At 36.7% G+C, this 1153433-nt stretch overlaps 31 protein-coding genes and 1 pseudogene across 62 annotated transcripts in view; 16 read left to right on the top strand and 16 right to left on the bottom strand.

Annotated features, from left to right (window-relative positions):
• The window catches only part of LOC126753090 (sex determination protein fruitless), a 456704-nt gene extending 137110 nt beyond the window's left edge, over window positions 1–319594 (top strand). For 4 of the 11 annotated variants that reach the window (XM_050464243.1, XM_050464235.1, XM_050464307.1 and 1 more), the window contains 6 exons: window positions 276963–277110; window positions 277186–277386; window positions 277460–278242; window positions 279425–279733; window positions 283928–284057; window positions 291420–294657. In XM_050464243.1, the coding sequence (XP_050320200.1) occupies window positions 276963–277110; window positions 277186–277386; window positions 277460–278242; window positions 279425–279733; window positions 283928–284057; window positions 291420–292720 (2872 nt within the window). In that variant the 3' untranslated portion in view covers window positions 292721–294657. Of the gene's footprint in view, window positions 1–130601; window positions 130687–165375; window positions 165512–226304; window positions 226449–230373; window positions 230585–276962; window positions 277111–277185; window positions 277387–277459; window positions 278243–279424; window positions 279734–281178; window positions 282501–283927; window positions 284058–291419; window positions 294658–303530; window positions 304130–316326 lie in introns of those variants that run through there. The other 7 variants (XM_050464250.1, XM_050464269.1, XM_050464280.1 and 4 more) reach the window with 7 other exon arrangements.
• Window positions 319595–332864: 13270 nt separating this feature from the next.
• LOC126753195 (mitochondrial protein C2orf69 homolog) lies at window positions 332865–343863 on the top strand. 4 transcript variants are annotated; one of them, XM_050464455.1, is made up of 7 exons: window positions 332865–333162; window positions 337763–338002; window positions 338423–338550; window positions 338641–338745; window positions 338819–339422; window positions 339889–340054; window positions 340127–343863. In XM_050464455.1, the coding sequence occupies exons 2-7, from the start codon at window positions 337817–337819 to the stop codon at window positions 340531–340533; spliced, it is 1596 nt and encodes a 531-aa protein (XP_050320412.1). In that variant the 5' UTR covers window positions 332865–333162; window positions 337763–337816; the 3' UTR covers window positions 340534–343863. The 4 variants fall into 4 exon arrangements, with proteins under 4 accessions (XP_050320412.1, XP_050320394.1, XP_050320404.1 ...); XM_050464437.1 differs by lacking the exon at window positions 332865–333162 and adding an exon at window positions 333903–333995; XM_050464447.1 differs by lacking the exon at window positions 332865–333162 and adding an exon at window positions 337283–337339.
• On the top strand, window positions 333929–337146 carry LOC126753286 (TWiK family of potassium channels protein 18). The gene is made up of 2 exons (XM_050464617.1): window positions 333929–333995; window positions 335247–337146. Exon 2 carries the CDS (start codon window positions 335782–335784, stop codon window positions 336937–336939), a length of 1158 nt encoding a protein of 385 aa, XP_050320574.1. The 5' UTR covers window positions 333929–333995; window positions 335247–335781; the 3' UTR covers window positions 336940–337146.
• Window positions 343864–344109: 246 nt separating the features above from the next.
• On the bottom strand, window positions 344110–345801 carry LOC126753403 (uncharacterized). The gene is made up of 2 exons (XM_050464811.1): window positions 345351–345801; window positions 344110–345296 (listed from the first exon to the last, which is right to left on the bottom strand). The coding sequence occupies exons 1-2, from the start codon at window positions 345659–345661 to the stop codon at window positions 344978–344980; spliced, it is 630 nt and encodes a 209-aa protein (XP_050320768.1). The 5' UTR covers window positions 345662–345801; the 3' UTR covers window positions 344110–344977.
• Window positions 345802–346061: 260 nt separating this feature from the next.
• LOC126753428 (vesicle transport through interaction with t-SNAREs homolog 1A) lies at window positions 346062–347164 on the top strand. The gene is made up of 2 exons (XM_050464866.1): window positions 346062–346314; window positions 346373–347164. Exons 1-2 carry the CDS (start codon window positions 346159–346161, stop codon window positions 346580–346582), a joined length of 366 nt encoding a protein of 121 aa, XP_050320823.1. The 5' UTR covers window positions 346062–346158; the 3' UTR covers window positions 346583–347164.
• LOC126753218 (WD repeat-containing protein 37) lies at window positions 346861–349780 on the bottom strand. Its single transcript, XM_050464473.1, has 5 exons — window positions 349354–349780; window positions 348689–349289; window positions 348234–348614; window positions 347927–348173; window positions 346861–347866 (listed from the first exon to the last, which is right to left on the bottom strand). The coding sequence occupies exons 1-5, from the start codon at window positions 349493–349495 to the stop codon at window positions 347741–347743; spliced, it is 1497 nt and encodes a 498-aa protein (XP_050320430.1). The 5' UTR covers window positions 349496–349780; the 3' UTR covers window positions 346861–347740.
• Window positions 349781–351068: 1288 nt separating this feature from the next.
• Window positions 351069–354347, top strand: LOC126753149 (S-phase kinase-associated protein 2). Of its 2 annotated transcripts, none has more exons than XM_050464356.1 (6): window positions 351069–351168; window positions 351978–352656; window positions 352721–353227; window positions 353294–353705; window positions 353787–353946; window positions 354005–354347. In XM_050464356.1, the coding sequence occupies exons 1-6, from the start codon at window positions 351110–351112 to the stop codon at window positions 354189–354191; spliced, it is 2004 nt and encodes a 667-aa protein (XP_050320313.1). In that variant the 5' UTR covers window positions 351069–351109; the 3' UTR covers window positions 354192–354347. The 2 variants fall into 2 exon arrangements, with proteins under 2 accessions (XP_050320313.1, XP_050320323.1); XM_050464366.1 differs by lacking the exon at window positions 351069–351168 and adding an exon at window positions 351478–351495.
• A 590-nt stretch (window positions 354348–354937) lies between these two features.
• LOC126753084 (phosphoinositide 3-kinase regulatory subunit 4) lies at window positions 354938–361514 on the bottom strand. Its single transcript, XM_050464220.1, has 15 exons — window positions 361258–361514; window positions 360997–361177; window positions 360750–360920; window positions 360401–360684; window positions 359668–360247; window positions 359398–359593; window positions 359117–359335; window positions 358563–359043; window positions 358391–358505; window positions 357114–357327; window positions 356847–357038; window positions 356305–356761; window positions 355796–356225; window positions 355555–355730; window positions 354938–355485 (listed from the first exon to the last, which is right to left on the bottom strand). The coding sequence occupies exons 1-15, from the start codon at window positions 361344–361346 to the stop codon at window positions 355251–355253; spliced, it is 4020 nt and encodes a 1339-aa protein (XP_050320177.1). The 5' UTR covers window positions 361347–361514; the 3' UTR covers window positions 354938–355250.
• A 7994-nt stretch (window positions 361515–369508) lies between these two features.
• Window positions 369509–794714, bottom strand: LOC126753054 (polyhomeotic-proximal chromatin protein). 2 transcript variants are annotated; one of them, XM_050464181.1, is made up of 9 exons: window positions 792653–794714; window positions 785981–786982; window positions 687484–687607; window positions 528309–528663; window positions 385952–389721; window positions 385785–385878; window positions 382123–382434; window positions 375346–375844; window positions 369509–372702 (listed from the first exon to the last, which is right to left on the bottom strand). In XM_050464181.1, exons 2-9 carry the CDS (start codon window positions 786931–786933, stop codon window positions 372159–372161), a joined length of 6651 nt encoding a protein of 2216 aa, XP_050320138.1. In that variant the 5' UTR covers window positions 786934–786982; window positions 792653–794714; the 3' UTR covers window positions 369509–372158. The 2 variants fall into 2 exon arrangements, with proteins under 2 accessions (XP_050320138.1, XP_050320145.1); XM_050464188.1 differs by lacking the exon at window positions 375346–375844 and having other exon boundaries at window positions 369509–372631.
• A 512-nt stretch (window positions 794715–795226) lies between these two features.
• LOC126753155 (nucleoporin Ndc1) lies at window positions 795227–797582 on the top strand. Its single transcript, XM_050464380.1, has 3 exons — window positions 795227–795860; window positions 795917–796539; window positions 796611–797582. The coding sequence occupies exons 1-3, from the start codon at window positions 795472–795474 to the stop codon at window positions 797333–797335; spliced, it is 1737 nt and encodes a 578-aa protein (XP_050320337.1). The 5' UTR covers window positions 795227–795471; the 3' UTR covers window positions 797336–797582.
• Window positions 797542–798384, bottom strand: LOC126753412 (putative OPA3-like protein CG13603). The gene is made up of 4 exons (XM_050464825.1): window positions 798249–798384; window positions 798022–798190; window positions 797813–797955; window positions 797542–797753 (listed from the first exon to the last, which is right to left on the bottom strand). Exons 1-4 carry the CDS (start codon window positions 798382–798384, stop codon window positions 797623–797625), a joined length of 579 nt encoding a protein of 192 aa, XP_050320782.1. The 3' UTR covers window positions 797542–797622.
• A 175-nt stretch (window positions 798385–798559) lies between these two features.
• LOC126753376 (putative OPA3-like protein CG13603) lies at window positions 798560–800643 on the bottom strand. Of its 2 annotated transcripts, none has more exons than XM_050464774.1 (4): window positions 800410–800637; window positions 799941–800109; window positions 799742–799884; window positions 798560–799286 (listed from the first exon to the last, which is right to left on the bottom strand). In XM_050464774.1, the coding sequence occupies exons 1-4, from the start codon at window positions 800549–800551 to the stop codon at window positions 798964–798966; spliced, it is 777 nt and encodes a 258-aa protein (XP_050320731.1). In that variant the 5' UTR covers window positions 800552–800637; the 3' UTR covers window positions 798560–798963. The 2 variants fall into 2 exon arrangements, with proteins under 2 accessions (XP_050320731.1, XP_050320739.1); XM_050464782.1 differs by having other exon boundaries at window positions 799201–799496; window positions 800410–800643.
• Window positions 800644–801410: 767 nt separating this feature from the next.
• On the top strand, window positions 801411–826720 carry LOC126753071 (probable Rho GTPase-activating protein CG5521). Of its 2 annotated transcripts, XM_050464199.1 has the most exons (8): window positions 801411–802018; window positions 810827–810937; window positions 814078–814095; window positions 819974–820145; window positions 820217–824519; window positions 824590–825587; window positions 825649–825818; window positions 825899–826720. In XM_050464199.1, the coding sequence occupies exons 1-8, from the start codon at window positions 801913–801915 to the stop codon at window positions 826141–826143; spliced, it is 6123 nt and encodes a 2040-aa protein (XP_050320156.1). In that variant the 5' UTR covers window positions 801411–801912; the 3' UTR covers window positions 826144–826720. The 2 variants fall into 2 exon arrangements, with proteins under 2 accessions (XP_050320156.1, XP_050320165.1); XM_050464208.1 differs by lacking the exon at window positions 814078–814095.
• A 13320-nt stretch (window positions 826721–840040) lies between these two features.
• On the top strand, window positions 840041–880560 carry LOC126753250 (uncharacterized). 9 transcript variants are annotated; one of them, XM_050464540.1, is made up of 7 exons: window positions 853589–853677; window positions 857883–858093; window positions 875334–875600; window positions 875659–875829; window positions 876035–876176; window positions 879365–879520; window positions 879593–880560. In XM_050464540.1, exons 2-7 carry the CDS (start codon window positions 858030–858032, stop codon window positions 880014–880016), a joined length of 1224 nt encoding a protein of 407 aa, XP_050320497.1. In that variant the 5' UTR covers window positions 853589–853677; window positions 857883–858029; the 3' UTR covers window positions 880017–880560. The 9 variants fall into 9 exon arrangements, with proteins under 9 accessions (XP_050320474.1, XP_050320497.1, XP_050320540.1 ...); XM_050464583.1 differs by having other exon boundaries at window positions 853637–853886; window positions 857940–858093; XM_050464532.1 differs by having other exon boundaries at window positions 853637–853886.
• Window positions 867525–867706, top strand: LOC126751840 (small nucleolar RNA U3; annotated as a pseudogene).
• Window positions 869161–870428, bottom strand: LOC126753354 (mitochondrial import receptor subunit TOM40 homolog 2). The gene is made up of 3 exons (XM_050464738.1): window positions 869980–870428; window positions 869359–869909; window positions 869161–869295 (listed from the first exon to the last, which is right to left on the bottom strand). Exons 1-3 carry the CDS (start codon window positions 870259–870261, stop codon window positions 869175–869177), a joined length of 954 nt encoding a protein of 317 aa, XP_050320695.1. The 5' UTR covers window positions 870262–870428; the 3' UTR covers window positions 869161–869174.
• Window positions 880434–886388, bottom strand: LOC126753241 (aldehyde dehydrogenase X, mitochondrial-like). The gene is made up of 6 exons (XM_050464504.1): window positions 886138–886388; window positions 882639–882743; window positions 882438–882538; window positions 881798–882369; window positions 881370–881719; window positions 880434–880888 (listed from the first exon to the last, which is right to left on the bottom strand). Exons 1-6 carry the CDS (start codon window positions 886171–886173, stop codon window positions 880595–880597), a joined length of 1458 nt encoding a protein of 485 aa, XP_050320461.1. The 5' UTR covers window positions 886174–886388; the 3' UTR covers window positions 880434–880594.
• Window positions 886389–891171: 4783 nt separating this feature from the next.
• LOC126753229 (aldehyde dehydrogenase X, mitochondrial) lies at window positions 891172–900239 on the bottom strand. 2 transcript variants are annotated; one of them, XM_050464492.1, is made up of 6 exons: window positions 900067–900239; window positions 893494–893598; window positions 893252–893352; window positions 892605–893176; window positions 892186–892535; window positions 891172–891644 (listed from the first exon to the last, which is right to left on the bottom strand). In XM_050464492.1, the coding sequence occupies exons 1-6, from the start codon at window positions 900100–900102 to the stop codon at window positions 891351–891353; spliced, it is 1458 nt and encodes a 485-aa protein (XP_050320449.1). In that variant the 5' UTR covers window positions 900103–900239; the 3' UTR covers window positions 891172–891350. The 2 variants fall into 2 exon arrangements, with proteins under 2 accessions (XP_050320449.1, XP_050320442.1); XM_050464485.1 differs by lacking the exon at window positions 900067–900239 and adding an exon at window positions 897036–897168.
• Window positions 900240–903574: 3335 nt separating this feature from the next.
• LOC126753389 (leucine-rich melanocyte differentiation-associated protein) lies at window positions 903575–904784 on the bottom strand. 2 transcript variants are annotated; one of them, XM_050464795.1, is made up of 6 exons: window positions 904688–904784; window positions 904551–904630; window positions 904241–904477; window positions 904020–904168; window positions 903775–903962; window positions 903575–903707 (listed from the first exon to the last, which is right to left on the bottom strand). In XM_050464795.1, the coding sequence occupies exons 2-6, from the start codon at window positions 904590–904592 to the stop codon at window positions 903622–903624; spliced, it is 702 nt and encodes a 233-aa protein (XP_050320752.1). In that variant the 5' UTR covers window positions 904593–904630; window positions 904688–904784; the 3' UTR covers window positions 903575–903621. The 2 variants fall into 2 exon arrangements, with proteins under 2 accessions (XP_050320752.1, XP_050320761.1); XM_050464804.1 differs by having other exon boundaries at window positions 904551–904627.
• Window positions 904785–939106: 34322 nt separating this feature from the next.
• LOC126753292 (uncharacterized) lies at window positions 939107–941113 on the top strand. The gene is made up of 3 exons (XM_050464631.1): window positions 939107–939203; window positions 939350–939361; window positions 940092–941113. Exons 1-3 carry the CDS (start codon window positions 939107–939109, stop codon window positions 941111–941113), a joined length of 1131 nt encoding a protein of 376 aa, XP_050320588.1.
• Window positions 941114–949112: 7999 nt separating this feature from the next.
• Window positions 949113–1153433, top strand: part of LOC126753162 (RYamide receptor) — a 361468-nt gene continuing 157147 nt past the window's right edge. For 3 of the 5 annotated variants that reach the window (XM_050464426.1, XM_050464418.1, XM_050464394.1), the window contains exons 1-4: window positions 955190–956093; window positions 1000578–1000777; window positions 1123442–1125319; window positions 1150955–1151068. In XM_050464426.1, the coding sequence (XP_050320383.1) occupies window positions 1124436–1125319; window positions 1150955–1151068 (998 nt within the window). In that variant the 5' untranslated portion in view covers window positions 955190–956093; window positions 1000578–1000777; window positions 1123442–1124435. Of the gene's footprint in view, window positions 949272–955189; window positions 956094–1000577; window positions 1000778–1059159; window positions 1059279–1123441; window positions 1125320–1150954; window positions 1151069–1153433 lie in introns of those variants that run through there. The other 2 variants (XM_050464402.1, XM_050464409.1) reach the window with 2 other exon arrangements.
• Window positions 1024723–1025811, bottom strand: LOC126753345 (phospholipase A1-like). Its single transcript, XM_050464713.1, has 2 exons — window positions 1025772–1025811; window positions 1024723–1025699 (listed from the first exon to the last, which is right to left on the bottom strand). The coding sequence occupies exons 1-2, from the start codon at window positions 1025809–1025811 to the stop codon at window positions 1024723–1024725; spliced, it is 1017 nt and encodes a 338-aa protein (XP_050320670.1).
• On the bottom strand, window positions 1031488–1032589 carry LOC126753330 (phospholipase A1-like). The gene is made up of 2 exons (XM_050464690.1): window positions 1032550–1032589; window positions 1031488–1032464 (listed from the first exon to the last, which is right to left on the bottom strand). Exons 1-2 carry the CDS (start codon window positions 1032587–1032589, stop codon window positions 1031488–1031490), a joined length of 1017 nt encoding a protein of 338 aa, XP_050320647.1.
• LOC126753335 (phospholipase A1 VesT1.02-like) lies at window positions 1035227–1036328 on the top strand. Its single transcript, XM_050464703.1, has 2 exons — window positions 1035227–1035266; window positions 1035352–1036328. The coding sequence occupies exons 1-2, from the start codon at window positions 1035227–1035229 to the stop codon at window positions 1036326–1036328; spliced, it is 1017 nt and encodes a 338-aa protein (XP_050320660.1).
• LOC126753301 (phospholipase A1 VesT1.02-like) lies at window positions 1047507–1048733 on the bottom strand. Its single transcript, XM_050464643.1, has 2 exons — window positions 1048679–1048733; window positions 1047507–1048601 (listed from the first exon to the last, which is right to left on the bottom strand). The coding sequence occupies exons 1-2, from the start codon at window positions 1048716–1048718 to the stop codon at window positions 1047595–1047597; spliced, it is 1047 nt and encodes a 348-aa protein (XP_050320600.1). The 5' UTR covers window positions 1048719–1048733; the 3' UTR covers window positions 1047507–1047594.
• Window positions 1052877–1053942, top strand: LOC126753351 (phospholipase A1 VesT1.02-like). Its single transcript, XM_050464727.1, has 2 exons — window positions 1052877–1052919; window positions 1052987–1053942. Exons 1-2 carry the CDS (start codon window positions 1052877–1052879, stop codon window positions 1053940–1053942), a joined length of 999 nt encoding a protein of 332 aa, XP_050320684.1.
• LOC126759448 (phospholipase A1-like) lies at window positions 1077218–1078402 on the bottom strand. Its single transcript, XM_050474301.1, has 3 exons — window positions 1078363–1078402; window positions 1078013–1078289; window positions 1077218–1077941 (listed from the first exon to the last, which is right to left on the bottom strand). Exons 1-3 carry the CDS (start codon window positions 1078400–1078402, stop codon window positions 1077218–1077220), a joined length of 1041 nt encoding a protein of 346 aa, XP_050330258.1.
• LOC126753420 (pancreatic triacylglycerol lipase-like) lies at window positions 1085079–1086139 on the bottom strand. The gene is made up of 2 exons (XM_050464836.1): window positions 1085883–1086139; window positions 1085079–1085807 (listed from the first exon to the last, which is right to left on the bottom strand). Exons 1-2 carry the CDS (start codon window positions 1086044–1086046, stop codon window positions 1085084–1085086), a joined length of 888 nt encoding a protein of 295 aa, XP_050320793.1. The 5' UTR covers window positions 1086047–1086139; the 3' UTR covers window positions 1085079–1085083.
• On the top strand, window positions 1087725–1088804 carry LOC126753423 (pancreatic triacylglycerol lipase-like). The gene is made up of 2 exons (XM_050464852.1): window positions 1087725–1087981; window positions 1088057–1088804. Exons 1-2 carry the CDS (start codon window positions 1087818–1087820, stop codon window positions 1088778–1088780), a joined length of 888 nt encoding a protein of 295 aa, XP_050320809.1. The 5' UTR covers window positions 1087725–1087817; the 3' UTR covers window positions 1088781–1088804.
• On the top strand, window positions 1094371–1095649 carry LOC126753307 (pancreatic triacylglycerol lipase-like). Its single transcript, XM_050464657.1, has 3 exons — window positions 1094371–1094443; window positions 1094503–1094776; window positions 1094845–1095649. The coding sequence occupies exons 1-3, from the start codon at window positions 1094401–1094403 to the stop codon at window positions 1095566–1095568; spliced, it is 1041 nt and encodes a 346-aa protein (XP_050320614.1). The 5' UTR covers window positions 1094371–1094400; the 3' UTR covers window positions 1095569–1095649.
• On the top strand, window positions 1097864–1099033 carry LOC126753313 (phospholipase A1-like). Its single transcript, XM_050464669.1, has 3 exons — window positions 1097864–1097903; window positions 1097977–1098250; window positions 1098310–1099033. Exons 1-3 carry the CDS (start codon window positions 1097864–1097866, stop codon window positions 1099031–1099033), a joined length of 1038 nt encoding a protein of 345 aa, XP_050320626.1.
• Window positions 1108092–1109274, bottom strand: LOC126753319 (pancreatic triacylglycerol lipase-like). The gene is made up of 3 exons (XM_050464677.1): window positions 1109235–1109274; window positions 1108888–1109161; window positions 1108092–1108815 (listed from the first exon to the last, which is right to left on the bottom strand). Exons 1-3 carry the CDS (start codon window positions 1109272–1109274, stop codon window positions 1108092–1108094), a joined length of 1038 nt encoding a protein of 345 aa, XP_050320634.1.

Below are 1153433 nucleotides of genomic sequence, written 5' to 3'. Positions count from 1 at the left end.
CAAAAGGGTGATACATTGATTCGGTCTTCCAACTTTTCGATACCATTTTTGTAGTACGATTTCTGCTTTGCTTCAAAATAGGCCTTAGTTTCGGCGATCACCTCTTCATTTGACGAACATTTCATCCCAGCTAGCATTCCTTTGAGAACTGAGAACAGGAAATAGTCACTGGGGGCCAGATCTGGAGAATACGGAAGCAATTCGAATACCAATTCTGGAATTTTTGCCATCGTTGTCTCTGACTTGAGCAACGGTGCATTGTCTTGGTGAAACATCACTATCTTTTACTTCAATTGCGAACGTTTTTCGGCGATATCGTTCTTCAAACGGTCCAATAACGCTTTGTAATAATCCCTGTCGATTTATCCATTTTTTTCACAGTTACAAATGTCGTTTCACTCAAAATGCTATAATCTATAAATTAATGGTCCGACAGTTGTCAAGTTTATATTCGCGCCTTTTAAAAGTTAGGGCTAACCAAAAATCTTATGGATTTAATTCTAGTAGCGCCATCTATGTGCCAGATTGGGGACTTTAGTTGAACTGTTAAGTGTTAAATGGCACAAGTGACTTCGAATCTATACTACAAATGCATGGTACTTACTGTTTATTGAACGGTAAGTTTTACCCCACTGACCTATTTTTAGGGGTTTCTTATTAGTTTTCAAAAGCAGTTATGGTGTCAAATATTCTTAAAATTTAGTATTATCAAACTAATTCCCTATATTTAACATTAAGTTCGGGACTCTCTGTCAGGTGAAACAACCATTCCTAAGTAGTTTGCTAGGTTCTGTAGATATGATCCGAAGCCGGTGAAAATCAGCGCGGTAGAAATATCCTACCGATTTTCCCCTCTTCACAAATCTTAAGAGAATGCATGCCGCTAAGAAATTTAGCGACAATGAAGCGGTTTTCGCCCAGACCGAGGCCTGTTTTAAAGCAACACACCAATTATGACGCAAAAATTTTATAGAAAAGTTCGAATATATATTTCAACCGCGTTTCGTCCTTGATTATACATATGTTTATCAATCTCTAATTCAAACTAAATTCAGCATGACTTCACATGACATGTCGCTTTTGTTTCCGGTCACATTAGAAAGGTTGCACCCGCTGATGAGAGTTTGTCTGCAAGCGAACTTAGTTGGGTAGTTAAGGGGGTATTCTGGTCTAGAAGCATGAATTTCAGGTAATTTTAAAAGTGGCGTAAAAAAAGGCAATTAATATTTTTAGTGTCCATTTTTTTATTAGTTATATGTTAATTTTAGAAGAGTACATAAAAAAATTGAAAACTAAAAAAAGTAAAAAATTTTAAAAATTATGAGCTGACGAAGTGGGGGGTCTCTAAAAATTTCCACGTGACCATACCCATGATTTCAACCCTCCTAGTTATCAGAAACCAAACAAAAAAGATTATTAATCTAGAATAATGTCGCAATGGCCGGAACTACGGAAAAGTGGGAAAAAATTTTTTTCACAAAATGGCGACTGCTGAAAAGAAAAAAATTTTTTGGATTACTTTTTCTGACTATTTCGAATTCTTTAAAAATAATGAAAATAAAAATTTGGGGATGGGGCTAGTTCCAACCATAGACAAGCCTATAAAGAAGACTCTATAAAAATTTCAAGTAAATCGGTCCAGTAGAACCTGAGAAATCGTGGGTATCGTTCTGAAAAAGTCAGTTTTGAGAAAAACGCGTTTAAAGTTTCGCGTAAAGTCTTTTGTTCGATTAGTTCCGGCCGAATCAGTTTGGGTGCCGGGTCATAAAAATGCCTATATCTCTGAAAATAATTTGAAGTTTGAAAAATCCTCTTCTATACATATTCTTAAATAGTTAAACTTTGAAAATATAAAAAAAATTTCGATTTTTTTAAATTTCTAGACCAGAATACCCCCTTAATGAAAAAAGAAACATATAATATACACATTAGAGTGATTCAAAAAAAAAAATTTTTTTTTCGTTTGGTACTCGGAAAAATAGGTTCCTAGACACCTCTAAAAAAGCCTCTCCAAAAATGAGTTTTTAAATGTAACGGGAAGGTCCTCCTACATACAGTTTTCTATTCTTTCTTATTATCAGATAGAAAAAGTTATATCTCGCTTCCAATTACTTGAAAAAATATCTTGTTCCTAAGATTTTGTAGGAAATTGAATGCTCTACAAAAAAGGTCTATTAAGATTTTTTCGTAAACCCAAACGTTCAAAAGATATTAACAGTTAAAGTTTGATTATTTTTGGGAAAATTTTTTATTTCTTATGAATTTTATAACTCAATGAAAAAAAATTATTATGAATAGATTTTTGGAGAGGCTTTTTTAGAGGTGTCTAGGAACCTATTTTTCAGAGTACCAAACGAAAAAAAAAATTCTTTTTGATCCACCCTAATATGCATTGATGTTTGACGATGAATATCTCGTAAACGCTTAACTTAATCGAAAAATCATATAAGACCATTTTTATAGAGCAGTAAATTTCCTACAAAACTGTGAGTTTCATCATTGATAATAATTTTTCCGAGTACCAATCGAAAAAAAAAATTTTTTTTCTTTGAATCACTCTAATATATGTACATATCGTCACCTAAAATGCAAAACAACGTATCATCAAAAAAGTCGAGATTGAGTGTTTTATTGCTAACGATACACTACATCATATTATAAATGGTACATTTAGCACAAAATTTTCAGCTGCCGTTGTCAGATATACATATTTAACCAATATTTAGCCATTTTAGTGGTCTCTATTATATCGTTTTTCCTTCGCCTGTGAATTTATGAAAAGTGATTTCACGTCATTTTGCATTTTAGTTGACTATACTTAGGGATTCAAAGCATTACTAAACCTTACTGGCTTTTTCGAGTTAACTCAAATTTCGCCAAAACCATATATATACATATGTACTTTCTCATAAGCATGGCTTGGAGCCAGAGCTGTGTAACTTTACAGCATTGCCAAGTGACATATCAAATTACTACTTGAAACTTGAAACAATACGGCGCAGCAACAACAATAAGTCAGTACACAAAACTGAACAACCACAACAACATAATTAACGTTTAAATCGACAGCTGGCAAGCGCCGGCTATTAATGACGCTAATAATGTCAACTCGAGTTGTTTGCTCGGCCAGCTGTCACACACACACACCCCCTTGCATCCACATACACACGCGCATACATACATATGTACATATCTCTATTGTTTTCGCAACTGCAATTCGCGCTTATCGCCCGAGCGCTGCATTGTCCCCCGGTAACGCCAGGCCGAACAGCGCGCTTACAAAACTATTCGAGCATTTAACCGTTGGTCCAGTTGTCAAATGGCGCGATCGAATTGCCTTCAGCTGGAAGCGATTCCGGCAAATAAGCGCGAAAACCCGAGCATGTTAGAGTGCGTGTGTGTGTGCTTCGGCGCATATTTTAACGCCTGCATTCCAAGCCAGTCCGCACAGTGCCATTGTCCGTCCGCGCAGGCTTTTCGTTCGCTCCAGCTCCAAATTGGCCGCCACTTATGTTGTTCCGTTTGTCAGCGCAAATTGCCACACCCTGCTGCAGCTCGTGCCCGCTATTAGAGTATGCGTTGCTTTGCTTTCTGCGTCCCCTTCGTCTCCGGCTGCTTCTTTTGCGCCTCTGTGGGCCACCATTGCCCTGCAGTCCCAAGAATGAAGCGATTACAATTACAATGGCGACCTCAAACACTATGTCACTTTGGTGTTGGCGTTGTTGTTGTTGTCATTTGTGCACTGGTTTGCTACTGCATCCAATACTTAGCGTGTCCTACCGTTGCGCCTCGAAGCTACCGTTTCAATTGGAATTAGAAGAGCACTTTTCTCAATTACATGTTTGAATAAAATTATCTAGCGTAATAGCTCTGCACACATGCTTACACACACACACACACACATACATACATATACATATGTATAGTATGTGGCAAATTCTTTTCTTTTCTCTGATTGCTGCCACTTGCCACCGCGTTGCAGGCGATAAGTTAGAATTTGCGTGGAAGTGACCTGAGAGTGGCAGGAGAGGAAGAAAATTAGTTTACTCGCCCCTTTAGTCATTTGTATTCGCAATTACCGCACATATATACATATGTATGTACAGGGTGGTTTATAGGTTTTTTTTATTTAAAGAAGTTCTCTTTAAGTTCCGTGCAATGAGTCTATAACGAACTTCGCAAACAGAGAAGATTCCGATTATTCAGTTTGTACGACAGCTATACTATATGTTATAGTGGTCCGATTTCGGCTTAGGTAAAGGAGCAGCGTCTTGGAGGGAAAGGACGTATGCAAAATATCAGAGGGATGTCGCAAAAACTAAGGGACTACTTCGCTTACATACACACAGACAGGCAAACGGACATGTCTCGTACATTTCCTTCTGGGTGTTACAAACTTCGTGGCAAATTTAATATATGCTGCTCAGAATATAAAAGTAGCAAGAGTCAATGCTTTTTCAGTTTGTCACAGCTTTATTACAGAAGCCCAGCATGTTTTGCAGAATAATTGCGGTTAAGAGACTGCCTCGAGTAGCTTTACAGTACGGAAACCTGTAAGTCAGTTTTTCAAGATCACGGAGATAATCTTATAATCACTAACGTCTTGAAACCACGGACCTTAGAGAAACACCTCAGGTCTTAGAACACTAGCAAAATAGTTTAACCTGCAAAGTTACTTTCGGGTAGTGTTGATGGTGGGCAGACCAAAAGGCTTCTACTTTAAAGCAAGAGAGAACTTAGTAACTTTACAGAAGTCATCACATGCCATCTATCTCATAGACTCCATCTTAAAAATATTGGAACAGTGGATTTGGCGGAATGCATAGCATGGGCGGTGGACGATCAGACGTGAAACATTATCTTTCGAATGCCCAGGCTTCAGCCGGTTCAGAACGGGATATTTTCCACGACTCTCTATGATTCAGCTTAAAATTCATTGACATACCAAACAAATATCTGAAAACTTCCAAAAAATGAACAGTAATGGACTTGTGGCACGTTCCAGCTCTGAGTTGACCTATGGACAGCGCAGAAATGACTTATAAAAGGTTTAGTGAACTTGTCAAGAGATTGAGTTTAATGGTATGTTCTCTTTTCTTACTGAAATCAAAGATCGTTCAAAGTCTTACTTTACCTACAAAGCGCTGATTGGTATTGTATTTCTATCGACATTTCAGGGAAAATGCCAAGTAATTCATTCTTCGAGATCTGTGTCAACCACTCTTTAAGGATGCTTTGCTTGTGGACCATATCATATCTTTACATGATCTACAAGCAGGTTTTATAGGACCGTTGAACCCGTTGAATAATTTCAATCCCCATATATTAAATATAAATATTCTCTTTCTTTCTATCTCAACGACACAGAGTTGTCGGAATAATTCCGCAAACAATCCGATAAGCTTTGGATGAGTCCACAGTTATTCGCAAATATACAAATGACACTTTGACTAGAGAACAATTGTGCCCTATATTATTATATGATTGAAAAGAAACCATTTTATGGAACACCCTGTTTATAAGCAGTAAGTCCACATAGCATTCCAATACTCACTTAAGCCTGGCGTGGCGATTTTCAAATTGCTTTGTATCTGCTACCACTGCAACGTCTTTACCGGCGTATGAGCGTATGGTAGACGCTAAAATCACTCCTGTCACTCGTCGGCATCAAGTCCTCACTATATTCCCGCCGATTTGTGTCGAGCGAGTAAATAGTGGAAATTTAGTGCATTTCAAATGCAAAATAAGGAATGCGAAAAGCGGAAAACAACGGTGCGTTGCTGCTGTTACAACGCCCGCCCAGCTCGGCTAACTGCTCCATTGCCTGCCACATGCAACACACTGTCAATCAAGTGGCGGCGGTTTACTTCCTAGCGCATAAAATTGTTGTAGTGACAGTTACAGTTGCAGTCGTGGAAAATTATAGCGATCAAGTTGGGGGAATTCATTCGTCATCAGTTGAAATGTACACCGCAATTGTTGTGCTCCTAGCATTCAGTGGGTTGTATTAGGAGAAACAGTGGCACATTTTTATTAATTGAAGAGAATTAAAATATTTACATCTGTTTTAAAGAACTTTAGTAAAGTAAAATCACAATATGTGTGTAGTCATTCAACGGCGATCTCCTCCCGGCTCTCCAAAAAGGTCTGGTGCCACCGAAACACACCACTTTTTAGTAAAGCAATATCCGGGTAAGCCTGCTTGGTCATTTCAAACGTCTCTGTCGCAGATTTGCCGAGTTTCACACAGAATTTAATCGCGTGCTTCTACTCTAACGAATGCTGCATTTTCGGCTTGCACCACTCACAGAAACACGTCGCGCAAAAATGTTTGTACTCGGAGAAAACTGACCAACCGCTCTTTCGTTAGCTAGGAACGCCCTCTACCAAATACAGTCGGTGCGCGCACGCACCGCACCGAAGAAAAGTTGCGGCGGTAGAAAATCAGTCCTATTACTTTCCGGCCAAACCTTGTATATATATTATTGCTTGGACTCCGATCCTCATGTTGACGTTTTGCAACTGGAAGGTGCAAGAGTATGAAATGTTCGATTTTTTTTACTTTCAGTAATCAAGTATTTTCAGAAAGATAGGTGCTTAAACAAGATTCCCTATTTTATATTTATTATATGGATTGTTTTAGCTACAATACTCACCTTGTCCTTATCGGTTTGGGGTAACAATGCCAGTAACAATCTTTGTGGAGGAAGTTTTTCTCACAGCTTTCAAAAAATTCAATTTAAAAACTTAAAAAACCTATTACTTGGCAAAATGTTAAACATTTGACACTAAATGCATAGAACGAAAAGACGTCTAAGTTAGAATCTGTTTTAGATGGCATTAGAAATAGTTATATTTCATTTATAAGCGTACAATCTTTCATATTATGTTCTGTCTAAGAACATGTGCAACCCACTGTGGTATATCAACGTCAACACAGTTTCCAATCATTCGACATCCAGATGTGTTGGCTTTCCGATGTGTCTAAGTCTCTGCGTGGCTGCGAACAGCAATTGCATATTCTATGCATGTAAAACCAGATGCCAGCCTGATAATCAACGTATTATCTCACCGTTTTACCCTCGATTTCCTGTTCGCAATAAGTACGCACACCTATGTCTTGGACTTCTTTTTCTTATTCTTGCTTTGTGATCTCTATGCTAAAGCTTTCGATACAGCCTCACCGCTATATTAGCCGCGGTACTAGTTTTACCTCGAAACGCAAGAGAAAAAGTCGTTGCAAATAGAGCAACACGAAATGTGCAAGTGGGCGCATTGCGGCGCGAAAAATTGCCGCTCTTAGAGCAACAATAAAAACATTAAGTGCGATGTAAGCACACAAAGGCATTCGCAGCCACAGGTGGCGCTGCCACTCCAGTAGCGGAGATTCCGTTTTAAAATTATAATTAAATTTCGCCCCAAAATCCAGTTTGCCATCTCCACACGCCAGCGTTTAGCCAGCACATCAGCTGTGCTTAGAGATACATATTTATGTGAGTATGTATGTATGTACACAGCGCTCACTTACATCGTTGCATAGATATGTACTCGTATGTGTGTACGAATTCAGTAAATTGGCAACACTTTGTACTCGGTATCAGCTGTTGTCCGGCTGAAGTGAGAAATCTAATTTTCGCATTAGCTGGAACATCAGTTAACTAAGGTGGTTTTGCCACGAAGTCATAATTTAATTCATTAAGGAATTTTAACCTCTGGAGCTTAATAGGAAATTAAATAATATAGATCCACTGGGACTACTTTAAATTTATTTCTTTTCGAAACCACTGTTTTTTTATGTACATTGGATCTACAGATTTTGCATTGAAAATCTTATGATGTAGAAGATTTCTTTGGATTAAAAAAATACTTCTTTGGACTTGACAGTTAAACAATTCTCCCCAGTTTAAATATCAACCTCAATAGATCTTATAAAAAATATGAAATGTTTTCAGCTTCATCAATATATCTTAGGCTATTCGAATAGGTCGGATAGGTAGAAAAAAATTTAATAACAAGTAAGGAAAGGCTAAGTACGGATGAACCGATTCAAACCACTTTCGACACAAATAAACATACATATATCAATATTTGGAAAGGATTCTCTCCAAATTTCAATTATATGTATGTATATCTCACACATTGACCGATATTTTTTGTAAAAAGTCGCCCATAACCACTGGGACTACATATTCAGTACGTAGGTGCTTGAACAGCTTTGGTTCGGTTTAGGCAAATTTTAGTCAGAAGGTGGCAGACCTCAGAGGTACTATTCGTGCAAAGTTTTATTCGGTTATAACAATTGGTTTTTAATTTTTATAGTGGAAAATGAAAGAATTAAATAAAATTTAAAATTGTGCTTTGGAAGTAGACGTGGTTGTAGCGCGATTTCGTGTTTTATCACACTGTAACATACAAATGTCAGTATAACATCATATACCAAAGATAGTAGATACCGGTCCAATAGGTCCTGAGATATGGGTTTTCGCAGAAATATGAGCGGTGCTACGCCCATCGTCCATTTTTCGCCCCAGCTCCTTTAAAGCCCTCTCATACCATCATGGATGTAAAATGTATTGTATCTGACGCATTTAGTTCTACTTTTGTAGGACTTAAAGTGGTGATCTAGTAGCTGATGTTCAGAGCATACTCAAGTTATGAAGGGAACTCTTATCCAGCCTGCTGAACGGCACTGAAAGTGTATCATCTGGAGATGGCGAACCCGATTTTCCATATGAATGGCGATGGAAAAGTTGTTCCTTTGCACGACTATAATGATGTTCGAATAGGAATTACCCGCCTGAAGAACAACAAATCGGCTGGATTACCGGCCGAGCTATTCAAATACGGCGGCGCAGAACTTACAAGGTGCACGTATCAGACTCTTTGCAAGATGTGGTCGGATGAAAGCATGCCCGACCATTGGAACTTAAGTGTGATCTGCCCAAACCACAAAAAAGGGACTCCACAATCTGCGCCAATTATCCTCACACAATTCTCCTTATTGGAGCTCAACAGTGCGGATTTAGGCCTGGGAAATCAACACCTGGTAAAGGAACTGCCTTTATGGCCCTATTTCTGAACTTGGTATCTCCGCAAAGCTTTTACTGCTATGTAAGTTGACGCTGAGAAACACCAAAAGCTCCGTCAGGGCCAAGAAGGACCTCTCCGAGTCGTTCGATACCAAGTGAGGTGTCTGACAATGAGACGCCCTATCGTGTGACTTCTTTAAGCCATTGGTGGAGAAAATAATACGACTGAAGAGCTATTGAGAGAATGAATAATCTTATATTAGAGTTTACAGCTTTCTACACACTTGACAAGCGAAACAAATGGGTATGGTAATGAACGAGGTCAAGACGAAATATTTCCTGTCATCAAACAGTCATCGTATTCGCGACTCGCCACTCTTGCCAATCAAAACTTTGAAGTCGTATATAATTTCGTCTATCTTGGAACCAGCATCAACACAATTTCAGGCTCGAAATCCAGCGCAGAATAACTCTTGGTAACGGGTGCTACTTCGGACTGAATAGGCAATTGAGAAGTAAAGTAATTTGTCAACGAATAAAGACTAAACTCTATAAGTCCCTCTTTATTCTTATCGTGCTATGGTGTGGAGGTTTGGACAATGACAATATCTGTTGAGTCGGCATAGATAGTATTCGAGAGAAAGGTTTTGCGGAAGATCTATGGGCTTTTGTGGATTGGCAACAGCGAATACCGTAGTCAATGAAACGATGAGCTGTAGGAGATATACGGCAACCTAACATAGTTCAGCGAATGAAGAGGCTGCGGCTGTGCTGGCCTGGTCATGTTGTCCGAATGGAAGAGAACACTCCAGCAAAAAAGGTTTTCGAATCAGTACGCGCCGGTGGTAGCAGAGGAAGAAGAAAACCTACACTCCGTTGGGGAGATCAGGTAGAGAAGGACCTGGCTGCACTTGGTATCCCGGATTTGCGCCAAATTGCGAAAAGAAAGAACGACTGGCCCACATTAAAAAAACTGAATTCCACTTGAAGGTTGTTTGTATCAACAAACGTAGCTAGAGAGAGAGCGAAGCGTTTTTCATTGGATGCTAACCGTTGGCAGGATACAGATTTAGTGGATATATTTGGTTGCTGCAATGAATGCACCTGTGAAAGGTATGACAACACGGTTAATGTTTTTATTTTTTGTTGTAAATATGCACACGCTTAGACTTATCAACAGCGCCACAATAATTTGCCTTCCACTTGAGCATTGAGGAAGCACTTAGCATTAACGAAATGTCTACTCGCTTTTGAAAGGACGCAGACATTTGCCAACTAATGTCATCGTTGCTCATTTCTCGATGCGCCAAAGTTCAGGCATGTGGAATATCTGGAGTGTAATAATCCCACAGCTTATGAAGTTAATTTTTCATCTCAATGGTTTTTCCAACAGCTACCGAAATAATCGTATTGCAGCCACAATGGCCGGACAGCTGTGCCACGGCGCACAGGCGACAGCAGGCAACAGCGGCAGCAACATCAATAACAGCAAATGGCCAAATGCGTGTTGGTAAGCGGGACTTTTTTAAAAGATGCACCTGCAGCAAGCGCAAAACGCACACAAACGAAGAGCGGTTGATGGCGAGCAACGGCGCTTTCTGCAGCTGCAGCTGCTGTGATTGCCTTTCGCAATAAATCTCAATTGAAATGGCGCCCAGCCTCGGCAACTTAACAACGGTTTTTTCTGCTTTCTTTCATTGCCGGTTACTTTTTCGTTAGCTATCAGTTTGTAGCGCATTTGCTGCTCCGGCGGCATCTGCCTACATACTTGCCATATACGAGTGGTTGCATGTGCATGGGTGTGTGTGTGTGTGTGAACAACGCCTTTGTAAGCGGCATAGTTCGTACTCGCATTTGCGATAAGTGCGCTTGTGTGGCTGTGTGTATGTGTTTGTGTGTCGGCATCACTTGCGCTACTTTTCTGCTACTTAAATGCTTTCGGCCGCGTCCGTTGCGGCCTTCTTCTGCCAGCGCGTCGGGCAGCCAAGCAGTCGGCTGGCGGACCAACTCCGGCAACGAACCATTCAATAACCGTTCAACCATTCAACTGTTTAACTATTGCCGTTCGATTCCGTTTATTTGTCGCTAGCTTTGCTTGCATCTTGTAGCAACAACAACATAATACAATAAACCAACAACAACAACAAAAAGACAACAGTAATAAGCCACTACCACATTGGCTGCGATTATTATCCGAACGCAATTTATGCTGCCTGCGCCACCATTGTGGCAAGTGGGGCTCTTGTGGCAAGTGGCAAGTGGCACAGGCTGTATGAGCGCGTGTTGCATTATTGATAAGGCCAAAGTCAGCGTGCAACAGCAACATGTATACATGCATTTATAGTAGAAGCCATGCCACATTTAACAACAACAACAATATGCAACTGCCAATGTCCATGCCACCGATGACATGATGAAATGCAGCATCACTTGCGATCTGTTGCCAACTGTCAAAACCAGTTGAACACGCGCCAAAGCGTTCACTTTACAACATTCGCCGCCGTTTGCTAAACAAACATGAACATTCACACATACACACATACCCACACATGTGCGAGCTTATGATCGCAGCAATCACGATCGCCACGAACTGCCAAGATGATTTTGGCAACAGCTTGCTGTCATAGCCGTCGATCTGCATCGACAGACAGACAGACAGCAGAATGCGCAAGCAGCGACCCGACATTAGCTGTCCCCCCCTCCCCACTTCGCACCTGGCAACGTCTTCGTCATCGGCCTCATCATGGGATTAGTCACCGTTTGTGTGTAGAATTGGCCGAAAATTATTGAAATAAAAAAGCGTCGAAGCAAAACTTGATCTACCGTTGCGCTGCGGCGGCATTCGTCCGTGAAAAATGAGCGTGAAGATTAACATACGGCCTAGAACGCATTTGAAATTTGAAATGCGCTGTGCCAGGCCGGACAGGATCGTGTACTTTCCACAACAAGATTGGCTGAAAATTTGTGATTGGCTGAGGAACTCAATTTTAGCAATGCAAATTAGAGAGGCGCAGAAAGGTCATTGACCCTTGCTGTGTCTTAAAAATTATATTATTGTGAAGCAATGTTTGAAGATCTCTTCGAAACTATTGATATTTCCAATTTCAATTCCAACTAAACTTTACTGTTTAAAAAAAGGGAAAATAATCCTCTGCAAGAAATAAGCTTAGATTTTTCAGCGTCTTTTGATTTAGCGTTTTGAACTCTACACACACCGACGTCTCAGATGGTCCATCCGTTAAGTCCGATTTTCAACGACTCATTTGAACATTTCTATAGGTAACTGGCGAATGACAAGCGTGATGTGTTGCTCCAAGTGCCTGAATCTAAGCGAGAGTGTCCGCATAGACTTCAGACTTTACATATCCCCACAGGAAAAGGTCTTACGGTGTGATTTCAAATAATCTTGGTGGCCAATCGACCGAGTCAAAGCGTGAAATCATTTGATTATATAAGTGTTCTCTCAATCTATCCATTGATTGATGCGATGTGTGGGAAGCGGCAGCGTCTTGTTGAAACCAAATGTCGGCGAGATCATGAGCTTCAATTTCAGGCATCAAATAGTCGGTTATCATAGCACGATAACGATCAACATTGACGGTTACCTTCTCACTAGCATCATTTTTCAAAAAATCACATTAAACCGTTGTTTTTTCTTGATGAAATGGCAGCTCTGGAATCTCTTCAAGATGCTCTTCGTCCCAAATTCGGCAAGTTTGTTTGTTTACATACAAATAGCCTGAACAGATCGCTGAATAAAATTTGGTTTCAATCTTTTTTTTTATGTTGGCTATATGCTTGGTGAGAAGATTCAGAGCAATATCTTAAAAACTGAGGGACTAGTTTGTATATATACAGACAAAAGGACGAATATAGTTAATCGACTCCGCACAGTACGCTGATCAGTTATATATACTTATGTATACTTTATAGAGTCTCTGACGTTTTCGTCTGTATTTTGCAAATATTATGGCAAAGTTGGCATACCTTGTCCACGCTAGAAACACCAAAGGTTATTATAGTATAATCTTTGAAGAATATTCAGTTAAATTTTCGTGGAGAAAAATGGACCAAAGGTTCTGCGGAAGATTTATGGTCTGCTGCGCAATGGTAACGGCGAATACCGCAGCTGATGGAAAGATCAGCTGTAAGAGATATACGACAATATTAGCATAGTTCGGCGAATTAAGAGACAGCGGCTACGCTGGCTAGGTCATGTCGTCCAAATGGATGAAAACACACCAGCTCTGATAGTATTCGAGGCAGTACCCTCCGAGAAAGCAAAGGAAGAGGAGTCGGGGTCTTCCGTTGGAAAGACCAGGTGGAGTAGGACCTAGCTACACGTGGAGTATCCCATTGGCGCCAAACCGCTTAAACGGAGTCTACGCTTATAAATAAGAAGAAGAAGTGGCAGATTCACAATCCGGGTCCGTGAGAGTAAAGAATATAATAACTGCTATGGCAGGGACTCATGTGTTAAAACAAATATATATGCATATTACAACAATCAGTAACAACAACAACTCAAAGTGTTTAAGTAAAATGTTTGTGCTTTTTTGTACAATAACAATAAAATTAGTGAAATCAATATGCCGCAAAGTGGTCATAATCCATAAAAACGTTAATCCGATACCACAATAGCTACAATAACAACAAACAAACTAACGTGACAGGCAATAGGCAGCGCGCTCTAAAACGAGGTATGAGATACAATCAAAAGAGAAAATAAATTAGAATATTGAAAAAGCAGCAACAGCAATGATAATGGCAAACGAGTAGAAAAATGCGAAAACAGTAATAATAACAACAACAACGAAGCGGATTGGCTTGGCTACAACAACAACTGGCACAACAAAAGTGAGTTGAGCTTATGAAAACAGGTGGAAAAACGGTCGACACAACGGCAATAACAACAATAATAATAACAGCAATAACAACAATAATAATAACAGCAACCAACAACCAACAACAACAAGATCAATAGTAGCATTGGCACTGGCCTATTGTTCAATTGTTCAATTCTGTGGCAGTTAATTGTATCCATTGCAGTTACTACCGTTTGTTGTTGCCACTGTCATTCCTGTTGCCTTATTCTCTTATTTTCCACACGGCGAGTATGCAGTGAAAAATGGAAAAAATTAAATATATTTATTACCGATAAGCGTTGGAAGGCTACCTGGCAACCGCTACAACAAAGCAATTGCAACAATAACAACAAACGCATTGTGCTGAACTCAAATAAGTACCGCAATGTCGATCGGTACAAATGGACGCGCCAAGAGGCACACATACACACTCATACTCGTATATGTATATATACGTGCTACCATATCGGCCTAAACATATGCACATCTGGACATGGATGCATGTGTGTGCATGTGCGAACTGGAGTCCATGCATAAGCAAGAGATATTAAAGAGCAGGTTTTGCTCTCAATACCCGGTAGTGATACTTAATGTTGCTGCAAAAGACTGATCTAAGCATAAGCAGCACTGGTGGAAAATGGAAGCAACAGCAATATGTTAATGGTATTCCACAAGATCCATTGCCACACCAAAGAGAGCTCATCGAGAAATACGATTCCGCTTCTCAGCCAGCTTCCATTGATTTGTGGCATATTCACTCTGGTCCGCTCTAGAGTTGATACATTTTTCCAGAATGACAGAGTTTTGTAGACCCAGCTTTCAATTTATCTAGCGGATTATCTTTATACTGAAGTTAACTCGAAGGTCCTCAGTTATATTCAGTTAAAAAACAAAACCCTTTCTTATAACTACAGGCTGGCCTAACTCCTTAGTATGGAGTTCAAGGTCGAGCGAAGCACATTTTTGCTTGCTAAATTAGTTTTAAAACTTTAGCTTTATATCTTAGGCAAGAGCATTTTGACATATTTTTGTAGAAATCGACCACCACGATTTTTTTTTTCGATTCCGCAGTATACTGAAATTGCCTTTACACTCCTTTAAAAGATACGCTTATATCTCCTCTCAGCTTCCATAAGAGACGTTACCGATCATACGTACATATGTATGTTGAATCCTACTGATTTCACTAATAAAATTTGGTAAGTCACTATCACTCTGTACAAACCAGTTCAAACTCGAAGATAACTATTCCGAAGCGAATAGATCACACCACTTGGCTTAAGTCACCGTTATGGAAACTGTTATTGGCTATTGTGGCGCTTTGTGTTGCTTGATCAGCACTTATTGGCCACTTGTTGTGCTTGTGGCGGATTCCTTTTTGCTACTTTATTGGCCACCGAATAGCCTTGGTCAACTTCTACTTCGCCTTGTTTCGTGTACCACGTTCTTGTCGTTCGCATTGTGTTTGTTAATAAAATAATTATGGTTTCTGCCGCATTGTTGTCTTAATAGTTTATTGGGTTTTTATTGTTGCAGTGACAAAAGGAGCCAATTATTCGAAATATTTGTGTATAGCGCCTTTTGAGTGTTAACTCATTGCGGGAAAATTTTAAGGAATCCCAAGAGTGTATATAAATAAATTGCTTGTAAATATTAGTCATCTTCAACTTCATAAACATTTAATCGTTCATATCACCGACATAAATGGTGTGCTCTTTAATTGAGATATGCACACTTTATCGATATGCTGTCAGCGGCAATGAAATTAGTTTTCCAAAGAAAAATTACAGATATCTTTGTTGATACAGTTAGAGCACGGATGTCAGTTGGCAGAAAAAATATGTTAGCTTAACAGTTTAACGTACCGTCGAACATACATTCATTCATTAATATGGGCTTCGGAACTTTTATACAGTTTTTATCAAAGTTTTCGCCGATGACTGCAAGGCCCGTAGATAGACTTTTAGGACCGAGCTTACAAATCTGACCCAAATCTGATGGTCCAAAATTAGAACTGTATTGAAGCGCAAAGCTACAGTGAGCGCGGATTTGGATTGAAAGAGAAAAACTCTTAGAAATAAGGACAATTCAGTTACAGTGTGATTCTGGATGGTTGGATTGGATTTCTCACTAAGGTATATTTTATATATGTATGTTTCAAGAAGTCAGCACATAATCAGCAACGACTAATTCACTTCAAAGTGGGTCAGATGTTTATAGGTTTGGTTGCGAGACAAAATATTGCTAACTGGATCAATTTTTATTGAAACATCCTTTAAGAAGTTATTAGGCGGAGGGTATATATACTTCATTCGGAACAATACCAGAACTTCACCAGGCATCTGTGAGACAACGAGCAGTTGCGCTAAGTTTTGTCGCTAAATATAATCATTTACCAAGTAAAGTCATGTGTTTTTATTCAGTAATTAGTCTTTCACCTTGACTTACAGGATTTATCCTCATTTGGCTTGAACAGTTTAAGAGATATGTACGTTAAACCTCTTAGAAGACGGAGCCATGCCCACTTAAAAAAAAAAATTTAGCCCACAGGTGTCCATAGTTACGCGTTCCTCGTTATTATAACACTTTATAAAGTTCTCCTTTAGCGGCGTTTTGTAAAGGTGGCAGTGCTCCGATTACGCCCATCTACGAACTTGTTCGTGTTCTTCCTTCTTTGCCAAAAAATACATATTCCAAGTTTCATTACTATATCACATTTCTTATTCAATTTACAACCGAAAATATTGGTAAATTTTTGAGAATCCTTTCCTGATAATAGTGTGCCAGTGTGTCAAAAATTCCTTGAATCGCATCAAAAATTCCCTTCGCCCGCATATAACTAAGAAAACTATTTTCAAACTACTATTTATTCCTATTATGCTTCCACCTCTCTTTAATGAATTCCCTCAAAAGAAATTTCACTTCTGTTCGCACATAATTTCATTTCAGCCAACGAATTTCAGCAACATTTTCGCTTTACGCTGGCAATGTAAATCGGATCTAATTTAAGTGACTTAATGTCATTTACACATAACCATACACATAGCCATAACATCAAATGCTAAAACCGAATTTAACTCCACAAAAGCGGAATAAAACCTCAAATTCATGCGCATGCGCAGCTTAGTTATTACTAATGCGACTTGTTGTTGGGGCGTTTCTACAGTTGACTGGGTTCCTTAATCCTCTATCAGTCATACCGCCAAGTACATCAATAATCACATACACACTCGCTTGCGCAGAGATTAAGCTGACCCGCCTTCAGCTCGTATGGGCACACCCAGTTGTCAACTTTTTCATTGAATGAGAAATTGGTTTTTTTGCTGTTAAGGAACTCATTTACACTGGAGGGTTACATGCTGTCCGAATACCTATTTGTATGTGTGTAGTTAAATTTGGATATTGAAATGAATTAATTCGCCAGCAATGCTTAGCGAGTTGACAGAGTAAATTTATCATCGAAATATTAATAAAAAAAAAAATATTTAATAAACAAAATTTATACATACTATATATTTGTACTTTACAAGAACTCAATTGTAGTCAACGAAAAAATTAAAAGACGACCATGAATAGCCGCGTAACTTGTCGAATGGTCGAAGGCTTTTTTCTGTTGCAGCAAGTTAAATCAAAAGGCGCCAATAAACCAGCAACGCTCGAGTAGCTCGAAGACAACACTCAGTGCACTTTATAAAAAATGAAATATTTTATTAGAATTTTTTATTGTTCCAAACATATAATATTCAAAAACATTCTAAAATTTTTTGGAAAACAAAGTTTTAAATTCGACCATTGCGATGCGATTTCCGGTGACTCTTCGGAAAAAAGATGTGCCCGCGTTGGCAGGATAACTTCAAATACGAAGGAAAAAACTCAAAATTGGATTTTTGGCAGACATTTTTACAAAACAAAATAAAAATTTCTCTGAAAATTTCGCTACTTTTTTTAAAATAGTTGTAATCGAAAAAATCCTCCAAATCCAACCCTTTAAGAATTGTATTGGACTTGTGTAAAATTTCATGAAGATCGGTTGAGTAGTTCTCGTGAAATCTTGCCAACCGACTTCAAAATTACAGTTGCGAGAAAAACGCCACACTTAGCCTAGCTAGCCTCGAGCGCACAAGTTCTCTAGGGTGTATCTCGGAAACTATTACTCGGAAATTACTTAGAACAATATTCTAGAGGTGTTGTAGAATTTAATAAGACAATAAAAAAAATCCAATTTTTTGAAACCTGTAAACTTATGTAACTCCATAAACAAAACAATTGTATGGTATTGGTTCTTTCTTTACGTCTATGGCTGTACAAGGTATATACTAATGGCATTTTGTGGGCATGGATATCTTCCGATTCCATCCATATGCAATGTCAATCTCTTCAGAGTACCAAGAGACTCGTGTACCAAGTTAATAACGATATCTCAATTTGTACTCAAGTCAACGCTTGCACGAACAGCCGGACAGACAAAAACTCGGATTTTAACTGGTCTCGACATCCTGATCAATTTGATATGCTTATATACCATATAGAGCTCTACATCTATCTTAGTTTTCGGTGTTACAAACAACCGTTAGGTGTACAAAATTATTATACTCTCTGTTGCAACATGTTGCGAGTTTATTAAAATATTTAAAGTTACCACTCCTTTTTGGTTTTAACACATAGTCACCTCCAACACATGTACGTGAGTGTGGTTGTATCAAAAAGATAACGGAAATAGTTTCGCAACATGACTTTATTCGCAAAATGCGTAAATTTTGTTGCTCCAATTATTTTTAGAAAATATGATTAGCAATTTAGCGCTTTCAGACAAAGTGTGCCAATAAATATCTATCAAACAAAGTTATTTAAAAACGAACATGAGACTAACTGCGACTTTATTAAATAGATACATTTACAAACATTAGGGTGGTTGGAAATTCAGTTTTTGTGCCCAATAAATTCTCGATTAAATCTGATGTACGATTTCTTCACGTTTACCTCAATAATAAAAAATATTTTTATAAATCTTTAATATTATTACTCGTCGCACGTCTTTCTGAAGTACATAAAGTGCATTCGGTGATTTTTATGATGAGTGAAATTATGCAAGAAAAACGTTGCATTAAATTTTATGTGCGAAAACAAAAGGACTTCGATGAATATTGTTTGTCGCGAGCCAGTGTTTTTAAATGGTACAAACTATTCAAAGAGGGTCGAGAACGCGTTGACGGCGAACCACGTTCAGCACGGCTATCAACATCAAATGATGATCAACACGTCAATAAAATAACGGAATGAGTGCTTGAAAATCGACGATTAAAACAGTCAAAGATCTTAAAGGCATCGTTGTAAAAATGGAAGGATGAGTGAAAACTATAATAACATTTATCGAAAAACAGCATCGCGTTACCGTCTGTGAAACAACACTTTCCGACTACCAGGATATCATGAATGGTATAATTACTAATCTTGAGGCTTGGATTTATGCTTACGACCCGGAAACAGAAGCTCAATCGACCGAATAGAGTGGCAAAGGTGGCCGAAGCCGAAAAAACCACGTCAAATCATGTCAAAAGCCAAGGTCATGTTGACAGTTTTCTTCGAATATCGAGATGTGGTGCACTCCAAATTCTTTTCGACCGGCCAATCTGTTCGCAAGAAATACTATTTGAATGTTATGCACCGTTTGCACGAAACTATTCGTAAAAAGGAGGCCGGAATTATGGGCCGACAACTGTTGGTTTTTGCATCACGATAATGCACCGTCGCATACTGCATTGATTCTTAGCGAGCTTTTCGTCAAATTTTCAACTTATATCGTGTCGCATTCACCGTATTAAACTAACTTAGCTTCGTGTAACTTTTGGCTATTCAGCAAACTTAAACGACCGTTCCGGAGAAACCGTTTTAAGTCAATTAAAGCCATTAAACGTGAATAGCTAAGCGCGTTGAAGGAAATTACGTAAATTGAAATTGGCTTTAACAACTGTTTCGAGGATTCGAAAACTTGTTGGCACAAGGGTATTGAAACCAAGGAGGATTACTTCAAGGGAAACGACATAGATTTTGAAAAATAAATTAAGAGATTTAAAATTATGAAGAAACTCTTACTACTTGTATAAAGTTGACGAGATTACTAAGTTATTTTAGAATACAAGATCAAGAACTTTTCGAAGATTAAAGTAGATCAATTTTAGAAGCAGAATCAATTGGAATTTAGTAAAATAATGTTGGCCCTAATGTACCCACATATACACATACTACATACCGTTGCATTTCAACATATGCGCATTTACACCGTTATACAAAAATCTATGTAATTCGAGTGCAAAAATTCACGCTCTGTCAATATGCGGATAAAATATGCATCATAACAGCAAAACTATTCAAAGAGTCTACAATGTTCATAGGAATGTAAGTGTGTATGCGCGGGTGTGCAAATATTACATTTAGTGGCACGCTGTTGCATAGCAAACGGCAACAAATCAACATTGCAATCGTTGCAACAATGTGTTGCATTCATTGCATTTCGCAATTTCTAAGCGAATCATAACAAATTGTTGTAAAAAATGCAAAATCTAATTCCAGAGAACTACAAATGTTCTTTTAAAAAAATAGACACGCGAGCTTACACATGCAAACGCACCTGTTTGTGTTGAAAATGAAAGAACGAAGTGATGATGTGCCGCACTAAGGTGACAAAATGTTAAATATTTCTCGTTGGCATTTACACATATATATTTACTTTTACTTACAGTTTATCAATAGTGTACATTAGGGTGTTTTTTTTTTTTTTGAACTACCCTAAAAAAAGTTCCCTGAAAATTTTAGCCCTTAATATTAACATTACGAACTGGACCAAGGCCTGTAAAAATTTTCCAAAGAAAATACACTACAATCGTGAGTTTTTATCTTTAAATTCCTACAGATCAGAGGTATTTTATGGCATCGCTTTAACTTTAGACGCATATTTCTCAAAATTGTTCACTCTACAAAAGTGCCCAGTGCAACAAAGTGGTAACTCACACCAGTGAGGTAGTACGGAGCTCTAAACCCGATTTTTCCAAGAATTTCGTTTTTTTTTGTTGTATATCGTAAATGACAGGAGTTATAGAAAAAATGTACACGACAAATTTGTAAAAAATTTCATTTGCTATAAAAAAGGTTCGAGGTCAAAATCGCTATCATTAATACTTCTCGAGATATTCGGCTTTTAAGAAGGGCTATTTTATAAATGGTATGTATTAAAACATCTCTGAAAATTGCATACAGTAGGAGGAAGCATCGAAAGCCGGAGTGCGGAACTTTAAACCGCTAACCTCCTCCTATGTCATACTTATCTCTCTCAAGGCACCACTAGGCTAAATATTACTTCATGAGAGAGAAGAGTACATTTAAAATTCCTCTATTGGACGAATTGACTGACGCCTAATCTGTTGTAAATGTTTCAGTCTTGTCCCAATTCGCTGACAGATTTCCCTTTAATAGAGGACTCGCACATAGTAAGTATTGTAAAACGTTCCACCGAGCGCAATGAAAGAGCAAAAATACATCAGGAAATTCGTAAAGGTAGCTTCTAAAGCACCCATGACCACTGAGTATTCGGCTCACGTAAAAATCCTGGTTCCCCTTGTGGGTCCTCCGCTATTTGATAGAAGTTTGCCATTGTTGTTGCCACATTGTGATGCCTTTGGTTCTCTCTTCTATTTTTGCTGTTGTATACGATTCTGATAGCTTGTATATTCTCAAAAATTCGTTTCTCTGGACGTTAACAGCGTCATTTCATATGTTTCGGAAAGCAAGAATCACGCGTAGACTGCGTTAATTGGTCTAGCATAAGATTTTATGACTAGCGCGTGGATTCATATTGGGGCCGCATACAGTATAACTGATTTCATAACCTTAACTATTAAAACCGTCGGCTGGAACGCACATAGTCTCTATTTCTCATCATTCTTGATAAGGCATTATTTATTTTATTTGCTTTTCATGCCGTGTTTTTCAGGCGATCCTTAAATTCAAGTCTTGGTTCAATGTTACACCAACATACTTCACCTGTAGCTGTGAAGTAATCTCATATTCTCCTATGTGAACGATATTTTTCTTTAAATTTCCCTTTAATTTATGCGCCAGATTGTATTTAGACTCAAGGACCATTTATATGGTCATTCCATTTGATCCGGAAGTCATTCAGATGTTTTGCCACTGCAACCACTTTGAAGTCATCCGTATAAGCACACCGATAGGCCCTATAAAAAATGTGTATAAGTCCATTTTTTTCTTGTTTTTATTTTCAAAAAAGTCATTACATAATAGGAGCTACTGCAGATGCCTAGTTTGAAAACGTGTTTTTCAGAAAGGTCAAAAAGTCGAAAAAGTTAAAAGATTATCGCGTTAAGTAATCTCTAATTTCGCTATTTTTCTTGTTTATGTTCATTCCCGAAGTATTTCCAGCCGAATCATTTATGGATTCTAACGATGATTTCTCTTGGACAACTTATAGCCAGTCCGTTATGGTAGCTATAACTGCTCTAAAATTAATCATATTATACAGACCGTCATAAAAGGGGATCAAACTCGTTCGTTTCAATGTCAGCGGGGTAAATATGACCCCTCTTGCAACTCATCGACTATGCAGTTTCCAGCGATTCCGCTTTGCCCAGGTATTGAAAAGAGTGCAATAATGAAGTAGCTTAATACTATATCTAGAAAGGTTAGATGCACCTTGATTATCTTGACTATTAAAGGAGGAGTGAATTTCAGCGTTACCCTGTCCTCAGCCCATCTCTTCCCTAAAATCGATACTTCTTTGCGCTCTACACAATACTTGGCCTCCATGAAAGCTTTCTTTGTGCCTTCGAAAACTTTCTACTTTAAAGGCATGAACCTTCGAATAAGTCCGGCATGCCTTTGCTGTAGGTATGCAGGACCTTTAACAGTTCACCCCTCGATATTCTGTCATTAACTTGGCAAGTCTGAACCCTCCTAAAGTAGTAAACGAAATGCATATATTTTAAAACCTTACTTTTATAACTTGCAAGTCCAAGGTTGTTTCAAGGACATATCCTTAAATATGAATTACATACTAGAAGTCTTTTCAGACTATATCAATTAGATATTTGAGTGGAAAATCGGCTAAAATTTTACTTTCTTACCGTTAAATTAATACAGGTGAATATATTACACAGCTTTAGCGAGTTTTAGAGTCTGGTCTTGCTTGCAGCATCTATGTTACGCTTCATTTACGAAACCGCTAAACGCTTGTAGCAACAGCGTAAGAAATTTAAAGTACAACAACAACAGTCTGCCAATAACAACATTAACCACGTAGTAGTAGTCAAAGCAAACTAGGTACAAATACGCAAGCCAGACAAGACGGCCGAATCCAACCGCCACTGCCAGGCGGCCAAAACGTCCGTGGCTCGGTGGGCGAACGCACTAGGCTAGCGTGCTCACAGCCACTGCATTAATAATAATAATTTTTGGGCAAATTAAATTAGCATTAAGAGTTGCACGGAAGATTACAACAACAGTAGCGACAACAGCAACAACAAATGCAATAAACACAGCGGACGGTGCATGTAAAGCGCACGCGCAACAGGCACAGTAACTATCTTGGGGCGGGAAAACGATTATGCGCCACCAAAGCTCCGAAGAGCGATGCATCAGAGGCCTGAGAAGCAGCCACCGAAATGTTTTGTGTTAGTCGCTGATTCCTTTTTTTTTTTTTGGTGGAGCGCCATTATGGGTAGATTTGTGTGTGCGCATGTAGTCCACAGTGTGAGTGCCTCGAAAGGCAGCTAGCTGTGCGAATTTCCAACGACTAACTGCACTTGGCCAGCCTTCGTGCTTTGTTGTGTTGTCCAGTTCGTGTGCCGTGTGGCACAATGAACCAGTGGCAGCTTTGAAGAGGCGGAGCGGAAGGGTTAAATGTTTTAACCGTTTTATTTTTTATCTTCGGCTCGGTTGGGCCAAAATGGTTATGTAAATTGAATTTACTCTTGGGCGAATCAATAGCCACTTGCAGTGTGGCGGATAAGTAATTGTTGGTTGTAAATACAGTTAGCTGATTTTTGTTTTTCTATCTTCCTAGAGCAAGTGCTTTTTAAAGTTTGCTAGTACATCCAAAATATCGAACACACGACTGATATTACATAAGGTTGCTTATACTATAGCTCTTCTAAGCTGAACTGCATAAAATATACTGGTCAGATGTATCCGAGTCGCACCGTTTGGGGTATAGGACAAATCCCAGCATACTTCTTCCAAAAGCTAAGATTTTATAAGTAAGATTTTTAAAAGCGGTGCATTTTACATCTTAACCGGCGTTGATACTACTACGTCCTCTTTTCATATTGGGACATTTCGCAAATTGCCAAGCAATAAGAAATACATCGAAGTAAAATTCTGCACAAGAAATTTTCGAAATATGTGACTGCTTTGATCTAAGTCAGTTCATCTTCCACCGATTATTCGGATCTCTTCCATTTTTCTTAGAAGAGTCTGGAATTAGAAAGAGCCTTTATATTATTTTCCAATAAATATGTATGTTTATTCACATATTTTATTGAACGGAACCTATAAGTAAACATTTTGTTTAAAAATGTTTTTGATATCATTGGTTTCAACAACTGCGGAATAGTTTGGTTTTCTCCAGATTAGAAAATATTTTATCAACGAAAAAAGACGAAATGATTACCTGTATTTTGTTGGTTATCTCTTTTACTTTAATAGCTTCACTCGCGATGATTCCATCAATTTCCACGTCACTGTTATAATTTCATCACACAAAGAACATCCATAGATATTTTTGGTGCATATGGCTCTTTTCATCTATGTTCTTGGAATCAGCAATCCAAAAATACCAACAACAATGTCAGCATCGAAATCCAACGCCTATTTCTGATGCAGTTCTTTTTTCTTTCCAACAAGTGAAAATAGTTTTACGGATATGCAATTGGATATTCAAATAATTTTTTTTGAGCATTTGATTTTATTCCAAAGACCAAAAGTTGAAACTCATCGTCATCCCCGTCCTGCTAAAATATATGGTACAGATGCATAGACGATAACAACAGCTAATGAGTTGACGTTACGAGTTCTTCGAGAGACAAGTTTTGTGGAATATTTATAATTCTTCAACATTGACAACGGCGCACTGTACGAAGCATTTATATTTGCGAATTAAAAGAACGTTAACTTCACAACTACAAAACAAAGTGAATTTAGTAGTATATAAAGTAACACGAACAATGCATGACTTTTAAGAATATAAATAACAGTATATCTTTTATCATCATACTCATGCCACCTACAAAAAAAGTTTCTAAGGAAAAGAAATATGTTTATTCATTAAGAAAGAACAATGGTTGTCGTACGCCGATGAAATCTTCAAGTTTTGTTTTCTCCAGATTAGATGGATCTGGTAGTGAGCGAAGCCAAGACGAAATATCTCCTGTCATCAAGCTTCGCACTCGCGACTTGATTTCCACGTCACTGTTGACAGTCATCACTTCCAAGTCATAGAAAATTTTCGTCTATCTTGGAATCAAAATAGGCATCGAAATCCAACGCCAATAACTCTTTCCAACAAGTTTTTACTACGGACTTAGGTTATGTAAAGTCCTCTCGCGATGGAACTCAGCAAATTTTAGCTAAAATTATGGTACAGATGCATAGACAATAACAACAGCTAATGAGTTGACGTTACGAGTTCTTCGAGAGACAAGTTTTGTGGAATATTTATAGTTCCTTGCGCATTGACAACGACGAATACCGCAGTCGATGGAACGATACAAGTTATACGACGGCGAAGAGACTGCGGGTACGTTCGTCAGATCTTCTCGTCCAAATGGATGAAAACACTCCAGATCTTAGAGTATTCGACGCAGTACCCGCCAGGGAAAGTAGAGGAAAATAAAGACCTACTTAGTTAAAAAGACCAGGGGGAGAAGGACATGGTTGCACTTGAAATCTTCAATTGGTGCCAAACAGCGAAAAGGAAGAACGCTGTTCTCGGCTATAACCACGTAAGTGATGTCTACTCAAATGAAGAAGAAGAAGAATGAATAAACCAACAAAACCAGATAAAAAATTACTGCATTTTTAATCATTCTAAAAAACATTTTTATTGTCCCCTTCAAAATAGGTTCCAATACAAGCATGCCAATGCTTAATCCAATTTTTCGTACACTTGTTATGAGCCTGGACTGGGATGGCTCTCAACAAATTTTGGTTTTTTCGGTTTTGGCTCATTTTGAAGTGCCATTCGCACAATTGTTGGACAGTTTCGAGGTCATATTCATAAAATGACGTGTAATCACTAGTAATAATGCATTTATTGAATGTTGGGTCCACAGTTACGTTGGCAAGCTCCTTTTTTGTGAACTCTGACAGCGTCCATTCACAGCAGTACAAGTCTAGTGCTGTAACTCATTGACAGGCTTCATACCCAAAACGTTAACCAAAATATGAGGTGTGTTGAGAAAATAACGGAAATTTCAAAATTTCACGTTTCGAGGTTATTTTCATTATGTTGATATACAAGCCCCTGAAGTACGACAAAATTTTCAGCTGTATTCAGTGTTTTTGTAGTTGTGTCGATCCATAAGAGTTGATATTATCGTCATCAACAAAAGATGACTCAAATTAGGAAAGTTTTAGCTAACTTCACGGTTTTTGACCTTCACAAATTGCTTTCTGCTACGGCCTTATTGTATATAACTAGAGGTAATAGTATCACGAGTCTGCAACACTTTCGACGATCCCAAAGCTATAATATCATTGTTGGTATCAAGACATTTTAAATGAATATATGTGAATATTTTTCAATTACGCGACATAATTAATAATTTCTCGAAATATTTGTCTCTAAAAGTTTGTTATAGTTTGATCATTAATCAGTTATAATTACCACTTATCTGAGTCCATACCTAATCTTTAACTAAAAATCTCAAACTTTGAGCACAAAGCATACAATTATTTAATATTTTTTTCTTTATTTTTAAGAAAATCATTAACCCCGCAATCAGTTATTTTGCGCAAATTCTCAATCAGCCCGGCATTATCCGCTCAACGCAATCGTTTAGGCAATTATCGTTTACGACAGTCCGAGTTCGAGCAGGATTTTTCTCATCAATCCCGTCACATGGGCAAATAAACATGGAAATGCACTTTCAAAATGCTTTTCATAAACCATAACGGCACGCATAATGCAATAGCAACAACAACAGCAGCAGCAGCAAATGCTATTGCGGTTAATCTTTCACTTCGGTGTATGTCAAAAACAGAAAAAAGAATGCTTGAATGAAAAAAGAACACAAAATTAAGAAAAAGGAAATATGCCAAGTCATTCAGCCCCAACACAGCAGGTCATATTGGCTGTATGTAATGTTGCTGTAGAGTGCAGTGCAGACATGCATAAATCGCCAAGTCAAGCTTACGCAGAGTCCAATACACGCATTAAGGGGTCTGCGTGCACATGTGTGTGTGTGATGCGCCGGCTTATGGGTTTAGAATTTTCGTCAGTTATTTGTGCCTGCAGATGCGTTGTCCGCGCAAGTGCAGCATCACAGCGCTCAACTGACGCCGCACAAAGGCCCGTCGCCGGTCGCCATATTTGGGCTGTGCAGGTTCCATGCAGCGGTTAGAAAGCTTTGGTGAGCAGTCGAAGCGGCTGCAACAACTGACAAATTGCAGTTAGCTGCGGGGCACAACAACACTACGCCGGTGTGTCTCTTTTTTAAGCTTATTGATATTTACGGTTTGCTGTGCTCGCGCTGGCTGCATTCATCTTTTGCATTTTATTATTTATTTTGCTAATTGGTGAAGCTTCTTAAGCCCAGCCGTCTATGGCCAGTCATTTCGAGTTATCAGCGATAATGGCATAAGTGCAATAACATGAGCAACAACAACAAAATAAGCATGCATACAGGAGAGTTCAACGATTCATTGCTGTCACATTGTCGACAGTAGCCGAAATCGATTGGAATGACTTGAGCATTTTTGAGTGGCACTCAGGAGTTGTAGAACAGAAAAGGCGTAAAGAATTGGTATTTTATTGCCATTAATGGCTAATGGTGCTAATAGTTGGCTGTAAGGAGTAACTCGTTTGAGTTTTTTTAATAAATATAATGTATTACATTTTTAGTCACTCTTGAGTCACAAACTTATTCCTTACCAAGGTCTAGGATTGCAAATAATGCAATAAAATAATAAATTAAATAACTGTTGTATTATTTGCTTTAACGTCTAAAATCTTAAATATTATTTTTTAATTTTTTATTTTTTTCAATTTTTAATTCCAAATACAAGTATGCAATTTCTAATTAAAAAAATTTATTTTTGATCCACAACTTTTTTAAATAAACAAGTAAGGAAGGGCTAAGTTCGGGTGTCACCGAACATTTTATACTCTCGCATGATAAAGTGATAATCGAGATTTCATTATACGTCATTTACACACTTTTCAAATACCGTATTTGTGTAAAGTTTTATTCCGCTATCATCATTGGTTCCTAATGTATGTATATATTATACAGAGAAGGCATCAGATGGAATTCAAAACAGCGTTATATTGGAAGAAGGTGTGGCTGAGAACCGATTTCACCCATATTTCGTACATGTCATCAGGATGTTAAGAAAATATTATATACCGAATTTCAGTGAAATCGGTCCAGTAGTTCCTGAGATATGGTTTTTGGTCCATAAGTGGGCGAGGCCACGCCCATTTTCAATTTTTAAAAAACGTCTGGGTGCAGCTTCCTTCTGCAATTTCTTCCGTAAAATTTAGTGTTTCTGACGTTTTTTGTTAGTTGGTTAACGCACTTTTAGTGATTTTCAACATAACCTTTGTATGGGAGGTGGGCGTGGTTATTATCCGATTTCTTCCATTTCTTAACTGTATATGGAAATGCCTAAAGGAAACGACTCTCTAGAGTTTGGTTGACATAACTATAGTAATTTTCGAGATATGTACAAAAAACTTAGTAGGGGGCGGGGCCACGCCCACTTTTCCAAAAAAATTACGTCCAAATATGCCTCTCCCTAATGCGATCCTTTGTGCCACATTTCACTTTAATATCTTTATTTATGGCGTAGTTATGACACTTTAAAGGTTTTCGGTTTTCGCCATTTTGTGGGCGTGGCAGTGTGCCGATTTTTCCCATCTTCGAACTTAACCTTCTTATGGAGCCAAGAAATACGTGTACCAAGTTTCATCATGATATCTCAATTTTTACTCAAGTTACAGCTTGCAGGGACGGACGGACGGACAGACGGACTTACAAACAACCGTTATGTGAACAAAACTATAATACTCTCCCTAGCAACTTTGTTGCGAGAGTATAAAAATCGCAATTATGGTCCTAAATTTCTGAATTCTTCTTCTTAATTATTGCCATAGACACCGCTTACGCGATTACAACCGAGTTTACAACAGCGAGCCAAACGTTGGTGATTCCAAGTGTAGCTAGGTCCTTTTCCACGTGGTCTTTCCACCAGGGTTGAGGTCTTTCTCTTCCTTTGCTTCCCCCGGCGGATACTACGTCGAATACTCTCAGGGCTGGAGCGTTTGTTGAGGCCAATGATCAATTTCATCGGCGTACGGCAGCAGCTGTACACTCTTATAGAAGATTGTACCTTCTCTATTCAAATCTGCAGCTCGAATTATTTTCTCCAGTAATAGATTGAAGAAATTGAATCGCCTTGCTTGAAACCTCGTTTGTTATCGAACGGCTCGGAGAGAACCTTTGCGGTCCTGATGGAGCTTTTGATATTGCTTAACGTCAGTTTACATAGCCGCATTAGTTTTGGGGGGATACCAAATTTAGACATAGAAGCAGCTACTTTTTGGTCTGTCAAAAGCAGCTTTGAAATCGACAAAGAGGTGATGTGTGCTCGACTCAGTCCTTGTCCCGTCATAGCACTTCTTGGATGGCGGCCTTGACTTTAACGAGGACATCAACCAGCTGAGCAGCGACACCTTCCCAATTAGGGACCACCGGACATTCCAGGTGCATGCCCTTAAATCGTAATGCTTAGTTCAATTGCAGTAGTCGTCATCAAAGAAAGGAAAGTTGCGAGCAGCTTGAGCCATATGTAAATTAATCGTTTCTGGTCACTCCAAAGGGAATGGCGCTCAGAGAACATTCCTCACTTGCGTGAACTTCTCAAATGGCTTCATCCTCCATAAGCCATATATCAGTGCGAAATTTCTATCGTATAATATAGTATAACAGAAGATTACGTACTTTACTCAACTGGTTCATATATGTATATACGCCTGTTTGTGTAAAATATCGCAGTAATCTATATCATATTACATCACATTACACATTAGTTATTAGTATCTAGTAGCATTCCCGCATAGAATCATAGTATAACGCATTGCAACATATTATATCACATCAAAATATAAGATATCACATCACATCACCACAAACAAGCGCTTGCTTTACATCACAATGCTTCATATTGCTAAAATTACACTGTTTAGCAACCAAAATTAATTGTTTGTAATACACAAATTCACAGCCATAACATAAATATAATTATCATATCTCAATCGACTACATGCAATCATATTTTATTTTACCAAACCATAAAAACCACATGACATCACATCATCAATTTAAGCATTAAAATGTATACATTATAAATTAAACTACATTTAAAATAATTTTACATTAATTTACTCAACATATAGCAAGATGCGATATCATGAAATCATTAGTTGACATTCACATCACCTTGGAACAAGAAATAAATCACATCTTACATCACCAATTTATTTGACATATGTAAGTTTAGATTTAAATAATGAACTATAATTTTCAAGTGAGCATCATGTCTTAACAACAGCAATAAGTGTCTTCTCAATAAATGGGAAAGGCGCCATCTTATTGAAACTAAATGTCGCCAAGATCAGAAGCTTCAATTTCAGGCAACAAATAGTCGGTTATAATGGTGCGATAACGGTCGCCATAGACGGTTACGTTCTCACCGGCATCACTTTTGAAGAAATATGGACTGATGATTCCACCGGCCTACAAACTACACCAAACTGTTGTTTTTTCTGGATGAAATAGCTCTTGAAAGCCTTCAGGTTGCTCTTCGCCTCCGATACGGAAATTTTGCTTACTTACATACACATTGAGCCAGAAAAGGGTCTCATCTTTGAACAAAATTTGTATCGAAAATTTCTGATCTTCTTGGAACTTTTCAAGAGTCCATAGAGCAAAGGATGTTGCTTGGGAAGGTCGAGGTTGTACACTTTTTAATTTAAGATCTCGACGTAAAATGCAGCAAATCGCTTCCTATGTCAATCCGAGTTGTTGCGAACGGCGCCGAATCGTGTCTCCACGGTCTTTTTATTTTCTTCACTCCAATAATGAATGCTAGGTCCCAAGATGGGTACTGGTCTTGCGAATAGTACGCTCGATTATCCTGACCATAAGTTGAGCGAAACGCGCGAAACACATTCTTTATGAAAAGTGAATTTTCGTAATAAAGTTGAGCGATTTGAAAACGTTGTTCAGGCGTAAGTCTTTCCGTAATGAATTGCTAGACAATACTGAACAAAAATAACATGACAGCTTGACACGCGTGATCTGTGAAAAAAAAATTTTGAAAAAAGTACTTCTACTTGGAGCATCGCTTATATAGCTTGGACTATTTTCCACAACTTTTAAGTTGATCCTCCAATAGTTACGAATACAACTATTTGACAGAATTTTTAAGCTGCTACAAGCTTCAGGAAAATTTTAAATTGTGTAAACATGAACTGAAAAACACTCTTTTTTTCAGAATCGATGTGGAAATATTATTATCCAATGGCTGGAAGATGCTTAAGTAATATTTTTTCAAATCATAAGACTAATTTTATTTTCGAAGCCACCATTTTATAATTATCAAAATTTTGAAAAGTCCCTAGATCTTTAAAAGTATTCATCTAATCATTTTTAGCAGAACAATCTTTCTCACCGACAGACGCCTTTTTCAGGGATGCTCCTAGAGATCGGCTTCAGGAGCAAGGTTAATTAAATTCAGTAAACATGAGCTGAAAACACGAACTCTTTTTTTCACTAATCGATCAAATATTATTATCCAAGTGCTGGAAGATGCGGTTAAAAATTTAAGTAATATATGTGTACGAAGTTACTACCCCTCATAAGACCTAAGGTGCTGTTTGGATTGAGCAGAGGAGGGCAGAGGACTCAAAAGTCTCAACTACGAGAGAGCAATCGAGGAAAAAGAGAAATGAAGCTCCAGTAAACCTTCCACTCATTTAGTCAACAAAAAAATTAATACTCAGGAGAACAATTGACGATTTCGTCGTACATCTAAATGGGAGTATCAGAACATTTAACGGACACAACAAAATACAGTTTTGTCTGTATTTCACTAAATATCTAGTTGGCACTTTCCCATTTTCAAGAGCTTAACTGCTGTTGTTGTCGCACGCTCATTGCCAGTACGCCTAACGCCTTGCGTTACTCCTGTTGTCACCTCTGTTGCAACGCGCTGTCCATTATTCGATAATGGATAATCATGAAACATTATTGAAAAAAGTTTACTGGTGTTACGCGTTGCTGCGGCAGCGGCAGTTGCCAAACAGCTGCAGAAACAGCAAAGTAAGGTAGGCTAAGCAAATGACCAACCATGCGACCCAGTGTTAGTCACTCAGGCGCTCAACCGCTCAACCATTCAAGTAATTAACTGTCCACCTCAGGCCGCTTTGTGCCACTTTAGAAGGCTATAAATTGATTTATTTTTACAACCGTGTAGTTTGTTCTTTGCCACACAGCAGCATGCAACAAACAACAACGACGGACAGCGAGTGGCAAGCCAAGCGGCCAACTTGCAACTATTCGAAGTGGTCTCTTCAATCAGCGTCAATTGTATGCAACAACTTGCTCTACGCTGGCAAAACTGGCAAAAATGAAAGATGCATGGAGTGGTCAATGCCTAAGCTGCGCTCGGTGCCTTATGCCACACTGCTTTCTTCATTTGCGTCCACTCCGTTACCGCGTGACGGAGTTCACGGTGAAAAGGTGGACAGTGGTCGCATGGTCGCGTGGACCGTTTATCTTATTGCTGTGACTGTTATTTGCAGTTTATAGGTTTGTCAGCTGGTGCCACTTTTATGCCACCGCAGCCGCATCCACCACGTTGCCACTCGGCCACTGCCTAATAAGCTATTAAAAGGAACATTAAGGTGCGCGCTCATATTAGAGACGACAATACCTGCTCCACCGCTGCACAAACATACAGAAACAATAAAAACACTTACGTTGCTGCAACAACAGCAAAGCAGGAGTCTGAAAAAATATGCCCAACAACAACAGCGGCTATTTTACGAGCACTGCCGATATGACCATTAGCGTTAGCCATTTGCTGCCGATATTGTTGACATTGTGACTGCTGTAAGTGCAACTAAGAAGTGCACATACAAACACAGCAGCGCATGTGCAGCACACAATTACACGCTACTTGCAACAATTTTAATCGCAACAATTTGCAATTAGAAACGTCTGATCGACATTGTTGTTAATGTTGTTAGTGTTTTTGTATTATTTTCACATTTTCATCGCATTTCTTCTTTTGTTCGTTGACAACAACACAAATTGTTACAACAACATGACATTGTTCTAAGCTGCTGTTCCGTGGTTATAATCAACGAAATTGATCCATTTTGTATGTTACTACTTGCTAACGCCACATTTTGCTTCTTGTTGCAGGTTTTTTCTTATAAGCTTTTTAGAGGACACTTTGTTTTTTTTACTTACATTTGCTCTGATTCATCTACAAAACTCACAATTACCCTATTGAGTACCTCACACATGTTCACTCTTACAACCGTGGAAAACAAATATTAAGACGCCCTCCCAAATTAATCAAAAATCTCGAGAACATTTGATAACGGATATAAGCTTTATAAATTAGAAGCTTAAAGGGCTTAGTGATACAGTTTAAAAAACTGCGAGTTGGAGTTACATAAGATGTCCAACGGCGCTAAAAACAATTGAAGCATGTTCGCGAATAACGTTGTAAGCGACAATTTTTTCAAAACCGTTTTTTTGCAGATTACTGTTATAATGGCTCTCTTTTATTAATCCAAATCAAAATTAGGCATATATATCGCATTTTAATACAAGCACTCAGTGGAATAACGTTTCGAGTGACTTATTTATTGTGTGTACAATGGCAAAAAGTGAGTGTTCTCGTGTGCTTGATAAGTGTGTTAGAGGCTCAAAAAGGAAAATAAATTTAGAAAATTGGAAAGATTTCAATAATAAAAAGCTAAGAAATAGAGGGCAATCTTATATTAATAGAAAAAAAACAAGTTATACCAGCAAAAAATGTCCCAAAGCAGGTATAGTGGAAAAACGTTTTAAGTACATAATTTTTATTTCATATACATTTTGAACTATTTTGTAATAGGTTTTTGATTGCCATTGTAATTTCCATTGTGCAAAACTTGATAATGAACAAATGAAGAACCTTTTTAATAACTTTTATAGCAAAAATTATAACGAGCAATGTTTATTTCTATCCTCACTTCTTGAATTGAGCGAGCCTAAAAGAAGAAGAGTTGAAGAGGGGAGTTCTATACGAAATACAACAGTATTTTATTTTTTGGTGCTTTCAAACGGAAAAAGAGAGAGAGTGTGCAAAAAAATGTTTTGTCACACATTTCAGGTAAATATTTTCTTGTTGTTGTTTTTCGTTGATTTTTACTTTACTTTTTATTTTAATATATGAAGATAACGCAGCGCAGAGTCCAAATTTTGGTTGAAAAAGTAAAATATGGGAAAGACATTGATGATCAGCGAGGAAAACATGAAAATCGTCCCCACAAAATCATAGAACAGGAAAACTGAGCGTTGGTGAACACATAGTAAGCTTTCCAGCCAAGAAAGTCAACATCTCGAAAAAATTGTCTTAACCCCAATTTAAATATTAAAACAATGTACGAGTTATACAAAGTTAAATATCCGGATACCCAAATTTCGTACAACACATATAAGCACATTTTTCATACAGAACACAAACTACGATTTGGTTTCCCAAGAAGTGATACTTGCAAGGTTTGTGACAAGTATTTTATTGATATGATTGCCGCTGAAAATACGGAACGATTTGAAAATATTCAAAAATTGGCGACAGCTCATCACGAGCAAGCAGATAAAGCATATGCGCAACTTCGAGATGATTCCAACGCTGGCAAAAATTCACAAAATACCGTAGTCATATGTGTCGATATGCAGCAAGTGATTTTCACACCGAATCTCACACATTCTGATGTATTTTATCAGCGACAGTATTCCAATTATAATTTTGCTGTCCATAATATCTCAGAAAATACGGTCGATATGTACACATGGCACGAAACGATTGCTAAAAGAGGAGCTGCTGAAATAGCTTCATGTATTTGGAAACACATTACATCAAAATTCAGTATTCTGGAAACTGATCAAATTAGAAAATTGATTATATGGTCCGATAGATGCGTTGGACAAAATAACAACCGGACTATGATTGTTTTGTGCCACAGCCTTCTGACCAAATACTTTTCTGAAGTGAATCAAAAATTTCTTACTTCAGGGCACAGCTTTCTGCCATGCGACCGGGATTTTGCACTTATCGAAAAAAAAGAAAAAAACAGCTCAACTTTATACACCAGCAGATGTGTGTCATATGATTCATTTTGCAAGGCCTTCGAATCCATTCCAGATTCATCAAATGGCTCTATATGAATTTAAAAACTTCGAGATGCTAGTCAAAAATTTATATAGAAATCCTTTGTGCAAAATAACTACTGCAAAGTGGATACAAATTTCTAGAGACGATCCAAACACACTTAGAATACGTAAGCAGCATAATATAGCAGAAACATGGACTTCTTATAATTTGCGCTCAAAAAAACCAGAAATTATGCGAATTATACTTTGCCAATGCTCAGGAATGATCCAATAAAAGTAAGTGATGAAAAGAAGAAGGACCTTCTGGCAATGGCGTCGTATTTACCAGAAAACTATGCACAGTTTTATAAACAGTTGCCATGAAAGATAAACCAATACATATACAGATACTCTATACTATTTACTACATATCCGTTGTGAATTACATTTTGCGGAAATATCGTTTAAATTTATTTGAAATAAAAGATTTTTCGTTTTGTTTATAACCTTCTTTGTCTGTTTGTATTACTGAAATACAATTTTTTTGGTTTTGAAACCTTTACTTTCCAAATACGTTGACGGAAAAACGTTTCAAACGCCATCCTACTATATGTTATGCATAGTGGAATAACTTGTTAACATCCATTTAATTTTGGATATAAAAATTTTTCCATTTAAAGAGTTTAATTTCGTTTTTTTTTATTAGTTTAACTATTTTATTAATTTTTTATTTCAATTTCTTCATTCTAAATAGACAGATTACTATTGAAAAAATAAAAAAAAAAATCCAAAATAGATAAAACTTTAAGCTTTAAACGTTTATTTCATTTCCTGAACATTTCTAAATCTGTCGCTTACAACGTTATTCGCGAACATGCTTCAATTCTTCCACTCCTGCAGTGATTCCGACCTACTTGCTGGATGCATTTTCAAACCAAAAAAAAACATTGTTGGGAGAGTGTAAAAGTCTCACTATAATAAATAAATTGTCCATACAACGACCTACAATCGGAGAAAAGAATCAAAAAATTTCTAAATAGCGGTGTTTAAAAATACAGACTTTAATCGATTTTTAATCGTATCAAAAAACTGATAGATTATTGTATTTAAGAATATGTTTAGATCTTCTTCTTCTTTACAAGCGTAGACACCGCTTAGGCGGTAATAGACGAATTTACAGCAACGCGCCAGTCTTTCTTCGTTGCTTCGTTTGCTGTTTGGCGGCAATTGGAGATTCCAAATGTAGGCAGGTTCTTCTCCATCTGGTCTTTCCAGCGGAGTGTTCTTTGTCAATGTCATCGTTCAATCGACTGCGGTATTTGCCTTAATCAAAAAAAAAAAAAACTTCCGCAGAACCTTTCTCTCGAAAACTCGTAACGTATCGATGTCATCGGCGTGCGCCAACAGTTGTACACTCTTGTAGACGACTCTCTATTCAGCTCTGCAGGTGGAATTATTTTCTCCAGAAATATGTATATTGAAGAAGTCGCACGATAGGGAGTCGCCAGCTCCTTTTCGTGCTGTCGAAAACAGCTTCAAAATCAACGAAGAGGTGATGTGTGTCGATTCTCTTTTGACGGGGTTTTTCTTAGGTTTGGCGCATGGTTAATATCTGGTCAGTTGTCAAGTTCCAAGCCTAAAGCCACACTGATAAAGTTCAATCAGTTTGTTGGCGGTGGGCTTCAGTATTTCATACAGTATGCTCAATAATACTTTATAAGCGATCTTTAGAAGACTTAACCCACGCAGATTGTGGGGTCTCCTTTTTGTGCATTAGGCTGTTCACACTTAAGTTCGGCATGCTTTCGTCCGACCATATTCTACAAAGAAGCCGATGCATGTTCTTTATCGGTCTCTTTGCCGCCGCATTTGAATAGCTTGGCTGGGAATCCAGCCGCCCCTGACGCTTTGTTATTCTTCAGATGGGTAATTGCTATTCGAACTTTTCCGTGGTTGGGCAATGGAACGTCCGCTCCATTGTCATCGGTTGGGGAATCGGGTTCACCATCTGATGGTGTTTTGATACACTGCCATTCAGCATGCTGGAGAGAAGTGTTCCCTCCATAAGTTTAGGTTGCTCTGTGCATCAGTCACTAGATCACTTCTGGGGTGGCTCTACAAAATCGTGTTCCGTCCTTGAAACCTTCTGTTAGTTTTACCTTTATAAAATTGCTGCATTTTGTTAATCTGCTGCAAAATCTGTTTTGAGATCATTTAACAATTTCAAAAGTCCTCAAGATTTGCCTGAGAGATATTTTTAAAGCCGAAGCATTTCTGAGCACCTTGAAAGATACATCAAATTGGTTATAATTTCAGTTCATCTGTGATAATAGAACAGTTTCTTTATTTTCTTTAAACTCTTCGCAAAACATTAGGTCTACGTATCGTTACCTCTATGGAACTGAGAGTCTGTAAATTTTTGGGAAGATCTCTGTACTGTAAACACTGAATGGAATCCATTCTAAATTCAGAACAACTACTCGGTAGTTTAACACATCAAATATAGAGCTTCTAGCGTGAAGGCAATATACATAAGTACAGACCGAACCCCGGTATACTGAGAACTATAGCTTAACACCGAAATATTTTCATCTATTTATTATTAAAGATGTTGCCTTGACCGCAGTCTTAGACGACCGCTCAGAGAAACCTCGCCGCCATGCATATAATTTTGTTAGCTCAACTTCGCTACGCAATTTTGATGAAATGTCAATTTTGCTGCTCCCAAAAATATTCGTCATTGCATACATAAATTAAATACATATTTTAGTAATGACCTTGGCGCCAATCTTTGTTTTGTAGAATTACGGTAAATATTTTGTTGTGACGAATACACTGACGTTCACTATCAACTATCGTGTCAAAACGCAGATCAACGAGGAAACTTTCGCAAAATTGAGAATTGCGTGAAAGGCAAACTACTTGAGTTTGTTCAATAATAGAATGATAGCAGCTGCCGCAGCGCCCAACCGTCCGAAAAGTCCGCAGTGGAGTGCAAAGAATTGCTGAAACGTGTGCGAAAGCAATGCACGCGCACTCGTCGCGACACGAGGATAACAAAAGGATGATGAGCCAGCAAATGGCAGGAACGCTGTCACGCTGCCTCGGTGCCATGCCCAAACACAAAGCAGAAAGTCAGTTAAGGAGCGCCAGCCAGCGTCTGCATTGAATGGCAAGCGCCAGCAATTTAATCTGGCTGCTGGCTAAATGTAATGGGCCACGCGTATACTCACACACCCACACACCGGATCGCAACTGTGAATTCGAAAGGACTTGCGCGCCCAAACTTACAAGTAGTTGTCTTGCTGCTCTACTTGTTGTAATAGTTTGAGTCATTGTTTGGCAAAAGTTTTCACACTGCAATGAATCCGCTATTTCCCTTATCTGTCGGGGCTTGTTTGTCGCCTTGGTTTGTGGCAAACGCCACCGGAAGTGTTTACAAAAGCCACCCAACTGTATGAGGGTATGAGTGACGCTGGGTTTGCGCTTTGTCAGCATTCGTTTAGCTTTTCGTTAAACGACACTTCGACGCAAATGCTATTTCTAGTCCATAGTGGGTAGAATATTGAAGAAGCAACGAGCTGTGCTGCAGCGGGGCAAGAGTGTGCGCGACAACGGTAAATCAACGCACCAATATTCGCTTTCCTTTTGCGTGTCGCCGCCATGAGTATCATTGCTTCCAGAGGTATACGCTGCTCCAGAGAACTCACCACTTTCACTTGACTCCTTTTAATATATGTTTTTGGATGCAAGTGTATACATATGTAAGTCTAGCATTACATCTGTTTGTATGTAGCCATCTTTTGTACCCCCATTGCGTTGAAGGATTATGATGCGCTGCATGCTTTCAATTTCCTTGCTTGTTGGCTTGTTCTTTTCACCATCTAGACTCCTGCATACCATACTGAAGCTGCGATTGTCCACTGCCGCTTGCTGTGTAAGTTCTTGTTTTGGTTTCTTTCGTAATTTGGTCCACATTGCGCTTCTGATAAGAATTCCAGTTTGACACTTTTACGAGGCTAAGATTAAAGATTTAAGCGAGCGCGTTTTAATTGAATTGCTTCGTGTTACTCAGTGCTCTTGGCGGAAAGTAAAACAATTCCACTGCTGGCATTTAGATAATAGATTTATTTAAAAGTTTAGTCTTGAGCAGCGCGAATACGGAAAAGTGAATTTCGGCAAAAATAGAAAAAAAAAAACAAATAAATATTTTGCTGATATAAATCTATGGTGAAGGATGCGATGCTAATGTCGCGAGACTTGGTATTAGCAATAGTTGTGATGCATTTTAAATAATGAAGATAAAAATTAAAAAAAAAAATTTAAAAAGAAATTAAAGAACACTTTACTCTGAAAATATTCGATGTTTGTACTAAGGCAGACTAGAGTTATAAAGGTTATCGGTTTGACCCTACTTTTTGTGGAACTCTCTAGTACACTTTCAAATATCTAAAGATATCGTTCATCAAATAAAAATCTAAATCCATTTAAAGGGTAATCCATTTCGAGATTCCCTACAGATAGAAACTTAATTTAATTGGGAATGTTTAATATCATTCGAAAGAACATTCTGGTATTTAATTTTTTAAAGATTATCTCTTTCAAATTTTGGTCGCGGCTACGTCTCAGATGGTCTATCCAATGAGTCTAATTTTCGATGACTAGTTCTGGCATTTCGACTGGTGATTGGCGAATGACAGGTGTGATGTTTTGCTCCAAGCCTGAATCGAAACGGAATTGTTCGCATAGACTTCAGACTTTACATATCTCCACATAAAAAAGTCTAACGGTGTGATATCGCACGGTCTTGGTGGTCAATCGACCGGCTCAAAACGTTATATTATCTGCTCACGTAAGTGTTTTCTCAATAAATTAATTGATAGATGCGATGTGTGGGACGTGGCACTGTTTTGTTGAAACCAAATATCGCCGAGATCACGAGCTTCAATTTCAGGCATCAAATAGTCAGTTATTACAGTGCGATAATGATAGCCATTGACGGTTACGTTCTCATCGATCATTCCACCGACCCACAAACCACACCAAACTTTTACTTTTTGCGGATGAAATGGCAGCAATTGATTTTTTTCAGTATGGTCTTCGTCCCAAATGTGACAATTTTGCTTGTTTACATACCCATTGAGCCAGAAAGGAGCATCGTCGATGAACGAAATTTGGCTCGAAAACGTCAGATTTTCATGGAACTTTTAAAGGTCGACCATTTTCAGTTTTTGCACAAGTTGAATTGAGAACGCTTTCAATTTAAGACGTAAAATGCGCCATGTAATTCTATACGGCAATCCGAGTTGCTTCGAACGGCTCCGAATCGACTCTCCACGGTCTTCATGCACAATCTCAGCTGCGGCTGCTATATTTTTTATTTTTCATTTTTATTTACATTCACTGCGTTCTGGACGTGATCTATTCGATCGAATATTATCCAATAATGAATGCTGGGTCTCAAAAAGGGTAATGGTGTTGCGAATAGTGCGCTCAGTAAGCCGATTATGTTGACTATAATTGAGCGAAGCGCGCGAAACACATTCTTTACAGAACATGAATTTTCGTAATAAACTTGAACGATTTGGAACCGTTGTTCAGGCGTAGGTCTTTCCATGATGAAATGCCAACCAATACTGAAGAAAAATAACATGACAGCTTGACACGATCCATGCGTAATCTGTCTTTACTTGGATCACCAAACCATCCAAACCAAATTAATATTAAATTACTGCGTTATTTGGATTTACAAATGAATTGTCAAGCTTTGAGGATGAGCAAAGTAACAAACGCTCTGGAGAAAGTACAGGTATGAGAGTAGCAAAGAAGAGTCATCAGACTTACAAATACTTATTATACTTACTTATTATATTATTTTTTTTGGTAAATTGATTTTTTAAGTTTAGAGGGTGAGTTCTGTTATCAGAACTTTCAGAGGTTTAGTTAGGTTTGGTTCAATGTGCGGTCGCTTAGATGGAGAGGATCCCACTTCGACTGCTATTTACAATATTTTACGAAGCTAGAAAAATAAATCCTGTAATTATGGTAGATCGTAAGTGTCAAAAAAGCGCCTTGAACCCAATACAAATCTGGTTGGCGTTTAATTTCAGGTCCCGCCAAAGCATCAGATGTGTAAAGGTGTGAAATGCATGTTACTTTAACCTCGATTTCGCAAAGATTTCGTGGCAGTCAAGAAAAAAGTGTTGAGATGTTTCTCCAATATCTTAGAACTTCTCCTTTCTTCTTCTTCTTTATTGGCGTAAATACTGCTTGCGCGGTTATAGCCGAATTTATAACAGCGCAGCTGTCGTTCTTCCTTTCCGCTGTTTGGCGCCAATTTGAGATTCGAAGTGTAGCCAGGACGGGTCCTCTGCTTCCCCGGCGGGTACTGCGTCGAATACTCTCAGAGCTGGAGTGTTTTAATTCAATCGGACGACATGAGCCAGCCAGCGCAGGACGGAAATGAGGGAGGGACTTACAGAGCTTGGTCTTTGTTCGTTGAGAGGAGACTGTACTTCTCCTTACTTGAGTCAGACTAATTTTACGACTGCCCAAGTACTGATATTTGCACAGCGTTCAACAACCTCCCGCAAGGCCTGGCTATGCAGAAGTAACCAGTAAGAGGAAAACGAAACATCGATCCATTCTCACTCTACATACACATAGCAAGGCCGAGATGCATCTCCTTGCCAATTGATCAGTTCTACAGTGCTTGTGTTGCCACTATGGATCGGTACCCTCCAACGAATCGTGTGTGAATTCAAGCCTACTATCGGAGTTGATACGAGAGGATGCGCTCCAGAATAGTAGATCTATCTCAGCATGTAAACGCTACACTTGTCTAAAAGCCAGAAGCAGGTATTGATGGATAGTACCTAATAGTAGACTGTACCACTAATATTCCCCGCAAATTTGAATCCACCCTCAAAGAATGTCACTACCACTAAAAGACTTCTCAGCTAAAAGAGTTCCAAAATGGCGGGAATTTGAATTTATAGATATGATCAAGAATTTAAACAACTGACAGTACATAAATAATTTTAATGGAGATTCCACCTGACTTAAAAAAGGTCTTACGCTGTAAATGAACAGCACTTAAAAATCTTTCATGTATTTGGGGTACTTCTAAATGATTGCAAGGATGTGAAAAAAATTAAAGACGTTTTACTGTTGCCACCTATATAAATGTTGGTAATGGTAATCAAATAAAATTGCGTAGAAGTTATATTACTTGTGGGCATATCATTGCAGCAAAAAGGTATATTATGGTGTTATCGCCTGATTTGAAGTAAAAAATAAAAAATTGTTGGTTTCCATCGTCTCAAAATGAGCTACTCCAGTAAATCACTGACACCTTAATATAACCACATATACTTGCTTAATTTCTTTATCAAGTCAGTAAACAAATACGCGCTTTCAAGTACTCGCATTACTATTCAGCATATTTTCATTTATGAAGGATTTATTGTTGGCATGCATGAACTGTTAGATCAGCACCTTTCGCTGTACGTATAACCTAGAAAACTAAGAAATGCACTTGAACACGTAGCGCACAGATGCAGTAAAACGAAGTAACTGAAAGGCAGATGCACAACTAAACTCCCAGCGATTGTAAAGAGGAACAAACAAATAAAGCCGCACTTGCACACATGATCTCGTACACATGGGAGCTCGTATGCACGAAGTTTAAGCCAATAAATATTCTAAGTATGAGGAGAAAAGTTGTAAATATCTAAGTAGATATAATAAAATATTTCAAGCAGCTGCTGCGGGCCAGCAAATTAGCTTAAACAAGGAAAGCTCACGAGCAAACAGCAAGCATGCCGGTGAATATTATATAAAGGGTGGGTCATATAAGTAGAGTTTTTTTATTCTATAAAGTTCTCTTGACAGTTAGTTAATACAAGCAAAATAAAAGTTTCCTTCAATAAACCTACAGTGTACAGATTGTAGGCTTAAATGGATTTAGAAGTCCTTTGGATAGACAAGTTGATGCGGCTACACTATTTCCCAGTACTGAGGCAGCTTGCCATCGAGCTCGACAATTCAACGCAGCCATCAAACCACAAAGCTTTTCCAAACAAGGTCCTGTTGACCGAGAGCTTTGTTATCTACTTTTTTGAACCTCAGAACAATTGGCGATGGTAAAAAAAATTTATATTCTAATGATACCTAAAAGCATCTCCGAGTTTTAGTCAAGCAGTGATCATTAAGATACACCACCTTAGGCACATTTTGGAGCGATGGTACTTGATACCATTTAAATGAAGAAAGGGTTTTCAATAGGGACGATACAAAAGTAAACCGATAGGAACAGCAAAACGACGCCATATTTTTTCCTGTTATTTTGATATTTACCTTCAGTAAGGTTTGCTATTTCATCATGTAAAGATATACGATCCAACAACGAGTCCAAATTATAAAAATTTACTATGGAAATTCGAAGTCAGTGGCCTCCACTTTAAAAGCGTTACGTCCAATTTATGGTCGTCATAATCGTCCTGTCAGATCAACAATTGAGCATGTAGTGAAAAAATTTCAGTCGACAGGCACAGTAAAAATGTTCCTGACGAAAAATCGAAAAATCATCTTCAGCGATGAGGCTCATTTCTGACTGAATGACTTCGTCAATAAAGGAAAATATGTGTTATTGGTCAGGCAGCAATCCACACGTACTCCATGAGTCGCCACTGCATCCCGAAAAAAATTACGGTTTGGTGCAGTTTCTGGGCCGGTGGCGTCATTGGGTGGTACTTCTTCCGTGATGATCAAGACCGGCACGTTACTGTGAATTGGAAGCGGCTACCGCTCAATGATAACGAAATATTTTTGACCCGAATTCGATGATATGGACTTGCACAATATGTGGTTCCCACAGGATGTCACCACAAGCCATACAGCGAGTGACACAATCGATTTATTGAAAACCAAGTTTGGTGAACGTTTTCTAACGAAATGGGTCAGCCATTTGGTGATTTTGCGATTTGACGCGGTTAGACTATTTCCTGTGGACGCCAAGTCTATGGTCTATGCTAACAAGCCAGTGACGATTGATGAACTTCGTACGAATATCGAACGTGAAATTGCGAAAGAAATCGAGTTCCATACATAATGGCATCGAATGTACTTTCACAGGAATAAAAAATGTCAGTGATATCCCAAACTTTTATAGCGCTCTTATTGAAAAACCCGTTATGTAATGCAGGCAGACACTTTTTGTGCCCGGTGATTAGAGATACGGACCTGAGAAATATTGTGGTTGTTCTGGCGGAAGGCATGTACCACCTAATTTTGAGGAATGCTGCCAAATTTACAGACAGCGGTCAGTAACAATTCGTTTTGGTTCCGGTTACCGGAACCAACTGTCGTTGGAACGGCCAAATCCAACGATCTTTTTTGTTGTTTAGCAGGTGAACATACCTTCTATTAAATGCCAAAATCTAAAATGAAGCAATCACGATCCCTCTATGACAACGTTATTTGCTTTGGAATACCGACCGAAACCTCTTTTATACGTGTAAATCCCTTAAGACAGATTGGGTTAATATGTCCTCCAGATTATAAATCTGTAAAGCCAAAGAAATTTTTGTTCATTAAAATTCAACGAAGATCATAAAGAACCGAAAGAAGACTTGGACGGTTGAAATAAAAAAGTGTAACCACTTTCTGCATCACCCTGTTCCTGTTGGCACTCATATCTGAACGTGAGAGTGTTACTCATATCAGCATTCGGGCATCCAGCTAATCACTCGTTAAACATCAGTAAATGTTGCCGCTCAAATTGTTGTTGTTTGTGTACATTAAACAGCAAATAAAGTTTATATTTACAAAGAAAGAGTAAAAGAAATTGGAGCTGATAAAACATGTGGAGGAAACTAGAAAATACACCGACCAACAAAAAAAAAACACACAACTAAAACATAACAGGTTACTTAAGGCATCTTAGCGAGTGGCAAGCGCTACTTTTCTGGTGACCTCACCTATCTGCTGACCGTTGCAGGCTGGCCAATCGACCGACAAACGAACGCATCACGTTCGGTAAACGTCCGCTGCAGCGGTAGCTGCCACATACCTTGAGAAGGCCGCAAGAGCGCCTGTGTTGCACGCTGCCAGTTACACGTTGCAGCAATACATTTTCGTAGCCCCGACGCGCTACAACAACATACGGTGTGGCCTTTAGCGGTCAGCAGCAACAATATCACGGCCATTGATGTTAAAACCTTTGATTACTGTTGCTTGCCACACCACGCCACGCGGTGCAAGGCAAACACACAGCAGTGGCGTGTTGCGCATGTTGCACCGGCACTTATTTTCTCCTGCCATTTTTTTTCTTTTTTTGCTAACTTCAATTTCTTCGTTTTGCCATTTTTGAGGCGCTCATTGAAAACTTGAACTCGATAGTTGATCTGCGCGATCTCCACCTGATCTAAAAGGCAATCACTGTTATAAGTTTATTTTCTATTCTGCCAATGCAAGTTACACCTCATACATTACTGTTGTTGTTGTTGTTGTTGTTGTTGTTGCCGCCTAGATTACTGTATTTCATTATTTATATGCAGCTTATTCGCATTGCTGGCATTGTTCTTGTTCTTGACGCCGTTGTTCTACCACATGTGGTGTTTGATGTACAGTTAAAGCCGCAATCGCCTGCCAAACGCTCACTCCACTCTCCACTCAACTTTCAGCTTAAGAACGCATTAATTTCGTAGATATTTTTAAATATTCTTCCCATAATCCCAGCTCATAGACGATCGCCTGTCGCTTCTCCTTAGGTTACATCAGAGTTCCTCGACCGTCGCGAGCGTCATAAGTTATTAATAAAATCAATTCCAGATATGCCACAAATACTTAGGCTCTGCATACTTGTTATCCTACTAAAATTATGTATATGTATTTGTTAGTAGATTTGACAGCATATTTGATGCGTGTCAATTTTGTTTAGCACAACGGTTGGCCGTACACGCGGAGACATGGGAATGCAATTGCTTACTCATACATAGATTTTCTAATCACATTTATGAAAAAAAAAAACAAATATTTAATGTTAAAAAATCTATACCTTTAAAATTAAAATAAGATAGAGCATTATTTTCGATTATTAAAACCATAATATACTTCACAAACAAACTGCCTGTTCGCACAGAAGGCTATGCCAATGTTGAACAGGAGCTTCTTGAGCCTGCAGTACCCAGTTTAGAAAGCGACTTGTTTTTAAATCTTGTTGGGTTTTAACACCCCAAAAGTAGCTTTGTATGACGCGAAGTAGCTCCATTATGGTGTGGGTCCACTGCAATACAGGGTCACACTATTCATTAAATTTTATTTTAAAATTGGTAAAACTTTTACCGAAACGTTTCAATTGATGAAACAAGTTTATGGCGATGATTGCGTATCTCTTAGCAGATGTTTTCAAAGTGGTCGTGAGGACATAAATGACGATCAACATGTTGGCCAATCAAAATCCGTGATCACCGGAAATGCCATCGAAACTGTGCGTGAATTCATCAAAAATCAGCCGAAATCATCATCATTGAAATTCATGGAAATAGAATTGAATATCTCCGAAACATCGATTTATCGCATTCTGACCGAACATTTGGGTCTACGAAAGGTGTGTGCACGGTTTGTTCCGCACAAATTGACTGACAATTTGCTCAAAATCCAACATTCGAAGGACGATTATTTGACCAAAAATCACAATTTTAACCATTAATCACTCTTCGTATTCACTTAATATGGCACCTTGCGACTTCTTCCTTTTCGGAAAAATGCATTTGCCCATGAAAGGAAAGCGTTGTGCAGAAGTAAAGGCCATTCAAAGGGCCTACAAGAATACGTAGTTTGCTCTTCATATCGCCTTTCCTATAACGCTGTTAATCAATTAGCAAGTTATACATATAAACAATGAAGACCGAGAAAGTGTGTAAATAAAGTCGGGTTCCGGAAAAGATCAGGTCGTTGCCAGTTGATATTAGCAGAAGTAGTCGTAGGCACCCTCTTCTTGAATATTTGAAGTGAAGTCTTATTTCCTTCGTATTCACTATAGTATCTACTAAGTCTGAGACAAAGAAATTACTGTCCCGCGGTGATAGTTTCGACCAAAAACGTTTTGGCAGCCAATTGAGAAGAAGCGGACAGAAACAGAATTTGTAATTTGTAAAATTACCAAATACTATTTATTGTCAATCGCTAATAAAGATTGATAGAGAAAGAGAAATATTCTTGATGACATTTAAGGTACGACCAACTCATCAATTAGGCCCATCAAAAGATAACTCATGGCTAGTTTCGGTAACACTTTTGACCTTCCAATAACTTGAAAAATATTTCTTTCGATAGAAGTAATATCAAATAAGATCCACCATACTTGTATAAAGCGGATGGTCTAACCTGGAGATTGCTAACTTGAGAAATTTGATATTTCTTCTGCTAAAATACATACGTTACTTATTTAGAGCCCTCTGAGTATATTTACATATGTATATGTGGACGCGTATATTTCTTCAATTGCAAATGCATTTCGAGCAATTTCCGACTAACGGTACTTTTCCTTGCAGCTTGTCCTACAGCATGCAGCCTTATCGCGTAAATAGCAAAGACACACATTTGTATTCGCATCACCTCTTTACACACACACACACACGCATACTTATAGCTCACACACGCACGCTGACTAACCTTAAATTCTCGAACGTGGCCAATAAAGGCCCAACAGAACGATTTAAATGCACTTGTGCGCCCAGAGATGGCATTAAGAAGTGAATGCGACCGTTCTTGCAACACACGCACGCACGCATACATACACGCTCGCATATATACATACACATTTTTCGCTTAACAGCTATGGCAATAACAACAAAAGCAATATTGAACACCAAATCAAGTTGGAAAATTTTATAGATCTTTTTTCTTGTTGTTGCTTTAATGTGAATACACAGTAAAGTGGATGAGTTAGTATATGTGTGTGTGTTTGTAATGCGAAGGAACTCGTTTTCGGCCTAAACATTTTATTCTAACCGTTTGATGATGATGATGGCCACGGTGATGCCGTTGTTCGAGTGTGTATTTGTTGTTGTTGCATTGCTAGGCCGCTGTTTGCGTCATTGATTGTTGGCTGTGGTCGCCGTCATCCACGAACAACAACAACAACAACAGCATGATGGACAACAAAACAGCGCAACAATCTGGACAGGCTAATAAAGCGCTGCAGCTGTTGAAGCACCTCTACCTCGCGCTCAACCGCTCCACCAACGCCAGCGAATGAGCTCAACGCAAACGCATCACAAGTGCAGGGATAAGCGAGTGGCTACAGCGGCGCTGCAGCTGCCTAGCAAAGGGGAACTATTGTTGCGCAACGCTAGCTGGACACTGGGCCTACACGCTGTGCACGCACACCTGCACACACGCTCACATACACAAGCGTTCCACAAACGGTCGATGTGGACGGCTGCCGGGAGGAGGGATTTCGTATGCGAACCGCTGTGCAGCCAGTCGATTTGGATCCGCGTCACCGTTTCATGCCTTGTTTCATGGGCATGTCGCTGATTATGTCTAAGCCCGTGTCCATGTGGCCGTGGCAGTGTGTGTGTATGTGTGCAATCGTGCGGACATTGCGCACTTGCGCACTTCGCATGTGAACCTTCGGGCTGTGAAGATACAAAATTCCTAACTGCAAAAGCTGCTCAAATGAACATGCAACAGGCGTACAAGTGGGGCTTGGGCTTGGACTTTATCTTGCATTCATTATTAAAAGATTTTTTACAGCCCTGTATGAAAGTTGAATGAATGCTGCTTAGTTAGTGCTGGCACGTTTTGAGTATTCATGGTTACGTATTCGGTTTAAAGTTGAGTAACCGTTTAGAAATGTGAAACTGTTTTTATTTATTTTTATTTTATTTTTGTGAATGCAAATTATCTAAAGATTGGTTTCTTCAGCCTTACGTGAATATATGTAGGTTGAGTTAGGTTAGGTTGCATATCGATAGCCTACAAGAGACACTGTACTCCAATGGAGCTTCCTAATTACCCTACACAGAATGAATGAATCAGGAAATAGAGAGCGATAACGAAACCTCTATGAAGTTAATTGAAATATCGAAAGGTTCTGATATTATCCTTCAACTGGCTACACGCCTTTACTTCTGTAAAAAGTACTCTATGCCGACGGATTCAAAATGGACCCGCAGGAACAGAGGAATACTCCTGGAATCTTCACAAAGGTTAAAATTGAGCCAGTGCTAAGTTGTGCCTCAAGCCCACCAAAGTCTCTAACCTAACCAAGCTTTAAATGGAATATAAATCAGATTTTCAACAGAACCTTCCACTTCTGTTACTGTTTTTTATACTTCCGAAGTTTTTGACAATTCATTTCAGTATTTCGTTGTATTACATTGGTTTTAATAAATTAAGTACGGCCGAAAAATTGATAAGAAAACTGACAAAAGATTCTTTACAGAATAAACAAAAGCATCGAAGATTGAGCCAGTGCTAAGTTATACTCTGCCTCAAAAAGAAGCCCACCAAAGTCTCTAACCTAACCAAGCTTTAAATGGAATATAAATCAGATTTTCAACAGAACCTTCCACTTCTGTTACTGTTTTTTATACTTCCGATAGTTTTTGACAATTCGATTTCAGTATTTCGTTGTATTACATTGGTTTTAATAAATTTAAGTACGGCGGCGAAAAATTGATAAGAAACATGCATAAGCTTCTTTGTAGAATATAGTGGGACAAAAGCATGGCCGAAGATTGGAATTTAAGTATACTCTGCCTAATCCACAAAAAGAGAGATCCCGTAATCTGCATCAATTACCCTGTGATAAGCCTTCTCAACAACGCTTATAAGGTTCTATCGAGCGCATTGTGTAAACGATTAAAGGCAACCGTCAGCAAACTGATTGGACTTTGGCTTCAGGCCCGGGAAAACAACAGCTGACCAGATATTCACCATGCGCCAAATCTTGGAAAATACCCGTGAAAAGAGAATCGACACACATCACCTCTTCGTGGCTTTCAAAGCTGCTTTTGACAGCACGAAAAGAAGCTGCCTTTATGTCGGCCGGCAATCCGTCGGCCCCTGCCGCTTTGTTGTTCTTCAGGCGGGCAATTGCTATTGAATTTGTAATGGAATGCTCCATCGTCATCAAAACTGCCATTCAATACGAAGTGTATTTAAGTATGCTCTGGGCATCAAAATAAATACCTTGAAATCCGAAGCTCTTCGTACTCAGAATCGGGAAAGGCCTTTTCGGAGACGTTCGATATCAAGTACGTCGACTACCAACAAAAACGTCAGCATCGAAATCCAACGCAGAATAACTCCTGCCAACAGGTGCTACTTCGGACTGAGTAGGCAATTGAAAAGTAAAGTCCTCCCTCGATGAACAAAGACCAAATTCTGATAAATCAGCATTACGAGATTTCGAAAGGTTCTGCGGAAAATGTATGGTATCGCATTCGTGAATTATCTAGAACATTTACTAGCTATTAAGGCCTAAACATCCGTTTACTCTGGCATCCAAAAAATAGAGTCCAACCGACTCTCAAATGAGGGTTTAAATTCTTTAAAGTGCTCCATACATTTATAATTATTTTCAGACCTTGCTAAAATATATTTTTCAATTAAATATAAGCAAGGGCCAGAACGGAGAAAGGTAAAAAATATATAATCTATAAAACGGTGTTGGTCTCAAGTTAACTTACTTCTTATGCTCTGTATCAATTAGATTCCCAAAAAATTATTGAAGTTTGCGAAGATTACTCAATCACACAGTTACCAATTACCTGCGGCACTAACTAATCATTCCACAGTGCACAGCACTAAGGTGAGCAAACAAACACCAGCACAATACCGAGGGAATGAGCACCAAGTTGTTCCATTAATTCACTGCGCATAAAATATGCAACAACCCTATGCAACAAGATAGCGGAAAATATGCTTCCTGCTGCTACAACTTCTTGTGGCAAGTAACCGTTTGTCGGAGCTGGGAAGTTAAGTTACAGCCTCAACCTAAGCCGCAGCAATAAGAAGTCCAAGTTAAAGATGGAGCCGCTGACGTCGCCGCCACCGCCGCCGCGACAGAGGTTACAAGCCTGTTGGACAAGCGAGCAGATGCAAAAAAGGTAAGCGTACAGCGGCGAGGTATGATCAAGACCAATAGTGGCGACCAAAAGCAACAGTAACAATATTAATAGAAACAACAACAACAACAGCAAAAGTAAAGGCAGCAACAATGCAGCATCTAGGGACGACAAGCCGACGCTGCCAAGTCAAACGGACTAAACAATCTGCCACACGAAGCGACAGCAAACAATAACAGCAACAAACTATATGCACACGTGTAAGTGTGTGTGTGTGTTGCGTGTCTTTGCTGGCAACGATAAGCAGTACCGTAGGAAGGAGGTGAAAAATGAGTAAAAACAATTACCCAGCTCCGTATGCAGACGAAGGTGAATGATGCAAGGCAGCGCGCTCGTATGTTGCCACATAAATATGTATGTGTATGTGTGTGTGTGTGTAAATATTTGTAGGCAAGCGTGTATGACAGTCCACTTGCCTCGAGCGCCCATTCAAGTCGGCTGAGTGCAGTTGCAACATAGAGAAAGATGCATGTAATGACAAGAAAAACAACAACAGCAACAAAAGCCAGAGGCAAACAGCAACAACAGTTGTGATAAAAGTCTGCGCCGCGCTGCGCCGCCACCAACCCGGCTTTGTGGCAAACCAAATATTTAGTACTACATTTGGCAAAGGGGCAACAATGAATTTGGTTAAATTTGTTGGTAGCACCAAGTAACTAACCACACTACGTGTACTATGACTAAGGGAAGCTGCGCGTCGGGCGGTGCGCGCATATGTGGGAAGCATTAACAGTTGCCGCTTGGAGCGTTGCAAAGCAAGAAAGCGCGCCAACAACAATAACAATAACAACTGCAACAGTAACAACAACAACAAAACATGAACAACAACAATAACAATGTACACACACCGCAGCGTAGGTACCCCAGCGCCTACGGCATTAAACGTAGTGCAACCGCCACGCGGCCCACGTACGTACTTAGGTTCGACAATATATTGTAATAGCGGTAGAAACACACACACACACGCGCACACTTTTCTCTATTTATGAACCTGTGGCAGGGCGCTTTTGCATGATCACAGTGAATTAGGCAGATCGTTGGCATGGCGCGCACGGGCGCACAGTGGTGGCAGTGGACCTAGCCGTGGCAATGCCTGCATGGACTTGGAGGTATGTGAGTGTATGTATGCGGCGGTGAGAGGCCACAAACAGCAGGATATCGCTGTGGCTGTGCATGTGTGTGTGTGCGACAACGCTTGGTCGAAAGTCTGACAAGGGCGCTGGCAGCGCGGCGTGCGCATAGCGTGGGCAGGTGAATGCGGCACTCAGCGCGGTGCCCGGTTAGGGCATGGGCTGGTCAGCGGTGGCAATTGCATATGCGCTCACCTAACTTTGTTGTTGATTTTCGTTGCCACTATATTAGAAATTCTTTATTTGCATTCGCTGCGCTCGCGTCGCGTCGGCCGGTTCCGCAAGTTTGCTGCATTCTTCGTGCGCGCTACATTCTACTTGCAACGCGCGCCGCTTGCCGATTGCCGCCTGCTGGCGATTATTATGCTAGGATTTATTGCTATTATAAGTTGGTGGGTTATTTTTTGTTTTGGTTTCCTTTCGACTTTTTTCTAAGCACAGCGCGCTTCTTACTACGTTCCCTCGCATTACACACTTGTATTATCCGCGCGCTTCGAAATTAAAGTGTTATTAATGTTTATTATGGACGAATGAATTTTAATGGTTTCTGAAGTTATCATTAAAATGCTATAAAAATGTGGCGAGAAAAAGCAAGCGCATTCATAGGAAAGCTCATAAGCGCGAAAATTCTTATTATTTCTGCACAGGTTCCCATTGATGGGCGGCAGTTGCCTTTCAGCGTTTGAATTTATAAAACGTATTTACACATTTGTTGTTTTTGCCGGTCCATTGGCTGTCAACGCAGTACCAGGAAATGTTTTGCATAAGTGTCGTGTGTGGCTGAATGCGTCATAAAATTAGCTGAATTCGTACTTAAAATAATTAGATCCTATTGTCTCTTCAATACCTTAACGGTTTACGGGCGCTAACTGTAGTCTTATCATTAAAAATGCTTAGAACTTTCGAAAACTCGGCAACAGTAAAACAATGTTGTAATAAGACGTTGCAGCGTTGAATTTTGAGTGGGCGTGGTCAACGTGAGTTACTCTTTTCGGGTAGTATTGATTCGATTAGCACTCAGAACTCGTTTACTCAAAGAGATAAAGATTCAATTCAAAAGTATTGCAGGAGCTTGGATCAAGGAATATTTTATCTGGTACCAAATCCGATTTATATGTACTATATGCTGCCTAAACCGGCTATCGAACCAAAACATTGGAGTGTGACTTAAACCAAATAATTTAAGCTTTGCTCTAAAGTTTCAAAATAGGAAAAAGGGCGATCTAAAGTAGATTCTGATCGTCCTTGGATAAAATTTGTTCACGTAGCTTTCAAGCATATGAATTTAGTTGCAACTTTGTTTTTTTGTGGTCCCATTTTCTGTTACCTTCTTTTGCATTTATGTAGGAGTTAGCGGACATACAGTTTTAGTGGTTTTTGACGATTTATTCGCTTAACATGTATCTTAATTTCCTACTATAAAGTGGGCGCGAAGGTGTGTAAAGCTTCCAATTACCAGGAATGTTGAATAATATTTTTTGCTGCTTGGCTAAATCCTCTGTCCATATAAGTTTCACTCATTTTTCTAGAACACAATAAACAATTAATAAATGGTTAAAGTATTTGGCAGTTTGAGATGACAGAAGAAATATTATTGTAGGTCGGCCACTTGAAAAGGGAGCTCGATAATTTACTGACGTCAATGTTTGCATTAAGCCATCATTATCTCACGTCCGTCTAACCACCGTTCAACAATTAATAGAGTTTCCAAGTTTTTTTCATTCTAGCGGCCCAATTTCTTTTATATTAAAATATGAGGAACCGTAGGAGATCCCCCGTCTCATGGAAATATCCAACTTCCTGCCGATGTCATCCTGTTACTAAATCTCCACTTCGGTAAATTTAGAGTCGTTTTTATTTATATCTAACATTCAAAGTACATCCATATGGTGTGCCGAGACCCGAAAAGTTCTTCTAAAATACATTGGTACATGTCGTTTTAGAAGGAGCTCGATGTAATTGCCATAAATTTATGCCAAACAAAAACATGTATACTGAACTTAAATCTATTTAAGGGTCAAATAAAAATATGTTATTAGTGACAAATCATCATCTAAAATATTTCAAATGTTGTCCAATTTCAAGTGAAGGATGTCAAAACCAATACCCAGATTGACCTCGGGTAGGACTGCTGCTACGTCGCTGGAGAACAGCAGCAGCAATACCGTTAAAGACCAGTAGGAGTCTCTTCATCAGGTCATTCTACGAGCAATAGGATGGAAGAAACCGGTGGGAAATGGCTCTACAGAGGACAGAAGCACTAACGAGAAAGCTAAAGGCACACCGTCAAACGTGGAACGTTTCGGTGATAATACCTTGAGTGGGCCAAGAGGGTGCTTAGCGAGAGCGAAGACGATAGGGCAGGACCGGATGCAACTTAAGCTACTTTAAAAGTTCGAACACAGGAGTTCTTCTTTTCTATGGCTTCACAAAGGACTACATAGCGTTCCTTGTGCGATCTTTGATCAGCCATCTAACCTAACCTAACCTGTCCAAGCAAATTTCGCAACTTGTGTAAGCGATAATTATTTTTACCGCAAATCTGCTTATAAGTATTTTTTGGAAGCGAATATATATTCTTCTGCAAATTATTGAATTATTTGCTCAATTATCCTAGTCTGAAACCTCATTGTGTTTGAAGACGACGAAGTCTGTTTTGATCCAAGCACTTAAATTTCTCATACAATTCACTTTATCGAATCGGTGTGCTATTTCTGCTTGAACTTACTCGGCTAATGGAACGACAATGCCATTGTCATAGATTAGAGGTTTGGTTTGGTCATATTCGCTGCTATATCCGCAAAATACTTGAAAAAAATGTTTCCTCTATGGATTGTGTTTATCAAGGTCTTGGAAACCTTCGAAACATTCAATTTTATGGTTATATGTTACAGTCTCATATTTTCGTGGCAGCCTAATTTCTTTCAGTTGGGATGGCAGCTATCCGCTGTAGTGATCCGATCTAGTGTTTGTCCGAAAATTGTAGCGATGACTTGATTAATAAACTTTGATTAATTTTTTGAAGATCGCTTCGGTGTTACAAACTTCGTGTCAAACTTAATATACCCTCTTCAGGACATAAACATTTATTAAAGAATGTTCCAAGAAATAACAAAGGCTTTTAGTGTTCTCTCATATATACATACTACCATACAATGGAATACCCCTTGAAAATTATAATTCATCTCTTTAATCTTGAAACGCGACAGGACTTCGTTAACTTTAATGGTCAATTGAGTTGGACATCTTTAGTACACACTCAGTTGCTTCGAACGGAATGGACCGTTAGTTTTCTAATCGAATGCGCTTCGATGACGATGATTAAAACAAAGCAACAGCACCGGACAACAACAGCAATTACATGCACGCGAGTACTTGTCCGCATTGAAAAGTGTGTGCAAACAGGAAAAGGTATCTCTTCAAGTCTTCAAAGCAAGTGTGTATGTGTGCGCACGTGTGTGTGTGTGCGAGTATGCAGCTGCAGTTAAGTTCCTACGACAGGTTTATTTGCCAGCGTTTAATATATTCTAAATATGGGCAACAGTGCAATAACATTTCAGCAACAACAACAACAATAACAACAACAGTAGCAATAAATATAGAGAGCATGCAGCAGGGAACGTTACAATAATTCGCATTCCTGTAAACAATTTTCCACTTGACTACATTTTCTGCAACACAAAAAACACACACAAATACACCGAAGAATAACTAAGTCTTTTGCTCTACCAAAACCAGAACCGAAAAGTGGTTATGCCCAACGTATACGTATATATTTACATATATGCACTGATTACTAATAAATTTTGTGGGCCTTGAGAATATCTGATAGAAGAGAGTTGCTTCTGTCGAAAAACTTACGAAATTTATGAGAGACTTTTCTCATGTCAGAACTATCGTGGATAGTCTTGAATCCCTTTTCAATCTCAGAAAAGCATGTATTCTAAAGTATAGTAAGATTTTGACATCTCTAAATCGCTCTGCTTACTCACGAATTCAAGTCAAGCCTTTATAAATACGAAAGCATATGGCACGTGAAGAACCAGTACAAATCGAAAAATTATATGTGATCAAATAAATTGCCATATTTTACGTATTTTCTCCCAGGTTCAAATTGAAACACCTCTCTTCTGTGGTACGAAGAGAGAAAACTCTCCATATTTCATGTTATGAATTTTAAGAAGTGTATACGAGGTCTTCATGTACCTCGTACTTCATGATTAAGTCTCTAGGCTTAGATGTATTTGTTTAAATATTCTCTTATGGTACGCAGCGAAATGGAGTGTTGTCTATATGTTTAAAGGATAAATTTTAGAAAGACTTGGTCTCGCTATCAGTTTTCCGATGTCCTCTTGCGTTCAAGCGCTGATGAACAACTAAAACTTCTGCGACTGTGGCATCCCTCTACGATCCAACTTAATCTACCCGTTCTCTCATGGACTACGTAACGGCACTCCATTTAATACCACAAAGAACTAAAAGTGGTATATTCGTGATTTATTAGCCTACCAGACTAACCTAACCGATGATAAATGAAGTACTCTCAGCAGCTACTTAACCCCAAATATGGAAATTGTGTACCCGTTCTAAAACCCAGCTGGTCACAAATTCAAAGAAATTTTGCTTCGGCACTCTGCAAAATATGTGTTATTTTCCCAAATTGTCTATATTTGAACACTAATTTTTGGGGGGTGCTATACGTAAACACATAGGATGGCCTTTAGCTAAAGGTGTAAAGTGGTTAAATGAGAAAAGTTGAAATCCGGTTGACTCTCTGTCTGTCCATCCGTTCGTCCGTGCAAGCTGTAACTTGTGTAAAAATGGAGACATCTTGATGAAACTTGGTATGTGAGTTCTTTAGTACAAAGAAGGTTCGAGTTCATAGATGGGCGTAATCGGACCACTACCACGCCCAAAAATCGCTATTAACCGAAAACACATAAAATGCCATAACTAAGCACTAAATTAAGATAAAAAACTGTAATTTGAAAAGTAAAAGTGGGCGTGACCACGCCCTCTAATATGTTTAATGTGCTTATCTCCTAAACCACTAAAGCCACAACAACCAATTTGCTAAGCTCAAATATTAGGTTGTCACATATCTCCCTTCCGCTTTTTTGTCTTTTTTTTAATAATATGACTTGTAAATCAATTTATGTATAGAAAAAAAAGGAACTGGCTGCTTAGGCCTTCGTCCTTTTGTCTTTTGAATTTCGCGGCTATGTATAAAGCGCTACAGAGCTCGTATCTAGCAATACTATAAGTCTTTGAAAAGTCTTGACATAACCTACTGAACGACGCTATGCATGATTAGTTTGGATATTGCGTTCAACAGTTATAGACGTGTAAACATGGAGTTCACTAACGCCGAAACTCGCGCTTTTTGAAAGTTTTCCTTCGTTAAAGGCAAATCCGCTAGAGAAACGTTCCGTGAAATTAATGGTGTTTTGGGCGATGGTACTCTATCACTTCGTATTGCGGAGGAATGGTTTCGACGATTCAGAGCGGGTGAAAACGACACCATGGATAAGCCAGCCGGCGGAAGACCTGTGACGACGAATACCGATCAAATCATGGAAAACTTCGAGTTAGGCCGGCATGTGGCGTCTCGTGCCATCTCCCAGTAGATGGGAGTTAGTCACCAAACCATTTTAAACCATCTGCAGAAGGAGGATACACAAAAAAGCTTGATGTTTGGGTGCCACATGATTTGCAAAAAAACCTTCTGGACCGAATCAACGCCTGCGATATGCTGCTGAAACGGAACGAACTCGACCCATTTTTGAAGCGAATGGTGACTGGCGACGAAAAATGGATCACATACGACAATATCAAGTGAAAACGGTCGTGGTCGAAGGCCGGTGAATCGTCCCAAACAGTGAACTAAGTCCGATCACTGTAAAACTTTTTATAAAGCATTGAATAAAGAGCAAAAAAGCGGAAGGGAGATTTTTAACAATTTAATATTTTATGAATTCCTATCAACAGTGTAAAAAGGGATGAAATCGGAAGATAACAGTAATAATTTCCTTGAAGTGTGTCACCTTTTGCCCGAAAATTGTCCAAATCCAAGCTAAACTATTCAATACTCGAGGTACCGAATATGTGGACCCCAGAAGCTATAATTGGCTTTCGACCCAAAATAGCCGTGCATATGTGATATATATAATTTGAATTCAAGGATAATCCTCCTCTGATAATGGTATGTCTGTGTGCCAAAAATCGGTCGAATCGAACCAATACTTCCCTGAACCCCCATATACCTAATATAAAGATTTTCGAACTTCCAGGTGACTTTATGCTGGATATAACAGCCAATAATTGAGTTATCTCAATTATATTGGGAGAGCGTGTTTTAATCATGACATTGTATCTTTGTGCCTAAAATTAATAAATTTGAGCGAAAACTTGACCTAGCCCTCTTATAACCAAGATTTTCGAACATATTCTGACCTTACTCCATATTATTGGTGATTGATGTGAGCTACCTTAATGATAATAGTTAATAGATAATATCAGGTCGATACTTACACAACTCCCATCTACTACATATAATAGCTTTCGTTTTTGTAACAAATCTAATGCCGAATTTGTCGACCAGGCTATGAGTTATATCGAGTATATGTACATATAAAATTTCTTAGATTCCGATCCTCTGGTTGACGTTTTACTCATTAAATAGTTGCCTGGCTTTAATTTTAGCAAATTGCAAGAGTATAAAATGTTCGGTTGCACCCGAACTTAGCCCTTCCTTACTTGTTTTATAATAACTTTGCTAAGAAGTTTGTAATACCCAGAAGGAAGGAAACGAGAGAAATATTTTCAAAATTTTTCAGATTACAAGTTATAATACTCTCCATTTCAAATCTGGTATTCTAGTCATTTGCAGAGACATAATAATTATTGTATCGCGAATAGTAGCATCAAGCGTTATGTTCTAGTATGGTAGACAAAAAAAAAAACTAACTTTTACCTTTGAATACCGGTGGGCGCTTGCCTCACCACTAGCATCTCAAACTCGAACTATGGTTCCTGACATGTGCGTTCATTTGCCTTTTATCAGGCTGCTTCGCAATCAGCAAGCAACAAACTGCAGGCGAAAAGTACAAAAACAAGCAACTCTGCAGCACAACAAACACATAAACTTGGACAAATATACAAAAACAAGGAGAAATATATACAAAAATGTATAGGTACTGTATCTCGATGGCACTTTTATTATATAGAAAACCGTTGTAATGCCGGTTCGCAATCGCAATCATTTTGCCACACAGCGCAACCGCCACAGCCAACTACGCCTATTTCGTCATGTGCAATAAAAGGCATTTAGCGCGCATGTGTGTGCGTTTGTGAGTGTTTGCATTCGCACACCCGCGGCATAGGGCCGCGCCAGATTGAAAGCTGCTGGACACCCTTACGTGGGCATATTATGTGCGCGGCGCGCTAAACAACTTCAAGCTGTGACTGACTTACAGCGCTCACACGCTCGCTTAAGTGCATGCGCGCATACACACAAATGCGCACATATGTTTGCAGATAAATGCATTTGTTTGTGTGAGCGCGCGCGCGCTAACTTCTGATTAACGCATATTTCATTCGCCATTTATGGGCTGTTGTCGCCGCGATTTCTTTCACCATAGGTGCCCAAGTACCTACAACTGCCTCTGCCGCGCGTACATTGGCCTAATCCTGCCGCGCAACCTCAGCGCGCGTTGAGCACTTGGGCAGCGGGTGCATTCTGGGGCGCGCGCCCAACCGCTGCTCTCCAGTCGCCGTGAAACCGCTATGACAGCTTGTGGCGCGCGATTTGCACTGGGAGCCGGAGTGGACAAACCTGATATTGATAACGGCTCATTGTAGCAGCGGCATGGAATGGCTGTGGCATTGCGGCAGCAAAGTGCTGTTACTCGTGGACTCGTCTCCGTGATGCGACTGCAGCAGCAGCAGCATCTACGATTGGCATTGCTTGCCTCTTAAGCATATTGAATGTTGGTGCTGTGCTTACTGTTGTCGTTTGTGGCGTGGTGAATGTACAAGCTGGCGACAACAATAACAACAATATGCTAACAACGTGCTATCCTGCTTCTAATGCCTTGACGCGTTACTGCTGCTGCTGCCGCTGGTTGCGAGGGACAAAACGCGTTTTCTGCTCAACTTGCCACAAATGTTGCATGCATGCATGCATACGCCTGCCAAGCCGCCTATTTATTTTACCAACCAGCCGACTCTTGTTGGTGTTATTTTTGTTGTTTAATTCCAGTTTGTGCTGCTTAAATAATCGTAGGTATTTTACGAGCGCTCGCTGTGGCGGCGTGGCGACGCAAGGATGGCCGAGGCAAGGCACCTGAGCACAGGTGGCACGTTGCCTCAGGTGCAACCAAATCGTATGTTGCACGTATGTACCGTCGAAGTTACTGTTGCTGTTATTGCTGTTGTTGGTGTTTATGCCATTTTTGTTGTTGTTGTTGCTGTTGTTGTTTCATGACGTTGCCCGCTCAGTAACGCTGTTGTTGTGCTGGTTCTTATTGTAATTTTTCGCTTCGACGTTGACGTCGTTGTTGTTGTTGCTGATGTTGCCGCTGCAATTGCATCATTGCCGCATTTCCAGTTTGTCTCCTTCTGCCAGTTTCAACTTGGCTTCGCAATTATTTTTTAGATCTTTCGCAAAATTAGCAGCTGGCCCACAATCAAAGCGGCATGCCTGCAGCGCTCCGCTACCTTTTATAAGCTAGTCGCATGCATGTCTTTGCACATAGCCGCGCGCGCCGCCATCCCTCTGGCGCAGGCACGGCCCTCGCATACGTTTCGATTACACTCTGCGTACCGCGAAAGGTTAACGTCCACGGCCATCCATCCAGCCCAGCCATCCATCCACCCAGTGCACTCACCCTAGGTGTATGTGTGTGTGTATGGGCAAGTGGCTAAGCAGTCGAGCAGCCAGGAAGGCATACCGCTATCCGCCTTACCGCACCGCGCACCGCCACTTGACCACGATGGTCCACCGTCCGGCCACCACAAATCAGGAACTTGATTCTAATTGTGAATTTTTGCAAATGTTTAATTGCCGCACTCGCAAACAATCCAATCCCATTACAGCGCTTAACTGTGGGATTCTTAGCCACTGCCAGTCGCCGACTTACATATTTAAATCCCTGCATTCTTCTTATTTTATTATCAGTTCCTTTAAGGCAGCGTCTGGCAGTATTCTTATAGCGTGTTTAATTAGGTAAAATTGCACTTTGATTGCAATTTGCGAAAAAAGCTACTCATTATGCAGACACACATATACACACATATGTATATAATAAATCCGCAAACACATGGAAATAAACGTGAAATAATTTGTTCATTCTTTGATACCCATATACATTAGACAGTGTGTCGCAAAAGTGTTGATATGAAAAGTTATTTCGTAACTAAATGTATTTAGGGGACAGAAAATCGCTATAAAACGCATATAAATTAATGTTAAGACGAAGAATGAAGCTTTATTATAAAAATATGGGGTTCAATCGAATAAATTCCAACCTAGAAGCTCAATTTTCGACCACTGTAAAACAGCCATTGAGCCCTCAAGACGACTTTACATAAACCTACAACAATTAGTCCAGCGGTGTTAAATCGCACGATCTTGGAGTTCACGGCACAAGCACGCGACGAGACTTTATGGTCTCACCAAAACTTTCCTTCAATTAATTGATTGGTTCGTTGGCTGTATGGTATGTAGCGCCGTTTTGTTGGAACCAAAGGTCGTCCACATCAACATCTTCAATTTAGTCACGAAAAAGTCATTAATCATGGTTCTATAGCGTTCTCCATTGATTGTAATTGTAATGAAAAACTAGGATGCATATTAGAATTCTAAGATAATTAAATTACAATAACATGAGTAGATAACTTAAACTAAAAAACAGAATTGAGGGTATTAATGAAGGATACCCTAGAGTGAGAAAAATCAAGAAGAACTTTCTCGGAAATCGAGTTAAACTCCCGCATAGCCCTCTTGAGGGGAGCATAGGGACAGTCAATATCATCGTTAATTACAATGTAGACAAATGAAAGGGAGAGAACGGACCTTCGATTTTTTGGAAGATATATGGATCAATAATTCCTTCTGCCCATAAAGCATACCAAAGAATGACTTTCGACGAAGTAACGGCGTCTCACCAATGTCTTGTGGACTATCATCACTTCAAATGCGATTGTTTTGTTTATTAACCTCCCAATTTGGACAAAAATAACTTCAACGCGTAAAAAAAATGAAAAATTGCGTTGCGCGAACCGAAACATTATTTGGTAATAAATATGCACGATTTGGAAACGTTGTTGTAAGTCTATTTATTAACAAATTGATTATAAATCTAGTAACAGCTGTCAAAACGACCAATTCTAAAAAAAGTATTGCCTCATTGCCTGCCACACGTCCCAAAAAATACCCTGTATATACGTTAAAAAAGAGTTATGGTACATTTTAAATAATATTATATATTTGTAATATTAGTTTCATTAATCCTTACACTACTGCTGGGTACTTGGCAGAGTTGCTCCGCTCATTTGTGAACGCAAATTGGTTTTATCCGACAAATAAAAATATCCAAAATTATTTAGCCGACTTTAAACTGTTGATAAATTGTATGAACACCTTTAATTTAATAAAATTAATTTTTTTGAACTCGAAATTTTCCAAGAAGTGGCAACACCCTTGAAAAATATATCCGACAGAATTTATATTAAACCGATTTAAAGGATCATCTCAGTGTGAAATTTTCGGAAAATCGACTTTTTTTATTGCATTATCGAATAGCATACAAATTATTACGGTCGCTACAACGTTTCTTGTAGAAATAACTCGCATAACATTCAAATATTATTTGCTCTTGACAGTTTTGCTGGTCGGAAAAAAATTTGAAGTGCACCACACCTCGATAATCTAAGAAAACTGTCAACATAACATTGATTTTAGACCTGCTTTGATTTGGTTTTTTCGGCTTCGGCTCACCTGTCCCACGATATTCGGCGGACTGATCGTATATTTTCAGGTCGCAAGCATAGATCCAAGACGCATCACCAATAATAATACGTTTCATAACAACCTGGTAGGCGGAAAGCATTGTTTCACAGACGTGATTTAGGTAACAATTGCGCTTTCACTTTCCTTATACCAAAATTAACGTTCAAAATGGTATTCACTGGTCCTTCCGATATTCCTACGATGCCAGTGAGATCTCTTACTGTTAATCGTCGATTCTCAAGCACCAATTCCTTGATTTTAATGACGTGTTCATCGTCAGTTGATGTTGATGGTCTCGACCCTCTCTGAATAATTTGTACCAAACAAAAATACTTGCCGGCGACAAACAGTTATCACCCAAGGCCTTTTGCAACATTCTGAACGTTTTGGCACCAAAAATTTGATTCCGCACGCAAAATTTAATGGAACTTCTTTGTTGAATAATTTCAGTCATCGTAAAAATCGCCGAATGCACTTTATATACTTCAGAAAGACAGGCGTATACTATGTAAACACTAAAGCTTATTTGATGTGACATTTGGTACATAAATGTTTCTTTTGGTTCTACTATTGATAAAATACAACTCCGAAGACTTTTCTAACTTACTGTAAGTATGTATACGAATTTAATTTCTAAATGCATTAATTCGAATTATGACTGAAAGCTGATAATCATTCGACATTAGTATTTAATTATACAATTCGTTCTATTTCTAAATGCAGTACTAATTTGAAGGGTATTTACTATAATGTGCTGTATGTTAGTATGCATATGTATGTACCTATGTAAATGAAGAGATCAGGCATAGTGTACATGCATATATGTAAGCACATAATTCAGAAATTGCACATACTTACCTTTAGAGCGATAATTACTTACCTGGACATTTCCTTGTTGCTTTGGTTTTTGATTAAAGACTTCAAACTGTCGTTGAAGCTAAGAAGAAAATCACTAGGTTCAATCTTTTTACTTTTGTGCTCTATAATAAATTTTACCACAGAACAATGGTTTAATGTAACAACTCAAAGAATTTTAAGATCTAAACCAGGGAGTTTTTATTCGGAGGAGGAAGCAATTTGCTTTAAGTTCAGGAATAACAACGTCAAGCTACCATGCAGCAATATATACTATGTAAGCTGTTAAAACGATAAGATATTGCCCATAAGATATTATTCGAGTGAATTTTCATGTAGAACTTCCGTATATTAACATAATTTTGGCAATTTCTCAAGATTTTTATCAAGTAAAAGCTTTATTGTTATTCCTTGTTATTCTGTAGCAATCTTGAACTCAGCAGGCTTCTAAGGGGTTAAGTGGGTTTCATATAATATCTTATTTAATTCTATTACCTGAATTTCAGGTAATTTTTAAAAAAAAAAGGCAATTAATATTTTCACTATCCAATTTTTTATGGTGTTTTTATTCATATCTTAAGAATACAGAAAAAAATTTTACAAAAAAATCTTAAAAATTAAAATAATTAGAGGGGGGAGAGACAGGTGTAAAAAAAATGGTGCATCCTGGTGACATTGATCCTGACTCTCCTGGTGGTCTGAAAAAAAAATCAAAAGAAATTCTTAATCAGTAAGGATGCTGTTATAGTAGTCCCTACCTCAGGGAACACGAAAATTTTTTTTTTTTTAAATGGCGACTGCCTGAAAATAAAAATAATTTTTTACGCTTTTTTTTGAAATTCCCGAATTTTTTTAAAATATTAAAAACAAAAATTTTGATACGATGCTTATAGGAACGATAAGGGATTATTTAAAGAAGGTTCACACAAAGTTTCAAGTAAATCGGTTTTATAGAACTTGAGATAATGCCGGTACCGTGTGGAAAAAAGTAGTTTCGAGAAAAACGCGTTTAAAAAATTAGATACGGCCGAACCGGGCTAGGTACTGCGTCACTAAAGTAACTGTAGCTCTTAAAATAATTTTAATTTTTAAAAATCCTTTGGAGGATATGTTCTTAAGGGTCTAAACCTTAAATATATGAAAAAAAAAATTGAATTTTTCAAAATTCTAGAGTAGAATACCCCTTAAATCTTTTGAATATTCTTCTACATTCTCATTTCGATCCCAGTACTGCTATTGGAAATATAGGCTTGAATAGTAGTGCGCTCGAGGGCAGCTATATAATTATCTTAAAGAGATTTGCTCTCGAAGTATGACAACTCTGGTAAAAATCAAAAATCAAGCTCAGAATTCATTCATATCTCGTCCTAACACTTTTTTCCGAAAATGATTATCCCACCTTATACAATATAAAGAGTGATCCATTTTGAGGTTCCCTAATTTTTTAAAGAAAAAATACACAAACTTCAAATTTAATTGGAAATGTTTATTATCTTTATAAAGAACAATCTTTGGCATTTATTTTTTGAAGATTAACTCTTTCAAATGTTGGCCACGGGTACGTCTCAGATGGTTCATCCGTTGAGTCCATTTCCCGATGAATCGGTCGAGCATTTCGACTGGTATCTGGTGAATGACACGAGTGATGTTTTGTTCGAAGTGGAATTGTCTTCATATATAGTTTAGACTTTACATTTCTCCAGAGGAAAAAGTCTAACGGTGTGATATCACACGATCTTGATGGCCAATCGATCGGCCAAAGTGTCCTCTCAATAAATCCATTGGTAGATGCGATGCGTGGGAAAAGGCGCCGTCTTGTTGAAACCAATTACCGCCGAGATGGCACGATAATGGTCGCCATCGACAATTACATTCTCACCGGCATCGTTTTTAAAGAAATATGAACCGATGATTCTATCGGCCCACAAATCACACCAAACCCTTTTTTGTGGATAAAATGACAAATTGAATCTCTTGAGGTTACTCTTCGTACCAAATGCGGCAATTTTGCCTGTTTACATACCCATTGAGCCAAAAATGGGCCTCATCGCTGAACAAAATTTGGCTCGAAAACATCGTATCCTCTTGGGACTTTTCAGGAGTCCATAGAGTGAAGCAATTTCGATTGGGAAGGTCGAGCGGCTTCAGTTCTTTTTAAGATTTCGACGTAAAATGTGCCAAGTCGTTTCATACGTCAGTTCGAGTTGCTTCGAACGGCGACGAATCGACTCTTCACGGCATTCGTGTACACTCTCAGCTACGTAGTTTATTCAGTCGAATATTATCCAATTATGAATGATAGGTCTCTTTCCATGATGAAGCGCCAAACAAAACTGAACAAAAATAACATGACAGTTTGACACGACTCACGCGTGATTCGTCAATAAAGGACTACTTAAAAAAATACCTCTAAAGGGATCACCCGTTACGTTTTACTAATATCAATAGAGGCCCCAGAAACTAAAATCATTAATGTTAGGGAAATACAACTTCGGTGGTGGAATTGAATACCTGTGATTACAGCATGAATAAGGTCTACTAAATAGATCTGCAGAAGGTTCATTGAAGCACTGGAAAACGGACCGCCATGAAGTTTTTAAGGCTAGTAATAGTGAACTGAGCAAGCTCACTGCAATTAAGATAAATATTCAAACACGTAAAGGCTACTGTAATTTACTGTGGCTACAGTTCAAACTCGCCATTGTTTTTTATGACAGTGGTGGATATATAAAAGGAACTGTATTATAATTTTTCTCAAGTTAAAGATATCTTAGTTCGCATACTTGTGTATTGTAAATATGTACACACAGACAAACATACGTATATTCCCATTAGCATATCTATCAAACAGTGGATATTCGTAAAAAGCATAAAAGTAATAGCGAACAACATTTAAACTAAATTGAACTCTAAAAGTCAAAAGCTTAAATGCAAAAGATTTGTAGCACTCCGACGGTGCCCTTGACAAGTCACCAAAAGCAGATAAATATGTTTGCCAATTTTATAATACTTATTCGTGATTTTATTCGAAATAATTGTTGTTGTTGCCCAACTAAAAACTTTGCGAATTTTTCGCGAATTTCTAATTAAGCGGAGATTTAATGCTTTCGCTTTGCATTTTTATGTGCGCAGATTGCCATTTTTAGGGTGAAGAGCATCCGCATATGTTTATAGCCACACAGCTGCGTGTGTATGTGTCTATAGCTACGTGTATGTACTATTATGTATGTGTTTGCAAACTCAAAAATTCGCACATTTATTCATCAGTTTATACTAGATGTTTCTATTGTTGTTGTTTTTTCGATTTCTCATCTGTAATTTATTTCTTCGATTGTTCATCGGCAGCGCGAAGTGGTGCAAGTTGGTGTCGGGTCTCACCTGCCTGCAATCACCGCTAATTTGAATAGTTTTATCAACAGATTTTGTGTGCAAATTAGCAATTATATTGACTCCACTGAGAATGGTTTGTTCAAAGATACGCCCGGCGGTGGGGGGAGACCAAAAGCTTCGAAAGAAAAACTAGTAAATCCGGAAGTATGCATTCGTTGTCAACTTTCAATGCTGACACAGACAATTCTATTTTATGTAAATTACTCGGCACCAGTCAAAAAGTAGAGTTGGCAATGAACTGGACATTATTGCAGCGCCGCACTGCTTTGCATCTCATGAATATTTGAGAATAACCTTGAGCTTGGAGTAAGATTTGACGCTTTTTTTATTGTTTTCGGTAAATTTATGTAACGAGTTTCTTTTTGGCATAACCAAATGCACACATGTACGTACCAATACATGCTTGTGTATGTATAGAAGGTTTGCAAATACTTTGAAAAATTAATATTTCGTTGATTTCGGTATATTTGTCCTGTCCACTCTCTTAGCTGTCAATTTTGGAAATGGAGAAAACCTAACTTAAACTTCTGATTTCATAATTTCACTTTCTCTAATATGCTTATTCAATCAAAGTTTATTAAGATTACATATCCTTATATTAACTATCTTTAGTACCTAATCCAACAAAAGATTTAATATTATAAGCTCTAATGACAGAAAATTAATTATTTTTCATTAAATTGAGGGTTTTCTTTAGGACTAGCTGACCCCGCAGGCGTTGTGCTGCGTGAAATTATGTGTTTTGAAATGAAAAGAAAGTTGTATTTACGTTGTGTTAAACATCATTTATTTTCGGTTTTTCTAAATTTTTTCAATGTAACATAATCAACATTTTTTGATTTTTTTCCGGTGCGTAAATGTACAGAGAGGAAGGTTTTCCAACTCGTGAACATGCCACGTACTATATAACTGTCCGTGTGAAAAACATGGCATTTCCAGATTTATGCCACACACTTCTAGCGACTATCCTTGTGTCCTGTTGATTGTCATCGCAATGCAAAGGAATGCGTAGAATTAAACATTCTGCCCCTTTTATTTGACACAATCAGTAGGGTTCCATTACAAAATTTCGGCGCATAAAGATTGCGAAACATAATAATGACAGGTCCAACTTTGTGACGCAAATAATGCTGCGGCATACCAAGCCTCTCCAAAGATTTTAGAAATTCCACTGGATAATTCACGGCTTCGTATTTTTGGCAGCTAAAATTGCGCGAGCACTAAGCAATCGTAGTTACGATAATTTGGCCAATCTTGGCATAAACATTCGTGATGAGTTCATATTGTGAATTGACAAAAGGCAGGTGGAATTGATATCAAACTGGAAGTATCAACTGGAGTTTGCCTATTTCCAATTCTTATTGAATACCATGTAAAATGTCTTCGACAATGTAATTTTCGTTCGTATCCCGTAATTTACGCGGATTTGAAGGCTGATATGTCGAAATGATCATCGCAAAAAGTTTACGAGCTTCAGTGTCATGCGAAGTAGCTATCGCATCGTCCATCGTTTGATTCCATGGATCATCATGTTGCAGCAATTGTAATTGCTGGCATGCTTCTCAAAAAGTTGCACACACCGTACCATTCGCAGTACGCAATGACTCAAATGAAATTGAATGTACATTTATCAATAGCAACAGTCGTTTTTCGGGTGGACTGTGTAAATTCGTCCTAAGGCTTTAGTTGAGAACACACCTGGATGTCAATCTTCTGGTTGGCCTTGTTTTCTGCATAACTATTTCTTCGACGATGCATTCCATGTATAATACCAAGGCATACCAGAATAGAGCAATGTTCTCGCAAACGGATTACTGACGCAAGTTGAGAAAAAAGTATAGGTAGGCGAATAGGTACGATACATGTGTTGTCGACTTCGATATTCACTCCTCTAGTTGAATGCTAAATGTTCTGCCATTGTCGTCTGGTGAGCTACGCCGATAGAGTAGATATACTACTGCGCGCAAAAAATAAGGTGACATTGTATTTATTTTGAAAATTCTTTATTTATTCTTCCAAATCAATTTCATCCCCTTCAAAATAATCCCCTCCCGATGCAATGCACTTATGCCAACGGATTTTCCAATCTTCGAAACACTGGTTGTAGTCACTTTCCGGGATGGCCCGCAGTTCCGTTATCGCTGCGGCTTGAATCTCCTCTATCGTAAACGGTGTCCCCGGAGCGGTCTTTTGAGCTTGGTGAGCAGCCAGAAGTCGCACGGCGCCAGATCCGGTGAATACGGTGGTTGCGGAACGATCTGGGTTGAGTTTTTGTCGAAATGATCACGAATTACGAGGGCAGTATGGGATGGTGCATTATCGTGGTGTAAAAACTTTCCACAATTCCGGCCTTTTTAGTCGGATACCGTTACGCAAACGACGCATAACGTTCAAATAATATTCCTTGTTGACTGTTTGACTGGTTGGAAGGAATTCATAATGGACAACACCACGATAATCGAAGAAAACAGTCAACATGACCTTGATTTTTGAGCGACTTTGGCGCGATTTTTTTGGTCTCGGCTCTCTTTTGGCACGATATTCGCTCGATTGTTCGGTTGTTTCGGAGTCGTAAGCATAGATCCAAGTCTCATCGCCAGTTATAATGCATTTCATGACTCCCTGGTAGTCGGAAAGCATCGTTTCACACACTTCAACGCGACGCCTTTTTTCCAAAAATTCAATGTTTTCGGTACCAGTCGAGATTTGACGCGCTTGAGGCCCAAAACATCCTTCAAAATGGTATTGGCTGAGCCTTTCGATATGCCAACTTCATCAGCAAGGTCTCTAATTGTTAATCGACGGTTTTTCAACACGAAATCTTTGATTTGTTGAACGTGAGCTTCGTCGGTTGAGGTTGATGGTCGCCCTGGACACTCTTCGTCTTCGACACGTTCACGGCCGGCTTGGAACTCACTACCGCTTGTAAACATTTTTTTTAGACATAGCCTCATCACCAAATGCTTTCTGCACCATCCTCAACGTATCCGCAACAGAAAATTGATTCCATAAACAAAATTTAATGCAAATTCTTTGCTCAACAAATTTCGACATCGCAAAAAACGAAAAACTCGCTTTTAGCAGCTCACAAAACGACACGTATCTCAAACACTAATGAATATTTTGACATGAAATTTGACATACATAAATGTGACTGACAGTACTATCAACCTAAAAAAAAATAATTCTCCAAATCCTTCGACGCGCGCAGTTTAAATTCAAATTTGGGCACAGTAGTACATCATTTCCAGTTTGTGTTTCCGAAAGAAGAGCACGTGGATAGTGTTTCGTGCATTTATTGTCAGACATACAAACCGAAGTGGGATTGTGGTGTCCGCAAGGTCCATGAATCATAGTGGTTTTCATCACTTCGTATAATTTTGGATATATCTCTGGGTCAGGAATTTCCGCAGAAATGATTTCATCAATTTGATCTGGTGTAACCACCATCCACCATCAAAATAAGAAACGAATATTAGCGCGACCTCTTTGTGGCTTCCTAACAAATTTTAATCTGTAATTGATTACTTTGTGTAAAAAAAATTAACAAATCAAAATATTAAAAAACAAAACAAAAAAAAAATTTTTTTTTAAATTTTATGGAAAAAAGTTACTTTTTGGAATTGTCAAATTTTCCAATTTCTACACGTTCCCCAGTCCAGAACGAACAACCTCTAAAAATTTCTTCAAGGTTGGTGCAGCCGTTCTCGAGCCTTAGCCTTACTAACAAACAAACATTCAAGAAAAGGGCTGTTTTTAGGGGTTTTCCGGCAGTTATTCGAATTTTTCTCGCCGTAAAAACCATCTTCGAACTTCAACGCACATTTAAAAAAAAAGAATTGGCCAAATTGGGCAAGATATTTTTTGCGATTCATTTTTATATTATAGATGGTTAATGGATCCGGTTTGGGTCAAATATACAATGATTTGTTCAATAACTTGTCATTTGGATGGTTGTTTTATGATGCCAATTTCATAGAAACCATCGTCTCCACCACAATAAATTGCAATAGTCGATTTTCACAAGCAAAGTCATTATCTTACATAGGAACGGGTAGTGATCACTTGATGCCAGGTACAGATTATAAGTTGGATGCATAAGAAACTGCTAAACCAGTTTTTTAGTGAGTCGAGTTCCGATGTGTGTAGTTATCCAGAGAAACACTATTTCTTTCCTATTGGGCAAAGCTAACCGAGTCTGGATGATTGTTTTCTTCAGACGATCGAAATGTTGACGGTGCCGATCCGAAATAAGAGTTTGACAGCAGGATATCATTTACTATGAGAGGAACTAGGAACCTGCTAAACCCACCAAACAAATAGAAAAACATTTCTGACCGTTAATATTGGCCGCGATGCGACGCGCTTGACGTTTTCGGTGCTGATCCACTTATTATCACAAGTACCCATTCGCTTAACAAATGCACCAATTTGTTGCAGTGATTCGCAGTTGGAATTTCGATTCATTTCATTTCCTATGGATAATTATCCCACACATCGAGCTTAGGTTTGTATCCGGCCTTCTTTAAATGGTTTCAAATCTTGAAAAACCCAAACAGTGCTTACATGACGGCCGGACTCGACCAATATTTTGTGGTGTGGGTAAAGCACACTTAAATTCTAATCGTTCAAACCATATTCTTTAAAGAAGCTTATCCTTATCAGTTCTTCGCCGCTGTATTTGCATAGCTCGGCCGGCAATCCACCAGCCCCGCCGCTTTTCTTCTGGCGGGTAATTACTATACGAACGGCTTCATTGTCTTGCAGTGGAACATGCGCACCATCGTCATCAATAGGGGAATCGGGTTCACCATCTCTTGGTGTTATGCTGTTTTTAGTAGCTTCGAAAATAGAATAACTAGAGGTCTATTATAAATTTTTTGAAATTCTTTACTACTAAATATTGTGAATGAATATTTTCTGAAAATTTTTAAACATTTCGTAAAGCAATATTCTTTCCAAAAATCACTTATTTTTTTTGGCGATCACACTCCTGTCTTCAACATGTACTTGTACTTGTACTGTGTACTGTCTTAAACCTGAACACAGTGAAGAACTACTCCTTTAATGGACAGACTTTAAGTACTAATTAATTAATTATTGGATATTTATTAATGTTGTTACATTAGTTAAATTAATTATTAGCTCTATTTTTTATGTTAAAGCAACTGTTACGACTGGCATCTATGACACTTGCTAAGGAAAATTAAAGAATTTGTAGATTTTCATAAAATATTCATGCTAACCGAAAGACTAACTAAAGAGTTAGCGATGATTTTTGCACAAACATGCGTTTATAATGTGGAAAAGTGAGGTCATCATTATGAATTCTAAGAAGCGGAGCGGCTTAAGTATGATTTTCAACTTAGAGGTATTTTATTTCCCTACAGGGTCACCAAATCCACGGCAGACAATATGGTTTCTTTCTTTCCGACCATCCATACGCAGTTCCCTCACCCAATTCCCCTCAATACCACTTACGCCCAAAAGCCCATTACGCGTGTACTCATCCAGCATCAACACTGGAGAACATACATAAATATATGTGTATGTGTATGTATGTGTTCGATGAATCGATGAATATTACGCCAACTTATGGCACATGTCTGTTTACCTACGCAAAATCTTAAGCAAATATACAAACTTACATTTTCATTTGGCCGCCTTCAATACGAAATTGCTTTCTTGAATGGTTTTTCCGCTTTTATTTTTTTGCAACAATGTTGTTGTACCTATTATAGAATTTATGGGCATGTTGTTGCTATTGTTGCCTATAGGATATATTGTAGTTTATATACCACAATGATTTGCTCATCAAAATTGGGCCAAACGAAATGTTTACACTGACACTAAAACCTAAAATCTAACGTATGGTTCGAGAGTTCTTTTGTAATAACGGCGAATCACCGTTAAGCAGATGGCGAATATTTTCCTACATATGTAAGCACATGTATCATATACAAATACACGTATGTTTATGCTTGTCATAGGGGAAATAAATTAAAAATCTAAATATGTATATATGTATTAAAAGTTGTTGAAAAGGTGTACGCAACAGAAGCACCTAAAAATAGCTCAACTGATGACCATAAAATTTGTAACCAGAGTTGTGATGAAATACATATGTTACTTTATATTTTCAAAAATCCAAATGTAAAATGCAAGTGTTTTGTAGGACTGTTGGTCTAAGATCGTTTTCACTTACGTTAAAAATGTATTACATAAAATAAAACATTGGTTACGAAAATATGTAGGCGAGGATTGGTTATAATATTTCTGAAAACCACCAACTCATATTCTTCTACAGGGTTATGGAAGGAAGTATTAATCAAATGAGTTTCGGACTCTAAGTCCATCAGATCAAATTTGACCCGGACTGATAAACATTTTCCATATTTTTATAAAAATGCGTATTACGCCTTCAAAATATTCTCCTTAGCCAATACCAGTTTAAATAACTTTTCCATAATCTGTGGGCAAGTAATAGTAAGACTTTTTAATTTAAATTTCGCGTCGAAAATATTTTTTTTCTACGTTGTTATGACTGAAAGTGACATCTGTGTCAAATGTCTCATCAAAATAATCACGTGTGCTTAATATACGCCTGTCTTTCTGAAGTACATAAAGTACATTCGGAGACTTACATATACGATGAGTGAAATTATTCAACAAAGAAGTTCCTTTTCATTTTGTATGCGGAATCAAATTTCTGGTGCCGAAACGTTCAGAATGTTAGAAATGGCCTTCGGAGACCTTTGTTTGTCGTGAGCAAATGTTTTTGATTGGTACAAATTATCAACATCAACTGATGATCAACACGTCCATAATATAAAAGAATTGGTGCTTGAGAATCAACGATTAACAGTCAGAGATCTTACTGGCATCGTTGGAATATAGGAAGGATCAGCGAAAACCATTTTGAGAGATCATTTGGGATCGATTATGGAGGTATGGTGCACTCTGAATTTCTTCCGACCGGCCACACTGTCAGCAAGGAATATTATTTAAGTGTTATGTGAAGTTTGAGTTGTTTCCACCTCATTTTCTTCCATACAGTTTCTGCAGATGGCGTCTTTGTAGAATTCCCAGCCGTACTGCGAGAATGCCAATACTGTTAAGAGCACCACTACTAGAGAGAGGCCAGCCTTACTGAGGACAAAGAGATTACTAGATCTCGTGCGATCGATTTTTGATTAAAACGTTTTTGCAACAGCGCATGTACCGATTGTGTCCCAACTCTGACCAAGCATCCACTGCCATTCTACCGCTAGAGTTCGGTTTGGCGTCTCTATGATCCAGGTAATCCGGCAGAAAGTCAAAGTAAATGAGGATTTCCGAGTGTTCAGACCCGTGCTTTTTTAGGAATCCAGTCTCTGGGGAAACCGTTTTGAATCAATTAAAGACATTAAACGTTAATCGCTACGCGCATTGAAGGCTATTCCGGAAGTTGACTTTAACAACTGTTTCCAAGACTGGAAAAAATGCCGGCACTAGTGTATTGGGGTTAATGGGATTTACGACAACATAGATTTTGAATAATAAATTAAGAGTTTTAAAATTATGAACAAAGTTTTTGCTCATAGTATTAAGCCTCGTCTGCGATGGCTTTCAGTCCACCAATTTTTTTTGTTTTTTTGCTTTAATCTTGGCTCTGGTGTGGATCGCCATTCGCTAGTATGTTGATCAGTTTCGACGTCATGTTCAGAAACCCACAGTAATTTTGCGTTTAATACATGTAGGGTTATCAGCTTTCGCCACAAATCCACTTCGGCGTCGATTTTCTAAAAGATTTAGGTTTTTTGGTACTAGTCTAGCAAAAGAGAAACATAAAGCATTTAGACTTTTCTTAAACCGATGCACTAATTCTAGTGTTATATCGAAAATAATCCTCCCTGTCTCGCAGTGACTGCGGTTTGCTCCTTAAAGAATATTAATCTTGAAGTTAGTGTTGAAAAATTGGCCAAACACTTAGTATAAATAATATTGTTGGTTCATGAGTAATAGTTTTACGAAAATTTTAACGATAGAACAAGAGGCCAATCTCTATCATATTTAAAAAAAATTGGCAAAATAGTAGAAGTGGTTTTGAAGAAGAGTTATGCAAGGTGTGTTCCAAAGTAAACAGGACTTTTTGAATCTGACGCCCCCTGGTCCCGCATTCTATATGTCGAATCTGCTATCTTTATCGATTGTCAGGTGAGAATTTCACAACATTTCATTGATTGAAAGTGAAGTTATTGCGTTTTAAGTGTCAGTATGTTTGTGTTATCGGTGCGAAAATGAGCTTCGAACAAAGAGCCAATATTAAATTTTGTTTTAAAATTGGCAAAACTTTTACCGAAACGTTTCAATTGATGAAACAAGTTTATGGCGATGATTGCCTATGCCGTAGCAGAGTGCACGAGTGGTTTCAACGTTTTCAAAGTGGACGTGAGGGCATAAATAACGATCAACTTGTGGGCCAATCAAAATCCGTGATCACCGGAAATTCCATCGAAACTGTGGGTGAATTCATCATAAAAATCAGACGAAATCATTATGGAAATTCATGGAAAAGGAATTGAACATCTCCAAAACATCGAATTTTCGCATTTTGACCGAACATTTGGGCTTACGAAAGGTGTGTGCACGGTTTGTTCCGCACAAATTGACTGACGACCCAAAATTGCTCAAAATCCAACATTCGAAGGACCGATTGTGACTGATTATTTTGACTCCTTGTATTCACCTGATATGGCACCGTGCGACTTTTTCGTTTTCGGAAAAATGCATTTGCTCATGAATGAAAAGCGTTATGCAGACGCAGAGGCCATTCAAAAGGCTTGCACCGGCATACTGGCGGCCATACCGGCCAACGAGCTAAAACACTCGTTCGACATGCTTTTGGACCGTGCAAAAAGCTGTATTGAAGCAGAAGGAGAATGAAATGAAATGAAATAATTTTGAATAAAATAAATTGATTGGAAAAACCATTTGTTCTGGTTTTTTATAAAGTACTGTTTAATTTGGAACGCCACTTGTATTTATCATTGAGTCCAATATTAGTGGAAAGGCTAAAATTTCTTGACATATTACCAATCGTAAGGTATGACATAACCCAGTAACACTGAATTGTGGGAGTATTTTTATGTAAGTTAGGCGGATACCTAAGCTTCGTCACCGCAATTGAAAGACTCAGCTGGTAGTTCATAAGCCGCTGTGAAGTTGTTCAAAGGTGGTAAAAAAAAAATTCTTCTTTCCTATTAGAGAAATGTGATCTTAAATTTAAGGAGGACTATCAAGCATTTACAAAAAAGGCGAACAAATACAGAGAATATTTTTTATTTTTTAACAACGAATTAATTAACAAAGAATTTATTACAATTTCCACGTTTGTTGCCCACTGTATAAAGAGCGCCAAAAATAATTCTTACACTCTTAACTAATCTTGTACTAATGCACTCTTTTTTATATTTTACTCTTCGCATACACACTCATAAAAATTGATGCGTACATTTGTGTACTTCTCAGAGCAATCTACTACGAAACAGAGAATGAGCAACGTACGCGCACTCGCACTCACAGCGAAGAGTGTGGGCAATAAGCGTAAAAGCAAAGCTTCACGCGCTCAGCGCGCACTTTTTGCGAAGCATTACGACAAACGACCTTGCCAATTACCGCGGCCGTCAATTCGGTTGCTCGCTTTCGTAGTGTTTGTTCGATTTGCTCGCTCCGCAACAAGTAGTTAGTATGCTGGTAGATCGCTGATGTTGAGCGCTAGAATCAGCAGCATTGAGGAGAACCTCTCACATAATAAACACGATGTTTCTTTTGTTTGTTTAGCTGAACTGAGCGTTTTTTGGAGAAAACAAAATCAATAACAAAGCATTAACACTTCTTTTATTTCTTCTTAGCTAATTTTATCCGGTAGAAATTATTATCATTTTCAAAGCTTAATTTAACTAAGATATGCATGTATATATTTCTCTATATATATAACAGTGTCTTTCTTATATTAGAACAACATCCGCTAAAAAAGTTTATATATTCTTAAGTAAGTTTAAAATTGTTAATTCTTGGAAAGTGCAGGAAAAGGATAATAGTTTCAGAGTTCTTCAAGTCATTTATGTACGTTATGCCATAAGCCCAAATTTCCAACTAACTTTAATACTGACTTGTTAGTCATTGTAGTAATTTAGGTCTTTCACATTTTTTATGGATAATTCATCTAACTACTGATTAGTTTTAAAAATAATTGAAACTTAAACATAAATCAGAAAAATTTCTCTCCACACCAGCTTCGAAGTATTTGTAAAATATTTTAGTTATCTCCCGGAGAGTACGTACTAAAAACCAAAACATATATGACAGCTTAATAATATTTCTCTTCCTCATACATTTGAGAAAATACCCTCATATTTTAAAGAAAACTATAGGTCTACATTGCAGTTCTTCAACGTTTCCAATGCAATAGTCGGTAACTTGTTGTCTTTTGACTTTAGTTCTGTCCCCAATGGCACTGCCAGGCGCTAGTTAATCGTCGCACGACGTTGTCATTATCCAAAAGGCTTTTGAATCTATCTATCAAGCAGCCAATAAAATTTTCCATTCCTTTGGTTTTCAAAGCAAATACTTTTTCTAGAAGAAGCAAACTCACTTGAAATCCATCCAATACTTCTCTAGAAAAGCGCGTCTTCAAATCTTCGCCGATTGTACCCAACAGATGAATGTACACTGAGACCCTGAAGTTTTTTCGCAATTTCTCACGTAGAAATTTTCGAGTTTTGTTTGTCGGCCAGAGATTCTTAGTTTTTCTTCGTTAACTTTAAGTTCTGCCGCCTTTTTTTCGTGTCTGAATAAGTGGGTTGAAAACATTCCTGAGCTTTTTGTCTTCGATTTCAGAACGTTACATGCAGCGTATCTATCATATTGGATGCCTTTGCAGATCGATCGATCCTTTCCCCCATTTTCCCACTCTGAATCCGCCACTCACCGACGGTAGGTCACCGTTCGAAACTCGGCAAATCATATTATCTAAGCAATTATCATCTCTGATACTGACTACTAAGATCTCATACGCGCCCAATTACTCTTTGGAAAACTAAATTGATGCCGTAAATATTTGTAACTGGGTTGACTTCAAGACTAAATTTATGGAAATGTTCCATCAAATTTTAATTCATCAATGATGGAATGCTCCAAAATCTTCTCTGAAAGGATTTAGAATTAAAAGAAGCAATTCTCTCTCACAACGGTCAATACTGATTGTTTTCCCTACCTAAAGATTACATCTTTGAAAAACCTATAACGTCGATATACATACCTTGTGACAAAAAAGGACACGGAAATTGTAAATAATTTGTTTTTTATTTCTTGCCTTCAAAATACTTCCCAGCAGATCTAATACACTTATACCAACACTTTCCATAAGCACTTTTTGGGATGTCCTTCAGCTATCTCAGCGAATTCTGTTTTATCTCTTCGATCTCTTGAAACGGGTTTCACGGGGTGGCAATATCAGTTTGGGGAACAAGTAAAAACCATACGGATTCAAATCTAGTAAATACAATGGCTAATGAATGGTGTTCATTGCGTTTTTGGCTTTAAATTCGGTCACACTCATGGCTCGATGCGATGGTGCATTATCATCGTGTAAAATCCATGGATTGTTCTTCCACATTCCGGACGTTTTCGACTGACGTTCTTACACAATCGGCTCTATACGGCCAAATAGAACTCCCTATTGACCGTCTGTCCTTCCTGAACAAATTCATTTTGGAGTGGCTTTGGCGTGGTTTTTTTTGGTTCGTCTCGTTTACTTCCCCTCCATTCCAATAATTATTGACAGGTATATGTTAACGTACTCTTTTTAAGATAAATTCAGCTTTATCGGGACTGGTCGAGCAATAACGTGTACTCAAAATACCCACCAAAATCATTCGGACGGACTCGCGAGAGATGTCGAGCTCGACTATTTTGCTTTCAACGATCTCTCAACCGTCTTTGAAGGCTTTTTATCACTTGTAAGCTTGTGTTTTTGATAAAACTGAATGACCGTAAGCCTTTTCCAACATTTAGAACGATTCCACACACGAAATTTGGTTAGAAATACAAAATTTGAGACAAATACTTTGTTCGATATTTTTATCTATTGTAAAAATAAACTGGTTGACAGATGGCGCTCATATTTGGTATAGTAATTAAGTACGGCCTTAACAACTTAGCAAAATACATTTTTTCCTATTCTTATATTTTGGAAGTAACTTAGATGTTGTGCTTAGTAGTTCGAGGCTATTCCCTGCAATTGGCTCCAGGTCTTTATTATCTCATAGGAATTATTTAATTTCATACAATTTCTCAGCTACTTGGTTTCTTTAGCTGTTTTTTGCTGATACAATCTTTTCCAACACCCTTAGGGAAATCCTCACTCAATTAAAAATGTCCTCATAAGGAAGGGATGTAAGTGTTTTCCTTTCCCCTTTTGCTGAAGTCTCTTTGTACTTTGTTCTTTATAAGCAAGCTTATCCTTCTTTTTACTTGTCATCTTATTAAGCTTTTTCCCATTGTTTATTTTCTACCCTTTCTGATCGCCATTGTATCTCTCTGCGCTTTTGTGTGTCATGCCCATATTGTTTTCTGTGCTTACATATGTTTTGGTAAAGTCTTTGTTTAGTGGTGTCCTGCAATTGAGTTTCGGCTGTGTGCCGATTTGTTCATTCTGCCTTTTGTAATTGTCGTTATTGTAACTGTCATTTGATGTGCTCAGATAACGGAGCTTACGGCGAAGACAGCGCGTAGCCAGCGATGTGATCATCTGTAATCATATGGAGCTGCGCGTTTGGTTTTTTCTAAGCAACTTTCAGAGAACTTAACTTTTAGCAGCTGTCCGGTACTTAGAAATGGGCAAACATACTATATGTTAACATGTATTATGATACATACATACATATGTACATACATACTTACATGTACGTAGTTGTGGAGCATAAAATAATTGCCGTTACGTAGCATTGAAACCCAAACTTCACTGAGCTTTGCAGGCGCTAAGGATCAGCGTTAGTATGGAGAAGCTCCAATCGGCTGCTCGTGTGTACGAGAGAGATCTATTGAGCTACCATAGCGATCGCCGAAGTGAGCGCACTCTAAATTTCTCTCCAACACAAATTTTAAAATGCATTGAGCTATTTTCTTGTATAGTTCTAAGGAGACGGTCCATGGTCTCCTCAGCAGCTAGTCTAACGCTCTTTCAGGGCCCCATCTACACTTTCTCCATACATGTACTTATGTATATATGCCTTGAAATCACTATCCATCCGCCAAACATGTGCTTCAACAACATTCTAAGTACATAGTAATGCTGCTGGAGACTACTAGACCGTACATCGAGAGAATAACAGCGGTAAAAACAACAACAACAACAACTAAAAGTAACAACAATGCTTCGTGCGTTGTGCATTCTGCAAACGATCGGCGATGAGAAACAAGAATTCGCGAGTAAAGCAACTGCATATAAGAGCAAAAACTACAACAACAAAAAAAACACCAACAACAAGCCTGCGCACACAAACATAGGCAACAACTTGCTGGCAAAACTCCAGCAGAACCAGAATATCTAAGCCTATTCTAATGTTGCTGCAGCTGCATCTCTGCAACGCTGCAACCAACTGCCGCTCGCCCGTTCACCCAACCAGTGGCAGCTGCAACAACAACAACAGCAAGAGTCAGCATCTTGCACTCATGCGCCCGCTCGCCGCCTGTGTGTGAGTGTGTGTGTGGTGGAAATTTCAATTGCACTGCGCGCTAAGCTAACAATCGCAATAACAACAACAACTGCAGCAGCAACAACAATGACAACAACACGCAGCAATGCAAAGAATACTCTAACAGCAATCATAACAGCAAAACATTGCCACTTGTGCTTGCGCCTGCCAGTTAGTAGCCAGCCGACCGTGCCCCCGCCTTGCCTGCACCAACACGCTGGGTAGTGGCAGCGGCAGCCAACACTTTGCGCGCACCATCGCTGGCGTGTTTGGTTTGTTTAGTTCGTTTTTGTTGTAGAATTTTTCTTAGGCACTTTTCGTTGGTTGCTGCTTGGCCTGTGCATTGTTGTTGTTGTTGTTTTTGTATTGTTATCGTTTGCGATTTTTTATTGTGCACGCCGCTGAAAGTATCTAATTCAAGTTAGAGACTTTCAGCACAAGCTGCGGCATTTGCAACGAACACTCGCGAAAAACAACTGCAACCGCAACGTTGTGTGGCACGCGAATTTAAAACGGAAGAATCGAAAAGAACTGCACATTTTAATATTTGTTATTACTTTTTTGTTAATTTTATTTAATTTAAAACACATTACAAACAAACAAAACTTATTGGTTGAATTTTGTTGTTTTTGTATTTATATTCTTTGTTTGTTTGCTCGTCCGTGTGTTTGTTTCGTTGGAGCGGCAAAAAGCAATGAAAACAGTTTTCCGCGTTTGTTGTTGTGCACACACAAATGTGTGATTTGATTTTTTGACAGTCCATCAGAACATTTTCTCAAACATTTTGGTGAAATGCACTGTCACTTAAAGCTTGGCAAGTGGACTTATCAAAGCAGGTGGCAAGCAAGTGTGCAGCTGGTGGCAGGCAACGATCCTTGCTAAGCGGCATGTTTGAAAAAGAAGTGTGAATAACTCAAATATTGTTACACAGAAGTAAAAAATAATTTTAAACAATTTTCCAAAAAATATATATTATATAACATATTAGTTAACTATAATAAAATAAAAACAAAATATTGTTATTATTAAAATAAAGTAATAATAATATATGTAATAACAATAAAACTAGTTAAAACGTAAAACTTTCAAACAACACAAAAAATAAGCAAAATGAATCCAAAAGATTGAAAAATCGTTAACTTTACCTACACCAAAGCTGTAATACCCTTCACAAATAAAAACAATTTAGTTTTGATCGGCCAATTTGTATGGCAGATATATGCTATAGTGCTTCGATCTCAAACAATTTTTGACAAATAGTACGTTTACTTTGTGCCATAATCCATTTCAAATGCCGTGAAGATATCTGATCAAACAAAAAAGTTTTCCTTATAAGCACAGCATACTGATCGCTCACTTTGTATGGCAGCTATATGCAATAGTGATCCAATATAGCTGGTTACGCCATATGAGCAGCTATTTGGCGAGAAAAATATTCTATAAAGTTATTGGAGAGACAAAAATGAAGTTTGATCCTGCTTGTCCTGAGAGGCCTAACAGACTTTTAAATTCCTTATGTAAGGATTGAATTTCAGAAAATATGCCACAGTGAAGGCATTAATCAGTAAATTTTCAGGTCCAATCTTTTATTTCGTTCTGGGTGTTATAAATTTTTCGGCAAAGTTAAAATAATACACCCTGTGCAGGGCATAAAAATATTTTTTTCGAATAAACAAAATTTTATTACAATAATTAAAAAGAACAATTTCCACCATCTGTGCACAACGTAAAAAAGTAAAGCAGTCAATGAACATAACGGCATAAATTTAGTTCTAGAGCTATTGGAAAATTTTAAAATCAACTCTTTAGTTAATATACATAACTAAAACGTTTTTACTTGAGAATATTTTTTTTTTATATTTCCTAACCAGGCTTTGATTATATTCATATTTGTTTCAAAAATTATAATTTTCTTGCTCTAACTAACGTTTAAACAAAGTAAGATCATTAAAATTAGAAAACCGCAAATTTTATATCAACTTTTATACGAATAATTTTTAAAAATTTTGGACAAAACTATTATAAAATCACACAACCTTAATTATTTGTGAACCAAAATTTTTGTGTATGAAAAAGTTATAATTTTTCATGAATTTCTTAATTACAATGAAAAGTAAATAATAAAGCTGCCTTGTGTCAAAAAAGCACCCGGAAATTGTAAATAAAAAATAATAATAATTATTCAACAATATTTATTTTGTCACTTTCAAATTAATCCTCACTAGTTGTAATACACTTATGCCAACGATTTTTCCCGTCCTCGAAACACTTTTTGTGATCTCTTCAATTTTTTTTTACTTTTATCTCTTCAATCGACTGAAAACGGGTTGCAATGATTGTTGACATGTTTGCGTCAAACTCAAAACCCATGTCTCATCGACAGTTGTAATGTTCTGCATGAATGTGGCATCGAAATTTGCACGATCAAACATGTCCAAAGAGATCTGTTTAAGATACTCTTTAATAAAAAATTCTTGTTTATCGAAACAAGTCGAGCAATAACGCGTTTCATACCCAAAATATCCACCAAAATTATACGAACGGAATCGCGAGGGATGTCGAGCTCTCTTGCCGTCTCTATAACACTTGTCAGACGATTTTCAAGAACTTCACTTTTTTGCCTTTTTGTCACAGTATATAGTATATACATTTTTATGTTATAATGTGCAGAGATTTTGAAATGGTGGTAAATTTAATTCTAGCATTAATGCTGCTAGACCCTATATTTAATTTCAATCTTGTGTTAATTTTGCTTAGTAATAATACTAATCATTAGAAATCGCTTGAAATAAATAAATATTAGTATGAATCACTTCAAATAAAACAATTATAATTAAAACAAAAATTAATATTAAATATTTTAGTTAAAAATTAAGATAACCGTGACATATATTAATACTAAAAATATTAATTTCAATTACTAAAAAAATATTTGAACTTCGAAAAATATTATTAAAGCATTAAAATCATGAAACTTTTTAGGAAAAACGAAACAATAAAGCCTAAACGTATGCAAATTAAGCATTTTAAAAATTATAACAAAGCAACAAAAACCATTAAAACTTTAAGACCAACTGTGCAATCCTACAAACTGCAATAAACATAAATTTGACAACACTTTTGTCAAAGCAACAAAAAAGTGCTAGAAATTAAAGAATATGACAATGAGCTCATTCAAAAGGAAATGGTGTCTGATGAAAGGAACTTGTGGTGCAATTTGACTTTGTGAAGGTTTTGAAGAGATAAAAATATACCGAAAATACCATAGAACAATAAAAAACTACAAGAAAATATAAATTACTTAAGAATTAAACAAAAAAAAATTGTTTAAAAAAAAAAACGCGAATGGGAAATTAACGAAAATCGTCGATGAAAATAATTAAAATTGAAGTCAAAAGAAAAATTAGAAAAACATCTTCCAAATATAGCGAGTTAAATAACCAAACTCATAAAATCGTTAAAATTTTCATTGAGATTTTGTTAAATAATTAAAAACATTTAAAAACTTAAAGGCCAAAGTTAAACTGCCGCTGTGAAGGACTCACCTTAGGCAGAGATATTGTCGAAATTGCTTGCATTTAAGGTAACGCATTTAAATTTTATGACTTGCACACAATATACATGTTTTTAGAAAATTTTTGTTTTCTTAAAAATTTTTTTTTTTAATTTTAATTTGTTTTTAACAAAACCACAACACTTTCTTTGATTTATGATTGAGTTTTTTTTTTTATTGAACTTGTTTTAGTATTATCATGTATAAAATGTGTTTATGTAAAAATTTTAAACGAATCCTATCAGTATTACTGCAATTCCGGCAATTACACACATATGTCATTAATCTATCGAAAACGGCAGTTGTTCTAGAAAGCTGATGTAATTGAAGCCCTGAAACAAATGTGCCATACAATATTGGTAGGTATGTACATAGTATGTATGTACAAAAGTGCGCAAATTCAGAGACAAATGAAAAAAGAACAAAAAAAATAAAGAAAACGTTTCCTACACAAGAACTGGATTTTGCTTGGTCAGTTTGTATGACAGCTATGTTGTTGTTTTTGTAACGGTTATCTAATCCCCGTTAGGATGGTACGAATTAAATAAGTTGCCATTGACGTCATCCAACGGTAGGCTCAGGAAACGTTCTGTTTCGACGTGGTCGGACCAAAGGGAAAAGGGTGTCAAATGAATAAGGTTGATAGAACATGCAAAGAGGTGGCTAGTGTCATGCGGAGACTCGTTGCACGCTGGACATATGTTTGATATGTCAAGGTTTATTCTGGATAAGTAGGCCTAACTTGCTACAGTAACCAGAACGAAGCCGCGCAAGGGTCACATTCGTTTCTCGGGACAACTAGAGCTCTTCGTCTGACTCCAAGTACGGAGAGATCTAACCCCGTTTAGATCGGCTAAGTCTGAGATCTAAAGCAGCTTTCGTATGCTATAGTCGTTTATAAAGGACATGTATACAATTTCAGATTTATGTCACAAATATAAGGGATTAGCTCTGCATAGACAAATTGATGGACGTGGCTAACTCAGCTCGTCTCACTGATCATTCCAATATACATATATAGATATGTTATACGGTCTCCGACGTTTCCGTTTGATTGTTACAAACTTCATAGAAAACTTAATATTAGTATGCCCTGTTCAGGGTGTACTTGAAAAAATATTTTTTGAATGGGATGTAAGATCTTTAACATAGCTGACTAGTTCTTCAATTCAATACACATTCCTGTCACAAAGTCAGTGCAGTTGAACAAATTGAAACCTTACGCTCACTTAATATCCAGAAAGTAACTTTAGAATCTACAAAACTATACCTTCAATAATTGCCAAGGTCTTTTTTCTAAATATAGGGTGTTTTTTGGGGGTATGGAATATATGAGAGATAGTTGCTAAATCCGATGTGTACAATAAAATGAAGAAGGACTAAAAAAATGACAATGATATGATCTACTAAATTATGAATCATCATTTAGCGCAAATATAACATAAAAAAAAATTGTTTTTAGTTACAGCTCTTGACTCTCCTCAGCTTGCTCTTCGTTCCAAATGCGACAATTTTGCTTGATTACATACCCATTGAGGCAGAAAAGGCCTCATCGCTGAAGAAAATTCGGCTCGAAAACATCGGATCTTCTTGGAACTTTCAAGAGCCCATGGAGCAAAGCGATGTCGCTTAGGAAGGTCGAGCTACTTTAGCTTTTGCACAAGCTGTATTTTGTACGCTTTTAATTTAACATTCTTTACAAAACGTGAATTTGAACGATTTTTAAACGTTGTTCAGGCGTAAGTCTTTCCTTGATGGAATGCCAAACACACGCGTCATTTGTCAAAAAAATGATATTGAAAAAAATACTTCTGCTTTGAACACCTGTTATAAGCTTCATTAGATTTGTTTTCTTTAACCCTTCTGCAAATTGAGGGTTATTACGAGTATAGCCATTTGATTCTGATTCTGGATGTAGTCAGACCAAAAGCAGTCAGTTTTATAAAGAGTTTTCTATTAAGCATCTCTGATCATTAAAGCAAACGCAAAGGAGGAACTGTTGTGTTCTTATTTCAATACCTTATCTATGTAATTGTCGTTCGGTTCTTGTTATGCAGCTTGTGAAGTCCGTCTTTCATGCCTACCAGATTCGAGTATCTTCAGAAACGGAACAACAAATTATATTCACCAGAACGAGAACAATAAGGACATATTTTTGGCATTGAAAAGCTTGCTTCCAATAATATATTCGTAACTTGCTTTTTTTAAAATTCAGCTACAACCCCAAAATAGCGGCTTGTAAAATACCAGTTCTATATTAACCGATCAGCGGAATACTAACAAATAAAATTAAATTAACAATGGAAGGTATCTGCGCTGTAAGTCTGTAAATAAGTATGACATTAGCTCATTCAGATATTTGAGGAAAAAGCACTTTGTCATTCTTTGTTCATGTGTAAATAGGTATCTATGTATGTCTGCGCGATGATGTAGGCTATTGTATTGCAAGGGGTACAAATTTCACCATCTTAGGAAGACAAGATCTTCAAAGCTTACAGAACAAGGCATTAAAATGTGCTCTCACACATTGCTTTTCAACCGTCTGTCCTGTTGTTCCCTTTTGCTAATTTATTCTGGTTTTCTATATGCACTAATGCGCGTGTGTATGTATGTGTGCAAGTGCCTGTGCAAAATATCTTGCGAATATATTATAGAGTCAAGGCAAAAAACTGGAACAAAACTGGAAAAATCGAATTACAACACCCTTTTTTGCGCTGCTCTGAGCGCTGCCGCGACAAACCCTGCGTTTTGATGGCTTCTCAGACTTCGTTGTTGGACTGCATTTTTGGAATTGGAATTTGGGATTTGAAAAATTATTCCGAAAATAAAGAAGACAACAAATAAAAAAGAATGTAGCATAGCCAAATATGACTCACACAAACACACATACACATGCAATGCGCCAAAATGATCCGTGAGTAAGTGAGCACTTTTGTTGTTGTACGTATGGATGTATACATTTTTGTAAAAGACGCGTCGATTTCACATTTGGGTTATGGTATTCTTACAGACTCGACAAAAAAGTGATCACCGCACACAGAACCACAGATAAATAAAAATACATACATACATATATACATATGTATATGTACATGTGCTTACTTATTTGGCAGACAGTCATTAGAAAGGAGCGAAGTCTGTAAACTTATGGGCACAGACCAATACACACACATGTTTGGTTGCCTCTCCTTTCGTTAGTACTTACACGTTGTTGTTCGTCTGCTTGATCGAAAGACAATAAAAGCGCTTTGAGCCTAAATGCCAGACAGCCGAACTGGGCACACATGCATACATACATACATAAATATACATATATATACATAGCAGTACTTACGCGCTGCGCCAAGGAGCATGACACCGTTGCATATGCTAACGCTGAACGCAAGATTTCAAGGGCACTCGACGCTCCTGTCTGTGCTCGTCTGCGGCACATGTGTTCGCATTTCTTTGAACGGGCATATTTTTGGTTGCTGTCGGTGTTTGCTAACCACTTTTTGGCGTTTTTGCAATTTACATTTGACAGGTCTGCACATTTACACAAACTTTAAGCTTGAATAAACTCTGGCTCCAGATAATACTCGTAGTTACGAAAATCAACGACTGTAAGAGGTAAGAGAAGAGTTTAATTATGAAACTGACTCATGATAGTCATCAAAGATAACCATTCTAGTTCAGGTAACTCATTCAAGTTCTGAAAACCAATGTGCTTTGACTTATGATCTCATATTCCATTTATTATGTAATTCAGAGGAAGTTTTGAAATTCATTGTGAAATATTTCTTCACCTTTAATAATAGAATATAGTATATATATATATATAATTGAGGCCAATCTGAAGCCCTCAAAAAAGATCTAGTTTTGAAAATTTATTCTGAGAGTAAATATTATAATTTCCTTCATTGTGGAAGGGCTATACCGATATCGATTTTATCTATTTTTGCAAATACTACATACTATTAAAATACCGGATACTAAAAAATTGTTTCTTGGATTTCATAAACGTACCTCATATACCATTACGAATCATATGGAGTAAAGTCACCCGGAAGTTCGAAAACCTTTATACTAGGTATATGGGGACTCAGGGAAGTATTGACCTGACCGAACTCAATTTTTGATACACAGACAGACTATTATAAGGACAAGCTTCTGAATGTCTGAATGAGATTAAAATATTTGAAGTTGCTGTAAACAAAACAAATAGCGCTCGTAAGTCAAAACGTTCTGAGTGTGAATAACATCAAAAATGTTAATTCTTACGGTAAGGGACTTGTGACTTGCCAGATTGCAACACTACGGTTGCCAAATTCCGAAACATAATAGGCAACCTACTTTCTTAACCTCTTGCGATCCGTATGAGGTAAATAATATTTATCTAATAGAATCGGATAAATCGTGAGTAAGCTTGTAATCATAAATAGCATTAGTGCTCCAAAGCAATAAATCTCAATAAATAAGACCGGAAGTACCACCGGAAAGAATAGTTAAGGTAAAATCTGGTATATCTATAGGCGATCCCAAAATCCATATGGCATATCTTTTTGCAATTCAAAGTGAAAGATAACTCCATTACGTACAATTTCAGTTCAGTTCAGACCTCCGTTGGTGAGTTTAGTCATATCGGCCACAGTCCCGTTTTTCTCTAGCTTGACATATAACCTCTCATATAACGGATTATACTAATTTATCCTCTAATTAGTTGCCTACAATAACAAAGTTTCCGAAATTATTATCGAATATACAAACTCGATGGCTGATCGTCCCTGGAGCTCGTGTGCTTTTGACTGTTTTAAAGCTTTCAAAATATGATTAACCGCACTAACTTGGAATAAGTTTAATGTCAAAGAAGGTTTGATAAACTTTTTCACCCGTTTATCTGTGTTCCAATTTCTTTCGTACACTAAACCATATCTAACTAATGATTTTCAAGAAAAAAAGGAATATTTTTCAAACATCACAAACGTCAATACTTACGTAATATTTTTGGATGATTTTATCTTTGGTTTTCAATTCAAATTTTCCTAAAAAAAGTCTCGCGCAAAACGCAAATGATTTGAATTAGCCGAAACTCAATCAGTAAAAGTTTTTTATCACCTAAATTTACAAAAATAATATTCCACTTGTAGTAAATTTCAAAACACTTGTCTTCGTAACAACTTCTGTACAAAACCTTTCATAATCCATATACAAAACAATAAGTATATCCGTGCAAATCTAATCTGTATACTAAAACATTTTTCACACATCAATTTACGAGCTTCCAAACAAAAAACATTTCCAGAAAAAGCTTATTGTAATAATTATTTTCTCCCCACTACTTTGGAGAAAGAAGAATTCTGATTTCAAGTTTGCAAAGAACGCGAATCCGGATTACCAACATAGTTATTTGTGTGGCTGACTTTTGCACTGGTCGACGAACGGCATTCACTCGTTTGAATTGTGAAAAGTGAGAATTTTGCTCGCTAAGCCTTCGGCGGCGAAAAGAGCGAATTGTGCTTTGAGATAAAGGCTGAGTCGCGAGGAAGTGGCGATTAGCAAAAATAAGAACTTTACAAATTTAAAGATTTCTCTCAAGAAACCGTCGTGAATTGGAAAGCGCTTAAAAAACCGTGCAAGAATGTGCAGAATTTAAAATTTCCGGTGAGCAGTGTTAATTCGAGCGATTTGAAGAAGGCAGCCGAAGGTCAGTAAAAATTTTAGTTCTCTTGTATTATTCTTACATTGCGTTGAGCTAAAGGAGTATAAAAGCACACACACGTTTTTGTTAAAAAAAAAAAAAAAAAAAAAAAAATACAAATTACAAATTTATTTTTAGACAAACAAATTAAAAAGGCAAAGAATTATGGATTAGAAAGTTAAACATCACAAATACAATAAAAATTATGTTTTGTTTCAAAAAAAATGAAAAATAAATTTCAATAATGTTACCTGGCATCATTCTATTTGAAAGTTAAAGTAAAAATAGATATTAAATTGAACCCAAATACTCTTCAAACTGCTTTGATATGTGGAATGGAGACATTGGAGACAGACCTGTAAGCTCAAAATTTATCCTTTCAGTATATTTCATGAATCAGCAATTATCGGTCTGGCATTAGTTGAGATGAGTTACAAGTGGTTAGTTTGTTAATAAAATCAAATTTTTGTATTGGTTCTGAACCCGAGTATTCCAGAAATTATTCCGTTTTTACTTTGTCCAAAGCTACTTACTTGTTTTAGAGATGTAACGTAGATCTATTAAATATACAGAGTATATCATGGGAACCTCATGACGTTAAATAAATATGGTATGTTTTTATGAAGTCAAAACCTCCTCAAAATGGATTTATAATTCTTCATTCATCGAAAAAAAAGTCTGAGTCTTTTATATCAAAATATTTCTGCTTAGAAGCTACTTTACTTACTGAGCTTGCTGCCCTGAAAAACTAAAGATTTTTTAAATTTTTAATAATGAGTGCTTTTAGAGAATTGCATTAAAATTGCATCTGGTTCCATAAAATGATGTTCCGTTTTTGTTTTATAACTTGAATTGTTATCAACTTTAATCTAACAGAAATGAAAAGTGGTGGCCTAGTGAAATTGAGAGGTTGGACTGTTGGGCTTTTGTAGAGAGATGTTCTTTCAGGACAATTGCATTTCGCAAAGTAACAGCCGCCTAGAAGAGCTCATTCGGTATTTTTCTTATAAAGAATTTTCACGTTTTTTAATTGAAAGGTAAGATAGAATGATGGATGTAAGGTGTAATGATGGACAGATTATGCGCTAAACAAGAATATTAAAGCTCCTAAGCACATTATGTGTATGTACATAAGAAATCTCAGAAGGAATAATTTATTTAGTTGAAAGCTTTTGAACTTCCTCATATTTACAGTACAATAATAGATATTATGAGAGAAATTCACTACCGGTTGCCTTGTTTTCCGTCCATTGTGCATAAAAGTGGTAGCTTTGGAAAAAAATTTTATATTCTGAGGTCGTTTGTATTAGGTTGAAAATTTAAGCTGCTAGGTTTATGGTCCACTCGGTTGAATGTCGATTGATGGAGCCATGTTTCATCTATTGTCACATATCGACGCAAAAATCCGTTGTCACTACGATTAAAGAGCTTCAAACAACACAACAATTCATTTTGCCCAATTAATATTGATCAACCCAGAACTTTGGCATCAACAAATATTCTTTAAAAAGCAATGCATACCTAACTGTAACATCTGATAAATGGAGTCTCATTTTCGCTGTTCTCAAACAACTTCACTTTGGATACGGGCATCCGCCAAAATTGGTTTGGGGACTTTTTTAATGTTTACGTTCACAAGTAATTCTGGACACAATATTTCGGAGATAACCACTGCCTTCATCGATCTCTTCGGGGTTAATATTTGCCTCGTTCAAACGTCATTCATAAGTGTACACTTTTAAGGGTTAAATTTCTATCGGATTATCGGAGCTATTAAGAAAATAATATTAATCAATCGAAATCTTGGCTTCAACAGTAATTTTTTCCTTTAAAAAGCAATGCATAGCTAACTGTAATGCTGATAAATGAGTCACAGTTTCGTTGTTCTCGTGCGGGTTACTATTGGATAAGGGACTCCGCCGGAATACTGGATAGCACTGAGTTGCCTACTGGTACCTGTGCGTTCACAAGTAATTCTGGACACATGTAAATCGCGAGATAATCAGCGTGCTTCTCGATCTCTTTAAGGTTAATCTTTCCGTAAATGTGGGGCTTCGAACTGGTTATTTAATATTAGTGTCCACGTTTTAAGATTAAAAATCTTATCGGATGCTTGTTGCAAAAGCTGTTAAGAAGAAGAGAATGGTGATATATCACAAAACTTTCTTTGTGAGTACTCCACATTTTGACATCATAACCTTTTGAGATTCAGCTGCGTTATCGGAGGGAAAAATTAAACACCTAAGCAAATTTCTAAGAGGTATCCGCCGTAAAAGATGCTTTGTAAGCTCTAATCGCAATCAGTCTAATTGCGATCCTTTCTTAGAATCCACCTTATAAACTAACTGAGAACATTACTGAGCTCGGTAAATATCTTCCTAGAATGTACATGCGCATAAAAAAATTATTGGTTTCTCGTCTATCAAAGACTTCTCTAACGGTGATTCGACGACTGGCCAATACCATTTTCTCCACTTTATTAATTTTTTTGTCTGTTGTTGAAGTGCTCGGGCGTCCGGCACGCTCTTCGTCGTTCACAAAAAATTCGAAATTCGAATATATGTACGTAACCCGCGAAAATTCAAAATTCGCGATACTTTTTGAACACACCTCTAGATAATATATTAGCAAAGAAATTCTGAAATTTTTGGAACAAATATTTTAAACTCAGCCATTGCGACGCCATTTCCGATGACCCCTCGGAGAAAAAGCTGGATAACTCTTTACAGGATCATCCAAAGTTAAAAAATACGTGTTTTAGTTAAGACCTTAACTTAGAACCTAGACGAAGAAAAAATGAAAATTGGATTCTTGGCAGACATTTTTACAAAAACATAGAAATTTCAGTGAAAATTTCTCGAAATTTTTTTTAAGTTGTATCAAGTATTTAAGAATTATATTGCAAAGACCTATGTAAAATTTCTTGAAGACCGGTTAAGTAGTTCTCGAAAAATCTTGCCAACCGACTTCAAAAATACAGTTTCAAAAAAACGCGTTTAAAGAGTGGTGCACTTAGCCTAGCTAACCTCGATCGCACAAATTCTCAAGGCTGTATCTCCGAAAGTATTACTCGGATCAACTTGAAAATTTAGTGCAATATTCTAGAGATCTTGTAGAATTTAATAAGTCAATAAAATAATTCGACTTTTTGAAACCCGTAAACCCATGTAACCCCGTAACTAATATTATACTAAAAGATATTTTGTTTTGGAAAAAAGTTATGGAAAAAGTTATTCAATAATCATAGAATTTGTTTAAACATAATTTTATTAATTTATAATTTCTATTATTATTTACCCAAAATGCTTCAGTTCAATGTTTCAACAAGTAAATATTCAAACAAAAACAGTTGTAATCGGACGGACGGAAACACAGGCATGCCAAAATGAAACCGACTCGTAATATAGGTTAAAATCCAAATAAGTATATGCCGACATTGGCATTTCGGTCACAAAAACTAGGTAAATATATCACCCAACGATGACTAACTAACTTAAAACACAACAACAACAACAGCAAGAACAGAAGCAACATATTTAACACCTACAATGCGCTGTCAATATTTGTTAAACAAGCAAATTTAATGCAATCAAATCCGAAGCGTGAAAATCTAGCCGAACACACACCCAAGTGCACAAACATATTAGCTACAACAAACATGTGCCTGGAAGTGGCAACAATTGCATATTCAATTACAAATATAAACATTTATGCAGTTGCGAGCGCTTGTGTAATTAGCTTGTTAGTTAAGGCGTAATCAATTAAAAATAAATATACGTCATTGATTGTGAATTCGAATTTGAATGTCAAACTCGCGTGCGAAACACACGATCGCAGCGCAAGCAATGCGGTCGGTGTGTGTGTGTGTTGTTGGCGCTGCAACGGCTGCGCTAGCCACCCACATGCGGCTGCTGTGCCGCGGTCGGGGCAGGGAGGCGGGGGCGGTTGTGCTGGTGGCTAAAGCGTAGTCTGTGCTGGCGGTGCGCTAATTCGTGCTTGCAGCATGGCACTCGGACTCACTTCGCTGCGTTTGCTAGCCAAATTTGGCTAATTTAGTTGTTTGCAAATTTTCGCAATTTGCAGTTATTATACGTGCACACACACACATACTCACGCCACCCGGCGCTGTTGCATCGCTGGCATGGCTGTCAACATTGTTTACACGACTAGAGTGTGCGTGACACGCACACACGCGGGCACGCACACTCATTAGCACATCAACACGTCTAATGACAGTTGCACTACGGCGACGCTGCTAATTGTGGTTGCATGCGTGTGCTTGTGTGATTATTTGCTTGTTTGTTTGTTTGTATGCGTGGGCGTTTCAAGTCGAGCAATGCAGGCTAACCAACTGATTTTCGCTATGCACATGCTCAAATATTTGTGGAGATGCATGGCTGCCCAGTCGTAGTATACTTCTAACATACAACTAGTTACAAACTGGTTTAATTTTAAAAATTATTCGTTTTGAAACTGATAAAAATATATATTGCAGCAGTTGCTGCGGATTATCTTGAAGACACCTCATCAAATACAAAAGTTTTCTATACAAGCACTTGATTCCGATCGTTCAGTTTGCATGGCAACTATATGTTACGGTGATCAGATATCGGCGATTCCGATAAATAAGCAGCTCCTTGGAGGGAAAAGACTGTGGGCAAATTTTCAGATTGATTTCTCAAAAACTGAGGGACCAATTCGCGGACGGCAAGATATATGAAAAAAGTTAATTCGACTCAGCACATTATTCTGACCATTTATACATAATATATTTTACCTTCTGTGTATTACAAACTTTGTTGCAAAATCACTAAATATACGAGAGTTATGTTCGCTTGTAAGAGAGTGAAAAGTTTTTGCAAGAGTGCTCAACGAAAGAATGCTCAACTTAGATAGGCTTCATAAAATTAAGCTTTAGGTTTCTATTCTCCTTATTTCTTAAAAAATTTTAAAGTCGCTTATCGTTTGACCTCTCGCCTAGCTCAGAAAAAGATTTTGAGTTGATACTTTCAAGTAATTTTGAGTAAACCAGTAATTTCTTGGCGGTGCTTGTTAGAAACATACGCTATTAACAAAGAAATTCTGAAATTTTTGGAAAAAAAACTTTAAACTCGACTATTGCGACGGCATTTCCGGTGACCCCCTGAAAAAATGCGCCCGCGTTGGCAGAATAACTCTTTACAGAATCACCTAAAGTGAGAAAACGTGTTTTGGTTAAAACCTTAACTTAGAAATTGGACGAAGGGAAAAAAAAACTGAAAATTGGATTTTTGGCAGACATTCGTCCAAGCCTTTAAGAATTGTATCTCAAAGACCTGCGTAAAATTTCATGATGATCGATTGAGTTGTTCTCGATTCTTTCGAACCGACTTTAAAATCGCAGTTTCGAGAAAAACGCGTTTAAAGACTACGCACTTAACCTAGCTAGCCTCGAGCGCACAAGTTCTCAAGTCTGTATCCCCGAAACTATTACTAGGATCAACTTAAAAATTTAGTACAATATTCTAGAGGTATTGTAGATAATAAGACAATAAAAAATACGATATTTTGAAACCTGTAACCCCTTGTAGTGGCCTAAAATCATTGAGAAATTTCTGCTTGCCGAATTTAGTCCAGCACATAAAGAATTGATACATCCATTATTCATCTGAGAATAAACGGCGGTTCGCTGTACGGTGATTGCTCGGTTGAAAGTTGATGAATTTAAAGTCGAGATAAAAGTTAAGTCAAACTGGTAGACCAAAGGGTTTTAAGCCAATGCATTATTATTTATTTTCGTTTTATACTAATGAAAGGAAATATTCTTTGAAGCATTTAAACTAAGCACTACATTTATTTTGGTTTCTGAACCATCGAGGGCATTAGAAAATTTTCGATGGGATTGTAGGTTCAAGTTTCCTGCGTATACTAGCTGTTTAAAACGTCTAACTCTAACTAGACACACTAGTCGAAGGCAATGCTTGACATATCATTCTTAGTTCGGATACTGAATGGAGCAGCATATAGATGTATTCACTTGTCTGAAGTTTAATCTATTCCGGCGCGCTTATCGAAGCAGTCGAGATCTTTAAACCTCATTTCTGCACCTTTGATTTGTCCGACTGCCTTTTTATCTATAAAAAGACCATTATTTTCTCCTAGTACCGTAGATTTGAATACTAACTGTTGAAATTTGTGTTTCTGTAGCTGAGCAGCTTTAGATTCCGATGCTTATAAAACTATCTTAAATACCTTATATGACACGGCTAACACCGCACGTAAGAGATATGGTGAGAAAGTAACGCGAAAAAGAGAACCTAAAATTACCGTCGTTTTACAAGATAAATGAAATCACTGAAAGGGCTGAGGACTATCCCAAAAATCGAATTTAAGAAGTGTTTCGACGAAAAACTGGCATTAGTTCACAATATCGAATGAGGACTATTTTTTAAGACCAAAACATTAATGTAGACTGTTTTAATATTTAATTTTAATTAATATTATTTTCAAAAATTAAAAACTTACGTAATTCTTTTGAACACACCACGTAAGTATGTGAATTGTGACCCTCGGATCGGTTTGGCGGGAGTAGGGTCATCGTTGGGTTATTAAAACAAACTTCGACCATTTGTCTAATATATTTTCATTTATCGAATTTTCCAAATCCATAACGAACTTCGAAGTTTTCAACAATCACACATTTATTTTCTTTATCAATTAATATATCATTAATTAACATTTTTGCTACTGGGTATTACCCCACTTTGTGTGTGTGTGTCTGTGGGTGGGTGTAAAGATGAGCTGCAATCTTTGGCGCTGTCTTATGCTAAGCATTCACTGCAGCTGCATGCATGTAGGCGTCACTGCCGTTGGTGACTCTATTAAAGCTGCGCGACAGCAACTAATTTGTGGCAATCAATAGTCGAATTTAAAATGCAATAAAATGTGTAATATTTATTTATATTTTATTCGAGCGCAGCTTGTTTCATTTTTTTTGTTTTTTCTTTTGAATAGTTTAACTTACTTCGGCTGTTATGGTCTGATTAATTGCCCACACGTAATGCTTGTCGATTGAAATAAATGTGTATTTAATTAACACTAAATTCAACTGATTTCGTTGCACAAATATGGAGAAGTGATTTGAAGCAGAGTTTAAGTCAGCACTGAATGTTAATAAAGGTGACCGTGGTTTGGTCGCTGTTTTTCCACGGTTTACAAACATAAATACGATATTATATCAGCGACGTGAAGGATGCACCATTTTTGGACATCTTTCAGAACAGTAAGTGTTTGTAAGCTCCAGAGACAAGTGAGGAGCGATTCAGTCTTTACAGTGGCTTTAAGTTTGGTTTATCAGCAAGTAAAGTACTAGGGTCACTAAGATTTTTTGCTGAACAAGAAAATATTATGCGGGTTGTGGGGATCGATGATGACCACTTAGAGAATACATACTATATGTTTAACACATGTCAAGAGTACTAATTCTTATTGCTAAGAGACATATTGTAATGTAAATCGGGAACATTATAAGTATAAGCTGTGTTCGAAAATTCCTAAAAAATTTTAATTTGATTTTCTTGAATTAATTTTATTTTGATATCGATTAAAGATTTATGATGGGTTCAAGGCGATTTGTTAACTTTTAAAAGCTAATTACATATATACGATTTTTGGCTTCACCAAGAACTGTGCGTAAGGTCGTTCGCTAAATAATTTCGTTAGATGAACACAGCTGGTTTTATTGAACTTTTTCGCAGCCAACTTCACACTTAACCAATTAACAGTTCTATACTACCCGATTTAGTAAATCATGTTTTAATTTTTGTGAATAGTTTTTGTTTGGTGCCCTGGCGAAGATAGAGGATCGAAGACAGCATTTTCGGCATATTTTATAGTTTTACTATCAAAAGGATAATAATGCAGTTCAAGCAAGTCGAAATTTATGTGGAGTATGCGGATAGATGTTGTTTCCTTTTCATTGATAGGGTTTTTTACTTGACGGGTCCCAAACCCAGCGCACAACCCTGAGGAGGGTTGCCTTCACCTTCCGCTGTGTTTCGACTTCTCACTTTAACTCATCTTCAAACGGATGTTTATTGGCTGCTCAGATGATACTTGGTCTGAGGCCGGAAGTAGTGAGCTTCTTGAGCCATATGTAAAAGACACATTTCTGGCCACTCCCACGTGAATGGCGTTCAGAGAACTTTCCTCACTTGCGTGAACTTCAACACTTGGCTCCATCCTCCGGAAAAGATGTATGGATCGAACGCTAATACCAAAATTTGCATAATTTCGTTCCGGCAATTTCGATCTTGAGTATGCACTATGCGCTAGAGATCATGGTTTAAAAAGAACGAACCAGCTCAAACCACTTGAAGGGGACATTCACCATAAAAAGGTTTGTCTGTTTGGTGGGATTTCAAAGGGGTCGTTTATTTTGCCTTTTGTCCGACAATACCAGAATTAATTCTAAAGTGTATTGTGATCAGCCGGACAAATAAAGTGATGCATTACAAAAGAGGTCAGAAATAGAAAAGGTGTAATGTTCCACCTCATAAAAGTTTGATAACTCGCCAAAAACGTTTGCATATTGAATCGGATGTGCGACCATACTCAGAGCTGACACCTTCGGACTATTACTTGTTCCGATCTTAGACATTACACCTACATTTTTGGATGGGAAAACACTCGCCACTCTCCTTCTGCTTTCTCATTGGTGTAGACACCGCTTACGAGGTTATAGCCGAGCTTACAACAACGAGCCAATCGTTCTTCCTTATCGCTGTTTGGCGCCAATTGGAGATTCCAAGCTAAGTCAGGTCCTTCTCCACTTGGTCCTTCCAACGGAGTGAAGGTCTTCCTCTTCCTCTGCTTCCCCGGCGGGTACTGCGTCTGAAACTCTATGAGCAGGATTGTTTACACTCCTAGCCAGTGCAGCCGCTGTCTCTTAATTCGCTGAACTATGTCAATGTCGGCAATGCATACTCCTTATCAGTTCTTCGCCGCCGTATTTGAATAGCTCGGCCGGCAATCCATCGGCCTCCGCCGCTTTAATTGCTATTCGAACTTCTTCATGGTCAGGCAATGAAACGTCTGCACCATCGTCATCGATTGGATAATCGGGTTCACCAACTCCTGGCGTTATGCTCTCCCTCTGTAATTTCAGTAAACTCTTTAAACCTGTAAGCTTCAACTCAAATCAAGAAGTTTGAAATCGATTGCACCAGGGTTTTCCTATGCTGTTGGATGTTTTAAAACCAAAATTTAGTTGCCAAACCTCAAACAATGACCAATTGTAAAGAACGGTTTTATTGTTTATTATTATAAATGCGAATAAACGAATGATGTCATAGCGAAGACGTGTTGTTGGAGCGCATCGACGGACAATTTGTTTTTGTGATTCTGCTGGCATTGTCACATTCTGTCAGCCGTGCAATGAACCAAATGAAACAACCAACGAATTTAGATGAGAACAACAACAATATCAACATATCATAAGACGTTATGATGGCCGCAGTAGCGATGCCGATGGGTAAAGCAAGTGGCGCGCTTGAATTGCACAAACAGCAGTGACAGGCATGCAGGGTCAGGTTAAAGTTGAATCATTCATCAACGCGTACTTATAAGCATACTTTGTTATATGACGCCGCTTTCTGTTGCGCTTTAGCAAAGCCTAGCGCTGACCAACTGGCAAACGCCTGACAACTGTCCGCTGACAGATGCAAGTGTGTCAGCGTGGACGCGCTGAGCGGTCGCCAGCCGCAGCAATGAAAGCAACAACGACAGCTGCACGATTTCGTTGTCAACGCGGCTATTATGGCAGTGCGCGTCATCACAGATAACACAAGCGCGCGGTACGCGCATTGATACGCGGCGCTCCAAAGTGGACCGCGCCACGCAAAGTGACCGCATCAGCGCGGCGTGTCGCATGCGTTATTGACTGCTTTACGTTGGTTAATTAATCATACCTACTACGCGAAATATTGAACAATATTATAATTAACTGCTGATACTACAACAAGCGCATACAAATGTGGAGAAGTATACTTCTACATAATGGTCAGCTGCTGTGGTGGCCGCTGTAAGTAATTAATCGCGGTGCGAAACACAAAAAGCAAAAAAATCGCACAAAAAAAGGAAATTGCATGAAAATTAACAACTGTTCGGCTAATGAAGCTGCGCGAATTTCGTGCGAAATATTGAACGCTTTCAGATCATTTATTTCCCATGCGTCACAACGCTGGCCAAGCGGCGCGGTGCGGAGGTCAGACGTCGCGGCACGCCCCTTACAGCCACTTGAAAATTACCAGCGGCGCGCCAGCAGCACACAAACACAAATACATATGCGCGAGCCCAAAACTAACATAAACGTGTGTATGTGTGCGTGTGCATGCGAAAACTTTACAAAGTCGGCTTTATTGTGTCCTTGAAAAACTTTAATTCGTGCTGTTACTAGTTTAATATGTATTTATTGCGCGCTCTTGTTGCTTTTATTGTTGCTGGTGCGACTCGCCAATTTCTTACAAACGCGAAACTGTTTAGTCTCCAACCAAAAGCAACAAAAATGTTGTGTGTTAACCTTGAACGCGCGAATTTGGTTTGTAAGTCACGTCTATCGCTTTGTCGTTATTTTTATTGTTTTTGTTGTTTTCTATTTTTTGTTTTTGCGACGTCGACAACGCAATTGCAAAAAGGTCTCGACGCAGCACAAAATGAAAATACGTAAGCGATATAAGAAGCCACAGCGCGTCTGCGGGAGCACGCATGCGCGGCGGCCAGAACAACGCCAGAAGCGAGATGTGCCATGGCTTAGATTTTGCACATTTTCTGTCTGCTTGCGAATTTTTGTTTATTCCAAATTTGTTTTTATCTTCTTTATTTATGTTTATTTTCGTTGTACCTTTACTGTTTTCGTGTAGTAAACAGCAGTTTTTTAGTGCCGCTTTTATCAAAATTATAATAAAGCATTTCGCTGACCAAACGACGAGAAGTTTTGCGGCTTTTACACGTTTCCAAATTATCGCGACGCAGCTTAACTTGTTTCGATTATTTATGCATGTTGGCTCACATGTTTCAAATACTTCTGGTTTGTTTCGAGAACTCAGGCTTTGGATGATTAGCATTTGTAAAGATTTCATATAAACAAACACTTCAATGCCAAGTCAACATAATTTTCCCTACGAGTTGTTACGGCACAATCATGGCACTAAAACGGATAGACTTAGAACAAGTCTTAACTTAAGCAATCTTTATGTTTGCGAGAAACCTACCTTCGCGAAAGCAAGCTCGCACATTGTCTGTTCGATTCGTTAGTTCGCTAGTATACGTTGTACCAAGACACCGTGTGAAGTCCCGTTTCCCTTTACACGATCATTGCCAAATAGTGGAGACTTCCTTCTCCTCCCTTATAATCTTCTACCAGCAAGTATCACACTGCTTACTTTCCATATTAGCCTTTAAGTCCTCAGATGAAGTGCTCGAGGCAGTATTATGCCGCAGAACCATTGTATCGTCAGCATTTTTTTCGTAAAGTTCTTCTTTTATTAGTTCTTTTAGGCACAATTGCAATCTTAATATTTAAAACTTGCCCTCAATAAATTGTATGACATAGAAAACCCCTCTTAGTTTGTAATCGGAAGATTTTGATCTTCATGAGTTTATAACAGTTTTCACAGACATTACAGCTCAGGCAAGGAATCATAAATTTTCTTCTCCAAAAAATCGCTTAAATAGTTTATCTCTTCCCGAAGTGTATAGCCCGGCTGAATTTCTGCCGCCTTGCTAACCTTTGAGCTGATCCTTTATCAGATTTCGTCAAAACTCACTAAACAAATACTAAGTTCATCGATCAAGTACTACTTTAGAACAACCATGCTTAAGTGTACTTTAATATTTTCCCCGGTCAACAAAATTTTTATCAACAAAGTTACAGGCATTTACCAGAATCTCTTGCTCGTACGGCATTTTTTCTTTACATCTTTCAATTTATTTTCGCTAGTTGGCGCTGAAAGCGCGTAGTTCTAGGTTTATTCGTCGCATCGGGTCACGCTATACCTTTTTGGAGAGCTCATTTCACGCGCTAACACGTGTTTGATTGATTGTCGTTTCTTTTAAGTCGTTCGTGAGTTATAGCGTCGCAAACATGGAGCAAAATAAAGAGAAAATACGGCATATTTTACAGTACTACTACGATAAAGGCAAAAATGCATCTCAAGCCGTCAATAAAATTTGTGCAATTTATGGACCCGATACAGTTTCCATTTCCACCACACAACGATGGTTTCAACGTTTTCGTTCTGGTGTAGAGGTGGTCGAAGATGCGCCACGCTCCGGAAGGCCTGTCGTCGAAAATTGCGATAAAATCGCTGAATTGGTCGAAAGAGTTCGGCATAGTAGCAGCCGTAGCATCGGTCAAGAGCTAGGCATGAGTCATCAAAAATTCATTTCAATTTCAATAAAAAAAAAAAAAATCAATAAAAATACCGCAAGACTGTTATCTGTTTGTTATTATACCATAAAGACCAATTCTCAGAGACCTCCTTCTACTCTGATTGAGGCTTTTTAACGGTTGAAAAAAAGGCTGAAACATATTTCAATCTGGATAACGAGTCGGATACTAAGATTTATGTACTTATATAGTATGTACTGGCTCGTCATAGCCCTTCGGTGAAATTTGCCTTGTAACGAAAAGCTACGAGTAGAATAAAACGAAGCACGGACATGTTTTACGGTGGATTTCACCGCGAATACCAATCATTATATAAATAACTTAGAACATATGGTAAAAATTAATTGTATTTAGCTGTTTTGATGAGACGTTCGTGATTTCGTTTTTAAAGCAATATTGTTTTATGAAGTTTATATTATAGTGAGTTCTTCGAAAACGAGATTGCAAAACATTTAATATTCAAAAGGGCTTAAAAATTATCATATATTTTATCTATTTATTATAATCTTAGCTTATTGGATAACTTTTTTTAAACTGACTATTTTTTGTGGGGCTACGTCAAGTCTAAAGTCGACAGAAATAAGCCAGCAACTTTTTTAAACATAAGAATAAGTTTAAAAACTTAAATCTATTTCCAATCTCGACAAGCTCAAGCATGTGATTTAGCTGTTTTGCTGATACGTTGCTCTTCAGTATGCGGGCATATCTCTTCTTTTTCGGCGTGATTGATTGCAGGAATGTAATAAAGCATTGGGTTTGGGTGATCTCGGAGTTCAGATATATGTATATACATATGTACATATATTTCATTCTGCTGTCCTCTACTTCTTCTTTACCATGGGGATACCAAGATCTTTATGAATATTTTCATTACGCATGTACCATGGCGAGCAAGTGATTGATCTAAACATTTTCGATTGGAACCTTTGCATTAAATCTATATTAGTTGAATGTCATACATCCAAATGGGCTTTATGGCCGCATTATAGAAAAGCACTTTCTTTTCTAGGCTAAATTTAGAGTTTTTATTTAGAAGCCAATTTGAATTTGCAGCTCTTATCTTCATGCAGCAGATACCAGATATTCACTCGTTTGGGATTTTTTTCAATTTTATTTTTTAGTTTTTTTGTTTTAGTAAGCAGAAGTTAACTAAATTACATTATCTCATCATAATTTTAGTTTTTAATTTATTACGTTTAATGAGTAAAACACATAACAATCTATAATCTCGTAAGCGGTGTCTACGCCAATTAAGAGTAAAACACAAACTAGCTTTTCTGTGCTTACACAAAGCCGCCGATTTTATTGTTTTTAAAGTCATACCGCCACTAAACCTCATGTTTCAATTAAACAAAAAAAAAAAAAAATAAAATAAACCTTTAATTCCAATAATTGTGTAAATGAAATTAAATTAAAAGAAATAAAAAATATAATGTTTTCATCGCATGTCAGTCTCTTACATTCGAGCTCATTTTGTAAAGCTAACTAACTTTGAAATGATTTGTCTATAGCTGATTGAGTTTGGTTTTTAATTTTTAATTGTTTTGATAAATAACATGTCATTAACTATAAAGTGTTGTCAAATATGCACAACACTTGAAAATTTTGAGTGGTAAGCTTTGCGTGGCCACGAGTGTATGTTTTCTTCACGTGAGCCTTCTATCAACATGAATGCCAAGAAGTTACTTCAGTTACTCCTAAAACAAGATATAGTTATATATACAAAGTGATCAGGGTGACATTCTGTCTGTCCGTCCGTCCGTCCGTGCAAGCTGTAACTTGAGTAAAAATTGAGATATCATGATGAATTGGTACGTATTTCTAAACTTAAATTTTACGGAAGAAATGGCAGAAGGAAGACTCTAGCTTTTTTTTTGAAAATTATACTACTTACGCGATTTCAATAAATTCGGTGTGTAATATTTTCTTAACATGATGACATGTACGAAATGTGGGTGAAATCGGTTCACAACCACGGCTTCTTCCAATATAACGCTATTTTGAATTCCATCTAATGCCTTCTCTGTATAATATGTATATAGATTAGGACCCAATGATGATAGCGGAATAAAACTTTACACAAATACGGTATTTGAAAAATTGTAAATGACGTATAATGAAATCTCGATTATCACTTTATCATGCGAGAGTATAAAATGTTCGGTGACACCCGAACTTAGCCCTTCCTTACTTGTTTTTTATAAAATTATAAAGATAGGACGTTTTTAATCTCATATAAAAGGCCTCCGTGCCACACCTTATCAAACGCCTTAGTTACGTCTGTGCTAAAATGCTTTCCTTATTTCGTTAGAAATTCTATTTACTTGCTCTATCATGGTAATTATGTCTTCCGAGAAACCCGAATTGGTGCGTCAATAGTATATTACTTTTGTGGGGGAAAGGATACGTCTTTGATAGGAACATTTTTTCAAATATTCTAGAAAGACAGGGTAGACGACTGATTGGTATGTTGTTAAGTCTTTCCCAGGTTTTTCTATCAGGATAATCTGCGACTTTTTCCACGAAATTGGATAGAGCACTTCTACAGCAATATTTAGTTGCTCAATTACCTGACAAATACGAATCTCGCTCTCTGAATCTCTGAAATTATTTACCGGATCCACTTCAAACTTTCAGGAAATAATCTCAAATATATTTATAAATTTTTTCGACACATATGCAAAAACAAAAACGGTGTTTGGAATTCAGATAACCTCTAACACCGTAAAACTGTTCACATGCATTGATTTAGTTAAGCTCAAAACAGACAAAAACATCTCCAGTTTGGTGACACTTTTTCGAGTGTGAGTGGGTTCGAGGGTTGCGGTTGATTTGATACTTTTAATTTTTGAACGTCTCACTATAAAATTTTCAACAAAAGCTTGAGTGGCAGATGTGGATATGACTTATAAACGAGGAACCTTTCCATGGCTGGAGGTTGGTTGTCCCAGAAACACTAGTCCGGAAATAGTCCTTATTTAGCCCAAATTCAACTGGTTCAACTTTCAGTCGATTTAAGTGTTATCTTATATTGCGCACTAGTATTTTTCTGCTGAGTTATTGAAGCACTTAGCTAATACGAGTACACTCACTCACAAACACAGGCAAAGAAGTAGTTTTACAATATTATATCGACAAGGGCAGGCAAACGCCTAAAAGGCATTTCGCATCAATTAAGCGTGAATATTGTGTGCGACTAGAATTTGGCAAAAAAAATTTGATACAAAAAAATTACAAATTCCAAAAAAAAAAAAAAAAAATAAACAAAGATTGCGAAATCATTAAATATTGCGAACAACGCAAAAGGAAACCCTCTAGAGAATGTAAAATTTGCCAAACATTAAGCGAAGCAAACGAAAATAAAAAAACAGCGAACAAGAACTGTAGAAAAAATAGACAACGGCTAATAACAAACAACAACAAAGCGCTTGTAAAGCTAACTAAAACACCTTTGAAAAGGCGAAACGTTTCGAAGCGAACAACAAAAAGCGCAAACGCGCAAAAATATTGATACAAAAATGTGCAAAAACACTTACACAAACAACAAGTAGATAGAATTTTAGCAGCAAGCAAATGAAATTAATATAAACATTTGTGTGAATTTTTATGTCTTCCTTCTAATTTGCAAAAAGCAGCAACAAAAGCCACGCCGAAATTAAAAAAGTGTTGCTAGGTTTGCATTGCAGCGTCCGCCCGCGCGCCGCCAGCTGCTCTCGCCTGCGTCAACAGCAGCCACGCGCACTAACACATGCGCAATACATGTAAAGTTGGCGCTGTGTTGGTGGACGCGCGCATAATGTTTGCACGTGTTTGTGAGCGATTCTCTATGTGTGCGTGCGTGCTGCGTGTAAATGTATTTTCGCAAAAATTTCAAACTTTAAATTGAATGAGCTCCGACAAACACTGTGTGCGTGTGTGTGTATATACTTGCGAATGCGTACCTAAATTGGACCCTAAACAACTGCTGCTCCAACATTTTTGCATTTTCGCACTACTCACTCTTCGTTTGCGCTCTCGCGCCGCTTCGCACTTCATCTACTCTTCCGTTATGTGGAGCGCGCGTTGCCTGTAAGCGAAGCTTTGCGCAAATTTATGCTGAGCTTTGGCGACGCGTCGCCTGCAGTTAGTGTGCGCTGACCGACTGACTGACTGCCTTAGTGACGATCACACGCGCACTGTCCGAAACAACGGCGATGCGCTCATCTAATGCCCGCGCGGCAGCGTAGCGGCACGGTGCGACGCGACGCCACGAGAGGGGAAGCGTTGTGACGCTGCGTTGCTTGTCGTCGATATTTTAGCAGTTAATGCCAAAGTTAATGGTGTCATTGTTGTTGTTGTTGTTATTAAATTTGCTCTTATTGTGATGCTGTCGCTTGCTGTTGCTGTCGCCACCGCCTCAACTTTACTTTTCGGCTCTGCTGCTGCCGCTGACATTGTCGACATTGCTGTTGTTGTTGCAATGACTATAGTTTTAACTGCTGCCTTTGCAGGTTTCGGTGAATTTTTGCTGTTGTTATTTGTGTACGAGTAGCTGTCATCATCGCATGTTGTTGGGTTTTATTACTTCTCCATTTTTTTACTTCACACACATTGTTTTTGTTGTTACTATTGACTTACTTAACGATTGGCTGCTAGTTTGGTTACTTTGTCTGCTGACTTCAGCTGCCGGTCCAAACTTCTTGCCATTCAAGGACAGTCCAAATAGACGCTTTAGCAAATAAATATATATATACATATATATGTATAACTACAATGTATACAAATATATAAAATATATCTAAGTATATGCACTGCAAATGCTGCGCCTGCAATACCCAATTCGTCGAGACGCAATTTAGAAAAGGAGTATAAACTTTGCAGCTTCCATGAATTTTTATGTCTTGCTGGTTCTAAGCAAATACAGTTGGCGTCCAAAATATGCTTTAAATGCCCATCCCATTTTCTATGTTCTGTATTTGCGAGAATATTAACTTTACATAATGTTCAAGTGCCGCTCGAAGTTATAAAAATGTTGCTCCTCTTCAGACACGTTTGCCAAAGACCGCAATTTGTCGACTCCCAGACGTTCTCAAGAATTCAAACCACCATCTAACGGATTTAGAGAAAGGATTTGTGCTTTCATCAATATAAAATTGTTCTCACTCAAGATCTGAAGCCATTGGACTACCGAAAACGTCGATTTTGCTTGGAATAACTTGGAAACGATAACGGTATTTTTAAGACAATCATCTTCTTCGATGAGGCTCACTTTCATCTGAGTTGCGCGGTAAATAAACAAAACTGTCGATTCTGGTGCGAAGAATTTATTCAAGAACAACCATTACATTACCTAAATTGACAGTTTGGTGTAGTTTTTGGCCTGGTTGCATAATCGGGGAGTACTTGTTTCGAAATAGATTGATGATAACTAACTTTTTATAGCCGCAATTGGAAGAAGTTGATCTTGACAACATCTGGTTCCAACAAGCCACACAGCATGTGCAATAACCGAAATAATGCAAGCAAAGTTTGGAGGTTCCAAAATTTCTGTGACACTGAATGACCTCCAAGAAGTTGTGATTTAACACCATTAGACTACTTCTTATGGAATTATTTGAAGTAATTGGTCTTTAGGAATAAACCAGACTCTCCTCAAGCTTTAGAAGTCAATATTGAACATGCTTTTCAAAAAATATGACTTAACTTCGTGGAAAAAATACTCGAAAATTGGGTTCATCGATTTCATGCTTGAAAAAGAAGTCGTGAAAGACATTTGAATGATGTTAAATTCAGAGCTTAAACGTACCGATTGTACTTCAGATTAAAGAGAAAGTATTTTAGATTCCTTAACGGTTAGCGTATAAATTTTTGATTTTAAAATTATTCGTATAACTCTTATAGTGTACAACGCTTCTGTTAACAAGTCTTCCGAAGTCACAATAACTGAAAGTGACTCATAAAAAACTCAGCGCCTTAAAAATGCACACTCAGCGACTCTTAGCGACTAGATTTTCGATCAGAACATCAATAAGTCAATAATAGAAAACTATTGGTTAAACTAATGGTTAGTTATCGGAATGAGTACCAGAGATTTCTGTTATTTCTTCTGTGAGTTGCGTAAAGTCGAATAGACTAACCTAACCGAAATTTTCTTAACTTAAGTAATCACTCATTAAGGGCGAAGTTGAATTATTAAGTGTTAAAAAGGGGTTATATCGATTTCCCGAAAAACTGCTTGTCCGAACAAAGAAGGAAACGCCTTTGAAAAGAAAATGTGTTCTAAAACTTATAGGTTCGAGTTCTTTTCTTTTCGAATATCAGATCAGGAAGCGTGAGTCGTGGACGATCGTCTTTATTAAAGAATTTTTCTCTATTACTTGAGACTTATAGTACATAATTGAGTACAATTAAAGTAAAAAATAAACACCTGCAATAAAAATTTACGTTTTGATTTGTGTATCTCAGAAAATCTGATTAGAGTCGAGTTTATCCGTAGTTGCCTTACTATTTTATTTTCACTTATTTACACTTACAAATATGCTAATTAAATGTCACCTGAATATCACAGTACCCTGCTAAGACACTTTTCGGCAGCACTCATGCTCCTAGTTGCTATCTCTCTCCACAAACTCATCAAGTTCATACCGGTATATGACTATCACAGTATCCACTTATTGCAAACACAACCACCAGCAATCAATTTCGTTGTATGTGAGTGTGTTTTTCCGCAAATGTTTAATGATGCGTGCGCACTTATATTCGGCGCAAACACTTTTTTCTAAACGACTTTACCTATGTTCCCGTTATCGCTTGGTAATGACCCCTTCGTGTCTGCGCCCGCACTTATTACACACTTCCTGCACGTGCCTGCCTTATCAAAGCCCAATTCACACGCCACGCCGCCTGAGTACACTGTCAACGAGACATGCGTGCTGCGATAAGCTTTCGCCGAGGCAAAAAGGTGAGCGAATTGAAAAAAGATAAACAAACAAGAATCGTAACGCTCGTGACACGTACTGCGTTGCCAAAAAAATGCTTATCAGCTGGCAATAGTAATAGTTGAACTTCTTGCACGGAATTGTGCAAAAAAGAATTTAATTCGTAACAAAAGTTTAGAGTGCAAACAATGTACTTTTATTGGGTTTCTATAGAATTTGGATCGGTAGTAAGCTACGTAGAATTTTCATATAAAGCCCATAAGTATAGTCTGCAGCTTAGGTCCGACTAGCCAGATTATCTATCTACTATCATTCAGGAAATTAGTGGATTTAAATTAAGGACACATGTTGCACAGTTTTGTACACATAACGGTTGTTATGTATACGTTATGTCATGATGACGAGAATGCAGCCACAATCAATTATCCGACGATTCGCTAATTCTCTGCTTGTTCTTAACAAAAATTTTATAAGTGAAAACAATGAAGTTGAAACGCAATGATAGCAATTTTACATACATACATGTAGGTCTAGTGCGTAGTTTCTGTTTAAAACGTTGTTGACCTTTGTTGAATACAGATCCGCAATTGATGTTGCGACTACCAAGTCCTTTTGAGTACTGAAGTTTACTTTGTTTCCAACCTACTATTATGAACACTGCACCTTTATTATGCGAAGAACTTTATTCCTAAAATCTTGAATAGTTTTCAAATTGGATACAGTTTAGTTGTGCAAGAAGTGGATTTACTATGGCGAGATCGATCTGAACATATATTAGAACTTATAATAAATTATAATCTACATAAAATTATATACTGAAATCATTTGGCTTGGAATTGGCTCAGGCCAAAGAGTTAATAATTGTTATTTGGTCCGGAAAAAGTGAATTTTTCCTTGAAAGAAAAAAACACCAAAAGTGCTGCCAGTCTACTTGAACAGCCGCTATTGTTTGTTCGATTCGTTACTCATTAACTTTTGGCGAATCGAAAACAGTTATTAACAAAACCGACAAGTCGCCAAATTCCAATTAGAAATACAAACGTCAAAGGCAATGGAATAAATTTTGAAATAGTCACGGTCTACGGTTTCTCAAAAAGAAAAAAACACAAAAATTTGGACCATCTGATTCTCCATTCTAAATTTCAACTAAATTAAACAATTCACTTCGAAATTTTTGATTGAAACCAAGTAGCAAGGGAAGGAAAAAACGGGTTTGTTGGAATGACTGCAGATGTTAGTCCCTTTTTTCTGTTTAGTCCAAACATTTGCACTTTTGAATTCATTTATCTTTTACAAAATCATAAACATTTTCGAAGGGAAATATTCCTTAGGTTAAATGGCTTATCTAGAGAGATCGCACGTGGACTGCTATATGTTGTCCTATGTGAAGCCATAGAAAAGAAGAACTCATGTGTTCAAACTTATAAATTAGCAAGGCAAGACACAGGCGTTTAATTTCCATTCCCGCTAGTTAGGTGAGATGTCTGAAGGTATGCGCTTCCAAATGTTTAAACATTAACCTCCCAAACGCATGACTGTCAAAAAGGAAGTTTTGAGATGTTTCCACCGATTCATCTTCTTTGCATCTTCTGCAAATGGCATCTAGTACGATTACCAGACTTATAGCATGGATGCCAATATCGTATGGCATCTTAAAACCCTCCCAACTAGAGAGAGGGAAGCCTTTTCTTGCTAGCTCATCAGTTTTACAACTGCCTAGGATTCCGCTGTAACCTGGCACCCCTACCAGTCTTATCACAAAGAGGCTCGATGCTATTAATAACGAGGTTAGGCACTCCTTGACCAACCACGAACACACTGTTGATGAGGACAAGGCTAGTACTGCAGCCCTGCTATCTGAGTGGATGGTCTTGGTACTTCTTTGAAGGAGACTGCAATCTGGAGTAGTAAATCTACTGCTGTGTTTATGGCTGCAACCTCGGCTTGGAAAACACTGCAATAGTCAGTAAGTCTGATGCTGGAATTGATAGAGGGCTCATGACAATAACCCTCCACCAACCTTACCCCCAAGCTTTGACCCATCCGTAAAGAAACTCACTGTAACTCTCCTCCAACGGCTTCTTACCAACCAAAACTTTCTCCCAGGGCTGAGAACGATCCGCCAGAGTTCAGTGTTTCGACTACATGATTCAAGCGATCCGGTATGAAGTAAAAGTGTGTGAGGATTTTCGAGTGTTCAAACATGTGTGCATTTGTGAACCCCGCTTGTTTGAAACTGATAGCAACTTCCGAAGCCATACATATAACTTCCAACGATGTCTACGGGCACCATGTGCAAAATGGCGTTAAGTGCATCGTTAGAGTGGACCTTAGTGTACCGCACATGCTGATGATCGCCACCCGTTGAACGCTCTCTAGTTTCTTTGCAAGTGTGATCTTTTCTAGAGCCCTCGACCACATAAAGTCTCCATAGAACATAATATTTCTCAAGATTATACTCTTCTTCAAATAGATATTCCCAATCGGTATTACAAAAAAATGTTACCAGAGAGCTATAAACGGTATACAAAATAAATATCTCTTATCACCGTGAGTCGAAAATTTTAAAACTAAATATGTATGTACATACATATGTAGGTCCCAACTCAACTTTCTGCAGTTTTGATTTCGGAGAATTTTGTGTATTAGTATTACTTCTATTCTCCTATATGACCAAATATTTTATTGTGTGTATGCCTAACAAACAATATCTGATAACGACAACTAGATTCCAGAGAAAAAAATTTCTATACAAATTCCTATAAAATCTGGCATATTAAAACATTTCCTAGAAGTTTTTTCTGTAAAATATTCTAAGCACTTCTGTCCATCTGTCTGTCTGTATATACTTAAAGTAGTCCCTCAGTTTTTGAGATAACCATCTGACCATCATCTTTCGCACACGACGCCGATAACGGACCCCTATAGCATATAGCTCCCATGCAATCCGAACGATCGGAATGAAGTGCTTGTATGGATAGCTTTTTCATTTGACGAGGTATTTTCACGAAATTTCCCATGGGCATTTTCCAAGGCAACGGAGCAATTTTCAAAGGAATTGTTCAGATGGGATCACTATAACATATATGTATATAACGAGATATATGTATATGTAACTAGTCGATCACATTTCTAGTTCTTATACATATGTACATATGTATGTCGATATGTCTTATGTACATTTATAAAGTAAACACATGCGAAACACTCCTCGCTTACGAATTCAATTCGTAAAATGCTCTTTATTCTCATTGCTTGAAATCACCAAATTCGAAATTCCGCCCATGCCTCCGCTAACGCAATTGCTCTCGATTGTTTCTGCTTTGCATAGGAATTTCTTTGCTTATTTCCTCGCCTCATTTATTTAATCAAAACATTATTTGGCTTTGTCTGCTTCGCCCTTTGCCGTTCTCTTTAATTTTTGATTTGTTTCTTTTGTTGCTGTTGTTGTTGTCGCTTGCGATAGTCAATTTGTGTTTAGCTGCCAGCTCTGCTTCCTCTTATCTATTTCGCAAACATTTTGGCACTTTTTATTGCTGTCAAGCCATGGCTGCGCTGCGCGGGCCCTACCGCAGCTCCATCGCCGCCACCCCTCTTTGTTCGCACTCCCTCGATCGACTACAACACCACTGACGACGCTTGGTTTCAGCGACTAATGCGGAATCGGCGAATGCAGCTTTGTCGACCGACGAATTCCCATAGTGGACTCAGCAGCGCTGTGTATGTGTGAGTGTGAGACTTCACTCGGCTGAGTGTGTTTGTGTGTGGCTGTGCGTGTGTTGATATCGCTCATTTTGCATTGCAAACTGGAGTCTCCTTAGCATTGACCGTGTAATGCTATTAATTTGGTTTGTTGTTGCTGTTGTTGTGATTATTTCATTATTTTTTGTTTTCGACGCTCACTTATGTGGTTATACGTATTAATACATATGTATGTGTGTGTTTGTATGTCTGTATGTCTCCCTCAATTTGCCAATATGCTCTGCTTGACTTTATGGTTGTTGTTGTGGTATTTTATTGCTCATTTGCTGCTTCTTCCTACTTGCTTATGATGTCAGTTGCATACGCGGTAGCCTTTTGGCAATAACAACAATAATAACAATAAATATTTACTTAACACAAACAATTGTTTATATGAGTGTCTGTGTATATAATGAAACGCATAAGTATATGTACATATGTATTTATGTTTGTAATATATTTTCGCACATCTCTTTGTCGTCTTCATTTCGGCACATCGCTGTGGTTGTTGTCGCGGCGCGCTTATTGTTATTATTATTTTTTATTTTCTTGCTGGCTTTTGTATCAGTTTATTTTATTTTTTCGTTTTTCTCCTTTTGCATGCACGTTTCGGCAATGACCTTGATTTTTTACTTCGCCTTATTGTTGTTGCCTCGGTAGCCGTCGTGGCTGACGCTCTGTTAGTGTAGCTGCGTCTTTATAAGTTACGACTGGATGGAGCACAGTGTTGAGGAAACACACGCAGTGAAGAGCACACATACAAATATTCATGTATATACATATGTATTTGCATATACAGTATATAATATACACAAATGTTTGTATGTTCATTCGTATACTACAAATACTCCCAATTGATATATAAGTATATATGTATATCAACTAAAATTAACTCTAAGACATCTACATTCTGAATTCACTAATGGCTTCTTCCGGGAAATTCGACCCTGGTGATATTCTTGATTCCATTTCATCCAAAATTTGCCTCTGGATATTGCAGCACTCTTTCGCGTATAGCGCTTTTACATGCGCCCATTCTAGCCATCCGCGTGGATTGAAGTTTTGCGTGGTCTCTTCTTACGTGGCACTATATCTGTTGTATGGCACCTTTGAAATTATTTAGTACAACAAAACCCAATTTTTTTTTTTTAACTTCTCAATTAACTGTATTCTCGAAATCATGGCACAAAACTTAAAACAATATTTCTACTGTGGGCAAAAAATAGTAAGACTTTGTAATTTAAATTTTGCGAAAAAACCCATTCGTCCAAATATTTTTTTCTAGGTTGGTATTACTGTCAGTGACATCTGTGCCGAATGTCTCATCTAAATAATCATTAGTGTTTAGTATACGCTTGCTTTTCGTGTACGTAAAATACATTCGGCGATTTTTGCGATGACTGAAATTATTCAAAGAAGAAGTTCCATTAAATTTTGTGTGCGGAATTAAAGTTCTGGTGCCAAAACGTTCAGAATGTTGGATATGGCCTTTATTTGTAGCGAATAAGTTTTTTTGATTGATACAACGTGATCGGGAACGTGCTGACGTGCTTGAGAATCGATGATTAACTCTCAGAGATCTTACTGGCGTCCTTGAAATATCGGAAGGATCTGTCAAAACCATTTTGAAATATCGTTTGAGCCTAAAAAAAAAGTTAATGCACGATTACTACCAAAATCACTAATTTTTTTTTTCGAAAAACGGCGTCGCTTTAACGTCTGTGAAACAATGCCTTTCGACTACAAGGATGTCATGAAACATATTATTACCGGGGATGATTTTTGGATCTATGCTTACGAACTGGAAACAGACGATCAATCGGCCGAATATTGTGTCAAAGCTGAGTCGAAGCCGAATAAAACACGACAAAGCAGGTCAAAAATTAAGGTTATGTTGACAGTTTTCTTTGATTATTGAGGTATGGTGCACTACGAATTCCTTTCGTAAAAAGAGCCCGGAGTCATGGGCCGAGAACTCTTGGTTATGGCACCACGATAAAGCACCGTCACATACTGCATTTATTCTTCTTATGTTTTCCGCCAATTTTTAAAGCAATATCGTACCATATCCACCGTATTCGCCTGATATACTTAGCTACGTGTGACTTCTGGCTATTCAGTAAACTCAAACGAACGTTCCGGAAAAACCGTTTTGAGTCAATCGAAGACATTAAACGTGAATCGCTACGCGCGTTGAAGGCTATTCCCGAAATTGACTTTAACAACTGTTTAGAGGGGTGGAAAAAACGTTGACACAAGTGTATTGGGGATAAGAGGGATTACTTCGAGAATAACAACATATGTAGATTTTGAAGAATAAATTAAGAACTTTAAAATAACGATCAAAGTCGTATTATCTTTGCTCAGAGCGGTATGGTCGAAAGTTTCATATGCAAGTTTAAAAGAATTAAGTTTTCTCTCTTGGTAAGAAAATTTGACTTATGGACGACGCCTAATATGCATCCAATTAGCACCAAAATGTGTATTTAAAGGTTTATCCTTAGTAGAGATTAAGATACGAGAGTGTAATCGTTCATTTGTGTTTATTAACCACCCTTAAGGACATGCAGCTGAGCTTAGAGTACGGCTGCCCAACAAATTCGACTTACGCTCTACCAAAATGTCAATAAAAGCAAGAGGAAACTTTAACTTCCTGCATCAGAGGGTATAAGCAGAAATGTGTCTTTGATCGGCCAATTTGGGAGACAGCTGTATCCTAAAGTGGTCTGATATCGATAAATGAGGAGAAAAAATTTGACAAAATGTGACAAAAGCTCACAGCAACAGTGTCCTTTACAAAATTAATAAAAATATATCTAAAATTAACACTAATAATAATGCAAACTATGTCAGTGACAGAAATATTGCTTTTGCTAGCCTCTACTTTTTTGGTCTTAGTAGACAATTGAACAATAAATACATATCTCTCTCAGCAAAGAAAAATCCCTTGGAAACCTCTCTCATGTACTTAAAATCGTTAAAAACTCGACGAACAAGTAAAAAGTAATGGGATACATTGAGGCGAACTGTTCTACAAAAGATCTATATGCGCATAGTCCAAGAGTACGATTGATACAAAAAATGTAACGAAGAAAATTTTAAGATCATATCAGCTATATACAGATTCGAACGTAATGGTTCACCAACAGAAGTGCGTTACCTCAATAAATCTATGTGTATTACTTCCGTTCTCAAAAATATGTTGTTATATGAATTTATTAAAATCGAATACAATTTTTCAACTGTAAATTTCATAGCACAACCAATAATTACCAGTTTATACTCGCAATTTCAATCAAAATTTCAAAATTGCTACCAAAATATTATTTAGCCCCATTACTAAACCAATTGATGTGAAGATTCTAATATTTAAACGAGAGAAACCGCATGCAAATAAATTCTAGATTCAAAAACAAAAACAAAAATGCCGCCTTAATGGTTTTCAAAATGCGAAAATTTTGCTAAAAACTTCATATAAAATGCAATAACCGTATACACCAACACTTGCGAAGCAAAACATTCACAAATACACACATACAGGGTGATGCGATAGTGCATTAGCTTGTCGACTGCCAGCAGTCAGCGCTGAGTGTCATTTAATTGTCAACTTAATTAAGCTAACAACTAAATGCTTATATTTACAATAAATAGTTGGCCATTTAACTACAGAATGCCGTGCAACGTAGTGCTCATTTCAAACACGACACACACACACCCACACGAGTAGACCGCACTACGAAATGGCAGAAAGCGAAAGCGAGAGTAGAAACTTTTGGCCGATTACTCAGTGTCAGCCGCGCGCTCGGCTGCCTGGTCGGTTTGGTGGGAGCGGCGCAAGAAAGTGTCACGAGATTTTTGGGTTTCTATTTAATTTCTCTTAGTTGTAGATGTGCGCCATGTGTTTGTTGTATTCTTGTATTTATTCTTAGCTTTTACTTTCAACAATCTTGCCTTCCAATTGCTTCCAATTTGATCAGTTTTTATTAATTTGACCTAAATATTTTTGTTTTTGGCAAATGTGCGCCATTACTAAGCTTTGATTGTGTGCGTTTACTTTACACCTAATTTATATCTATTAAATATATTTAGTTGCCAGATTCCAAGTGAACATATACATATATTTATTACTAAATTGTTAAATGAGAGCGTTGCCTAAGAAGCGTAGAATATCGAATCGTATTTGTGGTTCCTAACCAGAAGTTCAATAGGCATAAAATCCTTTAAAAACACTATTTTTGACTCCTTCACAGTCAGATGATTTCTTCGTTCTTTCAAAAGGCACTGCAATTTCTATATGTTAAACAGAGGAGAGGAAGAGGTTCACTACTTATTTAAAGAAAATACAAAGAAACTTTAAATTTATTAAGGAATGTTTGTTATCATTCTAATTATCATCCTTTAACATTATCTCTTTCAAATGTTAGCCGGGCTACGTCTCAGATGGTTCATCCGTTGAGTCCAATTCTTTATGACTCGTCCGAGCAATTAGACTAGTAACTGGCGAATGACAAGCCAACGCCTAAATCGAAGCGAGATTATCCGCATAGGCTTTAAACTTTACATATCCCTACAGGAAAAACTATAACGGTATGATATATAACGATCTTGGTGATCAATCGATCAGCCCAAAACGTCAAATTTTCTGCTCACCGAAAAGTTCTCTCCATAAATCTATTGACTGAAACGATGTGTGAAAAGTGACGCCATCTTGTTGAAACCAAATGTCGCCAAAATCACAAACTTCAATTTCAGGTATCAAATAATCGGTTATAATGGCGCGATTGACCCTTAAGTTCTCGCTGGAAAACCCCACCAAACCGTTATTATGGATGAAATAGCCGCTTTGAAACTCTTCAGGTTGCTCTACGTCCCAAATGCGGCAACTCCGCTCGTTTACAAGCCCATTGAGCCAGGAATGAGCCTCCTCGCTAAGCAAAATTTGGCTCAAACACATCGGATCTTCTTGGAACTTTTCAAGAATCTATGGAGCGAGGCGATGCCTCTGGGGAAGGTCGACAGCCTTCAGTTTTTGTACAAGTTGTTTTTGTACGTTTTCAATTTAAGATCTCAACGTACGTACCAATGTTGCCAGCAATGTTGAATATCTCTTGAGCTTTTTATTAATCCAAACCCATATTCCGAACTCTGCTTTAAGGGCTTGTACTCACAGATCTGAATATAAGGTCCAATGCCCTTTGAACGCTATTCAATTGGTTATGCCATAATATAATGTATGTATATATAAATAATATTTTTACGACATATCTCTATAAAATGCATGCAGAAAAGCTCGTATTCTTTCTATTGTACGACACCACTAGAATCGAGTTCATATGTATTTTAAAATTATACCTATCGATAACATTTCTCCGCTGACTTTAAGCGCACATAGGGAAGGCTCACTTCTACCAAAGAGGCTGAACTTTGGATCAATATATTTACTGCTACCTTAGTAAAAAACGCTGTAAGGATCCGATATCCTGAACCTACACTTGACGAAGCGATCTTTACAGAAAACTCTCCCACAAACCTTGCCTTTAAACTTCCATTCGTATGTGAAAAAGCTCACTGCGGCTTTTCTTCAGCGTTTTGATCTCATCCAGATATCCCTCGTCGGCATTTGAGCAAAGAAAATCGATCAGGAGTCGACTCATTGAGGCAGTGTTATTAGAGGATAGAGCTTCAGAGCGTTCCGGTTTGATCTTTTCATCTATCTAGATTATACACAGTAAAGCTTTGTAGCGAATGCAGCTTTTACGAGAACTCTCCACCAGACAAATACTCCGACAAATCTTATTGATATGACTACAGTTTAGCAGAGCCAATATATCACCTTTTGTAAAAAGAGCCGCCTCTTCCCAATTGATGCACTACAGCAGTATACGGCAAGCGATGTCTACCAATATTAAAGCTCCAGGAGAGCTTTCTATCAGTAAAAGCTCCAGGAACTTCACCTTGTCAACTGGATGAAGACGCAAGCTTTCGGCGGCGCATGAACTTATTCTATCGTGAGATTGCGTGAATAAAACTAATTGCAAGTATGGTCTAAGCATCGAATTCAAGAATGATTCAACAATAATTTATACAAAATACTTTAATAAATCGCACAAAGGTGAAAGCGTACTTTCGAGAAGCATATCTCATCAACAGCGCGAATATTTAAAAATATATTTTTACATCGTGGCACACAAAAATTAAATTGAAGCGACTTTGTGTGCATTTTATTAGAATGTAGTATAAGTAGGTACAGCGCCGGTGCAACGGGGCGTATGCGTACCATTGGGTGCCAAGTGCCTGCAGTTGGCCTAACAACGCGGGGAAGCGGGGCATGCTCACCTCTCGGACAATATATGTTTACTTAATTGCTGCAATGACGATGGTGGCGACGACGATGACAATCACACACTGGCAACAACAACAGCAATTGTAATAGCCGCAATTTGGACAACAAGCAACAACGTATCAACAACAACAAATTGTAGCTGTGATTATACAGCGTTGGCGTCGACAGCGTCTACCTACTTTAGGTGCCGTTAATTACATGTCCTCGTACCCGCTGCCCCATCACTTGCCCACCGCCTGCATAGCGGTACAGTAAATACATACATTGTACAATATGTTGTCATTGTCCATTGTTGGCCTCCTTTGCGCTGACACTTATCTTTATAATTAAAAGTAAATTTTACATTTTGCACTCGGCAAATATTTGAAAATTTAAATTTAGTTGCAAATGACCACTACACTTGCTGTTGTTGTTGTGCATGAATTTCTTGCGCGCTGCTTAGTACCCGTTTGAGTGTTTGTGTGTTTGTGTGTGTGTGGCTGCTTGGCACATTTCATGCGCAAACCGAAAAATGTTGTCCATAGAACTTACTTAGAATTTAGTGGCACCAAAAGTATTACAACAACACGCGTCACATCCGCCGCAGCAACAAACACACCAGCGCCAATGTGGACACTTTGAAATCTTCCATTTGCTATTTGCTCCCCCTTTACCCTCCTGCGTTGGCCGAAGTACGTTCATTAGCGCCTTCGCTTGTGCTCTTTCTGTCAACTCTGCTGTCTTCTGATTGTCCACCACAACGCTGCCAGCGTACCCCACCGCCAAGTGCGCTCAACATTTCTGTTGCTTGTTGTCCATCCGCTTAGCGGCACCGCCAGCGCTCACTTCCAATTGCCAGCGCTTAGTTCAATGGGACAAGTTAATTTCTTTTGTAAAATGTCTTGCACGACACAACATCAACAGCGCAACACACACACACACACATACCGTTACACGCGCTTGCAGGCAGCCTTTGACTGTTCCCTGCTTCTTTGCTTGCTTGCCGGTTGGCTTTTAGCAGCTGCCAGCGTTTGGAATACTCGAGCTACTTAGCAACGCATGAATGAAACATCAAGAAATGGAATAAAATGATAAATGATCCTTGAGGAATGTTGGAGCATTTGCTAGCAGCACTTGTTGGACAAATTGCCACGTTGGGAGTATGAGGTGCATGTGTGTGCATGGAAGTATGCGGCATGCCGCAAACTTATGTGGCACACTTATTTAGGCATATGGATTTGCGTATTATTTATTTATGTGCATACTTACATATAAAGGGTGACTTTTTAGAGCTAAAAAATTTAATTTTTCAAAAAATAGTTTTAAGAGATTCGAAATTTTGGCTTTATTAATTTGAAAACCTTCTGGAAATCATGCACAGAATTTTCAAAAGATCCCAGTGACCCTGTATAGAAATATTATCAGTCCAAAAACGCGAATTCCGTTAGTTAAGACAGAGATGTGTCTCATCGCTCAAAATGATTTAACTATAAAAACAGCACTAGGCCATCATTTTGCTACCCATTTGGTAACCAATTAAGCCTTATACAGTAACTCATTAGATCCGGTAAAATACCTTATTTTTTCCGCCCAGCTACCCGATGTCTTTGACCACCATACTCACCTCACCATTTTTTTAAGAAATGGTCGATGCCTTTTAATGACTCCTACAATGTCCGGCAGGCCTAAACGCAGAAGCTTTTGGGTCTATCCACCATCAACACTATCTTAAAGTACCCTTAGGGTATGCCCAGTGTTGCTAGTCTTCCAAGATCTGAGGTATTCCTCCATTGCTCCTTTGCATCAAGCAACTACCTTGAAAGAGCAGAATGATCTAGGGTAGCTAAGCAGAATTGTATTCCTGGCAACTTCCGAGCGGGTCAACTCGTCTGGCTCTTCGTTTCCTTCTATTTCTATATGACTGAGTTTTTCACTTAGAGTCTAGTTATTGCTTCCTAACCTAACGCAATAAGGCTTATAATAGGTGCTAGGATAGCATTAATTGCCATTTGTCCATCCTCTATCCACTAAAAGATTAATGGACTTGCTGCTTAGAACAGAAACTCACTCAGCATGACACATGCATTTATTTTGATAGCTTTTTTTAACAGATCTTCTTTCAAAAAACACCTTTTATTTGCACATTTATGCTGAAATGCAGAGTATTTTACAAACTCCAAAACAACAACAAATACAATACTGTTCCATTGAATTTCATAGTACACGTCACTTGCTTGTGGTTTTATTCAACAATTTGTGGAATTTTCGGGTCTGCATGTAACATCGTGTTAGTTGTAGTAATGAGTAAGTTCCAAAAATAAATATTTCGACTAAGCAAACGACTTCAAAGAAAAACGATGACCAACTCCATGTGAAAATTTGTGTATTTATAAATATACCAAGCACTGCTAAAGAAATGCATATTTTCTGTAAGTATTTGTGGCTCCAATGGTTTGTTTGGGATGTGAAGGTATGCTTCGTTCGTTGTGCGTAATCTTGAAATTCCATGTTTTGTTTCAAGTAGCACTTACTGCCAAGAACTACATTTCAGTGCCGCGTTATATATTTCAGCTCAGCTTTTGCATAATTTTTATACCCTGAACAGAGTATATTAAGTTTGTCACGAAGTTTGTAACACCCAGAAAGAAGGATCGGAGACCCTATAAAGTATATATATAAATGATCAGTATGTCGAGCTGAGTCGATTTAGCCAAGTCCGTCTGTCTGTATATCGTTTTGATTTTGCAAACGTCATTTTTAAGTCAAGAAGCTGCTCATTTGTCGGAACTGCCGATATCGGACCACTATACTACCACACAAACTGAACGATCGAAATCAAGTTCTTGTATGGACAACTTTCACATTTGACAAGATATAATAACGAAATTTGGTATATATTATTTTCTAAAGCAACAATGTAATCTCCGAAGAAATTGATCAGATCGCATATAGCTGCCATACAAACTGAACGATCGGAATCAAGTTCTTGTATGGACAACTTTCACATTTGACAAAATATATTCACGAAATTTGGTATAGATTATTTTTTAAGGCAACAATGTAATCTCTAAAAAACTTGTTCAGAACGGATTGCTATAGCATATATGTAGCTTCCATACAAACTGAACACATAGTTACTAACAGAAATGCACCTGTGCAGGGTATTTAGCTTCGGTGCAACCGAAGTTAACGTTTTTTCTTGTTTTTTGTACTTTTAAATGACTAATAAATGTTTGCGGAAAAATTAAGTTCAAGACCTGCTAAATAATACTATGCAAAATACTTCTTCAATACTGAAGCAACAGCGCGATTTCTTCTGAAGGAATTCAAAGAAATATAAAGAAATAATTAAATTATTCGATGAAGGTGACACGGAAGGGTTGCATATGAGTTGGTGGAAAAACCGGATGATTTTAAATGAAACCCTTTAACCTTTTAAGCATGAAGGAATAAAGTTATCGGTATAAAACTTTTCACAAATAGTGCACTTAGGGTATTATATATCTTTTGGGAAACCAAATATGCATAACCTCGATTTTCAAATTCCAGTTTCAAAGTTGGTAGGACTGTCCTTAAGAACTACGCTAAATATGAGCGCGATCTGTCAACCAGTTTGTTTGCTGTGGCTCCTTAAGTCAGTATATCTCAGTAGTGCTATCCGATTTTTACAATGGAAATACACTGGAAAAAAATCCACTTGCTTTTTGTGACATGAACAGAATAAAGTGTTTATTATATAAAAATTTCCACAAATGTAGAAAATAGCTACAGATTTCTTCTATCACCTATAGTTTTTTTGCTATGAGGATTTTTGTAAAAAAAAACAGCGATTGATATATTATTTTATTAACCAAAGAGTAGCTTAAAATGTTACTGTCGATGTCTTTCGGCGATATTTTGTTTTTGGAGTATCCCTTAACAATATCCAGCAGTAATCGGCAAGCAAACTGGCACTCACTTGCCTTGGTACCGTTTCTCCATAGCAGAACTGTCTTGGCGTAAACGTTCCCATGTTCGTCACTTCCGGCCCTAAGTTTTCGGGGAAAAATCCAGAGGGGAGTGCAGAAAGTAAGTAGTTCAGTCACAAGATCTTTGTAATTGTCAGCTTTCACATTTCCCAGGAAATTTTTAACAACGCTTTTAAGGGCACTCCAGACTCGTATTTCAGTTTCATTGAGCGTTTCCTCAAGTGTTTTATCTTTCATTAGTTCTCTTATTTTCTTTTCCATTTCTGTCCATTGACTTAACAAAATTCTTCATTAAACCCAATTTAATATGCAAAAGTGGTAGTAATACCTCTTTGGGATCAACTAGAGTTTCACTGTTAACGTTTTTTGTCCAGGAGTGAGTGCCTGACGTTCTGCAAACTGCTCGGAGTGGTCATGTGAATTTGCTGAATAGACAGAAGTTACACGAAGGTAAATCAGGCGAATGCGGTGGTTGCGGCACGATATTAGTTGAAAATGCGGCAAAATGATCAGGAATAACCAATACAGTAAGAGATGGTGCATTACCGCTCTTCTTTGTTCAATAAATTCAGACATAGTAAAAATCGAAGAATTCAGAAAAAAAATTGCCGATTCGAAAAAAACGCGAAGGATAAATTAATTCAAATTAATTCACCTTTCAATTTGATCGCAGTAGTGTTGTAAAATTTAAACCGACAGGTTACAGAATATCTGTAGGTGATAAAAAAATTCTGTTTTCAGATTTGACTTCAAGGTATCAAACTTCATTAGAAACACCTAGGAATTTTCATGTCACAAATGATGTGTCTACCAGTGATACCGAACAAATAATTTGTCTCAAAGCCTTTAAAGACGGTCGAGAGATCGTTAAAGACATGTCTCGTTCTGGGCGACCTTCAACCTATTCAACTAAAGAAAATATTAAAAGAGTGAAGGGTATGGTGTTTGAAAATAGTCAGGCAAGTGTTAAAGAAATGGCAAGAGATTTGATGGATATTTTGGGTATGACACGCGTTCTTGCCAATAGAGCTAAGTTTTCTGCAACAAGAGTACCGTAAACAGGTCTCCTTGGACTTTCTTAATCGTGCGAATTCCGATCCAACATTCATGGAGAGCATTGTAACTGCCGATATGACATGAGTTTATGAGTTTGACATGCACACAAGTCAATCATCATCGAAATGGAGGGTAAAAACGAGCCGAAACCACAAAAACCACGCCAAAGCCGCTCAGAAATTAAAGTGATGCTCATTGTTTTTTCAATATTCATGGTTTGGTGCATCATGAATTTGTTCCGGAGGTACAGATAGTCAATAGAGAATGCTATTTGGCGTATTGAGGCGTTTGCGTGAGAATATCCGGAATTGTGTAAGAACTATTTATGGATTTTATTCGACGATAATCCAGCATCGCATCGAGTCGCGATTATCACTCAAAAACGCAATCAATACCATCGATCAACCATCGTGTTCACTAGACCAGACTTGGCTCCGTGTGACTTTTTTTGTTTCTCAAATTGAAGTTGCCGCTCCGTGGAAGTCGTTTTCGGTCGATTGAAGAGATTAAAAAAAATTCCCTGAAGGAACTGAGGGCCATTCCAAAAAGTGCTTATGAAAAGTTATTCGATGTTTCGAGAAGTGGAAAAATCGTTGGCATATGTTTCTTATAACCGGGGGGGATAGGATTACTTTGAAGGCGACAAAATAAATATTGATGAATAATTAAATGTTTTGCGTTTTATTTACAAATTCCGCGTACTTTTTTGTCACAATTTATATATACATAAGTTATCAACGCGACGAGCTGAGTCGATTTAGCTATGTTCGTTCGTCTGTCTGTGATCCCTCAATTTTTGGCATATGGTTACAATTTTGCACACCTCCTTTTCCTCCCTAAGGACCTTCTTATTTCTCGGAACAAACAAACTGAACGGTCGAATCCAAGCCCTTGTATGTCCCTTTCCTACTTGATTTTGAAATAAATTTTTTGCTGATATCTTGAAATATTAAATTTACCTAAAGAAAAGAAAATAAAAAAGTTAAAATATTATTTTTAATAGTTATGTAATCTGCGTATATAAATAAAATTTACGTTTACTATTTGAATTTTGATATTCGAACTCAAACTCGTAATCATACAAGCAAATATTCAAACATATTTACTCGAAAGTGCAACTAAATGCAACAACGCCCATTGTCAGCAGCATCCATCAGTCAACGTTATTATCTACATGAGAGAGTGCAAGTGGCAGCGGCCACATCAACACACTTACCATACACATATATAGGTAAATATAAACTACTGCAATTTGGGCAACAAAGTGTCAGCGTTGCCAATTGGCTATGCATGACAAAGTGCTAACGATGGCACTTAAACGCCGAGGCGGTCAGCAAGTTTAGTCAGCCAGCTAGCGAGTTAGTAGGCTATTCAGTGGGCCAAGCTGCTACCGGCCACACAACATGCGCACCTACAGACACACATACAGATACACAGTTACACAGTCAAATCTAGGCAATTCTATAATCTAGAGATCATATTGTTGTGCGGCGTTCTCTTCGCTGCTTTCACTTATGCAAGCAGCCGTTTGGCAGCTGCATGCCACTAAGTGATTTGCTGTGTCTTTGCTGAGGCTTTTTGAGTTTTCCTAGCATTTCCTAGGCCTCGTTTATCTTTCAATGTGTTTTGCTGATTTCTTTGCTTGTATTTAGTATTTTCTGCATAATGTGCTTGGCAGTAAAGTGACACGGCCCAAAGCGTGCGGCGCATTGTTGGTGGTCCAAGGCAATTGTGGTGACTGTGTGTGACTCGTAGGGCAAATTAGTTGAGTGGGTATGCCGAATTTTGTTATTTCACTGCAATTTTCTTTACAAATCAAATTTTGTTGGATTTATACTTTTCTTGAGAATTTTTATAATTTTAATTTTAAATAAGAGAATTATTTTCTCAAAAATTATTATTTACAGAAAATCATAAAAATATGTAAATTACCGTTTTATTGACAAAAAATGTTTTTAACTCAATTTTCTTATTTACATTTCATTTCATAAGAAAATTACGCCACAAAGTGCCATCAAAATTCATTAAGCTTACGTTTTGCTTTTATTTAACCGGAATTTTTACGCTAATTGATTGTTTGAAACAACTTCAATCGTAAAACTGTCCAAATTGACATGTTTCCTCGCTTTGAAATGCGTAAGGTGTAAGTCTCTTGTGATGTCTTTGCGTTTGTCCAACACTCAAATGAAATGCCAAAACAAATTCGCCATATGCCAAAAGCACTAAACGATAATTTATGATGGCGAGTGTGTTGCTTCGAAAATCGCAACGCATTACAAAAACAAAAAAATGCAAAAGTTGTGCGTTGACCGCCTGTTATTGGCGTTTCCGGTGTGATTAGGCACTGAGTGCAATTTTTAATAAATTAGAGGTGACAAAAAATGAAAAATTAAATCAAAATGTCAAAAATATTTTTGTTTGAAATATAGATTTTCTGATTTCAGAAAGAGCTACATAGTTATTGAGACATTCAATTTTTTTCTACAAATATAAATAGAAATATGTATATATTTTCTTCTTGTTTTACAAGGTCTGTCGCAAAGGAAACAGAACTTTTTAAATATAACTGTTTCTGGTGGCGCTACCTATTGGCGGGTACATGAAATAAAAAGTTTGATCTCTTGTTGACATTTCGTAAAAATTTTAAGACAATTGGATAACTACAATCGATGTTATCGATCAAAAAGTGACAGCAGCTTTTGGTCATCGGTCGTAAAATGCAAAGAGCAAATATTAAATTTTGTTTTAAACTTGGGAAAACGTTTACTGAAACATTTCAAATGATGAAAAAAGTTTATGGCGATCAGTGCCTATCCCGTAGTAATGTGCTTGAGTGGTTTAAGCAATTCCAAGAATGTCGTGAGGACCTCTGTGACGATCAGAAGTCGGTCGTCTTCAGAAGTCAAAAATAAAGACAATGCTGATTTGTTTTTACGATTCCGAGGGTATTGTACACCGAGAGTTCGTCCCACCTGGCCAAACGATTAATGCTGTGTTTTACCTTGGTGTTATGAAGCGTATTTTGTCACGCATTCGTCGTGCTCGACCACAATACCGTGAGGCAGGGTCCTGGCGCCTGTTGCACGATAATGCGCCGTGTCATCGGTCAACGCTTGTCACTGATTTTTTGACACAAAACTCCTTATTAACCATTAATCACTCATCCTACTTACCTGATCTGGCACCCTGTGATTTTTACCCATTTGGAAAACTTTATTTGCCCATGAAAGGACACTGGTTTCCGGACATTTTAGCTATCCAAAAGGCGACGACCGATATTCTCAAGAGCATTCCGAAAAGTGACCTTAAACACTCATTTGAAATGCTAATTGACCGGGCTAAACGCTGTATCGAAGCACAAGGAAACTACTTTGAATAAAAAAATATAACTTTTGAAAAATATGTTTCTTTTGCGACAGACCTTGTATATTGCATTCAAGTAATTGTTTGGAATTTATGATTTTACAACAAAGTTGTTAATGTAAAAAAATCATTCTAAGTTTGGCCACTTCCGGTAGTACGAAATTTGAAATCGTGTTTAAAAAAAAACTACTTTGACATAAGATCGCGATTGTCTAAAATGTGAAATTATATTGAAAAAGCTTTCATAATTAAATCACACTCAGAGTTTTATCATAATTCCATTGGCTTTCAATTCTTCAGAAAAGTATTTTATCAAAAAAGTTTGCATGCATTTTACTAAATCATCTACGATTTTGGAAAAATATCATACTCAAGTTTTTATAAGACAGTCTCATAATAATAAAAGCTTACCGTTATGGAAGAATATAGAACTTCCTATTGAAGAGTAAATCGTTTTTATTCCACATGTGAGCTAAGTTAAGAAGTTCATGTCATTTCAAAGGCAAATATTTTTTTTTTTGAAGAAATTTGAATTTATTTTTTAACACCGTTGCCAATAAAATAATATATCAATAGTAGCTATAGTTCAACTTTTCAAAATAATTATGGCAATATTGGTCTTTACTTCGAAACAGACCTCAAGTCGACAATTTCCTTCCAGCCAACATTCTCTTTGGATCTGATTTCGCGAACTGGGCGCTAGCGAGCCAAATCCAAACAATGTTTTCATTGACTTGTACATATCACGGTAGATTGTTGACTTTGAGCTCTCCGGCTTCCACTTTCAACAAGGCTAAGACATATCCGAATCATAAATAATTCTATGTTCAACATGTGTCTTTTATACTAATTTAGGGTGTACGCTATCTTCATAAATTTCGATTATCCGAAATCATTTTGAGAATTTTTTTTCATCTGTTGCAGCCTTCTTTGGACGGAACATACAGAATTTTGTTAACTACAGTGTAATTCCTCATAATCGGACATCTACCGCAGTATCGCAGTGTTTCTGTCCTGCTATCGGAGCTGTCCACATAACTAATATGGTACATATGCGAGCCAATGCTACAAACACTAGTATTCCCAAAATCTAGCTCGCTACATCCCTCTCTGGTAGCACACGTCAAAAAATATAACAGAAATATCAACGAATTACCTTCTATGAATTTCTATGTGAGATTTAGTTGGGTACTTCAAACGCAGACCAATCAATGTCTAAACTAGACTAAAAGCAAGTTAAAAATTGTAAGAATAGAAATACTCTCCAAAAAATTTTAGAAACAAATTTGACAAACTATAGATTGCTATTCTTAACTGACCCTTTTTATAAATTAAGAAATCATTCTGCAGAACCTTAACTGCTTGCAATGATGACATACATCAGATCTCACAGACATAACAACATCTTCTTAAATTTTTTTCGCTCGTTCAAGATCATGTGACTATCTAAGCACCTTCTCCTCAACATAAATCAATCTTAATGGTTAATAAATAGTAGTTAATCTAGTTTTTTATGAAATCCAGCCACATGCAAGTCGAGCACTTTACTATGCATAATTTCATATTAGATCCGCCTTAATGGCGTCTCTTTACAGTTTGAATGCCATTTGTTTAAAATATTCCACCATTAGAGGCGCTGACATTTTACGATGCTTTGAGGAGCAAATAAATAAATTTATAGTACAATACACATATATACACACATACCGACAGATCCTCATAACCCTTTAATTAATTTCCTCAAATTAAAGCTCGAATGCAGCCAAGCACTTCAAAGCATAAAACAAAGAATGAGCTCACAGCGGACCGCAGGCCATCCAAATTCTTCGTTGACAAGTAGGTGGCGCATCGTAGATACTGTTGTAGTTGTTTTTGTTGTTAGATGCGGTCATCACATCAGACTTTTTATGCAAGTGTGTATTTGCTTAAGTAGTTGCTTTTACCAAATTGTATTCTCTGCATATTTTTGCATAATTAGGTGAGTATTTGCTGTTGAAGATTCAATCTGGTGTTCATAAACTTTTTTCAGAAGTTGTTTAGTTCTTCTGGTTTTGTTTTTAGTTGTTGTTTTATTTATTTTATTTATGTTATACTTAAATAAAATTTTTAATGCAGTGTTTTATTTACTTTTTGTTCGTTCCTGTAGTTAAAATAGAAATAAAAATGTACACGGTGTAGTCCTTTTCTTCAGAATCAAATGAGAAAGCCATACTTGTCAAACTATGAAAGGAACAAACACTTTGTTAGGTAAGCGAGTTTGTTTAGACATAGGGACTTCATATATTTCATCCCAATATGAAGAATTAAGTCTAGTTGGTTTACAAATAGACTGGTGCCTTTGAAAATGAAAACGAGTGAAAGAAATGTGTGGTAGGTTGAACACACATTATTTTATGCTATCAGAGAGTAGAGAACGAACATAAAATATATTGACTCTTTAAAAAAATCGCATACTTTTATGAGAAGTTTTGATAAAGAAATGTGAAAAATAGTTTTTTTCGATATTAGCTCAATTAATAAAACGAAAAAATAAGTATTTTAAATGTAAAAAAATGCAGTGTGTTTGGCATATAAGAAGATAACTTTACACTAAATTTTATGAAAGAAAACAAATTTTATTCAAGATAAAAAATTAAAAACCTGGTTATTTGTATGTTTCACATAAATTTTGAGGTTATACAAAAGCTATAGATCTTTTCATTACATACAACATTGTCATATAACTTTTCTCTATAGCACTCGTAGTTTTAGCGGATATCGAGGTGAACCCCTAAAAATTCAGCCTCGCCCTTCTCTTCATTTTCTGACTTTAGATTGCCGCAAATTTATTTTTCCTTTAATGTTTGTTATTTTATTTTTCGTTTCCAATGGGTGTCATCCTACTATGTGTCTTTTTGTTTTCAAAAAATTTCGACCCTCTTTTTTTAACAAAATGTCTCAGGAAGCTAACGAAAATGTTGTTGAATTCCTTAACAGAATTGACTGCATAAAGAAGTTTTGTTCACTAATTTTACTGCGGTAATCGGTAGAGTGGTTTATGGAAATGACAAGCTACTGATGGTCATCATCATCAATACTCTTTTTTTAAAGCACATCGATATCGATTTATTAGTTTTAAAATTTTCGTTTTTCTGAGCTTCGTCTATCATTCATATTCACATTTCTTTAAGAGTATTCTAAATGGCTGAAAAGTACTTATAAAAATCTTTTAAATAAATATATATAAGCTAATTAGGTATACAAAACCTTCATTATCGAAACTAAAGTACTACTATCGTCCATAAATTTCCTCTAATAGCATCTAAAATCTAAATTCAGTACAGTTTTTTTGTAGAAAATTGTTATCATTTTAAAAGCAATAATGTATTTTACATATACTCCATATATATTTAATAAACCTAAATCAAGTTATCTCCGGGACAAAAAAACTAGTTTGTAAAATAATGAATAATAGTAGAAGCATATATAATAATGAAACTTTGTACTGAGTAGGTAATTGAAAAGTAAAGTCTTCTCTCGATGAACAAAAACCAAACTCTACAAATCCCTCATCATTTCCGCCCTGCTATACGGTGCAGAGGCATGGACGATGACAACATCTGATGAGTCGATGTTATAAGTTTTCAATAGAAAGGTACTGCGGAAAATGTATGGTCCTTCACGCTTTGGTAACGGCGAGTACCGCAATTGATGGAACGATGAACTGCACGAGATATACGGCGACATTGAGACAGTTCAGTTTGAGCTGCACCGAAATGTGTACTCTTTATTTATACTCTTAAGACGGACTTATTACACAGTTCTTACTTCTATTTATACCAACTAGTATGCTTATTTATTACTAGTTGATAGGTTGCTTAGATATAATATTATATGTGACCTGGTCTACGGAAAGGGGACTTAGGTGTCAAAAAAAAGGAGAACAATTAATGAGATAACGAGAAACTGACGATTATTTTTAACAGCTTTTCCCAGAAAACTAGTTTTCGCACGTTAGCTCCCTTTTCGTAGATCAGGTCACATATATTGCTTCTTTAGGTTTATTTACATAAATCTTAGTGTTACTTATCTCAATAGTGCTGGTTGTTTACTAGTAAATAACTATTTGGGTTGTTATTGTTTGTTGTACTGATAGTGCACTTATATTGTAACAAGATAATGTTGTTTTGATGATTTTTCTTTAATGTTCGTTTACTGAAACATAAGGTTGTTTTGATGATTATTTGTTTAGGATATTTTGAAAAGATACTGTTATAAGGAATACGTTCCTTAACTCGGGCTGTTATTAACTCGGCTATAACCGCGTAATCAGTGTCTACGCTAGTAAAAAAGAAGAAGAATATTAAAAATAATAATAAAAAATAAACTTACTTCCTAATAAAATTTATATATGGGACATATAATACTAGACTTACCACAAAATTACTTTAGGTTGTTGGAAAGGTAAGCGTCAAAACAAGGCTTCCTGATATCTCACTCTCAGATACCTGATAAAGTAGAAGCGGAAGATTGAGGATAATGACTGAGGATGATGAAACGTGAAATGAATACGTCTTCATATACCCATGTTTCAAGCGGTTGAGATGGGATATCTTTCTCAGTTGCCAATGTGTTAATATAAAAAAAATTGGGCAAGGAATTTTGTCAAACCTAGCGAGTTCTTGAATAGTGCACAGTTGAGACTTGCTTGAAAGGTAAAAAAGACAATACCCTCCGGACAGATCTTCCTTTTCAACCGACATGAACAAATACATCACTTGATTGACTGCATTAGTTTGGATATACATATATATGTGTACATCTAAAGATGCTATAAGACAATATCAATTTCTTTTATATTCTTATATTTTCAATTTTCCTGCTGGGTGTTTTTGGCATACTAATTTTCAAATATACATACATTCACACCTACATAAACACATTACTTTGCGCATTTGTATGATTTAGCCAAATGTCGTCGCCTTAATGCGGACGCCAGTGAAGTGCCGTTAAACATATACCCTTTAATATTTGCATGATTTGTGGCAAGCGTCTGTGAAAACTTTATGCTTTCGCTAAAATACTTGTACATACTTACACAGCGCTTAATCACTGATTTATGAACGCTTCTACATTTTCGCGCTCGCGCATAGCTCAGAGGCGTTCCTTTGTTTTCACGCAGAATTATGACATAAATATTTGAATTCTTGTCGCACAATTTACATTGCAATTCGCAAACATATCTACAATTGCACTATTTATGTATGTGCTAAAATTACACTTAAATAGTTGTTGTTGTAATTTTATTTCTATTTTATTTCGGTCACTTTAATTGCCGATGTTTGTTGTTGCTTTGTTAGTAAACAACGATTGGGAATTGCGCCAAGTGCAAATTAATGCGTTCCTTGTAAACAAAAAGTACAACAATTACAATTTATGTAAGCGAATGCATGGTTTTCCAAATCTTCGACACACTGCTCACGTTTCTCTGGAGAAGTTTTCTCAAAGAAAAACGCTCAAGTAGTAAGTCCAAGAGCTCAATACAAAGTGGGTGGCAATGAGCTGCATAAGTCAAAATAATTACTCCCAAGTGCATTTTTTGTCAACAATCATCCCTAAATTGACGTGTCAAGTGTGAAATCGCTGCCAAAATGTTCATCATGTCCTACACTGCGTATGAAATATCCCACAACAAAGCAACACGAGCGGCAATCAAAGGGAGATTTCAACTCCGACAGCGCGTTAAGGTTCAAGGTTGGGTACATGGAGACTGTATATGCAAAAAATAAGGAATAAAGGGTGGAATATATACGCACATAAAATGAAATATTTATATTTTTGTAAAATATATGTATAACATATACCCAAGCCTTAGAATGATATAATTCAAATCAGTTACATACTTAGCGTCTGAATGTGATTCCATAACTTTTGTTTGAAGTACTTTCAGCAGTTATTCTCAATAGTTTTGATAAAAATACATATATATAATATATTTATTCCTTCTAAATAAATCAATGAATTTTTCAAAACAAATTTGGAAGTTACTTTTTCGCAATTAGTATTAGACGAGCTTAGTCCCTTAGGCTAACGAGCCAAGCCTAGACCTGTTTTGGTTCTTAGACAATACATGCTTCATTGTTTCTTTGGTACCTTGCTTTTGGCATTTCAAGTAGTCTTCTTGATCTGACAGGCTCATTCTGCAAACGCCTGCCACTACCAGATTGGGACTAATGAGTATTCCAATTGTGTCTCTTCTATAAATAGTATATAGGAAGTTTGTGTATTTCTGAGCTGTGCTCATGACTTTAGCAGTTTTACATCCCCATAGATTTTTGCATTAGTAGTGTTTTGATCTTTGTTCCCACGCTTCTGTTTTTGTCGTCGTAAAGATAATGCATGGGTTTGTTGATTTCAGTCACGTTTTCGGATGACTGGCACCCTTGGCACTCTTGTCTACACTCTCATTGAAATCGATTCTTCGTTCGCTTGTTCCAGGCGATACTCTCCACTGCTGCCCTGCATCCAATACACTTCTCGCTAATATGCAAAACATGGTTATTGCCTTGGTTGCTACTTGACTCTGTACGTAGATGTTAACCCTGAAGTTGCTGCTGATGCATAAGAGGCTAGCTCCGCGGCTTCCTCATTAGCAAAAACTGCAGCTTGAAGTATACTGCGTTGGTCCGACAGCTCAAAAGGCCGTCTTATGTCTAATTCCGGAGTATATTCCCACACCATCTAAGTAAGTTTTAACTGACTACCCCCAACCATATATGATAATCTGTCTGATTTTCTTCTTCTTAATTGGCGTAGACACCGCTTACGCGATAATAGCCGAGTTAACAACAGCGCCCAGTCGTTTCTTTTTTTCGCTACGTGGCGCCAATTGGATATTCCAAGCGTAGCCAGGTCTTTCTCCACCTGGTCCTGCTTCCCCGGCGGGTACTGCGTCGAATACTTTCAGAGCTCGAGTGTTTTCTGTGTGTTCTGTCTGTCGTATATCTCAAACACTTCAACATTTTCGCCTAAACTCAAAGATAAAAAAATTTAAAAAAATTCCCAATAATCCAATGTTAATGCTAATGACGGCATCAATGAAGTGTTCAAATGAGTTCGGTGGCGTTGTAAGAGCTTGTCGCTCTAACTTGTCGCGTAACAAACAGACATGGCTTAAATGACTATTAAATTATATTTGTATTAGCATAACCAATTAGACTTAGCATAAGCTAAGCGGTGCCCTGCTGCCCTACTCGTTAGTCTCAGAAATTAATTAATGACCTGTGGACGGTTTTAAGCGCGACGATATTTGGTAATTTTCTGGCTCCCCGCTCTTCACTTTCCGCTGCCGCGATTCACATTTCTATTATGTTTTACATAAGTTTTTTTCTTTGCTTTGCACATTTTATATTCGCAATACTTTTGTCTGCTGCTTCCTTCAAATTAGCATAAAAAAGTGTGTCAGTGGGACAAAGGGCGATTTGTCGAATGCGCTAGAGCGGCTAATTAAGTTGGTCGCGTGATTTTCGACTTTATTTGGCATTATAATATGTCGATGTCGGAAATTTGTTTCTTTTTTGCTGCTCGTGTGCTCTTGATTTGCATTTTGTTGTAAAAGATTTTAGATTTTAATCCGCGGTTACCCACTAACCGAAATAAAATAGTTAGAGCTACGAAACTCTCACCGACCACAAGTGGTTTATATGCATGCGTTTGTGTGTGTCTGCGCCGCTCTTCAAACACGCTTTATTATTTATTTTCGCTTTTACATTTTAAGCCCGTGTTTGTTGGTTGTCTTCATTTTGGCTTACAACTGTTTTTCAAGGTTGACTCAAAATGTAACCGAAATTTTGCCGTATCTGCGACCTTGAAATTTTGCGTTGCTTTGTTGTTAAATTCGTGTTAGTTTCTTTTTTGTTAATTCATTCGCCGCCAACTGCGCTGGCCGATTTTTTCTATTGTAAATTCATTGCTTTTACTTTTTCTGTGTTTGTCATTGTTGTTTAGTTTTCGTTTTCTTTTTTTTTCTTGATTTTTTGCACTAACCTCAAAGAGGGTCAGTGTTATGTAAAAACTCGGTTAACATAATTAGTCAGCGATTTATTTCGCTTTAGATATTTTTTCTACGTTTTCTGTATTTTTGGTGTTCATATATATTTTTACTTATTTTTCCAATTTTATTTTACTGTTTTCAAAATCAAAAGACTCGCCAGCGGCTTGTTGAGTTGAAGATTGATTTGCAGTTTTGTTGAAATGTAACCAGCAAATTATTGAAAATTAGTCTACGAATCTCTTTCAAGGCTATGCTAACCACATAGGCCTGTAAGTGGGTGGCCTTCCATTTACGAGTGTATTGGCATACATTAAGATACACGTGAGAGAAGTGATTCATTTTAAGTGCAAAGCAATCGGTTCATTGTGGTGCATTGAGGCTCGTGAGATGAGTAGGAAAACTGACTGTAAATTTGTATTTACATAGGTACTTCAAGAGAGGCTTACTATTATTACAAATAAAAAGAGAAACTTTTGATCCAAAAAAATATGGCATAAATAACCTCTTGGAATTTTTTAGAAACACTATCAGTTAAAAAAGGTGAATGATGATTTCATATTTTTATAAAGTTAAAAAAAAAACAAGTAAGTGCTAATATCGGGTCTAACCAAAGGGTCGGAATCTAAACAATTTTATATATACTTATGTATACTCAATATAACTCATGCACCGACCGAAATATTCAGCATAAGGTTTGGGAGTTAGGATAGTATCGACCCGATATTATCCAATAACTATTAGCATTAAGGTATCTCACATACAATCACCAATCATATGGAGCAAAAACAGCCGGATGTTCGAAAATTCTGGTAGTAGTTATATGGGGGGTAGGTCAAGTTTTCGCCCAGTGATATATTTGTTTTAGGCACAAAGATACACTGTTATGAGTAAAACGCGCTCTCTTTTTTTCATTGAGATAACTCACATATTGACCGATATATGCGGTATAAAGTCACCCGGAAGTTCGAAAATCGTTTTTAGGTATATGGGAGCTAAGGGAAGTATTGATCCAATTCAACCCTTTTTACTATACAGATGTACATACAATTGTCAGAAAAGGTTTCTCTCTGCATTTCAATTATATGTATGTCTCACACATTGATCGATATTTTCAGTCAAAAGGCAACTAAAGATACTGAGTCCACATATTCGGTAACCGGGGGCTTGAACAGTTTTGTTTGGATTTGTACAATTTTTTTCATAAGCTGGCATACTTTAAAGGAATTATTTTTATTCCAATATATCAATTGCTTCCTGATTTGTGTACTGAATTGTGAAAGAATCAAATGGAATAGAAAATTGTGTTATTGATTGTCCGATTATATCCATTTTTCACTATTATATAGAAATATGAGGACAATCTCACATACCAAAGTAGGTTGAGATCGGTCGAACGGGTCTCGAGATATGTGAATTTACCTAAAAATGTTCGATGCCACACCCATCGTCCAGTTTTTCCCTTGGCTTCTATTAAGCCTTCTCATGCCATCTCTGTTCAAAAGTTTCATGTCTCTGGCGTTTTTATCCTTAATATGGGGAGTGAGCGGGGTTATGCTCCGTTTTCATTCCTTTGCACACTTTATGTAAAGATTCTAATAGGATTTGTACTGAACAAATTTGATTACTTTAGTTAATTTGCTTAATCCCATCAATAATCCGTTGATTGCCGGCATATACTTTCTTTTTCTTTTCCCCTTAAGGAAGTTGATGTCACCGTTCAGGCTTCTGTCCTGTATGCTTATGACAAGCTTATGAAATATCGGCATTACAACTGGGCACCGCGTTTTAAACTTCAGAACTGAGCCACATTGACTGAGCATTCTATTAGTTATTTCTGGAATCAAATACATCTCCATTATTATTTGACCATCCAGACATGTGAACAGAAGGGCCGGTTTGAAAACAAATTTTAAAATTACTTTATATGCTGGAATCATAGCTCATAACAAATCCTAAATGTGATAAAAAAAAATGTTTCATCGGTACTGTCTCTGGACCACTTCTCTTCGTCAGACTTGAAGGTTGCTTATATCAAAAAACTTGTCTAGAACAGCTAACAAAATATTTTCTGTTGGCCGGTTACATTTTCAGATCTAGTTATACAAGTACTTATAGTTACTATGAGAAATGCATCTCTAACGGGTATTATAACTTCGATGCCATCGAATTTAATAACCTTTTTTTGGTATGGTATGAAGAAGTAGTGCCACATATTCAATTATCTCTAATTAGTTACTTTCATCTCTTTGTTACCTCAATATTAAGAAGTACTGTTGATAAAAAGTCTGATTTGACAGTAGTCTAATGTCAAGCCCGTCATGTCATCATTCAAAGTGCGTAAATGGTAAAAAATGCAAAAAAAAGACAAAACCTTGATAAAGCGATTTTAAAAAATTCCTCAGTTGATCTGTAACATAAATCAGCAATTCGGGATATTGTACTCACACTGCATTATATGGCACTTACGAGTGTTACCCTCATGTTAACTTTATTTGTTTACTTATTTTTTTCTCGCTTAAAATGCTGAAGTGACAATAAAACATTTCAAGAGCTGCTGGTATTTTCGCTTGTCATTCGGCCAGTTCGGCTACTACTTATCCGCTGAGTATGTGTGTGTGAATGCTGACAACTTCATTGGTGATATTTATTGTTGCATGAGTTAATTGTTGAGTGGCGCTGTAAATTATTTTCAATACTTATTGCTGTTGTTGGCGTTTTTTTCGAAACTTTATGCCTCCCATGCAAAAATGTCTTCAATGAAAGCGGCTACAGTGGGCGGGCATAGAATGTAGGGAAGGTGAGAAATTCAGAGATTTATTTAAAAAAGATTATGTAGATATTAGTGTATCTTCCATAAAGAGATGGTTGTTTAATTGTTCCTTAACTACGATCAAATTTTCTGCTTTATTCTTTGCTTACTACCTTAGCGGCTGCAAGATTAGACGTGTTTTTAGGAACGTGAATTCCGGGTCCAAAATAAAACTCTCCGACATGGCTGCATGTGACTTTTGCCTATTTCCAAAAATAAAGAGAACGTCGTTTCACAAGATAGATAAAAATCGCAGAAAGAGCTACAGGCTATCCCGAAAATCAAGTTTGAGAAGTTTTTCGAGAATTAGAAGAAGCGCTGGCATAAGTACAAAATATCGAATGGGAACCATTTTAGGGCGTAAGCATTAATGGAGACAAATAAATAAATAATAAAGGACGAAAACTCCCTTTTATTTTTGAACAGACCTCATATATAGTACATAGTTTTTCTTAAGAATATTATTTTATCTTAAATTGTCATAGAAATTTGATATTGCCTCACAGCTGGACGATCAGCTCGAGGCAGACCAAAATTAATTTTAACTTACTGTCGTTCTTAACTATATTTTGTATATGTGGTGTTTGTCCTTTACGGCTATAACCGCAAAAGCGATGTCTACGCCAATAGAGAAAATATGTGATAATATTGTTTTGTGGACGTGGCTTCTTTGAATTGCTTAAACCCCCACCCCCAGTAACGACGCCACTGTAACGTCTTGGTTTTCTTACAAATAAAAAACGCTTGATTCCAAAAAATATTTTAACTTCCACACATCGGCAAAATGCAAAGCGCTGCAATTTGTAGTACACAAGTAAATATTTACAACATACCACACACACATACATACATATGTGAATATAATAAATGTAGCTAGATTTAACTCCATTTATTCACTTACGAAAGACTGCAACAACTATGCGCCACATAAACAACGGCGCAAACAGTTACAATGGCGCCCCGCCGCACAAGTCAAGTGGCCGGTGGCTGCGCCAAGCGCATAACGGCGCTCAAGCTTGCAATGTATGCGCACACGTCCGGTGGCGCCCCGCGAAGGTCTCGCACGTACAATACGTTCTTTATTTTGATTTCTGTTGCTGTTGTTTTCTTCTTTTTTTTTGCTCCAACTTGTTGTTTTATTGTTTACCACTTTCTGCCTTCATCATTGTTGCTTTTCGCTGCTCATTTTCGCAAAGTTGTGTTTTATCAACAAAATAATCGCGGTTACTGGTGCGTTTTCCAGCGCTTGCTTAGCTTTCCGCGCTTTGCCACTCGTCTGACGAGTTTAGTTAAAATTTTGCATTGTGTTTTCTTTTCATAATATACTTTACCATTTCATTTTTTACTAAAATAAATATTTTTATTACTGCTCATTTCTGGCGCTGAACCGCCGTAGCGTTTCGCTATTGCTTGCCCCGCAATTCCGCAAAAGTCAGAGTCAGCTCTGCTGGAAATCATAAATAAATTTGCTTTGCAACAGATTTCGCCGTGCAACTTTAAGCAAACATTGTTTTGCATGATTTTCTGCTGTTTCCACTCGAGAATCATCTGTGCAGCTCAATTTGCGTTTGTTGATTTGATTTTGTTAAACTGATTTAGAATAAAATCTGCGTAAACAAAGTGTGTGTAGTAAATTTGTTTGAATTCGTCGAAATGCAAAACTTGTTTGGTTACGTAATATAGTACGTGGTTATGGAGTTGGGGAGAGTGACTTTATTCCATTGAATTTTTCTTAACTCAAGATCAGATGTGAAGAAAACGATTGCAGTGCCTCTAGAGAACAGGTAGTACAAGTATATTTTGTTTTACCATCTGTAGCGTCAAACATACATACGTAAATAAGTATATAACTGGTGGCGCTAAAATTACCTTGTTTTTTGGAAAATGAAAAACTTTTTTAAAAAATAGAAAACTATGATTCTGCTTGTGGATTATTTTTCTCTGGTCTTTTAAATTTTTTACATCAGGTCGAGAATATGATATCATGTAAATGGCCGCCGCCACAGTTGATTATGATTTGTCACACATTTTATGGCATTTTCCATCACTTTGGCCAGAACTTCCGGCGATAGGTCCTCACATTCTTGACGGACATTCTTGAGCTGGATATTGTCTATAAAGCGACTTCAACAAGTCCTGCAAAAATAAGTCTGGAGAGGCTTGTTGACATAAACGGGAGATTAGGCGCCCGGAAAATGCATCCTTCAACATATCGGTTGTGGCACGCAGTGTAGCGGTACCAGTGTTTATTTACGTGTATTTCGCATTAGAGGTCAATTGCAAAATTTAAAGCATCAACTGGTCATCTTCTGACTTCTGCGCCACCCGTTATATAAGATATATAATCACACCACCGCAACCTGAAACAATTTTCAAAAAAAAACTTAAGGATTTCGAAGAATCTGGTCCAAAGCCAGTAATTTAAGTCCTATGCTAAAAACAAGTTATTTTCTTAATTAAATTTTTTAAAGCTTCATGAACTTTTGATCTTCACTCATTGCTACTTACATCTTATACGGATAGTTAACAGTCCTTTAACACAAAAGACGTCGTGAATGTAAAGGTCAAACCACCACCATATACTAAACTGACAAAAATAGCTGTAGGTAGAGTTAGATAAGGGGTGTGTAGCCCTGTTGCTTTTCGGGCTTAATTAGCACTGGGTGTGCCATTTTGATGCACTATTCGTAAACCTTTTACACTTGCTATCACGTTTCACCTTCCCTTTCAAACCATTTTGAGGTTTCGATGAAGCTACTTATATCCGATATGCTTTTAGTAGAAATCCATTCAAGGTTTGGTGCTTGGTGGATTCCAAGTGTTCTATGTCGGATCTGTGATAGGGCTGGGCATTCACAGAGAAAGTGGAAAATTGTTTCCTTGTTACCTACTATTTTGCAGCCTCGGCAGTTGTTGTTGTAGAGCATACCCATTTTGAACGCATGTTCTCCAAATGGCCAGTGCCCTGTTATGGTAGCTGTTACTCTGTAGATACTTTTCGTAGACCTATTTTAGTCGTTGGTTCTTTTCCTGTCATATGTTGACCATAATTGTTTAGTTATAATAAATTTTTTTTATGTTTTTCCATCTGTTATTTGCAACTTGTTGAAATTGTCTATTGGTCTCTCTTTTGATCGATACTAGCGAGCTTGGTTTAGCTCTGCCTCGGATTCGTTAAGGAAAGCTCATGCCTTTGCCAACTCGTCTGTTTTTTCGTTGCTGAAAATTTTCCTGTGCACGGGAACCCACAAGTCTAGGTGGAGCTTGTGAAATAGCTGTACTTTATGGATAATTTATGAACTCAAATTTGTAAGATGGTCAACGCAAATACCCCCACATAACTTTTAGAAAACAGATTTTTTCTACAGATTTCTTGCGTAATGTAATTAGTATAAATAGTTACACCGATATGAGACAATTATTATCCATTACTTTGTAAACATCTGTCTCGAGTATACAGTATTTTGCTTAATAGTAATTGTGGAATAGCTTTTTCGCACTGTCAAATGAATTTAGTACATTAAGATTATAATTGAGAAACCAGTTCTTCATTTTGTAATTTTTCTGATGATCAAAATTTATCAGCTATTTTCTATTTTATCAATGCACAACCAAATTTACAGCCTAGACAAGAACCGGCGCAGTTAAGCACAGCCAAATGTACAGTGAGGATAACAACCCGCAAACTTGCATGGCAATTTCAGCTCGATTTCAATTCGATTAAGAATTGATGTAGCAAAATAAAATTTTTATCTTATATGGTAAATCGATCGAAGTTAGCGCTTTAATCGATCAAAAGCTCGACTGATCAATTAACTCCTGTGCGAAAAGGCTATTAGTAACACGATGTTAAGCAAAATTCAATCACTGACTATTACCGAAGTCAAAGAAGTCGAAAATTATTCGAAAACAAAAAAGAAAATGTTCAGAGCGCGTAAAGACGGTTATTTGATTGAAACAGATTTGAAAAAAATCGAAAAATTAGTCTAAAAAAACTCCAAAAATCCAAATTATAAAACACTCCTAAAATTAGTGATTAATTTAAATGTAAAAAATTGGCTGCAATCGACCTCACACCCAACAAATGAATATATTGATATATGTACATTAAAGCGGGTCGATTTTTTTTTTATAAAATCGCGAATGGTGGAAATGTTTTATGGCTCATTTTGAGCAACTTTGTCTGAGAGGCTATGACTCTAAAGTCGGTTTCATTCAAGCGATTTTTAAGGCGAAGTTTAAAAAATCTGAATAATAGGTTATATTGTAGATATATGATACACTTGTCCGATCTTACCGGTTTCTACAAACTATCAATAAAATTTCAAAATGCATATGCTTATTAAAGTTCGTTAGGATATTTCTAAACTGACGAACACATTTTTAAGATTCCTAAAAAAACGCCTCAAAAATCGGTGGCTCGAAAACGGTTTTAGGGCCCAGAGTCTTCGGCAAAGGTCCTCAGAATGATCCGTAGAATATATCCCACATACGCAAGTTTTATGCTTTTTTTGGCTTCCTGTAAATAGACCCGCTCTAATGTACATCTACTTATAACTCTTTAATTTGCAAGAGTGTCTATTGGCTGTTTGCGATTGATTTAAATTCTTGCTTACTTCTTATCAAATAAGGTTGTATTGTTTGTAGTCTATAGCAAAAAAGGAGCATACTCAGAAACCGAAACCAATTCGTACTAGCAAGTGTTCTATATGTACGATCAAATGCAACCTTTCGTTAAATCCAATTTTAATGATTCAGGCGAGAATCGAATCGATAATTTGAAAATGATTAATAGTGGTTAATTGTGCACACACATTGCAAATGTTTTGATTTCAACGAAGATATCATTAAAGGCTGATTAAATTCCAGCTTGCAAATGCAACGAACAAATCAGTAAAATAATTAGCGAAAAGCGCGGAAGACATTCTACTTTATATCTTTAACAAATATGATTATAACTATATAATATATTAAGTTGTCAAATATCTCCCTTCCGCCTTTTTGTCTTCTGAATTTCACGGCAATGTACAAAGCGCTATAGAGCTCGTATCTGCCAATACTATAAATCTTTGAAAAGTCTTGACATAACCTACCTAGTTTGGATATTGCGTTCAACAGTTATAGACGTGTGAACATGGAGTTCACTAACGCCGAAACTCGCGCTTTTTGAAAGTTTTCCTTCGTTAAAGGCAAACCCGCTAGAGAAACGTTCCGTGAAATTAATGGTGTTTTGGGGGATGGTAATCTATCACGTCAAACTGCGGAGGAATATTTTCGACGATTCAGAGCGGGTGAAAACGACACCATGGATAAGCCAGAAGCGGAAGTCCTGTGACGACGAATACCGATCACATCATGGAAAACATCAAGTTAGACCGGCATATGACATCTCGTGACATCGCCAAAAAGATGAAAGTTAGTCACCAAACCATTTTAAAACATCTGCAGAAGGCTGGATTCATAAAAAAGCTTGATGTTTGGGTGCCGTATGATTTGACGCAAAAAAACCTTCTGGACTGAATCAACGCATACGATATGCTACTGAAACGGAGCGAAATCGACCCATTTTTGAAGCGGATGGTGACTGGCGACGAAAAATGGATCTCATTCGACAATATCAAGCGAAAACGGTTGTGGCCGAAGTCCGGTGAATCGTCCCAAACAGTGGCCAAGCCGGGATTGACAGCCAAGCAGGTTTTGCTGGGTGTTTGGTGGGATTGAAAAGGAATAATCCACTATGAGCTGCTCCTATATGGCCAGACGCTTAACTCTACCATCTACTGCAAATAACTGGACCGCTTGAAGTAGGCGATCGACCAGAAGCATCCAGAATTGGCCAACTGGAAGGGTGTAGTGTTCCACCAAGGCAACGCCAGACCACACACTTCGTTGATGACTCGTCAGAAACTACGGCAGCTGGGATGGGAGGTTTTATCGCATCCACCATATAGCCCGGACAAAGCGCCAAGCGATTACCACCTGTTCCTGTCCATGGCGAACACCCTTGTTGGTGTGAAGTTGAACTCTTGTGAAAGGTGGCTGTCCGAGTTCTTCGCAAATAAGGAGGGGGCTTCTACGAGGGGGGTATTATGAAGTTGCCGTCTAGATGGGACCAGATCATCGAACGAAACGGCGTATATTTGAACTATATCCGATTAGTGTAACACTTTTTATAAAGCATTGAATTAAGAGCAAAAAAGAGAAGGGAGATATTTGATAGCCTTATATATACAATATGATCCTCACACTGCTTGCTTCTAAAGTAGTACATAAAAACCTGATAGAGATCAGTGCTTTTCTGGTTATACAACTAGCTGCTAGATTCTTAGCACCATGATTTTTATAAAACTAACATAAGTGTAAACTATAAGTAAACTATAAACTTACTTAAAACAAATAGATTACTAAAATAATAATATTTACCAAAGCTTTTGTGAAAACTGGTATTACTTTTATTAGCTCATTGTTCCACCAAAGTAAATTCGCCAAGTATAATTGGCTTGAAAAAAGATGTACCAGTTCCTCAATTACTTATTTCAATGCAATTTATAGAGTGTTTCGTGTTCGTAAAATTTGTAAGATATTATATACTTGTATATATATCTTTAGATTATACTTCAATACTACTCAATTAGTTCGCTTAAAAATCTAAAACACGCCTACTTCCTATTCTTAGCATATACTAACTTATAAGGGAACATTCTGGTAGAAAGTAAAAGAATGCTTATATTCTGACATATGTGGTAGTGTATATATGTATGTATGTAGCTAAAAGAAAACGCTAGTCTTATATAGCAACTCTAGAAACTTTCGATAGTTTCGCGGATCGTTCGGCCATTTTGTCAGTGGAAAATCGAAAACCAGATTTTACTGTTACCTTAAACAATAATCCATGTCAAATTTCGTGAAAATATCTTCTCAAATTAAAAAGTTTTCCATCCAATCGTTTAATCGTTCAGTTTCTATGGCAAATATATGCAACAATTTTATATGAATACTTTCTCGAAATCCGCCAGATTATGGTTTGACACAGTCCCAATGCTTGAGAACGACTTGGAGTCGACAAAATTTTCAACAATTCGACGAATAGCGAGCATTGGTGAACGATTATTACGACCATAAAATGACAAGAGCGTACAAAAAGTTGGAATTGGAGAATCTCAAATGTTTCTTTTACTGCATAAAATACACCCTAATAAGGGTATAAAAATTTCAAAATTTTGGTATTGTCTAACAAGACACGAGTGGACTTTCCAATCATTGAAGGCATCACGGAAGGCATTCTCCGGAATAGCCTTAAGAGCCGAGGTGCATGTTGCTTGGATCCCTTCTCTCGTCCCAAAATGAGCTGTAGGGCTGTAGGGTGGCTGCGAAGCTTTGGGATGCCGGCCTTGGTTAGGTGGTTGTTCACAAGAAAGGCGGTGTGAGCCGAGGCGTTGTCGTGGTGCAACTTCCAATCGGCTGCAATGTCTTTTCGGACATCGTTTGAGTCTCTTGAATACTTCCACGTGAAACTTGGCGTTGACGGTTTGGAACAAATTCATGGTGAACGATGCCATTGATATCAAAAAAGACAATGAGCATCGTTTTCACTTTGGATTTGCTCATTCATCAGCGACCTCTTCCCGGCCCGACTCGTTCGATAGCTAGGAACGCCCTCTACCGAATCCAGTCGGTGCGCGGACGCTCCGAAGTACAGAAGCGGCGGAAGAAAATCAGTCCTATTACTTTCCAAACAATCCCTGTACGACTCAAAATCATCTGTTTTTAATTGAATTAAATGCAAAAGCGTTAAGCGCTAATAAAGGAAACTTAATCGCTACTTCTTTTTACTAATGACGATGGAAGAAGTCTTCACAATTAGTTCTCACTCAAATATATAATCATAGTAAGTAAGTAGTTTTACACTTTATCTATTCTTAATTGCCTTTCGTTGCGCCTGCTTGTTGAAGCCTGTGAAGACACAGCCTTCCACTTCGACAGTCCTCAATCACCTCTTGCAGTATCTTCACAATTCCTTTTGTCGCCGGCGAAACACAGAAATCAGTTTGGAAAATTAAATGCAGCATTGAAAAGAAAAACAGACTAAATTAAGAAAACAAAATAAATGCTAAACAAATGCTATTTGAAATGGTCAGTGAAGAGAACGAGCGGGTAATAAAAATTTCGAAAAAAGTCCGAAAATTAAGTTTGTAGAAAAATGCGCAAAAATCGCTACAAAATCTAATTTGAGAGATTATGCAGCCCAACGAATGACTTGGGCAGCAAACGGCGCTCCCAATACACCCTCACCCCGCCGCTGTCGCACAGCAAGCGCTGGCTAGTTGGCCTGGTAAATCAGCGTTAGTAAGTTTGCGCTTCACAGCTGGTTAAGCTGGTTTTCTTTTGCACTGCCAAATGCCTTTTAGTCAACAAAAAACTTTATTTTCATTTTTGCACTTGTTTTGCTTGTTGTTGTTGTTTTTTTGCTTTGTTTTGTTTTGTTTTTTTGCCAGCAAACGGACAACATTAAAATTTTGTTACTAGTTCTTGTCGATTTTTTTCTGGTTTATTATGTTGTTGTTGTTGTTGTTTGTAGCTATGCTGACTGCAATGTTGCAATTGTTGTTGTTACCGTTGTCGCAATTGGCTCTATGTCTTATTGATGTTAGTTAGAGCTGCTAAATTGGTTGCTTTTGTTGTTGCTGTTGCTGTTGCCATTTGTTGTTGTTAACGATTGAAGGTCATTGGTGTTGATTTCAGCTTAAATGTCGACTTGTAACTCCAAGTTGTGCTGAATTAAGTTGCTTTGTCGGCCGGGAGTTCGGTGCTGCGCCTCAACTATATACACAAACACACACAAACACATGCATACATACAAACAGATTTGTGCACGGACGCTTTGCTGCGCATTTAGCCAAGTTTTTAATTTTTTGTTTGCTTTGCTATTTTGTGTGTTTTATATTTCCACTTTGAGTTAATTTATTTTGCAGTAAATTGTCTTTGAATTCGGACTAAAATGCAAATAAAATGTCAAATGTGAGCAGCCGTTGCTAGGCTTGTAAAAATGTGTGTATGCATGTAGTGTGCATTATTTATAAATATAAACTTACGTGTTCTTTTGTGGCGCGTTTTGGCACTAAATTCGTTTGGAGCATTGCTAATTTGATAATTTTCGCCTTTTTATTCCACAGTTCTTTGAATTAATGTGTTTCTTTGTTTTCCTTATTACCTTTGAGCCATTGTATGTGGGCTGTATGCAGCCGCGCATGCGCATTCTTAGTGGTGGGTGTGTCACAAAAAGCTACAAAACCTTGACTTCACTCGTTTACCCGTCATTTTTTTCCATAAAAGTTTTCCTGTTTGTGTTTATGTGGGAAAATAAATTCAGTTGCACCGAAATGCCATTTCTTTAAGACAGTTTGCTGCGCAACGTCAAAACCTACTGAACTCTGTCAATAACAAAGTGCCAGAAATCTTGAAATCTTACCAAAAATACTTATGTAAACGGAGAGTTTAGTTGACTCGTTCAAGAAATGGTAAAATATCGAAAATTGAGGAAATGGGAAATTTAACTCTATTTGATGAGACAAACTTAACTCACTTAACGTTCTCATAACTGATTCACTTTTCTTTATCAACAATCATCGGTCCATGTGTTGTTTTTAAGTTAACACAAGTGATTCCCACACATTGAGCACCTTTTTATATCCAGCCTTATTTAATGAGTTCAAAATGTTTATTTCTTCTTTCAAATGTTAGCTCTTGCTCAATCGAAACAATGTTTACATGACGATCTTACTCGATTGTTTTCATAACTTTATCGATATTGTCGACTATTCATCTTCTACACATCTTTGACCTCAAAATTACTGAAACGGAATCGACGAAGCCAACAAAACGTTTGATTGGCTACTACAGTATCGGGATCATTGACCCCATACACATTTTCAACCGTCTGGTTTTCAATTTCGTCTTTCTTCGAAAAAAACTGTAAAATATGGTACATTTTCTCTGCGCTGATGTCGATCTTTGCCGTATGGTCAAACAATATTGAGTAAAGAAATCAAAAACTATCTCAGAAGTTGTTTTAGTACCCGATCGCGAGATATAGATTACTACAGCAACATATTGAAAAAATAATAATAACCTTCGGTTTTAGGGCTCCATTTGCCCATAAAATAGTTCCGAGTAAGACTTCGAACCTTCGTAACCAGAAAACACTCGCAGTTGTATCCGTGCAAAGACTGTCAATTCGGCGAGCTTCTCAAAATTATTTGGTATCGCTCGCTTGTTCCCGTCATCATCATGGTTTCGCGACTTTTCTCTTCACTTGAAACGTGTGCAAAACAAAAGTGTCTACTGACAACTTTTTGGACCGATCGCAAGATGTTGGATTCGTGTGATAAAGTAGCTTTCTATAATATGCAACGACTTCTTGAAGAGAGTTGAAAGATTGAAACGAACCGAATTTAATGAAAATGTATATTTTTAGAAAAAAAGCGAAACAAAGAAACTAGGAAATCAGTTTGGTAACTTACCTAAAGTACATATATACATACTTAAAAGAGCTATACTCAAATATAGAAGTTAGAAACTTACACACGTTCTGTGTATCAGTATGATTCAACAAGTTGAAACGAAGGTTCATAGGGTTCACTCAAATATCATGACCATTATGTAATAATTTTCTAATAGTTCGGGTCTATACTTACATCGGACTACTATAGGATATACTTGCCATAAAAGCTGATCGTTCAAAATCCAGATAAAAATCACAAAGATCATTTTTGCTTTTTAAGTAACCTTAATTTATTATCCTTCGAAAGAACATTCATTCGCATTTTTTTTTTTTTGGCTTTTCCAAATATTGGTTAGTCTCTTTCAAATATTCGGAATATTAATTCGGCTAATTAATAGTGAATGAAACGCGTGATTTTTTTATCCAAGGCCTGAATCGAAGCGGAATTATCCGCATAGACTTTAGACATTACATAACCCCATAGGAAGAAGTCTAAAAGTGTGACGATCTTAGTGGCCAATCGACCGGCCTGAAACTTGAATTATCTGTTAACCGAAGTGTTCTCTGAATAAATACATTATTTTGTGAAAAGAGGCGCCAAATGTCGCTGAGATCATTTACGGTTGCGTTCTCACCGGAATCATTCTTGAAGAAATATGGACCGAATACCGATATTCCGGCACACAAACAACAGCAAACCGTTGTTCTTTTTTGGCTGAAATGGCAGCTCTTGAATTTCTTCAGGCTGCTCATCGTTTCAAATGCGGCAATTTTGCTTGTCTACATACACCCATTGAGCCAGAAATGGGCCTCATCGCTGAACAAAATTTGACTCGAAAAACTTTTCAAGAGTACATATAACGAAGCAATGTCGCTTTAAGATCTCGTCGATCCATACGTCAGTCCCAGTTGCCGCGAACAACGCCGAATCCACTCTCAACGGCCTTCATGTTCACTCTCAGTTACGGCGCTATATTTTCTTCACTGCGTGCTGGACATGGTCTATTCGGTCGAATATTATCCAATAGAGAATGCTGGATCTCAAGATGGGTGATGGTGTTGCGAATGGTACGCTCAGTAGGCCGATTAAAACACATTCTTTATGTACAGAACGTAAATTATCGTTATAAAATTGAACGATTTTTAATCGTCGGCGCAGCCTAAATGAACTCTTATTATTGTTTTTTTTTACACACACATACATACATATTTTAACATTGCTTCAGAGGGCACCTAACTGAGTACCGATATACAATTTAATTTCATATATAATATATTAGAGCAAACACATTGCACAAATAACAAAACCAAAAAAACTAAGCCGAAAGTTAGAATAACTAATTGTTTAAAAGTTCTTTAACAAATCGCCAACAACGCAACACGCACAAGCCAAAGCTGCGAGGCAAAAACCAAAATGAAGGCAAGCGGTGTAAGCGCCTAATGAGCGTAAGTGGCACTGAGTTTGATGCACTTGTGCGCGCACTACAACGGCGCATGAGTCCACTTTTAACAAATTTTACCAGAAACTGCTTTTCTTCTTTTTTTTGCTGCACAGCTACCTTGGTAGGAACTACTAGTTTGTATGTATGTATATATGTGTGTACATTTAGTAAGTACTTAAGTGGCAGTAAGCGGTGGCAGGCAACGCGCGTCGTCGTCAAGTAGTCAAGCTCCATAAGTTACCAAGTCAGTGCATACAAGAGTTGCACTAGCGAAAAGCTTGTAATTTCTAGCTTAAACCAGCGTGGTTATTGTTGTTGTTGTTATTGTTATTGTGGCGCGTTATTTTCTTTGTGCTCGCACGAGCGTTAACAAAATGCGCCAGCACTTGTACTTCCACACATTCGTACCGCTGCTGTGCTTCGGGGGCACGGTAGGCCTACATAGCTTGACTAACGGAACGGTTACCCTTTCCTAGACGCAAATGCACTCAAGCAACAACAACAATGCGCGCGTAGTAAGTTATGCTTTGGTATGCCTTGAAATGCAGTGAAGGTTTTAACTGCAAATCCAGAAGCGCGCACACACATATTTACATATATATGTATATATATGTATATTCATACATACAAACATAAAAATATATACAACAAGTGCATGTTCTTACATCTCCATATGCAACCGCATATACATATATGTATGTATGTGTGTGTGCTGCATTGAGCGTCCATATAAGGAAGCTGCATTTGTTGCAATGTTGCACGATTAAATGCATTGCCGCACTGCACTTGCTGCAATCAGTAATCGGTTGTGGCGGCATTAGACAACTGCATAACTGTATATTTGCCTTGGCAAACAGCAAACAGTAAACCTTCCGCACAACTATGGGCAACAGCAACAACAACAAAGCAAAAGCAACAACAACAACGAAAACAAAACCAAAAACAATAACGATGCCACAGCGCACACAGTGTTGCATGCATATCTGCGATCAAAAGTTGTGCTTTGCGCTGTGCGCTTTTTTGCCGTTATTTATTTGTACGACTTTTTGCCGAGCATTTTATTAGCACAATTCATATGAGTCGGCTCTAAGTCGAAAAGGTTGCCGTAAATTTACAAAAAGTGCCATTCTAGCAGCGCGCATCCCTTTGCAGCACCAACTGCCGTTGCATGTACTATGTGGCATGCCTGGCCATGTTGTTGCCACAACGGTGCGATATATGCCGGCGATAGTAAAATGCCACACAGACAACAACTGTAAAGTGAATTGTTGTCCTAAAAGCGACGCGGCAGCACATAACTGCCTTTCCACGGCGCAGCCTTCTACGGCAAGCGCGCAATTATGTTGCGCTGCAGCAAGTTGCAACTTTCCACACACCACTGCATATGCATGCATATGTTAACGGCAGGCGCGGCAAGGTATGGTCAGCAATGTCAACGGTAACAGCACAGCAGCTTAGTTACGCAAGAATGCCAGCAATGCGACTACTCTGATTCATGCGCTATCATCCTTAAGAATGCTGCCACATGCAACAAACCAACACACACACACACACACGAAGTGCAATATGTTGCAATGTTGCTCTTACTTTGCGTGTTGTTGTTGTTAATCGCATACAGTAACAACAACCCATTACAAAAAACGAAGTCAACAACAACAGCTACAAGTACAACTGGAAATTCCTGCGCAAGTGATTGCAATGTTGATGATGACCAAGAAATTTAATTCGTTTTTCTTCTGCAAATGTTCAGAAACCGTTGAACGCTAACGCATGTGTAGCACCGTTCGCCGTACCGTTCGATAAGCGTTCCAGTCTTTCACCGCTGCCCAAACATACGCTCACACGCAAAAGAATTACTCAACTAGCCGTGCCGCTTAATTGCCGCATTAACTGTTACTCACCTCAATTCGCAGACGCAGCGACATTTCTGATCTACACAGCTAACGCTAATCGCTCGCGCCAATTTTCCCCACTTTTGTTGAAAACAAAAACAGTTAGTATCGGTTAATTTGATAGCGTTTGAAAGTTTAGATAATATTACTAGTTATATTTATTGGCTCTCTTCGATTCGCCAACGTTTGGCGGTAGCGAACGGAACAAACAACTGGCATAATTAAGTAGCGACTGATGACGTCACTTTAGCAAAACGAAACGAAACCAGCTGTTCGAATTGGAAGCAATCTTGCGTATGTCCTCAGACGTACACGCAATTATGTTGCGCTTCTTTATTTCCTGGAGGATTACGTCTTTGCGCATCACAAGCTTTACCACTGGCCCTTCTTCCAAGGGTCAGCATTACCAGAAGTGTAAACTCTATTAAGATATTCAAGATTACCCTTAGCAGTAAGGCTGAATAGAATGATTCCGCTCTCGAGCTACAGCTTAAAGATAATACAAGCAAATAGTACACCGACGGCTCGAAAATGTCGTATTGAATTGGTGCAGGAGTCGCAGGACCGCGGCTTAAACTCTACATACCTATGGGAAGTTTTCAGAGCATATTGCAAGCAGAGGTCTTTGCTATAAGTCGGCACGTAGATATAAGCCTCCAACGCAACTATCGCAAAGAACATACTACATATATAGTTATACTCAATGACAGTCAAGTGGCGCTTAAAGCGATCTCTGCGTATGCGATAAAAACGCTTTTGGTGCAGGAGTGTATAGAACAGTTGAACAGTCTATCAGATTGTAACCAAGTGCATTTTATCTAGGCGCTCGGTCACAAAGATGAAGCCGGAATGAACTGGCCGATGAGCTCGCCCTTTCCGCAGCATCCACAAACATAATATGACCAGAACCTTTCATTGCGGTTGATCCCCATGCCATAAAGGAGCTACTCCGCAAGAATGAAAGAGCGAACAGGTAGAGATATTAGCAAATCCTTCAAGACATCACATACCAAGTTGCTCAACTTGGCGCTCAGGCAACTTGTCGCTTTCTGAACTGGCCATTGTAAGCTCAAGAAGCACTTGTACAACATAGGCCTAGCTTCTTATGTAAATTGTCGGTTCTGCGACATGGAGCCTGAAACTCCAGAATACCTGCTAATTGACTGCAGTTTGTAGGCGCAGGATAAAGGGCCTTGGATCCATGTTTCCAAATTGGGATCAGATCGCTTCAATAACACCTAGCACTTTATTGGAATTTATTAATAAGCTGGGCCTAAGTGAGTCGTTGTGACTTCGGAGAGGGCCAATAAATCTTAGATCGCGGTGCAATCCTCATTTACTTATCTAATCTAATTAAAAGCATTTGTGTAAACCCGTTTCTGGCACTATCCATGCCATCTCTTTTCCATAAATAATTATACACTGTATTCAAAAACTACGATGAATTTGTTTAAAAAATGTAATTTTTTATTTATTATTTCAATTCATTTTTATTCCTTCAAAATAGTCATCCTTCAATAAAACTTCCTTTCGCCAAAGCTTTTTCAAGTCTCCGAAGCAGTCAGAACAGTCTATTTCCGGAATAGCTTTCAAAACCTTCTCCCACTCGCTTTTTACCTCCGAAATCGTGTTAAAAGAGAGTCCCCACATTGGCCTTTTGAGTTTTCTGAATGGCTCGAAGTCGAACGGAACCAAATCAGGCATATACAGTGCTTGCGAAACAATATTTCACGAGTTCTTGGCAAAAAAATTGCGACCACCAAATCTTTGACGTTTTGAACGTGAATTGTGTTCGTCTTTAACACGTTTTCAGCGCGCGTCGAACTCGTTGTAACACTTACAAACAAATTTCGTGAATATTCTTTGTCAAATAAAAAGTTTGCATACAAGGTTATGTATTTGATTGTTGAGTTTAAATGGCAGCTACATGGTGCGGCCAAAGTTCACTTCCACTATAATTTCGAACAAACAAGTGACTTTCTTTCTTAATTGGCGGAGACACCGCTTACGCGGTTAGAACCGAGTTTACAACAGCGCGCCAGTCGTTCTTCCTTTTCACTCCTTGGCGCCAATTGGATATTCCAAGTATAGCCAGGTCATTCACCACCTGGTTTTTCCAACAGGGTGGAGGTCTTCATCTTCCTCTGTTTCCCGCGGCGGGTACTGCCTCGAATATCCTCAGAGATGGAGTATTTTCATCCATTCTGACGACATGACCAGTAGACGCTGCCTCTTAATTAACTGAACTATATCAATATCTCATAAAGCTAATCATTCCATCTGTGGTATTCACCGTTGCCAATGAGCGAAGGACAATAAATCTTCCAAAGAACCTTTCTCTCGAGAACTCCTAACGTCGACCCATCAAATGGTGTCATCGTACATGCCCCTACACCATATAGCAGGACGGGATGATGAGTGACTTGTAAAGTTTGCTCTTTGTTCGTCGAGGGTGGACTTTACTTCTTAATTGCCTACTCAGTTCGAAGTAGCACTTGTTAGCAGAAGTTATTCTGCGTTGAATTTTGAGGCTGACGTTGGTGTAATTACTGGTTCCAAGATATGCGAAATTATTTACTACTTCGAAGTTATGACTGACACCAGTGACTTAGAAGCCAAGTCGTGAGTACGACGACTGTATGTTTGATGACAGGAGATATTTCGTCTTGTCCTCGTTCACTACCAGACCCGACTATGTCTACTACAAGTATAAGGACAGATTGACTGAATTATGTGTTGTTGTTCCAGAAGAAAGTCTCCGTGGGATATAAGGCCAAACAAAAATCGTGTTTCTACATATCAGACCTTAACAGAGAAATTTTCATAATTTTCCTTATATTTTGGAACCACATTTATTCTGCAAGTCTCGGCCAACATTCATGAATTTCTTCTGGCTTTATTTGTATCTAGCTTACCTTAAGCTACTCTACATATTTCTGTACCATCTTCTACTTAGATTTTTTTCTTACCATGCTCACTTATTTAGAAACGGAAGCTGCTCGAAAAAAAGGAAAAAGGTGCTTAGAAGATAGATAAACTACTTGCATGTATTTATTGTGGATCTTATACATTTAAGATTAGTCAGAAAGGTCCGAAAGTCCTTAATATAAAGCCAAAAAGTATCATTATCAGTATTAGTAAAACAATAAGTATTAAAAAATAATTAGGTGGGCAAAAGCTATAAAAATTTCAAGTGCATTGCAATATTAACAGCAAAGACATTATATATATGATTGGGTAATATTCAAAGTCTATTGTTTGTTTCTTAGAGACTTTGTTTGCCCACACGTGTGTTAAATATTTGAAAGTAGGTTTAAAGGTAAATGAATATTTTTTAAACAACGGAGAAGTAAGCAAACCAATGCTGAAATTGTGTTTTTAAATGCAAAAATTTTTCTACAAAAAATATATGAGAACCCTCTGGCCTCGAGAAAATTATCACCTGTTCCAACAAACAACTACTTTCCAAAGAAAACAAATACAAACAGAAACATACATGTAAATATTTGTTAGTAATAAGATATATACATGTTCATATGTAAATACTTCTATTTGAACACTTTTCATATTTAATTTGCAACAAGTAGAACAAAACACTTGCAGAAAATTAAAAAACAAAAAACAAATATTTTAGTATTAACTGTCATCGACAGCTGTACTCAACGATGAAGGATTTTTGTTTAAAATTTCTAAATTAGGTTATTTCGGCGTCCTTCATACGGAAGAAAAACCCATGACAAGCCGGAACTATCACTTTAAAACACACTCAGCTATTTTTATCTCTTAGGTGAGGATCATATATAGCTGTTTGGAATTTAAAGTCAGTATTAAGTGATTACAACCTGATAATGACAAAGCAGAATTGAGGAGAATACGTGTTTCGAATTTTGCATTTTACAGTCGAATAAAAATCACACTTCCTAAATATTTTATAAAACGGATCTAGTTAGGTCCGTGATAAAAAGAAATTGGCTCCTTTTTCTGATTCCATCATTTGCGCCTTCTTTCAATACTACCGCCTTCGAAAGTTTTATGTAATAAGAAATACCCTATACAAAGATTTTCTTTCATCTGCTACATTTCTTAAACAATCGTAAGAACTACTTCACTCAGTTTCCTTTAGAAATCATTAAACCTTTAAGCCTACTAGAACTACTATTATTTAATAATTGCTTTAAAATGTATCTAAGTACAGCTACCGCAAAATATTTTACTCCTAAATTTTCACTTTGTTTAGAAGTTTCTGCATTTCTGTCACACTTCTAGTCAAAATTTCAGCTCTAACCCAACTTTTATTGAATTTTGTTTGGCAACAACTCTGCAGCACGCAAACTTTGCCATGTGATTAAAGTGTGCCACTCAACAGTACCAAACAAAACTCGATTGAATTAACTATGCTAACTATGAGTCATTCATACAAACATACATATACCCAAAAGTCAACTGTATCCTTAATACTGCAATAGGGAATGAATCGACGAAGAGTCGAAATGATAAATCTGTAGAGCTAACAAACCGCTCACAGCCTTTCCGATTGTGCACATACCTATATATTTAGCAGTTATTACATACGCCGGAAATGAAACTGTTTTTTTAAGGTGCAAAGTGTGTTAACTTGTAATGAAGAAACATTGTCAGAGGCAATAAGAATAACCGTATAGATAGAACTACAGGTTTACATATGAATTAGTTAGAAAATCGGTAAATGGACCTTCGCCAATTTTATTTAAATCTCATCAAAATATAATAACCAATTGCTAACACCTTTCAACCGAATTTGGTACATTATGGTAGATTCCCTTTACATGCTTTTGTTACATTTCGAAAAAAGCCAAAACGGTTTACAACCAAGCCTACCTTTCATATACTAATACTCGCCTTTATTGTCACTACAACCGTAGGTCGGTCTCGTCCGAGAACACAGAACTTCGCCAACCTCTATCCAGACAAGTGTCTATGAACTTTACCCTTCCATTGGGAGCGTGACGCCCTTCCCTTGCATCCGTTTAGGGTTTTCACAAGTCTCATAAAGTTATAAGGTATAACGATTCGAAAACATAGCATTGAGAATTGCAAATGTGTAAACTCATTTTTGTATGAAATCCAACAACAATTTTTTTAAACAAGTGTAAAAATTTATAATTTTACGATTTTACGACGCTTTACGACGGGATGTGAGTACCCCAGTTGTACATGGGTCTCGAATCGAAAGAGATTTACGCTAGAACAACGTCTTATATTCGTTTGCATACTACGTGGCCTAACCAGCGCAATCTTTGTCTTACTATATTCATTTCACCATATCGCTCATACAATTCTCTCGAATGCTCTAATTGCTTTCTCATCTCGGTTCGTCATCATCCATGTTTCTATGTCATATAAAAGTGCGGGAAAGATAAGAGGCCTAAAGAGCGTAAATTTTGTTCGTCGGTAAATTACCTATCGATCCTAAAGTTTCACCTGTTGGCAAAACTTATTCTGCGTTTGATTCCCAGTTTTCAATTATTCATGGAATCTAAGCTGGTTCCGAGATAGACCAAAGTCCTTCACGTTTTACAATTTACCATATAGCCAACCTCTTACGATCTATTTCTAGGCTGGAAAACACTGAACTGTCATCTCTATTGTTAAGGCCAACGATGTCAATATCTTCCGCCGCAGTTCAGTAGCATTGTACTCTTAGCGAAGGCAGTGCCATTACGTTTCAGAGTAGCGGCGCGTATCACTTCTTCCAGCATTATATTTCCATGTAATACCCTTTCAAAACCCATCAAATTCTCTCTCTTTATCTATCTTATATGAATTATTCTGAAAATATCAGTCAATTTGTAATATAAGACTAGAAAATTGAGGTGGATATTTTATATTTGCCTGATGTTTACTATATATGCCCTGGTACAACACATTGATAAAATCGGTTACACACTTCAACCTAGTGCCCATATACTTAATAAGGAACTTCCGATCGACTTTATACTGACCAGATATTCAACATGCGCCAAACGTTGTAAAAAGAGAATCGTCATACACCGGCCTTAATACCACTATGTCTCAAACTAATATCGTTGTGTGAACTGACGTTGAGCAATACCAAAAACTCCGTCAGGATCGGTAAGGACCTCTCCGACCTTTTCAATACCAAAAGAGGTTTCAGACAAGGCGACTCTCTATCGTGAGACTTCTTCAATCTACTCATGAGAGAATAGAGAAGGTACAATCTTCTATAACAGTGTACAGCTGTGGCGTACACCGATGTTATTGATATTCTCCCCAGACTGGATAAAGAAGCGAAAAAAATGGGTCTGGTAGTGAACGAGGACAAGACGAAATATCTCTTGTCATCAAACAAACAGTCGTTGCACTCGCGACAGTCATAACTTCGAAGTCGTAGGTAATTTCGACTATCTTGGAACCACCAACAACAGCATCAGCTTCGAAATCCAACGCAGAATAACTTTTGCCAACCGGTGCTACTTCGGACTAAGTAGGAAATTGAGAAGTAAAGTTCTCTCTCGATGAACAAAGACCAAATTCTACAATTCACTCACCATTCCCCGCCCTGCTATATGATGAAGAAACATGGAGGATGACAACATCTGATGATATTTTCAAATACGATAGGCGATAAGCTAATAATCCGGCAGGTGGCGCTGTAGTCCAAATCGTTCTATAGATCGTATTTGCCATGCAATTTAGTTCAGTTTTGAAAGGCAAAATAATAGGATCTTTATCTTGACCAAAGATCCAAGCGACTTTTTTTTATTTAGTTTAGCTCTCATTTATATTTGATTTTTCATTGCTTAACTCAATTCTAAGCACTTGGTGGTTACTAACTCTAAATGTGCTGCTTCCACTCTACACTCCGTTTTACTGGCATGTTATTTATGTACATGACTATATATGTATATCCATAAATGTATGTACATATGTATATATAAACTGGTATGCCGTAAGTTACACGGCAGTCGAGAACACACTCGAATTGTTTGGCTTTGACTTAGTGCCAAGTGGTGGCAAAGTAGTTTAGGTGCAAATATTGACTTTATGCTATCCGAACTTTACACAAAACTTCTCGCATATACATAGAGTACATACATATGTACATACAGAGCCATACACTTGCAAAGTGGCATAGCTGTAACGAAGAAAGATCATCGGTAACTAATCCAAGCTTTGCAGCCGGCAGCAAAGTGCCACTTGGCACCGTAAGATGAGCAATTATTGTTTGTCTGCTAGCTGCCAGCGAAACACTCACTAAAAGCACTGCTACTGTGCGAAAGCAACAACAAGCACATGCATTACAGCAACAGTTGTTTGCAGGCAATTATATGCGGCTCGGTTTCAATTTGCTCCACTCTTTCCATTCTTCCATGGTCAAGTGCAAGAAATTTGTCAAATCTCCGCAACATCACTTGTTGAAGCGTGGCAACGGCTGGCTGCAGATTGAAAGGAAAGCAAAACAAACGGCAAAACAACAACTAAAAGCATGCAGCTAGCCGGCAGCTGAGCAGTTGATTTTTCGACTGTGCATTGGTGGCCTCACTCGACTTGACGTTCTAACTGTCAGACTGTAAAATTGCCGATTCGCCTTCTACGCTGACGAATTGCCAGTTTGCCTAACTGTTTGCTGCGCTGCTACCAAACTGCCGCGTCAGCCAGCAAACGAGCAATTGCCAACTGTTGCACATTGCAATTTTACGCTCATCCCAAAGGTGTCGTTGCCCAACATAGGTGTTGTGTGGCAATATGTGTCATGCAACCCTGCTGTTGCCGCCTGTAGGAAAACTCACAATCTGTATTGCAGCTGTGATTCGTCGGCGGCGCAGATTGACAAGTGAATGCATATCGTCGCTGATGGCAGTTGTGTTGTTGGTGAATTGCAGTTGTTAACATCTGGTTGCTGCAACAACTGTAATTTTCAACGATTGACTGATTGGGAATGCACACACACACTCGCATCTCGCACATATGGAATGGATTATTCAGCGTGTTGATGCGGCAGGCAGGAAATTGTTAGTGTAATCCAATAATTAGCGTTCCTGCGAGGCGTTTTCAGGTAGCGGTTCTTAATACCCACAATTATACCGCTTTGATCCATATTATTTGCAATTGGCTGAACTGATTGGCTTTGACTTAGGGTGTTTCTGTATTAGCTTTAGCATGGAATTGGAATTGAGAAACGTTGATATTGCTTGCTTTCTCTTGTTCACGAAGAGATTTAATGGTTTGTATTTCAACTATAGTGTATAAGTATGAGTGGTTTAGGAAGAGAATCGTACATAAATAGTGTTTTTCCCTAGTAATATTCAGGTAGCATTTGAGTTCTGTAATGTTTTAATAATGTTTAAAGCATCTTTTATTTTTGACAATAATATAGCCACCTTCCGCCACGAACCTTGCTTATTTAATGATCTCACTCGACACCACACATAATTTTCAGACCAAATATTTAAGTTTTTTGGAAAAAATTACGTTTCAGACAACCCATACTGGTGGATAAAGAGGCCAGGAAAGAATGTTTTTCATAGTTAAAAAATAATTTGGTCAAAAATACACTCAAATGTGACCCGTGTAAAAAAAGAGTTGGGTGTATTGTCCAAACAGATGGCGCTGCGGTCCACATATCCTTTGAATTCCTATTTGCATATAATAACTTAAAAATATTTTTCTTTCAAAAGCAAAATGCGGTTAAAAGACTAATTTCTATTTCAAAAAATGTTTATAGTAGAAAAAATAATACAATTCATTTAAATTGCTCATACCATGTGAATTTCTCTGAAATACAAAATATATAACAAACGCTCTATAAGAGATCACAAAGCCATAAATACTAGAAAATAGCATGATTTTTAGCCTTAGTCTCTATTTATATATCTAAAACTATTGATCTATTCATATATGTAGACCGGGTAAACTAGTTCGAAAAATTTCGTTTTGAGATGAACGCGTTCGAAAACATTTTTCACACCCAACCTGAAAAAGAACTACTCACTTTAATACTTTGAAGCTATAGAACGCGTAAACATTTTTTTGAAATTATTGAACATATTTATAAACGATTTAAAAAACATACTTTTGAACCATCCAACGCTTTCTCGCTTTCTTAAAGTCTTGTACCTCACAAGTCTTCACTTTCTATCCAATCTAACCTAACTTACTTTCGACTCTGGTCGAACCTTACTTGTATAATTATCAGATCTCGATCTTCTCATAACCATTACAGAAGGGAGTAACTAAATAATAGGGTCATGCTATACCTTTTTGGAAAGCTCATTTCACGCGCTAACATGTGTTTGATTGATTGTCGTTTCTTTTAAGTCGTTCGTGAGTTATAGCGTCGCAAACATGGAGCAAAATAAAGAGAAAATACGCCATATTTTACAGTACTACTACGATAAAGGCAAAAATGCATCTCAAGCCGCCAATAAAATTTGTGCAGTTTATGGACCCGATACAGTTTCCATTTCCACCACACAACGATGGTTTCAACGTTTTCGTTCTGATGTAGAGATGGTCGAAGATGCGCCACGCTCCGGAAGGCCTGTCGTCGAAAATTGCGATAAAATCGCTGAATTGGTCGAAAGAGACCGGCATAGTAGCAGCCGTAGCATGGGTCAAGAGCTGGGCATGAGTCATCAAAAATTCATTTCAATTCCAATAAAAAAAAATTCAATAAAAATACCGCAAGACCTTTTTGACAACCCATTATATAGTTTTCATATAATTTCTAAGGGCCCAAAATAGGCGAAGTTTTCTACATATTCAGGACGAAACGCTTGTATAAGACCAAAACCAAACATTAAACCAAGCCAAATATTAAAATACACAATTTTTTTGTGACGTTTTTTTTATTTTTACTATTCTCATAGAAAATGTGAGAGGTAACGTTATTGTATTATAGTTTGTATTTGATGACAACCATACATTGTGACAAAAAAGTACCCGAAAATTATAAATAAAACGCAAATTATTTATTTATTCATCAATATATATTTTGTTGCGTTCAAAGTAATTCCCACTAGATGTAATGCCTCGATACGGCTAAATACAACTCCTTTTGACCGTCTGTCCCTCCGGAACAAATTTATGATGCACCAAACCACGAATATCGAAAGAAACAATGAGCATTGCCTTGATTTTTTAGCGGCTTTGGCGTGATCTGGACATGTTTGATGATATGAATGTGAGATCGGAATTCGCAAGAACTGTACATGTTTGATCTTGCGAGTTCCGATCCCACATTCATGGAGAGCATTTATAACTGCCGATGAGAAATGGGTTTATGAATTTGACATCAAACATGTCCAGATCTTGCGAATTCCGATCCCACATTCATGGACTTGACTCGTTTACGGTACTCTATTTGGTAAAAATTCAGCTTTATCGGGACGAATAGAGCAAGAATTTGTTGCATACTTAAAATATTCATCGAAATCATTCAAACGGATAGAGATATCAAGCTCTCTTGCCACTATCTAAAACTTGCCTGTTGATTTTCAATCACCACATCCTTCATTTCTGAATATTTTCATCAGTTGAAGAGGTTGAAAGTCGTCCAGAACAAGGATTGTTTTCACCGATGTCTCGACCGTCTTTGAAGGGATATGCGTTTTTTATCCATTTTGCTGCTGAAATGATTTCGCAACAATGAGCACTGGACTGATTATAAAAAATGTGCCTATATATACAGTAAGAATTACAAAATTTGAGACAAGTTCTTTGTTCGATATTTTTATCCATTGTAAAAATCGCAACGCACCACTGAGGTGTACCAAGTCAGCTCTTATAAATAAACTGGTTGAGAGATCGCGTTCATCATAGCAAAATGGATTTTTATATCATCTCTGGTATCATTTACCAGGGGAATTTCGGAGTACTTTTTTAACAGAATTTATTATTAAAAGTTCGCGTAAACTGCGTTCTACATATACCATTAAATTCGTTTGAGCTTAATTTAGGAATATTTCACAGTATATTCAAAAAACTCTGGAAAACTTTATTTGTACATATTTAAAAAAAAATAATAATGTTGGTAGTGATATAATACGATATAATCTATATACATTTACATACAAATGATAACAGTATCTAGTATTATAAAAATATTTAGTGGCACTTTAGTGGTAGTAATAAAATGCATATTAAGCACAATACTATTAATAATAGATTAATAACTAGTGTTATTGTAGATACAGAATAATAAATATATATATACAACACATACATATATAATTACATCATAAAAAGTCAAATTATTAGTTTTGACTGATATAACTGTAATAATGATGGTAGTAGTTGTGAATGTAATTAGCTATTTGCATATGAATAGAACAATGAGATATGCTATGAATTATGATTATAAAAAAGTAAATGCCTATATATACAGTAATACGTGAATATACATATATAGCATTATAAATACGTATGTATATAAGCCACACAGAGTACAACAACTGAACAAACAATTAAACATGTTGCACAATAAAGTTAGGATAAGTATGTACTTATATTTGCATATATAATCTGATTAAGATCACTAAATACCCTGCCCACAGCATATTTATGTATATAATATTAACACTAGTGCATAAATAAGTATGTACACACCTATGTACATAACATATACTCATATGCATTCGTCTGCCACGATTAACCGTAGTAATGACAATGAAATGCATCTCCAATTGACTGCCGCATACGATTGCTCGCTCCCCAGCTGGCCGAACCGCACGCTCGCCAATGAAAATGCAAATAGATTTTTAATGTATTACTAAACACCACTCTCCGGTTAACTGATTTACTAATTGTTTTTCTATTTTCTTCTCCGATTTTTGCTTTTTTCTTTACAGGTAAGTGTTAGCTAAGATCGTGAAGAGGGTTAGAGTTCTTGAAGTACTCGCATAATATGCTATATGCTTTGACAAATAATCCAATATGTCGACGACAACGATGTGGCATATTTATTTTTCATGATAGCGGCAATTGGTAAGCTTTAAGTTAAGATGTTCTCTGAATATTTATCTTGAAATTCAAATGGCTACTTCATTTATATTCTTAAGTGTAGACATAACTTCTGAAACTATATACAATTATATTTAAATTAATTTATTATCCAAAAATCAACAAAAAACATCACCTTTCATGCTCCATAGTTACTCATTCTTTACAAATCTATTACCACCAGTTTTTTTCTATAGATATCGAACGTTTTCATTGCCGATCATGAATCTGCAATGTACATATAGTATGTATTTCAAAAACTCGTCTGATGTGATTTCAAAGTATGGTCGCAGAGATTAACTTGTGCGGTGTGGAAGGATTAACTAGAAGTCTTCTTAATACACATTTTAATCCTTCTGAAACATTATAGATCATTTATCTGATCTGATTGGCATTATACTACTGTGATCAAAATGAAAAGTTAATTTTATCGATTTGATTTCCTTCAAAGTAATCTCCTACCGCTACAATACACTTATGCCAACGAGTTTTCCAGTCATCATAGCACTTGGAAAAATTCTCCGTCGTGTTGGCCATCACGCCTTCTTTGATTCAGCTTTTATATCCTCAAAACGGTGTCCTCGGAGTGGTCATGTGAATTTGCTGAATAGCCAGAAGTTACACGAAGGTAAATCAGGCGAATGCGGTGGTTGCGGCACGATATTAGTTGAAAATGTGGCAAAATGATCACGAATAACCAATACAGTAAAAGATGGTGCATTACCGCACTTCTGTGTTCAATAAATTCAGACATAGTAAAAATCGAAAAATTCACTTTTAGAGCTTCACAAAACGCTGCGTATCTCCAATACTTTAAAGAAATACAACAGTAAGTTTATTACCATTCGAAATAGCATTTTTTGATGTTTGTTACCCCTTTTAAATGTTGACCGTGGCTAGATTTCAGATGGTCCATCCATTGAGTTCAGTTTTCGATAACTCGTTCGATCATTTCGACTGGTAACTGGCGAATGACACACCTGATGTTTTGCTCCCAGGCCTGAGTTGAAGCGGGATTATCCGCATCGGCTTTAGAGTTTACATATCCCCACAGCAATTTAAGATCTCGACGTAAAATACACCCCATCGCACCATACATCAGTTCGTGTTGCTGCGAACGGCGCCGAATCGACACTCCAAGGTCTTCGTATATACTCTCAGCTACTCCTGCTATATTTTCTTCGCTGCGTGCTGAAAGTGGTCTATTTTGTCGAATATTATTCAATAATGAACGCTGAGTCTCAAGATGGATGCGAATAGTACGCTCAGTAGGCCGATTATGTTGACTATAATTGAGTGAGGGCGTGAAACACATTCTTTACAGAACATGAATTTCATAGTAAAGTTGAACGATTTGTAAACATTGTTCAGTCGGAAGTCTTTCCTTGATGAAATGCCAAACAAAACTGAACAAAAATAGCATGACAGCTTGACATGACTCACGAGTAATCTGTCAAAAAGAGGCTGCTGAAAAATGTACCTCTACTTGGATTATCCGTTACCTTTAATGCTTACAAAAAAAGAAGTGAAGAATGTTGTAAATATCATAAAAATTGCTCTATCTTGATAAAGCTAGGAAAATAACTCAAAATATATAGTTCGTAAAACTTCTGTCTCTGTATCTTCTCCGCTTGTCATGCCAAAACATGGTATGGTTCAAAGTCTTCAAAAATGGAGTAGATCAATAACTCATAACATTAGAGAAATCACTTTTGGCGTAACAATTCAAGAAAAATGTATTATAAGTGTTTCATATAACCTGTTTAGGGTATAAAAATATAATAAAACATTGATTTACAACAAAAGTTTTACTTCGAAAGAATTTCGTATAATTTGTGAATCCCCAAAGTTGGTTCTAAGCACTTAGTGTGTCTTGTACTACACATTTACATTTATTGCAAGCTTCTTGCTCACCATTTTCTAAAGCTAAATTTGTTATAAACGGCTCTCTCATTGCATGCGATTATATTAAATATTTTATTGTCGTGCGATTTTAATTTATTTGGCTTTGTTTCTCTACGACGCTACCCATTAAGAGCCAGGCTTTTTTTACGCAAAAAAAAATATTTAAAATATCAAGTAAGTGGCAGCACTACTCGTACCAACAATTGCAATCGCCGGGCAGGAGATAACGAGCCAAAACGAACATGTACAAAATGGAGAAACGCCGTTAAAATGCCACTGGCGACAAGTGTAACCTGTCTGCGACCTTTTGCGCAAGCGCGCAAGTGCACAAACGAGCAGCGTGTGTCTGAATGCTACGCGAAAACGATGTGATCGCTTGCAGTCTGCTGCCCACCAATCGCTAGGCCGACACTTCTTGACGCCCATTGGGCTTACGGTGCAATTTAACGCGTCAAGTAGAGGGTGTTTAAAGACGCTACGGAGTTAAAACGATTTGCATATGTAAATAAAAATATAAACTTGAGACACAATGCTATGTAGATGGATGGCGCTGTGGTCGAGAACAATTGAATTCACTTTCAGTGGATGCATTCAAAAACTTTCTTTTGAATTATTTGGGGTAAAACTGCCATTACGAGGACATAGAACCAGCTGATCAGCGGCACCGCGGACCAAACATTCCAGGTGCATGCCCTTAAATCGTAATCCTTAATAAGTTTGCAGTGATCGTCATCGAAAAGGGGGTCTCTCATCCGAAGCTTTTCATGGGGCTGTTTTTTTTACGTGGCGGGTGCCAAACCCAGCACACAACCCTGGGGATAATTCACATCCTCACTTTAGCTCGTCTTTAAATGGATGCTTTTTGGCCACCCAGAAGATACTTTCCCTAAGACCAGAAGTCATGATCTGCTTGCGTCATATATAAAAGAATCGCTTCTGGCCACTTCCAATTGAATCCAGAGAACTTTCCTCACTTGCGTGAACCTCGCCACATGTCACCATCCATAAAAGAGAAAAAGAATGCCATTGCATTGGAAATATATCTTCTCGTTGACCCTATTGAAATTCCGATTTTGTGACTATTAGTTAAATGTCTCGGAAGCACCCTGTATATGGAGCTTGCATTCACAAACTTACTGAGCGCATATCATATGCAATTTTGCAACAATACGTTTATATATTATATAAACATTTAGATACTCATACTATATAATTGCATTCGTATTTGTCCAAACTAATGGATATGCACATTTCACCACCGAAAGGTCACACCGTTTTTGGCCGAAAACCACTTTTGGCCTTTTCGGCCACAATGTACGTAGTAGTTAGGCAATGATCGCATCGTATTTCTTAACGGACGCTATTAGATGCGTCTTCTGCACCAAAGTTACTTTTTTGTGCGGTTTTGCTTTTATGCAAAAATACAAATCTCTTGCGTAAATTCATTGGGAAACAAATCAGACTTAACTCGGTCTTTTAACGTGCTCCATAAGCCAATGGAATTATTGCAGTGTCGTTAGTAAAAAAATTATTAATATTTAATGCTTCTTTAGCATTATTTATGGTCATAATTTATCATTTTAAGTTGCATTAATTTTATTGAGTTTTTTTCGAGAACTACGAGCCGTTATCACAATGAGAACACAGAGAGAAGGCACTGCGAAGACAATATCGGTACATACGTGTTTTTTTTCATGGGAAACTTCCCTTTTCAGAAAACCTGAGAGCCTCTACCTTCGCTATTTCGAACTGCAAACCAAGAAATGAACAGCAGCTCCTTCAATAAGTTTGTTTCAATCTAAAGAAGTTAAGATTGTGAAACCCATTTGTTTTGAGAGGAGTCGCATTATTGATTTACTAATTTAGGTATGTACATATGTGTTACATAATGAAATCATATGCAAGAGGAAAGCAAGAATAGTGTTTGGAATTTAATTTCTTTTCACTTTAATGCTCGTGAGTCATTTTTTTTGTGAAATAACAGGTATGAAGTCGATACCTATTCTGATCACATAAAGACATCCGAAGATAGTTTCAAACTCGTGGAAAGAAACTGTATGCTAAAAATATCCAACTGCTCTAAAAACCAATCTTAAAGTATTGTTGGAACCTTTCGAAGATTTCTCTTAAGGCCTGATAAAACAATTGAAAATAAAGTTATGGTTTCAGATAAGAAAGGAGTTTCATTCTTGAAAAGAAATCTAATGAACACTTTGCGTAAAGTATTTTCAAATCATTGAAATATAGTAAAACTTTTTTAGACCCAATGGTGTTAGTTTAAATGTTTCCTTTGGGATTATAAGGGGTTCTATCCGAAGGTTAAAACTTTCGAAATGGAATTTTTTCTCTTATTTGAAAATTTTAATTCCAAGATATTGATAGAAGAAAGAAAAACTACAATATGGGTTGAAAATATTTTTTGGAATTAATGAGTACCTCACCGTGGTATTCAATTGGGCAAGTATAAGCGGCTTAGCTTTTCATCCAAGTAAAACTAAAATGGTTTTATTTACCAGATGGTACAAAACGTCGCAGACCCAGACGACCTTTTTCCCTTATTCTGAGGCTCGCACATTCGACTTTTTGAAAAGGTAATAACGTCACGCTGAACTTCCTTCATCCTTCAACTGGATCCCTGAAAACTTGAAGTACTGTATTACAGAGGCTACTTCTCACGAAAGTTTCTCCGCTCTTGTACCTAAAGGGTTATATGGGAGAACCCACAGGAAAAGGGGCACAGCGAGATTTTTAACGGATGGATTGAAGCTTGTAGTAAAAATTGAAAAATTGAAGGAGAGTCTTCTATAAGAAGCAATCAGTCAAGCTTAGTTTTATGCTACCGGACTATTGTAATTTTTAAGAAGAAGTAGCTGCTATTAAATATTAATGGAATCGCTGGAAATTGTAAAGCAAGAAGGGATACACGTTCTCCGCTCATACCGGAGTCGATTAGCCGATGTCATCTTGCGCACTAGCAATGAACCTATGGACAACGCGTGCGTTTAGTGTGTTTAGTAGTGGTCGACGACCACCCCATGTGTGTCTGCGAGATCCTTTTGGCCTGGAGTAAATCGTAAGAGATCTACTGAACTGCTTGTCCCAAGCACTGTTAATCTTGCAACAGTATTTTGTGGCGAGTCCCAAACCCAGCGCACAACCTTGGGGAGGAGGTGCTTCGGCTTCTCGCTTTAGCTCACCATCAAACGGCTGTTTTTTAGCTACCCAGAGGATACTTGGTTTCAGACCGGAAGTCGTGAACGGCGCTCGGAGAACTTTCCTCACTTAAACGTGAACTTCTACACATGACTTCATCCCGCACATGTTTGTTAAATATTTGAAATAAACAAATATTTTAATACCTACATAAATAGAATTTGGTTGCGTTTAATTTAGAGAAGTGTGGCCACCTGATTTAAAAGTTATTAGTAACAAATTGCTAGTACAATACATGCAAAAAAACGATATTGGCAATTGTTTGGATTTTTTTTATTTCACATAAAAAATATAATGGTAATATTACAAGCAAGTAAATAGTTAATCTCGAAATTAGCGCAATTTAATAAAACCTTACAAATCCGGTAGACAATTTATAAAAACTTCCAGCAAAGCAAACGCCTGAAAGTTTAGGCAAACAAAGGCTCTTTATTGAGACAGCTGCAAGTTCGGCCTCACTTGTTATTGTAAAAAACTTATTCGTCCCGTTATTATTAGTTTGGCAAATAACTGTCACACTTTCAAACAACCACAACTTCATAAGACCAGCAAACAGTAGCCAAAATTGGAACAAATAAATGGCAACAGCAAATGTTAAACCAAATAAATTCGATTGCAATCGGCAAAACAACTCCTTTAATGTGCCACACAGTTGGCATGCACTGTGAACTCGTGCCGACTCCCACACAATAATAAACCACATCGACATAAATGTATGTACATATGAATATACATATATTCATATATATGTATGTATATGTGTTCACCCCACTGACCGATCACACAAACAGACCAAAAAAGGTGAAAGAGAAAAAGGCCAATTGTGAGTAATGACAGTGGACCATGGCCGCCGACAGCGCCTAGAATAACAAAGTAGCAACAACAAAGGCAACAATAACAACAAATTAACATTAGTACTAAAAACTCCATGGCGACAAGCCGAAATTCGCAAATGAATGCAACGAAATGCCCTTATAAAGTCAATTGCAAGCGAAAACAAGGCTGAATGCAAAACAAAGAAAAAATAAATTTAAAAAAAATTACAAACACATAAAAAAGCATTTGTAAAATTGTAGCAACATAAATCAACAGCTACTCATCCACAGACGCCGCAATAAAAACCACTTGACAGTCTACATACGAAATCGTAAAAACCTACGCGCATGCGCCACAGCGATTAGTTGGTCCTGTGCATAATTGCATACAAACAAGTAGAGTCTTATATGTATATTTGCATATATATGTGTGTTTGCAGCGTAGCATTTACTCATGTTTGCATAAATTCTATAAATAAAATTGTGACCAAATATAACAACAACAACACACAGCGACACACATAAATGCATACATGTAAGCGTAGTCAGTGCATGTCAACTAAGAGTCTACTAACAGCACTAGCAACAACAAAAATTGCAAATCAAATTTAACAATAACAAAAACCATGCGATCATGGCGCACGATCGTGCCGAGCGGCCGCGGCCGGTGAATGGACAGCGCCTAGGCGCATGTAAAGTGTATTCGCTCAACGCTCAATTGGTATGCCAGCAACGTAACGCATTCAAATCACGATTTGCAATTGCGCGCACCCGCACCCACACGCCCCGCATAGCCGCTTATTGATTACGCTACACCTTCCGTTTTCCTACTGAGCCCATACTCCAACACAGCTCATCTACATGCATGTATATGTACAAGTGTATGTTTGTAGACATAACTGACTTTTCAATATAAATGTATGTGTGTGTGTGTGTGTGGGTGGCTTGCAGCTCCGTTGCAATGCAAATCCGCTGGCAACTGACACATCGACAAGGTTCTCTCCTTTTGTTCGACCAACTGCATCTGTAATGCTGCCTATGGCCTGCAGAATGGAGTCAAGGAAACTGGCACTGGCAGTGGCGGCAAGTGTGCTGGGCTGCTGCTGCACCAGTGACGACATCGCAACCGCTTTTCCACCCCACTCCACTCTGCGCTCATTGCAGCGCTCGTTTGGCGACGATCAGTTTTGTTTTGCTTAGATTTTATTGCTAAATTAATTTTTATAGGTCAACGCGAGCGCTGGAAAAAAGAAACATAGAACGAATAAAAAGTGTATGGAATTGTGTTGTAGGTACTACTAAATCATGACAGCAGCTTCAAGTTACATGTGTTGGCGAACCAACGTTTATATACGAGGGTGGGACTACAAATTGCGGCGGTGAATAATGTTTGTGAAAATTTCTGCAGAAGTGACAGCTTTTAGTAGACTTCTCGGCAGACTTCGTTACCGATTCTTGTAGATGATGTTCTAAAGCTTTAGCAGAAACTTTTTACGGTCTAGCTGTCCTCAGCTCTATTGAGGTCAATGGAAGATTTAACGAATATTCGTGGTGTATCATCTCCTTTGGAATTCTTACTACTACATAATTTAAACCATTACGCCTACTCTTATATATAAATAAATATTCCTTGATAACAGAACTAGTACATATATAGAATATGGTCTCCTGTAGGCGAATACTTTGAAAACGTGAGTACGACTCTGTGAAACCGAGCACAGAGCTCTAACGAGGCAATATAATTGTAAAAAGTTACAGCAAATGTTATACGTTCGACCGTCCTTAAGCAATTTTAAAATCAAAGATGTACTTCAGACATGAAAAAACATATTAAAAATCTCCGTCGGGGACTTCAAACTTCTAGAACCTTCAATTTATCTTAAAAGCTCATGAACAGGAATCAATATTTGATATTAGGTTAGGTTAAGTTAATCTCGTATGCCAATAAGCCCTGCATAGACCATTTTGGTTTATTAGAATACCAGATGGATTGCTAATTTCAAGCGGAGTAGTCATCCTTTTGGATGCCTGCGTCTGACACGAATTTTAACAGACTCTGCGGCCTCACTATCGATACCTCCTCCAGTGTATCATACCGTGCAGACTCCAGATGCTTACAGCGTAGTCTTGCCAATGCGGGACAAGTGCACAAAAGATGCTCTATTGTTTTCCAGGTGCCCTGTTCTAGATATTTCCTGCAGTCTTCTCGACCTGTCAGCACCATCCTGCGGTCGAGTGTCGCCACCAAACAGTGACCAGTTAGTATTCCCTTCCTGCTCTTACAGTTTTTTCTATCGAGTGGCAATAGGAATTTTGTGTACTTCGAATCTACCGTTTTGACTTTTGGAGTTCTGTACGCAGATAACTCGTTCCATATTTGATATTATTTTTGAGGATAAAAATCTATGTGATCTCCAAAATAATTCTGTTTAAATTATTCAATTCAAAACTCATACATTTTCTTAGTAGAACTCTCTCCATTATAAAAAAAACATAAAAATGTCTGCGAAGATTCCATTCTTTCGATACAGATTGCAGCAGAATTCGAAACCGACTAAAGCAAAATGTAAATGCAGATACATCACCGCCTACAAATGTTCGTATTTTTATCTTCAAATTCGAATTCGTATAAGTTACTCACCCTGGTGTAGTTAAGCAAACCGATAAATGACATTTAGTTGCACGTTGCTGGCCTTCTACTCTGGAGCCATTGCCCAGCGCTAGCACACCTGTCTAACTCACAAACTACAATTTGACTGGCTACTAGTATAAGCCATCGAATGTAAGCGTTTTGTAGCGCCTTTACCCCACAAGTTGTTGTTGACTGTCACACATACAAGTTTCGACGTTCAATACCTTTACTGGTTTCTTGTAGGCGTATTTGCCACTACTTGCCTTCTGAATTTCTAACATTTTCGGTATTTATGTACGTGTTGCATGCCACTGGTCAATTTCATTTAAAATGCTAAGCTTCTAGTGTTTTACGGATATCGAAAATGTTATTAAACGGAAATATTATTTGAAAAGTTTTTAAATTTTTTTTTTTTAAATGCTTAGAAACTGTAACCCTTTTTCTGGCAGTCTCATACATATTTCCAAGCTGAAACTGAGAACAAATAAAACTACCGATCTTAATTCAGAAAGTTTGCCCAGATATATGAAACAATGAATGCTTGTTGTTGTTGTAGCGACAGAAAACATTCTTGAAGTAATTTCGAGGACTAGTGTCGAGTTGAAAGTACTTTGCTGGATAAAAATCCAGGTCCGTTCCAATTACTTAGACCCTTAGTCATGGAAACGGAAACAGTGAAAGTACTGCCTTTACTGCCTTAACTGACATCAGAGTTGCACAAACGGTATCGAATCATCGTGTATGGAATAAGTATCAATAATTTATTATAAAACTTTAGAGTTCTATCACTGCGTTGCAGAACCTCTTGGGGGTTCGAAAAACGATGCAGTGAACTTTTTTACGTATGCATCGAAGTTAAGAAGGAGAATAGGTGAGAAAGTATTCTGTCAGCAGCCTCATCAACTCTAGTTTCAGGAACAGGTGTGCATCCACTCCGAGAGCCTCGCGGCTATAATGGCTTTGAACTCGCTGACCGTGTGCTCAGAACTAGTCTAGAAGCGCACGACCTCATTAGCAATAGTTTCAAGCTTTTTTCATGTTAGACTTGCATGGGCGATCAGTCACAGCGGAATCGTCGGAAACTGCAAAGCAGTTGACCTCGCTAGGGAGGGCATCCTGCCCGAATTTCATTCGATTGCAAATCGGTTTTCCGATATCTTCATGTCTTCTGGCGTTCGATCTTTGAACTGCCAGTGATCTCAGCAAGCGCTGGTCAACAATCAGAAAAGTTGGCACATTAAAACGCTTCGTCGATGTAACTCGGATCTGGTGATCCACTTTTATAAGTTTACGGGTAGCACAAAGAACGCATGAACAAGTGATATTCATCGATATGGATCAACCCTAAAACCAAACCTAACCTAACCTAGTGTCGTAAGCTTTTTAAGATTTACAAAGTGCAAAAAAACTATATGAAGGCACTATAAAAGCTCTACAGCTCAATATAAAAATAAGTTCGGAAAGCTTAAAAGCATATCACAAACTAAATTTATGACTCAACATATGCATTTGGAAGGTTCTTAACTGTAGAGAAACATTTTTATATGACCTTTTTTTGAAATTCAACTTCGATACTGCAACAGTCGTGTCTATATTTTTGTGCTGATTGAACGTGGTTGAGGCCCTAGTCCTTGTAATATATATTTGAGCATAAACAATGCTCAAAAAAGCTCCGAAAATAAATATCTGACACTCAGCAAGCGTTAATAAAAGATTAATGTTCAAAATTACACAATGTTGATATTATCCACCTACTTTGTACTGTCATTTAATTTATTTGCTTTAATTTGTAAAAAGCAATCAGCGTTTTTAGTATTCTTTACTATTGTTACTACTCTTGAACATCGCTGGCATCACACATAACCCATTTAGAGCCTCAACACCTCCCTTCTGCTAACGTCTCCATGACTCTCATTGATGCCGGCTTACTTACTAGTACAATGTTTGCTGACATCTTTTTATTACTCTTATTAAACGACAATATTTCTTTTGTTGTTGCTCACGGATTTAATGCTCAAAGAGCTAAGATATCGCGTAAATGCCTTTGAATGTAAGCGATTGTGGTTATTGTATATATTACGTACTGCATCTGCATGTCTCTGTAGGAACATACTTCCAGAGCACTGAGAACCAAAAAGCTCTGCTTACTTTTAATCAAAAAACTGTAAAGTGCTATAACTAAGCCTCTTAAGATTCAAAACTAAAAACCAAACAATTAAAAACAAATTGAAAAAAAAGATCATTGTAAGGAAAAGTATTTGAGTATTTTCTTCTTTACTGGCATAGACACCGCTTACACTGTTATGGCCAAGATAACAGCAGAGCAGCAGTCGTTTCTTCTTTTCGCAATTTGCCGCCAATTCGAAATACCAAAAGCAGCGAGATCCTTCTCTACCTGATCTCTCCAACGGAGTGCAGTTCTTCCTTTGCCTATACTTCTGTACTGCGTCGAATACTTTTCATCCATACGAACGACATCATCCAGCCATCGTAGTCGGTTTCTCTTAATTCGCTGAACTACTCGCTGACTCGCTGCGTTCTAAAGTAAACAGGACTTTAAAGAAAAACAGAACAAATAGTTTTTTCGGCAAAATCAATTTATTTTATTCAAAATAGTCTCCTTCTGCTTCAATACAGCTTTTTGCACGGTCCAAAAGCATGTCGAACGAGTGCTTTAGCTTGTTGGCCGGTATGGCCGCCAGTATGCCGGTGCAAGCCTTTTGAATGGCCTCTACGTCTGCATAACGATTTCCTCTCATGGGCAAATGCATTTTTCCGAAAAGGAAGAAGTCGCACGGTGCCATATCAGGTGAATACGGGGAGTGGTTAATGGTTAAAATGTGATTTTTGGTCAAATAATCGGTCACAAGCGTCGATCGATGAGACGGCGCATTATCGTGCAACAAACGCCAACTTTCATCTTCGCGATATTCGGGCCGAACACGTATCGATCGATAAATCGATGTTTTAGAGAGGTTCAATTCTATTTCCATGAATTTCAATGATGATTTCGGCTGATTTTTGATGAATTCACGCACAGTTTCGATGGAATTTTCGGAGATCACGAATTTTATTGGCCCACATGCCACCAGGGGGCGCTAGATTCAAAAAGTCCTGTTTACTTTGGAACGAACCTTGTATATCAATGTCCCCGTATATCTCGAACAGCTCAGCGTTCCATGAATCGTTGGTTCTTTTTTCACGGGTCTTGCAAAAATAACACAGCTGTCGTACCTTATTCGGTTCAGCAAAACTCACTTGTCCGATTTTAGTAAGATTTGCTTCTGTGTACCATAAAACTCAGAATTAAGTTCGGCCTAATAATCGTAGGTCAAGAGTACTACTCTTTCCTACAAAGACTTCGCTTTGCGAGAAAATTAGATATAAAAGTTCTGCGACCATTCGCACCCACAGCCACTTCAACAACCGATACTAATGCTCGTTATTTGCGACACAGCGCCAGTTTAACGCTCTGAGAGTACGTGGCACGCGCTCACACTTACAGTTTACGTAAATTAATGCCACGTCCAAGTACTTACGAATACTTTTTTATCTTGCACCATTAAACCGTAATGCATTTACGCGCTTCTGCCTTGGCGCAGTAAAACGCAACTGCTGAGCTGCGAATTCTAGTCGCCCGTTAAGTTTTTTACACGGCATTGGTGCAAGTTTCAAGCGCGTTTCGATAAACAAAATAGCGGAACAATAAAATCGCTGGAGAAATATGTATCAACACGAACAAAAACTAGCATGAGGCACATAAAACGCAAGAATTTTTCACTACATTATATACATTCTGTTGATTTTACGAATTACTTTGGTTAAACGAAAAATTATCGCGCTCATTATTATGTGCGCTTACAACGGCGCGCCGAGCAGCGTGCGGCAAGCAGCACAGCGATGCAAATTTGGTTATAATAAACATTTTTATTACTTAATCATAAATTTAGTATCGCTAGCGTTGCTCGCGGCCAGGGTGCCCGCCCCACCGGAAGGAAGCCTGGTGACGCCATAAAAGATGCACATTTTCTGTTTTTATACTCTCGCAACAATGTTGCTAAGGAGAGTATTATAGTTTTGTTCACATAACGGTTGTTTGTAAGTCCTAAAACTAAAAGAGTCAGATATAGGGTTATATATACCAAAGTGATCAGGGTGACGAGTAGAGTCGAAATCCGGATGTCTGTCTGTCCGTCCGTCCGTCTGTCCGTCCGTCCGTGCAAGCTGTAACTTGAGTAAAAATTGAGATATCATGATGAAACTTGGTACACGTATTCCTTGGCTCCATAAGAAGGTTAAGTTCGAAGATGGGCAAAATCGGCCAACTGCCACGCCCACAAAATGGCGGAAACCGAAAACCTATAAAGTGTCATAACTAAGCCATAAATAAAGATATTAAAGAGAAATTTGGCACAAGGGATCGCATTAGGGAGGGGCATATTTTGACGTAATTTTTTTAGAAAAGTGGGCGTGGCCCCGCCCCCTACTAAGTTTTTTGTACATATCTCGGAAACTACTATAGCTATGTCGACCAAACTCTACAGAATCGTTTTCTTCAGGCATTTCCATATACAGTTCAAAAATGGAAGAAATCGGATAATAACCACGCCCACCTCCCATACAAAGGTTATGTTGAAAATCACTAAAAGTGCGTTAACCGACTAACAAAAAACGTCAGAAACACAAAATTTTACGGAAGAAATTGCAGAAGGAAGCTACACCCAGGCTTTTTTTAAAAATTGAAAATGGGCGTGGCCTCGCCCACTTATGGACCAAAAACCATATCTCAGGAACTACTAGACCGATTTCAATGAAATTCGGTATATAATATTTTCTTAACACCCTGATGACATGTACGAAATATAGGTGAAATCGGTTCACAACCACGCCTTCTTCCAATATAACGCTATTTTGAATTCCATCTGATGCCTTCTCTGTGTAATATTAGTACATTAGGAACCAATGATGATAGCGGAATAAAACTTTACAAAAATACGGTATTTGAAAAATATGTAAATGACGTATAATGAAATCTCGATTATCACTTTATCATGCGAGAGTATAAAATGTTCGGTGACACCCGAACTTAACGCTTCCTTACTTGTTTTATTTATTTTCGCTTTTATTGGCGTTGCTAAAGTATTTAAATTCTCGCTACTCTCCACTTACTTTCGCATAGTATAACAGTCTTAGCTGTAAGCCTTTGTCGCCAAGAGAAGTTGCTGTGCGCGCTTACAGTGCAGCGAGCTTTCGTCCACAAATTGCCAAAGTGAATTTATGGCGCTAGTGAATGAAATTAAATTGGCAAGAAAATGTAAGCGCAAGCTACTAAATTAATCTATGACATTAAGTTGCCAAAACCCTTGCGATAAGTAAATGATGCATTTGGGGAGGTATATAGAACAACTGTTATTTCGAAAAATAAAGCACAGATATATTATTGAAAGTGCACTTTAGTTCCTTTTTTCGTAAACATGAAAGTATGTATTTACTGGATATATATTTTAGGGGGTGGTGGGGGCTGTGGTGTTCCTAGATGGAACAATAGAACGTCTATTAGCATGGGGTAATTCGTTATTTAGTAAAATTCTGAAGACCATGATGTCGACCCTCTTTTACGCTACTTTTTTCCCACATAGCCGATATTGGTGTCCAACTGATCTCTAGTAGTTGGTTTGACTTATCGTGTTCTCATAAAAATAAGTAGAAAGGTATTAAATCCCATAACCTACTTGACTAATAAACAAACTATTTTCTTGATATTATTCAACCATAGTCAGAGTTCAAGTCGATAAAGATAGATATTGCAGATGTTCTATTGCTTTTTGCATCACTCTTAAGGTCAGAAGTATCAGAAGACTCAATGTCTATTGTAGCTTTCTTCTTCTTTATTGGCATAGACACCGCTTACCGTCAGACACCGAGTTCACAACAGCTCGACAGTCGTTCTTCCTTTTTGCTGTTTGGCGCCTATTGGAGATTCCAATCGTAGCCAGATCCTTATCCACCTGGTCCTTCCAACGAAGTAGAAGTCGTCCTCTTCCTCTGCTTCCCCCGGCGGATACTGCGTCGAACACTCTCAGAGCTGAAGTGCTCTTACCCATTCGTACGACATGCCGTACGACATGCCAGTGTAGTCGCTGTCTCTTAATTCTCTCGAAAACTCGTAACGCTTACTCAACAGATTTTGTCATCGTCCATGCATGCTCCTTATCAGTTTTTCGCCAACGTATTTCAATAGCTCGGCCGGCAATCCACCAGCTCCCGCCGCTTTGTTGTTCTGCGGACGTATAATTGCTTTTCGAACTTCTTCATGGTCGAGCAATGGAACGTCCGCTTCATCGTCATCGATAGGGGAATTGGGTTCATTATCTCTTGGTTTTATGATTTCTCTACCATCCAGAAGCTTCGATAAGTGTTCCCTATGTAATTTCAGTATGTTCTGGGCAAGATCAGCTCCAGGTCTTGAAAAGTTCTGTTAGTCGCCGCATCTATTGTAGCCACTCTTCATTAAATTTGCAGAAAAGCTATCAAGGTTTTCGAGAATATGTAGCATTGACTTATTCCTTTATTCAAAGGTTCTAAAATGGTAGTAAGGGGATTTTGATTTAAGCCACAATTAAGCTATCATTAAGACATTGTGCTCTCAAGTGATAGCCGATTAAGTCTTCTCTAGTAACTCAGTGTATTTTCCATTACAGCTATTCAATGTCTTTTAAGTTGCAACATTGGGATCCTCTTTCAAACATCATCATGTCTCATCATACTTCGCGCATGCTCTGCGTTCTACCGAATCCACTGTAGCAAGTTTCTGAATGTGAAACATTATAAACCTCAACCTAAAAGTAGAAGCTTTTTGGGTCTGTTCACTATTAACAATATTCGAAAGTACTTTTGTAGTGTGGTCTTTATTGCTAGTTATCTAAACGTGAGGTGTACCTCTCAACCGTTGAAGGGGGTGAATGATCTAGAGCAACTTAAGGTATTGCATTCCTGGCTGCCTCCGAGCGTGCAAACTCGTCTGACTTTTTGCACATATGTATTTTAGAAATATTACGGATTTTAATAAACGTTTCAAACTTTCTGGGTTTTGGTCGGCAAATTGATGTATTTGCGGAAAGAACGGCCCTTCAAAATAAGCGAATCCATCTAAAGAATTTTACGTACCGAATATCTTAAGGAATAGAACTCATTTATACCCCTTATAACCAGTCTTCGATTTGTCAAGCGTTAAAAAGTATTAGTGATTTCAATTTTCAATAGAAAAAAACGATCTAAAGTCTGTCAGACAAAATTTAGTTTCAGAAAACAATTAAGCTACTTTAGTGAGATAACCACGTACTCTCTAATATTAAATCTAACTCGCTTACTTATAATTACTAAACTTCAATATTTTGACTTCAATAACTTTTCTCTAATAAAGTGTGATCCACTTCGAAGTTCCCTACTTCCCCTTCCCCTGCCGGCCCAAAACGGGAAATTATCTGCTCACCGAAGTGTTGGCACAGGTTATTTTTAGGACAACAATGTAATCTCCGAAGAAATTGTTCAGATCGGCTTCGGATAGCATATAGCTGTCATACAAACCAAAGATCGGAAAAATGTTCTTGTATGGAAAACTTTTGCATTTGACGTGGTATCTTCACGAAATTTGACATGGCATTTTTTAGTGCTTAAGATAATAATATAATCTCCGAAGAAATTATTCAGATCGGCTAACTATAGCATATCACTTCCATATAAACTGAACACATAGTTACTAAAAGAAATGCACCTGTGAAGAGTATATCAGCTTCGGTGCAGCCGAAGTTAACGTCTTTTCAGGTCCCCCTTCGTACCATTTGGGGCAATTTTACTTGTTTAAATATTCACTGAGCCAGAAATGGGCCTCATCGCCCAACAAAATTTGGCTCGAAAACGTCGGATCTTCCTGTAACTTTTCAATATCCCATATAGCGAAACGATGTCACTTGGGAAAGTCGAGCGGCTTCAGTTCTTGCATAAGTTGTATTTTGTACGCTTTCAATATAAGATCTCGACGTAGAATGCGCCAAGTTGATCCATACGTCAGTCCGAGTTGCAGCGAATGGCGTCGAATCAACTCTACGGTCATCGTGTAGATACACTTTCAGCTACGGCTGCTTATGTATTTTCTTATTATTATTATTTTCAATAATGAATGCTGGGTCTCAAGATAGGTGATGGTGTTGCGAACAGTACGCTCAGTAGGCCGATAACGTTGACCATAAGCTAAGCAAAGCGCGCGAAACACATTATTTACAGGACGTGAATATTCATAATAAAGTTGAACGATTTGTAAACGTTATTCCGGCGTAAGTCTTTCCATGGCGAAAAACCACACAATACTGAAGAAATATAATATTACAGCTTGACACGATTCACGCGTGATCTGTCCAAAGAAGGCTATTGCAAAAAGTACCTCCACCTAAATCACCCGTTCCAAAGTTGAAGAGCATCACCCAAGAGTCTACCGTCCCTTTTATATGTGTTAGATATATTCCTTTATCTATCTTACAGAGTGAAACAAATGCATTAGAACTCACACACGCTTAATTGTAAATGATAACCGCAACAAAATATAAATTACACCTTTGCATTAATCTTTCTCATATTACTCACGTGTGAATACCCCACACTCTACTAAACCGTAAATTTATAGACGCAAATAATTAGACAAATAAATTGCGAAAAAATCGGCTTCTGAAGTGGCAATTAATCATAACGTAAACTGAAACACACACACACACATACACGTCTGCGTCTGTATGTGTATGGGTTGGCGTTAGTGTGAGTGTGAGTGTATATTCATTGCATTTCTATATTAATTTTTAAGGCGAAGCATTTTTTCTCGCTTATTACTGAATTATTTTATCTAATGCAGCTGTTGTTATTATTGGTATTGTTGTTGTTATTAAATTTTATTTAATTACCGCATTAAAGTGCAGTTAAACAGCAAAAAGCGCAGACAATAATTAACTAAAAAACGAGCAGCAAACACCAAACAAAGCAGAGCAAATAATTTAATAACAAACGTTAATTGCAGAGGTGTTAAAGCAACAACAACAACAATAACACGAGAGCGTTAAATCCAAATTGAAGCGTAAATAGTCAGTATTGTCTTGTTGTTTTTGTGCGAAAGCGCAGCAAGTGTAAGACGCTGGATGCCTGTGTGTGTGTGTGTCGATGGCGTTGAAAACAACTTGACTTGACGCGCCGCCACCAGCCAACGCGGCGATTGCACGGCAATGCAGCGCGGCAGCAAGTGCAGGCAACAACAGCAAAAAGCAACCAACTGCCAAACCACCGGCAATTACTCATGCCAGACGGACGTGCATAATTATACATGTGTGTGTGTGTTTGACTGAGTATGTGCAGTATGGACAGCTGCACGCGGCCAAACGGAAGGAAAGGCAGACTGATTGCTGCGAGTACGTACAAACCGTTACATTGCGCGCTGAATGAATTCATTCACTTGCGGCGGATAACCAACTTGACGGACAGACAGACAGACAGAGTCAAACAAACAAACCTACACACTTGCAAAGCGACAGCGAAAAGCCAGCCAGCAAGCCGCGAGACAGACGCTCGGGTGGTCATACAAACAAACAAATAAACAACAACAATAAACACCAAAACAGCGAGTAAAAAAGTGCTACAGATACGTTCAGCAATGAGCAATGGATGGGCAAACCGCGACTGGTTGCGCGAATGGCTGAGCAAACAATGAAGTGAATAGCGGCAATGGACGGATATTGTACGCGCAGCGCAGCGCGAGTCGAGTGGTGTGGAGTGGAGTGGCGTACGTTGTAGTACATTACCTGCCTCAACAATGAAACCAGTTAACAGCAACGGCAATGGCAATAACAACAGCAACCGCGTGAAGCGCGCCGCGTGTGGCTGTGTGTGAAAAGTGTTGTTAGCTATCTGCCAGTTGCGTTGATGCAGCGGCGTTGTTGAAGTGCGGTATGCGGTTGGCCACTAAGCAGCCGCGCGCCTGCACTTGCACACTGCAGCGCACACATTTGCGCATATTTGTGTATATGCATGTGTGCGATATTGCACTTGTAAGTAAGTTAAGGGGGAAAAGGGCACGCGTCGCTCGTTCCGCTGATGCGCACTGCTGATAGAGCGCCGCTTTGGGGAGCTGCTGTGTTTGGCGCTTTGTAGGGCGCGCTGCAACCGCAAATCGCTCGAAAATCAACTTCAACTTCACTTGGCAATCAGTGGTGCCCAACACTGTGGTTTTTAGTGTGTTTGCGTTTTTTCTTCTCGTCATTTATTCGGTCTTTATTTCGTCGGTGTTGTTTTGTTGCTGCTCAAAAAGCGTGTCCGCTGGCGCCAATGTCTATTACTTAGAGCCACTTACTTGCGCGCAGCTTCTGCTACATACATACATACAAATGGATTTTGCTTTCAAGGAATAGTACTTCATAAAAATATGTCAGACTGCTGCGCTAACAAATGCGCATATATTTATATAAATTATGTTGTTTATTAGTAAATAAATAATAAGAAAATTAAAAAATAAAAACAATATAAAAAACTTTACCAACAATTATTATTACGTTTTCTTAAAAGAAAAAAACCTTTTCCGTTTTCTTAACGTATTTGAATTCACCTGAATTAATTTTAGCGCGCAATTCGATTCTTTGGTTCAAAAGTTCAGTAGTTGTTGGCAATTCACCACACCAACTGGAGCAAGCTATGTAATCCGGCTGACGCTGCTGAGTCTATTCTTAGCTAAAAAATATCACATTATCAATTACTTTACAATTCAGAATATGCCTCTCAACCTCACCTCAAACTGCTATAATGGATGCTTTTTACAATCATGCCCTTTGAACTCTAAAATATTGGTAAAACATAAAGTTTGTAGAAGCAACAATATTGGTTTATATTCAACAAATTCACCACTCGCGTCTCTAAGCAAAGTTTGAAAAAATTAAAACTCTGAGTTTCGAGAAATTCACCACCCGTGTCTTAAAGAAAAGTTCAAAAAAGAAAACAGCTTCCTTCAAATCGTTCAGTTTGTATGGCAGCTATATGGTTCAATATCAGCGGTTCCAGCAAAAGAGTTCTTGGGAAGAAAAGGTCGGATTTCAAGAAATTATAGGAAAAAAGATCGGTCATCATGCTATAACGCTTTCTATTGATGGTCTCATTTCGAAGTGAACGTGAATGCCAAACCTTCTTGAACAAACTGACAAAATTTGACACAAATCCGAAAACGCACATGACCCCCACAAGCTGTCAAAAACTCGTCATCCCTATTATTAGATACTTTATATATTTTACAGGGTCTACGAAGTTTTCTTTTGGGTGTTACAAACTGTTTCAGGAAATCATAAATGAAAATTTTAGTTTCGGAAAAAGAAACCAATTTTTAGATGAGCAGTTTAAGCGAAGATCTTTGCTAATTTTCTGTGGGCAATAAACTTTTAATACGCAGGTTGGGTATTTTTTGAAGCTAATTTACTATTGTAATATATGTAGTATGTATATATACCGTCAGCGAAAAGAATTTTTTGGAAGCTTAAGACCTTCAGATTTTTTTGACCTTCAGATTAAAAAAAAAAAAAAAATCTGAATGTTTTACGTGAAATCTTATTCAAATAAGTATTCTAAATAAGTAAAAATAAAAAATAAGTATCTTACATACTTTACAAAAAATTTCTTGTAACAAACACAATTTTGTAAATAAAATTAGAAACCTCAAAAGCCAGGTTATTTGAATTTTGCAAATACATTTTGAGGTTATGTCAAAAAGGCCACAAAAGCAATAGATCTCATTACCTACAACATTGCAATAACCTTTTTCTATAATGGTCGAAGTTTTGCCGGAAATCGAGATAAACCGGTTTTAACCCTTAAAAATTCAATCACGCTTCTACGTTTCCTTTTTCCGAACTCAGAGCGCCTGTAAATGATTTTTCCTTTAATGTTTGTCATTTTGCCTTTCATATTCGATAGGCTTCCACCTACTACGAGTTTTTTACCATTTCCCAAGGGTGTGCCAGTGTTTTAGAAAAAAAATATTTTTGTTCGTTAATAGTGTTTCTATATACGAAATTGACACCTTTTCTGTCGATGCTTTTGAATGATGTTTTTGCCATATAAAGTACTACTGCATGCTCTCAAGATCAAACTTCTACGTAGGTTGCCTTCTATATTTCGGTATTTGACAACACTAGTGTTGTAATTTGGAAACTCACAATTTTATCGTAAGGTTTGAATTTTTGGATGTTATGCACACACAGAACATTTTGACATACGTGCGCTATTTGTGTTATTTACATTAACTTAAAATATTCTTCTCGATCAAAAAATGGAATTAAATCTCGAACAATTTCGGGTGGCTACTTTTTACAACTTTCGACGTGGATTAACTCATCAAGAGTGCATAGATAAACTGAACTTAATTTTTGACGCAGCTCTATTAAAGGCCAGTGTTTAATGATGATATGGCGATTTCAATCGAGGTCGTAGATCACTTCAAGATGGATTTCGTGAAGTTCAGAACAGAAAATTCTGAATGGTACACAACCATTTGTTAGTCAGTCGTCTTTCAAGAAATCAGGAATTCAGCTCTCACACATCAAATGAAACAACTGCACTTATGAGCACTCAAAACATCGATTTGATGAGTCATCCTCCGTATAGTCTTAACTTGGCACCAGATGACTTATTTTTATTCCCGTTTATAAAAAATAAACTAAGAAGGAAACGTTTTTCAACATCTCAAGAGGCGGTTTATGGGTTCTTAACACATGTTTTGGAGATGCTTCAAACAGAGTGCTTCGCCAATTGGTTCAAACTCATGCAAAAGTGTATAGAATTAAATGGAAAATATTAAAAAAAAAAACAATAAAGCGATTTTCGATGATTAAAATTTGTTTTTGTTCGCGAATCCCGAAATATAATAACAATTCTACGTATAGCTCAATATAATGTTCGGTATATTATAGTCGATGTCTCTCCTGTCCTCACTTAATGTGGACCTGATAAATAAATAGTTCCTAGATGGGCTATTGACTACAATTACACAACATATTTTTATTATTTTATGTGCAAACCCTAAACATCCACTGTCACCAACAGATTATATAGTATACTTCTATAATAATATGAAAGTAGTGATAAATGTAATCGAGGAAACCCCTTAAAATGCTATAATTTTGTTTTTTAGAACTTTCTTAGAATTCCACCAAAGCTTTCAAAGTCCTCTCAAGCTTTAAGCCAATTTCCTCTTTAGAATTTAAAAAAATCTAAGCATGAAATGTGTTCAAATAAAAACCGCATAAGCAACTCATATATGTTTTCGTCGCACGAGCGTGCTTGTTATCCATCAGTTATTCTTCCAGCTCATATATGTATATGTACTATATATTGTTATGTACTTCCTCGAAGCTTTTACGCTCACTTTTACACTCCCCTTTTGCTGTTATTCTGACTTCATATCATCGCTATCCTTTAATAGGTATATAATCCACATACGAACCATGTAACTATGTATATATGGCACATATTGCAGTGTCTGTCTCTTAGCACTCATTTTCCATAGATTACATGCAGACAACGCTGTAGAATGTGGCTCTTCTATGCACTCTACTGCAGAAACACGGAGTGAATGGAAGTAAAAAAGACTGTATATGCATACATAGTAGTGTTTTATACCGTCGATGTTAGATACTAATAATGATAGATAGGCTAATCGGTTAACCGTAGTGAAAGTGAAGAATAGTTAGAAAGGCCTTCATTTATAAGATCTTCTTCCAAGACTCTCAAGAAAAACTAAAATTCGTTAATTTCTTTTGTTTGCTTTTTTATTCAAGCCATGTTGTAGAGGGTATAAACTGCATTTATATTAGGCACTAACGGCAAAAGCATGTGGCAGAATGCAACGGCAACAAATGAGCTGAACTTGAATGTTGTGCAATGACTTAGAAATTATGGTTGACACACTTGCATCCACTTGATAGATTACTAAAGCACTTTAAGCATTGAATAAAAGCCGGAAAAATGTATCTCTTCAAAAATTTAACAATTGAATTTGAGCATTCCTTTGTACCTATGCACGTGTGCTGCTGCCAAATGAAGAATACTAGACATACAGATAACCTTTTATATTAAAGACTTTAAGCTTAAAGCTTCCTCAAAGAATAAAATTAAATCAGAATGAGTTGAGAGAAAACACTTTTACCAGCAGAGATCGCAGAATACGAAACACAGTGTTTCCAATGCTTTTTAAATTAGGAACTTCTTTAGGAGAGCCAGCGCCTTGGAAAAGAAAGGGAAGCTACGACGCCAATTTAGATTTTGACTATATAAAAGTGTTTTATTATAATGGAAACTGCTTATGCAAAAGTACCGCATTGAACCTCGTGATATTATGCTTCCATACCAATTTCTCCGGTGCTAAAAGACTACCCCAACAACATTTCTGGAAGTTTTACGCAGTTCATCCAGACAAAAAATATTGAAGCGAGGTTGTTGCTCTTGTAACGGCAGAAAACATCCCTGAAGTAATTGGAGGAATGCTGTCAGGTTGACTGTCAATAACCGGATAAAAAATTGGGTCCGTTCCGCTTATATAGGCCTGACTGTAGGGGGACAAGTTAGCGCTTTGTTCCGTCATCATGATTGTGTACCATGTCATACTGCATTGATTCTTCGCGACTTTTTTACCAAAAACTCGATTCATATCGTTCCGCAACCCACGTGATTTGCTTTCATGCGACTTTTGGCTATTTAGCAAACTCAAAAGACCAATGCTGGGGCACCGTTTTGACACGATAGAGGAGATAAAAACCAAATTGAAAAAAGTCTGAGAGGCTACACCGGAGAAAGACTAATTCCGAATATGGAAAAAGTGTTAGCAAAATTACGTTTTATCGGACGGGACTACTTTGAAGTGGAAATGTTTCAGCATTGAAAATCATTGCCCAGTTCTCCCCATAAAGCGCACGCTCTTAAGCACATCAAGTTCCCTTGCGACGGCATCTTTTATTTGTACTGTATTCAAGTATGACTCAAATTTAAACTTTCTTTTCATATATGAGTACATTAGATTTATTCCTGTGTTCTCTTATCAAGTCGCTAATGTCTACAAGATGCAATAGACCGATAGCCCCAAAAGCATTGCAGCCAAAAATTTTTCTCATCTTAAGCAATAAAGGCACAAAGAACTCAATGGTTGACGCATTTTACTTTCAATCTGCAGACTTATAATATAATTTATCCGCCACTACATTTGCTCAGCCGCTTGCTAACATCGCATTACTCCGTTGACTTGGAAAGATCAGCAAAAGCTGGTGTGAACTGGACAGTCCTGGAAAATTAGAACAGAACCTAATTTAGAATTTAACATATACTTACATACATACATACACACATAAAATGCTCACCGTCCTAATTGAACTAAACTCGTAAATTTCTAACATTTTTACTACATTCTGTTGAATTTGTAACAGAAATTTTAATATTTCTCACATAGGCAAATGAAAAGAAAAAATTGGTCAAGATTTGGACTCTACTATTGGCAACACTTTTTAAGAAGTGAAAGAACAGAAAATAAAAGTGAAATTCGAAAATATTAGAGTAAATTTACTTGCTGTGCTGCCTTTGAAACTTAAATAGTTTCAAATTTGACCGTCCATGTGGATAAATCAAATTTGGTGGCAGCATTATGGTTTATAAAATTTTAATAACGTAAGAAAAAAAATATTTTTTTTTCTGTTTAAATTGAAGTAGTATTGCGTTTTAATGTCAGATTTTCACGTAAAATTTTAACAGAATGTAACTGAGAAGCTCGTTTTCTCGGCAGAGCATATGGCACATGCCACAATTAAATTAATTGACTGCCGTGTCATTATTTTATTAAAGAAATTATTTACACTCATGTGCACACACATGCCATACATAGTACATACATATGTACATACTGCTGTAGTCTCACTGATCGCGGGGAAACTTACAATTTATAATAATACGAGTAACATGGCGCGCTACAACAAACTGGCTGAGAAATAAAATATTAGAATGCATTATATAAGTAATTACAACAAAGATTGGTTCTGAAGTAGCAAAGAGTTTAGCTTTTTATGAGTAATTTTGGAAACAGTTCTTTTTGAATGATTTCGTTTGAGAAAAAGGGCTTTTGAATTAGTTTTTATACAAAGAATTTCATTTGGAATACAATGCGGCTTTAAAATTTAATAGAAATAATAGTAATAACTGTAAAAGTTTTGAGAAGTTATTAACGAGACTAGTAAGTCCACAACTGCTCCTCACATCGTATTTCTATCATAAAAAACTATCAAAACAAGTAAGGAAGGGCTAAGTTCGGGTGAAACCGCGCATTGTATACTCTTGCAACTTGCAAGAATCAAAGCCAAGGAAATACCATAAGGTGCAAACCGTTGAACAGTTGAACTTCCCTAACTCCAAACAACATAATCCGCAAAAAAACTTCGATTTCGAGTTATGGAGGTTCAACTGTACTATATACATAAATACGTTGACCGACATATTCGACAAAAGGAGCTGAGGATAGCAACGACCCAATTTAATCTATTTATGGCAATACTACCTTCTATTAGTTTACCACATACTAACATAATGTTGCCTGAAGTTCATTAAGGTACCATCATCAATCATATGGAGTAGTCACCCGGATGTTATGTGTTTTCAATATGGCGGCTAAGTCAAGTTTTCGCCCAATTGTATCCATTTTGGGCATAAAGATACACTGTTATCAACAAACCATGCTCTCTTGTTTTCTTTGAGAGAAATCACATGTTGGCCGACATATGCGGTATAAAGTAGGAAAATCGTTGTGTCAGGTATATGGGAGCTAACGACACGACTCAACCCATTTTAGGCACACTTTCTTTCCATTGTCAGGAAAAGATTGTCCCTGAATTTAAATTATATATCGCGCACATTGACCGATATTTTCGGTCAAAAGTTAACTATAGTTACTGGGGTCCAAATATTCGGTACCGGGCGGATTGAAAATTTTTTGTTGGATATGAACAAATTTTGGTCAAAGGTGGCATACTTTAAGTGAATTATTACTGCGAAATTGTATACCATTATATTGATTTCATCTTGATTTGTATACCAGAAGCTGAAAGAATAAAATTAAATTTAAAATTTTGTTATACGGGAAGTAGGATTGGTTGCATTTTCGCCCATTTTCGCGCTGTAAAATAAGAATGTTATGTACCGAATTTGGTTTAAATCGGTTCGGCATGTCCAGAGATATGTGATTTTAACTAAAAGTGGGCAGTGTCACACCCATTTTCCAATTTTTACACCGCCTACTTTAAAGCCCACTCATACCATCTCGGGAGTAAAATGTAATGTCTCTGGCGTATTCAGTTATTAATTTATTGCGATTTAAATAGTTTTAACAGTACCGCTATATGGGGAGGGGACGGAGTTATAATTCGATTTCAACCATTTTCACCCTATTGGTAATGGTTCTTAAGGGAGTTGTCTTAAGCGAATTTGGCTATTGCAGCTGTAGTCGTCAAGAATATATGTACATTAAAACTATTAAAGGGCGAAGCTACGCCCACTTTTTCAAAATTTTGAGCCCACAGGTGGAATTGCTCCTGCGATCCCCTGTGCCAATAACAGTTTTATATCTTAATTTAGTGCTTAGTTATGACACTTTATAGGTTTTCCTTTAATGTCGTTTTGTGGGCGTGGCAGTGTTCCGCTTTTGTGCCAAGGAGCGCGTGCACCAAGTTTCATCAAGATATCTTAATTTCTACTTAAGTTAGAGCTTGCACGGATGGACAAACAGCTATATTTATGATACTTCAGTCTTTGGGATGCGGCTGCCATACAAACTGGTCCATCAAAGTTCTTGTAAGGCTTCTGTTATATTTGTGAAGGGTGTATTAGCTTCAGTGCAGTCGAAGTTAACTTTTCCCTTGTTTTTTAAGTCAAATTTAATAGACAATTCCGAAATACAGCAGCAAAATTAAATTATATATCCACATAGGTTATTTTTATACAGCCTCACACAGCCCACACAAAGTCCCTTCACCGCAACGAAAGTTGTTATGAATTACTTTTAACGGCAAATATAACCTCAATAAATTTAAAACTGCACTCAAAAATCACATTTGCATTATACTCGTATATATAACAAGTTCAAAAATCTACATTTATATGTATACAAACAAATATATACATACCTATATATGGAATGTTTAAGAATGAATAACGTCTTCTCTGTAGTATGTAAGTAGCTTAAGTATCTTGTGTTAAGTAAACTAATTCATTCCGATTAAAACTTTTATTTTAAAGCTACAAACGAGAATGCCATTATCAGTACATGCTTATATATGTAAATATGTACACATCTTCCCTGCAGGAAATATTTGTCCTCATATCACTTAGTTTTGCTTCTACGAAATTTTGTTCCTGCTCTTCTTTAAACAAACAACATTTGAACTGTATTTTCTTCTCAGAAATGGCATTACCAATTTTTCTAACAAAAGTTTGTATCTAGTATATCAAGTTAGAGAATTTCTTTTGCAAGCGAAAAGCTTTCTAAATGAGTGAAAAATATTGCAACTACATTCTCATATTTCGACTCTTTATATTTATCAAGTTGACAATATCATAAAGAAAAATATTTTTATGTATCGGCGATTTCTTAAAAATCCTTTCCTTTTTAAAAAACACTAATTTTTTTGCAAATATTTTAAACTACAGCCACTTTTAGCTATTTTCGGTTGGATAACCTTATAATGCACTTTTTAACTTGATCAAATTTATTAAGACAGATATTTTAATTAGGTGGCAACTTTCCACAAATTTATAATTATTGGAATTTTAATGGCATTTATGGTAAGTTTTTCAAAATCTCTTTTTTTGATACTCATATTACATATTTATTTATTTAAACAATTTGGCATAAAGAAAAATTTCAAACAGGTGACAACTCTCTAACTTTTTTAAATCATCTGCATAATATAACTTACAAGCCCAACCAAAATATTCGAATTTGTTCAGCCTTCACCATGTTCTGTATAATGTAAGTGAAAAGATTTTTCATGGGATCTAAATAAAATTCATACCAACAACAATGAAATAAAAATTAAAAAAGAAAAAACGTTAACTTCGGTTGCACCGAAGCTAAATACCCTTCACAGGTGCATTTTTCTTAGTAACTATGTGTTCAGTTTGTATGGAAGCTATATGCTATAGTAACCCGATCTGAAAATTTTTTTTGGAGATTATATTGTTACCTTTAGCAGTAATCTATACCAAATTTCGTGAAGATACATTGTGAAGTGTGAAAGTTTTCCATACAATAACTTGATTCTGATCGTTCAGTTTGTATGGCAGCTATATATTATAGTGATCCGATATCGGCAGTTCCAACAAATGAGCAGCTTCTTGAAGAGAAAATGACGTTTAAAAAATTTCAAAACGATAACTTAAAAACTGAGGGACTAGTTCGTATATATACAGACAGACGGACGGACAGACGGACAGATGGACAGACGGACATGGCTAAATCGACTCTGCTCAACGTACTGATCATTTATATATATACTTTATAGGGTCTCCGACGCTTCCTTCTGGGTGTTACAAACTTCGTGACAAACTTAATATAGCCTGTTCAGGGTATAAAAAGTGATGTATGTATATCTTACTATGATTCCAAACTCTTTTATGTAGTAAAAAAACTGTGGATCTGCACTTTTTCATCACGTCAAATTTTTCCTACAGGGTGTGTGGAGAGAATTCCATGTATCTACTTACACATGATAATGGTGAACCACGACCTCTTGCACTCCCGAATCCTTTTTAAACAAAACATTTGCGGAGCTTATTCCCTGCTTTCAATTACGTCTACGTATGTATATACTGTTAAGACGCAAAGTGCTCACGACGCTTGTACAACTTAATTTCTTCCGTCTTCACTGGCGTATCCTCGCATTAATTGCACTTATTCTTGAAACTAATTTAAGAAATTGCGGCAAAAGACAAAGCACAGCAGTTGCGTGTAATCGAGGAATGTACATACAGTCATACATATATACATACATACATACATATATATTTGCTATATAATATACATGTAAATTTGACAACATACATATGTATGTGTGTCGATTACATAATGAAGTGTGTTATATTTTTTGGGTTTCCTTTTTCCTAGTATTTCTGGATAGTGGGTTCGTACATTTATGTGCGTGAGTGGATAGAAAACGGCTTGTGGCTTTAAAGTGTGAAAAGTTGACTGAGAATTCGTAAAGCAAAGCGGAATAGAAGAATGCGGTGGAAAGATCACAATTGCATGCAGCAACGTCTGCAACTTATTGAAATCAGATGTTAAGAAAACGTGTGTTGAATCTTTATTAGCCAATTGATTTTCGCTGGCTGTACGCATGGTCACATATTTAAAAAGGAAATTTGCATATAGACAGTGTTTTACAAACATACATGCAAGTATATATAATTTATAAAAATATACATGTATGTATAGTTATATAAATAATTTTTTCGTACCTTTTTTTCTTTACATAAAACGTTTCATTGCCCTGCTCAGAAAAAATTTAAGGCTGCCACTAAATCAGTTGGTAATAAAATGCATTTTTTTTACCATAATTCTCATGCTTTCATACAAATTCAAAGCGCCATTTTGCGGTATAATTGATTGTTGAATTATATCAGAGCACCATTCGTACTGCCTGACAAAATATGACATCTGAAAAACTAATCATTATCTCTTCGCTCGAAATTATGCCTTACATTCCAACTAACTCCACTAGCCAATTTTGGTTGCAATATTTGATTTTAGTCTTAATTAATCGACACTAAGTAATGTGTGTTCGATTATAAACCAAATGAATATCCTTTAGATTAATACAATTCTTTACACGCCAAAACCGGTCACCAGTTTGGAGAAAATATTACTGTTTAGCATAGATGAATATCTGACTAAAATTATTGCTTTAAACGGTCAATTTTGTAGACAATTTTTCTAAATGCCGTAAGTTACGTATTTTTTTTCGCAATCGTTTTGCCTTTTGCATGAGCCAAATTTGATCATAAGTCGAATTTTTATTAATATTGCGATTCTATTGTGCTTTTATAAACTTCCTAATACCATAAGCGCAGATTGTGTAAACGTCTTAATTTCATTCGAATAAATTAAGAATGAAATTTGATAATCCCCTCCGAACTGTCAGAAATATTTAGGAAACTATACTTAAAATGTATACATATTGTTTCGCGAGTCAATTAAGATTGCGCGAACATGGTCTCGAGTATATTGAGTATCTCGAAAATTAGTGCAATCAGTGCAGACTTTCACTTAACCCAACTATATTCGAACTACATTCCTATATAACCTATATGTCCTTACTATTTCTAACCCAATATAGAGATTTACGGCTTTCTAATTACCTTTGAACCCGACATATGTAGTCATTTCTAGCCATCCTGCCGACTATGAATTTTAACTACGAAAACGAACTACGAACTACGCAAAAATATCTTGTAATAAATATCACCAATGCATTCACATATTCTTAGATAAAACCTACAACTGTATTAAGCATGAGCCACTTAATCCATATCATTCACATTGTCTTTCCAAAATCTGACTCGGGAGCTTCAATTGTAAGCGGAATTAAACTGTGGCTCATCATTCGTTTCACAGTTACGAGCTCTACACCACAAATCCACAAAATCTACCCAGTGTCATGAAATTTAATCAAAATGTTCACTTGAGAACAGCATGAAGAAATTAAAGAAAACAAAACGATAAAAATAGCAGAAGTTCAAGTTACGATTGCAACTATTTGAAACTATAAAGAGCGCGCGAAATCGTATTAAATGCACAAAAAACAATAATGAAAGGAAGTGTGGAAAATAAATAAAAATTTAAAGAAAGCGAACTTGCGAAAACAAATAAACTTTTACATTCGAAGTGCTTATAAAAAATTAAGATAGGAGAGTGCGGAAAAAGAAGAGGGAAAACATCCGACAGCAGAGTCAGCGCACTCCTGCCACACCCCGCCAACCACAACCAGCCATCAATCGCACTCAATCCCACAATGTAATTGCGCGCGCAACGCCCAGGCACTCAAGCGCCCGTTGACAACATTTAATTGCGTCGACAGCGCTGCGCATGAAATGGCTGCAGCAGTCGTTGCCGCTTTGCTGCTGTCAGCGCTTGTGCATTTTTTAGCAATTAAGTGTAAATTAAAGAGTGCAAACGATAAAATTTCAATTCGCATACGCCAAACTGTCATGAATTATGCTTGTGTGTGCGCGCGGGCGCTGCGAAGAATTGCAATGTGTCGGCTTACAATCAGCGCGCACTGCGTATACGCAACATTTGTGCTTGCTGCACTGCATTGCCTTGGCGCTTCGCTTTATTATTATAATTTAATTGTGTCATAATGACACTCATAACTGCAACGGTAGCTACCGCAGCGACTGCTCGTCATTTCTTACATTCACAACAACAAAAACAGCCTTAAATAAATTTTCGTTTGAATTGTATGCAATTTCTTTGGCCGAAATTTATTACGCGGCGCCCGTTGCGGCTGTAAATAAGCACTACATTTCGCTGCACGCTCTTTACGCACACACACACATACATAAATATTAATCATTGCCATATTATTATGATTATTATTATTGTTTCTGTTGACTTAATTTGTGTTTTTTCACCGCGCACGAACGCTTAAGGGCGCGTTCACGCGTGTGTTTGTGTGCGCATTCAACACTTCCATCGCCATGGCTGTCAGCGCAATGCTCACGGGCGTTTTATGCTAATAGCAGCACATTGTTATGTTAATTTGTCAGGGCTTCATGTGCCAACCGCGTCACATCATCGGTTCGATTTCAATAATATTTCCTTTTTCGTGCGCCTGTTTTTTCGCTATTTATGTTGTCGGTTTTTTCCGTTTTTCAAGCGTTTTTTATTGATTACATACGAATATTCACTGCAGTTCCGATTGGCTTGACTTTGATAGGCGCGTGGCTAGCGGTCGTCTCTTCCGGCTTGCAGTGTCCATTTGCTTTTGTTGACTTTTTCATGCAATTCCTGTGCGCTTTTATTTAATCACCTCAGTGCTGCATTGTTTGTTCTAAACGAATTACTTTTTATTTGTTGTAATTTATCACTTCATTTGAGTATAATTAGAATTCATCAGTGATTTCAAAAATAAATAGAAAATAATAATAATTCAATGGTTATTAAATTTGGTTGAAGTGGGAAACATTTATATTTTTTGGTGTCTTCTCCGGATTATTCTGGCATAGAAGAGTTATATTTTTTCGATACCATGTCCTTTTCACTCTTGACATGGCATAGCAAAAAGAAGTTTTGCCACTCAAATATGCCGAGCTTTTGCCTGAAAATGTATTTTGGCAGGGTGGTTTTCTTCAGTACTTTAATATGAAGAAATCGCCAACCGAAAGTCATAGTATTTTGGTGTAAATTTATAGTGAATATGCTCTAGCTAAGCGAAGATGGCAAGTGATGGTTTTGGCTTGGGAGACGAAGAAATTCCTAGTTCGACCGGCGAAAGGGGTTTGTAGATGAAAAACTGGAAGTATTAGTCGATGATGATTGTTGCCGAACACAAAAGAAGCTCGCAAAATCTCTGGGTGTCACTTGAACAGCCAACGCAAAGCCTTTAAAAGCAACGGGATATAATCAAAAGCAAGGAAGTTGGGTGTCATGAATTGAAAGCAAGAGAAGTTGAAAGACAGTCAGAAATTCTGCTTGAACGTTACAAACATTATTCTTTTTTGTGTCGAATGGTGACAACCAACATTTTTTTGACATTTATCTTCAGTAAGGTCTGCTATTTCATCATTAAAAGATATGCGATCCAACAATGAGTCGAAATTATTAAAATTTACAGCTGGAATTCGGAGTCAGTGACCTCAACTTTAAGAGCGCTAAGGTCGAATTTATGGTCGTCGTAATCGACTTGTCAAATCAACAATTGAGCGGCTAATGAAAAAATTGGAATCCACAGGTGCAGCTCAAAATGTTCCCTTGCCAGTGAGACAAAAAAGTGCCCGTAGTGTCGAGAATATTGCTGGCGCTAGCGCATCAATTGGGGAAGACCCAAATTAGTTTCTCACACGTCGTTCTCAAGCGTTGTGCATCTCTCCGATCTTTGCGACGATCGTTGCGGCAAATTTTGACATAGGCAGTGAAGGCAACAATCCACACGATCCATGAGTATTGCATCCCGAAAATATTACATTTTTGGGCAGGCGGCGTCATTAGCCGTACTTCTTCCGTGATGATCAACACCAGCACGTTACTGTGAATGGTAATCGCTACCGCTCAATGATACTGAAATATTTTTAGCCCGAACTGGATGATATGGACTTGAACAAATGTCACAATCGATTTATTGAAACTCAAGTTTGGTTATCTCACGAAATGCCCTAGTCAAATGGCCGCCTTGGTCTTGCGATTTGACGCCGTTAGGCTATTTCCTGTGCGGCTACGTCAAGTCTATGGTCTATGCCAACAAGCCAGCGACGATTGATAAACTTCGTACGAATATCGAGCGTGCCGTCGAAAATTAAATTCAGCGTCTGGACATCCGCAAGCGTGTCCGTAGTTCTTTTTTTAAACTAGTTCACACATTAACCGATATATAGGAACGGAAATTATTATTTTAGCGCTAACCCAAGGTCTAGACTGGTTTCATAAACGATTCTTTATAACATAAGATTTTGTTTATATTCTTACTATCCCATATCTATATACATACATATTGGTGCGTCTTCATTTAAAACCCATTTCCTCGTATGAAAGAAAAAATTTCCGACAAGATATCTTCACTAAATTCGACCACTGTAGTTTATAACTGTTATTCTCACTGACCGATCGCAATAAAGATAAAAACCTTACTAAAAGGCAGTTTTTACTTATTAGCTAAGCTTAATTAGGCTTAAAGCATTTTCGCATCAAACTAGCAAAACGTTTACCGTTGGATGCAAACCATTGCCCGGATACGTGTTCACGAAGAAAGATGTGAAGTTGTTTAAGCTACCAAAACCAATTTTTCATCCCTCTACGATATATTAATACCCAATCTGAAGTTCTTATCTTTAAAAATGACGGTTCGGTATTTTTTATTATTTATAAAAACAAAACGAACAATAAAAAAATTTCAACAACGCAAATAGTTTTAACTTAACCGCTCACATATTTATAAATTTCATTAACAGAATATAAATTTTCGGATTAAATTGAAATTATCTTAATTTATGCGCAAAAGTTTTAAATTTATTTATATATATTTTGCATGAGCTCATCTGATCTTCCCTCACCAAATATGGCGAATAGAAAAAATATGTTTTCTATAAAAAATGACCGCCATTTGTCATCGATATCTCACTTGATCTTTTTTTTCTTATTTCTCAAACGAGAGCGAAATAATTAACGGCCAAAGAGCAATCAGTGTGGCTGATAAGCGTGTGAAAAAATCAATTAAAACGCCTTGAATAACTATAACAGTAATTTACGAGCATGTAATTGCGGATTAAATGGTGTGGAATGCCGTTGAATTAATTTGTGTAAACACAATAAAAAAAATCAGCGCAAATTAATCGAGTTTACAAACATTAGTGGTATTACCTATAAACATAATTACAAATGCACTTCGGTTAACACACACAAACAATCGCACACATACACACGTAGATTTATGCACCGGCAAATGTTTATTAGTTGGTTTTATTAGTAAGCATAATTAAATTGCAATCGCTATTTAAATTGGCTCGCTCAAGAGCTGGAAATAATTATAATAATTGAATTTGAAAATTATTCAAATTAATTTAGTAACCATTAGTTGGAAAAACTTGATGATTTGTTGGTAGTGTAACCACTTTTTTGCCCAAAACGTTACTCAGGGTTATCGGAACATGTCAAGGAGCTCAATACTGCGCCGCAAGCGACTGGGTATTGCATTAAACCGATTTTTTCGAGACATTCAGTCATAAACAATAAAATAATTTTTGCGCTTTTCAAAGTTTCGCAATTCAAATATAGACCTTTGAGTCTCGAAATTGGGAATATTGTAAAAACTTCCTTTTATTTCTATGTTCTGTAACACTTTTCGAACAAACTGATATTACATATTCTTAACGGAATCAAAGATCAGAAGAATCAAAACATCAGAATCTATTTACTTAACGGTTACCAACTTTCTCAACTTCTTGCTACTTAAAAGTATACAATTATTATTTGTTTGGTTTGAATAATAAAGCGAATTTATTTGGCGAAGCTAAGAGCCGAAGTAATCTCAAATTAATGCAAAACAAGAAAAACGTTGGCTTTGGCAAAATTATAAGACTTAATAAAAAAGCTATATTTTATGGAGATTTTTGAACAATAATCCGTGTCAAATTTCCTGAAGATTTCTTATCAAAGCAACTTTAATGGGAGCAAGGACCGTATGCAAAACTTTATTATCCGCTTTTTTGCTCTTAATTGAATGCTTTATGAAAAGTGTTACAGTGTTCGGATTTAGTTTAAATATGCGCCGTTTCGTTTGATAATCTGTTTCCATCTAGACGCCAACTTCATAATACCCTCCTCTAGCGGATTTGCCTTTAACGAAGGAAAACTTTAAAATAGCGCCAATTTCGACGTCAGTGAACTCCATGTTTACACGTCTATAACTGTTGAACGCAATATCCAAACTAATCATGCATAGCGTCGTTTTGTAGGTTATGTCAAGACCTTTCAAAGATGTATAGCATTGGCAGATACGATTCAAAAGACAAAAAGTCGGATGGGAGTTATTTGACAACCTAATATCTCATGATCGCGTATATACAGACAGAGACCATGTTGCGAAACCGACATCACTTGATCATTTATACTCCCATATATACTTTATACGGTATTCGACGTTTCCTATTGGGTATTACAAACTTCATGGCAAACTTAATATTCCCTGTTTAGGATTTAACGAGCGAGTTACCTTCTGTTATTTTATTGTAAAGTTACTCCGTTGACTCGAGAATAATCCCTTACAAGGAGGCCAAGAGAAGACATGGATCAATTTGAACTATTTTTATTTTTAAAACAATATCTCATATGCTTTCCAAGTATATGGCATAAAGTCAACTATAAGCTACGATATCTTCATATTCAATGTATACCGATTTCAATCAATTTCGAAAGAAAGTTGTCGCTTGTCCGGATCTGTGTTATCTGTTCTTTCCTATTTGAAATATTTCTAATATTTATGTCGGATCTAACTAAATGAGCTAATACTCGTATTATTTAAAATTCCGTTAATATTACGCAATTAGTTTGCGAGACAGTTGACGACTATGTCAATTCCCAAATGTCATATTATGTGCGCAACTAAGTTCCCACTGTTTGTCAATAGGTGGGTCTGCAGCAGTTAGTGGTGATCGATTTTGAAATAACCAAAACATGATAAACTAAATCTAGACACGTGAAAAAATTAGTTTTTACGTTAGTGACTTTTTTTATGTGTCATAAACTTTTTTTCTCGCTTCAAAGACGGTGAATCCGATGTTAACGACCTGAAGGAAGGTCAAAAGCCTTCGAAGACGGTGAATTAGTCCACCTTGTATGGATATAATTAGCGTAAGAGTTAATCTTCAAGCTTGGACGAAGTTATTCACATCAATTAAATGTTATAATAAAATATATTATAATAATTATATAAATAAAGTAAAAAATAATAGTATACGTAATCCAAAATTGTTCTATGGTTTCGTCAACTCCAAATGCAGGATTTCTAATTTTCCTTCCGCTATGAAATATAAGTCTAGTATGTCTAGTGACAATCACACCATTTCTAATATGTTCGCTGAATTCTTTAGGTCCAATTACTCTCTAAAATCTCCAAAAAATGTTCCGCATCAGCACAAATTATGTCCGATTTCTGTCATTAATGCACCTACCATTTCCGAAGCAGACGTCTTATAGTATATCAGTTAAATATGTTAGAAGAATCATACAATTTTGACCCAGATATGATTCCTTCATGCTTTCTTAAGAAATGTGCCAAATATATATACCAACCCCTAACAAAACTATTTAATTCATCTCTTATGCAAGGCTTATTTCCATCCATATGGAAAAAGTCATTTATAATTCCTTTACATAAGAGTGGATTTAGGTCATCTATTGAAAACTATAGGGGAATAGCAAAGTTGTCTGCAATACCTAAACTTTTTGAAGCAATTATAACTGACGACATAACCTTCCAGATCTCTCCACTAATTTCTTGTTCTCAGCACGGTTTTCGTAAAGGGAAATCTACAATAACTAATTTGCTTGAATTTGTATCACATGTATCAACGGGCTTTAGGGAGAATAAGAATACTGATGTTATATATACAGATTTTAGTAAAGCTTTTGATAAAGTAAACCATTCAATTCTTTTGAATAAACTTGATCTTCTTGGTTTTCAACCAATATTTCTAAAATGGGTTGCTTCTTATCTTAGTAATAGAATTCAACAAGTCATATTTAACGATACTTTTTCTGACATAATCAATGTTCCTTCAGGCGTTCCTCAAGGTAGCCATCTTGGTCCAATTCTGTTCTTGTTATTTATTAACGACATATCATCTGTTGTTAAGTTTTCAAAAGTTTTATTATATGCTGACGATGTAAAACTTTTTAAAACGCATAATTCAAACAGCGAAAGATGTCAGTTGCAAACAGACTTAAACAACCTAGTTTCTTGGTGTGATAGAAATGACATGCCATTGAACCTTAGAAAATGCAAAACGATGTGCTTTTCACGTAGAGCTGTAGACCCTACTTCATACGCAATACAAAACTTTAAGTTGGAGCAAGTATGCAGGTTTGTTGATCTGAGAGTAACTATGGACCCCAAACTCAATTTTAATCTTCACGCATCTTCCACGGTTTTTAAAGCTAAAGGCGCTCTTAGTTTTGTTAAACGTTGGTTTAAAGAATTTAGAGATCCGTTTACCACAAAAATTCTTTTTACATCTCTGGTGAGGCCTATATTAGAGTATGCTTCTGTGGTTTGGAACCCTAGTTACCAAGTCCATTCGGATAAGTTAGAGTTCGTTCAAAAACAATTTTTACTTTTTGCCCTAAATCATTTGCATTGGGATTCCAGTTTAAATCTTCCCCCTTACACTAAACGGTTAAAACTTATAAATCTCCCGATACTCGCTAGTCGTGGGGAGATGTTTGGTATAATATTTCTTGTAAAACTCATGAATGGGTCAGTCTGTAGCCCATCTCTCTTATCTGATATTAATTTTAAAGTTCCCGCTCGCTCTACCAAGCAGTTTAGACCCTTACTTTTTAAATTTTCTAGAACAAATTTTGAGTTAAACGAACCATTCCGCCGTATATGTCATGATTTCAATTCTCATTCCAGCACATTTGATCTAACAGACTCACTCTTTACCATTAAAAAAATTATTTTATCTACTCTTAACAAGTAACATTTAAAAAATTACAAACTTTAATATAATTCTTAATTTTGGCTGTTGAAATTTTTGTTTCTGTAGCTGAGCAGCTTAAGATCGCAACACTTCAAACTCTCTTGCCTTTTATGACTCGGCTAATTCCGCTCGTTCGCGGATTGCGCCCCTCGCATCGGTTGGTCGGGAGGAGGGTAATCGTTGGGTATTATTATTATGAATTCGACTTCAATCTTAAGTTACCACTTTACTGTTCGGCACTATGGTAAATTACTTGGTGTGAAGCCTCTTAACGGAATTTATTGCCTGAACCAGCAACGACCGATATTCTTAGATGGAGTTGACCCGTTATATACACATAAAATAAAACACAATAAAAGCTGAAGTTGGTTTCAGTTAAGTAATTATCGAAATTGTAGTTTTGTTGTGAGCAATTACGATCTTCATTATGGATGAAGAAGCAGTTCACACGCGTAAAATGTCAGTAACTCTTCTAGTGCCGAATTTCTCCCTTCAAGTACAGCCATTATTACTTCAGTTATGTGCCAACAAATATGGGTGCAAGTTAATTAAAAGCCAAAATGAATACGTATAGATGTTTGTATGTATGTAAGTAAGCGAGCACATATCCAAATATGTGTTTACTTTTACCACAATTACGCGTGTACGCATTCACACCTACCACAAACCTATATACAAACTACACAAAACACACATACATATTTACACACAAACAAACAAACATACATATGTACATAACATACTCATGTTTAGCATTTGCGTTTGTTTACGATCTACTCGACTTGCTCCACTTTTTCCGCCGAGGTGAATGTACGACAATTATCAAACACACACACGCGTACATGCATACATACGAACACCCACTGAAGATCATTGAATATTTAGATATATGTATATGTAGTAGTTTTATTTTATTATTTCCAAACCTATTTCGTTCACTTACAAGAACGCCCACATTCCCGCATAACTTAGTAAAATAACGCAACAACAACAATGTATAAGTACATACACTCTTCAATGGCCCATTTATATTGTATTGTAATTCGTATTTACAAGTATTTTTACCACAATTTTCGTAGGCAGTTTGGACGTTTGAAGGCAGCAAACCAACATTTTACCTTTTTTTACCTTTTACAGTTACGATTTTCGCTCACTTTTGGCTATTGTACTCTACTATTTTCTACTTGTAGCTTCATAATGAGAAACCGATGGCAGGTTTCCTCATTATTACCGTTGACATGTGAAAACTTTTGGAGTGGGATTTGGATATATGCCATGGGGCGAAGGGTCTTCGGTACCACTTCACGCTTAACTTTAGAGGGTGACGATTCGAACAAACAAATAGTATAACAAGAAAAACGTTAACTTCGGCTGCACCGAAGCTAATACACCCTTCACAGGTGTATTTCTTTTAGTAACTATGTGTTCAGTGTGTATGGAAGCTATATGCTATAGTAATCCGATCTGAACAATTTTTTCAGAGATTAAATTATTACATTAAGCAGTATTCCATGTCAAATTTCGTGAAGATACCACGTCAAATACGAAAGTTTTCCATACAAGCACTTAATTACGATCGTTCGGTTGTATGGCAGCTATATACTATAGTGAGCCGATCTGAACAATTTCTTCGGAGATTACATTATTTCTATGAACAATAACTCATACCAAATTTCGTGAAGATATATCATCAAATGAGGAAGTTTCCTATGCAAGCATTTGATTCCGATCATTCAGTTTGTATGACAGCTATATGTTATAGTGGTTCGATATCCGCAGTTCCGACAAATGAGCAGCTTCTTGAAGAGAAAATGACGTTTGCAAAATTTCAAAATGATCTCTTAAAAACTGAGGGACTAGTTCGTATATATACAGACGGACTGACAGACGGACAGACAGACAGACGGACATGGCTAAATCGACTCAGCTCAACATACTGATCATTTATATATACACTTTATAAGGTCTCCGACGCTTCCTTCTGGGTGTTACAAACTTCGTGGCAAACTTAATATACCCTGTTCAGGGTATAATTATATAAGATCACCATAACTATGCGCTAGAAAAAATATCTATAACTAGGTAATCTTAATTCTTATTCCTCTTCTTCTTCTTCTTTATTGGCGCAGACACAGCTTAGCGGTTAGAGCCGAGTTTACAACAGTGCGCCAGTCGTACTTCCCATTCGCTGTAGAGCCAGATCCTTCTCCATATGGTCGTCCTCTTCCTCTACTTCCCCCAGCGATTATCGCGTCGAATATACTCAGGGCAGCAGTGTTTTCATCCATTCAGGCGACATGATCTAGCCAGCGTAGCTGCTGTCTCTTAATTCGCCGTCGTATATCTCGTAAAGCTCGTCGTTCCATTGGCTGCGATGTTCGACGTTGCCCGTGCGCAAAGGATTGCAAATCTTCCGCAGAACCTTTCTCTCGAAAACTCGTAAACATCATCCATGCCTCGACACCATATAGTAGCAGAGTATAATGAGTGACTTGTAGAGTCTGGTCTTTTTTCTTCAAGAGAGGACTTTAACTGTCAATTGCCCTCTCAGTCAGAAGTAGCACCTGTTGGCTACAGTTATTCTGCGTGGGATTGGTAATCTAAATTGGTCTAATCAAATTGAACCCAGACTGGCCCACAAACACAAGTAGGAGCACAAAGCATGCATTGAAGGTCGTGAAGTCATCGGAAATTTGTCTCATGCAACCTCAGTTAGTAAGTTAAAGAAACAATGCTTGAAAATTTTCGTGTTGGATCTTATGGACCGGCTATGTATGTAGTCATCGAAAATACTTTTAATCCACCGTGGTTTTTCGTATTTCCAAGTATCCAATCCAGTTGGCCCAATGTGTAATTAACTGCAGCTGAAGCCAAAGCTGAATATATTACAGCGATTTTACTAATTATGTTTTACATTAATTTGTATAAACATTTTAATTGAATTAAAATAGGATGGCAACTCTTCTTAAAAAATTTTAGTGGTAAACTTCTTTAAAACTATGTAATTTAAGTAATGTCTTGAGAAACAAATTTTACTAGCTGTCTTTGTGTTAAAAGTACACAGTTTACAGTTTAGCTTTTACCTTTGAGCTTTCTTACGTTTATATCAGGTTGCGAATATCGATTACTCATTGGTTACTACACACGTACGTATATTCCATTTTTATTAATCAGGCGATACTTATTTCCCGTTCCATGATGTAATGGAATTTCTCTCGAACAACAAATGCATATACTATATGTCTGTATGTCTATGGGCCATGACAAAGGGAGTAACAAATTTGCACATTAGTTGATACTCGCCTCTACCGAGCACCTCTGATTGACAGACTGAGTGTGGGCCCAATGCAAATAGACAATTTAGTGATTACCGTTGAAAAAAATACGATGGAAGATCAAACAAACTTTCATTACGTTTGGAACCGCTTGCGTCCCTTCCACTGATTATTTAGGCATGTGGAGAGCGTATCTGACACAACACCAAACATATATACCTACGGCTGTCTGTATGTACTACTATGAGCAAAAAATAGTAAGAATTTGTTCATAATTTTAAAACTCTGTTCCCTCTTGGCCCTTATACACTTGTTCTTAATCCTCGAAACAATTGTTAAAGTCAATTTCCGGAATAGCCTTCAACGTTTAATTTCTTCAATTGACTCAAATCGATTTCAGTCAAAGGGAGCTAAATCAGGTGAATATGGTGATTGCGATACCATATTTGTTGAAAATTTGGCTAAAAACTCACAAAGAATCAATGCAGTATGCGACGGTGCATTATTATGGTGCAAAACCAAGAGCTGTCGGCTCACAATTCCGGCCTCTTTTTACGAACACCTTCGCACAAACTACGCATAACACTCATATAGTATTCCTGTTTGGAAGTTTGGCTGGACGGAATGAATTCGGAGTGCACTACACCTCGATAATCGAAGAAAATTGTCAAATAACCTTGAATTTTCGCCTGCTTTGACGTTTTTTTTTCGCCTTCGGTTCGCCTTTGCAACGATATTCGGCCGATTCATCGTATGTCTCCAGGTCGCTAGCATAGATTCAAGATCATCGCCAATAATAATACGTTTCATGACATCCTGGTAGTCGAAAAGCATTGTTTCACAGACCTTAACGCGGCGCTGTTTTTCGAAAAAAATTTAGTGATTTGGGAAACAATCATGCTTTCACTTTTCTTAGGTCGAATTGATCCTTCAAAATGGTTCTCACTGATCCAATGAAGCCAGTAAGAACTCTGACTGTTAATTGTCGATTCTCAAACAGCAATTCCTTTATTTTATTGACGTGTTGACCATCAGTTGATGTTTATGGCAGTCCTAGACGTGGGTCATCGTTAAGGCTTTCCGACCAAGAGGGTCGGGTTTGTACCAATCAAAAAACTTGCTGGCGACAAACAATCTTCCTTCGTTCACTATCTCAAAATAGCGCTCAATCAAATTGAAAAACTTGTGACAGAGTTCATTTATATATTAATCAATGAAAAATACTTACCAAAAGTTTCTCATCGGCAACTACAATATATGTACATATGTATAATACATAAATAAAATTTTTCAGTTCTTCAACCTCGCTTAAAACAAAGTAAAAACTACGACCCCCCTTTGTTCCAGTTGCGATCGATATAAAATTGCACTACTGGTGTCATTTTTCCGAACCAACCGATCAAGTACTATTGGCTCGAATTTGTGATCTTCAAGTTGGTGAATTTTATTATCGTGAATAAATCATAAGTTCAGCCAAAGTATAATAATCATTCATTGGCACTTAGCCAATACAGAGTGCACGACGATAGTTAGTTTTTCATCAAACACCTCTTTAGCAAAAAGAAATTTAGAGTTAAACTTGACGCAAAATGGAAGATATTAAAGGTGAATACTATTTTAAGGTCTAATGTTTCGTGATCTTTATATACGAGGGTCTTCTTTTTTATTTCGGTATTAGAGAAGAACAAAAAATGGTAATCATCGCAAATCGATTACTTGTTTTAAAAGTAATTTCTATTAAGATCCATATACTTTTGCATGCGACTGAACTAATTTTTGAAGTACTTTTGACACGCTGATTCAGTTCTCTCCTAAACATAGGCTCAACATACGGTTGATGCGCTCAATCCGCCTATTCAGGTGCCGAAAAGTTTTGACCTCTTAGTTTTACTTTTAAGTTCATACGCATAAATCAATGATTGATCGCCTTTCCCGATATCATAGACGTTTTTTGAAGCACTAGCGGTGCTAGTCGTATTTTGTTAACATTTCGCTCGACCAATCGACACGAGCCGTTTTTGAGCGATAGCGAAATTGTGGGGGATTCAATGTGAACAATTTTTTTTACGGTCAAATGTTCATGCAATATTGAATGTGTGCTAGTGCCACCAATGCCTAATGTTGTCTCAATCTCACGATAGATCACATGACAATCTTGCCAAATCCATTTTCGCACAGCATAATTCCGAAACAATAACTGGTTTTGGACGAACTTCACGAAATTAGTCTTGGAGTGATCTACGACCTCGATTGTTTTCACCATACCGTCAATAAACACTGGTCTTTGATGGTGCTTCAACGTTAAAAATTTATTGAAATTCCTCGATGCACTGTTGCAGGATTAATCCTCGTCGAGAGTAGTTAAAAAATTAACGCGCGAAAGTATTTGCGATTTAATGCCATTTTTGGCCGAGATTTTAAGTTACTGTAAATAACAGCGCTGGTTTATATACCAGTTCTAAGTATGAATAACGTCAAAAATTTCAAATTTTACGATAAAGTTGTAAGTTGCCAAATCCCGAAATATAAAACGCGCCTACGTATCCTAAAATTTGTCAAAACTACGGATACTAAATGAATAACCAAACTTCTGTCAAGATTGGATTTGATTTAAACTTAAAAATCGCCAGCGCCATAGCTGTAATTCTTTTGAATCTCTTAATTAAACCGAAATACCAAAAACGCTTCTAAAGTTAAAGGCCAACACTTGTACTCTAAAAACGTAATACACACATGCATTCCTAAAAAACAACAAACATACATGTGAATGCATCGTAATATAGGTATATTTATGTATTTATGTGTGTATGAAGGCATGCCCATTAAAGCATTAGTACTCAAATACACACGTAGTACACCGATTAGTAGCGGCCGACAGCATTTTAACTATGTACGATACCTAGAAGCGCGCAACTCGTGGACCAAAACTGGTACTACAAGGTTCACTTCTGATCTAAGCAGCTTCGGCACTTGCTAGCATTGCGCAATAGTTCGATTTAAATGCGTTTTTCGTGAAATTTTTTTCATTTGTCTATTTTTTTTTTTTTTTGCTACCGCTTGTTTGTGTGTGTGCGCGCCAATTTCGCAGCGCAGCTAAAGAGGCGCGCGCAAGGGGACTGCCGCCGCGCAGTCAGGTGTCAAAGTACTCAAAGTCAACGTACAAGCGAGCTAGTGCGGTGCCAGTAGCAAGAGCTGGGGTGGCGCACAGCGTTCCGGGCGGCATTGATAGTAAGTAAGCGGCTTGGTTGCTGTTTCTGAGCATGTGTGTGTGGCGCGGCGCTTATTACAAGCCGCTGATTTAACGATTTAGCGGCGATTAATAGTAGATTAGGTCATGAGCGCGCAAAAGGGAAGGCCTCACCATGAATATGTGTGTATGTGTGCGCTTGTGAGACTGCGCAGTGATTTTTAAATGCCGGCATTGTTTTTTTCTCAATTTTCTTTGCCGGCAATTGAGCATATGACAAAGTAATAAAAACGGCAATGCGACACCATTTAAGGTGTAAGAACGCGCAGCAGCGGCAGCAAAGTGCGCGCAAAAAGCCGGCGCCCCCCTGCAAGTTCTCACGCTCGTTGATAATACTATTTATGTATGTTTACATGCGCACACAATTGTTTGTGCATGTATGTATGTATGTCGCCTTGTAAGCGATCACTTTTGTCTAACTATGTGTATCCGTCGCAACTCGTGCATTGGGGCGCGTTCGCTAAGGTTCACGCTCTACAAATATATCTAGTTGCATGGTGTTTTTTGTTTTTGTTGGTGGCGCATACAAATCTTACTGACTAAAATAGTAAAGCGCAGGTATGTAAGTGAGCAGTTCATAGCCTACGATATGCGCTTGTGGGCAACGCATGGGAGCGGTGTCGCGCTGGGAGTAGAGTGTGCCAAGGCTTTCGCTGCTGTAAAAGGAGTTATTCGATTAATATCGCTGTCACAGCTGGCAGTTTTTTCTCTCCTATTCACAGCGATCTGCTTTGTTGCCAAGCCATTGGGAGGGGTCCACGCGCAAGCGGGCATGCGAAACGTGCTTGCAAGCACTCGCGACCGCGCGTGTTTGTGTGTGTTTTGGCACATCGTGAAGGTACCGCGTCATGCCAAAATATCATTAAACGATTTTTACGTTCCTTATTTAATTACCTGATCTCAATTGTATGGCATAAATTTCGTATTGAACAGTAATTAAATACAAAGCAATACACAAAAGACATAAAAACAATTCCAGTAAGCGCACAGAAATACACAATTCGAGAGGGCCAAATTCGATTCAGCTTCCGATTTGCATATTCAATTGCTCAATTTGGACTTACCTATTATTGGTATATATGTATGTATGTACAGTCGACTCTCGTTAATTCGAAACTCGAGGGACTTTTAAAATATTACGAATTCTTGAGTGTTTGAAATATCAAATGGTTCGAAATTTGTGAGAGAAAATATATAAAACTTCTAGTTATTAGGTGTTGATCAATTATTATTTATTAACTGCTACTCTTTAACAATGTCAAATGTTTAGAGGTAATACATACATATGTACCTATGTATTCATAATGTGAGTTAATTAATCTTTCGAAAGAACTCTTTACACTGGCTTGCTTCAAAGCACATTGCTGCTGCTCAGACTGCTCAATAACTTTTTTTAAGAGAAAAATTAAATGCTTTATTATCACTTTCGTTTTGTAGACAGAAGCTTTGTAAGGTATCGAATGAGGATCTAGCTTCCTTAACTGACACCTCTGCCAAATGTTCTGATGTATCGTTCTCATCTTCAGCGTTACTTTTTTCATTCGTATCTGTCGCAGATAAAATTTCGTCATCGGCTAGTGAACCTGAGATAGCAACATTTTCAAACAAAGTCAGAAAAACTCACACCGCTGATGTCAACTAATGGTTCCATTGCTGATTCTTTATCATCCACAAGAATTGGAAGATCTTCTTATAAGAAACCGGATTTTTTGAAGCAGTTGAGAATCGTTAGAGGTGTTACAACAGCTGTCAGAAACGTGATACCAAGCTTTTTTGTTTTTGCTGTTTTTGCGGTTTCATTGCTTTTCCTATCGCTAAAGGTTTAAGTTTTTCCGATCCGTCCATATTTACTGCAAGTAGAACTGTCAACCCCTCTTTACTGAGTTTTCTCCCATGACATTTTCATCTTTAAAAAGTAAGCGTATTGTCCGTTAAATATTTGAAAAATAGGCCAGTTTCATCAGTATTAAAAATGTCTCGGGCATCATATTTTTCAATCAAGGTCTTCAATTGACCAGGCTCGCTTCCAGACGAGGAAATTCACCTTTAGTACATCTTTTTCGTACTCCAGCAGTTTGAGCAGCATTAATTTTCTCAAACAAACGCTTTTGTGAGAAGTGTGTGTCAAATTGTCAAACTAATCATAACAAAAACAAAGGCTCGTGTACGTTGGTACATGTTTGAACTTGTCGCAAAATTTACTTACAATCTTTCCGCCTCTTTCTCTCTACAACTTTGAATTGTCGAGTTTTGGACGTCCATGAGTTCGAATTAACGCGTCGTTTTGTTAGATAGTAATGATTTTTTCGTTCGAATTAGCAAGTGCATAAAAATGTATTGATTTAGTTCGAAATATAAAGATATTCTGTAGGGAACTTGTGATAATTTTGAATTATAGAGAGCTTCGAATTATCGTAGGTTTGAATTAACGAGATTCGACTGTATATATTTCTAATTTTTTAGAGATAGTTGCAAAGTATTGGACCCAAGTATTAAATAATCGAATATGGTTCAATGAAAATAAAGCATTTTTTTGGAAAAAATAAGTCTATTAGTTGTTGGGAACGTTATGAAAATCCAAATCTTCTTCTTCTTTATTGGTGTAGACACCGCTTACGCGGTTATAGACGAGTTAACAACAGCGCGCCAGTAGTTCTTCCTTTTCGCTGTTTGGCGCCAATTGGAGATTCCAAATGTAGACACGTCTTTCTGCACCCAATCTTTCCAACTAATTAAGGTCTTCCTATTCCTCTGCTTCTCCGGTGGGTACTGCGTCGAATACTCTCAAAGCTTGAGTGTTTTCATCCATTCGAAAGACATGACCTGGCCAGCGTAATTAATTCGCTGAACTATGTATGTCAATGTCGTCGTATATAGCATACACCTCATCGTTCCCTAGACTACGGTATTCGCCGTTGCCAACACGCAAAGAACCATAAATCTTCCGCAGAACCTTTCTCTCGAAAACTCTTAACGACGACTCATCAGATGTTGTCATCCATACCGCTACACCACACAGTAGGACGGAGATGATGAGTGACTTGTAGAGTTGGTCTTTGTTTGTCTGCAGCTCGAATTATTTTCTCCAGCAGTAGATTGGAGAAGTCGCACGATAGGGAGTCGCATTGTCTGAAACCTCGTTTGGCATCAAACGGCTCGGAAAAGTCCTTCCCGATCCTGACAGAGCTTTTGAAATTGCTCAACGTCAGTTTGCACAGCCGCATTAGTTTTGCGGAGATACCAAATTCAGACATAGCGGCGCAAAGGTAGCTTCGTTTCGTCCTGTCAAAAGCAGCTTTGAAATCGACGAATATGTGGTGTGTGTCGATTCCCTTTTCTCGGGTCTTTTCCAAGATTTGGCGCATGGTGAATGTCTGGTCAGTTCTTGCTTTTTCATGCCCGGAGCCATACTGATATGCTTCAATTAGTTTGTTAACGGTGGGCTTTAATATTCCACACAGTTGGCGCAGATTGTGGAATCTCATACAAAATATAATCCTGCGATGTTAAATCACACGATCTTGGAGGCCACGCACTGTACGGCGTCTCTGAGGACACGCATTATATACTAGAATAAATGTGATGCGAAGCCGATCTGCTGAGTGATTATATCGGTATTTGAATATTTTTGTTAGAACTGCCAATAATTCTTAAGGATAAAACTTATTTTACCATATTGAGAGATTAATTTTGAGGTTCCCTACTTTTTCAAAGGAAAAACAGAAACCTCAAATCTAATGGGGAATATTAATTATCCTTGAAAGAACATTTTTTGGCGTTTATTTTTTGAAGATTATCTCTTTCAAATGTTTGCCGCGGCTACGTCTTAGATGGTCCATCCGTTGATTCCTATTTTAGGGTTTTCACCAAAGTGTTTTCTCAGTAAATGCATTAATTGATGCGATGTGTGGAAAGTAGCGTAGTCTGATTGAAATCAAATGTTGCCGAGATCACGAGCTTCAATTTCAGGCATCAAATAGTCGGTTATCATAGCGCGAATACGGTCGCCATTGACAGTTACGTTTTCACCGGCACGATTTTTGAAGAAATATGGACCGATTATTCCACCGGTCTTTAAAAGCACACCAAACTGTTGTATTTTCTGGATGAAATGCCAGTTCTTAAGTCTCTTCAGGTTGCTCTTCATCTCAAATGTGGCAATTTTGCTTGTTTACATACCCATTGAGCCAAAAATGGAACGTTTCAATTTTCACGATTGGACTAATTTGTCTAAGGGTCTACAAATAGTATTTTCTACCTTGGTCCAGAACTTGGGATAAATTAAATATACCGTCAAGTACAGGATAATGTGACATTTTTTTGGAACCAAATGGTAAAAGTGGCTACCAATTGAGATAAGCTCAAATATTTGTGATCAGTATCAGGCAAAATGACAATTCTCCGCCATATAGTGTCAATATTGAGAGAAAAATATCAGCTGCATAATGTTATTTGTGAAAACACTGGCCTCTATGATCTGTTACGCACCAAATCAAGTTTGTACTTTTCTGGCAGATGTTCATATGTTATAATACATCGTCGTTGAAAGTACAGAATTTCAGATAAGGCCATAGATATTTAAATATCTATAAATTAAACAAGTATCCCTTAAATATTTTTTCACTACCTGCGCCCTCGTATCTCGCAACCATATGCAAATTATTCTTTAACATAGCAAATACATACATATGTACATATGTACATGTAGATAACAAAAGTAATCAGCGCCAAAAAAAACCTCCCCGCAGGGCCCAATTCGGTTTCACGCGATCTTCCGCAAAATTCGTACAAAATGAAATACTTATGTAAAATATATAATATTAATATGTAAAACCGCCCCATTAGCCGAACTGCTTTCGAGGCCAAAGCGACGACGGTGACGGCGCATGCAGCCGAATGGCCTTCTACAGCTCACGAGCGCATACTTACACGATTCGCAAGCTTAGTAAACAATTTGCTCAAATTTTGCAATTCTCTCGTTTTGTAGCAAATGCGCCACTTGCGTTCGCCAACAACACTGGCGTAGAGATGATGACGCGCACCGAGCATGAGCAATGACGAGTTTAAAGGTGGCCAGACGTTTCTATAAAAAACTAATACTTTCATTACATAAGTTTCTCAACTATCTACAAATATGTTCACTTACTCCCCAATTTGTCTTTACATTGTAACCACAATACTAAAGCAGTTACTGAGTGACGAAAAAGTTTATGTGTTTTGCAAATAAGCGATATCTGGTAACACTACACTAAGCGCTCCACTTAACTAATGACGATCGCTAATGCTCAATGCGCACCGCATTGCGACTCATGTGCAAATTTTTCGCTCACCTTCTCTCCCCTCATCAGCTTGCTATTTGCAAATGCGTGCTCATTCCTTCACAGCTGTCTTGCTGTGGTTCTTATTTGCCGGCGGCGCGCTCTTTGCAAAGCTCCGGCACTGTTATTGTTAATGGTGCGCTCGCCACGCTCTCCCAATGCCATATTCATACAGTTAACGTACGTTGAAATACCGTTTGTAGATTTCGCATGCGAGTGAGAGCGCTCAACGTCGCAATCATTCATTGCCTGTTGCTCTACGTTGGCAGCGACGCAACGCTGCTGTCGCGCGCGTTTCTCGTGTCCTAATTTTCGCATTACCAAAGTGCCATTTTTACACTTCGCCGCTGAGTTGCAGATAATGTTTGACAAGCTGTGCCGTCGCGGCACTGTATGCTAGCGCTAAGCATTGGTGCTGCCAACTTCACACGTCGACAGAGCTGTGCGCTGCTACTCTTTGCGAATTTTTCGTTTGTTTCAGCGCAATTCAGTTTGGTTCAGTTCGGTTTTGATACACACACGCGCGCGCGCCTACCGTTTTCTCTGACGGTGTGCGCTCACCGCAAATACCGCGCTCTCCCCTCTCCAAAGCTTATCCCCTTCCCCTACGTGTGCTGCGCGCCTTCAAGCGCTCTAATGGCATTTGCTGTTTGCCATTTTTTCAACTATTTTTGTAAATTTTCTGCTGCTGCCGCTCGCATCGCATACTTTTTTGCGCACTTTACGTCGTTTTCATTTGTTGTTGTTGCTATTGCTAATTGTAGTGTGTTGTTGGTGCGACGCCACTGCCGCGCTGCCACATGTGTTTACTTAATAATTCGCATATTGGCGAATGCTGTTGCTGCTGTTTTTGTTGGCGTCACAAATACAATATTTGTAGTTTGGCAGCGGCGTTTCTTGCTCATAATGAAGAATTTTCAGTTGTCTGCGCCGTCCGCTCAACGTTGCGTTGCGTTCAGTTCTTTTCTAAACGGTGCGCGGTGTAATTCTAATTCGATTGAGTAATAGCTCAACTCGCATCGCATCATCGCACATATTCGCGTACTAAGTTTAATTTGTACACGCAAAAAAAAACTACTATTACTATAGAAAAATCGCATACGTACTAGGTCCTAAAGCTATTCATGCGTGTCTGCATTACTGGAACCCGACGGTTGCTCTAAAAATACATACCCTAATTGGCTTTTGGGTAATTGCTAAGCTGTTGGTGAATAATTACTAACTAATTATAAATACATATGTACATACTTATGTATGTACATACGTAAAAACAAGTGTTTTGTGTTCTGTGCGAATTCGCAAAGCCGCCGCTGAATTGATCACACGCGCGATCACTTGCGAATTTTTTTATTGTGCTTATTGTTATTAACTTCTCAATTGGTGTGGTGGTCTTTTACTAAAAAAAAAAAAAAAAAGATCTTATTTTTGCCCTACGTGTAATTTCGTGCATGACATATGGATCTACAATACAAAAATGTATTAAAAGTGAATTGCAAGTGAAGCGATTATTCGCAATAAACCGCATAATATCTAACTGAAAACTTGATGGTTAAAGTGTTTGCATTTACAGTGATTTTTTTAATTCGGAAGAAATGTTTTGAGGAGAAATATTTAAATCAGTTTTAAATAAAACTGTCTGCAAAAATACAGACACATACAAAAATTTGTTTTAAAAATGCGAAATGTCCGAATCAAAATAAAAATAATTCAAAAATATGATAAAATAAACATTGTCACCTAAAATGCAAAACAACGTAACATTGGAAAGAACGTAATTGAATTCTCTATTACTTACGATTCACTACATCATATTACACATATGTACATATGTATGTATGTAAATAGCGTTAAAATTTTAACTTCCGCTGTCAAATATAACCATTTTATAACCAAAACTCCAAATTATTCTCGATATGAGTGGTTTCTATTATAACGCTTTTCCTTCGCCTGTAAGCTTATGAAATCTGATGCTAAGTAATTTTGCATTTTATGTGATGACATAATTTTAAAACGAAAAAAATAAAAAATATTAAGATTCAAAAGGAATTTTTATTTGTAATCAACGACAACGTCTTTCCAATTAAATTACAATTTTTATTTAAAATAAACACAATCAGCACTAATATAACCAAGAATATGAAAATGCAATAATAATACTGCACTCCGAATTTATTCATTATCACTTTCCTCGATTTTGAATTCGACCTAATCGAAGGATTTGAGAATCAAAAACTATAGCCTTAAGCTGATGTAATCTTCATCTGAGAGACAACAATCCTCTCGAATCATTTCCAGTTCAGAGACGGTTCTGTAAACGTTCAAATCACATTGGTGTTGAGTTCGCTATTACTATGAACCTTGAACAGGATGTCGATTATTAGCCGACAGTGTTGGAATATTAAAGTACTCCGCCGCTATTTTTTAGCACAGCGTATCTTTAGCATAATGTGCGTGTTGCCACTATATTAAAAAATTATAATAAAGTGGCTTTAAATTTAAATTATACAGAGCCCTCAACGAAGAAAATAGAACAGCTCTACAAAAACATAACTTTTTCTTGTTGCTTTGGATATATTAGCAAGTTTTGATGATTTGTGCTTAATATGTTTGAATGTATTCTTTTTTTATGATTATTACACATCTCTTATTGTGATCAAAAAAATTATTTTTCCAAACATGATTACGGTTTTACGTACCTTTTTCGCACATACAGAGATCGCGTTATCCCCACGCTTACGCTTCTTACTGAAAATATGCAAAAAAGTATAAGGAAGATTTTAAGATTTTATTATCTCAAATTAAACGATAAAATATCTCGACTTACAGTCTACAAAATGTCGTTACGCCAAGAAACTCTCAAATTACGTTTCAAGAACGTGAACTCAGAAATACTGATGTCACCAAGTTCTCAGAAATCGGTAAATTCTACCAGTGAATCGGAGGTTGAAACATCTCCTCCAAAGTTATTTGCTCAATATGTTCTCAGTGACTTAATACTTTTTCTCTATCACGTTAGGAATGACAAAGCATTTTCACAAAGTGATGGAGGAGCACGAATATTTTTTTAATTATAAGTGGTTGTAGAAAGTTTCTGAAGCTTATATGTAAAGTTTGAAAAATGAAATATAATATTTAATCGTCCCCAAATACGACAATTAATGAGAGATACAGATTATATAAAGATTCCAAAAACTTAAGCTTGTAACCATAAAGTACTAAATTACGAAGATATTGTGAAAAATATGCTGACTCAGTCTCAGACTCTAGTATTAGATAAACTAAATACATATATCGGCAAACATCTGGATAAGTTTTCAAATAATTTTTAAAATGATAGTGAAAAACAGAGAAAGTGGTTTCACCAGTATCTAAAAGTGATGGAAGGAAGGTATCAAGGTTGAAAGGAACCTCACATGATGGCAAATTACTGTTGGTCCATAAAAAGGGATTTCCAAGTAGAAAAATATAAAAGAAATATTCATAAAAGGAGTTTTACCAAAATATAGCAAATATTTTCGACAAACAAAAGATAAACGACCAACCATACGAAATATTGTATGCTAAAGCTTTGCAGAAGTTATTCACCAACACTGATAACACCTCAGAGGTCGAAAATATTGTTGGTTGTGAGTATTTCGAGGAATTCTGGTTTCAAAATTCAGTGAATTATTATATTTAGTTTATTATCAACTTCGCCGAAATCGTGAAATAGCCTTCTTGTACACTGAGAAACGTCGGAGACCCTATAAAGTATACGTATAAATAATCAGCGTGACAAGCTGAGCCGATTAAGTAAGTCTGTTTATAAGCGAAGTAGTCCTTCAGTTTTTGAGATGCGGAACTGAAATTTTAAACGCGCCCTTTTCTCCCCAAGAATCCACTTATTTGTCAGAACCGCCGATTTCGATTCACTATAGCAAATAGCTGCCATATAAACTGAATGATCAGAATCAAGTTCTGGTAGGGAAAACATTTTAATTTGACAAGATATCTTCATTTAACACAAGTTATTTTTTAGAGCTCCGCTATATTATTTGAAGAAATTTTCGGGATCGGACTCTATCATATAGCTGTCATACAAAATCATGTCAAAATCAAGTTCTTGTATGGAAACTTCTTTAGTTGTGAAGGGTATTATAGCTTCGGCGCACCCGAAGTAACAATTTTTCTCGTTTTTTGTTGTTTTATAGGCCTTTTCTTATTTTAGCTAGTATTCTGTTGGCGCCCGCTGACAAGACTGGGAGTACATGTATTCCCTTAAATGCATTTTTGCAGTTTCAAATTTCAAGCAAAAAACAAAAAAGAGAAAAATTTATTAAAAATTTTATATTGTGATGAATTGAGCTAATACTCAAACGTATGTATGTATCTTATAAGTTAACCAATAAATTTTGCAACGAAATACTCTCACTTTTGTTCCTTATTTATTTACACAACTAATCGCGTTACCTCGGACCTTATCGCAAATATTTTATAATATATATGTACATATATACATGTATTCACCGTGTACACGAATACATACATAGATTGCTCGTACGAACAAAAATGTTTGCAAAGTTTTTTTTTTTTGATAAGTGTAATTAATTTATAACCATATTTCCGTGGAATTATATATAATGTGTATATAGACACATATATACATATGTTATGCCAATCGAAAGCTGAAAGTTAATACAAGTGTTACTGACATACATATACTTCTACAGTATGTTTTAATAATGTTTAAAATGCGTGAAGAATTATTCAAAGTGTGTGAACTATTTACATTTAACATGAAACAGAATCAAATGTCACTCCGTTATGAAAAAAGCTTTAATTAGCTTACAAGCTCCAAAACACGTTAAAGCTTAAAAACGAATTGCGCTTGAAAGCTTTAAGGCGCATTGTATTTCATTATAATGGCACTTTAGTTCACTCGACATTACTCAGGAATAAATTTAAGACGTCTTTCTCTGAATATCGTCATTTCATAGTCTCTTTCGCATATTTTAATACGTTTTTCGGTTCACGATATTGTTTAAAACCACGGAGTGGAGGGAAGAACACTCCGTTTAAAGATCTTGACATGTGTCGAATTTGGACAATAATTCGACTCTCGCGTCACCTAGCGTCAGAATTTTAAACACATAAAATTTCTCACCCTGCCCTTTTTTTTGTAAAATCATTTCGATTGCCAAACGAACCTATTTGATCGATGGCAATACTGTGTTTCATCGTCAAACGAAAAAATATGATCCTAAATTAGGTAAATAATTATAATGACATTAAATAGTTATAAATAAATTACTCCAAATTTTCTAAAGTGATTGCAAAGCGCTTTTCACTGACAGTCATGCTAAATCTCTCATAATATATTTTCTTCAAAGTCCATTTCTTTACTGTACTGGTTTTGCTTCAAGGCCTAAATCGAAGAGGTTTTGTTTGAGGACTTTAGACATTACATATCCCTACAGGTAAAAGTCTAACGGTGTGATATTACGCAGTCTTGGTGGCCGACCGACCGACCCTAAACGTTAAATTTTCTGCTCACCGAAGTGTTATCTCAATATTTCTATTGACATCTTGTTGAAACCAAATGTCGGCGAGATCACGAAATTGAATTTCATGCGTCAAACTATTCACGGTTACATTCTCATTCTGATTTTTAAAGAAAAATATACTTATGATTCCAACGGTCCACAAACAACACCAAACCGTTATTTTTTCTGGATGAAACAGCAGTTCTTGAATCTCTTCAGGTTGCTCTTCGTCTTAAATGCGGCAATTTTGTTTTTTTACAAAAACTTTGGGCCAAAAATGAGTCTCATCGCTGAACAAAAACAAAAACGGATCTTCTTGGAACTTATCAAGAGTCCATCGAGCGAAATGATATCGGTTGGAATGCTGGGTCTCAATAAGAGTTATGGTATTGCGAAATAGAATGCTCAGTAGGCCGATTACGTTGACCATAAGTTGAGCGAAGTGCGCGAAACACTGTCTTTACAGAACATGAATTTTCGAAATGAAGTTGAGCGTAAACGTTTTTCAGGCGTAAGCCTTTTCATGATGCCAAACAATACTGAACAAAAATAACATGACAGCTTGACACGACCCACGCGTGATCTGTCAAAAAAGGCTATTGGAAGAAGTACTTACATCTACTTGGATCGAACGTTATATCCGACTTTTTTTACTTCTAGGTGTTATAAACTTCCTAGCAAACTTAACATAGGCTGTTCAAGGCATAAACAGTAACAGGACGAAACTATCGTAATTTCTGTTTCTATCATTTTTGCTTTCTCAGAAGATGAGGCCCACTCTTGAGTTTTCTTTACATGTTTCAATAAGCAATGTTGGAGGAAAGGAATTTTTCTTTTCCAAATGTGTATTCGAATGAAAAATAAAGCTTAATATAAGAAGGCATACCGGAGTTACAGCATAACTCTTTTTTTAAATCACATGTTCCATTTGTTCATATGTATGTATGTAGCTAGATATTATTTCGCACAGCTGCTACTTTCTTGTCATAAGCTCCAAACAAATTAGCTTCTCTGCAAATGCAAGATCTACTTATATTTCCCAAGCTTGATTTGAAAGATACTCTTAGAGATACCTACTTTTGCCACATTTTTTTGCTATTTATATTTTGTTATATTTTTTTTGTTCTCGGCAAAATGTTCCATCATCGTTAAGTAACGATTTGTTGCACAATCGATAGACGGAAACCTTGGCCGCACCCACCACACAACTTTCATTCTCTACGGCTCAACAACGAGCAGCCAATATTAAGTTCAACCAAGTGTAAAAAATTACACACACACTCACACATGTGTACTTGCATATAGCAGCCATATGCGCGCATACAGTTGTATTTCGCCAGCAGAACACCAGCAAAACTAATTTCCTTCAATTAAATATTAGCAAATTTTCTACATGCTCTGCCCTTCTTCTCTCTACTTAAGTTATTTTTACCTTTTTACTTGCAAAAAAATAATAAAAAAATGCAAAAAACAAGAACAACAACCACTCGCAGAACAAAACGAAGCAGCTCATTCGTAAATGTTCACGCTAAAAATAGTGCAGAAAAAAATTTAAATATAAAAATTTGAAAAGCAGATTATTCCAACATTTACAAGGCAGTAGGGTAGTGTGCGAAAACCCGCACACACACACACATGTATAATATGTGTTTGTATCATGTGGCTGCGGCTGTGTGCGTGCGGCTGCCCTCCAAGCACACACACATTCACATGCACATGTCTGTATGTATGTAAATGCGCGCAGAATTCGACTTACACATGGAGACAGGCGATAGCGGATCGTAAGCGATCGCGTGCAAATAAATTCAACCGAAAAAATGCCAAAAAACGCCAGCAAAAAATGCTGCGCAAAATGCACGAAAAAAAACTATTAATAACATAAGAGTAACACACAGGCAAAAACAATAGCAACAAAAGCACTGACAGCAAACGCTGCGACAACATACATTTATGTAGCTACTGCTACAAGCTTACTAAACACAAGCACTACAACAACAACATGCACACCACATGTTCGCTGGTGTGTGTGTGTCGCGCTCTTTTGGGTCGTAAAGTTGACCTTCAAACAGCAACATTTGCCAAAAACAAAAATTCGCACAACTTTTTTTTTGTTTTATTTTTACATTTTTATTTTCGTTTTCGTGTTTTATGCTTTTTCCGTTGTTGTTATTGTTGTCGTTGCCTTTTTATAATATTTTCGCTTTCTGGGCTCGCCTTTTCGTTGTGCTTTTGCAGCGGCAGTCACAACGCTTTTTGTTGTTGCTGTTGCTTTTTTTTATTCGAACAACTTTGTTGCGGGCTTCGCCCAGTTTGGACGTTTTCATTTCATTTTATTCACGATCGCTTGATTGCTCCTTATTGTTTTTGTTTTTATTATTGTTTGTGTGTGCGTTTTTACTTTTTCAAAGCGCTTTGTTATTAGTTCTCGGCAATTCGTCGAATGTCGAACTTGCAGGCAACAAAGCTGATTGTTTTACTGCCCTGCACTGGCTTCCTTATAATGCACACACACACGTACACATACATAAATATATACACAGTAACTGTGTATTGCCATCGAAATTTGTTCCAAATATGTGTGTAGTTGCAAAGCTCAGCTGCGTGTGGCGTTCGCCACGCATCTAATGCCATCATCGTTTTCATTGGTATTGTTGTTGTTTTTTTTGTTATGTTGTTGTATCGATTGTCTATTTTATAAATTAGCGTTGGTTGCGAAACTCATCAGTCAGCAACTGCACCAAAATGATCTAATGTTTTAGCGCCCTACCCTGCCTGTGAGCGCTAACTGAGAGGATCCTAGTGATCGTGGCGAACCTAAATAGATTTGAGCTGGACAATATGTAAGATAACACGAAGCAACCGAGTATTCATCAGTGGTTCTCAACAGCTTTCCAAAGTAAACCCCAACCTTATCAAAAATTGCACGAATTGCATTTATCCTATTTGCCATCAGGGATGACTTTCGAGATTTCCAAGATCTACAAACTTAAGCCACCACGAAATGAGTGCTGAATTCTATTAAAAATATATTTTTCGTAACGTAAATATAATTAAAAGTTATACTTATTGATATGTATATTTAACACACAAACTATTTTCGCTTTACCAAGCTTTAAAGAGTAGCGAATCGAAAACACAACTGGCATAAGTCGCATAGACTGTCATAATCAACTAAAAATTGGTTATACCGTTTTATATACCACTCTCTTTTCTTGGATTGAACTGCATAACTTTGTTGTTGCTTTCAAGAGAGGGAAAAGAGAGCAGAGCTTTATACTATAAGTAATTGAAGATCGATGTAATTTTTCGTTCTAAAACCAATTGGGGGTACTTCATCGCTCAATTTCCTACGCTTCCTCCAAAAAAAATATTTCTTTTACTAAGAAAGTCACATGATGACAAGAGTAGAGAGTTTATTGTTATAATATCTCTGTTTCGGTTATTGGAAAACAATTCTCAAAACGTAGAAAGTTTTGCAATCAAGTTCAATAAAAAGTATCCTACGTTCTAATGTTTCAATAGATCCTTAAACCGTGTAGTATATTTTCATGAACAGTCTTCAATTTCAGTATGGCAGCGAGCAAGTGTCTGAGCCGAAATACACCGCAAAAATGTATATTTAGATCTACATATATAAATTCAATTGGCGTTGAAATTAAAACTTTAAGGTCTTTCCACAAACTCCAGCTAAAGTCAAATTGAATGACAGGCCTATTAGCTTCATTAAGAGGTTACATGAGTTTACGGGTTTCAAATGTCGATTTTTTTTATTGTCTTATTAAATTCTACAACACCTCTAAAATATTGTCCTAAATTTTCAAATTGATCCGAGTAATAGTAGTACAGCCTAGAGAATTTGTACGCTCGAGGCTAGCTAGGCTAAGTGCGCCGTCTTCAAACGCGTTTTTCTCCAAACGGGGTTTTGAAGTCGCTTGGCAAGATTTCTCAAGAACTACTCAACCGATATTCATGAAATTTTATACCGGTCTTTGAGATACAATTCTTAAAGACTTTGACGAAGGGTTTTTTTTCGATTGCAACAATTTGAAAAAAACGTTCACTAATTTTCTCTGAAATTTTAATTTTTGGATAAAAATGTCTGCCAAAAATTTAATTTCCAGTTTTTTTTTGAGTTAATGTATCGTATCGTTTTCACTTTAGATGATCCTCTAAGGAGTTATCATGCCAACGCGGCCGCATCTTTTTTCCGAGGGGTCACCGGAAATGACGTCGCAATGGCCGTATTTAATTTTTTTTTTTTCAAAAATTTAAAAATTTCTTTGTAAATTCTAAAAATATATTTAATTTTTTATATGAAAAAAAAAGCTGTCAAAAAATGTATGTTTTTTACACGAGGAAACCCATGTAATCCATTAAACCGCAAAATTACGGTGTTTGGAATAACTCTAACCTAATTTTTATACCTCGCTAAGTCACCCAAGTTGACTATGTGAACAGTCGAACCGCTTACAGAGCGGCAAACACCATCAATGTATATCTCAGTATCTTTTTACTACAGATTCAACATAAAGGAGTGGGTCTTGGTAAATATATAAATTACCAGACTATATTCAGTTCCAATAAACGAACTAGTTTGGCAATATCGTCTCTGATGTTCACCGTAATAACGCGCCCAACAGTCAACCTAATGCGCGTTGTTGCACACACACACATACACACAACCGTGCATATGTCCACGCGCATACGTCATTTTATTGCCAATTTTTGGCAAAGTCCCCAACAGCGTACGCGCACGCTGTCGCAGATGGGCTTACAGCACTGTCTATGCCTACCTACTACCTAAAAGCGCTGCGAGAGCGTAGCTGCCTGCTTGTGCCGCGCTGAGTGCTTTGCTCACATCTAAGCATAACGCCTGCGTCAATGTCGTCGGCATTGTCAACGCCTTACGAGGCGCTGACGTCGCCGCTTTATGCCGCACCGCGCCGCGTCGCGCCCTACTGCCGATCGTTGTTTGCAGAATTTCGTTTTCGCATGTGGCCCACACATTGTTTGCAGTCAGTCGCGCTGCTGCTCGCTCGCAAGCTTCAAATGTGCTTTAGGTGCGCGCGCGTCTGTGTGTGTGTGCGTTTATGCGCATATAGTTTGCTGGTAGGTAGGTACATACCTACGCTGCTCCTCCACAGCGCCCACTGCGTTGATCGCAATTTTTTATGTATTTCTTATTACTATATTGCTGTTGTTGTTGTTCGCTTCATGTTTTTCGGTATTTTAGGTTTTGGATTTGGCGAGCGCGCACTCGTGTATGTGTGTGCGCGCGTGTATGTTCGTTTTCTGCGATCGGTATCAAGGTTTTTGGCAATTCAGTTCGCGGTTGCGACTTTAGTCGGTTGGTCGGTTGTGTTGTGTTGTGTTGTCATCGTCGTAATCGTAATACTCGACGCTGATTAACATAGCGTTTGTCTTCAATCGTGTTTGCTTTCGTTCGCAAAATATTGATAATAGTGCAACGCAGATTTTAAGGTGAACATAAAAATCAGCAATTACTTTTGCTATTAGAAGCTATTGCTTTTTTTTAATTAAAAAAGGTAGGCATTGAAATAAAAATGCTATTTTATCATGCAAAGGAGCTAAAAATAACAAAAACAAAGCGCGCAAGTGAGGCGCTTAGTGAACACAAGTTTGCAAAGATCACTGCAAGGCGCTGATTAGGAGCGCATGTGTGTTGGTGTGCATGCGCTGGTTTAAAGCTCACGCGCTGCTTAAAAAAAAAACAACAACAAAAACGAGAAAGACATACCGACGCGTTGCAGCGCGCTCATCAATTTGAATTTGAATTCGTTTCAAATTTCTGCGCTGGTATGTGTGCGCTTTTGGCTACTTTTTAGTGTTTTTCCTGCTGCTCGAAATATGTATATGTAAGGGTGCCAAATACTTGTTCTTGCGCGCGTGTGTATATGAGCGTCTGCGATTTTTATTGCTCCTCTCTAATGGTATGTGCGCGTGTTATTTGCTTCTGTTGTTGTATTACGTTGGAATTACTATTCGCCATTTTTTTATGGCTCGCCTGCAGCAGTGTTAGTAGCTCGATGTAGCACCCTAGCTGGCGAATAAGCCAGCAGTATGTAGCTGGCATGCATGTATATTTGTATGTATGTGGTAGTAGTTGTGGTCTCTTAACCCACAAACCAAAATCGAGACATTGAGATTGAGCCATTCGCAAACGTTAGTTACATTTATGTGTTATAGCGCGCGCGGTAGATACGACGGCAACGAACGCAACAAGCATAGAACGGATGCGGATGCGGATGCGCATTGATAGTTCTCAGTGCAACAAATATAAATTACATGAGCTCATACTCATACAAACGCTTGTGAATACACGGACAAAGAATGTATAAAGTGAAGAATTGAAAAAGAGGATACAATTTATATGAAATAAGTGCCGAAGTGATCGGGAAAAATATACACAGTGTTCAATACATCATATGTACATATGTTTTAGAGCGAAAAGTATGCAATAATGAACTTAGAAAACATATAAAAATATTTTGAAAATTTCTATGGAAAACATATGTTTTGAGATTTTTTATGGAAAAAAAATTGGATTCTTGGGAAAAAAATTGTTCAACTTTTTTCGGAATAAACGAATTTTAACTGAGGAAACGATTAATTAATAACATTAAAACTATTTAAATTACCGAATTTACTATATTGAGCAAAAAAATATGTTTTTGAAATTAAAAAAAAAAATTGTTTGAGTTATTTGAATTTTTTTTAACAAATCTTAAGTGAAAAAGTAACGGACAAAAATTAACAACGCTAAAAAATTTATACTGCTATTAAGCATTTTTTAAACCGAATCGCTTGTTGTTTTTCTAACACTGTGTACTTATGTTATGGAATGAAAATGCCAAGCCATATTAAGACTTTAAAAAATATGCAAATCATTATAAAAATACGTAATAGATCGTAAAATTAAAAATAATAATAAGCAAAAAAATAATAAAACACAAATAATAAAATAAAAAATAATAATAATTAAAATTAAATTTTAGCAAATGCAGAAATGAAAATAAAAAATATGTTCAATTAGTTTTTATAAAGTGGAAACAACACAGTAAAAATATAATAAAAAAATAAAAAAGTAAAATAATAATAATAACAACAACATTAATAAAATAAAGAAAAGAGTACAATAATTCCAATAAAACAAATGAGAAAAATTTTAAAATCAAAAGGTGTATCTTGGAATTAATAATATATTTTTGGAATTATTATTTGAACTGATTTAAAAATTTAATTTTATAAGCTCGGTAATAAAACAAATAGAAATTAATATTAAATTAATAATTAAAAATAATTGAAGTAGTGAACTTGTTTAAAAACTGTATTTTATATAACAATAAAATATATATATAAATAAGAAAATAATAAAAAATAAAAAAATAATAATAATAACAAGACTGCATATTTATTTTTTTTACAATTTTTATGTAAATGTGAAGCGAATTTTCTAAGCGAAATCAACTTAAACTAATATATTCAAATTAAATAGGATTTGAAGAAAAATAATGTATTTTTGATATTAATAAGAAATTAATAAAATTCAAAATATAATAATATATAAAAAATTATAAAAGTGAAAAATATTTATAAGGACAAAAGATAAGTGTAATAAATAAAAAAAAAAAAAGAAATTACCTAAAGCAAATCAAAAAAGGCAAAAAATAATAAAAAAGTTCATTAAAAAATTTTAGTATACTTAAAATAATAACTACAAAAATTGAAAAATTTATAAATATTTTTCTAACAATTATGGTATTAACAATATCTGTGATGAGAAACTGAAACTAAATACTAAAAAAGTTTAAAAAAGCAATTAAAAATTAAATTAATATTAAATAAAAATACAACAAACCACATTAACTTCGCTTGCACCTTAGTTATAATACCTTTCACAAATAAATAGTTTCCGTAAAAGAACTTTGTTTGATCGGTTTTATTGGTTCGATGTAAACAATTTCATCAGAGATTATACCGTTTTCTTAAAATATAATGCGTGCCGAATTTCGTAAGGATATCTCGACAAATCAAAAAGTTTTCCATACAAGGCCTGGATTTTGTTCATTCAGTGTGTATGAAAGCTGTATGCGATAGTAGTCCGATCTGAACAAGTCATTTCGTGAATGTATCTGGTCAAATGAAATAAAAACTAAACTTTATATCAACTAAAAATTGTCAAAGACAATAATAATAATGAAGATTATATAAAAAAGTGAACAAATTAAGTGAGAAATATATGAATAAATAATCAAAATCAATAAAAACATTTAAACTAAATTAAAAATATAAAAATGATATAAAATAAAATAAAAAAATTAAATTAAATTAAAATAAAACCAAATAAAATGTAAAAAAATATAAAAATAAATACTCAAATGGGGAATTTTTTAATAGTATTGCCATGAAGTTATCTCCAATAATATAATAAAATTTATTATTATAAAAGACAAAATGTAATAACAAATATTTCCTGAAACTAAACAAAAATGAATAAATAATATATTTTTAGTAATTTTTTTAATAAATAAAGTAAATTTTACGTATTATCTAAAAAATATATACATACATACATACATATAAAATAATTAAATAATTTATATTTAAGCATGTATTTATCACAAAAAACAAGCATACGATTTAAAACACTGAAAGAAACTACATTTTAAACATAACAATTAAAAAAAATTACGAAAAATTAGTTAAATTAAAATTATAAAAATATAGTAATAAATTTATAAGCGTAAATAAAAAAAATAAATAGAAGTGAAGTCATAACTAAATATTATCATTAAACAAAATAAACTAAAAAATTTAAATCTGCCAAAAAGCACACAACGCAGCATTAGCTTTGTATTCAAGAAATGTCTACTGCCAAATATCACTGTAAATGCATACAATTTTTAGCTCATCTTTTAGCTGACCCAATCGATTTTTCCACAAATGTGCCAAACTTAGAATTTTCCTTCCTTCCAGCAAACAATAGTGCCTTAAATTTTACTTATAATTAGTAATAAAATAAAATTCACAACCAAAAACCAATTAACCTGAACTCGGAGAATACGGAAAATCAACCAAATATGCGTTACAAATGAAAAACAACAACAAAGAAAACACCACTCTAACCCATGTACATATTATATACAATAAAAATGTATTGGCCTGAACATAATAAATTTGCTGTGAAGTTGTAGTAGAAGTGTTCTTGAAGATTGCTCCAGTTATAAGAAAATAAGAAACACACACACATATATATATACATACATACTACATACACAATCAAAAAATTCAAAACAAAGAAACAAAATTTGCCAATTATTATTTTACAAATAAAATTTGAAATCAGAAAGCATATCACAAATCTCAGCATAAAAGTAACCAAGAATACCACAAAATATTTCAATTGGCTCACCAACACACCTACACATTGGATTACTTTTAATTGGATTACATTGGATTTATATACATAAATTTATTGAAAACAAGTCGACAGAAAAAACCTACACGCTGGCTTACAACAACGACGAGAGCTCAGTGCAAGAAACCCTCTCACAACTGGATTACTACGCCTATTGGTTGACACACTGTTTGGGAAGGTTAGTACCAGAAATTAAGCAAACAATTTGCATTTACACGCTTACCTTATTTCACTTAATTTTTTTGTTTCACTTATGTTTTTGTACATACATACATACATATGTGTATGTTCAGGGCAGCGGCGTGCGCTTAGAAAATTCGTTAGCAAAAATTAGCAAACACGAGCAATACCAAACCGCCATGAACTCGTTCGCTGCGGACACACTTAAGTTTGCATTTTTATTTAATTTATTTTCATTTTTTGTTTTTTTTTTTTATTTTTTTCTGTTTTGCTACTCAACTACCGCTCTCTTCAATTGATTTAACTGTGTGCAAATTTTCGTGTGTTTTGAAAATAAAGTTTATGCTGACCTTCCTTAGGCCATGAAGGTTGTTTGCTTTGCCTTTGGCTTGTTGCTATAGATCACATACATGTACATATGTATGTATGTATGCAAAACATATGGCAGGAGGATAAAACAAAAACAAAACAATATTTATTGAGCTCTAAAAGCACAATTGGTGACACTTAACTTGTGTGACATTTATAGTTAACCTAAGTTCACTTGAGGGCGTTTAAAAATTTAGCCGAAACAAAAAATCTTAAAATGTAAAACAAACACTCTTGGAATTTTACAGACTATCAGCATTTTTTTGTAATCTTTTTTCGATTTTCAAGCCATCGAAAGTGCAGCCTTCCAAGAATGCTTGCGGTTATCATTAATGATCAATGGCTGTAGAAATTTGTCTAACCTAGCTTTGACTACGTTATCACATTGCGATCGTACAGGGTCAATAAACTTAGGTTCAGAATAGAAAATATAGCTAATTGAAGATTCCAAGTGTTGCCAGGACCTTCTACACCTCGTCTTTCCAACGGAGCGCAGGGGTTCCTCTTCCTATGCTTCCCCCGGCGGTTACTACGTTGAATACTCTCATACATGAAGTGACATGACATGACATAGCCTGCGTAACCGCTGTCCAAAGGACCAAAAATCTTCTGCAGAACCTTTCTCTCGAAAACTAGTAACGCCGCCTCGTCAGATGTTGTCATCGGCCATGCCTCTGCACCATATAGTAGGACGGGGATGATGAGTGACTTGTAGAGTTTGGTCTTTGTTCTTGGTCTTTATTTCTCAATTGCCTACTCAGTCCGAAGTTATTACAATCTCTTGGTTAATATTTACTTTAAATCATTATGAAAATACTTACATAAACTATACAATATTATGATTGTAAGGTAGAACTCGAACATGTAAATCTTTCAATATTCAAAAACAATTGATATGATAACGGCATTAGGTACTTTTTTATGTTAATACTGTAGTAATGTAATAACAAAATTGTTCTTCAGTGCTGAAATTTCAATTTCATTTTTTGGATATCAGGCAACATCACACCGGTCATGTCGAAATTGAAGCTATTCAAAATATTATATGGTATTATTTTCTAGTACAGAATATGTCAAAATCAAATACCCACACACTGTTCCGTTCCGTAATCGGTTCCGTTTATTTTTATTGATGTGGCAACTCTGTTCAAAAAATATCTAATTTAAAAGGTTATCGCATAAATTCCAAAAACTTGTATTAATTGCTGAAATTTCAATTTCACATTTTGGAAATCTGGCAACTCCTCTTTGGCAACTGGTTATGCCAACATTTATAATATTCAAAATATTATATTTTATTCTAGTACAAAATATGTTAAAATCTAACACCCACTTTATAATAAATTTTTCGGTGTATTTTTTCGGATGTGGCAACTTTGTTTCAAAAAAATTTCAGAATAAAAAATATATCAGCAACTTTCCTGAAAGCTTTCTTAAGCGTTTAATATTTTACATTCATTTTTACTTTTGCTATACGTGGCAACTCAAACCCAGAATATTTCTAAAATATCATTATAATCTTCAAACTTTTTTTTGTTAGATATTAAGATTTTTTTTCGTGCAGTTTTATTTATGGCTTTAGTACTTCAGAAACTAAACCTATAACTACTATTTGTTTATCATTAGTAGTAGTAGTAGTAGTAAGAGATGAAAAATATAAATATAAAAATCCGTTTAAACGTAATATTTGTGTTCAAAATTGCCGTTAGAAGCCCATTTTAAATCATTTTCCCAAATATCAAAGAACAAAATATTCGTCACATCAACTCGGCACATTACTACCATTTGCTACTGTGGGCAAAAAATTGCAAGACTTTTTAATTTAAATTTCGCGCGAAAACTCGTTTGTCGAAATATTTATTTTCCATGTTGGATTGAATTGAAGAATAGACTAGCCGAAACGATACGGCCTTTATGTAATTCCACCAAATACTTCCCAAAATCGTGAATATCACTCAATTCAAGTAGCTATCTCTCCAAAATCTGATAAGTGAAACTGTAATTCACTCAAATACTCCAACGAAGGCATGTAAATAAAACCAAAAAAGAATCCAAGCGTCGTGTCGCTACAACTACAACAAACTGATAAGCAACTAAAACAATGGAACACTGATAAGAATTTTTCAAAAAAGTTACAAAGTAGCTAATTCATTTCGTTTTCTTACACTCTTGCCATTACTCGTAAACAAAAATCCACTTCGCACACAAGTGCTGTCGTCACGATGAGTTGCTGCTCAATTAGCGATATCTCGCAAGCATAAATGTGTACTTAGATATTTGGCTAAGTTAATGCACGTGTAATCACGAGATACCATCAAATACAGCCACAAACACATACACACGAACGCACGTACACAACGTAAATAATGTAACGTCATCGAGAGCGCCAATTTTGTTGTTGCGCATGTTTCGCAGCGAAATTAATTTGAATGCGCTCAAGTGTTGCTGGCGATTTTGTGAAATTCATTATATTCGTGTTCTTGTTAAATTACACACTGCTAGACATACATATGTATATACATAAAAATGTAAAGTACAATTTCAAATTCAGCAATTTTATTGAAATTATTTATCGAGCAAATTGTCATACTTTTTATTCACCTACTTGGGCATAAGTGTACTAATCACGTTGTAGATAAACATCCCGTAGAATTCGTTAATAAGTCAGTAAACACTTGAGGTACACCAGCTAATCGAAAAAAGGTCTCACTTGGTGCTACATGAAGCAATACTTTGTAGCTGAAGTACCATGTGATTGGCACAAATTTGGGGACTCACGATGGACGGTGTCAATAGCTTCCGATTCTGAGGTATATTTTTAACTCTCGCAACAAACTAAGGAGAGTATTATAGGTTCACATAACGGTTGTTTGTAAGTCCTAAAGCTAAAAGAGTCAGATATAGGGTTATATATACCAACGTGATCAGGGTGACGAGTAGAGTCGAAATCCGAATGTCTGTCTGTCCGTCTGTCCGTCTGTCCTTCCGTGCAAACTGTAACTTGAGTAAAAATTGAGATATCATGATGAAACTTGGTACACGTATTTCTTGGCTCCATAAGAAGATTAATTTCGAAGATGGGCAAAATCGGCACACTGCCACGCCCACAAAATGGCGAAAACCGAAAACGAAACAAAGGACTTTTTCTTCAAAAGTTTTTGTACATAGGCTTCTATAGAGCATTTCCATATACAGTCAAAAATGGAAGAAATCGGATAATCTCCCATACAAAGGTTATGTTGAAAATCACTAAAAGTGACTAACGATTTTTGCTGAAGGCTTTTTTAAAAAGCCGATGGCAAAAAAAAGGAACGATTTCAATGAAATTCGGTATATAATATTTTCTTAACACCCTGATGACATGTACGAAATATAGGTGAAATCGGTTCACAACCACGCCTTCTTAGTCCACGAACCATCGTTTTACACAAATACGGCAGATGTAAATTATGAAATCTGGACTATCACACGAGTATAAAATGTTCGGGACGAACGCCCTTTGACTTGTTTTGATAGTATTTGATTTTTTTTCTTCAAAATAGGCTTCAGACTCGACAATTTCTGTCCGGTGACCGATTTTTTGCGAATTAAGGATAGCAAAAGAACTCTGAAGGTCTGATTCGAGGAAGTAATTCTTAGTCCACGCCATCGTTTTCTTAGATTTATGACACGGTGGACGCGTTGACTGAGTACGCGGGTTACCCACTTTCTACAGAGCTTCACATACTAAAGCTTTCGCGAATTATATTTGGAACTCGTAACTTAAATTATTACTTATCTGCATCTATTTAATTTTTTTGGCCATCCAATTTTTTTTGTGAATTCTTTCATATTTTCGCCCGTAAGAGCTGCCTTTGGACATTTACATACTTCGTGGGTACGCATTTGACCTATTTGGAATTTAGGAAACCATAAACTAATTGTTGCTTTAATTCGCTTGGTACAGTGCGCGGATTGCACTCAAGAAGCCAACTATCGGTTAAGTAACTGGTAAAATACCAAAATGACTACCAGAAATGTCTGTTCAAATCTCTATAAGGGGCGTTTTCTCTTTATCTGGTTAGCAATTACTTGTCAGTTAAGTTCTGGTTAACTTAACCAAGAATCCTTCTTTCGGTAAATAACCTTTTTTATAACCAGAACTGACAGATGCTGCTAACCAGACATTGGGAAAACGGCTCTACGTTTCTTAAGGCGCAATTAACAATTCTAACCGAAACTAGTGTACTTGTCATAGTAAATCCCTTTCTTACGCAAAGAGCTTAAGAATTGCACTGTGTGCATGTGTTAGTTTCCACGCTAGTTCTTTCAATGTATTGGGGTTTCGGTAGTGGTGACTTTCTGTGCACTGAACAAGCCACTTTTTTATTAACATTTTTTAGTATCATCAACATTTTCCATTAACACCCAGTTTTTTCACAATACTAAAACTGATTCTGAAAGTTAAAACTTAGAATTCATAGCATTACTTGGATTTGAAAATAATTTCGTGTGCCTGCGCCAATTAAAATTATTAGAAAATTGTCGTATATTCCGAATTATGTAATGTCAACGTAAGTATGTACGTGACAAATATTTTCGGCTGTGTACTTGCATCGAAATGAATATTTGTACTTAGTATTACGACTGTTAACGTCACACGACATTAGAATATTATTACTTGCGCAAATGAAATCGTCGTCGGCAGCGACGGCAGCGCAACGAACAAAGTGATCAACACAATGGGCAGCATTTGGGCAAAAGTACTGAAAATAAACCACAGAAATATGTACATATGTACATTCGTGCACACTGTACCCTTGTAAATAGGCGTGTGTGGACATTTTTGTTGGCTGACGCACAGTTGTGCACATATTAATAGTGCTGTATGATACATTTCGTGAAAAGTAAGTTTTATTTTTAAAATAATTGGACCTTACTGCAGAGAGAAGTTGAAAATATATATGTACTTGTATATTATATCAGCGGACATGCAGGATATCGGATAGGGAACCTCTCTGTGATTTGAAAAATAACTGTTATTTAGAAGAGGAATTTGAAACAGCAGATGGTGTTGAAAATTTAGACCAATTCTATTATATTTGAGAACACACTGGAAGTAAAACATTAAACATTTTACCAAAAACTGCAAACTTAAATAAAATCAAATTCTAACACAATAAGCAGTATTTAAAAAATTCTAGTTTTAAATTTTCAAAATAATTTCGAAAAAGTAAATTTATTTTTAAAAAAGTTTTCTGAAATGAAATCACTTAATATTGTATTGGAGTATTTATGACCGAAATTTTGTGTAATATGTTTTTTCATATATTTCAAATTAATAATCAAATCTGGTAACCTTATTCAAAAAGCTCTTTGGATATAGTAAGAACAATTACATTTACCATATATTGCTTTCTAACTTATTTAAAACGTATGACAATCCAGTTTAGAAACTACAACAATTAACTAGAAACTATAATAAAAAATTTTATAGTAACCTTACTAAAATAATTTGAAAGGATTCATTGCAATATTTTTCGTGATATTCATGGCAACTCCCTTCGTAAAATAATACTACAGGGAAAAATATAATTTATATGAAATATTTTACGATAATATTTGTCGCTACACAATTAAGGATATTTTTTGAGCAAAATCAATGAAAAAACATGGCAACTCTGTTCATACAGTTGTGTTCACGAAAATAGTAGTGCGACAGCACATAACACTCTAATCTTATTTCTGACATGTTCTATCTTGCAAATTGAACATTTCTACAATACTTTCGTAGAACAGAATATTGTTAACAAAAAACACCAAAATGCCGTTATTTTTATTTTACGTTGCTTTCTTTATGGTATATTTCAATATTTGCACCAAAAGTCTGTTGTTCATTAAAATAGTAGTGCTTGACGGGAATAATTGAAAAAAATTTAAATTTTTTTTTTTTTAATTTTAACTGACATCAGTAAGTGTATTAAAATAATATAGTAATTGTGTGATATAAATTTATTGAAATCGCTCTTTATTTCTTGTTTAGTCGGTTGAAAAAAAGCATTGCTCAATCAAAAAGCGAGAGTTAATAGTTAAGTTAAGAGATGAAGGCAAGACATATAAAGAAATCGAAGAAATGATTGGTTGCACTGCTCCGATGATATTTAATGCTATTCATCATACTATTAAGTCGGCAACTCGTGGTGGTAAGCGCAAGACTTCATTTCTAGAGGACCGACGAGTTTTGCGATACAGCAAAGCGAAGCCTTCGGCGTTGTCAAAAATAATTAAAAATGAGTTGAATCTAATGGTCAGTGCTGTCACAGCTAATTTACATGCAAGGAGTCCGAGAAAAGTACCCCTTTTGACGAAGAAGCACGTCAGTGCAAGAATAAAAAGTTGCGAAAGATGATACGTATTGGCCCGCCCAAAAGTGGCACAATATTGTATTTACGGATGAGATCAAAATTGTTTTGTTTGGTGGTATAGGCTCCAGGCAGTGTGTTCGTTGTCTCCCAAACACAGAATACCACCCAAGGTACACCACAAAGACAGTAAAGTATGTTGAGCTAAACACTATGGTGTGGGCTTGTTTCTCAGATGCTGGCTATGGTCCAATCTCTTTGATCACTGGCATTATTGACCAAGCAGTGTGCATTAATACATTGAAAGATGTAATGCTACCGTATGCTAGTTGGAAAATGTCCTTAAAATGGACATTTCAGCAGGATAATGATCCTAAACATACGAGCAAACTAGCTAATCAGTGGTTTGCATCTGAAAACATCTACGTGTTACCATGGCCAGCACAATCTCCGGACCTAAACCCGATCAAAAACTTATGGGGCGATGTCAAGAGATGCGTAGCAACAGCAAAACCATCAAGAAGCACAGAGCTTTGGCAAGTGTTTAAGGAGTTATAGGCTCAAGTCTCTGTGAAGCGTTGTAGGGAGATTATTGATTCCATCCTATGTCGATGCCTAGCCGTTATAAACAATAACGGATTTACAAAAAAATATTAGACCTTAGGAAACATATTAAATATGAAATATTTACTGTTTCTTTCATATTCTTAGACTTTTCGCCTTTTTTACTAGCCACTACTATTTTCTTGAACAGCATAATTTTTCAATTTTATTTTAATTTAAAAACTGTATGTAAACTAAAAAAATTTTTTGTTAGATAAAACCGTAAATATATCATACATTAATTAAAAATTAGGTTTTTTATAACTTTTTGATCGAATATTGTTCTTATCATGTGATTTGACTGTTAAATAGTTAGTAGTCACCGGCACTATTATTTTCGTGAACACAGCTGTACATATTTTCATGGAATTTTATAAATGATTAGAAAACTTTGTATGGCATTTTACTTACTTTTTAGTAATCAAACGAAACAAGATTTGTTTATACTAAAAAAAATATATGGCAGCTCTGTTCATAAATATTTTCACGGAATTTTATAATTAATTATATAACTTTGTATAGCATTTTACTTACTTTTGAGTTAGTAAGTGAAACAAGATTTTTCTATACTAAAAAAAATATATGGCAACTCTGTTCTTAAATATTTTCATGAATTTTTATAAATAATAAGAAAAATTAGAAAATTAGTCATCATCTTACTTATTAGTAAGCGAATTTTTCAGTTTGATTTAATAAATTTATCATTCTTGGCAACTCTACGCATATAAATATACATGCATATGTATGTATGTATGTATGTACATATATGTAAAAAGTATAACTACAACTTTTGTTCATTTGAAGATGTTTATATATTACATAATTTTTTTTCAAGTTATCCACAACAAATGTACCACCTGACGTTACTATTGAGCTACACGGCACTGTAAATCTGTTAAACGTATGACATTATGTAAAGCTGTACAAAACCTTTGAAAGAACATGTGCCAAAGCAATTATTTTATTTATTTAAACATTAAATTTTTACAATTTCTCCCAAGTCATATTTTCTGATACGACAGCTGTGCCGCTGATTGTTGCTAATGTGTGTCCTGTTGAATGGTGATCACGCTATGCGAGAGCACAGCACACTCCTAAGTACTTACATACTATTTATACATATGTATGTATGTATGTATGTATATTCGTATATGTTTGCGTGTTTGTCAGCATGTGTTGGGCCACAAAGTTAGCGCTGAACTAGTAAATCAAACGTTGAAGTGTGTAACGTAGCGGCAGCCGAAAATCGTTTGACGTCACGCGCAAAAAAGCAACACCAAAAAAAAAATAAAAAAAACAGGAAAAAAAAAATCAAAAGAAAAAATTAAAAAAAATCAGAAACAAAAAGCAAAAAAAAAACAAACAAGCGGCAGGGAAAAGTTAAAAAGCAAACAACCTATGCGATGAGAAAAGGTTGTTACACAATTTGGCAAATGAAAGGCAATGACAAAATTTGTATGCCTGTGAACAAGTATAAAAAGCATACAAATCTAAATATCAATAAAAATGTTGGCAATTTTTTCATAAATATACATTTACTCTATACACTGTTCATATTTAGTTCAAATATATGTATGGGTGTGTATATGTGTATAAACGTTCAAAGGCACGAGTTAGATTTAATATAATTCATATAATATTCGCATACGCCGCATACACACACACATGCATGCATATATGTACATACATACATATTTTGCGTTAATTTAGTTTGACCATGAACGTAGCCGGCGAATGCGAATTTGTCAACACAGAGAAATGCACACACGCGCGCAGTAACTGTAAAGCCATCTAGAGTATATGTATTTATATACACATACCCATATATGTATGTATCTACTTATTTCTTTATACGTACGTATGTATATGTGCGCGCACTTATAACAATTACAAGCGTGTGGCTTTTGGAATTGTTGCTGTTTTTATTAGCACACATTTTGTGCTGGCAATTGAAAATCAAATAATACCAACAACAACATGTCAAATATTATAACATCGCAAAAATTTTGGGTTTTTCACCTATTAGAAGGGCAAATGTACACAACTACACACCAACTGTGCTAACAAACAGCGCATACATCACTCCCACTGCCACCTCTCGCTGCGCGCTGCGTACACTATGCGAAGAAAAAACTTGTGTAGTTAAATAAAAATACAAAAAGATACTCTTCACTCACTCTCCGCCAAAAAATTGTAATAAACCCGGCACTATTTTCGGTTATTCGCGCGTGTGTGCGAACTTTATCTTTACAGCGCGTACAACAAAGTACACGTGTGCCCCTGACCCGTCAGCACGCGCTTACCCCTTCGCTTGCGTGAGTGTCTACCAAAAATCATATATACTCATTACTATGGGTATTGTTGTATTTTGTGCCTTGTCTCCTCTGTGCCATCGCCACCCACTCGTTCTATGTATCAGCGCAGCTGTGTGGGCTTACACATGTCGCCGCGTGTTGTTTTTTACGATTGCCGGTGTTCTCCTCATGTGCACGTAGTTAAGTTTATTCCACTTTTTTTTTGTTTTTTATGTTTATTGTTTAACGTAATTGCGTATTATTCTCTCATTTATGATATCGGAAGCACTTTTTCTCTCGCTCTCTAGATTTCTTGTGCTTAACGTGAAAGGAGAGTTTACTCGCCTCTTTTGTTTTCAAAAATATTCATTTCATTTAATTATATATGAGTGATCAGAAAACCTTTTGACTTAAGACCTGTTGGTTGGTAACAAAAATCACCGAAGCTGAGTAACCTCGACGGAGTCAAAATTAAACGGCTGAAGTTGTACAGTAGATGCAATCTTTATAGAGAAAAATGTTCTAAGAATATAATCTAGCCGCTCCAAACACAAGTTTATGAAAAATCGCAAAAAATTTCTGATGATAACCCTCATACAAATGATTATATGAACTACCAAAGTATACAATTTTTATTTTTATGAAAATTAATTTTTCTCTCGAAAAAACGAGCTTCTTGTATCTATTATTATTACATATAACTTTAATGGATAAGATACGTTTGAAGCTCCGATCAACTGCTGGATTTCATCAAAATCGGGGAAATTTGGAAGTTAATTTTTGCAAGCGGAGTAGAGTTGAAAATATTTATCATCAAAATGTAGACTTAGAATTTACTTTACAATTTACATTACAAATGACTACTCTGGAAGAAGCATACACTTGTAAGATAATAATAATTGATCACTTGCTGCTCTGTTACACTTTTTCTTTACCTCACCTTTACTTCACCTCTAAAAAGTGAACAATATTGTATGTGACCTGGTCTACGAAAAGGGGGCTAACGTGCGAAAACTAGTTTTCTGGGAAAAGCTGTTAAAAATAATCGTCAGTTTCTCGTTATCTCATTAATTGTTCTCCTTTTTTATAAGCCCCCTTTCCGTAGACCAGGTCACATATATACATATATGAGGCAAGTAGGACGCCATCGGAAACTCACAGATATAATCAGTTTTCTAATGAAAATCTAACCTTTCTACAAGAACACCTTCACATTTCTCTATATGATATACTAATATATGTTTACTTTTCTTTATTTTCAGGTAAGCAATCCTAAAAACTTATCACTTGATATAAATCGTTTACACAATTGGCTTCGTAAGTAAACATCTAAAGACAACACGTGTCACCTAGATTAGTTTGCTGAATAAATGTGGGAATATTATTAGTATTTATATGAAATATATTTGAATAATAAATATCTTATTTGCTGATATAATGTACTGTAAAAAACTTATATTACTACTATGACCAAAAAATAGTAAAACTTCAAAAACTATTATTTTATTCTTCAAAATCTATATCAATTACCTTCATATTATAGTAACCCCCTTGCCCCCAATACATTTGTGTCAAAGTTTTTTCAAATCCTGGAAGCAGTTGTTAAAGCCAATATCCGTAAACGCCTTCAATGCGCGTAGCGATTGACGTTCAATGAACTTAAAACAGTTTCCCCGGAGCGGTCATTTGAATTTGAACTCACACGGTGTTAAATCAGGCGAATACTGTGGTTGCGGCACGATATTGGTTGAAAATTTGGCGAAAAACTCGCGAAGAATCAATGCAGTATGTGACGGTGTGTTATCGTGGTGCCAAAACCAAGAGTTATCTGGCCATAATTCCGAGTTTCCGTGTCGTAAGCATAGACCCAAGACTTATCGCCAGTAATAGTACGTTTCATGATATCCTGGTAGTCGAAAAGCACTGTTTCATAGACGTTAGACGAATAAATTGAGTGTGCCAATTGTGCTTTTACTTTTTTTTACACCCAAATGAACTTTCCAAGTGATTTTCACTGATCCTTCCGTTATTCCAACGATGCCAGCAAGATCTGTGACTGTTTATCGTCCATTCTCAAGCACCAATTCTTTTATTTTATTGCCGTGTTTATAATCAGTTGATGCTTGATGGCCGCCATGTACGTGGTTCGTCGTCAACGCGTTCTCGACACTCTTTGAATAATTTGTACTAATAATTTTTTTGTATATTATGTAAATGTAAATGCCTTTCATTGATGTCATTTTATTACAAAAATATATACGTGACACCTCAGCTGATTGAAACTGAAGTTCATTTAAAAAAAAAACACCCTTTTTTTATTATTTTTTTTACTTTTTTTTTGCTTCTATCAGGAATTGAGATCTGGACCAAAAGCTAATAACAGAACGCATACAAAATTGGCCCAACACAATAACTTGGAATTAGTCCAATTATCCAATCCAAACTCATCTCATGACATGCGATACATTACAGTTACATATTTTTTGAGAATGGTCCATTTTTTAACATCAACTAATTCCAACGGATTCTACAAGACCAATTTGCTTTTTTATACCTTTATTTCAAGTGGTAATCATAGCAGAGGAAAAACTCTTTCATAATAATATTTTTTTAATTTTATGTCACAGATAGTCAACAAACGAAAGTAGAGCATTAAGAAATTTATACATCGTACCCTGTTTTATGAAAACTCCTTGGACCATCAGAAGGTTGAAAAAATGATTTTGAAAACTAACATCAACTAAGAAATTTTCAAAATTCTAAATTACGTATTTGTATGTAACAGAAATAGCGCCTTAACACCTTCGAACGAAATACTTATAGTCGTTGCTTTAGACACCATGCACCTGCTGTATATGCCCCCAAAAACAAGAAAGTGGGAATGTCGAAATCACACACACAAATGCAAATATGTAGATACAAATATATGTATGTATGTACATTTGGTATACCGCCCACGCCGAGTTTTCCTTGAATTCGCCGCACTTTAGTATAGATAGCAATAATTTAAATTAACAGTTGTGCTCCTTTCAGTTCAGCTCATTTCATTTCCAACGCGGTTCAGTAGAATTTTTACCGGCTGGGTAAAACTTTAATGGGCACGTTCACTCAAGAAATTCGCATTTCATTTTATATATCTACATATGTATGTATGTGTTTATGTGTATGTACACAAATGTATATATGTATCTATTCAGTAAGTCAATCTTTGTTCTTGCTGTTGCTGCTGCTGTTAAGTTGCTCACTTGTTTGTCTATTCTAAATTTAGGTCATGCTAAACACGCTGACAAATACGAAATGTCATTGTAATTGCAAATAATATTTGTTTTTGTATTTTGTTTAATTTTCTCCTTGTTTTCACCTTATTTTTACCTTAATTTTGTTTCTTTTTTTATTTTTGTATATTTTTCAAATTCCACTTGCTCTAATTACCAAGTTCTGAGCAATTTTTCAACTGTTCAAAATTATTTGTATCTAGCGCATAACGTTTGCGCCAGTGTCTACAAGTGCTTTTTACAGTAATTTCTACCAGCTTTTGTATTCACTTTTAAAAATGCAATAATTTAACATTTTCGAAATATTAATTTTATGCCTGCGTTCTCAAGAAAATCCATAGTATTATTCCTCTTCGAAATTACTTACAAACGACTTCAGAAAATCAATTGTACCATATACATATGTATATCGATTACTTGGAACCTTTCTGCATCACAAGTTTTCTTGTTTCCTTTAGTAGAACCTAACCCAGATAAAGGGGTTTCACTGAACTTTGTAAGAAAGCTGGATATCGTCTTATTCGTAAAGCTCATCACGCTCTTTGCTGTCGTTCATGCAGCATTGTCTCTATTTAAAACCAATTTTTGTATCAATTGGTTTTAGTAAATATTGTCTAACATTTAACGGAAGTAGATATTATTATTAGTAGTTTGATAAAACTGATTATAAAAAAGAAGATCACGTGCAATCGTACTGAAGCCATTGAAATACCAGTTCTGAATTCTATTTCGTTTTTATAGACCTCAAGAATACAATCGCGAAATCTGTGGTCATCATCGATTCGCCTTTTCACTTCCCGCTATCTTAGGCGATGCACGTTTAACATACAAGAGCAACAACAACAAAGTTGAATTCGGTCCCCCATTCAACCCATTTTTCATACACAGGGATATTATTATCAGTTAAAGATTCTGTCTGAATTTCAATTGTATATCCCATGCATTGACCGATATTTTCTGCCAAAAGTCAACTCTACGAGTATATACCGAGGTCCACATATTTGGTACCTCGGAGCTCGAACAGTTGTTCTTGTATTTGGACAATGTTTGGTCGTGAGGTTGTATACTCTAAAGGCATTATTCGTGTTACATTTTATGCCGTTATATTAATTGCTTATTGAATTGTATACTGTAAAGGAAGGAATCAAATGGAATTTAAAATTGTGCTATATGGGAAGTAGGCGTGATTTTGGACCGATTTTCCCAATTTTTGCACTCTGACATAGGAATATGAGAAGAATGCCACGAACTAAATTTAGTCTTGCGAGTCGCAAAATGTGAAATTTCAAAGTGGGCGGTGCCGTGCCCATCGTCCATTTTCCGCACCGGCTCTCATACCATCTCGTTGGTAAAATTTAACCTCTGGGTAATTTAGTTATTGATTTATTGCGCTTTTAATAGCTTTTAACTGTACCGTTATATGAAGTGGTCGGGGATAACTTCCATTTTCACACTATGAAAAGAAAGTTAAATTTATCATTTAATTTTTGTTTTTTTTTTTTCAATGTAACGCAGCTTGATAAACAACATTTTTTGGTTTCTGTTCCGGTGTACAGAAAAGATGGTTTTCCAACTCGTGAGGACGCCACGGCCGTGTGAAAAACATCATCTCACATGCAATTTTCACTGGAAACGAAATACGTTTGAACTGAAATAGGAAATCGTTAGAACTCAAAGGAATTCGTAGAATCAAGCATTCTGCCCCTTGTATTCGATAGGTGCGTCACAATCAGTCGGGTTCCATTACACAGTTTCGTGGCATGATGATTGCGAAACATAATAACGACCGATCCTACTTTGAGACGCAAATGATGCGGTGGCATACCAAGCCTGTCCAAAGAATTTAGAAATACCACTGGATAATTCACGGCGCCGTCTTCATTGTCAAGGCGATCGAACGATTTGTATGAGCGCAAGTCTCCCGGAATTTAACTTTGAATCTTCCAGTTTAAGTCAACAACATCGGTATTTTTGGCAGCTAACATTGCGCGTGCACTTAAGGAATCGTAGATACGATAATTTGGCCAATGTCCGAACATTTGTGATGAGTTCATCTTTCGTGAATTGACAAAGGGAAGATGGAATTGATATCGAACTACCGGAAGTATCAACCGAAACTCTACCATTTCCAATTTTTAGCGAAGGCCATGTAAAATGTCTTCGGCAATGTCTTTTTTGTTCGTATCCCATAATTGACGCGGATTTGAATGCTGATATGTCGAAATGATTATCGCGAAAAGTGTGCGAACTTTATTTTCATTCCAGTGATTAACGTGTTCCAGCAATTGTAATTGCTGGCTTACTTCTCCAAAACTTGCACACACCGTACCATTCACAGTACGCAATGACTGAAATAAATTTGAACCGCGTACATTAATCAATAGCAACCGAAGGTAGAAGCAGTCGTCATTTTTCGGGTGGATTGTGTAAATTCGTCCTAATGCATTAGTTGAGAACACATCTGGAATTCAATCTACTGGTTGGCCTTGCTTTCTGCGCAACTATTTCTTCGACGATGCATTCCATGTATAATATCAGGGTATTTCCGAATAGAGCAAACGGATCACTGACGAAAGTTGAGAAATAACTCGTCAATGTTAATTTTGTTGCTGGCGGTGTTTCCGGTGGCTGTACTGTATTCTTTGAGTTGAAATACACATTAATATAAACACATAAATAGCATGGTTTGGATTTGGTTAGCATTTTCATTAATGTTTAAAATGAAAAAAGTTGTGTGACATAACTACAATAGTTGGACATAAGCTACCGCTGAGTTTTTTGTAGACATTATGATGTTCTTCAATATTGTTGTACATTATTTTGTTCTATCGCTAATAGTTTCGGCAGCGCATTCGACGAAAGACATTTTAAGACTCATTTTTCTACACCTTCGGTTACTTTGTTCAAATTTTACCAAGGATCCCTAATTTTTTTCAAAATGAAATGTAGCCTATGTTAAATTGGAAGAATGTAGCATTCTATTGGTGAAAGAATTTTTTTAATCGGCCCAGTACTTTTTGAGCCTATTCATTACAAACATACAAACATACAAAAATGGGTACAAATCTTTCCTCTTTATAATATTAGTGTAGATATGTAACAGTCCCTTTTTCATAAAAAAAAAATATTTTCAAAAATTAAAAGATTGATGCTAAAATATTTTCGACACAGGTTTGTGCCTCTGTAATTAACGGAATAATACATATTTTATAGACTGCGCTCAACCGAAATATACATGCTTTATATGCCGCACATAAGCAACTATACAACACAACAACTCAAATCTATTTCCGCAACAAATAACCTTAAAGTTTCTTCAAACACACACACAAACACCAAACAAATGGCGAAATTAACAAATTTAATCGCCACAAGTGACGTCTTTAAGCAACGGCGAAAATTAGCACGTTTAATTGCCACAAAAGCTGCAACAACTCGCAGTTGACGAACACAGCTGCATAATTCACATAAATATCGCAAGCATACATACACATACACACACACACACACAAATTAAATCACTTGTCGCCACTGAGCAAAGCGGCAATTAGCCACATCACACTGCACTTTTGCCACGCAACACACACCGTGCACCGCCCACACCGCGCCGACACCAGCGCTTGCCGCTCAATCGGCCGCTGTTTGGCAATGCGCCGCCTTCGCCGCCACTTAATGACAACTAACGGCCGCCAGCGAGTGTTGCACATTTATTACTCATAATTCCAATATTTGCACAGCGCGTATGAGCACAAATTGAAAATATTCTTGCTGTTGTTTTTGTTGCCGGTAGTGTTGTTGTTGTTGTTATGATTGTTGGAAATTTGCGTACGCGTAGGTGTTGCACAAGTCTGTTACAGCAACATTGCGGTTGCATGCCGCGCACTCAGCGCTCGCATCGCCGACGCAACGCGCACTTGCACCCCCCCTCATGGGCACGCACTCGGCGCGCGGCATGCCGCATTTGGCAGAGTGGGTCAACGCATCGAAATGCCAGCCGTCAGCTATTCATTACAAATTATTTCAATTCACTTTTTGGGCGAGTGTGCAAATGTGGGTGTTGCTCTTGTTGTTGTTTTCTTTTATAAAAGTCTTTTTGTTGCTGTTGCTGTTGTTGTTGCTCATTCATCAACTGTTGCTAACTAATGGCAATTTGTTTTAATTCACTGCTCCTTCTTTAAGTAAACCTAATGTGATATGTGTGATCGTGTGTGTGCGGGTAAAATGACTACGTGGCGTATGAGTAACGCTTGAACTAACTTTCTTAGTAAATACTGGGATTTGTTTTGTATTTATAGGGAAAATTGATATTTATCTTATCAAAATATGCGATTATTGAGTATTATATTTGTGTACAACAACAAATAATGCATTTCCTGGAATTATAAGTCGGAGGCTAAGAGACCACAAATTGTGCATTAAGTAACACTTGTGGGAGCGTATTTTCTTCAGAACTCTGTGCAGCAAATACTCTTGGAAGAAAATTTAAAAATTTTCGTGAATAAAGATTCTGACTTCTACAAAAATCGAAAAGTAGACTTTAATTAAAAACCATCAAAAAGATCTCTGTGAACCTATAGGTTTTTTGCAATATTTTTCGAACAAGTTTTAAATACTCCAACTTAGGACTAAATGGACTACTAATTAAGTGCCTATTAATTAAGCAACTAATAGGATATGGCTGATCCGAACTTAAACATAGACAAAGCGCCAAAGGCGATTAATTTCTTTCCCCACTAGCACTGTGGGATATCTGAAATGAATATCAGCTCCCAAGTGTGTAAGCCTTGATCTTGCAAAGGTGACACAATCAAGAAAGAACTGGACTGAGAGCACAGATTTCACTGGATTTCTTTCGATCGAACTTGAGTCAAGAGATTGTTTCGCCAGCGCTGTCTAAGCTCCTGCGAAGCTCGGCTATCCAGTAGTAAAATGCATGAATAGAGCAAAACACCGACATTTCCTTACCAGCTTGTCGGCTTTACAGTTATCTGATTCAGCTTTAAAACAAAATTACTTGATGTCATTGAAAACGAGGTTAGACATTCAACCTTGAACACACGGTTCGTGAGCTCTAAGCTAGTATCCTCGTTCTGCCATCTGAGTGGAGTAGTGGGGAGTAGTGGAGCAGTAAATCATCTGCTACTTTAATGGAAATAAACTCGGTTTGAAGAGCACTACAGTAGTCGGGTAGTCCTAAACTGAAATAAAAAGAGAGTTCTTAAGAATATATTATTGTGCCAACCTTACCCTCAAGCTTTGATTCCTCCGTAATGAAAACCACAGCCACTCTTCTCCAGTGGCTTCTTCCTACCTCCATCTCCGTGAACAGAGAAAATACTGCTAGAGTTTAGTTTGACGACCTTATGACCCAGAAGATACAATAACAACTCCAAGCGTGTTTTAAAATGTTCAAATACATGCTCATTCTTCTGTGAGTCTGATAGCAATTTTCTCGTCACATGTCGGCTATATTAATGGGTGCTATATGAAGAATGTCATTAAATGCCTCGGTTGTTGTGGACCTTACATACCGATAAGTGCCGCTCGTTGACGCTCTCAAGCTTCCTTGCAACTGTGTTCCATAAAAGCTTCTTACCTAAGATGAGCCCTAAATAGTTCACTGTACTTTACTTGGAAGCGTCAAAATCCCGGATTCAACACCTAGATCAACATGAGGAAATGATAACAATGACACTTTTCTAGTAGTCAATTCCCGGAACATAGTAAATTATTAAAGAAATAAGTCTAAATTTGTGGTAATCGTTTCCGTTATCGAAATTTCATTTCACCGGTGATTTTTCAAGTTTAAACCGTACTATAAAATTTTACGAGTTCACAGACCGAATGAATCAATTTTGAAGTGAAGAAAAAGTGACAAAAAAGTACACGTCAATACCCAGCCGCAAGTGTTCGTCTTAGTAATGCTTGGAATTTCAACCTTCGTATTTCCCTGGAAATTGTGAATGTAAAAGGCAAACACTCGCACACACACGTTGCAAAGTTTAAAATGTCAACAATAGACAATGTAATAAATCCCAAGTAATTTACACATTTCTAGGCAATGCGCACAGTAAAAGGCGCATAAAGCGATAAAAAGGTACTAATAGGTGAAATGTGCCTCCAAGTGGAATTTCTGAAATCTACATACATATGTACACACACATACAAATATGGCGTTGTGTGACCGATATTACAAACAACTATGTATGTATGTGTCTACATAAGTTTTTACTGCTAATAAGGTACTTAGATAACATATACACATATGTACATACATATATACCTACGATTAGAACCGGACCGAGGTACTTCACTTTTCACGCATGTTTGTAGCTTTGTTGTTTTGCAGCAATGAGTACTGCCGACTGTTGAATAAGTACATAATTTAAACAACTTCAGTCGGCCAAGTTTACAATCCAAAGCCTAACTGTTGTTGTTGTTTAGGGCGAAATAAAAAACGAAAATCGGTAGATAAGTTCGAAAGGAAATGAGCATGGCAATAAAAATAACAAACCACAACGAAAAATAGTAATAAGACAGATAAAGTGCAAAAAAACTCAACTCATACTTACGCAGCACACTTCAAGTACCGGAGGCACACACATACATACATACATATGTTCGTACTCCCACCGCTTATATGAAAGACTCACAGCGCTAAAGATAGATAGGCGAACATACAGACATACATACCTACACATCTGTATATGCACTTACTTATGTAGGTGGACTTTTATGGTTTTACATGCGCGTATATGTGTATGTGTGTGTGTGTGTGCTTGTGTAGTCATATGCCAGTCAACACCTAAAGCTAAATCAATATAACTGTAAATTTTACATTAAGTGCCGCAGTAAAAGCGGCAGCGTTGATGTACACATATGGTGTTTTGTTTTAATAGGGGTGTCCGTATTTATTCGAAATTTCTTAATTTTTTTTATAGGATAAAAAATGAAAATTTACTTATAAAACATATTTTTATTGACTATTATTTTGCAAACAAAAAGCATTCTTATTTCTAATTTATTCCAACAGCAAACTTTTTCAATGTTAAAAATGTGTAAAAACCAAATATTTTTATTTGGCTAGACAAGATATATAGCCAAATAAAAATATTTTAACAACAATAATTAATTTCCCAAAAAGCTAATTTTTTATTCTTACATACTGGATATATTGGAAAATACAAAATAACATAGTAAACTTTTAAATGCATATTAAAAATATATTTGGAGTTTAAATGTTTGATTTTTTTTCACTCGCTGATCATTGGTCGGACAATATCTCTGATACAGAATTTATTTTTAGGTTTCATGCATGGAGAAAGAATCACTGCATTAGTGAATTTGTTGTTAGCTTATGTTAGTAGTTTTTCTAATTCCGCAAAATCGTTTTTTTTTTTTGGGTCCTACTAAGTCTCCAATGTACAATGTACAATGTCCCTTAATGTATATTGAAGAAACATTGCACAGTTTTCAACATTAAAGTATGTGGAAGAAATTATAAGTCAGAGATTAGCGGCCTTTGTTAATCGAAAACTAGTAGCTTGAAAATTTTAATAATTAAAAGCAACAAATCTAAAAATAAAATATTTGAACAAAAAACATACCAATGTCGAATTTAGTTATTTTTATTTTTTGTTCATAAATTCACATAACCATTTTTTTATGTAAATAAAATTAATGCAATATAAGGATATCCCTAATATGCAGCTAAAAATGTTTTGAGGATCGATTTTCATACTGTATATCAAATTGTATATTTTAATTTCATACAGACGATTTTGAGAAAAATATATATTTTTTTTTGAAAGATATAAAAAAAATAAAAATAAGAACATCCCTAATATTCATCAAAAACTTGTATATGTCTTAATGTTACAGCTAAGAATAGTGGGTGTTAAAGTGTGGTGCGCCGTATAGGGCAGGGTACACATCCGTGCAAATATACACACATACATATGTATGTATGTACATACATATATGTATGTATGTATATGCACAATATACATTAGCACCTACGCAAAGGGCGAACATGCACATCCATACATATGTATGACCAAAATGTGGGCTCATTACATATTAACAAAGCCGCACGCAAAACAAGCAACGCGCTTTGAAACTATGAATACGAGTATATATATATGTATGTACGTATGTACACAAATTTATGATTTTATCTACGAATTTAAGCACTAACCATATTGGAAAAATAGCGATATTTTGATGGATTATCAATTTTTGCAACGAACTAATATCAATATGCACATACACATGTACATATATAACTATATTAATATGTACATACATATGTCCCTATGTCTGCTCTTATATAATTGCATTTACATACATATTGACAGTTTTTATGTGCGAAATGAAATTGAATCTATTTTTTGAGAATACAAAAGAGATTACAACAAGTAAGGAAGGGCTAAGTTCAGGTGTCACCGAACATTTTATACTCTCGCATGATAAAGTGATAATCGAGATTTCATTATTCATTTACATATTTTTCAAATACCGTATTTGTGGAAAGTTTTATTCCGCTATCATCATTGGTTCCTAATGTACATTACATATATATTATACAGAGAAGGCATCAGATGGAATTCAAAATTGCGTTATATTGGAAGAAGGCGTGGTTGTGAACCGATTTCACCCATATTTCGTACATGTCATCAAGGTGTTAAGAAAATATTATATACCGAATTTTATTGAAATCGGTCTAGGAGTTCCTGAGATATGGTTTTTGGTCCATAAGTGGGCAACGCCACGCCCATTTTCAATTTTTAAAAAAGCCTGGGTGCAGCTTCCTTCTGCCATTTCTTCCGTAAAATTTAGTGTTTCTGACGTTTTTTGTTAGTCGGTTAACGCACTTTTAGTGATTTTCAACATAACTTTTGTATGGGAGGTGGGCGTGGTTATTATCCGATTTCTTCCATTTTTGAACAGTATATAGAAATGCTTGAAGGAAACGACTCTATAGAGTTTCGTTGACATAGCTATAGTAGTTTCCGAGATATGTACAAAAAACTTAGTAAGGGGCGGGGCCACGCCCACTTTTCCAAAAAAAAATTACGTCCAAATATGCCCCTCGGTTTTCGCATCTTCGAACTTAACCTTCTTATGGAGCCAAGAAATACGTGTACAAAGTTTCATCATGATATCTAAATTTTTACTCAAGTTACAGCTCGCACGGACGGACGGACGGACGGACGGACAGACAGACATCCGGATTTCAACTCTACTTGTCACCCTGATCACTTTGGTATATATAACCCTATATCTAACTCTTTTAGTTTTAGGACTTTCAAACAACCGTTATGTGAACAAAACTATAATACTCTCCTTTGTTGCGAGAGTATAAAAATATGTATGTATATGTACATACGTACTAACATATGCCCGAGATTTGATAATATTATGAGTAGTATCAAAATGTCAAAAACGACAACCAAAGCATATCTCACTGAAATAACTACTCTGTTATGTAATCTAGAAACACACACTCTTACCTCTATCTGAGCAGGCCACCAGTGGGGGAATCTTAAGTGTTCGCGGTCAAATTGAACTTTACGACCCTTCTAATATTCAGATAGTCAAACTCATAGAAACACACTCATCCAGCATCAACATATACATATGAATTAGACATATGTACATATACAGTCAAACCTGGATAAGCGAGAGTTCAAGGGAGCACAACCTCATTCTCGCTTATAGAGGTTTCTCGCTAACCCGAGTGCGATAAAATAACATCGTTATTTAGTTCCACGCAATAGAATAGGCACAATATTGACAAGAAAACAATATAAAAACAATTGTAGGAAGTTTCACGAAAGTTAAGAATGAGCCATAAAATAGCAGATGTTAAATTTTGTAGTTTGTTTTGTCATTTGTTACTGTATGTGTGTATCTTTTATGTATGTATGTATTCTTATTGTAACTAAAGTTCCTCCTGAATAATATACATAAATAAATAAAGCTTGACTGTCGCTTATAGAGGTATAGATAAGTAGCATTCTCACTTACGGAGGTCCATGAGGGAAAAACGACTCTCTCTTACAGAGGATTCTGTTTCTCGCTAATAGAGGTTTCGGGAGCTTAAAATGACGGCTCCTGGCTATTACTCTCACTTATAAAGTTTTCTTACTAATCCAGTTCTCACTTACCCAGGTTTGACTGTATATCACATACATACATACACACATACAATTGTATATATAAGAGCTCGCTTTCCTATTTGACTGCAAAATTTTTACTGCTCGTCAGCATTCGCAAGACGCTTGAGATTTTGGAGCAAATTATCACTAATATAAGTATGCATATAGAACTGAATACATACATACAATGACATACATATGTATATACAGGCAAAGAAAAAAGTAACAAAAAATTCCAAATTCAACAAAACTGTACTCGCGCATAGGAACGCAAGATTCAAGATGATGCCCAACAATGATCAAACATAAATCTACGGAACACGAAATAAAGCTGATTTGGAAGAATTTTGCTTATTAGCAGTCTGGAACTTCAATTCAACAAACCCTATATGAGAGAATTTAGAAATAGATGGTTTCCAAATGGCTCTAGTGAGGACGCACGACCAATATGTACATTATATCTGGGAATAGGAATATACTCAGAACAAAGATCCCTAGAACGTGTACTTTATCAAGATACCATCTGGTTGAACTAGGCCGATATTATCCTCAGTGCAGATTTCCAAAATACTTCAACTGTTTAATATCGAGTCGCATATCAAAATTCGTTAAGGTACCTCACAAACAATTACTTATATATAAGAAATTAAGTGAACTAGATGCTATTAAAACCTGATATTAGTTTTCACCCAACTTTATGAGAGAATAAGGTAAAATAATTATTTGTTCGATCAACCCAATATCTCACAGATTGACCGATATTTTTAGTAAAAAGCTCACAATATAAACTGGAGTCCAAATATTCAGTATCTGGAGGCTAAACTAGTTTATGTCCGATTTGGACACTCTTTGATCATAAAGTGGCACACCTCAAAAACACTATTCAGTTTTATCGATTTTTTTTATTGATTGATTCTTCATTTTTGTACTGGAAAGTGAAAGAATCGAATGGAATTTAAAATTATGTAGGCGTGGTTTTTGTCTGATTTCGCCCATTTTCACATTGTGATGTAAAAATGTTAGGAAAATATTACATACCGAATTTAGTTGAAATAGGCCGAGTAGGCCCCGATATACGGCTTTTGACGTAAATATGGGCGGCTGCTACAAAGCCTTCTGGTACCATCTCGGGTTTAAAATTTTATATTAAATGCTTCAGATTTTTCGCTTTTAGTAGTTTAAAACAGAATTGTTATATGGGAAGAAGGCGGTGTTATAATCCGATTTCATTTTCAATCATATTTATAATCGTTAAAGTGAGTTCCATCAGTGTGCAGGACCTGGGTTTGATGCCAATGCCGACTAATATTACAAAGGTTTTCTAACAGCAGTTGCCACTCGATAGGCAACGAAAAACCTTCGAGCATACGAGTATTTCTACTTCGTAACAGATTCTCCAAACACCATTAAGTCTTCGTGGTCAACTGAAAACTTACAAGGTCATCTGTTGGAAAGTAAAGAATTTAGGCAAGACCTACAAAACTTTAAGCTAAGGGAGAGGTTTCAAATAATTAAAAATTGCCTTCTTGTAAACCACATTACTTCTACTACTTCTTTACTAAGCTGCAACGAGGGGCTCAAATTAATAAAAATGGACCGCAGAATGAGGAATCAGGTGAAATTAAGTAATCAAGTAATGAGGGGAAGTTTTGTTTTGTGGGAAATCTTTAAGTTTACAGAATTACTACCTTCGGGGAATCTCTTATCTATCAGCAATGAACAATGGAAATAGCTTATAACTTAGTGGTCCCAACAGAATTTTTCGCCAACACAAATTGTTTTTAGACCGGATAAATTCTTGTAACATTTAAGTGATATTTCTGGATTTTGTAGCCGTACATGACTTAGCTGGCAATTACTCCAAGCAAGAAACATACGGAAATACCGTTAAAAGGAAAAGTGCCATGATTTAAGTTACTCCAAACACAAGGAATATTCGTTAAAAGATTTTATAGACGATTTTGGCGCAACAAGACAACCACTTCCCGTTTACAACAACAATCAAAATGCAAAATGCGTGTACAATAACACTGCCAATTCAACTATTGTTATTGTTGGCGTGCGGCAGAAAAGTATGCAACAAAGTTGTTAACTCCACAAGTTCCGACTGCACAAAACAACAACAAAGATAACTACAACATTTCAAATTGCACTCTGTTGGTGCGGAGACTGTGTGCGGTCTTGGCAAGTCTTGGGCAAACCGACGGATTTAATGGGAAGCGGATACATACATACATATACAATTAATAGGCCATGGTGATATCTTACAAAATATCACACCGCACCGACACTTGCGCTCAGTCACTGAAGTTTGCTTTGTTATTGTTTTTCATAAAAACAGAAAGTTGCTTGCATTAGCCGGATTCAAAAGTGCAGCAGCATTTCCTAGAAGAATGACTGACAGCAATTTGTCAAAATTCGAGAAACACACAAGAAAATGCTGCGCACGTGTAAATCTTAAGAACTAAACCAGAACTAATTGCTGCTAACTAGTTGAAAGTCAAAAGTAGTTAAAGTTAGAAATGCCACAAAATTTCTCGAAGATATTTGCTGTCCGAATTCCGAATAACATTCAAGGCGCATATGATACTGAAAACGAGTTTGACTATGATTTCACAAAAATATGCAAATCCAATTTTTCCTCGAACTGCGAATGAACAAAAAATTAATTTTTTAAAAATATAAAAAAATATTTACGAAGTAAAATTTATTATTTTTTGCACTTAAAACATAAGCTGTAATTACGCATACAAATTACAAAAATATAAACAGTCAGAATAACATTTCATAACCACCAAAGCCCGTTATTATTTCATTCTCATCACAATCACGGTCAGCTGTGAATCACTTTACAATTAATGCTCAGCAAAAAAATTAATTACTTTAATTCACTTTCACCCTTTTTTATTTGTCATGACCGTGCTTTTGCATTATTATTAGCCGGTTTACTGATGTCATTACAACAACCACAATAGCAACAATCGTCAGCTTATCAAGTACAGAAACTCAATGCCACGCTGCGCTTTGCATTCATAAAGTGTATTTTTAATGTTATTTCTATACAAATTCGCTTTCGTTCGAGATTACCTATTATCTAATAATATTATATGTCTATGTATATGTGAGGATAGAATCATACATACATACGTTTTTGTTTTTATATATTTTTTTCATTTTGTGCTTTTAATTTACGCTTAATTTCTCGAGATTTGCCGCTAGGGGCATTATATTGACAAATGTGAGAATCCAGGTGGAGCAGAGTTTGAAAGTGTGCACACACACGCACACTTGTAGTGGACCCAGCAGTGAAAGATCAGATTAGAAAATAAATAGCCTCTTATTTCTGATAGATCAAACTAGTCAGAAAATGCTAGGTTGCAGCTAAAATGTTCGAACTGAAAATAAAGGAGACCGAAAAAGACCTCACTTGTCCTAGACCTAGTTATATAATGGTTGATTTGTGGTTTACTTTGATTACTTCACTTCAAAGTTTCTATAAAACCAAATACACTAAAAATCGTCGTTTTTGCTATTGCCAATTTTTATATCATTCAGATAACCATCTGACATTTTTTAATACTCAAATAAATGTTTATTAAAACCTGACACAAGGAAATTCTATATATTGTTACTCTCAGAAAGGACTGTCAGAGCTAGGTTAGTTTTATTTTGGTTCTATCATATTTTATAAGCTCCGGGTAGTTCTAACCAGTTCAATAGTATCTGTTGATCTTCACGTTTAAATTTTGTCATGTCTAGCTCTAGAGAGTTATACGAGTCTTTCTCACAAAAAAAAAAACAAAACCGCACTAATTTTTAAGGAAATTCAAATTTTTTTTTATGTAGTGTGAAGTACAATCGATACAATTCTTCTTCTTTACTGGCGTACTTCGGATTCAATTGAGAAGTAAAGTCCTCTTTCGACGAACAAAGACCAAACTCTGTCAGTCACTCATCATCCTCAATGACAATCTATGACAATATCTGATGAATCGACGTTGCGAAAAAACGATACAATTAAGTTCTGAATTTAAAATCATTCAAGTGGCTTCCACAACTTCTCTTCCAGGAACGAATTCGATGAAACCAATTTTTGCAATAGCACGTTCAATATTGACATCTAAAGCTTGAAGAGAGTCTAGTTTATTGTTAAAGACCAATGACTTCAAATAACCCCACAAAAAGTAGTCTAATGGTGTTAAATCACAACTTCTTGGTGGCCATTCAATGTCACAATTTCTTGAAATAATCAAATTTCCAAACTTTTCCTGCAATAATTCGGTTGCTGCACTTGCTGTGTGGCACGTAACCCCATCTTGGAACTCTATGTTTTCAAGAACAACTGCTTCCTATTTCGACCATAAAAAGTTAGTTATCATCGATCTTTACCGCTTTCCATCCACAGTAATCGTGTCACCAGCTTCATTTCGAAAGAAGTAAGGACAGATAAATTCACCAGACCGAAAACCACACCAAACTGTCAATTTAAGTGAATGTAATGGTTGTTCATGAACAATGTGTGGATTTGCTTCGCACCAGAATCGACAGTTTTTTTTTATTTACCGCACCACTTAAATGAAAGTGAGCCTCATTGAAGATGATTTTCTTAAAAAAATCGTTATTGTTTTCAAGTTGTTCCAAGGCAAAATCAGTAACTTCACTACGTTTACGGTGGTCCAATGGATTCAGTTCTTGAGTGAGAACACTTTTATATAGATGCAAGCCCAAATCGTTTCTCAAAATCCGCCAGGTTGTGCTTTAAGACAGTCCCAATACTTGAGAACGTTTTGGAATCGACAAATTTCGGTCTTCAGCAACAATTGCCTGAACGGCAGCAATATTTTTATTACTTCGAGCGGTTCTTTGTCTTATTGGCACTTGAACATTTTGTAAGGAAACTGTACGCTCGAAAATTTCAACAATCCGACGAATAGCTAGCACAGGACGATTATTACGACCATAAAATGACACGAAAAGTTGCAATTGCTTTGATAATAAAATTGAATAATTCGTAATTCATGCATATATATTAACATAATGGAATTGTAAACAGTACTGAATATGATGAAAATAATTACATATCATAGATATATATTATTAAAAATGGCCGAAAAGGCACTTAGAAAGCATATCAACCCTATTGGAAAACCGGTTGGTATGCTTAGAGGACTTTAGAAGACTTTGCTGCTTCGGTGACCTAGTCAGTTTACTTCGCTAAACGTTCGAGGAAATTTGGGAGAAACGAACACGACTCACAAAAACATTTCTTTTAGTGACTTAGTCAGGTTATGAGAATACCCAATATGTGTTTTCAAGTACCAATTACGAAGAAGAATTCTCACTCACTCTCTCATTTATTAGCGTTTTGTGTTGAAGAAAGGTAGCGGTAGAGCGCTCAAAAGCCCTAAATTTTGTAAAAACGTTCCTTATATGTCCTTATAACTGACGTGACCGTTATATTATAAAACTATAAAAGGACTCGCCGTAGTGAACTCTGCAAATACTTTCAGACAATTATAGAATTGGTCAATTAAAAAAGTCATAAATGCATTACTGTAATACATCATCAAAGATAAGTATAATTGCGGGAAAATTATTTTAAAAAGCGGTAAGCAAGCTGGTTTACGAATAGATAAAATGGAATAAAATACTGGACACAGTACCTAGAACCACATTCGAAGTAAGTCACTACTCGCGGCAGCTTCACGAAAGCTCACAAAATGGCGGTCGCTCAGCAAATACCGCTCCTCTTCGCAATTGTTGCAGTGATCCATGTAAACTCTGCGGCTGAAATGGCAGTTTTTACAAATAATACTACAAACAGTGAACTGCAATGCTACAAGGATTTTCTAGTGGCAATAAGCGCCGAGGAAAACTTTGAGAATTGCTTGTTCTACGGTGAGCCAAGCAAAAGCAAAATTCTCAATTTATTTTTACAAGCTGTTACGAAGCACTTTTGGAAACCTGTTATAATACAAAGTGCCAACAAAACCAAACAAGAAGAAATTGCAAACAGGTTTAGCAGCGATATGCTCATCATTGCACAGATCGGAGAAGATTTCGAAACGGAACTATCGACACTCGCCAGTACACTCGAACGCATGCGACAGAAGCGCATAATACTCATCAGTACTAAGCGCCTAACACATAAAACAGTGGAGCCCTACTTGAGGCAGGTCTTTCTCCATTGCGAGACGGAAAAATTACTCAATGTTGTTGGGATCTTTAAAGACTTTCCAGTAACGAAAATATTTCACAGTTACAGCATATTTCCGAGTTTCGCATTGGAAAGGAAGACATTTGTTGCAAACCACGTGACGGTGTTTCCACGACGCCTGCAAGATCTACAAGGTTTTGGCATACGCACAGCTCCCGCTCAAATATTTCCATGGTCTTTCACATACGAGCTGGACAATCAAGTAAAACTTAGTGGCTATCTGCAAAAAGTAGTGGAGACATATGCGAAGTACAAAAATGCTACGCTCAGTTACCCAATCCCGGTAATACAGGACGATGCCACTGCTGGCAATAAAATCGTCGAGCTGATGAGAAGCAATAAGCTCGATATACCAGCTAGTCGCAAGTATTCGGAAAACCCCACAAATTTTGACGACGCCTCACGGCCTTTCGGATTTAGTGGATTGTTTATTATTGCGCCAAATATGTGGCATTATTCCTTCAGGAGTTTTCTGGCTATTTATGTCGATCCTCGAAAGCTGACACTTTCGCTCCTCAGTTGTTTATCGACTATTGTGCTCTTCTATTTCTGTCGACGTCTGCAGTACGCGCGCTCGGCAAGGCAATTTCATAAAAGCTTGTTCGCCGCGCTTCTGGAACCCAACTATTTGTCGGGAAATTTTGCCGTTAAGTATGCACCTTCCGTGCAGTACCTGCTAACAGTTCGTTTGATCACATGCGTATCGGCGGTTTATACCATATTCTTATGTACACACTTCACTGCGAATCTAAATACGTTTATGACTAAGCCTGCTTCGGTGCGCATTCCGCAGAGTTGGGATGATCTAAATGAAGATGGTCACAAAGTGCTGGTCTCAAACAGTTTCTACAATTATTTGCGTTCGTGGTGTGATGAGGCATGTACACATATTGAGCACTCGCTGGTATTTGCCGGCTCATCCAAGCAGGCGCGCGATTTGCTTTTAGCCTTTAACACCAGCTATGCCTACCCCCTCGACCAATTTACTTGGTACTACATTAAGCTGCAAATGCGCAAGCTGAAGCAATCGATTTTTCGCCCAACCGGCATCTACTTGAAACGACGTGTGTTCCATTGCTTATTCCTGCAGCGAAACTCGATTTTCAAAGACTCGTTAGATCTGTTTCTTATGCGCATTGCCGATCATGGCTTGCAAGATTATTGGATTGACTTGACATATATGGATGCAGTGCGTTATGGCGTTATACCGAATATTCAACATCCAGATAGTGTGCTGGAAAAACCGCTTGGTATGGAATATATTTCGTTTATGTGGCCCTTGTTCGGTTTCGCTTGGACACTGGCATTCTGCATTTTTGCTGTTGAATTAGTTAGTGTGCGTTGGAGAACGTGGGTGAAGAAAGTACGCTGGTAAACTATAATTGGAATTAATTATTAAGCTGTATCATAAGCTCTTTGCATTGTTTGCTTTAATTGTAGTAAAAGTAATAATAAATTCATGATGTAAAACTTTGTATTGGGCTCTTCGTGGTTTTCATAACTCAGTCTATAATTAATCAAATTTTATTAGAACTATCGAAATAACACGATGTGCTAGCGGTAGTTCGGGAAATTGCATACCCAAATATTCCTAAAAATTAATGATGAATCCAGCAAACCATTTATGAAGAGTTGTTTCATCTAACATAAGGCACGGAAAATACTTATTAACCCTTTTTATATCCGGAACATTGTTTGGATGGACAATTTTTTTATTTGACCTTCACTAAGATTAGGTTTGATTATCAGAACGACGTCGTAAATATACAAAACATCTAGAGCCAGCCACAAATTTATAGTGCTGGCTAATATCAACTCCAGCCAATTCGCTGGATTCATCGAAAGTATGGCAACCAAGATACTTCAACTTGGCGAAAGCTGTACAGTGAAGGATAAAGTGTCTAGATATTTCCTTCTCATCTTCCGGTCTTCAACTTTAACAAGTTGCGTCCTCCAAAATCTTTAGCATCACTGCGTGAGTACCAATGGGACAATATCCAGTTAGGACCTTTTGCTTCCCACTCTTTGCTGACAGACTTTCGCAACCCCACAAGTGGTGGTTGCTGACCAACGTTTACTGAGCTCAAGCGAGGCTAATAGATCCAGTGCCCGAGTGCACGAAGACAGGGGAATACCTGTTCGTTCCCACCCTAATAAGATTTGAGTAAGGGTGCCGTTTCTAGCGAACTTTTCGGCATTACACTTTCCGACGGCCCCGCTGTGGTCAAGCACTCAGACAAGTTTAATTACGAAGTAGCTTGATGCTACACCTTGCGACACTGTAAGGAGGCTCAAGGTCTGTATTGGAGCTTTTCTATCGAAATAAATGCAGACCTCTCTAAAAGAATCCGCATTACATTGAAGTACAAATTCTGCTACCGACACTTCAGCTTGAAAACCAGTCTGAAACAATAATTCATTGAGAGCTCCTGACAAAAGACTTCACGTTCAAGACGTTCAATCCATGAAAAAGCTCAATGAGCCTCTTTCCTAGGGACTCCGCCTCACCCATATATCTCTCGGACCCTTTTTTTATGGAGAAAATGCACTCTCTAGGAGTGGGCGACGCAGCGGTTTAAGTTATCGGGGTTGCAATCGAAGTGCGGCAGGATTTCGGGTTGACCCACTCTGGAACCCTTAATGTGATCGGCTTCCCCGAGTGTGAAAACATAGATTATTGTCCAAGGCAACGCTACAATCTTTGAACGAATTGATCAGACCGGACTTCTAAGGCGTACAGCTGACATGCAAATTAATCGATCAAAACTAAGAATTTGTATAGAAAACTTTTTTTATTTGAGAAGGTATCTTCACGAAATTTGGTACAGATTATTATCAAAAGCAATAATACCAACTCAGAACATATTTTTCAAATCAAGCTACTATACCACATAGCTGCCCTATAAACTGACCTATAAAAACCATATCCTTCCATGCAGAACTATTTTATTTATCTTCACAAAACTCGGCATATATTAGTATTGAGGGTTGGGCTATAGTCTCCGACCATATTGTTCAGATCGGACCACTATTGCTCATAGCTGTCATACAAACTGACCGATCAAAATCAACAAAAAACAAAGATTTTTTTATAAAAGTTATATGTATCTTCTTCTTCTTTTTCTTTATTGGCGTAGACACCTTTTACGCGGTTATAGCCGATTTTAACACAGCGCGCCAGTCTCTCTTTCTTTTCGCTGTTTGGCGCCAATTGGATATTTCAAGTGTAGCCAGGCTATGCTCAAACTTGTCTTTCTAAGGGAGTAGAGTTTTTCCTCTTCCTCTGCTTCCCCCATCGGGTACTGCATCGAATACCCTCAGAGCTGGAGTGTTTTCTTTCATTCGGACATTACTTAGCCAGCGTAGCCGCTGTCTCTCAATTCGCTGAACTATTGTATGTCAATATCTCGTACAACTCATCGTTCCAGCGAGTTATGTACATATATAGTTATCGTAGTTATATAGTTGCTATAAAAAATACTCCTCTGAAGGCTGTTATAGCTTCGGTGCAGCCAAAGTTAACTTTTCTTTTTTTAGAAATTTTTTTCGGAAATCTGGAAATATTTCACCCCTCGAGTGTCTAATATTTGGTCACGTCCACACTTATCGCTTCAATATTTAATTTATTTTTACTTTTTATACTTAATTACACCACAATTTGTCGTCGTCAAATTAGATACGTACTAATACGAGTTTAATTAATTACCAAATTTATCTACGATGATTTCCCTGATTTCCTCCTCACATGCATCTACTTGGCGCTCTATTTACATATATGGCGCTCACTAAATGCATAATATTTGTGTTATCATTTGCGCTGTATTTCACACAATTACGCTATGGCCAAGCGACAGTAGCAATAACAAACTGTGACAGCAGCGACGCTAAATGGCGCGACGCGCTGCGTTTGTGCACACGCTGTGAAGCATGCGAGAGACAATTGTTCTAAGCTATTTACTTTTTGCCAGCCGACCGTTTGCACTCGCGCTCGCCCCTCCGCACACCGCCTATTACTGCGCGCACGGCAGATAAACTTTCGCTTTCGTTTGCGATTACGATTTTGCATTTGCATTGGTTGGCGGCTCTGCTCTTCGACAATTGAAAGTGACTACGTGAAATCGCGTTTGCAATCAGCTGCGGTAGCGTCAAGCAATTGCAAACGCGGGAATTGGTTGCGGCGGCACTTTGCACTTGTACAATTAAAAAATAATAATTTCTTTGGCTGAAATATTTTGTTAGCTAGTTTTCTTTACGATTGTCCTTTTTTGTTGTTATTGTTACTTTTCGCACTTACTGTTGCGGTCTGTGCTCGTCGCCGTATGCAAACGTCGTAATAGAATTGTGCCGACAATCAACTGCATCGATGTGTTGGTGTGTGTGTAGGCGCTGATGTGACTGTGAGTGTGTGCGCGTCTTTGTTTGTGTTTTTCGTTTAGTTTTGCTTGGTAATCATTTCCATTTTCACTTTCTTTGTTTGAACAGCAGCGCGGCACCGCGCGCACATGACTGCCGACGCAAGAACGGACGTAGAGCGCTTGACGGCTAAACACACGCAGAAAGTCTATATGTATGCATATACAGAATTATATATGTACATATCTATGTTTGCACATACATATATGCGCGCATTTGTAGCGCAGCACGCGTCCTTTTACAGATAATTTCTTCTTCTGCGGCATTTACGTAAATCGTTGAATTACTTTTACGGCGCGCCGCGCCGCGCAGCGCAGCGTCAAACGTTAGTTGGCAAGTATTTTTATGGGCTCTAAAGCAAATAAATACCTAAAGACTACATTGTGATCACAAATTAACACGTGTTGGGCCGGGGGTGGAGGACGGATGTGCACGACGCAAGGTGTGATAGACGAAGCAGTGGAGAGATTCACAGCTTTGACGCGCGTGTGGAGGAACAGTGGAGAGTGCCGGTGTTGGTTATTATTTGTGTTTGTTGTTTTTGTTTTCGTTATCTGGCAATAAAAGCACTCGACGCATTTTGTGCTGCTGCTGATGTAATACACACATACAAATACACATATCACGCAGGGAGAGATAACACACTTCACGCCATTCTACGAGTACTTATATTCTGTTAAGTAACAAGCTGCCAGTGTTAGAAATTCAAGTTGTTTGAAATTATGCTTGACACAATTGTTGTAAAGGTTATTATAAAGCTTTCAGATTTTCGCATTACCTATATTTTATGTCGAAAAATGCACAGAAATCTCAAATATTATGCTAATTGGGGATCTAAGAGAAAAGTATGTGAAGGCATTGTTCTTAAAAAGTTGGCGAAATTTTACGAAAAATTATATGCTTTCGATCACAGAATGGTTCTCGGGCTCCTTGCTCATCCGAACTAGCATGAATGATGCCCTAGAAAGAAATTACCAAGAAATCGGCATGAGATTATAGGGTTTGGTCTATCGAAGTTTTTCAAAAAATCTAGTTCTTATGGCGTATAGAGTACTGTTTGGGGTCCCCAAAATATAATTTGTAGAATAGTGAAAAAAATTTCCCTACTCCACGAGTTTTTGGAGACGCTGTCGGCCTAGAGGCCCCTAAAAATATTATTTCTAAAACTAGCTACCACCGATTTAATGTTTTCTTTACTCCCAGAATAAATTGTCAACGTCGATCCGTCGGTGTTCTAGACTGTTGAATTAATAGGAAGACATTTTTTTTCCATGTGTAGGCATGTCATTCGTAAACAAGGTGTATAGTCAAAGATCGGTGGACACGTTTTACTGATAAATCGTGGCTTCTTCTTCAACATTAAACTTATAAAAGATCTATGAAGGCGATGACTTTTAACAGGAAATGTTCGAGTGGATCAGGTATCCACTTATCTTATCTGGTATGGCTGGATTGGCATCCAATCGGGCACTGATAGAATGAGTGTATAGTTCTACTTCGCAACGTCTTTATTATGGACGAAAGACATTTTTTAAGTTAACAATTTCTTTGAAGGAGCTACATCGGTTTCCTCGGATAAAACACAATATTTTTTTTTTAATTTTTTTCCTATATAAAAAATTAAATATTTTATTAGAACTTTTTACTGTTTACAAACATACACTATTAACAAAAAAATTCTAAAATTTTTGGAAAAAATATTTTAAACTCGACCATTGCGACGCCACTCCCGGTGACCTCTCTGAAAAAAGATGCGCCCGCATTGGCTGAGGATAACTCCTTACAGGGTCATCTAAAGTGAAAAAATACGTGTTTTAGTTAAAACTTAGAAATTGGACGAAGGAAAAAAATTGAAAATTGGATTTTTTTGCAGACATTTTTCCAAAAAAAAAGAAAATTTCAGTAAAATTTCGTGACATTTTTTTTCAAATAGTTGTAATTGAAAAAAGAAAACCTCTTCCAAGTCTTTAAGAATTGTATCTCAAAACCCTGTGTAAAATTTCATAAAGATCGGTTGAGTAGTTCTCGAGAAATCTTGCCAAACTGACTTCAAAACCACAGTTTCGAGAAGAAACGCGTTTAAAGATGACACACTTAACCTAGCTAGCTTCGAGCGTAAAAGATCTAAAGGCTATATCTCCGAAACTATTACTCGGATCATCTTGAAAATTTAGGACAATATTCTGGGGATGTCGCAAAATTTAATAAGATAATAAAAAAAATCAATTTTTTGAAACCTGTAAATCCATGTAACTCCTTAAGGTTCTACTGAAAACAATGCAAATGCTGTTCATTATTGTGACACACTGTACATACTGCTTTGTGCTCAACAACAATAAATGTTGCGCAATATCCATCTCAATTCGCACAATATCATGTGCAGAGGCACACACAGTCACATACTTAGTTAATAACAAATAAAAGGCAACAACAAAATGCCCGCAACAGACAAAGTGCCAACACTGTTCTAATGAACACATATACATACATACATGCGTATGAACATTTATTTGGAATTTGTAACGTAATCACAAAAGTTGTTCCAAGTACATAGAATCAAATGTGCGAGTAATGCTAGGGAGGCGTTTGATTACTGAACGTTGCCAGAGTACTCGTACTAGGCATGAGATAAGGAAAAAATGAGTACACATTTCAATTATGTAAATTTATGCATAGGTATATTAATTACTTATGTAATTTACTATATACATATGTAAATATATACATATGTCCATGAATGAACATAAAAATTATATATGTATATGTATAAACATGTACACATAAATACATATGTATGTAAATGTAAAATAATATTCAGAGTTCTAGAATTATGAGAATTATGATATTATGAATTCAGAAAAATAAAGTTGAGTTCTGGTAAAACAAATTTCGAAATTTGAAATGTACCGTTATATTATAAATGTTTGCATTTGGTTGTCAATACTTTTATCTATGACTATAAGCGCGGTTAATGTCCTTCAACTCTTGAAAAGCTTCTTATCGTGTAAAGCAGCGATAAGTCATGTAAAGCTATGTATATAAAAATATATACTTACGTACATATATAAATACGAGTATATACATACATACATATATGTACATATATTAACATTTACATGTGTCAGATCTGCAGTTGGAGTGTAAAATATACAATTATTAGCTAAATTAGTTGCTATATTGCAAAAGAGTAAAACATTCGAATGAAAGTCATAAGTTTCACTTTAAAAACATACTTTTGTATGTACGTACATACTTATGTATCTCAATGCGGGTAATTTATATAATAGAGTTATCTCCAACAAATTCGCCACTTCTAACTAGCTTTAAAATGTACATATGCACATATTTTTTTTAATTTTTTTATTTTTTGCTTTTGTCACTTCTTTTGCTTTTCATAGGTACATCTGTCTGTTTTTCACTGTCCTGTACTATACACTTTAACACCTGTCACACTTAACTCTTTTACTTATAGCTAATCTACTATATATGTATGTATTTGTTTTTTTATACTCTCGCAACAAAGTTGCTAAGGAGAGTATTATAGTTTTGTTCACATAACGGTTGTTTGTAAGTCCTAAAACTAAAAGAGTCAGATATAGGGTTATATATACCAAAGTGATCAGGGTGACGAGTAGAGTTGAAGTCTGTCTGTCCGTCCGTCCGTCTGCCCGTCCGTCCGTGCAAGCTGTAACTTGAGTAAAAACTGAGATATCATGATGAAACTTAGTACACGTATTTCTTATCTCCATAATAAGGTTAAGTTCGAAGATGGGCAAAATCGGCGTACTGCCACGCCCACAAAATGACGAAAACCGAAAACCTATAAACTGTTATAACTAAGCCATAAATAAAGATATTAAAGTAAAATTTGGGAGGTTCATATTTGGACGTAATTTTTTTGGAAAAGTGGGAGTGGCCCCGCCCCCTACTAAGTTTTTTGTACATATCTCGAAAACTACTATAGCTATGTCAACCAAACTCTATAGAGTCGTTTCCTTCAAGCATTTCCATATACAGTTCATAAATGGAAGAAATCGGATAATAACCACGCCCAACTCCCATACAAAGGTTATGTTGAAAATCACTAAAAGTGCGTTAACCGAATACCAAAAAACGTCAGAAACACTAAATTTTACATAAGAAATGGCAGAAGGAAGCTGTACCCAGGCTTTTTTTTAAAAATTGAAAATGGGCGTGGCGCCGCCCACTTATGGACCAAAAACCATGTCTCAGGAACTACTGGACCGATTTCACTGAAATTCGGTATATAATATTTTCTTTACACCCTGCTGACATGTACGAAATATGGGAGAACTCGGTTCACAACTACGCCTTCTTCCAATAAAACGCTATTTTGAATTCCATCTGATGCCTTCTCTGTATAATATATACATTAGGAAATGAAAATACAATTCAATACTCAAAGAACACAAATTGATCTAATCTAATTAATTTTACAGCAAAATAAAAAAATATGTAGATTATTATCACTTTATCATGCGAGAGTATAAAATGTTCGGTGACACCCGAACTTAGCCCTTCCTTACTTGTTTTTTAATATTTTTCCCTTTTCCACGCATAAACAACGCGATCACCTCAACGCCTTATCGACATAAATTTGCACACACGCAACTAAAAATGTGCCTACAAATTAAAAAAACTTATGTATGTGTTTGTATGTACATATGTATACGCATTTGTCTGTATTTTGAAAATGTTTTTGTCTACGCACTATTTACGTTGATAGGGTTCATTGAACGCTGCGTGTGAAATCAAATTTTTTAATACATACATATGTACATACATATGTATACTTATATTTATATGTATATACACATGTTCATACATATGTACATACATATGTATGTAGGTATGTGAACGACTAATTTTGAACATATTTGTAAACTGGAAATAAATAAGATATTAAAAAAAGATAACTAATTATGTACATACATACATATGTATATGCATATACGAGTAGTAAAGGCTGAAACGTTTCAAGGTTTCTTACTTTTTTAAAGTAAAAACACAGAAACTTCAAATTTAAAGGATAATGTTTATTATCATTCATTGAATATTCTTCGGCATAATTTTTAAAGAAATATGGACCGATGATTCCACCGGCCTCCAAACCACACCACCGTTGTTTTTTCTGGATGAAGTGGCAGCTCATGAAGCTCCTCAAGTTGCTCTCCCTAGCAAATGCAGCAATTTTGCTTGTTTACATACCCATTGTGCCAAAAATGCGCTGAACAAAATTTAGCTCGAAAATATCGGATCTTCTTGGAACTTTTCAAGAGCCCATAGAGCGATGCGATATCGCTTGCGAAGATCGAGAGGTTTCAGTTTCTGCACAAGTTCTAATTTATACGCTTTCAATTTAAGATCTCGACGTAAAATGCTCCATTTTTTTAATGCGAACGGTGGAATCGGCTCTCCATGAAAGGTGATTTTCGTAATAAAGTAGCGGTTTGTAAACATTGTTTACAAAGAGTATGAACAAAAATTAAAATACACTGACACGACTCAATCTGTCAAAAAAACATTGAAAAAATACTGGAACCGAAAAAAAAAATTTCAAGCCTTTTGACTAGTTCAAAATATTATAAAATATTAATCCACAAAATACTAGAAATTTCAATGAATATTGAAAAATATTATTATTTTTTTAAAAAGCATTTAATTTAATAAATAAAAAAGTGCTTTTTATACTTTAATATATTTTAATAATCAGAGATTAATTTTTTAAAATATTTGATTCCTTTTTTCCTTTAGTAGATCTCGAGCAGTACCTCCAAAAAAAAGGTGTGTTTAAGGCGTTTGACGGTGAGCAAGACTTTTCTGCTTAAAATTATATGAAATATGAAACCTTAAAACAAAAAAGTTTACTACGAAATCAATTGTATCCGAAAAGTATAATATTTGTTTTGAAGACTATATGATATCAAAGTGAGAGAGTATTCCAGTCGTAATTTTTTTAAACTAAATTTTTTAAGGAGTTCCTTTGATCTACCATTGAAACAAATATCCAATCTCCTAACTACTTTCTTAAGTGTTGCCTACATTTACGCGCAAAAGTTATTGCATACAGAAATATATGGTTGACTTATTTTTCAAAATTTTAGGTTAAAAAATATATTATTTGTACAAATTTTGAAGAAGTAATGAAAAGTGTATGTACTTTCTCTACAGTAATAAAATTATCCAAACCAATTGATACTGCCTGTATAATTTCTAAGATGCGATGAGTGAAAAAATTTCTGGTATTTTTTTCAGTTGTGTCTTTAGTATATTTACATATAAGTATATACATATGTACATACGTCCATATAAATAGAACTATAAAAATCACTCGCTGCTCAATTACATAAATCTTTTACGAGTGTTCGCAGCTGAGAAATTATCAATTGAAGACTCGTGTGTGTATTGGTGTGCTTGCGCGCCCTAAAAGGAGGTCAAACCGCCCATCCGGCCGGCCGCATACCGGTAAAGCGCAAATACTCGCATTACATATTTACAAACACATACACACGCGCGCATTGGCGCTGCTGAGTCGTCCAAATTGCGAACGTATGCGCTCACTTGCTCAAATCCATCAATGCGAATGAGTAAAATAAATCATATCCACAAACACACATACATATGAACATGCATTTGTATGTCAATGAAAAATAACAACAACGCCAAAGAATGTAACATTATTTATAAAAATAAAACACCACATAAGAACAATGTTAATTGCCTCCGCGTGATCGCGATCTGCATACGACGCTCTCTTACGTCTAACCGACAGCCGCGCGCACACGCTCTCTTGCCATTTTTCGATTTCTCTCGTTCGCGCTCAACGTTCTTGTATTAAAAACTTACATACATACATACATTCATAGGCACGTATGTAGGCGTACATATAAAAGCAACAATAACTATTAAAATAAGTAAAGCATAGAGTCAGCAGCTGGTGAAGGAATGAAGTGCGAATAACAAAACAAACAAAACGTCAAAGAACTTTTTCGCAAACTGCCCTGCCGCTCGTCCCACTGTAGCAGCGATTACATGCCGCGCAAGGCAAGCGCCATGGCGTGGACGCCGGCGTCACCTGACTACGTCGCAGCGCGCAGTGACGGCGCTTACGCTGTCGACCGCGACGTAGGCGCCATCGCACACTTTATTTGCTGTATGTTCTTTCGCGGAGCGCAGAACGCTTGATAGCGCCGCATCATGAACATCGCTTGTAACAAGCTTTTTGTGCAAAAATTTCGTTTTGCTTTTGCTTTTGCGATTACGTTAGCGCTTACGTTTGGCATTATGACTTTGTCGCTGTACGTGCGCTGCGTTTATTGTTATTGTTGTGCTTGTGTGTACTTAAGATAAGTTCTAGTGCGACTACTTGTTGGGCTTATTTATTATGGTGATTACGACAATGTAGTAGCAACCCTTGAGTGCCTCCCCGAACGTCCGAACGTCTTTGAGTTGTAGTTGTTCATTCATCGCACATTCGCACTTGAATTGTTGTGGGTGAGGGAGCTGGGCTGAATGGCGTAGGATGCGAATAAAATGTGCATACATTATGGCACAATTTAATAATTTCTATATATTGAGCTTAATTTGAGGTACAGTGAATGACGTTAAAACGCAACAAAAAGAAATGAGAGAGTTACGTAACCGCTTACGCTGCATACAGAGAGAGACTTAACAAGGGATATTTTTGAAACATCCCTTTTTTTGAATTTACAACAAAGAATCGAAACGAAAAAATATATAAATTTGTACCGTTAAAAAGAGGTCACTCTCCAATTGCACTTATTTTAATGCACTCAGTATTTTTTATACTCTAGCAACATGTTGCTACAAAATTTAATATAAATTTTTAGTACATACCATCTATGAAAATTCTATAAAGCCTTACTTAAAAAGCTGAATTTCTCGAGAAATATTAATGATAGCGTTTTTGACCTCGGATCTTTTTTGTAGCAAATAAAATTTCCTACAAGTTTATGCTAAACATTTTTTCTATAGCACTTGTCATTTACGAGATCTGTATATACAAAAAATGCGAATTTCATGGAAAATCAGGTTTAGAGCCCCGTAATACTTCACCGGTGTGAGTTACGACTTTGTTGCACTGGGCACTTTTGTAGAATGAACAATTCTGAGAAATATGAGTCTAAAGTCAAAGCGATAAAATACCTCCGATCTGTAGGAATTTTAAGATAAAAAATCATGATTGTGGTGTATTTTCTATGGAAAATTTTTACATGCCTTCGTCCAGTTCTTAATGTTAATATTGCGGGCTAAAAATTTCAGGGAATTTTTTTTAGGGTATTTCCAAGGAAATTTCGTGACAGGACTGAAAAAAATTAATAGTTCAAAAAAAAAACACCCTAATATACATACTTATGTACATACATATAAATGTAACTAAATGATCAGGATGGAGTGACCAGTTGAAATCCGGATGTGTCTGTCCGTCCGTCTGTACGTTTATCCGTAAAAAACAAAAAAAAGTAAAACAAAATTGGGTGATGGGCGTGGCACCGAAATGACATATCTGAGAACTTACCCGACCGATTTCAACGAAATTCGGTATATTGCATTACCCTAATATTCCTATATCACGGTGTGAAAATATTTAAAATAAGAAAAACCACGCCCACTTTCATATAAAAAAATTTTAAATTCCATTTGAATCTTTCACTTTTTTGTATAAACATCAAGGTCCAATCAATGTAGCCGGATAAAACTTTAAACAAATAATACCCTTAAGGTATTTCATCTAACGTCCAAAAATTTTTAAAATTGGACCATGAGTTTTCAAGAACACGGACGCTAAATGTGAGAACTCCAGTGCGTATTGAACACTTTTTGCAGAAAATAACGGTTCAATCTGGAAGATATTGAAATCCGGAAAATTTTGTATTTGATAATTGTGTATCCCTGTATCAAAAATGGATTGAATACCACCATATACCTAATATAAAGATTTTCTAACTTCCAGTTGACTTTGTACTATACACATATGTATGTATATATGTATATCGGCCATATAATGAATATTAAGTTTCGCAACATTTTTTAATATACATACATATGTACATGTTTAACAGCGCCTCAGCTTTAATCATATCAAATTGCAAGAGAGTGGAACATTCGATCACACTCGAACTTAGCCCTTCCTTACTTTTTTCAATATCGAATGTATTCCGAATTTGATTATTTCGAAGAAGTGCTATTCCGAAGAAATATATTTAGGACCTGATAAGAACCACTTTGTTTAAAATTGCTTGACGCACAAATTTATTTTCCAGGAATTAATTACCAACCACTATGAACATCGCCCGAATTTTTATGATATACATGTGTTTCCCGTTAAAATGTTATACTATCAATTTTGGATATTTCACAAATATTTGTTGTCACTCTTTGCAACCGAAATCCTAAAACGAAAAAAAAAAATATTACGAAATCAATTGTATCCTAAAAGTATGTGTTGAAGACTATATGATTTCAAAATTTCAATTTTTTAATAATGAAATTTTTGTAAACTAAATTTTCCAAGGAGTGCTATTGATCTACTTTTGAAACAAACACTTACATATATAATCTCATATCTACTTTCTTAAGTGTTGCCTACATTTATGCGCAAAAGTTATTGGATACAAGTACGGTAAATGGTTGTCTTATTTTTCAAAATTTAAATTAGATTAATAGATTTTATGTATGTTCTTAGATTACTTCTTGTGAGGTTATTTGAAGTCATTGGTCTTTAGCAATAAACCTGACTCTCTTCAAGCTTTAGAAGCCATTATTGAATGTGCTGTTCATGACAGCTAGATTTAATGGAAGAACTTGGGTTCATCAAATTCGTTCTCTGCGTAAGAAGTCGTGGAAGCCATTTGAAAGATGTTATATTCAGAACTAAATTGCATCGATTGTACTTCACACCAAATAAAAAAAAAAAAACATTTAAATTTCTTTAACAAATAGTGTGTATTTTTTTAAATAAATCATATCACTCTTATTAGAACACGCTGTATATAACATTCTCAATAGTTTTGCACATTATTTTATATTATATTCAAACCTGTTGCCATTGCTTACATGAAATTTCAATTCTTTATATTCGCATTGTTGTTGCTATTCTAACTAATACATAATTTAATTGTCGCCGCGTCTTCGTTTTCACATTCGCTCGCCATTTGCACAGCCACATACATACAAACATACACATGCGCGTCTGCACATAAATACAACCGTCCCAACAATTGACTTTCACTTTCGTTTGACGTTCGATCGGCTGCTGTCGATTGCTGTCGGAATTCGCCGGCGAATGAAGTAATTATTGAATTAATAGTCGCATTGTCTGATTATTGTTGTTCCTACTATTGCCTCCGCGGCTACACTGATTGTTTTGCTGTGTTTACATACGCACACAAACATACATACATATCTACAACGGCGTATGGGTAGCAAATCGGAATTCTTTATTTATTATGATTTGTTATTGTTTGTCTGGCGTATTACCTCATAGTAAGCAGACGTTCATTACGTGCACAGACACACACACATGCATAATGTTTGTTCACACTCATGCAAAATACACATTTATACTTATTATCTTTTGTTGCTTTTATTGTGTGTTTGTTTAGCGAAAGCGAACTTTTTTCGCCCATTACTCGCGAGATTCGCTATCATAACATACTACGTGAGCAATATGTATATACATACATATGTATATACATAAATATCTGTACGTACGTATGTGTAATAAATAATCGCGTGACTCTTTATTTTATGCTTGCATTCGCATTTTTGGGAGATTTTATTTTGCCACACAAACAAACAATGTAAATTATTACATGTTGCTCCTTTGGCGGAAAGGTTAAGGTCAGCACTGTTTCCGGTGTGGAATTTGACGTAGTAATTTTGCACATTGTTTTTGTCATATGTACATACATATGTAAATTAACAAGTTATTATAATAAAGTTACTATAGAAATTACATACTATATATTTTGCTATATTATAAATACATACATACATATGTACATATGTATGTACATATGCGAGTCTAAAAGGTCGTTTTGTTATTATTGGGAATTAAGTATAATATGAAATTATGGATTACAAATTCCACATGCAAATAAATGTGTGGAAATTTCCCGTCATAATTAAATTCAGCTAAAAATGAGCTTTATTTATTAAAATAATCTTTCCTGTAGACATAATATTTTTCACTTTATGGTTCAGAGGAATAAATATACTTATGTATAAATATACAAACATACACACTTTTGTAATCTATATCATTTCGATCTAAATTGTCTATTGTAAACTCAAATCCATATAACGTTTTCATTAAACTTTGTGTGTTTCTGGTGAAGTTTCGTCAATTTTCGAAATATTCTAATATTCTATCTTAGTTCAAAACTATTACTATATTGTTGTTATCAGGGAATTTTGAGTATCTAACCTTAAACTCTAAAGAGTAGATTCACTTATTTTCGGTTTCCCATATAGTACATTGCGACAAAAAAGTACTCGTATAAAAAACGCAAAATATTTATGTAGTTATTCATCAATATTTATTTTGTCTCCTTCAAAGTAATCCCCAACAGACACTACACCTATGCCATCATTTTTCCAGTCTTCGAAACACTTTTCATACGCACTTTATGGGATGGCCTTCAGTGAAGTTTGCTTTATCTCTTCGAACGACTGAAAACGGGTTAAACGGAGCGACAATTTAAGTTTGCGGAACATGAAAAAAATCACACGGTGCCAAATCTGGTGAATACGGTGGTTGATCGATGGTGTTCATTGCGTTTTTGGCTTTAAATTCAGTCGCAACCGTGCCTCGATGCGATGGCGCCTTATCATCATATAAATCCATTAATTGTTCTTCCACATTTCCGGTCATTTTCGACGGATTTTGTCACGGAAACGCCTCGATACGGCCAAATAGAACTCCTTATTGGCTATATGTCCCTCCGGAACACCAATGACGGCTTTCGCGTGGTCTTTTTGGGTTTCTTTTTCAGTCCATTCCGATGATTGTGGGCTTTTTTGCATGTCAATTGGATTGGAACTTGCACGATCAAGCATGTCCAAAGAGACCTGTTTACGTTTTGGAAAAAAAGCTTTATCGGGACGAATCGAGCAAGTAGTTGTTTCATACTCAAAATATCCACCAAAATCATTCGAAGCGACTCGCGAGACAATTGGCAGACAATTTTCAAGCACCATATCCTTCACTTTTTTAATATTTTCATCACTTAAAGAGGTCGAGAACGAGGCATGACTTCAACGGTCGCTCGACCGTCTTTCAAGGCTTCGTACCAGTCGTAGGCTTGTGTTTTTGATAAAACTGGATCACCGATAGCCTTTTTAAACATTCGCAATGATTCCGCCACTCGCAATTTTTTTAGAAATACAAATTTTAAGACAAATTCTTTGTTCGATATTTTTATCTATTGTAAAAATCGCAACGCACTACAAAGTACCGGAGTTAGCAGCGGCTATAAACAAACTGATTGACGGATCGCCCTCATATTTGGCACAGTAATTAAAGACAGTCCTACAACTTAGCAAAATATCATTTACCTGGGGAATTTAATTATAATTTCCGCGTGTTTATTTGACACAATTTATAGTAATATATTTTACTATATTTTAATTCAACGCTTTGCTTTCACCTTTTTTCGCAGATACCACACTGACCAAGGAGCTATGGACCAGCAATTCTGTCTACGCTGGAACAATCACCCGACGAACTTAACTGGCGTGCTAACCTCGTTGCTGCAGAGGGAGGCACTATGTGATGTGACGCTGGCATGCGACGGTGAAACAGTCAAGGTATTTAAAGCTCCTAAAATATTAATTACTATACACAATAAAAACATGATATATGATTTACTTTCACCGGCACAGGCGCATCAAACGATTCTATCAGCATGCAGCCCATATTTCGAGACAATTTTCCTGCAAAACCGCCATCCACATCCCATCATCTATTTAAAAGATGTCAGATACTCAGAAATGCGCTCCCTGCTCGACTTCATGTACAAAGGCGAAGTCAATGTCGGTCAGAGTTCGCTGCCGATGTTCCTCAAAACAGCCGAGAGTCTACAGGTAAGCCAAAACATTTCACTCTTTCATTTGTGACCGAATAAATCACATGAAAATTCTCACTTATGCCACACAGGTTCGTGGTCTAACGGACAACAACAACCTCAACTATCGCACGGAACACCGCGATTCGCCCATATCCTCGCCCACCGGCCGTACACCGTACAGTAGTGGCGGTCTCGGTGGTGGCGGCAGCGGCGGTAGCGAATGTGAGCCACGCGAACGCGATCAACAGTTACGTGGCCGTGCCACCGAACGCGATATGCGCGACGAAATGCATTCACATCGCAGCAGCAGCAGTTTAAGCGAACGCAATGCCGCCGCCGCTGCAGCAGCAGCAGCTGCCACCGCTAATGTGAGCAGTGTGAGTGCCAGTCTACAATCCGCTGCAGCAGCTTTGGGTTTGGGAGAACGTTCGCCAATCACAGCAGCCGCAATGGCGGCCGCAGTAGCGGCTGCGGCCACGCGCAGTGCCAGCGCAGATCCGCTCAGCGGTTCGACGAATACAGCCTGTTCTGGCGGCAGTATCAGCGGTGCTGGTGGCATATTAAACAGTCGCATCAGCGATGCGAATAGTGAGCGTAGTGTTAGCGGTGGCGGTGGTGCCGGCAATGGGGGCAGCAGTGGTGATCGCAGCAGCAGCATTGGACGCGAACGCGCCGATAGTCGTGATGAACTCATGCAGCTAGACTATAGTAACAAGGATAACAGAGATCGTGATAGAGAGATGTCCACCACGCCGGTGGAGCATATAGGTAGTAATAAGCGAAGACGTAAGAACTCATCCAACTGTGATAATTCGTTGACCTCGACGCATAACGCAAATGTACAGGACAGGCACTACACTCAGGATTCTCAGGTATGTGGAAGATGAAGAGATGAAGAATTACATAACAAATTAGCCTGTCTCACCATGATTGCCACATTTCTCTATCAATTAATTTCCCATTGTCTGCAGTGAGTCTGATATTTTTAGATTTCGGTGACGAAAATAACGGCATTTAGCATGAACTGTTAACGAACACATTTTTATCAGGGCCTGTTGCTGATTTATAATTTAAAAATGTTATCAAAGGAAGTTCAAAAAAGAAATAGAGCGATTTTGTTATCAATATTGCACTCGCATTTCTCGTGAAAGTGGTTTTTCCTAAAAATATAATAAGTCTATTTTTAGATTGAGGAATTTCTGATAAAAGTAGGCAACTTCGTCTTTATTGGCGTAAGCGGGGTCACGCTGTTATAGCCGAGTTCACAACAGCAAACCAGTCGTTCTTCCTTTTTGCTGTCCTGGTCCAACGGAATGGAGGTCTTCCTTTTCCTCTGCCTTCCCCGGCGGGTACTGTGTCGAATACTCTCAGAGCTGGAGTGTTTTCATCCATTCGGACGACATGACCTAGCCAGCGTAGCCGTTGTCCCTTAATTCGCTGAACTTTGTCAATGTCGTCCTAAAACGGCAGGCTTTGGAATAGAGTCGCCACCTATGGAAGAGAGTTTTTCTGTAATAATAATTAATAGAATATTTTTATAATGGAGCTGCCACCCATAGAAAGAAGACTTTCTGTAATAATAAAAGGATGTTGACCAAGGAAATATTATTTTTGAATGGAGATCTATTGGTATACCCATTAGTTAGAAAGTTAGGTTCTTATTTCTAGATATATCATAAAATTATGAAATTAGATCTTACCAAATTAGGTAGCAAGTCATCTTTGAAAGAACTCCGACATCCAATTATAATTGCATTTCAAAGTAAAGCTGTTGTTTCGTCTCGAGAAAATAGTTCTTATATAAAAAGATCTGTTCTCTAACTTATAGAACTCCATTGTTGATGTGACTTAACAACCACGACTTAGGTGAAACATTAATGAAAATCTCTGGTCTAGTTGAACCCCAATTCAGGTTGATATTGAAAATAGCTAAGTAAAGGATTTTTTTATTTAATACAAAGGATAAGTAAAGTAATACTTTATTTATAAAAAAATATGAATACTATATTATACACAGTCCATACAAAAAAAAATTTAATTATAATTTTTTGCAGGCATCCTCGCGCAGCAATTTCAAATCGAGTCCCGTGCCAAAAACTGGCAGCACGTCTGAATCGGAGGATGCCATCATCACAGGTGTTGGCGAACGACGCGATTCACCACTCTCCGTCAGTCAATTGAGTATCAGTGGTGGCGGTCTAGGTGGCGTGGGTAGCGGTAGTGTTAGTGCGATTCCCAGTAGTATTGGTCTCAGTCATGCGCTTAGTATTAAACAAGAATTAATTGAAGCACAACAACAACAGCAACAGCTGCAACAACAACAACGTGAGACTCATGTACCTTTGCCAACCGAATACTTACCGGTGAGTAGTCACAAAAAAACCAACGAATTGAAAAAATATAGGCGTAAATAGTTAGATCTATACTAAGAGACCAAAAAAAAAACTTTAAATATATTATTTGTGTTATTTTCGTGTGCTTCATATTGATAAGGAAATGTTTATAAATATGTTGCGAAGGTAGGGAATCAAATATTATTTTAAGTTTCATAAGAGTTTTAGCAAATTTTAAGAAATACTTAAATTGTGTTGCCAACATTTCGTTACACACGAAGAAAAATTGAAAAGACACTGGGCCTGTACTCCATCAAAATTGTCGTATATTCTCATTAACATTAATTTACTACAATTGCCTGTCAACATGTTTATAAACATTCTCCGACTCTATATACATTTTTAATGTGGAATTCAGTGTATTCGTTCATAGGCAACATAAGTGGTATCAAACTGAAATCCGTTCTTAAACTATCATAAGTACATACAACATTTGTGTAAGCACTATCAATTGTTAAGGTTTTTTCTTTGGACCGGTACGATAGTTCCAAGTCCGGCAAATACATACTCGTACATATATAAAACTTTACCTAAATAATGGCAATAAAATTGTAAACTATTATTTAAAAGTAATAAGCGTTGCATAACGCAATGCGGGAAGAACAAAAAAACAGTGTAAACAACAACAAAAAATAATTGCAACAAATACAAAGAAAATGCTTGCAGCAAAAGTGTCTGCTAAGCGTAGAGCAAAATTGTTTAGTGCAACTTAAGAAAATGTGGAAATTCCCCAAACAGCAAGGACGAAGGATTTACGTTATTGCTTTATATAATTATTTAAACCAAAAAAATAATATGTAATTTACTGTTTATTTGATTACTTAGTAAAGACAATTCTAATCGCTAACCCTTGTAGATACTTACATATAATGCAACTTGCGCATCGTCCGAGAAAAAGAAAAAATCTGAACAACTTTGCTTTGCTAAATACCGCACCCGACTCCTCGCTTGCTAACTCGCTCGACTGCCTCACATCTATATACGCTCCTCCTACTTACCTACCTAACTTCCTTCCTTCTTTTCTACACTTAACTTGTGTTTTCTTAATTTTACAGTAAACAATTTTTTTCTTATACGCACGCTTTTCTACTAAACTTTACGAAAACACATACTCACACGCAGACGAACACACATGCACGAAAAAACTTAGCGGCCAGCCTCATAGCCATATAAGTAAATGCAAAAACGAAATCCTTCCTCCTCCCAAAATACTCACAAATTTTCCACTTTTCTTAAGTTGTTTTTGTTGCTGTTATTTTTTTTTATCAACATTTTTATTTATTTCCTTTATTTTAAATTTACCCGAAACACATTTCGACACTACCAACGTTGGCCTAAAACGAAAATCGGCGCCAACTACCGATACCACACACCGCGAATCGCAAAACACACACGCCCACACATTTGAAATATAGGCGAAACGCACGACTAGAAGCGAGCAGTCACCGGAGTGTCGGCGTCGTGCAACGTCGTTGCTATCAACAGCGCAAGCGTCAACACAGGCGGCGCAGCAGGAGTATGTGCGTCAACAGTTTGAATTGCTGCAGCAGCGCGAAGAACAAGAAACACAGCAGAATCTTTTGCTACAGCAGGCAGTGCAGGCACAGCTAAAGACTATGCAGCAGCAACAGCAACTGCGCGAAAAGCAGGAACGAACCCACAAACACCAAAACAAAACAAATTGGTACGCGACGCAAGCGCAAACGCAACTCACCGCCAGCAATCAGCCCGCGCAGCGTCTGGCCGCCGATCTCGAGCTCGCGCAGACCACCGCCACTGCGACAGCGACCATACAACGGCTACTGCAGCAGCAACAACAATTTCTGCTCAACGCCACAGACAACTTTCAGCGACCGCTGACACCTGCCGACCCAAAAGCTGCCAAGTATGCGACCTACGATAACACGCCACCCGGCAAGCAATACGGCGCTGGAGGCGTCACCGCCGTGCATGCGAGCGGCAGCGGCACGAACACGACCACGAGCGGTGGTAGTTTGCGCAAAAGTGGGCGCTTCCGCTCCAATTGGCTGTTTCAATTCGATTGGCTGCAATACGATGAGATCGCCAATACAATGTTTTGCAAATTCTGCCGCAAATGGTCGAACGACATACCGGATATACGCACCTCCTTTGTGGAGGGCAATTCAAACTTCCGCCTGGAGATTGTCAATCATCACAATAAATGTAAATCGCATCGTTTGTGCTACGAACGCGAGTTGCTGGAGGTCGACAAATTGCAGCCGCACGTTAAGGAGAGCGCGCCGGTTGCGCCGAGCGGCGGTAGTGCTCAGAGTGGTGTTGTTGGTGCTGGTGCTGGTGTTGGTGGTGGTGGTATGCGCAGTATGTCGGTGGATGGTGAATTGGGCGCTATTTTGCGCGAGACTATGCACAAGCGCAAGGGTGCGCCGGAAGTGATCACGATAAATGTGGGCGAGGATAGCGTGTGAAGTGCACTCAGCGCGCTCTCAGAGAGAAAAAGACACCCAACAACAACAACTGTATACGATCTCTCACTGCTTGGTTAATTTAGTATTAAAGTGTAATTTAACTATTTAATTTGAACTGTAGAAATTTCAAAATTTTGCTCTTCCATTATAATTTAATTCAAAAACTCATGGTTCTATAACTTTAATGTGCAAGCAAAAAATATAGAATAAGTATGAAGCATTTTCTTTGTGAATTTGTACACCGAATGTTACAAAATTATGTAAATAAATGAAATGAAATTTGATAATAATTTGAGTGTTGCCATTTTAGTAGAGAATTTTGTCAAATTAAGGATTAAATTTTATAAAACCAACACAGTTAATCATATCTATATAGACTATATATGTGCGAATATGATGTGAAAGACCTTAACAATTAAAGTTCAATTAATTATCATAACTCTACGTTCTCGCTTTAAAAAACTTTCTAGTTTTAACAATTATGAATTCGGAATGTTTTGAAAACTACATTTAAGTGGTATCGTTTTTGCTACGAACGCCGTATGAGTTAGAAACAGGTTTCTGCGAAAGTTTAGTATTTGTTTTGAACCGTTCTAATATAAATATTTACAACCGCCAAAGACAAGTTCTGAAATAGATCCATTATGGTCGTCTACAATGAAAAACTTAAGGAAATGTCACAATAAAACCAAATGTTTGAATTATGTACCTATACACTTTCACAGAAAATCATGCTGAAGCTATTTCTAATTCTAAAAGCTTTTAAAAGTTCGTCAGTTCTTTTTGGAATTTGCTTATACTACAAGAGGGTAGATAATTTATCTCCCATATGTCATCCAAACTATCTTAAAACATAAATTTGAGTGCACAAAGCTTTGCAAGCTTTCAGAGCTTTTTTCTTGAAAACTGCTGATTATTCATAATAATGTTTGAAATTTATTTATATCTAAAAACCATTGCTGCTATTATCATAATCAGAATACAGCTTTTGAAAGCTTTTTGAAATTTTTATTTTCGAAACGGTTATGCTTCGCGAGAGTAGATAATTTACCTACCAGATGTTGCCCAAACTATCAACATAAACATAAATTCGACAGCATAAAGCTTCAAAAGCTTACAGAGCTTTCTTCCAGAAACCTACTTCTTCCTCATAATAATATTTGAAATTGATATAGATTTAATAAACCAAAATTACTTATTTCCAAGCGCAATTTCTGCCGCTATCATTTTCAAAATAGAGCTTTTGCAAGCTTTCTGAAAACAAATTATCTTAAAACGTTGATTCGATACTATGAAGCTTCTAAAATTCCCCAGCTTTTTCTAGAAATCTAAAAAACCAAAACTACTTATTTCCAAGCGCAGTTTTTGCCACTGTCATGTTCAATTTAGCGCTTCTGAAAACTTTCTGAACTTCTAATTCTAAAGCGCGGTTTTTAAAGAGGAATAATAAAGTTTTAAATATTTAGAGCGGTTTTATTAAATATATTTCTGGCAGCGTTTAATTTCAATTTAATTTAACCACTTTATTCAATTCAGAAATCAGTTATACAGTTTTCCACTTCAATTTAAACCCTCACAATTTGAATGGAAATTAGTTTTAATAGTCTGTTCTTAACAGCAGAATTTTAAACTCATATTTTCAAGCATTTTCCATAAAATTCATACAATAATATTAAATTTTTTATATTATCCTAAAAAATCTACAAACCCTGCTCAGCCCGGTGCACTGAAGCTACACTCCGAGGAAATGTCTCAACTATTATCCTCACATGGTCTACAGCAAGAGAGTCGAGAGGATCAGAACGATGGTAAACAGCTACCGCTGGATCAGTCGGATAACATTGATGGTGAGTACAAAAGTGCCGTTTGTGCTTAATTATTTTTGCGTTTCTTTTTTTTTTGTTTTGCTTTTACACACTCTCTCTATATATCTCTCTTGTCAATCGCTCATGCAGTTGAGGCTTTACTGTACTATATAAATATATAAATCAAACTCAACCACTTAGAAAGTTATACCCGCCCTCTTTCAATAAAATAAAATAAATTCCCCCCTTTCTACAACTGACACCTGAACTTACCACAGGCTTCTTTAGTTTGCAAGTGAAAAAATTAAACTATTTTACATAAAATTATTAACGTTCTATTGCAGTTAATAAAGTTAAAAAAAAAAGTAATTAGTATATTAAATATAGCATTGAATGAATGTAAAAAGCCACAAAAACAGTAAAAACAGCGTTTTGTTTAATTTTTCATTTGTAGTAGTTACATAATACTAGTGATTGATTTATTTCCTTTTGCGTTAAATTTTCTGTTTGTTATTAGTTTGTATAGTCAAACCTTTAAACTTTAGTTAGCATTTCATAATATACTACATATATATAATATTGGCATATAGTTTGAAAACAATTTCTCTAATACTAATTATTTTTATGGAAAAAAATTAAATAAATAAATCGATAAACGAAAGTAGATGTGTTGCAAAGAAAAAAAACAATAGAAATTGTTGCAAGAAACAACAATTCAATGTCTATAGAAAGCAGTAAGCAGTAAGAAAGCATTCTTTAAAGAAAACGCTGCATAAAAACCAAAATTCCTTCATTTTTTATTGCTGCTCGCGACCAACTAAGTGCCGTTACAGCGCTACGCTCAAAACATTTTCAAAAAATTTAAAATCTTTTTCAACTGTACAACCATACATGAGTTAAATATTATTGTACAATAAAATTTATTATTTTCTCTAAAATATCCAACGAATTATCGCAAAAATATTTACAAATTACTTTTCACCCTCCGATCAGCGTTTATTTCCCCCTAAAATAAAATTACATAATTTTAAAAGCCCCCTTATCCCAAAATTTCCTATTTCTATGCTCTGCCACATACTCATACATACTTATAACTTACATGCATACGCACATACATACATATGTACTTTAATTAGCAGACGCGCGCGCGTGGTTTATCTCCAGCTTCCTTTTGTTCCTTAAGCGCACCTTCTTACCTCTAACTCTTTTGTACAGGGTGTGAAGTGTACTTGCCATTTTCTGAACATTTATAAATTTAATACGTTGTCTTGAATTAATTAAAATACTACAATGCTATTTATATATATGTAATGATATTATTTAGAAAACTCGTAACGCTTTTCTCTACTTTACCTTTGCATGTAATAATATTACTTTCTCTTTTGTTTAAAGCAAGTATTTTTTTACAAAATAAAATAAATAAATTATAAAATTCTATATTTTTTTATTGAATAATAAAAATTTTGTGTTATTTTGCCATTTTTGAGTAACACAAAGGCATGGAGTTCGGTCATAGCCGATTATGGTATACACAACACATTTACAACACCGGCACAGTGAGAGAGTTGTGTCATAAAACACTGAAAATTCTACTCAATTAACTATTGGAAAATATATTAAATATTCTTGTACAACTATTACATTCAGGCCAGAACCAAATCCCCGCCAATCAATGTGAATATCCACACTAATCTTGCATGTTCTTCAATAATTCTTTCGTAAATAAATAGTCCCAATAATCCCAACGATTACCTCTTCGCTGTGGCAAGCATTTCTTAATTTTGTCCGAGATCGAGAGAAAGTCGCTGGAGTCAGATATAGAGCATGCGGTAACTGACAAATCAACTCCAAGTCCAATTCATTACATTTTCCATAGTTTTCTTTGATTTATTTTGATCTATGGCAAGGCGACTGTGAACTCACACTGCACCTAAGTACTTTACAAAGGATTTTATCTTACCCAAATATCAAGAACGGTATGTTCAACACCTTTCTTTGAAATTTTTAGATTATCAGCGAACTCGATAAAGTTCTATATTCTATCACCTAAATCAATTTGGGACTTTACGTGTTATTCTCTTACAACAGTCTAGTTCGATCACAGAATTCATCAGCTAAAATGCTCATATAACGTTTACGAATTTACCAAAGCACTAACGAATACTTTGCATTTTTTAAGGGAAAAACAATATTTTTTATTTCAAAATTTCAAAGCTTATGTCATTATAAATAGCTAAACTCTCAGCATCCAATCATCCAAGAGCTGAGAGCTGTGTTGTGTATACCTTGGTTCAAATGTTTATTTAAACTTTATTGCTATGTATTTCAAAAAAAATTTCGTAAAATTACAAAAAAGTAAGAAGCTGTAGAAATAACATTCAATTTAAATAAATTCAACACCTCTCCTACTGATTTTTTTTCCAATTTGAAACAAACCAGATTTTTTCTAAGTGTACTATATATTGCAAAGGCATTGCATTACACTAATATTATCTAACTTATATAGAATATTTTGCTTTTATTTATCATTCGTACAAATCAAAATTTTAGAACGTATGAATAAATTTAGTTCTTATGCTAGAAGAGTTTGCAACCGGAGTAAAGTTTAGTAGAGCATGTTTGTTTGCATGACCCGCCTTGGCTGCTACACTGTATAAATTAGAGTATACATTACAGATCAGTGCGGCTTGGCTTGTTTTGATCTGCTCGAGTTTTTTTTAGCTACAAGTTCAATTCATTTTCTTTAGTAAAGGTTATCACAATCAAAATCATTATTATTCCTCTTTTCTGCTTTATGTGAAAAACTATTATTTCTTACTTAAAATTTCTTTATTTAAATCATATATTATTTATTAAATTACTTTTCACATTGATTATGTGTCTATTTAATTTTAACCACATATATTCCTTCCCTTACATTTAATTTACTTTATACCCACAAATTAAACATTTAGACTCGGGGTAAAGTTCAAATAGGGAAAATCCATAGAAAGTAATGCTTGCAAATAAGCAAATAATAAGCCTTTGTTATCATAATTGTCATAATTGTAAGCAACAGATATTAGCCAATTAAAAATTATAGAATGGATTTAAAACGATTCACAACAAAAAAGATTAAGTCTTGTCATGTTGGTCGTATATAATTTTATTATGTATATGCATATAACTGACCAAAATAAAAAGCGTGGTCCATTTCGAGGTTCCCTACTGTTTTAAAGAAAAAACACAAAACTTCAATTTCAATGTGGAATGTTTAAGATCCTTCGAAAGAAAAAATTATTCTTCACAAGTGTTGTCCGCGGCTACGTCTCAGATGGACCATCCGTTGAGTCCAATTTTTGATGACTCTTCCAGCATTTCGACTGGTAACTGACGAATGACCCGCAAGATGGCCTGAAACGAAGCAGGAGTGTCCACATAGTTTTTAGAAATATGGGCCGATGATTCCACCGGCACACAAACTACCCCAAAACGTTGTTTTTTCTGGATAAAGTGGCACCTCTTGAATCTCTTCAGATTGCTCTTCGTCCCAAATGTGGTCTATCGAGTCGAATATTGTCCAATAATAAATGCTGGTACTCAAGATGTGTGATAGTGTTGCGAATAGTACGCTCAGTAGGTCGATTATTTTGACGTTCATATTTCTTTACTTTCCAATTCGAGATGAAATGTCGTCATGTCACCGTGCCGCATTTTAAGGAAGTACTTTGCTGACCCGATTATACATATAATATTATAATATAATATTAGCACTACTTTATGTTTTTATTCTTGAAAAACCAACAAAAAAGAACGCTGCGACTCGTTCCGTTGTAATGTAGTTCCATCTCCAAATGAAAATGCCTGAAGTTTTCCAACATTCTATCAGAGTTTCAGTATTATTATTTTTTAACCACTTGAACCATGTCGGATATGCTTTTACACCACTACGATCATATCTAAGACTAACGAATATCTACACCATTTGAAAAATTAAGTTTCGTTTCAGTGAAAACTTGCTTAAAACGAATACCCTTTATCCAATAGGGTATTGAGAAGAACGAATACTAGGAATATAAGAAATAATACCAACGATTTCTTTGTTTTCTGTTATGCAGATTCTCATCGAATTCTATTTAACCAATTAAATACCTATTACTTACCCTCATAATCGATACTGTTTAATTTAATCTTTATAAAATTATCTTTTTTTTTGGTTGGAATACTAACAAAGCAAACATTTTGTTGTTAGTCCGCACAAGTATTAGATATTTATGAAATATTTTTCTTATTCCTCTGAGAAACGAAAAGTAGGGTTAGACTTTTTGGTAAATAAAAAACTTACTCCAAAGGAGGCTGGAGAGACAAATCAATAAAGAAACAATAAGAATAACAAAGATATGTGAATATTGAATACGATCGATGTACTTAGTTCGGTTCGTTATAAAAAGCCAATATATTTGTGTGATATATTGCTTTGATGATCTATTTCTTATATCAATTATTATTATTTTTTTTTATTGCTCCCGATTTTTCAAATTACTTACGCAAAATATAAAATTTTTGGAACACTATCTGACACATTGAACTTTGAAAAGTGTTGCTTAATTAATAATTACCCTCAAATTCATAAAGGGTATTCACGAAACATAATATTGGTGTAATAATATTAATATTAAAAAAAATTAAACAAAATTATTTTAACCTTCCTTTTTCTAACTATTTCATAATATTTTATAAGCAAATATTAAATTTTTCGTAGAAACGACTTCGTGAATACCCTTGCCACCGATATCATTTATATTCTTATTACCTTTGCACAAATGAAAATTAAAGTAAAACAAATATTTTAATTTAATTTTTAGTGTAATAGCTAATACAATTTTTAGTTTACGTAAAAGTATTTTTTATTAACCTTTCATCACAACTCAAATAATTACCTCTTCCTGATTGCGTGTGCTTTTAGTGCGAACGCTCTGAAAATTACGAAACACAATTTTTCACTACAAAAAGAATTACCTTCCAAACTTAAAAATACTCTCCATTAACTAAATTTCGGGGAATTTTAAACCACCGTTAAGTCAAAAAAAGCTGAGACGCACACCTTATGCGCAATAAGTTGTGCTAAAATCATAGTGAAACCAAAAGCTTTGAACTGCAAACAGTAAAACGATTCAATGCGCGAAATTTCTAATATAAAACTAGACAAGAAAGCATATAAATACCTTTCTCAAAGTAGGGAGTTTTCATACTTCTAGGTTATTACAAAAAGAATATATCTACGGCCATTTTTTACAAACATATGTTTTTAGCAAACTTTAAATAGCTTCCAATAAGAAACTTAGATTATTTCACATAATTTTTACAAAAACATTAAATACATTTTTTAATACTTATTTCAAAAAATGTCCACTCATTTCCACCGGTTATTTAATTTTATGCAAAACAATTATTTCAGTAATTTTCGTTATATATTGAAACCACGTGGTAACCCTGCTCGTCTTATGTCACAATCGGCCTTTACCGTTATAAATAAGTTTACTTTACACACAAACATAGACGCTTCGAGTTGTTTACCAATCGTTACTTTGTTTTGTTACACCTTTCGTTTAGCATTTCCTCTTTGAGTTTGAAGATTTCATTCAAAAGCTTAGTTTTTATATACAATTAGAGCTTTGTTTTATAATAATTTTTGTTATCTGGAAATCACTGCCTAGTTCAAAAAAAAAATTCCAACAATATAAATAAAATAAATTAATAAAAACGAAATACATACATTAAATATATATGAACAAACTTAGCCCGATATATCTGCCTTTACCACACATAATTAATTAGTTAATACAATAATATATAATAGCAATTGTAGTTGATTGTCGTTAATTGCATAAATATTATATACCTTAGTTATTCTAGACTAGAACTCCCTTTACATACACACACGCTTATATGTTTTACCTACCTTATACGCTGGAATCATAAAAAATATACCACAACCTCAATTTGTTTAGAAAAAAATTGAAAGCTTTTGCTTGACCATGGAATATAATTGGGTTGCTATTACAAATCCGCCTTCTTTTTTCTTAATTTTCTATCACTTTTTTGTTGTCTGTTTTGTGGTTCATGTCTATACCCTGAACAGAGTATGTATATTAAGGGTGCCACGAAAGTTGTAACTCACAGACGGAAATGTAGGAGACCCTATACGGTATCGGTATAATATCATATATATGTATATCGTATATATATTAAATTGATTAGCGTGAGAAGCTGAGTCGATTAAGCGCTGTCCGTCTGTATTTTGTATATATGCGAAGTTTTTGTTTTTCACTTGGCGGTTTCGCCGATCATAACCGATTCAAAACAAGTTCTTGTAAGGCTTTTGCGACAGCGCATATACCGATGGTGACCCAGCGCTGGCCCAACTTCCGTGAAACCCAAATATCTAGTGGTAGAACACAAGAGGATACGGTAGCACCAGACCGCTCCCATTCTACCGATAGCGGTTGTAGGCTGCCTTTTCTTGCAAGCTCATCAGCTTTATAATTTCCTGCGATTTCGTCGTGGCCTGGCCATACCAGTCTTATCACAAAAACACTCGATGCTATTTATAGCGAGGTTAGGCACTCTTTGACAAACCCTGAACGTATTTTTAATGAGTTCAAGGCTAGTATCGCCGTTCTGACTATCTCAGAGGATGGTCACTTCTCTGAAGGTGACTGCACTCCGGAGCAGTACATCTACTGCTACCTTAATAGTTGTATGTGGGGAGAGAAGGTGCTGCCAAAGTTCGATTTTGATCCAAGTGATCCAGTATGAAGTCAAGCTGTTTAGCCCACTTTCTCCAAAAACAAATCTCTGCGAATTCTCTCGATTTGTTTCACCGATTTTGAGTGTCATTACTTTTTGATTACAATACATTACTCTGCCAATACAAAATTTTTCATAACAAAGTACATACAAGTTTCCATATAATATCCGCTTTCTAGGTCCATAGTTGCCAGCTTTTTACAAACATTTATCAGCTTTGATATGATTACACTTTGGATGACGTTTTATCATGAAATCCCTTAAAACGTTTGCGAATTTAGTTGCCTACGCTAGTTGTTGCCCCCACTCCTCTTTGTTTTCGCTATTTGAGTTTGTAGCCGACTACCTTCCCCCATTTAGATTTGTGTTCATTTTGCGCTTTAACCAACTGTTCAATTATATTCCATGCTGAAAGTACAGAACTGTACGAAACTGTAGTCACTTGCCTCTTGCCCACAAGCGAAATATGCTAGTGCAAGCTATTATTCCAAATTATACCCGCGAGTAAGCGCTACCACATCAAATTCCACCAAAACGTTTAATTCAGTCCAACTACCAACCATGAAAACCATGAAAGTGTCTGGTGACCGCATAATTCCCAAACTGTGATTACAGGTGATGATGGTGTTGGTGGCAATGACATGCGCGTCGAAGCAAACCGAAATCATGCCGACATTAGAGCAGACGATGATGTTGGCAATATGAATGATGACGATGAAGAAGACAATGATGACAATGAGGCGGGCGTTGATGATGACACCGAGGACGTGCATCGTCACATTGCCTATCGCCATAACAGACGGCGTGTTATACGTACAACAGACGGCATGCAAGCGCAGCAAACCGTCACCGAGCATATTGATGTTGTTGATGACGAGGGTCACGCGCATGATTTGTGCGGCGATGATGAGGATTACGATTACGACAATGATTGCCATAGCGATTGTGATCACAAGATATTGGACAGCAACTACAATTGTCACTACAAGCGTTGCAGGCAAGAGGCGGCCATGCGCAGCCAGCAACAGCAGTTGTACGAGCAACATCAGCAACACCAGCAAAAGCATTTGCAGGCGCAACACTATCATCAGCAACATGTTGCCGAGATGATGTTGCACGCACGAAACGGTCCGCTGAACGATGTCATTGCGCTGACGACGACGCCGCCGCAGCCCACATTGTCAACACATCGTCACATGCATCCACAAACCGTTATTAATCTTGGCCGCTGTAGTAATGCTCTGGATGCGCTTTGCTCTGCCGAGGCTGCTGCTGCAGCCGCAGTGGCAGCGCTCTCGCCTGCTTCCTCGAATGCGTCGGCAACATCGGCAACATTACAGAAACAGCAGCAACAACAGCAACAATTTGCGTACGCACAGCAACAACATGCTGCTGCAGTCAACTATCAGCAACAACAACAACAACAACACGCGTTAGCAACTGCTGCCAACTTGGCACAGCACCGCCATAGTCACCATCATCAACAGCAGCAGCAGCAACAACAACAACACCATTTGCAAAACATCCATACACAAGCGAACAACGCCAACGACAACAACACCACACAATTGCAACTAATTGCCACGAACTCCAACCCATCCAGCCTTGACAACAACAGCGCAAACGCGGCCGCCGCCGCTGCAGCAGCTGCCGCTGCCAATCGTCGTGACCACAATATCGACTACTCCACGCTCTTCGTGCAATTGTCCGGCACGCTGCCCACTTTGTATCGCTGCGTCAGCTGCAACAAGATCGTGTCGAATCGTTGGCATCACGCCAATATTCATCGGCCTCAGAGTCATGAGTGTCCTGTCTGCGGGCAAAAGTTTACGCGTCGAGACAATATGAAAGCCCACTGTAAAATAAAACACGCCGACATTAAAGATCGTTTCTTCAGTCATTATGTACATATGTGATCAATTTTATATGTGGTCAAATAAGCAGTTAAACTATTTATCAAATCCGATTGATGGCACACAAACACCTAACAAAAATTCAACAGGCTCACACACCCCAAAGGACACACAAAGCATAATGAGGCAACATTGATTTGCTCCGACAAAGTCCGCACATTTCGATTTAATTTCATCACGACTGAACTACTCCCTATAAATATAAATACAAGAAGTGCGGTTATTAAGGCTGGCGACTTAAAGTAGCATTATCGGTTTCATAAATCTCCATGTATATTATAGGCTTAATTTTGCCTATCTTTAGGCGACAAGTGCAATAAAATGGGCTCTTTTATAGCGGTAGCTCATGAGACTTGATTCATACCTTTAGGCATTATGCTTTGAATTATATATTTTCAATACGCTTAAGTTGTTAGTTAATAAATAGCTATGCAGTTAGACAGAAAATGAGCTTTCCATTCAGCTATTTTTGGGTCAGAAATGTACTACCCATGCTGTCACCAAAAAATATCAAGTTAAATTCAAAAATGTCGGAAAGGAAGCATACCTTTAGGCATTTTTCTTTAAAATACCAGAAAATAAGCATATCTTTCGGCGGGTAAGAAATGCACTATCCATGCTGTCTCCAAAAAGTATCAAGTTAAATGCAAAAATTTCGGAAAAGAAGAATACCTTCAGGCATTTTTCTTTGAAATATAAGGAAAGCAGCATATCTTTAGGCATTATTCCTCGAAGTTACCATTGTTTATTAAATTTTTATAGTTCAATAGACATTTATTAAATATTCTTTTTTCTGCCAGATCTAGGCGTTTTCTGAAAAGTGTTCTGTGGGAGGTTGATAGATAATAATATTAAATATCTGCCACTCTTGAGAGAGAAAACAAACAGAAGCTATTCAGATAAAAAATATTCAGTGTTTTCTGAAGGAAAAGAACGCTTTCTCTCGCTTAAGCTTAGCGGAGTGAAGTGTACCCAATTTTCTCAGCAAATTTTAGCCATCCAAGCTTTTTTGCATAAAATATTGATTAACTTTTACCAAATCAATAAGAAATGTTACTTATGTTGGCGATATGAGTTCGGTTGCCTGCCTTAATGAGCACTTCAAAGTTGTGTACACACTAAAACAAGCTATACACAAACTAAATACCGTAGTACATTTCAATATTTTCTTAGCAAGCAAATAAGATATATTTAAATTTTCCTCATAACTATACAAAATGTATTTATTTATTATATATGTAGTTGGAAATCCAAAAAAACAAAAAACACTTCAAGAAACCAAAGAACTCACCAAAAATCCCTACAAATATTATATGTAACATAAAACTACGATGGATTTTCGTGTAATCTGAAAGTAATTAGAAAGAAGTCAGTTTAATTCGTATTAAAACTTCAACGACAAAGCGATTGTAGCAAAACAAAGTACGAGTATTAACCCACCCGAGCAAATTGTGGATTATTTAGTAGACTGTAGTATTGCATATTTACCATTAGTATTTATTTTTACTAAGCGAAAGTGGACACCGAGTTAAAGTGAACATTTATCAAAATATATATTTTTTCTTATTTTAGCTGTTAAATATTTTAAATTTCATGTAGACGCCAATAAACAAACAATTATTACTATTATCTCGCGTGTGACTCATGTTGTCATACAAGTATATTGAGACGAATATGTACCGTTAAGCGCTGATAATCTTTGTAGTATTTTTTACCATTTCAATACCTTTGAAAAATATTTGAACAAAGCAAAGCAAGTATTATGTAATTTAGTAATTCCAAAACGAAAGCGAAAGCGAACGCGATAAGTTAACACTTCTAGTAGTGAGTCAAGATTAACACTTTAAGTCCTGCCATATTTAGTTTTTAGTAAGTTAATTGCAAATTGACTGTTTAGTTGAATTTATTAATAAAATAAATGTTTTCTGCGTATAAACAAAGAGCTGAATGAATTTCTTTTCGTCGAAATCATGTATGTAGATATGCGAAAGTGTTGCCACATAATTGATAAAAAAAATATGACTTCCTGGGTTTCATATTAATTGTCTGTTGCTTTCTACTAGGAAAATAGCCAACGAGCGCTTGAATATGCTACTTAAACACGGATTAAACTGTTTACACATATTTTTTGTAGGCAGTGTAATGCACAAGCATATTACAGTCTCCTTTTATCATTACTTATCGGTATCACAAGTTCGATCTTACTGTACAAGGTATGTTCAGAAAATAACAGGAATACCATTTCGTGGGTTTGGAGAGCCCAAATGTTATGTTGTTATGCATGCTCCTGTAGTACGATAATATTTTCAGCTGTATTGATTGTTTACTGTCGAACAGCCTCTACGGTTGGACCTTTTTCATGAGCTTGGCGATTTTCGTTTGCAAAAAGCTCACGCAATACTGCCTCCAAATTTGTATAAATTTTTTTCTTTTTCCAAAAGAGAACCCTAAATGACCGTGTTTTAACGACCATAGATGGCATTAACAGCGCATTGCTGAAAGAGCTAAAGGCTGCGCCAAAAATCGAGTTTGAAAAGTGTTTCGACGCTTGGACGTACCGTTAGTATATATGCGTAATATCGAACGGGGATCTATGTTGAAAGCGACAACATTAATGTATGTAGGTGAATGAATAAATATTTTTTTCGAAAAACGAAAATTCCCGTTATTTATTGAACATCCCTCGCGAACCGATTTTTTTTTAATTTATCAAGGCAACCGCAGTAAAAAAAAAGGTTTCAACATACTTGTGTAAACAAATGGACCGATAAAAAGTCATGAAAACATACAATTTTAATATATATCGAACTAACAGTAAATAGTTCTTCCGTTAGACACAAAATAATAATGTTTGTATTTAGATTACTAAAAGGAATATGAGATGCAAACAAAACGTTTATGAATATTAAAAAAATCTACACAAAAATTAGCATATACATATTTTTCTTATAAACACTCTCGCTCTCTCTAAGCTTTCGGGTAGCAGAAGTTATGAAGCTAAATAGGCGCTTTCAAAAGCTTTTGGTTTAATTTGAAAGTTATAATTTGAGATATGACAATATAAAAACATAAATAAAATAATAAAAAAAAAAAAAAAAATTAAAAAAAAATTAAACAGTTTTTATTTAATAATTTCACACTAAAAGTCGCACGCAATCGCCACAAGCTACTCTACAATCTGTATTCTTCGCACTCTGTTTCAACTGAGAGGTGTTTCCTAGTCTCCTCTGCTAAGTGTTGAACTCTTTCACAATATTATTTAGAGCATTTCTATGGCATATGTAGCTTTTAGTAAGTTTTGCGTAAGCAACTTAGCCATATGTATGTATATGTAAAATAACACAACAGGTTTTGCGATATCAACAGTTTCTTTTTAAACTTCAATGGGTAAGTGTGAAAACTTTCTGCAGCTTTGTACGATTCTACTTTCGTTTATAACACTGTCTATCAACTAATCAAATAGAAAACTAAATGATATGAAATCGAAAATATTATTTTTCAAATACGTATATAAAAAACTTTAAAACATATAGTAAATATTAAGTGGCCCCAAAAAAACCCAAAAAAAATTAACACCCTCTAGGTAATGTGTATCATAAAGTATAACATACAATTGCTATATATATATGTATATTATTTATTTACTACTTTTGTTCTTCCTCTGACATTTGTGCCCACCGTAGTAACAAATGTGCGAAAAATTTATTGAAAAAGATTTTTCTTCAACAAAAAATTTTTATTACAAAATTTCGAAAACAAAAATATGAAAAAACAGGAATTGGCCGACAAATTTGAAAATTGTTTAGCTAACGATGAAAACACTAAAACAACAATAACACAAATTCTCTGTACTATTTAAAAATCTAACCTTAAGAACCGAAATAAAATTACCTGTTTTTTGCCCACTTTAGATCTTAAACTTTCTCTCATGCATATGTAAACACACGCACACATACATTTTATACGATTTTTTGCAGCAAGGAGGGGTGTTGAAATAAAAAAAAAACTAACTAAATATCAAACTTATGTCACGTATATTTATGTACATACATACATATTTGTACATACAAATGAACTTCTTTAAATCCCTGTCTATTTGTCGCTTGGCAAAACACTTTCAATAAAAATAAAATTTGAAACGAAAATTAGATCATTTTTAGTGTTTTTATAGACATTGCGTATGAAAACGGCATATAAAAGTATAACGAGCATCAACTAAAGCAAACATATTTTCTACTTTAAAAAATAAGTAGTGAAGAATTAACTATTATTATTTTGAACAAAAAATTAATAAGCAGTAAACATTAAAATAATTGCTAGAAAAAAGTTTAGTTTTTTTAAATTAAATTAAATTATTTTTTTTTATTTTTCATTAAATTTTTTTTTTATTTAAAAAATAAATTCAAAAAAATAATTTAACTTTTAAAATTTATTTTATTTCATTTTAAAAATAAAAAAAATTTTAACAAAAAATTTATTTCCTTTAATTAAAACTATAACGAATATCGAAAAAAGCAAACATATTTACTACTTAAAAATAAACAATGAAGAATTAAAAAGTATAAATATATATTAATTAAAGAAAAATTTAATAAAAAATATGTTTGTACCAAAAAAATTGTAATTTCTTTAATTAAAACTAAAATTTATTTAAATAATTTCTTTTTGTTTTTAAATAAAATTTTTTTTCTTGCAATTATTTTATTTTTTATTACTTTTAAATCTACTTATAAAAAATAAATAAATAGGAAAATAAAAAAATTTATAGTTAAAAAATTAAATGTTTTTCTTGCAATTTTTTGTTTTATTTTTCTATTTTTTTAAATTTTTTTTTCTATTTATTTCTTTTTTTCAATTTTTTTTTAATAATTTTTTTTTGTAACTTTAATTTAAAAATAAAAATATTGCAAGAAAAAATTTTTAATTTTTAATTAGTATATTTTTTTTCTATTTAGTTATTTTTTGATTAGTACATTTATAAAATGCTTGTTTTAATAATAAACAAATTAATTGAATTTTTAATAATACTATTTTTTATTGAAATTGAATTATTTTTTTTATTAAATTATTATTCTTATTTTGTTTTAGTTTATTTTTAGTACCTATAAATTTTTTTCAATAAAAGTCTATTAGATATTTTTAACATAAATTTAGGCGATCAAAGTCCTTGTTTTGCGCAACTCTGGATAATTCCAATACTTTCTTCGGCAGATTTTTATTAATCCCATATGAGGAGTTGTGAACTAATATAAAAAATATTTTATTTTCCCCACACATGCATACATACATATGTACAATTTATATAATATTTATTATAATAACAAAGCATTTATTCATATTAACACCCATAAACGATTTTATCACAACCTAAACTTTAAAACCCTTAACTGTAAATACGTTCATACATACGCACATATTACCAACCACTTAAAATAAATAATATTTAACAATAAACTTTTAATACTCGTAGAAGCAGCTAAAGAAAAACATTGCTTAAGTCGCGGTTAACAAGTGAATATTTGTTAAGGTATTGAGAAAAGAGAAAACCAAATACAATAAAGACAAAAAAATTTAAATTATGTATCTAACCAAATTTCCAAAAAAAATTAAAACATGTAAAACTTAAAAGAGATTTACTATAACTCATCTGCTCTCACTGCTTCTGGCAATAGGAAAGCGCGTTACATACAAAAACAATTACACTCCTCCATACACATAAAAATATTTGCACCAAAGGCATACACATCCCATTATTGCACACCATATCATAGCCAACTAAAAATGCAGCACTTAATAAAGAAATATAATCAATTAGAAGAAATATGTATATACTAAGGTTTTGGTAATAAAAACAAGAAAATTAACAAGAGCTCTTCTGTGAGCAAAGTAACAAAGCAACCTTAAATTATGCAAACCTTTTATATTTTAAGCCCCAACAAATGTAAATATTATAAAATATTAAACATGTGGGTATTGATTGGCAACTACATACATACTTATATGCATACATACACACATATACATTGTTTTCATTAAAAATATTTTTAAAAATTTTAATATTTGAAAATTACACCATGCGCACGCGTTATTTACATTTAACTCTACTTTTTCTTATCCTACTTTCATTTCTTTCCCAATGTTTAATATATACTATATATAGTATATACCCATTAAAACTCATTTAAATACTTATATGACGATCAGTGATGACAACGACAGCGATTTAGGTAGCTTGCAATATCTTGTCAAAAACAAACCAAGAACCATTAAAGACCAGCGTTTTCATCATTTCAAAGTGTTAAAAATTTTTAATTAAAATTCTCAATAAATATTTACACACAAGAAGAACTTATAAGAAAATTTAGTAGGGTATTTATAGGATTCTTAGTTCTTCTTGAAGGGTTGCATTCACTGTTTGTTTTCTATAGCAGAATTTAATTAAATCCACCCTCTTCGAGAAAATTTGACCTTGCTTTAAATATTTTACTGACTTTCTCATAATAAATCGAAAAAATTAGATGTATGTGTATAGAAATATAAATACTCAATTTATATATATACTAAATATTGGAACAAGTTAATCTTATTCTAAAGAAACTAAGAATCTGCAATAATATTGAACCTAAACTTTACATTTTGTACCTCAATATTTACTTACCTGAACCTTAATATGAAAGCTAATCAAGCCTCTATTAAATCACAGGATGAATTATTCAAAAATGAAGCTTTTAACCAGATCATAATACTAAAATAAAGCTCATAAATTTTATAACTCATTTATTACAAATCAAATTATTAACGAGATTTTACTGATAGAAAGGCAATATCAATAGATCTCTCGCTCCACAGCAGCCTTAAAACTACTTTGTAGATCATAAAGTGAACTTAACGGTATTGTTCGATCGAAAGCTTTAGCTAACTTTTGACTAGAACAGTGAGATTTAACTGCAAAAAGCCAATTTAAAAGTTGCGCTGAAGTCCATTTTTAAGTAATGTCTACGGAAGTTGTTGTATGGCGTTATTCCGATAAAACTTATATAATACTACAATATTACTGTTCAGTTCATGCATTATAGCCGAGGACTGCCCGAGTTTAACCAAATTTCACAGCTTGACGAAATTATCCTGCTATTTTCACATAATTTAGTAGATCGGTTTTGATATTATTTTTTGTGGCAACCAAATCAAATAATCAACATTATGAAGCCCATCGAATTTCTATGCTTTACAGTTACCAAACAGAAAATTTACTGAACTTCAAGATTTCTCAGCAAACAATAATTCACTCGAAAACCTTTAATACTAAGTCCAAAAATCGATTAATAAAGTAAATATTATGTTTTGCTATCAATGTCACTGTTTCTTTCCAATTTACTCATAATTATATGTAACACATTTCAAAAGGTTCTCATAATAAAAAACTTAATTACTGTTATCATCCATTCCCAAATAACACTTCGACTGTCTTCGATTCGCCAAGCGTTATAGGGTAGTGAATCAAGAAGTTAGCTAGGTGTAGTCAAATATACGAAAAAATTACAATTTTAATTTTTTTGTTAGTAAATTAATCTATTTCATAAAAGAAAAAACATTTGATTATTAATTATTAAGAAATAATAAAATTGACGTGACAGAAATTTGAAACAAAAAAATTTGAATTATTTAATTTTTGTGTTGATGCAGTTCCAATCGAAGCACCTTGCGGTGATCAAAGATTATTTGATCAGGCATTTATTTTACATGTATAAATATATTAATTTCATTGCAATCTATCGAGCGGTTTTCGAGTTACAGATGTGCGGCTATGAAATTTTTAAATTTTCAGAGAATATTTTTTTTATCTCTTTAAATTAAAACTTTGACTAGCTCTAACGCCACAAACAAACTACAAGGTGCGCTCCAAAGTAAACAGGACTTAAAAACAAGTAAGGAAGGGCTAAGTTCGGGTGTCACCGAACATTTTATACTCTCGCATGATAAAGTGATAATCGAGATTTCATTATACGTCATTTACATATTTTTCAAATACCGTATTTTTGTAAAGTTTTATTCCGCTATCATCATTGGTTCCTAATGTATGTACTCGTATTATACAGAGAAGGCATCAGATGGAATTCAAAATAGCGTTATATTGGAAGAAGGCGTGGTTGTGAACCGATTTCACCTATATTTCGTACATGTCATCAGGGTGTTAAGAAAATATTATATACCAAATTTCGTTGAAATCGGTCTAGTAGTTCCTGAGATATGGTTTTTGGTCCATAAGTGGGCGAGGCCACGCCCATTTTCAATTTTTAAAAAACGTCTGGGTGCAGCTTCCTTCTGCAATTTCTTCCGTAAAATTTTGTGTTTCTGACGTTTTTTGTTAGTCCGTTAACGCACTTTTAGTGATTTTCAACATAACCTTTGTATGGGAGGTGGGCGTGGTTATTATCCGATTTCTTCCATTTTTGAACTGTATATGGAAATGCCTGAAGAAAACGACGCTGTAGAGTTTGGTTGACATAGCTATAGTAGTTTCCGAGATATGTACAAAAAACTTAGTAGGGGGCGGGGCCACACCCACTTTTCCAAAAAAATTACGTCCAAATATGCCCCTCCCTAATGCGATCCTTTGTGCCAAATTTTACTTTAATATCTTTATTTATGGCTTAGTTATGACACTTTATAGGTTTTCGGTTTCCGCCATTTTGTGGGCGTGGCAGTGGGCCGATTTTGCCCATCTTCGAACTTAACCTTCTTATGGAGCCAAGAAATACGTGTACCAAGTTTCATCAAGATATCTTAATTTTTACTCAAGTTACAGCTTGCACGGACGGACGGACAGACGGACGGACAGACGGACAGACAGACATCCGGATTTCAACTCTACTCGTCACCCTGATCACTTTGGTATATATAACCCTATATCTGACTCTTTTAGTTTTAGGACTTACAAACAACCGTTATGTGAACAAAACTATAATACTCTCCTTAGCAACTTTGTTGCGAGAGTATAAAAACAGAACAAATGGTTTTTCGGCAAAATCAATTTATTTTATTCAAAATAGTCTCCTTCTGCTTCAATACAGCTTTTTGCATGGTCCAAAAGCATATCGAATGAGTGTTTTAGCTCGTTGGCCGGTATGGCCGCCAGTATGCCGGTGCAAGCCTTTTGAATGGCCTCTACGTCTGCATAACGCTTTCTTTTCATGGGCAAATGCATTTTCCGAAAAGGAAGAAGTCGCACGATGCCATATCAGGTGAATACGGGGAGTGGTTAATGGCTAAAATGTGATTTTTGGTCAAATAATCGGTTACAAGCGTCAATCGATGAGAGCAATTTTTGATACAAACCATGCACACACCTTTCGTAAGCACAAATATTTGGTCAAAATGCGATAAATCGATGTTTTGGAGATGTTCAATACCATTTTCACGAATTTCAATGATGATTTCGGCTGATTTTTGATGAATTCACGCACAGTTTCGATGGAATTTCCGGTGATCAGGGATTTTGATTGGCCCACATGTTGATCGTCATTTATGTCCTCACGGCCACTTTGAAAACGTTTAATGTTGGCTCTTTGTTCGAAGCTCATTTTCGCACCGATAACACAAACATACTGACACTTAAAACTCAATAACTTCACTTTCAATCAATTAAGTGTCATGAAATTCTCACTGGACAATCGATAAAGATAGCAAATTCTAACGCACTAGTCGACATATAGATGGCGCCACCAGAGGGCGCTAGATTCAAAAAGTTTACTGTTTACTTTGGAACGCTCCTTGTACACCAGTTGTTCAAAGAACCAGGCAGCATTTACATTTCAAGCCTATGCTAACATAACATCTGGCGCATGCGAAGACATATCCGTAAGTTCTTAGTATCGCACTTTATGTTTTCTATAAGCAACTTTAATAATTTCAAGTCTTAAGTTTTGAACCTTAATATTAAAAAATGGTATTTTCATTATTGAGAATAATTTGTCACTTTTGTACCATACACAATCTCGGTAGCATTGAAGACAGCGGTTATAGCATCTTAATGAGGTATCCGCATACTGTCTTGTATCATTTCAGCTCGCTAATTTTGTTATTATTATTGAATGAAATTTTTGTTGTAAGAGAGCAGCGCGCAAAGATAGCGAGCAGCGCATTGGCGAATCGAAGGCACTTATACACACGATATGTACAATAAGTCAGCATTTAAGATTAAATACAAGTAATCGAATATTAATGTAATGTATGTGTGTATAAATGTTCCATTGTATGTATGTATGTATATATGTATGTACATATTATGGCTGTTAATGACGAACCTTAGTCCGAAATTGTGCACATTACCTTTATTGTCGCAAACTATTTGTATATATTCTTTTTGTATCCCGGAATTTTCATCGCTCCTCCAATGCCTTTGACACCTTAACTATTTCACAATTAGTCTCACTCCATCTTAACCTTTACCCCGCTATCTCTTTTGCACTACAATCATTTGTTCTCTTCAAGTTTTCTATAACACACAGTTTCAGTTGTTTATTCGTCTAATTTTAATCTTTCCTTATTTCTCAACGCGTGCGATACTTTATCATTTACGAAATTATTAACCGAACTTCGTTTTTACATATGTATTTGTAAATTCTTATCCTTTGACAAATCCGTATGATGCAAAACAATTTTCGAACCCAAAAATAATATGAAACTATCCAAAATCATTAAAAACAAATTAAAGAAACATTCAAAATTTTATATTGAATAAATTTGCAAACCCCCAAATACCGAACAACGCTGTTGCCCACTACTGTAAATTCCACATTCCAACTGGTTACAGGTTCCAAAGCCTGGCATATGCGTCTAACGTTCGAACGTCTGTCCGGCGGCTGTAACCTGCACCGCTGCAAACTGTGCGGCAAAGTCGTCACCCACATACGCAACCACTATCACGTCCACTTTCCCGGCCGCTTCGAGTGCCCGCTTTGCCGCGCCACCTACACGCGCAGCGACAACCTGCGTACACACTGCAAATTCAAGCATCCGATGTACAATCCCGATACGCGCAAATTCGATAATCTAATGTCGGCCGCGGCCGCGACTGCCGCGGTGGCGGCGCAATCGCCAACGGCCACACAAATCGCGGCCGCATCGCAGGCGGCTATGGCGGCGGCGGCGGCAGCAGCCGCATTCAATGCAGCACAACAGCAGCAGCAACAACAGCAACAGACGCAACAGCAGCGCGAACGTGAACATCAGCAGCAGCAGGCGCAGACGCAGCAGCAGTTGCAACAACATGCGCACAATTTGACACAACAACTGCAACAGCACGCACACAATTTGTCACAACAGCAGCAACAGCAAATGCTCAGCGTGCAGCAGCAACAGCAGCAATATCAAGTGCTGCCACATCAGCAACACAATGCGACAAGTGAATGATATAGCCAGTATTTGGGCTGGAATTATGGCAACATGTTGAACAGCTCATCACCCACAGCGACAGCAACAGCAACAGCTACCGCCGCCGCTGCGGCTGCCGCAGTCACAGCTGCTAGCGCAGCTACAGCAAATCCTTTTCTATGGAATGTCGATGAACTTACGTCAGCGCCACCGCCGCCGCCAGCACCACCGCTCTCCTTGGCGCTGGCGCCGAAGCCACATACTAACACGCAACAAGCACAGCAACATTTACCAAACTATGCGCATGCGCCGACGTCGCAGCTGCCATTCAATTACTATGCGCGCGCCGGCAATCAGCACTATGGTAGCCACACAGCCGCAATGCGTGAACGCAACTTCGATTTCTATAGACGTGGCGAGCAATTCGCTTACGAGCGGCAGCAACAACAATTGGAACGTCGCTTGCAGGTCAGCGAACGCAAAAGTGAACGCAACAATGGCAGCAACAATAGCAGGAATAAACAAAACAACACGCTTGCGCGAGCCGAAGATGATCCAAACGAAGCCATACTGCTAAGTAACGACAGCGATGACGAGAGCATGCCGGGTAATGACAAAATGGCGACGGATTACCACATCGCTGTGCAGAAATATCTCAATTTTGACGAGGCCAACAAAGCGGAAGTAAAAGTAAGTCTCAGCAAGCAGGAACAGAACAAATTGGATGCAAGCGAACTGATAGCAAAAGTGAAAGAGGAAGAAAAGGAAGAGCTGGAAGCGATTAATGAAACAAAACGCCAAAAAGAAGAGAGTAGCAATTGCCAAGAGCAAACGGCCATGAACAATAAGTGCAATAACGACGATGACACACTCACTAACACTAACATAAACACAACATCACCCCGTGCTGAGCCGGCCAATGAAAAGCTTAAGGATGCTACTAGCTGCGAAAATGTTGCGCAGCATGTTGCTCAAGTGGCGCTGGAGTAAACAGTTGATTATTACAAAACTGAACACACATATGCAAACAAAACGTAACTGAAATTGCAAACACACACACATAAACACAAAACACAAGTCATATACAAACACGCATACACATGCAGGTGGCCAGTACACTTGCGAGGAAGAAATATGAAACACATTTTAGGTAACTCTTTCAACAAAACCGTTGGTAAGCCAAGTATTATTTGTCAATTCGCAGAAATTTGTGTGTATATACAAACAACAACAACTATCCACGTCAGCGAATGTGTAAAAGAATGGCATATTTGCACGCATTAGTGCGCCAAATCGGAAATTATATTGAATTATTGACGTGAAGCTAGAAAAAATGCATGTGCGAGTACGTATGTATTAGTGTAATTGTAGGCGTAAATCGCAATAACATTCACAAAGGTTTCACATTAGATGTATCGATTAGAGTTTTAAGTGTTCAACACAATTATAAGTATTTTTCACAAAAAACAAACACAAAAGAAAAAACAAATATTTACTCAAACATCTCGATGTGATTTCTGTGTAAAAACATACAAACAACAACCAATAGGTTTCACAAAAATTAGAAAATAATATCAAAATGAATAATAATAAAAAAGAATATATAGTAATGCAAGCAGCAAACAGACGAATTCTATAGCGCAAAAACGATTGCGTGATTGCCAAATAAAATCTAACGAAACGTGTTACCAGCCAAACGAAAATCTAATGTGTGTATATGTATGTGTAGATTATGCATTTGACCGAATTAATATTTGACGTTTTTCAGTGGTGCACTACAAATTATATAAATAACAAAAAGGTGGCAGCTCTATGCACATATACGTATGTAATGTCACGCTTTTACTCACCTGTATGTATGTTCCATTTGTAGAGTGTTGAATTTTGCTTTGAAAATTTGTTAAAATCAAGCCTTAAACACAAATAATAAAGGGTGCTCCGTTAAAGGCTGTCTGCGTGCATTTCAAATATCTAGGTGATATTTATTTTAAAATGTTACAAAGACACTTGTCAATTAAAATTCTTATTTACGAAGTATTCATTTTTATATGACCATAAATTTGGGAAAATATTAAAAAAAAACTGTATTTTAAAAAATTTAAAATTTTTAATCTTTTTTTTAGTATTTCGTTGTATAATTGTCAACATTTTATTGTTTTGGTACAAAAGCATGATTTATTCAAACTACAAAACTTAAATTGCCTTAAGTCTTATATTGGCGATCTCAATGAGACACAATGTACTGAGTTCAAAATTCATTTATAAATACTTGGAACTTCAATAATCAAATTTTCACATCCAATATACATTATAAATTTGTGCATTTATTTTTTATACTTTTTACATTTATGTGACGCCAACCCGCTAAATAGTTATATTATTTCTATAGTATAAGCCACTTTCAGTGCAAAATTATTATTAGAAAGTTGATTAAGGGGTCAGTAGGGTAATCTGGCCTGTTTATTTGACTTTTTTTCTTAGAATTTTTTATTCTACAATAGAACTTTTATCACATATCATGAGGTACATATATCGTGGAGTATGTAAACAAATTTTTTTGGAATTTTTTGATGACATCTGTGGTAGAAATGGCTGGGTGAATGAGATGCGTTTTTTCACTGGCGGACACGATTTCTCATGTTTGGATCATCTGCAACACAAAAACCCAATTTATTCTTAAAAAGTACGTGAATGGTTATCGTCCCTACTAGAATCATGGTAAAATGTTGATAAATAAAAAAGTAATTAACGTTTTTTTTTAATTTTTCCCGATGTTTTTTTTTACATAAATTTTGTCATAACATTGTCAATATATTATAAAAATATATAGGGACGATAGTCAGGCGTTTTGTGAACATTTAAAAAAAATTAAACAAATCGGTTGAGTAGTTCGAACGGAATCATGTCCGCCAGTTTAAAAAAGTGTGTTTTGAGAAAAACGCTTTTAAAGTGCGGTATTATTATTTTTGGGCCTTTTTCGTAACCTTCGAATGGTAAAGTGGGTTTCTACATTAATTCTAAAAGTAAAAGGGAGCAGAAAATGCAAAAAAAAAATAAAATTTTTAAAAAGACTTCCCTACTGACCCCTTGATATTTTCATATCTTATTTTGTAATTTTTATAAAATCTGCAAATGGAGCACACAGTATGAAAAAAAACTACTTAATGTTATAAATGTATGAAAAAACCAATTTTAGCCAAATATTTAAATGGAATTTATACATAAATAAAAAGAAGTAAATAACTAAGAGAAGCGAAGTAAAACTCAATACAACCAAGTGGACAAAATAATGGAGTATGGAAAATTCTGAAATTTGTACGAAAAAAATAGAAAAATATTTCCAAAAATCATTTGTAGCCACTTAAAAACGTCAACGCATTTTATGTGAATGTTTTCGCAACAAAAAAAAATAATAAAATAAAAACAATTAAACAGACAAACAAAAATGTCAACTGTGTCCATTAATCGTTGTAAGAAATAAAAAACAAAAACAATGAAATGAAAAATAGTATAAAACAAACATTTTAAGTCACATGAAAAGTGAAAAACACCACTGTATTTACAAGAGAAGCAAAAGAAAAATATTTACTGAAACAAACGTGCAATGTAAGCGGTCGCGCGGCATCAATAGGCTGATCAGTTGAGATTTTTTTATTTTAACTGTTATACTCGCAGAGTATAAGTTTTTTAATTGTTTTTACACAACGTTTTTTATTTGATTTTTAAATTACTAAGTATTTTAAGAAGTTATATATAAATTTATACATACATATAGATAGTATATAGTAGAATGCAATAACAGTTTTACTAACTAGATAATGGTAATTATTATTATATATATTTAAAACATATATAAAATACTTATTAGGATTTTACATTAAGCATTTCTAATGCAGTTAAATTGCAATTAAATATGTTAAATAATTTTTATTAATATTACACTACTTCTAATACAACACTTGTGTTCAAAGTTCTTTTTAACCACAATTACACAGAGGAAATTAGAGCAGTGTTCGTGAATTGCTGGCAACTATTTTCATTTTTATAACACATTTTTTTTTGTTTTGTTAATATAATAAGTTGAAATACTTCACAGTTTTCGAAAGTTTTGTAAAATGATTTCTGAAGAGCTCTTTGAAAGTTTTGTCAAAAGTTCTGTGTAAGTTTTTCCAAAGCTCTTTCCAAAATTTCTTTTACGAAAGTTTTATGGAAATTCTTCCGAAAGCTCTTTCAGAGTAGATGACTGAATTACTGATTACGATGTATTTAACTAGAAAAGCTTCAAATTTAAATCGTTTTCGGTAACCTCTCAAAAACTCTGCCGAAAGCTTTTGTCGAAACTTTTGTTCAAAGCTCTTTCGGAAGTATCGCAAAAGCTCTTCAGTGTTCTACTGTAGGCTCTAATGCATCAAACTAGGAAAGCTTAAAATTTAAATTTTTATAAAAAGTTATGTGAAAAGCTCTTGGAAAGTTTTACCAAAAGCTATGTCGAAAGTTCTGCCGAAAGTTTCTAAAGAATGCGCTAGCAATGATCTGCTGTATGTTGCAATTCGTTAATCTTAAAAAATCCATTAATTTTGTATTTATTTATTTTTTTAATTTTTTTTTATAATTTATTTTTTTTTTAATTTTTTTTTATAATTTATTTTTTTTTTAATTTTTTTTTAATTTTTTCTTTTTAATTTTTTTTTATAATTTATTTTTTGAATCCCTCAAAAATTTATTTTAACACACTCAAGTAGTCTTTTTTTATACTACTCTAAGCACATTAGTTATTTATAGCTTCAAATGACTTTTCACACAAAATTTACTGCCAGCTACAAAAGTATGTTAACTTTAATTTAATATTAAGCAAATAATTTACCCCAAAGCCTCTTGAACATATGTATTTATTTAGATTTCGAGCGACAAAAACTGGAAATAAAGTATATCTAAATGTTATATTATATATAAAAAACTAATTTTAACTTTTTTATAAGAAATCTTTTACGTCATAAGAAAGATATATACATACATACGTATAGTAATTAGTAGAAGCAGCAAATAATTGTATGAAATAACTTTGTTTTACTAAAACTGATGTACAAAATATTTTTATTAACACGAAAACACTAATACATACTCTTTTACACGTACGCATAGCCACAACACACACACAAACACATACAACACGCACAGAAACGTTAGAAAATTAGAAACACACATCACTTGACAAAAATACTGAATTTACTTGCTCTAAAGACATTTAAGATAATTCTTATAATTTATTAAACACTTAAATACAAGATTTAACGCATAAGGCAGCGCTGCCTGCTGGTACTCTCAAAAAAGCTCTACCTTGTGCACACTCCTTAACTTTTACCTTACCCACTTTGAAAGCATCACTCAATCGAAAGCATTTCCGCAAGCGATTTTTTAAAATCGAATAAAAATAAAAACAAACTTAATTTATAACATCTCTCAAGCTCCACTATGATAGTTGTGTTCCACATGAGCCCGCGGTTTAGCAAAATTACGCTGAAAACTTTTAGATTCGAAGATTTTTTTTATTTTTGTTTACATCCGCAAGTAATGTATATAAAACAACAATTTAAGGTAAAGTTTCTCTCAGTTTCTCACACAAGAAAAATGGGCATTAGAGAGCGAATGCATCCCACTTTTGGATTCTTATATTTTTTCTTAGAATTATATTCAATAATTAGTTTTTTTATATTTTTATTTACATTCGAAAGTAAAATTTATATAATAGAAAATAAAAATTTTGTTGAGTTTCTCTCCATTTGACAACAGCCAATAATTTACTGCACTTATTCATTCGGAAAACAGCATTTCTTTCCTTTTTGATGTTTTTTCAACTTCCAAATAATTTTGGCGTATTTTGAGAGATTCTTGCATTTGAATGAGTGTAATTTTCAACACGCATAGAGCAACTACTTGAAAACTTCCTATATAAACATTTGGGACGACTACGCCGTATGTCTAACTTCAGGAAAATATTTAACCGTCAGTTTTCGAATGAGCTTCAAACAAGTTCCATACTGAAGTTGCACAATCACTATAGAGATGCTTGCATGCTTGGAGCTCTCTCTTAAATTGTACATTATTGAGACATGTGGAATTTTTACGCATTTTTAACACCATAATTTCTCATTCTGTCTCTGTCAAAGTCTTGAGTCAGCTTTTAAAGCGCAATTATACTAAAATAATATTATTTATAGAATTGCCACACGTTTTAAGGATTTTAATTTTCATCACTACAACAACATTCTCGTATACAGTGCCAAAAATACAAAAAACAAAATCAATCTTTACATGTAAAACAAGAATTTATATTTTAATTTTGACATACATACACCCATATGATTAAACAGCAATTGAGGCAGCAAAAAATATTTGCATAAGAGTTAGTGAGAGCTAGTGAGAGGGCATTATGTAGTTATCATTAAGGCATGTGATAGCGTGAGTAATGTATAGAGGACGAAGTGACGTGGGAAAATAGCGAATAAATTGCAAACTGATGATTGGTGCTTATATAACGCTGAGTAGCAGCATTACACAACACACACACATGTGCATATGAACTTTTTCACAAAGTTTTCTGGTGCTAAATCCAAAACGAGTTATAGCGAAAAATGTTTGTTAATTACAATTAATTACAATATGTAGATATTTAAAGGTGAACTTGCAGCGAGATTAATTAACATAATTTTTTGTATTATTTTTAAACTTTATTTTAATTAATTACCGCTCTAAAGGCAATTGTTTATAGCGTGCTTAAGTAATAGCGGCAAACTACTGCCTGAACGAGAATGAACCGTATGTGCAATAATCGCTAGTTTATACATTTTAAACGCAACATAATTTTTTTTTTTAGAATTACAATAACAATAAAGTATATGTTTGTTTGATAACAATTATTTAGCGTTAATTTTTAAAATTATGTTTTAAGCAGCAAGTTTTATTGGCAGTTGAACGAATATGATTGGTTGTCACAACAAATGAGCCAATTATGTTTTTTGTTAAGAATTTTTAGCGCATATTATTTTTTAAACTGTATACTTATTTTTGTTGCAAATATGTGGCGTAGTTCAATAATTATAGTAGGCAAATTACGTTTATATTAATGCAAATCACATATTAATAATAAAAAAATTATAAATAAACTTTAAATAAGTTGGCAACTGTTAATTTTATTTAGCGCACACACAACAAAAACATAAAAACCGTTATGTTGTGCGGTAAAAAATTGAATGCAAAAGCATTTTTTATTTATTGCAAAACACTGTTAGTGCAAATTAATGCGTTTAAGCAACACAAAATGTACATCACCGTCTAAAGGTAGGCTGCTGCATACAACAATGCAAACGAACAAAATTTATGTATTACAGCAACAAACAAATTATAAATGTAAGCAAATTTTTTTTTAAAAAAATTTAAGAAAATTATTTAAAAAAAAAATTTTAAGAAAATTATTTTAAAAAAAATTAAAAAAAAAAACACATATTTAACCGACAGAAGACTACTTGCGTTGATTTTTTTATGCAAAGTAAGCAAATTTTTATGATTCAGCATTTTACAAGAAAATAAAACGAAAACAAAATACTACATAAATTCAGCCAAAAAACAAAGGCAATAATGAACATTTATTTTACATAGAATTTCGCAATTTTTTATACTAATTTTTAACTTTTCTAACATATGTACGTAGGCGCTACATTTGTAAGTGAACCATAATTTTAAGCAACTTATTTATAGGCAAGTGCATAAATTAATTTTTAATGAGCTGTAGCTGTTAAAGCGTGAAACAAAAACAAAAAAAGAATAAAGAAAAATACATACATACATATGTTATATGAATTGTAGAAAAACGTAAGCATTTGTTAAAGCAACATTTTATATTAAAAATTATTTATAACAAAAGTGCATAACGAAGTCTTTGTTTGACGTGCGTGTGAAGTTAGTAAAATTTAAAGTTAAATAATAACAACAAATTAATAATAATAGTATTAGTAATACACAAAAAAACACACAGTTAGTGAAAAAACGTATAGCAAGGTTTCAAATAAAATGAATTACTAAGTTATTCGAAATGGCTTATTATTTTTTGCTCGTTTTCATTTCACATTTGTGGCAAAAACGTAACGGAATTCTATTACGTTTTGTTTTTTTTTTTTTATTTATGGTACTAACAATTTCAACAGCAAGGTCTGCAAGTTGAGCAAATAACAGTAATTACAGCAATGACTGCGTCGACTGCGTAGTTCAATAAAGTTGATGTGAAAACTGTGACATAACTGTTTTGTAAATAAAAATAAACATTTTCTGTCAAATCTCAAAAAAAGCTATTTTTTTCTTTATCACCACTTCAAACAGGGAAAAACTGCAAACTAGTTATTTGAAAAATACCTACGCCGTAGTTGGCGTGCTTGCTTTTTTTGAGGTTAGCAAGCCAAAAAACGTCAGGCGGTGTCTAGTGCGAGATGAATTGTGCTTCCAAAACTCAGCATTTCCCATTCAATTTGAATATACATACTATACATACTTATACTTATTTAATGATATACTTATTTTAAGCAAATATTAGTGGTTATAATACAGGTATACTGGTGTATTTATAAAAAAAATTAAGGTTACATACAAAATGTGTATGCAATTTTTTGCGTCTGTGTTCTGTGTCATCGTCAGACAACGAATTTTCAAAATCATCGGCTCAATTCCTTGTTTTTTTTTTTGTACAAATTAAGGAAAGTGATTTTCAACTGCATTGGATCGTTGTAATATCTACCAATTAGTGATTTTATGCAATATTTCATAAATGCATTAATTTTTTTGTTGTTCTATTTTATTCCCTAGGTTATGAAATATTCTTTATACCTTTTTTATATATATTTTTTTTACATTTTTTAATTTTTTTCTCATATTAAAATTTTTTTTTTTTTTAATATTTTCTTATATTTTAAAATTATATACATAAGTATGTTTTTGGTTTTTTTTACACATTACACCACATATATTCAAAAAAAAATTATGTTATTAGCCTTTTTGTTTGAAATACAGTTGTACATATACTTAGTATGTAAAATTTATTTTTTCATTTACTTACTTATATACAACTTGTTTTCGCTCTCTTGTTGTGAAAGAATACAATATATTTTATTTTCGCTTCGTTTTTGCATATTTGAATAATTTTCTTGGAACATTTTCGTACGGCAACTTTTCTCTGCTCTTCATATCAAGAAACTAGTTTTCTTTATTTTCGCTCATTTTTTTTTAATATTACTGTTGGTTTTCTTGATTCATTTTCCTACAGGAATATTGCTCTACTGGTCATATTCACTTCAAGAAACTAGTTTTCTTTATTTTCGCTTTGTTTTTGAATATTTTTTTTGATTTTCTTGGAACATTTTCGTATTTTTTTGCCGTTCATATTCACTTAGATAAAGAAAATTTATAATTTTTCTTATTCTCTATCAGAAGAAAAAAAGAAAAACAATCTTTGCATATTTTCAACTTTTTTAAATATGATGTTCCAAACCCGCAATAATTCAGATTAAGAAATTGGTGCGAATTAGTTCAAAAAATTCTAAATCAATTGCTTTTTGCCACAAGCAATACAAGTATGATAACAATGGCTGTTTTGAACTCCGATTTGAAAACAGTTGCTTCCATGCTTTATCTCTATACTTTTAAGTTAGACAAGTATTTCAGCGATTTGTACATTTTCAAAGTCAAAACCGCTGAAATAAGTTTGAAAATTTTTATTTGTGAAAAACTCAAAAATTGCACCAATACTTACAAACGTTCGTAACGATGCTCACACTGGAAAAATTATACAAAATTATGTACAATTAGCAAAGAAATTTTAAGTAAGCGTGTAATTTTACGTTTTTTTCAGTACACGTTAGTGTTATGAGGCGCTTTGTATTCTTCCATTTTAATTATTTGTTAATTAAACAATAAATAATTAGTTTACATACAGTATTCTTTACAATTGGTTACTTCTTTGATGTTATTTTTCTTCTCCGTATTTATTATTCTTCCTCAGTGATTTTTCGACTATCTTTATTTTTACTTGAACGCTTAAAAGCTCTATTGTAGCAGTAAATTTTGCATTCTTCACTGATATCACTATTTCTTTTGCACATAAATCCCCTTATATATACCCACACATATACATAAATACTTGTGTCCCAAAACGCCTTTCTTCTTGTCTTACACGCTTTATTTATCGAAAATATGTACACTTTATTTGAGTGCGTAACTTTTAACAATGAAATGTTGGTCAACAAGAATATGCAAGAAGAAATTTTTGCAATGACAATAGTAGCCACAATATCAACAGCAAACATATGAGCATTAAGGCGGTTCGGTTTTATGGGTACTTAATTTAGACCGTCGACATGACCTAAAAGTCTTTGAAATTCTTAGTCAATTATATAAAAAGGAACACAAAAATGATTTTTAAGCAATTTGAGGTAAAAACTAGCGTAAATTCAAAAGAAGATTTCAGTAATACCCGACTAAAATATGTTCCCAAATTTAAATGTTATTTGTAAACTGTAAATAGTACTGTGATACAGAATCTCAAGTCTCTAAATTTGAGATTTTAAGTTAGAGACAATTTTTGGGACAGTCATAAAGTCTATTACATTCATTATTCAGAGATGTTTTTACACTTGAATGAAAATAAACATATCGATAACAAATATTAAATTTTCTATAACATAGTCAAAAAAAATAATTATCAATTAAAATAAAAATATATGTTGACTTTGTTTCAGAGTATTTAGGAAACTTGATGTAAAATTTATTTATTTTTAACCTTTTCGTGTTTGAGTTGCTTACAAAATATAAAAAACGACAATCGATTAAAATCTATGATGATCTCTATTCAGTATATTCAAAATGGCAACCAGGAGCTCTTTTAAGTTTTGTGGCCTGCTAACTATTAGGCCTCAAATTTGAGGCAATATTTTGAGACTAACGCTAGAGACTGTTTATTGAATAGTAACACAAATTGAGCACCAAAAAGTCTCAAATAGAGACTAGAGACTGGTTACAGAATCCCGCTATAAGACTCTAAACGTTGAATACCATTGCCATTGCCGTCTATTGCCATTTTATGAGGTATTATCATCGGCAGTATAGCTTTTGCTTCAAACCACCATTTGCTTTGGTGATAAGTAATCCAGGCTTGCGTTGTCAATCCTCATAATTTTAGGATATTCAACTGGAAAAAGCCATCGTTACATCTATTTATACATTAAAAACATATATATTTTTTGAATGTGGAAAAGATCGACCCGCCCTAATGCGTTATATGTGTGTCTGTATGTGAGCTCTACATTTATTGCAAAAGATAAACACACTTTATTTGCATAACTTTTTATAGTATCTTTCTCTAAGCACATTTTCACGCGTTCTTTACAAATATTCTACTCTAAGCCACACACACACACACTCATAAATACCCCTCACGCATATCATAACACTGCTAATCGCAATAGAAAGTTTTGAACACAGTTCTACTTTGGAAGTTATTACCGAAGGTTAGTTGCCTTTTGCGCGTATGCTTTTAAAAATTTAGATTACAATAAAAATAAATATATAACAATACATATACTACCTTATACATATGTACATATATTTGCTGCATAAATCAAAAAACGTGATTTTTGAGTTAAGGATATTGTTGTTATATCATACTTCATGTTGAGTGAAAAATTCATATGAATACCTCTTATATAAGAATATGATTCCTGTCTTCCGTGTAATGTCAGTTGTACGCGTTTTCTGGCAAATCGATTTTTTTACTTACAAATGAACGATATGTTGCTTTTTGTATTTGTACACAACTATGTTGCTTTTTGTTGTATTTCTTGTTTATACATATATCGCTTATAAAAATAAACACCTACCTACATACATACATATATGTATGTAAGTATAGGAATAACTGTGCAATATGCGGAAAAGGCGATATCCTTACCGGAAGCAAAGCACCTTAGTCAATCTTAGTCCTGTTGAGTAAAAAATAGTTGCACCACACACATACTATGATACCATACAACATACATACATACACACACACATACATACATACATACATACATCATGCCAATACCTACTATGTACTATTTCCTCTATTTTTTCACTCTGTTTACTCTCTGTTTGTTTCTCTCGGGCTGATTATCGCCCTCCATGGCGTGGTGTGTGTTCTTTTTCGTTGGTTACAGGGCAATTGGGACGTCATCATCTATCCGTTACACCGCTATCGACAACATCATCCGGTTCACCGCCGCCACCACCACCACCACCGCACGCGCTCACCATGCATCTGAGTGCCGCGTTAAAAAACGAATACCATCAATTCGACATTATACGCGCCGGCGGTGGCAATCACAACACTAACGGCGGCCCACCATCACATCTCTACAATCAAACATCGCCGGGCGGTTTAGGCAATGGGCCCGGCGCCAATAGCGCCATCGTACACAATTCGCATCATCAAATGTCCTATCACAATATGTTTACGCAATCACGCGAACCGGGTACAATGTGGCGTTGCCGCTCCTGCGGCAAGGAGGTCACCAACCGATGGCATCACTTTCACTCGCACACCGCACAGCGCTCACTGTGCCCCTACTGTCCGGCCACCTACAGCCGCATCGACACGCTGCGCTCACACCTGCGGGTGAAACACCCCGAGAGATTGCTTAAATTGAGCCCAACATTGTAAGTAGCGCAGCAGTGGCAGCAATAAGCGACGATGACGCTACAAAGAGAGGCTGTACTGAACTGCGCCACGGAAAAGAGTTGTATAAACCATTCTACACATACACATGCGTATGTATGTATGCATAAAATTTCAATTTTTAACTAAAAAAAAAAAGCGCGAAAAACACACACATACATACGTACATATTTATATTCAATAGCTCAAGTGGTGTAATCAGCAAAATGGTAGTGAGCACATATATACACACATACTTATACAATTCAAATATATACTAGCAAAAGAGGCAATGAGACATATACATAGACGCATACATATACATACATATGAAAACGCCAAAAATTAATCAAGCAGCAAAGAGTCTGTGTAAATATATATGTACATAGAGTTACTCACATAATAAATGATCGTTTTCATAATCGTTGAGGGGCTGTTTAGTGGCAGCCAACAATACAACGGACCAACAGACATGCATTTGTGTTTGCAATCTTGCAACTTGCACGAAGAAATGCGCTAATTGCCAACAGCACGTCAACCCGCAGCCACCGAAAGCTAGCGAGCGCCAACTGTTCCACCAAAAAACACACACACAACTAAATGAGCGAGCTCAATTGTCATTCGCTCTCACATATGTACAATATAAATGTATGTTTGCTACTATTGTTATAATTATTATTATTATATATACATACATATATATATGCTTAGATGCATGCTTAACTAATATTATATAGATTTTGTAACTCAATACCTTTTAGCGGTGTACTATTTCATGTGCTGATCGGCGATCGTAATAAGTGTGTCCTATTAAATTTATGTGTACATAAAGAATATACTATATATAGATACATGCATATATACAAATATGTATATGCATAAATGTTAGCAATTAAAAACTAAACTGAAAAAAATTTATATGCATAATTTTAATCTCTCGTAAGGGGTTCCTTTTTCTCAAGGAAGTAAGGTCAGGCATAGTTAATCTTAAGTTATATGAAAAACAAATTATTTTTAACGATTTCCTCGGTATTTTCAAGTGAGTTTGCAAATATTTATTATTGGAAACCATTGAAAAATCAGAACTACAAATAATCGTGTTGAGTTTTTAAAAGCGTAGTAAGAATAACCGTAGTTTTCGTTGTGTTTTACCACTAAATTTGCCCTAGAAATAACAACAACGATTTCTTTAAATTAAATAGATTAATACGCATTCAGCTCAAAATATTTAAGAGAAATTTTAGAGTTTTCAAAGCACCTGTAATGCACTCTCAAGATAACAACACATATTTGTACATATGTGTATATATTTACATAAGTCAAGCATTAAAAGTAGACTAATAATATACAAAAATAGATAAAGATTATACTATAAAAATGTCTTTCATACTAGAAGATTAGGTAACATTTAAAATCCGTGCAACAATAACATTTCAAAAACACTGTAGCGTATTGAAATCGGTTAATAATGTATTTTGCTCTTACAATCTTAAGCTGCAGAAAACAATTTTGAATATAATATTTTGGAAATAAAGATTAACGAACGCGATTTAACAAATATTAGTGTTAATCACTTTTTCAATAACAATAGATAATTATAAAAATGTAAATTAAATGATTTTTTAAGCAAAATTCAGCGGAACCATAAATTTTATATATTTCAAAATTTTGTGAAAAATATAAAAATATTTGATTCGTAGCAATTTTATTACTCAGACGATATTATATACAAAATTGGTTTTTTTTTTTTTGGAACTAAAATTCAGTACAGCAATAAATTTTATAAATTTCCAAAATTCTGTAAAAATAGGAAATAATTTTTTCAACAAAAAACTTTTATTCGGATTTTCGAGTCTAATTTTTTTTGTTTACTCTATTGCTTTTGTTTTGGATATCATCTTTATATAACTAAAAATAATCTGAATGCCATCGTCACCTAAAATGACAAACAGCGTATCGAGAATCGCTGTCAGATATAATAACCAATATATAACAATTTTATAACCCAAACTCAAATATTGTTTCAATATGAGTGTATGATAACCAAAATATAACCATTTTGGGACCAAAACTCAAATTTTGTTTCAATATGAGTACATTGTATTATAATGTTTTTCTTTCGCCTGTTTACTTATGAAAAGTGATGTTACGTTTTTTGCATTTTAAGTGACGAATATTTAGCTTTTCTGTAATATTACCGAAAAACACAGTTGTTTCTTACATAGATATAATACTTAAAATTCAGTACTAGCTTTAAAGTAAATAAATTATTGCTTAAAAAATAATAATTATATGTTTCTAAACAACTAGTTTCGACCCGATTGCTTATAATTAAAAAAAGCTTTATTTATCTTCAAATTTCTTAAGTAAATAAAACAAAAGTTAACAGTTTGACAACTCGCTGCTGAAACTTGCTTACAAAAGTTACCAAAATCTAACCCGTTACTCTTTTTAATCGCATTTTCTTACTCTAATTACGCGCAACCAAGAGATAGCGCATGCCCACTCTCGAATAATTCAAAGTTTGACTAAATAATGAGAAAATTAACTAAAGTAAAACACAAAAATCAAAATAATCAAAGGTTTCAGAACAGGCAATTTTTAACTAAGTAAATGACAGAAATACGAGTAGCATAAACAAAAATAACTAAATATTTGCAAAACTGCACAACTAAAAATACTTGACTAGCTATAAGCTGAAAATTAAAGTATAAAACGTAGAGGAAATCAAATGAAATATGAAATTTAATGTGAAGTGTCTAAAGATAAAACGAAGCGGAAAGCTAAAGAAGTAAGTGGTAATTAAAAGGAATATTGACCACTACAATACCACTACTGCTTAATAAAAATAAGCAAATTACAAAGAAATATTAAAGTGAAAAATTTGATAAAATATTAGCTATTAAACTCAATAAAGTGTTTCATTGGCGTAAAATTTGGCTTCTAACAAATGTGCTTGAGTCTATATAAATGTAAAGCGCATACCTATTCACTAAGATTTGCTGCATGACTTTGTGCTCAAACAATTTGAATGCTAATCAGCAAAAATATTGGTTTTTTTATAAATAATATACGCAATACGCATTGCAAAGCACTTGCTCGATTTAAATCAACCTTTAATCATACAAATTTTACAGTAATATTTCATAATAATATAATTGTTTTAGCGCTAAACTTAAATCACTATGAAAGTGTGTACATAATTATATAGAAAGTAAGTAGTTGGAAACTATGCATACGCGCTAAATATTGCACAACACTTGTTCCTTAAAAAATTAGTTACTCGCTACATTAAATGTAATGATGCGCGCTGCTCAATCGACGAGTTAGCTAGCTTACCACCGCATTACAGTTACTAGTGTGCGAGTGCACACACGCAAAGTAGTTATGAAGTAATGATTACTGCTGCACTACAGTGCGCAAATTAGATAAACTTTCATGCGTGTAATTATTTGTGCATTTTGTGCGTTTGAGTTGCTTACGACAAAAGCAATTTCAAATAATTTTGGGATTTTTTTTAAGTTATGCGCTCGACTTTTCGCCTAATTAATGTTAGCTGTAATGTATTTAGAAATTTTAAGTGTTATAATTTTTAAGTGAAACAAAGCAAAGCTTATTTTGCCGCAACTACAAACAAAAATCAATATACCTCAAATGCATTTCAATTTTAATCAATACTTATGTATACTTTTAAATATTAAATGTGTGAAAGTAGCTACTAAATATACTATATACTATTAGTTATGTGCTATTATGTTATGTATTGTATTAAGTTAGTGCAAATACTAAGTGAAAAGCAAACAAGTGTTCTGTGTAAAATTTTCAGTTTTAACTAATATTTTTAGTTTAGGATTTAGCGCATAGCATTGGCATACAATATCTATTTTTATAAGTTGGAAATTCAACTCTTACGCATAAATATTAACGGAAACTAATAACTCGGATTTCAAATAAAAGATTTATATAGAAGTGACCAGCAGTTTGTAAAGTAAAATTATTAAATTAAAGCAATAAACTCAGTCTGGCAACACACTGCACTTATGTATATATTGATGTGTATTTGTGTCGTTAGCATTTATTTGTATGCGGCTAGTTTACAAGCGTTAAAAAAGTTAATAAATAAATATGAAGCAGTGCTGTTATTGTTAAGCGTTTAGTAATAGCTTTGTGCAACCAAGCTGGTCTTTTTCAGCACATACATACATATGCATATATGAATTGCTTTAAGTAAACTCATGCTACTTCACAAATTGCAGTTGTTTATAGTTGTAATTGTCGTTAATTTTAGCTCGTATCTTTAAAATTTAAATTTTAAGTGCCAATTTGCTGCTAACGCTACACTGTCAAAGCAGCACTCTGTGCAAGAACACTCTCCGAATGGCAAGCGTAACGTGCACTCGCTATACAGCATCCTATTTTTATGCGTAAAACACACAGAAATACCTATAAACTAAGTTGGTTATTATATAATTGCTTACACATACAAACAAACATTTATAAATATGTATAAAAATGTAGCTTATGCAAACATTTTATAGCACATCTTTCGAGTTACGCGCGTGTCTAAAAAATCATATTATTTTGCTTGTTTATGATTATAATTTTTTATGATTTTAAATTTTGTTTATAACTTTAAATAAGATTTTTTACGTTTCAAAATTATAATTACAACTTATTAGTAATAAAAACGTAATTGAATTGAAAAAAAAAACACACACATAACCTCAAATTATATAAAAATTAAAATTAACGAAATTTATGTAAAAAAAGTTAATTAATAAAATCAACGTTAATGCTGGACGTTGAACATTTTGTGATATTCAAAATTATTATTTTTGGAAATTAGTTAAGTTTTAAAGTAAAGCATTATTGTAGCAATCACATTGAAAACTCATTTAAAGCATTTCGAAAACTTGTTCATGTGATATTTTCGGTATCAAAAGCACAGTTAAAATATTTAAAATATTTTAGTAACGTAAATTAAAATAGTGCTCACTGTTCTGAAGCTTTAAAAGCAGACAAACAATTTATGAAATAAATAAAAAACTCAATTGAAAACAAAATTCCCTTTCGGCGCTCGTCTTTAGCACAAAATGTCAAGCATTAAAAATATTTAAGTCGTAATAAGTCTATTTCTAAACATTTGAATTCTGTAAAAATGGCATAGTCATCTAGTAAATAAAAAGTTAAGTAATGTATAACTGTTGTTTTTAACGTTTTAGCTGTTTATGATTTATTTTTTTTTTTTTTATTTTTTAAATTTTTGCTTTTCATTAATTCTAATTTGTTTATAGGTTATATGTTAAAAAAGAAATTTGTGTATTCATTTTGTTACAATAAACTGCAAAATTTGTGTACCAAAAAATTTTTAAATAAAAAAATATTAAAAAACGTTAATTTACTGATTGATTTATTGCTAAAATTTGTTTTTAGGTTATGACGCAACGAAAAATATTGTTTTATATTTTTTCTTTATTGCGCTTTACAGCATTTTCTTGTTTTATTATAGAAAATAGCTTTCATTATTTTTAGCAAGTTGTTGTTGCTTGCAGGCAGCTAACAGATATTATTAATTTTTTTAAAACGCTGCACATATACTTAAAAAGTGTTGAGTATTCTTCACCTAAAATAATAGCGTTTACAAAACTAGATAAGGTTTCGTACAGTTTGTTTCAATTTATTTTATTTTGTCAATCTAAATACAGCAGGTTTCAAGTAAGGTGTTAAGAAATGATGCTACAGTGGGCAAAAAATAGTAAAAATCCAAATGGGAGTACTAAATTAAGAACTTTAAAATTATGAGCAAAGTCTTACTATTTTTTGCCCATAGTAATAAACCTATTATATGATTATGTGCACGAAATAGGCAGCGAAAAGTATGACTGAAAAGAGTAGACTTTCTGCTTTTAAACATTTGTTTAAAAAGTAATGTTTTATGTAGGAAAATTATAAAAAAATTATATACCATACATATGTATAATATATTATATGTTTACAAACACAGTTTTTCAAAATATTTTTGTATGTCTTTAAGAAGCAGTGTTTCACCTATTTCAATAACCACAGAAAAAATATAAATTATATATATATATATATGTATATATCCATATAAACATGTACATAGAACTTTGTTGTAGGCCAATATCCAGCGTAACGTCCTTGCTCAACAAACAAATTTTTATAAAAAATAGAAATAGTACTTAAAAACATTTAGTAAATCATTCGCTCCTTCTTTATGTCTTAATATGAATAAGGTTTACGGATATACAAACACATAAACGTATGCAAATTATAGCATACCAATACTACTTTTTGATGAAATGTTGAAAGAAAATATGCAAGAAATTTCTCAACTAGCTCAAATAAATCTAAGAACATTACTAACTGAGTATTTCTTACCTGCTGGTAAAGTACTTAGTCACATTATTATACAGTGATGCTAATAAAATATGCATATAAAGGTGTTATAACAACGTTTTCTACAACGTTCAAATTGCAAAAATGTAATATTCTATAACAAGATTTTGAAAACTTAATACATGCATGTCTACATTCTCAACATTACTGCTTATTTACATGTATGTATAAAAGAAAGCGATATCACAGAAAAGCATTTTTTTGTAAAATAATTATCTAGTATATATTCTAGAAAAAAACTAAAAAACGAAGCTCTATATCTTATGTGTACTTTCGAAATAAAATAATTCTACATTAATAGTAATGATAATAAAAATATGACTCGAAAATGCTATAAGCGTGATTAAATCTAAAAATATACAAAATAATAAAAATGTTGCATATTCATTTATTGTAAGTTAGTAAAAGTAGTTATAGAGGTCTTTGGTTAGGCATGCGTTTGGAAGCACAATTCATTCTTCAAGATTTTAGCGATTTCCGAACAATCCGTTGGACGGAGTCTAATAATTTTTTTTTTTTTAAAACGTTTATTATTTTTCTAAAGCTCTATTGGAGAGATTTCAGAGGCAACAGTTGAGCCACAGTAAGTACGGTTATATTTTAAGCGTAACACCGCAGCAGAATTACAGAAGCAAGAAAAAACTATGGAAATTTAACGGGTTTGTACAGTATCTTTAAGAAAATGGTTTATAAAATGTACATATGTACATTTTGAGAAAAGGGCACACAGAAATTGTAATTAAATTTTCCGGGTAAATCATATTACAAAAATGTATTTTGCTAAAATACCAAGACTGTTCTTAATTAATTTACAGCAGCTGCTAAAGTAGTGCGTTGCAATTTTTACAACGGATAAAAATATCGACAAAGAATTTTCTCAAATTTTGTATTTCTAACCAAATATCGTGTCATCATTGCGAATGTTGGAAAAGGCTTACGCTGATTTAGTTTTATCAAAAACACAAGTCTAAGAGTGGTAGAAAGCCTTCAAAGAGGGTCGAGAGATCGTTGAAAACCTGCCTCATTCTGGACGACCATCGACCTGTTCAACTGATTAAAAAATATTAAAATAAAGTGAAGGATATAGTTGGTGCTTGAAAATCGTCAGTGTTAGAGAGATGACAAGAGAGCTCGAAATATCTCGCAGGTCCGTTAAATGATTTTGCAGGATATTTTGAGTATGAAACGCGTTCTTGCTTGACTCTTCCCAATAAAGCTGAATTTTTTTAAAAAAGAGTAAACAGATCTCTTTGGACATGCTTGATCGTGCAAATTCCAACCACACATTAAGGAGAGCATTATAATTACTGACGAGGAATGGTTTTATCAGTTGGACCTGCAAACAAGTCAACATTCATCAGAATGAAGGGAAAAACTGAGCCGAAACCAAGAAAACCACTCCAAAGCCGTTCAAAAATCAAGATGATGGTCATTTTTTTTGTCGAGTTCTATTTGACCGTATTGAGGCGTTTGCGTGAGAACATCCGTCGAAAACCACCGGCATAGTGGAAGAACAATTCATGGATTTACACGATGTTAATGCACCACCGCATCGAGTCACCGTCGATCAACCACCATAAGTATTCACCAGATTTGACTCCGAATGATTTTTTCTTGTTCCCAAACTGAAATTGTCGCTCCGTGGCACCCATTTTCAGTCAATCGAAGATATGAAGCAAAATTCGTTGAAGGAGCTGAGCATTCCAAAAAGTGCCTATGGAAAGTGTTTCGAGGACTGGAAAAATCGTTGGCATTAGTGTATTACATCTGGTGGGGACAAAATAAATATTGATGAATAATTAAATATTTTGCCTTTTATTTACAACTTCCTGGTACTATTTTGTAACCTCCGATCCGGCGTTACGTTGTTATATGGTTGATACCTTCTAAGTCACTTTGAATCGGCATGTTGTCTTTCGCAAAAACCTTTCTAGCCTTTTCAAAGCTATGTTAACAATCCTAAGGCAAATAGATTGGCTTACTCACTCACTACGGACTTGCATGCTAAACTTGCTATTGTTTGGCAAATGAAAGTTTATATATCATTTAAATCAAGTATCTTCAAATGTCTGCTGAACTTGCTAAAGAGGTTTTTTATGTGGCAGGCTAATTGGCAAAGCTTGTTCGATCTACCAGATGACAGTCACTCTCTCAGCAAGTGTAGCAACAATTTCCAAGGTCTGAAAACCCGATATATCCACCAAAAATTCGAAAAACGATACTGTGAACGGAGAGCGGAGAAAGTTTTTAAACGATAACTATAGCAACATATCATTTAGGTATTGGATAAATGTATACCATATTTTGACCGGTGAATAGGACCAAGTGCTTAGCGATATATTCTCATCACTTTTACTAGCTTCATCTGTATATTTGTAACTTTTTTCAGTGACACTTAAACACCAGAATATATAATATATTTTGCCAGTAACAATACAAGTAACAGTTAAAGAGGCACTGCAAAAAAAACGTCTCTTGAACTATGATGTAAAAGCACCAACTACATATTCTTACTTAAATCACTGTGAGTAAATCGTGTGGTGCTTGTGCCATATTTTACGTATATCGAACCAAACTGAACCATAAAACGAAATCACTAATAAAGTTGTAGAATTTTGTAAATTATGTACATTAAACTTATTACAGGTCAAAGAAAGCTGCAGGCAGATTTTGGTCGTGGCAATGATCCGATTTTACCCTTCACTAATATCAATTTCCTCAGCAAAATATTACGATTTTATTCAAGTATCGGTGGCAAAACGAAACAGACATACAGAAATCATGTATCCAATAGGATCATCAACTTTAGAAAAAATAACAAGCATATATACATATATCAGAAGCATACAAGGTCTGTCGCAAAAGAAACTGGACTGTTAATAAAAACAACAAAAAAAATAATATTTTTCAAAAGTTATATTTTTTTATTCAAAGTAGTTTCCTTGTTCTTCGATACAGCGTTTAGCCCGGTCAATTAGCATTTAAAATGAGTGTTTAAGATCATTTTTCGGAATGCTCTTGAGAATATCGGTCGTCGCCTTTTGGATAGCTGAAATGTCCTGAAACCAGTTTCCTTTCATGGGCAAATGAAGTTTTCCAAATAGGTAAAAATCACAGGGTGACAGATCAGGTGAGTAGGGTGAGTGATTAATAGTTAATATGGAGTTTTTTTGTCAAAAAATCAGTGACAAGCGTTGACCGATGACACGGCGCATTATCGTGCAACAGGCGCCAGGACCCTGCCTCACGGTATTGTGGTCGAGCACGACGAATGCGTGACAAAAGACGCTTCATCACACCAAGGTAAAACACAGCATTAATCGTTTGGCCAGGTGGGACGAACTCTTGGTGTACAATACCCTCGGAATCTAAAAACAAATCAGCAGTGTCTTTATTTTTGACTTTTGAAGACGACCGACCTCTGATCGTCACAGAGGTCCTCATGACCTTCTTGGAATCGCTTAAACCACTCATGCACATTACTACGGAATAGGCTCTGATCACCATAAACTTTTTTCATCATTTGAAATGTTTCAGTAAACGTTTTCCCAAGTTTAAAACAAAATTTAATATTTGCTCTTTTCATTTTACGACCGATGACCAAAAGCTGCAGTCACTTTTTGATCGATAACATCGACTGTAGTTATCCAATTGTCTTAAAATTTCTACGAAATGTCAACAAGAGATCGAACTTTTTATTTCATATACCCACCAATAGGTGGCACCACTAGAAACAGTTATATTTAAAAAGTTCTGTTTCTTTTGCGACAGACCTTGTATATATTCAAAACAAGAATCAGGTCGACAGTCTGGTCTACGTAGCGAGAACGGAGCGAAATTCTTATCCGTTCACGCACTATTAACCCGACAGCATTTATCCAAATTACTTAAGGAATGTTTTCTGTTACTACAAAAACAACAACAGCAAGAAGGATATTATGTTGTTATTATAATGGTGAAATTCATCAACATTCATTAGAACACTAAGGTGCTGTGCTGACAACATTACCGGCAAAGTGTACACTAAATTTTTGCCTTGAGAACGATCGAGTCGAATTGTAGAGCAACAATCGCGCAGCATCCAATATTTGTCAATTCTTCTTATTTACTTTTTCGTGCAATCTTTTCAAAGTCGAAAGTAATAAATCGGTTTAATTACGTGAGATTTTAAGCTCTTATTGATTACTTTCTAACTAAACTAATTCTGCGATCGTTTGGCAACAACCATATATAGTGTGTTCTTAGCCCTCTTCTGTTACAAGTTCCGACCATTATAAATATTGAACTATAATACATTTGACAATAAAGTTAATATTGTTTAATATTGCAAATATTAAATTGGCGATGTACGAAGTTTTATTCGAAATGATCACCTTTTGCTTTCACGCAAGCTCTTAAACGTCGTCTTTCCAGTTGCTGTTGACGATGCTGCTAAAGCCAAAGATATTCAACACTGACCACACAAACCATAAGAGCTTTAGGCTAATATATGGATGGTGACCACGTTGAACGTCTTTGGAATTAAATGGTGACCACGTTGAACCCTTGGAATTAAATTGCTTGCATCTTTGGAAATTTTCGCGTAGATTTTCTTCAACAGTGAAAACTGTTCATCTATAAAATGGATATTTTGATGCCCATTGAATACGTCTCACTGAAGAAACCGATTGCTTCTATTGAGTCTAAATTGCATCAAGCGCGTTGTCACAAGACGATCAGTTGGGCGACGGTTGGCTTTCTTGTGGACATCATCTCGAATAAGTCTTGGCATTGATCTGGACGATATATCAATTTCCCTTGACATCTTGACATAATTTTGTAGTTCCTAAGGGCATTTTGCAAATGTCTTCCCGAAGTTTTATGGCTGAATTGGTTCGAACCACTCGAATGTGACTAATTCTTTTTCTGTAATCTGTAGTATTATATTTTTTGGGAAGCTTATAAATTTCACTTGCGCTCTTTCCACACTCATATAAAACAATCACCGCAATACAATTATCTTTAGCTCCAATATACTGAAGAAAACTAAAGACAGAATTTTCGGCACACATTTTTACAAACAAAATCAAAATTTCAGTTAAAATAGTTGTAATCGAAATCCCTCGTTCAAGTCCTTAAAAACTGTTTCTCAAAGACCTGTATAAAATTTATGAAGATTGGTTAAGTAGTTCTCGAGAAATCTTGCCAACCGACGTCAAAAACACACTTTCGAGAAAAACGCGGTTAAAGGCGGCGCACTTAGCCTAGCTAGCCTCGAGCGAGCAAGACTGTATCTCCGAAACTATTACTCGGATCAACTTGGAAATTTTAGGACAATATTCTAGAGATGTTGCAGAATTTAATAAGGTAATAAAAAAGCGATTCTTTGAAACCCGTAAATCCATGTAACCCCTTAAGATGTAAAAACATGAACCAGAGGACCGGAATGTAAGCAATTATAGATATACATACATACATTTACTCTATATAACTCATACACTGACCGACAAATCCGGCATAGTATCAGCCCGATTTTATTTATTGATTATTAGATTATTATAAATCTAGTTATAAGCAAAACATGTTTCGTAATTTTCATTGAGATAATTCAAATATTGGTCGATATATTCAGCATAAAGTCACCTGGAAGTTCAGAAGTCTTTATATTAGGTATATAGGAGCTCTGGGATGTATTGACCCGATTCAACCCATTTTGATATACAGACACACCATTGTCAGGAAGGATTATCGCTAAATTTCAATTATATATCTCACACATTGACCGTTATTTTCAGTCAAAAGTCAACTATATGTACATAGATACAAGAGTCAACATATTCGGTACCTAGGGGCTTGGGCAGTTTTGGTTGGATTTGGACAGTTTTGCAAAATTGTATATCGTTATATTTCTTGATTTGTGTAATGAAAATTAAAAGAATCAAGTGGAATTTAATATTGTATTATATGGGAAGTAGGCGTGGTTGTAGTCTGATTTCGTCCATTTTCGCACTGTGACATAGGGATGTAAAAAGAATGCTACCACTTAAATCAGGTCCCGAGATATATGATTTCACCAAAAAGTGGGCGATGTCACGCTCATCGTCCAATTTTCACACCGGCTCCAATAAAGCACTCTCATACCACCTCGGAGGTAAAATTTAATATCTCTGGCTTAATTAGTTGTTGATTTATTGCGCTATTAGTAGTTTTGAACAGTACCGTTATATGGAAATGGTAGGAATTTATATAATATTTGAGCTAGATAAATTTGGTTGTAGTACCTTTAGTAGTTTAGAAGATATGTACACTTATTAGGTGCTCCTTTGCTACTGTAATCCCCTGTGCCAAATTACTGTTTTATATCTTAATTAAGTTCTTAGTTTTGACACCTTTTTGGTTAAAGGCGATTTGCTTTGCGTTTCATCCAGATATCTCAATGTTTACTCATGTTACAGCTTGCACGGACGAACGGATGAAACGGACAGACAGACAGTCACCCGAATTTCAACTTTTCTCGCCAAACTGATCATTTCTATGAGTATAACCCTATATCTATGTGGCTTTGTTTTAGGTGATACGTACAGCTGTTAGGTTAACAAAACTATTATACTCTGTAGCAACAGGTTGCAAGAGTATAAAAATAACGGCACCTATTTTTCGTATTTATATTCGATATATGTACATATGCATTGTAAACTTTGTCACAGAATATATCGCAGCACAGATAGCTGCAAACCAGATATTAAAAAAACGGTCCTTATAATTTTATAAATATCAGTATGAGTACAGAATTGGATATTGTGGTGCATCGTAGGTAACGTATTCATTTCGATGCCATTTTTGAGACCACTATTTGCATGGTTTTGCACTTCCGTTAGACCCTCCTTATGTTATACGAATGGCTTGCCAGTTCCACAGCGCTGCTGGAAGCTTCCCATGAAACTTCCAGCTTTCTTGACGTGTTGGTATTGCAGTGCAAGTAGTACAGCAGTTCCGTTGATTTAATAACAGGAAATAAACGAAATATACCCATTTTAAAAAAGCAATACATACATACAGCCGTTGACAGTTAATTTGAAACGCGACTTATTTTGAAGTAAATGAAATTATTTTCTAATAAATCACTTATTTTTACCGTTCTTTCACTCATTTTATTGAAACTTACATTAAACTTGAACTCTAATAGTAAAAATTTTAATTAAAAATCCGTTTTTTTTTTAAGATTTTAGCAAAAATGTGTGGAATCAACGATTTGAGTGCGACAACTAATTAGAAAAGAAAATTTTTTATCAGCAAAAAATACTGCTATTAAAAAATATTGCTTACTTTCAGTTAGTATTTTGTTGCTTAATCCTTTTACTTTAATACTGCTTCACATCCACTGCGAATTGACGTTATAAGACTCTGACAGCACACCACTAGTGTTGCTTGCCATCAGAGATAAAGACATGGATCAGAGGTAAAGAGATCCCCAACTCTCCTGTCACTGGAAATGTGAGAACCGCTCACCTACCGAACTTTGATAGTTGACTGGATTGGGTAGGTTTGTTGCTGCCGTTCAAGATCGCTAATAAAAATTAAAAAAAATGAAAATCAAAGAAAATGCGAAATTTAAAAATATTTCATGAAACGTTTTGCTATTTGATCCATAGAATAAATAATTTTTAATTACAAATGATTAAAAACATTTATTAATTGAGAACTAACAGGCTTAATTCACCTTATTAAGTAGTGAAATATCAAAAGTCAGTTATTAATTTATCATAAAATCATAAAAAAGGATTTAAATAGTTTCGCCATATATTAAAAGTCCAATATATAATAATTTGCAATCATAATAAATGTTGGGTGTTTTAATTTAAATGCCCAAAAATTCTTATTTTGTTCGATGTGGCCACAATGGAAAATGTTATAAAAAACGCTTATTTTGAGGCGCTCTCACACTGGAATAAGTTGGGTATGCCATTATCCCTGCTTGCCATGCCGTCCTAATTTCATCAAAAAAGACATCCATATTTGTGATATTTTTGGTACCTACAGCTTTTTTGACATCAACAGAGATGTGTTCCCTTCAGGCCATTCCAAAACATTCATGGAATTTTCAACAAAAAACTTTTGTGCCGACTTTGCCATATGATTTGGATTGTTATTATGTTGGAATTTCCATATAACAGACAAATTGTCTTTAGTCCAAGGCAGAATGACATTTTTTAAGATGTCGACGTATTTCTCCTTACTTAAAATTCCATCAATCATATGGAGCGGATCCTACACTATGATTGATCCTCCGCCATGCCTCACTACACGTGAAACATACCGAGGATCAAATTCTTGTTAGACTGGTCGGCAAACATACCTTCGACTATCAGGTTCTATGCGATTTATTTTGTTACATCGCTCCAAACAACATACTTCCATTTATTTTTTGTCCAAGATCAATAAGTGTTGGAAAATTCTACACATTCTTTCCTTTGAATTTTAGTTAGAAGTGTTTTCATGCGTGCTGTTCTGCCGTGAAATTTGAATTCGACTAAACGCCGGGAAATTGTTTTCTTGGATATTTGGACATTATATTCGTCTTGAATTTTATGTAGAATGTCAGTGGAACTCTGTTTTTGGGTCTCCTCGGGAGATGGTAGTAATTCTGCGGTATATTTCTGTTGAAGTTTTTCGGGTTTTTTCTTCGCGTGCAACGTTGGAAAAAGTTTTAAAATTCTTTATATGCTTAAGGGCATTGAAAACAAATTCTTTAGCAATTTCTTTAGCATGATTCGAAATTTGTTTGTACGTCTTTCCAGACTCACGAAGGTCAAAAATGTAACTACGTAGGGTGGGGAGCGTTTACTCATTAAACAATTTGAATGATACATTTTAATATATTTTAAACAACAACTTTGAGACGCACCCTTACCAGAAATCAATAATATTATTAATAAAAATTAACACGTTAAGGGATTTTAATTCTTTAAACAACTGTTTCTAATTGGCTGTCGCACTTAATTCCCCTTCTACGAGTATATCGTGAATTTAGTAGTTAAAAGAGTAACACGAACAATGCAAGACCTTTAGGAATATGAATAACAGTATATTAAAATTTTTTATCAATTTATCAGCCACCTACAAAAACGGGAGCGTTTCTAATTAGCTGTCAACGGCTGTTTGTAGGTACATCACAGAAAATTTCTGAAACCCCATTGTTAAATTTATATAACATATTTGGCAGAAAGTAGAACTGTACTTCTTATAAAAGTATAACTTATTAGATAAAATGCTGTTTCTCAAAGCTTATATCAACAGTCAACTTTGAGAAACAACAATGGACGAGAAAAATCACAAAATGTTATTGCAATTTCTCTTTTTCCGACATTATTTACGTATACCAAATACAAATATCCTTCGCTAAAAGGTAAATACATTGTCAATATCACAAAAGTACTCTTAAAGAGCTTACTAATTTTAAAGTTTACTATTCTATTTATTTTTTAAATAAACCGTTTTCATTCCTTTATATTTCGCATGGTTGGTAGTGCAGTTTTTGTATCTAAGCTGAGCACGTATATCGAAATTTACGTTCTCTGTCTAAAGTGACAGGAATCGTTGACAGAAAGAAATCGATGGATTTCGGTATTATGGAATAAACGATGCGTTTCCAGTTTAAGAAAGAAACGAGAAAAACTCATAAAAAAGAAAACTGCGAATTTTTGTTGAAATTCGGGCGCAATATTGTGTGAAAAAAACTATAATTTGTTTAAAGTTGTAATATTGTGAATGTTCTTCATGAAATTGATAATATTTTGAAGACAGATGTCAAGAAAAGTGAAATTTTCGCATTATTTGTAAAATTTGCAGCAAACTGCATTGGTGATTTTTCTGCGCCTTCTGCTAAAGGGAGGGCAAAGCGCATACATACAGAGATTATTCTCATTGGTGTATAACAAACGCTGTAAGTTATTTACATTCAAAGTTTGCTAATGCATTAATTTCCAACGCCGGCTTTGGCCACAAGCCAAAATATGCATATATGTGATAATAGAGTTTACTGATTTATTATTGTCATTTACAAGTTAACCCGCTATGGTACCCTCAACCTGCTATTGCCCCCTCCCTATAGTAGTGCCAAAAATTGCTCATTGATGGTGTGAAAAAATTGTTTGTCGCGTTCTGTTTCCATTCCATTTTCACTTATTCACTTGCATTGCTTCTGTCAGTGCGCACCTCATTTACCGTCGAGTGGGTAGTGAAAAGTACAGCGCGCCACCATTTGTGGTGATTTCAGTGTAAAATTTTATGATGTACAAATGTCTGGCAAAAACGTTTATGTAAAATTGATGAACAATATTTAGAAGTGACATCGCCTCTCTTAAGAATTACTACAGTTAATCTTAGTCGATGTGAATCGTGTTCACCTCCAAATCTGCTAGTAATTAGCATATGTACTTTGATATATATTTCTTCGCACAGTTATATATGTGTGAATATAGAAAATGCTGACTTTTATATTCGCCGTATTCCAGTGTAAAAAGCAAAATAGTGAAGAGTGAAAAAGTGTAGATATTTTCAATGTCATTCATATACGCGTAAAATTAATTTCAATTTGATTTCGGATGTGTTTTGTAAAATAACAACTCCATTTACTATTGGCGACGTAACATTTCGACATTGATTATTCAATAATCTGATTTGAAAATATTATAAAGAGATAAAAACAAACCATTAAGGGCTAAACAGCTGGCTTTGTTGACAGTACGATTTCGTTATTCATATATTTATACCATGGTAAATATAAAAAGTAGTTTTAATATTTTGTTAATATTATATATATAACTCAGGTGCTCAATGGAAAGAAGTATAATCGGTGGTGGAGCTTCCTAGATTATCCTTATATGTATGTCTTTGTCTTGCATGGAAAAGCTATCCTTAAGATAACACTAATTTACAGTCATTTCACGACTATGATGCTAAACCCGAAAATTATAGTAAAAATTTCCTAACAATAAATTGACTAAAATAACTGTAATTAGTATATCCCATATTTTTCCTACAGATATGTTGAGAATGGTAATTATTATCACTATTTTAGTTCGAATTGGTAGACTATAAATTTTCACCGAAGCAAATGTCGACCCTACTTGTCGGAACCGCCGATATTGAGCCTGTATAGCCGCCATAAAATCTGACCGATGAAAATCATGTCCTTGTATGGAAAATTTTTTATTTGACGAGATATATTCGCGAAATTTGGCACGGATTAATATCCAAAGCAACCTTGGAAGAAATTCTGGTTTGACTCCAATAGCATTTAGCTGACAGGTTCAATATAAAGATCCTGCTCTCTTTTAATAGCTTCGGTGCAGCAAAGTATCTGTTTTCTCTTTTTTTAAATAACTTCTCAACAACTTACAAATAACTTATTCAATTTAAGGAAGTGTAACAGGAACTGATTGAGTGAAGGTATATATGATGCACTATGCATAAAAATATCAATAATATTTATCTAAAATCAAATAATGTAATATACATAATTCTTTCATATGTATTTATATGTTATAAAGAGTATATACTTATGTATGTGGGCATACTGATATATTTAGGTACTTCAAGTACCTAAAGCCTTTAACTAATATGTTAATTTAATACATATGACAGTAAAACTTTAAAAGGTGAATAAGTTAAGATTAGTTTTAAGAGAAGTACAATTAATGTCCTAGTTGTATTTCAATGTGAAAATCAAGCGAGCAACAAGTCAATTGTGCTCTAAGTCAATCTGAGCGGCACGAATAGCACAAATATGTGTGAGTTAAACACTGCGGCAAACTCTTAGCAAAGTGGCACAGTATTTATTATTTTTATTATTTCATTCAAATTTTCGTTTCGAACATACAAATATATGTATGTACATATATGTATGTATATGTTCATATGGTGTTTTCTAAATATTGTAGAGAATACGTTCTTTTTGAAGCAATTAAAATATAATTTCTTGAAAACTCTCAACTATAGATTTTTTGTTTTTTTTACATCTTGCAGCTATGCACGAAATGCACGAGTTTTTCCCAAATTAATATCAATGGGAGCTAGTTGAGATCAATGTGTAAACAAAAATCATATATCGTAGGCACATGAATGCTAAGAACAAACTTAATTATTGTATTGCAAATGTATAATATGCAACGAGAGAAAAAGTTTCGATGACTGAGCGTTGCTGGACGGGGAAATGTATTTGAATACATTTGTCTTTTAGTTGCGTTCGGTATACGAGATCGATCAGACCAGGACCGTTGGTTGTGCGTTCAATCGTATTTTTAGTTAAATTTAATGTGCAACACGTCGCGCTTAAATCTATTTTTGGTGTTTTTGAAATTAATGGAAAATATACATATACTGGAACTGTGATGAAGCACTAATATGTGTAGTTTTAATAATTGACGTATTTGAAGGAATATTAAATCGAGCAAACGTTTTGATCGTTCGTCGCTATGAGCTAATTATATAATGGCGAATTAAATCAAGTAGATGACACTACGTCGGTTGTACCTTCTGACGTTTGTTTACGAAATCGAAAATGTCGAAATCTATGCGAAATTCGCGTCACAACAGTCGCGCCGAATCCTCGAATTCGTCCTCCTCTCCCAGCAACCCACCGCGAAAGCGTGTCAAACGATGTTGTCGAAATTTCGTCACTTTTATGTGTACACAAGTGGGTGTGGGCGCATTAATTGTACTCTATGCTATCTTTGGAGCGCTCTCCTTTATGCATATAGAACGAAAATACGTTGACGAGAACACAGCCTATGTCAGTAAACTGCGGCATAATTGCGCAGAGAAAATGTGGAATATCACTGAAAAATTTAATACTTTTGACCGTAGCGAATGGCAAAATAATACCTTAGATATACTGCGACAATATCAAACAGAAATCGCCACATTAATAAAAAATGGCTATGTTGGACGGACACCAGAACAGATTTGGTCCTTTCCGGCGGCATTAATGTTCTGTTTATCGGTCATCACAATGATCGGTTATGGTAATATGGTGCCACGTACACCTTGGGGCAAAGGTTTCACGGTCATTTATGCCACTTTTGGCATACCCCTTTATATACTGTATTTCCTTAATATGGGGAAAGTGTTGGCGCGTTCATTCAAGTTCCTATATCGCAGCTTACATGAATGTGCGCAGGAGCGTAATACATATGAATCTCGTTTGGATGCACTCGAAAATGGTAGTTTAGGTGTATTACAACGGAAAAAAATCATTGTACCATCGACGGCATGCCTGTGGGTAATCATATCCTATATTATAACGGGCACTATTATGTTTGCGAATTGGGAGAAATGGTCCTTTTTAAACTCTTTCTACTTCTGCATGACATCATTGTGCAAAATTGGTTTTGGTGATTTTGTGCCTGGTGCATCGTTGATAACAGCGGCTGACATAGATGCAGAATCACTGAAAATAAAAGAAGATGCATCTGCTGACCCCCAAGATTTGTTTAATATGCAACTAATAACTGACCAAAATTCAAAATTAGCAATTAATTTTTTCTACATGCTAATAGGCATGGGTTTGGTTTCCATGTGCTACAACTTGATGCGTGAGGCGGTACGCATGAAGATAAAGGAGATAAAAGAAGATACGAAACTATGCTTGGAGGATACACGTGCTCGATTCATGGGATGTTGTGGAACACGAGAATACTATGACGAAGACTACTACTAAATAACTTTCAAGACATTTACCTAAATATATGTATATATATATACATATACATATATTGAAACCATATACATATACATATTGAAACATTTATACACAGTATTTAGTGAGTGAGAGTGATATCGACGTACCCATCGCGAGTGTATATGTTAAATTTTGTGTAGTTATTGTTTCATCGACAACGAAGGTGCTTAAGTGGTCAACGACAAGCCACTAACAAAAAATGAATTGTGTTTATAAAAATAAATATTTACACTTTGGGGTAATTACTGACTAAGTGGGGTATGCGAATGCGCTTTCAAAACTGTTTGATTTATATAAGATGAAAAAACAACAAGCATTTATATAGTGGCGCACATCAAACTGAAGAGGAGTTGGGAGGAGGAATTAATTATCAATAATGGTTCGGTAAACAAATTCAAAATCCATATTTACATTTTTGAAATGTATATATTTACCCATAAGCAATTTTTAAATAGACTATGTAACTTAGCACGAAAGCAAAAGACTAATTCTATATTATATTTATAACACATCAATGAGCTATATTTGTATGTAAACATACAAAATATCCTTTGCCTTAGGTATGGTACTCGTAAATATAACGACGGTTTCAAAGATATGTTTCATATACATATGTATGTATTTGTCAATGCATGTCTGAGACCACCAGTTGTAAAACTTAAATTATTAAAGTTTAAAAAGTTTTACAATCCGTGAAAAGAATACTTCAAGACTCAATGACTTTTATATAAATAAAAGTTACATATGTACATCCAATTGAACAAAAGTATTGTGCTTAATTATAAAAATTTTGTGTTTACAGGCAATCATTGAACATTTTTTGAAACTACAAAAAAGGGTCACAAACTTCGGGGTAATGCTAGGCGGCAGTACGGATCGTCTATGCACACCGAGCACATCAGCTGGCCCATTTCGTATTTTTGCCGTTACTGGCTTCCAAAACCGGGCAAATGATATTGTCTATTGTCCACCTATACGGCCGACAGGCAGCGAGAATGCTGAAGATTCAACTGCCGTTGTTTACTTCGGCGGAGACGTACAGGTATGTTCACTATTATAATATACTTATTTAAACAATATGTCACTATTTTGCAAAGCAAACAAATTTAATAATAATAAATTTTAAAAAATTAAGCGAATTGTACAAAAATTTCATTGGCGAATGTTGCAAATAATCACGCTTAACATCGAGAAGTATTTAGATTAGATTAAGATTTTAGATTAGATTAATCATTTTAATTAAGCATTAAAATGAGTCTAAGACTTGTTTTACACTTTCTTTTTGACAAAGTGCCAGTGTTCGGAAACATTTATATATACATACATATATGCACGCATTAACATCAGCATTACCCTGATTTTAACCACTTGAATTGAAACATGAAGTCTTCTTCATTTTTTTAATTATGAGTATATATTATACCGTTAAATAATATAAGATTCGACTTCTTCTTGGTTTTAGGACTTTCCGGAGAGCATGGAAACTAACCGAGATAGTCGTGGCTACATGAAATACAACTTAGAGAACTCTGCCATACTTCTACGTGAGGCTTTTCCGCGCGCACATATCATTGTCATCCGGCCTGTAAGGTAAATAGCGAACCTTTATTTGATAGCATATTTTTTTTTATTATGATAACATAATTAAAGTATTTATAATTTTTTTAATTGTGAACGCAGAATGGAGTTCAAAACTTTTAGTTGTTTCGACAATTTCGTACGTGGTAATAACGCTGGTGTCCCCGACCATACTCCAATGAACCACGCTTTACAACATTTAGAAAAGTAAGTTGCCATCAAATGCAGACCTCATCATGATGCGCCATTAAAAATTTATTCGTTTTATATTTTTCTACAGATTACTTCAAAATCTTTCTCAACGACTGATCTCCATACCCGAAAATGAGATAATGGATCAGGCTGCTCAAGCAGCCGCCGCTGCTGCTGCTGTGGCTGCCGCCGCCGCATTGGTATCCTCTACGCTCTCCACAGCATCGACTGACACGTCCGCCTCCTCATCAGCATTGAACGATAATAATCAAGACATGGATATAGATATATTACAAGTTCAAGAGAACGTAACTGTCGATGCAGATGGTGCAGTAATATTTCCAAATGTCACTGGTGCTGGTACTGTTGGGGGAGTTAGTAGCGCCAGTAATACTAGCGGAGGAGGGGTTTCAGCATCAGCAAATAATTCCGCTAACAGTAACATAGCGTCAACGACCACAACTTCACATAGCACTCAAAAGGCTCCTCTACAATCTACCGCTCATCAAGCGCAAACAAATAATACACATTTCAATAATATTGGTGGTGGTAACAGTAACGAGTGTGTAGCACAAGCACAGCAACTCACCCGTCAAAATAGCAATCCTTTGTGGTGGAGAGAGAATTTGAATTTAGACAAAGCGAAACTGGTTCTAATTGGCTTCAGCAAAGGATGTGTGGTCCTCAATCAAGTGAGTCACATTTGGTGTAAAAATCTGAAAATACATAACCTTTCACACTTGCAAGTAATGCTTTTAAAAACACTCCTTCAAAATAGTGGACTAAGCTCCATAACATTTTTTTAGCCTGAAAAGCGTATATTCAGTTTTCTACGAAATTTCTGACACCAGAAGGAAACGGAGACCCTATAAAATTTATATATATTCTAGTCCCTTTTGAAATATCTATCTGAAAGTTTACACGTATCTTTCTCCCCAAGAACCAATATCAGACCACTATATCATATGCATAGCTCACATACAAACCGACCCATCAAACTCAAGTCCTTGTATGGAAACTATTTTATTTGTGAAGGTGTAATTTAAGGTAAGGTTTCTATAATATTGAGTGTTTTTAGAGGCATTACTATTATATTGCATATTATTCCACAAACTTCCAAGTATTAGTAAATTAACTAATGCCTTATTTTTATTGCAGTTCATTTATGAATTTCACTACTTAAAAACTCTAACGCCGGATGATAGTACAATGATACGTTTGCTTTCACGCATCAAAGATATGTATTGGCTGGATGGTGGGCATGGTGGCCAAAAGAACACATGGATTACGTCCAGAAGCCTGCTGGAAACACTAACAAGAATGGGTACTTACAAATCAATGCAAATAAACTGTTTCTTATAATAAATATTTATTTTACCACACATATCACACACAGGCATGAATATTCATGTACATTTGACACCATATCAAGTGCAGGATGATCGTCGGCCGTGGATACGAAAGGAGGAGAAAATTTTCACAGACATGCTACGACGCTTAGGAGCACCGATCACGCGTCATCTACATTATGATAGTCAAACAGCGAATTTAATGACACATTTTGAGGTGTTACAGGCATTTTGCCAGCACATACATACGCTAAATCAACAACAGCAATTACAAATGCAACAACAACAGCAAACAGCACAGCAGCAGCAGCAACAAGCATCGGCCCTGCAGCCGCTGCAGCAATCTTCAAGTAACATTCAAATTAATGAACAATTACAACAACAACAACAAACACAACTTAACAATACAAATCGTTCAGAGTTGGGCAAGGCAAGCAATAGTGGAGCGAAGTGACACCATCGTCGTCGCAATGTTGGCCGTTTTCATTTGCGTAGGGTAGCAGCAGCGGCTGCAGCACCGACCAGCAGCACATCGGCAACGACGTCAAAGAAAGTAATGCATGTATCGCCACAACCACAACAGCCATTACTGCAGCAGCAACAGCAGCACCCTCAACAACATCAACCTGTAGTCGCTACACCATCAAATCTCACATTTCTCGACATAGCAACGACATCAATTGTAAATAATTATACGCGACATTTTCCACAAAACACAAGCATACCAGTTACAGCTACAACCACAACAGCAGCTATACATAACCGTCAACGCCAAAAAGCGCCAAATTTGCAGAGAGTTCGACCAAGACCCAATCAACGTCATCACCAACACAGAGGGCAACCAACTAAAATTCACCATTATTCGCGTGCAAAAGGTAGACTTCTGCATCACCAGACTTGTCGTTAAATGCAACAGGCACTAAGGAATCATACAAATGTATGCGTAAGCATAAATATATATATTTGGTGCACATACGCAATTACCAGTCATTTGTGCTCTGCTAAATTATTATTTATCAATTAGTTTTGTGTTGTAATTTAGTATTTTAAGAAAAGTTTATTTCAATAGCGATTCACATAATGTAAAAGCATAATAATACAACAAATACGATTTAAATTTTAATTGTAATTTATAATTGGCAGACATTCGGTCTAAAAGAATGAATGTGTATGTAAAAAGTATGTCAACCGAATAGTTTAACTTGGCTTATATTCACTGTTAGACATAAGTGCTATGAACACATTCATAAACAATTTATATGTTGTACAATTCTTTCTCCCACTGAGACCAATGACCTTGCCGTGGAGATAGAACAAGAATATGGTTACATGAATTTTTAATATTAGGCTACATTTAATTTAAGTATTGCTATCAAAGAGAATTTGGTGCACTAAATTTAAGCGTTAGCTCTATTCTAGGTAGGTTGCTATGTATATTTAATTCAAATCCATACATTTTTATAATTTTTGATAAATCTGTCAGAGATCAATTTTTTTTATACACATTAATCACCATTAACCAGTGCAATTTCTTTAGACATTTACATTTATATTTGTTTTAATTTTTTATTATTTATTCGCCTCTTATTTAGAATGCATTCATTTAAGATTATTTACTTATAATCAACAAATTCGCAAACAAAAACTGCTTTTTGCTAAAAAAAAAAAAAAAATTATTCTTATTTAAATGCAACTTTGCAACTTAGAGAAAAAAAGATATTAAAATTTTAATATTATGTTTGAACTTCTCACAACCATATACAAGGACTGCAAACAATAATATTATTTGCTCAACTTATAAACAGTTAATTATCATTTGATGGAGTAGGGTATAGTCAAGGTCACGAAAAAATTATTATTTTAAATATTTTTTTTACAAGTATTTTTTATTTTTATTATTTCAACCAACAGTTGTTTACAAACAAAAATCGAAATTAAAAAAAAAAAACTATCAGGCGCTATTTTTTTATATTTCGGATTTATTCCAAGGTCTATTTCTAAGGTATTAAATTTTTTTTTTTTTTTTTTTTGAAAATTGTGACTCCGTGATAACCCTATTTGCAATCAATTGTATAGATATTTTTTACAAGAGTTAAAAACTACATTATCTTGAACGTCATCAAGTATATATTATTACATATAACGTTGTGGTAGTTGTCAAACTCTTGCACTGCACGTCAAAAAACAGTTTCAAAGTTTAGTTGAAGAAGAAATAGGTCTTACAAAAATTATATCGACGAAATGCACAAAAAATATAAACTTTAAGAATATATTATAAGTAATTGCTATTAATAAATTCAACTGATTTCAGAGTCTTTCCAATAAATAATATTTTTATTTGCATACTTCAACTGTATAAAAAAAAAAAAACATTTTTCTATTTCACTATTTCTTCATATTTTTGTTATATTTGCATAATTCCTAGCATTTTTGTTCGGTAACGAAAAATGAGTATGTGTCCAATTCCATCTAAATTTTAAATTTATTCATACATTAATTTTATATAGTTTGTTTAACATTTGTCTCACATTAAAGTATTAATTTTGTATAATAAAATATATTCCTTTATATTTATATATGCATATTGTTCTTTTTTGCATAAAGTAAAAAATTAAAAAAAAAAGAATCTAACTTATTATAGTAGACCTTACAGTCATGAATCAGGCTTTACAATAACATCATCAAATATTTCCATAAACGTATTAAAATTCACAAAAATTATTTTTAAATCCCTTGCAAATTGGCCAAGAAAAATTGCATATAATGTTTAGTGCACTTCATATTACAAAAACTAAAGTAACTCATTCAGCTGATTCGCAATAAAAATATTTTCTTAAAATTGTGATTTCACAAATAACATAAAAATAAATATGTACTTTTGTAAAATAAAAGACGAGTTTTACAAATTCACGTTCATGCATGTATACCTGTTGCAAAGCAACCAACATTACAAAACCATTTTTACCAACAGCTACTACGGTGTGATGAACTCAACTAATACTTTTATAATTTGACAATTATTTCGTCAAAAAATAATTCAATAAAATCAACAGAACCTAGTGTACAGTAATATAAATGCGGTCGCATACCTATAAAGGAACAGGCCTACATGTATACATATGTATGTGATAAGAAAGTATTAACACGAATAATTATTTTTTGTGTTAAATGTCAATAAACGCAATTACGGTGGTGCAGAAATCGGTCGACAGCAATTTCATGTAGAAAAACATTAAACAATTGTATTTGTTCGTGGTTAGACACCCACAATACTTTGTTTAATGATTATCGACGTTCAACTTAACTTTTCTTGTTTTGTACAAATGTTTAAAATTATTTTTGAGCTATGCCAACGAGTTGGATGAAAACTCTGCCCGATTCGACCCTACTGTCGTTGGAATTGATACCTGACATTGACTGATTTTATATACTTTTATTACCGTTTCTTGAGCTTTGTTTTTCGAATTTGTTATTTTTTAATGGTGGTTTATATGGCTAAATATTTGCTAAAATTCAGATTTTTTTTTCGAAGTTTTTGAACTTTACTATTTGGGGAAGGTATTGGTGTCTTCCTGCCTTTATTCCTTTTATTTGTTGTATGGGATTTGCAGTTCCATTTTTTTATTGTGATTCAGTATGTCCAAATTTCTTTAATTGATAATAATAACCGTTAATATTTCCCAATTGTACTTTTATACACTTCACTTCAGTTAACACTTGAAATGATGAAATACAGTATAAAATACGCACACAAAAATATACTTGTAAAATTACACCATAAAAAGCATCGAAATATAAATTCACTCTAATTGAAAAATAGATTATTAAACTAAATAAAACTTTATCATAAATTCTAATGAATTATACATTAGGAAGTTTACTTTCATGATAAATGTACCTTTTCGAATTTGCAGTTCAAAATTGCCATATTTAAAATGCTAACCAAACCAAGCCCAAGCCATTGTCGATATTTATGTATTTGTTTCAAAAATTATTCGTAAGTGAGAAAATATTTTTATTTGTATATACATTTGGCTTATTGAAAATATGTCTGAAAACATTTACAAAATTACAAGTATAGATTTAGCGATGCTTGATGTAATATGTGTGTGAAATGACAATTTCTCTTAAAAAAATTAAATCAAATGTAAAATAAAACATATTATACATTAGTGGACTTAATTTCAAAATGGGCTCTATCTACATACATACATATATGAAGAATTTACTCTCGTCGTAAGCCCTTTTGAGATTAATAACTCCTAATATAATATACAAATTATATTAAGAAGAAAAATAATTGAAAGCAAAGTGAAAATATAATTTATAATTGTCAACTGAAGAAAATATATTAAGTTATCTATAATTTTTGTTTGAGGATATTCCTGATATATTTCAAATATAAATTATTAGCGTAAAATGGTGGTTTTCGTTAAATTTTTTAAAGAATTTATTTTGAAATGCACGTAAGTACGCATATTTGGTAATACATGTACCCAACTACCCAAAAGAAAAATTGCTTCTAAATTAAATACTGGAATAAATAAGTATTAATCTTTATTATCATTACAAAATCTAATTACACATACATAATTCAATGCCCTAGTACTTAATAATTGGAAAATTTTGAATATACAATCTATGAATTTTATTTTTCTTTGAGTATAGACGGTAATTTATTCACAAATGCAAATTAGACACGACTTATAAGGCGATTTTTTTAATGCACAGCATCATTTAACATATTCGATTCAAAATCCTATTTATATTAAACTAAATCTACATTAATTACACTAACTGTCTATAGCATTATTTACCTTTTTAAGAGTATTGTTTCTAACACTAATATAACCGATAACTTAATTGTGGTGCATTACAGACACAATATACATATATATTTATTGTGTACATTTATTTGTACAGCTAATTGTCAACCATTCATCGCTGCCATCGCAGCAATCGCAGATGCCATCATTAACACGACTACTGTGTACAAATACGTCTACGCCGCGCCCCGTGATGTGTCTTTTTTGGTATTTACAATAAAACCTTCCATTTTGACAAGCGTTTGTGCTGGGCTCATCACTTCCATCGGAAAAACAGTCGCAAAAGTCATCATTGACACGTTCAAAAAGCACTTCTTTACTACCATCCAAACAGCGAAACTTGCCGTCAAAATTAGGTTTATATGAATCATAATCGAACAGACGAATGCCGCTATTAAAACAATTCTGATGAGAAAAATAAACTTTAATTTTATAATAAACTTACCGTATAATTTTTATAGAATCATCCGGAGGATTAATTTCTAATGCCGCAACTCCGCCTCCTCCTTCATCGTAGTCATCACTTTGCTTTCGTCCAAGAGATTTTATCACTTCCAAATGCTTCTTGCGAAGCCCTTTCATCGTACCTTCTAAGCTCCATGGCGTACTTGCACTATGCAATTGATTTATGGAAAAAGCTTGATAGATTATAAACACTATGCCTAATAGGAATACTCCTAATAAGAACATCTTGGACTTTTGCTTATAGAATGGTTTATAATAAATATTTTCACGTTTGACCCAAGTTTTTCGCATTGTGACTTCTACTTAATGACTTTTTGTTAATGCCAATACCTGATTGTTTCTAAATTTTAGAAAAATAATAATTTTACTTATCCATAAATATAAAAATGTAAATGTGTCAAGAATTATTTTTGTTTACTTGCCACTGCTTTTCAATTGTTCATGCTGCCGTGGCAAGGGTTAAGAATTGAAGGGTTGAATTCTTGCAAACTAATAATTAAAGATAGTTAAACAAAATTCAATATTTTTATAAAAAAAATGGTTCAAACTCCAACAACTATCAACGCATAATTTTATTTAACAAAAAACTGTAAAAAAAAAATAAAAATAAAAACAGATAAACAATTTAACTGAGAATAACTTATATCAAATATAACTAACCTAAACGATCTGGCAATATTAACAAATTGATTTCAAAACAATACAACAGCTGATTGTTTTTATTATCAAGTGATAATCATTTTGTTAAAAAAGGTCATTTATAAACTAAATCGAAGTATACTATTAAAATGTCGGGCCCTTACAATTGGCAGAAGTCTACAGAGGGACAAAATACAACGCAATCTCAATTAGTAGCAAACAGCTACGATATCCTTGAGCGAAGCTCTGCGAGCATACAGCGATCCAATCAAGTTGCAATCGAAACTGAACAAATAGGCACTGAAGTATGTAGAAATGTATAAGAAAACTATAATGAAATACATTTAATTTTCTTAAATTTAGGTATTATCTGAGTTAAATGAGCAACGAGAATCTCTATTGCGTTCTACACGACGGCTTCAAGACGCAGACGCAGACATTGTGCAATCAGGAAGCGTTATTAGAAAACTGCGACGCGAAGTGCTTTATAATAAATTAATTTTAGTGGTCATTATAATTTTAGAAATGTGTATATTAGCTGGATTGATAGTGCTCAAATTTGTACGTTTTTAGTTTGATATTAATGAGGCAAATGAATTGAATACTCGTGTAAAGGAAACTATTAAATCGTAACCGGGATGGCTCCTACACCCTACACTAACAGCATATTGTGGTTTCAAAACACCTATAGCATGGCATGGAAAATCTATGTAACCGAAGTAGATGTATATTTATTTCTGGCCAAGTACTAAACTCGGCGCAATTCTACCACTACAAAATTATTTGGTGAATGTTTTGTGGCTTCGACATAAATAAACAGAACATAAAATTAACTAAGCTTTACTCGAAAATTTTCAATTCATTACACACAATTATTTTTATTTAACATTTATGTAAATAACAATTTTCTTAGAGCATAAGCTAAACCAATATTTCCGAGTGCGTTTACGCTAATAGTAGTGCAACATTTCTAAGAAATCTATTTTTATATGTATTAAATAACGATTACTAATCAATACACATCCAGACGTAAATATTTATGGGTGTATATTAAAATCGTAATAGTAGTATTTTATAAATGATATATGCATTTGTATGTATGCTGTTATGTATATTTATAGTATGTACATAATAAATGATAAACGTAATATTCGATATCTTTGTCTGTATATATATTTTGTATTGAAACACTTGGCTTCAACTTTTTGCATTCGCAATACTTTCATAGGTTAAACCAGCTTGGCATTCGGAGGAAATATATTTTTAGTAAACATATCAATAAAGGTAAAAAGATTTCGGAAAAATTTCAGAAATATACAACATTGATAAGATTTTTAATATGTATGAGGTCGTATACGTATGAAACAAATAGATATATTCCCAATTTTTATATTCATTTAAATATATAGATGCTTTAAAATAATATAAAAAAATTAGTTTCAGCAATTTAAATATTAAAGGAGATGGAGATTAATTTTAAAAATTAATAATCAATTAAGTGTATAGAGTCTATATTTTCTCACAGTTCAATGCTATTGCTAATTAGAACAATTAGAATAAATCTTGCTGACAGTCCTACTTATCCTCACAGTAATTACATCTACGGGTATTCATCTACACACTGATTAAATTAATAAATTCCTTTTTTCCACACAATAACCGTAATTAACGTACAATTTCATAATGAATTGGAAATTCGTAAAAAACAATGGTTTAAACCTTTAGTGACTTTCAATTTTCTTTCGGTAAAATTATGGACCAGCCGAAAACGCGCCTATCAAAGCCACATGAAAATAAATCACAATTGAATAACGGATCTTCAGCCCAAGCTACGGAAGATACCATACGACGGTGACCCTAGAATAGCGCAGAAATTTTTAAATGATTTCTTACATGCAACAATATTTTAATTCAAACCTGTCGGCTCGTTCGTGGTAATCGCGCCACACGTTGTCCATTCAAATCGAACAAACGTATTTGCCTGTTGTCATGTGGTATTGCAATAATTCCGGCGCTTGAGACAGCTAAACGATTTACGGAGGAATCGGTACGTATAGTCGCCAGAGCAGAGCGCATGTTTCGTAATTCCCAAACTTTTACTGTGCGATCATCCGATCCAGACACTACTTTATCATCGCGCGCAAATACAGTTGACGTTACGCTTCTAAACCATTCATATAAATAAAATGTAATAAATTTATTACATTTATAATGTTTTACTTACTCTGTGTGTCCCTGAAATACCGATACAGCGGGAATTTCATAGCGAAAGTCCCAAAGACGAAAAGTTGAGTCGCGTGATGCTGTAACCACTAATCGTTGCGAAGCATGTGCTGAGACGTGTGTTAATTCATGGTCGTGTCCAGTAAGGGTCTGCACGGGCTCGCGAGATTCTACGTCCCACAAAATTGCTGTACGATCCCAGCTACCTGTTATTATTTGCCTATGATCCATGCTGGGCAACCAATCAGCAGCCACTACCACGGATGAATGCCCGCCCAGACCGGTAAACTCGCACAAAGGAGTGCGCAATGTGTCAACACGATCTCGATCTTCCACTTGTTCATCACTGTCGTCGAGCTCTTCCTCTGAGGAATGACCTCTCCTGTAGTTATCATATGAATATATTTAATTACTCATTAGCAGTTTTAAATTTAAAGAATATATATTGGAAATTACTTGGAAGATTCCCAGTTAACAGCTGCTTGCCAAATGTGTGCTGTGCCATCGCCACTACCTGTTAATACTAAGTCGCGATTCTGATGAAACTTTACTGAATTCACAGAGCCAGCATGTCCTTGATATTGTAGAAGGCATCGACCATTTTCGATACCCCAAATGCACGCGGTATGGTCTGCTGATGCTGTGCCTATAATTGGCTGACCAACCTTGGCAGTCACTTGCCAAACTCCATCCTTATGCCCGCAGAATTCTCGCGTTACTTGGCTAACCACTGTTTGTGCCTTGAAGCTTGATACAATTCGACTCGTTTGCGCTTTAATTTTATTGCTGGCTTTCACTTTGTTACTGCTTGATGTAAATTTTGCTTTCAGACCCTTACTTCCGCCACCACCAATAATTGAAGCAAGTGCGGTAGAATCTCCATCATCATGTCCAAAGGCGGATGTAACATTTGTTTGGACCGTACTAGTTAGGCCCGTATTCGATGTATTTCCTGCAATAATGTTCGTGCCACTACCACCTGCAGCAATTACTCCGGCTGAGCGTTCATATGAGCTAATCAGATCTTTGCTCATGCAGTGATCGAGTTTCTCTTGCACTATTTAATTTACAATTATTCGTATAACTAAAATTATTTGATTAAACAAATTTATAATACTTACAACTTAAATTTTCCAAATATAACAGTTCAAATTCTTTTTCTATCTGACCAAATAGTGAGTGCAAGCGGGCTCGAAAAGGTGCATCCTCTGGTATGGTGATATCTTCTGCCAAGCTGGACAGTCGATGTTTGGACGGCTTCATATTCGGTTATTTCTTTATAAATTCGTTTATTTTACAATTTGTTTATATTTTATCAATTTTCACGATTTTGCGTACGGCTTCGTATTACTTGTACAACCACATACCGATCGAATTAATTAGGATGCAATACTACAGATTCTGTTAGTACGAAAATATACCCTCTTGATAATTTAATTAACGTTTGTTTATTTTCTGCATTGCTATATATTTCATATTGCTGTATACATTTAATAAGAGATTTATCTGGATGCAGCTGAAAATAACGAATTCCTCTTCTAGTAAACGGTCAACTACATTCACAATAAACAACACAGGGAGACTGTAAAACTGAGATGAGAAGAAAAGGATTGTAATAGAATAAAGTTACGTTATTATTCTATTCCAAGTTACTTTATATGCATAAATACCGTTATTTAGACGTAAATTTTGTAGATTTGAAAGCAAGGGTACATCACAAAATAGTGATCATTATTTTTTAAATATTTGAGGGTTCCTTATCTAAAGCAGTTTGATGGACTTTACCAGAATAAACTCATGTATATGCATATATGCCAAGTTACCTAGCAGAACTTGATTAAAATTTTTGTGAATAAAGTAAAAAAAAAGCAGTTTGTTTGCGAGTAACACTTTAAATAAAAATATGAACACACAAAATTTGGAGAAGGGTGCAATACTTGATTAAATTTGATTGAAGTCCCATTTACAACGAATTTGTCTCATCCCAAATCATTGGTTAAAACCAAATGGCACGAAGCAATCGATATGTTTAGTTTCTCATCAATTTCCTCTGATGGTTATTCGACGATTGGCCGATACTATTTTCTACACTTGATTAATGTTATTATCTTTTCTTTACGTGATCGGGTGTCCAACACTCTCTTCGTCGCCGATAAACGTTGCCTTTGTCCAAGGTAGCTTCACAACATTCCACAGTCTACATTGGGAATGCGATCGCGCACTTACTTTTGTTTTTTACACAAAATTGTATACAGATTCCTTGATCCGTTTTTTGGAATAAGTCAAAATTTAAGATGAACCGAAACACGTCCAAGGAAAGCAGCTGTCAAAAATTAATTAAAGATTCAAAGTGGCCGCCCTTGTCATCAAAAGTAAGGGATATGAGTACCAACATAACTCAACAAAGCAATCGAAACTCGAATACCGCGAAAATTCAAAATTCGCGACAATTTTTGTACAAACATCGTATGGTAGGATGGTATGTGCGGTGGCAATTTTTTGAACTTTTTGATATTGCCGCACGGATCTAATTAATTTCAATACAATTTAAATATATTTTTGGCCAATTGCCACTGCATTAAACTGTTCTATTTATGATTGTGCTAATTTAAAAATTTCTTTTTCGCAAATTAATGAGACTACAATCTTTTGCACACAATAAAACCAATTAACACTAAACACTCTTGATTACCCTATCGGACATAGTGGATTTCTAAAATATTTTAAACGTGATGGAAGCCCTAATGGCTGGAATGCAAAAGAGTTGGCAATCTTGCACTTGTTGATTGTAAAATTTCACTCGCAGCGAAATTTGCTTTGTGATATTTAGCAAGAAAATTAAAGTTTTAAAAAATAAAGTGAAAATTTATTTATACAATGAGTAATAAAAAATTGAAAGAGACGGATAATATTGAAAATTTATGTCCGACAACAAGGTAAAGGAAATTCTTTATAAAATGTGTTAAATCTTTGATAGAAGAGTCTCATTCATAAAACATATGTACTAGTGTTGTTGGGTGGTGTAGTTTGAATAAAAAATTATCCAAGAAATGGCGCAAATATGTGACAGAAGTGACAGCGTTGGCGCACATTGGCGGCAACGTGTCGGCCAACAGTGCGTATTAAACACAGTTCGCCGCAAAAATTGGTGGCGCTCAATGTGGGTGTGTAGTGTTCTGGTTTTGTATACAATGCATTTGTGTTTGTGTGTTTGTCAACGAATATGGGCTGAAGGGAAGATAGCCGATCGCTGCCGAATGACAGTCAGTGGTAGACTCTACCATCCATCAAATATACTTGTTGTCAAACAAAACACGGTGCATTTTTTGTCGTATCTGTTTAATTGGTGTACATCAAATGCATTTTTAAGTTTATAAGTGAATTACTGCACAGTTACAAACTCAAATTAAATTATATGCGGAGTATAAAAAAGTGATTCCTAGAAAAAATATACATCCTGCAAGTGCTTGTCACGTATTTCCATAGGCCGTATTTTCCAAAAGTCATTGACTTTCAGCTTTATCTTTAATATTGCATTTCATTCAACAGTAGAAAATAGTGCAAATATTTATTAATTTTTCAAAAGCATTTCTGCTGATTAATTAAATAAGAGGTTGTGACCTTAACCAATTAACGTGTGATATGTGTACAATTGTGCTTGGTTATAATCTTCTGACAAAAATGAACTAATGATATACCATATATAGGTTACAGTAAAATAAATAAAAAAGAAAATTGTTTGCAGAAAACGCGTCAAAACTAACCCTGTCACAAATTGGAAAATTGCTAAGCTTGACTCGAACTCATCCCCAACCGTTCTTACAAGCGAACATTTGGACGAGATGGGCATTGGAATGCTCGACTCAGAAGAAAGCACGTCATCTGCCGCTTCCGCCATAGCATTAGTGTTGAGCGCCAGTGCAGATGAAAATTCTAATGGAGTCACTCCTAATTTGGATGCGCCAAAGATGTGCCACCAACGGTATACGGCCTATCGCACACTAGATAACACCTTAGACAGTACTTTTAACAGTGACACTAGCGATAATACAACAATAGCCACTCCGGGCAGAGGACTCATTGAAACAGATTGTATAAATATAAGCCAGCATTGCAGTAACAATAATAACATCGTATTGGATTCATATGGTGATAAAAATAATAAACTGAATTCGCAACAACAAAGCGGAGATAAGGTATTACTTCCATATAGGAAGGTGGCTATACTTGGTATGGGTGCGGGGAATCCTACCAGCAGCTCATCACCACATACGACGGCAATCGTCGCCCCACCCTACACAACAAATTCAAATTCGAATTCGCCTTCTGCTGGAAGAAGCACTCGTAGTCCTTTGGCTATTGTGTCAGGAAACAGCAACATTCGTGCACCTCGAAGTGCTACACAACATATTCAACCGCAACAGGTATTCTTGCAATCAGTTGAAAATGACATAAATTAAGTTTTAATACATATTTTTTTTTTTATAGAGTATGAATATGGGTGTTGCGACTATTAATACTTCAAATGCTTTTACTAATAGTGGGTCATCGCCAAATAGTTACATGTGTATGCCTTCAACAAGTAAACAATCACTTCTCAGACAACAACAGCGACAGCAGCAACAACAACAACAGAATACTCAAATTCAAAATAAAAGTCAAAATCGAACATCGCAAGCGGCAAACGAACAACAACCGCCTATGGTTGTATATGATAACTTCTTTTTGTTTAGGCAGCAACATTTGCGGGATCATATTTCCGATGGCAAAGATCATTTTAGCACACTATCGGATGAGATAATTTTACAAATTTTCAAATGGTTGCCGAAGAAAGCACTTATACGTTGCAGTTATGTTTGTCGACGGTTTAATAGATGTGCCAGCGATGAATCACTATGGACACGTTTGGATTTAGGGGGACGTCACTTGCGTGCAGGTGCTCTGGAAAATATTCTCACCCGCGGTGTGGTCATAATGCGTTTGGCCCAAGCTGAGGTGAGTACCATTTTTATTTGTTCGAAATATTCTCAATATATTTACATATATTTTATTAATTTTCAGCTAAGTCATCCCGTTTTCGATAGTGACTTTCTACACGCCGAACCAAAATTCGAATCAAAGTTACAGTATTTAGATCTAAGTATGGTATCGGTTGCAAAGCCCTCACTCAAGATGCTATTATCACGCTGTCGTCAATTGAAAAAGCTCAGCTTGGAGCATGTACCAATTAACGATGAAATCTGCAATGAAATAGCAAAGAATACCAACTTAGAGGCACTAAACCTAGCCATGTGTATCGGATTGGAGGCGTGGAGCGTGCGCAAGATAATGGAATCATTGAAAAATATAAACAGCCTAAATATTTCTTGGACAAATCTGTCTGTAGATGCCGTTACATCGGTGGTAACAAATGTTACACCAAATCTCTTGCGATTAAATATGGCAGGTTGTCGTAAAACATTGTACGATTCTCGTAAGTTTTCGCAATATAATATACGAAGCGGTTAATAATTTGAAAATTAGTGTCTAATATTTTTGCCATTGCTATTTGCAGATGTGGCAAGCTTAGCTAAACGATGTCCACAACTTTTAGAAATCGATTTTTCCGATTGCACTGCATTGACCGGCAATGTCATTAACATTATTTGCAGATTTAAAATGCTTGAATACTTGTCACTTTCGCGCTGCTATCTTATTCCTGCCTCTGCCTATATGTGAGTACAAATGTTTGTAATAATGAATGCCAAACACTTACAATTGCTATTGTTTTAGGGAGCTAAACAACTTGCCCACACTAACCTATCTCGACATATTTGGTATGCTCTCAGAGACTGGAATGGAATTGCTAGAGCAAAACTTTCCCAATATAGGTATTAATAAATTCATACATAGTTCGGTGGCTAGACCGACAGTGGGCACACGCCGCACATCAGTGTGGGGTCTTCGTACTCGTGACTAGAATATAAACATAGACGAAAATAATATGTGTATTAGGCTTAGTAACGGCACAGAAATCCACTGCAGTTTTGTACTAGTTTTTCAATTAATTGTTTTATATATGATACAATTAGCTTCTAATAAAATTGTCATAATGTCAAAAATCGTTTAAAAGAAACATTAATTATGTTAATTATTATGAAGGAATTCAACATTTCATTGTTCTAGTTTTATTAAGGATACAATTAGTGATGTCTTTTCGTATACCTACTATAAATAAACTTATAAGGTCATTTGTTTTCATCCAAATAACGACTGTGGAATTTTTTCTTTGCGGTTTCCAATGCAGATCTGTGCAAATATCATTTTTTATACGGTCAAGGACTGTGAGCTCGGCAGAACTCTGCCGTAATAACAACATTTCGGAGAATGTGCCGATGTCTTAGACCATAATCTTCGACCCTCAATAGTCGCTTCCACGAAACCGGAACGGACTTGGATTTTTTATCCACCCAAGGACTGCCAACTCGACAGATTTCCAGAACAACAACAATAACCATAATCTGCGCCAAATTTCAAAAAGATATATCATCAAGAAAAATAAGTAAGGAAGGTCTAAGTTCGGGTGTAAGGGAACATTTTGTACTTTTGCAAAGGGAAGTGCCTTCAGGGACATAAGGCTTGCTAGTTATATGGGGTGTAGGGCGAATTTTCACAAATCGTGCAAAGTTTTATCCCGTCCTATCCCAGCATTAAAAAAGCAATAAATTATTTGTATCGATAGTAAATCATTTGCATATTTTATTAGACTTATGCACTTTTCTTAATATTTTCAGAACAAAAAAATAATCAAATGAGTTACAAAACGTAAGTATATATTGCATGTATAAAACACAAGAATTTGAAATGGGTACATATTTGTATGTAAGTAAAATGACAAATCACAGGCATACGCACATGTTAATATATACACGTATATATGCACTTGCTTATATATAAAATATTTTAAGCTTATACAACTCATTTTTTGATATATTATAAAAAAAAATAAGTTGTTTTCAAATAAATAATATAACTATGTCTACTTCCACAACTTGATAACACCATCACGGGCAGCGGAGGCCACATAAATCTGCCCTTTGTCAGTTTTACACATTAGTAAATCGGTTATAGCGTCGTGATGACATGGCGAGGGCATGTCTGGGCCGGAACGAGGATTTTCCTCCATTGAACAGCCTGGCGTATTCAAACCCGTTGGATTGTTCAATTTATGCTTTTGTTCATAAATTACTTGACTGCCGTCTATGATTTGCGAGCTGAATTTATAGAAAGTAGCATATAATTAGTCAGGTTAAAAATAAAAATATTTTATATGAATTATGTACTCGTAGGTGAATGAAACGTCTTCCAGATTATCTTTAGCTGCGGGCACTTTGAGAGACGAGTTTTTGGGCTCATTTAGATCCCAGTAACGTATGCGTTGATCTGAGCTACCAGTTAGTAAGAATGGCGATTTGTCAACCACACCGCTTAGCAGACCACATGAAGTTGAAGTCTCGCTCTGAAGAAAAAAAAAACAAAACATTAAGTTGTAGTAATTCAAATTTGTTTGCTGCAACAATTTACCATTTGAATGTTTGATAGCACGGGTGTGGAACTAGCCCACAATACTGCTTGGCGATGGCCGGTTTCAATGTTCCACAGCGACACTTCATTGTTCGATTGTGAGGCCGAAATTAGGTATGAGGGCTCTGTGGGGTGACAGGCCACCTTACGTATACGCGAACCATTTGGATGCTTAATTTCGGCGATTGGCAGGCGAAAACGAAGATCCCAGCAAATGTGCTTGCCACCACTGGTGCCGGTGGCTAGCCACGAGCCAGCCGAATCGACACAAATCGTAGTTATGACACCGTGTTGCAGTTCGTTTTCTAAACGCCAGACGGGCTTTTGTACGCGCGTATCCCAACCAACAATGCCGCCATACACAGTCGCATAGATAATAACGCTTTGGTCGTAGGTTTGCATATCCACCACAGGGCCATCGCTGTTTTCGCTAATAAAATAAAATTATAAAAGTAATTATAGAGCACTGAAAATGTTGTTATTATATGTACATATGTTAGACCGCTTACCCTTCGTCTAAATGCAACGCCTGCTGTAATGTCATTTTTGAGGAATTTCTGTCTATTCGCATTATAAGCAAGCTACCATCTTTGCCACCGACGGCCAACGACTGGCCGCCATCACAAGCGACCAGCGCGTAAATTGGCGTATTGGCCGAGTACACTTGCCGTGATCGATTGATGCCCTGATTACCGTTTAGTTTATTGCAGTCCCAAAGTCTCACTGTGCCGTCAATGCTGCCACTGGCAAAAATGGCGCCGTGCGGCTTCAACGATGTCATCTTAATCACAGATTCTGAATGCTCATGCAGATGAGCTATCATAGTGCCATTTAGTGACCAACCTTGCGGATAAACTGAGTTGAGCCTCTCGTTGTGGCTGTGCTGTGAAAACGCTAACATACTGTAACGATTTTTAAATGTAATACGTAGAGCGTCCAAATCTTTACGGCACTCCGACGAGCGTTCTGCGGTGGTACAAAATATATTAAATTCTTTCATAATTACATAAACGTAAGTAAATATTTGAAAGGCATTGCTTGGCGTGCATACCCTGCCAATAGTTGCGTTCGGGCATTGTATACTCTCCGAGCGAAGTGGCGGCGCTTACAGTTGCCGTCGGATGAGGTGTGCCACCAAGCATCGTAATGCCAGTCGGTGGACTGCCAGCTATACCGCCGAGCGACGTTACAGCCACCTCGGTTGCAGGTGATGCAGCAGCAGGCAGAATGCCTTCATTTGCACCTGCAATGGGCAGCGCATACATTTTAGCCTAAACCTTTTAAACTAGTAGAATAGAAAATTTCTGAAATATCTTACGTGTTTCCTGTGGCGATTTGGAGAGCTTATCAGCTAATGGGTATTCGTGGCATACTACATTTTTACGTGTGATCACAATGCGTCCATTACCGGAGGTCGGCTCATCAACTTCTTGCTGTGATTTATGCTTTAGCTTGAATAAGTAAGGCTTGAAGGCTAGCAGCTGCATTTCCACTAAGTCATTGAGACCTTCAGAGGTTAAGCGACAGAAAAGCTAAGGAAATTACAACATAATATTATAATAAAGCGTTGCTGCGCACAAAATCACAAAATTTCGAAAAGAGTCCATTTCCTCAGGTACCGTTACTTTGTTAATTGTAAATTGTAGAACCGTTCGGCAGTATAAAAGAAGAAAAAACGTAAACTTTCGCTGCACCGAAGCTATAATACCCTTCACAGGTGCTTTTCTTATAGCAAGGATATTACTTTGTATTGATCTGACTAATATGTTCGGAGATGTGAAATTTGGTGAGTTTTTCTTGTCAAGTAAACACGTTTTCCACAAAAGAACTCGATTTTTTAAGACTTATCGATCTTACCCCGCTTTAGTTAGACCTCCGCAATAACAGTCCTTGGCCGGATTAAATCCATCATCCATCTATGAAAGAATTTGATTTTGATCGGTCGCTCGATACACGATTTAAAGGGATTGAACCGCTACCTTGTACAATAATACGTGGCAAATTTCATGAAGATATCTCGTCAAATGGAAAGTTTACCATACATGCACTTAATTCTAAACGTTCAGTTTGTAAGACTGCCATATGCAATAGTCATAAGAAATCGGCGGTTCCGACAATAAGCGGATCCTTGGGGAGAAAATGACGTGTGCAATGTTTCAGACCGATATCTCAAAAACTGATGGACTAGTTCGTGCGTATACAGACAGACAGACGGACATGGGGTAATCCACTCAGCTCGTCACGCTGATCATTTGTATATATATACATATGTATGTATTCGACGTTTCCTTCTGGATGCAACAAACTTTGTGGCAAATCGCCAGATCGCTTAAAAAATAGCTGTTTTCAAGATGTTGTGTCTACATAACAAAATAGAGTGGATACTTTCTTTAATATTGGTAGAAAAGGGCAAGTTGCAAAGTTGGAACGCTAGTTATAAGTAGAAGTTCTGTTCGAGACTTTTGCAGATTCTACTTATCACCCACCCACCACACGGCTTCATATTGTAGCTAGAAACTAAACTATATAATTAACACCGCTGTGAACTTAGCGCTTACCAAGTTGACTAATGGTAAATATCTAAACATATCTTACATTTCTTAAAGCTTGGCTAGACTCATCGTGTTGCGGCTGTAATGGAGCTCGGGGATTATTGCGGGCGATGGCTCGAATTTCCAGTTCATTCACCAACATTTGTATGTCGTTAAACCTAAAAATATATAACACCATCAGTCAACATTATCATTGCATATACTTTATATATAACCTTATAATACTATCGTAGATTTGTTGCGGAATTGGTGGCTGCAAGCAGTCCAGTAACAAATCGGGCTTTTCCACTTGTATCAGCGGTATTTTCAGGAATCTCTTAATGGCCGGCATAATCTTCACTTGTACATCTATGGCACTCAGGGTACGTGCCGCTGTTGAAATCATGCCACAAATTTCATGGCGTATCCACAAGTTCGGGTGGCATAAATAGCAACACGTTTCCTTAATAATCTCAGTGATGGTGGGCTTTTTTATATGACCCAATTCGATGAGTATCGTAATAGCACGTATGGCCTTACTAATGACAAACTCTTCGCGATCCGTGAAACCCTGATGCAATAGTGGCACAAGTATATCTGAGGCCTGCCAACCGACATAACCAGCTACACCGGCGATATTATCATAGAAAGATCCGCGCAGGTTTTTGTCTTCATCATTCAGGAATGTCATTATATGTGACAGTATAATATCATTAGCTGGAAATATGAGCGAAATTTTCCCAAAAGGTGTTAAATATATGATTTTTTTTAACAAAAGATGCAAACAAACCTTTCTCCTTGCCAAAGAAGCCGCACAGATCACAAATGCCTGACTCCATAAGAGTTTGCTTGACAATTGGCTTCGAATCGGTCAGCAGACTTAGCACATTTTGTTGTATTATGTCGTGTAAGGCGTTCAATTCGGCCTCGTATCTGCGCGCGGGCATATCATTTGGGGCATTTCGTTGTGTTTCTTCGAGAAAATAAATAGCAATCTTCGCTAATTTGGCTGTGAATGAAGAAATATGATAAATGAAGAAATTTTTACTTTGATTGATAGAGTTTTCATACCAATATTTCGCGCAAATGCCACGCGTACAATAACTGCGCTGGGTTCGCTGCATAATTTTTCTATCGAGGGCAAAATATACTCGGGAAAGACATTAGCGTCACTTAAAGGTATTTGTTTGACCATGCTAAGACACGAAGTTAGCGTTTCAATGGCTTGAACTTGTACTTTTGATGTCGCATATTGCGCCAGATGAAGCTGTTAAGCGTTAAAATAATATTCTTGAAATAATCCAACACGGTTTTTACTCATAATCGCGAATTCATACTTACAATATAGGGCAATATACGATCCAATATCGTTTCTGAAGTGGTGTATTTGCATAATCTATGGAGAATGTCCAGTGAACAAATTTTTGTGTTTGATTGTTTTAGGCCGCGTATGCACGAGGTTACAACTGTAATTATCAAAATCAAACCATCCTGTTCGGCTGGTAATCGTTGGCAGTTGTCTATCTTTTCACCGGCACCGGATTTTTCATCAACATCCGGTGTTATATTCGGATCATTTGTCAATACTTTTATACAGTGCCCAATATCGGAATGTAAACGTAAGATTTTATCATCTGGCGACATTATTGGCGAAGAAGAGAACATTTGCAAATATGATTGCAGAAATGAGTAAAAATATTCGGGGAAGAGACGCCCACGTTCTTCGTCTAAATAGTCTTCAGCACTTTTCCTGTACATTGAATTCAAGTTGATCATGGAACCGAGTAGAGCACGAAGGTGTTCGTTTTCAATGCTCTCTAAATGCTTGTACACAAGTTCATTTTCGCCGCTGCGGTATGAAAGTAGCTGAGAAAGTTCAAACGGTGCTGTGCCCTCAGTCCACAGTTCTAACAGTGCGCAACTAAAATTAATTTCAGAATATTAAATTTATTTAAAAATATTAAATTATTTTTTTTTTCAGCAAATTAAACTAAATAATTTTAAAATTGAATAATGTAAAAATATAAAAGTAATTTGAAAATTTTGCTTAGTTTACTATGTATGATATACTTACCCTGCGGAAAATATATCCATAGAGGGCACCAGCGTATTATCTGAAATATATGGCCCTAGGCGCACAAGTGAGTCAGTGGGTAGCATAGCGCCGTAGCCTTCAGCATCGTCAGACGAGAATGTTTTGACGAAACGCTCAGGTGCTATGTAGCAGGTGCGGCGTCTGCTGGTGTCAAAGAAATAAGTATAATCGGCGGGATTGTCTTCGGGGAGGTATGTTGGCTTAAAGGATGCGAAATCGGAGAGTAAAACCCAATTCCAGGAAGTTATCAATATATTCTCCAACTAACGAAATTAAAAATTATTGATTTACATATATTTGTATATAAGCAAAGCGTTTGTTTAACAACCTTAATGTCACCGTGACAGATCTTTTGCTTGTGACATTGGTTCAATGCACAAAGTATTTGAAAAGTGATCCATTTCTTTTCAAGCGTTGTGAGAAAGGGGCGCGTGGATACACGGTCGTACAAGCTGTGCTTCACATATTCACGCGTTATGTATGCGGCTTTATCAGTTAACTAATTAAAACAAACATAATGTTAAACACGCCCAATAATTCTACCAAAGATTTGTTATTGTTATTATGGCACTTACCTCTACTCTCTGAAATGGTAAGCAATTAACAGCATTTGATAGGGACTTTTTTATGTATTCAAGACGTTCTTTGTGATACTCTAGTGGTAAAGTAGGATCATGCCTCACAAACACTTTCACCACCACTAAACCTTCCTCTGATTTTGCCTTGGCCACTTTGAAGAAACGCGTACTGCCCATGCTGTACACAAATTTATTGAAGATAATAATTGCATGGTTAATTACTTTGTATTTTTAAAATCCTTTTGCATGAACACTTACTTTGATTCGAAAACAATTTCCGCACCAGAAAAATAATGATCCATCGGGTATATTTGGGATGGGGCTATACCCACCAGCTGGTTACCCATTTTGACGTGTTAAACTTCACAACTGTTGTGACTTAATTTATTTCACTTTCCAAATGATTTTATTAAAAGTAACTTTTTTTATAGGGGTGAAAATCCACAATATACCTGTGAAAAAGTACTACAAAGCAGCTGTGCGAAAAATGTTTACTTGCTTAACATTTATTAGAACCAGCTGTTTCTGCAAGCGAACAGAAAAAAGTAATAGATTCACAGCAATAACAAAATGATGGAATTGATCATAGAGGGAGCCATATCGTTTTATGAAACTGCGGAAAAAAGTGTCAGAATTGATGTAAAGAAAACTCGAAATATATTTTAATATTTAGTGTCGAAATCAGTCTTATCAATCGAAATCAGAATTATTGACAGTAATTTGAGTGTTATTACTGTCAATAATTCTTCATGCCCATAAAATTTGTATGGCACATACCTAAATAAAAGCACTAGAAACGTTAAGCGTTCAAAAACGCGATTTTGATAGGGTGTTAAGAAATATAGTTGGCTGTAAAATATTGTAATTTTTCTGAAAAATTTCTTGAGCGTTTACGCTAGGTGGTAAAAAACTCGACACTCACATTTTTTATTTGCCGAGCGATCGATTCTGTAATGGGATATAGTCACAAGTCTCTAAAATTGAGATTTTAATAGCGGAATTCTGTAAGCAGTCCCTACTCACTATTTGAGACATTTTGATGTAAAGTCTCAATTTGTGACTAGTTACTATTCACAACACAGTCTCTAGTGTTTAGTCACAAAATCGAAAAAGTTAAAAATATATCAATTTCACTTCAATTTTCCTAAATACTCTGAAACAAAGTCAACACATATTTTTATTTTTTTGGTAATTATGCATTTTGATTATGTTATAGAAAATTTAATACTTGTTATCGACATATTTATTTTCATTTAAGTGTAAATACATCTCTAAATAATGAAATGTTAGACCTGTTCGTTTTCAATTGAGAGTTTTTAGGACTGTCACTTTGCAGTTTGAATTACAAAATCGTCGAAACTCACAAAAATTGTCTCTAATTTAAAATCTCAATTTTATAAATTTGTGACTGTATCGAATTACAAAATATTGTGAGTGGGCATGGCCAGCGTTGTCACTTTTCATTTCTGAAATGAACATCAGAAAACACTTCAATTTCTGATATTAATGTCCGGTTCCACAGTCCATACTTAAGTTGTGCCCAAATAAAATCTTAGCTAAGCCAGAGAATGTAAAGACATAGCAGATTGAGTAGTCGTTTGCGATAATGTCAATGCTTAATTTTATTATGATATATGGCAACGCTATGTGCAACATACCTTTTACAATATTTAAATTATCCGTGCGATTCTGTAACTTGAGACAGTCTCAAGTCTCTAAATTTGAGATTTTAAGTTAGAGACAATTTTTGAGACTTGAGATGATATTGCTATTCTGTAAGTGACAGTCACAAAATCTATTACATTTCATTATTCAGAGATGTTTTTACACTTGAATGAAAATAAATATGTCGATAACAAATATTAAATTTTCTATAACATAGTCAAAAAACATAATTATCAATGAAAATAAAAATATATGTGTACTTTGTTTCATAATATTTACGAAATTTATGTAAAATTGATTTATTTTTAACCTTTTCGTGTTTGAGTTGCTTACAAAATATAAAGAAACGACAATCGATTAATATCTATGATGATCTCTATTCAGTATATTCAAAATGGCAGACAAGAGTTCTTTTTAGTTTTGTGACCTGCTAACTACCAGGTCTCAATATTTTGAGACTAACGCTAGAGACTGTTTAGTGAATAGTAACTAGTCTCAAATTGAGACTTTGCCTCAAAATGTCTCAAATAGAGACTAGAGACTGGTTACAGAATCCCGCTATATAACAGACAATACATAAATTTGCGAGCATTCACCGTCGAACTGTCATCGTAACCGGTTGCTTTTCGCTCTGTGCTTATTGAGTTTGTTAAAACGGTATAACGGTTTGTTCTGCGTTTATATTACGCTCGTGCTTTGTTTGTGAATTAATTTTTTATCGTTTTATATCTTTTCAATCACTTAATTTCTTAATTTGTTAAACTTAAATTCGCGTTTACTATGGCCCCTGGGGCCACCAAATTAGGGGATAATAGGTTTTCCCTATTATCTCCAATAATGAAAAAGAAAAGAAAAAAACCAAATCCGATCCCGTTAGACCAATTTCCAGAATTACCAGTCTCAAACACGGATGATCCAAAATTTTTGGTCATGTCATCGCTGGACGACAACAAGCCACTTAATTCGTCATCATGCTTCGCTACGTATAAAGGTATTCAAGCAATCAGTAAGGAAGTAAGTAAAGTTACTGAGCTACGTGATGGTAGCCTACTGCTCTTTGTAAATAACAACAAAACAGCTAGCAAATTTCTTTCTGCAAAAATTTTACCTGGCGGAGGTCATATCAATGTCAAGCTTCATAATACTTTGAATACGGTTAAAGGCACCATATACGCCCCATTCCTGAATAACTTATCAGAAGAAGATATTGTTGATGGTCTAAAGGAACAGGGTGTTTCTGCTGTACATAAGTTTTCACGAATTGCTGACGGCTCCCGTAATCCTACGGGTGTAGTTTTATTAACTTTTGATAAATACAAACTTCCTGAAAGAATTGATGTTGCCTGGAGGAACCTCACTGTCCGTCCGTATTACCCTAATCCTATGCGTTGTAAGCAATGTCAATTAATTGGCCACACAGCAAAATACTGCCGTAATTCACCTTCTTGTGTCTCATGCAACCTCCCTTCCGATCATACCTCACCTACTGAATGTAAGAGAATAATGTGTGCAAATTGCTCGGGCGACCACCCGGCATCATCTAATACTTGCCCTAAATATCAACAATCCAAAGAAATATTAAAAATTAAAACTATTTATAAATGTAGTATGCGTGAAGCTGTTACCAAGTATAAAATTCAATTTTCTCATACAACTTCTAATGCAAACTCTTTTGCCTCTATAGCTAAAATTTCTAACAATACTAATCAAATCAATAATGAAACAACACCTAATAACAAATCCAACAATCCTACCAAAACTAATCTAACAACAACTACAGACATCAATTCATCTAAACAATCCCTTCCAACCCATCCTACCTCCTCTTCTGCCACTTCTCCTTCCCCTCTCTTTTCCCCTTTATCCATCTCTGACTCTCCTCTCAATATCCTTTCCTCCTGTCCTATCACACCCTCCCCCCCCCTCTCCTGCTCGCAAGATCCTCTTGCATTACCCAATTTTCCTTCTTACAATGAAGACATTTAGTTTAAATAAAATATTCGTAGCTTAACTTTTTTCTTTTATAAGTTTACATATGATATGATTACACTTCTTCAATGGAACATTAACGGTTATGTTAATAATTATATTAACTTAGAGTTACTTATGGGATCGTACAATCCATCTATTATCCTGTTGAATGAAACTCACCTATCTTATAATGCCTCAGCTTTTACCCCGAGGGCTTATGTGGGATATTTTATTAATCTCCCACATAACACCACCAACAAGCAGGGAGTTGCCATCCTAGTTAAAAGAAATCTACCTCACGTATTACTTCCCATACCCCTTTCAATTTTTCCTTCTGTAGCTATTGAGATCCTCGCCCCCTATAAAATTTCAATCATCTGTGCTTATTCCCCTCCTGATCAATCATTTTCTACTACTGAATTTTTAAATCTTATTCCTTCCGGTTCAAATCCTTTTATCTTGTGTGGTGACTTCAATGCTTGGAGTCCCCTTTGGGGCTCTGCTTCGGCTAACTCCAAAAGACGTAGCATTGAGGATGCCTTACTAAGATCCAACTGCATTGTTTTAAATGATGGTTCCCCCACCCATTTTTCCACTCACTCTACCTTCACTAATATTGATCTTTCCATATGTTCTGCCTCCCTCTCCTCAAAAATATCTTGGTGTTGTATTGATGATCTCCATGGCAGTGATCATTTTCCCATCCTTTCCAAAATATCTACTTCTCGCCCTCATTCATTTTTTAAGCCCAGGATTCGGTTTAAAACTGATTCGGCTGATTGGGATAGGTTTGAAGAAGCCTGTTTTTCGCATTCACGTTATTTCCCCTTTTCTTCCAATATAAATCAAGAGGCTTCTAGAATCCAAAAAATTATACGTTCTGCTTCTAACTATTCTTTTCCCCTTTCTTCTTCTAAACCAGTCAAGCTTGCTCCTCTTTGGTGGAATAATGAGCTTTCTGCACTAAGAAATCTGAAACAGAACGCATGGCATCAATTTAAACGTTTACGTTCTAGTGCAAACTTAATAGCTTACAAAAAATCCAATGCACTTTTTCGCCATAAAGCTAAGGCAGCTAAGGTTCATTGTTTCCAAGAATTTACGAATAATATCACTTCTTCTTCGGATTCTAGAAAATATGGACTGATATGAAAAGACTGGCTGGTTTATCACCTTCTTCTCCTATCACTTATTTAAATACTCCTCGGGGCACTCTACTATATCCCAAAGATATAGCCTTAGAGTTTGCCACCCACTTTTCCAATATTTCTTTGGACTCCAATTTCTCTTCTGATTTTTCCTCTAGTAAACTTTCTTCTCTTTGCTCTCCTTACCTTCCTCCTTCCACCTTATCTCAATCTGAATATTTAGATGCCGATATATCTGAACTTGATTTTAATTTAGCCCTCTCGTCAGTCAAGGGCAAAACTCCTGGCATTGATAAAATCTCTTACCTTATCATCAAGCACCTTCCTCCATTCCTTATATCCCGTCTAGTCAAACTTTACAATAGTATTTTTCTCAGTGGCAACTACCCTGTCCTCTGGAAGACTAGCGCGATTATTCCTATTTTAAAACCTGGTAAACCTCCTGGTGTGGTCAGCAGTTATCGTCCCATTTCCCTTCTTCCTTGCCTTGGTAAATTGATTGAAAAGATTATTGCTACTAGACTCGCCTGGTATGCTCAATCTAATAATCTCATTTCGCACAACCAAGTTGCGTTCAAGAGGGGGCAGGGTACGTTGGATGCTCTCCTGCACCTTGATCACTTTATCTCTGATACTCTGTCCCACAAAAATCATGTTTCTATTCTTTCTTTAGATTTCCTAAAAGCATTTGACAGGATTGGGATTCATGTAGTGTTAAGACAGCTTAGTAGGTGGAGAGTGGGTTCTCGTATTTTTAACTTTGTCAAATCTTTCCTATCCAACCGTAAATTAAGTGTTATCATATCCAATGTTTCATCCTCTGTTCTACCATTAGATAATGGTACCCCACAAGGGTCACCGCTCTCGGTGATCCTATTTACTATTGCATTTGATGAAATCAGTACCATTCTATCAGATTTTGTTACTATCCGGCATCAGATTTATGCTGATGATTTAATTTTATTCTCAAAAACTTCAAATTTGACTTCAGTAACAATTACTTTCTCTGAAATTTTATTGCGTCTTTCTCGTTGGTCCTCTACTTCGGGCACATCAATATCTTTTCCTAAATCGAAACTTTTTCATATTTGTAAAAAACATCAATGTACTATCCCAACGCTCACATTTGATAATACAAACATTTTGTGTACAGATAGTATTAAGTTCCTTGGTATTGTATTAGACTCTAAGTATACATTTAAGAAACATTGTCAGTATATAAGAAAAAGACTTTTTGTTAATTTAAATATTATTAAATACCTCTCATGTAAGCGCTCACTCATCGGCTCGGCTTTACTGGTCAACGTCACTAAAGCCCTCATCTCATCTGTAATTAATTATGGCTTGGAAATTTATGGACATCATTCTAAGAATCATCTAAAGATGCTTGCTGCGCCCTATCATTCTTCAGTTCGTTGTTCTCTTCGAGTGTTTCCAACATCGCCAATTAAAAACATACTGACGGAAGCTGGCCTACCTTCTCTAAAAGATGCAGTGGAAGATAGCTTAAATAAGCTTTATTCAAAACTCATACTCAGCACGAACTCTACTATAAAAAAGGACTTTCAATCATCACTTTGCAGAAAGAGGTCTCCTAAAATACCGTCTTCTATTTTTAAAAGTGCTTTGTTTGCTAAAACCAATGAGTTGCCGCTTAAAATATTGCTGCCTTGCAGTAAATATATTCCACCGTGGAAAGTAAATGAATCTTCTTTCATTAGTGATCTTACTTTTCTTCGCAAATCCATCACTCCAAGCACTGTGTATAAATCTCGATTTTTGGAATTATCTGCGCACTTCAAATCTTTTGGTTGGCAGTTTATATATACTGATGGCTCCAAATCGTCGCATACATCTTTTGCTGTAGTTGATGATAACCAACAAAGAATATCGTATGGTTTATTATTTCCATTTTGTTCAATTTTTACCGCTGAAGCTACGGGTATTCTCAAAGCTGTCCAGTATGCCCAACAAAACCTTGGTAAATTCATCATCTGTACAGATAGTCTATCGTGTTTTCAAGCTTTAAAAAACCGCAGTAACTACAATGACGTCATTATTGGCATTAGATCGCTGTTGTTTTCGTTAGCACATAGACTAAAAATAATGTGGATACCCGGTCACTCTGGAATCATTGGAAATACTTTTGCGGACTCGGTGGCTAAGGAGGTGTGCATCACTCCAACAACTACATCTGCCTTGTTTGTTAAGAGTGATATAAAACGGCTTATTATTCAACAAAGATCCACTAAATTGGCGCTTGATTGGATGAATTACAGACACCACTACTCTAAAATAAATTCAAATCGTATCAAACCATCCTTTCCGTCATCGCTTTTATCTAATTATATCATTCCATATATCAGACTTCGCATTGGCCACTCCATTATCACACACGCTCACATACTAAATGGCACTCAGATCAACCAATGCCCATTTTGTGATTCAGATTTAAATCTATTGCATCTTCTGCAACATTGTCCAGCACTTCAAACTCATAGACTGTCAAACTTCAATAATACTGATCCAATAACTTTATTGATGGATCCCTCAAGCAACAACATTTCGAAAATCTACAACTTTTTGAAAGACAGCGACCTTCTTCGACGCATATAACATAACCAGTCGGCCGATAGCCCATGATGCTAGTGCTGCGTATTTTCTTAAGTTTGTATAATAATTGTATTATTATGTAAGCTTTTATAAAATAAAAAATAAAATAAAAAAATAAATTTGCGAGGAAAGTTATATCGAAAATGGACGAAAACAACAAAAGAACTTCGAATTTCACCGCTAGCGAGTCGGAGCACCTATTGAAACTGGTGGAAATACCAATCCGATTCCAAAAAAAAATTTCTCATATCTTATTATTCTTCTTTTGACAAATAACTGAAAAGGCAACACAATTCAAAACAAAAATCAGTTGTTACTTAAACACTGCTTAAGTCCCCATTATCAGTACTTCAGCATAACTTGAGTATGAGCTGTAAAACACTATTTCCTGCTTTTTCTTAAGCACAACTTAAGTGTGGACTGTGAAGCCGGGAATAAGCATCGCCGAGAGAAAGCAGCTTGTCGGCAACATGTAATGAAGCAAATAAAAAAACAATTTTGAGAATATTCATATACAAATTGATTATTTGAAACAAATAAATAACGATGTCTCTTTGAGTTCACACACTAGACTCTTCGTCCAGATATCATCTGTGGTGCTGTTTGCTTAGCACAATTTCTTGAAATCCTTTCACAAACATAAGTTTTTTTAATTTATAAACCTTTTTTTATTAAAATATTTCTTAATTTAACTTTTATTATTATTTCCCTCATTATTAACATTTTTTTCAAATAATTCAATTTATTTTCTGTTTGTTACTCTAATTTTCGTTGATATGTACGCCAAAAGCCATCTGTGCATAAATATGTATATATGTACGTTCGTGCCGTGGTGTAATGGCATTTTCGAAACTGCGCTTTTTCGATGTTCCCTCATAATAATTTACCTTTAAGTGCAGCTAACATTTGTGTCGTCTCTATTTATTAATATTCTCTAATTTAACATTCGCACCTTCTCTGTATATCAACATTCTTGCCAACACTGTGTATCAATGTTGTGCGACATCTCTTGGTCGTTTTTAAATGTAGAATGGAATATAAAGAAAACTGTTGTTTGATGATAGTTCCGCTATTAATAATTTAAGCGTCACACATTTTAAGAAAAACACAAATTTTTGGATTAATTGCATATTTTGAGATTAATAATTTATTTAATGTTCTTTGATATTCTATACATTATTCTGTTTCTTTGCTCTTTTTTGCTTGCATACGCACTAATACAAGTTAATTATGTTTTGTTTTTTGTCGCAATTGCTTTATTGTAACTATTTTGTTTTATTTGTTTTTGCTTGCTAAGAATCTTTAGTAATGACACATTAAATGTTTTAGCCATAATTGTTATTGTGCTTGTTGTCGTGATTTATATATTTTGAAGCATATATGTATATGAACATCTAAAAAACTATACTAAAAAAATAACAACAAATTTATTAAATACTAGCAAAGTATGTAAACATGTACTTACTAATTGATTTCTTTTTTAAATATATATGCATAAATACATTGTCGTAAAATTAGATTTTTAGTGGCTTCTTAAAAAAGAAAATTTTATCAAATGTGTACAGTGGAAAATGGATGAACTTTTATTAGTTGCTCGATTTGTGTGTGATGCGTGCACAATTTTGAGAGTTATTTGTATATGTAGCCAAATTAAAAGAAAATTAGTAATTAATATAAATGCAACAAAAATAATAAAAACAAATGCATAAAACATTAGAATTTTTAGGATATTTATATAAAAGATGTCAACGAAACATTTTAATGATTTATTCAGTAAAAAATTATTGCAGCAAAAAGCAAAATTAAAGTTGTGCACATAAATGTAAAATAAAAAAAATAATATTTTGCTTAAGTTCTTCGTCTATAACATTATTTTTCTGCGCGTTTTATGCCAAAAATCTATGTTTTCGCATTTATGTTGTATGGATGTTTGTAAATCGGCGTATAAAACCCCAAATATTTTGTCTGTGTTTATTTGTTAATTGTGTACTATAGCATTTGATTAACCATTGATTTTGATTATTAGCATCTTAAATACATTTATTTTTATATTTGTATTTCGCATTTCTATTTTTATTGTTTTATTATTATTTTCTGTTACTCATTTCTATTGTTTTTAATTGTTTTTAATATTTTTTGTTCTCATTTCGATTTTTATTAATTTATTATTAATTGTTCTGTTAAATTTATTTATTGATACTGCATATTATTATTTTTTTTTCAACTATAACTATGTTTTTACTGTTCTAAGCTTCTTTAATGGCTTAATGCTAAATATTTTATGTTAATTTGTGTAAAACTAAATAAAAATGCAACAAAAACAATGTATTTATAAACAAAAAAGATTTGCATAATATAAAATGTTAAATTTTCAAAACAAGACTTATGTAAATAATTCAGGACTATTGCTAAAAAAATATATTACTCACCTATTCATAGCTTTTTTACGTATTTTTGTGTCTATCATATTTTTTTAGCCATAAATGTATATATTTGTTGCAACAAAAAGTATATTAATTGTTTTCTTTTTTTGTAGCTATATATATTTATGATGCTTGTATATATTCAAATAATAATTTATCTCTTCATTTGTTTATTGTCATTAGCATTAACTGAAATTCTATTGTGGCATTATTGAAAAAATATATTTGTTTTTGCCTTTTATAGTGCTTAAAATATTTATTGAAAGCAAAAATAATGTGTTAGCAGTTTCTTTTTTGTTTTGTAATATTTTGTAATGTTTTGCAAGCATTAGCACGTTTTGAACGCCTCAATGGAAAGCGTTAAGAGAAAATATTTCTGTTTTTAATAATATATTATTTAATTTTTAAACTTACATTTTACATTCAACTTACACACTAAAGTCAATAACTAACGAACAAAGTATTTCTTATAACTCTGCTTTTAATTTGTACAATTACAATTCATAAAATACTATTACAGAGGGATTTTATTGTTTAAATAACCTTAAATATTTGTGTTTTTTATGTTCTTAAAGAAACATACTTATTTATTGGTTGCGCTTAAACTATACACTATAACTATAAGAAGGTTTAACGAAATTTGTTGCAACAACTAAATCTTTACAAATTCATAAAAGCATAAAAGTATTTCCATAACATTCATTTTATCGCTTATCATAGGAGAAATATGATTTTTCAAAATAATGAAGCTTTTCGAAGTTGTTCTTACAATGGAAATATTCAAATTCAGGAAAATTAACATTTCACTTATTTTTATTTTTATCACTATATATGTATATAAAACTGTTTAGTAGCTCCGCATATACCACATATGTATGGTAAATATGTATATGTAAAAGCATTAACATACATACATAATTTTATATGCATTAACACATATGTATACCCATATACATATTGAATTTTTATATGTAAAATACATATAAATATATTTTATTTTCTTTCATTTCATATTCTTTATGATTATTTTTATACGCATTCATGCGTAAACGCTACATACATTTACGTATGTATGTGTGCCATAATGCGTTGCTCAATTCCATTACTACCTCACTGCAGCCACAGAGATTGCCTTCCGAGCCAGCACAAAGTCGCATGCTGCTCTCAACGGACATTGCTGGGCACGTTGTTTCGCTCAACCTTTTCCAACGCCATTTACTACGTCGGCGTTTACCACTCATTGCTCCGCATCTTTACCGGCGCCCATCAGCTATTTGTTGTGTATGACAAGCGTGTAGGTTTGCATGGACCATGAGACTTGTGCGCACGACTCCCCGTGTCATTTGCCCAGCGCCGAGAGCTGTTGCGTGGTGGCTTGTTGTGCCGACTGCGCCTGCGCGTGGTTGAGCGCCACTGCAGTGCCGCTTGTTGCTTTGTTGGGTGAAGCGCCGGTGGGGGCCGGTGCTGGCGCTATGCGTATTGGTTTGTTGCGTGGTGCTGTTGCTGTTGTTGGTGGTGGTGCGCCGAAGCTGTTCTGCGCGCTGGTGGTGGTGGATATGGCGTGTGTGGGTCCACCAGATGTTGGCACAATTGCATAACCACCGTTGCCTGTGGCTGCAGCGCTGCCAGTAGTGCTATTATGGTTGTTGTTGTTATTGTGTAGACGCTGCATGGTGTTGCTGTGGCGCTTATTGCGATTGGGACTGTTCGCGTTGTTGTTGAGTGTTGTGCTCGTGGTCGACGAGGCGGTTGCCTGCTGCAATTGCTTATTGGCGGCAGTTGCATTCACAAATGTTGTTGTTGTCGAAGTAGCTGAAATACGATCCAATTCGGTCATTGCTTCTTGAATGGCACGCTCGAGTTGTGAATTCAATTTTCGGCTCCTTTTTGTGTATGAATTTGTGATTTTTTGTTTTGTTTTTGTAATTTTGTGGCGCACCACATGGGGAAATGTGTGGAGTGTGTTGTTTTGATTCGTTTTGGGGATATTTGGTGGTGGGATTATTTGTTGTTGTAGACAATTGATGACAATTTATTGTTGTTGTTGTTGTTGGTGTGGAGTTGGATACATTCAACATGTACACACACATAAACAGATATTTACATGACACGTAAACAGCGGATTGGAAGGAGTAGAAAAATTAATAAAAAAGAAAAAATCAATTAATGAGAAAGTAAACAGTTATTTTGTAATTTTTAAACATAGAATAAGGAAAATAATATTAAGCTATGCATTGTCCGTATTTCATAAATAATACTTTTGAATTTAGTGTTTGCATATTTGCATATAAAATCTGAAAAAGCTCACAATTTAACTAAAAAGTGCATTCAACTTCGTAAAAATAAAAATAAACTACAAATGTTATTACTAAAAAATACAGTAAGAAGCAAATAAATAATTCTACTTCAAGTGGCAATCAAATTTTTTTTTAATAATATTAAAATAAAAATAAAAAAATACAAAATAATAAAATTTTATAATTTTGCAGCATTCCGGTCCTCTTACTTAAATACTTTACGTTTACAACAACATTGAGTGCAATTAAAAATAATTTGCTAAAAAATACTTAAATAATTATAATAAGCTTCAAAACATTTTTCTATAATATAATAACAATATCGCTGTCGGAGAAAAAAATATTATAAATTCCAAACAGACAATAAACTGTTGGACTTTTTTGTTCCCTGGACTTTGGTTTTAATTTACTCTTTATAACAAGAAAAAAATGATTCTCGGTTGCACCGAAGCTGTAATACTGCTAACAACTACAAGAGTTTCCATGCAAGAACTTCATTTTGATCGGGTAGTTTGTATGGTATGGTATGGCAAGTTTCAGATCGATACCTCAAAAATTAAGGAACTCGTTCGCGTGTATACAGCTGTGTTTAAAATAATAATAGTTCTAAGAAGTCAATATACGAATTTCTTGTAAAAACATAACAGAAACATTTACTTTACATATTATATGGCTTTTATATATATAAAACCGCCAAGTTTTGCAATAACGATAATAAAACTAAAATTGCTCGGAAATTCGTTGTTCAAAATAAAGTCATACTTCTAAATCTATAAATTTTCTTTAGACACACAGAAATGGATTTCATTATTTGGTCGAAAAGCCCCTATTAGCTAAAACTGTCTTACAGCGTTGCGGCATAGAGTTAACTAGTCCTTCACGAAGGGTTTTAGGTATTTTCTCCCAAAAAATCTTTCAATATTCAAAGTTCGCGATTGCGCAGGCCAAGGTATGACCTGAATCCCTTTGCTACGAAACCATTGCTTGGCTAACCGACTCGTATGTTTCGGGTCATTATCCTGCTATAAGACCTACTTTAGAGCCATTATGTATTTTGCATAAGGTAACATTGCGGTATACAAAATATACACGTAAACATGTTGATCTATCACAGTGTCGATAAATGGGCTCAAACTAAAATTTTTGACCTTGTACGTTTTACGGTTTTGGCAGTGTATCTAGCGTGGTATTTAGTCTTCGGTGGGCGATGCACATATTGCCGCGAACCTCTGCGTCCATAAAGACCGATTTTACTTTCATCTGTCCAAAATATGTTTTGCCACTATACCAGTCTAGAACTTTCAAAAACATCGATTTAAATACATGATGTTTCAATTGTTAGAAAGCAAACACATTTTTCTATGTTGATGCCTTGAGATTAGTCAGCGTCTGTATGTAAGGCTTGAAATACGTTTTTATGAAATTTTTCAAATCGGGCAACGATATTACTCGGAGCCTACCGCATGCATTCGGTTTCAGAGTAAAATTATATAGTAAACTAAGTACGATTTCTTTGTTACTAAGGGGGTCATCCCCTGTGCCGGTTTAAAAAAATCGAATTTTTTGCATAAATCTAATCAAGAGCATTCGTAGAAAGTGGTCATAAAGTAATTTTCCGAAATTATATACTCGTAGTTGGAAAGATATAGGTGTGAGAAAGTAAAGTCTTTAGAGCGCGGGACCTACACACCTGAATTTTCAAACGTGTTTTCTCAAACTCTCTCGAAATTGAAATTAAATGGGAAACAATTTTATTATATACATATGTATGTACAATCCACAAAAGTAAGATTTTAAACATTCCTCGAATGAGAAATGAAAGTGTTCTAAAGTTTCTTTTGTATTTTACCAAAATAATCTAAGTATTTCGACAGATGAGAATGGAACTTCCGTTTTTTACTAAAATAGTTTTCGAATTGTATCTTGAAGCCTTCGCCAACCTCTTTTTCATGATTGTCGGGTTTACAAGTAGCGCTGCGCTTAGGATTCTGGTCACTTCTTAAGGTATTCAGGAACGGTGAGTATCAGTTTGATTTTTATGGCATATTTAGGAGAAACGAGAATTTCATTTCCAATGTCAAAATCACACTTATATGTATTATAGTTACCCTAATTAGTAGACTGTTAAAATCTTAAAACTGGATATTTGTTTATAAAACACGCGTTATAAACTTCGTATGCTAGGTGCCGTAATAAACCTTTACAAACTAACTTATGGTAAGTGCTCACTTTCTGGTATCCTTTTGCGCTTTGTGATGCGCCTCCAGACCATCAGACAGACTGTGTAACGAAGTGATCGCTATCAGTTCGGTTATGATACGACCACCACCACTGAACCATTGCACCCAAACGGCTGGTTCACCATTAGCGGTTTGTGATTGCTCATCCGTTTCCACATTCACCACCTTACCCGGCCAGGCGGGATAACCGCGCGATGGACCCCAAATCAATTCGCCAATTGCAAACGTGTGTGTTGCTGTTGCTATCGTTGCCGCTGCCGCTGCCGATGTTGTTGTAATATGTGCTGTTGCCGGCACCGCGGTGCTGTCAGCAGCCAATTCTGTGATGTTGTTGACGGTGGTGCGTGCGGTGCGTGTGGCACGACCGCGTAACAGTTTGTTTGGCGACTTTTGTGGCGATTTACGGTTGGCTAGGTTGTTGACTGTAAGTGGTGGTGGTGGTGTGGTCGTTGTTTTGGTTGTGGTTGTTGGCGAGTTTCTTGGCGACTCTACGAATTGATGAGTTTATTTAAAACAAGTTATACTCTCAGCAAATGTGAACCTAATTATCGTTAATAATTATTTTTCGATGATTTTTAATGGCTGAGTTAAGTGCATAGAGTCTTGTTATATCAACTCATCGTAGCATATGATGTGATGGTATATTAATTTCAGTTAATCGACAGACAGATGAGGTATGAATGTAAGTGGCGTGAAACACGAAATTTTACTCTTTACTCGAAAGCCATCACCAGTAGCCTCTTGTTTAGCTAGACATATTAAACTGAATTTATATACATATGTATTTGTTGGTGTTGTAATATGTGTAGTAAAGCCATTAGCCATTTTATTAATCACAAGTATGAGTGGTTTGAGTTTGAGTGGTTGAAGTGTACCCGAAATGTTAAAAAATGACAGTATTTTCGCAAGTGGGCCCGAGGTATACTTATGTATGTAACTGTATAGGTAAATTATCGCAATTTCTTTTACCTACAGATATTTATTATTTATATATACAGTTATAATCGGATGGAGTAAAAGCCGGAACTTTTATAGTTAATATAAAATATGTTATGATTATAAACGAGAGCGTTAATTATGTGACAATCTAAGGGACTTAGCCGCGCACCAAAAATTAGAACAAATGTTCGTAAAAGAGCGCTTCGGAAAGGGTCGAGAACGAACGTCGAACCACGTCCGGGACGGCCATCAACATCAACAAATGATCAACCCGTCAATTAAATAAAGGAATTGCTGTTTGATTATCGACGATTAACAGTCAGAGTTCTTACTGACTTCAATGGATCAATGAAAACCATTTTGAAGGATCATTTGAGTTTAAGAAAAGTGAAAGCACGATTGGTTCCCAAATCTGCGAAAAGCAGCGGCATGTTAACTTCTGTGAAACAATGCTTTCCAACTACCAAGATATCATGAAACGTACATATTACGATTCAATATCGTGGCAAAGGAGAGCCGAAGCAGGTCAAAACTCAAGGTTATGTTGACAGCTTTCTTCGATTATCGAGTTGTACTTCGAATTCTTTCTGATCGGTCAAACTGTAAAGAAGGAATACTATTTGAGTGTTATGCGTCGTTAATTATGGGCCGACAACTCTTGAGTTTAGCACCACGATGATGCAGACATTAAACGTGAATCACAACGTGCATTGAAGGCTATTCCGGAAATTGACTTTAAGAACTGTTTCGAGGATTGGAAAAAACGTTGGCATAAGTGAATTGGAGCCAAGAGGGATTACTTTGAGGAGAACCACATAGATTTTGAAGAATAAATTAAGAATTTTAAAATTATGAACAAAGTCTTACTATTTTTTTGCTCATAGTAGTATTATATAATGTAGTATATAAATATGCCCCAAAATGATTTGCTGACTTCAAACCCGGTTCGCGCTGGCTACGAACGTCGCTCAGAATGCTTTACACTCGATTTCTCCAAAGAAATTATTTTTTTTTTTACCGATTCTCACAAATCTAAGCAAGATATTCGAAAACTGTTAATTATTACTGAGCTTTCTAGATACTTTTTTCGGTTTTTTACAGTTATTTTCGTTTAAAAAAATTCGGAAGATTTTCAAACATCCAGCAATTATTTGATCGAAAACATATAGGTTTAGGAGACCACGATCTTCAAAGCCGGTAGAAATGATTTTTTTAAGTTTTAGTACGATTATTACAAATCTATGTAAGTAATTCGAAAAATGTAAATCGTTATTGAGTTTGCAGTTATTTTCGCTTGAAAAAATCACAAATTGTAATTTTTTAAATTGGTGAAATTTAATTTAAATATTATTTTCTACATATTAAACAAAAAAATGTGCCTTTGGTTTCAAGATTTTTAAGCTGAAAAGTGTTGCTAATAAATCGACTACGTCACAACGGCAGTGACTATTTAATTAAATGAAGAAATATCATGTCTAATTTCCTTGCAAACCATCGTTAAAACAAAGCCCGGAATTCGTTAAAACCCATCATATAATGCTGACTATATAATTCAGAATTATCAAAATTAAAGGTATTCATGAAATACGATGCTGCTTGCGCTTGTGAAATCTCCAATATGAACCGTTAGTAATTTTTACAACAGCTTTAATTTGTAGCTAATGTGGAGTTAATTCAGCAGAAATATAAAATCAGTAAACAAAACGTAATTGTAAAGGTAAATAATTTACTTCCAGAGAGGTTTTATGTATGTAATTGTATTTACAGAAGGATATTATTTAAACATACAAACATTAGCGATGAAGTGTATTATATTGCCCTCATTGATGTTGGGAGCAATAAAAGTGGAATCGTAATTGAGGATGAAAGCTTGCTTTTGGAGCTCTATTGTGCACAACTGCGTCACATGTAAATACATATAACTTTCATATATACAAATACATATTTAAATATATGTATGTACATATATATAAGTATATAAAACTTGCTGGTTATTATGTTTACGCAGCCTGGTTTTCAATGCCTCAAAGGAAGATCAAATTATTTGGTAAATACATTTGTTGCCAACATACTTATATAAGGATATGGATGGATATGCATAATGAATACATTATGTTGCTCAACCATTATTAATGCAATAAGTGCTATTTAAGTGCAGAGAGTTATTTTTGTTGCACGTATGGAGTTGCAAACAAAAATAATCCAACAAAGATTATACATATTTCTTAGAAGCATATGTACTTATATATGTAGACATATTGATGTTATATTTATTGGCATTTTACCGAGAAGTATAAAATTTAAAAACTTAAAGACTGACATTAACCCATCTTTACCCATCGTTGCGCAAGCGCAACATTTCGAATTTGTTTTTTTTTTATTTCTAAAATAAGGAAATAAATCTATGAAATGTAAGCCAGTCTCAAAAAGAAGAACTAACAGATAGACAACAATTTTTTTTATGGCTTTTCAAATACAAATGCATTTTATTTTTATCATTCAAAAACTGCTAATTGAGTCATCTCGGGATCGATATATTCATCCAATCATAAAAAATATTAATTTAAATAAACCTTTACTTTTTACACTGTACAAAGCTTTAACAATATCTTCTTTGTGATATAAACCCTTTTGGTGGACAAAACTACCTACACGTGTTGTTTATCTTACATTTCTAGGAAACGTTGCGTTTACGCAACCTTGGGAATAACAATAGTCTGTTGTTATTGTTACTCAGCATGCCATTCGTGTTAGAAATGTATTGTCAATAATGGGTTCTCGCTATTCAAGGAGTAGTTCTGTTTTGTTTTTATTATTCAGTTGGTTCTAGAACGTTGAGCTAATAACATACATGACTTGATACGAGACTCTTTGGTTCGAGAGAGAGCTGTCAAAACTATGCTAATAGTATCACATAGTAATTTCTAAAAAACGTTAAGTGAGTGTATACAAATCAGTAAATAATAAGGCGAAATATTATGGCTTGGCAGCGATTACTATCTTCTCAAGAAATTCTTAGAAGAGGAAGAGGATTTACAAGATGCCACTCAAATCGATGCCGTGTACATCCCCCCGACGGTTGACAATCTTACAGACGAGGAAGGCCTAGATGATGACGCGCTAGGTGATTTTGACAATATTGTGTCCACTGATATCGCTGGAACATATGAAATACACACCGATTTACCCTTAGAGCCTGAAAACACGCAAGGTGAGCTCGGTCCTTCAACATCGAAGAAGCCAAGACTGTCAAAGAAGTCCCCAAAATGTGTTCCAGACTGGAAAAAGAACATCCGACCTATATGAATTGTCCTACAAGTGATTTTCAGCAAAATATTGAAGAACGTGTAGGTGGAAAAACACCTTTTGAAGTATTTTCACTATTTTTTAGTGATGAAATTTGGGAACAGATTGTATGTTTCTCGGAAAAATATGCTCGTGACCATAACCATCATTTATTTATCCTCACGGTAGCAGAACTCAAAAGATTTTTTGGTATATTATTATTGTCTGGCTATCATTCTTTACCAGCAACGAAATTGTACTGGTCAAAAGATGAAGACAAAAATGTATCAATTGTAAGAAATTGTATGAGTCGGAACAAATTTTACTCTATAAAGGAAAACATTCATCTATGTGATAATGCGGATCTGGATAAAAATGATAAATTCGCTAAATTGCGTCCTATTTTCGATGTAATGAATCAAAAGAATATGCAGTTTGGGATATTCTCACACAACTTGTCAATTGACGAAGAAATGGTGCCGTATTTTGGACGTCATAGTTGCAAGATGTTCATCAAAGGAAAGCCTGTAAGATTTGGTTTCAAGATATGGTGCTTGTGTAGTTCAAATGGTTATCTGTATCGGTTTATTCCATATTGCGGAAAGGATAATAACGACAATAGAAATAAATTAGGTCTAGGAGAAAACACTGTTCTGGACCTATTGTCTGTCATTCAAGATCCTCGCAAACATCGCATTTTTTTGATAATTTCTTTTCTTCGCACAAATTATTTTGCATTCTGAAAGAGAAAGGCTATTTTGCCACTAGTACTATTCGAGAAAATAGAACAATGAATAAAACCATGATAAATACGAAAACTCTTCAGAAAAAAGAGAGAGGATCATTTGATTTCAGCTTTGACCAAAAACATGAAGTATTATTAGTTCGATGGAATGACAATTCTGTGGTGACTGTGGCTACTAACAACGCAAAAATCGAACCATTGGTTACGGCAAAACGTTACGATAGAAATGGTGAATGCCACAGCCCCAGGTTATAGCAGATTATAATAAAAATATGGGTGGCGTCGATCTGCATGATAATGGAATTGCCAATTATAGATTTCGAGTAAGAAAAAAAAAACTGTTCATCAATTTGATAGATAGTGTTTTAGTAAACTCGTGGAAGATTTACAATCTGGCAAATGAGCGATCTATGACTCAATTAGAATTTAAATCTTACGTTGCTGTTATTTTGATGAAAACCGAAGAAGCCCAAAACAGATAATTCTCACTTTTTGAAATTCAAATATCGGAAGAATCCAAATTCGTTGATTACCTTCCAATATTCGCTTCGATAATATTGGTCATGTGTAGAAGAGCACGAAAATAAACTTCGAAGAAGATGCAGACGGTGTAAAAGTACAACAATTTTTATGTGTAAAAAATGTCAAATACATCTTCATGCTGATTGTTTTAAAAATTTCCTCACGCTAATCGCTATAGTATTAGCGTATTTGAAATATTTTAAAAGTATTTTTATGACTTGCTTGTATAATATAGTTCATTAGTAACAACGTTGCGTAGGTGCAATTTTTTCACGGAATGAAAAATAATTAACCAATATTTTTTTTAAATAATTTTCTCTTTTTTTATGTATTTTTATAAAACCATAAAATATGCATTTATTTTTACCCTTGGGAAATAATCGGTTAAATCGAAACATTATTGTTTAGAAGAAGTAAAAAGGCACATAGAAACATTTATGTGTAAATTTGTTTTAGAGAGTTGGAGATTAGTTTCTAATATTGTAGGATAAAATCACATAATTACCGCCCTAAATCTCACACCTCCTTTCCAGGCTAAAAAAGATCTCATTTTTGATATACCTACATACATATGTATGTATGTTTAGAAGTCGGCTCAGATAATGTTTGCAGAACGATTCTGCACTAAGAGTACCGTTAATAATAAATGAGTACATACATATTTACAAGAAAGAAAAAAATCATCAATGTGTACATAGTACATATGTATGTAGGTACATATACCTGTACTTGTTTATGGTTAAATATTGACATGCATTAGTTATTAGCGCAAGGCGATCTGACGTGATTTCGCTATAATATATAATTTTATGATAAAGAAAAGCTACGAAGATAAACACAAATACAATAATAAAGCAAAAACACAAAAATATGCCAATCACCGTTAAACATTAAGGAAACAAATACAAGGAAAGTGAGTCAGGATATTTCCAAACACATGTATATATATATGCATGTATGTGTGTATTAGTAGCACTTCGGTATTAATGTGTGTGGATTGATACGTGTTAGATTACTATATATGGTAATGTTATGTATGAAATGTGATATTTTCGCCATTCCATTTATTAGTAGGTTTGTAGTAGAGCGCAAAAATTCAATTCACAATTACAACAAGGATAACAAGGATATCAACAATATGTGCATACAAAATGAGATCTCATCTTTTACGCTGTTAACAGTGAAAACAAAATAGACGAATGCTTGAGTTGTAACTGATGTGACAGCGCAGCGCCAATTGATTAGCGGGGAGACGGCGTGTGACTGAATACTTACCGTGCGAATCGGGCTTCATTACAATGTCCTGGTGGAGAGAATGATGTTGCTGCAGCTGCTGCTGTTGCTGCTGACGTTGATGTTGCTGTTGTTGTTGTTGTTGTTGCTGTAGCTGAAGTGTAGTGGCCAAAGCTGTAGATGTCGCGGCTGAGGTGATGGTAAAGCCCACGCCACCGGCTCCAGCTCCACCGCCGGCATTCATAACAGCGCCACCTGCGCCCACGCTCTGCGGCGGTGTTTGTACGCGTCGTATTTTCGCTTCTGACGGCTTGTATATGCTTGTGGTTTGATATGCGCTTGACATAACAAGTCCTGATTGAGCATGATGGCAGCACAAACAGTAGCCATGGCGATGTGGCAGGCGGCAAAGAGAGAGGGATAAATAAAAAATGGAATTTTTTTGAAAAGTCGTTGCAATGTGTTGGCGAAGAGCGTTGAAGCGAAAGAGAATATTTACTGTTATAAAAATTCATAAATTGATATAAGCAAATAAACACCGCAGACATACATATGTACATCTACCTCCATTTCTATGTATACATATAAGTTATGTGTGTGTGTGTGTGCTGACGTGTTTGTATCGGCAAAATGCTATTGGTATTGTCAGCATGAGCCAGCGAAAATTATCGCAAATCCGTGCGGCAACCAAAAGTGCTGATGTTTCATTCTTGCCTCTAAGACGCTTAGATCCTGCACCTTTCTTCACTGTCTTATGTAACTTTTACGGCAGTCAAATGTATTTGAGGTTGATTGCGGCCGGGATAAGCGTATAATAACTGTGTCAGTACATGTGTATGTAGAAATTTGAGCCCGTTTGCGCATGAAGGCGGCTTAATGTAGCTCTTAGCCAAAGCTTTTGCGCTTCCACGGCCTAGTCATTGGTGGTGGGGATGGTGGCAGTGGCATCTGCTAATAGAGCGTACAATTTACGAGCCTACTTATTTTTAACGATTCTTCGCTTCATGCTTATCTTCACCCGCTACTGCCACTTTGTGTTTTGGCCTTTCAGCCACCGTTCAGCATTGCCTCCTCGCGCTTTGTGTGCTGTCTGCGCCTATTCAGCGCGCCCTTAGAATGGTAGGATAGTAGGTTGCGTGCGCGTATAAATGTCGATTGGAATTTAATGTTGCGTTTAACGTCTTGATTTCTTCATCGAATGTGAGTAGCATAAAATGTGTGATAGCGTTTTCCACCTCACCCCACCTGCCACAAATCTTTTGCGGACTGTGTGTTTCACTGCGCTTCAAAAATATGTTCGAATTTTTGCCGCTTATGTGTTTATACATATGTGTGTATGTGTGTTTATAAGAGTAACATAAAAATGCCCTAAGGACATTGCATGATACATATTTTATTGGTTTTTGTGCGATTCTATTGCTTTCATTGTACTTTTTCCCGTCCAAGCGCTGTCATGTCGATTTTTAGCGAATTATTGCCTTTTGGAAAATGTGCAAGTGTGGGTGTGCGTCTGTCATGTCGGGTTGCGTGGGCGCGCGAGTGGATTGTAAGTGGTTAACAGACGATTTTACGAGCGCATTAGGTGTCCATTTTAAAACATTTTATGCTCGCGCTATTCGAATTTAATACCGTTTTCGCTGTTTTTATGTAGAAGGTGACGAGATATTGTAAATATGTTTGTATACGCTATGCTACCTCGAAGCTTACTGAACGAAGGTGTGCACTTGTAACACAATGCACACTTTAGATACTCTTATGATAAATAAAGTTAGGTAACATATTTTTATGACACCAAATCATATGTTGAAAGCTATTGTACGTTGAAAATTTTAGGGTTTGTATCATAGTACCGGTCACATGATTAACATTTTGTTTGTTGCACGATTTTTCAGATATGAATTTTTTGGTTCTTCTTCAGTTGAACGCAAATCTCAGTTTAAATGCCAAAAAATGTAAACCACCTTAGCAAAGTGAAGCTTTAGCAAATTTATGATGGCTTCAAGGTGCTTTGTTGATAACGGGTTTAGGGACGCTACAAAAGTAGACCGATAGGGACGCAAACGACGCTATATTTTTCCCGCTCTTTTGACATTTCACTTTAGAAAGGTTTGCCATTTCATCATGGAAGGATATACGATCCAACAACGAGTCGAAATTATTAAAATTTACTACCGATATTCGGAGTCAGTGGCCTCAACTTTAAGAGCGCTACGTACATTTTATGGTCGTCATAATCGTTCTATCAGATCAACAATTGAGCCGGGGGCAGAGGGCTGGCGGCGTCATTGGGCCGTACTTCATCCGTGATGATCAAGACTGGCACGTTAATGTGAATGGGAATCGCTATCGAATCGAACGAATATCGAACGTGAAATTGCAGCAGTATCGGGCGATTTATGCTTGAAAACCATCGAAAACTTCTGGCTGTGGTGGCCATGCAAAAGAAATCGAGAAATAAAGAATTTCATAGATATTCCAAACCTGTTGTTGCCCGTTACGTGAGATGAGGACAATGCTTTTTTGGCATATAGGACACAGGGCTGAAATCTTGGCGATTCATCAATAAACCCAATCTACCTAAAATGGTGAATTATTTCACAAGCAAGTCTCATTTTGACTCGATTAACTTCACACAGTGCTGCTCCAATTTCTTTAACTACTGAAAAAGAGTTTTTTTTGGAGGTCCGTAAAGTAGTTCTCTGTGGAGGGCAATTTTTGCTTCAGCGGATCCAGGCCGATACAAGGCGGAAGCTTCTTCGGTTTGCGTTTCAACAGCTTTGAACATATTGGTGAAGGGCTTCATAGTTGTGACTATTGTTTGGAGGAGTTGTCGCTGTAATTACCACGCCGACGGTATTAACATGTATCAAATTTTACGGAGATTCTCACTGTCTCAATACTCTCGCGGTCTTTTAATATGAGATTTTGGACTTTTCTCATGCTATCCGCCGTAGTACTGGTTTCCACGTGACTACTGAAACGTATTATGTAAACAAGTTTTTGGTGCTCACCATCGAAACATAATAGACACAGTATACGGCATCCAAGCGATTACGTTGCTTTCACTATGAAACTGCGTTCAAAAATCAAGAATCGAATCGTCGACCGATTTTACGTTCTTTCAGAGGAAAAGTATAAGTCCGATTCTTGGAATGGTGGTAAGGCTAAGTAGTTGTTGGACCTAACTAAAGGTAAGGTTAATCTGGTCGGCTAATGAGCCACGCAAAGGTCAGCTTTGGACCATTGCGATACCAGATGGAGTTCAGTTACTTGGTCCATGAGGACATTCATTTCCTGCAGTTTTCTCGATCTGCCAGCCTCATTCCAAACTAAAAGTATTACTTACTATAACAAAGGCAGCGCTTTCACGCTTTACACTTATGTATATGGAAAGTATTGAATGTCTCCACAGACTCTATAAAGTTTCAACGTTCAGGTTTTATAATTTTTGGGTCGATATGTTTGTTGAATTTTACCAAAAAATTTTCAGTAATTTAGGAAAATAAAGTATATTTTGTTAATTTTATAGATTCGTTCAAAGTTTGTTTGCCCGTTGCCTTTTGAGTAAATTATTGATTTTTAGATATACATATGTACATATGTATATAACTTATCTTGGGTTACACATGAATAAGGTACACAAATGAAAGGGATATCAATTTATATTCAAATAGCATTGTACAAGCTTGCATTCATACTCGTACCTTTCTCGGCGTCCGTGGTCGATGGAGACTGCCGACTGTCAGCACTCTGTGGCGAGGCGGCACCATCCGGTTCTGAGCTGGATACACATTGCACCTGCAAATGGAAAGAATGGAATGGGTTTAGTAATCGATTAAATGCAAACACATAATCATTTTTTTCAATCTACCATATCACTGCCACCACTCCGATGACTGGGTGGGCGCTCTGGGCTGCGTGGGCTATGGGTGGTGGTGTCCGGTGGACTGGCGGCCGCCGAACGCTGACCACCGCGACTTGACGGAGTCAACGATGACGTGGTTGTTGACGAAGACGACGTGGCTGATTCCATAACGATGTGCTCAGAGCTCAGCATGGTTATATGTTGTTGTTGTTGATTTGAGTGTTGCTGTTGTTGTTGTTGTTGATGCATTGCGCCGGTGGCCGGTTGAATTGCTACATGATGATGGTGTTGTTGTTGCTGTTGTGCTGCCACGTGCTGCTGTACTTGCACCTGCGGCTGTGACTGTTGTTGGTGCTGCTGCTGTTGTGCTTGTGGATGTTGCTGCACTTGTATGGTCGCATTCTGCTGCACGTACGTGGCTGTGCCGGCTTGCTGTTGTGCCGTTGGCATAACCAAACCCATTGGTGTCGAATAAATTTGTCCGATCGGACTCAATTGCCCATTGCTGCCGACAATGAATTGCTGTCCGGTGGCCGTGGGCGAAATGAACTGCTTATTTTGGGGTGAGGGTGTGCGTAACATCATTGTTGTACCCTGCGGTGTGGTGGTGAGTATGCTCGGCCCGCAAGCGCCCACATTCTGTATTTGTAGTAATGTGGTGTCGGGTGCCATCACCAGACCGGTGGGCACAATTAATTGCTGCCCAATGAGATTCATTGGCTGTATGATTTGGCCATTCTGTAAGATGATTTGTTGTGGTTGTGTCGCTGTAGCGGTAGCTGGCTTATTGACCACAATGCCCTGTATACCAGGGCTAAGTTGGAATTGTTGCTGATACTGAGGTGCAGCGGAAGCGATTTGTACAACTTGCGGCTGTGGCGGTGGTGGTGGTTGTGGTTGCTGTTGTTGTACGGCAACGGCTGCCGCGGCGGCGGCAGCAGCAGCTTGCTGATGTATAATGGCCGTTTGGTTGGGTATAGTTGGCGAAATTTGTGGCGAAAGACTCGTGGTGGGCGTGTTGGCAGGCGAGACACTGCCAGTGGAGTTTTTACGTTTCTTCGCACGTCTCTTCACATCCGGCGATGTGATGATAATGCGTTGTGTCTGCGCTTGCTGCTGCGTCTGTGGGCTCTGTTGGGTTTGTTGTACGTAGGCTGTAGTTCCATCGGCTTGTTGAACAATCTGACTTACCACCTGACCATCCAACGTGGCAAATTGCTGCTGAGCAGTAGGCTGCTGCTGCTGTTGTATAACGTAGCCACCGTTTGGCAGCGTATTCAAGACGACCGCTTGTTGGCCGTGCAATAGACCAGTTGTAGCTGTAGCGGTGTTCTGTGTGGTGGTCAACAGTTGATTGCCGGCAATTAGTTGCTGACCGCCAGCATGTATGATATTGCCAGTGTTGCCAGTTGTCGCCAACGCCACCTTAGTGCCATTACTTGTGGTTAGTATATTCTGACCAGCTGAATTTAAAATAACTGTAGCGGGCTGCAGTTGTGCAGTGGTCGTTGTGGCGCCGGCGGTGGACGCCTGACCTACAATGTAGCCACCTTGATGTTGATGCTGTTGTCCATTTTGCAGTATGATGCTGCCATTCGCGGTGGTCAGCTGCTGGTGACCGCCAAGTACTTCCAGTTGGTTCTGTGGGTGGTGCTGATGTTGGATGATAACGTTGCCGGTTGTCGTTTGCCCAGCTCCACTGCCTGTGACATTGCTATTGGCAGCTGTGGTGATCAGCAGTTGCTGCTGGCCTTGCGCTTGTTGCTGCTGCAATTGCGCAGTGGGCTTGCCATTAGTCGGCATAACAATCAATTGTCCGGTGGAGGTCATGATGATTTGACTTGTGGGCAGCTGTAGTGGAATTGTGTTGTTGGATTTCTGTACTGTGGCTTGCAACTTTTGCGGTTGTGGCGGCGGTGCAAGCGTCTCTATATGCTGCTGACTAGCGCTGACTGTGACAGCTGCTGTTGCTGCGGCTGTAGTTGTAGTGGCGGTTGTTGTTGTAATGGCACGGCTAGCGGCTATGGATGTCAACGTATTGCGCGCAAGCGCTATGCGTTGTGGTTGCTGTTGTTGATGCTGATGTTGTGGTGTCTGACGTATAATGCGTATCTGCTGTTGTGTTTGTTGCTGCGGCTGTTGTTGTTGTTGTTGTACACGCATCTGCACCACCTGATTGGAGTTGGCTTGATGTTGTTGCTGTTGCAATTGTTTTTGTTGTTGCTGCTGTTGCATTGGCGATGGCGAGGCGGTCATTTTGGAGGAAGAGGCGCGTGAGCTGCCCGACTCGACCGAATCGGCTGGAGATGGACATGGCAATGGGCTTTCATTGCTTGTTGATATGGCACCGACCTGCTCTGGCCTTGGCGTATGACGTTGCGATTCGGGTGTGGAGCGCGCAAAGGCGGTGCTTGAGGAGACCGGTGATTCTTGCGCGGTTGGCACGAGATTCGGCTTCTGCGTTTGCTGTTGCCTGAAAACCATGTTTTGCTGCTGCATGAGTTGAATTTGTTGTGGTTGTTGGTGCTGCTGCTGTTGTAGTTGCAGCTGTTGTTGTGGGTGTTGTTGAGGCTTCAAAGTGAGCGTGAAGTTTGTGCTACCGTCAGCCGCCATTGAGGTGGGTACCATCAGTTGACCGTTGATGGAAACCAGATTCATTTGTTTTAGCTGTTGGTTTTGCTGTTGCTGTTGTAGTTGCGCCTGCTGCTGTTGCTGCTGCACGTGCACTTGATTAGCGGTGACAATGATTTGCTGTGGATGAGCGCTGATTTGTTGGGTCTTACGTTGTTGCAGCTGCTGTGGCTGCGCTTGTTGTTGTTGTGGTCGATAAAACGTAGTCTCCTGCTGCTGATGCTGTTGCTGTATCTGTGTCTGATAGTGTGCCACACCATTTTGCACATAAACTTTCTTGGCATAAGTGCCTTGTGGTTTCTTATCACCAATTGAAGTGCCTGTCGTTTCTTGTTGCACGCTTTGTTGCATTGTTATATTGACGTTGCCGTTGGCAATGTTGTTGTTGCCACTTGCTACATGCCTCAGCTTAATCTGCTTATCTTCTTCAGCCACACTTTCATAGCCATCAGTGTCTTCTGCATCATCCCCATCATCTGCCATTTCTGCGTCATCCTCAGCACATGCGTCGGCATCGAGTTCGTCGTCGTCTTCTTCTTCCTCGTCTCCCTCGTCTCCCTCGTCTTCCTCGTCGTCTTCGTCCATGGCAACATTCATCATTGAGCTGTGCAGCAGTGCTGTCTGTTGCTGTAGGTATCCTGTGGGATCATCTTTAAAATTCGGCTGCTGTTTCTTCACCGGCGAGGCGAGCGAGCGCTTTATGTAGCGCGTTGTGTTTTGTTGATGGCTCATGCCACTGCCGCCGCTTGCGGTCGTCCAAGTGGGCGTTGCCACATTGTTTTCTTCGCCAGCAATCGTGGTTATCGCATTTGTTGTTGTAGTAGCAGCTTGCGGCAATGGTGGCACACGTTCAGCATCTTTGCGCCACATTTTGTTGTCTGCGTTAAGTGAATTGAGCGTTGGTTGCTGCTGTTTTATTTTGATGTCTGCATTGTTTGTCACATTCTTTATCACATTTTGCTGTTGCTGTTGTTGTTGTTGCTGCTGATAATGCACCTGTGCAGGCGGCATCATTTTATTAGGGTTTTGACTAGCTTGTTGTTGTACATTCGTGTTGCCTGCTTTTGTTGCACTAACATTAGCCGCTGTGGGCATTGGAGACGACGCTGCGATGCCAGTGTTGGCCATTTTACCACGTTTAATGTCTGAAAATGAAAGATAAACAGGGAAATAGTAAGCATAAGCGGTTTTTAAGTAATAGTGGTTAGGCATAACTAAATTGCTAATATAACCAGAGTTCTCACTTAATATAAAAGAGTAAGTAAAAGCGAGTAACTGAACGTTCGCGTGTAACTGAACGTTTTATACTCTTGCAATTTTCGAGGTCCAAAGGTGATCAAATATTGAAAGATGTTGCTAATGAATTCAATATTGGCTGTTGGATAAAATGGTGAATGGATTACAATGATAGAAAAGAAATATTGGTATCTTATTACTTATATCATAGGTCTTAGGCTCCCCTAGTTTTCTTGCTACATTCTGCTTTTTGCCCGATAAACTAATTAACTGAAATGGAACATATGTGACATAAAATTAACAAAAGAGGTGTCAATTTCCCGATTGATTTTAGACACTACACAAGGTACGTTCCAAAGTAAACAGGACTTAAAAACAAACAGAACAAATGGTTTTTTCGGCAAACTGTTTTATTCAAAATAGTCTCCTTCTGCTTCGATACAGCTTTTTGCATGTCAAACGAGTGTTTTAGGTCGTTGGCCGGTATGGCCGCCAGTATGCCGGTGCAAGTCTTTTGAGTGCCTCTACGTCTGCATAACGCTTTCCTTTCATGAGCAAATGCATTTTTCCGAAAAGGAAGAAGTCGCACGGTGCCATATCAGGTGAATACGGGGAGTGGTTAATGGTTAAAATGTGATTTTTGGTCAAATAATCGGTCACAATGATGTCCTTCGAAAGTTGGATTTTGAGCAATTTTTGGTCACCAGTCAATTTGCGCGGAACAAACCGTCCACACACCTTTCGTAAGCCCAAATGTTCGGTCAAAATGCGATAAATCGAAGTTTTGGAGATGTTCAATTCCATTTCCATGAATTCCAATGATGATTTCGGCTGATTTTTGATACATTCACGCACAGTTTCGATGGAATTTCCAGTGATCAGGGATTTTGATTGGCCCACATGTTGATCGCCTTTTATGTCCTCACGACCACTTTGAAAACATTGAAACCACTCGTGCACTCTGCTACGGGATAGGCAATCATCGCCATAAACTTGTTTCAACAACTGAAACGTGTCGGTAAAAGTTTTACCAATTTTAAAACAAAATTTCATGTTGGCTCTTTGTTCGAAGCTCATTTTCGCACCGATAACACAAACATACTGACTCTTAAAACGCAATAACTTCACTTCCAATCGATGAAATGTTATGAAATTCTCACTGAACAATCGATAAAGATAGCAGATTCTAACACACTAGTCGACATATAGATGGCTAGATTCAAAAAGATTTTTAGTGGATTTTCACGGTTTTAACTGATCCAAAAACCTATCTGGGCGATTTATCTGATACAGATTAATTATTTTTTAAAATTATCATCTCTGTTAAGCCTTGCAAGGTATGTAAATATTAGAGGTCTTGATTACTATTTCGTGGGATCGCAGCTCGCTTGTCTCCCTTAGGCTTGCAACAATATCACTTATACAAATACAGTGGTTTTTAAGAACGCAAAATGAACGCAAAGTGCTCTGCTCAATCCACAAAAAGAGAGACCCCACAATCTGCGCCAACCACCGTGGGATAAGCCTCCTCAACTTCGCATGTAAGGTTCTATTGAGTATACTTACTGTGCGAAAGATTAAAGCCAACCGTCAACAAATTGACTGGATCTTGTTAGTGTGGCTTTAGGCCTGGAAAATCAAAAACTGATCAAAACTTGGAAAAGGCCTGAGAAAAAAGGATCGACACACACCACCTGGTCGAAGCTGCCTTATGCCGCTATTTCTGAATTTGGTATCCCAGCAGATCTAATAATTCTATGTAAACTCCCGTTGAGCAATACCAAAAGCTCCGTCAGGATCGGAAAGGCCCTCTCTGAGCCGTTCGATACCAAACGAGGTTTCGGAGAATCAGTCACAAAATAAAACGCAGAATAACTCTTGCCAACAAGTGCTACTTCGGACTGAGTGGACAATTGAGAAGTAAAATCCTTCTGCGAAAGATTTATGATCCTTAGAGAAAGATCTGGCTACACTTGGAATCCCCAACTGGCGCCAAACAGCGAAGAGAAAGAACGACTGTCGTACTGATGTAAACTCAGTTATAACCGCATAAACGGTGTATACGCCAATAAAGAAAAAAAAATGGCTTTCAAATCTTCACATTTTAAGTTGGCAACACCAATTAAACTTCGACTGCAAATAGTTGAAGCTTGTAATACCCAAAAAAGAGTTTGGTTAATCTGAAGTTGAATTGCTTTCACTTCAATTTAATTGAGTGGATTGGAGTTGAAAACCGTTATAACGGGTAAAAATACGTTTTAGAGGTAAAAATCTGTTAAAGACGATATGAATTTTTACAAATAGTCGAGACTATGTAACTAAGTTTTTATAACTTACAAATTGCTTTCGGGCTTCTGTCCTTAGCGCAGCAAACTTTCTTAAATGAGAATGATTCGCCGCCGATTAGACTTTAATTTATCTATTTATCACCACCCCCACCCTTACACTTTTGATTAACGGCGCGCATTGCTTCATAAATTTTCAATGTGCATAGCCAGAATACAATGCAAACACACACTAAGCATTCGACAATAGCTCTCAAGGAGTTGTAGCCTCCCTAAGATTGGAAAAAATCAATAAATTCTCACTTCAACCACGGCAGAGAAGCGCAAATAACGGCTGCGGCGGAACCGAGACAATCAATACTTGCGATTTACACACTTTTAACTTCCAGCCAGACAATAAATCATCATTTCAGCCACCAGACGTATGTTCACATATGTTCGCGCAGCAGTGGGCCGACAGTAGACGCTGGCGATCCACAGAGTAGAAAAGGGAGCTCTAAGTGCGAGATTGACTCTCGGTTTGTATGTAAGCAGTAGTAGCTGCTGTTGGCGCTGAAAGGCTCCGCTATGTAACAATGGGTGACCAGTTGGTGAGGGGAGCAACAGCGAGTCGATGCACTTGGAAAACTATGGATTTGTTATACCATATGTGTGTTCCACTTGTGTGTGTGTGTGTGTGTGTATAACCGTTTACAATTGCGTCAGTGGAAAAAAATATTTGTTGTAGCAGCGGATAACGGTAGCGCGCAGTAAATTAATTCACCACTTTTACCTGCAAAAGCTTCATAAAAGCAATCAATTAAAATGCTTCGATAAAAATCTGCAGCAACACAGGCGCATACATACAAGCAGAAACTTTTAAACTGTACATGAACGAAGCCAGACTTGCTTACAGGCGCATATGCACGCATAACAGTACGTATTTATACATACATACATATGTGGCAAGGGCATAAAAGCACCTACGCCAGTGACGGAAGGACCAAATTGCTGCAAAACGGCAGCAATATAAATGTCGGCGCATAAAGCATATGTATGCCGAGCATACATACAAACATACATTTGTATGCACATATGTATGCGAGTAGGTAACGGTGCATAACGAGTTCATTGCGGTTGAGGTGACAAAGACCGTTGGCTTTTGGGCGAAACTGCTGTAAATAATGTTTAAAAAATGCGGCACTGTTGGAAAAAATTCAATCGAATGAACTTGTAAAGCATAAAAATATAAAATGAAACAATAAATAATTATGAGCAAACATAACTGTCGCAGCTGCGTTCCCTGGTTCTAACTGCTACGAAGGCATATTTCATATTTTTTTTGCGCTGGCTTATCGCCTCAATTCAATCTAGCCCATAATAATGGTGCTTTACAGTTAGTATATGCACACAAACACACCTCTGTATATACATACATATGTACTTTGAACATGGAGTACTTTGGCAGTGAAAATGAACAAACAAATATTGACCAACTTGCATGTTGCACTAAACAAGTGTAATTATGCTAAGTAAAACGGCTTGACGCTACTGTGGCTTTGCATACAAAACAGAAACATACATACTTATACACATACACACAATTACCCGTTATTGTCGCGTCAAAAGCGACTATGTAAATTACTTTTAACCTCTCTCAACCCTTTATCCCCGCTTGCGTTATTACTCATATGCAACTAAATCTGCATTTTCGTATGTGTATGAGTGTGCGTGTGTTAGTGTAGCGCGGGTCAGCGAAAGGTCGCACACGTCACGCAGCCGCCGATTACACAAATATGCCACAATTAAATACCAGCGAGGTATTTGAAGCGCAAAAATGTGGTTAGCCATAGGCGTATGAGCATGAGCAAGCACAGACACACGCATACATACATACTTACATTCGCACAACTTTACAGATCCATATGGTATTTATGTAAATGCGCGCACGAAAGCATGCAAAAATTTGTTTATTTGCCTTCTGATGACAGATATGCTCGTGATTTCGATAAGCACACATGCGAATATTTGTGAGTGTTGGTTTGTTGGACAGTGTGGTAAATTTGCACGGGCCGTGCGTGCATACAGGGTGCAACCCTGTATATGTAATTGCATTCACGTGCATGCACCGGTAGATAAAAAGAGTTGTAGCAACTGCAAGCCAACGGCTGTATGCTCGATAATTAAAATATTTTCGCTTAAATGAGTCATAATAAAAGTAAATAAACACTCATGCATACATATTTAGTTATGTGTATCTTAGCGTTGCTTGTGAATGCATATATATGTATGTACATACATATGTGTACAAAGTAACGGTTTCACGAACATAGGTGTAGACAGTAGTTTTGCTTTTGTCATAAGTCAACTTCTCTTATTTACTCCCCAAGAAACCTTTAATTTAAAGGAATCACTATATCCTATAGATAGCTGTCATACAAACTGAACGATCAAAATTATATTCTTGTATGGAAACTTCTATAGTTGAGAAGGTTGTTCTGGCTTCAGTGAAACCGAGGTTAAGGTTTTTTCTTTTTTTGGATATATTATTACAGAACTAGAATTAGAAACTCGGAAGCTATTTACGTATAAAGGTCGATACATGCAAGTACATACCTTTTGATTTATATCACAACCCCATATACATACATAAGTACTATCTAATAAGGGTATTTCTCTATAATCTATATACTTACATATATACATATCTATATATAGTATATAAAACAAAGACGGGTTTGTTCGAACACTATAACTCGAGATCTGCTGAACTAATTTTCATGGTTATTGATTTGTTGGATTTGTCTCCGCCCCGAATAGCAGAATACATATTGAAAACAATGAAAACTCGATATGTGTAATGAATACTTAATCTTCTTATACTTGTATATACTTTTTTCATACAAATTTTTTTCAATTTTTGTTTGTTTTGTTTTTTAATATTTTGATTTGTAATTTATTTAAATCGTTCAATTTCGGTCGCTTGCTTTTTTATTCCGGCTATTTAAAAGAAAAATTTTTGAAAATTATTCAGTGAAAACTTTATGTGTGTTGCTGATTGAAATTTGTTACGAAGCCACGCAGAGGTCGCCGTAATATTGGTCGGCGTTTTTTTGCCATCAACGTATGCCAGCCCAAGCAAGGCAAGGCAAGAAGTACTCCCAAAATGCGATGACATACTTACATATATGTATACGTGCGGAATTATGGATCGCGGTCATTCAGCAAGCGATCGTCACGATATCATTCAAAATTCAGTTTTAAGACTTCTTAAACTTCACTTCTTCAATGCACCTGCACACCGCGCAAAATATTTGCAAAATATTAGTTTAAGTATCAGATGAGTATCTGCAAAAAAAACATCAGGGTTGCAATATTGCCGCAGTTATTTGCTTGCTCGAACATCCCCATAATTTCGCGCAGGACAACGGCGGCGGGGTCAGCTAGTATGATATATTAGTAACTCAGGGGATCGAAAAACGGTTTCAAACAATTATTAACAATTCTACAACAACTAAAGCAGTTTGCTTGTTTGTTACATTTGATTTAGACATCCAATAAATTGGTGTTGCGATTACCCGCACCAGCTTCGGAAACGGTTGCTTGTACTCAGACATTTTCTCAACTAACTAAAATCATCAGTTCCGCCAACATTAAAAAATATCACTTCAAGACCTTGAATTAGAGTTAAGAAGAGTACGATTGTGATCGAATTTAAAGCCAAAAACGCAATGAATACCATTGATCAATCGCCGTAATTAACAGATTTGGTTCTGTGTACTTTTTTCTTGTTCCCCAAACTGAAATTGCCATATACAGGTGTTTGTCCCAAAAATTTGGTTATACTTGTTTATGAACTACTACTTTTTATTCTCATTTTCAGTGAGCTTTGCAATTATTATGAACACAACTGTACATATGGAACTGTGAGGACCAAAAAGCAATAAATCAAACAAAATTAGTAACTGTTTATACAAATAAAATAATGTTACCAAAACAAACCTATGCTATGCAAAGTACAAACACAAATAATTGCCATATCGTGCCACACGAAGCTGCATTTCTAAGCACTGCCATGCAAAAGGCGATTTCCGTTTCTAGTTAGAACTTCTACAACTCTTTTATGGTATTATAAATATGTGGAAAATGTAAATCTGAAGTATTGTATATAAAGTATGAATATTATAATATTTGAAAAGGGCATAAAACCACATGGAAGAAAAGCGAACACCACTTGGACGTTCAGTGATTAAGAAGAAAAAATTTTTGTGGGTTATACTTAAGGGGTTATTTACAGTTAGAATTTGCATTTTTCTATTTTCTCAAGGTACATGTTGCAGAGCGCTTGGAAGTGCATTCTAAATTACAAACGCATTTTTCTTATGTTGCCCATATGATCTCATGGTGTTAGCAGTGGCCAGACTATTAGCCGACCTGAGAAATAAATGTAATGAGTGTTTAAATGGTCTACGCCAATGGTTCTCTTCCGTGAGTCTGAGTCAGAAATTGGCGGAGGACAAAACAGAAGTTTTCCTTATAAGCTCTAGGAAGATAGAAGAACGAATAGAGCTTATCATAGGGGAGTGCGAGATTACTTCAAAGCCGCAACTGAAGTATCTGGGAGTAATATTGGCTTCCAAATTAAAATTTAAGGAACACCTGGAGTATTCTTCCGGGAAAGCAAACAAAATTTATAATGTCCTATTGAGAATAATGACAAATAGAGGCTGTGTGCGTTCCAGGCGGCGATTCTTAATAGCGAAAGCAATGAGTTCCGTAATACTGTATGCGGCACCAGTATGGATACAGGCAATGGATTTAAAAGCGTATGCTAAACAAATGATCGCAGTGCATAGGCTTTTTGCAATTCGGGTAATAAGTACTTTCCGGACTATATAAACAGACGCTGCTGAAGTAGCCAGCATGCCGCCCATTGACATTCAGGAAGATGAACTTGAGCGTTTATATCAGCTATCGACGCCTAAAACAGTATCGGCAAGGACAAATGAGAGAAACAAGAGCACTAAAATGTGGCAGGAGCGGTCGAATTCCTCATCGAAAGGGTGCTGGACCCATCGACTTATACCGGATATCCACTTGTGGACAGACAGACGACATGGGTTTCCATCTGACCTAAATACTTAGTGGACATGGGTGCTTTAGAATCTACCTTTTCAGATTCCACAATGACATTAGTCCGTACTGTCCGACGTGTATAGAGTATATAGAAGACTCTGAACATGTATAATATTATTTTATTGCGCTCGATTTTCGAATACAAGGGAAAAACTAAAAACCACACTCGGTGGTAGTTTTACGGAAGATAATTTAACGATATTCATGTGTCAGTCGACTGATAAATGGAATTAATGAATAATAATGATCAAACTGAGACTTTTTCAACAGACTATGCTTGTGTCAGTCCGCGCAATAGAGGAGAGGTCTTGTCCCTCCCACGAAGTAATACTTAGCCGGTGGTTCCGTGGGAGGGTCTTGAGTTGGGAGTAGGTTAGTTAGCGGATTAAAATTCCGCACTCCGGCTTTCGATGCTTCCCCCTACTATAAAAAAAATATAGAAATTCTTTTTTTCCCCCACTCTCAGAATATATTGTCAAACAGAGAATTTTAGATCTTTACTAATCGTTATGTTCTAGCCTTGCTTGAAAAAATGTCATCATTGGCGTTACTAAGTAAATTCAGTGAAATGAGACAAAAAAGTTCTGAATAATTGACATCCACTGATTAGCAGTACAAAATAGAGTATAAAAACAGTCTGCAAATCAAAAATCAATTATAAACATTTCTAAAGTCATTAGTGTTATTAAAAATATAGAATATGCATATAAACACAAATTATTTGTGAATGCGATATACTCTAAATAATTGAATTAAAACATATGCTCACATTGTCGCCACACAATTAATGGCAACAAATTAAGTTAAATGCCATGAATGGCGACCGGAAAAAATATGGCAAAAGATTGCACAAATACATTTTTAATAATATGTATGTATGTATATGCCTGCATGCAAAAGGGATTTTGCGGTTTAAAGGTATTAGCCTGCTCAGGCAAAAACAATGTCATTAAAAAAGCAATGGCAATCACATAATATTCAGTGCGTCTGTAGATATGTACATAACTACATAGTATGTGCGAATTTAGCCATTTTGAGCCAGCATAAAATTAAAAATCCGCCAAAGCTCGAAATGAATTCGTAATAAACTTACAATTTAATTGTTAAATATTTGCACGAAAAAAATGGAGAAATAGTGTCGGTAGCAGTCCGTAGAAAAACGGTATACATAATTGCAATGCAATGGCTCGACTTAATTCCGCGTCAATAGCGAATGAAAATTTTGACTAGACAGAAAACAAAAGCAAATGTTCATAAAAAAAACACGCATAAACAAAAATGCCCACAGTGATGCTAAGTTTTTTAAATATGAATGCAGGTATGTTTCTAAATGTATATAGGCAAGTACAATAGTGGGGGAAAAAATTGTAATTGCGGTATAGTGAAGCCATAAAGAGGAATAACTACTTCTATTTACATTGTGAAAAAGTACCCGAAAATTGTAAGTAAAACTCAAAATATTAAATTATCCATCAATATTTATTTTGTCGACTTCAAAGTAATCTCCACCAGATGTAACACACTTACTTATGCCAACGATTTTTTCAGTCTTAGAAACAATTTTGGAATGGCCTTCAGCTTCTTCAGCGATTTTTTTTTCATTTCTTCGTTTGAGTGAAAACGGGTTCCACGGAAGAGCAATTTCAGTTTGGGGAACAAGAAAAAATCACACGGAGTCAAATCTGGTGAATACATTGGCTGATCGATTGTATTCATCGCGTTTTTGGCTTTAAATGCAGTCACAATCGTAATCTTTTTGAAAAAAAAGTTCGCTTTATCGGGACGAGTCGAACAAGAACACATTTCATACCCAAAATATCCATCAAAATGAATTGAACTCACTCGCAAGAAATGTCGAGCTCTCTTGCCATCTCTCTAACATTTACCTGACGATTTTATTTTTACTTTATTTAATATTTTTATCAGTTGAAGAGACCGAAGGTCGTCCAGAACGAGGCATATCTTTAACGATCTCTCGATCGTCTTTGAAGGCTCTTTGTGTTTTTGATAAAACTGAATCATCGTACGCCTTTGCAACATTCGCAACTATTTCGCCCACGAAATTTGGTTAGAAATACAAAATTTGAGAAGAACTCTTTGTTCGATATTTTTATCCATTGTAAAAAAATCGCAACGCACTACTGAGGTGTACCGACTTAAGCAGCTGCTGTAAACAAATTGGTTGACAGGTCGTGTTTATATTTGGCATAGTAATTAAGGATAGTCCTACCAATTTAGCAAAATACATTTTTTTGAAATATCATTTCCCCGGCGAATTTAATTACACTTTCCGGGTGCTTTTTTTTTAGTTTGAAAACTGAAATAGTCACAATGACCTCTTGAAAACAAATATCAGGAGCATAAGAAATTTGGTGATAAAATATATGTATAAAAGACAATTATTATACGGTGAAATTTCCATTACCAAAAACTTGAAAAATATTGGTTCTAATAACCTAAGTCGCTCCGTGGTTATTGTTTGAATATGAAAAAAATGGATAAATATTCAAGTCACTGTTTTAAAAATAGCCGAACCAGTATCCATCCGTTACTAATAAAAATACATTGAAATGATAACGGTTTTCACAGTAGAAAACCACACAAGAAGCCAGTTATTTCAGAATAAAACGAAAAGATGTTGCCAAACACGTAAGAAAAAAGGAATGGAGTTTTGTAAATAAAGGTTTTATTTCCAGATGAGTCGAAGTTTTTGGTAGCGATAGAAGAAAAAAAGTTTGAAGCAAAACTAAGGCTGAGCTGGCACTGAAGAATTACGTACCAACCCTACTAAGGCACGATGACAGCAACTTATTGGTTTAGAGAGCTCTCGCGGCCTCTGGAGATGGAATTTTAGCTTTTATTGAGGGTAATATAGATCGTTGCGTTAAAAGTTGCTGTTGGAACATAAATTGATACCTTTAGTGGATAATATAGATCTCGGTTTCAGTTGAATCTTCCAAAAAAGCAAGGATCCAAATTTGAGACCTATAAATTATTAAGGATTTACTGTTTTATTATGACCGCAGACAATTGAACATATCACCCAGTTTTGAATGTTTTTGCATATGTTTAGGAGATATTCGAGGAAAGCATTACAAAATTGGAAGAACATTATATTTGTAAAATCGATTGTTTTGTTCGTTCACAACTTTGTTGTTATAAGTCAGATAATGAATTTTTTACCTCATTGTTATTAGAATGAAGATAAGAATGAAGCTGTATCAACACAGTTTTCTAAAAAGGTTTTGTAGTTCCAGAACCACCAAAGCGGTGAATGTAGACATTGCACCTCATTGTATACATATGTATGTGCATTAGAGTGATTATAAAATTCATAAAAAATAAAAAATTTTCCCAAAAATAATCAAATTTTAACTGTTAATATCTTTTAAACGTTAGGGTTTACGAAAAAATCATAGTAGACCTTTTTTGTCGAGCATTCAATTTCCCACAAAATCTAAGAAACAAGATATTTTTTCAAGTAGTTGGAAGCGAGATATAAATTTTTCTATCTGATAATAAGAAAAAATAGAAAACTGTATGAAGGAGGACCTTCCCGTTACAATTAAAAACTCATGTTTGGAGAGACTTTCTTAGAGGTGTCTAGGAACCTATTTTTCCGAGTACGAAACGAAAAAAAAAATTTTTTTTTGAATCACTCTAAAGTACATACTCTACATATGCATAAGTATATCCTCATATCGTCCCTCTTTGCTTATGCTAATTTCGTTGGCAGCACTGTACTTGAGCATGGGCAAACTCATATGTACATTGTCTAGCTTATATTGGCAGCTTGTTGGCAAATTCACAAAATAAATTTTGCATTTGTATGCTGCAGTGAATTTGATATTTTATAAAATCAAATATTTAAATGTTTTGGCGGCGATAAGTCTCGCAAAATACACACACACATACATACATATGTATGTATTTGCACAGAAAGTAATCAAATGAAAAAGTTCACAGAAAAAACAATTCAAATAAATTAATAAAAGCAATTACAAGTGGCAGTAAATAAATAAATAGATATTCATTGTATGTATGTTTGTGTGCAATGGCAAATTTATTTATATTTATTTACGGTTATGGCGTCCCAGCTGGGCGCCTGTGTTGGTAAATCAATTAAATGCAATTTCCTAAACAAATGACTGGCATTGCAGTGGGCCAACAACAACACGAACTGCTTATTGACTGCTCAAACACAACTACCTCACACCGCGCACGCACACACACACCCAAACACCACATGTGCGGCAGCAGACATGCAAATGAAAACAAACGAAAATTGTTAACTCGATTTTCGTGTTGGCAAATTAAATAAACAAAGCAAAATATTTATTATCATTTTCATTATTATTACCGTTATACGCAGTTTGTGCGCATAAATAATAATAGAAGTCGCAGTCGTTTGTATGTGTGTATGTTTGCTGTTGTTTTTGCTTTTAATGCGTGTTTTTTCCGCGTGTTTTGGTGATTTGTGCAAATTTATGGGGTGTTAAAAACGCCACAGGGGATCATTTATGCGCCTGATACATGCAAGCTCGCACGCTATAACGGCATTTTAAACTTATTTACTTTCAGACATACTACATATAATATGTATGCGTGTGTGTGCGTCAACATGCAATCATGCACAATTATTTTTATTGATAATTGCAAAGAGTTGGTGTTTTTTTCGCCACCGCAACTTTGTAAAATATATTATTTTATTTTATTAATTTATTTATGCCGAAATGTTTGCGTTTATGCATTTAAGCATGCATAAGCAACTATTTTGTCAATTCCCATGCTTGCACGCGTCCATGCTGTGTGAGGCGCCACATTTAATGGCATCGGGTTACAAGCCAGTCTCGTATTAGCAAATGCAAATACGAATAAATCATGTAATTTTTTTTTTAATTATTTGCTCAGCGACTTTTCACTGTGTAATTTATAACGGCATTTTTATTTTTTCCAGACGAAACAATTTTGCATAGTAAATTATGCAATCGATGGATTACTCATGGTGTTTATGTGAAATGTGATGTGTAAGGTGGTAAAGGGTATTAGTGTGGCCACTTAATCGTTGCCATATCTGAAATTCAAAATTTATATAATTTCTTTGTTTTTTTGAGCTGCTCATGACATGTGAATTAATATTTGTCAACTTATTATTTGCTTTTGGTAGACGAACTTAGGTTAGGTTATACTGTCCGGTTGTCACGCCTTACTTACTATAGACTGCGTTGTTTATCTAGTGATGAAGTAGGCAATTGAGAAGGAAAGTCTACTCTCGACAAACAAAGACCAAACTCTACAAGTCACTCATCATCCCCGTCCTCCTACATACATACATACATATATGGAGCAGAGAGCTGAGAACAGGAAATAGTGAATATGAGCTAGAGCTGGAGAATACGTTGAATGCTGAAGCAACTCGAAGCTGAATTCATTGATTTTTGCCAACGTTTTCACTGAATTTTGTCACTATGCATTGTTTTGTTTAAACAGCACTTGCTTTTTCTTCAAATGCGGCCGTTTATTGGCGATTGCGTGCTTCAAATGGTCTAAAAGCACGATGTAATAGTCTTTTTTCAAGTCAATAAAAGTAATTTCACCCGGAAATACAGACGTCATAACATTGCCAGCCGACTGTTGTGTTTCTCCACATTTTCGAGCTGGTTTATCGTGTGCAGTCCACTCAGATGATTGTCGATTGGACTATTGGACTTCGGAGTGGAATGGTGGAGTCATGTTTCATACATTGTCACTTATTGACACAAAAAAAGGAATCATTACGCTTGAACATCTCTAAACACTGCTGCGAATCATCAACTCGTCGTAGTTTTTGGTAAAAAGAGAGCTTCCGCGCAACCCACTTTGGACAGAGCTTTCTCATACCTAAACATTCGTGAATGACATGATCTAAATGTTCAGTTGATAACTTTATAGTGCCTGCTATCTCAAACAACTTCACTTTACGGTCATCGTCATCATTTTATGGACTTTTTTGATGTTTTCGTCGGTAACAGTAACAAACTCTTTTGGGCGTCCACTGCGTTTTTTGTACATTGTACATTAGAACTTTTAGTTTCTATTTCTTTTAAGTTTCAGTATTTTTGCGGTAATAGTGAAGCGAATTAATTGTCTGAAGCACAGTTATCGATATTTTTACTGTCACTTTTCTTAATATTTTTTTTTTTTATTAAACATATGTAAATATTTTGCCATAAACTCGATTACTTACATTTTGATACCTTTAACGAGTAGTCACGCTACCTGAATCAGCTTTTGAGCTGCTCAGTGGAACCCTAAAAGAGAACCGGGGAAATACCCTTGCGGTTGTTCGACACCTTTGAAGATGACCTGATACATAAATACATACATATGCATACATATGTATATCCCTGCGTTGTCAATAAGCACACAATTCAGAAAGTTTTTCAGAAAAAACACAGGCAGTCAAGGTGATAAACAATCAACGAATAGAAGTATGTGCAATGAATAGTGCAAATTAAACGGGCGGCGAGGGAAGGCAGCGCGGAATCGACAGAACGCTCGGTTGGTGCGTCGACAAAAGCATAAAAGGTATTCCTGCAAAACAAGACTCATAAAACATATGCGTTGCGGTGCGCACACAAAAGCAATAGTGGCAAAAACGGCAACGGATCACCAAACAAACACACCTGTACATATCTATATACAAACATACTTATGTATGTATGTATGGAGGAGCAAATGCATGCACCACGCAGAGCACAATCAGGAGTAAATATCGGGCCTTTTCGCGTGCCAAACTTACTGCAAACATGAAAAGCAATTTTTTAAAAGCCGGAAACGGATGTAACTGCGCTGCACAGCACTCAAAAGTAAACGTACAAACACTTCAAAGTGTAGGCACGCAAGCGCTTCAGTAAATATACACATACATATGTATGTGTGTGGACATATGAAATGTGCAATGTGGCACTGCTGCAAGTGGAGGCACCCTCCTAAATTCGAACATCGTATGCGTTTGTATGCATGTGTGCGCTTTTGTGCAAGCATTCGCTGGCGCATAGGAGCATACTTCAAGGCGTCAACGCGTTTTAGTATCCTTAAGGGTGTGCGTGATGGCAAATGCCAAACAGACTGCCTTAATAGGAAGTGGCGGGCGCCTGACAGCTGTGTGGGGTAATTTCGCTGAAAAGACTACGATTGAGGCGCAGATAAAAGTCGAGTGGCTGCTTAGCGGCTGGTCTTATACAATTTATGCAAATTTCGTGAGGACTTAGACTATGTTTAAGGTTAGTTTCAAGCTTTTAAGAACTATAATTTGCGAGTATTATTTTGAAAAACTGACTGCAAGAAAGCTTAATATGAGTTAAATGACTGGAAATTTTAAAATTACTTTCATATTATATTTTAATAGATTTTTTACTTGCCTATTTAAGTAATAAAAAAAAGAAAAAAACGTTAACTTCGGCTGCACTGAAGCTGATATACCCTTTACAGGTGCATTTCTGTTAGTAACTATTCAGTTTGTTTGGAAGCTATATGCTATAGTTAACGAATCTGATCAATTTCTTCGGAGATTACATTGTTGCCTTAGAAAATAATATATACCAAATTTCGTTAATATATCTTGTCAAATGTGAAAGTTGTCCATACAAGAACTTGATTCCGATCGTTCAGTTTGTATGGCAGCTATATGCTATAGTTAACCGATCTGATCAATTTCTTCGCAGATTACATTGTTGCCTTAGAAAATAATATATACCAAATTTCGTTAATATATCTTGTCAAATGTGAAAGTTTTCCATACAAGCATTTGATTTCGATCGTTTAGTTTGTATGGCAGCTACATATATGTTATAGTGGTCCGATATCGGCCGTTCCGACAAATGAGCAGCTTCTTGAAGAGAAAATGACGTTTGCAAAATTTCAAAACGATATCTTAAAAACTGAGGGACTAGTTCGTATATATACAGACAGAAAGAGACAGACGGACAGACAAACGGACATGGCTAAATCGACTCAGCTCGACATACTGATCATGTATTATATATATACTTTATAGGGTCTCCGATGATTTCTTCTGGGTGTTACAAACTTCGTGACAAACTTAATATACCCTGTTCAGGGTATAATAATAGAGTCTAGAAAACATGGTAAGTTTTAAATACATCTTAATAAATAAATTATAGTATTTACAGAAAGTCGTTTTTTAGAAATAGTTCCATCTTAAAACATACTCAAAAATGTTGCCTACATTTAGGATCATGTTGCATTAGCAAATTGAGGAAATGGACGATATTTTATAGTACGAAGATTTATATAGGAGGTCTTGTGGTAAAAAACTACAAAAATTATGCTTTTTTATAATCTTTTGAAGAAATTATATAAACATAGTATACTATTTTAACCTACACTTATCTCCTAAGACAAAAGTTTTGTGCTTGGAAAGGTGGTAAGAGGCCATAACAAATGAAACATAAGTACTTCGAAACCAAAAACGGTTCAAAGTGACACTACTACTAAACACATTACTTTTTTACTTGCCGCAACGCAAAAAGTCAGTAGAATTACATATGTTTAGTTTGATATCTTTCACCAAGATTCGTAACATTTTATAAGTGTTTGTTCAAAAGACTTGATAAGACTCCTCTTGCGAACATTAGTGAAAAAGGCTTGTCTTCAAATTCATCAGATCTACACAGTAGCTTTGTTTCTTACTTTTTGGATACAATTAAATGGTATAATGGTTCCCAAAGCAGGTTACATATAAAGCTATACTCGTATAAGAATAAGTATGAATGCTCCATTACAATATACATTAGAGCGGGTCCATTTACAGGGAGCCAAAAAATTGAAAAACTCTGCCTAAGACACTATAAGTTTAAACACGGTTCCGAGCCAGCGATATTTAAGGCAAATTTTTTTAGGGATTTTACAAATTTGTTCCCCAGTGTTTGAGATATCCCTATGAAATTTAATGCGTAGGCATTAATGATCAATTTTGCATTTTAGGTGACGATATGTATCTTCCATACAACCGATTCAGACGTTTTAAACTTCGCCTTGAAAATCGCTGGCTCGAAACCGCTTTTAGACCTATAGTCTCTTAGGAAAAGTTGTTCAGAATGATCCGTATAACATTGCCTGCATCTACAACGTTTTAAAAGCGCTTTTGAGGAACCAACAATAAAAGCAAAAGATAATTTCAAAAAATATAAGAACTTTTACATGCAACAACAACTTGTACCTGCCACACAAGCTCGAATTCAAAGGTGTAAAATCAAACAAATGAACACGTGTATTTAAAATTGAATACCTACATCAACAGCGAACAGATGCACATATGTATGCTTAGGTATGTGTGTAAATAAAAAATACATATAAGCGTATAAGAGTGCTTATTGAATTGAATGGCGCACCGGTTGTTATTCAGGATGTTGCGATGTCTATTACTGCAGTCTGCAGCGGCAAAATAGTTTTGAAAACAAACTTCTAACTTTGTTTGCGCTATTTTTCGAATCAATACTAACAGTAAAACATATGTATGTAGCATGCGTATGTGTTTCCTCATAGGGTTAACTGTACAATTTCTTTTTGAACTATTTATCGCTACCTTTTCATTTGAGCATTTGTATGGGCATGAATAACGGTGCAGAGAGATACTTATGTATACAATTCAAAAGCTCTACTTGAAAAGTTTTACGCCATTCAATAGAAAGTGTAAGAATGCACTTGTTAACTGCTGGCGTGTGTGTGTGTGGCGGTGTACGCGAATGAACTGCAATTTGACCCAAAGCGATTTCTAACCAAAGTGTGCGTGTCAAAACCATTTCAGTTGCGAGCTTTAATTTAATAATTCAGTGTACTATTGTTGATTTGAGGGCGTAACATTTTAAAAGTTATGCGATTTTATTGAATTTGTGCGGGAGCATTTATACAATAAATAAACTTTTTATAAATAAAGCTGTCACTTATTCATTTATTTTTATTTTTTAAGCAATGACACAAACGAGTGTGTGAAAGAGTAATCAAAATAAAATAGCAACAGGTAAGGATGAATGCGAGGATTAAAGTCTGGGAAACACCCTCAGATGTTGGCAAAACTTTACATTAAGCAAGGGAACGACAAGAGGATACACCGTTATTGGAAAGAGATTATTTTTGAATGTCATTAAAATTTCTTATAATTATATATATCAATCAATATGTAAGAAATCTTAATCTTTCTACAAGGAGCGTTCCAAAGTAAACAGGACTTTTTGGATCTAGCGCCCCCTGGTGGTGCCATCTCTATGCCGACTGGTGGGTTAGAATCTGCTATCTTTATAGATTGTCCAGTGAGAATTTCCATGACATTTCATTGATTGGAAGTGAAGTTATTGCGTTTTAAGTGTCAGTATGTTTTCGAAATGAAATGAATGAATGAATGAATGAAAATGAGCTTCGAACAAAGAGCCAACATTAAATTTTGTTTTAAAATTGGTAAAACTTTTACCGAAACGTTTCAATTGATGAAACAAATTTATGGCGATGATTGTCTATCCCGCAGCAGAGTGCATTTTCAAAGTGGTCGTGAGGACATAAATGACGATCAACATGTGGGCCAATCAAAATCCGAGATCACCGGAAATTCCATCGAAACTGTGCGTGAATTCATCAAAAGTCAGCCGAAATCATCATTGAAATTCATGGAAATAGAATTGAACATCTCCAAAACATCGATTTATCGCATTTTGACCGAACATTTGGGCTTACGAAAGGTGTGTGCACGGTTTGTTCCGCACAAATTGACTGACGACCAAAAATTGCTCAGAATCCAACATTCGGAGGACGATTATTTGACCAAAAATCACATTTTAACCATTAACCACTCCCCGCATTCACCTGAATGGCACCGTGCGACTTCTTCCTTTTCGGAAAAATGCATTTGCCCTTGAAAGGAAAGCGTTATGCAGACGTAGAGGCCGTTCAAAAGGCTTGCACGGGCACTGGCGCCATTCGGACATACTTTTCGACCGTGCAAAAAGCTGTATTGAAGCAGAAGGAGACTATTTTGAGTAAAATAAATTTATTTTGCCGAAAAAAACCATTTGTTCTGTTTTTTTTAAGTCCTGTTTACTTTGGAACGCACCTTGTATTTATCTATCGCGGTATAAAGTGAATTGGAAATTAAAAATTATTTAGGTATATGGGGGCTAAGGTAAGAATTGACCCAATTCAGCCCATTTTTAACACCCAGACATACTATTAGCAGAAAGGATTCTCTCCAAATTTAAATTATACATATATTTCCCCCATTGACCGATATTTTCGGAAAAAATTAAATATAGCCGCTGTCCTCTCTCGACAAAAGCCAAACTCTATAAGTTATTAATTACTCCCGTCATGCTATATAGTGCAGAGTCTTGGACGATGACAGCAACTGATGAGTCTAGAGAAAGGTTCTGCGAAAGATTTATGGTCCTTTGCGCCTTGGCCACGGCGAATATCACATTCGATGGAACGATGAGCTGTACGAGATATACGACGACATTGACATAGTTCAGCGAATTAAAAGACAGCGGCTATGCTGGCTAGGTCATGTTGTCCAAATGGACGAAAACACTCCAGCTCTGAAAGTATTCGACGCAGTACTCGCCGGGGGAAGTAGAGGAAGAGGAAGACCTCCACTCCGTTGGAAGTACTAAGTGGAGAAGGACCTGGCTTCGCTTGGAATATCCATTTGGCGCCACCTAGCGAAAAGAAGAAACGACTGGCGCGCTGTTGTTAACTCGGCTATAATCGCGTAAGCGGTGTCTATGCCAGAAAAGAAGAAGAAGCTTCGAGAAATGTGCTTTTAAACATACTTAAATTACAGGGTTCACTGGCGCGGATCGCATGTCTCTCAAATAACGATATCTACAGAAATCATTAAAATTTTCACAAATCTCCTGACAAAAATGTGCTTTAAAAATATGAAAAAGTAAAATGTAATATTTCCAAATTTCTATGCTAGAAGAACCCATTATAAATATACATACATATGTATGTACATATGTCCAATTTACGATTTAGAGAGTGAACAACTCAAGTGGAAACACATATTCGACCACTACTTTGCAACACAGTCAATGCAGTGTTGTACATATTATACCGTTAAGTCGTTAGTGCAATGACAAGTTTACGCTCGTAAAGTTCATAACTTCAAATTCATTCGCAAACAACAACAACAAAACATAACAAATATGACTCGGCAGGCGGAAAAAACCTTGCTGCTGGCACTTTATTTTATATAAGCACTTATGAATTGCACGACGTAAGTAGACGCTTACTGCCTTACACGAGCATACGGAGACACATGAGCGCGTGTTGACTTTGCTTGAGTGTCCTTTTACTCGTACGCCTGGTGATTACGCAGCGGAAACGGAAGTGTTCGCTGTTATGTTAGGTTTGCATGTTTTAATTATCATATTGCAACTTCCAATTCGCTTTTAATAATAACGTTTCTGCTTACAAGCTTCCCTTCAACGGCCATATGTGCTGCTTGTTTGCCCTGCTTAAGTGTCCCTTTGAGTGTTGTGGCCAAAAACAAAGGCAACTTAGGCGAAATGTAAAGCAAAGGTTAAAAGTGAGTAAGCGAAAGGATTTGGTGACTTGCAAAATATGCAACTGCAGAGCAAATTACGTTAAATGTAAAAAATTGCGGATGGCGACAACGAGCGGAATGTCTAGACGTCATTTAAAAATGTACTAAACGATAACTTGCTGCTTTTCCTTAGGTAAATTGGTGGTTGGTTCGGTTGAAGCATGGAAAAAGTGGAGAAAGGTAAGAAAATAATGTACATATTTTATTTAAGAAACAAAAATCACTTGGCATGACTAAGCTAATGAGTTCTAATGAGAGTCCACGAAGTACGGCTATCAAGAGGTACAGCGGTTTTTCGTAGAACAAGGGGGCAGAAGACAGCAAAAATTATATGAAAACAAGAAAAAACCTTAACTTCGGTTGCCCCGAAGCTATAATACTCTTACATAAAAGGGTATACAAAGATCTAATCTTGATTTTGAACGGTTAGTTTGTATAGCAGCTATATGCTATAGTGGCCCGATCTGAACAATATTCTGCGGTTACAGCGTTGTCTTGGACTGTCATCCATGCAAAATTTCGTGACGATAATTTGACAAATTAAAAAGCTTTAATATAAGGACTTGAATTTGATCGGTCAAATCGAAAGACAAGTTTCGACAGTTTCGACAAATGATCAGCTTTTTGGTGATAAAAGGACGTGTGCAAAATTTTAGGTCGAAATCTCCAAATGTCAGGAACTACTTGCCATATATAAGGACGAACAGCCGGCCATAGCTAAATTGACTCAGCTCGTCACGCGGATCAATTACTACTTGCTTTTAGAGTTTTCCAAACAAAATTAATATGTTCTGCTTAGGCTTCAAAAATTACATTTTGCTGCGGCGATCCGATGAGGTACTTAGTTCTACGAAAATAAATTCGCTTCATACTTAAACTTTTTGATTTGTTTGAAAAATAAGTTTTCTAGAGGTTTGCAAAGTAGGTATCCGTCCGCTGCGACAATAAGCTCCTCTTTCCACTCTAACGGTGACCATGACTTTTTAACCGAAAGACTAAACTTTCCCTTCTGCTAAACTAGTTTGTCGGTTCCCCTGTTTTAACTGTTTCTTGGCTTTTCGTAAGTACCGAGATCTCATGTTTCGGCGACGTTCACGAAATAAATCAGAACCTCATTCCTCTTGCGCTTAAAGAGCGACCAAACTCTGCATCTCGTTTTGAAAGTCAAATATTCTACATATAGTATATAGCTCTCGACGTCGAGTTTTTCCAAAAATTTTAATTTCTAAGAATTTTACAATAACAAAAAAGTCGATGTCTTCGTCTAAAATCGTCATTTTGGCTTGAAAATGGTACCAAAATTTAAAACTTGAAAAATTAAAAAAAACTCGACGTACATTGAAAGATAAACTAATAAACTAAAGAAAGCATTTTGATTTTTTGGTTTTAGATGATCCAGTGATGCTGTAGGCTGGCCGCACAAAAGCTTTTTTTCGAGGTGCCTGCAACTTTTTCCATTTTTCGCATCTTATGAATCATTACGAAAAAAGGTCTTTTTTCTTTTAAAAAGCGTCAAACTCTACCTGAAGTATTCTCTTGGTTGCACATGTTATCCGAAGTAAGCAAATACGACCCTACAACGCGCCCGCAACTTGTTTTATGCATCTTATGAATCATACATATGTATCATATTAGCTGTCGCCACAATCGATGCACTGCCAATACGATATTGTGAACTTTTGCCATTATCCTTTTTAGTCGTTCCTGGGGTACATAGGCAGGGCTCAATAAAAACCGACATGCAACAATGTTGAAACTCGTCAAACATAGTTTTGGACAGTCGCCGTCGAAGAAGTAGAATCACTATAGGCATAGACATTCAAGGTCTTTTGAGTATTAAATTTCATACTGGTGACTTTAAAACTTGCGCAAACGTATAAAATATTCGCCGAATATATTATTTATTAGACAACCACGCGACACAAAACGGTAAAACCAAAACTAATACTTTTGAACCACATTTATTTCGCTCAATAAAATATTTACACAGCAACAAAAATTTGCATACTCATCACGTTCACTTTCAAAATGTTCAGCACGGATGAATTTATGAAGCAACACTCAAAGAAAGTCACGACAATTTGTCAATAAACCACAATGAAAGCTTCCCCACATTAATTTTATATGCGCCACAAAGTTCAAGTACAACGAAAAGTGCTTAAAACCATCGTAAACCCAGGCGAAAGCACTGCATCAGCACAGACATTTCACCTGCGAATGAAAGTTCGACGAAATTCAGTAAAATAGAGCCATAAAACGCATGAATATTTAGAGGCAGCCAATAAACTTAAGAAGTTGGAAAATTATGCAAATACTTAAATTAGCCTGGGTTCGCACTTATATTGGCTCGTCATTTCGACTTCATTAAGCACATCCTTTATCAGCCACAAAATCGGAAAATTTGCATAATCTCAGTCATGGGCCGAAGCGCAGACAGCAAAAGCAGCCAAATAAATCACCAAAGAGTGCGTCAATAAAAAGTTATATAGCGAGAAAAAAATTTGACTCGATAAGCAATGAAGAGGAAAAAGTGAAATATTTCGAAAAATTTGCACAAGAGTCCAAACATTTTCGTTTGCTGGCTGACTCACTTGCTCACTGCTTGACTCGTCCGTCTGTCTGTTTGCTGTATTAAAGCCCACTCACGCACCAGAAACCGCTTGCTGTGCGATATCAATGAAAAATTTCCACATGAATTGCTATCAACTTCATATTAACCAAACTTTTGACCCTTGCCTCTCGAGCCCCACCTACGCAAAGTTTGTCTGCCATACGCCGCCGCTTGGCGCTTCTTCTATCGGTGTTCGGCATGAGCGCACGATGCCATTATGCAGTGCAGCATTATTGCCGCTCACACTCACTTAAGGTGTAAATACACTCTCCCAGACACATACTCTCATTCAAACATAGATTCATATCTGTGTGTGTTTATTGAATTGGAATCCTTTCCCAAATCAAACGTTCGAATATCCGGCCACAACTACCGAATGCCATATTCGTAACTCCTGCACACATACATACATATCTATGGTCGAAAGCATGCTGCCTCATCTGTCACAGCACACGGTCGTGTCTGCCGCCGCCGTTCGCTTTCGGTGAAACAAGTTAGAATCAAAATTGAATTTGAGTTCATCAACGAATGCGCTAATAAAGTAAGGCAAAGGGTGCCGCATAGCATTGACGTGCTGTTTGTTTGGTAAATGGGGTTGGGTTCAAAAGTTATTGCCGTGTATGCAATGATTTATAAAGGCATATTGCCTATTTCGTTTCGTGCGGCCTCGTGTGGAAGGAATGTGGGTGACACCATGAATTACTGCAGATAGAGCTTGAGATTTCTCGCAAGTTGAGTGACAGTTTCCACAATGCAATCATGGATTTGAATCAACGGCAGGGTGTCATCCGTACCCCGCAGTTCTACAGTAAACAAACTAAGAGTATTTGCGTTCTTATGTGCTTTAAAATTGCAAAATTGGACTGCCGAGATTACAAGGCTAGTCTGGACAAAGCCTACTTTGGGAACATACGTTATTTTTTTAGTTTTAAAGAGAATAAATTGCATCCCCGTGATATGTTTGAATAACCTAAAATATCAGACACCAAAAGCCGTTAGAATTGAGTAATGCTACGGATTTCAAAACAAAGTAGAGTTTGGACTTTTTGGTGGTTTCGTATACTGAAAACCCTTTTAACTTTTAGTTTTTCTAAACATAGATTTAACTGTGAAAAGTATAATAAACCTTCCAAAAATTCGTGAAAAGTTTGAGCGTGTTTCCACAGTAACGGTGTTGTTGTTATACCTTTTTATAAAAAAAATTTTTGCTCGGTCCGTAGTATAATTGACTACAACTTTCACTAGCATATTGTTTCCAAGCGAATCAAAAATCTTTCCGCCAATATGCATGAATGGATTGACCAAAGCTTAAAGCGTTTAATGGTGGTTCCTGCGGTTAACCTTATTAAAATCAATATTAAAAGAGAGGATTTTTGGAACATTTTGGTTACGTTTAAGATCGAAAACAATTTTACCTTGGCCTAATGTTTGGTCTGTGGGCAACAATCCGAGCGGAAAAGAGTTCTGAGCCACTGATGAAATCCAAGGCTCAGAAATTCGTGAGATTGCAAAGAGACAATACAAATTGCGTCTTCAATAACAGTAGATTTAGTTATTTGCTTCCCCGATGGAGCTGAGGTTATTGAGATGTGTGACAGATTAATTTCTCTAGATTACATAGGCATTATATGTAGTCTAGACAAAGCCAAAACAGCCTGATTGACTTTCTTGACTTTCAAAAGGTGAGGTCAGTCGACTCCAATCGTGGCCATGACTTTTTTGACCGAAAGAAAAACTTTCCCTTCTGTCAAGCAAGTTTGTCGGGATAACATGTTTTGGCGACGCTCACAAAACAAAGCAAAACCACATTCTTCTTGCGCTTAAAGAGCGCCAAACTCCTCTGCGAAGTATTCTCTTGGTTGGATTTGCTATCCGACGTAAGCAAAACGACCCAGAGACCCGAAGTAAGCGAACATAAACTACAGAGATTAAAAAAACATTATTAAAAACCAATAAATGAAATTAACTTCAAGCTGACAAACGAGTTATGAAACAGTACGGTGAAAATTTGATCTAAATAGATCAATCTCACTATGCTTTAATTCCTGATCGCTATTGATCGAATACCCGGAATGCCCGCTTCCATTCGTTGTCAAAACAAAACATGACTTCAATTTGAAGGAAATTTTGACAGTAACAGTCGACGAGAGTTAGTGCTGTTCCCACGAGTATTCTGTTACTTCAGAAGATAAGTCCCGAGTATACTCAGGGAACGTTGACAGAAGCTTGCTTGATCAGAACATTCTTTTCTTTTCCTCTAGAATTTTTTTTCTTTTATTTGCATTAATTCTGATCTTAACAAATTTTTTGGAGAGAAAAAACCGTGTTTTATTATTTAGGCTTAAAACAATTAATTTAGGAAATCTAAAAATCAGCGTTATCGAAAATATTTCTGAATTTCTCAGTGTTTCGAAAATTCTTGAGAAAGACAGATAAAGACTTATGCACCGTCTATTTCGGTTAATGAACTTCATAAACTTTTTGAATACTAAATATTCATTACATTTGCCGAATTAATATAAAATTTTAGGTTGGAAGCCCACATAAAACATACTTGAGCATTATGTTTGAAGTGGATTTAGCATAGATTATTTTTCTCAATATTCGAATTATAGAATATTGATTGTCTTCCGTATGGCATTATATGCCAAGATAGCATCTTTAGAGATTATTATGGATTGAAGTTTTTGCCATACCTTATTACAGACCCGTCTCTTTTATACCAATATTTATGCATTAAAAAAGTTAGAGATTTTTTAAATTTATAATATTGAGAGATTGACTGAATTGGTGACTATTAAGAACATTATTATAACAGTTCTTGGTCTGGGTTTTGTTCTATGTCGTTAAGTAATAGTTTATTAATTGTTAGCTAAAATCACTAGAATTAAAATAAAATCAATGCCACAAATATGAGATGAGAAGTAGCCTAAAATTCATTATTATCCTTATTTTATTTGTATCATCATGGTAACCCCTTCGTATAAGATTTCATACACATTCATTTTTACTTTCCAAATCAGTTTGTTTTTCGCTTCACCATGCGCTTAGCCTTTGCTGCATTTCCATTCTTTTGCACAGTTCTATTTTTGATTTGTGCATTCTAAAAAATCAATCAGAAGTTGTATTCTACTTTTTAAAACAATCTAGCTATTGATTTCTGAAAAATGGAGCACCGCCCTTTTCTAACTGACTGGCTTTTGCGACACTCCTGCGGCTATTTTTCAAAACTTTTCGCAATAAAAAAGAAAAGAAATAAATTAAAAAACAAGTACAAAGAGCAAGTAGAGAGAGGCGTCTGCAATTCTGTATGTACTTCGTAATAGCTTCACATACACACACATGCGTAGTAGTTCATTATGAAGTTGTGATCAAACCTCCCTTTCGTTATGAAAAGCAAGTTATTACGCGCCACTAAAATCGCTGATTTACTTCAGCATTGTCCGTGTCTGGGAATTGGATTTGCTGCTACCGCTCGCCCTACTACACACCACAGTAAACTCTCCAAAGCCAACAACTTGCATTATCTCCTTAGTGTGTGAGTGCTTGGCTTGCACCTTGGCTGCCGCTGCCGCCGGTAAAGTGTGTTACGCTTGAGCGCATTTCGTTTGCAGTGAAGTTTATGCAAAGTTTTCAATTATGATTGCCGATATTTGCACTGTGGGTAACTTCTCAACCTGACGCGTTGCCAAGCACACTGCTTACATACACATATACTCAGAAATATATGTAGAATGTTTAGTGGTAAGTAACTCAGCTCTCCCGCTGTGCAGTTAGTGATTGAAGCGTTTTCGGTAATTTACTTTCAGTTTGCAAATTGTTTTAAAGTGTCGGTTGAAGTGCACTTTAGAGCTCAATTAAAATGTAATTTCGTATTTTTTCTTATTCAAATTAATATTTAAAATTTTTACGGATTAAATTGCAATTAAGTTTCATATTCGATTTCAAAAATGTAGCGAATACCAGTGGTGGTAAAAAATTCAAAATCAAAGTCCTTATCGTACTCGAATATGAATATAAGTATTAGTAAGATCTAGTAAAAAAAATCATTATTTTCCAATATATGCCTCTGGTAGTCTGTACCTGCAATCTGTTTGAAGTCAGGGCAAACCATTGCAGAAAAAAAAAACATTTGCGGCCATTTAAATAAGGCTGGATGTATGTGTGCCATTTGAGTTAACTCAAAATACCTTATACGAGGGCTGCTATATATATTCTGGCCTAGGGCAACACTAAGCTTGCCAGGTGCAATCTGATATTTTCATTGGAAACTTTGACATTTTTTAGCATAACATCACTCAGAACGTTTTGTCATTTAATCGTGAATTGGTTTATTTACAGGGAATTAAAAAATTCATCTCGGTCAAAAAATGGAATTAACTCGTGAACATTTTCGTGCGATAATTGTTCACAACTTTCGACGTGGATTATCACAACAAGAGTGCATCGATGAACTAAAATCTTTGTATGGCTATGAAGCACCATCCTATAGCACTGTGAAAAACTGGTACAACGAATTCAATCGTGGCCGACGCACGCTCAAAGACGAATTCCGTGAAGGTCGTCCAAAAACAGCCGTTGTGCCAGAAAACACCGATGCCGTACGTGAACTGATAATGCAAGACCGTCATGTAACATACCTTCAGATAGAGGCATGCCTATGCATTTCTCCCACCAGCATACATTCGATATTGCATGAACGCCTGGCCGTAAAAAAGGTTTGTTCTCGTTGGATCCCGCACAATTTGACAATCGCTCAAAAAAAGGCTCGTGTGGATTGGTGTAAAGAAATGCTGAAAAAATACGATCGCGGTGCTTCAAAAGACGTTTATAAGATTGTCATAGGTGACGAATCATGGATCTATGCGTATGAGCCCGAAACAAAACAGCAATCGACAAAAAAAAAAACATTTTCGTTGATAAATATGCCAATTTACATTATTAGGCCAGAAATATATATAGCAACCTACGTAGACGCAATTTCCCTTTGAATCACTTTGTGAAACGGTGTTTGCTGGTGAAGAAAATTTGATCACTTACGATAACGTCAAGCGAAAGTGGCCAAGCTAGAAACAACGGTCGGGAAGGTTTAGATATGTGTTTGGTAGGATTACCAGGCAATTATAGAAGCGTTTCTGTAACAGTGGCAGTTTTAAATTACCTCACTTGGCTCGCATCACCGATCGATATTGATCTTTATCTAAATCTGCGAAAGATCTGCTTAAAGCAAAAACCCCACTCTTGACAAAACGACACCGTAAATTGAGACTTCAATTTCCAAAAAAAAATAAAAGACCTACACCCAAAATGGCCGAATACGAGGCATATGGTCGGGCAAAACAAAAATAAACCGTCCGGAGAAAAGATGGGCGACAATGGATTTGGAGATAACCTCATAAACCTTTGACTGTATGTCCAACCAACTCTGAAGTTGTGGGGGTAATATAATGATATGGTGATGTATGAAGATGGAGGGGGTGGAATAGTGCGTAAGAGTTGCCGGACGAATGAATGCTAACCTATATATATGTTGATATCCTTTAACAAGGTTTGTGCAAGAGGCTAGAGGATGTGTCTGACATCATCTTCCAGCAAGCTAATGATCCGAAACACATTTCTGTGTAGTTAAAGCTTAGCATCAAAACAATGAATTTGAAGTACTCGACTGGACCTCGCAATCGCCAGACCTACACCCAATCAAATATGTTTGGGTTGAGATCAAGCGCGCGATTTTTGATACGCCAGGTGAGTGTCAAAACGACTTTTGACAGAAGGCTGAAAAATCCTGATTTCTGCAGGAAGGTGATTGAGTACATGTAAAAAAGAATTTAGACCGTAATCAAAGCAAAATTGGGTCATATTAAATATTAAGTAAAAAAATCATGTACAGCGGAGATGTTTTTAACAATTCTATCAAATCAAATATGTTGGAAACAAAAAAATGTGTTAATTTTTATTTATGCCTTTACATATTTTGTACAAGAAATAAAATTGAATTGCCATTACAGATAAAAATATATAAAATGCAGTTAAAAAGTTGATTCAAAGTTAATCAATGTTTACATACGGATATTTAAGACCTAGCTTTTTCTAATAAAAATATAAAAATTTCGAATAAAGTCACTCAAATGTAAATACTTATACTTGTAAAACTTACAAGATTTTCCAATTACCCAGCTTGAGTATAGATTTGTGCTTACCTGCAAGTAAATAAATGAAAATAATGATAAGTAAATATATATAAACTCATGGACATAATTATTTAAATATGGGTACATAATAATATTTCACTAATTACTCATTAACGGATTATAATAAGTGATTAATGAAACAATTAAATAAAGCCAGGCATAGATAAAGCCGTGTGCACACACAAACGCCGCTTCGTTCCTTACAATGTTGTATGCGTTGCTATAATTAATTAATTAATTAAGTTAGAGTTTCAAAATACCTCACACTTGCGAAAGCTTAAACCAAATTGGAATGAAAATTGAATTACTCCAGTTCTTTACTGCAACAGAAAGCATTAAGTTGTTGCTGTATTTTCAGAACTGTATTGTCGAGGGTTCAGCCTTATTTTTTTATTGTACAACATATATAAAAGTAACTAATGAAGAATGAAGTTCGAGAGTAAGTAAATCAACGTGCACTGGGTTGGTGGAATTTTTTTTTAATATTTCGCATCCAAAATAAGGTGAGGTTTTGATGCAAAGAACTTACATTATTGCTCTTTATAGTAGAGGTAGTCGCGCAGGTGTATACCAAATATCAACACCGCTAAAGTCAAGTTGTTGCTGCGATATTGAGAATCTTGTAAAATTGTACTGAGAGTTTAACAGCAGTTCAAAATGATCCATTCAGTTTTCGTTTCTATAATAGATTACCTATTGTTGATACCGAAAGGCATCTCAAGATGCATACGCGATAGCACATATTTGAGTTTCCACAACTGAAAAACACCGAGAGTCTAATATGGCGAATATGTTTTTTGAGTTTAGGGCGAAGTTTTATGTCCGAAAAATCAAAATAGTGTAGACAGCCGGGTCAGCACCTACGAGTTTGTTTCACCTAAACAAGTTTCGGGCGTTATTTTCTTCACTCTTTGATGCATTTCTGATTTACAAAGGTCTTTCAAAGTACTTGAGTTCTCGATAATGTAAGCCTATTAACCAACTGTGGTGATCTCTTCAATTATTTCGCAACAAACTCTCTATTAAAAATACAAAATTTCAAGAAATATAGTTTTGGTAGTTTAAAAGTCAGATAATCTTTTTTGACGTAAACAAATAGCTGTCCAACACGCACTAACTGATTTAACATTATACACAAAGTATACATGAATGAAGAGAGAAGGTTGTACTAACCAATAAAATATATTACAGTTTAGGGAACAGACTTTATATGCAAGTTATCCCTTGTGTGAACAGACGGATGCGTCAAAAATGGTCTGAAGAGCCTTACTAAATGGATACGTCAGTTCATACTAAATTTGTTGCCATATATGGCTCGAAATCATTTCATCGAGTTTGAGTGCTGCTGCTAACGAACCTTAGGTGAAGAAAACTAAGTAACATTTGGTTGACAATGCTTGCGAAACTTCTGAAATATATTAGTTTACGGCAAGAGGGTTCAAAACACAAACCATCGTTTTGTGATTTAAAATGAATCTCCACTTTTTTGACCACTTTAGAAGTTGTATAGGCCAATCGAATTTGTTATAGCACTTTATCAACAAGTCACACTCATTTCAAATGCAATATTTAATTATGTTAGAAAAGAAAACCCCAAAAAAGACCTAAAAAAAGAAGAATATTAATAACAAACAATAAAGAAAAAATTGCGACAGTCTCCTTTTTCAGCTTACAAAGTCAACATTAGGCGAAAATTTATGATTTCCTCATCCTCCCCATGCCAGGGCTTACTTAGTGCCTTTTTGCGATCAATAAATCACACATGAATACCGACACAGCAACACACAAATTGCAGAGGAGCATAAATAAATATAAATGGCATGTGTGTAGGTAGTTAGTTGGGCACAATAACGGTGCGGTAAACAATGGAGAAAACAGGGCAAACATGATAATTTCGTATTTGGAAAATATAAACCATTGTGGCTTGTAAAAATAATGTCGCCAACGAAGCGAGCGCCAAGAATGATTACACAGCAAAAGGATCGCCTTGTGGCTGGAGCAGTGGCGTGAGGTGGGTTGACACAGCATTTGGGTTCAATGTGACGCAGCTAGGCAGCGCGGCAATGGCAAGTAACCTTTGGGCATCCGCTAATGCTCAAGGGAAGGCTTTTTCACATTTTTTCCAGCAGTGTGCTGGTGTGTGTGTGCACCGACTTGTTGCCTATCGGTTGCTATTTGGGATAGAAGCAAACTCCGTTATTTGTTGTAGTTGCGCGCTTACATCGTTGTTTGGTGTAATTTCTTCAGTAAATTTGTTTGTTGGCTAAATGTTTTTCTGGCTTGAATAGCGGTGCTGCCACACTACACGCCAACTGAAAGCTGAAAGTAAATTGCTTACGACATACTCAAGGGCAGATGTGGAAAGGTGCGCATGTATGTGTGTGTGTGTATAATGGCGGTAAAAGGATGCTGGGAAACTAATAACATGCGTTCCAGCACACGCAGGCCGAGTCAGTGTCGGCCCTTGAGGCAGGTGGGCAACCGATGAGTGGGCCACTGGTGGCAATTTGCTGATGATGCGCAATGTTGGCGAAGCGAAGGACGAAAAAATGAAAATGTCATTGGAAAAACTGAAATTGGAGCAGCAAAAGGCGAAGTCCAAAGGTTTGAGGGTGCGGCTGCGGGTAAGGCATAAGGCGGCCAACAAAATATACAACCAAGTTGTTGACAAACACCGAATGTAGCAAGTTACAGGCTAATGTCGTCAATATCGGCAAATGTTTGGTTTCTTTTTTCACTTAGCAGATGAGTTGACATTTTGCAGTTTCCTTTTTGCAAAACACACACAAATTTATGGTTATTTGTCTGTATGTATGTGTGCAAAATTTTTTTCTGCTGCTTTGGCGTTGTTCGTAGGTGCGGTCAACTTTTCCAAAAATTGTCTCACTCCCCACCCGCCGCGCCAATCACTTCACTATTTTATGCTTCGACTGGAGCCAACCGAATGCCAATATTTGTATATAAGCGAATGCTATGTATGTATGTGCATAGACTATTTACTGGATACATCGACTGAAACTGAATTTACGGTACGCTTGGGAGCTTCATAAAACACTTGCGAACAAATTGTGGACGTTCGACTTCGATAAAGTGCGATAAAAATGAAATAAAATTATCAAATTGTTTCAAATGCTCAGTTAAAGGTTTGCGAAAAGTAGTTATGGGAGCGTAAGGAAGTGAAGTATTTTCTGTACAAATAAAATATAAGAATACTATTAGTTTAGAAATGAAGTATAATAGAGGTTAAGTTAGGTTTCGTGGCAGATTCCCACGATTAGTTCTAGATTATACATTGCTACAGTAGAAACACGCAGGTTTTGTGATGCCAAAACTCCAAGGTATGGATCCAGCGACACTCATATATTGACGAAACATTTTGAGCCTAACACAGATTTGCTGACTAATATCGATTTCAGCTAATTTGTCGATTCACACAAGGTATGAAGTCTAAAATTTTTCAACATCAGTCTTGATAAGAAATATTCTCGAAGCAAAAACACTTTTCGAAACTCTTACACGAAAGAAAGCGAGAAAGGGTAAACGAACAGGGCCCTCCTGGTTTTGTACAGCTCTCGAAGTTATTACTTTTGTTTTACCTCAATATTCATTTACCGTCAAAAATTCAATAGGATTCAATATTCTTAACTCAAATTTGAAATTCAGATGAGAATCTGACTTTAAACTTTTTTGGGGCTTAATTTGTTCGAAGTCCTCATCCGATTTTTCTTTCATCCTCTTATTGCATCCTTGAAAATGTGGACCACTGCTAGTCGTGAGGTTTTTCCGCACAAGTATATACCGAAGGATATTTGAAGCCGCTGGAGAAAAGGCGCTGTGACGTTTTTCACGAATTAGTTGAAGCTCGGATGGAACCTTGGAAAGCGAGTCTTTTGTAGGGAGCTCTCAAGCTTAGCTTTCCGCTACTGGACTAGTACAGTGTCCTTCAGGATGAAGTGACCGCTATTAAAGTAGCAGTAGATTTACTGCTATGAAGTGCAGCTTTTTTTACGGAGGTGAGTTGAGCATTCACTCCAGAGTTCAATTAGTGCCTAATCTCACTAGAAATATCCGCAAGCTACTTCATTATCAGACTCCTTTGGTTGTCTAGTCATGACGGAATCGCTGGAAATTGCAAAGCCCACGAGCCAAGACTTTAAGAGGGCACTCTTGTCCCGCTGACATTGGATTGGGAATAAGTTAGATTCAAGTACTGAACCTATGGACCTCGTGTGCGCTTAGCAGAATCAAGAGGAATTTAAAATTGTGTTATATGGTAAGTAGGCGTGGTATGTCCAAATAATGCAATCTAACGAATTTGGTAGAACTCGGTCGAGTAGGTCCCGAGATGTGTGATTTAGCTTTAAGCTAGCAACATGTTGCAAGAGTTTAAAAGTAGCATCCAAAATCTTGGTACACCCCATTAATTCCAGTATAAATTAGTTGAACCATCCAATAGAATGTCTACAAATAAATACCACCCACCGCAACATGTCAGCAAGTGGTCTCAGCTCGCTGCTCTTTTTTCAGCACACAAATCCAGACCGAACACACATAAATATTTAACACATATGTATGTACTTGTATGTATAAATACGAGTATGTACAGTTGGCTATCCGTCAAATCGGTTTTTATTTATTCGCTTTGTCGGTTTGCGACAATCCGTTTTAAAGCCAGCGACAATTGCCGCCGCATGAGTTGCGAAAATTGTTTTATTGCATTAAAATGGCAAACAAAAAGTGCGCTCTCCCAACTGAAAATACCATATATACTCACACACATTCGTACTATGTGTGCGCGGCCGGAAGTCAACACACACACACATACACATGTGTATGTATGAATGCACTTTATTGACGCTCCGAGTGAATTGTGTTTGACAAAACCATTTTTCTTTCCTTTTTAGCTAAGCTGTGGGTGCGCCCACGCTGTTAACAACCGTTCGAATGGGTTTTTCAAAGCTTAAATACTGCAAACATTAATCAAATGTTAGATAGAAATCAGTTAAAACCTTTGTCGACATTAAAATGATGGCCAATTTATATTGATGAGTGCAAAACGGTGGTGAGTGGGCGCATGAATTGTTAAAAGGGAAAAAGAGAGAGAGAGAGTCAAAGTTTTGTTAGGGGCGAAGTAAAAGCGGATGCATGTTTGAATTAACTGTAAAGTAAGGGGTAATACCCATGTGGATCAATGAAAGTTATTTACTTTTTTGTTCCTTAACCATGAGGCAATAACTCTGGATCATATTGGTCATAAAATTGCTTTATAAAAAAGCCCATAAATTTTTTGTTTAAATATACAATATACAATATATATATATTTTTGATATTGCGGAAATACAAAAAAAAGCTATGCAAGTAGATATTATAGTATAGATACATAGAAAAAAAATTTTATTTGATATAACTGTTGGTGGTTGATGAGGAAATTATTTTCCGGGAATTTCTAGTCAACAATTGCCCACAGACCTGAGAGAATAAATTTTAGGTGAAAAATTCCCACTGTAATAAAATTGCCCTTGCTAGAGCACCAAAAACAATTTGAGCTGACCTATAGGGGCTCTTGTCTCTGAGGTGATTCCGAAAAAGCGAAGCATCTGCGTTGAAAATGTCTGAAGAGTTAAAAATATTTAAAATATTTTTCAGACTGTGGGTTTTAAACTATCCTGTTTTGTTCCCGGTTGAGTATTGGTGTGCAAGGCTTTGAAAACCTTTAAGTGAGCGGTGTCTAGACCAGAAGAGGAGGGGACCACTTAAGGTACTGAACAGAAAATATATGACACTAGTTAAGGCTGACGTCTGAAGAAGAAGAATTCCTGTGTTCAAACAGGAGAAAGTGAATAACATATTGTCTTAACAAAATAAATTGGCAACAAATTGGGGGAGCCGAAATTTTATACCTACAAGAATCAAACAGGGAAAATATTTTTGGTTTTTTAGATGTTCTGAAAAGTCAAAATCTAAGGTGTTAAACGCCAACCAGAGGATGGGAATCCAAGCAATTATATATATATACAGTTGAGCTTCCCTAATTCGAATCACAATAATCAACAAAAACATTCGAGTTTGAGATGTTTTGAAAATATAGAAGTCGAAACTTAAGTTGACTGTTTTCCACAAATTCAATGTGTCAATAATTTAAATTCAGAGATAAATCTTTCCTAACATACCTCCGTGTCAAAATGGATACTTCTCAATACAACGATTTTTGAACTTCCAGTTGACTTTTTGCCACATATATCGGCCAATATGTGAGTTATCCTAATAAAAATGAGAAAGCCTGTTTTACTAATAACGGTGCTTAGAATGAATAAAATCGGGTAAAAACTCGCTCTAGACCCCATCTAACTAACAAGCCTTATATACCCGAAGGTACTTCGCTGGCTTTGATCGTTGCAAGTTGCAGAGTATGATATGTTCGGTTATACCGAACTTAGCTCTTCCTTACTTGTTTTTCATTAATTGTTTTAATGTCTGCATTAATTTTGCAGATTATGCGTCAGAAAAATTCGAGAATTTTCGAGAGAATTTAATTGCTTTGTGAAAATTAATTCAAACATGCATAGTCCAAATACACAAGCAAAAATTGCTCAGATTAATAGAAATTAATAAATAAAATAAAATAGATGAAAATAAAGTAAAATCAAATTCAACTAAATAAGCAAGAAAATATTAATTTTTACAGAAAAAGTGCCGGAAATCTCTGAAAGCAATAAAGAATTTCAGCGGAAATAATTAAAATCAGATGAAATTATTTTATGTTTCTGAATACTCATTTTTATTTTTATTTTATTGATGTAAATTATTTCAAAAGAAATAAATTTTGTGCTGTTCTTAAGGCCCACAGTACTTTGATCGTCTCGCAGTAAGTTTTTTCGAAAGGTTAACCAACGCTTTTGATGGTAATGGTATACCATACATATTACGTAACGTAAAAAATTTAAAACACTTGTTTGAATGTTTGTGGCCGAAATTTGCCCGAAAACCATTTAGGCCTGATAATTAAGGGCGGTTTTTTGTTGAAATATTTAAATGTAGAATCGCAATTGAGGGTAAATATTTCATTTGCTTATACAAAGTGAAATTCAATCAATAAATTTGGCAGCCATGATTTTTTGTTCTTTTGCAAAAAGCATATTTTTGTTTGTTTTCAGTGAAATTTATATATTTCTAACTTTGAATGGTCCCTAACATTTTTACATGGACATTAAATTTACAGTTTTAGTGATGGTAGTTCTCAACCTCTGGATTATAGCGACTGACCCCAGTGTAATAATTATTAGATTCGATATATAAAGATTTCAATGACTGGACAAAAGAAAGTAGTGGAAACTTAAAAAAGAAAGGTAAGTGAAGGTGCATCTTCATTTTCATATGCATTTTTTTAAGTTTTTTATACTCTTTATCATTACTTTTATCTAACTTTAGTTTTTTTATGCAACAATAATTTAGCACCATCTGTTTGTAAGCTTTGTAAAAGGTAGGCCTTGTGCTTTTGACCGTAAAATTGACAAATTTCACTCTAAATAATTCCTACAAAAGCCACAGTCATTGTTAGTGAAGAGATATATTTTGAGAATTTTAAGCATTGCTTGAAATACGCTTTTAGTTAAAAATAATGTGACTTTTCCACAGATGAATATAAAAACCATATTTTTATTCAGCTCGAATGTTGTGGCCTCAGCTTTATAAACTACTTTTTCGAAGACTAAATGAAATGGTTGATTAAAACATCGTTCTGTTCTGCTTTAAAAGCTTCCAAATGGTGATTTTGTACTCTTTCAAACCCATTGTCAAATATACGTTCAAATTATTCTTAACTTTGAGAGTGTAGCAAGTAAGTAAGTGAAATCACAACCAAACTAATGTCTTTTAAATAATTAATAAATAATTTAATTTTTAAGCTAAGCACACACACCAACTCTGTCTTGGTCTTGACATGTCAAACGAAGAGAGAAAATTTTCTTATTACATTTCCGAAATTAGCCTCCATCCAAAGCTTATCTGCTTTTCTTAGATTAGAGTCATTTAAAGATTCTTATTTTAGCCATTTTAAGTGTTAATCGTCTCATTTTTAAAGCGACGAAGTGTGAACAATGCTTTGTAAATTTTTCATTATTTTTGATTTAATAGAAGAGCGTCCATAAAGTGCAAAATATGGTAGGAAACAAAATTTCCGAAATGACTTTCTGCTTTAAGATTTCTCCAGAAGTAATCATATGTCTGAAATAAGTTTGAATATTTCAAGTTTTAATTTTTATACCCTGAACAGGGTGTATTAAGTTTGCCACGAAGTCTGTAACACCGTGAAGAAAACGGCGGAGACCCAGTAAAACATATACTATGTAAATGATCAGTATGATGAGCTGAGTGGTTTTAGTCATGTCCGCCAGTCTGTATGTACTCCAATAAGTTTCACAATTTTTGAGATATTGATCTGAAATTTTGAAAATCTGAAGTCGAAACCACCGATATCGGATCACTGTAGCATATATCGCCATACTAACTGAACAATTGTAATTAAGTGCCTGTGTAAAAACTTTTTCTTTTTTCTTTTCGATATCTTCACAAAATTTGGTTTGGGCTATTGTCCAATGCAACGGTAGAGCATTCGAAGAAATTTTTTAGATTGGACCACTATATCATATAGCTGCGAAATAGACTGAACGATCGGCATCAAGTTCTTGTAGGGAATCTTTTGTATATGTGAAGGTTATTACAGTTTCGGTGCAACCGAAGTTAATGTTTTTTCTAGTTTGCTTTTGGTTGGTACCGCCATTCAACTTTTTTCCGAAAGGCTCAAGCATAACTACTGTCATTGCCGTTTTTTTAACATTTCTCCATGAAAACTTAACAGAATATTCTTTAAATATCAAACTATAATAAACCAATGGTTTTTAAAAATATATTTTAACTGTTAAAAAACATAAACATGAGCCTTAAGAGGTTAAAAGAGTCATTTGTCTCATTTGTAAAGCTTCGAAAGAGTCTATAATACGTAGTAAATTTTTCAGAAGAGCATCCAAAAGTGCCAAATCTGTTGGGGAAACAAACAAAAGTATCGAAATATTTTTCTTCTTTAAGTAGATTTTTTATTTTTGTTTCCATTCACCTTTCAAGGGTTTCTGTCATTCCTTCAGGCGAAATTATAAGGCCAATTATCACAAGATTAAGAAAGCAGAAGTGGTAAAATAACTACAAGTCAGGTTGAATATTTCAAGATTTAGCTTTTTTGTATCAAATATTATTTGTTTGCAGAGCCACAACTAAGCAGATATTAAATATAAATGCAAGCAAACACTTTTGTCACGTGCAACAGTCAGAGACAGAAGCAACAGAAGCCATTACAGTTTAGTTAAACAAACCATTCATAAACATGTACACATCAACTTGTTGTGAACACGCTCGATAAGCAGCGTGTGCCATTCACTTTATTGCTCCACATTTGTTGGCAACAGAGCAATGCATACATACATACATATGTATGGGTATACATATTCACATATACAAATGCATACATATATAAATATAAGCAGCCAGCATCGGCTTTCGAAAACTGTGGCAGCAAATGCTGCTGACTTTGATATCTGAGCGCATGCATCTCGGCTTACACGCACACACCTATGCACACACAAACGGTTTTTCACAAATGCTGCTGGATATGGCTCCAGTGCAGCTGCGACTGCTGGAGATTGCAATTTATTTACGATTTTATGTGATGACTGCCGTTATAGTTTTCGTTTGTGATTTTTCTTTATGCGCATACATACAAAAGCACATATACACATACATATGCACCATATATACATGTAGTTTGTCTCTGAAAATACGCTTTTGCACTGTTTATTTGCTTTGCTTGCTCATTTGCATTGTGCGCTCTGACTCGTGTACCGTTGCCCCACTTGTTATGTGAAATTCAATTAACCGTTTTGTTGAAATCATAACTTCCAACTCAGAAACTCAACTCGTCGCCGCAATTCTGCTGTGTGGCAATAATAAATTACAAATGAAAATAGTCAAATATACTAAAAATATTTTGGTGTTTTTTGATTGTTGTTGGTATCTCTATTCATGTCGTGAATGTATGTAATGCATGAATGTAATGTGTCTATGGCATAGACAATAAGTAATTTGTTGTTTAACCCAATGTGGCATTGTCGTCTTGCCACACACACTCACATTCCCATAAAACTTGTTCCGAAAGTGTAAAGAAAACACTTTGAAAATTGTTCGCATTCGGATAAAACTAATCTTCTGTGTTGTTTTGCTACTTGCTTTGCTGCTGCAGTCACTTTGTCAAACTTTGTTCTGCTTTTTGAGCTGCCAGCGTGTCTTTGGCATCTAATAAGGCTCCACTGCTATGCAAGTGAACTGAGCATTATTTAGTCCAATTTACTTTTATTGACGTGGGTGTGTTTGTTGATTAACCAAAAAATATAGTCTGGATTATATTTGGAGTTAATGTTTGCGAGAAATATGCTTATATTTTCGTGAGGAAATGTTGGTGAGAAAATTTCAAGTAATACAAAATAGGAGATTTAATTTACAATATATATATATAACATATCATTATATATACGTATTTATATATTTAACCATATACATATGTGCATATAAATTTAGAGCTTATACCAAGAAAATATTGAAGAACATTTTGAATGAAAATTGCCTCAGTGTTCTATTTTATATTTCTAAAGTAATATTTTTTTATTTAAAGTAGTTTCCTTGTGCTTCGATACAGCGTTTAGCCCGGTCAATTAGCATTTCAAATGAGTGTTCAAGGTCATTTTTCGGAATGCTCTTGAGAAAAGCGGTCGTCGCCTTTTGGATAGCTGAAATGTCCTGAAACCAGTGTCTTTTCATGGGCAAATGAAGTTTTCCAAATAGGTAAAAATCACAGGGTGCCAGATCAGGTGAGTAGGGTGAGTGATTAATGGTTAATATGGAGTTTTTTGTCAAAAAATCAGTGACAAGCGTCGACCGATGACACGGCGCATTATCGTGCAACAGGCGCCAGGACCCTGCCTCACGGTATTGTGGTCGAGCACGACGAATGCGTGACAAAAGACGCTTCATAACACCAAGGTAAAACACAACATTAATCGTTTGGCCAGGTGGGACGAACTCTCGGTGTACAATACCCTCGGAATCGTAAAAACAAATCAGCATTGTCTTTATTTTTGACTTTTGAAGACGACCGACTTCTGATCGTCTCAGAGGTCCTCATGACCTTCTTGGAATCGTTTAAACCACTCATGCACATTACTACGGAATAGGCACTGATCACCATAAACTTTTTTCATCATTTGAAATGTTTCAGTAAACGTTTTCCCAAGTTTAAAACAAAATTTAATATTTGATCTTTGCATTTTACGACCGATGACCAAAAGCTGCTGTCACTTTTTGATCGATAACATCGATTGTAGTTATCCAATTGTCTTAAAATTTTTACGAAATGTCAACAAGAGATCAAACTTTTTATTCCATATACCCACCAATAGGTGGAGCCACCAGAAACAGTTATATTTAAAAAGTTCTGTTTCTTTTGCGACAGACCTTGTATAATACAAAAATTTTAAATAATTATTAAATTTTAATGTCTATATTCAAATAGCTGTCCACGAGCAATGCTGATCACAACTTGAGATTTTCAAACCCGTGTCTGAGACAAAAAATTAAATATTTTATTAGAATTTTTTATTGTTAAAAACATATTAAAAGAAATGTTTGGAAAAAAATATTTTAAACTCGTCCATTGCCACGCCATTTCCGGTGACCCCTCCGAAAAAAGATGCGCACGCGTTGGCAGAATAATTTCATACGGGATTATCTAAAGTGAAAAAATACGTGTTTTAGTTAAAATCTTAACTTAGAACTTGGACGAGGGAAGAACCATACTGAAAATTGGATTTTTGGCAAAAATTTCTACAAAAAATGAAAATTTCTGTGAAAATTTCGGGACATTTTTGTTTCAAATAGTTGTAATCGAAAAAAAAAACTGTCGTCTAAGTCCCTAAGAATCTCAAAGACCTGCGTAAGATTTCATGAAGATTAGTTGTAGTAGTTCTCGAGAAATCTAGTTGACTGACTTCAAAACACAGTTTCGAGAAAAACGCGTTTAAAGACAGCGCAATCAGCCTAGCTAGGCTCGCGCTCAAGTTCTGAAGGCTGTATCTCCGAAACTATTACTCGAATCAACTTGAAAATTTAAGAGAATATTCTAGAGGTATTGTAAAATTTAACAAGATAATATAAAAAAATCGATTTTTTGAAACCCGTAGACCCATGTAACCCCTTTAAGCAATATTAGTTTTCATTAGAAAATATATGAGCAGAACGCAGTCTACTTTCAAGAGAGGTTGTTAAGGGTGACAATATATAAAAAACGAATGTAAACAATTGCTGCTGGTTCCACCATGTTGGGTCTGGTCTTCAGCAATACTTAATTTTTCTCAGAGCATGGCCGCTGGAAAGAATTTAGTTCTAAAGGAGATGTAATCGTCGCCACTGAGGTCTATTCTGAAACGAATATAATAATAACAATAACAACTATTCATCCTTTATTATATATATATGTATGTATAGCGTAATAATAAACGTACATGAATCGTTTTTATATATTTAACCGACAATGTCAGATCATATATGTATAGATCTATGTACATATATGTATAGTACATATAGTTCCTTATATACATTTAATATTGTAGATTGCTTAATACAATCTAATTACCTCCGTTTCTTGTTATATAACGTATGATTGATATCTGATTTTATTACATTCGAATATTGCTTGTATAAGTAAATGCAATAGTACGAGCATTTATTCTTTGAATATGAAGACAAAAAGGAAAGTTCTAAAACTTGAAAGAAATAATGTTGAGAACGATCTACACATGCTTTAGTAATTGCCAAGCAAATTTTATAGAAATTATTTCTTTGTTATTTAATTTATATTTTTTATTTTAATAAAATGTAATTTATTAAAATATATTTTTGCATTTCACAGACTATAGCATTGCAATGTTACTTATTTTTACTAACAACAAAATCTAACAATGTGCCTATTAAAAGCACATTTGTCTTCTACGTGCATATGTTTGTACTTTTAATTGGTTTTTTAAATATATATAATTAATAAATACGTGCACATATATAAATTCAAGGAAATTAACCGAAATTATATTTTTGCGAATTATACAAATCATTCTATCTAAAGTAAAATACGCAGAACAATAGGTTACTCATACGCGCCGCTGCACGCAAACCCCACCCCAGACACTACACTGCGTATACGTAACCGAAAATAGACTCGTCAACCACAAACACAAATTAATACACATGCAGAGCATAGAAAGGCACACGCCTTTTTTAGTCTTCGCACTTTTTCACTTCTTCGCATGGTGTCCGTGAAACGGAAAAGGAAGTGAATTACAGCCGGATATGATAACAACAAAAACAACAACAACAACACCAACAACCAACTATGTGGGTCGCCGCTGTCAAGCAGAGCAAGTCGTAAGTGCTAGTTATTGGAAAGCCACTTTCAGCGCCAACTTTCTGGTTGCCACAAACAGCTTACTTTGCGCACACAAATACACACACACAAACGCACAAAGTGTGATTCGCTTTTGCTGCGGATTAAATTGGTCGTTCGTAATGCGCAGCGGAAATTAAAGGAAAATGAGTTTGTCTCTCATGAGTGCACAACTGAAATGTTCTTATTCTTAGTGTGAAGAAACTAAATGTCTCTACGTATTTGCGAATGTATGTGTGTGTATTTTACTATGCCGCAGTCATAGCCGTCAGCTGTTCAAATCTGTTTACTGACGCAATTTTCCTGCTGAGCGATTACGTGTCTCTTTGAAGTTTTTGTACAACAATAACAAATAATTTGCAGGTTTACCGTTATGATATTAACTACTTAAATAGCTAGTAATTCAATTGTTGCCCAGAAAAGTGCTCTAAGTGAGCAGAGCCGGCGTTAGAAGTGCTGTTCGAAGTGTTGTTTCGAGCAATAACAGTTATTTGAATCGAATTGTGGAAAAAATGTTAATATAATGATAATAAAGTTGCAAAATGCAATAACATAAGTTGAAAAATGTACTAATACCCAAAAAATAAGGTGACATTTGAATTTAAACTGCGCGCGTCGAAGGATTTGGAGAATTATTTTTTTTTTAGGTTGGTAGTACTGTCAGTCACATTTATGTTAAATTTCATGTCAAAATATTCATTAGTGTTTGAGATACGTGTCGTTTTGTGAGCTGCTAAAAGTGAGTTTTTCGTTTTTTGCGATGTCGAAATTTGTTGAGCAAAGAATTTGCATTAAATTTTGTTTACGGAATCAATTTTCTGCTGCGGATACGTTGAGGAGGGTGCAGAAAGCCTTTGGTGATGAGGCTATGTCTAAAAAAAAATGTTTACAAGTGGTATAGTGAGTTCCAAGCCGGCCGTGAATGTGTCGAAGACGAAGAGCGTCCAGGGCGACCATCAACCTCAACCGACGAAGCTCACGTTCAACAAATCAAAGATTTGGTGTTGAAAAACCGTCGATTAACAATTAGAGACCTTGCTGATGAAGCTCAGCCAATACCATTTTGAAGGATGCTTTGGGCCTCAAGCGCTTCAAATCTCGACTGGTACCGAAAACATTGAATTTTTTGGAAGTTGAAGTGTGTGAAACGATGCTTTCCGACTACCAGGGTGTCAAGAAACGCATTATAACTGGCGATGAGACTTGGATCTATGCTTACGACCCCGAAACAACCGATCAATCGAGCGAATATCGTGCCAAAAGAGAGCCGAGAGCAAAAAAAATCGCGCTCAAAAATCAAGGTCAAACAGTCAACAAGGAATATTATTTGAACGTTATGCGTCGTTTGCGTAACGCTATCCGCCTAAAAAGGCCGGAATTGTGGAAAGACAATTTTTGGTTTTTACACCACGATAACGCACCATCCCATACTGCCCTCGTAATTCGTGATCATTTCGACAAAAACTCAACCCAGATCGTTCCGCAACCACCGTATTCACCGGATCTGGCGCCGTGCGACTTCTGGCTGTTCACCAAGCTCAAAAGACCGCTCCGGGGACACCGTTTTTATACGATATAGGAGATTCAAGCCGCAGCGAAGACGGAACTGAAGGCCATCCCGGAAAGTGACTACAACCAGTGTTTCGAAGATTGGAAAATCCGTTGGCATAAGTGCATTGCATCGGGAGGGGATTATTTTGAAGGGGATGAAATTGATTTGGAAGAATAAATAAAGAATTTTCAAAATAAATACAATGTCACTTTATTTTTTGGGCACAGTAGTATATTAATATATTAATTTTTAGAAAAAAACTGAAAGTTAAAAATTTAGTTTTTATCTTTGAAATTGTGATGAAAAAATAAATTTTGTAAACTTAGGAAATATTAAACATTTGTTAAAAATAATTTCTCTAATTTGATTCAGCAAAACTAATTTTTGAATTGCATTGCATTGATTTAATTAAATAAAAAAAACATATTTTTTTAATACTGTATCTTAATCTGAACAGCTTCTTTTACGTATTTTTGAAATATCAAACCAAAAAATTAAAACCACTTGAGAAATTGCCATCCGTAGAGTTGAGATATACTCTACTCCAAGGAAAAAACAAGAAATACTCTTCACATCTTTATTTTATATAGCATAAAAGGATATAAAAAAACTTTATCGCGATTTTAATTGGTCAGTTTGTATGGCAGCTATATGTTATTGTGATCCGATCTGCACACTATGTTGGCAGAATGTACCGTTGGTTTAAACAATAATCGGCGCCAAATTTCATGAAGATAACTGGTCAAATAAAAAGGATTTCCATACGGATATTGATTGATAAGCTTGTATGGTAGCCATATGCTATAATGGTCCGAGCGCAAAAATTTCTCCGTAGATTGTAGCGTTGCTTTAAACAATAATCCGTGCCAAATTTCGTGGAGATATTTCGTAAAAAAAAGATTTCCATAAAAAGACCGGATTTTGTTCGAAAATTTTGTATGGCAACTATACCCTGCAGTAGTCCGATATTGGCAGTTCCGACACATAAGTAGCTTCTTGGTGAGAAAAGGCAATGTGCAAAATTTCAGGTCGATATCTCAAAAAAATGTTTGCGTTTCCAATATTAATTTATGCTTGGTTTAAATAAAAATAATAATAATGACATAAAATATTATTAAATAGAAGAATATATATAAAAATTGAAGCACCTTCAAGTTGCTAAATAATTTTAATTTATAACCCACAAAGATAATCAGAAGATCTGGCACGACAAGTATGCGACTACAAGTTGACATCGAAATACAAGAGATGCCGTCCAAATTGGCACGCACACATGCAGCAGCATATGGAGAAATAGTCATATAGTTGTAATTTACGCTCAGCACGCGTTGGCGGGAAAGTGCAGTTATTAGCACGCCTCCTTGGAATAACAGGGTGGCAGCAACAATATTCAACAACAGCAGCAATAACAAGTGGCATGTTGGTGTAATAATTTCCGGCAATAGTTGCAAGTCTCCAAGCGCGCGAGTCGAGCGCCGGCAATGCATGAAGCTGTTGCTGGCACTCATATAACAGCGCCACAGCTGCCAACTGTCGGCAGTTGTCTACCGAATGCCACCGCTAACGATAGTCGCTGGCGGCTTTTAGTTGCCAGCGCCAAAATCACTTCCCACTTTAGCGTTGCTTTTCGCTGTTGCCTCTTTGCGTACGTGTTGCAGCGAAAGTTTTGCATGCACTTCGCCTATGCGGCAATGTCTACCGCCGCATTTTCATTGCCTTTATGATTCTACAAATACGAAATTTCGCCTCGTTTCCTAGCTGGGTTGGTCTCAAACTTTGTAATTGAAGAAAATTGAGTTTCATTCGACCGCCGCTGCCGCTCACGAAGCGCAAAGCACAGCAGTACATATTTGTTTGTAAGTATATGCGTGTGTGTGTGTCGTTAGTTTATGCTTTCGGCTCGCCTAAGTGAAATGATTGTGAGCCCAACACGTACTTGACACTGAATTTAGCCGCTTAGTTGTGGCTGCAACTGTAATTGATTTACAGCCACAGCAATGTGCGCCCACAAAATGGATGTGGTGGGGTATGAAATTTGCAATAGTTGCTCTTAGTTGTAACTGCAGGGCTGCGAATTAGCGTTCTTTTGACGGCTCAGCGCTTTTGTCTGCATTTCAAAGTCGTAGCTGCTGGTTGGAGGGGAAAGGAATAGAGAAATTATGGAAATTTTCGTGGTCGCAGTGCGCAATGCGAGCGAAGTGCGAGGAATTGCAAATGATGGGCTACTTCGAAGTGGATTACCGGTTGGCAAGCGGATATTGAATAAGTGGAATGCCAGTGTAGTCGTTGGGAGGGAGATTTTATATGGATTTGAAAACTTGCGCCATTTCACAGAACATTTCAGAAAGTAGAAAATAGTTTTTTATTTACTTCAATCCCGATCTTCCGAAGTAGAAAGCTATGTCTTCTTTATCCACGGTCAAGCCAAAAATATTTATTTTGAAAATAAGCGGTGTTTAGTTCTAGTTAAATGTTATACTTTAAAATATAAAAATTAAAAAAAATAAAGAGAACTTCGTCGTTTTACAAGCAAAGATGACATGACGAGTTTGAGAAGTGCTTCGTCGACTAGATGGGCTGACATAAATGCATAATATCGAATTAGGACTATTTTGAAGGTGAAAACATTCATGAAAACGAATGGATAAATATTTTTACCAAAAAACGAAAACTCTCGTTATTTTTTTAAAACACTTTGTATTAAGTTTGCCACGAAGTTTTTACACCCAGATGAAGTAATTGAGTTCTCCAGGTAAATGATATTTTAGTTGATAAGGCGCGATCTGCCAACCAGTATGTTTACAGCAGCGGCTTAAGTCGGTACACATCAGTACTGCGTTGCGATGTTTAAAATTGATAAAAACATCGAACAAAGGAAAGGCTTACGGTGATCCAGATTTATCAAAAACACAAGCCTACGACGGGTACGAAGCCTTCAAAGCCGGTCGAGAGATCGTTGAAGTCATTCCTCGTTTTGGATCACCTTTGACTTCTTCAACTGATGAAAATATGAGAAAAGTGAAGGACATGGTGCTTGAAAATCGTCAGGCAAATGTTAGAGAGATGAAAAGAGCTCAACATCTCTCGGTTTTTCCTTCGAATGATTTTGGTGGATATTTTGGGGAATGAAACGCGTTCTTGCTCGACTCGTCCCGATAAAGCGGATTTTTTTCAAAAAGAGAACGATTGTCACCGAATTTAAAGCCAACAGCGCAATGAATACCATCAATCAACCACCGTGTTCACCAGATTTGACTCCGAGTCGACTTTTACCTTTTTAAATAACTTTAATTGAACTTAAAGGTTGTTTATATCAAACAACGTGACCGGAAAGAACCTGCAAAACCCTTTCTGTAGGATGCAAGCCGTTGACCGCTACGGTTCCAGATTTAGTTATTCATTTAGTGGTTATTAAAAATGCAACTGTGAAAGGTATTATAGCTCCGGTGCAGGCGTTAACGTATTTTTATACCCTGAACAGGGTATATTAAGTTTGTCACGAAGTTTGTAACACCCAGAAGGAATCGTCGGAGTCCCTATAAAGTATATATAGAAATGATCAGTATGTTGAGCTGAGTCGATTTAGCCATGTCTGTCTGTCTGTCTGTATATATACGAACTAGTCCCTCAGTTTTTAAGATATCGTTTTGAAATTTTGCAAACGTAATTTTCTCTTCAAGAAGCTGCTCATTTGTAGGAACGGCCAATATCGGACCACTATAACATATAGCTGCCATACAAACTGAACGATCGGAATCAAATGCTTGTATGGAAAACTTTCACATTTGACAAGATATATTCACGAAATTTGGAATATATTATTTTCTAAAGCAACAATGTAATCCCCGAAGAAATTGATCAGATCGGTTAACTATAGCATATAGCTTCCATACAAACTGAGCACATAGTTACTAACAGAAATGCACCTGTGAAGGGTATTTAGCTTCGGTGCAACCGTTAAGTTTAGACACTTGTAAGAGAGTAATATTTTCAACTCTCTAATTAAGAAAGCATGCAAAACAGCGCTATTAAGAATTGCAAACTGATTAAAAAAGGAAGCGCTGGGCACGCATATAACTCAAATACAATCAATATATGTGCGTACCCATTTATATGCGCGTGCGTGTTGTGCGTTTAACTGCATACAAATCTGTTTGTTAACAAATTAGCAACCAACGCGAAGCAATTGATTGTGCTACCGCAACCGATATGCAATTTATGTGCACCAAGCTGCCACGAATCACACAAATTGTTGTTGCTATCGCCTGAATTAAATCACACTTTCAACCGTTAGACACACCATGCCACAAACGACGTCCCAGCCAAGAGCATGCTATGTGCTGCCGGTGGCTGTTAGCCGGCTGCCTATTTGCTTAACTGGTTACTGACTACACATTTGCCGCTAGACATAATGGCAATCACGAAGTGTTGCAACAATTACTTTTGCTGCAAATTTCGTACGTGCCGGCGATAATATGTCAGCAATAAACTTATAACGCTAGCTGCAGTCGCCGCTGTGCTCGAGGGTGTCGCATGAAAGTGCCAGAAAAAAAGAAATAGAAGAAAGCACGATTGTACTGGACTTATCACAGCGTTGTTCTGTTGTTGTTTGTTTGTATGTATGCTAAGTATATGAGTGTATGGCGCACGTAGTTGCATGCATCAACTGACATTCGTTAGATTGTTGCGCAACAAATGTTGCATGCAGTAATTGGCATAAGGTTGGCATATACATAGCTGAATCAAACTTACTACAGATAATGTATGCAGACATTTTCATTAGACATTTTAACCGTTTTAAAACGTTCGTTGGTGTTTTTTGAAGATACCATAAGTTTTATATGTTGAAGAGTTGGAGGCTGAACAATTTCTATAAATAATGGTTAAATTTTGCATTGAACATGTGTACAAAAGACTACTGTCTAAAATTTATGGAATACATGCTTTTTAAGTCCATATGCAATAATAATACCTATGTAGAACTTGTTATTTGTTATTTTGCTCAGATTTTTAACATGATGTGACTAAACGCACTATGCAACACCAGGCAGACTGAGAACTTTGTACCGTTTCTATGAGAGGGAACCATTAAAATGGAATGAAGTTGGAATAATTCAAGCAGCATATCTGAATAGAGAAGGTACAATCTTCTACAAGTGTGTACAACTGCTGGCGTTCGCCGATGCCATCGATATCGTTGGCTGTTGCAACCGCGCCGTTAGTTCTGCTGTCTCCAGGTTGGAAAAAGAAGCGAAAAAATGGGTCTGCTAGTGAACGAGGGCAAGACAATACTACTGTGCCCAAAAAATAAGGACATTTGAATTTAAACTGCGCGCGTCGAAGGATTTGGAGAATTATTTTTTTTTTTAGGTTGGTAGTACTGTGAGTCACATTTATGTCAAATTTCTTGTCAAAATATTCATTAGTGTTTGAGATACGAGTCGTTTTGTGAGCTGCTAAAAGTGAGTTTTCGTTTTTTGCGATGTCGAAATTTGTTGAGCAAAGAATTTGCATTAAATTTTGTTTACGGAATCAATTTTCTGCTGCGGATACGTTGAGGATTGTGTAGAAAGCTTGTCTAAAAAAAATGTTTACAAGTGGTATAGTGAGTTCCAAGCCGGCCGTGAACGTGTCGAAGACGAAGAGCGTCCAGGGCGACCATCAACCTCAACCGACGAAGCTCACGTTCAACAAATCAAAGATTTGGTGTTGAAAAACCGTCGATTAACAATTAGAGACCTGGCTGATGAAGTTGGTATATCGAAAGACTCAGCCAATACCATTTTGAAGGATGTTTTGGGCCTCAAGCGCGTCAAATCTCGAATGGTACCGAAAACATTGAATTTTTTGGAAAAAAGGCGTCGCGTTGAAGTGTGTGAAACGATGCTTTCCGACTACCAGGGTGTCATGAAACGCATTATAACTGGCGATGAGACTTGGATCTATGCTTACGATCCCGAAACAACCGATCAATCGAGCGAATATCGTGCCAAAAGAGAGCCGAGACCAAAAAAATCGCGCCAAAGTCGCTCAAAAATCAAGGTCATGTTGACTGTTTTCTTCGATTATCGTGGTGTTGTGCATTATGAATTCCTTCCAACTGGTCAAACAGTCAACAAGGAATATTATTTGAACGTTATGCGTCGTTTGCGTAACGCTATCCGCTTAAAAAGGCCGGAATTGTGGAAAGACAATTCTTGGTTTTTACACCACGATAATGCACCATCCCATACTGTCCTCGTAATTCGTGATCATTTCGCCAAAAACTCAACCCAGATCGTTCCGCAACCACCGTATTCACCGGATCTGGCGCCGTGCGACTTCTGGCTGTTCACCAAGCTCAAAAGACCGCTCCGGAGACACCGTTTTTATACGATAGAGGAGATTCAAGCCGCAGCGAAGACGGAACTGAAGGCCATCCCGCAAAGTGACTACACTACTACTACTACTGTTTCGAAGATTGGAAAATACGTTGGCATAAGTGCATTGCATCGGGAGGGGATTACTTTGAAGGGGATGAAATTGATTTGGAAGAATAAATAAAGAACTTTGAAAATAAATACACTGTCACCCTATATCTCCGAAAATCATCAAACAAACAGTCGTCGCACTCGCGCTTGGCTCCCACGTTACTATTGACAGTCATTACTTCGATGTCGTAGATAATTTCGTCAATCTTAGAACCAAAATTAACACCAACATCAACGTCAGCCTCAAAATCAAACGCAAAATAACTCTTGTCAACAGGAGCTCCTTTGGACTGAGTAGGCAATTGGGACGTGAAGTCTACACTCGACGAATAAAGACTAAGCTCTATAAGTCACTCATTATTCCCGTCCTGCTATATGGTGCAGAGGTATGGACGATGGCAACACCCCATGAATTGACGTTACGAGTTTTTCAGAGAAAGGTTCATCAGAAGATTTATGGTCTTCGATGGAACAACGAGCTGTACGAGTTATACGACAGCGTTTACGCTGGCTAGGTCGTGTCTTCTGTATGGATGAAAGACTTCAGCTTTGAGAGTATTCGACGCACTACCCGCCGGGGTAAGCAGAGGAATAGGAAGACCTCCACTCCGTTGGAGAGATCAGGTGGAGAAGGACCTAGCTCTATTTGGTATCTCGAATTGGCGTCACATTGCGAGGTTTGGGGCAGGAATCGTTGTCTTTTTTAAGAACCCAATCCCGGGTTCCTGCTCCAAGCCACATATCTGTTGATGGCAGAAATCAACGAAGGTATATCGTTGTTTTGTGAAGCATCTCCAAATATGAACGTCCCTGGATGTTTCACTGATCGTTGGAGTAGCTTACCGCCTTTAATGGTCCACGCATGCTTAAATATATTCGCCATCCGAAACGAGGACTCGTCTGTGAAGATTACTTAGATCCAGTCATCTTCCACATGTTCAGCTGACCGCTCTTGATACTATATAATATAAATAAGCTTATCGAAAAAATTTGCTTTCTTCTCTCTGAAAATAAAACAATATTCGCTTTTGAAAGGTGGGTCCAAGATTTTATTTCAGACTTATCAACTTGATAAAATAGTTAAGTTAAAGGTTTGAGAGAACTCAAAAGGTACTGCAGATAGGTATAATAGAACCTTATCTCATTAATTTTAAACTTTTTTGTGCTGGACAAGAAGGGTGTTGTGACTTTCATTTGAAAAACGCTTAAAATACAAGCTTGGAAGTTCAACTTTAGAGATTTGAGGAGATACCAATTTTTTGCTTTTACTTTCCTACTTAATCTTTCCACATATATCCTCAATTTTACCTTATGTCTCTAAAAATCGATCTTCAGTTTTATCAACGATGCCTAGCGACACTTTCTTTCTGCTGTGACTTTTATGCTCCTAAAGTTACTAAATTAACTATACAACTTTAAATCTCTTTATGCCAACACTTTCCTACAGGGCCCGTCTCTTGTGGGTATTATGGCTTTGCATGTGATTTACGAGCGCAAAAGTGTGCGCATTAGTTCACTACATACTTCTATGTGTGTGTGTGTGTGTGTGTGTCTACATATGTGTGTATGTAGTGCTGCGGTGACAGTAGTAATCTCACCTGTGTAGCAACAACAAATGAAAGTGGCAACTGCATACATACCATATATGGTAACTTATGCATGCAGCAAGCGCACAATGCCGTTGTAGTGGTGGTGTCGCGTTAAGCTTATCGTTTCGATGCAGACAACATTATTATTTCGAGAGCGAGCACAAAAAAAAGCAGAATACGAAATCACATTTGCATAAATACTGACAGGCACTGCAACTGATTGCGTTGCAAGTTTGCTGCACCGTGTTGCAAGTAGACATAAAAGCGTGCATACACAATGCTAATCATTTGCAATGCAGTGTGCATTCGATATGCTGGCAACAACAACAATAGCATGCATAACAACCGCAGCTGTGACAGCAGCAGCAACAACAAAAAATGACAGCAACAACACGAGCAGCAGCAGCGGTAGGTGCAAAGACTATTGCTCCACGTGCAGCAGCAATAGAAATAAGTAACAATAACCGCAACAAGCGCATGAGCTGAGACACTGCACACAATCGTGCAACACGCTTTTCAGTTGTGCCCCATGCGCTGCGCTTAGTCATTGCCTGTGCTGTTGCGTATGCGATTTTTTCGCAAGAAAGCAATTTGTTGCGCACGAGACAACAACAACTTGGCATGTACATACATATGTATATATGTACGGTGGCAGCGGTGGCAAGTGTTAACTGTAACAAATATGAAAGCAGAGTTCAAGCATAACACACACACACACACGCAACAGTGAGTGTTTGCGATTGCATTTGAGAATTGCCAATTGCCGACTGTTGGCAGTTGCCTGCCGCTTGTCAGTTGCACCAACACACACACACACACTTGCACATAAGTGCTTTGGCTACAAAATGCAATCACACTCCGTTCGCTCGCTGCCTGGCTGATTATGCCGATTGTTCGCTGTTTTTGCAGTCAATTAAATTCAATTTGCGCTGCACTGCAGGTGAGCCAGAGCGCGAAGCATTTTGTTGCTGGCAGATAGAAAACAAAAACGAAAAATTTTGATTTGATTTGATTGCACGAGCAGGCGGAATGGTTATTGGTCTGACAGCCGCGTTGAGTTTTGAGTTGCGTGTCGGCAACACATTCCATTAAATGCCTACGTTTTGGCGTTTTGCTCTCTTCATGCCTCTCTTCAAGTATATTGTTCATGCGTTTTGATTTGTTTACTTTGCTTACCCACCATTTGCGTCACAGCCGACGCGTTTATTGTATTTTAAGCGTTAATTACCTGCAAAGACATTAAGGCAAGATATTTACTAATTATCGTGATGAGCGCGTTGCATAATACATTGTATGAAATTTATATGTGGAAGCAACAATAAAGTTATAACTTATTAATGTGGTGTAAACACTTGCTATTCTGTTTGATTGCTACTATGAGCAAAAAATATTAAGAATTTGTTCATAATTTTAAAATGTTTAATTTATTCTTCAAAATCCATGTGGGCCCCTTATACTCCCCCTTGGCTACAGTACACATGTGCCAACGCTTTTTCCTATACTCGAAATATTTGTTAAAGTTTATTTGCGGAAAATCCTTCAAAGTGCGTAGGGATTCACGTTTAATGTCTTCAATGGACTCAAAACGGTTTCCTCCGAAGAGTTGTTCGAGATTGCTAAGTAACCTGAAGTAAGGAGCATATCAGGCAACATTGATTTTGATCTGCTTTGATGTGTTTTTTTTTGGCTTCGGCTCACATTTGGACGATATGCGGCCGATTGATCGTCTGTTGACCCGAAGCATGCTAATTTGCTCAATAAGTTTTGTCGTTTGATAAGAAAAACACAATTTTATGGTTCAAAATACACTTTATTATGCTCCCCCATTGATACACTTGCTTCAACGATTCTCAAATCTGTGGATCCTAATCTGAAGTGAGAATCCGGAAGGTCTGCAAAATACGCTTGAACAGCCGTTATGACTTCTTCATTTGATGAAAAGCGTTTGTCACGCATAAATTTTTTGAGTTCTGGAAACAAATGGTGGTGGCCAAATTTGGTAAAGACGGTGGATGCTCCAACAATTCGAATTTTAATTCATGAATTTTAGCCATTGTCAAAATGCTCTTGTGACACGGTGCATTATCCTGATAAAAAAGGATTTTTTTCTTCTGCAAACTGGGTCTTTTTCACGAATTTTTTCCTTCAACTGATCCAAAAGGTTGCAATAATATTCAGAATTAATTGTTTTACCACTTTGCAAGTAATTTGCAAACAAAGTTCCTATCGCATCTTAAAAAACTGATACCAGCACCTTCTTGGCTTATTTTCGGACAGGAACTCGTTTCGAAGCCGAACACCAGGTTCCTACCACTCTTTAGCCTCTTGTTTTGATTCAGGATCATGGTGATAGACCCAAGTCTTATCCATAATGATGAATCGACGCAATAAATCGCATTCGAATGTGTTTTGTTCCATTGTTAGCGAATGCGGCACTCTTTGTGCACACAATTTTCCAAAACTCAAAATTTCACTTAAAATATGGCCCACACTGCCTAATGAGATGTGTAGAGCCTCTACTAAATCTCTCTCGGTCAATCGACAATCTTCCAAAATAGGAGTATTCTGTATTTTGGCTATGATGCATCGTCAGTAATAATACGTTTCATGACAACCTGGTAGTCGGAAAGCATTGTTTTACAGACGTTAACGCGACGCCGTTTTTTCGAAAAAAAAGTGAGTGGTTTTGGAACCAATAGTGTTTTAACTTTTTCGAAGCTCAAATGATCTTTCAAAGTGGTTTTCACTGATTCTTCCGATATTCAAATAATGCCAGTAAGAACTGTGACTGTTAACCGTCGATTCTCAAGCACCAATTCCTTTATTTTATTGACGTTTGATCATCAGTTGATGTTAATGGACGTGGTTCGTAGTCCAGTCCCTCTTTGAATAATTTGTACCAATCAAAAACACTTGCTCGCGACAAACAATCATCACCGAAGGCCTTTTCCAACAATTCGAACGTTTCGGCACCAGAAATTCGATTCTGCACACAAGATTTAATGGAACTTCTTTGTTGAACAATTTCACTCATCGTGAAAATATTTTTTCCTATATTGGTAAAACCTTTCTTGATATTTGTGTGAAGCTTGATCCGAATACGTCTATTAGGGTGGGTTTGGCAGCAGTTTGTATGCGACGCAAAAATTTTTTCAGGTGATTTTTATTTATTAGGTCGATAGACCTGCGGTGTGTTACCCTAAGCGAATTTTTCAGTTTCGAAAACAGCAAAAAATAACAGGCAGTCAAATCAAAGATGATTCGCGATTCGTGTATGGCCGAAAAGACGCAAATGTTACGGCGACGATGAGCGATTCGGAAATTTTCCTTCACTGAATGCTGTGTGCTACTCACATATTTGTGTTGGTGATAAAGTAGATACTGTATCCTATGGCTTCGGGGGAACAAAGGACCGCTGCGGACTCCCTAATGTTATATGTCATACGTTTATGCATCAAGTATAAAGTGATAGTTATTTTTAATGATACTGAAATTCAGATTATGCTGGGAGTGAGCGAGTTATTTAGTTAACATCATGCGCATTTCAAAGAAATGCAAGGGTTATATCTTTCCCGCATTGCTACAAATGAAAAAGCTCTGCGCGAGATAGATGGTGTAATTTTTGAACATCACACTAAAGATAAGATTTGGATGAAGGTCATCTAGTAAGTTTTGGGATTCATATGCAATTCATTCAATCAACCATTTCGAATATGGTAAAATAATTAATATGGGTGATTGGACGTCGAGATCAAAGTTGAGCCTAATTGTTATACGAAAATATTTTTAGCCCGTATATTTAGGATAGTACAGTTAAACAGGGATCTATGTAGTAGAGGGACAACATATTAGATAGTTTTATATCACTCATCTATTAGATACTAATATATACAAGGTCTGTCGCAAAAGAAACAGAACTTTTAAAATATAACTGTTTCTGGTGGCGCCACCTATTGGTGGGTATATGAAATAAAAAGTTTGATCTCTTTTTGACATTTCGTAAAAATTTTAAGACAATTGGATAACTACAATCGATCAAAAAGTGACAGCAGCTTTTGGCCATCGGTCGTAAAATGCATTTTGAACAAAGAGCAAATATTAAATTTTGTTTTAAACTTGGGAAAACGTTTACTGAAACATTTCAAATGATGAAAAAAGTTTATGGTGATCAGTGCCTATTCCGTAGTAATGTGCATGAGTGGTTTAAACGATTCCAAGAAGGTCATGAGGACCTCTGTGACGATCAGAAGTCGGTCGTCTTCAAAAGTCAAAAATAAAGACAATACACCGAGAGTTCGTCCCACCTGGCCAAACGAAAGCGTCTTTTGTCACGCATTCGTATATGAGGCAGGGTCCTGGCGCCTGTTTAACGATAATGCGCCAAATCGGTCGACGCTTGTCACTGATTTTTTGACAAAAAACTCTATATTAACCATTAATCACTCACCCTACTCACCTGATCTGGCACCCTGTGATTTTTACCTATTTGGAAAACTTCATTTGCCCATGAAAGGACACTGGTTTCAGGACATTTCATATCCAAAAGACGACGACCGAGCATTCCGAAAAATGACCTTGAAAACTCATCTGAAATGCTAATTGACCGGGCTAAACGCTGTAAGGTAATCTTCACGAAATTTACTATAGATTTTTGCACAAGTTAACGCTATAATTTCCTATCATATTGATATTATAGCTTTGGTGCTTCCGAAGTTAATGCGTTTTTTGTTCTTCGAACATATATCAAATATCACTTTCCACTTCACACTTGCAAAGCAATATAGATGTATGGATACGCTTTGCTACTTCTGAATAGCCAATCGAGATAACAATAAAATTTAACATAATTACAACTACTAAAGGGAAGTACTATCACAATAGTTAGCCTCCATATCTATTTCGATGTGAAAAAAGAAGAAGAAAAGAAAAAGAAAACAATGCAAAACTACCAACGCTCAACAGAATTGGCAATTCAATATTGATTCAACGTGTCTTTGGCCCGCCACAAAACGGACATTCAAATAATCGCATGAATAGCGGCACTCATAGGAAACTTAACCAGCAATATCCGCACTAAAACACTGGCGCGGCACTTCGGCATGCTGGCATGCGTGAGCGAGCATAAGCAAATGTCCGGAAAGCGATATAAAGGGACTTAAATGTGTGCGCTGACAAGGAATTATTCTACAAAGCTAATGAAATAAAAGATTTTATTGTCATCCCCACCCACTAGTAGAGGTAAGTGTTAGGGTATGCGTGAGCTGCATGTGGCAATAGTAAAAGTGCGACACTAACACATACATATAGAGAAATAGCCGCACGTTTTAATGTCCATTGAGCGTAGTGGACAATATCCTCAAGCGGCGTACTGCTGCACCCCCAGCCGGCACCCAACTATAGCATGTGCCTCGCATAGTTTTTGTTTTTTTCTCTATCTGATGTGGCTCGTGCTGGTCCCTTCGGGTACTCAAAGGACTCGCTCGCTCTCAATGCACTAAAATTCTATTGTGCGTACACGTGCAATAAAACGCCACATTAATAGTTGTATTTGTCTTGAATAGCTTCATATTATATTGGTGTGGCTGTAATGCTAAGGTAATGCCACAATTTTTCCAAGTCATCATCTGTTTGTATTGCAGATATGCACTTACACACTTACATATGAAATGTGTTTAACTATCACAATGGAGATAGTACATATGTGCTGTAGTTGGTTTGAGCACATCAACGCATGTCCCTCGCAGTGACAGAGGAAAGTAGAGCAGCAATAATACAAATGTCAGTGGCAGAAAACTTACAATGGTCCTTATAATGGAAGCGAAAAACATTCGAAATTGGCAATATTGTTTGTTGCTTGATGTATGCTGTTTTGTTTTTGTTGTATGATTACTTATGAGTTTTGTTAAGGCGTGGTCGAGTGAATTTGACAATTTTTCCGGTTATTTTTACCAAACACCATAACAATTGTAAAGTAACCAACATATACGTTTTATCCCGTTGACTACGATAAAAATAATTATAAAAATACTTTTAACAAAATAAATAAATATTTTTGTATACACATTCGAGCGGTGCATTGAATTTCCAGTTAAAAATTTACAAGAAAAGCTTCTCACAAAAATAAATTATCTTTTTTTAATTTTCTGAAGTTCAAGAAAGTATTCACCGACACCGTTTCAACGATTAATGGGAAAAGGGATAAAAAACTGTATATAAGAAGACATCTGCGCATAGAAACGAATGTCCGCGGATCTTCCACGACGTGGTGTGTGGGGAATCTGGTTCCAAAGGCTGGGGACTGGAAAAGAAGTTCTATGCGAAAAAACTAAGAACTTTCCGGTTTTGAATCGGCAAAAAGTGACTTTTTTGAAGCGGGGGCGAAGGCCTAAACAATGGCAAACACTTCGTTGTTGTTGTTAACGGTTATCTAGTCCCCGTTAGGATGGTAAGGTTCAGACAAATAGTCTTCGAGGTCATCGACCAGAGAGTTGAAGTGGGCTCCAAGGCTCAAACACGGGCTAAACTTCGTTGTTGTTGTTGTAACGGTAACGTTAAGTTATTCTAAGTCATCGAAGTCATGTCATTCAACGATAGGCCCAGAAAATGTGCTTTTTCGACGGGGTCGGAGCATAGGGAGAGGGGTTTCAGATGTACATATATGGTTGGTTGTGCATGCAAAGAGGTGGTTCGCGTCATGCGGAGGCTAGTTGTACGCGGGACAACGCTGAGATCAAACTAAGCCAACCAAGGGAATACTAGCTATTAGTCGTCTGTAATAAAGGGAATTCTAAAGTAGCTATTCCTACCCAATACCCAAGATTTATGAAATCATATAGAAGTGAACTTAATTTCAGTGCCAGTGTGTAGAAGAGATGAAAAAGGGTGAGGGGGACAGGTAAACAGTTATAGTTCGAACTAGATAATCGAGTGGGGGTGGTGTCTTTTCAGCTAAATTAGATACCAGAATCGTTTCCACAGCGATCTCAGCAATAAGAGAAAGTTTTTTTGTTCACAGAAAGAGTGTGCGCACAACAAGGGATCTATTTGTATATACAGATAGTCAAGCGGCTTTGAAACCAGTCAAGTCTCTAAGAGTTTCATCATAGAAACTGAAAATATGCCTTGATCTCTTAGGGCATCCAATATCCTATTTCACGATACTCCTACAATGGGTTCCAGGATATAGTGGTATTCCTGGTAAATGTGAAGCAGATGAACTAGCCGGAGCAGGCACCACCATGAAACTCCAGAAAAGAGGGAATTAATATGTCTATGGCTATATGTAGTTAATTAATGGACAAACGTGTTATAATATAGCTGGGTCGCTAACTTGCTCAACAAGCTGGCAAACGTTTCATGAATGGAATATGGGCCGCACATGCCCACGACTACTAAAATTTAAAATGAATTATATAAGAACTCTTGTGGGAGACCTCACAGCTCACTGTCTAACTGGCAGGTATTTTAGCAGACTGGGTATACCATCCAACGACTACTGTAGAAGCTGCCAAGAGGTAGAAGAAGAAGAGACTATAAAACATCTTCGATGCGAATGCAAGATTTTGTATTTGAACAGCTTCCTAGAAATATTGTACCTATTGGGATAGCGTTTCAGGTCCTTAACTCATTGACGCTTCATTATGCACTATGAAGTATAGTATCAGTTCTCATGTAGTCCTTGGAACAGTGTCCTTAAATACTGCACTGTTCTAAGATGGAAAAGTGGAATTCAACGATTTAGGACTATATTGAAGCAAATTCTCTCCTGAAATGTTTCCATGTATTTGTTTTCCAAAAAGAAATTTCTTAGTAAACCTTCGCAAATGTTGAGTTAGTGAAATAGCTGAATCAACACTTCTCTGCAATTTACTCATATAAGGCCATTAAGTGCAGAAAAAATCGCTCGTAATTTTCGACCGACTGTTATAAACATCACATTATTAGTTTAGTGGTCCAACGAAGCCGAAAGACCCATAAACCAACTCATCGCATGAGTTGTTACGAAATACCTGCTCATACGAGGCTAAACTTGCATTCTATAGGCACTTACAAATGTTCGTCCACCACTCTCTACAAATGCTTGTCACACAGTTATTATGCCCTGAGGTCGTGTAATCACCACGAGTCGATTTGCACGTCCAGTTCGAAATGTCCCCTCAGCATAACGGTTGATTTTCTGTCTGCCTCCACAATCGGCTTCTATTATTACTTACAGCACGGCGCAGCAAAGTGGCAATACTATTTATGTGGCAGTTAACGGTGTTTCTAACCAATAATAGTCTCAACCTAATGTCTGTATGTATGTATGTTGGCTGTGCGTAAAATGAATTTGTTAATCGCCTGACATACTGTCAACATGCTTGCCGCCTGCTATTATGTGTCCATTACCTGAGGCCAAATACGTAGGCATGTGTAATAAGATGTGAATGTATGTGTCTTGTGTTCTGCCATGGAACAATATTGTTTAGCACATAGGAGCTTTTCAGCGCGCACTGGCAATGCGTATTAACAATTTGCGGTGGTCTAACGAGTCTGAGCCTTCTCTTATAAGGGTGGAAGTGATTATTTTCATTACTATGTTTGTTGTTGTGCTATTAGCGTTCGCAAGTTTGCCTTTTCGTCTGCAAAAGTCATCACGTTGTAATCAGTTCAGTTGTGGCATGCCTAGCAATGGCTTTTAAAAGAAGCGTAGAGTAAGTAGCTTAGGCTTAGTTGGTTATGCGTTGCTCATATTCTCTTTCTGCGTTGTTTCTGCAGACTGCCACCATTTACCCGTTATTATTTACTGTCATTTGTCTAGGCCGATTATTAAATGCAGCTGAGGCTCCATTTACGCGTTGTCAATGCGCATTAACACGCGGAAATATGACGACTAAGCGATTAGGTACGCGGCCCCCGAGGGAGCTTACGCATTAGAAATAAAATTCCGGTATCATATAACCGGGAATGTTAGTGAGTGTAAGGGGCAGATCCATATCCATATGTACATATGGTATATTTTAAGAATACACAGCGAAATTTTTGAAAAAAATAATTAAATAATTCTTCTTATACGAAAATTCTGACAGCTCTAAAAAAGGGCCTCGACTGCCGCATTAATTCCGGCTCACTCTGTTACTGAAACATAAAAATAATAAATTCTTGTTAAACTAGAAGATATCTCCGTAAAATGACCTACAATAAAAAAATTACAAAATTTACATGAAATTTTCGTCGTTTCTGGTCTGCCAAAACTCGATTTTTGATTAGATCAAAAACTGATCACAGCAGCAGAGTTGAAAACTGATCTTTCGAGTAAAACAATATATATTTTTCCGGTTCCATTGACATATAACTTGATTTATACAATTCCATTCACTGTTCCATAAGTTCAATTGTTCTTATTGTTGTGCTTAGTTTTTATCATCTCAAGTGATATATACCATAGTTAGCTAGAAAGTTTAAGCGTATACCACAATCTGGAGCATGGTAATGGCAAAACATTGCGAGTCTTTTAGTCAGGGGTTTTCAAAACATATGGTTTAACTTTGGTAGGAATCCTTTAAAAAATTTCAATTTTTTAAGTTTTCCCGTCTAAATTTAAATCTTCTTGGACTATTCTCTAAAATAAAGTGCAATCTGTTATCACCAACTTCGAATTTTACTTCTGTACTGTAATTGTAGAATAAAATATCGTTTTTGATCCAATGTGTTGCTGCAGGGTTGCTAATAAAGGGTTATCCAAGTAAATGTACTTTTTTCAAAAGCCTTTTTGACAGATCACGCGTGGGTAATGTCAAGCTGACATGTTCAACTTTATTGCGTTCACTTTCTATAAAGAATGTGTTTCGTGCGCTTCGTTCAACTTATGGTCAACATAATCAGCCTACTGAGCGTACTATTCGCAACAACATCACCGATCTTGAGATCCAGCATTCATTACTGGATAATATTCGACCGAATAGACCACGTTTAGCACTCAGTGAAGAAAGTATAGCAGCTATAGCTGAGAGTATACACGAAGAACGTGGAGAGTCGATTCGCCGCCGTTCACAGCAACTCGGACCGAACGACTTCACGTATTTTACGTCGAATTTTAAATTGAAAGCGTACAAAATACAGCTTGTGCAAAAACTTGAGCGCCTTCTCATGCGACATCGCTTTCATCTATGGACTTCAGTTCCATGAAAATCCGATATTTTCGAGCCAAATTTTGTTCAGCTATGAGGTCCATTTCCGGCTCAAAGGGTTTGTTAATAAGCAAAATTGCCGCATTTGGGACGAAGAGCAACCTAAAGAGGTTCAAGAGCTGCCATTTCATCAAAAAAAAAAAACAACGGTTTGGTGTGGTTTGTGGGCCGGTGGAATCATCGGTCTATATTTCTTTAAAAATTATGCCGGTGAGATCGTAACCGTCAATGGCGACCGTTATCGCGCCATGATAACCGACTATTTGATACCTGAAATTGAAGCTCGTGATCTCGGCGACATTTGGTTTCAGCAAGACCGCGTCAATTCCCACACAGCGGTCGATTGGCCATCAAGATCGTGTGGTATTACACCGTCTAAAGTCTATGCGTACAATTCCATTGAGTTTCAGACCTTGGAGCGAAGCACCACGTCAGTCACCATTCGAAATGCTCGAATGAGTCATCGAAAAGTGGACTCAACGGATGGACTATCTGAGACGTAGCCGCGGTCAAGAATGATAATAAACATTCCACATTAAATTTGAAGTTTCTGTGTTGTTTCCTTAAAAAAGGAGGGAACCTCGAAATGGATCACCCTTTAGCATATAGCAGACATATCACTGAACTATCAAGTGTTAATATGGAAAACTTTTTTATAAGACAAGATATCTTTACGAAATTTGGTGTAGAATATTATCTAAGGCATCGCTACAATCGCCGAACGTATTGTGTAGATCGGACCACGATAGCTTATAGCTGTAATTTAAATTGACCGACCAAAATCAGAATAAAAATCGTTTTATGCTATAAAAATGCACCATTGGATATTATAATTTCGGTGCAGCCGTCATTTCCTCGTTGAAGTTGTATAGTCCGCATCACCGTTATATTGAAAGCAAAACGCAATTGTCTTAGCATTTCTCTATATGTATCAGATTACAACTCTGCATTTTTGAGATGCCTTCGTACAAAAAAAATTGTAATTTCATATAAAAGCCACTAAGAGGCAGAGCTAAGCTTTAGCCTCAAATCATTTAGCATAACTTACAATATATTTCAATTCTACAAGTTTGACATTAACTCAATTTCCATAAAAAACGCAATATTCTGCTATGAAAATGAAATGAAAAGCCTTCCAGGGCTCAAATACTTTAGTTTGTCTAATAATTTAAACCTATTTGTGTATGCAAAGAAGGCAGCGGCATGGCAGCGGACAGCTGACAGCAGAGTGTCAGTACTTTTGCGGTTGGCTAACGGCGACGGTTGTCAAGGCATTAGAGCGCATTTAAGAGCTCATGCCGTTGGCGAAATACAAGTGGCTTTGAATAGTATAAACGCAAGTGAAAAAACGTAAACAAAATAGAGAAGCAGAAAATAAATATGAAAAGCCACTTTGGCACCTGCAGAGCTTAAGTTACATAATAGCTTCAATTACACAGACTTGCTGTTTGTTGTGGCAACATACAGCAGCGACCCCGTCAGCGCTATGGTATGGCCGCAACGGCAACGAGTGATTTAAAATAATAATCACATTTAGTTGCCACTGACTACTGCTATGGCTACTGACTTCCTGGCGTGCCCGGCGAAGTGCAGCCACTTTTCACGTGCCACATATTGAGCGTGCAAAAAGCGTGGCAAGAGGAAGCGCGTTGCGCTTGCGACGCTTTGATTGCTGTCTGCTGCCGCGCGTGTTGGCATTCAAATCAGCACAGCGTAAACTCTTTCAGGCATTTATGCACGCACACATACATGCGTACGTACGCGTACATATGCACATATTTGTCCAGTCCAGCTGCCCCGCTTGTCTGTTTTGTATTCCAACTAATTTCGTGTCTATCTATTTGTTTGCGATTCTCACTAACTGTCTGTCACTCTGTTCGTCCCAAAGTCCGTTTTTATCTTTGGCGCAAGCTCATGCTGTGTTGCCATTTCGACCGGTGTTTTGCTGTGCTTTCCGCTGATTCTTTGTTTTTGCCTTTTTCAAAGCTATTGTGCGTCTTTTACTCGTTTGGCTTACGCGTGTTGCCATGAGATTATTTCATCTGATAAAAATTTGTTACCAGCAACTGTTGCAGGCATTCATTGACTTCTGGCAGCGATTTGAGGGAGGAGGGGTAGATATTATTGAAACAAATCTGCTTTAAGTGCTAAAAACTCGATTTCAGTTTCACTCGTAGAGAGAGGGAGCAGCTAGTTACCTGAAACCAATCTTTCGCTCGTAGAACTGGTAATACGTATATGGGACAAATGACTGAATCACGATCCTAATTCTTATCTAACGCTTATAATTTCATTTCATTTCAACGATTTATCAAACTATATTATATATTACTTATATGGTAATCTGTGAGGCTCATTCTTTTGGATTAGAGGGTTTTGTGAAGGGACTGGTGAGATTAATCAAATGCCCTATTCCTTTACAAGAGATACAGATAATATCAGAAATACTGTTTAATCTTTACGTTTGGTTAAACGCCGACTAGAACTGACAGTAGTTATGTGGTTTAACCAGTAACTAATTCACGAGTCTGATCGGGACTCTGCGCCAGGCGAAGCAAATGATAAGAAAAGTTTTTGAATACCTTACCATAGTAACATAAAATGTGTGGAAGACGAAAAAAGCATCAGACGAAAATATCAAAATATCCAATAATTAATCTAAAATACTCGTAAAACCAAGGGGACGAAGATAGCTGAAACTCTAAAGGTGTCGCAGGAATATTTTGTATGTGTCGATATGACGATAATTGCCGGAAACGAACTTTGAATTGCTGCCGCATTCTTCAGAACCGGCCTGACAGTTGGGTTAGGTTAGGTTTTGCTGGTCGGCTATAACCTATTGGTTCTTAGTACTGCCAGATGGAGACTTAGTTTCATATGAGTTGAAGTATTGGTCAAACAGGACATCAACGCTGTTTGCGAACTTTAAGCGCGACTTGATATCTAATTTTTATACTTCATCTTATCCCGTTGAAGTTCCTAGGTAGTTAATACAAGTTATAGATAATGCTAGACAGAGGCAAGGAGGTGCTCTAGCGTCTCTTTCATGCACACTTATCTATGCCCATTTGGCTCGCATGTGATGGTAATCGGTTGTGGCCTGTTATTAGAGTTCTTGCGCATGATCTTGGCGATTCTACATGTCCTGAAGGCATACCATCTCGCCCAGAGCCGTTTATTTACCGGAAATCTCACTGTATATCGATTTTACTGACATCCCTATTTTCTGTACGGATTCGGTAGTCGGACGGATTGCCCCTTTGGAAATCTCATCTACTGGCTTGACAGTTTGTTATCGATGAAAATAAAACGCCGAAGTGGATGACGTTCAAATACTGGAAACATTGTATTGCTATATTTGGTAGCTCAGTTTTGATGGGGATTATGGTGAAATAGAAAACGAAATTTTGCCTAAAAATATCAAGCTTTGGTTATGACTCTCAACTATGAGTACGGTTACCAAGATAGCATTGGAATACTTGAATCCCACTCGAAGAGATTAAAAAACTGCTCGAGGAAAATAAAGAAAACATCAGAAATTACAGACTGCTAAGGAATATACTTATGACCTAACCAAACCTTGGACTTTTCGTCAATTACTAGGGATTTCTCTCTGATTTTTATTTTTCTCGAACATGTTGCACGGGTTGGCCATTTGGACACTGTCTGTGCCTATGCAAATGCAACTGGTAAGATGAACTGGCGGCTAATCATATACCAATTTGCAATCTGAAACTATTGACCCAGCTTTGTCGAAGTGATGTAAGAGCCTGTCGACAGATACCTACATCATATAGTAAACAGGGTTATATATTGATACTTAGAATTCTTATTTTTTTATAAAAATGCTGAGAAATCAAAAATTTTCTTTACGTTTCGTAGTCCTTTAAATTAGCCACGAAAAACGTAATTTTTCTTCCTCCAAAGCGGCGACCGTCATCTTATATTACTTAATGTCCTACGCCTCAAATCAAATTAACGGCGCTTTCTACTTCCATACTGAAACGAGTAGAATAAATATATTTATCTGTTTACAATAACACAATATCATAGCGAACTCTCAAGACACAAAGGTAAATAATGAATCAAAAGTAACCAGTTGAGTGCTTTCAATCGCCAACTTTTTCTTCCGCGCGTCTAGATTCGTTTACGGCTGCCTAAACCGTTAAGTGTAAGGTGTACTTCAGGCAACAAAAACACAAAAAGAAATATAAATACACAAGTAAAATAAATTTAGCCAAGTGGGCATTCATTCATTCAAGTGCCCAACGGCTTAGGCGCGCCCATACAAAAACCAACCTAACCCTTTTTATGAAAGAGAAAACGGCCACTTTTCGGGCATATATATTTTATAAAATTAATTTTCGCAACCTTTGTGCACAGCTCTCTCATTCTACTCTCGCACAATCCTGTTTATAGACAAACAGCACCGCTTTAACCCGCACCAGTTGGCTCATCTCCGCTCATTAAGTAAGCGCTAAGTATTTAAATAAGTAAATGTGATTTTTGTGTGCGATATTTTGAATTATTTCTGAGGCGTTATGAGTTAAATGAATGAATTTCCTGTACCCCACTCTCCGCAATCTCCTTTCACTACGTGACTTCTGCTTTACAGCGGCGGCGCTAAAAACTCATTTAATGATGTTGGCCTTCAAACGGCATTTAAATGAGGCTATCAAAAAATTAAAAGGGATATGCGTATCTCACTAAATACATCCTTGTCTGTAAAATTTGTGTGTGGAAGAGGTTAAAACGCAGTAAAAGCATACAAAATTGAAATAGAAGGGTCGAGTCAAGTACATTTCTGAAAATGTAATTTGCTTATTACAGCTGCTGTCGACAATGGGGGATGGGAAAAGCGCGGGTTTAGTTACTCTGAGTTAGGTTTACGGCCTGTTTGGGTCAGTAAAAGATTAAATGCTTACATTTCCATTGCAAGTTTTGAATGGGGCCACTGAATTATGGCTGGACGTATGATTTGGGTATTTGTGTTTTTTATTATGCTTTTTTTGTTTATCTGCTTTGCTGTGGGCGGCACGAGTTTTGATGGCGGACGCTTTCAGCAGTTAGTTAAAAATGTTTGCAAATCAAATAAACCGGCGACTAAAACAACAAATCGTAAAAATTGTTGAGTTTATAGTCAACACTGAGCATCAACAGTTTGTGCAAATGAAGCAAGATTAAAAAAATATATATAAACATAAATACTATTTTTTCAAGTAGTTGGAAGCGAGATACAAATTTTTTTGTCTCATACTTGGAGAGCCGTTTTAAGCGGTGTCTTTTAACCAATTTTTCAGAGTCCCAAGCAAAAAAACATTCGCTTTTTTAGGGACGCTAATATTATGATATTAAGAATATGTGCTCTGAAAATGGATTAAAATTCTTTAAATAGCTTTTAGGCTTATAAAAATTAAGCGTATATCATATATTCATAGATAAACATCTAAAATAAGAACTTACGGAAATACTGGAAGCTTTTTGATAATTGTATTTACCTGAAAGTACAAGAAATATTAAAAAATTAGTTAATACACAAAATGTAGACATATACTACTGTGCCCAAAAAATAAGGTGACATTTGAATTTAAACTGCGCGCGTCGAAGGATTTGGAGAATTATTTTTCTTTTTTAGGTTGGTAGTAGTGTCAGTCACATTGATGTCAAATTTCATATCAAAATATTCAATAGAGTTTGAGATACGTGTCGTTTTGTGAGCTGCTTAAAGTGAGTTTTTCGTTTTTTGCGATGTCGAAATTTGTTGAGCAAAGAATTTGCATTAAATTTTGTTTACAGAATCAATTTTCTGCTGCGGATACATTGAGGATGGTACAGAAAGCCTTTGGTGATGAAACTATGTTTCAAAAAAATCTTTACAAGTGGTATAGTGAGTTCCAAGCCGGCCGTGAACGTGTCGAAGACGAAGAGCGTCCAGGGCGACCATCAACCTCAACCGACGAAGCTCACGTTCAACAAATCAAAGATTTGGTGTTGAAAAACCGTCGATTAGCAATTAGAGACCTTGCTGATGAAGTTGGCATATCGAAAGGCTCAGCTAATACCATTTTGAAGGATGTTTTGGGGCACAAGCGCGTCAAATTTCGACTGGTACCGAAAACATTGAATTTTTTGGAAAAAAGGCGTCGCGTTGAAGTGTGTGACACGATGCTTTCCGACTACCAGGGTGTCATGAAACGCATTATAACTGGCGATGAGACTTGGATCTATGCTTACGACCCCGAAACAACCGATCAATCGAGCGAATATCGTGCCAAAAGAGAGCCGACACCAAAAACATCGCGCCAAAGTCACTCAAAAATCAAGGTAATGTTGACTGTTTTCTTCGATTATCGTGGTGTTGTGCATTATGAATTCCTTCCAACTGGTCAAACAGTCAATAAGGAATATTATTAGAATGTTATGCGTCGTTTGCGTAACGCTATCCGCTTAAAAGGGCCGGAATTGTGGAAAGACAATTCTTGGTTTTTACACCACGATAACGCACCATCCCATACTGCCCTCGTAATTCGTGATCATTTCGCCAAAAACTCAACCCATATCGTTCCGCAACCACCGTATTCACCTGATCTGGCGCCGTGCGACTTCTGGCTGTTCACCAAGCTCAAAAGACCGCTCTGGGGACACCGTTTTTATACGATAGAAGAGATTCAAGCCGCAGCGAAGACGGAATTGAAGGCCATCCCGGAAAGTGACTACAACCAGTGTTTCGAAGATTGGAAAATCCGTTGGCATAAGTGCATTGCATCGGGAGGGGATTACTTTGAAGGTGATGAAATTGATTTGGAAGAATAAATAAAGAATTTTCAAAATAAATACAACGTCATGTAATTTTTTGGGCACAGTTTATGCATAAAGCAAAATGATGATAACTCATAATTATGTTCATTAAGCTAGTATAAATTCGAGAATAAGTAAGTTATGTTTAAAGAATTAAAAAATTGATTCAATAGTTCATTCAATAAAAATATTCAGTTTCCAATTGCGTATTTTTCTCTGGGCATAAAAATAGCACAGTAGCCCGCTTCTGGAGAAATTAAGAAAATTTATTAGAAATATTACTTTGTAATTTCCACTAACTTCTGGCTCCTCTATCCACGTCCAAATTTCTTCAGCAGTTTCACAAATTTTCAATGGAATTGGCGCTGGCCAGCTCTAGACGTATTTTTAGCTGCGTGCTCTGGATCGTTCCATAGTCTTTGTGAGAATGTTGAAGTATGAAAACGAAAACGCTCCTCAGAACATCAGGTTACCAACGTTGTGCTTAATGGTTTTCGTGGTGTTTCTAGAGTTAAATGCCTGACACGACGATAGACAAACGGTTAGCCATGAAATCCAATAACATTCACCTTTGTTCATCGCCCCAAAATACTTTTTCAAAATTTGTCGTCCTTTTCTAAATGTTCTTTAGCAAAGTTAAGTAGTGTTTCTTTTGGACAGCAATAGTTTTTTCCGACTCAAATTGTCAGGTAAGTGTTAGAGAGATGGCAAGAGAGCTCGACATCTCTTGCGAGCTTTTTCGAATGATTGTGGTGGATATTTTGGGTATGAAATGAATTTTTTTTCAAAAAGACTACCGTAAACACGTTTCTTTGAACATGCTTGATTGTGCGAATTCCGATTTCACATTCATGGAGAGCAAAATAACTACCCATGAGACATGGGTTTATGAGTTTGACATAAAAACAAGTCAACATTAATCGGAATTGAGGGAAAAACGAGCCGAAACCAAAAAAACCACGCGAAAGTCGCTTAAAAATTAAGGTAATGCGCATTTTTTTCGATATTCGTGCTTTGGTGTATTATGATTTTGTTCCGGAGGGACAGACGGTCAATAAGAAGTTCTATTTGACCGTATTAAGGCGTTTGCGTGAGAACATCCGTTAAAAACGGCCGGAATTGTGGTAGAAAAATTCATAGTTTTTACACGATGATAATACACCATCGCACCAAGTCACGATTGTGACCGAATTTAAAGCCAAAAATGCAATGAATACCATAGATCAACCAGCGTATTCACCAGATTTTGCTCCATGTGATTTGTTCTTTTTCCTCAAACTCAAATTTCGTCTCCGTGAAACCCGTTTTCCGTCGATCGAAGAGATAAAACAAAATTCGCTGAAGGAGCTGAAGGCCATCCCAAAAAATGTTTATGAAAAGTGTTTCGAGGACTGAAAAAATCGTTGACATAAGTGTATTACTTCTGGTGGGGATTACTTTGAAGTTGACAAAATAAATATTGGTGAATAATTAAATATTTTGCGTTTTATTTAGAATTTCCGGGTACTCAATGTATGTGCGCGACAATACGCTAAAATTCAATCCGCTAGCCTACCGTAACACACTTCGGTGGCCATTGGAGTAAGGAACGAGCTTCTTACTTTTTTCAATACTTCTTCCTCTTTGACTAGTCCTTCGATCATTATTTGAATTAATCTATAGTATTTAAAATTTATTTGGTTTTTGGATTTGAGACAATTTTAAGCCGACAAATTTTTTCTTAGCATCAGACACCTGTTTTGTTAGTTCTTCTGGAGATTAGCTACGGCATTAGATTTTAATGTATTGGATTTTGCCGAAAAATATGATACTATACACTAACTTCAACATGTATCTTTTGTATAGATAGATTTTTTGCTAGGACATGGAGTAAGCGTATTACATGGATTTCAAGGTAATTTATTTTTAGGAAGAAAAACGAATATGAGAGCCCCTAAGCAGAGGGAGCTAGTTTATTGTTTCCTTTCGCTAGATGTATCATCATAGATCTTAACTCACCAAAATTTATGAAGCTTTTAGAATATTTTAGGTTGTCAAATATCTCCCTTTCGCCTTTTTGTCTTTTGATACATCTATAAATCTTTGAAAGGTCTTGACATAACCTACAAAACGACGCTATGCATGATTAGTTTGGATATTGTGCTATTTTAAAGTTTCCGTGAGATTAATGGTGTTTTGGGGGATGGTATTCTATCACTTCGAACTGCGGAGGAACGGTTTCGACTATTCAGAGCAGGTGAAAACGACACCATGGATAAGCCAGTCGGCGGAAGACCTGTGACGACGAATATCGATCAAATCATGGAAAACATCGAGTTAGACCGGCATGTGGCATCTCGTGGCATCGCCCAGAAGATGCGAGTTAGTCACCAAACCATTTCAAACCACTTGCAGAAGACTGGATACACAAAAAAGTTTGAGTTTGGGTGCCGTATGATTTGATGCAAAAAAACCTTCTGGACTGAATCAACGCTTGCGATATGCTGCTGAAACGGACCGAACTCGACCCATTTTTGAAGCGAATGGTGACTGGCGACGAAAAATGGATCAATATCAAGTGAAAACGGTCGTGGTCGAAGGCCAGTGAATCGTTCCAAACAGTGGCCAAGCCGGAATTAACGGCCAGGAAGGTTTTGCTGTGCGTTTGGTGCGATTGGAAGGGAATTATCTACTATGTGCTGCTCCCATAGGGGCAGACGCTTAATTCTTCCAGGACAGCGCCAGACCACACACTTCGTTGATGATTCTACAGAAGCTACGGATGGGAGGTTTTATCACATCCAGATAGTCCGGACATAGAGCCAATTGACTAATACCTGTTTCTGTCCACAGCGAACGCACTTGTTGAAATACGACTTTAATTATTCGTCATTTAAATGCAACATAAATAAATACATATATACCGGTGCTGCAAGTTTGCTTATTTTTGACACCGAATACCAAATGATAATAATAACAGTAATTTAAAGAAAGCAACCAAATCAAATCAGCAGCAAAGTGTATTTATGCATAATGCATGAAATGTAATTTGTCAAAGACAACCACTTCAGATGCGAAGCGACAGGAATAAAGACAAGAAAATATAATATTAACAAAAAAAACAATAACGACAAAAAATGAAAAAAGAGCAAGAGCAAGACAATGGATGTGACTATACATACACACACAAATAAGCACATACATATATACATAAGAGGAGCAACAACACCAGAACAGGCGTCTGGGGCGTCTCAAGGATACACAGCGAACGGCAAAGGTCAGGTCGAACGACAATGCCAGCAAACGCGTGAGGCATGAAACCAAAGAAAACAAGACAAAAAACACTGAACACCGCACAGAGAAAAGTATGCAGCGTCAAAATTAAAAAAATAAAAATGAAAGAAAATGAAAAGAACAATATGAGAAATCGAAAATGAAGAGAAAATTTTGGGGAGCGGGCAACAATGGAAGCAAACAAATATTTCATAGCCAACGAGACGCAAAAAACCAGCGTAAAAACACTTGACAATAACTGCTTGACAATGACAGATAACAACGGCTGCGCCAACAACAAAAACGAAAACAATAAGAGCAAATCACAAAGTGTGTGGCACAAATATAGAAAAAGCATAAAAATCAAGATGTTGAATATCAGCGTTCGCAATCAAAGGCAAATATATTTGCGCCGCGCAAGAAGCGAAGAGGAGGGAGCAAGCTAAGAAAACAATGGATTGCAAATGGCGCAGAGCAAAGGCAGAGAGAGAGCGAGACACAGCAGTTGTGGTAAAAGGAGCTGAGCGAACAAAAGTTAATGTAAAGGAGTTGAATGGAAGAGAGCTGAGGCAAAAAAAGTTAAGGAAAAGGAGTTGAAGGAAAGAGCGCTGACGGAAAAGAAGCTAAGAGTTGCGGCAAAGGGAGCTGAGGGAAAGGAAGGCGTCTGGCTTGGCGCACCAAATGCCGCATGAGCGATGGCAACAGACGATAATTTCTCAAATATCCACACAAAAAACCAGCTGCAAGCCATAAGATACGCAGGCAGAGCGACGAGGTTGCGTATACGCCCCGTTCGACGGACGATAATGACACACAAGATGCGTCGGACAGCCAACTAAAGTCAACGGTTGTGAGTGAAAAATGTGTGTGCATGCCTTTACTATTGCTGGCTGGACACAGTGAACAAGGTTGCCGGACGATGAGGGCAAGCTGACAATGGAAAAATTTGATTTGCTAAAAAAGTCTATATACATATGTATGTATATGGAAGGGTACATGGGCAACAACGGGCAAAAAATTCACAATTTTATAGAATTTACAACAACAAAATCTCGACAATTTTATACAATTTAAAACAACAACAACTTAAACAGTATAAACAAAAAAGTGAAAAAGCGAAAGCAAACACAATTCAACTGATAAGCAAGCAGCCACTTCAAGCGCATCAGACAAGCCTAAAACCGCTCTGCAGCGCAGTTGGCCCGAGCCGGCACGAGCACAAGTGAGGCGAAACAATAAAATGTTTATACATAGAAAGCAAAACTTGCCACAAATAAAGCGCTAAGCAAACTACATGCATGTAATTGCTACAGCGATTTAACCCTTAAAAGCCTAGCAAAGGCGTCGTATGAGTTGGCAATAAAATAAAAGTTTGCCAAAAGTGGGTGGTGTGCATCAGGTAGCCACCTGGTGTTAGAGGTGTAGCAGCAATGGTTAGCAATGGGTGATGGAGATGTGCTGTGGGTGGATAATAAAAAGTTTTGCAAACAAAGTATAATCGTTTGCAAAAGTTACTGCCACTTGACAGGGTACATGCGTACGCACACACATACACAGACACTCACACATACAAAAAAACAGCAGTATAAGCAGCAACAACAAGCACACAGATTTGCAAATCATGCAACTGTGCAGCGGAAGGGCAAACGTGGAGCTTTGCTAAAAAATGGTAGCGCAGTATGAGTGTGTACGCCGAAAAGTATGCAAACAAAAATCAAAAAACGGATTGAACGAGTATATAAATTTTACAACTTTCTAATTGTGGTTGGCGAAAATCTGTGTTGCACGCGGCAAATGCATATTTATCAAAAAATTTGTGTGCACACATGTCTGGGCACAAACGCCGCCGCCAGCAGCGTGCACAAGCGAATAACCGCTAATGCCAGTTTGTGTGATTACATGTGCGAAGCAGTGTTTGTGTGTGTATTTGCATTTTGATGCTGCTGTTTGCGCGCTGTCTCTCATCAACATATCATCTTTGTGCGCGCCAACTCGACTTTTCGTCTTTCTAACCCTTCAAATTTGCACATTCGCCCGTGTTTACGTATCACAGGTCATATATCCATAATATGTTTACATTTCTGTAAAAAATAAATACATTTGAAAATGCTGCTTTCTTCAGCATTTGCATACTCGTTAAGCTTGTGCATTTGCTGTGGCTGCAGCGCACTAAAGGGTTAGATAGCTTGGCAAACATACTTGAATTATCGCACAATAACAGCGGCAGTCGGTGGTGTGTGTGGGTGTGTATGTAAACCAGTTTTTGGTAAATTTCTGGGTAGAGTCTATCTAGGTACTTCTATAGTATGTATTACTGCTGAAGTCTGCTCAGTCGAGAAATTTAATGAAAGGTAGCTATTAACTGTAATATGAGACATAGAATACATACAACTATGCTGAGCTTGCATAACTTTAAAATTATTTACAATTTTATAGCGAAAGAAGTAATGAAGGATTCTATACACTTGCAACTTACAAGCATCAAGGCCACCATGAATATGCCACATACTAATAAAATATTTTTGAGATTCATTAAGGTATCTCACAACCATTACTAATCATATGGAGTAAAGTCACCCGGATGTTATATGTTTGTTATATGGGTGCTAGGTCAAGTTTTCGTCCAATTTCATCCATTTTAGGTACAAAGATACACTGTTATTCGTTAATAAGCTCTTTAATTTTTATTGAGATAACTCACATGTTGGCCGATATATGCGGTATAAAGTCAGTCGGAAGTTCAAAAATCGTTGTCTTATAGCCTTGGCAGACGGCAGCGTTAATCCGGATTAACTGCGCACTTAATCAGATCCAAATTTGTAGGTGACAGACGGCAGCTATGCGAGTTTGAAACTCTCATAAACAGCTCATTGTCCTTTTTATAATATTTTCAATGAAAATTGATAGAAGATAAACATTACGGTTGTTAGCCGACCAATGTTTACCAAACCATTTTTTATTACAAAAACATATAAACACATTATTTTTAAAACTGCATCATAACATAGAAGTTTTATTGATATTATATTGAGAATTTGATAAACAGCTGTCAGGGTTGCTTGTATTTCATTCACAATAGATGAAAATTGGCCATTTTTAACAATGTTGCCAACGAAAATCTCACAAACTCCCTAAAATTTTGAGAGTTATTTTTGGATTCAGCAACGGAGTTAGCTATGGTAACTCCTGAATTAATCCCGAAAAATGCAATTAATCTGGTTTAACGCTGCCGTCTGTCAATGCTATTAGGTATATATGAGCTAAGGGTAATATTGACACTTTTCAATTCACTTTCGGAACACAGACATACCGTTGTTAGGAAAATATTATCCCTGAATTTCACATCGTTCATACAAGGTCTGTCGCAAAAGAAACAGGACTGTTAAAAAAACAACAAAAAATTAATAGTTCGTCGTCGCCTTTTGGATAGCTGAAATGTCCTGAAACCAGTGTCCTTTCATGGGCAAATGCAGTTTTCCAAATAGGTAAAAATCACAGGGTGCCAGATCAGGTGAGTAGGGTGAGTGATTAATGGTTAATATGGAGTTTTTTGTCAAAAAATCAGTGACAAAGGACGCTTCATAACACCAAAGTAAAATACAGCATTAATCGTTTGGCCAGGTGGGATGAACTCTCGGTGTACAATACCCTCGGAATCGTAAAAACAAATCAGCATTGTCTTTATTTTTGACTTCTGAAGACGACCGACTTGTCACAGAGGTCCTCACGAAGTTCTTGGAATCGCTTAATCCACTCATGCACATTACTACGGGATAGGCACTGATCACCATAAACTTTTTTCATCATTTGAAATGTTTCAGTAAACGTTTTCCCAAGTTTAAAACAAAATTTAATATTTGATTTTTGCATTTTACGACCGATGACCAAAAGCTGCTGTCACTTTTTGATCGATAACATCGATTGTAGTTATCCAATTGTCTTAAATTTTTACGAAATGTCAACAAGAGATCAAACTTTTTATTTCATATACCCACCACTAGGTGGCGCCACCAGAAACAGTTATATTTAAAAAGTTCTGTTTTTTTTGCGGCAGACCTTGTATATCTCACACCCCGACTAATATTTGTCGTAAAAAGTCAACTATAGACACTGGTGTCTAAATATCCGGTACCTAGGGGCTTGAACAACTTTTGTTGGATTTGAACAATTTTCAGCCATAAGATGACATACTATAAAAGCATGTCGTTATGTTAATTTCTTCTGTATTTATACCGGAAAGTGAAATAATTAAATGAAATTTAAAATTATGTTATATGGGAAGTAGGCGTGGTTATAGTCCGATTCCATACATGTTCGTAGTGTGAAATAAGAATGTTAGAAGAATGATGTGTATCGAATATGGTTGAAATCGGTCTAGTAGGTGCTGAGATATGAGATTTTACGTAATAGTAGGGGGGGTGCCACGCCCGTCGTCCAATTTTTACACCGTCTAGTATAAAGCCCTCTTATACCGTCCCGGGCGTAAAATATAAAGCTTCTGGCGTGTTCGGTTATTGATTTATCACTCCTTTAGCAGCTTTTAACATCTTTTCCATTTATGGGGTGTGGGCAGGGCTATCTTCCGATTTCATTCATTTTCACACTGTCGGTAATAGTGACCGGAACATATGAATGATGATTAGACCCAAGTGGTCTTCACAGACTCGTCCTCGTTTTGGATGATGAACACAGTTAAATTAAAAAAATTAGTAAACTAGGCCAGCGATCACTGAAATATCCAGGAAAGGTTCATGTTTGAAGATGCTTCACACATGAAACACATGGATTTGCCAAAATAATCTTGTTCACCAAAAATTTTAATGCCAACTTCATGACAACGACATACCATCGAGGACTCTTGTCTCCAAATATTTTTTGACCACCTTTGCGACGTGACCAACGGATATTTCTTTAGGGTCAGACACAGACGTCAAAGACTCATGACTTTGAGGCATTTTGGGGTCACTGACATTTTCAGTTGAGAATAAATTTGGCGATGCAAACAGATCTCTACAAATATTTTGTTTTTGTTGGGTTACGTCGATTTAATCGACCAGTGCTTGACCCTAGAGACAATTGAACGGAAAGTAAACAAGAACTGAAATTAAAAGTTATGTTTGAAGATGATTGAAACACATAAGCAGTCTTCTGGAAAGAAGAAAACGGGATTGTGTCATTAGACGGGCCTTACAGTCATCAGATGCGAACCCAATCGATAACGTTTGGGCACTTACTTAACACAATCATATGCTGAAGCTCCATCAGGATCGAGAAGGACCTCTACGAACAGTTCGATACCAAACGAGGTTTCACACAGGGTGACTCCCTACCGTGCGACTTCCTCAATCTGCTGCTGGAGAAATTAATTCGAGCTGCAGAACTAAATAGAGAAGGTACCATCTTTTATAAGAGTTTACAGCTGTTGGCGTACGCTTGGGATATTGATATCAATCATCACATCAACATCCGCACCGTTAGTTCTGCTTTTTCAGACTGGATAAGGAGCGAAGCAAACGTCAACGAGGGCAAGACAAAATATCTCCTGTCATCAAAAAAACAGTCGTCGCACTCGCGACTTGGCTTCTAACTCACTGTTGACATACATAACTTCAAGTCGTAGATAACTTCAAGTCGTAGATAACTTCAAGTCGTAGATAATTTCGCCTATTTTGAACCAGCATCCTGCTATGTGGTGCAGAGGAATGGACGATGATAATATCTGATGAGTCGACGTTACGAGTTTTTGAAAGAAAGGTTCTGCTGATGATTTATGGTCCTTTATGCATTGGAAATGGCGAATATTGGAATCATCTTTAGAGTTAGAGATCGTAGTAGTCGTTCAGATTCAATCGGAGCATACAAGAGTTTTGGCAAATGCAAAACCGCTCTAAAATTTAGTAGATCTATATTCGCACTATGAAGGTGTGATCAATAAACTCAATAATCTTCTACTAAAACACATAACCATAACAAAGGGGAAAAACAAAGTTCACTCCGTGGCTTGGGAATTTTAAGATTTCATATCAGAATTCCGAAAGAGTTTAATAATGCTTTTGAATATAACAAATACATCACCTTTAGACTTTATCTCAGCAGGAACTCAAAACCTTAAGGCTGCCATCGAGGCACCCAATCAAGCTCACACTCAGTAACAAGAGAGATGTACAAAAGGTAACCACAACAACATAATAACCGATGCCACATTAAAAAGGCAAAAACCAAAAACCATATGAAATGCACATCCTTGACACGCTGCTAAGCTGCGGCTGCTTGGTGCTTAGCATTGAGAATTATTTCCCTGAAATCTGCACACATTTACTTTAATACTTGCGTATATACATATGTGTGTGAGTACACCACATGAACATCACAACAGGCTTTGTTGGGCGCTTGTTGCGAAATTTGTTGCTTTTGTTAGGCATCTGTTTATTTGCCACTTACCTAACCGCTCACGGCAGACAGTGACAACTTTTGCTGTTGCAACATGGCTTTTGCACAGTAATTTCGCCCTCTTGTTGTTGTTGTGAAAGCATTTGAAAAATATATTCTAAAAGTATATAATTTTGTAATTATACCGTTTTGTGCGCTGCTCAAGTGAGCGTCACTCGCTGAACTCTCAGCTGTGGGGAGGAGGGGAGAGTGTAACACAAACATATAACGGTACATAAATCAATGTATATGCATGTGTGTGTGAGTTGCTGCTCAATTTATTAGTGGTTCGCTTAACCTTTTCACTGCTTTACCCACACACACACCACACACACACACACACAAGTGAGGAATATACCATAGTGTTGTGGTTGGCAAAACTTTTTAATTCAATACGTTTTTATGCAGCGATTGTAATTTTCCTTTGACTTTTCCTTTAATTGTTGTTGCTGCTGGTTGTTCAAAGTTTTTTCTTGCACAATACAAATGTTTGCAAAAAGTTTTGTGGAAAACTTTTCGCTTTGTGGTTGGGTGCAAGCGCTTTGAACTCGCTTGTCGTTAAGTACACATATGTGTAGAGGGGGTTCCCAGCCCCCACCATGATCCCGAGTCTGGGTTTTATTGTTAATGTGCATATTTATGAGTGTATTGTAGTTAAGATTACTGGAAAAATATGCTTTGGTTAACCTTTGTTGTAAATGTTGTGCTCTACCGCAACTAATTGCTGGATTTAGGGTGTTTGTTTAGGGTAGCAAATGCGTAGAGACAAAATTATGAGCCCAGAAAATATAATTACCAAAAAATGTAATTAAAAGCGTAGTACATAAAATAAGCCTATAGGACTTACTGAGTCATGATGGAACGAAATAAGGACTCTCGCACTTAAGGGAGGAATCAACCTTGACTCATTAAATGATGATCCACACAACCCACACATGGTATTGCATATTCTGTCTACTTTATAGTTTACTAAACAAATGGTAGTATATAAATGTATTTGACATATAAGAGACTGGAAAAGGTATGGTCCAGCAATCCACGCTCTGGAAGGCGAATTGTAGAAAAGATCGACAAAATAATGGAAAAGTCGAGTTCGACCGCCAAGCAAGCACTTTTTTGATTGCTCAACACTTAAATATTGCATCAAAAGCCGTTAAGACCTATTTAAATAAGAGCAGATAAGCTAAAAAAAGAAGTTTAATGAATGGGTGTCACACTAGTTAACGCATAAACTCATGGATCGAATATCTATCAACGAATCGCAAGCAAATCGATCAAATCGGTTGCTAGGGACGAAACCGCAAGCGAAAACTGTTATAGTGGATTCGCGATGGGCCGGTGGCGAGGCCAGGATTGACAATGATAAATGCTTTGCTATATGTTTGGGTGTATTGACAGATAATCATCTATGATGACCTGTTCCACGACGGCCAAACTCATAACTTCGACATCTATTATCAGTAGCTGAACCGTCTGATGGCAGCAATCGCCTAGAAACGACTACCTTTGGTCAATAGTAGGAAAATTATGTTCCATTACAGACAGCAATAGGTCACACAGGTCGATAGTGATCGCCAAAAGCTACGGAAGCTTAATTGAGAAGTTCTTATACATGCACCTTACAATCCGGACCTGGTACCAAGTGATCCTGTCTATGGAAAAACTAGGCTCATAAGAAGTTTGTGAACATCGTTTGTCTGAGTTTTTTTTTATAGGGACGAATGTGTGCAATGCGAGTTTTATTATGAAATTACCTTCAAAATGGCAACAAGTAAAGGAGAACTAATCTCATACATATATAAATCGATTGCGTCTTCTTTGAACTTGTTATACACAAATATATCATTCTTCGTATTCTTAACACTTCTGCTTAATAATTTCAGAAGGTAAGGCGCTTTCGTTAAATTTACTAAATACGATTCTTTTACATATGATCCAAGCAGGCTCACGACTTCTGGTCTTAGATCAAGTATCCAGTGGGTAGTCAAAAAACATCCATTTGAAGGAGACCTAAAATGAGAAGGCGATCCATCCTTCCCCAGGGTTGTGCCAGATAGATCATGTTGTGATAGACGGAAGACACGTCTCAGCCAAGATACGCACCCGCTGCTGTACAGCAAAAAATGCACGTCAACAAACAAATGGACGTTCAGAAGCTGCAATCACAAAAGACAACCAAACGATTTTCTACTCGACTTGCTCTCCTACTCTCTGAGCGCACTCATTAGGAACTCGGTATAAGGGAACGGTGGGAGGACATTTCAAGCTCCTTACGAACAGCTGCAAACGAAACAATTGGTTCTCATAAAATTCAAAAGAACAGCTGGTACGATGAGGAGTGCCCTGTCGCAGTGGAGAGAAAAATACTGCCTACAAGCTGGCCAACAGGGGTAATGCTCGACTAACAGAAGGTTTCAAGACCGGAGCATGCTCTTGTAGAACCCCCAAAGGTGATCTAGTTACTGATGCGCAGAACATACTGAAATTATGGACTGAACACTTCCTCAGCTTGTTGAATGGCATTGAAAGCATAACATCAGTAGATGGTGAACCCGACCATGAAGAAGTTCGAATCGCAATTTGCAGTGTAAAGTGGCGAAGAAACCTGGTAAGGATCATGCATCAGCTTCTTTGTAGAATATTGTCGGACGAAAGCAAGTACGACGATTGGAATTTAAGTGTGCAGGCTTGTTGATTTACGGGTTCATTTCTCTCTTCGAATATTCGCAAACGATTTTCTTCATATTTTTAACATTCTCATAGTTCAGAGATATAAGAGTATTTGGAAGAATTTTTTAACTTAGTGTAATTGGCTCCCAATGCTTTAAATGGATTTCTTACCAACACTATTTTCAGAGTCAGTGAGGATAATTGATTTGATCGGTGCAGTAGCGATCGACTGGAAATTTTCACACAACCTTTTCAAATCAAAATTTTGAGTAGGTCTTTCATCATTATCTGTATTTATTTATATTAATGTTTTTCTTTTTTGCATTTTGCATTTGTGATGATTTTAAGCTGGAATGTCTTTCTCAGCGCCAAACAGGAGGTTCGGAGGTTCAACTGGAGATTGGATTGAGATGAAGGAAATTAAAAATTTTCAAAACGAATCACAAATTAATAAAGAACATTCAAGTGTTACCGTATTTTTCATTTATTTATTGAATAAAATGCTTCTTAAAAAGAATTACAAAAAAACGGTTTCTAGCAAGTAGATCTTGTCCCTAAAGAGTCGGTTAAATAAAGATTTTAAAGAAGAAGAATTTTATGGAACACAAAGAAAAAGACTTTATTATCTGAGCTATGACTGCTATATAAGAAATACATCCTTTTCATAAATATATAATAAAGAATTATTCGTAGACTGATCAACTTCCAACTCAAGCCCTAAACCTGGTGTAAGTGTTAGATAAACACAAGCCACCTATTAATGAAAAGTATATAGTATATATAAAGGTCATTAAACTTGCGTCCTAAATATATTAACAAAATTATTGCCCCACATAAATTTGTATATTGCATGCCACATTAGCATGCGGTAACAAAGTTCAGCGCTCTCGGAGTTGCAACAATTCAATTAATCCGCACAACCACGGTATACAAGTATATATACATGTATGCATGTAAATATAAGCGATTTTCAGCTTTCGAGGGCGATTAAATTAAAACTACACATATAAATACACACCTACATATATATGTACGTGTATGTGCAACGTAACCACTTAACTTGCGGCACCGGCCCCAAATTGCAGCAAAGGATTTGCGGCGTGCAAAGTAATTAAATTAAAATCTCGACCATTTGTAATATGTGGCAACCAAAAAATTAAGTTTAAATACAAGCAAACGCGCGGACCAACCAACCAACTAACCGCGCGCACCACGCCACCGCCACACCGCTGCGCCAAATGGCTGCAGTCGCAGAGTGAATTTGTACATCGTCACAGCTAATAATTAAATTTAATCACCATTTTGTCGGTTGCCAATTCTATCCAATTAAGTGTTAGTGGATTCCTGCGTGCATTTAGCACAAGGACGAAACCCGAAACCCCCCACAGCGCCGCCGTTGCCGCAGCATCCGTTGCCTGCACGAAATGGTTAATTGTAATGAAAAGCATGAAATTAAATGTGTCTGATTTCCATTATGAGTGTGTGTGCGTGAGTCTGTATTGCTGGTGCGTCGGTGTTGCTAATGCGTCTGTGTGTGTGTGTGAGCACGGCTGCTGGTCATTGCAGCCGTCGATAGTGCGCTGTAGATAATACAGGATTTTTACTAATTTGCGGATATTGTCTGGCATATTGCCGGGCAGCCGATTGCGGGGGAGAGCAGAGTTTGTGCGCTCAAATTCAATTCTCACCGCATTCAAATGTTGCAAATTGTAGCTGTAAATATGTCTGTAAGCGTCGCACATAACTCATGGCGCAACTGTGTGGGTGCAGAACTGCAAATAATTGCAGCGGCCATGGTGAGTCTGAGTGGGGTCTCTAAATTGAAATGATAATTTGTTCAATTTTCGGTGAATGTGACGAAAACTAATTAGTGTTTTAATATTGCTGTCTATTTAGTGGAATTTATAATTTTGGAGAAACATTTTCACATAAATCGTTGGCTAAAAGAGTTGCATAAATTAAAGGGGGATTCTTTTCTCAAAATTAATTTCAAGTAAGTAAGGATTGGCCATAACAACAGCGCCGTTAGTCTTACTTTCCCAGGTTGGCAATGTTGAGACTGAGACGAAACTATTTTCAAAGAACTATTTATTTAGATCGATTTTGAATACAAAATAAATATTTTATTTTACAGAGTCCGGCAGTGTAACCAATTAAAAAAACCATAAATTCGGTTTGGAAAATTATTTTTATTTATTTTAAGGTACAAAATGTGTGAAAATAATCATAAATTCAGGACCAATTCACTTTTGCTCGATATGACCACCTTTTGCCTTAACTATGGCCTTGAGATGGTCAAAAAACGAATCGCAAGCTGCCCGAATGTGATTTGCTGGTATTTTGGTCCACTCACGGACAATGGCTTTCTTCAGCATCTCGAGACTGGTGTATTTTTTACTTCGGACCTTGCTCTCCTAAATGGCCCAGAGAGAATAATCCATTGGATTCGCATCTGGTGAATTCGAGAGCTATTGTATGGTTATAGTGAAGTTCGGGACGTTGTTTTTCAGCCATTCTTGATTCACTCGCGCTTTGTGAGACGGTGCTGAGTCTTGTTGAAACGTCCATGGTTTGCGACCGAAACGGCTTCAAAGCAGCCCCCAGAACACTTTCCCGATAATATGTCGCATTTACTTTGCCAGCCTCGATGAAAACAATTGGAGAGCGCCCATCTGGGGTGACAGCGGCCCAAATCATTATTCGTGGCGGGTGCTGCCTCCTGGTGGCCAACCAATGACTTAGATTCTCGTATGAACGGTCGGTCAAGTAAACCCTATATTTTTTAGAGAGTTTACGAATTGCACAATTGAAAAATTTTTTTCGTCAGAAAACACAATGTTCGGAATTTGACCGCTTTCGGCCAAGCGAAGCAACTGCTCTTACTTGTTGCTGCTTCGGTGTGAGATCACCTTGAGCTTACGATTAAGGTGTTTGAGCTCACGAACAATTGCTGGCTGTGATTTTCCAGCTAAATATAAAGAAATCACACTATTACGTTTGAATTCTCTCGATGATCACTTTTTTTGCGTTCATTTTTGGCAAAACGCTTTCGTACACTTGTGAGCTATTTTCATCCTTAATCGAATTGAAATTGCCTCTGTTGTTGTCGAGCCTGTAAATTTGGTTATGAACATTGATAAAATAGCAATCAGCTGATGAATTTTAGTCATTTGCAAAAATACAAAATGAAGAAAATAAGCAGGTGTTACGGCTGATCGTTAATCTAGTAGACGGCGAAAAGCAGAAACTGGTTTTTCAATTGTAGTCTTAAATTACTGTCTTTTGGGCGTTTCGGCCACACAGAAATAGAATGAGAAAGATTGAGTTTCGAATAGACAAAAGGACAAAAAAAATTTTCTAATATATTTTTATAGGATCCGCATCACACATTTACAATATGTGGCGCATAAAGGTTAGGAATGATGATGGCATAACTCTATTTGGTATCCAAAAAAATAAGACTATATTCAGCTAAACTTACTCAGTTGGTATTGCAGGTGTAGGGCACAATGCGAATACGAATAATCATTTGCAAAATATAACTGATTGAGAAATTGTAGTATACAAATAATTAAATTGATGAAATATTGGTTGCAAGCCAGAATTAGTATTTTAGTGATACATGAAGAAACTTAAAAACGAATAAATGAACAATTTTCTTAACAAAATAATCAACATATATTTAGCAAAGTGTAGATGAAGAGGTAAGCTAAGATAAAGTGAAGTTGTTGTGCGTCAAAATAGTTAAATAGTTCTCTGAAGGTTTTTGTCATCGAAATATGTCTTGATATGACCTCATTTAGTTTGGCTTAGACCTCATACCTTTCGTTCACATATTTTTGAACAGAATGAAAGGTCTTTAATTTCCCCCCACTAGCGGTAAGATTTTGAAGAAACCACATGGAGTTATTAACACCTTTTGTGTCCTGCGTTTTTCAGTTGCTCACAAAATTTGAGGAAATATGTCAATAAATACCGATACTAACAATTTCCTTTTCACACTATCCAAAAAATGTGGTATGTGACTTCGCTAACTTATGCCTGAATGTAGGCAATACATCAACATATTTATAATGTTTGTATATAGGTCAACTAGTCCCTCAGTTTTTGATATTTTCACAAGTCATTTCCTTTCTTTTTATACCTTGTAATGCTATAAGGAATACAGTTGTGAAGTTATAATACGTCGATGGCTGCGAGTTAACTCTTACTCATACTAAATTGACCAATTGATTGATAATGCCTTGGTTCTGTAGTCAACATATCGAAATTGCCAATCTAGCTCGTTCTCTTCCGACTTGAGCACATCTAATAATTAAACCAACCGTTAGGTGAACAAATATTACAACTCCTGACTGAATCGAGTTCCAAATTTTAATATATACATGAACTTTCCACCTAAACAAATAAATGGCTGCTATGCACCAGACGTACAGATACCAATTCAAAGCAAATATATTTGTAAGCTTAGTTATGCTTGTCAACAGTAGCGATAAGCAAGAAAATGTCAATAAATTTATTACAGACAGGTCAACATAGCACAATGACAGGCAGCTGAGCCAAATAGACTGAGCAGTGCTGTAAATGGTGCGTTAACATGTGTATGTGTGTGTGTGATTACGTGCCAGGACAGTTGAGTGCGACGTGTCTGTATGTGTGTATGTGTGGACATGCAATCAATTGATTTGCAATAATTTGCCTAGAACCGCGGCGCTATTAACAGCAAGCTGTCGCTTACATACATACACATATGCTGCTTCATGGCTCCTAAAGCTTATTTACAGCACATATGTAGACACACATACACCTGCCTTTCGCTCCGCTGCCTCGTCAGAAAGTGCATTGCAAAAGCAATTTCACATTCCTCACCAGCTCAAATCGGTTCGATTGACTGCATAGGAAAGCAGTTGACTGCGGCTGGTTGCCTGCCACTTGGCTGCCCGGCTGGTGGACGCTCGGACCGTTGCTCTGCCGGCAGGTATCTGCTTCATTTCGAATTCACATTAATTTTAGCTGTCACTGTACGATTTTGTTTAGTCGCTGACTAACCAGTATTGCCATTGCTGCTGTTGTTGCAATGGCAGCTGCTGTCATTGTTGCATGTCACTTTTCAATATCACAAATTGCCAGTGTTGTTGCACTGACATTGACTTAATATTGCTGGCAAAATGTTGCTGTTGCCCTTGTTACGCATGTTGTTGTTAGGTCTTTATTAGTTATGTTTGTGTATGTGTGTGTGTGTGTAGCGAAATTGTGTTGCTACTATAGTTATTGGCTACTTTGATGTTATTTCGCCCGCCATTTTAACGCATCCATGATCGAGTTGTCCCGCCGGGTCGCCAATATCAAATTTTCTATTTCTATGGTTTGTACATACATATACATACATATGTATATATATATTCCGCAGCTTTTATTGTCACTACTAACTAAGGTTGTCATACGAGCTTTGGCGTTTTGTATTGCTATTCCTATAGCGCCTGTTACCATCACTACCGCCACCATTACCACTACCTCCACCTTTGCCACTGCCACCACCAGTATTGTTGTTACTGTCACTGTCACTGTCATTGTCACTGTCACAGTCAACGTCACGACCGCGTTACGGCCATTCATCTATTTATGCATGCCGCTCATAGAGGTGAGCCCTAGCAGTACTGCTTAGTGGCAATCCCAGTCTATGCTGTGTCCATTGCCTGAGTTGGCCACTCTCGCAATTGTGTTGTTGCCGCCGCTCCATTTGCAGCTGCTGTCGATCTGTCATTTTTATTTGCTACTTGTCAGTTGCCAATTCGAGCACAATATTTCAAAATTATTACACGCGCATGGAGGGCCGTCTGGACCATTGCTGTTAGCGAATGCTTTATGTGTTCGTGCGTTCTGCACGAGAGAGTGGGAAAATTTTTAATGAACATATTTGCCGTTTGTTGGAGCGACTTTGAAAAGTTATTTGCGTAGATAACTTTTTTGTAGTGCTAGTAATGAGGGGTGATGAGTGGTGCTTTGACAGGTCATTACAACTGGGTTCAAGTTAAGATGGCAATGCTGCCCATTTTATTACAATATACATATGTAAGTAAACAAATGTGTACAGCTTAATTAAGAATTTGAAAACTTTGGAACAATTTCATATTAAATATCTTGAATTACAATTTTTTTGTCACAATAGAACAAAAAAAAAAACTCAACTGTAATCTGAATTTTAAAGCAATAATTTCACCGAATAAAAGTAGCTCTCCGTTTTTTTTTTACTTAGATGTGCGGCATTCGGGCCGATTTTTGTTCCACAATATGGATATTTCATAAATTTCTGTCAAATACTTTCTTTTATACCACTATTTTGAGTTTCTCCTTTTATGTAGCAAAATCCTGTAGTGTGAACCCAAACAAATAAAAGTATTTAATTATACTCTATGTAAACTATATACGGAGGCTGCTATATATATTTCTGGCCTAGGCAACACTAAGTGTTGCCAGGTGCAATCTGACATTTCCATTGGAAAGTTAGACATTTTTTAGCATAACATCACTCAGAACGTTTTGTCATTTAATCGTGAATTGTTTTATTTACAGGGAATTAAAAAATTCATCTCGGCCAAAAAATGGAATTAACTCGTAAACATTTTCGTGCGATAATTTTTCACAACTTTCGACGTGGATTATCACGACAAGAGTGCATCGATGAACTAAAATCTTTGTATGGCTATGAAGCACCATCCTATAGCACTGTGAAAAACTGGTACAACGAATTCAATCGTGGCCGATGCTCGCTCAAAGACGAATTTCGTGAAGGTCGTCCAAAAACAGCCGTTGTGCCAGAAAACATCGATGCCGTACGTGAACTGATAATGCAAGACCGTCATGTAACATACCTTCAGATAGAGGCATGCCTATGCATTTCTCCCACCACCATACATTCGATATTGCATGAACACCTGGCCGTAAAAAAGGTTTGTTCTCGTTGGATCCCGCACAATTTGACAATCGCTCAAAAAAAGGCTCGTGTTGATTGGTGTAAAGAAATGCTGAAAAAATACGATCGCGGTGATTCAAAAGACGTTTATAAGATCGTCACAGGTGACGAATCATGGATCTACGCATAAGAGCCCGAAACAAAACAGCAATCGACCGTGTGGGTCTTCCAAGACGAGCCAAATCGAACGAAAGTTGTTCGTGGAAGAAGCACTTCGAAGCAAATGGTCGCCTGTTTCTTCGGCAAAACTGGTCATGTGGCGACTGTTCGACTTCGCTAGTATATGCCTAAATGTAAGCAATGCCTTTGGGTGATTTGAAAGAAGACAAAGGAAAGGAAGAACAAAATTGAAAAAAAGAGCGTCTCGATAGAAGAGACTGCAGGAACATGAAGGGAATACTAACTGGTCAGTGTCTGGTGACGACACACGCCCGCAGGATGGGGCTGACAGATCGAGAAGACTGCAGGACATGTCTAGAGCAGGGCACGAGGTAAACAATGGAGCATCTCTTATGCACTTGTCCCGCTTGACAATACTACGCTGTAAGTATCTGAGGTACCCACGGTATGATACACTAGAGGAGGGGTCGATAGTGAGGCTGCAGAGTCAGCTAAAAAATTACTATTTCTCTTGGGTTTACCAACTGAACTCTATCTGGTCTATGCGCGGCTTAATAGCCTATCAGATAAACGTAACCTAAGCTAAAGATTTCCTTTACTTTATCGATAGTATCGGCAACTGGACTTATAGAGCGTGATGCATCTTTCATATCACAATTACCGGAACGGAATGGACGAAACGTAAAGTCAATATACATATTAAATACTATTCACATTTTCTTCCGTCAGTCATGCGTTTTCGACGAAAATTTGTAGTGTGTACTTTCTTGTTGATGGTGTCCATGTTTGAAGCGTGCTCAAACAATATTGAGTCAAGTTATCAGAATACCGTCTAAGAGGTTTTTTTAGTGTGAAATCTTATCTTTCCAACGCCCTATAGCTACTTAGCACAAACTAAGGTCACATACATATAGTTAGGCGATTGAATTCAGTGAAATATGCCTAATTGTAGGCAATGAATTGTTTTAGATTCCACTGTTTATTAAGGAGTTATTACAGTTAGAATTAAAAAAAATCGATTTCGCTTTTCGGTCTTCTAACTGTAGATAAATGAAAATGTCTATTGCCTACATTGATGAGATTCGAAGTCAGGACGAGAATTTTAATATAATTTAATATTATAAACAGGGAGAACAGCCCACAATATAACCTAAGGTACTTATTATATGTGTGGAAAAATATATATATTGTCAGTAAAACAAAAACAAGAATATAGTAAATAACCAATTAACTCAGGAGAGTTTTTGCTAAGCCATGAAATCAAAAGGCAGAGTTAGGTAGAACACTCAACTTGAAAATATACAAGTACGAGCCACAAGTGAGCGCTCACGAGAGCTTAGCTGCCAACTGTGGCGGCGTGTCGCGAGTGACACATGAAGATGTTGACTTAATTAAAGTTACACGAAAAAACTGAAAAATAAATTGCGTTTACGAAAATGGCGAGCAAATAAAAAATGATAATAACCAAAATAGCTTCAATGCGTGCGCAATGGCAACTTGTGGCCAACGAAGTCAAAGGTCCTTTACCCACAGCTGCAATTTCCACGCAAAAAGTTTCTTAATTAAAATAAAACTTTCCACTTTTTGTTGATACAATGCGTGGGTGTGTCTGTGTGCGACTAAAGCCACAGAAATAATTTCACTTCGAATGGCTCGTGGCTGGCGGCTGGTGGTCGGCGAAAAAAGTCACCGAAAAATCAGCAGCAAATGCCAATTCGCCGCCAACACAATCACACCTGGGCGCCCAAAAGGTCTTGCGGACAGGCATACAGACAGACAGACGCGCTAGGTGCTGCTACTCAGCCGGCAGCTGATGGTGATGGCTGATGGTCGCGGTTGCGCCATGTGGTGGCAATTTTTCGCTACCGCAAAATAGAAAAGAAAATGAAAAATAGAAATAAAGGAGCGCGGTGAAAAAAGTTTTGAAACAGTAAAACCGCGCGGTAAAAAAGTATATGAGAAATGCGTCGGTCAAACTTCGTGGGCAGCGCAGACTTGGCAGCAATTGTTAGCAGTGCGTTGGAGTGTGGAGGGTGGCATTATTGTTACACCCGCATGTGCCGGAAATCCCATCAATCTCGGCTACTGGACACAGGCAAGGGCCTGCGCGTGCGTTAGTTAACATATGTACATAGATATATTCTTAAATATTTTTTTAACAGCTAACTATGAGTACTACGAGCCAACGTTGGTGGCATAATATAATATTTTCCACTCACTGAGTTGTATATATGGAGTTGATATAAGTACTGCGACGACTTTGTGACTTCCCTTGTTTTTATTTTTATTTTTATTTTTATTTTTTACTTCCCACTTTCTTTCCGTTGACCTTTTACTGTGTTGATTTGTGCTTTCTGCCGCATGATTTTCGTTTATTAGCGGAAGGATAACAGTCCGTATTTAATTCTACGTATACGGTTAACATAAATGTATTTCAATAAAAACAGCTACGGTAATAAAAAGTTTATTTGCGACTTAAAATATGTGTAGCTGCAAAGTTTTTATTTTGTTTTTAATTAAATTTTTGTTGGTTCGGGAAATCCGATTACAAATTGTGAAAAGAATTAATTTTATTTGTGGAAAATATTATGCGATAAAATTGTTTTGTATGTTGGACAAATTGAAATTGCTTTTAATTGCTGGGGTCTGGCAAGTTTTTGTCGTTAATATTAAAAAAACTGATAGATTGTATAATTTTCTAGCAATTGCTTTTTAATATTTCTCTGGATTATTCTATGGATTAGGAGAAATAATGTATCTTATGCTACATTGCTATATAATCTCATAGTATAGAGGTTCCAGCCTTGTTTGTTCTTAGCATTTTACTTAGAAAACATTTAAGGGGGTATTCTACTCTAGAGTTTTGAAAAATTCGATTTTTTTCATATATTTAAAGTTTAGACCCTTTAGAACGTATCCTCCAAAGGATTTTTAAAAATTAAAATTATTTTAAGAGCTACAGTTACTTTAGTGACGCAGTACCTAGCCCGGTTCGGCCGTATCGAATTTTTTAAACGCGTTTTTCTCGAAACTACTTTTTTCCACATGGTACCGGCATTATCTCAAGTTCTATACAACCGATTTACTTGAAATTTTGTGTGAACCTTCTTTATATAATCCTTTATCGTTCCTATAAGCATCGTGTCAAAATTTTTGTTTTTAATATTTAAAAAAAATTCAGAAATTTCAAAAAAAAAGCGTAAAAAATGATTTTTATTTTCAGGCAGTCGCCATTTTTCAAAAAAAAAAAAAAATTTCGTGTTCCCTGAGGTAGGGACTATAACAGCATCCTTACTGATTAAGAATTTCTTTTGATTTTTTTTTTCAGACCACCAGGAGAGTCAGGATCAATGTCACCAGGATGCGCCATTTTTTTTTTACGCCATAAAAAAATGGATAGTAAAAATATTAATTGCCTTTTTTTTACGACACTTTAAAAATTACCTGAAATTCATGCTTCTAGGGTAGAATACCCCCTTAAAACTTTTCCGAACCTTGGACAATATATTTCTCAACTCTGTATAATGTATTGCTAGATGGTCTTACTAAAGTTGTGTAGCATGACTTTTTATTGAAATATTAAATGTTTTAAAAACAATCCCAATTTGCTTTCAAAGAAGGATAATTATTTAAAGTATACTAAAAATAGTGAAAGTGCAATGTAAAATTTGTTGAACTATTCTTCTTCGGCTTAAAATATGTTAAGATAAATAGCGTCTACCAATAGGGTCGTGATTTTGACAGCTTGTGGCGTCCATGTTTGTTCACGGATATGTGTTTGTCAGTTTCTTCAGTGGCTTGCCATTTCTGCATGTCACGTTTCACTTTGGTACAACGCTTGGAAATTGTCCAAGATTATTACGCAAACTCACTCCTCCTGCTGTAAGAGCTCTTCGCGCAAAACAAAATCGGGCTTATTTCTGGCTTAATGCCTTCAGCAACAAGCAAAATTGTTACTTTTGGGGTGATTCAAACCCTCATGAGGATCAAGAAACGCAATTGCATCCCCAAAGTGTCCGTTTGGGATCGAGCCTTATATTATATTATAATTAAGGGGGTAATCTCATGTAATCACTTCGAAAAATCGATTTTTTTTTATTTGGACAGTAAAATCTATTGAAAACATGTTGTGAAAAATTCAGACCGAAATTCATAGTATTTGATAAGTTACAGCTCATAGTCGCCGATGTGTCGTAAGCGACTCTCTACCAGGCGCCATGACCAGTCTGCAGCTGTTACGTTTCTAAACGCATTTTTCTCGAATCATAATTTTCTGAAACTGTCATGGTCCTAAAAAAAAGTATTCAACCGATTGCTTTAAAATTTACATATGTTCTTCTACTCATTTATAGTTATCGTCCCTACCAGAATTGTTTATTTTCGAAAATATTTTCATATTTTTTTAAACGATTTTTAACGAAAAAAACAAGATTTTCGTGACTTTTTTTTGAAATTCGACATGTTTTTTTTAATGAAATTGATTATATATGGTAGGGACGCTAGCCGCAGAACTACTGAATAATAATCCATTTGATTTTTTTATTTCAGACAACATGAACACCCGCTATCACCATGACCAGTAAACTACTTGTTTTGTTGGGGACTACTAGATTAAAAAAAATATATATTAAAAATGTAAAAAACGAAAAAAATTTTTTTTTTTTGTACATTTCAAAATACAAATAAAAATATATTAAAAAATTAAAATTGAATGAATTTTGTTGTCGCATAAAAAAAAATTTCCTAAAAAGTGTCAGTCAGGTATTACAAAAACAAATTTTGACGGCCTACGGAAGGGTATGGAAGATTGTCCTTGAGTTTCTTGCCTCTATTGAAATCCGAGAAAAAGGTTTTACATATTTTACAAATTTCGCACGCGTTATTAACAATTTTAGATAATTTTCAAAATTAATTGAAAGGCGAAGTCTTAATTCCTATGAAGAAAACAGACGAAACCTCATTATTTCATATTTTTATATCTTTAATAGGGTTGGCACGAAATTTAGAACACGCAGAAGGAAACATCGTAGAACCTATAATATAATGGGTTGTCAAAAAAGTCTTGCGGTATTTTTACTGATTTTTTTTTTTATTGAAATTGAAATGAATTTTTGATGACTCATGCCCAGCTCTTGACTGATGCTACGGCTGTTACTATGCCGGTCTCTTTCGAACAATTCAGCGATTTTATCGCAATTTTCGACGACAGGCCTTCGGGAGCGTAGCGCATCTTCGACCACCTCTACACCAGAACGAAAACGTTGAAACCATCGTTGTGCGGTGGAAATGGAAACTGTATCGGGTCCATAAACGGCACAAATTTTATTGGCGGCTTGAGATGCATTTTTGCCTTTATCGTAGTAGTATTGTAAAATATGCCGTATTTTCTCTTTATTTTGCTCCATGTTTGCGGCGCTATAACTCACGAACGACTAAAAAGAAACGACAATCAATCAAACACGTGTTAGCGCGTGAAATGAGCTTTCCAAAAAGGTATAGCATGACGATACGACGAATAAAACTAGAACTACGCGCTTTCAGCGCCAACTAGCGAAAATACCGCAATACTTTTTTGACAACCTATATAAATGATCATAATGACCAGCTGGATCGATTTAGCCATGTCCCTTTGTCTGTCCGTCCGTCGGTTTGTTTATATGTGAACTAGTTTTTCAGTTTTTGGGACATCCATTTAAGAAGTTGTACCTTCCTTTTCTCTCCAAAAGGTGCTCAATTTACGGAACCGTCGATATTCGTGAAAGGTTTTTCGGGTTTTCTTTCAACTATTTTAAACAAAAAAAAAAAATCGTTTTTCAGATGGCAACGTTGTAATTTCATACTTTTATAATAATATATTGTTAAACTGTTTTTTTTGCATGTTCATATTGGAATTTAATTTGGCTTAAAGGTTAATCAATTCTGAAATTTTTTATTGTCATATTATACACATTTAAATATGGTTAAATATATTTAAAAATTATAAAAAGGTGGCAACCTTGTTTCGACTTAAATCTCAATTCAAATATATTTAAAGGACTGAAAGTGATTAGTCCGTTCTATTGCAATTCATAAGTTATTATTTACTTTTAAATTTAACAGGTGGCACCTCTGGAATTGTTTTAAATGGTATTACTTTGCTCTTATATGGTAATTTAAATAATTTATGTTTTAACATATTTTAAAATTATAAAAAGGTGGCAACCTTGTTTCGACTTAAATTTTCAAGATATTATTTATTTTTAAGCATAACAGGTGGCAACTCCGGAAGTGTTTATATAGCGTTAAATAAATGGTTTTCCACTGGTACTCACATTATATAATGCATTATACATACACATATTTAGCTCTGTATATTGAAATGTTTTACTATTTTTAAACAAATTCAATAAACTAAGTGTGGCAACTCTTTTTATATATACAAGCACAAGAGAGTGGCATTGTTATTATAATATTTCTTATGCTTTTCTCCTCTACAGCTCATATTTTGCTTAGTTTAATGCTGCTGAAAGCGACAATTTTTATCAAAGAAATATTTTCACAAAATAACGGTGGGAAAGTCAAAGCGGCAATTAAGTGAGGAAAACATCGCTTCTTGCAATGCATTTTATGGCAAAATAAACGCTTTTCGTGGAGTTTCATTGAGCGTATATATTTGGAGGCAATAAAAACGCAAATTCATGCACTTTGGTCACATCTCCGAACAACGGAGAGACTGACGTTTCACACACACACACACACACACACATACGCAAATGGCATATTGTGCACATGCTATATATATACGTATATATATATAGAGAGAGAGATTCATATCTGCGTAGGTTGGCATGCAAATGTACATTCGCAGTTCATTGATTAAGCAGCAAACCGCAGTTGGCGTTCAACTTCAGCTTCGGGCCATTTGAAGGTTAGGAGCAGCGGCAGCGCATAAGAAAGCAACACTACTACATAGTACATATGTACTTGCCGCATGCACGTTGTCGATGCGTCCAGCTTATCTGCAACACGTAGGTTGCCTTGCCACTTTCGTCAGCAGCATGTTGTCGTCCCTAGATGCCACAAGCCGCAAGTTCCATTTGTGACAGTCGCAATGCCGTGTGCGGCGACTTTTCAACGCCAACTCTCAAGTTTTTATTGCCCGGACAAAGCGCAACGACTGACCTCTCAGCGTAGCAATAATTGACTCTTATTTGTTGTTTTTGCTTTTGGAATGTCGTCGCTCGTTTGCTGGCATATTGAAACGTTGAAAATTCAATTTCAAAATTTTTGCTATTCTCAACGTTTTTATGGCTATTATTTTTGATATTTCACTACCGATTTTTGTTGTTGTCGTACAATAGCTCTCAACAGCCATTGTCACGTCGCGTCAAGTTAGCGCGACAACTTGCAGCCTGCAATGCTTTGACAATGCGTTGCCATTAATGTTGACGGTTATGCATTTACAACAACATGCTGCTCTGGTAGAGCCTCTTTCAAAACGCGCTCGTTGGGTGCCCCGCCTATAAATGTGGGCCCCTACCTATAAAATTACGGATGTGTGTGCGTTGACGTCGCTTTGAGGCCGGCAGAAAAATGACAGAATTGACACTTATTGACATAAACATGCAACTCAATGGGCTTTACCCCCTGCGGTTGATGCGCCCATTCGCATGAGGCCGTCGGCAATGTGGGTTTTGTGTTGCCTGCAAAGCACTTGGCAGTTTTTGGCAAAAGTTAGCCCGCTGAGAGCGCTTATGTAGTATCAATGCTGGTTTTCAGTTCATGTGTACATTTGGATGGGTTAGGTCTTTATTTTGGAATGTAAGGTAGGTCGCAGCCACACAATGAATCCTGGGTAACGCCAAATGTCTTGCGGCCTTCAGGGCCTGTGAAAACTCCTAACGAAGCTGAACTCGGACTATGATTTTAGGACTAAAACTTTTGGATTTGGTTGAGCCAAAATGTCTTGCGGCCTTCAGGGCCTGTGAAAACTCCTAACGAAGCTGAACTCGGACCATGATTTTAGGACTAAAACTTTTGGATTTGGTTGAGCCCTGTGATAATATTCCGTCAACTGAGTATGTGAGTTAAAATCTGCAGAAATGACTGGCGGATCAATGCAGAAACAGGCCGTTAAAACTCTGGCAAGCCTCGGAGTACGATCCTCTCCCCTCATTATTAAGATGTGGTATGCGTAGGTCTCCTCCGTGGTTTTTTAACAGATATAACTTTGAGACCATTAATCGGCTATTACATACATTCCGGGAGTTGAGTGTCGGCTCTGAGTGGAGCAGAAGCCCGCTGGCTGCATAAGTAGGTAGGGCCGAGTTGTAAGGTGGAATGGTTAGCACTTGCAGAAGAACCCCTGTTAGGTTTATGGTGGGTTCGGAGGCTAAAAGTCTCTGTATGAAGTAAGCGACGAAAGCAAGGAAGTTAAAATCGGACCGACGCATGGCAACACCGATAATAGCTCGCTACGGTGGCAGGCAGACAATTCAGAAATCTGCGCAAGATGCCAGCACACTTGAGTAGGCTAGAAGGATGCTTAGCGACGGCGAGGACTGTGGATCAGTGGGCTCGATTGATTTCCATTCTACGGTTAAGCGATCGAGGTCTCATGAAAAGGAAGCCTCCCTTAGTCAGAAACCTCTCATGGAGCAGCAAGTAGCAAGTTAACTTGCTTGATAGTTATATCGAACTATTAAGTTGGCTTGCGAATTAGGTCGTCAGATATGGAAGTCGTTTAGCTCAATATCTGTTATTATGTAACTTAGAATTTAAAGATTACTGTGCCTGAGTTCAGACCTCTGCGCATCCGCGTATACATAGGTGTACCACAACTTTTCTCCTCTGAAGTCAATTGTGAGACTTATTTCTGGCACTAGCGAGTGCAATGATTCTAGATTTTTCCGCTAACTATCGTATGACCTTTAGTGAAGCAATATTATGACTTTTTTGAATATCCGAATGCGGGAAGAATTGAAAATGTGTCAGTTGGATTAAAAACGGTTATAATGCGTCATTGGAATATATATTCTCAAAGCAACTCATTAAGTCTGATAGCAACCATTCAAATGATGAATAATTCGAAAGTCTCTTACGTCTTCAAGTTAGGCCTTACCGCATAAATAATGCAAATTATCGAATATTGATGATTCATATCGAAAAAACATTTCTATAATCAAATTACAAATTCTGCCAATCAGCGAATAACGGGAATTTTCTGATTAATTTGACATAGGCGTAGGCACATTTGCATAATCATAAACACCTAGCTTGCTCACTGGGGCAAAAGGCCAATTGCGAAATTAAACTTATAGCTGGGGCATGCACTTAGTCTGTACGTACGTATGTAGCGGTTTGTGTGTGTGGAATCATTCTTCAGCAAATAAATCCATTGTATTGACTATGAGTGGGATAAACATCAAAGGCATTGCAGCCTTTTGTTGATTAAATTCCAAAATCGAGTTTGTTAGGAGGCGTGCAAACACGACTTTGAATATGCTAATGTGTATATGTGTATATTTGTAGTCATTTATGCCATAGACACATTCAATACATACATTGATGTAATAAAGCATTTTTAGATAACACACACATATCTACGCCCATTTGTTTTCGAAAAATAACTTCTATTTTAACTCACTCTCCCGAGCTGTGAGAGCAGACAATCAGGTGAAAAGTGTAGTGTCAGCTAATTTCGCGCCATCAAAGAGAAAATGCAAATTTTCACCTCAACCAACGTGTGGCTGCGAACATATGTATTGTACAATACAGAGGCGTATGCTGTCGCATGGCACTCATACATCTATGTGAGTACATTGGGGTAACCCTTAAAAAGTCACTGAACACGATTTTCGCAAGAAAATTTTGTTCAGCGATGACGTTCACTTTTTTTGAATGGGTACGATAATAAACAAAATTTCCGCATTTTGAGAGATACAATCCACAATCCATTGTTGAGACGCCGTTATATTCCTAAAAGGCCTGCGATGACACCAAACAGTTCATATTTCTTCAAAAATTAAGCCGGCTATAACGTTGAAGTCAGTGGGGAATGCTATAGAGCCATGAATCGTGCCTGAATTAGAGGTTTTGGTTGCAACAAGACGTTGACACATGCCATACAGACAACGAAAAAATCAATTTATTGAAGGAAATGTTTCTGTGACATGGCCTGCAAGCGGATTTAACACCGTTGGCCTCTATTTAGAGGAGCTAGTGATGCCCGGGAAGCGAATGTGTTACTAGGCGCAAACAAATTTTGTCTTTCAGCGGAATTTATGCGAGAATGCCGCGGCGGGCACTTACAGGAAATATTTTTAAAACATAATAGCAAACCCTTAACTTTATGATGCGACTTTTTTAATCTACTCCTGAAGAAAATAATTCGAGCTGCAGATCTGAATAGAGAAGGTACAATCTTCTAGAAGAGTGTACAGCTGCTGGCGTACGTCGATGACATCAATAGTATTGACTTTAACAGCCACGGCGTTAGATCTGCTTTCTCCAAACTGGATGAGCAAGCGAAGCAAATGGCTAGGGTAGTGAACGACAAAATATCTCCTGTCATCAAACAAACAGTCGTCGCACTCGCCACTTGGCTCCCATGTAACTGTTGACAGTCATAACTTGGAAGTCGTAGATAATTTGCCTATCTTGGAACCAGTATTAACACGAACAACAACGCCAGCTTCGAAATCCACCGCAGAATAATTCTTGCCAACAGGTGCTACTTCGAACTGAGTAGGCATTTGAGAAGTAAAGTCTTCTCTCAATTAACAAAGATCGAATTCCAGCGTAAGAGTTTTCGAGCGAAATGTTTTACGGAAGATTTATGGTCCTGTGTGCATTGGCAATTCGATGGAACGATGAGTTGTACAAGACATATAACTACATTGACATACAATATTTCTGTGAATTAAGAGTCTAGCGGTTACGCATCCGAATGGATGAAAACATTCCAGCTCTGAGAGTATTCGACGCAGTACCCGCCGGGGAAGCAGAGGAAGAGGAAGACTACCACTCCGTTAGAAAAATCAGATGGTGAAGGACCTGGCTACACTTGGAACGTCCAATTGGCATCAAACAGCGAAAAGGAAGAACGACTGGGGCGCTGTTGTAAATTGTTATCTACGCCAATAAAGAAGAAGAAACCCATTTTCGAAATCCAAATAATTGAACAAATATTCCAAATACCCTCAGTTTACTAAATTCGTGGAACGATGAGCCGAGTTTCAGTACAGTGGCACGTAGTTCTATGAACACTCTTTATCGCTAATAATATTATATATTATAGATGATATGAACAAAATATATATTAAAAAATAAAAAACAAAATTAAATATTTTTCGCATCTTAACCAAAATTGTTAGCGGATGATATTACATTTAACTTTTGGACGACTTTAGTCAAAAAAAAAATGGCAGACCTTTCTCAAAAAATTTCAATACCGCCCTAGTGTACACATAAAAATGCCATGACGAACTTATTCAAATGCAAATCCCCAAAAGGTAAGGCTCAGCAATTTATTAAGAGCTCAAACGGTGTGCTGCCAGTTAGTCGCCGCAAGCTGTTAGACACACAGTCCACCAGTTGGACGAACGAACGCGCAAACGGCCGTGGCATGATAGCAGGCGGACTTATTAAATAGATCCTTTTTGCAGTTTTCTAAAGCGCGTTCAAGCGTGCCGACGCGGCTGTTGGCCAACATTTTTAGGCAAATTTGTTTGGCAAAACCTGTTGTGCGGTTCTATGCCATGCTATGCTATGCCACAACCCGCACACACACACATTCATGTGGCTAATTTAATTATGTTAGTAAAATTGTCGCTTTTGATTCTGCCAGTCGGCGCGTTTTTAGCTAATTGATAAATGACTGATGTCGGGGTGGTGGCTGAATTTGTCACAATTGCTTTTAAGTATTTTTTCCGGCGCATGATTGTTGTTGCTGCGGGCGCTTGTTTAGCGATAAGCATGATAAAAGCGCTTATTGACGCCATTTTGTTGAATATTAAATGCAAATGTGTGTGTTCAGACAAATTCGATTTGCATATTTTAGCCACTAAGTCAGTTAGCGACTAATGAACAGCAACAAAATCAACAAAACTATATATTTTCGCTTTGTAAATACAGCCAGACTTAATTTGCTAAATAGTATTTCATTTGATATGGACATAACTGTAAATAGAGAGGTGGAAATTGAAAAGGTTGTAATTGCAATCAGAACAAAGCGGTTGCATTGACTAATCGTGGTGAACAAAATTGATTGCAGGTATTTAATATTCTGGATATAGAATGGAATGAATGCAAGAGACAATATGAAAATAATAATTAAAACAAAATTTGCCTTGCAAAAGTTTTACATAACTTATCTACCGGACCTAATCTTCTTCTTTTTTTATTGGCGTAGACACCGCTTACGCTATCCTGGCCCATTACAGCTGCAAAATAATACTCAGCTTACTTACTTATTTAGGAGCTGGGTTCTTCAACCTAATATATACTCATACATCTACATGAGGCCGACCAATTCTGACATAAGGAGCACTGTTTTGGTGGCTCGTATTCAAGAAACAATATAATATTTGATTAAATGGAATATGGAAAATAGCCTGTAAGGGGGTTACCGCGGTTATTAAGTCATGTACGACTGATGCGCTTAATATTATCTTGCACCAAATCACCATAGAGATCTTTATTCGAAAATTAGCAGTTCAGCTGCTTTAAGAATAAAGGAATTAGCGTTTGGAAACGGAACGATTATGGACATAAAGCTATCCTAAACTTAAGTAATTTAGATTATATCATTCCATGGCTAGAATTCATAGTGACTTTCCCCATCTGAAAGACAAATTGAATAACTACGGCAGGATACCTAAAGAAATCATATATACGGAATGATTATGGTCAGTGTAGCCCACAATTGCAGGACGGCCTTAAGCTCACCGGCAGGGCAACTATACATGTATGTATATAATTTGAGTTCCCGGTCATATGAACATTTTTGGCTACGAAAGCGCAGATGAGTTGGCCAACTAGTAGTTTCTTTAGATGAATCCGAGGCTGATTTTATGTCATGCCGAAGCTGCTAGCGTGAAGAGAATAAGGAAACATGTGTTTAACTTTTTGTGTGAATGCTCAGCTCTACCACACACTCGATACAGAATACTTAAAACTCTTCAGGCAACAAACCTTGAACGGCTGTCATTTTCATAAAGAGAGCAAGATTATAAAGGTCTTTCGATATTGCGTCAAAATGACTCATCTAACGCTAATTTAACGTGCTGCATCCCTACTTAGATTACCTAAATAAATGAGGATTACACTGCGACAAAAGGTCTATTGTTGCCCTTTCCTAAGTCACAACGACTCAGTTAGCCCCAGCATATTGATAAATTCCAATAAACTGCTAGGTGCTATTGAGGCGATGCGATCCCTATTTGGAAACATGGATCCATGGGCCTTTATCCTCCGCCTACAGACAGCTGTGCAGTCATTTAGGAGGTGTTCTGTAGTTTCAGGCTCCATTTCGCATGTTTTATAAGTCCTTCTTGAACTTACAACGGCCGGTGTAGAAGGCGACAAGTAGTCTGAGTTTGTCCCTTGGGAGGTTTATTGCATAATTAAACTTTTTGAAGTATTAGCAATTTGGCATGGCGCATGTTATGGAGTTGTTGCTAATACTCCTCCCTACCCAGATAAGGTGCACTTGGTTATGATCTGATAGACTGTTCAGCCGTTCTATACACTGCTCTCCTACCTACCACCTATTTAAAATGGATGCGAATTCCCGAAATTTAATACTAATAATATAGTTATAATTATATATAATTATGTTTTGTTCGTTACCTTTTAAAAATGAAAAGATTCAGAAGTGTGTTTGAAAAAAGAACGTGATTTTAATGGTGTCGTTTAGAGCTAGATTTTAAAAAAATATAGTTAATAAATAAAAAGCATTCTAAAATCAGTTTGTACTAATTATATTTCATTAGTACTTGATTTAAGGGAAGACATTGGACTTATTTGCCAGCGAAATAATATGCAAAGGCATTAAAGAAAAGTTGCTAGTAAGATACAACTTCAGAGAACATATTTTTATACCCTGAACAGGTTATATTAAGTTTGTCACGAAGTTTGTAACACCCAGAAGGAAGCGTCGGAAACCCTATAAAGTATATATGTATATAAATGATCAGTATGTTGAGCTGAGTTATTTTTAGCCAGAAAATGTTCGCCCCCTTTCCTGTAGGTCATATATATAAAGTTTTTAAGATAACCATCTGTCTGTTTGTATAATTTTCAGTTTTTAAGATATCGTTTTGAAATTTTGCCAACGTCATTTTCTCTTCAAGAAGCTGCTCATTTGTCGGAACTGCCAATATCGGACCACTATAACATATAGCTGCAATACAAACTGAACGATCGGAATCAAGTTCTTGTATGGTAAGCTTTCACATTTGACAATGTATCTTCACAAAAGATGGCACAGGTTATTTTCTAAGATAATAATGTAATATACGAAGAAAGATCAGATCAGCATATAAATGCTATACAAACTGAACGATCGGAATCCAGTGCTGGTATGGAAAACTTTTGCATTTGACGTGAGATCTTCACGAAATTTGACATGGATTACTGCTTAAGGTAATAACATAATCCCCGAAAAAATTATTCAGATCGGTTGACTATAGCATATAGCTTCCATACAAACTGGGCACATAGTTACTAAAAGAAATGCACCTGTGAAGGGTATATAAGCTTCGGTGCAGCCGAAGTTAACGCTTTTTCTTGTGTTTCTATCAGAATGCAAATAATCTTTGCTCAAGGCATTCACACAATATTTTTAGCCCTAATCGAAATTATTACCAATTTCATTATTTATTTATTATTTAAATAAGTATACTAGTTCATCATGTTCATATTATAATCAGTTTCATAGATGCGTACAAGTATGATAAATATATTGCTATTTTATAAAATGCATTACATTATAATATACTTGTAGTGTGCTCTGTATACCAAATAATAATTTATGTTCGAATAGCTTACAGATTGTAAATAATTCAAAAGTAGTAAACAACATGACATTGTCTGTAGTCAATTATGATTGTCAACTCAATTAATGCTGCATTTCAAGTTTTCTGTTTGCATTACGTCTGCTTTTGATTTAAATGAAATATTATTACTCACAGACACACACACAAGGGTAAATTAATATGGATAATCTCATGAGGATTGAAGAGGCTGAATCAGCCTGTCACTGAGAATTTAATTAAGCGCACGAATGTAAAAATATTTATATGTACATAAGCATATTTATCTCTAAATGTCAGTGTATATACATATGAAAGAATGTATGCATGTATATATTAATAAAGCTTTATTCCAAACAACACAAAATTGCATAAATAATCACAAAATAATTTTGAATGCAAACATAATTATTTTGTTTGCAGGAATTTAATAGCATAAAAATTAGAAGATTGGAATTCATATACCTAAAAGCCTAACTCAAACTTTTGGGAATAAGCTGCTCATTGATTTTAAAAACAAAACGAAAATTACATTAGTAGAAGTTCTAATAATATTCAAAGAAATATAAATAATTGAGGAAATAACTAGGTTTTTCAGCCAGTTTTTTCACTTCGAAACCGCTGCAAATGAAAATAAGATGGAGAAAATAAACTTTGTACTGGGAGACGAAGTTTCAAATAACCAAAGTGATAATCTTTGAATTAAGCTGTGAAATATTTAAGATGGATTGCTGCCAAATGACTCTTGGTGAAAAATAAATTCAGTAATAAAGTCAAGACTACTCAGTAATAGGAACTCATAATACTAAGTAGTAAAGCTACAAACCTTACCGATAAAACAACCAGTTGATATGTGGTATTTAGAAATGGATTTACCTGCAAAAGAAAAAAAGTAAAGCCATTATTAGTACTGAACAATAATTGTATGAATATTACTTATTATAAATACTTATGTATGTGCTTACGAAAAAATATGTGACGAAAGCAGCTTTGAACGATAAAACTATTAAAATCACTTAAATATTAGATAATAAAACTCATAAATGATTAAGGAGAATTTCCATAACAACATATACTGGTCTTCACAAGAATACACCGTGTAGAAAGCTATATAGCTAATATAGAGAGAAGACAATATGAGCTTTAAACAGCTTATTTTTATAGCTTATCCAATCTAATATTCTCACGCATTGTGTAATGCTTTCTTCGTATAATTTTTTGTTTAAAATATTGTATCCACTTTCAGATCAGAAAAAATTCCTTTCTGGGCGATTATTTTTGAATTGAAAAAGCATTTTATTTCATAAAACGGTTTACATTTCCAGAAACTAATAAACTTTCATACTCGGCGATTCACTTCGAATGTGTTTGGATTCCCTTGATCCCGATTTCCAGGACGATCTCCGAAAGCAGGTGTTTGACGATCTGTTATTATATGAATTTCAGATAATGAATGAAAGACTAGGAGAAACTTTTATTAAAAAAAAGTGGCGGCTTCTCAAAAAAGTTGTTTTATTTTTAGGGATGTATTTACACTTCGAAGATGGCAAATATATCTAAAATGGTTGTGTGAAAACTTTAAATATGAAAGACTAGGAACTTTTATTATTATTATTATATTAGTTGTTTTATTTTTAGGGATGTATTTACACTTCGAAGATGGCAAATATATCTAAAATGGTTGTGTGAAAACTTTGAATAGAAGAGTTTCGTTTCGAAGCAATTTTTCTCACCAAATTTGAAAACAGCGTTTTGAGAATTACGCCTTTAAGGTCATAACTCCGAAACTATTAAACTTCAAGTCTATGGACAATATTCTCAAATTTATTTTAGAATTTCATGGTTTGAAGAATACATTTATACATTTTTTTATATGTTGCTGTATATGCTTCTAAAGTACAATAAATATTTCAGCTGTATTCATTGCATACTTTGTCGCCAGCAACCGCTAAAGTGAGACGTGTTTTTATGAGCTTGACCATTTTCACTTGTTAAAGGAAATGATAATAATCATGTTCGTGAATTCTTGGCCAACAGCAATACTATAACGATGTCCCAGCTTCTTTATTCGCTAGACATAGCTTAAAGTGACTTTTTCCTCTTTCCAAAAATATATAAATGAGTATTTTTTTCAAAAGATATGCAGAAAAAATATTGTTTTTTTTTAATGCACAAATGGATGTGACCTCTTAAACACTGAGCAAATTATTTCGCTTCCGATAAATTCACTTCTAATTGGTATAACTGCTAAACTCCTACAATTTCCCAATTTAAGTCTACATAATAACTACCCTGAGGATACATCAAGCAAATAACAGTCTAGGCTGTATTAGCAATATGTTAAATTGATATATTTTACACTGTCTGTAATCTAAGTGGGCTAAAGTTCAGTAATTCTCATGAATAGATATACATTTCGAAGACAGACTAACAATTGAAAAAATCGAATTTTTTTTATATTTTCAAAGTTTAACTATTCAAGAATATGTGTACAAGAGGATTTTTCAAAATTCAAATTATTTTCGGAGATATAGGCATTTTTCCGACCCGACATCCAAACTGGTTCGGCCGGAACTAATCCAACAAAAGACTATACGCGAAACTTTAAACGCGTTTTTCTCAAAACTGACTTTTTCGGAACGATACCCACGATTTCTCAGGTTCAACTGGACCGATTTACTTGAAATTTTTATGGAGTCTTCTTTATAGGCTTGTTTATGGTTGTAACTAGCCCCATTCCCAAAATTATTTTTATTATTTTTAAAAAATTGATATATTTTACTTTTTTTCAGGCAGTGCCATTTTGTGAAAAAAAACTTTTCTAAATGCGACATTATTCTAGATTAATTCTTTTTTTTTTTTTGGTTCTCAGATAATGAGGATGAAATATACTGTTTTTCGAAGAGAGACTCCCCAATTTCGTCAGCTCATAATTTTCTGTTAAAAATTCTAAAATTGTGTTCTGTTTAGTTAACTGTGCGAGTATCGAACATGTTCTCATAGCTAAGTAAGTTCAAGAGTTCTAAATACAAAAGACTCGAACTTATTAACTACATGCTACTTTCGCAGCTGGTGTTTGTAACCGTGAGTTGTTAATAGTTAAGGTGATCGTGATTGAGGTGAGCTCTATACAAACTTAAATCCATTTGAGAAAAGTGACTTAAAATAAAGCGGTAGTGCGAGATCCTTTTAGAAAAAGTTCCAAACCTTATGCTTACTGACCTTTAGTCTTCGATCTACTTAGTCTAGCCATCGAAGAAACATCCTTACATCTTGAGGAACTCTTCAATTTTACTTTAGTCCAATTAATGTCAAAGATAAAATATTTTTTTTAATAAAATAAATCCCAAAGTGAAAGCGTATACATAAAGAAGGAAGTCGTGGATTATTATTTGATGTAACTGTATCATATATTGGTTTTACCATTGGTGTAAAAAAAGCATAAAACACTTTCAATTTTAAGCTTACCAGACATATAACAGTTACCGTAGTTCGAAATTTTATTGACCTCATCCGGAAAAATCTAAAACCAGCATTGAAATGGCTACTAAAGCAAACTGCAAACGATCAAACTTTCGCACTTAATAATAATGGCTACTCGCTGTTAGAGACACAGATGTGTGTGTTTGTGTTCATGCATGTATAAAATAATGGCGATACAAAGTGCATAACGAATTTTATGAGCGCACAAGTTGCCATATAAGTACCAGCTGAGGGCATAGTAGGCATCGAGTTAAAAACCTCAAACTAAGTACATTAATACGGCGCAAAGTACGGTGTGAATAAAGGCGTGCGAAAGGCATAAAACTGCAAAAGCGTTAAAATAGTAGGAGCAGCTGTGGAAAGCGATTCGAGCGCAACCAAAAACCCATCAACAGCCAAATCACCGCAAACAAAAGTGAGGCAGTGTATAAAACACCGGCGCACACATATACGCAACTCACAAATACATATACGCGCATTACTCGTAATATTAATGAGGATAATGAGATGCGTTGAAACCGCAAACGCCTCACACACACACACACACCCCAACCGTGTGCGCGTGTGTGTGGAATGAAGCTTTAATTCCCTTTTGAATTGCGAAAACATCAAAGTCATAAACTTCAACACCACAACAACACCACTTGAATGCAGATTTAGCAGCACCCACACACACACACACACACGCACAGCCATGGCGGTTGGGCGTGAACCTTTTTTAATGGCAACACGCGACGGGCAACGTGTAAATTACAGCTCAATTGCAAAGCAAACTCAAGCAAAGCTCAAGTTGATATCCATAATGAAGAGTGTTTGCACCGGCGGTGGAGAGCTATAAAAAATCTTACGATTTCATGTAATTTGATTGCCGATATATTTAGATGGCGGCATAAAAGCGTAGTCTCTCTGCACAGTCACATCGGCTGCCGCCACAATCAGCGCAGCCACTTTCGTCACTAATCAAGCGGAAATGTATAATGAGGATCAAGAACACTGGCGGCGCGACAAGTTGGTCGCAATCAGAACAGGGCAACCGGCGTGGATGCACCATTGGCGGCGACACCATTCAATGGCCATTCAGAGCGACTGCCAGCTGCAACAACAAAACATTCTTCACAAATTAATGCTACCAGCAACGACATTGGCAATAATGCGCACACCCACAAGCACATAAGTACGTAAGCATACACTGTGGTTGTAGGTGTGTTTGTGGCCGAGTGGTAACAACATGCTTGTGTAATAGCGCAGAACGGAAGCGAGCGCAAAAGGCATGCAAATGAAATATCCTGTGTTGTGTGTGATTTTGGGTGCTGCATCCAGGCACTGTAGGAAATGGATGGCATGAGCAAATGTATTCATACAAATTTCTGTACCCTGATTGCTTTAATCAAAACTTTCCAGAAAAAGAACTTCCTAAAAATAACTTTCGTATTTAAGCAGGTTCTTTTAAGTGGGTAATAGATATAAGTAAACAATCTCCGACCTCAATGCTTTAGGGAAGGCTAACAACACTGTTGGGTCAATGGAGGAGATGTGCTCTTTTTGCGAATATGGCATTCCGATGTCTTTGCCTTTAAGGCGTAGCAGCTCCTATGTGTCTGCCGCAAGTTCACAGTACCGAAAAGTTTCGGTCGATCACATTCCCAGTTTGATGCTGTGATATCTCAGTTTGCAGTAGCCAAAAGACATCACTATAAGCAGTCTTAATTAACCTCGTTAGGCTGATAACGAAGTTTGTAGGTTTATATAATCATAGAAAAGGGAACCTTTGACAAACCACAGACAGCACTACCTAGGATGATAAATTTTAATTCTTTCCTTCTTTCTGGAGTTCTTCTTTGCTGCTGTTGGCTTTGGACCTATAGGCTATACTAGCTAGCTGATTAGTCACCTCGTTTCCCATGACAGCTTTCCATACAAGATGTTTAACTATTGCTACACTGCTATTCCTTAATTTTTTATATCCCATGCACTCTCGTACCATTGCTGATTCGCATATCGGGTACTGCTTAAGCATATGAATTTCCTACTGGTGAAAACGACTATTAGCAACTTATTTGATTTTATTTAGTTACATGTAGGTATTATAGTACAGATGCTGTTTTAATTAGCACTACCTAGTGAAAATGTCTAAGTCAAGATATAATTCAATATGGATGTTATGTCAACTATAGCAATATTAATGGTTGACTACAAATATTATCCCAAAAGTAATCGAACTGATAAGGCTACTATAAAGCTTTAGACCATTTAGTATTTAGACCTAAATTACTTCAGCTTACTGTTCCTAGTGCGAACTTAACCTCAAATGTAGATCAGAATCTGTCTATAGAAGGTTTCTGAGCCAAGTCCAGAAAGATAATTAAGTAGCCTATCGGCTCCAAAGCTTTTAAAACCATACAAATCACCGCGGTTGTAACGCAAAATGTTCGTGGCTTAACCTATAGTTTCAGTTTTTCGAAAGCAATCATTACCGCATACGGTTAGCTTCGGAGCCAGAGAGAATCAACGATTAAAAGTCAGAGATCTCACTGGTATCGTTGGAATATCGAAAGAGTCAGTGAAAACCATTTTGAAAGATTATTAGGGCTTAAGAAAAGTGAAAGCACGATAGGACCCAAAATCACAAAATTTTTACGAAAACAGCGTCGCGTTAACGTCTGTAAAACAATGCTTTCCGACTTCCAGGATGTCATGAAACGCATAACTACTGGCGATGAGTCTTGGATCTATGCTTACGACCCGGAAACAGATGATGAATCGGCCGAATCGAGGCAAAAATGAGCCGAAGCCGAAAAGACCAAGTCAAGGCAGGTTAAAGATCAATTTCATCATTTTGACAGTTTTGTTCGATTAACGAGGTGTGGTGCATTCCGAAATCCTTCCGATTGGTCAAACTGTTAACAAGATATAGCATTTGAGTGTTATGAGTTGTTTGCGCTAAGCTATTCGTAAAATGAGGCCGGATGTATGGGCCGACGATTCTCGATTTTTGCGCCACGGTAATGCACCGATTCTCCGAGAGTTTTTCGCCAAATTTCCAACCAATATCGTGCCGCAATCACTGTATTCGTCTTTAGCGCCGTGAGACTTCTGGCTATTCGCTTCAGGCTGCTGATAGCAATTGAGGGAACCGTTTTGAAGACATTTAACCTGAATCGTTATCGCATTGAAGGTTATTCCGAAAATAGACTTTCACAACTGTTTCGAGGATTGGAAAAACGTTGGCACAAGTGTATTGTACTTATTATGTAATTAAAGACTGCCTCTATAGGAGCAATGTATCAAGTTTTTAATGGATAGCTCAAGTTAGTATAACAATAGCATCGATTAGCTAGTTACATATAGTATATATAGTCCAATTAGAATGCCAAATCGGAAATAAAAATCCTTTACTTTTGCACTAAATTTAAGGTTTTATTTATCATAGTTGGAATAACCTGATTTATTTGGCATAGTTTTGTTCGATAACTTGTCGTCGTTTTGAAGATAATTTCATAATGTCACTCATTTAGAAATCATAGTTCCTATTTGCAAGACTTCCGTAAGCTTCTCTTGAGGAGAATTTTTCAACAGCAAAATCATTCGCCATAGACTGGCACATAAGGACTTACCACCCAAACTCGCGGGGTCTTCTGGCGAGTCACTGTCGATGTTTATGACGTGGCTTCGTTCTGGTGGAGCATATTTTCTTTCTTATTTGCCAAAGTTGGCCACTTATGGGCGATTGTTTCCCTCAGACGCTTGATTTGATATTTCCATGTCAATCTTTCTATTCTATTGGAAAAATAGCAGATTTCTTTTAACCAGATCTTATACAAACGTAATAAAATACAGAAGCAGAAGCTTGCATTAGTAATCTTTAATGAGCTACCAACAAGCTCTCTTGTATTGAGTTCGATTAGATAACAGTACCGTCAGACCATAGAAATGATGGACTACTGCAACTTACATTCCGCTTAAAAAATTATGACGCTGGATGGCAAATATTTCATTTAGTCACATCATAATATCCTAAATAAAAATGCGAGTCATAAATGGAAGATATTTCAAAAGAAGCCATTACAATCGATTCTATAAAATGAATCAACACCCTACCGTCGCCAGTCCATGGCCGACCATAGCTTATTGTCTGGCTAACTAGGATAACTGTGTGGCTCCACAACGCCTCATGTTGTCAGTTGAATTTGCGGTTTTTCCATTATAATATCATCATTGTTGTTGGTGTTAATATTAAAATTGTTGTCGCGTCAATCGATTGAAATGGTGAACGGTGCAGCAGCAGCAGCAGCAGTGTCAACAACTGAGCTGGCGGCTTTGTTTGCCGTCAAGTTGAGAAGACACAGATCACACACAGATTGGCGGGGGAGTGTGTGTTGCGTGTGGTCGAGGTCGGCACTTCGATTTGAATTGGCGCATGGTGTTGATGGTTATGAGATTTTATGTACAATTTTAATTGAACATGTGGTGCGCGCGAATAACGACAAATATACAACAACAACAACAACAACAACAACGACAACGACAAAAACATGCAAATTCAACAATAGGCTTAAGCAAAAACAACGAATTCGAAAAGCGTTTTAGTAGAGAGAAGGCGGAAGAGGCGAGTGGGTTGAGCGTGTCAAATAAGCTGTCTCAGCTGTACATAGCACATATGTCTATGTATGTATATATGCATTCAATTTTGATTATAAACTTGTGCATATGTATGTATGTGTGGGTTTTTGCGAACTTCGCATGTGTTTGTTTACGGCTTGTCGGAAATACGTGCGTGTGTGTGAGCGAATGGGTGTGTGGTGTACTCGGTATTTGCCTTGTTGCGATTCATTGGCGGCAGAGAAGCGTAAAAAGCGTTCAACTGTAATGCATATATGTACACATTGTGCATTTATGTTGTGGTTTTGCGGCTGCTGAGTGGATTTCCAGGCGCGCAACACGCAAACACCACAGGGTTGACTCTATGAGAGGTCGAAATGATAGATGTACTAGATAATGCAAACAGATGTATGCTGCGCGCATATAAAGAGCTTGATGAATGGTTAAGTAAATGTAAATATATATGGATTGAGCTGCCAAATCAAAAGCGTGAATAATCAAAAGAATACTCAGTTCGATTTGACAATAGTGTGAGTGAGGATATTTTAAATTTGAATGCAGTGTTTCGTTGTCGACGCAACCTCAGTAATATTACACTTTTTGCTTTGAGGGAGACTCAGCTCAACTCTTCTTCTTCTTTCTTTTAGCTGACAAAAACCCTTTCTCTTGATTTCTTGCTTTCTTCCTCTCTAACTCTCCTGTTTTACGCATTCGAACCACAAAATAAAAAATTAAATTATAATATTTTGTAGCCATCGCAACTGTCACTCTGTGCCCCAGACCCTTGAAGTACTGGTCAACCGCAAAGCGCCACAAGTCGCTCACGCAACTCATACACACAATAATGAAAATTAAAATTTGATTACAGCCAGAGCAAAAAGGGTTTTTACGCAAAACCACTGACAGCTGCTGCTTTTCTGTTGTTGTTAGACAGCGAAAAGGATTTCGAAATAAACGAATTGGTTGCAAACGCGAAAAACTTTCGCTGGTTTTTTTTTTGGTTATTTGCGGCTTTCCATTTTTAATTGGAAAACTTTTCGATTTTGCGTTGCCAACTGGCAAAGTGAAAACGTCATGTGGCGGCTGGTCAAACAATTGAGTGAGTTTTTTCCAACCGATTGACCTCGTGGCAGACGAATTGACATTAGTCAGTACCACATAAGAGCAAGAAAGTGACTTTAAAACAGATTAACAACAAAAGAATATATGTCTGAAATGAATATAGTATTTAAACAAATTTAAATCAAAATTAACATAATTGAAAAAAATATATAAAAATTGGTAAATAATATTGAAACATATTAATTTAAGCAGAGATGAAAAATATCATAAATATAGCTAATAATGAAGATTTCATTAGTTTAGTAAAAAGCTGGCAACCTACTATGTGCCTTGAACAATTCTATTAGCATCAAAAAATGTATATCTTAAAGGGATGTCAAGTACTCGGAGCAGATAATTATGGTTGATTTACATACTCTCTCATATTTATGTACATCACTTTCCACGCTTTGCTTGACAACTCATACTTTAACAACGAAGCAAAGAAAGCGAAGGAAATGCCATAATGAAGGCATGAATATGAGGCTATGCTTTTCGTGCTTCTCTCAAATAAAAATAAAGATTGGTGCTTGACAGAGCATAAAGAGCTGAGAGTTGACCAACATTTTGCTTTGCTTTGCGTTGCTCATCTCGATTTAAATGAACTTATACAGAAGCATACCTCGTCATATGTCAAAGCAAATCATCTGTCAAAGCAAAGGTATAATGGTAAAGTGTAGCAAAAGCTGCATGTGAATCAGCCATAATGGTTTCAAAAGCGCCACCGCTCCATGTGATTTCGACAATATGGTCAAACCGCTTTCATTCAAACTATTTTCAATTTCAACCCAAGTTTTGTTAAATTCACAAAAGATAGAAATAGAGATAGCGACAATTTCATACCATTACTGTTTTCGTTTACATGTTTGGCATATTTGCGTATGTCGTGACGTCATGAACCAAAGGATGTATATATATACTTTAGCAGAGGAGTATCAACTTTTGGTTTTGAAAGTGTGTGTCTCTCATTCTTGAATTTATCATTCTTGATTTCAATTAAAAAACCGCTGTTTCGAACATAAATTCTCAGCATGAAAAATTTAAACAAAGTTAGGCTGCTCATGAAAGTTTAAAGAAACATTATGAGAAGCTTTTTGAAGCCTGAAATACGCTCTGAGGTTTGCAATTATTGAAGATTATGAGTTACTAATGCTAAAAAACTCTACTAGACCTTAAACCCTAATACTATGTTCGGACCGACAACGAAAACATGTTTTCGTGAGAAAAACTGGTTTTCGCAAGAAAACTTGTGTTTTCGTCCATGTAAAATCTGTCAAACGAAAACACAGTTTTTTGAAAACTTACATTCCACTCATTATAATCGGTGCCTGCTCTAGTTTGATGTTTTTGGAAACATATATTGCCGGCCCTAAATTGGCACTTGATATTTGTTTACATTTATTCAAAAAATTATTTATTTATTCATGAATATCTCTTTTTCCCTCTTGCAAAACCGTGCACGGTGCAGAAATTGCAGAATTTTCCCTTGGTGCAACGGCACAACAACAAACACACACAGAAAATTATTTGCAATGGCTATAAATATGTCACACAAAAAATTATTTTTTCATTATCACTTCTGCAAGCTCTCTTGATGCCGTCTTTATTTCGGTCAAGAGATTTTTGCATTTTGTGTCCGTGCTATTTCAGAGCAAGAGAATGCCGCTATTGATCTTCAGTTTCGAAAACACACAAGAGAAAGTCTTAGATTCCACAACATACAAATGTGTTTTCAAAATGTTTTCAATGGGATACGTATAACACAGGAAGTCTGAACGAACTTGCCCTTCTGGTTTTTTTTGATCTCCAAAATCGCACAAAAACAATTTGTGTAGTCATTACTACAATTTGAAGTAGAGTTAGTATCTCATTTTCAAGGTTTTGGGGTTCAGTGACAAAATCTGTTCTAAGTGCTTTGCCGATCTAAACTGTGTTGCTAAGTTATTAATAATATAAAAATAGAAAGTAGCAAGTAATTTGGAATCGAGGTGCCCGAAATAAAAAAATATGGTCAGAGAAATCAGTAGAGATCATTCTCGTTACTAACGGTGATTCGACGATTGGTAATAAATAACCATTTTAAAACTGAGTTTCATTATTTTTTTCGTCTGTTGTTGAAATTTCGGGCGTTCAAATTCTTTCGTATCACATCTTCTCGGCCTTCAGAATATGGTATATAAACCTTAATTCTTCAACATTTTTTTCAGCGATCAAATTTTATTTATTCTATAAAAGGTATTTCAGAGGAAAGTACTACTATATACCTCTGCTATAAATCTTACAAAAGTTGTATTGCGCACTAGATGGTGAAAATACTAAATTATTTGCACACAACTGTTTTGATAGATTACTTTTTGTTCCTTTTTTGATAGGTAAAAATCAGCACGATCCAAAACACGTGCAAGCTATGTTGACTTTCTCTTGTATGTGTTTTATATACACTATATGTAATTTTTTTATCAAAAGTAACACCAAATATTTCACAGATGGCCCAAGGTAATTCGTGATTTTCCAGTTTGAGCCTTGAGCTTGGTAAATAGCAAACTCCTTTTTCTAGTGAAAAAGATAGCTTGATTTTACTAGCCAATTCTAATTTTCCACATGTAGTTTGAAATGTTGAATAGTGCGCCCTGAATATACGTAACCCGCGAAAATTCAAAATTTGCGATAATTTTTGAACACACCTCGTATATCGTAAAAAGTTCAATTTGTGTAGTCATTACTACAATTTGAAGTGGAGTGAGTATCTCATTTTCTAGTTTTTGGGGTTCATTGACAACATTTTAACTAATTTATTCTAAGTAATTTTTGCCGATCAGAGAAATCAGTAGAGATTATTACTCGTTACAAAACTGAGAGAGAGGCGTTTGAATATTTATTTAGAATAACTCAATTTCATTTGGTAAAATTGATTTAGAGACATTATTTGAATCTCATCAATCTTTAAAAATTAATCAACTCGTAATGAATTTTCTTGAGATTAAACACTGTACATATAGCCCAGCGTAGAAACGCTGAAAGCACAAGTTTATTAAAAAAACAAGTAAGGCTTTTCTAAGCTCTAAGGATTAAATTTTTTATAGGAAGTACCTATGGATATATATGGCTTGTTAGTTATAAGGGGTCTAGGACGAGTTTTCACCCGATTTTATTCATTCTAAGCAAAAATTTGCACTATTATAAGAAAAATACACTTTCTTAATTTTACTAAAATAACTCACATATTGGCCGATATATGCCGTATAAAGTCAACCGGAAGTTCGAAAATCTTTATGTTCGGTATATGGAGGCTAAGGGAAGTATTGACCCGATTGAACACATTTGTAGCACGCAGCCATGCTACTATTCTACGATATTTTCGGTAAAAAGTCACCTATAAGCGCTGGGTTCACATATTCAGTACCCAGGGACTTGAGCAATTTTTGTCGATTCACGCAATTTTTAGTCATAAGTTGGAACACCTTAAAAGCAGTATACGTTCAAAGTTTTATCATGGTATATTAATTCATTCTTGATTTGTATACTGGAAAGTGAAAGTATCAAATGGAATTTTAAAATTGTGTTAGATGGAATGTACGCATGGCTGTGGTCCGATTTCGTCCATTTTAACACTGTAACATGAGAATGTCAGAGAAATGTCACATATCAAATTTTGTTGAAATCGGTAAAGCAAATCCCGAGATACTACTGTTCTCAAAAAATTGTAAGACGTTTTTATTTAAATTTCGAGCGAAATATATTTTGCTATGTTGGTATGGCTGTCATTAGCAACTGTGAAAAATGCTACATCAAAATATTTTTTTTTATTATAAATTAAAAGTTTTAAAATTAAGAAAAAAGTCTTACCCTTTTTGGCTCATAGTAAGATGTGATTTCACTTACAAGTGAGCAGTGCCATAGTGTTAAGAAGGAAAGCTTATTTCGACTTAAAATCGAATAGAAACCCTAATTTTCAATGAAAAATTACCAATTTTTGTGCAAGTCAGTAAGCTTTATGTTTGCTGAAATCTCTGCTTACTTGTCGCACCAAATGGTATATTACCACATAATTTCCTCGAAAGACAAAAAACTAAATTGGACTACCCTAAATAGTAATTTACTTTGCCAAGTTGACATTAATGCCCCCACAAGTTCTATGGTAATCTCTGCACAAATTGAATAAATTCGTAAATTTCAAGTGACAGCTGTGTGTAGAGCTTTAAAACAAATGCGATTTGACATTTGCAACGCAATGTGTGACAACAACAACAATGAGCGTACAAATGAGCACCGCATGAAAAGAAATTGAGGAAAAGTCCAGCAAATCAAGGAAACTGACCACTATGGCAGGAAAACAGTTTTAACACTTAAGCGGGTATGCCAACACACACACATAAGAATGTATACATACTATACATATACATAAATATGTATGTATATGTATGAGTGCTTTGGTATGAGGCAGGGCTTGCATAGTACAGTGTTATGGCGTAAGCTTTCGCCCTTTCTGGCTTTGCGAACGCTTGCCACAGTCCCTTCGCAGGATTACAACAACAACAATGGAGCGATAAGAGAAAGTTGAAAAGTGCACAAACGAGTAATGACATTTTTAAAAGGACCAACGCAACAGTGATAAAACGGTAAGATAATTTTCAAACACACACATGTATGGTTATATACCTTATATATATTTAATATATGTGTGTGTATATATGTATAATGGATACATAACGTGCATGTGTGTTTGTAAATTTCCATTAAGACTAAGGGCAAAAAAACAATTGTGTATTAGTTTTGCCAAGGTAAACAAACAGAATTCGATTTAAGAATGTGCCAAGATACACCGGAAACACACACACACCCTTACGTATAGAGATGTATAGCATAAGCGTCAAAGGTGCTTACACACATGACTAAGTCGTTGCGTACACACCCTTTATTTAAAAAGATGTTGAAATAACAAAAACGACGTGCAGACGACAGTGATTGTCAGCAGGAAGGCAGGACAACGGGACAACGGGACGACAGTATGTGGGACCAAAGCATTCAAGAAGAATGCGAGGAATTCAAACTTTTAAAACGATGTGTGTTAGTAGCTGTTGCGGTGGGGCAAGGATGGGGTACTATATGTACGACTAGTTAAGTGACCGCACAATTTGTAGACGGAAATGTCAAGGAAACTCGGGCGGGCATATGAGCAGAGCCGAACGGATTCAAGAAATGCGCAGTAAGTAAATAGAAAGTTGTGGCGATTTGTAAGTGTGTGTGTGTGTGGTGCGCATGTGTGATAGTGTGCTTATCGGAAATGAGGAGTGAGTTAATTGAAAATCGGTGCGCCAGCAGATGGTGTGAAAGTTGAATTGATTTTAATTTAATCTTGTGCAGTGTTTTGAGAACTTTTCACTCGAAAAAAAAATATATAACTATAATTTGGAAATAGCAAATTGAAAGGAAATTGGATTTTTCAAGCGATAGAAAAAGTACAACGCGTAGATTTGTGGACAACTAAATGTTGTATTCAGCAAATTAATATTTTCTTGAAGTGTAGAAGAAAAAATAAAATTAAATGCAATTTTCAGTAATAAATGATATTTCAATAGCATGTATTTTGTTAAGTTGGTAGGTCTGTCCTTAATTACTATGGCAAATATGAGCGCGATCTGTCAACCAGTTTGTTTACAGCAGCTGCTTAAGTCGGTACACATCAGTACTGCGTTTCGATTTTTACAATGAATAAAAATATCGAACAAAGGATTTGTCTCAAATTTTGTATTTCTAACCAAATGCGGAATTTTTGCGAACGTTGGAAAAGGCTTACAGTGATTCAGTTCTATCAAAAACACAAGCCTAAGAGTGCTACAAAGCCTTTAAAGACGGTCGAGAGATCGTTGAAGACATTGTGGTAAAATACTTTTGCTTTTTCGTGAACGCATGGTTTAGGCTGCTGTTTTTTTACCCAGACCTTTGTTATGAGAATTTCCAAAATCTAAGGTTATCAATATAGGCTGACAAAACCTTCACCGAGGCCACTTACTTCAGTACCCAGTGATTCACCTGAATGGCTGAGAAGCTGTGGCCATGCTGCTTTTCGCTAGGTCTCGGAAAATTGAGGCTGTGTGAAAGACAGTGTTGAATTCCATGCATAACATTCAAGGTAACCTCAAAGTTAGGAATCGGGAATAACCTTTCGCCTAGTCTTCGTGTATACGTGGTGTGTTCAGAAAATACCGGTAATTTTAAAATTTGAAACTCCCCGGATTTGGTGAGTCCAATTCTCCGAATTCTTCTGTTATTATATTGATATACATGTCCCTGAAGTACGATACAATTTTTAGCTTTATTCATGGCTTGCTTTGCCTGTAGGAGTTCCTAAAGTTTCGTTAATGTGGCACGTAGCCCCGTCTTGTTGAAACCAGATGTTGTCAAGAACAACATCTAATTGAGACCACAAAAAGTTGGTTATCATCGATCTATAACGCTGTCCATTAACAGTAGCGGTGTCATCAGCTTCATTTCGAAAGAAGTACGGACCGCTGATTCCACCAGACCAAAAACCACACCAAACTGTCAATTTAGTTGAATGTAATGTTTGTTCATGAATAATTTGTGGATTTTGTTCGCACCATAATCGACAGTTTTGTTTATTTACCGCACCACTCAGATGAAAGTGAGCCTCATCGGAGAAGATGATTTTCTTAAAAACATCGTTATCGTTTTCAAGTTGTTCCAAGGCAAGTCCAGGTGGTGGTTTGAGGCAGTCCCAATTCTTGAGAACTGTTGACCAATGTAGTTCGAAAACCGCTAGATAGATTTCATTGAAGTTTATACAGGTTTCCGAAACTAGTTCTTGATCGAATTATTATTTCTTTTAATTTCGATTTTCAACAATTATATTTTGGTTTTTTCTCGAAAACCTGTAAATATTAAAAAAATTCCCTGAGGCCGCCATTTTGTTAATTATAAAAGAAGCTGCGATCTGGCACAAATTTTTGGCAATTAGACAAAAAAAAACTTAATTTTATTGGACAAAAAAAACTTAATTTTATATTTTAAGTTTTTTTGTCTAATTGCCAATAACTTGTGATGGTCACCGCAAGAAATTTCGGTTGGAAATAAATCAACACAAATAAGCATTACTTTTAAAATAATTAATTCTTTTGTTTTCAAATTTTGTCAAGTCAAGTCAAATCCTTATTTAATTATGCTACGTTTTTAATTTTAAAAAATAAAATAGTTTGCTGGCAGAAAAAATTATCGCACACCATGACACGCTTTCCCATAGGAGTCTGTGAGCTCAGAGCGCTGCACTGCCATTGTTACTTTCACGAAATAAGTCTCTAAAAGAAGAAGCACTTGACTTGTCGCTTTCACAATGGCACTCAGCACTGCTTGAAGATTGGGCAGTGGTCCTGAAGTCTGAAATTGCAGTGGCTCTTTATCAGTAAGACCATTCTATTAATTTACGCAGTGAGTTTCGAATTAACAATGACAGTTCAAAACTCTTATCACCAGCCTTCCTGCTCAAATTTCTTCATGACTCCTAACCACTAAACACATACTTCGTAATATGAGATCTCAAAGCAAAACTAGCAGTAATTACCTAAACAATGTATTAATGATTTGAATAATTTGGAATGGACTAGAAGTACGCCAGAGTTTCAAAAGTTCTAAGCCCGATATCGGCTAAGCAATTAGCTTCACTTAGTCTAAAGTCAGCAATATTAATGGATGCTTTACAGAATTATGGGTAGTCTTCAATATGTCCAAGTTTGTTGTTAATTTTAATTAAAGACTTGTTACCTTAATGATTTCTTACTTGCTTTAATCATAAATCTTCATGTTCGAAAAGTAAATACCATTCATATATAATTACAAGCAACTTCCTTCAGTTATTTGCAACAAACTTTGATGTCTTGTTCCTGCCTCACACTCCGTTACACATTCCACTCAAAACTAGTGTATCCTTTTTCTCTGCGCACATAATTTTTCGTTCAATCACCACAAACAAAACCAACAAAACACTTTTTGTCAATAAAAGTAAGTCCAAGACGGAATTCAAAGTTCTTACAATCGACCATTTGTACTTTTGTGTCTGGCTTTCGAAAACAAATAGGACAATCAAATTTGAATTAAAAAGCCTGCCAAAAGCACCCTTGAGCAAAGACAAATAAAACTCACAAGCACAAATATTACGGGTCGTAAGAAGTTTTCCATTAATTTGACAAACAATATTTCGAAGATGATAAATCGACTTGAAAATTTGCCGTGAAGGTCTTCGCTTTCTTTCTAGTTGGCGTGGAAAGGCTTGTGGCCGGTAGGAAATGGTGATGAAAGGGCAAAAAAGGGCCGAGATTCAATTGTTGGGTAAATGTGCATACAAATAAATTTCACAAATATAAAACAAATAACATAAAGTCCTAATTTAACATCATCGATGAGTGTATCGAGGGATGCGAATGGTAGGAAAGTCTCGGTCTCGGTGTGTGTTGAAGAAAAACAAACGACCAGACAGATATTTATAAATTTAGACAGGCAGCTGGACGCGCAGATAGTTAGTGGTGTCCGGAGAATTTACGCACACACACAGATGCGCAGACAAATAAACAGCAAAAGGACACACGGACTAAGATTGAGGACAACAATTTTCCAATCAATAAATATAATGTTGTGCAGAATACAAGAGTGGAGAATAGCCGGGCGATCTGTAGTAAATACACATCGCACAAGACTGCGGGCAATGAAGCAGAACTAACCAAGATGTTAGCTTCCGTAACTACAGCGAGCGCTAAGAGCAAGAAACAAGCATTAGGAAGAAACAAGTCAAGCGGGCGGATGGACATATGCTGAGTAGTAAGCATGAAATCCCAAGAGGCCATTTCACATATTCACATAGTCGCAATGGGCCAAGGAATAGTGTGGAAAGGCGCGTTTCTGCAAGCAACACACATTTGAGGGCAAAGTACGGGGGTTTGGGTTGCACATAGATGGCGCTGTAGTCAAAGCTGTATGTATTGCGCTAGAGTTCAGAAGAACTTGCTGTAGTAAGAAAAAATAAAATGAAATAAAATATACAAACTAGAAGCCGGCTGCTGGCGGTGGAGCGCAACTTCTCAAGGGGTTGACGGCGGTGGCGGAGATGTTAAAATTTAAAGTAAAGCTTATTGAAGCATACAACTAGGCAAATTACCATGTACACGTAAAGCAAGCAAGCATGCCAAAGACGTGGCAACGGAGTAAACGATTGTGGCAGAAAAGTAAAGCTTGAGGGAGGGTGAGACGCATGAAGCGAGTGAGCGGCAGCAACGACTGACTGACTGACTGACGACTGCAGATTTAAGTAGCAGTAATATTTGAAGTAGTAAAAATAAATTGACCAATGCAGTCAAGAGCCATGGAGCGGTCAAACGGTGAATGTGGATTTGAAGAAGGCAAACCGTAGCAAGAAAGCCAAGAAAAAAGACGAGAGAAGAAAACGTTTCGAAAGGAAATGAGTTTAAAAGGTATGGTTGGCTAGACTTGCAAATGCAAATATCCTGAAAGGCTGCAGTGAACGCTGCCACAGTAGCAGAGAAATGCAAAGGTAGGGCGCAACAAGCAGGCAGGAAAGAGGAGGTGAAATGTTAAGAAAACTATCTGAAATTGAAATCGCGCATATACAAGTCAAATTGGATTCGAAAGCGCAAGCAGTCAAAAGGGCAAATAAAGCCAAATACAAGCCTGAGCGTGCAAGTGAAGTAAAAGCGGTGCAGGGGAGCGAGCGGAAGAGCCAAAGCGGATGAACAACTACAGGAGCAGTAGCACTAACAAAATGTAATAGCAATCGAGTGGCGTTTCACGCACACACATATACACACATACAATTGCACCCCATAGAAAAGTGTACGTCCACTGTGTATGCGCGCCTAGTTGTATGCAAAGCATTGCATGTAATGGCAGCAAACAAGTTAGAAAAATAAAAAAAAAATTTCGGGCCGGAAAACGGCAGTAAGACGAGTAGAGGAAGGGGGCGAATGAATGCCGGAGGCCTTTGAGTTGCGTTTTCAATAGTTAGTTTCAACTGTTGCCAGTTATGCGCCAGAGTGGATAGCGGGCACACAAATTGTTTAGATTAGAATGAGCGCATAGAAATTGAAAGAAATGCTAGAAATGCGAGCGCCTGATAAAACGGGTTGGAGGCAAAATAACTTTTGCACGTTTCTTTTATTTTCAGAAATAAATGGAATTGATAAAGGCGTATGAGGGGTATTATTTTGGCTGTAGTTCGTTCAGAGGGTCGGTGTATGGTAAATGTGTTTATTTTGGCTGAACGATGTTGTTTTATTAGCTAATAGCTAGTTTAAATACACGGAAGGGGAAAGTTTACAGCACTTTAGGTGTGTTGCTTGTTTAGCAAATAAATTGAAGCGCTGAAACTGTTTGTGGAGGTTTGATAAGGAATTCCTTTCAAAAGAGATTTTTAAATAATATGAAAATAATAAGCAAGTTCGAGAAAATAGCAAAATGAACTAAGATTTTCTAAAGGGATAAACGCTTACGACACTTAGTATTGTCGCATAATAAAATAGGCATAAAAAGCATGCCGTGAAGATAGCAGAGTTAGATAAAAGAAAGAGAAATTAAGGAAAAAAGTTAACTTCGAAGCTATAATACCATTCACATTAGTTTCCATATATAATATTATTTTGATAGATAAGCTTTCCTGTCAGCTATCTGATTTAGTGGTCCGATCTGGAGAAGCTCTTCAGATATTGTTGCGTTGTCTTTAGCAGTAATCCATGCTAAATTCTGTGAAGATATATTGTCAAATTAAAAATTTTCACACAAGAACTTGACTTTAATTCAACAGTTCATATAGCAGCTGCATGCTTTAGTGGTGCGCTATCGCCGTTAAATGTTCAGCTTCTTAGGGTAAAAGGAGGTTTGCTAAATTTCTTGACCGATATCTCAAAAACTGAGAAACTAGTTCGCGTATATACAGACGGACATATGGACAGACAGACGGACGTGGCTTAATTAAATCAGCTCGTCACGTTGATCATGCGTATAGTATTAGGTTACCTTTTAAATTTCGGGATTTGAACAGAAAAACAAACGTTAATCATCGAAAATCGCTTTATTGTATTTCAAAATATTTTCCAAAGAGATCTATACACTTTGAATAGCGTTTGAACTAGTTCCCGAAGCACCTTTGCCACTCTGGTTGAGATATCACCAAAATATGTGTTCTGAACGCATCAACTATCTCTTGAGGAGTCGAAAAACGTTGACCACGTAGTTTATCTTTTACGTAAGGTAATAAAAAGAAGTTATTCGATCACAAGTCAGGACTATTAGCCTTCTAATTCATCATTATTTTTTGAGTGCTCAAAAATGCAGTTGTTTCAGTCGATGTATGAGAGCTCGCTTTGTCGTTGGGAAGAGTGCTCCATTTTCGGTGGTTGGTTTTCCCGATTTCTTTAAAGCCTTCTGGTAAGCAAATGATTGTGCACCACTCACAATTTATTATTCTGTATTGCTTTAGTTTTTCCAGAACAACAAGCAACCATTTGTTTGGAAATTTTTTTAAACATTTCTCTCGAAGAATCGGCACGAGGCTCTTTCACAGCGTTCAACAAATTGTGTGGAATCCACATGAAAAAAATGTTTCTATAATCAAATTTTCATGCAATATTGAATTTATGCTGCTCCCACTAATGACTATAGTTATCTCAATCTCACGATAAGTCATTTGACTATCTTGCATACTATTTTGGGCACAGAATCAATAGGTTCCGGAACAACAATGGTTTTTGAACGAACTTCACGATATTCGTCTTGAAGTAATCTACGATCTCGATTGAATTCACCATACCATCGATAAACACTGGTCTTTAACGGAGCTTCATCGCCAAAAATTGAGTTACCTCGAAAGTTGTAAAAAAATTATCGCGCTAAAATGTTCGTGATTTAATTTCATTTTTTGGCCGTGTGGAATATTTTAAGTTACTGTAAACAACACAAATAGCGCTCGTATGTGAAAACGTTCTGAGTACATATAACATCAAAAATGTCAAACTTTACGATAAAGTCGCCAGATTGCAACACTGGGATTGCCAAATTCCTAAACACAAAAGGCAACCTACGAACAAACTTGGTTGCAAACTTAATATACCCTGTACAGGGTACAAATATTTCATTAATATCTAATTTCTATTCCATTTAGTTCCCTTGCATGGTTGAAGGTGTAATCCAGAGCGTTTGAGTCTTGATTTTACAAAAACGGAGCAGCAGTAAGTTTAGAAGCAATAAGATCAATAGGTTTATGTGCATTAATTCCCACTCGACGTTCTAGTGGTTACAACTTCAGTTTAAGAAGAGCTTGAATATCAATCTTAAGTTCTGATTGTAGCCCGCGGGATGGTACTATGCGCTTATTGCTGCCGTAAATCATGAGTTTCATAAGTTCAGTTATCGATTTAAATACACATAACCGATTAGCTTTTCAATTATTAAATTACTACCAAATTTAATTCGAATATTGTTGAAATTTACTATCGAAAATCTTCTTTTCTAATCTCACTGCACTCTCTATATTCGGATTAAATATTAGGATGAGCGTATATTCAAGTGGCAATCGACTTCTACAATAACTTGGAATATACTCAATTATTCTTCTGCGGAGACTTTAGAGAAGACGAAAACGTAAAACTAAGACAAAGTAACTTATCAACTTATCAAACCACCGTATTATTGCATGGAGATCAGCACAAAATGTTGGAAATATAGAAATGCCGAGTCGAAGATGGCTAATGTGCTTACAAAATGATTGAGATTGCGCCTACAAATATTTCCGGGATTTTTATGGCCAAAAAAGCAGTTACTTCGTTATGAAATAATATAAATCTGGCATCACTAAATTTAATTTTCTTTTTACTTTGTTCTTATGTATAACAAATTCAATAAAGTCAGTCGCCATCTTAGATTAAAACTGTGTTTACTTAACTCTGCTCAACATATTCAAATGTACATATGTATATGGCTGGTAATATTTTCTGAATTCGAAAGCATCTTTCTGGTCCATCACAAAACGGGTGCTAATCAATTCACTATGACCAATTCATTAAGTTTAAAATTGCTGCTATGGTTAGTATTAGGTTGTCAAAAAAGTCTTGCGGTATTTTCTTTGTTAATATATAGTTGGCGCAATGAAAGCGGAATAAAACTTTACACAAATACGGTATTTATTATGTCGCATCGGGTCATGCTATACCTTTTTGGAAAGCTCATTTCACGCGCTAATACGTGGTTGATTGATTGTCGTTTCTTTTAAGTCGTTCGTGAGTTATAGCGTTGCAAACATGGAGCAAAATAAAGAGAAAATACGGTATATTTTACAGTACTACTTCGATAAAGGCAAAAATGCATATCAAGCCGCCAATAAAATTTGTGCAGTTTATGGACCCGGTACAGTTTCCATTTCCACCGCACAACCATGGTTTCAACGTTTTCGTTCTGGCGTAGAGATGGTCGAAGATGCGCCACGCTCCGGAAGGCCTGTCGTCGAAAATTGCGATAAAATCGCTGAATTGGTCGAAAGAGACCGGCATAATAGCAGCCGTAGCATCGGTCGAGAGCTGGGCATGAGTCATCAAAAATTCATTTCAATTTCAATAAAAAAAAATTCAATAAAAATACCGCAAAACTTTTTTGACAACCCATTATTATTTGGGACTATATAGTATAAAAATGCTTACGATTGAAAGTTGAAGAAACATTTATTATCTAACCTAACATTACTCAATACCTAAGCGATGTAAAATTATCAGTGGATATACATTTATCGGCATTAAATCTTTTATGTACTACTAGCTCAAGTTGAACGCGCGGCATTTGACTTTTATGGACGTGCCGAGTGCCGAGTGCTATTGCCTACATTTAGGAATCAATGGAATTTGGTTGCTCGCCCAACAAAACGGCGAAAGATATCTAAAGATTCAAAGACCTCAATTGCTTTTCAGTTTATCAATAAAAATAAGTGTGGACAAAATGGAATGCGAGAGGCATGGTGATAAAAGCATAGAAAAAAGCCAATAAAATAATGTATGCAGACAGCGTGATTGGCAGACCAGCAGCGTGTCATCAAAATAATGGACACTTAATGCACAATGCGCAAGGCGTCCGCCGGGAATTCCTTTTTCTTTTACATTCACACTCGATTTGTATTAATTATTTGTTGCTATTTCCTGCTTTCTACTGGTTTTGTATACTGTCGTAGCGCGCTGGGGACTTTGGCAAATGTGTTATGGAGAACTTCAAATGGAGTACGCGCTGTGAACGTGACGTAACGCTTGAAAAGGCACAGACGTTAGAGAAATTTCTTAACGCTAAACTCGAATGGCAGTCTCCGCTGTGTGGGACTCATTGAGAGAAGTGGGTGGGAATGTATCGGTGGACAAAGTGAAAAACGCTGAAGATCGAAGAGGGTTTGATGTTAACGGTAAATAAAATTTGTTTAATGCGTTGAAGGAAAAATGGAGGTGAATAAATGTAAAAGGTAAAAGAGGGCAGTCAACCGAAAGCAAAAGTGTTTCTGCGCTGTACGGAAGAAAATTAAAACAATAAAATTAAATTGAAATAAAAATATAAACACTCAAAAATTGTGGTAAAAATAAAAAAAAACAACAACAAAAACAATGACGTACATATCCATTACAGTAGCGCTTCCTTCATTCCTTTCAGATTTGACTGCTTTAAAGTACATTTCTTAGTCAAAATGCGGCGTCCACATCATGCACAGCCATAACCTCACTATCCTCTTCAATAGCTCAGTACTAAACCTGTAAGTTGTGTTTATTTTTCTTGGCAAGTGTTTCGGCAATTTTATGCCTTCGCTTCACTTGTCGGCTGTGTGGCGCTTTGTTAGCTGAAAATTGCGTCTGCGGATAACAGTTTTATTTAGGTATATATAATTTTCTTGATTTTTCTTTCATTTCACTTCAAGTGTGTGTACTTTGACATGCACAATTTGCTGCACAAATACAAATACAACTAGATATTGGAATAGATACAAAAGTATACAAACAACCACTCGGTATTTGACTTTAAGTCAAAGGTAAATACAAATACTAAATATTCGAAAACGTAGTAAAGGTATCGGTATACATATATACAAATAAAATTAAGATATTTTATGGATTTAAACTAAAAATTATAAAAAAAAATTAAATATTTTGGAAAAAGTCTGAAAATTGTGATTTACCGTAGAATTCGAAATGCTTATTCATATCACTTCATAATTCAAGACGATTAAAAAGTGCTTTCCAAACGATATCAAGCGACATTGCTGAAGTTCTAGCTAGTATGCCGCCTATTGACATCCAGGGAGTCGAATTCGCGTCACTGGACCAGCCATCAGAACCGTCTGTAGGCGTAAACAATAGGAGAGAATCAAAAGCTTCACAATGTGGCAGCAATGGTGGCAAACTTGAAATGTCGGTGGACCCACAGACTAATCTCGGACATCCATTCGAGGATAGATAGATAACTGCGGACCTACACTTCCACCTAATCCAAATACTGAGTGAACATGGATGCTTGAAACTATCTGTTCCGCTTCCATCACAAGGTTAGTCCGTACTTTTAGACATGTACCGAGTGCATAGGAGACTCTGAGCACGAGTTTTTCCAATGTCCCCATTTTTCAAATGTAAGCGAAAAGTGAAAAACTTTACGGAGGAAAATTTGACAGTGCTCTTGTGTCAGTCCTCTGGTAAAATGAAAGCTGTCAGCGAACCGTCAGCTCTAATTATGACAACACTGAGGCATATACAGTATAGTAGGCTTCAGTCACTTCGGATGACATATGAGACTTAAAGTCATTCTTTCTCCTAAGAAGTAATACTTAATCTAGTGGTTCCGTGGGAGAGATATGAGTTGGAAGTAGGCTAGGTATAGCTTCACTAAATTTGATATAGATTATTTTCTAAGGCAACAATGTAATCTCTAAAAAAATTGTTCAGAACGGATTACTATAGCATATACATAGCTTCCATACAAACTGAACACATAGTTACTGACAGAAATGCACCTGTGAAGGGTATTTAGCGTCGGTGCAACCGAAGTTAACGTTTTTTATTGTTTTTACTTTTTTTTAGAATTTCAAATGTTCATAAAAGGGTGTCAAAAAAAGAACAAAATAAAAAAAAAAAAAAGTTAACTCCGGTTGCAGCGAAGCTATAATATCCTACAAAGATTTTATACAACAACTTGATTTGGATAGGTCAGTTTGCATGACGGCTATATGCTGCAGTCGTTCGATATCAGCGGTACCGACAAATGAGCAGCTTCTTGCGGAATCTCTGCAAATGTCATGTGTAGATTGTTTTGCAATCCAGCATTAGAAATTTACCCGACATTTGAGGGTGAAGGTAGATGATCTCCTCAAGGATCATTTCTATAAATTTTCGTAATAAATTTAACAAAGAGGATTATGAAAGAATTTGGAAGTTCACCATTTCAAATATTGCTTCTGATTATTAACGAGTCCTCCACTAAGCTTGAACAAAATAATGTCAGTATAATGTTAGTCTGTAAACGTTTCTTAATATACATTTAGACAAGTGTGATCAACTGGATTAGAAAGTAAAATACTACATGTTTTTATATCAATATGCTTTTATTAAATCGTTTATAGTCATCATTTCATGTGCAATTATTTTAGGCACCGTAGCCATAAGTTGACGAACTACGTACGGGCACATAGTAATCGCTGGACACCATATAAGCATTGGTCACTGCACCCATTTTGACACCACTATAAGAAGTGCCACAATCATCCTGCATTGCTTCCTCATAGTCACCACAATGCATGCTGGGGAAGTCATCACGAGCCACAGCCTCGGCGTAGTAGTCGGTAGAGCGCGCATGACTGCAGACGCCAGTTAAATCCAAAAAACAGCCAGGTTGAGTCTTACCACCATTCGGGTAGAAAGCGCCCTTACCAATAGGTTTGAGGAAACCGAGTTGACCGCCGTTGGTCTGAATGGACTCGACATAATTAGCATCGTTGGCGTTCAAACGTTTGTCGGGCTTGTCGTAACTGAAGAGTGGCAGGGCGGGATCCAAACCGACTATGGCGTGAAGTAATCCATTTTTGGTGTTCTTACTAGCATAACCGGCTACATGAGCACCCAAACTGTGACCGATCACTTCGGTTTCATCCAAACTCATACCAAAGTTTTTGACTAAGAAGTTGATCATGCTGGCCACTTTTTTGCCAGTCTTTGGTACAGCAACAACAGAGGAGGCATAGTCGACGGAACGTGCCCAATCGATAACGATCACATTGTATTTTCCACGTGCCAACCAAGCTGCACGAATATCCTTATTCATACCGGCGATGTAGCTCTGGGTCCAACCGTGTATAATGAATCTGTGGAGTTTAGTGGTTGCACTTATGTAGCATCACCAGATTTTGAAAACACTTTTCAACCAGTTTATATCATACCTCGTTGGATTGCTGGCATCGAAGTTGGAATTGGTAATGGAGTTGACAGTTTCGGTAATCTTTTGTCCTTTGGACGGGTTGGTATTTGTGTAGAGGTAGAATTTCACTGGCACTGGCAACTGACGACCCTCCATTTCTTCCCGTGGCTCTAAATCGGCCACAGTTGCTCACCCTCTTCAGTTGAGACCCAAACTAATGAGCCATCAGCTTGAGAAACATACCAACCATTCTCACCGCTGACACGTTCTTCCTCAGGAAGGGCTACGGCAGTGACTAAGTATAAAGTTATTGAATTTTCATGCGACTGATTACAACTAGCGGTGGAGTAGTACAAGGCACAAAGCACAAAAGGACTAAATTGAAAACTATACCTATAGTTATGTATATAGTTATGTATGGACCAGCTGTTGTAATGATTTGATGGACTTTCTGTGAAGACGTTACACCTCTTCACTTTCGTCAAATTTCCTTACGTCGCATAACACGAGTAAAAACCAACTCACTATCCAAACAAAAATTAAAATTCAGGGCGAGCTAAATAACTCATACTACGGAGGCTGCTATATATATATCTGGCCTAGGCAACACTAAGTGTTGCCAGGTGCAATTTGACATTTCCATTGGAAAGTTTGACATTTTTTGTCATTTAATCGTGAATTGTTTTATTTGCAGGGAATTAAAAAATTCATCTGGGCCAAAAAATGGAATTAACTCGTAAACATTTTCGTGCGATCATTTTTCACAAGTTTCAACGTGGATTATCACGACAAGAGTGCATCGATGAACTAAAATCTTTGTATGGCTATGAAGCACCATCCTATAGCACTGTGAAAAACTGGTACAACGAATTCGATCGTGGCCGACGCTCGCTCAAAGATGAATTCCGTGAAGGTCGTCCAAAAACAGCCGTTGTGCCAGAAAACATCGATGCCGTACGTGAACTGATAATGCAAGACCGTCATGTAACATACCACCACCAGCATACATTCGATATTGCATGAACACCTGGCCGTAAAAAAGGTTTGTTCTCGTTGGATCCCGCACAATTTGACATTCGCTCAAAAAAAAAGGCTCGTGTGTTTTGATGTAAAGAAATGCTGAAAAAATACGATCGCGGTGCTTCAAAAGACGTTTATATGATCGTCACAGGTGACGAATCATGGATCTACGCATAAGAGCCCGAAACAAAACAGCAATCGACCGTGTGGGTCTTCCAAGACGCCAAATCGAACGAAAGTTGTTCATGGAAGAAGATATCATCGGAAGCAAATGGTCACCTGTTTCTTCGGCAAAACTGGTCATGTGGCGACTGTTCCGCTTGAGCAACGTAGGACGGTCAATTCTGAGTGGTACACCACCGTTTGTTTGCCTGAAGTCTTCGGAGAAATTCGAAAAACGAACAAGAGAAGACGAATCATTGTGCACCATGACAATGCGAGCTCTCACACATCGGCTCAAACCAGCGCCTTTTTGACCGGCCAAAACGTCGAATTGATGGGTCATTCGCCGTACAGCCCTGACTTGGCAACCAGTGACTTCTTTTTATTCCCACACATCAAGAAAATAATGCGTGGTCAACGATTTTCGTCGCCAGAAGATGCTCTTGAAGCATTCAAAAACCATGTTTTGGTCGGTGTCTCAATAGGAGTGAAAAAGTGCTTCGAAAATTGGTTTGAGCGCATGCAAAAGTGTATAAATCTTGATGGAGAATATTTTGAAAAACAATAAAACCATTTTCGTTGATAAATATTCCTATTTTCATTATTAGGCCAGAAATATATATAGCACCCCTGGTATGTATATGGTATACTATTTAGCAAATATCTACATTCGTCATTATCGTATGACCATATGATAATGTAGGTATATATCAAAACTGTATGATAATATTATCAATAAAATATCCTTCACAAATAAAAGTTTCCATACTTGATTTTGAATGTTCAGTTTGTATGGCAGGACAGTGAACAGTAATCTATGTCAAAATTCGTGAGGATATGCTGATAAATAAAAAAGTTCTTCCTGCAAGAACTGAATTTCGATAGTTCAATTTGCATGGCAACTAAGTGCTATAGTGGTCCGATATCGCGGGTCCCGACAAATGAACAGTAGAACGTTAGAATTTTAGGTCGATATCTTATTAATTTCGTTACATATTTTAAAGGGTATCCGACGTTTCCTTGGGGTTGTTACAAATTTTATGTCAAACTTAATATTTATATCCTGCTCAGGGTATAAAAAGGAATGTCGGGGAATTAAACACCTTTAATCGAAATAGGCGACCAAAGCTGAGGGTCTTTTCTCCAAGACAGTGCTTGGAAAAATGTGTCGCTGAAAAGAGTAATCGCTCATAAACGGCCATATTTGACATATAGGAGATATCATCAGGAGGGTTCACACAACTTTTGTGACTCACCAAAAGCTTCGCTAGCTTGGGTGGATGTACGTTACTATCCGGATCTGGCGTCTACTGTTTGCTAGTTCTACTCTGAGGCGAATGATTTTGCTGGCGAAAAATTCTCTCAACACATGCTTATGAAAATCGACCATCTCAGCTCTTTGCTTATAGCACGAGGTTCCTAAGAGAGTGGCATTACAAAATTACTTTCGAAATGTCTTTCCAATATCAATTTCCACTAAGCATTGTCTTTTAGATGTGATTTAGGTAAAAATTCAGTATATTTCAGACCTTAAGCTCGTCGAGTCTCACATATACTTGTATATAAATACTCTACAAATGATAAAGCATAGCGAATACTCAAATAGATATATCTTTCTTTTTTAACCATACTCGAAATGTTGACTCACACACTGGCACACTTCTCTCCCAAGAGATATACACACACACATATATACAGAGAAATCTAAATAATGCACGGCACTTTGCTAACTGCAGCTTTTAGCTAAGCAAACATGGATAAAAGTAGAGAGTAGAGAAAGAACGAGCAAACAGCAGGTGTGCAAACTGCGATAGTTCAACTCCGTTGGATATTCGATGCAGCACTGCCTTAGCCACCATACCAGTATGCTTGTGCGAGAGTGTGCCTGTGTGCACAAGGTGCAGCTTAACTAATCCTTTCACTTAGCAATCAAAACATATCCTCGTCGGGAGTGGAGCTTCTCAATTTCTTTTTCATTGCAGTCAATATTTGCACTCTCCCCGAGCAGCAGCAGTAGTTTCGCATTTTTTTCGATTCTCGAACTGCACTTTGCTATAAATGTCGCATTGGAGAGGTGGAGGAGAGAGAGAGTGTGTGTGAAGAAAAGAGAATACGGTCGGGAAATGTGATTTAAAACGAAGTGCCTAGTGTGTCGATAGCGTTTTGTTTATGCATATACTTTGGTGCGTTCGAGTCAATAGATTTTCGCATTTTTCAGCATTTTGCTTTGTTCAGTGCCATCGTCGGTAAAGTCAAATAAAAGGTCTCTGGCTTTGCATTGGATACTTTGTGAGGAATAAATTATTAAATGTTTCGTGTAACCTTTAAAAGCTCTAATTCTCTCTTCAGATATGTCTGACTTTTGGAATCCCGAGCCAATTTTTGAGTAAATTGTTTGCAGAATGAAGCCTGGGTGAGATATTCTCTTTGAAATTAAGTGCAAATTTAAAAATGATTACATTTCCTCTCTCTGACCGGGATAAACTGTCTTGAATCTTCACCTTAAGGAGTAACTTTACTTGGGTTAAAAATTCACTGATTCTACTCTATACATAATCTTAGGTACCGGACCACTGTAGTGTTTTTTTACTGTTGCTGGCAGCAGCCATACTGCTACGAAGTGCAGGTTTCAGGAAGATAAGCATTCACTCCGACAGCAGAGTGGCTGCGCCCGCTAACTGTGTGACCAAAGCTAGTCAAAGAGTGTCTGTCCTCCGTAGAAACAGCATCAACTTGGTTTATCATTAGACTCGTTTGGGTGCCGGATATAGCGGAATCGCAGGCCTTAGCGTAATCGCTGGTAACTGCAAATTCGAAGAGCTAGCGAAAGGTTGCTCCGCTCGCATCGGAATAAGAACGAGTTGGATGTTCATTGTCATCTTGCTTTCTAGCACTGTGCCAATGGACCTGGCGTGCATTTAGCAGACGTTGATCGACGAACTGCTCTTGTGCGACTGCAAGATCCTTTTAGCCTAGAGTATAACGCAGGGTATCTACTGAACTACTTGCATTTAGCAAAGTTTATCTTGCCACAAATTGTTGCACAATTGCCCAATAGATATACAATGCGGCAAGCCTAAATATCTTCACGGACACACGTTGTCAAAGTTGTATGGAGGAGGTGAAGTGAAAAAATACACGCACTTTCTCCTCCAATGTCCAGCCTCTGCAAGACTTTAGCTGAAACGTCTCGGCAATCCTACCTTCGGCGGGATAGGAGGCAAAGCCGAATCTTACATTAGCCGTCTGAACAAATTACGCTCAATTAGACTCAAAGCGCTTTGTCGATTTGTTATGGTATTTTGATCTACTATATACTTGTAGAAGTTTTAGGCCCCACAACGGACTGGCGTTTTAAGCTGTTCAAATGTGATCCATGTTGGGATCGACCTCTTTAACACAACCTAATTTAACTCAATATATAATTTCTACAGGCATTACTCAACAGGTTAGATTGGTAACTAAATGTATTTAAAGCTGCAGTGAGTCACAATTTTCCGCACCAAAAGGGAAGTAAGAATAGTAACTTCAAATATGGGTTGATAGGAATTCGACTGAACAAAAATAACATGATCTGTTTAATGAAAAAGTAGCTCTACTTGGATCCCCCGTTATCATATTCTCCGAAATATATTATTTTATAGAGGTTTGCTTTTTGTTAGTTAAGATAGCATGAATTCCAGGAATCACCGTCGATCGTCTATTCAATATTGAAAATGGTTAGTTTGTAGATTGGCTTCGTAGTGTAAGTAAAAATAGTTTTGTAAGCGAACCTTGCAGTAAATGCAACCTAGTAATGATCAATTTCTTATTTGCTTAGTTCGAAATTCTAATTAATTTCCAGAAACTATTCATGCTCACAATATCAAAAAGCGCATTTGTCATAATCAGCGTAGTGCAACTTATGCAATATTGATTGACGTGCCAAAAAGCACAACAAAAATGGAACTCGACTAACTTTTTTATGCAACTAAAGCCTGCTGTACGCGCCTTATTTGCTTCGTGCACATTTTCCAAACCAAGTCTTCGATCAAAAGTAGAACAACTTTTACAATGCCATTTCGTTATCAGCTGCGACTAGTTTTCTATAATATGTACATTGTTTTTGTTTCCTTCCGTTTTAGTGTTTTTTACTTATCAATTATACATATGTACTTGTGTATATACATTCTATTTTCGCTTTTCCTGCTTCTGCGACTTTTTCTTAGCACTGTTGCTCAGATATTCCATATTCCCGAGACTGTAACGCTTTGCGCAAGCAATGCATACTTTTAGGAGCAGTGACACATGTGTAGAAAGGCACAGCCCAACATCATAATACGTGTCTTTTCACAGCAAACTGAACGGCGCTTGCGAGTGGTGTGAGTGCGGAGGATGCAACAAAATACAATATAAATTTCTTGAAGAGCCGAGGAGACGCAAAATAAATACAAACTAAGAAACAACAAAAAAACATCAACAATGGCGCTTGAAAATGATAAATCATTGTTGGCTGAAGCGAACGAATGTGGCGGAAGAGCGGCGAAGAAAAGGTAAATAGTAGCGGTATAGCGCACACAGACACACACACACATGGACAGGCGTGTGGCAAGACAAATGCGTTTTCGTGTGCAGCACAGACACAGAGTGCGAGGAACGAGCAAAGCCAACGGAAGCAAAATAAAAAGCAAACAGCAGCGAAAAACTTGGCAGATGCACACAACTCAAGACCACAACAAAGTTCCAGTTGCAAGCAACTATACAAAAGTAACAACAAAAATACAAAATAAAAAAAATCACGCAATCTCCAGTCGGGCTGTCTTGTCTGCTTGCGTTTTCTACACGAATGGCTAGCATACTTTCCGGCGTATTCATCACGTAGTTCAAGTGTGTGAGCCTCGACACACCCACACACAGCAGAGGTCTATGCAAGTGTACGTGTTTGCTCTCTGCGTGCCTTCGTGCTGATAAGGCATACTCGCGCTCTCCGCTTGCTGCGCGCAGTGGAGCAACTGCGAGAATGTGTGTACTACAACAAGAAAATGAATGTGTATATACTTGTATAAAGTAGATATGTACGATGCATGGCAATAAAGATTTATGTTAGCGGGCAATAAGGAAGACGTACGACCACAACAAGTTCATGAAATTTATGCTTGCACGCATTTTAACGCTTTATTGAAGCGTAAAAAGTGAACTTAAAGCATGTTGCATATTTCTAGGGGCGCGCGCTAGGTGCTAGTCTGTAGATGTTAGGCACTTAAAAGTGACGAAAATGGGTGTGCGTAAGGAACGAATCGAGTGTAATTAAATCGTTAGACCTAGAAGAATAATTTCGTTTTTATTAGAAATATTTTTATTTTATAGCTCGTCCAAAGAATCGCAAAAATTTGATAGAAGACTGCACAGCAGCGTAAAATGTTCAGATATTCAAACGAGGTTTACTACCTGATCATCTGTGTACTCACAGAGGAAGTGTGGAACCATTTGCTTACTCGCTTCGAGTTTGCAGCTGTGGCAAGCACTGTTATAGCGCACGCCCATTTTTAACACATGTTTTCCAAATGGCCAGTGTTCCGTTATGGTAGTTATAAGTTTGTATATACTTCTCCTGCACATATTTACAAAGTTCTTAGTTTTAGTTTTGTCATATTTTGACCATATCACTTTTTCTTTCAAATAAATTTCAATCTGTGTTCTGTTCTTGCTCGTTCCTAGCATGCACGGTGTTGTCTCCGCTTTAGATTCGTCTAGAAAGGCTATTGACTTGGGCAACTCGTCTGCTCTTTCATTGCCGAAAATGTTGCTGTAATCGGTAACTCAAATTATGTACAAGTTGAGTCGTCCTACCAGTGAGCTTAAAGCCTTTATACATTTGTTGAACAAGCTGGCATTATTTCTTGTTGTCGACAAAGCTAGCAATGCCGCCAGCCAGGTTGTCCGTGTTAATCGTAGACTTCTATATCCTCCCTATTTATTTAGAAGACGCTTGCTCAGTTTGGTAGATGGTTAGAGAGAGATATACGTATATCAAGACCTTCGTAGCATACCCCTGTCTCTACATTGAATCTATTTTTGAGACATCAGTATAGATTGAGATAGTATCCTTCCCTCTACTAAACATCTTCCCCATTCACGTCTAGAGGGTATTCTCCCTTGGTAGTAACTGTTGAAACCCAACCTTGGGATTATGTAGTCTGGTTAATTTATATTTGCATCGAGCTGGTTCAGAACCTCGCTATGTCCTTCACTCCTCCTATTCCAAACACCAATTTTCTTAATTAGTAGGAAATGTTGACACTTTCCACATGTAACAATATATGGGCAGTTGATGCAGGAGCACATTAAGCGTATCAACTCTAGATAACTTAATAGCACCGGTAACCCCTTGTATTCCATATCTCAAAAATTAATGGTAATTCTTTCGAATTTACTGGCTATATTTGATTTTGAGCCCCAGTTTCTGCTGAGTTTTCTCTTGCACGTGTAATACGCCTTATAAGCTCATCTAATATGTTCCTCAATACTCATTTTCCAATTTAGTTTGGTATCGATCTCGATCCCTAGATATTTTGCTGTGAGGGATAGAGAAATTGTAGTTCTACCGCCTTACTAAGGTTAATCCCTTGTCCGTTACTCGAGGCTAGTAAGCGTAACCTGTGTGAAGCTCTTTCCATAGCCTCATAGATAGTGGAAGAACACAGTTCTTACAATAATCCAGTTCTAACACTTTTTTGCCTAATATGCATACAAAAATTCAGCGCAAAAATATTACTATTGAGGATTCACATTATTTTCGGAAGTCTAGAAGGGTTCCCAATCCCGTCGGTAAGGTCCTGAATCAATTAGTTATGAAGAAAAGCATGTATTCATGTAACATTCTTTCGAATTTACATAAAAATAAGTGAAAACGAAACTAGTTTTTTTACCGGGCAATATTCATAAAGTGATAAATATGGACTTAAGAGGTTATGCCAGAAAATATAAAGATACTTAGAACGTATGCCATGAAGCAAGTTATTGTGAAAACGCAATAATATCAATATAATTAAGAGCCGGGTTGAAGAAGCGAACCACAAAGTTTGGATGTACTCACGACCTCGTAACATGTCCTATAACCTCGAAATTTTAATAGACGTTTTAGGTTTTATAAGTTTCTTAGTTATAAATTTCAGGCATTATGATTTATTTATATATACAAATGTTAAATTGATTTCTCAGCGAAAACCTTCGCCGTGTGCTTACTACAAATATTTTTCATATATACAGAATATAGTCGTATGCCACTTATAAGTTTCGACGGAGAAAAATCACCGTATTAAACTAGAGCTTACCTTTTGTTTGCGCCGAGGACACATCCACCGGTTGTGCATGTAATTGCCGCGATTCGAGAAAACGTTGCTGATGCAAACATGCCAAGGATGATGACAACGACCCCAACGCTGACGATGCAGACGTCGACGTCGACGACGATGATGACGACGACGACTGTGAGGACTGCGAGGACGTTGATGAGGAAGAGAACGGCGAGAGGGACGCCGCCAATGCTGAGCTTGTAGCAACAGATGTTGGCGTCGAACGAAATGTATTCGTCGTTGAGGCGGGTGTGTTGGCATTCGTGTTTGCGGCGGTAGTGGTGTTGCAGCCGTTTTCGTCGTGCGTTGGCATTTTCAGTGGCATATTAGGAACCTGCAATAATAGAAGAAGAATACAAAGAAAATTAAATGAAAGTTATGCACAGGGAAAATTAGTTATTATGTGTGAGTGGCAAGTGGATGTGGGCGCCTGGAGATATGCGAGCTATGGAAATGTACACGCTTGACGAGCGGAGGTGGAAACATATATTGCAGACAAAAGGTAAATTAGCTTGCGCCAAAACGAAGAAAATATGATTTTGCGAAAACGTGAATAATAAATAGATATGAGTCGCTGGCTGGAAGTGAAGCGGAGTGGAGCGACAGTCAGTAAAGACATTGATGTGAACTTACTGAAGTGATATTGACAGCAGCTTAATTGCCGGACTAATCACTTGCATTTGACAGGAGCAAAGGCGCCGAGAAGCTAAACAAAAGATTTGTTGGAAAATTGTAAGCTGGAAGGAGAGCGATTTCTATGAAAGCCGTCAATTTAATTAAGGTTTGTGAATAAGACACGGACGTATTCGCTTACTTGTATTCAATGTGGGGCCATCATATCGGCGACAACAAAAATTACTATGCTGAATAAGTTCCAATTCCAGCAAGAGCTACCGAATCGTGTATAATCAGTCATCCGGGAATTCCTACCCAATTTTCGTAATTTTGAAGAGTAACTCAACAGCTTTCCTTACATCAAACTGCTGTTTTGGGATGCTAGACGGCGTTCAGGACGATCTTCTACGGCGTTTCGTAAATATGAATGAAATATGAGGCTACACAGGTTGCACATAAATGCGAATAAAAACAGGGAATGTTTCACGACAAACGAGAGACAAATAACAATGTTTCAGGAAAAAATAAATTCAAAGAAGATATAAAGGCAGCGGTATTTTGCCTAATAATAATAATATAATTTGGCTTAAGGTCGGTATTGATTTACGAGAATTTGGCATTATATCATCATGAGGCACGAGAAACCTTTCCACATCTCTTCTCAACAAGATATGCCGGATTTATTATTTTGCCCCTAAGTTTATGTCCACTAGAAAGAAACGTCGAAAACCCTATAAAATATATGATATATTCCAGGAATACAGGTATGAAAATACTAATTTTGAATAGGAAAGTACAAAAAAATATTCCCTGTATTGACCATAGCTTTGCACTCATTTTGACTACCTTTCTGTCAAATTTTTGGATACCCTGCCTTTTCAAACAAATCAATCAGACACCCAATTTCCGACTTCTGCTTAGACATCAAAGTACTGTTCAGCCAATGCGGAGCCCATCGACGAAAACAAATGGTAAACGAAAGGGGCCAAGTCTCGAGAATCCGCCAAGTGGGCCCAGCTAAGTATTTTGATTGTATCTTGAACCGATTTAGCTTTGTGTTCAGGTGCATTGTCGTGTAATAAAATTACTTTGCCGTGTCCTATGGACCGTTTGTCGATCAATGCACGGTTCAAATGGATCACCTGTTGTTTGAAGCGATTAGTATTAACAGCTTCAACAGGTTTTAGAAGCTCATGATATACCACGCCTTTCTGATTCCACCAAATAAAGAGTATTGCTTTTTTACCGAATGGATCTGTTTTTGCAATCGCTGTTGATGGTTGCCCTGGATTAAACCATGATGTTCTCCGTTTAGGATTCTTAAAATAAATCAGTTTTTCATCGAAAGTGACAATTCGATGTAAAACTGATTTTCTTTCGCGTCTTAGAAGCAAAATTTCACAAGTGTTGTTTCGGTTTGACATTTGTCTTTCATTCAATTCATGTGGCACCCATTTTCCACACTTTTGGATCTTTCCCATAGCATTCAAATGATCTAAAATTGTTTGTCGTGCAACATTTACCACGGCTGCCATTTGCTTTTGACTTAAAGTATCATCAATATTGGATGAAAATATTGCTTGCAGTTCGACGTCTTCACACCTATTTGAAGGTCTTTCACGCTCTTTATTTCTCATACTAAAATCATTATCTCTGAAGCGTTGATGCTATCTTTTGCATGTTGCTATTTATAGGACATGATCAGCATATGCCTCGACAAGCATTCAATGCGACTCTGCAGCACTTTTTTTAAATCATCACTTTTCGGTAGAAAATTTAACATTTTCAAAACATTGAAAATATATGTTTTTTGTGCAAAGACTGTAAGATTATTGAATATGTTTGACAGATGTCATGTCAACGAAATAGAAAAAAATTAAGGTTCGTTTACAACAAATGTTCCCGAGAGTCTCAGGAAAGCAACTTTATTAAGGTGTTACGTGGGTTTACGGGTTTCAAAGAATCGAATTTTTATTGTCTATTTATTGTCTTATTAAATTATACAACACCTGTACAATATTGTCTTAAATTTTCAAGTTGATCCGAGTAACAGTTTCGGAGATACAGTTATGAGAACTTGTGCGCTCGAGGCTAGCTAAGCTAAGTGCACCGTCTTTAGACGCGTTTTTCTCGAAACTGCGTTTTTAAAGTCGGTTGGCAAGATTTTTCGAGAACTACTCAATCGGTCTTCATGAAATTTTACACAGGTCTTTGAGATACAATTTTTAAAGTTTTGGACGAAGAATTTTTTTTTTTCGATTACAACTATTTGAAAAAAAAAATGTCGAAATTTTCGCTGAAATTTTATTTTTTTTTTGCAAAAGTATATGCCAAAAATTTAATTTTCAGTTTTTTTTTTTCGTACAAATTCTTAGTTGAGGTTTTAATTAAAACACGAATTTTTACTCTTTAGATGACCCTCTATCACTTCGGTTACCAAAAATTGCATTGCAATGGCCGAGTTTAAAATAGTTTTTTCCAAAAATTTTAGAATTCCTTTGTTAATAGTGTATATTTGTAGCAATAAAAAATTTCAATAAACTATTAGGTCTACAACTTTGCTTCCGCCGTTTTTTTTTTGTAAATTTAAGGCTCTATTGTATAAAAACGGTTACAAAAATGTTATTCAAAATATTGGCCGTCGCTAGCTACTACTTTTGTCCATCTTTCTGGCAGCATGCGTATTCCGTGATGAAAGAACTCCTCATCTTTCGAGTCGATCCAAGTATCAATCCAATTTTTGACTTCTTCATAAGAACTGAAGTGCTCGTTAGCTAGACCATTTTTTGACCACCTTTGCGACGTGAGGCCGAGCATTGCCATGCTGGAAAACGACTTTATTGTGTCTTTCCTCGTACTGTGGCCATTTTTTGGCGCCGTGAATGTTCGGTTTTACCAATATAAAACGATTTAATCGACCAGTGCTTGACCCTAGAGACATCTATTGGAAAACGGCGGAAGCAAAGTTGTAGTCTTATATGAAAAAAAATTCGAAAAAACTGTTTTTTTATCCATGGAAACCATGGAACCGCTTAAATAGAAATAAACACAGCAAAATGTAATTCAAACTTTTTTTATATTTACAAGGACACTACGTTTGATTTGTATCATTTGTTTGTTCGATTCACCATTTTCGAAAGGCAAGTAATATTAATACGTGGATAAAAATCTGAAGACTTTTTCATTAATTAAGCAGAATTACTTCTTCATTTGAAGTGTGCTTTCTTTGTTTATTCTCTACCTTATTAATTTTTAATAGACTTTGCACTTCAACTTCCTATGCTCTAATTACTTAACATTTTTTCTTGTTGGCGTTTGAGCGCGTTCATAGAAATCAATGTGATTTTTGAAAGATTCACGGCGCATTTCCATGCTAATGAGCTTTTCCTCTGCGTTTATTCAACTTTGGCACAGAGCAAAGGCAAAGCAACCTCTCACTCGCTCAGTAAATGAAAAGCAGTTATAAAACTTCAGGTATATATGTACATATGTATGTATGTGTAAGTACATATGTGTAGGTATATATATATAAAATTCCATTGCAGATTTCCATAAATCACCGTTCAACGCAAAAGGCACCAAATTAAAATAACAGAAAAAGATGAAAAAATAAATAAATGACTTCAGTGCGCGTACAAATTCAGTTTGGAAAGAAATGCGAAAGCAAATTGCAGTTACGCGCTGAATTCGATTTGGCTTCGTTCGTCTGCCTTCTCTGCCGACAGTTGGCCTGTCGGCTGACTTGAAGTGAGCACAAGCCAGCTTGCTTGCAGTTAAATTACATTTCTACTCCCACAGCAAACACCTATTTTTCCGTTTTTGCAAACTTTTGCCGAAACTTGTGCCGATACGCTTTAGTTAGTACGTTTGTGTGTATGCCAGTGGGGGTTTGTGGAGTGCATGAATCAAGCAAACTGAAATTATTTACTAAAGGTCGCGCTGATAGAACGGGAGAGCGCGAATTAAAGTAAAAAGAAGAAAAAATAAATGAAAACAAGTAAGGAAGGGCTAAGTTCGGGTGTCACCGAACATTTTATACTCTCGCATGATAAAGTGATAATCGAGATTTCATTATACGTCATTTACATATTTTTCAAATACCGTATTTTTGTAAAGTTTTATTCCGCTATCATCATTGGTTCCTAATGTATGTACTCGTATTATACAGAAAAGGCATCAGATGGAATTCAAAATATTGTTATATTGGAAGAAGGCGTGGTTGTGAACCGATTTCACCTATATTTTGCACATGTCATCAGGGTGTTAAGAAAATATTATATACCGAATTTCATTGAAATCGGTCTAGTAGCTCCTGAGATATGGTTTTTGGTCCATAAGTGGGCGAGGCCACGCCCATTTTCAATTTTTAAAAAACGCCTGGGTGCAGCTTCCTTCTGCAATTTCTTCCGTAAAATTTTGTGTTTCTGACGTTTTTTGTTAGTCCGTTAACGCACTTTTAGTGATTTTCAACATAACCTTTGTATGGGAGGTGGGCGTGGTTATTATCCGATTTCTTCCATTTTTGAACTGTATATGGAAATGCCTGAAGAAAATGACTCTGTAGAGTTTGGTTGACATAGCTATAGTAGTTTCCGAGATACGTACAAAAAACTTAGTAGGGGCGGGGCCACGCCCACTTTTCCAAAAAAATTACGTCCGCATATGCCCCTCCCTAATGCGATCCTTTGTGCCAAATTTTACTTTAATATCTTTATTTATGGCTTAGTTATGACACTTTATAGGTTTTCGGTTTCCGCCATTTTGTGGGCGTGGCAGTGGGCCGATTTTGCCCATCTTCGAACTTAACCTTCTTATGGAGCCAAGGAATACGTGTACCAAGTTTCATCAAGATATCTCAATTTTTACTCAAGTTACAGCTTGCACGGACAGACGGACAGACGGACGGACGGACGGACGGACGGACAGACAGACATCCGGATTTCAACTCTACTCGTCACCCTGATCACTTTGGTATACATAACCCTATATCTGACTCTTTTAGTTTTAGGACTTACAAACAACCGTTATGTGAACAAAACTATAATACCCTCGTTAGCAACATTGTTGCGAGAGTATAAAAATAATAAAAAAGCGAAAGCATTCAAGAAGTGTGCTGGCGCGTTTTGTCGCTGGTGGTTACTTCGCGATTACAGTTAGAATTTGAGCACCAAGAGAAATGGTTAGTTTATAAAACAAGCAAACTTCTAGAAACAACAAAAACTACCGCTAACACAATTCAACCATGTTGAGCTCAGCGAACTTGAGTGCATTTGTTCCCCAACACGTTCGCGCCGAAAGCACACTTTAAGCGTTTGCCAGCCGGCACCTTCATCACTGCCCTCAAGAAAAAATCCACTGACCGAACTAGAAAACTGATTTCACTTCTTTCCTGCTCACCCATTCGTAAGTGGTTGGGTGCCAAATGGCAAATGACTGCAGTTGCAATCTTCCACAAGCACCAAGTGCAGCTTTATGTAAGGCGAAAAGTAACTCAGTTTTGCGGGTGGTGGCGGAAGGGAGGTGAAGGCGAGGGCCACATGCTTTCGCTGTCACATTGGCGAATTTTGATTGTCAAAGGAAATGCAGCGCACCGAGTGAAAAATAATGGCAACCGCGCAAAGCACAGCAATCAGCATGCTAAAGTGGGTGTGGTGAAGCGCAGCAGTGTGGAAGTAGAAGGGGGAAAATTGAGCGCTGAAGAATTGAATAGTGGGTCGGTGACTTTCGCGCACACATTGCGATGCTATGCGCAGACCTTTCGGGGTCACCGTGAAATTCAACAACTTTCGCAAAGGTAAAGAAAAACGAAAACAGCAAAAAGTAGCGAAAAGGTTAAACAACTTTTCGTTGAAGCAATGACATTACGACGATAAAAAAATAATAAAAACAAAAAAAACATTAATCAATCACCATATTTCACTGTCCTTTTCTTGTGATAATAATGGGAAGGCATTTGCAGCCATTGGTAGTGCTTTTGCCTCTCTGTTCACTTCTGAATAACGTCGAGATAAATAGTGCTGGAAACCCTTTACAGCAGCCACGCCCAACTTCACGGGTGGATCTTCTTGTTATTCTTCATTCCTAGAGTAGAAACCGCTTAGGCTTAACGACAGCGCGCTTTCTTCTTTTCGCTATTTGCCGCCAATTCAGGATACCAAGTGCAGCCAAGCTGCTTCTCCACCTGATCTCTCAAGTGAAATGGAGGTTTTTCTCTTTCTCTGCTTTAGCTAAATTTATGGTCAACATAATCGGCCTACTGAGCGTACTATTCGCAATATCATCACACATCTAGAGACTCAACATTCACTATTTTATAATATTCGACCATGTAGACCACGTTCAGCAAGCAGTGAAGATAGCAGCCACAGCTTAGAGTGTACACGAAGACCGTGGAAAGTCGATTCGGCGCCGGTCGCAGCAATTCGCATTGACGTTTAGAACGACTTGGCGCATTTTACGTCGAGATCTTAAATTAAAAACGTACAAAACTCAGCTTGTGCAAGAACTGAAGCCGCTCGACCTTCCCAAGCGACATCCCTTCGCTCTTGAAAAGTTCCTGGAAGATGCGACGTTTTCGAGCCAAATGGTGCCACTTCCCAATGAATTTATTGCGAGTATACTTCGGTGAGCAGATAATTTCACGTTTTGGGCCGGTCGATTGGCCACCAAGATCGTGTGATATTACACCGTTAGATTTTTTCCAGTGAGCGTATGTAAAGTCTAAAGTCTATGCGGACAATCTCGTCTTGATTCAGGCCTTGGAGCGGAAGATAACACGTGTCATTCGCCAGTTACCAGTCGAAATGCTCGAGCGAGTCATCGAAAATTTTACTCAACGAATGGACCGCCTGAGACGAAGATGGGGCCAAGATTTGAAAGAGATAATCTTGAAAAAGTAAATGCCAAAGAATGTTCTTTTGAATAATAATAAATATTCCCTATTAAACTGGAAGTTTCTGTGTTTGTTTTTAAGTAGAGAACCTCGAAATGGGGATATATATACATATATATATGTATATACCGAATTTTAAAATTTTCAATTTGCTTAGAAGCATAGTTTTATTCCTTTTCCAACCAATAACAAAATACTTTTCTGTTGTCGACAGTCCAGAGTCAGAATTTATTTTCGAAAATATATGTATCTAGTAAGATATAATTTTATTAACAGCCACTCCGAATTAAAACACAGATTAAGACATACAATACATCAAAGTATTTATTTATAAACGATTAATGTTTCATTTTGTAAGTAAAGACATAAAAACGCGCCTAATTGAAATGCATAGAAAGTTTCGCCTTTAATTGACAGTTGCGAGCGCACTTCGGTGGACGGCGCTCGGTCTGCGATTTAAGTGGCACGTAGAGGCCAAAGTGTTTATTGGTGTTTAAATGATAAATACATATATTTGTATATAACATGTATATACATATCTTATCACGACTTTATATATATATATGCGATTATATATACACAGCGATAAAGTGTATGCATAGAACTTCGAATTTGTTGCGCATATTAATTGCGTATTATTCTAAAAATATAAGAAATAAATGAGTTTTTATTGCAGGCAATTTGCAGTCATAATCGTCGGCGCCAATAAGTTGTAATTCATTCATTCCAGCTATTAAACGCAATTGCAAGCTTAATACAGTGAGGCTTGGGCGGCGGTGTGACGGGGCGTATGCGGTGCCTGATTGCCGCTTAGAATTGCAAGTACAATGCCACCACTACTACAACAGCACTACAATAACAACGGTTTACAAAAAGGCAACAAGTGCAGCATGAATAATGGAAATCCGTCAGTAATGCTTTATCGCTTTGTCATGCCTGCGCTGTAAGCTGATTTATATGACACGCACACATACACAGGCCCGTAAGCAAACTCGCTGCCAGACGAGTGTGTGTGTGAGCATGCATATATGTGTGAATGCACGTCTGGACCTGTCAATATTTGTCTCTCCACATTTTTAATGTCTCGCTCGCTTTCGACGTCTCTCAAGTGACACTTGCAATGGCACGTTGCCTGGGGTGGCGGCGTGCAGCAGCGGGTAGCGGGCGTGGTCACGCGGTGGCTGCGGTGCCACTGGCATTATAATTAGCTGTTTAGTGATTTAATTAATAATCGCTCGCGCGCAGACAATTCGCGACTCAATTAATTGTCCGTTCTCCTGCTGCTTTTGCGATTCTCTTCGCTCGCTGACAGTTTATTGGTATTTTCATAATGGCGCGGCGATTAAATGAATGCGGTAATTTGCTTCAAGCATTTTTATTGACAATTAGTAACGGGTTCGGGCTGCCATAAATTATTTAGTTTTCATTCCGTCAGCTGAACAAGACTCTCTTAACATGGGAAGTTTATGGAAAATTAGGTGGGTGGAATGCAATAAATTGCTGCATTAATTAGCAGATATTATTACAGTTAGCTGTGGGTTATACTCAGCTTGAATGCTGAAAAACGTAGTTTTCGCAATTTCAATGTAAAAGTAATATATTTTCTATAGTTAAAATAGTGCCTTATTAGTTGCTAGTTTACTAGAAGAATGACACAAGTCAAAAATTAAAAATCTCACTAAGCTATTTCAATTTAATTAAAATGTTGCAGAATGAAAATAAATGAAATTATCCGCCATAAAATTACAGTCACCAACAGATTTGGATTAGTTTTTTATATACTTGAACTTAAGTTAAAATTTAGAATATTTTGAAATAAGTCATTTTACAAAATAATTGATCGTTTTATTGAAATAATCACGAAATATATTTTTTTCTCACAAACAGCAAGCCAATTGAAACTTTTAAGTGAATTTATGAGTTACCAGTGTTGCCACCTTTATTCGATCTTACAATCTTATGACACCTACTTTGAAAATAATTAATTATTTAAAAATGTTATAAATAATGTGGTTATACATTTTATAAATATATCAAAGACTTAAGTATTAGTTATCGAGGTTGCCACCTTTAAAGTTTTAAAAATTTTTTTTACTAAATATTGGCAAATTATTATGAAATTCAGATTATTTACTATAATTTGTTGCAAAAATATTACAATGTGGTTGCCACCTGATTTAAATCATTAAAAATAGCATTGCTTTTCGATAAAAACTGCATTATTTGGTTGCTTCTTAAAAACTAATTTATATACTTTTTTAGATAGTAAAAATAAAAGTAATAACTTTTAATTTGCCAAACTCACGCATAGCTTTTATTTTCATAAAGAAATAAAACATTATTTTCTTACAAATTTTAATTTTTTAATATCTATAAATATCAACAAGTAAACTTACATTTCAAATATACTTTATTTCAGTCATAAGTTGTCCTCAACTGGCTAAAACATGGAAACTGGCGAATCGAGCAGATAACTGACATAGATAGATGAATTGAAATTTATGGTTTATTGTCCTTTCCTCTTACTACAACACTTTGTTAAAGCCACTCAAATCTATGAGGCTTCGTAAAGCTTTTGGATTAATGAACGTAATGTGTTCTCTCATTTATTGTCCGATAGCCTGTCTTCTACTGGCGATTGCCTGGCCATCTAGGAATATGTGCTTTGGTGTCTCTACTTTTAGATCATACAAGCGACACAGATCCGAAGCGACTACATGCGAAAAACGGCCTAAATACCAGCCGAGTCGCAAAAAAGTGATTCTGCTGCATGGCAATGCTCAGCCTCACGTTACCAAACCCGTTAAAACCTAACTGGAAACGCTTAAATGAGAAACTCTACCCCATCTGCCATTTTCTCCAGATATTGTACCGTCTTACAAGATGCGTTGCAAAGTAAACAGGACTTACAAAAAAACAACAAATGGTTTTTTCGGCAAAATCAATTTATTTTATTCAAAATAGACTCCTTCTGCTTCAATACAGTTTTTTGCACGGTCCAAAAGCATGTCGAACGAATGTTTTAGCTCGTTGGCCAATATGGCCGCCAGTATGTCAAAGCAAGCCTCTTTCAAGGGCAAATGCATTGTTCCGAAAAGGAAGAAGTCGCACGGTGCCATATCAGGTGAATACGGGGAGTGTGATTTTAGGTCAAATAATCGGTCACAAGCGTCGATCGATAAGAGGGCGCATTATCGTGCAACAAACGTCAATTTTCATCTTCGCGATATTCGGGCCGAACACGTCGAATACGGCGCATCAAATGCTTCCAAACTCAAAGTTAGAACACCGCATTAACGTTTTGGCTGGGTGGAACAAATTATTTGTGGACAATACCCTTGGAATCTTAAAAACAAATCAGCATTGTCTTCACTGTTGACTTCTCCATGCGCAATATTTTGGGTTTCGGCTCATCCAGTGCCATCCATTCAGCACTCTGGCGTTTCGTTTCGGGATCATATTGGAAACACCACGTTTCGTCACCAGTCAGAATATTGTAAGGAAGTTTTTGTCCTTTTCGACCTCTTTAATGATGTCCTTCGAATGTTGGATTCTGAGCAATTTTTGGTCGTCAGTCAATATACATATGTGCGGAACAAATCGTGAACACACCTTTCGTAAGCCCAAATGTTCGGTCAAAATGCGATAAATCGATGTTTTGGAGATGTTCAATTCTATTTTTTATGAATTTCAATGATGATTTCGGCTGACTTTTGATGAATTCACGCACAGTTTCGATGGAATTTCCGGTGATCACGGATTTTGATTGGCCCACATGTTGATCGTCATTTATGTCCTGACGACCACTTTGAAAACGTTGAAACCACTCGTGCACTCTGCTATGGGATAGGCAATCATCGCCATAAACTTGTTTCATCAATTGAAACGTCTCGGTAAAAGTTTTACCAATTTTAAAACACAATTTAATGTTGGCTCTTTGTTTGAAGCTCATTTTCGCACCGATTACACAAACACGAAATAACTTCACTTCCAATCAATGAAATATCATGAAATTCTCATTGGACAATCGATAAAAATAGCAGATTCTAACACACCAGTCGACATATAGATGGCGCCACCAGGGGGCGCTAGATTCAAAAAGGTTCTGTTTACTTTGGAACGCACCTTGTATTACTAAGTTTTCCGCTCGATGGCACGTGGTCTGGCTCAGAAGCAGCTCCACTAAAAGGATGGCAACGAAAAATGGGTTGAATCTTGGTTAGCATGACAAGATGCACAGTTTTACTAAATTGATATTCGAGCTTTGCCAGAAAGATGGGAAAATGTTTGTCTACCAGTGGGCAATACTTCAAATAATTCATTTGTAACCATTTCCTTCCAATAAAATTCAATTTTAGTTAAGAAAAACTTAGTTGTGATGCAATACAAATATTTTCTTTATATGTATATGTTTTTGATTTAATTAACAGTAAAGGTAGAGGTACTTCTTTCAATAGCCGTGTGCAAGAACTGAATTCAGTCGACCTTCCCAAGCTTGAAAAGTTCCCAGAAGACCCCAAGTTTTCGAGCCTAATTTTGTTCAGACATGAGACCCATTTCTGGCTCAATGGGTATGTGAACAAGCAAAATTGCCACATATGGGACGAAAAGCAACCTGAAGAGATTCAAGAGCTGTCATTTCATCCAGAAAAATGAACGGCGGGGATATGTAAAGTCTAAAGTCTAAGCGGACAATATTGCTTCGATTCGGTCCTTGGAGCAAAACGTCAGGCGTGTCATTTGCCAGTTACCACTCGAAATGCACGAACAAATCATCGACATTAGACTCAGTGGATGGACCATCTGAGACATACACATTTGAAATAGATAATCTTCAAAAAATAAATGCCAAAGAATGTTCTTTCGAATGATAATAAACAATCCGTATTCAATTTGAAGTTTCTGTATTTTTACTTTAAACAAAGTAGAGAACCTCGAAATGGATCACCCTTTATACATATTTTTCCAAATATTAGTTCAATTTCTGATGACAAAAAAATTGTTGTATTTTTTTTATAACTCAGCAAGCACCCGACAACACTGCTGCCTTGCAAAGCACCCAAAGCTCATATTTCTAGAAATTTAAATTCCTCACATTTCCTGCCTTAATTAAAATCTCAAATAGCCAAACAAAAGCGCTGAGATATTATTCAGCGCACACACGGCCTATAAAATATTTAACAACACGAATTAGTACTAAAAAGTGCCATGAAAAGTAAATCAAAACAACGCTAACACCGATTTTATCTATGCAAAGTGGGAGGCGAGGCGTGGCGAGGCGAGTTGAGTCGAGTGGCGTGCAAAGTGTAGCAATTTAAACAAATTAAACATTTATGTGCTACCAAACGCTGAAACCAAGACGGCAACGCAGTCACGCAGGCCAACTGCAACAACAACAATAAGAGCAACAACAGTGGCAGTTAGTCAAGCCAAAGTAAGCGCAGTTTAAAGAGTCAGTTATTTAGACAACCAATAAGTCAGACGGGCTGTCAGCTAGCTTGTAAGTCAGCGGCGCAACAAGGCGTAGGCGCTGTTGGGTATTACATACAAGCCCACAGCAACAAACAAACACATGCATACACAAACAGATACACACATACATACAAGTTTACGCTTGGGGTATGCAAATAAGCGAAGGGGTGCCGCAGATTCGCCATTGTATTATCGCGCACTGGCATAAATAAATTCAAATCCTTAAGTACTTATCGCAAAATCGCACAACAACAACAGCACAACAACAAAAACGTTACTTGGACACATACAACAGGCGCTTTACTATTCTTTGAATTCCAAGCGAGCCAAGCGATAATTTGGCGTTTTTGTTGCTTTTGTGCTGATGGTGGGAGATATGGTTGTTGGTTTTTGGTTACGCTGAAGATGGTTGAAAGCGACGATGCCGCTAAACAACTTTAATTAAATTCATTAGCTTTTAAACACTTTACAGCACTGGCATCTAAAGCAATAAATCTCTCTGGCTTGCGTTGGGCGACACATAAAACCAGCAAGAAAATTGTTGTGAGAAGTTGGTAGAGCGGGGTAAGGAGGGATGGTACAGTGGTTTATTGTAATGCTGGGGAAAGAGTTTCATCAAAGGAGTGTAAATAATTTGCGAAGAATGGAAGATCATTTAAGATAAAATTTATGGCTTATTGAAAGTTATTATATAAAATGATAAGATGGCAAAATTAAGTCAAGAAAAAATATTATAAAAGTGAAGGACAATGATGCTTGAAAATAGTCAGGCAAGTGTTAGAAAGATGGCAAGAAAGCTCGATATCTCTCGCGAGTTCTTGCTCGACTTGTTCCGATCAAGCTGAATTTTTCTTCAAAAAGAGTACCGTAAATAGCTCTTTTGATCGTGTGAATTCCGATCCCACATTCATGGAGAGCAATATAACTGCCGATGAGACATGGGTTTATGAGTTTGGTATGCACACAAGTCAATAATCATCGGAATAGAGAAAAAAAAGAGTCGGAACCAAAAAAATCACGCTAAAGCCGCTCAAAAATCAAGGTAATGCTCATTGTGTTTTCGATATTCGTGATTTAGTGCATTATGAATTTGTTTCTTACGAACATACTATTTGGCCATATTAATGCGTTTGCGTGAGAACATCCAAGGAAAACAGCCAGAAATGTGAAAGAACAATTAATGGATTTTATACGATGATAATGCCAAAAACGCAAAGAATACCATCGATCAATCACAATTTGTTTATTTTGCCTTTATTTCAATTTTCGGGTACTTTTTTCAGGATGTATATGGCAGCTATATCCAACCGTGGTCCGATATCGGCGGTTCCGATAAATGAGCAACTTCTTGAGAAGAAAAGGACGTGTACAAAAAATTTCCATTTATATCAAAAACTGAGGGACTAGTTTGCTTATAGACAAACAGACAGATGAAGAGAATGAGAGATGGACAGGCGAACATGGCTAAATCGACTCAGATGGGCCCATTTTTGGCTTAATGGCTTTGCCAACAAACAAAATTGTCGGTATTGGGGTGAGTAAAATCCTCAAATGGTTAAAAAAACCCGACTGCATCTCCAAAAATTGAACGTTTGGTGCGGATTCTGGTAAGGCGGCCTCATCGGGCCTTATTTCTTTCAAAATGAAACAGAAAATGCAGTTATTAACCGACTTTTTTCCCGGAATTTGATGAAATCGACGCGAACGATCTCTATTTTGCCTTATGTTTCACGTATATGGACACATTGCGTGCAAAGTTTGGCGACTCGTAGATTTCGAGATATTTCCCAGTCAAATGGCCGCCAAGATCATGCGATTTAACGCCTCTAGAATATTTTCTCTAAGGGTATGTTAAATCGAAGGTCTACGCCAATCAATTCAGGAGCTAAAACAATATATAGCGCTGTATAATCGAATTTCTAGCTGAAATGCCTCACCGGATTATCGAAATTTGGCGTAAACGGAGCTAGGGTGGCCATTTGACGTACATTTCTTCAAATTATCAGCTAAAATAAAATTAGCTGTTTAAAAAAAACAACAAAAACAGAACCCCTATTGACGAAATTTGAGTGTTTTATGTGTTTTCAGTTTGACAACACGTCACTCTTGTTGGTGGAACCCATAGTTTACCGGTATATCAACTTTATCCATATCAAACATAGCGACTTTTTATACCCTGAACAGGGTATGTTAAGTTTGTCACGAAGTTTGTAACACCCAGAAGGAAGCGTCGGAGACCCTATAAAGTATATACATATATAAATGATCAGTATGTTGAGCTGAGTCGATTTAGCCATGTCCGTCTGTCTGTCTGTCTGTCTGTATATATACGAACTAGTCCCTCAGTTTATAAGATATCGTTTTGAAATTTTGCAAACGTCATTTTCTCTTCAAGAAGCTGCTCATTTGTCGGAACTGCCGATATTGGACCACTATAACATCGATCGATCGGAATCAAGTTCTTGTAAGGAAAACTTTCACATTTGACAATGTATCTTCACAAAAGTTGGCACAGGTTATTTTCTAAAATAATAATGTAATATACGAAGAAATTGTTCGGATCGGTTAACTATAGCATATAGCTGTCATACAAACTGAACAATCGCAATCAAGTTCTTGTAAGGAAAACTTTCACATTCGACGTGGTATATTCACGAAATTTGGTATAGATTATTTGCTAAAGCCACACTGTAATCTCCGAAGAAATTGTTTAGATCGGTTTACTATACCATATAGCTGCCATACAACTGAACGATCGGAAAAAATTCTTGTATGGAAAACTTTTGCATTTGACGTGGTATCCTCACGAAATTTAACATGGATTACTGCTTAAGGTAATAATATAATCTCCGAAAAAATTGTTCAGATCGGATTACTATAGCATATAGCTTCCATATAGACTGAACACATAGTTACTAAAAGGAATGCACCTGTGAAAGGTATATTAGCTTCGGTGCAGCCGAAGTTAACGTTTTTTCTTGTTAATATTCAAAAACCCAAAATGAGAATCCGAAAAACAGAGAGAGATACAATTTTTCGGAATGACTTTGAAAGGCTAGATGTATAACAAATATCGCTCAAACTTCTCAAACAATTTAGAACTGACTCTGTCATTTAAATTGGCGGCGGAATAGAATAAAAAACTTTAAAAGTAAAAAAACAAATTCAAATAAAACCACTCAAAATTTTGGACAACATGAAACACAAGCTTGAAATAAAGACATATCATATCAGTTGAGGCCAATATATATGGTAAGTCGATTTGGCATGTCCGAAGTGTTGGTCCAACACATAAAAAGAAATTTCTTTTGTGACTGGTGAGGAAATATGAATTACGATAACTCAAAAACCAAAAAAAAAAGAAAATGATATGTGCCATATAGCCAACCAACTAAATCAATGGAATATCCGACTAGGGAGGTTTTCTTCATTCGCCTTAAAGCCCAGACTTTGCACCTTTTGACTACCATTTGATCTGATTTATCCATATCACCCACACTGTACTGTCGGAAAAATAAGAAAATGCACAAATGTAGTTATATAGCCAATAGATTGCCAAGTGAGCAACATTTGATCCTTTGTTGGACTTCTTCATAGAAAGCTTTTTTTCTTCAAATCTTCGAACAATTACGCAACTGCATTCCTTAGCACTTTAACTTTATGTATTTCAAAAATAAATTTGAGTAGTATGCACTATATTAGCCACCACTGTATGCAGCTGCCGTTACTGGTGATAAATTCCAACTCTTTGAAGAAGACCAGTTAAAATCCCCGTAAGGATGAGTGATTGGCGAGTGAGGCAGGTGATGGTTTGCACTGCGAAAGTTTGCTGCAGCAAGGAGGGGCAAGTCTGCAATCAGTTAGTGAACAGTTATTACGCTGCAATGAAAATCTCGTGTATTCCCTTTATATCATTACATCAGCACTCTCAGGCGGAGAAAACTACTAAATCATGCGAATAAATGCAAAACGGTAGTCGGAGGCGTGTCAGCGATGCTGATAGCGCCAGTGGAGCTGTAAAACTGAAAACTGAAAACTTAATGTTTGTTGTTGTTGTGCCTGCTACTGTTGCAGTGGAAGCTGTTAACTTAGGTATTAAAAGGAAATCTCGCAAACTTTCGCTGCTGTGAAATTGAACGAAAAATGCAAATGACCAAGAAAGTGATAGACAACAACAACAAAAACAACAAAATTTATATATACATACATACACAGTTACATGTATATACACCAACTAATTTAGCACCAGCAAGGAAAGTGCAAGTGCTCTGCGACTTGATGAAGAATGGCCACTCAACTTGCAACGTGCCACATTACAAACACGCAAATATTCATTCTTGTCTATTGTTTAAACATTTCATTGTCTAGCTGGCGAGCTGGCGCTTTATTTGTACGTTTGTGTATGCACATGTGTGTTTGTGTGGTGGATATGGCGCACGTTGCAACAACTGCTGTCGGACGTTCGCGCTACGTGCAACAGCCAATTGCACGTACTAAACACCGTTGTGGGTGCTGCATATGAATGTCTGTCCATGCGGGTGTGGTGTGTGTGTGTGTATTTGTAGTGACTATAATTTATTTGCTGTAAAAGCGTTGAGCGTCAAGTAATAAAGTACAAAAGTGTCTGCAACAACAACAGGAGCAACAAAATGTACAAGTATAATACATTTACCAAATGTGACGTAGCAAACGAGCGGAAAAACAGACGTAAGCGCCAGGAAGCAGTGCAAATAAGAAGAAACGCAAATGTGCATAAATTGTTTAACAAAAACAACAAAAAATACACTTCGTTAAACACAACAAAGGCGCATGAGTAACGCCGGAGTAGACAAAAAAATTGTTTTCTGCGAGCAGCAATGGATGACGTGCCGAGTTACAACTCATTTGCATATTTCGCCAAAATCACTTTGTTAATTTGTAATTTGATTTTTGACGTTTTTTCGCATTTTTTTTGTTTTGTTTGAGAAATTATACAAATTTTGATTGGAGAATCTTAAATTTGTACGTATTAGGTTGCAAGCTGCTGTTGCACCAAGTTCATTTTTGTGGGACAGAATGTGTTACGTAAAAAATTTTTCCGTTATGATTTCAAAGATACATAAATTTATTTAATAAAAGAACGCTTGAACTTAGGATTGACACTTAAACAACTCGCTTCGGTTTTATGTCACTGACTGGTCGATGCTTGAGGAATTTGTTACGAAAACTTACAAGAGTAACATAATGATGCTAATTATGGATGAGAAAAATTCCTTTTCTGAAAGCGGCTCCCACATACCATGAATAATTGTTGAGTTTCCACAGAGGTGTGGATATAAATACTATTTCCGAGAGACTAGACTATTTTTGAACAAAATTTATTAAAAATTCCTTCAAAGTTAAACAAAAAGTATTCTGCAAAGCTTCACTTATACATGTTGTTCAATATATATAAATTAGTAAAAGAGTCGGGTTAGGCACACTATTGATAAGTCAAGATGGACTGGCGTGATTTTTGCCTGATATTCATGATTTCAGATTCATTGTGTTAGTCTGCACCCTTGAAATGAGAATAACTCCTCATACATACATATATACAACTAATAATTATAGGAAGGAATAATCACTAAAGATATTCAAAAATTTACTGTGATCAAAAAGTAAAGTGGATTTGTTTATAAAATGTTGTTTCTTCACTTATTTTTTTCAAATCAAATTTATATGCTTGAAAGAAATACCCGTCCAATAAAACGCACTTTAGCCAACGCTTTTACCAATCCTCGAAACAGTCGCAATATTCTTTAAGACCTTCTTCCATTTATGCCTGCTCAATCCTACTTCGGCATTGGCCATTTAAGTTTAGTAGTCGCACGGTAATAAATCAAAAGAATACGATATGGTTGTGAAACGATATGAGTCGACAAAGGTCGAATCGAGATAGCAGGCACTCTAAAGATATCAACTGAATGTGAACATCATACCGTTCACGAATATTTGAATGTAAGAAAGCTTTGCGTAGAAGTGGATACCGCGGCAGCTCACTTTTGACCAAAAACAACGACGATTGGGGCAGTGTTTGGAGGCGTTTAAGCGAAATAAATCGAGTTTTCGCATCTATATGTGACAAAGGATGAAACATGGCTCCATCATTTCACTCCGAAGTCCATTTGACAGTCATCCGAGTGGACTACATATGATTAACCCGCTCCAAAGCGTGGAAAAACTCAACAGACGGCTGACAAGGTTATGGTGTTTGTACTTTGGGATGAGAATGGAATATTTTTTATTGACTACCTTGAAGAAGGAAGAAGGCCGCATTTGAAGAAAAAGAAAATGCTGTTTCATCAAGACAATGCACGGTGCCACAAGTCAAAGAAAACATTTTCAAAAATCCATGAATTGGACTTCAAATTGCTTTTGCATCTACCGTATTCTACAAATCTATCTATCTACTATCTATTTCCTGTTATCAGATCTCAAAAGAGTGCTCATTAGAAGAAATTTTCGTCCAAGGAAGAGGTGATTGATGAAACTGAGCCTATTTTGAAGAAAAGGATAAAATGCACTAGAAAAATGGTATCGAATAGTTTTACGGTCGCTTTAATCAGTGTATCACCCTTGAAGGGAATTATGTTGAATAAAAAACGAATTTTGTCAGAAATTGTGTTCTACAATGGTAGGCCGGGCACTTTCATTTGACCTGTTAGTAATACTACATTTATTTGGTTTTTGGATTTGAGATAATTTTACGCGAAAAGTTTTTAGCTCCGCTAGACATTTCTTTTCAAACGCTCTCCTAGAGGTTGGCTGCCTAATCAGGGCTTCAAAAACTTTTCAAAATTAATCGCTGATTACAAAGGTCAACACGTTTTTATTTTTTTCAAATTTACTTCTATCCGTTTGTTAAAAATCAGTACATAAGATGGGCTCCATAATTATTTACTATTTTGATAAAATTAATTAGTTTATAACATGTTATTTTTTATTGTAAGCTGGTACCGAGAAGAAAAGAGAGCCTGAACCAAAAATCAACATCTCATCAACTCTGAAGGTTTTAAAGATTTAATAAGTTACTTAAATCCGTTAAAAAATGCAGCAAAGTTATTGACATCGCATTAAAATAATTGAATTTACTGTTTTTTATACATAAAACCAAATTCAGAACTATTTTATATTCTGATTTTAAGATATATAATAACAAAATTAAGGAAAAAATGCTGAAGACCGGTGTTATCGATGTCAGTTAAATTTTCTAAAAGTAACTTTTTTATTATTTATTAAAAACTAAAACAAAACTCGTTTCCTTTCCAAGTGAAAAGTCTGAAAAAACTGCGGACATCGGTGGTAGCGACAGTACGAAACTTACTTCGGTAACTCGCATAGGTGGTGAACTCAATTACTACAACTTTGTTGGTAAAACTGTTTCTATAGCTATCGATAACAATGGGTAATGGTACAATTAATGAAATATTAGCGAATGAAGAAAAGTTTTTATTGAGTTGGTATTTCGAAATTCCATAGGTTAGGTCTTTCTTGAGAATTTAAGCAAAATATTATTTAATTATGAACTAGCTTACTCTTAGCTGTTCAGTGCACGTGCACTTTCTAGTAAATTAAGGGGGGGTTAAGGTTTGACAATTTTTTTTTTTCATTTTTTTTTTATTTTTTTTCTGAACCATCAACATCTCAAGAATATTGTGTTAAAAGTTTTAGGTCATTCGGAGAAAAACTAACGAAGTTACAGCAGGTTGAATAACGGTACCTCTAATTTAGGTTTGCGCGCCTTCCAGCTACCTGCGCTGAGCGGTAAAAACTTTGAATCGATTTTCCCAAATATGTCATTTTAAAGTCGGTGACCAGCCTACAGAAAAAACTACTGCATCGATCGTTTTGAAATTTTGTACAAATATTCTACATATATATAGCTCTCGAATGACGTTGAGCTTTTCCAAAAATTAATTACTAACAATTTTACAATAACAAATAGGTCGATTTTTTCGTCTAAAATCGTCATTTTGGCTTGAAAATGGTACCAAAAATTTAAAAATTGAAAAATTAAAAAAAAAAAACTCGACGTCAATTGAAAGATAAACTAATAAACTATAGAAAGCATTTTGATTTTTTGGTTTCAGATGATCCAGTGATGCTGTAGGCTGGTCACCGCACAAAAACTCCTTTTCGAGGTGCCTGCAGAGATCGACGATAAATCCGTTATTCCTCGCTATTTTTCGATACAACTTTTTTTAAGTATCCTTCAAATATTGTACTTTCATATAATAATAAGTAAAATAAGCCTACAGCAATAATTTTTTCTAAAAAAATTGATGAAAAAAGGTCTTTTTTCGAGGAAACAAACCTTAACCCCCCCTCCTTAAGCAGCAAACTAAAGAGCACGGACCACCTCTGTGTCTCACAGTATCAGTATGTAAATAAAGCTGACACCATTTTCACTAATATTACAAAATATTATAAATAAGTCGCTTTAACTCGAAAGGACTTTCGTGCGTCTTAAATTTCTGGTATTGTGTATTACAGATGTGAGGTAAAAAAGATAAGCTACAAATTAAGTTATATTCAAGTTTTGGCAAAATTATCTAAATACCATTCTCGTTACAGATTTAAAAGAAATAATCTTCGCGATCTAACAAGAAAAAGCGCCAACACTAGAGGTGTTTAATGAAATTAAAGTCAGAAGTTATTAAAAACGTGATTATGTAATTAAACTCAACGTTTATGCTAAGATATTGTAAGTATAAATACACCATGCACCCGCCATCTTATCCTTTGGCAGCGTAATTTAAGTAAATTAAGCATCTTTTTCAACTTTACTCACGAAATCGGTCACCTCCATGTGTCCGCTGCCACTTACTTAATGCTTAAAGCGTAGTAACCTGCATTGGCTGAAACTTCATTAGGGTGAACATAAAATCAAATTTCTGCATTAATTTTAATTGCTTTAACCCCGAAGAAACGCTCGTAGAGGGGGATGTCAGCTAGTGCCTGTTGCCACGACAAACACCGCAGATGTTGTAGATGCGCATGTACCAGCTCATAGCAGCACTTTCTGTTGCCTGCTGCTGCTTATTGACACACTTATATACATACTTGTGAAAGGGTAACACAGAAAATTGAAGCAGCGTAGCACATGGCAACGCCGTTGACAGAGGCAATCCGTTCAGAACGAGTCAACGCGCCAGTCACTATCATCAGGAGCCACAACAATCGACGAGCTATTTCAAATATGCAAGAAGCGGCAACACTCAAGCTAAACAAGCTAAAGTTACGAACAGTTATAGGAAGAGTTAGCTTCAAGCAGTGATAGTGGATGTGCGTCACGGGTGGCAACATCATGCGAAAATGTAATTTGAAATAATTCGCTCAAGTGGCATATGCTGCAGAAACCTCGCTGTATTTGCATGTTGCATGATGAGTAGCAAGTAATGTTTACAATTTCGTGCGAGTTTCGCGTGCACGTAGCTGTATTTGCTTGCATTTGCGACTGACAAAGTTTTCATGCAAATGCAACACTTTTGGTGTTTGCAACACAATTTTGAATGTGAATTTTGAAACTTTTACCACTTGTCTTGCTAATAATATGCATATGTGCAAAGAATTCTACACATACGAGATACCTCCTTGAACTGTGTGTATGTATGTATATTTTATACTCTCGCATTGGTAAAGTGATAATCGAGATTTCATTATACGTCATTTACATATTTTTCAAATACCGTATTTTTGTAAAGTTTTATTCCGCTATCATCATTGGTTCCTAATGTACTAATATTACACAGAGAAGGCATCAGATGGAATTCAAAATAGCGTTATATTGGAAGAAGGCGTGGTTGTGAACCGATTTCACCCATATTTCGTACATGTCATTAGGGTGTTAAGAAAATATTATGTACCGAATCTCATTGAAATCGGTAGAGTAGTTCCTGAGATATGGTTTTTGGTCCATAAGTGGGCGAGGCCACGCCCATTTTCAATTTTAAAAAAAAGCCTGGTTGCAGCTTCTTTCTGCCATTTCTTTCGTAAAATTTAGTGTTTCTGACGTTTTTTGTTAGTCCGTTAACGCACTTTTAGTGATTTTCAACATAACCTTTGTATGGGAGGTGGGCGTGGTTATTATCCGATTTCTTCCATTTTTGAACTGTATATGGAAATGCCTGAAGAAAACGACTCTATAGAGTTTGGTTGACATAGCTATAATAGTTTCCGAGATATGTACAAAAAACTTTTTCCAAAAAAATTACGTCGAAATATGCCCCTCCCTAATGCGATCCTTTGAGCCAAATTTCACTTTAATATCTTTATTTATGGCTTAGTTATGACACTTTATAGGTTTTCGGTTTCCGCCATTTTGTGGGCGTGGCAGTGGGCCGATTTTGCCCATCTTCGAACTTAACCTTCTTATGGAGCCAAAAAATACGTGTACCAAGTTTCATCATGATATCTCAATTTTTACTCAAGTTACAGCTTGCACGGACGGACGGACAGACAGACATCCGGATTTCAACTCTACTCGTCACCCTGATCACTTTGGTATATACATATAACCCTATACCTAACTCTTTTAGTTTTAGGACTTACAAACAACCGTTATGTGAACAAAACTATAATTCTCCTTAGCAACTTTGTTGCGAGAGTATAAAAAATACTACAAAGAAATGGTAGCATGGGGCATCTTCGCTTAAAAAATAGCATAAAAAAATATTAAATTGGTTTTGCCAGTTATTTGTTACGCAAAAATTTTGTTATGAAATATTGTATATGCAAAATATGAGTTTTATAAAATAAATAGGTGGCAACCACATGGTGTCATATACCCTTTCTCTCTATTTTACAAAAATAAGAAAATATATATAGTACTTTTAAATATAATTTCCTGTTTGAAATTTGGGAATTTGTCTTTTCTGTGCGAACATGGCATCTCTGTACCAACTGTATACAGTATACATACTGTGGCAACGCTGTATGAAACTGAGTACTAAATAGATAAGTTGCAATTGGTTTGCGAAGATAAACTATTATTTTTTTAAATTACTATATAATTTTGGTGAATTAAAAATTTTAATTAGGTGGCAACCCTATGAAAATATTTTGCGTTTACGACTGATGTTGCCTTTTTGAGCATCTTCATTAATTTAAGATTAATTAAAAATGTTTAATTAGGTGGCAACCCTTTGAAAAAATATAACGTTTTGGGCATACCTCTGTTGCATATTTTAGTACTGCTGTTGCCTTTTTGAGCGTCCTCATACATTTAAGAAATTTCAAAAAATATGTGCAGATACATACATACATATGTGGCAACACATTTTCGAATAAAATCAGGTTTAAAGATTTTCAAACAATTACAAATTTTTTGAAGTTTTTTTATTTAATCAATTTTAAACCGTGTACCCAAAATCTTAATTTGAAATTCGCAAAATTCACCTATCAATTTATTATAGCGCAGGATACATATTTTTGAGGTGAGGTAAGTTTTTTGTAACAAATTTCGATTTGATCTACGAGATTATATTATATAAGCTGTTTTTCAGGCTAAAGTTCCAAATGAAGTTAAAGGAAATACTATATACCATACATACATAGGGCAGTACACTAAAAACTAAATTTCCGATTTATATAAAGTTAGCTCCTTAGGGGGATATACACTACCATATATATGTACTATGCATACTAACTTATCCACATCAGTATTGGCGATTGAAACTAATGAGTATTTAAGCTGACCACAGCGCCTGAACTGCTCAACACCATTTTTAGCGGCAACAAACCGAGTCGTTTTCGCTTTCGCGATTTCGCTTAGCGCGTTTAGTCGGATTATACCTTGCCTATCAAATAAAAATGCTGTGACGTTAAGTTTTTACTTTATGCCGGAGTTGTAACACTAAGACGACCATATAAAAGACAACACGCCCAGCGGTAGCTAGCCGACTAACAGCTCGATAATAAAACGGCAGGAAATCAGCAACGTTATCTGTGTATGCAACGCGACCTAAAGCAAAATTACTTTATTCAGCCAACAACCTGCCAGAAAAGGCTTTAGCCGCAGCCAAGCTGTAGAGCGTGTTGGGTCATTAAAGGCGATTGCAGCTGTTAATACACAAGAGCATTACTGGCATGCCATTAGAGCGCGATGAAAGAGCTAAAAATGTGCGCGTTACTCACTGCCAAATCGGCCAACGCGGCTCCGTATTGCAGAAGATATGGCGCGGCGACAACAATCGCCGATAGCGGCAAGATGTGGAAACCCTTTTACGAAACCATTTAGATTTCCCTGCGCGTTTGGCTCGTTTGACCACGATGCGCGCGCCGCTAAGCAGGTGAGCGTCTAGACTAAGCGCTTCAAATCTGCGCGTTAGACAGTCAGCCGGACGGCGAATAATAACAGTGCAGTGCGAAACAAAGTCAGGCGCGCGGCACCGCAACCTCGCAGACTGCGGCACTTTTCATGCGCGCTTCATTTACACTTTGCGCAACAGCGGCAACAACTGGCGCGCTCACTTAGCGGCAATGCAATAAAATAGTTTTCCTTATTCTCGTATTCGTATCTTAGCGCAGCCGACGAGGCGACGTTCTCATGCCGCCTGATGGGCAAGTGTTTGGCATCGCTTTTGGTACGATAGCAGTTAAGATAATGCGCAGCGTTCAGCTTGCGCTGCACATTGTCGCGGCAGGCAGGTAAGTCCAACTGAATTACCAACACCATAAATGGCGGTTGGAACATTTCGACTGCGCAATCTCGACAAATTCCCGACGAGCATAGATGCCACCGCGTATTGCGCGCGCTTCACAATTTAAGCGCTTGGCTGAGGTTGCAGCTTTCACCTTAGCGTGGCACTAAACCGCTGCAGCCGCTCCCAGTGTAATGCGTGTGTATGCTCAATTATTTTATCGCGCCACGATCGCTGATGCCCAACGCGAAAACAAACATACACAAACATTTACATTTAGTTGGAGTGTTACGTGTGTAAGTCAACGGCTTTTTGTGCACAGTACTTACAAGGCTGTCATGTCGTTGTCGCTGGGGAACAAATGTTGCTGCCATTTATATAGTTGATGCTGATGTTGCATATACCGTTGCAGCTTAGCCAATTGCCCTTACTTGGATTTTTGTAGTGGCACTACTTGCGACTCATCGTCACTTGGCGGTTGCCACTTGCTCTTTTGTTTAGCATTAGCACATATTTCCTCCTTTATGGCAATTGCTCAGTTGATAGTGTTATTTGTTGTTGTTGTTGTTTCTGCAACAGCATAAGTAAGGTATTTAACAAGCGGTGTTACCGCTCATCAATTCATCGCTGACAACTGAACGTGCTCTCTGTACTTTGGGACCTATCCACAAGTTACCGAACGGAGAACGGAACTGAGGAATCTTTTCTGAGAACTCGTTTTAGACATTTTAGGTAACAGACTGGTTCAGACATATACAAATATATACCTATGATTTTTTGTCTCATAATTTATTGGGGGCAGAGATCTACCCCATATTCAAGAACAATCCATGTACTTCGACATGTGGGAGCACTACACGCAACCCATGCTAGTTCAACTCTACTCTGACTGGTTCAATAGAATTCTTTCTCGAAATCACCCTACAGTGGTGTAAGCCAACTTCTCTCTCACATTTTAGAAGGATGGTCAAAAAGATTGAACGCTTTAGGGAGTAAAGGACATACTGCATAGAAGAGTAGCCATGACTTCACTAGTCCTACAGGAGAGATGGAGTTGGAGAAAAAATCCAGTCAGCAGTCTGATGGTTCAACTCCAAGTGAACCTCCACAAAAGTAAGATTTCTGCGTAGAGCTTCTTCTCAATTTAGGAAGGACGGCTACGACGTGGCTATAGTCCAGGAACCATGGATGGCATCGGATAACGTGGTGGCTGGAGTGAAAACTGCGCAGCGAAATCCACGGGCGACTACTGGCTCCAGGAGAATTTACATACAGAACGTTCGGGTATATCTCGGTGGGTAATTTCCAAAATGGACTAAATGACCCTACTATTCAACTAGGAAAGAAGGTTCAAAGTAAACATAGAAAATTTAATTCCTCAGTCAACATCTACGTAGACAGCCAAGCAACAATCAAGGCAGTAAGCTCGTCTCGCATATCGGCCAGAAGTGTCTTGGGAAGCAGGACAGGAGTGCAAAGTTTTGCCAGAAGTATAGTAAGCAACTTTATTTCTACTGGGTGTCAGGCCACAAATACATTGATGGCAATGAAATAGTGGACGAGATTTCCAAGAATGGTGTACGGCTAACATCCGAAAACGTGATCAACATTGGGAAACTCATGCATTGTCTACACGACGATTTCAACAGGAGCATGGTAAAGAAAACCAAAACCCAATCGAACGAGCTGCCTGGGAGCAAAACCGCAAAAGTCATGTGAAAAACGGTAGATCGGAAGTACACAAAATTCCTATTGACAGATCGAGAAGACTGCATGTTTAGAGCAGGGCACCAAGGAAACAATGGATCATCTCTTGTGAACTTGTCTCGCTTTGGCAAGACTACGCTGAAAGCATCTGGGGTCCCCCCCACGATGTGATATACTGTAGGAAGTATCGATAGTGAGGTCGCACGATCTGTAGAGGCAATACGCTCAGCTAAAGAACTCAAATTGTATATCTATCGATTTTAAATAAAAAAAAATCGTTTTGGGCATAAACGAAAAGTGAATTTAAACGCGAAAGCACTGATCCGAACAAAAATGCTATTGCTTAATAGAGTTGGAAAGTTCAGAGACGTAAAATTCACAACAGCCAGTCTGCAAACAATGTTGCATGCAACTAAATACGACGCGAAATGAAATGGCTTGTACTTTGTATTTACCCGGTTTATCGCCGACTTTAGTGCCAATATTAAAAGGTAGTAAATGAGAAACAAAAAAGCAAGGCAACAAAGGAATTTACTACAACGGCAGGCAAAGACAGGCGGCAACGGTAAAGCCAAGCGCAGAAAGGGTTTGTTTTTGCATGTAAAACTGCAGCGCATACTATGCAAAAGAACACGCATGTCGCATATTTGGGCAAACTGCAACACACATACTCACATATAGAGATGTGTGTATGTGTAGAATATATAATGTGTGACATGTTTTTGCCAAAGGGACGACAGCTAGTGTTGCCAATTGACCACAATTGGATGAGATAATCAAGCAATTAAGTCGCCTGCTGTCCGCTGCCACAAAGTTAGCGCTATTGTTGTGTGCTTCTTGTTGCTGCTATCGGCTGCTTAAGGACGCGCTGCGGCAGTGCGTTGGTGCGCCTTGCCATATATTGGCTTGCTGTCTGCTTCGAGGCTTTGAGCCTAAGTTATTTGCGGGCACTTGTAAGTGCACAATTACCGGACTTGTTGGCATTTTAATTGTTGGGCATGTGGATAACATGTTTTAGCGGACAAAAATTAAACAAAAAAAGGGTGCCACATTTGGTAAAATATGCACAGGCTCGAGAAATATGCGACCGCATTGGCTTTTGGGCGCAGATAAGGCACAACCTTTTGGGTTTAAATATAGCTTGTTACGCGTCTTGATGATATTACAGGCAATTTGGCTGTTAAGCACTCGACTTCATTACAAAAACAAAATACAAATGCAAATTGCCTCCAAATTCATACAACCACAAGCATTCATCGAACACCTCATTTAAAACCAAATATTTTGTGTAATACAAATGTCTAAACGTTAATTTGGTCACCTCATTCACAGTTTCTTTTCTCTCTTATTCCAGTGTTATTGTCTGTTGCTTTCAACAGAAATGTGAGCAAATAATTTAGGCGCGTTTAATAAAGCAATTTAATTTGAATTTTGATGCGGTCTTTGATGGCGTAGCTAAACGTCCAGCTAATTACAATATTCAACTTCAAAGGCCCTTCAGCAGCTCAGCAGTTAATTAGAAATTCACAAATAAATTTAAACTAATATTTGCAAAGTAAGCATAAACTAAGTTCGTGCGGAACGAATTCGTAACGGTTTATAAGTAAAAATTGTAAGGTACCGCCGATTTAACGGAATTTCAGCAGATTTCTCCAAAAGCAAATAATTTTTTTTTTCAGCTAAAGGTTGGTTTCACACGGATATATATGAAATGCGAAAAAAAGGCGCGCTTAGGCGGTCGTGTAGCAGTGCTGCCTTTGAGATCTAACCAATTATTAGAATTACTTTGCATTAGTTTTCATTAGAACTTAATATTTTTAACCTGAACAGGGTATATTAAGTTTGTCACGAAGTTTGTAACACTCAGAAGGAAGCGTCGGAGACGCTATAAAGTATAAAGTCTGTCTGTATATATACGAACTAGTCCCTCAGTTTTTAAGATATCGTTTTGAAATTTTGCAAACGTCATTTTCTCTTCAAGAAGCTGCTCATTTGTCGGAACTGCCGATATCGGATCACTATAACATATAGCTTCCATACAAACTGAACGATCGGAATCAAGTTTTTGTATGGAAAACTTTCACATTTGACAGTATATCTTCACAAAAGTTATCACAGGTTATTTTTAGGGCAACAATGTAATCTCCGAAGAAATTGTTCAGATCGGCTTACTATAGCATATAGCTGCCATATAAACTGAACAATCGGAATCAAGTTCTTGTATGGAAAACTTTTGCATTTGACAAGATATATTCACGAAATTTGGTACAGATTATTTTCTAAAGCAGCAACAATCTCCGAAGAAATTGTTCAGATCTGTTAACTATAGCATATAGCTTCCATATAAACTGAACACATAGCTACTAAAAGAAATGCACCTGTGAAGGGTATATCAGCTACGGAGGTCAAATCTGCCTCAACTACTCGGATTTCTGCATTAAAACTTCCGCTATGACATTTTCCACTAATATAAATCTCTAAAGCGACTCTTCCATACAAGTTAATCAGTGAACGAGAGTCGAATCATCTCTCTAAAGGTTAGGAAGTCGTTATAAAATTGTTCCACCAGAAATATTCTCATTAAATAACTGACAGCTGAGTTTTGTACATTTTTCACACCATTTTTTATCAGTAGTTGCCCTCTCTCCTCTTTTTTATTTATCTTTTTTTGTTTTTTAATAAATTGCAAATTGTTATGAATCCCATGCCAAACATGAAGAACCAATTTAAATCAATTTAAATGATATCGAATCAACCACGGGTGAATTTTTACACTATGTAATTGAGTCAAAATGTTTCAACAAATTTAAATAGAAAAAAGTATAATGCCACAGGCCAAGTTGTAGCACTTGGTTAGACCAGCTTCTTTCACTTAGGGCCCACTGCGAATAAGAATTAGGAAAACATCGCAAATTATAATCAAAATACGTGCCCTAAACACAGTCGTATGCTAATGTGTATGTATATTTAATGAGCCATCCCAAATGTAAATAAAAATGCGAAAAGTCAATCTAAAACCCAACAAAGTCTTAATTAGTAAAATCATTATTCGCAGACGTACAATGAACACGTTTGCGTGAGAGGAAATAACTCAATCCATGCCAATAGACACAGCACAAATGAATGAATGAACACTAGAAAACGGTTAATGATTCATGAATTAATCACTACCCATTTTTAATAACTCAACAACAAAATCACTCCTTCGAGCTTTGTTTGATAAATAAATACAGCGCTTTCATTATTTTTCTGGAACACATCCATACGATCAATGCCCAGTGCCCTCCTTTTAGTGTTGATGGAAACATTGACTAAAGGAAGAGCGAAAACGAAGAGTTGCGTCCCCTTGAGAATATTATACACTCAAGATCATATATGACTCCATTGACCCAGTGGTATATAAAAGTTACCAGACAAACTTTTGGCGTCGAAAACAAAGTATTGTTGAATACACACTAATAAATATGAAGATCAAACTTGGCGCGGGCATAAAAAAGGTTGTACAAAACAAAAAAAAGACAAATAACAATTCATCACCAGTAATTTCACGTTTCATGACATCCCGGTAGCCGGAAAGTATTGTTTCACAGACGTTAATGCGTCGCTATTTTTAGAAAAAATTGAGTGATTTAGGCTGATATATTATAATAAGAGCTGCCGTCACTAGTAACTGAAGAATCGCGAATTAAATACTAGGTGAGAATCTTCATTATAGAAGCAGTCGCATTGCTGAAAGCATTTTTGAAAAGAAAAAGCTTTTTATAAAAGAATCGATATTCGTTATATAGCAGTCTCCATTCTCTTGGTCACATGAGAACTCTTTTAAAAAAGATTTGCTAATAAATATTAAGACTTATTTATAATGGAGTAACATGAACCTATTTAACTTATGTGACCTTGTACTTTGGAATTGGTTGAAGAAATATATTTTTAACATAGATGATTCGACCTCAATGAAGCCGTTTATTAACTTTGTCGAATATCGCTATATGGTGCAGAGGCTTGGGCGATGACAGCAACCGATGAGTCGACGTTACGAGTTTTCGAGAGAAAAATTCTGCGAAAGATTTATGGTCCTTTGCGCATTGGCCACGGCGAATATCGCATTCGATGGAACGATGAGCTGTACGAGATATACGACGACATTGACATAGTTCAGCGAATTAAAAGACAGCGGCTACGCTGGCTAGGTCATGTTGTCCGGATGGATGAAAACACTCCAGCTCTGAAAGTATTCGACGCAGTACCCGCCGGGGGAAGCAGAGGAAGAGGAAGACCTCCACTCCGTTGGAAGGACCAAGTGCAGAAGGACCTGGCTTCGCTTGGAATATCCAATTGGCGCCACGTAGCGAAAAGAAGAAACGACTGGCGCGCTGTTGTTAACTCGGCTATAATCACGTAAGCGGTGTCTACGCCAATTAAGAAGAAGAAGAAGAAGATCGCAATGGTCTAAATTCTAACATACATGTAGATTTTATTTTAGGCACTACGCCACCCGTTGGATAATCGACGATCCATAAAGAGGATTATATATTATTTCCCTATCTTCAATTATTTGGGTCATTCTACTAAGTTTTCATTTCTGAAGAATTTTTGCAAACTTAGGCAAAGTTAATAATTTACTGAACAGTTAAACATTCTTCTAAAAGATATGTGAAGCAAACAACACAACAATTCACACAATGAAATGTCTGCGGCGAATAATGAGCTAACAAAACGTAACCTAAAGAAGGCAACTCCAAGCAGTAGCCGTTTAGCGGTTTTCTGAAATCATCATTTGCAAATGACATAATCAACAAGAGTGTGTGTGACTTACTCAGTAATCCGAATAGTTGTGAGTAGCGTGTGAGCTTTGGAAGAATTTGAACAAAGCACGGCCAACAATTGAGGGCGTTGATCTGGTATCACATTGTGTGATCGATCGTTTGAGTGGCTATTGGTTGTGGTCAAAATATGAATATGACGAATGAAGACAAATGGCGAAGAAATAATTAATTTTGGGATATAATTTGTTATTCAACCATTAAGTTTAATCCAATAGCCGCAAAGGTCATTGCGATGATTAAAGATATCCAAAATGTTGGAGATTAGTAGGGCTTGCTGGTTTTTGCTTGTTAGAGAAAAACCTATAGTTAGGTAGGATGGAATGGGATGTTTTTGGTAGTAAGCATATGGTAGTCATCTTCTATAGACTATATGTGTCTAACTACTTGTCATTTATTTGGTTAAACCAAAGTTAAAATTTTGAATGTCTTAATAAAAAACTTAAGAGATTAAATAGTGCTATCATAATGTCTAATTAATAGTCTATTTTAGTCTAATAGATTGTTCTAGTTCTAGACAACTTGTAATATATTGACAATCACTGGTTTCCAATAAGTCGAATAGGACTCCAGGATCCCCAACGAAGTCTGGCGAACGCACCCACTCGCCTCTAGCCAGGATACGATTAAGAGTTCTACCGGATGTACCGCGGGTAGCAACCAAGGTTCCTAAAATGCAAATATGGACTTCTCCACGTTTTGCTTTTTAGGATCAGCTCAGGAGAATGAAGAAATCCCTACATCATGTGAGGCAAAGCCGGTACCAGTCTTTATACTAGATAAGATTGCCAAAGTTTGGGCTGCCAATATCTCAGTTGACGAAGAGGAAACAAAGTGGCAATATATAATAATGGACGAGTATTAAAATTTGTTGAAAATGAAACAATCGGAACCTTCCGTCAAAATCAACAGCCACAGCGGTCACCATAAAACGAATTGCTCATAGAACGAAGCGACAGAAAGTCTGCCCAAAAAGCCTAAGCATGGGTACTTAGAACAAAGCAATGAAGCAGTAACAAGACATTTCAGATACGTCCTGCAGGCGGCTGTCATAGGCGTTAGCTCCACCTCACCGAGCACCATACAGGAGCGATGTATGGAGATTGACGTCCGATTGTCGAGTCTAGTTTTAAGCTCTATACCCGACAATCTGGCGGGTGCCCTTCTGGAGTTTGACTATGCGGAAACTCTTAGGAGCTAAAGGTTAATCAAGTGCGCGGACCAAACCGTCTTAGATTTTTTCACGGAAACCTCGTGCTCGCATTTGGCTCTCTCTAGAGAGGTCAGTTGAAAAGCTTCTGAGATGCATTAAGACACAAAATAAATTTAAGACATCTGTCAGTTGAGGAGCAACCCAACAAAGCGATGAGTCGATTGGAGTTGTATCGAAGGTTGATAATAAAATCAGCTGATGAAGATTACACAGAAGAAGTTGACGACATCAGCCAGTTGCTAAGGAATGTGACAATAAAACAGCAGCAAGATATCCAAGAGGCTGAGACGTGTAGAAAAATATCGAAAGTGCTACCGCCAATCCGACACCATCTCCCCTTGAGGCCCTTCTGGAAGAGGTGATTCTGCAGATTGACACTATATCCGGCTTTTTATCGCAAAACATTTGTTTATAAACTCAAATATAGCCCAAAAATTATATTAATTTTTCTTTATACTCAAAATAAATACAAAAATACTATATGCTCTTCTACTCGCATTCAAACATTTTTTCTATAGGTGTGACCCACTGTGAAACTATTGAGGTTTACTTATCGAAATTCCAACGATAACACCTTTCTAATATTTTTTTGCATTAGAAAAAAAATATACATATATATTTTTCTCAATAATACAGTTCGTGCCACATTTTTCTGCCAACCCTGATAATCACCTTGTCATAAGCTTGTAAATGAGCGAAAATTTACGAGTTTCAACACGTCAACTGACATGCGCAATGCATTTGTGTTTTATGACTGCGCGGCGCACGGCTATAAATGGACTGGCCTGAGCACATACGGGCGCATAGCAATCATAAAAACATATACTATAATATACAAATGTACACATTTTTCTATGTTAGCGGCTGTAGATATGCGAGCACGTCGCGGTGTGGCACAGTGTTGCTCGTGATCATTAGCCAATTTAATGCACATTCCAAATCGCATATGAAACCAGTCATTTATTGCAACTAGCAAACGGTAAATTATACGTTCATTTGCCGCTTATCTGGGAAACTCAATTTGGTCGTTCGTTTTGTGAGCCCCAAAAAGTGAACAGTAAATTGCCGCGCTGCTCCACTTTCACAAACACAAACACACACATTTACAGTCACACACAAATAATATATGATATTGCTGCAACATACTCATATGTTTGCTTGCAACATACGCCAACAACTGCAGCTGATCTTGCCACAGATTTTTTGTTGTTTGTGCGCGCGATCAGCCAATTTGTGGCGCTCGCAAAACCGTTTAATGTGGCAAATATATGAGTGTTCGATTTCCTGCTTTCTCTGCAAATTTTCCATTGACCGTTAAGTGGCACGAATTTCGCGCACACACCTACACAGTCCTAGACACACACACGCAAGCGCACTCGGGTACTTTCAAGCAGGCCATAACTCCAATATGTACAGCCAATTTGTGGCATATCAATAAACGAATATCGCATTTATGTTTACACAAATATTTGCGGTATTAATTCATCGCGATCCGCTACTTCCACGGTTTCAGTTTTTGCTCTTTCACTCTGCTTCGCTAAATCGCAATCACGATCATCTAGTCCACGGCGCTGCTGTGATTTTCTTACCACTTTGTTGTTTGAGTTTCTCATTGCTTTTCAGTTTTGCTTTGCTTTTGTACACAATTTATATTTGTTGGCAGCTATAAAGTCATCAAGATCGCCAGCAATGGTTGTGCGCATGCGCAGCGCAACATGATCGGTCATGGCAATTGCAACTGCAACTGCGCTTTCGCTCCACGACTTTTTTGTTTTTGCTTCGACTATAAGTTAACTTATTGGGTTTATCTTTGTCGCTGTAGTATTTGCGCTTACACATCGTTCAGTAATGCGGAAGTTTGAACTGCAGATCAATGATCTTGACTGCTTGACCGTCTGCTGGCAGTTCGTACCTTGTGTCTAGTTTGCTTACTTGCGCGCCGAATGTTTACTTTTTTATTATTTTTTGTTTGTGTTTATTGTGACTCTGTGTTTTTTTTATTGTTGTAACGTGTTCTTGCTGCCTTTTGTGCTGAGTTAAGGTTTGAAAGACGTTTCTGGTAGAACCGTTCACTTGTATATAGAGTTAATATATATATGGTAAGAAGTTAAAAAGTATATATAGCTTAAATTTCACAATATAATCAGTTAATTGACGGACTGCATTGCTTTCGATAGATCAGTAAAGGCACATTGGTCTAGATTTCATTTATAAGACTCTTTAACTGTTCTAAGAAAAGAACTTTAATACTTATTGAATTAGTACTTGATTTCCTTAATTTCGATAAAAAATTATTTGGAATGATCTCGAAATTTATCTCACATTAAACGTTTCGACAGAAATATTTGAAAAATTAGCCACGCAGTGAGACCGCTGCATTTTACTACAGCGTGAATAGCTGTAATCGATTCTTTCGTTTGGAAGCGTGTTGATTTTCCGATGCTCTCCTCTTGCGTTTTAGCGCGGGACCTATAGATCGCCAATGAGCTCAGAAAGCGCTGTCTAGCAACCGGAAGTAGAGTAACAGCGAAATTCTTCTGATACAGAACAAACCGTAATTGTAGGTATTTTGACTGGACACTGTCCAATAAGTTCACACGTGGTGTGACTAAATATTGCGTCGTCCACTCTTTGCCAAAACTGTATAGAGGAAAGCGAGTTGGAATCATCTCGTCACTTTCTTCGCTATTTTTCCAGACTGAGATTGAAATATCTCGGTAGTTAGACCGCCGAACTTAGCAAAGTGACTGAGATTGATATTAATCGCCTAAATGAATTTGTGGTAAGCTCAAACTCTTCGTCGATCTATGAGGATCTAGGGATCCGCTTATGGGTGATACTAAAGACGCATATCTGCCTAAGTGAGATCCATCAATTAGCATTAACTTTACGATCTAGCCTAAACCAGCTTCCAAATATCGGATTGGAAAAAACCACTTCCACTTTTTGATTTAATTTCTAATATTGGGTTTAAAAATTTAAGCTCGCAACCCTGTTGTGAAGTAAACACTTCACGAAGTATTACTGTGAGGCTTTAATGAAAAAAAATTGCATACAAAATATGTCTTCGTGAAGTATTTAAACAAAAACGATTTTTTTAATTAATTCCTCAGTTGCCCAAATTTGACATTTTTGTATATTATAACAAGAGTTGGTTGCAATGCATAATATCCAAAAATTTGCGACAGTCTACTCAGTTACCTATGATCAGTAGCAAGTTATCATGCATAATTCAAGTTTTGATATCGGGTTAACCAATAAGAATAATGTAATTTTTAAGTGTCTTTTTTTGTATTCAGCAATGTTTACAATTTCATCGTGGAAAGATAAACACAAGAACTTTATTATCATAACAATCGTACATTTTCTTTACATAGTGTTCAAGTGCCAATAAGAGAGAGAACTGCTTGAAGCAATGAAAATATTGCGGCCGTTTAGGCAAGTGCTGCTTATGAGCGCAATTGATCGATTCTAAGACGTTTTCTAGAATTGGTACCGTCTCAAAACAAAACTTGGCGGGTTTTAAGAAAGGATTTGTATTGAATTCCATTAAACCACAGTAAACGTCGTGAATTTGCTGATTTTGCTTTGAAAGAATTTGATAAGGATAACGAATTTTCTAATAAAATCATCTTCTCCGATGAGGCTCACTTTCATATGAATGGTTCTGTGAATAAACAAAACATTCGATTTTGGTGCGAAGAAATCTTGTGGATTTCATGAACAACCATTACAGTCGACTACAGGGTCCGGCACTCGAAGTGTAAAAAAGCCATAAATTCGGTTTGGAAAATTATTTTTATTTATTATTTTAAAGTACAAAATGTGTGAAAATAATCATAAATTCAGGACCAATTCACTTTTGCTCGATATGACCACCTTTTACCTTAACTATGGCCTTGAGACGGCCAAAAAACGAATCGCAAGCTGCCGAATGTGACTTGCCGGTATTTTGGCCCACTCACGGACAATGGCTTTCTTCAGCATCTCGAGACTGGTGTATTTTTTACTTCGGACCTTGCTTTCCAAAATGGCCCAGAGAGAATAATCCATTGGATTCGCATCTGGTGAATTCGAGAGCCATTGTGTGGTCGTAATGAAGTTCGGAACGTTGTTTTTCAGCCATTCTTGGTTCACTCGCGCTTTGTGAGACGGTGCTGAGTCTTGTTGAAACGTCCATGGTTTGCGACCGAAATGTTTGTTTGCCCACGGCTTCAAAGCAGTCTCCAGAACACTTCCCCGATAATATGTCGCATTTACTTTGACGCCAGGCTCGGTGAAAACAATTGGAGAGCGCCCATCTGCGGTGACAGCGGTCCAAACCTTTATTTGTGGCGGGTGCTGCCTCCTGGTGGCCAACCAATGACTTAGATTCTCGTACGAACGGTCGGTCAAATAAACCCTATCGTTTTGAGAGTTTTCGAATTGCTCAATTGGAAAATTTTTTTCGTCAGAAAACACAATGTTCGGAATTTGACCGCTTTTGGCCAAGCGAAGCAACTGCTTCGCTCTCTCAAGTCTTACTTGTTGCTACTTCGGTGTGAGATCATTTTTCAATATGCGTCGTTTGCTGAGGTCGGATATTTTCAGTTCTTTAGCCATTTGATTGGCACTTCGTCGTGGAGTTCGCTCAAGACGCTTCTTCACTTTCCGAATCATCTCAAGTGACGTTACAGTCTTTTGATGACCACCTCCATGGCGTTTTGCGATGCTACCAGTGTCATTGTAACGAGGGATGATGCGATAAATAAAAACTTTGTTCACAGTAAGGTGTTTGAGCTCACGAACAATTGCTGGCTGTGATTTTCCAGCTAAATATAATAAATACTCCGAACTGTCATTCAGCAAGTTTATAAACAGCTAATTCCAGTGCGACAGGTGCGCGAACGGTCTGTAGTTGGTTACACTTCGAGTGCCGGACCCTGTAAATTGACAGTTTGGTGTGGCTTATGGTCTGGTGGAAACATCGGTCTGTACTACTCTCGAAATGAATCTGGTGACACTGTTACTGTCAGTGGTGAGTGGTATAGATCAATGATAACCAACTTTTTATGGCTGCAATTGAATCTTGACAATATCTGGTTCTAACAAGACGGGGCTATGTGCCACACAGCACTTGCAACAACGGAATTATTGCGAGAAAAGTTTGGTGAATCGATAATTTCAAGAAACTGTGACATTGAGTAACTTCCAAGTAGTTGTGATTTCAGACCATTAGACTACAACTTGTAGGGCTATTTGAAGTCTTTGGTTTATAGCTATAAGCCAGACTATTTTCAAGCTTCAGAAATCAATATGAAACGTGCTATACATGACATACGAAAAGTACTCGAAAATTGGGTTCATCGATGCAAAAGAAGTAGCGGAGGTCATTTGAATGATGTTATATTCAGAACTGAACTGTATCGATTGTACTTCACACACTAAATTAGCAATATTTGAATTTCCTTAACAATGAGTGTTTTTTTTACTTTTGTAAGTAATCATATCACTCTTATTCTAAAACCCTTGTGGGCACTCACATATGGCAACCCTGTTTGTCAATTATTCTGTGGGTACACGGACAAGAGGTATCAGATCTGGCAACACTGTTTTGTCAGTTATTCTTTCTAGAAGCGTCACTCTTTTGATAGACGCCATCAAGAATAGAAGTGCTTTTAAATAAATATTTTGTAACGTTTTAATAAATGTGGTGTTTCATTCGCCACACCCTATTTAAGGTTGCTCGGTGGCTACTAAACTTGCCCTAGGCGCCATACACAATACGGTTGTTATTCTATAAGTAGATTTGTTTTTCATTTTGAGCATGCGTGTCTTCTCGGGCTGTTCTCATATATATAGAAAGGGTATCGTATGCTGACACCCTAAACTTGTCTATGTTGCACGGTGTTCCTAGAGCGTTTGAAATAAATTTGTTAGCTGTATTTCAATTTCAAAACCAAACTCACTTTATCAGCAAGCATTAAATCATTAAAAAAAATGTCCTGCAAACATTTTGCTGCTGGCGAAATCGCTCGCATCTTTTATCTACCTCAGTGACTATATATCCGAATTTTAAATACTAGTAGTATACTTTCGCGCAGATTTCGTTTGTATGCGTTTATTATTTACAAGTGTTTGCGCATTTCGACGCTTACTGCCTGCATGAGCTACCAACAAATCGCAACAACAACAACAATAACTAGGCAAAGTCAAAGTAAGTTCACTCTGCACTTCACCACTTGTGGCCGGGATCCTTGTTAAAGGCACAAAGCAAACAAGTTATAAAACACTTCAAGTGCGTTGTACAACACGAATTGACTTGCCACAGCGAGTGCAGGGAGCTGGGCGAGAGCGTGCACCTGCCGAGTGCTATACTTCAAACGGATAAAAAATTTGATATATTTTTGCTTGTGTGTCAAAAATAACCACCAAATTTATTTATATTTATACATATTATATGCAAACTGAACTAAAGTTTGGAAAAGTCAAAAATTTGCAAAAAATGTTTTGCATTTGTTTTTGTGGCACAATAAATTACTAACAATTACATGAACAGCGGGCAGATAAACGAAATCGCATTAAATCAAGTGTGCAGTTAAAGGTGGCACCACTCACTACCGCAGCTGCTGTTTGCGTTAGTGATGCCGTTAGCTTTACCTTTTGCCTTTTGCGGCGGCAGGGACGTGCAACAAAGGCGCATAGCGACAAAAATGCGGGAGAAAAGCGTAAATTCACGCTTAAAAATTACTTTTAACAAACTCGGCATGAACGCACACACACATATATATGTATGTATGCATATATTTTAGCCATAAATTGGCGATTTTCATGCGTCAAATGAGTGGCTGCAACGCCAAACAGCACACACCTCAGCCGAGGCCACAGTTAAAGCCAAAGCCGCTGTGAAGTGGCGTCTGCTGCTGCTGAAAGCGCCCGCGGCTTGTTTTTGTCCAATGCAGTGCTCCGCTTAACGCCTTGCCATTTAACTCTGGCACGTTGCATGCCGCAGCTGAGCTCGCTACGAGTTGGGCCCAGCGCTGTGTGGTCGCTCACCGTCCAAAGGTGTTGCCTTAAATAAATGGCAGACATTTATTAGCTCGTTTGTGCAGGCAGGCAGCGCCGTTTAACTGTTGCCACAGCGCAGGTGTGTGTGTGTGTGTGTGTAGCATTTGCTAGCAACAACCTACAACAACAATGCCGCTTTTGTTACCTTTCACCTTTGCTTTGCTTGTCGGCTATTTACTCAACACTTTGAGCACTTGAAGACACACATAGTGTGCCACACAGTCAGCGTTTTAAGGGGTTACCTCCCGCTCCTTACATCCGCGCAGTTGTTGGCTTGTTGGTTGTTGCTTGTGCGTGTGAGTTATATGAAGGCTCGTATTTTAGAAATTTGTTTTGCTGGTTTAACGTTTAAGTGGCTCGCTAACGATGCTGCCACTTAGTTAAATAGTGTTACTCCTTCCCTCTTCTTTTATTTTATACACAATGCACACACACAAGCACACAGATTTGGCCATGGCCACACCCATGCCGGTGATTTATGCAGTTATGAGTACCTTTTATGTGCATTCGGGCGTAAATTTCAAGCATTTGTTGTGGTGGCAACCTTATTTGTCGACGAAAAACTAAGCAATTACCCAATATTTGCGGAAAATTACCAAAACTGCTTTATCAAATGCTTGTATTTCCTTTTAATTGGACTATTATCCTAAGTGGAGTTAAACCGATTATCCTAAGGCAAGATAAATGAAGTGTACTTTATAGTTATGTTATGTAAAATCATTTACTTAGACAGTTTTAAACAGTCATTTGCCACTCCTAAAAATATCGTTCGTTGAAGGAAAAATTCATTGGCTTGTTGCTGATCTTTAAGTGATGAAAAGTCGTGGCATACGCACAGAGTGGATAAAAAAATATGGACATAAAATGAATATTCCTTTAATATTTGTAACTCCAATTAATTAGAGCCGGAATATTTACAAGGAAAATATTATTCCACTTGCGAGTCAGAAAATATATGTTTTTCGGGAATTTCTTCGAATAAGGTAAAATAAACAATTCAAAAAATGTGCATTTACAGAATTTATTGTGCTTCAATAATCGAATGAATTTTGAAAAATTTGGAATTCTTTGATCGTGCAGCCGATCACCTGGAGGATTTCTGCCCACTTTTCCAAAAAAAAAAAAGTGTTTGCCGAGAAAAGAGGTTTTCGGTTTCCGCCATTTTGTGGGCGTGGCAGTATTCTGCAAGTTTAACTCAATTATAGATTTCGACTCTACTCCTGATCACTTTGGTATATATATATCTGACTCATTATCCCAAATATAGAAAACGAGCAAAAATGTATTATGACTACACATGAGTGCAGGTTATGATGGACGGTCTAGTCATAACTTTAAGGAGGTATTCTGGTTTAGAAGCCCGAATTTTAGGTATTTTTTTGACGCGATAAAAAAAATCAAAAAGTATTTTGATTATCCACTTTTTTACATGCTTTTTACTAATATTCTAAGAATACAAAACATAAATAATATAAGAAAAAAATTAAATTTAAAAAACTGCGTCGGCGAAGTAGAGACTGATGAAACAATGGCTTGTTCTGGTGTGCAGGATATAAATCCTTTCCGTGACCTGAAATGAAAATTTATGCGAAATCCGTGAAGAAAAAAGTGTAGTTATCGCACTACGAAACGTTTTTGAAAAAAATTTTTTTTTTACAAAATGGTGGAGGTTTGAAAAAAAAGTTTCGTATTTTCCCTGTTTTTTTGTGGTTCGGAATTTAAAAAAAAAAAAAAAAAAATTCTTTCGAAAGCTCTTCGTAGTGCGATACTATAATGTATAAGAAAGCTCTGTGTAAAATTTCATGTGAATCGGTTGAGTAGAACTTGAGATATCATGTACACCGTTTCTAGAAAAGTAATTATGAGAAAAACGAGTTTAAAGTTTGAGAACTAGTCGCGCGCAGTAGGAGTCGGAGTCACAAAATGAGCTGTAACTCGGAAAATAATTTGAATTTCGAAAAATCCTCTTAGGGACATTTTCTTGAAAGGTTATACCATAAAAATATGCAAAAAAAAGATCGATTTTTTCGAATTTCTAAACCAGAATACCGCCTTAATATACGTTTCCAAAAAAAAGTAGTTTTTTGTGCAAAAATTTACATTTCAGTGTGCCTAAAAATTTATTATCAAAAATTGTATTCCTTCGATCATTACCTGACAAAGATAACTAAGAAGGTCTTGTGAAAATTTCAGTAGTTCGGTTATGTTGTTCTTTTCGCTCTTTATATACGGTTATATGATCTATATCTAGATGAGCAGACTGAAACTTGTCTTAATATAAGTTAAAACGCTATAGATCACAAATCAAAGACGTTCTTAAAGTACACAGTAGACTCAAATCGATCGCTTAGACCGACATTTCGATCTCATTTCACGAACATAACATAACTTTTGCTGGATAAATAATAGTACGAATATAATATTGATTTAAAATCATAAATATCATTAACGTAAATTTAGCGTCAACGCTATTCCTCATAGAAAAATTCACAAATTTGTGGTTTTCTTATCGTGAACTTCACATGGGAAAAATCTCACATATTCTAAAATTTTCGTAAACGAAATTTTTTTACGCGAATCCATGAAAATTGTTCACAAAATTGTTAGTTGGTAATAATTATCAATAAAATGTTAACATCATTTATTAACTATGGACTTGATTTTAATAACATTTTTATATGAAGTAAGGCCTTTTAACAAAATACAGTTGACTTTTTGGTCTGCAAAAAGGCCGCAAATGCTAATGAATGAAAGGGGTTTAAAACAGAAAACAACGAGAAAGTGCATTTTGAATGTAGTTACATGATTCGTCGAATAGCAAGGGGCCACCACCGAAATTATAGGTTAACAAAGTTTTTTTCAATGCTACCAAAAAAAAAATCCTATCACAAATGCCGAAGTTCGCATTAGCATAATCGAAATTCGAACATTGATACGAATTTTTCGTAAACGTGAAAATAAAAATGCATGAGAATGCTTTAAACTCGCGTAGTTTATGTTAAGGCTAAATGGTTAATCGTAAATACAAGAGAAAATAATACAAATTTCAGAGTCTACAAACGCAACTTTGAAAACGCGTTTCAGAGTGTTTACTTTCCAACAAGGTCAAGGTCAAACTTTAAAGGCGTCTTACTCGAAAATGGCTAAATCGATAAGTTTCGCATTTTAACGAGAGCTTCTTAAATTTATTTTTTAGTAATTAATCGAAAGATTTTTTCTCACTGATAAAATTTTTTTTAATAAACAATTTAAGGTCGAAATTTTTGTCAAAAATCGATTTTTTTCGAAACCGCCGTTTTGTCAAAGAATTTTATTTTGCTTATTCCTTCGACTAATTACTAGATTTGACAATACTTTAACAAAATCTGTTTGGTTTTTTAATATCAGAGAATCCAGTTCAGAGATATATGCAGTGGTCAACGCAAAAGGTTATTTTTGAGAGGAGCTCTCGGAGAACAACTGTATAGTTCCTGTCCAAATAAATATTTTAACTTACTCTTAAAGTACTGTTAAGGGCGTATTCTACTCTAGAATTTTGAAAAATTCGATTTTTTTTCATATATTTAAAGTTTAGACCCTTAAGAACATATCCTCCAAAGGATTTTTAAAAATTAAAATTATTTTAAGAGCTACAGTTACTTTAGTGACGCAGTACCTAGCAAGGTTCGGCCGTATCGAACTTTTTTAAACGCGTTTTTCTCGAAACTACTTTTTTCCACATGGTACCGGCATTATCTCAAGTTCTATACAACCGATTTACTTGAAATTTTGTGTGAACCTTCTTTATATGTGACCTGGTTTACGGAAAGGGGCTTAGGTGTCAAAAAAAATTAGAATAATTAATGAGATAACGAGAAACTGACGATTATTTTTAACAGCTTTTCCCAGAAAACTAGTTTTAGCACGTTAGCTCCCTTTTCGTAGACCAGGTCACATATAATCCTTTATAGTTCCTAACAGCATCGTGTCAAAATTTTTGTATTTAATATTTTAAAAAAAATTCAGAAATTTCAAAAAAAAGCGTAAAAAATGATTTTTATTTTCAGGCAGTCACCATTTTTTTCAAAAATTTTTTTTTTTTCGTGTTCCCTGAGGTAGGGACTATAACAGCATCCTTACTGATTAAGAATTTCTTTTGATTTTTTTTTTTCAGACCACCAGGAGAGTCAGGATCAATGTCACCAGGATGCGCCATTTTTTTACACCTGTCTCTCCGCCCCCTCTAATTATTTTAATTTTTAAGATTTTTTTGTAAATTTTTTTTTTCTGTATTCTAAAGATATCAATAAAAACACCATAAAAAATGGATAGTAAAAATATTTTTTGGTTTTTTTTTTAAATAAAATTCAAAAAACTGCCCAAAATTTGATTTCTAGACTAGAATACCCCCTTAAAAGATACCATAATATGTGTACACATGTTTAGATCAATAAATTTAAAAGTTTTCTCAGAAAAGTTCTTGAAAATTTGCTTTTTTCGACATTCTAACTGTATATGAGCCCTTAAATCCTCAACCACTCTTTATATGACTTTCGAAAACTGTTACAGTCAAATATAATTGTGATTGCATAGATCTACTCGCGATTTGCTTGCTCATGCGATTTGAATCCAAATTTTTTGGGGTCAGTCAAGAGGTGTGCTCAGAAAATAACGAGCATTTTAAAATTTCGCGGGTGTGGAGAATCCAATTTTCAATTTTTTTTTACATAGAATGCGAGTATTTAAACATAATTGTTGGTAAGATAATTGAGATTTAATTTTGAAAATGATTAGAAATGAATTTTTTCTACTTTTAACCAAACTGAGATAAAAACTATGCTATCTTTTAAGTTGGCTCAAACTGAACACAGCTTGCTAAATTTTATTAAAATTGGTTCAGTACAGTCAGAGTTTACCCCGGACAAAAGGTGATATATAACTTTTATCTATATAAATGTTAATTTTAAAGTAAATTCAAACGTTATAGTATAAATTAGTGTTATTAAAAAATTAACAAACTGCTACTATGCCGACACTGACATCCCTAATGTATTCAGAAAGATTTTTCTGTCTGTTGCGCTACTCAAAATTTTATCTAATCTTATCTTATTTTACAGCATTGTCTCGACACGGTTATTAAATTATTAAAACTTCCAAATGCACAAAATGCAAATTATGACTAGAAATAATTTATGCGCCAGACAAGCCGTTCGCCTTTAAGTCCATTAACTGGTTATTGACATGGCATTTAAAGGCAATTGAAAAGGCGATCACAACTTGCCAATTACACCGCTTTGAGCGTGTCTTTGCCAAGCAATTTGCATCTAATAATGTCGAACCGCTCGAATGCAGGTTTACTGTCACACACATACAAATATATATATACAAAAGTGCAAAGTTTAATGTGTGTGTGTGTCTTGCGCTGTCTGTTGAATGCAACATAATTTGCACAATTTTATGCGAGTCATGAAAATATCACACATTCATTCGGACAGTTCGATTTGAGCGCATAAACACCAATTGATATGAGCACGCCCACTTTTAACGCGCGCACACGCACACACACATATACATGCCGCTGAAAGCAAAGCGCTTTCAACAGGCGCTGAGTCGTAACTAAATCTCAATTTCAATAAAAAAAAAAACGAAAAATTAAACAAGAAAAATTGTCATAATAATTCCAGCGCGTTCGCGAGTGTCTGCCGTGTGCGCCTGCGTGCGTGGGCGTGTGTGTGTGTGTTTTGCCATTTGCACTCAACGCACTCGCCTAAGCGTCGAGGGTAAGCGCGTTGCGTTGCAAGTGATAAATATAAAATTTTATTGCCGCAGACAAAATGCCACTTAAATGTGCATAAACTCGGCGTTGTTGCTGTTGTTCTGCGACAAACAAAATCTTATTAAATGCTAAATAAGTTATCAACGCAACCTGCACTTATGAAAAATGCATGCATAAGCTCAATTATGCACCTACATATGTAGACAGAAATAGCTGGTAGATTGTGTGCTTGGGTTTGAAAATATTTCCACAACTCTTTGAAGCTGCTACACCTTGCCATATCAGGTGGCTGTAAGCTGCAAGGCAATTTGTGGCGCTTAGCGTTCAAGTGAATTCCGTTGTGCCACAAGCAGAGTAAAAAAATGTATTTTTGCATTTAATCGGCTATGCAGACATTCCATTGCCCGGCTATGAAGAAATTCGAATAGCAATTACTCGTCTGAAGAACAATAAAGCGACGGGGGCCGATGAATTGCCGGCCAAGCTATTCAAAAACGGCGTCGAAAAACTGATAAGGAGCATGCACCTACTTTTTAGAATATGGAATCGAAGTACGCTCTGGAGATCCCACAATCTGCTCCAACTACTGTGGGATAAGCCTACTAAACGTACTGGGCGAAAGATTAAACCCCACCGTCAGCAAACTGATTAGGCTTCATCAGTGTGGCTTTAGGCCTGGAAAATCAACAACTGACCAGACATATCTCCTGTCATCAAACAAACAGTTGTCGCACTCGTGACTTAGCGTAGGAGTCACTGTCGACAGTCATAACTTCAAGTCATAGATAATTTCGTCTATCTTGGAACCAGCAACAACGTCAGGCTTGAAATCGAACGTAGTATAACTCTTACCAACAGGTGCTACTTTAGACTGAGTAGGCAACTGAGAAGTAAAGTCCGCTCTCGACAAACAAAGAGACCAAATTCTACAAGTCGGTCATCATCCTCGTTCTGCTATATGTATGGTGCAGAGGCATGGACTGGTCCTTCTGCAAACTCGTCCAACGAGGACTATAATTAGTAATTTTTCAAGGTAAAGAAAGAGATATCTGTTTAAGTGGAGGATTGTTGATAAAGTCCTTTGACCAAAGAGAGTTTTATTTTTATATATTGTCCACATATTTAAACATATCTTGAGTAATTTTCAAGACGAAGTAACAGAGATCGGAATATTTGAGAATAGATAGAATTTTTCGAGGATTATAGATTCTTTCTAAATTGTTTAAGCCGTCTTATAATTGCTCAAGGCTTATCAAAAGATATATGGTCTCAATTCGGAGATTATTGATGCAGATACTATCAACTAAAAACTTGTCAGCGAAAAGCTTTTTAAATCTCTTCGTTCTTATCCACACTTCATAAAATTCTAATAATAAAATTTTTGCCCAGAAGCCGCCGAAAGTTTCGATTTAATGGTTATAATATAAAGCGTTATAATTTACCGAAAATTCGGTTAACCGTTGCATTAACGCTCTGGAAGCAGGCAATAAACGTTTATTGGGAACCTCAGTGTGCGCTATTTGAGTTCTCATTCACAGAAATATAAAAAGGAATCAAAAAGGTCGTTCCAGATAATATGGTCACTGTAAACTGATCAAAACCGATAATCTTAAAATCTTGTTTGAAGCATTGGATACTGAAAGAATTCCTTAGATGATGAAACAATATGTGGAGCAGCCAAATTACTTTGGAGTAGAGTAGTTGGTCAATGTAATAAAAACCTTCTCTTTCAGCTGGTATTTACCTCAGAGATTTTACTTGGCTTAAACTGGCTAAGGCAAGCACTGTGGATAACGAAAAGTTAGAGCATTAACTTTGGTTCCAGTTCTGAGCCGACTGAAACTGAAACGAAACGTCTGACATGCTTTCCGAAACAAAATGTGCAGAGTTTGCCGTTAAATTTAGTGAGTTATGGAAAGGAACTTAGCTGGACCATAAGTGCAATGTGTAAGTAATAGCGGGTACAGTTGGTTGTTGTTGTTGATCTACTGGAAACGCATCTGTCTTAAAACCCAGTTTTTTTCTTTCAAATAAAAAATGACAACATAATAACTAAAATATGTCGCAAAAATAAGATAAAATATTTAAATGTGAAAATAGGGTGGGAGATTGTGCTCCCGCGCATCACCTTGCACACTCAAAAAAAAATACGAGTAATGTTTTTATATTTCGTATTTGCTTCAAAAGTCGTCCATGATACTTAATATACCCAAATAAGTTGAAAACTGCTCAAGCATAGTAAAGAAAATATAAAAATTATGTATAAAAAAACAAAAAAAAAATAAAGAGAACAAAATAATTACAAAAAAAAACCAAAAACAGCAATCCACTCAGTCGGTGCTCGACATCAAAAACATCGATTGATAAGCGTTTAATTACTTAATTAACGTGAAAACACTTCAAAAGCATTAAAAAAATGCGCATAAAGCGCCGTGAAAGAATCGATGAAAAGCAAATAGATGGCAGTCGGAAAAATTGCACTTACACACATTTATCGCATTTATTTTTTCACTTTTTTCGCACATTACAAAGTACAAAGCTCTCGTTTGTTTGCAATTAAACGCTTCGATTGTTGCTAAAGCAACCCAGCGGGGAGGCAACAGTCCGAATTTGCAAGTTAGTTAGCTTAATTTGACATGCCAAATGATATATATACATATATAGTATAAATGTGAATCGATTTCAAAGGAAAAATACAATAATTTTTAACGGAGCTTTAAGAAAACAACGATGGAGTTAGCGTGTTATATCATATAGCTGTCATATAAACTGACCAAGCAAAAAAAGAATAAATATATTTTTACACATTTCTACGCTATAAGCAATGCATCGGGGCAGCCGAAGTTATCTTTTCTTTCCTGTTTTGATATGAAGTGCTCACGTTTTATTATATTCCTTAAAATTGCAATAAACAAACTTTGAGAAATTTTATTTGAGGAAAAAGAAGATTAATTTTTGGTAAAGATTTAAAAAAATTTAGTTTCAGAAAGAAGAAAGACTAAAAACATTCTACCTTTAGAATTGTATAAAATATTGGAGTCTTATTTAATAAATTTATGGTTAAAGTAGCAGATTTTTTGTCTGATGAACGACAGATAAAGGCTTGTGTACCGCAGGGCATTGTTTTAGGGCCAATTCTATATATCATTATGTTACATTTTCGCTAAGGCCAAAAACCCCAAGCGAATGAAGTAACTTATCTTGGTATTCGCCTTACCTAGTAAAATAACTTGCACGAAGATAAGAGCTGCAAATTTAAATTGGATTTTAAATAAAAACTCTAAACTTAATATTGATATAAGACAAAGGATCCCATCTGAAACGCTTAGAAGAATTACGTGTTCGCGTAATGAAAATATCCATAAGGAACTTGGTATTCTTATGGTAAAACAAGAAAAAACGTTAACTTCGGCTGCTCCGAAGCTAATATACCCTTCTCAGGTGCATTTCTTTTAGTAACTATGTGTCCAGTTTGTATGGAAGCTATATGCTATAGTAATCCGAACTGAACAATTTTTTCGGATATATGTTAAATTTCGTGAAGATAAAACGTCAAATGCGGAAGTTTACCATCAAGCATTTGATTCCGGTCAAGAACTATGCTATAGTTAACCGATCGTTCAGAATACATTTTTGTATGGTACCAACTTTTGTGAAGATACAGTGTCAAATATGAAAGTTTTCCATACAAGAACTTGATTATATGTTACAGTCGTTACCGATATCGGCCGTTCCGACAAATGAGCAGCTTCTTGAAGAGAAAATGAAGTTTGCAAAATTTCAAAACGATATTTAAAAACTGAGGGACTAGTTCTTATATATACAGACAGACGGACGGACGGACGGACGGACAGACAGATAGACGGACATGGCTAAATCGACTCAGCTCAACATAGTGATCATTTATATATATATTTTATAGGGTCTCCGACGCTTCCTTCTGGGTGTGACAAACTTCGTGACAAACTTAATATACCCTGTTCAGGGTATAAAAAGAAGTAGAGTACAGCAGAATGAAATTTGTTCATATATAAACTCCGAAATCAACGGCTAATCCTTTATTGCATTCCTGCGATCAAACATGCCGCAAAAAAAGAGACATGCCTGCGTACTAAAGAGCAACAAAAACCAAAACAACTCAGTTGTCTACTTTTAAAATAGATTTAAGATTTTATAACTTATTGTTAGGCTTTAAAACAAAAGGAGATACAATAAGTAAAGAAATTTTTTATAAAAAAAAGAATTATATATACGGGTGCTTCCGAGCTACCTCCGAGTGAGTTCAAAGTGCTAATATAAAGTTAGAATAGTGTACATATAGGGATTAAAATACTTAGGTCGGAGTGTAGAGTTCAACTTTTTTAAGGGAATGCCAAAGTTAGTCGCAGCTTACAGTTAGACGAGATTGTGTTTTTAGTCTTGTGTTTATATATCATAAACACCAATGAAACGGAAAGTGTTGAATGAACCCATCGAAACTTTGAACGACTGGTTAATGATAGGGGATAGAAGTTTCTGAACAGCAACGATTTTATTCGTTAGAAATTTAATATATTGTCCTATGACTGGCATTTCAGAACTTCTGCAAGGGATCGTAACATCAATGTCCCTCTTAAGCTACAAAAATAATCGAGAAGTAAGTGAGGCTGTCGGAGTAGCATTTGAGCGGATATAAGACAAGTTGCAAACCTATTTTGAAATCAAGATATATTTGCTGAAGGGATAGCGCTATCCCTCAAATTAAATCGCAACTGATCTTAGTATACCTTACATGAACCAGTGTCTTAAAAAGGCAAACTTTTTTGCTTCTGAATATATGGAAAAGACTTAGGGTCTCAAAATAAAATATCTTAATAGAGAGCCTTGGAGATAAGTTATGAATTCGGGTTATAGAGAAGTGGATTAAATGTGTCAGGCTAAATGGATCATACTTGGAGACTGTTGTGAAGCTGTTTCTGGCTAACAAATAAGTATTTTGATTTTCAAGTATTTAGTATTTTATTAAACTAAAATCAAATTAAGCTCTTTGTCGATTTGTGAGGATCTGTTGATGCACTTTATAGAGTTTGTGGGTATACAACCTAACCTCAGTTTATTGTATTCAACTATTGCTGTCATCTCAGTATGGAATAAGTAATCAGATTATTTTACAATTACTTGCTTAATTTCTATTAGAAGAAATCTTTGAAAACTACCATGTCTTATTCTGCTTCGGTACTCAAACCCCACGTACTCGTTTCGTAACCACATTCATCATTGTTTTATCGTATTCTTTAAGAAAAAGTTTATTAACACCGACGAAGGCAATTGTTTTTATTATGCAAGCATATTTCAACTGGCTCGCAGATATATTTTCTCGTATACAAATGCAATTTTCACAAAATCTCATTCAATTACGAGTTTAATTGCCTACTTGCGGTCAATTGAATCAATTACTCAGGCGGCGAAGTATTGAGGGCATTGCCTGCTTGGAACTTGTAAAAAGTGGCATTCAAAAGAAATAAGAAAATGGTAGCATTTAACACTGGTAGCCACGGTTGAAGCGGGACTGAGTGCGAAACGGGGTCAGCTACGGGGTGCGGGTAGCCTACTCTAATTGGCCACACACCAGCATAGCAGCCAATGTTTCGAGTTGAACATTCTTCAGCTTGCGGTTAACAAAAGCTTACAATGCTTCTGGGCTTTTCTGCTAAATTTTGAACTTACTCACACTCGCATTCGCACTCCCTCTCACACTCTCCGTGCAGCAAGATGTTACGTAATAATAGGAAAATTTACAAGTTTCTTAATGGCAAAGTTAAAAGTTCGAACAATAATACTTGCCAATGTTTTGCATGGCAAGAAACACAAACACACAAAAAAACAATGGAAGCCAACAACAATACTTCTGTTATTTGGAGTCATTCGACGCCTATCGCTGAGGTTGTGTGCGTTTGAAGTGAGCAAAAAGTTTTGTTTTGTAATTGGAAAATAATTGCAAATGAAATGTTTGTTGATGATGCAGAAAAAGCAAATGAACTTTGTTGTTGACTTAGTGCCGAGTGTGGGGTGAGCAAAATTTATGAGAACAGTTACATAAAAGCAGTTAGTTGTACGAAGTTTTTGCTGCTATCTCAGATTACAAACGGAAATGTGATTTGAATATTGAAAAGCGGCCTTGCAGTGAATGAAAAATAAGATTAAGTGGAGCAGAAATTTATACATACATACATACAGATATAAATAACGTTATTGACAGCCAATTAATTTAAAAGAAAATATGTTTAACAACAAAGTTAGAAAAGCGTGAGGAGAGTGCATAAGGGAAGCAGCCGCACAAAGAAGTATAACCTCAGGCGGGCAGACTTTTAAGTATAAAGTAATTAAAATACCCAAAAATATTTTTCAAAATCTAGAGGTGTGGTTAAATGCGCAGAAATGAAGGTGGTGGACTCTGAAAATTTGACGCAGTCATATTTTTCATATATATATTTTAATGTAGTTTTAGAAATAGCTGCTTTGGGCAAATTCAGAAGGTAACTCTTGGTTTAGACATGCTAGAAGATGTAGATAATGTGAGGCCACAACAAATATCGCTTAGCCAATAAGGGTGAATTCAAGTGTTAAAAGCTCAAGAACTGCTGCGGATCGCTCAATTTGTGTGGCAGCTATATGTTATAGTGGTCCGATATCGGCGGTTCCAAAAAAAATGAGCAACTTTCTGGTGAGAAAAGGATGTGTGCAAAATTTCAAAGCGAAATCTCAAAAGCTGAAGCACTAATCCGAGTATATATCTCTACGACGTTTCCTTCTGGCTGGAAAACGCTCTTAGAGCATTTTTGGATATTTCTGGAGCGTTCAACAATGTCTCTACGGAATCTATTCTGAATACTATTCAGACAACAGGTGTTGATCCTGTTGTACAACGTTAGATCAGAAGCCTTCTGATCTCCAGAAGGATAAGAGCAGAATGGAACGATGCTAGATTGACCCAGGAATTCTGTAGATGTACTCAGAAAGGTGGAAAGCTGCCTCCGCTTCTATGGACATTAGTGGCGAATAAACTGCTAAGAAACTTGGAGGACGAAGCCACTACGGAAGACATTGCCATCTTAATAACGGGTTGATGTCTACAGACCATTAGTAGTGTTATGACCACCATTCTCAATACAAACCAGAATTGGGCATCGCAAGCGGGTCTGGGGTTGAACCCAAAGAAAACGGATCTGCTTGTGTTCACAAGAAAGCACAAAATTCTTCTATGGAGGTTCCCCTTGATAAATGGCACATAACACTCTCTTAAGAACTGCACCAAGTACCTTGGGACAGTCGTGGACAGCAAAATGCTGTGGGAGCACAAGTTGGAAGAAAAAGTGAGAAAAGCTGGGGGCTGTCTCCCTCTCTCTATTGAAGACCAGTTCTGCCCTACGGTGCAGTTGTATGGTGGACAGGCGTACAGAAATCCACCTACCAAATGCCATGATAAAGGGTTCGGAGGCTCGCTGCGTTGTGCATAACGAGAGTTTTTAGAGCAACTTCAACGGCGGCTCTTGAACTGGTTCTAAACCGGCCATCTATGGACCTCTTCGTTGAAGACTGCGCAGCAAAATAAGCGGATGACTACTACTAACCTTTGGGCATAGCTCGGTGGGTAATGGCGATTTAGCAAACACCGACTATAGGATTCCACTTTTAAAGTGGGTAAGAAGGTACAAATAAAAAAAAACAAATTGCTGGCTTAAAAACATGTTAGCTACGCGCAACACTCTACACATTTATATAGATGGCTCGAAAATGGACGATGGAGTTGGCGGATGGACAGTATGTTCAGTGCTAGGCATAAGGCAGCCTTTTAACCTGCCGAACCACTGCAGTGTATTTAAAGCTGACGTCTTTGCTACTGCGAAAACCACAGAGCTGCTACTTAGACTGCCAAGCAGCAATCAAGGCAGTATCCTCGTATCGCATATCGGCCCGAAGTGTCTAGGGAAGCAGGGCAGCAGTGCTTGCCAGAAGCAAGCAACTTCATTTCTACTGGGTGCCAGGCCACAAAGCCATCGATGGCAATGAAATAGTGGATGAGATTGTCAAGAACGGTGTACGGCTAACACCCAAAAATGTGATCAACAGACGGAAACCCATGCATTGTCTATACGACGCTCTCCACAGAAGCATGGTAAAGAAAATCAAAACACGATAGAACGAGCTACCTGGGGCAAAACTGCAAAAGTCATTTGCAAAACTGTAGATCGGAAGATAGAACAGACTGTAAGAACATGGATCTAAAGGCAATTTTGGACAAGTATATTGGACAATCAGACCAAACAGTCCGAGTTAGCTGTGATTTCCCAAGTGTCCTCAAAGACTTTTTTGCTTCAAAACCACTCACCTTAAACTGTGTTGGTGTTGTTTTACTTGCGACTAATAAAATTTACTAGTTTATTTTTGCAACTAACGAAAATACAGTTGTTATATAGTTATGGATACAGTATTAACAGCGTTTAAAACGATCTATTAATAACCTGATTAATTGTTTGGCTTTTAATCATTATTTAAAAATGGTCATAACAGCTTTTGCTCACATTTCAAAAATAGCTTCATTAATCTCCCCATGATTTTACATTATTTATCTTACTTTATGCGGCAATGAAGATGTAAGCAAACCACCAAAGCAGAAAATAAAATTTGAGAAAGCAAGTTTCGAAAAAGGCCTAAAATTAATCATCCATCAACCGTCTCATCGAATGTCTATTCACACGCTTATTTCGCTTGGGGCTCTCTTCGTTTATCGTTTTCGCAGCTAAGGCAGCGCACAAAAGTAGACAAATGTCCGAGAGTGATAAAAAATTGTTATTATTTACGGCTACTGACCTGTAAATAAATGCTTTTATATTAAATTGAATATGCCGCTTTAGTGCCGCCATGAGTACGAGGAGGAATTCGCGAGGCTGGCGCAGATTTCAAATTGACCTCGATTCAGTGATTTTAATTTTAATGATGCAAAACCAATTGTAGGACTTAATGATCTGCAGAAATGATGCAGGATTATCATTTTCCTTCTAAAATTATTTGTTTTTGGCTCCGAAAGTGCGTACAAATTATCTTCGTTATGGTTTCTTCGGCGCCTTGTAGGCAGTCAGAAATGACATTACAATTTACGCCTTTGTCGAAATCAATAAAGAAAAATGAAATGAGCCAAATATTATTAATGAACTTTTCTATGGTCTTGACACTGTTTAATTTTGTCGTTGAAGCTAGTCACCAAACCGAATTTTCTCAGACTGCTAATATTCAGATATTTCATTTACTAAATTACTAGATATATGTTGCTAAATTAATTATTTTAAGGAGCATTTTATATTGGAATATACAAACTAAAGACCAAAGCTATATAACTACTGCACACTTTATTAGACAGAGGTGATAGATTGAAATGATTGATACGAACTTGCTAACCAGAATAACTTTAAAAAATAGGATTCCGAAGTATCTACTAAGTGATGAAATATACAAATGATGAAAAAGTCTAACGTCGATATAAGATTATCAACAACCTATAGAAGAAGGAGTTTATCTAAAGTCTCAGAAATTTTTAAATTAATTGTGCTAGCTAGAATACCAGTGGGAGACTAAGATTGATACATTATAATAATATGTATAGCAGACTTCAGAATTTTTAGACATTCTAAATACACTGTAAAAACATTGAGAGAAAGCTATCAGAGGAGCATCTGCACAATGAGGGGCTTATAGCATCGGCCAAAATAAAGAGCTGGCGATTTAGATACATGATATTTTATACTTCAAAACATCATAAGCAAGTGGAATCTGGACCAGTATATATTTAGAGAGAGAGAGAGAGTGAGAGCTGCATGGTATGCCTTATTGCGACAAACGAAGAGCTCTCTTGTAATATATTTCTGGTTATCATATAGCAAACATGTACTTGAATGAATCTTACTTTCAGGATATCATATAATGCTTTTACCCAAATCGATATTTTTGTAAGTTCGATTACACCAATTAGTCTTCTTGGGTGTTGTATGAAATATGTAGACTTTTTGTGAAGTGCTATGAAGAAGTAACGCTGTTTAAACACGTCTATAAGTGAACTGCGCTCTTAAAAAGACTATATACTTTTGTTTTTGTTAGACGTGAGGTCTTAAATGAGGGAATACTTTTTTTCAGAGTTGGTCTTTTTGACAGCTGATACTTGCTTTATACTCAGCACTATTATGATGTTACACAGACTTACTCCGGAAGAATGTTTGCAAATTGCGCAAATTAATTACCAAACTAATGGTTCGGTTGGCATAACGCATTGGCCAGCAGAGTCGGTAATTCGAAGAACCATGGATCGGTTGGGCTTTCATGCATAATATCAGAGCTGTAGAGCTGAATATCTAAGAATAATTAGAGCTATGTCTTCATAATAACAAAAGGTGTGGTTTTCAATATGGTAAAAATAAGGGTTGGACACGAGCGACGTATCGCGCGGAGACTTCAATATTTGGTCAACATAATCGCAGGATCGTTAATTCGAACAACCATGGATCGGAAACGCTGTACAGGGTACACTCAAAACGACATTGCTGCTTTGGAGCAGAGCAGCGACGAAGACCCGAATTAGTCCATCCACCAATGCGCGAAAGATCTGGAGCTGTACCCATCCATGTTCGATGAATGGATACAAAACGAGATAGCCACAAACACTGATTTTCATTAGAAAACTTTTTTCCAACGATAAAACTCACATTTGTTTGAATGATAAACCACAAGTTAGTTGAGACGTTACTATATCCTCAAAAATTACTGTTTGGTGTACTCTGTGGTCAGATAGAATCTGGTCCATATTTTCCAAAATTTAATGCTGCCATAATGTTGCAGTCATTAGAATGATTAATGACTTTATCGTACCTGAATGAGAGGATGTTGACGTAAATGGTCTGTGGTTCCAATAATAAGTCGGTATATGCCATACAGTCTATTATGAATTTATTGAAGGAAGGCTGTGACGTTAGATCCAAAATCGTGCGACTTAACAGCGCTGGACTATTTTTTTAGGATTATGTAAAGCCGCTTGTTTACACAGAAAGCGCGAGACGATTGAGAGATGGCGAAGAAACATTTGGCAAATTATTGCTGACATAGGAAGCCATTTTCTACAAAACGATATGCTAAATTCGTCACCATAACATTAAATTATATATATTTTATTGCTTTACAAAAGCCACAACTCTTTTTTTAGATCTTCATGTTAAAAAAGTAAAAATAAAATAACAATACTTAATACACTAAAACAAATTTTATGTATTCTTGTCTAGGATTTTGAAAAAATCGATTTTTTTTGCATATCTTGAAAGTTTAGACTTTCAAAAATATGACCTTGGAAGGATTTTTCAAAATTCGACTTATTTTCGGAGATACAGCCGATATGACGTGGTGTTCACTAGATTTGCCTCCTAAACTTTAAAAGCGTTTTTCTCAAAACTGACTTTTTCGGAACGATACCCACGATTTCTCAGGTTCTACTTGACCGAAATCATTATAGAGTTTTCTTTAAGGTTTGCCTGTGATTGGAACTAGCTTAATTTTTATTTTTATTATTTTTAAAAAAAATTCGAAATAGTCTGAAAAAGTGATCCAAAAAAAACTTTTTTTTGAGGCAGTCGCCATTTTGTGAAAAAAAACGCTTCCGCCAGTGCGACATTATTCTAGATTAATAATCTTTTTTTTTGGTTTCAGATAACTAGGAGGGTTGAAACTCTTAGCCACAACTCTTCATATTTTAGACCCCCACTTCTTCATTGTCAAATTTTTTTTTAAGTAAAAAATAAAAAAATAACAAGAATACACTAAAACAAATTTTATGGATCTTAAATTTAAAATTTAAGATAAATACTGCGCCACATAGGCCACCCTGCATATCATGCTAGTAACGAACAGCTTTAGTTGCTTGGTTAGGTCTACCTTCCATATCTTCTGCTAATTAATTATTATAATTAACTTAATATGTTTTTTTATTTATAGCGCAACTCCAATGCAAGTACATTTACAGTTATGTAGTATAAAGGTCGAAATTTCACAGTGCCACAGCTGTCTCATTATGTAAACAAAATTAACTCAGGCAAATAAAAGATTAAAAATTTATGCAGCGAAACGCACAAAAACCGCAAAATAGCAACAGAATGGGCGCGACCAGGTTGCATGTGGCAAGTAAGTATAAATACGTGAAAAGTTGTGGTGCGACGCATGTTGTCAGCGAACGGTAATCCATTTATTACATAATAACATTACACAATCAATCGATTTCGTCGGTGCAAAAGTAACGGATAAATGAAATTAACAGCAACAATGGAGTTGCGAAACTTGTACATTTCACAGAGTTACACAAACAATTTGGCCGCCAGACACAAAACCTCCAACACCCACCCACCGGCACAGGGTTTCGCACAGCAACGGTGACTGCTGCGTTCATGCTGTGACATAAAAGACCACTTGAAAAATTATATAAATAAAGCGCACATTCAGAGAGTATTAAAACAAAACACAAACGGGAGGCGTGGCACGAGCGTGCAGCAAATAGCTGTTTGTGGCAATGTGAAGCTGCGCTATGGAGCAGGTGAAGCGGGTGTTGGTTGTGGTGCTGGTGGTGGCACTGAATGTCGGCATTGCCAACAGCAACAATAGCAACACAAACAACAACAACAATAACGGTAATGGCTGCTGCTGCATTCATTTCAATTATTATCGCGCTCTAACGACATCAAAGCGCAGCCGAGCGCATTTTACACGTTTGACATGCTGTTTAACATAATAATTTCATTAAAATGCATTATGGCAAAGTGGCAAAATGGCAAAATGCGCTCGCTGCCTGTTGGCTGGCAGGCGGTGAGTCGGCCTCTGCCGCTGCGGCTGCTGCTAGTGGCAACAGTCAGGCATTCACTCAGTCATTTCGTCAGCCAGGCTTAAAAGTCACCTGCTGCCTTCGTATGTATATATATATGTGTGTGTACTGGTTGGTTGGTTAGCTGGCTGGTTGTCTATCATATTGCTGCCACATGATTGCATGGTTGCATGCACCACTTCTTTGACTGCGGGCACCTTTCGAGTGTTTTTCGCTGGTGTGAAGCCAACACTTCAAATGTGTTGCATTTCATTAACAAAATGCGGGTCTTAAGTACAACAACAACAAAAACAGCAACAACACCAAGTAGCGTTGGACTCATGCAGCGGTTGCGCTGGTGACTACATAATATTCATAAAGACCCAAGTACCCATTGGCACAAAAACCAGAGTATACCTGTTTGCACACCGAATTATATTGCACTTGACTTTATAATCTGCTATGAATTACATGGATCAGCAGTTACATACAGACCGTAGACTGCAGTCACTGGTGGCTAGCAACAATAGCCGGCAAGTAAGTGAGCACTTTGCAGACTTTGGACACTTAACTGCTATTAAATTCACGCAACACAGGAGAGGAGAGGCTAGTGCCTTTTGACTTTGCCACAAAGAATATAATAAGAGCAAAGCTACTAGAAACTACAAAGAAAACGAAAGTGGAAGCATAATTAAATATTATAATACTGTCATGACTTATGATTATGAAGTAAGAAAAGTCGCATTCTCGCTTCCTTTATTATTACTCTTCAAAGAATGGTCTCCCGATTGATCGATATATGTTCTGTTGATGGTGTTATTCGGTTAGCCGGTCGCCCTCCATGGCTCTCACATGCTCGGTAAAACCTTAAAAGGCTTCAGATTCCATTTTATATTAATTACCGTCAGGTTGGCGCGACTGAAGTAACTACTGGCCCCACTCCTGATCTATCTTTATATTGGCAGTAAAATGCCAGGCTCTATAGGTGTTAACTTACCTTAGCCATTTAATGTCAGATGCATTTGTAGCTGGATGTATACAAGTAGATCAGGTTTATATATAGAAGTAGGGATTTTTTCTCAAATATCATTCGTCGAATATAGATTGGAATAAGTCGATGCGGATACACCTGGTTGCAACTGCCTGAAGGAAATATTCACGATCATAGTTCTCGTATAGGAAGCAACGACAATATGTACTTTTGAGGCCTGCACTTTCCAATGAGTGCCGTTACTAACAATCTAGTTGAATTATCCAAAAAGAAACTGCATTTTCTACAGTGTAAAGAGGTCATATAGAGAGGTCTGGTAACATATGCTTCAAAAGCCAGTTTTCCTATGATGAGTTTTACTGAAAACCACTCTAAATGCAAGCATTTGCTTTTTGTATAACATCTTTTAAAATAACTACATTATTTTTCGAATAGATAGCTTTAGTAGTTTGTATCTCAAGCTGTATAAGTGCTATTGGACTACGCTTTAAGACGTCAGAAATATAAAATTTCGTACTAAGAGGATTTTTCAGACATTTTTGTGTTTGAGCACGCGCCAAAGATCGATAGCAACAAAGAAAAATCGTCCTCATTTACATTTTTTTCTGCGACACGCAAAACAGCGGCTGAAAATGTGAGTAGTGGTTATGGTCCTGATTATTTTGATATCAAAGATGCTTCACGCTCTCGTATACCAATTGTCGAAAATATTGATGAAAGAATCGTCAAAAAGCGACCAGCTTTTGCCAATAGAAGAGACTTAGTGTTCCATCAGAGTAACACCAGACCACCAACATCGATAATAACTCTCCAGAAGATACGGAAGCTTGGTTAGGAAGTCCTTATGTATCAACTTTATAGGGATAGTTAGTATAGATATAGCGAAACTTGGCTAAATCAGCAGCACGCCTGTTGGTATGTCAAGTTATGGTTAAATAAAAAGATGGCTCCATGCAGGCCGCTGAGAAGTCAAATAATTTATTATTTCTATAGGATACTTGTATTAGCTTAAAGAAACTATTTGTCCGCCTTTTAGTACAGTCGAAAGTCTTACCTATCGTCTTGCTACCTGCAAAGTTGCTTAACGCTCTACCGTTTCTTACGGACACTTTAACTGACTACAGAACATTCGTTAGAGTTTAATTTTTCGCCAACACACCAAATAGTCTGTACTTATCCCTTGAACTTTTCGCGCTACTCACAACAACTAATTACCTTAATTGTCTTCTATTTTAGTTTAATTGCATTTGCGATCCGCCAGCTCGTCGAGTCACTATAACTTTGCGGTATTTAAAGGTCCTTGTTTGCCATTAATGTCCTTCTGTCAGCAAATTCAAAGCATTCTTTTGTACTCGTTGTGGCCGCGAGTAGCCAACAGCTATGCATTTTCGCTTTAAAGTGGAATGTCATTAATTATTTGCGACAACTTAATTGCGGTTTTTCCATGGGGTTAAATATTGTAATTAAAAAGGTGATTAAGGTGGAAAATGGCAAAGAGTTCGGTAGTTGCCAAAAAATTTAATGTTGATATTGGAATATTTTTACTCAGGTACTTTAATATTAACTCTTTCTCCAATGAGTCATAAAAGCTCGTAAAATTGTATTACGGTAGACCTCGAGTTGTGAAGCTTATATAATATGTTGAGTATGTATGTATTACAGTACATTATATATTGTGGGGTTCTAGATAATTTTGAATTTTATATTACTATATATCATTACCATAATTGTAGAAGATCTGTTACTAAAGTTAAACTACGAGCGAAGGGCAGTAGAATGCGACGCTCAGCGGGAGCAGGCACATCCTGTTTGACTGCCAAATGCTTCAATAATATGGCTTATAAGCAAAAATAGTTTTTTCTACGAATTAAAAACAACATACAAATTACTTTGATCGTCTGTGAACACTCTGTACTTGAGGACTTTATATCTTGCGAAATATTTGCAGATGAGGACTTGATCTCTTACGAGAGATGACCAAATAATCTCACATGAGATCGCTGTAGAAGAGGAAGTGATCCCTTTTAAAATCATGAGAAAACTCTGCTGAAGAGGATTTAGGCACTTATAAAATATTCGAAGGAGAGAAGGCGTGTATTGAGAAGAAAATAACCACTAACTGAGGTTATTTCAGACGAAGTTCATTAGTGGTTTTCTATGGCGAAATCTGCTTTTGAAATCATTATCAAGATTGTGCTTCCAAAGATTTATATTTTTTTCAATTATTCAGCTTTGTCTTTAATAGCACAACTGTTAGAGAGCAGATCCCGAGCTGAGGAGCGAGACCTGCTTGTTATTTTGAGCTGTTTAAAGGAAATTTAGTTCAGACTCGGTCAATTATCGACTTTTCCGAGTTACCAAAGCAGACAAGTAGCTTGAGATCCTGATGCTTTTCTTCTGGATTTCACCACAGTCATATGGAATATCTTGGAAGCAATATACGCTTAAAACATATACTGAATTAATCAAACACACTAAGCTCAATGAGCAAAGTTGAAAGTCACAATGGTCTATAGTATCACGAAGTTTCCGATCCTGGTACCAAATGTACTTCAAAAAAGAGTTTTATCTTTACAAACGGTATTAAACAAGGGTTAAAGGATACAAAGTGCTGTTTAACTTGAGCCAACTTATGGACCAAACTTAATAACTGTGACATATACAGACTCTTTGTTTTTTATACTCCCATATAAGTTACGAGTACCCAAAAACACGATGACGGCGATGCTTTTTATGAGCAATTCTGTACAGGAAAGCAACAGCAGCAATTAGGGCAAGTTATGACAGTTTTTATAAGCATTGAAACCGTCATGAAACTCAAAGAATATCGAATAAATAAAGCACGCGTACACCCAAAAACTTACCTTTTGGTATACCACAGTAGAAACACACGGGGTTTGCGTTAATAAATCGGAATGGCATGTAGTAAAACGCTGTCACGAAGAGACTGCAACTTACCTGTAAAGAGAACAAAAAGGAAAAAACGAAAATCGATTAGTCGTGAACCAACCAAAATACAAGCAAACAAATATATATGGATTTTTTTTTATAAGTTGAGATGTATAGCATACTGCTAGGCGCACAACACATGCCACGATATAATATTTAATAGGCAATAAAAATGTAATATATCATGTACTAACACAACGTGTCATAAATGAGTCATAAACAATGTGGACACAACTAAATGCGACCACAGAATGGCAGAGCAACAGCAAATTGAACAACTAACAGCCGCTACACTTAGATAATGAGCAGCAGGGCTATGCGCCTAAAAGTATGCTTGCGGTGCGTAAATTAGAGCAATGAACTGAGGGCATATTTATGGTTATATGATACCGTCTGCGTGGGTGCGCTGTCGCTTATAATGAAGCAGACGAACCAGACGATAAAGAAAGCAAACGATATGCTCCAAACAATCGATGAAAAAGGAAGGTAAAGCGCAAAAACATAAATATACAAAAAATCATTGTTTGAGCTATAAAAAATATATCTGAGAAAAAGTAAAACCAAAAGGACTTTGTGTGCGATGCAAAAGTTCACTGAGAACGAAATGCGAAGAAGCAGCTAAAAGCTTAAAAAATGTTGGCTTCAAGCAATGGTTGTCTGGCAGGGGCGTGCGCCAGTGCGCACACGAGCAAGATTTAACAAATTTTCAAATTGTTTTTAAATGACTTTGCCAAAAACTTGCGCATAAAATTACGTTAGTTCGCTGCGACAGGGCTACAAAGAATACTCCAAAAAAAAGTAGACAAAAAAAAAACAAAAAAATGGTTGAATAGAAAACAGAGATAAAAAACAAAAGCGCACCCACACATAAGACTGAGTCGGTGAAGTCTCAGCTAACAAGTGTGAGTTTGTTGTTGCGACAGTCAAGCGGGGGACGAATGCGCTACGTCGCTTGGTTGCATGCTACCGAAAAGTATCTGCAAACTGTGCACGCTTGGGAGCGCAAACTGCGCGTGCAACTTTTCCAAAAATTGTGACACAAGTTGAATTACAAAGGATCTAAAACAAATTTCGAGCACAATATTAGTTAGTTGTTAGTTGTTAGGTGCGAAAGTATGTGTGAATACGTGAGCGGTGTAAGGCAAGTGAAGTGAGAACGCTTGACTGAATAGTTTGGTGCACGGGAAGCCAGTTGAAATTGAAATTTGTGTTAAGCAGATTTGATGCACCCGAGAAAATGCTGCTCAAAGTATGAACAAAAGATATAAAGAAAACAATCACTTGAAAATCAAAGCGCTGAAGAAAAGTGCCTTATGCATTTTTAAAGTCACTGATAGTAAGGTTCTCCAAAAGTTAAAAAAAAAAAAAATTAAGTTAAAAAAATTTACCACACATACTTAATTTTGATTGATAAATTGATGAAAAAGACATGCGCAAAATTTCAGTTCAATATCACAAAAACTAAGGGACTGCCATAGTAAAATACTCTTTTAGGCCTCAGTTTCGACAAAATTTGCCTTGATAAAGGGTGGATCAGACACTGATTATAGGGACCCATCGCGTGTACTGACTTGTGACACTGCATTGTTTGATACCATTTTCTTTTTTTTGACCGTTTTTGCTGTTTTGGTCTTTCCATCCTTAAATTTTTCAATAAGTATTGCCCCAAGCGCAAATCAAAATACAGACGCCATAATCTTGCCAACCGGCTGTTGCGTTTTTCACGTTTTAGAGCGGGTTCATAACGGGCTTTCCACACCGATGCTTAAACATCGCCAAACACTGCTCCGAATCATCAACTCCTCGCTATTTTTGGTGAAAAGTGAGCCCACTTTGAACAGAGCATTCTCATACCCAAATATTCGTTCATGATTTTAAGTACACGTTGTTGATATCTTTAGAGTGTCTGCTATCACAAACAACTTCACTTTACGGTCAACCATAAGTATTTCGTGGACTTTGTTAATGTTTTCGTCGGTAACAAACTTTTTAAGGCCTCCACCGCGTTCGCCGTCTTCGGAGCTCATTTCAAGTCTAAAATTTGCATATCAATCCTTGATGGTGATTTCGGAAACTCATCATCAAGCCAAGTTTTTGCTTCAACTGTATTTTTTCAGTTGAAAATGTAATGTTTTATCAACACGCGAAATTCCTTTTTATCCGTTTTTTTCGCAAGAGCAAAAGTTGCTTCATGCAAAATGATATAATTTAAAAACAAATGAGGCGCCTTTGAAGGTTTAGACTAACTAAAAATCATGTGGACTTAATTCTAGTGGCACCATCCTTGAAGGTTTTCATGGTCAAAGAAATTGACTTGATTATAATTTGACTAATTTTTCTTGGTTTTCTTCTTTCGGATGATTTCTAGCCGAGTTATGTTGAACACCGCAATGCTTTTTTTTCTCAAGACGTTCTGGGAGAAGCACTGTTACCGACTTATGCATGAAAAAATTACCCTACATTGTCAAAAGTGTGCCCAATAATGTACAAAATGTCCGAATAAAATCACTCAACCCATATTTAAGAAATACATCCGCAAAGTAAATTTTTTACCTTAAAAACTTTGTATTATGTTTTAAGATGATATATTATAAAGACAAAATAAATTCGAAAAGAACTATATTTTACCCTTTAATCGCTTTATAAGAAAAATTATTTGCAAGAATTTTGATAAATTGTAAATTAAAGAATACGGCATCATCTTTTTGTGTTTTTTTTTTTTTGTTTAGCAACTATTTTTAGCAAATATATAAACTACTTGATATCAAGCAAACAACAAATCATATTTCTTTGTGGCACCAAACACCACACTTACAGATATACTATACATACATAAATAAATTTGTATGTAGAAATTTGTTATTTTTCAAAGAAAAAATATTAACGTCATGCTTCGCACCCAATAAGCTATGCCTATAAACGGGTAACAGGAGAAAAAACAATGTATCACAACAAAGCAATGAGCACATAAATCAAATTTTTAGTTTAATCAGTAAATTGAATCAAAAGAAAAAATAAAATAAAAAAAGAAGTTGGCAATAAGACATATTTATGAGAAACTAAAAACCAGAATGAGCGAATTGAAATAGATGTTGATAGTTAAATTTGTTGATTGGTTGAATTTAATATTATTTATCATACAACAAAAGTGCACTGAGAAAAATAAATTATATTCCTTTTTGAAATAGCTAAAAAATAAAAAAAAAGCTTCAAAAGCTTAGAAAATAATTTTCAAAGATAAAAAGCCTTAAAAGCATAGAAAAAAGTTTTCAACACTAAAACGCTGCATAAGTTTGAAACATAATTCTCTTAAAAAAGTTGCAAGCGCTTAAAACAACATTTTCAAAACAAAAAAGTTTCGAAATTTTGGAAAATTATTGTAAAATAAAAAAGCTTCAAAAGCTTCGAAAATAGTTTTCAAAATAAAAAGGCTTCAAAATAGAAAATTATTTCAAAACTAAAAGCTCCATAAGTTGTAAAAAACAATCCATAAGTTTTTAAAATAATTAAAAAAGCGGTAAACTTTGTAAATAATTTTAAGAACTCTATAAAACACCGAAAATTTTCAAAATTGTTTTCAAAATTACAAAGCTCCAAAAGCTTTAAAAATAGTTTTCAAAACTCAAAAGCTTGGAAACTAATTTCCAATCTTAAAAAAGCTTTTTTAAATCTTAAATCGTTTTAAATCTTAAAAAAGCTCTTTTCAAAACAAAAAATTTCTAAGCTCTTACTTGAAAAATACTTTTCGAAACCGAAAAGCTTGAAGTGTTTAAACAAAATTTTCAAACAACAAAATGCTCTAAAAGCTTCTAAAATATTTTTCGACACAAAAAAGCTTCAAATCCTTGGAAAATGACTTCGCACGACAAAAACGTGGTCTACAAGCAGCCTGTGCAAATGCTGGTGTAATATAAATTGTTTTCGTTTCTCTTCCGATCGCTTTTAATTTAAGAATTTTGCAAGGGGCACGAAATAAATTTGCATACATCAATTTTTACAAAACGCCTTAGGGCTCAAATTTGCATGGATAATGAATACGGTTCTCCGCTCTTCTTTTTTCCAAGTGTCTCAAAAGGAATAAAAATCCACAAACCGAGCGATAATTTCGCATAGGCAGCGAACACATCTCAATGACGTGCAGTTCAAACACAGCAGCAGCAGCAGCCAAACAACAACAACAATAAAGCACGCGAGCGATAATAATTTATGGCGCTTGGCGAGGCGAAACTGGGTCAAATGCATTAAAATTGTAATAGTCGCAAATAAATCATGACGCTATGCATAAACAAATACAGGCGCACGCACACATGCACACGCGTTCGGACAGACGGACAGACAGCTGGAGAGACAGACGCAACAGAACAGCGTGAAGCGAACGACAGACAAGCCATGAGAACGCACATAAAATGCACGCAGATAAACTAATACAAAACGCTGGAGAAAAATTAACTACAACAACAAAAATAACAAACAAAAAACAAGGCAACGGACACATGCTGAGCACGAGCACACACATAAACAAACAACACAACAAAATAATAAAAATAAAATCAAACTAGCGAGGCTGTGCGGCAGGTTGCCACAAATTCCGGAGGGGGGGAGATGTATGAGGGAAAGCAAAAACAAAATTTGCTTTAAATGTATAGCTTACACATGGATATGTAAATATAGTTATGCACACAAGTGTGTTTATTGATTTTTCGTCAGCAATTTGTACGTGCAACATGAAGAGGCCTTGTCAAGGCAAGGCGCGCGAGCGAGGCTTCAGTAAGGACGCACAGGCAACACACAGATTATTTTGCTCCACTTTTATTTGTTTATTTTCGTATATTGTGGCTTAGTTTCACTAAAGGCCGTACTCGATATGTGACACACGCTAACGAGCCGGCGTCCCATAAGGGTATATGTTGCACAATAGTAATCAAGTGTTGATGAACACCCACGCAAGCGTAAATAAGACCGATGTTGACATCCAGGCATGAATGCGAATATATGGCATGTATGTATGTATGGGTCTTTGGTGGATTTTTTCGGTACTTGTAGTTGTTGTTGTGGTTGTTAGTAAAGAAATAGAAAACGGTGAAGCACGCGGGACTGTAAAGTCCTCATGGCACTCGTGGCGTAAAGACGTAAGGTTAGATGACACTCATTTTGCGAATGAGATGTGAGCCGCGGTTTCTTGCTAATTTTGGGTTGCTAAAATAGAAAATGATAGTAAAAATTTTATAACACGCCGAAATTTTTGGGTTACAGTCAAGCGGTGTTGGGGGTCAAACCACCACCATTTACTAAAATCAAAAAAATAGCTGTACGTGACGCAAAATTTTTGAACTCAAATTTATAATCAGGACACCTTAAATACCCCACAGACCACTTAGTACATCAGTCGAAAATTTGTCCAACAAATTGGACGAGTAGTGTCATCATTATGGGTATGTGTCTGTGGAGTTAAAAAATTCGATTTGGAATTCAAGTCGCGCGTCAGATGCACGATTTAATCAACGCAAGCGTTTCGATGTAACGCCGTACACATCCATAGATATTAAGTGCAATGCTTCAAAATTTGCTGATTGAAACCAAAACTGCGTAAAATCGGGGCATTGTGTGCAAATCATCGCCTATTAGCAGGAGGAAGGAAGCGCAAGTCTTCATAAATTTTCACCACGCAGCTCACATCTCACCTTACGTAAGATGAGTTTCCAAATTTTCAATAGAAAGCTTCAGTGGTTTAATTTTGCCTTTTTGAAGAGTGAACGCTATTATTACTTATTCGAGAGTAGTCGATATCTGCAAGGGAACTTCCCTAAGCTTTATAGCGCAGTAGCCGAAAAGTACATATGTATATTAGTGAAAATTTTTTCACTCAGCCTAATGAGTTTAGAAATCTTACTTGATACACATCTTAGATATATTATTTTTGGTGCAAACACCCCATACATAAATCTATCTTTGAAAGTTGCTGTTATGGAATATACAGATTAAATAGAGTAAAATATGTCGAAATACCGTTCAACCCGAACCACTTCTATAAAAAGGTTTACTCTTCACAAGAATATGGTATTGGCTATACTGCTGAATTCAAGTGTTGATTTTTGTCCCTTTACATTTGAAAGGTAGTCGACCTTTCTATAATTTTATGCAATATTCCACAAGAAATCTAGAAGCTGCAGAATTTAGGAGATAGTAATAAATTCATAAGGGAACGGCAGTTTAAGCTAATTACGTACAGCTGCAATGAAACCATTGTTTTTCGGAAAAGACAAAAGTACAGCTCATACGATGAGGAGTGATGTGACGCAGTGGAGAAAAAACAGACTGCTTACCTCGCAACGTTACAATCGACCACAAGTCGTGAGGGATAGGATGGATACCAAGAGGAAGCGAGACGGGTGAGTACGAGCAAGCTGGTCGACATGGGTTATGTTCGAAAAGATGCGGCGACTAACAGACCGAAACCGCCAGAGGTGATCTAGTGATTGATGCCCAGACACTATTGAAATTATGGTGGGAGTACTTATCCAGCCTACTGAATGGCAGTGATGGCATAACACCAGGAGTTGGTGAACTCAATTGCCTAATCGGTGACGATGGTGGGGACGTTCCATTGCCTGACCATGAAAAAGTTTGAATAGTGATTACCCGTGATGAAGAACAACAAAGAGGCTATTTAAATACGTTGGCGAAGAGTTGATAAGGAGCTTCAGCTTCTTTGTAGAATTTAATCGCACGAAAGCATGCCCGATGATTTGAGTTTACCATCAACAAACTAATTGGATCTTATCAATGTAGCTTTAGGCCTGGAAAATCAACAACTGACCAGATATGTGCCATGCGCCAAATTTCGGAAAAGACTCGTGAAAAGTGGATCACTTTAAGGAGGTATTCTAGTCTAGATGAATGCATTTCAGATAATATCAAAGCATGGTAAAAAATCAATTCAACATCGCAACATCTGGAATTACGTTCTGGAAAAGTGCAAACCATTTTTTTAATGAACTGGCGACTGTCTGAAAAAATAGCGATTTTTGAATCACTACTTTGGCTGTTTCGAATTATTTCAAAATAGCAAAAATTTAGATTTACATATGGATATGCATAGTTCCAGACATAGCCAAGTCCAAAAAGAATAATCTCTAAAAATTTCAGATTAATTGATAATCGTGGGTATAGTTTTGAAAAAATACAGTTTCGAGAAAAACGCGCTTAAAGTTTCAACTCCGGCAGAAACAGTTTGGATGGACGTCGACAAAATGCTTATAACTTATACCAGGTTCAGACCGACACTTAGTCACACGATTTCGGCTGTTGAAAGGATTATCCCACTAATCTTAAAAATTTATCAAGATTTCGCCATACAAAAATGACAGTTCCAAATCACTTCATTGAAATGATTTGAAACTGATCCACGCTAAATCTCTCTGTGCGACTCTGATTTTTCGCAATCTACTTGTCAGCACTGGAAATCTGTTACATTATCACAGCTGATTTAGACACTACAAAGGGGAAAAAATGTAAACAAACAAAATTTTTTTTAAGCAATGAATCTAATTTCATCTGAAAATCGACTTAACAAATGAAAAAATGCATCCATTATTTCTATTATATGGAAAATATTAAAAAACGCCGTCTTTTTATTTCAAAATACATTATGACAATCTTTTCCTTTGATAAATATTAAGCGATTTGAATTCTTGAATGACAATAACAGCTGTGTTTTGATCTTTCTAACGGCAGTGAGAACACTGTTGGGTTATGAAATGCTTAAATATAATCTAATCTTTTAAATTTTCGATCTGAACATGGTATTAGAATAATAATTTGAGTTTCACTTGTGAACATATTCGTGAATAGTTAAACTTTCAGAATATAAAAAATCGATTTTATTTTTTCCAGACTAGAAAACTGTCTTAAGGTGAAGCATATTTTGGAATTGATTATATGACAAAGGTGTCATAGAGACATAGTGACCTTCTATTCTGATTACATTTGTATACCCTGAATACGGTATTAAATGAATTTTTTAACACCACGAAAGAAACATCGGAGACTACATGATTAATGATGAAATTCACAGTTTTGTAGGAAATTTATTGCTCTATAAAAATGGTCTTATTTGATTTTCGATTAAGTTAAGCGTTTACGAGATATTCATCGTCAAACATCAATGCATATTAGGGTGGATCAAAAAAAAATTTTTTTTTTTTTCGTTTGGTACTCGGAAAAATAGGTTCCTAGACACCTCTAAGAAAGCCTCTCCAAAAATCTATTCATTATAATTTTTTTCATTGAGTTATAAAATTCATAAGGAATAAAAAATTTTCCCAAAAATAATCAAACTTTAACTGTTAATATCTTTTAAACGTTTGGGTTTACGAAAAAATCATAATAGACCTTTTTTGTAGAGCATTCAATTTCCAACAAAATCTTAGGAACAAGAAATTTTTTCAAGTAATTGGAAGCGAGATATAAATTTTTCTATCTGATAATAAGAAAAAATAGAAAACTGTATGTAGGAGGACCTTCCCGTTACAATTAAAAACTCATATTTGGAGAGGCTTTCTTAGAGGTGTCTAGGAACCTATTTTTCCGAGTACCAAACGAAAAAAAAAAAATGTTTTTTTGAATCACTCTAGTGGATATGTATATATGTAAATGATCAATGTGACCAGCTAAGTCGATTTAGCCCTTACTGTATGTCCGTATACACGCGAAGTGGTCACTCTGTTTTTGAGATATCAATGACAATTCTCTTGCGGTTTGGAAACGCGAGAAGGTTGCTGAGGTCAGAACCGGAGAATTAGGATAACGCCTGTATGGGCTTATGCAATAATATTTATTTATTTTCGATTGAGTAAATCGTATGTTTATAAGCTAGCGCGGTTTGACCCAGCTACAAGAAAAAACTTTTTTATGACAAGCTTCTTCAGATGTTTAATATTTGCAGAGACTTAAAAATAATCATTATGTTTTATACGAATTATTCAAACCCCCATTTCCACTGTGTATTAAAAGGAGTTTTTAATTATGATATCATTATATCTCCTCTCTATTTTTTACAAGACAGCTAACAGCTACTGTGACAGCGTCTTAATAAACTGATTTATAAGCATTAGAGTTTAATATAAAAATCGAAAATTTTGTAAAATTACGAGTCATCCGTCAATCAATAACTTGTAAAAATGCGAATCCAAAATAACAATATGTACTTGCAACAACCATTGTCGTGTCAATGATTGCTAGATGAGAAGAGACCAGAAAGTCTATGTTTCTTTTGCGCATAGCACGGATTTAGGCGGAGAAGCACGTGCCTCAAAAGCAGCACAAATAACTATAACACTAGCCATTATAGTGATAAACTAGGCGACACAAGCCAACAAACAAAGAGCCATATAAATAAATAAACAAGTGAGGCACTGCAGCTGACAGACAGAGGAGCACCGCAATGAAAAAAGGACACTAACAACATTGACACACACACACACTCAGAATTGCAACTATTTATTTTTCTTTTTCTGCGTTGTTAGGCTGACTTTATGACTTGACAAAGGCAAACTGTCAACATTATTTGACACTTCTCAACTCGAAACGCCCAGAAAACGAACGACAAAAACGCTGACAGGCAGCAATGACAGCGGAGAATGTGAAAAATAACGCACCCACACACACACACACAGATACTTGCAGGCAAAAGAGGATACTTTATTTAGTTTGCAACAAGGTTTACATAAAGGCTTTGCAGCACAAACAGAAAGTGGGGCAAACTACAAGCGCCGCTACATACCACCATACATTGGTTGCCAGTGGTGCATGCAGCAGAAGTAGGAGGATGGCAATAAGAAGGGTGCAGCAGTAATGAACATCAAATGATGTACGCGGCTTTGTACGTATGTATGTGTGTATAGCATGTATGTGTGCATATGAGTGTATGTGTTGTTATGCATGCATGTGACACTGTCAACACGCAAACGAATATGCATGCCCAGTTGCGGATGAAAGGGGGCGGCAGCACAATGTCAAAAGATTAAATTTTTTGTTGTTCTGCAAATGGATGGTGGAAAGGCAGCAACAATGACAAGAACTCAGCATATCAAATGCGAAGTGAGGCAGTCAGAAGGCATAATTTACTAATGGAAATTCAAGTCAAACAAAGAAAGTGGCGACAACGAAAGAAGAAAAAAAATTTAAATTATTAAAAATAGACAGAAAAATGACAAAAGACTCAAAAAGGCGCGCTCTTGCAACAACTCAGACGAATAATTGAGGCCAAATATTTACGTACACGCTAACAAGCTGCACTGTGTACTCGGTCTTTGACGGCTGAAAGTGAAACGAGTGTGTGACATGTGAATGTACGAAATGTGAAAACTTTGTAGAATTTTCCGTGGAGAATAGCTTGACAGCAACCCGAACCGAAATTCTTTCTCATTAAATTTAAAGTTTCTGTGTTTTTTCTTTAAAAAAGTAGAGAACCCAGCAATGGATCACTCTTTATACTTCCTTTCGCATGTTGACATGATGATCAACCAGCCTAACGTTCTCTCAGCTATGAGTTCAAAAATATATTTATATACCGAATACTATCTGTGACCTTTTTATTTTTAGTATTTTTGAATCATCACTCTCTTGGCTTCGCTTAAATTTCAAAATTCTTTAATTCAAATTTCCGTGGACCTTGGGTATTTGATGCCTTTATGATAAAGTTGTTTTTGAAAATTGGCCCAGTGGTCGGTCTTTTATATGAAAATCCCAATACAATTTTTATACACTTAAATACATATTTAATAAGCTAGCATCTTCCAAGCTGAAGTACTAGACAGATAGAAAGCCTGTGGAGTTCTACTAAATAACTACGGGAGGATACAGAAAGCGACTATTTACACAGACAGTCAGACGGCATTACTCACTTTGTTGGCGCCCAAGATCATTTTAACGTTGTAAACAAATATAGGGAAGCTTTAAGCTCACTGGCTAATCAACCTGTCATAATTTGGTTCTCGGTCATCAGAACATTTTCGTCAACGAAGAAGCAGACGAGTTGGCCAAGACAGCAGCCTCTCTAGACAAATCCGATGCATAAATATTACGAACGATCAGGAGGGTACTCAATATACAATTTGAATAGATGGAAATCTACGATCAAATGAAGGCCAAATGAAGGTCAGTCACCAAAATATGGCAAGACAAAAACTAAGAGCTTGCAGCTGCAGTTGGAAAATTGAAGGGGGTAAGAAAACGGTTCTACACTTCCTCTGTGAGTGCCCAATTCTATCACAATTTGATATCGAGCTCTTGAAATTTGTCAGGTACCAAACTTCAAATAGCTATCTACAAAAAATATAACGGAGATATGTATGTTTTGGGGGCACCAGATGGTTTGAACGCAATGGTGAAACATGATATAAAGGTCTTACGACAGTGTATCTAAATGGGACCGAAGGGTCTGCACCCCTACATACCAGTATTTAATAAAACTAAATAGTGTGAAATTCGGTTAATTTTTCCTTAGGCTCAGAAAAAGTTGTTAGATTTCTAGCATTTTGAGCTCTAGATAGGCTTAACCTGTTATAAAGAAATCCGGTTTCCTAACTGTGCTCAATACCAAGGCGGCGAATATGTCTATGACTTTTAGCTTCAAAATTAAACCATTAACTACCTATTAATGTTAGGGGCACCAACAAATCAGTCGCATTCAACGTACTCTCCAATTCAATTCCAAGCGACTTTCTCTTGTTCTCAGACCTTAAGAGAACGATCGATAAAAATAAATCACCGAGATTGAGGCCTATATTGAAATATAATGATAATATAAAAAAGGCAACGAAAACTTGGAGGAACGGTATAAATGGCGTAGAGCTTTCTAAGACACCAATATTGAATAACAAATCTAATTTTATCAAAAGATAAGCTATTTTGTAAATCAAATAGAACTTTTTAGCCGAGTTGAATGATAATTTCAATATTGAAAGACACATTTTCAAATCTGTTGTAATTGTAACAAAAAGCACACGCAAATTGTAATTAAACTCCCAGCGTTAATTACTTTAAATGTATTTTGCTAAGTTGGTAGAACTGCTCCTAATTCTTATGCCAAATATTAGCGCGATTTGTCGACCAGTCTGTTTCAAGCATGATGAAATGTTGAAAAAGGCTCACAGTTTAGACAGGTGGCAAGAGAGACATATCGCGCGAGTTCGTTCGAATGATTTTGGTGGATATTTTGGCTACGAAACGCGTTCTTGCTTGACTCGTCGCGATAAAGCCAATTCCACATCCATGAAGAGCATTATTACTGCTTATGACACGGGTTGATGAGTTTGACAGGCAAACAAGTCAACAATCACCGGTCCGAAAAAAAAAAAAAAAAAAAACACAGCAAGGTCAATGTTTTTCTTTATATTCGTGATTTGGTGCATCATGAATTATTCCGGAGGACCACACGGTCAATAAGGAGTTCTACTTGGTTCGTATTGAGGCGTTTGCATGAGAACATCCGGCGAAAACGGCGGGAATTGGAAGAACAATTCATGGATTTTACACGATGATAATGCACCATCGCATCGAGAAACCATTGTGACCGAATTTAGAGCCAAAAACGCAATGAATACCATCGACCAATCACGGTATCCACCAGATTTGATGTGATTTTTACTTGTTCCTCAAAGAGAAATTGCCGCTCGGTGAAACCCGTTTTCAGTAGAACGAAGTGATAAAACCAAATTCGTTGCAGGTTATGCCAAAAAGTGGTTATGAAATGTGTTTCAAGAACTGGAAAAATCGTTGGCATAAGTGTATTACATCTGGTGGGGATTGAAGGCAACAAAATAAATATTGATAAATATTTAAATATTTTCCGTTTTACTTACAATTTCCGGTTACTTTTTTGTCACAATACATATTTTTTTATAAAACTGTAAAATCTTTAGCTCACTGATGTGATAACCTGACTTAATAGCACTGTTAACTGCATAGCATACAATACTCTCTTCAACAGCTTAAGTTTCGTTAGTGCTAGATTGGCTCACAAATGATTTCGATTTAACGATTAAAAATATTCAGTACAAAACAAAAAAACATATGACTGTACAAATTCATTTATGTATGTACATATGTCTGCGATCTAATATAGAGTGCAACTGATGTGTTCGTCATAAATCCAGAAAAATCATCAAAGTCAATAAAAATTGCAATGACTTGCACTGAAGGGTGATAATGGCGCAAGATGCAAAAATAGAACTTTGAATGAGCACACTAGAAATATCCACATGTGCATACATATGTACATATGTATATATAGAGATGTGCGAAGATATATGACCGCATTACTAGACATCTCAACAGATGTGTTTGTTCATAGCTTCCAGGAAAGTGTGTTTCCTACCAAAGCTACATATGCAATTTTATTGCCTTTAAACGGATGATTGGTTTATGCACTTTTTTTTTCGCTGGTAAAACGAACTGACACATTTTATTTGGACAGATGAACATGGTAAATTTAGTTGCAATTTAAAAAAAAATTTGAAATTTTATGCTTGTATAAAATCCATATTGACCGCTTGCAAACTTAACAAATGTTCTCGTATCTTAAGAATCTTTATACCCTGAACAGGGTATAACTATTAAGTTTGCCACGAAGTTTGTAGCACCCAGAAGGAAGCGTCGGAGACCCTATAAAGTATATATATTTGGGTGATTCAGAAAAAAATGTTTGAATTTTTTTTTCAACTCTTACCCCGTCAAATATTAGATTGACAAAAAACAATCCTTCCTCTAGCCAGGCGCTGTAGCTGAACTCTACGGGGTCGCTATTTTTTTTAGGATCCCATTCATTTAACGTACCAACTAATTTTCATTTCTCAAAAATAACCATAACATATTCAAACTTTAAAAATTCCCGCGACAAAATTATTATTCTCAGAAACTTTTTTATTTTTATTGAAAAAATTCCAAATTTCAAATCACTATGTTTAATCGTCTAATTGAGATAATCAAACTTTGTCGCAGAAATTTATAAAATTTGAAAAGTGAACTTTCTGAATATGTGATGGTTATTTTAGAGAAATGAAAATTAGTTTGCGAAATTTTAGTTTGAATGAAAAAGCGAAAATTTCTATATTAAATGTACTGGAACCTTAAAAACAGATAGCGCTTCGCTCCTTGGAGTTAAGCTGCAGCGCCTGGCTTGAGGGAGGATTTTTTTGTCAATCACTAATATTTGTGGGGGTAAGAGTTGAAAAAAAAATTCCAAAATTTCATTCAAAAAATTTTTTTGAAGCACCCTAATATATATAAATGATCAGTATGTTCAGCTGAGTCGATTTAGCCATGTCCGTCTGTCTATCTGTCATTCTGTATATATACGAACTAGTCCCTTAGTTTTTAAGATATCATTTTGAAATTTTGCAAACGTCATTTTCTCTTCAAGAAGCTGCTCATTTGTCGGAACTGCCGATATCGGACCACTATAACATATAGGTGCCATACAAACTGAACGATCGGAATCAATTTCTTGTTTGGAAAACTTTCATATTTGATAATGTATCTTCACAAAAGTTGGCAACAACGTAATCTCCGAAGAAATTGTTCTGATCGGCTCACTATAGCATATAGCTGCCATACAAACTGAACACATAGTTACTAAAAGAAATGCACCTGTGAAGGGTATATTAGCTGCGGTGCAGCCTAAGCTAACGTTTTTTCTTATTTTTGTTTCTGACTTCTGGAAAACGTTTCACTGTGCGGAGATGACGATTCGAGTTTTTCAAATATCTAAACTCTTCTGTGTTTGTGATTCTTGATATTAACATTTTTTTCAATACTGTTCTTAGGATTTTTAATTGTATTTAATAAAGATTTTCGGGATTACAAAATAATGAAATAAATTGTTTAAATGTTAATTCAATTATCTCTTCAATGCATAAATTTGCAACACTGGCTGTCGCCCATTACTGTGCAGTCATGTGGAAAAACGTAGAGATTTCAAAGGCCAGCATGAGCGCATATTACTGAAATTCCTCCCAACCGTGCTGGCCGGCCCATAGCAGTACACGTTCGAAGCAATCTAACACAGCCACCCGGCAGCGGCAAAATTATCAAAGCATTCTCTAATGCAGTAGCAATAATAAAATAACAATAAAAACCAATAAAGGAGAAATAATAATTAAAACGATAAGGGAAGGGAGAAAAATCAATTTCATAAAATAAATGACTTTACTTATTGGCTGGCAAAAGACGAGTAGTCATAAGCGGCTGTGCGAATAACGGCAATGCGTTGATTGGAATAGAGACACACACATACACCACGACACACACAAAACAAAGCTGGTGTCCGCAAAGGCTGCATGACATATTAAAGCACACATAAATATGACTGCAGTGCATTTGTGGCAAGTATAGCGCAGCGCTTTGCTAGTTGCCGCGTTGACCGCACTGACAGCATAATAAATACGCGCGCGCCAAGTCAATTATTCTTAATTGGATTATGCGAGTGAACGGCAATGCGTAATGCGTCTGTGTGGCATAGTGGCTCCAAGCGCAGCACATGGTGTTCCCGATTCGTTTATAGTCTGGTTCGCGCACGGTATGTGCTAGTGTGCTGTGTCGGGCAAAGTGTTCTAAAATTCATTATTCAGATTAATTGCTTGCAATGCGTCGAGCGATTTGTGGTTGATCGATAAAGGGTGTGTGTGCGTGCGCCTGCGTGCACATCCAGTAGGTTAATCGGGTGATTTATGCGATTGCGTAGTGGAGTGTATTTAATTGAAGTAAAATTATGGCGATTATTTCAAAGAGGGCATTTCATGATTCGTCTGATTGCGTTAACCATATTGAGAGAACGAAAAATATAGTAAAATCGTGGAAAAATGTTAACTACAACTGCACTGAAGCTATAATACCCTTCACAGGTGCATTTTATATAGCATATAAGGGTATAAAATATGTTTGGCTTGATTTTCATCGTTCTTCATATCTCCTGTCATCAATCAAACAGTCAGCGCATTCGCGATTTGGCTCCCTAGGCACTGTTAACAGTCATAACTTCGAAGTCGTAGATAAATTCGTCTATCTTGGGACCTGCATTAACACCAACAACAGGATTGAAATCTAACGCAGAATAACTCTTGCCAACAGATGCTCAGACTGAGTAGGCAATTGAAAAGTAAAGTCCCCTCTCGTCGAACCAAGACCAAATTCTACAAGTCAGAGAAATGGACGATGACAACATCTGATGAGTAGACGTTACGACTTTTCAAGAGAAAGTTTCTGCGGAAAATTTACGCGTTGACCTCAGAAAGAGCAGGCGGAGAAGAACCTGGCCACACTTGGAATCTCCAATTGGCGCCAAACAGCGTAAAGGCTGAACGACTGGCGCGCTGTTGTAAACTCTGCTATAACCACGTAAGGGGTGTCTATGCCAATAAAGAAGAAGAAGAATATGCAACGTCCGTAAATTTTTCAAGTTTGAAAATATTAATTAAATAACGTTTTTCTGTTGAGCAGATTGGATTGAGATATTTATAACTCTCCAGCGAGCAATAAAACAGTAGCGAGTAAAAAAAAAATTGGTAAAATATTCCTTTGGATTAGGAACTTTATATAGGCCGGCCAAACCTTAAAAAAAAGTTGAAATATTGACCGGACGTTCAGCAGCAATGATATGCAATGCAATAACTCGACTAATAATGGCTGCTGCAAATCGATTTATCAAATTGAAGGCAGCATGGCTAAACACGCATATGTCAATATACTGCAAAGTTTTAAGCTACCATTTGTAGAAGATAACTCGCCGTTAAAATTGATGTTCCACCAGGACAATCTCAAACAAAAAAAAAATCGAATGGAGTTCAGTTTATGGACCAGCCAGCTCGAGCTCTTGACCTCAATCGCATTGAAAACCTTATATAAAGAAATGTGTTTGGAATGCCAAGCTCAAAACTGGTCCGTAATTAAAGGTGCGTGGGAAACTAGATCTCCGAACATGTGCGAAATACCGGTGGAGTCTATGAAGAGACGTTGTATAGTTCTGACTAAAAATTAAGATCATACTACCAAGTACAAAGTATAGGTAAAGGCAGAACTTCAGAATTATCTATCAACGTAAATTTAAGTAATGATTGCTCCACTATATATCCATCTAATATAAAGTTTTATGTAATATAATTATTATTATTTGTTTATATACTATTTTATTGCTTGCAGCTGTGTGTGTTTAAGTCTCGTCACAACTTTGTTATGATAAATAAATAAAATATGCAATAAATTTCTGTCGCTGAGAAACAAATGCCACAAACTAATAAGCGATAAAACCTAATGTATACAGAACAACAATTTATTTATTTATAATTCTGACTAACGGAATTACAATACGTATGATATATGTATGTATATAAATATACATATACAGTGGTGGTCTTATAATTAGAAACGACTTTGCTGCATATAGTTTTCTTTATTTATTTTAACAATTTAAATTGCCACATTAAAACTATAAATTGGAATCAACAAAGTAACACATTTTATTTGAGTTTTACATAAAGAAACAACAACATTAATTATATTTTTAAGAAAATGAGGTAAACGCAAAGAACACCAAACTCAGTTTGGTCATAAAATTAGAAACGACAGTAACAAATTAAAAAAAATATAAAATTGAAAAAAATTGATTTAATTTTTTAGTATTTTGTTGGATACCCTTTATTTTTAACAACATTGTCTAGCCTTCGCGGTAAACTTTGGATTAATTGCTGGCATGTTTGCGCTAATATGCTGCTCCAACTTTGTAGAACCATTTGAAACAACTCGTCTCTATTTCGCGGTTTTTTATCCTTAAGATATCGTTTCACAATTGCCCGTAAGTGTTCAATTGGGTTGAGATCAGGACTTTGCGGAGGCCAATCCAAAGCATCAATATTTTTATCCGAAAGTCAGCTTTTCACTAACCTTGAATGGTGTTTTGGATCATTATCATGCTGAAAAATGTAATGGACTGGCATATTCTCAAAGGATTATGGTTCCATTATATTCTGCAGAATGTTTTTATATTGATGTTGGTCCATTATCTCTTGAACACGGTACAATTGGGCCAACACTACGAGAGGAAAAGGCTCCCCAAACCATAACAGATCCGCCACCGTATTTGACTGTTTTCACAGTGTAGCTGGTGTTCAGCGCCATGTTGGTAGCACGTCTTACATACGATTTTCCGCCGGACTAGAATAAATTGAACTTAGATTTGCCATTTCAGAGACATTTATTCAGTATTGGGGATTTTTCTTCAGCATTTCCATTGCAAATCGCAAATCTTAATAATTTTTTTTTTAATATAAGCGTTTTTTTGGCGCAATGCACCCACGAAATCCCGACTCCTGTAAACGCCTTCTTATCGTTCGAGCTGAGATTTCTACATTAATTTCTTGTGCAACTTCAGCCTTTATTTCACGCGAAGTCATGAAAAGGTTGTTTTCGCTGGTCCTACAAATTATCCGGTCTTCTGCTGGAGTGGTTTTCGAGGTCTGGTCTTCCTGGTAGGGGATTCAAATATCTTTGTTTTTTTATACAAATTAATAGCTCCAAATACAATTTTTTTGTAGCAAGCAAACCTTTGTGCGATAGCTGACATTGACAATTTCTCCTTTTGATAGCACCTTACTATTAACTCTCTCATTTTGGGAGTACATGACTTTTTTTCGCCCATTCTAATAATTAAAACCTTTTTAATTGAACGTTGTTTAATTGGAGTATACTCACTTTATCGCTAAGCTCAAAAAAATCCGAGAATCAAAAGAAAGAACTGCGCGTTTCTAATTACGTGGCCAGCCAAGAAACACAAACCGGGAAATAGTTTTAATTTTTTCAATAACCAATCAGCAAATTGTCACATGTATATTTAACAATAACGTTCATAGTCTACACTACGAATAACTGTAATTTACAATGCGAGTCTTAAAAAAGTATGCAGAGATTTGATTTTTTCTAGCATATCGTTTCTAATTATAAGGCCACCACTGTATGTTAATGATACGAAAACGAGTTGCTGCTTGAGTTTCTATATTAATTTAAATATATCTAATTTCGAACATAATTGTGATTGATGGATTTTAAGGATTATTGTAAGACAATTTCGGCATCCAGTCCAAGTTATAGTCAAAGTAAGCGCTGCCATCAGGAAATTAGCCACAAAATCTAACCTTACTTAACTTTGTATAGCAAAATATGAAATAATTAGCGTTAAAGGCAAACTAAATTAAATTTATTTCGAACATAGCACATCAAAATAATTATATTAATTAAAATACACAAAACTCTGAGGTTCTCTCTCGTATGCTACACATGCATATGTACATACATACATACATGTACAATCTATGTGATTACGCAACTCACTTGATGAATTGTCAGATGCAGTGACAAGTTGCATCAACATTTATTTATTTGTGTTTTTGTGCTTTTTTGTATTATTTGTATGCGTTAAGTGCTTAGTTGACAAGTCAGACAAGGCAAAACGATGTCAGGGCTAGACATTCAACTCGTTGCGCCTCACAACGCCGAACAAATAAACAACTTTTAGGTATTGCATTAGCAGTACTTACAAATTTAGCCAAATATGTTAAAACACGCGTTGTTACAAATATACATACATGGAGAAAAGCTACATACAAGTGCATTATGCAAGCAGTAATGTACATATGTACATATGTAATCAATAAGCACTTACTGTTTTACAAATAATTCCGTTGAGTGATTTTAAGACAAAGCGACTTTGTTCACAATTTGCTTTGACGTACAAGCGAGCGCTAGTTAATTGCTTTTCGTTGATGAAGTTCAATACTAAGTAAATTAGTAGTTTGCTAGCGAGCAAAATGACAATTACAAAAGAAATTAAGTAAATTTAAAAAAATATTTAAAAATTTTGAAAGCTAAATGACGTTAACAGTAACTTTATTGTTAGCATAAAAATTGATAATAACATTAATATTCGCAATAAATTTAACATTAACATAACTTTAAAATTATGATTAACATTAACTTTAACATTAACCTTAACATTAGCATAAACTTTAACATTAACATAACTTTAAAATTATGATTAACCTTAACTTTAATATTATTATTAGCAGTAACATTAACATTAATATTAAACATTAACATTAACCTTAATATTAACATAATTTTAACATTAATATAAACATTAACATTAACTTTAACATTAACATTAACCTAAACCTAAACATTAACATTAGCCTTAACATTAACTTTAACATTAACATTAACCTAAACATTAACATAAACTTTAACATCATTATTAGCAGTAACATTAACTTTAAGATTAATATTAACGATAACATTAATATTAACATTAAAATTAATATTAACATTAGCATTAAAATTAACAATAACATAACATTGATACTAACATTACAATTAATTTTTGGTTAAAATTTCGGTTAATGGTTTTGGTTAGAACATCTTTTCTCACATGTTGTCCACCACCGAATTGCCAGGTAACTGCACCTCAGGGTATTGTTAATAAAAAGTGTTGTCTGTTACCCTGGCATCTTGTTGCACTTTCAACAGCTACATTACAAAGCCAGGAGATATTTATCTATAGCTTTGAAGGATTTGCCATAAAAGCATATGTACATATGCTTCTGTTAAGCAAACTTACATATAAGTATACATATATTTCGCTTTGAAAATGTGGCAAGCTGCATCAAACAAAGTAACAACTAAAGGTATTAAAAGTGCCCCCTCCCCTTTCTTCCCCCAATGTCATACAAACAACTTTAAAACAATCTAAGCAAAGTAGCGCTGTCTCATACCGACCGGGTCGGTGGCACAACCTAAACACACACGCTTAATGGCGGAGTATTGAAACTGCTTTGTTGCAAGTTGAGCCGCTCCCTTCCTCCCAACTGCCAATGCTACCGCCTGGTATTGTCACGTCATTATAATTGCTTTATACCGCCATTGCCATGGTTCACTGCCTGCTCGACTACTCGACGGCTTGCTTGACGTCGCTGACTGGGCGGCTAAATGGCGAACGGCGGTGAACCTCATTGATTGAGTTTGCTTGTTGAAAGTTCATTATAAGAACACACATACACGCAAATCATAACAGTACAAAATATACATGTGTGCAGCGCTGCACTAGTTGAAGACAATAGCGTCAATACGTCAGGCTGTGGGGTGCGGCCGCATTATGTGGCACGAAGACGCAACAACGTCACAATTTAAATTTATCGCAATAGAAAATAAATGACAGCGCCGTGGAAGGGCACAGACGACTGGGAGATGAGCAGTCAGCCGAGTGCTTGGCGGGTCGCATGACTAGTCAATGAAGCAGCGCTGACAAAATGAGGACTACAAACGTCGCTGGTTATATAAATAGATAATTTAGCAACTTTTTTGGCAGACAAGCGGAGTGAAATAGAAAAAAAGAAATATTTTCACTAAATAAAATGTCGAAGTTCTTGCTATTGTCTTCAGCTTGGGAAATGTGGCACGATTAAAATGAGATTTGTCGATTTGGCGCACGGCAATGGTATTTAGCTTGCTTTCGGGGCGAGTCTGTTGTAATGCCAAGCGATGTGCCCCAAACGCCTTTGTGTGGCAAATTATTATTATTTTTCTTTCTTGCGACCTTTCCTCAGCTATCCAACAAATTCCGATGTATTGTTAACGTGCAACAACAACACATCAATTTATTGTCTGCGCTTCCTCCTTGGCGATTTGAACTCTTTTTCGCAACAATTAATTGAATTTAGACATCAACGACTGCGCCACGACCTGCCCAAGTCGTTTCAATGCAAAACTGCAACAACAAAAATGAAAAAAAAACAACAAAAATGGTATAAAAAGCAATAAATATGCAATAACAATGAAAAGCTGATTTTTATAGGAACACATTGCCGGAGCTGTTGTATGAGTATGTGGCATTTGGCATGCATTGGGGCGCGTGTGAGCGGCTATCCGCTGAGCTGGAGGCAATGTTGGAGCGGCAATTTATCTTGAAATGACAAGAATGCTAGTGCTTTCTAACAAATTCAATAGCCTATGATTGCACGCTTCAATGAGCAGCAGCGTTTTTATGCTGCAAGTTGCTTGTGTGCGTGAGTGTGTTCGGTGGATGTTCATATGTATAGCATGTGTTACAATGGTTGCTAAAACGAAGATTGCTGTTGTGTTGATAGATTGCCGCTGCTCAAGCGTGAAATAATAAAAATGATGGACAGTTAAAGTTTCGCCAATGCATTGCCACATTGCGTGGCACGAGTAATGAGAATGTTGCAAGTATAATTTTGAAAATGTAAAGCTTTTTGGCTTTTTGACCTTCATATTTATCAATAAAAAATGAAAGCTTCTGAAAATGTTAGCCTAAACAGTCAGTGCCACGCTGGTACTCTCTATGTACATAGACTGTCTGCAGCAAAAGAATATCACTTAAATGGTTGCGGCAAAAATCAATTCAAAATATTTCAGCGAGGAACATACATATTTCATAACATTTTATGTGTACACAGTAGTCATAAAAGCGATAAAAGCGCACACATACTGACGCATACATGTCTGTTTGTATGTATACCAAGCCCGAATGGCAATTTAGAGGCACAAGGATCGATCTATTGACTGTAAACAGAATTTCTAAACAGTTTGGTCTTGGAAGGAAAAGCTGCAAATATATACTTACATACACTTGCAACAACTTAAAATGCTGTGCAGTGAACAGAAGCAAAAATATTAAACCGACCGTTATTGATTTATCATGGGCTTGTGCAAATAAAAACATTCAGAGAAGGATGGACAGTGTCTTAAATGTAGTCTTTATATTCATTTTTTGTATGGATAACCTCAAACTCGATTTCTACTGCAAAGTAAAGTTGACTTTAAACGAAACGAAAAACGAAATGTGGTGCTAACACATTAACAGTATTTTTTCTCTTATTCTATCCTATAACATTTAAGAAGTCGATTTCACGCCATTAAAGATCCAACTCGCGAGGAAGGTTGCCCTTACGGCTAGCTCATCGGCCTAGCAGTTGCCAACGATGCCGCTATAATCACGCATCCAAACGAGTCTGATGATGAAGTAGCTTGGGCGCAGAGTTCCCGAGCTCAGCGATCTGCTGTCGGAGTGAGTATTCACTCACTGAAAGAGACTGCTTTTGGTGGTATGACCACTGCCATCTTAATTGAAATATTTGTGCTCGAAAGACGCTACAGTGGTCCGGTAATCTAAAGCTAAGATTGGCGGAGAGCTCCTTTCAGAAAACTCCCTCTTCCTAACTTCGACTTATCCGCGGAAAAGCTCACAGCGCGTCTTCTCCAGCATTTCCTGCCCATCCACATATCCCTCTTCGGTTTGTAAGCAGAAAAAGAACCGTCAAAAGTAGCGCTGGTACGCAGTGATCCAAGTTTTTAGAAATGTAGTCGAAGGACGAGAGAATTTTGTGTGACCTTATTCAACCTCCTTCACGTATCCAGTTTCACCGAGCCTTACAGCACACTCCGCAGCAATACATCTGCTAGCAGTATCCTCGGGTGCTATGTCTAAAATGGCATTAAGTGTTATTTATGGTCCGCAGTGCACCGGAGATGCCGATGTCTGAACACGTTCACGCTTCTTAGCAATTGCAGCCTTATCGAGTGCTCTCCACCACCTTTGGCGAGCGTCCCTAACCTTTATATATAATATAAGAAATTTTGCTAGAAAGAACTTCTTTCTTCTTCAGTCTGGGCCAAGAACTGAAAACTATGCGTTATCTCTATCTTTTTCAAGGTCACGCCTGTTATATATCCAAAGTGCAGACACACCCATATGCACTTGGTGCTTTCATTGGATATGTGGGCGCCTGGCTTCCACTTGAACGAACTTTTCGACTTTCGACACTTTCCTGTGTCTTGCGTACAAGAAAGGATAAGCCTACGCATTCGTTGGATTTTTATGCGATTTCTATATCCATGTCACCGTAAAGCTCCTACTGTTCATGGTTCCATCTTCTTCCATATTAAACACTCACGCGGACAGCTCCAAAGATCTTGCGAAAAAAAAGTTCTCTCGAATGCTCCAAATGCTTTCTCATTTTGGTTCTTCATGTTTCTTCCCCCTTGAATAGAACTGGAGAGACAATAGACTTATAGAGCGTAATTTTTGTTATTCAAGAGGGATCTGCTTCTCAATTGAATACCGATCCCTCAGTAGCACCTGCTGACAAAAGTTATTCGGCGCTTGATATCCAGGCTTAGGTTATGGGTGGAATTTATATTGGTTCCGAGATAGACAAAGTTCTTCACTTTCATTTGTCTGCCAACAGTGAAGTAGTTTCCAAGAGACGAAAAACAAGACCAATCTCCTTCGCTTAATTTTTTCATCGGCATATTCCAGTTGTATTGTACTTTCAGAGTTTACAGTGCTATTGCGGTTCAGATTAGCGGCATATATCGGTTTTCCAAGCATTATATTCACGAAGGCACACGGGAAGGAATCACCCTGAGCGAAATTTTCGGCTATAAAATGGCTCGAAGTGATCCTTCGAAATATTTTCGTATATAAATTTTACATAAAATCCAATCCTAGTTTTCAATTTAAAAAAAGTTTCAAGAACGGATTATCCGTATATGAAAATATAAATCAAAATCTGGACTAAAATTTGTTTTTATTTTTAACTCCGTTTTTATAATCGTTATCCCCTTTATAATCCGTAAATGCTCGTAGCACTTTTAGGACTGCTTTTCCTGCAGAATTATTGCAACATACATATTTACTTACATATAACGGCAATATATATGTATATATTATACGCATAAGCTTACTAATGTTGCCCAAGAGAAATTTCACCTTAGCAACATCTGCCGGCTGAATCAACATAATCTGCAGTTTGCAGCAACACCCTCAGCCCACCAGCTTGGAAACCCCAAGAACCTCACCAACAAAAGTGTATATACACATAAGCACACAAAACTATGTATTTGTAAATGTGAATACACTCGTCTACAAATGTTTAGCCCCATATGAATACTTTTCATTGCTCCTTTCATAGGTTGATATATAACTCTTTTGTTGCTGTTGTCATTGTACTTTCACAAGTAATGCCTTTTTAACCAACCTTCAGACAAACAGAAGTGCACACATACAAACACAAATCGACATACATTTATTTCCAAGTGTGCGCAAATACTCGACCGAATGCAAGCATGAGGCAGCTTGAGGCGAATAATGACACTAAAAACAACAATAAAATCAGCAACAAGCTCGAATGTGCATTAAGTGCAAAGGTTCAAACATGCTTGCAAAAGTGTAATGACAGCTGCAACAACAATAATAAATTTCTATTGCCAACAATAGCTCGCATGCTGCCAGTGGAGCTTCGAACGAAAGGCTCTCTTGGAAATATTTCTATCGATTTTTCTCACATCATCAGCAGACAATGAGATCGCAAACTTAATCAACGTAAATTAAAGAGCATTTAGCTGTGCCATCAGCCGGCATTAACGTCTTTTAAAGTGAGTTACGGTTGCATTTTGTTTTTTTTTTTTTTTACTTTTAATCACATTGCATGAGTTCGGAAGATATTTTTGTAGTGACCGTGGCAGCCTAGACTTAAGGACTTATCTCTTACTATTCTACGAACGGATTATTACAGGTTTAGAAGAGAAAAGTTATCACTTTTTTCCAAAAAAAAAAACAAAAAACAAAAAAAAATGCTTTCTGAGAAATACAAGAAATAAATCCTCCAGCATGTTTCCACGAACACTCCGAGAAACATAATTATTTTTTTGGATGTAGCTGTAATTTGCCCTCATTCTATGTTCGTTTCAATTGTTGCATTTGGTTTTCAACAATCGTGTTGGGAATACGAAGGAAGACATTATTTATCAGTTAAGGGGCAAAAAACGTGTATGTGTTCAAGAGGTGTTATATGAGATCCACGAAGGTTTTTGAACGAATACTTTAGAACTTCCCTAATACATATGTTTTTCAGGTTGCGGCTCACCATCTGAAAAGCAAATGAAGAGAAATGCGGCTCCAATGCTTGCACACTTTATCATATAGGTATTGTGTGACAACAAAAATAATTTACTTGCTTCGTTCGGTATCGCAAAATATTTCGTATTTGTAGAACTAAAAAATCAGATTTACATAAACGAGAAAGAGAGATTGTATACGGAGAAACACGTTTGGTGCTGATGTGCTGACTTTCGATGAACAGGTATTTGTTATACGCAACTTCAAATACTTCGAAGTTGAAGGTGGGATAACGAAGAGAGACACGCATAGTAATATTGGATCTGACGTTTCCATGTCATTTCAGTGCAAGTTAAGCATATCAAAAATTATTAAACCATTAAAGAAAGTGCCCTAAATGATACCAGCTGTTTAAACAGCTGATTGCAGCAGTTTGTTCGATTCGCTACTCTCAAACGATTGACGGATCGAAGACAGCTATTATGTCAACAATGATCTGGGCTGCCAGTGCACAGTCACTCCCTTTCATTTGACTGTAAGTGTATTGTACGATCTGTGGTTCTTTATGTTTCATTTTATCAGAAATACCCCGCTTTTATTTCTGGTGGCACTGACCGGTAAACTACTATACTTCAACTCATCGGAGAAAGAGTGAAAACAGTAGCTTATTTTATAGTGTTAATGATATCAGGACTGTTTCCTTGCACAATCTGTGAGATTACGGAAAGTGCCTTACGGAGCATAATCGAATAATGGACTAGGGGTTAACCCTAGTAAGACGAAACTGATGTTATTCCTAAATAAAACCAAACTACCTTAATTTCAACTTCCCTCACTCGGTGGTACAACAGTTTCTCTGGCCGCCGCAGCAAAATATTATGGGGTCGAGATAGATACCAAACTGTACTGGAAAGTAAATATTGCGAAAAATATTTGTAAAGCTTATACAGGGTATACTCCGACGCTATTGGTATTTTTCTATTTTTTCCCCTACCAAACTCAGCTGGAATCTTCCAAGCGGAAGTACTAGGCGTACGGACGGCCAGTGGTGTTCAACTGAACAACTACGTGAGGATATACAGAACTATGATATACACAGATAGCCAGGCGGCACTATTAGCTTTCTCGCCGCCAAAGATCAATTCTAGCTTAGTAAACAAATGTAGAAAGGCTTTAAGATGACTCAACTCAACTTAACCACAATTCGGCTGTTCGGTCAAAGCAGCATTTTTGGCAACAAAAGGGGCAACACTCTTATCTACCTACCTATACTTTTGTAGATAAGGCTTATTTTTTAAGATTTCGACCAACAATATAGTTTTCATTTTAATTAAAATTTGTCTAATGTGTCTTCGAAAGACAGTGTTTGAATTTGAATGGATCAAAAAAAAAGATTTTGGTGTTATATATATATATGTATGTATATAACTCTCTTTGAAATATTTATTGTTTTTTTCGCTTTTTTCCAGACTAACGATTTACCATTTGAAAGTTAGTCACGCCACCCGCAAGGCTTCGGCAGTCTCTAGTCGGAGTTTTTAAGCCCCAATGGCCTCAAAAGCATGCATGCATAAGTGGGTATGCAATATAATGGCATAACTTTCATATGTAAAATATTTAAAAGTTTTTACATGACAAGGATAACACTTGGTTAAATGCTTGGCAACACTGCTGAAGCACAAAAGTAACGTCAAAGGCACGCATGATGCTCTAGCAGCAGCTAAAGAGATGCCGAGAAGTGAGAGTAATTTTGTAATAACTATTTATATATTCATGTATGTATGTATGTATAATGCATGATATGTATCAGCAGATACTTTTGAAATTTATGAGAAATTTCTCTCACACTTTTCCAAATCAAAGCAAATTTTGCACAGACAAATGGACTAAGTGTTGGCATTACAAACACACACTTACGCACATTTCAGGCTTAACCAAACAGGTGTGTTTGCTGCATGTCAGCATACATGCATATGCATGTGTATGTGGCTTTGTGTTGGTGTGGCAACTTTATTGCCTTTGCAAATTTATTGAAATAAGCAAAGAAAAAGTTTAGAATTTAGTTAATCCCACAAAGCAACTGCAGCTGCTGTTCAGCACCAACACAAACATACACACACACATAGAAAAGTATAGTTTAAAATTGCTCTCGTTGTTGCAGTTGTTTTGCTTTCTAATGCCAATCGACGACACTTTATAGCAAATTTGCACAGCTGGCTTGCAGCAGATTTAGTTTAATATTTATGCAAGGACATGTTTGTTGTTGCTGTGATTTTTTGTTTTTGTTGGCACTGCTCACACGGAGTTGCAAGAGACATGCAACAACTAAATCCTACGTCTGTGAAGTTTCGAAAAAAAGTGTTGCTGCTGGCTGCGCAGCATGTAGCAAGCACAAACTGCTGCCGCCTGAGACATGAGATTCGCATGCTTTGGCCAAAGCAAAGCGGAAGATGAGTTAATAAATAAAATGCAAGCGAAGACTGGGATCTCGATGCCGCTACAAGCGATTACATATGCACAAATTCATTTTTGAATGCCTGCAAATTTGCAACTGCCGCATATTTTACACACACATACTATATACATACATATATTATATATAAATACATTTCAAGTAGCTGCAATGCCACATCAACACCAAGTCATATCTATTTTTCTAATACTAACCAAAAGTAGAAGTACCCAGTCTGCCAGCTCAGTTTAACTTTTTGCACTTTTATCGAACTACTTATCCCCAAACCGAACCAAAGCACTAAACTGCCACGCTGCTCTTATTCTACCAGCCAGTCAGCTCTTCTTGGCCAAGTTAAATGTGCAAGCATTCAGCTGCAATTTGCAGGTTATGTTGCTTCGATTGCTTTATCGCTTCGTGGCAAGTTAGTCAAGGCTGCTCACTTTGTTGGTTCGTTGTTGTTGTTGTTGAAGTGAAATGCTATGTGGCAGCGTCTCATACTGCAGCAGTTGAATTTAGCTAGTTCTGTTATTTATAGAAATTCCTTGGGTTTGTCGCTTTGTTGCATGCACTGCCGATTCCAGTGCTTCGTTGTCGCCGCTCAGTTTTTACTTTTCATTTTTTTCGGTGTGTTGCATGCCATTTTTGTGCATTAACTTGGGTGCAAACTTAATAAATGTGGCAAGCGGAATGCGCGCAATTTTTATAAAGCGATTAAGAAAGTAGTTTTGTTTAAGAATTTTGTTGCTCTTGGTGAAAATGGGTAAATTTAAGAATGCGAAGCTTAAACATACATCCTCTATTTACCAAAATAAAAAATGTCTTACTCAAATTTGATTTTTATTTCGATCTAAACAATTGCTTCGCAAGTAGCTCTAGAGCCTTCTTCTTCTTCTTAATTGGCGTAGACACCGCTTACGCGATTATAGCCGAGTTGACAACAGCGCGCCAGTCGTTTCTTCTTTTCGCTACGTGGCGCCAATTGGATATTCCAAGCGAAGCCAGGTCCTTCTCCACTTGGTCCTTCCAACGGAGTGGAGGTCTTCCTCTTCCTCTGCTTCCCCCGGCGGGTACTGCGTCGAATACTTTCAGAGCTGGAGTGTTTTCGTCCATCCGGACAACATGACCTAGCCAACGTAGCCTCTTTTAATTCGCTGAACTATGTCAATGCCGTCGTATATCTCGTACAGCTCATCGTTCCATCGAAGCTCTAGAGCCTTAGGCAATTTTAATATACCCCATGAAATGAAAAGGCTTTGCATTCAATTCCTTGATACCGATCGTTCAGTTTATATGGCAGGAGCATGAGCTTCTTGAAGGGAAAACGATGTATGCGGAATTCCAGTTCGACTACTCAAAAACTGAGGGACTAGTTCGCGTATATACAGACCGACGGACATGACTTCGGCGACTCATGCTGCCAAAGAACATCCATTTGAAGGCGAGCTAAAGTGAGTAGACGAACCATCTCTCCCCAGAGTTGTGCGCTGGGTTTAGGCCCCACCACGTAAAAAACAGCCCCCAATGAAAATGAAACAACATCCTCGGACGAAAGACGACCCTTTTGATGGTACTTCGGACTGAGCAGGCAGAATTAAAGTTCTCTCTCGACAAAACAAAACTAAGCTCTATAAGCTACTCATTATTCCCGTCCTACTATATGGTGCAGAGGCGGACCATTTAAAACTATAACATACTCCATCTTTCCGTCAATATGTGGAATCCATCGCAAAAGAACAGCAACGACATGGCGGCCAAAATTATGTTCTGATGTGAATCATATTTCATGGAGAGTGCTCTGCATTGACAGGGAGAAATGGTAATCAGAGGCGGCAAGATTTATAAAGCGGATGAGGTAAAACTTCCTGGCCGCTATTCTCCAAATATTTTTAGACTGGTTATGAAATACATATGTGGTCGAGCGCTGTGAAATGACATGGAAAATTATCGCAAGCGTTCCCCATTAACGGTTTCTCTTGGTCTTATAAGCTCCTAATACAGCACTCCTTCGGATCTCACCAAATACAGAAACTGCATGGGTATTTGTTTATGACCTTGATTTGGCTGTTCGGTCAGGTTTCACGTTTAAGTTTTTTCATTTAGGGTATTTGTAATGCATCCATTTTTCATTACCAGTCACCATCCGATTCAAAAACATTTTTTTTGTAGCCCACAAGCAGCATTTCTGACATGCAAAATCAGCACACTAATGATATATGCATCAGCTCGGGATATATGGCTGGTATTAATTTACATTTTTACAACGATCTGATTTCAATAAATAACATAACCAAATACATTCAAGACAAAATGTTATATTTTTGTGGTATATCGTGTGACGTTAGCTTAAATGGGCGATCATAACAGGGTTCTCATGTGAACAGCTTATAGGCTAGAACTCCTAAAACATTTATCAAACAGATCAGCATGAAACAGTGCAGCGCTTTGAGCCGATCCCAAACTTGTTGAGGCGGCTAAAGTCAGTTTCGGCTTTGTCTCCTGGTCCGTCGAAGATATGACTGCCGAGATGTTTCAACCTCAATATTGTAAAGCTGGACAAAGGAGGCGGAAGTGTTTGATATTTATGATACACTTCCTTTTTTGAAAATAAAAAAAAGTTGGAGAAACTGTTATACGTGGCCAAAAAAGAAAAAATATTTTTCCTTTTTCAAAATTAAACAAAAAAAAAAGGAACTTGGCAACTCCGTTTCTGAAAGAATTTTCCTTAAATTCCATCGATAACTAACTGCCGTCATTCTTACCACATGCGGGGCATAGGAAGCATGCAAAAGGTCACCTTCCAAGCAATCGTTACAGTCACAGAATTTACTGCGCTCTGCCAATTGTCAAGCCATTACGCCACTGTTGCCAACTGGTCTGGCATGCTAGATGCTGCTGCAACTGAAATATGGATGCTGCGGCTTAAGCAACCGCTGCCAATTGCGGCCAACTTCACGCCACTTTTGTTCTGCTCTTTCTGCGTTGTTATTGTTGCTTTTTGTTGCTCGGGTGTCTATTGGCAGTCGTTGGTGCCTTGCTGCTCAACGCTTTCACACCAAAATGGATTTGAATGGAATAGTTGCGCTAAACTATGCAGTTCAGTTAAGCTGCTGGCTGGTGGCGGAAAGTGCGATTACGGTGCACACACATACATAAATATATACATCTGTAAAAGCGTAAGTATGTGTCGTGATGCTTTTGGCTGCTGGAAGCATTTTGCACTAACGCATACATATTTGTTGTATGTGTAGTTATTTATACTAATGCGTTTAGTTGCTCGTGTGTTAAGTGCCACTGGCAGGCGAGTTTTCGCTCCGTTACATTTCGCTTGACTTCGTTTTTATTTATTTATTCATATTTTTCAGTTTGCACAATTTTCAGCGTGTCCCGCATGACGAAAAATAATCGAGTTTTACTTGCCATTTGATTTATGGCATGCCAAATTTATGTGCTCATGCGATATGCAGTGTGAATTCAAAATAATAGACTATGGACTAGCCATAGTTGGTTACACATACACATACAAGCCTCTGCAAACATATTTTATATGTGAATACATTCACACCTTTAAACACATACAGCGTATAGAAAGTCAAATCTATTTTCCTATCGACGCTTGAAAGCCAGTTTGTTGCGCTTGTCGTCCAATTTTTGCGTTCGTACACACATACATACATACAAGCAGCTACACAAATATTTCTACCTAAGTGCGAATATGCATTTTGTGGCACTCTAAACAAGTGTGCAACAAGCTTTCATCCATCTGCTGAAGTATAAACATTTACACTAGGGTGGACCTTAACTGTAAAAGATAAATTTTGCAAAAAAAAAATATAATCTTGTTACCACTAGAGTCGCATTAAAACAGGCAATTGAATTAGAAAAGAAAAAATAATATTAATAACCACCCTAATGTCAACTTAATTTTAGAAGGATAAATTTTCAAAATCTCGATGGTCCTAAAATCGTAGTAAATTATTAAAATGCAACAAAAAAAATATTTTTCACGAACCCCCCTAATGCGCAACTTACATAATTCTAGTAAACGAATTGTTCAACAAAATTTCGAAATCTCAATCTCGCTGGTGCTAGAGCTGTAGTGAAATATTAAAATATGAAATATATAATATATAAAAATGAAATATTAAAAGGTAACACAAGCTAAAAAAATATTTTTAAGAACCCTCCTAACATTCAACTTAATTCTAACAGGAAAAATTTTAACAAAAATTTCGAAATCTCGATGCTATTAGAGATTAAAATACGAATTCGTTACAGTAAACAAAACTTATTTTTTAAGAACCACCCTAATTGGCAATTTAATTATACAAAAAAAATTTCACTGAATTTTCGAAATTTTCGTTGTTACTACAACCTTAATTATACATACAAATTGAGCAGAAAAGAAAAAAATATTTTAAGAACCACCTTAATGTGCAATTTAAATATAGAAAGACATTTTTCACTAAATTTTGGAAATATCGTTGTCACTATAGCCATTATTATACATAAAAACAATTTATAGGTGTTTTAGAACCTCCCTAATGCACATACAAAAAATATATGTACATACTGTTACATGTGTATTTGCCATGCGACACAAGTCATATCCAATTTGGCTTTTCCCTCAACGATAAAAGTAATCGTCCCGTATTTTACATTTGGCATTTCGTGCATTATTTATTTATTTGTGGCAGTTACATGCAACCATTTACTTCTATTGGCTTGTAAGGCAATCAATATACACATGCGCAATAATCTACTTTTGGCGTAGAACAATTTTTCATATTTTATTACAGCTTTCACATTCGTAATTTCAACAAATTTAGTTGAAAGTGGAAATTGTGTTTGACGCGCATTTGAACATAAGTATTAGAGACAGGAAGTTAGAGGATGCAGGGAGTTGAAATTTACCACACGAAGTTTGTGACATTTTGATCGAAGAACTTTTGTTATAGTTTTGTTGAAAAAATGTTTATACATTTATCGCGAATTTCTCTTATTGCTGCGCTTTTCACTTGTCTGCAAAGTTCAAAGCAAATTGGAGTCTGATTCACGAAATGCTGTCTATTACGGATATATTGTATATGGAGACTCGAACTAAAATCTTTTACAATATTTACTGGAGCTTAAAATTATATGACTGCAACAATAATTGGGTCTCTTGCGTGTCTCAATAACCTTTTCTTCATATTGAAACTTATTAGGTTTCGAGAAATCCATATAAAACTGATGAAGCGGACTAAACTACTTTCAACTTCATTATTGTTATATAAAGGAGGAAAAATAAACTTCAAATTATTTCAACAGCCTTTTTTAACAAATATTCGGAAATGCAAATGAATCAGTAAACTCGGCTAGGTTAGTTGGCTGATCCCTCAGCGAGGATGAGTCCTTTATAAAACCAGAAAAAAGTTGAATATCAGCCAACCGCAAAACGGCCTGGACCTATCATATATCTGCTTAAGTGTTTTATTTCTATTTTCTAAAAGTATGAGATCCGAGGCGTTTTTGCCAAGATATAGCAAAAGCGCGACATTTTTGAAGGAAGTGTTAAGACGATTCTATCTCATCTTATTCTAAACAACTGATGCAGCCGGCACCCGGTAAGATAATCAATCTTACTGTATGTATACCGATCGGACAGTGTCTAGTTAGGACTCCTACAACCGTTGAAAGGTAAACTTTGTTGAGAGCTTTTGAGATCTCTTCCGATTTACCTTGGGCAAGAAGGACTTTGCGACTGCACAGCTGCTGGTAGTTGATCAACACTTGCTGAGCTGATTTAAGGCCCAAAGTCCAGTAGTAAACAAAATCCTACCCGTTTCCATTTCGTCGTTTTTGTGACATTTTGATGTAAAAGCATTGCTTGTAGTTTTGTTGAAAAAACGTTCATACATTTATCGCCAATTATTTACATTTTGCTCTTCACTTGTAAGCCAAAAATTTGGAATTCAAAGTGCCGACATATATATGGCGCAAACTGTCTTTATAAGAGACTAGTAATCGTTACCATTCCGACGAACTCGAAGCTAATATCGCTGCCCTGTAAGCGGAATGGATAGTCACCACTTCGAAAGAGATTGCGCTCCAGAGCCGTAGATCTTCGGCTATCTTTATGGTACCCACTTTCGCTTGGAAGATGCTACTGTGGTCAAGACGCTAAAGATTGGTGCTGTTGAAAAGTTCTCGAGAACATATTCGTCCACTAACCCCCCTGCAATATTTGATCCATCTGTAAAAAGCTTACCGAATCTCTCTTCTAGTGAATCTTGCCCTCTGAGCAGAGTAACAACAGTCTGCCAAAATACCACCTTTGGAGAGAGTCCCCAACTTGTTTCCTTTGAATATCAAAGTTTCGGCACTTATCACAAGAACGTTCGATGAAACAGGATTGTAATAAAGACAACCGAAAGAAATACACGGATTTCTAGATCGGAGCTTCGAATATGATGAACTTGTTCAGACGTCCCAACTTTTTGTGGTTAATTCTAAAAAATATAACTCTATTCTCAAGACATCGTGCAACATTTTTATGCTCACAAAGAAAAGTTCAAGGAATGGACGATGTTTGAACATTAATATGAATAGGAAGGTAACAAGAAAACCCGTTAAAAAGAAATTGGACTATTTTATCTTAGCTCTTGGAGTTTGAACACGTAATACGCGACAAGATTGAGAGAACATTAATGCTTGGGAACCGACATCTCTCAAAATACCAAGAAACAACAAAATGGAGTACATTTTTGAGGGTTATTCAAGAGCGTTTAATCAAGTTGAGTGTTCGTGCGGTACTAGCTACGAAAACTAAAGTTCAAAAAAATGTCTTAATCCTCAAGGCCAGATAGAAAACAGTTACAATAATTTCACCGTTTTGCACGTCTTTAAATGGCCCACTCTGTAAGCACGGAAATCAGCTAAATGGGCTTAATTAATATTACGAAATTCTGGGATAGAATTAACACATCAGTGAATCGTCTGATAAATGTACAATCATTACCCAGTTGCCACAAAGTTGGAATGGAAATAATAATATCAGAAAATATTTGATTGGATGCTCTGCTTAACATACAATTCCGTACACACGCATCACTTTACGCCCAACTTCTAAATAGGAAGGAAATTAACGTGTAGTAAGAGCACTAATGGATCAGCTCTTGTGCATAACAATCAGAAGCCATTTGCAGGCGATATCTACAAGCAGACACACATGAAGCCGCAAGTGCGCTTATGGACGCAGCCATTTGGACAGTTTGTGGGTATGTTGCATGTTGTGTTGCATGCTGGTACGAGTGCGACGCGTTTGCGTGCGTGTGGTAAATGCCATTAAGGGACTCAGCAGTTAAATGAGACAACAAAACGCAAATCTGCAACATAATCTGAGACGGGCAAGTGCGGCACAGACAGCGGTATGCATGATGCTTGCATGCAACACGAGCTAAACACACATAAATACACTTATGTACGTGCGGACATATGTAAATGACGGTGAATGTGCGTGCTCATGTCTGTAAGTAAGTGAATTTGTGTTGCAGATAAAATAAATAGATTCGTACAAATGAGAAACACAAAAGCCAAGCCAAGTGAACGGCAATGAGGAGGACCTGCCACGCAGTTAAATGGACAATGGCAAGCAAATGAGGCAAAAAGGCTGTCGCAGAATGCTGTGCGTTGATGGTGGGGAAGCTGAGGCAACTACACAGGTATGTTACAAACATGCAACACACATGCCACAACGATGCTGTTGGGGCACGCAGCAAAGCGTCACGCAAACGCTGAAGGCACCGAGTGGCAGCGGAGTAGCGGAGAGTGGTGAAACGAAATTTCGCAATCGCTTTTCGCATGCTTTGTAACGTGCTGCATGCAACACACACACATACACACGTAAATGCATGCAAAACCAACAGTGTGGTGTGTGTAGAGAAAAGTGCGTTTCTAGGAAACAGTGAAAGGCGGCATGAAGCAGCACACAGTTTGTTGCACATGCAAGGCGTTGCAGAGATGATGAAAATGATGTGTGGCAGCAGTAAATGGGCTATGCCAACAAGCCAACTATGCTTGCAGCGGTGTGGTGGCATGTCAGCATGCCAACGCGCGTCATCAGCCCAAAAATTTCCATGCAACGTGTTGAGGTGGCACGCACCGCCAGGCGACCGAGAATGCCGTGGGCAAGTGAAGTGCGGCAGCACTGCTATTTGCTTACGTTGCAATAAATCTAACTTGCAACATTAATGAAGTGTACGCTGCGACGGTGTCTCGTAGTTGCCGCCTGTTCGGCACCACAGCCAATAATTGCTTAGTGCGAAAAATGTGGCAGAAATTGCATAATTTTCGCTTTCCAATTTTCCATTTCAATTTCACTGGAAAAAGGAACACTTTTTCCAGACGCCCGAAAGCGTAAGAGACACAACAGATGCGTGTTGCATGTTGTGCAGTTACGCGCCACAGCACAAGTGCGACCTACTCCACTGCACTCGGCCACAGATAAGCATAAATTCCTTGTCACACACACACACACACTCATACAGACACACATTTAAGCTTCACTTGCCATAGCATGCAACGAGGTAAGTTGTTTGAATCGGGTCAATTGTCGCAAATAAACATGCCACGAGAATGTTGCTCATTCAATACGAACATACAAGCATGTGGCAAGGGCCACAAGCAGTCAACAGCGGCATTCACGCGCATTTAACTTCAAAAAGAGTAAAGTCGTTTGTCCAATTAGTCCCTCAAATAAAGACAAAAGACAGCTAACAAGCCCGTGAGCGGTCCGCAGTCTCAAACGGTCGGCCAAACGCCAACAAGAACAAAAGTTTTGGCGTCTCTTTAGCTGCAACTCGAAAGGCATGCAGAAGTAAAAATTAACATTTATTCGAAAAAAGTCGCTAACTGCACGAAAATGTTGCATGCAACGCGTACTACGAATTTGTTTTACGATACACTCCTTTGTTGCCCGCCTGCCAGCCAGGCATGCTGTAGGTATGAACATAACAATGCACATAACATACCACGAATTGTTAGCCATGTTGTTGTTGCTGTTGGCTTTATTGGTTTCCCGGGCTTAGTAGCTGTCAATGTTGTTTTTGTAGTTGTTTTATTTATTTTTGGCAGTATAGCCATGTCACAGCCGGCATCGTTTACGTTAAGTAAACAGCAGTCATCGAATAAATTGACATAGCCTTGGAACAGTGGGTAGAAGGTTAGAAAAATTTGAATAAATTAAAAAAAAAAAAGTTTTAATAATAAAAAACACTGTCGAAAATAGTTGAGATTGGAAAATAACACAGATTACATTTAAATACCAATAGAATCCACAATCAAAAATGCTTGTTTGATAAAATAATTTTTTTAACAGAGTTAAAGGTATGACATTTGATTTCTGATAGGAAAATAAAAAATTTTCAACTTAGGTTCCACCAAAATCCACATTCAAAAATATAACTTCTTGTGTGTTTTAGCCAAAATTCCTAATATTTCAATAGTTATTTTATACATAAAAAAAGGCGCTAAACTGTCGAAAATAGTTAAGATAGCAAAACAACAAAGATTAACTTAAATTCCACTAGAATCCACAGTCAAAAATTCTGTCTTCTTGCAATAACTTTGTTAACAAAGTGAAAGTAATAAAGTATTACAGATACTAACGTGAAACCTTTTCAAATTAGGTTCCACTAAAGCCCACATTTGAAAAATGATAGAAATACCAGTTTGCAAATAACAAAGTAATAAATAATTCCACCACAAGCCACAAACTAAAATAGCCAACGCTTGTAAGTTTTTCGAACCTATTGTATAATATTTGATAATTTGAGTTCAATAGAGTTAAATAAAACGCTTTAAGCAAAAGTTCCACTACAATCCACAACCACAAATAGTCATTCCAATTGAATTCTTTCCTCACAAAGTAAAAAACTATTACATTTGGTGCTAATCGGAAAAAGGACAGATATTATATTTACGTTCCACCATCCACAAACTAAAAACAAGTCAATTCTTGAGACTTTTTATAAACTAGAGTAAAATATATGATATTTTGAGTTCAGTTCAGTAATATAAAACTCTTTAAACATAAATTGAAATACAATCCACAACCACAAATAGTAATTCCAATTGATTATTTTCATCAGAAAGTAAAAACTATTACATTTTTTGCCAGATGGAAAAAGGACAGACATTACATTTACGTTCCACTACGACCCACAAACTAAAATAGTCACTTCTTGAGAGCTTTTTTTACTTAGAGTAAAATATATGACATTCTGAGTTCAGTTTAATAAAATAAAACTCGGTAAACATAAACTCAAATACAATCCACAATCAGAAATAGTCATTACAATTGATTTTTTCAAGCTCAAAGTAAAATATATTACATTTGGTGCCAGACGGAAAAAAGGCAGACATAAAATTTAGGTTACACTACGATCCACTCACAAAAATAGTAATTTCTTGAGAGTCTCTTTTTAGCCTAGAGTAAAATATACATATATGACATTTTGACCTCAATTCAGTAAAATAAATAAACTTAAGTTCCACTACAATCTACAATCACAAATGGTCACCCCGCTCTAGTTTTCTGACCATAGAGTAAACAATATAACATTCGGTGTCAAACTGTATATGAGTAGACATTTAATTTAACTTCCACAACAATCCACAATATCATGCAGTCACTCACTGCGTTACTTTAAGGGTTTCGTACACAAAATCTGCCTACACAGCACACTGTGCACCTCAGCAGACATCGTGAGACATTCGCTGTGGTGATGAAGATTCACTGGCGCGTAGAATGCGAATTACGGCGATCATTTTGAAATTAACATAATCACATGCGTTCCTTAGCATGGCTTGTGTGCCATGTTGCCACCGCCGCGCCGACAACACCACCACCATCACCATCACTAGCTATCACACACCTACACAATGCGCATTGCAGGAGGGCACAATGGGAAACGCGACAGTCAGTTAACCCGCCAGTCAGCCAGCTGGAGTAGCAGCCGCCGACACTCAGTCGCTCAGCCGGCTAACAAACAACATATGGTCGCGTCGCGGTTGAGGTAAGATAAGTGCGCACATACCAACAAAGAACTGCCAAATTTATGCGCATATACCACTATATATACATATAACATATGGATGTGTTTAGCTGTTGAGTTTAGCTAAAGCGACGACTACACGCCTGGCACAAAAGCTGGTGGCCAAAAAGCGCCTGACAGCGGCAGCGACACATGTGCGAACATTTTCGCTACATCGCACCCTCGCCACTTCACACCTACCACAAACGTGTGTGAGTTATTTTGGTTGTCGCTGGCTTTGCATGGAAATGCCGCAAATGAAATTCAGCTGACAAGTTCTCGCGACTCGCGAATTTCAGTGTGAGCGATTGCTTGGCAGTTCAAATTTAAATTTCTATTGTGGCAAGGAGGGTATGTCACACATACTACATATTTATTGTTGTAAGTTGCTGCTATTGTTTGTTGTCGCTGCTATTTGGCTGTTGGTTTAACCTTTTTGCGAATTGACGCCTGTTCTTTTCTTCCGCACTCAGTTCTGCGGGTTTTACTTGGGGATCTGCGAATTTCTTCGACGACGGCATGGGAATCGGTTGCCCCTCGAAGTGCATAAGCCGTTTTACACATGCAGTTTTTCTTACTTATATATATCAGTTTCATTCCTTGCCCTCTAATACACACACACATTCACAACTAAACTCACACAAACTCACAGGAAGACGGAAGTGACAAATTACCGACAGGTGACGGCAAGGCGCTGACTAAGACTATAATTAATGACACTTTAATGCAAAGTTAAGTTGCGAAAAAAAGTCGCAAGACAAAGAATGAAATTTTTATTTTCGCTGAAATTCAATTGAATTGATGTTTAATTATTCTGCGGAGTGATGGCAGGTTGCAAGTCGTGTGCTTTCGCGTCCACTTGTTTACTAAATGACGTGAGATAAGCGACGTTTTGTGCAAATTACGAATATAACAGCTGCTTACTTTGCCAGTTGAGTCGCTGTGGTGAAGTAGACTGGGTAGTTACCATACCAGAATATATTACCATAAATACGGAATATATTAAATGGGAGACAAAATTCAAACTTGATGTTAAGTGCGGCTAAGGGAACTCAGCAAATAGTAAGTTGCACTATGCTACGTGCTGACCAATATAAATAAAATGAGCAATTAGTAAAATGCGTATACACAAATTTCTTGTTAAGGTGGCAACTGCGTGAACTAATCTTTTTTGCAGTTGCTTTTTAAAATAGCATTTATTGGATATAACATGACGTTTTCATTTATTTAAAGCAAAATTTCCTAAAAGTGGCATCCTCTTCACAGTTAAATTTGAAATTAATTTAAAATTAGATTTTTTAATATGCTATGTACTTTTATATTTTCAAAAATCAAATATTTTTTTAAATTCGAATAAGGTGGCAACGCCACAAGCATACATTTTAAAGATAATATTATTTTAAAGTTCAAATTTGAATGCCATTTTTTTCATTTACAGAGAAACACAAACTTTCAATTGAGTAAAGGTGGCATCTCTGACTCATGTAATTTTTTACATCAAGATTTTTTATGTATGTATGTATGTATGTATGTATGTACTTTCACATATTCAAAATTAAATAACTTTTAAAATTCGAATAAGGTGGCAACGCCACATAAATAAATTTTGAAACATAATATTATTATAAAGTTAAAATTTTGTTGTAATTTTTTTAATTAATAAAAAAACAAAAAATTTCAATTTAAGTAAGGGTGGTAACACTGGCTCATGTGTTTATTTATTAATTCAAATTTTTTATAAATACCATAGATTTTCATATTTTCAAAAAGTCAATAATTACGTATAATAAAGTGGCAACGCCAAAAGAAAAAATTTTGAAATATAATATTAATATAAATTTAAAATTTCATAGCCATAAGTACAAAAACACAAACTTTCAATTGAATAAAGGTGGCCGTTTCATCTTATATTTAAAATATTACTACTTTCAATGCATTCTATATTAAAAAATTAATACGAATAAGTTGGCAAACTTAAATTTTATAAGTTTTTTGGATATTCTTGTTTGAACTGTGAAAATATTTTAATTTTTTTAGCAATTTTTTAATAAAGAAAGCAAAGCCGCTACTTTCCAACCAGTCTATGATTGCTTTCTCCTATATAACACGATTCTATTGTCTGCTCTTTCTAAGCCTGTTGTACATGTATATTATACTGAAGTTTTGACGGAGAAAAGTAAAGCATTTTTTAAACAGCTGTCAAACAACTGCTCAACTGAATTGAGTCTCTTTGAAAACCAAATACGACGAGTCAACTCAAATTATTCTTGCCTCATATCTCATAATTTATCAGTTTTTTGATACACACGAAATGATATTGACAGATGACAAAGAAGTTTGAGGTATCTTCAGACGGTAATTTTCACGAATATTTGATTTATAAAAATCGTGTCTAATAGATGTACCACAACTTACTTAAAGGAATTACTATGCCGATGTATATTCCTAGCAGTATATTTCACGTGATCCCATTACTATTTCCTGTAGCGAAATCCTAAGAACACTTTGAACACCGTGCAATCAAGTTTTGAAAATATAGAATTCGAAAGAATAGAATCAATTAAGTAGAGGTTTACGTTAGCATAGTTATCCTTACTAGTCGTTAGGAATGCAGATTCCTAGTCGTTAGTATGAAGATTCGTCATATACAACCCCAACGCGTTTTGCTAACTTAAAGAGCGACTTGAACTCTAATTTTGGTACTTCAACTAGTACCTTCAACTGCGAAGCTCCTAGTTATCTAAGGAGATTTCAAGAAAAGGTTGGACAGAGGAATAGGTGTTCCAAGGTTACATGTGATGCTAGTAGGTTGTGACCTGTCACTAGGCCAACAACCGTTATACACTCCGCTCGAGACAATGTAAGTAAAAAGCCTGTTTGTTTTTTTCGGACATTTCATCTCACGCTGATCCATCTGTCAGCCCTTTCATTGTGTAACAGCTATTTCGTTTCCCGAGCTTTCTTTGTGGCATGGAACGTAGAATATAAGCAGCCGCTATATCTAATGTCTCCCTGCTTCTAAAGACATGCTCTGACTAAATGTGATGTGAGATTCTTGATCGCAGTGACTTCCGCCTAAAAGATACTGCAGTATTTCGAAAGCTTTGAAGAGTCGCCTGAGATGCAGCTTCGGGCAATAGATTCGGCGCTCACCTCTTTTTACATTTTTGATCCGTCTGTGCTGATGTTTAAAGTTCCGCTGGAGTCGCATGCTCCTGCGGTATCCACCCTGTAACACCAATGCTTGAGGCTGCTTGCCTTTTTCACACTTTCTTCCTCCTTTCACATAACTTTATTGTCCAAATTGCTCGCAGAGACATTTTATGTGGGATTATGTACCTCCTATACCTTTTGCGCGTGATTATCGTTCTATTTTGTTCATTTTCAACGTCGTAAGCCTTTTTGGTTCCAAATTTTTTGTGATGTCTAGAAGTGGCTTCTGAGATATAAGTATTTTTGTTCTAAAAACTGAACGTTAATAATATAATATACAAGTTTATATGTACTATGTAGCTCATTAACTAAATACCGTTATATTTTTCTTGCCTCGCCTACGACTGCATGTGTTTGAGTTCCTCATAAACAATCTCAAGAACATTTGAAATCGAATTGCAGTCAATTTTTTATTGCTTGCAAGAAACACGTACAAGTCATTGGCATGCGAGATGCGGTCGCTACAACAACAACAAGCACTAGCACATGTATGAAAGCAATAAACTCCGAAATGAGCTTTACGAGCGCGCGCCCGGACTCTTTTGCTTGCTCATGGGCGCCACACTGGCTCCAGCGGCGATCGTATTACCAGCAAGCTGTGTGCCAGCAACATGACAACAACAACTCTGACGAAAAGCAAAGCAACAAATAGCGCAAGAAGTGTAACTAAAAACTGGCAAAACTTGTTGCCGATGCAAATTTAAATGCACATAAATAGCCGCTGCTGCCTTAATGGCGCTGCTACTGTGGCACACACAACTGTATCGGAGAGCCGATGAATGGCTGTTATTTTAGCTGTAATGAGGTTTTAAAAGTATTGCGCCATAATGAGTCGCAACAGCAGCAGCTGAAGCGGCGGCCGGTGCGCCGGCGATTGCAATTTTGATGCTTGGCGTGCAGTACCGTTATGCGATCGCTGGAAGCATTGCAGAAAATACTTTTATGTTTTCAAATAACGCATTTTTGTATTTTAATTTTTTATATATTTGTATATTTTTTTTCTATAAGAAATATTAGTGGCAGCATTTCGATGCTCTTTTTCTGCTACTTGCCGCAGCGCCACCGCTATTTCCTGCCTCACTCAACCCACTTGAAAGCTTTTGGCAGCTGTTGGTTGGCCATCCGTCCGCGCGTTTGGCCCGCATTTGATACAGCGCTCGTTATAAATACATAAAGTTCAATTTATTTTAACGCGAAAATAATCTTTGCTTCAGCCGAAATGTGTTTACAATTGCGAAAAACAATTTTCCCGTTTTAATTTTCTGCGAAAGCGATGGAATTTCTGTTGCTCCTAATGGAATACAGGAAATGCTAACACAAGTCGGTTTACTTAGTTGCCATGAAAAATAAATAATGAGATTAAAACAATAAATGTTCGAGGAGGAAGCTAAGCATGAATATACATACATACATACATATATGCCAATTTATATATTGGGTAGTCGAAAAAGTCTTTTCGTATTTCTAATCAAACTTCAACTTATTTTTTTTAATTTTTGTATAATGAACTTTAATGAACCAAATATGTACCATTTTGGTCGCCCACTTTTTGCCATTTTTCCGCTAGAGACATTATTCCATCAGCCAAGCTCTCCCAGTTTTTGCCGAGTCATCAAAAATGGGTGTGCTCTAGCGTTGTCCTGATGGAAGACGAAGCCCTTCATGTTGATCAGTTCTGGCCGCTTTTTTCGACTGCTTGCTTCAATCTTATCAGTTGTTGACAGTAAAATGTGGAATCAATCGTTCGACCAGGCTGGAGCAGCTTATAGTGTATGATTCATTTCCAATCCCACCAAACACTCAGCATAACCTTTCGAGGCGTCAATCCTGGCTTTGCGACCATTTGTTGAGCTTCACCACGCTTGGACGATGATCTTTTTCGCACATTATTGTCGTATTTGATCCACTTTTCGTCTCCTGTTACGAGTATCATTCGTTTCAGAAATATTTCGATTACATTTCGTTTCAGCAAAGAATCGCAGATGTTAATTCGGTCCATTAAATTTTTCACAGACAATTTATGTGGTACGAAAACATCGAGCTTCTTTTTGTAGCCAGCCTTCTTTAAATGGTTCAAAGCCGTTTGATGATGAATGTTAAGTTCCTTAGCAATGTCATGGCTGCATATGTGATGGTCGTGGTCAATATTTTCCATAATTTCATTGACTTTTTCAACGATAGGTCGACCAGAGGGCGGTGCATCTTTCACATCGAAATTTCCAGATTACCCATTATTAGTATTTTTATAAAAAGAAATTAGAATGGCCTCTCCAGTACCAACATTAACATTAAAGAGAAAGGGTAATCGAATTGGCTGATACTGATTGCTAGATATAAATTTATCCGCCTGTACATAGTGTCTGCCGCAGAACGTGTGAGTCAACTACTTTATTACTCATAATTCAATTCACACACAAGTCTTATATTTCTCGCTTTAATTAACACGAAAGCTAACAAATCACGAACAGTAGTTTATAGCATTTTTTATTGAAAGCATGAAATATGAATCAGCGAAGGAACATAAATTCAACTGAGGTTTTTTGACTGTATTAAATGCTCATCGCTGGAGGATGAGTCCGACAGGCACTGCTTGTATCCCTATCATTTGCATCAACACAAACTTTTATGTGGCTGGAGGTCATAAATTAAGTAGACTCAGCAAATAATAGTTAGATGGAAATTAATTTGTATTTGCAGAGCTATAGAACTAGTCTATACCGAACCAGATATCAACCGATTGGTTTGAAGTTTAGAATAAGATCTTCGAACAGGATTAAGATAAAATTCTACTCAGCTAAGGCAAAAAGTAAAAATAGGTACGTGTCGTTTTGTTATTTTCAGTTCTCTCCTCTGTTTTGATAGCAATATAACGAGAGACTAACAAATTGAATCGAAAAGAAGACATCAGAACATAAGCAAGAAATCGTCTATGGCAGGTCGAAAGAAAATTAGCAGCACCTACTTCCATTATAACGGGTTTTTAAGTATCGACGCTACAAAAGTAGACCGATAGGGACAGCAAACTCTTTCATTTTCAACATTTCTCTTTAGTAATGTTTGCAATTTCATCATGAAAAGATATACGGTCCAACAACGAGTAAAAAATAATTAAAATTTACTACCGAAATTCAGAGTCAGAGATCTCAACTTTAAGAGCACTATGTCCAATTTATGGTGATTGAATCCGCAGGCACAGTACAAAATGTTCCCGTGCCAGTGGGACAAAGAAGTGCCCGCAGTGTCGAGAATATTGCTGCCGCTAGCTCATCAACTGAGGAAGATCCAAATTAGTTCCTCACATGTCGTTCTCAAATGTTGATCATTTCTGTGACGTCGTTGTGGCGAATTTTGCGAAAAAATCTTGGCCTACATCCTTTCACGATCAAATTGGCGCAAGAATTGAAGCCTCTTGACAACCAGAATCGTCGTATGTTCATGAATAGGGCTGAGCAACAACTTGAAAATGTTCCGGATTTTCATCGAAAAATCATCTTCAGCGATGAGGCTTATTTCTGGCTGAATGGCTTCGTCAATAAGCAAAATATGCGTTATTGGTCAGGCAGCAATCCACACGTACTCTCCACCATTGCATCCCGAAAAAGTTAAGGTTTGGTGCGGTTTATGGGACGGCGGCGTCATTGAGCTCTACTTCTTCCGTGATGATCAATACCGGCACGTTACTCAATGGTAACCGAATATTTTTGGCATGAATTGGATGATATGGACACACGGCGAATGTCACAATCAATTCATTGAAAACCAAGTTTGATGAAAGTGTTATCTCACGAAATGGCCCATTCAATTGGATGCCTCGGTCGGGCGATTTGTCGTCCTTATACTATTAACTGTGGGGTTATGTCAAATCTATAGTCTATGCCAACAAGCTAGCAACGATTGATAAACTTCGTACGAATAGCGAACGTGAAATTGTAGCAGAATAGGCCGATTTATGCTTGAATATGCTTGGGTTCAGCATATGGACTCCACTTCCGCGGTAGCCATGCAAAAGAAATCGAGTTCCATACATAATGGCAACGAATGTACTTTCACAGGAATAAGGAATTTCAAACTTTTGTAGGGTTGTGTCGGAGAGACGATTAACTGCTCTTAAATAATTAATAGCATTTTTGATTCCTCTTGATAGGGGATTCAACAACATACCTTTTGAAAAAATCATCGGATTTGACAAATGTCTTGAGATTTTTGCATCGCAGATATCCTGAAATATTTTTCTTGTTGTTGTACTGACAGAAAACATTCTCTTGCTTATTTGAGAAAGACAGCCCACTTTATCTTCTTTGATTAAAGGTTCTGTTCGACTTTCAGTATGATTTTAATAACTGATAATTACGTTTCTCAGTTTACGGTGACGGCGTCCACCCCAACTACGAATAAGAACAACTCGTTCGTACTTTTAGAAGCTTCTAAAACTATATGGGGCAAGGGATCAAACTTTGTTACAGATTCACTGTCTAACTAATGAGCGGGCCATTCAAAGTGTAAATTTAAAACGTTTCGGCCTCTACTTTATTCTAGTCCAAGATTGGTTGGCGAACTGGTCGATCCGGACCGGACCAACTTGTGCTACCGAGCAGCCACGTGGTTATGGGGCCGCACACAAAGCATATGAATTCAAGTACAAATATTGGCTTTCATTTCATTTCTTTTCGCCTTGCTGCCAATAAATATATTCCACTTTCGATTAAAGTTTAAGGTCAATCATGAGCGTGCCACTTAAGGCCGCCGTCGAATGCTTAAGTGATTTATCGAGGTGAGAATAAGCAAACAATAACTTGTGGCAAGCGAAATAAAACAGTTGCGAGGAATTGTGATGACGTTCATTGCTGTTGTTCTTGTTTTTATTTTTGTTATTGATATTTGTGCTGCGCAAGCAGGCAATAAAGTGGGTAAATTAGTGGCGGCGCGTAGCATGTGAGTAGGTGGCAAACAGCAGATAGTGGCAACAGTATCAATAACAACAACAACTGACAACCAGCGGGGCTATTCTCGTAAAATATGGAGAAATGCGAATAGCAGCAACAACAAAAGCAACAAACAGTGACAAGCGTTGAGCCAAAGCGCTTGTTTATGCTACATGCACTGCGTCCGTTTAGATATGTGTGTGAATATACAAAGCGGTGGCAGCAAGCTACTAATCTGGGCGGCTTCCAAGGCCACAAAGTGTCTGCGCAAACAAATTCAACAGCAATAAAATTGGTGTAAAGTGGCAACGCTGTGCAGGTAAATAAAAAAAAATATTTCACTAAATTTAAAAAATAAAAGCAAAAATATAAAAACAAAAAAATTAAAATTGAAATAGAGGTAGAAGGCAGCGAATCCGCAGTGTTGCAGCTGCCACCGCCAGGACCACAAATCATGCCAGCCGGAAGGCCGCCGAAGCAGAAACACTTGGCGCATCTAAGCACATACACGAACGCATGTTGTTGCAGTGGTAAGGTGGCAAGTGGCTAGCAGCAGTAGGTAGCTGGCAACTTTGCGTTGCAACATGCTGCGTGAGCGGCCGAAGATTGATGTGTGCAACACCAAGAAAAACATGTATGATGTACACATGAGAAGGCCAGACAAAGAATAATAGCGGGCGCCTCAAGTGTGGCCCGAACAAGCTGTGCATGCATGCGGCAACATTTGCGGCGCCGTAGGTGGGGGAGCGCAAGCCGTTGCCGCTACCGCTGCCACTGCCACCGCCACAAAAGCCATGAATGGTCAGTGCAGTTGGCTGTGTTGGCATGGCAAATTGGACAGAAAATTTACAAACTATGCACTTGAGGCGAGAAGTTGCCGGCAACAAAAGTGATGTATGATGACGTGAGGCAGGGTGTGCGCGCCTGTGTGTATGTTTGTTGTAATGTGCTGTGATAGTAGTAAAATATGCTAATTAACAGCATGTCAACAATGGCATAAACAACACAAGAGCTACAACAACAACAACAACAACCATACGGTATAGAAATAATATGCATATGCAGTAAGGTGGGGTGTGCAGCGGCTGGCGATCAGTTGAAACGCAAAGTTACGACTTTGTATGCAAAACAAAATTTTCAAGTTCAAAATTAATGAGCGTGGACGTAGCGCAAGCCAAGGCGCACATATGCAAGTATAAACACACACACATAAATAAACAGACATGCCACACAAAGGCATGAAAGCGCAAAAACAGCCAGGTAGTTATGCAAATAAATCCATGTTGCACAAGTAGCACACAGTAGAAAGGTGAGGGGCGACGGCAGCAAGACACTCATAAACAACGAAGGGTAAACACAAATGCGTTTCAGCAAGGATGCGTGTGAGGCGCGCTCACATATCCTGGCCTATCAAAAGATGGACAGACATAGCTAAGAGCGGCGCGCTTAGGCAGGTGAGCAGCGTATACACTTAAAAGAAGTGGCAACAGTGAGCTGCAGCAGGTCAAACAAGCTATATAGGGAGGCAATATTTTTGTATGTAGCAGTAGCGCTGGCAGAAAAGTTGAATGAACGCCTCGAGGCACGCAGACACATATACTTTTATATTCAAAGACATATGTATGTACTGTTCTATGCAGAAAATTCGTGTACAAATTGAAAGGTTGAGAAATAATGAAAAAATAAACCTAAAAAATTTAATCTTGAAATTAATAAATAAACGATTACGTTACTCATACGAAGGAAGGAAAACATAAAATTTAGAAAACATTTTATGTTAAGAATTTCGCGGCTCCTTTTAGGATTTCCATAGAGAGCGAAACCTTTTACGGTTGAATATATGTATGTAGATAGGCTGTTATAATCGCAATATCGAGACTGGTGGTGACTCTGTATAAGGCAAAAATGGGATGTTACAAAATAAAGAGCAGTCGGCAAAAATTCCTCCTAGCTGTAACCTCTGCGCGGACGTCGACTGGGCAATGGGTGTCGCTGCTTACAATGTTATGATTTCAAGCTGGCTCCTGTCAGAGTCATGACATTGCAGGCAGGTGGCGCTTAGCGAAGGTTGACGTATTTTCCCAATCATCCGCTTATGATGGTCTGCTTTATATGCACCCTCAGAAGTAGGTGAATGGGTAATACAACGGCCATTGCTAATGAGGTACCTGGCGGTAGGTATAAAACGCTAGGGTTAGAGGACCCCAAATCATAAAACAAAACTTGGAGGTCAACAAAGGAACCAAAGTAGACTACGATATCAGTCCAAACGTCGGTCCACCGGCCCGCACAGCGATCTTATAAGCTGTGACGCTAGCGGCCACACCTCTACTGCAACGGCGGCTGTAGTACTCCTGCCAAAGCAGCTTTACAGCACACGGATGCCATAGTCAATGAAGCCTCGGACCAAGAAAGCGCTGTAAACATTAACGCAGAAAAGGAAAAAGAACTTCTTCGCTGTCCTGAGCAGTCCAACTTTGACAACAAGATAGGGCCCCAGAAGAAGCCAAACAAGGAGGGCTTGAAGGCAAAAGCGAGGTACAAAGCGGCGGTCGGAATATGCAACTGTCTCGAGGGCAAGTCCTGCCTGAAGGAAGAAGAGGTGAAACGGCTGGCTTGGGATAGAGAGGAGGTGAAGAACGGCCGAGCTACTCGTAATTGGTGTAATGCCTCGGATCCATCGTATGCTAATCGCATTGAGGGGCATATCGCTTGAAAGAGACAGCGTTCGATGGAAAGCAAACCGAAGACGCTCTCGAAAAAGAGGAAGTGCAAAGACGTAGCCCAAAAGCTAGACGTCAAGCACGCGGACGACAAATCGACAACGTCCGAGGCAGAGGCGGCAGCCATTGAGATTGCGAAACGACATTTGACCGTCGCAATTGGAACTAATTATCGCTCTCAATAGACCATAGTTTTAAGTATCAATGAATGGGACTGTACTAGGAGCAACAAGAAAGAGTCCATTATTTGAAAGCAGTTGGACAGTTTTTAAACCCTAAGAGAAACCTAAAGAAAAAAATTAAGTATTAGGATACTCTTCGGCTTAAACTGGGCTCGTCGAGAAATGTTGTGGTTATAAAGTTCTCTTCTTTTTTTCAATTCTTTGTTTATTTAAAGTATTTGGTGAAATTTTTCTAATAGTGCTTGGAGCTTTCGTAGGAAGTGACAAGTTATATAAAACAGGCGATCAGCTCTTGGAAAAAAACTGAGAGCGTATTTCAGAAGTACATGGAAGAGAGGAAAGCGGTTTTTACTTCAAAAGAGAAATGTATTTCTAGTACTGAAATATTGAATTATTCACTGTTTGGTAGTACTTGAGCTTTTTGATAGCTTTTACTCACTAATTTTGTTAAAAGCTTTTGAGATTTCATAAAAACAATAATAAATTAAGAGAAACCAACTATTGAACACAGATTGGAGATTGTAAACGATGAGTTTATAGCTTTTTGAGCTTCCATAGAAAAAAGAATGACACGGCGCATCACTTTAATCAAAAGAATGTAAGAATAATGAGAGTAAAAAAATGAAAGTTTTACTTTTTGTTAGCTCTAGAAACAATTAGTAGTCTTTTCACAACTACATTACTTATTTGAGCTTTTGAGCTTTCATAATAATAAAATATATGAATCTCAAATCTTCAAAAATGTAAAAAGAATGAATGTAGAAAAATGAAAGCTTTACTTTTCAGCTTTCAACTGAAAAGCAACAACAGCCAGGCTAGTGCTTATATTTTAGTTATATTGTGAAAATCATAAAGTTTAATGATGTAGCAAATGGGTCCTGGCCACTCATTTTATTTTTCAACTTTTTAGATAATTCTTGCCACATTAGAATTATGAACTCTTAGCCAACATGACCGCAGTCACTATGGTTTATGGCTCAAATCTGCGGTAACACTGTAGTCGCAGTAAATAGAACGAGGTACAGTGTCCGCACGACGAAAAAATAAGACTATACATGGAAAATGCGCTGACATGATTGAAGTGAAAGCTCTGACACAGGCCACAAGAGAGACAAATGAGCTGCCACGAGCTCGCAAAACAACTGACAGTCATGACAAACATGCCTTGCGTCGGACAGTTAGACAAGATGCGGAGTTCGTGAGGTACTCACTGACATGACATTGCGGCTTAAAAAAGGGACATACATTCATGCCACATACAAGATTGTGGCAAAGGGACTTGGCAACGCTAAAATACTCGCACGAAATTGCTAGGCAATCAATGAAAGCAGAAAGGTAAACATATTGCCGGACAAACAGATAAGTCAACGAGAAAGGCAGAGCGAGCGTAGAAAAAAACCGTCTTACAATAAAGTAAGGAATTGCTTTTGTCAACAAATTGCGGTTAGCAGCGAAGGCGTTAAGCTGCTTATTTTTGCGGTTGTGAAAGGCGAAAGGCAAAAAGGTGAAGTGCAAAACAAGCAGCAAACAGAAAAAGCACACAAACAAGCACACCGGCGCAGGAAGTTCATATTTTTTACATATAGAAGCGCGGATGGGCGTAACACTGACGCCGACTTGCTTTACACACGCTTAGCGTAATATTTTCATGCACTTATACCTAAGCATTATATATGTGGTAATAAGTGAGAGCGTTTGCGAAAGACACTTGAAGAATTTTACATGCAAATTCAGCAACCGCACGCAGTTCCTTAGTTAATTCCATTTTTTTGTTTTTCCCTCTTCATTATTTTCCTTTTGCACGCGCTTCAGCTGCGAGGCGCCACAAAAAGACACAGGAGACCAGCGCATATAAGTAGCTTGTACGAATCGTGTTAAGTTGCGAAACAAACAAACATTAATCAATGTCGCTTTGGCGTTAAATGTGCAGCGTTGTCAGCTGCCGTAAAGCAAAACGACTTGCAGCGCAGCTTCCAGCTGCGGCAGTAAAATGCTTGTGACGACATTTCGACATGCAAAAAAAGAGAGTAGAAAAACATAAAGAACAAAGAGGAGCAAAAATAAACCGCCTTGACGGCGAGCGCAGGCAAAGAAAGGACAAACGAGGCTTTGCGAACGGTGGACGGTGAACGGTGTACGGCGGCGACAGCAGCAGCTTCATCAATCAATGCTGTGACTGCAATAAATTTTTACGTTTCGACTGGCATAAAGAAAATGTTGTGTTAAATTGTAATTAAATTGTTGTTTGCTTTATCGATTCATATTTACATATTTACACAGTGGCAAAATATGTTGACTATGGCGATGACAGTGATACCAAACAATGATTGTGCATTGTGATTCAAAAAAAAAAAATTATCTTATAATTTCCATCTTTAGTACCCTGAAACCACCACTAGAATTATTGGACTTAGAACCATTCTCGATATCAATTTATAATTAACAATTTCTTTAATTTCTAATATATGGAACAATACGTTAGGGATCTTAACAAATTTACTGTACAAAGCACAGAAGTTAGGATAGTTTAGTCGGGCAGGCCAATGAGCCACGCATAGACCACCTTGGCGATACCAGTTGGAGTTCAGTTACTAGGTCCATGAAAGTAGTCAAGCTTTAGAAGCCCTGCGTTTGACGCGAATTCCAACAGACTTTGTTGCTTCACTATCAATACCTCTTTCAGTGTATCGTACTGTGGAGAGTCCTGATGCTTACAGCGTATTTTGCCAATGCGTCAATGCGAGATACAAAATATGCTCCACTGTTTCCTTGGTGTCTAGACATTTCCTGAAGTCTTTTCATGTTTAGAGGAATATGAAACAAAAATTTAGTCAAAGTAAATATCTTGAACTCTGCATTACTTCATACAATACATTCGTCTAAAATTAATTATGGATTTTATAAACTTAGCTCTTAGGGTATGGTTTGGTTTGCAAGACTGGTTACCAAGAAATATGACAATTTCCACCAGAGAAGTATAAAAAATCCAAAACTATACCACAAACACAACCAAATTAGGAGTATAAAATGTTTATGGCTTCTTTTAAATATAATATTGGTGAATGGGTACGATCCCGAGGTCTACCAGCATTGTACTCTTTAACAAACAAAAGCGTCTGAAACAAATGCACACAGCGTGAAACAAATTAAATTAATGTCGTTATTTAAAAACATTTTTGTTGTTATTGTTGCAGCGAGTATCTAAACATTCATCAGGGACGTGCTTACATAGTGATAAGTCTAGGAAACAGTCTAGAAAACATAGGGACAGTAGGTATGGCGGGCATGTAATGCGTTGTTTAGCGTGAACTTTTTGAATTTTTTAGTATGTCAGAGTCTATTGTAAATAAGAAAGAGTTAAATCTGCTACAATAACCGAAACGAAGTTGCGCAAGGTTAACTCTAAATTCACCCGGCATCTGGAGCTCTAGATCTGCAGTGAAAGAGGGGGTGGGAACCTTAGTAATATTGCGAACCCTCAAAATTTCATCAATAAGTTTTGAAGAAATTTTCCAATGGGACTCTCTTTCCTCAGGACTCTACTTTGCTTGAGTTAAAAAAAATCAAAACAAGAAAACACGTTAACGTTATAAAAATTTTTTTCGGAGATTATATTGTTACCTTAAGCAGTAATCCATGTCAAATTTTGTGAATATACCACGTCAAATGCGAAAGTTTTCCATACAAGCCTTTGATTCCGCCGATTGATTAAGCCGATCTAAACAATTTCTTCCGATATTACATTATTTATATGAACAATAACTCATACCAAATTTCGTGAAGATATATCGTCAAATGTGAAAGTTTTCCATACAAAACTTGATTCCGATCGTTCAGTTTGTATGGCAGCTATATGTTATAGTGGTCCGATATCGGCAGTTCCGACAAATAAGCAGCTTCTTGAAGAGAATGACGTTTGCAAAATTGCAAAACGATAACTTAAAAACTGAGGGACTAGTTCGTTTATATGTATACAGACAGACGGACAGACGGACACGGCTAAATCGACTCAGCTCTACATACTGATCATTTATATATACATTTTATAGGGTCTCCGACGCTTCCTTCTGGGTGTTACAAACTTCGTGACAAACTTAATATACACTGTTCAGGGTATAAAAACAAAATTTTTCAAAGTGTACTGTCGCTTACCACGACGCCTAGTGTGGTCACAGTCACCACCCATTATCGCATCGCTTATTTGCACAGGCTCAAATTAATGGGCAATAAAACAAGGCAAAAATGTAAGGAGCCAGACAAAAGAAAAGCGTTGTAGAAAGTCTTTAAAAAAATGGCAAAAACAAAAGAGAAAACAGTAGCAGCGGCAAATGGCGACGAAGTCTAAAGACAATGTCCATAAATGAAGTTAATGACACCACGCGCCCATTGGAGCTCATTGATGCGCTGCTAGCCCGCCAACAAAACAAAGGCGATGTGAAGAGGCCAAACTCAGACACACACACACACACATGCACTTCCAGAGTTCGAACAACGACTGCATTGCGAACCAATACAATGGGACTGAAGGCGTCTTCCAGCGCGCTCCGCTTGGTGGCCCGAAACTTTTGTCAAAGTAGCGATTAACGCCGGATCGCTGTCACTTTTGTTGTTGTTGCCAACGACTTGAGTGTTACACAGCTGGTTGTTATTGCAGGCGAGCAGGAAGGCAGGAAGACTGGCAGGCATAAATTTCACTTTCGACTTGCCACACTCGCATGTGATTGTTCATTTCGGCGCGCTTAGTCATACATTTGGCAGGCATCAACAATAATAGGCCTTGTGTATCGTGCGCGATGAAGGCATAAATTAACTCGACACTTTTGCTTTTGATTTCCCTTTCGCATAATATGTACGAACGAAAATATGCGAAAATGTCAAAGAAGCAGACAGCAAAGAGCAATTAGAAGCGAGGCGACTAAATATTTTGTCGCACCAATGAGGGAAGTAGCCGCTTTTGTTGCTAATAAGCCGACGCCATCCCACCCTCGCCACCGAACAATAAAAACTTTTCCATACAAAAGGAATTACTCATACAGAGGCTGGCAGTCAAGCAGGCGCTTTTAATTGTATCTACGCTGAAGTATGTGTATAAGAGGATGTATGTATGTGTGCATATGTGTATGTATGTGTGAATGTATGTATATTTGTGTAAGAGGTATTGTGAATAGGCGCTGCACATATGTATGTATAAGTTTAAGCCGCACAATGAACGCATTTCAGCACTCATACGCCATGTAGCACAAGTGTCATTCATAGCCGAGCATAAATGCATGCAAATGTGTATGTGTGTGCGTGTGCGCACACAAAGAGGTTAAGAGCGCTGCAATATTGGCACCATTCGCAAAAGAAACAGCTGCTTATTAGTCGAATTAATACAGGCTGCTCTCGCGCGGGACTAAACACTCTAGTGGCCCATTACTCACACTCATACACAAATATAATATATGTGTATGAGTATGTGTAAGAGCATTTTCGGTGGTTTGATGACACATTCTACTGCCTGTTGTAGCTGCTCAAGTAGCTGGTTGTCTGCTTGTCTTGCTGACAGCCACGTGTATGTGTGTGTGCAACAAACAACCACAATAAGAGCCAATGACACTTGACTGATTTATGAATACTAATGCATATGGCAGGATACAGACATATCTACGCGCATATGCAAGCGCTTGAACACACACAAAGGCTCACACATACATATATGCTATAGTTGTAGCTGCGCACTTTATTGCAATTGTGTGGCGGCCGCATTTAGGCGGCGCTGAAGCGCAGGTGGAATCATCATTAATTCAAAGAATGTCGTCGTTAATAAAGCGGAAAGGTGTCTGTGAACGCATGTGGTTTTCAGACAGTGGCTCATGTGCCAGCATGTGGCATGTGGGCGTGATTAATTAGCAACAAACGTTGATAATAAAGCATGTAAAACCAGCTCTTTTTGTCTGCGTTTTGTTGTGGGAATGCGCATTAAGCCAAGTGAAACAGACAAATCTCTTGATGCTTTTTTTCAAATATTACTTGAGAAATTACATCTGTATGACAAAAAGCGCTATTTGCATACTTTTTTTATTATTTTTATGTATTTTTTTTTTTCAAATTTAGACGAATCCTTGTAACCGACCTCATATCATACCAAAAATTGTATCGGGAGAAGCATAGGGATTTGAAAACAACAAATATAAGTTGCATCTTGAAATTTTTGATTTCCTGCGTTATGTTTAGTATTCCTGTCTAGAAAGTCAGAAACAATTCAATAGTGAAATCAATAAAAATATTTTACAAATATTCATAGACAGCAGGACGGATTGAAGTATTAATACTCGTCATATTTCCTATTCATGCGGCTCTACCTTCTCAATTATGGTGCAAGTTTCACAAAATTAAAGGCAAGAAAAACAAAATTAAACAATAAATTCGACTGCACCAAAGCAATAGTACACATCACAACAGCATTTCTTAAAGCAAAGTAATCCCATTCCAACAATATGTTCGGAAATTATAATCGCACCCTGAAAAATAATCTGTGCCAAATTTTGTGAGGATATCTTGCCCAATAAAAAATGTTTCTTACAAGAACTTGATTTTGATCGTCCTGTTTGTATGACAACTATATGCTATAGTGATTCGATTTAAGCAATTTCTTTCAAAATGTTACCGTGGCCTTAAGCAATAATTTATGCCAAATTCCGTGAAAATATTGTTTGAAACAATAACTAAATTTCATGAAAACACAATGAGGATGAATTACGGTAGTAGGACATTAAATAAATAAAAGAAAAAACAAATAAAATTAAATTAAATAAAACAAGAAAAAACGTTAACTTCGTTTGCACCGAAGCTAAATACCCTTCACAGGTGCATTTAAGTTAGTAATAGTAAAGTAGTTCAGTTTGTATGGAAGCTATATGCTATAGTAATCCGATCTGAACAATTTTTTCGGATATTATATTGTTACCTTAAGCAGCAATCCATGCCAAATTTCGTGAAGATACCACGTCAAATGCGAAAGTTTTCCATACAAGCCCTTGATTCCGATCATTCAGTTTGTATGGCAGCTATATGCTATAGTTAACCGATCTGAACAATTTCTTCGGGAATTACATTGTTGCCTTAGAAAATAATCTATACCAAATTTCGTGAATATATCTTGTTAAATTTGAAAGCTTTCCATATAAGAACTTGATTGATCGTTCAGTTTGTATGGCAGCTATATGTTATAGTGATCCGATATCGGCAGTTCTGACAAATGAGCAGCTTCTTGATGAGAAACTGACGTTTGCAAAATTTCAAAACGATATCTTAAAAACTGAGGGACTAGTTCGTATATATACAAACAGACAGACAGACAGACAGACGGTCATGGCTAAATCGACCCAGCTTAACATACTGATCATTTATATATACACTTTATAGGGTCTCCGACTCTTCCTTCTGGGTGTTACAAACTTCGTAACAAACTTAATATACCCTGTTCAGGGTATAAAAATAAAATTTTAAAGGGAAGACGTGAAGTCTGCTAAATTCTTCGATTGTGGAGTCAGAGTTGATCAGTAGAATCTGCAGTATAAAGAATGTAGCACCAAGGCAGTGTACTCACAAGGGCGAGTACACTTCCTTGGGGACGCCAGCACGAACAGGTCTCAAATTTCACCCAGCATCACGGCATCTAACTTAGAATGCCAGATTGTGCAAGTAAGCCTTAGCAGCAAATAATAAGGCATTGGTAGCTTTTCTTTAATTTGAATAATAGGCCTCGATATCAGACTTTGTCTAATGCTTGGCGGACATCAAGGAGCAGAGCGGTATTTATTATTTTCTATAGCATCAGATAAAAAGTGTTCTACCCTATTCAATCGTGCAATGAAATTTGCTGAAACCAAACTTGATGACTTGGAATAAGCTATTTGCATCCCAAGACCGGCAAAAGCCCGCGTAAAAATATTCTTACGAATACTTTCGAGATAATTGCTAGTAGACTAATTGGACGATAAAAATGAACCAGATGTTCGGGTTTTGGGAATTAAGAATTAAAATAGCCTCACTACATTTCCATTGCGATGGAAAATGACAAAGTCTGAGCATTTCGGTAAAACCCTTGACAATCATGGTGGTTACGTTTTCGGGTAGCGCTTTAAGTGCAAGGGTATGAAAACTGCCATAACCTGGTGACTTTTTGTTTGCCAATGCTTTGATCATCTCCCGCACTTCTACAGCACCTATTTCAAAAATCGAAAATTCCACAAGACAAGCAACACTCAAAAAATTGTTGACTGCCGCATTGTTAGATCCATCTTTAAACTCGTTATGAGTAAACGTGTTTCGGAGGTGCGTGGCAAATACATTGTTTTTCTCTGCCTTGGTCCTACACCAATGGCCTCGCTGTTTAAAATTAGTGGGCATCTAGATATCAACTTATTGTTTTTTCTAGTCGTATTCCAAATATTGTTTAATGAATCTTTTGGTTTGGCAGCAACCATAAACGCCTCAATGGACTTGTTGCACAATTTCCAGAGAACATGCTTCAGCTCCTTTGTGGCACGCTTGTGAAGTGTTTTGTCATTAGGATTTCTACTGTCTTGCCATGCATGCTCTCCTGTTTGAGATTCGTCATAACCTTATTGGACCAGAGATGTCTGTCCGCTTGTGGTTCTAACTTGTACCGTATTTATAATTGTCGAATAAAAAACTTTACCAGACAAGAACTTCATTTTTATCGGTCAGTTTATATCACAACTATATGCTATAGTGGTCTAATCTGAACAGTTGTGTTGGTTACAGTAACTTCAAATATTCATCTCGGCTAAAAAATTGAGCTAAACTGTGATCATTTTATTTTTTCAAAATTTCGACGTGGATTAACTCAGCAATAGTGTGTCGATGAACTTAATTCAAGGCAACGGCGTTGAAGTCTCATCACAGACTAGAATTTATCGATGGTTTGCTGAATTCAATCGAAGTCGTAGATCACTCTAAGCGAGATTTCGGGAAGGTCGTACACACAGTCGCCAAATCAGTTGTTGTTCTGGAAACTATTAACGCTGTGAGCAAACTAATTCTTTAAAAAAATTTGTTAACGTGGGCTCCAAACACAATTTGTCGATCTCTCAGAACAAGGCTCGTGTATATTGGTTGAGAGCAGTGTTAAAAAATAGGACAACAATGCTTCGAAACACGTCTATAATAACATGACTGGTGATGAAACGTGGATTTACGTGTATAGTCTGAAAGTAAAGAATAGTCGACTGTATGCTTCAAGATAAGTCGAATCCAACAAAAGTTGTTCGCGCTCGCAGCACTTCCAAGCAAAGGGTAATCTGTTTTTAGGAAAAATGCACGTCACAAACTTACCACAAAAGCAAAGCGGAACAGTAAATTCTGAGTGGTACACAAAAAATCTTTCAAGTAATCAGAAAACCAACTGCCGAAGATGGATCACCCTTCCCACGACAATGCTAGCTCTTTCATATCGACTGAAACTACTGCAATTTTGAACACTCAAACCTTAACTTACTTATTATTTTTAAACAATCTCGTATTGTGTATTAGTTTCCGGTTCACTAAATGAAAAACAACAAACAACTCACGACGCCCACGACTCATTTGGGTCGTTTTTCTATTAAGAACGTAATTTGCTACAGCGACTTATTAATCCTTTTCATTATTTTCCAGATTTCCCCAATTTATTGTGTTGCCGGTAATTAAAGTTCACCGAACTAAAGCCTACAATATTCAATAAAGAAAATGCGTATACCGTTAAATAATACAAACGATTACGGCTTTGAATGGAATTTTATGAGCCTTACTGATTTTGTTATGCAAGACAACCCACCCTCAATGAGCACTCAGCCACAACAAGCAGCCAAAACAAATCGTCTGACTCAGCTGGGAAATTTCGCCGACATAAATCATATGGAAATTAGTCGCTGTCAGACGACATTCAATTCAAGTATACAAGTGGTAAAGAAAAACAAAGCGACATACTCATGGCGAGTCAGAAAGAGAATAACTCACTATTTATACTAAATAGCACTGCAAGCAATTTTCCTCCCTTCCACACCCTACCTTTCTGGAACTCACTCTTCACACTAAATATCTCAAACCTATGCTTTCTCCTTTCACTCTTTCCCTTGCATTCGGTCATCGCCTTAACGTTTTCATTCAATGTTTCAGTTGTACAGCGCAGCTTATTGGCCTTTTTCCGAGACGTTTGTAAGACTTGGAGATTTTGTTGAAAACAGACAAACCACTTCATTCAATTCCGAAGTGCTTCTTCAATGCTCGACCACTTGACAAATATTCACAATTCACAATCGCCGTCAAGTGGAACGCCAAACGGCGACGACGGCTTGCTGTTCTACGCTCTAAGACTCATTGGCTTGAGTGGCGCAGCGAATAGCAGACACAGCTTGGAAGCAATTTCTTAGCGCTCAGCATCTTCAAGACGGGCGATTTGCTCGGTTCCAACTCGCAAGCTGAATATTACTTACAGTGCGCCGTTTGGTGGTCGGTTCACAACCTTTTCTTGTGGGTTGCGAGCTGTGGACCGTGGAGGGCTGGGTATAATTCATTCATTTTTACCCAACTGTCAAATTTCATATTCAAAAGGATTTTTCTATGTAAATTGATGAGAATTTCAAATTATATAAAGTGAAGATGTATGTTTGTGTATGTATGTGAAGGTCTGTTAGCTTTTCCGAATCGTGGCGAAATAACAAAATTTAATTCAATTCGACTTTTTTGGCCTTTTTCTGCTTGTCCCAGCTGGGTCTAGAAAACAATACAAAGCGATTGGCGAGCATTCACACAAAATAAAGCAAAGCGCAACGCCAAAAAGGCCAATAGACCTGCCAGGGTAGGGGAAATAATTTTCTGCTGCTTTGTTGCTGCTTTTTTGGTTATTTGTTGTATTTTGTATAACCCTCCAACAATCGTCAATGCATTGAGACTTTCGAAGGTTGCTGCTTGCGTATGTTTCTCTATTATATTACGCTTCACGCGATTAGCTTAAGAAAACTTGGCATAAATTGGGAAATTCTTGTATTGTAGAAAAAAAGTTTTCTTTCTTCCTTTGCAGGTCCTTTTTCAGTTGAAAGTATTATTGAGTACATTGTTTGGTGTTTACCTTTGATATTAATTTTTCCATTTTCTTCTTTTAAATATTTCTTTCTTTTTCACAACAACCAAACCGGATTATAAGGAAGTTTACAATAGTACTGCAAATTGAGTTTAAGGAATTAAGCTATTGTATACATTTCGGAAATCTAAATATTAATCAGTTGGAGCAACACTCCGGCAATGGTATGAGTGAGCCGATGTTATTTAAGTATGGCAAGTAAGCATTCAAATTTCATACTAAGCCTAGGTACATAGTGAAACAATGAGTCAAAAATAACACCGCGGCTGAAGGTCTCAAGTACTCGAATGAAGATCATCACCTTAATTATTGTTTTTATTAGAGAAAACAGCCTTAAATATTAATCTGAATAGAAAGAGGGCTAGATCACATTTTGCATATTTGTCGTAGTTATGAAAAGTAAAACAGTTTCAAGTACTGGAATGAACAACTTACTTTTCACGCTTTTATATGCCAAAGAACACATTTCAGTAATAATCTCAATAGAGGGCTCTAGTATCCCTTGCTATCAGCGAGATAATTATACTGGCTAAGGGAACCTTGACCATTGAATTTTATACGGCGTGAGACAAATATTAAGCATATGTCCTATTTCACAATCACTTTTCGTAGTGAAATGATATGAACGATTTTTGCAACAAATATCTGGCAACCCTTTGTAACTTAAAGTTTCAAACAGCTGGCAACCATTTTAAAAATATGCAACTTTAATTTAACTTAAACCTCTTTATTTTGGGTCCGTTTTGTAATATTCTAGCTAAAATACCACTTATATTGGAAAAAAAAATTACAGGTGGCAACCCTACTATTGCAAACATTTTAAAATCCAACTGCCTTACCACAAGTAGTGTTTTCTTCACTGCTTAATTTTTGTGACTTAAAATTTTAAACAGCTGGTAACACTTCTAAAAACTGCAACTTTAATCTTACTTAATTTTCTTTATGTTGGGACCGTTATACAATACTATATACGAATTATAATTCAACTTTAATTGAAAACAAATTTTACGCATTTTTCAGTTTTTTCCTTAAAAGTAATGAATATGTAAAAATATAATTGAGTAAAAAATTGTAAAAAGGTGGCATCTCTACTCAAAAAATTAACGCATTTTAAGTCGTTTTTTTTCAAATTGTAATAAATTTCCATAATTTTTTCCAAAAAAATTTAAACAGGTGGCAACCCTTCTCAAAAAGTATGCGTACTTTAATTAATATATTAAACGGAAACTAAAACATATTTTTTTAGTTTCAATGTTAGAATGTGTTTCTAATAAAAATTTAAACAGGTGGCAACCTATAATTTCGAACAGCTCTTACCATAAGACTTAGTAATAAATATGTACATATGTACATATACATATATATAGTAGTATATAGTTGTTATATGCAAATAGAAGTTCCAAGAAAATCCAAGAGGTTTCGATAATGTTTTTTTTTTCAATTTTACAGTTAGGGCCTGTGCTGTACCTATCACTTTATTGAATCAATCTAGTCACACCTTTCAACACGAAACAGTCAAATATAGAAAAATATCTAAAATTCATACCAGGCGCATATCACGCATTTATCTAAGCAATTTATTTTAAATGCATCACAAAACTCCAACCTCTGTCACAAAAAACTTCAAGGGAAACTTCAAAGCCTTTATTTATAGCTCATTGTTGTTGTTATTTTATCGACTGTTTAAAAAGCAACAGAAACGCTTTCTTTTCGCAGATTAATTTTTCAGTTGGAGGGAAAAATTTATCGAGCATACCAGCGCGCTCAAAAAAGACGCAAAGAAAAGTAGTAAAGTTTCAAGCAAGGCGACTATGGCAACAACAACTATACGCAAGTGGCAACAATAAATTCCCGTTAGCTAACGCACGTGCGCGTCGTAAAGCATCCTTTTGCGTTGTGTATTCAACACTGGTCTTTTGTGACTGTCAAAAATTGTCCCTTTACATATTACCCTGCCTCCCAGTTTGGTCTGTTGCATGCTCCCTTTGCCACTTACAACTTGTAACGCAATCCGCGCAATTGTTCCGATCGACTTGCCTTCAATACTTAAAGCTTTGTGGCGCTACTTTGCGCTTTTACAGTGACTTGGTGTTTTTGTTGGCTTGCTTTGTTGCCAAAGTTGCATGCAACAAACCACTAATTGCCGTTCTTTTGCTTGGTTTCGCTACTGTGCTGCGTTTGTATGCTTCTGAAGTTGGCGTTGGTGTTGTTGTGCACTCACTTACCACATAAGAGATCATTAATTTAAATTTATGGTTTGGCTGACACACTGAAATATCACGGGTTTTTGCCATTTTGCTGCGCGAAAAGAATACTCTGCTCTCTTTTAAGATATATTCACGTAATTGAATTTAATGCAAGAGCATATCTGAATATCTTACTATAATAATATAGAGCGGTTATACCTATCTTCACCATATGTGACCTGGTCTAGGGAAAGGGGGCTTAGGTGTCAAAAAAAAGGAGAACAATTAATGAGATAACGAGAAACTGACGATTATTTTTAACAGCTTTTCCCAGAAAACTAGTTTTCGCACGTTAGCTCCCTTTTCGTAGACCAGGTCACATATATCCCTCTTTGACAACTCCAAGCGTCTTCATTTAAGCTATTTGTTTGTTCGATTCGCAATTTCTCTACTTTCTTGGAAGAAATAAACTTACTGTATGCATTACCTCGATAAAAGGCATAATCTGTTGCAATTAAAAATCGTCTCTTTTTGAAGCAGACCATTTCTAGATATGCTGGTTGCTTATTCGATTCGCCACTCAAACTAAGATCATGATATTTTCGACATATTGCAGGTATTTCTAAAAAATATGGATATGGATATACCAACGACGATGGAGGTTAAAGAACATCGCTGAAGAAGGCCTGGGCAAGTGCGAGTTAGAGAAACCAGAGATTAGAGAAAGAATATAGAAACAAAAGGATATAATCACTTCTATAAGATCATATTAAAAAAGCTATATACTCCCAAACCATTTTATGGTTTTTGAACTAAATTGGTAGGAGAAATTAATTTTTCCATTTTTGAAGCGCCTATAACCCAAATATGGCCTCAGAAGATTATGATTTTTTTAATATGAATGGTTTCTTCTAAACGGATATAAGAAATACGTAGTTCATTTTAATACATTTGGTATTATCACGTTTTTGCAGAAACGCCTTCGCATGACTAACTGATTTTAACCTGCCTCTTGTTATCTTAAGACTGTTCCTCGGAGAACCTAATAATATCATGTAAAATAAGGATTTAAGGCCTTACTAAGTCAGATGCAGTAAAATCTATATTATTGGGCTGGCACAATTGTTAATAAGAATAATAATGATGCTTAAAATAAATTTCTTGAACTCATAATTAACAATAATACCAACAAAGTTTCAAAAAAGGATGCTCAGTAGTCCATATTCAAAAACCTTTTGAGACTATTTGTATTTAAAAAGGTCCTTCTTTATCATTTGTGGTTTCTGCTGTAAAGAAAAAATCTAACGTCATTAGTAGAAACTTTTCAATGGAAAATTTTGTGTATATTTTAAGGGATGCCACCTATAAAAAAAGTAAAAGTGAAAATATTATAAAGGTTATGGTTAACCTATGTATATAATATGAAAAATGTAAATATTAAATTATATATAATATTGTATACGTTTTCGATTTTGTAAAGAGTTGCCACCTTTCGAAAAAAGTGAAACAGAAAATATTATAAAATATACTTGAAACCGCATTTTAAGAAAAATTATTGTTTAAAAGCTAAGTTTTGGCATGGCGTTGCCACCTTAAAAATACAGAAAATATTACAAAATAAACTCAAAGCAACATAAGCAGCTTCAGGTAGCATTGAAACTTTTAAAATTTATACATATTTTAATGTGGCGTTGCCAACTTTTAAGAAAGGATATTTAAAAAAAAAGAAATTTCAGCACGCTATTGAAATGTTTAAATTTCATGTATATTTTAATGTAGCGTTGCCACTTTCCGAGAAATGATATTTTAAGAAAATATTGAAAAAGAGGTGACAAATATACGCAATGTAACACAACATTATTTACAAAGAAAATATTATTTGAAAGTTAAATTTTGCCATGGCGTTGCCACCCATAGAAAAAACTAAAAAAGGAGAACTTACAAAATAAACTTGTAGCAGCATAATGAGCTAGAATGTTCATATTAAAATATAATTTAATTGGAGTTGCCACCTTTTCAGAAATTTTACTTTAACAAAATATTAAAAAATATATCTGGAGCAAATATAGAGCATGTAACAAAGTTTTATTTGAGGCTATAATTTAAAACTAATTTCTTGTAGAGCTACCAGCTGTCTAAAAAATGTCAAATATGAAATTTATTTTAGGAAAGCTTAATTTGCTGTTAGCAAGTCCAGCACTCAGTAATCATTTCGCGCTCATTAAAGATTGTGCGACCTTATTGCATAACCCTTTACTTAAAATGACACACATACATACCTTATTTATGTTTATCTCTCAAATTAAAGCCAATTCAGTTAGCCTTCATTATGGCATCATATTTTCTGCATACACATTTCATAATCACTCAGCAATAATTGACTAAATGCTAAGCAATTAACAGCAATTCACACTTCCAAAAATAATTGCAATTAATTGTCTATAAATACCTGTACAATTATCCGTCAAAGACACAGCGCATGAATGCCGTATAATAAATAATTGGCTAAAGTATGTATGCAAATGTGAGTGCGCGCTTACCTGCAAAGAAACAAAAGAAATAAAGAAACTTAATTAGCGAGTTATTAATTGAATTTGCAACATATGTTGCACGTACAAATAGACACACTTATATATACGTATATAGTACATGACTGTACAGCTACAAACGCTGGCAGTTGAACGGCAGTGAACTCTAACCTCAATATCAGATGGGCAGACGACTAGGCAAAACCACCGACGGGGCCACTATGTGAATAGATAGATAGTGATATCGGTGCGTGTGTTTGTGTGGCATGTGAATTTACGTAAATTGTCGTAAGCGCAGTTAGGAAGCATTTTGCCGCAAGTATGCCACACAAATTTGCAGCCATACGCGAAGCATACGGGCGACACACCTTCCACAGAGGCTAGCCATGCGCATTGACGCGCAGGCAAGATGCCACATATTTTGCGCACAAATTGCCATTTGCGGTTGATTGCGGTCGCGCACAAATCACCACAAAATGCATTTGCGGACATGTGTGAGAGCGCGCGCCCATGACAATGCACAATGCGCCACGCACAAGGTAGCAAGGAAGTGGACGAAGAGGTGGAGAGGGTGAAAATAAAACAGAATCAGCGAGCAGATGACTTGCCCATTCAGCAGGCGGTTGGACAAACGGCTGGTAAAGAGCCACACAATCAGCTAGTTGGCCACGCCACGCTGCGCGCTCCGGTGGCACACAGTGCGGCCGCTACACAGCGCGACTGTGCGCGCGCCATAAGCGGTAGCGCGTAGAACAGACAAAAGAATGCAATAAATAAGCATTTATGTTTTATTTGCAATGGCCGAAATTGAGGTTAAAAGTTTTACGGCTTCACGCATGCGAAACGCTTGTAAATGCCGCCGACACAGAGTCAGAGCCGTAGCGGCGGCAGACAATACGCCAAATAAATAAGCAGATGAAAGGAGGTTGCAATCAGCACTGCAAGCGGCAGTCACAGATTGCATATTACTCAAGAAGGTGCTGAAGAACGGAGGCGCAGGCGACGCGCTTGCACGCGGAAGCGGCGAGCGCAAGAAATCGCTGTGGATAATCACCACCATCGACGCGGCCGCCTGCAAATATTGCCTCCGGCAGTTAAGCAAACAAACAGCGGTCACTCGTCAAGCGCAGCCAATCAGCCAACCACAGCGTTGTCATCAACAGCGCGGTCTTCGTTGCAACTGTCTTCCAGCTGCCACAGCAGTAAAGCTGCGCTACATAATTTATTCGCCACCGCGCGGCAGTCACAGTCGTAGACCTAGAGGCAGCTCGTTTGTGCGTTTTGTTCTTTCCGTTGACAATCGGTGTTTGTGTGATTGCTCTGCATGTGTGTGTGTGTGGTTTGTGGCCACAAAAGTTGGGTGTTCTTGCTTTGTGGCATAGCGGCGCTTTGCAAAGCGGCTGCGGTGATACATTAGCTAACGGCAGTTCAAGTATAAACGAGTGTGCGCATCCTGCTGTTTTGTTTTATTTTTACTTCCCATTCGCCGCTGCCTGCTGTCAATCAATGCGTGGTATAACTGTCAGCATAAATATTTGCTAATGGCATTACAGCAACAAGAAGTTCGCTAAAAGTAGGTGAAATATTGAGGCGTTTTCCACGTGAAGAAATAGAAGAACAAACAAAAAGGGAAATAAAATGTAGAAAGATAGGAAAGCAGCATAATTTAAAAGCAAATAGCTTTGGCATAGCCATAAATACAGATGTGAGCACATACTACATATGCAAATATTTGCTAAACGTGGCATTATTGCTGCTTGGCAACCACCAGTTGCGATTCTAAACATTCCTTAAACTTATTTGCTCAAAATTGAAAGCTAAGCAAAGTAAACAACCGCCAGCGATCAGATGAAACTACTGAGAGCTATTCGTTTGCGCAGCAAATTGTTTACGTTTAATTATTAAAAACTAGAGGATCCGTTCACGCTTCACTGTGGCTGATACATACTTAGATAATACTAATACTACCATCTATATAATTTCTATTAGTTGGATTATAACTATTATAGCATTGACAGACGGCAGCGTTAAACCAGATTAATTGCATTTTTCGATTAATTCAGGAGTTCTAACTGTGCTGAATCCAAAAATAACTCTCAAATTTTTAGGGAGTTTGTGAGATTTTCGTTGGCAACATTGTTAAAAATGGCCAATTTTCATCTATTGTGAATGAAATACAAGCATCCCTGACAGCTGTTTATCAAATTCTCAATATAATATCAATAAAACTTCTATGTTATGATCAGTTTTAAAAATAATGATTTCTTAATAAAAAAGTTGATGTTTATCTTCTATATTTTCATTGAAAATATTATAAAAAGGACAATGAGCTGTTTATGGGAGTTTCAAACTCGCATAGCTGCCGTCTGTCACCTACAAATTTTGATCTGATTAAGTGCGCAGTTAATCCGGATTAACGCTGCCGTCTGTCAAGGCTATTAGTTAATGAGATATAGCATTTTTGTGAAGCAACTTGTGTTAGTTTACACAAAAATGGAGCATAAAGCATTTCCTGTGTTAATAAAGCACTGCTTTTTGGGGAAAAATACTGTTGAATTTGGGCTGAGGGAAATCCACCGTTGAAAAGATACTTGCTACGCTGGAAACAGGTGAAATGAGCACCGAGGACAATGATGCTCTAAAGAGGCGAAAGCTCTGTGCAAAGTGGGTGCCTCCCAACTTCATTATCCAACAAAAACAACGTATAACTGATTCTGAGAATTGTTTGAGTGCTCTTTCATCATAATAAAACCGAATTTTTGCGTCGGTGTGTGACAATAGAAACATAGCTCTATCATTTTCCACTGGAGTCCAATCGACAGTCATTCTAGTGGACTGCACATGATGAACGGGTTCTCAGGCGTGAAAAGACGAAAAAGTCGGCTGGAAAGGTCATGACATCAGTCTTTTGGGATGGACGTGGTATAATACATAATCAACGACTGATTACTGAGCCAGTTATAATCTATTTCACTGCGTATTTGGTTGCAGTTCTTTTCTACTATTCCAAATACTTAGCAATTGTATTATTTTTGCGGAAGAATCTGTTTAAAATTGTACGCATATATTCAAATGATTCCTACAAACATGAATTTTGCACAAGTGCTTATGATTTCAAATATAATTTTTGTATTTATGAGTTGTATTAAATTTTGACATAATGAGATAAAAGGTATCCTATGTCCTTACCCTAAGTTCTAAGCTACCTCCCCTCCAATTTTCAATACATCCTCAAACAAAAAAGTAGTCCACACAAGCACTTGATTTCAATCACTCAGCTGTTATGGCAGCTATATCCGATAGTGATCCAATATCGGCGGTTCCGACGAATGAGCAGCGTCTGCTAGCCAAATTTCGTGTGCGGAATCGTTGCGAATATTGGAAAAGGCTTACGGTGATTCAGTTTTATCAAAAACACAAGCCTACCAGTGGTACAAAGTCTTCAAAGTCGGTCGAAAGATCGTCGAAGACATGCCTCGTTTGGAATAACCTTCGACCTTTTCAACTGATGAAAATATTAAAAAAGTGAAGGATATGGTGCTTGAAAATCGTCAGGCAAGTGTTAGAGAAATGGCAAGAGAGCACGACATCTCTCGCGAATCCGTTGATTTTGGTGGATTTTTGAGTATGAAACGCGTTCTTGCTCGACTCGTCCCGATAAAGCTGAATTTTTATTCAAAAAGAGTACCGTAAACAGGTGTCTTTGGATCTTTGATCGTGCAAATGAGATTAGGGATATTTAGACTCTTCCCTATCAGCCAGTAGCTTCACAAAGAAACGAACAAACTTTAAACAATATCAATTAAGTCGACGCCCTTGTGAATATCAAGATATGTATTTTTTCGGTCCATTTCATTACTTATTCGATCATATCGGGCGGTACGAGTATAGCGATAGTTTCGGCACATTTTACACGCAGATTTTCCGTAGGCAATCCACTTTGGTTGTGGATAACCCCACAAAGAGAAGTCAGTGGCTGACATATTAGGCCAATAATTGGCAGAACTGCTTAATTGGCAGTTTAACATGACTTGAATCACCAGAATTAACCAGAACCAGAATTTTCATTTAATTTAAATAAAGCATCCGATAAAACTACCGGAAATGCCGTCCTAAAAGGATATTGTTGACATGGCATGAAAGCAGTTGCTTATATACTGAGTTCCAGACCTCAAAGGAGTTCCATCCGTTTGGCTACCGAAAAAGTACAGGAAATACTGAAGTAACTATGGATGATGTACCACGAAATTTCCGAAATGGATGAAAGGCGGATCACGACGAGATGGAAAGCCTTAAATGCGGGATCGACCCGATCATGTGGAAGAGCCCTTAGGAAAACTCGTTTGCTTCCTACTCACACGGTGTCGAAAGGACTGCCGGGCAGCCTACTTGCATGACATGCGAGCCGAGGGGGCATAAATGATAACGATACATGCAGAAAGTGCAGAGAAGTTGACATGAGAGAAACGCTGGAACACCTACTATGCCTTTGTCCAGCACTACCCAGAACTCATCTCAAGTATCTAGGATCTTCGGAGTTCAAAGGACTGGATGAAGTATCAAACCTTTATTACAAGTCGCTTTAAAGTTCGCAAAAAACGTTGACGTCACACACGAATACTTCACCTCAAACTAAATAGAACACCCAACTCTCTGTATGTATGATGTGATAGCCGGCCAGTATAACCTAACCTAACCTAACTTAACCAATCTCAAGTATTTGTTTTGTCTCCCGGAAACGGCAATTCGATTTCAATGATTTATTGGTCGTAAAAGTTGTTACTCCATTAAAATTTTATTTTTGTGACAGTTTTTGGTTCGCAGGTTCTAATTTCCTCTATTCGATAAAGTTTCTTTGAACTTAACTTCAAAGGTGAAGAATCGAAATTACGGTAATTTATAATTTAGTTTGATTTCATCGAATTTTCTTTCTACGATTCTTTCTTCGAACATTTCAATGTTTTTACTTTAAGCAGAGTCCTTTTGCTAAACAATAATATGGTTTTTTCAATCATCATTGTCAGTTATTAGTTGGAAGTTCAACATAGAGCGTTTGTAATTAGTGTCTATTGGTAATATTAAGTACCATATTACCTTTTAAGTCACAAATTTTAAATATACAATCATATATTTACTATTATTTCTCAGAAACATTAAGAATTATCACTATATCGAACCAAAGAAAACAACCATAAAAACTACCTAATTGTAAATGCAAATTAAGGTTTGCTCCAACGTTTGTTCGTTCGTTCGGGCCAAATGTGCTGCCAACCGTCTGACTTTGAATGTGTTGTATTAGGTGGCGATGCAGGAAATTTTTGCAAAAAATAATAGTCCGATTTTGATCATATTTGAACTACACCTTATTGTTGTATCGGCTATAACCGCGTAAGTGGTGTCTACTCCAATAAAGAAGAAGTATGGGCAGAATAAGTGAACAATCGATTTGGTAAAGCTGTTAAAGAGTGTAACTGAAATCGGCAATTAGAGTGTGCTGCGGTGCGAAAACCATATGTATATAAGTCGAATCTCGAATGTCTCCGAATTGCCTTGTGTTTGCGAACCATAAAGGTATTGTTGCTGGGAATTAATTCTCGATTTTGAAATAAAAATCTTAGCATTGCATTTATCTTTAGCAAAAAAGTCGCATCTCTTTATCTCAGATCTGATTAAATTTGACTAGGACTGGTCCATCTACATTGCGCCTAAACACGAAACGCTATTTTTGCCTAGATTGGTACAACAGTGAAGTTTGGCCGATTTTAATATGGAAAAAAATTGTTTAATGCAATACTTGAAATTCTGTGTTTTCAATAGAAATACGGCTATGGAATACCATGGTTGAGAATGTTGCAGAAGTATTTTCGAGAGTCTACTTTATCACGAACCTAAGTATTTGAGTGGCACAAAATATTCAGTGCAAGTCATGAAGTGATCGCAAACTTGCAATATACGAGTCGTCCAACCACCTCTGTTATTGATGATAACATTGAAAAAAGTTATGGAAACAGTGCCCAAAATCGACGTATTGGCAGCAGAAAGACAACAGACGATCCCTACATCTCTTAACAACACTCTGGTTAATGTATTGTGACACATTTTGGTTAAAGTTTAGGGGTATAAAACGTGTAAATGCTAGACTCGTACTAAAAAAAACCTTAATCTTTTGCAAAAAAAAAAAAAAAACACGTAAAATAAAGGTAGCAGAAGATATTCATGACATTGTAGCCTACTTTAATTAAAGACACATTGCAGCTCCGGAGACATGAGCTTATGAATATGATGTCAAAACCGTCCAATAGTCTAGCGTATGGCGCTCCAAAAATTAAAATTGAAATTAAAAAAATCGCTGAATTTTATTGTCTCAGGAACCTACTTTTGAGGTAATAATATAAATTTGTTTTGTGCTGTATAAAAAATCAATAAAATTAAATTAAAATGGAATTCCGCCATTCATTATGCTCACAAATTTGCTTAAGAAGTTTAAAACTAGTTTTGCAACTATAAATAAAATTTTAAGTGTCTATATAATCTAATACGATAATGATGTATCGTATACCTAAATCATAGCTTCTGGGCCATATTGATGTTCGACTGCACGTGGGAATTAAAATATGTCTGTATAATATGTTAGACTATTAGATAACAGACTTAACAAATTATTTGCCGCTACCCAGCAATTTAATTACTCAACCTATTAATATTTGATTAAATCAATAAAAATTGTTTATAGTTTCGCTTTATAGTCTAATATTAAAAATTACTTAATATTAATCAACACTCTAAGCTAGTTTATGACACGGCCTTCGTATGCGTAACTCTAATTGCAGCTCACGTTACAACCGTAGGAGAGATGAAACCAGTTTTCAAGCGTAAATAACAACAACAATATCGAAAATAAACCTTTCAAAATGTGTGTACCTTAATAAAATATATAATTTGTAATGTTAACATTAATGGCTTGGCATTGAGGCGCATACGGGCCGTCGCCCAACAAAAACACAATCACTTTTGAGGCCAAAAACAAAAAATTAAAAATAAACAAAAAGCAAAAAACAAGAAAAAACGATAACTTAGATTGCAGCGAAGCTATAATACCCTTCACAAATTAAAAATTTCTATACAAAGACTTAATTTTGACTGATCACTTTGTATGGCAGCTATGTATATGCTATAGTGGTGCGATCTAGTAAATTTCTTCAATAATTGTAGCGGTGCTGAGTATAATAGTCTATGCTGAATTTCGTGAAGATATCTTGTCAAATAAAAAATTTTTCCATACAAGGACTTGATTTTGATTGATCAGTTTGTATGAGAGCTATATGCTATTGTGGTGCGATCTAGTAAATTTCCTCAATAATTGTAGCGGTGCTGAGTATAATAGTCTATGCTAAATTTCGTGAAGATATCTTGTCAAATAAAAAAGTTTTCCATACAAGGACTTGATTTTGATTGATCAGTTTGTATGAGAGCTATATGCTATAGTGGTGCGATCTAGTAAATTTCTTCAATAATTGTAGCGGTGCTGAGTATAATAGTCTATGCTAAATTTCGTGAAGATATCTTGTCAAATAAAAAAGTTTTCCATACAAGGACTTGATATTGATTGATCAGTTTGTATGAGAACTATATGCTATAGTGGTCCGGTATCGGTGGTTCCCACATACTATGAGCGTTTTCTTAGGGAGATAAGGACGTGTTCAAAAATTCGGATCAATATCTCAAGAACTGAGCAACTTGTTCGCATATATAAATACAGAATCACCGACGCACAGACGGGCATATATGTAGATGAAGTTGGCAAAATCGATTAAACTGGTCGGTCCGCAAGATATAAGTATATATATATTTTATAGGGTCGCCAACATTCTGTTACAAGTTCCGTGGCAAACTTAGCTAACCCTGATCGGGGTATAATGAAATTTCCGTTAACTCACAATGGCTACAATATGGTATGGCGAGAGAACGCAACTACACGAAAAGTCGAGAAATAATACTTCATCAAATATCAATCAACAAATTAAGCATATAATTTTTTGTGAATTTATGTGCGTGCGTTCAGCATTATAAAGCGTTATAAACGAGCGAACGAACGAAACGATAGACGCCCACCACAATTCACGCCTAAATGATTCTGTCAATAAGCCAGCAGCAGCAGAATACTAATAAAATAGCCAAGCTAAGCTATAGAAGCACGAGTGGAACTGATGTGAACGTGTAGACAGTTGAAACGTGAGCCTGTCGAATTCGTTGTTATTGTTGTTATTGCTGCCGCGGTTGGCACTTGACTGTTTTATTGTGCAGCACATTTGGCCATTAGCATTATTTTAGCACCTTGATTTCAATTTTTATTCGATTGTGCTTTGGCTGCGAAGCTTTAGAGCATTAAACAATAGCATGACAGGTAGCTAGGGAAGTGATGAAATATACACAAACACACAAGTGAATATGCGCTTTCATTTGTGTGAGTATGTGAGTGTGTGGAACGAGGGTGAGTAAGCAGCCAGCGAGCACTAAAGCGCTGCTCCACTCAATAATCGACAGGTTTACGCTTTCTAGCCTACAGTTGTGTGCACAGTGCTGTCGTGGCCTCATATACACATACATAAATGGTTTTTAGACTCACTGAAAAAAATGTGTGCCTAATATAAACTATAAGGTCTAGTCTAGTAAAAAGAAATTCTTAATTTTTGTCTTAAATTGCAGGTATTATTTAGCATACTTAGAATTATCAAATTTTTTTTCGATAATTTTCATAGAAACCCACGTCTCTAGCAAAGAGCTGGGACAGTCGATTTTCACAAGCTTTTCTTGAGGCGAATTTTTCACCAATAAAATCATTGGCCGGGAACAGATAGAACTCACGTAGTGTCAGGTCCGTTCTATAAAGTTGACACATTAGAGCCTTACAACCAAGCTCCTGGAGCTATTGACGAGTCAGTAGCGATGTGTGTAGAGTGGCGTTGACCTGATGGAACACCATTTCTCTCCTGAAGCGATTACTTAGTACAAATAGTATTTATTTACAGTATATATCCGAATTTAGAGTTTGTCGCAGTTGAGGAGCCCATATTAGATGATTTCCTGTCAATCCTACCAAGCAAACACAGCACACCCATACTGGCAGTCAATACTGGCTTGGCCACAGTTCACGACGGTTTACCGCGATTCGAAAACGAACGCTTTCGCTTGACGTTGTCGAAAGTGGCGCACTTTTAGTCACCAGTAACTATTCGCTGCCGAAATATTTGAATTTTGTAGCGAGACACTTATTGAAATGCCACCCAAATAGTTTTTTGTATAATGCTTAGACCTTGGGCAATCGTAACTACGCGCATGAGGCTTGACGATTTCCATTATTTTATCGATATTTTCAACAATTGGGCTTCAAGAGCGAAACTGAATGATTTGCTCCTCAGTTTTTGTGATATCCGGACCCGATCGGATCAAGATCAAAATCAAAAATTTTTAGAAAAACTAGTTTTTTTCGGCAAAATTCATATCTTCCATAATTTTTGAAGCGTATTATTGTCTAAAACTAATGCTACAATCTCCGAACAAACTGGACAGTATAAACGTTTTCAGATTTAGTTATTAAGGGGGTATTCTTGTCTAGGATTTTGAAAAAAAAAATCGATTTTTTTTCTTGCATATCTTGAAAGTTTAGACTTTCAAAAATATGAACTTGGAAGGATTTTTAAAAATTCGACTTATTTTCGGAGATACAGCCGATTTTGTGACGTTTCGTCCGTGTTCACTAGAATTGTCTCCTAAACTTTAAACGCGTTTTTCTCAAAACTGACTTTTTCGGAACGATACCCACGATTTCTCAGGTTCTACTGGACCGATTTACTTGAAATTTTTATAGAGTATTCTCTATAGGCTTGTCTACTCTCCGCGGATACTAGATGAATGCTATTTATTTGCTCTCATTTGTATATTAATTATTGCTGTTAATATAGAGTAAAATTCTACATTTTAAAATTCAGCACATGTCATGCATATTAAATGATATTAACAGGATTTGTATTGAAAATAAGAAATACCAGCCAAATACATCGGATTGGCAAAGATAACGAAAACCAAAGAGAGAAAAATAAACATAAAAGAAACGATTTTTGTCGTAGTCAATGATAAATATCGCTATAAGAAATTAGACAAACAAACTTAATAGTAAGAAATCACAATAAAAAAAACCTAAAAAGCACATTTTTTAATCGTTTATTTGCCGCTGGTTTTGAAATCTTTTATCACTATATAATGAATACAAATCTATGATTGATTGATTAAGCACAAAAAATTTGCAAAACCAAGTATGTTTTCTTAGTTTAATTTTTCTGCCAATAGAGTGTCTGGCAATTCGTGAGGCAACGAAGCTGAGTTTGAAATCCATTACAAGGTTTAAGCCATATGTTAAATGCGATAAATATACATAAATACTATATTTTCAATTAGACACTGTTTATCGAATCCCTCTTTGAAGTTTGGGTTTGGAGACTCCTGCTAATTTTCAAAGCATTTTCTAATCGATAACTAACCTAAATGCTTGTTAGGAATAAATTTGTATATACATATGAATGTATCGTCACCTAAAATGCAAAACAACGTATCATCAAAAAAATCGAAATTGAGTTTTTTATTGCTTACGATTCACTACATCATATTACATACATATATATGTATATGTATGTAGCATAAAATTTTCAGCTTCTGCTGTCAGATATAACCAATATATAACCATTTATAACCAAAACTCAAATGAGTGCTTTCTATTACATCGTAACATCACTTCACTTGAAGAGTGATGTTGCCTTATTTTGCATTTTAGGTGCCGATATGTGCAATAAAGCACGTTATATATGTATTTTTAACTGTAAATTTCATTTTAAAATCGGTATTGCTTTGTAATTTTCTTATCTTTACAAAACAGTTGGGGTGTGTTCTGTTACAAATACATAACTAATCAAGCGAGTTATAGCGAAACAAATGTAAAATATTACAAGGCAAACCGGGGTTTCTATAAAAAGTAAAAGATTGTACATAATAATAATAATCTATAAATGATTATTAGAACTTGAAATGTTTAACAATGTCAGTAGGGATTCTTAGACAGTTAATTACCATCTTCAACAAAGTGAAACACTTTTGTGACCGTTCAAGCATTGGAGGTGGTCATAACTTTTAAAAAATAACTGAATTCTTATATTTTCTGCTCAGTAGTACCAATCTAAACTAGGCAATCATAAAGAATTATGAGATTTATTAGAATTTATGAAATATTATAATCTACATTATAAACACCTGCCTTTTTCACAGAATTGACTAATGGAGTTCGATTTATAGATTTTTTTTGATTCTCTTCACTTTAAGCCCACCAGAGAAGTACCAATTAAGCATACCAGACGGCGATGCGCTCAAACTGACCTTTTATTTCAAAATAATTGCTTTTGCATTACTTAGGATATTTTGTCCTATAATCGAAATATCAAACAAATATTTAAAATACACTACTTGAAGTTAATGTCTGCAAGAATAATTCAGATTTTAGTCAAATTTGAGGTTACGTTGAGAATTTTGTGTATTATACTCACATACTTATGTAGATATTAAACGGTCAACAGTAGAATCATAGCGAATATATTTCTCAAACTTAAAAAATATTAGTAATTTTACTAATTTTACAGAAAAATAAATTGAATATAACTACAGAACTGAACCAGTGTCAACCCTAACAACAATATCAACCTTGAAATCCAACGCAGAATCACTCCTGCCAACAGGTGCTATTTCGGACTGAGTAGGCAATTGAGAAGTTAAAGTCATCTCTCGACGAACAAAAATCAAACTCTATAATTCCCTCATTATTCCCGTCTTGCTATATGGCGCGAAGGCACCATAATGACATCATCTGAAGAGTCGTTCTTAGGAGTGTTCGAGAGAAAGATTTTGCTAAAATTTATGGACCTTTGGGCATTGACAACGACGAATACCGCAGTAGATGAAACGATGAGCTGTGACATGGTTCACCACATTAAGAAACAGCGGCTGCGCTGGCTAGGTCGTGTTGGAGAAGAACCTGGCTGCACTTGGTATCTCAAATTGGCGCTAAATAGCGAAAAGAGGAAACGACTGGCGCGGTTATTAATTTAGGTATAACCGTGTAAGCGGTGACTAAGACAGGAAAAAAGAAGAAGAATAAAACTGATTTTGTTTTCATTTCTTAGTTTGAGAATCACTGGGGCATGATGTTAAAACAATTTTCTCTTTTTCCGTATTTCTTTGGCACAAATGATTAAAAAATTATAATTTATATTATGATTTATTTTCTTCAAAAGAAACCAAGCACTGACGTATGTATATAATTAACTATAATGTCCGAAGTGGCAGTCAATTTGTGAGATTTGTCAACTTTCGAAAGCTCAACTTGAGTGAAATTCACCAGTTCAAAAAAGGGAAGGTGTGGGCGATATATAACAATTGCCAGCAACTAACGAGCGAACCGCACCCATATAGTACATATGTACGTATGTATGTACAAATATACATACACATACATACATATATATACATATACAACCCCACATACAAGGTAATGAAACTGAAAGCCCAGGCAAGCAGGCGAGAGAGAAAAATGCCAGACAACTGTTCGCTCTCACGATAGTTGTTGTGGGATTCCAGTTTCTTGTTGTTGTTGTTGTTGCATTAAATAAAAATTACTTTTGACACTTTTTGTCAGCGAACACAGAACTGTTGAAATTATTAACAAATGTTTATAATTACACACATGATAAAGTGTACAACACAAAATACGCGCGATAAATAAAGAAATGAGACGAAAACGGGAAAAGCGAAAAAATTGAGGCAAATTCAATTTATACACAGGCCAAATATGTAAATGCCATAAATAAATAGAGATGTATGGCAAACTCGTTCAACCGCAAAATCGAAATAAAAATTATTAATGCAAAATGCTAAATATGTGATACAACAACAACAGCAAACACAACAACAACAAAAATAATGGAAAAACAATGCAAATAATAAGAGTAATGAATAACGGCATGTATTACCATGTGTATTTATATGTCACTATGTTAAAAAGGCTTAAGTTGACTTAAGCGAAGTTAGGTATTTTGATTACTAATTAAATCAGGGTTTATCTTTTAACTATTCTTAACTTAATTGGTAGTTTACGTATACAAATTATTATCCGAGTTGAAGTAAAGCTTCGGATCTCGAAGAAATTGCTCATAATAACTGTAATTGCGCTCAAAAACTCAAGTCGACTAAAGCCACTTTATCGTTTCAGTGTGTTTTTGCAGCGACAGTAATGAAATTGGTTTATCGTTTTTCCATTATTATTTATTCTATGGCAATTATGCGCATATCCAGCTACTCATTGGTATGTTTGCGTGTGTGTGTGTGTGTGTGTGTGTGTGTATGTAAATGATATGCAATTTTAATATATTTAATATTATGCAAATAAGCTCGAAGTGCTTGTTTACATTAAAACATAATATTTAACGCTGCATTGCAAATGTGAGCGTGAATAATTGGTGTGTAAACATGCCGATAATTGTTGGGGAGCAAATCAGAAAGCGGAAATTGTTCACTGATGTTGTGTAATGCAAATCAATGAGAGTGTTGTTGCCATTGAGGTGAAAGGGTGAGTAAGAGACGGTACGGAGATATCGCATATTAGAAAAACATTGGTTGAGAAAAATTATAAAAAACTAAAAAAGGTGAGTTCCATACATGGGGTACAAATGATATTTCCTGTGACCGTAATAACCGTGAATCCTCTCGGAGATTTTGAACAAAATAGTAAACAATTATCTTTTAATATTGAGTTGCAAATATATTCAATAGTTTCTTACATTTTGCGTGCTTAAAATTTTTGCATTACAAATTATATAGAATCATATGTTAGAGATCGGGTTAGATGGCCTATTTGTTACTTGTTTTTGAAATGACTAGCAAGAATTTTAGCAAACATTTTTAACACGGAGTTTTACCTCGGCAAAACTAAGAGACATAAGTTGTCTCCATTCACTAATGCTCTGCTCGTTTTCCTCGCGCGCGGCTCTCTTGTTAAAAATTGACGTATAAAAGCAATGACAAAGTTTTCGAGAATAAGCGCGTCCATCTCAAAGTCGTATAACCTATTTGGTATGGTACCAACTTTTAACGGTTGATCCAAGTAGATGTACTTATTTCAATAGCCTTTTCTTTGCAGATCACGAGTAAGTTGTGTCAGCTGTCATGTTATGTTTGTTTAGTATTTAGGCATTTCATCACGCAAATTCACGTCCTGTAAGGAATGTGTTTCGCGCTCTTGGCTCAACTTATGGTCAGCATAATCGGCCTACTCAGCGTGCTATTCGCCACACCATCACCCATCTTGAGACACAGCATTCATTATTGGATAATATTCGACCGAATAAACCACGTTCAGCACGCAGTGAAGAAAATATAGCAACCGTAGCTGAGAGTGTACGGACTGCCGTATGGAACGACTTGGCGCATTTTACGTCGTAATCTGAAATTGAAAGCATACAAAATACAGCTTGACAACTTGTGCAAGAACTGAAGCCGCTCGACCTTCCTATGTGATATCGCTTTACTTTATGGGCTCTTGAAAAGTTCTAAGAATATGCGGCGTTTTCGAGCCAAATTTTGTTCAGTGAAAAGGCTCATTTCTGGCTCAATGCGACGAAGAACAACCAAAAGAAATTCAAGAGCTGCCATTTCATTCAGAAAAAACAACGGTTTGGTGTGGTTTGTGGACCGGTGGATGTAACCGTCAATGGCGACCGTTCTCGCGCCATGATAACCGATATTTGATTCCTGAAATTGAAGCTTGTCATTTCGGCGTCCTTGCTTTCAAAAATACGACGCCGCTTCACACACATCTCACCAATGAATGGATTTATTGAGATAAAATTTCGATGAGCAGCTAATTTCACGTTTTGGGCCGTTCGATTGGCCACCAAGATCATGTGATATCACACCGTTAGATTTTTTCCTGTGAGGGTATGTAAAGTCTAAAGCCTATGCGGACAATCCCGCCTTGATTCAGGCCTTGGAGCGAAAGATCACATGTGTCATTCGCCAGTTACAAGTCGAAATGCTCGAACGAGTCATCGAAAATTGAACTCAACGAATGGACCGTCTGAGACGAAGACGGGTCCAAGATTTGAAAGAGATAATCTTGAAAAAGTAAATGCCAAAGAATGTTCTCTCGAATGATAATAAACATTCTCCATTAAATTCTTTGTTTTTTCTTTAAAAAGGTAGGGGACCTCGAAATGAATCACCCTGCACTTTGGAGTGTAGTACATATTAATTGCAGTTCTTTCTACTACAGAAAAGTTTTCCTTTTGCGGGTGTTTATGTTACGAAAAGGTACGTTGTTAAGATGTTTACGAGGAAAGTTACTTTACAAACAATTGCTTTCGCTACAGAAAATCACCGGGCTTTCAGGAGGATCCACTTACAATATTTTGGGCTTTAGTCCCCGGAAAAGCGCGCATATATGTATGTATATACGCGAAGCAGTCCTACAGTTTTTGAGATATCGATCAAAAATTTTACGCGCATTCTTTTCTCCCAAAAAAAGCTGCTCATATATTGGATTTATCGAAACACTATAGCTTATAGCTGACATACAAACTAAAATAGCAAATACAGGTCCTTGCGTGGAACCTGTTTTATTTAAAGAGATATATTCCCGAAATTTGGAATGCGTTATTGTTTAATGTAGCTATACTCCTTATTCTTAATTGGGGTAGAAACCGCTTACGCGATTATAGCCGAGTTAACAACAGCGCGCCAGTCGTTTCTTCTTTTCGCTACGTGGCGCCAATTGGATATTCCAAGCGAAACCAGGTCCTTCTCCACTTGGTCCTTCCAACGGAGTGGAGGTCTTCCTCTTCCTCTGCTTCCCCCGGCGGGTACTGCGTCGAATATTTTCAGAGCTGGAGTGTTTTCGTCCATCCGGACAACATGACCTAGCCAGCGTAGCCGCTGTCTTTTAATTCGCTGAACTATGTCGATGTCGTCGTATATCTCGTACAGCTCATCGTTCCATCGAATGCGATATTCGCCGTGGCTAACGCGCAAAGGACCATAAATCTTTCGCAGAACTTTTCTCTCGAACACTCGCAACGTCGACTCATCCGTTGTTGACATCGTCCAAGACTCTGCACCATACAGCAGGACGGGAATTATGAGTGACTTATAGAGTTTGGTTTTTGTTTGTCGAGAGAGGACTTTGCTTCTCAATTGCCTACTCAGTCCGAAGTAGCACCTGTTGGCAAGATTTATCCTGCGTTGGATTTCTAGGCTGACATTGTTGGTGATGTTTACACTGGTTCCAAGATAGACGAAATTATCTACGACTTCAAAGTTATGACTGTCAACAGTGACGTGAGTGCCAAGTCGCGAGTGCGACGACTGTTTGTTTGATGACAGGAGATATTTCGTCTTGCCCTCGTTCACTGCCAGACCCATTTTCTGTGCTTCCTTGTCCAGCCTGGAGAAAGCAGAACTAACGGCGCGGGTGTTGAGGCCTATCAATATATGAGGATATCAATATACAGCCTCTGAAAAAACTGTTCAATGAAGACAAAGATATTTTGATACCCATTTATGCTAAAAGAAATGTACCCGTGAAGGCTATTATTGTCGACTTAGAAGAATCTGCTTGCGATTGTGTAAAGAATTTCACAATAGGAGGGCTAAGAAATATTTGCTTGAGATGCCTAAATGCTGAAATATGACAAAAGTGAGCGCAGCGAAAGAGGCAACATACTCCACCTACATTCCATACCCATTTACTTACATATGTACATCAATATATGTATGTATATGTATCTACTCGTACAAATTTATCACAATCTACAAATAGTGAGTACATTTACAACCGCCGCCTTTCAACTTTCGCCAGTTTGCAGTCACGATTTTCCAGCATTCGTGAGCACTTTTTAATTAAATTAATCAACAGCAAGTGGAGACGTTTCGGAGGCGGTCGAAAGCGGCGCAAACCTGCAAGCAGTCCAAAGTGCATATGCACCATTGCGTAACTAAACACCAGCACAACCAACACCACTATCATGTCGGCAACTAGAGCCACAACGCCAGCCGCTGTCACCGTCGTCATCGTCAGACTTTCACTCCATGTAAAATAAAGTGGCACCGCTTACGAAAACTAATCGAAGCAATTTGTTCAGATGTCAGCTTTGTCTCGTGTAATTTCAGAAAAGCACACTCGATAACGGCACATGCACACACATATACAAAGTATGTATGTGTTTGTTAGTGCAACGCATGACAGGTCGGTCCGGTGACACACGGCGTACAAATATGTAATTATACAAACAAACACACACTTACACACTCCCATATGGGCTGTCCCCTGTCGCCGCATTAAATGTTAGACAACAACATGCTTTCGCAGCCTTATTTGCAATTGCATTGTCTGTCTGCGCTGTGACATTCGCCCAACCGCCGCATTGGCTGTCTAACTCACTCACCGGCTAACTGTCAGGCTGATCAGCTGAGTGACTAAATGACAGTTCGCATGCGTGTGAGCTAAGGCAAAAGCGCTGTGGTTGCTGTTGTTTGTACTGTTGCATGCCTGACATTTGTTTGGCATTCGCTGCGCTTTTTGGGCTTGCGGGGACACGGCCAGTCAGCATTCTAAATAGTTGAAAGAAATCCGTTGTTTATGTTGCCTACGGCAGGCGTTATCTAATTCAGCTTATCCCGCCGATGCGTTTCGGTAACCAATACCGCGACCACCACACACTTTTGGTGAGACAAATGAGTTGCACAATGACGTGGAACAGCAGCGCATAGACAAATGGTTTCGCCTGACTGACTTACAAATAGAGAGAGAAAGAGGTAAATAAATAAAGCGACAGCGGTGGCGTGGCAATAGGAGCTGAGGTGTCTATCCGGTGGAGGGCTTAGCTGCATGTTGCTTGTTGTGAATTTACATATTTTCCTGTCAAGAATGTGCTTAATGTGAGTTCAGACTAAGTTTTGGGTAGTTTCTTTGTTTGCTCAAGTTGTCACTACGTTACCGCCGATTAATGTGGAATCTAAGCTTACTTTACACCTTGGACGTTTAGTTATAAACGACAACAATGTAATGTAATATTTGTAATACGATTTTTTTCTAATCTATTACTATCTTATCCAATTTCCGATTTTTATGTTATGACATTAATTAAAAGCGCAAAATATTCTGTTTTATTACTTTTTTATTAAGCTTTCTGAAAACTATTAAGGTTCTCTATCTCAACAGTCCTTAGCAACCTTTGTAACACTTCTTAGTTGTTGCCAAAACTTGAGGATATCTTATCTTGAAACAAGAAAAAATCGGTAACATAGCTTGAACGGAAAATATAATACCCTTCACAATAAAAAAATCCTTACAAGAGCTTGATTTTGATCGGAAAGTTTGCTTTCCGCTTATATGCTATATATCCTCCCAAGGTTAAGTTTTAATACTGACTACCAGGTGAGAATACCCTCTACACGTGAATGGGGAAGAGGTTTAGTAGAGAAGGAGAATACTATCTGTAAGACGGATCTAAAATTGACTACGGAATAAGGGCGGCGATAGACTCCGACGATATTGATATCTCTCTCTCTATCCGTCTACCAAACTCAGCAAGCATCTTCCAAGCGGACGTACTAGGCATAGAGAACATCTATGGAAAGATACAAAGAATTGCGATATACACAGTTAGGTAAACAAATGTAGGAAGGCTTTAAGCTCATTGGCAGGTCAACTCCAGTTCTCCATAACTTGGGTTCTTGGCAACGAAGAAAACTGACGTGTTGGCTAAGTCAGGATTCTCTTTAGACAAATCAGAGGCGGTTAGCCGGAGTTTAGTGGGAAATCCACAACCAAATGCCAAATAGCCAAACAGATATGGCAAAAATATGGCAACACAACAATTAAAAATGTATTGCCCAGCTCTACCACAATCCCCAATTAGAACTACTGCATACAGACGTACATGGCTAAATCGACTCAGCTTGTCATACGATTTGGTTGGTAGAAAAGAGAGGCACCAACATTAAGCCCTTTGCGCCCCCGTGTAGTATCCAATGTAACCCTTATCTAGCAATTCAGTGGATTTGGTGGTCCAAGCCTTCAAGCAACCTTTGAAGGAGCTGAATGTCCCTGGGCTACTTAGCCCAATCAGGCCAGCTCTTTTGACTTTTCATTACCTTCTATTCTTATACGATATTAACCTTCAGAAAATCTGGTTATTGCCTGCTTTAATAACATAACCTAAGGAGACTTAGTATTAGCGCTACGGTTAACCGTAATTTCCGCTTACTTAGCCACTAGAATGTTTATGTACTTGCCGCTTAAAGAAGAAGCCCACTTGGCAGCCTCTATCATGCCGACAATTATATGGTGCGTAGGCATGGAGAAAGACTTAATCTGATGAGTCGACCGTAAAAATGTTTGAGGGAAAGCTTTTGCGGAATATTTATGGTGCTTTGCGCATGGAATCATTGTATTCGATGGAATGTTGAGCTGTACGAGTTTACGACGACATTGACATAGTTCGACATGTGGAAGAGGGAGGTTGGCTTCCACTCCGTTGGAAAGCTAAGGTGGACCTGGCTGTACCAAGGTATCTCGAATTAGCACCAAATAGCGAAATGAAGAAACACCGAAACTAACTCGATTGTAAACGTGTATGCGGTGACTACGACATTAAAGGAGAAGAAGAAGTTACCCGGCAATGTATAAGTATAGTAAGTATACAAGAGTTCTTCAACTTTGTTCAAGATTGAAATGAATGGATGTTAGTTATTTTGTAGCTTTTCTGAAAGTTGTTTTCAATATAAATAAAGTAAATTGTACAGTAGCTCCAGAGAAAATTTTTGAACTTTGAAAAAAAAAAAAAAATTTTGTTTAATGCACCAGCAATAATTATTTCCTTCATAACATCGCTTTACAAAAACAACTCAATCACATAAATTTAATTTAAGCTGCCGATAGCAAACCAGTCGCCATGCAATTTATTTCACCTTCAGCAAAAGACTTTCATTAAGAATACTTAAGAAGATAAGTCATTTACCAAGAGCAGAGGCTTCGCATGTGATTACAAGCAAATAGAAAATCGACAAGCTGAAATTATATTTACAAAGTATGGCTTGCTGCACCTTCCGCAACGCAGCTCATGCATATGCATAGCTAGTGACCACAGCAGAATGCCAGCCGTCAGACCAAGCCTTGAGCACTGACCAAGCCAGCGAACCCTTTATGCTGGCGCAGCAGGTAATCCAATACGACATGTCACTACTAAGAAGATGACTCTGGTGTTTTGCAATTATAATTTCGCCGCCCTTCCTGTGCCACCTATGGATTACAAGCGCTGAATGGTGAGCCACTTGCGGCACTCAGAGACACATACTCGCGCTAAATCTTTCAACGGAAAACTCTAAACTAGTGTGTGGAGTACGAACGGAATGTCTGGCAGCGAAGTGTAGAAAAATGTAAATCCCTCATCAATTAAAGTGAACATGCTTCAAGAAGCACCTGCTCATTTGTGCCACAGAAATGAGTAAGAAGAACACCGAGCACAGCAGTGCCACAATGGCGGTGCGGTGTGAGTTGCAAGGTGTGTAAGTAAGCGCGGCTTCATGGAATAGTGCCAGCCAGCAAGGGCAACAGGACGACGCTGTTGTTCAGCAGCAAGAGCAAAAACGCAATGACAAGAACAACAACAAAAACCAACAACAAGAACAACAACTAAGTGGCGCGTTGAATTTGCAGCCGCAACCACAAACTGCGACAGCAACACTATGCTGGAGGGGGCTGTACTTGCGGCACGGGGTAGCTGCAACATGCCGCAGCAGCAGGTGGCAGCGCCGTTTGGCAGTTGGCAGTTGGCATTAAAAATGAGACAAGCCAAACAGTAAACTTACATGCAACAAACAAGTGTGGCGCGTCGGACGTCAGGTGAAGCCCCGCAAAGGCGTTTTTTTGTGACGCAAAAGAGGCAGACAGACAACCGACTGACTAAATGTCAGCCTAGCCAGCCTATGTAATGTAGACACATACGCCGCTACATAGAAAGACACAAACAATTGCAACATCGCAACATCGGCGGTGAATTGAATGACTCGTTGACGGGTTGGCAGTCACCAAACCATTTCAGCCAGCCGACCGACAGTCACTGCCGCCAGCCAAAGGCTTGTCAAGCTGAGCAGTAGCGCTTCCATTACATAGGGTTTGATTTGCTGCCACAACAACAACAACAACTGTACATACAATTATGTAACTATGTCGCATGTTTGCAACATTTTTTTAACATTTGCCACTTGTGCAACAGACAGACAGTAGTGGGTAAGTTTCTGTAGCGCTTGGTAGTCAGCGGTTGGTGTGCGACGCTGAGTAGACGAATATCTATTAAATTGGCGACAATATTAACAAGCATTAATCTGATGGAATTCCATGTTCGACATTGGTTTTTGTGCGACTTCTTGTTTAGTCACTTGCCGTTGTTGTTGTGCTTCCATTTGCTTTTTTACTCGACGAAACCAATCAACCGCGCTGCAATAAAGAGTATAGAAACAGCTAAAGCAAAGCTTAAAGTTGCTGTTGCAATGTGGTTGCCTCCTCGATTAATCCAACAGCGCTAATGGGTGGGGCCAAATAAACCCCTGCGAACTGGCGCGGTTGGCCTGGCTCTGTAGCCTGACACCGGAAATGGCAGTAAAAGAGCAGCAATTTCCAATTGGCATTGGCAGCGCATTGCTAAGTGTCCACGAGTTGGTTGTTGGCAGCAGTCTAACGGTGGCAGGAATTAGACTTGTATAACAGATAAAGGCCAACACTTTCTGGCAGCCGCATAGATATTTAGTTGCAACGGCTGACACATAAATTAGTTGGCCGCTTCTGCCACCTGACAATTTGCTGGCATTGGCGCTATTTAATTTACGCAAGTCGAGTTCATTAAAGTGCTGCAGGCGAATATCAAGCACATGAAGACGTCGAAAATAAGACCAAATTTTATGATAAAATCAATGGCAGCAAAGAGCCCTTTTAAATGACGTAAGTCCATGTGGCACGAGACACAAAATGAGTTAAAACAACAAAGCGATAATATTATTTTCGGAGAAGTGTGGTCCAATACCAAATTCAGATTAAATTCCGTAAAAACTGGGGAATTCTCAGTGTCAATTAACGGGTGATCCAAGTAAAGGTACTTTTTTCATTAGCCCTTTTTGACAGATCACAGGTGAGTTGTGTCAAGCTGTCATCTTATTTTTGTTCTGTATTGTTCGGCATTTCATTGTGGAAAGACTTATGCCGGATAGTCGATTCGGCGCCGTTCGCAGCAACTCGGGAAGGCGTATGAAACTGCTTGGGGCATTTAACGTCGAGATTTTTGATTGAAAGCGTACAAAATACAGCTTGTGCAAGAACTGAAACCGCTTGATGGGCTTGATGGGCTCTTCCATGAAGATCCGACGTTTTCGTGCCTAGTTCTGTTCAGCGATGAGACCCATTCCTGGCTCAATGACCCCCAACGTGAAGAAATTCAAGAGCTGCCATTTCATTCAAAAAAAAACAACAATGCGGTTTGGTTTGTTGGCCGGTGGAATCATCGGTTGGTATTTCTTCAAAAATACCCGTGAGAACGTAACCGTCAATGACGACCGTTATCGCACCATGATAACGGACCATTTGAGATCTGTAATTGAAGCTCGTGGCGACATGTGGTTTCAACAAGACGGCGCCACTTCACACACAACGCATCAAGCAATGGGTCACACTTCGAAGAACAGACAATTTCACGTTTTGGGCTGATCGATTGACTACCAAGATCGTGTGAATCATACAGTTAAACTTTTTCCTGTGGGGATATGAAAAGTCTAAAGTCTATGCGGGCAATCCAGCTTCGAAACACCTTTAATGCTCGAACGAGTCATCGAAAATTTAACTCAACGGAGTTACCGTCTGAGACGTAGCCCTGGCCAACATTTGAATGAGAAAATCTTCAAAAAATAAAAACCAAAGAATGATATTTCGAATGATAATAAACATAATTTAATTTGATCGATTCGACCACTTTTTCGATAGAAACGAATTCTATGATTAGACCCATTAAGTACGGAACAGAAGATATTATCAGTGAAGCAGTTACTGTAACCACTAATTATTAAAAAGACGATGAGTTGAGGCATCGATAAATTTGTATAAGGAGCAATACAAATTAATTTTCCCACAGAACTACGAAACTCTCAGTAAAAACAATTATTGCCCAAATTTAAGCTAAGACCCGGGAAACGTGACTACTGACAACTGAAATTTTCATGGCAGAGAACTTGATATTCGATTTTGATACTTCAACTGGTTCTTTGAACTGTCAAGACCTTAGATATCTAGTACGAGTTCCAGATAAGACCAGACGGCAGCAGAAGAGGTATTCCAGCATCTCCCCCATTCCTACATTCCTGCACTTTCTGCATGGGTCATCGTTATTAATGCCCATTCGGTTCGCATGTGATACCTGATTCCAGTAAATTATGACCGTCAACCGTCTTCCAGTTTCGGAAATTTCATTGTGTGTCGTATTAAGCGACTTGCGTACTTTCTGTACCGGTTCGGTAGTTAAACAAATGGCTATTTCATTTCCTTGTGGACTGGAACCCAGTATATACGTGACGTAATGTAAAGTTAAGGTGCTTCTGTGTTTTGCATACAGATAAGTGTAGAGAGCACTAGAAAGTCGCGTCACTTAAAGCTCAAAGACGACGGTCCATTTGAGTGGACGAAAAACTTATTTGAGACCCTCCGCAATACTGTTTTCCAATTTTAAAGATGGGTAAAATATTTAAGAGTGCTGATGAAAAAACATTTAGCGAAAATACCAACCCTCTAAGGATTTAAGGTTAAGTTTTTATTGCGTCTCCTACTACTTGATTAAAATTTTCCAAAAGAAAACGATAGACGGTACCCTCTAACGAAATAATTGCATTACTCGAATTAATTCCTTTTTAAACAGCAAACAAAACACGCTGAAAATAGCAACAATCAGAGACAAATAAATAATAAGAGATAAGAGCAGCAGCGGCTATAAACACTTAAAGTCCTTTCTGAGCTGAAATAAAAACGGCGTAACTTAATCGCGATAAAAATAGCTCCCTGTGGGCTTATTATGTCTGCTGTTGAACCCTTCTTTCTTCCCCCCTTTCTACGTTTTATTTTTCAGTTTTGCTACTGCTTAATGTTTTTATCTCGTCCGCCCATTTGTATTTGTTGTCGCACTACTTTGCTGCGTTTTTTGTTTGTCTACCTTTAATGCCGAACTGGTTCGAATGCCAAAGGACTTCCGGTGGTGCGCCGTCGCATAGCGCTAAAAGAAGCAGTTGAAGTGCAGCGTAAAAGAGTCAAGTTGAAAATAAAATTGTCACAGAAACCGAAAGGCTAAAATGAATTCTACGCTTCGAAATAGCGAGCAGCAGAAAAAGCGGCAAGAAATGGTGCGCCGTCAACGGTGGGAATAAAGTGTGTGCCACAAGCATTGCGAAATCGATGCAGCTTGCCACTTTTCAATCAAAACATGTTGCAACAACACCGGCAACTTGTGTACCCTGTTTGCTGTTGGTTTTGTATTCTTGACGCTGAACTCATCGGATTTCAGTTGAAAATTTACTGACTGTCATTTGTCCTCGTATCTCCGCAAAATGCATATTTCTGTGTAAGAGCTTGTAAGGGGTTGTAGACAGTTGCTTTACAGCATACAGTGTTCAGAAGCTAGGCGAATAGGGGTCATAAAATTAATATAAGAATTTCAAGTTTTCTTTCATTAGGCGGTACATAAAAGTATGTCTGACCATTTGTGGACTACACAACTCGGATGATACTTAGAAAGTGTAGAGAAGTAGGCATGTGAGTGACGCTGGAATACCTGCTTAGCTTCTATTCCGCCTTATCCAGAAATATCAAGGAGCTTCTCAGTTCAAGGGACTAGGTGAAGTAACAAAATTCGATTAGAACGTTGCGGTGCTCACCGTTGCCAATGCGACAAAGGCCCATAAGTCTTCCGCAGAACCTTTCTCTCGAACCATTCTAAGGCCGACTCATCAGATGATGTCAGTGCCCATTCCTCCGCATCGTTTTCCACTTGTTCCAAACAGTCTTCTGCGACGGTCATTCGATGCTGCTTTTGCTTTCGTTTTTCCATTTTCGTGACGAGCACTACAAACACACGTCTACTCAACTTGACGCAGCAGCCGAACTAAACAAGATAGAGCGATGGTACACTTATTCAATGGAGAGCGGAGCGATGCCGGAAAAAGAGAAAGGGGATTTCAAGGTCACAGGTTTACCACAAGCGCGGCAATAAAATCAGTCTCATTACTTAATTGTCAAACCTCGTATTTGGTAATAGGAGATATTTCGTCTTGTTCTCGTTCACAACCAAACAAAAACGCTTCGTTTCCTTATCCAGTCTGGAGCAAGTAGAACTAACTCGCATAGAAGATTGTACCTTCTCTATTCAGCTCGCCAGCTCGTATTATTATTTTTTCCTTCCTCCACGGGTCTTTTCCAAGATTTGTCGCATGGTGAAAATCTGATCGATAGTAGATTTTCCAGGTCTAAAGCCACTCTGATAAGGTCCAATCAGCTTGTTGACGGTGGCGCAGATTGTGGGGGTTTCCTTTTCGTGAATTGGGCTGACTTAAATTTTAAACGTCGGGCATGCTTTCGTCCGATATTCTACAAAGAAGCTGATGCATGAACCTTGTCAATTCTTCGCTGCCATATTTAAATAGCTCGGCCGATAATCCAACGGCCCTTGCCGCTTCTTCTTGTTCTTCAGATGGATAATTGCTGTTCTAACCTCATCATAATCGGGTGATGGAACATGTATTCCATCGTATTCAGATGGAGAATCGGGTTCGCCATCCGCAGATGTTACACTTTCACTGCCGTTCAGCAGGCTGTCTTCGCTTGAATTAAATAATTAAGCCGGTCAAAATGTTAAAATCAATGTGGAACGCTATAGAGCCATAATTACTGACTTTTTTGTGCCTGAGTTGATGGTTGTTGATGTGGATGGCATTTGGCTGCAATATTTTGCTGTTACCTATCCCACTGTGCGGCAGTTCATTTCGCAGTACTTATAAGTGTTGTTGGTGCTTTGTTAATCGACAATGCCATAAAGTGATAAAGATGGACGCCAACAAATTGTCAATGGATCAAAATAAAATGATCTATGGCCGGTACACTGCTTCGTGCTATTGTTGTTGTTGTACTTATGTTGGTGACGAGTGGTTGCTGCCAAACTAGATGGCCTGGCATGGAAAATCGGAACCACAGGACTATGCAACTTTGTAAGGCAAATAAACTGTATACATATGTACACATGTACCTGGAATTGTGTATGTATGTATGAGTTGCTTTGCTGTTGCGACAGATTCCCTTCATTTTTTGCGCAACTTTCGAGTGGCTGTATGCGGCATGCACCTTTACTGGCCTTTATTACAGCAGATATGAGTCCACACACATCCGTTTGTATGCATTTATGAGTATATCTGTATGTAGCCAGTGCATAGCTGCTCATCCGAGGGGACACTTAGCATTGCATACCAGTTCTGCGGCCTTCAACAGCCGCTCGCCACAAAACGAACTTTATGCATTGATTTCTTCCACGGATCGGAAAAAAATGCTGCCTCGCTGCTGCTATAATTAAGTTTTATAATTATAATTGACATCCTAGCGTAAAGCCAATTATTTTGTTGTCGACTTTTTCATGGTCAGTGCAGGCGATACACGAGTGCATGTGTGTGCCTGTGCGTGTTGCAGTGGTGGTGGCAGCGGCAAGTAAGGAGGATGTGTGCCCCACTGAATTTATGACGACTATGTGTTAACAAAAACTGCTTAGCCAGCCTGCCAGCGCGCGAATATGACGATGAACGATGAGCAGCTAGAGTGCGACTGCTCCTAGGCACGACTGTGTGTGTGTGTGTGTATGTCGCATGGGCACTTTGTTCGCTTGTCAAGCGAGTGAGTGTATCACTTGTCATGCCAATGCAACTTCATACACACCAGCAAGGACAGACTTGTCTCGTCAATTGTGTTGATTTATATCGTACAATTATTTATAATTAAATTTTACTGAAGGCCAAGTGTAGTGAAACGACAAAAAATGAAGGGCCGCGTCTAAAAAAGGCTTTGTTGCAGCTGGTAGCGGGGTGTTGGCGGTGGGCGGAGGCAAAGAAATCATGGAAAAACTGCATTGTGTGTGCATGTATGTATGCATGTGCGCTGGCTTGTACGGCAACATGTAATTATTAATCGTTATAAGCGCTTTTGTGATGCGACAGTCACGAAGTGAATCGCTGTCGCCCAACGACAAAGGAGAAATCAGTGAAACTACGCTTATTTTTTAATAAATTATCGAATAATTAATTGCTGAAGCGCATACTAAAAAGTTTCAGTTTATAATGCATATATTAGTTATTTTTAGAGTTTTTTGTTGTAAATTTATAGTTGCTTGACAATGTGATGTTCGACTCGCGCTCGGATAGCCGACGAGCTTTCATTATAGTCTTAGCTTAGAGTCAATTTACGTCTTAATTCGGGCTAAGAGAAATATATTTTTCGAGTTATTTTTGTATTTGAGCTTGAACGTCGGTGATTAGGTAGTTTAAGATTTAAGTAAAGTGTTAAGAATTAGAGAGGCAGTGAGACAAATAAATGTGTTACTGTTGCTGCTAATGTTTCTTGTAAAGTCTGAACTAAGATTAGTGTTACCTCACTTTCCCTACAGGTCCTCTTCAAAATACTCCACAATTTCCATACAAGAACTTGATTCTGATTGATCAGTTTGTATGGCAGCCATATGTTATAGTGAACCGATCTGAATAATTTCTTTGGAGATTGCACCATCGCCTTGGACAATTAACCACACCGAAAACTTGAGGATAACTCGTCAAATGAAAAAGCTTTTCATATAAGCTTTTTATGCCATTGGTACAGTTTGTATGGCAGCTATACCTTCTTGTGCTTCGATAATGACGGTTCCGACAAATCAGCAGCTTATTGCAGAGAAAGGGCCGTGTGCAAAATTTCAGATCGATATCTCGTAACCGTGTATGCAAACGGACATGGCTAAATATACTCAGCTCGCCATGCTGATCATTTGTTTAAAAATTTTATAGTCTCCGACATTTCTATCTAGCTGCTAAAAATTTCGTAGCAAACTTAATATACCCTGTTCTGGATATAAAAAAGGCGGTACATCTTATGTCTGTGCCACGAAACAATTCATAATTGCAAAGTATTTTACAAGTTCATAATCATCGACGGATGGTAAAACGCAATACGGTACTGTTACCGCCTTAAAATGACGCTCTCAGTTGAAGAGAGGCGCATGTGAGAGTGAATCTCTCCAAACTCTCAGTAGCGTGTGAACGCCTAGCCACGGCTCAAAGTGCAGACTGCGAGCTCTGTACTCGTCTAAGAGGATTTATCCAATATTTAATCGATGAAATCAACTTTACGTAGGAATAAAATATGAAATTTGTTTGGTTCAGTTGGTTTTTCAGCAAAAGCCCTCTAAACAAGAGAATGAAATACTTACGGTTAAGATTTTTCCGCTAGGAACTATATAACATAATTTCGATAGTTTTAACACCACTTTGGTAAAATAGCTGCTTATAAGACGTCAATATGTTTAAAGTAAAGAGAACGACGAGGTAATATTGAGCTTAAACAATACAATGGAGTCATGTGTGGAAGCTCACGCAAATGAGGATAGTTCTCTGAGCGCCATTCACTTGGGAGTGACCAGAAACGATTCGTTTATATACGGCTTAAGCAGCTTACGACTTCCGGTCTTAGTTCAAGTATTCTCTGGGAAGCCAAAAATCATTCTTTTGAAGGTGAGCTAAAGTGAGAAGCAAAACATCCCTCCCCAAGGTTGTGCGATGGGTTTGAGACCCGCCGCGTAAAAACACTACCAATAAAAAGAAAAAATAGCTGCGGATGAGAGTTTTAGCGCTTTGGGAAAATAGCTGCCCATAAGACGTCACTATGTAAAAGGAACGACGAGTTAATTTTGAGCTTAAAGAATATGTGAGATTTTTCTCTCAGAGACTATTATATTCATTACTTTAGTAACATGATTATCAAAGCAAAAGAACGAAGTTACTATGGTAAAACTTTCTCTGGATGCAACACTAGTAAGTAGCACAGGAATGTAAGATTTGAGAGCAACTCAACCAACATCTACCAGAATTCAATGATCTAATATCTGCTAAAAGCTTGCTAAACCTTGAAAAGCTGATTCTTTACTCTGCTCGAGAGCAAATAGCACGTTCTTAAGTCATTAAAGTAATACTGCATAAGTTTGATACCAAAAACATTAAGAGACTGACGGCAAATATGCACGTCACACCAGCGGAAGCTTAGGAAAAGAGCAAGGTAGCGAATATACCAAACTCTAAACACCGATATCCTTTCCACTTACAAGAAATATCTATTTAGTAATTCCATTATAGTCATTTATACAATTCCAACCCAATGACTGGTTGCAAACATAATTCCCAAAGGGTTTGCCGCAAACTGTGTGAATACGCCTGAGTTTTACAATTTTCAATTTAAGCCCACAACCACCCGCTCGTACTAGAAAACCGCAACTTCCGAACGAAAACGGTTGGCAGGACAACAGCTGCAGCGGCGAAACGGCACATTTGTCGCATGTATTGCATATGAGCTGAAACTAACTTCAACGGTACTCACCTGAGCATTGAAATCGAAGAAATACTCCGGCCGCAATGGACATGGTAGACCACACTTACAGGTACCCGGTGACAATAAATAATCCTTTATTTCGTACTGTGTACGCAACGTTGCACCGGTTGGGCTGAAAAGAGAACAAAAAAGACGGTTGAATGAGTTAAGGAGCATGTTTAGCAGAGGTAAAAAAAATATAACAAATTAAAAATGTGTAAAACTTGCTAAGGACAAGCAACACACAAACATCTGTAGATGGTAATAAGGATATTAAGCAATCGGTAGCAAACGGCGACACACGCCAGTGAGCACAAAATTAATTCACTTTTTATTTTGCGACATGTTTTCGAAAGCCCGGAAAGCGGTCTGCCGTGGCAAGCGCAGGCAGGCGGCAAGCTGGTCCGAGCGAGTCGCATTTGTCAAAGTAGGCAGTTCTCGTTGTCGAACAAGCCGCACATGTAAAGGCAATTTGAATTTTTCATTTCTTATTTGCGGTGCGGCGTCTTGTTCGACCACTTGCCTCGTTGGCTGTCTGTCTGCGTGCCTGAGTGACGGACTGGCCGTTAGCCATTACAACTCCTTGGTTTAGCTCAATTTAAACTAATTACTCGCCTCACGTTTAATTAAGTCACAATACAACAAGAACAACATGAATAACATGAATAACCACACACCACACAATCTCATACAGCTTTGTGACGTCAGCGCTCACACGAACAACTGACAATTGAATAGCACTGAGCGACTGAGAAACTGAGCCGTTGTTGGCAGGTGTGTTAAATGTTGAGTTGACATTTTGTTATGCGATTAGTCATGTTGCTGTTTCAATTAGTTATATCAATTTATTTCTTGAAATCGTAGATTATTTAGTAAAAGAGAAAAGGTGCCATAATGAGTGCCGCACGTGAGGTTAAGTAGACCGGTTTTGAGGCTCGTGTAATTGAATATTTGCCGCCTTACACTCGTATACTATATAAGTTGCTTTGAAAGTAGCGTAACATAATCCTCCTTTCTTAATTGAAAAAAATATGTTGCGATATTATTAATAAATCGGTAGATGTCGCTTTACGAACTGGTTGTACGCAGGCCTGTCAGGAAAATTACTTTCCATTGTGTTGCGGATCACAGCCCGCTTACCAAGCCTGCGGAGAACTGTAAGCACTAAGACCTAAACAAACAGGCCTAAAGAGAATGAATTGAAGCAAGCAAATAGCAAGCCGTTTTCCAACGACTAAACCATAGGTCACTAAAAAGTATATATTTTTTCTGAGCCGACTCAGAAATATCCAGTTACCATTTATTTGAAGATGATATATTGAAACTATCAACAATGAAATAGTGGGCGAAATTGCCAAGAATGGTATATGGCTAACATCTGAAAATATGACCACCATTGGGAAACCCAATGTCTTTACGACGATCTTGAAAAAAGCAAGGTAAACAAAATTAAAACCCGAGCTACCTGGGTGCAACACTGCAAAAGTCATGGATAAAACGGTAGATCGCAGCAAGTACACAAAATTTCTGTTCGAAGATTCGATAGAAGAGCTTGTAGGAACATGATGGGAATACTGACTGGTGGCGGCACACGTCCGCAGGATGGGGCTGACAGAACGAGAAGACTTCAGGAAATGTTTAGAGCACGGCATCAGGAAAAAAATGTAGCATCTTTCTTCTTGGACCTAGCAATTGAACTCCATCTGCTATCGCAAAGGATAAAACTGGTCTATGCGTAACTTACTGGCCTACCAGATTAACTTAACCTATCAACTGCTGATAGTTACGTAGCAACAGGCCCGAACTACAGTCATCCTAATAAAATAGAATGAATGTGCTTCAAAGAGCACAACTTAAATCTTAAAGAATAATGTCAGCAGTTCAAGAAGTTGTCTTCCTAACATATTCCCTACTTCATTACACCGTCATTTAGGAAAATCGATGGAAAGAGTTTTAAGCAAGGATATTGTAAGTGAAGTTTAAAAGGGTAGAAAACGAAAATGATCACGGAAGGATAAGGAAAGTCAGGAAGGACATTTTAAGTGAAGCTTAAAAGGATTGAAATCCAAAAAAGTTAAGAAAGGATAAGAAACGCCAGGATCTGCAATGAGTGCCAAGCAGAGATGTAGGAACATGGTAACATTCATGAAAAACTTCGGAATACTAAGTTCTAATAGCTATTATTTCTTCGACAAGTAGACTGGTAGAACTACATTGGCCTATATTATTTATTAAATTTTTGTATTTAGAGCAAAAATTCTGGGCTATCTTGAAGTCTCGAACCAAACTTATGAGCATGATTATGGGAAAATGTTACGAAGCCATACATTATTATTAGAGACGACCACCTTAGCGACATTCGATAAATGGAGAGAATAAAACTAGCTCTTAGCTGACTCTAAACGGGCATTGGATTTCATGAGAAGCATCTACACGGCAGAAATATGCTCAAGGCGTTCCAACCCCTGCTGAGGGTGGTAACCAAAAAATGGGGAACCAACTAAGGTATAGGTGCAGGCGCAGTGGCAGTGTGCTCTTTCAACCTCTACACCAAGGTGAACAATATTCACCGCAATCTTTCAAATGTGTATGGTATTGAAAAGCTGACTTGCTCCACATAATAAATAAGCCCCTCGAATCTCCAGTACATTTAACGTATCATATCTTAAGTTAATTGCGGTATATGTGTGGTGAGACCATTAAGTTAATTGGCGTATGTAGAGCTTGTTACCTTGACTTCATAATTATCAGTAAATTATTTTTAATTTTCAAACAATCGAAGTAATGGGACCACGAAATACTCACTCTTCATAAAGCTAATCACCAAACTTTCACCACAAATCCAATAAACAAGCAGGTTTCACAACAAATTCCGCAAACCACCTGACATATTTGGGCATAACTTTTTAATTAGTTAATTCAACAATAAAACTTCGGCTAGAAACAACAGCAAGTCATAAGAAAACACCCAATATCCAAGAGTATCTCAGCCAATCGGCGGATGAACCACAACAAGCCCTTACATAACACCTTTGATATCAAATCAAATAAATTTTTGTACTTGAAATAAGATGTTCACACTTTCCTCAAAAGAGAGGCCAAGAAGGCCACAAAGTAGAGCAACAAAACAAATGTTCGAAGCGTATACGAAGTCAAAGTGGCAGTGTTGGTGGTAAAGTAAAAGCGCTTGTTTCTTAAGTAAAGTAAGTCGTACGGCCTCGAGCGGCTAATGTCTGCGGCCTATCAACACAAAGCCACCGAACAACTTAAATTGCTGGCAGCAAAACTTGAATGAGCCCAAAAAGTTTGTGCAGGTCGACAGCAAAATCTTACACGAGCAGCCACATAACCATAACGGTGGCTATATACAAATATATATATACTGAGAGCACATAGAGTTTAGCCTTAAGACGTTGATAAGCCAGCTAAATGTCAAAGGAGGAGCTGGACAGGCCAACAGCAAGGTGTTGGCTGAGCCAAGTAAAATCAAGAAGTTCTATTTAACCTTCAACTTACAACAATGGCGTAGACAAAACTGCACAAAAGTGACAACCTGGATGTGGCACAATAATGAAAATAATAACAGCAATATTAAAAGGCACAACATTGTATGAACAGCAGCAGCAGCATAATGGAAACTTTGTGGTTAGGATGATAAATAGAAAGCACAAAACAATAACAAAAATTATATGACAAAAGTTATTCATGCGACAATGAGCGTGGAATGCAATCGGCTGGGAACCGCAACCTATTAGTTAGCACCAAAACACTAAAGTAAGGAAGTGCTTGGTGTTAACGAAACCAAAAGTTTTTATGAGAGATTATCTTTAAGAGTTTCTAAGATATGAGGGTACTTAGCCATACAGTCTGATGGCGTTGCAAGCAAATATGAATATTGTGTAATTCGACTTTTCAATGGATGCTGATTTTTTTAGTCGTATTTTTAAGAGATGGAACGCTTTGTGGTTGGTTAAAAATTTGCTGCTGAGGAGACAATTTTCTATCCAATACTAATTTGGATTGTTGTTGTTGTTGTTGTTGTAACTAGCACCTAACCCTCGTTAGGATGGTAAGGATTGGATGAGTTGTAATCGACGTGATTCAACGGTAGGCTCAGTAAACGTGCTGTTTTGACGGGGCTGTCAGACATGTGGGGTTAGCAGGGCATGCAAAGTGGTGGCAAGTGTGATGCGGAGATTCCTTACACGCTGGACTATGCTTGATATGTCAGGGTCTATTCTAGATAAGTAGGAGTTTAAAATACTACAGTTTCCAGAACGAAGCTGCGCTCTCGTTTCTCGTGGCAACTCGAGCTCTTCGTCTACAATGGGTGATGGTTTGACTTCAAGCACGCAATTCACTGGGAGAGAGTCGGTGAAGGTGTTAATAGCTCAACTGTGAATGGCGGTCAGTGCATGTCTGAAATTATTTGCGTCCGCGGTCAAAATTTGATTCGAAAAATTCAATCCAGTGTGGAGTCCGGCCGAGCGCCCAAAGTTCGAAGAGGTTTTAGATGGGCTTCGTAACCGACCAAGGTGTCCCTTCCATCTAGACCAGTTGAAACCAAAAAATACGTGCAAAATGCATTTATAATTTGGGCCGCTGATCAACGCATTGTGATCTATGTGCTTCTTGAAAGCACCGTGAGGTAAGGCCGTCGTCGGCAGGTACTCACGTAAAATCACGGATTGTTGTTACAAAGAACCGTTAAACTATACCGTAAAGCTATAATATCTTTAGGCCGCATGTGATGCAGGTGAGATTACAAACATATATAAATGTGGGTAAGAAAAAATAATAACAAATATAAGCATGTGCAAGCAGCAACAATAACACACAAAAGGCAAAAAATGAAGAAACAATAAAAGCAACAACATTGGTGCATAATAAAACACAGAAATTAAACGGTAAACCTTGATAGTCAGCCCTCAGGTGTAATGAGTAAGCAGCAGACAAGCTGCCACACAGAGCCGGACAGGCGGTCAGGTTGCACGGCGTCGGCGGCGCCACCGCCACAGTCACCACTAACGCGATCCAGTTGTTGTTGGCAAATGAGGTGCCGGAGGTCGCTGGTTATTCCGCACACACACACACACACACACACACACACACAGTAGCACTCGAAGGACAGTGAGTTGGCAGTTTAGAGTTTGGGGTTTGGTGATCGGGGTTGAGGTTGAGCATTGTTGCGGCAATAACAGCAAAACTTATAGTGCTTAAACAAAACTTTGCGATAAGCTGAAAGTTGAAAAAGTTTACGGAAGCATACATATGTATACCAACAACAACGGCAATCAACCTGTAAACTCGTATGCAGGAGAACATGCTAAAGTTCGGACCGAAATCAAGTGAGTGTGTGGAAAAGTTTCAAGCTGCAAGTGCAAATTCACTGACTTTAAGCCACCGAGGGCACACAGGAAAAGGTAAACCGCATACGAGTACTTGTCAGCCACTGAGGAGCCAACACTAAAATAATATGTGAACGAACTTCCACACACACGAACCTGCTAAGCTATTTTAGATCGAACCGGAAGTAAATCTGGTCAGCGAAATGAGGAAGTATTTTTAGCATATAAACAACAACAAACATAACTATATACACACGCAAGTGTATATGTTTGTGTGTAAGTCTTTCAACTTTGGCACTCGAGCAGTTCATCAAGTTTTAGTGCAGCAGCTTGCTTGTGGCTCAATTCGCCTCTCCCAGCTGCTGTCGCCGCTGTGAAATGAGCTTTGGACAACATCTGATGTTTACGAGTATTTATTCTTCGCTCTCAGTTAATTTGCATGCTAATGAGTTTATTAAAGTATGCGCCAAAGAGGGGTAGAAATTAATTTGCTTCAAAATGTATTCAAGAAAAAAAATAAATGTAAATAACATTTAATGAATGAGTAAATAATGAGTTCAGCACAGTCTCATTACGTTTATGGAATATTTGGTGGTCGTTAGTTGACCAGAAAACCTCTCGCTATCTTTTGATAATGCCCTACAAGCCAAGGTTGTGAACAAGAACAGAAATCACCGCTGAAGCCACCGAAAGACCGGTTGTATGAACGGCTTGCAGAAAATATTAACTTTCAACTGAGGAATAAACTAACTTACTGTCTATACTCTAGTTTTCCGTAGCAAGCAGGGAGTAGAATATGCACTATGTCTGCTTTTTGACTTGCCTCGAAATTTCGGCATAGTCCTGTCAGAAATAGTGCTATAATACTCAGCTTGGACTGATATTAAAGACTTTGAATGAGACTGCTTCTACTGAAAAGACAAAAAGAAGTTCAAGTGACAAATGTCACAAGTCGTTGAGTTTGATGGGTGCTCAACTGGTAGTAGCAAAAGCTACAAGGTCTGACCGATGACTTAAATCTGTTACCACAGGAAGCAGTAAGCTCGAGGAGTTCGCTCTAATCTGCTCATTGGGTTTGGGCTTTTGGGGAGATTCATTGTGGCTGTGGCTTAAACCTAAAGGCAAGTAGAACTGAAAAGTCAATTCAGTGTGAAATCGCACTGCGGTCGGGTGCCGAACCCACAGTATGCCACAGGTTTTAGATCAGCCTTGAACCCGACCAAGGTGGAAAAAAATACTTGCAAGAAGCATGTTTTGATCTATGTGCTTTTAAGCAACGTGGGGTAAGGCCGCCGTCGGCAGGTACTCACGTAAAAACAAAACGAATGTTGTACATACTCTAGTTCTGTTGGAGCTGAGGTTCCTACTTAAAAGCTGTATAGACAGCGGATTTTTGGTTATGCAAAGTTTCCGTGTTTTCAAGAGGTGAAAATCTGTGTACTTCAATTTTTTCGTTCAGCTTCAAGCTATAGATAAAGAGGCTAACTCAACTCCAGCTTTCGACGAACACCGGATGTATGACAATACCTTTATTGAGTTAAACCCACTATAGCGGGCCTTTGGTTTATTCTTCTCGCAGTTTGGCGCCAGTTGAATATATAAGCGAAATCACGCCTGTCTCCACCTTAAATTTCCAGCGGTGTGAAGATATTTCTCTTCCTCTACTATGCTTCCACCAGCGAGTACCGCATCTAACACCTTCAAGGCTGGAACGCTTTCGTTCCTTTCGAAAACATGACCTAGCTAGCGTAACAGATAACTTTTTCTTTCTCTGAATTATGTCAATGTAGTCGAATAACTCGTACAGCTCATCGTTCCATCGCTCCATCGTAAAACTATTTGAAATTTAAGATTGAGTTTCATGTTATGGATAAAACGGCTAACTGATCCTTCGGCAGCGATGCGACAATTGTTGCCGCAAAGTAAAAAGATTTTCTTCGTTTTAGCACATTTTCAACAAATACCTAAATTCTTCGGTACTTCGTTACTTCGGTTCTTCGACTACCAGAATGTCATGAAATACTGGAGATGACATCGATGTTTACGACCTGGAAATAGACGATAAATCGACCGAATATCCAAATTTTCAACAAATATCGCATCGCAACCACCGAATTCGCCTGGTTTAGCTCAAAACGGCCGATTCGAGGAAACCATTTTGAGTCAATTGAAAACATTAAACGTGAATTGCTACGCACATTGAAGGCTATTCTGGAAATTGACTTTAACAACTGTTTCGAGGATTGGAAAAATAAGGTTGGCACAAATGTATTAAGGCCAAAGGGGATTACTTTGAGAAGGACGACATAGATTTTGAAGAATAAATTAGGTAATTTTAAGATTTTAACCTACCTGAAATTGTAGATAATAGTTCCAAGCTTGTCCATTATGTAGTTCAAGGACTTAATGATAACACAAAGCAAAATACTTTTCCTCGAGAATGGGACTTTCATTAGGTCTTCTTTTCCTACGTATTGCCGCCTGACTAAAATTAAGGTTGCCTGACTTCTTCTTTCCTATAGCCCCCAAACAAATGAAGTATCACGTTGAAAGAGAACATTTTCATGATTATGTAAACCACTCAATTCAACAGTAATTAAGCTTGAGCTTGTATGGATGTGCGTTTCGCGTCATTAAATCAATAATGTTCGAAACAAAAGGCACACTTTAATCGTGTTTTGTGTAAATATTTAGCAATGTAGAATTTCACTGTGTTCTCCTGTGTTTCAATGCTAATTTGATGCCATTAAAAATGTATGGCAATTCAACACTTTATTGACTCACGCAACGACGCGAACAGACGGACACAGAGGCGAACAGACCGTGTGGCAATGGGAAGGTGCATATGTCTGTGTGTGTATGTGTGTGGGTTTATCAGTATAATACTTGTAAATGCAAATGCAAATGACTAAACAAATTAGTGAGGCTTTTTAGCGAAACAAACACAAACAGAATTTGCATATACACACTTGCGTTTATATACATTTGTATATATAAAGTCATTATTATAAGTAAATATGTGCATAGTATGTTAGTAGGTACGATGAGTTATAAGCGCTCATGCAATAAATAACGCCACTAAAACCGGATATTGCCAGTTGGTCGAATTGTTCGTGTTGATTTACAATGGAATTTATGCTACATTTGTGAGATAAAGATTTGTCAGTTAGCCGATAAAGACACACATAACACTCCAATAATGCAATACATAAAATAAAAATTCAATAACACGAGTAAGGAAGGCGAAGTTCAGATGCAGCCGAAAATTTTATACTCTCGCAATTTGTAAAAAATACAGAACTTAATATAAGTATACAGCTGTGTTCAAAATAATAGGAGTGCCCCTGAGAAAAATATTTAATCCAAAAAATTTATCATGTCAAAACATGAACGCCAAGCGTTTTCCAAGAAATATTTTTAACGGTATTTCGCGAGTAAAACACAAAGCATAAACTTCAGCTGTTTACATTATTTGTAATGTTATGAGTTCATATCTGTGTCGGTCACTGAATTGCGCTGTTCATAAAAATAGTCAGCTACCAAGTGGTATAATATATTTTTATTTAAACAAATTCTGTAAAAAACTAAAAAGTAAGTACAACAATATAAAAACCATGGTATTTTTTAAAGGATAAGTCATTTATTTTAATTAGTGGGTAGAGGAAAACACTGCAGCGACGAAAAGCGTGAAATCATTAAAAAACTTCAAAAAAACGGGAAAACTTATAAAGAAATTAAAAAAATACTCGGGTATTCTGATCAAATGATATCAAATGCCTTGTCCTACAAAAATAAACCCGAAACTCGTGGACGAAAACGTAAAACTTCCAAAGAAATCGATCGACGCATACTCCAGTCGTCTAAAGAAGATCCCAAAGCGACGTCTAGAGAAATAAAGAAGCGTCTAGATCTTGATAATAGTGACGTAACAGTTCGTAGACGTTTACTGGAATGTAATTTATTTGCGCGGAGTCCGCGAAAAGTTCCATTGTTGACAAGGAAGCATATTGAAGCACGGCTCCAATTTGCCAAAGAACATGTGAACTGGCAACCGGAGAAATGGAGAAATATTTTGTGGACAGACGAATGTAAGGTAGTTTTATTTGGTGGCACAGGGTCTAGGCAGTATATCCGTCGTCCACCAAGTACGGAATATAATCCGCAATACACCCTTAAGACTGTCAAACATGGTGGTGCAAAAGTGAAGGTTTGGGGAAGTTTCTCGTACAACGGCGTGGGACCAATCCATCTAATAAAAGAGACCATGGATCAGTACGTGTATGTGGATATAATGAAAAAAGTTATGCTGCCATACGCGGAGTGGAATATGCCTTTAAAGTGGTTGTTTCAACAAGATAACGACCCGAAACATACAAGTAAATCTGCAAAGAAATGGTTTCGGGTCAATAAAGTTGAGGTTATGTCGTGGCCTGCTCAGTCGCCTGACCTTAATCCGATAGAAAATTTATGGGCAGATATTAAAAAAGTGTAGCTAAGAGTAGGCCATCAAATACAAGGGAATTATGGAGCACAGTCCAGGAGGCATGGCAGCAAATCCCGCTGAAAAGATGTCGTGATCTGATCGATTCCATGCCCCGCAGATGTGCTGCAGTAATAAAAAACGGCGGTTACTCGACTAAATATTAACTAAACTAACTCATATACTAGTCATAATTTCCAATTTTTTAATTTATTATTAGTTTTATTGAATTTTGTGATGCACTCCTATTATTTTGAATATCGAATTATTGAGGTTTTTATGTAAATAATATTTTTTTTTTCTTTCACAAAGTATTACTAAAGATTTAAAAATGCATAATAAGACTGCATAAAATGAACAATTCGTGGATAAAAAATAAATGAATAAAATTCTTGTTTTTGTTAAAAAACATAACTTCGTATTTTATATGGTGATGCACTCCTATTATTTTGAACACAACTGTATATGTACATAAGACTTTGAGACCTTTGTTATATTCAACAGACACAACTAATATGAAATTTCTAGATGGAACGGAACTTTGAAAATATTATGTTAGGTATATAGGGTTCAGGGCCATTGACCCAACTTTTTCCAACTTTAGGAGTCACGAAATAGCATTACCAGAAAAATATGTTCTCTGAGTTGCATAGACAAGGTGGACGACAGGGTTAATGCTCCAAATTTATAGAAAAAGATGCGGCGATTAACAAAAACTTTCAAGACCGGAGCATACTCTTGCAGAACCACCAAAGGTGATCTAGTGACTGATGCTCAGAGCATACTAAAATTATGGAGGGAACATTTTCCAGCCTGCTGAATGGCATACCATGAAAGCATACCACCAGGAGACGGCGAACCCGATTCCCCAATCGATGACGATGGAGCGAACGTTCGAAGTTACCCGTCTGAAGAACAACAAAGCGGCGGAGCCGATGGACCTGCCGAGCTATTCAAATAAGGAACAAGCCTCAGCTTTTATGTAGAATATGGTCGGACGAAAGCATGCCCAACCATTGGAATTTAAGTGCGCTCTGCTTAATCCACACAAAAGGAGGACCCCAAAATCTGCGCCAACAACAGTTGGGTAAGCCTCCTGAACAACGCAAGTTCTATATGGTGTGTAAAAGATTAAACTTATTGGACCTTATCAGTGTGGCTTTAGGCCTGGAGAATTAACAACTGATCAGATATTCAACATGCGCTAGATCCCGTTAAAAGAAGATCGGCACACACAACCTTTTCATCGATTTTAAATCTGTTTTTTGCAGCTATGTCTGAATTTGGAATCCCCGCAAAACTAATACGGCTGTGTAAGATGACGTTGAGCAACACTAAAAGATCCGTCAGGATCGGGAAGGATCTCTCCGCGCCGTTCGATCCCAAACGAGGTTTCAGACAAAGGCGACTCCCTATCGTGCGTCTTCTACAATATACTGCTGGAGAAAATAATTCGAAATGTAGAACTGAAGCGAGAAGGCATAATTTTTAATAAGAGTATTATATTTCTCCAAACGAGATAAGGCAGCGAAGCAAATGAGTCTAGTAGTGAACGAGGGCAAGATAAAACATCTCCTGGCATCAACCAAACAGACGTTGCACTTGCGACTTGGCTCCCACTTTACTGTTGACTGTCATAACTTCGAAGTCGTAGATAATTTCGTCTATCTTGGAACTTGACACTAACAGGTGCAACTGCAGTAGGCAATTGAGAAGTAAAGTCCTCCCTCGACAAACAAAAACCAAATTCTACAAGAGAAAAAAGAGTGCAGAAGGACCTGGCTGCTCTTGGAATCTCTAACTTGCACCAAATAGCGAAAAGGAAGAACGTCTGGCGCGTTGTTGTAAAGTCGGCTATAACCGCGTATGCGGTGTTTAAGCTAATAAAGAAGAAGAACAACACTTCAACACCTCCGTGCCCTTTACTAAATAACCGATTTCGCCTATCTGCAATACTAACGTCCTCAAAGTACCACAGACTACGTGACGATATCACAATTTCTTCTCAAGGATTTCAACTCGTTTCGTCATCTCTATCATTTATACCTGTATATTTTAAACATTTAGGTATATCGACTAGTTTCGGGCACAACCAACAACAACAAATAACAGCTAGGTATCCAAATTATAATACTCTGTGCAACATGTTGCGAGTGTATAAATATATAGCAGGCAAATTGAAATTATGAATAGCGTCATTTGTTATGTAGTTATTAGAGCGACATACATATACGTTGACGGTCATCGAGTAAATATTTATTTTTTGTATGTCAGCACAGTTGTTTGTTGTATGTATGTAAATACAATATAATGACACATTAGTCGGCATTGCATTAATAACGCTGTTTGCGGCGCTCATAAATTGTCTGTCAGCAAATGAGATTCACCGCTCGCTAACGGATTGAGGCCATTTGAGATTGTTTTATTTATTGTTGCGAACGGCTTGATGTGTACAACATTTCAATATCGGGTTTTGGCAAATTTATGGGCACCATTTATTGTTGGTGTTATGCATTTTTGTACTGTAAACTGAATGAATATTAATCTGTAGTAGAATATGAAGTGATGGAAAATTCGATTTAAGCGCAATATTTAAACCAAATGTCATAACCTAATTAAACCCTGAACAGGGAATATTCGTTTGCCACTAAGTTTGTAAGATCCAGGAGACCCAGTATTTCTATGAATGCTAAGCATGACGAGATATGTTCATAGTATATACGCAAACTAGTCCTTGGATTTTTGAGAAGTCGATCTAACCACTGATATTGGACCACTATAGCATCTAACGGTTGATACAAGTAGAGTTACTTTTTCAGTAGCCATTTTTTTGACAGATCATGAGGGAGTTATGTCAAAGTTCTTTTGTTATTTGTGTTCAGGATTGTTTAGAATTTCATTACGGAAAGACTTACGCCTTAACAACGTTTACAAATCGTTCAACTTTATTACGATAATTCATGTTCTATAAGGAATGTGAGTTCGGGCGCTCTTCTCGACTTAAGGTCAACATAATTGGCCTACTGAACGTACTATGCGTAACACCATCACCAATCTTGAGACCCAACATACATATATTATTGGATAATATTCGAGCGAATAGACCGCGCCCAGCACGCAGTGAAGAAAATATAGCAGCCGTAGTTGAGAGTGTACACGAAAACCGTGGAGAGTCGATTCGTCGCCGTTCGCAGCAACTCGGGCTGACGTATGAAACAACTTGGCGCATTTTACGTCGAGATCTTAAATTGAAAACGTACAAAATACATTTTGTGCAAGAACAGAACACGCTCGACCTTCCCAAGCTACATCGCTTCGCTCTATAATATCTTCAAAAGTTCCAAGAAGATCCGACGTTTTCGAGAAAAATTTTGTTCAGCGATGAAATCCATTTGTGGCGCAATGGGTTTGTAAACCAGCAACATTGCTGTTGGGAGGAAAAGCAACCTGAAGAGATTCAATAGCTGTCATTTTTTACAGAAAAAACAACGGTTTGGTGTAGTTTTAGGGCCGGTGGAGTCATCGGTCCATATTTCTTCAAAAATGTTGCCGCCGAGAACGTAACCGTCATTGGCAACCGTTCTCGCGCCATGGTAATCGACTATTTGATGCCTGAAATTGAAGCTCGTGATCTCTGCGACATTTGGTTTCAACAACGGTGCTACTTCCACACATCGCATCTATCAAGAATGGATCTATGGAAAGAACGCTTTGGTGAGCAGATAATTTCACGTTTTGGGCCGGTCGATTGACCACCAAGATCGTGTGATATCACACCGTTAGACTTTTTCCTGTGGGGATATGTAAAGTCTAAAGTCTATGCGGACAATCGCGCTCGATTCAGGTCTTGGAGCAAAACATCACGCGTGTCATTTGCCAGTTACTAGTCGGAATTCTCAAACGAGTCATCGAACATTGGACTCAACGGATGGACCATCTTTCGAATTATTATAAAAATTCCCCATTAAATTTTAAGTGTCTGTGTTTTTTCTTAAAAAAAGTAGGGAACCATGAAATGGATCACCCTTTCGAAAAAGAGCAAATTAATGATGCAATGGACAGTTTGATCCATTTATAACAAGAGACGCTGTTCCTATAGTCTTTTACAGTATTTCAAAGCACAGGCGAACACATTTTTTTACGCCATAGTCTTCGCCTTAGTTATATTCCAAATGGTTTAGTAGTTAAAAGAGGTATTTAAGCCTTAGAAACCCCCTACATAGGGTTGTGCGCTGGGTTGGGACCCGCCACGTAAAAAAACACCCCCAATGAACAGTAACAACCAGCCTCGGATGAGGGACCCCCTTTTGATGACGACCACGGCAAACGAAAAGCCTTAGAAAGAAAAAAATATGCAAAATAAAAGATTTCAATTTAAGAGTTCTAGTAAATTTATATTGAAAGTACCCGATACACTCTTGAGAACATTTGATATCCAATTAGTTTCATCGATGATTCTATATGCAGGTATAAGAATTAGATCACCGGAAATCAAAATTAATATAGTGATGGAATAAGTGCCGAAGCGACATCCAATTGAAACTCAGCAATAGAGGGCGGAGTTGAAAGTAAGTGGAGGCAATGTGTTGGCCGCGTTTCTTCTTCTTTTCATAACAAATCCAAAATAATTTGGAACAGTGTCAACCAAATATAAAACATTCGTTCAACAAATTGAAGACATTTAAAAAGAACTTCACCAAAGTATTGGGGACTTCATCAACTACATACATATATGTACATACATAAGTACATATGTATGTATGCATTTATGACAACGAGAGACCTTAACTAATATTTATTGAAACAAATATAAATGTCAACGAAAATAGCAACAAATTATCAATAATGACTTAATAAACGCCAGCAAAGGCGTGGATTCATGAAAATATGTGGTAACCCTGGACTAAACAAATAAAACCTGCAGAACAACCGTAAACATTTACATAAAAGCAAACCAACAAAGCCAATGACCACGAAACTGACTAAACAATGGGAGCAAATTTATATGAAAATAAATTGGAACGACTTACAAAACAAATTAAATTCAATTAGTAAAATTACTTATGCGGAAAAACAAAGCCAAAGAAGACAGCAAACAAAACAAAAAATTATAAAAACAATATGGGCGAATACCAAGGCAAATAGAGAATTAGATACACGTGCATTTGCTCCAATTATTGTGACCACGTTTAAGTGGAAATTATTGTTGCGTGCATCTGCACTCACGCACCAGACAGACTGTCGGCCGATTCGTCGGTCGGATTGTCAGTAAGTGCTGCAGTTGATTAGTCAGTCGGTTACTCAGCCAAGTCAATACGAGTAAATAGTGGCTGTAATGAACTGCACTCAACGCGCACTGAAAGCCAGTCAACACGAGCGTGAAGTCGGAGCCACCAACTCTGAGCCAACCATCCGCAAACTATTTCTGTAACTCAATTTGTCGCATTCCAGCGCATAAAAATGAATATTTTCACGTTGAGTAAATAACACGAATAGCACCATAGAGCCACACTGTGCGTCTCTGACGTAAGCAATGATGGCGCTGCCTGCTTACGGCTGACAAGTTGCTGTCAAAATGCGAAATACAAATGTCGCTGAATGCGGCTGAATTAGCTGAAAACCTTTGCTTTGTGATGAGTTTCAGCGATGATCTAATTTGTTGTGACGGTGGAGACTAGTAACTGTATATTGGTATATATTCGACTGTATTTATGAGTTTCTATCAGTCATAAAAATAGCGGCTTTTTGCTTTTGATCACATCACATCAGCGCCAATGCTTCGTACTCTTGTTAATTGCTGTCGACGAAATTATGATTACTGCCGTAAACTACATAAAGACGCGGAGCGAATTTGTTTGCTGATATTATAATTAAATACAAGCTCGTTAATTGCTAGCATTGTTGTCGAATGAAAGAAACCTTCAATTGACATTTGTCACAGTTGACAGTGTTGACGTTAATGTTTTGATATTTCTTGCTGACAGACAACCAGTCGCTGCTGCTTGATTTATTGCTTTTTAGCTTAATGAGATTTGTTATATTTAATGGAGATTGTGTGAGTAAATGATTGTAGATATTAAAGTTATTAATCAAAAACTAAAGGAAGATGGCTAAAAGTGTTATTTTTCTTAACAAAGGCAGGACCTAGTCAATTAAGTAGGTGCTTCAGACTGCTCGTGTAATTAATTAATCTTACATCTATTCAATTTGTTAATTGACTAAATTAAGGTGCTGATTAGGAGATTTTAATCGAGCTCAGGTGTGCATTAAACTAAAACACAATTCAATAATTCACTAAATTAAGGGGTTCTCGCTTAATTATTTATATTGGAGACAAGGTTAAATTTAAAGATCAAAATTAATGTATGACCTATGGTTTCTGCTGTCATAACAGAAAGACTTTGTTTATAATTACCATGAAAGTTAGACAGTTTCTTCCGTAGATGACGATAATTCCACCATTTTATCTACTGATTTGTAGACAATGTGAATCAATATCCCTGTGATACCCATTTTTTCTTTGAGAAATGTTTTAGGGACTGCTTTTTTAAAGCTAGAAGTTCGTATAAACTAAAACGAGCGACCATTGTTACTACCTTCAATAGACAGACATTTTATATATGTTTCCATGCACAATCCGTTAGAACTAACGCAGGTTAGAGCTTGTGACTATCGGATTAATAGCTAGGTGGGTAGACTTACCTTTCGGACTCATTTAAAGCTAAGTGCCCGATTTTGATACACTATTCATAAGACTTTTAAAAATTGTTATCTCGTTTCATTGCTGACGATAGGCTATACCCTGTTATGGCAATTGCTCAAATTGTGTATTTAGAGCCTTTTTGATCGTTCTTCGCCATCACAGTCGTTTCTTCACCTCAAACTCATCTAGAGAGACTCTTGACCTGAGGAACCCGTCTGTTTCTTCTTATTCCTATGGCCAGGAAACCAAATTATGGACAAGTGGAGTTGACGTGCCAGTGAGCTTAAAACCTACCTACATTTGTTGATCATGATGGAGTTTATCTTTGGCGACGACAAAACCAGCAATGCCGTCTGGATATCTGTATATGTGGTAGCTCTCTGTATTCGCCCGTAGTTATGCCTAGTACTTCCGCTTGGAAGATGATAGCTGAGTTTGGTAGACTTAAAGATAGTGAGATACCAAGATCCTCGGAGTATACCCCCATCCCACTTTAGCAATCCATTTTGGAAACGTATGTACAGAATGAGATACTATACTGCTCGCCTACTGAACCTATTCTCCAAGAGAGTATTCTCAGCTGAAAGCAAACTACTAAAATCCAACCTTGGGAGGATGTAGTCTGATTTATTTAAGTTATTTATATCATGACGCAGTTTCCTACCTCCTTCATTCTTATAGCAAAAAATGTTGCTGTTTTCCGTATTTTGGATGGATTTTACACGATGATAATGCATCGTCGCATCGAGCCACGATTGTGACTGAATTTAAAGCCAAAAACCCAATGAGTACTATCAATCAACCACCGTATTTACCAAATTTGGGTCCGTGAGATTTTTTCTCGTTCCCAAACTGAAATTCTCGATCCGTGGAACCCGTTTTCAGTAGATCGAGTAAAATGCACTGAAGGATCTGAAAGGCTTTCGAGGATCCTGGAAAAATGCTTTGAAAAGTGTTAAATCTGGAGGATTACTTTGAGGGCGAAAAATAAATGACAAGGGTATTAAAGTAAACAGAACTTTTTGTATCTAGCGCCCCCTGGTGGCGCCATCTATATGTCGGCTGATGTGTTAGAATCTGCTATCTTTATCGATTGTCCAGTAAGAATTTCATGACATTTCATCGATTGGAAGTGGAGATATTGCGTTTTAAGTGTCAGTATGTTTGTGTTATCGGTGCGAAAATGAGCTTCGAACAAAGAGCCAACATTAAATTTTGTTTTAAAATTGGTAAAGGAAAGCGTTAAGCAGACATAGAGGCTCTCAAAAGGCTTGCACCGGCATACTGGCGGCCATACCGGCCAACGAGCTGGAACACTCGTTCGTGATGCATTTTGACCGTGCAAAACGTTACAAGTATATTGAAGCAGAAGAAGACTATTTTGAAAAAAATAAATTGATTTTGCCGAAAAAACCATTTGTTCTGTCTTTTTTTTTAAGTCCTGTTTGCTTTGGAACGCACGTTGTATTGATGAATAATTAGTTTGTGTTTTATTAGCAATTTTCAGGTACTTTTTTGTACAATGTATGTATATTGAAACCGTAGAGAAGCTTAGAAGTAGACTGAGCTCGCTTAAAGGAAGATGAAAAAGTCCTGTAATATTTCCTCACTGTCTTCAGGGATATGAAACACTTTTTGTGCTGTGCATAAATAACACAAGAAAGGCGTCAAGTAGACTTCTCCACCTACTTAATTTGGTCTGAGAACTGACTTACCTTATATTCATAATTTGAAAAGCAGAGTTTATACAAATAAGTATAACAAGTATACTTAAAAAATGTCTCAGATTATGCTTGTGTATGTACTACAGGGAAAATAAAATTATTGTTTGGTAAGAGGACTGCCTCTCAAATATTTCACACCGGTTTTTTCTATAGTTTTGATAATTGCGACAAAGAGCAAAGTCTAATCAGTCAAGCCGTTGCCTCACACCAATTTTATACAGAATTACATATCTATATACTTTTTATATACTTATATATATGTACATACTATATATAATATGTAAATATGTATGTATGTATGTACATTTGTGTAGTAATTACAAATATTTGCACTGCTGTAATGAGATACTTCGTTTCATTGGCGCTTTTTTGTTTCATAACTAAGAAAAACGAGTCTCGACTTAACTACCTGGTGACTTATCAGGAGCGCACCTACAACAAAGGTTAAAAACAAGTGCATACATATACATATGTAGTGTATATCCATATGTAAGTATATATGAATATGTATACTTTTTAATTACCAGGGTTTTGGGAAAACAACAGCAAAAACAAGAAATGCGTTAGGGAAATGGAGGCCATAATGAAAATGGAAAAGCAAAGCAAACAGACGATGAGTAAACTGAGCGCGAAGTACAAATTCAAATAAATGAGCAGAAAAATGGTCGTTGACATGCGTGGCGTGGCAGTCATTGTCTTTGCTGGCAACAAATTCATATAAATAAATTATGTATGTATGTATGTATGTATGTATGTATGTACATATGTATGTATGTATGTACATATGTATGTATGTGCTTATGTAAGTAAATAGAGTAAGCGACTACTTTGGTTAAATATAAAAGTGCAGAAGCTTCAACGTTTCAGTGTGACAATATTTATTTTCACATACATACATATGTATGTGTGTGCATGACACAAACGCCACTTCTACTGTCATTCGCCTTGACAAACAAACAAACAAACACAGAAATGCGCGGCAAATGCGCGATGAATCGAGCGCCTGTTAGTAAGATGATGATGCTGATAGCAACGCCGGCGCTGCTACAACGCTTGTTTATGATGCAAACGTGCGACAGGGTGTGTAGTGTGTATGTGTGGCTTGCAGGAATGCTGTGGCAGACGGCGAGTTTATTTTGACATTGAGCGCCGAATAAACATGTGAATGGCTGCGACGGCGATAATGAAAACAGTGGCAATTGTAGTAACGAAAAACAACAAAAACAAAAAACAAAAAAAAAACATATAACAATAATAAGAACAACAATAAACATGAGAGCAACAACAGCAATAGCAATTACAGGCAAGAGCAATTAAGTGTGGGTGACAAAGTACAGACGGAAAGACAATTAAACGTTCATTGCAACGAAAATTTCACAGTTTCAGCGAAGACGCAAGCGACGCGCGGGCATCTACATAATAAACACATATTCAAAGCAGAAGCATGGTGGGATTGAAGGAGACGCTTACAGCAGAGTTGTGTTGAGTGCGATAAGCGTTGCGCAGGCTCGTCTTCGAAAGGAAATATAGCTTTGTAAGCATGTATGTATGTGTATGTAAGTATTTATGAAATGTTGTAAATGCCAAGTTGACTGCTCTTGAACTAGTGTTTACCTTGTTGCTGTGTGTGAAAAAAAATAATAATCTGTGTAGCTAAGTAGTCGCAGCAGTCTATTTAATGATAGTCACTTCGGGAGATTATTAACTGTCCGCTCGTCGATTGTGCTGTCAAATAACAAAAGGTTTTCGTTGTTTCGACAAAAACAAGGTGGGAAAGGCGCATAGTTGTGATAACTATGACAGCTGTTCTCAGACTGTAATTCAACATAATATTAACAAATAATATATACATACATATGTACATATGTAGCTTTATAAATTACATATAGAGCTCTTCTCAGGGGCGGATCCACGGTGGTGAGCTCTCCGCTGCGGATAGTAAAACGGCTGTGACGCCGAGCAATACCAAAAGCTCCGTTAGGGTCGGGATGGACCTCTTCGAGCCATTCGATACCAAACGAGTTTTCAGACAAGGCCACTCTCTTTCGTGTAACTTCTTCAATCTATTCCTGGAGAAAATCATTTGAGCTACAGAACTGAATACAGATAATTTCCTCTATCGTGGAAACAGTATTAACACCAACAACAATATCAGCCTCGAAGTCAAAAGCAGAAGAACTATTTTCCAAATAATTTCGAACTGAGTAGGCAATTGAGAAGTAAAGTCCTCCCTAGATGAACGAAGACCAAACTCTACAATTCCTCATCATTCCCGTCCTGCTATATGGTGCGGAGGCATGGACGATGACAGCATCTGATGAGTCGATGTTAGGGAAGATTTTGCGGAAGATTTATGAGCCTTTACGCATTGGCAACGGCGAATATCGCAGTCGATTGAACGATGAGATTTACGACGACATTGATTTAGTTCAGTGAATTAAGAGCCAGAGGCTTTGCTATCTAGGTCATTTCGTCCGAATGGATGAAAACACTCCAGCTCTAAAAGTATTCGACGAAGAGGCAGCAGAGGAAGAGGAAAACTTCCACTACATTGGCAAGATGGAGGATACACTTTGAATCTCCAATTGGCGCCAAAAGGATGAACGACTAGCGCGCTGTTGTAAACTTAACCATAATCGCGTAAGCGGTGTCTACGTCAATAAAAAAAGAAGAAGAAAACGCCATAAAATTTCAAATGCTGTTTTCTTATAAAATACATTTATTTCCGTTTTTAACCGTCATTTAGTCTGTAAATTGTTTCTATCTATACTATATTTACGTCTTTTGAATAGCATCAGGTTTTTTTTATACTCGGACCCTCTTATGGATGAAATGTACTTTCATTTAAATTACATTTCGGGTCGTTAGCCAGTTGTGATGTCCTCCAAAGTGTGAACACCTTTCAAATAGTTAAAAACTAATATAAACTACCCATAAGTTGGCCATTCGCCAAATACAACACTAGGCTGTAATTAAAATTAGTCATCTAATAGCCTTGACAGACGGCAGCGTTAATCCGGATTAACTGCGCACTTAATCAGATCCAAATTTGTAGGTGACAGACGGCAGCTATGCGAGTTTGAAACTCTCATAAACACCTCATTGTCCTTTTTACAATATTTTCAATGAAAATTGATAGAAGATAAACATTACGGTTGTTAGCCGACCAATTTTTACAAAACCATTTTTTATTACAAAAACATATCAACACATTATTTTTAAAACTGCATCATAACATAGAAGTTTTATTGATATTATATTGAGAATTTGATAAACAGCTGTCAGGGTTGCTTGTATTTCATTCACAATAGATGAAAATTGGCCATTTTTAACAATGTTGCCAACGAAAATCTCACAAAAATCCTGAATTAATCCCGAAAAATGCAATTAATCTGGTTTAACGCTGCCGTCTGTCAATGCTATAAAAGAATGGTGATAGCCTCTAATGCGACCGATAAGCTATGCTAAGAATTATTGGCATTCTTTGTTATGATGTTTTAACTATCCACGAAGAATTCCTGAGATCTATGATATAATCTTCATCGCTGGGTCAGTCCCGAAACATACTGGCTTAATTTTATAACGGTAAAACAACAACAATATATGTAGCTAACAGCGTTCTTTTCATATAAAACATAATTTACATCTCAAAGAGAAGTGTCACACAAAGTCAGGTTTACCTTTTCACAGCAACTTTTTTAAATTTTACGATTTTTATAGAAACTACAGAGAACCGTATAATGTTCGCTTATGTCAAATGAGTAGTTGTAACGGGAGTTATCGGAAAATAAACAATTCAAAAGATTTATCTACACGTTTTTAAGGAGGTATTCTGGTCTAGAATTAAAAAAAATCGATTTTTTTTTATATTTTCAAAGTTTAACTATTCAAGAATATGTGCACAAGAGGATTTTTCAAAATTCAAATTATTTTCGGAGATATAGGCATTTTTCTGACCCGGCATCCAAACTGGTTCGACCGGAACTAATCGAACAAAAGACATTACGCGAAACTTTAAACGCGTTTTTCTCAAAACTGACTTTTTCGGAACGATACCCACGATTTCTCAGGTTCTACTGGACCGATTTACTTGAAATTTTTATAGAGTCTTCTTTATAGGCTTGTCTATGGTTGGAACTAGCCCCATTCCCAAATTTTTAGTTTCATTATTTTTAAAAAATCGAAATAGTCAGAAAAAGTGATCCAAAAAAACTTTTTTTTATATATTATATATATAGCCAAGACCTAGCAACAAAAAACAAAAAGAGCTTTTTACGCAAACGTATTAAGTTATCCCTCGAGGAAAGCGAAAATTGTTAATTTGGCTGGGCGCATTGTATTTTTAATTGCAACAACGCAGCTATTACGAAATAGTCGAAATATGAGAGAGGATTTACCTCAAAGGAAAACATTTTACCGCATATGCATAAGCATAACACACACAAACAAAATAAAATCACAATTAAAAAGTGCAACAAAAACATAAAATATAAAGTAACGGCAGGATTTTTACGTATTTTTGTACTATAATTGTTGCTGTTGTTGTTTTTGATACGTGCATCTGTGCGTAGCATGCAATTACTGCACAAAAATGCGCTGAAAGCACTTCTATTTGTTTCGGCAACAAATGCGAGCGACCGTGTGGAAAGGACGCAAGTCCAAAATGTCCGCTCAAAGTTGGACGTTGCGTTGCACAGCGTCAGTTTCGTTGGCTGGCGCGCGTGCATGTGCAACAGCAGCAACAAAATGCCACAACAATTTCCCACTGGCAGTTGCAACAACAGCGTGCCACACAGCACTGCACTGTTTCATAAAAACCCCACAAGCTGCTGGCTGCATGCGTCACTGCTGGCTTGCCTAACGCTCCTGGCGCCTCTCATACAGACACTGTGTTCCAGGCCATGGCAGGGACTCGCACCGCAACACTCGGCGGTTTTCACATATCAACAACTTGGCAGATGTGTTAGTGTGCGTGAAAACGTTCATTGTTTTATATTTTTTGCTTTTTTGAGTTGTTTTTTTTTTGTTTTGTTTTCGTTTTCAGACATATGCTTGGAGTGTAATTATTATTTATATACATTTTCCGGTATTATGCCTGACAAAGAGTTAAGGCTCTCCACATTAAAACAACGCCAGTGAGGGAAATTAATACACCGACAAGCGAATTTATAATAATTTTGCGTAGAAAAAGACTTTTTCAGTTATATAAACTTTAAAAATTGCCTGCTGTCAATTTTCCCATTTTCAGAATTTAAGTAAGTAATTCGTAGTTGAGTAATCATCACTACAAATACAGCAAATAAAAATAATAATTTTATTTAATTTATTTTCGACTTGTCCTGCAGAGTTGTTAAAATCAATCTTCAAAAGTTTGCAAGTATTCACGTATCGCATTTGCCAAAGTATGCCCGCAATGACTGCCCTACATAGCGTTGGCCCGCCAGGGCGTATAATGAATATTTGATTTTATGCACACTTTTGCCTTTTAATTACAACTCAGCGCATTTAGTTAAGCTATACAGGACTATTTGTGGCATTAAGGGCCAGCAGCTTAGAAGCACGCAAATAAACACGGTGCTCACACATACACACACACACATTGTGAAATACTGACTTCAATTACATCCAACAAATTAGCTGTCATTAAAGATGCAAGCGCCGTTGAAGAGTATAAAGAATGAAGAGGAAAGTGGAAAAGACGTTAAACGACGGTGGAAATGCTAATGAACACCAGAAACAGCAGGACGCGTGGAAATCGCTGAACAAAGCCGATGAGTGAAGTGAGTGAAGAAGCGGCGCGGCGTTGTTGACTGACTGTGATGAAGATAAATGACAGATGGTGAGTTGTGTACGCGTGTGGTGATGATGCGTTGCTGCTTTTACTGTTATACATAGATTTATATTGTATGCGTGTCGTTCTCAGCTGCTTTATAGCCATTGTCCTCTTTATTTCCTTTTTTTTGTCATTTGTGCGACATTTGCATGCGTGTTTTATCGTATTATACACTCACTCGGAGAAGAAATTGTCACAAAGCTCTTGACAGCAAGAATTATGTAGGCAGTAAAAGGAAGCAACTGAAAACAGTAATACAGTTAAGACGAAGGTTCACGTATTTCTCTGAATATTGAGAATGTTTAGTGCTCAGCAAACCTAAATGTACTTTAGGTATAGTCCTCAATCCTATAGCGTTGTCTATTTGTGAGAGCCTTTAGAAATATACAAACAATGACGGATTTGAGACAACGTAAAAATTCGCATACGCTTCGGTATTACAGAGAGAAGAAAATATAGGAATAAAAAGCTAGAGATAGGGAGTGAGGAAAGCGAAAGAAATACCATATTATGAAGCGAGTAAACGTTCTTCTGTAACGGGGCATATTGACAGTCAATAAATGTTGTCTCGATAATTTTATTTCTCTTCATATGGCCAATGGATATCTCTCAGGAAGTATACGATAGTTTTATAAGACAGATTCGGATATTATACTTCACCTGTCAGGGTCAAAAACCAAACAAAAAAGTCAAGAAACGATTTATCTCAACCGGCGACGAAGTAATCGCTCAAAAGTACAGATAAATCATAAACATTGTGTAGAGCACAATCACTTAATGACCGAAAAATCTCTAATCAGTAGCATCCATTCGCCTCTTTTATAGTATTTCAGTGGACATATAGAATTGGTAGATTTTTATACGCTTACAGCATGTTGCGACAGATTATACTTAATAGTTTTGTTCACCTAATGTTTGTACGTATCACCTAAAACTAAGTGGTATAGATATAAGTTAAATGTATAAATGAGGAAGATGAGACGAGTTCAAACCCCGGTTACTGTTTGTCCATCCATCCGTCCGTCCGTGCAAGTTGTAACTTGAGTAATAATTGAGGCAAGCGGGCTTTTCAGTACAAAAAAAATTACGAATTCGAAGATGGGCAAAATCGGACCACTGCCACGCCCACAAACCATCGTTAACCGACAATCTATAAAGTGCCATAACTGAGCACCAAATTAAAATATTAAGCTGTAATTTGACAAAGAGGATCGCAGTAGCAAGGGGCACCTGTGGGAAAATTTTATGTGAAAGTGGGCGTGACCCCGCCCTCTAACAAGCTTAATGTACATATCTCTTAAGGGGTTAGGGGTAGTCAGAGGCACGAAAAAATGAAAGTTTTCAGTATTTTTTTTTTGCTATTAAATCATATTATTTTACAAAAGTATTAATATGGCATTATTAAAAATGTGTTGACTTGAAGTCACGGAAATTTCAAAAAAAAAAAAATTAATTTCCAAAGCTATAGTTGTTTGTGTTGACCCTGTTCCAAAAAAAGTACTTGCGGTGACAACCATAAGTCCTTGGAGATTCATCTAAAATCAATCGGACAAAAAAAAAATTCAAAATTGGACATTGGGCGTGCCACTGCTTTACTTCAGGTGAAATTACATTTCTCGGGACTTGTTCGACTGATTTCAGTGAAATTCGATTTAAAGCATTTTTCTGGCATTCCTATGTTACTGTGTAAAAAGAGCGAAACGCTTACTGCCTAAATAATATAATTTTAAATTTTCAGTATACAAACCAACAAGGAATTAAGGGGTTACATGGCTTTACGAGTTTAAAAAAATTGAAAATTTTTATTGTTTTATTAAATTCTACAACACCTCTAGAATGTTTTCCTAAATTTTCAAGTTGATCCGAGTAATAGTTTTGGAGAAATGGCGTCGCAATGGCCGAGTTTAAAATATTTTTTTTTCAAATTTCAGATTTTCTTTCTTATTAGTAAATGTGTGTAGCAATAAAAAATTCTAATAAATTATTTAATTTTTTATATGAGAAAAAAATTGTTGGAACAAGGCTGCTTTTTAAGTGTAATCCCTTACTTAATTAACCAATTTCATTTAATTTACTTACTGTTACTCATAACCTTAAACATTATCTTATATCATTACTACAGGTTTTTACTCAATTTATAGTTATTTTTTCTGCATACCCATAGCTTACTTTATATTCATCAAGTTAATGTTTGCCAAATCACTCATACGCCCTGTGGTCCCGCAAATTAAACCAATCAGTGTCGCGCTAACTTCCAGCTGATAAGTTCAAAGAAAAATCAATTAACTGCGCAGCGCTTAGCACTTTCAATGGGCTTGCCAGCAAGCACCCAGCCACATTCGTGCGCTTAAATGCTTCTTCTTTTATTGTGAAATCAATTTCTGTAATTCTCGCTTGCAATTAATTTCCATTTTCGGCGCAGACAAATTCAATCGAACCATGCTTTGCCAATGAGCAGGCGACCAAACGAATTAGTTTCGGCATTGGCAGCGATAATATCGATACTTGCGTGCATTAATGCCGCAGAGCGACTGTGGGGCTATGCGTCTGTGCCATAGCTCGGCACCAGCTATGGGCATTTCCCAGCCGCTATCAGCAAAGTAATCAATTAATGCTGTAATTACGCAATTTGGATACCGAAATGTGCCTACGGCGCTGCCACACTTGTTTGCAGAACTGTGGCGTATGTGTGCAACAGCAACAATAAGAACAACAAGAAGTGTGATAGCTCTTAGCAAGCATTAGCAACAACAGTGTCAACAACAAATGAAGCAATGGTTTGGTTTATGGGGTGTGAAGTGCGTAGCTACTGACCTTTACGGCGAGGGCGTAGCAGGCGGACCACGGACCAACAGCCTAAGCCTACAAATGCAAATTTAAATCCAAAGTGTAGATCGTGTTAATTATGTACAAGCAAAAGCTCCAATAGCAGCAACAACAACAACAACAGCAGGTGGAATGCCTAATCGATGCATAAGTTGTTTGTTATTTGTGTTGTTGTTGCATGGGTATTTTGACACGAAAAGAAAAGTGTCTGCGGTGGTAAGTGCCACATGCCACAACTAAACGAAAATAATTGCATGTCAAGTCACATCAGCTCAACTTGGCTCAGCTCAACTGAAGTGAAGTGAAATCGTGGTGATGTTTGTGCGAAAAGGGAAAGCATGCAAAGCAACAAAAACAAGTATAACAACAACAACAAACATCAATAAGTGTCAAGGGTTTGCGGCCAGCCAGCAAGGTGTTTCGTACGCAATTCGCACATAACCAACCAAATGCATATGTATGTCTATGTGTGTGTTGTTGTTGTTGTTGTACACCTTGGGTTTTTGGCTGAATTCGTAAGAATACACATTGCCAAGTTGTTTGTGTGATAAATGTGAGGGCAACAACTGCACACTGTATCTGCCGTGTGTTCGTGCGGCATTCGAATGCCTCGGCCATTAGCCAGCCGGCTACAGTACGCCTGTGAGCAATTAGTTGTGGCGCAACAACTGTCAAGCAATTGCAACCGTAACAACAACAACAATAAGAAAAATAACAAATGCCTTATGCAAGCGCTTTGCTGAAGTGTTGGTCGTTTGAGTGATAAATAAGTGCAAATGAAAATTTCGAAACATTTGCAAACTAGCAAAGGCCATTTGGGGCATTATTGAGCGCATGTGGCACACATACATACTAGCAGATATAACTGCATCTATCACAAGCATTTTAAATACATACACTGTACAAATGCTTTGTGCAATTTGCTATTTAAATTGCTATGATTTGTTTTAAATCGACCGAGCAGCCAGAACGGCATTTAGTCAAACCAAAATTGCAAGCAACGCAATGGCCGCTCACATTTTATGAAATTAAGTTGCTAACTGCACATTTCGTCTAAATGCTGTTGTGGCTGATATGCACCAGATAATTGGTGAAGGGTGTGCGCGTTTACGCCACAGATTCAGCTTGTGGGCGGCAAATAGTGTGCTTTGCGTTAAGCTTTGCTGCTAAAAAATTAAATTAAATTTTGGAAACTCACGACAATAGCACTGGCTAATTGATTTTTTTTATTTTACTTCATTTGGAGCCAGTAACTGTTTAAATTGGATTAAACACTGCTATATTTGATACAAATTTAAAATTAAATGAATTTCAAATTAAGGTAATTTAATTGAAAACAAGTAAGGAAGGGCTAAGTTCGGGTGTCACCGAACATTTTATACTCTCGCATGATAAAGTGATAATCGAGATTTCATTATACGTCATTTACATATTTTTCAAATACCGTATTTTTGTAAAGTTTTATTCCGCTATCATCATTGGTTCCTAATGTATGTATATATTATACAGAGAAGGCATCAGATGGAATTCAAAATAGCGTTATATTGGAAGAAGGCGTGGTTGTGAACCGATTTCACCTATATTTCGTACATGTCATCAGAGCGTTAAGAAAATATTATATACCGAATTTCATTGAAATCGGTCTAGTAGTTCCTGAGATATGGTTTTTGGTCCATAAGTGGGCGAGGCCACGCCCATTTTCAATTTTTTCAAAAAGCCTGGGTGCAGCTTCCTTCTGCAATTCCTTCCGTAAAATTTAGTGTTTCTGACGTTTTTTGTTAGTCCGTTAACGCACTTTTAGTGATTTTCAACATAACCTTTGTATGGGAGGTGGGCGTGGTTATTATCCGATTTCTTCCATTTTTGAACTGTATATGGAAATACCTGAAGAAAACGACTCTGTAGAGTTTGGTTGACATAGCTATAGTAGTTTCCGAAATACGTACAAAAAACTTAGTAGGGGGCGATGCCACGCCCACTTTTCCAAAAAAATTACGTCCAAATATGCCCCTCCCTAATGCGATCCTTTGTGCCAAATTTCGCTTTAATATCTTTGTTTATGGCTTAGTTATGACACTTTATAGGTTTTCGGTTTCCGCCATTTTGTGGGCGTGGCAGTGGGCCGATTTTGCCCATCTTCGAACTTAACCTTCTTATGGAGCCAAGGAATACGTGTACCAAGTTTCATCATGATATCTCAATTTTTACTCAAGTTACAGCTTGCACAGACGGACGGACAGACGGACGGACGGACAGACAGACATTCGGATTTCGACTCTACTCGTCACCCTGATCACTTTGGTATATATAACCCTATATCTGACTCTTTTAGTTTTAGGACTTACAAACAACCGTTATGTGAACAAAACTATAATACTCTCCTTAGCAACATTGTTGCGAGAGTATAATTAAATACTAAAAGTCACTAACTTCACAGCAGCTAGAATACTCTTCACAAATCCATACCAAGCCTTCATTCTGATCATTCAGTTTGTATGGCAGCTGTATGCCACAGTGGACCAGTGAACAATTAAGATTGTCTTGGAATTAATCTACGCGAAATTTCGTTAAGGCGTCTTACTAAATGAAAGAGTTTTCCATACAAGGTTTAACTTTGTTCGGTTAGTTTATATGGCAGCTATATGCTATAGTGGCTCAACCTCATAAATTTGTGCAGATATTAAGTCGTTGCGTTGGTCAATAATCTACATCAAATTTCGTTAAGATATCTCGTCATATAAAAAAGTTTCCTCTACAAGAAGTTTATTTTGATAATCGGTTTGTATGGTAGCTATATGTTATAGTGGTCCGATATCGGTGGTTTCGACGGATGAGCAGCTTCGTGAGGAGAAAAGAAACTGTGCAAAATTTCAGATTGATATGTAAACAAGTGAGGAACTAATTCACGTATGTATATACCGGCGGGCAGACAGGCGGACATGGCTAAATAAACTTAGCTCGTCACGCTGATCATTTATGTATGTATATGTTACACTTAATAAAGTCTCAGCAGTTACTTTCAGGGTGTTACAAACTTCCTGCCAAACTTAAAATACGCTGTTCAAGGTATAACGAATTAGACCGAAATTTGGTTCAAAATTAAAGTAATGAGACTTGATTATTTATTTAGATTTAATTGAATTGAAATATATTGACTGCATTTAAATTGAATCTGATTCGTAATTATGGTTTACAACTCAATTCAGTTTAAATAATACAACTTCAAAACATCTAAACTCAAATTTAGTTACAGATTACAGGGTCCGGCACTCGAAGTGTCAATTAAAAAAGCCTTAAATCGGTTTGGAAAATTATTTTTATTTATTTTAAAGTACAAAATGTGTGAAAATAGTCATAAAATCAAAACCAATTCACTTTTGCTCGATATGACCACCTTTTGCCTTAACTAATGCCTTGAGACGGTCAAAAAACGAATCGCAAGCTGCCCGAATGTGACTTGCCGGTATTTTGGCCCACTCAAGGATAATGGCTTTCTTCAGCATCTCGAGACTGGTGTGTTTTTACTTCGGACCTTGCTCTCCTAAATGGCCCAGAGAGAATAATCCATTGGATTCGCATCTGGTGAATTCGAGAGCTATTGTGTGGTTGTAATGAAGTTCGGGACGTTGTTTTTCAGCCATTCTTGGTTCACTCGCGCTTTATGAGACGGTGCTGAGTCTTGTTGAAACGTCCATGGTTTGCGGCCGAACTGTTTGTTTGCCCACGGCTTCAAAGCAACCTCTAGAACACTTTCCCGATAATATTTCGCATTTACTTTGACGCCAGGCTCGATGAAAACAACTGGAGAGCGCCCATCTGCAGTGACAGCGGCCCAAACCATTATTTGTGGCGGGTGCTGCCTACTGGTGGCCAAAATATGACTTAGATTCTCGTATGAACGGTCGGTCAAGTAAACCCTATCGTTTTGAGAATTGTTCAATTGGAAAAATTTTTTCGTCAGAAAACACAATGTTCGGAATTTGACCGATTTCGGCCGAGCGCTGCTTCGCTTTCTCAAGTCTTACTTGTTGCTGCTTCGGTGTGAGATCATTTTTCAATATGCGTCGGATGCTGCGGTCGGATATTTTCAGTTCTTTAGCCATTTGATTGGCACTTCGTCGTGGATTTCGCTCAAGTCGCTTCTTCACTTTCCGAACCATCTCACGTGACGTTGCAGTCTTTTGATGACCACCTCCATGGCGTTTTGCGATGCTGCCAGTATTATTGTAACGAGTGATGGTGCGATAAACAAAAACTTTATTCACATTAAGGTGTTTGAGCTTACGAACAATTGCTGGCTGTGATTTTCCAGCTAAATATAAAGCAATCACACTATTACGTTTGAATTCCATCGCTGATCACTTTTTTTTGCGTTCACTTTTGGCAAAACGCTTTTGGACACTTGCGAACAATACTACGAACTGTCATTCAGCAAATTTATAAACAGCTGATTCCAGTGCGACAGCTGTGCGAACGGTCCGAAGTTGGTTACACTTCGAGTGTCGGACCCTGTACAACTAATTTCAGTTCCAGTTCAATTCATGTCGCTACCCTAAAATAGAGGGATGTATAATTATCGGGTATATTTAATGTTTGAAGCATGACTAATACGAAAAAAGCTTTCAACACCAGGAATGATAAGATTAGATAAATAGGCGAGGTTTGCCCCACGATCTTAGTTCTATTGTGCCCTCTCACAAAGGCTCACCTAGCCCCAACATAATTATGCCCACGCCATCGCCTCATACGTGATTATCGGTTGCACGATCATGACGTACAACCACCTAACAGTCCTTAGCTTGCAGTCCCAGGATTTACCGACTAGTCGATTGCACATTATTTGTGCTTTAGTCGGTTTGACCATGTCAGGTATAATCTAACCCCGTCGTTTCTATAAATTTGAACCAAATTAGTTATTAAAAAATATTTAAAATATTTGTCTGAAGTAGACGCTTTATCATTTCCTATTAATAACTTTTCGAAATCACCCCCAAAAATGTTCTAATCAATTCAACTAGCTGTAGATTTGTTTGACAGATTGAGTTGTCATGGATAATACCAAAATTCAAAACTTCAACTTGAAAGGAGTTGAGTTGCATTAAAATAAGTTGACTTAGTGAAGACGGAAACCATGTTAAGATAACTTTAAAGCATGAGTGGCGTAGATTGCTCGAAATCTCAAAATTACGATGAAATTTTCAGATAAAATTCTTGTGTTTTTTATTTCACAAGCGAAAATATCTTTATAAATTGCAAAGCTCTATGGCGAAGTATGTTATTCTTTTTAATATCTTACGTATACTTCTGTTGAAGCCCTTTATTTATACGAATGGAAGTATAAAATGCAATTTTTTATGATTACCTGAAAAAGAAGAAAAAAGAAAATTGATTACATATTTGTTTATTCCGATTTACATATAATTAAATAACTACAGAAATACGAAGGAATAGAATAGTAGCAAAATAAGTTTTAATGATTATTGTATTAAAAGTATGCTATTGAGCTTAAATGAGTGGTAATTAAAAATTATATACTTAGCAATAGCTAATACCACAGAAGAAGAGCAACCACAAATTAGAAGGTATATTTTTGTCGAACGAAAGCCTTAAACAAAAGTCAAAAGAGGTCGATTAAAAAATAATAATAATAAAATAATTATAAATATGTATATAGTAGCATCAAGTCAATTGAAAAGTCGCTATAAATTCCTTAATAAAGCATATTTGGTTTTAACAAAATTCGTCTTTTTATACAACATAGTTCCTTTCAAGGGTGAGCGAGCATTCTTCTGAGATCTAAGGACAGGAAATAGCCGCTGTGGGCCAGATCTGGAGAGTACGGTGGATGTGGAAACAATTCGAAGCCCAATTTAAGGATTTTTGCAATCGCGTACACTTGATTATTTTGTGGACTTTTTAAGGTTTTCGTTTTTGACAACCTCGTTCACTGCGTTTACCGTCTTTGGTGCTCATTTCACCACGTCTAGACTGAGCATACCAATCCTTGATGGTTGATTTTACTGGCGGAGTGTCCGGAAACTCGCTAACAAGCCAAGTTTTCGCTTCAACTGTATTTTTATCCTTCAAAAATCAATTTTTCAGAACAGGCGAAATTTCTTTTTCTCCACTTTTTTACAGTAACAAAAGTTGCTTCACTCAAAATGATATTGTAAACTACAAGCTGTTGAACCGAGAGCTCTCAAATATATAAACGCGTTTCTTGAAGGTTAGGGCTAACTACAAATCACAAAGATTTGGTTCTAGTAGCGCCATCTATGTGTGAGGCAGTGGACTTTTCAACAGATGCAAGCTTTCGACAAGGTTCACTATGACAGAACTTAGCTGTGAGCTATAGGAGGAGCACATATCGGTGGTGGTAAAAGAAAATGGACCTATATCTAAGAACAATAGATACAATTTAACAATATTGAATACAAAAGGTTATATTTTTAATTTTGTAACCATTTGTCGGGATCAATTTAGATTCTGATAATTAACGAAATCCGTAACCCCCGTAACTTTGAGCACTGATTCATGCTTATTTCTGATTTTTTTGTTTGTTTTGTTTACCATATTTCCCAATAACAAGAGCGCGTTTTTACTTTTCCATCAATCAAGCTGAGGAACATGCCAATCAAAAAGTTCAGCCAAATTTTCGCCACTTGCCGATTGCAAAATCCAAACAATCGCACTAAAAACCCAAAATCGATATTTACACGAGTAAATAACTTTGCCGGCAATGCGTAGCAACGAATAACAACAAAAACAATTAAAAGGCACCCACAAAAAGCAACTTTCCGCCAGTGACGGCATTTACACAGAATTTCTCGCACAAAAATCAATTAACCCCAAGTGTCAGTGTTGGTAAGCTCCGAAAAAAAGCATTAAACTTTTATGTGAAAGCTTCGCACGCGCATCGAAAATATGCAAAACCGCAAAACGCTGTATGTAAATCGCTTGAAAGTCACTCAACCAAAGTGCAGGCAGGCACTAAAACGAATTCCACCGCTGTCAGTCAGCCAGCGACGACTTGCCGCGGCCCACTGGGCGCGCAATGGTCACACACAAGCGTTGGAGCGGCAGCAACGTGCGGCGGGGTGGGTTACATGCCGCTGGTGGCAAGTGGTGTTAGATAAATGCACTGAGCGGCGTTAGTGCGTGAATTTTCAGTGGACCCGCGCAAATACCAACGCGCGCACATACATTTAAACGCGCGCGCCTGCACAACGCTACACTTAAGAGCATGAATAGTTTATAGTTTCGTATTTACAAACTACTTCATGCCGCATGTGGGTGTATGGGGCGTATGCGTGCCGATGAATTAGTTTTGCGGTGCCATCAACGCGTTGGCGTTAATGTTGACGGCGCGCGCGTTAATTGTTTTAAATAATGCAAGGCATTGCAACAAACAAAATAATTGCACATAGGCGTACATGCGTTTGTATACTTGGACGCATGTGTGTGTTTGTAATTAACGCACAGCGGAGGAATGTGCGCGAGGGCGCGTACGCTTGGCGCGTTGGGTGGCGGCGACACAAGGACGCCAATAGTTGACACGTTGCATCGCGCCACACCATGCCGCGCCGCGTTACGCCACGCGGTGTCAACATAGTCGTTGCCGCAAAATGTATTGTATTTGGCATACAATTACCGGTAAATAGTTGCAACATATTGCAGTTGCGGCCCATTGTCGTAGTTTATTGTCGGCGCGCAACACATTAACGCGCGTGCATACGCGTGTGTTTTGCAAATTTATGTAGTGCGCGACGCAAATACGTGGTCCTGTCAGCGCGAGTGCGTGGCTAACATATTGAACGCCGGATGCGCCACAGTTTCTAATGTGTAAAATGCAATTGACATTTTTAATTAGAAATATTTTGAAAGCGTTATGCGGAAAAATTATGTATGACAGTTTTTGGCGCCAAGCGCATGAGGGTGTAGGATAGAAATATCATTGTATGCAATTTGGTGTTATTTCTCATAAAAATCTTAAATAATATTTGGTCTCTATGAACTCTTAAGCTTGCGACAGTATAGCCTTGAGCTTGAGTAGATCGCCAAGCAGTTGAGTTTTGTTTTTTCTATCGTTCTACCAGCGGCTTCTATAAATCGCAGAAATTTCTAATACATTCTGGTTTAAAAATTTGGGAGTGACAAAAACAACAAAACAAAAGAGAGTAGGAGTAAAGAGATACCCTTCTCTTTCTTCTCCAGTCTCATCACTAAGTTAAGCAAGAGTTTGCTTTGAGTACGAAAGTTTTGTAAAAATTTTAATGCTAATACACTTTATTTATGCGAGCTGCGTGTTCTTTTCACTACTCGCTAATACATTCAATCAATATTAATCAATAATTATAAGCTCTAATATCAATCGTATATATTTAGTAATGTAAAGCAATGGATGTATGAAACCCGAATGTTCTACGGATTTTTCTTAGGTGGAAGAAAGAAAAATACCAAATTTGCGAAAAAATTTACTAGGGTTAAACGGGTGTCTCTCATCAGTATGTGTGTTGTAATAAGTACCACACCAATTATGACATTCTAAGGACAGCTGGGTGTAGCATAGTCGGAAGGTATGGCCGCAAAAGCTGCTCTCAAGTTCAGACTCTGGACTGCGAGACTGGGCACTCTGGAATCACCGCCCACTGTGATTTCATTTCAAAATACTTGGATAACCAGGCTGTTGAGCCTATTTCTGGCTGTCGTTTCCTGGCTCACATACCTTCGAGAGAAGCATTGGAGAGAAGTGCTCGCTGGAAAAGAGGGGCGGTGAGCTTTTTTACGGATGGATGGTTTGCAGGGAGAGTTGGTGGAGGGGTCACTTTCGGGAATTATCCATTAGCTCTAGTTTAAACTTCCTGACCATTGCAATGTCTTCTACTGCTCCGGAGCCCACTCGCTGACTGAGCGTTCAATACTACGGAAGGAATGTTCACACCCCTTATATCTGTACGTCTTTGCCAGATCAAGGCAAAAAAACCTCAGGTCTCATACCTTTAGACATTCAGGTCAAATAACCGATAAATAGCTGATATCTAACTAAATCAGTTTTACGTACGGCTTCATAAAGGACTGCACAAAACAGTCTAAGTCTGACCTATCGCCTAACTGAGGTATCAGCCTTTTAACCTAAACCAACCTAACCTAGCACACGTACTTCAGTCGCAATAACTGCTGAATGGGAACGGGTAGGAGCTAAGTTGGCTGCTTGTGGTTCAGTACTGGATTATTGGGCCTCAGACTAGCAATCTAGGTCAACTGCTAGCAGTTGTGCCGTTTCAAGGCCCTCTCAAGGGCCAATTGATGGTAATGACACGGAAACCCTTATTTTACTATATATTTCTAGCGTTTTGTGAAATTAGAAGATGAGTCTACTGAGCAACACTAATCTCTTCAGCGCCGACAATTTCAGCAACTCACAAAATCATACACAACAGAAGGATTTTCTTTGAAGACTAAGAAAATTTGTTTTTAAATAAAAATGTATTCACTTCCTTCACGAGCTCTTTCAGTGCAGGAAGATCGCTTACCACATGACTTTAACAACAGACACGGGCAGACGAGTTTTTATTTACAAAATACCGTTGTCTCACTGCTGCATTACATGATAATATAGTCGTATATCTCGTTTACCTCGCCTATCCCCCAGCAAATGAGCTATGCAAATAAATAGTAACGGAGTCTTTGTCGACATTTTATGCGTTCAATCGAACGTGGCCTCTCTATCAAGAGTTGTATTATGCAAATGTCGCGCTGATTGTTGTTGCGCGCACAAACAGCAGGCGACAGCCAACATACGACCGGGACTTGCGTGCATCCTTGCTGCCAAGGATATTATGTTTTCCGCTGGGTTGTGTGGGGCAAATAAATACACGCGTCTGTGTGTCACACATGAGAATTGCAAATAAAATTTACAACAAAGTAAATTTCCGCGCACATATGCGGCAGCAAAAAATGCGAGTTGCTGGAATCGTCATCAATACGCCAGCGTGCAGCACAAAGGAATGCCACGCTTCGTTTTGCATGTGAAAGTCGGCGAGTGCGCCTGACGCATGTGGCGGTGGGGGTGTCGGGGGCGCAGCTTTTTGTTGGCAAATCGCTATGGCTGTCTGTCTGTGCGCCGTAAAAACCACAGCATGTGAATGAACTTCGATTGTACAAAGTCGACTGTTAAACGCATAATTTGCTATTTTTTCTGCCATTTTCATTTTCGTTTTCATTTGTTTGCCGCTGCTTTGGCATTCAATTTTGCGCCGTCTTTATGTTTTGCTATAAAATATAATTTATTGTATTGACTTGTGAAAGGAAAAGGGATTGTGGAGGGAAGGCATCATTCATTGCGCTACTTTGTAATTGGCTTTTGAGCAGACTTTATTGATTTCCTCCGCCTTCTTTCGATATCTGATTTATGCGTGTGTTATTTATTCATGGAGCAGAACTAATAGTTTTATGAAACAGTTATATGAGTATAAAATATGTATTTGCAAGTTTTTTAAAAATAATTTCTTTTATTTCTTGGATAAATTGCGTGGAGTTTCCTTTGTGATTCCGCTTTTCAAATAATACATAGGTTTTATATGTGAATACAAACATAATCACTTATATATATATATATTTTAGCTTCCCACATGACTATCACTCAAATATGATTTAATCGCAAATTTAATCATTATATTGGGTATAAGAGAATTAAAGCGACGACTGAACCGCTTGCATTCACTTTTGTCTTCAAACCACATTTTGGTCGAAAAAATATGTTCACTCAATTTCATCAACATAACTTGCATATTGACCAGTAGATAAGGTATAAAGTTTAGCAGGATAACTAAAACCATTATATGGTAACCAGAGGAAGTACTGAACCAATTTTAGCCTCCTTTACCAGACCATTTTATTAACAGATGATAAACCGCAATTCATTCAACTCATATTCAAGTAGGCTGCCTCACCTGCTGGAAACCTATTTCGACTGTTTGTATGTCTTACAAATGCTGAAGATGAACCCGAAACCAAGCCAGTTTTTTTACGAAACAGCAGAAGCTTTCAAATTTAGATTAAATAACTAGATTACATAAATTCCGTTCAGTTCGATTGCCACGCCAAGTTTCCAATAGCACTGTTCTAATCACGCTTAACAAGACTTCTGCGCGCAACAACAATTTTTGGTGAAATTATGTTCCAGTAGAGGTTAGAGAAAGAAAAGAATAGGAATGGAACTCAAGGCCTTTCTCTACCAAGTCGCCTAACGGACTCAACTAGCGTCTAAAAGATTGAAATCATGAGTAAGGCATAAAAGGCCATGAAGGAACAGGATTTCCATAATGTAACAATCTTCTCAAATAATCAAGATGCATCCTCAGCATTGTTTCCAATCACGAATGAAAATTATTAATAGTCAAAAAATTAGAAAATCTTCTCAAATAACCAAGATGCATCCTTGCACGAATAGAAAAACTCATAAGGAAACTAAAATCACGGAAGTTCCTTAGGAATCACCCTCACGGTTCTATAATAGAAGAGTTGAGAACGCATTCCAACTTTATATTTTACTTAAATGTTACTTGTTAACCTTTTAGTGCAAGTACTCTTTTGCATAAGGCAGAGATATTATCTTAAACGTTGGGACTAGGTAGATTCAGATGACGATCTTGCAATATCAGTTTGTGCACAACTTCAATAGTTTCCGAAACAACAACTGATTTTGAACGAGCTTCAAAGATTTCGGCTTGGTGTGATCTACGACCTCGATTGGATTCACCATACCATCTAGAAACACTGGTCTTTGACGGAGCTTCATCGCCAAAAATTGAATTAAGCTCATCGATGGACCGTTGCTGAATTAATCCACTTCGAAAGTTGTAACAAATAATCGTACGAAAATGTTCGCAATATAATTCCATGTTTTGGTCCAGAAGAATATTTTAAGTTACTGTAAACAACACATATAACCATCAAAAATGTTAAACTTTACGATAAAATTGCGAGTTGCCAAATTGCAAGAATAGGGTTGCCAAATCCCGAAATATAAAAGCCAACCTACGTACCGAAGATTCCTGACAAGATTCGCTGTTAAATCCAAGTAATTTTCAAGTTAAAATGACTCATTGCACCTTTCTGCATTTTTTTCTAATACTACAAATCAACTTTACTGTTTATGCTATACACATGCAAATGTATGTACACTAGCACATATGCATTTCAGTCACACATATAATTTTTAAGTGAATTCCACACAGATTTGTGGCCGACATCAATGAATGCGACAAACATTTTCCGCAAATAAAAGTGCTCAATGCACTGTAAAAAAAAAAAGAACTTGCCATAAAGCATAAATGAGCTGAGAGTGCAATGCCGGCAACAACAACAACAACAAAGCAGCGGCCTCGTGTTATGCAAAGCAGATGTGGTGGCCATGCATTTGCATGCATAAATTGGCATTAAATACACCAGAGCACACAGGCTACAACAACAAACCGACAACTGCATATAATAAACACGTAAATACATATGTATGGGTAAGTATATAAATTGCATAGCACAAAGCTTATAATACACGCATGAATAGCATTCATTGCACGCTTGCTGGTGACAGCAAAGAGCGCGGGCATTTGACCGCATTTGACCGCATCATCAGCTCAGCAGCCGTAAACAGGCATCACACTTGCCAGCAGCAGCAGCAACAACAATGGCAAGCAGAAAAAATCAGTAGCAACAGCAATCACCGCACGGAACATAGCACAACGGCATTGACAGTTTGGCGATTGCCATGCGTTGACAGCCGAAAGGCGAGCGCAATAGGCGCGACACATCTGCAGGCGCGGCCCAGCGTCATCGATTGACAGCGGCTATGATAGGCTGATAGGTAGGATGAGAAAGCCGCCACAACTGCTGTGGAACGGCGATGCTATTACATTGGTTGCCGCCACTGTTGTCAAGTGACATCGCCGTCAAAGGCATGCTGCAAAAGCGAAAATGGACGAATGGCATATGTGGGGTGTTCAAAAAGTGCTCTCATTGAACATAAATTGAAATTATTGTAATACAAAGCCAGAAGCTGACGCTAAACTGTTGAAAAATTTGGACTCCTTAAGCGTATTATTGAAAAACTGTGTCAGAAAGTTCGAAAAAAGTTGCGTTTCTGACCATAAAAAATTCAAGAAGTAAGCTATTTTTGTATCTTTGGATCAACTGGTGCTAGTTTTTAGGTTAGGTTTCTGTTCTAATTACTACGGTGTTTCGAGTTTTAGGACTCTAAGGTCTTTGAAATTTTATAATGCAAGTATAATTACACTTAAACCATTCGTCAGACTCCATCCGTTATACGTCCGAGATCTTGCTAATTATAGACATAAGGAAAGTAAAGCCCATCAATGTAAGGAATCAAACAAACAAAGTCTACATTGTAAAGTGTAGAAGAGCTATGCTCGGCATTTTCAGTACCCATTGGCTGTGTGGAATGAACACCTTGGTAGGGTCCGAGGCCCATCTAAAACCACTGCTATACTTTGGGTCCAGCACCCGGTTGCAATGCAACCCCACATTCAACTGGCAAAGTGTCAGTGCATCCCGCATTCAGGACCAGAATTAAGTATCCGGTCAGACCCCGTAGCGTTGAGCTTCCATACTGCTCTGGACTGGTGACCAGGGTTTGGACCCCATACGCACGTTACACCATTCACACAAGAAGCTAACCTTAATTCTCAGTTGAACGCCTTCGCCGTCGAAACAATTTATGCGAAAATGTTCCTTACTGCTCGGCAATCCGACGAGTGGAGATCACACCACTAACATCTAAACGTCCATCTGTTCAGCTAATCCCCATACCACCCAGATCCTTAATGTGCGAGTACATCGGTCATTCTGCAATTGCATGGATCCCGTCTATATGTGCCTCTCTGGGTTACCCTCAACAAACTTAACCATAATGTCATAAGTCACGCGACCGCTAGGACTATTGTCCCAACGGTCTTGCCACCTACACCTGACTCTATCATCTTGAAGCCTCCTGGTCTCTAGATATCACTCGCTCTCCACATCATCATCGGAAAACCAGTCATTCTGCAGCAATGATACACTCAACTCCCTTCTGAAATAGGAAGTCAGTGAAGTAAGACCTTCCGAAAACTCGATAAATGAAAAAAGTGTGTGAAGGTGGAAATTTGGATTACGTTTTTCAGAGCCAGAGTATCGAAACCTTTATTCAGTTACTCGAAGTTAGAAAATTTGGCATTGCCGATTCTTACCGGAAACCTTCATTAAAATTTATTACAATAAAATCGATCGGTACTCACTCTTAAATTCCTCCAACAGTCTACACATTTTTTCATCCCACCCGAAATCAACACGCTTGTGTGTGTTTTTCGTTGATTGAGTCGGTGTCATTGCGCGAAGGCCGGCTGCGTATTTGTCGGCTGATGAGTGTTGTCGGCTGTTGAAATTCATTAATTGCATTTTTTTTAATTAAACGTTCGGCAATGGCGGCCACAGCAGCAGGAGCAGTGACAGCGACGGCACTGTCGGCAGCAGATCACATCAAGTGATGCCAACGCATTCACGCTGTCACACTTTATGATAGTTAAAGTCGTATTGTTGATAAACAGACATTTGAAAAACGAAATGCAAGCAATAATAAAAAATATATTTAAACTGACGTTGCAAATAGACATATTTCATTTGCTATATGCCCACACACACACACATACACATTCTTACAATGTTTTTATGCTGTCTGCATTTCACTGCTGGGCGGTGGGGACTGTTGCGCGCGTGTTTTTCAGATTCATTAGCGAGTTGAATTTCGTTTAAATTTCGCTCTGTTTGCGCTCATCGCCGCTTTGTATTTATTTCCGCGAGTTAATCACGATTTCATTAAATTTTTTGTTATTCTTTGCAGTGAAAATATCTTTCATTTATCACATGTTACATTCAGCTGGCCGAGTCGAGCGCTTGGCTGTGAGCGGTTGCTTGCCAATTAGTTGCAACTGTCAATTCAGTCAAAGTCAAAACTGTCACTATCTATCGATCGTGGTCGCACACATACACGAATGCATACATATGTATGCATGTATACAGTTAAACGGTTTGTAAGTGGTTACATGAAAATATATGACAGAAGCCAACTCATTCGGGTCGTGACCAGCGCAAATGAGCTCTGCATGATGAAAGGCACGAAAACTTGCAAAAAAAATGAGGAAATAGCATATTTACACTTTTGCTTATTTATTTTGTCTCGCAACTTTCGCTTGACCTCTGCTCACCACAAATCTTTTGATGAGAGCGCATGCACAAAATATTTGGCAGCGAATATCACTGTAGTTTAGTCAGTTCAAAAATGAGAGATTTTCCAAATTTGATACCAAATCTTTCAAAAATGCCAACTAGGAGACGCTTCTTCTACTTAAGAACTTCATCTAATTTAATCGAGCGGCAAAGTTTTTATTAGATAAAATGGGTCCTTCGTATATGTACCTTACTTCGATTTTACTGAAAACCCAAAAATCTGGGTGCATATTTCTAATTAAATCGACTTACACGAAATCTTGAAGGTACAATCTATCAAAGTGTAATGTGGATCTCCTGCCATTAAACAAACAGTCATCGCATTCGCGACTGGGCTGTCACGTCACTGTTGACAGTCATAACTTCAAAGTCGTAGATAATTTCGTCTATCTTCGGACTGAGTAGACAATTGAGAAGTAAAGTCCTCTCTCGTAGAACGAACGCAAATTCTACAAGGCACTCATAATTGCCGTCCTGTTATATAGTGCAGAGACATGCACGATAACATCATCTGATGAGTCGGCGTTACGAGTGTTCGAGAGAAAGGTTCTGTGGTAGATTTATGGTCCTTTGCTCATTGGCAAATGCGTATACGGAGGCTATATTTCTGACATTTCCATTGGAAAGTTTGGCATTTTTTAGCATAACATCACTCAGAACGTTTTATCATTTAATCGTGAATTGTTTTATTTACAGGGAATTAAAAAATTCATCTCGCCCAAAAAATGAAATTAACTCGTGAACATTTTTGTGCGATCATTTTTCACAACTTTCGACGTGGATTATCACAACAAGAGTGCATCGATGAACTAAAATCTTTGTATGGCTATGAAGCACCATCCTATAAGCACTGTGCAAAACTAGCAACGAATTCAATCGTGGCCGACGCTCGCTCAAAGACGAATTCTGTGAAGGTCGTCCAAAAACAGCCGTTGTGCCAGAAAACATCGATGCCGTACGTGAACTGATAATGCAAGACCGTCATGTAACATACCTTCAGATAGAGCATGCCTATGCATTTCTCCCACCAGCATACATTCGATATTGCATGAACACCTGGCCGTAAAAAAGGTTTGTTCTCGTTGGATCCCGCACAATTTGACAATCGCTCAAAAAAAGGATCGTGTGGATTGGTGTAAAGAAATGCTGAAAAATACGATAGCGGTGCTTCAAAAGACGTTTATAAGATCGTCACAGGTGACGAATCATGGATCTATGCGTATGAGCCCGAAACAAAACAGCAATCGACCGTGTGGGTCTTCCAAGACGAGCCAAATCCAACGAAAGTTGTTCGTGGAAGAAGCAAATGGTCGCCTGTTTCTTCGGCAAAACTGGTCATGTGGCGACTGTTCTGCTTGAGCAACGTAGGACGGTCAATTCTGAGTGGTACACCACCATTTGTTTGCCTGAAGTCTTCGGAGAAATTCGAAAAACGAACAAGAGAAGGCGAATCATTGTGCACCATGACAATGCGAGCTCTCACACATCGGCTCAAACCAGCGCCATTTTGACCGGCCAAAACGTCAAATTAATGGGTCATCCGCCATACTGCCCTGACTTGGCACCCAATGACTTCTTTTTATTCCCACACATCAAGAAAATAATGCGTGGTCAACGATTTTCGTCGCCAAAAGATGCTGTTGAAGCATTCAAAAACCATGTTTTGGAGGTGTCTCAATCCGAGTGGAAAAAGTGCTTCGAAAATTGGTTTGAGCGCATGCAAAAGTGTATAAATCTTGATGGAGAATACTTTGAAAAACAATAAAACCATTTTTGTTGATGAATATTCCTATTTTCATTATTAGACCAGAAATATATATAGCAGCCCCCGTACCGCAGTCGATAGAACGATGTGCCCTTCGAGATATACATAAAACGACATTGACATAATTCAGAGAATTAAGATACAGCGGCAACGCTGGCTAGGTCATGTCGCCCAGACACGCAGTACCCGCCGGGGGAAGCAGAGGAGGAGGAAGACCTCCACTCCGTTGGAAAGACCAGAAAGACCTTGCTACACTTGGAATCTCTGATTCGCGCCAAACAGCGAAAAGGAAGAACAACTGGAGCGCAGTTGTAAACTCGGATATAACCGTAAGTGTTTCATCTCATCTCGTTCGCCACACTACCAACCTCTTTCGCTTTTCAGGCTGGAATAGGTTGCGTTGACGGTTCTGCTATTAAGGCCTAGAATGCCACTGCGGTTCAGGTTAGCGGCACGTATCACTTTTTCTAAAATTATATTAAAAAAAGACGCACTAGAGGGAGTTCCCGTCCAAAACATAGTCAGGTGTCGAACTGCTCGGAGAGGTCCTTTCCGATTTTGACGAACCTCATGGTTGTGCCCAACGTCATTCTGCATAACCGTAGTTTCGCCGGGATACCAAATTTGGACATGGCGTCGAATAAGCAGCCCCTGTCAGTGCTGTCGAAAACGGTTTTAAATCGACAGAAAGGTGATGGGTCTCGATCGTGAGAGAAAATTTTAGCCATATTTGTATCAAAACTCAATTCATACTGGAAGTCATTTTTTTCGAAACAATGTCTTATTTTTTATTCTTAAACCAGGAAGTGTTTCCCTCAAATATAAAATGGACCTCAGGTGTTATTAAAATCTTGTAATTATTATTATATAGATGGAACCATTGACTTCTGAAAGCTACCAAAAACATTGCCGTCTTTAGAACTAACGGAGTATAGACGAAATTATCTACTTCTTCGAAGTTATGACTGTCAACAGTGACTTGGGAGCCAAGTCGCAAGTGCGACGACTGTTTGTGTGATAACAGAAGATATATATTTCGTCTTGTCCTCGTTCACTAATGATATACTTATAAATTTTATATTAAGAAAACTAATAAATGTTATACGACAAGAGGAGATTCTCACAAGTTTGTAAACTACTTAAAAGGTTCTATAAGAAGTTTTCTATAGCGAGCCAGCGAGCTAGGCTTCATTTGAAAAAAAAAAATATCACAACTTTTAGATTAGCCCTTTATTAGTGAATGTTAGTCGTGCCATATAACCCACAGTCGAACCCAATGACCCCATGGACCCGAAAAAAACACAATAGAAAGCACTATTTGTGAGCACATTTGTAAGTATCTCACACGAATGTCGACATACGAGTGCATATACTGCATTAGTTGCACTCAAAAATTTTGGCTCAACGCCAAAATGACTTGCCAAAGCGTCACGGTATTATTTTCATTGGTCTGAGCTAGCAAATATTTTCGTATTTTCTCACAAAATGTTTGCGCTAACAAAGAATGTGAAATGAAAGTGCACACTGCAAGGGGAAATTGGGTTTCGGCGCGGCGCAGTGTGCCATCGATGCCGAGATGAATGAAAATATCTGGCTATATTTAGTAGATAAATTTAATAAACCGCGCCGATATTCATTGAGTGAATTTTGCTCCGCAAATGAAATTTAAGCTTAGCTAATAAATTGTGTGAGAATTTCGCTAGATATCTCTTATTAACGTACTTTTTTTGTCGTCTCTTATAATTCATACTGATTGGAATATGACAATAAATTTTGTGCACTTGGCCATTCACCACACATTTTCGAAAGTAGTTAATAATATTTATTTACGAGCATGCACTTAGTGAGCAATCACGATTTCGATATTAACACCTTTCAACAAAAGCGTTTGTTTACAAACAAGTCGCCAGGGGGCAAATGGAAAAAAGCTTACATGAGCACAGCGCGCAGCTTTGTGGAAATGTGCGCCTGGAAAAACGTACTGAAAAGCACACACACACCTGGTTATAGTTATGTATGTGTGCATGTATAGAGGTTTGTGTGTGCACTCAATTTGCTTTGAAATCAAGCTACAACAGCAAGTGCCGCACGAAGCAAGTGGCAAAGGGCAAGCGAAATGTGTGCTGCCTTTATTTTAAAATGATTACCAGCTTTAAAGCAATTGTGGCGACTTGGTTAGTGGCATGCAGTGCATATTTGGAAGATATGCTTTCGATGTTTTGGGTAGTAAGGTGTTGGAGTGAGTAAAACAGTTTTTAAGTTGGATTTTTTTCTTCGATTTTTTTAAATTTTTTAAAGATCTTAAATAAAAACTTAAAATATTTTTATTTTTTCAATTTATGAACATAGTATTAAACTATAATACCGTTAGTCCGACTACAAGTTTAATTAATTTTCCTATAAAAAACCACGCCACTACTTACATGATAGTGATTGGGTTCTTACCCGAACAACACTCGCTGCCCTCGCTTAAATGAGCAAAAAACTTCAACAACCGACATTTGAATCATCAGCGAATTTACTTTGCTACTTAATCAAATAAAATAAATTTGATAAGTGCCCTTCAAGCATTTATTTATACTTTTTTAAAGATAAGATAAGGAACAAAATGTGTCCAACTAAAGCTATTTTTAGCTTATTTGGCATTAAGCTAGATAAAAACAAGAAAAATGTTAACTTCGGTTGCACCGAAGCTAAATACCCTTCACAGGTGCATTTCTGTTAGTAACTATGTGTTCAGTTTGTATAGAAGCTATATGCTATAGTTAACCGATCTAAAAAATTTTTTTGGGGATTACATTGTTGCTTTAGAAATTAATCTGTACCAAATTTTGTGAATATATCTTGTCAAATGTGAAAGTTTTCCATATAGCGACTTGAGTTTGAACAGTCAGTTTATATGGCAACTATATGCGACAAATGAGCAGCACTTTGATGAGAAAAGAACGTATGCAAAATTTCAGAACGATATCTCAAAAATTGAGAGACTTGTACGCGATTCAGCTCGTCACACTGATCATTTATAAACTTATTCTTCTTTATTGGCGTAGCCGAGTTTAGCACTTTTTCACCTGGTCTTTCCTCCATTAATGAGCTATATACTTTCTAAGATCGCTGAAGTTTTTTATTGGGGGTATTAAAAACATCGCAATAAACTTAATACACCCTCCCTGTTCAGGATTTAATTAATCACCAATCAAGTTCAGTTATATGAAATTCGAGCGACATTTCGGCTAATAGATTATAGTCTGTAACTGCTTTTTCTGATAGCGGTAACACATAAGAATATTTTGTAACTGTAGAAAGCTAGCGGAAACCTTGTTGAAGCACGAAGTTTTCCTGAACTTCCGATGGATTTGACCTAATTTTAAGATTTTATTGTTGCCTTCGTTCTACGGAATGCCAGTTTTATTAGTCTATATAATCCCGAGATGGCGGAATTGCAAACAAAGATAATCTTGGAACACTACGCATGGTATATCTATAGTCTGAGACATCATAAAACCTATATCTTCTTGAATTACGTAACTAAAAAATTTACTTAGTACTAGAACACAAAAAAAATATCAAGCCAAAACTCTATGATACATCTATGTAATAAGCTTCGGCAAAATTTGAAACAATATTGAACAGCATAAAAACAAATACTGGACAAGAAAATAGAAGATGACAGAAGACAACAGTAGTGATAAATAAATACTTTTTGACAGAAGTATGAAATTAAGAAAGGAAAACTGTGAGAGCAATAAAAAGCCCAGCAACCAAAGAAGAAAGTATAAAATTTTATTTTATAGAAATCCAACTAAAAACAAACTTTTAGGAGGGGGAAACCCAAATTATGAGCAGTCGAGGACGATACTCAGTCAAGACGATGGACAAACCACAGCTTAAGTATAATAGGAACAATGTTATGTAATTTTCGCCAAAAATTTGTAGTTATATTTAAATATTCTACGATCTCTAATACAGACAAGTATTTCAACTATAATATATGTGACCACCCTAATGTGAGCGCTCTGTCATTGACCAAACTGGCTTCGATAAAGCTAAGCAAATGACTTTGATGTATTTCGTCGACGCGCCGCTTAAATTTGGTGAAAGGTTACAAACTTTTCGTGCTTCGATTAAAATAGATAGTCCAATGTGATGGGCAGAAAAGAGAAAACGACAGATACGAGGATTTGGACATGCTAGCAAGCGCACACTTTCTGTGAGTTCGTTGCAACAGTTACTTTGAGATGACATAAGACTGTGGCGCAGGCCCGCTTATGAGAGTTATAAGACGCTTGCAGTAACAAATTTTAACAAATTTTCGGATATGAAATGAATATTAAAGTAATTTATTGCATCATTAAATATGTCAAAAAAAAAATATTGGATAATATGGAATCGAATGTACACGGACAATACGATATAAATAAGTGGAAGTGGAAGAAATATTATAAAATAATAGCAAAACAAACAACTAAAGCTTTATCAGTATGATAACAGTAAAAACTTTAATAAATAAATATACATATGTGCATGTACAAACTTTAATGCAATTATAATAAAACATGTCAAATGACAATGACATGGAGCAGACAGGTGTGCATGCGAATAATATACAGAGCACAAAAATTTGATATTTTTGATTAATCAATTATTTTTTGGTGCTAAGAAGTGGGCCGAAAAACAGTTCAGAAAAGGTAATCTCAAATTTTAGAACCGAAAAGAAGTCAATACTTTGATTAATTTGTGGTTAAGCATTCTTCAGTTTAGACAATCAAATATAGAAAAATGTGATGCGTTTTAGAGGAATAAATCATAGCTCCACTAATAATCCAAAGTGTTTTGGCATCACTTTCTATTTTTCTTCCATTGTTTCTCAACACCTTTTAAGGACCTTGCTGCATGTTTATATATTAAGAAACTGTCAGATCAAAGTTAGAAAAATATGAAACACTTTAGAGAAATAAATCTGTTTTCGCCTTGAATTTCATTTTAACACAAAATTTATTCTGCATTCATTGGTTCTCAACATCTTCTAAAGATTATTTCGGGGTGTTGGTATATAAAGAAACTGTCTGTCAAAAACTCAATTTATTTTGAATTTGCGTTATTCTGAAGGGTGATCAAAGCCCGCTCTGCGCCAGAACCATGCACGAAGGAGAGAATGGGGAGAGAACGGCAAGGCAGCAGGCAACAGGAATGCGCCACGCCAAGTTACTACTCGGATGTTGCAAACTAGCTAGATTTAGATGTATGATCAATCTTCCCAAAACAAATTCTGTCTCCTTGTCGCGGTCTATACAAGGTACTGCAGGCTCATGAAACACTTGTCCAACATGGGCATAGTTTCTTGCGTAAAACTCCAGAACACCTGATTCTAGATTGCGTAACAATTTGCAGAAGCAGGCTCAAGGTCATAGGATTCATCTAGTGGACAGCGATCACATCACCTCAATCGCGGCCAGCAAGCTGCTAGAATTATTTAGAGTGGTAGACCTTTGTGGCCATATATGATATTGAAGAGGGCACAATAGACCATATCTATCTATCTATCTATCTACTCAAAAGTCTGACTTTTTCCAAACTTATAATATTTGCATGGGAGGGTCCTCTGACCATCATTGAAGGGGCTTCAGATATAAGAAAAAATTACAGGTGTTTGATGTCAGAAAGTGCTCGTAGACTGTGATCGAATCGAAATAATTTTCGAAAATTGTCACTATTTCGTATTATTTCATACCGCCGAGATATCAACCCTTCCATTAATTATCACACCAATCGAGAACCGTTAGATTCTGAATTGCCTTTTATTTTCATAGAACTATTTCTACTTCCGAGCATATATTTCTAAAAAAACGAACTAAAGCGAGACTGCAAAGATCAAGTCGTGAGCTCTTTTAAAGATGTTAACCACTTTAAACAAGCTTCATAATTACTAAAATTTCTTAAATGAAGTTGCCTTCATCATTAAATCTCCTCACTATTTACTTTTTCATACCAGCAAACACTTTGTAACAGTGTGGCAATACTACATTTTCCCATTTACGTAATAGTCTATAAAAAGCTTCGGCTCTGTGATAGTTTTTTCGAAGCACCCCCCTTTCAAAAAGCTATTTGTGAAATGGAAAAATTGGCAAAATGTCTGTGTAAGCAGCCTTGCCTTTATTTCTGCCACCGAAGCAGCCACGATGTGAACAAACGAACGGACTTACATGGGCAATGCAACAAAACAGCAACGCGAAATAACGCAACATAGTTGCTAAAGTGGCAACAAAGCAACATACCAATAAAATGGCAAAGCAACAAACACAGCAGTGGCAGCACATTTAAATTGTACAAAATTGTTAGCTTGTTGCCAATTTAATTTGTTGGCAATGCAATAGCGTTGCTGGTGTTTGTAGTTGTTGTTGCCGATGCATGCGCGCTAATGTAATAGACGCCGTTGTTGTATGCGTAAATCGGCTGTTGTTGTTTTTCGTTGTTGTTGTAATTGGCTTTTGTTGTTGTTGTTGTTGTAATTGGTTTTTGTTGTTGCCGCTGCAATCACTGTCATTTGCCACAACTGTTAATGTCTTTCGCGCGCTCGTAGTCAATTCTTTTCAACTCAGCTCAACACGGCTCAGCGCAGCGAAGCTCAACTCAGCGCTGTTGTGGCAAGTTTGCACAGCTGTGTGCAGCACAAAAGTAAAATGGCCAACACTTGGCGCGCCGCTTGTGTGTTGCAATGTACACTCTTTGTAAGTGAGCAACAACTACAGGCATTGCTTAACGAAAACACTACAACAACAATACCAACTAAAACAACAACAAAACGACCACAACAGCATCTGCAGCAACACGAAATCGGCAAACAGTGCAATTATAATAGTGGCAAAAACAAAAACAAAAACAACAAATACAGTCAGTCAATTGCCTAAATGACTAAATAACCGAAAACAACAAACAAACGGCGCGCCGCACAGTGCAACGCGCGAAGCGGCTCGCTCGCTGTCTGTCTAGCGCAATGGCTAGCTGATTGAAGCTGACTGCTGGCGCGTCGCTGCAGCGGTCTGGTCAATTGCGGCAGCTAAAAGTGCAGCTTTGCCGAGTCAATTGACCAAAATAGCAAATCCGCCAACTAATCCAAGCACATCGTTTGGCTGCTTTTGCTGTTGCGGCAGCGGTGGTCGGGAGGCAGTCGCCTGTCAGCTGCATGCATGCGAGTCAATGCGCCAGCAAAGTGTCTATTTGTTTATTTGTCCAACTGTCTGTCTGTCTGCTTATCCGTCTAACCGGCTGCTTGTTGTTAGTTTGCCCATCCAAGTGAGCTGCTTAATTGAGCAATTGTGTATTTGACTATCAACTGGCCGCGGAGTTGGCGGCGCTATTTGGCTGCCGCTGCTGCTGCTGTTGGCGCTGCCGCTTCAACGCCTGTCTAATAGCGTTTTTGTTCGATTGCAGATGTGGCTGCAACTGCAGCGCTATAAAAAGGAAAATCGCAGGCACTATAATAAGCCCCCCTGATTTATGTATTAAATGTCGTTATATTTGTTGTTGGTATTTTTACTATCTTTTACCGTAATTTTCACGGAAGTAAGAGCGCTTTAACGAAATCAATCATTTTGTATACGGAGCTTAACAGCCAGTCAAGATACGGGATGCAAGAGACGGTATGTGGATAGCAATAAATACAAATTATCAAACTGCGTGGTCAGAGGTCTCATCGGAGTTGGGAAAAAATATTAAAATATTGCAATAGCAAAATTATAAACTTTTTAAGCAGCACACTTAACGTGAAATAAAAAAAAAAGATAACACAAAAATTTTAAATCGATAACTCAAATAGTTTTTGAGCAACAGACTTTGAAAGCCAATCAATCAGCGCCATTACTGATCTTTAGTTGCGTGTTTCTCAAAATTCAATTCTATTTTGCAAATTGGCTTGAGTGCTTAGGTTAGGTTAGGTTATACTGGTTTGCTGTTATGCCACACATAGACCTGTGGGTCTTTTGTAATGCCAGATGACGGTTGAGTTTAATACGAACTGAAGTTTTTGTCTCTTATGACAGTTTTATAGAGTCTCGAGATCTAATTCTGATATTCATCCATCGCTTGAACTGCGATATCCAACTTAGATATCCAAGCCAAGTTCTAATTAAGGCCACGCAGAAGCAGAGGGGTTGTTCCAGCGGCTCTCTCAAATCTACTTACCTACACTATCTACACTTGCCATCGTTGCTAACCCCATACGGCTCGCATGTGATGCCATCCTGCAGTCTTTTCGGGACAGTGTGTGTAAAAAACATGCGTGAATTCCTTCCTTTCCCTTGTACTTGGGCTTGGCGATTCTGCTTGCCTTTAAAGTATTCTCTCTTATAGCCTTGACAGACGGCAACGTTAATCCGGATTAACTGCGCACTTAATCAGATCCAAATTTGTAGGTGACAGACGGCAGCTATGCGAGTTTGAAACTTTCATAAACAGCTCATTGTCCTTTTTATAATATTTTCAATGAAAATTGATAGAAGATAAACATCACGGTTGTTAGCCGACCAATTTTTACCAAACCATTTTTTATTACAAAAGCATATCAACACATTATTTTTAAAACTGCATCATAACATAGAAGTTTTATTGATATTATATTGAGAATTTGATAAACAGCTGTCAGGGTTGCTTGTATTTCATTCACAATAGATGAAAATTGGCCATTTTTAACAATGTTGCCAACGAAAATCTCACAAACTCCCTAAAATTTTGAGAGTTATTTTTGGATTCAGCAACGGAGTTAGCTGTGGTAACTCCTGAATTAATCCCGAAAAATGCAATTAATCTGGTTTAACGCTGCCGTCTGTCAATGCTATTACCCTGATTGGGAAATTTCATTTTGGGGCGTTTTTAGAGGCTTGTGTATTTTCTAAACTTGTTGGATAGCCAAGCGTATGGGACATTTGGCAATCTCATCGGCTATATAGCCATAAATTCACCAACGAAAAATATCACACAAATATTATTAAATAAGTTTGATGTGTATTATCGTACATGGCTTCCCACAGTCAGCGAACGCTCAGCGCTGCATTTAATAGCTGTTGCACGTTCACTCAATCACCAGAAAAGATTGCCACCATTTATTGCTGGCTGCCGACTGCTTGCAATTGCAATGAAATTTTATTTACAACTTCCGCGTTCGGTTATTTATGCGTTATGAAGCGGCAGAAGACAGCCACTCAAAACAAAAAATAAATAACAGTTAATAATAGTTTTGCGCGTATTTGCACAGTTCAGGCAATTTTTTACACAATATGTAGAGGCTGCTGCCGCAACACCCCGCCATAACAAACACAGCATATCAGTTTGTTTAGATCACAGTTGCTGGCGGTGATTTGCCTGCAAAAGCTGCTCGAGCGGCTGACACATGTGTTGTTGCTGTCACAACAATAAGAAGTGCTTCAGCAGCAGCATGGCAAAGAGACAGGCAAAGAGATTGCAATTGCACACACCGCAGCACCCTGTATCGGTGGCATAGCACAACAGCAGCTGCAACATGCTGTAACGGCGTTGTAAGCTGTTCGTGCGCATGCATGCACGTTACTAATTTTTATCTCACTCACTTTTATTAAAATATATTTATGCTGCGCATTATGCATGCCAAGACAACTGTAATGGAAATAAATTGCATCATTTTGCATTTTAATTTGTTTTCATTTCGCTGCGCGCTTGTGGCGCATTCGCACGCTCGCCGCATGTTTGCAGTGTCGCTACAGTGTTGCAATAATGATTGATTGGCGGCGGCAGCAATCACTTGAAGGCATTTATCGCGCGCCTGTTACGGCTGTTGTTATTGTATTTTTCACGCCACCGATAAGATTATTTGCAATTACAGGCTATTTTTAAATCTCTGCTTGTTGTTGTGCCGGTCGTTCGCGGCCGCCTTGTCAGCTCATTTATGCATATTTAATGGCTCTCTGCTTATTAATGCTATTTTAATTGAGTTCTTTTCCGCGGCAATGTTCAGATTTTTTATAGTGATAAGTAATGTGTGTTGTTGTAAGCGATGCATGATTACATAAATCATGAAAATATACATAAATTATTATTATTTTTCTTGTCATTTTTATCTTACTTCTTAGGAATATATTAGCTTTGTAATAGTTGTAGTTGTATTTGCCAACTCATAAAGAAAACTAGTAAAAATGTTAATTTGGGCTGCACCGAAGCTATAATACCCTATACGGGAGCATTTTCTATAGCATGAAGCTATGTAAAAGTACTCTCATCTTGATTTTGATCCGACAGTTTAAATGGCAGCTATATGCTATAGTGGTCCGATCTGTACAATTTTTTCGGAGATTGTAACGCCTTATGCTAAATTCCGTCACGATACCTTTTCATATAAAAAAGTTTTCGACATCAAGACTCGATTTTGATCGGTCAGTTTGTATGGCAGCTACATGCTATAGTTGCCAGATTTGCACAATTTCTTCGGAGATTGTAGCAATGCTTGTAATAATAATATGTATCAAATTTCGGGAAGATAACTAGTCAAATAAAAAAGTTTTCCATAAAAGGACTTGAGTTAGATCAATAACTTTGTATGTTAGCTATATTCTATGGTGGTCCCATATCGGCGGTTCCTACAAATGAGCAGCTTCTTAGGGAGAAAAGAACGTGTGCAAAATTTAAGATCGATGTTTCAAAAATTGAGGAACTAGTTCACATATACTATACATTGCAAAAGAAACAGGACAGTTAAAAAACCAACAAAAAATTAATATTTTTCAAAAGTTATATTTTTTTATTCAAAGTAGTTTCCTTGTGCTTCGATACAGCGTTTAGCCCGGTCAATTAGCATTTCAAATGAGTGTTTAAGCTCATTTTTCGGAATGCTCTTGAGAATATCGGTCGTCGAATTGGATAGCTGAAATGTCCTGAAACCAGTGTTCTTTCATGGGCAAATGAAGTTTTCCAAATAGGTAAAAATCACAGGGTGCCAGATCATGTGAGTAGGGTGAGTGATTAATGGTTAATATGGAGTTTTTTGTAAAAAAATCAGTGACAAGCGTCGACCGATGACACGGCGCATTATCGTGCAACAGGCGCCAGGACCCTGCCTCACGGTATTGTGGTCGAGCACGACGACAAGGTAAAACACAGCATTAATCGTTTGGCCAGGTGGGACGAACTCTCGGTGTACAATACCCTCGGAATCGTAAAAACAAATCAGCATTGTCTTTATTTTTGACTTCTGAAGACGACCGACTTCTGATCGTCACAGAGGTCCTCACGACCTTCTTGGAATCGCTTAAACCACTCATGCACATTACTGCAGGATAGGCACTGATCACCATAAACTTTTTTCATCATTTGAAATGTTTCAGTAAACGTTTTCCCAAGTTTAAAACAAAATTTAATATTTGCTCTTTGCATTTTACGACCGATGACCAAAGCTGCTGTCACTTTTTGATCGATAACATCGATTGTAGTTATCCAATTGTCTTAAAATTTTTACGAAATGTCAACAAGAGATCAAATTTTTTATTTCATATACCCACCAATAGGTGGCGCCACCAGAAACAGTCATATTTAAAAAGTTCTGTTTCTTTTGCGACAGAACTTGTATGTACTATATGGTGTCTTCGACGTTTCCTTTTGGTGTTACACCCATCTTATCAAACTTAATATACCCTGTTCAGGATATAATATTTAATAATTAATCTATCAATTTCGCTCTAAACTTTTCTGCCGTTGACTTTTTTCTGTTCTCATTTATTAGATTTGATAATACGTCGTGAGAAATAAAATATGCTATAAGTATGAGAAGACTCTTTATGTCCAGAATGCGCTCGCACTTTTTCATTACTGCTAGAGTACGAAAGTAAATACGCTTGGAAAAGACCTTTTCAATTACCAAATGAATTGTTAGTCTCGTTATCGATTCAAGCACACCGCTACTAATAGATTGCCCTAAGCCCCTTTAGTGGAAATATTTTTAAACGCAAGATAAATCGGGTTTCAGAAAACGAGATTTGATTGAATATTTCTTGGGTATAGTTTTACTAACAAAGACCGTTTATTAAACAAATCTGCAGACGCCTAGATACAATATCTTTGAGTTTAGTTTTCAGCACTTTGAAGTGATGAGGTACTTCTTATCATATGGTAGGGGTACAATATAAGTTCAGCACATAAGTATTCTCGCTTTTTACGAGGATCCCGAAGCTCTTACTTCTTTGCAATCGCGAAGAAGTAAAGTTCGTATTCAAATAGAAGTTGTATGTTGTTTCAATTGGATTTTACATCGGGAATTTATAGAACTGGTTTAATAAGTACTACATGAGAGGCCCTTCAGATGTAACAAGTGAAATAACACTTGGTCCGTTGAAACTTAGAAATGTGAAATCATTCGTATTACCCATTATGTCTACGCAAGAAGTCTTTCGGGCAAAAAAGTAGACATTTTGAGTTGAAAAACGGTGAATTCTGTTTTTAATATGGCACTACTGCTTTGGCTGTACAAATAAAGCACAGATCCTCAACACATATCGTTTAAAGTGAAAAGTAGAAGGTGTACCCTTCGCAAGGGGTCATTGCCATTTATACTCCTCTAAAAATCAAAACTAAATTTAGGCAAAAGTTTTCAAATTAGAAGGAGTGCTTCTACGGAAGTCTATACAAGAAATTACTCTACAGATTAAACACACCAATGAATTCCAGCAAAGGATTAAGGGCAGAAAGCATAAAGAAACAAACAAAGAACAACAAATTGTTGACCAAACCACGTGGAAACCCAAAGTCGCAAAAGCTATGGGCTGACTACCAAAAATGCGGCAGCGTCAACGATTGTAGTTTTGGAACGGTTTCAAAACTAAAAATCAATTCGAAAAGTGAAGAAAGAATATTTCTAAAACAAATGCAGGCAACCGCATTTAAAAGCACCACAAACATGGCAAAAATAAACACTAAAACAATGAGCAAACACGAAAGCACAAACGCAAACAATGCCAAACCGGTGGAGTGCGCCAACAACAGCAACAAAAAAGCGTGTGTGCGGCCACAAGAGAATCCTTGGTGCAGAAAATCGCACAGGACCAAACCAAAAAGTAATGAAGCCAAAACAATACAATAAAATATGGAACACAAACAACACACACACAGCCATGCATGCATGTTGCAAGTAAAGTGCCAGCAGAGTTTTTGGAAAATGCTAATACAAATGCCAAAAAGCCGAAGCCGAAAGTTAAGCAAGAAATTGCGACGTAATTTGAAAATCATAAGCCTGCGAGCAGGGCGCTTTTGGCAAAGCATACACATATTATATGGCAGTTGTAGGTATGTGTGTGTGAAATTTAAAAATATGTATATGTGCGGTTATGTAGCAAGCAAGTTGAGCCGGCGACAGCAGTTAGTTTGCTAAAAGCCATATAAAATTACGGAAACACCGCAAATCTGCGCCAAAAATACACAAAGCGCAAATAAAAGACACACGCACACATGCACGCGGCATATGCATGCAAATAGTGCAGAACAACTACACATCCTGGCGTGGCAAGCAGCTGCCAAGCGCCCCTGAAACAAGCAACGAAGCACCGGGAAAATCGAACAATGAAACGAATTTTTCATTTAAACGCTTTTGCTTGTATTTTATTTGCGGCGCAGCGCACGGCAGTTCGGGCAGAAAACAAGGAGTGACCACAAAGTCGGGCTCACAATAAAATGGGCTAAGTATTATGGTCACCAGTGTAAACAAGCGCTGCGAGCAGCCAGCCAGCGCACAGAAGAGTGGTGGAAAAGGTGTTGTGGCCGCATGGAAAGCCACCCATGTATGTGTGTGTGTGTGTGTGGCAGTGCCTGCGACTCGTGCTCAAATAAAAAATCCCGCTGCTGTCGGACTGCGCTAGGAGAAACGTGAAAAACACGTCCACAATATCCTTTTTTCTTCGAACTTTGCATGCGAGCACCCTCCGCCCGGCAGGCTGTCCTGGCGCTGCTTTCTGTATACAACTCAAATTGTTATGCAAATATGCTGGCAAATACTAGTAATGCTATGGTTAGTGAAAAGCAAAGGCTATGCAAATATACGTATGTACCAAGGGATGAATACTTGTTTGTGTGTATGTGTGTTTGTATAGTAAAATCGACCATTTGGTTTTCTAGGTAATTTCCTTTGGTTTGACAATGAAAAAGTTGCCGCTACGCCAGCGCTAAATAAAACCATCGACGAGCATGCGTCTGACAGTAAATTTAGTTTTGTGCAAGCACGAGCAGCCAAGCGGGCACAAAGGGGCGGCAAGTAATAGACAAGTAATAGAAAGAGTTTAGTGCGCTGAGGGAGAGTGTGAGTTGCACTGTATAGAGATTAATGGGATACTTAAAAGACCGGACTTTCTTTTATATGCAAATATTGCGACATTACGTGACTGCACTTGTAGTGGCTAATATTTGGCTGTTTGGCTGTGCGTTGTTGTAATGTGGTTGTTGAAAGTTGTTAGTATAAAATGCTTTGGTGTATGCTTCGGTAATCGTTAATTAGTTAGAATAAAAACAGGAGGCGGGGAGAAAAACTAAATTTCAAAGGGGATTGACTTGTATAAGATGGACAGTAAAGGGCATAAAATGATAATAAAGCTTAAATATTTTTATGATGGAAGCATTTTTGAAGAGTAAATGAGCGAAAATTATCGAAATTATCATTGTAAACTTTGTGTTTGAGAAATATGCAAGCAAGTATGCGAAAAAGCAAGGCAGACATAATAATGGGTGGCATTAAGTAGTTGCACGAGCTTATAAACGATGCTTAGTATTGAAGGGAAATTAATATTAACACGTGTCAAATCTATTTCCAGCTTCAATGCGAAATGTTTATATATAATAATATAAAAGCTTGCTTTTTATATAATATAAATATAGCGGAATTCGGCCACCATAGTGTTGCAATCTGGCCACTCAACACTTTATCATAAAGTTTGACACTTTTGATGGTGTGCTTACTCAGAAAGTTTTGACATACGAGCACTATTTTTGTTGTTTACAGTAACTTAAAATATTCAACTCGCCCAAAAAATGGAATGAAATCGAGACTCGATTCCCGAACGCGATTCTTTTTTACAACTTTCGACGTGGATTAACTCAGAAACAGTGCATCGAAGAACTGAACTCAATTTTTGGCGATTACGCTTCATCAAAGATTAGTGTTTATTGATGGTAAGATGACTTCAATCGAGTTTGTAGGTCGCTCTAAGATGGATTTCGTGAAGGTCGGCCAAAATCAGTTGCTGTTCCGGAAACTATTGATGCCGCGCACAAAGTAATATTGCCAGATCACCATGTGACCTAAGGTGAATTAGAGAACCTGTAAGCATTAGTGGCACCAGCATATATTCAGTATTGCATGAAAATTTGATTGTAGAAAATTTTTTCATGTTGGATCACACACAATTTCTCGATCGCTAAGAAAATTAAGCCGCATCTGGGTGGTACACAAACATTTCTTGAGAAATGTCTTTGGAAAAATCAGGAAAACTCCGAAGACGGAGCACTCTTCACCACGACAATGCGAGCTCGATGATTAATAATATAACATCTAATGAAAATAATATAATTTCATTGCTAATTTTACAAATTTATAACTAAGTTCGTTACCTATATGATAGAATAAAAATCATATTGAATTTTCTGAGATTGTAGAGCATGTTGACAAATACTAGGTAATATTGACAAATACTTTACCCAGGTAGCTTTTCTTTTACGCATATTAATTCATTTCCGGCGACCTAATGTTGTGGGATTAAAACATTTTTTGCTCTCACTTGACAAAACAGGCTGGTAGATGCTTTGCGGCGATAGCGGCTTAGGGAATTTGTGTATATCAAAGAACCCGGGCGGGACGCACTGAGGTTCTACACTATCTCGATTGTATTCCTCACAACCTATGTATATCACTGCATTGCAGAACATTCTCCTAGCGGTTCTTTCTCTGCTCACACATCTGTGAGAGATTTGTGTGGGTTGAACAAGAGGTGCAGTCAGAATTTTCACCGGATGGATGATTAAGAGGGAACGTAACAGGTAGGGTTTTCTGTCGGAAGCTGCCCTTCAACTCTACTTTTAGGCTACCAGACCGTCAAGCGGAAGACGCTGCACTTAAGATAGCAGTAGATGTACATACTACTTCGGAATATCGCTTCCTACAGAAAAGTGTGTACTCACTCCGAGACACTCCGAGTGGCTAAATTGGCTTTGAGCTCGCCGACTGTGCGCTTAAAACTAATCAAGAAGAGCATGACCTCGTAGCATCAAGCTTCTTCAATTGTGGGTATCAGGTCACAGCGGAATCGCCAGAAGCTGCTGATAAACCTATCACCTTACTTCAATTTCGCTGGACCTATGGATCTAATGTTTGATCACCAAACGCTGGCCAGCAACCAGAACTTGTGCGACTGCGAACTCCTTCTGGCACAGAGTGAACTGTAAGAGATCCTTCTAAATGCTTGCTCTTAGCAAAGTCAATCTCGCCGCTATTGTATGTGATCTGTAGATTCACATGCAGCGTGGCTAAATATTCAGATCAGGATCAGGATATTCAGGTCAGATGCTCTTCGTCAAAGCTATGGTAAATAGAGAAAGGAGAGGTGGAATTATCGTGTCACTTTCTACTCTATTGCCCGGCTTATACCAATCTGAAGTTGAAATATCTCGGTAGACACACTTTCTGCGAAGTTAGCGAAGTGGCTGAGATTGATAATAACCGCCTTAACGCATTTGTGGTAAGCTGACAACACTTCGCCGATCTATAAGCATATGGTGATCCACTTTTATAAGTTTATGGGTAACACTAAGGACGAACATCTGTCCAAATGAGATCCATCGATTCGGATCAACCTTACGACATAGCCTAACCTAGACATATGAACTTGTCGCAGTATTATGATTTTGCTAGCGCAACTTGTAATTAACATAGACGCGACCATCATGTTAGTATGTGATGTATTTATGTTTAGGAAAATTTTCTATACCCATAGCCTTCTAAAGAATTAGGTAACCGAATTATTATTACCATATATACACAGATTATTTGTGTGTATAAAAAATTTTATGTTCAGAAAACATTCATTAACAAATTGCATTTACTTGACATCCATCAATATTTGGTTTGTATACGCCGCTATGATCATCATACGACATGTCGTCAAATGACATTGCTTACCATGGTATTTTCATACAATATTTTATATTAAGATGATGCATTTGCTGCATTTCTTACTGCTCCTTACAGAAATTTGATGAAATTTTATTCTTTTCATAGCATATGATATCGTGTGATCTACCATTGTGTGATATTTCATCACGAGTTGATGTATATATCACAGAATCACAAGTTTAATGCTACTTTTTTGAGTTTTCGCAACTAGTGACTTATTTTGTAATAATGATGCTATGATTTTTAAAATAAGCACACACAATTTAAGCTAGTGATATCAAAGAAGGGATATTTATCTGAAAACATTTTATGCTATACTTCAACTCAAGATGATCAACCGTATGATAATATATTGTGTCATTTTATGTAGTTTACTCCATTAACTGGGTATATCACGCTTGTTTTATCATTTGATCATCTGTTATCTGTTTGATAATTATCATATAAGCATGCGATGCGCCATCATATGATATTCAATCAATTGATCATTTCATTTGATATATCAGCCGAAAATTTTATATATTGTTTTATTGCGTTAGTACTGTTAAAATTAAATTTTCTTCTGTTAATATATATATTTATAATTTGATATGACATCGTAAGTGATATATCATACATCACTTGATGCTTTTATAATGCGCTTAACAAGTATTTCGTAATACTACTACTTCTTAACCTTAAATATTATTATTATCTAACATTTTTTACTAAATTCTTATATGAGCTCGATAAAAAAATGCTATTGGAAACACATCGCGTGACACATTTAACATCAACTGATTTGAATTTCATTATTTATAACAACATTTTGCAATTTAAACGCCAAGTTGAAGTGAAAAATCACGTAGCAAACATTAAATACATGCTACAACTAATTTACAGTTACATGTACATACATGCATATGCATTTATGCAAAGTCACTTATTAGGGTTAATATGCACACAAATCATCTGACGTAAAATCAATTATGCACAAATGAGGATAAGACTTCATTAAAAGTCACAAACAAGCAAAATGAATTGTAAATACATTAATTACTTGTGCAAATGATTTACAGTTATAAAATATGTTAGGCTGCCGCTGAGCAATGAGATTTCGCCGCCCACTAGCAGTGGGCAAAGCCAAAGCGGAAGCCAAATGTGGCAAGCCAGCGACGGTCGTTTAATGAAATCACAGCTAGCAGCAGACGGAATAATGTAGTTATCGATAATTTATAAGTCGACAAACGCTTGCCTTCCGTATATGTGTATGTGTGTGCAAATGTAAACAAGCTTTATCGATGCTTTGGAATTGTCCATGAAAAATTCATTACGAATGCAAATAAAGCGTAAATAAATCAATTAATTAATTACAAAACGGCACGAACACGGCATAAGCAACAACAAACACTTTTGAAAATAACAAAAATGCTGGCGAGCGGCGTGCTAAAAGCGACAGACAACAAGCAAGCACAGACCAACAGGCGCACAGGAGTTGCACACACATAAATAACGGTATGTAGCAGTGGCTATACGCGCGGCGAAAGTCAATTCAAGGCAGACACGTTTTCGCGCTCGACTGCCTCGACGCCAGCGGCAGGAGAGCGTGAAGGCGCAGGGAGTGGTGGCGCGGCAGCGAGTATGGCGAAGTAGGCAGGAAACCGAAGTGTGTAAAGGTCGCGTTGACGCAAAGGTAAATCAAAATTAAAATGCCGTTGGCAGCAGCAACTCGTGAATACATACATATGTACATATAAATCAGAGTGTTGCTTGTGCAAAGACGTTGCCAAAAAAGCAGGACGAGCGAGATTGTGCCACAATGACGTGGTGTCTAACGCCAATGGAATGCGTCGCAGAGCGGCGTGGTGTCAGCAAAGAACTTTACGCAAATGTGAATTTAATAAAACAAAATGCCGCACGGAGTCAAACAATAAAACACAAAGTGGCAGGATGTGCCTTGACGACAAATAGCGTAAACACGCACACACACACACACCCATAAACACATTTGAATATGAAATACAAGCGCTTGGCTGTAAGCACGGCCAGCAATACGCGTTTGCATACAAGAACGCCGCGGCGCAAGGATGCGTTTATTAAATACAGGATATAGGTAGCAACTTTTGTTAATATCCTGTTTATGGCAGACAAGAACAAGAACAAGCAGCAGAAGCAGAATGAGAAATAAAAATAAACATAAATGCTTGCAAACACATGCTTGCACATAAAAAATGATAATAGCATTTTTTGACACAACAAAAATTTCAAGGATACTGCCATCCCACCGTTTTTTTATTGTTGCACGCAGCGGAAATGGGCAATTTTTATGAAATACGGCGACAGCGCTGGGAGAAAATGCAATTACTTTTTGACTGCGTAAGCAAGCGGCAGCTTATGTGGCACAAATACTTTAAATGTTTGCAATGGTGTGAATGTGTGCGCGCATCTGTCAGGCGTTGTTGGCGTGAAGATGCGTAGACACACGCTCACACACACACACACACGAACACATACGCATGCTCGCACTCATTTGCCGCCTGTCGCGCTTAATAAGATATTAGTAGCGCTAGAAGCAACCCTCGCTGCGCAACGCCATTTGATATTTGCCGTGTAAAATTAAGGACATAGTAATTACCTGCCAACTGATAAGGCAATGGACTGAGGTGATGAGCTCTCTACGGCTTATAGTTGGGGATGCCGCCAAGTGCAAGTGTTGGCAGCGCTCTAAGATGGCTGGAATGGCATTCACAGACACCTAGCCCCTTAATAGTGTTTTAAACATATCAAATTTCACATAAATTCAAACCCTGTAGGAAATTTCACAAATTATGGACGTATTGAAGTGATTCCACTTAAGGCAATAGTTAGTCCGAATTCTCAAAAATCGATTTTTTTTGCACATTCTATTTATAATATCTATATCTACATATAAATTTATAATACTCTTTGAAAATTTGAAGCAAATCTGATAAATACTTATCGAGTTATTCGATAATTAGCAAATGATTCTCGATCACGAAACATTAGTGTAAAACTTCAAGTGCGTTTTTCTCAAAACTACATTTTTTGAAATTTATACAGCTTTTTCAAAATTTATAAAACTACTGCCCTGATCGAAACATTTTTTACTACTACATCTACTTTTCATAAACCATTAACTTTTGGGGTTTTCCAGAAAATCTGGTTTTCATTTGTTTGACAGATCACGCGTGAGTCGTGTCAAGCTGTCATGTTATTTTTGTTCAGTATTGGTTGGCATTTCGTCATGGATAGACTTACGCCGGAACAACGTTTACAAATTGTTCAACTTTATTACCTATGGTCAACATAATCGGTTTACTGAGCGTGCTATTCGTAACACCATCACTCATCTTGAGACCCGACATTCATTATTGGATAATATTCGACCGAATAGACCACATCCAGCACACAGTGAAGAAAATATAATCAGCCGTGGCTGGGAGTGTACAGAAAGACCGTGGAGAGTCGATTCAACGCCGTTCGCAATAACTCAGACAGACGTATGGAACGACTTGGCGCATTTTACATCGAAATCTTAAATAGAAAGCATACAAAAATACAGCCTTTGCAAGAACTGAAGCCGCTCGACCTTTCCAAGCGACATCGCTTCGCTCTATGGGCTCTTGAAAAGTTCCAAGAAGATGCGATGTTTTCGAGCCAAATTTTGCTCAGCGATGAGGCCCATTTTTGGCTCAATAGAAAAAAAACAACCGTTTGGTGTGGTTTGTGGGTCGGTGGAATCATCGGTCCATATTTCTTCAAAATTGATGCCAGCGAGAATGTAACCGTCAATGGCGACCGCCATCGCGCCATGTTAACCGAATATTGGAAGCCTGAAATTGAAGCTCGTGATCTTAGCGATATTTGGCTTCAACAAGACGGCGCCTCTTCCCACACATCGCATCATTTAGGGGGATACAAAAGTTCAGTCCAAGGGCTTTTCGATTAAATTTATTTATAACACAAGCAAGCAGAGCTAAAGTGATGTTTTCGTGAGCCAACATGGATGAGTAGTTCGGTTTAATTAGCGATTAAATTTAGCTCAGTGGTCTCACCTTGGGCCCAACACATGCAGCGGCTTTCCGCCGAATGCTTCGGCTTGATAAAATCATGAATTTGGGTATGACGTTGTTATTTTTCAAAGACCATACATCACCATAGCTATAATACACAATAAAGTCGATAACCAACCTGCCAGTTAATATAATAAAAGGATTCTCAAATCCAAATATGTTGAGAATTATGGTGTTTCTTTCAGCTCAAAAATAATCCTACTTCGCACGGTATTAAATATATGTACATATGTATATTTCAATTTCTTCTCTTAAAATATGTGCTGTGGTCTACAGCGTATTGCGTTTCCTACCGGATTGTGCAACTCGCATAGTAAGAGGATGGGAAAACCGAAACGGAAAATTGAAATTAACGGCAAGATGATTCGAACGCAATCAAAGCGTATGAACAACATGGGTGATAATGATAAGGTGGGTGGTTGTGAACGGCTTTTTAAATTAAAATTGAGCACCCCAATTTTTAAGTATTCTCAAACGCATTTGGCGCCTAAAACAGATGTGATATTGAGGTACACTTTCTCGATTTACTCTGTAGGCGTAAAATTACCGAAACGATTGGATGAGATATGGCGAGGAGTATCAAAATTAACGGTAAAATACTTGAAAAGTTTCGGTTTCAATGCTAAGTCATACAACTTTTTTATACCCTCTTAAACTTTAATACTTCTTTTGGGTTATACAGGAATCTATGATGATTATTTGTTAAGAAGAAGAGCGCCACCTTTCTCAATAAAGTCTGATGATTTGAAGCGGTTTCGTTAAACTCGCAAAATATGAAAAGAAAAGTTGTTCAAACTCATTAAATGGATATCTATATCTTTATCTAATTTATACTGATTATACTTCATAAAAATAATCATGTAAATCTACCAAAATGAATAAAAGACAAAATCTCTTCGGAGAAATAAAGAAAACTCGTGCATAATCATAAGAACGGAGTGGTTCTTGAAGTGTGATAAGTTTCAGAAAATTGGTAAGTTTCAAAAAAGAGGAACCCCTACATAAAACATATTTATTATATCTCAGGACTTACCAGTTACAAGCCAATCACTCCTTTTTGAAACACTCAAGGATTCGCTCAAATTGTTTTGTAGTCTGAGGTCGAGACCGACACGACTTATTTATTTCCACGACAAAAGAAAAAGTCCAATAGAATTGAAATGCTGTGACAATCCCATTTTCATGAGGACTTCTTCATAATAAAATTGTACTAAAATAATTTTAAAATACAATAAACAAATAAAGCAAGACAACTGCACATGGACGCTTATAAACTTGTATACTTTATGACATCTGACAGTGAAAATATTGCGCAGAGCAATAAAATCTGGGTAAGAGTAGCAGTGGATATCTGTATAAAGGATTCAGATAATCGAGTGTCGAAAATAAACGCACACGAAGCGATAAACCTGCAAATAACATGCAAAAGAGGAAAACAAAAATATAAAAGGGCAATCGAATTCGCATTCGGAATACACGTGAGCAATAAAAAATGAGTCGCACAACGGATTGCAGCGCATGCAAACACGCGCAGGACAAATCGAAACATCAAAGTTGTCGCGCACACACACATACATACCTGTACATGCATATAAGCTCTACGGCAAATAGGACAACAGGCAGGCGGAACCATAAAAGCGGACAAGTGTTGATTTTGGCATCTTTTACAAACGCATACACACCGAAACATATGTATGTTTGCGTGTGTATATTTACATTTATTTCCGTGCAAGTATTTGCTAACGACAACAATAAACGACAAAATAAAACGCTTTAAAAGTAAATAAAGTAAGCGAAAATGCGAACACCAACATCTAAAAGCTGTGAAAAATGGGAGAAAGAGACAATTTAAATTTTTACAACATAAGAATAAAAATAAAGGCACAATAAAGCAAACGGCAACGGCGCTTGAGTAAAGAAGCAGCACTTGCTCTGCTGCAAATAAGCGAGATGAGCTTTTAGTTGGAGAATAGAGGATTCGAGTGGCACCATAAGCAAAAGGACACGCCAACTCGGAATGCCATCTTGGCATGTATTATGAAGAAGCAGGTGGGTCTTTTATAATAGATAAGATTTTAGTTGGCGGCATCAGCATTCCTGCAACCCATGTGCAAAAGAACACGTCAACTCGGTTAATAACGAGAAATGCTCAGCAACAATCATTGAATGTACTACGAAAAACCAGAAGGATTGATGTCTTGCCCACTTGGTGGCTTTTAATTGGAAGCATCAGCATTCAAGTGACCCATAAGCAATAGAACACGCCAACTCGGTTAACATCGAGGAATTCTTAGCGATCAGTGTACTTAGCAGATGGACTTTTAGTAGGAGACACCAGCATACAGTATGTGCATTTTCAAAAAGATTATTTGCAAATTAACACGAACTTGGCTAAATTCTATTATAGTTTGAGGATTATGTCTACCAGTGACTCGTTTAAAACTCTTTTTACGGAAAAAAATTTGCCTACCGACCATCTTCGAATGCATTATGAACAATCAGGTGGGACCTGCCTTGAAAATATTGTAATATGGTTCAAATTATCTTTTTAAATCCTTCTCGAATTGTTCAAGTCTAAGAATTCAATTAGATGGAATATAATGGCCAAAGGAAGAGCGTTTGGCCGAAAAGCGAAGCTAATTTCCCAACAGCAGCTTTAACTGAAGGGACATACAGTGAATGCCATTTAAAATCGTACAGAATCGGTGGATTTACAATTTGTTTATTAATTTCCAAGCCAAAGAATTTTTCTACACATAATACGGTCCAGATTAAGCGAACGGCTTATTCATGAAAGCTTGTGAATTTTATGGACAAGAATAGTATCGCAAATGCCCATTGCGTTGGAAGTGAGAGATTACATGTATGAACACGAAATTTGGCGGATCTCTGACAGCGATAATAAAACGGATTATGTGATATACTCGCATCCAACTAGCGAAAAGTCAGTTTCATTTTGGGATTAGTTGGACCGTCAGTTTGTTCAAGAATGACCGCCGAAAAGAGTACTTCCTAAAGAGTTGAAAGCAATAAGTACCTTCTTCTTACATAATACAGTTTATCAAATGCAAGCTCCTCGAATTCTAACGTACGAACTCTGAAGACCTTTCATCTGAAAATAAGTTATATGTAGATAAGGTCCATGCTATTCGCACAGAAGTTTTAGATCTAATGATTTTATTTCTGAGAAACAGCATTTTTGAATTTGGGTTACGGAAAAAAGTAAAATATCAAAGGAACAAACTTACGCTAACTAAGAGTGGTCTATTGGACTGTATTATTATCATTAAAAACCCACATAAATAAGAAACTCACAATAAAATGCAATCAAGTAACAAATAGAACAACGCATTGTAAAGAAAAGACGGTCAGAAAGGTACAGCAAGTAGTAACAGCTAAAAAGAAGACCGGATAGCCGTAAAACTGAAAAGAAGCGTCGAAGCAACAAAAGGCGAACTTATATCAAAGGATAATCGGGCGTTGAAAGGGTGATGAAACAAACACACATACACATGAGACCATATACAGTAGAGGACAAGACGCAATTTGTATTTTTTGCGTACATTAAAGACCGCGCCAAATCGTTAGCAGACAACCCTTTGCACCCTGCCACGCCAGCAATGCAAACACTAAGGAAAGATTTGAAGAAGAAAAAAAAACAGCCACAAACAAACAGTGTGTAAATGAAGACGGAGGATTATATGAAGCAATGCTGAAGGTATCGACACATGCAAACATACATACATTCACACATCCGTATAGTATATAATATGCGCTATAAAAACTTAAGAGATAAGGGTGTAGAAAGGATATTGCGTTTCATATGCAGTGTGCAGAGCAGACACTGGAGCAGTTTGCCAAGGAAATGAAAGCATACCGCACAGCAAAGTGCTTTTGGCGAGTGCGAATCGAAGAAGGAAACAGCAACTTTGTAGCGGCAATGGCAATGTATGTGCGGCTGTATGTATGTGCGTCTGTATGTATGCAGGAATTGAAATACATATGAGGACAATTGAATTGAAGAGAGGAGCAGATACCGCGGCGCACGAAAACGGAAACAAAGTGGAAAAAATTAAAGTAAACGCATTGCTAACGCCAAGTGACGGAAGGTGCAGAAGCCGCCAAGGGAAGCAAAGGAAAAAATAAAATAAAAAATAAATAAATTTGTGCAAATAAAAGGGCTCTTGAAAAGCGCAATTGCGTTCGAACAGGATTTCGCGTTGAGCGTCTAATGTCGGCAGCGGCTTCTGAGATAACAAGCTGATACGATACAGTGGTTTTTGCAGTTAAGCTTCATTTTTATACGCTCATTCATATCTTAAGCTGCGCAGCAAACAATTCATATTCATTGACTAAAGCGCTGTTAAGTGTAAATTGCGAGCAGCCGTTCAGTGGCGGCTTAGTGTGATTTTCAAAGTGCTTTTCGCATGCAACAAAATCCAGCGAAGAGCATCTAACGATTGCATGGGTGAAACTGATGGTGGTTATATTGGATAAACTTAAAGGAATACTAGATTACGGTCATTATTTATAAAAAGCGTTATATTTTTTATGCAAAAGGAAAGGTTTATCAGTAACCAAAAAAAGTCATATGACCAACGAAGTTAATTTCGACACTTGCAAATAGTTAATCCGTGCTCTACAAGCTTTCGTGTCATGTAAAAGCTTTCATGTGCACATCTAGTGCTTTGCAAGCTTTCAGGTCATGTGAAATCTTTCCGCGATAGAAAAATATTTTCGACAATATGATGACGCTCTATACAGAGCACTAAAAGTACATTTCGGGGTTTTTTTCGTTTTTGTTTCTTCTATGCTTTCGGTAAATTTTACCATTCTTAGTGGTAAAGCCCTCTACAGTCAGCGATAGATGACTAACTTTCATGGGCAGTCCGTCTGTATCCCCCAGCGGGCAGGCGATAGAATTTGCCCGCGGTAAGGTATGCCTGGTATGCAATATGCACTATGTCTGTTATTTGGCTTGCCCGGAAATTTCAGCGAAGTCCTGTCAAAAATAGTGCTATAACACACAGAAACAACTTGAACTGATATTATAGACTGTGAATAAGATTCCTTTTCTGAAAAAGCATTTGAAGTTCAAGCGACAAATGTCACCAGTCATTGAGTTTGATGGGTGCTCAACTGGTAGTAGAAAAAGCTACAAGGTCTGGCTTAAATCTGGTACCACGGAGAGCTGTTAGCCCTTCGGAGTTCGCTCTAATCTGCTCATTGGGTTTGGCCCTTTGGGGAGGGAGATTCGTAGAGGCTGCGGTTTAAACCTAAAGGCAGGTAGGATTGAAAAATTCAGTTCAGTGTGGAGTCGCACTGCGGCCGGGTGCCGAACCCACAGCACGGCAGAGGTTTAAGGTCGGCCTCGAACCCGACCACCTTTTCCACCTGACCAATTGAAACCAAATAATACGTGCAAAAAGCAGAAAAGTCATCAACTTGTGAAGGGTATTTTAGCTTAGTGAAGCTTTGCTTGTATTAAAAGTGATCCCTAAGTTAATACTTCGTGTTTCCTTACTTTCACTTCTTTTTTCGTATGTTATGTAATGTGTTTTATGTTTTATTTTGCTTTTTTACTATGCACTTCCTATACTTAATTTACGAGTAATAAATTCAAAGGCTTCAATATGCGTGTAGCGCCAAATACATTACGGAACTGCATATATATTTCCAGCTCTCCATATTTTATGAGTTATAAAGTGCGCAGCCATTACCATTACCATTAAACGAACCGAAATAAAAGTGTAGAAAGAAAACGATGATTCGAGTTTTGGCGTTGCGGCTTTCACGCCGAACTGTCATTGACAATATTTTAAATTTCATGCGCCGCGCCGCTGGCAAATTATGCACTGCAATCCGCTTCTCATACAAAACGCATTCATGCAACTCATATCTGCCACGCATGGTGCCACCGCTCAATGAAATTATGCGCATATATAAATTTGTACAAGTGCTTGTAGATAATGTGAAGCCCGCAAACTCGTTTGAGAAACGAGTTTTTTTTTTTTTTAATCGCCCTGCTCTGCCTCCACATGCGCCAACTGTGGCGCGGTGGCTGATAAAGTTGACATGCAACGTGCGTTTAAGTGCAACGTTTTTGTTTCCAATAAAAAGCAAGGAAAATTATGCTCAAGTGCCACTTTGACATGCCAGGGAGAGGGAATAGTTTGAGGCATGAGTATAAGTGTATGTGTGTGTGTGTGTGTGTAAGTGCATAAATGTGTCGGCATGTTGTGGAAGTCATTAATTTTTTAGTTAAGTGACAGTAGTTTTGTAAGTGCATGTGCACATAATTGAAATGTGTTTATTGGTTGAGTGATTTAGTTTATTGAATTTTATGGAGTATGACAAGATTAGAAAGTCATAAATAGGAATGTGATTTTATGAAATGCTCACAAGTTCAACAATGCTGTGAACCGTGTTTGGTGAGGAAGACATATCGCGCTTGAGTGGCAACGAATATAAAAATAGTTTTCCTGTTTAATGATGCATCAAAGTGGCTTTTATGTACATTTTTCACATTCCATTTATATTTTTGTAGTAAATCTGATTGAAGGAATGGTATTTGCGGTTTACATTTGAAATTAGAAAGCTCTGTAATAATTTCCACAAGTTACTTTTTATAGATACATATATACTTTTATATACTTTTGCAGTAGCCTTTGCAAATAGGTCTAAGCGATGCTTTTTTTACTGAAGCTACCACGAAAAACAAGTAGCTGAAATAAAAAAAGTGTTGAGTCGTTTTGCAGCTATTTTTTTCTGAGAAAATTTACAGTAATAATAAACATATATATTTTTTATACCACTAGAAAGTAGATATTTCAACCAATTTAGATTTTATACTGATTTAAAAAAAAAAATAATTTTTGGCTTAATTTTTTTTTTTTTGGAAAATAATGTTTTTTTGATATTAGTTCAATATAAGGAGAAACAAATAATTATTTTAATTAAAAATACGTGTGTTAGGGACATAAGAAGGTAAGTTTGCACCAAATTTCGTGAAAATACAAGATAAAAATTAAACAAAAAACCTAAAAAGTAGGTATTTTGATTTTTTCAAATCAATTTTAAGGTTATGCTAACAAATATTGTATACAAAAGTTATATTTATTTATATTTATATTTATTTTTATTTTCACTACCTACAACATTGCCATATAACTGTTTTTTATAAGACTTGTAGTTTTGCCGGAAATCGCAACCTTTTTTAATCCTTGAAAATTCAACCACGCCACTTGCCTTCATTTTTTTAACCTCAAGTCGCCCGTAAATTATTTTTTCCTTAGCGTTTGTTATACTACTATGTATATCTTATTCTATTCTGGTGAATTTCACCTTCTACGATTTTTTGTGTCAAAAATTATCTACCCTAGTCTTTTAGATATGTAGTTTTTCATGGAAGTGAAAATTTTAATATTTTCTCGAAAAAGATAAATTTTGAGCATATTTAAAGAGAAAGCGATTTACAAGCGCTATTTAATATTTTAAAATAGAAAATATTATCAGCGCTTAGAGTACACTTCAAAGAGTAAATATTACCGTTATTTAATAATTTGAATTCGAGAATATGATCACCGCTTTAACATATAATCAAGTCGTTTTTAGTATATTGTATAGTCGTTTTCGATTCGCCACTTCTATGCTCACTGGCGCACTCTGCTAAAACTCTGCTTGCATCACATTGAGTTTTAACAAGCGTTTGTTATTCTTTCTCTATTTGTTTATAAACTATATTTATACCAGTTGCATGTTCGATTCGCTACTCATTTAAGCTTGATATTTATACCAACTGTTTCTTTGTTTTTCTCCAAGGTTTGGAGAAAGCAGGATCACTTAGTGCTCCGACCCTTAGAAAATATTTATTCAGCTGCTTTAGAATTGTCATGCAATGGTTTCATTTTTGATTATTCTGAGATATACTATACCATATATTTGAAAAACTTGCAACACTTATTTTTGACCACTCAGTCGAACATAGCATATATTTACCTGAAAATACAAATAAAACAAGAATAATTAATGTAAGTTGTAATTTATTGTAATATAATAATTATTGAGAATATTTTTTACAGAAGACAAATTAAATTGTGACTACACTGTAAGTTATTAATTTTTTATTATACCCTGAACAGTGTTGGCTCACTATAGCTTAAGGTAATAATATAATCTCCGAAAAAATTGTTCAGATCGAATTACTATAGCATATAGCTTCCATACAAACTGGACACATAGTTACTAAAAGAAATGTATCTGTGGGAATAAAGTTCTTGTATGGAAAACTTTCACATTTGACAAGATATATTTACGAAATTTGGTATGAGTTATTGTTTATAGAAATTATGTTATATCGAAAGAAATTGTTTTTTTTGTTTTAGCAATGAAATAAGTAAAACCAAGGTTCATATTTAGACGTTACTTATTGTAGTCATAAACCTATGATATTGTAAGCTGAAATAAATAAAACCAAGGTTCATATTTAGACGTTACTTATTGTAGTCATAAACCTATGATATTGTAAGCAAATTGCTTAGGTTTCTTCATCAAACAGCTGGAGAGAAAGCTAACAATTAAAAAAATGTCCAGCTTTTTGGTACTATTTTTATAGTGTGATATGTCAGTTGCGTTAAATAAGACCACTATCCTAACTTTTACCATTTATTATGCACTTGCAACATATCACTACAGAGTATAATAGTTTAGTTCACCTAAAGGTTGTTTGAACTAAACAGGAGATAACTTGATGAAACTTGGGCTATATATTCCCAAGTTGAAGTGATGAAAAATGTAATAAAACAATAAAAAAGCGTCAGTGATATTAAATTTTACAAAATGGTACGTGAGGGTTCTATAGGAGTAAGTCAAAACTGTACGATGGGAGTGATGCGCCCTCACCAGGTGAAATCAGCTATCTCCGGACCTTTTCGACCAATTTCAACCGAACATCACGTTATTCCGAGATGCCAATGTTGCAGTGCACAAATCGAAATACAATGCTTCAACATCAACTGATGATCAACACATCAATAAAAAAAGGAATTGGTGCTTGACAAACGACGACTAATAGTTAGTTAGTGAAAGCTATTTTTAAAGGTCATTAGAGGCTAAGAAAAGTGAATGCACGATTGGTCACAAAGACACCCAATTACTTCAAAAAATAGCGTCGCGTTAATCTCTGTGAAACAATGCTTTCCGACTACCAGGATGTCATGAAACATATTATTACTGGCGATGAGTCTTGGATCTATGCTTGTGACCCGGTACCAGACGATCAATTGGCCGAATATTGTGGCAAAGTTTAACCGAAGCCGAAAAAAACACGTAAAAGCGGATTAAAAATCTAGGTTATGTTGACAGTTTTCTTCGATAATCTAGATTACTTTGAGGGGGACAACATTGATTTTGAAGAATAACTCAAAAATTATGATCGAAGTCTTAGAATTTTTTGCTCATAATAGTAATCAGATTTTATATTCCATTTGAGTTCCTGAAATTCGGAGAGACTTTCCCCTAGTTTTGATACTTGTAAGTTGCGAGAGTTTAAAATATTCGGTTAGGCCCGAACTTAGCCCTTTCTTAATTGTTTTCGCTAAATTTCTTTCCAGCGAATATTCCTGAGGCCTGATTATTTTGTCAATTTATTTAAACAATTATTTTAATAGCGCTTAGATAGAAACGATACCTGTCCTGACATATAATCCGAGAGATTTGAAAAGCTTTACTTCGTCAATTAAGATTGAAATTTTGGTTTAGTTGAAAATCCACCGGAATAGACATCTGATCCTTACAACCTATTCTATATTGATTCAATCCAATCGATTTTATACGCATTGTTTCAGAATTGACGAACATTTATATAAGCAGCACCTCTCAACCTACTCACACGACAGTTATGTTCTGTATGTTCTGAGTAAGAAACCACGACGCCTGAATCAACTGTCTGGCGAAACTTAAGCCTTAGCAGCATGACTCAATATTGGTCTCACTAAATAACTCAACGCAACAACGTTCTCCATTCTCCAAACTGAAACTTTCACAAGTATACCGTAATTAAGTTCCTTTAATTCAATAAGCGTGAAAGTTTCGAAACAATTCCTAAGCTAGTGCGCCACTACTAAACAGTCAAGAGGCTATCATTAACTTCGTCATTTCGGTAAGTACAAAGTTGCGCAGCACTTCAAACAAAATAAAATTAAAATATCTACGCACTACTTGTGTATGCAACGCAGGTAATGCCATCATAATAAATTATTCAAGATTTTAAATTAACAAAGAACACATGCTTCTCCGCTGCTTGGGAGCGCAACAAAAGCGAAAGTGGATTGGCCTGCCCCACCCAACCGCTTGGCTATGAATATCTAAGATTACGCATGCACGTACAGCAAAGAGCTTGCATTATGATTTCATGTGCCGCATAATTTGGCGTTCCCAGCAACATGTGTGTACAGACGTGAGCATAAAAGCAGTCAACCAACCGGCGCAGGAATGCATAATCTACACACGCTTTGGTTTCAATTAATTTCATGCTTTTTCTGAGCGCCAGCGCGCCCACAAGCTCGACTCCTCCGCACAAAACTACAGCACACACGTTTCAACAACATCAATTGCTGCCACATCAGCCGTCACTCGTCAGCTAGCCTGATTGTAGATTCCAATGTTCTAATGTGAGCTTTCAATTCCTCGTTGTCGGCTGCAGGCGTCGTTAGTTTCTTACGTCGTAACTTTTAACCCGTCAATGTCTCATTCTTTCATTTAGTATGCCATTACCTTTGTTTCAACATTTTCAAAACTACAGCAACGCCAACAAAAAAACAACAATGCGAGCCAACATAAAATAACTGAAGCAAGAAGTAACAAAGAAATCGACACTATGTTTCCTTTACTATTCTTTTGTCTAGGTTGGAAAAACACCCTTCCGGACGAGCATACGCACATGTGTGGGACGCACAGTGGGACGAACAGTGTGACGAGTTTTTTTAACTCTATGTACCTGTTTTAATCTAATAAAAATCGAGCAAGATAAAGCGTTAACTTCGGTTGCCGAGAAGCTATAATAACCTTCACATAAGACATGATTTTGATCATTCAGTTCGTATGCAGCTAAATGCTATACTGGTTCGATAACGGAGGTTCCGACAAATGAGCCGCTCCTTAGAGAGGAAAGAACATGTACGCGATTTCAGATCGATATCTTAAAAACTGCGGGACTAGTGCACGTATAAACAGACGGACATGGTTAAATTGGCTTAGCTTAGGTCCAGGTCTAGGTCCAGACCCAGGTCCATATCCAGGTCGGAATGTATTGTAGGGGAAGTATGTCATTGTGTGCTGTATCAACCCTTGAGTACGAGTATCCTTGACGCATATCAGGACGAATGTACCATAAAATCGATATTTTGTATTATCATCCATCTGTGCTGTGAAAGCTTTAATCCAAATCCAGATCCATATCCATGTATTGTGGATTTTATATTTTGGACGATAAAATATGATTAGTTTGAAAGCAGCTTAAGGATGGTTTTTTCCAGGGTGTTCTTTATGGCATTATTGTAACGCATTCTCAATGAGAGATTCAATGCTATTGCCTACGCGTAACTTAAAAATCTAAGAATTACGAGGTCTTACCAACCTAGTTTCGATGATTTTGGAAAAACCCGATTTTTGGAGAATTTTTAAAGAAAAGTATTATTTTGAACCAAGGAAATTTCCCTAAAACTGCATGAAAACATTAATCATACCATTAACTCATTGTCCAACACCAATCTGTGCTCATGCGGCCCACTGTGCAACGTCTTGGCAACAAAAAGAAAGTTAGTGTCTATACGAGTAGTTTTCTTAGTGTGCACAAACATACCGGTATATATGATACATAAATAATAACTGTAGTCTAGAGTGATGTTGCTCACTACGTTGTCAAGCTGCCAAAGTCATGTTAATGTTATATACTGCTGCTGCCTACCACCAACTACTCTGTCAGCACCCTCAATCGTCGCTTTCTTTGCTTCACAACTTCTGGCCAGCTAACTCAACTCAGCTCGGCGCTGACTATCCTTCGACCCTGCCGCTATTGTCTAAGCCTGTTGGCATTGTTTGAGTTTGGCCTCAATATTACCTCCTGCTGCATGCCACATACGGCCATACAGCACCCAGCGACAACGCTTGACTGGCTTATTTTCCCTTAAACATTTCCTTGATGTCTTCGTTTCGCCGTTGCCAGCTGTTTTCCTACTGCCATGGGCTTGTGATTTGTTTTTCTTGTCTTGGCACAACACTTTGGGGTTATACAAATATGGTATGTTTGTGCCCTTACCTCCATCCATACATACAAACAAATACACTTTGAGCCTTCACCGGCAAGTAGGACGTAATAAAAACCAACTAGTACACAACAACAATACAAGTCAGCAGCAGGAAGCATGCACTCTTTAGCCGGGCACTTCCTTATGCGGTATATTTATATGGAGAGATGTGCGTTCCAAGTACTTCACATACGTCACGCTCACTTAGTGCGGCTAAGTCTCAGTGAGGATTCTGTCGCAACGCTGTGTGGCTTGATTTTCTAGTATCGAGTGCTGCGTAGTTTGGCGGTTTCATCAATTGGATATGCACTCTTCCAGCATATAACGAAGCGTGGTTTCCAGAAAAGCTTTTTGGGTTCAGTTGTGGGTTTTTTGTGAGTGCGTGTATACTTTCTGGGGTTAAATGAGTATAAGTGTGTGCACCTTAAGGTTTCCTTCTACAACAATGAAAATAATACGAGGATTAGAGTATGTACTTTAATCTTTATTAGGTTCGTTTGGTGGGCAGGTGAAAATGCCAGCAGAATCTTAATGAGTCGCTTAGAAATTTACGCAACACGTATTTGGGCAAGTGAGTGAGTAGATCTCAATTAATAACATCATGGCAATAATAGCTTTTAGTGGTTAGACACCGTACTTGAGTGTAATGGGCAATGTTGGAGATTTCGAAGCGACATATGATACTACTTTTGTCAAGAATTATTTATTCGTCGAAGATTTGCTTCTGTGGTATTTAATTAGTCAAGCCTCTTAGTTTCAATATAGAGCTCCTTCTTGGTTCCTCGTTGCAAACGAAAGATTCTAGGGCTTTCGAATAGTAGAATAGTAGTTCGGAATAGTAGAATTGACTGTATATCAGTTGATAGAATTACTTCAGTGATCACTTCGTTCTGTGTTTCAAATACCTAAATGCTAATTATCTTGAGCAACTTCCAGTCATGTATCATTGCTAATTGCCGTCAATTGGGCCTCACAAAATACCGTCAGGCTTATTCTAGAAACTAGTTCTTGGAGAATGTAGTCATGTGTAGAAGTTCACACAAGTGAGAAAAGTTCTTTCAGCGCTGTTCACTTGGGAATGGCCAGAAACGATTATTTTATATATCGTTCAAGCAGCTCACGACTTTCGGTCTAAGAACCAGTAACCTTTGGGTAGAAAAAGAACATCCGTTTGAAGGTGATCTAGAGTGAGCCCAGGGGTGTGCATTGAATTTGAGACCCGACACATAAAATACGCTCCCAATGAAAACAAATCATCAGCTTTAGATGAAAGACCTCGTCACTGTTGACAGTCACAACTCGAATCCGTAGATAATTTTGTCTATCTTGGAACCAGCATTAATACCAACAACAACGTCAATCGCGAAATCCAACGCAGAATAACTTTTCCCAACACGTGCTACTTAGGACTAAGTAGGCAATTGAGAAGTAAAGTCCTCTCTCGACGTAAAAGACCAAATTCTACAACTTACTCATCATCCACGTCCTGCTATATGGTGCAGAGGCATGGACGATGACAACATCTGTTAAGTCGACGTTACGAGTTTTCGAGAGAAAGGTTTTGCGGAAAAAATTCGCACTGGAAAATAAGCGACGGTGCCGGGGCTGGGCCTTATTTGGAAGCAAAAATGATATCGAAAAGTTGGTAAAGAGTTTTCTCTCGTTTATCTCAAGAACCACCTGATTGTTTGTAATTTCTGAGAATGCTTAGTAATGTGAGCAACTTAATAAGTTTTAGTTTTGTCCGTTGAGAGAGCTTAAAATTGATTCTTGGCTACAAAATGGACGAAACTGTCTATGACTTTAAGGAGTTGACAGACACCAGTAAGGTGAGAGATACGAAAAGAGGCAACATGAGCAACGAGTTCGCTAACTTTTATTGGGCAAATAGAGATATTCCACTACTTTGCAGCAAACTAAAAGTTGAGGCTTAAGCAATGTTTAGTACTTACTTAGCTTAGCATTTAAAAAATACTGATTTTTTTCATTTACCATTTTGTGTTTCTTTAATTTTACCTTTTAGAAACATAAACCGTCGAAATCCTTACAATGCTCAAAGCAATTTTACTTATTGAACTGAGATTACGACACTTTTATCCAGTGCATTGCACAGAGGACGAGTAAAACTGCGACAGACACAACTGTCGTCCTTTGAGCATAACTTTCAGGTTTCGGCTTTTTACTTACAAAATTAATCCTATTTCACGTAGCATACAAAAGACTATAATCTGCAGCATTTTTGTCAACCCAAATCTACATTTCAATAAGAAAAACCCGACTATTTGCAAAACACGCACACGTACATGCATGAAACACACACGGCATCGGAGTAATCTTGTTAAAACAGTAGCCAGCAAATGAAAAGGGCATTCGGTTATGCTCTTTTAAGTATGAAATATCTTAGGTATGCGCGACACACATGTCTTTTGTGAGTGTAGCAATTTGGCAGCGAGAAATAGCTGAAGACATTTGTGTTGCTTATTTACCGTTAAGCTATCGTATACTTATTACATATGCCAAGCATGTCCTTACGCAGACACATTATCCTGATTCGTTACCTAATTTAACATGTCACTTGACTTTGATGCCAAGCCGAATGAAAGGCACTGCTGAATTTACGATAGTCGGAGTGTGAGAGCGTTTGGTAAGAAAATATCGCAATGTTGACAAGCAAGTTGCGCTTCGCAGCAGACACATTTTGAGGGTCACAAACTCGACCTGCGTGTGAGTAAGTGATTTAGGGTGTTCAGAGAAAAAAAGGGTTCGGAGGTAAGTGAAAAGGAAGGAAATAGAAAGCTCACAAAACGGTAATAAAAGCGAAATTTAAGATTACTTGCAGATTTTTGCTTTGAAGCAACGATTTGTGAAAATATTTAGGGTGCAATTTGGCAAGCAATGATACATTTAATATATAAAACCCGAAAGCGTTCAGTAGCCCAAAAGCAAAAAACAAAACAAAAAAAAAGTATATAAATAGTGAGTTTCTCAAATGTCTTTTACGCAGATATTTACATATATATTTTTATCTGCTCACCAATACTTATTCGTAGACACAGCAACGCCTTACGCTTTTCGTTTCTGCGTCTCATTGAATTGGGTTCGAGTAAATTTTCCCACTAATAAACCGCAGGCAAAATACTTGCGCATACATTATAATGCAAATGGGCATAATCCGGCTTACACAACAGCTAAGACATCACAGCATAAACATACAAGTGAAACAAAGCCGGAGCACAATTTAAGCGCACAATCGTAAAGGGTCCTTTGAGTCCCCTCTACGCATGCCTATATACATATATACCCATATCCGTGTGTGTGTGTGTGTATTTCGCACGTCAATCGCACGAAAAAATTCGCAATATTTATTACAGTCAAGCAGGCATGCATTATTAAAAAGATACTGATGCTGATTACATTATGATTATCACAAACACACACCCAGCAGACGGACGCAATCACACAGTTACTTTGTACCGCAATGGTAACAAGCATAAAGCATGAAATTGACAATGGGAAGGGAGAGAAATCAACGTAAAACCACGTAAAGATGAGTTTGGCAGCGCAACAACACAAATTAATTATACATACACACACGCACGTAGCTGTCATATGCGTATGAAATATATGTATATTATATATTACATACATACATATGTATATTCATATGCAGTTGCAAATGCAGCAATATACAGTCGCGGATCGCTTACCAATAACAATCGAAAAAATGCTTTTGAGTTATTTTTGAAAGCAGAATAGTTTTGAAACTCGTTCGAAAAATTTATTTTCTAAATTATTATAAAGGGGAATCGCTTTCGAGGTTTCGAGGGTGATCCAAGTAGATACTTTTTCAATAGCCTGGTTTTGACAGATCACGCGTGAGTCCTGTTCAGCTATCAATGTTATTTTTGTTTGACTTTATTACGAAAACTCACGTTCTGTAAAGAATGTGTTTCGCGGGCTGCGCTCAACTTACGGTCAACATAATTGGCGTACTGAGCGTGCTATTTGGAACACTATCACCCATCTTAAGACCCAGCATTGATTATTAGACAATATTCGACCAAACAGACCATGTCCAGCACGCAGTGAAGAAAATACAGCAGCCGTGGCCGAGAGTGTACACGAAGACCGTGGAGAGTCGATTTGCCGCCGTTTACAGCAACTCGGACCGAACGACTTGACGCATTTTACGTCGAGATCTTAAATTGAAAGCGTACAAAATACAGCTTGTGCAAGAACTGAAGCCGCTCGACCTTCCCAAGTGACATCGCTTCGTTCAATGAGTTCTTGAAAAGTTTCAAAAAGATACGACATTTTCGATTCTAATTTTAGCGACGAAGCTCATTTCTGGCTCAATGTAAACAAGCAAAATGGATGCTTTTGGGACGAATAGCAACCTGAAGAGATTCAAGAGCTGCCATTTCATCCAGAAAAAAACCACGGTTTGGTATGGTTTGTGGGCCGGTGGAATTAACGGTTCATATTTCTAAAGAAATGATAACGGTAAGAACGTAGCCGTCAATGGCGACAGTTATCGCGCCATGATAACCGACTGTTTGATGCCTGAAATTGAAGCTCGTGATCTCGGCGACATTTGGTTTCAACAAGACGGCGCCACTTCCAACACATCGCATCAATAAATGCATTTATTAAGAGAACACTTCGGAAAGCAGATAATTTCACGTTTTGTGCCGGTCGATTGGCGACCAATATCGTGTGATTTCACACCGTTAGACTTTTTCCTATGGGGATAAGTAAAGTCTAAAGTCTATACGGACAATCCCGTATCGATTCAGGTCTTGGAGCAAAACATCACGTGTGTCATTCACAAGTTACCAGATATGCTCAAACGAGTCATCGCAAATTAGACTCAACGGATGGACCATCTCAGACGTAGCCACGGCCAAAATTTGAAAAAGATAATCTTCAAAAAATTAATGCGAAAGAATGGTCTTTCGAATTTTAATAAACATTCCCTACTAAATTTGATTTTCTGTGTTTTTCCTTTAAAGAAAAAAGTAGGGAACCTCGAAATGGATCAACCTATAGCTTCTCATCGCACTAACCAAACGTCAGCTCAAGCTTTAAAAGCAAAACATAGAAGCTTTATCATATACCGGCATGATTCCTTATTTTGCTGCTCAAGACTGTATACCACTATGTAATTGGAATAAGCTGTGGTGATTAAAATTTCGCAAGCACTTATGCAGATCACAACAGCAGCGCCTCATTGACTGCCTGAATGAACAAATGAGTGAAGGGCGAGGCACTTAAAAGAGGTCAGCGCTGCGCTTGCAACAAAGAACAGGCAGGCAGGCCCAAAAAAACAAAAAAATATAATGATATTATACCTTTGTGCCGAGCGTAGGGGAAACGTGTTAAATTATGTCAATATTTTTTTGATATAGCCAGAGGCAGAGTTTTGACTGAAGTAAAATGCATGTGGCTGCAATTATTGTTTTAATCGCGATGAAGTCAATATAAAAGCAATGACAGACATAACCGCCACAAGTTGCGCGCATTATGAGAAAATCATTTTTTGGTGATTTTACGCATTTTTTCTTTGCAAATTCAGGCGAAGGTTATGCGGCAGATGTGGCACAAATGAGATAAAAAAAATTAATATTTTATGTGAAACATAAATTGGGGGCAAAGTTATTCCCACACATGCAAATAAAATTGTGTAAGAAGATAAGAATACAAGATATGCACCCAACAACAACAACAACAGCAACAGCAGCAGCAGCAAAACACTTGCGTCAACGTAATTCACTTAAACTGCAGCGCATATTATTTATGTGCTGTCGGCTTGTTGCAATCGTGATGCGCTTGAAAATTGATGCCAGTTACCGCCAAAGTTGCAACATGGCATGCAACGCTTGTGCGTAGCAGAAATGATACACTTAATAAACAAAATGAGTGTGAAGAACAAATAAGTTGGAATGTATGTATGTACATGTGTGCGTAGTGTATTCAAGAGTGCCGCATGAGGAGGTAGTAAAGTGCAGCTGCAAATGCAGTAAATGGAGCGTTCAACATAAATGCATACATATGTATGCAGAGAAGGCATTTTTGTGCCGGCAAAGTGCAAATTATGACCAGTGTGGCATGACGACAATTGTAAAACTCTCGGTTCGCATGCAACTTTGTGCGAATGTGGCGAAGAAAAAACACCATAAAAAGCAGGAACTGCGAAATTTATGACGGATTCACACGTTGTGAATAAAATGGTACACACTGTATTTAATGGTTGTGCTGAGAATGCGTAACGTAGTCACATGTGCAAGCCGGAATTTGACTTCGTGTTTGTTCTTTTATGGGTTTTACGAACTAAGAAGACGATGTAATGTATTTATTGACATCTTAACGGTATGTCAAACAAAAAAATAGCTTCAGTCTAAAACAATCGAAAAGTATACATGACAGGCCTTCACGTTTTGCCTTTCCGCGCTCATTGAGCCCGTGGGAATGTCAATGAATAAAGTGCTGTATCCAAAAATGGCTGGAAAAAAGCCCTGTAAGGAGTTGAAACATTTCAAAAACATGTTAAATGCAAATGCGTTCGTTATTTTGCTAATCACAATGTTGACTTTCTCACAGAAAGTTCACATAAGTTGCTTAATTTGGAAGCTTCCGTTCATACGTACATTATTTATAACTCAGCCTACTAATTCCTATGATTAGAAATGCCGGCCGAAGAAAGATTTGAAAACTGAAATAACGACCGTTCTTCGATGGCAAAGTAAAACTCCTCAAGAGAATATATTCCAACTTGTTACTCATTTCCAAAAGATTATTAGATGTTTTAAGACGCCTTCGTACCAAAATAAGTAGAGAAATGGAATGAGGAACTTGGCTAAACTTCTTGCAAAATGTAAGTTCGCGAACCGTCCGCCGTCCGTTCTAGATTAGCTAAGAAGCCTATAGGCATCGAATCTCTTGATGATTCATAGCAACATGTTGTACGATTAGTGAGTTTTCAAGGTTAGACGCATCAGTTTCCTAACAGTCAAAGCTTGCACAAATATGTATTAATTGGTACAAAAATTGGACAATGGATCTGGAAAAAGATGTCTGCAAACTGTGGCATCTATGTACATAAAAATGGTCGAAACCCGGCCATAACTTTACAAGGCCCAGATAACGAATATACAGTGTCGGACAAAACATTTGCAACTGCTTAGCTATATAAGTGTAAGAAATTCTGAAACTTTGTAACTTTTTCTAACTGAATTGAGTTTGTATTGATTGAAACATTCACTGAGCATAATTTTTGTGCTAATTTTTTTGCGAAAACAGGTATTTTTTTAAATTAATTTTTAACAAAGAAGGTAATGGCTCCAAATAAATTCGACGAAGCGCTGTGAACGCGTGTTATTGATGATTATAATAACGGATAACGGTACTTCTCAAAAATAAATTTCTATAAAATACAAAATTAATAAGTCTTCAAGCTCGCAAATAATTCGAACTACTATATTAGGAACAAAACTGACGGAATAGTGCACCGTGGAGGCCGACAAAAAAAAGGGGGGTTGAAAAAACTGGCAGCGCAATTGTACGAGACGTAGAAAAGTTTCAGTTTAAAAGCGCTCTGCAATTGGTAAAGGACCTAGGGTTATCTGCTCAAGAACGGTGCCTCGTCGCTTGGATGACTCTGATTTACGCAGTTACCGACCCGCGTAGAAACCGCTTATTAGCAAACATAGCCAACTTGCCGATTGCAGCTCGCTAAAGATTATATAGAAAGGCCGATAAGCAAGTGGAAGACTGTTCTTTTCAGTGATGAGTCGAAATATAATTTGGTAGGAAGTGATGGATTACGTCTTAAAAATTCGTATTGTCTAAAAACAATCAAACATTGTGACAATGTTATGGTCTGGCATGTTTTTCTTTTCTGGTTTGGGGCCGCTCTATCGTAATAATGGTATCATGGATCATTACATCTACAGAAAATGGAATGCTGAATGGGAATACCTCTTAAGTTGTCTTTCCACAAAACAACAACTCGAAGCATACGGTAAAGGTCCTAAAATAATGGTTCCAGAGGAATAAAGTGGATGTAATGGAGTGACACCTTAAACCTTAAACGAAATTGGAAAAAAAGAGAATTGACCGCAGTAAAATTCATCAGGCAGAACTTCGACAATGCGAACCAGACGGAGACGGCTTACAAGTTGTAAGATCCGTCATTTGAACGGAGACAAAACAGTGAACTTACTAAAAATATATTAATACTGAAAACATATTTATATATCGTCTCAAATATTTTCAACGCCAGATACACTTTATTGAATTTTAATAATTCGCAAATTTTCGTTTTTTTCTACCGACTGGCACGCATGAGACGCTGCTCAGCAGTAAAAGCGCGGTGATGGACAAGAGCAGCGCGTTCAAAGTCCGGTTTTTATCAAAACCACAATGCCGCACCTCCGCTACCTACCACGTCAGTGCAATGAAACGTGTTTATCTTTTGTTTATTTTTAAACTTTTACGCTCAGATGCGCTTGATCAAACCCCAAAGCAGAAATGTGAAAAAGATTGAATATTATGTATTTTATATATGGGCAGTACATATAGAAAACAACAACAAACACACAAAGCTGCTCGTTGGAAATACTTCTCTAGAAGACGCACAAGCGCATGCGCATCACTGGGCAAACAACTGCATAGGGTTTAACCTTAGAGCGCGAAGAGGACAAGAGGCGCTGCATTGCACTGCCGAGTTGCAGTCAAAACGACCACAAAACCGACCGAGCCCAACCAACAGCATTCTCCGCCAGGCCGTCAGTCGGTAGCTAAGTAGCCGGGGCAAAGACGGAGCTCAGCTGCTGCCATAAATGCGGTAAGCACGAGAAAGTAGCAGCAATATAAAAATATTTGTTGTTGCTTTGCTTATAGTTTTGTGTCATCCACAAACTGGAATTAAAAGAAAATTAAGAGAACTGAAAAACAGGTCGTCGATCGGATGATACAATTGTCGGCGACAAAACCGCTTGGCAAGGCAGCTGTTGCTGCTGCGGCTGACTGGCTATGCAACCAAATCGAGCCAACTTGAGAGATACAACAATAAATTTGAATGCACACTCGATTACGCTTTCATATTTTCGCGCCTGCTAAACGAAAGGCACGAAAAAGGGAATGCAAAGACTGGCTTGCGGCAAGCAACAGGCACACACACAAATATGCATCGTGTATGATTGTAAGTATGTGTGTATGCATGCTGATTGCCTAATTTGTGTCGTAGCTCGGTTTTATTTATTGAGCTTGTGCAAATAAAATTTTGTGGTCGATAAAATGTGAGAAACCGCAAGACAAAAGACGCGGCAACAGCAGTCAAGCAGTTGCATGGCTTTGTTGTTGTAACTAACAGCGTGGAATAGATCTTAAAAAGGGATAAAAAACAATAATAAAATAATATAAAAACTGCAATTGTGTGGAAAAGTGCGGAGAAAAAGTTTTGCTGCACAGCGAGACCGCAAAGCCTGAACTGCCAGCAGCTTGCAACCGGCGACTGCAGCAACGCTCGTTGCGCTGTGAGTGAAATGCTGCTGCCACAGCCCCGGATTGCTGTGCGCAAGCGCTGTTACAGCAGCTACATTGGCAACCACAGCCTCGGGCCGCACAGCCACAAAAACCAACATATTCGGCCCTGCGCAAGGAGGGGTGAGCGGCGGCGGGGTGCTGCCGTAAAAGTAATCGATAATGAAGAAGATGTAGCAAAAGTTAACGACATCATCAACGTTCGCCTTTTTTTTTTTGCTTTTTACACATTTCTTTTGTGCGCTCTGCTGCACCGAAGGCAAGGCTGGCAACCACTAGCCGCCACAGCAGAAGCAGCAGCAACGTAAATGTGCAGCTGTTGCGGGCACTAAAAGTGAATCGGTGTGTGTTGCACGTGATGATGCTGCAGCAATATAGCTGCATGTGTGTGGCTTATTGACGCTGAGTGGTTGCTGTTGTTGCTGTGTTTTCTTCTATAGCTGTTGTTGCAAGTCTATGGCCGCTGCTGTTGGCTTGCGGTCAGTTGGGATTAAATGAAAGTGCGAACATGGTTAAGAAGTCCAGCTTCTTATAAGTACGCACTCGGTGCATCACTCACTTAAGTTGCGCTAAAGATGGGCTGGTTGTTGTTGGTGTGGCTCGTTATGCTGTTGCCAGCTTAGCCGATTAAATATCATTTCCTTTTGTGATTTTTTATCCTCAAAGTTGTAGTTCTTTTAAGCGGTTTATGCATTAACGACATTCATTGTGGTGCTGGTGGTGTGGCAGTTAAAAGCCATTCACGTTCTTCGCTCTAAGTAAGTGAATTAAGGAAGTTGTTAACACTTTTTCGAAGACACACACACAGTGCAACATAATGGCGAGTTGTAAGACAGTTTGCAGAAATTGAAACGCAATCATATTAAGTTTTATAGTGTGGTGTCAAATACCTCACGGAAATGTGGCATTTAGTCAAACCTAATGAATACAACTTTTTCCTGGGGGTCCATTTAAGTTAAAACTGGATATATGGCAAGGAGGTGGAAATAAAGCATAATACGTAAATGCCCTGCTGAAAATGTATGTAGTTCCTATGAGCGAACAAATAGAATTGATTGTACAGGTATACTAGTGTGATCATAATGACAGGTGATCCAAGTAGAGGTATGTTTTTCAATAGTTTTTCGTGTCAAGCTGCCGTGTTATTTTTGTTCATAGTTGTTTGATATTTCATCATGGAAATACTTTTGCCTCAACAACGTTTACAAATCGTTCAACTTTATTACGAAAATTTACGTTCTGTATAGAATATGTTTCACACATTTCGCTCAACTTATGGTCAACATAATTGGCCTCCTGAGCTATTCGCAACACCGTCACCCACCTTGAAACCAAGTATTCAATATTAGATAATATTCACGTCCAGCACGCAGTGAAGAAAATAAAGTAGCCGTAACTCAGAGTGTACACGAGGACCGTGGAGAGTCGATTCGGTTCCGTTCGCATCAACTCGAACTGACGTGTGGAACGACATGGCGCAGTTTACGTCGATATCTTAAATTTAAAGCATATAAAATACAAAAAATGTGAAAGAACTGAAGCCGCTCGACCTTCCCAAAGCAGAATCGCTTGGCTTTATGGGCTCCCAGACGTTTTGAACAAGCAAAATTGCCGCAATTTAGACGAAAAGCAACCTGAAGAGTTTCAAGAGCACCAATTATCGCGCCATAATAACCAACTACTATTTGATAACTGAAATTGAAGCTCGTGATCGACGGCGCCACATTCCACACATCGCATCAATCAATGGATTTATTGAGAAAACAATTCAATGAGCAGATAATTCCCATATGATATCAAATTGAACTTAACGGGTGGGACTTAGCCGCGACCAACTTTTGAAAGAGATAATCTTCAAAAAATAAATGCCAAAGACTACTATTTCGAATGATAATAAACATTAACCATTAAATTGGAAGTTTATGTGCTTTTTCTTAAAAAAAAAAAAGTAGGGAACCTCGAAATGAATCACCTTATATAAGATAAAGTCATTATCGAAATGAGGAGCACTAGTATGAATTCCTTTCGTCGTGTCAAAATGTCCACAATGACTATAATTCAAGTTAAGTGTTGTTCGTATCAAGCTATTCGTCTGAAACCGGCGGAATAATGGGTGAATTTTGCTTCCTTGGTCACGATAATACAACAAGTCATACTATCATTCGTTCTTCGCAACATTTTTTGCCAAAAACTTGCCTCATATCGTTCCATAACCAACGTATTGGGCTGATTTGGCTCCGCAGCTAGTCAACAAACTCAAGAGGTCAATGTGGGGACACCGTTTTGACACGATTGAGGAGATGAAAACCCAATAGAGAAAAGTCTTGAATGCTATAACTGAAAAATACTATTTCGAATGTTTCTGTGTCGTTCTCGTGTAACATTTATTTACTCTTGTTTAGAAAGATGCTTCCAACTACCAGTTAAGTACCATGAAAGCTAGGAGGTTTCCATATTGTAACTATTTTTAGACTTTGCAGCCGCGTTCAAAACAGGAAACAACATGAAACCGTTAACTGTCCTTATTCCAAACGCGAAACTGCTTAAAACTACTAATGCTAGCTCTATAAATAGTTCAACTTAGGTATTTCAACTCGAAGGTCACCCTGAATCAATCTGGTATACACAGAAACTATCTGGACTCCTCATTATTTACTTAATGCTTTATTCTCATAAAGCAATGAACTGCTTAGTGGAAGAAACTGAAGCTAGAATAGCTGCAAATATACAGAAATAAATTTTATGTTTTATTCTCATGCCATTTCCCACTACTAGAAACTCGCCTAAAACTGTCCTTAGTATGTTCAGGTGTACACATAACCTTAAGTTAAAAAGTTAAGTCATAAAAGGAAATTAATAATGGTAAATGTGACACGACTGAGCTGTGAGACGCCGTAAGAGAATTTCCAAGTGTAAAAAAAAAACAATAAAAAGTAATACCTGATGTGAATTGCAGAGAAAATAACAATAATAAAGGAAATACCTCACAACAGCGTAAGCGATTACCAACAGCCTTCATGGCCAAGTGCGAAATTTTTGTGTACAATAAGACACTCGAAACCAACAGCTAACGGAGTGTCCTTGAATGTGTATACGACAAACATAAAAACAAAACAACGCTGTCAAACGCACTGGGTATCCAGAAACTTTTCTACTAACATGCGTGGAGCTTGAAACACTGCCACGAAAAGTGTGAGCAAATAAACTTATTACGAGTAAAAACAACAATAATTTATAGCAAATGCACCCACTCCTTATTTGCAAAGTTTAATGTAGCTTGGCGCTTCTTAGCACTTCTGGACACATTTCGGCACACAAAGGAATCTTGCTGCGCACACTTCGCACTAACTCTCTGGTAACTGTTGTTGTGTCACTACTTGGGACTCAGTTTTGCCGTACGTTGGGAGAGTCACGTTTAACCTACGCGGCAAAGATTTTCCAACAGCAAAACTGGCAAAGTAAACAAATACAAAAACCGAAAACAATCAAGCAGAAAACACAAGAAAAATTAACCAAAAGAAGCAAGTTGGACGTGTAGCGAAAACGAGGGGCATTGAGTGTGGCATAAAAAACTGCTAGCAAGCAGTTGTGGCACATTATGAAATTATACGCTTATGTTGAACTGCCTACGCGTTACCAGCTGCGTCAACATAAAGTACCGTGCAACATGAATTATTTGTATGTTTGTATGTATGTATGCATGTGGCTAGTTGCTTGGACTCTTGCTAATGCGCCTGCAAAATAAACGGCTCGTCACAGCTATTCCGCATTCTTGAGATTTGTTTGTGGCACCGTGCGCCAGGCATTCTCGTTACGCTTGCCACGAATGCTACCAACAACAACAGCAGCAGCAGCAGCAACACTGTTGGGCACTATAAAATTTCGAGCACAATTCCCAACACGCATACCGGAGTTGGTTGTGTTGTTATTGTTGTGCATTAACGTTGTGTTAGTGGCATAAACATGATTTATGACTTTTCTCGCTTTTCTTAACTGCGCCACATGCGTACAACACTATTCATATACTGGCTGCATACTGTCTTTCGCAGCCAGCGTGCGCAACCTGCCTTGCCCGCCTTGCCTGCCAGGCTGCTTCATTGCGCCGTGACCTGGAAAGGTTCGGTATTTCGTTGCGGAATTATGCGCACAACGCCTTTTTCTAGGCCACTACCACAGGCTGTGTCGCATTGTTGACAGCCGCCTCAGTTTCGAAGTATGAAAAAGCGCAAATTACGTCACATTTAATGCAGAAAAGGGAGTTTCTTTGATGTTAAATGGTAGATTAAGAAATGTTGGCGTCAAATTCAGTTGTGCATAATAAAGCTGATGCTTAAGTGGATTTGTGTTTTGCAGTTATTTGCCCACATTTGTTGCCGTCATACAAAGTTAGCTGTGAATATGTATGTGATTAAGCGACAGTTGGTGGGTGTTCCCATGAATTTGTAAGTGGTGATTTGCAAGTACTTGAGAAGAACCCTTTTCGCTTGACAACGGCAAACGCATTTCGATCCGTAATCTGAAATTGACATGAATACTCAATGGGCTTTTATTGGTTGCACTCGGTTTGTTTAAATAGACATTCGTGACATTGAAAATGGTTTGTGGATGTTAGCAGAAATGTTTAAAGTTATGCAAAAGTACTTTTTAGTGCTGGGCTTGTCCACAAAACGACTTGCCGACTCGTATAATGAAGTGGTTTGCATATTTCATGTGTCCTTCTTATTCTTCTTTGGAAGCGTACTTTTCAATATTCTGTTCATCTAGTTTACCTTAACACTTCCGAACATAAAGCGTTTATTGTTTAGTATCGTTATAAAGTACATATTGAACTCAATTCTCAATAACTTCCAGTGCAGCTGTTTTCAGGGCCACTTTTACTTATCTGGTTTCGAAGAACGATTTTCAAATACTTCCAAATCAGCACGCGATAATTTTTTTCAATTTAAAATTGCGATAATTATGATTTATAGTTCCACATTAGTTCTTCATGAAAATTAACTTTCATTTTTACTTCACTTCAACACTCAAAACAATTTGAATTTCCTCGATAGTATAGTGATCAGTATCTTGTAAGAATACTTACAACTAAGTACTTTTCAAAAAACTTACCGTTTCTATGGGCGAGGTGTCATATATTATACATCACAACCGACCTAGCTTCAAAAGATGAAAATAAGTTTCGACTGTTAATAAAACTCCATTTTCGTTGCTGGGCTTGATTACATTACATTATTCGGGCTACGCGACAGACGAGTCGTAAATGGCTAAATTTGGTACACGTCATATGAGCATAGTAGAGAATTAATCCAGTTCTACTGATAGTCGTATCTGCGTATTCGAGACGAACATAAATTCTATACAAGGACTGTTAAGTTCACAGCGTTGACCAAAATTATTTGAAAAAGTTTTTGATGCTTCAAAAATTACAAAAAAAAACACCAACGCCTGCGATATGCTGTTCAAACGGAACGAACTCGACCCATTTTTGAAGCGAATGGTGACTGGCGACGAAAAATGGATCACATACGACAATATCAAGCGAAAACGGTCGTGATCGAAGGCCGGTGAATCGTCCCAAATATTGGCCAAGCCAGGCCAGGAAGGTTTTGCTGTGTGTTTGGTGGGATTGGAATTAATTCTATCATCTACTGCAAACAACTGGACCGCTTGAACCAGGCGATCGACCAGAAGCGTCCAGAATTGGCCAACAGGAAGGGTGTAGTGTTCCACCAGGACAACGCCAGACCACACACTTCGTTGATGACTCGTCAGAAGCTACGGGAGCTTGGATGGGAGGTTTTATCGCATCCACCATATAGCCCAGACATAGCGCCAAGTGATTAGCACCTGTTCCTGTCCATGGCGAACCCCCTTGTTGGTGTAAAGTTGAACTCAAAAGAGGCTTGTGAAAAGTGGCTGTCCGAGTTTTTCGCAAATAAGGAGGGGGGCTTCTAGGAGGGGGTATTATGAAGTTGCCGTCTAGATGGAAACAGATTATCCAACGAAACGGCGCATATTTGAACTAAATCCGATCACTGTAACACTTTTTATAAAGCATTGAATAAAGAGTAAAAAAGCGAAAGGGAGTTATTTGATAACCTTATATAAGCGAAGGAAAAATTGTTGCGTATTATTTCCAAATCCACTTTATTTCGCGGATTGGGTACTCAGCGACTTTTAGCTGTTCTCAGTATTCAAGGGAATAGTAATAGACAGAGTTCTATTTTGAGACAAAATATACTACAAAATGGTGTCGAAAAGTCGAAAAATCGCTATAAACGGTGTAATGCCACGTTGGTAACTATTTTCAGTAAAAAATCCAATTTTATACGTCATGAATTTCCAGCCTGTCTACTTAAATCATTCATTTTCATCACAAAACCACGTCGCATGATCTGCGAATTTCCTCGATAGTATAGCGGTCAGTATCTTAAGCAAGCGCTATTAACGCAAATTAAAGTTTTAGCAAGATATATTTGTACAACAGTTAGAATTTAGTTTGTTATACATATACATATACATACAGCAAACAAAGTGTTCTAATTTTCACGACCTCATTTGCGTCTAGGTTTACTTAATAACATTTACATAAATTTAAAACTTTCAACACACAAAACTATCAAAATAATACAGCTCAAACTTAATATACTATATAATATACCCGCTAGTACAGCAAGCTACCACATTTGATACATTAATAATAAAATAATTGTGTGTTTATCTACTTGCAGATAAGAATGGGCCATAAAATGCTGATATGCTAAATACTATTGCGAGTTACTGTATATGCTCAGCATAATGAAAGTGACATATCAGCATTGTGTGGTAAATAAGATTTGTTTGTTTGGCATTTATGAAGTATTCACAATTAACGTTTAAGATGGAGTGCCATAATTTGACAGCTACTTGGTAGTACAAATTTCCGTAGAAATAACGTATGTACACATGTATGTATGTATGTATTTTGGAGCCTGCTACATTGTATAATCAGTAGGAATGACTTATTTGTGTTCGAAGAACTTCAAGATAGGAATTAGACTACCATTTGTTGTTAATTTAAGCCAATAACGCAAATATTTGCTTGCACGATAAAATAGATTCGTGGAATTTCGTTAGCGTTCGATTTGAAACGCTAAACAAAAACAAAAAACAAAAACACTTTATGGCTGCCAATAAAAGTGCACACTTTAAAGCATTTGCAAAAGCTCCCTACAAATTCGTGACACCGAAATATGTCGATATGTTGTTTTACGTGTTGGCGCTGTTTGACTTGTTTGCGGTGTTAATTTTATTGCTACATGCCTCGCGCATGCGTTACTACCGCATTTGCAATTGACAGGCAGCTAAAAAAGCAGATGTTTATATGGCTGCCGTATAGGCACTCGATCGTGCAACACTTTTAACAAGTCAAACATATACGTGCGCACATACTATATTGAATGTATGTATGTATGTGTTGAGCAACTTTTATTTGCCCAACAACACTGGCAAATAATCGAACAACCGTACAAGCAATCAACGAGCCAAACAGCAAACATAATGTAAACAATGTCTGTAGATAGCGCACATAAGTTTGTATGTATGTAAGCCAATGTTGAAAAGATGTTGTGTTGGAAAAAAGCTTTGCGTTATTGTAGCTTATGAGTTATTTGTAATTATACTTGATATCAGATACCAAAGGCAAATATTTGCTTTTGGCCGATACTACTCGTGTAGTTTATGCTTCGGGAAGAATATATGTATGTATATGTACATACAAAAACGAAATAAAGCACAAAATGCATGTTTACCTAAATCGCACAATAAAACGGGGGAAAATATGAATGCGGCTGCGTGTTGGAAGTCAAGCGACAACACTCATGAAACATGAAGTGAAACACGGCGAAATGGGTGAGCAGCAACCAAGTGGTTTTATTTTCAATATGCGAGCGCTTGTATTTGGGTTTTATGTGCATATTACATACATACAGACACACATACATACTTTGTATGCTCGCACGCGCAAAAACTGTAAGGCCAATGAAATAAAGATGAATTCGTCGAATGAATAAACACACCTTGAATATGTTTTACACACCCATCGGTGCTCCTAGTTGACTCCGAATGTTTACTTTGAGGCACGTTGTATGTGTGTGTGCATATGCGTTCATAAAACGAGTTTGTTTGTATAACGAATATAAAACAGCTGCCGGCAATTTGCCAAAGTGCTCAAAATTATTTTGGAGAAAAAATAATTTTTTGCAAACAACAATTTAAAGAATTTAAAAAATTAAGAAACTTTTCTTTTTAATATTAAAATAAATTAAAATATTAAACAACTTTAACAAATTAAAGTAAAAAGCAATTTAAAAAATCAGTTAAAATTAAAAAAACTAAAATTTAAAATCAAAAAAATGTTTGGGGAAAATATTTTAAATAAATAAATTAAAAGTTGAAAAATAAAATAAAAAACAAAAATAAACATATTTAAAGATAAAAAACAAAATAATACAAAATAGATATATAAAAATTTAAGAAATATAAAATTTGAAACTAAAACAAACAATTTTTAAGAAAAAATTAAATTCTTGAAAAAAAATTTAAATTTAATAATGCAAAAACAGTTAAAATTTTAAATTCAAACAAAAATAATTTAAAAAAAAATTAATAATGAAAAACAGTTAAAATTAATAAAAAAACATTATAAAAAATATTTAAATTAAAAAAACACGAACTTAAAAAGCTACTAAAAATCAATATTAAAACATTTTTTTGGGGAAAATATTTAAAATAAATAAATAAAAAGTCTAAAAAATAAAATATAAAAATAAATATAAAGATTAAAAAAATAATAAAACGGTACATACATATGTATGTATGTAAATAAAAATTTAAGAAAACAAAATTTGAAATTAAAACAAAAAAAATTTTAAGAACAAATTAAATTCTTGAAAAAAAAATTAAATTTAATAATGAAAAACAGTTAAAATTAATCAAAAAAAATGTATAAAAAACAATAAAAATTAAAATAAATAATTTTTTCTCCAAAAAAAAATTAAACAAGTTAGAGTAAAAACAATTAATAAAAATCAGTTAAAATTAAAAATTACTAAAACTTTATATTAAAAAACAAACAATTAAAATGAAATTAAAAAAAAAAAAGTTTAAAAACAAAATAAAAAAATAATAAGAAAAAAAATTTAAAAAATTAAAATATGAATTTAATTCTTGGAAAAAATTTAATATTGGAAATTTTATTTTTTGTGAAAAAATTGAAATCACTTCGCACATGTGCTATTTTTTGTGACTTTTGTCAAAATGTATTAAGCGCCATTTAAGCGATTGGAAAGATAATTACTTACATAAAATGCAACTTAGACAAAACAACACACAGAAGTGTGTATGAAAAAATGCCTTGAGCATTGTTTTTTCCCGTAACTAGCTAGTTGGGGCTTCCTCTTCATTTAAGTATACCATATACTGTGTAGAAATAATGGTAACGCATAACGGGTATAATTCACATGCACTACAAATAACGCTTCGAAAAGGCGAATTGTGTACATAAACACACGTGTCTACACCAACAAGTGTACAATCTCACTGTCATCAAATATTAATTGATTATTCAATAGACGCATACGTATGAATATGCGCAAATATCTCAGGTTACATGCTTCACAAATGGGATTAAGGCCTTAAGAGCGTTACGCAACGGAGGGTTCAGACAAGGGTATACAGCAAATTAGTGCCATTTTAAGACATGCCAATAGAGTAATTGGACATAATAGTTGATTAATAGCGGAATGTTGGTCACTGGGGCAATCGAAGGAGCAGATGCCATACTGCTGGTGGTAGAGTAGTAGTGAGGCAGTATTGCAATCGAATGACAGGCTGTCCTAAGCAAATTCGGCCATTTAATATTTTGTTCCAAACATAAGCAGAATCATCTTCTAATGTGAGCAACAGAATTAATTGGATATAATTAACGAAAATTATTAAATGGCTATAATTTAGTAAAACAGGAAAACTTCGATTGTACCAACTGCAATACCCTTAACAAATAAAAAAGTTTCCATACAATGACTTGATTTTGATCGGTCAGTTTGTATGACAGCTAAGTATATGCTCCGATAAATAAATGAGCGCCTTCCTGGTTGAAAAAGACGTGTGCAAAATTTTACATCTACATCTGTATGTATATCTCTGAGAAACAGGTATGTGGTATGGTATATTGTCTACTGGCAAACGGCCCGACTGACATGGCTTAAGCGACTAGCTCGTCGAACTGATCATTTATATATATAATATATATATAAGTATATACATATATCAATTTGGAATCCAAAGGAGAGTGTGTGAAATGAGTTTAGAGGTGTTATTATCGCACAAGCATGATTTCTGCAAAAACATCCCAGCATAAGCTGCTTAGACAGGAGTGCACTATGCTTCTTAAACGAAAGTATGCGGGTCTCTCCATGGAGGTGTTCGACGGGGGACAGCAAGAATAATCCTGTTATAGTACGGAGTGCGGTGTTCTAACTTGACTGTATCTTCTTCAGCTGCAACCTAACGACATGGCGACCATATTAGGACCGTATTTAAAGACCGGTAATCAGTCGCCTTGCAAGGGGCTAGCTACCCCAGCGCTGCCGGCTAGCAACTTGAGGGTCTTGTTGCTGCTCTATGCTTTGGTAATATTCCTGCTTGTGTGCGGAGTTAAGGGGTATAGACTTGTAAACGTAAGTCCAAAAAAGTTTCGGGTTGTTCACGGTCGTGATTGTAGGGCATCGTTAAAATAATGAATTCTAGTCTTTATTTCTTCGCCTAATTGTTGAATTAGGTCAGTGCGGATTTAGCAAGGAAGAGTTTGAAGCACCTTGCAATGAAGAACCAGGAAAGATCCAGACGATAAGACTTCTTGAAATTCAAGGTTATGCCTTTCAAACGAATGTGAAGCTTTGGAGTAATAGAAAAATAACGGTTTTTGAAGAAAAAAATTGATTTATGGAAATCTTGTTTCAGCGAGCCACTTTTCGAATCTGAGAAAGAAGAAATAAATGGTCCTAGATCATATGTGAAGCTATATGAGCGTCGAAGTTGAAAATACGCTGCCTGTAAAGTTTTTTCATTTGTAGAAATTCCTGACTAATATCATCTAAGTTCCTTTGATATGCCAATCAAGTAAAGCAATTCACTAAATTTCATTTTGTATGACCATGTTTTCAAAACATTACTGCCGCTCGGGGTTTAACTGAACGGGCTGGACACTGTGGTATACATAGGTTAGTGCCCTAAAGCAAGGATAGTAAGTTTTTGTATATCTCGGTTATATCTTCCTCCTTTTCAGTAGAGGAAGAAATTTATAAGCGGAATATAAAATTATGCGTTCGTAAGAATACCAAATTAATTAAATTATATTTGAAGATATAACAAGCTTTAATTATGAGCTTTAACCTTTCGACTGAAATGTGTACTCACCTTATATAGATGATTTCATCGTTGTTGGCCTGTCTACGCCAACCCGGTGCCAAATTAGCATTAGTAGCGCTGACAGCACTTGGCTGCCCTACGGTGGAGTTTGTAGTTGTTGCCGTAGTGGCAGCAGATGCAGCACCAACACTCACATTATGAGTGGAAGGGGAATTGCTTATGGTAATATGTTGACGTGAGGCAATTGTAGGTGGCGCTGCCACAACATTATTATTCACTTTTAGTGAGTGCTGTTGGGTTTGATGTTGTTGCAAGCGTTGTTGCGGTTGTTGTTGCTGCTGTATTGCTACATTATTTTGTTGTGTTTGCTGATAAATATTCATTGGCTGACTGCGTGTTGCACCATTGCTTGCAGCAAATACGGTGCCACCGCCATTTAACAAGCCAGTGGACATCGTTTGCGACAGCGTGTGTTGCTGATTTTGTTGTTGCTGCTGTCGTGACAGCTGTAAATGTTGTTGGTGCTGCTGCTGTTGTTGCTGTTGCTGCTGCAATTGTTTTTGTTGTTCCTGCAGGTGCTGCTGCGTGAACAGTGGCGAATTGGAAGCGACACGCGTGGTGAATTTCCCAGCACGCAATTGTTGCTGCTGCTGCTGATGTGCATGCTGCTGTAATTGCAGTTGTTGCTGTTGCTGCTGGTGCTGCAACATTTGCTGTTGTCCATTATTTAAGTGTTGCAATTGCAATTGTATATGCTGTTGCATCGGTTGTTGCTGTTGCTGCTGTGGCAGCTGCAGCACCGTCTGTTGTTGCAATGTCAGTGCATGCTGTTGCTGCTGCTGTTGTTGTTGTTGTTGTTTCATTGATTGCTGAAATGATTGGCGCAATCCAATTACATCTATGTCTTGTTGTTGTTGTTGCTGATGATGCGAGTGATTCAGCTGTTGCTGTTGTTGTTGCTGCTGCTGGTGCAATTGTTGGCCAGCACTAGCGGCAGCCATTCTAAATGCACAAATTACACTTGAGTATGAGAACTACACACAATGTTTTCTGAAACGAACGAGAAAGAGTGGAAATAAAAATTAATTAATTTGTAGTTAAACACTATTAGCACATCAATCAACAAACAAAGAACATTTATTTATGCAATTTCATTTGGTTATTTAGCCTATTTAACACATATCATCCTCACTTATAAACTCAAGAATCCATTAATTTTTGTGACTTTTCAATGAACTGTTAAATTTTGCGGAGAAGGCGTCCGGAATAGTTTACCCATCAACATCAGCTACCTGCCACACATACACACATACACGACCATCCATTTCACACACCCATGGTTCGTTGAGCGTACGAGCGATGGCTGCTTCTACACACGCCCATATACATACATGCATATATGTATATATGTTTGTTTTTAGGTGCCTACTTGCAAGGGTAACAAATATACCATTTGTGTATTTTCATTAAATGTTTGTTGTTCTTCATTCCCTATTTGGCCTTCTAATCCGGAGCAGGTAATTTTTTGCTTGAGCATCGGCTTTCAAGTGTTGCACAGTGATGACTAAATTTCGGATTATCTTCAATCAGTGCGGGTTATTCCAAACATTTATTCCGATACATTGATTTTGTGAAATTTCGATGAGTCAGTAAAAAATGTTGCCTTCAACACCAGGATGACATTCATGCACATATGTATGCGGTATGCGCCATTGGCGTTAACGCCTCAATTTTATTTTTATTGTAGTTCTTATTTGAAAAATATTTACATATGTTTTCAAGTGTGTGCATCGTGGACGAACACACAAGTGGTTGTTTCTTCTGGAGTGTAGAATTGCCTACATTTCCTTTAATCCACCGTTGACAGACACAGAGATTAGGTCATCTCTCTTCACTCAAAGAGTTTTTCCAAACATTTTCTTAAACACTTGTGTTTGTGCCTTAATTACCATATATGTATATACATATAAGCATTTCGTGGTAATATATATATACAGCTGTTGACAGCTAATTGGAAACGACACCTATTTTGAAGTAAAAGATGTTATTTTCCAATAAATCACGTATACTTATTTTATTGAAACCTATGTTAAACTTAAACTCAAATAGTAAACATTTTGTTTCAAATTCATTTTTGCTTTGAAGATTTAAAAAAAAACATGTGGAATCAACGATTTGAGTGCGGCAACTAATTAGAAACGAAAAAATTTTATCAACAAAAATAATGATATTACAAACATTTCTTGCTTACTTTCAGTTAGTATTTTGTTGGTTATCTCTTTTACTTTAATATTGCTTCACATCGATTCCGAAGTTACGTTTTAAGACTCTGACAGCGCACCAATGGTGTAGCTTGCCATGCCGTTTTAATTTCATCACAAAGAACATCCATATTTGGGATATTTTTGATGCGTATGGCTCTTTTAACATCACCCAGAGATGTTCTATAAGATTTAAGTCTGGGCTGGACGATTCCCACTCCACATCATTGATAGAATTTTCATTAAAAAACTTTTGTGTCAACTTAGACGTATGTTTTGAATTGTTATCTTCTTTATAACAGGCAAATTTTTCTCAGCCCATGGCAACATGACATTTTTTAGGATGTCGACGTATTTCTCCTTGATTAAAATTCCATCAGTCTTATGAAATGGACCAACACCATTCCAGATAAAACATCCCCACTCCATGATTGATCCTCCACCATACTCAACTACGCGTGAAATATAGCGAGGATCAAATTCTTGAATTATTCGACCATCAGGACGTAAGCGATTAATTTTTGTTACATCGTTCCAAATGACATACATACCTCCGTTGATTTGTTGTCTTAGACCAATGAGAGTTGGCAGAGTCTGCGTGTCGTTTCTGCCATGTCGTTGAGTCCAGATTCGACCAAACGCAGGGAAATTGTTTTCTTGGATATTTGAAAATTGTATTCGCCTTGAATTTCATGTAGAATGTCAGTGGAACTATTTTTTGGGTCTCTTTGCGAGTTATTATTAACTCAGCGGTCTATTCTGTTGCAGTTTTTTGAGTTTTTTCTTTACGTGCTGTATTGAAAATAGTTTAAAAATTCTGTATATGCTGAAGTACATTCCAAACAATTTTTTTTTTTTGAGCATTTGACCTTATTCGAAATTTCTTTTCACATCTTTCCACACTGATGAAGGTCAAAAATGTAATTACTTAGGGCATGTGTACAGCTGTAGCCTTTCCTCATTAAAAAACTTGAGTAATACATTTTAATATACATATTTTAAGCCACAACTTTGAAACACACGCTTACTATAAATCAGTAATATTATTAATAAAATTTATCACCTTGCGGTATTTTAGTTCTTTAAAAAACTGTTTCTAATTAGCTGTCGCACTTAAGTCACCTTCTATATCAAGGCATTTACTATTTGGGAAAAAATTAAAAGAACTTTAACTTTACAACTACAAAACTGAGCGAATTTAGTAGTAAATAGAGTAACACGTACAACGCAAGACTTCTAGGAATATATATAACGGTATACATAACAAAAATTTTTATCATTATACTCATCAGCCACCTAAAAAAAGGGAGCGTTTCTAATTAGCTGTCAACAGCTGTATATACTATGTTATATGTATATGCATTACAGGATTTCTGCCTGAGTTGAAAATTTTGAAACAGAAACGTCCCTTACATATGCTGTGCTTGAAATAAGAAAAAAGGTTGCTAGAAAAAATTACTCGTACATATTACATACCGAATTGTAAGATAAACCATGGAAAATGACATTAAAACAATCGGTCATGTATACTTTCATCTCATTCAAGGCAAGCGAGAAAATAAACTAACATATTGTTTAAAAAATGTGTATAACTTAAGGGATTATATCGACTTTAAAGTAAAAAATGCTTTCCATGACATTTTTATACTCTCGCAACAAAGTTGCTAAGGAGAGTATTATAGTTTTGTTCACATAACGGTTGTTTGTAAGTCCTAAAACTAAAAGAGTCAAATATAGGGTTATATATATACCAAAGTGATCAGGGTGACGAGTAGAGTCGAAGTCCGGATGTCTGTCTGTCCGTCCGTCCGTGCAAGCTGTAACTTGAGTAAAAATAGAGATAGAGGCTCCATAAGAAGGTTAAGTTTCGAAGATGGGAAAAATCGGCCCACTGCCACGCCCACAAAATGGCGGAAACCGAAAACCTATAAAGTGTCATAACTAAGCCATAAATAAAGATATTAAAGTGAAATTTGATACAAAGGATCGCATTAGGGAGGGGCATATTTGGACGCAATTGTTTTGGAAAAGTGGGCGTGGCCCCGCCCCCTACTAATTTTTTTGTACATATCTCGGAAACTACTATAGCTATGTCAACCAAAGTCTACAGAGTAGTTTTCTTCAGGTATTTCCATATACAGTTCAAAAATGGAAAAAATCGGATAATAACCACGCCCACATCCCAAATGTTGAAAATCACTAAAAGTGCGTTAACCGATTATGAAAAAACGTCAGAAACACTAAAATTTACGGAAGAAGTGGCAGAAGGAAGCTGCACCCAGGCTTTTTTTAAAAATTGAAAATGGGCGTGGCGCCGCCCACTTATGGACCAAGAACCATATCTCAGGAGCTACTAGACCGATTTCAATGAAATTCGGTATATAATATTTTCTTAACACCCTGATGACATGTACGAAATATTGGTGAAATCGGTTCACAACCACGCCTTCTTCCAATATAAAGCTATTTTGAATTCCATCTGATGCCTTCTCTGTATAATACGAGTATAAACATTAGGAACCAATGATGATAGCGGAATAAAACTTTACAAAAATACGGTATTTGAAAAATATGTAAATGACGTATTATGAAATCTCGATTATCACTTTACCATGCGAGAGTATAAAATGTTCGGTGACACCCGAACTTAGCCCTTCCTTACTTGTTACGAATAGCTTCGCGCAAACGACGCAGAACACTCAAATTTATGAACAGTTTGGCCGGTCGGAAGAAGTCTATAATCGAAGAGAACTGTCAACATAATCTTAATTATACTCTCGCAACAAAGTTGCTAAGGAGAGTATTATAGTTTTGTTCACATAACGGTTGTTTGTAAGTCCTAAAACTAAAAGAGTCAGATATAGGGTTATATATACCAAAGTGATCAGGGTGACGAGTCCGTCCGTCTGTCCGTCCGTCCGTGCAAGCTGTAACTTGAGTAAAAATTGCTCCATAAGAAGGTTAAGTTCGAAGATGGGCAAAATCGGCCCACTGCCACGCCCACAAAATGGCAAAAACCGAAAACCTATAAAGTGTCATAACTAAGCCATAAATAAAGATCTTAAAGTGAAATTTGGCACAAAGGATCGCATTAGGGAGGGGCATATTTGGAAAAGTGGGCGTGGCCCCGCCACCTAATAAGTTTTTTGTACATATCTCGGAAACTACTATAGCTATGCCAACCAAACTCTATAGAATCATTTCCTTCAGGCATTTCCATATACAGTTCAAAAATTGAAGAAATCAAATAATAACCACGCCCACCTCCCATACAAAGGTTATGTTGAAAATCACTAAAAGTGCGTTAACCGACTAACAAAAAACGTCAGAAACACTAAATTTTACGGAAGAAATGGCAGAAGGCAGCTGCACCCAGGCTTATTTTAAAAATTGAAAATGGGCGTGGCGTCGCCTACTTATGGACCAAAAACCATATCTCAGGAACTACTAATCTAATTAATTTTACAGCAAAATAAAATAATATGTAAATATGTAAATTATTATCACTTTATCATGCGAGAGTATAAAATGTTCGGTGACACCCGAACTTAGCCCTTCCTTAGTTGTTTGAAGATTAATTTTATTTATTAAATCAAATAAAAATATGTTTACATATAAAATGCATTTTAATAATCGTTAATTCAAAAAAGGTGCTTCCGTGAAACAATTTACACTTTAAAGCGGCATTAAAAATCGATTTTTAAATATACATATTTCTAGTTGTAATTTTAGCACTTACATTTTGTGATCACAACCTAAGGGTATACTATGGAAATATTCAATTTTTTGGCATAATTGAGAAAATTTGACATTTTCCATATCACAAAGTTAGCTTTAGCTGATAGCTGCCAATACAGGTTTGCAAATAATACAATTGAAATATAATTTAAATTAATTTTTTTTTGGTTAATTTTGTTAACGAGAGAATCTTAATTAAAAATAATTTTCAAATTTCCAGTACCAAATGTAGCATTAAAATGTTAAAAATAAATTTTCAATCTCAAATATCGGATTGGAAAATTAAAAATACATGGATATATATTTTTTAAATATTTTAGTAACTGATAAATATTTAATTCTGATTTTGAGATTTTAAAATTTGAATCCAAAATTTATTAATAAAAAATTCACAACAGTGTTTAACGAGCTTTCAGACGGTTGTAAACAAATATCTAAATAGTATACGAAGTTGAACTAAGATTATAGAGAACTGTTACGAGGTTTACTTTACAGCTTAAAGAATAAGATAATAAAAAAATTAAAATCACAATCAGAAGGTAACTGCGAAAACTGGTTTCTTATTCATACAATACGGCACAGATTATTTGCTCTATTATCGCTTAAAATATTAAAAGATTAGGCACACACTCGTAACTAAATCATTTCAATGACTGTTGCTACACAGTTTACATAACATTTTTAACCGGTTTGCATAAGCTCAAATAGCAGCGCCACTCACCTGTTTATGCAATAATTGTTGTGAATCAAAAGTCAAGCGCTTCATATTCCAACAACAATGGCATCGCAAATGAACTGCTGCTGCGTGTTGATGCACGACACAACGCTAACAAAGCGCTGGGAGATTTACACGATTTTACCAAATGAACGCACTAACTCAAAATATATACAGGCACACACACATCTTTATTAACGGCGATCAATAAAAAATTTTCGATTGCAGAGCATTAAAAGACGACAATATTTCTCGCACTTTTTCACACACACGCACGCATTCCGAGCTTCAGCGCACGAAGCAAGTAATAATTTGAATATTTCAATGAATTGGCACCGTTTATGATTAATTTCAAGCAACTCAATGCTCGTGTTAATTGCTCAGAAAATTTATTTATTTATTATTTACAATGAAAAACGATGTTGACTAGCACAAACGATTTATCTTCACTTTATTTGATTTAATTAAATATTTTTTTCTGTTGGTTTACCGAAGAAGAAGACGATATACCGATAGTAGCGAGAGTTAACGATACGTAACGCGAGAGCCGAACTCATAAATGTGACGATTGGCGAAGAGGAGAGCCACGAAACACGCGACAACAACGCTGCTGTAGCTATTGGGTTGATAGCAGCAATTCAATGTTGGGTGTTGGGGGAGGCACCACCACAACTACTACTACTATGGACAAAAGCAGCAACACGCGCGAAAGTAGGTGAGTGGAGCACACACACCTAAAAAATGTTGCGGCTGTGGTGACTGCCTGCTTCTGCTACTCACACTGTTTGTTTTCCACTGCTGCTATGCTCTTTGGATTTTCACGCTTTTACGCTTTTAGCATTAGCACAGCAGACATTCTGCCATAAGCTCACCGATGCACCTCAATTCTAATTGTTTTGTTGTATATTTTTGTATCTTGGAATGATTAATTTTTCGCGTTTTCGTTTACGCTTTTTTCTTGTATAGTTGTATACACAAATTACCGTTATACTTATTGGTGCATCTGCTTAGGTAATTTATTTAGTTTTATTTATTACTATCAATTTATATTTGTAAGGGCTGGTACACCGCTTTTTCACTACACACTGTGATGTTGATAAGAAATTTCTACTTACAATATTTGACACTTTGTGTCCATTAAAATTTCACTTTCATACTTTCTATGTATTTTTAACGAGAAATCGTTAATTATGCACGCCTGTTATCAAACAACTGAAATAAATGAATAATTAATATTTCGGTAGGTACAGCACCTGTCCGCAGCGGGGAGCACGAGAATACTTAATTATGCTTGCACAAGGACGATCCAACAGTCAGCGGTGTGAGCCCTATGGGCTTTTGCAAGTGTTCTGCTCTAATGACCAGCGCAGCAGCTGTTTATGTTTTTATTTTTTTTCGTTTGCTGGTCAACAAGCGATACATGCACTGTGGGTATTGCAGATATACATACGCACACATACACAAAAATACTTTCCCCTTTAGCGCACACTTCGATTTCAACACCACTTTGCTATGTATGACCTCAATATGTGCATGTTATATTTTCGTACAAATGTAAATATTTTCAACGACATATTCACGCAAACTTGTATTATCAGCTACTGAATTTATTTATTATTGTATTAGACATTGATATTTTGATGCTGCACTTTTATAAATTTTCACACTTTTGACATGTTCAATTAACTCAAATATAATTCATTCACTTTCGCAAATGAATCTAAATTTCTTCTCTTCGTAATCTCACACTTTATATTTGTTGCTATAATATGCTTCTTCTTATTAATATTTTTCTTCTCTTTCCACTATTTTACTTCCCATTCGCATTCATATAAATTCACTCACTCATTCACCAATTTGATTATTATTGATATTTAACTGCAATTTGCCATGCAAATTTACGGTGAAAACTATTTTTCAAAAAATATTAATTTTACCTGCACTTTTTGCACAATTGGAATTTTATTTTATTTTTTTAAACCATTTATCGGCACAAATTTCAAAGACTTTCGAAAAAATTTACGCGTAACCGTTGTGCGGACGAGCACTCAGCACGAAATTCAATACAAAAGTGAGAACCAATTATTTTCTGACTATCGTGCTTTCGTGCCTGGCTCGCTCGTTCATTCTTCGTGCGTTATCATCGTTTATTCGCTGCTCGGTATCGGATTTTATTATTGCGACATCTATTGTGGAAGTAAAACGAGAATTGACGAAACGTGATAAAATGTGAGCAAAACAAAAGACAAAATTATCTACAAAAAACATGCAAAATATTTAAATAAATTGATTGCAAAAAAAAATGTTTATTGTCAGAAGCAAGAAACAGTGGTAATCACTCTTGGTTAGCCAATTAGATATTAACTAATTTTGTTTTATTGTTTCTTCCAAATGTACCCGAACTATTATGTGAAATTTTTGAAGAGAAATCTTTCCTTATATTTTCTTTTTTAAGTTAAATAAAATTCTTAAAAAAATACAATTACAAAATTCAAATAACTGATTTGGCACTACTTTTTGTAAACTGATTTTTGAATTGGTCAGCACTTACATAGCTGTCAAAACCATCTGTTCGCAATTTGTAAATTGGCGCTTATAACGCACAATTGGCTGCTTGTGAAAGTTCGTGAAGAAACAAAACTTTTGTTTATATTACTAAAAAGTAGTTATTTTTCCTCGTTTTTTACAACATTAATGGTTAACAGTTGAAAAGTATTCAAAAAGTGACATTGAGCAGGACACTCAAACTAACCTCAACGAGCCGGCGATTCGGCACCACGCATTTGTAAAATATTTAACAATTATAAATTTATTCGGATAACGACATGTCGTTAATAGTAGAATGTAAAAAGCTGTGCTTACGTCGTTGCATGCTGGCGCTATCTTACAGCATAGCCATGCAATATTTGCTACTTGGCTTTTTCCTTTTCTTCGTCAACTTTCACGTTCTGCATCCTTTGAATTGGATAAGCGGTTCAATAAGTGTGCTGTTTTCGTTCTATACCTGGTTCAGCATTTTACCGCTGATTGGTTCCGTCGTCTTATATAGCATTTTGTTGGGGAAATCATTTCTCACTGTGAAACGCTACTATCCAACACGTTTCCAATGGTTCATCTACACAGCGCCACGAAAAGCACTGTTCTTTACTCTACATTTACTGGTTGGTTACTTAACCGCTTGGCTTTATACTAGTTTTTTGCACATGGATTACCGGTAAGTACTTGCGAATACACATTGTTTACAAGGCAATTAATTTTCTTCCTTTACAGTAATATTGTATGCGAATGCTTTGGCACAAAGTGCATAAATAGTCGTTATTTATTCTTAATTTGTGTGGGATTTTTCGCTGCTTGCTTGCATTTCACCAGAGAGAATTTACATACTGATCCCGAATTGGAATTTCCCATAATTCAGGAGTTAATGCTAATTCGAATTCGTTCTCTTATTTACCGCACCTTATACAATTCATTTTTGAAATCCTTCACGCCTACAATATGTTTTGCACTAGCTTACTGGCTAATTGGTGGCATAACAAATCGTTATTTTGCTGGTGTTTTCGCGCTGGATGTTGATGAAAGCGCATTATCATTTATTTCTATTGCTGTAAATGTGCGGCTTTTGTTCTATGGTTGGATCTTGGCAGCGCAAATTTTAAGTAATATGCATCTGATGCATTGTTTCTTCGCCATACATCTTTCGGAGGAAGTTACGTTTATTATTGAACGCAAGCCAGTGTTGTGTGGCACTGGTATAGAAGAAATAACTTTAGTGGATGCGCTTAACTCGTCATTAGTGCCAGTGGTGCAGAATTTGGGTGCCCGCGATCTGTATAATTTGTCCAGCAACAAAATGGACACCAGGCGCAAAGAAATTTTTGCACTGTCAGTACCAGGTAATCTTAAATACCATCCATTCGTTGTTTTTTTGTTTGTTTTTTAGTTAAATATTTTTATTGACATTTAGGTGCGCATCCATACAATTGGAATCAGCTTTCTTCTCAATGCTTAAGCCTTGTCAACGCCTTTACCGAGGAATTAGCCGCATCTCTGAAAAAGATTTCAGTTGTTAAAACAGCGCCACTTTTTTCCACCATTAAGCCTACCACCGCTACCGAAGCTGCTGAAAAAATTTTGCTACGCCAATATAATGAAACCTACGGCATTAGACGCATGATGACCGAAACTAGTCAAGAAAATACCGAGACGGTAAAGAAGATGTCACCAGCTTGCAAGCGTATACATGATCAGGTTGAAAAAATAAAGAAACAATTTGAACAGACTTTGCGTGCTGCCTTCCGTACGATTCCCGGTCTGTATTTCATGTTTGGCGAACCAGAGGGCGCTAAAACCGCTTACTTACTCTCTAACTCGGAAACGATTTTGTGGATAGTGCAAGGTTTGGCCGGTGTTTGTACAGCTTCGTTGACGGAAGACAAATATGGTGTGGTACAAGTAACGCTACCACAAGTAATCAAATCATTGCTGACACTCAAAACTGAATTGGATAAATTGAACAATGTTAATTTGAATGGCAGAAAAATGGATCGCAATTTCATCGCACTCAAAAATGGCGTCAAACGCAGCTTGTACAATATCTGCACAGTTTTCAGCGACTATCTGCGTGAAATCGTCGATAACTCGGAAGATTTGCGGAAGCTGCAGTGCTATGTGCACTATGTGGAAACGTGAGCAAGAACTTGTAACTTATGCTAAATTATTCAATGAGTTGACTGTTTGTAAATTAAGTTTGGTTAAACACTTAGAATGTAATGTAATATATAAATATGTACGTTTTTTCTAACTCAATTAAATTTTAAGTCAATACAAATTCTGTGCGAAATAAAGTTAAGTTTTTTCTATGCAATGAGAAGTAAAACTATGCTAAAACTATTAACTAATACAATGAAATACAATGAAACGTTTGATATTTTTGTAATCGATACATTTTAATTACAAATGTCAGGGAACAAAAAAACTCAGATTGTCACCTGCAATTGTTTGTCACTTGTTGGCACCGTTACTTGCGTATCAATCGATCTGGTTGTAATAACTGGCCGCAACAATTTACTTTCGAAGTACTCCGGCTTTGGCACTTTAATATCTTTGCCTGAGTTGAAATAAGTAAATTAGTAGAGATATTTGAAGCATTTAATTTGAACTGCCCACCTAAAGATTTAAGCGCCTTTCTAATTTCTTGTATATATTGCTCCTGATGTTCTATCGTTTCTTCCATTTTTAAAATATTGTTTGTTAAATTAATTGCTGCTTGAATTTTTTCATCCCTTTTACGACGTTCGGAACGCATTTGTCTACATTTACGTCGCGGATAGAGCAATTCAATATTTATTAGTGAAAATTCTGTTTGCACAACTAACCGTGAAACTTCCGATACAACTGCGGCCCCACAGATTAAGAACAGCACAAATTCGCCCAACATACTGGCGCCCAAATCAATGGCAGCCGCTTCTGACAGTGGTTTTATATTTGTTGGTTTGCCCATCTTCATGGTCCACATCATTGTTCTGGTCTCCATTCTGTTGTACCCTTTGAAGGTTTACACACAACTTGAATTGTACCATAAATCTTTCGGCGGTTTACTTACATTGTGCCGGTGGTATGCAAATATATTCACGAAAAATTTTATTATCCTTCGCTTTTTGCTTAATAAAATTCGCTACATATTTACTTAGCTGGCGGACGGCCAACATACCAAGTTTAAACACGGGTAAGGCGGGCATTTTGACAAAGTTTTTTAATTTTTTCTGCTTTCACTGACAGTCTCAACTATTTGTTGTGTTGTTATTATTTTATTTTTTCCGGCTCATTGGTGAGTTGGAAAGTGTAAAAATATCTATTTTAGTGTTTTATCGATAATGTTTAATTGTCCGCCACAATTTTCAATGAAACAATATATTACAATAAATATTTTAATTAACACTTTTTATTCAAATTTCAAGCATTAAAACACTTTTTGGTCCTACAAAATAAGCAATATTTACAACCAGAATGTATGAAACATACATGTACATATGTATGTGCAGTGCTGAACTAAATGTACTCGATAACAAATAATCACACTTTAAGCGCAAATGCAAATTAAATCCTCAGGCAGGATGGAAAATAAAACTTGTACGCTTACATCTTTTGATCAATGAGTAATTGTAATACACTTTTTAAATAAGAATTACAAATACGTAAAAAACTTATAATTACACTGTAGAACGGATGTTTTATTTTTGTTTTGAAGCCGTTTCGATTGCATATTCCAACTTGGCGAGCTCATTATTCAACTGGAGTAATTGACGCTCTTTGGCTAGTCACTGCGCTTGTGAGTTTTTAAGCTGTTTTGTAGTAACATTTTTTTGCACCGCTTCGGCTTCTACATGCACGTACGGTTCGATGTTGTTGTTGTCGAAGTCATTGCTTATGGTTAAAGGTAGAGTGGTTTCTTTGCTCTTGCGTCCATCAACAAAAACACGCGTCTCTAAGAAATTTAATGCTCTGTACAGTAGGCCACCATTCGGATCATAGTCACCATCGAAGTCTTTGACGACGGTATTGGTTTGATCGGGAGTATTTGGATTGAAAGGCTGGTACTCAGCGATTGTTTCGCGGGTCCATTTGAATATATTACGCGATTCTGCATAGAAATATATATATATATGAGCGCTTAAAATTAAAATACACATTTGTCAGAGAAATTCGCCAGTCTACGCTTGCTTCATAATACTTTGCGTTGACTTTTTTGGCGCTTTTGTGCCCGATGAGGAATCAGCAGCAGCAGCTGTATTTGCTGAAGATGCTTTATTGTCTGTTGTGTTGGCCAAAACTGGGTTACTTATTGGTTTTCCTGAGAGAAAATAGGCAAAACATAGAATTGTATTGGTTTGAAATTGGAAATCTCGTATTCGACTCGGTTAACAAATACGTTTTCTAAAATGTTTACACCAATCTATGGCGTCTGGTTCAACAAACAATAGTAACGATATAACATTTTAATAAATGGTAAACAAAAATTGTGCAATGATTCCAAACAAAACTTTATCACACAACATAGCATCATCAGCGAACACAGGTTAGGATTAACAAAATTACCTAAATCTGCCAGCGCACGCGTCATTTCCCTAATTTGTGCATCTTGGCGTTCCAAACGGAAGCCCATTTCAGCCAGTGTTATTGCTAATTCGGCTTTTTCTTGGCGAATTGTTTCTTGCTTTTTCGCTTCATTGTTAGACTGGCTGTAAATGAAGAATTATGTACATGTTATTTAAGTATTATGCAATTTTAAACAAACCGCGTATATTCGAATATAAGTACTGCAGCACCTATCACAAAAATAATGGCTTCGCCAAGCAAATTGGCCCCCAGCTCAATAGCCATAGCCTCGTTAAGCGGCGGCACTGCTACGGGTTTGCCCAAATTCAGCGCCCACATTTTCGTTTTTACTTCAACCCAATTGTATACTGTAACAAAAAATAAGCAACAATTTATTTCATAAAAATAATAATAATATTTTAAGCAAAAAATAAGTTTGAAAAGTGCTCTCTACTTTTAGAATGACGTTATTGTGTTTTTTACAAGGATAACCAATCTCTTCACATATGTACATACATGTGAATTTAGTAACATCTTATTAAGTTTATTAAAGTATATATTTACATTAATTTTTACATTTAATGAATTACAATGAGTAGATATATACACTCATTTATGTTTCACACCTTTGGAGCAAAGTGATAACTTATAAATCTTGATGTACTTACATTGAGCCGGTGGCATACAAACGTATTTGCGAAATATGGGACTCTGCTTGGCATTACTCTTAATTACGTTAGCTATAGGTTTGCTTATCTGTTTTATGGCCAAAACACCCAATTTGGCGGCGGGAAATGCGCCAATCGCCATCCTACACAAAGGATTTTAATAACTTTTATGCTGTTATATGAATATATAGCAAGGAGTAGATTTACGTAAACAGCTGACTCCTTTGGGTTTTTTCATTGACATTTGCTTAACCCGCGCACGCTCAAACATATCAGTTCCCAATTGGTAAACACAAATAGGTGCATTTTGCAAGTTTTTAAGTTAATTAATAAGTTTTTGACATTAACATTAATCTTGAAGTTGACAGAGTTCTGCTGATTTTGGAAGTAATAAATGTAAAACAGTTTACGAGTAAAAAATATTGCTTACAAGAAATTTACCGAACCTACTTAACATTATTAGACAATTTCAAAATATAAAGTGATTGCAATTAATTTTGACAGAAAAACTAAAATTAGTCATGTTCAGTAAAACCCATAATAATCAAATTATATGTATGCAACTCCATAACCTCAAAAATTAATGTCCAAAAAATAAGTGCAGTTTTGCTGTTTCATCAAAACAAAACTAAATTCTCATAATCCAAGCTTTCTCACAGTGTATAAACTGTCAATTGGAAACGACCTTACGCACAAATTACCTGTGTTTACGAATGTGTGAGAAAAACAAAAGACCATGTTGACAAATCGTGGTACCATATTTCATTGTAAAGTTAAAAAATGCCTTTAAATAATAAAAAATTAGAAAGCAATAAATTAAAATAAACAAATTAAATAGTATAAATGTATATTTATACAAATTCGCTTAACTTTACAGAAAGTAGTAAAATGTTTAAAACTAACTTAATTATTCCTCTATTAGCCAACATCGAATTGCAACACTGTTCTTTACTCATTTCTTTTACCAGAAACGTCAACAATTTTCTTACTATTCGGTCTAGTTTTACGCTGTAGAAATTTTCGCAACCAGTATTTTACAATAAAAAGGTGGTTTTAATTCATAAAAATATTCGAATATTGTAATATAAGTGCTAAAGAATCGTTTTGTATTAAATTTTGCTACAAGAATCTAATTTGAAATGCAGAAAAGTGCGTTTGAAAAAAATGTGATACGAAGAAAGTCTTAAAGTGGTCAAGAAAAATATGTGAAAATTTTTGCCAGCAGTAAAAGTGGTAGTGTGGATAAAAAATACAACAACAACGATATAGCCAAAGCAATTTCTTATATTGTTTGTGGCCAGAAAAGTTACTACGCACCTGTCGATGTAACCACCTTTACCAGCTATACTCCATTGCATAGTGTTACCTATTGTTTCATTGAACGGATTGCGCTAAATATCCAAATGAGCTCATCTTGGGTCCGTATGGATAATATTAAGCAGAAACTATGACCCGACAATAACAGTGTGTGTCGAAAAAAGTGATAAACACAGTAGTTGCAAAATGTTTACGAAAAAATCTCATGCGGATATAAAGAAGTCTACGGGCAAGTTTCAGGACTGCAAGAAGGATTCCACATCCCGCTTGCGTCATTTGCGTACAATTCTAGGTATGTGGTAATCGACCGACAATTAATAACACCCATATTACCAAATGAGTTATTGAGCCAGTTGTTATAAAAGATTTTAAATAATTCAGTTGCTTATCTGCGTATTAAAATTAACAAGTTCTTTTTGCGTGGGAGCGAAATACATGCTCTTATTGAACAAATATAGGCAAATGAATGAAAACCACTTTGCCGGCCTACGAGCTAGTGTAGCATTAAAAGAAAAAAATTGTACTCACAAAGTCGTAGCGGCAGTGGCAATGGGAATCATGGTCGCTAAAGCAAATGCAACAAAGTCACAACAATCAACGGTTAACAACAAACGCTTATTAGCCATTAAATTTGTCTATTACAACTTGTGGTTTGTCGCTAATACTCTTATATATTTGTATTTGTTTACCTCTTTTTTATTCATTGTAAAGTTAACGTATTTAACCTTTGCTTTTGCTTCCTGCTTTTTCCTCAATGTGTCTACAAGTGTATACCTCTTGATCAGTCGGACTTATTAATAATTATGTATGTCAAATTGTTATATACAAATATATGAATGCACGTATGTTTGTAGGTACTTTCAAAGCGATATAAAAATAAACTGGAGTTACAAAGAATTAAGTAAAGTAGAATTAGCAAATTTTTAGTCCCTCCCACTCTTTTGCAAATCCGCTAAAAATTATGCAAGCTTGTAATTGTACACTAAATATCATACATTAATATGTCCATTTGGCAAATATAAACGAAATCAAATACATGGGAAATTGTGCGGCTCTAGCGACGCACCGGTAATAATGCATTAAACAGAATGGATAATAGTTCATAGTTAGATGCGCTTTCGTTGTGGAAGTGTAAGCACTTGTGTGGCTGGAATCATTGCCCTTGGTTACCCGCCGTGGCCAAAACCCCGACGCGGTCATAAACGTTTATGTATGTGTTTGTAAAAGCTTAGTTCTTTCATTTTTCTTTAATATGCCAGCCGTTCGTTTCATCGGCGTCAATGGCAAACGTGGCTGTCTGCCGCTTTGTTGTTCTTGTATGTGTCTGTTTGCTAGTTTAAGCATGCTTTTCACGCTTTCAGTATCTTTTTCACATTTTTTATATTGTTATGATATCTTGCCAGAATTCGTTGCGCTGCGGTTCAGGTGCGATGGCTACGTACATAAATACATATGAACATAGGTACATGCTTTGCGACGTTATTCCAATACCATTTGGTTAACTGTTACTCGGCTTTATGACAGTCAGCACTTAATTTGTCTCCATTCTTGCTGTTCACCCAGTGCGTTGACATGTGCCTACATTTAAACATGTAGAACTACTTAGCTTGTTAGATATGTTATTTGTACATATGTATATATGTATGTAGATAAGTATATACATATATGTAAACCAAGTTCTATTTACGTTGTAATTGTGATTGCACAATAACTTAAATATATAGCTATTGCACTGGTATGCCACTGTGTACATTACATCTAATGCCATGTGGGTAAATACTTTTCTAAAAAATAGTGCATTTTTTTCAAAAAATAACCGTTATAATGGTGTGATTATTCAGTATTTTGATAAAAACCTAACACCTCATAACCTCTGCATATACATACATACATATGTACGCATACATATGTACACATATGCACATTTACTTAAATAACTAACACAATACTAAGTTATAGTGCCACAGTTTGCGGAATGTTGTGAACAACTCTTGATAACGCGCCTAAAAACAAGGTTATTGATATTAAAAAAAATCGCTTAAAATTCATTTGTCAGCCACTACTTCATGCTCGCTTGCTCTATGATAAATAGCATAAATTTGACTTTTTTATTTCTCTTTGCATTGTGGCAAAAGTATCCATACTACTGAAAGTTAATAAAATTCCAGTTGGTATTCAAATATGAATCATCACTATTTTTGTACCCTTTGCTTTGATTCTCATCTCCGTCATTTATAGCACGTTTTTTTGCTGATGACGCACCTGCATCACACCTCTAATTCACTTAATCGAATCATCACATTCCTCTCAGCGGGTGAAATATTGTAAGATAAAAAATGACTGAAAGTGATTATCAGCGAATCCTGTTTTTTTTAATTGGAGTAATTGATGTCTACTCCAGGCACACTAGCCTGGCGGTCAGTGAATACATAATACCCTACGTCATTACGCCAAATGTTGATAAGATAACCTACTTCATTTAATTACGAAAATTCGTTATTGGCTCGTATAACTCAATCATAGGAAGTGCTGTTTTATTAGTATATGTATGTACATATGTATGTACATATATGTATGTACAATATATGAATAAAATTTAAGGTATTATTTTCCTCAAAAATATTTGCGTTAGTAGAAGAACAAAGAAATATTAATTTAATTATTGAAGAGTAAAAAAGGTATGTTAAGAAGTTACCTAGGTTAGGCTAGTTTAGGTTAGATGGCTGATCAAAGATCGCACGTGGACTATATGTAGTCCTTTATGAGGCCATAGAAAAAAAGAAATCCTGTGTTAGAACTTATAAATTAGCAACACGTTTAGTAGCCAATACAAATTTGCACAGGCGTTTATTTTCCATTCACATTAGCTCGGTGGGATATCTTAAGGTATGCGCTCCCAAGTGTTTAAGTCCTGACCACCCAAACCCAGGACAGACAAGAAAGAAGAAGTGTTGAGTTGTTCCCATCTTATCTTCTTCCATACAGATTCTGCAGATGGCGTCTTGTAGGATTCTCAGCCTTACTGCGTGGACGCCAATACGGCAGTAGGCCCCAAAACTAGAAAGAGGAAAGTCTTACTGAAGGCAAAGAGATCACTAGATCTCTTGCCATCGATCTTGGGCCGAAAGGCTCTTGGACACCGCATGTACCGATGGTGGCCCAGCGCTGGTCAAACTTCCGCGAACTTTACAGTTTCTCGCGAACCCATACCAGTCTTATCACAAATTATCACAGTCGATGCTATTGATAGCGAGGTTAGGCACTCTTTGACCAGCTGCGAACGCAGTGTTAATGAGTTCATGGTTAGTATCGCCGCTCAGCTATCTGATTGGATGGTCACTTCTCTGAAAGAGGCTACACTCTTGAGCAGAAAATCTACTGCTACCTTAATGGCTACAACCTCGGCCTGCAACACACTGCAATTGTCAGGAAGTCTGAGACTGGAGTTGGTGGAGAGCTCCTGAAAGTAAAACTCTCCACCAACCCTTCTTCCAAGTTTTTTCCCATCAGCAAGAAGCTCCATGTCCCACTCCTCCTTACTGAAAATAAAAGTTAAATTAGTTCTAGTTTTCAATGTTAATTTCCAACTGTCCAGTCCAAGCTGGGTGAGAGCTAAAAGCATGAATCAACAAAACGTAGTCCAACGAATTGAAATGACTTGACTTAGGTGCTCTATTGGCAGGTCTATTTCTTGATATGATTCACTCACCAAAAGCTCGCACCGCGGTTTGGAGTTCAACGGTATTTAAATTTAATCTCGTTTTATTTATAAATGATGGTGCAGGAAAATAAATTAGTCATGACACAAAAAAAGGTTTAATAAGAACAGATTAGTATAGAAGTCTTAATTCTATGTAAAAAAATTACTCTAAGCTAAGCTAATCTTAGTTTCTAATATATGACCAATTATCCGAGGCAACCATCTCAAAGTCAATAGCATAAATAATCTTGAGGAAAATCCGTAACTTTTCCAGTTCTGCGTACGAACTTAAACCTTTCTTGCTCGTTTTATTATATGTTCGCTTCTTAACTGCCAACTACAAATCATTATTCAAGTTTCTGCTTGGAAAATATTAGTCAATAGCTAAAGCTACAATGAGAGTGGGAAAGTCGGGAGCGTCAGGTTTATAAAGAGTCTCCGTTATAGATTTTAATAGCAGAAATTAGTTGCTGTTAAGCGAGGAAGCAGCTGTTAAACACTTGTATAAACAAAGCACAAGTACTTTGATTTTGTTCGTTCTAATGTCGTTTTTATGTTTACATTAAAAAGCAGATAATCATCAAATAATGATGATGATTGTAAAAAGTGAGTGCAAACGTTGCGACATACTATCAGCTAAGTTGGAAATAAACAGAATGTTTTGTACTTCAGCTAAAAAAAGTACATACATTTTGTCAAATAAGTACCCGGAAATTTGAAATAAAACACAAACAACTTATCAATCATCTAAATTTATTATATCCCCTTCAAAATAGGCCCCTTCTGAGGCAATATATCTTCCAACGAACAATCCAATCATCGAAACACTTTTTAAAGCTATATTCCGGGTTGCGAATTAGTTCTTCAATGCTCTCAAAACGGGTTCCACGAAGTGGTAATTTGAGTTTTGGAAACAGGAAAAAGTCACACTTGGCCATATCTGGAGAGTATGGTGGTTGTTCGATGATATTTGTTGAATTTTTGTTCAAAAACTCGTTCACAATGATCGCTTTGTGCGCTGGTGCATTATCGTGGTGCGAAATCCAACTGTTGTTCCGCCATAAATCTGGTCTTTTGCGACGAAAAGAAACCTCAAATTAAGGGTGTTTTTTGGATTTTTTTAAGGTTTAAAAAAAAAGCAATCGATTCAAAATTCTTACAGTTTATTTATACACTTATGAAAAGTACAAAAATATTTTTTTGTTAAATAAAAAAAATTTTTAACAATATTAAAAATGGCGTCCAAAAAAAGCTATCTTAAAATATGACTCCCGATGCCGTTGTTGATTTTGACTCTTCTAAACATCTGAAACATAAAAACCAAATAAATTATTAATCAGCGATAGCTGTACTCCTAGCTATCGCTGGAAAATTTTAATTAAAAAAATTTCGCGCTTTTGAAGTTCAGATTCTGAATACAGCTAATTTTTGACCAGTTTTAGATCGAAGTTCATATAATTAAAATTTAATCGTAGTCCCAGCGATAGATATTGATCTTATAAACAGCATATTAAAATTTCAAGTGATTCGGATGGATAGTTTTTTTTTCATCAACGGCACGCCGAAAAAAGTAGTTTTGAGATAATTGACAAAGCATCCATTCATCGAGCCCATCGACCGCGCGCTACCTGCTAAAACGGCTGTAGAAGCTAAAATAATGTGAATATCGAACTATCAAAAAAAAATCGATTTTTTGAAAATTCTTGACCACCAGGACCCCTTAATTGCTACGTATGCTGACGACACTGCTCTATTGTCGTCAAGCCAGTCTCCTGTTGAAGCAACTAATATGGTGCAAGAAGCATTGAATAAGATACCAAATTGGTTAGATTGCTGGAGAATGAAAGTAAACGTGAATAAATCAATGCATATTTTATTTACATTAAGGCGAAGCGATAGCCCTCCCTTGCTTTTAAATGGCAATGCTATACCTAAAAGTGATAGCGTTAAATACCTCGGCATGCACTTGGACAAACGGTTAACATGGAAACAGCACATACAAGCTAAAAATAAGCAATTAAAAATAAAAATCAAACAACTGTATTGGCTACTCGGATATACATAAATCGCCGTTACATCTTGAAAATAAATTGCTATTATATAAAATGTTGAAGATAGTCGTTTACCTAACACTATGCATGTCATTACATTATTTACGATATTCTTTACATACTGTCATTCTCACATTTACATATATAAGTATTAGTTATTACTTTGTTCTTTAATTCTCCTTGTACTTTAACATTTTCTTCTGGATTAAAACCTCGTGGAGTGAACATCAACTTTTATTTTATCTCTAAATATATACTTAATTATCTCTGCAATCCTATCATAAAAGCATACTAAAGCCTATCTGGACCTACGGTGTGCAGCTTTGGGGCACTGCTAGTAATTCAAATATTGAAATGTTACAAAGATTTCAGTCAAAAACCCTAAGACTAATTACAAACGCCACTTGGTTTATAACAAATAAAGGCATTCATACAGATCTTAATATGTCTTTTGTTAAAGCTTACCCAAAATCAGTTATCATGCCAACCCTTGGCAATCATGTTATTAGATGACAGCAATGAAATTACTAGACTCAAAAGACAACATATTCTAGATCTCCCATTGATATGAATATTGTATATTATTATTGATATCACTGGATGTCAGTAATATCAGTCAGATTATGATTTTGTTATCTCATTTGCTTATTATTTTTTTACATAGATTGCAAATAAAAAAAAAACTCTTTGTTCAATATTTTTACACACAAAAGGTTGACTTGTTCCTAATGATGCCGCAAACAAACTAAATGACACATAGCAATGAAAATTCTCAGAATAGCGGCTGACAGTTGTGACAACCTGGGAAAAAAAATTTGAAATATTCTCAGTGAGAAAATTTAAAAAGAGAATTTCCGGGTACTTATTTGACAGAATGTACATTTCACACAGCTTTTTTGAAAAATTATACAAAATTCCGATCAGGCCATAAAAGCCACAAACCCAGTGGACGTCCTTATGGGTATGTAACGAACGATAATAAAAATAAGTAAATTTAGTTCTTGGAGAAAGCAGAACTAACGGCAGAACTATCAATACGCCAGGAGTTGTTCTATAGAAGATGGTACCTTCTCTATTTAGTTCTGCAGCTGGATTTATTTTCACCAAAAGTTGAAGAAGTCGCACGATAGGGAATCGCCTTGTCTGAAACCTCGTTTGGTATCGAACGGCTCGGAGAGGTCCTTCCCGATTCTGACGGAGCTTTTCGTGTTGCTCAACGTCAGCTTACACAGCCGTATTAGTTTTGCGGGGATACCAAATTCAGGCATCGCGGCATAAAGGCAGCTCCTTTTCGTGCTGTCGAAAGCAGTTTTGAAATCGACGAAGAGGTGGTGTGTGTCGATTCTCCTTTCACGAATATCTGGTCTGTTGTTGATTTGCTAGGTCTAAAGCCACACTGATAAGGTCCAATCAATTTGTTGACGGTGGGCTTTAATCTTTCACACAATACGCTCGATAGAACCTTATATGCGATGTTGAGCCTCAACACCGGCACCGTTAGTTCTGCTTTCTCCAGGCTGGACAAGGAAGCAAAAGAAATGGGTCTGGCAGTGAACGAGGGCAAGACGAAATATCTCCTGTCATCAAACAAACAGTCGTCGCACTCGGGACTTGGCACTCACGTCACTGTTGACAGTCATAACTTTGAAGTTGTAGATAATTTCGTCTATTGAGGAATCAGTATTAACACCACCAACAATGTCAGCCTGGAAATCCAACGCAGGATTGCTCTTGCCAACAGGTGCTACTTCGGACTGAGTAGGCAATTGAAAAGTAAAGTCCTCTCTCGACGAACAAAAGCCAAACTCTATAAGTCGCTCATAATTCCCGTCCTGCTATATGGTGCAGAGGCTTGGACGATGACAGCAACCGATGAGTCGACGTTACGAGTTTTCGAGAGAAAGGTTCTGCGAAAGATTTATGGTCCTTTGCGCATTGGCCACGGCGAATATCGCATTCGATGGAACGATGAGCTGTACGAGATATACGACGACATTGACATAGTTCAGCGAATTAAAAGACAGCGGCTACGCTGGCTAGGTCATGTTGTCCGGATGGACGAAAACACTCCAGCTTCCGCTTCCGGGAATTCGAAAATCTTTATATTAGGTATATGGAAGCTGAGGGAAGTATTCACCCGATTTAACCCATTTATGACACACAGATACACTGTTATCAGGAAAGGATTATCTATTGTCCAAGTTTGACACCGGCTCCTATACAGCTGTCTGAAACCTTCTCGAATGTATAAGTCAATGTCTCTGGCGTATTTGGTTATTTATTTATTTTACATATATTTTACATTTACGATTCGATGTATCCATTTTCACACTGTCGGTAAGGATCTTATAAGATTTACCTTTTCTAAATTTGTAACCCACAGGTGATCTAGCTACTGCGATCCCTTCTTCCAATTTACAGGTCTATATCATAATTTAGTGCTTAGTTATGGCACTGGTTTATAAGTTTTCGGTTAACGACGTTTTAGGGGCGTGACAGTGGTCCTATTACGCCCATCATTCTCCATTTTTCGACAAGGAATCGGTATTCCAAGCTTTTCACGATACCTTAATTTTCATCGTCACAACTTGGTGCTCATCTGAAATCAAAACTACAGGGGAAGAATGAAAATCTGATTTTTTTAGGACAGAAAACAATTACTGTTGTGGGCAAAAAATAATAAGACTTTAATTTGACTTTTGCGCGAAAACCCATTCGTCCAAATATTGTTGATTTTTAGTTGGTATGAATGTCAGTGATATCTGTGCCAAAGGTCACATCAAAGTAATCATTAGAGTTTAGTAAAAGTGAAAGCATAATTGGTTCCAAAATCACTAAATTCTTTCGAAAAACAGCGTCGCGTTAACGATATGAACCGTCGGATACTGTATTGATTCTTCGTGAGTTTTTCGCCAGATTTTCAACCGGTTTGTGCCGTAACCGCCTGATTTAACTCCGCGTGACTTCCGGCTATTCAGCAAACTTAAACGAACGCTTCGCGGAAACCGCTTTGAGTCAATTGAAGACATTAAACGTGAATCGCTGCTGGCATTGATGGCTTTCGGAAATTGACTTTAACAGCGGTTTCGAGGATTGGAAAAAATGTTGGCAAAAGTGTATTGGGACCAAGGGGGAATACTTTAAGGGGGCCGACATAGATTTTGAAGAATAAATTAAGGATTTTCAATTTATGTACAAAGTCTTACTATTTTTTGCTCATAGTAGTATACAAATGTTCGGAACTTCATCAATTTTGCTGCAATATCCAAGCATATTAGAGCAAATATTAGCATATATAAACGCACTGTACTCAGAATTGATTATTTTTATGTTTTTTTTCGCATTCCAGACAATGTTGACCAAGAAGAGGCAAAATCATTATTCGAAACGAACTATAGTCACGTATATTTTATACTCTACGACACCTTCATCCAAGCGGAGGCGAACTTAAAGCAAAAAGGTAAATTTTTTAAAATCTATTTCCAATATTATTTTGATTAAAATAGTTCGTAAATAATCTTATGGTTTCGGTAAAATATATTTAACAGCAAAAATCAAGATTTCGACTTGGCAATGTTTTGCTATAATTTTTATTTATTTTTATTGATTTATTTTTTGAGCAACGAACACTTATTTAATCGAAATGAATTTTTGTAAAATGTATTTCAAAGCGTCTAAATGTTGTGGCTAGAAGCGATTAACTTGATTTATTTATTTATTTGAGTTTGAGTTTGCGTTTTTATTACCCATTACTACTTGGTACCCCACGCATTGTCGTGCAGCTGTGCAACTAAAAAATTAAAAAACGAAAACAAATATGCAAATAAAAATTTAAAATTAAAAAGTAAATAAATTTGTGTAAAAAACGGCGAAAAGCAAAGCGCACAAATAATTGTTTACAATTGAGACAAAAAAGAAACATAAAGTGCAAAATCGTACACACAAACATACAACAAAGAGCACACTCTCGCACAAATATATACAGTCATGGACAGAGAAATAGCACACTTTTCAAATAAATTATTCAAATCAGTTTTAAGTTTGATCAAATAAGTGCATCGCAAGAAAGTCCTACGTTAGTGTATTTGGTTTTTACTCCTTGCAATCGCATTCTAACGAAATTTTATTGAACAAAGAAATAGCACACATTTGGTTATTTCTATAAATATTCATTTATAATTGGCGAACGTGGAAAAAAGACATTGCTTTAACAGCAGCTGTTAAATAAAACTCAAAAAAGGGTAGAAATTTGCATTGTACTATCTAAAAAAGGGGAATGATTTTGATTTACACAAAAAAAGACAAAATCCAACTCATATTACCAAAATTATGAATTCTTCGAATTCGAATGAATTGTATTTTACGCTTTTAAATCTTTAAGAAAGGTTATGGCCAAAATAAATAAGGAATTTGGGCTTAACGTATCCGGTAGAGACCAAAGACCAAATTATACAAGTCACCCATCATAACAGTCCTGCTGTATAGTACAGAGGCAGGGACGATGACTACATCTGATGAGTCGGCGTTACGAGTTATCGATCGAAAGGTTCTGCGGAAAATTTATGATCCTTTGCGCGTTGGCCACGGCGAATACCGCAGTCTATGGAACGATGAGCTGTACAAGATGTTCGACGACATTGAAATAGTTCAGAAAATTAAGAGATGGCGGCTACGCTGGCTAGGTCATGTCGTCCGAATGGATGAAAACACTCCAGCTCTGAGAGTATTCGCCGCAGTACCCGCCAGAGGAAGCAGAGGAAGATGTCCACTCCATTGGAAGGACCAGGTGGAGAGGGACCTGGCTACACTTGGAATCTCCAATTGGCACCAAACAGCGAAAAGAAGGAACGACTGGCACGCTGTTGTAAACTCGGCTATAAGAAGTATCCAATAGAGTTGTAAGAAGGCATCTCAATGATGCTCAGTTGTTTGGACGAATAAGTCGAAAAAAAACATTGCTGTCCAAAAGAAAAATAAGAGCATGGCTGAACTCTGCTAAAGAACATTTAGAAAAGGACCTCAAATTTGGAAAAATAGTACTTTAAAGCGTGGCAAACCATTTGTCTATGGTCCCAGGTGTCAGGCTTATAACTCCAGATACACCACAAAAACCGTTAAGCACGTCGATGGTAGTGTGGTGGTCTGAGGAGCCTTTTCCTGGTACGCCGTTGAACCATTGGTGAGGATATATGTATGCATTGTAGAATGTACCAATTTTCATACCTTAAAATTCTCAAAAATACTATAGAACCATTCGCGTTCGAAGCGATGCCTGAGAATTGTATGAAAATTATCCATTAAAATTTCTAAACGTTGATAATTGTTTGCCGCGAGCAAGTATTTTTGATAGGTAAAAATTTTTCTAAGAGGGTCGAGAACACGTTGACGATATCAACATCAACTGATGATCAATACGTCAATAAAATAAGTGAATTGGTGCTTGAAAATCGACGGCTAATAGTCAGTGATCTTACTGCCATCGTTGGAGTATCGGAAGGGTCATTTTGAAAGATCATTTGAATCTAAGAAAAGTGAAAGAACGATTGATTCCAACATTACTCAGTTTTTTTCGAAAAACAGCATCGCGTTGAGTTATGTGAAACAATGCTTTCTGACTACCAAGATGTCATGGAACGTATTATGACTAGCGATGAGTTTTGGATCTATGCTTACGACCCGGAAACAGACGATAAATCGGCCGAATATCGTGGCAAATGTGAGCCGATTCGAAAAACAGTTTTCTTCTATTATCGGGGTTTGGTGCACTCCAAATTCCTTTTGACTGCCCAAGCTGTCAACAAGGAATACTATTTGAGTGTTATGCGTCGTTTGCGCGAAGCTATTCCTAAAAAGAAGCCTGATTTATCGGCCGACAACTCTTGGTTTTTGCACCGCGATAATGCACCGTCACATACTGCATTGAGTCTTCGTGAGTTTTTTGCCAAATTTTCAAGCATACGCCTGATTTAGCTCCGTGTGACTTACTCAGAAAACTCAAACGACTGCTCCGAGGAAACCGTTTTGAGTCAATTGAAGATATTAAATTGAAGGCTATTCCGGAAATTGACTTTAACAACTGTTTCGAAGATTGTAAAAAACGTTGGCATAAGTTTATTGTGGTCAAGGAGGATTACTTTGAGGTCTTAGTGTGTTTTGCTCATATAGTACTTATTTCTCAATTCATTCCATGCTTAAGAAAAATTAAATTTTTTTCTGTTTATATTAAAAATAAACGTCGTTTTTTTACACGCTCAAAGTGTTCTGTTTCTCTGCCCATGACTGTACATATGCAGAAAAATCATGTGAAAAACCCACCTGTATCGCTGCTCTTGAAAGCGGACAGCTGCGTGTGTATATGTGCGGTGTTTTGCGTTTGCACTTGTGATTCCACAAAAGTATTGTTAAATAATTGTGTATTTGCAGTTTTGTGTGTGTTTTGCTTTTATTTGAAACTCTATTATTCTACATAATCGAAATGTTTTCTTTGTTTCTCAATTTGTTTCTCTTTCTTCTCCCAACACCAAACACCATTTTTCCGCTATGTATTCGAATTTTACACACCCACTCAAATTATATATATATACAAAAACAATATGGCAGAACTTCCGTTTCATATTGGTAAGTTTGTGCTTAATTTTATGCAGTTTTCGCTGCGGCTTTTCACACATCAGTCAAATTCTCATCCAGTTCACAAATACTTGATTTCTTCACTCATGCACATTTAAAAGAAAAAAATTTGTGTGTCTGAATAAAATCGCATTAAGTCAATTTAGTTTCAGTTAATTTAGATGTTAAGTTGCATTTTGAAGTACGCTTTTAGGTTCTGAGCTCTCATATTACACTGTTTTTTTTGTGTTCGAGTTACTGAGTGATTAGAATATTTTTCAAGTAATTCATGATCTCATATTTCTATCATTATGACTGTTTATCGATCATAATCAATTGACTCACTAAATTTAATAAAAATGTCTTTGAAGAATCCTTTTTTTGTTATCTTGTTTAGGCCTAAAAAGATTGATTATGAGAACTCAGTCTTGTTTTGGAACCTCCACTATTGATTAATCGTTTACAGTATGAAGAAAATACCGTTACTTTTTACAATAACTAAGCCTATTTAAAAGAAACTAAAATTTACTTGGAGTCCATACATTTCTTGTTCCTTTATCAGCTCTAAATATAACTATTTTCGTGCGTTTTTTTCAATATTTGTAAGTTTTTTAAGAAAAACATGTAAATAGTATTATTGAAATTATTGCCTGTCTGAAGCTATGGCATTTCCCACCTTTCTGGCAAATATGTTGATTACAACCCAAAAAATGGTTCTCTGAAGGGACAAGGTCTCGGCTATAAGGAGTGTGTGGCAGAACTTCTCAGACGCTATTTTTCAAATAGTTTTTAACCGATTTTGGAACATGAGGTCACGATGGAAAAAATGTTACCCTCGATTCCCTTCCATTAATGGTTCCACCATATTTGTCATTTTCTTCTTCTTTACTGGCATAAAACAATCGACATCTGTCCTTTTGGAAGCTCATAATACAGCATTCTCTTCTGATCTCAACAAATATAGCATTACAGTGGCGCCATGGATACTTCGTTCTTCCGTTGATTTGGCTGGTTGGTCAAGTTTCACATACGATTTTTTGCATTTAGGATTCTGATGATGATGAGGATGAATTGACCAACACATTTGCGTTCAATTAATATGGCACCCAATTCCCTTGCTTTTGAATGTATTCCGTTGTTTTGAAACGTTTTGAAATGACGGCTTGGGATACTTTCAAAGATTCTTATTCAATAACTAAGCTAAAGATGAGAGTCAGAATTAGGGTGTTGGTCATTTAGTAGCTTAGTAGTTTCAGATGATGTCAATATGTCGTTGTAGAATAAGATACACTTTTTAGAAAATAAACATTCCAATGGTGCCTATTCAAACGATGTGCGCCAAGCTCACCTCATGGATGCCTAAACCATTGACGTAGAACCATTTAACATACGCTTGGATTTTTGAATAACAACGCATTTACGTATAGGTGTATGCATTTATAACACATGTTTGCTTTGCAATTACTAACTACTCACATTAGACTTCCAACTTTTACATACATACATATGTATGTCTTCATATAAGCTTTTTATATCTAACGCTTGGTACTAACATCAGCAGAGGCATTTTTAAACAATTTTAATGTTTTAATAAGTATTTAGAGTAATGCGAGCTTGGCGTGTAAGATCTTTTACATAATTTTATTAGATTAAAATTGCCCGATTATTAATACCTTTCTGTTATTAAAGGTCATATTTGAATAACTTATATAGTATATAGATAAAATATCAGGAATGCGAGGCTAACAGGTCAATTAAAAAGTCCCCGGCCCCGGCAAAATTCTTTTATTTTTTTATTCAACATAGCTCCCTTCAAGGGTGATACACTGATTGTAGCGACCCTCCACGTTTTGATACCATTTTTGTAGTAAGATTTCTCCTTTGCTTCAAAATAGACCTCACTTTCTTCGTTCACCTTTTGGTTCAATGAAAAATTTCCCTCAGCGAGCATTATTTTGAGATCTGAGGACAGGAAATAGCCGCTGTGCGCCAGATCTGGAGAGTACAGTAGAAGCGGAAGCAACTCGAAGTCCACTTTATGGCTTTTCCTTCCTTTTCACTGACTTGTGACACGGTGCATTGTCTTGGTGAAACAGCACTTCGTTTTTCTTTAAATGCGGCCGTTTTGCGATGATTTCGTCCTTCAAACGGTTCAATAACGCCAAATAGTCACTGTTGATGGTCCTTCCTATTTCAAGATAGTCAATAAAAATTATTTAAAATTGCGCATCCCAAAATACGTCATAACCTTGCCAGTCGATTATTGCATTTTTTTCACGCTTTGGAGCGGGTTCATCGTGTCAGTGCACTCACATGAATGTTGATTGAACTTCGGAGTGAAATGATGGAGCCATGTTTCAATCAATTTTACTTATCGACGTAAAAGCTTGGGGTTTATTATGCTAGAACATCTCCAAACACTGCTCCGAAATATCAACTCGTTGTTTTTGATCAGAAGTGGGGTGGCGCGGCAGCCACTTTGCATTGAGCTTTCTCATACCCAAATATTGGTGAAAGATATGATATACACATTCAGTTGATATCTTTAGAGTATCTAATATCTCGAAAAATTTCATTTTACGGTTATTCAAAATTATTTTGTGAACGTTTTTGATGTTTTTTTCCGTCGGACACAATCTCTTTAGGGCGTCCACTGCGCTCACCGTCTATGGTTCTCATTTCATCATGCCTAAACTTGGCATACCAATCCTTGATTGTTGATTTGCCTGAGGCAATGTCCGGAAACTCGTCATTAAGTCAAGTTTTTGCTTCAACTATGTTTTTGCCCTTGAAAAAGCATTATTTTATCAACACGTGAAATTCCTTTTATCCATTTTTTTTCACAACCGCTAAAATTGTTTCACTCAAAATTTTATAATTCACAAACTAATGATCCGACAAATGTCAAAGTTATTAGCGCGCATTTTGAAGGTTAGGGCTAACTACAAAACATATAGATTTTATTTTATCGGGTGATTTTTTTGAGGTTAGGATTTTCATGCATTAGTATTTGACAGATCACGTGGGATTTCAGACATGGTGTCAAAGAGAAAGATGCTCAGTATGCTTTGACATTTCATCATGAATAGACTTACTAACGAGCAACGCTTGCAAATCATTGAATTTTATTACCAAAATCAGTGTTCGGTTCGAAATGTGTTTTTATCGACAAATTTTGTTCAGCGATGAGGCTCATTTCTGGTTGAATGGCTACGTAAATAAGCAAAATTGCCGCATTTGGGGTGAAGAGCAACCAGAAGCCGTTCAAGAACTGCCCATGCATCACGAAAAATGCACTGTTTGGTGTGGTTTGTACGCTGGTGGAATCATTGGACCGTATTTTTTCAAAGATGCTGTTGGACGCAACGTTACGGTGAATGGCGATCGCTATCGTTCGATGCTAACAAACTTTTTGTTGCCAAAAATGGAAGAACTGAACTTGGTTGACATGTGGTTTCAACAAGATGGCGCTACATGCCACACAGCTCGCGATTCTATGGCCATTTTGAGGGAAAACTTCGGAGAACAATTCATCTCAAGAAATGGACCCGTAAGTTGGCCACCAAGATCATGCGATTTAACGCCTTTAGACTATTTTTTGTGGGGCTACGTCAAGTCTAAAGTCTACAGAAATAAGCCAGCAACTATTCCAGCTTTGGAAGACAACATTTCCGAAGAAATTCGGGCTATTCCGGCCGAAATGCTCGAAAAAGTTGCCCAAAATTGGACTTTCCGAATGGACCACCTAAGACGCAGCCGCGGTCAACATTTAAATGAAATTATCTTCAAAAAGTAAATGTCATGAACCAATCTAACGTTTCAAATAAAGAACCGATGAGATTTTGCAAATTTTATGCGTTTTTTTTTTAAAAAAGTTATCAAGCTCTTAAAAAATCACCCGATAGTAGCGCCACCTGCGTGTCAGGACGGGGACCTGTTAGCTGAGTTACGGGTACTTGTCTCTCCGTCTAAACCTGCAAGCGATAACTTAATATCATAAGGAAACTTGGTGGACGCTTGCATCTGTTGAGTGTAATTTACTTCAAGCGCGTTGTTAGAAGATGACCAAGATTTTCATGTGGAGATCATCTCGAATTTAACTTGACATTGATCGCGTCGATATATTCAGTCCATTACACTGGTCTACAGTGGTTTTGTTGACATAAGTATAAGATCGATTTTGAATGCAATTGTGACCGTTCATGAAACTATCAGTCAGTTCATAAGATTTGTTCTCGTTTGTATTTAAGCCTTTTTTTCATTTTACTACAAATATGTATATATAATAACAAAAGCTTTGGAAAATAAGGTTGTAATGTAGTAAAAGGAGAAATAAATCTCGAAAGCATATGTTATATTCATATTTCCTTGATGAAAATGTTGCCTCGTTGTATGGCAACATTGTACAGATCTTCCATTACACCCTGTAAAAATCTTCAATATTTTAATGATAAAATAACAAAAAAATGGCACCCTGTTATAAATCAGCTGTTGCATTATTTTCGTTCATAATTAGTGCATACAATACAATCAACATTTTAAAATGAAATTTACGGAAATAAGCTGCTCATTTAACACTTTTTCTTTTAACCCTGAGTCTGAGTAAGTGCGCTCAACGTCTTCTATGAATCCTTTCACCCTGCGTAGCGAATCTCTTCTAACAACATCCTCATTTCATGCTCTGATGATGATGAAAATGAATTGACCAACTCATTTGCAATTTTCAATAATAATTTTAATAAAATTTATAGACTCATATTATTTTGCGCAAAAAATTTATAAAATTTCTTGGAACTTTCAGAAATCATAAATAGAAATTCACGTGGCAACTGACACTCTTACTTTTTGGGAGGGTATAAAATGTTGCTATTTTGCCTGGTTAGAAGGCCACACTTTGAAAAAACAACAATCGAATCTGAAAACATATTGAGAAAAGAACACGCAACGTTGACAGTTCGAGCAGAAATGCAACATTTTTGTAAAAAAAATAAAACGATTTTTATTAAACGCCTTTTATGAGTTTTTCCTTTATAATTTTTCAGTTGACAATGTTTTTTTTAAGGATCAGCTATAACCTGCCATAATGGGACTATCTCATCAACCTTGATACTTTTCTTCCATCACTTTTAGATCCAAGTTTCTCACCTAAATTCTTTCCTAAATTATCCGAAAATTTAACCAAATGATTGTGGCTATAGCCTCGACTTGATACTCTTATTTTCTTCTAGATTCTTAAAGTTGACTTTTCCGGGTTTTATAAGAAGGATGTGTAAACCTGAATGTTATAATGTAGATTCGAGTGATTTTATCAGTTTTGACTCAGTTGCTTAAGCTCTAAAAGAGACAGAATTCATTCCTATACGGCTCGTATACCGATATACTACTCCTGACTACCATATAATTATTCCCCCGTACTAATCCGTGTCTAATTGAAACATCTCCGCTCTTCAGCCTACCACATCTCGATTATAATATCTGACATTTAGGCCTCCATTAGGTGGTTTAGCTAATTATTACTACAACAAAAATACATAAATAAAAGCGATTTTCCAGTTTTAGTTTATTTTGGAATTTTAGAGTTGAGTTGCCGTTATTAGAAATATTTTATGTCCCACTTCAATCATTCTAATAATCTCATCAATTCACCCGCCAATGTGAGTGCACTCAGCTCAAGTTCTCGTCACTTACACACGCCTCACTTGCACAGCTATTACAGTGTTCACGATAAGTATTCGTATAACTTGTCTATGTATATATGTGTTGTTGTTGCTTGTTATATACAATTGTCGTTTCATTGTTTGGCTTCTATTTTATATATTTTCGCCTATTGTCTACTCTCTTTCATTTCTACATATTAATTGTTAATATTTACAAAAACTCTGTGCTTTAGTACACAAAGCTCATCGCGAAGAATTGGACGGCTCGCTATGGCTGCTCGAGAAGATACTGTGTTGGCTGCCGGAGTTACTGGCACGGCGCTGGCAATGCCACTCACTCAGTCGCATTATGGCCAAGTTGCTGCATTTGGGGAACTCGCCGAAACTGCGGCGCGAGGGCGTGCGGTATGTCAACTTGCCTGCAACTTCTTTATACAGACTTATATTCAAATTTGTATATTTTTGCCCCACGACAGCTATTTCCTCTTGTGGTATCAGGCGCTGGGTGAAAATGCACCCTCCTACGTGCATTCCATGTACGCCGATCTGATACCGGGTTTGATAGTGCCGCAGAAAGGCATTGTCGGCCCGGATGTCGAGTTCAATGCGACCGATTTTCTCAATCATCCGAATATGAAAGTCGACGGCGGCACAACTTCGGTTTTCCACGATACCTTTTCGCATCCGGTGCAGAATTCCGAAATTGTGGCATTGCTGCCGCCCTCCTCGAATGAAAAATCCGCACCGCCAGATCCACGTGATGGCCTGGAGATTCTATTAAATAGTATGTTGCAAACTGTTGCTTGTTTGCGCTGGCGCGACAATCGCTCACAAAAGGATCACAAGGCGTTTGCGTTTTTGCTGCAGCGTTTCAAGGACGTTTTCCTGCCCGTGTTCTGTCCCAACTTCGATTTCAGCATGTCCGTTTACGACCCACGTCTCGAATTGCCCATTATGCGTTCGGTGAACAAGAAGGAGGAAGTGATGTCCTCTTGTGTGGTGGTGCTGATCAATTGGATCTCGCACTTCACGCATGAGCGCACCATGAATCATCGCCTAGATAATATGCACATCAATGAGGGACATCGTCTGCGCGCCTACCAGCAGAGCTTGATTGTGCGCGATGTGCTGTATGCAACGCGCGAAAATATAAACTTCGTACACGAAGTATATCGACAAGCGTTCCTGTTGAATTTCACAACGAAATCGCAAATCGATGCGATACGCACCGCAATTGCTGTTTACCGCGACTGGATGACGGGCACCACACCACCACATTTCTTGCTCGAACCGGACGACAATGGTAGTGGCAATGCAGCGTTACCGAACAATAGCTCGGCTGGCAGCACGCCGCGTAGTCAGCGCCTACGCACACCGTCCTACGTTGGTGCTATGAGCAAGGAGAATGTAGCGGTACGCGCTGGCCTACAAAATGTGCTACAGATTTTCGTCACAAATGCCGCGAACGTGTTTCTGGTCAACACCAGTCATTTAAACATAAACTTTTCGACCAAATCGCGCGACTATCGCTCAACGCCTTTGCACGAGCAGACGGAGGTGTGCAAGAAAGTGCTGAATGTCTACCGCACGATGGTGATGAATACGCGCATGGAGCCGAAGACGTGGGAACAGCTGTTGCTGGTTTTGCTGCAGGTGACATCGATTGTGTTGCATCAGAACCTATCCGGTTCGAAGAGTTCCAGTTTGGGTGGCATACTTGGTCAGGCTATCTTTCAAACGCTGATTGTCACATGGATACGCGCACATACCAATGTGCCGGTGAATGTGCAACTTTGGGAAAAATTTCTCGCCGTGCTCGCTTCGCTAACGTATCGCGACGAGCTGATCATCGAATGGGATAAGACAATTCAAACTTTGACGCGCGTCTTTTCGCGTTATGTATACGCGCTGAATTTGCAAGATCTGCCGTTGGATCGGCTGGCCGAAAGCAAGGGTAAGCGCCGACGCATCGGCAGCGTATGGCAGCAATCGGGCGGCTCTGCTATAGGCGCGTTAAAGGAAAGTCGTGATCGTGATAGCGCAGTCGATCGCGAACGTGAATCGAACAGCAGTCGTTCAGATGAGCAATCAAATACGGGCACTGGTGGGCAGTTACACTCTCACCAACATTCGCTGAGCAGCGGTGGCCATGGCATGCATGCACATGGCGGCGCAACATTGCGTTCGGGACATGCCGCCACCACGCCGCTGCTTAGTCGCAGCTATAGTGAAGGTAGTTTGGCGTCAGTGGCGCGCAATTCGCGCATGCGCAGTCGGCGTCATCGCAATATGCAAAAGAACGCTGTGCCACCGGTATTGCCGACAAACGTCGAGCATTCGCTGAGCGCGTTGCTGTCACAACAATCGACAACGGAGTTGACGCTCAGTTCGGAAACGCTAAATGCGCGGCGCTTTGGAGGCGGCGCCTACACGCATGCTATGCAACAGCACAACGATATGCGGCGCGCGATGTCACTAGATTCGGTAGCGAATTTCGGCGCGCGCCCAAGGGGTCGCAAGCGTCGTCAACGCAGCTCCACACATGGCGATGACGATGAAGATGTGCTAGATGGCGAGGACAATGAAAGCGGCGCAGATTCACGTAGTCCATCGCCTACGGCCAGTAGCGGCATTGAAGGCAGCTCTATCAAGGATGCACAAATACAGATGGATGTGCTAGCGGTGGACAGCGGCAGCTTAGAAGAGGGTAGTTCCGGCAGTTTTCTCGGTTCCGAACGTCGCTCTATAATACTGGGTGGTGTGGCAACGGGCTGGTTGCCGGATTCAACGGCTATCATGTGGAAGCGCATGTTGGGCGCGCTCGGCGACGTCAATCGCATACCGAAAGCAGAGTTACATGCACAGGTTTTCAAACATCTACTTGACATGACCACCAATCTGATAAAGATCAAGCAAAATCAGGGCATTTCCACGGACAACCAAAGTACGCCGCCACCACCTACACTCGTACCGCCCATCGGCATTGTGGCGCCTTGGTGCTACGGCGCTCTTGAGTTAGATAAATCATTCAAAAAGGGCAAGCTGTTAGCGCTACAGCTGCTCTGCTCGCTAGCCGTGCACGGCGCTGTGTCAGGCATGCAACATTTGCCGCTCTTCTATCATTCGTTGCATAAATTACTCACCGGTGAGGATCGCGATTTGATTTATGCAATTCTAAAACATGTTGAGGGTCCACGTTTCTTGAGCCTGCTACTGCCTGGCCACACGCTGCTGCTGTTAGACATAGTGCACGCCTCGGCGATACTACTCACCTCGCTTGAAGCGAATCGCAACACACCGCGCGCCGAGGTAGCCGCCTTGCTCGGTTCGCTGCTCTGTTACCCTTCAACGCTCATACCGCGTCCAGTATTGCAACCGTCGCCACAAATCTTCGAATTGATGGAGTGTCCCGATCTGCAAGACCACATACTAAACATCGTGTTGCGTTGTGCCCGCCGCGAACCATCCGCAAAAGCGCGCTGCATCGCGCTTTCGCAGCTCGGTCAATGGATTTTGTTGAAGTTATCCCATCCGCTAAACACAAGTAGCCGTTCGCGCGGCTACTTTCAGCAAGCAATTCCACATCCACCTGGTGTGCAGCCGCGCGACCTGCACCATAACTCGCAATTCAATCCACGCATACGCGAAGCCTTACAAGTTCTGCTGCAAGCTTTGCAATTCAAGCATCGCACCATTGCGATTGTGGCGGTCGACGCTTTGAAGCTGTGCGCGGAACGCGGTCGTGAGCTGGCGTCTATTGAGCGCTTGCCTCAGCTAATTATCACTGCTATATGTAAGGCGCTCGAAATACAGCAAGTGGCGAATCCGAAGGACTCTGACAAGATTGTGCTGACTTCGTTGATGCTTTGCCTGGGTGAATACTGCATGTCATTTCCGGCGTCCTTAATGTTGGCGCCGCTGAACGAACGCGGTGACACATTGGTGTTGTTGGTGTTGCGCGTGCTAATGCAAATCGCCTCCGGCGCACCCAGACACGAACGCGTCAAATTGACCGCCGACGACGACTTCGATACGCACATCTCCAGCGATGACCTGCAGACGGACGGCAAGCTGCCTGAGGCGAACTACCAGACCTCGGAGACAATACAGGCGTGCATTAGCGCGATAAAGATGTGCGCCAAGGCTATAGCTATGCATTTGGTTACACATTTGGGACACTTTCCAATGGGTATTGGCGCGTCCAGACTCAGCTCGATGGTGGAGGAGCAAGATGATGTCGCGGCAAATGCCAGTTTGGGCGCACAGAGCGCTGGTGCCGATGCGCGGCGCGACTCCGTTGAGTTGCCGTCAGTATTGCATGCACAGAATTTGCAGCTCTTCATGCTGAGTTCCGGCTTGGTGGCGAGTTTCATTGAATTGCCTGCGCTCAAGTTGCCCGGTGGTGGCGCGACAGCCGGCTTGATAACCGCCGAGAAGCAAGTGCGTGTGTTGCTGCGCGATTTGAATGGGAAGGCCTGTTGGGATGCATCGATACTGTACAGTGAGCCGCGTAAATGCGTCAAATCCATGACAAATGAAAGCACAACTTCGACGCATGCGTCTGGTGGTAGCGTAGCTGTGGAGCGCATGGGCGATAGCATGCACCGCAGCTTCAATACAACGCCACAACATCGAAATATGTCGCAGCCGATGGATTCGCTGATATCGTCAATGATTGGCCTAGATGTGTTGCCACCGCGGCATACTTTACGACATCGTCCGGCGGGTGAGCTGCCACTAGCCAAGGACTTGGCGCCCGATCTCGATCAATTAGATGATGTGAGTTGAGAAATTGTAAATAAAACACCAAATATAAATTCTAATAATATGTTTCTGTATTCCTTTTTAGCTTTTGGCCTACATCGGTCACACGAGTCCTGAGTGTTTAACGAATCCTTTGGCGCAGCTCAATACGCCTGGGCCCAGTCCACTGGGCAGCAGTTTGGAGGCACAAACCATTTCCATTATACTCAATCAGCGCGCGCTCGAACAAGAATATGTCTCAAATCTGAATCAACAAGCTTTGCAGAACAACACCAACAGCGCTGCGTCGCTACATCACGATCAACATTCAATGCATTCGGTCGAACAAGCTTCACACGCGTCATTCGAATCATACAATACGACAAGTCTAACGGGACGCACGGAAATTCCCTTCCAGTATTGCCGCTTACTCTTCTCGCACCTCGGCATGGCCGGCTGGGAACGGCGTTCGCGCACACACCTGTTGCAACGCACCGAAAAGCTATTGCGCGAACTGCGCAATGTGGATCAACAGCGCTGTCGTGAGACACACAAAATGGCAGTGATTTATGTGGCTTCTGGTCAGGAGGACAAGAGCAGTATACTGAATAATGCAAGCGGCAGCAGCACTTATGAAATGTTCGTCTCAGCGCTGGGCTGGGAAATCGACTTGGAAACACACAACGGCTTTCTTGGCGGTTTGCCACGTCAGGGGTGTGGCGCGACGGCGCCCTACTATGCTACACCATTTCTGGAGGTGATTTATCATGTGGCTACGCGCATGCCTTCTGATTCGCCGGAGAATTTGCTGCTGAAAACGCGTCATCTGGGCAACGATGAGGTGCACATTGTGTGGAGCGAACATTATCGCGACTATCGGCGCGATATATTGCCGACAGAGTTCTGTGATGTGTTGATTGTGGTGTATCCACTAAAGAATGGTCTGTTCCGTGTGACGGTGAATCGTAAGCCAGAGGTGCCTTGGTTCGGTCCATTGGCTAATGAGAGCATCGTTAGTGGCGCCTGCTTGGCGACGCTGATACGTGCAACAGCAATCAACGCGAGTCGCGCCAAACGCGCAGCCATGTCGCTCTTCCAGCAATAGTGAGTGCTTTGCAGACTCCAAAAGCGATTTTTATTGAAACTCTATTTTCTGTACTTGTAGTTATGAGGAACGCAACCGTTCTTTGGAAAGCGTCTCATCGCGTTACAAGGAGAGCACCACCTTTGAGGACTTCGCAAATCGCATCTACAATCCAATGCCGCTGCGTGATACCGGCGCAGCAGCGCCACTGGCAGCTGCTTTGATCGATCACCATCGTTCATCAATAAAGGGTGCGCGTTCAACGTTTTTAAACCTATTTATACTTTTGCACATAAATAACATTTTAACGTATCTAATTTGTTTGCTACAGGTTGGGTGCAGGCTTCCATCGATTCCAATACAAGAGATCTAATGCACACGGGTCTGGCGCCCTCTGCTTCGGCCACCACCACCGCTGCCATGGAGGCGGCCACGAACAGCTCATCATCGCCGCGCGGCGCACGCAAATTGGGCGCGCCCTTTAAAAGCGTGAACGTGCCAAAGAAAAACGCTTTGCAGTCGAGTAGCAACACACCACCGGAAAGCCCAACATTGCCTCTGCGGCGCTTCAAATAATTATATAAAATAAGCTACATTTAATGAAGAAATATTAGAAAATTCGTTGAAAAGCCAGTCATCAGAATGCGCGCTGCAGAGGCCAGTTTGTTTGCTTTTATTTCAAATGTGCAAAATATTATTCATTCCCTTGTGGTTTTTTGTTAACACTTGTTCGGAATGAATTAAGTTCAAATTTATTTTATGTAATTAACATAACCGTTAGTGTGTATTTGCTGTAGAAAGCATGTCATTTTTCAGTTATGCACATTTACACTTTCAATTTTAGTCGCAAACTATTTAAAGTAAAAACACACATTTCAAAAGTATTTGTATTGCAACTTAACTATGTTCTCTATCTCACTTACACTCTCTAAATATTAATAATTATACATGCGTATATATTTTATTTATGTTAAACAAGTATATTTAAGTTAAACTAATTTTGTATTAACTTTTAAACTTTGTGTGTTGTATTATATTATTATATTTAAAGGCATACATGGCGTGCTGTGTAGTTGTATTGTAATTTTATTATATCTATAGGCTATAATTCTTTAAAATAATAATTCAGTGAACGCCGCAAATCTCCGTTCCACATATTTTGTTTTAATTCAAATGTATATATCTTTTATTTTTTTCAGATTTTCTGTTATTGAAATTTTGGTTTCATTTCTTATAACTTTTTATTTTGAGTGTGTTTTTATATTTTATATATTCGTTCAAAATAATTGCAAATTCTCTTAACATTTTTTAAATTTTGTTTTTTGAATTCCTAAACAATGTTATTTATTTTTTTTATCAAAAACTGTACAATCCCTTTTTTACATTGCCTTATATTTGCTTCTTAACCTATAAAGTTTCATTATTATTATTTACATTTTTTTCTTCCATATGTTCTACTTCTACTTTATTAATTTTCTTGCATAAATATTTTTAATTTTGCATTTATTTTTTATTTTTAATTTTTTTTTAATTATTTTTAATTATTTATTTATTTTGTTTTTAATTTTTTCTATATTTTATTATTATTATTTTTATATTATAAATTTAAATACTTTTTTATTTTTTAAATTCTTTAATTTTTATTTATTTATTTATTTTTTTAACTAATTTGATTTCAGCATAATTTTTGTAATACATTTTTTTATTTATAAATAACTTTTTTTGTAAGATTTTTTTATTTTTTATATTTTTTACTTATTTTCATTTTTAATTTATTACTTTATTTTCAGTTATTCTTTTATTTTTAATTATTCTTTTATTTTTAATTATTTTTTTATTATTTTTTTATTATTTTTTAACGTTTTTTTTAAGTTTTTCAATTTTTTATTTTTGTTTATTTTTTAGATTAGGTTTCTTATTTAATTTTTTTGTTACAATTTTAAATTTTTTTATTTCTTATATTTTATTTTTATTTTGTAATTATCTGTAAAATTTTTATTTTTTTGATTTTTAAATTTCAACTTATTTCATATTTTTATTTCTTATTACTATTTCTTTTATTTTTATTTTTAATTATTTATTTTATTGTTTTTAAAACGTTTTTTTACCTTTATATACATTTTTTTTAATTTTTTATTATTTTATTTATTTTTTTTAAATTATTTCATATACATTTTTTTACTTTTTTCAATTTTTAAATTGTTATTTATTTATTTGTATGCAAATCAGAAAAATAATTGCAAAAATATTCCAATTTGATTTTTTTTATTTCATATTTTTTAATTTTTATTTTGTAGATTTATTTATTTTGTTTTTAATTTTTACTATTTTTTATTATTATTATTTTTTAATTATACATTTTAATTCTTTTTTTTTAAATTCTTTAATTGTTATTTATTTATTTTTTTTTTAACTAATTTGATTTCAGCATAATTTTTGTAATAAATTTTTTTATTTATAAAGAACTTTTTTTGTAAGGTTTTTTAATTTTTTATATTTTTTACTTATTTTTATTTTTTTTAATTTTATTTATTTTTTTAAATTATTTTGTATAAAATAAATTCTTACTTATTTTTAATTCCTTTTATATTTTTCATTTGTATGCTGTATTTAGTTATTTTTCCAAAAATGTATGTATATTAATGCATTAATTTGTGTATAAACATTATTTTTAATTTTTTTTATTTTTATTTTAATGTATGTATTTATTTTGCCTAATAGTTTCGTTAAATATTATTTTAATGTATTTTATTCTTCATTTTTAATATTTCAGTTATTTTTATTTATTTTTTTTACTAATTGTTTTTTTTTTATTGTTATTTAATATTTTTTGGTTATGTTTGCATATACATATTTAATTAATTATTTTTGTTTTTGTTTTTTTTTACATTATTGGCATTTTGCTCAATATTTATTATTAGTTTTGAAGGCATAAAATTAAAAAAAAGTTACAAATTATTTTGAATTATATTTATCCAACTACACTCATTAGAGGAATTATTTATTTTACGCAGCATTCAATTTATTTGCAGCTAAGTGACAGCTTTTTCTTTTACCTTATTTATCTTTATTGCAATTGCTTAAATTAAAAAGGTGTTCCATGTTCTTAACTAACCAGAAAAATGGCATATTAAATTGACTTCTAACTCTCTACAAAATAGAAGTTTCCTTTCTGTTATGTTATGCAATTATTTTTAGTGTCGGCAAAACGCGGGGTTCTTTAGGAATGCTAGATTGCTCTTACTATACGTCCAATGCTATTTTTCGTTTTTTTTAATATCACATTAGTCTAAATATTAATTATTAAACAATTTTTACTTAAGGAAATTGTTTTTTTTTTTTAATAAAAACTCATAATGATAATAAATAAAAATAATTATAATAAATAAAAAAGCTATTAAATTTAGTTTATTAAAAATATAAAACACCGATTTCACCGATTTTTTTTTCTAATATAATTTTAATTTCAAAACGAATGTTGTTATTGCTGAAGGGTGTTGCAGCTTGATAAAATGGTTTGTAAATTCTACTGGCTATAGTATTAAACTAAAATGTGCACTAAACATTAAGTATTATCAGCAAATAATTAATATTGAATTACAATAATTTTAAGTGCGAGGAAAACATCAAAAAGTGAAACTGTTCAAAATGCTAGCATAAAAAGTAAAACAATCGCTAATTAGCTCTAAAAATTTGAAAAAGTAAAAATTCCAATTAAATTAAATTAATTAAATTTAATCATACATACATGTATACATTTTTGAAGAAAATTTAAGTACATTTAAATACAAACCTTAAACACCATGAACTGCTGTAGGTCTAAAGCAAAAAGTAGCAATTTATTTTACGACTAAATTACGGTATATACATATGTATATATATGTATACTTATATTATTAAACAAAAGTTTATTTAAAGCGTTATAAGCTTCATAAATATTTTTGTAATTACTAAATTAAAATATGCAATACGAACACCAGCAAATATACAGTTACTTATAGAAGTAAGCTGACCAACGAAAATAATGAAATAATTTAAAAATTTAATTAATTGAAGAAATAATTGATTAAAAAAATTAACAATTAAATAAAAAATTATTAATTAATTTTAAAATTAATAATTAATTAAAAAATTGATAATTAATTAAATAAAATGAAATAATTAATTAAAAAAATTAAATAATAAATTAAAAAAATTAAAAAAAAAACTTATAACCTACGCAAGTGAATTTACAGTTAAGTCGCTCAGCACTTTTTTGTTGTTTTGTATTTCGTGTTGTATGTGTGGTAGTTATATAACGAACGTGTCGTATTTGGTACTCTTTACGTACTTTTGTGCGCTTTTTATGCACAAACAATTAACTACTAATGATTTACAAAATATTATTAAAGAAAAACTAAGTAAAATTAAATATTAAGAAAATGCGAAAATATTTGTATACAATTTTTAATTATTTAAATTTATTTAATAATTTAATATTTATCATTTCCCTTGTATGCATTTATGTTAGTGATGTAAACAAATGCAAGATTGAAGCAAACTTTTGCTCGCAAATTAACGTTGCTCTACACACATATACATACATACAAACATATATATCGAATAATGTAATATAAAATATTTACTTAATATTAATATATATGAAGATTTGAATGAAAACACACTAATACACACAAACACATACACACTTTTTTCAAATTACAAATAAAAATTTTAACTATTTACCAATTGTTGTTGGTCGCTATTATTCTAATTCTCACTAGTTACTGTTTTTTCACACCGATGCGATAATACCCTTCGAAGGTGCATTTTTATAGCATAAAAGGGTATAAAAAGATCCATATCATGCTTTTGATCGTTGGTTTATTTGGCTGCTAACGGGTGATCCAAGTAGAAGTACGTTTATCAATAGCCTTTCTTTGACAAATCACACGTGAGTCGTGTCAAGCTGTCGTGTTATTTTTGTTCAGTATTGTTTGCAGAGATAAAGAGATGCCCAACTCTCCTGTCACTAGAAGTGTGAGAACCGCTCACCTACCGAACTTTGACAGTTGACTGGATTGTGTAGGTTTGGACGTTTTGCAGTTGGAATGACTGGAACTGCCAGATTGAAATTATATCAGAAATATATGTGAACGGAGGGATTTGTTGCCGCCGTTCAAGTTCGCTAATAAAAAATGTAAAACAATGAACATCAGAGAAAATGCGAAATTTAAATATATTTCATGAAACGTATTGCAATTTAGTGCATATTAGAATTAATTTTGAATTACAAATGGTTAAAAACATTTATTAATTGAGAACTAAGATGATTTATTCACCTTATTAAGTATTGAAAGATTAAAAGTCAGTTGTTTTAATATATCATAAAATCATAAAAAAGGATTTAAGTACTAGTTTCGCTATGTATTAAAAGTCCAATATATAATAATTTGCAATCGTAATAAATGTTAGGTGTTTTAATTTAAATGGCCAAAAATTCTTATTTTGTTCGATCTGGCCACAATGGAAAATGTTATAAAAAATACTAATTTTTAATCGCTCTCAAACTGGAATAAGTTGGACATCCCTTTATTCCTGGTGGAAAGACTTACGCTTGAACAACACACGAAAATTCACTTTCTGTAAAGAATGTGTTTCGCACACTTCGCTAAATTTATGGTCAACGTAATCGGCTTACTAAGCGTACTTTTCGCAACACCATCACCCATGTGGAGAGTCGATTCGGCGCACCTCGGGCTGACGTATGGAACGACTTGGCGCAATTTATGTCGAGATCTTAAATTTTAAGCTTGTGCAAGAAATGACGCCGCTCGACCTTCCCAAGTGACATCGCATCCCTCTATGGCCTCTTGAAAAGTTCTTAGAAGATCCGACGTTTTCCACACATTTTTTTTTTTTTTTTGCAAAGAGGCCCTGGCTCAATGGCTCAAAATTGCCGCATTGGGGACCAAGAGCAACCTAAAGAGGTTCAAGAGCTGCCATTTTATTCACTTTGGTGTGTTCTGTGTGTCGCTGAAATTATCGGTTCATATTTCTTGATTCATGTGATCTTGGCCACATTTGGCTTCAACAATTAATCAATGGATTTATTGAGAGAACACTTCGGTGAGCTGATAATTTAACGTTTGGGTAAGTGGTTTGGCCACCAAGATCGTGTGATATCACACCGTTAGTTTTTCGAACATCACGCGTGTCATTCGTCAGTTACCAGTCGAAATGCTCGAACGAGTCATCGAAAATTGACTCAACGTGTCGACATTTGAAACCATTCTTTCTAATGATAATTAACATTCCCCATTAAATTTGAAGTTTCCTTATTTTTACTTTAAAAAAGCAGGGAACCTCGAAATGGATCACCCTTTATAATCAGCTTCTCACGCTGATCATTATGCATTCTTTTACCATTAGATGGCTTTAGCAATCTGTATCTCGATATATCTATAAGTGCGATTAGGTTACGCAATATTGGGTTAGAGAGATAGGATTTTGTAAGCGTCGAAGATGGACACCAGCAAAAAGAAAATGCTCCATATTTTACGTATTTCCTTCGATAAAAGCGAAAAAGCAACACCAGTGTATAAAATATGAATAGTGTTTATAGTCCTAATACTGTATGAGGCAGTCAACCACAATTTTGGTTTCGTCGAGTTCATTCCAGTAACCTTGATGTCAAAGATGTACCACGCTCTGTAAAACTGATTTTCAAAAGCATTGATCAAATAATGAAAATCGTCCAGTTCAATTGTCGATTTTCACAGTCATATTAGCCATATTTCGATTGGCCAGGAACTAAACATGGCACAAAAAACGGTACAATTTAAACAATGCTGGATATAATTCATCTACGAATCGCTGTTGAATTACAACAAACCCGATACATATTAGAAGCGGAAAATTACTGGTGAATAAAAGTGGGCACTTGCGATAACACCAAGCAAAAACGTTTATGTTGGAATGGCGCTGACCCAGCACAAGCGGTGGCCAGCAATCCAGGATTGACTGTCAGGAATGGTGTGCTGTGTGTTTAGAGAGATTAGCTGAGAATCATAAGCAATGAGCTGCTTCCTTACAACCATATTCTTAATACGGACCTGTACTGTCAACCACTCACTTGGACCATCTGAGGTAAGCAATCTCTCAGAAGTGGCCACTATTGACCAATAGAAGTAGAATTGCTTTTCCACAGCACAACACAACATATCGATAGTCACTCGCCAGACGCTCTAGGAGCTTAGTTGGGATGTTTTTATGCATGTACCTTGATGCCAGATCTTGCCTTTGGCGAATGATTTTGCTGATGAACAGATCAAGAGTAGCTAATGAAAATCGATTGTCTCAGTTTTTCCCAATGAGAGATGAGATGCTTCTATAAGAGTGGTATTACAACGAAGGCTTGGTCTAAATCGAATAATTTTAATTAAATTAAACGAACCTTGAATTTAGTGCAAAAGTAATAAATATATTTCTTTAGACTTCGGGAGATAATGGGTTGTCAAAAAAGTCTTGCGGTACTTTTATTGAATGTTTTTTATTTTTATTGAAATTGAAATGAATTTTTGATGATTCATGCCCAGCTCTTGACCGATGCTACTACTGCTACTATGCCGGTCTCTTTCGACCAATTCAGCGATTTTATCGCAATTTTCGACGACAGGCCTTCCGGAGCGTGGCGCATCTTCGACCACCTCTACACCAGAAAGAACGTTGAAAAAATCGTTGTGCGGTGGAAATGGAAACTGTATCGGGTCCATAAACATCACAAATTTTATTGGCGGCTTGAGATGCATTTTTGCCTTTATCGTAGTAGTACTGTAAAATATGCCGTATTTTCTCTTTATTTTGCTCCATGTTTCCAACGCTATAACTCACGAACGACTTAAAAGAAACGACAATCAATCAAACGCGTGTTAGCGCGTGAAATGAGCTTTCGAAAAAGGTATAGCATGACCCGATGCGACGAATAAAACTAGAACTACGCGCTTTCAGCGCTAACTAGCGAAAATACCGCAAGACTTTCTTCCACCGAATCATATATAGTTGCAATTGATATAATCAACAATGAACGCAGTCCTACCGGTTGATTGCTTTGTAGATTGGCAAAAAAATTTGTTTGCCTTTGTATTTCTTACGAAGGGGTTGTTCTTTAATATCAAATACATGTAATACGCGCCAATGGGGTAGGTTAGGTCGAGAGCTCCATCCTAAGAGTGATCTCACTTGAACAGCTTAGAGCAGAGGACCATTGTGGTACCTCTTCTAAATGGTATACTGGATCGTAAGAGCTTTAAGCCTGTCACAAATTTGTTGAGACGGCTAATGCCAGTTTCGTATGTCTTTTGGTTTGCCGAAGATAAGACTACGGAGATGTTTCAGCCTCAGTCTTGCAAAAACTGGACAATGGAGGAGAAAAAAACCTGGATGTTTCCACCTCACCCTCCTTTATTCAACTCTAACAACTAGCGCACGATAAAATTTTTAACTTCACCACACGAACGCATCTTGGAAAGTGCCCTCCTCTATCTAGTTCATCAGCTATGCAGTTACCTGCGATTCCGTTGTGACCAGGCACCCAACCGCTTTTGGTATGAAGTAGATGGATGTTGTTTCAAATGAAGTCAGACACTCCTTGCATAGTTTTGAGAGTTAGGGAGCTCAGCGCTAGTATTGTCGATCTACAGTCCGAGTTAATGCTCACTTCTATGAAAGAGACTACACTTCGTAGCCGTACGCATACCGTAACCTTGCTAGCAGCCACTTCTGTCTGAAAATCACTACAGTGATCCGAGGGTCCAAAGCTAAGTTTGACAGAGAACTCCTTACAGAAAACTTCCCCTACAACCTTCGTGCTTAGCTGCGACTCTTCTCGAAAAAGCTCACTAGGTCACTTCTGTAGCGACTTGTCCCTATCCCCATCTCGTGAGTCCTTGTTCATATCTTTCAGCTTCCCTCAGCCGAAATTCTAATTTTCATTAGACTTAACTTCAAATATTTCGAATATAGTATTTACATGTTTTCGGTCATTCAGAAACATTTATCATGAATGAAGAAAATACAGAAATAAGGAAATCTACTTTAAGTATGGATTCTATATCATCAGTTAAAACTTGCATTATTGACCAAAATATGGAGTCCAGCTTTATTTGTTCAATCCCTTTTAAACCAAAGTTTTAAATGATATTAGGAATATGTATAACTTCATCTCCTGGCCGAACTTGTGAGGCTTAAGAGTGTTCTTCCGGAGAGCAAAAAACGAGCCAAAACCAAAAAAACCACGCCAAAGCCGCTCAAAATTCAAGGTGATACACATTGTTTTTTCGATATTCGTAGATTGGTGTATCATCAGTTTGTTCTGTATGGACAGACGGTCAATAAGGAGTTCGATTTGGCCGTACTGAGGCGTTTGCATAAGCACAGCCGTCGAAAATGGCCGGAATTGTGGAAGTACAATACATGGATTTTACACGACGATAATGCACCATCGCATCGAGCCACGATTGTGACCGAATTTAAAGACAAAAATCCAATGAATACCATCGATCAACAACAGTATTCATCAGATTTTGCTCCGAGTGATTTGTTCTTGTTCCACTCGTGGAACCCGTTTTCAGTCGATCGAAGAGGTAAACAAAATTCGATGAATGATCTTCAGCTCCATCGCAAAAAGTGCTTATGAAAAGTCTTTCGAGGACTGGAAAAATCGTTGACATAAGTGTATTACATCTGCTGGGGATTATGTACTTTTAATACGACAAAATAAATATTGATGAAGCATTAAATATTTTGCGTTGTATTTAAAATTCCCGGGTATTTTTATATGACAATGTATTATTATTTCAAAGTATTTTACTCGCTCTCTTTGCTATTTACAAATTAATTTAGTTGACTCAAACTTATTGTTGTGCCAAAAAAAGAAGCTTATCTAATAGCGGATATCTCGTGAAGCAGCCAATTTCACGCGTTGAAATATTTAAGGTGTGCTTACAACAACTATTTTGACCAACAAATGTATTTCTGTGAGTGCGTCTTTTAGTCAACGCACCACCAAATATACAAAGCGTTGCTGAATGAATGCTCCGAGTGGATGTCCTTGCGTGCCAAACTAATTTTGTTAGTCGCTCATTTATGATTTAGAATTGAACACCTGGGAATTGTGGTCAAATGAGTCGCAGCTAACACATAGTAAACCAACTCAGAAATATCTCTCGCAGGTGTCATTTGTAAAGCAGTACAACCTTGAAGGGCTGCAAAAAGGACGCTAGTGTCAGGGAGGTTAGTTAGCGCATAGTTAGTACAAGCTGCAGCGCCTAAAACTAGAGCTGGATGTGTGTGTGTGAGGGCGCTCGTGTGCTAGGCGTGCTGCCAGCGCTCGTCGTGCATGTGTGGCAAGGGGTCATTGTCATCGTGGCGTCGCGTTGTTGAGCGCCTGCAACTAGACACCGAAATGCTAGCGCAAGTGCATTGGCAGCTTTCCTTTCGGCTGGGTGAATGAGGAGTTTGTGTATTGCTTTCAAAAGTATATAGTTTTTATAGTCTACTGCTCGTTACTTTTTACTATTTATTGTCTTAATTTCAGCGTTGGTCATTGTTGTTGCGCCATTATGATGTGAGTTTGAAAGGAAAGCGCTAATGTTGTTTGGGTGTGTTGCACTGCGCTTTTAGGGTAGTTCCTGCTTATTTGTTATTTTTTTTGTTTGTTTAATTCCTTTTACTATGCATTTCCGCTTGCAGCTGACGTTATTATCTGAGCCACATTTGCAGTTGGAAATGACTTCAATGGCCCTAACTGTAATTTAATAGACCACCACACGCAGCGTCGAACGTGTTTTTTATTTACTTTGGCGCATTCATGTTTATGACAGAGGAAATGCAGATGACGCGCTGCTGTGTTGACGAGGATAATCATTATAATGCACTAAAGTAACCCGTTTACGCTCCTTTCATGCATACTGTATTTAAGTATATACATACATACATATATAGAAATATTATCATGATAAATTAAAAAAAATTTGTTTTGCTCCTTCATGAAATCGCTCAAAATTTGGTCTTCTTTCAGCGATCGTTCGACCCCAATCTTATGCCAAGGTTCTTTCATAGGGGAAATGGAGCGAATCAGACCAAAAAACTGGCTTTTAGATATTGTTGGTTGGAAAATCTATTATCGACCTAGGTGATTAATATGCTTTTGCATCACTTGTTTATAGATGAGCTCACTTTGAATGTAAAAGCAAGTTTTAATTCGAGGATAAAGGAATTAGGCAGTTGGAACCGGACAGAATATGGACATAGCGCCATCCTAAAACAGCTCCTTCTTCTTTATTGGCGTAGACACCCGCGATTACAGCAGAGTTTACAACAGCTCGACAGTCGATCTTCCTTTTCGCTGCTTGGCGCCAATTGGAGATTCCAAGTGTAGCCAGGTCCTTCTCCACCTGGTTTTTCCAACAGAGTGGAGGTCTTTCTCTTCACTGCTTTCCCTGGCGGGTGCTGTGTCGAATATTCTCACAGCTGTAGTGTTTTCATCCATTCGCTGTTTTTTCACGGACCTATGTTAATTTCGTGGTCTATTTCGATTAGCTCATCGTTTCATCGATTGCGGTATTCGTCGTTGCTAACGTGTAAAGGACCATAATTCTTCCGCAGAACCTTTCTCTAGAAAGCTCGTGATGACGACTCATTGGATGTTGTCATCGTCCATGCCTATGCATCATATAGCAGGACGGGGATAATGAGTGACTTATAGAATTTGGTTTTTGTTCGTCGAGAAAGGACTTTACTTCTCAATTGGCTACTCAGTCCGAAGTAGTGGCAAGAGTTATTTCGCGTTGAATTTCAAGGTTGCCGATTTTGTTGGTGTTAATGCTGATTCCAAGATACACGAAATTATCTATGACTGCGAAGTTATGATTGTTAAAAGTGACGTGGGAAGCAAGTCGCAAATGCGATGACTGCTTGTTGGATCATAGGAGATATTCCCTCTTGTCCACGTTCACAACTAGATTGTACGTTCTTTATTCAGCTTTGCAGCTCGACTTGTTTTCCCCAGCAGTAGATTGAAGAAGTCTCACGATAGGCCTTGTCTGAAAACTTGTTTGGTATCGAACGGATTGGAGCAGTCCTTCCCGATCCTCTTGGAGCTTTTGTTATTGCTCAACGTCAGTTTACATAGCCGAATTGGTTTTGCGGGGATACCATATTCAGACACAGCGGCATAAAGGCAGTTCTTTTTCGTGTTGTCAAAAGCAGCTTTAAAATCAACGAATCGGTGTGTGTTGATTTTCTTTTCACGGGTCTTTTTCAAGATTTGACATGTGGTGAATATATGGTTCAAGCCTGAAGCCACAGTGATAAGTTTCATTCAGTTTGTTGGTGTTGGGCTTTCATCTTTCACACAGTCCGCTTGATAGAACCGTATATGCGATGTTTAGGGGGCTTATCTCACGATAGTTGGCGCAGATTGTGGGATCTATATTTTGGTGGATTGGATAGAGCACACCTAAATTGCAATTTTCGGCTATGCTTTTTTTCGACCCTCCATACTCCTTATCAGTTCTTTGCTGCCGTATTTGAACAGCTCGGTCGGCAATCCATCGGCCTCCTCCGCTTTGTTGTTCTTCAGACGGGTAGTTCAAACAAATGAGTTGAAATGTTTGTGGTCTTATTGAGGACAAATTATGTCTCAAATAATTTTGAGAAATGCTCCCGAGTAGACAGTCTTTGGCCGAAAGTAAATATGGTTCTATACTTATACCCGACAGTCGTGGGAATAGATCTTAAGTCCTTCTTATGATTTCCGTCATTGGTCGACTAATCTCAACCAAGAAGTTGATCGGCTATATTTTAAATTACCTCCTTTTCTTTGACACACCTGTACTAAGAGCTCTGCGTTGGCTTTTAACACCAACAGAATCATAGTTGAAGACACTCTCATGGCAAAAACTCTTTTATAAACTCAGAGTAAATTAACCGAAAAATTGTAATAATCAGCTGAAAAATAGACCTATGGTTAGAGGACCTCGCTTTTCTTTTTTTCCAATTAACATTGTTTTACCATTCTCAGCAATTATTTTCCAAAAGTTTCGTTGATATAACTTAGAAATAACTTGAAGTAGTAGAGTAAAATATTTCTTTTGTCACTCTCTATTCAGGTGTTTTACTACCAGATTTTTGTTTTTCTCAAACGAGAGTGATCTCCGATGATATGACAATTTGTTTCGTTTCTGTAGCTTTATATTTTATGTTGTTTAGTCATTGACAAGTGATATGAACTTCGAAAATCGGTTAAGCTGTTTTTTTGGTCTACCTTTTCCATTATTAAAGTGATTGATCCTTACACAAAATGTCAAGAACCCCTGCAGAAATTGGCAACATAATAAAAAAAACCAAAGAAGGAGAAATACGTAGCTAAATGTATAGGTTTTCCTAAGCTATGTTTGAGACGAGTAGTACTATAAAGGCAGCGTGAATCAGCTGACAAACTCAAACATCTGTATCTAATCTGGCGGAAGTACATACTTCACATAAAAAACCTCAATTTGTTGAAGGACATTTTGAGATACGCTGAAGATAGCTATAGAAATTCGGTTAAATATATAGTCAAGGTGTCAGCCTATGCTTTCTGCAATGTAATGTGTTCTTGTATGGTCTCAGCCTTTCTTGCATAAAACTAACACTGAAATCATTAGTCCATATTTCTTCAAAAATAACATTCAAATACAGCCAACAATTTACCTAACGATAGAAGTTTGCTCCGATTGTTCTTTTTGCAGTGCAGTTACATGTTGGTCCGATATGAGCGTTTCCGACAAATGAACAGTTTCTTGGGTACAAAAGGATGAGTAAAAAATTTCAGATCGATCACTCTGAGGGTTCAGTATGTATAAGTAGTAATTAAGTATATTTTATAGGGCCTCCGACGTTTCCTTCTGGGTGTTAGAAACTTACTGGCAAACTTAATATACCCCGATCAGGGTAAAAAATTAAAAAAAAACACCCTTAATCAGTTAATACTTTCTCAAACGTATGCCCATACACCAAAATTCGTAAATTTTGAGCTCCCATACATATGTATGTATATCACAAGTTGTTTTCACAACAACAATCAACCATAGCATAGCATAGCCACAGCTGATTACGATGTTGTCACTGCGTCGTCGTCGTCGTGGCCGTCGACGTCGTTACTGCCCAGCGACGCAGCTGCGCACGCTGACGCCATCCTCATTGAGCGCCTTTGTGTGTGGATTTGGAAAACAACATAACTATCGGTGGCAACGTATACCATCGTAGCACCGAAGCAACAACAAATACGAACAACACAATTCTGTCTGTTCGCGGCAGCGAAATACCGCCAAGTTGTAAAGGCAAAGAAGCAAAGAAAAAACCGAACTGAACTGAGTTTGAGTTGTAGTTGTTTGTAGTAATATTTATCAAACGGCTCCGTTACTATTTCAGTTTTTATCGAATAGTCGCATAGTCACAACGTGTCCAGAGTCCAGCTGTATATTCCAGCGCGACAAATATTACGAAGACGACGCGCCAATTTCGAGATTTCAGTTCTTTATCAATAACAAGAATAAATTAAAAAATTTATAAAATGCGTTCGCAAGTTTTTTGTTTTTGTGTGGCGCTTCTGCTCATTGTTTGCATTCTTTAATTGTTGCAAATGCAGCAAGATATCGGCGCACATGAATCCAGTAGAAGTTCCAAACCCCCCGCATGAGTTGAAGTCGTTTAAAAGTGAAAATAAATCCCTAAAAATATCCACTAAAATGTAATTTTCAAATAAAGACCGTTAAATAACTAGTGCGTAGTTGTCCACACCTCCCTTAAAGTATCGTGGTGAATTTAAAATTTAAACCTTCCACCCCGCAAAGTAGACTCCATTCTAACCGTTACTACCTTGTCGTGTTCTGTTCTGTGAGTGCTTCCATGAAGATGAATGCAAAAGATGCTGACAGCAGTGAGGAGTCGCCTTGGCAGACTAAAGAGTCTCAAAAGCAATTGACTAGGCTGGAGTGTAAGTACCAAACTATGTATCAAGCTAAAGTTGTAATTCTTGCCTTTGGTTTAATCTCAATTATTATTAAAAATATACTTTGAAATAACAAAAAAAAACAAAAATAATAAAAAGGTATTTGTAATGTTTTTCCACATGATTTTGAACTAGTTTCTTTTCTAACTTGGGTGGAACGATGGGTTCTCAATGCTAAAGTCTTTTCTGAATGGTTGAGAGATCTTACAAGAATAATCTAAAAAAATTCTATAATTCCTATGAATTTTTCTAATAATCGGTTGTATGAGATATATGTATATGTTATAGTTGTTAAATTTTCTTTATTTTCACTGTCATTGTTAAGTATGTATATACATATGTATTAGAGGACAGCTCTGCAAAATTACATGCGCTTAGCTTTTAATAGAAGGCAAGATACCGGAAAAGAGAAATCTGAATAATCGGTTGTCTGGGAGATATGTCATGTTGTTATTCAAACAGGCCGATCAATAGAATATCGAAATTCGCCTAAGTACTAAATTTCGTTCGGATATCTCACAAAATGACGAACAAATTTTTATAATCTCTAAAAGATAAGCTTCGTCTTTAAAATCACTGGCTCGAAACCGCTTTTAGACCCATAGTCTTCTATGCAAAGTTGTTCAGAATGATCCGTGGAATATTTCCCACATAGACAATTTTATGGAACAAAAATCGACCCGAACTAATGTAATGTATTAAATAATTGTAAGGAATACTAAAGATAGTTGGAAGGACACAAAACCATTTGGTAGAAAACTGTAACTTGAGTAAAAATTGAGATATTCTAATGGAACTTGGTGTTTCGTGTGAGTGAGGGTGACGTGAAACGTTATTAAGCGAAAACCTAAAGGGTATCATAATTAAGCACTAAACTATGGTAAAAAATTGTAATTGTGGTTTGGAAATTTTAAAAAGTGGACGTGGCCCCACCCTCCAAATACATATGTATTAGAGTGATTCAAAAGAAAATTTGTTTTTTTTTTCGTTTGGTACTCGGAAAAATAGGCTCCTAGACACCTCTAAGAAAGCCTCTCCAAACATGAGTTTTTAATTGTAACGGGAAGGTCCTCCTACATACAGTTTTCTATTTTTTCTTATTGTCAGATAGAAAAATTTATATCTCGCTTCCAACTACTTAAAAAAAATATCTTGTTCCTTAGGTTTTGTAGGAAATTGAATGCTCTACAAAAAAGCTTTTATATGATTTTTTCGTAAAAGATATTAACAGTTAAAGTTCGATTATTTTTGGGAAAATTTTTTATTTCTTATGAATTTTATAACTCAATGAATATCCTTAATACGATAGACACGATATGAACGAGAAAATTATAGATCTAAAAGTTTTACACTAAGAGAATATACCGAAATAGGTATAATTTGTAAAAATTATGTATGTTTGTATAAATTTTATGTCACAAAAACCAAAACTAAAGCGGTCATATATCTATATATTTTAAGATATCTATGTATAATATATAAATATTTCTCAGTGGCTGAGTCAACCCAATCAATTAATGAAGCCTCACTTTCCTTCACAAATTAAGCATTAAACACTCATAAAAAATACATATGTACATACTACACATACATACATATGTATGTACATGTACCCAACCGTTTGTAGTTGAAATTAATAGAATTGTGTGATCTCATAATTTAACGAGCAATTTGAGAATTGCGTATGAATGATGGAGTGGTCCCGCTTTGGTGCCGTTAAGTTTACCCATCACAGGTATTAGGTAAGGTAATTAATTTACAAATGTATTTTTGTTTACATAACAACAAATACAAAAAGACGTTGATTTTTTCTGTTTTCGTTTCTTCAGCCAGCGAAAATATTTATCCATGAAAATCAAATTTTGGACATGACAGCGAAAATCTGGGTGTGAACTAGAAATAAATTAGCTCAAAAGTCGCTTTGTTTGTTATGATAAATTGAAATTCAAGTTAAAGCGTGTCTATTACAAGCCACAACAAACTAAGACCAACAAATAAGAATTTTAATTTAAACAAATTCGAAAAACACCAAAGAAAAATAAAAACAGTGGCATGTCGGTTGAGGTAGACAATTTTATAAATTTGTATAGGTGAGTGTAGATATTATGTATGCATTTATTAGTGATGTAGATTCAACTTTTGCAGTAGTGAAATTTTCGGGATTTCAAAGTAGCAATCCCGCAATCTGCGAGTTTGATAATTACTATTAATTGGAATCGACATTAAAGCTTGAGTTTTCGGAAGTAAAACGAAATATGTCACCGTCATTTGAACGAAATTATAGAAAAATCCCAGATGAGATTCAAATGCAAATAACGAGAAAATTTTATTTACCTTTAATATTTAGAAAAAAAATTCCACTAAACTGTGACATTATGTAAAATTCTACTTACTAACTTTTTTCGGCAAATAATGACAGTAATGAACTAGATATTTCTTCGTTTCATAAATGGTTAGACATCTTATTCCCGATTAATTATGACTTTTGTTAACTCGAAATCTCCATAAACCTGGTAACGGGCTGACCCTTCAGAGGTTCCAGTTTTTTTTTATAAGAACTTGATTTTGATCGTTAAGTTTGTGTGTCAGCTATATGCTATAGTAGTCCGATTTGAAAAATTTCTTCACATATTGCAATTAATTTCAACATAGTGATGAACGTTTGCAGTGGGAAGTACCTACAGGGTGGCACACGAATTGTGCCACGAAAACAAACCGTAACCGATTTTTAAATCAATGAATTTAATTTATGTATATTTTCTTATTGTATAGCAAATTCTATTTTACTATATACATATAGTATGATGGGTGAAATTGGGATTGCCTTAATTATCGATTTAGTGGACTGCTTCATTTCAGTCAGACTTGTGGTTTTTGTCTTGTATAACTCTTGCTTGACTTAACCACATAATAAAATTCTGGTGCAGTCAGGTCAGGCGACCTTTGAGCCAGAGGAGTTTTCAGCGGAGCTCCGCAATAACCGGTCTGACTAACTATGCAGTTGCTCCATCTTGCTGAAACTAAATGCTAGTGAAACGGATACGTCTTGAACAAAGTTCTGGCTGCCCACTGTTAGTTACTGTTAGATCGTTTCCTTCAAAGAAGTATGGCCCGACAATACACTTTGATAAAACCGCACCACACAATTCGTTCTGGGTGATGTTCCGTATCGTGGATTATTTCTGGATTTGATTCACTCCATATAACCATCTGACATAAATTGGCAATTTACAAAGTTGTTGTCTTCTTCGGCCATTTCAATAATTTTTTGGGGAAATTCAAGGGGAATAGGCAAATTTGGAGGGTTGTTATTCAAACTTTGTACGGAAACAGACTTAAGTCATCATGTATTATCCGTTGTAATGAATTTTCGATGCAACAGCTGCGATTGTTTTTTCAACACGAACTTACGGATCTCGATCCAGATTCGACAAACATGTTTACTAACCTCATAATGGTCCATCTATCGGGAAATCTCGCCGAAATCCCGTTTGAATTTCCTTTGGCCATAAATAACGGACTGCAAAGCATGGCACCGTTGCAACATCCAAACCCCTATTTTCTGTTCTCTGATCTCAAAAGAATGTTTTTTGAGAAGAAATGTTCGTCAATTGAAGAGAAAATCGCCGAAACTGAGCTAATTGGAAGCAAAAAAACTATAGGCGATCAATGCCTCAATTTCTTTAACTTAATTGTTTGGAATTGTAACCCTTTCGTTTCAAAAGAGAAAATACCGAAACATTAATTTCCTTCGCTTCCTTTGATTTTATTTATTTATAATGTATTCCCATACATTAGTACACTAACTTTTTTCTTTTTAAAACATTTGGAAATACAACCAAAATTCAAAAGCCCGGGGGACTCGGGATATTCATCCATATCACATATTTATGCTCCGTTGAAAAAACTTCTTCAAACAAAAAAAAATAACAAAAGTAATCTTTATGCTATTATAAAGCTTAACATACATTAATATACTCACCATTATTATTAAAGCATATGATTTATAGCTGTTGCTGATATGTATGTATGTATGTATTTGAATATATTTGTAAATAAACTTTCATTTGACCGCCAGTGTGTGCGCCTAAGTAACAAACAGATGGCGTATTCGCTTTGGCACTAACAATGACTTTGGTGCCACACGATCGATGACGTCGTCGCCAGTGTTGAAATGTTGCTCCGAAAACTGAATGGAAATTAATTGTAAGAAAATAAAGCAAATACCCATACATACATAAATGAACACATATATATGTACGTACATATATATTTTTGCATGTGTGTAATTTACATACATATTTGTTTATGGGAAGAATATTTTATGCGGAATAAAGACTACAAAACCACACAAATAAAGACGAATGTTGTCATCACCGTTTTATTTTTAAAAATACTTACATATTTTTGTGTTACATATTTACATAAATTATTGTAGGCACATAAATTTTCACAAAGTTAATCATTAAATCCGGTTGTTTATGCGCATTTACATGAAAAAGAAAACAAAAGTTTAAATTAGAAGCGATATAAAGTCGGAATATTGACGATTTTTGTTAAAAAAAAATTTAACACAAAGCATACACACATGAGGGTGTCCGAAATAAAATGAATAAGATCGACACACATATGTAGATATGTATGTACATGTACTCGATATCTTCCAAAGTATGGTTTTTTTAGAACAAGGCCTATAAAATACCAAAACTCATTCAAACTGAGCCCTAAGTTAGCGATCCTTCCATATGTCGAGCGTTTTGTTAATTAAACATTTTGAAAAGAAACCTATCAGAGTTTAAAAAAGGAAGCCATTTTTATTGTATATATCAATAAAACGGGTGATCGAAGTAGATTTACTTTTTTCGATAGCCTTTTTTTGACAGATTACGCTTGAGTCGTCTCATGACAGCTTTCCAACCAAATTTTGTTCAGCGATGAGGGTCATTTCTGGCTCAATGGCTATGTAAGCAAGCACCGTGAAAGGATTCAAGAGCTGTGACAGTGAAGGTCATATTTCTCAAAAACTATACCAGTGAGAACGTAACCATCAATGGGGACCATTATAGCGGCATGATAACCGATTATTTGATGCCTGATGTTGAAACTCGTGATCTCGGCGACATTTGATTTCATCAATCAATTGATTTATTAAGAGAATACTTCGGTGAGCTGATAATTTTACATTTCGGTCCGGCCGATTAGCCACGTTGGACCTACAGCGTATTGGTTAATACGAGTTAATACGAGGCCGGTTTAGGGAACTCCTCAACTATCGACGCTAACCGGAGAGGTATAAATTGATAGATAGATACATGTAGGTTATGAGTCCCGTAACCTTTTTTGGATACATCGATGGCTCGAAAGCGGTTTTAGAGCCATAGTCTCTTAGGCAAAGTTGGTCAGAATGATCCATAGAACATTTCCCATAATAAATACATGATTTTATAGAGAAAAATCGGCCCGCACTAATATATGTACATATCATTCCAATCATTGTTGATAACATCCGATTAATACCTCTGGAGGAGTTCGAGACGAATATTCTGTGAAAAACATATTTACGAACTGTGTATAGAAGTCAACGCAATTTGTTGACTCCATAGTCTCGAGTCTAGTCTAAATGGCTTCACTTAAACAATAGTTGGGTTAGTGCACGAGAAAGCGGCTTAAATACCGTCTTGGTTACTAGCTTGTTGGAGATTATAAAACTTTATTCGCTGCACCTCTGAATATTTAAGCCAGAAATTAAATTATTATTAATATTAAATGTATATACAGGGTTTTCCAATAAGAGTGATACGATTTCTTAAAAAAAAACACACTAATTTTTAAAGAAATTGAAATACTTTTTATTTAATGTTTAGTAAAATCGATACAATTAAGTTCTGAGTATAACATCATTCAAATGGCCTCCACGACTTCTTTTGCAGGAACGAATTCGATGAACCCAATTTTCGTCCTATATTGACTTCTAAAAATTGAAGAGAGTCTGGTTTATTGCTAAACACTAATGACTTCAAACAACCTTACATGAAGTAGTCTAATGGTGTTAAATCACTTCTACTTGGAGGCCATACAACCTTAAAATTTCTTGAAATAATCGTATCTCTAAACTTTCTCACAATAATTCGGTTGTTGCATATACTGTGTGGCACGTAGACCAGTCTTCTTGCCACCAGATGTTGTCAAGATCAACTCCTTCCAATTGCGGCCAAAGAAAGTTGGTTTTCATCAATCTATACCGCTCGCCATTGACAGTAACGGTGTCATCAACTTTATTTTGAAAGAACGGACCCATGATTCCACCAGACTAAAACAACAGCAAAATGTGAGTTTAGTTTAATGTATTGTTTGTTCATGAACAATTTGTGGATTTTGTTGGCACCAGAATCACCAGTTTTGGCCCAATGGCCTCAGTTCTTGAGTGAGAAAAATTTTATATGGATGCAAGCCCAATTCCTTTCTCAAAATCAGCCAGTTTGTGGTATGAGTTTCTTGAGAATGCCTTGAAATCGGCAAAATTGCAGTCTTCCGCAACAATTGTCTGAACGGCAGCAATATTTTCATTACTTTCAGCAGTTCTTTGTTTTATTGGGACTTGAACATTATGTAAAGAAAATGTACGCTCGAAATTTTCAACAATTCGACGAATAGCGAGCACAGGTGGACGATTATTACGACCATAAAATGGCAAAAGCGCACGAAAAGTTGCAATTGGAGAACGATTATTTAGATAATAAAATTAAATAATTTTTCATGCGTATATCTTTCTACGATGAAATTGAAAACATTCCTGAATAAAAAATTACAGATCATGTATTAAAAGTGGACGAAGCGACACTTATAAATCATATCATCCTTATTGGAAAACCCGGTGTTTAGGAAAGCAAACTATCAATACAAATGTTTTATTCATTAGTTGCGAATAAGCTGAAAAGGAATCCTGCATGGTTAGCTGGCCGATATCCTTTTCGACTGCCACATAAGTACATAAGTAAGTAAGTACATACATTTCCATCAATAGGGTGTATGGGAGAAGTAAGTATGTATATGGAAACATAATGAAGAGTAAATTGGCGCCACTGAGATTATTTGGCTGATGTTAAAATGGGAGCGGTGCTTGAACTCTGCGGCACCAATAATACAACAAAGTTAATATTGAGGCACGTGATGTATGCTCGTCGTTAGTTTTTCATGTGGACGAAAGAATACACAATGAGTGAAACATACCGTGAATCGTTTTTATATAGGAATCTGAGAACGTTAATAAAGAACTTTAAATTTAAATAACGAGGATTTCTTGTGAATACCAGAATTATATAATGTTTAGTTAACAACTTATTTAGTATTTTGCACATTTCCAAATGAATGCATTTGGAGATACATACATTATTATATATGGTATACATTTATATGCAGGTATCTATATATTTCCTTGTTTTCCTCTAAACGACGAAGCATAGCATTCCACTCTCAATCAAATTAACACCTGTTGCGCTGTCACTCACTTGCAACAAGAATCTAGATAATAAACCAATTACATTTCGAAGGATATTCGCAGGCAATACCAAGTCGTACATTAGCACGCGAAATTTTGTATGCTCCATTGAACTCGCTTTTCTGTCGGCAGTGAAAGGACATTGTGTATGCGGGGGTGTTCGGACCGAGGAAGGTAAAACTGTGTAAATATTTAAATGTACTTGCAAAAATAATTTGCTCAATGCAAAAGAAAGTAGAATAGAAAAAAATTATTTGCTTGAAGGCGTGTAAAAGTAACGGCACTAGCTCAGGTCAAGCGAAACGGCTAATTGAAAAGAGATGCGTCAAAGTAAACGACGGAACGGTTAGTCTAACTGGGGATACAAATAAAATTTTACGAAAACAAAAGCAATAAAAAAGTATTCACTTTACTTTGTATTTATTTACGTATTTTGCGTGCCGAACGGTAAATAAATTAACGAAGTGGAAATACTTATAAAGAACAAGTAAGGAAGGGCTAAGTTCGGGTGTCAAAGAACATTTTATACTCTCGCATGATAAAGTGATAATCGAGATTTCATTATCCGTCATTTACATATTTTTCAAATACCGTATTTGTGTAAAGTTTTATTCCGCTATCATCATTGGTTCCTAATGTATATTTTATACAGAGAAGGCATCAGATGGAATTCAAAATAGCGCCATATTGGAAGAAGGCGTGGTTGTGAACCGATTTCACCCATATTTCGTACATGTCATCAGGGTGCTAAGAAAATATTATATACCGAATTTCATTGAAATCGGTGAAGTAGTTCCTGAGATATGGTTTTTGGTCCATAAGTAGGCGACGCCACGCCCATTTTCAATTTTTAAAAAAAGCCTGGGTGCAGCTTTCTTCTGCCATTTCTTCCGTAAAATTTAGTGCTTCTGACGTTTTTTGTTAGTCGGTTAACGCACTTTTAGTGATTTTCAACATAACCTTTGAATGGGAGGTGGGCGAGGTTATTATCCGATTTCTTCCATTTTTGAACTGTATATGGAAATGCCTGAAGGAAACGACTCTATAGAGCTTGGTTGACATAGCTATAGTAGTTTCCGAGATATGTACAAAAAACTTAGTGGGGGGCGGGGCCACGCCCACTTTTCCAAAAAAAATTACGTCCAAATATGCCCCTCCCTAATGCGATCCTTTGTGTCAAATTTTACTTTAACATCTTTATTTATGGCTTAGTTATGAAACTTTATAGGTTTTCGGTTTTCGCTATTTTGTGGGCGTGGCAGTTGGCCGATTTTGGCCAGCTTCGAACTTCGAACCTTCTTATGGAGCCAAGAAATACGTGTACCAAGTTTCATTATGATATCTCAATTTTTACTCAAGTTACAGCTTGCACGGACGGCCGGACAGACGGACGGACAGACAGACATCCGGATTTCAACTCTACTCGTCACCCTGATCACTTTGGTATATATAACCTATATCTGACTCTTTTAGTTTTAGGACTTACAAACAACCGTTATGTGAACAAAACTATGTAGAATACTCTCCTTAGCAACTTTGTTGCGAGAGTATAAAAATATGTAAGGTATTAAATTTGAGTGGAACCCAAATTATGCCATATTCACGTGAGTTAGTTAGGTCATTGAGCGTTTTCATTGCTCACGCTTAATCAATTTGGCTCAGGCAATAGATTGATTTTGTTTTTGAAAATTTCGAAGCAAATGAATATAGAGCCTAAGTTTGAGAAGTGAACGTTGGGGTATATATACGGGTAAACAAAAAACAAAATGTAAATTTCGTCGTGGTAGTAAACGAGGGCAAGACGTAATAACGCCTGTCATCATAGTGGCACTTGCGACTTGTCACTGTTGACAGTTATAACTTTTAAGTCTTAGATAATTTCGTCTATCTTGGAACCAGCATTGACACCAACAACAATGTCAGCCTTGAAATCCAATGCAGAATAACTTTTGCCAAAAGGTGATACTTCGGACTGAGTAGGCAATTGAGAAGTAAAGCCGTCGACAAACACAGACCAAATTCTACAAATCACGCATCACCTCAGTCCTGCTATATGTTGCAAGCAACATCTGATGAGTCGGCCTTACGAATTTTCGAGCGAAATTTCTGCGGAAGATTTGTGATCCTTTGCGCATTGGCAATGGCGAATACCGCAGGCGATGGAGCGGTAGGCTGTACAAGTTATACGACGACATTGATATAGTTCAGCGAATTAAGACACAGCAGCTACGCTGGCTAGGTCATGGCGCCCGAATGGACGAAAACACTCCAGCTCTGAGAGTATTATGGTAAATATAAGCTATAGTAAACTGATCTGAACAATATGTTTGGAGATTCTAGCGGTGCCTTTAATAATAGTTTATGCTGAACTTCTGAAGATACCTTGAAGAATAAAAAAGTTTCCCGTACAGGAACTTTAGTTTGATCGGTCAGCTTGTATGGCAGCTATAGTTGTTCGATATCAGAGGTTCCGACAAATTGGCAGCTTCTTAGTACGAAAAGGACGTGTGAAATTTTAGATATACTATACATATACATATGTATGTATATTAAAAACTGGGAGACTAGATCGCGTATATATGGACGGACTTTAATGGCTAAAACGACTTAGCTTACCACGGTGAACTTTTATATACATATTTACATACATATATGTATACTCCACAGAGTCTCCTACGTTTCCTCTTGTTTGTTACAAACATTGAGACAAACCTTTTTCAGGTTATAATAAGGTTACCAGAATACCTTAAAATAGTTAGTTTATTAATTGACATCACAAATTTAATGACGTCCACTTGAGGGTTTAGGTTTATCTTTGAATAAAAAAAGAGTTTTTTGTTTTGCCTTTAAGTACAATTAAGGGTCCTTAAGGATCCGTTCGTAGACGTCCTCATAAAAGAGGTGATTTCAATGTAATTTTTTTTATATTTATTTATTTTACTCTAATAAAATTCTGAAAAAGACAAATTCGATTCCCCTTTCCGTTCTATCAGAGGTAGAGTTTGGCTTTTCATGAAGGCTCTTTAAGAATGGTGACCGTAGCTTTTACGACTGTTAGCATTTATGAAAGCTGCTTTCCGAAATTTTTTTTTTGTTGAGTTATGGGCTCTGACGATCAGATGGCCAACTTTAAAAAGAGTAGGAGTATCTTTCTAATTGAATTGTCTCGTTCTTTTAAATAGCAAATATGCATCTACAAATGTACACATCTCACATATGTATGTATCTATGTATGTGACATATACAAGTTCTTATAGTATATGCAGATCCATCTCCGTTTTCCCATTAGTCTGTTGAAAACAAAAAAAATACTTAGCACAAATGAAACACCCGACTATAAAAAAGACCATAATTATATAAATTATTAACCAAAACTTTTCGGTTTAATTTTCCTCCGCTTCACTAAACGAAATAGTCCTAAAAGAGAAGTGTGCATGGAAGAGAAACAATAAAATTGAAAGCAGCGCCTGAAACTCAATACTTTGGGAGGGATGTGTCGCCGGTAAACCCAAATTGGATAGATGAGTGAAAATTACTCAAAAAGCGCGAAGCATAACCGAAAACCAACAAATCTGACTGACAATAACATCGTTTAGGCGCCAGACAAGTAGACCACTAGACGAAACCAAGTGCGTCTGAGGTGCTACCATACTCCATACAATTGTGGTGATAGTCAAGCATTTACGGAGTATACCTAACAAAAGTTTTTCAATTGTAACAACAAATAGTACTACGAGTGTACGAAACAACAAAATCAAAACAGAGCGAAATTGGTGCCGCTTGAGTAGCAATTGTGTGTTGAGTGCGAGAGACGTGGAGTGCAAAGCTTGTGAGAGTACATGCCAATGAGCGTACGAAGAAAATTTCAATTTGGTGCTCCCTTAATAATTTACACTAGTATGCAGAAGATTTATTTCTTTCGCATTTGATTTTTGTTTGATGTAGTTTTTCTGCGATTGAATAAAAAATGTGCTGAGTTGCCAAGTAAACAGGTCTCTATTAAAATAGGTCAATGCAACTGATGTGGTCGTGGATTAAAGCAATATAATTATATAAAAATGTAAATTAATTTATATATTATAGCTGCCCAAATATGTAAATAATATAAGATGCAAATAAAATAGAAAACTCTGCTCTTGATTACTGCGTTTCGGTATAAATGATCCTCTCAAAGCAGAAATCGAACACATAAGACTTGTCTGTTTATCTTAGACTTTCAACGACATGTTTATAGAAAATGCTAATGGGTTATGCAGTCGAGAGATTTCACTCGTGTGAAAAGGGTTCTTTTTGTAGATGTGTAAGTTCTAATGAACTAAGCCTACTTTTTAAAGATTTTTCTGCATTAAATCACACCTGTCATCTATCGAATGCTGTTAGTGCTGTGTTCACATGCGGACTCTTTTGTCCCCCAAACTGATTGTTTGTAGGCGAGGGGAGAGACTGTCTTAGTTAACACCGATTATTTTACTATGTTACTAGCGTTTATCATAGTTTAGTAGAGTAAATTTATGGGATTTAGTTTCGAACTTTGAAGACGATAAAGTCTAGATCTTCAGAAAAAGAATGCTATTAAAATATTAGTATCTCTTGTAAAACCTCGAAAGCCTTTGGAATTTTCCCATAAAAAGTATCGGAAAAGTTAGATAACTAGGCCGATAGTTCGCAATTGTCTGATAACTGTAAAAACGTACAAATTTTCTTTGATAGCCGTAAACATTTCTTCAAAAACATGGCGTAAGCATGTTAGAGTCTCTTGGAGTAAACATGAACATCACACGTAAATTTCAATGTTTCTGTAGGATTATTTGATTTTTCCTCCTACTTCCACAGCTTGAAGTTGGCGCTAAGGATAAGGCTAGATTCCTTGACTTCGAGCACTTGGAACACTTAATTGAAATAAACTATATATACTTAGTTATATATTCTTGAATCGCTTTAAAGTTACCGTAATCATTATTTTTCCTATTTTCAATCCCATGGCATTCAAAACTATCATTTGACGGTTAAGTATTATGGTGATTTCTCCTGTTATATTTAAATAGTTTGTGATGGGAAAGCTCCGAAGAAAAGTTACGTCAGGGTTTTATGTAAAACAAACCAAAATTAAGGTAGCAAAGTTCGACAAGACAGAGTGCGTTGTGAGAGAGCTTTTACTTTGCTCTCAAAACTACATATGTCTGATTTAAGAAGTCTCGGTTGAAGACTTTTGAAAAAACAATTAATAATTATTCTCTTAATAGCTCTACCTAGAACAAAAAATATTAACTTTGTTGAAGAGTGTTGCCTGCATGTAAATATGTACGTGCACACATTACACGTTACATTGTTGGGAGAAGGAGTCTGTCGACGTTATTGTTTATCCAAAAATTTGTACACACAATTTTCTTAGAGCAGCCGACATACAGGGTACATAAGCTCTCGCCGACTGGTTTGTGTGGCGCCGGATGCTCCAAACAAAAGCAACAAGACTACATACGCACCATTTGCTTCGCGCATTTGTAGACTCCAAGAGGTGCCTGGCTTTGTGCAGTGCCGACAACTGAGTTCAGTGGCGTAGAAACGCTGACACAATGCGGTACGGTTTCAAAGCGTCGATTGCACGGTGTTGAGATTCAAAGCGGCCAAATACGGACGCGAAACGCTAATTTTAACATTCAAATCAATAGAATCAAGCGGTGGTTGGGTGCGCTTAAAAGCAACGCCTCCAAAAAAATTTAAATTAAATAACAACAAATATAAATAAACCAGTGGAGACAAAGTGCGTGCCGTGCGTGCGTTGCGTTTGTGTGTTTCGGTGAAAATATTTAATTTTGAATTTAGAATTCCAATTACACATATTTGTTGTTTTTGTTGGTTACTAAAAGTTGTTCAGCTAATACACGATATCCGACGTTCATTTTGCATGGAAATTGCACCGTTGTCGGTGGCTTGAGTGAAGAAACAAAAAATATTTTAAACTAAAAATACAGTTATATGCTTGAAAGGTGAACGGAAAAGTGCTTCAAGTTTGTGGCAAGATTGCTTGCGTGTTTCGGGCTGGTAGCAATCAAGCAGTTAGTTTAAAATCACTTTTTTTCTTACCTTTTCCACTCTACGTCGTTGTGGTAGTTAGTTTTCTGCTGGCGTCATTTCTAAAAATTCACCGTTAACTGCATTCATCTGTGCATGAGCTTACACACCCACATACACACATGCGTGCATTTGTTCTGAACCAACGCTGATAGTCACGGTGCGATAACTTTTCAAATACACGTGTACTTTAACTTGCCACATTTTTGTGTTACCGGAAAACAAGAAAATCGACAAATGGGTATTTGAGCATTTTAAACTTTTCAACTTTTGATTAGTTAATTCGCACAGGCATTTATTTTTTATTCTTTTTAGCGTTTGTTGGTATATTGTTTTATCTTTTCTATTTTTTCAACACTTGCCTTAGCCGTTTGCGATTATTTTGCAGATGTTTATCTGAGCTGAATGTGGATATCCTGTTTTTGTGTTTATTTGCTTGTTTATATAGTTAATTGTGCGTGGCGTGTAAACAGCGTGTGGGTGTAATAAATGGGCAATTAACTTTGGAAAATCTTGTTCTGCGCACATTATAAAAAAATATAGTAGTTTTGTCTGCAGTCTTATGGTCCTTTGTTAACTCAGGGATTATGTGAGTAAAATATATGTATTTATACCCTGAACAGTGGTAATTATACATAAATATTTATTTTATCGGCTCAAAGTAATCCCCGTAATTCGTAAGCACTTTTTGGGATGGCCTTCAGCTGTTTCAGCGAATTTTGTTTTTCCCCCTCGATCGATTGAAAACAGGTTCCACAGAGCGGCATTTTAGTTTGGGGAACAAAAAAAAAATCACATGGAGCCAAACCTGGTGATACGGTGCTTTATCGATGGTATTCATTGCGTTTTTGGCTTTAAATTCGGTCAAAATCGTGGCTCGCTGCGATGGTGCAAAAATCTATCCCTTGTTCTTCCACAATTCCGGCCGTTGCTGACGGATGTTCTCACGCAAAAGTCTCAATACGGCCAAATAGAACTCCTTACTGACCGTCTGTTCCTCCGGAACTAATTTATGTTGAAGCAAAGCACGAATATCCTAAAAACAATGAGCATCACCTTGATTTTTGAGCCGCTTTGGCATGGTGTTTTTTTGGTTTCGACTCGTTTTTTGCCCTCCATTCCGATTTTTGCTGATTTGTTTGTATGCCAAATTCATAAACTCACGTCTTATCGGCAGTTATAATGTTCTCCATGATTGTGGGATCGGAATTCGCTCAATCAAACATGTCCAAAGGGACCTGTTTCCGATACTCTTTTTGAAAAAAATTTAGTTTTATCGGGACGAGTCGAGGAAGAACGCGTTCTATACCCAAAATAATTACCAAAATCATTGGAACGGACTCGCGAGAGGTGTTGAGCTCTCTTTCCAACTCTCTAACACTTGCTTTTCAAGCACCACATCCTTCACTTTTTTAATATTTTCATGAGTTGAAGAGGTCGAAGGTCGTTCAGAACGAGGTATGTCTTCAGTGATCTCTCAACCGTCTTTGAAGGCTTTGTACCACTCGTAAGCTTGTGTTATTTACGTATAAGAAGTTTTTTATCTAGTTTGGTTTTAGTAGCGGAAAAGATTAAGAATAATTACTTAAAATTAAAACTGCTGGCAGAAATGCATCAATCGAAATGAACAACAATGGAGATTATTTCGATGTACTTATGTTCAAATAATGCTAATATATACAAATATTTCAAATTTTGACATTTTCGGAAAACTATTCTTAATTAACCTTTGATGCGAACAGACTATGTGCCTCAATATCTGAGCATTATTTGACGCAAACCTTTACGTAGTTAAATAAGCCATAGACTACATCTACCTAGAACTGTTTTCGAAATTGAAACTGATTTTACCGAAACAGCATCATGATATCATAAAATCATAAATACTTTCGCGTTAAACAAGGAGACGATTATTCTATTCTTAGGGAAATAATAGCACTATTCCCACAAGGAATGGGTTTGGCTCTCTTCTTCATATTCTATTCGCACATGACCTGCCAGTAGACTGCAATTATTAAACAGCATTTGCAGACGATACCGTGTTGCTTGCTGTTCGTAGTAGTGAACATGATTTAACTACTAATCTCCAAAAAGCTGTAAATAAAGTCCTTTAATGGACAAAGAAATGACTCAATGAAGCTAAGTCTTACATTGTTTTCAAACAACTGATACGTATACCATACTTTACGCAATTTAACATAGACTAAGCTATGATGGAAAGTGCATGTAAAAATTATTAACTCATCTATAAACAGGAAACTTTGACTTTGGAGCTATGATGCAAAATTCTGGGGATGTACTAATGCAAATAATAAAAAAGTCATCTAACGATTCCAAAATGAAAATCTAAGCCTAATTGTAAAAGCGCCTTGGTATTGCAGATGTGCTGATATAGAGCACGATCTAGGCGTAAACTCGGTTAATGCAGAAATATTTAAAATTGCAGCAGCACATGCAAGATTGCTATAGGATTGTAACGAAGAAGTAGCCATGTTAACTTCTAGAGATGGACCACCAAGCCCACTCAAATGCTTCAAGCCCAGCGATCTTTCAAATAATCCTATACTCAAAGTAGTTTTGTAATTTTGTAATAACTAAACTCTTAAATCATATTCAAGTTGCTTGTTATTCTTTCTTTTCTGAAGCCTCATTCAGATTTACAGAAGAAGTGAGAACTAGTCTGAAGAACTTCAAGTTGCTTACGTTATACATACATATATCATATACATATATATGTATATACATAGGTCTATATAGCCGTTGTCAAGTCGCTAAAGCGCTTTTGAACTAAGCAATTATTTGATCAATAGGGATTTATGAATTTGAATTTCAAGCCTGTCATGAAGAATAGGTCTCGATGAGCTAGAAGTGGGACACATAGCTTTGTCCTACCGGAATCTCTTGCCATCTACATCCACCTGTTTGAAATTACCGACCCACTTAACAAATCACTGTATTAATCATATCCCCAGGTATTAACTTCTTGTGTATCAGATAACGTTACATTTAGTTGTACGTTAATTTTCCACTGTCGCAAGCACACATTTACATACATATGTATGTATGTATAAGAAACCGTCATAAAATAGCAAATAACATTCAAAGCAATATTACTTTGCGTACATTTTTTATATTATAATTTTATGTGTTCATAATTCCCACCGCCCACTCTTTACACGCCACTCATCAAATAAGCTTTATTGCCACAAACTCTTCTTCGCACATTTTACCGGTCAATCGAGCTGTGAGCTGTGAATCGCGTCATCTGCCAATTAATAGGGTTGCACTTCGTATTCTTTACCTATTTCCATTATCTATTTTGTGTTGACATGAATTTACGAGGTGTGCAGTAATACTCGCTTATAATAAAGAATAATATTGCGGCAAAACGTGTGTGGTAAAGTGAATAATGGAAATTGAAGAACCCAATAAATCAGAAAAATATACTATGTGTTATGCATACATCTACATACACATAGTACATATAAATACATGATGACACATAACACAAATGAAGGAACGAAATTAAAAACGTTTTCAAATAAATAAATGAGAAATTCTATAAAAATAAGAATGAATATTTTAAATTGAGTAATAAAAATTTTATTGACCACAGATGCGAAATAAAAAAATAAATACAAAAAAAACTTGAAAATTTTATTTGCGATTTTTTGTTTATCTAAAATAATAATAATCATGTTTTTTCCGCAGTGAATTTATTTTAAACAAATTTTATCACGTTTGAAATTTGTTGATGCTTTCGTATAGTGAAACTTTGAACACATTTAATGTAGTGAAACCCAACAGCAGTTTTTGAAATATAAACAATTGATATTTCTTGGAATATAGCATGTCAACATGGAACTGATAAGAAAGTATAAACAAGGAAACCTCACCACTGCCGACGTGCGCACGTTAAATAGTACGTATTATGTATGAATGAGTTGAAAACATAAAAAATAGCTTAAAAAATATACAGTAATTGCGAGTTAATTGATCTCCAGTTAATGCATCTGTGTATCCTGGCATAATTACTTTGAGTTAGTGTGTTCTGTGAACAGATCAAAAGTATTACACTTTTAGAAAAGTGGAATTAAGGTCATGGTCATCACATTGTACTTATCCCTGAAATCTTACCATTATCTCGACTTGGTACAATAACATTGACAGAATCTACATTGAGGAAAAAACTTAGTATTATATTATCAAATCCACCAATTTAGTGCTGGGTTAGTTAGTTCTCACTTGAGAAATATGTAAGAAATATAAATTATTTAGATTTCATGCTTATGATACTCAATAGTGCGTAGATTAACGGTAATCGATATTGTGGGCGCAACTAAGCTGGGTAATACTGTATAAGATTTTGCGATAAATACATTTTTATGAACATGAAAAATGTCAAGGGAACTTTTAATGTAATTTATCTGTATGTAACCTCAGATTGTTTTTATTCATTTTCACATATGAAAAAACAATTATTTATATTGGGTGATACAAGTAGTCATTTCAATATCAATATCAGATCAGATCACACATGAGTCAAGCTGTCATGATATTTTTTCAGCATTCTTTATCATTTCATCATGAAAAGACTTGAACATTCTTTAAAAAATCATTAAATTTTTTCCGAAAATTCACGTTCTGTGAGTCAAGTTATGGTCAACATAATCCTACTAAGCGTGCTATTCGCAATACAATCACCCATCTTGAGACCTAGCATTCATTATTGGACAATATTCGACCGAATAAAACACGTCCAGCACGCAGTGAAGAAAATATAGCAGCCGCAGCTGTGAGTGTACACGAAGACCGTGGAGAGTCGAACGACTTGGCGCATTTTAAATCCGCCGATATCTTAAATTTAGAGCATACAAAGTACAGCAAGAATTGAACCAGCTCGACCTTCCCAAGCGACATCGCTTCGCTCTATAGGCTCCTGAAAAGTTCCAAAAAGATTCGACATTTTCGATCCTAATTTTAGCGACGAAGCGCATTTCTGGCTCAATGTAAACAAACGGACGCATTTGAGACGACTAGCAACCTGAAGAGATTCAGGAGCTGCCATTTCATCCAGAAAAAACCACGGTTTGGCGTGGTTTGTGGGCTGTTGTAATCATAGGTCCATATTTCTTCAAAAATGATGATAATCGACTACTTGGTGTCTGAAATTGAAGCTCCTTATCTTGGCGACATTTGCTTTCAACAAAACAATAACACTTCCTACACATCGCATTAATCAATGGATTTATTGAGAGAACGCTTTTTGGGAGCAGATAATTTCACGTTTTGGGCTAGTCGATTGGCCACCAAGATCGTGTGATATCACATCATTAGACTTTTTACTGTACGGATATGTTAAGTCTAAAGTCTATGAAGACAATACCGCTTCGATTCAGGCTTTCTAGCAAAACATCACGCGTGTCACTCTCCAGTTACCGGTTGAAATGCCTGAACAAGTCTCCGAAAATGGGACTCAACGGATGGATCATTTGAGACGTAACCACGCCCAACATTTGAAAGAGATAATTTTCAAAAACTAAATGCCAAAGAATGTTCTTTAGAATGATAAAAAAAACATTCCGCTTTATATTTGAAGTTTTTGTGTTTTTTCTTAAAAAAGTGGGGACCCTCGAATTGATCATCCTTTATTATGTACTATATGGTATACTTCATTCTGTTGCTTTGGTTATAAGGGTATGTTTAGAACAAATAAAAAAATATAAAATATGTAAATATACATACGTACGTACAAACTTATATGACATTAGAAATAAATATTTACGCCAATATAAAGATTAAACATTTGTTTATCATATATTCAAATAAACTCATTTTTCACATAGTCTTGTTACTGACGTTTGAATCGTTGCCGTATTAGGGTACTTTCACAGCAATTAAGCCATAAATAAGAGTACACAAAAATATTTCCTTAGAGCTGTTGCAAAGTGTCTGAAAGATGATCAGATAAGTTGATAGATAGAGTTGGTGTTCAAATATCTTCAAATCAGCACAGTAATCCTGTGAGAATAGTAATGACAGCACCCATGATTTGCAGCGACTGCAATCATTCTCCAATCGGAGTAACAGGAAAAAGTTGGGATGAAGTGAAGCGTATACCTTTGACATGTTACAGAACTAATTCTAATGATTTCATTGATGTACTACATATGTCAATTACTGAAGTCACAAGAACAAATAAACATATGTATGTATGTACGTACGTAAGTTACCTTTGATATTTCGGGATTTGGCAACACTACAGTTGAAACCCGGCAACTTACAACTTCAGCGTAAAGTTTGAGATTTTTTATGTTATACTATATACTCAGAACGTTTTGAGATATGAACGCTATTTGTGTTGCTTATAGTAGCTTGAAATATTCATCTCGACCGAAAAATGGAATTAAATCGCAAACACTTTCGCGTGATTATTTTTGACAACTTTCGACGTGGATTACCGCAGGAACAGTGCTGCCATGAACTAAATTCAACTGCATCAAAGGTTTAGTGTTTACCGATGGTATCCTGAATTCAATTGAGGTCGCAAATCACTCAAAGAGAATTTCGTGAAGGCTGGCCAAAAACAGTTGTTGTTCCGGGAACTATTGATGTTGTGCGAATACCAATATTGCCAGATCGTCATGTGACCTGTCGTGACAATTATAGGAATTGGTGGGAACTGTATACTTACATTCATTATATTTACGCCAAAAGTAAACAGCAGTCGACTGTATGGATGTTTTCAGAGAAGCCGAAAAAAAACAAAAAAGTCAAAGCAGGTTAAAAATCAAGGTTATATTGACAGTTTTCTTCCATTGTCGAGGTGTGGCGCACTCCGAATTGTTTCCGACCAGCCAAATAGTCAACAAGAAATACGTCGCTTGCGCGGAACCAACGGACGCTTGGTTTTTACATCAATTTAATGCATCGTCGCATACTGTATTGATTTTTCGTGAGTTTTTCGCCAAATTTTAAACCAATATCGTGGCGCAACGACCATATTCGCCTGAATTAGCTTCGTATGACTTCTGGCTACTCAGCAAACTCAAACGAACGCTTCGGGGAAACCGTTTTGAATCAATTGAAAACATTAAATGTGAATCGCTACGCGCATTGAAAGCTATTCCGGAAATTGACTTTAGCAACTATTTCGAGGATTGAAAAAAACGTTGCCACAAGTGAATTGGGGCAGGGAAGGAGGATTATTTTGAAGAGAACGACACAGGTTTTCAAGAATAAATTTAATATTTTTAATTATGAACAAAGTCTTACTATTCTTTGCCCATAGTAGTATACATATGTATATATAACCTCTCTATTTGTTGGATAGCATCAAGGTGCGTCTCACAATGGAATTAAAAACTCAGCCGATCATATAAGCTAGATGTAAGCACAAAGTATATATATGTACATACATATGTATGTATGTGTTTACATAGGTATATAATTATATATTCATAACCAAATTTGAATCTAATTGTTTGACTTTTTCGAAAGGTTGAGGAGAGGTTTCATTAATATATCTTTACACTACTTCCAATTATAAATCAGTCGTGCCGCTTCGTTTTAAAAATAAAGTGAAAACTAGATATTTTTATGCAAATTAATTGAAATTTGTTTGTTGTTATGTTTGCGTATATATCATACTGCGCTAGGTGTTGCCCAAATAAGAATGCAAATTCTTTAAAATTGAATTAATGAGTTTTCGCATGGGATGACATCACTGAGCTGTTAATAATATATTTGTAATGTGCCACCTCTTAGGAATTTAGCTACAACAACATATTCTTACGGAGCAACATAAATATTTGTATATACATACATATATTTACATGCTTCAGTTAGGTTGTAGGTTAGGTCTCTACCGACTCGTGATTTGAAGGTTACATTATCTGATAAAATGTAATTTTTATACGCCTCTGTAGTGCTAGTGGATTTTTATACTCTCGCAACAAAGTTGCCAAGGAGAGTATTATAGTTTTGTTCACATAACGGTTGTTTGTAAGTCCTAAAACTAAAAGAGTCAGATATTGGGTTATATATACCAAAGTGATCAGAGTGACGAGTAGAGTTGAAATCCGGATGTCTGTCTGTCCGTCCGTCCGTCCGTCCGTGCAAGCTGTAACTTGAGTAAAAATTGAGATATCATGATGAGACTTGGTACACGTATTTCTTGGCTCCATAAGAAGGTTAAATTCGAAGATGGGCAAAATCGGCCCACTGCCACGCCCACAAAATGGCGGAAACCGAAAACCTATAAAGTGTCATAACTAAGCCATAAATAAAGATATTTATATTTATATTTTGGAAAAGTGGGCGTGGCCCCGCCCCCTACTATGTTTTTTGTACATATCTCGGAAACTACTATAGCTATGTATGTCAACCACACTCTATAGAGTCGTTTCCTTCAGGCATTTCCATATACAGTTCAAAAATGGAAGAAATCGGTTAATAACCACGCCCACCTCCCATACAAAGGTTATGTTGAAAATCACTAAAAGTGCGTTAACTAACAAAAAACATCAGAAGCACTAAATTTTACGGAAGAAATGGCAGAAGAAAGCTGCACCCAGGCTTTTTTTAAAAATGGAAAATGGGCGTGGCGCCGCCCACTTATGGACCAAAAACCATATCTCAGGAACTACTAAACCGATTTCAATGCAATTCGGTACATTATAATTTCTTAACACCCTGATGACATGTACGAAATATGGGTGAAATCGGTTCACAACCACGCCTTCTTCCAATATAACGCTATTTTGAATTCCATCTGATGCCTTCTCTGTATAATATATAAGTATGTACATTAGGAAATGAAAATACAATTCAATACTTAAAGTACACAAATTGATCTAATCTAATTAATTTTACATCAAAATAAAAAAATACATATATATGTAAATTATTATCACTTTATCATGCGAGAGTATAAAATGTTCGGTGACACCCGAACTTAGCCCTTCCTTACTTGTTTCTTCTTTCTTTTGTCGCCCAAGTTCGTTTCTAGGCGAGGGAGTAATGAGGAAAGATAATGGAACGAGTCGCTTATGCTCGCTATTGTCTTATTTTTTGTAACACCAAAAAATATTTGTTTTTATAATGTTTACTCGCAGTTCTATAAGCCAGAGGCTAATTACACATCAAAGCATGAGTAACAAAAAACTGACAACATCATAAACAATACGCAATAAAGTGGAAAAATCTGTGCTCGAATGTGATATCGAGAGTGAAGCCAATAAATAATAGAGTAATCCTATGAACGATCCAACATCAAGAGTAATCATACATACATACATATCTGGCTACGTAACATGTGCGTAATTGGAGTGAGCGCAAACAAAATCTGACTTTTATTATTTACAGAAATATTTTGTATCAAAATCAATGATTTATTTGCGTGTTGTTCTATTTACTTTGCTGATTTTTGATTTACTAAGCGCCACGCTTTGTTTTACATCCTGATAAGCGAGTGTATTTCTACATTAGGGAGCGAGTGTACACCTGTCTGCGTATTAGGACTCTACCAGGGTGCAAAATGCTACTTTATAACATTTTATTGATGTAAAATTAATATATTCTGCTATACTTTGATTTATTTTTGATTAATTTGAATCAAACTAACTAAGTGCATAATACTATTTATCAATCAGGCTTTTAAGCGTTTGACCTTTCCTCCGCTTATTTATTCTCTATGTAAGTTAACCAAATTAATATTTTGTTATACAGTGCACTGTACTAAGCTTAAAAATGATCAGGAATGCAGGTACAAATTTTGACAAATGCATCACGCCACCTTTACCGATACTCACTACAAGAACTCAAACTATAATTAAGGAATTTAATGACGCTACTAATACGCCACCAACAATACTCGTCGCTGCCGACGTCTCGCTCTGCCGGCGCTTAACATATTAAGTTGGTGATAATATAAGCTTAGATATAAGTTTTACTTTAAATTCCGGTGTTTAGTCTGCTAGTTGGATATTTCTCCAAAAAATAAAACGTAAAATTAAATACAAAGTAAGTTAACTTGTATGATAATGTATCTTACATACATACATACATATATACATATGTACAGGATAACGTCATTCTAGGTGTAATGGTTTGAATTGAGCGTTCAATGTATTGACCATTGCTTTTTACACATTCGGACTACTTTTGTGGCAATTTGTGGATACCATAACAAAATTACTTTGCGGTGTCTTTGGGCCCATGGGTCTATGGTCGTTTTTCGATCAACGTATGTTTTTTTTTTTTTTTTTTTTTTTTTTGAAGTAGGAGGAAGCATCAACAGCCGAAATGCGGAACTTTAATCCGCTAAACCTAACCTACCCTACTCCCAACTCCAGACTCTCCCACGGGACCACCTGATTAGGTATTACTTCGTGGGATTGATAAGACATTTAAGTCTCCTCTATAGCACGGACTGACGGACGCCAATTCTGCTCTGTATATCTAAGTTCCCTTGCACTTAAAAAGCGAGGGCAATAAAATAATACATGCTCAGAGTCTTCAAAGCACTCTGAACACGTCGGACAATTCGGACTAATGTCGTGCTGGAATCTGTACAGGTAGCTTCTAAAGCACCCATGCCCACTTAGTATTTGGGTTAGGTGGAAATCCAGGTCCCCATGTCGTCTATCGATCCAAGAATGGATGTCCGGTATCAGTCTGTAGGTCCACCGTCCTTTGAGTGAGATTTTCCACCGCTGCTGCCATATCGTTAAGCTTTTCATCCTCTCTTCTCTTTTGGCTCCTATAGATGGCTCTGGTAATTTGTACACTCGCTCGTATTCGTCACCCTGGATGTCAATGGGCATCATACTGGCTATCACTTCAGCAGCATCGCTTGAAATTGTTCGGAAAGCACTGATAACTCTTAGTGCCGACAGCCTGTGCACTGTGTTTATTTGTCTGGCATATGCTTTGATGCCTAGCGCCTGGATCCATATTGGAGCCGCATATAACATAACCGATCTCATTACCTTTGCGAGTAATAAACGTCGGTTGGAACGCACGCAGCCTTTATTTGCCATCATTCTAGATAAGGCATTCAGGATTTTATTCGCTTTACTTGCAGTGTATTCTAGGTGATCCTTAAATTTGAGCCTTGAGTCTACTATTACTCCCAGATATTTTAGGTGAGGCTGTGAATGAATCTCGCACTCTGTAATTATTGAGACATATTCTTTCTTCCACTTATCTTGTACTTATGAGCAAGACTTATGTCTTTTGCTCAGCCAGTTCTAAACTCATTGATGAAAATCATTGGCGCAATCAATGCATGGTTAAAATTGATGATTTGTTGTCTGTAGCGACAAGTATTAACAGTTTCATCAGGTTTTAGAAGCTCGATCTGTTTTTGCAGTCGATGTTGATACTTTTCCCGAATTTACCCATGCCATTCTCCATTTAGAATTCTTAAAATAAATACAGCAATTTTCTTCAAATGGAAATCAAAAAATAATGCTTTCGGCAAATCATCACTTTTCGGCACAAAATTTTACTATTAAAACACAATTAAAAATATTAGATGTTGCTTGTTCAATGATGTTATTGAATATGTGACCATGTTTCACAGACATCACCGGACATTCCAAGTGCATGCCCTTAAATCGTAATCTTTAATACATTCGCAGGATCTTCATCAAAAGGGGGTCTTTCACCTGGGGCTGATTTCTTCTTTTCATTGGGAATGGTTTTTACGTAGCGGATCCCAAACCCAGCTCACAACACTAGGAAGGAATGTTTCGCCTTCTTCCTTTAGCTTGCCTTCAAACGGATGTTTTTTGGCTACCCAGAGGATCCTTGGTCTAAGATTGGAAGTCGTTTCTGGCTCCCAAGTGAATGGCACTCAGTGAACTTTCCTCACTTGCGTGAACTTCTACACATGGCTCCATCCTCCTATGAGACTAAATACTTTTTCCATCATTCACATCACACATATGTATAGTTACTTACTTCATTCAGACTGTATACCTACCTTACTTAAACTTTCATATAATTTGATTAATCCTTAAAATGAGCTAACTGTATTAGCTTTTCAACTAGCCACAAGCTATCAATCTATAGCTTAGCTTCGCTTTAAATATCACCTAATTAGCTCCATCTAGTCATTTAATTACGCAGTCAAATGGACAACTATTGATTAGCTAAAGTTCTGATGTGCCATAAAGTTCTTGGTTCTTGCACGGGCTATACCTAAACAAATATAAACACACAAATAGACTTGTATACTTAAATCGACACTTTAGCTCAGCGGTATGAGATCATGTGTCAATAATTTGTTAACACTGTAAACAATTCATTAAGTATGCCCGATACACACATGGGCAACGGCAACCAGCCGCTCAACTTTAATTGGAATAATATTAGTGTGAGCGTCGTCATACTGTCTCGTGCTGAGTTGTTTTAAACACCTACCGTGTACGAGTATACGTAAAATTTGAATGTATAGAGTTGCCATTTGTAAAGGTTTCGCTCTCCTGCATTATTAGAAAGAGCAACCCATTTTTTTTTCTTTTAAAACAAATGTGAGTATGTTGATTGAATGATGGGTATATGAGTCATACATCTTTCCTAAGTCATGTATAGCATACAGTTCCCGAGACTTCTTGATATTGAGATTGCTAAATATTTCCGCTCTTTTGAATATTCATTAATTTTTTATGGTAGTTTCGATAGGCAAAGGAGGAACTGTCATAACGAAGACCAAAAAATATCCATAAAATCATTTACTATAATAACTCAAAAGCTAGATGCCCAATTTTATGGTTATAAACGTCATTTGGCAACCAGAAAAAAAAACAATTACATTATGTTCACTTTTTTGAAGTTATATCTACTTCTTATACGAGTTCGGAAAAGGTTGCGATAGATTCAGGTTGCGCAACCTTGCTCAATATGAATATACGCAAACTTGTCTGCGTAAACAATTGGCGATCGCTTGTTCGTTTCTTTCGCCACAGCTCGGCTTTTCTACCAACAACACAATGTTGCCATGCTTATGCTGTTATTGTTTTTGTAGAACAATGTTTCAATTTTTGGTTGGTGACATATTCATTTTAAAATAAATTCTGTTGGGATTCGAACCTACGTGCTCGTCGTCACTTTTGAAGCGCTTACCACCAACACCACCATTGACACTTGAATTGCGTTGTCCTAATTATGGTTTGGTTTTGCATGAAAGAAATATACAATGGATCGCCGATTGTTACCTCTTTCCTTGCTGCTGCTGCGCATATGTATGTTTGTATGCTTGTTCATTATTGAAGTTATACTCCTTTTTCATTCCTTTGTCTTTCATTTCTGCGAATTCTCAACTATTTTATGTGCCCTTTTATTGAAATGCCCTGCGTTGGTCTTAATTTACATTTTTCGGAAATCGACCCGCGATGACGAGGTATATCGTTTTATCTGACAGCGTGAGGTTTAAGAAGTTCATTTCTAATTTTGTCTTGTGGCATATTAGAAATGATGTTTCTTCGAAAATCGTTCGCTTACAACGGATAAAACGACTTCTGAGTGGTGATTTTAATGAATGAATTCCTTTTGGGTGAAATGCTCTGCGTTGGCCGTTGAAAAGTTAAGATTATACTTCTCAGGATCATTCATTTCTTCAAAGAAATTAATGACCTTTAGAAATATGCATATTTGCATTATTTCGTTGTCATTTCCATATTCGTAGCAATGGAATTTCTATGGCATAAGTAAAGTAATGGCCGCCGATTGTCACCCCTTGTCGCTGTACCAGCTTCGCCTACAAACATATGTAAATATGTATGTATGTATACGTATGATCGTGAATACATATCGACGCAGATTTTTGCGAGAAGCACCAGAAAGTTGTGCAATTTATGATTTTTAGCTTTTGCCATCGTCGCGAAAAGACGACTTGTTGGCAAAGGCATGCCTGGGGAGATAATAAATTATAATAAATTTATAAAATGTGAATTTAAGTTTTCTAGTTTTCTTTCATACAAAATGATATGCATTTCTTGGAATATCACTACCACGCACCTTTTTTTTACCGCAAAGTAGTTTTAAACTACTTTTGGACCTGAACGGTGTTATTGCCAGTACAGCCTTCATCAGAAAGATGAGGTTTCTTATGGTTGTAGGAAAACTCTTTTAACGTCATACAGATTATCTAGAAACTAAAGAAAAAAAGGTACTAACATAGGGTCTCTACTTACTTTTTCCACAACGTTCATAACTGATCCGCTCGGTTCTTTTCAACCTGCTTGTAACATTAGAAGTTTCTTCATCTATAAAAAGATCAAGTTGGACATATACTTATATAGAAAGATGATAACTATTTCTATCTATATAGAGTGACTCTATTCGACTCTTCCACAAATCCTTTATTGATTGTTGACTTTATCAATGTAAAATATGAGTCTCGACACTACACTTCTGAGCGGAAGAACTCGCCTTTAGGTGAAAAACTTTCTTTATGGCCCCTACCAGCATAATACATCATATTTGAATGCTGTGATATTGAAGAGCAAAGAGCACTAACTACTATAAACTCAAATCTTAACTAGACCTCCCAACAGCAACAGAGGCAAACTGTATTCAGTCAGCTTTTACCATAGTCGTGATACTCTGGTATCTGTTACCAAAAGGAACACTCGGAGAGGGCTTAACGGAGAATTTTACCGAGCAAACCGTAATTTTGACGCCTTCCGTAACATCAAATATATTACTGATATCTTGAAAACTTGAATGTTAACAAGTTGGATAACACCCCTGTGAGGTTATAATTCATTATCTAAAGGGTGATACGCCTCGTCCCAACGAATATTTGCTACAGAGGTTTTAAGCGTACGATGATACGTAGTTCTACCAATATAGTTATTGTAAGATCGTCATCCACTTGCGTAATAATTACACTAACCAAATATTAAACAATTGTCTTGAATTTTAATCGATTTTCAAAGGAATCAATATTAAAATATAATTGATTTAAAAATACCACAGACACTGTTCGTCTCATTAGTCTCCGCGCCTTTGCCCACTGGGATCCAAAACAAATTTAAGACCAAATGCCAAGCGATTGTTTAATAAACTAATCAATGCACTCAAACCCATGCCGCACGGAATATGTGGAAGTGAACTAAAACAAAGAAATATATACGAGATTAGAATGGTTACGGCCCCTGTAAGAAACTAGCGCTACCGGTAATACTGAAAGCCCACGGAGAGGTCAGAGTTTACCATGCTGCGCACAACAGAATCCTCAAAATCCCATTGATAGCAAATTGTGGCGATAGTTTTCTGTGTCTTGCGATGCCAGGCGAACATGGTTGCCATCTGTATGCGTTGGTGTATACGCTGCCAATAGCTGATATCAAGACCCTGTCGCGATGCGGATGCCGCTATTTGGTAATTATGCTTACTATATCGTGCAGCGAGTGCCGCTTCGGTTATCAGTGAACGCGGATCGGTCCATTCGAGCAGCAACTCCCCACCGAGCGCCCACGAGTTAGTGATCGAACGCATTAGAGATACGGTACTGCGACCCCTCTGCGAATGGGCATTATACAAGTTCCAGGTGAGTGTCGTCGATGGACGCATGAGCTCGATGGTTGTTTGAGTTTCTAACGGCAAATCTTCGGCAGCTCGTTGCATGGCTGCTTCCAGTCGTAAAGCGTGGTGCGGGAAAAAAATGATACTGACATTGGAAGCCAGTGTTGTTGGATTGATGTCTGCCATGATGGTGGGCGTTTGCTTTTGAAGTTGAAAAAAATGTATTTATTAGTTTTATCTTAACGGTATTTTTTTGCTAAAAACAACATACTAAAAAATCATCATATAGTCGTAGAGAATAATTGCCGCCAAAACGAAATCCCGAAGGACGAGTGTGACTCCACAACCAATTGCACGTGATAATTTTGTTGGCCGCAAGTCGATGGGCGTAGTCCAATTCGATGCCATCGTAATATTTCGGATTAATACGTTGTGCAAATAGATGGAGATCGTGTATATTGCCGGGGTTCTTTTTCTCGGTAGAACCAGGGTAGAGCTGGAAGCATGCTGGAAATTGTTGGGTGCACTTCCGTGGACAAAAATCGCACGTCATGAATGTGAGGAGTTGGAACAATTAACAAATACGCCTTTTAATATCGATTTATTTTTTGCAAAAGTTGAAAATTAATACGAAATATAAAATATATATGTATATATATACACTCGTTATGGTGAAACGTTATACCAGCGTCACCGAACGTTTGTAGTTTCCCAGAAAGAAAACTGAGAAACAGAAATTTTAATTAATAAAATTCTGACTGTTTTGTGTTTGAAAACATTGACTGAAAATGTCATGTAGAAAGTGATCAAAAGAAGGTGAAATAAGTGGTGAATTTGAAAAATACAGAACACTCGAAAAATATTTGACCGTGGTGAAATAATAATTACTGAAAAAGGGTTTGCAATCCAACACAAATAAATAAATAATATTTTAGAAATTGTCGTGAGATAGATTCAAATACATATAAGTACTGGTAAAAATAAATTCCTTAATTTTTTCATTAAATTGGAGGTTTTCTTAGCATAGGTAAAGGGATCTGACTTAAGACAAGAGCACATCGTTTTGTACGATACTAGTTGCCATTTTGAAAATGATTTCATAACAGAATAGCTCTTGCTAACAGATCGGACTGAGTGGGCAATTGAGAAGTAATGTCCTCTCTCGACGAACAAAGATCAATCTTTACAAGTCACTCATCAGCCCAGTCCTACTATATGATGCAGAGGCGTAGATGATGACATCATCTGACAAGTCGGCATTACGCGTTTTCGAGAGGAAGGGAACGTTGAATACCGCAGTCGATGAAATGATGAGATGTCCGAGATATACGATTCTTTGACATTTCGTTCCGGCTATATAGCTCCAAATGTTTAACAAACAGAATGCAGTCTTCATAATCTATCTCAAGTAGGATAGAGAAACAATACCACTATGCTAAAGAGTTTTTTTGGAGTGAGCAAACAAGAGTAAAAACATTTCAACCAAACCAAAATAGAGTTTCAAAAGCCTCGCATTAGCTCGCGAAATAATACGATTATATATATATATATAAAGAAGCCTATTGAAATATCATTTAATTTTAATATTAAGAAGTATCTGCTTTTTTCTTTAAAGTCAATTGCAACAAATTTGTTTTTTAGTAGAAAGTTGCCTACAAAGGATACATCCTTGAGCATATGGTATCTTGTATAGGTATACAATATACATACTTATATAAATATCATTCGAAAGGATGCAGGCCCTCTAACTTGGAAAATATTCCACCTCTTACCAGTAAATGATAGCAAAGAGAGAGGTCTCCTCTACACATGAAATCGAAACTTGACTTAACACTAAGAAATTTGGAATACGAGAAACGGCTGGGACACTTCTCTGGATTATGTCTAAAGCCAGATGAGTTCTACTGAACGCAAGCATATTATAATAAAGAAAATTTAGAATTCTCAATGTCAATTCTCTCTTAAGACTTTGTTGTTGTGGGCCTCATGTTGCCATCTACTACCAAAAAATGTGATGAGTTTCGATTGACTGCGTAGGCATAACAATACTCTAATGAACGAGCAACCAATGGGAAAAGTTTATTAACATACATACATATATGTATATATCTACAAATGTCTATGAACATACTAACATAAAATCAGTTGCACTGCTTTGTGGTCGACAAACCGCCAAACCACAGGAAATGGAAATATTTTGTTGGCATTCGTTTGTATGTTTGATTGATGCTTTTGGTATGTGGCCTTTCATACCCGGCAGGGATAAAACATACGCCAGAAATCTCACTAATTATCCTCCACCGTCCTGGACTCACAGATTGATACCGGACATCCATTCGTGGATATACAGACGACGTGGGGTGGTACCTTTACGGTAGAAAATTTGACGACTCTCATGTGTCAATCTCTGCGGAAGCCTCAATTGTGCCAAAACTGAGACAAATAGAGCAGACTAAGCGTCCATCAGTTTAGCGGATTGAAGTTCCGAACTGCTTGAAAAAAACAAAAAAAATTGGCTGCAGCCCCATCTGCCAATATTCATATGAAAAACTGTAGTAGACTTGACTTTGCTCGTATGACCTGTATAAGATTAGGGTTATGGCTTCAAATTCGCGGTAAAATATAATCTTTCATTTTCCTAGTGGGTAGGCCATTAAATATATGTGAATGTTGTTGTAAATATGTTACTACACGCACACACATAAGTATGTATGTATAAAATATTTACATTTGGAAAAAATATTTGGCTAGCAAATCAATATGAGTATATTTACATACATGCATTTATAGGTATATTTACACATTTGACTTTCCTCCGCCGGAAAATAAAAACAATTGCGGAATCTGAATGAGAGGAAATGCGGCAATCTGTTCTTTTGTGTAACTGTTTTTTGTTTTCTGTTTCTAAATTGGCTACAAATTGTGGCAAGTAAATAACCATAATGCGGATCTCAAGAGAAAAAGACAAAAAGAAATTCTGCCGAACTCGTAAATAGCTTATAATAACAGCTGTTTTCATGTTTCACTAATTTAGATAGATTTAGATGTATTTTCTAGTATTTCCGATCGATATTTATTTATTTGTGTTATATTAATTATGTACATATAGAGATTATACTTAAGAGATTAAATTAAAACATGAAAACAGTTACTTTGGCTGCCTCGAAGCTATAATACCCTTCACAAAAACAAAAGATTCCACAAAAGAATTGAGTTTTGATCGATCAGTTTGTATAACAGCCATAAGCTATAATGTTCTGACCCGAAAATATTCATCGGAAATTATACCTCTGAAAATAGACCATTCCGAATTTCGTGAAAACATCTTGTCCAACAAATACCCGTAAGCCTTCCATACAAGATCTTGATTTTGATATTTTAGTTTCCATATTAGCTATATACGATATCGGCGGTTCCGACAAATAATTATTTATTATTATAATAAATTATTATAATATTATAATACGAGGGCTGCTATATATATTCTGGCCTAGGGCAACACGAAGTGTTGCCAGGTGCAATCTGACATTTCCATTGGAAAGTTTGACATCTTTTAGCATAACATCACTCAGAACGTTTTGTCATTTAATTGTGAATTGTTTTGTTTACAGGGAATTAAAAAATTCATCTCGGCCAAAAAATGGAATTAACTCGTGAACATTTTCGTGCGATCATTTTTCACAACTTTCGATGTGGATTATCACGACAAGAGTGCATCGATGAACTAAAATCTTTGTATGGCTATGATGCACCATCCTATAGCACTGTGAAAAACTGGTACAACGAATTCAAACAGCCGTTGTGTCAGAAAACATCGATGCCGTACGTGAACTGATAATGCAAGACCGTCATGTAACATACCTTCAGATAGAGGCATGCCTATGCATTTCTCCCACCAGCATATATTCGATATTGCATGAACACCTGGCCGTAAGAAAGGTTTGTTCTCGTTGGATCCGCACAATTTGACCATCGCTATATGCTGAAAAATACGATCACGGTGCTTCAAAAGACGTTTATATGATCGTCACAGGAGACGAATCATGGATCTATGCGTATGAGCCCGAAACAAAACAGCAATCGACAAAAAAAAAATAAAAAAAAACATTTTCGTTGATAAATATGCCTATTTACATTATTAGGCCAGAAATATATATATTATTATATAATAATAATAATATAATTATATTAACTTATTATTATAATCAGCCATTTGAGGATAAATGCACGTATGCGAATGTTGAGCGACTAATTCGCGTCTGTATGTTATTTAGGGTTTTCACAAGTCTCATAAAGTTATAAGTTATAACGATTCGAAAACAGCATTGAGAATTGTAAATGTGTAAACTCATTTTTGTATGAAATCCAACAACAATTTTTTTTAAACAGGTGTAAATATTTATAATTTTACGATTTTACGATGCTTTACGACGGGTTGTGAGTACCCCAATTGTATTTTTATAAGGTTTACGACGTTTCTTTTCGGGTGCTATAAACTTTCTAGAAAGTTCTGCTTAGTGTCTAACCATATATGTATATTATCTGAAGCTATAACATTTCCATCCCAACCCAAAATCGCTGCGCCACCTTGGCGTCCAAGAATGAATCAAACCAGTTTTCGATGTTCCGATGTGAATCGGGTTCCAGTGAGGGTGTTCTGCAGTGACCGGAAGAGATGGTAGTCATAAGTTCTATAAAGCGGATGATGCAAAACTTTCCAGCAGCTGTTTTCCAAATACGTAGGTTTTAATCACTTTTAGAACATGAAGCTGCGTGTTGTCATGATTTGTTGGGTTGAAGGTAGCATTCCCCATTAATGGTTTTATTCGGTTTTAGGAACTCAAAATACATTAAGCCTTCTTGATCTCACCAAATACGGAGCATTACTCTGGTGTCTTGATTATTCCTTTTTACCGTTGATTGGGGTGGTTGGCCAGGTTTCACGTACGATGTTTTGCGTTTTAGGTTATCGTACTGGATTTGTTGTTCATAACCAGTCACAATCCGCTACAAAAACGACTGCTTTTTGTAGCGTTCAAACAGCATTTCAAACTCTGCTATATTCTATATTCCATCTGTGAAACTCACTTTGTAAATGAATCAATAAGAGAAAATTACTTTTTTTTTTGAAAATTATTTTCAAAACTTAATCAACTGTGGCCGGTAAGTGGACATCATTCGTTGGAATCGTAGATTTCGTCTGGCTCTTCAAATAGTAAGGAAATATGTGGTATCTTAGTACCATCAAAAATACATGTATGCTTTTCGTAAGTTTCATTCTTCGACCTCTGAAGTACATACTATATTATTCTTAAAAGAATATTAGTAATACCCATAAAAAACATTTAGCGTTGTTTTCTAATTCCAAAATATAAAAGGCAACCCACATACCTACAACCTCAGTTGAGACTAGTTGCAGTGTATTAAGCCTCTTATAATTTAAGCTTTCCCTGATTTTTTACTGAAAAAAGAAGTTAAAAAATGCTGGTGTTGATAAGATATTAAATTATGTTATATAAAAATCACTTTAAAGACGCCACTTATCTCAAAAATATAAAACTTCTATATATAGTGATGTAAGAAATAAATAAAATATATTAAACCTAAAAAAATATTATATTGCAGATGCCGTTATATGTTTTATGGTAGTTCTCGCATTAACCTCCATTATTTGGAGCGTTACCATACATATAATTTCCGGTGATTTTTATCATGGCATTCTCGGCGCCAAACTGGCATTCCGTGAGCGAGATTTTCGACAAATGGATGAGCATTCCAAAGAGATTTTCTACCACGACTTGGACAAATTGATAAATGAAACATACACCGAAATTGATGTGGATGATCAGGTTGAGGATGGCGAAACCACGCTGACGCCTTTGGAATCTAATGGTAATACAAAAACTTATGGTCTTTGTCACAGGTTACTAATTTAGAGAAACTAATTTAGCCACCACCAAGCAACCCAAGGTGCGTAAAACCTATCACATTTTTCAATTGGTACGACCCGACAAAGAGGAAAATAAATCCGAAGAGGACGTGGTGTCGGAGGAGGTCAGCACTACGGCGCTGCCAGCTGTGAAATTCAATATGACGCATGATCGCCAGTTTTTGGCAACAAGTACGTACGAGTAGTGAAAGAATTTCGAAAAATTTGCTAATTTCAAATATTTACTTTCGAGGAGTCCATGTGTAGTTTAATGTAGATATCTGGTATTGAGCAGACTTGTTTACATTACTTGCAAATTTACTTACATCGCAAATATTGTTCTAAATTTTACCTCCTTCTTTTATTTTTTTGTCTAATTGTGATTATTGCTTTGCAGTGATGCTGGACGTACACAAAACACGCTGGCGCCAAAGCGCCGCCGTTCAATTCATTTATAGTTTTCCATTTTTGTCGGAAATCTTTGCGATAATATGGACTGCAATGTGTTTAATATTTCAATCGGGCGTGCAAAAATATTGGTGAGTAAACAATAATATTGCTTTTTAGACAGTGATACTGAACTTGATAGTGTAGCATCATCCGACGTGAATTTTAACAGACTCTGCGGCCTCTTTATCGATACCTCCTCCAGTGTATCATACCGTGGGAGCCTCAGATGCTTGCAGCGTAGTCGAGTGCCAATAGGAATTTTGAGCACTTCCGACCTAACTTTTGCACCCAGATAGAGGTTTTGTTTTTCTTCACCATGCTCTTCTCGAGATGGTCGTATAGGCAATGCATGCGTTTCTCAATGTTGATCCCGTTATCGGATGTTGACTGAATTTAAGTCCATTAAATCGATGATTGAGGCAATCCCGTATTCAATCCTTCAGTCCGCAATAAATAATTTTTTCTAGCACGATTCGTGCGCCACTCTGTATAAACGCTATAGCTGTGTATATTGATTGCACAAGCACCATTTTACAGGTTGTTTTTTCAACAAATTCATGAGACTTTCGAGGCGCCGTAGGGTTGATCATTAAGTGGTAAACATTTAAAAATAACCAACTAATAGGAGAGTAACTTCAGAAAAAAATCTAGCTGGCGTTACTAATCTGAAGCTGAAGTCCTAATTTTGCAAATTTTGGTAAGATAATATTTTACTACGTTCTCCAATTTGATGAAGCAGAGTTTTCATAAAATCCATCAGCCGATTTTACACAACATTTGGTGGTAACTAATAAAACCTAACCAGCATATACATATAAGTTCTGATAGGTCTGGACTGAAACAACGATTTTGATGATGTTACGGCATCTTTCTCTATCCATCTAAAGAAATCGGTTTTTGTGCGCCAAGCCTTTCACTTGACTCCAAATCGGATAGGTCCTTTTTATTCAAGTAAAGTTAATGGCTGCAGTTTTATATAATATAATTTTAAAAAAGTGAAGGAAGCTTAAAAATCGTCAGGTAAGTGTTAGAGAGATGGCAAGAGAGCTCCACATCTATCGATAGTTCGTTCGAATGATTTTGGTGTGGATATTTTGGCTGTGAAACGCGTTCTTGCTCGACTTGTAAATAGGTTCCTTTGGACATATTTGATCGTGCGAATTCCGAGCCCACATTCATGTAGAGCATGTCGATGAGACATAGGTTTATGAGTTTGACTTGCTAACAAGTCCACAATCATTAAAATGGAGGGATAAAAACGAGCCGAAACCATAAAAAAACACGCCAAAGCCACTCGAGAATCAAGGTGATGCTGCTTTTTTTCGTAATTCGGGGTTTGGTGCATTATGAATTTGTTTCGGAGGAACATACGGTCAATAACGAGGAGCCAAAACTGCAATGAATACCATCAATCAACCAGCGTATTCACCAGATTTAGCTCCGTGTGAACCCGTTTTCAGTGAATCGAAGAGATAAACCAAAATTCGCTGAAGGAGCTGATGGCCATCCCAAAGAATGTTTATAAAAAGTGTTTCGAGGACTCGACGGATGGTTGGCATAAGTCCTGTCTTACATAATTTAAATTTGACAAGCTTGTACCCGAGATTTAGCATGAATAATTATCCAAGGCAACGGTTTAATGTTCGAAGAAATTGTTCAGTTCGCATCACTATAGCATAACACCATAAAGCGGTGCAGTTATCATATTTTCTTGTCCTTCTTTAGATTAAACTTATATTTTTTATATGCCGATGTTGTTTAACTCAATTCCAATTTCGAATATCGGTGACTATTTCAGAACTTCTACCTCTATAATTAGTACCTCGAAACTTTTACTTTTTTAGAAAATCGATCATGTAATAATGGGTTGTCAAAAAAGTCTTGCGGTATTTTTATACTCTCGCAACAATGTTGCTAAGGAGAGTATTATAGTTTTGTTCACATAACGGTTGTTTGTAAGTCCTAAAACTAAAAGAGTCAGATATAGGGTTATATATACCAAAGTGATCAGGGTGACGAGTAGAGTCAAAATCCGGATGTCTGTCTGTTCGTCCGTCCGTCCGTGCAAGCTGTAACTTGAGTAAAAATTGAGATATCATGATGAAACTTGGTACACGTATTCCTTGGCTCCATAAGAAGGTTAAGTTCGAAGATGGGCAAAATCGGCCCACTGCCACGCCCACAAAATGGCGGAAACCGAAAACCTATAAAGTGTCATAACTAAGCCATAAATAAAGATATTAAAGTGAAATTTGGCACAAAGGATCGCATTAGGGAGGGGCATATTTGGACGCAATTTTTTTGGAAAAGTGGGCGTGGCCCCGCCCCCTACTAAGTTTTTTGTACATATCTCGGAAACTACTATAGATTTGTCAACCAAACTCTATAGAGTCGTTTTCTTCAGGCATTTCCATATACAGTTCAAAAATGGAATAAATCGGATAATAACCACGCCCACCTCCCATACAAAGGTTATGTTGAAAATCACTAAAAGTGCGTTAACCGACTAACAAAACGTCAGAAACACTAAATTTTACGGAAGAAATTGCAGAAGGAAGCTGCACCCAGGCTTTTTTTTAAAAATTGAAAATGGGCGTGGCCTCGCCCACTTATGGACCAAAAACCATATCTCAGGAACTACTACACCGATTTCAATGAAATTCGGTATATAATATTTTCTTAACACCCTGATGACACGTACGAAATATGGGTGAAATCGGTTCACAACCACGCCTTCTTCCCATATAACGCTATTTTGAATTCCATCTAATGCCTTTTCTGTATAATACGAGTATATACATTAGGAACCAATGATGATAGCGGAATAAAACTTTACACAAATACGGTATTTGAAAAATATGTAAATGACGGATAATGAAATCTCGATTATCAATTTATCATGCGAGAGTATAAAATGTTCGGTGACACCCGAACTTAGCCCTTCCTTACTTGTTATTGAATTTTTTTTTTATTGAAATTGAAATGAATTTTTGATGACTCATGCCCAGCTCTTGACTGATGCTACGGCTGCTACTATGCCGGTCTCTTTCGACCAATACAGCTATAACTCACGAATGACTTAAAAGAAGCGACAATCAATTAAACACGTGTTAGCGCGTGAAATGAGCTTTCCAAAAAGGTATAGCATGACCCGCTGCGATGAATAAAACTAGAACTACGCGCTTTCAGCGCCAATTAGCGAAAATACCGCAAGACTTTTTTGACAACCTAATACAATTACAAAATCTGTTTCACAAAATACCATATTTCTTAACAGGGGACTTCCGAAACCGTGGCGTATTGTCATACCCTCCATACTGGTATTCTCCCTCATGACGCTGGGTACGCTGATCTACACAATTTTGGCCAGCACCTATTTAAAGAATCTCTGCAATGGACTGCGTGAAAATTTGACAAAGCCCGAAGCGATTACGTAAGTTAAAAGCAAAAGTTCTCAATTTCTTTCTTTCTTTCTTTCATACATTTCCTGCTCCTACATTCACAGCTGCGGTCAAGCCATCTCCGTGCTGCGTCCCTTCATCCGACAACACGAATTCAAACACGATGTCTACTTGAATCTCTTCCGCTTCGCCTACATGTTCGCTTTGGTCTTGTGGCTGCTGGCGCTGCTGCTGATGTTGGTGCGCTACTTCTTCGCAATCGATTTCCAACTGTTGGATGTACAATCATTGTACGATAACAAATTGGCGCGTCGCTTAAGCCGTCCGGAACCGGAGTTTACAGAGGTGCTCTTGGACACAGCGCAGTCGCCCACTTTGCTACTGCCACGTCACGATCGCAACAAGTCAGAGGATGATTTTCAAAGTGCCAAGTCGAATTTGAGTGAAGTGGCAATGCCGTTAATCGACACCGGCAAGCCACGTTCAGTGCTGGTGCAGTATGCGCCAACGCAGCAACGCGTGGTTTAGTTTAGACAGCACTTGACACTGTTAAGTAGAGGCTTAACCAAATCTAAGTATGTACAGGCGACAAGGTGGGAGGCGCGTTTAATTTTGCGGAGAAGCGTTTCAAAACGGTTTTACCTCAGGAATCTTTTTTATTTAAAAACTGCACAATTTCTCTCTCCAAGTTTTTGCTGCCGCTGTTTTATATTTACAAGACATGCTCGTATGTATATATATATGTATGTATATGTGCGTGTATGCGAGCATCACAAGCATTCTTTAAAGCCGACTTCGGCTCTACTGTGCAGTTGAATGATATTATTTTAATAAATAAATAAAAATATGCAATTCAAGTATTCAGACAACCGTCGCGGCTAAGCAACAACAACATACCTACGATATGGCCGAACCTCTGTAATACCTGGTAAATACCTTAACGCATTATTTTATCTCAAATATTATTTATTGATTTTTATATGAATTTTTAGTGCTTTTAACCACTGTGTGCGTGTTTAACAGAAACATATTATATAATAACATTAATTAAAGTATAAATGTGAAAAAAATAGTTTAATTGTGACACAAACTACTGGGGCGCTGACTTAGACTATTTTGGTGGTAATGGTTTTGGTCTCCAGATAATTGTTCAAACCATCGCGACCCATCTCACGTCCGATACCAGATTGCTTGTAGCCACCGAACGGTGCTTGTGGCAGCACAGCACTGTAGCAGTTGATCCAAACGGAACCGGCATCCACGTTGTTGGCGAATTTCGTCGCCTTGTTGATGTCATTGGTAAGAATGCCAGCGGCTAGGCCGTATTCCACGTCATTGGCGCGATCGATGATCTCTTCAATGTCGCTGAATTTCAAGATAGACATAACCGGTCCAAAGATCTACAAAAACGAGTTTATATAAGTACTTTGGAGTCATTTTGGAGAAAGCGTTAGTGCACATAAGAGAAGTCAAGCCAAAAGTCCGTAGAGCTTAGCTTGTAATCAACACCTCTGAAAAATACTTCATATAACCCAACTTTATATCGAAAGTTTTCCAAAAAAAAAGGTCTAGATTTAAAAATAAGCAGTTTTTGTTGTTAAGCTTCGGATTTGTAGTTATAAAAAAGATTAGATTAGATGTTAGTCGTTTGCAATCCTAACTAGTTAGATGGTGTTTCTACTGGCATCCTGTCCCACTTTATGAGATTTTGAAAAAGAGAAAATAAGGATCTAACTTAATCCGAACGAAGCTTCTCAGTAGTTTTGTGAAAATTTTGAAAATTGATAATATCCCCCAAAACCTTACTCGATTTTTGCTAAATCTGCCTGCGAACTTATCAAAACTACGGGTATTCGACCGAAACATAGAAGCATAACTTACCTCTTCCTGTGCGATTCTCATTTTGTCTGTAACATCGGAGAACACCGTTGGTTCGATAAAGTAACCGACATTGCCGACGCGCTTGCCACCACATTGCAGCTTAGCACCCTGTTTTTGGCCAATTTCAATATAACCCAAAATTTTGTTCATCATTTCCTCATCGATTTGTGGACCATGATTAGTTGACGCCTCAAAAGGATCACCAATTTTACGAGCCTTCGCCAAAGCCACAGATTTTTTAACAAATTCATCGTAGATCTTCTCATGCACATAGGTGCGGGTGCCGGCGCAACAAGTTTGACCTTGATTGGGGAAAATTGCGTCGTGTGTTAACTGCACAGCTTTGTCAACTAAATACAAAAAAAAGAAAATAAAAAAAAAAATTGAGTTAGTTTCCATGTATTTGGAATATGTCAACAACTACTTACCATCAACATCGTCGAATACCACAAATGGACTCTTGCCACCCAATTCCAGCGTAACACGCTTCAAATTCGACTTGGCTGCCGCCTGCATAATGATGCGTCCAATTTCTGCGGAACCAGTGAATGCGACCTTCTGTATATCATGATGTTCTGATATCGCAGCACCCGCGGTGGGGCCGTAGCCGGGTATGACATTGATGACACCAGCAGGAAAACCAGCTTCCTTAGACAAAGCGGCCATATGAAGAGCGGTAAGTGGTGTTTGTTCGGCGGGTTTCATGACAATCGTGCAACCGACAGCGAGAGCGGGTGCCCACTTCCATGCCAACATAACCAAGGGATAGTTCCATGGAATGATTTGACCAGCCACACCAATGGGTTCTTTACGTGTCTGTACAACGAAATCACCACCGGGTATGGTGTCACCGAAAAATTTGTCGGTCCAGCCAGCATAGTATTTCAATGACATAATGGCGAACATGACATCACCTATGGCCGATGTGAATGGCTTGCCATTGTCCTGGGTCTCCAGGCTAGCCAGGATGTATTTGTCACGTTCCATCAGACTGCAGAGCCTATTTGTTTAAAGAAGTGTGAAGTAAGATAATTGGTCATTGGAAAGGAAAACAAGTGAGTTACGCACTTTTCGATGAGTGCTGTACGTTCGAGTGGGCTCAGTTTGCGCCATGCCGAGTTCCTGTGGAATGCTTTCTTAGCGGCAGCTACAGCCAAGTCGACGTCAGCCTGTGTGAGATGAGTGAAACATTATTTACATAAGTATTATGAAATATTTACTAACTAGAATTAGTAAATCTTTATCATTTAAGTTTCCTTTTGTACTCACCTTATCACCCTCCGCAATTTCAGCAATCACCTTGCCAGTTGCTGGATTAATAGTTGGAAATTTTTTTCCAGAGACGGCGTCGACGAACTCATTGTTGATAAAAAGCTGAAAATATATAAATAATATAACTTAATAGTCTCATAAAGGTGTTAAATATAGTCTAATAAAATGGTAGGTTATAGCGAACTGAAAGTGATAACTCATTTCTGTAATCCGAAAACAAATTTTTTAAATAAGTTGAAAAATGTATGATTTCACAATACGTTATGGCGAGTAGTGAGTCCCCTATAAATGAAATACCTAAATAAAGAATTATTTCGTATAAAAATATATTTTTTAGTAAATTAATTGGAAATTTTTAAAACTATTTTTCCTTAAAGACACTTGGAAAGTATTATTGACGATATCGTTAAGCTAGGTGCACTTATGGTTAAATGGTTCAATGGAATCCAACAGAAATTTAAATGTTTGTTCGAACTCTATGTTCTATACCGATATGTTAAACTAAATTGTTAATGAGAACTTCACTAGCCCTCAGAGCAACGGGCCTTCAAACAAACTAAGAGACAAACTTTACAGATAGCAATTATGTTGAAATTTTTGTAGGGAGAGGACTGTTTTTAAATCGAGTGAGGATTTGTGATGATATGGACCCTTTAAATCTGTAAAATTACCGTATTTAGAACAAAGAGCAACCTGAAGAGATTCAAGAGCCTCTATTTCATCCAAAAAACAACGATTTGGTGTGGTTTGTAAGCCGGTGGAAACATGGGTAAATATTTGTTCAAAACTGATGCCGGTGAGAACGTAACCGTCAATGGCGACCGTTATCGCGCCACGATAACGCGACATTTGGTTTTAACAACACGGCGTCATTTCTCACTCATCTCTTCAATTAATGTATTTATTGAGAGAACACTTCGGTGAGCAGATAATTTCACGTTTTGGGCCGGTCGATTAGCTGCCAAGATCGTGTGATGCACACCGTTAGACTTTTTCTTTTATATCCCCACAGGAAAAAGTCTAACAGTAAAGTCTTCCGCTTCCATTCAGGCCTTAGAACAAAACATTACGCAAGCCATTCGTCAGTTACCAGTCGAAATACTCGAACGAGTCATCGAAAATTGGACTCAACGGATGGACCATCTGATACATAGCCGCGGCCAATATTTGAAAGAGATAATCTTCGAGTAGTAAATGCCAAAGTATGTTCCTTTAATTCCTCTTTAAGTTTAAAGTTTCAGTGTTTTTTTTTTTAAGAAAATTGGGAACTTCGAAATGAATCATCCTTTATATATATACATATATATTCTATATAATTAATACAATCTACTACGTACGATATATCAATTTCAATTGTTTAGAATATGTTTAGGCAAGATCGAGCAATATCTAATAAAATCCAGACTGCCAGTGGATAACATTTAAGGGAAATGGGTTGCAAAAACTTCGCTTGACTGGACCATCGATACTAGTAATATTTTAATTATTAAGAAATAATCCAAGTTTGAATAATACTTCGTGAGCCTGGGAACAGATTTATTACTTGCATAAATAGGATTTACAAGTTAGGGAAAGTTTTTGAAAACCGAAGATTAAAATCTCACACAATTTTGGAGAGGCAAAAGAGACGGAATATGATCTGATGGCCCGACAAATTCCGTTTTAACTATCAGGAGAGACACAATATGATCTGATGACTCGACAAATTCCTTCTCATCTATCAGCAGACAAATCAATGCAATGTACTCGAGACGACTGCGACAGACGGTCATGATCCAGATATATGATCAGCCAGCAATTAAGTTTTGAAAAATTACAATTCTCATCAAACAGTTAATTTAAGACATTTATTGATCAACTATCGAATCTGGCATTGCGAAATAAAAATGCTTATCAGTAAGCAATGACTTGCAAAAATTACATATTTTTCTGTTGCCATAGAATGTCACGTTTTGTTTAATCAATTATAATCAAATTCAGTCAGGTAGATTTTTAAATTAATTTTGTGTGAGTTATTTAAATAATATGTGGAAAGGTAGCGGAAAAATTTAGTACCCTGCAAATCAGCGTGAGCTCTATAACAACAGCGTGGCTGATAATTTTTTGTATAATGATAATTATGCTGATAAATTTATAACGATTAAATATCGGCAACTTTTCATAGTTCAAAGTTTTATATTTATGTATGTATGGATATTTCACAATATTATACGTACGGACTCTCAACATTTCATAGTTCAATTTTATATATTCATCTTTCAATATATTGTACATAAGCACTCTCCAGACGTACCTACTTGTATGTAGTAGATAGGAATCGTAATCTTAAATCACGCATATGTTAACTTCATGGATCTTACGATAAGTAGATAACAGTTGGCAGCGTGCAGAAGTTTTATGTAAATATGTATTGAAAATAAAATAATTTTTAATACATTTTTTATCTAATCACAGTTGGTATTATTATACTATTAATTGGTTTTTACGACATTCATTTAAACAAAAATCGACCAAAATTCGAAAACTTGAGAGCGATTATATTGATGTGATAGCGGCCATGGTTGATATAATGGAACGGCAGTGGCTTAAATATACCAAAATTGCAAATTTTCAAGGTTTTTTTTTCAAAAGATGAAACATCGCACACAAAAAAATGTTGGTCTTTTAAGACAAAAACAAGAAAAAACTTTAATGTCGGTTACGCCGAAGCTATAATACCATTCGCAGATGCAAAGATTCCTTACGAGAAATTTTATTGGCCAGTTTGTATTTCAGTTCTATGCTACAGTCAACTGATCTGGACAATAACTTCGAAGATGGCACAATTACCTTCAGCAATAAGCTATGCAATTTTGTCAAAATTTCTGCATAAATATACAATAAATATTACCTATAAAAGCACTTGATTCCGATCGTACAGTTTGTATGGTAGATAGATGCTTTAATTGTGCGATAATGAGTTGCTTCTTTTTGCGAAAATAATGGAATTTAAGATCGTTACCTCAACAGCTGAGGGACTAGTTTGCATATGTACGGACAGACGGACAGGACTAAGTCAACGTAGCTCGTCACGCTGATCATTTTAATACTTAAATATTTCACAAGGTCTCAGGCGTTTCCTTTTAGATGTTAAGATAAATAAATGAGGATTTCACGGCGATCTTAGGTCTATTACAAATATCATGATAAACTTAATCTACCCTATTCAGGGCAAACATATTATTTAGCGCTGCAAAATATAATTTAATTTACGTAAGTTATTTGTGAAATTAGAAATGTTTGCACGAACTTTTTATGATTTCGAGAGCTATTTATCATATGTAGAGGCTACAATATCGCTAAAAACTCTAAAAGAAATAAATACATACATAAGTATGTATTTAATTTCGCTCCATTTGTAGCATACATACATACATATTCCTATACCTTCTTCTAGCGCTTGTGTCGGAGGAAACATTACGAAATTCATTTCATTCAAATCCTGCTTGATATTTACCTGTGTATATTTTGGTACTTCATTTGGATTAGCCATGATGTTTGTAGTTTTCACAATTAATTATTTAAAATATATTTTTTTTTTAATTTAGAACACTTCAATTCGAAAGACTACACACTTCACGCACCGGCTTAGGTACTCTAAGAGCTAATTTCACCACAATTTCGTCCGCAGCACAGGCACAACTAAACTTGCTGATTTGTGGTCGCTTTTTATAGTAAGTTAGCCGACAGTCTTTACAACAAAGAACAAACTAATTCTCTGCATTCACTCTATAGAACGCTTGCCGGCCAGTCCGTAGCCTATTTTGATCACTCTCTTCATTTGTTGATAATCATTCCTGTTGTTGACTATTACTGTTATCACGCTAGTTGTTGGCAAGCAGAACGCCGAAGAGCTATGACTGAGCGCGTTAGCAAAGTGCGATAAAGTCTAGGTACATATGTATGTATCGTATGTACATATGTGTGTGAACACATAAATTCTTACGCATAAATTCATTACTTTTTTTGAATACTACTAGAAAAGGTATTAAAAGTTAACTGATAGATACACAATCTCTACAAATGACTGATAACTGGCTGTAATTGGTGTCTTTTGCGACTAACTTCTTACGTAAGTGTCTGGGTTAACACAATTTGCTTAATCGAAAATAGCTGTACATATGAGTGGTCTAATTCATATGTCCGCCACTGTAAGTAGTGTGCCAATGACGTGCCAAAATTTGTTTTTTGACGCTCTCTCAGCTGCTAGCAGAAAATCAAATATGTTACAGTAAACTCTCGAAAAACGGCGTATTTTCAGTATTTTTTTTGTTTTCAAATAAAAAATGAAATATTATATTCAAACTTTTTACTATTCAAAAGATTACATACATAAATATATAAAAGAAAGAACTGACGAACCGATTTGGCTGAAAACGTGACGTGTGATGAGGTAGTTTAGAACCAGTGGACGGGCATAGTATAATTTTTCTCCAATATATGCTGTATAAAGTCACCCGGAAGTTCGAAAATCTCTTTAGATATACTATCAGGAAAGAATTCTCTCTGATTTTCAATTAAATATATCACTCATTAACCAATACAGGGTTTGTCCGGAAAGTAATAGCACTGAGTCGATTCAAAAAAATGTATTGAACCAATCGTTACAATTCGTTAAAATTCAAAATAGGCTTCTTCTGAGTCGATGCAGCCTTCCAAGCATTGAAGGCGTCACGAAAGGCATTCTCCGGAATAGCCTTGAGAGCCGAGTTGCTCAGTTGTCTCAAAATGCTTGCCTTTCATCGGCCTTTTGAAGCAAGGAAACAAAAAAGTCCGGGGGCCACATATGGGTTGTAGGGCGGCTGCGGAAGCGTTCGGATGCCGGTCTTGGTTAGGTAGCTTTTCATAAGGAAGACGGTGTGAGCCGGGGCGTTGACATGCTGCAACTTCCAATCGGCTACGATGTCTTGTCGAACCCTATTGACCCTTCGTTTGAGTCTCTTGAAGACTTCCACGTAAAACCTGGCGTTGACGGTTTGTTCAGGAGGAACAAATTCATGGTGGACGATGCCTTTGATGCAAAAAAGACAATAAGCATCGTTTTCACTTTGGACTTGTTTATTCATCAGCGACCTTTTCCGGCCCTCCAAAAAGGTCTGGTGCCACCGAAACACATCACTTCTTGCTAAACCAACATCTGGGTAAGATTTCTTGATCATATCAAACGTTTCTGTCACAGATTTACCGAGTTTCACACAGAATTGAATCACGTACCTCTGCTCTAAAGAATGCTGCATTTTCGGCTTGCACCACTCACAGAAAAACGTCGCGCGAAAATGTTTGTCCCGACTCTCCAGATGCTCGGAGACAACTCACCAACCGCTCATTCGTTAGCTAAGAACGCCTTCTACCAAATCTAGTTGGTGCGCACACGATCCGAAGTACAGTCGCAGTGGAAGAAAATCAGTCAGGTCGGTCGGGCTGGTCTCGAGATATGTATATGTTTTCAGCTGAAAGTGGGCGGTGTAACTCCCATCGTCCAATTTTGATTCCGGCCCTGTCATACCATCTCGGGGTAAAATTTAATGTATCTGGCGTATTCACATATTGATTTATGGCCTTTTCAGTAGTTTTTAACGGTACCGTTACATGGGTAGTGAGTGAGATTATCATCCGATTTCATCAATTTTCACAATTTAGTTGTTGTAGCTTAAGTGGGTTAAGACATAGGTGCATTCAATTTATTAGAGGGCGGGGTCACGTCCACAGGTGACCCTTGCTATTGTATTATATACATATTGATTATATCGTAGTTTAGTGCTTAGTTATACCACTTTATTGGTTTTCGGCTAGTGGCGTTTTGTGGGCGTGGCAGTGGTCACACCCTTCTTTTTTGCCATGGAACCCGCATACCAAGTTTCATCAAGAAAGTTGCAGCTTGCCCAGACAGACGGACACGGATTTGAACTCAACTCGCCATCCTGATCATTTATATATATAAAACCCTATATCTATCTGGATTAGTTTTTGTAGACATGCATACATATGTATATGTATTATACTGATAGTAGCCACTGAGAAAAGCTGTGTTTTTAGGACGGACCATGTGGAATAGGTAAGACATTTTTAATATCACGACAGAAAAATGCATTGACAGTTGCGTTTTTTTGTTCGTCGAGAGAGGACTTTACTTCTCAATTGCCTACTCAATCCGAAGTAGCACCTGTTGTCAAGAGTTATTCTGAGCTGGATTTCCAGGCTGACATTATTGGTGGTGTTTATACTGGTTCCAAGATAAACGAAATTATCTACGAATTAATGGCGTGGTTAATGAGGCCAATGATATCAATATTATCGGCGTACGCCATCAGCTGTGTGCCATTCACTTGGGAGTGGCCAGAAATGATTATTTTACATATGATGGCTCAAGCAGCTAATGACTTCCGGTCTTAGACCAAGTATCCTCTGGGTAGCCAAAGAACATCTGTTTGAAGGCGAGCTAAAGTGAGAAGACGAACCATCTCCCCCAGGGTTGTGCGCTGGGCTTGGAACCCGCCACGTAAAAAACGCACCCAATGAAAACGAAACAAGAGCCTCTGAAAAGAAACCCCCCTTTTGATGACGACCATGCAAACTGATGTACCCTCAGAAATAATACAGTTGCTAAATATTGGGAATGGTTGAATAGAACTAGAACCAAATAAGCAGTACATTACACTGCCAGACAATTTCTGCACTCCTGTTCACGCGTATTAATTGAGAGTAAATATATGTATGTATGCTGAAAGTAAAAACTAATCAAAAATATTATTTATAATTTTAATATATATAAACATGCGCTAAAAATGGGTTTGTCGATAACAATATTTGCCGTAGCTGTTTCCATTTACTCTGTGATTGCTCACTTACTTATTATGAATCCGACACAGAATTCTTGGTTCTAAGATAAGATATCTCTTTATGAGATTGGCGAATTTCGCCTGTTAAAAGAAATGGATCAAATAATGTGTTCGTTAGTTCTTGATCAGAAAAAATACTGTAACGATGCTTCCGCCTTCAGACATGGCTTCGTGTGACTTCATTTCAATACCAAAAATAAGGAGAACGTTTAAGTGCCAACGGTTTGCAAGCATAGATGACATTAAAAACGCATAGCTGAAAGACGACGGGGTAAAGGCTATCCCAAAAATCGATTTTGAGAAGTGTTTTGACAATTGGAAGAAGCGCTGGCATAGGTACGTAATATCGAGGGAGTAGATCAATTAATATTCATTTTTTTTAAATCGAAAATTCCCGTTATTTTTTGAACATATACATATACTTCGTATAGTTGCCGATATGCTTGCCTGGCTACTATGCCAGAATTTTGCTTTAAAGCTACTGAGTCAGTATGCTTGAAGACTTAGATAACAACTCTGAACTTACATTTTTCTAAAGCACTGTTATAAGTATTTGGCAGCACTTCTCAAATTTTTCAAGAAATCATAAAATAAAACATTATTATACAAGTAGCTTGAGTTCGTCAGCAAGTTCCAGTGCATGCGTTATTGTATATGTTATTTCTCCGCCGAGAAGAATTTGCTTGGATTAGTTTTCGTTGCGTGAAATAATATAATTCTAGGACAAAAATTAGAAATTTCCTTTCATTCTGAATCCCGCATTCATGAGGTGGCACCTTCCGATTGAAAATTGGGTACTGCATTATGGAAAAAAGTGAAATGAACGAAGCGCATCAGGCTCACCTGCCACCATCCTCTTACAAAACCATACCACTTACACCAATCCATCGGTCTGTAACTAAGCTAAAGCATGAAGAAATGGAAAGGGATGAAGGTTTTGAAATTTAAAGCATTCTACATAATAGATGTGAATTAATTTGTATGTACATGCTTCAGTTTTTTATTCTGGCTTCCAATCTCGAACAATACTTATCGACTACTATACTGGCGCTAGTATTCATACATAACATGGGGTGTAAGACGGTTAACGTTGTCTACATTCACGACATAAGATAATACGCCGATCAGATTTCGGACGCAACTATCTTCAGTGGAACCATGAACACCTTCACCGACTCCCTCTCAGTGAATGGCTTACTTGGAGTCAAACCACCACCCGGGAGAATTGAGAGTGACGCTGGCGCAGCTTCGTTCTGAATACTGTAGCAGATTAAATACTTACTCTGAATCGACCCCAATATACCAAATGTATGTTCCAGCATGACGCTAACCACCTCTTTGTATGCCCAGCTAACCCTACACATCTGACACTCTTCTCGCTATGATCCGACCCCTTCAAAAAAGCATGTTTCCTGGGCCTTCCGTTGGATGACCTCGATGATAACAAATGGAGAATAAACTGATTTTACATGATGTAGCTTCCCTTGTGATGTGTTCGTACGGAAAATTGCAAAATAAGTATATAGGAGGTCTGTACTAGGTCATGTCATTGTCAATAAAATCCTTAGCCCTACTTATTTACCAATCTGTCCTCAAATTCATATTTTATCGTTTTCTTACCGTTGATTTCCCCACACGCTTTAATATGTAAATTTTTGTTATAAAAAATATTTATTAATTTGAGTAAACATTTAAAATATGTACAAGTATGTATACTTGGATATATGCATTGGTTTACGAAAATAATTTGGAATAATACAGAAGTCCAAAACTCCAAAAAGATATGAAATTATTTGCCATTTTAGTTGGCAGACTTTAGTCTATGTAGAGTCTAGACTAACTTCATGGTGATAGTTTTGGTTTCCAGATAACTGTCCAAACCATCTTTGCCCAGCTCACGACCAATACCAGACTGCTTATAGCCCCCGAAAGGAGTTTGCGGTAGCACGGCATCATAACAATTGATCCAAACGGAACCGGCATTGACGTTGTTGGCGAATTTCGTCGCTTTGTTGATGTCATTGGTGATAACACCTGCTGCAAGACCGTACACCACGTCATTGGCACGATCAATGATCTCCTCCATGTTGCTGAATTTAAAGATTGACTGAACAGGTCCGAAGATCTAAAAAATATAATAATAATATGAGTTATTAATGAAATATAAAACGGTATTTAAAGAAAGAGGCTTGAAGCAGAACTCATTTATTCTTTGGGTTATTTAATTTATTCTTCCAAATAGACTGAAAGAGCTTTCGAAAGTTTCTTGGTAGATGAGAAGTAATATCTTCAAAGTTTTGATTCCCAAAGTTTTGGAATTTGAGCTACTAGGGAATCTCCTCATTTATCCTTCTCTTTATCATCTGAGCAACCTCTTGGTTATGATTTGGATTACTTCATAAAAAGCTTTTGCAAAAGTTCTCTTTTTTAAGGAATTTACAGTTAATTTACTTTGTAAAAGACAATGTAAATCGACAATGATAAGCTCTCAAGTCGACTTTAAACCAAGATTTTGGAAACATTTTAGTTTTTAAAAGTTTACATAACTTTCACTAGCAAAGAGCTAACGGCACCCGAAATTGAAAATATTTTAATATTTTATCTAATGTCTGCCATTTGGTGGATAATGAAAATTTAAGAAATAAATAAATAAATAATAACCGTACCTCCTCTTGTGCGATTTTCATTTTATCGGTAACATCCGAGAACACCGTCGGTTCGATAAAGTAGCCGACATTACCGATGCGCCTACCACCGCATTGTAGCTTGGCACCCTCTTGCTTGCCACTTTCAATATAACCCAAGACCTTATTCATCATTTCGTCGTCGATTTGTGGACCCTGTTTGACGGACTCGTCAAATGGATTGCCAACTTTGCGGGCTTTGGCTGCCGCCACAGCTTTGGCAACGAATTTATCGTAAATCTTTTCGTGTACATATGTGCGACTACCGGCACAACAGCTCTGACCGTGATTTGAGAAAAGTGCTTCGTGGGTAATATCCACCGCTAAGTCAACTAGAGAAGGTAAAAGGAAAAACAACTGTATACTTTGAAACAAATTTATTGAAGCGATGGTTGCCTTACTGTCGGCGTCGTCGAACACCACAACCGGACTCTTGCCACCCAATTCCAGGGTGACCCGCTTCAAATTCGACTTGGCTGCCGCCTCCATAATAATGCGTCCAATTTCTGCGGAACCAGTGAATGCGACCTTCTGTATATCATGATGTTCTGATATCGCAGCACCCGCGGTGGGGCCGTAGCCGGGTATGACATTGATGACACCAGCGGGAAAACCAGCTTCTTTAGTCAAAGCCGCCAAGTGCAGAGCGGTGAGTGGTGTCTGTTCGGCTGGTTTCAAAACGATTGTACAACCAACAGCAAGAGCTGGTGCCCACTTCCAAGCCAACATAAGTATCGGATAATTCCAAGGAATGATTTGACCAACCACACCAACGGGTTCCTTACGTGTCTGTACAATGAATTCACCACCAGGAATTGTATCGCCAAAAAACTTGTCGGTCCAGCCGGCATAGTATTTAAATGTCATAATTGCGATGTCAATATCAAAAACAGAGTCGGCGTAAGGCTTGCCATTATCTTGTGTCTCAAGGCTAGCCAATAAGCTCTTATCACGTTCCAAGAGGCTGCAGAACCTGATAAGTAAAATACAGTTATAATTAAATTATAGGTTTTAAAGAAAGAAAGATAGTTTAATAGCGCCTACATACTTGTGTATCAAGTCTGTGCGTTGGAGTGGGGCCAGTTTGCGCCATTCGGAGTTTCTATGGAACGCTTTTTTAGCGGCAGCCACAGCTAAGTCAACGTCAGCCTGCACGGGGTAAGAAAAGAGTTACTTAAATCAGTACAGACATGTATGTTTGTATGTATGTAGAAATGTTTAAAAATAAGTTCGAATACCGTTATTTATTGATTATGCGATATTTTTCATTATCGTCTTTACTGCACTCACCTTATCACCCTCAGCAACTTGGGCTATCAGTTTACCAGTTGTTGGATTGATGGTTGGAAACTTTTTTCCAGAGACGGCGTCGACGAACTCATTGTTGATAAAGAGCTGTAAGTAATAAAAAAATATTTTTGCTTTTAAAAGAGATTATTGAGTTTACGGGGGGCTTGTTAATTTGTATTGGAACAAAGAGGAAATGTCAAAATCGATTTCGGCAAGTTAAGAAAGTTTCTGCATATAACCTTCGTGGAATTACAAAAAGCTAGGTAGTGATGGAAGGTTTATAGACAGAGTTTCTCCACACATCGTCGACACAATCTTAGCTGGCTTAGTAATTGAGCACCGACAATTTTGGGACTATATTATATTATATATGTACATTGGTGTATGGTAGAAGTCTATTGGAGCTTGCCTCCCAATTGTGTTCTGTTTCGTGCTGTTGTTCCTTAAATTGAAGGAACCAATCAAACGTCTCCGAAATTTTAGTGGAAATTAGAATAGGAGTTTTTATGTTTACGGGAGGGCAGAAGGTTGGTTCACGCTGCTTCTGTAAAATTCTGATTTTCATTCACTTTATTTGTAGAAACTTGAGCTATTCGAATCTGGTTCACCTGGAGTGTACAGTTGAAATTTCTTTTAGCACTGTTATTCAAGAACTTTCGTAAGCACTGTTTTCTTCTTCTGAAAGTTAGCGAGAAATGTTTAGTGTTGGAACTTAACATTTCGAAGAAGTATAGTGTGGGTAGTTTCAGTCTGAACAAAAATGAAAATAAAAGGATTTTTTAATAAAATAATTTTTTTTTAGTGTGAAATGTAAGAATGACAAAGAGATACATTGTATTTAACACTTTGAGCCCCGCGTGTACCACCAAACATTTATGTTTTGACGATTTTTCTGTGGACATTTGGATTTTCATTATGGGACAATGTGACCACAAAAAAAAAAAAAAAAAAAAACAACAAAAATGCATTTGGTTTATCAAAAATAAATATCACAAAGTCACCTCAATCACAAAAAATCAATTAAACAATCAATAAAACAAAAACAAACAAACCAACTTGATAAAAAAACCCTTCGTCAGCATCTAAATATATTAGTGTTAAGTTCCTGCAAAATTAACGTTTTTCTTGCTTATATTATGCTAATGACAGCTGCTCGTAATTTCCGGCGTACTTTCGGTTGTAAACAAAAAACAGCTGATAAAAAAATTTACATCTAGATTATTTGTGGTCCGAAAAAAGGTTTTTGCTCTTAGGGCACGAAGCCGCTTACTAACGGCTACTTTTGGATATTTGTTGCAAACATGCGCTCCTGCGCATCCTATATTATTGATCCAATTTAAGCGTATCTGTATTTGATTGAACTATATGGTTATAGATTTAGCTCAAATTACACATGTAAACAAGTTAAATAAAACTGTATATTTACGCGTAATAGAGGTAGGTAGGTAGGAGTGCCGCCCTATCGGGCTCAATTAACACTTGATGTGCCATTTTGATGCACTGTTCGTAGAACCTCCTGTATCTGCTATTACGTTTCACATTCTCTTTCAAACCATTTTGAGGTTTCGATGAAACTACTTATGTCCGATATGCTTTTAGTGGAAATCCATTCAAGGTTTGGTGCTAGATGGATTCCAAGTGTTTTGTGTCGGATCTGTGCTAGAGCTGGGCATTCGCAGAGAAAGTGGAAGATTGTTTCCTTGTTCCCTGCTACTCCGCAGCCACGGCAGATGTCGTTGTAGGGCATACCCATTTTGGATGCGTGTTCCCCAAATGGCCAGTGCCCTGTTGTGGTAGCTGTTACTCTGTAAATACTTTTCCTTGACCTATTTAGTAAGTCGTTGGTTCTTTTCCTGTCATATGTTGGCCATAATTGTTTAGTTATGACGCATTTTGTGATGTTTTTCCACCTGTTATTTGCAATTTGTTGAAATTGTCTATTGATCTCTCCTTTGATTGATCCTAGCGGACTTGGTATTATCTCCGCCTCGGATTCGTTGAGGAAAGCTCCTGCCTTTGCCAACTCGTCTGCTTTTTCGTTACCGAAAATGTTCCTGTGGCCGGGAACCCAGATCAAGTTTAGTTAGAGCTTGTCTTTTATTGCGCTTAGTGCTCTCTTGCAGTTGTGTACTGTGCTGGAGTTTGTCATGGGTGAAGGCAAGGCCAGGAGCGCCGCCTGGCTATACGTAAATGTAGTTGTTTTGTTTATATTCCCGTGGTTTTCTAATAGAGCTTCGCAGGCTTTTTCTATGCCTAGTACTTCTGCTTGGAAGATGCTAGCCGAGTTCGGTAGACGTATAGAGAGAGATATGCCAAGATCAGAGGAGAATACCCCGTGCCTACTCCACAGTCCATTTTGGACCCGTCGGTATAGACTGAGATGGTATCCTCCTCTTCTATTGAGCCTCTTCTCCATTCTCGTCTAGATGGTATCCTTACCTGGAAGTGTCTATTGAAATCCAGCTTTGGGAGAATGTAGTCTGATTTATTAATGGTGAGCTTGTTCAGTATTACACTATGTCCATAGTTCTTCTGGTTCCAACCTCCCAATTCTTTTATTCTTGTCGCCGCAATAGCTGCTGTTTTTTGAATAAAAATGTCCATTGGTAGTTGATGCAGGATCACGTTGAGCGCATCAGTCGGACATGACCTGATTGCTCCGGTAACACCCGTACATGCTGCTCTTTGTATACCATTTAATTTTTAATGTTGTATTGTTTGTTTAGCGCTGGCCACCATACCAGAGCTCCATATGTAAGTATAGGTCTTATGACCGCCGTATACATCCACATGACTATACTTGGTTTGAGGCCCCAATTCTTGTTGACGATTCTCTTACAAGTATAGTAAGCCATGTATGCTTTGTTTATTCTTTTTTCTATATTTATTTTCCAGGACAAATTGGTGTCAATCTCCACCACCAAGTATTTAGCTCTGGGGGAAAGAGTGAGTATTGTACCGTTTAGTACCGGAAGTTGAAACTGAGGTATTTTGGTTCTGCTTGTGAATAGCATCAGTTCTGTTTTGTTCGGGTTAACTCCTAGTCCATTGTTTTTAGCCCATAGGTTTAACCTTCGAAGTGCTCTTTCCATAATCTCGCTGACTGTTGAAGGAAACATGCCTGATACCAACAACACTATATCGTATGCATACGCCACTGCTTTCACTCCTCCACCGTTTAGTTGGAGGAGTATTTCGTTCAGCGCTACAACCCATAGGAGCGGAGAGAGGACCCCCCTCCTCTACTCACATAGCTTGTTCGTGTTGCAGCGCCGTTTGAAGCTATAATCTTCCTATTCTCAAGCATCGATAGTATCCATCTGCACACAGTGTCATCTATGCCACCATGTGCCAGAGAGTTAATTATCGAGTATCGAGAATTATCTCGCGTAATAGAAATTTATAAATATATATTTCTATATACACATACATACATATATATACATATATATGCTTAAGTGCATATAGTTACGAGTACACTTGAACCACTTTTTTATTGCTACAGTTTCGGAATGTGAATGGGCAACTTTAAAAACACTCACCTGCGTATACTTTGGTGCTTGATTAGGATTCGCCATTTTTGCTCCAATAAACCTTTTAATGTACTTTATAGTTAACACAAATCTTATTGGAACTGAAGCGTTTTACTTATGGACCACTTCACTAGGAATGCAGCGCTATTTATACCTCTCGCTTGCCTTAGCAAAACAAAACGACTTTGATGTGCGCTCTCGGCTGTGGAAAACGCCGGTCATCACATTGCTTATCGCGGTATATATTTCATTTTGCACTGATTGTATTTATATTCTTAACTCTCTTTTTCGCTCATATTCGTCAACATAAATAACTCCGTGTCTTAACCATTGCGATTAAATATATAGACATATTTTATTAGAGTACATAAGATTTGATCTTTTCAAATTATGACACTCTGACCCTCGGAAAATATTTTAAAAGTGCTACATATTTCAAGCGTAGAAATCTCCTGATTTTATGATTTCTTGACATTTATTATAATGCAAATGAGAATAACATTTAAACAACTTATTGCAAGTTGCTTATTTTTTTTGTTTACTTCCATATATTTAATAACTTATAATAACTAAACATAGTTATAAAAAACATCAACTAAATTTCAAGACAACACAATGAGGATGAATTATGGTGGTATGATATTAAATAAATTCAGCAAAAAAAAAAAAAAACAAGTAAGAAAGGGGTAAGTTCGGATGCAACGGAACATTTTATATTCTTGCAAGGTGCAGGCGTCAAAGCAAGAGAAAAACCTTACGTCAACCAGAGGATCGGAACCTAAGTAAAATTATATATATGTACAAGTATGTATGTATACTCTATATAACTCATACACTGACCGACAAATTCAGCATAAGTGGTCAGAAAAAAGAAAATCATTCTATCAATCAATCTATTTTAGGCACAAAGATATACTGTTAAGAACAAAAAACGTTCCGTAGTTTTCATTGAGAAAACTTAAATATACTATACCGATATATCCATCATAAAGTCACCTGGAAGTTCGAAAAATCTTTATATTAGGTATATGGGGACTTAGGGAAGTATTGTCCCGATTCAACCCATTTTTGATACACAGATACTATTGCCAAGAAAGGATTCTCTCTGAATTTGTATTGTATATCTCACACATGGGACGATATTTTCAGTAAAAAGTTAACTATAGATACTGTGGTCCACATATTCGGTAGCTAGGGGCTTCAACAATTTTGCTTGGTTTGGGACAATTCTTGGTCACAAAGTGGCATTTTTCAAAGGAATTATTCTATCTCGTGATATTAATTACTTATAGATTTGCGTATTAGAAAGTGAAAAATATGTGATTTCACCGCAAAGTGGGTTCCGAGTAATAATTTAATGTCTCTGGTGTATTTAGTTATTGTTTTATTGGACTTTTGGTAGTTTTTAACAATACTGTTAATGGGGGGTGAACGGGGTTATCTTCCTATTTCATCCATTTTCACATTGAAGGTAGGAGTTCTTATAATGTAAATATTTTCCAGCAGCTGATTCTCCAAACAGAAGAAATAACGTCTGATAAATTTTTCGATTGTTTCCTTTACAGTAAAAAACTTTAGATCCTGGTGGAGGACATCGTTTTTCACATAGAAATGGCCCCCACTATTCAGGCGCAGAACTTTATTTTGGAAAGCTTGAATTACTTTTAAATCTGAATTCGCTGCACTGCCCCAGATTTGAATGCCATACGTCCAGATCAGCCTAAGTATTACCATATAAATTGGCAATTTATTATTTACACTAAGGCGGGTTCTTGGCCTAAGCAGCCAAGCCTTAGTTGAAATTTTTTTATATTAACGTGATCTTTTAAAGCGCGCCTCTTATCAATTATAATTCCCAGATATTTTGCTCATGTGTTTGTTGCTAACAACTGACCATATAAAGCCACTTGAGGGTAATTTTTTGTTTGAGGGTATAAACTACTTGTATGGACTTTTTGGTGTTGATACCAATGTCGAGGTCGGGGCGAGCCACGATTCTAGAGCGTTCAATTGCATCTGCAGTTTTCTGGAAGCAGTATCATCGTTGCCACTTGCAGTGCAATATCATCAGTATAGGTTGCCATCATTGTTTTATTAAGAATGTTAGAGCTGATCACTGGCAGGTCTGATGTACATATGTATATACTTATAAAGCACAGGTCTTAAATTCGACCCAGCATCACGGCATCTAGCGTAGAACGCACGATTGTGCAATTAAGATTTTAGCAGCAAATAAATAAAATAAAGCATTGGTAATTTTTCGTTTAAATTGAATAACAGACCCAGATGCAAAAGTTTCCGGTCAGTTCGTGTAACTTTCAGTTCGCAGGATAGCTATTTGTATTCTATATGTGACCAAAAATCTTTTTTCGTTTGCTATTTTAACTATTTCTGATATCTCAAAAACTGAGGAACTACAGTGCATATATACAGGCGAACATTGCTTAATCAATACAGCTCGTTACGCTCATTATTTATATACATATGTATATGTACGTTATAGGGTCGACGTTTCCTTTTGGATGTAACAAACATCGTGCCACCATAGCACCCTTTTTTGAAAATTTCACGCAAGGTGTGCGAATTTTGAAAGGATCACTCTAAGGGTTAATGTGAATTTTTATGACCGATGTTTTGGCTATTATTAGAATTGCTACAATTTATTCCATAATTTAGAAATTTATTCATATACAAACATACATATATAGTACATATGTATATGTATGTGTAGTACTCTCTTGAAAATCGCATCGAGATATTGTATAAATATACGAACCTTACATACATTGTATACTCTTATACACATACATATGTATAATCTGAAATTTTAGAAGGCGTGCAAAAGGTTTAAAGCAGCTTGATTATGATATCTATGACTTTTCTTATTTATACACGTATTTATTTACAATTCTGTTTATTGTTTTCATTATGCCAGTATGGTGCCCGCAGTCCCCTTTTATATAAACTAATATTTGCCAGCACTTGACAAATGATTATTTGCGATACCATATTATTAGTTACACAAGCCCCCCCAACATACCTGTGTGTATTTAGGCACTTCATTTGGATTTGCCATTTTGTTACAATTATTATAGCAGCACTTTAATCTTCAATTAACACGCTACTATCTGTTAGCTTTATAAAAATTCACTTAACGAACCGGCAAATTAATGAACAACTAAACAGTGCGGTCAGCTGTGCTACTGAAACCAGAAACAAATGAGGCCTCTCACCGTTTCGCCTTATATATTGTTTTTTTTTCTCAAATGGGAATGTGTGTGTGAGATTGAGACAGCAGAGCGCCAGCTGTACTCAAGTGCTTTTGAAAAGCAAGTCAATAGGTTTGCGTCTTGGATATATCAAATATATTTTTAGTGCACACAGGGTGACTTGAAGGAATTAAATAAAGGGAATGCAATGGAAGTACTCTGTTTTTATAAAATCAATGTAAGTTAAATTTTCTTCGTAAGAGGGCTTAAAGTTAAACGAAATCGTTCTTCATTAGGTTTTTTGTTTGTAAAAGGTAAGGTGTTGCGAGTTTAGTTCACTTATATCATTTTCTCATTTCGATGAGTGCGTTATATGTTTCTCCTTTGGATAGTGATATTCAATCTAGCACTTTATACCATCAAATCAAATTGAGCATAAATTGTAATACATGGGACCATTTAAGCTCTAAAACTCTATTAATCAATTAAAACTGTTTTGAAAATATTGCTTCACAGTTTTAATCAAATTTCGTGAAAAATTACAACTATTTTTTTAAAAAAAAAAACCAAAACTTGATTTTGTGAATTTTTCATATAAATTTTGAGATTATGTAAAAAAGGCCTGAAATAAAAGTAAGTGGACTTTTTCAAAAACACATCTTATATTTTGACTTCAAAATTTCTTAATTCAAAAATTCAAAATTATTTTTTTAATGTTTGTTATTTTATTTTTGTTATATAAAAAAAGAATGGGGGAGAAGTTTGGTCAAATATCTTTATTCAGATTTAAATTATATACATTCGTTATTATAGTAAATGCAAACTCAGTTAAGAGAAAAAGTAAATTTAAACTAGATTTCTCATCCTGATATTACCAATAGAATCCGCCGAATAAGATGCAAAAAGAAAGTGAAAAAATGTATAGACTTTTATATTATAATTTTGATTTAAATTTGTGAGAGTATATTAATAATATATTTGATGTTACAAAATTAAAATACCTTATGTCAACATAGCCGATGGGTATAAAAATATGAGAACCGGTTGTTCATGTCTTGAATAAAGCTTTTTGATAAGCACAGAGGGTTACAAATAATTTAGTTTTGTATTTTTAAATAAGTTAATGGGAACTCAGTTGTATTTTTGGTAAAGCAAAATCTTGTATTTTCTTCTTATCATCCAGACTAAAATATATGCTATATATATACTATATCGTATAGCTGGTGATTTTGTAGTAATTTTTGCCTCAAGATTTTAGGCTTGGATTCAGGTTCAGCCCCACCAAGGGAATTATAAACTAAAACTCTAATCTTGGGCTGGATAGGCAATACGAGTGGAAAGCATATTTTTGGAGACAAAAATCAGGGCATTCTTCCTCCAATGCAGAAAAATGGGCAACTGTTAGAGCTACAGAGAATATTACCGGTGATAAAAACATTCACCGAATCGAGATTCCAGAAGTTTGAAATTATACGTAAAGAGACAATCAAAGACTTCTACCTGTCATTGGCTGGGTATAAAGTTAAATAATAATCGAGGGATGTTGGAGGAATACTCAGGCAATGGTTCGTGAAAATTATGGGTCCGCAAAATTGTTAGCTTCGCAACATGCGTATTCTGGAAAAATCCACATAAACTGTACTGAACTCAGAGGGAGCACAGATTGAAGAAGCTTTCAATAACATAAGCTTAAAGCCATACTGAACGCGCTTCTGTATTTGGAGATCTCTGAACCTTTTGTTAAACTGGTTGAAAAGATACGCATGGATTGGGCCAAAATTTTAATGCTGGGAGTTTCAATGATGTACAGATCTGTCCAAAGAAGTACACTTCAATGATTCTGGGTCTTAACTATTAATAAAATGTTGTTACCCGTCATATTCGGCGGACTAAACAGAAATGCTTGCAAGACAGGGTGAGTATTGTTCACTAGGAAACAAAGATTTCCAGAAGTTATGCCGCCATTAATAAAGGGTACCAGGCTGTTTATAGGAGAAAGGAAGCTACTTGGCAATAATTTTAGATAACAAGTTTCATGGAAACCAAATTTAGACTCATCTGGATGGAGGGGACTAACGCCTCAGGTAACACATTGGTTCTACACAGCAGTTGTAAGATCAATTATTACGGAAGTTATATTAGTGGGGTGGTCAATAATGGAAAGAAATTGCGATAAGGAGTATGGAAAGCATACAAAGAGCAGCTAGTATATTTATCAATGGAGCTTTTAGAATAACGACAAGTAAAGCAGTTAACATAATTTTAAATTTACTTACTCGTTTTGTAAGCTGAAAGGAAGTCAGCTCTTACTCTGAGGAGATCCTATCTATCTATGTCGTCTGTAAGAAGAGGCATTCCAATATATTTTGTAAGTTCTTGTTTCTACGTAATACCACGGGCTTACGAAATCCTTTAGAATTAAACTTAATTCCGCTCCCAATTAGAGGTATGGTGGATAGAGACGCAGTGATAAGGATTTATACGGACGGGTGCAACTATATAACCAAGTGGGAGGTTGTGTATTTTAAGCAAAATTGGATATCAGAATCGGCTTCTGTCTACGGACCAGTGCAGTTTTTCTAAGCGGAGATCACAGCAATTAAGAAAATCCTTCTTTTTCTGACAAAGAATGGTCTCACAATAAGTAATCTATTTATAATATGTTTATTAAAGCCGGTTGAGTTAAAGGGAGCTAAAAAAGCGGAAATATCATCTATGCGGAAAATGTTCTACAGGTCATTCTGAACAATTGTGCTTAATAGACTAGGGGTCGAAAACAGGTTTCGAGCTAACGATTTTTAAGCCATTTTTAATACGTTGGTGGATTTTGATATTACATTCATCATTTGTCGGAATCGGTCAGATCGGACAACTATATCGCATATATCCCATACAACCGAATATTTAGATTTTTTAAACATTGCCTTAAAAATCGCTGTCTCGAAATGAATGCGATTTTATAAAAAAAATCGACCCACTCTAATGCATAAACGGATAGCCAAGCGGCTTTGAAATGTCTTAAGGTTAGATAGTGAAATAATGCCTTGATCTTGGTGGATCTAACATCATATACGTTTAACCTGTAATGGGTTCCAAGATATTGATTTTCCTGGTAACAGATGAACTACCTGAAGAAGGCACCACCCTAAAATTAGACCACGAAAAATAAGAAATTTTTATGCTACTACCCACTGACCACTGGCCACTTGTAGCTATTTAATCGGTGGAGATAATCTTGACTTGCTTAAGAAGCAGTCAACTGGGGTGTGAATGGAATATGGGCCCTTCGATTCCAAAGAAGTTTGTAAACTCTTTTTAGGTTCTTAAAATAATATATAATTGAGCACAAATTGGTTTTGTTTTTTATTTAATATTCTGATCGATTCTTACAAATCTTTATTTGTAATGCTGTATATTTCCTCTGATTCGCCATTTTGTATTAAACTACGAATTTTCATTGGAAGCAATTTACCTAGAAAATAGGTCACAACTCAACATGAGGAAATTTGGAAAATGTACTTATATAAAAATTTCTCTACCGAAATTGAAGCCTTCGGTAATAGATTGGCTGCTCTCTCTTGGAAAATCATTTCTCGCTCTAGGCCAAAATTTTCTATTGGGTGTCTTTTGATGTGGTGATATGTTTGGTGAACGTGACATCGTTTTTCTCTGCAGATCATGATGATCTAGAAATTTTAGTCTCCCAAAAGCGCTTGAAATCTGCGACCTGGTAAATGTAGTAGAAATGTGTATATCTGATTTTAACTGGTAACCTACTTTTTACCTGTAGTACTCATATTCATAATCCACGTATTCACAAAATGGCTGCAGCTCTAATTCATCGGGGCATATAGGGTTACCGTGCAAGCTGAGGTACTCCAAATTTGGAAATATGCTCGCCAAAAGTTGAATAGTCTTCTGCAGGTCCATCAGCTTAAAAGCAAGAGACAATATAAGAAGATAAATAATAATTCTTTTCATACGCATAGCATATTCGCATTTCACCTCATTGCGGTTCAACATCAGCACCTTCACTTTCGGCAGCGCCCATTGCATTTGTTCGAAGTGTGCTTCGTGCAGTCGATTGTTGTCTAGAATGAGATATTGCAAATTATTAAACTCATACAAGTGCGTGAGGTTCATCAGCCGATTGTGACTGCAATCCAGATATTCCGCGCGTTCACCAAACTCCTCTATAAGCTCCGCTGGCAGTGAAACATAATGGCAATGGGCTAAGATAAGCTGTAAATAAATAAACCGTAATACAATGCTTTGCTTTGTTATCAATGATTGCGCTCTTGGATCGGCCGCTCACCTCTTTGCTCTGCACATCGTAGCGCATCGTCGGATGATCCATAGCAAACACACCCACACACGTGCGCACTATAATGTCTTCTTAATTTTCGAGCGTTATTGGAATTACTTTTCTAAGTTAACAAATAACTGTAATACCTTCAATAATTAAAACCTGGCGCCTGCTTCTTTTGTTAGAGCTCGAAACCGCAATGGTTTATAGGTGTTCGCTCTCAGTTCTTTATTACAGTCTGAGCATTGCCGAAGTACTGAAGGTGCAAGCTTAAGCAACAGTATCTTCTTACCGCTAGAATCTAGCCGGTGAATTAAAGCGATCATAGCAAAGAGATAACACAGATAAAGAATTTGAGATGTAGATGGCGGCGTGAGCGTTTTTCCGTTGGAGCTGTGCATTTATCTCGATACATTTTTGTTTTATGCCCGAAATAATTGGTAATACATACTACTGCGGGCAAAAAGTAGTAAGACTATTTAATTTAAACCTATTAATACCTAACCTAACCTAACCTAAATATTTTTTTCACTGTCAGTGATATCTGTGCCAAATGTCACATAAAAATAATCATTAGTGTTTAATATACGTTTGTCTTTCTGAAGTACATAAAGCGCATTCGGCATTTTTAACGATTAGTGAAATTATTCAACAAAGAAACTCCATTAAATTTTGTCTGCGGAATCAAATTTCTGGTGCCGAAATGTTCAGAAAGTTGGGAGAAGCCTTCTGTGATAATTGTTTTTATTTTTAAAAATTATTCAAATGGATTGAGGAATATCGGAAGAATCAGTGAAAACCATTTTGAAATATCATCTGAGCCTAAGAAAAGTGAAAGCACGATTGGTTCCAAAATCACTAAATTTTTTCGAAAAACAGCATCACGCTAAAGCCTGTGAAACTATGTTTTCCGACTACCAGGTTGTAATGAAACTGCTTACGACCCGGAAGCAGACGATCAATCGGGTTCTGTTTGCAGTTTTCTTAAATAATCGAGGTGTGGAGCACTCCGAATTCCTTACGACCGGCCAAACTGTCAACAAGAAATACCTACTATTTGAGTATTATGCGTCGATTGAGCAAAGCTTTTCATAAAATAAGGTCAAAATTATGGGCCGACAACTCTTGGTTTTTGCGCCCTTAGTTCTTCATGAAATTTTCAAGACTTTCTTAAATCCGCCGGTTTTATATCTCATATTGACAGGAACTGGTAGGAACGCGCCAGTCGTTCTTTCTTTTCGCTGTTTGGGGGCAATTGTAGATTCCAAGTAGAGTTAGGTTCTTCTCCACCTGGTCTTTCCAAAGGAGTGGAGGTCTTTCTCTTCCTCTGCTTCCCACGGTGGATACTGCGTTGAATACACTCAGAGCCAGTGTAGTCGCTGGTTCTTTATTCGCTGAACTATGACATCGTATACCTCGTACAGCTCAGCGTTCCATCGATTGCGGTAACGCTGAGTATCAGATGTTGTCAATGTCCATGTCTTCATATCATATAGGAGGACGGGAATAATGAGTGACTTATAGAGTTTGGTCTTTGTTCGTCGAGAGAGGACTTTACTTTTCACTTGCCTAATCAGTCCGAAGTAGCACCTGTTGGCAATATTTATTCTGTGTTGGATTTTCTGAAGGTCTTGTTGGTGTTAATGCTGCTTCCAAGTTGGACGAAATTTTCAACAACTTCGAATTTCTGACTGGAAACATTGACGTGGGAGTCAGGTCGCGAGTACGACGACTGTTTGTTTGATGACAAGAGATATTTCGTCTTGCCCTCGTTCACTGCCAGACCCATTTGCTTCGCCTCCTTATCCAGTCTGAAGAAACAGAACTAATGGCGCGGTTGTTGAGGGCAATTAATATAAATATCATCGGTGTATGCCAGCAGCTCTACACTCTTCTGGAAGATTGTACCTTCTCTATTCAGATCTGCAGCTCCAATTATTTTCTCCAAGAAAAGATTGAAGAAGTCACATTATACGTACTCGCCTTGTCTGAAATCTCGTTTGGTATCGAACGGTTCGGAGTTATTCTTCCCGGTCCTGAGCTTTTGGTATTGCTCACCATCAGTTTACACAACCGTATCAGTTTTGCGGGGATACCAAATTCAGACATCGCGGCATAATGGCAGCTCCTTTTCGTGCTGTCAAAAGCGGCTTTGATATCGACGAGGAGGTGGTGTGTGTCGATCCTCTTTTTTCACGGGTCTTTTCCAAGATTTGGCATAGGTGAATATCTGGTCAGTTGTAGATTTTCCAGGCTTAAAGCCCAACTGATAAGCACTAATCAGTTTGTTGGCGGTGAGCTTTAATCTTCCAGCCAGAACGCTCAATAAAACTAAAACCTTTTATGCGATATTAAGAAGGTAGTTGGCGCATATTGTGGGGTCTCCCTTTTTGTGGATTCGACAGAGCACACTTAAATTTCAATCGTCTCACCATATTCTACAAAGAAGCTGATGCATGCTCCTTATTAGTTCTTCGCCGCCGTATTTGAGTAGTTCGGCCGGCAATGCAGCGACCTCCGTCGCTTTGTTGTTCTTCGGCTGGGTAATTGCTATTCGAACTTCTTCATAATAGAGCAATGGAACGTCCGCTACATCGTCATCGATGGGGGAACATCAACTATTGAACTAAAAAAAACGTATATAACAGTGGGATAACATAATTTTCAACGAGTTAGAAAAGTCATAGATACTTGAGGTATTTTAGTCAATGAAATATAACGTTAATTTCTATGTCTTCAAGTAATACATGTCTATTCATTCTCCTCTCAGACCGGATCTTAGCTCGAAAACCATCTGTATGCAATTTCATTTAACAACAAAAGCTCTGACGTTGACGAATAGACATTCTGAAGAACTCAAAATCATTAGGAGATGCATTGCCGCCATTGAGATTGTCAAAACTGGCAACTTAACATTAATCAGTCATGAAATGAGATATAAATTGTTAAACCATTTTATGAAAAATAAATAAATATTTTTAAATGCCTCTTGTCTGTCGGCTGTTTGGGTACATCGAGCAATCATTGAATACACTTAGTCCTTCAGCTATTGGCCTTCACTTGTTTGATCGAGTGTTAATTGGTGCATACCTATTTGTGTTAAGTGCCGGTATATATACATACATATGGTATGTATGCGGTTTTCGCGAGTATTACAAAATTCTACTTGAACTACTGAAATAACACATTGAAGTGTAAAAACGTGAGAAACAACGGAGGCAGCACTAAGCAAAAGTCTTCACAAATTATTCGTAAAAAGCAGTGCTTGATAAAAGCGTTTGCTGAAAACAACAATAATAAAATGAATTATATACATATGCGAAATTATACTTTGTTTTGGCAACTGAATGCTTCAGCACGCTAATGGGAAAAAAATTTGAAAAAGTAAATGAACCACGAAAATGCATCAAGTAAGAAGGTTGAAGTTCGGCTGTCCCGTATGTGCATGAGATAAAATAATTATTTGGAAATACATACATGAAAATATTCGTAATTTGTTTCTCATCTCTTGAGGAAGTAAGAACTTTTAAGTTTATGTTTCAGGACTAACATTGCGGTAAACTGTTTAGGTTGGATGGACCTGACCATCACAGTTTGTGCTGGTGTCAGCAGTAAGTGAGGTGGACTTGGGTCAAGAGGAAATGCAACAGTAGAACAGGCGTTACTTTGAATGCATACAATTAGAGCTTGAAATCAAAATGCCGAGGCTATGTCCCCAACTGGTCGGGGAGAATATAAAGGATAACAATTGAAGACGTACATTTTACCCAAACAGGAAAAAAAGTTTGAGTAGTTACATTCTATTTCGATGAGGGTCAGTGAGATGCGCTTTTAAGTTAAGGCGACGACATTGTTTCCAACACAATGTAAACATCGTATCTTTAACATATTCTTTAGTACAAAAATTTTGAGTCTGTAACTAAATTGGATAAAATTATTTTTTATCAATGTTGAATCTTCTTCTTCTTAATTGGCGTAGACACCGCTTACGCGATTATAGCCGAGTTGACAACAGCGCGCCAGTCGTTTCTTCTTTTCGCAAGGTGGCGCCAATTGGAGATTCCAAGCTAAGCTAGGTTCTTCTCCACCTGGTCCTTCCAACGGAGTGGAGGTCTTCCTCTTCCTCTGCTTCCCCCGGCGGGTACTGCGTCGAACACTTTCAGAGCTGGAGTGTTTTCATCCATTCGGACAACATGACCTAGCCGGCGTAGCCGCTGTTGCTTCTTCTTCATTGGCGTAGATATCGCTTACGCGGTTATAGCCGAGCTTACATCAGCGCGTCAGGCAGTAAGTTCGATAGAACCTTATGTGCAATGTTGACGAGGCTTACAAGGTGCATTCCAAAGTAAACAGGACTTAAAAAAAAACCAGAACAAATGGTTTTTTCGGCAAAATCAATTTATTTTATTCAAAATAGTCTCCTTCTACTTCAATATAGCTTTTTGCACGGTCCTAAAGCATGTCGAACGAGTGTTTACGAGCCTCTACGTCTGCATAACGCTTTCCTTTCATGGGCAAATGCATTTTTCCGAAAAGGAAGAAGTCGCACGGTGCCACATCAGGTGAATATGGGGAGTGGTTAATGGCTAAAATGTGATTTTTGGTCAAATAATCGTCATTCGAAGGTTGGATTTTGAGCAATTTTTGGTCGTCAGCCAATTTGTGCGGAACAAACCGTGCACACACCTTTCGTAAGCCCAAATGTTTGGTCAAAATGCGATAAATCGATGTTTTGGAGATGTTCAATTCCATTTCCATGAATTTCAATGATGATTTCGGCTGATTTTTGATGAATTCACGCACAGTTTCGATGTAATCTCCGGTAATCACGGATTTTGATTGGCCCACATGTTGTTCGTCATTTATGTCCTCACGACCACTTTGAAAACGTTGAAACCACTCGTGCACTCTGCTACGGGATAGGCAATCAAATGCCATAAACTTGTTTCATCAATAGAGATGTTTTGGTAAAAGTTTTACTAATTTTTAATTTGTCTTTGTTCGAAGCTAATTTTCGCACCGAAAACACAAACATACTGACACTTAAAACGCAATAACTTCACTTCCAATCTATGAAATTCTCACTGGACAATACCCCTGTCGGCCAGCTCACGCAGTTCGGCCTCTATGCGTTTCGCTTCCCTCTTCAACTCTCGGTATCTATCCTATCCCGCATGTGTTATGGTCGATTATAAAGTTGCAAGGTAGACGGTCTGTTCTCTTTCCTCTGTAACAAGGCACTCCTCATCCTACCAGCTGATCTTTTGCCTTTTCAGAAAATCAGTGGTTTTTGCTAGCAGCTGTACGTAAGGAGCGGGAAATGCCGTCCCTTGCACCGAGTTGCTGATAAGTGCTCTCAGAGAGAAGGATTGTAAGTCGAGTGGAAAATCGCTCGGCTGTCTGTTGTGACTGTAGCTTCTCGACGTCGATCATTCCTTGTGATTGAAACACCAATTTAGTCGAGTGAAATTAAACAAAAACTAAGAGTGAAGTTGCATCGATAATATTTGTACATATATAGTATAGTAAATAACTATACCCCATACTTTATTACAAATAATTTATTGAAACTCCAACACTCCAATGTGTGGCAAAGAAAATACTCTAGGTCGACGACTTTCAACGAAACTATAAATTGTGTCAAAAATTTCTTGAGATGATAATTGTAGAACACAAACCTATCTATAAATAAGTAAGGAAGTGCTAAGGTCGATTGTAACCTATTACTCTCGCAATACAAAGTTATATAATGGATTTTCATATAGAAGATAAACATTACGGTTGTTAGCCGACCAATTTTTACCAAATCATTTTTTATTACAAAAACATATCAACACATTATTTTTAAAACTGCATCATAAGATAGAAGTTTTATTGATATTATATTGAAAATTTGATAAACAGCTGTCAGGGTTGCTTGTATTTCATTCACAATAGATGAAAATTGGCCATTTTTAACAATGTTGCCAACGAAAATCTCACAAACTCCCTAAAATTTTGAGAGTTATTTTTTGGAATCAGCAACGGAGTTAGCTGCGATAAGTCCTGAATTAATCCCGAAAAATGCAATTAATCTGGTTTAACGCTGCCGTCTGTCAATGCTATAAGGGAAGTATTCATCCGATTTTATTCGTTTTTGGCAGAAGACCATACGGTCATCACAAAAATATTCTCCCCGAATTACAAATCCACACAGATTGTCAGATGTATTTGATAAAAAATCAGCCATATGCACTGCTGTTTACATACTTGGTGGGCGGGACTTTGTAAAGTTATATTTCGAATTCGAAAATTTGTGGGCATAAGATTTAACTTTTTTGTATGTATATACTATGTATTTTTGCAAACTTTCACTATGATTGTTGTTTAATATGTAACTATACTTTAAGTGTAATATTCAGATAGACTTCACAAGATTATTATTTGGAAAGTAGACGTGGTTGTCCCCGATTTCGCCCATTTTTAAGGCGTCTAATAAGAATATTTAGGTAACCTCACAAATAATAAAGAAATTCTCGAACAAATCTTAAAAGTGTATGGTGATTGTTCACCGATAAGAACGGTAGAAAGATGGGTTGCTGAATTTAAACGTGGTCGTACAAGCCTCGAAGACGATCCACGTAAGAGACGTCCAAAAAGCGCATCAACTCCAGAAATCACAGGAAAAATACAGGATATGGTTTTGGTAGATCGCACAGACAGACATTTAATAGAGGTTTTACAAATCTCATTAGGCAGTGTGAGCCATATTTTAAGTGAAATTTTGGGTTTTCGAAAACTGTGTGCAAAATGGATGCCGCTTTTGCTAACAATGGAACAAAAACACGTTCGAATGCGACTTTCTCAGAAACATTTGGAGCGTTTTAAAAAGAATAAAGTGGATTTTGTGCATCGATTCATCACTATGGATGAGACTTGCGTCTATCACCATAATCCCAAATCCAAACATGAGGCTAAAGAGTGGTGTGAGCCTGGTTGGATGCAATAGGAATTTTTTGTGTGGATTACCTGCAAACTGGTAAAACAATTAATTCTAAACAAAAATTCGTGAAAAAAGACCCGGAAGAAAAAGTTCTTTTTCATCAGGACAATGCACCGTGTCACAAGAGCATTTTGACAATGACTAAAACCTGTGAATTAAAGTTCAAATGGTTGGAGCATCCACTGTATTCACCAGATTTAACCCTCAGCGACTTCCATTTGTTTCCAGAATTCAAAAAATGTATGCGTGGCAAGTGTTTTTCATCAAATGAGGAGGTCATAACGGCTGTTGAAGCATATTTTGCAGACCTTCCGGATTCTCACTTCAGGGATGGGATCCACAGATTGGAGGATCGTTTGAGCAAGTGTATTAATGTTCAGGGAGATTATACTGAATAATAAAGTGTATTTTGAATCATAAAATTGTGATTTTATTATCAAACGAGAAAACTTTTTGAACAACCTGGTAGTTTTGTGTTATTCAAACAACGGTTTAGCAACGCGTTGGAGAGTATAAAACTCTATGTGAATACTTTTTTCCGACTTATTTTTAATCATGTTTTGGGTTACGTTTAATCACTTTCAGCTGGTTTTAAATTTATGTAAATGATGATCAAGACCGATACGCTACTGTGAATGAGAAAAGCTGCAGCTCAATGATAACCGAATGTTTTTTGACCGAATTGAAACAGGACGGCGCCACAAGCCATACAGCAAATGTCACAATCGATGCATTGAAAACCAAGTTTGGTGAAAATGTTAACTCACGAAATGGTCCAAAAAAATGGCCGCCTCGGTGGTGGAATTTGACGCCGTTAGACTATGCTAACAAGGCCAGCTTGAAATTACAGCAATATCGGCAATTTATACTTGAAAACCGTCGAAAATTGGGTTCAGCGTCTGGACTTTTCTAAGCGTACCCGTGGTAGGCATGCAAAAGAAATCGAGTTCCGTACATAATGGCATCGAATGTATTTTTACAAGAATAAAGAATGTCATTGATATCCCAAACCGTTTTTGTTTTATTAAAAAAAAACTTGTTTAGGCGAAAATTGAAAAAACCCGTTTCTATTAGAAAAAATATATTCTTTCTGAATTTAGTTAAGATTTCAGATTTCTTATTCTCCCGTAATTACAAATCTCGACCACACAGATTGACAGATATATATTAGATAAAAAATCAACCATAACAAGTTTTGAGCATAAGGTTAAAGCTCTTTTGAGCACTATTTTTCCAAACTTCTACTGTGATAACTTCATTGGTGTTTGGTATGTAATTATACTGTAAAGTGAAAGAATCATAAAGAATTCACAAGTTTGTTATTTGGAAAGTAGGCGTGGTTATATCCGATTTCGCCCATTTTTACGGCCTCTAATAAGAATACAAATAGTTACAAATAGTTTTAAGCTGAAATTGGTAAAGTGGTTGTAGGGATATAGCATTTCAGGTGGGCGGTGGCATGCCCCTTGTGCAATTTTTAACCTCCTCTTATAAGACTTCCTTACTGTCTAGGTTATGAATATAAATGTATGCGGTGCATTTACTCAGTGAGTTATCGCGCTTTTAGTAGTTATACCCATCTGCAATTCCCCATGGGTGCCAAGGAACACGTGTACTATGTCAGATATTTTACTCAAGTTATCGCTTGCACAAACGGGCAGACTGACAGTCTCTTGGATTTTAAATCGTTTCGTCATCTTGATTATTTACATACTAGAGGACCCGACCACGCTTTACTGTGGCTGATACATAGGTAGTACTACTAATACCATCTATGTATATGATTTCTATTAGTTAGATTGTAAGTATTAGTTAAGGAATAATCGCATTTTTGGTGAAGCAACAAAAATGAATCAAAAAGTATTTCGTGCGTTAAGAAAGAATTGGTTTTCGGGGTAAAAATACTATTGAATTTGGGCTGTGCATCAGTGAAATCAATCGAGTCCAATCGATTGTCAGCTTGCTGGACTGCATTTTAAGAAACGGTTATGGCATCAGTCTTGCAATGCTTCGAAAAGATTTCTGTATATCTCAAATTTTAATAGATCTTTTTATCAACACTTCAGTTATGCCGCTATTTTTTGATGCCAGATCTTTTGCAATTTTAAATTGCCTGTCAAGATACCCCTCCAATAGTTAGCAGGTATGAAAAAAATGTTAAAGCTACCCATAGATGTATGTATGTCCACGTTATGAAAACTTGTCTACAGATGTCGCCTTTTACTTTGGCATCGTTTTGTTTATTGCACGTTTACGCCAATTTAAGGTTTGAATATTGGATACTGCGATGGTAGCACAATATATCGGTCAAACATTCCAAAATTAGCAATTAATTACAAATGAATAATTAATTTAAGAAAACATTTTCGAGTGGACCAAATTGTGAATCTAAACCATTCTCGAATCTCCTTGATCACACACAAAAAATTTCATCGAAATCGGTCCAGCCGTTTAGGAGCAGTTCAATTACAAACACACGGTCAGAAGATTTATACATATATAAAGATATTCATAACTCTATATCTATCTGGTGTAGTTTTGGGTTATACAAGCAACCGTTAGGTGACCGAAAATAGTATACTCTAAAGCAACTAGTTGGAGAGTATAAAAATATGTGAGTACTTTTTTCTTAAGACCCATCGTTTCCCACGTATTTTTAATAATGTTTAAGGTTATGTTTAAACTCTTTCGTCGATTATTAAAAAATATGTACATCTCGTGTTTTGCCTCTAATCAGTATTTGGTATTTTTAATAAAATGTAAAGTGGTGGAGACAACTTCGTATCTTAAAATATCACCTCAGTATATTCTTCTCACCTGACGAAACCAAAAAGAATTTTAAATAGCCTGATCTTTCGCTCCCCTGTACTTTTTTATAATTTTGTCATCAACTGGATATTATTGCAATTCGATATATATTGTTACTACACAAAACCTTTACATATAGTATATAAGTAAAGTTGTAATTCCTGATGTCCGATATAAAAATTGGATATTAATAAGTAGTGAAACAGTGATACTTTATTTATTTCAAATCGACCAATTCGAACTTAATAGTGGAAAAAACATACACAAGTACTATAATATAACATATAAACATGTGACCGTTTAACTTATTTATATATATTTCAAATTAAGACCTTATTAACATTTGTTTTATTATGTTAAAAAGTTTTTAACAGAACACATGTAACTCTGTTTTACATTTTGCTTTTTATAATATAACATATACATACATATCATCCATACAAATATATACACACGTTTAAACATACAACGGAAACAGACATTAGCCGATCTGAAAAATCAATAAGCTCAAACAATAATTTTCTACCATTGTTATTTATTGTGTTCAATTTGTTTACAAGCGATTTACATTTATAAATGGATGTTCCGAAGTGGAACAAGCGAACAATTTTTAATAGTTGATATCAGCATTTAAAATACATATGTATGTATGTATGTATATATATACATGCGAATGTGTTGAATGTATGGATATACTTATGTACAAATGTATGTTAGTACTTAAAAAAATAATTTATTCATAAAAGCAAACGCTTTTAAATGAAATAAATCTCTCGTGATTAATACTTACTCTAAGAAGGATATATGGAATATTGTGTGGGTTTTGAAAATACTTATATGTATGTAGTACACTTTTAAATATAAAAGCCATAGCTAGTAAAAATACTTGCTGGAAGATTGTTGAAACTGGGCTCATATTTTTGAAATACTACCAAATTGGCATCGAAAAGTTCGAAGATTGCTATAATTCGAATCTTCGACCCTGATCTGAGAGTAAAGGCTAATGAATGAATTATGAAGTGAGCCCTTGAAAAGTTTATTGCATGATTGTTTCGATTGTAAGTTTAGGTAAGTCTTAGGCTAATAAGGCGCGCAGTTTTGCTCCTTAGCAAGTCCATTTGAAGAAGTCAAACTTTAGGATGCTAGCGATTGACGCGAACGATCCCTATTCCAGTACCTGATACCCCCAAATGCTTCAAGCGCTTACTACTGCAGTACAAACGCAACGTTCCCGTGGTGCTTTGCTCTTGACATTTTCTGCAGACCAACTTTTCAGCCTCATTCTGCAGGCATGTGGGACTGTCAGACTGTGACTTGTCAGTATTCTAATTATTTTCCTATAGTCCTTTCTATGGAGTGTCATTAGGAACTTTGTGGTTTTTTAAACTATCGCTCTACTTTTGCAGTTTTGCACTCCAGTAGATCGTTCCATCGTGTTTTGACCTTCCTTATCTTGCTTTTGTTGAGATCGTCGTAAAGACAATGCATGGGTTTTCCAATGTTGATCAGCTTTTCGGGCGACAACCGTACACCACTCTAGGCAATCTCGTCCACTATCTCATTGCCCTCGTTGCTTTTGTGTCATGGTACCCAGTAGAAGTGAAGTCGCTTGTACCGTTGTAAATTGGAATTTTCTCCTAATTCCTGTAAAATGTGTTACACTAAGGATTAAAATAAAAAAAATTATGCGATCTTTAGTGCCTCTTCCAGTTATGTTCGGTTAGTTGAGTCACATTTTTCAACTTTTATTCTCGGTACCCTCGAAGACGGAAGATTAAAAATAATTCACATCTGTGTAAATATTTGGAATAGAAGGTACAGATAAAAAAGAGGTAGATGGAGCTTTCCCTATATATTATCGAGGCGAAAGCGCGTTATACTTAAATTGGGGTAAGTGAACGGTTCATGCCTGCATGTTATACTTTTTTTCTATCGCGGCGCCGACTACAAAAGCAAAATTTTAGATTTCATTAATCTTCATTTGCAGCCTCTTGCTCTCTATCAAATATATCTTCTTTAAACCGTCTGATTGCCAATCAATGGGCTGGTGAGGGTTTCTAGGTAAAAACTTAAGTAATCATTTCTTGTCTGCTATACTTATACATATCTACATATATATACGAATATACCGTAATCATATAAATAGACATATAAATAATGAAAGGTTGTTATTTGTTGTTGATATGTCTAAGTAATCAGGTGAATGAAACTCAAAGCGCCAGGTACTCCAAGTATCATAGGCATAAGTACATACATTTGAGCATAATGATTCATTTCTGTTTATTTGCAAATTTATTGGTTCCTTTTGTAATTCATTTCATTTTGATTAGGCATTTTTGTTGCAATTGTTGCGTCTCAAGGCAAGAGTTTCGCCTTGTAAATCTATATTTATACCTCATTATAAGCTTTTGCGAATCTTAAGCTGATTTTATGAAGTCTAAGGTTAAAATAAATACTAGATACTGTACCGCGGATTCCATTGAATAAAACTTTCTTTGGTAGTAATTCCGAATTTATTTTGGAGAAACCTTTAAGTACTAATCATTCCAGTTAGGGCTTATATTCTGTGTGTTAATCATGTAGACCTGAACAGTAATTTCTCTTCTTTGTCTTTTTATTTGGCACTAGAACCGTGGGTTGGTCTGAGCCTAGAATCCTCCTGCCTCTATTCTTTGCGAGGTCACACCAGTTGTACATCTCAAGTAATTCCACGGAGCATCATCTTCCATGCCAACGACATGACCTAAACAGGACATTTCTTAGATTTTTATGTGCTTAACTACTTACCTATATTTGTGTCGTCGTAAAGCTTGTACGGTTCGAGGTTCAATCTTCCTACATGCGACTCCAAAGGTTTTGCAAAAGACAGTTCTTTCGACTGCTTCAAATGCTTTCTCATCTCAGTTCCATAGTTCTGCGCCGTACAATAGGATGGGAAAAATGAGAGACGTGTAGAGCCGAATTTTTGCTTAATGCTTCCAAAGTAGTTGACAAGAGTTTTTTTGCGCTATATCTCTTGGCTTAAATTGTTGGTGGAACTTATGCTGGTTCCGAAATAGATCTCGAACAAAGTCTTTCAAATTATAGCTAACAGTGACTCTGTTGTTATTAACGCCTACAATATCAATATCTTCTGCGTTCCCCAGTAACATGGTACTTTCAGAGTAAACAGTTCAGATTAGCGCTCCGTATCCCTCTTACCAGCATTAAATTGTAGGAGAGGTTTGAGAAAAAATCACCCTATCGAAAGCCTTATCTGGTATCGCACGGCTTATAGTGGACAATCCCAATTTTGACTGGACAAACACGTCAGTAGTATCGAAGATCGGTTATCGATTATTCTATAAAATATATTTCTGAAATTCGCAGATAGTCTTTTCCTAATACTGATGTGACTTTGTGTTAAAAATGGTAAAATCTGGTTGTACAACAGCATTATTAAAATCTAATCTGAAGGTATTAAATTTTTTCATCCTTCCATCCCAAAAGAACTTCGCCAGCTTGGCAGCCAAGAATGAATCAAGCCATTTAATGTATCCTGCTCTGATGTGAACAGTATTCAATTGAGGGCGTTCTGCATCGACCGGAACAAATGGAAGTCAGAAGGGAGAAGGTTTGGGGTATACGGCGTGTGAGGTAAGATTTCCCAACCCCTGTCTTTCAAATAGTTTCTAGCTGGTTTTGCAATATGAGGAGTACTTACCATTTTTGGTCATAGAAGTATGTATTCTATGTATATATGTATAATCGCATATCAATAATAAAAATAGTATCCAATAACCTTTTATAAATGAATACGCAGAAATTTCCATGTGTTACCAAATACACAGGTATTTTAGTCCGGCATTCGATGTATCACATGTACTTAATTGCCAGTGGCTATGGTGCGGCGTGTGGCGATGGAACGAATGGAGTAGGCAACCCAAAGCACAGCTAATTATCTGTCAACAGCTGGGCATTTATTTATGCGTGTAAAAGTTCAATGTCAATCGGATTACGCCTCGTTCGATATTCGTGATCGACAAGCGCGTCGAAAAGCTCGCCATGCGGTTGATGAATGAAAAGGGTGATGTGCAAAAAGCGTACATGAACGTTTATATGGATAGGTATATTGGTGTGGATATATGTTTAAATATAGGCATTAATTTTTTGTTGTTGCTTGCAAGGAATTCAAAGGCCTGCCGGCAATTGTAGATAAATATTTATTGATTATTTTGAATTTATGTGATTTTTGGTGCATACTTTTTTTATATTTACATGTTGTTGATTTTTCTAGACTGATGTACTAGATTGCAATAATTATTCGATGGTATTTTGAAGTCAAAAAAAGAGTACAGAATCTTTCGTAATTTTTCTATTTTTCTCACCTTTAATTCGAATTTACATATTTGTTTGGAATCAGAGTTCCAGGTTTTCAAATGAGAAAAATAAAAGCTTCCAAAAGCAGTCTTCGATTCGTCAAGGCTTACTCTCCAGCGAATCGAACAAACTATACCAGATGCTCAAACAAAAGGGCAGCACTTGAGGTGCAACCGTGCGCTAAAACTGTTGAACGTAATATATTAATAGCTTACTAGTAAAACTTATTCAAACGGTTCCTACTAGGTATCGACATTGAATTTATATTGAAATATATACTTTACTTTATGAAATATATAATTTACGTTAATAGTAAATAACCCTATTTAAATACATTTAATATATATATGTATTTATCTTTTATACAATTAAAATATCTTGAAAAGATTCTCATACTGTTTGATCGGAAAAAGACGAAAAGCTCATATTACTTATGTAATATCATGTAGTAACTATATTCGTATTTACATAGGGATTTAAAATTGCAAAGGAATGTGTTATATGATTTTTGGATGGCGGTTGAATGATTTCTTTTTCAGAATACTCACCGTTTGGCATGGCGCTAAAAGTCTTATTTTTGAGCTGAGTACATATATCCCTTCTGTGCTGAAAACAGCTGTTTTCGATACATCGGCTTTATTAACCCCAGAAATGCGTCCTCATTACACCAACTCTATGCCAAATCGAATATTCGCACTTATTAATATTAACAATAAATTATTAGGAAAATGATGAATTTGTTTTTCCCCCTTTTTTCGTTATTTATAGCAATGAAACACAGTTTTCAGAGCATTCCGCTTACTACCTACAATAGTAGAAAAAGTACCGCCACAAAAAAATTGTTTTTATAGAATTGAAAGTGTTACCATAGAGCTTTAAAATAACATCATTCGCTTTTGGAATTTAAGCACATTTTTCCAGTATTTCGCAGAAATATAATGTCTTTATAGTAATGAAACAAAGTGTATATACTCGTATGTGTTCACCGGAGAGAGTGTAGCTTCCCAATGATACAATAATTTTTCAAAGCCTGTTCGATTCAAACTAACCAAAAATCAAATCTTTACTCTTTATAATATTAGTTTGGATAAAAAGTCTGTCCTGCACATCTCACAAAACTCATATGGTGAAATAGGTAAGCGTCACGAAAACCATTACCGTCTTCATTAATTATGATTGCGCTTGACACACGTGTATCTTTCAGAAAAGCTTTCCATTGCAAAGTCAATTATCAGTAGATTTGCTATGTTTTTTCCCCGAGTAAGTGCATTAAGGCAGATTGCCCAAGATTTTCCTCGCGATCGGCCTTGCTACTAGAGTATAGTAATCTAGAATGAACAAGAAGTTCTGCTCTTCAAAATAATGAGATTGCTAATTTTTCCCCAAGTTAAGGCAGACTTAGATTTTCTTCTGCTACAGAGATCGCAACATCAAAAAAGATTTGACTTAAACCGTCTTAAGTGAGTCCTCACTGGATGTCAGCCACAATAGCTATCCTCTCTGATGATATATAGCCGTCTGGTATATGTAGTTGGGTCTAAGAGAACGTCTGAACTGATTTCATTAACTTTTGCCATTACTGAAGTATACTCGCAAAAATGTTTTCCCGCAATTTATAAATACACAAATAATTCACACTCGCCGTCATATTCCATATAAATTCCGGTAGAATAACAAATACTAGTATATGTAGTAGGTGGGTGCTTGGGGTAATACATACATGTATCGATCTTACATAGAAATAAGTGTAATATTTCCATTATTATATCTTCAGTTAATTTACAATATGTAATTAACATACATATTGACCGGTATAAGCGGTATAAAGCAACTGTAAGTTTTCATGTAGGTATTATTAATCGGAGTGAGATTGACCAAATATTATCCGTTTTAAGCGTATCGACATACATCATCAGATAATAATGCTCTCTGAATTTCAGTAAGATCTCTCACAGGTTAACAAATATACGAGGGTATCGCATAAAGGCAACAGAAAGTTCGAAAATTGTTGTATTAGGTATATGAGGGATAGGGAAAGTATTGATCTGATTTAATTGTTTTTGGCACGACGACATCTTATTACCAGAAGTGATCGCTTTTATTACAATATCTAATAGATTCAACAATATTTTCGGTAAATAGTCAACCATAGAAACTCAGATGCACATATTCAGTATCTAGGGAATTTGATAAGTTCTTTTTCGAATTCGACTGTTTTTAGACATTAAATGACATATCTTGAGTATACTTATGCAAAGTTTCATCCCAATATCTTCTTTGATGTTTGATTTACATACATATATACTGTAAAATGAAAGAATCGGAGCAAGTTTGAAATTTCGCCAATTTTCACAAAGCATTTTAAGAATATCAAGATAATTTTATGTACTGAATTTGGTCGTATTAGAGAGTTGGCGTGTATTTATTAGTTTTTAGTACCCCGCTATATGGGGAATGGGCAGTGACCACGATTTCGTCGACTCATCAAGTCATCTCTTCAGCCGTGGATCATTTATACATAAGTCTATATCTCTTTCGAATAGGTTTTAGGGGTTACAAATAACCGTTAGGTAAACAAAACTATTATACTCTGCAGCAACATATTGCGAGAGTTAAAAATTAGTAGAAATAGTGACCCTGACATGTGACAACTCTCATTTAAAAATGGTCGAATTTTTTCATATCTTTTCTAGAACCCATGAAACGTCTTCAAGGACCTTTGTATATACTTCTTTCGTAGAACAGAGTTCACACGAGGTTAGTCCTATTTTACTTTTTACTTATTGAGTTTCCAACTCCCAGCCTAAGGAACAATATTTATAAGAAATCTAAGCTATGGAATGTGTGACGCCCAGCAGCACACCCTTTTTCAGTTAAAACTTCTGTCAGTCCGTCTCTCTTTACAAATATTTTAATATGTTTTCGATGACCAAATGTTCGTTGCTTATCTGGATTCACTTGTCTCGGTTATTAATCAAAACTATTCGAAACACATGAAGAGACATAGGCAAAATACAAGTGGAGCGCATTAATGTGTTAAAAGCGAACACCATTCGACGTGTAGACGAGTGCCCAAACAGAAGCGACGCTGAGAAAAGCGTCATGTGGAGAACATTTTTTTCGTGGTTTTCATGTCGCTGCTGTTGCTTGTTGACGAGCTAACGATTTGTGGACGAGGTGTCAGTGATTGTCAGCTACCACAAACCTACGTAAATGTGTGTGCCGTGTGTTGTTGTAGCCGCTGCGAATTGCTTTTGTCATTGTTTTTATGGTTTTTGTTGGCGGTAATTAAGCTTGAAATTGTGTTAATTCGAGGCTTCTTGTCTAAATATCATAATTATTATACGTTATCACAGACGCATTGCATAGCTTAGCTTGTGCGTCAACAACTGGGGTCCAAATGAGTGGGCATTATAAGCTTCGCGTATATACGAGGGTAGTCCGATAAGTACATAGCCTACGAAAGCAATCGAATATGAGGAATTATTTCCCAGTATAGACTCCTCTTAACCTGAAACACTCCACTCTGCCATGCCTCCCATTTTTTTTAATCCGCCTAATGTTTTTTAGACGCGGACTATCTTCTTATTCAACTCCAAACTCCCAGCGATTTCCGTCCCGTAATTTCTTCCAGTTTAGAAACAAAAAGAAAGTCGCATACGGTTAGATAAGGCAATAGTTTATAATATATTTGTCACGGTGGATCGTATTAAAATTCGGTGTAATAGAGTATTGTGACTGTTTTGCTCTTCTCCGAGTATTTTTTTAGATCACACTTTTTGAATCAATAAAATTTGTGAGCAGTGGCAACCTTCAACTTCTTGGAAGCAAGTTCTCTGGCTGAATTTCACTGTGTCGACTATTACTTGGTTTCTGTTGTGGTTCAGTGTAACCATAATCCGGTGATGATCATAAGAAACTGCATCGACTCCATCGAATTGTTCTTAAACACTACGTCAAACACCGCTATGATGGTGTCTTACGGTTGGCTTGGCATCCGGAGTAAATAAACGCCACGGCCAACAATCCGACAGCTTTCTTATTTCCAATGTTTCATGCATATTATGACCCTCAAAGTCTTTTCAGGTGCCTACTGTCTCAGCTAACTCGCTTACCTTCAATGGGTGGTCTGTACATATAAACGAGATCATGGGCATAATTTTCGGGCTAAAGCTTACTAAACTAAGACCGAGCTATCGTGTACATCCTCCAAGCGCTCCAAAACAAAGAGTCAAATCACCGACCAAAATTTCTTCCATCACGAACGCGGTGGAAGCAAAACTACGAGTCCGATTCGGCTGAAATTTTAAAAGCAGCTCTACACGAGAATATACTATGAATATCACCCTCCGGTGGTGAGGCAAAGTACTTATCAGACCGTCCTCGTTGTAGTATATGTAGAATTGTGAGCATTACGAATTCAAGAGTGTGTTTGTCGGTGGCATGGCCTAGTTTAGTTAGGTGACTTAGTGGCAGACTACCGAACGCTAAGGGCACCAGATTGACGGCTTATGTTTTGTCATGCCGTTTTTAATTTCGTTAATGCTGAGGGCAACAGAAAAATGAATACATACGTATATCTATAGATGCTTAATTTTCGTCCGTCTACTCATAAATATTTGTGCATGAAACAATAATTAAATATTTTTTGTATTGTTATATGTTGGTATGTTCAAGTGTTGGTCCATTTGCTAGGCTTTATCAATTTTGTGTTGTCATCTGCTCCTTTGTTGACACTGCGTTTTCTGTTGCTACCAAACACATACAGTTACCTACAACAGTATGGTACTGAGTATTATATTATTAACCCCTCATGTGGGTTAAGACTTGTGTAATTAATTTTCGAAAGCACAACCCATACGCTGATCCATTTGTATCGCTATTAATTATGCTCCGGTTGTTCATGGCTGAGTGGGCTGCCGCTAAGATTCACTCAAATGCCTAGCATTCCATATACTATGTTTTATATATCATCAATTGATATCTGCTTTCCGTCTCGTTTTAATACCATTTGTCAGCTCCTTGGCGCGTCTGTGCGCAAGCTTCAATCGCAAATGTTTTTAAAAATTTGTGCTTTTTGTTTGACTGTTTAATAACCATTGTTATTTTCATCATCTTCGTCATTAGTGCTTTACTTGTGTTAATCTCTTCTTGAAATTCAATGTTAAGTTGTCGAAACACTTGTCTTTGTAGGCGCACTTGGCTTAATGTGTTGTGTCTGCCTCATGTTGCATTTTGGGGTTGTTTACCTATGATTAGTCAAAGTCGGCGAATAACCTTGAATATGTTGCATGGGAACGTGGGCTAAAGAAGACTAAGTGTGTAAGTTAGCAGTAAACCCGCCGAATTTGGCAATTTTTGTTTTGCACCCGGGGCACTTTTTACTTTCTTTGGAATATTATCGTCATTGAACTGGCATTTTCTTCTCTTCCTTAGGCTTCGTCGAAACTAGTGAAAAGAAGAGCTTTTTAGAGAAACGTACCAAGTCTTAGTGTGGCTAATAAAAAGAAATAAGCGGCAGACTATTATCCCTCGCCTGTCACCTCTTATACGTAGATCTGCTGTTTCCATTATTTTCACAAATTTAATATGCTCAAGGCATTACACCAAGCGTCCTTCATTCTTACAAGAATTTTACTAGTCCTATAGCCGTATTGATTTCAATTAATTTTTTTTTCGTTACTAAGATAGAAATTTGCCACGGAAAGACGCTCTTTGAATTTCATTAAGATATTTCCCATATTGACCAATATTAAATTTACGTTATTAACAGAAGAAGATCCTTTCTGAATTTCATTATTACTATATATCTAAAAGTTAATGTTTACTATTTTGGACATAGAGAGAGTATGTAACTATGAGGGAACGATTTCGAGTTGCCCTACTTTTGTAAAGAAAAAGCGCATAAACATCAAAGTTTGCGGGGAATATTTCTTATCATTCGAAAGAACATCCTTTCGTCTACGTCTCAGATGTTCCATCCGTTGAGTCCAATTTTCGATGACTAGTTCGAGCATTGAGATTGTGGCGGGTGACACGCGTGATGTTTTGTTCCGTGGCCTGAATCGCGAGATAATCCGCATAGACTTTAGACTTGGATCTTCGTGGCCAGTCGACTGGCCCAAAACGTGAAATTATCTGCTCGGTGAAGTATTTTCTCAACAAATCCATTGATTTACGCCATGTGTGGCAAGTGGCGTCGTTTTGTTGAATTCAATTTCAGGCATCAGATGGTCGGTTTTCTGGCGCGATAACGGTCGACATTGACGGTTACGATTTCACCGGCAACATTTTTGAAGAAATATGGACCGATGATTCCACCAGCCCACAAACCATACCAAATCGTTGTTTTTCTGGATGTAATGTCAGCTTTTGAATCTCTTCAGGCTGCTATTCGTCCCAAATGCGATAATTTTGCTTGTTTATTTACATATTGATCCTGAAATAAGCCTGATAGCTGAACATAACTTGGTTGGAAAAGGTCGGATCTTCTTGCATTTTTTCAAGAGCCCATAGAGCGAAGCGATGTCGCTTGGGAAGGTCGAGCGGCTTCAGTTCTTGCATAAGCTGTATTTTGTACGCTAGTCTATTCGGTCGAATATTATCCAATAATGAATGTTGGGTTTAAAGGTGGGGGATTTTGTTGCGAATGGTACGCTCAGTAGCAGCGCGCATTCTTTACAGAACATGAATTCGGAATAAAGTTGATCGATTTGTAAACGTTGTTAGGCGTAAGTCTTTCCATGATGAAATGCCAAACAATACTGTATTCAGTATATGAGGATTGCACTAAGCGTAGTTGAAGTTGAAGAGCGTGAGAATATCGTGATAATATTGTAAAGTTGAAATTGATGGAGTAGTTCTTGAGATAAGGTCCATTGTCCAATTGTGATACCGGCTCCCATAAGGCCTTTTGTGTCAGACAAAATAAGAAGTGTAATACTTCTAACGCATTTAAATAGTTTAAATAGTGGATTTTCGCACTTTTAATGGATTTTAACATAACGGTTATATAAGGGTTAAAATTCGATTGCACTCATTTGCATATTTCGTGAAAATGCCATGAAAGCTAAATAATTAAATTTCGTTTAAATTTTCATTATTTTTGTTTTATTTTATTTGAAGTTAATCAAACTTAATTATAAATTGGATGTGAGCTAGGGTACTGTATGTTTTCCTGTGAAATCACCGCATTGTATGTTTGTAGGCGATTTTGAAATAAAATGCCACAAATTCTATTCACTTCAATAGAGATCAAACCTGTGATTTCTACCGATCATGAAGCACTTGATCCACGTGCTTCAAGCTTATTGCTAAAGCATCGACAAAAACTGTCGCACTCCAACTCAACAACCCCTCGATTGCACTTCTTTTCTGTTTGCAAATATTGGAAGTAGAGGGTGCAAATACCATATAATTTACGCCCACAATATCGAAAAATGATGGATTTTACGTGGGTAGATATTATGCAACATTTTTTCGGAATATTTGGCAGTGACAGTGAAACACTGACCCAAATTCATAACTATTTATTTGCATTATGTTAAACGTTATATATTTTAATGAGTAAATTGCGGTTGATGGGAAAGTAAATAATGGTGTTGATAATGATGGTGAAGCACTTCAAAAGCTAGCCCGAAATAAACATGATTTCCAAAAACGGCGATACAAATAACTTACTTGTAGGCTGGCAACAAGAGCTAAGCGAATACCCACATGATCACATCTACACGTACTAATAAGCTTGCTACAAACTGGTAATAAATTTTATAGAAAATAAAGTGGTGAAGAGAAATGAGGTAGAAGAGCGCACCTGTGCTCTTGAGTGCACTAAATGGCTGCGCATGCGCAGATAATTGTCTTCAGCAGCTAAGTGTAAGAAGGTATGTAGTGCAGACTTTTGTACGAGTGTGTGTGCAGTAAAGGAAACAGCACACTGAAATGCATTACAGTTGTTTAGTGTTTAAAGCAGGTTGCGGAAGATCAACAAGTGAATAGGCAATATAAACGAGTTGCAACGTAATTGTTGTTCCTTCTGTAACATTCACTTTTGCTGCATAGCAGTGCAGCGTCAATAAAACTTTTTTGGGCAGTAATTGAGTTTGGTGCACGTAAACCCTTGCCCGAAGACAGGTGTGCTTGCATAGGAGACAGCGGCTGGTGATAAACTAGATTAGTTATGGACTCACTCTCTCATGTAATTTAGTGAGAAGAAAGTTTCTCGGTATTCGACAATAGCGGCATTCATTGAAGGAAGGTTCTCTAGTTACAATATTGGACTTATGGGGTTATATCCACTTTTTGAATGTATATATACATATATTCGAGAATATTGTCTGTAAAGTTCAAAGTAATCCGGCAAATAGTTTCGGAGTAATGAGCGTATTTGTAGAGACGTCTCCGAGCGTTTGAAAGTAGGCGGAACCGTAACCCGGAATAGCAGCTGCTCGTCTATTGTAATGTATTACCCTAAACTTTAAATGCGTTTTTCTCGAAACGATATTTTCAACGTCGGTGAAGAATACGAAACGGCTAGACTAATGGACTTAAAATTTTCACAGGATCTTTTTAGATGCTTTTGTGAGGTAACGATTGGGGGAATAAAGTTTCTGAAAAAAATTTCGATTTTTTAAGTCACTTTAAAGTGTAAATTTTCGTGCAAAAAAGATTTTTTTTGTTGGGAAGCCGCCATTTTGTATGAAATCAAAATTTTGACTATTTCTTTGATCGTTACCTGTATTTATCTATCCTAAAAGTAATATTTTTGGGTTTTTTATTTCAGATAATTTGGATCAGAGATATCTTCCTCACCGCCAAACATCTTTTTGTGGAGGACTTTCAGGAGACCCAATATTTTTATTAATAAAAAATGAATTCTTAAAAACCACATTTTTTCGAACTTTTATGTAGAAATGGTTATCTTATATTATTTTTCGCATTTTATTGCCTTAAAGTAATCGGTCGTCTTCGTACTCGTCAAATTGCCTTTTCATGTGAGAGTAATGCTCGCTGCAACTGCCACTTCATTTTAAGTATCTGTTTTAATGGCAGCTATTAGCTTTAGTAGTCCAATATTGCAGTTCAGACAAAGGAGCAGATATTATTAGAGACTATGTGTAGAACGCTTTATTTGAAAAGTTAATTGGTGTTTCAGTAAAGAGTCAAGTGATGGTTCGGTTAAAAATCCGTGATCACCAGCAATTCCATCGAAACTGTGCGTGAATTCATCAAAAATCAGCCGAAATCATCATTGAAATTCATGGAAATGGAATTGAACATCGCATTTTGATCGAACATTTGGGCTTACGAAAGGTGTGTGCACGGTTTGTTCCGCACAAATTGACTGAAGACCAAAAATTGCTCAGAATCCAACATTCGAAGGACGATTATTTGACCAAAAATCACATTTTAACCATTAACCACTCCGAGTATAAACAAACATTACATTCTTATGTGACTTAGGATTGAAACCGGGTTAATACTTTCAGGTTAACAAGGCTTGTTAGTTAAATGAGACCTAATACCTTATTCATGCACCGTTATTAGAGAACTTACAACTTTGCCGAAATATGCGGTGATTTCATATCGGAATTTCGAAAATCTTTATATTGAATATATGGGGGCTAAGGGAAGTATTGGCCCGATTCAACTAATTTTAAACACAAACTACTATTATCAGGAAAGGATCTGAATTTCGTTTAGACTTGTACTATATGTCACACATTGACCGAAACTTTCGGTAAAAGTCAACTAAAAGTACTGGGGTGGATATATTCGGTACCTAGGGGCTTGAACAATTTTGGTTCGATTTGGATGATTCGCGAAAAGTTGTTACATGGGAAGTGGCCGTGATTGGCTGTGGCACTGTGACCTAGGAATGTAAGACAAATGTTACGCACCAAATTTGGTTGAAATCAGTGAGGCGGGTCCCGAGATATGTGGTCCTTTAAAGCTCTCTCATACTATCTCAGGGATAAAATTTAATGCCATTCCGGTATTTAGTTATTGACATTTTGATACAAAAGGACGAATACTATCCGATTCTTCGAAAACAAAAGGAATTCTACGGGCGATGAAGATTTTGAATATCTATAGTGTCCTAACTCCATAAATGACGGCTCAAACACTACCCGACGTTTGCTATGCGATTGTGGTCTTCGAGTGTTGAACGGCCCTCGTACATCGTTTCTTTATTTACAACAACAATAACGCCCCTTTAAAATGTGATAAATGTGGAATATGTTGTGTTGACAACAATCAAAGCATGTCGCTATGACGTTTATGTACAACACTCAGCAACAGCAACTGTGGCATAAGCGAGTACAACAACAAGATCGACTTCAGGTCAGCCGTGGCGATTATAAGTAAAACAAAGAAATAACTTCTTCAATTCAATGTTGCGTCACTTCAATACCATGCAAGTTTTTGCTGTAACTACAAGAGTACTCGTTTTTTTTGTACAACAAACACAAAGGTTTCATGCTCACAGTGGATCTCTGGGAAATTGGGTCAGCCATGATGCTGCCGGTTTTGGTGCCATTGTTTTGGTGATGCAGCGAATAAGAAGCAAAGCAAAAGATATTAAACACATCAAAAACAAAACAAAGTAAGCGAAGAAGAAAAATAAAGCTGCTGATAGTCTTGTAGAATAGTGAAAACACTTCCCAGTTCATTGTCATTGGCAGAGGTGGTGCCCTTCAAGAGCGTCGCAAGTAAACGCAGACACTTTAAGTGTATATTATCGATACTTATCGTATAAATATTTGTCGATTTGCATTACTTATTTATTGATATTCTTTAAATTACTTAAATATTTCGTACTGTTTTTATTGCTTTATCATTTCCTTGAATTTGTAGCATCTGGAAGGCCTCCTAATTCGTTTTGTACCGTTAATTGCTTGCTTATAAATCTGTTCTGTCTTTTACTCAGTGACCTTTTTGAAAACGTGCTGTTCTTGTTGAAATATACCTCTATTTTCCACTCACCCTTATATATCGATGCAAATATTTCTGTTTGATGACCTGATGAATCAGAGCATATTGAAATTATGGAGGGAATACTTCTCCAGGCTGCTGAATGGTAGTGAAAACAGAACACCTGGGTATGGTAAACCCGATTCCCCAATCGATGGCGATGGAGTAGACGTTCCATTGCTCGACCATGAAGAAGTTCGAATATCAATTACATCTGAAGAACGACAAAGCGGTGGGGGCCGAGCTGTTCAAATAAGGCGACAAAGGATTAATAAGGGCATGCCAATCCATAAAAAGGTAGACCCCATAAACTGCGCCAACTACCTTGGGATAAAAATCCTGAACATCGCAAATAAGGTTCTATCGGGCGTACTGTGTAAAAGATTAAAGCCTAACTAACAAACTGATTGGAGCTTTTCTGTATGACTTCAGGCCTGGAAAAAAACAACTGACCAGATTTTCATCAAGTGCCAAATCTTGGAAAATACCCGTAAAAAGAGGATGGACACACACCTGCTTTTGGCAGCATGAAAAACTCAGTCAGGATCGGCAGGGACCTCTCCGAGACGTTCGATACCAAACAAGGTTTCAGACAAGGCGACTCACTGTCATGCGACTTCTTCAATCAACTCCTGGAGAATATAATTCCAGTTGCATACCTGAGTAGATAAGTTAGAATTTTCTACAAAGTGTACAACTGCTGGTGTACGCCGAGAACATCGATATCATAGCCCATAGCAACCGCGGCGTTACTTCTGCTTCCTCTAGGTTGGAAGGAGTGAAGCAAATGGGTCTGGTAGTGAACGTGGGCAAGAAAAATTTCTGTCATCAAACAAACAGTCGTCGATATAGGTTCCCACGTCACTGTTGACAGTCATAACGTCGAAGTCGTAGATAATTTCGACTACCTTGGAACCAGTATTAACACCAGTAACAACGACAGCCTTTAAATCCAACACAGAATACCTCTTGCCAACATGTGCTACTTCGGACTGAGTAGGCAATTGAGAAGTAAAGTCCTCTCTCGACGAACAAAAACCAAACTCTATAAGTCACTCATAATTCCCGTCCTGTTATAGACGATGACAGCATCTGATGAGATGACGTTATGTGTTTTCAAGAGAATAGTTCTGCGGAAGATTTATGGTTCTTGACGCATTGGCAAGGGCGAATACCGCAGTTGCAGGAACGATCAGCTGTACACGATATACGGCGACATTGACATATGTCAGCGGATCACGCTGGCTAGGTCATTTCATACGAATAATTGAAAACACTCCAGCTTTGAGAGTGGGGGAAGCAGAGCAACAGGAAGACCTCCACACTGTTGAAAATACCAGGTGGAGAAAGACCTGTTTACAATTGGAATCTTTAATTTGCAAAAAACAGGAAAAAGCAGAACTCCTGGCGCGCTCTTGTATACTCGATTATGACCGCGTAAGCGGTGTCTACGCCAATAAAGAAGAAGAAGGAAGTGGATATTATCAGTACATATTACTTCTCGATTTATTTACTTTATCACCCTGGGTTGAAGTTATAAAATAGTATACTACATACAAAAGTGTGAGGTACACTTTTTTGGTTTGGTTACTCTTGCAATCAGTTGCTAGAGAGTATTATAGTTTTGTTCACCTAACGGTTGTACATATCACCTAAAACTAAACGACATATACATTATAGGGTTATATTATATATATATATATATATATAAGTGAACAGGGTGACGAGAAAAGTTGAAATCCGGTTGACTGTCTGTCTGTCCGTCCGTGCAAGCTGCAACTTATACATATAACGGTACTGTTAGAAACTATTAAAAGCGAGACAAATCAATATCTAAGTATGCCATAGGGTGAAGATTTGACGATGGGCGTGGCACCGCCCCTTTTTTGGTCCTCGGGATCCCACCAAACCAATATCGACAAAATTTAGTACGTGGCATTCTTCTTACATTTTTATATCACCATATGAAGATGGACGAAATCGGACCATAGCCACGCCACGACTTCCCAAATAACACAATTTTAAATTCCATTTGATTCGTTCAGTTTCCAGTACACAAATCAAGAAGAAAGTAATATAACGGGATAAAATTTTGCACGAATAATTTTCTTAGTGTGTGCCACCTTATGATCAAAAATTGTTTAAATCCAATAAAAACTGTTTAAGGTAGTAGTCTGGTAACTTGGGTTCAAAAAATCGAAATTTTTTTTTGCTTAATTTGAAAATACAATGTCTTGAGAATATACTGTGAAAATTTCAGACAGAATTCGGCTGTTTTACACACTTATAGTTCTAGTCGGTACTAACGAGAATTTTTTTCACCCCTAACTTTTTATTTTACAACCCTTTCTTTGCTAAAATAAAAGGACTTTTTTTTCAAAGTCCGCCATTTTGTTATTTACCCTTGAAATTTAACTTCAGTAGTTCCGACCAGAATGACATGTCTATAGATTAAGAATAATCAAGAATATTTGATTTCAGATAACATCAAGAGCCAAAATCACTCGGGCCACCCACGTGCATTTTTTTGAGGTTGCAACTTCGAGTGACAATAATAATAGTAATAAAGTATTAAATTTTTTCAAAAATATTTTTTTTTATATGTTCAATATGTAAATAAAAACACTCTAAATATTCAAGATAATTCATTTTTATTTTTTTATAAAAAACCCACCTCCAAAAAAGTCATGAAAATAGGCATAAGTGATTAGACCATTACCTCATGACCCTAGCCACCGAATAGTTAGACCACGGTATTTTTGATCGAAAATGTCGGTTAATGTGTGCTGCGTATAATTGAAATTAAGGGATAGTCCCTCTCTTATAATGATATGTCTGTATGTCAAAAATGGGTTGAATTGGACCAAAACTTTCCTTAGCCCCCATATAGTTAATATAAAGATTTTCGAAATTCGGGCTGACTTTGTACCGCGAATATAGCGGCCAATATGTGAGTTATCCCAATGAAAATAAGAGATCGTGTTGTATTCATAACAGTACACTGTTTGTGCCTAAAATAGATAAATTTGATAGAAAACTTGGTTTAGCCCCTATATAACTAATATCAGGATTTTCGAACATCCGGCTGACTTTACTCTATATGATTGGTTTTACACCTTAAAGTATTTTCCTGGCTTTGATTCTTGCAAGTTGCAAGAGTGTAAAATGTTCGGTTGCACGCGAACTTATTCCCTTCCTTACTTGTTTTTATAAAGTATTTGTAGGTTCAGTTAAATCAAAAAAAGTTATTGAAAACTGCAAACGGAGATTTCAAACTAATTGTGAAAATTTAATTGTTTTCTAAAATAATACAAGTTAAATTTGCAAAGCCACGAAATTAGTTTTGCAACAGTTTAAACTGTAAATCATTAAACTAGTTACTACATGCTTACAAATTGTTATGAAGCGTCTAGAAATGCTTTCGAATAATAAATCTGGGCGCTCGTAATTTTGATATTTGGGTTGAAGCTTGTACTTTGAGTCTGCGAGAGTTGAGCTCATATGTTTAACATATGTACATGTATGTGCATATTTGGAAATGAGAGTGTATTTTTGCAACCTGTAAGCTAACCTAATTACATTTGTTCTCCTTAACTTTGAAACAGTAAAATTTAGATGGAACGATGCAGTACAGATTGGGGTTAATGTTTAACTTTTCTATTGGTCAATAGGTTTGTGAGAAAGCTAAATGTAATAGATATTCGTTTTAAATATTTAACATTTGATTTCAAAACGAACAACAGCTAAACTTTATTGAAAAAAAGTGTTGCGAAAAAATTCAACATTATTTGTTTGCCGAAATTGTGGGTGGATAACAATCAAATTTGGTGTCTTATTAACTTATATTATTGCTCATATACTCACTGAGTTTCAATATGTACCTCACATGTCACTAATAATATATAGTATAAGGAGTAAAGTCAACTGGATTTTCGAAAATGCTGATATTAGATATATTGGGGCTAGGGTCAGATTTCATCCATTTTAGGCACAAACATATACATGTACATGTATGTACTATTATGACTAAAACAAGCTTTTCATTTTCATTGAGATAATTCAAATATTGGACGATATATCCAGCACAAAGTCACCCGAAAGTTCGAAAATCTTTATATTAGGCATACATATGGGGGCTATGGGAAGTAATGACCCAATTCAGCACCTTTTTGGAACAGGGGTATATTATTAATAAAGATATATTTTGAAAAAAAGTCAGGCATACGATATCCAATATTGATAATTTTTATTCTCGGGATGGCTTATCTCAAAAGTATTATTTGTGCAAAATTTTGTCCGGCTGTATTGATATGTGCTTGATTTGTGTAGGTAGTGGATAGGGAAAGAATCAGATGGAATTTAAAATTATGTTATATGGGAAGTAGGCGTAGTTGCAGTCCTATTTTCAAAATTAATCAAAAAAACGTCAAGTTAATGTGATGTACCGGTTTCGTTTGAAATTGGTCTAATAGATCTTTAGACAACTTATTTCACCTAAATGTGGGCGGTGACACGCCCATCGCCAAATTTAACCCCAGCTCTTGTAAAACCTTCTTGTATTATCCTGGGTGTAAAATTTAATGTCTCTGACGCATTTGGATATTGGTTTATAGGCGGGCTTATCATTCGATTTCAATCATTTTCATACTGTCGATAAGAGTTCTTATAAGATTTGTTCTAAGCGAAATTTTAGCATTAGTGGTTTACGAGATATGTATGTATGTACATTAAGCCTATTAGAGAACGGGAGTATCAGCCGTTGGGTATATACCCATGTGTAGAAGCTCGCGCAAGTGAGGAAAGTTCTCTGAGCGCCATTCACTTGGAGTGACCAGAAACGATTATTTTACATATGGCTCAAGCAGCTCACGATTTCCAGTCTTAGACCAATTATTCTTTGGGAAGCCAAAATACAGCCGTTTGAAGACGAGCTAAAGTGAGAAGGCGAAACATTCCTTCCAGGTTTGTGCGCTGGGTTAGAGAGCCACTATGTAAAAAAACACTCCCAATGAAAAGGACAGGACAGTGTGCTGTTGTAAACTTGGCTATAACAGCGTACCCGGACTCAATTAGCTTTAGGTGATTCAAAAAACCGTTGCGTGAACAAAATTATAATCTCTGTTGCAACATATTGCAAGATCTTAAAAAGGAATTTTGTCAATTTTAGAGTAAGACTTCTAAATGTTCTTGTTTTTTTTCTGAAAGAAAGAAAGCATTTTTGGATATTTTTGTTTTGAATACAAATTTTAAGTTTTCGAAGACTCAATTCTATCATTACAAACTTGACTTGAAAATGTTATTCACAATTGAAATAAGAGAATATGGGCACAATACCCTTATTTTTATACTTTTTTGACTTACACACGTAATTAATATTTTTTTTTTTTCATAAGCTCTTTCAATAGCAATTTGTTTTTTAATTTTTGAGGCTTTTTAAAATGTTGAAATATTAAAATTGCCACGAAATTTGTAACCCAGAAGGCAGCGTTGGATTTTCACAATAAGCTGAGTCGATTTAGCCATATCCGTTAGTCTCTCCATTTGTTTCAATATACATATACAAACGAGGTTTTTGTTTTTAAAATATAGATCGGAAAATTTTTAATTTTGAAATTTCCGTCATTTTCTGAAGCCAGCTTGTCATATTTCTATGAAAAAGAAAACTTAGCGTAAGTCCGTAAGTTTGAGTGTTTAAGGGGAGTCTGCTTTGAAGGCTTCAAAATATCGATTTTTTTTTTAATTTTTTTTGGGAGGGCAGAAATAATTGATTAAATTAATAATTATTCTGCCTTTGGGAAGCATTTTTATACTCTCGCAACAATGTTGCTAACGAGAGTATTATAGTTTTGTTCACATAACGGTTGTTTGTAAGTCCTAAAACTAAAAGAGTCAGATATAGGGTTATATATACCAAAGTGATCAGGGCGACGAGTAGAGTCGAAATCCGGATGTCTGTCTGTCCGTCCGTCCGTCTGTCCGTCCGTCCGTGCAAGCTGTAACTTGAGTAAAAATTGAGATATCATGATGAAACTTGGTACACGTATTCCTTGGCTCCATAAGAAGGTTAAGTTCGAAGATGGGCAAAATCGGCCCACTGCCACGCCCACAAAATGGCGGAAACCGAAAACCTATAAAGTGTCATAACTAAGCCATAAATAAAGATATTAAAGTGAAATTTGGCACAAAGGATCGCATTAGGGAGGGACATATTTGGAAGTAATTTTTTTGGAAAAGTGAGCGTGGCCCCGCCCCCTACTAAGTTTTTTGTACATATCTCGGAAACTATTATAGCTAACTCTACAGAGTCGTTTTCTTCAGGCATTTCCATATACAGTTCAAAAATGGAAGAAATCGGATAATAACCACGCCCACCTCCCATACAAAGGTTATGTTCAAAATCACTAAAAGTGCGTTAACCGACTAACAAAAAACGTCAGAAACACCAAATTTTACGGAAGAAATGGCAGAAGGAAGCTGCACCCAGGCCTTTTTTAAAAATTGAAAATGGGCGTGGCCTCGCCTACTTATGGACCAAAAACCATATCTCAGGAACTACTTCACCGATTTCAATGAAATTCGGTATATAATATTTTCTTAACACCCTGATGACATGTACGAAATATGGCTGAAATCGGTTCACAACCACGCCTTCTTCCAATATAAAGCTATTTTGAATTCCATCTGATGCCATCTCTGTATAATACGAGTATAAACATTAGGAACCAATGATGATAGCGGAATAAAACTTTACAAAAATACGGTATTTGAAAAATATGTAAATGACGTATTATGAAATCTCGATTATCACTTTACCATGCGAGAGTATAAAATGTTCGGTGACACCCGAACTTAGCCCTTCCTTACTTGTTTTTAGTTTAAATAGAAGATAATTTAATGCCGAAGATAATAAACTTTCCCCCAAATCCATACGACGTTTAGCTTTTCTTCTATCTAGGCCGCCAATTAAGAAAAATCGTAAGCATGAAAAACCGAGAAATCGCGCGTCAACGTTTCCGCTTTCTGCCCAAGTGCTCATATATCTGCTAGACGCTCGGCCACTATTTCTCCTCTAGCCTCGACAATATTTTGAATTCCTATCTATAACTTTGGGGGTATTCTTAGATAATTTTTAAAGAAATTTAAGCAAACAAAAAATTGATTTTTTGAAATTTCAAAAGCAGGCTACCCTCTTAACGAAAGATTTCAAAGCAATCACAATCAATAAGTAATTGATGCAGTATTCTATATTCCATTAACCAATAATACAAATTGGATTATTATTTTTTACGAATTTTTAATTTTCCGAATGGAAAGGCAGTAAAATTTCGGTTATCACCGCAAATCTAAAACGGTTGTGTAAACTGATGTTAAGCAATACCAGAAGTTCCGTCAGGATCTCGAAGGACCTCTTCGAGCCGTTCGATACCAAACGATGTTTCAGAAATTGCGAGGTGGAGAAAATAATTCGAGCTGTAGATCTGAATAGAGAAGATACAAACTTCTATAAAAGTTTACAGCTGCTGGCGTACGCAGATGATATTGATATAATTGGTCTCAACAATCGCGTCGTTAATTCGGCTTTCGCCAGCCTGGAAAAGGAAGCGAAGCAAATGGGTCTGGTAGTGAACGAGGGCAAGACAAAATATCTCCTGTCATCAAACCAACAGTCGGCCAAACTCTTTAAGTCACTCACATCCCGATCCTGCTATGTTGTGTAGAGACATGGACGATGACAACTTCGGCGTTGCGAGTTTTCGAGAGAAAGGTTCTGCGGAAGGTTCCTGGTCCTTTGCACATTAGCACCGGCGAGTACCGCAGCCGATGGAACGATAAGATGTTCGAGATATACGACGACATTTGACATACATAGTTCAGTAGAAGAACCTGGCTACACTTGGAATCTCCAATTGGCAACAAACAGCGAAAGGTAAGAACGACTGGAGTACTGTTGTAAACTCGGCTATAATAACGTAAGCGGCGTCTACGGCAATAAAGAAGAAGAAGAAGAAGAACATTTTCGGTACATTAACTAGTTTCTTGGGTTCCAAAAGCCATGACAGATAAAGAATACCGCACAAAGCAGGAGTGTAGCGCTTCAGTTGGCCCAAGTTGGAGCGTGTGAAGCCTCTATTGTTGAACGTTTTAAATACTACGAGTATACTTTCAGTTGTGGACCAAATTTTAAGATCTTAGAATAAAGTAAAAAATAAAGTAAGCATTAATTTACTTAGGAATGAAAAACATTAAATAATTCGACATTGCTTAGTCATAGCTATGCACTCACACATAGAAATCTATCTGTGTATATTCATACATGACTTTCTGTTTCAATTCAAGTGGCAATTGCCCGCAATAAAGTTGTAGCCCAAACCACGAACAACATTAGCAGCAACAACAACAGGCACATACACACGAGCACATGTGTTTGTGCCTCTTGTGTGCAACTTAACATTGGCTTAATATGAAAATAGCTCCAGTTAACTTGTTGTCCAGCAGTTTACCGCGGCTGTTGTTGTTGTAAATCTTCATGCATCTCTTGCTGGAAGCACCGCACTCGAGCGAAGGTTTTTTGACACTCAACAAATCAACACGAATAACAAATTTTTTCCACGCTTCTCGGCTTTGCAGCCAAAAACGAAGCTAAATGCATGTGTGTGTATATTTGTATGCATGAAATAATAAATAGGTGAATTCCTTAAATATGTCTTTGCTGCTTTGTTGCCCTTTTAATGACACACGAGCAATATTTTCTTTATTTATGTACATACATATACATACATATAAGCGTATATGTGCGTATCCTCGTTAATTATAATAATTATTGTTGTTATTTGTGCTACTTGCGCACTGTTGTTGTTGTTAATTGCTGCTGCGTCCACAAAAATCAGCCTTCATGCGCACAAGTCAAAGGTTCGCTCTCTTTCTTGGCTCTTTCAAGTTGCTCTTCATTTCGTTCGGCTGTGCTTGTGTTGTTGTTGCCATGCATTGCTTGCTGTCCGATCGCTTTTGCGCTTTGCTATATCGCCAAAGTTCAATTACAAATTTTAATGGCATTTTAGTTAAGGCAAAAGTTCGAAATTTCGGTTACTTTTGGGTTTTTTTCGATTTTTTTTTGCCTTTTGGTTTTTGTATTTCTTCTGCAGTTGTTGGCATTTGTTGTTGTTGCTTCTGCAGTTGCCTTGTATGAGTTTCAAGTGTTAATGGTCGAACGTCAATTGTTGCAATGCGCATCAGTTTTTTGGAATCATATAAATTACAGTTGTGGCCGTTGGTTTGGCATCAGTTCGTGACTTGCTCTTCCCTACAAAGCTTCCTTTACCGCTATAGAGTGCACGCTTCCGGTGGATAAAGAGGCAGTGTTATACAGTTTGGAATACTTTGAACATTTTCTTTAAAGGATTTGCAGCCTTTAATTTGTTTGTGTTTTTGTTTATTGTGCATAATGCGTGTATTTGTGTTAGTGAGCTGCTTGATTGCGGGCGCTTTGGCGCGTCCTGAGGCGCCGCTTGTAGGTTACACCTACAATGGATTACTGCAAAGTTAGTGTTGACCAAAAAAATTAAAATATACAACCGAATATTTGAAAACATATAATAGTTTTGAGCTGCAAAAATTAAATATACGAAACGAAACTTGGAAAAATAGAATTTCCCTTGTATAGTGAATCAAATAAATCCAATTCAAGATTATGCTTCAAATAAGTCGATTAAAAAAGTAAATCGATAACACTGCTCAAATCTGGAAAATATAGATTAGTTCTAAAAATTGTTTTCGAAAACAGAGTTGCCATATCGAAAAATAAATTTCAAAAATTTTATTGGTTAATTGGCTTTTTATGATAATACATAAGATTGAATTTGGTGATATATATAAATTAAAAAAAAATAAAATCTAAGGCCAAAGTCATGTCTGAAGGCAAAATAAATTTTTTAAATATTATTATTTTTTATAATATAAAAAGTCTAGCCCATAAACTGTGTAAAATATTTATTTAAGAATTAGAAAAATTGAAATCTGTAAAATCTGAAATGAATTTTTAAGAGATTGGAAATTATTAATTTTTTAACTAAAAATTTTTATTTAATAAAAAGTAAACAAATATAATTTTAATACTTTTGAATACTGATTTTTAAAATAATCGGTTTTAAAATTAAAAATTTTTGAAAGAAAGTTTTTATATATTTTTTTAATATTTTTAAATTAATTGTTTAACTAACAAGAGAACATTTGTTTTCCAAAATAAAAACTAATTTAATAATATTGCATAAAATATCTCACCTTTTCAAGAAAAAGTTCATTATAAACTGCAAAACTTAAAGAAAACCGTTAGAAATTTTGAATTTATTAAAAAAAAATCACTCCCAACTACTCTTAGAGCCGCTTATCACCGACACACTCTTTGTTGCACTTCCAGATCCCGCCTCCACTGCACCAGCAGCTGCCCTCCGAGCATGCCTTTGGCAACTTTGCCGCACCACCACCGACCACTTATGGCACACCGCTCGCCGGTGAGCCCGCATTGAACAACATTGAGCAGCCAGCCGAAGCAGCCGGACCCGAAGATGTCAATCAGCAGCAGTACCAGGCGGTTCAACCACTACCACTCGATCAGCAAGACTCCTACAATGCCGCCTACCAACAGTCGAGCATAGCACAAGAGGGCGGTTACCCTTACGCACCACAGCCGACCACTGTGCACAAGCATGTGTACGTGCACGTGCCACCCAAGGATTTCGAGGATGAGGATGTGATCGAGACACGCGTGCGTCATGCCCCAGCCGCCAAGCAAAAGCACTACAAAATCGTTTTCATTAAGGCGCCAGCACCACCATCCATTCGTCCACCAGTTGTGCCACCACCACCACAAAACGAAGAGAAGACACTCATCTATGTGTTACACAAGAAACCCGAAGCCACCAAGGATATTGTTATACCCACAGCGGCACCAACCAAACCCTCCAAACCGGAAGTCTACTTCATCAAGTACAAGACCAAGAAAGAGGAAGCTCCCGTCTATGGACCACCACCACAACAGCAAAATGATAACAACAATGACAATGGCAATGGCAACAACAACTTTATCGCTGCCGATATGGATCCTCGTCATGCTGATTTGCCTGCCGCCGAGTATGGCGCTCCTGCAGCTGATGAGTTCGCTGCTGATCTCACTGCGCCACTCACTACCATTCAGCCTGCCTTGGAGTCGGAGCAGCCGCAATCGCACGACCAACAGCCACAGTTCGTAAACGATTTGCCCGCCGATGCCTTTGACTTGCCAACTGTATTGCCCTTCGCCGCCGGCGAGCAGCCACAGCCCACCGTCCAGGCGCCCAGCAATCAATACTTGGCTCCGGAACCCATGGCACCCATCGTGGTGGAAGAGCCCACTCACTTGCCATCGTCCAGCTATGGACCACCCAGCAACCGCTTCTTTCTGAAGAAGAAGTAAACGGTGTTGGTTGTTAAACAGTAAGCAGGAGCATCGGAGTGCTCCAAAAACTAGTAAAATTCCATAAACATATTTAGTATAATAGTCATCGAAAGCGAGAATGGAGGAAAGAAGAACTCTGTTCATCAGTTGGCCATTTAAACACACACTCATACGCGTCAACACATAGCACATGTTAAAATTTAAATGCACTCAACATACCTACACATACGCAAATACATACATACAAACGCGTTAAATAATTTTGTTTGATTTTGTTTTATGTTTTTTAATTAATTTTAATGTTTATGAAGTTTTAGTAAATAATAAACGAATTTGTTATATAAATGAGACCGGCTGTGTTCACGCTTACGAAATGCTACAAAAGTAGCACAAAGTGAAAGGTGGTATTGTGTGGGAGGTTCAACTCAAAAGAAACGGAGAAATATCATCACTTTCAAAAAGCTTTTGGTCTCATTGTATCGGCTCTTGGCGAGTGCATTTCAGCGTTAAGCGATTATTTTAGATGAACTACACATAGCAATAATAGTTGGCAATTACATACTTTAGAGGGCGCTTTATCCACCAAGTGTATGAAGAAGGTCAGCCCAGACCTTAGTGAACCGAACTTTAAACTTCTTCATCAGGAGTTTTTCCAATTCTTTCACAACTAGTATATAACGGAATATTAATTTTTCTCCTTTGTTCTTCGGAGAACACATATGATTTCTTCATTTTGATTGATTTTTGGTTTTTCTACTGTGATCAAATTGAAATTTTTAATTTATACTTCGCGTGTTTTTCGAATTGGTAATTTTTTTTCTGTAAGTTGGTAGTACTGTTAGTATAGATGTCATTAGTTTAGCTTAGTCTTTGTCTCTGCTTAGTTTCACGTCAAAATATACATTGGAATTCGAGATATGCGTCGTTTTGTGAGGCTCTAAAAGTGAATTCTGCGGTTTTTACTATGTCTGAATTTATGGAGCAAAGAAGTGCGATAATTCACCATCTCATACTGCATTTGTTATTTGTGCTCATTTCGCCATATTTTCAACCAATATTGTGCCGCAACCATCGTATTCGCCTGATTTACCTTCATGCATGTAACTTATGGCTGTTCAGCAAATTCACATGACCACTCCGAGGACACCGTTTCGACTCAATTGAGGATATAAAAGCTGAATCGAAGAAGACTCTGATGGCCATCACGATGGAGGATTTTTCCAAGTGCTATGATGACTGGAAAATTCGTTGGCATAAGTGTATTGCAGCGGGAGGAAATTACTTTGAAGGTGGTGAAATGGACAAAATTCACCTTTCAATGTGATCATAGTATGGTAGTATGTAGTATATATGGAAGTCTGGAATTCTCTGTTGGGTATAAAAGCCGAAAAAATGAAAACTGTGGACGATTTTATTGCTTCAAAAAATTTGTACTTATTTTGTTTTTTTTTTTTTTTAATTTCAAGAATGTTTGATATCACTACAACTAGTTTCAAAAACTAACGAGCAGTTTGATTTGAATAACTGAAAAACAAATTAAATAATAATAATATTCATATTCATACACATATATGGTATATAATTAATTCCTTTATATTTTAGCTTCCAACTAAACTATGTGGGTTTTTTTGACATAAACGACTAGAGAGGCATGTATCTAAGAGAAGATTTCTCGCCTCCTCGTTCATATGTGCATTAAGCTTTTTGTAGTGGGCATCTGCGTGACTCCTTATTTCTTCGGCGACTGTATTCACCTATAGGTCTCGATGAATATCAGCATTTCTGCAGTACCTATAGCATTTACAATGCCTCTTAGCATATTGTTTTGAAAACGTTGTATAATATTAACACTGCTATCGTTGGCATATCCCCACAGTTGTATACCATATGACCGTATTGGTTTGATTATTTGTTTATAAAGAAGTAAGTTGTTGTGTATGGATGGATTTGACCTTTGAAAAGGCCGCTTCTTTATTGAATACCTCCTTAAATATACATTTGGTTAACGGATTGTAGCATCACGCCACATGATATATATGTGTATACATATATATGTATGTCTATAGTTTACATATTGTAGATTTACATTTACATTCACATATGCCTCAAGAAGTTGGTAGTGCTGGCATTTCGAAAATCATTGGCAGTGATTTCCAAACGTAATGACAGAGCACAAAATTAGGATATGAGTACAGGCATTCGGATAGAAAAAGTTTGTGATTAATACTTTGTAAATTTTCCAAAGAATGCATCGCTAAATTTCCGTTATCCCTTTTTCAACAGGGCAAATGTATAAAATCCAAGATGTTTCATCCCTGGCGATATAAATACATATAGTACATCTTCGATGGAGGCACTTATACCGAGTCGTTTGACCAGGGTGAATCATTTTCATCTATTTTGACGGATAACTATAAGATGTAGCAGCCAATGCCATTACCAGTATGTAGAACGATCCCGGCGATCCGAAAACTGCTTCAGTAGACATACTTTTACGAAACAATGACGCCAACTGTATCCCAAAGTAAATTCCTGGGTAACGATGCAAACAAGAACCGCCTCATTGAAATGTTGAAGATAAAATTTGAAGCTGAACACTTCGTGGTTAAACTAGCCACCGAAGATGCGGATACGTTAATAATTAATACCATAATAAACTTCTCATCGGCATTCGATTTCGTTGTAGTTGTCGGTGAAGATATAGATCTTCTCGTTCTTTTGACAGCGCTATCAACGCATCCAAATATATACATACATCCTCAAACCAGGAAAAGGAAAAATTTCACGACAAATATACTCCATAAACAGTATAAAAGATAAAACAGCCTCAAATCATATTGCATTTTTATATGCCTTTAGTGGTTGTGACATCGGTATTATTTTATCAGGAAAAATAAAATTTATTAAAGTACTCAAAAAACCCAGATTTAAACGAGGTTATCGAGAGTAGAAAACAAATGCAGATCCAGAAAACATTTAAAGCTGGAGAACGTTTCCTTGTCGCATTATACAGCTACAGCGATGTGAAAAGTCGGAAAAGTACTAAATAAATATAGATATGCATGCTTCACAGCATCAGCATATAAGAGAAAATTCAATATTGCGTCGCTACCACCAACAGAAGCAGCAGCACGACAACATTCGTTTCGAACTTATCACCAAATTCAGCAATGGTATGGAAACGAAAAAAATGCAGAACAATGGGGATGGAAAAAAGACAAGAACGGACTCATTCCTGTTACTTCATTTGATCTCCCTGCTCCGGAAAGCTTACTGAAACTTATTTCTTGCAAATGCAAGAAAGGTTTTCAAAAATATTGCATATGCAGAAAAGCAGGACTAACGTTGTGTGCACGAACTGTGGTGGTTCTTGCGATAATTCGCCATTTCCGTCACAAGACGACATTGAAGAAAAAGAAACTCTTCTCGAGCAAATAAACGATAAAATCGAGAACGAAGAGGACCACTATGAAACTGATGATCCTATCTTCGATGATGCCGAAGAAACTTCCGTCTTCGATAGTTCAATAGGCATTGAAGACGATGAAAACCCAACACCCGGTCCGTCAAGAAGAATGAAGCGACAGAAATTGACCTAAATATTTAAATAGTGAGTCAGATGTGGATTAGATATACTGGGGATACCACCATAAAAAAATGCGCCGATTTCTCTACCTCATGGTGGTGTGGAAATGAGTATTTCTGAAGAAACGTGTATTGAATTACACTTTACGGTGCTCGTACGCCGAAACTATTCATTTTAGAAAAGATAAGGTTAAGACATAAATTGTAGGATTCATACTTTTAATTTGTATGGATATGTTTTTCCTCTAAAATGAGCCGGAAAGGAGTTATTATCAAAAAACTGCTTTTGGGCGCCATTTTTTCAATATGGCGGCGCGAGTGGCAAACATACGCGGCGAAAGTTGAAATTAGGCAAGAGCATACCAAAATCTATAAAATTGCCAAATTTCAAAACTCCCGCAAAAATTGTCAAGTAAAAATACTAAATGACTGTACTAAATCCTGTTTATTGTAATATGCTCTTTCCAACGTAATCTAGCATCGAGCGTGATGCCAAGATATTTGACTGTATTTGGATACGGTATGCAGACATCAAGAATACTTATAGTTTGAAAAGTAATTTTTTTGTTTATTTCCAGTGTTATTCTATGAGTTGATTTTAATCTGTGATAAATTAAATTTTCAAAAAGTTTTGAGATTTTTGAAAGTAGTCAAATCGGTTTATATGACGAGACTAAATGAGGATCCTTTCCTGGCTTAGGCACCATAACAACATCGGCAACTTTCCAAAGGCTTGGAAAATATGTCAGACGTATTGTTGTATTGAAAATAAAGGCGAGCTTCTAAACATTTGTATGGTAACTGCTTTAACACTTCTGCTGTAATTAGATCGAATACAGCTGCTTTCTTAACTTTAAGCTTTTTAATTTCACTTAAGTTCATAAATGGTGATTGCTGGAATTCTTGCATGATCCTGTTGAATACTACTGAGGAATGCGATTTCACTATTCTCATTTGGACGAAAGGTTTCAGCTGGTGTTTTGCAAATGCATTAGCTCTATCACAAACACTTTAAGCCCCTTTATTGGAAGCAATCAATGATGGTGGATTGTTGAACGGTTAAGATATTTGGTACTTTTCCAGAGTAAGTAATCATCTTTTTTGTCAGCGGATAGTTGAGATAAATATTTATTAATTGACTTCTTCTTAATATGAGTGATTTTTCGTTTTAATTCAGCTGTTGCCTTATTAAGGTTGATTTTGTCGAGTGGTGAGCGTGTTTGTTGCTATTTCCGTCGTAACCATGATCAGACCGATACTTAATCGGCTGTTGAGCAGTTTATCTCACTAATCTTATAAATTTAACAAGATTTCGCAATACAAAATTGACAGTTCTTAATCTCGTCTCTGAGGTGATTTGAATCTAATCCACGCGAAAACTCTCTGTGCGACTCTGAGGTAACACCATCTACTCATCAGCATTGGAAATCTACTACACAGCTGATCTAGACACTGCAAAGAGAAACAAGTAAGGAAGGGCTAAGTTCGGGTGTCATCGAACATTTTATACTCTCGCATGATAAAGTGATAATCGAGATTTCATTATCCGTCATTTACATATTTTTCAAATACCGTATTTTTTTAAAGTTTTATTCCGCTATCATCATTGGTTCCTAATGTTTATATTATTCAGAGAAGGCATCAGATGGAATTCAAAATAGTGTTATATTGGAAGAAGGCGTGGTTGTGAACCGATTTCACCCATATTTCGTACGTGTCATCAGGGTGTTAAGAAAATATTATATACCGAATTTCATTGAAATCGGTATAGTAGTTCCCGAGATATGGTTTTTGGTCCATAAGTGGGCGACGCCACGCCCATTTTTAATTTAAAAAAAAAAACCTGGTTGCAGCTTCCTTCTGCCATTTCTTTCGTAAAATTTAGTGTTTCTGACGTTTTTTGTTAGTCGGTTAACGCACTTTTTAGTGATTTTCAACATAACCTTTGTATGGGAGGTGGGCGTGGTTATTATCCGATTTCTTCCATTTTTAAACTGTATATGGAAATGCCTAAAGGAAACGACTCTGTAGAGTCTGGTTGACATAGCTATAGTAGTTTCCGAGATATGTACAAAAAACTAAATAGGGACGGGGCCACGCCCACTTTTCCAAAAAAATTACGTCCAAATATGCCCCTCTCTAATGCGATCCTTTGTGCCAAATTTCACTTTAATATCTTTATTTATGGCTTAGTTATGACACTTTATAGGTTTTCGGTTTCCGCCATTTTGTGGGCGTGGCAGTGTGCCGATTTTGCCCATCTTCGAACTTAACCTTCTTATGGAGCCAAGAAATATGTGTACCAAGTTTCATCATGATATCTCAATTTTTACTCAAGTTACAGCTTGCACGGACGGACGGACAGACGGACGGACAGACAGACAGACATCCGGATTTCAACTTTACTCGTCACCCTGATCACTTTGGTAACCCTATATCTGACTCTTTTCGTTTTAGGACTTACAAACAACCGTTATGTGAACAAAACTATAATACTCTCCTTAGCAACTTTGTTGCGAGAGTATAAAAATACGATTTCGTAGATGAGCGTAATTGGACCATTGCCACACCAACAAAACGCTATTAACCGATAATCTATAAAGTTCCATAACTAAGCACTAAATCAAGCCATAGAACTGTAATTTTACACAGGGGATCGCAGAAGCAAGAGACATCTGTTGGGCGTGGCCACGCCCTTTAATAACCACTAACCACTAAAGCAATAACAACCAAATTCGCTTAGTGCAAATACTATTAAAACTTCTACCAACAATGTGAATATGGATTAAATGGAATGATAACCCGCTCACTCCTCATATAACGGTACTGTTAAAAATTACTAACAGCTCGATAAATGAATAATTGAATAGACCTTAATGTGTTTGTCTTAAAAAGAAATAAAATTAATGTGAAATATTTGAGTTATTGAAGCATTTGGAACCACACATAAGGTGTGAAGTTGGCTACATATGTACTTGTAGATTCCGGAATTCAATCAGCTGAGATGATGTCATCGTTTTCCGAAGAAGAATAATTAAAAAGGTTAAGGAAGAGGATCACCATTTGGATCTTTCTGTGATTCTGCCAAAAATTTCTTAGCTGTTCACTAGCAACTCCCTGGAAAAGATAATTTATATGATTATGGACCGTTATCGATAATTTTGGACTTTTTGTTATTCATTAATTTTTTATTCTTATCACAATTTTTTTTCTTCTTGTTTAACGAAACTTTTTGCCTTATTCGAGGCATTCAAATTCCTCGAACAGTAAGCATATTCGTGTGAGAAGCAAAGGTTTGGTATAACTTTTAAATTTTTTTTTTATAATTTGCAATAGTTGGTTGTTATCTGACAACCTTTACCGAATTTGAAGTAATTGCAACTAATTCGCACGAATTTTTATTTACTGCTCCAATTATTTACTGAAAGTCTACAATTGAGGTATTCCGCTCCAGTTTCATAATTTGAATTTCTCAATATTGCTTTTGCTCCGTATTTTTCACACCCACCCAATTGGCGGTGCCTCATTAGCAGCACTTCAAAAATGCTTTCGAACATTTTCGCCACTCACAAAAGGATGAGTAAATTTGCATACCAATCCAAGTGCTATTACATAACACGCAAAGTTTTCGTCTTGCCTTTATTGTGCTCTTACGCTTCTGCTTCTGCTTGGCAGGTGTTCATCACACTCTCGTTTACCGGCTGACCAGGCAGAGCCATAACAAGTTTCATTAAGCCCATGGCGGCAGCGGAGTCAGCCGTTGTCCGAAATACGAAAATAGGGTAACATGGAAGAAAAAAAAATGAAAACAATAAAAATGTTGACCAAAATCGTATTAGCCATGCTATATAAATGTAATGAGTGCATCGCAGGCGAGCTGTTATTAGGAATAGGCAACTAGCAATACTGACAATCATTTTAGCCACAATTAATTGCAGCAATTAACAGTTAAACGCGCAGCTATTAAACAAATTAAATGCTTAAACGTTGATGGGTTTACGCGGTTTCAATATGCGCCGATCAGCGCGTATTTTGTACTGCAACAACGTTGTTCGTGTGTAATAATTTGTTAGACCACGTGACAAATTAACAGACCAGTAACAACACGCATGCTTCTTCTGCACTTTTGACTCACTTCACAAAAGTTACAAAGCTCTGTTTTCACAAACTTGACCTTGCCGTGCTCACCTTTTTTCTTTTCTTATTTCTGTTTTTCTGTTTTCTATCAACACTTGTTTATCTCTTTGTTTGTTTCGTTTTTTGTTCACTTTCTTTTATGCTGTTCGGGCACTTCATCAATTTACCTTACAAAATTATCAAATTGTATACAAAAGTCTTTTTGTAAGCTTTGCCGACTCGCGGCTGCGTCTCCGCTTGCCTGGTCGGGCGAGGTTCCGTTATAGTTAATTTAGCTCTTTATTGTTGTGAATGATATGGAATATTTTGGGTGTTTTTTTTAAAGGAAATACAAATAAAATACGAGTAGTAGCATTTAGTTGTTTTGTGAATAAAAAGTCAATGTCAGACATTGTTTCCATTATTGGTGATCAAGTTCATCTCCTCAAGCTCCCGCTAGATGTGTGCAAAGGAAGTAAGTACTTGAACTAAATCAAAATAGTTTTAGTTGACTTTTTCTTAAAAACTTTCAATTTAATATTGACTAATATGAAATCTAATAACTCAATTCTTCCAAATAAAAGAACCAATAAAAAATAATCCATTATTGTTTCAATAGATATCTTTAAAGAACTATCTCTCACTTTGTGCAAGTGCGGTAGAGTTTTATTATAGAAGTTTAGAAAGATAACTTTTCGCAAAGAAAACACTTTTCAGATTCAGTTTTATCACTGCTTCAGCGTATACTCTTTGATCACGTGTCAAAGATAGAAACCAGCAAAAAACGTGCAAAGAAGGCCTGTGTTCAAGCTCTTTGTTAAGGTGCAACACATGAAACAGAGTATCGGAATCTAATCAATGTTATGCATATACATATATACTATATATATTCATACAGTGTCCGACTGGTAATAGTTACATAGATGGGGAGTAGGTAAAGTTTTCGCCCATTGTATCTATTTCAGGAAAAAACATGCACTGTCATGAGTAAAACACGCTCTTTCATTTTCATTGAGATCATAGAGTCAACAGAAAGTTCGAAAATCTTTATATTAGGTATATGGGGGCTCAAAGAAATATTGATCCAATTTACTGTGGTGACACGCCCACTTTTAAAAATTGTTTTAGCATTTTTATATCTTAATTTATTTCTTAGTTTTGGCATTTTATTTCGATTTCGATTTTAGTAGTGGTCCGATTACGCCCATCTACTAATAATAGCTTACTAAGGAACGCGACCAAGACGTTTCATCAGGATATCTTAATTTTTACTCACGTCACAGTCAAAGACAGACAGGCACCCGGATTTTAACTCGTCACTCCATCCTGATCATTTATATATGTATAAATACATATAATCCTCGATTAGTTTTAGATGATATGTATAACCGTTACGTGAACATAACTATTATACGCTGTGGCAACATGTTGCAAGAGTATAAAAATATAAAATACTTTAACTTTGGTTTCACTGAAGTTATAAATTTAACGACAGGTTTGCAGAATGCAAAATTTCAGGGCAAAATCTCAAAACTGAGAGGCAGGTTCGTATATAAGTATACAGGTGGAAGAAGAGACAGACAGACGGACATCGCTAAATTGACTCTGGTCGTCACGCTGATCATTTATTAATATATACATTATAGGGTCTCCGAATTTTCCTTTTCGGCGTGGCAAACATCGTAGCAAACTTAATACTTTTTGTTCAGCGTTTACAGGACGGTCAAATGTTAGCACTGTTTTCATTACCGAAGTGCGAAATTTTGTCGTTTGAAACAATTTAAATAAAGTTGGATAAAAACAGCTCGAATTATGTGTGCTACAAGTTAATGCTAAACCCTCATGGGGCGAGTTCTTATCGGTGAGGAGCTGCTGAATCGCAACAAAGTCGATATATTTCTGAAGCGAATGATTACGGGTAGAAACGGTACGGGTAAATAGTCAGAAGGTTTTGAATTGTGTTTGGAGTTGATATGAATTAATCTAGAACTAGACTCCTGCTGCTCTTAATACCGACCTGTACAGTTAAGAACTTGTTTAAGGCCACCTTGGACCAATGGGAGGGGAATTCGTTCAGTACAACTCCAGTCAGCCCACACATAGCAACAGTCAGAAGCTCTGCCTGGTCGGGTTATTCTTATGCAGCCAAATTCTAGTCCGGCCATGGCATAAAGTGACTACTACCGGTTTCTGTCTAAGGCTGATGATTTTGCTGGTGAAAAATTAGCTTCAAGAGAAGCTTTTGAATTGTCATTTTACGTAAAAGAAGATTACCTTAAGTGCTGCATAAATATAGCTACTATTGGTTATACGAGTAGAAGTTCGGTGCGGTTATTGGTTATATTATACTTGAGTATTTTGAGATGTTAGCACTTTTTGTTTGCCTCATTTTTCTGTCTTCATTTCCCGGTTAGTTTAATAACTAAATGTAGTAATAGTAAGTTCTATCCTGGACTTCAGTGGACTTTTCGAGCAAGTCCGTATTGCACTTGCGCATTCCGAAAATTGGCATACAAATGTAGACAGCAAAGGGTTCGAGACCGAAATCACTATTGTTTCCAGGAGAATTGTATATATCGGATTTGATTCTTCCAGATGGATGGTAGCCAGTTCGACATTAAAAGTTATTTATTTTGTCTGCTGTTGCTGTTCCAGTTACGAAACGATGTCCCTATCTAGTGTAGCTAATATTACCGAGAAAACAAATTTTCTTACGAGGTGTGTTCAAAAAGTATCGCGAATTTTGAATTTTCGCCGGTTTTTTTTTTTGTGGCGTTATGTTGGTACTCATGTCTCTCACTTATGCCGACAAGCTCGGCCATTTTGAATGTTCATTTAAGCAGCTGCTTTGCTTGCTTGTGTTTTGGATCGTATTCGATTTTTACCTATTCAAAAAAAAATGAACAAAGAACCTGTATCAAATTTTGTGTGAAAAACGAAATTAAGTGCGCGGATGCATTCCGAATGTTGACTGTGGCGTACGGAGAAGCTACCTTGGACCGAAGCAACGATTATCGGTGGTACAAAATGTTCCCAGAAGGCCGAGAAGATGTGAACGACGAAGAGCGTGCCGGACGCCCGAGCACTTCAACAACAGACGAAAAAATTAATGAAGTGGAGAAAATGGTATTGGCCAATCGTCGAATCACCGTTAGAGAAGTTGCTGAGGACCTAAACATATCGATTGGCAAGTTATGCGCAATTTGCGCGAAGCAATCCGCCAGAAACGCCCGGATTTGTGGAAGAACAAAAATTGGCTTTTGCACCACGATAACGCCCCTGCTCACACAACGTTGCTTGTGCGCGTCTTTTTGGCCAAAAACAACACACTAATGATGCCGCAGCCACCATATTCCCCATATCTGGCCCCCTGTGACTTTTTCTTGTTCCCTAAACTGAAAAGGCCCATGAAAGGACGACGTTACGCTTCTCTTGACGAGATAAAGACGGCATCGAAGGAGGAGCTGAAGAAGATAAAAAAATGATTTTTTGAAGTGCTTCGAAGATTGGAAAAACCGTTGGCACAAGTGTATAATATCTCATGGGGATTACTTTGAAGGGGACAAAATAGATATTCATGAATAAATAAATAATTTTTGAAAAAACACAAAATTCGCGATATTTTTTGAACACACCTCGTATATCTTAGTAACAAAACGTAGAATCTTTATCATGACTATCCCCTTGTTAAGCTATCTTGCTCTTCAGGAATAATATGGAAAATTAAACTTACTGTACTAAAAATGTTCCGTATCAACACAAGTTAGGTCTGATTTCTGTAATTAATGCACCCACCATTTCCGAAGTAAATGTCTTATATCAGCTAAATATTTTAAAACAATCATTTAATTATGGTCCAGATATGATTCCCTTATGCTTTCTTAAAAAATCTGCCAAATATATATACCAATCCTTAACAAAACTATTTAATGCTTCTCTTAAGCAAGACTTATTTCCATCAATAGGGAAAAAGTCGTTCATAAATCCTTTGCATAAGAGTGGATTTAGGTCATCCATTGAAAACTATAGGGGAATATCAAAGTTTTCAGCTATACCTAAACTTTTTGAAGCAATTATAGCAGACGAAATAACCCTCCTCCTACTTATCAACCAATATTTCGATACTGTTTCTGACCTTATTAATGTCCTTTACTATAAAAATCCTTTTTACATCTTTGGTAAGGCCTATACTAGAGTATGCTTCTGTTATATGGAACCCTAGTTATTAAGTCTAGAGTCCATTCAAAAACAGTTTTTACTTGTTGCCTTAAATCATCTTCATTGGGGTTTCAGGTTAAATCTTCCCCCATATATGTACTAATCGTTTAAAACTTATAAATCTACCTACGCTCGCTAGTCGCAGAGAAATGCTGAAATGCTTGATATAATTGGTAGGATGGTCTGTAGTCCACCTATGTTGTCTGATATTAATTTTAACGTTCCCGTTCGCTCAGGAAGTTTATACCTTTACTTTTAAAATTTTCTAGAACAAATTTTGAGTTTAACGAACGATTCCGCTGTATATGTCACGATTTCAATTCTCTTTCCAGCACATTTGATCTGACAGATTCACTTTTTACCACCACCAAAAAATTTATTTATCTACTCTTAACAAGTAACATTTAAAAATAATAAATATAATGTAATTCTTAATTTTGGCTGCTGAAATTTACGTTTCTGTAGCTGAGCAACTTAAGATCGAAACGCTTAACACTCTCTTGCCTTTTATGACTCGGCTAATTCCGCTCGTTTGCAGATTGCACCCCTTGCGTCGGTTGGGCGGGAGGAGGATATTTATAATAATAATTTTTATATATTGGAAAGTTCAAATATGTTCAACTTTATTTATATTGGCTAGTCGGAAAAGTCTTTTCGTATTTTTAAACAAACTTCAACTTATTTTTTTCCAGAACGAAAGCGAGCGAACCATTGATGGGCTACACGAAGTGATACAGCATCGTCTTCGTAAACTTCTCAAATTTCATTGGTGGCTTGCGTGGCATTCTTCTCTTTTTTATACAAAGATTTCAAAATATAGTGAATTTCTTTATTACTTTCACTCATTTTTGAACAGCTGTAACTTTTTTCAAATTTCCCGAATTTAATTTTTTTGGTTTTGGTTAAATGAAGCTTAAAATCTCACCTTTCAAACACTATAAGGTATGACACCATGTGACGGAATTTGTATGGAAATATCTGTCTATTTGCTAAGACAAAAATATCCATATAAACACATTTTATGAAGCTGGACCATTGGTAAGTGGAACCACCAGCCTTTTGATCCTTTTTCTGACACGTATGAGCATATTGCGATATTATAGTTGTGGTAACCGAATGATGTGCCCATTACATTTCTTTTCGAATCTAACATAACCTTCGGTACGCAAGCTTTGTTTAATCGCATGGTTCATATTCAACAATAAAAATGTCATCATGTGTTGTTCGTTCAGAACCATTTTATTTCTCCAGTTTTAGAAGAAAGTTTTTTCTTGCATATTCCGCCTAAACTTCGTTTCCAGGCTTACTTTGGCTGTAGTAGCTACTAACGATAGATGTGTTGTTGTGAGCTTGGCGATATTCGTTTGTTGAAACTTACTTGTTTGTGGATCTTGGCTAAAAACAATAGTGTAACGATGGCACAGCTTCCATATTCTCCCACCACTCCGTGTTAATTTTTTCTATTTCAATAAATAAAGACAACCTTACAGTGCTGTCGTTCTACAATATAAATGAAAATCACTGAAAGAGCTTAATGCTATCCCAAAAATCGAGTTTGAGAAGGGTTCGACCTCCGAGGGATAAGAAATTTTTTTTGCGGAAGTTCACAATAAATTCAGATTTTTAAAATAAAAAATATTTCCACACATTTCGCCTTAATACTTCACTGTATTCACGGCCGTGAATGGAAATTGAGGAGGGTAGCGGTATAAAAATGATGTAAACAAAAACACTCGACAAAGAACATTCAACGTTTGCCACACGTGCTCTACCGACAGCAGTGAAATGGCGCCAATTTCGTGATTCGGCGCAGTAGCGCCAGCAACATGTTGCAGCAACATGCGAATGTATAGGCACATAAAAAATAAATAACAAGACATAAGAGACTTTCAGACTAAACAAAAACTGTGATGAATTATCTGTACAGCGGGGGGTGTGCTCTGTGGCAACACTGGGACCGTCTGTTCCACACACAAGCCGAAATTCGACGGTGTTAACAAGCACAACGCAGCCTTTGCTCTTGTGTGGCAACATACGCACAACAACATGCTGCAGCCGTGGCGTTAGAACGAACACAGGCGATGACTGCCGACTGCTTGGCTGTTGATTAGCGGCAATGCCTGCTGTGAATTTCCACACAATGGGGCAGATCAGTTGGTGTTTACGTTTCACGAGCGAAACGTGTGGCACGCGCCGTGTCTTAAACCCCGTTCAAACTGATAATAAATCTATCAATTTCATGGTAAAATAATATTTTGTGGCAGCGATGCACAGTTGTACATAAAGTGTTGATGGGTGGCAACAACTGAACTATATCGGTGTTTTATGATAGACGCGGCTATTATCTACCGTTAGTGTGCTCATAACGGATGTGTTTCTATGCGGAAACGGAAGTTATGCTATAGCAGCGTGTAGGGAAACCGAGCGCCGCTTGCATCACACATTCGTGCTGCTTTGCTCGCCACAGTGTCGCGTAGTGCGCGCGTATAAACGACGGAAGTGTTAAACCGGTTAAGTGCAGTGTTTACGTTGAAAATTGCGGCGAACGAAAATCAAGGTAGAAATGTTGCGCATACGCCTAGTAGGGCTGTAACGCTTAGTTTGCCATATTGCAAAGGAAAAGTCGCATTTCGACATACATTTCTTAACTAAAAATATAAAAATTGTTATTTTTGTAAATTTTGGCTTTTTTCTTGCGGCGCGTGTTCGTATATTCCCGCTAGATAGCATATTTATGTGAATATAGATTAACAAAGCCTTACCACAATTCGCAGTGCAGTGTTAACACGGCTGTGTACTTACAATTTAAAGTGAAATAATGAACATCTATATTTTAATAAATGAATACGACAAGTGTTGCATGAATGAGCGCAACAAAGTATTGAAAGCCGCATCGAAATCAATGAAGTGCTGCAAATAAATAACGCTGGCAATAGCTCGAACTTTGAAATGATCCTCTGGGATTTGCAAGGGCGGAGGATCTAAAAACATACATAAATATATTCCTATGCAGTCACATATGCACATTCGTTGCATTTCATTTTACATTGGTATCCGTGGTATTATAAAGAGTGTAGTGGTGAGTACATTCCTCTAAGTGTGTGTGGAAGTGTTAAAAATGCATTCATATTTGCTTGATTGCTTTTTATGGCATTTTTAATACACCACTTCCTTTATTTCTACATTATCGATTCATCGGTTATGCGTTGGTTCATTCAATAGAAATCACAGTTGATGTGTCATGCAGTTTTGCTGCTGTTTCTGAGGGTATTGGAAAAGAAATTGAAGGGAAATAAAACATACTAAAATAAACTTTATTTGATTAAAGGTTGTTTACAGTTATGATTAACACTTTTTAATAAATAAAAACATGGTTTTGCGATTATCGTTGCCCCTTGATTCATTGGCATTGCGTTGATATTATTTAATGCAATGTAACTTTTAATCAGTTTCATTTTATTAAAAACATAGAATCAATCAGGAAGTTTTCTATTACTGTAGCATCGAATATGCCTCGTGATAGTAGGATATAGCTTGTGACAAAAAAGTACGTAAATAAAATTCCCTAAGTCAAAAAAATGCACCTTCCTAAGTTGGAAGGACTGTCCTTAATTACTATGCCAAATATGAGAGTTACCTGTCAACCACTTTGTTTATAGCAGCTGCCTAAGTCTGTACATCTTAGTAGTGCATTGAGATTTTTACAATGGATAAAAAAGTCGAGCAAAGAATCTGTCTCAAATTTTGTATTTTAAACCAAATTTCTTGTGAGAAATCGCTGCTTATGTTGGAAAAGGCTTCCGGTAATTCAGTTTTATCAAAAACACAAGCCTACGACTAGTACAAAGCTTTCAAAGACATTCGAGAGGTCGTTGAAGACATGTCTCGTTCTGGACGACTTTCAACCTCTTCAAATGCTGAAAATATTAAAAAAGTGAGGAATATGATTCTTGAAAATCCATCGAAGGATTTTGGTGAATATTTTGGGTATGAAGCCCGTTCTTGGTCGACTCGTCCCGATAAAGCTGATTTGTTTTTTCAAAAAGAGTTGTTTTTTTTTCGATACTCGTGGTTTGGTGCACCATGAATTTCTTCCGGAGGGACAAACGGTCTATAGGGATTTCTATTTAGCCGTCTTGCGGCGTTTGCGTGAGAACATCCGTCGAAAACAGCCGGAATTGTGTAAGAACAATTCATTGATTTTACACCACGATAATGCATCATCGCATCGAGCCACGATTGTGTCGAATTTAAAGCCAAAAACGCAATGAATACCATCGATCAACCATCGTGCTCACCAGATTTGGCTCCGTGTGATTTTTTCTTGCTCCCAAAACTGAAATTGCCGCTTCGTGGAATCTGTTTTCAGTTTATCGAAGAGATAAAACGAAGATCGCAGAAGGAGCTGAAAACCATCAGAAAAAGTTCCTATGAAAGGTGTTTCGAGGACTGGAAAAATAGTTGGTATAAGTGTATTACAAGGTGCATTCCAAAGTTAACAGGACTTTTTGAATCTAGCGCCCCCTTGTAAAGCCATCGACTAATGAATTAGAATCTGCTATCTTTATCGATTGTCCAGTGAGAATTTCATGACATTTCATTGATTGGAAGTGAAGTTATTGCGTTTTAAGTGTCAGTATGCTTGTGTTATCGGTGCGAAAATGAGCTTCGAACAAAGAGCCAACATTAAATTTTGTTTTAAAATTGGTAAAACTTTTACCGAAACGTTTCAATTGATGAAACAAGTTTATGGTGATGATTGCCTATCGTAGCAGAGTAGTGGTTTCAACGTTTTCAAATTGGTCGTGAGGACATAAATGACGATCAAGATGTGGGCCAATCAAAATCCGCGGTCACCAGAAATTCCATCTAAACTATGCGTGAATTCATCAAAAATCAGCCTAAATCATCATTGAAATCCATGGAATTGAATTCTCCAAAACATCGACATACGACGTGTTCGGGCCGAATATCGCGAAGATGAAAGTTGGCGTTTGTTGCACGATAATGCGTTGTCTCCTCGATCGACGCTTGTGACCGACGACTTCTTCTTTTTCGGAAAAATGCTTTTGCCCATGAAATGAAAGCGTTATGCAGACGTAGAGGCCATTCAAACGGCTACATACGGGCGGCCATACCGGCCAACGAGCTAAAACACTCGTTCGGCATGCTTTTGGACCGTGCAAAAAGCTGTATTGAAGTAGAAGGAGGCTATTTTGAATAAAATAAATTGATTTTGCCGAAAAAAAACAGTTGTTCTATTTTTTTTTTCAAATCCTGTTAACTTTGGAACGCTTCATATACATCTGGTGAGGATTACTTTGAAGGCGACAAAATAAATCCTGCATTTTATTTGCAATTTCCGGGTACTTGTTTGTCGAACGAAAATGCAGTTGTTTCCAGAGTATTGTTTCGTTCAAAAACGTTGCCTTCCGAATGACAGTTGTTCCATCGCTTAAACCACTCATGCAAAATCTGGCGCTTCCACCGTTGGTCTGCACTTCAGCTATTCCTTGAAGGGTCTGCTTTTATCTCAGAAATTCATGTTCTTTATATTCTTTAGCTTTCTTTAAACTGACTTTCTTGCTGATGCTTATAAGAGAATTTTTCATGTCAAAAGTTCATTAATTTCTCTTTTAACTTCTTTTATTACAACTATTAAGGTTGAGTTCTAAAATCATAGTAGTATACTACGTTGGGCCGAAACCGGTTTTAGACCCATCGTCTCCTATGCAAAGTTGTTCAAAATGGGAGTAGAACATTTTCTGCATACGCATTTTATCCGTTTTTTTGGCTCTCTGCAAATCAACTCGCTCTAGTGTATACATACATATGTATATTGCATTCTATGGCTCCGCGGGGAGCTAAGATATTCTTCAATTTATTTCGATCTTGTGCTAGTCACTTAATTTTTTGGACATCATATATTTCTTCTCCAGATTAGAGAGGGTTGGCCTTTTTGTCGGCTGCCATGTGGATTACAGTCGATAGCGTTTCATGTGAATGTATTTAGAACTCGAGTCAGCCTTATTTTCTTTTAAAAATTTCCGTCCCACATGGGGGTGTTTAGTATGTGCGTGACCATATTTTCGAAAGTATATGCCGTTGTTGAAATTGTAAAAATATCGGCTTCCTCATTCTCAACCGAGCCACATAATTATTATAGTAAATAAATGAAACCGCAAGAAGTGAATTTTACAGTTTTTAATTAATTAATTTTTTTTTGAACATTGAATCCACCAAGTAACGCTGCCGATACAGCTAATTATCGCTGTCGATCCACATATTTGTTATTAACGTCAGATATGCTTGTATTGTCGGCATTTTGAGCAACGTTTTTTAATGATCACATATACGGGATACAGGGTGTTGGCATCTAAACATCGAACACTTTTGAATTTTACTAACCGCTTGCTTGCAATTAAAACTACGAATCACTTTCCATCAAAATATCGTAGCGAAATAGAAACTCTTTACATTGAAAGTAGTTGGTCTGTTGTGTTAACTTCGCCGAAAATATGGTGTCAACAATCGTATGATAATATAATTCGTTCGTAGAAGTTTTTAGTTGAGAACTGGTTAGAGAGAGATCACTAACGTGCAGTCGGTTTTAATTTGTGCTCTTATTTAGTTTAATTAACACAAAGAATATTGCCGACCGAGAATCCATGCAGTCTCAAATACGTTCAAACTGTCTCCGGAGCCACTATACCGAAAATCGATAACCCATAAAATCTTGAATTGATTTCTTCTAACTTCGTTTTGAAAGCTTATTTGAAAATCATTGCTATGTCAACCAAGATGCTCTAAAAGATAATGTAGACCGCAAAATTGTTCATTTTACCAACAAAAGTGCCAAACATTTTGACCAAAGAATTTGTTACAGAACTAGTTTAATAAAACTGTCTACAACATTAAAGTAATGTTTTCCAAGTTATGAAATGTCGCACCCTGTATGCATTTCGTGATTATAACGAAATTTTCAATTATAGCGTGGGCGCATGCAAATTGAAAATTCTACTTTTTTGCTTTCTGTAGCAACACCGGCAGTGGGCAGAATCGCCATGCACGAGTGTGGCCTTAATGAGATGCAGTAAAATGTTGTAAAATTCTCAGATATTCCATGATGTGTCGCACCAGATTTTAAGGACGCAAAAATGCAGTTAACGGCACGCATACCGAGCACGAAATAATAGCGCTGCCTGCAGTTGGAGTTCGTAGGTGTTTAAAGAGATGCAAGTTCTTCTTATGTTGCACTTGTTTTTACTACGCTCGAATGAGATAATTGGTAAAGTGTGTACATAACTTGCAATTGCTTTGGTTAAATGTTTTCTGAGTATTTCGTGGAATTGAATACCGAAGAAAATTCGTAAAAATCGCAATTTAAACTTTGCCACTAAAGTTTTTGGTTTTTTGTCCTCTTATTTCATTACGAAGTTTCCAGTTTTCTATGAAAAGCCAGAAGCTGATTCAGCAGCAGCATTATAAATGCGTCTAGAACATGTTTACAATTACCCTATATTTCTTAAGAATGGTATAAAATCGGTAGTGGATAGACATTTATTTGCATTTCATAATTCTTATTACAAATGAACCTAAGCCGAAATTTAAATACTGCTATAGAAATAATGTCAGAGAAAATCTTTATGAAATCCGATGAAAACTACAAGGAAGAAGAAGAATTTGTAATTTTGTGCAAATTTTGATACTTTAAAATGTCCAGATTGCGACCGCATTCTTGAAAATATTGAATGTGTTCTTGATTTAATGATAATTGCATATCTAATGCTATAATAATTATCGGCTTGTTAATAATAAAAAAAAAAAATTTTTTTCTGACGTGATAAGGGCCCAACACACAATTTTCACGTAATAGTAATTCGCATGGGGGGAAGCAAGGGAAGAGGAAGACCTCCACTCCGTTGGAAGGACCAGGTGGAGAAGAACGCTTGGAATATCCAATTGGCGCCACGTGGCGAATGGAAGAAACGACTGGCGCGCTGTTGTTGACTCGGCTATAATCGCGTAAGCGGTGTCTACGCCAATTAAAAATTCGCATGGCCTACCTAGAAACGATGATGTCGCCAAAAATCCAGATATTTGTAAATCTTACAATTTGATTTAAATAAGAGGGTGAAACATCTACACCAAGGCTATTTTCTCAAAACGAACTCAATGATTATATGCACGATAAAGTTAGGAATGATGAATCATGTTGTCAAAGCGTTGGACGTGGAAGGATATTGTTGTGATAACATTTGTAGAAAATGTTCGAAAATGCAACAATTAATTAAATATACAGATTTTAACAAAGTTATGACTGGTCTGGAAAGTTAATTGTGGAAAAGTTTTGTTTTGATAGTCGAAAATTTCATCGGTAACATTTAAGTTTCAAATTATGAAGAAATTGTGCAAAACTGTGAAACTAACTATGAAGAAAATTAAGTATTTAGTTAAGACTATTTCCGTAATTCTATTGATATATTTTCGGATAATTTTAGTAAATTTAGTGAGAAACAGAGAGAGCGGTTGAACCAAGATCTAAAAGTGATGGAGAAATGGTATAACACGCGAATGACAGAAGTGATGTTTCGCTCCAAAACCTGAATCGAAGCGGGATTGTGCGCGTAGACTTTAGACTTTACTAATCTCCACAGGAAAATGTCTAAGTGTGATTTCACAGGATCTTGTTGCCAATCGACCGGCCCAAAACGTGAAATTATCTGTTCACCGAAGTGTTCTCTCAATAAATTCATTGAACCCAAATGCGGCAAATTTGCTTGTTTATATACTCATTGAACCAGAAATGGGTCTCATCGCTGAACAAAATTTGGCTCGAAAACGTTGAGCAACTTCAGTTCATGTACAAGCTGTATTTTGTATGCTTTCAATTTAAGATATCGACAGAAAATGCGCCAAGTCTTTCCATACGTCAGTCCGAGTTGCTGCGAACGGCGCCGAATCGACTCACCACGGTCTAGGTGTACACTCTCAACGACGGCTGCTATATTTTCTTCACTGGCTGCTGGATGTAGTCTATTCGGTCGAATGTTATCCAATAATGAACATATTTTTACAGAACGTGAATTTTCGTAATAAAGTTGAACGATTTGTAAGCGTTGTTCAGGCATAAGGTTTTCCACCACCTAGTCCATTCTGACAGTTTAGAGGTCGACCTAAATCAATTATTATGTTTCACGCTAGATCGTTTCCAATGTAATTCTTCCATATATGCAGTGTTTCCTCGAACACCAGTCGTTCGAAACTTCTAAGTCCACCTACACTCACTAGTCGCAGGAAAATGTTTGGCATAAAATATATATAATGTTAGTGAAACTCCTGGGTGAATCAGTTTGCAGATCTTCTCTCTTTTCGTCACATATGTCATGATTTTATGTCTCATTCCAGCACAATTGATTTCACGGATTCTACTTTAAGCTGAATTTATTATTTTCTCAGAATAAATAAATTTCTGAAAATAAAATTTAGTTGAAAATCTTAATTATTTGGTTTCTGTAGCTGTACAGTGTTAGATCTCGACGCCTAAAAAACTTTCTTGTCTTCATGACTCATTTAATTCCGCACGCATGCGGTTTGCGCCCCTCGCGTCCTTTAGGCTGGAGGAGGGTAATCTTTAGTAAAATAATAATAAAAATCCCTTATAAAAATATTGAAATCATGCTTTCGCTCATGCGTTCTCCTTGTGAGGCACTTCAATGCTTTTCGTTATTTATTTTCCAAAAAATTGTTCGAAACTTCAATCTTCAATTCTGATATCGTTTCCCAAAAAGTGGCCATACAAATTTAATTGGAATTTGTATGCAATAAAATAAATAACAAGAGCAATCTTGAACAAGGACAAATTAGATTATATAATACAATCACAGACAATTGAGACGAAATTGCATATGTCGGACACACAAAAAACCGCAATGACATTCTAACAAATGGTGCACATGGCCAATGCAGGTTTGTGTGTAGGAAAAATACTCGTATTGTATCTTCAATTTTTCAATTTGTTGTGGCCGCAAAGATTGTCACACTCACCGACGGAATACAAAGCAAATTATTGCGAGCAAACAAAAAGGATGTACTCGTAAGAGCAAACAAATTTCAATGTTTTGCACTTGACCACATTTTTAATCTCCGGTATGCAGAGGCGGGCTGAGCTTTGAGTCAGACGAGTACCGAGTACAGAAGAGGTTAGAAGACAAGTAATGTAAGGACAAGACAAGTAATGTAAGGACATTGAAATGCACCGAAATGTAAAAGGTTTGTAGAAGAGTAAGCAAAGCATGCAAGAAAATGTGGCCACTGCAAAAAGAAATGCGAAGCGAAATTATGTAAATTTGAAACGCTTCGGTGAGCGACGAAAAAGAGCACAGAAAAGTGCCGGTAGCGAGTTAAAGAACACGAGTGCAAAACAGCAAAACTTTATATGTAAAAATCATTTAGCGAAATGCTTTTGCAAAGGGAATTTCGAGGCATTTACTCATACACATTACTTTACACTTTCCTCCCACTTACGTTGGTTTTGCTCTAACCCACTTAGAGGTTATTCGTACTCGTACTCGTGCACTTAGCTGCAAATTCATGTTTGTTTTTATTTTCATCGAATATGAGTACACGTGGCTTCATTACCGTTTTCTTAACATAATAGCGCTAAGATTAGCACATACTGTACTATATAGGTGTGTGTAATTAAAGGTGAACTAAAAACATTTTAAGTGCAACAACGAAGTAATAACAGAAGTGTAAGTAAGAGCTCACGACTCCGTCGCCTCGCTGCCTTTGTAATAATTAGCGACAAAGTTAAACAGTCAAGGTCACGGAAAAAGTACACATAGCCAATCAAATAGTTTTAGAAGAGGTCTCTAGAATAGTCTATATGATTTATTATACCCTGAATAGAATAACTCGCAGAAAGCTTGAGGAGCTGAGTCGATTTAGACATGTTCATGGGTCTCTCTGTCAGTATATTCGCTCACCTGTCCTTCACTTTTTTAGATACCGTTTTGCACAGGTTCTTTGTACCCCACGCAGTTGGACATTTGTCAGAATAGCCGATATTGTTCAATATGAAATCCTTGTAAGAAAAGAAATTTTATTTGACAGAATATCCTCACAAAAATTTCTCCCGAATTATTGTCCAAAGCAATAGTACAATTTCCGAACAAAATGTTGAACTCGAACTCCTAAAGCTTATAGCTGCCAAACTAAACTGGCCGATCCCATTCAAGCTTTTGTATGGAAAAGTGTTTATTTGACAAGATATGTGCATGAAATTTGAAAAAAATTTCCATATCGGAAAATTATATCAGACATTTGTGCTCTAAAATGAGCGATCAAAATGCAGTGAAAAACTTTTTTATTTGAAAAGTTTATTATAGCTTCGATACAAGAGAAGTTAACGGTTTTTCCTTTTTTATTGTTCTTAAGTAAATCTTCTGGAATACTAATCCACACATTTAGCTAAAGTTCTATTCATATAAATTTAAACGGGTTATGAAATATCTAAAAGACATACATAGATAGCCAGGATCGTTTCTAACTTGAAATATAATGAAGTGCCACTCTTTGAAAACTGAATAAGATCAATCACAGGATAAAATTCATATTGGTATAGTATGTTCCTAACTAAATCGTAGTTCAACTTTATTTGAATAACTTCTTTGGTAGATTTTATGTTCTCTTCAAACAACTAACTCTTGAGAATCTTGAAAAATATTGCTAACCTTTTGTTCGGCGAACTTTTTACCTTATTTAACGAATTTAACGAATATTTTACCTTATTTAAATGGTTTTGTACTGTTAGTGATTTATTTAGCCACTTTATTAATTTCTGTGTTTTTTCTTGAATATTTATATTTAGGTTGGTTTCTATTTTTTGTACCAAGTACTTCAAGACTATCTGGCATCTTTGTTGATTTTAATCAGCTCAGCAGAATGTAAAAGTTTAGACAAAGTAATGAAAAAATAAAATAAAAATGAAAAAAACATACACTGGAAGTCTAAGGATTTTCGAATATGCCTTATGAAAGTAAAAGTTATACAAGAGATTTTCGTTTTTCTGCAAAGGTTAGGTTCATAGCCTCTTTTCTCCCTTGTGGCTTTAAAAAAACCATGACGGTTCGGCTAGGGCCATTAAAACGCTGCCTTAATAGTGAACGGAGCAATTTGTCCTTTGAAACAGCGCTTTTGTAAAAGCCATAAACTCCATTATGAATACAGTCACAAAAATGCGTTTGTATGTAAGCTTAGCAAGTTAGTAAGTAGCCATAGTAAATACAAAGTGTAGCAAAAGAATGCGACATAATTTTTTGTAAGGAAAGTTGCGGTTAAAAGAACACAAAAAAATCCCGAGCTAGTCATTAAAGAAGCAAACTATTATTGCAGATGTTATTGCCTTATGCGAGATTTACTTGTATGAGGGCGAAATGTTTAAGGGGAATATTAACACACGTGCTGACGATTAAATTTTATGACACACCTACACACTGGTCATTAACAGTGCAACATAGTGAGGTGCGTGTAAAAATAGGAACATTGCGTCAGATTTGGAATATTATATACATAGCGGTGCTTCTGAAGTGCGCAGGTCATTTTAGTACGAGACGATCATTCGGTGGGCTGTGAATTCATATCGCCGATAAGGTAAACTGTACTAAACAATTCTTACTGCGAAAAACATTTAAAAGGATATTTAGTTTTGTAGGAGAATTTTTAAAAAGGTTGCCAATATATATAATAAAAAGGGTGATCTAATTCGAGGTTCCCTTCTTCTTCTTCTTAATTGGCGTAGACACCGCTTACGCGATTATAGCCGAGTTAACAACAGCGCGCCAGTCGTTTCTTCTTTTCGCTACGTGGCGCCAATTGGATATTTCAAGCGAAGCCAGGTCCTTCTCCACCTGGTCCTTCCAACGGAGTGGAGGTCTTCCTCTTCCTCTGCTTCCCCCGGCGGGTACTGCGTCGAATCCTTTCAGAGCTGGAGTGTTTTCGTCCATCCGGATAACATGACCTAGCCAGCGTAGCCGCTGTCTTTTAATTCACTGAACTATGTCGATGTCATCGTATATCTCGTACAGCTCATCGTTCCATCGAATGCGATATTCGCCGTGGCCAATACGCAAAGGACCATAAATCTTTCGCAGAATTTTTCTCTCGAAAACTCGTAACGTCGACTCATCGGTTGTTGTCATCGCCCAAGCCTCTGCACCATATAGCAGGACGGGAATTATGAGCGACTAATAGAGTTTGGCTTTTGTTCGTCGAGAGAGGACTTTACTTTTCAATTGCCTACTCAATCCGAAGTAGCACCTGTTGGCAAGAGCAATCCTGCGTTGGATTTCCAGGCTGACATTGTTGGTGGTGTTTACGCTGGTTCCAAGATAGACGAAATTATCTACGACTTCAAAGTTATGACTGTCAACAGTGACGTGAGTGCCAAGTCGCGAGCGCGACGACTGTTTGCTTTATGACAGGAGATATTTCGTCTTGCCCTCGTTCACTGCCAGACCCATTTCTTTTGCTTCCTTGTCCAGCCTGGAGAAAGCAGAACTAACGGCGCGGGTGTTGAGGCCGATGATATCAATATCATCGGCATACGCCAGCAGCTGTACACTGTTATAGAAGATGGTACCTTCTCTATTTAGTTCTGCTCGAACTATTTTCTCCAGAAGCAGGTTGAAGAAGTCGCACGATAGGGAGTCGCCTTGTCTGAAACCTCGTTTGGTATCGAACGGCTCGGAGAGGTCCTTCCCGATCCTGACGGAGCTTTTGGTGTTACTCAACGTCAGTTTACACAGCCGTATTAGTTTTGCGGGGATACCAAATTCAGACATCGCGGCGTAAAGGCAGCTCCTTATCGTGCTGTCGAAAGCAGCTTTGAAATCGACGAAGAGGTGGTGTGTGTCGATTCTTTTTTCACGGGTCTTTTCCAAGATTTGGCGCATGGTGAATATCTGGTCGGTTGTTGATTTTCCAGGTCTGAAGCCACACTGATACGGTCCAATCAGTTTGTTGACGGTTGGCTTTAATCTTTCACACAATATGCTCAATAGAACCTTATATGCGATGTTGAGGAGGCTAATCCCACGGTAGTTGGCGCAGATTGTGGGGTCTCCTTTTTTTATGGATTGGGCACAGCACACTTAAATTCCAATCGTTGGGCATGCTTTCGTTCGACCATATTTTACAAAGAAGCTGATGCATGCTCATTATCAGTTCTTCGCCGCCGTGTTTGAATAACGCGTGATGTTTTGCTCCAATGGCTGAATCAAAACTGTTTCTCCCGCATAGACTTTGCAAATCCCCGGAGGAAAACGCATAATTATGTGATATCACACGATCTTGGTGGCCAATTGACCGGTCCAAAACATGAAATTATCTGCTCGATGATAGCGCCGTCCTTTTGAAACCAAATGTCGCCGAGATCACGAGCTTTAATTCCCGCATCAACTATAACCCCACCAATCCGTTGTTTTTCTCTTCAATCTCTTCTGGTTGTTATTTGTCCCAAATAAGGCAATTTTGCTTATTTACATACTCATTAAGCCAGAAATGAGCCTCAGCGCTGAACAAAATTTGGTTCGAAAACGTCAGATCTTCTTGGAGGCCATAAAACGGAGTGATATAGCTCGGGAAGGTCGAGCAGCTTCAGTTCCTATACAAGCTGTATTTTGTAAGCTTTAAGTTTAAAATCTCGATGTAAAATGCGCCAAGTCGTTCCATATGTCAGTCCGAGTTGCTACGAACGGCACCGAATCGAGTCTCCACGGTCTTTGTGTACATTCTCAGCTACGGTTGCTATATTTTCTTCACTGTGTGCTGGACGTCGAATATCATGCAATAATGAATGCTGGGTCTCAAGTTGGGTGATGGTGTTGCGCATAGTACGTTCAGTAGGTCGATTATGTTTGATCATATGTTGAACGAAGCGAACGAAATACATTTTTTACAGAATTTTCGTAATAATTTGTAAACGTTGTATAAGCGTATGACTTTCCATGATGAAATGCTAAGCAATACTGAATAAATATAACATGACAGTTTGACACTACTCACGCATAATCTGAAAAAAAGGCTATAAAAAAGTACCTATACTTGGATTACGGATTACTTGGTATAAGTGGTATGAACATCCGCTATCTTCACTGCTTCCAAGCTTCGTTTTACATATTTGAGATCAGTTTTTTTATTTTAAATGGTTGAAATGATAAATGAAAATTCATATAGTATTCCTTTAATTTCTTGTATTTTTAAAACATGAGACTTAAAATCAGTAAGAAAACAAAAATAAAGCGAACAAAAGCAACGTTTAGTTCTGCACCGAACATTTTATACTCTCGAACATGATAAATGTGATAAGAGATTTCATTATCCGTCATTTACATATTTTTCAAATACCATATTTGTGTAAAGTTTTATTGGTATCATCATTGGTTCTAATGTATATATTATACAGAGAAGGCATCAGATGGAATTCAAAATAGCGTTATATTAATCGTGGTTGTTAAACCGATTTCATCCACATTTGTACATGTCAAGATGTTAAAAATATTATATACCGAATTTCATTGAAATCGGTAAGTAGTTCTTGACATATGGTTTCTTCCATTGTGGGCGACGAGCCAATGTTTCAATTTCTAAAAAAAGCCTGGGTGCAGCTTCCTTCTGCCATTTCTGTAGCCGTCAAAATAATTTTTGATATTGTCTTTTGCAACACATTCTTTCGGTCGCTCACTGCATTCATCGTTTTTGAACATAGCTCAGCCAACTGTAATGACAGTGCTTCAGTAAGGTGGGAATTTTCTTTTTGTAAGTATTCTACAACATCTGCAAAATATTTAAGTTCAGTTCTAGTTGCGACATCTGATAGAAGGAATATTTTCAATATTTTCTCAGGCTGTCTAGTATTTCGAAGAAGAGATGATAGAATTTCTCCTTTATGTATGTACAAATATATGTATGGACCATAGATTTTGGCTAACGTTCACTACAAAAATATATAATGATGACCTTAATTTCGTGGATTAAGAGTTTGTTTTTAAGGATTATGGATTTATCACACCATTTAAAATCTTCTTTATTTATTTCGTAGCAAATATGTATTATAGATTCAGTGTAAAGAATACAGGGTGATATTGAGCTCAAAAGTAGTCACATGATTTAACTTATTATGCATGAAAGAAGGTCTACTTTATGGAAAGTTATAAATATTGCCACGTATTTGTGCACCCCATTTAAGTAAAATGCCAAGAACTTACCACAAATTATTATTCATTACGGTTAATGAAATTGCGGCATGCGAATGAAAAACCAGCCAGCAGCTAGAAGCTTTAAAAATTCATGCATGATATTCGCAAACCAATTCAATTATGCACAAACTACAATATATAAGTATGTCTATATTCATATGTGCATATACTCGAGTGTGTGCTGTCGCAAAAATATTGATGACGTTGTTGTTATTGCTAACGTCCACTGCTTATTTATTCATTAAATTACCTTTGTTTTGTTCCTCGTTCCATTTCAAAGCGAATTTCACCGAATATTTCGCTCAAACTATTGCCGCAAAACAATCCAGCAGGTTAGGAGCCACGTGTAGGCCACTCGATGTATGTGTTTGCCTCTACAAAAATTAAACAATATTGTTTTTCTAGTCTATAAAACACATGCATACATGGATATACGTGACCATTATTCACTTCTGTATTTTTTATTTCCTCTGCTAGCTGTTGTTTAGGTTCCCAATTTGCTGCAGAAGATAAACAATGAAATTCGGTTTTTGCAAATATGTATGTGGACATTCAGGTCTTTTAGTGTTGTTGTGATTAAGGAAATGTGAGCCAACAGCTTTATTGCTAGCCGATTTCAATAATAAAATTTCCACTTCCCTAAACGATTGCTGTTTATAATTAAATACATACCTTTAACTATTAAAATAGGAATTAAAAATAATAAAAAAAGGAAATTAAGAAAACAGAGAAGTTTAGGGAATTTATTTTTTCATAACTTCAACGAAATTTTTAAAAATTTTTGCAATGCTTAGTATTCAAAATTTAATTTTTTTTGTGAAACAAACATGGTATAGGAAACTGATATGTAACGGGTATTTTCAATGAAGCAATACTTTTTTTTTTGAGCTTGTCTTTGTTATACAGCCATGATTAATGACTTTCCTGTGCCTTAATTGGATGATGTTGATGAAGACGACCTTTGGTTCCAACAAGACGGTGCTGAATAAAACAATCAATCTATTGAAGGAAACTTTTGTTGAGTGCATTATCTTGTGTCCTGAGTCTCCCGACTGGAATTTTTTGGATTCGCCTCCACGGTTGAAATCATTTTTAAAAACATATAAGCCGTTTCTATTAAATGCTATTCGCTAACGGGTTTCTTCTCCATAAATACATAGTCAGTTATACATAATCGGCATAAATCCGGATTCAAATTCTCTAGTGGAATATATAACCACATTTTTGGCGATAATTCTCGGCATAATTTAAGAGATAGTGGGACCAAATACCAAGAAATATTAAGTAATTCCAGTTCTATTTTATTAAAGTTCACACTAATTACGCGGTTATAGCCGAGTTTACAACAGCGCTACAGTTGTTCTTCCCTTTCGCTGTTTAGCGCCAATTGGAAACTCCAAGTGTAGCCAGGTCCTTCTCCACGTGTCTTTCCAACGGAGTGAAGGTTTTCCATTTCTTTTGCTTTCCCCGGTGGGTACTGCTTGGAATACTCTCAGAGCTGGAGTGCTTTCATCCATTCGGATGGCATGACCTAGCCAGCGTAGCCGCTGTCTCTTAATTCACTGAACTATATCAGTGTCGTCGTATAGCTCATAGTTCCATCGACTGTGGTATTCGTCGATTTCATCTTCCATGCCTCTGCGTCCAATAGCAGTACGGGAACGATGAGTGACTTGTACAGTTTGGTAGCTGCCTTAATTCCCAAAAATTACCATTTTAGGCTGTCAAACTATCGGGTGATTTTTTAAGAGCTTGATAACTTTTTTAAAAAAAAAAAACGCATAAAATTTGCAAAATCTCATCGGTTCTTTATTTGAAACGTTAGATTGGTTCATGACATTTACTTTTTGAAGATAATTTCATTTAAATGTTGACTCATGTGGTTTCAACAAGATGGCGCTACATTTCTATGGCCATTTTGAGGGAAAACTGGAGAACAACAAGATCATGCGATTTAACGCCTTTAGACTATTTTTTGTGGGGCTACGTCAAGTCTAAAGTCTACAGAAATAAGCCAGCAACTATTCTTCAATAGTTGAATAACTTGTATATTTTATAAAAATTTTCACGGTATGTCAGTGAATTTTTCGCACTAAAACACCGATAAAAGGTAAACTACTTATTCAAACAATTTTTTTCGGCTCTACAAGGCTAACTCACTAGTTCTGAAAGCAGAAGTAGATCGCATGCATTTTCTGTACGCACATTAACTTTCACAAGATAGACATAATTAAAGTTTTTCGGTGTGTATTAAACACAGTGCTACACATGAGTTACAGCGCTGCCAACGCCCGCGCATATAATTTCCCTCACAAATTTCCTTTTCAACAGATTTTCCTGTTATAATAACCATTTTTCATATTCTTTCACCTTATTCATTCTCCGCAGAAAGCATATTTTTGCTGTCATACTTATTTTGGCGCCAGCAAACAGTTATTTAGCGCGTAGACTTTCCTTATCGCAGCGCTAAGGCAAGTACACGCTCCTCTTATCTTCTTCTCTTCTCCGCCTGCATATAGTATGTTTCTATGTACATATATATGTAGGTCACGTGTTTTTATACTCTCGCAACAAAGTTGCTAAGGAGAGTATTATAGTTTTGTTCACATAACGGTTGTTTGTAAGTGCTAAAACTAAAAGAATCAGATATAGGGTTATATATACCAAAGTGATCAGGGTGACGAGTAAAGTTGAAATCCGGATGTCTGTCTGTCCGTCAGTCTGTCCGTCCGTCCGTCCGTGCAAGCTGTAACTTGAGTAAAAATTGAGATATCATGATGAAACTTGGTACACGTATTCCTTGGCTCCATAAGAAGAATAAGTACGAAGATGGGCAAAATCGGCCAACTGCCACGCCCACAAAATGGCCAAAACCGAAAACCTATAAAATGTCATAAATAAAGATATTAAAGTGAAATTTGGCACAAAGGATCGCGTTAGGGAGGGGCATATTTGGACGTATTTTTTTTGGAAAAGTGGGCGTGGCCCCGCCCCTACTAAGTTTTTTGTACGTATCTCGGAAACTACTATAGCTATGTCAACCAAACTCTACAGAGTCGTTTTCTTCAGGCATTTCCATATACAGTTCAAAAATGGAAGAAATCGGATAATAACCACGCCCACTTCCCAAACAAAGGTTATGTTGAAAATCACTAAAAGTGCGTTAACCGATTAACAAAACACGTCAGAAACACTAAATTTTACAGAAGAAATGGCAGAAAGAAGCTGCACCCAGGCGTTTTTTTTTTTAAATTGAAAATGGGCGTGGCCTCGCCCACTTATGGACCAAAAACCATATCTCAGGAACTACTACACCGATTTCAATGAAATTCGGTATATAATATTTTCTTAACACCCTGATGACATGTACGAAATATAGGTGAAATCGGTTCACAACCACGCCTTCTTCCAATATAACGCTATTTTGAATTCCATCTGATGCCATCTCTGCATAATATATAGTACATTAGGAACCAATGATGATAGCGGAATAAAACTTTACAAAAATACGGTATTTGAAAAATATGTAAATGACGTATAATGAAATCTCGATTATCACTTTATCATGCGAGAGTATAAAATGTTCGGTGACACCCGAACTTAGCCCTTCCTTACTTGTTGCACATGCGTTTAATAACGCACTTTCACTCTTCTCCAGTGATTATTTTATTTTTTACCCTAGAAATATTTCACAGTCTACTAATTTTTACCCCAAAAGACTTGCATCTGAGCGCTGACTTTTTGCCATTTCACAGCCGTGCTCGGCAGTTTTCTTATTAACTACAATTTATTTTTTACTTATTCCATTCCCTCCTAAACTTTTAGATGAATTCTAACTGAGGCATTCTACATCAATTCAAGCATTGACACTTCTCTGCGCCGCATATCAGAGACTGTGAAAAAAAACTCAGAAGAATCCATTCAGAGTAGATTTAACTTTTTTAGAAAATTCCGTAGTCATCGCCGAAAGTTGAAATAGCTTCAATGAATAACGAATTTTCCTCATTTCATGCTGAGAAATTTGTGGCATCTGTGGCCCGTCCATTGAGTCTCTTTTAATAGCTCTTGATATACGTTTTATTGACGTTGTGCGTGTGTAGGTTTGTGTCTAGTGAATGAAATTTAGTTCTGCTGAATTTTGGCTGTGTTGTTAGTTCAAATATTATTTACATAACAATAAAGATAATTGCTTAATTACCACCGCACTCACACCTCGTTAATCGCATCGCTCTCAGTGTGCGCTGGCGTATGAGTAATATTTATTCTGTTACCGAACACTTTCCAATAAATATTATTTAATTAATTAAAATTGCGGTCAATTTTGTGTATGTGCTATTGGCATTGTTTTTTATTGTTTACGTAACTTTCGTATTGGCTTTGTTATTGTTGTTTCACATATCTATACCTTTGTGCTTTTCTGTGTATAGTTGTTTAGTATTCGCATTAATTAGTTTGCCAAACAATCTAGTCAAGCTTATTTATGTAATGGTGCATGTAATCGCCTAGCAGCAACCACAAAACAGGTGCTGGAATTCAAGCGAAGTTGAGTGATTACAAAATTTTTTTCCTTAATCTACATAAAATTTTGTTTACCGGCAAAGAAGATTGAGAGATTTTTAATTGGTTTGCTTGGAAATTACATCTCTGTATACACATGTTGAGAGTTCTAGGAAAATTAATCAGACGGCAATTGTTTGTAAATTTGATGGATTATATCAATGTGCCTGCCGAAATACACAGCATATGGAGTTTTTTCACATAATAACTGCTGAGTTCTTGAAGCCTACCGCGCTATAACTTTGCTTAGTTTGCAATTTGATCTCACGTTTTTAAGATAAGTTCAGATCGTGGGTTTTATGGCCCAATTTCACCGAAGAGAAAGAAGGTATTACAAATAGTGTACAACAATATGTTGCTAAATTTAAAGCAAACATAGAATGGAAAAATAATAAAATAATAATATTTTGAAAAAATGTGAATACGTAGAGCTTCGGTTATTTATTTCTGAGATCTAATAAAAAGATGAATTAAGAAAGCAAGAGAGATAGAAAACAACTGATAGTTAACTATTATTTGATAAATTTCGTTCATATATAATAATAACAAAGTATTTTGTTTTGCGGGATCGATGCTGGAGAAATATCTACAGGTGTTTCCCAAACTTTACATTCAAAATTGTTCGAGAAACTCTCAGAAATCAAATCAATCAAATTTGTTATCTTTTTTTTGTTTATTATATGTCGCAGAATCACTTAATATCATTACTACATTTTGCCCATGATACCAAATATTTGTTTTAAAATCAAGCTAATTATTTCAATTGAAATAATGTACATATGTTATACAAATAACAAAATCAGCTAAATAATCAGTAGTCATTATATAGGCAGAGGTCTAGACCAATTCGATTCATATATAACACTAAACAATATTATTTTCAAAAAATCTACTTATTTTTACTCAATATTTCGAAATTTAGTTGTAATACTCAAATATCCGTTACTTTAATACACTTATACGCTATAAATTCAACTCGATTTTATCCTACTTATTTTGGCACAAGAAAATACTGACATTAGAACAATAAGCTTCTTTAATTTCTTTAAACTACCTCACATATTGATCGGTATGTAAAGGAAGTTTGAAAATCTTTTTATTCGGTATATTGGTGATAGAAGATATATTCAACCGATTTTATCTATATTTGGTATAACGACATATTATTTACATATATAAAGACTTCATTAAGGTACCTCACAGATTCGTCAATATTATATAAATCGGTACAAAGTCACCAATATGTAGTCACTGAGGTCCACATATTCGGTATCTGGGATTGCAGATAAGTTATAGTCCGATTTCGACTATTTTCGGACTTGCGAGTATTGAAAGTGAATCATATGTCACTTAAAATTGTGATATACTGGAATTAGGTGTAGGATGTAAACTAGTAGGATTGTGCTCCTATGAACCCAACTTGTTCCACCTTGGGTGTCAAATGTAATGTCTGTAATGCATTTACGTTTTGAGTTATCTCATTTTTACGTGTTTTCAATACAACGGTTATATGGGTAGTGGGCGTTCTCAGCGTCTATTTTGTGGTTTTGGATAGGAAGATTTAACTTCATAGAGCGAGGGACCGTGCCCACTTTTTTAAAACCTTCAGACCACAAATCCGAGTCCCTAATGTAATTGACTGTAGCAAATTACAGTCTGGCCTTTGTTGAGGAGCTTACTTAAGGACTTTTTAAAGGTTCGATTAACTTAATTTTGTGAGCATGACAATAGTCTCATACCGCCCATATACAATGCAAGATATCATAATTTTTACTTAAGTTATGATTGCACGGACGGACAGCCAGTCTGCCGGAACTCAATGTGTCTCGTCATGCTAATCATTTATATATATAACTCCATGTACATCTCAATTTAACGGTTATTTGTTGTTATGATAAATATTCTCCTCTTTGTCAATACATTTATTTCAGTTTTAAGTTATAATTGAATTTATTATTATATTTTGCTTTCTTAAACCTGGTCGAGACCAACGGTCTGATACACTTAGTCGAGACCAATGGTGCTTGGCTAGGCCAAGTGGTGTTTACATACATTTGTATGGAAATACGTGTTGTATTTACGCTCATATATGTAAAATATAGATACATTTTTGAAATTTCTTACCTCTCGATTTGGTTGATATCAAATTGACTGCCTTGTTCACCCTTGGCGTATTGCCACAAAAAATGCATTTTGAGAAAAATTACATTTTTCTTAACCTTTAAAACGCTCTAGCGGCTAAAGTATTTGACCTAGATAAACATACAAACCAATTTTGACATGTAACGAACATGAAAACAGATAAATCAACCGTGTGAAGTGATTGAAACATACCAAAGTTCATATATTTTCATACAAAATATATGGGCAAGTACCATTGGTCTCGACTAAGGTGTAATATTATAATATCCTTTTTTCGTCCTTTTCGATACGATATCCCTGAATTTTTTTCTGAATTCTATAGACAATAAAATTCTAGGAAGCTACCTGGAAGCGCAAGTCGTTGGCTACACTCTAAATATATTTTAATAGCATTTAAAAACAAAATATGCCTGGCCAGACCCGAGGGTCTCGGTGAGGGTTAATTTGTCTAAAAAATATGTTTCCTGGAGGTAGGCAAGGTATAGTAGGTCTCCCTGAGGACAATAACCTCCAGGTTAGGTTAGGATAAGTTAGTTTTGTAGCCTCGTGAGCCAAGCACAGATAAATTTCGGCTCTTACCGATGCTATATAGAGTGCCGTTACGCAGTCCATGAGAAGTAGTCAACCTTCAATATGTCATTGCTTGACGCTAATTTCAATAGGTTCTGTGACCTCGACAGCTCTTTCAGTGTCTCATAGCGTGGCACCTTCAAAGGGTTGAGGCGCTGTCTTGAAAGTGAGGGTTCTAATTGATAATTTGATCGAATTTTAATATTCCTTTCCATGCTATTGCCCAGATCGTCGTAAAGAGAATGCATGGTGGCTTCTAATGTCTACATATATGTTACGACTCAAATGGATGCTCCAGTAATGGAAACAAAAGTGTGGTACTGTGCTAAATCAATAAATACGATGGATGACCGTGGCTCTCGATGGAGGTGTGAAACGGGTTGTGCCCATGGTGAACGGGCACCTTTTTCTTCGCCGATTGAACCAATTTTCTGCTTTTCGGTATTTGGTAGTAGAGTAGGAAGATCGGTTGTAATTCCTCACTTTCTTGAGAGTAATTTGCAACCTTTTTGATAACTTTCAATAGGGCTTTCGAAAGCAGAAACTATTACCATTCACTAGCTATCTGTAAGTTAGGAGTAGAATGAGTGGGTGATGCTGATGTAACTGGCTTAGCATAATTGAAATGCAACTGCAATCTTTTTGTTGTCCTTAGCCAAGCCGATAAAAAGTATTTTAAACGAAAAAATTCGTGACTTACCTAAACCTAAATATTTATGTATATATAGTAAAGGGTTTTTCAATAAGAGCGCTACAAAAATTTTTAATAAAAAACACGGTTTGGGATATCAGTGAAATTCTTTATTTCTGTGAAAGTAAATTCGATGCCATTATGTATTCAACTCAATTTTTTTTTCATGGCTGCCACGGGCACGATTGTAGAACTCCAGATGCTGAATAAACCACAACAAACCGCAATTTTGTCGGAATGCAATGGTAACTAATGGAGTATGTGTGGATTGCTGCCTCAACAATAATGCATATTTTACTTATTGACGAAGCAATTCAGCCAGAAATGAGCCTCATCGCTGAAGATGATTTTTGGATGACAATTCGGATCATTTTTAAGTTGTTGCTCAGCTCAATTCACGAACATACGACGATTCTGATGCGCAAACGGCTTCAGTTCTTGCGGCAATTTGCTCTTGTATTGATGTAGGCCAAGATTTTTTCGCAAAATTCGCCACAACGATGTCACAGAGATGCCCAACGCTTAATAATGACGTGTGAGAGGCTGATTTGGCTCTTCCTTAATTGGTGCGATAGCGTCAGCAATATTCGCGACACTGCTCCCTATTGAAAAACCCTATAAATACTGTGTAGGTATGTATATTTCAACAAGCATTAATTTGAAAATAATCGTAAATATTTTTTTGTTCAGTCGTGAATAATTGTTGAAGAAAAATTTTGCATTCATTATTAAACAAACCCCGGGACCATCTGTGAAAAATTTTCTTTCGACCTAAAATATGTTTATTTTTTACTTGTACTTGTAAATACGGTTTTGTTGGCATAGAAATGAGTGTTGATTGATGCTTTAACAATCAAATGTGGCGAATGAGTGAGTACATGCGCCAATTCAAAATAAATATTCGGAATAATTCATATTTTGATATTCCAGAATATAAAGAGTGTTGAAAACTATTGTACCTAATATCATTTTCGATATTCTTTTTTATATCGGCTCTTGTGTTGAAAGCCACCGCGAAATATATTGAGCGATTTCAAGGCTTATTGTCTACCAAACATTGTGAAAAACATCACAAATTTTTTAGTGAATAACATTTCACTTCATCCAAAAGTGAGTCCATCATGTTTTTTATGACCAGAACAAAGTGTTAGCGTGATTGAGATAAGTTCATTGATTGCTGATTGAGTGGCAATGTGAATGAATAACGTAAACTAAATTTGAAAACTGATGTAGTTGCTTTTATTACAAAACACAATAGAACATCAAGTGCTTTAAGCCTCCAATGATTTTCGCTTCATCTTTTCATCATCTTATTTTAAATTAATATATTTTTTTATATATGTATGTATGTATATGTATTTTCATCCGCAACATCGACCAGGTCGCATGAGTAATATTTTTTTTCTCTATTCATCCAAGAAGGAAGTAGAGGTGAACACTTTTCATTTGATAAGTTGATGAAAATTGGAAAGACATTGACATCGGATAGCTAAATCGAATTTGTGGATTTCAATGCAAAACTAAAAGAGTTGCCACTTTTTATGGCGTTTTCGTGCACGTTGCACTTACTTGATGAAACGTTTTTGCAAATCGCAGTTCACAACAACTCAAATTTCAAAAAAGGCAATAGTTGTATTCGTACATATTTGTTCCAATATTGGAGTTGACATTAGGGGTGATGTACGAATATGTTGAAAGGAAGGAAAGTTCCGATCGAAAACTAAGCACGAGTGGAAGCAAAATCGTGGTAAAGTAGAGTAAATCATAACTCTTGCACTAAAAGCCACAGAGGTTACTAGTGACAAGATGCCGTCTGCGTCTTTGGAAAAGAAACACGGTGAACTTTTTCACTGATGAATCGAGGCTAGGAGGGAAGGAAGATTACTGGATAACCGTAGTGTTTTTCAGACAGAAACGTTATTAAGAATATTTGTCCTCACTAGAATAGCATCAAGCTTTTTCATCATAAGACTCCTTTAGATTGCGGAATCGTACGACTGCAATATGCCTTCGGCCTAGAGTGGAATGCAGGAGATCCGCTCAGCGAAATTCATTTTGGCGCAGTTGGAGGGGTTCTTACTACACACCGTACCATAGGTATTCATGCCGTAATGTTAAATATCTTATCGGACGAAATTTGTCAAAGTTTTATAAAGGAAGGTGAGGGGGAGTCATCCTGGCACTTTCTCCTTCATTGTCCAGTCTTTGCCTGACTAAGGTTGAAACATCTCTGCAGTTTTACTTTCGTTGAACTAGGAGACATAGCCGAAACTGACATTAGCCATCTCAACAAATTTTTGATAGGCTCAAGCGCTTTGTCGGATTGTGGTAATCTTACTATTATCAACCATATCATAGTTTTAGGTATCACAACCGACCGGCTTTCTAAGATGTCTCAGTGAAAACACTGTTGTAATCGACCTCTTTAACTATAATAACATTCTACCGAAACCTTTATCATATTAAACAAAAAAGAAGTTCTGATTGAAAAGATCTTCCCAGTTTCCTTCAAATGGTTTTTTGCTTCAAAAAATCCCTAGTCTCCATGATTTTGCTCCAAAAATAACATTTTGAAGTCTCAGAACATGAGAAATACTAATACTATTTCTTTGAACAACAAACCCTAAAAATAATAAGGAAACATCAGAGATCCTATAGAATGCATAAGTAAATTGTCAGCATGACGAGTTACGTCGATTTTGCCATGTCCGTCTGTTTTTGAGTAACCGATCTGAAATGTTTCACCTCTAATTTTCTCAGCAAGAAGCTGCTCATTTGTCGGAACTGATGTTGGACAACTATAGCATACATATAGCTGCTATACATCTCAACTATCAAAATTGGAATATATATATTTTATACCTATGAAAGGTATTATAGCTTCGGTACAGCCGAAGTTAACGTTTGTTTTTTGTATTAAGTGCTTTCTATAATTAATAATATTGTTTTTCAGTTAACAAATACAGCGCGGACGCAAGCATCCGAAGATTGAAATTTAATTTCTTCTGCCTAATCTACAAAAGGTTAGTTCTGGCTTTGCGCACTGGTCACAATCATCGCAGATGATGCAACGTTTGTTCTGCTTTATCTAGGTTGGTAATGAACGAGGGCAAGACGAAATATTTGGTGTCATACAAACAAATAAAGTCGTCGCACTCGCGTCGTAGCTCTTCCACGTCACTGTTGACAGTCATAACTGCGAAGTCGGAGATAATTTTGTCTATTTTGTCATAACCGCGAGGAGCCAATATTAACAGTAACGGCAATGTCAGCAACGCAGAATAACTCTTGCCAACAGGTGCTACTTCGGGTTAAGCAAGCAATTAAGAAGTTAAGTCCTCTCTCGACGAACAAAAAACTCAATAAGTCACTCATTGTTCCCGTCCTGCTTGTTGGTGCAGAGGCATAGACGATGACAACATCTGATAAGTCGACGTTACGAGTTTTCGAAAGAAAGGTTCTGCGGAAGATTTATGGTTCTTTGCGCATTGACAACGGCAAGTCTTGCATTTGATGGAACGATGAGATACGATACGATACGAGATATACGTCGACATTAACATAAGTCAGCGAATTAAGAGACAGCGGCTACAATGGCTAGACCATGTCGTCCGAATGGACGGAAACACTCCAACTCTGAAAGTATTCGACGCAGTACCCAACGGGGGAAGCAGAGGAAGAGGAATACCTCCACTCCGTTAGAAAGACCAGGTGGAGAAGGACCTGGCTACACTTGGAATCTCCAAGTCTCCGCCAATAAAGAAGAAGATTCTCGAGAAACAGAGACATTCTTTTTTATTAGGGACTCAATTTCTAGAAAAAATTTATTTTGTGCAATATCTATGCGAGTATTGTACGTTATAATGTATCAGAATCTGAGTAGGACTTTATGCTGGTTGAAGGTTTTTAACTTTATCCTGACTTGCTATCATATTCTAATGTTTTTCATTTTTTCTATGAAAGAAAGTGCTGACGGCTGACTATTGAGCTCTCTAGATTTTACATTAAATTTAATACAACAAAATCACCAAAAATATATGTGTGACTTATAACGTGCCCTTTTCCCAACAAAAGCGCTGCTATACTCAATTTGTTTAGATTTTTCCTTTCTAAAATAAAAACACAAAGTTTGCGCGTGCTGCTCATTAATAACACTTACTCACGCCCTGCTGGCGGTCACTTGTCAATTAGCAGCCACTGTACGCTACAAACTCGCCGTTATTTAAATTTTTGCGTCTATTTAATATTCATGCGAAGTGTCATTGCCGAAAACGCAGTAGACCATGAATAGACGCTTGCATCCTTTATCTTATTGTTGTAGTTTTTGTTGTATTATTCCTTTCGCTTCTATGGTACTTTAATTCATTAATAATTTAGCGCGTCAGTGATTGGCTGAAGAATGTTCCGTTGTCAGTTGCTTTTAATAGCTCGTGCTAACGCCCAGACCTTTGCATATATTTTATCGCTGTCGTTTCGTCATTTTATTCTTATTTTTTATTTCGCTAGACATTATTGCGCTCATTAATATTTAATTAAATGTCTGCACTTGAGGTTTGTTGTTAATAGTTTATCGTGCGTGAGAGTTTAATGAAATCTTCGGTATTCCAACTTTGGCCACTTGGCGGTGAAAGACTAACTTATATTATTGCATCAAAGTACAAAGGTTTATGAGATAAATTATTCATAAACCATACCTCGTAATAAATATAAAAAATATCGTGACATTGAAAAAGATATTTCTCCTGAGTTTGAAATTAAAATTAGACCTCTCTAGATAATCGATATACTAAGTCCATATAGATAACAAACATGACCCTCACAAAAGCTTGTTTTCTGAAGCCGTAGTTTTAACCCTATATATTGGGCCTTATTGTTTTAGCTCCGCCATATGGTTTCCATCTTCAGTACTTATTCCAGTGATATCTACTTTCCTAGAGTTAAATGACTGATATTTTGACGTGAGAAATTTTAATAAAAAACAAGATAAAACGTTAACTTCGGCTGCACCGAAGCTAATATACCCTTCACAGATGCATTTCTTTTAGTAACTATGTGTTCAATTTGTATGGAAGCTATATGCTATAGTAACCCGATTTGAACAATTTTTCGGAGATTATGTTATTACATTAAACAGTAATCCACGTCAAATGCGAAAGTTTTCGGTCCAATTTATGGTCGTCATAATCGTCGTGTCAATTGAGCGTCTGGTAGAAAAATTTGAATCCACAGGCAGAGTAAAAAATTTTCCCGTGACAGTGAGATAAAGAAGTGCCTGCAGTGTCGAGAATATTGCTGCTGCTGGCGCATCAATTGAGGAAGACCCAACCGTCGTTCTCAAGCGTTGGACATCTCTGTGACGTCGTTGTGGGGAATTTTGTGAAAAGATCTTGATCTGGATCCTTACAAGATCAAATTGACGCAAGAACTTCGGCCGCTTAACCACCAGAATCGTCGTATGTTCGTGAATTGGGCTGAGCAACAACTTGAAAATGATCCGTATTTTCATCGGAAAGTCTTCTTCAGCGATGAGGCTTATTTCTGGCTGAATGTCTTCGTCATTTAGTAAAATATGCCTTATTGGTCAGACAGCAATCCACACCTTCTCCATTACTCACCAGTGCTTTCCGAAAATATTACGGTTTGGTGCGGTTTATGGGCCAGCGGCGTCATTGGGCCATACTTCTTCGGTGATGATCGAGACCGGCACGTTACAGTGAATGGGAATCGCTATCGCTCAATGATAACCGAATATTTTTGGCTCGAATTGGAGGATATGGACTTGGATAATATGTGGTTTCAACAGGACGGCACCACACAGCGAATGTCACAATCGATTTAGTGAAAACCAAGTTTGAGGAACGTGTTATCTCACGAAATGTCTGAGTCAATTGGGCGCCTCGGTAGAGTGATTTAACACCGTTACCTTATTTCCTGTGGGACTACGTCAAGGCTATGGTCTCTGCCAATCGGCCGATTTGTGTTTGAAAACCGTCGAGAAGCGGGTTCAACGTCAGGACTGTGCAAGCGTGCCTGTGGTGGCGGTGCAAAAAAAATCGAGATCCATACATAACGGCGTCGAATGCACTTTCACAGGAATAAAGAATTTCATTGAAATCCCAAACGGTTTTTGTTTTATTTATAAAAAAGCTCTTAGATTGGCGCTCTTAGTGAAAAACCCGTTACAAAAGTTTCCTTAAAGAACTTTATTTTGACCGGTCAGTTTGTATATATTAGCTTACCACAATTTTTGTTAAAGGGAATTTTTTTGCTAAAATAATGTTAAAATAATATTTAATTTTTTTTCGAATTTTTCATATAAATTTTGAGGTTATGCGAAAAAGGTGTAAATACAAAAGTTATAGACCTTTCTTATACCTATAAATATGTATATATGCCATATAACTTTTCCATAGGACTCGTAATTTTGACAGAAATCAAAATGAACCGTTTCTAATCTTTAAATTTTAACCACTCCCTTCTTCTTCCTTTTTTCCTTTTAACTTTTGCTATTTTAACTTGTTTTCCTAATAAGATTATTTTAAATCATCGATATTTGTCTTCTTCAAGAACAAAACTTCCCGTTTTTAATTGCAATCTTTTATGGTAACTATTGTTTGAGCTCATTGTACCATGACATGACAGCTATTAGCCCCATCTTTCGAAAGCTTTAACTGGTTCTCATTAAGACTTAGAAAGATAAGATCGTGTGTGAACCCATAATAGGAAGTATTTGTCCCAAATTTTAGGCTCTGGACTAAAACTGGAACTTGAACTTGAAAATCATGTATTATCTGAACATATTCCTTGAAGCAGTATGGGTTTCAGAGATTGTTGTTTCTAATAAACACATAACCTTTAGAAAATACGTATGAAAAGCTGCTTAAGTCCACCATACGGAATTTTGAAAAAACTCTACTTCTACTTTCGATTGTTGTAATTGTTGAACACCTTTAAACAAGTCTAGAAATGAGCCCATGGCTAAAAAAGCGCAAACATAAGACTTCCATCTCAAACTTGGCTTGCATATCAGTTATAATCCTAAGAATATTCCTAACCAACTTTCTAATACATGGGCTACAACTCTAAAGTAACTGTTGGTTGGTAATAAGTAGACGAAATTTTTTATATAGATACATATATAAATCACGGTTGAGCTCGACGGATCGAGGCTGCAATGTCTTATCGGACCCGATTGACCCTTCGTTTGAGTCTCTTGAGGACTTCCACGTAAAACTTGTCGTTGACGGTTTGCCCAGGAGGAACAAATTCATGCTGGACGATGCCTTTGGTGTCAATGAGCATCGTTTTAAGTTAGGATTTGCTCATTCATCAGCGACCTCTTCCCGGCCTCTAAAAAGGCCTGGTGCTACTGAAATACACCACTTCTTGGTAAAGCAACATCAAACGCCTCTGTCGCAGATTTAACGAGTTTCACATTGAATTTAAACGCGTACCTCTGCTCTAACGAACGCTGTATTTTCAGCTTGCACCACTCTCAGAAACATATCGAGCGAAAATGTTTGTCCTGACTAACCAGCCGCTCGTTCTTTAGCTAGGAATGCCTTCTACCGAATTCACGCTCCGAAGTACAGTGGCGGCGGAAGAAAATCAGTCCTGTTACTTTCCGGACAAACCCTGTATATGTCCTTATCTGGTTTTCTTTGTGAATTCTGTAAGAAACCATTAACGAAAAGCGCAAAATGGAAATTCAAAACCAACAAAGACCGAAAAATAATGCAGAAGTTTATTGACAGCAAAGGCTAATGAATACACTGACTACATCTGCAAACACACATACGCCTGCTGCATATTGTTGTGTTAATTTGTATGCCTTTGGAAGGATTCGTGTAAATTACGTTTGACAATGAAATACATTTAAACTTGCTCACTACCCATTTCAAATAGAACAAATGCAATATTTTTTCGATTTTCCGAACTTGCCGACAGCCGTCGTAGAAATTCAATAACGGTTTTGTTGTTGTTGTTCGTCCTGCCTTGTTGGTATTTCAAAGGCTTATCCTGCCAACGATATTTCGTTAGCCTTATTGGCGATAGACCTCAAACAAAAAAAAAAGACAAAGCTCTGTGGCCTGCGGTTGCGTTTTGATTTGCTTTAATTGATAGAATAAATTTTAGGAAATGGCTTGCGTTCCTGCGTTTTGTTAGATAGTGAAAAGCGGTCAGTTTTATTTTGGTGTGCGTGAAAGCCGACCTTCCTCAGCCGCCGGGATAGACAGCAAGAATCGAATTATTTTTTCAGCTTACGTGGGTTTCTCTTTTAAATTTCATTTAATAACGGTAAACCAAATCTCATTACCTGACAATTTAGTCGTTTGCCCAACAAAGTAGAACCAATGTCTGTGTGTAATATAATCGCTGTTAAAAAAAAAATAAAAGTGTTTTTTTTGGGAAAAAAAAATTCAATTAACTCTGTCACCGCCGGCAAATGTGTTTTCATGCTGAAAATGTTTGGCTGTTTAAAATAATATTGAAGCTTAGCCAATAAGATAGCCTTGGGCAAGTCTAAATTATAGAAGAGACAGGCAAGTTGCGGCGGGAAATCCTAGCACTTTGAATAAACTTTTTATGTGGACACAATTGTGGACAAATGTATACCCAATTTATTGGTTAGCAGACGTCACTTTATTTGAACTTTGATAGGCAATACGATACCTAAACATTAGTGTAGCACTAATAACTTCATTATTTTAAATAATTAAAATGCTTGTGTAGTGTGAAAGTAAAATTTTATTTACTATCGAAATTATTGTTATTGTCGGTAATGTCGGCTTCAATGACGTAAGTATGTATATATACGAGAGGGAAACTTAGCTCATTTAACCAAATTGGAATAATTTTATTTAGATATGGAAGATAGTTTAAGTAAAGTACTAAATGGTACTAAATACGTTTTGAGCCAATACAAGTATGCCAATGGTCACCGAATAACTCTCAAGGGCTTCAATGGCTTCATGGCGAGTTCTGCAAAGCGGCTTTTTCGTTTTGGAAACAGAAACGATGACTCTCGGTTCGAGTTTAGCGAAAAAATTAGTCCCAGTAATGTAATAATGAAAACTCCGTGGATTTTTTGCTTATAAAAACAGTCGCTTTCGACGAATTATTTCACGTAGGCGCTCAAGATGGTCAAATTGTATTGTAGTAAGTGGACCAGTCCGCGTCAATTTCACTCAGTTGGTAAAATGTACGTTTAAACTTTTTGGACTTCTAGAAAATAAATAATGCGATAATATACAGTCTAACAGTTTTCACAGCATACCCGTGCAAGAGCTAAACCTTCAAAATATTGCCGGTGAAATAGTTATCGGTGCTGACAAATGTTGTGAAAGAAATCACCATTTATTATTCGACGAAATCGTGAATGAATAACAATCAAATTTAGTATCTTATTAACTTATATTGAAGGTCCTGTATTGACTTAATTTTATTAAGACATTTTAATCGCGTCATATTAAAATCCTCCTTACATAAGAACTATGTGATATATAGTATGTAAACTCAATCGAAGAAGCTATATTTTATATATGGAGTATTGAAGTTTTTATGTTAAGAATATTCAGTTGATTGGTAATTTTGACTAGCCTGTACGGTGGTGGGTCAAATGAAAAGTTGGAACTCAGTATATATGCCATATTGGGGCTGAGAAAGGGACGGGGTAATTGCATTAATTTGAACATCATAAGGCTTGTTAGAAGAACAAAAATCTATGATCATGTAATATAGTATATGGTTGTGGGGATAGTTCCTATATATGGTATAAGGCTAATTAAGGGATATATTCACCCGATTTTATCTTTTTACCGCAATACCAAGTACTACTAACATTCCACATATTAATAATATGCCCTTTGGGTTTCATTAAGATACATACATACCTCACATACTATCACAAATATATATGGAGAGAAGTCAGCCGGATATTCGAAAATTTTCATATTACTATTTAGGGGGTAGAGCAAGTTATGACCTGATTTTATCCATTTTATGCACAAAGATACATTGTCATTATTTACTCATTTACTTCGATTTTTAATAAAATATTTCACAGATTGTCCGAAATTTTCGTTTAAATGTTCGATGTGGGAACTGAACAGTAATAGTTTGATTTTGAGGAGTTTTCATTTTAAGATGTCCTAATTTAAGCGGTTACATGGGTGTATAGGTTTCAAAAAACACTTTTAACGGGTGGCGCAACAGTCAGAACATGATCAGAAGATGCTATAAATTTTGCAATTGACCTCTAATGTCAGATCTGTTTTGACATTTGCGTAGTAAACACATGCGAAATACACGTAAATTAACAATGGTACGCTACACTGCGTGCGACAACCAATATGCTGAAGGATGCATTTCCCGGGCGCCTAATCTCCCGTTTCGGTGATTTGCACTGGCCAGCAAGATCGCCTGATTTGACCGCTCCAGACTTCTTTTTGTGGGGCTTTTTGAAGTCGCGGGCTTATGTTACCAAGCCTCAGACTCTTGCAGCTCTTAAACACAATATCCGTCAAGAATGTGAGGACCTATCGCCGGAAGTTCTGGCCAATATGATGGAAAATGCCATAAAAAGGGCTCAAATGACAATCAACTGTGGCGGCGGCCATTTACATGATATCATATTCTCGACTTGATGGAAAAAAATTTAAAAGACCAAATAAAAATCATCCACAAGCAGAATCAAAGTTTTTAATTTTTTAAAAAAGTTTTTAATTTTCCAAAAAAAAACATCGGAAGATATTTTTAGCGCCACCTGTTAGAATATTGTCCTAAATTTTAAGTCGATCCGAGTAATAGTTTCGGAGATATAGCCTTGAGAACTTGTGCGCTTTGGACTAGCTAGGCTAAGTGCGCCGTCTTTAAACAAGTTTTTCTCGAAACTGTGTTATTGAAGTCGGCTGGCAAGATTTCTCGAAACTACTCTACCGATCTTTATAAAATTTTACACAGGTCTTTGAGATACAGATACATAAAGACCTGGATGAAAGATTTTTTTTCGATTACAACTTTTTGAAAAAAAATGTCGCGAAATTTTCACTGAATTTTATTTTTTTTTGAAAAAAAATCTGTCAAAAATGCAATTTTCAGTTTGTTCTCTTCGTGTAAATTCTAAGTTAAGGTTTAAACTAAACAAAAAAATATAATAAAATATTTAATTTTTATATAAGAAAAACATTTTTGAAAAAAGGTTGCTTTTAACCCCATATACTTAAGTGTACTATTCGGACAAAGTTTTATCTCAAACATTGGTTCTTCATTTGTATACCAGAAGTGAATTTCGAGTCCCACATGAAAAAGTTGCAAGGCAAAGTAGTAGGTAACGAAGGGATCTACAACGTTTATACTAATACCCATCTCTAGATGTATGCGTAAGTTTACACCAAATTCTGTGAAGGTGTTTTTTTTGTATCAGAAAAAAAAAAATATAACAGCCGAATACTTGGATATTTCATGTTTTCACATAAATTTTGAGGTTAGCTGAAAAAAGTGCTAATACAAAAGTTATAGATCCTCTTATAACTTATAGTTTGGCGTAAAAATTTTGTCTATAGAAATCGTAGTTTTGACGGAAATTGAGATTAACCATTAACAAGTAAGGAAGGGCTAAGTTCGGGTGCCACCGAACATTTTATACTCTCGCATGATAAATTGATAATCGAGATTTTATTATCCGTCATTTACAAATTTTCAAATACCGTATTGTTGTAAAGTTTTATTCCGCTATTATCATTGGTTCCTAATGTATATATTATACAGATTATTATAAGGCATCAGATGGAATTCAAAATAGCGTTATATTGGAAGAAGGCGTGGTTGTGAACCGATTTCACCCATATTTCGTACATGTTATCAGGGTGTTAAGAAAATATTATATACCGAATTTCATTGAAATCGGTCTAGTAGTTCCTGAGATATGGTTTTTGGTCCATAAGTGGGCGACGCCACTCCCATTTTCAATTTTTAAAAAAAGCTTTGGGGCAGCTTCCTTCTGCCATTTCTTCCGTAAAATTTAGTGTTTCTGACGTTTTTTTTGTCGGTTAACGCACTTTTAATGATTTTCAACATAACCTTTGTATGGGAAGTGGGCGTGGTTATTATCCGATTTCTTCCATTTTTGAACTGTATATGGAAATGCCTGAAGGAAACGACTCTATAGAGTTTGGTTGTAGTTTCCGAGATATGTACAAAAAACTTAGTGGGGCGGGGCCACGCCCACTTTTCCAAAAAAAATACGTCCAAATATGCCCCTCTCTAATGCGATCCTTTGTGCCAAATTTCACTTTAATATCTTTATTTATGACACTTTATAGGTTTTCGGTTTTGGCCATTTTGTGGGCGTGGCAGTTGGCCGATTTTGCCCATCTTCGAACTTAACCTTCTTATGGAGCCAAGAAATACGTGTACCAAGTTTCATCATGATATCTCAATTTTTATTTGTTACAGTTTGCACGGTCGGACGGACAGACGGACGGACAGACAGACAGACATCCGGATTTCAACTCTACTCGTCACCTTGATCACTTTTGTATATATAACCCTATGCCTGACTCTTTCAGTTTTAGGACTTACAAACAACCGTTATGTGAACAAAACTATAATACTCTCCTTAGCAACTTTGTTGCGAGAGTATAAAAAGGACTTCAGACTTATCAATCTTATAATTTGAGTATGCGCTAATTTAAGCAGCCTGACCTGCCACTTTCAAATCATACGACTAGCTTAGACTTGTGCATGTTTTTGAAAAGTAGGAATCTACGAGTCATCCAAGGTGAATATTATATTTCACTGTTGTTTTAATGATTATATACTGTATATAAAATAATGTAAAATTTCGAATAGAAATTTAATGCGAATAATTACTTTCTATGTTATTGTATTACTGACTTCTTCTCAGTGCTTAAGCAATCATAAATACACACATAACATACGTGCGAGTGTGTGTAATACATAGAAATAAGTATATAAGACAGAGTATTAACAACTCACAAGAAAAAGCAAAAAGTACTTAAATAAACAACAAAAATATCTGATAAGAGGTTTGCATAACACATACTCGTATTACTTTTGCAAATTTAAAGACATCTCGCGCAAGAAACGTCACTCAGTCGCTTACATTTTGTTGTTTTGTTCTTCTTGTATCGTATTTATTTTTCGGCTTTACTACTGTTTTTTATTTATTTTTCTAACATTAATATCATCTTCGCTTCCATGCGCCTTCGACTAAACTGACACTTCGATTCTGCGGATGTTTTGGTGTGTGAGCAGAGTTGTTGGTATAAATATTTGAGCAACCTTATAATTTATTATTTTTAAATTTGATGTATCACCAGTGATATTATGTGACAGCTACAAGATTGCCTTTAACGCACATCTCTCATATTGCATGCCACGCCAGTGTGAGTAGACATACATTTGAAGACGTATTAAAGGAAGAGCTGTAGCAGGATTGTATTTTAAATTTTGCATTTTATTTGGTACCAAATATATGCACGTCATATAAATTAAGTAAGGACTGTGTTTTTAGAAAAAACAAATAAAGATATGAGTTTGTTATTACGGTGGCCATGCATCGAACGTTGTTTCTTAACAAATCTGTTTATTATACAAAAATCACAAAGTAAACTGACTATAAATCAAGAAATCTAGCTGTCACAAAGCTGCCAATTTCAAAAAAGCATTGCCTCATTGAAAAAAAAACGTTTAAAAAACACCCGTTATAATCCTTAATTTACTATAACTCAAAATATATAATTCCAAACCTTAATTCTAAATTTTGGTATACATTATAAATTTTTTTTCTGTTGTAAATCGAAATCACGAAGCATCCTTTATAATAATAAATATAACAGAACATTAAAAGACAGTATTTTTAAAAAGTATAACTTCCGCTTTATTAGATGTGCCGCTATGTTGTAGTTAAATGGCAACATTTTGAACATAATGTGTAATTTTCCATCACACAACTTTTACTTCAACCATGACGAAGAGAATATCTTGACATTTTGTCAGGATTTATTAGTCACGCAATCAGTTGAAAGTAAAGATGCGAATGAAACCAAACAGTGCAAAATGATTTGTGGAAAGAAAAGGAGCTATTTATTTTTCTGATTATTTTAACGTAAACGCTTGCGAAGGTAATAAATCGGATTTGTTAGGGTGAACCTAAATCAAATTTTCTACAAGAAACCAAGATGTAAAATATTTTATCATAGACGGTTTCAAAGCTATTGTATTTTGAACTAACAAACATTTTACATGCCATCGGAACTTTCAACCGTTTCCGGCAATTTGTAGAATTATCTGCACTTTTTATACTCAAAATTGGTTAATTAAGTTTACGAAGAAGTTGTTGTAGTACCCATAAGGAAACATCGGATACCCCATCAAAAAAACATATAAATTATCAGAGTGATGAGCTGAATTGACTTGCTCAGGTCCGTCTGTATATATACAAATTATGTAGCTCCTCAGTTTTTAAGATATTGATCTGAAATTTTTAATACGTCTTTTTGATACGAAGAGCTGCTCATTTGTCGAAATCGCCGTTATTGGAATCACTGTCATAAAAAGTGTATCTTCAGAATTAAGTTCTTGTATGGAAAGCATTTCTATGCTATTTCTTGTCCTTGATATTATTGTCCTACTAAAAGAGTGATTTTCCATTTCGAGGTTTCTTATTGGTCATTATTTTGCAAATGTGTGTTAATTACAAAAACTTAAGATCGTATAAAATTAAATGAATAAAAATTGGCTTTAAAAAACTAGGAAACGTGTTAATTCACGAAACTTTTAATGGGGAATGTTAATTATCATACGAAAGAACATTCTTTGGTATTTTTTTTTTGAAGGTTATCTCTTTCAAATGTTGGTCGCGGCTATGTCTCACATGGTCCATCAGTTGAATCCAATTAACGATGATGTGTGATATTTTGCTCCAAAGCCTCAATCGATGCGGAATTATTCGTAAAGACTTCAGTCTCTACATATTCACACAGGAAAAAGTCTGACGGTGTGATATCATACGATCTTGGTGGCCAATCGACCTATCCAAAACATGAAATTAACTGCTCACCGAAGTGTTCTCTCAATAAATCCATTGATTGATGCGATATGTGGGAAGTGGACCCATCTTGTTGAACCAAATGTCGCCAAGGTCATATGCTTCAATTTCAGGCATCAAATAGTCCACCAAAAGCTCCTGAATCTTTTCAGGCTGCTTTTCCACAATTTTGCTAGTTAACACACCCACTGAGCCAGAAATGTGCCTCATCGCTGTACAAAATTTGGCACGAAAACGTCGGATCTTATTGAACTTTTCGAGAGCCCATAGAGCGAAACGATGTTGCATGGGAAGAAGAATGAAGGCTATTGAGAATAGTACCTTTACTTGGATTACCCGTTATATGCGCATAAACTTTTAAGATCGGACCACAATGTATATAAGTATGTATATGCCAAAGCAGCTTTACAAACTGAATGAACAAAATCAAATTCTCGCATGGAAACTTCTTAATTTTTGAAGTGCTCTCTTTTATTGGTGACGCAAAAGTTAACGTTTTTTCTTGTTTTTGTTTTTTTTTTTCTTTAGTAGGTGTTCTTTTAGTACTCGCTTACAACTGGAAGGGTGTCACACAATGTAGTTGATTTGATACACGCAATATTTATAATTCTAATATTTCTAAAAGTGTTTACTCGTCACAATTTTTTCACAGTACGCTAAGTTTTGTAGTTATAAGATGAGGAAAAGCGTAAAGGTACAGAAATGGATACAAATGAAAATAAAATTTATTTAAGTATGTGATTATTTATTAAAATTCATGTGTCAATCGCACGTGTACTCCATTTTAACGTGCAAAATAAATCGAATATATGTAGAGGGTATGGGAAAATGTCAAAATTTGACGCGCTTATTTCAGTTTGTCGACCGCTGTCATTCATTCCAATTGGAAACTACAATGCGTGGCTCATTAATTTATGAATTGCGGTTGAGTTAAACCTTTCTCAAATATTATTTAAGGTTTTCAAATGCCTGTATCCATATCACGTACATAGTCCTGCTCTAAATGCCTGGTAGTGTGGGAACTGTATGATTCCATTGCCACGTCGTCAATCACATACTATAAAGTTCGATGCAAAACCTTCAAAATATTAGTCTCACGGTTTCGTATCAACCAAAGAGCCTGGTGTAATATCTGAAATATATGGGTCATTTGGTGTATTTTTTAATATTGTTGTACAGGATAAGAGTACAAAGCGCTGATACTATCAAAACAAATTACTTTAAAAAATAATTTTTAGAAATTCAACCTTCTTTTATAACTTTTTAATGTGGATTATGGGATGTTAAATTCGATGGGAGTTAAATTTTTGCTACATTTCCATAGTTTGAGAAGCTTCAAAGTAGTGAAGTGTTTTGGAAAAGCGCATATAATGCATTTTTTCAAATCATTATAATGGATGATTTTTTAGACATTTTTCGGAGTTGGTCTTTTTGACGGTTGTCACTTGATTCATAATGAACTGATCTACTTCGGAACAACGTTTGCAATTCATGCAAATTTTGTACTGAAATAGTAATTCAGTTCGTACAATATTCGGTCGGTATAATCTTTCAGCAGAGTTGGTAATTCGAATTAGTCCATCCCCCACCGCGAGCAACAACTGGCGCTGTGATCATCCACGTTTTGTAAGATACTGAGGAAGGATCTTGGTTTGCGGGCTGACGAAATTCAACTTGAAAGACCAGTAAGCGCCTCGCATGTTCGGTGAATGGGCCCAAAACGATATGACCAAAGATTTCGATTTTCATAAGAAAATTTTGTTTAGCAATGAAGCTCACTTTTGGTTGTATGGGTACGTTAATAAATACAATCTTCGCATTTGGAGTTATTACACTGCAATAATACGACATTATTGAGACGCCGTTAATCCTTCTTCCTTACTAGCTTAGACAACCTTACGGGGTTACAGTCGCCCTTTCGCTATTTGGCGCCAATCTGAGATAATAAGTGCAGTCAGGTCCTTCTCCACCTGATTTCTCCAACGGAGTGGAACTTTTTCTCTTCCTCTTGTTCAGTAAAACCTTTCCCTCGAACACTCCTAAGGCCGGCTCATCAGATGATATCATTGTCATACATAGCAGGACGGAAATAATGCGGGACTCATATATTTTAGTTTTTGTTCGTCGAGAGAGGACTTTACTTCTCAATTGCCTACTGAGTCCAAAGTAACACCTGTTGGCAAGAGTAGTTCTGAGTTGTATTTCAAGGCTAATATTATTGTAGATGTTGGTGTTGGTTAAAAGATAGACGAACTTATCTACGCCTTCGATGTTATTGTCAACAGTAGTGGCGAGAGCGACGACTGTTTGTTTGATGACAGGAGATATTTTGTCTTGCCCTCGTTCACTACCAGACCCATTTGCTTCGCTTTCTTATCTAGTCTGGAGAAATCAGAACTATAGGCGCGCTTGTTGTGGGCCTGTTTTGCTCTGGAGTTCGTATTATTTTCTCCAGAAATATATGGAATGAGTTCCGCGATAGCGAGTCTCCTTGCCTGAAACGTCGCTCGGGATTAAACAGCTTAAAGAGGTCTTTCCCGATCTTAACGGAGCTTTTAGTATTGATCAACGTCAGCTTACCCAGCCGTATTAGCTTTGTGGAGATACCAAGTTCAGACATAGCAGCATAGAGGCAGTGCCTTCCTGTGCTGCCGAAGCGGCTTTAAAATCGACGAAGATACTTGGAAATCACACGTCTTAGTAGAAAAAACTTTGTTAGTCCTGCGTATATTAGTATAAATAGAAATCTATTCTCGCTTTGAGATTTTATGAGTTTGAAATAATTTAAGTGATCAAACTCACCACACTTGAGGGCAGCTTACACTCTATTGGTTATATATTATATTTGGGGCCACCCTAATATTTCTATACTTGCTTTCTTCTTATTATGTACTCGTTTACACTGTAGAAATTTCCTTTGTATGTTCATCGACATTCTTCAAGAATTGGTTGTATCAAAGTCGCTTTCATTATCCTCATACCAGCTTTTACTATATAGCAAGTACATACATATTTAAGGCTTTTTATACACATTCACGGTATACATATGTTTTTACATAGCATACACAGACAGTGGCTTGCCATTTGACTTGCGTGCTATTCGTTCGAATATTATGGAGGCAATTTGATTTTGACTTTTGGCAGGTGTCTCCTTAAAAATTCCATGAGCTGTAGAATATGAAGTGAATAATGAAGCCCCGTTGGGATTTTGATGAATCACTTGTTGATAGCATTTTGCCTGTGTACTCGTATGTATAAATTTGAATACTTGCGGGATTCCAAAGTTGTATAATTTTATGGCATACTATATTGAAAATTGACTGTCACATATGTTTGTCTGTTTGTTAAGAGCATATATAATTTGTATGCAAGTCCTGCGAGTATACAAACGAGCATTTAGTTACCTTGGCGCTGCAAATCGCCTTTGTAAAAGTTTTAACGCTACAAAACTTTATTGAAATTTTAAGTCGCTTTATTACTACATAATAAAAAGATTATGACATGGGCTTATGTGTATTTTATACCGTTCCAGAAGTAACTTGCATGCAATAGAGAAATACGCCAAGCGATTATAATAATACCTGCATACCAAGGAACGATTATTCTTTGCTCATTTTTGTTAGTGGGAGGCGGCTTCATTGCTTGATTTTGTTGATACTCTCATAAAGACGGCTTAGAGTGTGGCATAAGCAGCTTGAAATTAAACATGTTAGGGGGTCAATTTCAACCATTTTTAAACTATGCTAATAGGACGACAAGGAAACATTGTATATGGAATTTGATGAGGAAGTTTTTGATATGTATGATTTGTTCCGAAAAGTGGTGAATGTCGCACTCATAGTACGGTTTCTATTCCTGCAAAAACCTTGTATGGTTTATGTGGAGAGACGGCATTCTTTGCGATGGCAAATTTGATATAATTCATAATTAAAAGAATAGTAATTTGTAGACGACTTCCAAAGAAGTTTCTAGGAAGGAAGTGGAAAGGCAGGTAAATAATTATTATCTTGGTTTTAAAACTTCAACAGAAATAAACATTCATTCCTATCTCTCAGTTTGTGTGACATCAATATGCTATAGTGGTCCGATGTCAAAGGTTCAAATAACAAATAAATGAGCAGTTTCTTGAGGAGAAATGGACGTGTGTAAAATTTCAGATCGATAACTCAAAAGTTAAAGGAGTAGTTCGTGTATGTGCAGACAGATGAACCTAAGCCACATTTTATTAGGTCCATAACTTTTGTAAATTTAAGGCTTTATTGTATAAAAACGGTCCAAAAGTGTTTTCCCTTATTCCCTCAAAAAGCAATGCTTAATTAACACACGAAATGCTTTATGATCCTTTTTTTTGTAAACTAACCCAAGTCGCTTTGCAAAAATTCTATATTTTTTTAATACCTAATAGAAATCATATATATAGATGGTAGTAGTAGAAATAGTATTATCTATGTAAGTATCAGCCTCAGTAAAGCGTGGACGGGTCTTCGGCCGCACTTTTCTTGGAAAAAAGAAAAGCAAAATTTCCCGCAAATGTCGAGAATTTGGCTCAAAAAGTGACATTTTCAGTTGAGAATAAGTTTAGGCTGCAAATAGATCTCTACAAATATTTTGTTGGATTAATGTTGACACAAATGTCCAAGATCGATATAAAACGATTTAATCGACCAGTGCTTGACCCTAGAGACATCTATTGGAAAACGGCGGAAGCAATATTATAGACCTAATAATATCATTATAAAATAATCACGTTTATTTCCAATATTTCACAATTTTAAATTCCATGTAATTCCTTTACTTTCCTCTATACAAATCAAGCACCAATAAATACTTATATTCTGATAAATCTTTACAAGAATAGTGGCTTTAGGGTATGCAATCTCTAGTCTAAAAATTGTCAAAAACATAGCTTTTCAAGCCTCACATACCGAACTGATTTTTTTAATATACTGACTGAGCTCCGCTTCGATGCAGAAGGAAGAGAAAAATATTAAACTACTTGGGCAAAGCTAGGCTCATTCCAGTCGATTTTCGATATGTAGGTAGAGATTATAGTCAGATATCATTATTTCTTATCAATCTTCATCACTTTTCCATTAGATGGAATCCTCTTATTCTCTCTGTGTGTCTCACTGGCTGTGCGTGCAAGCGATATCTTGAGTAAGAATTTAAATATATTGACACACATGTTTCTTGTCACTTTGAGAAGGTGTTTAGCTCTATAACTAAGCCCAAATGTGGATAAAACATTATAATTTAGTACAGGGTATCAAAATGAGTTTAGAATATATCTCTAACACCACTGATGCTAAATCAACTTAATTTAGTGACCGGTAGCCTTTCTTGCTGCTCCTTATACACTCTGACATTAGATGAAATCGTGTATTAACCACTTCCACTATATATCGGTTACTGAGTAAAATACTCAAAATTCGATAATTCAGTAAATTATTATATGTACTTCAGAGATATTAAATTTTAACTCAGGAACTAAATGCTCATCTAACTACAACCACTACATTGATATTTTTATGTTACAGTGTGAAAATAGGTTTAATCGAACTACTATATATATATACTTAGGTGATCATGTCATCTTTCCATATAAAAGAATATTAAAATGTACATTTATGAATACATCAGAAGAAAACTTTGCAAAACTAGTGCCACCGAGGTATGCCATCTCTTACCCAAACATTTAGTATTGAAAGCAAGTGAGTTTATGACTTGTACCTGTACAATAAATTTATAAGATGGCAAATACTTCTACTTTTAGTGTTGCTCAACATATGTAACGTGCGATGCTCACTTTGAAGTCTGTTCATATTGAATAACTTAATCCTTACCTACATGGGCACTCCTAATAGTCGTATAAGAGTACAAGTGGGCAAAAGGTACTCATATACAAGTATTAATAGTACAAAAGCAAATCAGTAATTACTCCATTTCCACTATACTATTATACCTGACATAAAATCAAATGAGGCATATAGTTTAATTTATGAATAGTAGTCTACAACCCTGAGTATGTAAACTTATTATTAACTACGCTTGGTTACATATTTCTTAAGCACTATGTGAAACAAAGCAAACGGTTAACCTTTTCTTATATTTTGTCCTTTCGGCGCTGTGAACGTAATAAAATATTTTACAAACGCTTCAGCGAGCTTTGCAAACAGTATGTACTTATGGAATGGCTTGTAATGTCATGGCTGCCATAACTAATCTGAAAGGTTTACAAATGACATTTAAGTTTTCCTGAAAACAGCTCGTGGCATTTAAATAAATTACAAATGAATAGCGACAGAAATGTCGCTGCAAAACGGTCGCTGCCTGAGGACCAACGCGGGTCAAATGACGTTTGGTCCAGCAAACAGCTGTTAAGTGCTCTTTAGATATTTATTGATTGTGACATCTGTGATGATTTTGCTGAATAATTTAAAATAATTTTCCCATTATACATATTTACATATTTTCACTTAACGATGAACGTTCAACAGTCAAAAACAGCATGATGTGGGCCGAAGGGCTGTCATTGTTGTCACTATAATTGTAATGCGAATGGGTTCGTATATTTGTTGGCCAAAATGAATGGCCTTTGACATTAAGGTTCACGCCGAAATAGTTGAAATCATCACACGCCATTTTCCATGTTGTAACTGTGACAAGCGTTTATGTGAGTCTTCTCCTCCTCAATATGCTCTCAAATTGTCAGCATTTGTTATAAAATTTACTACGCAATGAAAAATTCATATCATTGACGTATACAATTTGCGGAGTCATTAATCATTTCAGTTGTGCTGACGATTTTATGCTGGACTGAGCAATTGTGGACCTGAAAAATAAAATTGGGAAGAAATTGTTCAATTGCTGTTTAGTTGTATGGTCGAAACATGCGGAAAATAAACTTTCTGCTTAGTTTTCTCTTAATAAAATTAATGGAATTTTCATCTGCTGCAACATTTTTTGATTGTCTCGGACTCATAAAACAATTTATTTTACATGCCTTTACTTGCAGAACTTTCCTTGAGTTACTGGGTAACGTTACTCGATGCTGTTTTCCTGAGCAATGAAACGAAAATTACCAAGGAAATTTAAAAATTTAAACTTGGCTTTAGAACTACTCCATTTCATCTCAAGTATCTTCTTTAAGATCAGTATCCCGATTTTTTTTTCCTTAGACAAATTGCTACGAGTTCCAAATAGCTGGTTTTAAACTGCTTAGAAAGAACATCAGTCGGGTCCGGTTTTGATGATAAGGGGCGAGCTACTCATTGAAGTGTTATATTAGTGGTAATATTTGCAACTACAGGCTAGAGCTTCTCTTGGACGTTAATCATCAAGAGAATTTCTATAGTTGCCAAAATCGGGTTTAGGGTTTCTCCACGAGGGTAAGGAATCATCTTTTTGGGTTTAGTGGTCAAGAACTCAGGCAATTACTCTACTGGAAGTCGTCTTGGTCAAAAAGTAATTTAATATTTAGATATTGGAGTCCTTCTTTGTCTCATAATTTTTATTTTGTTTTTATTAATAATATAATAATTTCCAATTACCGGTTTGCATTTAATCCATACTATCAAAAAGGATTATACATGCACCGTTTCAAAATCAAATCTTAACTCATTATGTGCACAGGCAGGCAGTGCCATGAAGTTTGTGACACTTGGAAGAAAACTTCCGATACTCTTCAAAATGTACATATATATTAACAGTTTTTCGAGCAGCGGCGATTAGTCATGTTTGCCTATCCGTCTGTATTTACACTCCTTAGTTATGGATTTTGCACACCTCTGTTTTCTCACCATGAAACTACCCTTTGTCGGAACCGGCGATTTCTTAGTGACCCAAAATCACTATACAAACTGATTGGAGAAAATAATGTTCTTTTAGGGCAAAAACTTTTGTTTGACGTGGTATTATCAGAAAAATTGACATGGTTTAAAGTAACGATATAATTTTCGATCAACAATATAGCATGAGGTCTTTGTGTCTTTGTGAAGACTTCTTTACTTGTAGAAATATCTTCACAAAACTTGGCATCAAAATAAAATTTTTGTATGGAATCTTTTGTATTTGTGAAGCATTTTCATAGCTCCGGTGAAATTGAAGTTCATTTTTATTGTTGTTTTTAGCCTTCATATGCTGCATTCCAATAAACCTTTTACAATATTTCTAAAATATTTGTTTTAGACATGAGTTTCAAATATATTAATATTACTTATGCATATGTAAATACAAATAAATTCCAATAAATGCTTGTTTTACCATTTGCAGGTAGTCATTTCACAGAATTAAATGTTATTCCACGCAAAACAATCAATATAAATTTATTAATCTCTAAAGCTATAAATCGATATCGTGAAATAGCATTTAAATGCATGCTGTAAAAATTCTACTAACGTTGCTCATACGCTCCGTCGCCCACTAGTGGAAATTTCCCGCTTTTTGTTGCTGTGAAACCCCAGTAAAGGCAGGTAAGCGGTTTTATATTTTATTGTTATTGTTTTTTAACAGTTCATGCGTCATTTATATTGAACATATCTTTTAAATGTTTTCAATTCATCGATTTGAGTGCCATTTGAGTACAACCGACACTCGCTACCGGCGCCACATTTGACTACCCTTTAAGTCTACATGAGTCAATACAAAAACTAGTTGTCTAATATACATAAAAAATGCATTAAAATCAGCATGTACTTTGATTACGGTTTTTTAGCAGCTATTATTGTTGTGGTGAATATAAGCGCCGACATGCTTTATCCATTTTATTTCTGCGAGTGTGGGATATTTTACCTAAATAAATTTTTGCATATTTTCTTCTTTTCATGTTTTTTTTTATACTCTCGCAACAAAGTTGCTAAGGAGAGTATTATAGTTTTGTTCACATAACGGTTGTTTGTAAGTCATAAAACTAAAAGAGTCAGATATAGGGTTATATATACCAAAGTGATCAGGGTGACGAGTAGAGTTGAAATCCGGATGTCTGTCTGTCCGTCCGTCCGTCTGTCCGTCCGTCCGTGCAAGCTGTAACTTGAGTAAAAATTGAGATATCATGATGAAACTTGGTACACGTATTGCTTGGCTCCATAAGAAGGTTAAGTTCGAAGATGGGCAAAATCGGCCAACTGCCACGCCCACAAAATGGCGGAAACCGAAAACCTATAAAGTGTCATAACTAAGCCATAAAGAAAGATATTAAAGTAAAATTTGGCACAAAGGATCGCATTAGGAAGGGGCATATTTGGACGTAATTTTTTTGGAAAAGTGGGCGTGGCCCCGCCCCTACTAAGTTTTTTGTACATATCTCGGAAACTACTATAGCTATGTCAACCAAACTCTACAGAGTCGTTTCCTTCAGGCATTTCCACATACAGTTCAAAAATGAAAGAAATCGGATAATAACCACGCCCACCTCCCATACAAAGATTATGTTGAAAATCACTAAAAGTGCGTTAACGGACTAACAAAAAACGTCAGAAACACAAAATTTTACGGAAGAAATTGCAGAAGGAAGCTGCACCCAGGCTTTTTTTAAAAATTGAAAATGGGCGTGGCCTCGCCCACTTATGGACCAAAAACCATATCTCAGGAACTACTACACCGATTTCAATGAAATTCGGTATATAATATTTTCTTAACACCCTGATGACACGGACGAAATATGGGTGAAATCGGTTCACAACCACGCCTTCTTCCAATATAACAATATTTTGAATTCCATCTGATGCCTTTTCTGTATAATACGAGTACATACATTAGGAACCAATGATGATAGCGGAATAAAACTTTACAAAAATACGGTATTTGAAAAATATGTAAATGACGTATAATGAAATCTCGATTATCACTTTATCATGCGAGAGTATAAAATGTTCGGTGACACCCGAACTTAGCCCTTCCTTACTTGTTTTACATTATATTAGGTTAAAAAGGTCAAATGTGCATGTCTGGATTTTAATTTGTACTTAAAATGTCTTCACTCTTTTACTTGCTCTTTTCAGTGTCTCCCATAGCACAAGCTCTACATTTCAATGTATATTTGAAAGTACTTAAGTGGTTGGTATTTTATTGCTAATCGTCCTGTCGACTTGAACTTGATTACAGAAAATTAAATAAATGTGGTGGTTGTCTCAACGGACGAATGAAGACAGTGGGATTATTTGCATTGTGATATTATATATTGCTACATATCCTCTGGCGGTATTAGTGTAAACAGTTTCGACCTTAGGCTTTTCGAAAAGGTTCAGAATAATGTTGATGAATGGGATAAACTCAACACGTGGACATAATATATGTTCCTCCAAAGCTTTTCAAAACATTTTTTTTGCCTTGCATCTGTGTTCTACATTACACTAGGTTTCAGTATCTTATAAAGAGTATTTTAATTATTTTCAAAAGGCTTTAAATGCTTCTTGTTATGGTAGTGGCATTTATTATCATCCGAAAAATATAATAAATATTGAATATTTTGTCCAAATACTTTAAAATATAATTAAAATCCCTTATATCGAAACGCTTGGTAGCCAATACAAATTTGCATAGGCGTTTATTATCAACTCCCGCCAGCTCGGTGGGATGTCTGAAGATGTGCACTTACAAGTGTTTAAGTCTTGACCTACCAAGCGCGGTACGGTCAAGAAGGAAGTGCTGAGTTGTTTCCATCTCATCTTCTCCTATCCACCTTCTGCAAATGGCGTTTGGTAAGATTCCAAACCTTACAGCCTGAACACCAATAGGACAATGGCCATTTAAAAGCCCCACAACTAGGGAGAGATTAGACTTCCTGAGGGCAAAGAGATCACTATATTTCCTGCGATCAATCTTGGTCAAAAAAGCTTTTGCGACAGCGCATGTACAGATGGTAGCACAGAGATGGTCAGGATTTCGCGATGCCCAGCTAACTAGTAGTAGAACACAAGAGAATACGGGAGGACCGACCCGCTCCCATTCTAGCGATAGCTGTTCCAGGATGCCTTGCCTTGCTTAGTCATTAGCTTTACAATTTCCAGCCAGTTTTATCACAAAGACACTCGATGCTATTGATAGCGAGGTTAGGCACTCCTTGATCAATTCTGAACACACTGTTAATAAACTCAAGGCTAGTATCGCGCTCCACTGTCTAAGTGGCTTCTCTGAAGGCTGTTAACTTAATAGCTGTAACCTCGGCTTGACAATGCAATAGTCAGGAAGTCTGGTGCTGAAGTTGATAGATAGCTCCTGACAGTTAACCCCTCCACCCACTTTCCACTCAAGCTCTGACCCATCCGTTAAGAAGCTCCCTAACCCTCTCCTCCAACGGCTTCTTCCCACGTCAGAGTTCGACTTGTGATCTATGGGATCCGATATGAAGTCATAATAAATAAAAAAAAAAAATATCTAGCCACTCTCGATAAAGTTTGGCGAACTGATCTGGAGGGCCAATAAAAAGCAACACGCTAGGTCTCACTGTAATCATTACATTTCAGAACTACATATACTTGTTAAAAGCGATTTTTTGGATCATAAATTTGCAATGCCTTGCACAATAATCTATGCCAAATTTAATAAAAAAAACTTTGACAAATAAAAGAGTATAAACAACTTTAGGGTGACATTGATAGTATAGTTGTACGACAGCTATAAGTTATATTAACCCAATTTAAACAGTTTCTTGAGACATTGTAGCGATGCTTTGTATAATAATCTCTGTCAAATTTCTTTAAGATAACTCGACAAATGAAAAAGTTGTGCATACATGCACTTGATTTCGATCGTTGAGTCAGTTAGTTTGTTAGCTTTAGGTGAGATAAGGAGCTGTCCAAAACTAGAGAACGATATCTCAAAAACTGATATACTAATACTGGATACTGTTAGTTCGTGTATATACCATACATACAGACGAATAGGCAGACTGACATCCCTAAATCGACTCCTTAGTCACAACGATCATTTTCCATACATACTTATATACATATACCCTGTAGAGCTGCAGTCATGCATGAATTAAGTCTTATACGTATATGTTATAATATTTGTTTACAACAAAGCATTTTGCGTAAACAAATACCTACGTCAATTACGTCACGAAACAAGTTGTTCTCACTTGAAAGCATTTCAGCAGAAATCGAAGCTATTCAACATATTGCAACTATGTAATTGCAGCAATGACGATACGAATGAATAATTCCACAGTTACCATTGTAACGAATAGAGCCACTCATAGTACTAGTGTTTGCAGAAAATACAAAAAAAAATGTTTGAAAGATTTTCATGCATATAGTACATCTGAAAATTTGTGAAGTGCTTCAATTCGACTCTATATTATGTGTACAAAGTCCACTTATTGAGCGTTCAGTGTCAACACCAAAAGTGTGTGTCAATGCCACCCGCACGTTCTGCGTGTAACAAAAGTTGTTTTGCAATTGGGAATTCATGCTACTGGATCATCGACGTAGGAAAGAGTTGGTGAATGGGTGTACAGGATGTGTAATGGCGATGACCTCGTTGGCAAACAAAGCATGGCATTGGGCTTCACTTAAAGTTTTTTACAATCTACAGTCTACACATAGCTACACTGGATTTTGGTGTGGCTTTGACTTTTTTTGTTTATATATTTGTCCAAAACTGTGATGGATAATTGGCCATGAGGCTTAAATGTTGTTGTAACTAAAGTAAAATTCACATATATTCCTGAATTGTTACGTAATTTACGGTCATAAGCTTGTTGTTTGGTTTATGTCAGGCCAATAAGTTTGAATTACATTTGTATGACGTTGTGTTGTGTTGAATGGTATATCATTTGCAAATACGAAGTTGTTTTTGGTTACATTATAAATTAATTAAGAATAAAATTGGAAATTTTGTTGTTACTAATCATTTGTTAGTTTGTAGAAGTAATAGTAATCAAAATCCATCCATGCTTTAGATGAAAAATCGAAGAAAAGACTTGCACACATGTCGTAGCAGCCTTTTTCACACAGTCAAATTAATTTTGTACATTATAATTATAATTGAGAAACCAGTTTTTTCATTTCACACAGCCGGATAGGAACGATTAACGATCAGCTCTTACACTTGTGTTCTTCATTTTGTATTTTAATAATTAAAATTCATCAGCTGACTGCTATTTTATCAATGCGGACAACCAAATTTACAGTCTGGACAATAACCGGCAGAGTTAAGCACAGCCAAAATTACAGTATGGACAAGCACCCGCAGAGTGGCGTTCTAATTTCAACTCCACTAAGAATTAATGTAGTTAAATAAGATGTAAATCGATCTAAATTAGCGCTTTAATCGAGCAAAGACCGCTTAATTGATAAATTAACATTTGTGCGAAAAGGCTATAATGCTACAGAGTTTTGATACTTTCGTTTGTATCATTTCAAAAATGATCATCCATGACAAGATCTCCACTCACTGACAAATTAAATTCTGCAACTTCAATAACTCGTTCACTGTTTTGAAGAGAATTCGCACGGCAAGTGTTCCTACAGTTAAGTAGAAGGTACTGCTTGTAGGCGCTAGAATACTTCGATGGTTTTGAAACTGTGCCATTTAATGTATTTTCATACCTTTATAAAGGGTGATCCATTTCGAAGTTCCCTGATTTTATAAAGAAAAAACACAGAAACTTCAAATTTAATGGATAATGTTTATTATCATTAGAAAGAACGTTCTTTTGCATTAATTTTTTGAAGGTAATCCCTTTCAAATATTGGTCGCGGTTACGTCTCAGATGGTCCAACCGTTGAGTCCAATTTTCGATAAGTCAATATTTCGACTTGTAACTGGCGAATCACTCGCGTGATGTTTTGCTCCAATGCCTAAATCGAAGCGGAATTGTCCACATAGACTTTAGAAAATCTAAATAAAAATATTCTCACAGGAACAAGTCTAACGGTGTAATATCACACGATATTGGTCACCAATCGACCGACACAAAACGTGAAATTATCAGCTCACCGAAGTGATCTCTCAATAAAACCATTCATTGATGAGATGAGTGAGAAGTTGTGCCGTTTTGTTGAAACCGAATGTCGCCGAGATGACAGACTTCAATTTCAGCCATCAAAAAGTCGGTTTTCATGGCGCCATAGCGGACTGTTACGTTCTCACAATCATTATTTTTGAAGAAATATGGACCGATGTTTCCAACGGCCGACAAATCACACCAAACCGTGTTTTTTTCTGAATGAATGACAGATCTTGAATTTCTTCAAGTTGCTCTTCGTCACAAATGCGGTAATTATGCTTTTTACATATCCATTGAGCCAGAATTGGGCAAAGCGATGTCGCTTGGGAAGGTCGAGGAGTTTCAGTTCTTGAATAAGCTGTATTTTGTACGCTTTCAATTTAAGATCTTAACGAAATATGCCCCAAGTCGTTCCATACGTCAGTCCGAGTCGCTGCGAATGGTGTCGAATCGACTCTCCACGTTCTTCGTGTACACTATCAGCTTCGGCTGCTATATTTTCATCACCGCGTGCTGACCGAGGTCTATTCGGTCGAATATTATCCAATTATGAATGCTGGGTCTCAAGATAAGTGATGGTGTTGCGAATAGTACGCTCAATAAGCCGATTACGTTAACCATAATTTGAGCGAAGTGCGCGAAACACATTCTTTGCAGAAGGTGAATTTTCATAATAGAGTTGAAAGATTTGTTAACGTTGTTCAGACGTATAACGATGAAATGCCAAACAATACTTGACACGAGTCACGTGTAGCTATGGAAAAAAGTACTTCTACTGGGATCATCCGTTAAGTCTGGAATTTTTCTGGCAGCATTTAAGTTTTTAAACATAATAGTTAATTAGAGGTCTTTAGATCGCTTTCAAAGTTGTTCCCAACCACGTTTTTCCCTTATTTACAATATTCGGGCGAAATAATCGATATTTGGCCCATCATCATTGCTATCCATGAAAGTCGATTAAAGTCCGGATGTTAGATGCAAAGAACTCGTTAGTGCTTGAAGCGTACGATTCTCGACTTTATTGTATGAAAATGGTATCAAAGCAAACACGCTGAGAATTTCTGTTGGCAAATATGAAAAAAAATCGATTTTTTGATGCCAGCATTGGCAACGGTTTTGATGTGGAAGGTTTTTCCGCTATTCCATTGACGGCTTTTGTTTGGAAGATTTAAAAAAGTTAATCAAAAGATGAAAAACTGTTGCATTTTCCATTTTTCCTTGGAGGCACTGAATGGTGTCCCGCCATCACCATTTTGTTTTCATATTTTCATGCAAATCCCTGCAACGTTTAATTTATAGACAGACAAGTGCTTACATATGCCTGTAGCATATACATAGTATTGGCGTATTTTTAATAACTGCTACATGTGCGAAAAAATTTTAAAATTCTAGTACGTGTACTATTGGGTAAAAAATGAATTTTTTTGATCGAAAAAATATTACAAAAAAAAAATACAATTTTATTGTAACTACAGCAGCAGCGTGAATAATTGTTGCAAAAACTGGCGTGGCGTATGTTCGGACATAACCACCAAAGTTGAGTTATAATTTCAACACATTTTGCGATAAATTTACGGTGTGCCTGTTGTAGAAGATAAAAAAATGTTTAATATTAATTTTGTTTTAAATACATATACATAGGTACAATTAATTGATACGGTGACATCCACTAAAATACAAGAAAAAAAATAATTTGAAGTTGAATATTCAAATTTGACTTAAGCCGATTTTGTTGACGTACTCGTACCACCTTCATATTTCATGTGAAAAAATTGGTTGCGCTGTAATTCATGCAACTTTTTTGACTTGTTTACAATTAAGCGCTCATATGCATGCGCACATGTGAATTTCCCTCGATATTTTTTCATGATAGCACAATTTTGTAACGAATTTTTTTGCTTTGCCACTCTTAATCCATTCATCTGCTGGCGTTTGCCGAAATTTATGCATTCATTTTCGACAATTTGTTTGACAAATATTTTCTTGCTTTACAGCAAAAGCAATAACTGTGTGTACATGCCAGAGCTTGTTGTTGTATACTTCGCTTGGTGAGTCCGTTATGTTTCAATTTTAACGCCACTGTTATTAATTGGCGCTGCGGAAAACACCAAATTTCACCGTCATCATACACTTTCATATCAAATATTTGCCTCAGTAAACATTGAAGCTTCCTGTTGTGAGTTTGTTGTTTATTTGTTAATTTTAATATTATTACTTTTTCAATACACTTGCAACATGTTGCACAGTGAGTATAAGGGCTTTGGTCAACTAACGGCTGACCACTTAATTTTATTATACTCGTGCATATCGAAACAATCGGAATGATGAGTCGTTCAGGGGGTATTAAAAGAGAGTTATTTTAAGGCTTCTTAACAAAATCATTTCCGAGAAATCTCGAAATTTTTCGGCCATTAATTCATACAAATCGGGAGTCTACCTAAATTCGGTTGGGAGGGAACGTAGTTCTTCCTTACTTATTTTTTGTGAAATGTTAGCAAATTTTGATCATTGCATTAAAACAGAGCTTACAGGGCTGAGTGAAATTCAATCACATTTTTTGACAGCGTAAAAAATGCGAAGTTAATTTATTCAAGGGTTGAAAATTAAACGTTGCTTAATAAAAATTATATATGTATTCCTGGGCAGTGTAGAAAAAGCAACAATTTATATATGTACATACATATATAATAACTGGCGCTGGCAGCAAACTACCGACCAGCACAAATCATAATTATTAAGAGGGTGTAACTAGGAGAGGTTGTGCAATAATTAAACCTGTATAGTAAGGTGGAGTGATAATGTATGGAGAAAATTTTTTTTTATGTTTTTTAACGGCATAGCTATGAAAAGTTGCCTTTTAGTTTATAAAACAAACGTGCGAAATATCAAAAAGCTGGATTAATGTTTTGAGGTGCCCCAGTACAGTCAAACATTTAAATTAAACAAAAAAATTGCATTCTACACATTTATTGCGAAAAATATTCTCTTACATTACTTAAACTGCTATTTAAACATCAAACTGTTTTTTGTATTGAAATAAGACATTCGTTGACGTGATATCAGTCTTGCCCTAATGAAACCGTCTCGTTTATTTTCCCCCTAAACTGCACTCGATGCTTCTGTTACCAACTTGATGCAGCGCTCCACAGCTTTGATGTAGCTTAGAAAATCTTTTATATTCTGACATGTACCAAGACCGTTTTTGACAATGTCTATCATGGTTTCATCAGACATATTTGAAGTTAGAGGTGGCTCAGTTATATCACAGTCTTGCTACAATGTTATCTTTAGCATCGAAGTTGAATGTAGGTACTTTAAACGTTCAAAGTCTTCGAGCATTCTCTGTTCTTGCTTTTACAATTCTTAGATATGCAAGATCTCTTATAATCTCTCTGTCATCATCAAGCATGGTAATGAGAAGATTTTGGTGACCAAAGTATCCATTTCGTTGAATTACTTTGTCAACGAATGCTTTCATATCGAAATTCAAATAACGACTTAGGTTAAAGGTTTGTCATATGTTTTAGGCTCCGTTAATGCATGAAGAATTACATTTTATTGTAAACCACATTGGTCCATAAACTTTCATAACGCAAGTGGCTAATACAACTTGCTTTTCTTCTGGGTCAGTTTTAGTGGCATGCAATCTAAAAATTAGACTAGCTGTTGCAACCATGGTTAAGGGATTCCATATTAGCTAAACCAGAAGAAAATATACCAGTACTGATAGCAGTCGTTATGTTGTATAAATGTCTTTGGTCAGTACTAAGCACTTCCCTAGTTAATTCAGAAAATATTGTAGGTATAACAGTAATTTCGACTACCGGCACAGTTTGACAAGTTTGTAATTGAGATCCGATAATGTCTGAAAAGCATTTACGTTCTATAGTTGTTCCGTCTAAATGTAATAAAAGATGACGTAGTGGTAACTCATTTGAAAGCAATTGACAGATAATCCACTGTAATGGCATGTTGAGTTCCTCCTCCATCAGACGAATAACACCACCTTTGAAACCTGTATTCACTACAGTTCCATCGCACCCAACAACAGCTAATTCACTCACATTTACCGACTTGGATTTCAGATAAAATAATATAGTGTCTTTAATATTTTTAGCAGTCCCCATGACATGATAGTTGCTTCCTGGTTCCGATAAAATCACATAATGATCTTCTATCTGTCGTTTTCTGTAAAATTACTCTTTATCAATACGAACCAAAGTCTTATCCTTCCTTCCATCAAAATACAAACCACGAAGTATTTTATTGTAGTCCGCTTCTTGTAAAGTTGATCTGACCTTAGTCTTTCGCGGCGCAACTTTGAATGATCAATGACACAACTTGAATCGTTCGACCAAATAATACCAACGTCAACAGAAAAGGCTGTAATTTCAGCGGCTCTGTCGGAGACTCTTTCAGATATTTCAAGAACTGTTGGCTCTTTTGTTGTTTTATCGGGCTTCAATTCATGTTTTATGAACAGTTATCATTTCATCAGATCATTATAGGTAAGTGAGAAACAGGTATCTTCCAAAGACAGGGCACTTCGTCGTTTGTCGTGTTTTAACCTGAGACATATTTATACAATCAAGGCAAATAATAAGTACTAATTACAGTTACTTGTATAAGCTAAGCTACAAGCATCAAATATACATGAAAAATGCTACTTACAGTAAATATTCCGATTACAACTGTAAAATTTGATTTAACAAATAAATGAACGGCGAAAAAGTGAACTACTGTAAGCGCGAGTTAATTTCTTCTTCTTCTTCTTAATTGTCGTAGACACCGCTTACGCAATTATAGCCGAGTTAACAACAGCGCGCCAGTCGTTTCTTCTTTTCGATCAATGATACACAACTTGTCCTTCCAATCGTTCGACGAAATAAAACTATGTCGATGTCGTCGTATTTACAGCTCATCGTTCCAAAACGTGGCTAACGCGCAAAGGACCATAAATCTTTCGCAGAACTTTTCTCTCGAAAACTGGCAACGTCGACTCATCGGTTGCCCAAGCCTCTGCACCATATAGCAGGACAGGTTGACTTATAAGTTAATTTCAGAAGTAAAAATGAGTCAAAAGAATATATTTTGAGCTGCACCGAAATGTGTACTCTTTATTTATACTCTTAAGACTAACCTATTACATGGTTCTTACTTCTATTTATATTAACTAGTATGTTTACTTATTACTAGTTGATAGTTTGTTAAGATACAGATTATATTATTTGTTTAGGTTTGTTTACATGTATAGTATGTATGTATATTGTTTGCTTAGATACATTTGCTTTGTTTTCAGATAATGTTGTTGTGGTATTCAAACTCAATGTTGTTTTGATACTTGTTTGTTTAGGATGGTTTGTTGTAGTGATAGTGCATTTCAATTCTTCCAACTCAAGGTTGTTTCACTCTGGAACACTTGCCGTTCGATTGCATAGCACTCACTTGAATAGCATTTAACCATCCAAAAGCCAGGCACATTCGTGAACTTTTTAAAGCGCTGGTGCATGTTAGGACTCTGAGAACACATTAGATCACAGCTGGCAGGGCAAAAATCATTTACTAGGTCAGTTGAAAAATCCCCGGCCTACAGTAAAATACATTTTTTTTGGAAAAGTTCTTCTGTCAAAGTTGTTTTAGTTTTAGTATGTAGCATGTTAATAGCATATGTTACTGGCAAAAAATGTTAAAATCGAGTCAGTACTATACCCAACTCCCATATTTTCCTGAAGGAATTTTTAGGGCTTTGATTCTTACAAGTTGCAAGAATATAAAATGTATGGTTAGACCCAACTTGGCACGTCCTTACTTGTTGTAGTACGAGTTGTTCTTTGCTTCAAAATAGGCCCCAGTTTTGACCATCACTTTCACTGATATGTGACTACGTGTTTTTTTTTCAAATGCGACCGTTTGTTTTTTAAGTGATTTCGTCCTTCAAACAGTTTAATAAGGCTATGTAATAGTTGCTATTGACGGTCTTCCCATTTGCAGTATATAGACGGTACAACTTTGCCAGCAGACTATTGCGTTTTTCCACGTTTTCCACGCTTTGGAGCGAGCTTATCGTGTGCACTACACTCTGATGTTTGGCGGTTGGTCTTAGGAGTGAAATAATGGAGATATGCTTCATCCATTTCTCATACCGAAAATTGAAAAAAACTTGGCTCCGATTCATCAACTCGCCGTTGCTTTTGGTCAACAGAGAGCTCACGTGGCACCCACTTTGCACAGAGCTTTCTCATACCCAAGTATTGGTGCAGGATATATGATATACACGTTCAGTTGATATCTTTAGAGTGCCTGCTACCTCAAACAACTTCACTTTACGCTCAACCAAGATTATTTTGCGGACTTTTAGATGCTTTGGTCGGCAATAACGTCTTCAGGACGTCCCCTATGTTCAAAGTCTTTGGTTTTCATTGCAAAACGCCTAAATTTACCAATTAATCCTTAGTTGTTGATTTACCTGGGGTAGTGTCTGGAAACTCGTCGTCAAGTTTTTGCTTCAATAGTATTTTTGCCCTTCAAAAGGCAATACTGTATCAACACGCTAAATTTCTTTTTATACATTTTTTTCACAATCCAAAAGTTACTTCACTCAAAATTACATAATTCACAAACTAAAGATCCCACCGCTGTCAAATTTATACACGCGCCTTTTGAAAGCTTGGGCTAACAAAAAAGTTTATGGTTTTAATTCTAGAATCGTCATCTGTTTGCCAGACCGAGGGCTTTTCAATTTTCTTCAAAGTGGCTGTGCAGGTGTATGGTTACGACATAACTACGGTTTCTATTAAATCACGAACAAATTGAGCATTTCTAATGCTCTTAATTAGCTTTCAAGCGAAAAAATACTTTTAATAGCGTTTCTTTTCTTTTATGTAGGACCAACTCTGTAACATATTCGACTAGAAAGTTTTAACTAAAGCAAAAAAATTCTGATTTCAGTGGTGACCGCCGTTGTTTATATAGGATCTGTATTCAAACTTCTTTTCGACCACAGCGCCACTCGGTAGACAATAAATAACATTTAAGCTTGTATTTGTTTTGAAAATGTTTCTATAAAGCCCATTAGTCGTTCCTAAAATTTTAAAACTTATTTAACTCTCCATTTTGTTAAACAACGTGGAGAGACACACCTCAAAAAGAGCAGAATGCCGACCAACTATGGTATATTTATAAGCACTTAAGCTGTACAGCAGTCGTCATAATACAGTAAACGTGATCTCTTTTGAGCGTTTGTCTTATCAGTCAATCTGCCGCAAGCCAATCGCCCACTTGACTAATTAATTAAAAATATTCAGCTACTTATTGCTATCTAACGTAAAAATAGTACTGTATCATGTCGATAAAATTAAAGGGGGTTGAAAACAGATTGTACCAAGTTATTTTGGTTAATTTCGTTTACGGCACTTGAATCAAAGCCAACTCGTGTCTGCTGCTCTGTCAAAGTCATCTCACTGCCGATATTCGATTACAGGAAAAAATTAATGTGTGTACATGTGTTTGTAAAATATTTGTTTGCTGTTGCTTTTAACCGATTATTTGAAGCATACACCAATAAAAAATGTAAGCCAACTTTTGAAAAAAGTTTTCCAATCAGCTTAAAATAATTAAGTTTTAATTTACACTGATTCGGCGAATTTTCGGCTTATGAAAAATTGACGAGTGTTTTTGTAGACTTCATGATATACACACATTTCTGCATTCGACAGCAAAGTTCGGATGAAAAGCAAAAGCTTTATTTTATTTTTCCGTTTTTTTTGAGGGGAATATGTGAAAACTAACTTTTATTTGCATGAAATATAGTTCACTTGTATAGTAGACTGTGTGAACACTATAGTTCTTCTTTATATACATATGTATACACTAAGAGAAAAAATTATATATCAATGTTGTAAGTAATTGCATTTTCATTAGAAAACTTTACGATGTGGAGTTTTTCCTTAATTAGGGAAAATTTTTTCGTTTTACAAATAGTAGGTATGCGTTCAGAGGTTCACCGACACGGCCTGGCTGTAGAAAGTAACAAAACAAAGCCTGAGTGTTATATTTACTGTTATTAATAATAACGTACTGTTGTTTCTTTTATAATGGACGGATCCCTAGCCCAGCATGCAACCTCGCGAACAGTATAAAGTTTTCTACACATTTATGCAGCGAGCCGCATGTTTCTAGACCGACGCCCGCTTTCAGTCAAACTTCTGGTGAACTCTGCAACGAGCTTTTACCACACCCTTAAACCGAATACTATGTCGTGGTGGCTTTGCTGAAGCTTCCTCTCGTTTAGCCGTGACCCCGGGCTCCACACGGGCTGGCAACCGCATCCTACACAAGGGTTGTTCGAGTTTCCAGGTTGAGCGGCGGGGACGCAAGAGTAGGAATTGGATATAGCCCTATAACCGTAACTGTTTACCCAGAAGCATGACTAACCCCCATATCATTGGCCTCAACAATTGCGCGTTAGTTCTGCTTTCTCCAGACTGGATAAGGAAAGCGAATTGAATGAGTCTGGTAGTGGACGAGGACAAGACGAAGTATCTCCTGACATCAAACAAAAAGTGATCGCATTCGCGCCTTGGCTTACATGTCACTGTTGACAGCAGTCATAACTTTGAGTTCGGAGATAATTATATCTATCATGGGACCAGTATTAACAACGACAACAATGGCAACCGCGAAATCCAACGCAGAATAACTCTTGCCAACAGGTGCTACTTCGGACTGGCTAGGCAACTGAGAAGTAAAGTCCTTTCTCGACGAACAAAAACCAAACTAAGTCACTCATAATTCACGTCCTGCTATATGGTGCAGAGGCGATAAAAACAACTGATGAGTCGACGTTACGAGTTTTCGAGAGAAAAGTTCTGCGAAAGACTTATGGCCTTTGCGCATTAACAACGGCGAATATCGCATTCGATGGAAAGATGTAATGTACGAGACATACGTCGACATTGACATCGTTCACTGAATCAAGAGACAACGCCTGTGCTGACTTGGTCATGTTGACCGGATGGAAGAAAACACTACAGCTATGTAGGTTTTCGATTAGGAAGAGGAAGACCTCCATTCCGTTGGAAAGACCAGATAGAGAAGGACCTGGTTAAGAAACGACTTTCGCGATGTTGTTAACTCGGCTATCTAAATTATTTTGTCCACCGTTGGTATATAGTTTTATGAACATGATCGAAATCGGATCTTCAATACCGTTCACAATATGGTATCGTAAACTGGTCCCCGGTTCCACCTATTCAGAATGTTCACAATCGTCTTTCAAATGCAAACAGTTGCCAGAAAATTTGTTTGCTAAAACAAATAAATGCTATTTTCTACAAACCATACTATTATATATTCTATATCATACATAGGTATAAAATAGTGCAAATGTACAATTTTTACAATAGCGCGTCAGTCCTTCTTCTTTTTCACTGTTTGGTGACAATTGGAGATTCCAAGCGAAGCCAATGTCGTTAAAACAATGTAGACTAAGTTGGTGCATTTATAATTTAAATTCATCTCCGCCGCGAAAGAATAATTATCCAAATACCTACTAGAAAGATAGCCGAAACTTAGAAAATACTGTACGTGCAACGTAAGCAAACATGAATAACCGATTAATCAATCAATTCTAACACACGATTGACAACATAAGCTGTATAAGAAACTCTCGGAACATTGCATTGCTGTCTGTGTACAAGACGTCAACACCGAAAATAAAAATTTGGTTTACGGTGTCTCTGACTTGTTTTGAAAAAAAAACCAAAAACAAACAAGTAAGAAAGGGTTCGTTCGAGAGTAACCGAACATTTTATGCTTTTGCAGCTTGCAGGGATCAAAGCCGAGCAAATGCCCTAAGGTGTAGGCGACACTTGATTTTAAAATTTTTGCGAAAGAATTCAACATTCATTATACAAAGAAATTGTGAATGGATTGCCATGAAATTCGTATCTTACGAGTATGATCTTATATAGTATTATAGGTCATAAACTAAATTAGTTTTTATTTTTCGTCAGCGAAAATTATATTGAAATCATGCTCTAATAAGATATATTTGACGTAAACTCAATGGAAGAAGCTAAATACATTATGACATATTGGAGTGATGCTCAAAACGTCAACTACAGGATCGAAATTTATTAAATTAGGGATTTGAAGTTTGGATCGCGGTATAGATTAAATACTTGTAGATTAGAAATATATTTAATTTATGTTAAGCGCTGGTCTACATAATTTTTAAGAAAGCTTGTCCACTTAAATATACCAAAATATCACCAAGGTTCCAAGAGAGTTGGAAAGTCGGAAATCACTATAAAGGATGTATTAGAAGCAGAGAGGTCCGGGCTGATTGCACAAACTTTTAAAGTTTTTAAGGGGGTATTCTATTCTAGAAATGCTATTTAACGGCATTTTTTAAAGTCCAATAAATAAAACTAAGAACATTTTTACTATCCAATTTTTTATCAGATTATTATTGATATTTTAAGAATACAAAAAAAAAAAATATAAAAAAAATTGGTGATAATTTGATTAATTGCGGCGTGGTGGCGTAGCGGGGGTTGAAAATAAGGGTGCGCCCTTCCTGACACGATTCCAACACTTTGGGTGATGTGAAAAAAAAAAAATAATTTTAATCAGTACAAATGCCGCTATCGTCAAATCGCTATCGTAAATAAAAAAAAAATTCAGTAAATGGCGACTGCCCGTTTTTTGGCAAAGATCAAAATTTTTTAAAAATAGTAAAAATCAAAATTTCTTAATAATCCTAGCTCCAACCATAGAGCGATATATAAAGAAGGTCCACACCAAATTTCAAGTTATTCGGTTAATTAGAACTTGAGAAATCAAGTCAGAAGTGTTGAAAATAGTAGTTTCGAGAAAAACGCGATTAAAATCCGTTATAAGGGGAGTGATCGGAGTTATAATCCGAATTTACAAATTTTCACAGTGTTAGTAATGATGCCAAAAATATCTGAGCTGAGCGGAGTTGATTATTATAGTTTGAACGATTTAGGAGATATATACAATAAACTTATTAAAGATCGGGTCCACGCCATATTTTTCGAAAGGTGTCAACCAAAATTAAATTTTTTCTACTAAATATCAGCCCTGCATCTTATTGATGAGATTAGTTATAACATCTTAAGTATATGTTGCGGAATGGCCGATATCGCACCGCTGTAGCAAATAATGTATGTAGATGCCATACAAATTGAGTGTGCAAATCAAGTTCTTTCGATATCATATGACAAGATTTGATTGTCACAAAAGCTTAGGCAATAAGCTATTGCTAGTACATATTTCTATTAACCATCGTTATATTAATAAATGCATACATGTAGACATAAGCAGAAACATTCATAAATTTTATTATATTTTTCGACCCTATGAAACTGAAATGGCATTCGTAGGGTCATGAACTTTTGTTGATGACTACGAATGCCGCTAGCCAAGTTCATAAGTACACATGCGGCTGTAAGTATATATTTTTGCCTGTCTAAATACTTTTATATATGTCTGCATGTGTGTTTACCTGCTGGAAGGGCGATAAAACCAGTCTATAACCAGTGCCTGCGCTGGCTCTTAAAGCACTCAATTTATTACATAGAGTATAAATATACAACATTTATATATATTTATTTATACGTATGTATATATATCGCCCCTCTGTTGTTCATAGCTCCCCTCTAACTCTCATTTGTACCGCATTTAAAGATTCGTGAGACGGACTTAATTTTGACCATATGTTAATTTTTTTGCTCTATTGTACACATTTATATTCTTACACAGTTATTGTAGGCTTTTTATCCCCAGTCTATTGTCTGTCAACATTAAATGGAACTGCCATGTTTTTATGGCTGACAAGCTTCATTTTTTCTACCTTTAATGTGCGCTTATACGATTTTATATATGAAAGTACACACAAGCTTTGTCCAGCTAACGTAAGTTGCGTGCTTTCAGGCGCTTTAGCAAGCTGCCACTTCAAATACGCTACATCGCTGCTGTTTTCTGCCTTTTTGGCGAGTCATTGTATGTGTGTGTGTGTAGCGGTACGCTGCACACGTGCGCCGAGCGTTAAGCATAAATTGTACCCTTTTTTGCTGCAGCAGACACTCGCATTATACACACATAATCGCTTTAGCGTCAGTTGTCTGTGAATAATTTTTAATTGGATGTAATGTAATCTCCGTGCGTTTCATACTTTGCTCTTAACAGCTTTGGATAAAAGTTAAATTGTTATTCGGTATGCCTTTGGATTTCATCGAGGGTTTTTCTTGCTGCAAATAGTGCTTTCTATTTTCCTTTGCTCCTTCACGCTTTGTGCGCTTTCAGCCTCTTGACTTTTGCTAGTCGCACTTTTCCACTATTTAATTCTGTAGCAGTTGAGAATTGAATGTTTGAGTGCGAGGTGGATTATCGCAATTTACTGAGTAAGTCAGATTTGAATTGTATTTTATGAAGTGTTATTCAAGACTTCACTTTATCGGCTTTACGTAGAGTAGATAGTATACAGTATAATTATGTAAAGTCGCATGTTAATTTGCTGAATTAAATAAAAAATGTAATCTTTAGTATCTACTAAAGATTGTTTATGAGTCACACCGCAAATAATTTTTAAATCAACTGTTTATTGATTGCACAAAAGTCACTTTTCCACAGCAAAATGGTTTTAGTAAAAAATTGTAATTAATTGCAGTGATTAAACCAAATAGAACCCAATTTGTTTGCCAATTAAATCTGATTTCCACCACGAAAAATTACTTGAGCAGCTAGTTGTTCTGCATATCGCTTCATATGTAATAGAATATAAATTTACAAAGTAAAATACATAAGTTGACTTTTATTATTTTAGGTATTTAAGTTTCTCGTGAAAATTTAAATATTTTCTCTATCTTTATTCTTCTAAGCTAAGGTAATGTTTAATGCAAAACAGAACATTGAAATTCTTCCGTTGATTAGTGCTGATTTAAGCTCTTTCAATATATTTTCAAGCATGACGTAAATAACTGCATAATTGATATTTAATCGCACATTTAATTAAGTTAAATTGAAATAGTCAAATAAAGGAGCAGAAATTCTGAGTGGCTTCCATGCTAAGTTAGGCACCAACAATTTGAAATATTGCTACATTAAATAATGTACATGTAAATTGTTGTATTTGCTTATTTTTCGGCTGACAAGCCAAACATAAATCTACTGGTTCTAAATATTGCCATATGGAGATTCAGTGTAATTCGAGCTGAAGTATATGTCATACAGGACGTCAATGCTTTGTGAAATTTAATAGATACTTGGTTATTAATTTTGATACTTTATCTAGTTTCTTGAACTGCGAAGCTCTTAAATATCTAAGACTAGTTCTAAATAAAGCTGGGCGGAAGTAGAGGAGGTGATCCAAAATATCTGTCATTCCAATTTCTTTGTATTTTCAGCATGTACCGTCGTCCCTCAGTCCTTTCGATGACATGTGAGTCAAAAGCATGCATGTTTTTCCTCAGAATTTTCACACATTGATCTTATCATCAGTTATTTCGTTTCCCAGAAAGCTTTTGTGGCCTGTGCCTATCTTCTTCTTCTTCAGTCGTTTCTTCTTTTCGCTGCGTGGCGCCAATTGGATATTCCAAGCGAAGCCAGGTCCTTCTCCACTTGGTCCTTCCAACGGAGTGGAGGTCTTCCTCTTCCTCTGCTTCCCCCGGCGGGTACTGCGTCGAATACTTTCAGAGCTGGAGTGTTTTCATCCATCCGGACAACATGACCTAGCCAGCGTAGCCGTCAATGTATATACTCTACGTAAAATATTTAATTATTCATCAATATTTATTTTGTCGCCTTCAAAATTATCCCCACGAGATGTAATATACTTATGCCACTGATTTTTTCAGTCCACGAAACAGTTTCATAAGCTCTTTTTGGGATGGCCTGCAGAACCTTCAGCGAATTTTGTTTTATCTCGTCGATTGATTGAAAACGCGTTCCACGGGCCGGCAATTTCAGTTTTGAGAACACGAAAAAATCACACGGAGCCAAATCTGGTAAATACGGTGGTTGATCGATAGTGTGCATTGCGTTTTTGATTTTTAATTCGGTCGCAATCGTGGTTCGATGCGATGGTGCATTATCATTGTGTAAAATCCATGAATTGTGCTTCTACAGTTCAGGCCGTTTTCGATGGATGTTCTTACACAAATGCCTCAATGCGGTCAAACAGAAAGTATCTTCAGCACTTGCCTGACGATTTTTAAGCACAATATTCATCACTTTTTTAATATTTTCATCAGTTGAAGAGAGAACTGAATCCCCGTAAGCCTTTCTCAACATTTGCAATGATTCCGCACACAAAATTTGAGCCAATTCTTTGTTCCATATATTCATCCATTGTAAAAATCGCAACGCACTACTGAGGAGTCCCGACTTAAGCAGGTGCTGTAAACAAATTGGTTGACAGATCGCGCTTATATTTGACATAGTAATTAAGGACAGTCCTACCAACTGAGCAAAATAAATTTTTAAAATATCATTTACCTGGGAATGCTAATTACAATTTTCTGTTTTTTCGCAATGTACAAGTATGTTGTTTCTTGAACTTTTGACTATCCCAGCCGTTTTCTTGACAGCAAAGACCTTCAGCATTCCGTAAGCGTGAAGCGTTGGCTCAGATCCAGCTCTGATTATAGATCAACGCGATAACTGCAGTAGCTATTTTTGATCCGTCTTTGTGGTTGCTGTAAGTTCAGTGCGACCGTATGTGATCTATTTCAACCGCCCACTCACTGTTTATCGAGCTATACCCGAAAGTCCTTTGCCTAACTTCATACATATACTTACGCTCTTTCGTTCAGTCGTTGTCGAGAGAGCGAAGAAACAAAAATTTTTCAATTAAGGAATAGCGAATGGATAAATAAAACTTAAAACGACGTCTCTTCACTATAGAATTATGAGCATAATACAGTTAAGGTGATATATAAACTATAATCAGATTATACCCTCAAAAAATTTATACATATCATTTGCATTATGTTGGGGTCAGTAAAGAAATGGATCGACTTATCTTATTCAGGGAAGAACCGAATTTTGTGCCTTGAATTTAGCATTGCATTTACAGATGCAGCGGCTAATGCACCGTTACTCATTTCTTGAAACATACCAGCTGAAGAGTGGGAAACCGGACAATGACATGATTTTGGCAGCACCCAAACTTTGATCACTTTGACCGAGAATATCCAAGATAAAACATAATATGTTGTAGTCACTATGTGATGGCCATGTATCACGAATGTTAATATTCATGTTCGCCTTATAGCTTTGAGTCCAGCCGTGAATTAAAATACGAGTTGGATGACTGGCATCAAAGTGCAAATTAGAAATGGAATTCTTGTCAGCAGTGATTTGTTATCCATCATTCGGCAGAGTTACAAGCAGTATGCAACTGGCAAAGATTTAAACAATTTGCTTTATTCTTCTCATGCTTAGCTTTGCAGCACATATCAACCATTCAGTTGTTTTCGTCATGCCGAAGCTTTGCAGATCAACATTTTATATGTTTTAAAAAAACAAATATTGAGATAGTTTCATATCTAACATTATCGTTGCGTTCAATTTATCGGAAGAGCATGATGCAAAATCGGAGGAAGTATCCATATTTGAAAACAATGATGCAATGATGGATGAAAATGAAGGAACTAAAGTCATCTCAAAAATCGAGTTTGAGAAGTATTTTGACGATTGAAAGAAGCGAAACTTTCCGTAATTCTTTGAACACACCTCGTATGTTTCATTAGTAAAACTTTATTCTGAAATTCAGAGCTGCTCCAGATTTGCATTTCATACGACCAGATCGGTCTGAGTATTGCCTTATATATTAGGTTGTCAAAAAAGTCTTGTCGGTATTTTCGCTAGTTGGCGCTAATAGCGCGTAGTTCTAGTTTTATTCGTCGCATCGGGTCATGCTATACCTTTTTGGAAGGCTCATTTCACGCGCTAACACGTGTTTGATTGATTGTCGTTTCTTTTAAGTCGTTCGTGAGTTACAGCGTCGCAAACATGGAGCAAAATAAAGAGAAAATACGGCATATTTTACAGTACTACTACGATAAAGACAAAAATGCATCTCAAGCCGCCAATACAATTTGTGCAGTTTATGGACCCGATACAGTTTCCATTTCCACCGCACAACGATGGTTTCAACGTTTTCGTGCTGGTGTAGAGGTGGTCCACGCTCGAAGATGCACGATAAAATCGCTCCGGAATTGGTCGAAAGAAAATTAGCAGCCGTAGCATCAAAAATTTCATCAAAAAATAAAAATAAAAAAATTAATAAAAATACCGCAAGACTTTTTTGACAACCCATTATTATTTAACCAGCCTATTATTAATAATATTATGGCGGGATCTTTATCTTAAGAGTCAGTATAGCTGCAAAAACTTTAACCAGTCCTGATTTCTTTTAATTTGCACACTGTCTTTCCATGTACACATCTTATCGGTTGTAATCCCAAGATATGTACATATACTGCAATTGTAGAAAACTACTGCAAGAAATGTTTTAACATTTTGAATTATGAATAGTTTATTTATTTATATTATTATTATTATGAATAAAAAATAATAATTTGAACGATTTGTCCTCCATTTTCTATACGATTATGTTATTACTTTCGTTCTGTTCTTTCGGTTGCAGTTTTTGGAAGCTTTTTCTTTTCTGGTTGTTTCCTCTCTGCGCATGTTTAAATCAAACAGCGTCCTATAGCATACTGATATCAATTGACAATCCTAAGGAGAAAACTATACTTGTGTTAGACAATTATAGTTCAGGCGAACCCTTCCATTGTGAGGACTAATAATTCCTTTCTAACGGATTTTTCAATAAGAGCGTTTGGAATATGAATGAAATTCTTTATTCCTTTTATCGTTGATGGACCGCATATTTTTCCGTGATAAAATAACAATTCTTACTGAAGAGAAATGTCAAAAGAGCGGAAACTACTTTTGTAGCGCCTCTATTGAAAACCCCGTTATCTCTAGTTACGTATGTTAATGTTTCTGTTGACTTCGATGCTTTCTCCTGTTGTTTTTACTTAGTCCTTCGCCCTGTTCTATCTCATTCTTACCCTCAATTGAAAAGGTTTTTAGTTATGCTCCTCAACGGCTCATCGGTCACGCATAGGTTTAAGGGGCTATACCAGTGTGACATTTAAAAAGAAAATTTTCGATAGCTTATATTTCCAAAAATATCCTGTGAAATAGGCAAGGTCGTATCTTGAATAGTTTTTGGATGGCAGCGTTCTAAATAGCGACAGCTCGCAGGTATAATCATATATGAGTGAAACTTCAAACGCGTTTTTCTCGAAACGACATTTTTCAAAATTGCTGACATCATAACTCAACGAGAAATTAACCGATCGACTCAATCGATCGACCAAATTAAAACTGAGTATTGTCGAATATATATACCATACAATTACCTACGATCTCTTTGATTGGTTGAAAATTGTCAATTTGGCATTAAAAAAACGACCATTTTTTTACCTAAAAAAACGATTTTTTTTTCAAAATCACGCCATTTTGTTAATTTTTGATATTTTTCAAAGATTGTACGTCATTGTATAGGAAATATCTTTAAGTTTAAAAAATTTTTTGAATTTTTTGTTTCAGCTACTCATTCGTCAGCAGTTGGGCACTTTTTTTTTGGCACCTCCGTAGACAGCCCTTAACTCCTTTATTTTTCAACATTTCTGTATAAAAAAAAATCTTAAAATATAGCTGAAAATATACCTAATTACGTTCAAAGATGTTCTAAATATTCAATAGCGTACTTTCTCTTTAAAAAATTCCCGAAAATAGTCTTCATGTGTTACACTGGTATAGCCCCTTAACCTAACGACAGAAGTTGCTTCTTACCGCGATTTACTCCAACAAAATATGTGTTATTTTGTGTCTCAATTTTTAGTTTGGGCGTGGCAACGGTTCGATAACACAATATAAATCTTTCATTTTGGTAAGGAATACGTGTACAAAGTTTTATCAAAAATATCTCAATGGCTTGTACGGGCAGCCATACGGCCAGTCACCGGCAATTCAAATCGTCTTGTGGTTATGATCATTTACGTATGTAAAACCCTATTTTTATCACTATTAGTTTTAGGTGAAACAAATAACCGTACAAAAGTATTACACTCTGTAGCAACATGTTGCGAGAGTATGAATCTAAAGTCCAACAGCCATCAAGCAAGTCAATCGGCGTATTTGAAAATATTAATTTAAGCCACCGTTGACCGAACATACATTCGAATACTTAGAAACACTACACACAATTCCTATTCACTAGCTGCTGCCAGTAAAAAAAGGTTTGTAGAAAACTCACTAAACAAAGGTAAAAACAAAAATTTAATAAAACAAATGCACAGATATTTCCTCAAGAAATGCGGCAAATTTTTATTAGATAAATAGTGTTTCAATATGAACACCTACTTAATTTCCATAACCATAGGGAGCAGTGCTGTGGACTGGAACATAGTAATCACCACTGACGAATTCATAATTGTAGAGGCCACCCATTTTCACGGCACTGTATTGACCACCACATTCCTTGCTAACGGCATCTTCGTAGTCACTGCAACGCATGGAGGGGAAGTTATTTTCACGCACGGCTTCAGCGTAGTAAATACATGAGCGGGCATGGCTGCAAGCACCAGTCAAGTCTGTACCACAACCTGGTTGATCCTTACCACCGTTAGGATAGAAAGAGCTCTTGCCAATTGGTTTCAAGAAACCCAATTTACCACCACATGTCTGAATTGTTTCTACATAGTGAGCGTCCTCGGAGTTCAGACGTTTGTTAGGTTTATCATAGCTGAAGAGTGGAAGAGCAGGGTCCAGACCGACAATAGCATGAATTTTGCCAGCGCCGACATTCTTGCCCACATAACCGGAAATTTGAGCACCCAAACTGTGACCGATCACTTCGAGTGAATCCAAGTTCAAGCCATGATTGCTCACCAAGTAATCAATCATGCTGGCAACCTTCTTTCCCACTCCGGGAACAGCAGCGACGGATGAGACATAGTCAATAGAACGTGCACGTGCCCAATCCACAACGATAATGTTGTATTCACCATGCGATAGCCATGCATCACGAATGTTAACATTCATGTCCGCCTTATAGCTTTGAGTCCAGCCGTGAATTAGAACACGAGTTGGATGGCTGGCATCAAAGTGCGAATTGGAAATGGAGTCCTTGTCAGCGGTAATTATTTGTCCATCATTTTGATTCGACAGAGTGTACAAGTAGTAGGTGACTGGAGAGAGATCCAAACGTCCCATAATTTTTTCCTTCTCCTCATGTTCTGCCAACATATTTTCAGCTTCGCTACTAGTCATCCAGACGAGGGAGCCATCAGCTTGTGGCACATACCAACCATCCTCGTCATCAACAGGAGCAGCCGAAGCTAGTTGAATAAAAGGAATTTGGTGAATTTCGCGAAAAGAAACATTTTTTGGAAATTAATTTCAAAAGTTACCTGTTACCGCGAAAATTGCCAAAATCACAAAAAACTTCATTTCACAAACACTGTAGAATCAGCTATGATTATTAGCAAAGACAGTCTCGGGTTTATATATTCTCCATTTGGGAAAGTGAGATCTCCAGATAAACTGATAAAGGCAAAAGCAATTGCGACGTATCGATGTTTAGTCGCTTTGCTTATGATTTGCGGAACCTTTACCAATGTCGTGCTCTAATGTTAATCTTATGAAATGTGTGTGCGCTTTGGACTATGTTGATAAACATAAGCGTATGGCATGTAAGGAAGCTTATAGTTCGGGTGCAGCCAAATTTTGGAATTTTTCAGCAGTAACAAATATCACATGAATTTCGCGTTCTTAATTAAACGAAATTTCAAAGACTTTTGTGTACTAAAAAGTTTTAAAATACTTTTATGGCCCATTCACATAAAACTTTGATCGCTTTATTTGACATATCATACATTGACAATGTAGTAAAGAAAGCCAAGGGTATGCCGGAATGAACGTTTTGCTTTCTGTGCTCCTCGTTAATAAAAATCACGACTTTTGCTTGAGAAAGCGTAAAAAGATGAGAGTTGGCAACATTTTGTTTCGTCTGCTGTATTTCGCTTTGATGTGAACGTACTCCTATAAAAGCATACATCGAACTTTACTGTCAAAACAAAGCTGTGACGCAAAGCGTAGCAAGAGTTCTATGCGAATCAGCCATAAGGGTTTACATAATACAGACGTGATACAATAATTGGTTCAGATTTTTACCTGATTTTCTCAATCTTAATATTTCGGTATAAGAAGTGGATTTTTTTTTAGATATCTTTGATTAGCTTATTGACTGCTCCTTAGCTTTCAAGGAAAGGGGCTATAACTACCTTCATATCTTGTGAAGACGATACAAACCACCGTTAGATAAAGAAAACTGTTATACTCTTCCGCAACATTTTGTGGAGGTGTAAACATATAACTTTGTCGCAAGCATACAAATATGGCGCAAATAATGTATGGAATAATAGAAGTTATTCAGACAACTTTTAATAAATATTCGTAAGACCTATTTAATAATACATACTTGATATGATCAATATAATTATATTATGATTAATATCTAATAAGAGTTAGCCGGTCGAGTGAAAATTACTATTAAGTTGCTTCTACTTACTCAACTTATTTAGATAAATTTTATTTACCTTCCTATACATAAGCAAAAGAGGAGTTATGTATATGTTTATTTGTCACGTGTTGTCTTCAGAAAATATTGAATACTTAAGGCCAGTTCAGCTGTCTTTATCTTTAGATTTCGAAAAAGTCTAATTAATTCGGGATTTGTTCTTCACTCGTGATTTATATGTGAGTGTAATTATTGCACTTGTCTTTATCTACAAAAGTAACGTAAGATCACGGACATTCACATACTGATATTTGATAGTAAGTTTACACTTTCATGACATGTTTCACATGAGTATAATAGTTTTGTCCACCCGACAGTTGTCTGTAACACCTAAACACATATACAATTGATTTTAGGTTATCTGTTATATAATTTTGGGATTTCTGATCGCCCAAAGCTCATAAAATGTTCACCATCATTGTGTCAGATCACAATCGGTTCAAAAAAGGAACTGTCGAACCTCGACCACGCCTATATCTAACTTAGCGTCATTTCATATTCTGCTTATGAGAATTTCCTCTTTATTCCTTACTCCGGATATAAAACTATGAATATTCTACTTCGTTTGACTTTCAAATCGATACTTTGGGCAAAAGACACCTATTTAAATGCCACAAAGTGGCCAATCGATTCACATTCCTTCTAATAACGATATCTAATATTCAGCTGAGCCCGAATCTTGCCGCTACTTACTTGTTTATCTCTTGATACTAGCTACGACCTAAGTATTGATTGCAGACAGCAGACTTATGTAGGTCGTAGTATTGTCTGCTGTCTGCAATCAATACTTATATAGACTAATATTGGTTATCAGTTTATCATTGATAATACTTAAATGGACATTAACTTATGTCTACGTGACGTATCGGTTATGACAGTAAGACAAATATCTCAATCACGTGTAAATAGATATTTTAAACGGACTACAACAAAAATCAAATTTTATCTTATTTACAGTCTATATCAACCGCTATAAAAGATATCGGAATTAAACTTTGCACAATTTGCGCCTTCACTAATCTGCCGCATGCCTAAAAATTGTCAAGATCGGCAAAACTATAGAACTGTCTTTACTAGTACATCATTACGCCAAAAAGGTATCAAATGGGGTCAACATTGCTCGTATTTTCGCGCGCGCCAGACGTTCTTCCTTTTTGCTGTCTGGCACCAATTGTAAATTCCAAGAGTAACAAAGTCCATCTTCACCTTTTCTTTTCAACGAAGTGGAGGTCTTTCTCTTTCTCTTCCTCTGCTCTCAAGCTGAAGTTTTTCCACACTATGTCACTATGCTCACACTGGTTCCAGGATAGACGAAATTATCTACGACTGCGAAGTCATGACTCAATAGAAATGAGGGATGACAGGAGATACTTCGTCTTTCCCTCGTCTGAATAAAACGGAACTATACTAACTTCTAAGAAGATAAGAATGGTATCAACCTCGAATGGTTTTCTCTAAGAGTAGATGGAAAAACTCGCACGATAGGGAGTCGCCTTGTGTGAAATCTCGTTTGGTATCGCACGGCTCGGAGAGGTCCCTTTCGATCTTGACGGAGCCTTTGATTATGCTTAAGTTTATACAGCCGTAATACTTTTACGGGGATACCAAGTTCAGACATAGCATCATAAAGGCAGCTCCTTTTCGTGTTATGTAAGCTTTTGAAAGCGAAGAAGAGGAAGTGTGTCTCGATCCTCTTTTCACGGGTGTTTTCTAAGATTTAGCGCATGGTGAATTTCTTGTCAGTACGCTCGAGAGAACTTTATATGCGATGTTTAGGAGGCTTATTCCACTGTATTTGGCGCAGATTGTGTGGTCTTCCTTTTTGTGGATTGGGAAGAGCACAGTTAAATTCAAATCATGATGCCATGCTTTCGTCAGCTCGACCGGCAATCCATCGGTGTCGCCGCTTTGTTGTTCTTCAGACGGGTATTTGCTATTCGAACTTTCTTATGGTCGGGCAATGGAACGTCACATTTCGGTTCGCCTTCTTCGCTACTTTCGCCTATTGGTCGATTGTATCGTTGCGAGGTAGGCAGTCTGTATTCTCTCCGCTGCGACACGGCACTCCTCGTTGTACCTGCTGTTCTTTTGCATTTCCCGAAAACTAATGGTTTCGATTACAGCTACACGTAAGGGGCTTGAACTGCCGTCCAACAGTTTCCTTATATCAAGTTGCTGAAGTGTGAGAGAGCAGGAGTGCAAGTCTGTTTGTGATTGCAGCTTCTCGACGTCGAACCTTCCTTGTGTTTGTTGGCGTGCGTTTTTTGCTGCATTGAGGCGAGTGCGTATCTTGACTGCAACAATATAGTGGTCCGAGTCGATGTTAGGACCTCAGAGCGTACGCACGTCTAAGACATTGGAGATTTTCCTATACTGGAAACTAGTACTAGAAATAATCATATTTCGGGTCCCTGCAAAGTCGATCAGTCTCAATCCATTTGGGGATGTTTCATCATCTTGGTTCAATATGCTGACCGTTGTGCCAAAGATACTTTCTTTGCCCTCCCTGGCGATAAAGTCACCAAGCACGATTTTGACACCGTGGCGGGGGCAGCTCTCATAGGCGCGCTCTAAGCGTCCATAGAATGCATTTTTGGTTACATCGTCCTTCTCTTCCGTCGGAGCGTGGGCGCAAATCAGCGATATTTTGAAGAACCTCGCTTTAATGGGGGTCTCTCTCCCATCACGAATCCCACACCGTACTTGCGATCCTTTATAAGGCCACTGCAGTAAATGCCAGAAAGACTTACTCGCCTCAGTCCTTGCACCGTCGATTGCATTTCTAAAACGGTGGTGATGTCAGCCTTTAGTTTTACGAGGACTTCAACCAGCTGAGCAGCGGCACCTTCCAAATCAAGGGACCGGATATTCCAGGTGCAAGCCCTCAAATTGTAATCCTGATTTCGTTTGCCATGGTCGTCATCAAAAGGGTGTCTCTTCCGATGCTGTTGTTTGATTTTCGTTGTGGTTGCTTTTTTACGTGGAGGGTGCCAAACCTTGGGGTTCATGTTTCGCCTTCTGACTTGAGCTTGCCTTCAAACGGACGTCTTCTGGCTACCCAGAGGATACTTGGTCTAAGCTCTTAGGGCGGAAGATCGTGAGCTGTCATAGAATCGTTTATAGACACTTCCGAGTGAATAGCGTATAGTTTATAATAATACGAGGTTTACAACTACACTTAACACATCATATGTAATCGGATTAAGTGGTCCCAAAAATCATGCGGACAAATCGACCGAAGGTAAAAAGATGGACTGCGCAGGAAGGCTCTCAAAATCGAATGTCGCGCGTATGTGAGTAGAAGCGATGATCTAATACTTTTTGTATAGTTGGTGCTGTAGGATGTCATCGTATGCAGTATTTTCAAATGTTGAGTGTGTCGTTTTGTGTGGAGAGATCCTGTAAGTATTCTCAGGTTTGTTCTCAGGTGTGATGAATATGGTTGTTTATATCAGGTCGCGCCATTAGTCTCCCGGGTGGAGCGGTGAAACTGGAGAAAAGAGTTTATATTTATTTAAACAGATAGATTAATTGCATATTAAAGAGTGCCATTCAATATGACTCGTTATGCCATATTATTGAGCTAAAGGAAGAAATGATGCTCGAAAAGATCACGCGTCTTCCCCGCAGTAGTAAGAAAACAGATGCACTGTACTGAAAAAAGTGAGCAATACGGATTTGTAGAATGGCGTTGAGCAGCACCCGCCCACCATCAAGGTAGGAAAGGGAAGAATGAGCTAGTAACTAGCACCTTTATTTTAGAAGCACTTATGGACTTCGACTATCTTGGCGGCTCCATCAACAGCAATAACGATGCCAGCCTGGAAACCTAACGAAGGACTACAATTGAAAATCGTTGGTTTTACGAAATCAGAAGACAATTAGGATTATAGATAGGATAAAGATCCCTCTCACAACAGCCAAAATTAATACTTCATAAGTCACTCGTCCTAGTACTAGTGCTTCTTTACCCGCAGATAATGTCTTCTCCGGAACACTCCACGCCAAGCTCAATATCTAGCTCAAAATCTAGCTTGGCGTGGAGTGTTCCAGAGAAGATTGTTTCGCAAGATGTATTGGCGACGACTATCTTATCTGGATAGCGCGGCGAAGCTTCATGTACGAGGCGGAAGAAAGTGTCTGAAAAATAAGTAAGTAGCGGCTTATTTACTAACTAGACACAATAAGGGTACTAATTCGGGTAAGATATCCAAACAAAAGGTGGCCAGATAGCTAAGTATCTGAACTTTTGTTAGACGGAGTTTGCTAAAGATATAAACCAGTTAAACAATTTCTTTACATTAAATTGACAGTAAAGTTCAGTGAACGACCGGAAAACTTCCTAATCGTTGATTGACTATTTTGGAATATCCGTACAACTACTCATATAAACCCATTGCTCGATAGTGTAAGATCTGACATACTTGGCAACTCGACAGTTTTATAATTTTGTACTGAATATCGAACTTTAATGACCAATAATATTCACCAATATATCGTTCTATCTTCTTTTATTCACAACTTTATCATATACAATTATTCAGTACTTAGTTGCCATACCCATAGGGAGCAGTGCTGTGAACTGGAACATAGTAATCACCACTGACGAATTCATAATTGTAGAGGCCACCCATTTTCACGGCACTGTATTGACCACCACATTCCTTGCTAACGGCATCTTCGTAGTCACCGCAACGCATGGAGGGGAAGTTATTTTCACGCACGGCTTCAGCGTAGTAAATACACGAGCGGGCATGACTGCAAGCACCAGTCAAGTCTAAACCACAACCTGGTTGATCCTTACCACCGTTGGGATAGAAAGAGCTCTTGCCAATTGGTTTCAAGAAACCCAGTTTACCACCACATGTCTGAATTGTTTCTACATAGTGAGCGTCCTCGGAGTTGAGACGTTTGTTTGGTTTGCTGTAACTGAAGAGTGGGAGAGCAGGGTCCAGACCGACAATAGCATGAATTTTGCCAGCGCCGACATTCTTGCCCACATAACCGGAAATTTGAGCACCCAAACTGTGACCGATCACTTCGAGGGTATCCAAGTTCAAACCATGATTGCTCACCAAGTAATCAATCATGCTGGCAACCTTCTTTCCCACTCCGGGAACAGCAGCGACGGATGAGACATAGTCAATAGAACGTGCACGGGCCCAATCCACAACGATAATGTTGTATTCACCATGCGATAGCCATGCATCACGAATGTTAACATTCATGTCCGCCTTATAGCTTTGAGTCCAGCCGTGAATTAAAATACGAGTTGGATGACTGGCATCAAAGTGCGAATTGGAAATGGAGTCCTTGTCAGCAGTAATTATTTGTCCATCATTTTGATTCGACAGAGTGTACAAGTAGTAGGTGACTGGAGAGAGATCCAAACGCCCCATAATTTTTTCATTCTCCTCATGTTCTGCCAACATATTTTCAGCTTCGCTACTAGTCATCCAGACGAGGGAACCATCAGCTTGAGGCACATACCAACCATCCTCGTCATCGACAGGAGCAGCCCAAGCTAGTCAAAGGAATGTTAAAGAATAAATTGAATTATTAAAAAGTAATTTTAGAGGAGAATAAGGGTTAGTACCCTGAGTAATAACCTGTTATCGCAAAAAGCGCCAAGATCACGAGAAACTTCATTTCGCTAATGGTGGAGAATAAACAATGATGGTCTTCTGCTGTGATCACCTTTTTATATGCTTTCCAAAATTTAGATATATTGAGATAAATTGTTGAAAAGTAAAAGGGAAACACGTTTCATATCTGATCATTCAAACATTTTAGCTTATGTTGCACGTGCCTGAGAAAGTTTGGCGATAAGCATAATTAGAAAATCAATAACCATAAATAAAAGCCGTTTAATATTGATGAAAGCTAATTTTGTTTGAAGTTTTTTTTGGCTAGTGATAAGGAAGATGTGCGAAATTTATTGTTTTATTGTATTGGCCAATTGAGTTAAGTACATCAAGATAATCCATCTACCTACGACCTCCGCATTATAAGTATACTCACACCTTGCGACAAAGTGTCTGGAAATTGTAAAAAAAAACAACGCAAAGTGTTTAATTATTTAAGAATGTTTTGTTTTGCGCTTAAATTCGGTCACAATCGTCTTCTTTTTGAAAAAAGTCGAGTCGGGCAAGAACGCGAGAGATGTAGCCTTCTCCTGCTACACTGGCCTGCAAGCCATATACCATACCATATCCTTGACTGTTTTAGTATTTTCATCAGTGGAAGAGGTCGAAGGTCGTCCAGAACGAGGCATGACTTCAACGACCTCTCGGCCGTCTTCGTAATTACCACTCGTAGGCTTGTGTTTTTGATAAAACTGAATCACAGTAAGCGTTTTCCAAATTCAAAATTTGGTTTGATATACGAATTTCGAGAAAATTTTTTTTTCGACATTTTTATGACTGAGGTGTACCGATTTAAACAGTTTCTGTAAACAAACTGATTGACAGATCGTAGTTATATTCGGCATAGTAATTAAGGACAGTCCTACCAACTTAGCAAAATACATTTTTTGAAATATCATTTACCCGGGGAATTTAAATTACAATATCCCGGTACTTACTCCTCGGGTTTCCCATTAGCTCTACACAGCCGTTGTGAACCCGATTACACCGCTAAATGAAAAAAAATATTTTTTGGCTTTCTTTTTTCATACCCAAATTCGCTTCTAGACATTGAAAAACATTGGAATTTTTATACTTTTGGAACGTGCTGCTACAGAGTACCACATAATAGTTTCGCTCACCTAACGGCTTTAATAACTTGAGTAAAAATTAAGATATCGTAATCAAACTTATTTTATATGTTTCTTAGCAAAAAAGTAAGGTACTCGTATAGGCTAAATCAGTTCACTGCCACGCCCACAAAACGCCTATAAAAAAACTAAGCACTAAATTAAGATATAGAACTGTACTTTGGTACAGATGATCGCGGTAGCAAGGGGCATCTGTTGGCTAACAATTTTGAAAAAAAGTTTAACCTCTTTCTCTAATATTGTAGGTTTAATATACATGTGTACATATACAGTCAGTGTGGAAATTAATGAATTTGGAAGATACTGTCAACTGTCCATGTACCGGTACTGTTAGAAACTACTAGAAGCGCTATAAATCAATAACTAAAAAATTCCAGAGTATTTAAATTTTACCCCCCAGATCGTATGAGAGGGCTTAATAAGAGCCGGGGTAAGAACTGGACGATGGGAGATCCGACCGACTGGTCTCAACCAATTTTGGAAGCTGACATTCTTCTTACATTCCCATCTTACGATACGAAAATGGACGAAATCGGACTAAACCTCAGGGAACTACGCCTAACTTCCATAGACTACATACATATATATACTATTTTTCGTTTTTCTAATAAATCTTATACCGAATTTGTCGGTCAGTGTATGAGTTATATAAAGAATATGTACAGGCTCACACCACCTTTCTTGCCAACAGCTACCTAACAAAGGCCGGCGTCCCAACACTTCCGCAGCTGCCTGAAAAGGACGATGAAAGGCAAGCCTTTTGAGACAATAGAAGGGATCCAAGCAGCATGCATCTCGGCTCTCAATGCTATTTCGGATAATGATTTCCGTGACGCCTACAATGTTTGGAAATCGCGCTGGCAACGCTGCATCTACGCAGAAGGAGCCTACTTTGAAAGTTTTTCAAGAATTGTCACGATTAGTTCAATAAATTTTTTAATCAACTCAATCCTATTAATTTCCGGAGAAAGCCTGCATATATAAAACCGCTTAGATTGCGATCCTCTGGTTGAGGTTCTACATCTTAAGGTATTTTCCTGGATGTGATACTTGCAACTACCACTAGCCCCGATAGCGACACGAATCAATCGGCTCAATCTCTCGTGTTCGACCTAGATATAATTGTAGTTGTTGTGCATTCACATATGGTGCTGCTTCTAGTGCGGAGGCCGCAGGTAGATGTACTTAACTCAATTGGCTAGTATAATTTTAATAATATAATAGAATTTCGCACATCTTCCTTATCACTAGCCAAAAAAAACTTCAAACAAAATTAGCTTTCATCAATATTAAACGGCTTTTATTTATGGTTATTGATTTTCTAATTATGCTTATCGGCAAACTTTCTCAGGCACGTGCAACATAAGCTAAAATGTTTGAATGATCAGATATGAAACGTGTTTCCCTTTTACTTTTCAACAATTTATCTCAATATATCTAAATTTTGGAAAGCATATAAAAAGGTGATCACAGCAGAAGACCATCATTGTTTATTCTCCACCATTAGCGAAATGAAGTTTCTCGTGATCTTGGCGCTTTTTGCGATAACAGGTTATTACTCAGGCTACTAACCTTTATACTCCTCTAAAATTATATTTTAATAATTCAATTTATTCTTTAACATTCCTTTGACTAGCTTGGGCTGCTCCTGTCGATGACGAGGATGGTTGGTATGTGCCACAAGCTGATGGTTCCCTCGTCTGGATGACTAGTAGCGAAGCTGAAAATATGTTGGCAGAACATGAGGAGAAGGAAAAAATTATGGGACGTTTGGATCTCTCTCCAGTCACCTACTACTTGTACACTCTGTCGAATCAAAATGATGGACAAATAATTACTGCTGACAAGGACTCCATTTCCAATTCGCACTTTGATGCCAGTCATCCAACTCGTATTTTAATTCACGGCTGGACTCAAAGCTATAAGGCGGACATGAATGTTAACATTCGTGATGCATGGCTATCGCATGGTGAATACAACATTATCGTTGTGGATTGGGCACGTGCACGTTCTATTGACTATGTCTCATCCGTCGCTGCTGTTCCCGGAGTGGGAAAGAAGGTTGCCAGCATGATTGATTACTTGGTGAGCAATCATGGTTTGAACTTGGATACACTCGAAGTGATCGGTCACAGTTTGGGTGCTCAAATTTCCGGTTATGTGGGCAAGAATGTCGGCGCTGGCAAAATTCATGCTATTGTCGGTCTGGACCCTGCTCTCCCACTCTTCAGTTACAGCAAACCAAACAAACGTCTCAACTCCGAGGACGCTCACTATGTAGAAACAATTCAGACATGTGGTGGTAAACTGGGTTTCTTGAAACCAATTGGCAAGAGCTCTTTCTATCCCAACGGTGGTAAGGATCAACCAGGTTGTGGTTTAGACTTGACTGGTGCTTGCAGTCATGCCCGCTCGTGTATTTACTACGCTGAAGCCGTGCGTGAAAATAACTTACCCTCCATGCGTTGCGGTGACTACGAAGATGCCGTTAGCAAGGAATGTGGTGGTCAATACAGTGCCGTGAAAATGGGTGGCCTCTACAATTATGAATTCGTCAGTGGTGATTACTACGTTCCAGTGCACAGCACTGCTCCCTATGGGTATGGCAACTAAGTACTGAATAATTGTATATGATAAAGTTGTGAATAAAAGAAGATAGAACGATATGTTGGTGAATATTATTGGTCATTAAAGTTCGATATTGAGTTCAGAATTATAATAAAGTAAACTTTCCAAGGTTGTCAGATCTTACACTTATAGTGCAACGGGCTTATATGAGTATTTGCTCGGATATTCCAAAATAAGCAACTAACGATTAGGAAGCTTTGCTTTGCTGCTCGTTCACTGAACTTTACCATCCATTTAATATAAACAAAGTTTCTAACTGAATTATTTTTTTAGTAAACATAAGGTCCATATACTCGTCTCTAAAATACTCCAACCCTCAGCTCAATAGGTTTTGAAATTATCAATGCTTCTGTGCCATTAGAAGGACTAGTATTAGTACGAGCGATTTGTGAAGTGTTAAGTTTAGCCATTGAGAGAGGGATTCTAATCCGTTTTTTCATTACTTTTGTCTCCTAAGTTCTTAATATCAAGGGTTTTCATTTGTAATCCTTCATTAGTTCTCAGGATGGATGATAAATTTCGTTGTCATTGACAGAAAGGAAGTTAGAGAAGTTTTGCTCATTATTTTCAGTACACCCTGTGCATCTGTTACCAGACTACTACGGGACAGACCTTTTCGAGCATCATTTTTGCCACCGATTGTATGTTTCTGTATGTTTTATTATATTTTTCTGAGAACGTTGTTTATGATGTGGATGACATTTCGATCCAACAAGACAGCGCCACATGCTATAGCGTAGCCATGGAAACTTTGTGAAATTATTGCCCGACTTTCCCCATTTTGTCATTTCGATATAACAATTTGTTGAGATCAGTTTAGATTAGGAAAGCAAAACTATTATACTCTTCTGTACTTTTTTGTCGACGTTATAAAAAATATTCTAATATCCCAATATAAAATCAAGGAAATCACTAGCGCAATCTATGGCATAATAATTAGTTGCTAAATATATTTAGTAAAGGCCCACCAGATGTCTGTCATGATACAAAATATCAAATAAGAGTTCACTCAACTAGTGAAAATAAATATGCGTACTTTTGCTATCAACCCACTTAAGATTTGTTGCAGATAAATCATATTTAACTTCTTATACATTATTTAGAAGTGTAATATGTCAATTATTATCGGCCTCGCATTGTCTTTAAAGAAAAATGATAACTTTTTGGGCAGTTTAAGCAGCTAATTAAGGCGACGGTCGTAATTTTAATTTAACTTTCAATACATTCTTATCTAAGTTTTTACTTATATTGTATTTACTAAGATAGTTTAAGTTCACTGACGTTAACAAATGTAAATCTTGCATAGGTTTATACTCCTAAAACCTGCAATATATGAGTATAATGGCTTTGTTGAGCCAAAGGTTTTTCAAGCAAGAAACATATAATATGGAATTAATGTTAGGTTTTCTGTCTCACAAGAACCTCAGCATCAAAAAGAACACTGTGAATCACAACCACGTTATTTTCTGTTAATTGTTTTAGGTACTACTATGAGTAAAAAACAAGAAAAAACGTCAACTTCGGCTGCACCGCAGCTAATATACCCTTCACAGGTGCATTTTTTAAGTAACTATGTGTTCAGTTTGTACATAGTAATCCGATCTAAACAATTTTTTCAGAGATTATGTTATTACCTATATATATAGTTACTAGAGGACCCGCCCACGTTTTACTGTGGCTGATACATAGGTAGTACTACTAATACCATCTATATGATTTCTATTAGTTAGATTATAAGTATTAAGTAAGGAATAATCGCATTTTTGGTGAAGCAACAAAAATGAATCAAAAAGCATTTCGTGCGTTAAGAAAGAATTGGTTTTTGGGGTAAAAATACTATTGAATTTTGGCTGTGCATCAGTGAAATCAATAGAGTCCAATCGATTGTCAGCCTGGTGGACTGCATATTAAGAAACGGTTCTCAATCGTGGAAAGACAAAAAAATCGGCTGGCAAGGTTATGGCATCAGTCTTGCAATGCTTCGAAAAGATTTCTGTATATCTCAAATTTTAATAGAACTTTTTATCAACACTTCAGTTATGCTGCTATTTTTTGATGCCAGATCTTTTGCAATTTTAAATTGCCTGTCAAGATACCCCCTCCAATAGTTAGCAGGTATGAAAAAAATGTTATAGCTACCCATAGATGTATTGAATCCCCCAAATTTATTACTTAAGAAAGAACAACTCTGTCCACGTTATGAAAACTTGTCTACAGATGCCGCCTTTTATTTTGGCACCGTTTTGTTTATTGCACGTCTACGCCAATTAAGGTTTGAATATTGGATACTGCGATGGAAGCGCAATCTATCGGTCAAACATTCCAAAATTAGCAATTAATTACAAATGAAAAATTAATTTTAAAAAACATTTTCCAGTGGACCAAATTGTGAATCTAAACCATTATCGAATCTCCTTGAACACACACAAAAAGTTTCATCGAAATCGGTCCAGCCGTTTAGGAGCAGTTCAATTACAATCACACGGTCAGAAGATTTATATATGTATATAAAGATATGCTATAGTAATCCGATCGTTCAGTTTGATTGGCAGCTGTATGCTATAGTTAACCGATCTGAACAATTTCTTCGGAGATTACATTGTTGTCTTAGAATATAGTATGTACCAAATTTCGTATACCATACAAGAACTTGATTCCGATCGTTCAGTTTGTATTGCAGGTATATGTTATAGTGGTTCGATATCGGCAGTTCCGACGAATGAGTAGCTTCTTGAAGGGAAAATGACGTTTGCAAAATTTCAAAATGATATCTTAAAAATTGAGGTACTAGTTCGTATATATACAGACAGACAGACGACAGACGGACGGACAGACGGACATAGCTAAATCGACTCAGCTCAACATACTGATCATTTATATATGTACATATATAATAATAATAATTTTAAAATTCTTAATTTACTCTTCAAAATCTATTTTCTTGTTGATAGTTTGGCCGGTCGGAAGAAATTCGGTGTGGTATACACCTTAATAATCGAAGAAAACTGTCAACATAACCTTGATTTTTGACCACCTTGGACATGTGTTTTTCGGCTTCCTTTTCCTGTTTTCCTTTATAGTTGTGTATGATTCGGGTCAACTAAGTAGTTTTCGGTTCATAACCTATTCCGACATAAAATTATGAATATATAAGTTCATTTGAATCGATAGCAAGTTACTTATTTAAATATAGCAAAATGGAAAACCGAATGTCTTTAATCAATACTTCGTACGCGGATTGATTAGTCTTATCGGTTTATTTTCAAGAATACGTACTTGAATTTGCTTTATTTAATATCTGCGTGTCATACGATATATATGCCCTGCACAACCGAACATTATTCTGATGATAGCACTGTCAAACTTATTTTGTGGAGGAATGGAAGCAAGTAAAGAACCTGCAACCGAACGTTTTATTCCCTTACAACTTACAGGAATCAAAGATCGGGAAATTCTTTTAGATGGTGGAAAAATGGTTCGCGTCAGCTACAATTATATTAAAAACATCTTGAAGTGATTGCATTTGATATTAACTAAATCGAAAAGGCTAAATTTAGCATATTAAGTTAATGAGGAAAACGTCAACCAGAGGATAGACATTCTTTATATTAGAGATCCATTTTCATTCAACGCTAATCCACATAATTTTTAAGAAAGCTTGTCCGGCTAATCACATACTCGAATGTAACTATTTGCCGATATTTGCGGCATAAAGTCACCTGGAAATTCGAAAATCTTTATATTAGGTTTAAGATTTACCTCGTTATATTAATTTTTTCTTAATTTGTATTCCGGACAGTTAAATAAACGAATTTAGTTTAAAATTTTGTTATAAGAAAAGTAGGCGTAATTGTAGCCGATTTCACGCTTCACATAGGAATCGGTGAGTCGTGTCACGAGATTTGTGATTATCCGTTGGAGGTTATATAGATTTATCTTGAGGGAATTTGGTTATTGTGGTGTATCACCTAAAACTAATCGAGTTAGATATACGGTCATATATATAGAAATGATCAGGATGATGAGACTAGTTAAATTCCTAGTGACTGTCTGTCCGTCCATATGTGCAAGCTGTAACTTGAGTAAAAAATGACAAACCGTAATGAAACTTGGCAAAAAAGTAAGGAGGAGTTCCTGGATGGCAGAAATGGGGCCACTGCCATGCCCTTAAAAAACTCATTAAAGGAAAACCTACAAAGTGCCATAACTTAGTACCAAATTAAGATACAGAACTGTAATTTAGCACAGATGATCGCAAAGCAAGGGGCACTTGTCGGCTAAAAGTTTTAATAAAGTGGGCATTTCCATGCCATCTAAATATCTAATCTTCTAAACCACTTAAGCACAATTGCTCAGTCTTATCGCTAGTGCCAATACTCAAGTTTCTGGCAGTATGTGCTTTAATTTAGCTCGAAAAGAGAAATTATAGTGCGCAGCTTTTAAAAGCTTTTATGCCAAGTTATCTTTTTATTTTGATATCTTTAAACACAGCAGATTGCCTTCAGTATTTTAAGTGTCTATTACAGTGTATCTAAAACCGCTCGCTGCATTGCTTTCAAAACTGTGTGGTTTTGATCTTTGGTTGTATGTTATTGTTATTATTACTGCTGCTGTTCTGAGTATAATTTATTTTTTTAAGGAATCATCAGTCCCTCTGCTAAAGAATCAATACTACGAAAATATCATTATATTTTTCCAGATTTTATAGTATACTACTGTTGACAGTATTTTCTTTAAATCCCATCGAAGTTGGCAGCTAGTGCTACAATAATTTCTTGTCAACAGGCGCCCTTAGTGTTGACATCTCTTTTTCACCCATGTGTTTTCCTTTCCATAGCCGTACGGTGATCGCACTGAATTGGTTGGTCAGGCATTGCGCACAATGAACGATTTCCCATAGACCTTAGACTTGAATCCTCTGCATAACTTCTATTTGTGCGACATACTGTTAGAGCTCGAATGGCATTTGGCGGTATTGCTCTCCTTCTATCGTCGGAATTTCTGGACGTTTCCATACCTTTAACCTGGACGTGAGATCCGTCACTCAGATGGAGACACTTCGTTCTTGCACTTCATTAACAGCAACTCCACTTGAGCTACAGCCATGTTAAAGAGCGGTTGGTGACCCTCAACAATTTTTTTGACCAAAAAAGCTCTCAATCAGGATCTTAGGACCTCCTAGTATCAACACTGTAGCGCCACATCTTAGCAGGTTTCGTATTGTGGCCATCTATCCTTCGTTTTATCTTTTTGTAACGAAACAATGATCCAATTCTCGAATAATTTATTTAAAAAATATTGATAGCATTCAAAGTAATATTCTCTAAGACTGGATTACTGACTGTCTGCTATGAAAGTCATTTTACATGCCAATGTCATAATCACAAATTGAAATGATATAATTTTAAGACAAGGTGGCGACTACTTAAGTACACCTTGTGCTTATTAATCTGAGCACGGTAGCGGCATTCCTTTGTTTTCGAAGCCTAATAAGATAGTATTTGCCACTTAGTGTGCTTTAAAAGTTAATCACCTGCTTGTCTACAGCAAGCACATAAACCTATAAACCCTTTAGAATGCTAACACTTATCGAATGCTTATACCATCTCAAGTTATACTTGTTATGAAGATTGATTGGTAAATATTAAGTGTCATTAGGGTTGGCCAAAAACACAAACAACATTTATTGAATCGTTTTTTTATGGAGTTTATGCTAAACGAAAAATTCGAACTAAGTTTATTCAACGGAAGAGAAATGTTCGATACTAGGAGGGGAATGAAATGAACAACTACTATTAGCAATTATGATATCTCCCCTTTCACATTTTATATTAGTATTGCTTCTAATGTGCGTAATTAAGAGTTTTTACAGAAAACACAGGCCAATTGATTAAAAACAATCGGCTCTCAGCGCATTCATTTTACTGCGCTCTCGTTAACTTAGGTAAAAAATGGGATTCTATATAAATCGTGATACAATACGATAAATATAATCGACATTATTCAACAGCATAAATATTGGGCCGACCACTAACCTATAGAGATAAAAACCAAAATGTTTCATAAACCTGCATATCTGATTAAAACTTCTCAAGCTACTTCAACCATACTATAAGACAGCATGGCGTATTAGCAACATAATGATGAGGAGATCCCTACATAAAAAACACACAGAAACTTCAAATTTAATAAAGAATGTTTATTATCATTCGACAGAACATTATTTGGCATTTACTTTTTGAAGATTATCTCTAAGATGGTTCATTCGTTGATCCCAATTTTCAATGGCTCGTTCAACTGGTAATTAGCGAATGACACTTGTGATTTGCTCGAAGTCCTGATTCGAAACGGGATTACCCGCATAGACTTTAGACTTTATATATCCCCACAGGAAAAAGTCTAACGGTGTGATATCACACGATTCGCTGGCCAATCGACCAGACCAAAACGTGGAATTATCTGCTCACCGAAGTGGTCTCTCAATAAATACATTGATTGATGCGATATGCGGGAAGTGGCGCCGTCTTGTTGAAACCAAATGTCGCCGAGATTACGAGCTTCAGTTTCAGACACAAAATATTCTGTTACCATGGAAGTGGACCAATAATTCCAACTGCTCTCAAATCACACCAAAGCGTTGTTTTTTCTGATACAGCAATTTATGCATTGAGTCAGAAATGGGGCACATTACTGCACAAAATTTGGCACGAAAATGTTGGATCTCCTTGGGACTTGTTTTGCACAGGCTGTGTTTTGTAAGCTTTCCATTGAAAGGTTTACATACACTTACTTTCTGAAAAAATTGGCTTTTTAAAGGTTTTTTTTTGCAAAGACGGAATTTTTTTTGAATAATTGAACAGTGTTGATACGTTTATATACTTCTTCTTCTTAGTTGGCGTAGACACCGCTTACGCGATTATAGCCGAGTTAACAACAGCGACAGTCGACGAAGAGGTGGTGTGTGTCGATTCTCCTTTCACGGGTCTTTTCCAAGATTTGGCGCATGGTGAATATCTGGTCGGTTGTTGATTTTCCAGGTTTGAAGCCACACTGATAAGGTCCAATCAGTTTGTTGACGGTGGGCTTTAATCTTTCACACAATACGCTCGATAGAACCTTATATGCGATGTTGAGGAGGCTAATCCACGGTAGTTGGGGCAGATTGTGGGGTCTCCTTTTTTATGGATTGGGCATAGCACACTTAAATTCCAATCGTTGGGCATGCTTTCGTCCAACCATACTTTACAAAAGCTGATGCACCTTATCAGTTCTTCGCCGCCGTGTTTGAATAGCTCGACCGTTAATCCAAAGGCTCCCGCCGCTTTTTTGTTCTTCATGCGGGTAATTGCTTTTCGAACTTCTTCATGGTCGGGTAGTGGAACGTCTGCTCCATCGTCATCGATTGGGGAATCGGGTTCGCCTTCTCCTGGCGTTGTGCGTTCACTGCCATTCAGCAGGCTGGAGAAGTGTTCCCTCCATAATTTAAGTATGCTCTGGGCATCGGTCACTAGATCAGCTTTGGGGGTTCTACAAGAGCGCACGCACATCTAAAACACTGGAGACGTGTCTTCCGTCTAACAAAACATGATCGATCTGGTTGGCGGTTTTTCGATAACCATATTTCGGGCCCCGGCGAAGTCAATCAGCCTCAACCCATTTGGGGATGTTTCGTCGTGGAGGCTGAATTTACCGACCGTAGTTACCTTCTTTGCCCACCCTGACGTTAAAGTCGCCAAGCACGATTTTGACATCGTGGCGGGGGCAGCTCTCGTAAGTGCGCTCATAGAAGGCATCTTTGGTCACATCGTCCTTCACTTCCGTCGGGGCGTCGGCGCAAATCAGCGATATGTTGAAGAACCTCGCTTTGATGCGGATTGTGGCTAGACGCTCATTCACCGGAGTGAATGATAGTACTCGGCAACGGAGTTTCTCTCCCACCACGAATCCAACACCGAACTTGCGCTCCTTTATATGGCCACTGTAGTAAATGTCACAAGGACCTACTCGTGTCTGTCCTTGTCCCGTCCATCGCATTTCTTGGACGGCGGTGATGTCAGCCTTTATTTTCGCGAGGACATCAACCAGCTGGGCAGCGGCACCTTCCCAATTAAGGGTCCGGACATTCCAGGTGCATGCCCTCAAATCGTAGTCCTTATTTCGTTTGCCATGGTCGTCATCAAAAGGGGGTTCTCATCCGAGGCTGATTGTTGATTTTCATTGGTAAGATTTTTTACGTGGCGGGTTCCAAACCCAGCGCACAACCCTGCGGGGGGGATGTTTCGCCTTCGAACGGATGTTCTTACTTGGTCAAAGACCGGAGGTAGTGAGCTGCTTGAGCCATATGTAAAAGAATCGTTTCTGGCCACTCCCAAGTGAATGGCGATCAGAGAACTTTCCTTACTTGCGTGAACTTCTACACATGACTCCATCCTCCACGTTTATATACTACTGTGCCCAAAAAGGTAACATTTGAATTTAAACTGCGCGCGTCGAAGGTTTTGGAGAATTATTATACCCTGAACAGGGTATATTAAGTTTTTCACGAAGTTTGTAACACCCAGAAGGAATCGTCGGAGACTCTATAAAGTATATACATATATAAATGATCAGTATGTCGAGCTGAGTCGATTTAGCCATGTCCGTCTGTCTGTCTGTATATATATATACGAACTAGTCCCTCAGTTTTTAAGATATCGTTTTGATATTTTGCAAACGTCATTTCTCTTCAAGAAGCTGCTCATTTGTCGGAACGGCCGATATCGGACCACTATAACATATAGCTCCCATACAAACTGAACGATCGGAATCAAATTCTTGTATGGAAAACTTTCACATTTGACAATATATATTCATGAAATTAACTATAGCATATAGCTGCAATACAAACTGAACGATCGGAATCAAATTCTTGTATGGACAACTTTCACATTTGACAAGATATATTCACGAAATTTGGTATACATTACTTCCTAAAGCAACAATGTAATCTCCGAAAAAATTGATCAGATCGGTTGACTATAGCATATAGCTTCCATACAAACTGAACACATAGTTACTAACAGAAATGCACCTGTGAAGGGTATTTAGCTTCGGTGCAACCGAAGTTAACGTTTTTTCTTGTTTTTTTTTTTTTAGGTTGGTAGTACTGTCAATCACATTTATGTCAAATTTCATGTCAAATAATTCGTTAGTGTTTGAGATACGTGTCGTTTTGTGAGCTGCTAAAAGTGAACGTGTCGAAGACGAAGCTCACGTTCAACAAATCAAAGATTTGGTGTTGAAAACCCGTCTATAAACAATTAGAGACCTTGCTGATGAAGTTAGCATATCGAAAGGCTCAGCCAATACCATTTTGAAGGATGTTTTGGGCCTCAAGCGCGTCAAATCTCGGCTGGTACCGAGAACATTGAATTTTTTGGAAAAAAGGCGTCGCGTTGAAGTGTGTGAAACAATGTTTTCCGACTACCAGGGTGTCATGAAACGCATTATAACTGGCGATGAGAATTGGATCTATACTTACGACCCCGAAGCAACCGATCAATCGAGCGAAAATCGTGCCAAAAGAGAGCCGAGACCAAAAAAATTGCGCCAAAGTCGCTAAAAAATCAAGGTCATGCTGACTGTTTTCTTCGATTCTCGTGGTGTTGTGCATTATGAATTCCTTCCAACCGGTCAAACGGTCAATGGGGAATACGAGTATCATACGTTCAAATAATAATACGTCATTTGCGTAACGCTATCCGCCTAAAAAGGCCAGAATTGTGGAAAGACAATTCTTGGTTTTTACACCACGATAATGCACCATCCCATACTGCCCTCGTAATTCGTGATCATTTCGCCAAAAACTGATCTGGCGCCGTGCGACTTCTGGCTGTTCACCAAGCTCAAAAGACCGCTCCGGGGACACCGTTTTTATACGATAGAGGAGATTCAAGCCGCAGCGAAGACGAAACTGAAGGCCATCCCGGAAAGTGACTACAACCAGTGTTTCGAAGATTGGAAAATCCGTTGGCATAAGTGCATTGCATCGGGAGGGGATTACTTTGAAGGGGATGAAATTGATTTGGAAGAATAAGTAAAGAATTTTCAAAACAAATATAATGTCACCTTATTTTTTGGGCACAGTAGTATAGCGACATAACCGTCTACAAAACCTAACGGTCACTTAAATGTCAAAAATTTCGCATTACGAGTTATAAGAGGTTACGAAACAAAATTACGGTTTATAGAGGTTTAATATTCTTTGCGAAAAATATTACGATTATTATAACGTGGGGACCAAAATGTATGAAATTTTTACGAACTATCGAAGTTTCTTCAAAGGGACAGAAATTTTTACGTATTATTGAGAATTTTGAATTAGCGGGGTACGAATTATCGCGACTCGACTGTATATAAAAATTAAACGCTTTTCGTTATGTGCCCGCATAACGTCCGAACCACAGCACAGAAAGGCGTGAAAATTTGCACTGGTATTCCTATAGTCCTACAGAAGGTCCTAACGGAGGTGCTTCTTGAAAAATCATTATATATATTTTTATAACTCAAGAACGGCTCAACATAATTGGCTGAAAATGGGTGAAAAGGCAGCATGGCACCTCGGGATGTCAGTTGTTAGAAATGTTTTCATTAATTTATGGTTTTATTTTGCATAGTTAGATTGGCGTAATATGGATGACATGTCACCGTTTTGTTCTAAGTATAACTTGTTGAAATTTTGAAGGTTATTAAGTTTCATTTATATAATATATCAAATTAAGGAGAAAATGAACAAAAGTTCTATAAAACGTAGAACGGTTAACATTGGCATCACTTATAAAAAGGACGTTCGTAGTCATTGAAAAATTTCCAAACTCCAAGAATGGAAGAATAGCTCGATCAGGCATCTACCAGATAGTACAAGTACATATGTATATACTCCAACAGTAACATACTAGAAAAACTTAAGGGTTGAACTAAGCCAATACTCGAATATTTTAACAAAGTTTTCAAAGAAGTCCTTTAATAATTTTTTTTGGCATGCCCACATAAACTGCCAATTCTTGTCATCAGTCCATTACCTCCCAATATTATATGAATATTGTTGTTGTTGATGACATAATTAAACAAGTTTATTGATGGTGTTATATTTAGACAAACTATTTCAATGAAAGTCTATAATAATTCTTATTATTAAAATACAATTGAATATAATTTATTTCGTTTTTCCCTGTGTTTATTTGATTTCACTCATATCAGTTTCGTGACTTATTTAGCTGCCATATCCATATGGAGCAGTGCTGCGCACTGGAACATAGTAATCACCACTAACAAATTCATAATTGTAAACGGCACCCATTTTCACGCCACTGTATTGTCCGCCACAGTCCTTCTTAACTGCATCTTCGTAGTCACCGCAACGCATGGAGGGGAAGTTATTTTCACGTACGGCCTCAGCGTAGTAAATACACGAGCGTGCATGACTGCAGGAACCAGTTAAGTCTGTACCACATCCTGGTTGCTTCTTGCCACCATTCGGGTAGAAGGCACCTTTACCAATTGGTTTTAGGAAACCCAGTTTTCCACCGTTTGTCTGGATTGATTCTACATAGTGAGCATCATCCGAATTGAGACGTTTGTTGGGTTTGTCGTAGCTAAAGAGTGGAAGAGCAGGGTCCAGACCGACAATACCGTGAATTTTGCCAGCGCCGACATTCTTGCCAACATAGCCGGCAACTTGAGCACCCAAACTGTGACCGATCACTTCGAGTGTATCCAAGTTCAAACCATTATTGCTAGCCATGTAGTCAATCATGCTGGCAACCTTCTTTCCTACACCGGGAACAGCAGCGACGGATGAGACATATTCAACAGAACGTGCACGTCCCCAGTCAACAACGACAATGTTGTAGTCACCATGTGACAGCCAAGCGTCGCGAATTTGAGTATTCATATCGGCTTCATAACCCTGAGTCCAGCCATGAATCAAAAACCGTGTTGGATGATCGGCATTGAAATGTGAGTTGGAAATGGTTTTCTTGTTAGCGGTAATTTTTTGTGCATCATATTGATTGGATTTGGTATACAGGTAGTAGGTGACTGGGGAGAGGCTCAAAGCACGCCCTTCCATTTCTTCTTTCTTCTCATATTCTGCCAAAAGGTTTTCGCCTTCTTCAGTACTCATCCAGACTAAGGAACCATCAAGCTGCGGTACATACCAGCCATTCTCTCCACTGACGCGTCCATTGTCGTCCTCATCATCGAGAGGAGCAGCCGAAGCTAGTTAACAGTATTATAAGAAAGTACGCTTAGTAGTACTATATATATAATTTTTTTAAGGAGTCTTTAAGAGTTACCTGTTAGCGCGAAAATTGCCAAAAGCACAAGAACCTTCATTTCACAAAGACTGTGGAACTTACAATGATTTTCATCAAAATGTGCCCCGATTTTATATTTTTTCTATTGGCACTTGTTTGCTTATTTCAAAATATAATTCCACTTTAGATAAGTTAAGGAAATTAATACTTGTTTCGATGATTGGCTTTCCGTGATTATGCCTTAGATTATTATAAAATAGTCAATGTTGGAGAAAGTTATGGGGGGTAAAATTTTATTATTTTTTAGAGTTATCTTATCAGTAATTAAAATATATTTTTTCTTTTGCAAATGAGATTATTTTTCTAAGTTCGGAATTCTTTGATGATACAATATTAGAGACAACAGTTAGGTGAATAAAACCATTAAACTTAGGGTAATATGTTTTGAAGATATCGAACAGTAGGCACTGCTGCTGATAATAAAAGATACTAATTTAGATAACCATGCATAAGAAATTTGTAAGTGTTTTGATTAGGTTGTTTGCTTTTCTTAACCAATGAAATACTGGCAAAAGTGGGTGTGACTGTCAAACGTACTTATATGTTCCTTTATTACTTACCTAATATTACTTACGTTACTTATCTAAAAATTTTAAATGCGTATGTGGAACACAAAAACCGCGATAGTCAATTAATAAGCTTAAGACATTACATGACAGGATTTTCGTTGAGCAAAACATGGCCTATTTTCAATATTTTTTTTATATATGAAATGAAATATTTGATTTACACTTTTTATTATTCCAAAGATACGTTCTTTACAAAGATTTTATTACTTTTACTAAGGAAAATAGTCAAAAGTCGGCAATTACGATATAATTTCCCACTGACATTCGGAAAAAACGTGCCTTCGCGTTGACAGCAGAAGTTCTTACAGGATCATCGAATTGAAAAAATGTGTGTTTTAATTAAGACCATAAAACCGGTATTAGATGCAATAAAAACAAAAAAAGTGAAACTTGTATTTTTGGCGACTTTGAAAATTATGCTAGGTATAGAAGAAAGTCTTGACTGATTTTATGAACTTTTGCTATTAAACTACATGTAGCTTGAAAAGATATATCGCCACAATTTTAAACTCACGGCAGTAATTTTATGTACTATTAGGGAGACGGGCCTAACGTTATTAGCAATGCTAACCTCTGGACCGTAACCAAACAGCTACCAATCCATATCGAAATTCGACGTCGTAAATGGAAATGGATCGGCCACACTCTGCGAAAGCCTCACGATGACATTAGCAGAACAGAGCTAGATTGGAATCCGCAAGGAAGCCGAAGACGCGGAAGACTAGCCAACACCTGGAGACGGGAAGTCGAAGCAGAAGCACAGAGAAGTGGTTATTCTTGGAGAGAAATTAAATTCATAGCTTTAAATAAAATTAATTATAATTTGTTTATTGAGGCCCTATGTTCCACCTAGGTACTACGGGAAAATATATATATACATATATAGGGAAACCGGTTAATATGTAGGCCAATTTCAACCACTTTCGGCACTGAAGCACAGCATAACGAGGATAATTTGCTCACTCGCGCTCACAAACTTTCAAAATCAACTGGAAGTTTTAAAATCGTTATGTTACAGGGTTTGTCCGGAAAGTAATAGGACTGATTTTCTTCCGCCGCGAAGAGCGTGCACGCACCGACTGGATTCGGTAGAGGGCGTTCCTAGATAAGGAACGAGCACCTGGAGAGTCAGGACAAACAAGCAGCAAGCCGAAAATGCAACGTTTGTTAGAGCAGAGGTACGCAATTAAATTCTGTGTGAAACTCGGTAAAGCTGTGTCTCGGTTACATATTCATATTTAATATGATCAAGCAAGCTTACCCAAATGTTGCTTGAGCAAGAAGTGGTGTGTTTCGGTGGCACCAGACCTTTTTGGAGGACCGGAAAGAGGTCGCTGATGAATGAACAAATTCAAAGTGAAAACGATGCTCATTGTCTTTTTTGACATCGAAGGCATCGTTCACCATGAATTTGATCCTCCTGGCAAGATATCTCTATCTTTTTAAGTTATCGCTTATCGGTGAAGAGGAAATGGGAAAGTGATCGACTCATTTAAGCAGATGATTATTCGCATATTTGGTCGCCTTTCATATGCCTCTCTTCCAAAATATGAAGTTGTCTTATCAATAGATGTTCTGTATTTGAATAACGTAAATCAAAGAAGTTGAACCGCACATACAAATTTTATATATATATTAAATTGCTTAAGATCGCTGAAAAGATTAGTTATCAAAAATACTTTGAAGACCACAACGAAGAATAATTAAATTGGAAAAAAAATAATTATTATTATATTACTTTACAAGAGATAAAGATTATTGTTTTCGTTTTGCCCTTTCCTAAAGCTAATTATACGCTGACCAGGTATATTAGGTTCCCGCGCATTTGTAACACCTGGATGGAAACGTCGGAGGCCCTATTAAATACACATATGCATGTATGTAAGAAAATGAGCAGCGTGAAGAGCAGAGTTTATTTATTTAGGCATGTCCGCCTACCTCCTTTCAAGAAGCTACTCATTTGCCGCAACATTCATATGTCGATATCGGACTACGGTAGCATTTAGCGTACATACATATATACATACATACGATTGAACTAAAAAGTTAAGTCATTGTGTGGAAAGCTCTTTTGACAAAATATCTTTCCGAAACCTGGCGGGAACTATTGCCTAATGTAAAAGTACCAACTCCGCATAAATTGTTCTGATCGGACCACTATAGCATATATAGTTTGTTAGTGTAATATAAATGAAATTTTTATGATTCAGTGATGAAGCTCCTTCAAAAACCACTGTTTAACTATGGTATAGTGAATTTAATCGAGGCCGTTTATCACTCCCTGTACAAATTACGTGAAGGTCAGTTGTTCTTCCCGAAACTATTGATGATGTGCCTAAACTGATATTGCAAGATTATCATGTGATCCATCGTGAGATTGAGACGATCTATGGGAATGAGTGGGAGCAGCATACATTCAATATTACATGAACGTTTGGCTGTAAAAAAAAAAATGTTTTCGTTGAATCTACACGAATTGTCAATCACTCGAAGAAAAACTCGTGTCGATTGGTCGAGAGAAATGTTAAAAAAAAAACGATAGCAATGCTTCAAAACATGCTATGACGTCGTGAAAGGTGATGAATCGTGGATTTACGCGTATGAGCGTAAAGAACAGTCGTCTGTGCGGGTGTTTCCAGATGAGTCGAATCCAACAAAAGTTGTACGCGCATGAAGAACTTATAAGCAAATAGTTGGCGGTTTTTTTTGGAAAGCATGGATATGTTGGAACCATACCACTGGAAAAACGGAGAACAGTAAATTCTTCACCACGACAATGCGAGCTATCTCACGATTGAAAAATCCTCCATATAGTCCTGACTTGGCGCCGTATGACTTCTTTTTGTTCCCGAGCGCAAAAACATAAACTATGAGATCAATGCTTTTCGACACAAGAAAAGACCGTTGATGCCTTCAGAATATATGTTTTGGAGATAGTTAAATCAGAGTGGTAAAAGTAAATCGATAATTGGTTCTAACGCATGCTAAAAGGCATATATCTTAATGTATATTATTTTGGAAAACAGTAAAGTGATTTTCGATGATTAATATTTGTTTTTGTTCTCTAATTCCGAGATATAAAAATCAACCCTCGTATATCATGCTATTTCAATTTATCGCTTCTGAAGTTATAACTTATAAAGTGACCGAACTATACCGTTATATAGGGTCTGGGCATGGTTATTAACTGATTCTCCAATTTTTAGTAAACTTTGTCAATTAATGTTGTTGCATTTTTTGACATCTAGATATCAGCCAAGCTACATTCTAGCCATATTGTTACTGTCACCATTGTGTGCAAAACACTTGAAATAGTTGCACCAAAATTTTTATTGCGTTGCTATTTTTCTCCGCGAATCAAAGAGCGCTTCTTATCTTTTTTTATATTTTGCCAAATATTCGCAATCAGCGCAGAATTATGAATGAAAAGCAGACAAAGTCGTAGGATACGTCAATCTTGGAGAGTGACATATTCTAGTACCTCGATTATTATACTGATATTCACTTGAAGACAAAACAAACAAGTTTAAGACAGTCCACGCAATATATAAACCCTTGCAGAATGCAAATCTTTGGTTTAGTTGTTTAATAGCAAAGACCTTGACAAGATGAAATTAGTGTTTTGTTTGCTCGGCTTATTCGTAGCTGTTGGTGAGTTTTTAAAAATTGCTGTCATGCAATTGTTATTTTCATAAAACGGAGTTTTTTTTTCCTTCAGCACTTGGTGGTAGCAGCAATTTCGATGAAACGAAAGGTTGGTTTGTGCCTCAAGCGGATGGCAGCTTTTCATGGATCTCGCAGTCAGAACACAAAGCGCGTTCACTGGTCACCGAACGCAGTTCGGTTACTGTAAAATTCTACCTTTACCATCGCTCGAACCGTGATGGTCGTGAAGTAGAACTCGATGATGCATCCTCACTCTCTGCTGCCGGTTTCAATAGAAATTGGCCTACTCGTATCACAATTCACGGCTGGAATAGCAACCTGAATGCCGGTGTTAATGTTAAAGTACGAAATGCGCTTTTGGAAACCGGTAATTACAATGTATTCGCTGTTGATTGGAGCGTTGACGCCCAGACGGCTAATTATGCCAGTGCACGTTATAAGGTTTCCAGTGTTGGTGCCGTAGTCGCTAATTTTGTTGACTTTCTGAGTGAACACGGCATGTCGTTCGATTCACTTGGCTTGGTTGGTCACAGTCTGGGCGCACATGTTGCCGGTTTCACTGGCAAGAAGGTGAGCCGCGGTAAAGTTCACACCATTGAAGGTCTCGATCCTGCGCTGCCTTTGTTTAACTACGATGAATGTTCGTCGCGCCTTTGCAGCAGTGACGCCAACTATGTTGAGTCGATTCAAACTGACGGCGGTAAATTGGGCTTTTTACGTCCCATCGGTAAGGCGGCCTTCTATCCAAATGGCGGTAAGAGTCAACCGGGCTGCGGGGTCGACTTAACTGGCAGTTGCGCTCACGAACGTGCTGTAATCTACTACGCTGAGGCTATTATTCAGAACAACTTCCCAAGTATGAAGTGCGGTGATTACGAAGATGCTGTAGATAAGAGCTGTGGTAACACTTATAGTGCAGTCCGTATGGGTGCGGAGTCGAACTTTGGCATAAGTGGCACATACTATGTACCGGTCAAGAGCTCCGAACCTTACGGTTATGGCTCATAAGAAATCGCGTTTATGAATAAAGAAATATAATGATGATTGTAATATATTATTATATGGAATGAGAAGGAATGGCAATAGTAGATGAGTATTAAGGAAGGATAGCTGGTTTTGAACTAATACTAATTAATAATACTAAGTAATAAGCTTGCCCTAACTTAGATTAAATTCAGACAGTATATCCCAAACCAATCTAAAAATTGCAGATGTGAATGCTACGACACCAGAAAAGTGATGCACGTAAAGAATGACTAGTCTTTATTACCGGGGCATTTATATTCTAGACCGCTAATCCTTTGGGGGCTGTGTTAGTTAGGCAGGCCTTTTTATGGAATAGACAAACTCATGTATTAAGCAAAAATAAAGATTTAAACAAGAAAAACGTTAACTTCGGCTGCACCGAAGCTAATATACCCTTCACAGGTGCATTTCTTTTAGTAACTATGTGTCCAGTTTGTATGGAAGCTATATGCTATAATAATTCGATCTGAACAATTTTTTCGGAGATTACATTGCCGCCTTAGAAAATAATCTATAACAAATTTCGTGAAGATACATTGTGAAATGTGAAAGTTTTCCATACAAGAACTTGATGCCGATCGTTCAGTTTGTATGGCAGCTATATGTTATGGTGGTCCGATATCGGCATTTCCGACAAATGAGCAGCTTCTTGAAGAGAAAATGACGTTTGCAAAATTTTAAAACGATATCTTAAAAACTGAGGGACTAGTTCGTATATATACAGACGGACAGACAGACGGACAGACAGACGGACATACAGACAGACGGACATGGCTAAATCGACTCAGCTCAACATACTGATCATTTATGTACATATGTTCTTTATAGGGTCTCCGACGCTTCCTTCTGGGTGTTACAAACTTCGTGGCAAACTTAATATACCCTGTTCAGGGTATAATATTTTTTTAATTAAAATATTACATCTATAAATTTTTTACTGTATAGCTAATTTTATTTAATTTATATATTTAATTATTTTCAAAATAATGGACCGTAAAAGACCTTCATGCTCAACTCGCATATGGGACACCTAATTAGAAAATTATTCATTGCGGCCAGGAGGGTTGAAGACGGGACTGCCTCAATTATCAATTGAATGGACTGCTTAGCCCAGTCAGATTTCTGAGTGTTTTTGACACCTCTTGACATAATCCCACAAAAAAGGGTTTGACAGGTGTCAGGTGACCTTGGGGCCAGTGGAAAGTGGTGTTTCTTGATAGTATTTTTTCAAATTTTCGTTGGAACGCCGCAATAACCGGTCTGGCTATGTAATTGCACATATCATCATTGCTGGAATCAAATGCTGTTGAAAGGGATACGTCTTCGGCGCAGTTATTGGTGAAAAAACTCCATTAATATCTATAAATAACGGTGCCTATAGACAGATATTTTTATATCGTCTTTCACTGCTAAGAATGATTCGACAAACGCCTTGATGAAGTTTTTGTCTGCTTCGAATATTTCAATCATTTTTTGGGACGACTTCAGGTAAATAATCAAATCTGTTGGGTTTTACCTGGTTTTATTTGAATTTTGTATAGATGCAAGCTTAAGTCATCATGAAATATCCAATGCAATGACCGTGTGCTAACTTCAAGTCGATAAGTTGCGTGTCGAAACTCTTGAATTTGCCTGAATTGACGAAGCAAAAGCCGCGATTGTTTCTTGAACACCAACATACGGAACTCGATGTACGGTCTTCTTGCGGTACTTCCAGATTCTACAAACATGTTTACCAACCTCATAATGGTCTTTCTATTCAGGGGAGGGCCGCCAAAATCCTGTCTGAAATCGCTTTGGACGGAAATGACGGACTGCAAAACTTGGTACCGCTGCACTGTCTAAACCCTATTTTTGGTATCCTAAGCATCGACGCTCTATAAATTGTCTGAATTGTTTCACGAAAATTTTATTCTTTCTGCGTCATATCATTCGTCAATTTCACATCACATAACATGTTTGTAAGTATTTCCAAAATTGTATATCGATATAAATATATATCCCTACCCGTATACTGTAAACCACCCACTATACTTATATACATATATAAGTATATCACATTCAATCTGCATCCGCCTTAATTTTTTTACGATTACACAGACGGATAAGTGAAATTTCATAAAGCGTTGAGCATTAATACTTTGTCGATGACACTCGCCACGAATAAAAATTTACATATTTGCCTTCAGCGGCAAATGATTGCCGCATCACGCTGGTGAAACTTTCAGCACACACACAAATTTTCATGGATATAGACATAAGTATGTATGTGAATATACGTAGGAAATATCCGTTATACCAGCTAAGTGTGCGTTCGTCTGAAAAACGATTACGGGCTTTAATAAATTACTCATACGAAATAATTAGCCGAGTGGTGTTTATGCCTAGGTGTAAGGATGAATGTGAAAAACCATATGCATGTATGCAAGTATATAGGGTCTGCCAGCAAGAACGACTTGATATTAAAATAAAATTTGTGTGTTTTAAATTTCATTAAATTGGGTTCTGTTTGCTATAAGACTCCCACAGCTCCGTTTGCATATCTCCAACTGTTTACGCAAATTTTAGATAAGCCTGCGTGGGCTTGTCTTCGAGCTCCTTGAGCGTTACTAGTTGATTGGCATTAACCTTTGGTTTAACTTAGCCCCAGAGAAAACAATCTAGAAGCTTTAAATCTCATGATCTTGGCGGCCATTTTAGTGTGCCATTTTTCGAAATTAATGAGCCGCCAAACTTCGCATGCAATGCCTCCATGTTTTGTTGGAAATAGAGATCATTTGCGTCGATATCAACAAATTCCTGATAAACAAAGTAGGTCAACATCGTTTTATAACATTCGATATTGATGGTAACGACATTTTCTGCCTCATTACGAAAGGACTACTCAAGGCCAGATGATGCCGCAATACCAATACCACACCAATCAAACAATTTTTAGGAATTCAATCGCGTTTCCTGAACCATGTGAGGATTTGACTTACTCTGATAGCTACAATTATGTTTCTTGGCGAAGCCATTAAGTCAGAAATGGACCGCATCTGAGAAGAAGATGTTTTGTGCTAAGAGTTCTTGCAGTAGCCACCAGAGAACATGAATTTGCGTAATAATCTTAGACTATTTCCAAGCGACGTGACATGTTGAAATGGCAAACCTTACTAAACACACTGACAAATGACAATTTGACACAAATCCGTAAACAAACATGGCCGCCACGTGCTGTCAAAATTACATCATCCCTATTGGTAGATGCAATATGTGTATGTGCACACACTAAAGGTGCTATTGCCTTTTAACGCCGTAACGACTTACCTGTTACATATTCAATGCGTATTGGGATTATGATTGATTTCATTCCACGAAGCAGCCACCAGGCTGTGCGCAAAGTTGCAGCTCAATTAATTGATTTCTGTACAGCTTGTTTGCGCTCATGATAAAAGGACAACATAAACAAGTGAACACAAGTGGAAAATGAGTTTTCACTTCTGCAGCCAAAGCGAAAGTACCGACTTTATAGCTATATATAGATATATGATGCATTGAGTGTGTTTTTAGTATGTTAACGATTATGAAATAGCGCTTTAATCTGCGTTTGATAGAGATGCTCGTAAAGGCAATTGTGTTTATGATGCAGGCAGTGTGTTAACTGAAAATCTTAATGTTGAATTTCTCCCGATTTAATGCAGACTTGCAAAAGCAGTTTGTTGCATTAATAATTTTCTGGTATCATTAGCTGGGACAAAGTTTAAAGAGAAAGCAACCTTTGGTAGTAAGAATCGGCAGTATATGCGGGGGACGCCACTACACTAAAGAATTTTCTACGCATTGCGATGAAGACGATATTGGTGCTGTGAAGTAAAGTATCGAAGAAGATTCGAACGAGTCAAACGACATCGCGCGCAACAATTGGAGCAGTATCTAATTTATGGAAGATTTTGTGGAAGGTTTCTGGTTTGCAGGCTTACAAAATCTAGCTCGTGCAAGATTTGAAGTTGAACGACCATCAAGCGCTTCGCACGTTCGGTGAACGAGCCCAAAACAAAATGGCTACCTATTCCGAGTTTCACAACAAAATTAGTTTAGCGATGAAGCTCACTTTTTGTTGAGTAGGTACGTTAATATTCCAAATTGTCGCATTTGAAGTCATCATAATCCATAAGTTATTGCTGTGGGCGTCTCACGTTCTCAAAATTAATCTACGCAGATAAGTTCGAAGAGACTGACGTCTTGAAAGAGAATACTTGGCACCTAATTGCTAACATATGGCTCCAATTGCTAAAAGAAATGGTCGAAAATTGGGCTGCAATTCATTCGATTGACGGTCACTTGCCCGAAATCACATGATGACAAATCCAAACTTTCATATTAAAGCTAAATTTTTGCCGTTAAATTATATGCGTGTTATTACTTTTTGCACACCTTAAAAAACAGTATTCGGAATGTGATTTGGTAAGAAAAATTGAGGAAATCAATTTATTTCCTTTCCTACCTCAATTCGATGTCGTCGTTATCATGCCTTAGTGTGAAGTGGGCTGTTCAGAGGTTGTTGAGGTTGTTGTCAAGATTTAATGCCTCCCTTTCCAGTAAAATATCGTTGGTTACTTCAGTTTGCGATCTTTAATAAAACTAATTATTGGCATACTTTTGTGGGGAATAGAAATTTTGTTTATAATTTTGTAAATAGGTTTGAGCAGCAGCTTGATTTAAATTTCAAACCAAATACCATATGATGGCATATAGAATTTGTATACAGATATACTTATAGAAATAGATATAACTACTTGTATGTATATGTAAATGCGTTTTATTTCAATTAAGCATGTTATTTGAGAAGGGGTGTGTCTTTTGATGTTTGAGACAGGGTTTCCACATCAGAGCTAAAGCTGATTTGGTAGGAATATATATATACATCCACATACAAACTTACAAAAGTCATCAGTGAAAGGGTTAACGATGCTATTTTAACGCCAAAGATTCTGGGCCTGGCTTTGGCATGTGCAAAAAAAGTAAACAAGTAAAATTATATTCAAGTATATACATATAGTATAACCTCGTATCAAATAGCGTCTGCAAAGTCAAATTACATTAATATCAAATAAATAAATATACATATTTTAACCAAAATTACATAGTATTCCATACATATCTAGTATATGCACATCCCTAAAATGTTAACCAATTTCAGAATCAATTGTAAACCTACCTTCAACATGCGCGTGTGTGAGTGGATAAACAAACATATCATATAAACACACTTAAGTAAACTATTAGTTTATTACTATTTGCCGACTGGTAGCGTTGCGCATTTTGAGCATATAAAGGTAAATATACATACATATGTTATATGCATGTGTAATTAAATATTTATTTTGGTTTTTGAGGGGGCAATGTGCTACCCTGAATGTGGGTTCTTCTCCGCCAGGGCTATGAAATGGTGAATTTATTTATTTTACTATTCTCTAGTGGATTGAGTGCCTTATGCTTCTATGTTTGAATTGAAATTTTAGGAATATGTTCTTCTTTATTTCGCTCAAACTGCATACGTTAGATACCCTAAAATTAAATCTATTAACCACAAACGAATTAGAACTTTAGAACCAGTACGAACCAGAAGTCCAAAAAAAATCGGCTAAACTTTCATTTTTCTAAAAACCTATAATCTTTTTACTTCTTTATGTTATACGTGAAGTCAGGGGTCGAATCGTTACATCCGTGAACGTATCACTCGTCACGTAAAAGTCTGTATTTCGTGTTATGACATACGTGATCGTAACGCTTCTATCGTAATCTGGCATGATGACAAACGTGAACGAGTATATAAACGTATCCGTTCGTTCGAATCGTCATTCGAACGCAAATTACCAATCGTAATAGACAAATTTATAGAAATGTGAGCAAATTTTTTTAAATTTTATGTTTTTATAATTTTTAGTAATGAAGAACACAAATAAGAAAAAAATTAAAAATTAAAAAAAAAAATATTTATATGAACAAAATTTTTGTATTTTAGTTGACATTAAAAATAAAATTATTTACAAGGTAAAGGACATATACATATTTGAATTAAATTTATTAAAGTATACATTATTTGGTCTCTTATCGTTTGGTCGATTGCGGTTCGCTACCCCGGTGCCCATTTCTTGTGTGTGATAAGAATCGCAATTTTGAGGGTCGTAACTTATTCTAAATTTTATGCAGATTTTATGTAATGCCTCACAAACGTTAGTAAATGTTCCACTTTTGTGGGGTGATGCCTTTCTCTCTTGCCATATCCAAAAATTCTCCACCGTCTTTTTAAGATTAATGCTTTGTTCAACAATTCAAATGCATAATTTTTGTTACTACGATCTCTTAACAATAATCTATCAAATAAAAACAAAGTTGGATAAAAGTTTTGAAAATTTCTAAAAGTTTTGAGGTTCCACATCTAAAAATAATTTGAATTTTTTTTTTTATTACGATCCGTTTGCTATCGTATGTCATCATGCCAACATACGATCTAGATATCCGTGCACGGATAAAAACGATTCGACAAGGTTTTGAAAGTTTTCGATTCACCAAATGTTTAGTTACACTTGTTATTTGAAAAAACGGCAGTAACTCAAATGGCACCTAGCCCGCAATAGTAAAAATCGTCTGAAATTTGTAAAAAGGAACTATATATCATTAACGCTTACTTTAATTTAACAAGCGGAGATCTTACGGAAAGAAGCTGTATATAGTTACCTTTTGTACACTGAACAGATTTTATTGAGATTGTCACGAAGTTTGTAGCAACTACCAGAAAAAGATATATATGTACATATCTAGATATATAAAAGAAAGTCGTATTAGTTACACTTGATAAAAAAGTCTTTTATAATTTGAGATATACAGAAACATTTTCGAAGCATTTCACAGAACAGTGCAATATTTAAGCGGAAACGTTGAAGTACATGCGTACAATTTCAAACTCATCCTTCCTCAAAAATAAAGCAGTTGCTAAATGTTGGGAATAGTAAATACGTAGTGCTATGGAGTATGATCTATATATGTGACCTGGTCTACGAAAAGGGAGCTAACGTGCGAAAACTAGTTTTCTGGGAAAAGCTGTTAAAAATAATCGTCAGTTTCTCGTTATCTCATTAATTGTTCTCCTTTTTTTTTGACACCTAAGACCCCTTTCCGTAGACCAGGTCACATATAATACATATCTTACTATTAAAGAGCACTCAAACACTCCACTGCCTGCATTGTCCACGGTGTTTATTTCTAATCTTTTCAACTTAGCAAATCTCTTTTCAACAGTGGATTTCCCTGGTGCAAAGCACAAATTCAACAGTATTTTTACCCCAAAAAGCAATGCTTTATTATCACGCGAAATGCTTTTGGATCCAGTTTTGGTGAACAAACAGAAGTTACTTCACCTAAAATGCAATATCTCTGGTTTCTCAGTTGCCAAATTTGTTTAGGCTTCTTTTAAAGGTAGGAGCTGAATAGAAATCATATAGATAGTATTAGTAGTACCATCTATATAACAGCCACATTATATGTACATATATATATATGTATATATACGTATATATGAAGATGTTCAGCTGGACGAGCTGAATTGATTTAGCCACTTGTTTGTCAACCCGTCTGTATTTACGTGAACCAGTCCATCAGTTTTCAGATATCAATCTAAAATTTTACACACGTTCTTTTCTCCCCTAAAAAGCTGCCTCTTTGTTAGTATCGCCGATATCAGACGACTATAGCGTACATCTACCTTATAAACTGAACGATGAAATCAAGTTTGTCTTTGACGAAATATGGGACGGATTATTGCGTAAGGCAACGGTATGACCTTCTAGGAAATTTTTTAGATCGGAACACTATAGCATATAGCTGCTATAATAATTGACCGATAAAATCAAGTTCTTGTATAGATTCTTTTGTATGTATGAAGGGTTTTACAGCTTCGGTGCAAGCGAAGTTAACGTTTCTTTGTTATTTTGTACGAAACAATTACAATTTGTATTTTGACCCAACTTTTATAAATTCAATGCTTCTCGAAACAGGCCGATTTTAGTCAGGAAATTACAGTACTAATATTTTCTGTGCAATCTTGTTTTCACTTTAGGTATATATGTATATACCTCTCGATATTTACGTACGTGTATGTATTTCAGCCTCTTCGACCATCTGTTTGTAGTTATAGTTGATACTGTTTATTTATTCATTTCAATTAGATTAATGGGAAATAGAAAGTTTTAAATCCGAGCAATAAAACAAGTGTAAATGTTATCCCCAATACGTTACTAATACTTTATTGACAACAACGAAAAAAGTTCATGTTTCGACAAAAAAACATATGTGTGCTATTATTTATTGTGAATGTTCTATATGCATGTACTTAAGTATATACTGTTTTCAGACGATGTCGTGATTTTATGTGTACAGTGAGGTGCCGAAGGAAACGCGCCCCATGTGCGGTTTTATGAACTTTCTTTTCATCAAAGAAAGGACTCTAAAAAGATTCAAAAAAAGTTATATAATTTAAATATATATGAAAGATATAGAGGTTATATAATCATTTTACTTATACGATAAATCAGAACACTTATTTTTTTATCAATTTGTTGAAAGATCGGAAATTCATCAGGTAAGAAAAAGTCGCCAAAAGTTGATGAATAAAACTGACGGGTAATTTGGCTTATGGTATTCGGAAAATAATTTGAAAGCGAGAATAGCAGACTAATTTCTTAATTCATACTTGTATAATATTTTTACGTTAAAAAAACCGACACTCGTGACTTAAGAAATAGAAAATAGTTAAGAATGAATAAATTAATATGAAAGTTTTACCTAAAGGTTGGAGCTTATATGTAGAATGTAGTGGAAGAAAAATTATTGCATCTTCAATCTGCCTGGTAAGATCCAGCAACAGAATATTCCTTGTGTGGTTATGGTGTCCATATACAATGAGAAGAAGGCACTCTTCCTTTTTGTTTTTTCCCTTACGGATGTATAGCATGCCGAGTCCCTAAGATCATTCTTCAAAATATTTGGTGTTTGATTTTTCCGTCGAAGGATGAAAAGCCGTGTTACAAAGTTTCCAATGATCCTTGCTCTGTAGATATTATTAAATCAACCTGACGTCTTCCTTTGCATGACAAAACAATGGAAAATCATCCACGTTTCAAACTGAAGCAGTGGAAACTTTTGTTTTTCCTACTCTTGCTCAAATATACCGAAAGACACGTTCACATTTCTGCTGGAGCTCGAAAACTAAGCCAAATTTTTTTTTGTTTCTGAGTAAGAATCTATGACGCCTATCCTTCCCAATACATTGCCTGATTATAGAAAACTTATTTGGCACCTGATTTACCCGCTTTTTCGCTTTATGGGAAAAAGTATTTGATAATTTAAATCATACTAATATTATAAATGCGAATGTAAGTTTGTTTGTTACGCTTTCACGCAAAAACTACTTAACCGATCATCATGAAACTTTGTACGTACACTCTTGAAGGTATTACAAGTAATATAGTGTTTTTTATATTAAAAAAAAAAAATTTACGAAAGATAAATAAATTGTTTGTCAAAAACTCGTCAAATTTAGCTACTTCAACGCCATCTAGCATTGCAGTAATGAAGTTTCAACCCACTGTATTACCGGCGGTGACGACAATATATAATACAATTGAATATAGTTTCAACTGTTTCTAATTTTTTTATATTTATTGTTATGTTCTTCTGTCGTTACATGCAGTATAAAACTATTCAAATTTTTGAGGTAATCCGTAATTTTTGTGGTAAGCTGTTACTTTATTATTTTAGATCTTATTCGCTGAAGTTAATTCTTACTCTGCTTTTCTTTGAAAATGCCTCGGAAGCGGAAAACTGGTCTAACCAAATCATACTCATACTAATATTTTAAAACGAAAATGAAGTTTCAACAATGAACCCATTAAGACCGTCCCACTAAATGCATTAAGTCATCACGCTTATGATCGACAGTTGAAAAACTCCGCCTGAAAACGAATATGAGAGTGCATCTTCATAATGACGTGGATTCAGGACTTTACGCAGAAATGTTGTTGAAAATTGGTGATGGTTGTTTAGATGTTGACGTTGAAGGCTATATATTACTGTCAAGAGAGTTTTGTAATTTAGTAGAAAGTGATGTGGATCTCATTGCTAATGTTTTTCCGGAATTGCAACAAAATTTGTGTAGTGATCAGTGGTTGTGTGCAAGAGCAATATTAGCACCAAGAAATGAAATTGTTAATAGGATCAACACTGACATTTTAAACGAGGTTCAAGGAGAAATGAAGGAATATTTGTCAATGTTTACAATTATAGATACGGAACTCATATCCTGTGGGGTTTTTAAATTCACTTGAACTATCGGGTGTACCGTCACATAAACTTCAATCGAAACTAAATGTACCAGTAATGCTTATGCGGAATCAAGATGCTCCTCGGCTATGAAACAAAGCTTCGGATAACAAAATTGGGACAGAACATACTTGGTGCTATTATTTTAACAGGTGTCAGTAAGGGAAATAGTGTTATAATACCTCGGATACCAATTATTCCCATTGACCTTCCATTCCAATTTAAAATGGTTCAGTTTCCTGTCAAGCTTAGCTTTGCTTTCACTATAAACAAGGCATAAGGACAAACATTACAGGTAGCAGGAGTGCATTTAGAAAACCCATGCTTCTCTCATGGTCAACTTTATGTAGCCTGTTCACGTGTATCTAATGCCCAGAATTTACACATATTTGCACCCGACGGGAAAACTTATAACATTGTCTACAAAAATATCCTAGATTAATACTTTGTATTTTATTTTTTTAAATTGTTATAGTTCAGAATTATTTATTTTTGTTGTTGCATTTCAATACGCATATTGTAAGGTGCTGAAACTTCATTGTCTGCAGTAATTTTTAAAAATTGTTGATCTCAGCCAAGCAATAAAATTTAGTTATCATTTTGTCTCATTTCTATTATTATACTCTTACCCTTTATCTCTCATACTTATATAATGGCTCCACTGCGGGCGAAGCTAGTAAATAATAAAAATATGGGCTGCTATCTGAATTTTCCATTTTTACAAAAAAATCAATTTCAATAAAACTAATATGGGTACCTCAGATGACTGAAAACAACATGCCTGCACTTCACAAAATATTTCCACCAACTCCCGAACAGCGCACAGCACCCGATTTTACTCTAATAATCAGGATTTAGAGACAAACAAATAGTTTCTGAAGAATTAGTTTGTTTCGACATAAAACTATAAATCAGTCAATTACTTCAATAACGGATATCAGCTTTTAACAAAATATCGACCAACTCGTAAAGTGTCAAACGTGTCTGATTTAGTAAAATAGAAAAGCTTCTTGATAGGACGACTTTTTAATCAAACAACACCCTCCATTTATTAATTCTTTCTGGCCAATAGCGCTGCCATAAATTGTAAAGTTAATGCCATTTGGATAGCCACACATCGGCAGCCATATAAACAACAATCTAAGTACAGCTATGTACAAATACGTATACATATGTATAGTACTATATATCTAAATATTAAGTGTAGAAATGCATAAATATAAGTATTTTGTTTAATTAGCAAGCCAATATGTTCTTTGTCCATTGTTAAAAGCAAAGTGCTTAAACACACACATATGCATGTATGTTATGCAAGGCTCATATTAATTTTATACATGTGATACTCAAATGTAGGCAGAGATATGGGTTTCCATATGTCATATATAAATATACATTATTTGCGCACACTAAAAAGCACGAACAAAATTGTGGTTTTAAAATTTGCAAATAAATTAGTTTCAGACATTGGATATATAAATGCGGTTTCTTGTAGTTTTCATAGAGCTCTAGAAAATAACTTGCAAAAGCACTTACTTGCAGAGGCGAGAGCTATAAATACGACGGCAATCATCAGCTCTATTATAACAATATTGAGATTTTACTAATGTAAATACATCAATAAAATTAATAAATCACTGGCCTCGGCAGTTTTACAGTCATAATATTTGTCATGTAGAAAATAAATTTTGTTAGAAAATTTACTCAGTTTTATTGAAAAGAAAATGTTTTTGTAAGTAGTGGGATATCAGCAAAATATATTCTTAATAGAACTCACATTAGGAGAACAAGCTGGCCATTCCAAAATGTGGATATTTTTACGCTGAAGATATATTTTCGTTGACCTACTCGTATGTAATTTTGCGTTGTCTTGTTGAAAAGAGAAAGAATTTTGCGGATGTAGGGTAACAGATTTGCTCCTAATACTTCCTCGTACTCGGAACTATTCATTCGCGAAGAAGGGCATGCCAACTGCACTGTTCCAGAATTTGAAAATGCGCGTCATACCATAAGTTGGCCTTCACTGAAAATGCGCCTTGAAAAATATCACCCCTCTTTTCGTAAATCTCTCCAGTGTCCAAAAAAGCCATCTGGACCATCAAGGTTGAATTTTTTCTCATCGGAAAAAATCACCTAGGACCAATAGTAAAGTGTTTTTTAAGCGTATTCTCTACTTTCTCGTATTATTCAAAATTTTATTTTCCTTAATCTTACCTGATGCCAGTTTTTATTCATGCAATTTCGGGAAAAACTGGGACAAGAGACTCAATGGTGTGGTTTCAAGATAGCGCCGCTCGTACAATGTTAGGATTTCGTTTCACCGCACGCCGAATTGTTGAATCAGATGCAGAACATTTGGTTCTCTCTTTTCACTTTTCGTATTGGCGTCGTTTTATTTGAAAACTGTCGCCAAATTTCTCTTTTCTGTCGAGTATTAATAATTGGGGATGGCTGGTAAGAGAGGTTTAAGAGGATTATTGTCAATTTAATATGATTTCTGAGCTGAAAACAGCTACTGGGCTTTATTAGCCCCAGAAATGTTTTCTTGTTACATCAATTCAATGCCAAATCGAATATTCGCATTTATCAATAATAATGGAAACATAATAAATTACAAGGAAAAAAGATCAGTTTGTTTCTTTTCTTTTTTTAGGGGTGGTAGCTGTCTTTATACTTGTAGCAATGAAACACCGATTTCAGAGCATTTCGCTTACTATTAAAAAAAAACAATTTTTATAGAGTTACCATAGAGCTTTAAAATAACATTATTCGTTTTTGGAATGGGAACACATTTTTTTCAGTATTTCACAGATATATAATATCTTTATAGCCATGAAACAATGTGTATATTTGACATATGGCCAGATCTCATGTGAGATAATTAAAATCAGAATGGTTGTGTGCGGTTCTGAAAGTAATTCTTTTTTGAAAAATATGTGTAATCTAGGTTTCATATATTTTCGTCACAGATTGAAAATGACAATACCAAGGGCTCTCTAGGTTCACAAATAATCTGAAATTGACGATATTCACTGGGTACATTTATATATTACTTTTAATTTAGTTTTTTTTAATACTTAAAAGGGTTGAGTTATTTCTTTCCGGAATATATGCTTGTTTCCTCTTATTATTCTTTTAAACAGCGGTAAGAATATATTTCTTATACTCTTTTTTCACAGCTCAAATTATAGCAAATTTCGATTGGGGTTAGATTTTCGGAAATAAATTTTTCTTTCGTTAGTATGTCTTTCATTAAAAAACAAATATGTCTAACCATAGATGAACTAAAGTAATTTTCTCTTAAAGGAATTAGGCCAGTCCGGATTTTTTTTAAAATCGGTTATTTTATGACTTAAAGTGCACATTAGTGTCTTAGAAAATTAAATCAACTGGAAGAATAGAGAGAAAAAATATTTCTCTATCGAATACATTCTAGTTTTGAGCTTTCGGGTCCGTCAGCTTAAGGACATGGAGCATAAATCAATTCATATATTTACAATTTGAGTTGCAGTTTCAGAATACGTAAATATTTTCGTTTCAATCGGGGTTTTATTAAAAAAAATCGTTTAACGTTTTTTGGTAAAATTTTGAACATTTTCTTTACAAGTCTGATCTTTAGAGAAAAATATAATAAGAAAAGCAAAAATTATACGTAATTTGTAATTGAGTTATTTACTAAAGGCAATTCCGCAGATTTGCCCAAAGGTGGCAATTTTCTATCAAAATATCAAAACTGTTTTTTCTAAATTAGAATCTTCTTCTTCTTAATTACACCGCTTACGCGATTATAGCCGAGTTAACAACAGCGTGCCAGTCGTTTCTTCTTTTCGCTACGTGACGCCAATTGGATATTCCAAGCGTAGCTAGGTCCTTCTCCACTTGGTCCTTCCAACGGAGTGGAGGTTTTCCTCTTCCTCTGCTTCCACCGGCGGGTACTGCGTCGAATACTTTCAGAGCTGGAGTGTTTTCGTCCATCCGGACAACATGACCTAGCCAGCTTAGCCGCTGTCTTTTAATTAGCTGAACTATGTCGATGTCGTCGTCGACTCATCCGTTGTTGACATCGTCCAAGACTCTGCACCATATAGCAGGACCATAGAGAGGACTTTGCTTCTCAATTGCCTACTCAGAAGTAGCACCTGTTGGCAAGAGTTATCCTGCGTTGGGGCTGAGCTGGTTCCAAGATAAACGAAATTATCTACAACTTCAAAGTTATGACAGTCAACATACGTGAGTGCCAAGTCGCGAGCGTGACGACTTTTTTTGATGTTTAAATTAGAATACGTTTTAAATAAATCTTGAAGAAAGAAACTCAATTTCATTTTTCTTAGTATAAGAATACACTACTAGACAATTTTGAAGGGCTAGCTAAAAGCCTTGTATCTTTTATGTTTATTAGAATGTACGTATATAACTATTGTTTTCTACTGCAATTTGCATGACGTCAAAGCAAATATTTGATGACTTTTTGTTAGCAACAGAAATTCTTATAGAAATCTCGCATTCTTCGATTTTGATTCGTAAGAAATATACTTATTTTAGTTTCCTTACTTTACTCAATCTCATAGAGAGACGTGAATCAAAATTTCCGCTAAATATTACATTGGATCACGTATAGGTGTATAGTACAGAATATAAATTATTCTTTCAAGCGATTAATTTATTGAAAAATTTCCTGAATTTTCCCTTAGTCTAATACTCAGGATTTAGATAAAGTTCATACAGAAATTTTCTTACAATATTTGGTGAGTTTAACTTCCATCCCTTCACTGCTATAAGCATACTCAGTTTTTAAAATAAGACCGAAAAGCAGTACATAATCAACAACAGAAACAGAAATGGTAAATAATCTGTTGCTGTTTAATTCTGTGGTCAAACGCGCTCTATTATGAAGTATTAATTTCTGTTTTACAATTTTTAAAAGCCGTAAAACGACTGTTATAAGTAAACATTTTCTGAGGGCTTGGCTTACCAATTTTTGAAATGAAACATAAAGTCCTCTCAGCATCAACATTTGTTTATATTAGTTTAAATAAAATTTATTGATTATGTTAGTATACTAGTAATATATTTATATTTCGCTGAAATTGGTGACCATAAACTTAATGACATCTAAAAAATCGTGTTACTTTATTAGGCGACCGCCTTTTTGTGATTTTATTCACAAAGTTTGCTAGTTAGTTGCTAAAAACAGAACATTAACTTAATTATTTTGGAACTGCGGCTGTGGGTGTGTAACACTCACCGCGGTTTTTAGCGTGAACTTAATATAATGCCGTCAGAGCAAGAAGCTTAAATAGTCGCCACGTACAAAATTCAATTTTCGTTTGTCCATTAACATTTTAGTATTAGCCAAGGACAGCCACCGCTAATGCGTGCGCCATGGCGTATACGTGACTTAATCAATGCAAATTGGGAGTTGTGTTATCTCGATAGGTACCAAATATATGGACAAACGACAAGTTTCCATTAAATTATATTTCAATATTTATTGCACATTATTTAGTTGGCATGTTTTCGACATTGAGACTTACTTTGAGCTGGGCGCGTTCGAAGTAAAAACCAAAGAATACACATTTACCCTAAACATTAACCTAGTATAATTATATAATTTTTAGTGTTTTATTATTCCGCTTGTAACACCGTTAAAGTGATTTCATGAAATGCTTAAAGGAAATATATTGAAAACAAAACTAAAATGTAAATATAGGCAGGTCAGTTGGTGCTCTGTATATAGCAAGTTTTGTTCTACAGGAGTGAGCACTATTCAATATTGTTGTGCTAACTGCTATCGATTACGCAGCTAATTAAGATGTTTCAAAATTCGAAAGGGAACAAACAATAAATAATATGTTATCCCAGAATAGAACAGACTATAATAGAATAGGGAAGGAGCAAACATTACATCATTATTTGCTTGCTTGCACGTGTTTGCCCTTTGTATAGGTGAATCGTTTACCAAACGCTTGGAGTTATACTACATATATAATATTTATGAGTATATATAATATTTATGGTGTTATTCATTTACTGAATTTTTGCGAGTTACAGATTGATGATTAGTGGTCGATAACATGCTGGCAAAAAGCAAGGTCGAAGTTGTTTAATACAGTATACATGGATATATTTTAAGAGAGTTGTGCATTTATTTTATCTTTACGAGTATATGGTATTTTACTTACACTCTCGTAACACATGTGTGAAAAAGTATCCGGAAATTGTAAATAAACTATTTATCAATATTCATTTTGTGACCTTCAAATTAACACCCACAAGAAGATGTAATACGCTTTGCCAACGATTTTTTCAGTCCTCGAAACATTCTTTATAAGCACTTTTTGGGATGGCCTTCAGCCCTTCAGCGAATCTTGTTCTATCTCTTCGATCGACGGAAAACGGGTTCCACGTATCATTCATTTTGGGGAATATGAAAAAATCACACGGAGTAAAATCTGGTGAACACGTTGGTTTATCAATAATATTCATTGCGGATTTGGCTTTAAATTCGGTCACAATCGTGGCTCGGTCCAAAAAAATTCATATACATATTCATACCCAAAATATTCACCAAAGTCATTCGAACGGACTCGCAAGAAACGTCGACCTCTCTTGCCATCACTCTAACTGATTGCTGATTTTCAAGTACCATATCCTTCACATTTTTAAATTTTCAACATTTGAAGGAGTTGAAAGTCGTCCAGAACGAGGCATGTCCTCAACGATCTTTCGACTGTCCTTGAAGACTTTGTACCACTCGTAGACTTGTGTTTTTGATAAAACCTAATCACCGTACGCCTTTTCCGAAATTCGCAATGCTTCCGCAAAAGAAATTTGCCAAGAAATATAAAATTGGAGACAAATTCTTTGATCGCTATTTTATCCAATATACAAATAGCAACACGCTATTGAGGGGTACCAACTTAAACAGCTGATGTAGGCGCTCATATTTTGAAAGAAAATTGCTGCATTGGAAGCGATGATAATTCCCAAACCATTGTTGAGACACCGTTACATCGTTAAAAATTAATTTTTTGGTGTTTTGAAGAGAGAATCAGTGGTCCATATTTCTTCAAAAGCTGAAGCTGGTCATAATGTTACAGTCAATGGGGAACGTTTTAGAACTATTATTAATGACTTTGTAATGTTTAGATTGGAGGATGTTGATGTGGACGATCTTTGGTTCCAACAAAATAGGGCTTGGCACACAGCCAAAGAAGCAATTAGTTTATTCAAGGAAACTTTGAGTGAGCCCCTTTTCTCGCGTTGTTTGCCTGTGGTGGGGCCTTTCAGATAGTGCTATACACCGCTGGGCAACTTTCTGTGGCGTTATGTGAACTCGCTTGTTACGCAGATAAGCCCGAGACGACTGGCGCCTTGGAAGAGAATATTTAGCGCGTTATTGCGAATATACGACCCCAAGTTTTAGCCAGGCAGCCGCGGTGATCACTTTCTCCAAATCATTTCTAAGATATAATGGCAAGCTCTTATTTTTATACTTTTTCAACCTGTTGCTACAGAGTATATTAGGTTTTTTCACCTAATGGTTGTAAGTATCACCTAATACTAAGCGAGATAGATATAGGGTTATATATATATGTATATATATATAAACGATAATGATGACGAGAAAAATTTAAATTTGGTTGACTGTCCGGCCTTCCATCCAGCAGTCCGTCCGTAGAAGCTGTTACTACATTAAAAACTGATTATGGGTGTGGCAGCCCCCTACTTTTTGGAGAAATCACATTTCTTGGGATCAGACCGACTAATTTCGACTAAATTTAGTATGTAGCATTCTTCTCATTTGTCTATGTGACGGTGCGAAAATGTGCAAAATTGTACTACAGCCACGCCTGCTTTTCAGAAAGTACAATTTTAAACTCCATTTGATTCTTTCACTTTCACGAGATAAAATTTAGCACTAATAATTCCTTTCAAGTACGCCACCATGTGACCAAAAATTGACCAAGTCCATCCAAAACTGTTTAAGCTCGTAGGTACCGAATATGTGAACCCCAGTAACTATAATTCGCTTTTCACCGAAAATATCGGTTAAGGTATGAGATATGCTGTTGAAATTCCGACAGAATTCTTTCCTGACAATAGTATCGCCTAGACCCCTTATAACTAATTTCTTTTTAGTATTTCTTTTCAGTGAGTATTGTTTTGCGATTAGGAAAATGACACTGAGACCGAATTAAAACTAGCCAAATATCGCAATATCAGAAATAGCCATACCCTGAACAGGGTATATTAGATTTGACATGCGAATAAATACCTTAGTTTGCGAGATATCGACCTCAAATTTTTCATTCTTTTCTCACCAAGAAGCTGCTCGCCGAGAGGGAACGCCGATGCCGGATAATTAAAGCATATAACTGTCTTTAATGGGGGTAGACATAAATCCTTGTATGGAAAACTCTTTTATTTGAAAAGGTGTCGTCACAAAATTAAATAGAATATATTGCCGAATATATTGCTCAGATCGGTTTGGTTGTCTTTCGATCTCTTCTAAAAATTATGAGTTATAGCTTATCGATTTCATAATAAGAGAGCTTTTACATATTATATAAGTTTGCAAGCACGTAGTTTCATAAACGAATTTAGTATTTTTTTCTAATTCTCTCTTTCAACTTTAATTTTTTCAACATCAATTCTGATTTTCTGCTTAAAGAGCTTAAATTTCCAAAATGTTAAAAAATGTTTAAGAGGCACTTCAAGTCTTGATACTTTGGTTCCCCTTAAGGATGCAACTTGCAAAAGAATTCGCAATAACTACAATATATGTATATATATGTGAAAGATACAACACGAAGCAATCGAAAAACAAAATTGGCGACCGGTTATGCTTTACATCCACTTTTTACGGAAGGAATTTAAATAATTTTACTTTCAACCGAATTCGCTTTGACGTCAACAAAGATGAGGATACCTGAGTTTATTTTTCTTTCGTTGCTATTTTTCTAGGCTCACACATCCGTTCAGCTTTTCCACGGACGGCAATGCACCAGCCAAGCTGATTTTACTTTAATGGCTTGGTACTTTTTGGCAAGCTTTCGCTCCTTGTTTAGATACCCACAGGAAGTATGCGCTGTAGAGATAAAATTAGAATAAAATTTAATTTGGTTAGGACACAGGCGCTTTATTGACGTCGGGTTACCTCAAGGCGTTTGCTTTACAAGTACAATTTAATGCCGCAGAAATACAAAATGTTAGGAGGCAGCATCTTGCTTTTGGTGATTTCGAGAATTCGACATCACCGCTACAGCATTGAGGCGTAATAATTTATTAAATTGAATTACAGGAAGTTAAAAAAAAACAGTTTTAAATATTAAATATTTAAATACTAACAGGAGTTTTACGGTCTGCTTCATCTTATGCATGGCAGGGTTGGTAATCCGAGCGTAGGATAAAAAATGAGGAAGAATAATACTTTTCGTGACGTTTGCGTGCTGTCGCATAATTTTTCTTTAGTCTTTAAGTTTTCTTCTGTTCAAGCGCTTAACCTTTCGTCGCTTTTCGTTCAATAAGCTTGCCATCATTTATCTCCTCAAGTCGTCCAGTTCACCTTTGCGTCGGGTTTTATGATCTTTCATTCCATCTTACTTACGCAGCTCATTTCTACAAACATTGGTGCGTGTCACCAAAAGTGCCAAGCAGGAGAGAATGAAGAAGAATACAAATAACAAAAAATGCTCGATAAGCAAAACTGCTGAGCATTTTGAGTCGACTGCATATCTTTTTTATAGCACGCATTCGTATATATGCTTGGCGCCTGAAAGTATGCTAAGATTCTTTACAGCTTTTATCGCCACTTCAAATAATTTTTAACTCACCGCCAGTAGCTACATATGGACTAACAGAAATTTTTAAAGCAAAATCCGTTTACGATTTAACTGCCGTTACTAAAGCAAATTACAAATAATTTAATTTATTTTCCTCAAGTGATTTTTTTTTCTACACACTTCCGGACGCTTGCAATGAAGGTAATGGCCAGAATGTTCCAAAAATTATTTTTTTATTGCGCTCCTTATATTACTTTAATTCAAGACTTTATTTTCTGGTAGTTGTTTCAAATGCATACTCATTTCTTTCTTCTACCCCATTTGTCGTTATTCGGTGGGGGTGGGGGTGGGGATTATTCAAACAAATTCTCACAATAAATAACAAACAAGCCAAGCAATAGATATTATATAATGAAATAGTGTGGAAGATGTGCAAATGAATGTCTCCCAAAGCCGATAGAGACTAGCCAAAAGTAAGTAGCAGTTGTGTTTTGTCATTTGAAAACACGTTGAGCTTAAGTAAGCTTTTGTAGCGAGCAGCGCAAAGCTGATTCTCAGTTAACTTCTGGCATTGATTAAATATTCTTTGTTGAGCTTAACATATAACTGTTATTATGCATCTCAGGTATTGATATATATGGACGGTAAACAGAGACTTGCGCACCTTCCATTTTATTCCAAAGAAGGGTGGAAGAAAATATTGGGTAGTCGAAAAAGTCTTTTCGTATTTCTAACCAAATTTTAACTCATTTTTTTTATATTTATAAAAATTAATAAATAAACAAATATGTACCATTTTAATCGACCACTTTTTGCCACTTTTCCTCTAGAGACATTATTCCATCAGTGCAAATCGAAATTACGAAATTAGAAGCGAGCGCACCATTACTGTGCTAGACGAACTGGTACAGCATCGTCTCAGTAAACTACACAAGTTTCAGTGGTGGCTTGCGTGGCATTCTTCCCTTTTTTATACTAACATTTCAAAATATACAAGGTGCGTTCCAAAGTAAACAGGACTTAAAAAAAAAAACAGAACAAATGGTTTTTTCGGCAAAATCAATTTATTTTATTCAAAATAGTATCCTTCTGCTTCAATACAGCTTTTTGCACGGTCCAAAATCATGTCGAACGAGTGTTTAAGCTCGTTGGCCGGTATGGTCACCAGTATGTCGGTTCAAGCCCTTTGAAAGGCCACTAAGTCTGCATAACGCTTTCCTTTCATGGGCAAATGCATTTTTCCGAAAACGAAGAAGTCGCACGGTGCCATATCAGGTGAATACGGGGAGTGGTTAATGGTTAAAATGTGATTTTTGGTCAAATAATCGTCCTTTGAATGTTGGATTCTGAGCAATTTTTGTTCGTCAGTCAATTTGCGCGGAACAAACCGTGCACACACCTTTCGTAAGCCCAAATGTTCGGTCAAAATGCGATAAATCGATGTTTTGGAGATGTTAAATTCCATTTCCATGAATTTCAATGATGATTTCGGCTGATTTTTGATGAATTCACGCACATTTTCGATGGAATATCCGGTGATCACGGATTTTGATTGGCCTACATGTTCATCGTCATTTATGTCCTCACGACCACTTTGAAAACGTTGAAACCACTCCTGCACTCTGCTACGGGATAGGCAATCATCGCCATAAACTTGTTTCATCAATTGAAACGTTTCGGTAAAAGTTTTACCAATTTCAAAACTAAATTTAATATTGGCTCCTTGTTCAAAGCTCATTTTCGCACCGGTAACACAAACATATTGACACTTAAAACGCAATAACTTCACTTCCAATCAATGAAATATCATGAAATTGGACAATCGATAAAGATAGCAGATTCTAACGCACCAGTCGACATACATATAGATGGCGCCAGCAGGGGGCGCTAGAAGTTTACTTTGAAACGCTCCTTGTAGCGAAATTCTTCTTTATTTTCACTCATTTTTGAACAGCTGTAACTTTCTTTCAACTTCTTCGAATTTTTTAACAATGTGATTGGTAGTACTGGAGATATACGACTGCAACAACATCTATTGACAAAATACGAAAAGGATTTTTCGCCTACCCAATAATAACTTAATTAGTCCCTACCAGAAGACTTAGTTTATTTGCAATATAATATTATCTCTTCCAAAATTAAATAAATAAAGAATATTTTGAGATATCAAAATAAATATTGTATGCCTATCAGATCATGATATTATTCAGAAAATTTGGTGCCGACTAAGTCACGGACATTCTAATGTTCGGTAAATGGTAACTATTGGAAAGTATGAACCGTTTTTCATAATTCCATAGCGAATGCTATTCATTTAATAACCGTCCTTCCTCCTTTACTGGCGTATATACCGCTTTTCTTTTCCATACGGGAATGATAAATAGATACTTATATAGAGTTTGGTCTTTATTCACAATTGCAATTCACTCAGTCCAAAGTAGCAGTTGTTGGCAAGAGTTATTCGGCGTTTAATTTTGAGGCTGACATTGTTGTTGCTATTAATACTGATAAACGAAATTATCTACGACTTCGAAGTTATGACTGTTAACAGTGATAACAAGATAACAAGACTCATTTCCTTCTTTCCAACCTGGAGAAACTTTATGATTAGCGTTTTCTGGGGTTCACGCAGACATTGCCTATATGTAGAATGTGAAAACGGCCACACGAGTCTATTATGCCGAATTATTGTCCTTATACTGCCAAATCCACCATATATTTGATTTGATTCCGTTCCCATGTCTAAATTGCAGCTATCAAAGCATCCAATTATAAACTATTCCACAAAAAGTATTAATTGTCACCGCAACAAGTCAATCAAGGGACTTGTGACTTGGCTTTAGGAATTTTAGAGACAATGAAGTGATGATTTGACAAACACTACTTATTCCAGAAATGCCATTTAATAAAACATAACAACCCTCAGTGAATATAGACAGATAGTCTTGGGCCGATGCATAAAATTGTTTATAACAAGAACTTGTTCAGTAAACCATAGAGGAAACAGAATGTAATGATCAGTTATCGTAAATAAACAAAACCTACAATGATTTTTTTATATCGAAAACTTATTTAGTTTTTTACTGTATACAGCCATAATAGAAATAATTTCCTTAATCAGATCCGTAGCCATAGGGAGCAGTGCTGCGTACGGGTACATAGAAATCTCCAGCCACCATATAAGCGTTCGTAACAGCACCCATTTTCACACTACTGTATGACGCACCACAACTCTTACTTACGGCCTCTTGATAGTCACCACAACGCATGCTTGGGAAATTATCGGCTTTCACAGCTTCGGCGTAATAGACGCAAGAGCGAGCATGGCTGCAGGCACCAGTCAAATCCAGACCACAACCGGGTTGCTTTTTGCCACCATTCGGGTAGAAGGCACCTTTACCAATTGGTTTCAGGAATCCCAGTTGTCCACCATCAGTCTGGATGGATTCAACGTATGTAGCATCATCGCTGTTGAGACGTTTGTTGGGCTTATTGTAGCTGTAGAGTGGCAGCGCGGGGTCCAACCCAACAATGGCATGCAATTTACCAGAAGCAACATTTTTGCCTGTAAATCCAGCAGCTTGAGCACCCAAACTGTGACCTATCACCTCGGTATCAGTCAGGGAGAGACCGTGATTCTCCACCAAAGACTCAATCATGTCGGCGATCTTTTTGCCCACTTTGGGTACAGCCACAACACTGGATATATAGTCGATGGAACGAGCGCGTGCCCAATCCACCACAATGATGTTGTAGTCACCATTACTCAACCAAGCATCGCGAATATTCTTGTTCATATCGGCTTTGTAACTCTGAAGCCAACCATGAATTAAAAATCTGTTGAAGTTTAGAGAGGAACGTCAGTTATAAGTATACTTATAAGAAAAACTGCGATCAAATATACTTACTTAGTGGGATTGCTGGCATTGAAGTTCGAGTTCAAAACAGTTTCAGCGGTGACTGTAATTTTCTGTGCAGTAGTTGGATTTTTTTGCGTATACAGATAATAGTTGACGGGCACTAAATTGAGACGGCCTTCTAATGTGTCCTGTTTCTCACGCTCCGCAATTGCATTCTCGCCCTCTTCAATGGTCATCCAGACGAATGATTCATCCACTTGTGGGATATACCAGCCATTCTCGCCATTCTCGCGACCCTCTTCCACAGGAAAAGCCGAAATAGCGGCTGCGAAATAAAGACAGACCGATGAATTATATTTAAAATAAACTCAGCTTTTTCGATGTTGATAAATAACCACCTGCTAATAAAACAATTGCCAAAATATGCAAGGCCTTCATTTCTCCAGATGTGTCAACGAATAATTGAACACAATAGATGTGCGAGTCTTTATATAGTCAGCATTATCTACTGAGAGATGGCAGATACTTTGTCTTAAAACAATCGCAATTTAATTATTTCACGCGGCGAACACACGCCAGAGATAAATGATCACGGTTTCAATTATAGATTTGCGACATGTGACCAATGCGAAGTGTGCCATGAACTGCCGAAGATGGCACGGTTTGCCACCAACGAACCAGCTGATAATTTAAGTCGCAAAAAATAATATTGTTGGCAATTGTATGCTTAATAATTTCATTACATCTTGATAGTAGAATATTTCGATTAATTGTTTAGCAGAAATACCATATCAATTATTTTCTGTCCACGTTTATGCAAAAGGGCATTTATTTGTTTGTGTGGGATTTTTTTTGTTTTGAATCGATATTGCAAGCACGCACAGTAAGTGTGTACTTGTTTGCTAATAGTTAAAAAATGCAATAGAGGTTTAGATTATTAGAGGTTTAGGTAATTTCTAATGATGATGCCGACGAGATTAAAATTGATATTGCAACCGGATGGGCCTTTAATAATTTGAATATTAAAAAGAGAAAAGTTGAAATTGAAAAAAATAAATAAATCGAACCATAAAGAAATTTAAGTTTTTACAAGATAATCTTGTATTTTTCTGTTACAGAAAGTTCTTAGTACATAAGAGCGAATTAGGAAAGAGTACATTCATTCTCTTAATAATAACGCCAGAAAGGTCAAATCTAACAGTGAAGAGCATAAAGCGAGCTCTATGTTAGAGTTAATTAAAAAGTTGGACAAAGAGCTTGACAGCAATCTTTTTTAGGCAGAACTTTATATTTGTGAAACTACTTCCCCAATTTCAATTTTGTTTTTTTAGAGAGTTATATACAGTTAGAATTTTCAAAAAATCGATTTTTTATTTTATTTCTTTAATGCATGTTGTTGGTAGTAACACCATTTATAACTGAAGAACGGCTAAGCCGATTTGGCTGAAAATTGGTGGGGAGGTAGCTTAGAACCAGGGTAAGGACATAGGAGATCTTTTATCTCTTTACGTCAAAATTTAATACAACTCATAAATACAAAATTTATGTTTCAAATAATAATTATTTGTTCAAAATTCATGTTTGTAGGAATCATTTGAATGATTCTTCTGCAAAAATAATACAGTTGCTAAGTATTTGTTGAGTTAACAACAGCGCGCCAGTCGTTTCTTCTTTTCGCTGCGTGGCGCCAATTGGATATTCCAAGCGAAGCCAGGTCCTTCTCCACTTGGTCCTTCCAACGGAGTGGAGGTCTTCCTCTTCTTCTGCTTCCCCCGGCGGGTACTGCGTCGAATACTTTCAGAGCTGGAGTGTTTTCATCCATCCGGACAACATGACCTAGCCAGCGTAGCCGCTGTCTTTTAATTCGCTGAACTATGTCAATGTCGTCGTATATCTCGTACAGCTCATCGTTCCATCGAATGCGGTATTCGCCGTGGCTAACGCGCAAAGGACCATAAATCTTTCGCAGAACTTTTCTCTCGAAAACTCGTAACGTCGACTCATCGGTTGCTGTCATCGCCCAAGCCTCTGCACCATATAGCAGGACGGGAATTATGAGCGACTTGTAGAGTTTAGCTTTTGTTCGTCGAGAGAGGTCTTTACTTTTCAATTGCCTACTCAGTCCGAAGTAGCACCTGTTGGCAAGAGCAATCCTGCGTTGGATTTCCAGGCTGACATTATTAGTGGTGTTAATGCTGGTTCCTAAATAGACGAAATTATCTACAACTTCAAAGTAATGACTGTCAACAGTGACGTGAGAGCCAAGTCGCGAGTGCGACGACTGTTTGTTTGATGACAGAAGATATTTCGTTTTGCCCTCGTTCACTACCGGACCCATTTTCTGTGCTTCCTTGTCCAGCCTAGAAAAAGCAGAACTAACGGCGCGGGTGTTGAGGCCGATGATATCAATATCGTCGGCATACGCCAGCAGCTGTACACTCTTATAGAAGATGGTACCTTCTCTGTTTAGTTCTGCAGCTCGAACTATTTTCTCCAGGAGCAAGTTGAAGAAGTCGCACGATAGGGAGTCGCCTTGTCTGAAACCTCGTTTGGTATCGAATGGCTCGGAGAGGTCCTTCCCGATCCTGACGGAGCTTTTCGTGTTGTTCAACGTCAGTTTACACAGCCGTATTAGTTTTGCGGGGATACCAAATTCAGACATCGCGGCATAAAGGCAGCTCCTTTTCGTGCTGTCGAAAGCAGCTTTGAAATCGACGAAGAGGTGGTGTGTGTCGATTCTTCTTTCACGGGTCTTTTCCAAGATTTGACGTATGGTGAATATCTGGTCGGTTGTTGATTTGCCAGGTCTAAAGCCACACTGGTAAGGTCCAATCAGTTTGTTGACGGTGGGCTTTAATATTTCACACAATACGCTCGATGGAACCTTATACGCGATGTTGAGGAGGCTTATCCCACGGTAGTTGGCGCAGATTGTGGGGTCTCCCTTATTATGAATTGGGCATAGCACACTTAAATTCCAATCGTTGGGCATGCTTTCGTCCGACCATATTTTACAAAGAAGCTGATGCATGCTCCTTATCAGCTCTTCGCCGCCGTGTTTGAACAGCTCGGACGGCAATCCATCGGCCCCCGCCGCTTTGTTGTTCTTCAGGCGGGTAACACAGTACAACAGCTAATCTGGGGGGTGAGAAATTCCAAGTCAGGGCGATGGTACTAGGTCAGTATAGTAAAACCCTCAAAGGGTTTGGCGTTCGTATGTGTCAGTTTTTTTTATGACCTTTTAAATTTTTTTCTTATCCTTTTTGCGGCTCCTTTATTCGCACATGCATAGCAATTCAATGGATTGTGACCTTCGCCAGGATTAGTCCAAGTCATTGGGATACCGAATGGCATACTTTCACGTCTTCTATTTTTCCAATCCATTAGACGGTTGTAGCAGCTTTTACACACTATATTTGGTACCCAATTTTCGTTCACTATAACATTTTGGTTGAAGTACTCGTACATCTCGTATGTTTGAACAAAATCAGTACTGAAATTTCCCCTTTTTTTTATGTGTTGAGACATATCGAGTTATGTTAAACTACGTTTTTGCCAAAATGTTACAACTAAGCGAAAAAAATATCAAGATAAGGAAAAAATTTAAAAGGTCATAAAAAAAATTGACACATACGAACGCCAAACCCTTTGGGGGTTTTACTATACTGACCTAGTTCCATCACCCTGACTCGGAATTTCTCACCCCCCAGACAATAATCCCAAAAATGTTCCACAGTGTAATTGCTATTCGAACTTCTTCATTGTCGGGCAATCGAACGTCTGCTCCATCGTCATCGATTGGGAAATCGGGTTCGCCTTCTCCTGTGTTGTACGTTCACTGCCATTCAGCAGGCTGGAGAAGTGTTCCCTCCATAATTTAAGTATGCTCTGGGCATCGGTGACTAGATCAACTTTGGGGGTTCTACAAGAGTATGCTCCGGTCTTGAAACCTTCTGTAAGCCGCCGCATTTTTTCATAGAATTTTCGAGCATTGCCTTTGTCGGCCAGCTTATCAAGCCTTCATACTCACGCATTTCGGCCTCTTTCTTTTCTGTCTGCAAATGTGTCTCGCTTCCCTCTTCAACTCTCGGTATCTATCCCATCCCGCACGTGTTGTGTATTTTGGAAAGTGATACAGTATCGCAATGATTGGATTTGAAAATCATCTTGCTCAAAGAAAAAATTGCAAAAACGCGAGGAAGAATATATTATGTTGCTTATTTCAGCTACCTTTATTAATGCAAGAGGACACGATCTATCCAGATATTATTTGCAGCAGAACATTGGCAGATTTTAACACCTTAGGCATTAATCTAATCAACTTTTCAAGTTTGAACCGCTCGATGAGTTTTAAACACTTCTCATTAATTAGTTTGAATAAAGCAGGATGTCAGTTCTATTGCTTATATTCTCCACGAAGTTTTTAACACCTCGAAGGAAACGTAATAGATCCTATAAGTTGCACACATTACAACATTTTTTCCCAATAAATGCCAACTGCACTTTGGAAAACCAAAACGCTATATACAGTTGAAGTACTACAAAATGTCAGCTGTATTCATTGCTTACTTTGTCTGTAGTAGCCGCTAAGGTTTCCATATTCATGGGTCCGTGTGACTTTTTCCTATTTCCAAAAATATAGGGAACCTTAAGGGGCCGTCGATTTACAAGCTAGAAATTGATGAAAGAGCTGAAGGCTATCCCGAAAATCGAATCTGCGAAGTGTTTCGACGATTGGAAGAAGCGGTATCATAATATCCAATGGCGACAACATTAATGTAGATCGAAGACAGATTAACTAATTTTATGTTTATTTTCGGCACATGTTGCAACAGAGTAGTTTTGTTCAATTAAATTTGATGAATTCTTAAGTTACATTGTAAAAATCGTTCGCCTATTGGACTAGAATTTCGCATATAACGCAAATTTCTCGCAACATGTTTGTACAAAGTATAATAGTTGCGTTCACCTAACGATTGTTTGTAACACTGAAAACTAATCTAGATAGATTTGAAACTTGCTAGCACTCAGAAAAGTCGGTATTGCAGGGGATTGGGTAACCCCAATCACTTGAGAAAATGGGAGAATGCTGCAAACAACCATACTTATTTCTCATATTACAGGTTTTCAAAATCCATCTGATTATTTCACTTCAACCACCAGATAATATATTGGAATAACACTTTGAACAAGTAGTGCCTACAATATGTTTATTCTTTTACCCAAAATTGTCGAAATCGGGCAAAACTTTTCAAGGAGTCAGACACGAAATATTAGGACCCACTGAATTTGGTTGATTTTTTACCGAAAAAAGCGGTCAATCTGTGAATTCAAGTAACCGAATTCTGGAAGAATAATTTTGTTATGACAACACATTCCCTTGTGTCAAAAACGAGTAAAATCGGGTAAATACTTCCTTTAGCAACATATATCTATATATGTAAAAAGTACATGTCACGTTGTTTGTCCGTGATGGACTCATAAACTACTGAACCGATTTTGGGTAAAATTTAGCACAATGTGTCCAGTTCGAACCAACTTAAAAGATAGGATAGTTAAACCAATTCTTAAACAAAGAATACAGTGAAAGCTCTCCTAAATAGATGCCCTATTAAGGGGTTAGGGGTAGTCAGAGGCACGAAAAAATGAGAGTTTTCAGTATTTTTTTTTTGCTCTTAAATCATGTTATTTTACATGTGTTGACGTGAAGTCACGAAAATTTCAAAAAAAAAAAAAAATATTCATTTCCAAAGTTGTAGTTGTTTGTGTTGACCCTGTTCCAAAAAAAGGTACTTGCGGTGACAAGCATAAGTCTTGGAGATTCATCTAAAATCAATCGGACAAAAAAAAGTAGTTTTATAAATAGAAAACCTCGGGCCCGATAGAAGGATTTTTTTTATTTTTAAAATTAACAAATTCTTTTCTAAATTTTTGCCAAAAAATTAACAGTTAATTGGTCTTAAAAAATCGAAATTTTCGAAAAAATAAAAATTCTTCGATCAGGCCCGAGTTTATTATGTATTCTAAAAGCTGCATAAATTTCATTAAAATCTACAGAACGATTTTTGAGTTATAGTTGTCACCGGTTCAAAAAACATAGTTTTTGATCTCTCTTTGTTATTTGTCGAATACCTCAAAAACTAATTATCGGATCAACGTGAAATTTTCAGGGAATATTTTTAAGATATTACACTTAACGAAAATGCAAAAAAAGAAATAATTTTTTGAAAATTCTAACTACCCCTAACCCCTTAAGCGGACATCTCCATTAACCATGCACATTGTTGATGTTTATTAAATACAATCTATTAAGCGGACAACTATATTAACTGGACAGAAACGCTGGTAACCGAACATTGAGAAAGGAGCCTTCAATTCATTATTTTTTCCAATGAAATTTATTTGTGTGAACATATTCAAAATTAAACCTCAAGTACAACCATGGATTCTTATATCGACAAAAACGAGTTTTCCTTTATTCGTAAATAAAATTTTCACTGTGTTGAATAGCTTATTATTATGAATAATAGTATAAAATGTATACCACAGCAACGCGTGGCCGGATCCCCTAGTGTATCTATAAATATTTATATTTTGGAACTTTTGCATCTATCCGTCAATATATAATATATTTTAATGAAATTTAGGAAAGATAACTTTGTAATAGCAGTGTATGTGCTTGTCTACGATTGTAAAAAATAAAGGCTATAGTTCACATTTATTTCTAAAAAAAATATTAATATACGTAAATTCCGCATATCATTTTACCTTGCGAGATCAGGAAAAGTTCGGTTACATTCGAACTTTGCTCTACCTTACTATTTTTGAGTATCTTAACGAAGATCACTTCAAAAGGTTCTTAATACCTCACTTAGTTCCCTGGTACTAATTCCGTGTGATAAATTAAATTTCGATATTAACTGAGTAAAGAGTTGCAGAAGAATCTGGGTTTAACCACTTGTCCAATACTACAATATTGCGCCTAAGGTTTCCCAGCCTAGAACTTAGAACCTTTCAAAGCGCACGTAAACTACTTTACAAATAAAAAAATTCATTACCTTCTCATATCAATATATTTTTATTAAATCTGTAATTTTCATAATTTTTTGCTCAATTATTTTAAGATGAACCGTAACCATAAGGTGAAGAACTACGTACGGGCACATAATAATCACCATTCACCATATAAGCATTTGTTATTGCACCCATTTTCACGCCACTGTACGAAGTGCCACAATCATCTTTCACTGCTTCCTCATAGTCACCACAACGCATGCTGGGGAAGTCATCACGAGCAACAGCCTCAGCGTAGTAAGCGGTGGAGCGCGCATGACTGCAGGCACCAGTTAAATCCAAAAGACAGCCAGGTTGAGTCTTACCACCATTCGGGTAGAAGGCGCCCTTACCAATTGGTTTGAGAAAACCGAGTTGACCGCCATTGGTCTGAATGGATTCGACATAATTAGCATCGTTGGCGTTCAAACGTTTGTTGGGCTTATCGTAACTGAAGAGTGGCAGGGCGGGGTCCAAACCGACTATGGCGTGAAGTAATCCATTTTTGGTGTTCTTACCAGCATAACCGGCTACATGAGCTCCCAAACTGTGACCGATCACTTCGGTTTCATCCAAACTCATACCAAAATTCTCGACCAAAAAGTTAATCATACTGGCCACCTTTTCGCCAGTCTTTGGTACCGCAAGAACCGAGGAGGCATAGTCGACGGAACGTGCACGTGCCCAATCAACAATGATCACATTGTATTTTCCACGTGCCAACCAAGATGCACGAATATCCTTATTCATACTAGAGGTGTAGCTCTGGGTCCAGCCGTGTATAACGAATCTGTGAAATTTAGTGGTTACAGTTATGTAGTAGCCCTAGATTTTTAAAACACTTTTCAATCTGTTTATATCATACCTCGTTGGATTGCTAGCATCGAAGGCGGAATCAGTGATGGATTTGACAGTTTCGGTAATCTTTACTGCTTTAGATGGGTTGCTATTTGTGTAGAGGTAGAAAGTCACTGGCACTGTTGAAAGTCGGCCCTCTATTTCTTCTTTATTCTCCAATTCATCTAGCATTTGTTCACCCTCCTCGATTGAGACCCAAACTAATGAGCCATCAGCTTGAGGAATATACCAACCATCCTCACCACTGACGCTTTTCCCTTCGGGAATGGCTACTGCAGCGACTAAGGATAAAATTAATGAATTTCCATGCACTGAATACAACTAGCGGTAGATTACCTGCGGTTAGCGCACAAATTGCTAAAATAATCACGACTTTCATTGCAAACTCAATGGAGATACTAATAATTCTGGAATGAATGCGCACCAATTTATATAGTAAATGGGAGCATCAGTTGCTTTGGAAATGCACCAAATAATTTATTGATGAAAAATTTAAATGCGATAACTATGACATTACGTTGATAATATACAAAATTAAGTTGATTAAAGAAAATATCAATTAACTATACGAACGTGCTTTATTATTAAGAAGATAAGAGGCTGGAATTATACTCTGCATGAGGTATATTGCATGATTTAATAAATCGTAATTTTAATAATAGTTTCATTTTAGTTGGACATTTTTATCAATCCTTGATGCTTGATTTTTTTGGAAACTCGTCATAGAACAAATTATTTTCTTCAACAGTATTGTTTACCTCCAAAATTTTTTCAACACGCGAAATTCCTTTTTATCCATTTTTTACCACAAAAAGAAATTCCTTAACTCAAAAGGATATATTCACAAACTGATGATCCCATATGTGAAATTTATACACATGCCTTTTGGAGAGGAGGGTTGACTAAAAATTGTATGGATATGTAACAGAACCGGTTTCTCGTGGGGTGCTTCTGTGTATTCACCAGTTCCATCGGTCGGCATGTCCACATGAGCAAGCCCATCCAAGAACTCCTGGAATGAACACATGGTTGCTGTTCAATATCTACGGGCTGAGTGATCACCTCAGCAGCAATCTCCTTGCTTTTAATCCCTTTAATCTTTTAGCATTCTTGTTCCAGGGTGATAAAGATCAGACTAAACCCAAGCCTAGGTATAACTCTTGTTGGTGGATTCTCGTCAAAGACTGATCGTCACTGTCGGCGGGAGTTTCGTCCGGTCAGTTCCTTTACTTTGAAATAAAAATATTTGCAGTAGTTCAGAATGCAACGAACGGCATTGTTTCTAATTACTATGAACTTTTTCGTTTTCGTTGTGTTTTGTAATACGGAAATCGACTATGCCTGGGATGATCATAGAAAAATATCTGTAGGCTATAACCTAATACTAATACGTGTAAGAAAGATAATTTTTTATTCTTTGCAAAAATACTAGCATTAATTGATAAAAATGTCCAACTGAAACTATTATTAAAATGATTTATTAAAATGCAATATACCTCATGCAGAGTATATTTTCAGTTTCTTATCTTCTTAACAATAAAGTACGTTCATGCAGTTATTTGATATCTTAATAAAACGGCGTCTTTATTCAATTTAATTTTGTCATAGTTATCGCATTTAAATTTTTCATCAATAAATTATTTGGTGCATTTCCAAAGCAACTGATGCTCCCATTTACTATATAAATTGGTGCGCATTCATTCCAGAATTATTAGTATCTCCATTGAGTTTGCAATGAAAGTCGTGATTATTTTAGCAATTTGTGCGCTAACCGCAGGTAATCTACCGCTAGTTGTATTCAGTGCATGGAAATTCATTAATTTTATCCTTAGTCGCTGCAGTAGCCATTCCCGAAGGGAAAAGCGTCAGTGGTGAGGATGGTTGGTATATTCCTCAAGCTGATGGCTCATTAGTTTGGGTCTCAATCGAGGAGGGTGAACAAATGCTAGATGAATTGGAGAATAAAGAAGAAATAGAGGGCCGACTTTCAACAGTGCCAGTGACTTTCTACCTCTACACAAATAGCAACCCATCTAAAGCAGTAAAGATTACCGAAACTGTCAAATCCATCACTGATTCCACCTTCGATGCTAGCAATCCAACGAGGTATGATATAAACAGATTGAAAAGTGTTTTAAAAATCTAGGGCTACTACATAACTGTAACCACTAAATTTCACAGATTCGTTATACACGGCTGGACCCAGAGCTACACCTCTAGTATGAATAAGGATATTCGTGCATCTTGGTTGGCACGTGGAAAATACAATGTGATCATTGTTGATTGGGCACGTGCACGTTCCGTCGACTATGCCTCCTCGGTTCTTGCGGTACCAAAGACTGGCGAAAAGGTGGCCAGTATGATTAACTTTTTGGTCGAGAACTTTGGTATGAGTTTGGATGAAACCGAAGTGATCGGTCACAGTTTGGGAGCTCATGTAGCCGGTTATGCTGGTAAGAACACCAAAAATGGATTACTTCACGCCATAGTCGGTTTGGACCCCGCCCTGCCACTCTTCAGTTACGATAAGCCCAACAAACGTTTGAACGCCAACGATGCTAATTATGTCGAATCCATTCAGACCAATGGCGGTCAACTCGGTTTTCTCAAACCAATTGGTAAGGGCGCCTTCTACCCGAATGGTGGTAAGACTCAACCTGGCTGTATTTTGGATTTAACTGGTGCCTGCAGTCATGCGCGCTCCACCGCTTACTACGCTGAGGCTGTTGCTCGTGATGACTTCCCCAGCATGCGTTGTGGTGACTACGAGGAAGCAGTGAAAGATGATTGTGGCATTTCTTACAGTGGCGTGAAAATGGGTGCAATAACAAATGCTTATATGGTGAATGGTGATTATTATGTGCCCGTACGTAGTTCTTCACCTTATGGTTACGGTTCATCTTAAAATAATTGAGCAAAAAATTATGAAAATTACAGATTTAATAAAAATATATTGATATGAGAAGGTAATGAATTTTTTTATTTGCAAAGTAGTTTACGTGCGCTTTGAAAGGTTCTAAGTTCTAGGCTGGGACAACTTGGGCGCAATATTGTAGTATTGGATAAGTGGTTAAACCCAGATTCTTCTGCAACTCTTCACTCAGTACGGAATTGAATTACACTTCATTAATATTTATACTCAAAAGTGTAAGGCAGGGCTAAGTTCGAGTGTAACCGAACCTTTCATACTCTCGCATTATAAAGTGATAGCGGAATTTACTTATATATTTTAACTAAAAGTAGAAAGTATTACTTATATTTTTTACAATCATAGGCCAGAACGTGTACTATAATAAGAAGATATAATATTTGAATTTCATTAAAATTTCTTACAGATTGATCGATCTTATGTTCGAAAATGATTTTATAGGTTATGGGATCAAAGGGAAGTATTGATCTGATTTTACCTATTTTTGGTAGAAGGGAATGTTGCCATCACAAAAATAGTATCCCCGAATTTGCACACTAGAATACACAGATTGACCGATATTTTAGATAAATCAACAAAGTGTACTGGGGGTTCTTTTCGTATGAGTCCTTGATAAGTTTTAGCTCAATAACAAAAATGTTTGGGCAAAAGAATATACTAATGGGGAATACCTCTTGTTCATGGTGTCATTTCAATATATTCATTGGTGAATGATTTGTATACTGGAAGTGAGGAGTAGGCATGGTGGCTGTCCGGTTTCGTTCCTTTTCGCAATGCATGATTGGGGCTGAGATATTGTTATTAAAAAGAGTCCTATTAGCGTTCCATTAAAATAGCTCATGAGTATTTATTGATCTGCTTGACAATAAGTAGATCGGAAGAATATCTTTATATTATATATTTGCAGGCTATTGGAAGTGTTGGCCTGATTTTTTTCATGTTTGACAGGAAAAGCACCCGAAAATTGTAATTAAATTCCCCGGGTAAATAATATTAAAAAAATATCCTGCAAAGTTGATAGGACTGTCCCTAATTAATATGCCAAATATGAGCGCGTTCACCCAACCAGTTTGTTTACATCATCTACTTAAGTCGCTATACCTCTGTAGTGCGTTGCGAAATTTAGAATGGATAAAAATATCGAACCCAGAATTTGTCTAAAATTTTGTATTTCTAACCAAATTTCATGAGCGGAATCGTTGCGAATGTTGGAAAAGGCTTACGGTGATTCAGTTTTATCAGTTTTGGAACAAAGCCTTCAAAGAAGGTCGAGAGATCGTTGAAGACATGCCTCGTTCTGGACGACCTTCGAATATTAAAAAACGTGTTCTTGGTCGACTCGTTCCAATAGATTGCTGTATGTTTTTTTCGAGCATTATAACTACCGATGAGACATGTGTTTATGAGTTTGACATGCAAACAAGGCAACAATCTCGGAATGAAACCGATCGAGGAGATGAAACAAAATTCGATCAAGGATCTGAAGGTAATCCCAAAAAGTGCTTGTGAAAAGTGTTTCAACGACTAGAAAAATCGATCATAAGTTTATTACATGTGGTGGGAAAAAAATAAAAATATGATAAAAAAATTGAATATTTTGTGTTTTATTTAGCATTTCTGGGTACTTTTTTGTCACAGTGTATAACAATTTGCATTCTTTGGTTGGTATATTGACGTGGTATATAGTATTTTACCTAACATACAGTGATTTTGTAGTCAAAATAATAACATCTGTCAATGTCTTCTTGTAATTTGTATGATTTCAGAACGGTTGAGAATCGATATACATATGTACTATATACTCCATGTTTACTTGGGAACTTTACAGGACTTTATGATTTTTTCTAAATTATTGGAATACATTTTAAATACGGAGAATGAACTTACTTCAATGAATTATTTTAATAGTTAGTATTTATTGGTTCAGTGGAAAATTGCATCTCGACGAATCAAAGCTAAAGAACACATCTACATATAAATGTATAGAAAAATCTTACTCAACCTATCTGCAAAAATACAACTGTATTCGAATTTATTTATATCTTTACAAATTTTCCTCTCTAATGAAAAGAAATTTTTTTTACAGTGTACTTATCACTATTTTGTAACTTGTATTGAGCTAATTTTACTAACTATTAGCTTTATTTATATCGTTTATTATTTATGTTTGTTTACGTACGTATTTATAATGTTTATGATTTGTTTACTTTATCGTGATTTGTTGCAGAACGTATAGTGAATAAGACCGACAAATAAGTGGTTAACAATTATGCTTTAAGTTATAGATCTGTGTGATAAGTGATATCGTGATGTTGATGGTTGTTATTTAGTACTATCAAAAATAGTTTCAGTCCGCCGTAATTTTTGTTTTTAATTTGGAGAGCTTGGGGTCTAAGACGAAAATAGTATTGAAGTGTAAAAAATAAAAACACTTCTTAACCCATTGTAGATTTATCAGTTGACTAAATAGTTGCCCATTAAAAATCTGAATGCACGGCATGGAAACTTAAAAGATAGTATGTGATTTATAATTAACTTTTAAGAGATAAAATAGAAGTGGTAATAAATTCTGTGTAGGTGAGCCGATTTTTCAAGGGCAAATTGTACTAATTCGATTAAAAACTTTTGAAAACCGTTTGTATATATGTATATAGTACATATTCGTTTAAGGGGGTACTCTCATGTGAACGCATACATTTTACCACTTTTTATAAATTTTTTTTTATGCGACAACAAAATTCAATCATTTTTATTTTTTAATATTTTTTTTATGTATTTTGAAATGTACAAAAAAAAATTTTTTTCGTTTTTTACATTTTTAATATATTTTAGCGGCTGTTCATGTTGTCTGAAATAAAAAAATTGAGTGGATTATTATTCAGTAGTTCTGCGGCTATCGTCCCTACCAAATATAATAAATTTCATTAAAAAAAATATCGAACTTCAAAAAAAAGTCACGAAAATCTTGTTTTTTTCGTTAAAAATTCGTTTAAAAAAAATATGAAAATATTTTCGAAAATAAACAATTCTGGTAGGGACGATAACTATAAATGAGTAGAAGAACATATGTAAATTTTAAAGCAATCGGTTGAATACTTTTTTTTAGGACCATGACAGTTTCAGAAAATGATGATTCGAGAAAAATGCGTTTAGAAACGTAGCAGCTGCAGACCTGTCATGGCGCCTGGTAAACAGTCGCTTACGACACGTCGGCGACTATGAGCTGTAACTTATCAAATACTATATTTTCAATAGCTTTAACTGTCAAAATATATAAAAAATAAAAATAAAATAAAAACCGATTTTTCGAAGTGATTACATGGGAATACCCCCTTAACAGTGACATTGAGAAATTGTCGTTTCCTGGTAATAATGTGTCCTGGTGCTGAAAATGTATAGAATTGTGTCAATACAACCTAGCACCCTTTTACCCGTTATGAAAGCTTCAAACTTCCGTTTGATTTATACCACATCAATCGGTCAATATGTAAGATATCTTAGAACATGTAAGGAATGGCTAAGTACGAGTGCAACCGTACATTTTATACTCTTGCAACTTGCAGAAATCAACGCCGTCAACCAGAAGATCGGAATCAAAGCAATTATTAAATTATTAGCAGTTGAACTTCCTTAATTTGAGTCACCATAAACCACAAAAAAACTCTGAATTAGACTGACTTCGAGTAATGGAAGGAAATTTGTATGAAATTTGACTTCTATTGCCTGTTCAGGAGTTGCTGTTAAGAAGTTCGATATATACAAGGTGCTTTCCACAATAAACAGGACTTAAAAAAAACACAGAACAAATGGTTTTTCCGGAAAAATCAATTTATTTTATTCAAAATAGTCTTCTTCTGCTTCAAAACAGCTTTTTGAATGGTCCAAAAGCATGTCGAACAAGTGCTTTAGCTCGTTGGCCGGTATGGCCGCCAGTATGCCGGTGCAAGCTTTTTGAATGGCCTCTACGTCTGCATAACGCTTTCCTTTCATGGGCAAATGCATTTTTCCGAAAAGGAAGAAGTCGCACGGTGCCATATCAGGTGAATACGGGGAGTGGTTATTGGTTAAATGGCAATTTTTGGTCGTCAGTCAATTTGTGCGGAACAAACCCTGCGCACACCTTTCGTAAGCCCAAATGTTTGGTCAAAATGCGATAAATCGATGTTTTGGAGATGTTCAATTCCATTTCCATGAATGTCAATGATGATTTCGGCTGATTTTTGATGAATTCACGCATAGTTTCGATGGATATTCCGGTGATCATGGATTTTGATTGGCCCACATGTTGAATTTAGTTGAAATAGGTGGAGATATGGGATTTTATCTAAAAGTGGTTTCAGAACTTTCAGCTCACAGATTACTACAAACAAAATGCCAAATTACAGTTCTATTTCTATTTCTAAATTATGTCAATTTATAGGTTTTTCTTTAATAGCGTTTTGTGGACGTAGCAGTGGTATGATTGCGCCCATCTGTGAACTCTTATTTTTTTCGCCAAGTAACATGCGTACCTAGTTTCATCGGGCGGACGGACGGGCATGCAGTCATCCGGATTTCAACTTTTCTCGCAAAGCTGATCATAACCCTAGATCTAGCTCGATTATTTTAAGGTTATATGTACAACCGTTAGCTGAACATGTAGCAAGAGTATAAAATTTGATAATGGATTTACTTTAGTGTAATGTCGAAAATGTGTGAATTCAATTACCCCAACTCCAAAATACGACATTTATTGATTTTCTGTCGCAATACGTCGATCAGTGTGTGAGTTATCTTTACAAAATTGCTTCAAACAATGTTTCCGAGCATTCTTGAGTTATGCCAAATGTTAATGGAATCGTGCAGATCTTCTCTAGCCCCATTTTAACAGTTATTGGGACTTCGGATTCGCCACCTGACGCTAAACTGTTTGCTTCCTTAATATGTGTGCTAATTTTGTTATCTGAAAATATGCCTTCGCATTTGAACATTAAAAGTTTTCAGAGTATAAAATACTCGCTTATATCCGATTTGAGCCCTTCGTACTTGTTTATGATGATCTTATATGTAATGTTGCTCCTTTAGTTAGAATTGGGGAGAAAAATACCTAACCTCTTTTCCATTCATCGTTCACTGATCGTCCAGTTTGATATTCTTAAATAATATGTCCCTTACTGAATATACTTAAAAAGTCAAAAGACAGAGTGGCTCTGCAAAGCGCTAACCATATACTAATTATTCCGTTAAAAATGTTCAATCCTAATGCAACTACAAAGAACAAAAATTGTGATTAATGAAACTGACGGTAAAATTTTAGTATGCCACTTGCAGAGTGTACTTCTAGTATCTTATCTTTGTAATAATAAAGCGCTTCGGCAATACTAATCGATAACCATTTCCAAAAAAGAGCGAATTTTTATCAGTTTAAATTTATACTTTTACAATGCTAGGCCATGGTTATCGCTTTTAAGTTTTATGAACATTAAGCTACTATTTTGTTGATAACGGTTTGAATTATCTGATACACTTCGAAACCCAACGCTACTTAAGACCCCCCTGTTATATAAATTGATTTGGATTCATTAAAGAATTATTAGTATTTCCCATTGAGTTGGCAATGAAAGTCGTGATAATTTTAGCAATCTGTGCGCTGACCGCAGGTAATTTACCGCTAGCTGTAATCAGTCGCATGAAAAATATTCATTAACTGTATCCTTAGTCGCTGCCGTACCCATTCCTGAGGAGGAGCGTGTCAGCGGTGAGAATGGTTGGTATATTCCTCAAGCTGATGGCTCATTAGTTTGGGTCTCAATCGAGGAGGGCGAACAAATGCTTGATGAATTGGAGAATAAAGAAGAAATAGAGGGCCGACTTTCAACAGTGCCAGTAAGTTTCTACTTGTATACAAATAGAAACCCGTCAAAGAAACAAAAGATTACCGAAACTGCAAAATCCATTAACAATTCCGACTTCGATGCCAGCAATCCAACGAGGTATGATAATAAACTGGTTAAATCTGTTCTAAAGAAATGCTGATAAGTGTAACACCCAAATTCCACAGATTCGTTATACACGGTTGGACCCAGAGCTATACCGCTGGTATGAATAAGGATATTCGTGCAGCGTGGCTGGGACGTGGAAAATATAATGTGATCATTGTCGATTGGGCACGTGCACGTTCCGTTGACTATGCTACCTCTGTTGTTGCGGTACCCAAAGTTGGCAAAAAGGTGGCCAGTATGATCAACTATTTGGTGGAGAACTTTGGCATGAGTTTGGAAGAAACCGAAGTGATCGGTCATAGTTTGGGTGCTCATATAGCGGGTTATGCTGGTAAGAACACCAAAAATGGATTGCTTCACGCCATAGTCGGTTTGGATCCCGCCCTACCACTCTTCAGTTATAACAAGCCCAACAAACGTTTGAACGCCAACGATGCTAATTATGTCGAGTCCATTCAGACCAACGGCGGTCAACTAGGTTTTCTTAAACCTATAGGTAAGGGCGCCTTCTACCCGAACGGTGGTAAGAGCCAACCTGGCTGTCTTTTGGATGTAACTGGTGCCTGCAGTCATGCCCGCTCCACCGCTTACTACGCTGAGGCTGTGGCCCGTGATGACTTCCCCAGCATGCGTTGTGGTGACTATCAGGAAGCAGTGAAAGATGATTGTGGCAGCTCTTACAGTGGTGTGAAAATGGGTGCAGTGACAAATGCTTATATGGTGAATGGTGATTATTATGTACCCGTACATAGTTCTTCACCTTATGGTTACGGTTATGCTTAAACATTTTAGTAATATTAATGTATATATGAAAGGATAGTTTTATGATAATAAAAGGATATAAGTTAATTTTTTATTTAACAACTATTTTGTTTATTTTAATATTTTGTGTGTGCATGGTCTTGTATTAGTGACTTAAACCGGATTCTTCCTTCAATCATCTCTCAACAGTATGCTGTTGATTTTAGCTCACAAATCAGTAGAAATGAGTGGAACTTACTTATGATTTAGAAACCTTTACATGGTTACATGTCCCTGCGATAAGTAATGAATGTCTGATATCTGTTAAGTCAAAATCTTATCAATTAATACCTTACTCAGTCAGTTGGTCAAGCGTACTCTTTTTAGGTTGCTGCGCAATTGGGCAGTGAGTAAAGGCTATGCAATATGCATAAGTGCTTAGGAGGTTGAGTACTGACATAAACAAGAGAGGTCTTAATATTTTTCTCGATTTTATTTTAAATATGTAAGTCGTTCGAAATGCCAACGTCATTGAAGCAAATTCGACCTCTATTACTTTTCATACAAGTTTAGCATTGATACGCTTTACCAACACTGCGGTTTTCTCGGAACTGAGGTGTTCTAAGTTCTTTTGTTTCAAACAACCTTTGAAGGAGCTTAGTGGTCTGTGACAGCTTAGGTGAATTATGTTCTCAACTGTCCCCCAGCGGGCCAACACTTCTGTCTTTCATTTCCTTCTATTCCCAGGGGTATGATAATAACCTGTGTGTGAAAGACTAAAGTGTTGTCATTTAAATTGAAGCTGCCCTTGCCGATTTAGCTCAAGTTCAGTAAGAAATGTAACTTCACTTCATAAAAAATCATTCGTGTGTAGTATACGCGTTCGGTGATAATTGTTTGTCGCAAGCAGGTGTTATTCAAAAAGGATCGAGAACGCTTTGACGACGAACTATGTCCAGGACTGCTATTAACATCAACTGATGATCAACATGTCAACAAAATAGAGAAATTCGTGCTTGAGGATCGACGATTAACATTCAGGGATCTTACTGGCATCGTTGAAATATTAGAAGAATCAGTAAAAACCATTTTGAAAGTTCATTTCGGCTAAAGAAAAGTGGAAGCACGATTGGTTCCAAAATCACTAAATTTTTCCGAAAAACTAAGTCGCGTTAACGTCTGTGAAACAATGCAATCCGACTGCCAGGATATTAGGTAACATATTATTACTAGCGTTGAAACTTGGATCCATGCTTAAGAGCCGGAAACAGCTGATCAATCGGTCGAATATCGTGGCAAAGGTGAGCCGAAGCCGAAAAAAACACGTTAAAACAGGTCAAAACAGGTCAAAAATCAAGGTTATGTTGTCAATTTTCTTCGATTATCGAGGAGTGGTGCACTCCGAACTTCTTCCGACCGGCCAAACTGTCAACATGGAATACTATTTGAGTGTTATATGTTGCTATTCGTATATACTGCGTGATGTTTGCTGGTTAAGAAGTGACAATGGGAGACACCCGGTGGTGTTAACTGATTGGTTGATAGAACTATATAGTACATGAAGATTATAGTAAACTACAATTATTTTATTCAATTGCCATCTTCTTGATCTGTGGATGCAACAAAATAATAGAAAAATATCAACTAAAAAAAATAAAAAAGTTTGATCGTATAAGGATGAAAATTCTAAATTGCATGTATCTATTTCTCACTACTTAATGAGAAAAAAACTGAGAAAACAAAAAATATTGCAAGCACACCAAGTGTCATAAAAATCAGTCCCGCCGTTTCGGAGGAGTTTGGCAACAAACAGCGTTACACGAGAATTATATACAGTAGTATCAATAAATATATTATAAATTCTATTAGCTTAAACGTGGATTAATTAACTATAAAGCATTTCGAAATCTGCAAGTCTGTCTATACATGCTTGTATAACTTTTAAATCTAAAACAATTCTCCGCTTATTAGTTTCATTAATTAAAATATTTACCTTCGAAGCTAAATCAGCGCCCCATATATTAATTATGCTAACTCATGAAAACAAAAACAGTCCAAAGTACCACCTACAGAGTTTTGAAAAATAAATTCTTATCTGCTAAATGTATGTAGGTATGGGTTCAAAGAAATTCAGTTATTTTAGATACGATCTTATATTTTTTTTCAAGACCAATAATTAGGGCATTTCTTATAACTGATTTAATGGAATGAGTTAATAATTTATTTGCTTCGTTTATCTGATGCACTCGTATTGTACTTAAATATCGAAGTTCCCGAGTGTATATAAATTGTCTTACTTTCACTAAAAGACCTGCAGTAGAACATTAAACTTAAACAATGAAAGTCTTGGTGATTTTGGCGGTTTGCGCTCTGGCAGGTATTTACACGAACCCAACAGAAAGTACTGAAAGGAATAGAAACCAGCAAGACTCATATAAATTCCGTTTCAGTTGTTGCCGTTCCCATTTCTGAAGAGGAACGCATAAACGGAGAGAATGGTTGGTATGTGCCACAGGCTGATGGCTCCTTAATTTGGGTCTCAATCGAAGAAGGTGAACAAATGCTAGATGAATTGGAGAAGCAGGAAGAAATACAGAGTCGTCTGTTACCCGTGCCAGTGACTTTCTACTTGTACACAAACAGAAATCCGTCAAAAGGACAAAAGATTAAAGAAAGCTTCAAGTCCATATCCGAATCTGAATTCGATGCTAGCAATCCAACAAGGTGTGACATAAACTGATCCAGTATTGCTTGATAAGTATAACATTTAAATTTCACTACAGGTTCGTTATTCACGGTTGGACCCAGAGCTATACCGCTGGTATGAATAAAGATATCCGTGCAGCTTGGTTGGGACGTGGAAAATACAATGTGATTGTTGTAGATTGGGAACGCGCACGTTCTGTTGATTATGCCTCTTCTGTTGTGGCTGTACCAAAGGTTGGCGAAAAAGTGGCCAGCATGATCAACTATTTGGTTGATGTACATGATTTGAGTTTGAACGATACGGAAGTGATCGGTCATAGTTTGGGTGCTCATGTAGCAGGTTATGCAGGTAAGAGCACTAGAAATGGATTACTTCACGCTATAGTCGGTTTGGACCCCGCCCTGCCACTCTTCAGTTATAACAAGCCCAACAAACGTTTGAACGCCAATGATGCTCATTATGTCGAGTCTATTCAGACCAATGGCGGTGAATTGGGTTTCCTGAAGCCAATCGGTAAGGGCGCCTTTTACCCGAATGGCGGTAAGACTCAACCTGGCTGTCTTTTGGATTTAACTGGTGCCTGCAGTCACGCGCGCTCCACCGCTTACTACGCTGAGGCTGTTGCTCGTGATGACTTCCCCAGCATGCGTTGTGGTGACTATGAGGAAGCAGTAAAAGATGATTGTGGCACTTCGTACAGTGGCGTGAAAATGGGTGCAATAACAAATGCTTATATGGTGAATGGTGATTATTATGTGCCCGTACGTAGTTCTTCACCTTATGGTTTCGGTAACTCTTAAAAGCTTTTTATCTTTATATATATGAATACCATAATTTGTAATGATTTTTATATTTAAAAGATAGAATAAAAGAGTAAACCAAAAAAAAAAAGATTAACAAAAAATATTTTGGTTGAGAAAAAACAAATTTCGTTAAAAGAGGTGCATCATTACGCAACAAATTAAGCGACAGATCTCATTATATTTTTTACAAAGTATCAATATAAAGGGACCATCAGTGATATAAAACAAAAGCCCTAATATGAAGGTAAATGTCTCCTAAACCGCCAAAGCTAACTCAACCATTTGCTCTGTGATCATTTTACGTTCACTCTTCACATAAAGGTTATGCTGTAAAAACTTTTTAACTACTTTAACAGTAGAAATAGTACAATAAGACAACATCTACACCGGTTTCATATACAGGGTTTGATTTTCTTCCGCCACTACTGTACTTCGGAGCGTGCGTGCACCGACTGGATTCGGTAGAGGGTGTTCTTAGCTAACGAATAAGCGGCGGTTCAGTTGTCTCCGAGCACCTAGTGAGTCTGGCCAAACATTTACGCACGACGTGTTTCTGGAAGTGGTGCAAGTCGAAAATGCAGCGTTCGTTAGAGCAGAGGTAAGCGATTAAATTCTGTTTGAAACTCGGTTAACCTGCGATCGAGATGTTTGATATGATCAAGCAGGCTTACGCAAATGTTGCATTAGCAAGAAGTGGTGCGTTTAGGTGGCACCAGGCCATTTTGGAGGGCCGGGAAGAGGCCACTAAGGAAGACCGTGCTGGGAGACCTGCAACTTCGACAAACACCGACAAATTGACTCGTGTGCGCAAAGTTTTGAAGTCAGACCGTCGACTAAAGATTCATTTAATTGCCCAGATGTTAAGTTTATCAAAATCTGTGGTTCCTGACAGAGCTGAAGAGCCTGAAGGAGCTTTTGAGCACGCGCAAGGTGTGCGCGAAGATGGTCCCAAAAGTACTCACTGACGACCAGAAATTGCGGCGAGTGGAAGTGTGCCAAGAAAAGCTTACCCCCAATTTTTTAATAACGAAATCACAGGTGACGAGTTATGTATCTTTGATCTCGAGACAAAGAAGCAATTTTCCGAGTGGCACACGCCATTATGAAATGACAGAGGGGATTCCCGGCTCTCAAGGTTATTGGAGAATGCCTTCCGCGACGCCTTCAATGCTGGCTGCGCTGCATCGATGCAGAAGTGTTTAAAAAATTGTAACGATTGGTTGAATAAAAAATCGACTCGGTCCTATTATTTTCCGGACAAACCCTGTACAGAGCGTAAACAATGCCGTATTTTACTCAAATACTTTCCTCTCAAAAGCTATTCGCATAGACTACCCAGAAATGAACATGTCACCGTACACCCAGATATCGACACAGTCTACCAATGGATGTGAATAAGAGGGTGAAACATACTTGTACACCAAAAATATTTTCTCAAAATTAACTTAGTGATTTAATCATGCTATATTTCCGCAGCTTAGTATGGAAAAGGTCAAAGGTGGTACTTTCTTCTTCTTCTTAATTAGCGTAGACACCGCTTACGCGATTACAGCCGAGTTAACTACAGCACGCCAGTCGTTTCTTCTTTTCGCTACGTGGCGCCGATTGGATATTCCAAGCGAAGCCAGGCCCTTCTCCAACTGGTCCTTCCAACGGAGTGGATGTCTTACTTTTCCTCTGCTTCAAATACTTTCAGAGCTGGAGTGTTTTCGTCCATCCGAACAACATGACCTAGCCAGCGTAGCCGCTGACTTTTAATTCGCTGAACTATGTCAATGTCGTCGTAAATCTCGTACAGTTCATCGTTCCATCGAATGCGATATTCACCGTGGCCAATGCGCAAAGGACCATAAATCTTTCGCAGAACTTTTCTCTCGAAAACTTTCAACGTCGACTCAGTTGATGTCATCATCCAAGCCTCTGCACCATATAGCAGGACGGGAATTATGAGCGACTTATAGAGTTTGGCTTTTGTTCGTTGAGAGAGGACTTAACTTTTCAATTGCCTACTCAGTCCGAAGTAGCACTTGTTGGCAAGAGTTATTCGGCGTTGGATTTCCAGGCTGACATTGTTGGTGGTGTTTATGCTGGTTCCAAGATAGACGAAACAATCTACAACTTCAAAGTTATGCCTGTCAACAGTGACGTGAGAGCCAAGTCGCGAGTGCGACGACTGTTTGTTTGACGACAGGAGATATTTCGTCTTGGCCTCGTTCACTGCCAGACCCAGACCGATGATATCAATATCATCGGCATACGCCTACAGCTGTACACTCTTACAAAAGATTGTACCCGCTCGATTAAGTTCTGCAGCTCGAATTATTTTCCACAGCAGCAGCATTGTCTGAGACCTCGTTTGATATCGAACGGCTCGGAGAGGTCTTTCCCGATCCTGACGAAGCTTTTGGTGTTGCTCAACGTCAGTTTACTCAGCCGTATTAGTTTTGCGGGGATACCAAATTCAGACATCGCGGCATAAAAGCCGTTCCTCTTCGCTCGATAGAACCTTATACGCGATGTTGGGGAGGCTTATCCCACGGTAGTTGGCGCAGATAGTGGCGTCTCCCTTTTTGTGGATTGGGCAGAGCACACTTAAATTCCAATCGTTGGGCATGCTTTCGTCCGACCATATTTTACAAAGAAGCTGATGCAAGCTCCTTATCAGTTCTTCGCCGCCGTGTTTGAATAGCAATCCATCGGCCCCGCCGTTTTGTTGTTCTCCCGGCGGGTAATTGCTATTCGAACTTCTTCATGGTCGGGCAATGGAACGTCTGCTCCATCGTCATCGATTGGGGAAAAGGTGGTACTTTATAGTCCTCAAATATAACAATTAATGAAAGATACAGATTTGATCAATGTAATGACTGTTCTAGAAAGAGGATCGAGGAAAATTTTCCTGTTGATAGTCGAAAAATAATAAAATTTTGAGGTAATTGTGTAAATATATTTTGGCAAACTATAACTAACTCTCGTAACATATTTAAGTACCAAGTTAGTATACTTCCGTAATTATCTGGAGGCATTTTAGAATAATTTTGGTAACTAAAGTCAAGAGCAGAGAGGGCGGTTCAACCATTGTCTAAAAGTGGTGGAAGAAAGGTATAATTGGTCTTGAGATCGCCACATGATGGCCGATTACTGTTGGGTCTTAAAAAGAGATTATGAACAGGAAAATTGTAAAAGAAAAGCTCATAAAAGGCGTTTTCTTAGAATATAAGATATGTTGACTTCAAGTGTCTCTCTGTTTTCTTTCATGTACACTAATTTTTTACAGCAAAACTGATATTATAATTTTGTTCATGTTTTCTGATTTTTGTAAACAAAATCCTATATCTTAACAAGTAAGGAAGGGCTAAGTTCGGGTGTCACCTAACATTTTATACTCTCGCATGATAAAGTGACAATAATTTACATATTTTTTTATTTTGCTGTAAAATTAATTAGATTAGATCAATTTGTGTACTTTGAGCATTGAATTGTATTTTCATTTCCTAATGTATATATTATACAGAGAAGGCATCAGATGGAATTCAAAATAGCGTTATATTGGAAGAATGCGTGGTTGTGAACCGAGTTCACCCATATTTCGTACATGTCATAAGGGTGTTAAGAAAATAGTATGTACCAAATTTCATTGAAATCGGTTGAGTAGTTCCTGAGATATGGTTTTCGGTCCATAAGTGGGCGTCGCCACGCCCATTTTCAATTTTTGAAAAAAGCCTGGGTGCAGCTTCCTTCTGCCATTTCTTCTGTAAAATTTGGTGTTTCTGACGTTTTTTGTTAGTCGGTTAACGCACTTTTAGTGATTTTCAACATAACCTTTGTATGGGAGGTGGGCGTGGTTATTATCCGATTTATTCCATTTTTGAACTGTATATGGAAATGCCTGAAGGAAACGACTCTGTAGAGTTTGGTTGACATAGCTATAGTAGTTTCCAAGATATGTACAAAAAACTTAGTAGGGGGCGGGGCCACGCCTACTTTTCCAAAAAAATTACTTCCAAATATGCCTCTCCCTAATCCGATCCTTTGTGTTAAATTTAACTTTAATATCTTTATTTATGGCTTAGTTATGACACTTTATAGGTTTTCGGTTTCCGCCATTTTGTGGGCGTGGCAGTTGGCCGATTTTGCCCATCTTCGAACTCAACCTTCTTATGGAGCCAAGAAATACGTGTACCAAGTTTCATCATGATATCTCAATTTTTACTCAAGTTACAGCTTGCACGGACGGACAGACAGACATCCGGATTTTAACTCTACTCGTCACCCTGATCACTTTGGTGTATATAACCCTATATCTGACTCTTTTAGTTTTAGGACTTACAAACAACCGTTATGTGAACAAAACTATAATACTCTCCTTAACAACTTTGTTGCGAGAGTATAAAAACTATTCAATTAATTACAACCATATAGGTTAGGTTAGGTTAAGTTAGATGAAAACGTTGATTCTAAGAAGGATTTCATTTGAACAGCTTAGAACGCCGATCTGTTGTGGTACCTATAAACACCAATATACTGGATCATGAGACCTTTACAGATCGACAAAGTGTTTTCAGCCCATCGCAAATTTGTTGAGACGGCTAATATCAGTTTCGGCGATATCTTCTGGTTCGCCAAAGTAAGAATAGCGAGATATTTCAACCTCAGTTTTGCAAAGGCTGAACAATGGAGCACAAAGTGTCTGCATGTTTTCACCTCAACCTCTTCCATACAATTTTACCAAAACCATAAATCTGTGAGGTAACTTAATGAAATTTAGAAAGCACCTTTTTCGGGTCAATATTAAATTTAAGTCTTTCGGTTGGCACAAAAATATTGCTCCAGCTTTGAATCGCGAAGATTACGAGAGTATGAAATGTTTGGTTGCCCGCAAACTTTCTTCTTTCTTCATTCTATGTGCGTACATACATAAGTTCATTTAAGTGTGGTTTAAAGTAAAATCTCTTGAATATTTTTATACTGCAGAGAATTTGCATTGAACTTCACTTAAATCTGCCATTAAATGCAAAATATTTAAGCATAATTTCAGGCGCTATGGGGCGTGTGATGCAAATTTTATAAAATGCCTTATCTCTCTGTCGACAGTTATGATAATGTGTTGACGCACAAAAGGAGGAAGAAGGTTGACTTTTGCTCTTTACAGCGTACTTACTTACAGACATATTGCCTTAAATGAATATAAGTATGTACATACATATGTACTTATGCACATAGAGATGCCTGAAATAATATAATATGAGCATTGACAGACACACAAATAAAAATTAGTACATTCATAATTGTTTATATGCTTTATGTACGGGTATATACATACGTACATAATATGTTAACATATTTGAGAAAGAAATATTTGTGCATAATTACTGCAACACGCAAAAAAAGGAATAACTTCGACTTTTTATGCCATTTTGAGGCCATTAGATTTAAAATACACCAAAGAAAAATATTATCATAATTTAAAAAAATAGAGTTCGAAATAGAAATTCAAATCCATTTGAAATACAATTCTACTTTTCAAACTTACGGAAATATTTGTGTCATGATAGCTTTGTATGGTACTGCCTCATAGGCAATGACATTTTCATGAAAAGGTTCTCTGTTTGAAAATATCTCATCATTTTGTATACTCGCAGGTGAAGCTGAAATTTTACACCAGCACAGAACTAAAGTTTTTTCTTGTAGAATATTTCTTATTGTAGTTCTTGCAGACTTTAGACTTAGATCTTCAACGATTATGACACTTTGTGACAGTGAGGATTTCATGAAGTTCTTTAATTAGTTGTCTATAGAAAAGAATTAACTTTCTATAAATATATAATGGAAGATAAATGTTGAAACATTTAATAAAACCTTGTGACCTGCAAAAATTTCTTTATAATCTGTGGTGCCATAGAGCTAGCAACACCATTTAGGTATATGTATGTATTATAAAAGCTTGTTTATTTCTCTTTATCGTGTCAAAGGTATTCATTCTCAGTTCGTAGTAAATCGAGGTGTATCTCGTGCATATATGTATGTATAATAAAATTGCAAAAGCATCGAACTCTCTCTGCTTCTTCTATTGTGTAAATTTGTATACGGTTCATAACAAGGTGGTCAATTATACACAAAAGTGCAGTCCTCAGTTTGCCTTACGTAATATGGTATGACGCTATTTATATCCTGTTAGGTCGTTTACTTAGTATATTTTGAAGTGAAAACCTTCTAGGTGTACCCCCTGGTTGAATTTCTTTAGAAACAAATTTCTCATTCGCAACACCTAAAACATCTTTTTCTACCTTTTTCACAGAATTTGAGAATAAGGTCTTTCTTTTTCATGAAGGTATCTTGTCTAATGAAAAAGTTTTCCATACAAGGACGTAATGGGTTTCCTCGGGTAAAAAAAAGCCTTTTTCAACAATTTTTTCACATTTAAAAAATGAAATATTTTATTAAAATTTTATATTTCTACAAACCTAAACTATTCACAAAAAAATGTTGAATTTTTGGGAAAAAAATATGTTAATTTGGGCCATTGCGACGCCATTCCCCGTGACCCCTTGGAAAAAAAGATGCGCTCGGCTTGGCATATTAACTTCTTACAGGGTCATCTAAGGCGAATAAAATACGTGTTTTAGTTCAAACCTTAACTTAAAACTTAAACGAAGGAAAAAAAACTGAAAATTGAATTTTTGGCAGAGATTTTTACAAAAAAAATCAAATTTCCCGATTTTTTTTCTAATAGTTGCAATCGAAAAAAACCCTTCGTCCAAGTCTTCAAGAATTCAAGACCAAAGACTTGTGTAAAATTTCATGAAGAGCGGTTGAGTAGTTCTCGAGAAATCTTCGAGAAAAACGCGTTTAAAGATGGCGCACCTAGCCAAGCTAGCCAAGTTCTCAGTATCCCGGAAACTATTACTCTAATCAACTTCAAAATTTAGTTCAATATTCTAGAGGTGTTGTAGAATTTAATAAGGTAATAAAAAATTCGAAATTTTGAAACCCGCAAATCCATGTAACTTCTTAATTGTGACCGGTCAGTCTTTATAGCAGCTAAATGCTATATTGGTCTGATAGCCCGGTTCTGAAAAATAAGCAGCTTCTTGTGAAGAAAAAAATTTGTGCAAAAGTTCAGATCGATATCTCAAAAACTGGGGACTAGTTCGCCTATATACAGACAGACGGACCTGGTTAAATCGACTCAGCTGATATGATAGTGATTATTTACTTTTATATGGTATTTCAAGGGTCTCCGACCTTTTCTGCTGGGTATCAATAACTTCGTGGGAAACGTCATATACCCTGTTAAGGGTATAGAATCCACTTGCAATCAAACATTTTGTTATTTGCTTGAAATTTTAATTCGCAGTTATTCCGGATGAACTAATTTATGACGGTTGATTGTTGGTCATTGCAGCAATGCTCAAAGTACCGAATGCATTATGATAAGTGCTGTGATGCGATAAGGTTTTTAGCGAGTAATGAAGTTCTAAATTCCGCTCATTCGCATTACCAATCTTTTCATAGTGCAAAGGAACTCGCATATCAGTTTTCAAAATCATTCTGGTAATGTATATATATGTATATAGTTCTCTTGCCATATCGATTAATTTTATATGTTATAAACAACCATTAGTTCAACGAAACATTACGGTGAGTATTAAAAATGTTTTCCTGATCTAACGACCGATAGCTCTAAGTACAAGTTATCGGTCAAGTTTTACTGAAAATAAGCGAAACTTCAGAAAAATAAAAAGAGAATATTAAATGTGTGTGGATTATTTAGAAATAGTCATAAAGTCGAAAACGTGCCAAAGCGATAAGCATTTCTAAATTTTAGGTACCACATCAACAACAACGAGTCATTCATTAAGTTTTATTGCGATATTATTTATAAACATCTTAAAAAACCGTTTGAAATAAAATCAATATATTCACCCCAACTGACTCATATATCGATTTCAAATAAGAAAATATGCACCAGAAAATATCACTAAGAAACTTTTTTGATGTGTCTCACTCTTTGAGCTGCTTAATCGGCATAAGTTCTTTAAAATAAAGAAAATCAGTCTATGCTGTATATTGGAGACTCGTGTAATTCATAGACGCATTCATGAACAGTAGTATGTATGTAAATCTGACTACATATACATACAGTTAATCTGGCTAACATATTTTATATTAGTTATATTGTGACAAAAAAGTACCCGAAAATCGGAAATAAAACAAAAATATCTAATTATTGTTCAATATTTATTTTGTTGCCTTCAAAGCATTTCCCACCAGATGCAATATATGTACTTATGCTAACGTTTGTTCCAGTCCTCGAAACACTTTTCATAAGAACTTTTTGGGATGCCCTTCAGCCATGTTTTTTCTCTTCGATCAATATTAAACGGGTTCCACGGAGCAGCAATTTCAGAATAAGTATAACATAAACTTAACAAAAAGAGTTGCATTTAACCGATCTTATTTATATGTAGCTCCAGGCCACATATTTATCTGGAAAATATGTCGATTTAATTTCATTAAAAAATCAGATTTTTCGATTTTTTCTGTATAAAGTAGGCGCAATTCTGTATACCATGACGGGACAACTTGTACAAAGTTTTTTCTGATATCTTCATTGCGCACTTTTATTTAAATTGGCTGTGCGGTGTCATGACCGTTGTTCAATTCCCTCACTGAATTGAAAGTAATCTTACCGTAATAACTTCACTGTGAAACTTAAATCTTCTGTCACTTTTCTTAAGCAAGCTAACTGTTTTAAGTGGTCTTCAACATAAACTTTGGGAGGTGGGCGTGGCTTATATCCGACTTGACACATTTTCACATTGAAAAAGTATTGTTGGAGGAAAATGTTTCCAGCAAGTTTGGTTGGGTTGGCTTCATAAATTTTAGAGATAGGTACATAAAATCTATTGGGAGCTTGAGCGGACCCATTTTATTTGTTTTTGTAATAATACAACTCTTTCTTGTTTCTGTATTTTTATTTTTGTTCTTAAAAACAGAACTTTAGGTCTTATAAATATACTTAAAAATATGGCTTACATATAAATATTTCACACGTTTAAACACCATCGAAACCAAAAGGCGTAGAACTATGCACAGGTACATAATATTCCCCAGTCACCACATAAGCATTCGTCACTGTACCCATTTTCACACCACTGTAAAAGCTATCGCATTTATTGTTCACCGCTTTCTTATAGTCATCACAACGCATACTGGAGAAGTTATCACGAGCTACCGCTTCAGCGTAGTAAGAACAGGAGCATTGATGACTGCAGGCACCAGTTACATCTAAAGGACAACCAGGTTGGCTCTTACCACCGTTTGGGTAGAAAGCGCCCTTACCGATTGGTTTAAGGAAACCCAAAGTACCGCCGTTGGTCTGAATGGATTCGACATAATGAGCATCATTGGCACTCAAACGTTTTTTGGGTTTGTTGTAACTAAAGAGTGGTAAAGCTGGATCCAAACCGACTATAGTGTGTAGCAAGCCCTTCTTAGTATTCTTACCAGCATAACCGGCTACATGAGCACCCAAACTGTGGCCGATCACAACTGTTTCATCCAAACTCATCGCAAAGCTCTCGACCAAATAGTTGATCATGCTGGCCACCTTTTCTCCAGTCTTTGCTACAGCAGCAACAGAGGTGGCATAGTCGACAGAACGTGCGCGTGCCCAATCTACAATGATCACATTGTATTTTCCACTTGCCAACCAAGCTGCGCAGATATCTTTATTCATGTCAGCGGTGTAGCTCTGAATCCAACCGTGAATAACGAATCTGTAGTAAAATTAAAATTAATTAATTAAAAGTTATGCTCATATAGAGATACTTGATCAGTTGTTTGCATACCTCGTTGGATTGCTAGCATCGAATTCGGATTCGGAAATAGACTTGAAGGTTTCTGTAATCTTTTGTCCTTTTGACGGATTTCTGTTTGTGTACAAGTAGAAAGTTACTGGCACGGGTAAAAGACGACTCTGTACTTCTTCCTGCTTCTCCAATTCATCTAGCATTTGTTCACCCTCTTCGATTGAGACCCAAATGAAAGAGCCATTAGCCTGTGGCACATACCAACCATTCTCTCCGTTTATGCGTTCCTCTTCTGGAATGGGCACGGCAGCGACTAAAACGAGATTTTTATGAGTCTTGCTGGTTTCTATTCCTTTCAGTACTTTCTGTTGAGTTCGTGTAAATACCTGCTAGAGCGCAAACCGCCAAAATCACCAAGACTTTCATTGTTTAAGTTTAATGTTCTACTAATGATCTTTTGGGGAAAGTGAGACGATTTATATTCACTCGGAAACTTCGGTATCTAAGTGAAATTCACGATTGCATCAGATAAAAATTATTAGCTCATTCCATTGAATACGTTATAAGAAATGCTCAAAGTATTGATTACGTAGAAAAATATAGCATTATGTCTAGTATAACTGCGTTGCTTTCAACACATGCATTAATTAAATTATCAGATAAGCATTGAATGTTTCTGCGAAGTTATCGTTGCATTGCGGTCCGTTCGGTCAGACGTATATTGTGATATATGTATACATATGTATGTGAAATAGAACGTCTATTCCATCGTCATCGTTTGGGGAATCGGATTCGCCTCCTCTAGATGCTTTACTTTCACTGGCATTCAGCAGGCTGAAGAAGTGTTCCCTCCATCTCTGAACATCAGCCACTAGATTACCCTTTTGGGTCCTACAAGAGTATGCACAGGTCTTGAAAACTTCTGTTATTCGCTGCATATTTTCGTAGAATTTTCCAGCTGCACAACCTCTTTATACTCCCCCATCACAAATTTGCGGTCTGATGTCAAGTGCACACTAGCACGTTTGATCGTTGAAATTCGTCGTTAAAACCACCCCATTACAAGAATATAGTTGCCATACTTTGTGACAAAATGTTACATTACAACAAGTTTGATTATTTTCATCTTTTAATTTTTTTTTTTTTTTATTATTTCAATTTTATATTTTATTTTAATTTTTATTATGTTATTTTATTAAATCCTGAACAGGGTATATTAAGTTTGTCACGAAGTTTGTAACACCCAGAAGGAAGCTTTGAAGACCCTACAAAGTATATATGTAAATGATCAGTATGTTGAGCTGAGTCGATTTAGCCATGTCCGTCTGTCTGTCTGTCCGTCTGTCTGTATATATGTGTACGAACTAGTCACTCAGTTTCTAAGAAATCGTTTCGAAATCTTGCAAAGGTCATTTCCCTTCAATAAGCTGCTCATCGGACCACTATAACATATAGCTGAACGATCGGAATCAAATTCTTGTATGGAAAACTTCCTCATTTGAAGATATATCTTCACGAAATTTGGTATGAGTTATTGCTCATAGAAATAGTGTAATATCGGAAGAAATTGTTCAGATCGGCTAACTATAGCATATAGCTGTCATACAAACTGAACGAACGGAATCAAGAGCTTGCAGGGAAAACTTTCGCGTTTGACGTGGTATCTTCACGAAATTTGACACGGATTACTGCTTAAGGTAATAATATAATCTGCGAAAAACATGTTCAGATCGGATTACTATAACATATAGCTTCCATACAAACTGAACACGTAGATACTAAAAGAAATGCACCTGTGAAGGGTAAATTAGCTTCGGTGTAGCCGAAGTTAACGTTCTTTTTTGTTTTTTTATTTTATTTTATTTTATTTTATTTTTTTTTATTTTATTTTATTTTATTTTATTTTATTTTATTTTATTTTATTTTATTTTATTTTATTTTATTTTATTTATTTTATTTTATTTTATTTAATTTTAATTTAATTTAATTAATTTAATTTAATTTAATTTAATTTAATTTAATTTAATTTAATTTAAATTAATTTCAAGCATAATCTTAGGCGCTATGGGGCGTGTGATAAAAATTTTATAAAATGTCTTATCTCTCTGTCAACAGTTATGATAATGAGTTGACGCACAAAAGGAGGCAGGGCACTTGCCTTTTATCGGTCTGCTGCGAAAGCACTTTGTGGCATACTTATGTACGTACATAAATATCGCTTTAAGTGAATATGGGTACATATGTACTTACACAATAGGTGTAGAGATGCCTAAAATAATGTGCGCATAGACAGCCAAGCAAACAAATTCATGTATACATGCTGACAATTGTAAATGTATATGTTGCTACTGTGATGAATACTTTACTTAAATGTTTTTCAGAGCACCAATACTTGTGCAAATACACACATATATACGAATATGAATTGAAAGAAGGAAAGTGGTGTTTGCATATATGTATGTATACTCAAAAAAAAATTCCATGTGTAAATTTCATAACTTTCTGTGGCTTACGCCTTGTGAGTGTTGATGACTTTTCAGGCATGTATAATTTCACACCAACAAACATACACGTGTATATATTAGCTTTTGGATGTGGAAGAATTTTAAGTCTTTGATATGTAAAGCTTGTAGAGTTAGAGAACGTGGTTGTGGCTATATTAATAGCCGACTCATTTGCTTTTCACCCACAAATACGCGAATTCTCTCTCCTTCATCGTATTCTACCTCTCCAACAATAGAAATAGCGTAGACAAAGAAAATGGAAGCAAAATATTTAATTATGCAAACAGCGTAGGGAATTTTTTTTTCGTGGAAAATTACATTTGCAAACTGTTTAAAATGTTTTAAAAGATTTTTCCATATTCATGGTTTTTATTATCTCCTCTTTAACACTCAGTGCGCTGTGTTTTTAAGCAGATTTAAAGATATACTACAGATACTTCTTACTTTAAGTATCATGCTTTTAAAAGAGTCTCCATATTTATCGGCATTGTGATAGGTTCAAATAAATTGATGTTTTTAGTTAGCGCAGTTTGAATGGATTAAGTCAAATGTGCACCGCTTGTTCGATAATTTTAAATTTTTGAAGTTAATTTCTTATTGTCACTCTCATAGAAATCCTCGATTTTCACAAGTCTTTCTGAGACGAATTTTTCACCAGAATATCATTCACCATATTGAGGCGAAACAGCTAGTAATTCCAGGTATAAGAACCCGTCAACTAAGCTCATGAAGCTTTTAGCGAATCAATATCCATGTTTGTGGTCTAGCGATGTCCTGATGAAACTTAGTCCTATACCATTTGCCAAACCGGCACTCTTTGGCGATTGCTACCTTCACATGGTCAAATTACTGACAGTACAATTCCGAATCAGCAACAGAACTATCAGGATCAGAATCATAAACATTATTCACAATTTTAAATTCGCCTTCACTGAAAGATAACTCTAAAATGTAGCAAACTTTCTATTTGCTGACAAAAGATAGGGGTTATTAAAGATAGTAGACTTAAGGTTTTACGAACTATATATCTATAAAATACAAATTTGTAGTCACGAGAAATCGTGCGAATAGTTAATGTGCCTTGTTAATATTAAAACATCATACATTTACCTGAATTGATTAAAATTTAAGAAGAGTTAAGATAAAGAGATAAGTGAAAAAGGTATTCTCAGGAGCACCACGATCAGAATGTAGTTAGTCAAATCTAACCATTCTAAGCAATATACAGAAAAAAAGAATTTTATCACGAATGAATGATTTATTTTAATCGACAATGAATTTGGTCGATATAGCTGAGACTCTACCAAAGGATTAGATCGTGTATGGGTTTGAGTATGCGGAAGTCGGGGCAACGTGGGTTTTGCGCGAGGTCGCAATCTACCAAAAATCTCTTTTTTACTGTTCTCAGACTTCAATAAAAGGCAGAGACCAATTTAGATGCAGAATGCTAATGGTTTTAGAAAAATGGTATCGGAATGAGTCGACTTCTGTGTTGATTTATAAAGTCGTATTTTGGTAAAATTTTATTCTTCTAAAGGCGATGCGACCTTTTTAGTATTTCGACTAACAGTGTGGATCTCAAAGAATTCGTCGTTAGATTTCATTGATTCAATATTCATTAGGGAACACACTGATAGAATTATGTACTATGTTGTGATCAGTCGGTTTCTTTCTGTCCTACCAAGACAATCTTATAAATTGACAATATTTTTCTGATTGTCAGATAGTGTTTGTCATCTCGAAATATATTTTGCGTAATAGTATATTTTTTATTAAAAAAGTTAACCTTACGTTGTTGTAGCAGCGATATAAAACGTCAGGTTAATAATTTGGAGGAATGCTGACGAGTTCATAACACTTTGCCAGATAAAAATTCGAGTCCGTCCCGGTTGTCATTTGTTATGCTATAATACCCTTAAGAGGTGTATTCTTTTATAGCGAAAAATGGTTTTAAATTTTTTTTGTTTTAATTTTTATATTGTTTTGGATTGGTTAGTTTTAATGACAGCTTTATGCTATACTAGTCCGGTTGGAATAACTTGCTTGGACGTTGTAGTTTTACCTTAGATAATTATATATGTCAAATTTTGTGCGAATAAGTTGTCAAATAAAAAAAGTTTATATGCAAGACTTTTGATTAATCGGTCAGTTTGCAAAGCAATTATATGCTACAGTTGTCCGATATCAGTGATTTCGACAAATGAGCAGTATCGCGGTCAGAAAAAGACATTTGCAGAATTTCAGAAAGATATCACACGATATTAGTGGTCCATCGACCGGCCAAAAACATGAAATTATCTGCCTACCGAAGTGTTCTTTCAATAAGTGTTCTTGATTGATGCGATGTGTGAAAAGTGGCGCCGTCTTGTTGAAACCAAGCGTCGTCGAGATCACGAACTTCAATTTCAGGCATCAAATAGTCGGCATGGCCGATCTCGTTTGAAACCCAAATAGGGACCGATGACCCCCGTCGAGATCCCAGAACAGGGTATATTAAGTTTGCCATAATGTTCGTAACTCCCAGAAAAAAAAGTCGGAGACCCTATAAAGTATATATATAAATGATCAGTACGTTGAGCAGAGTCGATTTAGCCTTGTCCGTCTGTCTGTCCGTCCGTCTGTATATATACGAACTAGTCCCTCAGTTTTTAAGATATCGTTTTTGAAATTTTGCAAACGTCATTTTCTCTTCAAGAAGCTGCTCATTTGTCGGAACTTCCGACCGGCCCAGCTTTATAAACTTCGAAATCAATTCTGGATGCAAAATGTTTGCAGTATCTTCACCAAGATTTGAATGCAACAATGTAATCTCCAGAAATTGTCATATGCTATAGTTTGCCCCAAATGTGGAATTTTTGTTTGTTTATATACGAAAGTGTTTTTATAGATTGTAAAAATGGGCCTCTTGTTCAGATCGGTTAACTATAGCATATAGCTACCATACAAACTACTTGACAGTTTTTTCTGGATGAAGGGTCTTCGGTGTAACGTTTTTTCTTGTTATATGGATGAAATTCAGCTATGGCTGCAGCTATATTTCTTCATTGCGTGCTGGACGTGATCTATTCGGTCGAATATTATCCAGTAATCAATCCTGGGTCTCAAGTTGGGTGAGATTGTATGCGAATAGTGCGCTCAGCAGCAAACACACATTTTTTATAGAACCCATCCCATCTTGAGTGGAAGCTGCTACATATATACATACATATATGTGTTCAATTTTACCGGTCATCAGTTGAAAACCTGTGTTGCTTTGTATATGTTCCTTTCTAGCATACCCTGAAAGTATGTGATGGCCGTGGGCAACTTTTAGGCATTCTTATCAACAATCTTCCCCCTTTTTTCCTTACGAACTTCGTAAATATCTACAGTGGGACTTCTCTTTAAGTTAGGAGAGATTTTTAATATATTTAATAAATAAATTGGCCGCCAATATATCAGGACATCCAAAGCATGCGTGGGCATTTATTCGCTGCTTCAGACGTCGGAAGGTGCCTTCAAATATAAATAATGCAAAAACAAAAACAAATTACAAGAAAACGCACGTCAATTTTATTAATGTTTTATTAAGTGGAAAATTCATTTCCGAAGATATGGCCGAACAAATTGTCCCAAGAGAATGAGCCACCCAAAATAGAAATGAAAAATTAAAAGCAATCGCCTTAGTGTGTATTTTAGATCGACTCACCGGCGTGCGCACAAGTACTAGTGCAACAAACACGCTAATAAAATAATAAGAGAATAAGTTGTAAAATGCGAAATTGAAAACGCATAAACAAAGTGTTTACACACACTCTTAAAAATAATGGAAAAGAAAAGCACAACGCATCAATTGATAGACAAACCCAACTTGCGCACACACACAGGCAAGAGAGTGTTTAAAGTTCGAACTGCCAAATGCCCTTGGCGGGACCGCAGCCAAGCTGAAAATGTATTTGACAGCAGCGCCAAAATCTACGTCAAATTGTCGAAACTTGTGGTCGTGCTTTCGTATTACCAGTAATTGGCTGCGTAAGTAATGTTGATGCTCATCTTTGTTGTGTGAAATGCGGCGAAAGTCGCTTTACCTTTTTCAATATTTCGCACGAAAGCAATTTCCTTTCTTCTTTCAGAATGCTCGCTCGCTGCCCTTGTCTATTTATATCCCTTGCATTAGTGTGTCGTGTTTCAAGTCTTTGTATGTATGTGTGTGTTTATTGTGTTTGAGGGCGTTCCCAGGTTATAAAAATAAGCTAGGTTGGATTTCAGGTGAAATGAAAAAATATACACTCTCTGAAGTCAATATAAATTCGTATATAAACAACTTACATATACTTTATATGTTACATATACATAGTTACTACATACTTGCAAGGTGGAATTACCGAAAGAAACGGCTTTGTTACAGCGGATGAGAAGAAATTATTATAAATGACAATCGAAAATAGCAGAAAAGTTATTGCGCGGCCAGACAGAAGTACCGCTAAAAAGTACGAATGTAGACAAAACTGACACTTATTTCGGTATTCTGCTTGTCACTGATTGTCTTATGTCTCTAATTGTAGTATACTGTATAGTAGATAGTATACTGTATCTGCCAGAATACCAAAATGAGACTCCTGACTAACAGAGTCACTAAATTACAATTGTGACATGAGGCAATCGCGACAAGCAGAATACCGATATTAGTCAACAAAATATTATGGAAAAATGAATTATAGATTGAATTGAAACCAGAACAAGAAGGAAGAACTAAGTTTCGGTGTGACCGCACATTTCATACTCTTGCAACTTGCCAGGTTCAAAGCCAAGGAAATTCTTCTGGTGCAAAAGGTTTGTAAGAATTATGGGGTCTAGGACAAGTTTTCACCCGATTTTATGCATTTTACGCAACATAGATGCACCGTTATTAGAAAATACGCACTCTCACTTTTAGTAAAATAACTCATACAATTGCTGATGTATGGGGAATAAAGTCTACTGTAATTTCGAAAATCTTTCATTTATGTAAGTATGTGAGGGAATTGTCGGTCCGATTCAATCCATCTTTTACATACAAAAATTCTACAATTTGAAAGGGACTGTCTCTGAATTTCTATGCTATGTTTCATAGATTGATTGATATTTTCGTTAAAAAGTTCGCAAATTAAAATTCGGATACCGAATACGCGAGGACTTGAATGGTTTAGGTCTGATTTGGCCAATTTTTAGTTATAAAGTAACCTAGTTTAAGCGCGCTATTCGTGCAAGGTTTTATCTCGATACATTCACTAGGTCTTGATTTGGTTTCTGGCAGGTGAAAATTCAGAGGGAATTTATAGTTGGGTTATATGGGAAGTAGGAGTGGTTGAAAATCTGATTTCGTTCGTCTTTGCACTGAGGAATAGAAATATCAAGGTTACATTACACAACAAATCTAATAAATATCGGTTGAGTAGCTCTTGAGATATGGCTTTCCGACTAAATGTGTACGGCATCACGCCCATACTCAATTTTTTCATCTTTCAAACCTGTAATCCCTGCTGTGAAATTGAATGCTTCTGGACTATTTATTCATTGATTTATCTCGCTTTTAATAATTTTTAACGGACAGACAGTTACTCGGATATATATATATATATATATATATATATATATATATATATATGTATATTTAACCCTATATTAACTCGATAATTTTTAGGTGATACAAACAGCCGTTAGGTGAACAAAACTGTTATACCCTGTTGTCTGGCGCATTGAAGAAAATACCTTTCACAAATTAAAAAATTCTATAAAAGAACTTGATTTTGGTCGATCAGTTTGTATGGCAGCGTATAGTGTTCCAATATGGGGTTTCCGTTAAATGAGCAGTTTCTTAGGGATAAAAGAATATATGCAAAATAACAAATAAGTATTTGAAAACTGAGGGACCTGTTTGCGATAGATAGTCAGACTGAAAGATAGACGGAAATGGGTCTTTTATACATATTTTTATAGAATCTCGACGTTTCCTTATGGTTGTTACCAATTTCTTGTCAAACTTAATATACCGTTCGTGGTATAAACATACGTATGGAAATATACTACTGTGATCAAAAAGTAATCAAATCAATCAATAATCAATTTCAACCTCTTTTAAAAGAGCTACGGTCCAATAAAATGCACTTTTAATAACGCTTTTGCCATTCCTCAAAGCAGTCGGAATTTTTCAGCACCTTTTTCTATTCGACTTCATCTCATTAATCGTGTCGAAACGGTGTGACGCATTGCTCTTTGAGTTTGCTGAATAGTCCGAAGTCGCACGGAGGCAAATCAGGCAAATACGGTGGTTTCGGAACGTTATCAGTCGAGTTTTTATCAAAAAGTCACGAAAAAGTCAAGAATATATAATGATGCATTATCGTAATGAAGGAACCAGGAATTGTTCCTAATACTTTCTGCCATTTTAGACGAATAGCTTGATCCACACGCCGCATAACACTCAATTCTCCGTTAGCAGTCTGGCCCGGCGGAATGAATTCACAGCCCAAGACATCACCCAAATCGACTCACCATACTTTTTAATCACAATAGTAGGAAATTAGTTAAAATTTTTATAAGATTGCTTTTAAAAGCGGCCACTCTTTTGGAAGAAAATAAACAAATTGTTTTCGAGTATAAATTTTTGGTCAACAGTTCTTGAAGGCATATTTATTTGGGTTTAAAATCTATGAATTGCAACAAAATTCTTAACCGGTTAAAAGCAACCACTTTTATCAAAGCCTCAACCGTCTTTGCAATGTTTGCAACGGTTTAGCTTACTACTGGTATGTTTAAACGCTCAGTCCAGCCTTGAGCCCTCACAAAAGGCCTAACTTGAAAATTGTTTTTCTGGGAGTACCGAAATAGAACTCGAATTTCTCTTTATGACGTTGAATTAAATACAGGCGAAAATGTATATTTGTACGTGGTCATTCTGATCTTTGGAACCATTTTTTCAAGGGAGCCTCAACGGCTGACGGTGAGTCGAGAACTGAATGCTATCTGAAATAAAAACGAAATTGACAAAAATTTAAAAGCTTTTACCAAGCAAACAGTAGTACTCGTAAACTGTTGAAAATATATGTATATAAACTAAAGAAGATCCGATGGCGTTTAACAAAGCTTGCACTTAAAAACACAGAAATTGGATTGGCTTCTGTATGGAATTTTTAATTCAATAAATTTTATAAGAATTGTTAAAATAAAAGTATCATAATGCAGATGTTAAATAAGGTTTATAATTTTGAATATTTTTGAAAAGGGTTTCACCTGCCCTTTCGTTCATTAATACAACAAAATAAATGCAATAGAAAATGGACAAAATGGAAAATGCTTGAAAATTTAGTTCGAATATGTTATTGAAATAAATTAAAATTTTGAATTTTTTAATAACTCAGCTTAAAATAGATTTTAATATTTTATTATTTTCTACTTTGAACGAATTTCAGAGAAATCATGAATTTCCGTTACATTTTTCGGATTAGTTGTGTTAAACTTTTCTTACCTTTTGCTTCTATCTCAATTTAATTATATTTGTCGAATTATATTGAGATACAAAATATTTTACCGTAAGGCTAAGTTTCATATTCCAACTGAATCGTGGTACTTTTAGGATTTTTAGGCTTCTTATATGTTTTCGTTTCTTTCAATTTTCAGTCTATTTAACTCTAACTTAAAATTAATTAAGAGAACTATGTTTATAGTTTCACAATTCTTGGGAGCTTCTCCATTTATTAATTAAGTAAATACCTTTGAACCTACTGAGGTCATGTCAATATGATTGCTATTGTGCGGGTGGTCGTTGACATTGTTCATAGTAAGTATTTGTGTAAAGTGTTAGCGAACGAGCTTTACCAGAGAGCATATTTACAAGTGTGGTGGCTTTACATGCAATGCATGTCATCAAACATACAAGTACATATTTACATACGAGTATGAATGTAAGCAAGTAGCATGTGCGTGCCACCCTCAGAGTGCTTGTTGTTTACTATTTTGGTATGGAGTCAACAAACGTCCCAGCTGTCACACAGCCAATCAAACTGACAGACAACGTTTGTGCTCTCAAACGGCCCCTGGGGCTGAATTCACCTGACGGCCGTGTGTTTTCGCTTGCGAAATATTTGGGTTGCCTGTTTATTAACACCAAATACTTGTAAGACGTAGAGGTTCATTTAATGCTGCCAGTTAAAGCGAAAAGGTAGCAGGGTTGGCTTAAGGAATAATAATGTAAGCTCTACTTAGTGCGGTCGAAATTGTAAGCAATCAATTTTGTGGAAGATTTAGATTATTGGTGTTCCATATGTGGGTATCTGTGGATGTGATATGCTCAAAGTTCCCGCGTTAAATACAAAACTGCAGTTAAAAGTATAAAAAAACCTTAGTAAAATTATGATAAATGGTATAAATGTATATATGTGACCTGGTCTACAGAAAAAGGGCTTAGGTGTCAAAAAAAAAGGAGAACAATTAATGAGATAACGAGAAACTGACGATTATTTTTAACAGCTTTTCCCAGAAAACTAGTTTTCGCAAGTTAGCTCCCTTTTCATAGACCAGGTCACATATACTTTTACAAATGTCCACCTTGGAACCAGCATCAACACAAACAACAACGTTTGTCTTGAAATCCAATGCATAATCAGTCTTTCCAACGGGTGCTACCTTTGGACAATTGAAATTATGTCTCTCATCATTCCAGTATCGCTATATGGTGCGGAGATATTGACAAAAACTTCATCTGATGAGTTAGTCTGAGGCAGTGTTCGATAGAAAAGGTTTGCGAAATATTTATGGCTTTTTGCGCATTGGCGAGGGTGAATACTGCAGTCGATGGAACGATGAGCTGTACGAGATATACGGCGACATTGACATAGCTTAGCGAATCAAGAGACAGCGGCTACGCTTGGCAAGGTCATGTTGTCCGTATGGAAGAGAGCACTACAGCTTTTAAGGGTTTTCGATTCGGTACCCGCCGATAAAAGCAAGGGAAGAGGAAGGCCTATACTCTGTTGGGGAGATTAGGCGTAAGGACCTTGCTGCACTTGCTACCTCGTAAAGAACAAACGACAAGGGCGCTGTTGTTAACTCGGCTATAAACGCGTAAGCGGTGTCTACGCCAGTAAAGAGGGAGCTATATACAAATATATGTATATACATATGTACACAAATATAGTACTGAATATAATATAGAACATAATAATCACGCGAATTACAACAAACTCAGATAAACTTGCTCCGCATTTTATCGATCTCACCTTTCCTCCGTTACCGCTGCACTTAGTCAAACATAAATCTACTATTGGTAATATAATTCACCTTTGTCTCTCTTTTTAACTAGCCACTTAATTAACTTAATAAACCTTCTTTAATGACCATTAGTTATAGCCGAGCGCCAAGAAATATGCAACGGCTTAGATAATAAACCCACGGTAGACACAATAAATTGTTGGTAACACTCTGCGCTATCTATTACCGGCTAAAAGTAATAAACAATGCAAAAAAGTATGCAACGGTGTAGTGCCGAGCTTGTACCGGCATTCGTGTTGCAAAGAAACGCAAGTCAAGTGATTAACCACAGTGGCGTGACGAGGGAAAATAAATTAAAGTGCCGAAGTCAAAATTATGAACATCGAGCTAAATGAATCGAATCATACACATACATATATGTATATGTATGTACATATGTATATATAGAATCTATTATATTTTGTATATAAATAATATATTATACACACATATATACATATATATATTATATAAATAAATCTATACCTACATATGCTGCTTCGAATTTATTGATTATTACTACTAATCACTACCTACATAAATCAATGATAATAGATATAGAAGATTGATTTCATTATGTCGCCTGTCGGTACAACGGATAACTCGAATAAAAATAAATTGTGATATCTTGCTGGAACTTCATATATCGAAGCCGTATTCTCTTGTACCTGATAAAGTTGTTATTGTTAATTGGCGAAATGACTCTGGTATCACGCCTTAACCGGGGTTGTTTATAAATATAAGATGTGCTATTTAATCCACACCTTCATGAGAAGCCCACCGTACCGATTTGTTAAAAGTTTCAACTTCTTTATTGGGTTTGATTTTCTCCGGTGCCTCTGAAAGAATTCTTCGTATGATTCGTTTAGAAAACGGGTAAATATTGTGAAGCTTCACCTAACCCAAGTTCAGTATTCTTGCAAGCAACTACTTAAGTTAACTCTGGTCCCAACCGCGGTCGTGTGTGGGGAGGAATAGAATTCTTCATGTTCAATATAAAACTAAATAATTGCGATTGTTGGTCGAGTTGTTAGTAATATTGGACAATATGTACTCAACTTTGATGTCAAATTAACATAATTAACATAATTAACATATCTAGTCTCTTGTACCTCGTTAATTATTTTTTAAACCCGAAAACGAATTCGATTATGTAAAGCACATTGGCACACAGAAAGTCAACCAATTGTACGGAAATCAATATATTCGGTATAGAAATCTCCGAAACAATTTGTAATTATGTTGAAGCAAACATTTCCACTTAATTTCGTTGAAAAAACATAAATTCATTCAGTAGGTCGGTGCCCTCATATTCAGCACACAGTGCTTGTAGAAAAAACGAATCGCTTTCGAGCATTTTAAATGAAAAATCATTGCCTAGTTTTATTTCCATGTGTTTTATAAATGAAAAAAGCCAATGACTTTAAAATTTGTGTTCTATAGAAACTTGTCGCAGTTATAGAAATATTTCGATAATTTTAAAACTACATATGACAATTTTAGTGAAATTCTTATCAACTCAAAATATATAAAATGTTCAGAATGACTTGACGAGTTGAAGTCCGGGTGCCAGACTCATCATTCTTCTGTTAAATAAATCTAATGTGCGCAGAACTAATCTCTTCGGCACTTGCTCTGACAGTCGAAAAATTGGTGAAATCCCTGCCCAGTCTATTAGGGAGAGTAACATATTGGTGAAGTATATTGAATATCTTCTTCTGGTGATAGTATATCGTCAAGCCAAAAATTGATAAAACCAGGCCTTTATGCCGCATATATCGGTCCGTGATGAGTTATTTTCCTAAAACTGCAAGCACTTGTCTAATATAGAAATTTCCAACGGCAGAAGGTATTTCCACGGCTTCGCACAGCGTTGAGACCTATTTTTGGGTCGATGGATATGTGAAAGGCAAAATTGCGGTATATGGGACGAAGAACAACCTGCAGAAATTCAAGAGCTGTCATTTCATTCAGAAACAATAACGCTTTGGTGTGGTTTGTGGGCTTGTGTCGATCCATACTTCTTTTAAATGATGCCGGTGAGAACGTAGCCATCAATAGCGACCTTTATCGCGTCTGCTATCCGATTCTCTTATGCCATTTGATTTCAACAATATGGCGCCACTTCCCACACATCGCATAAATCAATGGACTTATTGATTCGGTGAGCAGAAAATTTCACGTTTTGTGACAGTTGATTCGTCACCGAGGTCGAGTGATATAACACCGTTAGACTTTTTTCTGTCTCGCTTCGATTCAGGCCATGGAGCAAAACATCACGCGTATCGTTCGCCAGTTACCAGTCGAAATACTCGAACGAGTCGTCGAAAATTGGACGTAGCCGCGGCCAACCTTTGAGAGAGATAATCTTTAAAAAATAAATGCCAAATAATGTTCTTTCGATTGATAATAAAAATTCTCCATTAACTTTGAAGTTTCCGTGTTTTTTCTTTAAAAAAAGTAGGGTTTCAGTATTATTGCGAGCTGTGTGGCTTAACCAGTGCTAATTTCAAGACTCCTTCAATTATCGATAAAATATGTGTATTCCATGCATGACCATTAATCTGGCAAATACTTTGTATTCACACCCTCACTTAATTGGAAAGCATTCATAGATTACTAAAAGGCTCGCTAACACTTTTGAGATTTATTTGAGCTCAATATGTGCGAAAATTGTGAACTTGTTCGAAATTTCAATATTTATGATCATTTAAACCCATTGCCATGCACGATTAACCATTTTTCATACGTATTAAAACATAAATTTATAGCGCCTCCTATTCACTCCATTTGTAAAAATAATAAATCTTTGCTAATTGCAGGTGTCAAGCACTACTGGCATGTGTGTGGGTGGCTCGACCTACTGGAACCATAAATCATAGAGAAATACAACGTAACCTACATATACTCAAATACTAGGAAATTGAATTTTTACTTTAGTAAGCAAAAAGCGAAGGCAGTAGTACGAGCGTCGAAATGAGCAGCAACTTTGGTCTGTTGTCGATGAATGGCAGAGTCAGCCAGCGGAAACTGAAATTGTGATGTGGTAACTAACCGAAATTGCCAACAGGAATTGCCACTACACGACCGAAACGTATACACAAACTTTTCTTAGCAACAAAGTGTGGCAAGTACACCGGCACTCCTGCAAACAGTGGCACACACATACACGGCGGTTGAAAAGTTAACGAGTTGGTTATTGTTGTAACAACGTCAGTGAGTGCATATGTGCAGTTGGCATTACAAAGTTGGCAAACAAAATGAAAGAACTAACTGGAGCACAGCAACAAAGCGAGTGTGTGCAAATAAGATGTGAGTGGAAGTGCTGAGTGTTTGCGGCTTTTGTCACTCACAAGTGTCGCGGTTGTGTCAAATAACTCGCTGCGAGCGCAAGTGTTGTAAGTTCTATGCGAAAGTAGCAAGAAATCTGTGTTGTATTATAAGTTGTCTGACAGCCGTTTCGACAGTGTAGGGCGCTCATATGAGCAAAAGTATGCGAGCAGTCAGAATTCTTTTAAAAAAGCTACATAAAAACAATAGTAAGAGACATAAGTTTTCTTCAGTGGCATGTGGCAAGCACAACATATACTACGAAAATATATGCACGCACATATAATTAAGCTTATAAATTCTGCTTAATCGCGCACAAGTGGCAACTCCCCGAGCAACCATAAATTACGAGAGCTGGGTCACTGTGGCGTGAAATTTAATAACGGTAACGCCGGCAACGAGTCATAAACAAAGGTGTCTTTACACTATTACAAATATACGCACATACTCACACACCCTGACATATACTTTAACTTAAAGCACAGCATGGAGTCATTCATACGCGAGTATGCGGTGCGCAGCATCCTGCCACATTTGCACAACTCCGGCGGCGCACTGCAACGCTACGTGCGCTATGTCGTCGAAGACGCGGTCGCAAGTATGCCAAGCAGCGACAGCGCTGGCAGCGGCGGCAGCCACAACGACAGCCTACTTTCCGGCCTAACCAAGGACAGCGGCGATAGCGCCGAGAGCGCCAATGACTATTACTTTATTACATCGGCATCCGTACAGCAATTGCTCAACGACAGTGAGAGTGTCGTGGCGGCGACTACCGCAACATCCGCGGAGCTGGTGGCACGGTCGCCGCTCGCGTACAACGAAAGCAGCTACGCCATCGCTGATAGTGCTTCGGTGCAGGTGTTATCAACGCTTACTGCGACTATGAGAGCTATTGGCGAGTTCGCGACCAACTCGGCAACAGCTGCTGTGACCGCAACGACAGCGGCGGCTGGCGAGCTGAATATGACCGCCGAAATGTGTGATGACTCAGCTGAGGATGTGTCTGCGCTGTCGACGGCCTACTTCAAGACCATCGTCTATTTGTTGTACATTCCGATATTTATATTTGCGCTGCTGGGCAACGGCACCGTGTGCTATATTGTGCAGTCGACGCCGCGCATGCGCACCGTTACCAATTATTTTATAGCCAATTTGGCGGTCGGCGATATTTTAATGTCGCTCTTTTGTGTGCCCTTTTCGTTTGTGTCCATTTTCATTTTGAAACATTGGCCTTTCGGCACGGTGCTGTGTAATTTGGTGAATTACTCGCAGGCGGTGTCGGTGTTGGTGAGCGCGTACACGCTGGTCGCCATTAGTATTGATCGTTATTTGGCGATTATGCGGCCACTGCGACCGCGTATAACGAAAAGGTAAGCGATAGTAATAAATACTTATATTAATTATTGAGTGCATAACTGGTCAATTGAAAAGTCCCCGGCCAACCATAGTAAATCATGCTTTTTTTGACAAAATTGGTTTTTTATTCAATACAAGTAGTTCCATTGACAGGGTTATAAACTGATTATAGCACCCTCCACCTTGTCGATACCATTTTTGTAGAACTATTTGACCTTTGCTTTAAGATATACCTCTGTTTCGAAGATCACCTTTACATTCGACGAAAGTTTCTTGCCAGCGAGCATTCTTTTGAGATCTGAGGGCAGGAAATAGTTGCTGGGGCTAGATTTGTAGTATGCGGTGGACGCTTAAGCAATTCGGAGGCCAAATCATGAATTTTTGCCGTCGTTTTCATTGATTTGTGACACAGTGCATTATTTTGGTGAAACATCACTTTATTTATCTTCAAATTGATTTCTAAATGAAATGATGGAGCTATTACACAATCACAATTCGCCACAAAAACTCGGGTTTGCTACGATTAAATATCTCAAAGCACTGCTTCGAACCATCAACTCGTTGTTGTTGTTGTAGCGGCAAATTTCTGTCTAATAGACAGTCCTTGATCTTGACGGATAGATCATCAGCTCGTCGCTGTTGTTGATCAGAAGTGAGCTCGCGCCGCACCCACTTTGCACAGAGCTTTATCCTACCTAAATATGCGTGAATGATATTGTGTTACTCAGTTAATATCTTTAGAGTGCCTGCTATCTTGAACAACTTCTCTTTACAGTCATCTAAAATTGTTTTACGGAGTTTTTTGATTTTTTCGTCGGTAACAACATCTTTTGGTCGTTCATTGCGTGCACCGTCTTTGGAGCTCATTTCACAACGTCTAAACTTATCTTCCACTACATTATTTCCTATTTTTCCTTTCAAAAGTAATATTTTATAAACACCCGAAATTCCTTTTTATCCATTTTTTCACAATAATAACAATAACAAAAGTTGTGTCACTCAAATAATATAAATCACAAACTATGGTAATGATCCAACAACTATCAAATTTATACTCGCGCCGTTAGGAGGTTACGGCTAAATCATATGGATTTAATTCTAGCAGCGCCTCATATGTGTCAGGCCGGGGACTAATCAATTGCCCTGTTATTCGGAGATGTTTCATATTTATTTATTAAGATATCATTCAATTCATAAACTTATTTAATTGAATCGCATTAGCTTCAAAACTATTGGCTAGTTCCGACAATTCTGAATATAATTTCATTTAAGTCTAAATTTGTTGAAATATATTAGTAAGTTCAATATATCTATGATATTTTGTTTATATAAATACGAGAGGACCCATCCACGCTTCACTGTGGCGGATAAATACTACTACTACTACTACCATCTATATGATTTCTATTAGTTAGATTATAACCATTAGTTTCGCCCTATATCTTGTACACTTTTGACATAATTTGCAGGAATTTTTGCCCGAATTGGAGTTTTTAAATACCATTTTGCCGCCCCCAAGACGTTGCGCCCAGGGCGACGGCCCCCTTCGAAGTGGTGCTATATATATAGCATTTTTGTGAAGCAATTTGTGTTATTTTACAAAAAAAAAAATGAATCTTAAAGCATTTCGTGTGTTAATAAAGCATTGCTTTTTGGGGAAAATACTGTTGAATTTGGGCTCAGGGAAATCCACCGTTGAAAAGATATTTGCTAAGCTGAAAACAGGCGAATTGAGCACCGAGGACAATGATGCTCTAAAGATTCGAAAGCTATGTGCAAAGTTGGTGCCTCGCAAGTTCATAATCCAATAAAAACAACGAATAACTGATACTGAGAAATATTTGAGCGCTCTTTAATCGTAATAAAATCGAATTTTTGCGCCGGTGTGGGACAATAGAAACATATCTCCATCATTTCCCACTGGAGTCCAATCGACGGTCATTCTAGTGAACTGCACATGATGAACCGGTTCTCAGGCGTGGAATGACGAAAAAGTCGGATGGAAAGGTTATGACATCAGTCTTTTCGTATGCATGTTGTATAATACATACTCAACGACTGGTTACTGAGCCAGTTATAATCCATTGCACTGCGTATTTGGTTGCAGTTCTTTTCTACTATTACAAATATTTAGCAATTGTATTATTTTTAAGAAGAATCTGTTTAAAATTGTGCGCATATATTCAAATGATTCCTACAAACATGAATTTTGAACAAATACTTATTATTTGAAACATAAATTTTGTATTTATGAGTTGTATTAAATTTTGACATAAAGAGATAAAAGGTCTCCTATGTCCTTACCCTGGTTCTAAGCTACCTCTCCACCAATTTTCAGCTAAATCGGTTCTGCCGTTATAAATGGTGGAACTAACAACAACTTTCTTTTATATCAGTGGCGTAGCTAGGGAGGGGGGGACGAAAGAGGCGCAACGTCTTGGGGCGGAAAATGGTTTTTAAAAACTCCAATTCGGGCGAAAATTTTGTCAAAAGTGTTGATAAAGGGCGAAAATGGCGATTTTTCTATGGCTTTTAATAAGAAGTCTTGTAAATTTACTTTCAATTTGCTCAAAAACCGTATTATGAGAATTTTGGAACTTCAGAATCTGCGTGGTTTCTAGTTCCTAAATTTTATATACTTAATATCGAAGGTATTTTCTAAAAATTCACTTTTGTTTGAACCACCTCATGAAACTTGTAGGTAGGTAGATAAAGGGGGCGGCAGAACAACCTTGGCCCCGGGCGCCCGAAGTTGTAGCTACGCCACTGTTTTATATATATATAGATATTAATTTTGAGATTACAAATGTTGTTATATTAAGAGCCTCCATTAACAAGACAAAAAAGTAAGGGGATGTGGCGAGCAGTCAAGCGATTGCCGTTACAGAAATCACAGGCGCAAGACTTAAACGAACATAACTTTTAGTTATATTGTCAATAGTATATGGGATATAAGCTATCTTTATGAGAGATTTCAGGTGATGTTTTTAATACCTGCGCAAGGTATAAAGCTCTTGGCCTTTGTTGTGTTTGCATTCTATGGATTGTTAAAGGGATTTTAGTAAATACGATTATCGAATGGTCAGTTTTCAGCTCGTTTTAAATCCACTTTACGGTCTTTTTCTTCAAAGATTTTTTAGTGTCTTTTTATGAACCTCTAAATAGTAAGTTTAAGAAAATTACTTAGTTTAAGAAAATTACTTAGTTTAAGAAAATATTGATAAAAATGAACTGAATTGTTAAGACATCAAAACTTTAAGATCGCGTACAAATGTCTTCTGTAGATTTATGAAGAAGTAGGAAGAATATGTAAATAACAAATAACGTAGGGCCAATTTGGGCAATTTATACTCTGGAAAGGCTCGCTTAGTTAAATTGCTAAATTTTGCTTCGTATTGGAAATATTTATCTTAAAGTCAAGTTTATTAACTCAAATGAGATATTTGTGATATATACTCAACCAAATTGGCTTAAATAAAAATATTGAATATATGTATACAGCAAAATATAATATTAAGTATATAAGGCTTGAGGCAAGGTATCTACAGATCAAGGTCTAGACCAAATCGATTTATGTTCAACACTAAGCGATGTTATATTTACAAAAATTTTAATTTTGGTAAAATATTGAATAAAAAGCTATGGTTCGATTTCGACACGAGAGATGGCATACCTCAAACTCACTTCGAATTCAAAATTTTATTTGGCTTCGATTTTAATACCGCAAAATAAAAAAAAATATATGATTTTAAAATTTTGATATGTATATAGGAAATATGTGGTTGCTACGCATACAAGTATGTTGAAATTGGTCATTTCCGAAAGCTATTCCTTCTACTAAATTTCAGTTTTGTATCTAAATTTGGAGTGTGCAATTGGGCACAGCAATAGTCTGATAACGCCCATAGTCAATACCGGCATGCCGTGGGTGTCAAGGAATATAAGTAGCAAGACTTATCAAGCAATCTCCATTTTTACTTTAGTTGCATAACTAGAACTGAAATATTTATGTTCTTGCAACATATTGACACACAGCAAAATGGCTTTGTTCACCTAAGTTTATTTGCCACACCTAGAACTAATCGAGACAGGTATAGATTTATATATAAATGTCCAAGATGTCGAGACATGTAATGTATGTTGTTTAGCGCTGATCATTAATGAAATTGGTCTAAACTTTGTCTTAACTCTCTTATGCCTATGTAAGTTATTACATATTCTCCAGTTATCTTTTTCTTGATGCACCCAATATATTAAATGTACCCCCTTTGATTGAGCTTTATATCACATTGATCTGATTTGAGTGAACTAGGAGATTTAAATATAAATATATATTTAAATATATACATATACTACACAACCTGTTTGTAATCCATAGATGAGTTCGTCGAATAATGACTTTGAATCCTTAGTGAAGTATTATTAATAAAAGTTTTTTCAACAACTGAAAGGACTGCTTTGTTCCTTGCGAATTACTAGAGTATGAAATGTTCGGTTGCCCGAACTATATTTTACTTGCTTAATACTCCGCAGACATGTGTGGTAATATCTGCTATAGTTTAAGGCAACTGTTAGGTCTTGAAGTATCGATTAAACCGGTTATAATTATCTATATCCCATTGCATCAAAAACTATCGAAAGACAATCAAGTTCTTAGAGCCGCTAAATGTCTCTTCTTCATTATACCCTGAACAGGGTATATTAAGTTTGTCACGAAGTTTGTAACTAAGAAGGAAGCGTCGGAGACCCTATAAAGTATATATATAAATGATCAGTATGTTGAGCTGAGTCGATTTAGCTATGTCCGTCTGTCTGCCTGTCCGTCCGTCTGTCTGTATATATACGAAATAGTCCCTCAGTTTTTAAGATATCGTTTTGAAATTTTGCAAACGCCATTTTCTTTTCAAGAAGCTGCTCATTTGTCGGAACGGCCGATATCGGACCACTATAACATATAGCTGCCATACAAACTGAACGATCCGAATCAAGTTCTTGTATGGAAAACTTTCACATTTCATAATGTATTTTCACAAAAGTTGGTGCAGGTTATTTTCTAAGGCAAAGATGTAATATACGAAGAAATTGTTCAGATCGGTTAACTATAGCATATAGCTACCATACAAACTCAACGATCGGAATCAAGTTCTTGTATGGAAAACTTTCACATTTCACAATGTATTTTCTCAAAAGTTGGCGCAGGTTATTTTCTAAGTCAACATTATAATATTCCCAGAAATTGTTCAGATCGGTTAACTATAGCATATAGCTGCCATACAAACTCAACGATCGGAATCAAGTTCTTGTATGGAAAACTTTCACATTTCACAATGTATTTTCTCAAAAGTTGGCGCAGGTTATTTGCATTTGACAAGATATATTCGGAATCAAGTTCGAACTTTTGCATTTGACAAGATATATTCCCGAAATTTGATATAGATAATTTTCTAAGGCAACAATGTAATATCCGAAGAAATTGTTCAGATCGGCTTACTATAGCATATAGCTGCAATACAAACCGAACGATCGGAATCAAGGATTTGTATGGAAAACTTTCGCATTTGACGTGGTATCTTTACGAAATTTGACACGGATTACTGCTTAAGGTAATAGCATAACCTCCCAAAAAATTGTTCAGATTGGATTACTATAGCATGTAGATTCCGTACAAACTGAACACATAGTTACTAAAAGAAATGCACCTGTAAAGAGTATATTAGCTTAGGTGCAGCCGAAGTTAACGTTTTTCCTTGTTATTTTCTATACTTGCGTATTCAAGACTCAATTTTATGTTTTAAACCATAAACTATAGACGTAAATGCATATTATCATATTTAATATATTGTGGTGTCATCTGTAAGACGATAAAGTAACATAGTATGTTCATGAATGGTCATAGAGGAAATTTAAGTACTAAAAGCAGAAACTATGTTTTTTATCGAATTCCTTTTTAAATTTTGGCGTAGTTTTTTCTTAAAGCTTATATGTAGTATAATGAGCACCATTTTCTAGTGCAAATGCTCTCTAGTACTTTGAGACCTTTTGCGTGCAGATTACACTTCTTAATATTTAATTAAATGTACTAATGCACTCAAGTGCGAAGCAAAAATTTTTGGAATTTTTTCACACTCACTTCATACCCACGCGAAAAAAACGTTATTTTTGTAATTTTAATTTACAAGTTTTTGAACCTTCGCCTGAAGCCGTCATGGGCATACCAACAGGCGTCTGCAAAGTGACAAAATTAAATTATTTCTCTTTACATTGTTGTGCTTCCACATTAAGTATTTATGGCAACGAGCAGGCGGAGGGTTGTAAATAAAATAATTCCGCCAGCCCGTAACACAGTTGATATTGCCACAGCGAGGGCAAGTATGCGCGGTGTGTAGAAAGCGGGCTAATTGATAGCGCGCTTGCTGGAAAACAATTGCGACAGACGTTCCCTACAACTGAACATTGTTGTAATTTTACAATCGTGTGGTAATAAAAATTTCATATTGACACGTCTCCCAGCTGAATTTTGTTTGTTTTGCTCTACCGTCTGGATTTGAGCGCATAACAAAGATTTATGGAGACACTAAAGCTACAAGAGAGGAGTGTAGCTTTACAAACGCAAATATTTGCAGTAAAGCAGAAAAGAAACAGAAAACAAACTTGCCGGCAGTTAATACACAACAAACTGCTCTAAGGTTACTCATACGCCATGTAGCTCGCTAGCTGAGCCCCTACGTGACGTACACTTAAGCAAAGCAATATGAAACATTTCAATGCGTACTTTGCAGCGACATTTATGCAATCAGCTGTAAAGCGCATATTGATCAAGTTCTTGTACTTAGCCGCACCCAGCCGCGTATACATATATATTTGTTGGTATGTAGATACAAAAATAATATAAGTGTAAGCACGCAAGCAAATGCTGCCTAGCCGCTGCCTGCTGTTGTCGTGTATAAACTTTAACTTTTACGAGCGCATAAACCAAATATACTTATATTGACAGCCATATGTTTATGTGCATATACATATATACTGTGCCTGGTATAGCATGTGAGGTGTGCTTACGGGAAAGTATTGCTCGGGTGTTCGTGTTAGCAGTTTATTCCGTTGCTTCTGCTGAAAGAACTTATTTCCATTATATTCGCTCTGTGCTTAGCGTTCTTTGACATTTATGACATAAGCATGTATGTACTTAGTAGTAGAATATCATGGTTCAATGGTTTTAACTAGCAATGCCAAAGAATTCATGAAATTTCTAAGTAGCTATCCTTAAAAGAAGCTTCACTTAACTATTAGACGGGGTTAAGCAATTTGTACACAAAATTCAAAATTATAGCAAAACTTCTGTTATACTGCTATTACTTTCCGAATGGATGATCAAATCTTCCAACGGAGATGATCATCATATGATGATGATGATGACGATTTCTGCTTTTTAAAGAAGAGTACAGTGCGTTCAAAAAATAACGTTTTTGTTTTCTAAAGTGTACGTAGCGTTTATTGGAAAAAATATTAAAATTAAAGAAAATACATTGTTTTGTTACAGCTGTGTTTTTTCTCTCAGCTGGTGCTATAGCCTCACACCTTTAGTGTCAACCTGCAAATAAATTGTCTGCATGTTCCGTAGGAATCGACCTCCACGATTGTTGGAATAACCGCACGAAATCTTTTGTTGGCGTTAAATATTTTCTTGATACTTTTCCTTTCATTAAAACCCGAAGATTCCCTATTTGATTAGCGTCTGGTAACTGTGGTGGCCAATCTAAAGAAACAATATACATAGTTTTAATGTTTCCATTGAGTAAAAGAGTCTGCTCCTATGTTTGGGTTCATTGTTGTTTTTGCAGTATCCAATCATGGTTATTTTTGTCGTTAAGCATTTCAGCTGATTTCGGTTAACCCCTTTTATACATTTTTCTAGCAACGTTCGGGTTTTTGCAGAAGCACCTCAAAATTTCGCATCCCTGAAAAGAAAAGCAACCACAAAGATGAAGCTTTTTAAACAAAATTGTTTTTGCTTCTATTACTTTGAGCAGTGGTTTCTTTCTAAAAAGGAGAACATAGGCTTTTTCCTTGCTTTTGGTTGTCACATGATTCTTAGAGGTCTCATGATGCCTCCCTCTCTCTGGCTTGCTATTTTCGTTTTCAGCTTTTCCTTAATGGTGAGACTACTTCTTCTTAAATGCACAACTCGTATTTTAATATTTTGCAGCTATTCTTGTTAGTTCATTATACTTAGCACTCATTTTCCTTATTTCGCGAAAGGACGTGCCACTTCAACAATATTGAAAAAAATTTACCAACCGATAAAGATTCCAGGTTAACCAAACTTACAAATTGGAAAACTAACGACCTCTTGCAGAAAGCTTAACACTGTTATAATTATAAAATAACTAAAGTTATTTGAACCAGACTATTTAAATACCGTCTAGAAGGTAAAAAAGTAGTGAGAATTGTAAGAAATTACCAATTACTTTTGACCCTGAGCAAATTTCTATATCAATTGCGATATTTGAGTATGACGTTCAGAGAAGTTTGACTTGAAAGCTTTTATACTCTGAATAGGGTAAATTGAGAAATTGAAACTTCGGAGACAATATGGGCAAAAATTAGTGAGACTTTTTAATTTAAATTTCGCGCGAAAACCCATTCATCGAATTATTATTTTTTTTCCAGTTTGTATGACTGTCAGTTCCATCTGTGCTAAATGACACATTAAAAACATAATTGGTATTAAGTCTTTCTGAAGTGCATAAAGTGCATTATTCAATCAAGAAGTTCCATTTAATTTTGTGTGTGGAAAAACCTTCAGTGATAATTGTTTGACGCGAGCAAGTGTTGGTGAATTGGCGCTTGAGAATTGACGATTAACAGTCAGAGATCTTACTGGCATCGTTAGAATAACGAAAGGATCAGTTAAAACCATTTTGAAAGATCATTCGCGTCTAAGAAAAGTGAAAGCACGATTGGTTCCAAAATCACAAAATTTTTTCGAAAAAGAGCGTTGCGTTAATGCCTGTGCAACAATGCTTTCCTGCTACCAGGATGTCATAAAACGTATTATTTAAATTCTTCCGACCGGCCAAACTGTCAACAAGGAATACTATTTGAGTGTTATGCATCCTTTACTATTCATAACAAAATGCCGCAATTATGGGACTCTTAAATAATAATCTACTTTCTAATCGACAAACAGCATTTAAGCCTGGTCGCGGTACAATTGATGCTCTTCTTACCTTAGATGAGGAAATATCAAACTCTGTCTCTAGTAAAAACCATTTTTCAATTGGTCTCCATACTATCATAGCACAACTAACCATTTGGAAACTCGGTCCAAAAATAATTAACTATATACGGCACTACCTTCTCAATCGAAAAATTCGCGTAAAAGTTAATGGTGCTATAAGTGAGCAATGTCCAATTGAAAACGGTATTCCACAAGGCTCTCCTTTGTCCGTAATAGTTTTCCTTATAGCCTTCGATCATTTAAGCCGTATAATAAATGAACACAAATACTTTAAACATCTACTGAATGCCGATGATCTTTATATCTTCAACATCGTGCGAAATTCAAATATTTTTACTAACCAAATTAACACTCTTTTTAACAATATCTTAAGCTGGTGTCATATCAGTGGTACTAAAATCTCTGCTAGTAAATCTAAACACCTACACATATATAACAAACGAAATTGTAATAATATCTCATTAAGCATCAACAACTGTAATATTATAAATGTAAATAAACTTAAAATTTTAGGCTTAATATTTAATCATAAGTATACGTGGAATGATCACATAACAGAATTATGTTCATCACTTCATAATAGATTAAACGTAATCAAGTGCCTCAGCAATATAAAATTAGAAAGTAATTCCAACACACTCACTCACATAGTTAAATCAATAATTCTCTCAAAAATTGATTATGGGTTCCCTATATTCAGCAAAAGATCAAAAAGAAACTGGTCAAAGATGGCGTCAGCATACCACACTGCAGCCCGACTTGCCATTGGGACTTTCCGTACTACCCCAATAGAAAACATTCTAGCCGAAGCCGGGTTACCTACCTTAGAAAACAGATTGCTTTACATTACCAGAAGCATGATTACGAAAATCATCAATGCCGAAGGCTCTCCTGTTAAAGCCGCACTAACAAATGGGCTACACCGGAAAAGAAAAACCAGGAAAACCTCAGCCTTACAAACGCTGATCCATTCTGCAAAGGAAATAAATATTCATTTAAATAACCCAGTGATCCCAAGCGCTCCTCCTTGGAGTCTTACAAAAACGTGCGTTATTCTGGATTTGGCTAAATTTAAAAAAGAAATTACACCACCAGACATTTACTTAAAATACTTCTCAGAAATAATAAGTTCTCACAAAAATTGGGATACACTCTACACAGATGGATCAAAGGATTACAATAATGTGGCCTTCAGCGTCGTTAAGGATAAATCTGTCTCAATTTTCACGGTAGAAGCAACAGCCATCCTGCACGCTTGCCTAATAGAAAAAAAAGTAGACGTAAGCACCTCATTTTCAGTGATTCTTTATCGTCGCTCAAAGCCATACTAAACATCAATTATGCTGATCCAACCGTTTCTCAAATTAGGGATATCCTCATCGACAACATTAGTAAAATCATGTTATCATGGATACCCAGCCACATTGGTGTACAAGGCAATACTCTAGCCGACGCCCAAGCCAAACATGCGACAAGAGCACCCTTAAAACTTATAAATACCAACAATAAAAACGACATTAAAAATTTCGCTAAAAAATCCTATCGTGAGGCCGAAAATGAACACTGGAGCCAATACTCCCACTATTACAAAATAATAAATCCTCAACGAAGATCGCCTCTCTTCCCTACAACCATATCCAGAAGACATTGCATTGTATATACTCGCTTTCGGTTGGGTCACACCAAACTAACACACAAACATATATTGGAAAACTCACAAACACCAGTTTGCCCATATTGTAATACCGAGAATCTCACAACTCAACATTTAATACAAAACTGCACATCATTGGAACACAACCGTCTCAACTTAAACTTAACAGAATTACTAACAAACGTAACACATACTAATATAAAAGAGTTTATTAAATTTATATGTACCCTAGATATCTATTTTGAAGTTTGATACTCTTAAATAACGAAACCATTGTATATTCGTTTATCAATATATTTAAGAAGCTGATGGCCTTAGTCGCTAATGCTGTAAAATTTTTAGAATGTTAAGGTGTAATTGTATTATCCTTTTCAATAAAAATAATAATAATAATAATATGGGCCGACAACTCTTGGTTTTTGCACCACGATAATGCACCGTCCCCATTTTCGCCAAATTTTCAACCAATATCGTGCCGTAACCCCTATTTGCCTGATTTATCTCCGTCTGACTTTTGGCTATTCAGCAAACTCAAACGACCGCACCGTGGAAACCGTTTTGAGTCAACTGAAGACATTAAACGGAAATCGCTACGCGCATTTATGGCTACTCCGCATATTGATTTTAACAACTGTTTAGAGGATTGGAAAAAACGTTCGTACAAGTATATTGGGGCCAAAGGGGATTACCTTGAGGGGACGACATAGATTTTGAAGAATAAATTAACAATTTTAAAATTTGTAACAAAGTCTTACGTGACGAGCTGAGTCGATTAAGCCTTGTACGTCTGTCTGTATATGCACGAACTAGTCAATCAGTTTCTCAGATATCGCTCAGAAATTTTGCACCCCTTCTTTTCTCTCCAAAAAGCTTTTCATTTACAGAATCGCCGATATTGGGTAACTATAGCAAATAGTTTTCAAATGAACCGTTATTGTCCAAGAGAGAAATGCTTCTGATTGCATTTCTGTAGCATGAAGCTGACGTACAAACTGCGGGATTGGAATCAAGTTATTTTAAGAAATGTTTCAAATTTATATTTGCGAAGGGTATTATGGCTTCGGTGCAATCCGAAGTTAGTATTTTTCTTTTTTTTCTTGAAAGGTTTACCCTCTTGCGCATAAATCCGAGGATGAAGTGCTTTATACCCAACTATACAACCGAAATATGTCCCGTAGTTGACAAATGTTAATCCGCTGTTGTTTGAGAGAAGTTGACTTCAACTTTCCAATGATATCATTGCCATTATTGAATATTTTATGCCACTCTGTTACGCTAAGAAAAACAGTAGAAATTGTAATGTGATACGAAGCCATGTGTGTCAGTCGTATTTTGAATTTGTGTTTCAAAAAAAAAAATTTAAAAAAACTTAAATTGCAATACGTGTCTTCGCAAATACATTTTCTTTTAATGCTTTGATACTGTTTGCTCCTTTTCAAAGCTTTTATAGCTAGTAGAACAAATTTTGTTTAATTCCTTTTTTGGTATTCATTTTTCTGTTTTATATTCATATATGTATTTTATTTTATTTTATTTTAATTTATTCGCAAATTGTCAAAGTTAAAGAAAGCCATATATGTGTCGTTATGCTTGTACATTCATTTTAGTACGCAAACCATTTGTCTGTCTCTGGTTTTACATTTTTTTTCCGAGTAGACTTCCAAAAACAATATTTTTATGGTTTCCGTAGCAGCAATTTTTTAATTTATTGAAATGAAAGCCAAACATTTTTCATTTTAATTGAACATTTTTTTAAAATGATATCTCTATGTACATATGCATACATACATACACTAGGCATCAAATGAAAATATAAATATATTATATATATATACTGGCGACCACATAGCATTTAGTTACTTCCTACATCTTCGCTTAAGAATACATTCATAAAGCCTATCATGAAGATGCACTGTTATGTAAACACAGTTGCAGTAAATTTTATTTTTATTATTATTTATACCCAAAAAATATTTACTCGACGGAGAGTCTTCGCTGTTGAGCCTATGAGCAAACGCAAAATGCAAATGCAAGTATAATTTTATTAAGAGGAATGATGTGATTTTGAAAACTCGTGGCAGCCATATTTGTTTACGAATTTTTCATTCTTTGACACTAATTTTTTGTAGACTATCTCTTTCAAATGTTGGCCGCTCCTACGTCTCAGATGGTCCATCCGTTTAGTCTAACTTTCGAAGAAATATGGACCGATGATTCCACCGGCCGACAAACCACACCAGACCGATGTTTTTCTGTATGAAATGGCATCTCTTTAATCACTTCAGGTTGAATTGATGTTTTTTGGACTCGTTATGATCTGAAAAAATCTTCAATCACCTAATACCATGATTGGTTGAATGTATAGGAGCTCATTATATTGAAATTGGCCGAAAATACATTTCAGCAATTATCGGGAACTGCTCTTCGAGGTCGTCCAAAGCTTGATTTTGCGGAGTCTTCAGAGAGAACAGCTCATCTGACCGAAATAGACGAGCCCGCTGTTTCTGCTTTGCGCATTGAAACTATAATAAAAAACTGTTGAGCAACAGATTTTAATGAATTAATTTCACCTCATAATGGAATACGCAATGTCTAAGAGCCAATATTTGTTTATAAGAAACTTCATGAATAGCAAACTATTCTCTGATTTATTTCCAAGTTAAAATAAAAATAAAAATTAAATTACAGTAAATGCAAGAAAAGAAAAACCCAGCTAATATTTCTGTAGACGAATCTTATGCTGAAATTTCATTAGACAATACTTCATCGAGCATATTGGAGCTTCAAAGAAAAGAAATATTTATTTTGTTGCCTTCAAAGTAATCCCCATCAGATGTAATAGACTTATGTAAGCGATTTGTCCTCAAAACACTTTTCATTAGCACTTTTTGGGATGACCTTCAGATCATACAGCGAAATTTGTTTTATCTTTTCGACCGATTGAAAACGGTTCCCGTTACGATGATTGTTAACTTTTTTGTATGTCAAACTTATAAACCAATGTCTCATCGGCAGTTATAATGCTCTCCATGAATGTGGGATTGGAATTCGTATGATCAATCATGTCCAAAGAGACCTGTTTACGGTCCTCTTTTTTCATTAAATTCAGCCTTATCGGGACGAAAAATCATGCAAACTGACTCGCAAGAGTTGCCGACTTCTCTTGCCATCTCTCTAATACTTACCTGACGACTTCAAGCACCATATCCTTCACTTTTTTAATGTTTTTATCAGTTGAAGAGCTCGAAGGTCGCCCAGAACGACCGTCTGTAAAGGCTTTGTACCACTCGTAGGCTTGTGTTTTTCATAAAACTGAATCACCGTAAGCCTCGAAATAGAAAATTGGAGACAAATTCTTTGTTCGATATTTTTATCCATTGTAAAAATTGCAACGCACTACTGAGGTGTACCGACTTAAACAGCTGGTGTAAAGAAACTGGTTGACTGACCGTGCTCATCAAATTCAAAATACCTTTTTATACCCTGAACAGGGTATATTAAGTTTGTCACGAAGTTTGTAACACCCAGAAGGAATCGTCGGAAACCCTATAAAGTATATATATAAATGATCAGTATGTCGAGCTGAGTCGATTTAGCCATGTCCGTTTGTCAGTCTGTCCGTCTGTCGGGATATATACAAACTAGTCCCTCAGTTTTAAGATATCGTTTTGAAATTTTGTAAACGTCATTTTCTCTAAGAAGCTGCTCATTTGTCGGTTGCATGATATCGGACCACTATAGTATCTGCCTACTAAACTGAATGCTTGTATGGAAAACCATTTGGGAAAGATATATTCTATCGCAAATTTGGTATAGTTCATTTTCTAAAGCAAATAATGTAGAAAATAGAAAGAAAAATCGTTCGGAATCAAATTCGGTTTAATTGCATAAGCTATTTTTTTCCCAACAAATATTGTTTAAACAGAAATGTACCTCTGAAGCAAGTTTTTAACTTCGGTGAACCTCAAGTTAACAGATTTTTCTTGTTTAAAATATCATTTACCCGGGGATTTTAACTACAATTTCAGTGTAATTTTCATAATGTTTTATATGAAAAAAATAGGCATTTTTTCGCCGTCAAAACCCACGTATCTCCTTAATAATCTGAATATAGAGACCGATTAGAATTTTTGTTTTTTTGTTAATCCTTATTGCATAAAGAATACTATGTGCATGTTAAATACTAAACGCATGTACTATATTTGATGAGACCTGAACTTGTAGCAGAGTACAATTTGCATTTGCGATAAATTTCAATATATCTACAGTAAATTGCATGAAATTCGCATTAATATTATTTTTACGAAGAAACTAATAGTGGAGAATTCACTATAAATGTGGAAAACACATCAAATCTAGTTAAGCATGAAATTAAGACAAGATACCCAAAAGTATTTGCTAACTAAATAACGCCATTAATTGGGTATCAGTTTACAAAGCTATCGCAAATGTGCAGAAAGTTCAATGAAGCACGTAAAGCAGCGCAAATAATGTGAGAAATAGAAAAGTAATTCGTTCGCAAATTCGGTGTTAATTTATCGGCATTTTCTTTCCCGCAAATATGCCATTTAACTGTGCACTTAAACATTTTCGTAAATTTCGGCGGAAGTCGCCTCCATACATCAGCCAAGTGGCAGAAACTCACACGCGACGCACTCAAGTGTGTAACAGATCCAAGTGCTTCCTGTGGTGGCGCCACCGCAGAGTGGCAGCTTTGCCAACGTCAACGTGCCTATCAAAACGCACAAAAACAATACAAAAACGAAAAGAGCAACAAATATGCCATGCAAACACATGTGTTTGTGCTGTTAGTTGTACACACACACACATGCAAGTCTATTTGCCTTTGCGGCGCTTGAGGCGTAACACAAATTTACTTAGCAACTTAATATTTTGTTTTACGGCTGAATGCAGTTTAATGGTACTTTAGCATAGCACGGCATGTCATAGCGTGGCAGAGTCTTCCAGTTTAGTACATCCATACAACACATGTGCATATGTGTGAATGTGGTTGCACACATGCGCCTGGCAGCGCGTACGCCAAGCCAACAGCAGTTGGTAGACCAAGCGACAAATAGGCAAACATTTGCGCTGACAAGCTGACAATCAAGCAGCGCTTTAAGCAGTTAGCCAAGCACTCAGGCATGTCACAGCGACACAGTGAGTCACACGCTCGACCAACTAACCGTTTAGTTACCATTCAAGTCATCAGCTCGCCGTGTTAAGTCATCAATATGAATATTTAAGAAAACAGTCTAAATTAAATATTTGTCATTAATCTTCGGCTTAGCGTGAGGGCTCTACGACCAAGCTAAGCATGCGTATTTTGGGGGCAATATACAAATATGCCGTTACATACTCGTATGTGCTTCAATATTTGGCGCGTCTAAATATTTGTGAGCCAGCAGTTAGCTGCGCCTTTATTAGCAATGCAAATAGTCAATTAATTAGTGGCTGTGTTATTAATACTTCGCGCTAATAAGTAAATAAAGACATATTTGTTATGGCAATAATCGTGGTAGTTGTGATGTTTACACAATATTTGAGCTTATGCACCACGTGTCAAACGATTAGAATTAATATTTGGGGTGGGTCTTCCTACTGTTAATTAGTTAGGATCTAAAAAGGATAAGCGTGAGTCAAACTTTGTACACATTTTTGACACATAAAATATTTTTAATTTTTTGTTTTTTACATTAAGGATGTTTTTCACCCATAAAATAGCGGAATTTTATGTGAAAAATAGCAGTTTTCACTTTAAATGTCCGCAACAAATTTTTAAATGAAAAAAAAACATAATCATAAGAGAAGGATGCGGGGAGGACTTGATAATAATTTGACTAATTTTTGTTGGTTTTTTATTTTCGGATAATTGCCAGCCGAGTTATGGGGAAAACCGCTAAGTGTGTTTTTCTTAAAACGTTCTGGGAGAAGTTCTGCTACAAGCTTATAGTTCAATATTACTGAATGAAAAAATTTCACTAGATTGTCAGAAGTATGCTTTATAATGTACAAATGATCCGAATAAAACTACTGAATCCATATTTCAGAAATAAATTCGCAAACATTTTATTTTTACCTTAAAAACCTTACCCCTCCCTTAAGGGATCGTCTCAGTGTGAAATTTTCGAGATATCGATTTTTTTTGTTGCATTATCAGGTAGTATACACTGTAATCCTTTCATTGGGGGCATTTTTTACGAGGCGGGTCCCAAACCCAGCGCAGAACCCTGTGTAGCGGATATTTCGCCTTCTCACTTTAGCTCGCCTTCGAACGGATGTTCTTAGGCTACCCAGAGAATACTTGGTCTAAAACCGGAAGTCGTGCGCTGCTTGAGCCATATGTAAAAGAATCCTTTCTGGCCACTCCCAAGTGAATGGTGAACAGAGAACTTTCCTCACTTGCGTTAACTTCTACACATGACTTCATCCTCTGGGTCTGGCAGTGAACGAGGGCAAGGCGAAATATCTCCTGTCATCAAACAAACCGTCGTCTCACTCGCGACTTGGCTCTCACGTCACTGTTGACAGTTATAACTTTGAAGTTGTAGATAATTTCGTCTATCTTGGAACCAGCATAAACACCATCAATAATGTCAGCCTGGAAATCCAACGCTGGATAACTCTTGCCAACAGGTGCTATTTCGGACTTAGTAGGCAATTGAGAAATAAAGTCCTCTCTCGACGAACAAAACTAAACTAAGTCACTCATAATTCACGTCCTGTTATGTGTTGCAGAGGCTTAGATGATGGCAACAACTGAGGTGTCGACGTTGCGAGTTTTCGAGAGAAAAGTTCTGCGAAAGATTTATGGTCCTTTGCGCGTTGGCCACGGCGAATATCGCATTCGAAGGAACGATCAGCGAATTAAAAGACAGCGGCTACTCTCGCTAGGTCATGTTGTCCGAATGGACGAAAACACTCCAGCTCTGAAAGTATTCGGCGCTGTACCCGCCGGGGGAAGGAGAGAAAGAGGAAGACCTCCACACTATAATAAACATTCTTTGAAATTTTGAAATGAAATTATTACGATCGCTACAGCGTTTCTTGTAGAAGGGGAACAGAGTGGGGAACACAGCGACTCCAATCTTTAAACGCCTTTTCCTTAGAATTGTGTTTTTCGAAACTGTTTCCACTCTCAAAAGAAGAGTTTTGGAGATATCTAGTTCCAATTTGGAGAGAACATTTTTAATCTTCCTATTTTTTTCTACGAATAACATAAAAAATAAAATTTTTTACTCTTTGTTCATACCGCCACCATTTTGTCAAATTAAAAAAAAACTTCCATAGTGCGATAGCGACTTTCCTGCAGATTAATAATCTTTATGAAATTTTTGTTTTAAACCAAAATTAAAATAATAATGAATAATGAAAAGATATCTATCTTGAACATATTAGCCTTCTCGTGGTCGTTCCTAGAAATAAATCTTAACAGGAGCAAGTTACTGAAACTCTGTGCTTGTGGTAAACGATTACAGTTTTGAACAAAATTGACTGTGAACATATTTTCCATATATTTTAAAAATGATCTAAGATATAAAAGTGCGACCTTTATCAAAAAGTCTTAGGAATTTATTTAACCATTTAATTCAAGTTTATTGCCTTACATCAATATAGTCCTTCCTAAAGTATGCTTATTCGTGCGCTTGCTCCAATCTTCTAAATTTTTTTATACCTTGACCAGGATATACCAGGTCAGAGACCCTATAAAATACATATGTAAATGATCAGCGGAAAAAGCTGAGTTTATTGAGCTCATATTCTCAGATATCGAATTGTAAAAATAATCTAAAACTTTTGAGAAAATAGATTTTTCTCAATATGGTCCCTTATTATCCCGATACACTTGTACCAGCGATGTGCTAACATTTTTAGCCTCTCCGAGAGAAAGTTCCGCTTTCGTGGGTTCGACTACGTCTCCATTCGATATAAATTTCTGTCGGACGAGTTACTTCGAATTACACTTTTTTTCACAAAATCGCGACATCTCATCTATATCGCCGAGGGAGGGATTTTCCTGACACCTGCTCTTGACTCAACAATAAGTGAAGTAGAACCCCCTTGAAACTTTCAAACCAATTTTCAAAGGCCGTCATTAAAGAAGAGCTGTCATATACAACACTAAAGCATTTTTCTATTTCTAGGTGATTTTCCTTCAAAAACAGAAATGCAGTCACTGACCGAAATTGCTTCTATTAATTTTTTTAAAACCAGTAGACACTTTCACTATAGGGACTAAGTAAGAATTTATTGGACCACTCCCTTTTACTGAGTAATCAACAGTTGCGGTCGTTCCTTGATCTTACTTTCTAGGTAGTATATCAATCTATGTTATTTCCAAAAGCGACACGTGTGAGAGTACGAGATTTATTTTATGCCGATTTTCTAAATCTTCCAGAGGGCTTTATTGTAAGCCCTACTTCATTGACTTTCATCGCACTTATTTATCTCATATGTTTTCAAATGTCTCATAAATATTATTCTGGATAATCTCTAGCTTAACATAATAGCGTAATGGGCACGTAATACAGGATTATATGAAATTTGTTTGTCGTCAAAAAGTGCTCATTTTTATGCATTCGTAGCTACAACATGAACAAAGAAGTTTTCTGATTAACTTTCAACAAAAACTTTTTTGTCAACTTCTTTCATCGTTGCCACCCACACACATACTCACGCAACAACTCGTGACCTACATGCATAGAGCCACAAAAACTTTCTTTCACAAATGAGCTAAATGTAAACAGATGTGGCATAGATATAACGAGCACCGGCAAAGCTCCTAGTTTCCGCAATTATTTATTTGTTGCATGTATTTATGTGCTTCTACTCATTTGATGGCCGTATATTACAACTTTTTGTTGGCAAAATAAATACTCTTCCCATAAGGGCGTTTACACAGTAGTCGTCTATGATTACGTGGGCGGTGATATTTGCAGGACAAAAGAGTTGTGATGGAAAAGCGACTGTTAGCCATAAAAGTTTGCATAAGAAAGGAAGATAGAAGTTTTGTGTCTCGCAAAGTAGTCTGAATACTTTATAAAATCATTTCATAGACATTAAGTGAGTTTTTGTAGAAAGCGTCCGCCCAAAAGTAAAAACAAAGATGGTGGATTAAGTTAGTCAAACTTGAAATTCTATTTTTTTGAGAATAAATTAGTATTGTAGGTGAATGGTAACCAGTCAAAACAGATACATAGATCAGATATAGCCTGCGGGCTTAAATCGGTTGAAAATATTCTCACATCCTTTCTGAGTAGGATTTTAATGGAAATGAAGAGAAAAACACAATACTGGAGCCAAAGAAAAATCGTACTACAAATAGGATATCTAAAATGCGTGAATGGTCCTTGAACAGCGAAAGCTTATCGGCTATAGAAAACGGTTGAAATGTACCTAAATGTACCAAATGTGACTAATATGGGTATAAAGGCAATCCAGTAACCGGGAGCCACAGTATTGACTATATTAAAGAACATATTTGCATCAAATAATATTATATTAGGACAACTTACGCAATTGTTAATGTATTATGCATGACATAACGGAAGCGAAATTCGTTATATCATCTGATCAAATTTGAACCGGACTAACATTTTTATTCAGTGCTTTCAGCGAATGACTTTCATAAAACTCAGCAGTGAATTTTTAGTTTCCAAAATCCGAAGAAAGTCACAGGGTGTAAAATCTGGCGGTTGCGGTGGCTGAGCGTTGATTTAAGCAAACTAGTTTTTCAGCTTTCTGAAAAAATAAGTAGAAATCGGCAGAAAAGCGTTTTGCCTGATAGTCAAAGAGCTAGTTAACAAATGAGGATCACGCTTCACACGAACATAAAAAATGTTGAATCAATCTAAGAAAGAATTTTTATGGATTTGGTCTATCTAATCAGAGCGTATGAGGGCTGAGACATTTTTTAGACCAATCAATATACTTGCACTCAATTTTATTTTACTTTATAACTGGACCAAAATATACGGTATAACCTCGATAAAAATTAGATACTATATAAGATATATGAGGGCTAATAAAAGTACTGAACTGTTTCTATCCATATTTAATACCAGAAAGATAATATTATTGTCAGAAAAAGTTGAGATATATATGTATATACGACAGGCAGACACACTGAAACCAATTCGTCTCATCACCCTTATCGGTTTGATATATGTATATAACTTAATATCTATATCTGGATATCTAGGCAATACAACCATAGCAAGGTACACAAACTTATTATACTCTCTGGCAACATATTGTGAGAGTAAAAATTCATCTTTGCACTCGCTATATCACGAGTGACTCGAACCTTTATTTCGAATCAGAATGTTTTTCTAGAAACGGCATTGTTTATTTACATATTTATTAATATACATATACTATTTATACAGTATGTTTATACAGTATGTGTTTATGTATATATATGTACATATGTACGTGTCTAATACAAATACGTAGGCGAGTGTGATGTATGCATGCGCATGAATGTACCGTCTCATACACCTTTCTTTAGGTTAATGCTTATGAGGGAAATTAATTGTTGCGCACAATGGAGACGCAATAAAAAATGCTCAGTGACCTCAATGAAGTCTACTTAAAGTGGCTCAACAAAGGTAGTGTGCGTTGTTTTATGTGCATATAAACATAAATTATACCGGCATACATGTCTGCTTACCCACATACGAGTACCAGTTTGTGAATGAACTATGAGGCAGAAGGCGAGACATATGCTCAGCCAGGTTTTGTGTCATAAATTTCGTCTGCGCCATTGTTTGCGAATAAAAGCCAGCATTCTGTGCGCTTATCATACAGAAATAAAGTATTACCATAATTCTCTAATAGTTGTAGTCAAACATTTAGGCCAGAGTTGGGTTTCGCTGTGTAGTAAATAACAAGGATCATTAATGTCAACGTATAGTTAAGCGACCTGAACATTCAGTTAAACGCCTCCATTTATTATTAAATTGTAGCGCAGCAGGCAGACTTTGTTTACTTCACTACGTACTAAGAAAGCAGGCAATGTGAGGGTCTTTAACTGCTTACAAGCTAGCATAAAGAAATTACTCATACGCACTGTGGAATCTCTGGGAATAACTTAAACTGTATGATAAGCTCATAAATATAGCACTTCCACATTTTATTGGGGCAATTTAGGAAAAATACATGTTAAGCTCTTGTCTTCATATATTTCTGTGGTGACGAAGAAAAAAGTAATAAAGTTTTTGCTTTATATATGTATGTATATATGTATAAATGTGTAGGCACATTAATGTAAACCTTAAAGAAAACCCAACAGATGCCACTAAATAAGGCATTAAGAAAAATTAGTCAATTGTTTTACCCGATTATGATTTTTGTGCATAACAATTCGATCATTATAGAGAAAAAAAATTGGCTAAAAGAACAGAAATCAAAGTATTTGTGGGTGTTAGACTAAGGTGTGGCAAGCTTTGGTAATATGGTCGGTCGATCGTTATAAGGAACTCACTTGGATAGCTAAGAACGCCCATTATTTGTGATGACTTCGACTCGTTCTCAGCCTGATGGAGTATGGGTAAAGATGCGCTTTTTGAAGCTTAACAGCTTACCAACTTCGCTGTAACCAGGCAATATTTAATATCCTAATAACTTGATCCTATTGCTAATATAGCAATTGACTTCTGGACTATCATTGAGCACACTGTCAGCTAGTTCTAGGCCTTTGTTCCGAATCTGCTATGGGATTGTAGACACACCTCTCTGAAAGAAGCTACACTTCGGATCAGTACATATAGCCTCTTTGTGACTGCCAATCCTCTGCAAAGACTAACGCATGAGTCGCTTTAAAATATTTTTGTTACTGACATTAACAATTTTTAAGAATTATTAAAAAATCCTCAATAGAGATTAAATAGAAATATGTAAGTGAAGGCACAGAGTCTCTTATATTGGCTTCATGAAGAATAGTGTAAGGTAGTGGATGATTTCAACTGCTTCTTGTCCTAAATCATATTTTACTTTCCCACATTAATTTTAAAAAGATTTTCCTCATAAGTTTCCGGTATACACGAAATAAATAATATAAAAGCCAACAAAAAAGGCGAAGAGCGGCATGCTTGATGATGGAGACTAAGCGAAAAGAAATTTTATATGTATTTTATCTACATAAGCATTCCTAGGAGAATATTTTCACTCATTTCTGTCAATCATTAAGTTTTTCGAGTGCGATCGCGTCCTATTAGGAACACTATATTTGCTTAGTATTTTGCACTTAGTCCTGCTCTACGTTCTTTTACAAGCTTAGGCCGTAAAGAAAATTAAACTATAATACATTCCGTAATAAAGTTAATTTTATTTAATAACGCATAATGATTTTACACAAGTCCTCAAACGACTTGGACATAGCACAAAGTTTATATTGGTATTGACGGCGCTGTAAGAACCAGCGATTTTTGATAATCTCCAAATTTCTGTTTCCTACTCGACAAGCCATGTTATCAACTGTGACTGCAAATTGAAGTTCAATAAATTCAAATCTGAATCTCAGGACGGCAATAGTCTTCAACTATCAAACCAGATAGGTTTTAAGCTTTTAAACCCCTGCTGGGTGCTTTTTGCTTTGTGTGCAGGGGCAGAGTCTTGCTCGAAGAGTCTATGCTCTTGATCGAGATGAGTATTGCTTGCCATGTCTTCTAAAGCATTTTGCTGGTACATTTACCCCACTTTTACAGGAATCTCCTCACTAAATCATTAAAGCGCCTTGACACCAAACAACGTGTCTTTGAAAACTCTTAGATTTTGTCGTTTCGCTTATCAAAAACTTTTTAATAGTTAAAAAAAGTTTCAAGGTCTTTGACCGTGTGCCACTGAAGAAGCCGGTGGATCTTAAATTGCTGCAAGCGCGTTTTCAGAAGATGACCTGTTTACCGAAGGTCGACTTTCATATAGAGATCATATCGATTAAGTCTTGAGTAGTTTATCGCTTTCCCTTGACGTCATTTTCTGTTTTCTGTTTCCGATGTTCTGCTTTTTTTTCAATGTATTCAGGAAAGTTTGCAATTCCATCATGGAAAAATGTACGCAAATTATTTATTATCAAAACAATCGTTCTCCAATTGTTATTTTTCGTGCGCTTTTACCATTTTATGGTCGTAAAAATCGTAGCGAGAACAGGTGGCTCGCTATTCGTCGAAGTGTTGAAAATTTCGAGTGCACATTTTCATGATATAATATTCAAGTGCCAATAAGACAAAGAACAGCTCGAAATTATGAAAATATTGCCGTCGTTCAGGCAAGTGTTGCTAAAGACCACAATTTGCCGATTCCAAGAAGTTCTCGAGAATTGGGACATTCTCAAATGAGAAAGGATTTGGGCTTGCACTCGTCATGAATTTGCTGATTTTGTCTTGGAACAACTTGAAAATCCGATCTCCGATTAGCTTCATTTTCGTCTGAGTGGTGCGGTAAATAAACAAAACTGTCGATTCTGGTGCGAATAAAATTCACTTGTTATCCATGAATAACCATTACATTCACCTCAATTGACAGTTTGGTGTGCTTTTTGATTGGTGGAATCAACAGTCGCCCTATTTTCGAAATGAAGCTGTTGGCGCAGTTACTGTTAGTGGAGGGTGATATAGATCGATAATAATCAGATTTTTGTGACTACAATTGGAAGAAGTAAATCTTGACAATATGTGGTTCCAAAAAGACGGGGCTAAGTGCCACACAGTAGGTGTAACAACCGAATTATTGCGAGAAAAGTTTTGAGATTCGATTATTTCACGAAATTGTGACATGGAATGTTCTCAAAGAAGTTGTGATCTAACAACATTAGACTAGTTCTGGTGTGGTTATTTGAAGACATTTTTAACAAGTAACCAGAATCATTTCAAGACTTAGGAGTCAATATTTATCGTGATATTTATAACATACGACTTGACTTAGTGGAAAAAGTACGCGAAAATTAGGTTCGTCGAAATCGTTCCTGAAATCGTTCAGAACTTAATTGTATCGATTGTACTTCACATTAAATAAAAAATATTTGAATTTCCTTAAGAATAGTAAGTTTTCTTCTTAAAAAAAAGCATATCCCTCTTATTGGAAAACCATGTATTATAATATATATCATATAAAATCATAACGTAATATGACCTGAAGGAAGAAGATGTGATACACCGATAACGAACTAATTAAAATGTTATTTACCACAGCCGTAATTATAATTTTAAATTAATGTACACGAAGACTTTAAATAATGAAGATTTCTGATATTCTTTTGCTACGGTCCGAAGTTATGAGGGAGAAATTGAAATGCTTCGGCCGCATGTGATTAACGTAGTTCGAATGATGTAGGACCAAAATTATAATTTACAAATTGCAGGTGATACTTAAATAGTATACATACATACATATATCAATAATATTAGACATTGGTGCCTCTTCAAATTTTGTATATAAGTATTTTATGTATTGCTTTTGTATTATGAGCTAAACATTTACATACATACATATGTGTATATATGTATAGAATAACGAATGTGAAGTTGAAAAATCACCAATGCTCAATAAAACATAAAAAAAGATTGTTCGAGCAAATAAGATTTACCCAATTGCTTGCAACTTCTTCTTTAAACACTCTACTATGTAGTAAATAGACTGCTTTAAGAAAATATCTGCACACTTACGGTAGATTAAGTGTTGCTAATGCCTGCTTCTTATTATATACAATTTGTCATTTGCTGCTTCACTTATTACGATTTATGTGCTTCCCCTTTTCAGACTTGCGAAGTTCATCATAGCAGGCGTTTGGACAATTGCCTTAGCAACGGCGCTGCCCATATTAATTGTCTCCAAGCTATCGCAACCGGAGACGTGGTTCATCGAGTGTAAGAAGTAAGTTCAAGTTAGTTAGTTATGTAACAAATATGTATATGTATTTGTAAGAAAATATATATTTACCAACTGTAAATAAGTGGTTTCGTTTTTACTCCAGTGACTATATTGATGTACATATCTAGATTTTTGGGTGGGAAAGAAGAGAACAGACAAATTCAGGATGGTTAGTACATTAGTTACTACATACTACTTCACCAAGTCTAAGACTACAGCATAGTTACAATTTTTCTTGTCTCCATAGTTACAATTTTTCTTGTCTCCGATGTAGGTATTACTAATTTTTTTTATTTTTCAAAATATGAATGTTTAGGGCCCCTCTTGTTTTTGACACCAATCGTGAATAATGCTTCCAATATCTTGTCTTCTTTGCTCAGCTTGAGCTTACTCACCATAATCTTTCACCAAAATGCGATGACTTGCACCCGAGGTTTTCTTCATATTAAAGTAATAAAGAAGAACTTTCCTTCAAAAACCTTATTGTGGAATTATGGGTCAATGGAGTTACACCTGCAATCCAAATTCATATTAAAATAGATGATTCGGTGCCCATTTTGTGCTCAAACTTTATAAATGAAGGACACGATTCCGTTTTATAAAATTTGTATCATTTTGGTTAGTAAACGTCTGAGAATACAGAATTGCTGACCCACATTCTCGGACAACGAACTCCACTCAGCGGAACCGATCCTCGACGAAATGGATCATCCTTTACATATACATATAGTATAAGGCAATTAGTTTCTTTTCAAGAACTGTGGAGGGAAAGAGCAGTCACTGGCTTAAATAACTAAATACCTCACCTTTTTATTGTGGCATATAATATTTATATCATAATATTTCTCAGAATTTGCTCACATTTGTATGCATTGCGGCTTGTGTGCATTGAAATAATCACAAGTACATACCATACATACATTGTATATACCATATTTTCTTCTTGTGGCTCTTACCACTAAAGCACCACATGAATTATAGCGCCTGGCATTTGTTATGTAACATTTTGCAATTTACTATTTCCACAAGACTGCGGAAAGTTCTTGGACAAGATAGCACAAATGCTAAATACAGTTACATACTCATACATATGTATGTATGTTAATAAATAAGTAAAGCTTGGCGCATCTGACAACACAGTCACTTGACTGCCTTGGTTACGCAGATTTGCAGAATATGACATATTTAATTATGTTTGCTAGCGACAAAGCGCTGTTGATGATGTGTGTAAAGCAGGCGGGCAGGCAGCAGAATGAAAAATGCGCATGAAAAGAACTGAAAACATAAGCTGAGATCAGAGTGTGCCATAAAATGTGCGCCGTTGGAGCTTTTTTTTTGGTTTCTACACTCAAGCTGCGTTGCTGTGTATTTACGCGTATTTACATAAGTGCCCTCAACTCCCGCGCCAAACCACTTAGCGGCGAAAAGTAACGTAAATGCTTCCTAGCAGTTTTGTTTTGGTTGCAAGTTGATACATACTTCTAGACATTGCAGACGGTGGGGGTAGGAATACTCAAATCGGTAGGGGATCGGTGATCTTGGCTTATTGTAAAATGTGGCACTAAAATTTTGTATTAAAACGTTTTAGTCCTTGAACAGTGAATATGAAGTTTGTGAAAGCAAGGAATCCTTGGACAACCTGTAAAATATATACTATACATATATCAGCATGACGAGCTGAGTCGACTTAGGCGTGTCCAACTATCTGTCTGTACATTGGCGAACTAGCAAAATCAAGTCATTGTATGGAAAACTGTTTGTTCCCAAATTACAAATTTACTTATCAATCTCTGATGTACGCTATTTTTATACATTAAGATTCCGCTTAGGCCATCTGTCACCAAATACTTTCTCTCTAGAATTCCCTTATGAGTCCATTCTCGCTATCTATCATTCAGAAAGGTAGAGAAATTCATTGGTTTCTCCATCGTTGGTCTGATAGTAATCGGTATTTACTACTTGAATTATAAACCCCAACGTTTTAAAAGGCAAGACTACATAAATAATAGTAAACATTGTTTTTGTTACACGAACTTTGTGAAAATTTTTGTTCATGCTGGTCTATCCGCCTTAACAATAGATTATAATTTTGTTTCATAGTTATTCATTTTTGACCTTTTATAGGTGTCTTTCTTAAATAACTTCATTAATACGACTATACAACTATACGTTTGTTACATCGTAAACGTAAAGTGTTAAAACGATCCGGTCACATTTTGCTATTTGTGTTGAGAATTAATCTATGAATCTCAGCGTCGTAATTCCTCGTCATTAATTTAAACTATTTGGGATTTTCTGTGAGGAACGAAGAAGAAAATGGGTTCAATATAAATTGGGTTGAGCTAAATAAGGACCCAGATGTATCTCA

This window comes from Bactrocera neohumeralis, chromosome 2, assembly GCF_024586455.1.
Source record: "Bactrocera neohumeralis isolate Rockhampton chromosome 2, APGP_CSIRO_Bneo_wtdbg2-racon-allhic-juicebox.fasta_v2, whole genome shotgun sequence".
NCBI lineage: Eukaryota > Metazoa > Arthropoda > Insecta > Diptera > Tephritidae > Bactrocera > Bactrocera neohumeralis.
Note: the sequence above shows the minus strand (reverse complement) of the source record. Positions and strands in the feature narration are given on the sequence as shown.

Excerpts from the sequence above, each read along its gene's own strand:
- LOC126753195 (XM_050464437.1), top strand. Across the intron at positions 338,746-338,818 it reads GCTTTACAACATTTAGAAAA|ATTACTTCAAAATCTTTCTC; the intron begins GTAAGTTGCCAT and ends ATTTTTCTACAG. Across the intron at positions 340,055-340,126 it reads GGAAACACTAACAAGAATGG|GCATGAATATTCATGTACAT; the intron begins GTACTTACAAAT and ends TATCACACACAG.
- LOC126753286 (XM_050464617.1), top strand. The coding sequence starts at position 335,782 with ATGTCGAAATCTATGCGAAATTCGCGTCACAACAGTCGCGCCGAATCC.
- LOC126753403 (XM_050464811.1), bottom strand. The coding sequence starts at position 345,661 with ATGCGAAAAACTTGGGTCAAACGTGAAAATATTTATTATAAACCATTC. Across the intron at positions 345,297-345,350 it reads GATTCTATAAAAATTATACG|CGGCATTCGTCTGTTCGATT; the intron begins GTAAGTTTATTA and ends TTGTTTTAATAG.
- LOC126753428 (XM_050464866.1), top strand. The coding sequence starts at position 346,159 with ATGTCGGGCCCTTACAATTGGCAGAAGTCTACAGAGGGACAAAATACA. Across the intron at positions 346,315-346,372 it reads CTGAACAAATAGGCACTGAA|GTATTATCTGAGTTAAATGA; the intron begins GTATGTAGAAAT and ends TCTTAAATTTAG.
- LOC126753218 (XM_050464473.1), bottom strand. The coding sequence starts at position 349,495 with ATGAAGCCGTCCAAACATCGACTGTCCAGCTTGGCAGAAGATATCACC. Across the intron at positions 348,615-348,688 it reads GTTAACTGGGAATCTTCCAA|GAGAGGTCATTCCTCAGAGG; the intron begins GTAATTTCCAAT and ends TGATAACTACAG. Across the intron at positions 348,174-348,233 it reads GTATTTCAGGGACACACAGA|AAGCGTAACGTCAACTGTAT; the intron begins GTAAGTAAAACA and ends TGAATGGTTTAG.
- LOC126753149 (XM_050464356.1), top strand. The coding sequence starts at position 351,110 with ATGAGTAATAAAAAATTGAAAGAGACGGATAATATTGAAAATTTATGT. Across the intron at positions 351,169-351,977 it reads AATTTATGTCCGACAACAAG|AAAACGCGTCAAAACTAACC; the intron begins GTAAAGGAAATT and ends AATTGTTTGCAG. Across the intron at positions 353,947-354,004 it reads ATTCCTGCCTCTGCCTATAT|GGAGCTAAACAACTTGCCCA; the intron begins GTGAGTACAAAT and ends CTATTGTTTTAG.
- LOC126753084 (XM_050464220.1), bottom strand. The coding sequence starts at position 361,346 with ATGGGTAACCAGCTGGTGGGTATAGCCCCATCCCAAATATACCCGATG. Across the intron at positions 360,921-360,996 it reads TACCATTTCAGAGAGTAGAG|TTAACTGATAAAGCCGCATA; the intron begins GTAAGTGCCATA and ends TGTTTTAATTAG. Across the intron at positions 359,044-359,116 it reads CTTCTTTGGCAAGGAGAAAG|CTAATGATATTATACTGTCA; the intron begins GTTTGTTTGCAT and ends TCATATTTCCAG.
- LOC126753054 (XM_050464181.1), bottom strand. The coding sequence starts at position 786,933 with ATGGCTGCCGCTAGTGCTGGCCAACAATTGCACCAGCAGCAGCAACAA. Across the intron at positions 528,664-687,483 it reads TCTTCGATTTCAATGCTCAG|GTTCCTAATATGCCACTGAA; the intron begins GTGAGTACCGTT and ends CTATTATTGCAG. Across the intron at positions 375,845-382,122 it reads AATGAAGCCCGATTCGCACG|AGTCGCCAAGAAACTCGCCA; the intron begins GTAAGTATTCAG and ends ATCAATTCGTAG.
- LOC126753155 (XM_050464380.1), top strand. The coding sequence starts at position 795,472 with ATGTCGTTAATAGTAGAATGTAAAAAGCTGTGCTTACGTCGTTGCATG. Across the intron at positions 795,861-795,916 it reads TTTTTGCACATGGATTACCG|TAATATTGTATGCGAATGCT; the intron begins GTAAGTACTTGC and ends CTTCCTTTACAG. Across the intron at positions 796,540-796,610 it reads TTTTGCACTGTCAGTACCAG|GTGCGCATCCATACAATTGG; the intron begins GTAATCTTAAAT and ends ATTGACATTTAG.
- LOC126753412 (XM_050464825.1), bottom strand. The coding sequence starts at position 798,384 with ATGCCCGCCTTACCCGTGTTTAAACTTGGTATGTTGGCCGTCCGCCAG. Across the intron at positions 798,191-798,248 it reads TTGCATACCACCGGCACAAT|GGTACAACAGAATGGAGACC; the intron begins GTAAGTAAACCG and ends AAACCTTCAAAG. Across the intron at positions 797,754-797,812 it reads AAAGGCGCTTAAATCTTTAG|GCAAAGATATTAAAGTGCCA; the intron begins GTGGGCAGTTCA and ends ATTTCAACTCAG.
- LOC126753376 (XM_050464774.1), bottom strand. The coding sequence starts at position 800,551 with ATGGCGATTGGCGCATTTCCCGCCGCCAAATTGGGTGTTTTGGCCATA. Across the intron at positions 800,110-800,409 it reads TTGTATGCCACCGGCTCAAT|TATACAATTGGGTTGAAGTA; the intron begins GTAAGTACATCA and ends TTTTTGTTACAG. Across the intron at positions 799,885-799,940 it reads CTTATATTCGAATATACGCG|CCAGTCTAACAATGAAGCGA; the intron begins GTTTGTTTAAAA and ends CTTCATTTACAG.
- LOC126753071 (XM_050464199.1), top strand. The coding sequence starts at position 801,913 with ATGTTTACGAAAAAATCTCATGCGGATATAAAGAAGTCTACGGGCAAG. Across the intron at positions 802,019-810,826 it reads TCATTTGCGTACAATTCTAG|ACAATGTTGACCAAGAAGAG; the intron begins GTATGTGGTAAT and ends TTCGCATTCCAG. Across the intron at positions 820,146-820,216 it reads CTGCGGCGCGAGGGCGTGCG|CTATTTCCTCTTGTGGTATC; the intron begins GTATGTCAACTT and ends GCCCCACGACAG.
- LOC126753250 (XM_050464517.1), top strand. The coding sequence starts at position 840,499 with ATGAAGATGAATGCAAAAGATGCTGACAGCAGTGAGGAGTCGCCTTGG. Across the intron at positions 875,601-875,658 it reads GACGCCTTTGGAATCTAATG|CCACCACCAAGCAACCCAAG; the intron begins GTAATACAAAAA and ends AAACTAATTTAG. Across the intron at positions 879,521-879,592 it reads ACAAAGCCCGAAGCGATTAC|CTGCGGTCAAGCCATCTCCG; the intron begins GTAAGTTAAAAG and ends CTACATTCACAG.
- LOC126753354 (XM_050464738.1), bottom strand. The coding sequence starts at position 870,261 with ATGACGTGCGATTTTTGTCCACGGAAGTGCACCCAACAATTTCCAGCA. Across the intron at positions 869,910-869,979 it reads GACTATATGATGATTTTTTA|CAAACGCCCACCATCATGGC; the intron begins GTATGTTGTTTT and ends CAACTTCAAAAG. Across the intron at positions 869,296-869,358 it reads GTGGGCTTTCAGTATTACCG|TTCACTTCCACATATTCCGT; the intron begins GTAGCGCTAGTT and ends TCTTTGTTTTAG.
- LOC126753241 (XM_050464504.1), bottom strand. The coding sequence starts at position 886,173 with ATGGCTAATCCAAATGAAGTACCAAAATATACACAG. Across the intron at positions 882,744-886,137 it reads AAGTACCAAAATATACACAG|CTTTTTATCAACAATGAGTT; the intron begins GTAAATATCAAG and ends ATATATTTTCAG. Across the intron at positions 880,889-881,369 it reads TGAGAATCGCACAGGAAGAG|ATCTTTGGACCGGTTATGTC; the intron begins GTAAGTTATGCT and ends TCGTTTTTGTAG.
- LOC126753229 (XM_050464492.1), bottom strand. The coding sequence starts at position 900,102 with ATGGCAAATCCAAATGAAGTGCCTAAATACACACAG. Across the intron at positions 893,177-893,251 it reads CGCACAGACTTGATACACAA|GTTCTGCAGCCTCTTGGAAC; the intron begins GTATGTAGGCGC and ends TTTACTTATCAG. Across the intron at positions 891,645-892,185 it reads TGAAAATCGCACAAGAGGAG|ATCTTCGGACCTGTTCAGTC; the intron begins GTACGGTTATTA and ends TATATTTTTTAG.
- LOC126753389 (XM_050464795.1), bottom strand. The coding sequence starts at position 904,592 with ATGGATCATCCGACGATGCGCTACGATGTGCAGAGCAAAGAG. Across the intron at positions 904,478-904,550 it reads ACGATGTGCAGAGCAAAGAG|CTTATCTTAGCCCATTGCCA; the intron begins GTGAGCGGCCGA and ends ATTTATTTACAG. Across the intron at positions 903,708-903,774 it reads TACCGAAGGCTTCAATTTCG|GTAAATTGCTTCCAATGAAA; the intron begins GTAGAGAAATTT and ends CCTATTTTCTAG.
- LOC126753292 (XM_050464631.1), top strand. The coding sequence starts at position 939,107 with ATGCGTGTATTTGTGTTAGTGAGCTGCTTGATTGCGGGCGCTTTGGCG.
- LOC126753345 (XM_050464713.1), bottom strand. The coding sequence starts at position 1,025,811 with ATGAAGTTTTTTGTGATTTTGGCAATTTTCGCGGTAACAG. Across the intron at positions 1,025,700-1,025,771 it reads GGCAATTTTCGCGGTAACAG|CTTCGGCTGCTCCTGTTGAT; the intron begins GTAACTTTTGAA and ends TTATTCAACTAG.
- LOC126753330 (XM_050464690.1), bottom strand. The coding sequence starts at position 1,032,589 with ATGAAGTTTCTCGTGATCTTGGCGCTTTTTGCGATAACAG. Across the intron at positions 1,032,465-1,032,549 it reads GGCGCTTTTTGCGATAACAG|CTTGGGCTGCTCCTGTCGAT; the intron begins GTTATTACTCAG and ends TCCTTTGACTAG.
- LOC126753335 (XM_050464703.1), top strand. The coding sequence starts at position 1,035,227 with ATGAAGTTTCTCGTGATCTTGGCGCTTTTTGCGATAACAG. Across the intron at positions 1,035,267-1,035,351 it reads GGCGCTTTTTGCGATAACAG|CTTGGGCTGCTCCTGTCGAT; the intron begins GTTATTACTCAG and ends TCCTTTGACTAG.
- LOC126753301 (XM_050464643.1), bottom strand. The coding sequence starts at position 1,048,718 with ATGAAGGTTCTTGTGCTTTTGGCAATTTTCGCGCTAACAG. Across the intron at positions 1,048,602-1,048,678 it reads GGCAATTTTCGCGCTAACAG|CTTCGGCTGCTCCTCTCGAT; the intron begins GTAACTCTTAAA and ends ACTGTTAACTAG.
- LOC126753351 (XM_050464727.1), top strand. The coding sequence starts at position 1,052,877 with ATGAAATTAGTGTTTTGTTTGCTCGGCTTATTCGTAGCTGTTG. Across the intron at positions 1,052,920-1,052,986 it reads CGGCTTATTCGTAGCTGTTG|CACTTGGTGGTAGCAGCAAT; the intron begins GTGAGTTTTTAA and ends TTTTTCCTTCAG.
- LOC126759448 (XM_050474301.1), bottom strand. The coding sequence starts at position 1,078,402 with ATGAAGGCCTTGCATATTTTGGCAATTGTTTTATTAGCAG. Across the intron at positions 1,078,290-1,078,362 it reads GGCAATTGTTTTATTAGCAG|CCGCTATTTCGGCTTTTCCT; the intron begins GTGGTTATTTAT and ends TTTATTTCGCAG. Across the intron at positions 1,077,942-1,078,012 it reads AATGCCAGCAATCCCACTAA|ATTTTTAATTCATGGTTGGC; the intron begins GTAAGTATATTT and ends AAACTTCAACAG.
- LOC126753420 (XM_050464836.1), bottom strand. The coding sequence starts at position 1,086,046 with ATGCTAGATGAATTGGAGAATAAAGAAGAAATAGAGGGCCGACTTTCA. Across the intron at positions 1,085,808-1,085,882 it reads GATGCTAGCAATCCAACGAG|ATTCGTTATACACGGCTGGA; the intron begins GTATGATATAAA and ends TAAATTTCACAG.
- LOC126753423 (XM_050464852.1), top strand. The coding sequence starts at position 1,087,818 with ATGCTAGATGAATTGGAGAATAAAGAAGAAATAGAGGGCCGACTTTCA. Across the intron at positions 1,087,982-1,088,056 it reads GATGCTAGCAATCCAACGAG|ATTCGTTATACACGGCTGGA; the intron begins GTATGATATAAA and ends TAAATTTCACAG.
- LOC126753307 (XM_050464657.1), top strand. The coding sequence starts at position 1,094,401 with ATGAAAGTCGTGATAATTTTAGCAATCTGTGCGCTGACCGCAG. Across the intron at positions 1,094,444-1,094,502 it reads AATCTGTGCGCTGACCGCAG|TCGCTGCCGTACCCATTCCT; the intron begins GTAATTTACCGC and ends CTGTATCCTTAG. Across the intron at positions 1,094,777-1,094,844 it reads GATGCCAGCAATCCAACGAG|ATTCGTTATACACGGTTGGA; the intron begins GTATGATAATAA and ends CAAATTCCACAG.
- LOC126753313 (XM_050464669.1), top strand. The coding sequence starts at position 1,097,864 with ATGAAAGTCTTGGTGATTTTGGCGGTTTGCGCTCTGGCAG. Across the intron at positions 1,097,904-1,097,976 it reads GGCGGTTTGCGCTCTGGCAG|TTGTTGCCGTTCCCATTTCT; the intron begins GTATTTACACGA and ends ATTCCGTTTCAG. Across the intron at positions 1,098,251-1,098,309 it reads GATGCTAGCAATCCAACAAG|GTTCGTTATTCACGGTTGGA; the intron begins GTGTGACATAAA and ends ATTTCACTACAG.
- LOC126753319 (XM_050464677.1), bottom strand. The coding sequence starts at position 1,109,274 with ATGAAAGTCTTGGTGATTTTGGCGGTTTGCGCTCTAGCAG. Across the intron at positions 1,109,162-1,109,234 it reads GGCGGTTTGCGCTCTAGCAG|TCGCTGCCGTGCCCATTCCA; the intron begins GTATTTACACGA and ends ATCTCGTTTTAG. Across the intron at positions 1,108,816-1,108,887 it reads GATGCTAGCAATCCAACGAG|ATTCGTTATTCACGGTTGGA; the intron begins GTATGCAAACAA and ends ATTTTACTACAG.